Here is a 1,153,433-nt window from a genome sequence, read left to right on the forward strand (position 1 = left end):
CTAGGATGCTTGGTTCCATTCCAGGGAGGACCTGGCCTGGCAATTCGGGCTGGACTGTTCCCATGGGACACAGGGTCAAGACTGATTTGCATATGGCTGGTTCCAAACTGGAATGGCAAGGTGAGCAAAAAAACGATAGATTTAGGCCAAGATCTCTGTACTGGGGTGAATGTATGACATTGTTCTGCATTCTGTCCATCAATTGTTATTTTTGCATTTGTCACCCCGAGTGGGACGGGTATGCCCAGACATGGGTCCCGTGCTCTCCATGCCACTGGAGTCAAGCTATCCTGACTGATGAGGGCTTAAAACTCGAAACCAGTCCTAGGATGCCTGGTTCCAGTCCAGGGAGGACCTGGCCTGGCAGTTCGGGCTGGACTGTTCCCATGGGGCACAGGGTCAAGACTGATTTGCATATGGCTGGGTCCAAACTGGAATGGTATGGTGAGCAAGAAAAGATGGATTTAGGCCCAGATCTCTGTACTGGGGTGAATGTATGACATTGTTCTGCATCCTGTCCATCAATTGTTCTTTTTGCATTTGTCACCCCGAGTGGGACGGGTATGCCCAGACGTGGGTCCCGTGCTCTCCATGCCACTGGAGTCAAGCTATCCTGGCTCATGAGGGCTGAACGCCTGAAACTGGTCCTAGGATGCTTGGTTCCATTCCAGGGAGGACCTGGCCTGGCAATTCGGGCTGGACTGTTCCCATGGGACACAGGGTCAAGACTGATTTGCATATGGCTGGTTCCAAACTGGAATGGCAAGGTGAGCAAAAAAACGATAGATTTAGGCCCAGATCTCTGTACTGGGGTGAATGTATGACATTGTTCTGCATTCTGTCCATTAATTGTTCTTTTTTGCCTTTGTCACCCCGAGTGGGACGGGTATGCCCAGATGTGGGCCCTGTGCTCTCCATGCCACTGGAGTCAAGCTATCCTGGCTGATGAGGGCTTAAAACCCGAAACCAGTCCTAGGATGCCTGGTTCCAGTCCAGGGAGGACCTGGCCTGGCAGTTCGGGCTGGACTGTTCCCATGGGGCACAGGGTCAAGACTGATTTGCATATGGCTGGGTCCAAACTGGAATGGTATGGTGAGCAAAAAAAGATGGATTTATGCCCAGATCTCTGTACTGGGGTGAATGTATGACATTGTTCTGCATCCTGTCCATCAATTGTTCTTTTTGCATTTGTCACCCTGCGTGGGACGGGTATGCCCAGACGTGGGTCTCGTGCTCTCCATGCCACTGGAGTCAAGCTATCCTGGCTCATGAGGGCTGAAAGCCTGAAACTGGTCCTAGGATGCTTGGTTCCATTCCAGGGAGGACCTGGCCTGGCAATTCGGGCTGGACTGTTCCCATGGGACACAGGGTCAAGACTGATTTGCATATGGCTGGTTCCAAACTGGAATGGCAAGGTGAGCAAAAAAACGATAGATTTAGGCCAAGATCTCTGTACTGGGGTGAATGTATGACATTGTTCTGCATTCTGTCCATCAATTGTTATTTTTGCATTTGTCACCCCGAGTGGGACGGGTATGCCCAGACATGGGTCCCGTGCTCTCCATGCCACTGGAGTCAAGCTATCCTGACTGATGAGGGCTTAAAACTCGAAACCAGTCCTAGGATGCCTGGTTCCAGTCCAGGGAGGACCTGGCCTGGCAGTTCGGGCTGGACTGTTCCCATGGGGCACAGGGTCAAGACTGATTTGCATATGGCTGGGTCCAAACTGGAATGGTATGGTGAGCAAGAAAAGATGGATTTAGGCCCAGATCTCTGTACTGGGGTGAATGTATGACATTGTTCTGCATCCTGTCCATCAATTGTTCTTTTTGCATTTGTCACCCCGAGTGGGACGGGTATGCCCAGACGTGGGTCCCGTGCTCTCCATGCCACTGGAGTCAAGCTATCCTGGCTCATGAGGGCTGAAAGCCTGAAACTGGTCCTAGGATGCTTGGTTCCATTCCAGGGAGGACCTGGCCTGGCAATTCGGGCTGGACTGTTCCCATGGGACACAGGGTCAAGACTGATTTGCATATGGCTGGTTCCAAACTGGAATGGCAAGGTGAGCAAAAAAACGATAGATTTAGGCCAAGATCTCTGTACTGGGGTGAATGTATGACATTGTTCTGCATTCTGTCAATCAATTGTTATTTTCGCATTTGTCACCCCGAGTTGGACGGGTATGCCCAGACATGGGTCCCGTGCTCTCCATGCCACTGGGTCAAGCTATCCTGGCTGATGAGGGCTGAAAGCCCGAAACCGGTCCTAGGATGCTTGGTTCCATTCCAGGGACGACCTGGCCTGGCAGTTCGGGCTGGACTGTTCCCATGGGGCACAGGGTCAAGACTGATTGGCATATGGCTGGTTCCAAACTTGAATGGCAAGGTGAACAAAAGAATTATAGATTTAGGCCCAGATCTCTGTACTGGGGTGAATGTATGACATTGTTCTGCATTCTGTTTATCAATTGTTCTTTTTGCATCTATAGCCTTCTTGCCCTTCCTAAATAGCAGTGAAACATCAGGTGGTATTCTTAGTGTATTGCGGCAATGAGTTATACTGTTTATGTTCATTGTTATATGATGACGCCAACCCCCAGCTCCAATAGAACCTACGATGGCCCGAATTAGCATAAGGGTGAACCTTTCCTCTTTGGGCCACGTTGCGTCTTAAAACAGGTACGCTAGGCTCAAACAGGGAAAGTGTTCCTTATTATGGTGGTTGTGCTGCACTCAGGGCAGCTGTGAAGTCACGCTGCCCTGGGGGCAGTGTATTCAAATGAAATATGGAGCGGCTGCTTCAAAGCCCTCCATGTTTCACAGTGCAGGCGGCACCCACCTGCACTTTCAAGAAGTATTAGAGATCCCCTTGCAGGCGGGTGCAGTGAGTGACTGCATCTGCCTGTAAAGGGATGTCTTGGAGGTCCATGGGAGCCCCTTTCTCCCTTCCAGAGGGCTGCCTTCAGGAGGCGCACTGAAAGTGTACCACCTTTTGTGGTGAACTTTCAGTGTGCCTCTTAAAGGCAAGTTTCCTACTGTGCCCAGAACCATTATAAGGCGCAGACGCAGAGGCACGCCCCCATGTAAATAAGGGAATGCACTCTCATGTATGATAGCGTTGGCGCAACATGTGCCCCAGAGCTATCAGTATTACAGAAGGGGCCGCACAAGTGTCTGCTGCGCCTTTTGTAATACCAAAGTGCCCCTGGGGCACACAGAGCGGGCGCACATGCCCGGGGGCACTTTCTTGTAATATGGACCCTGGTAAGGTTATGGTCAACATACTCTCGTTAAATAACATCAACACAAGTGGGAGCAAAGCATGTACGATCTAAAGTAAATCGGAGAATGAAACTGATGACTATAGAATGCAAATGGCATGTTTTTGGTCAGGCAATGTGCTATGTCATTTGCATGCATTCCATTCTGTTAGGTCGGAAAAAATTGCTCTGATGGCATGGGAAGAAACACTGCCATGAATAGAGAACCGCTGCATAATCACACTGTTTTAAATCTCGTATTCACTCAGAGGAGCAGAATCAACACAGTTTGGTGTATTTGAGCAAACTCTGTCATCTTTGAGGCTATTCAAATAACAGCCTCCATTCGGTTAGACCTTCCTGCCTGCAACATGACATGACATGCTTTCCTACATGTTTCTTCTGAAAGAGCATCAGATTCACAAGATTTATTTTGGCAACCTATTTCCCCGAATAAACCATTTCTTGGAGACATGGGTAGACTGGTGTCGCAGCTGTACCTATTGACTTAGTGGGCAAATACATCCACTACAGGGACCTGTTTAGGAACCCGATTCATCTTAAATGTGTATCATTGAACTAAGTAACAAAAACAAACATAATTTCGTGTTTTGTGCTTTGCAAATAAAGAGGTTACGTTATCACATAAAACGCCATTTTCTTCTCTCCTTTTAAGTTACCATATGGTCAACTAGAAATCAATTAATTGCCATTTTCTTCGGTGTGAGATGCAAGCGAATATACAAAAATAGTCTAGGAATGGGCAGGATGTGAATAGCTTACTCAGAGCAGAGTCAATCCGGGACAACAGAGGGCTGAATCTACCTTCATGGCAATACACTGTCCATTGAAGGAAGCAAAGCATTTTATTCGATTAGAAAATAGTAAAAAATCTAGTAGCATATTAGCTTTCAAAACTACAAAGGCCAATCCTTGAGCTATAGCAACTTTTAAATGAGAAGAAAGTTTAACTTAAACAAAACTCAATTCAAGCAAGAACTATACCATGCAATTAAGGAGCCTGTATGATGTTAATAAATAATTTAATCTATTTCTATTTTGGCGCCACCTGTGCTACAAACAAAGGGGGATATTCTTAAGAACGTGTGTTAATATCGCAAAATTAGCTTAACGCAACTTTGCACATCGCAGTCACAATAACACTGTGTTAACGTTGTATTCTCAACATGGCGGCACCATGCAATAGTCTCATAACGCACCAAATGACCACGTTAAAATCAATGCGACGCCCAAAAAATGCAAAACACCAACACGAAAAAAGTGTCGATGTCCCAAATCGCGATACAAAAATTTGCGATAACCAGCGACAGGCCTGCAATTCCTACGTGTCATGCCGTAAAATGCACTATAAAAGCAGTTTTAAAAAAACACAAAAACTGCGTAGCACCATGGATGCACCCGGACCGAGTGCAGAGGACAACGTGAACCCCACAAGCCCCACAGACGACCAGCAAGGAACCTCGGGTTCGGGCCTGCCAAGGAGAAGAGGAAGAGGAAGACGCGGTTCAGTCCGCAGGAAAACAGGATCATTGTCACGGAGGTGATAGAACACTACCAGCAACTGATTGTCACCTCCAACAAGTCATTGGCAACAAAGACGCAAATATGGCAGACTATTTTGGACCATGTGAATGCAGATGCAGCCTTAAGGAGGACAATGGAAGAGGTCAAGAGGCGCAGGAAGGATGTGAAGGCCAAAACCAAGAAGAAACTCGATGCCAGCATGAAAGCAGCAACGCAGATTGGAGATGGGGGTCCAGCGGTACACCAGTGGCTGGATGACATGGAGAAAATGGTGGCCACAGTCAGCAGTCGGGATATGGTGCCAGGAGTTGTGGCACCGGACACTGCTCAACATGACCAGACACAACATCAACAGGGTGAGTACCGACCAGGGACTGGGGGGACAGGGGGAGATGGACACAATGGCACACATACACAATTAAGCAGAGCACACTGCACACCCACAGTGACTGTGAATCATGTCCCTGACCCCCGTGACACACTGCAGCAAACATACAAACACCAAGTATGCCCCCATCCACCACGTGCCCAAAGGGGTCCCACCCCACACATCACCAATGTCACAACCAACACATGCACACATGCGAAACCCATCAAAGAATCGTATTTGTGAGCCACACCAACAATGCAAGTGACATTACACGACGATTAGCATGGCTGCAGTCCAATTATCATGACATTGTGCACACCACGACACTGAGGTGGCTGAGTGTGGACCACATCCAGAAAGGAGCAGGCCACACTCTGACACATCCACGTGCACAAACCACCACTGACGTCAACAACACATCTGCGAACACACCATGGCCAAGAGTCACAACTTGACCGAGAGCCCAATATAGCCAAGTCTGAAACATCCCAGCACTGTCGAAGCACAGAATTCAAAGACACACCGCCTGAAAGGGATAAGGGGCAGTCAAATCTGAGCAGCAGGGGCGACTCACCCACAATGCAGCACACACATAACAATAACAGCACATTATCATTAACGACAATGTGGTACAAAGTGCAACACTTCCACTACAGAACAGAGGACACAACTGGTTCCACCTCAGCGTGGAAACTGGCCATTTACATCTGGCATAGCAGGAAACTGTGAGATGAAAATGTACGTGTACAACCTCACATTCATGATGTAGTTCAAATGTCCACTGTCCCGCATCGAATAGTCAGCTCCTCCCAAACAGTCACAATGTACATTGTCATGCAGTCCCAATGTAAACATGAACAATGCGTCAACATACATGTCAACACAATGTCAAAATGCATCTCCCCTTCACATAGCAGAGGGACAATCAACACCTCCTGCAGAGCAGACCAGACAACTCATCAGTGATGATGAAGAGGACCTCCACACCTTCAACACCGACGCCCTACAACAGCTCATGGACATCTTAGGCAGCCCACCTCCAGGAGCAGGGCAGCCCTGCTGCATCCAGGAGACCCCACCCCCTGCTCAGACCACACAGCAGGAAGCACACACCACTACGGATGGCTCCCAGAACCTCACCGAAGCACACATCTCATTCCATGACCAGGAGTTAGACTACCAGAAGGAGGTGGTTGAACAGGTGCGGGCGGAGTTCGAACTCATGGCAGCCGAACTTGATTACATACGTGGGTGTCTAATTCCCATCAGGGACCACATACACTCACCAACGGACACACACACTGCGACATAGTCACACACATTTGCACATTTCCAGTACTGAACAATTCCCAGAACCCCAGGACAATCATTCACACCCCTACACTGGACATGCGTATGCCGGCCCAGTTCACTCCTCTTACGTATAAAGGGGGGACGACAGAGCTACATGTCCAAGGTCTTATGCACTTCCTGAGGTGACATTGTTGCGTGAGCTGTCCACAGCAAAAAACACTCTATTGGAAATGGTCCATGAGTTGTGGTGCACTGAGTTGGTAGCACCGGAAGAGCTCAGCAGGGTACCAAGCTGATGATGGCATCCAAGACGTGTGAGCAACTCTGATAGTCTGGCTGTAAAACTCTTTCGACTCTGGCAGTTGCTGGTTGTAGGAGGTCCTGGTGGTGGTGGCGTGTGCATCCTGCGGTGATGCGTCGTCCAGGCAGGTCAGGACACGATTTGATGTGTGAGCCCTGGTGGACCACTGTTGAGGCCAGAGGCAGCGGTCAGCGCAGGGCCACAGACACATGGGGTTGATGAACCCCAGGCCATCGACTTAGAGGCCATCCAATAGTCAACCAGACAGCGTCCATGACTTGAGCTGCACAGAGTTAGTGGCCCCAGATGCACTGCGGCCAGCACAGGCACATCGCAACTGGACGGTGACTTGCGATGCACTGAGAAAGGGCCATGAGAGCTGAGCGGGCCCTCGTTGATGTCCAAGGTGAATGTCGCAGAGTGTTTCGGGGGACAGTGGAAGGTGTTCTTCCAGGGCCTGATGCAGAGGGCAGAACTAAGCATGCACAGGCAATATGGAGGAGATGAATGCTACAGACTCATTTCTAACATCAAGTCAGTATCAACTACATGATGAGGAAGACAACACCCAGGCCATAGACTCAGACGCCACCAAAGGTCAACCAGAGAGTGTCCATGAATTTCGGTGCACAGAGTTAGTGGCACCAGAGCTGGAAGGGGATGCAGACTGTGATGAGGCCTGTACAATTGTATCAACTCTGCCATACACAAATTAAGACTCAGCTCCAAATGTGTGACCTACTGGACTGCAGTGTAGGCCGGAGGCAGCAGTCAGCAGGGGCCCACTGATACGGGCCGTTGGATTGCTAATCACAGAATTGGTGGCACCACATCGAAGAGAGTACAGTGTCATAAATATATGTATTCTGCCATTGAATGATCAAGACTCGGTTCAAAATGTGTGACCTACTTGGCCGCAGTGTAGGCCGGAGGCAGCGGAGGAGTACGTAAATGAGAAAGGAGTGCTGGGGGCCTGTGTCGCGGAGGCCAGCGATGGTCTGAGGAGGCTGCCAAGGTCGCGGGCCTCGGGCTTGGAGCTTGCACCGGCACGTGGTGGGACCTCTTTGACACACGCCGGTGTCGTAAGGTGAGCAGTGAGGCCTGGGTGCACTGGGGCGGGCTAGACGGGTCTGGAGACCAGCGGCCTGGGGTGCAGTGGGCGCACAAGATCATAGGCACCACCGCTCACGGCATCGGCCTCGTGGCAGGGTGAGAGGCGCCGCCCTGGCAGACATGTTGGCAATTCCGGAAGAGAACCACGCCCAGAGCAACGGGCTTTTTATTCACACCCCTACACTGGCCTGGCATACGCCGGGCCAGCCCACTACGCTCACGCTTACAGGGGGGGACGTAACAAGCTACTCTTCCGCGATCCTCCCCACTTGCTGAGGTGACATGGTTGCGTCCACTGTCCAGTACCTTCCAGACACCAGCAGTGTATGTCGACATGGAAATGTTCGTGGTCTGCATACTGTAGTCTGTCCAGCACATCCACGCCACATTTGGCATTGTGTTCATTCACATTCATATGTCACGTGCCTCCTTTGCACATGCCTGGTTCCCAACTCTCCCCACATTCTGGTATTGTGTGGCTGAGGTGCCATGCTGTTGATGGCTTGTGTACATGACTAGCCCAGGTTGCCACAGTAAGTTGTTTTGTCGTGTCTGGTGCGTGGGCATTTTGGTTGTTATGTTGTATGTGATGGGATGTGAGGGATTTGATAGGGCTGGCTGTGAGACTCCTCTGACTCTGGCAGTTGTTGGTTGGAACGTTCCAGAGGCCAACAGGTGCAGCACAGCCAGCAGCTTTGTCTGCGGAGAGATGTTGGTTTGCCACTGTGTTGGTACCGTCAGCCTGTGGGCAATGAGGATCAGGATGCGGAGCATGATTGTCCTTTTGAGCCTGTAGTGGCCAATGATATCCTCTGGTGTTAAGTCTGTGAGGCTGGTGCGTTTTCTGTAGGTCCGCTGTCTTTGTCTGCGCTGCCTTTGTGGTAGTCTGGGGAGGCTGGGGGGATCCTGGGAGGGGGGTGGCGGGCCTGGGGGTGGTGGCGGTGGGTGTTGTGGCCCTCTAGGGTGTCCGAGCTGCATGATCAGTAGCTCCATGGCATCTGTTGTTCTTCTGGTGTGGCTGTGGGCTGGGATACCGTATCTGGTGCAGGTTTTCTTCCAACTTAACACCAGGTCGGAGCAGGTGTTAAATCCCTGCTGCTAACACACCTTATCGCATGTTTTTGGGATCTTATCGCCGATTTGATTGGTCGTTGTATATATTGCGAAGTAGTGTTTTTGCAGCTTTTTGAACGGGAACGCCTACTCTGCATATCATTAGCGTTAGTTGCCGGTATCATCAGTGGCGATATTTTTTGCAGCGGCTATCGCAGGAAAACTGGTGTTATCGGCTGTAGGCACCAGCTTGAGAATGGTGCAATAAAGTGCTGCTAACTCTGCGATAAGTCCTTGAGAATATGCCCCAAATATTTTTCTTGGGTTGTCGCACAGCGAGAAACAACATTGCTTTTGATGACTTTAACACAGACTTTTTACTTTCAGACTATGGCTAAAAGTGTAAATATAATTTTCATCATCGGGGTCGTTAGAGCTCACCTCATCTTCAGCGGATAAGATGCGACATTTGAGTGTGAAATTTGAAGCTCTCCACATTCCTCACCTGGGCCATTTCTGAAATTAAGTAGAACAGGTGCTGACCTATTTTACCTTTTCTCTATTTTAGGCTCGGAGTGAGACAAATGCAAGTTATTGCCAGGCTGAGACTTTCGCACACCAATGTAGGGTAAGCGGCCCTTCTGAGACCATAGGAAAGTTTGAGTTAATTCAAAAGGGTACTTCTTTACTATTCCAAACCTGCTGTATAAGTGTTTGTGGTGTGAGCTTTATTGTGCATCCATCACCTTGTGTCCACTGTTGCATATTACAAAGCCATGCTAATAGTGAGCTTCTGCCAAAGAGAGTGAGAAAATAACCCGAACTGGAATCACTCTGTCTCAGAAGGTATACACTTGCTTCTAAGTAGGCCTGGATGAAATTTAAATAATGCCAGTGTAACTGGCGTAATTTTGGAGAATTTCATGTTCTGCATGTTAGGCGAAATTACCCAAATTCTGTTGTTATGCCATATTGCATAATTATGTGCCATTTGTGGTCCAAGTTTACCGCAAGGTGCATGGTAAGGACGAAAGGCGTATGGTCGCTGTTTGCAGTCATTTTTTATTTTTTTCTCTTTTTTTTAAGCACGAAATGTGTTCAACACATTTTGCTCTAAAGTATAGCACTAAATGATGGGTTTGCATTTCTTGTTAATATGCATAATTTCACATAATTTTGCAGAAATTTAGTGTATTTACACAAAACAAAATAATTTGAATTTTGTAGACCCTTACATACTTATTATGCACTGTTTATGTACTTAATATTTTAATCCATCAAATAAGAGGGCTTTTTTTGCAGGGTTCAGCATTCCCTAGTATTTCCACTGACGCTCTGGAAACATTTCTTCAATATATAGTCACTAAAAAATCTAAAGGTTAAAGTGGCATTGCAGTTAGATATTCAAATAAGATAAAATCTAATGTTTAAAAACAAAAAAATCAAATGTAAACTGAAAACAAAACCCTATCAAATGCCTTTTCAGTGCCCAATCATCACAAAATCTTTGCTATCCCACTTTATAATATCAGTAAAATGATCTTTATGTTCATTTATGCCATGATGTTCTGACCAAACTAATGCAATGCTGCCAGACAAATAGCTCAAAGCACATTACCTAAGATAATTTTCCCAAGAGGAAATTACGATAAATTTTAATTTTAAAATGCAAAAGGATAAAACAGGCCAGTATGATCCACAAAATATAGAGGGTGAAGTTGCCCTTTTAGAAAACACTAGAAAGTCAGTCCTAACCCAAAATGCAGATATAGGGGGGCATTCCACATTGTATATCACACATTTAAAAGGAAGAGTGCAAAATTAATCAAGAATCCTGTGTAAAAGTTAGGTGAGACTATATTGTCTCAGATGCTTTCCTATCCAGATATTTCATGTAATCAGTGATTTCCTCAAGTAGGATAAGACTAACAATTTCTTCCTGGGCGAAGAAGTGACAGTTTTTTAGATGTGCAAAACCCCAATTTTATAGCTTTTACACAGCTGTCTCACTGTGAGATGTTCTTCTGTGAATAAATCAACATGAAGTTGGCCAAATGAACTTCCCATCCCATCTATCAGCCCTTAGACAAACCTTTTATATTAGTGCCTTCATAGGTTTCTTTTTATCTAAAGAATGGCCAATCTACCACACTTTTCCTTTGAGCAAGCTTTAGAGCTTGGGTATTTAGATTCCCTTTAATCTGTACCCTAAAAAAGTGGTAATTTGCTGGTTAAAATTGATTTGTATCCATTTTAATAATCCTGAACTTATTTATGACAGAAACTACACTACACACCTATGTGTGGAGTGCTTATATTAATGTCAGCCACAGTAATTACTTTGGACAGAATTCAATATCATCTTATTTTGCTTGCAGTGGTACACAAGATCTGGAGTAAATATATTTAAATCAGCCCTCTAATGGGAACAGTCCACCACAAACCACATGGCCACATCCTGTATGAAGGGGAAAGCAAGCTACTTCAGACTTTGACTTTGCTTGGCCTCATTGGTGAACTACTGTCCTATGTCACAGGGAGCTAAGCGATCCGCATCTGGGCATGGTGATCATACTCAGAGAATCAAGAATTCAAGTTACTCTCACCAGAGCAACCCCCTATTGCAAGACAGACTGACTCCCAAGAACTCACATATTAATCTCACGACTTATGCCAAAATTGCCACGCCTCCCCCCGAACATCAATCTCACCTCCCTTTACCCCACCTTTGATGCACACAATACCTACCCCCATCCCACAACTAATCGGAGTTATATCTCAGATAACACTCTACAACCCACTACTGACCTACCACTCACCCCCCTCCACAATATGTTTCTCCCAACAAACAACTAGTGTAACTGACCCTCAGTCAAGGACTCTGAACTGCCTGCCTTTACCAGCGCCTCCTGATTCACGTCATGCTCTTTCACACCTCTTGTCCTTTACCTATACTCCTATACCAATAGCCAATCTCCCGGTGACAAGCTCTCACCCTCTCGGGACCACCCCGATCAGGACAGCCTGATGCCCCCTCCCCCTCCGCTCTGGAGAGACTGGCAAAGTTGGAAAGCCAGATAGAAACCGGTTTACCGGTCCTCAAAAAAATCCTAATGATACTCACCGCTCCCCAGGCGTCTATCCAACACCCACACCCTACATCCACACTTACCAACACCAAAATCTCAACTCCTCCCAAGGCTCAATGGCATAACTGGAACACAACCCCACCCTTGATCCAGCCACAGAGACCCAAAAGAACAAGAGCAGCAATGTCCACGAAAGATGCGATTGATCTTGCCATCTCCTATGGTACTGACTCCACTGTTACCCCAAGCTCCAAGATCCAGGTCATCACTGGACTCGGAAGAGACCACCCTCCCACTAGAACCTCAAGACCTCCAGCCTTTTTCACCAACATCCCCAGGACCCCTCCTGAAAAGAAACTCAATAACAATGAGAAGACCAACTGCATGCTCATAAATTGCAGATCGGCCACCAAGCATGCTACAGAACTGGCTGAAACGATCCTTACCCATGACATTGACATCGCATTCATCACTGAGACTTGGCTGAATGAGCTCTCTTCCCCAAACATCGACATGCTTGTGCCCCCAGGCTTCTCAATCATCAATAAAGACAGAAAAAAACAGCAAGGAGGGAGTGTCGCTATCATACACAAGAGCAACATCTCCGTAATGGAAACCGACTCCTTCAAATACAACACGTTTGAATACTTAACAGCCCCCTTTAAGACAGGGGACAACAAACCACTATACTGCCATCTCCTTTACCACCCACCAGGCAACACCACCTCATTCGGAGAACACCTGTCCGACTTGATAACTCACTGCTCACTCCGAGATTCCAACAACATTATACTAGGTGACCTCAATCTGCACTGGGAGGATGAACACAACCCATTGATCCAATCCCTGACCGAACTGTTACTCAACAACAACCTTATCCAACACTGCACAGAATAAACCCATAACAGAGGCACAATACTAGATGCCATCATTGCTCAAGTAGATGCAGTCTCCTTTGACCGCATCATGCCTGTCGACTGGTCAGACCACCATATCATTATATTCCACTTCAACCAAACAACCCCATGCCTGCCCAGAACTCAGGAACCCACCCCCCCCCCCACTGGGCAAGAAATCTACGACAGATTCCACTTGCTGACCTGGAAGAAAGGGCTTGTTTACTCCTTCCTTCCCACACAAGCAACTTCTCCACAACAGAACTCACTTCACATTACAACACAACTATGACTTCCATTCTGGACCAAATAGCTCCCATGAAACAAAAAAGAGCCAGGAACATTCCATCTAGATCCTGGTTTAACACAGACCTAAACTCTGAAAGAAGGCAATTAAGAACTACAGAAAGACTCTGGCAGAACAACCTGTCCACTATACTCCTTGATCGACTCAAATCAGAACGAAAGGAAATATAAAAAATACATCAAGAAACAGAAAACTTCCTTCTTCTTTGATGCTCTAGACAATGCTAAAAATAGGCCCAAAGAACTCTTCAACATCATCAGGGAAAAAACTTCCAAGCCCCCTTCATCCTCAATGCAACCCTCCAAAGACCTCTGTGATAACTTTTCCAACTTTTTTAATGACAAAATCACTAACATTGAGCTCTCCCTAGACGGTCACCACAGCCCCCCCGACACAAGCTCTAGCCCGAGGACAGAAGTTATTACTCCCAAGCACCACCCAAACAGCTGGGAATCCTTCAACCCCATCTCCGAGTCAGAGATCATCAAAATCATTTCCAATTCCAAACCCTCAGCACACTTTGCGGACCCCATCAACTGGCCAAAGAGCTCAAACTCACCCTAGCCCTGCTCTGGACCAAGATTATTAACAGCTCCCTGAGAACCGGAATCATCTTAATAACTCCAGACCCGTCTCCAATCTCCCATTCCTCGCTAAAATCTTGGAAAGATGTGTCCTCCATAAACTTACTCAACACTTGGACCACACCAACCTCCTTGACCCACACCAATTGGGTTTTAGAAAAGGGTGCATCACTGAGACAGCAATACTGAATGTGATAGATGATGTACACAAATCACTCGATACGGATTGTTGTTGTTTACTCATACAGCAGCCTTCGACACGGTTGACCACAAACTACTCACTAAGGTACTCCAAGAAAGAGTCGGTGCAGAAGATGTGGTCTTACAGTGGTTCTCCTCCTTCCTGCAGAACCGCACGCAACAAATAAAAATCAAAAACCACATGTCAGACCTAATTCCCATTAGCAAGGTTGTCCCCCAGGGATCAGTTCTCTCCCTACAACTATTCAACATATACATGGAACCCTCACCACCTTACTAAAAAAAAACAACAACATCCCCTTCCACCTCTATGCGGAAGATACACAGATCTATCTTGAAACCTCCTCCATCGATGACATTCAGAGACTAAACGACAATCTAAGGGAAGTCCAACGCTGGCTATCCCTTAATCACCTGAAACTCAACCAAGATAAAACTGAAATCCTCCTCATTTCCAACAAAGAGCAGAACCCTCAAATAACAGAATGGCTAGAAGCCATTGATGCTCTCAACTGCAATCTCACCCTGGCTGATTCCGTAAAGTCGCTGGGAATTACTCTGGCCCCAAAATTAGACATGACGAAACACATCAAGATCACCGCAAAGAGAGCCTTCCTAAACCTAAAACTTCTCAATAAAATAAAACCCTTCATCCCTCCCAACGACCTCAAACAAGTCACTCAATCCCTAGTGCTTTCCAGACTAGACTACGGGGACGCAACACTCACAGGAACAGCAAAGTCTCACCTTGTTCCCCTCAGATCAATTCTGAATGCGGCAGCCAGACTGGTCACCGGAGTCAAGAAATACGAACACATCTCCCCAGGTCTCAGAGACCTAACATGGCTCCCAATGGAAATGCGTGCCAATTTCAGAACTGCCTGTCTCACGCACAAAGCCCTGCACACTGGAAAACCTGCATACCTGGCTTCCATACTCAAGAAGGCAGGCCAAACAAGGTCCCTTAGGAGCACAAAAACTCTACTCCTCATTCCTCCGAAAACTAGCAAACAAAAAACCCTATCTCGATCCTTCTCAGGAAATGCACCCAGAATATGGAACTCCATCCCAGTCCCTATCAGGACTACCCCCTCCTTCTCAAAATTCACAAGGCAGCTCAAAGACTTCTTCCTCAATGGATCTCTCCCAAATGGATAGCTGTCGCCCAAGCTCAGAATCCTGACCGCTACGACTCGCCGCCACTTTAAATCTAAGCCTCCTACCTCGCCCTCCCCCGTCTTGTTCCCTGGACTTCTCCCCCCTTCCCGAATGGACGTCGTTCATGAGTCAATGTGTATACCATAGCTAAATTGTTGTGATTCCTATGCTACCATTTTTGTAAAGCGCGCCAATACTTTCGACTTGTCATGAATCAATGCTTATACTACTGCCATACTATGTAACCTCTCCGCTGCTAATGTAAAGCGTTCCAATACCTTCAGGTCTGGCCAGCGCGATACAAAACTCTTAAATAAATACATACATCATACTGAGAGAAATACAAAAGTGATAGATGGAATTTGTATTATGGGGTGATTCCAGTCAATTATTTATTCTGCTTGCTCTACCACTCTAGAACTTTTGCAGCATTAAAAAATAAAAGCCTATCCAAATTACATGTTCTGCAATGCATCAGGGATCCTGGAACCATTTCTTCCACTCAAGAATATTATTCAAAATTAGCTTTCATGTGACTAACCATAAAGATGCGTGAGTCTTACACTAGTCCATAGTATCCTAGAATAACCTCATCAGAATCTGAGGAGACTTTTTCTTCCAAACATTGACACAATATACTGGATCAATTTCTAAGGTTTCTTTATTGCTGTAATGCCTAGTTCATAATTTATTACATAATTTGAGGGCCAATAAGGGACTCTCAACAACATCTTTAGAAATGTACTCTGAGTCACTTCCAAATAGATATAGAGCTTCTAGGTTTATGCCAGGCCACCATATTGTGGCACACATGTCAATTTTGCTTAATAAACTGTCATTGTAGCAGGTATCAAACCTCACCCAATATATATGATGTTTTGAAAGGATGACCACTCAGATTGCCTTTATTTGGAATATCCCCATTTTAGGGAGAATGAGATCCTCTTCCCCATATACAGGTAAAGTTTCATTATATCTAAGGGCTCATGAATTAGAAACATTGCTAACAAAGTGTGACTTCTTACTTAAAAATAGTATTATTTTAGATTTTTGTGTGTTCATTTGTAAATGTGAAAGATTGGAAGATATTGTAACTTCTTGGAAATGAATCTCTGAGGGCTGCTTCATTTTTAAATTCTTGGAAACTAGGTAGTTGCAATTTCTGTTCCGCAAGCGATTGGAGTTTAATATTATGTGCCGAATAAGTAGTAAAGTCCACTGGATAAATGCACCTCTCCCACTATACAAGCTGAGGATGCCCCCTTGTTTATCAGAAAAAAATTCCAAGTTTTGATTTCCACTATTTCACAAAATTCAACAAATGATACTCCCAAAAAGCTATCCTCTTTCTAGCAACATCTTACCTGGAACTGTAAAGCCCAAAGATACCAGAGCATAAACTAATTATGTGGTCCGGTATATTTCTATCCACATCACGTACGAAATTAAAACTAATGGCAGTTTTTGATCTAGATAGGAATATTAAAGATAATGTGGTCAAAGCCGGAAACATTACGATTAAACCAGCGACAACTCTAATTTATTTCTGTAGCTGACATAATTCGCCAGAACTCTATTAGTGTTTGAATTTTTGTCATAGCAAAGTAAAGTCAGGGAATCAATCAGACATTTAAATCTCCAAATGGAACACACTAGCATTCCCAACCGACCTGATCAGCCATTAAACCATGAAACAAAGAGTGCTCATCAATGTGTGGCCCATACAGATCACAAATCATCAAAAAACTGCTGTTTCCAGTAAAGTTACCACTAATATTGCACAAGAATTCTTAATGAATTTCCATCTATTATTGACCAAAAATTGCAATCACATTGACACCTCGTGGAAAGGGGAAATTACACTTTAGTATCCCAATTACCTCACAGGAGTATGGTTCCCAAATGCGAAGTGACTTTCTTAGATGCAGTGAAATTCTCGCTTAAAAAGCTTCACTTCTCTTCTTTTCTGCCACTTTTAACTCATCAATATTTAATGTAAACTAGCTTCATGAAAAAAAAACATTATACAATTCTGATCTTGTATAATTCAGGAATTTTGTGATATATAACGTGTGAAATGTTCACTATTTCACAAAATGCAAAATTTAGATTTTTTCCTGCAGGAGAAAAGTTCTCATGGACCATCTCAGCGAGAGACTTTTTCTCCTAAAAACAAACATTTTCTTTTCACACCAGTCTCCTGTATCTATGTTGCATAAAAATTGCAAGTCATTCTCTTGCATGCAGTTAATTCATGAGATGCAGCCCAATAGTAATTTTGCAGTATGTGCAATTTTGTGCATCTTTCGTTTTCATTGCCTCATCCATCCTGATGTATATCCTCGTAGAAAGATATATTTTCATACCCCAGACGTCAAATATACATAATGGCATCTTATTGCGTTCTGCAGATTTAGCAATGTTGCTTTAAGTCCTTACTATGCATGAGAAAGGTTATGTTATGTTATGTTATGTTATGTTATAGTCAATTTGTAGAGCGCCTATCACCAACGGTCTCTAAGCGCTTACACAGAGAGAGCATAACCAACTGCGCCTAGATCATTCCGCCAGACGTCCTACTTGGGATGAAGAGATTATCTTTTTAAACAAATGAGTCTTCAGGTTCTTCCTGAAGGACGGTAGCTGCGGGTCTGCCTTCAGGCTAGTTGGTAACTCATTCCACAATTGCGGGAGGAGTACAGATAAAGCTCTGCCCCCTTTTGATTTTAACTTAAATCGAGGTTGAGAGAGGTTGGAGGCCGTGCCCGAGCGCAGGGTTCTGCCTGGAGTGTACTTCCTCAGACGCTGCTTGATGTAGTCTGGAGCTTTGCCAGAGATTGCCTTATGAGCTATGCAAAGGCATTTAAACTGAACTCTGGACTTAACAGGCAGCCAATGTAGCTTCCGAAGGAGAGGGGTGACGTGCGAGTTCCGAGGTAAAGAATAAATTAACCTAGCAGCGTCATTCTGCACTACCTGTAGTTTCCTCAACAGCCTCTGTGGCAAGCCAAGATACAAGGCATTGCCGTAGTCCAGCCTTGAGATAACTGTGGCGGACACAATGGACTGCAGGGTGAGGGCAGAAAGAATAGGAACTAACTTGCGCAGTTGCCTCAGCACCCCCGTGCACGACCCCACCACTGCTGAAACTTGGGGGGCCATAGAGAGGTCTGCATCGATCTTTAGTCCTAAACTTTTCACCACGCTACCCGGAATGGGAGTTGTACCAAGTTCTGGAGGCCAAAACAGGTCACACCAGGGGTTTGCTTGATTTGTGATGAACAAAACCTCTGTCTTCACAGCATTTACTTTCAGCAGGTTATTGGTCATCCAGTTTACAGTAAATCGAAGCAGGTTTTTTATTGATTCCTGTGCTTCCACTGAATCTTCCAACTGGAGCAAAAGCTGGGTATCGTCGGCATAGTTAAAGATTTGACAGTTCCTATGCATTAGCTCCTCCACCAGGGGTTGTAGATAGATATTAAAAAGCAGAGGCGAAAGAGCGGACCCTTGGGGCACACCCCAGGTCACAGCACTTGCCTCGGATAGCTGGTCCCCCAACTGCACTCTCTGGGTGCGACCCGTCAGAAAGGACTCAAGCCACTTAAGCACTTGTCCTGTAATTCCCAGCCTTGCGATACGGTCCAGTAAGATGGAATGGCTGACCGTATCGAAGGCCGCTGACAGGTCTAAAAGAATCAGGGCACAAGGCTGTTTGTTATCCGGCCTGATTCTCAGCTCATCAATGACGGCGGCTGTTACTAGCTCAGTGCTATGTTGGGGACGAATGCCCGCCTGCCTGGGGTGGAGTAAGCCATGATCCTCTAGGTAGCTAGCCAAGGTGTTCAAGACATGCTTTTCCAGGATTTTACCCAAGAATGGCAGTTGTGAAATAGGCCGATAGTTCTTTAAGGCCTTGGTGTCTGTGCCTGCTTTCTTTAACAGTGGGGAGACCCTGGCTTCCTTCAACTGGACTGGGAGATAGCCCACCTTTAGCGACTCATTCAGGAGACTCAGCAACTGAGTTTGAATAGCCGGCAGAGCCATTTGGAAGAACCTTTTACAATTGTGTTTAACTACATTTATTGGATCGGCCTAGATTGCTGATGAACCCTGGAGAAAAACCACGCACCTGTAAAGGAAAACTTTGCAGCTCTTTTGGGTCGAGCCTAGCGGCAGCGTGCATGCACTGCTCGCTCTGCGAGACTGTTATATTAGAGTATGGGAGAGAAGCTGTGCCCACTCTCCTCCCTCATTTTTCATTGGCTTGTGTCATTGTCTTTTGTAAATGCTGCCTTCGGATCTGTTAATAGGCTTGTTAGTCCCTCCTTGATACGGACTTGTCTTCATTTGTACCCTCCCATGGCGACTATCCCTTTTACTTCAGTTGTTACACGGGACCTGTTATTTAGTCTGTAAGAGCTATTTACTTTTTTGAGTTTCTCTTACTGCAGGCCGGACATGCGCTGCTTCAGCTGAAACCGGTATTGTGTTTTTAAGCAGCACGACTGCCCCTGTAACACGGGTGCCTGCTTTCAATCACTTTAACCCGGCATTATCTAGAGTCTGTTTCAACCCCCCAAGTAAAATGGGTTTAGAAATGATTAGCGAATTAAGTCATGTGAATTCCAGGTAGCACATAATCATGTGCCAATGGGCTGAAACTGACAACAGCAAATCTGTGTTAGATGTCGTCTGCACTAAGCCACCTGATGGGTTGTTTTCAAAAGCCTGTTTTTGTTAACAATACCACCACCACCACCAATAACACCACCACCACCAATATCACAAACACCAATGCCACCACCACCAATACCAACACCAACACCAACACCATCAACACCACCACCAATACCACCACCAATACCACTACCACCAACACCACCACCACCAATACCACCACTACCAATGCCACCACCATCAATACCACCACCAACACCATCAACACCACCAATACCACCACTAATGCTACTACCACCAACACCACCAATACCACCACCACTAATACAACCACCACCAATACCACCACCACCACCAATACCATTACCACCAATACCACCACCAATACCACCAATACCACCACCACCACCAATACCATTACCACCAATACCACCACCAATACCACCACTACCAATACCACCACTATCAATATCACCACCACCACCAATACCACCACCACCAATAACATCACCACCAATACCACCACCAATACCACCACCAATACCACCACTAACAACACCAATACCACCACCACCAATATCACCAATACCACCACCACCAATACCACCACTACCAATATCACCACCACCAATACCATCACCAACAATACCACCACCAATACCACCACTACCAATACCAATACCACCACCACCAATACCACCAATACCACCACCACCACCAATACCACCACTACCAATATCACCTCCACCAATACCACGACCACCAATACCCACACCACCAATACCACCACCAAAATACCACCATCTCCAATACCACCACCACCAATACCAACACCATACCACCACCACCAATACCACCACCACCAATCCAAAACCACCACCACCAAAACCACCACCACCACCAATACCACCCCCACCACCAGTACCACCAACACCAATACCACCAACAATACCAACACCACTAATACCACCACCAATACCACTACCAATATCACCAATACCACCACCAATACCACCACCACCCATACCACCACAACCAACCAATACCACCGCCACCAATACCACCACCACAACCAATACCACCACCACCACCACCACTGACACTAATACTACCACCACCAATACCACCACCACCACCAATACCACCACCAACAATACCAATACCACCAATACCAGCACTAATATCACCACTAGCACCACCGCCAATACCACCACCCCCACCACCAATACCACAACCAATATCACCACCACCAATACCACACACCAATACCACCACCACCAATACCACCACCAGCAATACCACAACCACCACCACCACTACCACCACCAATACCACCACCACCAATACCACCAGTACGACCAAAATATCACCACCACCAATACCACACCACCACCACCACCAATACCACCACCACCAACACCACCACCACCAATACCATAACCAATACCAATACCACCACCACCAATACACTACCACCACCAATACGACCACCAATAGGGGACGCGCTATTTGCCACAGCCTGTTTGTTTGTTTGCGGCGGGGGACTTCAAGCACCAGAGTCCTTCACTCCCAGGAGGGAGGAGCCACCACTGCTCTCGTGCTGAAAAGCGCCAGCGACCACCGCAGCACGGGACGCGCTATTTGCCACAGCTTGTTTGTTTGTTTGCGGCGGGGGGACTTCAAGCACCAGAGTCCTTCACTCCCAGGAGGGAGGAGCCACCACTGCTCTCGCGCTGAAAAGCGCCAGCAACCACCGCAGCGCGGGACGCGCTATTTGCCACAGCCTGTTTGTTTGTTTGCGGCGGGGGGACTTCAAGCACTAGAGTCCTTCACTCCCAGGAGGGAGGAGCCACCACTGCTCTCACGCTGAAAAGCACCAGCGACCACCGCAGCACGGGACGCGCGCGGGCCATGCCCGGGCCAAGGGCGGGCCCGTCCTAGCCCGTCAGAGACTGGACTGGGCCATTTCTCTTCCATCTGGACATTGCTGAGGTTGCTCCATAGGTGAGCAAAGGTTATTTTTACTTAACTACACCGTCTGCGTTTTTCATAGCACTGTTAAAGTAACCATGGGGAGGCGCACGGCACTGCCGGCTGTTAGACCGGCCACAACGAGCATTGAAAGCATGCTGGAAAGGGCCGTCAGTATTGTGAGCAATGAAATCGAGCTCACCGAGAGGCGTCTCTCCCTCGGCTTAGGGCAATCTACACAATCTCTGGGCCCGATTGTTGAAACTATTGATCTAATCGCATGTGATCCTGATGCTCCCGCTCTGGTTTGCGAAGAGACCTGTGATGCAATTATATCAGATCCATCTGAGTCAAACTCTCTGGGGGCAAAACGCAAGAGGAAATCAGGAAAGACAGTGAGCGTGAAGAGAAAACAACCAATTCGCCCATGCTCTACCGCACAACAATAAATTCTCTAGGATTCGCTCATCCTCTAATTTAACATCTGTTGAGGCCCATGTGCATGTGCATGCCCCACCGATTGAATCGCCTTATCATTCGATTGGAACTCAGACTGAGAACGATCTTCAGTTTTCTATTATTGGCAATGACAACTGTAATAGGGTGATCGATATGAATCATTTAATTAACATTATCACTGATTGTGTTAAGCCTGTTCTTGATAATTTTCTATCCTCGCTGAAAGACTGCATTCCAGTTGCTTCTTTAGTCCAGCCTGCCCAGCCCGTACAGCCTGCACCCCAAATTACGAATATTGTCTCCCAAGTTGATGCCAAGGTATCTGACTCTATTAGTGCTAGAATGCAAGCACAAAATGTACCCCCTAATAATAACTCTACTTGCCATCAAATCACTAATGTTTCATCTAATTTAAATTTTGGAGTAAATGATTGTGCGACATGTAACAAAATGTGCACGTGAAATGAAATCAGGGGTAACATGGGAGCAAAATGGCTCACGGAACATAGTAGCAGGATTAACTATGGTAACTTGATAAACAACACGACATCTGTCAGTAATGTTCCTACCTCTTTACATATTAGCAATGGTATGGATAACATACTACAAGAAGTAGTATGCCACCACCACCAACACCAGTACCACCACCACCACCAATACCAATACCACCACCAAAACCAATACCACCAACACAGCCACCACCAATACCACCACCACCAATACCACCAATAGCAGCACCACCAATACCACCACCACCAATACGAACAATACCACCAATACCACCACCACCACCAATACCAATACCACCACCTCAGCGCCTCTTGCTCACTAGCAATAGCAGGGACATTATACGAGGGCGGAGCTGCAGCCGAGACCATCCCTCCCTCCCTCCATACCTGCCATAAAGCACAGCCCACCCTGTACCAAGAGGTGAAGCCAGTGCCCTACAATAGCTGGAGTGTTTTTATTTGGCCTAAGATAGCAATGACATTACACAATGCCACAATGCACACTCAAATCATGGAGAGGGCAGATAATAGCCTTGCCCTCCCGCTCTTCCTCCTGAGCCACCAACAGTGTAATCACAGAGCAAAAGGTGTTGGAGCGCTTTGTTAGTGTTTATAGCTTAGATAAGATGTAACTCTCACTTCAAACTTTGTGCCTGTGTGATTTACAATACTTACACATCTTCTTCACTGCACTATTTATCACCACTTTGAAGACGTCACAGGCCGGTCTCTTCATCTGATATTTACAATCTAACAAGTGGTCGAGAAGGCCCTTTATTGCAATGCAATAGGTTTCGCATTTGCAAGAGTTTAAGCTATTAGTATTGCAAATGACAATGCCTTTTATTTATGTTTTAAAACCCAAAACATAAATAAAAGGCATTGTCATTTACAATGCTAATAGCTCAAACTCGAGTGAATGCGAGACCTATTGCATTGCAAATGCTTGTTTAATGTTGACATCAATGTTTTATGGAATTAAGAGAAATTTGAATTGGCTGTTTTGAGCCAAAATATGGACCAGCATATTTATGACAGGCTTGCGTCACATTTGCACCATGCTACGTGATACATACATGACGCAAACCTCTAAGTCAGAGTTTTAAAGCCACATAAAGCCACTTTGCGTGGCTCTGAGTATCTTCAAAAATCTGGAGTAACGCAATGCAGCACAAAATGCTGTGTTGCATTACTCTGACCAGGGTATGCATTCAATGGGCGCTGTGTGGGTGTTTCCACGCAACTCCTATGGATTTTGATGCATCCCCAGATTTAATCCTGGGAATGCGCCCAAATTCTTACACCTTCCCGGGGCAGGCGTAACGAGGAGAAATATCTCTATTTCTCCTTGTTTCCTTCTCTTTCTATGTGTGCTGAAATCTGCAGCACACATAGAAAGAGGCATACGCCTCCATGGATTGTTTCAGCAGAGAGATGCCCAAAACCAATCCTGCCTGAAACACAGGCCGCATGCATCATGGTGCAAGGGTGCCTACGTTGGCGGTAGGCTGCCAAAAGGGCACCAGTGCAAAGGAAAGGACAGGAATGCACCATATTGCCTTGAATACGGCACATTCCTGGTCTTTCCATGTCATGCAGTGCAGCGCAGCAAGGTGACTTGCTGCTCTGCCTCACAATTTCCTAAATGAGCCCCATATTTTCTCAGTGTGCCTCACCGTTGCATATAATTAAACTATAACACAAACTTCTCTTGTATCAACATCATCTTCCTCATTAATTTATATAAAATGTTCAAATCAGCCCTTCCCGCTGGCATATGCATAAAAAATAAAGTAATCGACCAAAACAGAAAATACTTGGTGGTGGGAGGGGGGGAACGGGACATTTTGAAAAGAAGAACTTGGGGGCATATCATCAACAAACGGCGATAATGGGCTTGATAATATGCCCTCGAGAATTCCCATAGAAGCCCATGTTCTGGTGTCAACATGGGCTTCTATGGGAATTCTCAAGGGCATATCATCAAGCCCATTATTGCCGCTTTAGCGTCAGTTTTCTGCCGCTAAAGCGGCGATAATTTTAACGCAGTGCTTGACAATTTGCCCCTTAATTTGCTTACAGAAAGAATGATGGGTAAGCAGTGGCACTGGAACAATTTTCCGACTGAGAGCGCTGGCCAGAGGCATCAGCTCACTAAAATTATAAGGGTTCTAAAAGTCATGATGTTACTAAATGAGGGAGTGCAGCAAATTAGCAAAACATTTCACACAGGGAGTGTGTGTTTGTAGGAGGATAGAAGGTACATGAAATGGGAGTAAGACATTTTTTGCAAAATGTGATTCCTTAGAGCAGTATGATGAAATAATTGTAAATATCATGGTAAACTGTGTTAATTTTTATTCAAAAGAATTATTTAAATGAAGACATTCAGTAATTAGAGAATTTTAAGTCAATAAATGAGCATTGGTTTGTTTGGTTTGTTTTCTTACCCTACTTCAAGATTTACCTTCCACCACCTTTCATAATGGAAAGGCCCAAATGAGTCTCGTTTTTAACATCTGTAAATTTCAGAAAGGTGCATTTTTTTTTATAGCTGCCTTTCTTTCACAAGCCTCATTCTTTCATCCTGGATAGGAGTCAGGACCCGATCGCAAGACTGGCAAACGTTGTTTGGTAATTGTCATTTCTAAGAAGCCATGTTATGTAGACCTACATGTCATACACACAAGACAAATGGTTTTCTAAATTTCCTTCTCTGAGCTACCTTAATTACCATTGGCCTTCAACTGCATTTGAACAAATAGCTAATGCTTCTGTGAAAATACTGATTTAAAGGACTCAAGGCCATATTTATGGCAAAGTGACACAGTGCAGCGAGTCACAGAAAAAGGACAGGATTTTGCCGTATTAATCCCAATATGGCACATTCCTGTCCTTTCCCCAGCGCTGGCACACAATGGGCAGCCTAGCACCAATGCACACAGTAACTTGCACCATGGTGCAAGGGTGGTCTGTTGCATGCAGGATTATTTTTGTGCAGGAAGGGTCACCTTCCTGCACAAAAACAACCCCTGAGGAATATTCCTCGCCAAACACATAGAAAGAGGAAGTAACAAGGAGAAATAAAGATATTTGTCCTTGTTCCGCCTCCCCTGGGAATACGTAGCATTTGGGATATTCCCAGGTTTACCAGGTCTGGTAAATCAGGCGTTGTGTCAAAATCAATGGGAGTTGCGCGGGAACACCCACACAACGCACATGGAATGCCTTCCTAATACTGAGCAATGCAACAATGTGAGCTGTGTTGCGTTACTCCAATTTTGAAGCCAGACACCTATTCCCAAACCTAAAGTCAAAACTCTGGGCTTTGTGTTTGACCGCACCCTGTCTTTTGATAGCCAGGTGAATGTCCTAGCCGGCACCTGCTTTGTAACCCTAAAAATGCTCCAGAAGATTTTGGGATCCCTTCCCAAGTCAGGCCCTCTTGATGTCTGGGCTAGATTGTTATAATGTTCTCTATTTTGTCGTTACCCAGGGCAGACTGAAGATGCTCCAGAGGGTCCAAAAGGCTGCCACACAGATGTTTTTAAATATTCCCGGGTACTCTCCCGCTGGTTCCACTCTTTTTAAGCTCCCTTGGCTTCCTGCTAAGAAAGAATCTCTTTCAAAGCACTATGTATCTGCCATAAAACCTTGAGTCAAAAAGGTCTGCGGTTCCTCTTTTCCCTGAATAAATGTTATCACCCCACCGGAAGTGGGGTATAAGGCAGTACTATGACCTGTCCCAGTTTTCTCTATGGCTCTGATTCCACTGCTCTGCTTGTAGTGCGAGGCATAGAATCGACCAGTGTGACTATTGTGACCCCCCTGTCTTCGCTACATGGGCCATTTGACTCTATTTCAAGACACACTGAGATGGAAGATTAACAGTGTGCCAACACTCATCTAAGACAGAAGATCCCTGCATTTCCTCAGTCACTCAAGCAGGAATTCAGGAATTGGAGAGACAGAGTGATACACTGGTGACTGACAGCACCAGAAACTAAGATGGCAGCACTTATAAGAGAGAACCTCATGGTCTGCCTCGACAAACTTCACAAACACCAGAGTAATTAATTTCATGAGGGCATAGAGAAGCTGCACACCAATAGATAAATAGATTAATACAGATTTGCATTCAGACATGCAAAGTATTTGAAACAAGGATGATGCTCATGAAAAATTCCTCTGATCCATGTCTGACCAGATTGTAAAAACTTACACTGTTTCAATATCTGTGTCATAAATGCGAAGATCAAAGCACAGGCCCCACAGAGAATGTGTTAGAAAGTGTTAGAATTCGAAATCTGAGGGAATACAGTGAGAGACCTACAGCAATATGTATCTGCTCTGTTACACTTTGCACTCAAGGAGTGTACCGACTTTCACATTAATATAAAGAAACTTCATAGAAAACTATGAAAAATGTGTACAAACTGTGGGGTAATCTTTTTTTAAATGTCCCCTTATACACTAGAGGAAACAAGAGCACTAGGCCCTGATTAATATCCCGGACAGTAAAGTCTCCCTCAACCAGGAACTCTAAGCTACTGCCCTACTCAAGAGGGAACATTTTAAGCTCTTGATTCTAGAACTAAATGCTTAAAAAATGTGAATTGACCTTTCTGAATAGTCTTCAGTTTCAATGAACAGGCAATGAGGTGTATGCTTTTATTGTGAAGATGGAAGGCATCTCCTAGGAATAAGAGAATAGGAAGATAAAGAACTCTTGCAGGATGATACAAGAAAGTCAACAAAGGATGAGTCGAAGGATTGTAAATTATGTCGCCATTGATTTTCCAGAGTGAGAAAATGTTAGGTACTGGTTTTAAGGAGACCCTCTGAAGAGGTGTAATGAAAACTCAGGATATGGCAGCCTGAAGAGCAGCTCCCAATCCTTTTGCAGTGGCTTTAAGGTGACCCTCTGAAGAGGTGTAATGAAAACTCAGGGTCTGGCAGCCTGAAGAGCAGCTCCCAATCCTTTTGCAGTGGCTTTAAGGTGACCCTCTGAAGAGGTGTAATGAAAACTCAGGGTATGGCAGCCTGAAGAGCAGCTCTCAAACCTTTTGCAGTGGTTTTAAGGTGACCCTCTGAAGAGGTGTAATGAAAACTCAGGGTCTGGCAGCCTGAAGAGCAGCTCCCAAACCTTTTGCAGTGGTTTTAAGGTGACCTTCTGAAGAGGTGTAATGAAAACTCAGGGTATGGCAGCCTGAAGAGCAGCTCCCAATCCTTTTGCAGTGGTTTTAAGGTGACCCTCTGAAGAGGTGTAATGAAAACTCAGGGTCTGGCAGCCTGAAGAGCAGCTCCCAATCCTTTTGCAGTGGTTTTAAGGTGACCCTCTGAAGAGGTGTAATGAAAACTCAGGGTCTGGCAGCCTGAAGAGGAGTTCCCAATCCTTTTGCAGATTTTTCAAAAATACTCCAGATCAAGTCAAGAAGGCGAAGGCCATCTAAAGTTGCTGGCACTGCTCATTATATTGAGGAGAAGATGGGCTTCTTAAGGCTCGGGGATCTCCTTATTGTCCCATTTCAGCATCCTGGTTAATTGTCATTGCAAAGTTTCTATTTGCCATGAAATACTTCATGCACTTGCATGCTTTTACCTGATAAATCTGTTGGTGCCCAAGACACTCCCCTTATTGACCGGAATGGGAACTGGGCCATTGATCAATGTCGGCTTTTTGTTTTTATTTTTAGTAATTCATGTAATGTTGTTGCCTGTGGAAAGAGGGGGTGTAAGTTCCCAGAAAGCCCAGACAGGAGGGTCAGAAGAAAACTCTATGGATATTTTGAGTACCAACAAAAGTTGTGCAAGATGCTGCGTTTTACTTCCTGAAATGTAAGAGTCCTGCGCTCTCCCACCAAATGTACTAGTCTATGGCAGCATCTCAGTTGCCTAAGTTCAAAGGTACTTTTAGTTCAAGGACCACAGTAGCTGAAGCTGCTGAAAAGAGATCAGCTTGACTTACGCCACAAAGTTGACCGAATTCAATGCAAGTGTGGGCATTTCATTTAGCAACTCTGTATTGCACACATTAACAGGGGGGTATATGAATAGTAGAATAGTTATAATTATAGAAGTCATGGGGGTGAGAAATCATACAGTAGTCAATCCATACACTTGTAGGCCAGGGATTCTTAATGCTCTGTCTCTTGGAACCAATAGCTGAAACAGCGGAGGCAAATGAACGCCTTTGGCGTCACTTTAATCTAGCCTAAAATGGTGACCTGAAAAATACCAGGGGAGGATGTGGCACGTCTCACATGGCAAGTAAATGCTCCCATGTGCATCAATTGCTTCTTCCTCTCCTATGCGGGGGAGGAAGTGATTGAGGCCAACATATACTTAGATTATGCAAATGCTAAATTCCTCACCCGGAACTTAGATAAACTTTGTTGCTATTGTCATGGGTGGTTCTGTAGCTTTACTGTGCATAGTGCGCAAATCTGAAAGTTGAAATTCCATTTCCTTAATTTTGGAAATTATTGATCAAGGCCCTACCTAATGAGCTACATTTTGGGATTCAGACATTCATCCTGTGAATCATGGTGTTAGAAGCCTTCAGAAAGTAGAAACTTGAGGCAGCACAAGCAATTAAAGCCTCTGGAGATAATACATGCAATAAATACGATTTTAGGTTACTGTCATCTAACATGTCTCCCCATGTTTGGATCCCTGCAACTCACAATGGGGCGCTTAAACTATTGTAAGCATTCTGGGGTACCAGGTGAGTCCCAGATTGGTGCATAGAAAGAAAAGTATGGGCTTAACCATATTTTTGTAGCCTAAACTATAAGATTGTGGCCGCTGCCACGATCTTCAGCCTCACCTTTTTGTAATATTTACGTCATCAGTTCGAGAGCCTAGTATATCCCGAAACATCCTATCGATATCCTCATTAGCAGTGTCTATTAACATATATAGAAGGACCCTAAAAACTTACGTTGAAATGCCATACAATAAAATCGGATATCTGGCAACTGTAGTCCCATTTTCTGAAGCTTTTGTCTGACGTTTTTGCACAATATCTTAGCTCCTCTCAACCCCCAAATAAAGCTGTTTATGTTCCTCTAAATCTTTTGTTTTTAATCCTACTGGGAATGCTAGCAATATGCAGTGAAATAAATCATGAGTTTAGGGAGAATACTCAATTTAATCAAATTGACTCTGCAATATATCATTAGGGATAGATTCTGCCATCTTTTGAGCGTTTTATTCATTTCTGCAGAAATTTCACCTAGTTTGACTTCTATAATAGCATTTAACTTATGGTTCACCAGGATACCTAGATAGTGCACTTCTTATTTCACTGGAATACTCTGCATTTCTAAATTGCACACCAATATCTCTGTTTTATCCTGATTAATAAGATATCCTGAGAATGCCCCAAATTTATTATCCAATTTCTCAAACTTATGCAAGGCAGATTTGGGCTCAGACCTGTAAAATACCAAGTCATCAGCTTAAAGACCAATTTTCTTTTTATATCCATGGGTTTGGAAGGGGGTAGTATCATGATCCTCCCTGACCTTCTAGGCGAAGGGCTCAATATAAAGGTTAAACAATATTGCAGCAGCGGCTCCTCATGGGAGTGCTGCGGGGCAGGGGGGGGACAGGGTGGGGGGTAGTAAACTCTGGCTTACGGCAGAATAAAGTTAAGTAAATAAATAAATCAATAAAAACGAATTACATTGTGCGCGCTACATCGCCGATTGGCGTTGCAGCGCGTGCATGTAATTTGTTGATTGAATGCCTTGGCAGCATCGAAGGTCAGTATCCCTAAGGGGATGTTTTTAGTGATGTCCAGGACAACAGTACGTATCAACACAAGGGTTAGATTGTGCATTTGATGCCCTTTCATAAAACCTTTCTGATCCTGGTGAATAACCTCGTTAGCAACCTGACCAAGCCTCTTTGCCAATATACCTGCCAGTATCTTATAGTCTGTATTCAATAGCAAGATAGGGCAGTACAATTCACATTTTCTCATTTATTAGGTTTTGGGATTACTGAGATGGTTGCCTCATACCATGACTGAGGGGGGCATTGCCCTGAGAGTAGTATACTGTTAAAGAGTGTTTTTAAAACAGGGCTGAGCTCTTCGCTTGCAGCCTTCTAAAGCTCTACTGGAATCCCATGTGGTCCTTCTGCCTTCCCACTGCCAATACCATTAATAGCCTCTCTGACCTTTTCCTCAGTTATTTCTGGTACTAGATCTGCTCTGGATTCCACAGAGAAAAGTGGCAAATGTATATACTCAAGCCATTCCTGATACATTGTGGATTAGATCTCAAATCATCCTTATAAAGATCATCAAAGAACTTCTGAAAAGCATCTCTAATTTCCTCTGGCTCCGTAGTTCTTGCTCCTCCCGAGTTTGTCTATGGAATCTACTGAAATACTTTTGATGACATTACGGGTGGTCTGTGTTCTCGCACACCATGCTAGCAAATTACCAATCATTTCCCAATCATTAAGGTGTTTCATCCTTCCAGCTTCCCAACTCTCTTGTAGTTTCTTTCCAACAAAATCTCTATATTCTTGCTTATGCTTTACTAATTCCTCATTTAGGGATTTATGCTGACTACTCTCACCCAGATCACTAATCAAACTGTCTAATTGTTGGATCTCTTCCTGCAGGGCTGATGCCAGTTTCTTTTCCTTTGTTCTCTGATCCTTCACCTATTTGATGATCACACCCCTTATGTAAACCTTTTTGGTGCCCCATACTATCCTCCCATCGCAGCTGTCTCTATTGTTATTGAAAGTTTCATTTGTAAGAATTCAGGGTAGATAAAATACCTTCTTTCCAACGTCCACCGTCTCGATCGATTGCCCTTTTCATAGTCATCTCCTTCCACCACTATCCAAACAATTTTATGATCTGAGAGAGCAGTGGGTATGTATTTATTCTGACTCACTTTCTCCATATACCTCTAGTCAATAAAACAGCATTCCAATCTTAAGCTATGCCCATATTTCAAACTGTAAAAAGAATATGTCCTTTGACAACTCCCAGCATCTCTCCGTCTTAAATCGCTCAACTTAGACTTCAGAATATGCGCCATTTTTGGGGAATAAACATGGGAACACTGGTTGGAGCTATACATTTCAAAATATTAAAATAACTTCCCCATACAATGGGGCTTTTATATTACAGTAATTTTCCAAATAAACCTCTTAGAGGGCCCAAGTCCTCGAGATTAGGTCTCTAGTACTCAACAAGGCAAATCTGACTCAACCAAAAATCATCTCCACTATTACCCATCTTCCTTTATCATCCCCATCCAATCATACCACTTATAACTTTGGGTTAGTTAACACTAAAATAGCCACTCCTTTTGTTACACATGTCAGAACGGTAAAAAATGCCTCCTCAATCCACCTCTGCTTTGACATGAGTCCACTCATTTCAGAACCTGGCAAGTGCGACTCCCATAACACCACCACAACTGCTCTAAGATAATTTATTTCATGCAAATCACCCTTTACCCTCTTCTAACTGCGAGACCATTTGCATTCCATGACATTAATTGAATGCATTGGCTATGACTGTTCTTACCCCCTATTTGTTCCATGCCTAACCATTTTCTACCCCACTGTACCATACGCACTTCGTACTGGAACTTGGTGACTTATGGTCTGTTTTATTGATGGTAATGAGGACTATTTTTCTGATGATTTCCCCATGCTCCCAACCCAGTGCATCCCTCCCACCTCCCCCACAGTGTACCCTCCCACATCCCTAAGGAACCCTCCAGAATCCCTTGGCTAAAGCAGTCATTTGGGAGTGCTTCACAAGTCTTCCTCTATCCCTCACCTGCAAGCTTCACTACATTATCTTAACGTTAAACGTCAGCAATAGAATTTTAGTTGTTCCCTGTGCTACCGCTCTCCTACTTTCCTAACCTCCCCTATATGTATCTATTATCTCTTGTTCCCCCTTAACCCCTCTTCTACCCTCTTGTGTTTTTGTGTCTTTATGTGGATCTAAATCTTGACATCTTAAATTTCTAACTGTTACAAATCGGGTTTCTGGTTGGCAGAGGCATGCACCCTGCCAAACAGGAACAACTATCCTTGTCAGGGTAAGTCACAAACACACCCTAAATTAACATGTGATCACCCTCAGTTAGCTTGGCAAAGAGCAGTCAGACTTAACTTAAGAGGCAATGTGTAAAGTGTGCAACATGAAGCTTAATTTAACGGACAAAACAAGACAAAAATGACAAAAATCCAATGAGTAGAATCGGAGTTATACATTTTCAAAGAATAAACTGAAATGTATTGCTTAAAAGCATAAAGCGCCAACCGGGGCTATCGGGTCATGCAAGACTGGTTCAAATCCAAAACTTCAGGCCAACCGCGATTGAATACAGGGACCAGCCTTTGTTCTCTGCACAGTACCTTGTTTGCGTCAACGTCGAGGACGAGCTGTGAGGCTCCGGTGAGGTAATGTATCATCGTCAAAGATGAGGTGTAGAGGGGGCGTTGTGTCAATGATGATCCACAGGATACAGGCAATGCGTCGGCTCCAAACTGTGCAAAGTTGAAGATGCATCAGAAATGGAGTCGATGTGCTGCACACTCGGCGATGATTTACAGATGATTTGCCCAGCCCCGTAGATACATCGCTGTCAATGGAGATGTGACATTTCCGAACACACAATGGTGTCAATGTGTGGATTTGTACTGGACCAGCACTTTAAACCCACTTCCAAGGACACAGGACTGGGATGGCACCACTTGGCAGGACTAGACTCACAGATGGCAGAGTCCAGGTGCTGTAGCAGGATGGTTGGAAGTCTTTGATGTCCCTAAGACTTCAGAACAGGAGACAGGCCAGCAAGCCCTTGGAGTCAAGTAATGTGGGTCCAGTCCTTTTCACCTAGGCAAGGAAAGCAGTAGGCAGCAGGTCAGCACAGCAGAGCAAGAGTCCTGCAGAGTAGCAGTCCAGCAGAGTGGCAGTCCTTTCAGCAGCACTGCAGTCCTTCTTCCTTGTAGAGTGTCGACAGGTCCATAAGTGTACTGATGTGGTGGTGTCTGAGGTCCAGTACTTATACTAAGTTGAACCTTTGAAGTGGGGGAGACTTCAAAGAGATGCCTTTGAAGTGCATAATCCCTGCCCTCTCTGCCATTGCTCCAGATGTATTACAGGGGGGTATGCAGCCATTTGTATGGGGACAGGACACAGCCTATTAAGGTGGAAGTGTGAGGCTGTGTCCTGTTCCTCCCTCCCATCCTGCCCAGAATGGCCCATCAGGATGTGGATGGCCCATCAAGTCACACTTAAGCTCTCTTTGTGTGTGACAGTCTAGAGGAAATACACAAAGTCCAGCTGTCACCCAACCCAGACATGCACTCAGAGACAGGCAGCAGGCACCTAATGGTTAAAGTAAGAAAATGCCAACTTTCTAAAAGTGGCATTTTCAGAATTGCAATTTAAAATACGACTTCACCATAAGTTGGGATTTTAAATTGTGATTCCAGAGACACCAAACTTGAGTGACAAATCTCTTACCAATTGGAAATGACACTTATAAAATGTAATAGGGGAAAGATAGGCCTTGCAGTAGTGAAAAACAAATGTAAGAGTTGTTCACTACTAGGACATGTAAAACTTAGAAGTACATGTCCTACCTTTTCAATACACTGCACCCTGCCCTTGGGCTGTCCAGGGCCTACCTTAGGGGTGACATATGTATTAAACAGAAAGCTTCGCACCTGGCAAGAGGGTTAACTTGCCACGTCGACATGGGAGTTTAAAACTGCACACAGGCTCTGCATTGGCAGGTCTGAGACATGTTTAAAGGATTACTTAAGTGAGGGGCACAATCAGTGCTGCAGGCCAGCTAGTAGCATTCAATATACAAGCTCTGGGCACGTGTAGTGCACTTTACAAGGGATTTGTAATTAAATTAAATATGCCATTTGTGGATAAGCAAATGTTACTATGTGTTAAGCAGAGAGCACATGCACTTAGAACTGGTTAGCAGTGGTAAAGTGCCCAGAGTACTAAAGCCAGCAAAAACGAAGTCAGCAAAAACAGGAGGTCTTATGGTAAAAAGTCAAGGAGCCCACGCCAAGGATTCCAGGTCTAACACTAACCAACTGTAGGATACAACACTCTTTTTTTCATCTCTTTTGCTGTACTTGTTGAAGCAGAGTGTCAGTCTCTGCCCCACTATGGACAAAATGGATTTTATTGTCTGACATGGCCTTTAAAGTGGCTGGAAATTTAAACTAGGCAGATAGGCCCAACTCTTTAGATTTGGGCATCTTTGTCATCATATTCCATCTCTTCTCTTCCGTACCTCATAGGTCTGACCTTACACGGTATGGGGCTCCCTCAAATGAGCAAAAATTGTATTTGAGAGATTTAGACAAAATTACCTCCTTTACCTAAAAAAAGTAAAGTTCACCAAGGTTTTCCTACACTATTTTGCCTAATTCTAAAAGGATCCCTGTGTAACCTTTGAATTTCAGCTTCCAAATCTTCCTGGAAAGTCTCCTTGAATAAACCCTCCTTAAACCGTTTGATGACAAAAGTTTTAATGCCTGAGCCTTTGGCCCCCTCCGGAACATTCATGATCTTGATGTAATTGTATCTTGCTTGATTTTCTATCCTCTCCAGGGTGTGTTAAATTGTTCTGCATTCTAGACTGCTCAAGTTCCTGAGAATTGAATTCTTACTCACATCAACTGTCAACTCTGGCATTGCATCCTCAAACACTACAGTTCTTGAGGTTAACTCGACTATCTTATCTGAGAGCTTTCAACATGGGTCTCGGATTTATCTCCGAAGTGTCAAACTTGCTTCTGAACTCCTTGACAAGCTCTAATAGAATCTTCTCTCTCTCATTTCTAACCTCCGTGAGTTGGATTGTTTGTTTGTCAGTACCTCTGCCTCATCCTAAACCTAAAGCGCTACAGTCTATCCCATCTAATTCTTCTACTTGTCCCAGCTGAGCAAATCTATTAGTCATTGGCACTGTGTAGAATCCCTTACGCCCCTGGGGCGCCAATACAATTGGTTCTTCAGAAGTGGAAATATTTTCTTCAGGGTTACCTATATGATTACCCTGAACAGATGACTCCATATTACCACTTCTCTGAGCTATCTCAAAAAAGGAAATGTAGAAAAGGAGTCTGCTTTTGGGGTATAATCAGCTTGAGAGGCTTACTGGATTGAGTATCTTTCAACCACCCTTTCCTATATGCAGAGCCAATATCTCTTGTCCCTTTTGTCAATATGATAACCCTCTCTTTCGTTTTCCTTCTCTTATTAAAGGTTTTTTGGGATCATCTGTGCATTGCATCACTGAATTTGACTGAGATTACCAGGATGCATATATGAACGAGACCCTGGTCCGAGCTGGTATCTCCCTTGAGCTCTATTAACCTCTGGGCACCCACCGCCCATGTTACTCCCCGGCGGGACATACAATCTTCCTTGAGCTTTCATTGGTTCACTAATGTTGTTTGCCCAATGCTTGCCAAGTTTGCATCCTCCATTAAGAAATGCAACTCGTCAGTACAGTAATTCCTTTGCACAGAGTAGCGCTTACCAACAGCGCTGCTCTGGCAAGTTCCCCATTTGTGTTTAGGGCTGCACCGCCCAGCTCAACCAGCCTCAATGTGTCTTCAGGCCGAGGCATAAATGTGCTGCTTCTGGTAAATCTTCACAAGGCGCTGGTACTAGCACTGCCACTCTTCCCCGTGAAAGGAATACTCCGTAGCGCCCATTGATCCCTGTGGAGGGACGCGGCTGCTGACGCAGAGCTGAGTCAGAAATCTGGAGCTGCGTTCATCCCATCTCAAATCTGAAGGACAAGAAAAAGGAGCATAATCAAGAAGTAGACAGTAATCTGACAGGGTAGGGAGGGGGGTGAGTTTTAACAAGTATCAGGTTTTGGTTATCACACGGTGAGAGACGGGAGACTCATTTCCGACAGCTGCGACCGAGGTTCAGCCCACCGCCATGTTCCCCTCCATCAATGTCCAAGTACCTGACCTGGTATAGTTTCAATCGCTACTTATTAAATATGTTTGGGCACAAAAGAAGCCCAAAGTCAACGGGGAGATCTTGATAGTCCTCACTAGGCAGGGTGTGTTTGGAAACCCTAACATACTGCTATGTCTTTCACTGGAAACTATTAGGAGAATGAACATGCCGAGAAGATGATAAGCACTAAGTCTACATGGATTGGGCCAAAGCAGACAGATCGCATTGATACTTTTTGTGCTGTCCCAAAATGACTGGACCTGCCAACCTATACCGTAACTGTGTAAACAGAATGATGTGGGGAAGGAAACACTTTGCACCCACTGCTCATCATGTCTCTAAACATCAATCATCAATTTTCACCTGGCGTAGAGCCAAAAATATTCTGAAGGTGGAGCAATGGGGATAGCAGAGAGGTCAGTTTAATATTGAATAAAGGCATCATTAAAAGTGTTGCACAGTGAAAGCAGTGCTAGAGGAAACTGAAGAAGGTGGTTATTTCCAGATCCAGCAGTGGTTGAAGCACCCTCTCATCAAAAGACTGTCATTAGGGAAATGATTCATTGTGAACAATTCTCAAGTCATGGTCAGGAGCAAATGGCTTAATATTCACCCTGTATCATCTTCCTAACATTCAACCTTTGATTCAGAATAGAAATAACAACTCCAGTACGAAAAGGATCTCGGCTCACAATTAAGCTAGAGAAGTGGGAATACCTATGAAGCAATTGCCCAAGAGCTACAAAATAATGCACTCTAGAAAAGAAATTATAAATTGGTGACACAATGCTAAATACTATCTCACCCCTCTTGGGATCAAATTTGTGGATCGAAACCAGGGAGACAAATGTTGGGGCTATAGGGAGCAAGAGAGCATTTTCATGCACTAATGATAATCATATGATATTGCACTGCATTTATAGAAAAGTGAGCTAGGGACATTGCAAGATGTCTTAGGAAATGCAGATTTTTTGGTGGTGCCTTACTCAAACAAGATTTTGCTGAGACAGGCACTATCAAACAACTAATAGAATGTAGAATAAGCTCTGGCGATGAAAAACTAATTGCACACAATAACCTAGTACTACTAAAGATACTCTCTCTTCTTTGGGTTTGTTTACAAATTCCTGATAATAAACAAAACAAGTCTTTAAAATACTTTAGAAAGAGTGAAATAATACCACCACCCCAGGTGCATCACTTTACGGGAAATTTAAAGCAGGCCATGTTATGCTCTATTTCCTATTTGCTGCAAAGTTTGTAGAATAATCTGTTGCAGCCTGCAATGTAGGTGCACAATAATATTTAATTGGCCTTGTTTGTAATTTTTTTTTGTGTGCACATTCTTTATTTCATTAATACATTCTAATCTTCTTAAATAAAAAAAACAAGCATTTTAGAGCAAATATCGTTTTCGAAAAATGTTTGCTTATACTTTTTGAATAAATAAGATACCGTTTTTGCAGCCTTTGCCTAGCCTGCCAATGTGTATAGAAAAAAATACAGTGGTATTCATATCATTAAATGTATCATCTGGGCAGAAGTCACCTATGAATATATTTTTATAAGAAAAAAGTGCTCATGTCTGGATTTTTGGGCGTGATCCAAAACACGTGTTCGCATAAAACAGTAGCATATACACCTGTTCAGGCCAGCTGGCGGCTTAACCTATGTCTCAGAGAATATGTCAATATTTTCCATGTCTACACGGCTCTCCTTGTCTCGGTGACGGAAAAGGCGTAAGGGCGAACACAAGGCGAAAAGGGGGAGGGGTTAACAGTGCCTTTCAGGGGCACAGATGTGTGAGGAGCAAGATAAAAGAGAGAAACATCTGAGGGAACAGCCTCCCACACAAAAGCAAATGTCATTTGCATTATGTAATTAAAGCAGGGTTTGAATTCATTCAAACGACTCTTAGGGCAACGTTCGCCTCCGTGTTGTTGTTGTCGGTGAGGCCTCAGCTTGGAAGAATGTCTCGTAAATTAGCAAATAATTCTTGATTAACTCTGATGGGTTTCTTTTGTAATTTTTTCAATTATGTACCACAGTTGATGCGTATGAAATTAAAATAAGTTTCTTTCAGAAATAGCTTACACCTACTTTGAAAAATGTAACCGAATTATGTATATATTGCCCGGCCCTTGCAATTTTCCACACACGTTTCCATCAACGTTTTGGACCGACGGACTATTCATTATAATTGTTTAGGCTTTGCACTTTCAATTCGGTTCAAATATTGTTTTTGCGCTTGACAAGCAGTGTAAGGGTCCGTACAAAAGTTCACGGACACCAGGGGTGATGTAAGTCGTCTGAAAATGTCATTGAAAATTCCACAATGACCTGTGGTATCTCTGCCATGGTTACTGTGCACCATTTGTCACGAGAAGGGGTCATTGCCATTGGTTAGGTAAGATCCTGGGCTTTGCCAAAGGAGTTCTGTATAATGACGTACCGAAAAAATAAATAGTAATAATACTTTATGACGCTACACTGTATTAGCAAAATAAAAAATATTCTTGCATAACAATGTTTTTGTTTTATAAACGATTTGATGATTGTTGCTTCCTTTGAGCCATCTATCAAAATGTCATTGCCAATGTGATTATCAGATAGTCTTCGTTTTCAGCAACCTCCTACATTGTGCAACACCAGTAGTAGGCTTCTGAAGAACGCTTTGGCCCTTCTGTATGTATTTACTCACAATTTAAGCATTGAGTTGGACTAAGGAAACTGCAAGAACCTAGCAGGTTTGCAATCCTGAAGATAGTTAGAAAAGGCTGAGTTGAAAAGTGTAGTGTCTTGTGAGTTAACAATGACACAACTCTTTTGGCTCCTGGTGAACTCCGTAGAGCTATAACATAATGGGCACAGTGCTTTGCAGTGACAGATCTTTAGAATGTGGAGTTTGCAGTTACACACAGACAAATAAAGATGTGTGATACCAAGACATGTGTGTGGCGTAGTCATGGGCAGGTTCCCCGGCTGGAAAGACGCTACAAAGGGCAATGAGATAGGGGATAAGTAATCCAAAAAATGACAATGCTCTCTCAGAGAGTTTGCCGTGGTCCAGGCAAACTGCTCATGAGTGCCACGTGTGCCATCGTCGAAATACAAAATCAACTTTTAATGCATGTGGAGTCAAAGCACAGTTTCAGCTGTTTTGAAGCAGTTAAAAATGAAAGCATATACAGAAAATCTACACGTCATTGTTCGAGAACCTGTTGGTCATAAAGGTACAGTGCAACTGTGCCACAACGAGCCATACACTGTACGGAGTGATTAACACTGCAATTACAGGTGCTGCTGGTAGAGATCAACCAGGTGTAAAAAAAAAGTATAAAGCGACAGCTAGTGCACAAGAATGCTGTGGTTGGAAGCAGGCAATAACATAAGGTCAATGTACTTACCAGAGATTTGAAAAAGGAAGATCTCTACGACATCAATGGCGGACAAAGTGACCCAAGAAGAAGCACAGGGGTTGTGCTTACTGAGCTATCCAATATCTGCAGTGGCACACCATCAAAGCTGCCGGGTGGTGGCTCAAAACAGTGCCAAAAGTCTCTGAGAAAGTGAAGAGCACCAATGGAAACCATGAGAAAGGTCACCATTCCACAGACTGTCAATGATGACCCAGAGGCCAGCATATCACAGGCCCTCAGAGTTCGTATGGATGACCCAGGTCCTAATGAATGGCAGACAGTGTCAGAGAGAACTCCACTCTCAGTGTCAGCCTCTCCCACAAATGGTTACAATGCTGCAGTTTTCTTAAAACCACCAGCATTCAATACTGCCAAAAAGCAAAATATTGGCAACCGATGGATTACGTGGCTAGAGATATTTGAAGATTTCTTTGATGTACCTGAGGAGACTGATAACAAAAAGGTAATCAAAAAGTCCCAACATCCGTGGTTTAACTCTGATTGCCGTATGGCTAAACAGGACCTTATCACTGACATCAAAAGTAATGTCAGGCCAGTGATTAAAGTTGTGAGGGCAAAATATAAGAATGACATTGCCAAGGCCAAAAAAAGTTGGGAATCGCAAAAATGGGTTGAGCTCAGAAGTGCCCTATTAAATCACGATTTGAGGTCCTTTTGGAACATCATCGACTCAGGGTCTCAGGAGAGCAAATCAGCTATAGAACCCAACATCACTGAAGAGATGTGGAAGGCCCACTTTGAATCACTTTACTCAAGGGCTGTAGTCAGGTAAGGGTTAGCTAACAGACCCCCACCGTCTCCATCCACGACATTTGTAGAAAGTCCACCGATTTCATTGAGAGAAGTACACGAGGCCCTGGGCATGATTAAACCAGCAAAAGCCGCAGGGTTGGACAAGATCCCTGGAGATCTTTTCTGCTCTGAGCCGACTGTATGGGCCCCCTACTTATCTTCCCTGTTTAATGCAATTGTCCAGGGTATGGCAATCCCCACCACTTGGGCAGGGGCTGAAATATTACAAATCTATAAAAAAGGCTCCCCGCTCTTACCTGCCAACTACCGCCCGATTAGCTTGATAGACGTAAGTCAAAAAATCTTTGCACGGGTCCTTTTGGGGTGTCTGCACAACTGGATGGAGGAACACAACATCCTTACTCCTCTCCAAGCCGGGTTTCGAGCAAGGATATCAACAACTGGACAGTTTTTAAGGCTACAGATGATTCATTGGAAAACTGTGAGTATAGAGGGGGGCAGCCTCTATCTCATCTTCGTAGACCTTAAATCAACCTTCGACTTAGTACCATGGGACAAACTCTGGGTAACTCTATTAGATATGGGTGTCCCAGATTATTTTTGCCACCAGATAAAAGGCTTACACAAGGGCAACTTTGCTCAAATTAGATTTGGCAAAAATGGCGAACTTTCATCCCCCTTGCCTGTTGAGAGAGGGGTCCGGTAAGGTTGTGGTCTGGCCCCAACTCTCTTTTGCGTTTTCATTAATGGTTTGATTGAATCACTGAACGCTGGGATAAACATCAACGCTCCCAGGTTGGCGAAACGCACAATACCTGCCCTCATGTTTGCAGATGATACGCTCCTGCTAGCCAAATCCCCCATGGGAATCCAGAGGACGCTGAACATCTTTAGCGCCTTCTGTAAACAACGGGGACTAGAAATTAATGTGCAAAAAACAAAGTACATCGCTTTCAATGTAGGCAATTCCACCCGCCCAAACCCTTGTCTGGAAGGTAGTCCCCTAGAGAGGGTATCCATTTTTGACTATTTGGGAATTACATTGACAGACAGAATGGACTGGGGGAGCGCAAATTAGCAAAATAGGTCTAAAACTTTCCCAGACCACGGGTGGCATTTTAAAATTATATAGGACCTGTTCTGAAAAACTGGTGAGTCCGGGGGTGGAAATTTACAAGGCCAAGGCCAGGACGGCTGCACTTCATGGAGCAGAACTATGGGGGAACTGTCCATCCGGACAGATAGCCCGTACTGAGAACTTATTTGCCAGACAACTTTTGGGTCTGCCACCTAGTACACCTTCAACACCTTTACGCATGGATCTAGGGATCAGACCCATTGAGGAAGAAGCTGCCCTGAGGCCTATATTATACTGGTGGCGCCTGTGGTCTACCCCTGAATTAGTCTCCTATAGAGAAGAACTGACTGATGTTATGGGGTTACGAGGTGCAGGGAAGTTGCCCTGGCTATTGTACATTAAAAAAACATGTGAGGACCTGGGCATGGGCAGCCTGTGGCACAATGCTGAAGAAACCTCCCAAATAACTTCCAGGAAAGCCTTGGTAGAGAGTTATAGAGATCATAAACTCTCCCAGCTAGAGAGGAGACCCTCACTAGGGAGACTGAAGGGCAAGTTCCTGGATGTAAAAATTACATACTTTCTAGAACCAGGGTTAGATGACATACAGCCGCTTCTGGCAAAAAAGCTTTATCTGCAGTTCAGGCATGGAGTCCTACCGCTGCGTTCATTTACAAAAAAGTGGGAGGGACATATAAATGCAGAGTGCCCAGTGTGTCCAAATGTAGAAGAGACCGATTTCCATGTGATATTTTTCTGTCAGGGGTACAAGAAGGCAAGTCAAGAAAAAAATGTGGGGGCGAACAGGGCTTTGGAAAGGAGGTCCAGCTAAGTGAACCCTAAAGTATATAACCAAAGAAGTATCAAAGCTTTAATACTTCTTTGGTTGTATACAAGAAGGCAAGGTCATGATGGCTTATACAGCTTTGTAGGAATTTGGGGTCCGCACACTGTCGCGACATGTACAGGATTTTAAAATTTGATACGCGCATGCCCATTGTTTTTTCAATCTCACACTTTTTATTCTCCATGTGGCATACATGCAGAGCCATCCTAAACAAGCTGTAAATAGGATAGATATGTGTACATGACATGTTTTTTAAATGATGAACTTTTGATAAACTGTACTTATCTGGTACTCCCTGAGAAAATCAATTTATTTCAAGGTCCATCATCTCCTGAAACAGAATGCATATAGAATATGGTCCCTCAAAGTACATGGCTTTTACTTTATTTTACTTTAACCACACTGACAATTGGAGACAAATATGCTGGCTGAGCAAATGCATTCATGGGAATTAGCCACCTAATGTACTTCCCACAAGCACCCTATGTCCTGTTTTCTAAGATGGCTGATGCTTGGAAATGCTGCTTCAGAGTGTGGATTGCTGATTCTCTTTTTATCTTTTATGTAATTGTAGTTTAACCATTTTACACCATTGTTTTTTAATTGTGCTTTTATGGCCATTTGTGCCGAAATAAAGTTTTATGAATGAATTAATAATAGGTAATCAAATACCTCAAAAATCTTTCTGGTGGCGGAGGAGACAAAGTCATAAAAAAGGTCCCACGAACTGACAAAGAAATTACATACCGTCCGATTAAACAAATCTTGAATCTCAAGTTCAATCCAATGGCCAATATTACTATGACAGATATATTTTTAGTCAAGAACGACAGAAAGTTGCCAAAACCATCAATGAGTTTGTAGAAAACCTTGACATTAATTAAACACTGTAAGTTCAATAAATGTAATGATGAAGAAGCCATACGTCTCAGGGTCATTGATAGATGCTTTTACGATTCATTCAGGAAGCGAATGCTGAGAGAAACTCTGAGTCTGGAAAGAATGTTAATGACATCTGGAGCTGAAGAGTCTGCCAATAGACAAGCTGGACATGGAGACATGGAGGCTGGAGGTACTTAGAAAGAATAAGTCATGAGTGTGAATAGTCAAAACCCAAGACTGAAGGACACAAGGAGATGTTTCCACCTAAAACGTTGTCATGTTTTAGATGTGGAATTTTGTTTCCACACAAAGGCAGATGTGTAAGGGCTGTGGGAAGGAAAATAATTTCATGACGGTTTGCAAAGCAAAGGCAAATCAAGTGCGTCACGACGTGAAGATAAAATGGCCACTAAAACGTTCCAGAAGCAATGTTCGACGCACACCCACAAGGCCCAATGGAGAAGTCAGGTATGATAAATCAGCATTGAGCAAAGTTGATTGTCATCTAAATCATTGTCAAACAGTTCCTCCATATCAGTATTAAGTGAAAGTGAAGAAGATGGTTGTGCCATGTTGATGTTTACTTCAGTAAAGTGTGCACATGTTGGACGGGCCTCATGTGAATAAACATGTCAGTCAAAGGAAAGTCAACATGTTCAAGCACCAAAATCATTTAAACATTGTCTGAAAATTACACTGAAAGTAAATGGTTGTTCAAGACCTTTCATCATTGACAGTGGTGTGTTGAAAAACATTATGCCTGAGGAGAAATATAATGAATAGCATCCCTTACCACAACTTATGCCGTCAAAAACCAAAGTATATCCATGGGCTGCATCGACACCTTTAAAAAGTCTAGGTTAATTTGTAGTGGTGATGAAACACAAGAAAACGAAAATGCAAGCACCAATCCATGTGCGTCAAGTGACTGCGTCAAGTACCGTTCTGCTCAGCTTCAGCACAGCAGCTGACATGGGACTGATTTCTGTGAGCTACAACCTGAATGCTCACCATGCAATAGTAAGTCAGTTCCCTTCGTGGCTTCATGGTTTAGGAAAGCTTAAGCCTATGAAAGTAAAGTTGCACAATAATGAGGACATCCGTCCAGTTGCTCAAAGACATAGGCAAATTGCTTTTCATTTACAAGACACTGTTGAAAAAGAATTTGAATCGTTACTTAAGCATGATAACTTTGCGCGTTCTACTTGTCCAATGTCATGGGTTTCTCTCATTGTGGTAGAGCCTACATGTCTGTCCTGTCTGGGAATACCCTGCCAACTTAGGGGGATCAAAGCAAACTCAAAGAGATGGTGGACGGAGTACTGAAACTTTTAAGACACTCACCCCCAGTCACAGATCTGGGTTGAATCCATCTTCTTTCTTTTGCTCACTTCACCACCTCAGTTCAGACCCAGCTATATGCAAATCAGTCTTGACCCTGTGACTCATGAGGACAGTCCAGCCTGAACTGCCAGGTCTCCCCTGAACCGAAAACAAGCATCATGGGACCAGTTTCGGGGTAACATCCCTCATCAGCCAGGCTAGCTTGAATCCAGTGGCAAAGTGAGCAAAGAAACCATTTCTGGGCTTACCCTGGCAACTTAGGGTGAACAAAGCAAGCACAAGGAGATGATGGATGGAGCGCTGAAACTTTTCAGACAATCACCCCCAGACACAGATCCGGGTTGAATCCATCATCGTTATTTAGCTCACTTCACCACCTCAGTTCAGAACCAGATGTATGCAAATCAGTCTTGACCCTGTGGCTCACGGGAGCAGTCCAGCCCGAAATGCCAAGCCAGGTCTTCCCTGAACCAGAATCAAGCATCCTAGGACTGGTTTCGAGGTAACACCCCTCATCAGCCAGGCTAGCTTGAATCCAGTGGCAAAGTGAGCAAGGAAACCATTTCTGGGCATACCCTGCCAACTTAGAGCGAACAAAGCAATCACAAGGGGATGAAGGACGGAGCGCAGAAACTTTTCAGACACTCACCCCTAGTCTAAGGGTGGGCGCTTGCGGAAATTGCAAAATTTTGACATTTCGAAAATGTCAAAACTGTCGCGATCCGCGGCGGAATGGAAATATGCAGGGCAGGATTCATTCGGCACAATGCTCCTGTCATTAAACCTCAAGAGGAAACACTTACAGATATAAATAAAGCAGGTGCCTGAGTTGAAGGTAAAATTCAGTAACGCATTAATCAGCACAAAAGATTTGTGAGCACGGTGGAGGCTAGGCAGGTGTGCTTTCTCCCCATATCTACAATCAACAATTTGCTGTAATCCTTGATGGAGGTCTGTGCATCCATGAGTTTCTCCAGCGCAATCCCCGTGTAGTTCCTGACACCAGGAGGTTCTGTCTCCTCATCTGCTGCTCTGGTTGGTCTCTGACCCTTTATAAACAACAGACATGTGAACTGCATAGAAGCCCCGCCGTTTGGCCCCATCCCACACACCAGCGGTGTGCAACGTCTTCCCGCCCTTTCCCCACTATGATGGACAGCTCACTCGAGGGACCCCGGCGCCCATTGGCGCGGTGGCAAAAGTTACAGACACACATGGTCGCTGGAGACAACTCTTCTGGCCCTTTACGCAGCTGTAGTGTAGGAAAAGCACTATACATTTACCCACCGAGGTAGCATTTACTGATTAGCCAGTAGAAAGTACTCCAGTTGAGTAGAGATATTGCACAAAACGGTGGCATCTTCTTGGATAAATATGCAGGGCAGGATTCCTTCTGGCACAATGCTCCTGTCACAAAAATTAAACCTCAACAGGAAGCACTTACAGATACAAATAAAGCAGGTGACCGACTTGAAGGTCAAATTCAGTAACGCATTAATCAGGCCAAAATCTCCGCGAGCACGCAAAATTTCGCGTGTTCACGACGATTTTTTGCCGTTTCGCGATATTTTGTGAAAGGCAATTTTGCAAATTCTGCCCACCCTTACCCCAGTCACAGATCCGGGTTGAATCCATCATCTTTCTTTAGCTCACTTCACCACCTCAGTTCAGACCCAGCTATATGCAAATCAGTCTTGACCCTGTGCCTCATGGGAACAGTCCAGCCCGAACTGCCAAGCCAGGTTTCCTCTGAACCCAAAACAAGCATCCTGGGACCGGTTTCCGGTAAACACCTTTAGTCAGCCAAGCTAGCTTGAATCCAGTGGCAAAGTGAGCAAGGGACCCACGTCGGGGCATATCCTGCCAACTTAGGGCAAACAAAGCAAACACAAGGAGAGATTGGAGGGAGCGCTGAAACTTTTCAGACACCCACCCCCTGTCACAGATCTGGGTTGAATCCATCATCGTTTTCAGCTCACTTCACCACCTCAGTTCAGACCCAGCTATATGCAAATCAGCCTTGACCCTGTGCCTCATGGAAACAGTCCAGCCTGAACTGCCAAGCCAGGTCTTCCCTGGTCACCCACAGTCGCAGATCTGAGTTGAATCCATTATCGTTGTTTTTTGTGTTGCATTCTCATACAAGTATGTCATTTACTGGCTGATGCAATTTGCGTAGTGCGAAGTAGCACGAACTTCGCAAACTACGCAAGCGTAGCGTAGTGCTTTGCCCAGGCTTACACAAGATGTTTCAATGGTGCGTTCATCTCTTGGCATGGCCAGCTACTGTTCTGATATATACAAGACTTTGCCACTGTAAGTGCCCCACTGAGAGAGTTGACAAAAAATAATGTTTCATTCCATTGGTCACATGAAAGTGAGAACAGTTTTAAGAAAATCAGACAAGCTATCTAGAATGCTACTGAAATGACTTATTTCAATCCGAAACTTCATACAGAGGTAGTTGTTGATGCTAGCCCAGTTGGGTTAGGTGCTATCCTTGCACAGCACAGCGGACACCCAAATGCTCGAATGTGCATTGTGGCATATGCAAGTAGGAGATTGTCCCAACCAGAATGTGCTTACTCACAACCTGAAAAAGAAAGTTTAGCCATGATAGGGGCCGTGTGAACACTTCCTTGTATTCCTGTACGGAAAGCCTTTTACTCTGGTTCACTGATCATCAAGCTTTACTAACAATCGAATGACCTAAATGTTTATTCGCATTGAATGTTGGGGACTACAGCTACAAGAGTACAATTATAACATCGTGCATTGTCCAGAAAAGGATCAGAAACCTTGTTACTACTGTTCCAGACTGCCCCTTCAATGTCATGGTTCTCCATCCAAGTCAGCTGAAGCTTATCTCAACTTCAGATATAATTACACATCAGTCGCAGCACACTCGACCTCTCACCAAAGAATATTGAAAAGGGTTGATAATCTTTATTTCGGAGGGTCTGTGGCAGAAAATGATTGAAGTGGCCCAAGAAGAACATAGGGGGATTGTTCCCACAAAACAAGCTCTCCGAGACCAAGTCTAGTTTCATATCTCGATGAGCGAGTTGAGGAGGATTTAAAGGCATTTCATTTATGCAACTGCCTGTCTACAAAAGTTACTCAACACACCCAAAACATGTCTGAACTCCCAAAGCATCCCTGGGAGAGAATAACAATTGACTTTTTCAGTCCACTCAGCAACGGACAGCACCTGATACTGGATGAATACTTGTGATTTCCATTAATTGATGATTTTTTATCCACCACTCAAGAACGAGTTATTGAGAGACTAGATGCCATCTTTGCGACATGGGGTGCTCCAGCCATTCTAAAATCTGACACTGGCCGACCTTTTAATAGTCGGGAGTTCAAAGACTTCTTAGAGCATCTGATTATAAAGCATCAAAAGAGCATTCCTCTGTGGCAGCAGGCCAATAGACTGGTTGAGAAATGTATTTGTACGCTAAAGAAAGCAGAGCATAGCTCTAACACTTGAGAAGCTCAATTTACAAACGGTGTGAAACTCTACTTTGAGAGCTTACTGTTCAACACCTCACTTGACCACTGTTGAAAGTTCAGCAACATTGATGTTCGGGAGAGCAATGACAATCAAGATACCCCAGTGGACCAATCAGAGAGAAAGAGATGAGAATGCAACTCGTCAAAGGGACTTGGATTAGAAACAAAAGATGAAAACATATGCTGACCGAAGACGACATGTGAAATTCATTGTCTTCCAGTGAGGAGTGCTTGCATGTCAGCAGAAAAGTAAATCTGATGGTCCCTTTCATGTTGAACATTTTAAAGTGGTGCGGCTCGAATGACACGGTATTCAGTCAAAATATCGAGTTAGAAATGTCGACTTACACTAATATCGAGTTTCAAATATCGTGACACAGAAATATCGACAGCAAGAATATTCTGGTAAAGAAAATCGACTTTAAGGTAAGAAATATCGATTTTTTAATTAGTTTTATGTATTTTAGTATATATTTTATATGTATGTGATGTATTTTCTTTGCATAAGTATTGTTTATGTTTTTTAATGTATGTGTTAAATTGTTAGTGGTTATTAATTTTATTTTAATCACATTTTGTGTATTATAGTTCCCTAGCGGGTTGTGGGTTTATAAGGGAATAGGGTGGGAAGTAATTTAATTATAATAAATTAATTTATATTTTTTATGAATTAACATTTATTTAATTGAGATTTTATAATGTTAATTGTGTTTTTAAATGCGTGTAAAACAGAAGGCAACTTAAGAAAATGGAGCATGCAAAATGGCAGCGTTTCTAACTGGGCCTATGCTGACCACGTAACAGAACCATTTCAAGAATGTAAAGGTTTGATCTGGCCAGAGAACAGGTCTTGAATAATGACTGACTTGAAGGCATGGGCAGGAGCACCTCACTTGGTTGGCTTTGCTGTACTCCTGTTACAGTGCTTAGACCTGAGGGCAGTGTATGTCTACCTGGATTCAACAGAAGAAAATGACAGTTTCTTCTAGAGAGTATGCCCAGAATCAGTCTGGCACAATCCTGACGTTTATGTTGTCCAACAAACGCAAAGGTTTAGCGAAGGACATACAAGCCGTACAGAAGTTCTGTTTCAGGCCAGTGGAACAAAAGACACTTTCTCTAGATAATGATTTAAGCCATACAGTGCATTTTTTCACAAAGAATTGTAGCCTGTATCTTATAAATTGGCAGTGAAGTTAGGGCTTTTGCTGGTTGCTCTCTTTCTTGTGACTCAGTAGTCAGAATCTAATCATAGAAATGTCTTAATATGAATCAAGGATGGTGGGCCTTGATAGTTGTATTTTAATGTGGGTGGGGTTGTACCGCCCACATAAAGGATGTAGTTTCATTCTAGGGAAAAAAGGAAGGGTCTGAATGCTCTCATCCCAAAGATGGTATGCTGGAATGAGTGAATATGAAGGAGCAAAACATTAAAAAAAACACAGAGAAAAAATGTTTAGCGAAGCATCTGAAATATAGCATTGTTCACATGCAAACAATGCTAGGTCTAGGACTAAGAAGTGTAACATTAAAACTTAATGAATAAATTATACAAAAATAGTGCCCATAATGACATTTTTACAACACTGTAAATCGTAAGTCCTCATGCTTCTGTGCTCTCAGATAACAATGCTTGTCTAAAGTAAAGAGGTACAGCCAATATCTCTTTGGATTTTAGTTTATTCCAATCAAGTTTTCCCAGTAGTGGAGCAGTGACCACACAAGTGAACAACTGGTAACCAACTGTCTAAGGTAAGTACAAATCTTTTTAATGTTCTACATTACATCACAATCAACAGCTGGCACGAGGGAAAGCTCGTACCTTAACATTCTAGTTTTAACACCTCTCGTACTACGAACTACAACAGTGTTATCATGCAAAGTTCATAATTCAATAATAATATTTCATAATAGGCATTTCTTTCAGACTCAGTTTTGGCAGTTAGGAAACATAGTGCATCCATCCATGATGTCAAGCATTGTGAATGTTTGAAACATATGTTAAAGACACTAGCCAAAGCAAATGATCACCTCTAGGTATCAGCTATTAACATGAAATCATTCAACCAGCCTACACAATCAACCCCTTATTTTGTGAGCACTCTAAATACAATCCTGTAAATTCCCATGAAAGGAATAGTACCAAAACACCCATTATCTTCTAGAAAGCTCTTTGAAAGAAAGATAATAAAGCTTGAAACAATTTGTATCCGTTACCCATTATTTGTGCTTAATTATAATGTTCAGAAAATTGATCATAGGCCAAATGCAACATCTTAATAGAATTTTGATTGATTTCAGTGTAGCAATTGTAATGTAAGCGATAGACCCCAAAACAAAATGTTCACTTCACTAAAATACATTTACATCAAATCTGAAAATTACCTTACCTTCGAAAAATATATACCTATCAGGCTGGATCAATTGGTCATTAAATTATAAATAATTTCTTTAATGAATATCAACAATCATTTAAAGATATAAATTCAAATAGGCAAAGTTGAGACATCATATTTTAGAATATCCTGTGAACAAGCACTTTATACTAATTTAGTGGGAACATCTTTATAGTTTAGATCTTGTCTTTGAAGGGCACCTGGCATTTTCACTAGTAACTAGAATATGGGTGTTAGACGAATAATGTTACAGAGTGCATGGGATGATTCAAGGCAGTGGTGGCCAAGATGTTGGACTTGTGGATGATTGAGAATCCGTGTACTAATTGGTACAGTCCAGTAATGTTGGTGCCCAAGCAAGGTTCCAAAGATTAACCTTTCTGTGTAGACAGCCGCAGCCTCAACAAACTCACCAAGTCTGATGCATCTCTGATCCCCTGAGCTGATGAGCTTGTGTACCAGCTAGGTGCTTCAAAGTAGTTGAGCACCTTCGATCTGACCAGTGGCTACTGACAGATTTTGTTCGCTCCTAGTGTCAAGGAGAAGATGGTATTCTACAACAGAGAGTTATTCCAGTTTAGAGTAATGGTTGTTGGGTTGTAAAATGCTCCTGCCACTTTACAGTACCTGTTGAACCATGTCCTTGCAGAGATAGAAGAGGTGTGTGTGGCCTACCTAGATAATAATGCAGTGTTTGGAACTTATGGAAGGATCACCTGAGGTACTGAGAGCAGGAGTTGGTCAGGATGCAGGGGACAAAACTGACCATTAAAGCAACAAAGTGCAAGGTGGGAAAGTGCACCTTAGTCTACATTGCGCATCTGGTAGGGAGCAGGAAGATTTATGCATTGGATACCAAGATACTGTCTGTGCGAGTGGGTGCCAGAGTTAGTGCATGCAAGATAGCTGCATATACGAGGCTCTGGCCATCAGAGATCACTATCCACCATAATACTTGGACACGGACCAGAAAATGCTCGGAAACCTGAATGGTCCTTACCTCGCTCAGAAGAGGTCGCTCCCCACGCTCCCAAGGCTCCGTGGCATCGTAGCGCTTGAAGCTGCTCCCAAGGCACTGTGACATCGTAGCGCCCCAATCTGCTGACGAGGCTCCGTGGTATCGTAGCGCTTTCAGGATAATTTAAAGCACCGCTCGCTCTGCTGCCATTGTCTGTACCTGTAGCGCTATCTCAGTGTGATTGTGCGCCATTGCCTGCTTTGTTACTGTAGCGATCGCATTGCTCTGCTCGCATTAATTAAATTTTTGAAGTAATCTTTGCCCGATTGTGCATCTGCCCATACAGTCAGCTTAGTTTGTGCCCCAGTCTTGCCCTGTTTCGCTTTCTTTTTGTTGCTGCCATTTTGTTGTTGTTGTTGCCTCACAGCCCGTCTCTCCACCCCGCTACTGCCTCCCAGCTGCTCCTCCCACGCCCCACCCCCCTCCACCATCCACTTATGACAGATGCTTTTGCGCGCAGCGTTCACGCGCAGCGATCGCGCCCCATGCGTGCCGAAGGTGTGCCAAAGGTAAGCCCGTCTACGCCCGTCCGCGCCTGGACCGCGCCCAGCGCCAGACCCCCTGGTCCTCGCAAAACCCACTCCTACCGCATAACGTATGATGCCGCTACCCTCTTTGCCCTTAACCCCGGACGCACACCACAATGCTGCGAAGCTGCCCCAGGACACACCCATGGTCCATTCGCCTGCCACTCCTGCAAGTTCGCCAGCACCAGGACCCACACCAAATCCACTACCTCCAAACACAGCTCCAACTCCAACCACCTGAAGTGCATCCTGCTGAACACCCGCTCGGTCCACAGACACGCCACTGAACTCTGGGACCTACTCGACACTGCATCGCCGGACGTCGCCTTCCTTACAGAAACCTGGATGAATGCTTCATCAGCGCCCGACATCGCCATAGCCATCCCGGACGCTTACAAGATCATCCGAAAAGACCGCACCAACCAAACAGGAGGAGGCATCGCCATCGTCCATAAGAACACCATCCGAATCACGACCAGCTCCGGCGATAACCTCGCGACCGCCGAACACCTTCATTTCCAGATCCACACCGACCCCAGGACCACACTTAGAGGCACCCTCATCTACAGACCACCAGGAACCCGCACACAATTCAACGAAGACATCACCGACTTCATCAGCCCACATGCCCTCACCTCCGAGAACTACATTCTACTGGGAGACCTCAACTTTCACCTGGAAAAGAAAAACGACAGCAACACCACCACCCTTCTGGACAACCTGGCCAATCTCGGACTCAAACAACTTGTTGACACCCCCACCCACCTTGCCGGACACACGCTCGACCCTATCTTCACCACCAGCAAACACATCTCCTTCGATCACACCACAGCTCTCCATTTGACGGACCACAACTGCGTTCACTTCAGCTACAAAAAGACAACGACCCACAACCCCCCACAACCTAGTCCTCGAAGAAACTGGAACAAAATCACCACCGACCAACTCTTCACATCGCTAAACCAAAACCCTCCTGCCATATCATCAGACCCAAACCAAGCTGCCACCAAACTCACACAATGGATCACCCACAGCGCTGACGTATTAGCACCCTTGAAAAACAGCAAAAAGGCCCCCTGGTTCACCGATGACCTTAAGAAATCCAAGAAGTTATGTTGTACCCTCGAGAAAACCTGGAGAAAGAACCCAACCTCTGACAACCTGACCACCTTCAAGGACGCCACCCGCAAACACCACCAATTGATCCGATCCACCAAGAAATCAGCATTCAAGGATCGACTCGACAACAACGCCCACAACAGCAAGGAACTATTCAACATCGTCAAAGAATTTACCAACCCCACCGCCGGCACCAACGACATCACTCCCTCCCAAGACCTCTGCGACTCTTTGTCCTCTTTCTTCCACAACAAAATCGCCGACATACATAACAGCTTTGAAAACCAGTCCGATGAACAGCCCACTCCACCCACCTCCGAACCAAAACAGCACTCTCACAACCTTTCCACCTGGAACCCAATCACCACTGAAGACACCATCCGCCTGATGAACTCCATTCACTCAGGATCGCCAACCGACCCATGTCCCCACCACATCTTCAACAAAGCAGACTCCATCATCGCACCCCATCTCCGCGATGTCATCAACTGTTCCTTCAACTCCGCTACCTTCCCGGAAAGCTGGAAACATGCCGAACTCAGCGCCCTTCTGAAGAAACCCACAGCAGACCCCTCTGAACTTAAGAACTACCGCCCCATCTCACTCCTCCCATTCCCTGCCAAAGTCATTGAGAAAGCCGTCAATAGTCAGCTCGCCGCCTTCCTTGAATCCAACAATTCCCTCGACCCTTCACAGTCCGGCTTCCGAGCCAAACACAGCACCGAAACCGCTCTCATCGCAGCTGCAGACGACATCCGAACGCTACTGGACAACGGAGAAACAGTTGCCCTCATCCTACTCGACCTCTCCGCCGCCTTCGACACAGTATGTCATAGCACACTCATACAACTCCTCAACAACGTCGGAATACAAGGAAAAGCTTTGGATTAGATCATCTCATTCCTCGCCGGAAGAACCCAGAGAATCCGCCTCCCCCCATTCAAATCAGAGGCCACCGAAGTCATCTGTGGTGTACCACAAGGATCTTCATTCAGCCCCACCCTCTTCAACGTATACATGAGTCCCCTCGCATCCATCGCGCGCCAACACAACCTCAACATCATCTCCTACACAGACGACACCCAGCTGATCCTCTCCCTCACCAAATACCCAAACACCGCCAAAACCAATCTACACGAAGGAATGAAAGAAGTAGCCGAATGGATGAAGAACAGCCGTTTAAAACTTAACTCGGACAAAACGGAAGTCCTCATCTTAGGATCATCCCCCTCTGCCCGGGACGACTCATGGTGGCCACCGGCCCTGGGTACAGCACCCATACCTACAGATCACGCACGTAACCTGGGCTTCATCCTAGACTCCTCCCTCTCGATGACCAGACTATTCAACGCCGTCTCATCTTCATGCTTCAACATCCTACGCATGCTCAAAAAAATCTTTCGCTGGATCCCCACCGAAACAAGAAAGACAGTCACCCACGCACTGGTCACCAGCCGACTGGATTATGAAAATACCCTTTACGCCGGGACCACAGCCAAACTACAGAAAAAACTCCAACGCATCCAAAACGCCTCAGCCAGACTCATACTGGACATTCCCCGTCATGCTCACATTTCCGGTCACCTGAAGGATCTCCACTGGCTCCCCGTCAACAAGAGAATAACGTTCCGTCTCCTCACCCACGCACACAAGGCCCTCTACGACCTAGGACCTGAATGCCTCAACACACGACTGTCCTTCTACACACCCACCCGCCAACTACGATCATCCAATCAAGCCCTCGCCGCAATTCCGCGCATCCACAGATTTACCATGGGAGGAAGATCCTTCTCCTACTTAGCGGCCAAAACCTGGAATTCGCTCCCCACTCACCTTCGACTTACACAGAACCACCTCTCCTTCAGAAAGCAACTAAAAACCTGGCTATTCGATAAGTAATGCACCCACCCTCCCTCAAGCGCCTTGAGACCCTCTGGGTGAGTAGTGCGCTATACAAATTCCTGAACTTGAACTGAAGGTGTGACTCAAACAAAACAGCCCACTGATGAGAGAGGCCGAGCTCAGCCGACACCTGATTTCCACCAGCAGTATAGAGAAAGCGGTTGGTGGCTGGGCCATGGTGGAGGCTGGGGCCTGTGGAGGCATGTGGGGCAATCCTGGATCTCTTGCTGCCCGTAGCACTGGAGACCTGCCCGGTAGGTGAACCATATTAACCCCAGTGTTTTCCAGACAGGGGAGAAGGCTGGCAGCACAGGCGCCAATAAGGCCTGGCCTAAACTGAGCAAGTGCTGGAGGTAAACTGCCCAGCAACCCGGGGATCCTCATTGCATAAGTGGAAGCTATGCTCAAGGAGGTTTTACGGGAGCTGTTTTTGGTTGGCCCCAAAGGTGGGACCCATCACGGGGCTCTAAACTTGCTGCAGGACGCCCCTTAGCTGGGGCAGCTGTGCGCGTAATAAATGCTATTAACATAACATAACATCCCCATGGTGGACAGACTTCTGCAGCTGCACCAGGCTTACCCATCTGGATCCTGCCCACTACTGTGGTCGGACTGCCTCTTGGAGCATTGATGTGGATTGTGGACCAAGGATCCTACATGGAGAGGGTGGCCTATCCTCATAAAACTGACCTGCTGGTCTGCTCATTTCCTTCCTGAGCACCCCTCCTGGGTTCCCTGCTACAGGAGGCCAGGCGGGACTATCTGGGTAGTCATTACAAGGCTGCTGTTTTGGGAGTGCCCCAATACCCCACTTAGGTGCCATAGAGCTCCTAAAAATCTTGGTGAGACATTAGACACTTAACATACCCTGCACAGCAGACACATAGCACTCACCTACCTCTCCCCACCAGCGAGGAGACTCACCTCAAAGAGTGCCGCTGCATACTGAGGAACGCCCATAGCCTAGCTCCAGTGCATGCAATCATGGGAAAATCAGAAGCCAAACAGATAAAACTTCATTTTGACTCACACAAATGCACCTACATGATGGTGCTGATTGACTTCAAGCCTAGGATGCTGGATTCCTCACATGGAGAGGGTGAGAAGGGAGACATTATAGGTACAATCCTTCGTGCCATGCAGGCTAGCCTAAAATCCAAAATGGACATGTTCAATGCCTGGATTAACACAATCTTACACAAATGGGAAAAACATAACAGTATACTACAAGAGGTCAAGCAATGCATATCCAATGCGGAGGATGACCTAGTGGCAAAAAGTGAGTCGACTTGCAATATAGAAGAGGTCTTGAAAGTATTAGCAGCTACAAATGAAGACCTGGAAGTCCTGGATCTCATCATGACAACATACGGATATTGGGAATTTTGTAATCCACCAATATTGGCAAGCTAGAAGATTACATTGAGAAAGTGCTCCTGTCCGTCTTTGGTACGGACGCCTTTTCTAAAATCCTGGTAGAAAAGAGGGCAAATAGGTCGCTTGCCACAAGCCTCCACCTGGAGCGCTTACGCGCTCCACTATTGCATACCTCTTACCCTTAGGCTGTCCCAGGAGCATGGCCCCTAGCACCTCGAGGGTAACTCATTCTCCATCTTCCTGGTTTCCACTATGGCAGGAGGCACAGCACAAATTCCTGCCAATTAGGCAGAAGCTCCAACGTCCAAATATATGAATGCAATCATGTATTCAGCAAGACTCTGTTTGACTCAGCAGTCACTGCTGAATGACAGACTGAGATCACAGAATATTTTATCTGTAATAAGGGTACTGCTTGTATGATAGACATTGTCTGGGAGGCATTCAAGGCCACCTTACAGGGACATTGTATGGCTAAACAAAATCGTGTGGAGAGAGCACTCAGAGACAACCTGCAACATTTGGAAAGAGAGAGATGCAGTTTCTGGAACTACAGCTTGCTAGAGGGCACAATGAGGGCATGCCAGAACAGATCAGATGCAGGGTCTCAGAATATGAAGAAGTGGCAATGCAAGAATGCAAATACAGAGGCAAATATGCACGAGTTTGCACATATGGGAAGTGAGGTATACCGAGATAATCCTCCTTGACTACTATGATTCAGTGCTCTAGAGTGGTAAGCAACATTCTAGGAATGGATGACCCCAAGATGCTATGAACCTGTACAGACACTGTCTGTATTTACTACATTTTTTGAAACACTGCGCACATTCAAGAGCACCGGCTCCCAAACTGACATCGCAGACTATATTGCTGATGTTGCCTTTGTCTGGCAAAGCGTTGGTCACAGACTATTCCTCGATCAACCCTTCACCCATGCGGGATCCTTACAGCTATTAACTTGCTTCCTACATGCAAGGCGCCAGTAGCTGCCGGATTCTAGTTCTATAAGCAATACATGCCACTGCTAGCCCCCCACTTGTTGGCGCTCTATGAAGAGGCACGGCAAAATGGCACTGGTCCTCACTCTATGCGGGAAGAAACTATTATCATGCTCTTTAAGCCCGCTAAAGATTCCATCTTAGTAACTCATATCAGCACTTATCTCTATTAAACTGTGATGCCAAGGTTCTGATGGATATGATAGCAAATCGACTACTGCTCCTAATGCCCCAGCTGGTGCGACCGGATCAATCAGATTTTATTCCTGGGCTGTTCATCGCATGCAATGTGTGCACTTTTCTATTGCCCTGCTGCAAGAACTTGAACCCTGAGCGTGATGCTGTTGCAGTGGTTTTGAAAGTCACTAAGACATCAGATTCATTAGAATGGAAATACCATTTTACAATAACGCAGAGGATGGGCATGCTACCCACCTTCCTTAATTGGATACAGCTACTTTACACCAATTCCACTGCCACGGTGTGCATTAATGGGGGAATATCTTGCCCCTTTGACTATCAAGGGGTACTAGGCAGAGTTGTCCTCTCTCTCTCCTCCAATTTGCACTGGCAGTCAAACCCTTAGCAGCCAAATTTTGCCAGCAATATTCAGATTATGTGCTGCAATATACCAATCAGCACCTTTGAATCTCACCTAATGCTGATGACATCACCCTTTATATACAAGAACTAAGTGAAAATCGCATTACAATACTGTGCAAACTCATAAGATGTGGCAAAAGTGGTGGGAGTAACTCGTGGAGTTTCACTTCACAGAATTCCGCAGAGTTCTATGAAAACTCTGCGAGATTCCGCGGAGTTCTATGTACGGACAGAAATCGGCAAACAGCACTACTCAGGCTGATGTTTTGGAACAGGAAGTTTGTTTTGCAGCGCGAGTGGCATCACATCGCATGCCAGAGGGGGCTGCTTCTTTGCTGCCTAAATTTTGTACTCAACCTGCAACTTTTTCATCGTGAATGATTGTGACCACCCACATTGAGAAAATCTCAACGGGTGCCCTCCTAGTACCCATAAATCTCGATAAGGGAAGCCAAGACATGATCACGCTCACCAATTTATGTGCCGATTTCCAGAGTTGCCAGAGTTTTAGCGGAAATCTGCATTACAAGCATAACGTTGAGTGAGCAAAATTCTGCAAATTTATCACCCACCCCTATTTGCTACTCTCTCTGGGATTCTAATAAATTGGGGTAAATCCTATATCTTTCACTTGATGGCCAAAACACCCCTATTCACACTTTCCGCATAAATGGTGTGAATATGAGACTAAATATCTGGTAGTCTGGCTCCATCAAGACAGGAACTTGATCATACAGGCGAACTGCGGCACTTCATCTAACATCATCAGTGATCATTTCACTAGATGGACCTCGATATTGCTGTCATTAGCAAAGCATGTTGGGCTGATAAAAATGGTACTCCCAAAACTGTTGAATCTTTTTTTGAACACTCCACTTCCTCTAACTGCAACCTTTATCTCTGCGCTAAGGTCACAGCTTGTCTGCCTGACAGGATCTGGGAAATAACCCAGGTTAAAATGGGAAACATTGCCCAGGCACATCATGCATTTGATTGGTACAAACCCACACTGTTTCAACCTCATCTGGCAATAGAAATAGATAGCGAAACCTCGGCTTCCCCAACATCCTTTATTGGCCTGCCTGTGCGAGGCTGTTGCGGAGATGTATCAATGGCTGACTGCACAATTTGGGAAAGGAAGAGGTTGAAAAGAAGGGTGGATAAGGATCTTCTGTTTCCACCCACTGCTTCCAGTCACTCATGAGCGACTGGTGATATCCCAACTTTAAGCAAAAGCATGACCACTTGGGGCAGTCTATACAAGCAGAGACCCTGTCTGTCACTCACATAATTCCTGGGCATCTGTCCTATTGCATATTTAGACACATTTACATATCACAGACTATGTAGCAACTGCAGGACTGTCCTCCATGGGTTCCCGTAGGAACCCCGGGCCTCCACCACACTGGTCTCCCTCCTTGGCCGCCACTTCAACCAAACATATTATTACCTGACTCTGCAGGGCGGCCCAGGAAGAGAATGAGGAGCCATCCCAGAAAGTTAAATTAAGTTGGGCGACTGATTCAGGGTTTGAAATTTCAGAGGAAGCATGGCAATTCAGCAGTGCACAGTTGAACTTGGTCTCTTCCAGTAGTCGTCTTCGGATTATACGCTATAGACTTCTGAATGGTATTTACTGCACCCCAGCATGCTTGGACAGGTTTGGGCTTCGGAGCCATGATTGATGTGTGAGAAGTTACATGACTAAGGCACGATTTCTTCATTTGGCTTGGACATGCTTAGGCATGCAGAGATTTTAGATGGAGGTTGCCACAGCCTTGTCCGCTATGATAGGCGGGGTGGTGCAATTGGACCCCTTAGACTGCCTACTTAGCTATGATCAGGACATTTCAGCACTGCAGAGTAAGTTCACATCCCTCGTCCTGTTATTGCTGAAAAGATTGGTATCCTGCAGATGGAGAGGAGTGCCCAGATTTAAATCCTGGATTGCTGATTAAGTGTATCATCAGGAAAAATTAGAATTATATGCTGGACTGCTCCCCCAGCATCTAGACATAGAGATATCTGAAAGCCCTTGACCGCATACTTATGACTCTATGCAACAGATACTGCCCCCACCTCATAGCATAAATATACTTTAATGAAAACTCTGAAAAACCAAGTGGGGGAGTTAAGACCAGAGAGCGTCACAGACATGACTGTCTATATGACCAGCGACAACCCCACAACCTTTCTTGGATAGCATAACCCCTGATTTGATGATGTGTATGATGCTCGAATAATCACTCTCTGTACAATTATTGAACTATATAAAGCCACCTCTATGTAATCTCGAATGTTACTAATTTTGTATAAAAAGATGGAGGATAAAGTTACAAATAAAAATATACTGTCTGTGCTAGAGTGGCTCTACCCAAACTGAAGAGAGAACCTTTGTAGGACTCACAGGATACTACACAGATTTTGAAGCTAACTATGGTACTATAGTGGCCCTGTTGACAGCACTGACAAGAATCAGCCCACAAAAGTGATTTGGACTGAAGAGTGTCAGAAGGTTTTAGAGGAACTAAAGAAGGTACTGAGCAATACGCCTATACTGAAGGCCTCTGTCTATAGTCAGTCTTTTATTGTACAGGCCAGTGCCTAATACACATGTGTTGGAGGGGTACTGGTTCAACTCTTTGACACGGGGAGAAAGCATCAAGTGGCCATTATTAGTTATGGATTACTTTCCATGGAATACATCTGGGCATCAATGAAGAAAGAAGAGTGCTTCGCTATAGTGTAGGCTTGCAGGAGAGCCCTTCCATCTCTTTTTGGTATTAAATTCATGATATGGACAGATCACAAGCTACTGAAGATGTTGATGACAATGAAGGGTGGGTATCCCAAGTTGATGAGATGGTCAATCTCCTTACAAGTCCTAGAATTCACAGTAGAGCTTAAGGTTGCAATAACCCACAGGGATCCAGATGTACATTTCTGCTGGTTTTTCTGATTCAACACCAAATTTCTCCAAAGGTAGAGGAAGGTTCAGGATAGTCGTCTGATCTGGGAGGGGCATCTGTTGGGATGGGAATGTCACCAGCTTGGTTTACAGGCATGTTTACTGCCCTGCTTACCCAATATCAAGAATCTGATATCCCATTTCTTTATTTTTGGCTGCAGGCTCACGCTGTACTAGTGTTTGTTCAAAGGCCTGAGTTTAACAGGATACTGGTCTTAGCTTGTCCTGGTTCTGGAGATGGTCACTAAGCAAGCTGTTACCAGTGACAGAGGACTCTTTACCTTGATAAAGGTTCAGTCATAAATCCCAGTGGAAGCAGCATACTGTGCTTTGTAGGGTTTGTAGAGTGGCCAGGTCTTTCTAGTTTTGATACATAGTGGAAGCCTACTGACTAACTTGTAGAAATTTCTCTGGTAATGGTCAAGAAGGTATCCTGGCACAGTGATCCCAAGCAATTTAAGGAATGCATTCTTTGTGCAAGAAGTGTATTAGACATTACTTGTGTGTATGACTGACGCAAATGACCCAGGCCACTTAGTTTCATTTTTGAAGCTTATTAGCTATGCATATGTGCAAAATGGGGGTGAGGTTTCTTTCCGTGACAGTGCTAGTGTTTTGCTGATGTTCATGAGACTGGAGGGAGAAGACCCAGACAATAAAGTGGGGAAACAGGAGACAGCTTTCCCTTAGAAATGCAATTAGTTTCTTCTGACACAAAAGACTGCTGATTACTCTTGCTTAAACCGTCATTTGGTGGATGGTTGGGGTGAAGAGTAGGACTGCAGTTCGTGATGTCTGTGATGAGGAGCCCTTTAGAAGAAGAGGGTCAGCCCTTTGATTTTCTTCCTGATCAATATCAGGTGTGGCTTTTCATAGTTGAATGCAGACTGCTCACACCTCTTTGTGACTCTGTTGTGGGTAATCCCTCCTGATGACAACCATGCTCTTGAAGGCTGAGTCTGGAATGCAGCCTGAGGAAAAATGAAAAGACAACCAAGAACCAACGCAAACCTGGTCTAAAAAGGAAGACAGAGACTTCACATCTCCAGTCTTCCATCTCTATATAAGAGTGAGAGCTGCTGACCCACTTGTGGTTCCAGTTCCAAGTTTTCTGAGAGTACTCTGAATACTACTGTGCAATCAGAGTTGGTGTCTGCCTGACAGCCGCTTCTCAGAGGTGAAGTGACATCATGGGAAGTCCAATGTGAACTACCTGCCTTGCCCTGGAACCCTAAGGAGTCCTACAAGAGGAACTAGCTGCTGGTGTGGACTGAAGTGCTGTGGTCCATCCATCTACCTGAGACTCACAACTACTGTGATTGGGGTTCTAGCAATGGAGATGATAAATGAACTAATTAATGGAACCCAAGCCCTTCTGTAATGTACCTGAGTGCCTCTTGCTGTTATTCCGAATTCACAGCCATGGCACTCTTTGCTCAAAATCTGTTTTATTAGATGATCACAAAGTGATACAACAACATGTCAAACTCATACAAAGGGCCGATATTGCGGCCGAGGTTGACATGTCATGCAGAACATAAGCAGTAGCACAAGAGACGCATGGCAGTGAGATCTATGGAACGAGCAAAGGACACATGCAGCAGAGATCGAGGCCAAAGCACGTTATACATTATCATTAGGCATGTCATGAGATGGAGTGAGAGGATGTCCAGCTGCTATTGCCCCTTCATATGGGAGGAGGAGAAGAGCTGGTGCATTATTACCCTAGGAGAAAGGCAGGTGATCCCACTGGGAGAATTAGGAAGAGGGGGGAGGGGGGAGGTATCCTACACTGCTATGCCCTGGGGTGAAAAAAAGGGGGGCCAGTTTGACCAACCCAAGAACATTTAAGGAGAAAAGGGGAGAGGAACAAAACCTGGTCAGTAAGTCTTCAGCATGGATGCAGAGAAGGCTGTGCTGGTGGAGGGGTGAAAAGTTGGTGTAAGGGGGGGTACGCGCGAGAGGCAAAAACACACCCTTCTGTTTAGCTCAGCAGCAAGGGCAGGTTCATTGCAACAGCTGTTCCCATTGCCTAGTCAAACAGGTAAGGGCACGGAGCCTGGGTGGCTTACATCTTAGGTATTCTAGCCTAGACATGGAGTTGATAAGGGGCATCCAAAGGTGTGTGCATTTTGTGTCTGGGTATCTTGTAAGTCAAATGTTTCCGATTGGCCTGCCTGACTGAAGAAGGGATTGATGCACCCTGCAGCACTTGCCTTGTGCCTCTTATTGTGATTAGGGTTACTGTGGCACAACAACACATGCCTGAGTGGTCTTTGCAACAGAAGAAGAATCTTGTGAACCATGGTGCTCGTCCCAGGGAACCCTCCTGATTGCCTAAGTGACTAGCACAGCACTGATTCTGATTGTGCTGAGTGGATTATACCTCTCAGAAGACAAACCTGCTGCCTCAAGGCACTCTGTGTCAAAACATTGATTAACTTCAATGGCTATGGAGTCCACATTCTTGCCCCAAGGGGCAATTAAACTGTCTAGTCAATACTGGTGTTTGGCACTTCTAAGGGGGACTGCGACATTACCACATCCTAGGAAGGGTCAGCACGACCACCATCAAGTTTTACCTGACCACAGGAACTAGACGTGCTGCAACCACAAGGTTTGCCTGCAGCGGGTCCTGTTCAAGCCCAGAAGCATTCCACCAACAGTAACCAGCCACCCATGTAGTAGCTGTCAGCAGTACTCTACTAAGTGGACTCTAACCGTCTGGCCCGAGTGACTCTACTGCAATACTCAACCGTGGCCCAGCAGAACTCCAGTGAGCACAGGCTGAGAGTAGAACACCCACCATTGCTGCCCCCTGCCTAGAGAACGGATGGGAGACATTTTGGCTGCTGCAACTGCAGATATTGTAAGGTAACAGAGGGGAAGAGTTTTGCCGGTGGTGACTACTATTCTGATACCTATTGATTACACACACATGCATCGAGTGTCTGATAGCTTTTGAGTTGTGTGTATTATTGTTCATTATAGTAGAATAAAGCACTTTACTGTACTTAAAGACATACGCGGGGCTGGGCAATCATAATATTACACTGTTGGGTATTGTGTTGAGTGCCACGCCTGCTGTTCCCCCACATTTAACTCCCTGAGAAGGCAGTGACTGCCTGCCATCCCTACCACTGAGAGTCATGTACCGAAGGGGTTGCATTTGGACTCCTTATTTCAGAGTCAGTGAAACATACTCTGGGACAGTAGAGATGACAGAAGCCCCCATGGCTGCAGCACAGTAGCCCCAGCCTTCCCCATGGCTCCTCCAACTTGGTCAAACAGCATCAGATGTTTTGAACCTCAGCTGATGTACATTTGGGGTGCAGTCTCTAATTTGATCCTACTGAAGATTTCTGAGCAATACACAAGTTCTACATGTAAATGTACTGATGTTAAAACAGTTAAAGTAGCACCTAGAACATTTCTTCACAGTTATTCGATTTTGTAGAGTTTTCATTAAAGTTGATGGCATTTTATAGTATTTTGAGTTTCTCACTCATTCATTTTTCCAAGATCTTTTTCCGTAGAATGTTTATTGGTGTTATTTTTCTTTTGCCTATGGCCTTTGAAAGATATGGCCTTTGAAACCGATTGTTTACATTTTTTTTATCGTATTCTTTTTTCCTAATTGAAATCATACTTAAACTTAGTGGATATTTCATTGCAGTATAGGGTGGTCACACCACATGCATGGACTTTCCGTGAGCTTTGCCTCATTGCCCAGGACCACCGTTATTGCTCTAATTACTTTGAACAATTTCAAAGAAAAGATCCATACGCTCTACACCATCTTCAGAAAAGCAGAAACATCCTTCTCAGCCATGATCTTACTGTACAGGCTAAATGCATCCAAATCATGTTTTCAGAAGACACCTGCAATGCCTTCTGCCTCAATGCTCCCTGTTTCTTGCCCCATGAACAAGGCAGACAAAGGCTCTCTCCCACAGGCAGATCAAACCTGCAATACACAGTAGACTAACAAATTAACACACTCAGCTGGCTGAAGCCAACATTCAGGGAGAATGAGTGGTCCAGGGGAGGAAATTACACCTACTGTCTACTAATATTTTAGCAGGCACTACACAGATCCTATAACACTATAACCGCACCTCAGTGGAAATCACACACAAAAAGACACTACCCATATAGGCTCAAAACAAATAGAAAAACATTCCAAACTCTCATCCTACGTGGCGTAGGTTATTATCCTTGTAGGTAAGTGCTTTGTAACATAACGTGTACTTGTAAAGCGCACGTTCACCCGGAGGCATCTTGGCCCTTTATAACAGATGTTTATTGTTACCCAGCTCAATGGCACTCATTTTTTCGGTCTCAGATGGATGAAAGGCTGAGTAGACCCACCAGAATTTTAACCTGTGACCATGAGGTCGAACACAGGCCCCTGCAGTGGACACATTAGTCCACTGAGCCACCTGACCCGGCTTCAGCAGTCCAGATTGGGGTAGTAAGTGCTATACAAATGTTGCAAGAAAAGACAATACAAGACAAGCCAATACAATACAATACAACAGTGCCCCTAAAGGATACTTCTCCATGCAGCCCGGCTATAACTGAACACCTGATAGGGTGGTTTTGTTTTCTTCACATGAGAAGAAAACAGTTGGACATAACTTGCCTTGTACATTAGAATACTGATGCCCACCTCACATGTCAGAATTGATAAAAACACTCATAAACGGCATTTCCCCATGGTCCATTATTTACACTTTCACCAGCTTATGTGTGATGTGCCACATTGTTGACGTACATCACACTGTGCAATTTTCTTCACAAAACATAACATGAGGCAGCCATTTTGAGAAGACTTGTGCATTCACTAAGTAGAAACAATGTTCTTACAATGTACGGCTCAAAGTTTACCACTTATTACATTTAAATAAAAGTAACTGACATTTACTACATGCATAATTGTCCCTCCACTTACCGGGAGTGCACTTACCATGCACTTTCAGTGACAAAAGCAAATGAGGATACTTCTCAGTTCTCACACATTATGGACTCCCACAAATGAGCAATAGGCTTGTGGGAACTGTGACATATTTGTCCTTAATTACCTACTAGCCCAACAATTTAGTTAGTAGCTGGTGTTTAAAAAAACACGTGCTTCACTCTCACGAAAATAATTCTATTTTTCGAAAATGAAAAGATTCAATGAGAAAGCCATTTAATAAAAATTATTTCAAACAACGTTGTACGATAACTTCAATTAGCCCTTTGTGGATGACTCACGACTAATTCGGTCGTCGACTTTTCTGTGTTCTGGAGGATTACTTAATTCATTTGTAATCCATCTTTTTATATATATTTCATTTGAGCTCAAGATTCATTTCCATGCCGGGTTTGTAATTTTCGCTCGCACAGCTTGAAATTGCACTCTTGATAATTTTGCATAGTGGGGTAGTATATCTGCATGTCAGGCCCACTGGCTGCCGTGCTGAATGGCTCTTCAGAGCTGACAAGTGGATAATAGCTTTACATTCAGCCGCTGGAGAAGGCAAGAGCAAGAGAGGAGAGATAATGGGAATATAATTCATTATTCAAATATGCAAGTGATGAACTGAAAACAAAGAGGGAAGAGTAATAATGGTGTCATAATATTTATTACTCTTGTTTTGCAAACGTAGCATGAAACATTAAAGTAGATCTTGAAGAGATTTTCAACTACAGTGACAAATTCACTCTCCAGGCGATACCGAGAAAGGAAAAGTGGAGGAGACAGTTTTGTCGAGAAGGCAGATTCCACCTTTTTATGAGTTTCGCTGTGACTTTTTGTTTCTTTGTGATGCTTTGTCGTATTGTTTATCGTAGGAGAACAAGTTTGTGGTCTTCCGGTGCCTTTGTTAACTCACTATGTAAAAAAGTCCATAACAATGGAGAACTGAGAGGAACAAACGAGCTGTGAAAAAGCTGACTGTTTTATAGCCCAGTTGATTCTTACCACATTATTACCTGCTATTTTAGCAATATTAAAGGGGTAGGAAAATCTGAACAGTTGGGGGCATATCTACAAGGCGGCGGTAAAAAATTATTTCGGACGATAAGCGACGATAATTTTATCACTATATCAGCAAGGTCACGCTATCGCGTGAATCCTTGCCTTAGCGCCTGTTTTCTGAACGCCCAGCTTTGCATCTCTAATGAGATGCAAAGTGGGCGTTCCTTCCTGAAATAACTGGAGAAATGTCGCTAACCGACATTTCTCCAATTATCAAGGGAATCGCTAACAAGCATAGCGATAAGAATAGTAGCGCTAACCATGGTTATCGCTACTTTCCTTATGCCCGCTTTTCAACTGACTTAGCCATGATATCCTATGGAAGGTGGATATCATGGCTAAGTCTGCCTTGCCCTATCAGCAAGCTTTCACCAAACGTTGTGCGATTATCGCTGGATTTCCGGTGATAATCGCACAGTTGGCAGCTTGCGCATTGAATTTTATCGCTTTGGAGATAAGCATGGCTGATAAGACGCTATCTCTGCGATAAAATTCAGCATTGGCCGGTGATAATTATCCTCGCGCTAAGAGCGCTGAGCGATAATTATCGCCTGGCCTTGTAGATATGCCCCTTGGTGATTATTTAATTAAGTTTTGCATGGGGGGAGCTGATGTTTCACAAAGAGATGCCAAACATTGTGCCAGATTTACTTACCATTATAAAAATCACGAAACATGCAAAAGTGCGAGTGTGCACACATATGTTAGTAATACTGGGCTACGCATTCGAATTGCCAATGGTGACAGATAGAATAGGCCTGACTTAAAAATGTTGTGCTCTTGGGAAATCGTCCTATTTCTGGAGGAAGTGCTTAATCCAGAGGAAAATCCACTGTTTTCATTTGCTCCACCATACTGTAGTATTCATTCGTTTGTGGTTTTGTGTAGTGTGGACATGATCCAAAGCTGCCACAGGGCTTTATGGGCCAGATGTATCAACATTGTATTTTGCAAGTCCTTTATAGCGAATTTTACCGATTTGCTATTATGGACTCGCAAAATGCAATGTATGTAAGTTTCGCATATAAAATTGCGATTCCTACATATTTCTTAATAGCGAATCGCAAATTGCGATTCTCTATTTAGGAATGCCTTCCCATTCATTCCTATGGGCCTAGAGGCCTATAGGAATGAATAGGATTGCATTCACAATTTGCGAGTACCAAATAGGTACTCGCAAATTGTACATGCAATTTCAAGGGTGCAAGGGGGCCAAAAGGCCACCCTGATGCACCCCCCAAAAAGGTGAGTATGCACATGTCGTGCACATACATGCCCTAAGGGCATGTGTAGGCACCACATGGCCCTTAGAAAATTGCAAAAATGTGCCTTTGTCTAGGAATTGGCAAATTACCACCAACTTGAAGTTGGTGGCAATTTGCGATTCCTTAAAGCAAGGTCGCAATTTTTTCTTGCTTCCTAAATTGCATTTAAGGAATTGCAAATTGCGAATCCCTAAATGCATTTGCAAAATAGGTAATCGCAAAAATCACGATTCCCTATTTTGCGATTGCCTTTAGGGATGATACATCCCAAAAGGCTTTTTACTGTTCGCATACGGGCCGATTCTGCAAATCGGCCCGTTTGTGAGCGGTAAAATGTTTGATACATCTGGCCCTATATTGGATAAGATTTTACCAATATTAACATATAGCAATGAAGCCTTTTTACTTTGTCAGGGTAGGAAAATTGTTCGAATGTGAGTCTGTGAGCGAAGTATTGGTTAGTTATATAATGAAAATGATGTTTAGCAGTTACAAGTGATGTGATCTTGTGGGTCATGTAACGCAGAGGAAAATTCAGGAGGATAAATGTAATATAAAAGTTATTTACAAACTGCTAAGTTTTATCTGAGTACGCCTTCTCAGGAGCAGCACCACTACCAAGGAATTTTACTCGAATGTAACAGACAAATGAGGAAATCAATAACAATAAATAACAATGGAGGAAATACCAATTGCTAAATCTGGCATCATTGGCGTGGGTTTTTCCTACATTTTTGCCTTTGCTTCCTGTTATTTTGCTGGTCTAGATGCTTTGGGCAATTGGCCACTGCTGTTCCTTGCCAAAGTGCAAGTGCTCCCTGTAAATTGTTGTTATGGATTGGTGATTCCATGATTGGCATATTTGATTTACTAGTCAGTCTCTAGTACACTGTGTGTGCCCAGGGCCTGTAAATCAAATGCTGCAAGTGGGCCTGCAGCACTGATTGTGCCACCCATATAAGCAGCCTGTAAATGTAACTCAGACCTGCCACTGCAGAGTCTGTGCACAGTTTAGTATTGACATGTCGACCTGGCAAGTGCACCCACTTGCCAAGGCCTAACTTTACCTTTTCTTACACGTTAGTCACCCCTAAGGTAGGCCCAAGGTACCCCCGTGGGCAGTGGCAGTGTATGTAAAAGGTAGGACGTGCCCTGATATGTGTGGCATGTCCTGATAGTGAAATACTGCCAATTTCGTTTTTCACTATTGAAAGACTATCTGTCCCATTGGATGGAATGGGGAGTTTGCTTATAACATCTTATAAGCATAACTGCCCATGGGAACAAGATAGGACATTAATGTTTGATATGCCTTAGCTCCGAATGTTAAAATGCATATGTTAGCGAGGGGGATTTTTGCATTCTGGGTTTGAAAATACCACTTTTAGAAAGTAGGTATTTTCTTGCCTAACCATCCAGTATTCCTCTGCCAGGTTGTGTATCGACTGTCTGGCTTTGGATTGACAGGGGCTGGGGAAGTGCATTCTGTTCAGACAGATGCTTAGGGGTTTGAGGTGTGTCCTGCCTTTCCAGGGTGAGTCAGGGCTGGGCTAAATAAACCTGGGCTGCATTCAGAGAAGGGGGAGGATATTTCTTTCACACCTGAATGGGCCTGTTCTGCCGTAGACAATGCTGTCTCCACCTCCCGCCAGGAAGCTGCAACAGAGAGGATAGAACTGGTTTTGGCTGGGCAAATAGCTTCTCTGCCACAGAGAACAAAGGATTTTGTAAAAAAGAGGGACCAAGACCCCAGACTTTTAGATCACTATTGGGAATCAAGAAGAACCTTTGCCAGTGAGAAGAGCCGGAGAAGCTGAGGAGGAATACTGCCCCTGTGCTGTTTGCTGTCTGGAGTTGGCCTGCAGTGGCTACTTGCTGCCAAGGAAAGGAGAAGTACTTTGCTGTTTGCTGTGTCCCCTACTTGAGGAAGATCTCCAAGGACTTGAAATAGAGGTTGCCTCAGGGACACAAAGACCTCATCCCTAGTCCCCACTGAACTCCTTTGCTGGGTGTTCTGACCTGCTGAGATGTGCCTGCCAGTGTTTTGGACCTCTGGAGGTTGTTTTGGGACTAGAAACTGCAAGAACTGTGAACATCGATGCATCGCCTGTTTCTGCTGCATCGCAGCAGTGAGAGAAAAATTTTCCGAAGCATTGCCGCCGCCGAAGAATTGGCGCAGTGCCTGCTCGCAGCTGAAGTGTCGGCTGTGCGAGGAATCCTGTGCACCGATCTTCAACATCTGAGATCACCGCACCAATTCTGACGCAGGCCTGGTTGGAGAAGAACTGACACATCATACTGGATAATCATGCAACGCATCGAAGTGCCAACCCTGTCGCATTGTTGGGGGATGCAGTAAGAAACCGACACATCACCTCCCTATGAAATAAGAAACCGACGCATCACGTCCTCTCCGGTAAAGAACTGACGCATCACCTCCCCTGCGCAGCAGTAAGGATCGACGCATCACCTCCCCCAGAGCAAGGAACCGACACACCACCTTCCCTGAGTGCAAGGAACCAATGCATCACCTTCCCTGTTACCCTTTATGCTTGCCTTTTCCGACGCATCCAAGGTACTTTGTGTAAAAGTGTTGCAGCACACAGTTACTTGGAAGAGAAATGTTTCTAACCTTTTAAGAATCATATTTTTAATGCTGTATTGTGGATTTTTGTCGTTTGGTCTTGTTTTGGTTTAGATAAAGATTACTTATTTTTCTAAACTGGTGTGGTGTCCATTTGTAGTGTTTTCACTGTATTACTGTATGTGTTCATAAATGCTTTACACACTGCCTCTGAGATAAGCCTGTCTGCTTGTGCCAAGCTACCAAGGGGGTGAGCAGGGGTTATTTTAGAAGTGTATCCCCCTTACCCGGACTCAGAAGACGGGTCCCTACTTGGACAAAGGCACCTACTTCTGCCAACTAGAGACCCACTATTTCTAACACTAATGTTGTATCTTCTTCTGAATTTTTCGCTTCCTGTAAATACTGGAGACTAATCATCCAGTCCTTTAATTTCGAATGTCAAAATAGAATTTTCCCTGACAATTGTATCTAGTAGGAGTTTAGTCAGTGAAAAACCTTTGCACTAGTTCACATATTGATACAAAGGAGCCAATTACGATGTTTGTTGGAGTTACCCGACCATCTAATTATGATGCAACTGCACATGGTGTGATCGCATTCTCCCATTTCTCTATGGGAGCTTGTGTGAAGGCGGTAAACCAACCGTCACACAAGCTCACATAGAAAAATAGGGGATTGTGTTAATCCCTGCCTTCTCAAGGTGCCTGCTAGAAGGTGCAGGGATTAATAAGGGGACACCAGAGTTGCCCCCTTGGCCCCCAGCTGGAGGCCACAAGTGGAAGTGGGCCCTGCTAGGGGCCCCCAAACACACTTTCTGACAGGGTTTCCATGTCGGAAAGGCCAGCATGGGAACTGTGCATTGTAATCTGGAGAGCGTAAACCTCCGTCCCTTTGGATTACGGTTCTGACTGGCCGATAGGCTCTTTGAGCCCGTTGGAAACCAGCCGTAATGACCGGCTGGTTTCTATTCCGATGGCTGTATCACATAATCAGCCAGACAGAATTAAAACCGATGATGTTGGTCATAAAGCCCCTGACATATGGTCGGAGGCTTTATGATCGACATTGTAAACGGCCCCATAAATATAATTCAGTGCCCAAATGTATGTAGTTTAGTGGCTCTTAGTGTACTAATGAATTCTGCTGTATCTCATTTGGAGTGAGTGAACTCCTTTCCAATTGCGTTCCTTATCTGAAAGTGCAGCTCTATTTAATGACATAATTGTATTACTTTTCCAAACATTTTCATGACATTCTTGTCTAAAAAAAAAAATTCTTCTTAAATTAAACATATTTATACTTCTGTGGCTCTTTCCCAGGCTGGTAAACATCTTACACATCCCCAAAACTCTTTATTTGTAGGCACTTCTTTCTTTTTCCTTTCCAGAATCTTGTTTCTATTTCTGCATTGCCTTTCCAATTACTATTTTTCTCAAATCTGAACTCTTCCCAAAATCCAGCCCGGTAAAATGTTTTATAGAATGATTGTATGCAGCTTGATATTTAGTTCAACCAATGTGGTGAGTTTATTAAGAGCTAGCCCACCAAGTGAATACATCATTTTTATGGGGGCTTGTGTTTGTTTGATAACTTGTGCCAGGAGCATATATTGTGGTATTTTATGTTTACAACTAAATGTTTACCAAGGATTTCCTTTACTCTGTAGTCTTTTCCCTGTAGATTCCTTTACATGGCATGCCTTTACCATGCATGCCTTCACAACACCAGGTAAGTGAAGGTAAGTAGGCATAATTAAATGCTATATGTATACACATTTGATATATATTGAGCGATGGGGTTAAAAAGAGTAAAGGTTTAAAAATATTATAATAATTGGCGGTGGGGTTCCCTTCATCCCAAAAGACAGGAGTAAAGTTTTAAAAAATTATGTAAAAATGAGGTGTTAGGGATTTAACATCCACAAAAAGTATGGGGTAATGTAATACACATATTTTTTCAAAAGAGAATGGGGGTTTACACCCCACAAAGTAATGAGCAAATAATGTAATTACTTTGTAAGTGTATCTGTTTTGGAATAATTATTTTGTTAATAATTATGTAGCAGTCTTTAGTTGCAATTGTAATAATAAAGTATTCAGTTTTACTGAGTGAGTTCAAAAAATATATATTATTTCTAAAACAAATTATAAGCAACATGTAAGGGTTGTAGGAGAAAAGGATGCTTATTTGAAAAACACTAATTAGGAATCCCAATTTTGGTAGTGTAGCACTCAAGTATTTTTTATAATTTGTGTTTAAAAAACACGGTTGAAAAAAACCATTAAAAAACAGTGAGATATTAGGGCTATTGGCGATAAGGGAAAGGAGTGTATTATTTTTGGGTTATTCATAAAAATGTATTTATAATTTTATACTCAAATATAAATTGTTCAAGTATGAATGATCTATTTTTAATAAAAACATTTTTAAACAAACATTATTTACAAAGAGGGAGCGAGAGAGGGAGAGACACGCCAGAACTCACGAGGCGGTCCCCTAAGGCATGGGTGTGTGTTTGTTTGTTCTGAAATTGCACTGGAAATTAGGGTCTGACCCTTCCCTGACCGTTTTAACAAGGTCTTAACCTGTTCTTAAAATGCTACGCTTTTATTCTAACTTCTGACCGTTTTTAACACACGTTTTAAACACAACTTTTCAACGTGTATTTGAAATTGTTTTGAATTTGAATTGTTCCTCTCACTGTCGAGTTCTTCCCCTGCCATTTGCTTTGTTTCAGCACTTCCGCTCTGCTAAAGCGGTCTGCACAGGGGGTGTTCAGCTGGTGCAGCGCAGCGCTGATTGCAGGGCGGGCGGAAGGGAACACATTTAGGGCCACACTGGAGCTGACGCACAGCAGATGTGCGCAGCGGGCACGCCTAAGGCAAGCCCGTCTGCGCCCGTCCGCGACCGACCGGGACTGTGGTACTGTAAATTTCGGAACCATGTTGGTAGCATGGTCCTACCATGCCGATTTTGGTATCAGCGAACCGCAAATGACTAATGCGGTATGTATGAGTGTTTTTGTCATGTTTCCCCGATGAATTCACCGTGTATATGTATACTACATATTAAACCCTCGGGTTCCATTTTAGAATGGTAACCATTTTGTGGTTGCCCTCACATAGGCTGCGCACTAAGGCCATGCCTAGGCCTAAAGGACACGCAATCCTCCTGTGACTTCTTTGTGACCTGTGAAAACTGACTCCGCTGCCCGAGGTCAGTCCTGTCCGGCCAGTTCCTTTCACTGCGGCCAAATGGGATTAGCATCAGGGCCCGACACATCATAAAGTCGTGCATCCCACACGAACCCTGACTAATCTCTTTCACACCTTACTCTGTTTCCTACTTTATGGCTTGTTTTACGAGAAGGAGGTGCCCGTTTTATTGGGGTCTGCTGATATCTGATGAGGGTTCTGACCCTCGCTGGGTAAATAATGATGGGCTGACCGAGCTGAAATGTGGGATTATCATCATGACTTTGCTCTTTCTTTGAAGCGAAAATATGTGAATGACCACTTGTAAAATAGGGGCGGTGTTGCCCAGAGCGTAATATTCTGTATATAAGAAAAGACTGGTTTTTGGTTCTGGAGCAGTCTCCTGAGAACATACACATTGCTGTACTTCTCGGATACCTGTGATTGGTCTGCAGCCAATAAATACAATCTTTGACTTCACCTAGAAGACTCTGTGTTTCTGTAGTCTGAAACAGGAAGAACTCGAAGTTTGTGAGGAGCTTCGTGTGGAAATTCTGGAGGAAGGCCGCCACTTCATTGACCCCTGCATGTCGACGTGGTCCGAAAGTCTTTACTGCGAGGTTCTCCGCGTCCCGACGGCTACGAAGGACTGCTGCCCTGACTATCGCCCTGTTTTGGACCCTTGATGATTTGGTAGAGCGAAACGATTTAACGAGTCTTCTGGTGACGTCATCGATACCTCAGTTAAGTATAAGTGGAGTGTCTCCCAGTCCTTAGTTGGGTTCTTAGTTTGGTATCCCTTTGGGATCGCTTTGATTTGGAACTTGCAAGTGCCAAAGCCGAAGGACTCATGTATTCATGAGACTATCGTATTCGATAATCCTTTGAAGTTTGAAACTAGACTAGTGAGCGAAGATGCCTGGTTCTGGTATATTTGGAAATTTGTTTTGTCTGGGTTGTAATTAGGACTCCCGATTAGAGGATTTGTGCCCGGTTCCTCCAATTGGAACTCCAACTTATGAGCTTTATGTTACACATAGCGTGGGCCCCCTTACTTACAATGAAGTATGGATTCGATACACCAGGAAAGATGGTGATTTAAAATGGCCCCAATATGGTAGTTTCAACGCAGAGATTCTGGATAATCTAGAGGTTAAATTATTTAAAAAGAAAGCCCGGCCGGCGATGTTTGATTCTTTCCGCCTATGGCGGAAGGAAGCCAAACAGAAAGAAATCAAATTAGCAAAGAAAAATAAAAGAGAGAAAGGTATGTCGATAATGCAAGCAGCTTTGCAGTTTAAAGATAATGAAGAAGAACAAATGAATGAGCAGTTGCGAAGGCAACGTAAACTAGTGATTGATAAATGTTACCCAGTTTTGCCGCCCCTTCAGCAAGATGCGTCAAAAGAAAAGGAGAAAGATCCCCTAATGTCACATTTGCTGAGTTCGCCACCCCCGTATGCGCAGAGTGGTACAGCGCCTCTGCAACCTTTTAATGTACAGCCTCCAGTTAATTTGCCGCAAGCCTTCCCGCAGCCGCCAGCTCCTCCTCAGCCGGCTCCTATCCCTACAGCGCAGCCCTCTCATGGGCCGCCGATTTCGCTACCTATCTCTTCTGCGCTTCCTGTGACTTTACCTAGTACATCAGCTGCCTCTCTCGGCGCTCTGCCTGATACAACCCCTGTACCTGTATCTGCACCCGTTTTTCTTCCCTCTGTCTTTCCTCCTGTTCTTGCCTCAACTTCACCTTCTACACGACAACGAATAGCTAGTGCGGTCACTAGTTTTATATCGCTTCTCTCTTCGGGTCATCTAGTACGACCCATGGTTCACAACGTAAGCAGTTGCGTAGTCAGCTGCCTGGTTCTGAAGAGAAAGAAGTATTAGACCGCATGGCACATAAATGGATAGTTTATCCTTCAAGATATGATGTAAGGTCTGTTGTGAATGTTTTTCATCAATGGGAAGCACCAAAACAGAGATACGTTTTCGAGAAAATGTGTGAATTCCTCTGTGAGGAATTGGAAGATCATGGTTTAGATTCAAGCCAGCTGGAGTTGTGACATGTACGATTTGAATTTGAAAAGGGCACGATTGTGGGTCCCGATGTTGAATAAGCGGTTGCGACATTGTTGTCTTTCAGGATAGAGGGTCCTTCTCAGTCACTGTTTGAACATGACTCCTCTGATAAAAAGGTAAGACAATACCCTATGAGAGAAGTCCCTCCGGTATGGAAGGACGCGGTTGCGGCTGATGCCGCTAACGGTATTGCTGCTATGCCAGCTCATTTCCAGTGTGTTTGGGTACACGTTCCTTGGAAGCGATCTGAAGTTTTAGCCCTCAAGCAGACCTTGCCTGACCCCCGTAAAAACCCTGCAGGATATTGTAAGGAGTTATCACAGACCACAGAATCATGTGTCATGAATCTAGCTGACATAGATATGTTGTTCGGGAATGTTGTTCCGCAGCCTTTATGGGGATCGATTCGTAATGCAGATCATGCTGCAGAACTAGGTGACACATGGGCTAATATCATTGCTGCAGACACTAGACAAGTTGGTGGTGCGAAACCTGAGCCCTTAGTAGCACAACTCCCTGCTAGAATTATTACCTACATGAAAACTTTAATGCCCGCGATGCGTGTGAATTGGGATAAATTATCCGCATGCAAGCAGAAGAGAGATGAGTCAGTGTCTGATTTCTTCACCAGGTTTGAAGAAACATGGTCAAGACATGAGTACGGAAGGTGGTCAACGGTTATATGTTTATAAATTCGTGCATAATTTGCTTCCCGAGTTGTGCAAGAAATTAAAAGATTCAGAGAGTTCTTGGGCTGTTTCCTCTTCAGCGCAAATACTGGCTACTGCACAGTATTACGAAAATACGGATAAAGATGAGAAGGATAGAGCAGACAAGAAAACGAAAGAATTAAGGACGAAGGTTCTGTTACAGCAGGCCTACCCACCACGCGGTAGTCAGAGTAACTATCAGCAACCTCAACAGTTTCAAAGAAACATGCAAAGGTTCGAATATGCCCAACCGCGTGTTCCTGTAGGTCCCAATCAATGTTCGTATTGTAAAGAAGAAGGTCATTTTAAGTATAGTTGTCCTATATTGTTGCAGCGTACGAATAATGCTTATGGCACAAGAGGTAGAGGTGGTCAGCAAGCTCTTAGAGGTAGAGGGCGTGGAAATGTTCCCCAGAACGCGCGTCCTCTTCCGCCTCAAAATACGATGAATAGTTTTGATCAGCAAGCCAATGCAACTGGTAGGACGGCTCAGTACTATAATAACGACTATTATGCAGAAGATGAAAATGCGGAAGGTAATGATTACTAGGACAGCCATAGACAAAGAGAGGGAGTTGTTTCACTGCCAGTGGATCAGAGTGGACCGTATGTCAAGGTGACTACAGCGGGTGTGTCAGAGCCTTTTCTATTGGATACTGGTTCTGCAAAGAGCTCTATTATGCACTCAAAACTCCCTGGCGCGCCTTTGTCTGGCGAAATGAATGTTTCAGTAGGTTTTTCTGGCGCCCCGGTTAGGAACCTGATCTCTAGTGCAATGCCCCTTTCTGTTGGACCTTGTGAGCTGAAAGCACCCCTTATCCTAACGACAGGTTGTGGTGAAAACCTGTTAGGATTGGATTTGTTAAAGAGGTTACATGCGACATTATATTGTTCTCCCTCAGGAGTACAACTTACACTGGGTAGGGAAGTGATTTCTCCAATGTATTTGTCGAAGAATAAACTGCCAGCTGAATTGTCGTCTCTTCCAGATGTCCTTTGGACTACTGGTCCTAACGATGTTGGCCTCTTGGAAATACCGCCATATGTGGTCACTTTGAAAGCCAATGTTAAATTGCCACGCATTCCCCAGTATAAGATCTCTAATGAAGGTGAGAAAGCGTTGTTAGCGATTATCTATGATTTGATTGAAAAGGATGTAATTGAAGAGACAAGAGGCAACGTTTGTAATTGTCCTGTTTTGCCTGTTTTAAAACGTACTGACCCTTCTCAGCCACCTGTGTACAGGTTTGTGATCGATCTTAGAGAGGTCAATAAGATAGTTGTGCCACAGTTTCCAGTTGTCCCTGATATAACTGCCTTGGTAACTATGATTCCAGCTTCCACTGCTTGGTTCTCAGTGATCGATTTAAAGAATGCTTTCTTTAGCATCCCGATTGCAGAGGAGAGCAGGGATATTTTTGGTTTTAGTCTAGGAGGTCGAAGCTTCCGTTTTAAACGCGCTCCACAGGGCTACTGTGAAAGTCCATCAATATACAGTCAGGCTTTAAAAGCGCAACTTGATGCACTTGTGTTACCTAGTGGTGCTGCCCTTATACAGTATGTTGACGATTTACTAATCGCCGCGGATACTGAGGAGATTTGTAAAGAAGCTACATTGTCATTGTTGCGTCATTTGTCTACCTTTCATCACAAAGTGTCTCTCTCAAAACTGCAATATTGTCGACAAGAAGTGACCTACTTAGGTCATCTCTTATCGAAAGAGGGAAGAAAACTGACCCCAGAAAGAATTCAGGCCATTGCACAATTGAGCGTGCCAAGAACACAGAGAGAAGTGCGTGCTTTCTTGGGTATTACTTCATACTGTAGGCAGTGGATCCTGAGTTTTTCTTTGCTGGCAAAACCTTTGATAGCATTAACATGTAAAGATACCCCGAATCCCGCCCCGTGGTCTGAAGACTGTCAGAAAAGTTTTTTAGAATTGCGTAATGCATTATGTTCAGCTCCTGTGTTGGGTACCCCCGACTACAGTAAACCCTTTACATTGTATGTTTATGAGAAGGAAGGTTGCGCATTGTCAGTGTTAACACAGTCTTTTGGAGACAAACAGCGCCCATGCGTGTATTTTTCGTCGATTTTGGATCCGGTAGCTAAGGCATTACCGAGTTGCTTGAGAGCCACAGCGGCAGCAGCCATGTCTATTCGACAGTCTGCTGGGTTAGTGATGAATAACAGATTGATTGTAATGGTTCCGCATGCAGTGGACACATTGTTAAACAAGACCAAGACACAGCACTTAACTAGTGCTCGATTGTCAGGTTATGAGTTAACACTGTTAGCGAGTCATGTGCACATAAAGAGGTGCAACACGTTGAATCCAGCTACATTTATGCCGATTTCAGCAGACACAGATGAGATTGAACAGCATGATTGTCTGTTCAGAACAGAAGAAGAAACAAAAGGGAGAGTGGATCTTAAAGATACTCCCCTGGTTGAGAGTGAAGGTACCTTATGGGTGGATGGTTCGTGCTTCAAGCTTCCGAATGGTGATACGACTGCTGCATATGCTATTACGACTTTGCACACGATTGTTGAAACTGCACGTATACCACATAATTCGGCTCAAGCAGCAGAATTAATTGCACTTACAAGAGCATGCGTGTTGTCGAAAGGAATGAAAGTGAACATATATACTGACAGTCAGTATGCCTTTGGCGTGGCCCATAGTTTTGGGCGCTTGTGGAAAGAACGTGGGTTCCTGACTTCGCATGGAACTAAGATTCAGAATGGTCAGTTCGTGAATGATCTCCTTGAGTCGTTGACCTTGCCGTTACAAGTTGCGATTGTAAAATGCAGTGCACACAAGAAGGTTACCGATGATGTTGGTCGTGGTAATGCTTTTGCTGACGAAATAGCGAAAGAAACAGCAAAAGATGTTACATCTCGAATGTATGTTGCAGGCCCTGCAAGATGGGTTGGTGATGTTGGAATGTGTGAAGACACGATAGAGAGTGTGAAGTCCCTTCAAGCTGAAGCCACAGAGAAAGAATCGAGTATGTGGAAAGAGAGTAAGGGTACATTGGATGAAAATGGTTGTTGGGTTGATTTGTTAGAACACCGGCGATGGTCGTTACCTGATGCATATGTGCTTCCAGTGGTCACGATGGCACATGGAATGGCGCATATCAGTGTGAAAGGGATTTGTAAGTTGTTGGCTCCAGTACGGCAGAATGTTGGAATTCCCAAGTGTGCGGAGAATGTGGTCAAGAATTGCATGGTGTGTCTGAAATACAATCCTGGTAGGGGAACCCCAACTCCAGCTGGCCATTTTGCGCCTCCAACGTATCCGTTTGAGGTTTTGCAGCTAGATTTCATCCACATGGAAAGGTGCAACAATTTGAAATATGTACTTGTTGTTGTCTGCGCTTTTTCAAGGTGGATAGAAGCATATCCCCTAAAAGACAATACTGCCTTATCCACAGCTAAAGCCCTTGTCAAAGAATTTTTCCCTAGGTTTGGAATGCCAAGAATGGTATGGAGTGATAATGGGAGTGAATTTGTAGGTCGAGTGATGAAGAATGTATGTGAGGGACTAGGTATTAAGCAGAAATTCCACGCTGCAAATCACCCCCAATCAGCTGGACTAGTAGAGTGTTACAATGGCACTTTGAAACTTAAGTTGGCTAAGATTCAGGCGAGTTCTGGTCTTAAATGGCCTGATGCTCTGCCCTTAGCACTCCTATCAACAAGAATGACTGTGCATTCACGAGTGGGACTTAGTCCGTACGAGATTGTGTTTGGCCGTCCGGCCAATATATGGGGTGTGCCAAGACCGACAAAATTCAGCAAAATTGAACATCCAGTACTGCTTGATTACCTGTATGAATTGACGGCTAAATTGCGTGTTTTACACCAACAGGTGCATGATACTCTGCCTCAGGTCTCTGAAGCTCCAGGACACCCCATCATTCCTGGATCATGGGTGCTGGTCAAAAACTTTCAGCGGACGAAAAATGATGAGCCCCGTTGGACCGGCCCCCATCTCGTCCTTCTCTCGACGAGATCAGCTGTTCGAGTGAAAGGGAAAAAGAACTGGATCCACGGCGTTCATTGCAAGAGGGTCCCTTTGCCTTTGCCTTACGACCAGTGGGTCCAGGAAGGGGTCGCTGACTCAGAGACTGAGACTGTGCCTCGTTTTCTGCCGTTTAGCGATGCACGAGTAAAAGGAACGCTTTCTGAGAAGGAAAGCGATGATATTTTGCAAGAAGCTGTGCCACTGTCAATTCGATTGGACACTACAGAACCTGAACTTTTGTTTCAAGACCAAACAGTACCTGGGAAAAGCCATTACAATTTGCGGACAAAGACTAAGGACAAATAAAAATTCCTTTCCCTTGCTATTTTTTAATTTTACACCTCTCCCATCTGGAGGACTTTCTTTATTTTTGATTTTTGTTTTTCGAACCACCATCCGGGTTCAGCTGTAGAGTCGCTGTACCAAGACTTTGGGGTACAAGCCGGAGACGTTAGGTCAACGGTATGGTTGGTCTAGGGTGTTCCCTGGACTGACAGGTGTACACCTTAGCAGAAGACACTCATCCGCCGCGAACAGCACGATTAGAGGATGGAGTTTTTCAAGATGGAGAGACCCGCTGAGGAAATACATTTTAAGAGCAGAATATGTAAAGTAATGAATAGCAAACGTTTTGTAATATTATGTCTGTTTGTACTATTTGGCATGATGATGTCTTCTGTAGGTTATGTATTATTGTCTTTTCAAGTGCCGTTTGCACCCACTATACAGCCCATACCTCCTCCTACTGTTCCCTCACACTCTTTCCACCCTCTGCCTGAACACGAACAAGCTAGACGTTCTGAGTTCGTAAACAATTCGTTTATTCAACTCCCGCACCAGCACCAACTAGTTATGAACACAACAAATTGCTGGGTGTGTGGTTTGATGCCGCATACCATTGATAAGGGTATCCCGTATCTAGTGCTGCTGTTTAGCTATAATGGGTCATCATGGGCATTCCAGACCATGTTTCTTTTTGCACTTGAGACCTATTCCCCACGACCACCGCGTTCCAATAGACCTAGCACGAACAATAAAGCCTCGATGAAAGGAGTTGCTGATATGAGTTGAGATATCAATGCATATTCATCTATTCCCAAGGATGAGTTGCGAGCTTATGTGGGTTGGAACGCGACGGGGTATAGCATTAGTCTGGGCGAGAAACAGCATAAAAGTTCATCTCCGATTTGGGTCGTACCCCACATAGGTCGGTTCTGTTTACAAGGCAATGGTCAGAATCCAAAAGCTCAATTAGGGAAGAGTGACTGTGCTGAAACGTACATTTTTCCCCTGCGTTTTTGGCTGCCATGGGTACATACTTTGTTTGTAATGACCGAGCATATACATGGTTGCCCCCTGATTTCTTGGGCACGTGTTATGTTGCAAATTTGCTACCGCCGACATTTACTGCCGCCTCTGATTATCACAAGACCAGAGTTGTGAGAGGCGTTGCTAGTAAGGAGGATACTGCCGGTCAGGAAGCGGGAGACTTCTTCCTGGGTTTCCTGCTGTTTTGGGGACCAATGGTCAATAGCAGGAACCTGAGACAACTGACTCGTGTAGTTGAATCCACTGTTAATGTGACGGCTGGTGCCCTTGGTAACTTGACAGCTGAGCTCCAAGCGGATCGCCTCATGACGTTGCAGAACCGTATGGTTCTAGATGTCATACTTGCAGACCGTGGTGGGGTATGTAAGGTTATCCAATCAAGCTGCTGTATTTTCATACCAGATAACGCTCCGACAGTCTATCAGGCCATTTCCAAACTGCATAAGATTTCTGAATCCATTCATGTGGATAAAGGAGACTGGTCGATGATGGGGTGGTTCTGGGGACTGATATCAGCTTGGGGATGGAAGATTCTAATAGTCACTGGGACGATCTTAGCCATTCTTTTCCTGTTCTGCCTATGTATACAGTGTGCTCCTGTAATGTGTAGCCTCTGTGTTACATCATGTGTAAGGAAACCTGTATCAAGGGAGGAGCTAAGCAATAGGATGATGCTAGAGCAACATCTTCATGACTTTATGAATATAGACCTGGACTCAGATTGAATGAGTATAGTTATTGCCTATGTAAGGGCAAAAGGAGGGTCTGTAGTACTGTAAATTTCGGAACCATGTTGGTAGCATGGTCCTACCATGCCGATTTTGGTATCAGCGAACCGCAAATGACTAATGCGGTATATATGAGTGTTTTCGTCATGTTTCCCCGATTAATTCACCGTGTATATGTATACTACATATTAAACCCTCGGGTTCCATTTTAGAATGGTAACCATTTTGTGGTTGCCCTCACATAGGCTGCGCACTAAGGCCATGCCTAGGCCTAAAGGACACGCAATCCTCCTGTGACTTCTTTGTGACCTGTGAAAACTGACTCCGCTGCCCGAGGTCAGTCCTGTCCGGCCAGTTCCTTTTACTGCGGCCAAATGGGATTAGCATCAGGGCCCGACACATCATAAAGTTGTGCATCCCACACGAACCCTGACTAATCTCTTTCACACCTGACTCTGTTTCCTACTTTATGGCTTGTTTTACGAGAAGGAGGTGCCCGTTTTATTGGGGTCTGCTGATATCTGATGAGGGTTCTGAGCCTCGCTGGGTAAATAATTATGGGCTGACCGAGCTGAAATGTGGGATTATCATCATAACTTTGCTCTTTCTTTGAAGCGAAAATATGTGAATGACCACTTGTAAAATAGGGGCGGTGTTGCCCAGAGCGTAATATTCTGTATATAAGAAAAGACTGTTTTTTGGTTCGGGAGCAGTCTCCTGAGAACATACACATTGCTGTACTTCTCGGATACCTGTGATTGGTCTGCAGCCAATAAATACGATCTTTGACTTCACCTAGAAGACTCTGTGTTTCTGTAGTCTGAAACAGGAAGAACTCGAAGTCTTCGGGTGTGTCCCCTGGCACCGCTGGGTTGGTTCTGAAAAACCCAGTACTTCAGGACCAGGGGCCAGGACCCCTGGACAATTTCTGTCCTATTCAGCGGTGGAGCTCCGCGCCCTAGAAACCAATAACCACACCCTTGGCAGAAGCGCAGTAGGAATCCTTAGAGCAGAAAAGCTACTAAGCAACAATAGGGACAATACTACCATAACTCCATATACAGCCCATCATAATAACATTCTGCCCAGAGAACCACCAGGTCTAAAGGTGGCTCTGCTGAACACACGTTCACTGCCAAAACACTGCCTCAAAATGTTCTCGCTCCTCCAGGACGAAGATATAGATGTTCTGGCAGTCACAGAAACCTGGTTAAGAGACCGCTCCGCCCCAGACAGGATTGCAGCACTCCCTGGGGAATTTGATGCTTTATGGCACAACAGACAGGACAATGCCAGAGGGGGTGGAGGGGCTGTCTTTTATTAAAAAAAAAGTCTACTGGTAGACAAGATACTGGCAGAGAACTTCGAGAACGCTGACACTCTAGGAGTTAAAATCTCGAGTAAATCCTCTTGCCTCGTACTATTAGTGACATACGGCCCTCCGCGACCAACTCACAGGTTCAACAAAACTTTTTTCTGAGTTGGTTAGTGATCTCTGCTCACACTACCAACGACTCCTAGTGGTGGGCAATTTTAACTACCACTGGGAGAAAACACCCAGAGAGCCACAGGTAAGCCAATTTGAGATAACTATGAGCTCTTTGGGGCTTCACCAACTGGTGAACGCTCAAACTCACATTAAGGGCCACATACTTGACCTCATCTGGACCTCCCAGCCACAAACCTGGCTTACAGATATTAGCACGTGCACCTGGTCTGACCACTCGTTGATTAGATGTTGGGTCCCTCTGGATAGCCTAATATTGCAGCCACCAATTGTTTGCAAAACCGTGCGCAGCTGGAATAGACTTGAGACAAATAATCTGGTGGGTACCCTACTCAGACTCCCCATGAAAACACCCATTACAGGTAACCTAGATCACGAGGGCGCAGCCCTCACCGACACGCTTAGGAAAGCCATTGATCATGTAGCACCGGCACGGAAGGAGAAAGTTAGAGATAAAGGAAAGGGTGCCCCTGGTTCAATGAGGAACTGAGGGGCAGGAAGCAAATCCTCCGCCAAGCTGAGAGGCAGTGGAAGAAAACAGAGAGCCAAGCCAAACTCGCAGCCCATAAACTCCGTCCATCATCCCCTTTGGTTTTGCCATAAACTCCTGCTTAGCTCATACAAAAAGGCCATTATGACTAGGAAGGACGAATTCTATGAAGCAAGAAATCCGGGTGCAGCTAACAAACAGAAAGAGACCTATAAAATACTAAAAGAACTCAGCCAGAAGTCAACACTGAGATCCACAGCCTCACCAGTAGATTGCAACACGTTCCAGACCTACTTTTTGCACAAGGTCGCGGACATCCTAGCTGAGATTGAGAACACCCCGACCCATCAGGCCCCCCCTGCACAATACCCCACACCCCCCATGCCGGTTAACCAGCTCCCCTCTTTCCCTAATTTAGATTTTTCCGCCCTGTCAGGTCTGATGAGCCACATTAAATCAGGCTCACCAGCAGACCCCTGTCTTCCAAGGGCTTTTTGCATGGCTCTCCCTGGTCTTGAAAGACAGATACTCGCCCTATTAAATTGCTCCCTGGAGACAGGCTACCTCTCCGCGGGCCTGAAGGAAGCCAGGGTCATCCCCCTGTTGAACAAACTCGGGGGAGACATTGCCACTCTTAAAAACTACAGACCAATTTCCCAGTTCCCCTTCCTGGCAAAAGTCATAGAGCATAACATCCTAAAAACACTCTCGGTATTCCTGGAGGAACACCAGCTACTCCAGGGGCTTCAGGACCCACCACAGCATGGAGCTGGTGATGCTATCTGTACTTGATGAGCTCAGAGTCTTGACCGATAATACGAAACCGTGCGCCCTAGTGCTGTTAGACCTGTCGGCAGCTTTCGACACGGTCAATCATGCACAGCTTTTAGCCCGCATCTCCGAGTTGGGCATCTGTGGGGTGGTCCACCGGTGGCTTGACTCCTTCCTGTCCGGGCGGTCGCAGAGGGTCCAGCTTGGTGAGCAGGAATCAGACAGGGGCGCCCTCACATGTGGCGTCCCCCAGGGCTCAGCACTGTCCCCGCTCCTGTTCAACATCTACCTCCAGCCACTGATAGCTGCTTTGGCGCGCATGGACTGCCAAGTCTCCAACTATGCGGATGACACTCAGCTCATCTTCCAGATCGACAACTCCCAGCAGTCCTCCTCTCTGATTCAAAATATTCTTAGACACACCGTGAACTGGATGACGACCAATTCTCTGAAGGTCAATCCAGACAAAACAGAGGTCCTGGTCATCCCCTCAAAGTCCAACCCCTGGAGTGACCGTTTCTGGCCCCAAGAGCTTGGCACAACCCCCATGCCGGTCACGGCTGTGAAAAGTCTGGGCATCAAGATAGATGCCAGCCTCTCAATGTCCAACCAAGTTGCGACCGTAACCGGTACATGCACTGGCCTGCTGAGACAGATGCAGAGACTTGCCCCCCCTCCTTTCGACAGCAGCTCTACAGATGATAGTATCTGCTACCATCTTATCCTTATTTTACTATGGGAATGCCATATACATCGGACTACCGGAAAAACTCACCAACAAATTACAGTTGACCATGAATGCAGCCAGGCTGATCTTCAGGCTTCCCAGAAGGGCGCATGCGACCCCTCTGTTGCGCAAGCTTCACTGGCTCCCCATCAAGCAGAGGACCAAATTCAAGGCCCTTTGTATTGCCCACAAATCAATCTATGGCCAGGCACCGGCCTACATTAAAGAGCGCTTTCAAAACTATGTGCCGGGTCGGAAACTACGGTCCACAGAGAGCTGCCTGTTGGCAGTCCCCCGGTTTAACATGGTATCCAAGGGAGGTAGAGCCCTCTCAGTTCTGCTCCCGCAACTCTGGAATAAACTGCCTGATGGGCTCTGCAAGGAATGCGCTCTCCTCCCTTTCAGGAAACACCTTAAAACGCTTCTGTTCAGGGAGGCTTTGGACACAATCTAATCATCTGTAACGCATGTTCCTGGGGACTGCAGTGGGTAATGGACCTCTCTCTCAAAGCGCTAAGAGACCTGATGGTGATTATGCACTATAAAAGTAGCAGTTAACATTAACATTAACAAATCATTTAGGAATGAGATAAAAAAAAGTTATTTGGGATAAGGTTAGGGATTATATTGTTTTGGGCTATCTATTAAAAAGATAATTTGATATTTTAATGCTCAAGTAATTTTAAGTAGTAAGATATATTTTTGATAATAATTAAACCATTAAAAAAAAATCTTTAGGAGCAAGATGTAAGGGTTATTCTTTAGAAGGTGATTGGTACATTCATTTTTTGGTTTTATTAAGATTAACTTGTGTTTGGCTGATAAAACTCATTTTTTTGAAAAATAAAACGTGTATAAAAAAATGGAATACTTTTAACTAGTCATTTAGTAACTAACATTTCAGGGTTGGGATGCTATGGTTGCAAGTGATAAGGATGGGTAGTGTAGTAAAGGAGTAGGCAAATCATTTGTTAAAATTATTTGCTTTTTTAAAAATTATATTTATATTGTAAATATAAATAATTATAACCTAAAATTAAACACATCTTTGAGTGGTTATGTTATTGAAATGTTTAATATGTAATCATTAACTAAAATTGCACACCCATAATATTTTTTTTTAATTTGTATTAAAAAATATATACATTAAAAAACATATTTGAAAAATGATTAAAAATAGTACATTTTTCATCACATAGGAAATTAAAAAATACATTTATTTATTGTTTTGTTTTACATTTCATTACCACACGTTTCAATTACTGCCTATGGAAGAAACGTCTTTCAATAATTTTATCATAGCCTTTTTTTCTGTCATATTTCTTGTTTCATCGTCATTTTTATTAGTCGGTAGAAGTATGTGGTGAAAAATGGAAGCATGCTGCTCTTTTGCAGTAGTTAATAATTTTATTTAAGCAAAGTAGCTAATCAGCGGTTAATTTATTGCTAGTATTGCTGTTTTTAGTGTATTTCACACACCTTACATTCCATTACAAGATGCTGAGGAAGATGCTCATCGCCTGATTTTTTGATGAAGAGGTAGTTAAAAAAAAATCAGTGTTCTGCATTATTGTTTGTTTTAAAAACTGCATTCATACCATATTTTTATTTTTTCAGATTTCCTTTATTAAGCAGGCTTTGGCTTGTGAATAATTTTTTGGGGTCTGCTTGAATTACTTGTATGTTTTTTAGGGTCTGTTTGAATTACTTGTATGTAGGTAGGTATAGGAAATTTCATTCTACTTAAATATCCGTCCTACATTCTAAATTTATTCATGTAATGGCTCCTTTTTTTCATCTCAGGTTTTTTATGGGTGATCTATGTCAATTAATATGAAAGATTACCTGGGATACAGTTCAGTAGTATTTAGGAAGATCTTTTGCAAATAAAGGATTTAAATACATCCCTTTATGCACGGTTTTCCCTATTTATTTTATTTATTTTGGAAATTACCTTTTTGAATAATTTTTTATTTCAGGATTGGCATTTTTATATTTTTCACATGGCTACGTTGTGGATTACAATTAGACATGGATAGAATTTCAATTACTTCGGAGTAATCAGAGCAATTTCAGTAATTCCACATTGCAAATTGATGCAGAATTGACAATAATAACACAAATACCGCTGATCGTTTAATGAAAGATAATTTGGGGTGGAAAAAATCCTACCACCAGAGCACATTTAGATTGTGTGAGCGTCTGCTCACATTGATATTTATGTTCTGTTGCATTTACCACTATTCTTTAAGAATTAAATGCATCACCACATCCATTTTGGTTGCAACGGTACATTTGTGCTACGAAACTAGTGCTTAATGCTGGGAGTAAATTGGGGGAAAATCCTACCCAAAGTGCTTGCGCTTGCTATTCATGTTCTGTTGCATCTAGCACTATTTCTTAATTCAAAATGCATCCTCACGTCCATTTTGGATGCAAGGGGACATTTTTGTCCTAAGAAAATAGCGCTAAATGTAAAATTACTCTCCTTCTGTAATTCTGTGTAATCTTGAGGGATTTGTGGGAATTTCCACAGGATTAAGCTACGTGGAATTACAGAAATTATGCTCACCCCTAATACATTTTTGGATATACTGTGGATTAAGTATGAGAGTTGGTGAGGCAATGTTAAAATCTCTATTTCTTTCCATCTCTTCAAGTAGAACAAAAAACATAGGGGCATATTCTCAAGAACGTGTGAAAATCTTCGCAAAATTAGCCTAACGCAACTTTGCATATCGCAGTCTATCGCGGGAAAACAACGCAGTGTTCTCAACCCGGCGACACCATGCCATAACCCACGATAACGCGTCAAATGACCGCGTTAAAGTCAAAGCGACTCCGCAAAAATGCGAAACACGAACGCGGAAAAAGTTGCGATGAGGCCAATCGCGATACAAAAGTCAGCAAAAACCAACCACAGGCCTGCAATTCACATGCGTCATGCGGGAAAATGCACTATAAAAGCAACAAAAAACCACACCAAAACCAAATCAAACTGCGTAGCACCATGGATCCACCCGGACCAAGTACAGAGGACAACCTGAACCCCACAAACCCCACGGAGCACCAGCCAGGAACCCCGTGTTTGGGGAAGGGCAAGCAGAAGAGGAAGAAGGGGTTCAGTCCGCAGGAAGACCGGATCATCGTCACAGAGGTGACAGAACACTACCAACAACTGTTCGTCAACTCCACTGCGTCATTGGCAACACAAACAGAAGCATGGCAGTCCATCGTCACCAACGTGAATGCAGTCAGAGTGTCGAGGAGGTCAATGGAGGAGGTCAAGAGGCGCTAGCATGAAGTGCACAGCCAAACCAAGGAGAAACTCGCTGCCAACAGGAAGGCAGCAAAGGCAACTGGAGGTGGGAGTCCAGCACCACAGGAGGAGCTGGATGAGCTGGAGGAAATGGTGGCCACAGTCATCAGTGTGGAGACAGTGCAAGGAGTCGGGCCTGGACACAGCTCGATATGACCTGACCCAACAGCAACAAGGGGAGTAGTGACCAGGGACTGGGGGGATGGAGGGAGATGGGCACAATGGCACACATGCACAATCATGTGCAGCACACTGCACACCCACAATGAGTGTGGAACATGTCCCTGATACCCTTGGCACACTGCAGCACACATAGAAACAAGTAGGCCCCCATCCACAATGTGCACAAATGGGCCCCACTCCACATCAGCAATGCCACAAGCTACCCATGTGCATGTGCTGAATCCAGAAAAGCAGCGGCTCTGTGAGCCACACTGATAATGCAAGTGACACTGCATGACAGAAATGATGGCTGCAGTCACAATACATGACATGGTGCACGAGACAACAGTTAGGTGTCAGAGTGTGGACCACATCTGTAAAGGAGCAGGTCACACTCTGACACATCCACGTGCACCTACAACCCATGACGTCAAAAACACATCTGCAGACAAACAATGCACGAGAGTACAAAATTTGTCCAAGAGCACAACTGACCCAAGTCGCAAACACCACAGCACCCAAAAAGCATACAAGTCAAAGGCATACCAACTCAAAGGGATAAGGGGCTGCCAAATCATAGCTACAGTGGCGACTCGCCAACAATGCAGCACACACACATAGCAATCACAGTGCTCCAACATTGACGACAATGTGGTGCAAAAAAGTGCAACCCTTACACCACAGGACAGAGGACACAACTGGTGCCGCTCGTGTGTAGAAACTGGCCAATCATATGTGGCATTGCATGACACTGTAAGATGATAATGTACGAGTACAACCACACATCCGTCATGTAGTCAAAATGTCCACTGTCTCCCATCAAATAGCCAGCCTCACCAAAACAGTCACACTGTACATTGTCATGCAGTCTGAATGTAAACATCTACAATGCGTCAACATACATGGAACACACTGTTAACCTGCATCTCCCCTTTACATTGCAGAGGGACAATCAACATCTCTTGCAGAACAGACCACACATCTCTACAGTGATGGTGAAGAGGACACCCTGCACATTTGCTTAGACACCCTCCAACGGCTAATGGAGAGCCTCCACACCCCACCCCCTGGAGCAGTGCTGCCCAGCTGCATCGCGGTGACCCTACACCCAGCACAGACCACACAGCAGGAAGCACACACCACCACGGCTGACTCCCAGGAATCCCACAACCAAAACATGGAATTCCAACGCCTTGTGTTAGGATGCCAGGAGAAGATGGCTGATAAGCTGCGGGTGGAGTTCGACCTCATGGCAGCCAAACTGGATGCCATTCGTGGATGTCTGAGTCCCATTAGGGACCACTTACAGTCCCTAACGGACACCCACTGTCCGCACCATGCTCACCAACAATCTTTGGCTGACCTCGCTGGGGCCATTACTCGGATACATGAACTGTCTAGTTGGACAGGCTCCAGCGATGACAGCACAGAGTTGGCACAGATGCGGAGGACAATGGAGACCATGGAGCCGATGCAGCCTAGAAGTATGGCTGCCACGACTGAACACCAGCGAGATGTAGCTGGGAGCTTCCATGCCTTGCAGATCCTCATCTTGCCATTGCTGCCACTGAGCCTGTACCAGATGAGTGCTGCAGGAACCTCGACACACACATCTCCGCCCCCTGATGTGTCATTGGCACACAGTGATGCAGCCCTATCACCTTCGCACCCTGATGTGTCAGTGGCACACAATGATGCAGCCATAACACCACCACACACACCTGACACACCGGACACAGAAGACGTCTCAGAGGAGTAAGATGTGTAGGGTAATGACTGTGTGAGGAAGGAGGTAGCAGCATCCGTACCCGCCACTTGGCCTGTCCCTGCCTGGTTCAGCCCTATGCATCATGCCCTGGAACAACACCTCCCACTGTTCCCCGAAACACTCTGCAACATTCACCTGGACCCCGACATGGCCTGCCATATCTGCTCTGGTGCCAATGACAAAGCAATCTGGCTGCGGACTGAACTCTTCCTCTTCAGATTAACTTTGCATTCCCCCAAGGACTCTGGTTGGCCCACCACTGGGCAACCAACTTATGTGGGCTTGAAATGGCCATGTACTGCTCCAGCTCTGACACTCCCCAGAATGTGAATTAAACATTCCAAATCACACAGATGTCTCATGTCTATGTTCACTCACGTATAAAAGTATGGATGAATGTAGGGACATTGCACAAAAAGGTACACCCTGGTAAATGTCATCATTGCACATGCTTGACCCTGACCCACATGGCCAATTAGATGACTGTGAAGGTGTGAACTAGCTGTGGCCTCATTGCACATGAACAACAATTTTGCAAACCCCCAACGTAGCCCCATGTCCATGTAATAATTAGGGCTGTGTGTAGAAATGTCAAAATCGGTAGTACGTCTGAAGTAGCTTCCCCCATCGCATGTGGCCACAGAACATCTCTTCGTATGACCTACTCACACACATCAGTGTGGACACAGCCTGTTTTGATGGATCACATTGATCCACATGACAAGAAGTTGGGCACCATACTCACATTTCTGAAGACACATAAGAGCACAGGTCTACCAGCAACTATCGCAAACAAAATGTCTGGCTCACAGAGGGGGAGCTGCCAATAGGGACTCACCAACAATTTACATGCGGCAGTCTGTCCCTCCCTGTGTGCGGACAATGCTCATTGAGGCACATGATTTGTCATACTGATCGACACTCATCACAGTTGTACACTGGTGAACTTGAGTAGACTTTATTAGCATGTGCGTGTCAGTATGGGCAAGGCAAGGGCCACAACAGGCAGACAAATGCTTAAGACACTTACAGGCAGCATGGGAACATGTCGAGGTGCAAGAAAAGGGGAGGCAAAAATGAACACAAAATCATTACAGATGGCAACGGTCTCAGCCCAACTTGCCTTGCTGGATGAGTCATGTGATGTTTGGCGTCTGTACTACCGGACTGTGCCGACTGTGTGCTCTCCTGACAGTGAGCAGGTGAAAGGGACCAACAATTTCACATGTCGTGCTACATTGCCATGTGTGTTGTCTCCCTCCAGCAGTATGTCAGATTTATGAACATTAACAAACGACGCTGTACAGCTCCACCCATGGGGCTGCATCACCTTGCACCGGTGTGTAACAACACGCATAGGTGCACGCACATGCATTCTGAGTCCTTGCGAATGCAGACATGACACTGTTGATCTGGGATATGTGACCATTCCTCCACGATGCAACAAGGTGTTCGGACCTGTGCTCTGGTTGTCAATCAGTTGTGGCTGCAGGAACGTAGTTTCTAGTCCATGAATGCGAGCGCAGCTTCATAGGCAATCAGTTCCAGAAGTACGTCATTCTCGAGTTCATGAGGGAGAGCCAATCCATGAACTGGCCCGGACAGATGTGCTTCGTCCATGCAGTTGCACCAATACGCAACACAGCCCAATAGGGGAGCGCCTCGATGTGGTCACTGCACACGATGAGTTGTGCAATCTCCCATCCACTACTGCCAGCACATACTCCACAGATCAAGGCATCCCATGCACGGGTATCACGGTTGCACTCCTGTTCGTGGGCCAACAGGGAGCGCACACACAAGTCATAATCCAGTTCAGCTACCGTTGTGTTGGATAGGCAGACCTCCATGAGCCACTCGAATGTGCATGAGCGACAGTGGAACCAGGGCTGGACGCATGTGACGTACGTAAGACAGAAACTCAGACAGTAACTGATTTGCAAAACCGCCAGTGGCATTGATCCCAGCAGATGCAGCATTCGTGCACGGTACAGTTCTATGTGACAGGGGTTGTGTATGTGCCCGGGATTGCCTGCCATTGCATTTCTTGGTCTCCTACTACCAGCACTCCTCAGACTGGCGACAGTTCTGTGGACGATATGCCACAGCTCGGAGCAATGAGTCGTATGTGTATTCAACCTTTGGACGTATGGGTTGTTTCTTACCAAGGTGTCAAGGGCATCCCATGTAGGTATACCTCGAGCAGGGACAAGTGTTTGTGGGGTGTGAGCACGTTGGTCTTTCATTAGCACAGTTTTTGGTGTGGGAGACATCAGAGTCTGGTATGGTATCTCACTCAGGTGGTGCCGGCTGCATTCAGGACCAAGGTCGGAGGTTCGGATGTCCTTCCATCTTGTGTATTGAGACAAAGGAGCTTTCATGCCTAATTTTAGTCTGACTACTGCTAGCATTTCTGAAATGTGATGTGGCCTTTGTGCTGAAATTGATAAGGGTGGGCGGAAATTGCGTAATCGCCTTACGCAAATCTTTGCGAAAATGCAAAAAATGATCGTGTACGTGTGGAAATATCGCAAAGACGCGGAAGTTTTTGTCCCGCCCGTTCGCGATGTTTTTTGCGTGCTCATGTTGTAAATGTGTCGCCAACTTGCCCATGCGGTCGCTAATGGGCGCAGCCATCTTGTTTTCACTTGTCCTGCCCGCTCGTGATGCTATTTCCTGTTCCGGGTCACGTAATGCATGCTCGCGCTTTTTCGCGTTAGGTATTTCCTGTTCGGGAACACGTATTGCGTGTTCGCGATGCTTTTTGCGTGCTCGGGGGGAAAATATCTCGCAAACTTGTCCATGCGGTCGCAATGGGCGCGGCCATCTTGTTTTTCACTCTATGCTATGGTTCTGGGGCCTGCTTTTCAATCCTCCCAAAATCTTTTCAATCCTTTGCTTCTGAAAACTTTTTTTTGATCTTTTTTATTTATTATCTCTCTCTCTATTTTCCTGACTCTCTATTTTTTGTTTTTGTCTACTTCTTTTGTGTGTTTTAACTACTTTTTCACTCTTTTTCTATTACCTGCTTTTTTCATTTCTTTTACTTACTTTTTTAATTTTTACCTTTTCTTTTCCACCCCCCGCCTACCCCAGAACCATGGCAAAGGGCCACAGGGGACATCGCAGCCTGAGCCGCGACCGCCTTCCTTGCGGAAGGCAGCGCCCACAAGGGGTGCAGGCACAGGCCTTATTGGGGAGGTGGAGTTGGCTGCACTGGTTTTTTTTGTGCAGCGCCACCTCCCCTTAACCCTGGCAGCAGGCTGCAGGCCTGGGTCCGGGTACAGGCTCCGGGACCGTCGGCAGTGGTGGGGGAAGGTGCGCCGGGCAGTGTTTCGCTGCTCGGGTGTCCGGCGCAGCCAGAACCAGCTGACGCACCGGTGGTCCGATATCCTGGTCCGGGAGCAGGACGTGCTGGACCTGCAAGGAGTGGAGGTCCCGGGTCTTGGTGAGTAGCTATTTAATTATTACTACTTTGTGTCTGTTCTTCTGCTGTGTTATATATTGCGAATATATATTTTTTCGACCAGCTAGAATGCTGCTGCTTACATACATTACAGGTAATTTATGTTTAAAAGTATTCTGTGATTCTTATGACACTGGTGCTCTGCGCTACTAATCTTGTTATTTTGCAACTTTGCGTTTGCGCTCGTTTTGCGTGATTATGTAAGTTAGGTAATGCTAGAGTGACTCTAGTCCTTCCTTTGTCCTGTCACTAAGAGATAGGGGTGGATTGATACTTAGGTTTAGTTACTCATTATAAGTTTGTAATTTTTTAGTCACGTGCTGCTGAGTGCTGCTACTGCTTACCCCAGTCCTTATTAGAACCTTTTGTAGTTTTTTCAGTGATTGCTAATAGGCTTAGCACTAGCAGAACATCTGCATCAACGAACCAACAATTTTGTGTATGCAAAAATACAGGCATATGTCCTTCATTTATGCATTTTTGAGGACTAAAAGAAGTGGAAATGCTTACTTAGGTACCGATTCCGATCCGGTTAAAAAATTTCCCCTACGACTCGTATCCGTATATTTTTATGTACGAATCGTACAAGTCCCGTCCCACCGGTGAAGTACGATTTGTACGTGAAAAATACATACGAATCGCTTCGTGAAAAGGCCTACGAGACGTACCCGGACAGTTTTACGTACAAATCGTACAACTGAAGTCCGAGTGCACAAGCACAATCCGTACCGCCCTTCCGAATACACAAGCGTATGTAAAACGTCCCGTACGGAGCGAACTCTGTACCACTCATATCCTGGGTAAACTTGTGCCCGGGATACGAGTCTTACAGCCTGCCCCTCCCCCCGCGTATGTCCGCACGTACCCCCGTATGTCAGCACGTCCCCCCATATGTCAGCACCGCACCCCCCATGTCCGCATCGTACCCCAGCCCCGTACTTGGACGCACCGTACCCCAGCACCATACCCCAGCCCCGTACTTGGACGCACCATACCCCAGCACCGTACCCCAGCCCCGTACTTGGACGCACCGTACCCCAGCACCGTACCCCAGCCCCGTACTTGGACGCACCGTACCCCAGCCCCGTAATTGGATGCACCATACCCCAGCACCGTACCCCAGCCCCGTACTTGGACGCACCGTACCCCAGCCCCGTACTTGTATGCACCATACCCCAGCACCGTACCCCAGCCCCGTACTTGTACGCACCGTACCCCAGCACCATACCCCAGCCCCGTACTTGGACGCACCGTACCCCAGCCCCGTAATTGTACGCACCATACCCCAGCACCGTACCCCAGCCCCGTACTTGAACGCACCGTACCCCAGCACCGTACTCCAGCCCCGTACTTGGATGCACCGTACCCCAGCCCCGTACTTGGATGCACCGTAACCCAGCACCGTACCCCAGCCCTATACTTGGATGCACCGTACCCCAGCCCCGTACTTGTACGCAACGTACCCCAGCACCGTACCCCAGCCCCGTACTTGGACGCACAGTACCCCAGCCCCGTACTTGGAAGCACTGTACCCCAGCACCGTACCCCAGCCCCGTACTTGTACGCACCATACCCCAGCACCATACCCCAGCTCTGTACTTGGACGCACCGTACCCCAGCCCCGTACTTGGATGCACTGTACCCCAGCACCGTCCCCCAGCATCGCGTATGTACGGACCTTACAACAACCTTGTGTATGCGAGCACGGTACAACAACATCACGTATGTACGCACCGTACATACGCGAAAACAACTCGTACTGAGCCAGGACACTGTAAAACAGCACAAGGAGGGTCAATTTGACTCGCACAACACCACAAAACACGTCTACAGTAGAAAAAACATCAACATGACTGACCTGGCACATCCAAACAGGCAAACAGAGGCCCAAACTCACAACCACCTCTTATAACACACCCACCAAAATTTCAAACTCAGGCACACCCACAAATGGACCAATAAAAAGGGCCCTCACACACAAACCATGAGCCTTTGCAACAGACTCACTGCAGCTACAGAGCACACCCCAAAAAATGGACCCATACACCTTAACATATACACCTTCAAACAAACTCCTTCACACATACCCCCTCTTCACATTCCCATCCACACCTTCACATTCACACCCACACACCCACAACCATCCACACCCTCACCCCACACCATGCCCACAGACAAGAATCCAAAGTTCACAAGGGAGGAGCTGGACATCCTTGTCAACGAAGTCATCAGAGTCGAGCCACAGCTCTTTGGAACATTGGGCAGACAGACCAGCACAGCCGAAAAATCACGCCTGTGGCAAAGGATCATCGATAGGGTGAATGCTGTTGCACCCATCAGAAGGACCAGAAATGAATGCCAAGCCAGGTGGTACGATCTGCGGAGGGCAGTCAAGTGGAAAATGAACGAGGACTACGCCCAGAGCAACATCACTGGAGGTGGGCTGCCCCGCAGACCGGTACATTACCATCCCTGGGAGGAGAAGGTGATGGTCCTGCTTCCGCCGGTGGGAGTACACGGACTCAAAGGAGTTGCAGAGCCTGGTGAGTACACAAACAACTTACATAACAAGGGGGTAAAGGCATCCACACCCCAACTACACCAAATGCACGCAACTACCCCAAGCCCTCACCGGACACAACCACACTCAAAAACAACGCTCATGCCACTAACATGTGTGTGCCCCATTCACAAAGCAAGGCCATGCCATGTCCCAGGCTACACGAAGCACAAACCCAAGACTGGATGTCCCGGATGCTGGGAGGGTGGGGCTCACAAAACACATTGTTCAACTCAGAATCAGACACCGTTGCCCTCAGCCCATATGGCCCAGGTACATACCCATGCACCATGCTCAATGCACAGGGACTGGCAAAGTACTGACAAGGTAGCTGACACTTGGCCCTGCTGTAGGCAGCACACGGCCCTCCTGTGACCACTGTAAACTTAAACACCAACACCACAAGCTCAGATATCTAGGACAGGAACTCACACTCACTGTCATGGCAGCATGCTCCATGAGGGGAAGATACATCACCTGGGAGACCCACTGCCAAATCACACTACACCCACCAGCAGGCCCTGTCACACACACCCCTTACACAAGCACACACACCCTGGGCAGGCAATGGATTTACCCACTCTCACAATGGACATGTGACACAACAAGATCAATCCATAGCCAAAGAGGCATCCAAGCCAAAAATCTACATGTCAAACACTCAGGAGAACATATCAATCTGTCCCCCGCAACATACCCATCCACAAGTGAACATTGAGGGGAATGCTAGGCACATACAACTACCTGGAGGAACTGTGCCAACTTGAATATGTATGAAACATGGATGTCGCATGAAACAGCGTTAACATTGTCTCTCTCTCACACACAGGGCAACCTCATGGATCTCCCCCCAACAATGGGGGGAAGAATCACAATCCCAGGCTCAGGAGGAACCTGATCCCACCGGCAGCTACGCCTCTCAACACTCCGCGGATGACCCCAACCCACCTGGACCCTCTGGAGTCCAAGCCCCTGCAGCACCTGCTTCAGGTACATCTGTGCCAACCACCACCCCCATTCCTGCCACATCCCAGGAGACACCCAGGAGCCCTGCCCGCATTGAACAACTGAGCCAGTCTGACCTGGAGGGACAAGGTTCGCTGGGCACCCAGGAAGAGGCAGACAACCCCGCAACTGCCATCCCTCAGGGGTCCCGTAGACCCGTTGTGCCCACAACGGCAGGCCAGACTCATGTGGGCAGGGGTGGTGGGAGTGGAGGCAGGCGGAGGTGAGAACCTGACCAGCCAGCTGAAGGGACCGGTATGTCACACATACGCAACATCATGGACGCATACCGGCGTGACACCAGGGCCATCAGCCAGGTAGAGGAGACCCTCACAGAGATTAAGAACCAGCAGGCCGAGCAACACGTCAGTCAACATGAACACCAAGGACGGATGGAGGCAAGACTGGCTGAGCTCCTGGCGGTGCAAACGGACATAAGCCGTTCACTCCGTCGGATCGCCGACAACATGGGCAACCCTCCCTGTGCCACCAGGTGAAGACCACCACCAGCCACAGGGAGGGAGGAGGAGGAGGATTTGTCCGACGGAGCGTCCCAAACATCGTCAAGGCCTGCATCTGAGGGTCCCGCGAGGAAGGTGGGTCATCCACAGAAAAGACCGTGAGAGGCAGTGGACCATCCACATCTCCCAGGTGACCTGGCCTGGCACCTTGCCTTCATGCGCAACAGCATCACCTCATTCACTGACATTCTCTGCCACCGCCCACTCCGAGGCCACGCCCCCCGCCCGCACAGAGTATAAAAACACTGATTGAGAGTGTTTTCACCTGGAACCTAGTACACTCCTGAGGCGGAAGCCGGGAGCTTTTACGAGGCTGCTATTTTAAAACATTGTATTGTCACTAAATATCTTGTATTTTTAAACTTTGCACTGCCTCCTGGCATACTTTGGACCACAGTAGAAACCCCTCACTCACCTCAAAGCGGATTTAACACTGGGTCTAGGATCGAGCGAGGACGCAAACGAAATCGCCATTTCCAACGAGGCGCGAGGCGACGCCCACTCCGAGGCCACGCCCCCCGCCCTCTTTGCCCCCTCAAATATGTGCAACTACCGTACGCGCAGCGGACGGGCGCAGCGGGCGCGCCGCATGCGCGCCGAAGGCGCGCCTAAGGCAAGCCCGTCTGCGCCCGTCCTCGCCAAGTCATCGCCTCTCGCCAGTCACCCTGCCCAACAAAAACTGACGTCTTATCACTATGACAAAGATCATCTCCTCTCACTCAACCTAGGTCAACGCTGCGACAAGTTTGAGGGTTACATTGGTCAGACTGCTCTTCAGTGTAAATCTTGTAACTTACACACCCCTGAGCCACAATCTACCCGATACAAAGCTACCAGAAGGAACCAAACTACACTCATTATTTCCCAGCTAAATGTCCGGTCCCTGGTCAAACACCATGCGGAGGTTAAAACTCTACTAGAAGACGAAAACCCAGACATTATGTTCCTGAGTGAAACCTGGCTCAAGGACGAACTGACCAGCATCCCGAACCTAACGCTACCGGAGGGGTTCTCTATGACCTCCATTAACAGAGATACCAGAGGAGGAGGCATTGCAGCCATCTATAGAACATCTTACTCCTGCTCCTTCTCAAAGGAAAATATTACGGGCTGTGAATGTGCCCGTTTTAAAATCACCATTAGCCCTCATTTTTCCCTATCTGGCCTTTTTATCTATAGACCCCCTGGACCCTCCTCCAAATTTGTAGAGGAGCTCCTAGAGTCAGCTCATGCGTTGGTCGCTAGCTCCGCAAATTTCACGATCTTAGGGGACCTAAACCTTCATTTAGATGCCAGCGCGGATCCTATCATCAGCAACCTCCTGGCTGACCTAGCAGCCTTACAATTCATCTCCCTTATACAATCCTCTACCCACTCCGCCGGGCACCTACTTGACCCGGTCTTTACCAACATCCCGGGAGCTAATGCGGATCCACCTAAGCCCATGGGCTGGACGGACCACTTCCTCGTCACAGTCAGGATATCAGTTGCTACCCAACTCAACAGGGCAACACCTACCTCTTGCCTCAAACGACCCTGGCACAAACTCCAAAACTTAGACCTTCCGGCCAGACTAGGAGAGCTGAATTTTGATACCACTAACGACGTTAATGCGTCATATGCAGCCTTCCAAGCATGGATTACCAAAGGACTTGATATTCTCATTCCGAACAAATGGACTAAAGGACGTTCTACTCCATCTAATCCATGGTATGACGAGAACTTAAAAACATTGAGGAAAAAATGCAAAAGAGCGGAACGCCAATGGAGAAAAGAATACAGGAACGAGGACAAAAACTTATATCTGAACACTCTCAAAGTATATCATAAAGCTATACGCACCACCCGCGCTTCCTTCTATGCCAGGGAAATTGAGTCCAGTTCCAACCCCACAAAAACAATTTTTAAATTAGTCCAAAAGCTACAAACCGGGGGCAACCCTGCCTCGATTATTTCCTCCACCCAACAGTGTGAAGACCTCGCTACATTCTTTACTGACAAGGTGAGGAAAATTTATAATTCCTTTTCACCAAACTCCTGCATCTACACCAGCCCCCCTAACTGTCCCTTTAAGGGATCCAGGCTTACACATCTGCCAGCTATCACCCAAGACGATCTAGCTAAAATTTGTAGAAGGGTGAAATCGGGAGCCCCCTCTGACCCCATGAGACCAGCTTATTTTTTAGGAGTCCTAGATTTTTTTCTCCCCTCATTGGCCACACTTCTCAATCTTTCCTTTTCATCGGCCACAGTACCCACCGGCTGGAAACAAGCATGGGTAAAGCCCATTATTAAAAAACCCACCCTAGATCCCACTAAACCGGAGAACTATAGGCCCGTATCACTGCTCCCTTGGATATCCAAATTGGCAGAGACCCACGCTAATACAGTACTCATGAACCATCTAGCAGAAAATAACATCTTAGACCCCTCCCAACACGGGTTTAGGCCTGGACATAGTACGGAGTCTGCCCTCCTTTCCACCACTGAACACCTCCGGCAGATTGTGGACTCCGGTCAGAGTGCTGCGCTGATACTACTCGATCTCAGCGCAGCCTTTGACACGGTCTCTCATAATATCCTTCTAAGCCGTTTGGAAAGTTTTGGAATACAAGAACTGGCACTGGAGTGGTTCCGATCATTCCTTACGGGCAGGTCCTTCTGTGTGTCAGCCCCCCCATTTATCTCCCAACCTCAGACTATAGGTCAGGGAGTACCGCAAGGGTCTTCCCTCAGTCCATCCTTTTTTAACCTGTACATGCAGCCCCTTGCGGCAGTAGCCAGGGAATGGGGACTTACGCTGGTGTCGTACGCCGACGACACACAGCTGGTTATCACCTTGACAGAGGTGCCCTCCACTTCCGCCACAAGATTCAGGGATGGACTGGCCGCAGTCGCCAACTGGATGACAGCAAACTGTTTACAACTAAATGCAGGGAAAACCGAAGTGCTACTCCTAGGCAGGAACTCCAGCTGCTGGAATGACCACTGGTGGCCCCCCCTGTTGGGCCCCACTCCCCCTCCTAAATCTTTGGTCAAAAACTTAGGTGTATGGCTTGACTCTGCACTGAGCTACCAGAATCACACAAAAAAAGTAGCGGCTACTTGCATCGGGTTGCTGAGAAGCCTTAATCCTATTCTAGGCTTCTTCAACCACAAAACACGGCAGCTCATTGTCCAATCTACCATCCTGGCTAGATTGGACTATGCAAGCGTCCTACTCTTGGGCGCCAATAAAACCGAGAAAATCAGGTTCCAGCGAATACAGAACGCTGCGGCCAGAGCAATAATTGGCCTCCCTAGAAGGTGCTCGGCTAGAGCCACAATACACAAACTCCACTGGCTTCCAGTAGAAGCCCGCATCCAATTTAAAGCCTTGACCACGGCGTTTAAAATCCTGAAAATGGATGGCCCTGAACTCCTCCGCCCGCTGCTAACACCGTACACCCCCCAACGCCATCTACGTTCTACGGGGCAGCACTTAGTAGTGGTCCCCCGCACGAAACTCTGCCGTATTGGGGGCCGCTCCTTCAGACTGCTGGGAGCAAAATTGTGGAACTCTCTTCCCCTCCACATCCGTTGCCTCGACAACCTTGCCGCCTTTCGCAAGGCTATCAAAACCCACCTTTTCCCACCCCTATAAACCTCCCCCCCCCACAGGTCATGCTATGGTTCTTAGCGCCGGGACGCCCCGTTGCTGGGGCAGCTGTCGCGCTCAACAAACCCCTAACATAACATAACATAACATAACATGGACTTGCTGGTCACAGTCTGACCAATGATGACAAACACTGTGTTCTGGACTCTGATGACTTCAAATGCCAAGGATCCCATCTCCCCCTGTGAACTTTGGATTCTAGGCACACGGTATAGCACCTATTTTTCCCCACAACACACGCCCCCCACCGAGAATAAAACTACATTTCTTTAATTAGATGTTGCAGTCATTTTGCATGAGTACACAACATACGTGTGGGGAAATGTCAAACTATGCCTGAGTGTTGAACTAACTCCAGCCATCCATACCCTGGGATCTGAGTCCGGTACAGGACACACATGGGTCACAATGTATCATCCAATACAGACATGGAGCACAATACTCACCCGTGATGGCCTCAAGCTGCTGAGGGGCGGCTTGCAATACTGTGCGGACAGACCAATTTGGAAGAGTATCATTAAGGCGTAGAGGTCATGGCTCATGTGGAGGTTCCCGGGGAGTGAGTCCCAGGTATGTTTGCCAGGTGGGAGAACTATGTCCTGCATGCTGGAGTTCGGTGGATGTGAAGAATGGTGGCCAGGGCAAGGTTGGATGCACGGAGTTGGCCCAACGGGGTCTTGGATGACAGACGTCCAAGGTTGGTTTGGGGTCTGGGGTTGTGGACTGCCTCCTGAGTGTGGGTGAGGAGTGTGAAGGTCATCCTGCAGCAGACAGTGATCCATTGTAGCTATCTCAGGTAGACAGTGATGTGGCTGGGGCGCGGGATGTTGAAGCTGAGGTGTGCAGATGCACCCTGGATGTGTACAAGTTTTCCGGGAGTTTGACTGTACTTGCTCCGTAGAGGGCGGGGTTGTAGTTGACACGGCAGGTGTCGTGGACCTGGGGGACGGTCTGTCTTACCTTGGAGTGGATCTATCTGTGGAGCATGTGAATCATGCGGAGGGTGTTGCAGCATGAGGTACAGATGCTGGTGAGTTTTATAGCAATTGTGAGCGACGAGTCCATGATGCACACCCTCTTGTGTGCGTGGCCACTGGGTGCTGGTGCAGTGCCATGGCGGGTGGGGCTCAAGGAGTTGACCCAGCTGTAAGGGGACAATCCTCAGATGTTTACCTCAGTCCTGTACAAGTCCAGCCTCAGGTGGCTGATGTTCAGCCATTCATCAACGGACCTCATGCCTTCTTGAAGGTTGGAACTGGCAATGGCTGTGTCTTTGGTGAGGGTGAGGAGCAGCTGGCTGTCAATGGCATTCAAGATGATGATGAGGTTGTGTGCGCATGTGTTGGTGGAGAGGGGGGTCCTGGACACATTGAAGATTGATACGCTGAGAAATGAGCCCTGGGCCATGTGCCAGATGACGCCACTGTACTATATGCTGAAGGCTTGAGTCCCACTCCCATGGCCTTACTGGAGAGCTACTTGGTGATTTCACCCTGGTCCATCCCCTGGATACCAGTGTTGGAGATGTGTGAGCTGACAGTGTGTGAGCACATCATGTATAATGCTGTGGAGACGTCAAGGGGGGTGGCCTCAACATTGTTGAGCAGGGCAAAGTTGTCGGTGTTGGTGGCAATGATGACGGTTGCAGTGGGGTGATTACTATGGAAGACGGTTACCTGGAGCTCTTTGCGGAAGTTTGTCAGTTGCTCGTTGACTGTCTTCCTGATGACATTTGCTGGCTAGGGAAGCACGGTGATGTTCCTTGAGAGCCAGCGTTCCTGCCGTCCATTGTCTAAGAAGGGCCTGGGTCACTGCATGACTCTATCTACCATGGAATGTTGCTAACTCCAATGATTCATACATGACGTGCTGGATGGGGGCTACAAGGATGGGGAATGAGGTGGTTGAGAGGATGTGTGGGAAGGGACCTGATGGAGATCCCCAGGGGATGTTGCACATGAGCCGTGTGTTGTATCTGCTGATGATGGAAGTCCAAAACCTGAGGGTGGTTGGTCCCGCGTATAATAGTGCGTTCTGCCTCTGTGTGCCAAGGCTTACGTGTATTTCCATGAGCTTGCAGTGGAAGAAAGTTGCTAGCGATTGGCTCAGCCTTGCAAAGGTGGGGTGTCTTTTGGATGGAGAGCTGATGTCAGTGCAATCACGATGCTGATGAGCTCCTTGATGTCGTGCGGTTTCTTGGCCTCGGCCCCATCTGAATGATCTGGTGAACAACCTTTACAATGCAACTATTACAACGCACTACACTTACAACGAAATTTTTACAACGCAACATCCACTACAACGCATTCCATTACATCGCATGACACTACAACGCATGTTTAAAAACTACCTTTACAATGCATTCCATTACATTGCATACTACCTTTACAACGCATACCATTACAACGCAATCCAACACTTACCCTACTGTTGCACCCCCTGGAGTTAGAATAGTAATTTTTACCCCTATACTATCCAATACTTACCTTAAATGCAATTTAATATTATGCGTTGTAATGGTATGCGTTGTAAAGGTAGTATGCGATGTAATGGAATGCGTTGTAAAGGTAGTTTTTAAACATGCGTTGTAGTGTCATGCTATGTTATGGAATGCGTTGTAGTGGATGTTGCGTTGTAAAAAATGCGTTGTAAGTGCATGCGTTGTAAAAGTGTGCGTTGTAACGACATACATCCGAATGATCTCCAATTGTCCTTGCTGATGACATGGTGATGGCTGTGTGTGCCGTTTTCCAGGGTTGTAAGGCCACTGATGGTTATTTGTGTTGCAAGCTGTGCACAAGAGACCTGCTAGACGTGTATGAGTCCAGTAGGTCTGCCTTGTTCCAGGTGGATTAATTGTTGATGTGTGTCACAGGAAAGTCCGTCAACGTGGCTAGATTGTTGGATCAGTTGCTGATCCAGTGAGTGAGGTTGCAGGGTGTGGCGGTGGTGTTGGTTCCAGTGTCCCACACAGCATGTCTGTGTTGACTTACATCAAGCATCTTTGGGGGATTGGTAGCGGGTGTGTGGCAGTGTGTTGCTCGTCGGAGACGTGGATGCTAATGTGGATGGACCAATGATGGATGCTGGTGTGGTCCTCATCCAGCCAGAAGTTCCTGGCCCACAGCCACATGTATCCTGTGGATGTGAGGGCGTGCGTGACGATGGACGTGTTGATGGCTTTGCGGAATTGTGGATGTAGGCCTGGAGATCTGTAGATGAGTGTTACTCTGAGGGTTTGCAGGGGGTTTGTGCCAAACAGGATTTGTGACCCTAAGCGCGTACTTGGGAATAGATATCAATTCATCCTCCGGGATTGTTAGTGCCGTCCCTGCGGGTGCTCTTGTATCCGTCTGAGATGGCAATGAAGAAGTTGTGTGCTGAGGATGCTTTCATACAGGTCACTGTCATGAAGGTGATGTGTGGGCCTGTTGCGTTGAGGAGGTAACAGAGTCCAATGGCGTTCTGGTGGACGGAGCCGGTGTGGAGTAGGAGGGACATGACCTGGTTAGTGTGACAGGGCCTGGAAGGCGGGGCAGCGCTGTGTAGGCAGTTGGAGTTGCACACTCAGCATGTGAAGGTGTCGTGTGTGCGCTTAGGGTATGCCTGAGAGCAGGCGGTTGATTTTCAGTTGGACATTGCTTGGAGGGTGGCTGCAACATGAGACTGTTGTGTGATGTGGGTCATGCAAGGACATGAGGGTCGTGCAATGTGCACATTGCATGCGCTGACGGTCCTGCCTTTGGCACCGCGTGGCCGCAACAGTGGCACAGACAAGCTGATGACAGCCTAATGAATGGGTGGAGGGAGGAAGGGAGGAGCATCTTGGAGGTGTGTGGGTTGCAGAATCCAGGAACTTGGTCGGCCCTTGCCGCAGGGGCCGCAGAAGCAGGCGGCATGTACTGGAAACTAGGCCGAAAGTAGCACACAAAGACAAGGATGTCAGAAAGGACAACTGCAACAGGCGTATGTAAAGGAAGGAGTGTCAGGTTACTCATGGCTCACCCAGAGAAAATTGGTAAACTATCACCAAAGGTCCCAGGCGGGTAAAGGCTTATGTCTGTCATGCAGAGCATGATGTAGTTCCTGTGTGCACTCCACACTTGCATTGTGCTTACTGTGACATTCACTGCATAGGGCATGACACATTCAGCCTGGCAAATCCTTGGTAGCATTTTTTGGCTATTGTCCTGAGGTGATTCAGTGGTCCCCCCGGTGTGACAGGTGACTGTACCCACAGATGTGTAGGAGTTGAGTGGAGCTGTGGTGAGAGTGTCCAAGTGATGTGTACGCCCTCCTGGACATTGATGTGTGTGAAGGTTCCTTGTCATGTGGGTGAGTGTCTATGTGAAGTGTTGCACCACAGCTGCATGGAGGAGGCAACAGCTCTACCCATCTGATGTGAGAAGTAAGCCGTGCTGTGTGTCTGACTTGCTGAGCTAGCCCAACACCTGTGACACCCCACAGGCAAGTGGCACATGTGCAGAGTGAGGTATGTATCCGCTGTTGCCAATGGCAGGTGATTGATCTGTGCCTGTGTGTGTCTGTGTACTCTGCTGAGGATGCGTTAGTGGCCTGGGGCATGTAACTCCTTTGAGGTGCTGTCCATCAGCCTGGTGTTGCATGTGATGCACAGTGTGTGCCATGATCAGAGAGTGTGTTGCACCCCTCCTGCCACCTGCATACTTTCAATGTCATGTAGTGCATTGGGGCTTCCACAGAGTCCAATGTGTATATGAGAAATATGCTATTCCTTGGCAGCATTCTATGCCCTGTTCAACATATCATCGATGTTCAAATGTGTGTCTCTGTGACATGGAGCAGGTGTAGGGATGTTGTCTCACTTTTTCATCCTCACAGGTAACTGCCTACGAGAAGGGGGGGATCTGGAAGGAGATCGTCAGGGCCGTGAGAGTGGCGGGGGGTCACAGTCGGCACCTAGCCCAAGTCTGAAAACCATGGCAGGACAGCCGGTGCTGGACCCGGCGGATCGCCCGGGTCCAGCTGGGGCTCTCACCTCCACGCCCCCACGGCAGGCGCCGACGCTTGACCACCCACATGATGCGTGTCCTGGCAGTGGTCTTCCCTGACCTGGATAGGCAGTTACAGGAGAGACAGCAGCAAGGAGGGGGTAGGTACCTGTCTGTTTGTTGTGTTGTGTGTCCCCAGCTTTTGGAAGTGCTCTGTAGCCTGAATACACTGCCAGGGTTTATATGTGCAGTGCATATTCTGTTCCCCAAAGTCAACCGGTGCTCTTATTCGTCCCTTCCCCTCCTTGACATGTGTCCCCTGGTCTGTGTGTAATCACAATTGCACATGGTCATCTAGGCTTCCAGTTAATCCAAGTGCACATTGCTTTCTGCATCATGTGAGAGGGTGGTCTGTGACATGTGTTGGTACCTTGCCTGTGCCCTGTCCTGTTCACTCTGTTGGGGGTCCATATTTGTTGGCACTGATGATGAGTCTCAACATGGGAGAGTAAGGTTTCAAATGAACACACTTGCAGCATGCATGACCAATGTTGTGGCCTCAGACATGATGTGCATGAGTGGGAGATATACATAGTGCCAGGACGGTTGCTCATGTTACAGTCAGATCATTCCAGGAACAAGGAGCAGTGTGCCCACTACAGTCCCCTGAGACACCCTTGCCTCGTAATCATGTGTGTCATCCAACACTGTGTCCATTCTCAGTGTGTTCAGCATATGTTTGCCTCTGTGGCATTGTTCCCTGGCCTCATTTGTATTTATCCAAAGTGTGCTACATGTGTCCACTGGACAGGGAGACCCCATTTGGCTTGTGCATACTCACACTGGGCAGTGCCTGTGTCTATTCACAACTATCTGTCGATGGTGGTTTGTCACAAATATGTGTTGGCAGCCTCACAAGGTGATGTGGAGTACATTTGGGAATTCTTGCTGCACAGTTTTGTAAACCCTGATTAAGAGGTGTCACTTCTTGATCTGTCTCAATCACATTGTCTCAGGTATGGGGGATTTGTCCGGGCGAGGCCTACATGGTCAAACCTTATGTCTCCTTGCCAGGTCTGACCTGTGTGTGATAATTGGCTGGACAGAGATTCAACGTGCAGTGACCCAGTGATGTTGTGCAGGGTTTAATGTTTGTGCTTTGCAGCATGTGTCAATTGTTTAAATACATGATTCCTGCTCATACATTTTTTGCACCAGTGTGTGGTCCAGATGCTACGTAGTTTGGTCTTTGTGTGCTTACATCTGTGTGGACATTCTGGCTTGCCATGAGGGTGTCTCCTCAGTGCAGGTATGCCTTTTTACGACACAATTGCAGGCCCATTAGCTCATGCATTGTCCTGGGTTTGGACATGTGTGCCCCTCCACATGACAGGCAGTGGGTCAGATGTGTTGCCAACTGTGTCATCAGGTAACGGATGGCCATGTGACAACTGACATAATTCAAGTTGTTAGTCACAAAGTATTGTACCTTGGCACTCACAACACTTGTCAACAGGTCTTCATGTTTTAAATGCTTTAGTTTGATGTTTTGTTGTTAAGAACAATAATGTGCCTGCATGACAGATGTCTCCCAAGGAAGTGCACAACAAACCACCTTTACACTTTCAGGGAACACGCTGGCACATTTTAAAAGAAGGCACTGTTCTAATGAGACTGTTTTTCAGATTATACATATACATGTTCCCCCAGTGTTGTGGAAATTGGGTAAGTCCTTGGTTGTTGGTGATACCAACTTACGAGTGTCAAGTCATCAAGACTTCCGTGGGCTCATGTATATGTACTTTCTGCAACACCATTTCTTTCTAACAGTGGCTTTTTTAAAGAAGGCTGCCAACTTCTTCAATGACTGGGTAAATGTATTTTTGTGTGCACCTCCTTGGGAGCCATCTTTTATGAAGGCACATGTGTGTTCTGTTCACTAAATGGCATATTCCCACATTCTGACCATGTCGATTGTGTAAAGTATTGTGATTCCCAAGGGACCAACATTTTTTCGTTTTGCGTTCCAAAGTACTTACAGGTCTGTGAGTGTGGGGACACCTTTGGTATTGAGGTGTGTTACTTTGCCTTGGGTGCACCGCTACTGTTTATTTCAGGGTAAACAAGAGGTGGCATGACTTCATTGTATTGCTGTGCTCACCTGTTCCCAGACACTAGCTCCTCAGTGCATTTCTCATTCAAGTTTTGGGCTGGTGTGTCCTATTTTTTCTTGTGCTTGTGTCCAAGTGGCATGGTGGATCTACCAACTGGGGAGTACAGGGCTTACATATGTGCGGAGTAATCTAGCTGTTACTCATGATGCATTGCCTGATATGCACTGTGACCTATTGGTTTTGTACTCATGTGTCAGATGTATACAGGTGACTGATATTTTTCTGTATCTTCACCTTTCCCACAGCATCATCATTGGAAACCGAGGGAGACACCTGCACGGACCTGGATGAGGGAGCCAGCACCAGTGCCACCAGTGCTGGCGAGTCTGCGTGAGCCAGTGGCACGGAGGGCGAGGGCAGTCAGTCGGAGGATCTGTCTGGTGGCGATTCCAACTACGACGCAGACGGGTCCGAGGCTGACCTCATCGAGGGGATGGAGGCTGCTACGACACCTGGCAGCAGCCCAACATCTGTCTCCGCCTCCTCCATTCCCATCACCGCCCTCCCAGTTGCTCCGGTCCCTTCTGTCCGTGCAGGGCCCCACCATGACTCCTTCGGGACAGGCACCGCACCCCCTGCCCCTGTCACCCCTGCTGCCCTCAGTGCAGAGTCTGTGGACATACTGCGGCAGTTGCAGGTTGGGCAGGCATCGGTGCTGACTGTCCTTCATGGCCACACCACACTCCAGTCCGGATCTTCCAGAGAGCCTGTCGTCGGCCCGCAGTCAGTCTTGTCGAAGCAGCAGCAGCGGAGGAGCCTGCCGCTCGTATCTACGCCGACATTCTCAACAATTCCCATTCGCGAGTGAACAAGGGAGCAAGTGGCATTCAGAAGAGGAGTAACTTGCCAGCATTGCGACCGCCGTAACGTCCATAACCCAGGAGAGCCCGATCCTGATTTATCCCCGAGTGTATTTTCTGGTCCCGGTTTCATGCTGCCCGTGATCTGAGCCGCCATTGCGCCCGTAGCAGCAGCCACCGCAGTGTGTTGGCGGGGAGATTCAGATTGGATCTGAGACTGGGACCGAGACTGGTGATTGGAACTGCTAAAAACTAAAAGCTAAAAAGCTAAAATCGAAGCTGGTCGCAGGCGGGGCTGTGGGCTCAGGAGTGCAGGGGGGCTCAGCGTGAAGCATAACACCGGCACAGGAGTGTCTCGTCTGCTGCACCCCACGTCATCGCCCTTGCCAGCGCAGTCTGTAGCCCCCTGCCCCTAGCCTCCAGCCCCCAGCATCCTGATTCCGACCCTGCCACTCTTGCACGAGTCGTGAGCAGTGACTAAAGTAAAGCCCAGGAGGACCGGGTAGGGCTCGAGGGCAGACAGCCCCCCCCCCCTCCGGCAGGTTGTCTCTTCTGACTGGCAGATCCGAGGAGGATCCGAGGAGGTTTTTCCTGTACAATCAACACTCAACAGCCAACAGCCTGACCATTAACATCCCGACCACTGCAATCATCACCCCTGGAAACGGTGGCCATCTCGCACGTTCGAGGTAAGCCTACCGATGCGCGACATTTCGCCTGGCCACCTAGTCATTTAAGGGAGCACGGGAGAGCGGGTGGAAGAAAGCAAGAGAGGTTAAGCACGGGAGAGCGGGTGGAAGAAAGGAAGAGAGGCTAAGAGCTAAAGAAGCCTTGACAGCCATAGACTTCACTACACCAGCCTCCCCCCCGCCATTGATCATTCAAAACTTAACCACTTAACATGAGGACTAGAAATTCGACCTTAGTACAGCACACCGAGAAGCTCCGCCCCCACAAATCCGCAAGGAGGCAAAAAAGAAAGTTAATCTACCCCACCAGCAGAACGAATTCTGATCGAGGTTCAGGCCACGGGGAAGCTTCTCAAGACGGTGCCTCCACATTTGGCTTGGCGACTCCGATAAAACCATGCCAAGTAAGGGCCTCTACTTCAGATAACCAGTTAGCCAGCGGGCTCAGTCCAAGGCCCCAAAAGACCATATCTGCGCCCACAGCAAACAGAGACATAAGAGATTTTATCTATTCCACGGCCCCATCAGCGCACTCAGCTAATTACTATAGAGCGGATTCGCCCCGGATGGAAGCTCCCACCAACACTGTTAAAGCTACAGTCTCAGAAACACCTCTGTGCCTGGCTCCATCTAGTCGGCCGACCACTCCACTGTCCCCCAAAATAACTATTCTCCAAAGGCCAGCTTTAACGGAGTTCACTAAAATGAGTCTCGAAACAGGCAACGATACAAGTTCAAGCTGCCCCCTCACACACCAGTTGGCAGCCTCAACTCCGAGTCAGATTACAGACGGGGGCAGCGAGCCCGACGCTGCTATGAGAGCAATCACTAGCTCAACTTCTGTTTTTATACACCCCCAGGTTACTACCTTTCCAGCGTCCGGCAGCCCAGCTCAAGCTAATGGCTTACAGCCCCCTCGTCCTGGGAGCAGAGACACATGCAAAGAGGAGCAGTTATCTACAATCGTTAATCATTTATCAACAATTAATGAGGCTTCAATTTCTATGGCAAACGCAGCCATAATGCACGCCGACAAACTTGACATCCAAATAACCATACTACAGGCAGTAGCAGGCCTGATTTCCGGGATAGACACTAAACTGGACAACCTGAATTCTTTAATACACAGAGCACAGACAAACTCTTCTTATTCGATCAAACCAGTGAGCTGTGGCTGCAGCCCCATATTGCTCAAGCTAGGAAAACTCCCAGACATAATGAGCACGCTAATTGTTGACCTCAAAGATGAAGCCCGAAGAACTCGGAACAACGAACTTGCTCACCAAAAAATAGACGGGCCATTTAACATCACAGATGCTCACCCAGGTAATTCTGACCCAGGTAATCCAGCCGAAGTAGACAACAGACTCGCCTTGGAGCCCAGTGCAAAACCGGACGAGACCTCCCGTCTCCCAAATCTCCCTCGAGATAAAAACAAAGATGATTACACAACTGAAAAATTGGCAAGTCCAGCTACTCGACACCTCTCTCGAAAAAATAAAAAAAGATTAAAAAAACTCAACAAACAGAGCAAATATAAGTCCGCATCAAATGGTTCAATCCGACAATGGCTACTGCCCGCCTCCTCAGAGTCGTATGAACATTCCAACGAGTACCAGGGGGCTATGTTGCAAACCGCAACTACTATAATAGCAACAAATTCAGCACGTCACGACGCTCTTGGCACGATTACCTCCGATCCTATTCTGGGCCCAGCGGCTTCTTCTGCCCCTTGCTGGGCTGTCCCTTTGGGCCCGGGTCCTCAACAGATCTTGACAGCACTACATACCGTTCAGGCGAATGAAGCAATCCAGGGTTCCTCTAGAGATTGTTTAGCAGAGCAGAAGAACCCTCTGCATAGAAACCAACCAATCTTAAGCATGAACAGACAACCACAACTATCGCCAACTAAAATCGATCAAGCTATCACCACGGAAATAAGCTCAGTTCCACCTAGGTTAACACCAGGGCTTGCCGCCGGGACAATAACAGTTACGCCCCACTGGGGACGATCTACTGAGGGCATGACAGCCTGCCCAATTACTTCCTTTATACCGGCCACTATCCCAACACTGGCAACTGGGACCCTGACCCAGCCTCATATAAAACAACAAGAACAAAAAATTTTGTTATATCCAGAGTATGCCTCACAAGGCAAATGGGATACCCTCAATCGCAGTAATCTTTTAAAACTCTGCGCAAACATCCCCGGTTTGGAAAAGATAAATACAACAGACATTGAGAGCGTATCTTTTCTACCCCGAGGCCCTAACGAGACCAACGAAACCACTGAGCTAACCTTCACTAGCCCAACTCCGGCAGAGATTATGAAAAACCATCATACGCTACTGGACAGTTGGGGCATAAAAATAAAGCCTCAACCGCTAGAAAAATATCCATCGATACTGAAAACCTGCAGCTCGGAGACTCGTCTGGTCTCTTCAGAGGGGAATACTGGACGGCTGGAGTGTATGAGCGCTGCACGGAAACCAGCTCTGCAAGTAGCCTCCGTCCTTCTTGGATCCAAAGGGGGGACGACCTCCAACCCCGCCAATGAAACCCCAATTAAAATCACAACCAACTTGGGTCAGGGCAAACGCATATGCAGTGTAACGGGAATCATCAGCCAAGATTGGTCCTGGTTGCCGCACACTTTAAACCCCAGCACCTAATAGACGCCCTCCCATAAAACATTCCACACGACCATCAACCACCAGCAGTTTAAACATCATGTCTTGGAATGTCGCAGGGATAACCAAATTAGTACAAAATCAAGCGGCAGTGGATTTCCTTGAAGGAGCCGATATAATCTGCACCCAAGAAACTTGGGTAGTTAAACCCATATCCCTAAGGGGGTACGCCGAATTTTGTAAACCAGCTATAAAAGCCAACCTATTCGGAAGACCCTCAGGAGGGATCACGATTTACATCAAGCACTCGCTATGCATTGAATTTACTGAAACACCTTTTACTTCCCATTTATTCTTGGCTGGCATTCTGAAAGGGCTCCATACGACCAAAGGTCCCCTCTCCATCCTCTTAATCAGTGTTCATTATAACCCCCATGGGCAGGGGGCCACGGACTCCAGGTCACTGCTGACAAGCCAGTTAGAAGCCTTACTTTTGCATTACCCCTTACTGGACTCCATCATCCTTGGGGATTTTAATACTCACAACATAGGGGCCACCCAAAGGCATCTCCCTGGGGCAGCAAACGCCTTCAATGCTTTAATTAAATCTTATAACTTGGCTACCGCTCACGTGGTCTATTTAAAAACTCATCCAATGGCAGCCGTAGCCCCCACTTTCAACAATCAAACAACGATTGATTACATCATTTTAAGTGAACATCTTCAACCCTTACTGTCAAATTATACAGTTCACCCACGCAATGAAAGCGACCATGCCGCCCTAACAATCACCCTGAACCTTACAACGGAACCCCGTCCTAGGACGAACTGCCTCGGGGCTTCCACTGGTGAAGAGCTGTACAATCTTCCGAGACGAATTAAATGGGGGCCCGTGCCGGCAACCAAGTTCGAGGCCTGGAAACAAGCATGGGAAGGCTGGCCATTAAGTCCCAACTGTGGGGGCGTTATAAAAGAATGGGACAGATTAGCTCCGGACCTAGCCCTTGTGCTTCGCGACAAACCAGCAGGCCGTGCACGATCATATGTACCCCATAAACTAGGAACCAATATGGCTATCAAAGAAAGCGCCCGATCATTAAATGCCCTACGCAGAACATACAGAAAAACCGGCTCTGATCAAGATAAAATGCGATTAAAAACAGCCGCAAAAAATCACTCAAAAACGGTGTGGGCGGCAAAGCGTGATCACTCAGATGCCCAATGGCTGAAGATTTTTGAATTGTTAAGACCCTGTAAAACCCAAGAATTCTGGACCTATTTAAACACCCTGGCCCAAGGTCATAACCACAGAGAAAACTCACTTGAAGCAGGTTCCTGGGTCAGACACGTAGAGACATTATATCAAGACGACCAACATAGCCCCAACCCAAATCACGACCACGCTGGGACTGGCGAATCAGACTTCTCTGCCAAATTTAAAGTCGACCTTGAGACCGCTTTAGTTACCAGAATTCTAAAAAAAATCAGACACAACGGAGCTCCGGGTCCTAACGGCCTGCCCGGATCCCTGTTCAGGGCAAATATAGAATTCTGGTCCGAGACTCTGACGTTCCTCTATGCAGAATGCCGCCTCCTGGGGGATGTGCCAGACTCCTGGAGAGGGTCACTCCTTCATCCGATTCATAAAAAAGGCCCCAAATCCAACCCGAACAACTATCGCATGATTGCTCTCCTGGACATCGAGGGCAAGGCCTACGCCAGCTCCATCTTAGCAGAGTTAACCCACTGGGCAAGTTCCGAAGGCCTTTTACCATTCTTTCAAACCGGTTTCAGATCAGGAGCATCGACGATTGATAATATAATAGCCCTTTCTTATCTGGTCCACCAAGCAGTCAACCGTAAAAGTCTCCCTCTCTTCGCCTGCTTCATTGATTATTCAGCTGCGTTTGATGGTGTAGACCGATCAATCCTTTGGAAGAAGCTGACACTTTGGAACATCAACCCCGGGTTGCTGAAAGCAATACAATCATTATACTCTAAAACTTGGGTCAGAATTAAACTCTCCAACACCGCAGCAACAGAGAAAATAAATACAGATCGGGGTCTAAAACAAGGGTGCGTGCTTGCTCCGCTCTTGTTCAACCTGTATACCGCTGATATGGGCCAAGCCTTGACAGGAGCAGCACTGGCTACGCCAAGGATCGGGGACACAAAGATACAGCTTATTCAATACGCTGACGACTTGGTACTCCTAGATCATACCAAAATAGGTCTACAAAAAGCCCTGTCGGCTTTGGCAACCTACAACGTGGCCCACAAGCTGGTGGCCAACCAAACTAAATCCAAAGTTGTCATCTTCGGCCATTATCCAAAAAAGAAATTAGCTAGATGGAGCCTCGGCCAGTTGACATTGGAAAGTGCACAAAAATATAACTACTTGGGCGTCTGGCTCACAGAATCAGGGCGGCCATCTGCTCAATTGCACAAAATCCAAACGAAAGGGAAATGCATTATTTATGCTCTTTGCAAACTACAAGCCACCTTGCACAGCCCAACCACGACGGCCATCCGGAGAGTTTTACGTGCAAAACTAATGCCCGCCCTAACCTACGCCCAACTAGCATTTCCCGGAAAACTATCGAAAGAACTGGAAAAAATACATTGTAGTGCCCACAAAAGGCTGTTCCATCTACCTGCGTGCACCCGCAACACATTAGTGCGCTTAGAATTCTCTTTGAACCACCAACTACTGGAAGAGCTGGCCTTTCTGTGTAAATACTATTTTCTCACAACAGCGGCCCAAGAGAAATCTATGAAGGCGGTTTTAAAACACATTTTCTGTGTACCTGGGAACCCATGGTCAACTGCACTCGCAGCTGGAGCAGACCAGCTTAAACTCGCCCTGGAGTCCTGGAACCCCAAGATCATTAAGTACTCCGCCATCAAGTGCACACTCAAAAAACAAGTTCGTATTCACTCTCGCGCCTTAGATCTGGATCAATTGGATAAAAAAGGCCTGCACGAAAGCCAAACCTTGCCACAAAAAGGGTTCAACTCTAAACCTCACCTTACGCAGGCCGTGGGCAGAGCAGCCCTACTCAGGATCTTAGCATCCAGATTACATCCTCTGCCACTTCAAGAAATATATAACACCAAACTGAGAATATTGATGAGCAAGGGCTGCCGGCTCTGCGATTACAAACACGTGTCACTGGCTCACCTCCTATTTTGCTGCCCCGCCTTGCGCACAGCCCGCAGTTTTTATCTACGGCCAATTTTATTACAACTGGGTACCCGCACAGCCAAGGAGGCGATTCATAAATTGTACACATTGAACACAGTAAAAGATATGGCCTCGTTTGGCAAATTCATGCAACAGACTCGAACCCTGCTGACGACTCCACCACTTGGAGCCTCAGTCAACTGCAAGCCTGCCTGATGCCCATGGACTTTTAACTATTGTCTTCTTTTATTAGCTGATATTTTCTGTTTTATGCTAAAGTTTTATGTTATGGTTTTAAGTAACCAGCAATAAATACTCATTCATTCATTCATTCATTCATTCATTCATTCATTCATTCACTGCTGACACAGATGGTGTCGTTCATGGAGTGCATGTCAGCAACGATGTCCGAACAACGCAGGTTTCTGCGGTCCATGGACTCTTCCCTGACGGCAGCAGTCAGTCTCCTGCAGCGCTTCGTCCCCCCCTACCCCAGCCCCATCCACACTTCCCTCTCCCATGCACACCCAGACATTCCCAAGCACGCACCCCACCAGACTCAGACAGCACACCACCAAGTAAGGGCAAGTGCACACCTCCTGGCATGCACACTCAGGGGGATGTAGGCACACCCACTGGGTCTGGGGCAAAAAGACATACACGCAGCCACAGTCTGAGTCCGCAGGCCTCACAACCCAGTCCTTCCAAAAGCACTCCCCTTGGCTCCCCTTGGCTCCCCTGCCAAACTGTCACCCAAAGAGCTCTACATGGATGGGCTGGCCCTCACCCCCACTGTGACACCACCCCGCAAGCGGGCGAGGAATTCCCCGGGCAGGGTAGTTGAGTCCCCCCTGTCCACCCCTTCCCCCAAGAGCGCTGCACCCCATCCCTCGGCCACCCCCCCTCCGTTGGTCCTGGGGTTTCTTCCGGTGCAGGGGTTACCCTGGACACCCTGGCAGCAGTGTGCAGCGCCGAGCTCACCTCCACCTTTGGCGCTGCCCCACCCCCTGTGGTGGAGACGTCCACCCCTGCACCCACCACACCTACCCTTCCCGCTCCTGTCCCTGCGGTGCCTGGTCCTTCCCCACATGATGCCCCCCCCGGTCGACGAACCTGAGGGTTCCACTGTACAGGCAAGCTAGGGGAGACGCGTGCCCTTGTGTCCCCCCAAGGACTTCTATAATGGACTGGCCATTGGCCTTTGTAGATAGTATGATTTAAAAATGTGTTTTTTATGCTGAATAAAGCATTTTTTTTTTTTTCTTTGAAAATTATTGCATTTCAGGTATTGATGTTGGTGCTGAGGCTCCAGGAGTTGGGGTTGTGGTAATGTGTTATGGTTCTTAGAAATGTTCTAGTCTGAAGGTCAAGAGGTGGACCATGGTGGATGTATGTCGTTACAACGAACACTTTTACAACGCATGCACTTACAACGCATTTTTTACAATGCAAAATCCATTACAACGCACTACACTTACAACGCATGACACTACAACGCATTTTTAAAAACTACCTTTACAACGCATTCCATTACAACGCATAATATTAAATTGCATTTAAGGTAAGTATTAGATAGTATAGGGGTAAAAATTACTATTCTAACTCCAGGGGGTGCAACAGTAGGGTAAGTGTTGGACAGTATAGGGGTAAAAATTACTATTCTAACTCCAGGGGGTGCAACAGTAGGGTAAGTGTTGGATAGTATAGGGGTAAAAATTGCTATTCTAACTCCAGGGGGTGCAACAGTAGGGTAAGTGTTGGATAATATAGGGGTAAAAATTAATATTCTAACTCCAGGGGGTTCAACAGTAGGGTAAGTGTTGGATAGTATAGGGGTAAAAGTTACTATTCTAACTCCAGGGGGTGCAACAGTAGGGTAAGTGTTGGATAGTATAGGGGTAAAAATTACTATTCTAACTCCAGGGGGTGCAACAGTAGGGTAAGTGTTGGATAGTATAGGGGTAAAAATTACTATTCTAACTCCAGGGGGTGCAACAGTAGGGTAAGTGTTGGATAGTATAGGGGTAAAATTTACTATTCTAACTCCAGGGGGTGCAACAGTAGGGTAAGTGTTGGATAGTGTAGTGTAATATTATGCGTTGTAATGGTAGGCGTTGTAATGGAATGCGTTGTAAAGGTAGTTTTTAAAAATGCGTTGTAGTGTCATGCGTTGTAAGTGTAGTGCGTTGTAATGGATTTTGCGTTGTAAAAAATGTGTTGTAAGTGTAGTGCGTTGTAAAAGTTGCATTGTAAAGGTTGTTCCCCGGACCATGGTATCTGCGTGCCATCACAAGGTCTCTGTAGAGAATCATTGGTAGTGTGTGTTATTTTGGTTTTGAGATATTGTCCCAAGGAGTGTTCCTTCCTCTGTGGCACCTGACATCTTCCCTGCAAAGAGTTGCACAATTGTTGTGCTGAGCTGTGTCTACATTTCCTTTGTTGGTGACGGATCCCTTCAACTATGGCCATGCCTGCTCAGCAATGTCTCCGGCTGCATCGTCTGTGCCATCCTTGCTAGTCACTGTACGTGTGTATTGAGTATGTTGAAATGCCTTCATGGAGAAATTCTCCCTTTTCAGCACTATGCATGTGTGTACTGCCGGCCTAGCACACATATGGTACTTGTTCTGCAGGGTATTTGGGCACCTGACTCACAATTGTGGGCATTGTATCTGTGGGAACTCCACCTTATTCCTTCCATGAGAGACAACGTCTTGGTGGCTGGCCCAGCACCTGTACATTCCTATCAGTTCTGGGAAGTGCGTGACAGTGTGTGTTCCCTTTGGCTCTCTTAGTTTAGTAGGCAGTGACATGACTATACAGTCTTGTGGCATGATCTCAGTGTGTGTATTGTGCTGCATCCGCCAGGGGTGGGTATGCATGTGTTAATTGTCTTCACACCCACATGTGGTGTGTCATGCAGTGGGGGAAAGACATCCATCCTCCCAGGAGTGGGTCAGTGATGTGTTGTTATGGCACTATCATCATTGTCCAAAGTTAGGGATGCGTACATACACCCATGGAGTTGTGGTCATCTGATAATGATGTACATCCCCCATGTCTCTGTCCACTGCTGGGAGTCCTCTGACCCACCCCCATGTCTCTGTCCACTGCTGGGAGTCCTCTGCACCCAGCGCCATGTCTCTGTCCACTGCTGAGAGTCCTCTGCACCCACCCCCATGTCTCTGTCCACTGCTGGGAGTCCTCTGCACCCACCCATATATGTATGTCCACTGCTGGGAGTCATATACACCCACACCTGACATGTATGTGCACTGCTGGTAGTGATATGCACCCACCCACATGTCTCTGTCCACTGCTGGGAGTCCTCTGCACCCCCCATGTCTCTGTCCACTGCTGGGAGTCCTCTGCACCCACCCATATATGTCTGTCCACTGCTGGGAGTCATATACACCCACCCCTCACATGTCTGTCCACTGCTGGTAGTGATATGCACCCACCCCCATGTCTCTGTCCACTGCTGGGAGTCCTCTGCACCCACCCATATATGTCTATCCACTGCTGCGAGTCATATACACCCACCCCTGACATGTCTGTCCACTGCTGGTAGTGATATGCATCCACCCCCATGTCTCTGTCCTCTGCTGGGAGTCCTCTGCACCCACCCATATATGTCTGTCCACTGCTGGGAGTCATATACACCCACCCCTGACATGTCTGTCCACTGCTGGGAGTCATATGCACCCACCCCCATGTCTCTGTCCACTGCTGGGAGTCCTCTGCACCCACCACCATGTCTCTGTCCACTGCTGGTAGGGATATGCACCCACCCCCATGTCTCTGTCCACTGCTGGGAGTCCTCTGCACCCGCCCCTCACATGTCTGTCCACTGCTGGGAGTCCTCTGCACCCACCCATATATGTCTGTCCACTGCTGGGAGTCATATACACCCACCCCTGACATGTCTGTCCACTGCTGGTAGTGATATGCACCCACCCCCATGTCTCTGTCCACTGCTGGGAGTCCTCTGCACCCACCCATAAATGTCTGTCCACTGCTGGTAGTCATATACACCCACCCCTCACATTTCTGTCCACTGCTGGGAGTGATATGCACCCACTGCCATGTCTCTGTACACTGCTGGGAGGCCTCTGCACCCACCCCCATGTCTCTGTCCACTGCTGGGAGTCCTCTCAACCTACCCATATATGTCTGTCCACAGCTGGGAGTCAAATACACCCACCCCTCACATGTCTGTCCACTGCTGGTAGGGATATGCACCCACCCCCATGTCTCTGTCCACTGCTGGGAGTCCTCTGCACCCACCACCATATCTCTGTCCACTGCTGGGAGTCCTCTACACCCTCCCCTCACATGTCTGTCCACTGCTGGGAGTGATATGCACCCACCCCTCATATTGCAGGCCACTGCTGGTAGTCATTTACACCCATCCCTGACATGTCTGTCCACTGCTGGTAGTGATATGCACCCACCCCCATGTCTCTGTCCACTGCTGGGAGTCCTCTGCACCCACCCCCATGTCTCTGTCCACTGCTGGTAGGGATATGTACCCACCCCCTTGTCTCTGTCCACTGCTGGGAGTCCTCTGCACCCACCCCTCACATGTCTGTCCGCTGCTGGGAATCCTATGCAGCCACCCACCCACCCCCTTGGTGCAGTACACTGCTGTCCTGGGCCTACACACACACCAATATAAACGTAATATGCTGCACCAGGCCGTAGGCCAACATTCGTGGTGTGTGTATGCCTTGTATCCCAAATGTACTGGTGCCGTAGGGGTACGTGTGATACGGACCGTACTCCCGCATTCATAGGGTGTGTACGGTCCGTACCACGCGTACCCCTACGGCACCACTGCAATGATACGGACCGTACACATGCTCTGAGAGCGTGTGTACGGTCCGTACCACGCGTACCCCTACGGCACCACTACAATAGTGATACGGACCGTACACATGCTCTGAGAGCGTGTGTACGGTCCGTACCACGCGTATCCCTATGGCACCACTACAATAGTGAGACGGACCGGTCCGTACCACGCGTACCCCCACGGCACCACTACTATAGTGCTACGGACCGTACCCACGCTATGGATGTGTGAGTACGGTGCGTATCACTATTGTAGTGTTGCCGTAGTGATACGCGTACACGTCCACTTCCATTGTTGCAGGACGCAGGGATTGGTGGACACACCCCCCGGAGTGACCAGACCCTGGAGGTAATGCATGTCCTCACTATTGTAGGTTTTTATTTGAGTAGGGGGTATGTTTCCTGCCCCTCACCCCCCCTTGGCCCCTGGGTGTTGTTCTCACCTTCTGCGGCGTGTGCGTCGGTTTCGGTGCACCAGGTCGTAGACTAAGAGGGCCGGGATGACACGTAGGATGGGGTTTAAAGCAGTCTGTCTTGTACCAGGGCTTCGTTTTCGCGTCGGACTCAGTTTTCCAGCATTTTTTGGCTGCCGTAAAAAAATAGCTGTGCGGAGTGACGTAGGGACGAATCGTACTTGCTGGTCCGTAAAATGCTGCCTGACTCCGTACGGACGTCGCGTTGTCCAGGATCAGACTCGTAGGTATTTTTTTGCTGTACGGTGTTTTGTACGAATCATACGGAAATGCTTTTTCTGTACGAATCGTACTTGCTGGATTGTACGGTGGATTTCCCGGGTACGAGTCATACGGAGAATACGCTCCGTACGACGATTCATACCCGAGTTTTACAGAATTGGAATCTGCACCTTAATGTACAATTGGCACGCCTGGAATAGGTGGGCTCGGTCAGGTGGTACGTACTACTTAGGCTTAGTTAGTAGTATTCTGTAATCACAATGGAACACTGGATTAGTGTAAAATAATAACTAGTCGGTCCGCGAATCCCAAGATACTACTTATCGACCAGATTAGATAGGTCAATTTTATTGCAATTGTTGTTTACACAAATGTTTTTTGACAGTCTTATAAAAATATTTTATTTTCAATGTTTGTCTCTTGCTTTCTTATATCTTTCATGATCAGCACCCAGGGGCAAGAAGACGGGGGCAGAGTTGGCGGGAGCAGTTCCAGTCCAGGAGGACCAGAACAAGGGCTCTTCTGCTGGCCCCAGTAAGTCTTCCTGTTTTTAATATTAATTCTTATTCACTAACTTTTACTGCCCCGTATTTTTTTCCCCGAACTATTGTTTCCGTTTCCTAATGCTTTTTACCAACAATTACCCTTTGATCTAGACTATCTGTTTCTAGATTCTTGTTATCCCTGCCTCTAACTGCCTCTGCTATGTACCACTACTATTAGTCTGTCTGTAGCTAAGCATGCCCAGTTGGCCACTCTTTATTTAAAAGGTTTTAAATAAAACTCAGATTCACCAGTAGCTCTAGCCATTGATGAGTCCAGTCCTTTGGGTTGTCCTCTTGTACTCCTTCTATTCTTCTTAATCTTTGAGGCTTTACTAATCTTGATGTTTTTCGACAATTCCCACCAACAAAATGCCCAACCAGATTTTACTATTTTGATAGGATAGGACATACTACTACTGTTGTAGGGATTTTCCACATACAGAACATTGCAGTTGCACAAGAAAATAGGATGTTGGTGATGGGAGGTTGGACCTTCCTCACACTCACACCTCATTCAGAACAGAACCCACCACAATCCCCTGCCCGACTAGTTATAATAGTGTTTTATTACCATTAGCTCTCCGAATCCCCCCCAATACCCAATGAGTAGACAACCCAGAACATAACACTCCCGACCTCTCAGTCGTGGAAGCAATGCACAGGCACAGTTTGCACACCCTTCCTTTCGCTCGCTCACTCATGTAAGTCCATCCACACCAAATACCACAGAGTCTATGTAAATTCAAAAATTATTTTATTTGCAGCTGACAAGCTATGTACGTTGTTCTATAATCAACAGCAAAATGCATAAGATTAAAACTATAAACATTGTTGCACTTAGTTACACTTACAACAAGTACAAGTCCATAGAACGAAGAAAAAGAAAAGCGAAATCAGGATTAATAAATAAGTGAACAGTTGTAGGAATAGGAATATAGTTTATATACAATTTTAAATGAAGATCTGAGTAAATTATGTGGACCCCTCACCTTAGAAGAAGCTAGTACTGGTTACATCATCAGCTCTGCAAAGCTCTGGTTCTTAGAATGGAATCTTCCGTCTGTTAGGAGAAAAATGGTGTGCGTTAGTATATTGCAAGCATTTCTCAGTCATGGCAAACAGTGTAGCATTTTGGATAAGCAATATGGACTAACACCAGAACTCCATAACAAAGTGGCTTGTTTTGATTGACCTTGTACGTAGCGCTTAGACAGTAGCAGTATGAGCTCATGTGGGCTCAAAGGCGTCACTCTTTATACAACAAGCTGCGAGGTAACGACGAGTGTGCTAAAATAAAAGACACAAATGTAAAATGGTAGCATGGCTCGGGCTAACTAAGCAAAGACTAGAATGACTCTAGGGACCATATAACTACTAGTGTCTACTCTACTACTACCTGATTAGTACTAGTGATGTATGTTGTATATGTATGTATTACTATTAACTCATTTTTCAATCTTGCTAGTGAAAAATAGGGGGAGATGGATAATGACACCTAAAAAATGTGTAATGTTTTTTCAAGGCGCACTACCAACCACCAGTGCCGGGGCTAGCGGCGACGCGGCTGCTGACGGAGGAGAGAAGGAGGCGGAGATTTAAGATTTATGACTGGCAGAGAGGGATTTGTGGGATGCATGCCACATGCTTACTGGCGGATGATAGGAATCAGATGCATGGTTGGTTGAATGCCTGAAACTCCCACGATTGTTAAAGTCCAAGAAAGTTGGAGGATAGTACATACATACCACTAATGTTATGTGCTTGCTAGTACTACCGTGACACTGTGTAGAAATATTTGTCTTACTGCTTTGCTAAGAGTATATTTTACAATAGTCTTGTTTTTTCTTCTTCATATATAGCTACTCCTTCCAAGGGGAAATCTGACCTGAAGGAGTTGGCAGCCAAGGCACGGCGTCGGAAACTGGAGGCAATCCAGAATGAATATCGACGGCTGGTGGTCCTGGAAGAGGAGGAGGAGGAGGCGGCAGCAGCTGCAGCCTCCTCCAATGCACCGGGCCCCAGCCACCGCCCTCCAGTGGTACGGCGCCACCGTCTGGCAGCCACCCACCGCCGCCCCTCCATCAGTACTGCCCCCCCCTGTGGATGCAACTGCCGCGCATTGAAGCGCTGTGTTGCCCGCCTGGAGGAGCAAGTTTGTGTCCTCCTGAAAAAAGCCTGCCGAACTTAGACCCCGTTCTTATTGCCCCTTTTTTAATTATTCTTGGGGTGGGTGGGATCCGGGCATTGGGTTTCCTCTTTTGGACAATGACATTTTCTTTACGGACATTTGTTGGGGTTAGGGAGAGGGGTGGGTCAGGTGTGCTTTTTTTTTACATAGTTTATTGTTGTTAGGTACTATTAAATAATATATTTCTACTTAAGTTTACATACGATGTTGTTAATGTTTTCTGGGTGGGGTTACTGTTTTACATCACACTGTATCCTTCTTTCCTTGCTGGTGCAGGGCCGCACACAGCCAGTGTTTGATTTTAATAATTGGATGACTTTGTAAGACAAAAACAGATAGATGCGGCACCCCTCACTGAGTGACTTGTCCTACTACTAGTACGGTCAGTCTCTTCTACTCTAGGCACTCTGTAACTGGACTCAAAGGGGTGTGTGAAATTGAATTAATGAAAACATGTCCATTATTAATTATGCCTCCCCCAAACTTCTCTTACTTTTGCTTGATGTTGAACTTAGGCACATTGATGGCTGCATGGTGATGATGGTTTTCTTTCCTAACATGCCATGGTTGTGGTGGTGGTAGTAGTAGACACTGGCAGCAACATGTGCCAAAATAGAAAATGAAACAGTCAGTAGCCTGAGACAGAGTCTTCGAGGAGTAGTAGAATGAAGTACAGTACAGAACAGAACTTACTGCCAAACAATAATATGCCCAAATACAACAAAACATGATGGTGGTGGAGATAGCCTAGTAGTAGGACACAGCAACTCTAGTTGTGTCGAGTTACTTGACTAGGCCTACAGCACACTGACATAAGCGTAACTGTTAGTGCTGTGTAGGAGGATGACAATGAATGAAATCCATTAATCCAATCAATGCCGTGAATTAATGCTGATGTATTAGCCGCTTCCTTTGGTAAAAAAATTACCTCACAAATATACTGCTCAGGTGGGCAAGCAGAAGAAGATCCCCGCCCTGCATTGAAATTGAAGTACTGTTGCTTTTGCCACATCCGCCCCAGCAAGCGTGTGATAAATTATTGATGTACATTTAATGTAGTCATACCTCAATAAGTCACACAGCCCGGGGGAAGAGGGTTAGGGTTTGTTGAATGGTTGGGAAGGGGGTTTTGGGGAAAGGTTTGAGAAAGAAAAACAGTATGCATGGACAAACATCAAACAACAGAATCTTTGTAGACTACCATATCCATATCAATATGTTAAGGGAGAAAAAGGAAATAAGGCATGCATGATGATTGATGATAAGGAGAGACCCGGATTACATACAGTTTGTGATCAGTGTTACCGGGCTTACTTTTACAGACAGCAAAGACATTTTTTAAATATCTGTAGGGATGAATTATAGACAGAGAGCAAACCTAATATTAACAGTAACTAATAACAACAAGAACACACTGTTGTAATTATTGTAGACAAAAAAATGAATCAAATTATTGAAAAGATGAAAATTGATACTGTTACTGTGTTATCCGGGTCAAATGGTGAGTTGAATCTCGGCATTCCTCTTGGTCCTCCCTTCCATGCATGCTCCGTCCAATCTTGGATGACGCCACTGCTTGCCTGCCAGATGTAGATTCATTGGTAAGGTAAGTGTGCATTGTTGTTTTCCCAAGTATAGCACAGGGTAAGGCCCGCCCTGTAATTGTAGATGCAAAAACAAAAGGGATATTGAGATTGAAACCAAGTTGAAAAAACTGGACAAGTTAATGTTGTAGTGCAACAAGAACACTTTCCGAGGCGGCATGGATGCATCATCTCTACTCTAGTCTGTTTCCAGCATTAACCTACAATACCAACAGGACAGAACAGGCCCACGGTAACGGCATCCTTTGCACATCCTCCATTTAGCGTACATTTTTTTAAAGAGTTGGACATAGCAACATAGCATTTTACAATTTACCGCACTCATACCACAGCTACACTTGACTCCCCTGCTATACAGACATTTAGGTCTGCTGTGGTTGTAGTTTACTAGTTTACCTTATATGCCACTCATGAAACGGCTTGACTTATTCCATCAATCATCTCCGATCCGTGTACTGAGTGACTGTGTGAAGATACTATGTCACTGTGGTCATCATGATGGTGTTGTTCAACTCAGTCTGGGTGTACCGAGTGAGTCCCCTTCCTATATTCAAAATGCAATGTATCGGCCTGCAGTAGAAGTACAAATTTGGTATTAAAAAAACAAGAAAGGAAAAGGGACTTGAGTTACTTTTAGTGTGTAGATTATTACATAAAGTACACAATGAAGTAACTTCATGCACAACAAACAACAACAAAATCACTCAGTCAGCGTCCAATGCATGGCATCACTAAGTACCTGTTCCTTCTCATCTTCAGTTAATGGGCTGTCTCTCTCGGATAACAAAGGAGGATAGCTATAGTAGTCATCATCAATCATGTTCCACTTATTTTGGAGGGACTTGGAAATATTTTTTCTTTTTTCTTCTATTTTGCATCATCCAATCATCATCATCTGACTTCTTGAGGGCAATGGATTTAGGGAGATTCAGCAGGATGGAGGAGCAGGATTTTGAGGAATGTACTGTGATATGCAGCGCAGCCAGCTGAAACTTGTATATGGCAATAAAACAATTAGAAGACGGTGGTGATAGATTTGTTGTGGTTTCAAAGTTTCTAACCAGAAAGACAGATACACCAATAAAAGAAAATAAGTGAGGGAAGGGAGACAGTAAGAACTGGAAGTGCAAGCCTAATTGTCAGGGAAGTATAGCTCGTCCTCAAACTCTGGGGGTTCAACCAGAAGTAGGTAATCATCATCTAACACACCAGTTCCGTCACCTGAGCCGCTGTCCTCATCTTCCTCCCTTGATTCATGTATTGTGTAATTCAGTGGTATAAAGTGCTGATTCATTTTGATCATTGTTAACCTCTCCACGTTTTTGGGTGAGAGACTGGTCCTTCTCACTGTTACAATGGAACCAGCAGCACTGAAAACACGTTCTGAAGAGACACTTGCGACAGGGCAAGCCAGATAGTTTATCGCCAGCCTGCTGAACACTGGCCATTGGGCCCTTTTCCCATACCAATACCTCAATGGGTTTTGATCAATGTACACCTCTGTTGGGTCGTCCAGATAGGCCTGAACCATCCGCTCAATGTTCAGGGGTGCAAAACGTTTTTCGGGCTCTTTTCTTGTTGCATCAGCACTGGACTTACCAATGCCTTGCTGTAAATACCAATCCTGCAACGATTTTACTGGACCTGAAGATACAGCTCTTGCTGTTGTAGATAGTGTTTGTGAGTGTTCTGAGCCAAACGCACTGCGCTCAGGCTCCCAAGTTGAACTTGACGCCAGATGCCCTGCTGTAGTACTTGTTGTGGGTTTATCTAGCGGGCTTTTAATTAGCAGCCGTTCATTTTCCAACTTACTCGCTGACTCAGCTATCCACGTTTTGTACCGGGCAACATCCATTTCTGAAAAAGGAATTAATGTCTTCAGTGCCCATTTTGTCCGTGGATCCAGAATTGTGGCACAAATGTAATGTTTTTGTGACAAAATCTTATTTTGCACCCTTGTATTGTCAGCTAAGCGACAAGCTAAGCTCTCCACCAACTCATAGGCTTCTTTTTTTTCCTCTACATCTTTGTATGCTTCTGACACCTTCTTCAGCTGATGCTCTAGCAGTTGCAACAATGGGATAGCTTGGCCCATAGTACAGTCCTCCTTGATGACTTCACGTGTGAAGACCTCGAAAAGAAGAAGCATCTCATTCAGGCATTTAACTAGGCACCGTTGGTCCATCTGAATGCTTATGCCTTTCACAGTAGCATCCCCTCTTCACATGACATATTCACTGATTGGCCTGTACTGCTCATACAGATGGTCAAGCATGAAATAAGTTGAGTTCCAACGTTTTGCCGCCTCCTGGATGAGTGCTTTGACTGGCATTCTATAGTCACGTTGAATGATCCTCATCTGCTTCCGAGCTTTAAAAGAATGGCTGAAATGAGTGCATATTCTTCTGCAGATGGTCAATAAGTTGCTGACTATGGCTTCTTTTTTCAGAAAGTCTTGAACAATAATGTTAATGCAGTGCGCCAAACACGGAACCCTGAAATAGGAACCAAGTTCCATGGCCTTAAGTACATTACTGCCATTATCTGTGGAAACAAAACCAATCTTAAGCCCTCTTGGGTGCAGCCATTCAAAAACTTTGCTCTGAAACTCTTCCAATATGTTTACAGCAGTATGAGATTTCTCCATGGCGAACATGGATACAGTTGCATGTTTCCGAGTAGCTTTAAAAATCTCAGCTGCCTCAACAGCACCTTCAGATAGCTTATCTCTAACCCACACAAATGAGACACAGTGTGCATTGACGCACATGTAATCAGTGGCTTGGAAACTGGTCCACAGGTCTGTTGTTAGGTGCAGTGCTTTAAATTGGAAAAAATAAGTGCAGGTACTCATCAAATTGAACTAGGGGGCGGGGCAAGGGGCGGAGCTGAGGGCGGGGCATGATTATATAAAGACACTACTGCCATCTGTCAAGTAATCATTTTGCCCTTGAATTACACTGATCAATAGTCTCAAATTTCCTGCATGTGCAAATTTCCTCTGCACATGTGGGCATGGCATATGTAGATAATTAACAACCTGTCTCCTACTATGCCCCTTTCACTGTGTAAGCCGGCCATTGCGTTGAAAGGGACATGTTATGTTTGGACTAAGCTTTCTATGCCACAGGATTTCCAGTACAAATTTACGAGCTTTAGAAATATGCATAATGATCTGGCCAGTGTGATATTATTAGTGCCGTGGCCATGGCCAAGGGCCGTTTGATTTTGGGCCCTCGCTGTTTGTTCATGGACCAGCAGTGTTTGATTATGTGGCTGCATTGTGCGTTGTTATGCCATAGATGTAGGCTCTTGCGCTTGTGTTGAGTAAGATTGGGTCAGCAATAGGAAAGACTGAGCCAGCACTATGTTGGATTGACTCAGTGCTTTGACACCTTGACTCACTCGTGGATGATTTTGATTGTTCTTTTTATCACCAGTATGTGATCTTGCCTAAGCTGTGTATGATGTTGATCCAACTTTGCCTGTTCTTGGGCCATCAACTAGTCGATTTTGGCCAAGCAGTGTCTGATATTGGTTCAGTACTGTGTGACTTTGACTCACAGTGTATGATCTTTGGCCAGTGTGTTCCTGGTTCAGCACTGTGTGATCTTAAGCCATCCAGGCCTGATCTTGAGCCATTGGTGTGATATTAGCCAATGCTGGATGATATCTTGTTCCAATCCTGTGGGGTGTTGGCTCAGTCCTGTCTGATCTTAGCTCAGTTATTTCAAATCTTTCCCAGGGCTTTGTTACCCATTGAGGCACAGCCTATGAATAGACAAGGGAGAGCAGTACCAGGTTCCGAATGGCAAAACTCATGAGGTAGGCAGGAGATTTTTAGCTAAAAATGATGTTTTAACATTCTCATAATTTTCCGTTCATTCTGATGAAAGCTAACTGGAAAATAACATTTTATTGAAATGTAGGTCATCTCTAAAACTGTTCCCAAGTATTCCCAATATATTGCCATGCAAACAATGACCTCTGTATTGTGAAGTGTCATGGTCCTTCCACCTATCGTTACTACCGTGGAAGCGGATTGTAGGGGCAGTTCCAACAGAACAGCTACAACACACATACTGACATCACTGCTTTGCCAACATTTTAATTTTCATTGGGTAATATTTGTACACTAGGTAATATCTGTACAGTTCTAGGCTCCACCTCCATCTGCACCACAATTTTCAAGTGGTCCTCATTTGAATGGCTCCATCCTCACTATCTCTTAAACACACTGGGCATATTTATGCAATTTGCTGTGTGTATGGGGACAGACGACACCAGACCATGCCAAAGGAAACTCAGAATCAATTTGACAGATTAAGAACTGTGCACAAATATCTGTGGGTAATGTTGGGCCTGCACAATGTTGTAGGCCAGTTTATGTGACCCCAGGACTTAGGGATATTTGGCGTTGGTGAGATGGTTTGTGAAGTTTGAATGTGGATTATTTCAGGCCATCATTGTATACCAAGCATAGATTGTGTGATAAAATAAGATATTTTTGCACCAGATGTAGACGCATATGTATCCTCATGAGAGAAAAGTATTTCAGTTAGCCAGATGCGCTCATTGTATCTGTGATTGTTATGAACTTACAACATAACTGCAATTACAATGAGTTAGTTTATCAAAATTGAGTAAAAATGCATCCCTGGTTCTCTGGTTGTTGAATCTGAAAGCACCCTGCAGGGGTTGACCAAACTGTTCGAAGAGGATGTAGCTACACACTGTGATTAAAGTGTAAAAGAATGCCTTTCAGGGCACAATCCTTCTTTACAAGGTGATATGGAGAATGGTTTAACTTTAGATATGCTAAAGGGGGTGCGAATACCTGCTGGGAAGAGCCCCCCATTCAAAAAAGAAGGAGCCTCTTAACCTTCAGTCCAGCCACTCTCTCTCAGCAATATCACTATTAGCGCTATTGAGTTAATGGTCAGCCACCTCAGACTTTGGATTAGCAAAAATAATGAGTTACAGCAGTTCCAGCACACATCAAAACACATGATAAATGTATGAACATAAAGTGGTTAACTCCTTACAAAGAATTAAATGAAGGCCAAGCAATGTATTATGCTTTAGTTTCGGCATTTTTTTTATATTTGCAGCTTCAGTTCTTATTCGTTTGTGTTAGGTACAAGATTCATACATTCTCTTGCACATGAGCACGCACTCACACACAGGCAGGAGACCAAGTAGACATGCACACACAAAACATTCCTCACAATTTCTTTAAAATACCTTCAGATAATGTCCTAATGCTCTCTCTGTCACTTCCGCTCTCATACACAAAAGCAGACATTCACTGGGACAAAAGGCTCACAACAGAATTACAAACGTTGTTTGCAATTCTTCCCTCCCAATGCTTTCTTCTTTCAGACCCTCAGCCAGTTGACTGGACTTTTAAGGCCCGATTCACAGAACTAACTTAAGACAAAATCCTAAACTTACTTCCATTTTTGTATTCACAGAAGGCACTTACTCATTTTGGTATTCACAGAAGACACTTACTCATTTCGGTATTCACAGAAGTTAGGAGTCCTAACTTTAGGACTCCTAAATGCCTTCTGTGAATACCGAAAGTCTTAAAATTAGGATTTTTCTCAGTTTAGGAGTCCTAAAGTTAGGACTCCTAACTTTGCTACTACTAAACTGAGAAAAATCCTAATTTTAAGGCTTTCGGTATTCACAGAAGGCATTTAGGAGTCCTAAAGTTAGGAGTTCTAACTTTACTACTACTAAATTGAGAAAAATCCTAATTTTAAGACTTTCGGTATTCACAGAAGGCATTTAGGAGTTCTAAAGTTAGGAGTCCTAATTATACTACTACTAAACTGAGAAAAATCCTAATTTTAAGGCTTTCGGTATTCACAGAAGGCATTTAGGAGTCCTAAAGTTAGGAGTCCTAAATATACTACTACTAAATTGAGAAAAATCCTGATTTTAAGACTTTCGGGATTCACAGAAGGCATTTAGGAGTCCTAAAGTTAGGAGTCCTAACTATACTACTACTAAACTGAGAAAAATCCTAATTTTAAGACTTTCGGTATTCACAGAAGGCATTTAGGAGTCTTAAAGTTAGGACTCCTAACTTCTGTGAATACCGAAATGAGTAAGTGCATTCTGTGAATACCAAAATGAGTAACTGCCTTCTGTGAATACCAAAATGAGTAACTGCCTTCTGTGAATACCAAAATGGTAGTAAGTTTAGGATTTTGTCTTAAGTTAGTTCTGTGAATCGGGCCCACTGTGTCTGCACAATTTCACACCTGTGATTTACAGTGCAGGGTCAGATCGGACATCGTCACTCATAGCGTAATACTGAGCTTGCTACCACCTGCAACACTAACAAAATGTAAATGAGCCGCTGCTGATTGATTCAGCTGCGACTCGGCACAGGGCTGCAGTGGCGCTTTGGCTGAGAGTGGCGTTTAGACAGCCTCATCCGCAGCAGCAAAAGTACCACTGAGCCTACCAGTCATGAGTACCGGTACGCTCCTTGGCAAAGAGAAAGTGCCGGTACTCACGGGGATAAAAATAAAAAGTGCCTGTACTCATTACTGGTGAGTACCGGCCCATTTAAAGCACTGGTTAGGTGGATATTGTGAACACCACTCTGCTGCAAAGCTTGTCCAACCAATTCCAGCACAGCATGATGTAGTGCTGGAACAGCAACTCTTGCAAAATAGGACCGACTGGGAACCTTCCATTTAGGGCAGATGGTTGACACAAATTCAAGGAAACCCACCCCTTCCACAAATGAAAAAGGGAGAAGGTCCAGCGCTAACATTTTAGCCAGCTTCGCATTGTACAACCGTGCCATTGGGTGGTTGCATTGGTACTGCCCCTCCAACCTAAGCATGCTGTCAATGGTAGTCTGGATTATTATCCTCCCTCTCCCCCTCAAAAAGTTTTATTTTTAAAAAGGACTCCTTGCACAAAAAAGGACAGCCAAATGTCAATTAGAGGAGTTATTCCATCCAAATCATCATTTAGAGAAGGTTTTATGCAACTAGAGTTAATATTCTTCTCCAAATCAAAAATTTGGCGTGTTCGCGATCGCGACCTTCACCACACTTCCGCCGGATGTCGATGGCGCATCCAAAATGACGTGTTCGCTATCTCATAGTCTTTGTCGCGGTACAGATTGACGTGTTTGCGACCTCACGCTCTCTCTCGTGCTGGAAAATGACGTGTTCGCGATCGCAGACTCTCGCAGACTCTCGCGGGATAGCGCGACTGGGTATCAACATCTCGTGGCGCACGCGAACGGATTGGAAAACTCGTCGGCGAACGCAGGGATCCCGGTAAGGCAATCGCGCATGCATTTTTAAAGCGCAAACAAGAAAAATACTTCCGTTTTGCGGCAGATTGCAAAAGTTTTGGCATTTTCGCGCTCTCCACGGAACGCGAAAATGTCAAAATATTGCAATTCCGTGAGCGGAACGGAATCTGACGCCCACCCTTAGAAATTGATGCCAGGCCTTAGATTTAGGGTTCACCAATTGCGAAACACACACAACAGTTGGCATGTATGAGCCAAGGGCCCGATTGGCCTTGCGCTCCTTGTTCAGTCTCTCCCTTTCTCTCTCTCTCTTTCTTTCTCTCTTTCTTTCTCTCTCTCTCGCTCTCTTTCTCTCTCTTTGTCCTTCGATGACTGCCTGACACACCTTCTTATCTTGGATATTGTCTTGCAGGCTGTCACCTACAGATTATCCAGGGGTGACCCGCCATGACTGTTACAAATAGTTGTTTGGAGACAAATTTGATTGTGATTTTTTGTTTGGACTTTCAATGGTGAATGATTGATTCTGCTTTTTCTCTACTCACATGACTGTTATTTGTTGTAATTCTGCGGCTTCAGGCGAATGATTTTGTTCATGATTTCGTGACGTTGATGTGCAACCTCTTGCTCCGGGGGAGCTGGGGGGTGCCCGGAGTAGGGCCCCAGGGGGGAGGTCCGGGGGTGTGGCAGTGGGTGTTGTGGCCCGCCTGGGGGAACAAGCTGCATGATCGTTGGCTTTATGGCATCTGTAGTTCTTCAGGTGTGGCTGTGGACTGGGCTCCCTTTTCTGGTGCAGGTTGTAGTCCGACTTTACACCAGGTAAGAGTGGGTGTTAAATTCCTGCTGCTAACGCGACTTATCGCCTGTTTTGTGATCTTATCGCAGATCTGGCTGGTCGTTGAGAATGTTGTGACGTGGTGTTGTCGCGGCTTTTTGCATGGGAACACCTACTCTGCATCTCATTAGCGTTAGTTGCCGGGGTCATCTGTGGCGATGTTTTTTGCGGCTGCTATCGCGGGTAAACTGGTGTTATGGGCTGTTAGCACCAGCTTGTGAATGGGGCGATAAATTTATCGCAGCTTTGGCTGCGATTACATGTCGATAACTCTGCGATAAATCCTTGAGAATATACCCCATATTTTTAATAATGTTAAGCTGAATATGCAGTAGAAAATGAATTTATTCTATGAGTTTTAAAATTTATAGAAAATGTTTAACCAATGTTTTACAAGATTTTAAAAAATATTTTGTCAAGCCAGGAGAGTAAAAAGGAATGTACTGCTAGGTATTTTACTTTGTTACATAGTTAGTAATTTAAAATGTATGTAAATATTTCCAAATATCTATTCCTCCAATCATTCCAAATTGTTTATTTTTTAAAAAGGAGTCATTCATTCATTTCTTTAGTTCTTTGAGTTACTCCAGGCTTTAGACGAATTTAAAAAGATTGTGCTTGTCTCATTTCCTGGAAACTTTGCAACCGTTTCATAATTTCCAGGAAATTATAGAATCTGGGGTGTGCTTTTTCAATAAAACTGAACGAAGTATTGTGACATCCCTCTATGACATTATTAGTTTTGTACCCCCTTGTATACAGATTGAATGGGGAACAACCTTTACAACGCAACTTTTACAACGCACTACACTTCCAACGCATTTTTTACAACGCAACATCCACTACAACGCATTCCATTACAACGCAGGACACTACAACGCATTTTTAAAAACTACCTTTACAACGCATTCCATTACAACGCATACTACCTTTACAACGCATACTATTACAACGCATAATATTACATTAAAACCCCTACACTATCCAACACTTGCCCTACTGTTGCACCCCCTGGAGTTAGAATAGTAATTTTTACCCCTATACTATCCAACACTTACCCTACTGTTGCACCCCCTGGAGTTAGAATAGTAATTTTTACCCCTATACTATCCAACACTTACCCTACTGTTGCACCCCCTGGAGTTAGAATAGTAATTTTTACCCCTATACTATCCAACACTTGCCCTACTGTTGCACCCCCTGGAGTTAGAATAGTAATTTTTACCCCTATACTATCCAACACTTGCCCTACTGTTGCAACCCCTGGAGTTAGAATAGTAATTTTTACCCCTATACTATCCAACACTTACCCTACTGTTGCACCCCCTGAAGTTAGAATAGTAATTTTTACCCCTATACTATCCAACACTTACCCTACTGTTGCACCCCCTGGAGTTAGAATAGTAATTTTTACCCCTATACTATCCAACACTTACTCTACTGTTGCACCCCCTGGAGTTAGAATAGTAATTTTTACCCCTATACTATCCAACACTTGCCCTACTGTTGCACCCCCTGGAGTTAGAATAGTAATTTTTACCCCTATACTATCCAACACTTTCCCTACTGTTGCACCCCCTGGAGTTAGAATAGTAATTTTTACCCCTATACTATCCAACCCTTACCCTACTGTTGCACCCCCTGGAGTTAGAATAGTAATTTTTACTCCTATACTATCCAACACTTACCCTACTGTTGCACCCTCTGGAGTTAGAATAGTAATTTTTACCCCTATACTATCCAACACTTACACTACTTTTGCACCCCCTGGAGTTAGAATAGTAATTTTTACCCCTATACTATCCAATACTTACCTTAAATCCAATGTAATATTATGCGTTGTAATGGTATGCGTTGTAAAGGTAGTATGCGTTGTAATGGAATGCGTTGTAAAGGTAGTTTTTAAAAATGCGTTGTAGTGTCCTGCGTTGTAATGGAATGCGTTGTAGTGGATGTTGCGTTGTAAAAAATGCGTTGTAAGTGCATGCATTGTAAAAGTGTGCGTTGTAACGACATACATCCAGATTGAATAGCAGTTCCACCGTTCAATTCTATAACATAAAAGTCTTCTGCAATCTGACCTGTTAAGATAGGCAACTCAAGCTTGTTAAATATAATTTTATGAGGATACAAAGATTTCTTTGTTTAGTGAAAAAAATAAGCAGATTATTTAATTACAGTGTAAAAATCAGCTACATGTTGACGGGGTGCAAAGGCTAATGCTGCAAATTTTTTAAGCTAGAATTAGAATTTACTGTCAGACATATAATCTCTAGCATTTACACAATATAGCCTGTGAAAAATGGAAAAAATATTCATGAATTTGTATGCCAGTATATAGTTTATATATATAGTGGAAATAAATGACATTTTGAAATTGATTATGATTTACACAGGTCTTTTAGTCAATTTTTTTAAAAATAATTTTCAGAAACTCATAGAATGTAGAAGATTCTTTATCTGGCAGTAATGCGTACACAAGATGCTTTGTAGATTTGTTAATTTTGGAATGAATAGGGTCAATTTGAGTGAATGGACGGGGTGTTCTTTTAAATATTCAACTCCATTATGAAACTTTCACTATTTCCTAATGTTACAAGAAAGTAAACAGTGGCAAAGATTATTATTGTTCCTGAGGGCTGTTGATGTCATACAGTAGGAAAGGTTCATAGGTAATGTTTTACACGCCTGTCTTTTCCTATGAAACATACATTTTACATTTAGTATGGTGGGTAGGTTTCCAGAAACATGCACCGAAATGTTATTTGGTACCTTCCTTAACAACGAATGTGAGGGCTCACTGGAGATGCCTACAAAAAATTTTATTTCATGTACCATATTTTTATTTTCAACTCTCAGTTGCAGAAGGAGAGCGGTTATTGTAGGAAGCTGGATTTTTATGTAGTGTAGAACAGGATTATCAAATAATTTTACTCCATATTGATAGTACACATTGTATAGTGCTTGTGAACCTCTATAATAATATACCCCCCTCCTTGGTGAATGATGTTCTAACGCAATTATGAAATAACTTGCAGTCTGCACATGGAAAAAATTATAGAGACATGATGGTGATTTTGGTTGGGGACTTTAATTGTGTGTTGTGCTCAACTGAAGGAGACAAAATTTGCGGTGTCACATTAGAGGAGGGGTTGTGCAACACGCATTTTTGTCATTCCCCTCTAGGTGATCTGTATAATAATTTGATTTTTAGTATGAACATGGGTTTTGTAAATGATTTATTCAATAAACCTATACTCATGTCTTCCACCTTTAATGGGAGGGGATTCCACTGTACAATAGATTACATCTTAATATCAAATACCCATGCTCATAGATTGAAAAATTTCCATGTAGATGACAACTCCTTGAGCGACCATTTTCCGTTGTGTCTTTCAGTCTTGTCACCAATTAATACATTTAGTAGGCATGATCAATCAGACCAGATTCTCTCGGAAATCTCGCTTCATAAGATAAATGGTTACAACCTGCGATGGTCAAAAGTGGATCCCACAGTTATTACTAGTAAAGTGATAGGCAAGTGTAGACCAGCCATTAATACATGCTTGGATGAGACCGCCTCCCCAGTTGGTATTCTCTCCGCCTTTGCGTCTATCTCTGAGGCAGTTAGAATTTCTCTATCTGTCCCGCTGAAGAAAAAAATGAACTGTCGAGGTTGGTTCGACAAAAAGTGTTCCCAGGCTTACTCCAAATTAAAAAGGAAACTACACAGGATTCCTAAAAATGTATACAACATAAGGATGGCCAGAAGGGACTATAGAACTGTCCTTAGAGAACGTAAAGTTACAGTCAGAAATGAGACATGGGAAATGCTGGAAGAAGCATCTCTGAGGGGTGATAGCTCGGCGTTCTGGAGGGTGATAAAGTGACCTTCCTGAGCGCGGGGCAGGGGCCATCAGTAGAGAATGCTATTGCTGAAAATGAATGGATTGAGTATTTCTCGGGGGTGTATAACATAGATGAAACCTCTGTTAGAAATAATGTGGGTGCTTATGAGGAAACTATTAGTAACCCTGAGTCTACGTATGCTGACCTCAGGTTTACTCTGGAGGAGGTGAATCATGCACTTTCTGGAAGTTTGAGGGGGAAGGCGCCAGGCCCAGACAGCGTCCCCATAGATCTTTTCAAATTCAATGTTGACTTGTGGGGGCCAATTATCACTCAGGTCCTAACAGCCAGCTGCGTTGCCCCTTTTCCGGAAACATGGGTGGAATCAACTATTATCCCCATTTTCAAAAAGGGTGATCGTGAGGACCCAAAGTGTTATAGGCCCATTTCTCTACTAGATGCCCTGACAAAAGTGGACGGTCGTATATTGTTGGAACGCTTGAATGACTGGGCCGAGGAAAATAATATTCTGTCTGAAATACAATATGGTTTCAGGGCTGGATTAGGTACAGTGGAACAGAGTCTAAACCTATCTATTCTAATGGGGAACTATATGCGAGTAAAAAAAGGCAGACTCTTCTTAGCCTTTGTCGACTTAACAGCTGCTTTTGGCTCTGTAAGGCATGAGGAATTGTGGGAGATACTCGAACGCCTAGGGGTAGATGTGCAAATTGTCCTCTTTCGTAGACGCTTATACAGTGGCGCAAGGGCGCGGGTACGTTTTGGGATTGGAGGAGATCGAACGGACCCATTTCCCATTAAAAAGGGGGTTAGGCAAGGGTGTGTCCTGGCCCCTTTTCTTTTTAATCTTTATATTAATGGCCTTTGCGATGCCTTAATTAAGGATAACTGCGTTTTCCCACAAATAGCGGCACGCCCTTTACCTGCACTTCTATATGCAGATGATGCAGTTTTAATGTCACGCACCCAAATAGGTTTACAGAGGGTTTTAAATAGTTTTAACAAGTTTATGGGCCAATTGAATCTCAAGGTCAATACCTCAAAGACATACATTATGAGATGTGGCTCTGGGAGCCAAAGATGTAGGGATATGTACCTGGAGGGCCAGAAAATAGAGCATACACCCAGCTTTGCTTATCTGGGAATATTGTTTGATCGCTGTGACCGTTGGTCGCGTACAATTATGGCCAAAAAACTTATACTGGCAAGATCAACAATGGCACTAGCCAATTTTGCAAAGAAATTGGGAAGAAGACCACCACGGGAGTTATTGCAGATTTATAAAGTAAAGTGTGTCTCAGCATCCATGTACGGAGCGGCAGTATGGGGTTTTGTGGATACGCAGTTACTCCAGACAGTGGAAAACATCTCCCTGCGATATATTTGAGCTGTACCTAGCAGTACATCAGCATACGTTTGCCACGCAGAGCTGGGACTTCCATTCATTTTAGATTTGATAAAAATGGAGCCTATTCTGCTGTGGCACAGAATATGGTCCAAAGCAGAGACTTAGCTAAATCAGGACATTTTAGCTGATAGTATGAAACTTGAAGGAGCGTTGCTGATTCCGTGGCTGAGATATATTAAACATTTTATGACAGATCTTGGCCACACAGAGTATTACAAATCTCCGGGTACTATGCACACGATTTTTAGAAAGGAATTAAAAAAACAAGGAATGATTCTTTTAGATACTATAAGATCAGCTAAGGAGTGTACAAAACCTGCTGTTCAGCATAATCAATTGATTTTATCTTCTTTTAATATTCAGTCATACTTGTTGTTTGTACCAGGTGGCTATGATAGATTACTACTAACCCGTTTTAGATGTAATATCTATCATAGGCTCGTGAGTTTTCCATGTATAAATGATTGGTCACGAACCGTAGGCCCATGCCCGTGTGACAATTCTTCAGAGCAATCGACTATACATGTTCTTTTATTTTGTAAATTTTATCGTAACTTGAGGAAAGTCTGGCTTGTCCCAATAATGAGGGAGATGGGTTTGCGACAATGTCGTCCAGCCTTTCTCGTGCTGCAATTACTGGATGATATTCACAGAGCCTGGAGGATATGTATGTTTTTAAAGAAAGTACTTATGTACAGGAAAACAATTGCTTTGTAATCACGGATTTTAGTATGTCTTTTTAGTATGACGACCTCTAACTGTGTTTACTTTTAGCTTTTAAAAAAATCTTTTTATAACTTTTAAAGTTCTATTGTTATTATGTACTTTTATGATTGTCTTACAAAGCAATTGAATAAAGTCATTTTTGATTTGATTTGATGTAGTGCACCAAAATGAGGTACACAATGTAGAAAGTGCAGATGACCCTTATTGGTTTACAGGGATTAAATGAATAATCCCAAATGCTCTCATTTGTGATAGTTTGGGTCAGCAGTTTGGACTTATAGGCTTAAGAGAGAGCAGCGTTATGCACTTTTTGAACACACATAGTAAAAAAATGAGACACACATTCAAGAAGAAATTCGAGACCATTTTTTTTGGAAAATGTCAATTTTTTAAATATATTTTTTAACACTGAGATCTTTGTAATTTTTACAGGTAAGTGAAAATGTCATACAAATGTTTTTTTTATGCAGTAATGCTGTCTTATGGAGAAAGAAACATATACATTGAAGACTTAAGGTGCTAGGGAGTCATGGTCACAAGATCCACCAGCAGTTTGGGTTTACCTGCCCTGGAGTGTCTGGGTGCAGAGGTGCTGGATAGGTTGTTAGACTTGCTCGCTACACCGCAGACACAGAGGGGGGCCACCTAGAAACAGGCTGATGAGGGGGACATGGAGACAAGTTGGGTAGCTCCCAACTGGGTGCTCAGTTTGTGAGGGTCTTGGGAGCAGGAGGACACCATTGGTGTTTGTGGGCCCTGTCTGGGGAGCTAAGGTGCAGAGAGGTTTGGTCGGCTGACCCCTTGCATCAAAGGCACTCACGGATCTCAATAAGACCTGCAAAAGGGGGAAAAACAGGACAGCTGGGCCACCCTCAATGCTTGCCTCTGTGATGCTGACTTCCTTAGTTGGCTGGTCGGTCTTTGTGGTTCTGTAGTCCAGATTGGAGTTGAAACAAGCATTGATGGCTGCAAGGGGCATGGTACACCAGGTATTGGTGCAGGACGGCGGAATTGGTGAAGGACCATTCCTGGGGGTCTTGGCATCTCCAATCTTAGTGGGGAGATGGATATAACCTCTAGGAGCCTGTTGACCTCCTCCTGGGTGGCGGCTGCATTGGAAGCATGGTGCTCAGCAGAAAGGTGAACCAGCTGCTGCGGTCGGTGCCTGCAGGTTGCAGGGAAGTGGCTCCTCCACTTCAAGGGAGATGCAGAGGACTTGGTGAAGGGCTGGTGGCCCTCTGAGGCTTTTCTGAATGCACAGCTGCAGAAGGAGTCGGATTGTTGCGCTCATCAAGACAGGAGCAGGTAATCTGCAATTCTTGCTTCTTCAGATCTTCTTAGTCCTTCTTCTTTTGGGAATCTGACTTCCTGGTGTGAGGGGTCACCTAAATAATGAATTTAGGGCTGCTAAGGGGTATGAAGGGTAGAAGCCAATGGGTTGCTTACCCTTGAGGTCATAACACTCCCTATATGACCACTTCCTGTGGGAAGTGGGCATAACCCTGTCCCAGAGGTCCTAATTCCTCCAAAATCAAGATGGTAGGATCCTTCCTTTGTGGATCCAGCAGACAGCCCACCCTAGAGGTATGATTAGCTGTTGGTGCAACACGCCCTCGCTCCTGTTGCCATATGGGCCTCAGGGCAGGGGGTGGCATCTCCCAGCTCTGGGGTTGCTTATACAGGCAGCAGAGGCTTTGAAGCCTCTGGTCTTGGTATGCATATTCACTAACCATCCTGCTGGAGGAGGTGTAAACACCTCCTGCCAGAGCAGGCATTGTTTCTGACTACTGAGAGCGTAGACTCTCACCTCCAGGGGGTCAGAAACTCATCTGTGGTGGCAGGCTGGAAGATATCAGTGGCAGTCCTCATCGACAGGTACTCCAAGTGGCCGGAGGTGGAAATCTGCGGAAAGGTAGACACTGATGCAGTCATTGCGTTCCTGACCAACGCATTCTTGAGGGAAGGAATTCCGAAAGTCCTCACAAGCAACAATGATCCCCAGTTCCCCTCAGAGAAATGGACGGCCTTCATCCAGAGAAATGGCATTAAGAACATACACACACCAGTGTATCACCCCGCAGGAAACGTCTTAGCCGAACGGTTCAACCGAGTAATCATGTGCTCGGTCCAAGCGGCCATCAGCGCGGGCAAGCACTGGGAAATGGAAATCAGGAACACGGTGTGGGCCTATCGCATCACGTCCACACTAACGGGCTACAGCCCTTTCAAGTTACTGCAAGGAAGAGAATCATTTACGAGAGACAACCTTGTGTGGATGAACATGAAACTTTAAAGGAAATGGTCTCCCGCTGTGGTCAGAAGCAACATAGAGAAGGCTAAAAAAATCTACAAAGACATCTACGACAGGAGGCATGGAGTGCGAGAGGTCTCCTTAGCCCTAGCAGACTGGGTCAGAGTGAAACTGGGCCACTTAGGGAACAAAGGTGACAGCAAATTCAGCAAACCCCTACAAATCAGAGACCTCTACTCCCGTTCGGCCCTACTTAGTGACGGCAAAGTATGGTCCCACAGCAGAATAGCAAAGTGCAACAAAGTCATCCAGTGGCAAACCAACAGCGTCACCACAATGGCTGGATATAATGGTGGGGACTCTAATCTCGATGACGACGCATCACCCATCGGCACCAGGACTGGCGCCATGATGAAGGGGACAGGGGGTGATGCCGAGACCACTGGGGTGAGGAATAACGATGAGCAACCCAGATATTAGGCAAACCTCACATAACAGGGAGCAGGAAGAGAGTATCACGAAAACCAGTTCACATGTAACAGAAACACATGGGGAGCAGGCCTCCTTCACACGCACTGCACAGGCAGGATAGTGGTGCGGCCAAAGAAATATAGCGAGTTTGCAATGTAGACTCGCCCTGGGTGCTTTCCACCCATCACCCCATTGCAATCACTGGAGAGTGATTTTTCTCTTCTCTTTCTCTCTCTCTTTCTCTCTTTCTTTCTCTCTCTCTCTCTTTCTCTGCCCCCACGAAGTGCAGCAAGTTTCGCAGGAAGCAGCAGCACCTTTTTGACCCGCCGAGGCCGCTCCGTGTAATGTCACCACATAGGCCAGGTGTAGAACAACTGTTCATGTAACTTATCGCTTATGTAAAGCAAATGTAAAGTTCCGGTTATTCTTTTGTTTTGTTGTTAAGGGGGAAGATGTGTGGTGTCGCTGTCTAGTTGCCCGGCAACCACGTGATGGGCTGCAATGCCTGGTGGGACAGCGCGAGGGCACGTAGTGAGTAACGGGGCACGGAGAGGAATGTATGCACGTCTCTCCCTCTCTGCAATAAACCACAAATTACGCTGCACCTACAGCCTCCATGTCCTCTTGTGGGGATTTCTCTACTCAAAAGCCCCCTGAGTCTTATATCTCACAGATATACTTTGCCCTTGGACTGAATGGTGGTTCTCCTCATGGGTTGAGTGGCCCCTAAAGAGTCAAGGAAGGGGGGATGTGCCGCAGGGGCTGAAGAAGCCGGCGTTTTGCCCCTTTCATGAAAGCAGGTGAGTAAATCACATTCAGTAGAATGGTGTTGAGAGATTAGCTCCTTGAAGCAGCATAGCCTACATTTCAACGTTATTTTGGTCGTAATATGCTGATTACTAAAACAAGCCAAGAAGGAACACTTCCACGCTTGTCTACTACTGGGGAAGGATAACATGAACTGTAAGCACTGGGGTTAATCAAGCACCCCTCACAGTACTTTAGGATACATTTTTCTCCAGGTAGCACTGTTCGTTTCAATTTGCTGCTAATTTTCAGCAACATTAGCTTCTGCTTTTGAGGTTTATCTTTCGTTTTTATGGGTTTTATAGGCTTCAAGCTTGGCAGATGCACTGATTGATAAATACTGGCTGGTCTGGCCAGCAGAAGGTACAATTCATATGCCAGAAATACATTTGGCAGCTTCCAGCGGGTGATTATCAATAAGTATGATTAGTCAAATACATGCACAAATTATGACGTTTAACAGTGAGTGGGAAGGATTGCTCACAGCATGCAGAAAACACTCATGGCGCTCTTTGTATGTCCTGGTGCGGTAAAGAGACCTAAAGAAAGTCTTTATTCATATAATATTTGCTTTTGAATTAAAATATCGCATAAAAAACTGAAAAAAAAACAAGCTGGGAATAGCTTTGGAAGGAAATGCACCATTATTTCATTACATACACAAACATATTTGGCATTTTCATGAAAAGTGGTGCCCAATAGTTTCTCGACATTGTTTTCTCCAGCTGGAAATAAAGGATTGCCGACTCATACAAATGCATTTTATGTGTGAAATGCATAGGAAGACATTATAACACGACTTTAAAAAGGCTCAAACTGCTTAGAAAGACCAACGCACAATCTTAGTGTTGGATCAACTTCCAGCATCTGCTCATGAGACAGTGTGGACTTGTTTCCAGCTGCAAAGTTTTGCCACGTGTCCGATATTCAATTTTTGCTGATATCCACAAGAACACAGGCAATATAACTAGACAGGTGGAACAGCGCATGAGAATATTAGAGTAAAAGGAAACCAATGATTAGTGGGAAGCCAATGAAAAAATTAAAAAAGGGGAACTGAGCTGAAAGAAGAAGCAATTGAAAGGGGAATTAGAGCTTCAAAGGTGGGCCAGAGGAATGCAGAAATAAAAGAACATGAGTATAAACTAGCAGAAGTAAAACAAGGTTCTCTACTCTGCAGTGACTAAGATATCACATAAGAATGCAATACCTTTTGCTGTCTTCTTTCCAGGGTTGGACTGCCTTATAGAACAATCCGGCAGTGCCAGATGGGCCAGACTAACAGGTCAGTGAGTAGGTCGGTTTTGTGGCTGTGTCTAAGGCAGTTTTGTGGGGTGGCATTATGAAGATCTTTATTTTATGACTTGGCGATAGTAGCAGGTAGCACTGTGTTGGTGACTGTAGGTTGCAGTGGTCACAGACTACCCTAGAGGTGGATGTCTGCATCAAGGTGCTGCTGCATCAGCACACATCTGTGGCAGTATAGCATATCGGACACACTGACCATGTTTGTGCCATGTTGCACCTTTAAACAGGTGCACTGGGTCGCAAACATAAACAGTTTGTCCGATTACAATGAATGTGCTGCCCCTAAGACAGCTGTTACCTAGGGGCTATCCTGGGGGCAGCATATTCAATGAAATACAGAGCGGCTGCTTTAATCAGCTTCACCGTGTTTTACTGTGCAGGTGACACCTGCCTGCATTTAAGAGAAGGGACAGAGATCTCCCTGCAGGTGGGTGCAGTGAACCTCCACCTGCTTCAACACGCTCCGCAACCTCCGCAAGACCTTCAAGTGGATCCCCCCGAATGCAGAAAGACCATCACCCATGCACTCATAACCAGCAGACTGGACTACAGTAATGCCCTCTACACCGGAATCAACAAGACACTCATACACAAGCTCCAAACCATCCAGAACACCGCAGCCAGACTCGTGCTCGGAACCCCATGACACGAGTGCATGATCCAGCACCTACGAGACCTCCACTGGGTCCCCAATCGAAAAGAGAGCAACCTGCAAACTACTCACCCACGCCTACAAATCCCTCCACAATATCGGACTCAAATACCTCAACAAAAGGACCTCCTTCCACGCGCCCAAAAGGAACCTCCGCTCTGCCGACCTTGCCCTGGCAGAGACCACACACATCCATAGAACCAGAGCAGGAGGAAGAGCCTTCTCCTACGTCACAGCAAAGACCTGGAATGAGCTCCTAGTCACCATCAGACACTTCCCCACACTGCACACCTTCAGGAAGAGCTTCAAGACCTGGCTCATCGACCGATCCTGAACTGCACCCCCCCCCCCCCCAGTGCCTTGAGACCCTCAAGGGTGAGTAGCACACTCTATAAACCCCCTGATTGATTGACTGATTGATTAGTGCACTTGCGTGCAGGGGGATGTCTGGGGGTCCATGGGACCCACTTTGTCCCCTCCATAGATTTTAGGGGCGCACTAACAGTGTGCCACAATTTTGTGGTGCATTTTCAGTGTGCTTCCTGATGCTTCTTTGCCTTTGCAGACACATCTATAATACAGCTAGGATGCAGAGGCAAATAGATTACTCTCTTTGCATGGGGCCATAGTCTCATGGAAATGAGAATATGCCATCTCAAGATAGCACTGGCGCTACATGTGCACCAACGCTATCAGTATTACAGGAGGGGATGGCTAAGAGTCTAAAGCCACTTTTGCAACACCAGAGTGCCCTGGGGTTCTTCAAGCCCTCCAAATGTTTAATGTATTCTCCTGTTTCCTGAGACCTGTTTGTCGGGTGCCTAACACAACTTTTAATCCTGCAGACTCCTCACCATTGTTTTTCCACCTTTGTATAAGCAAACATGGTTGATGGTTTCCGTCCGTTGATAATTCAACTCCAAGAGATCTTATTATCCAGAACCTATTTCATTTTCAATCCTCTGTGTAGCTTATTCATGATGCTCTGCAATTACTGCAAAGTTTTTTATGCTCAACAGAAAGAAAATCAAAATGAAAGAGTTCAACTAAAATAGCACTATCATGTTGATGCCAACCAATTGAGACAAGCTGTCAAGTAGCACCTTTTGGCTTGAGAGTGTCAAAATACGGCAGAGAGGTCTAATAGAGATAAGATGCAGAGTGTGGCCTGATCCGGGTATTGATTAGTTCTTTCCTTAACCATGTTGATTTGTGCCCCTGAGTCAAATGAAAGTCAGCAAGAAGGTCGTTTGCTTCCAGGTGCTATGAAGATTGATAGATGGCCACTGTTTCAAGTGCCTTTGAAACTAAGATTGAGCTTGAGATGTTCAGTTGTCTGAAAGATTGTGTAAGCCTGCCAATGGTTTTACCACAATAATAATGACAATAGCATATTTGAGCTCCTAATCCCATAGGGAGGGAGGTAGTAAAATGTGCTGTGAGTCCCAAGTTAACCACTTTTGTATTACAAACATCCCCAGATGGTGGAATTTTACAGAGACATCAACATTTTTCTGATATCTTCATCAGTTACTGATGAGAACTAAAGAAGATGTTTAGAACAGGCAAGTACTACTGGGTGATCGCATCAGGCAAAGGGGTGATGAAGGAGATGCATACTCTTAAAGCAGAAATGTTGTTGGTGGAGAAGGCAAGGAGTTGTTACACTTCTCATTTGAGGGTACAAGTAGTCCTATAACTAGACTATGGGTTAGAAAGTCCTCATGGGTATGAAAAAGTAATTTTATTTGTCTCAGTAAATTGGGTTTGGGGGTATTGTTTTCAGCACCAGTGCAATCTGATTTGTAACCCCTAAAGTGCGTTTGGGAAGTATTAGGAAGAAATTGAGTTTTTTCCCAATATTTTCCAGTGCCCTGCATTGATGTTTTAATTGACAAAGGGTATCTGTGAACCATTGGTTGGTCCTCATGGGATTTGGTTTGCAGGTAGACACGTGGGAAAGGGTATATAATGCACAAGCAAATTTTTGAGACATACTGGAATTTCCTCAGATGCCATCAGAAGAGGTTATTCATTTTACATTTCTGTGAAACACAGTATTCTGGGGTGGTAGAAAAATTATTTGTTTTAGTGAACTCACTTTCATTGGAGAATTTAATTACATTATGGTGTGATTAGGCTAGCTTCTGAGAACTGATAAGGGGGAATTCTGTAACTGTGGAAAATAGGTTAAGGCAATGGATATGGGAGTGAGTAAGGATTTTGCCAACCTGGGAGAAAACAAGAGTGCCCATGTTTTAAGTCATATTTTGCCTGAACTAGTTGGAAGGATCATCTACCCAGATTGTCAGTACAGCCAGACTGTACCACTCTCAAACTGTAATACTTCACTGATAGTAAAATGAAGAATGGCACAGCCAGGGTGCCATAGGTCCTAGTGGAAGTAAGCAATTCATTCGCACAAGCAACAAACAAACAATTGAAAATTGAATATCACAGCAGTTAACTACCTCTCTTATGCATTTCCCCACGCCTCTTCTTTGCATATCAATCTGTTATGTTTAATTTTCCTTCCATCCCATGTTATCTTGCCATCTTCCTGTTTCTTCTACTGCCTCTATTTCCCCTTGTCTCCTGTATTCCCTATCCCATATTCACATTTATGGTAGCAAGAGTGCTTTGTCTACAGATTAATGTAGGAAAAAAAGGCAAGAACAAGCAAAATACCCGACTATCTACTTCCTCCTTCTTGCTAGCCTGGAGAGGGTTTTCATGACTGTGGTACATAATTCACATGCATAGGAGGCATACTGAAAAACACAGTGGGGGATTTCCCAAATGCCCCTATTAAGTTGGCACAGTCAGGGTGTGGATGACGTGTACTCAAGAATCAAATCAGTGCAAAAGTGTGTAATAATAATGTTTCCTTATTCTTACAATTTATTAAAATTATATATGTACATGTACTACCAAATCACAAGATTAAAAATCATACATTTCATAGGAATTTTTGATACATTTTAAAAACAATTACTCGCAAGTACAGAAGCAAGTTAAAAAACAATATCGACAAGTGGGACAAAAAAGCAGCAAGAAAAATGTTTTCAAATCAAGAAGACATCACCATGGTCAGACAAACAGATGGAATATTAAATGCACACAACCAGAACAACAGATTCTTGTTGAATGTTAATCATAAAGTGTTGCATTTGTCATTGATCCGTGATGTATTCAAACACGAGGCATCGACGTGTTTCGGTGGGTCCAACGTTATATCACCCCCACCTTCTTCTGGAAAGCCAATATCTTCCCACCTTGATTCAATAATTCTGGATAAAATAAAACATATATATATAAACCGTTTTGATTCCCGTGGGGTGAGACTTCGTTCTGCATTGTACTGTTTGGTGGGACTGCGAGGACCAGCTTTCCCTGCGCATCTCCACCTTCGGCGCAGCTGGGGCCTCTTCCCGCCCTCTCCTACACCAGCGTGGACACGACTCGTGGCCCCCGCTTCGCGGGAGCCGCTCACTGCTATAAGTAGCCTTCTCTGCCTGTGAACACTGGCGCTCTGTTTCAAACCAGCCTGATTCCCGTGGGGTGAGACTTCGTTCTGCATTCACCATTCAGTCTAATCCAGTGGTAATTGCTCACCCAGCCCAGAAGGTATTATGCCACCAACTAGCTTTACCATCCACTAACAGTTCAAGTGAGCCGGGTGCTGATTATTCTCCTCAGAGTAACCCACCTTCAATAGAAAGGGATATACCATCCAACAATGATGGGAGGATTGCTCTTCCTCCCCCCTCTCAACAGGTTCAAGCCACAGGCGACACTGGCCGCCTGACCTGCCCCCCATCGCAACCTATACCCTCTCCCTCAGTAAACCCCAGTTCAAATATTTTCCCAAGTTCTAGGAACCTACAAAGAATTGATCTCCCCCCAGACTGTAGCCCATATGTCGTGGTCCTAACAGGTGTTCCTGAGCTCCCCCCCGATAGAGCCGAACCATTCCTGTCCTTGAAGTGCAAGGTAATCCACTGGCTGAATGAAAATAGACCTCTACCACCCAAATTAAATGGGGAAATTTTGATGGTGCGTAGAGTTTCTTGGGTAGGTCGGGGTGTGAAATCCATAAGGAGAGATTGTATTGTTGTAAATTTTAGGGATAAAAGGGTGGTGAAATATGTGGGGGAAGGGGGGGGCAGATTGGCTGATGGAATCCAAACTTTTTCTCTATCACACGTCTACCCGTTGGGAGTATCTAATCATAGGATGGTTTTATCAAATTCATACAGGGAAAGAGCGGGAATGGGTTATGGCTACAGCGGAATCCCAGAGGCAGACTCACATGTCATACCTTTCAACATTCCATGTCACAATAGGTTCAGCCTGTTGGACTGTGTTGATTGACTGATGCCTGACTTTAACTCCGAGCCCAATCTCCCAACGCAGGTAGAGACGAATGCTAGGGTGAGTCGGTATGCATCTCCCTACTCCCAAGTGTTAATCCAGCAAACTAAGGTGAAGCTAGAGGAGTCATCCCTCTCAAAGTTAATTGTGACCCACCCCATTATTCCTCTCACCAATCTGATGCTTTCAGAGCTTCCCACTAAACTAGGGCTAATCGATAATATTAGGGAAATCCCAAGCATTTCCTGTGGGAACACATCTATCCCCCATTGCTTAGATCTTGTCAATCACTCTACCAATCAGGTAGAGGGGTTAAAAATCCTATCATGGAATGTGGCGGGTTTATCCCGCCTGTTAGACTCTTCCGACTGGGGGGAATTTATCGACGAACATGACCTTTGCCTATTTCAGGAAACATGGGCACTGAAGCCCCATCATCGCCTTGGGTATGCCACCTACTGGGAATTGGCAGTAAGGTCTAAAAGGGGGAGGCCATCAGGAGGGTTGACCATCTGGGTGCGAACACATCTGGGATGCGTAATCAGGAAAATCACCACTGATTCATCTGACATTATGTGCCTAGCCATGTCCTTTCGGGATAACCAGGAGTTGAGCCTGATTAACATCTATACCCGCCCAGTGAACTATGGCCAAGTGTCTTGTACTCTTACCAGCTTAGAGACATTTTTGACCACATCCACCAACATAGACCATCTTATAATTGGCGGTGACTTTAACTGTCACTATGAACCCCTGAACGGGCTGATCAGCCCAGTATCCCAGGAAGAGGATCAAGCGTGGGCTATCCCCCCGACTAATACCTATTCTACGAAGGCTTGGACACCCTTAGTCCTCCAACTTACCTCGATCACATTCACCTTTTCTTTAAGGGCATGTAATGGAAGGTTCCCTGCAGACAACCCAGGTAATTCTACTTTTGAAAGAAATGGGCAAACCTCCATTATTGATTATATAATGCTTAGTATGGGACTGTGGCCTAGGATTTTGGACTTTCAAGTAAAGAAACGATGTGAAAGTGACCACAACCCCATCGTTGTAACTATGGAGGGTTTTACTAGCTGCCTTTATCCCGCTAATGATCTAACTACCCTAGCCCCCCTGGTTACAGCCTGTGGTACACGTAGAGTCAGATGGGAGAAGATCGCCCAATCCCAAAGGGATCTTAGTGCTATGTATACTGAGATCTATCCCCCTCTGGAGACGTTTTTGGGTGAAGTTGCCTCGACAGAGGGCCATCTAGATCAGGATCTGATAGGATCTACCCATTTAGAACTCTGTGGTATCCTAGAGACCCACTTCCATCGGGTAACCAGGAGACAATCGGCACCCGTGAGGGGGAATAATACTTGGTATAATAAATCCTGCAGGGAAGCCAAGTCAATGCTCTTGACAACTCTCAAAAATGGCAATAAGCCACTAATCAAGGAAGCGAGGGCATATTTCAAGAAAATGACTGAAGAAGCGAAAAAAGAATGGGAAATAAGCAGATGGGGGGAGATTTCCTCTGCATTGAAGAACAGGGATTCAAGGTCATTTTGGAATCTGGTTAAAACTGGGTCGTCAGGCTCCCAGCAAGCAGTCCAACCTAACATCGGGGAAGAAATATGGCGTGGTCACTTTGAAGATCTATACGCCTCAAAGACACTAGTACTAAATTATTCTCCCTCCCTCCCTAACGTTTTTATACCACATACTCAGGGGATGGGTCAAAAGTGCACGTTTAACGAAGTTAAAATGGCACTTAGTAAAGTCCTCCCAAATAAAGCTCCAGGCCTAGATAGGATCCCAGGTGATCTATTTAAGAGCGAGCCGGACATCTGGGTGCCCTATCTATATGGTCTTTTTAATGCAATTCTAGCTGGAATGCCGCTACCACTTACATGGGCGGGTGCCGAGATCATACCAATTCACAAAAAGGGCTCCCCCCTTGATCCGGCAAACTATAGGCCGATCAGCCTAATTGATGTCGCCCAGAAGATTTTTGCGCGTATTCTCTTAGGGAGATTGCAAACTTGGATGGGTGAGTCTAACATTCTAACCCCTCTGCAGGTGGGCTTTAGAGCCAAAATGTCAACAGTGGACCAACTGTTCAGGTTACAGATGATTCACTGGAAATCCATTATTTTAGAAGGGGGCAGCCTTTATCTCACGTTTGTAGATTTAAAGTCTGCCTTCGATATGGTGGATCACCGCCAGTTGTGGGAGCTGCTAAAAGGGATGGGAGTCCCTCTTTACCTATGCGACCTATTAGAGCGACTACATAAAGATACCTTTGCTAGAGTGAGGTTCGGATTAAATGGAGAACTTACGCTCCCATTCGAATGTAGAGAAGGGAGTGAGGCAGGGTTGCGTACTAGCTCCAACCCTTTTCTCTCTTTTCTTAAATGGGTTGGTTGAGGATATCCTGGCCCTAAGAGACATAGACGCACCTAGGCTGGCGGGCAGGAAATAATACCTGCATTAATGTTTGCAGATGACACCCTGCTTCTGTCCAGGACTCCCATGGGGATGGAAAGAATCCTGGATGGATTTGCTTCATTCTGCAGGAAAAGGAACTTAGTTATCAATGTGAACAAGACCAAATATATGGTCCTGCATGCAGACACTATAAACCGCCCTACGCCAAAATTAGATGGTCTGCATCTAGAACGGGTGAACATCTTTGATTATTTGGGCTTGACACTCAATAACAAAATGAATTGGGGGCCCCAGATCTCAAAAGTAAATCTAAAATTTGCACAGATAACTGGAGGAATCATAAAGATGCACAAAAATAGCCCATTAAAGTTGATTAGCCCACTGGTGGAGGTATACAAAGCCCAGGCGAGGGGGGTGGTGGCCTATGGCGCTGAACTATGGAGCCATAACACAGTACAGATTTTAAGTCAGAAAACCAACTTTTTAGACAATTATTGGCACTTCCTATGAGCACTCCTATGCAGCTGCTCAGGATGGACCTGGGCATACAACCCATTGCGGATTTGGTCACCTCAAGACCGGTAATGTATTGGCGCCGACTATGGAGTACCCCCGAACTTGTTAATTTTCGGGAGGAACTTAAATCTATTTTGTTGATCCCAAAGGCAGGCGCCATTCCCTGGCTAGCATTTGTAAAAAAATCGCTGAGAGAAGACCTTTGGCTCACACCTGAGGAGTCGTGCCCTTTTCTTTCGAAAAAGGCTCTGGCAAAAACCCTGGAGGAACACAATCTGACTCAGGTCTTTCGATCAGCGAATAGCCCTAACTTGTCCTCGGTATTTCTCGAGGTAAAAAATGGCTATTGTTTTGAGCCTGCACTAGACTTGATCCACCCGGTTATCGCCAAGAAATTATATATACAATTTAGGCATGGCTCTCGTCCCCTCCTTTCGAGAACAAACAAGTGGGCTGGTTTTAGTAGACAGTCCTGCCCGGGGTGTGGTGTTCACGAAGAATCAGAGTCCCGTGTCATATTTTTCTGTCCAGCCTATAAAACCCCCCGTCAAAAATGGATCATTCAGCTTGCAAAAAACACGGGGGCTAGGAACTAGAGAGACCTGTTTAGGTTGTTGAAGTATGACCCTTCTCCCTTATTTGTCACGGTGATCGCCAAATTCTTATTCTCAATGTGGTTAATCAGAAAACGACTACTACCACATTAAGGTAAATCCTGAGATACTACCCATCTTAAATATAGTGCCTTTTTTCTTTCGTGAGGGTTTATGTGCTTGCTCGTATGTTCTTATATTTACATTTTTAATTTTGTATTATCCTTCCATATTTATTGTTCTTGTATTATTGTGATTTATGAACTTTTATGGCTGATAGCCGAAATAAAGTTTTTTCTGACTCTGACTCTGATTAAAAAGCTCACAGTTGACAACCTCTATAGGTACACATACCCTGGTATCCCAAAAGCACTCAAATATGAAAAGCTTTAAGCATACTATTGGACCTGCCGCCGGTTTCAGCCATACTTCATTCACTCATAAGTTCAGCAACTGAGGGTAAACATATCTTAAAGTTAAGGAACTGGCCATTAAGGGTACAGTTAGAGAGAACAGGCTGCATTAGGCTCCGCAAGTAAATTCTAGAGCATTGGGACACCATCCAACATTCATAGTGTAAGCATGCCTCAGAATACTGCTGGACCTGCTAACAGTCTCAACAGTACTTCATTTGGGCATTGGCTCGGCAACAAAGGGCAAACATACCTCCAGATGAAAGAACTACCAGACTTGGGTACAATTAGGAAATTCAGACTATATTCCTCTCCGTACAGAGCTGCAAGAGATACACAAGGGATAGAGCACGATAAGGTTGGACCCACCGAAATGTGTCAGTGCTTTGTGTTTGAATACAGCACGGGTCAATGAGAAATGCAACACTTTATGGTTAACATTCAACAATAATCTGTTGTTCTGGTTGTGTGCATTTAATATTCCATCTGTTTGTCTGACCATGGTGATTTCTTCTTGATTTGAAAACATTTTTCTTGCTGCTTTTTTGTCCCACTTGTCGTTTGTGTTTTTTACCTTGCTTCTGTAATTGCGAGTAATTGTTTTAAAATGTTATCAAATCTTCTTATGAAATGTTTGATTTTTAATCTTGTGATTTGGTAGTATATGTACATATCTAATTTTAAATAAATTGTAAGAATAAGGAAACATTATTATTACACACTTTTGCACTGATTTGATTCTTGGGTTCATGTATTTGCACCTCTGTGATTGGATTACCCTGGCTGACTGAGATTAATTGGTGGTGTATGTGAGAAGCAGTTGTTGCGGTCAAGTATCTGTTCCCAAGGGGATTGTTTTTTGACTTTGGTCCACTGGTACCCTACCCCTTTGGTGGAATAGGGTCCCTCTATTTTTTCTATAATATGTGGATGATGTGTGACAATCATTTTACTGCATACAGTGGTTTGAATTCAATGTTTTGCCTACTGCCAGATGGCAATAGGCCATGCCCTCACCCACTATGGCCACTGTTAGAAGTGGTGTCTTCTAGTAGTCAGGGTAAGAAAGTTACACAACAAAGATAAACTGTGCTCACCTCCTTTGTAGCTTGGCACCGAGCAGTCAGGCTTATCCCCAGAGGCAATGTGTAAAGTATTTGTACACACACAGTAACACAGTAACCACAGTAAAAACACCACACAAGTGCCCCATACCAGTTTAGAAAAATATCCAATATTTATCTCACTAAAACAAGACCAAAACGACAAAAATCCAACATACACAGGTCAAGTTATGAATTTTCAGATTCAATGCAGTGATAGTGCTTAGAACACAATAGCTCCGGTCGGGCTATTTTGACGTGCTTGACGGAGTCGAATCCAACAGTTCAGGCTGACCACGAGGGGGGGCAGGAGGGATACAGAATGGTACAGACCACCAGTACAGTGCCTTGGAAATATTGAACAACAGAGATTGCACTGCGCCGGGGAGGCAAGGCATCACATAGGCAGGTGCACCGTCGGGTCCTTCTTGCTATGCAGGTCGTTGGTGCTTGGGGTTTTTTCAGTATGCCTCCTAGTTGGCCCTCGTGGACGGTGCATTGAACAATGGAGGTGAGGCATCACTGAAGCAAGTGAGGCATCGCTTCCTGGAGCTGGTGCAGAGTCGTGGAGCTGCTGACCCATAGCGACATTGCAAGATGCAGGGGAGGTGATACTGTGGTTGCGGCAAGGCATCAATTCCGCTGGCAGTGGGGTGTTGATGAAGCTTTGAGGGTCAAGCCACACAGCATTGATTTTGCTGCGTTGATGTCACACCACAGGACCACCAGGGTGGCAGCAGAGTTGTGCCCCACGGACTTCGTGGTGCAGTACTCGGGACTCCCTCTGTGGCTGATCTTCAGAGGCGCTGTGGTGGGGTCAGGGCCTGTGCTGCAAGTCATGGTTGCTCCGTTCAACTGGAACCACGGCTCCGGTGCAGGCAGCGGGACAGTGTCAATGTTGGAGGGAGGACCACCGGGGAGTCGGGGAGACTATTCCGGGGCACCTTCCTACCGCAAAGTTATAGCCGAGCGCCGCTGAGAAGCCCCCTTCGGGGAGGTCTTTCTCCTATGATCGTACTAGGCTCAGTAACACCACCACACAGGACTCAATATCAGTTGCTTGACTTGGTTCTTTATCAGCAGTAGTACGTTCAATATTTACAGTGGGATCGAGGGATCCAGTAAGAGTCTCAATGTCTGTTAGAGGGATAGGGTAGCGGGACAGTCTTAGTACCAACGAGGTACGGGAGGGCTCTGCGCCAGACCTTGTGTGCTGGTCTCAGAGCGGCTCGGACGTGGGGAGCCGCGACGGCGTCTGCAGGGCTCGGGTGGTAGTTCCGCTTGGGTCGAGCCGCGACACAGTCAGCAGGGCTCCGGTGGTAGGTCCGCTTCGGTCGAGCCGCGACGAGGTCAGCTGGGCTCTGATGGTAAGGTTCAACAAGGTCGGGCCGCGACAGCGTCAGCAGGGCCCCAAAGGTTCGTGAAGGTCTTTAAGCACGGTGGAGCCGCGACGTCGTCAGCAGGGCTCAGAGTGTGGGTTCAGGATGAGTCTTCTTCCGTAGGGTCAGCCGCGATCCGATCAGCAGGGCTCTTGACTCCAGGATACAACTGTTGTCCTGTTGTCGGGTCGCCCCAGATATAGGACTGGAGCCCTTTGATTTCCGGACCCTTGCGCCCGGAGGGGGCGGAGAGGCCGGGTAGGGAGCAGCCATACGCCCAGCAGGAGAGGCGCCAGGCCCCAGAGAGCTGTGGGGCGATCGCACCTAGGTGTGGAAGGACGGTTGGGGGTCCCATCGATACTGCCCTCCGCCGGGAGTGGGAAGGGTTTGCGTGGTATCCCCCGGGCCAGGGGTTGGCGCCTCGATGTCGGGCCTCGCTGGGACAGAGGCCGGGTGAAGCGGGGTCACGCAGGTGGTCACGTGGAGTGACATATAATCCAAAATGGAGGAGCCCCAAGGTGCATGGGACCTCGTGCGGTTTAGCGAGGGGGAACAGGACCATGCCACGAGGCCGGCTCCCACACGCGTCCCCCCCAGCTGAAGGCAGGGAGAGTCACCCATCTCCTTGGGGGTTCTCCTCGCCGAGGCGGAAGAATCTGGACAGGCCGTCAGCATTGGCGTGGTCGTTGCCGGGCCGGTGTTCCACAGTGAAGTCCATCACTTGCAGCGAGATGGACCATCGCAACAACTTGGGGTTCTCGCCCCGCATTTTCATGAGCCACCGCAAGGGCCGGTGGTCAGTTTGGACCCAGAAGTGGGTGCCGAAAAGGTAGGGCCTGAGCTTCTTGAGAGCCCATACCACGGCGAAGGCCTCCCGCTCGATGGTGCTCCACCTCTGTTCTCGCGGCAGCAGTCGGCGGCTGATAAAGGCCACAGGTCGGTCGAGGCCCTTGGCGTCCATCTGGGAGAGGACCGCCCGACCCCGTACTCCGAGGCATCGGTCTGGACTACAAATTCCTTGCTGTAGTCAGGGGCCTGTAGCACAGGGGCAGCGAACATGGCCGCCTTGAGGGCCTCAAAAGCGGTCTGACAGCGGGGCGTCCAGTGCACCGCCTTGGGCTGTTTCTTGGAAGTGAGCTCCGTAAGGGGGCCCACAATGCTGCCATAATCCTTGATGAATCGTCGGTAGTAGCCTGTGAGGCCTAGGAAGGCCCGGACAGCGGTTTGGGTTGCGGGGGACTCCCACGCCTGGATGGCGTCGACCTTTAACTGGAGGGGCGCCACCTGGCCACTCCCCACCTGGTGGCCCAGATAGGTCACAGATCCTTGACCGATCTGGCATTTACTGGCCTTAATGGTGAGCCCGGCTCTTTGGAGAGCCGCCAGGACTTCCCCGAGGTGTCCTAGGTGCACGGCCCAGTGGTCGCTGAAGACTGCAATGTCATCGAGGTAGGCCGCACTGAAGGCTTCTAGTCCGGCCAGGACCTTGTTCACTAGCCTCTGAAAGGTCGCTGGGGTATTCTTCATACCGAAGGGCATTACCCGAAAGTGGTAGTGCCCATCGGGGGTGGAAAAGGCGGATCGTTCCTGGGCGCCGGGAGTGAGCTTGATCCGCCAGTACCCAGCGGTGAGATCAAAGGTGCTTAGGTAGCGGGCGGCCCCTAAGCGATCGATTAGCTCGTCTGCTCGTGGCAAGGGGTAGGCATCGGTCTTGGTGACTGCGTTCAGGCCCCGGTAGTCGACACAAAATCTGAGTTCCGGGGCAGTGCCGGGGGCGGCGGCCTTCGGCACCAAGACTACCGGGCTGGCCCACGGGCTGTCGGATGGCTCGATGACTCCGAGGGCGAGCATCTTGGCGACCTCGGTCTGTATGCAGGCTCGGACTCGGTCAGGTACTCTGTAAGCGCGGTGTCGCACAGGGGGGCTGTCCCCAGTATCCACGTCGTGGACGCACCAGGGGTCACCCCGGGCGTGAGAGAGAAGAGGGCAGCGAAGGGTTGCAGCAGCTTCTGGCAGTCATGGCGCTGTTCTGGTGTCAGGGTGGCGGAGAGGCGGACGCCCTCCAAGGAGCCGTCTTGGCCCGAGGACCCCAGGAGGTCTGGTAGGGGCTCGGAGTCACTTTCGCCCCCATCGTCCGTAGCCAGCAGCAGGCTTAGTTCAGTTCGGGCAAAGTGGGGCTTGAGCCGGTTGGCGTGCAGGACCCGGAGGGGGTTCCTCGGGGACTCCATGTCGACCAGGTACGTGACGGGGCTCTTCCTCTCAACTACCTTGAAGGGCCCGGTCCACTTGTCCTGCAGGGTGCAGGGGTCCACGGGTGACATGACCCAGACTTGCTGGCCCGGCTCGAACTCGATGGTTGAGGCATTTTCGTCATACCAGCGTTTCATGTCTTCTTGGCTGGCTTCGAGGTTGGCTTCTGCCAGGGCCCGGAACTTCCGAGTCTGGTTCCGCAGGGTCAGGAGGTACCGGTAGATGTCGGGAGGGGCATCTTGGACTTGCGCCTCCCAGCCCTCCTTGACCAGGCTGAGGGGCCCTCGGACGGGGTGCCCATACAAGAGTTCGAAGGGGCTGAAGCCCAGGGATTTCTGTGGTACCTCCCGATAGGCAAACAGGAGGCAGGGCAGCAGGACATCCCATCTCCTCCTCAGGGGCTCTTCCAGGCCCTTGATCATCCCCTTCAGGGTTCTGTTGAACCGCTCGACCAGTCCGTTCCCCTGGGGGTGGTAAGGGGTGGTGAATTTATAGGTGACCCTACATTGTTGCCAGAGGGATCTCATGTACTTTGGAATAAAGTTCGTACCCCTGTCGCTCACCACTTCTCGGGGGAATCCCACCCTGGAGAAGATGCCCATCAGGGCCCGATCCACCACTGGAGCTGTCACGGTGCGGAGTGGGATGGCCTCGGGGTATCGGGTGGCGTGGTCGACCAGTACCAGGATGAAGCGGTGTCCCAGGGCGGTTCGGGGGTCGAGGGGCCCCACGATGTTGATCTCCACTCGTTCGAACGGGGTGTTGACGGTTGGAAATGGTTGTAGGGGGGCTTTCACTCGACCCCCAGTCTTCCCGCTAGCTTGGCAGGTCGGGCAGGACCGGCAGTGATGGTCCACGTCTCTTCTCATTCAGGGCCAATAGAAATGGGTCACTAGGCGGCTGTAAGTTTTGTCCCGCCCGAGGTGTCCGGCGAGGGGAACGTCATGTGCCAGGTTCAGGAGGAACTCTCGAAATCGGAGGGGGACCACCAACACCCGGCCAGCCCCTAGTTCGGCGACTTTCTGCTCGCTATACAATAAGTCATTATCCCAATAGACCCAGTGGGTTCCCGTGGGGTCCCCCGCAGCCTGGGCGGCCGCTTGCTGTCGGGCCCCCTCGAGGGATGGGCAGGCCTTCTGCTCTTGCTGGAATTGTTCGCGGGTGGGGCCCCCGTCGTGGCGCCACTGGGCCAGCTCGGGGATCTCGCTGAGGGAGGCGGCCTCGTCGGGAGAAAGTTCGGATGGCCCGGCCTCCTCGTCAGGTTCCTCCGTGCTGGAGGAGGGGGATAGTTCGGGGCCCGTCGGCTTGTCGGGGGCCGTGGCAGCGGCTGGTTGGGCGGTCATGAACCGGGTGGTGGCGCAGGCCCACTCGGGCAGTCCTAGCATCCCCAGATGCTCTCGGCGTTCCACCTGGGCCCATGGGGAGCTCTCTAGGTCATTCCCCAGGAGGCAGTCCACTGGGGCGTCGTCGCGGACAGTTACTTTTAGGGTGCCGGACACTCCTCCCCACTCGAAGGGGATCCTGGCCATCCGGCACATGCTCTCGGTGTTGTCCGCGGTCCGGACAGGGCATAGGACATGCGGCAGGATTTGTTCGGGCGTCACCAGGTGGCAGCGGACAGCGGTCACACTGGCCCCAGTGTCCCGGAGGGCCTCGGCCCGTCGTCCATTGATGGTGACCCACTGTTGGTACTTCTGGGTGTTGCTTGGGATGGCAGCTCGGGGCACCATTTCTCGGGAGCCCAGGCATACAAGTGACATGGCAGCTGGTTCCCACTCGGGGGACCCGCCGTCGTGGTTTTCCTCCTCGTCTTCTCCCTCCCCCAGGGCTGCGGCGGCTATTTGCCGGGGAGGGGGCCCAGCGGTCCCGTTCCGTCAGTTCACGGGGCAGGCCGGGTCGCTCGCATAGTGGCCGGTCTGCTGGCAGCCGAAGCAGGTCACTGTCGGTCGTGGTCCAGGCCGTGCGATAGGGGTCCCCCTTCGGCCCAGGGTCGGGGACGTGTGGTTGGTGGCTTGGCCTCGTGGCGGGCTTCTGGGCGGCCCGGCCGGGAATTCTCGACTGCGGTGGGACCCCCCTCCTCCGCCTCGCTGGCGGGGAGGTCCCGTGGTACTCCGTTGATAGTCCCCCACGGGGTTCCGGGGGACCCGGGTGTTGACCCATCGGTCTGCTTCGGCGGCGAGCTTCCGGGGCTCGGTGAGTTTACTGTCCAGGAGGTGTTGCCTTAGTTCAACAAAGCAGTTGTTGGCGAGGTGCTCCCAGACAATGAGGTCGAACAGTTCATGGTATGAGGTGACCTTGCTCCCTTTTATCCATCCTTCAAAGGCTCGGCTGAAGAAGTCCACGTATTCGACCCATGTGGTACCGGGGAGCTTCTTGCAGTCCCGGAAGCGCTGCCGGTACATCTCGGCTGCTAGTCCGTAGCGTGTGAGTAGGGCTTCTTTCATGTGGTCGTATGATGTCATCACCGCGTCGGGGAGTTGCAGCAGGGTATCCCGGCCCTCGCTGAGGAACCTCCCCCATAGGCCGGCACCCCAATCCTTCCGGGGTACCCGATGGGAGGTCATGGCTACTTCGTACGCTCGGAACCATTGCTGGATGTCGTCATTTTTATAGTACTCCTTGATGACATCCTTGGGGATGTGAACCTTTGGCTCGGTCAGTGGCAGAGCGTCCCGGGCTCCGGGGGTGCTGGTCTCCCCCGTTTTAGATTTTAGTTCAAGTTCCTTGAGGCTCCTCTCGTGCTCGAGGGTTAGCCGTCTCTCATCTAGTTCCCGATGCCGTTTCTTTTCCTCGATTTCCTCTTGCAGCCGTAGTTGCTCCAAGGCTATTTTCTTCTCCGCCAGTAGGAGTTCACCGTCCAGCCGGAGTCGGGCGAGGTCCATTTCGTGTGTCCGGACCCTCTCCCGTTCTCGCATTTCTTCGTGGGAAAGGCTGGTTTCTGGGACGGTTCGCCCCCCATCTGTCAGTGTTGGGGTCGGCAGGTTTCCGTCCCGGGCCGAGGTCCCTTCGGCTCGGGGTGGAGTGGTCTCGGGTTCTGCCCAGGCTTTCAGGGCTTTCTGCATTTCTTCCTTGGTGCCCAATCCTGTGGTTGGGATCCCTTTGTCCTTGCAGAATTGTTTCAGTTCTTTGTGGGTGTATTCTTCCAACCTTTCCGGCTGGAGGGTTGCGGCCACGGTTGCCTCTTGGCCGTCCATGGTTCCCTTTTCTTTTCCCGTCTGGTTAGGTAGTGGGTGCGTTACTTGCCTGTACGATTGCATCTGGCTCGGATCCCGTCGCTGGCCACCAAATGTTGGAGGGAGGACCACCGGGGAGTCGGGGAGACTATTCCGGGGCACCTTCCTACCGCAAAGTTATAGCCGAGCGCCGCTGAGAAGCCCCCTTCGGGGAGGTCTTTCTCCTATGATCGTACTAGGCCCAGTAACACCACCACACAGGACTCAATATCAGTTGCTTGACTTGGTTCTTTATCAGCAGTAGTACATTCAATATTTACAGTGGGATCGAGGGATCCAGTAAGAGTCTCAATGTCTGTTAGAGGGATAGGGTAGCGGGACAGTCTTAGTACCAACGAGGTACGGGAGGGCTCTGCGCCAGACCTTGTGTGCTGGTCTCAGAGCGGCTCGGACGTGGGGAGCCGCGACGGCGTCTGCAGGGCTCGGGTGGTAGTTCCGCTTGGGTCGAGCCGCGACACAGTCAGCAGGGCTCCGGTGGTAGGTCTGCTTCGGTCGAGCCGCGATGAGGTCAGCTGGGCTCTGATGGTAAGGTTCAACAAGGTCGGGCCGCGACAGCGTCAGCAGGGCCCCAAAGGTTCGTGAAGGTCTTTAAGCACGGTGGAGCCGCGACGTCGTCAGCAGTGCTCAGAGTGTGGGTTCAGGATGAGTCTTCTTCCATAGGGTCAGCCGCGATCCGATCAGCAGGGCTCTTGACTGCAGGATACAACTGTTGTCCTGTTGTTGGGTCGCCCCAGATATAGGACTGGAGCCCTTTGATGTCCGGACCCTTGCGCCCGGAGGGGGCGGAGAGGCCGGGTAGGGAGCAGCCAGACGCCCAGCAGGAGAGGCGCCAGGCCCCAGAGAGCTGTGGGGCGATCGCACCTAGGTGTGGAAGGACGGTTGGGGGTCCCATCGATACTGCCCTCCGCCGGGAGTGGGAAGGGTTCACGTGGTATCCCCCGGGCCAGGGGTTGGCGCCTCGATGTCGGGCCTCGCTGGGACAGAGGCCGGGTGAAGCGGGGTCACGCAGGTGGTCACGTGGAGAGACGTATAATCCAAAATGGAGGAGCCCCGAGGTGCATGGGACCTCGTGCGGTTTAGCGAGGGGGAACAGGACCATGCCACGAGGCCGGCTCCCACAGTCAAAGTGTGGTACCATTTCCGAAGAGGCACTCAAAGAGTAGGGCTCTCAGCGGAAATGCCCAGGTGCTGCAGATGAAGTCTGATGGCTCTGAGACTTCCAACAGGAGGCAAGCTCAACTCAAGCCCTTGGAGAACCTTAGGACGAAGAAGGCATAGAGCAATGTCCAGTCCTCTCACTGCCAAGACAGAAGCAGCAGGCCAACACAGCAAAGTGACAGTTCCTTCTGGCAGCACAACAACTCCTCCTTGGCAGAATGTCCTCAGTCCAGAAGTGTTCTGAGTATATGGTGTCAGAGTTCCAGTACTTATTCCCATTTTAGCCTTTGAAGCAGGGATACTACAATGAAAGGTCTTTGTACTGCACAAGACCCTTCCTTCCCTGATCCTCGCTCCAGACACACTACAGGGAGGTGTACAGCTCTTTGTGTGGGGACAGGCACAGACCTATTCAGGTCAACTCATTCCACCACTCTAGCTCAGGAAGGAAGACTCATCAGACTGGTGATGGGCCATCAGGATGTGCAGGAACACCTCAACTCCCTTTGTGTGTGACTTTCTAAAGGGAATTCACAAAGCCCAACTGTCATCCAACCCAGATGTGTATTCTAGGGACAGGCAGAGGCACAGAATGGTTAAAGTAAGAAAATGCCAACTTTCTAAAAGTAGCAGTTTTAGACCTGCACTTTTAAAACCAGCTTCAGTAAAGATGTGTTTTTAAATTGTGAGTCCAGAGACACCAAAATCAAATTTTCTATCAGCTCCCAATTGGCAGATACACTTGTAATATGTTACAAGGCAGCTCCAATGCTAACCTACGGGAGATATAGGCCTTGCTGTAGTGATAAACAGATTCAGCAGTTGTTCACTACCAGGACATGTAAAATTCAAAAGTACATGTCCTACCTTTGAAAGCCACTGCACCCTGCCCATGGGGCTACCTAGGACCTTAGGGGCCCACTAGTGGCATTTGATTTACAGGCCCTGGACACATGCACTGTACTATAATAGGGACTTACTAATGGCAAGGTAAAAATACATTGGCATATATAATGCAAATAACTCCAGCAATTGCGAGACCTATTGCATTTCCAATGCAATAGGTCTCGAATTTGTTAAAGTTAGAGCTGTTGGCAGTGAAAATTACAATGTTTTTTCCACAGTAAACAAAAACAAAAAGTAAAAAACATTGTTGCTTTGCTGCTTGTGACTGGGCATGATAAAGCAGGGATGGGGAAGGCTTCCTCCCTTAGAGTGGGCAAGGAAACATCACAGCTGTTTTAACAGGGCACAGTTTTGTAGCCAAAACCTGGAGGACAGGGTTGATAACGTAATGCAGAGGGCGGCCCTCTGTAGGTGTTTGGGAGAACTGCAGTCGTTAGTTCGAAGGAAATGTTGAATGAGGTCATTGTAAAGAAGATATGATAAACCCACCCTACACATATTTAATATTATTATTATAATTATTATTATTATTATTAAATTTCTAAGGCGCACAGCTACCCGGAGGTTTCCTGGCGCCATCTGACCCACGCAAGAAGAAAGAGAAGCCCTATTGGTTAAATACCCACGTATTTAGATCTTTGCGAAATATAGTTTCATAACGAAGTTGTAAGGGGCGTGAATTCCACAATGAAGGAGCTAAGCAAGCAAAAGACCGACCTCCCATATGTACTCGTTCGATAAGGGGGACTTGAAACCTCGCCTGATTAGAGGAACAAAGAAGACGCGTAGGGAGGTAAGGGTGAACCAAGACACTGAGATACTGTGGCACTGCACCCGATTTAATCTTATGGATATAGCATAGGGCTTTAAATTTAGTGCGATTTTCCATCCTAAGCCAATGAAGATCGCGGAGAGAACCTGAGGTAGAGGCCTTTCTAGGTAACTGGCACAGTGGTCTGGCCGCAGAATTTTCGACAACTTGCAGCTTCCGAATCACCTCCTTATAGGCTCCTAGATACAGGACATTGCCATAGTCCAGTCTGGATATGATCAAGGCCTTGATGGCTGATTTTTTTTGCGTAGAATTTAGCAGCATCCAAAGTATTTTTTTGAGCCATCTTAAAATTGTAACAGCTGCTGCCTCATAGATAGTTTGTCATCTATGATTATGCCTAGATTACGGACTGATTGTGATGGTTGGGGGAGATCACTCATTTGAGCAGGCCAATGTTGGGGACCCCAGAGAGCTTTATTCCCGCCAAGGATTAGAACTTCAGTTTTTCCCCTTTTAATTTCAACATATTGGCAAGCATCCAGCTAGCTATCTTTTGAAGCCCTACCTGGAGAGAAGACACATTGGATGCCTCCTTGGTAGACAAGGAGAAGATAAACTGGGTGTCATCCGCATAAGAATATATGGTTAGCCCAGCTTGTTCAGCTATTGTAGCCAGGGGGCTAACATAGATATTAAAAACTAAAGGGCTTAGGATAGATCCCTGTGGCACTCCATACGGGGAAGCATGGGCCTTAGAGCTTGCGGTTGGGGAAAAAACCTGACAAGTCCTTCCAGACAAAAAGCTTGAAAGCCACTTGAGTGCTGATCCGACAATGCCCCGAGAATTTAAAACTCTTAGAAGGGCAGTGTGTGATACAGTGTTGAAAGCAGCACTCAAGTCAAGCAGTATGAGTGTCACAGTTTCTCCCATATCAATACGTTGGCAAAGAGTTTCTGTGACTCCCAAGAGCGTGGATTCTGTAGAGAAGCCAGCTCTAAATCCTGATTGAGATGTGTGCAGGATTTGTTTTTGGGAGTCCACAAACTGCGTCAGCTGTTGATTGATATGTTTTTCTAATATTTTAGAAAATGCTGAGAGTAAAGAGATCGGCCGGAAGTTCGATGGTTCCGCCGGATCAGCATTCACTTTTTTTAGCAGGGGGAGAACCATGGCATGTTTCCAAGACGCTGGTACTATTGCTTCACGTAGCGAGGCATTAAGCAGTTCCATGATGACATTGAGTAGTGGAATTCCAAGTTTTGAAGAATGGGAATGGGGAGAGGGTCCTTGGGAGAGCCAGATTTAAGGCTAGTTTGGATGCGGCGAAAGAAGAGTGTCCAGAGGCAGCCAGTTTTCAAGCGTCTTACCAGGTCTTGCAATAGTGTCCTGCGTTATTGGAAGGTACCGCCCGATGTAGAGGCATTGATCTTTAATTGCAATTCCACATCAGTTCTCTTAGTATTGAATTCTGTATACATTTTTTCTATTTTATCAATAAAGAACTCTGCCAGATCTTCACATTGCGCTTCATTTAACTCAGGTGGCACTGGTTGGCAGGTTGCGCCTGACAGCTCTTTCACTACTTTAAATAGGACTTTAGGACTGTTATGTGCCAATAAAATGATGTTATTTGCATGTTCAGCACAAGCCGTGTTACACAGGGCATGATAATCTTTTTTTGCCAATTTATAAGTTTGTCTTGATTCAGGCGCATAGTCCTTCCTCCACCGTCTTTCCAAGGCTTTACATTTGGTTTTTACTACTTTTAGTTTTTCAGAAAACCAAGGGGCAGGAGGGTGATGATTGTTCATTTTTTTGTTAGACATAGGAAGACATGCATCAATTGATGTCATATGCCAGGTTTGAATAGTGTCAGCATCTGCTATATTGGTTGAAGTAATGTCAGGAATGTTATTCCTAAAATGTTGATTAAATAGATCAACATCTTACTTCTTCCAATTTCTAAACCCTGTTTTGATAGAAGAAGTAAAGGAGTTATCACACAACATCCCAGGTATCACCTTAAAACCAACCACAAAATGATCTGACCAGAGTATAGGTGAGGCTGCCTGGCATGAGATATTAGCTAAATTGGAAAAACTGGGTTGTAATAGGTATCCTGCTTTATGGGGTGGACCTGAGTTACAAAGAAGAACATTCATGGCTGCCAGGTCAGCAATCAGATTGGTGCTGTTAGTGCATGTGGAATCATTACAATGAATGTTAAGATCTCCTAAAATAGTGAAATTAGTAGCTTCCAACAACATAGGGGCAATAAGTTCAGCGAGCGTTGATGTCCATGAACCTGCCGGTCCCGGAGGTCAATAGACCAGGATCCCGGAGAAAGTGAATTGAGAGGTAAGCAAAAGTTTAAAAGAACTGCCTTCACAACCTTTAAAGGGTAGGTCCTCCCATTTACAAGTGTAAGCATTTTTAAAAATGAGTGCAATACCACCTCCAATTTTACCAACGTGATCCTTTCTAATGATCGTATAGTTATTGCATGCAAGACAGTACCACTAATACATTCAAATAGCTATGTCAAAATGAACAATTAGTAGCTTTCCGTATTCATTTGCGCTGTGTGTGGCACTGATGAAATGGGATTTCATTTAAATGTGGCAAAATAAATATTATATTAATTCTGAATTAGGTTGTACTCTGTACGGCGCTGATGAAGGGAAATTTATGGTCTCATATAGACATGAGATGTGATCGAAAAATGTGACAAAATTTGCTAGTGAGAGGGTCAAAGCATTTGTGTTCCTTGTGCGTCGTGTGATGAAATGTACTTCCTGATCCTTGAAAAGCATTTGTAAAGTAACCATTGCCAGCCGTGCTTCTGGTAAGCATCATGTGTATGTTTACACACAGCTTGCATGTTTTCAAAACACATGATCGCAAGTAACAAACAAAAGAAAAGCTTTGCCATCATTATAAGTACTAAGGCTTGCCACGCTGGTTAAATAAAAAAAATTTAAAAATGTTACGGGAGAGCATGTACTGCCTGCAAAAGCAGACAGGACACACCCATTTAAGAAAATAGTGCTCTGAGGCTGTAATTAAACCCTACGGAGTAACAACACATGTAACAAGGGGTGTCCTCAAGGGAGGTTACATGAAGAGAAAAGGCGGTACTAGGGAGGGACTACTAAACCTATTGAACAATGATAAGCCACCATTTACAAAGGACAGGGACAAGAGCCAATTAAAAAGATGGGCGGAAAGTTCGCGGAGATTTATGTCCATAACCTGAATACAGCATGTCTCAAAGAGACAGGGCAAGTGCTGCCTAGGCAAGACCTAAAGAAGGGTCGGCTTACAGCATCTTAGCCATGAACAAACAAAAATATTGAAGTGCGCTTTAATTTTTTTTCAGAATTCTGTTGCATTGGAGATGAGTACAACGAATCAGAAGGAAAAGGGCAACATTGAGTCTTGTGTACTGTAAAATATGATGCCACATGCTACATACACACATAACACCGACACACTATTCCCAGAACACCAGGACAACTAGTAATAGACAAAGCAGAGTACTGTGCCGCAAAATAAAGGGGGAACTTGTTAAAAGCAAACCATCTAGCGTCGACGTATCAGACGAGAGAGATCTGGATACTCTGGAAAATGGTAGAGGAAGTAACAGATAACTGGTGGAGTGAAAGATTCACAACATTTCTTCATTTTAAGACAGATTTGAACTTTTATGTAATGTATGTGCACCCCTTCTATCATTTCAAAGCAGTGCTTTTTACAGTGAACCCTTTGACTAAAAGATGCACCCTTTTATTCATTCCATAGCATCGTCTAAAATATTAATGTCGTTGAATAAAAGCCATAGCCCATTTTACTTGTGGTACATTGTATTATATTACGGTATTAATATTTCAGACTTTACTGCAGTAAACTTGAGACTGGAGAGGGTGGTACTCTAAAGCAGAAACAACCTTGTGTTGATGTTTCAGGAATGTGAGCAGCACTTTCAAATTTGTGGTACACATGTTGAACACATGCTCACCTTGATGCCAAAGTTTAACGTACTTCTCAATCGCTCATTCTCCCTTTCTTGTGTGCAGGGATGTTGATGTAGCTTGTAAGACTGCACCATGCTCTTCTGTTGAGAAAGAACACCCCCAAACACGTGCCTGCCTTCTTCTGCTATCCCTCTCTGGTGCTAAACTCTGAAGGAGAGGATGCTACCCCTTCTCAGCATGCACATTAAGATATCAGTTCCTTTCAATTTCACTTGCTTTGTTGAAACAATGATTATATATGATTTGTGGTCCAGGTGTCTCATTTCTGGTCCCCCATGCCACAGCTCTTTTCAAAAACGGCAGCAGAACACCATGTTGATGTTCGCCGCCTTAGAGTTGAGTTCTCCACTCCACCTCTACCAACAGGCATTTCCAGTGCCCAATCACCTCTTCCTGAGTAAACTATGGATCTGTAGTTCAAGCCTGCAGCAGCTACCTAAGTTAGACACAGCTCATCCACAATATATATATATAATATAATATATATATTACCTTGTGGTGGTCGCCAGTAGGTAGTTATAGTTAGGACCTTGTATCTAGTCAAAAAGTGTTTTTTCTTTTGCCAATAATTTTGGCGCCCTTTGGCGAATCTTCGCAAAATCTTTAAAACTAATGGGGTGGTCAGGTCAGCTCCTGTGTTGAAAGTTTCAGGGTAATTCATCAAGCGGCGGCTGAGAAAAAGGGGGGTCCCAAAAAGCATTTTCTCCATGTTCATTTCCGTCGGAAACTTTAGACACAGCTACAGCTCGAACTGCTGAAGGAATTACACCAAATCTGACAAAAAGGGAGCTCTTGGTTCAGAAAGCACTCATTTTGTTAAATGGTGTAAATCCATGGAGTAGTTCCTGAGAAATTAAAACATTTCTTAGATATCCATATATCCGGAGCCAGCAATCTGATTGGCTGCCAACACTTCAAACCAGGAAGTGTTGGCAGCCATCTTAAACCGAGTCACAAAATAAAAGGTAAAAAAATGATAGGGAACAAGGAAAGGTGGCAAAGTAGAAACACCCTGACACCCTGGGCCTAATCAGGGGGTCCCATAGTATTTTTTAAAAAATTTCCGATGGGAGTCACGTAGGGTCCGCGAATCTTGCTGAAAACAATAAAAAATTAAGCACGGTCTCCCATGCTTTGTTACTTTTAAGCCACCGGGTGGGCCAGGTCCCAGGGGCAATTGTAATTAGATATGCGGGGGCCCGCTGGGCCCATGCAGCCCCAAGGACCACCACCTCCCTGGGGCTACGTTTAGTAAGAGCGGGGGAGCCATGCGGGCCCCCCGCGGCCCGGGGACCACCACCTCCCTGGGGCTTTTTGAAAAAAATAAATGCATGGGGGAACTCCTGCTCCTCATGCAGCCCCGGGGAATCCCACCTCTTCAGGGCTATTTATGTTAAATGCGGCCACAGGGACTGCCACCTCCCTCGAGCTATTTACTAATTAGGTGTGGTGGGCTCCTGCCCACCCACACAGTCCCAGGGACTGCCACCTCCCAGGGGCTTTAGTATTGTTGGAGGGGGCTGTAAATGAGCTCCCACCATGCCATAGCAAATTCTGGTCCGCTTCATGGAAGCGAGAGCAAGGAAAATGCTCTTGCTTCCATGAAGCGGAGCAGAATTGCTTTTCAGTAGTGAACACTGCTTGCTTGCAGCTCCCTCTACCCAAAAGTAATGCGGCTCCCGGAGGAGGTGGGAGCCGGCAGGGACCGTGGGGGCCTTGAGGCTCCCTCCCGTTGTCCCCAACGAGAGGTGAAGCCCAGGGGATGGGGTCCCCGGGGCCGAAATCGGCCTGGTGAGGGGGGCTGTGGAAGAAAAAGAAATGGCCAAGCCCCGGGGTTTGGGGTTCCCTGGGGCCAAAAATGACCTGGGGGTGGGGGGGGGGGCAGCTCAGCCACCCTTCCTTGAAAAATAACAAAAAATTGGCCGGAGCATGGGGTTCCCAGGCCAAAATCGGCCTGGGGAGGGGTGCCACGCAGTCCCGTTCCCTTTTTACTTAAATACCATTTAAAAATGGGTCAGACCCCAGGAGAGGGGTTTCCCGGGGCCCAAAAGCACCAAGGGAAGGGGGCCACACAGCCCTCTCTCCTAAGTCAAAAAATCAATACACAAATCAGCAACTCGATGGAGACCCCGCCCCCATTCTCTACTACTATGTAAATGCACCTCCTGGTGCGCTCTTGCTTGGGGTATGAAGACCCCATTGCTGCTAAGAGTCCTTGGGGGCCAACTACCCCATCAGGTACCTCCAGTAGGCCCCACACAGTGGGATTGCTGAGAGGTGGTCCAAGATCACATCATACTAACCACAACAACTGGAGCAGCGATCAGGGATGAAACAAGCACAACTGTAGTCACACACCACTAACTCTACATTAACATCAAATAGTCTGAAAAGTAATGGCACGACCATTGTCTTCAAAACTATGAAAAGATTTTAATGACAGTATGTCACAACAAAGGTATAAACAGAGTCCAATGGCCAGGCCATTCAGTGTCCATGTGCCTCAGCACAATACTGTGGCACCAAACCTTCCCTTGCTGACACTGCCAGGGAACCTCCTCACAAAGGGGCATCCATTGGGCATAGCAGGTACCTGTCACTGTGGTGTCTGCTTGTATGCTTGGTGTTGTGCAGGGGTCTGTGGCGCTTGCTGTGGTGTCTGTGTGTATGCAGGGTATTGTGGAGGGGTCTGTGGCTCTTGGTGTGGTGTCTGTGGGAAAGCTGGGTCTTGTGGAGGGGTCTGGGGGTATTGGTGTGGTGTCTAGGGGCATGGGTGTGTCTTTGGAGATCGCTGTATGTGTTGTTGTGGTGCCTGGGGATAGGATGGGTTGGTGGGGGTGGTAGGGGTAGTGGGGGTGGTTGGGGTGGTGAGGGAGTTGAGTGTCTGCTGAGTGCATGTATATTTTCAGTTTTTGGATGTCTTGCATTTGTGTGTGGTGTTTTTATCTGATGAAGTGTGTGCTTTCTTAGGTGTGTGTGTGCTTGGGATAGGAATGACATTAGGGAGCTTGAATGGTGAAAGGGTATGATGGGGTGGAAGGTTGGGATGGGTGGAGGGCTGCCTAAACGCCAGAAGCAACTTCCGCTTTTTCACGCTTTAATAATAATCCTCATTTGTAAAGCGCGAACAATCACCCGTAAGGGTCTCTAGGCTCTGGGGGCCGTCGGGAAGGTTAAGCAAGCTATTGCTCAGAGTCACATGGTGCTGGGCTAATCTGCCGCTGGCGCCAGGGCTCGAACCGTGATCCCCAGATTCCGGAGTCAGTCGCCCTGGCCGCGGCACCACACCTCTTTCACAAGAATGCATCGAGAACCCAATTAACAAACACCTGATTCCGCAAGTAAGTGCTTAACTAAGCACGATATTGTTTCGCTTTAGTTACATCTTTAAACCGACTGCACCCGTAATTTATCGTTGCGCTCTTTGATGGTTAAAATCACACGCTAGCCACAAAACTAACGTTTTCTTATAATGGCACCGATTCGCGTTACCGTTCACGCTTGTAATATATTACACACACGCTCTTTTAAATGCGCTTCACAACCTCCAAGCATGGCTAAACAATTCAGTATCGGAGCACTGTTAATAAAACCGCGAACAGCGATATCACACAAACACTGATTCTAATCTGAAGCACAACCAACTTTCTAATTCACTGTTTTAATTTGGCACCTATAATTCCGTGAACCTTGTATACTGAGCAGCGCTCGTTATGATTTATTCTAGATATTCCCAGATGACGGCCGATCAAGGCGAAATGCATTGGGATATTGAAAAGTCATGGTATGAAATTGATGCATTATGGGAAATGAAGATTAATTCCCCGATGAAAAATAAAGTAAAAAAACCACGAAAGGAAAATAACTACAAAAGTCTGAAACTTCATTGAACTTGATAAGATCTCACATTGAGATATTTGAATCAGTGCCCAGGGGACATATCCCACGTTTCATGGGAATGTAACTTAATAGATTCAAACACACACTCAGCAACCAGGGTTCCGCTGTACCGAAGTAGACACGTCCGTCCCCATTCGGATTCCAAAATCCCGGTTTCTAAGTCAACAACCCTCAGCTTTATAATGTCAAAACACACACTAGAATGTTGGAGAGTCTTCCTCCCCGCGCAAAAGGAATCTCACTAGGCCTGGCCAGCTTCCAAGCAAACACTCCATGGCAGGAAGGAGTTCCCATGTCCCCTCTACATTCTCGCATGTTCCAGCCTTTATCTTGACGAAGCTCATGAAAGCCTTCCAGGGTACATTAAACAATCCCTCGCAAAAACAATCCTTGAACGTGATTAACCAAAACAACATGCAAGCGTGGCTGTGCGCACAGATAAAGCTCAAGCCAGGCAGAGTCAGAATTCAGGATGACATTAGGCCATGTCAAAGCCAATAGTAAGAACCTAATAATACTACCAATGTACAACACAATGCACATTTGTGCACCACTTCTTATAGCATCACATATTTCATCACTCAATGTACAACATAGTGCACATTTGTGCACCACTGCTCATAACACTGCACTTTGAGACCAAAAAGTACATTCCACACCTCTCTCTCTCTCATGCTTTCAAATTCACATCCCACACGTTCTGTTCTTGGCAAGGCTGTTCTACTCTGTGACAGCTCCCACTGAAAGACTGCAAGATTATAAGAAAGAAACCTTTAAGAGAAACAAGCCATATGAAGGGCGTCATACATTCAGGCTAGGATAAATTAACACACCAGAGTCAATTAAAATATTGGTAGTCAAAGGTCATCAGAGGGTGTCAGACCACAAGAGTGCCTCTAGCACTACAGGATGACTGGTGGTTTGACAATGCGATGTAAAATGTTCCATGCTTCAAGAAGCATTACTCTTCAGACTCATGACTTTTGCTTTACTCTTCACATATGTTACTCTGCACACTTTGACCAATCTATATTTTTGTGTTGCTCTTCACATAGGTACCCTGGGAGAGGGAGGAAATGCAAGGCTCAAGTGTACCACCCATTTCCAGACCTACACACCATGGAAGAGCAACATGTCAGCCAGAAGTTCTGTTTGAATCGTCAAACATTCCTGGATTTATTTAATCAGTTGGAGCATGACCTCCCTACCTCATATTAATATTCCTACATCAATCCCACCACTTGTTAAATTCATGTCTGTTTTGCATTTTTTGGCCACAGGCTTCATTTCAATTCACTGTCTCTATTTCAGGTGGAATGTCACAACCTATGTTCAGTCGGACACTCCAAGAGGTGCTAGCAGCACTTTTAAGACACGTAGCCAGCTACATCCAGTTCCCCAGACATGAGGGCTTTTAGCCAATGTTAAGGTGGCTTTCTATTCTTTTGGTCACATCCCACGTGTGATTAGATCCATTGATGGCACACATATTGCCTCAATACCATTGCATACCAGGGAACAAGTTTACCGCAACAGGAAGCACTATCATTCTATCAATGTGCAAGTTGTCTGCTTGACTCATTTGTACATTTCAAACGTCTGTGCCCGGGTCCCTGTATTCTGCCCATGATGTCTTCACAGTGTGGAACAGCACCATACCCCAGCTGATGTCACAACTACTACCGGAGAGGGCCTGCCTTTTAGGTAAGTGTGATCTGTCCTAACTTTGTTTGGGTGATGCCAAGTAGTATGATCGGAGAGTGTGTAACTCATTGTTGCACTTCTGTCTATCTTTCATCTAGGAGACTCAGCGTATCAGAACCGGCCATGAGTGTTGGCACAGCTGAGGAATCCTACTATGCTAGGGGAAGTCTGCCTCAATGAGGCCTATGGAAGAACACGGTGACCAGTGGAGTGGCCTTTTGTGCTCCTGAAAGCCAGATTCAGATGTCTGGACAAGACTGGGAGAGCCCTCCTGTATTCACCAGGGAAAATGTATAAAATCACTGTGCTCTGCTGCATACTCCACAACACTGCACTGAGACGGAACATCCCTTGCATCATAGCGGATGCAGGCCATGAAGAGCCACCAGGTGAGGGACCTGAAATGCTAAATGATGATGATGATAGTGGTGAAGAGGAAGGCGCTGACTTGCGTCAAGATCTCATCTGAATCTACTTCTCATTGGTATAATTAAGGTGTGTGATGTAGTGATGTTGCGAGGAGGATGTTAATGCTGCATACTAGGAATATATGGGTCTAGAAATGTCTGGGTAAAGGTGTTTGTATTGTAAGTATAGCTTTGTTCAGCTGTAAATGTTGTCTTGGACTGTGTTCTCTAGGAGTTGACAATGTGATGTGTGCCATATGCATGGTTTCTTAGCTGTTCTTTCTGTTGGTTTGTTTCAGGTACCTTCACCATGACATCTTTATTTGGACATTCCAGAGTTGTGACATTTGCAGGTATATATGATGCTGTTCAGACAAATGAAGTGGACGTGGATTGTTCCTGGGAATGTCTGTGACAGAGTTTGGGTGTTCAAAGCTGATAATAAGACAGTTTGCACAGCGATAGGATGAAAGTTACCTGGCTTCCATTTGACTTGTTCCTTGTGGTGTGTTGGTTCTAATGTAATATGTGTGCCTTCAAGTGATCCAACACAATGTTGTGTTGGGCCCAATTTATGGTAGTCTCTCTTCACATTGGCTTATTCCTCATTGTATATGCACTGTATTTAGCTGTTGCTGTCTCCATTGCAAACAGGCTTTAGAGAAGGCATAGGTACAATAGATCATGCCTATTGCCTCCAATTGCTATATTGGAAGTATGTTTTACTGAAGGGAGGTTGTCTTTATGTCATTTGTGTTGACCTCCGATCAACATTTGATATAGTACCTAAAGAATCCCTATGGAGATTTTTGGCGGAGTTTGGTGTCCCTGCCTATCTTCTCAATATTATCATCAGGCTGCATTAAAATTATTTTGCACAAGTTAGGTGCAGCCCACAGGGTGAGCTAGCAGACCCCTTCCCCGTAAATCAGGGAGTGCGGCAGGGGTGTGTGATGACCCCAACCCTCTCTCTTCCTTCTTTACATCAATGGGTTAGTATATCATCGAGAAAGTTGTGAGGGTGGTGTTCCACTTTTAGCGAGCCTTCCTGTTTTCTGATGATGCCCTCTGCCCTCCAGAACACCGATGGGTGCCAAAAAGCATCTGGGCCACTGTGGGGTTTTTTGCAAACAGCGTGGGCTGGAAATTTATTTGGGTAAAACCATTTATATGTTATTTAACCTCTGCTCATCATTCGGTCCTTCTCCTGCTCCTAATGGGGAATGCTTGGAACAGGTTAGAGTGTTTTTCTCCCTCAGCCGCGGCCGCTGCAGGCAAGAGCAGTGGGAATTTTGAGAGACGACCAGGAGGAAAATTTAATAAATAATTAATTTTCCCTCATGGTCGTCTCTCGATATCCCCGTCACCCGGCCCCGCTGCCCCACTGCTCTACACTTCAGCAGCCATGGCTGCTCTCTCTGATTGATTTGATTGGTACCACACATCCAAAAGTTCAAGAATAAACTTGGACAATACTGTGGGACTTTTTTGAGGGTTTTGTCGTGCATCCACATTTTGCCCAAATACTCCAGCCCTCGAGATAGATAAGACCTCCATATATGGAGCTGAATTATGAGGTACAGCAGATGTTGGGTCATTTGTACAAGTAGAAAATTGGCTTATGGGAAGCCTAAATAATCTACCAACAAGCACTCCACTACACCCATTGTTGCTAGATTTTGGGCTAAGGCCCATTAATGATATGGTAGCCTTAAAACCCTTATTGTACTGGCAGAGAATATGGACAGTCCCTGAGCTCCCCATTATCTGTAGGGCCCAAGAAGAGGTATGGAAATCCAGGGAGCTAATAAGGTCCCCTGGCTTAAGTCAGTCAGAGATCGCCTGAGAAAGACTGGGCTGGGTGATCTTTGGGCTACACCAACAGAAGTTGAATCAATCTCAAAGCAAGTCCATTTTGGCATCAAGGAAGGCTCCCTCACTGCCAACTTTGTTGAGTTTAAATCTGATTGTCATTTGAGCCATTTCTGGATGAGATTGAGTCCCCCCTAGGCTTGGACTTTGTTTAATAATATTTCATTTAGAGACACTAGCAAGACATGCTTTTACTGCTAAAACCTGTCCATTTTGTCCTGGAGAGGTAGAGATGGCTGAACATCTTATCTTATTTTGCTCAGTCTATCATGGCTACAATAGGAAGTGGATACTCCCACTCTGTCGCAACCTGGGGTTGAGAGAATATTAGATTGCATTCAGAATACTTAGAAGTGATACCAAACAGTGTATTGTTTTCGCTGTCTCAAGATATTTAATGTGCCCTTGGAGGTTAAGACAGAGAATGATGCTTACCTGAAGCCTGTTCTTTATATACATGTATTTTAAGGTTTTATCTTGATATAAGTATGTTTGCTCTTGACTTGTTGTTATTCGTTTATCTAAGATCCTTTTATAATGTTTTATGTAATTTAAACATGTTCTTTTATGGCGTTCGGCCAAAATAAAGATTGTTTGAGTGAGTGAGTGAGATGTAGGATTCCTTTTGTGAGGTAGGCAATATGGCTCCAGCTTATGATGTAGACCTAATTTATTGCTGCCTATTGTGTAGGATACAGTCAGATGTATGCCCTCCTTCCATGTTTTGAAAGTCTGCAACTGATTATGTGATAACTGACACAGAATAACTAAATCATGTCTTATTTGCTATGTTTCTGACATCATGTCAGCCTATGATTTGGACAATGGAATAAAGAAATTATCAGACCAGACACTTGTATATATGTGTTGTTGTGACATGGTAGAGTTCCTGAGTTAGAGATTGTTTGCATGCAACATATCCATGCTTCCATAAGTCCCAAGTTTTGACATTGCAAAGTTCACCTGGTGGTAAACAAGGATGAGATCAAGAAATTAACTAAAAACTACATAAGGCAAACAAAAAGTGAAGTCTCCAGTCAGGGTGGATGAAACCATTGAAGTAGAGTCCAAATTATCAGAAGTCCAAAATCCAACATACTCTTCCCATCAGATATGGCAAAGTGGGCAGGAATAGTCCAGAAAGGGAATGTGTAGGACACACAAAATGACATTAGGGGCAAGGTTTCTTCCTGGCGCTTGTGGGTGTCTTGCCATCCTGAGCTACTGGAATTTTGGGTCGATGTCCCATCTTTCTGAGAGTGGGGGGATACAGAGCTTCTGAAACAGGGACGTGTGCAGGCATGTCCTCCTCTGACAGGGCCCCCTTTCTGTGGCTGCAGCAGATATTGATTGCCTGGATGTACCTGGAACACAGGAAGGGGTAGATGCAGGTGGAAAAGCTATGCAGATTTGGTGTTGATGTCCCATATCACCCCACCAGGAAGGCCATGTTGGTGTTCATGCCGACCTCCTTGAAGTGGATGCCAGCCACTTCCGTGTGTGTGCTGGCCAGCTCTTTGTATGTGTCCTTCTGCAGCTCCTTGATTTCCCAGATTTCATTTAATACCTGGCCCATGGCACTTTGGGAGTCCTGGTAGACTCCCAGTACTTGGGTGATGGCAGCCTGGATGTGGATGTCCCTAGTGGGCTCAATCTGTGGGCACACAGTTACCCTCCCACTATGCCTATCCCCATGGGCCTGTGCCCTTGGAACAAACAGCACCCTCCCACTGGGTTCTGGTCCCTCTGTGACTGGGGTGGTGATAGCCAGCTCAAAATCCAGGACTGGGGGCACAGGATGGGAGTGACTGTGCTAGATGTACAGGTTGGGGGGGGCAGTGGTTTGCTGTGTTGTTGCAGCTGTGGTGGAAGCTGTTGTTGTGGGCACAGTGGCACAGTAAGTCCCAATGTTGGCTTCTGCCTAGGCTGACCAGATGGGCCAGAACCGTCATCCACATCCACCTCTTTCGGAGCATTGTCATCACTGAGGGCTTCATCCTGGGGTGGAGAGGAATTCTCTTCGGTTTCCAACCTCTGTGCAGGTGCAGTGGTGGATCGACCTGTTGAGAAACAGGGAACATTGTTAATGGTGGATTGGAGGTATCTACATTCACGTTGTGAATGGAACAAAAACACTTGACAATTGGTGACCTGCATGATGAGTGAAGATCAGTAATAACATGGCAGACAAGCAAGAATGGGCAAAAGCAGTCTAGCATCTTGGTTAGAGTTGCAGTGACAGGGCCTCAAGGTAGTTGTGATCACTTCAATTTCACTTTTCCAAACACATTACTAGAAAGGTACAATAACCAGTATGGCGCTCTACTGACTTTTCATTGTGTTCATATTATACAAATTGCACAGACATGCATATACACATACATACTTTAAAGAATGCCCATGAAGAGTTGATGGAAAAGTGCGCTCTAACCAGATTGGCAGAGACAGTAGCCTGCATGTGACAATACAGTGTGGAACACTTTTTATCCTAGAAACATTCTTAAAATAAATATTTTTGTTGTTGCAATACTATATTTTTGAAGATTACATTTTATATGCATTTCTACAAGGTCAGACAAACTTTATATTTGGCAACCTTTACTATCTTTACCTGTTAATTCTGCGCTGAAAAATGGCTGACTTGAATTCCATCATTGGTCTGAGTTTCATGTGGACCTACTTCCTGAACAAAGGCTTATTTGTGTTCACTTTCTGGGGTCAAGTTCACACCCATGGCTAAAGGTATATGTCATTTTCTGACTAAATTGTGAACACAGTACACAACACAATAATGTTACACAGCGTGTACAGTGTGTTTACATAGTCCTCAGCAGAAAAATGCAAACATGTGAACTAGCTTCTATAGAAACCAAATATCCTTGTGTTTTGGGTCAGTGTCTGAAATGCTGCACTTTATGTCACTTTTGCGTTGCTGATACAAGATAGGCTTTATAAACTGCGACTTCATTGTGCTATGTTCTTACCAGTTGTAAAAACAATAAAACAACTTGAGTATAGTAAAAAAAAATGTAGATTCACCAGAGATCGAATAGTAAAGGTCTAGATTAACCATAAAATAAGCAGAAGGGCCTTATTCTGAGTCTGGTGACCCATGGACCACCATACTTATGGTGACTGTCTCCTGACCACCCTATTATGACTAAGGCGGTCAGGCCACCCTGGGACCACAGCAATCGCCGCTCCCTGGCAGTTGTGCGATGGTCCTGAGGCTGCAATATGGTTGGCGGGGCTGCTATGGGCCCTCCAAGCATATTACAAGCTTCCTCACCACCACACTTTTCATGGCAGGAAGGAAACAGTATAACACAATAAGTAGTCCTTCCGTAGTAGACCCTGATAAGGTACAGATGGGAAGTTCTATGATGAAGAGAACCACTAAGGAGTGGGGAAGGAAATGACCCAATGATGAAGCATGACACCACTAGGGTGTGTGAGGGTAATTAAAATAAAAGGAATCATTTCCTTCTCCACTCCTTAGTGGGTCTCCTCATCGTAGGACTTCCCATCTGTACCTTATCAGGGTCTACTACGGAAGGAGTACTTATTGTGTTATAGTGTTTTGTAGACAGGAGGGTGTACTCCCTCATGAGAATTCCTCTAGGCCCTAGCAGCAGTGGGAAAGGCCCCTTTTCCTTGGTTGCTATAGTTGTGTTCAAGTAAGGAAACGGTGTCTCACGCCATGTGGATGCACAAAGGGGGGCACAATATGAGCCCCCCCTGTATGCATGCACACCAGTGCCTGCACAGCATGAACTGTAGCAGTCCATGCCGTGCAGGTACTGCCTTTGAAGTTCCGATTGCAGTGCCTATTTTATAGTCACCACCCTGAAAACACCAAAGAACTGCTTGCCAGACCAGGAGAAAACTCCTTATCTGGCAGGCGGTTCCTACAGAGGTTTGTTGGTGGAGGAGTGGGGCGGTCCTGATTCTGCACCACCAAACTCATAATAAGGCCCTAATTAGGCCCTAAACCTTGTTGTGATTCAATGGAGCACTGGGGTATTCCACCACTGTTTAAGAAGTCCACATTAATAATAATTTCAGGGTTAAATAACAAGGCAATTTTTCTCTTGTATCAAATCTGCCTGGAATAATTATGTGTTTGGGAAGCTGGGCCTAACATCTGCTACTTGCAGGACTGACCATAGAATTTACTGGATGGAAGAGGGGAAATATGTGAGAGCTGCCAAGTGGGGAGTTTGCATGAGTATCTGTGCCAGTTGAGAACAGGAGTCCTCACGTCCTGATTTGAGCTGCCAATACAGTAGACTTGAGCCCAGTGGAGGAGATTTCAGGGGAGGTACCTAAACTGCAATGTGGAAACAGAAATAACGTGTGTGACGCATTGCATTTTTGTGATTTATTTTTTTATGCTCGCTGGTTCTTACGCCGGTGAAGTTTTTCAAGAACCATGAATTTCTGGGAAGTCTTCACACCAGAACCTATTCTTGAAAAAGTGACAAATTAATTCCTTCAGCAACATTTTTCCACAGGCATATTATATGAATTTCATATTTTGATGAAGTAAGTGTACTAATTGCTAGATCAGGCCAGCCCATAAAAATAAGCCGGGCACTGTGGAATTTCAACCTGGGCCCAATGGCCCTGACACAGAAGATGCAATTACCTCTTTAAAATACCTCCAGTGGACCAGTGACATATGACTCCTGTTTGCCCAACTGACCTTCCCTCTTCAATTCAATTAAAAAACTTTATTTGAATTCTGGAGGTATACATAAAATACAAAAGACAAATACAATAGTTACGATACGATAAAATAAGTAAAAAACACAATAAAACTGTTAAAAGTTCAATTTCCAGTCAACTACATTCAAAACAGTACTTCCAATAATTACAACAAATCTAATCAGTGTTCGTGGAGCCACGAGCTCTGACCGCTCTCAGAAAAGTACCTACATGGATCATCACATCATCGTCCGTTAGTTGGAAAAGGACATTTGAGGATTTTCTGATATTATTAATGCATTGTTTTCTCATGAGGAGAATCAAAAAATGCCTAGTATACATAACATAAAATCCCCAAAAAATGTGAAATGCAACATTGTTTGGGCGGAATTCGCATCACAATGGCACAGCAAGATATCAAGATTGTCATTGTAACCCAATGGAAAACATAATAAATACTTGATTGTGCCAGCCCTATAATGGAACAATAAGCTCTGTTCTCAATGCCCTGTTGGCCTGGTCATATATCCCACAATCTGGCCAAACAATACAGAATCTATGTAGGCAACAACACTTTTTCTCCATCTCTCAATGAGCAATCGTTCTTTGGTAGCTAGATCATACAAAGCCTGTCGTAACTGTCTTTTAGTGATGTTAAGATGCCTCCCAGGGTCAGAGAAAGCCTGCTGCAGATCAACTGAGTGCAGACTGGATTCCACACTAGTAAGCCAAGGGATCTTATGACCTTTGTCACAGCTGAGGCAGTCTGTACTGATGTCTCTAGTGAGAGTCACCTACTTGTTTTTCTAGATGGCCAACCATTATGATGGTGGCAGAGCTCTTATGTAGTCTTCTATGTGCAGAATGGCAAATTTGTGGTGGCAAATTAAATGGGAGGACGAAATGGGTGCAGTTAAATCTTTCTGCAGAACCTATTGTCTTCAGTCTGGATTGTGTTGCATTTATGAATACCCCAAACTTCCGCCCCATAGGTTGCGGTGGGTACACATTGGGGTATATTCACAAGAACGTGTGATAACTACCGCAAGAGTAGCGTAACACAACTTACAATATCGCAGCCTATCGCGGGAAAATAACCCTGTGACAACGTGGGATTCACAAGGCGGTACCATGCGATAGTCACCAGATAATGCGCCCAATGTCCTCGTCAAAATCAACGCCACGCCGCATAAATGCGGTACGCGAACACAAAAAAACATGCGACGAGGCCAACCGCGGTACAATAAGTAGCGAACACCAGCTACAGGCCTACAAATCCCACGTGTCTGGTGGAATTATGCACTATGAAAACCACAGAAAAAATACACCAAAAGCAATCCAAAGTGCGTAGGACCATGGATGCACCTTGACACAGTTCAGGGGCCAAACCGATCCCCACAACCCCCACAGACTATCAGCAAGGAACAACGGGCCGGGGAAGGCCAAGGAGAAGAGGGAGTGGAAGATGTGGTGCAGACCGCAGGAAAACATGACCAGCGTCACAGGGGTGACAGAAAACTACCAGCAACTGACCCACAAGCAGACCACCTGGATTGCAGGCAGAGTGGTGAGGAGGCCAACAGGCGCTGGCATTATGTGACTACCTAAACAAGGCACAAACCCGCTGCCAACAGGAAGGTCGCAACGGCGACAGGAGGTGGCAATCCAGCGCCACCGGAGGAGTTGAAGGACAGCCAGGCCACAGTCATCAGTGTGGAGACGGTGCAAGGAGTAGGGAGTACGGACACAGCTCGAGAGAACCTGGCACAACATTAACAGAGTGCAACAAACAGGGACTGGGGGACAGGATGAGTGGGCACAATGGCATACATGCACAACGAGGTGTACCACACTGCACACCCACAATCACACAGATCCATGGCCCAGATCCCCTTGGCACACTGCAACACACACACATAGCACGGACAGAACACCCACACTGACAACAATGAGGAACAACGAGCATAGCCGACACTGCAGAACAGAGGACACAACTGGCTCCGCATATGAACAGAAACATGCCTACCACATCTGACGGACCCGGAAACTGTGAAATGTATGAGTACGACCTCACATCCGTCATGTAGACCAAATGTACACTGTCCCGGAGAAGAATCCTGCACCCCCCAAACAGACACAATGGATATTGCCATACAGTCTGCATGCAAACCTGCACAATGCACCAACATATATGTCAACACAAAGTCAATTCGCACCTCCCCATCACATCGCAGAGGGGCACACAACACATTCAGCAGAGCACAGAATACAATACATCAGTGATGCCCAAGAGGACCACCGCATCGACGCCCTACAACAGCACATGGATATCCCACACAACCCCCCACCAGGACCCGGACAGCCAAGCTACTCAGAGGAGAACACCGAGCCTGCAACAGACCACACACCAGGAAGCACCCGCAACCACAGCTGGCTCACGACACTTTACCCACCCACACATCGCACCCCAATGCCTTGTTCCTGCACGCCGAAATGAGGTGGCCCAACAGGTGTGGGTGGGGTCTGAAACCATGGACTGCGAACCAGGACACATACGTAGGTGTCCATCACCCTTCAGGGCCCACCAACACCCCACTAAGGAGACCCACACTGCCATAGAGACACATGCAGATGCACATTCACAGTACAGAACCACGGGCAGGGGTGCTCATATAGCAGTCACACACCCATGTTGGCTCTGCGTACAACGGCCCTGGACACTCCCCTTATGAATTGAGTGGGGGATGACAAAGCTACATTTTCAAGCTACAACCCGCTGCCTCCGGTGACACGTCTGCATCCGATGTACACAGCACAATGTAATGTCATAGGGCCCAGGGCCCTCATGCATACAACAAGACCACAGGGACACATGCCGATATCACGTTGAACTGGCTGTGGGCACATGTGCCTGGCCCATTTATTGGCAGGGCCACATGTACAGTGATGCCTGTGCTGGATGTGTGTGGGGTGAGTGTAAGCCAGCCCCCACGGAATGCTTGGTTCTGGCAACAACTTGAACATTGGACACCAGTGCAACGGAAACAGCAAACACATGCATAACAGAGTCAACTGCACAGCAACATGGAGGAAGCGGTCACCTCATCATTGCTAAATCAAGACTCTGTGACCTACTGGCCCGCAGTGTAGGCCGGAGTCAGTGCTCAGCAGTGGCCCACAGCCATGTGTTGTGGGCTCTCGAGGCACAGAGTTAGTGACACAAGGGCAGTTGTCGGTAGTGTTCGCTCACCTCCATAACGACGATCCTGTTCCCTTCGGACTGCAACGCATCATCCTCTTACGCATCTCCATGTGTGCGATAAAATGCATTCTGCCTTGGATTGACCGATGTTCAGTACCAAATGGGTGACCTAGTTGGCCGTGGCTTCAGCCTGCGGCAGCGGTCAGCACTGGCCATTCACTGAGGGTTGCCGGCATAGGTTGGATGGCCTCACCGGCCTGCAGAGTTCAGGCTCAGTGACACCACGTGTTCGGTCACCTCTGTGACTGTGGCTGTGATCCGGCTTTTGTCCGGACTGAGCCGCACCTTCCTTTTATCCCTCTCCGTGCGACCTTTAGTGTGGACTCTGCTATTCATGATTTGCGACTAGGTGCTGGATGTGGGACCAACTGGTCTGCAGGGTAGTCCTGATCCCCCTTCCACGTGTCGCCGGCTGGCGTTGTACTGGGTTAGTGGTACCACGTGTTGCTAGCTGGTGTTGAACAGGGTTAGTGGTTCCACATGTTGCCAGCTGGCGTTGAACAGGGTTAGTGGCACCACGTGTCGCTGGCTGGCATTGAAAAGGGTTAGTGGCACCACGTGTCGCCGGCTGGCGTTGAACAGGGTTAGTGGCACCACGTGCCACTAGATGCTCATATGGAACTATGTATCACTGATCGGGGTGGGTCTGGTGCTGTGGCCGCTGGCCCTGAATTGGGGTCACTGCCATTCATGAATCTGGACACATTTTCGCACATGTGACCAACTGGGCCAAAGAGTAGTCCGAAGGCGGCAGTAGAGTACGTCAATGAGAAAGGAGTAAAGCAGGCCTGTGTCATGGAGGCTGTGATGGACTGAGGAGGCCACCAAGGTCGCGGCCCTCGAGCTTGGAGCTTGCGCCGGCATGTGGTGGGCCCTCCTTGACTCATGCTGGCATCTGCAGGTGATCAGTGTGGACTGGCTGCGCAGGGGCGGGCCTGGCGTGTTCGTGGTCCAGTGTGCCGGGGTCCGGCAGGCGCACAGCATCGCAGGTAACTCCGCTCACGAGGACGGCATCGGCCTTGTGGTGGGGTTGGAGGTGCCGGCCTGGCAGAGATGTTGTGCTTTCCAGAAGAGGACCACGCCCAGGGCTACGTGCTTTTTATTCAGACCCCTACGCTGGCGTGGTGCACACCGAGCCATCCCACTCCGGTCACGCTTGGGGGGGGCATAACAGGCAACATTTCCACAAGGTCTCCCACTGGCTGGGGTGAAATGTTGCATCCACTGTCCGCTGGACTCCATACACCAGAGGTGTGTGTCGCCATGGATATGGGTGTGTTCTGCATACTGCGGTCTGTCCAGCACATCTCCGCCACTCTTGGCATTGTGTTCTTTCCCAATCATGGTTCTACTGCATTCTTCACACATGCCTGGTTGCCACCTCTCCCCACGTTCGGATGTTGTGCGGCTGAGGTGCCATGCCGTTGATGGGACATGTATAGGGCTTGCCCAGGTTATCATTGTTAGTTGTTCTGTCGTGTCTGGTGGGTGAGCATGTTGTTGTGCATGTTGGTAGTGATTTTGTGACGTGTGCATTGCCAGAGTTGTGAGTTGCATGGTTGTGGAGTTGAGGTGAGTAGGGTGTCCATTTGAAACTTGCCAAGGGGCTGTACATTTCCATTATTGCCATCCTGGGTAGGCTGGTTGATGATGGACTGTCGGAGGGTGAAGGAATCATGCACACTGGCTGTGTTTTTGGAGGCGACATTGTTGGAGGTTCCATGGTGTTCTGATGTTGCCTGCACATTGATGTGAGATGTGTGCTTCCTGTTGCGGTGATTGTGTGCTGTGTCACCGGGGGGCACAGGTGGGACATGTGTGCTGTGGATTGCCCCCAACACGTGCGTGCATCCTGCTATGGCATATGATCATTGCTTGGTCTCCAGCAGATCCTGCGCATTGTGTTGGACATGTGGGGACTGGGGTACCAGGGTGATGGTGATGTCCAGGACAGGTGTGGGGGACTTGGATGTGGCTGGCTGAGAGACTCCTCTGACTCTGGCGGGTGTTGTTTGGGGGTGCCAGGGGCCAACATGTGCAGCCAATCCAGCAGCTTCGTGTGGGGTGGGATGTTGGTTGTCCGGTATGTTGGTGCCGTAGGCCTGTAAGGCGATGATGGTCAGGATGCATAGGATGGTTGTCCCTTTCAGCCTGTAGTGGACGGTGTCATTATCAAATGTTGGGTCTGTGAGGCTGGTGCGTTTCCTGGGGAACCGCTGTCTTTGTCTGCGCTGCCTCTGTGGTTGTCCGGGGGGTTCCGGGCGTTGGTGGGGGTCCTGGGGTGGTGTCGGTGGGTGTTGTGGCCCTCATGGGTGTCCGGGCCGCATGATGAATGGCTCCTTGACATCTGTTGCACTTCCGATGTTGCCCTGGGCTGTGCTCCCTTTTGTGGTGCTGGCTGCTGTCTGACTTAACACCGAGTCAGAGTACTTGTAGATTTCCTGGTGCTAACGGGCCTTATTGCCTGTTTTGTGTTTTTATCGTCGATCTGTCTGGTCATTAAGAATGTTGAGGTGTGGTGTGGTCTCAGCTTTTGGCACGGGAACGCCCACTCTGCATCTCATTAGCGATAATTGCGGGGTCCTCTGTGGCAATGTTTTTTGCGGCTGCTATCGCGGGTAAACTGGTGCTGGGGGCTGTTAGCACCAGCTTGTGAATGGGGAAGTATATTTATCACAACTTTGGCTGCGATAAAGTGCCGTTAATTCGGCGATAGCTCCTTGTTAATATGGCCCATTGAGTTTTATGAATAGGTAATAGGGTCTGTATAGTGACCCCACCCTTAGGTTGTGGAAGACTAAGTAAAGTACAAATTGCCTTAGTAAGTTTTGTCCTGCTATGTGCAATGTGTGATGCCCAAGAGTCAGTAGCAGTGAATGTAACGCCTAGAAAGCAAAAAGTGCTAGCGCAGTTCAGAGCGCCATTGCCTATTAAAAGGGTAGACAAACCAAGTTTCTTAGGGCCACAGGCCATAATGTATGATTTAGTAAAATTGGTCTTCAGGTCAATTGAGCTCATAAAATTCACAAAAACTTGAACTAAAAGTCACAGGATTCTCGGTGTGTATGCAATCAAGACCACGTAATCCGCATACAAGAGTGAGAGTGACAAGGAGCCTTTATTTTTTGGTACATCTGATGTGATATTTATTAAAATCGAGTGAAGATTATTAATATATAGGATAAATAAAAGTGACGCCAAAACACATCCTTGTCTCACTCCACGAAAGACACCTATATCTGCAGTGGCCTCACCATCTACAGTTACTTAAACTCTAATCTTCAAATCCTTGCTCAAATATGCAATATAGTGGACTAGTGTATCTTCCAACCCCTGTGCAGAAAGATTTGACTGCAGCTTTGGGTGATTAAAGCAATTGAGAACTGAGGTCAAATACATAAAAGCCAAGTTAATGGGTAATTGCTTGGCAACAGTATATTCCCCAATAATGAGACACAAATTTAGACATTGTTCGATGGCTCCAACTTGGTTCCTGTAACCATATTGGCATAGATACAGAATAGACTTTTCTTCTGCTCACTCTCTAATTCGGTTAAATAATACACTCCCAAGAATCTATACTGTGGTATCAATTAGAGAAATGGGACAGTAACAATCAGGCTGGGAGCCGTCCCCCTTTTTAAAAAATCGGCACTACAACAGAGGTAGTCCATGAGCTGAGTGGTAGGGAATGGGACAAGTTGTTAAAAACATCTACCAATAAAGGTGCTCAAAACTCAGGGCAATGCTTGATTAAATCAATTGAAACTCCATTTGGGCCTGGAGTCTTACTACCTATGCTTTCTCCAATAGCATCTTCCACCTCATTCAGGGATACCTGAAACTCTCTGAAGTCCTACTCCTCATCAGGGGGCTCAATTACAGCATTGATGTTAATAAAATGGGTGTTAGACATGGCACCTTGGCGTGGGTCTCCCTTCCATTTTTTGCTGTTGCCTCATGTGATTTTGCTGGTGTTAGATACTTTGTGCACTGTGCCACTGCTATCCGTTGCCACAGTGCAAGTACTCCCTATCGTAAATTGATGTATGGATTAGTGATTCCATGATTGGCTGGTTTTGTTTACCTGTCAAACCCTAGTACAGTGCACCAGGAGTGCCCAGGGCTGGTAATCCAAATGCTGCTAGTGGGCTTGCAGCACTGGTTGTGCCACCCACGAAGCAGCCTGTTAAAGTGTATCTAAGGCTTGCCATTGCAGACCCTGTGTGCAGTCTGGTACTGCCATGCTGACTGGGCAAGTGCACCCACTTGCCAGTCCCTAAACCTTCCATTTTCTTCATATCAGACACCCCTATGGTAGGCCCAAGGGCAGGGTGCATTGTAAGTATAAGGTAGGACATGCCCTGGTGTGTGTGTGGCATGTCCTAATAGTGAATTACAGCCATTTTCGTTTTTCAGTATTGCAAGGCTAACTGTTCCCCATAGGCCAGAATGGGCAGTTTGATTATTACACCTTATAATCCTAACTGACTCAGGAAACATGGAAGAAATTCGAGTTTAGTATGCCTGAACTCAGAATTATAAAATACATCTTTTAGTGAAGTTGGTTTTAACATTGTGAGTTTGAACATACCACTTTTAGAAAGTAGGTATTTTCTTGTCTAACCATCCAAACCTGCCTCTGCTAGGCTGTGTTTTCCTTGTCTGGAGTTTGAGTGACAGGGGCTGGGGGATTCCAGGAGGCAGGTTGAGTCAGCACAGGGCTGAATAGAGAGATCTGCATCTAGATGGGTGGGAGGAGTTGCACCTGGGACCTGAATAGGGCTGTGCCTTCCCTCCACAATGCTGGCTCCACCTCATGTGGTGCATCTGATGTCTCTGCCCTGCACTCTGAAAGGAAAGAAGGAGTCTTGTCAACAAAGTGCTCCAGGACTGACCAGAACTGGTTTGGACTAGGCAAAGGCCTCTCTGCCTTCAGAGAACAAAGAGAAACTGGGTATAAATATTGGGACCCAAACCCAAGAACTTTAGATCACTTTGGGAAACAAGAAGAAACCTTTGATGAGGAGAGGAACCAGAGAGACTGAGGGGAGACTATCCCTAAGCTTGAGGGACTGGCCTGCAGTGGTTGCCTGACTGCCAAAGAGAGGAGAAAAGGAACTTTGTGTACTTTATTCAACTTATGAAGGATCTCCAAGGGCTTGAGAAAAGAGCTTGCCTCCTGCTGAAGTCTCAGGGACAACAGACTTCACCCACCAGCTCCCCAAGAGTTCTTTGGAAGTGCCTGCTGTTTTGCGAGGCTTTCTGAGGAACTGCGTGTCTCAAGGAGCTGGAAGCGCGACTCACGAGCAAGAAGCATGTCGCCGAACTGCCGCTGCCGCTTCACAACACGAAGCACCTCGCATCGCCGGAGAAGAGGATCGCGTGTCGCCGAAGAATCGTTGAGTCATCGCAGGTCCACCGAAGTGCCTCGCATCGCCAGAGGAGAGGATCGAAGTCGCAGCAGACGCCGCCACATCACTGGGAAGCGTGTCTCAGGGCCTGTTGCGGCTCATTGTCGGAGAAGAGGATCGACGTCACATCAAACGCCGCCGCATCTCTGGGAAGCGTGTCGCAGGGCCTGTCACGGCTCATCGCCGGAGAAGAAGATCGACGTCGCAGCAGACACCGCCGCATCACCGGGAAGTGTGTCGCAGGGCCTGTCGGAGCTCGCATCATTGTGGAAGCAACTCGTATCACCAGGGGAGAGAATCGACGTTGCATCAGATGCCGCCGCATCACTGGGAAGCGTGTCGCAGGTCCTGTCGCGGCTCGCATCGTGTGGAAACATCTCGCATAGCTGGAGAAGAGGATCGACGTCACAGCAGATGCCGCCGCATCACCGGGAAGCGTGTCGCATCAAGAAGAAAGCACCATCTTTGTTTCTTTGCACCAGATCTTCAATGCATCACCGCCTTGCAACACTTTCGCTGTCTTGCGATACGCATCTTAAGGTACATTGAACTCTGAGTGTCGCATTTACCATCTTAAAAGAACTAAGCTAATTCTACCATTTTAAGTACAGTATTGTGGATTTGTGTCATTTGTGGTCTTGTGATAAGTCTATATAAAGAATACTTATTTTGATATAAAACTTGTGTGGTGTCCATCTGTAGTGTTGTCACTTGATTACTGTATGTGTTCACAAATGCTTTACACACTGCCTCTGAGATAAACCTGTCTGCTCATGCCAACCTACCAAAGGGGTGGGCAGGGGTTATTTTAGGTGTGTACCCTTACCCTGACTAGATGCAAGGGCCCCTATTTGGACAAAGGTACCTACCTCTGCCAACTAGAGACCCCAAATCTAACAATGGGCCTCCCAGATTTCTAGAGCAATATGCAGATTATTGGGGTAACCACTTGCCTCAGGCTCCTCATGTGAGTTATGGCCCTCCAGAAAAGTTTACCATTCTTCGTTGCTTCTGACAACGCCAGAGTATCCCAGTAGAGTTGCACCACTTCCTGCTTCCTCCTGGAGATGGCCCCCTATTTTCCTTATGTCGGAGTGCCACTTCTGAAGAGTCCCTAGGTGTACCCATGGGCCCTTTACGCAATTGGCGGTTGGTCTCAGAACAGTCATGGTTAAAACATCTGGGCTTAATGACTGGCATGCCTAGGGGATGCAATAGCTTGATCCTGATATTCAAGCAGAGCTGGGAAAAAGCTTGATCCACTTGGCTTTCAGAGTCATTATCGGTTAATCCAACTCGATAGGCGGTGAGGGCTAGGAGGTGTGCACACTCAATCAATCAATCAATGAGGGGTTGGTAAAGCGCGCTACTCACCCACGAGCATCTCAAGGCGCTGGGGGGAGGGAGGGGTGGGCAGCTCCAGATCAGTCAAAGAGCCAGGTCTTGAGGTTTTTCCTGAACGTGTGCAGGGTCGGGGCGTGACTGATGTTCACAGGGAGCTCGTTCCAGGTCTTGGCTGCAATGTAGGAGAAGGCTCTCCCGCCTGTTCTGTTTCTGCGGATGCGGGGGACCTCTGCCAGGACGAGGGCATCAGAGAAGAGGTTCCTTTTGGGTACGTGGAAGGATACTCTCTCGTTGAAGTATTTGGGTCTGATGTTATTGAGGGATTTGTAGGCGTGGGTGAGGAGTTTGAAGGTGACTCTCTTTTCGACGGGGAGCCAGTGGAGGTCTCGTATGTGTTGGTTTCGACGGGGAGCCAGTGGAGGTCTCGCACTGGTGTGTAATACGATTTAGTCGATTAGGTAGTTTATCCACGCTCACCTTTCAAAGGTCCCACTGCCAATGGGCCACTAATCAACAAGAGTTCATAACCTATCCTGAAAGGGGCGCCTCGGTTCACAATGTTCACAAATCTATTATTCAAGTAATGGTTTAATTAATAAAAGGTTCATAGGCAGTCTTCGATGAATCTCAAGCTCTGTGGTTTATTTCACTTGGCTTTCAGAGTCATTATTGGTTAAGCATTCCTCCACCAGATTTGCATTCTCAATGACTGTTAGAATGGGGAACCCCTGGTTGGCACAGGTAGGTACTTGTGACAAGCAGCGGTCCCTTCTTCTATTCAGGGCGAGAGAAATACCCCTTCAGAACAACCCCTGGTCACCCTATAGGTAGTGTGGCGCGAGCAGTCAGGGCTAAACTTCAGGGCGCTGTCGGTTAAGCATTTACAATAACACACAGTAAATCACAACGATCCCCCACAAACGGACACCAGGCGTAAGTTGTATCAAAAATACGGATGCTTTATATAAAAGATTCTTTGTTACGCAGGCATGTACAAGACCATAAATAACGGTTGTGAAAGGGAAGCCACGAGATGATAATTAGGCACTGTTCTTTTCTGTGGTAACTTATTCGATCACGAGCGCTTCACAGGGCTCGGTTGAGTCGGTCCAGTCACGATGATGTGCAGTGCACCCGGGGTACAGTGATACGGGGAAATCAGAACGTTGCGGACCCCGAGTCCGATAGAGAGTTCACTGTACCTGGGAACGTGCGATGTGCTTGGACGAGTCTTCGGGGGAGATGCAGGTTCTGCACCTCGCGGGTCTCCGGATCAAGAATTCAGCGGGCGGCTCTCGGTAGACAGGTGCGGCCCAGGGCCTCCGACACGGACTGTGCGGGAGGTCACTGCGGAGGGCGGCACGGTCCGACTCAGGCTGGGAGGTGAAGCAGGGCGGCCGGATACGTTACGACGTACGGGCAGCCGTCCGAGGCTTGATTTCACTTCCCAATTAGAAATCCGGCGGGAGGGCGAGAGGGCACCAGGCACGCTCCAGTGGCAGGCAGGTGACAGGGAAGCGGGGCGGCCAGCCTCGATGGGTCCAGAGCGACTCAGGTAGAGCGGGGCTCTCGGTGAGGGGAGGCGGCCAGGCTTCTGGGTGTCACGGCCCTAGGAGGGGTGGCAAGGTGCGCAGAGCACTCCGGCGGGAGAAAGCACACGGCTCGAGTTCTCAGACGAGCGGAGACACGGTGAACTCACTGGTCCTGGGGTTCAGTTCAGGGGGCAAGCTCTTCTTCCAAGCCCTTGGAGATAGTTGAAGAACAAAGTGCAAAAGTCTCTTTCAGTCTTTTTCCTCTCCTTCCTCAGCAAGGCACCTACTGCAGGCCAATCCCTCAGGTCAGGGAAAGTTACTCCTCCTTCAGCTTCTTCCAGGTCCTTCTAGTCGGGCAGAGTTCCTTCGTGGTTCAATCTGGATCTGATTTCTTAGGAGCCAGGCTCCTACTTTTATACAGTGATTCTTTTGTTCTTTAGCGCCAGGGGGCCTGGGCCTGGCTCAGTCCAGTTCTGGAGTACTTTGTTTTGGTGACTCTGCTCTTTCCTTTCAGCAGCAGGGCAGAGACATCCGCCGCTCCACAGGGGGCGGAGCCGGCTTTGTGGTGGCAGAGCACAGGTCTATTCAAGAGTCAGGGTGTACTCCTCCCACCCATCCTGGTGCGATCTCTCTACCCACCACCTGGCAGCCAACCTGTCTCCTGGAATCCCCCGGCCCTGCTCCTGTACTGTTGCTAGGCAGAACCCACACCCACAGCAGAGGCGGACTGAGATGGTCAGGCACACAAAGGCTAACTTTCTAAAAGTAACATTTGCAAACCCAGGATATTAAAATAACCTTTACTAAAAGATGTATTTTATTATCCCGAGTTCAGGCATACTAAACATGACTTTCTACCATGCTCTCTGAGTCCACTGGGGTCACAGCGTGTAGCGATCCCAGCAGCCCATTCTGGCCTATGGAGAGCAGGTAGCCTTCAATAGTGAAAAACGAAAATGGCTGTAATTCACTATTAAGACATGCCACACACATCAGGGCATGTCCTACCTTATGCCTACAATGCACCCTGCGCTTGGGCCTACCAGAGGGGTGACTAACATGTAGTTAAGGGAAGGTTTAGGGACTGGCAAGTGGGGACACTTGCTCAGTCAGCGCGACAGTACCAGACTGCACGCAGGTTCTGCAGTGGCAGATCCTAGACACATTTTTACCCCGCTGCTTCGGTGGGTGGCACAACCAGTGCTGCAAGCCCACTAGCAGCATTTGGATATACAAGCCCTTGGCACCCCTGGTGCACTCTACTAGGGACTGACAGTAAACCAAATATGCCAAACGTGGAAGTCAATTCACATAATACATTTTACCATAGGGAGCACTTGCACTGTGGCACTGGATGGCAGTGGCACAGTGCCCTGAGCAGCTAACACCAACACAAAAACACATTGAGGCACAGACAAAAATGGAAGGGTGACCCACGCCAATGGTGCCAGGTCTAACACGTGTCCCCTCCAGCTGAAAAGTGGGGAGAACTACCCTACCCCAGGGAGTTCTTCATCACTAAGGCGGAAAAACCTGGACAGACCGTCAGCATTGGCGTGATCTGTGCCAGGGCGATGCTCCACCGTAAAGTCCATACCCTGTAGGGAGATGGACCACCTCAACAGTTTTGGGTTCTCACCCCTCATTTGCATCAACCATCTGAGGGGCCTGTGGTCGGTCTGAACCCGGAAGTGAGACCCAAACAAGTAGGGTCTTAGCTTCTTCAGCGCCCAGACCACTGCAAATGCTTCTCATTATACCGCACTCCACCTTTGTTCCCGGGAAGTAGCCTCCTGCTAATAAAGGCTACTGGTTGGTCAAAGCTAGGGGTGGGCGGAATTTGCGTAATCGCGTTACGCAAATCTCCGCGAAATGGTAAAAAATCTCCGCGAACATGCAGAAATTCCGCGAACACGCGGAATTGCATGCTCGCGATGCTTTTTTCCTGTTCACAGTTGCTGTTTGCATGCTCGGGGAGAAATATCTCGTGAACACGCATTTTGAGAACGAGAACAAGAAAAAATTTCGCGAAGTCGCGGAAAGCAGAATTTTGGGCAATTTCGCGTTCTCCGCGGAACGTGAAATTACTGAAATTCCGCAAATTCCGCGAGCGGAACGGAATTTACGGCCCAGGCCTAGTCAAAGCCCTCCTCAGTGATCTGTGAGAGAACAGCCCCTACACCATGCTCTGATGCATCCGTCTGCACCAGGAACTCTTTGGAGAAGTTAGGAGCCAAGAGCACGGGCGCCGTGCACATGGCAGTTTTCAGGGTGTCGAAGGCTTTCTGACAGGTGTCAGTCCATATCACTTTTCTGGGCTGCTTCTTCGAAGTCAGCTCTGTCAAGGGGGCAACGATGCTGCCATACCCCTTGACAAACCTCCTGTAGTACCCGGTGAGTCCTAAAAAGGCCCTCACCTCCGTCTGGGTCTTTGGGGGCTCCCAAGCCAGGATGGTTTCAACTTTGGGTTGGAGGGGCGCCACCTGGCCGCTCCCCACTTGGTGTCCCAAGTACACCACTGAACCCTGCCCGATCTGACACTTGCTTGCCTTGATCGTGAGGCCTGCCTTGCGCAGCGCCATCAACACTTCCCAGAGATGTTGCAGGTGTTCTTTCCATGTGCCGCTGAACACTGCAATGTCATCCAGGTATGCGGCGCTGAACTCGGTCAGCCCAGCCAACACCTGGTTGACCAACCTCTGGAAGGTGGCAGGGGCATTCTTCATCCCAAAGGGCATCACCCGGAACTGGTAATGCCCATCTGGTGTAGAGAATGCGGACCTCTCTTTGGCCCCATCAGTTAAGGCGATCTGCCAGTACCCAGACGTTAAATCAAACGTGCTGAGGTACCGTGCAGCCCCTAACCGATCGATGAGCTCATCAGCTCTGGGGATGGGGTGCGCGTCAGTCTTCGTGACTGAGTTGAGTCCTCGGTAGTCCACACAGAACCGGAGTTCGGGCGTGGCACCCGGCGCTGCAGCCTTTGGGACCAAGACCACGGGGCTGGCCCAAGGACTGCTGGAGGACTCAACCACCCCTAGAGCAAGCATCTTCGAGACCTCCTCTTTGATGCAGGCTCTGACCCTGTCAGTTACCCGGTAGGCTTTGTGCTTCACAGGTAAGCTGTCTCCCGTATCCACATCATGGACGCACCAATTTGTGATACCAGGAACCAGGGAGAACAGGTCAGGAAACTGCCCCAGCAGCTGGCGGCAGTCACCCTGTTGCTCAGGGGTCAGGGTGGGTGAGAGGTTAACTCCATCCACTGACCCGTCTCGCTCTGAGGCTACCAAGAGGTCAGGAAGAGGCTCGGACTCCTCTTCCGCCCCATCATCGGTGGCCAAGAGCATGCCCACTTCGGACCTCTCCAAGTGGGGCTTCAGTCGATTGACATGGAGGACCCTTAAGGGGTTCCTAGGAGACCACAAGTTCACCAAGTAGGTGACAGAACTCTTGCGCTCCACAATCTCAAAGGGTCCTGTCCACTTGTCCTGGAGTGCACAAGGCTCCACAGGGGCCAGGACCCACACTTTTTGACCAGGTTGAAGCTCAACCAGAGTGGCATTCTGGTCGTACCACCGCTTCATTTCCTCCTGGCTGGCTTCCAGGTTTGCCTCAGCAAGTTGCCTGAAACGCCTAGTCTGGTTCCGGAAAGCCAGCATGTAACTGTATACATTCTGGGGAGGTTTCCTGGGAAATTGCTCCCAGCCTTCCTTGACCAGACTAAGAGGTCCTCGTACTGGGTGGCCGTACAAAAGCTCAAAGGGACTGAACCCTAGAGACTTTTGTGGCACCTCGCGGTACGCAAAGAGAAGGCATGGTAAGAGGACATCCCACTTACGCCTCATGGGTTCCTCGAGACCCATAATCATGCCCTTCAGGGTTCGGTTGAAGCGCTCAACCAACCCGTTTCCTTGGGGATGGTAAGGGGTGGTGAACTTGTAGGTCACACCACACTCTTGCCAAAGGGACTTCATATATTTCGATATGAAGTTGGTCCCCCTGTCAGACACCACCTCTAGAGGGAATCCTACTCGTGAGAAAATTCCCATCAGTGCCCGTTCCACCACGGGGGCAGTCACTGTCCTCAGAGGGATGGCTTCAGGGTACCGGGTGGCATGGTCCACCAAGACCAGGATAAACCTGTTGCCCATGGCTGTCTTGGGGTCCAGTGGCCCCACAATGTCAATCCCCACCCGCTGGAATGGGGTACTGACCACAGGGAAAGGTTGGAGTGGAGCTCTCAGCTTCCTCCCACTCTTGCCACTTGCCTGGCAAGTCTGGCATGTCCTGCAGTGAGTGTCAGAACTCCTGCGCATTTGGGGCCAATAAAAGTGGGTGACAAGCCTTTCAAAGGTCTTGTCCTGCCCCAAATGTCCTGCTAACGGTACGTCGTGAGTCAGCCCCAGTAGGAAGGCTCTGAACTTCTGGGGTACCACCAGCGCACGGGCTGACCCAGGTTCAGCAACCTTAGGCTCTGAGTATAGGAGGTCGTTCTCCCAGTAGATCAAGTGAGTTCCGGACTGATCACCATTGGCCTGGGCTGCAGCCTGCTGCCGCATACCCTCCAGAGAGGGGCACTCTTTCTGCTCCCTGCAGAATTCCTCCCTGGTGGGGCCTCCTTCTTGCTGCCAATGGGTCAGGTCAGGCAGGTCCCCCAGTTCGGCTATCTGTTCCCCGGTAGGCTCCAGGGCATCCCCCTCAAGGTCTGCTTCCTCCTGGGCCGTGGGAACTTCAGGAGCCGGATTCCCGTGCCTCCTGTGCCCTCTCCCTAAGGCCGGTTCCTGGGCCTCTCCCTCAGGCTCCAGGGTTCCTTCACCACCCCTACTGGCTGCCATTGACCGGGTGGTCACGCACGCCCAATCAGGTAAACCCACCATCCGCAGGTGAGTTGTCTTCTCCACCTTTTCCCAAGGGGAGCTCTCCAAATCGTTACCTAGGAGACAATCAACAGGCATGGCCTCTCTCACAGCCACTTGCAGAGTACCAGAGACCCCCCCCCCACTCAAAGGGAACCTGAGCCATTGGACACTGACTCTCTGTGTTGTCGGCGTTGACAACACGGCAGAATGCGTGTGGGACAACCTGCTCTTGAGACACCAGGTGTTGCTTGACAGCAGTCACACTGGCTCCTGTATCTCTAAGAGCCCCCACCCTTCGGCCATTTATGGTCACCCACTGCCCATACTTTTGAGTATTGGGGGGCAGTTGGGCCTCAGCGACCATCTCACTGTCTCCTAATGAGACTAGGGTCATCTGTACGGGATCCCCCGCCCCTTGGACATCTATCTCCTTCCCAAAGGCTACACTATTCACCTGCTTGGGGGGTGGAGCACCAGAGGGTGCTGGTTTACCATACAGGGGGCACTTGGGATCCACGGAAATGTGCCCCAGGTTGTTACACTTGTAACATCTGAGGGGCCCTCTTTGAACAGGGTTACCTGTCGGGCCCCGGTCTGCTTCGGGGGTGGGGGTGGCTGAGAACCTTTCCCTTGGTTCCCTTGGGGATTACTTTGGGGCCCTCTGTAGAACTCCCTCTGTTTACCCTTGTCCCCCCCACTCTTCTGCTGGGGACCCTGAACACCTTTGGCGGGGCCCCCCACGGGACCCTTGTGGACCCTGGTGCTGATCCAGCGGTCCGCCTCCTCAGCAAGCTTCCTAGGGTTAGTCAGCTTGCTATCGATCAGGTGCTGGCGTAGCTCAGGAAAACAATTATCCGACAAGTGCTCCCATGCAATTAAATCAAACAGCCCTTGGTAATCATTCACTTTGCTACCCTTCACCCAACCATCCAGCGCTCTGCAAAAAAAAGTCACATACTCTACATAAGTGGTACCCGGTTTCTTGGTGCAATCCCTAAATCTCTGTCTGTATAATTCAGGAGTTAACCCATACCTTGTCATGAGAGCTTCCTTCATGTGTGGATAGGATGTTTTGACCTCCGAGGGGAGATCCAGCAGTGTGTCCCGCCCTTCACTCAGGAACCTTCCCCACGACCCCGCTCCCCAATCTTTCTCAGGGACCCGGTGGGAGGACATGGCTACTTCATAGGCCCTGAACCACTGCCCAATATCATCCTGCTTATAATATTCTTTGACTACATCTTTAGGAATGTGCACCCTTGACTCTGTTGAATTGCTGCCACCAGAGGGTGAGTTGTCTAAACTCCTGGCCTTGAGATCCAACTCCCTCATTTTTACCTCATGCTCCATGGCCAGTCTTTGCCTTTCCATCTCCATTTGCAGTTTTGCCATCTCCACCTCATGTGCTCGTGCAGCATTCCTGTCGGCCATCTCCTCTGGCGACAGGCCTCTGCTAGGCTCACAAACACCTTCTGGGGGTATCACCTCCCGTGCATTCTCTGGGAACTTTGATTCGTGCCAGGCTCTCAGCGCTTTCACGTACTGATCCTTGTTGCCAAGTCCACTCTGCTTAATTCGGTACTTGGAGAGATATCCTTTCAGGACATCATTGGTGCACTTTCTCAGTGCCTCTGGCTCCCAATCGATGTCATCCACTCCAGAGAATACAGAGGACGCCCCGCCTCCACTGACTGAGCTAGGCATGGTTTCTTAAGGTGGAGATTCTTCTTTAGCAACAACTGTCAATCAATCTGTGGTTGCGTTATAGGTCTGCTCTACGTGGTGATCAATAATTCACTGTATGTAAATCCTAAATGCAAATTCGAAATCCCACCGCTGCCACCAATGTTAGAATGGGGAACCCCTGGTTGTCACAGGTAGGTACTTGTGACAAGCAGCGGTCCCTTCTTCTATTCAGGGCGAGAGAATTACCCCTTCAGAACAACCCTGCTCACCCTATAGGTAGTGTGGCGCGAGCAGTCAGGGCTAAACTTCAGGGCGCTGTCGGTTAAGCATTTACAATAACACACAGTAAATCACAACGATCCCCCACAAACGGACACCAGGCGTAAGTTCTATCAAAAATACGGATGCTTTATATAAAAGATTCTTTGTTACGCAGGCATGTACAAGACCATAAATAACGGTTGTGAAAGGGAAGCCACGAGATGATAATTAGGCACTGTTCTTTTCTGTGGTAACTTATTCAATCACGAGCGCTTCACAGGGCTCGGTTGAGTCGGTCCAGTCACGATGATGCGCAGTGCACCCGGGGTACAGTGATACGGGGAAATCAGAACGTTGCGGACCCCGAGTCCGATAGAGAGTTCACTGTACCTGGGAACGTGCGATGTGCTTGGACGAGTCTTCGGGGGAGATGCAGGTTCTGCACCTCGCGGGTCTCCGGATCAAGAATTCAGCGGGCGGCTCTCGGTAGACAGGTGCGGCCCAGGGCCTTCGACACGGACTGTGCGGGAGGTCACTGCGGAGGGCGGCACGGTCCGACTCAGGCTGGGAGGTGAAGCGGGGCGGCCGGATACGCTACGACGTACGGGCGGCCGTCCGAGGCTTGATTTCACTTCCCAATTAGAAATCCGGCGGGAGGGCGAGAGGGCACCAGGCACGCTCCAGTGGCAGGCAGGTGACAGGGAAGCGGGGCGGCCAGCCTCGATGGGTTCAGAGCGACTCAGGTAGAGCGGGGCTCTCGGCGAGGGGAGGCGGCCAGGCTTCTGGGTGTCACGGCCCTAGGAGGGGTGGCAAGGTGCGCAGAGCACTCCGACGGGAGAAAGCACACGGCTCGAGTTCTCAGACGAGCGGAGACACGGTGAACCCACTGGTCCTGGGGTTCAGTTCAGGGGGCAAGCTCTTCTTCCAAGCCCTTGGAAATAGTTGAAGAACAAAGTGCAAAAGTCTCTTTCAGTCTTTTTCCTCTCCTTCCTCACCAAGGCACCTACTGCAGGCCAATCCCTCAGGTCAGGGAAAGTTACTCCTCCTTCAGCTTCTTCCAGGTCCTTCTAGTCGGGCAGAGTTCCTTCGTGGTTCAATCTGGATCTGATTTCTTAGGAGCCAGGCTCCTACTTTTATACAGTGATTCTTTTGTTCTTTAGCGCCAGGGGGCCTGGGCCTGGCTCAGTCCAGTTCTGGAGTACTTTGTTTTGGTGACTCTGCTCTTTCCTTTCAGCAGCAGGGCAGAGACATCAGCCGCTCCACAGGGGGCGGAGCCGGCTTTGTGGTGGCAGAGCACAGGTCTATTCAAGAGTCAGGGTGTACTCCTCCCACCCATCCTGGTGCGATCTCTCTACCCACCACCTGGCAGCCAACCTGTCTCCTGGAATCCCCCGGCCCTGCTCCTGTACTGTTGCTAGGCAGAACCCACACCCACAGCAGAGGCGGACTGAGATGGTCAGGCACGCAAAGGCTAACTTTCTAAAAGTAGCATTTGCAAACCCAGGATATTAAAATAACCTTTACTAAAAGATGTATTTTATTATCCCAAGTTCAGGCATACTAAACATGACTTTCTACCATGCTCTCTGAGTCCACTGGGGTCACAGCGTGTAGCGATCCCATCAGCCCATTCTGGCCTATGGAGAGCAGGTAGCCTTCAATAGTGAAAAACGAAAATGGCTGTAATTCACTATTAAGACATGCCACACACATCAGGGCATGTCCTACCTTATGCCTACAATGCACCCTGCGCTTGGGCCTACCAGAGGGGTGACTAACATGTAGTTAAGGGAAAGTTTAGGGACTGGCAAGTGGGGACACTTGCTCAGTCAGCGCGACAGTACCAGACCGCACGCAGGTCCTGCAGTGGCAGATCCTAGACATATTTTTACCCCGCTGCTTCGGTGGGTGGCACAACCAGTGCTGCAAGCCCACTAGCAGCATTTGAATATACAAGCCCTTGGCACCCCTGGTGCACTCTACTAGGGACTGACAGTAAACCAAATATGCCAAACGTGGAAGTCAATTCACATAATACATTTTACCATAGGGAGCACTTGCACTGTGGCACTGGATGGCAGTGGCACAGTGCCCTGAGCAGCTAACACCAACACAAAAACACATTGAGGCACAGACAAAAATGGAAGGGTGACCCACGCCAATGGTGCCAGGTCTAACAATGACCATAGTGTAAAAAAGTTGGGTAGTTTCGATTGCTCTCCACTTCAGTCATAAACCATTGCTAGTTGTCTGCAAATGGCTCGCTCCACATTCCTTTCTCGACTGTGGCTTAGGTGGCAAGATAAATAAGATTTCATAGGGGTTATGATCCTCATAAATAGATGGAACTGTATTCCTAAGTAGCACAAGATTTATCAAATTGGATGATAGAAAGAAATAATCTATCGTCAAGGAACAACCTCTGCCTCTATAGGTAGGTATTGAGTGATTAACAACGCCAGCGATATCTATTACATTATACAAATCCTGGTAAACCAGGAAATTCTTCAACTCCAAACCTCTAGTGTCAACATCATTCACAGGTTTTACAATGTTATTTCCTGTAACTAAACTAGAGATGGATAAAGGTTAATGTTAGTGGGGATCTTGGTGTTAAAGTCTACAGCCAAATAAAACCATGCCAGTTAACCTTTAGCAGCAACTGCTTCCTGAAGGGAGGAATATATGTGAATGAAGTCAGGAATTTTGTGTTTGGGACATTATTATAAAAAATTAAAAACGTAGCTGTGGCCCTTCTGAAACTCAAAACCTGTAAATTAGCACTACTGGTTGCTATGATCTTAATGATACCTCCGACCAGGAGATTCACACAAATGGCAAGCCGCCCGATGCCCACCCACACAGTGAGAGAGTTCTTGGAGTGCTCTAACGTTCAAAACCATCAATTAGTAGGTCCCGTGTTACCCCAGTGTCCTGTACAAGTACATCAAACAGTCTTATGAAGGCTAACCATTAGGGTAGCATAACTTTAGATTAGAGACCGTCTACATTCCATCTCAAAATTCTCATGGTAGAGTACCCTAGTTTCAAAGTAATATCAAAGGGGGGAACAGTGCCAAAATGAAGCATGTTAACGGGTGAGTTAGAAAATGATGCTTTCCCATCCACAGGTATATTGCTGAGTCCGTCTAATACCTCCAGGTCGTTTATTTCGGAAAACCTATTGCTAAGTGCAAGCAGGTGGAACTTCTTTCAGACATTGCCTGTGAGTCTGTGCCAATAACTGCACTGGCTGCAACATATGCAGTGTTAGGTCAACACTATATTTCCATGTGAAATGGAAATATTGAGAAAATACAAAAGAAAAAACATTTTTCTGAAGTTACTTTTTGTGGTGAAAATATGGATGAAAGCAGATCAAGAACTCTCCAAGTTTCCTCTTTTGGAGTCACTTGTATTATAGAATCTATTGTAATTAATTGCATTCATTTTTACTCGCACGTAAACCAGAAACAGAGACTAAAGGAAATTATTAAATGACAAATAGGGTAACTGAATCAATTATTGTGAGAGAGTGGGAAAAACGGGAGCAGTGGGACAATACAAAACAGTTAATTAAATAAACTGAGATCCATGAAGGGCTCAATTCCATTGTTATGTTGAGAGTTTACTCTTGTCTGTTGTTAGAAAGAATTCAATATAGTGTTAGACTAAAACAATTATTAATATTAAGGCTGTGAGCACTGATGTATTAAATGTGTTTGTTTTTAACCCAATGACTTGATTGATATGTGGATGTTATTACAAGGGCTCCATTCGGCCGTCCACCGCTGCACTGGCTGTGCCAGAGAACCCCTGTGCCCTGAGGGTAGCGCAGCAGACAGGGGTATACAATATGCAAGGCAGGACTGCCGCGGTATGCCGAGTATATTAAGAGTTTCCCCACCACCAGCCTTTTCATGACATTGAGCCCACCATGAAAAGGCTGGTGGTGGGGAAACAAAGGCCCCCCTCACTGATATGGGAATGCATTCAGGGGGGCACAACATGTCCCTTCCTATTTGCATGCACCCCAAGTTCCAGCACAGCATGGACTTCACAGTCCATGCCGTGCTGGAACTGCTCTTGCGTTCTCATTGTGGTGCCCGCTTTCAAGGCACAGCCGTGAGAACAGTAAAAGAAAAGCCTGCCAGACACGAGTTGAACTCATAAAATGGCAGGTGGCCCATGCACGTGTTTGGTGGTGCTGTGCCGGCAGAAGCTGTCGTGATATCAGGCCGACCGGAATGCACCTTTGGTGGATAGGCAAGCAAGTTGCTCCAGTCTTCTCTCTGTACTCAGAGAAGTTTTTAGCCCAAAAGGTTCTGGACTTAATTTATCTGGGCTCCTCTAAAATCCCCACCAAGGGTCCAGGACGGGAGGGGCACCATTTGAGGCGTTAGGGCTCACTCAAGCTGGGTCTAGGTGTGGGGTCAAGATGGTTGGAGGCTTTTCTGTCCCTGAGGCCAGCCAACTAACCCTTAGGGTCACTCTGGTAGTCCTGGTTCATGGAGTGGAACAAGGTTCAAGCAGCAGAGCAGGCTTCTGAGGATTCAAGGCAGACTTCAGACAGCAAAGCAGTTCTTATAGGTGTACAAAGCAGTCTTCTGAAGTATATGGCAGGCCACAGAGGGAGGTAGTCCTCTAAGAGCCCGTTCTGCAGGTCCAGAAAATGAACTGAAGAGTGGATCTGAGGGTCCTATTTTAATACCTGGTGCCTTCTTTGAAGTAGAAGTTTCAAGAGGATTCAATTTAAAGTGGTTGAGGTTTCCTGCCTCCCCAGCCCTGCCTCCAGGCTGGCTGCATGAGCAATGCAGTGGTGACAAGTCTTTTATGTGAAGGCAGGGCACAGCCAAGCCCCACCCCCATCCTGCCAGTGATGGCCCACCCAGTTACACCTAATTCCTCTATTGAGTGGCTGTCTGAGAGGAACAAGCAAAGTTCAACTGCCAACTACATCCAGTCCAGATACAGGCAGCAGGCACCAAATAGTTAGGGCAGGAAAATGCCAACTTTCTAAATGTTACATTTTTGAAAATTGTAACTCAAAATCTGACTTCACCATTAAAGAGGATTTTAAATCGTAATTTCTCCGACATCAAACAGGAACTCTTTACCTGTTCCCAATCAAATGTTATCATTTATTAAATCCAATGTTATTCTAAGGTAGAGGGAGGCCTTACAGTAGTGAAAAGCGAATTTAGGAGTTTTTCACTACCAGGACATGTCAACCTAAAAGTATATGTCCAACCTTTTAATTGCAATGCAACCTGTCCTATGAGCTGCCTAGGGCCTACCATAGGGGTAACTTATATGCAATAAAAGGAAAGTTTAAGGCTTGGCAATGGGTTTATATTGCCAAGTCGAACTGGCAGTTTAAAACTCAATTCAGGCTGCAATGGCAGGCTTGGGACATGTTTTAAAGAGCTACTAAAGTGGGTGACACAATAAGTACTGAAGGCCCACTAGTAGCATTTAATTTACAAGCCTTGGGAATATGGCATACCACTCTGATAGGGAATTATAAGTAAATGAAATATGCCAAGTATGTGTAAGCCAATTTCACCATGTTTTAGGGAGTGAGCACAAGCACTTTAGCACTAGTTTGAACTGGTGAAGTACACGCTCTTAACCCCAACAAAAACAAATTCAGCAAAATAGGAGGGTGATCGCAAAAGGTTTGGGGGAAGACCACTCTAAGACTGACAAATCTAACTGCACAGCCATTGAAGGTTCCCAATACGTCATCTCTTCTGTGTACAACATTGATTGCATACCCACATTACTCCATCCTTAAAAATGTACTGAGGGGCTTGTGGCTTGTGGACCACAGGTGCTGCTCAATGCTTATCCTAGACAGAGTCAAGGTAGTCTAATTCCACAGTGCAAGAGATTCATAGGAGAGCAGTACTTAGGGCATGGACAATGACTGCTGTTGTTTAATTTGTACTATAATAAGTGTTGGTGCCCGAACATTTGTTTAGACGCCCATGGCTAGGGCTATCAACAGTCAGGATGCCCAATACCAAGGCATCATAGTTTTATTTCCACCCCATGCCTCTTTAATCCACCACGTGGAACTCCCTAACTCCCTAGCTCATTCTTTAAGGCTCATTTTTATCCCTGCTTTCTCCATTTATCACTATTTTTCTGCCTTTATCTTCCTCTTATTTCACTTTTGGGTGTTTTTCTTGCTCTAGGTGAAAATCTGTTGATGAAAAATAAATGCTGATCTGCAAAAATAAGTTCCAGTGGGCCCCAAATGCAACCACCTCACAAATTAAGCACTGAATGACCAATACTAAGTGAAAAAACACACAAACTAGGAAAGGAAAGATTTAATTGAGCAAACCATCCATTTTAGGAAGAGAAAGTGCACCAAATCAGTCACTGAAAAGGTTCTGCAGCTGCTGAATGTTCGCTCAGCAGGCAAATAATAGAAGCCTTTTTTTCATATGAAACATTCTCAATGTTCTTACCAAGGGCTATAATTTTTCATTATAACAGAATCCGTTCAGGGGCGAGAAAGTTAAAACTAACAATTCATCGGTTAAATGTGTCCCGGTGCCGAGCATTGATCAAGGGTTCAAAGGGAGTAAAGCAAGAAACGTTGACAAGTCAATTTCTGGGAAAGAGACAGTTATGACCTCTAACTATGAAGAAGCAGGGAAACCATTTCAAAAGGACCTTAGAACTTGTTCGAAATATTTCTTACTGTGACACCGAGCTTCCCAGAGGACACATGACTTTTTTGAAGTGCTGGCTAGTGGGCAGTGTATGTCACCTAAAAGCCTCGTTCGATAGGTGGAAGCACATATAATGTCATTTTGAATGTGGGTGTCCTATTGAGAAGACATTAAATACGGCTTAAAGTAAGAGATTTTAAAGACACTGTCCCCAACGCTGACATGCTAGCCTAAAGGCTTTGCCTAGCGGGCACAATCTGATCTACCTTAGACGGGGAACCATTAGTTTAACTTTTCATTCCTAATTCAAAGTTTGAAAGGTTTTATTATTCTCACACTGGTTGACATGATCTTCTCTTCCCCACCACTTGCTAGAACAAAGACTGTGGCACATAACCACATATCAGTCTGGAAGCACGACTAAAACTCTCTCTAATTTGAATGTCCTCTTTTTGGATATTCAGGCTAAGCTATCTCTTTGCACCGCCACATGTTTCTGGAAGAAAAAAACAGTCCTGGATCACGTTAATTGTTCTCTGCAGACTGCATTTGTTGGCAGTCAAAATAGACATGACATTTAAATATTAGCTTTGCGAAGCTCTAAATCATTTGAAGAGGATCGGACACATTGTTCTGAAAACCATGAATTACCACCGGTGATGAAAGAACAGAAGGACATTTGAGTTATTGTTTTTTCTTAGCACCACGCCCACATTCTATTTTTTTTAAACCGTTATGACACTAATTTAACAGCTTGTTTCAATCTTTACTGTAAAACCTTGTCACTGCTGTTCCTAAAATTGTTGAATATTTGAAACTGATCCCATGCATTGACACAGGATATTTATTAATTTAAGGCCTATTTAATTCATGTCTGAGAGCTATAGAGCTGTTTCAATGCGCTTATTGCATACAGTATCAAAATGTCACCACTTCAAAGAAATATGTACTAGGTCCCTTTGTTTTACTTCCTTTACGCCACTAAACTAGTCGCATTTATTTTCTCGTCAAGCAATTCGTCAGAGTTAATGATATGAGGCATCATTCACTGACTAAATTGCTCTGTACATTGTAGTTTAACCCATCAAATGATAACGCTACTCCACTAACTTCCTCATGGCGGACATTTTGCAGTTTCTTCTGACAAGTTATCAAAATTAAAATGTAAAGTCTACTTTTAAATGACATAATGCTTGTGATTTAGAACCTGTTATACCATATTGTGTTTCAGCGTCAACAACTACCAATAGACTGATTTCTGAGTGTAAGATGTAACCATAATCTCTAGATCAGCGGCACTAACAGTCCTCAGAAGTCATCAAAGTGTAGGGTGGTTCACTTTACAATTCATATTGAGTAGGGACCACAGCTGGGTGGGCGAAAAGAGATTAAACAGCAGCCTAGAGGTTTCAGTGTCATCTGAGAACTGCTGTGGACTTACTGCCGAGGTAAATGGGCCAGGGAAGGGGTCTCAGGGAGAGCAAGGGCTCTGGATAGTGGGTTAAGCTCAGTTCAGGAATGGGTGGTGCAAGATGCTGTGACTCAGCCATACAACCATGGAGCTCATTTATGCAGACCAGGCCCCTGTGAGCTAGGTTATAGTGGACTCAAAAGGAGAGATTGGCGCTGGAAAAGACCAAGGAGTCCATTAGAATGGCGGGCGTTTCGCCGCCGCCGGTACGGCGGTGGCAACCGCCAGACCGGCGGCGGCCATCCGCCCGCGTTGGAAACCCGGAAAACCGACGGTCCGATTAGCATCGCGGTCGTGACCACGGCGGTGTGATTTTCTGCCCGCAACTTTTCTGCTGGTTGCAGTCCGCCCACTTGCCTGGCGGGTGGAGCTAGACCGCTACAATTGTGGCTGATCAGGGCCAAGCACCCCCGGCACGATTATGATGCCGGCGATAGCCAGCCTTTCCGCTGCGGTGGAACCGCCATGGGTAGGGTGTAGGAAACATGTTCCGGGGCCCATTGCGGGCCCCCAATGTGTTGGAGGAGTGTGGGTACACTGGGCCCATGGTACCCCCCTACATTTCCCTGTGCCAGGTGGCAGGCACTGTGCAGTGCCTGCCACGCAGTTCAGGGAGATGCAGGACATGCTCCTTTTGACATTGTGGCGGTGCTGCTGGCAGCACCGACCGCCGCAGTCGGATTTCGACTGCAGAGCATCCTAATTGGACCGGCGGTTTGCCGCGGTCCTTGCGGGCGGTCTTTTCCCGTTACCATGGCCGTCGAGGAGATTTTCCGACCGCCATCCTAATAGACCGCAAAGTCAGTAGTGTGAAACAAATTGATGGGGCCCCCTTAGGAATGTGGTGGGGTCTCCCTGAGACTTCATTATCACCCAAATATTCCTCGGTCCTAGGTTGAAAGGGGGGAACTCAATGGAGGAAGGGCAGGAGTTTGAGTAACTCACCGTACCAGATAACAGACCTGTGACTGGAGGTGCGTAAACACTTTCCAGCTTTCTTTTGTAATGTATTTAGAACAGGGATGATTTTCACACACTTATTTCTGACTGCCATGGAAAGTTATGAGCTACAAACAGTTATGTCGGGTGAACAAAATCTCCTCCATGGGAATTGTAAAATAATGTTTTTCGTGAAATATTGAATACTAGAAAGGCCTATAAATGATTCCTCACACATATGAAATTTCTCCTACTATATCAAAACATGTATATCTATCTCTTTTCTTATTTCTACAAGAGAAATATGAAAAAAGATAGATATATATGCTTTGATATATGAAAAATAATATATTTAAAACAAGCTAATGGTTGTTTTGTGTCAGTGGTTTTTAGAAATCATTTTTCTTTAAAGATTTGTGTTTTTTGAGTAGGAGAAGTTTCACACGTGAATTGACACTCACCATGTCCTGGCTTCATTGTCCCCTCAGTCCCTCGTGTCTGTGCTCCTGGTCTGTCTCTACTCTGGGTTGCGTTCACATGCATGTTCTTCTCTTTACTTAGTGGGGGTCAGACTCCTGATGGCTTGGGGTCTCTTCTTGCAGCCCCCCCATTCTGTCCAAGGAGCACCTGTGTGTGATCTTTGGATCATTGAAGTTCTGAGTGTGCAGGAACAGAAGGGCCCTTCCTTGGAGGTAGTTGGAACTGGGCAAGGTTTTGCATGTATGACCTGTAAAGGTTTCTATTTTGGCTAACAGGGGCCATCTAGCTGTCTCTCTCCCAAAGCTCCAAATCCTGTTTTCTATATATTGAGAAATCCTGTAGAGTTATTCTGTTGAGGAATTTCCCTGTTCCTGATACTGTATGCTCAAATGAAAAAGCATTCCATCCATCACCTTTTGTTTTTCTCGGGGAAATTTTCGAGGTCCTCTCTGCAAAGAACCGGAAGAGCTACAAGCAACACAAACACATGCCGCCTATCTCATCTTCAGACGACACATTACCCTTACCTTGAAATTGCAGTAGTGTTTCACTATAAAGGAAAGAACCCCCTTCAAAGTGCTTCACCTGATACATAAGTAAATCAAATAAATCAAAGGCTCAATATCTTGCTATCTAAATTGTTTCATCCTTATAAACCACCAACACACATCCATTTCACCATTTAAAGAATTTGTGCGTCATGAGAAACCCAGCTACTTTACATGAAGATGGCTCTACATACAAGAGTACAAGCTCTTGAGCTGCCATATGTTGCTTCTTGGCCAAGAAAGGGACATCTTAAAGTTCATTCTTAAACTAACAATACACACACAGAAAACACACACACACAAAACAACCACACACAACCACACACACACATACATACATGCAGACACACAAACATATGAAGTTCACTGCCCATATCAATGCTCTGAACAATAAACACAATGGGCCAGATTCACATGGGTATATTTACATCTGTAGACCTTCTCACGTGTAGATTTACTTCTACAATTTGGTATAAGTCGGCAATTGTTTGCTATTCTCTGTTTCCAAGAGGAGATATACATCTAAGGGCCCTATAACGATGTCAGGCAGAGTTTCTGCCGCCCGACATCGTCTTGGTCTTGGGACCGACGGACACCCGATCGGCGGTCCCGACCGACTAATTAGGATGTGGCCAAACACTGTTCGTCACATTCCTATACTTTACAATGAGAGCATGTATTCCAGCCGGAATGCATGCTCCCATTGTAAAATAGGAGGTGCAGTTTATCTCTGGCAGGGGGTGCAGAGATCAACAGGAGGGCACCATAGGTGCCCCCTCTGCCTGCAACCGGAGGCCATGCACCCAAGGGGGGCCTGCAAGGGGCGCCCAAAGTCAAGTTCTGACAGCCTTTCTGTGTCTGAAAGGCTAGCACGGAAAGGCTGCCGAAAACCGATATCGTAATGCCTCGGGCAGAAAGAGCCCCCCTTGGGATTACTGGCTGCATTAAGACTGGCAGACGGGCTCTCCGAGCCCATCATAAACCAGTCGGAATGACCGATTGTATTCCTTTCCGACCGCCCCATCGTAACGCGGCAGTCAGAAAAGAATCCGTCTGACATATTACGATGCGGTCGGAAAGGCTCTGACGAACATTCAGAGCCTTTTCCTAGCGCATCTTAATTGACCCCTTAGTGTAGACTTGCATGTCTCTACCCTCTCAAATGAGGTGGTGGAACCTCCTATAAATTATATTACGAGTTTAAAGTGATGGCAAGTAACTATTCACCTGCTTCCCACAGGGAAATCTCCGCCACCTGAATGGAGATCTACCTATGGTAAAATAAAGGAAAATGTATTTAAGTATATTTATGTGAACAACTATTTAAATATGTTTCAATGGAATATAGTTGTAAAATAATGTTAAATAATTAATATTCACCTTAAACAATTAAATTAATGTCTAACAGCACACAATTTAGTGCTGTTTGGATACATGAGGTGGATAACACTCTTCAAATTAAATATGCATTAAATGACATATTTTGAAAATATGAATTTAATTCATAAATATTAATCAAAAAGTACTTTTAAAAACTGACCACTCTAACACATTTATTCTATTTGTAGTAAACTTAGTTGAAAGTTATGTATTTAATTATTCAAAATACATTTTTTTATTTTTGAAAATAAGCGAATTATTTATTTTTGTTAAAAATAAGTGTATTATTCAATTAAACAAGTAAAATAAATCAATAATCATACCTAATTTTTTATCACATTTGTGAGTGGTGTGTAATTTTAATTAAGAAATAATGCAATTACAACAACGTCATATGGGGTTTCAGTTTTATTCCCTTCCTGCATTATTTTCTATTGCAGTGGGTTGAAGTGTTGAAGTGCCAGTAGTTGCCATCTGTGGTGCTTGACTTTCTCTATGGTACTTTTTTGTGGTACTTTTTGCTATTAGCATGTCCCTCCCAAATCTCTCCTTAATTGTCGCTTAACCGTAGCCAATTCTAAGTAATTATTTCCAATTTTCCTACCACTTACACTGGCCAACCAACATTTACTACAAAATAGTATACTTTTGTGTGCAGAAATCTCTGCCACTGCAATGGAGACATCCACACATAAAAAAAAAGACAGGCATAGGTGGATATCTCCACCCGTAGGTTTGTGATTTGCCTTTTGTAGTAAGTACTCCATCAGTACAACTTTATTTACTACAAAATGAAGGTTGCAAATCAGGTCGAATATGTGCTTTTTTGTCTTCTCCCCTCTTCTTTACTACAATTTGCTTTTTGTTAGCTGCAGGACTCTCTGCACTTTACCACTGCTCATCAATGCTAAGGTGCTTGGGCTCACTCCGTAAAAATATGGTAATATTGGCCAATACCTGATTGGCACTTTTAATTAATTTATAATCCCAAAGTAAAATAGTACAACATGTACAAGGAATTTGTAAATGCTACAAGATGGCCTCCAACACTTATTGTGTCACCCACTTAAGTAGCCTTTTAAAACCTGTATTGTGCCACCTGTGTCCATAGGTAAACTGCCAAATCGGCCTGACAAAATAAACCTTTTGCCAAGCCTAAAAATCTCTTTTTAATATATAACAATTACCCTACAATAGGCCCTAAACAGACCATAGGGCAGGGTACATTGTATTTGCAAAGTTGGACCTGTAGGTTTGCAAGTCCTGGTAGTGAAAAATCTCTAAATTCGGTCTTCACTATTGTGGGGCCAAACCCTACGATTGGATAACACTGGTTTACTTTATAACATTTAATAAGTGATAGCTTTAGTTCAGGGATCAGATAGACATGCCGTATTTGTTTGAAGTCTAAAGAATTGTAATTAAAAATTATTTTTAATGGTAAAGTGGGATTTAAGTCAAAATTCTAAAAATTACCCTTTTAGAAAGTTGCCATTTTTTTGTCCTAACTATTTGGTGCCTGCAGTCTATGTCCTGGGTTACATGACTGTGATTACCATGGCAGTTGACCTTTGTGTATTCCCCCAGACAGTGACACAAAGGAGGATTAAGCGTTGAAAGGATGGACCATCCTGCCAAGATGAGAGGGGAAGAGCTGTACACAACCCCACTTGCATTTCAAAAGAGCTGCTTCAGCACACTCACAAAAGACTCCACACTAGCCACACCAGACATTCTGGGACCAAGCAGGGAGGAAGAAAATTTCAGAACCATCTGTGGGGGGAAAACTCCAGAAGGTTCTCCCACTTCAAAGCTCTCACCATGTATGAAAATAGGGTGCTCGGGCCCACTCTACAGTTCACACTTGGACCTGCGGAGGACACTCAGAAGTCTTGCCCAGCACTTCAGATGGCTGCCCTGCTGCTTGAGGCCTGCTTTGTACTTCAGAGTACTGACCTGCAGCTGGAAGCCTGACTACCGGAGTGACTTCAAGGGATAGTTGGCCGGCCTACTGTAGTGAGCTAAATCGACAATTTGAACCGGGCACTTGGACCTTGTCTGAAGTGAGTCCTGCCATCTAAGTGGTGCCCACCCAATCTAGGACCGTTGAAAGTGGTGCCAGAAGTGCCCAAACAGATAAAAAAGCAAAAAACTTGGTCCTTAACACATTTTCAGCCAAAAAGTTTTCTGAAAACCAATAGAAGAACTAGTCCTACCTTCTTGCTGATTCGCATTAGGTGCATGGCAGACAGATTGAATTTGTGGTAGCTCCTGCTACGGTCTTCACTTCAGCAGCAAATCCTGCCCAGTGGCTCCTCGCAGAAGAAGTCTACAGCCTACATCTTGTTCCTCCTGGAGATTTTCGACTTTTAAAAATGAGACTGAGGGCCTGATTACAAGTTTGGCTGTCTTCCATCCGCCATCACATCGATGTCGGAATCACTGCCAAACCATCAGTGGTCCGACCGCCCGCTTAAGATGCATGTGGTTTCCTAGACAAAGGCAGCTGTGGTCCCGCTGCAGCTGCCAGGAATTCTTGACTGTGGTGGGATAGGCCAATGCCTCTGTTTGAGGGTGGACCGCCAGAGTTACCACCGTCCCAATTATGATGTACCTTCCCAATGACATGACTGTGGCGGTCCAACCACCACATCTGAGAAGGAGGGATATAAGGCTAAAACTCACTTGTACTCAGCTGCACATGTCCTGTGCCTCCATGGAGCTAATCATACACATACTGCAGCTACTGCTCCTGCTTGATGATATCCAAAACCGACACTGTCATGGATGCTACTGACGGTAAAGTATATTCTTACCCGTTTCAATTGACTCCTCAGCAAATAGATGCCCCACCATGGACCTGGCAAAGGGTTTGGGATCCCTGGGTCAAGCATACTTTGTGGGCCCCTGTATGAAATTGTTCACAATGTATGATCCAATTAAATCTCAATTATGCCATCCTTGGCCAGGTCCGTGACACTGCAGAGGCACACTCTTCTTAAGTTGACATGTGTTTATATCTCATAATCAGAGATAGTGATGTGTGCAATACATTGTGTCATACAACCGCACCTCCTCATCAAGATCACACCTATTGATGTCTGTGACAATGTCAGGTAAATGGGATTCTAAAAAAATCAGTGTGGGAAGCATTCAAATGTCACAATGTAAAGACTCTCTGCAGAATGGTAAGTGGAAATGGAACTGGGGGTATCAAACAAGGATGAAGGTGGAACAAATCCTGTGGGGTCCACCATTACTTTAAAGTGTCCAATGTCGGATGACTCTGATGATGAAGAAGTCGAGTTTCCATCCTCTCTGGCACTCCCCACACCCTCTCAGTCACTGGGTCCCTCCGTGTCTGTACTCTAACGACCGGAACCACTCTGACCAGCTGCTTCCCCAATGATGTTGGTCCTGTCTCCTCCACTTGCCTGGGATGATGTTGAAATTAAATTGAAAATAGGTTTATGGCATATACCAGAACACACTTGACCAACAGCTTTGATCATAGATCATTATTCAACTTTCGCTACAAGATTCACTATATTGGCTTCAACATAGGCATGAGCATATGTATGCATGCTACATGACCTGCAAACAGTTGCTCACAGTGAAGTCACAACCACATACAGCTTCAATTGCATGAGTGAAGGTTTCTCAACTCAATCCTCATGTATCTAGTAGGATACTTGATCAATTTACATAGGTTGGCTCTTGTAGTATACCTTAGAAACCTGATGTCATCAAATAGGATGGCAATGACAAATTCATTCCTACAGATTCAACACAAGGCTCTTGTAGTAAATAACCCCAAGAATGCAGAAATAGTTAGAGGTTGTGGTTTATTCGATAGGATCCTCCAGCCTCCCACAGTGGTCTGTCAACATTCTAAGCGGAGCTTCAGCTCCAACATTCTAAGCCTGGGCGAGCCCATTAGGGGAGGGAGAGGTGGGGGGGGGGGGGGGGAAGGGACAACGGGAAAAGGACCAGATTACAACACATCTCCCTGCGAAACAGAGAAAATTAAACATGAGTTAACATATCAGAGGAACACTTCCCCTTAGCCCAAAAGCCAAAAATAAGAGTTACATTTTACAGTTTCAGTTACAGAATAATGCACCAGGAACAATGTAAACCTACAACAGTTCCTTACAGCTGAAGGCTACTACCTCAAAAGACATGAGAGTGGGACAGGGAAATTAAGGTCCCATTTTGTAGTCCGATTGCCAAGTTGGAGGTTTACGCACCCTTGTCACTTTGGGTTCCCCACTCATGGGCATTACAGGACTACGCTCATTCTCATACATGGGTTTGGCCCCTGTAGTGCTTGGACAACTAGCTATGTTGTCCATACTCCACGTGCCTCCGTCTTCCAGCACAACTGTGTTGTTGTTAACCCGAGTTATTCTCAGTGGTTTGGTAAATGAGGAAGTCTTGGATTTAGACAGGGACAGCCTCTTAACCACCACCCACTGGCCTTCATTCCATTTTTTCTGTGAAGCTCCCCATCGACTGTCGTACCTGCGCTTGTACTCTTGTTGATGTTTGTGAGTTTTCTCCAACACCACATCTCTGTCCACCCACACCGGAGTTCCTCCGTTTAGCCAGTTAGGGGTGAGTTTGGAACCAGGGTTCCTGCCTTTGAGAGAAACAAACGGTGACACTCCAGAGACAGCATTGGGCGATGTATGGTATGACCACAGCATTTTCCTAATGGCTTCCTCCACCGGAACCTGGGTGCTCAAAGCAAGCTGGATGGTGTCCTTTAACATCCTGTTTGCCCTTTCCACCAGTCCATTGGCTTTGGGACAGTAGAGTGGGGCCTTGATGTGTGAGATGGACAGCATGGACATGAACTGCTTCATCTCCTCTGAAACGAATTGAACTCCGTTGTCCGTTATTATGACGCCTGGTATACCCTCCATGGAAAAGACGTCTCTCAAAAAACTCAATAGTGCCGCGGTGGTTATGGAAGAAACCATTCTCGTTACAATACAATGAGAGTGGTAATCTATGAGGACAAACATGAACCTCTGAGATTGGTTCAGTAGGTTTAGGGGACCAATTATGTCCAATCCCAACTTTTCCCATGGTACGGTGGGGACTTCCACCGGGCTGAACGGTGCTTTGCGAACAACTTTGGTTTTGTCACAACAACCACAGGCTGCACAGTTCTTTACTTGATCCTCCACTAGTGAATCCATTCCGGGAAACCAATAGTGTTGCCTGATTTTGCTTTTCGTCTTGCTCCTCCCTGGGTGGCCCTCATGGGCAATCTGTACTACTCTTTCATACATGTTTTTCGGAAGAATGATCTTGCTTCCTCTACAAATTTGGTTATCAACAATAGATAATTCATCTTGTACTGGCCAAAAATGGCGCATAGACTCCGGCACCTCCTGTTTGTTAGCAGGCCAACCTTTGCTTATCCAATTCCTCAGTGTAGCGAAATCTCTGTCATCACTTATGGATTTCTCCCACTCCTCTCGATTGATTGCTGGAATTTCAACCAACAGAATTGTCTCCTCCGGTGGGTTTTGCATCGGGTTCCCATTGGTCATTGGTAGTCTGGAAAGACAGTCCGCTACCCTATTCTCACTTCCTGGGACATATATCATGGTGTAGTTGAACCCTTGTAGACTCAGCACCCATTTAGAGATACGGGGAGTGGTATTTTCCAAGCGTTTAGTGGAGAATAACGGTAGTAAAGGTTTGTGGTCCGTTCTCAACACAAACGGGATGCCCCATAAGAAATACTTAAAGTGGTTTATGGCCCAGTAGCATGCCAAAGCTTCTTTTTCTATTGTCGAGTAGTTCAATTCTGCGTCTCTCAACGTTCTGGAAGCAAAGGCGATTACACTCTCTTGACCGTTAGACCTCTGCGTTAGTGAAGCTCCCAAACCCTTCGCGCTAGCATCAGTGGTGAGAGTAGTTTTTGCATTAGGATTGAAGGCACTCAGAATGGGTGCATCACCAATGGCCTCCTTGATGAGTTGGAAAGCTGATTGGTGATCTTGTTTCCACTCGAATTCAACCCCCTTCTTCAGCAACTCTCTGAGGGGACGCACCTGATCTGCAAAGTTTTTGACGAACTTTGACATGTATTCCGCCAGCCCCAGGAATGATTTGAGTTCATCCTTGTTGGTGGGTGCAGGGGCTAGTTTTACAGAGTCCACCAGACTGGATTTGGGTTTGATTCCCTCACTCGAGATGGTGTGACCTAGATAAACTACAGATTCCACCCCAATTTTACATTTGTCCTTCTGAGTGGTGAAACCTGCCCTACTGAGTCTGGTCAACACTGCTTCCAGAGTTTTATTGTGTTCTTCAACTGACGCACCGTGAATCAAGATGTCGTCCTGGAAACAGAGAACTTTTCCCAAACCTTGTAGTATGTGTTGCATGACGCGTTGAAACACCGCTGCCGCCGATGCCAGGCCAAAAGGTAATCTGGAAAACTGATAAGCTCCATGCGGGGTTATGAATGAAGTGAGGGGCTTCGAATCCGGGTGGAGAGCGACTTGGTGGTACGCCGAAGATAGGTCTAGGACAGTAAAGACTTTGGCTCCATGGATGGCGGACAGCATTTCGTTGATGTTGGGGAGGGGATGTCGGTCAACCCAAATGTTAGAGTTCAAGTCCCTGAGGTCAACACACAGACGGATCCCCTTGTTACCCCCTTTGGCTGCTACCACAATGGGCGCCAACCATTCAGAGCTCTCAATCCTCTCGATGATCTTACACTCTTCCAACCTGTCCAGCTCCTTCTTAAGCGGTTCCCTCGTCAACAGCGGGATAGACCTAGGTTTGTGGATGATGGGTCTAGCATTGGCTTTAAGTTTGATTTTGTGGAGGAAGCCTTTCAGGAGTCCGAGCTTGTCCGTAAACACCTCTGGGAAACGATTGCAGACTTCCATTCCAACACTGGCCCTGTCGATCAGGTACACCGGTTCCGTCGCGTTGGGGTCCAGTTTGATTCCTAAATCCTTTTGGTGTTTCCACCCTAGTAGGTTGGAACCGTTCTTTGTGATGTAGACCTTTCCCACGGTTGATCTGTCTTTAAAATTGATGTTCATGAGACGCATTCCTACCAGTGGTATGGGATCCTGATTATAACCCCCTGGTTTGATGTCTGGAGCTAACAGACTATACACTCCTGTTCCCGACTTAGCCCGAAACGTGGCTTCATTGACGAGTGTATATGGGGAACAGGAATCAGCGTAGACCTCATACTTGACGTTGTCCAGAAATATTTCACATTTGGGGTAGGAAATGCCGTTGCTTTCTGAAACATTGGAAACTTGGAACACTATATCCTCGCTAGGTAGTTGTTGTTCCTGCTCACTGGCTATCATGTGGGTGACACTGTTTTTCGCATTGTGGCATAGTTTGGAGAAGTGGCCTCTTTTCTTGCACTTGCTGCATATAACACCCCTTGCAGGACAGCTAACGCTGTTTGCTAGATGATTGGGATTTCCGCATCTGTAGCATTTCAACTTGTTCCCCGATGCAGTATGTACTTCAGTACTGGAAGATGAAGGTTTGTGTTTGTGGTCTTTAACGGAGATCTTGTGTACACTGCTCTCCGCAACTTGTTTTACCTCCACGGCTTCCTTCATTTCATTCATGCAATAAGCTGTATGCTCTATGCTTTTAGCAATATCAATAGCACGTTTTAAATCAGGGGCTTCTGCAAGAAGTCTTTCTTGGATCTTCTTGTTACTGGTACACCTTACAAGCTGATCTCTAATTAGTGACTCCGTTAATACACCAAACTCACACGTAGAGGCTAAACCCCTCAGAACAGCAATGTAATTTATCACCTTTTCGTTCTTTCCCTGAATACGCATAAAAAATTTGTGGCGTTCCAACACAATATTAATTTTATCTCCGAATTGAGCTTCCAATTTCAACAATGTTAACTGATATACATCATGTTGGACATCTCCCTCGCCCCCCACTCCCTCATTAGCATTTTCAACAATAGCATCAGGCAAATCATCAAAGATATCCCTCCCATGCTTTCCCAGATTGTGTAGTAGGACATGTTGTTTACGCACTGCAGAAAACCTGTCCCCCCCAATGGCAATAAGGTAGGACTCAAACAGGTTTACCCATTTTTTCCAGGGAATAGTAGGATCCCCGCTCTCATCCAGGAATGGAGGGGGTTGGGACATAGCAAATGCGGACATTATGAAGAACAGAGAGGAAGAGAAAAGTAGAAGAGGGGAGAAAAGGACTAAAGAAAGAGAAGAGAGGAAAAATGAGGTGAGGAAACGAAAGAAACGGGTGGTAGACTGGTACTGGATGACAATAAAGGAATAAGGGAATAAGTTACAAAACCAGTTGTACACCCCAATGTGTAATAGGAAAGGACCCAAGGAGAAAAACACAATGCAGAAGAAACAGAAACTTGCGTGTGCTGAGCCTGTCAGCGAAAAACGAGGCAGGCCAGAAGATCTTGAAAAACTAGAGAAATGAGTTAATCTTTTCCAGCAGGGGGAGCAGTCCTGAAGAAAATAAGGAGCAGTGTCTTTCCACGGAGCGGCCTCTGGGGAATTCAGTCAGAGGAGGGGCGGAGACACCGGCACTAGGAGGAACGAAGGACGCTACACTGACGAGACAGGAAATCAGAAGGAGACCTCATCGCTGAGGAAAGGCAGCTCACGCGTAATTGGCACACAGCTTCTCCCACGACGTGGCGCTGAAAGCGAGGACCAACAGCAGCTTGCTCTGAATTCCAGCCGAACACCAACTGTCGCGCAATAAATGCCAGCTCAGCGCCGGTCACCTAGGAGCTCATACCACCGTAGTATGGTTCATCGGGAGGGAAGCTGGGGAGGCGTCCCAATGTGGAGCGGCGGAAAACAGGAAACCGATCACCACAGCTGACCGGGACTCGAGGAAACCAGCGCAGGAGCCTCACAGTGAAACTCTCCACCACGGGGTCAGCAGCGTCGAAGGTGTATACCGCATACAAATCCCTCTTGAGGCGGCCAGTGAGGTAGAACGGGATGCAGAGGGGCGGCAACCAGCAGGAAAGTCCGATGAGAGGCAGCAGAATACTGGGGGAAGGATCCGGACCGTCCCCAGTACGGTGAGTTATATCGTCGCCAAAATTAATGTAGTAAATAACCCCAAGAATGCAGAAATAGTTAGAGGTTGTGGTTTATTCGATAGGATCCTCCAGCCTCTCACAGTGGTCTGTCAACATTCTAAGCGGAGCTTCAGCTCCAACATTCTAAGCCTGGGCGAGCCCATTAGGGGAGGGAGGGGGGGGGGGGGGAAAGGGACAACGGGAAAAGGACCAGATTACAACAGCTCTGCAATCAGCAATAGGTCATATACCTAATACCACATCATGATGGCATGATGGTCAGCTAATACAGCTATGATTGCTGCTATATGTACAGTAGCAGGAAGAAGATGTCATGGAAATGCTTGTTTCACACTGTTGACACTTCCTAATTAAAACTTCCTCATATGTCCACTGTCAGTATAATCTCATGAAAGCTATACTTAAGTAGTTTTGTTATGGATCACATGCAGCACAGCAAAGTAGACTGGAGACAATCTGGCCCAAATATCTTGGAGATTTGTCTACAAATATCCACAGCATAATGAATGAGCTAGGCTTAGGGGCCTCCCCAGTCCAGCTTGGTACTGGTGAGAACACCATTCTTACATTGCATACCTAAAAGCCAATAGACCATTGAAGGTTGTTGATGCTCCGGGAATCTCTTCACCTGTGTCCTAATGGGAAGGAACATCACAGTACCTTTTTGTCTCACAAACACCAATTCCATTGTATTACAGAGGGTAGACACTCCCATATGATCCCTACATTTCTGAATGTCACTTCCTGATGCATGTCACCAGTCAGGGAATGAGTCTTGACAAATCAACATGTGCAATTCACATAACTGAATACTCCCACATCAATAGCATGTAAATTCACATTGTGAGAAAAAATTGTAAGTCCACCTGTCATGTCCTGAATTGCTTCATCAATTGGACCTGCCTAATGATAATGAGTAATGGCTTAGTGTATGTGTGGCCCACCCACCAATGCCTGCACACTCCTGTCTGTGGTAACACATGAACTGTATGCCCATCACAAATAACTATATACAAATACAGATTAGCCTACACACACATTTGCGATGGTATCAGACATCAACCTATGGAGACACGTGGGTCAGGTATGAAAGTAGTGCAGATGATACTACAACAGGAAAAGGTACACATGCCACCATGTAGTCACTAATACAGATGGCGCCAGCAATGGTTTGCTATTTCATGTTATTATACATTCACCACTTACCAAGGGGAAGTTTTGCTCAGTCACTGCATCCAAAGTGCACTGTATGCTATGTCACATGTAAGACGGCCACCATCAAATCAGACAGAGTAGTGAGGGAGCATCATTTCGTATACACTGAATACAAGTGGCCTTTTTGGTACAATTGTCATCCACCACATCAAACAACATGAGTTGATTAATCACTTACTGAGCCATGTGTCTGCTCAATACAGTATCTTTTAAGTGGACTGGACTCTGCTGTGTTCCTGGCCATAAAGGCAACAGGCAAAGCAATTACTAGCAGACCTACACAAACAATAACTCTTTTTAAGCATCACACATTGTCTACCCCCAATAATGATGGGGAAATGCCTGCGTGTAACACACAAAGTTTGCAATTTAACATGTATAACTCTGACCAGGGCTCACCCCCATGTCGCTGCTGTTGGGCCCTCAACTGCCAAACAAGGTCCGGGTAGGCCACCACTAACATGCAGGCCATAAAGGGGGTTAGGGTATGGCGCGCACCCCATCCATGTTGGGAGGACAGCCCCAGCTGGACCTTCGTGATCTTGTGGGTGCAGCTCCTCAGGTCCTCCCACCTCTTCCGGCAATGGACACTGCACCGACAATAGACCCCCAGGGTACACACCTTTCGGACGATGGCTTTCCATATGGATTGCTTCCGATGGGAGTTGACCTGTATGGATACAATAGATGAATAAACAGATTAAAACGTTTTTTTTATGATAGCTGTTTAGTTGATACACATTTTGTATATGCCTAGCACAAGCATTAATCAATAGTTAACACACTACATGTCTAAATCTCACATGCTAACCACTACAAAGACATGAATACACACTTTTGAAGTCCTCTGCTGGCTATCCTCCACCTTGGTCATGAAGTACAGTGACTCAGTCAGCCCACTAATATCATGTAGTCCAGGGCCATTCTACATGTACTGTGATGTGAGCCAATTTGAAACATAACACACCATTGTGACCTTCTGAAGGGCAAAGTACTTGTGCATGACTGTATAGACACCTTTACAGCCAGGCCCATTGACTTGATGCATACAGTCCATACAGGCTGGTACCATAGTATATACTGCATCCTAGGACTTAGATCTCAATAAAAGGGTTGGCATGTGTGTCACTGAAATATTCCCCTCTTGGGATGTGTGAACATGTGGACTGCTTAATGGGATATCATACTACGTCTGATTGAGTTTGTGTGGTATGTACTGCCATCATAGAGCACACCTTTTACCATATGTGGCACAGTTACAGGGATGATATTCAACATACCATTGTATGTCTTGTTTGATTATTTGATTGTAACAGAGCTGGCGATTCACACATCAAAATCTCTTCTGAAGTAACCAACTATCTGTACTGTAAATGTGTCACATGTGCAATAAGCCTGTACGATGCAAGCATGACCTATGGAAAAGCGACAAAAGGCCTGTGGAAGTAAGGGGCCTGTCATTAGTAATGTAAGGTCAAGAAATACTTACACTCAGGAGAAGAAGTTGTTGATGAGGTCCTGACACAAGTCCCCTCCTTCTTCTTCACGACTATCATCTCCTTTTGGCATTTTATGGTCCTCACCCGGAGGCTCTCCGTCGTCTCCATCCTCTGCGATGTTAGGGATGTTGTGTCACGGGGCGATATTGTGGAGCATGCAGCAGGCAACAGCAATTTGGAAAACCTTCACGGGTGAGTAGAGGAGGACTCCATCTGTCCTGTCCAAACATCAAAATCTGGCCTTCAGGAGCCAAAAAGCCCGTTCTACTGGCTGCCATGTTCTTCCAGGGGCCTTACTGTAGCAGACTTCCCCTGGCATTGTTTGATTCCTCAGCTGCATCATCTACCGTGGTCAGTTGGGATACGCTGAGTCACCCAGATGGAAGTCACACATAAGTGCAACAATGAGTTGCACAGTTTGTGATGATACTACTTGACATTATCCATACAGAGTTAGGATAGTTCATACTTACCAGCAAGCCAGTCCCTCTCTGGTAGGAGTTGTGATATCACACGTGGTATGATGCTATTCTGCAGTACAAATGAATCAGAGACAGAACCTTGGAACTGGGCACAGACGTTTGAGATATACAAATCTGTTAGATAACATGCACATTGATTGAGTGGAAGTGCTTTCTGTTGCGGTAAGCTTGTTCCCTGTTGTGTAAAGGTATCAAAGCAATAGGGGTGCCATCAATGGATCGAATCACATGTGACATGCAAGCAAATCCATAAAACTCTGCCTTCACATTTGTCAAATCCTCACTGGGTAACTGTATGTAGCTCTCAATGTGGTGCATCAAAGACAAAAGGACTACTAGCACACCACTGAACATTGGTTGTGACATACCATCAGATATTGCCACTGTTTACTGGAATGAACCAGCGGCAAAAAAATGCAGTGCTGCCATTAGTTGCACTATTGATGGGCTACAATTTGGATTTGTGTTGAGAGGCAGGAGATCAGGCTCCAACTGATAACATAAATCATGGATTGTTTGCCTATTCAGGCAAAACATTTTACTTACATACCATTTTTCAATGGTTTGTAGGTCTGGAAATGGGCGGGCCACTGCAGGCTGCCTTCTCCTCCCTCTCCCAAGGTCCCTATGTGTGAAGTGACAACATATCAGTATAATGGTTGCAGTAACATATGTGCAGTTTTAATTAAAAAATCATGTGACACAACATAACTGGTGAACTATTTAATAGAGATATGTAACATGTTAGTAGTCTCCTGTCCAAAATTCCTCAATAATCCCCATTGTGCACTTTACATGTGTTTGTAGCATTGATGTGCAAATATTGCCTAACAAGGTGATATTTATACCTTTTTATTTAACTTTTTGGGCAAAATACAGTCAACAGTGATATACGCTGTACTGCGCTAATCTAGCGATAATACCCAGTAACACACAACACAGAAGCTGCATTTTGTGAAAATTACATAGTTATGGACTGCTTCCCATGTCAACATGTAACCCCTTCATTTGAGTGTTTGTGATCCATTTAAATTAAAAAATCCACTACTTTCAACTGTTGACATGGAGGCTGCATGGCCTCGCTCTTGGAACAATCTGACGGTGATGCAGCCGGAAGATGTCTTATATGCAATGGGTGGTTAACCCAACGATGGACACAGCCATAGGCTAACGTTGTTGATTGTGATGGTAGTGGACCAATGGCTGTGTCCGTCTCCTCTGATTACAGTGTACATCGTGTACATGCACACCACAGTTTCAAAAATAGCTCACTTGCCTACAGACCCTGTTGCCACCAACACCTCCTCGACTTCAGCTGCTGTTTGTCACCTCTGGGAGCACTTATGGCAGGCAAAAAAGTGAAGAAAGCCACTGCCTTTTCTGCAGAAGAACTGGTAATGCTGGCAGACGAGGTCCTCTCCCAGTATGGCTAGCTCTATGGCTCACTGGAGGAACAGGTGAGTTACTACCAACATATATAACTCTGTGTAACTCAAACTTTGCCATAACCACAGGCTAAATTGTGCCCCTGAGTCACATTATATGTCTATATGGTGTATCATTTGTAGCTTACTACATAGGTCAATCATGTTAGTGATTGTTGAGCACTATACATTGTGGATGTGACATCACCATTGTTTGGAGAAAATATGACAAGTCCTGGAGTCCATGTTTGGTGTATGTAGCCATCTACGTATTCATACATTTCATGGCAACTGTGATATTCGTACAACTCTGATGATGCCAAATATGAAAACATGTGCATATTCTTAAGGACTGTATGTACGGTCGCAAGAGCAGATTAGGATGATGTCAGCAATGTGTCTAGCCACACTTATCACTCAGCCTAAATTTGGGCTCTCAAAAAAAGTTGAATGGGGGGTAGCAATATATCACAGATCTTTCAGGGTGCCACCCAGCATTGAGTTTGCTTATTGGATGTCCGCAAGCTGAGCTTTGTGATTGGGATATGCTGGTAATGTGCTGGACATGGGACATCTGTATGCTCAGTCTGCAGAGAACAAGGCCTGACAATGAGCAGTGGCCAGTTAGAAGCATGTCCCAGGCTGGGGCATGGTGTCTGTGGCACTACAATTGATGCTAAGAGCTATGACCCTATAGTCCTCTTTTTTAATGTGTGATGACAAATTGAGTTGTGCCCACACTACCCCTGCTTGGTCTCACATGGACAAACTTTTGCATGGTGAGTGAGGTCACCCTTTTACCTGATACTCCTGTTCAGTGCAGATGGTGTTCAAAGTGTGTAATTTCACAAACACAGGCTTATTACTATCAGTGATATGTTAACAATATGCAACAAGTGATGCTTGCACAATGCAGGTCCAATTAAAGAGCTCACACACTCACAGTCCATATAATTGCTTAGTTAAGATGAGATGTTGGTTAGGTGGATCAGCAGCTACCATACATTCAATATTCATCCTGGTGAGAGTCTCATATATTACAAAAGGTGTCCTGTAAGGCTAGTACATGGCATACATACTCAATAAGCTGTAGTACTGTGTATCATCAATGAGTAGACATGTCAATACCACCCCAGTGAGCATCCTCTCACTGACACACATGGAACCTCAGTCATAGTGGGATGAGTGGGATGAGTTAAAGTCTGTGGGTCATCCCCTGATACCAGTCTCTATGAACTGTAGGCCTAAATTCAAATTTTGCCTAAAGTTGTACAGCCTTCTAAAGCCCACTTGGGTGTTTGTATATCTCAGCTGGTGTAATATACACCTGTTGTGTGCTCACTATTGGTGTCAACTTGTGGCAGATATAATACACTTATGTGACATCAAAACTGATGTACATTAACTTTCACTTAAAAAAGTATATATGCAGGTCAATGCCCATCAGAAGTGTGACATCTGGAAGGCCATCGCAAAGAAGGTGCGGACCCTGGGGGTCTACTAGCGGCGTCACTTCCATTGCTGCAAGAAGTGAGAGGTTCTGAGAGGCTGGACCTGGGAGAACTTGGAGGTCCAGCTGGGGCTGCCCTCCCAACGTGTGTGAGGCGCACACCATACCCTGACCCCCCTAATGGCCCGCATACTTGTGTTGCTTGGATATGAATTTACCTTAAATAAATGAAAAGACAAGAGGCGTTTGGTCAAAGAGGAACAAGCTGGTTTAAATAAATGCTGCGGCCGGGAGAGCCTTGACAGAGTACGTCTGCTAAAAGTCTCTCAATGTACAAAGTTTTGTCCATTGTTATATTCAGTTCATAAGGTTCAATAAAGCAATTTCCTGCATTCAAAAAAATCATCTCAGTTATAAATCAACAAATGTGCACATCTGATAAGAACACAGCTGCTCTCGACCTCGGGAAGAGCTAGTGTGGCCAGTGTGAATGTGTCCAGATGTCCAGTGTGGAGCGTGTGATCACTGCATGTGGTGTGCAGGTCTTGTCCTGATTGTTTGAGTGTTTCTATCTCCAGATGGTATCTAGCTTTGTGGTATTTTGAGTTTGGCCAAACGTTTTTATTGGGGCCAATTTTATCTGACCTGTTTGAGGTACAACTACCTATCTGTGAGATCGATTAGCGTTTTCCTTGAGCACTCATTTGTCTTTCGATTAAGAGAGACCCCACCTAAGACCTGGTATTCGATAGGCATGGGTGTGGGTCGTAGGACTTGTTTAACCACGTATATCTGACTCAAGGTTGATGGGGTAGTCACCTTGGGGCAATGATGTAACTTCATTAGAACTCCTGAAAATATTATGGCAGTCACTGGTTTCATTTTTATCGACATCCTTAACATTGTGCATACAATTGTCATAGCATGCATTGACATTGTTCATACTGGTATTGACACAGTTATATTTGCTTAGGTCATAAAGTACATTGACATTGTTCTTATTAGTAGGAGTATTGTCATTTGTGCATACATTAATATTGTCATTGCTGGTGTCGGGGCTGCTGTGCGAGTGCAGGTTATGATATACATTGGCATTGTATTGATGGGTAATGGCATGGTCAGGCAGACACAGGTTATGGAATATTTTGATATTGCCTTCATTGGTATTGCCGTTGTCGGGCCTGCACATATCATGGCATTCTTTGACATCATATTCACCCATTCCAACATTCCCCCCTCTAATTGATTCTTCAACTACTCCATCCTCCTCATATGTCATGACAGTTATATTATTAGAAAGTGTGTCAGTGTGTGAGTGGGTGTGTGTCTGTGTAGTGTATTTTACCTTTTCCCTAGCTATTTGTATACTACCTAATTTGAGGGTGGCTTTTTTACAGTAGGAAACCCCCACGTGTAGGAAACCACACAACAGAAGTACAGCAATGAGAATTAGCATTAGTGACGTGAATAGTTTGAACACCCATTAGGGGATCCATGAAAAGATACTATGCAACCAGTCCTGCTCCAGGGCACCTCCCTCCTTCTTCATGTCGGCTTGCATATGATGCAGTTCTTAGATGGCATGGGCTAATGTCCTCCTGTCTATATCGTTTCCAGGTAAAAAAGTACAAAAAGAAGCACCAATCTTTGCACACACCCCACCCTCCATTGCAGTCATCAAGTCCAACATGTACCGATGTTGCATCACCATTAGGTGGATGGCCCTCAGTTACTCCTTGATAGCGTTTAGGTCAAGCTCAGTATTACTTATCATCTTCATCATCTCCCACCTGTTTATCTGCAATCAATGAGCATTTGCTTTTGATTGCATAGTGAAAAAGGCTATTGACCCTCTGGCATTTTGTTGAGTCTCTGTCTGGACTCTGAATTCTTCTGGAATTTCCTTGTATTGAGCCCAGCCAAAATAATCAGTAGTTCTTCGCCTTCAAGCCTGATGCAACAGAGTTGTTTTCTTCTGTAACAGATGCTGAGACAACTCAGTCAGAACTTCTCCAGGGATAGCTAGAGTTGGGGTGTGTATGGTCACAAGGGTGCAGAGGCCCCGCCATCCAGGGATGAGCTTGGTCTAGGCAAGGTCACTACACTGCCAATAGTAATCCATCAAGGCTGAGGTGCCACATTGCAGGTCTGGTATGTGCATTGCCATGCCTCAATTCTCATTGTTGCCCAACGGTATGGTTCCTTTGCCTCTGAACCATTAAGTGCCACATGTAACAAGATTTGGAATAGCGATGACCTAATTACGATGTTCAGTGAATTGCAGTTAGGTAATTGCTATTCCAAATTCATGAAACTCCAAGAGTTTAATCTAGCAATTTGTTGGGGCTCGCAAATCGACCTATCTTATTAATATTATGGAGGTAAGACACAATTTGCAACCCCCTAGAAATCGGTAAAAACATGGGGATGGTGACCTGCTGGGGTCAGCAGACTACCATGACCGTGATTGCTTGTAAATAAAGCAATATTTTTTTTTAAATGCAGCCCGTTTTCCTTATAGGAAAACAGGCTGCATTCAAAAAACAAAAATGTCCTTTTTCTGTCTCTTCTGGTAATAGTGTAGTATGTGGACCTATATTTCCAGCCAAGTTTTGGTGTCCAGCTCTTCTACCCTATCTAGTCCAGTCTGGATCTCTGTGACTAGTTGCAGAAGAATGCAACCTGGTGCCTATGTCAGCCCATGATTGTATTGTCTCCTGCCCCCACCATTCTCTCATTCTGTCTAGGAACTCAGTCTCGGTCTCCCCAGGCTTCATGCTCCCTGTCAATAATCCTCTAATGTCTGGGTGGTCAGGGAAAAACTCCCTCAGGACCGTCCAGATCGGGTGTCTGAATAATTCAATGCTGCCCTGTTAGGCTCTGTGTTTATGACTGTGACTGTGGGGATGCGGGCTTGGGAGAACACCTTGTTGCTCTGCTCATCAATGAGGGTGCTGAGCAGACTTTTGATGTCACCTATAGCTATGTTCTTATACCCGTGGTCTTGTTTTCAAAGCAGAAGATCCATGTTCCTGCCCCGTCTATCAATGGCAGCAGTTTATTTCTGAGCTCTGCTTCGTCCATCTGTTCCTAAGGCACGTAGATGTTTCCTGCTGCCCCTTTCTGGAACAGCAGACAAATCCTGGCTCTGTTTGTTTCTCCTCAGCGTAGCGCTCCCAATGTCTCAAGCACTCCTGCATTTAGGGGTAGCTCATTTTCAGATCTGTCCCTCCATGCCGAATGCAATCTTCCGCAATGGCCATGTCCTCAGGTTCAAAGGATGCCCCTTCTGGCCAAGGATGATCACACCGCTGGCCCTTCCTTTTGGTCAAGCAGGACAGTAGGTGACAAAAAGGCCATGAAGAGGCTTTGCCTACTTTTCTGGATGTTACCTCTCTAGGGGTTGGCCTGTCTGACCAGCACATTTGGGGGAGCAGTGGACATCCTAATCGTTGCTCTCCTCGTATGCGTAAAAAGGTGCTATGCTGCTCATTTTGAATCTCAATTGTGTCTCTGCCAGACTTTCCTGGATACTTATTTCCTGGTCGACCCCTCTCTGATGTCAATGGATCGGTAATGTATGGACCGCTGTTAGGGGCCATCCTCTGAACTCATCCACGGGTTCATCTCTATATGGGGCCCGAAGCCAAGCTCCGTTTCCCTCCGGAGAAGGGGGAGTTGTTCCCCATCCTTGCAGGCTTTCCCAGGTGAGAGCTTTCTTTTTCTCCATCATTAACTCTCACATTTATTCTCTCTTCCACCTTTTGTCAGCGTTATGTGCTGTTCTTCTAGGCTATGTTTTGACCTCAACCTCAATCCCTGATGCTTCCTTCATGCCACAGTGCTGCAGCAACAAATGATGTACAGAATGCTGAATGAATCAATCATTCACTCCCAGTCAAGAGCTCTGAGTTAAATCCATCATTCTTTACCTCACCACGCCACCCCAGTTTGGTCCCCACCATTTGCAAATCAGTCTTGATCCTGTTCCTCATGGGAACAGTCCAGCCCGAACTGCCAAGCCGGGACCTCTCTGGAACGGAAACAAGCATCCTGGAACTGGTTTTGTGGGAACACCCCTCATCAGCCAGCCTAGTTTGAATCCAGTGGCACTGTGAGCAAGATACCCACATCTGGTCATACCCATCCCACTTAGGGCGAAAAGTGCTGCAGCAACAAATGATGGACGGAATGCTGAATGAATCAAACATTCACCTTTAGTCAAGAGATCCGGGTTAAATCCAGAATTCATTTCCTCCATACACCATCCCAGTTTGGACCCAGCCCTATGAAAATCAGTCTTGACCCTGCTCCTCATGGGAACAGTCCAGCAAACACTGCCAAGCCGGGTCCTCCCTGGACCGGAAACAAAATCCTAGAACCGGTTTCAGGGTGTCACCCCTCATCAGCTAGGCTTGCTTAAATCCTGTGGTAGAGCGAGCAAGTGACCCATGTTTGGGCATACCCATCCCCCTTATTGCGAAAAGTGCTGCAGTAACAAATGATGGACAGAATGCTGAATGAATCAAACATTCACCTCCAGTCAAAAGATCTGGGATAAATCCATCATTCTTTTCCTCACTCTGCCACTACAGTTTGGAACCAGCCATTTGCAAATCTTGACCTTGCTCCTCATGGGTACAGTTCAGCTCGAACTGCCAAGCTGGGTCCTCCCTGGGCTGGAAACAAGCATCCTGGGACCGGTTTCTGGGTAGCACCCCTCATCAGCCAGGCTAGCTTGAATTCAGTGGCACAGCGAGCAAGGGACCCACGTCTGGGTATACCCATCCCACTTAGGGTGAAAAGTGCTGCAGGAACAAATGATGGATGGAATGCGGAATTAATCAAACATTTACCCCCAGTCAAGAGTTCTGGGATAAATCCATTGTTCTTTTGCTCACTGCACCACCCCAGTTTGGACCCAGTTATATGCAAATCAGTCTTGACCCTGCTCCTCCTGGGAACAGTCCAGCCTGAAATGCCAAGCCGGGCACTCCCTAGACCGGAAACAAGCCCTGGGACTCGTTTCAGGGTAACACCCCTCATCAGCCAGGCTCACCTGAATCCAGGAGCACAGAAAGCAAGGGACCCACATCTGGGCATACCCATCCCACTTAGGGCAAAAAGTACTGCAGCAACACATGATAGACAGAATGCTGAATGAATCAAACATTCACCCCAGTCAAGAGATGTGGATTAAATTAATTGTTCTTTTGCTCACCACACCGCCCCAGTTTGGACCCAGCCATATGCAAATCAGTCTTGACCCTGTGCCTCATGGGAACAGTCCAGACTGAACTGCCAAGCCAGGTCCTCCCTGGACCGAAAACAAGCATCCTGGGACCGGTTTCTGGGTATTACCCTTCATCAGCCAGGCTAGCTTGAATCCAGTGGTACAGTGAGCAAGGGACCCACGTCTGAGCATACCCATCCCACTTAGGGTGAAAAGCGCTACGCAAACAAGTGATGGACGGAATGATGAATAAATCATACATTCACCCCTAGTCAAGAGATCTGGGTTAAATCCATTGTTCTTTTGCTCACCATGCCACCCCAGGTTAGACCCAGCCATATGCAAATTGGTCTTGACCCTGTGCCTCATGAGAACAGTCCAGACCGAACTGCCAAGCCAGGTCCTCCCTGAACTGGAAACAAGCCTCATGGGACCGGTTTCTGGGTATTACCCTTCATCAGCCAGGCTAGCTTGAATCCAGTGGCACAGTGAGCAAGGGACCCACGTCTGGGCATACCCATCCCACTTAGGGTGAAAAGTGCTATGCAAACAAATGATGGACAGAATGCTTTCACCTCAGCCTCAGGCCACTCCAGGCCAGAAACAAGACAGGTGTGCTCATGCCCACCTCCCTAAGTGCACCAGGTATGCCCAGATGTGGGTCCTGGGCTCACTGTGCCACTGGAATCAAGCTATCCTGGCTAAAGAGGGGTGAAAGCCTGAAACCGGTCCTAGGATGCTTGTTTCCGGTCCAGGGAGGACCTGGCTTGGTAGTTCGGGCTGGACTGTTCCCATGAGGCACAGGGTCAAGACTGATTTGCATATGGCCAGGTCTTATCTGGGGTGGCATGGTGAGCAAAAGAATGATGTATTTAACCCAGATCTCTTGACTGTGGGTGAATGTTTTGATTTGTTCTGCATTCCGTCCATCAATTGTGTGTCTTTTGCTTTCTCGCCCTAAGTGTGCCAGGTATGCCCAGACGTGAGTCCTGGGCTCACTGTGCCACTGGAATCAAGCTATTCTGGCTTAAGAGGGGTGAAACCCCGAAACCGGTCCTAGGGTGCTTGTTTCCGGACCAGGGAGGACCTGGCTTGGCAGTTCGGGCTGGACTGTTCCCATGAGGCACAGGGTCAAGACTGATTTAAATATGGCCAGGTCTAATCTGGGGTGGCATGGTGAGCAAAAGAATGATGGATTTAACCTAGATCTCTTGACTGGGGTGAATGTTTTGATTTGTTCTGCATTCCATTCATCAATTGTGTGTCTTTTGCTTTCTCGCCCTAAGTGTGCCAGGTATGCCCAGACGTGAGTCCTGGGCTCACTGTGCCACTGGAATCAAACTATCCTGGCTGAAGAGGGGTGAAACCCTGAAACCGGTCCTAGGATGCTTGTTTTTGTAGTCCAGGGAGGACCTGGCTTGGCAGTTCGGGCTGGACTGTTCCCATGAGGCACAGGGTCAAGACTGATTTGCATATGGCCAGGTCTAATCTGGGGTGGCATGGTGAGCAAAGGAATGATGGATTTAACCCAGATCTCTTGACTGGGGGTGAATGTTTTGATTTGTTCTGCATTACGTCCATCAATTGTGTGTCTTTTGCATTGTGGAATCGATAGCATTAAGAAAACGTTTGTGACTAAAAAAATAAGTTTGTTATGTTAGCTCTAAATCACACCCATAGCCTATGTGAACCATCTTGCCTCCATGCTCAGCGGTCCAAGCTATCCCTTACTGTCACCCAGGGATGAAGCGTATCCTCTGTTCCATGCCCAGTGGTACAAGCGATCTCTCACTAATACCCAGCAATGAGGTTCACCCTTTTCCATGCCCAATAGTACAAGTGATCCATTAGTAACACCCAGGGACGAGACATACCCTGCACTCTGTGTTCACGGTCACGTATAAAACCGTAGCTACCTTTGCCTTCATCTAGCATGCTGAATAGGGGAAAACCAAATGTGATCTATGCGCTTGTCCCAGTTTGCGATATATCACATGCTGGGACTAAGGATCAGATGTAGTCTTTGACCCTATGACGGCTGCCTCTGGATGGACCTCCATCCTATGGATACAGCAGAACTTCTAATCAATTGTGGGGTCTACTCACCAATCTTTTTGCGTAGATGTCAATCCATTCGGGCCAGGGTCCTTCCTTCGACAGCAGTCAGGATCGATGAACCAATCTCTTCTGCCTGGCTCGCCAAAGTGCTGCTTGGATATGAACTTTCCTTAAATATATTAAAAGACAAGAAACGTTTGGCAAAACAGGAACAAGTTGGTTTAATTAAACATTGTAGCAGGGAGAGACCTTGAGCAGACTCACTCTGTGGAGGCTCTCTCAGCTGCAGTGTTTAATTAAACCAAATAGTTCCTGTTTTGCCTAACGCCTCTTGTCTTTTCATTTATTTAAGGTAAATTCATATCTGAGCAACATTTACGGTAGCCTATTCCAGGCTTCATGAGCAGTTGAGGACCCAACAGCAGCAACAAGGGGGTAAGTCATGACCAGATTTGTATAAGGGGTCTTGACATTTTTTTCAGCTCACAGGCATGATTGTCACCATCTAAACCAAGCAGACCCAAATTCAAATGCAATAAAGGAGTACACACGTGTAGATATGGTGATAGGTGAATATTGCTGTCCTTTGCCTATTGTCTGTATCAACCTGCTACACATCAGTGACCAGTCACCTATCCATGAACATGACATGTGCTGTCACACGGCTAACTCAAGTGATGATTCATCTCATGTTGTTGAATAACCTGTCTGACCATTGCCCCCAACAAGCCAATTGTCTACATGGTGGAATGAGTGATGCTCACTCACTACTGTGTGTCATGTGATGGTAGGCTTATCACATGTGACATAGTATGACGTGGACCTTTGATGCAGTGACTGGACAAAAGTTCCAATTGATAAGTTGGGTATGTACAATAACATAAGTGTTCCTACATCACTGTGCAATCAATAATAGGGCCTACATTTTGGCCTGTGAACCTCTTCTTGTAGTTGTGTCAACAGCAATCATGTGTAGTACATGATGTTACTGCATTCTTAGGTTGATTTCTGAGTCAATTAAATTGCATAGATTAAACATTTAAGTACCTACATAAACAGTTATGTGACTATGTTATATAGCCATACAAAGTCAGTTACTTTTCATGTTTAAATCAGTCTGTGCCTGGCTGTGTCAGTCTATGCATCATTGTGAGACTTGGTGTATCACTGCATGCATCGGTGTGTACCTGGGTGTATCACCCTATGCTTTAGTGTGTGCCTGGGTGTGACAGCATATATGTCAGTGAGTACTTAGAATTGTCAGTGCATGCATAAGTGTGTGCCTGGGTGTGTTAGTGTATGGATCAATGTGTGACTGAGTGTGTCAGTGTATGCACAAGTGTGTCATTAGGTGTGTTAGTGTATGCATGAGTGTTTCTCAGGGTGTGTCATTGTATCCATCAGTGTCTGCTTGGCTCTGTAAGTGTATATATCAGTATGTGCTTAGGTTTGCTACTGTATGCATCTGAATGTGGATGGGTGTGTCCGCATATGCATCACTATCTGCCTGGGTGTGTTAGTGTGTGGATCAGTGTGTGACTGGCTGGCTCAGTGTATGCATTAGTGTATGTGTAGTTGTGTGTAGCATCAGAGTGTACTTGGTTGTGTTAGCATGTGCATACGTTAGTGCCTGGGTATGTCACTGTATGCATCAGTGTGTGCCTGGTTGTGTCAGTGTATGCTTGTGTGTGCACCCTGGTGTATCAGAGTATGTATCAGTGTGTGCCTGGGTGTCTTAGTGTGTTGGTCAGTGTGTAACTAGGTGTGTTAGTGTGTACATCAGTGTGTGGCTGGGTGTGTCAGTGTACACATATGTCACTATATACAGCAGAGTATACCTGGGCATCTTAGTGTATGCATACATGTGTGCCTGGGTATATCAGTGTATGCATCAGTGTGTTATCGGGTGTGTCAGTGTATGCCTCACTGTGTGCCTGGGTGTCATATTGAATGCATTAGTGTTTTGATGAGTGTGCCAGTGTGTGTATTGGTGTATGCCAGGGTGTGTCAGTATATGCATTAGGATGTCCCTGAGTGTGTCAGTGTATGCATCGGTGTATGCCTGGGTGTGTTAGTGTATGAATGAGTGGGTGCTTTGCTGTATTTCTGTGTGCCTGGTTGTGCTAATATATACATTATATTCTGCGGGTATGTGAGTGCATGCATCAGTGTACCTCTATGTATGGCCTACATTACAGGTAACCTATCTGTAGAAAAAAGGGAGTTTAAGTCTTGGCAAGGGGTGTTAAATGCCTACTCGACCTTGTAGAACAACTACACACACAGGCTGTGCAGTAGGAGTCCCAACACGTTTAAAGGGTTACTTGTCTGGATATGTGACTTGGAATATTACTACTTGAATACATATCTGAATGAGTATATCAGTTTCTCTATAGGTGTGTCACTGGATTTGTAACTATCTCACTATATGACTTGCTGTCTTATGATCTGTATAGTCTCTATAGCTATATGTAAGTGGCTGTATATATCACATGCTGGCTCCAGTACTGAGAGTTGGGGAATATAAGTGTGTGTGTGCAACTGGCTCTGTTACTGCTTGATACATAAGTACTGCATAGGCATGTGACTGAATGTGTGAGTACCTCTGTCTCTGTCTGACTTGGTGGTGAGTGTCTCTATGCTTTTGTAAATAAGCATGTGACTAGCAATATGGGTGAGAGACTAGATGTTTAACCATGCTTATGGGCCAGCAAGTTTGCATTTAACTCATTAAAACTTCAAAGTGTGTGTCTTAACTTCCAAGCACATAGCATCCTACCCTGTGGCCTACCTACACCCTACCTTTGGGGTAACTTATATGTAGTAGAAGGGAAGTTTAAAGCTTGGCAAGGAGTTTTCAATACCAACTTGACCTGGCAGTAAAACTGCAAACACTCACTCTGCATTAGAAGGTCGAATGCATGTTTAAAGGCCTACTAGTCATGATCACTGGCTAGGAATATCAGTACTTGAGTATATATCTGAATGAGTGTGTCAGTCCCTCTCTGGATGTGTCACTGGATCTGTAAGTAATTATGTTGCGATATGACTCTGTCTTAGTATCTCTATGGGTCTGTATATGTGTTTGTAAGGGGCTGTATGGATTGCTTACTTGCTGAATTAGTGGGTTTTGGGGGTATATTACTGTGTATATACAACTGACTCTGTTACTGCTGCTTACATAGCTCCTGTGTAGGTGTGTGTTGAATGTGCAACTTCCTCTGTGTCTGTCTGACTGGCTGGGTAAGTAGCATTATGCTTTTGTAAATCAGAACATGACTCGCAGTATGTTTGGAGACTGTAAGTATAACTGGGCATTAGGGTCTGGAAGTGTGCATGTGACTGACTGAAACTTTAAAGTACGTCTCATCTTCTAACCACATACCACTCTGCCCTATGGCCTACATATAGCCTACCTTAAAGGTGCCTTAAATGTCACAGATGGGAATTCTAAGGCTTGGCAAGAGGTTATCAATGCCAAGTCATCCTAACTGTAAAATTGCACACACAGGTTCTCAAGTAGCATGGGGAATGCATGATTAAAGGCCTAGTAGTCGGGATCACTGACTATTGTACTTCAATACAAATGTAAATAAATGTATCAGTCCCTCTTTGGCTGTATCTCAGGCCCTCATTATAATTTTCTGTACATCACACACACTTGCATCAACCTTATCTACACACACATCTTTTCAAACACATGTTTCTTTTAAAATACACTCTATTTCACATACCTTTTTAAATGAGTGTGTTGGTCTGTAATTGTTTTGGAAGTAATCAGTTGCAGTCTTTTCTTTCTGAAAATGTGAAATCTAAGCATAAGAATGGTACACCACACTGATACAAATCAGTCATGAATGGCAACCTTTTCAACTTTGCTCTCAGTGATACTGTCACAGTTAGCAAATCATAACGTGTGTTTCCTATTTTAATTTTGTTATTCGACTTCTCAATGGTCAGTGTTTGTTAACTCTTTCTTGCACTTCTGTTAAATAGCCCAATCTGGTAGGGTTTTTGGGCGGATTTGTGAATTTGTCACAACGCTCAGCATGGACTCCCATGTAACTTCCCAATGCACTATGTGAGATAGCTCTGAATGAGAAAATAAACCCTCCCTAATAAGTAATGAATCTAAACCACTCTAATTTTAACTTACACACTCGAGTCTGTTTATTACCCTTCCCTCCACAGTCTCTTAGCTGGGTTTCCATAGCAGCCCCCTCTGAAACACTGCCTTGAACCAGTAGGTCAGAATTTTACAACACATTCTAGAAGCAGCATACTAGCTTCAAAACCAACTGCAGCAGGTGTGGGTGACTGATTGGAATTAAAAGCATATCCAAAATAGCAATACCTGTTTTCTTTTTTCCAGAGCCAATCTCAAATCTACTTACTATTCCTTAAAACTTGCTTTCTAATTTTAGCTACCTGTGTTTTTACACCATGCAATCAAATATGTATTTTTTTACACCAGGGCCTGACCTCCATTTTAACTGCCTTTCATTCTCAAAGCTGTCTCATTCCGCTCCAGCCTTCACCTGTGTGCTACTCCTCCTTGCCTACAAAATGCTTAGAGTGTGAATTGTGGGTCATAGCTTTGTGTTTTGGGCTAGAGAAGGTACTAGAAAGAGTGGCGTTGGCAGGGACATGGATTTGCCTAATGTGGACAATACTTGTGTTGACCAGCGAGGATTAAAGTAACATCAATTGCTACCTTTGGCTAGAAATATTGCAGATTGCCAACATCCTAACCTCATGATTGTACACTGTGTTGGCACTGACCTAAGCTTACTTACTGGGGTAAGACTGGAAATCTTAATGAAGGGTACCTTTATTCAATTGATGGTACTTTTTCCTCACACTGCCTTGGTGTTCTCCAACACATGCCAAAGGCAGAAATGGAAGTAATCAAAAGAATTCTGTCCAGAGATAGACTAAGCCAGGAAACATGCTAAAAAACTGTTTCTGCATTTCTCAGAGACCATAACATGGGCTCTATCTACAACAGCAATTTATGCTTTGACATGAATGGTATCTAAAGAAGTAATGGTGTTCATTTCACAGAGAAAGGCAACAGGGTGTTCCTCATCAACTTGAAGTACTGCATCCTGTTTTATGTGTAGTTATTATCTACCTACAATAAATGCAAAGGCTCTCCTCAGAGCTACCCTATTACCCAAACACTGGTTAATTTTCTTTTTAAATCCCTTTTCTTTACTTCTTTTTTGACTTTGTGAATCTGTCACAAATCCACTAAACAAAAAAATTCCTTCAATACACACCAACACATTTACAATTCACAACTGTATGAGTGACTCTACCCACTCTCATTAGGAGTTTCACTGTCTGAGTGGGTTTGTGAGTCGCTGTATGAGTCTCTGAGTGGGTCAGTGAGTGGGTATGTGAGTGTCTAAGTGGGTCTGTGAGTGGGTACATGTGTCTCGGAGTAGGTCTATGAGTGGGTGCATCTGTGTCTGTGTAGGTCTGTGAGTGAGTGCCTAAGTGGGTCTGTGAGTCGGTACATGAGTCTCTGAGTGGGTCTGTGGGTGGGTACATGAGTGTTCTAGTGGTTCTATGAGTGGGTGTGTTTGAGCGGGTATGTGAGTGGTTATGTGAGTGTCTCAGTAGGTCTGTAAGTACCTGCATGTGTCTCTGAATGAGTCTCTGAGTTGGTATATCAGTGTCTGAGTAGGTCTATGAGTGAGAGTTAGAGTTTCTGAGTTGGTTTGTCAGTGGGTCCATGAGTCTCTGAGTTATGAATGGGTGCATGTGTATCTGTGTGGATCTGTGAGTCTGTGTGTGAGTGTCTAAGTGGGTCTGTGAGTGAGTCAATGAATCTCTGAGTGTGTCTGCAAGTGAGTGAGTATCTGTGTGGATGTGTGAGTGGGTCCATGAGTCTCTGAGTGTGTCTGCCAATGAGTGCATGAGCCTCTGAGTGATTCTGTGAGTAGATATATACGTGTCTGAGTGGGTCTGTGAGTGGATGTGTGAGTGTGTGAGTGGTTCTGTCTTTAGATGCATGTGTCTCTGAGTAGGTCTGTGACAGGGTGCATGAGTGTGTGAGTGAGTGGATCTGGGAGTGGCTATATGATTGTCAGACTGGGTCTATAAGTGAGTGTGTGAGTGACAATGTGGGTATGTGAGTAGGTGCATGAGTGTTTGAGTGGGTCTGTGAGTGGGTGCATGCGTTTGTCAGTGGGTCTGTGAGTGGGTGCATGATTGTCTGAGTGGGTCAGTGAGTGAGTGCATGAGTCTTTGAGTGGGTCTTTGAGCGGATGTGTGAGTATCTGAGTAGATATAATAGAGAGTGAGTGGATCTGTGAGTAAGTACATTACTGTCTGAGTAAGTGTGTCAATGCATTTTTTTTATAACTTATCAGTGATATTGGCAAAACGGTTGCAACGCTACTTGGGGGCTGTGCTGAGTGTTGTGACAGATTCATGAATATTGCATGTCGGGAAATGAAATAACCATTTTACAACATCTAGCACATGCAAGGGTCACTTAAAGACCCATATAAAACACCCATGGGGTATGGGTACCTATATCCTAACCACATCTGTAGCTTTCAATATTTATTGTGAGCACCCCTGGGACCATGCTCCATTATACAACATTGTGGCGTAACTTACTTCACTGGTTGCTGCCAACCAATCACTGCAGATCTGCTGATATATGGGCCTAAGAGTAGATGTATGAGTTTCAAAGTGAGTATGTGAGTGAGTATGTGAGTGAGTGCATGAGTGTCTGAATAGGTCTGTGATGTGAGCATGAGTCTCTCAGTAGGTCTACGAGTAGGTGCATGAGTGGGTCTGTGAGTGTGTGCATGAGTGCCTGAGTAGATCTGTGAGTGGGTGCATGAGTCTCTGAGTGGGTCTGTGGGGGTGTGAGTGTCTGAATGGCTCTATGAATAGATGCCTGGGGTCTGGGTGGATCTGTCAGTGGACATATGAGTCTCTTCATAGGTCTGTGAGTTGGTGCATCAGTGTCTCAGATGGTCTATGAGTGGGTGCATGAGTATCTGTGTGGGTCTGAAAATGGGTGCATGACTGTCTGAGTGGGTCTGTTAGTCGATGTGTGAGTGTCTGAGTAGGCCTGTGAGTGGGTGCATGAGTCTGTGAGTAGGTCTGTGAGTGTGTGCATCAATGTCTGAGTAGGTCTGTGAGTGGGTGTGGGAGTGTCTGGTTGTGTCTTACAATGGGTGCATGATTTTGTTGGTCTGTGAGTGGGTGCATCAGTCCATGAGTAAATCTGTGAGAGGGTTGTGAGTGTCTGTGTGAGTCTGTGAGTGAGTACATGTGTCTAAGTAAGTCTGTGTGTAGATGTGTGAGTCCCTGAGTAGGTATGTGAGTGTCTGAGTGGATCTGTGAGTGGGAACATGAGTGTCTGAGTGGTTCTGTGATTGAGTTTCTGAGTGGAATGGGGAGTGGATGCATGTGTCTCTGAATGGGTGTGTGAGTATGTGAGTGTCCGACTAAATCTGGGAATGGGTATGTGAATGTCTGTGGGTGTGTGAGTGGGTGCATGTATCACTGAAGGGGTCTATGAGTTGGTGTATGAGTGTCTGAGTGGGTATATGGATGTGTGCATAAGTGTCTCAGTAGGATTGTGAGTAGATGCATACGTCTGTGAGTATGTGTGTTAGTATCTGAGTGGGTCTGTGACTGGGTGTGTGAATGTCTGAGTGGGTCTGTGAGTGGGTGTGTGAGTGTCTGAGTTGGTCTCTGAGTAGATTTTTGAGTGGGTCTGTGAGTGTGTGCATGAGTGTCTGAGTGGGTCTGTGAATGGGTGCATGAGTCTCTGAGTAGGTCTGTGAATGGGTATATGAGTGACTGTGTGGGTCAGTAAGTGGATGCATCTATGTCTCAGTGGGTCTGTGAGTAGGTGCATGAGTATCTGGGTGGCTCTGAAAAGGGGTACATGACTGAGTGGGTCTCTGAATGGGGGAGTGAGTGTCTGTGGGTATGTGAGTGGGTGCATGTATCACTGAGTGGATCTATAAGATGGTGCATGAGTGTCTGAGTGGGTATATGAGTGTGTGCATAAGTGTCTCAGTAGGATTTTGAGTGGGTGCATAAGTCTATGAGTGGGTGTGTTAGTATCTGAGTGGGTCTGTGACTGGGTCTGTGAGTATCTGAGTGGGTTTTTTAGTGGGTGTGTGTCTCTGAGTTGGTCTGTGCGTGGATGTGTGATGTGAATGTCTGAGGGAGTCTGTGAGTGTGTGCATGAGTGTCTGAGTAGGTCTGTGAATGGGTTCATGCGTCTCTGAGTGGGTCTGTGAATGGATACATGAGTGACTGTGTGGGTCTGTGAGTGGATGCATCAGTGTCTCAGTGGGTCTGTGAGTGGGTATGTGAGTATCTGAGTGGCTCTGAAAAGGGGTACATGACTGAGATGGTCTGTGAGTGGGTGTGTGAGTGTCTGAAATGGTCTGTGAGTAGGGCATTAGTGTCTGGGTAGATCTGTGAGTGGGTACATGAGTCTTTGAGCAGGTCTGTGAGTGGGTGCATCAGTATCTGAGTGGGTCTGATAATGGTTGCATGACTGTCTGAGTGGGTCTGTGACTGAGTGTGTGAGTGGGTCTGTGAGTTTGTATGTGAGTGTCTGAGTAGGTCTGTGAGTATGTGCATGGGAGTATGAGTCTCTGAGTGGGTCTGTGAATGGGTGCATGAGTGTCTGAGTGGATCTGTCAGTGGGTGTTGGAGTCTCAGTAGATCTGTGAGTCAGTGCATGCGTCTCTGAGTAGATCTATGAGTGGGTGTGTATGTGTCTGAATGGGTCTGTCAGTGGGTTTGTGAGTATTTTGTGAGCCTGGGAGAGGGTGTATGTGTCTCTCAGTGGGTCTATGAGTATATGCATGAGTGTCTGGGTGAGACTGTGAGTGTGTATGTGAGTGTCTGAGTGGGTCTGTGAGTAGGTGTAAGAGAGTGTGAGTGGGTCTGTGACTGAGTGCATTAGTGTCTGAGTGAGTGTGTGAATGTATTTTCTATAATTTTTGTGATATATGCAAATGTATCATGACTTCAAATGGAGGGGCCACACTGAGCATCGTGACAGATTCGTGAATATCACATGTGGGAAAAAAATAGTTTTTTGACATGTCAAACACACTAGAGGTCCCTGAAAGACACCTATATTCCAGCCATGGGGTCAGGAAACCTATGGTCAAAAGAGCTAGATTTACCATAGTGGATGTGAAACCAGGAAATTAACCTGCATGAAACAGTAATATTAATCTGCACTTCTGCATCAAAGAGACTTCCTTTAAGAAACTGAAATTGTTTGTTCACATGAACTCCCTACAGTAATGAATTTATGATGAATATGATCAATATTATGATGAGGTCACTGAGTGCCCAAGATAGAGTAGAACATAACATTACACATTCAGTAATGCAACAGGCACTGAGCCTAACATTGGCAGGATGAGATAGAGGCTGATAAATTAGTCATATTTCCAATGCTACACAAACAAGACAAGCATTGTGCCATTGTGATTTGTCAAATCCATCAATGTAATATTGATTGAATATAAGGTACTAGACCCAATATGAAACAATGGTTTTAGCAATCAAATATATGCACTATCATTAATTGATAGGTGCCATGCACTAAGCACCATGAGTGGCACAGGGAAAATACAACTAGGGGATAAATTGATCCATTGATGCAATGCAGTCTACATGGAAAACATGGCCTCCCTGAAAGCCCCTTACGGGGCGGTGTCCTGACCAATCATAATGCTCCACTGGAGCGTTGTGATTAGCTTAGGTGAAAGGAGGGAGACTGCTTGCTTCTTTAAGACGCAGAACCCGGCCGGTGAAAAGGTAGGTATGAATATTTTTTGTTATTATTAATGAAATCAACACCCCCGCACGACTCCCCCGTGTGACTTCCCTTCCCCTGCACAACTCCCCCTTCTCATGTGACCCTCACCACCCCCCCACCCATGAGACATTACAGCCGCGACTGCCATAATGCCTCATAATGGGCTGTGGTGGGACTAGTGTAAATAGTAGAAATGACAATGGACTCACACAACGGTGAACAAGACCTTGTGCTCAAAACACATCGATGGTGGTGTGTTGGTGGCAGTATGTGGACATTAATACATTTAATTTAATACATCACCCTCCTGGAGTGCGGTGTACATTCTTTTGGGTGGTTGATAATTGTGGGACTAGTTCCGTCCCTGACGCTGGCAACAACTGAGTGAGTGCACTGTTATGGACCAACTTGGCTAGTATATATGTAGAAAAAAACAGGACCGGACTGGAGGAGCTGACAGTGCGCAGCGGACCGGAGGGTGTGCGAGCACATTTGGAAGACCCCAGGTGAGCAAAAAAAAAAACAAGTGTATGGGTGTGGGGGCAGCAGGAAACTGTTGACGAGAAATATAGTACAGCCAACGGTAATCAAATCAGTAACAGACGTGATGTCAGCCAGTTTGGTACGCGAATGGGAGGAAGCAGTGGAGCAAATGTTTAACAAGCACAACATTCTGAGTGCAAGAAGAGATCAGCCTGGTGTAGGAGCACGAGGCAAGGAAACAGATGTGCAACAAATGTTGAAGTCATTAGAAAAACTGAATTGCAATGAAATTACGAAGTGATGGGAAGTAAAATCTTTAACCAAGTACTTGGATGTGGGTCGGATACCTTGTGGATTGAGAATACTTGTGGCACCAAATTTGAGAATCCGAATCCAGAAATGCTTAAGGAGTGGGCAACCAGCAATCTGGAGGCCTCGGCCAGAATAATGCAAATCCTTGTAAAATATGCTGATAAGGACAGAAAAAGAGCTTTACAGGAAATTGAATTACTGGCAACAGATTTAAAGACCAGACAAGAAACAGACTTAATTACAAAGTTTCTGTTAGAGATGGAAACCCGCATAAAAAAGCATGAAGATACAATCAAACAAAGCAAAGTACACAAGTTTACCAGAGATAAGATTGACTACAAGAATGGGCAAATATTCACGTTTGCCAAGAGATTCAACCATCTAAGGAGTCAGTGACAGGAACAAGGAAACAGAAAGCAACAAGAGAAGAGGCAAGTGGACACTGAAACTGAATTAAGTTCCGAAATAGAAACGGATGGTGATGAAGCTAGTGGAGGCAAGGCACAAGCAGTACCATGTCTGCTAAGGTGATGACCATTTCAGATTAATTAGATTTTTTTACACTTGGAGCGGTGGCAAATGCTCCGACCAAGAATACCAAGGCCTCAAAACAATCAGAAGGATATACAGGCAGAGACAACAGCAGAAAAAACTCAGGCAGACAAAACAAATTTACCCAAAAATCATACGTTAACAGAGGAAAGTCAACAGTAAATCTCACTAACCTGGCACTAAGGAAAGTAGAGGAGGACATTTTATTGCTGTGACTTTCACATTGTCCTAAAAACATGATGAACTATCCTCAAATAAGGATTTACACCTTCAAATTTATAAGGAAGTTAAAATTATTGAAAGTACACACAGTCAATAAACAATTTACCAAAAGGACCAGGGTGGAGCCAAATACAAAGGGGGAACCGAGTGAGATTACAACTATTGCAGATCCCTCCCTATTACGAACTTTGAGACAACTAGAAATGGGAAATGAAGATGCCAATGTTTAAGTGACAAGTCAGGTTGTCATTCAGCAATATGACATAGAAGTGGAAGAAGCGTCGATCACAACATTTCAACCATGTTCTAGAACTTTACCTGCCACACCAAAGGATACTATTGATACCTTTTATGATTTGATTTCTGAAGGACCTAAAAAAACTATAATAAGTTAGTGGCCAAGTTAAAAAGGAACAAACATGTAGTCGTAAGAAATTCTGATAAAGGTGGTAATGTTGTGCTATGGCCACTAGATATGTATTTACATGAAGCACATGCTCAACTGGGACAGAGAGAATGTTGCAAAAAAAGTAATCATATGACAGTGACTAAGTTCCATTCTGAATACAAACAGCAACTAGAACAATGGATGAATGATGGCTTATTAGCCCATGATGAATATCTATTTCTGAGAAATTGTACCCCAAACACCAGTACTTTATTTAATTCCAAAGGTGCATAAGAACGCCAGCTGTCCCCCTGGACATCTGATTATTTCAGCGATTGGTAGTATGATGGAGAACACAGATTACTTTTTACAAAATTATGTGAAGAACTTACCATTGTATGTACAAGATAGTGGCGATTTCCTAAAAATGATCTATGATGTACTCATAGAACAAGTTTATGTACTAATGGCGCTGGATATAACAACTTTATACACTAGTATTGCCCATAAGGATGGCCTGAGAGCCATGCAGTATTTCCTTCAAGATAGGCCAGTAGGTCTGTACAGCCACACCCAAATGTTGATAACAATAGCGAAGAATTGTTTGGAAGGAAACGTTTTCTTGTTTGGGGAGATCTGTATCTCCAACAGCGTGGGACTGCAGTGGGCACCTACTTCGCCCACAGACATGCATGTTTACATGTAGGCTGGTGGGAAGAGCAGGTGCTGCATAGCGAACATGCAAAAATATGGGATGAGCACATAGTAATGTGAGCCAGGTTTATCAACTATCTTTTTGTGATTTGGAGGGGCACTATCAGCACAGCAGAGCAGTTTGTGAAACTTCTTAACAGGAATGAGTTGAATTTGAAATTCACACAGGACATTAGTGTGCCAAAGGTAACATTTCTGCATATAGAGGTATTTGTTCAAGGTGGTAAGCTAGAAACAAGACTTCACAGGAAGGAGACAGGAGTAAACACAATTATCCATGCTTTTTGCTTCCACACTAAACAAAGCATTCCTTATGGTGAAATGCTCCGTGCGAGAAGAAATTGTAGCACGGAGTATGATCTACAACAGTGCCAGGATAAAATGACCAATGCATTTTTGGAAAGGGGATACAATATCTCTGTAATTGAGAAAGCCCACAAAGCAGCCAACAGAAAACAAAGAGAAATCAAGGAAAATGGAAAGTAAGGCCCCATTGAGTTCCTAACCACATACAATGTGCGGGATAAAGAGCTTAGGATTCTGTTCAATAGAAACTAGCATATAGTGAGATCAGATCCAGTCATAGGGAATGCACTACCGAAAAATCCCCCTATTACATCTCTTAGAGATGCAATTGTAAACAGCAGCCCAGAGATGGAGCACCAACAAAGTTGGTTAAGACCCTGAAGTGGTTTTAAGATATGTACTCGTTGTAAGGCTTATAGTTTAGGCCAGAACACTACCACATACTACACCCCATTTACAAAAGAGGAGGTAAAACTCAGGGGGCATACAATTGCAAAACAGAGTTTGCAGTTTATGTGCTGACATGCACTTGCAAGTTGAGGTATGTGGGTAACACCACACTGCAAGTACATAAACAAATTTTACCGCACATGAGGGTAATAGCCAACGGATATCGACCTTACCCGGTGGCACGACACTGTGACATTTTTCATCAAATAATCTGACACTAATCAGTCATTTTGTGATTGATGCAATTCCACTTAGTAGGAGAGGGGGCGACCATGCTAGGATATTGAGTGAATTGGAAACAAGATACACAAACATGTTAAACAGAAAAACACCTAATGTATTAAATTTTGATGAGGAATTGCACTCTTGTTTATAAACTGATGAATGAAGCACTATGGAGAGGAAAAATGTGTTTTAATTTTACTTTAGAACATTTTTAATTTTCCTCTGTTTTAACTCAACAGGCCAAAGGATAAGGGTTTTTTGGAAAAAGAGAATTTGAATTGAGGTTCCTCCCCTTTAAAAAGTAAAAACAAAAAAGTAAAAAACAAAAAGAGAGGGATTGGGCATTGATAATTGACATTGTGGTAAGGAGAAAAATAGTAGGTTTTAGACATATATTTCAAGATGGTTTTAGGTGCAAATATGTTAGAACTTTCGGCAATTGCCGAATGGAAATATGAATTTCTCAGCACTTAAGCACTTTTGTGTATACAGTAAATGCAGGTTTTGCACATTAGAATTCTGATATGGTTTCAGGACATAGATACGAATATGTGAGATCCTTTTGGCGCTTGCCGAATGATGGTACAGTTCTTCCGCACTTAAGCACTTTAATACCTATAATAATGCATATTTTGCACAACAAATGCTGATTTGATTTAAGGAATCAGATGAAATGTTAAGGGCACAAGCCAGGTATTGATGCGGCATAACTGTAAAAGAATGACTGAAAATATCTATATTTATGAAAAAGGTATGAGAATCTCTATGCATTTAGCACTTTGAAACAAAGCGGAGGATTAAAGTATTTTATAAAATAGATGAATTGGTGATCAATGGATTGTGCTGTCCATCATGGATATGATATGTCGAGACCGATCATTGATTATCAGAAATGTCAACTATAATAAGACAATTGTCTGACACTTGCCCAAATGTGTATACTTATTATTTATGAGTTGATGACAATTAATTGTAATGGTTATCTGTAATTAAAGCATACGGAGAAAAAAGTATTTTTCCTAGGTTAATTTTTTGCAGCATGTAAAAGGAACTAAACAAAGCGTACAGGACATGTGACCAAGGACATTGCAGCTGCCGAAACACGTTATGGCTGACGGATTAAACTGAATTTTAATTACGCATCTGAATCTGTTCCATTGTGAATATTTGATACGAATGAAAGGAAAGTATATATCATATATACCATGGTCGAAACGTGTGGGTGCTAGTGAAACAAAATTAATAAACAAATCTGACAAAATCCACACCTGGAGTGCGAACTAGAAATTTTCTTTTTGGTGACAAATTGATGCGAGGCTTGGTCCTGCTTGTACTCCAGCACTGGTCGAGTCGCGCACTGTATTTGGGGCCAATTGATGGTATATGTACATACATATATATATATATTCACTGAAAAAAAACATAGGTTTCAGGGACGTTATAGTTAGTTGCACATTTCACTCTTATAAAACCAGAGAAATTCACCCGTTATAGTTAGTTGAGCTAAGTATAACTTGCGCCCCCGCAATGCACTGCTGATGATGTCACATATTACATCACTCATGACATGCTCAGTGACATCACTGATAACATCTCAAATGACATCATTGATGACATCATCCACAGACTGTGTGTTTCTAAAAAGTTTAAGAATGTTTTATGTTTATATGCTAATGTATATTCAAGAATGATTTGTTGCGTTAGAACATGTTTATGTGCTAAAGTGTCTGTATGCGTGGGTGGGTGTGTGACTCTTTGCATGGATGTGTGACTGAATAATTCTGTGCATGTATGCATTTATGAGTGTATGAGCTAAGGACTGTATTGGTGACTGAACTTATGTATAGCTTTGTTGGTAAATGCAACAATGTGTTACTGATATGTGTGTAAGTAATTACATATGTAAAAGGCAGTATTTTGCAGAATTATAGTATATAAGTGACTATATGTGACAGCAAGTGATTGTCACAGTGGGTCCATGGATAAGTATGTGGTTATGTCAATAATTGTTAAACACAGTAAATATGTGTATGGATAAGTGATGTGCTGTGTGTACAACTGTGTAAAAAAAGTAAATGGCATTGGAAAGAATTCTTTGGGTGACTCACTATGTTTTAGATTAACTTTTAGGGTAAGTAGCAGTGTGTGAGTATTTATATAGGTGTATGAGTGGATATATTATTGGCTGTATTGATGAATGACTGTGTGTATAACACACTGTATGAATTTGTGGGTGGACGTGTATGTAGACCTATAAATCAGTAAGCAGATAGGTAGTAACTGCTATTTGAATGAGCATGATTTCCATATTAGTGGTATGTACTTTTGAGTGAGTGTATGAAAGGTTAAACCAGATTGGTCGCACACTGCTACACCTACCAGGCGTGTTCCCCCAATGAAAATGGTCCCTGAAGGTCAGCGTCGGCGGATACACCTATGCTCGAGTGTGAATGCAAGTATGCGTGGCGTGTGCCATCCCTGGACACGTGTTTCGAGGTAGTTGCCTCTCGTCAGCAGGGAGTAGGAAAATGTGTGGGGTTGCTGTGTAAGCTGCTAAAATCGTAACTACCTCAAAACACGTGTCCAGGGATGGCACACGCCACGCATACTTGCATTCACACTCGAGCATAGGTGTATCCGCCGACGCTGACCTTCAGGGACCATTTTCATTGGGGGAACACGCCTGGTAGGTGTAGCAGTGTGCGACCAATCTGGTTTAACTTTATATTCAGGCTCCCTTGAGCCGGTGGAGTCGACGGACTCATGGTTACGCACCTGCGCGCTACGAGAGGTACTAGACCTGATAACGATTTTAGCAGCTTACACAGCAACCCCACACATTTTCCTACTCCCTGCTGACGAGAGGCAACTACCTCGAAACACGTGTCCAGGGATGGCACAGGCCACGCATACTTGCATTCACACTCGAGCATAGGTGTATCCGCCGACGCTGACCTTCAGGGACCATTTTCATTGGGGGAACACGCCTGGTAGGTGTAGCAGTGTGCGACCAATCTGGTTTAAGTGTATGAAAGGTGTTATTTGGTTCTGAAGAACTGCATCAGATGATCACGTGAATGATGTCATCAGTGATGTCATCAGTGATGTAATTTGAGAAGTTATTAGTGATGTCATCAGTTTTGTCATTGAGTATGTCATGAGTGATGTAATATGTGACGTCATCAGCAGTGCATTGCGGAGGCGCAAGTTAAACTTAGCTCAACTAACTATAACGGGAACATTTCTATGGTTTTATATGAGTGAACTATGCAACTAACTATAACGTCCCTGAAACCTGTGGTTTTTTCAGTGAATTTCTAAGGTTTTTTAAATGCTAATTTCTAACTATAACGTTTTTAAAACCTATGGTTTTTTCAGTGAATATCTAAGGTTTTTTAAATGCTAATTTCTAACTATAATGTTTTTAAAACCTATGGTTTTTTCAGTGAATTTCGAAGGTTTTATAAATGCTAATTTCTAACTACAATGTCCCTGAAACCTATATTGTTTTTAAGTACATTTTTTTTTTAAAACGTGCATACTTTTTGTAGTGAAAAACCAACTGTAACAGTAGTCTGTTATAAGTTATAATTTAAGAATATTTAAAACTTAATTAGCACTAATTAACATCTAAGTGTGGAAAAAGTGTGACGCAGCAGCTATGATACCTGACTTCGAACAACAGCGTTCACAGTTCTATTCCCAGCTCCGGCGGCACGTTAGCCCACCACTATGTCACTGTGGGTAATACCTTGCTTAATCTTCCCGATGCCCCAGAGCGCCAGGACACCTCTCTGGAGGTAGCTGTATGCTTTACAAATACTGGCATTTTTAAAAAAAAATTTAAAACCATAGTGATGAGAAATATTAGCACGTATTTCTTTTTCTTCTATTCTGAACAATATTTTTTTTATAACTTCTATTTAGAATTCCGGCAATTAATAGATGTTTTTAGTCACAAGAAAGGAAATGACACGGTTTTCCTTTCTCTCTAACATATGTACATATTAAGGAGCTTATACGTGTGAGGATCGAAATCGAAACCTTTACTGCTTCACATTTTGTAACTTTTCCCAACACGTGCACAAGTTAAACAATGAAAATGTGAGCACGTGTCAACTGTAAAACATGACATCTAAATGGGCGGAGCCGTATGTTCCTTCCATCGACGACTCAATAACCAAAAAGTATATAAACCACACCTGTTGATCGATTAGTTTTGTTTTTGCGAGTTATTTACTCATGTCCATTCTGTGGTGCAGGTTACGTTTTCTAGCGTCGGATTCTTCTTTTGCAACAACAAAACACATTATGGAGTTGTAAGTCGTTTGATTATAGCATAGCAGATATTTATAATACGTAGCTATGTGTGATTATTTAAAGATTTGTATTTAGAAAAAACTGTTATTGATTGTTTTTGCCATTTATATGTAACGTCAGCAGCTTGTATTCAGAAACAGACAGAATAGAGAAAACAATGTTCCTTTTCTGGCTCCTTTGAGCTCATATAGTGTGACTTTGTATATTATAATATTGACACTATACTTGACCTCAGAGGTGTTGGTGACCCGTGGGCGCGAAGATTAAAGATTTATATGTAACACCAGCACCTTCTGGTTCTTACTCTGTTTCCTCCCCGGGATCATATAGTGTGAGTATGTATTTTGCAATATTCATATTTATACTGACCTCAGTGGAGTTTATGACCCGTCGACGCGAAGACGAAAGATTTCTAAGTCCCAGAGAAAAGAAGCTTTGAACATATTCACTGCTGGAAAATATTTAGTTATTCATCTTGTTTTGTTTTCATGACGTTTTTTTCCTTTTCCTATTGTCTGGCATCAGTGACACTCTGTATATTGTAGTACAGTGTCATTTTTTCAAGCAACAAGAGTTGGATATTTGTTGTCGCCAGGAGTAAAGCATCTGAAATACAGCTTACTGACCTTTATAACTTACTTGAGCAGATATTTTTACAGTGAGAATATTTTTCGGATTTGCACTTTAAAAAAAGCTTGTTTGCATAGATACTTTCTTACTAAATGCCTTTGATAAACCCTACATTTCTGAATGATATTTTGGTATTTCTCTTTTTCTCTGTTGTGGTTCCTATTCTCCTTCTCCCTATAGAATATATAGGAATAGTAGTGTATATTATACTACTATCCTATATGCTCTTAAAGGAGTACGTGATCTCTTAGCGGAGCAGTGAGCGACCTCTAAGCATTACGACAGAACTTTTCCGAGTTCTACAGAATAGAAATTGTAAAAATGTAGATATTTTTGTTGTGGTCCTTATTCTTGTTCTCCTGTGAAATACTATAAACTCACCCTGTATATTTTAATACTGTGACTTTATAGTAGTTGAAAGGGGTTGGAGATCTGTCTGTGTGAGAAATTAACAACATATACTACAGTTATTTCTAGGGGTGGGCGGAATTCGCGTAATCGCATTACGCAAATCTCCGCGAAACGGTAAAAAATCTCCACGAACATGCAGAAATTCCGCGAACACGCGGAATTGCTTGTTCGCGATGCTTTTTTCCTGTTCAAAGTTGCTGTTTGCGTGCTCGGGGAGAAATATCTCGCGAACACGCATTTTGAGAACGCGAACAAGAAAAAATTTCGCGAAGTCGCGGAAAGCAGAATTTTGGGCAATTTCGCGTTCTCCGCGAAACGCGAAATTACCGAAATTCCGCAAATTCCGCGAGCGGAACGGAATTTACCGCCCAGGCCTAGTTATTTCCATTGATAACTTACTACCTCACAGTTTGTAATACTGCTAATGTTTTATAAAATAGTAGTTGCTAAAAAAAAAATTGTATACACAGTGCTTCATTTAAAATTTTGATAAAGCGTACATTTCTAGGTAATATGACGTCATTTGTGTTTAACTGTTTTTTACTTGTTATTGTTGTTGTGACCTAAGATGATGTAGTGCGGGAGTGTTTCTTGTAGAACTTCTTTTCTACTTGATCTAAAAGTAACTGATGCCCTTTTATATTAACTAAAATATGGGGCAACACTTTTACAAAAAAAATGGAGGGTGTGGCCACGCTTAAGGGATATTTTATGAATTGCGTTTTTATTTGTCACCCCTTTGATATATACAGCTTCACTTTCCTAAGAAAGTATATTTGCGATTGCTTAATAAAAACTGTTTCAAACCTAGACTGAAATTTTTGCAGCGCAACCACACCTCCCCATCAGAAAAGTAAAGCCACATTCTAAGTAAATAGTGCTCCTGGGAAGTATCCCCCCCGCAGACTTAATAAAAAGAAGACCGCAACACACTCTGTTATTTTCCTGCCATGATTTGTAGGCCCCACGCAAATTATATAAATGGCCCTTACAATATATAAAAAACTATTTTTACCTTCACAGTCCCTGTCCACCACCTTGTGACCACTGTACAGAGTTAATAGTGTTCCTACCCTCCCCTCTACTACTTTTTTCCCTGTTCTCCTTTGAAGTGCGTCACAAAATGGCTGACAACAGTGAACCGTTCCCAGCCAATAAGGAGCAAACGTGTACTCGGAACCCTTTAGCCAATAAAATGTCCATGGTGTTCCGCAGAGGGGGAGGGAGTGTCTCCCAACACTTCTACTTTTAATGCTTCACAGGCAATGAACATTAAGCTTGGAAAGGTCCTGCTTGGAACACGTTACCCAATCAGATGTCCCTGATATTCCACAGAGGGGGAGGGAATCGCTTTTAACACTTCTTCTTGCAATGGTTTACAGCCAATGAACATTAAGCTTGGGAAGGTCCTGCTTGGAACACGTCAGCCAATCAGATGTCCCTGCTACTCCGCAGAGGGGAAGGGAATGGCTGGCAACACTTCTACTTTCAATGGTTCGCAGCCAATGAACATTAAGCTCTGGAAGGTCCTGCTTGGAACATGTGAGCCAATCAGATGTCCTTGCTACTCCACGGAGAGGGAGGGAATGGCTAGCAACACTTCTACTTTCAATGGTTCGCAGCCAATGAACATTAAGCTCATTGTTGGAACACCTCAGACAATTAAACGTTAATTTTGTTCCACGCACAGGGACAGAACACGCCCTCCCACATAATAATACATTTCCTCTAACAAAGTGACACTATCCGTAATAAAAGTGAACACCGCATTATAAGTAAACATTACTGCGCATTATATTCAAGGAAGGCCACAATATGGCGCATTGTTGTTTTCCCGATATGATTTCCACAAGCCTACTAAACATTGCCGCATCGTTATTTTGCGAACGTGATTTCCACGGCCTACGCAACATTCACACTACCTGTGTGTGCACCCTACACACTGCTTGCCACAATACGTGCGCATTGTTTTCCCGACAGGATTTCCAGAGACAACACAACCTTGTCGCAATACTGCGCACCGTTGTTCTGCGGACGTGATTTCCACGGCCTACGCAACATTCAAACTCCCTGCCTCTGCACCGTACAGACTGCTTAAACTAAGTCCACAGTGTTCCTACTATACCCTCTTATACAATTTTTCTCTTTTTTCCCCTACTCCTTTCAACCGAGTCACAAAATGGCTGCCAACACTTCCTAGTTTCAACCGTTCATAGCCAATGAGCCGCAAGCTCGTGCTCGTAACTCTTCAGCCAATCAGATGTCAGAATTCTCAAATATCAATATCTGTAAATTTTGATAATTCTCAAAAACTACTGAACGTATTTACACAATTTAAACAAAAGCGTGCTTTCTGGACCAAGCCCTTTTTCCCTGCCATATTTAGCGTAATTCCGTTCAGCAGTTTGACCTGTAGCCTTGTCTAAAGTTTCCTATGGAAATTGCATGGAGAAAACACGTTTTGGGATGCCCCTTTTTTCTCAGCCCCCCCTTGACGAATCACCCCCAAACTTTCAAGATAGGAGCTGATCTGAAAAAAGAATTTGTTTGAAAATTTCATAAGGATTCGTCAAATAACACCAAAGTTATAAGCAAATCAAAAAAATACTTTTCCTATGGAAACTTGGTCCAAACTATAACTACCTACTGGCAACCGTATATATATTCACTGAAAAAACCATAGGTTTCAGGGACATTAGAGTTAGAAATTAGCATTTAAAAACCTTAGAAATTCACTGAGAATGGGTGATTTTTAAAAGTTTAAGAAACTTAATTGTAGATATGAAAAGGTGTATAAAGAATGAGTGGGTGTATGAGTGTCTGAATGGATGATTTAGTGGGTACATGACTGACTGTTTAAGTGAGAGATTAAATGTGTCTTAGTGAATGCATGGGTGAATGACTAATCTGTGTGAATGTCTGTATCAGTCTGTCAGTTGGTGTGCATGTTGCTGCATGGGTTGGTGAGTAGCTACATGAGTGTCTATATGGGTTAATGATTGGTTGTCTGATTACCTGTCTGGGTGTCTGAGTGTCTGTGTGGCTGGGTGGTGGGGGTGACTCCCTCCATGGATGTGTGAGTGGTGATTCAGTGGGTGTATGGGTTCATGAGTGCGTTTGTGAGGGGCTGTATGGGTGAGTGAGTGTGGCGTATGGCTGTGTTGGTGAGTGAATGGATGTCTCAGTGGTATACCTGTGAGTAACTACATATGTGAAAGGCACTATATGTGAATGTTGGAGTATATAAGTGACTGTATGTGAGAGTGTGTGATTGTGAAAGTGGCTGTATGGATGAGTGAGTGCTTGTGTCAGTGATTGTATAAGAGAGTAAGTATGTGTTAGCATCTGTATGAATAAGTGAGGTGGTGTGTGTATAACTGTTCTGGTGAGTAAATGGCAGTGTCATTGAGTCTTTGGGTAACTGACTAGATGTGTGAGTATCTCTGTGGATGAGTGGCAGTATGTGAGTGTCTGTATATGTGTATGAGTGCATATATCAGAAGCTGTATTGATGAGTGACTGAGTGTATGCGTGACTGTATGGGTGAGTGAGTAGATGTGTGTATAGACCTATGAATCAGCAGTGGGTATGTACTAACTGGTATTGGTGTGTCTATAGTTTCAACAATGTTAGTCTGTATTTTAGAGTGGGTGTATGAAAGGTTATATTAGGGTGCGAGGAGGTGCATCATTTATTAGGTGGATGATGTAATCAGTGATGTCATTTAGGATGTTATCTGTGATGTCATCAGTGATGTCACTGACCATGTCCTGAGTGATGTAATACGTGACGTCATCAGCAGTGCATTGCAGGGGCACAAGTTATAGTTAGCTCAACTAACTTTAAAGGCCGAATTTCTCTGGTTTTGTACGAGTGAAATGTCCAACTAATTATAACGTTCCTGAAACCTGTGTTTTTTTCAGTGAATATCAAAGCTTTTTTAAATGTTAATTTCTATCTATAACGTCCCTGAAACCTGTGGTTTTTTCAGTAAATTTCCAATGTTTTTAAAATGCTAATTTCTAACTAAAACGTCCCTGAAACCTATGTTTTTTTCAGTGAATTTCTAAGGTTTTTTAAATGCTAATTTCTAACTATAACGTTACTGAAACCTATGGTTTTTTCAGTGAAATTCAGAGGTTTTTTAAATGCCAATTTCTAACTATTAAGTCCCTGAAACCTATGTTTTTTTTCAGTGAATTTCTAAGGTTTTTAAAATGCTAATTTCTAACTATAACGTAGTAGTCGTGTTTGCAGAGTATTTGCAGAGTGGTGCAGAAAAGGGCTTGGGCCTCTGACCAGCACTCAGGAATTCCGCTGCCTAGGACCTACAGGAAGTACCAGGAGGGCTACTTGCCCACCAAAGTCCCTCAGGAGTAAAGTGGACTTCATCCCCCAACCAGTACTGTGCCAGGAGGCGCATTTGCAGCCTGGTGGAGAAAGGTGAGCGTGGCTTCTAAAGACCTCTTAGCAATTCCACTGTGTGGGACTTACTGGAGGTAACAGGAGGGGTCGTTGGCCCCCAAGGTCAACTTTGGGGGACAACTATCCCTCCTATTACCTCCAGTAAGTCCCACACAGCAGGAATGCTAAGTTCACATAGCAGGCCATGCCCCCTTTCCCCACCACTCTGCAAACGCACTTCCTGGCGTGCTCTTGGATGGCGATTAAAGTCCCCTTGAATCCTGAGGGTCCCTAGGGGCCAACTAGCCCACCAGGTACCTCCAGTAAGCCCCACACAGCTGGATTGCTGAAAGTGGTCCGAGGCCACGCCTCCTTTTTACACCACTCTGCAATCACAACTCCTGGCACACTGCTGCCCGGGAGATGAAGTCCACTTTAGTCCTGAGATCCTCAGAGCACAAAAGGACCTCTTCACCCCACCAGCAATGTGCCAAGAGGCCTAGGGGGTCAGGGTGTTTCTACCCTGCCCCTTTTTCTTGTTTTTTATCTTGTGACTTGGTTTTACCGAGTCACAAGATGGCTGCCATCACTTCTTGGTTTGGAGTGTTGACAGCCAATAAAAATTAAGCTTGTGCTCGGGAGGGTTAGCAAATCCTCCCCGGCCACCAGATATCGATATTTCTTATTTTTGAATTTCTCAGGAACTACTGAAAGGATTTACACCATTTAAAATAGGTCACTTTCTGAATCAAGAGCTACTTCTTTGCCAAATTTGGTGTAATTCCGTTCAGCAGTTCAGGCTGTAACTTTGTCTAAAGTTCGTAAGTAAATTAACATAGAGAAAACGCATTTTGGGAACCCCCTTTTTTCTCAGCCCCCGCTTAATGAATCACCCTGAAACTTTAAAGTCAGGAGCTGACCTGAGTGAACCATTAGTTTTGAAAATTTCGTGACGATTTGTCAAACAGTGCCAAAGATATTGGCAAAAGAAAAAACGCTTTTTGAAAAGAAACGAGGTCCTAACTATAACTATAACTTTATGAAATGTTCCCCTAAAAATAATTCACATCCACATCAGCTCCTTCCTGGAAAGTTTTAAGGTGATCTGTAAAGCAAGGCAGAGACAAAGGGGAGTTCCAGAACATATTTTCCCCATGCTAATAAAGGGACACCTCTAGAGTGGATGAGGAATTTTTATCTTTAAAGTTACTCCCCTTTTTACCAATCTTCATAAGAGCTCCATGAGACAGTGTTGAGCCCAAGCTGACCGTTACGAGTCAGGGTGAACCTGATGATGAAACATGCCAAAGTTTGAGGGGGTGAGGATTATATAGAGAAAAGAGTTTCTATCCCTTCCCCACTTCCTTAAGACTGATGCATAGGTGTGGCACTTAACACCCCTTCCCGTATGTAGATACTTGAAGTACAGAAGGGATACTCATGGGTTAATAAGTAAATCTGGGAATGCACCAAACTCCATGGGAGAATGCATGGGAGTACCTACGGTCCAGCCTTGGGACGCCTCCCTAGGGCAGAGTATCAGAAGACAGAAACATGTGCTGCTCCAGATGTACTAAGGGACAAAGGGCCATGCAAGAAAGACTTGCATGGCTTGGTAAATACCATTCTAGGTTTTGTGTTGCCCTTGCTCTACCTTGATGGTGTCAGGACAGCACAAAACTTTCATGAATATGCCCCACAGTATCTCATCCATAAAGCTTTATATACAGCCTTAAGAGTTTGTCTGTCAAATTGTTTAGGGAGTTCAAATGGTGGGCCCTTAGGGCCAATAAGAGCATCTTGATTTTGTCCCTGTTGGGAGTCAGAACAGCAAAGGAGAATTTGGTTGATGTAGTCAAAGTGGTGGGTGGCCATGATAAAATATATAAATTAATAGTTGTTTTATGTGCATTATGTTAATAAGTTCAACCTCAAAGAGTTTTTGGCAACCAAGACATAAACATTCTGCTTCTTACAGAGTGATAGACACACACACCTATTGTTTTCAATCTGCCTAAAGTTTATTGCCAGCGGGATTTAGCCCCAAACGATATGCTTATGTTAAAAACACCCTTTTTCCCCTGCATTCCGTCATAAGCTGAAAATGCCTCACTCTTTGCGGATGATGCATGAACACTGTTCAGGATCAGAAGTATTTAGATGGGCTTTCGGTTTTACTTAAAATTGTTCTCTTTATTTTAATACAGTGATAGCGCCCATAACTGTAACATGTTTTGGTTCCATAATTAACATATCTTATTGCATAGCATATGCATACTCAAGTTGTCACTCCTGGGAGGATGAAAGGATAAGTATGCCCTGCCAAACTTCAAACACCTGACATAAAGGTCACACACAGGAGTTAGAAGTCCATGCTGAGGTGCTGAGTTATCTAACTGGAAAACGTGGGCAAGAATTTTGTATTCAACAATAAACCAGAATTGTTACTTCTACGTCTTGGAGGGTCTGGGACCTAAACACCTTTGCACAAGAAGAAAATATGATAGTCCAAATATTAGGTCACTTCTCTTAAAATGTGCGAGGTTCTAAGACAACTGCAGGGAGTATTTGAGGTAGACCAACATGGGGGAAAAAGCGGATTTTAGGGGCCATTTGAATGAAAACAATGATACTGCATATTTTCGGTCAATGAATGTTCAAACATAAAGACTTGAGCAGGATGAAGGATCTGAATCATGACCAGTCACTGTTTCCTTTAGTGGTGTCTAATCAATGTTGAGACTTCAAGCTCAGAAAGAACTAGGAAGTGATGTAGTGCAAAATCCAATTTTAATTGTAGGGATGCATTATAAGCACATGTGTAGACTTCATCAACATTTAATATTTTGTCATGTTAACCTGAGTGTTAGAATCTTGTAATGTAATAACATGAATGTGACATGTGTAGTCCAAAGTATAGAATACATGAAGAATTCTATCGAAAATCAAATGTAAACAGCAGAGAACACTAACAGAAAGCATTAGTGTTGTGCAACTGACAATCGTTTTATTAATGAACGTGTTTATTAATCATGCCATTTTATACGTAGATGAAAATATTAACTGTATATGTCTCAATTTCTATATAACTTAGCAAATTTTATGATCATTTGTCTTATGTTGGCTGAGTCCTGAAATGCATTTTTCCTGGAAGCTCTTGCATTAGAAAATAATAGTTGAATTCCATGTGCATGTTAGATTCTGTTCTTTCTCATGTTTATTTTACAGGTGGAAGAAGCACCCTTTTTAGTTAGAATAATGTCTTTGTTTTAGGAGTTAGGCAAGGAGAGAAGAGGATACATTGGAAGCTAACGCCGATAAGGAGAACTGTTGTACTTTCTCACCTGAGGAGGCCTGGCAATCACGGTCATCATGCTAAATCGTCATCCCATGGAAAACTACCTACAAGAATGTGGCCTGATCTGATGGCGTGACCTGAAATGCATCCTGGGAAGATACCTGAGATATTGGGAGCATTGTAAGTAGGGACTGACCTGTCTTCTTCTCTGCCCTTTGGAGAGAGAGCATCTTAGAAAGAACTCTGCCTCATTTGCTTCATGCTACCTTACCCAATACAAGTGGAGAGACATCTAAGGAAGACTCCACACGCTGACACCTTAACTGATCCTGCTCTGCAAACTGCTTATTTAGGGATGTCATGTTAGTGCTAGTGTAGGGACAGATTGATGCTTTATTTTCATTAACCTCCGAAGCAGGGGAACCTGGATTTAATCTTTTGCATTCTGATTCTTGAATCAATCATCTTGTGTGTGCTGCACCGCCTTAATTTTATACGTAGGTTTGGCTTTGTATTGGTTCCAATGTATTTTTACAACCTTGTTTTGAGGTGCCTGTATATCCAGTTGTTTTTGGCTTTGGAATAAATTAACTAACTTGATTCGGTAGTCTGTGATTCTTAATGGCCCCAGAGAATTGAAATTCTGATTGGAGTACATTATTAACGATTTCCTCCCTCCCCTCCACAGTCTCATGCTGAGAAAAAGTACCTTCGACTCGAGTTTCTAGAGCCAATCTAGAACATGTTCATCTGGCTAATTCCGTAGCATATAGGGAGATGGTTTAAACACAATAAAGTGTTTTATGCTATCTGCGCCTGGGAGGAAGTTACGGTTCACTTTCTCACTGAGGACGTGTTTGTACCTCATCACTTTTAAAGTTTGCCTGTTGCCTTCTGATTTAGAGTTTGGATGAACGTGAGACCCCAAAAGTGACTTCAGCACCTCTCCCTCATAGGCCTGTACAGAGCAGGAAATAATATGCAGAAATCGGTGCAACAGCATGGATTTTTACATGCTAGCCGATAATTCCTTGTCTTTTCTGGGGCAAAATCCTCCTGATTTAACCTTGATGATTTGAACCCATAAAGCAACGCAGTATTACTGCAGGCCCATATTACCGTTTTGGACTGAAATCGTAATTTATGAAAGAATAAGTGCAGGGGCCCAAAGTTTAGCTCAGAAGCACGTGGACGGCTCTATTGATTGTCCAAGGCTGGTATTCTTGATTCCACCTCATGCCTTTTTCATCATCATATAATATTTAGTTCGATCACTTAAGATCATAAAAGACATTTGCAAATAAAAACACTCAGCCCAGCCAATTGAGGGTGACAAACATGATTGGATATAAAATAAATAAAAAACGTACATTATTCTGTTAAGGAAATACTAAAATTCATATTAGTTAAAAAAGACATAAAACTATTTCCAATAAGGGTCTGTACTACTAATTAGTTTAAAACTTAAGGATGTACAATCATTAATAAGCATAATTATTCGGGATGAGTAAATGGCAAATATATACAAATTCATACAGCAATGTATATTAGGTCGAGATATATAAAAGGGAAGGAGATCTCCAGCATGATACAGAGAACAACCCACCATCTATGCCATAGGGTGCTGGCAACAAAATGTTAACCTATCCATTCCTATATCTTTTATCTTCTTATACAGCCGTTGTTTTTTGATGGGCTTATTAACCTTTCACATTTTTTTCACGAATTAGCCACATCCAATTTAGGAATTTAGCAACTGCTATTACACACGGTACTTCTGTATTGGTTAATAAAATTCTCATGGTAATAGCGCTACTCCTAACACCCATATTTCTACATAGCGGTTGCAGCCATTTTCTCCATGGAGCCCGAAAAGCTGGGCAAACAAATAAAATATGCAGATACGTCTCCTCACCTTCTAAACATAGCTTGCACATACAGTCATTTTCTATATGCCATTTACATGTGAATGCATTTACAGGTAACAAACCTATCCGGAATTGGAAATATAGGCGTCTGTCCCTAGGTTTGGTAATAGTATCCCAAAAATGCTCATAAGAGAGCGGGTTTAAACTTTAAAAATGTGCATGTCAGGGAAGTGGACTCTGGGGTAAGTAGACTGTTCCTCTCCACCATGGTCCAATATTGACCTTTCAATTATTTTTTTGAGGGGAATTGTTGACCCTCTGGGTCATTCCACAGATGTCAAACTCCCATACCAATCAGCGTTGTTTTAATACTTTGCAACCACTTAATTTTGCATGAGGTATCGGCCGCCCATACATCTTTTAAGGTGGAAGTGTAATTCAATATCTCGGGGGTAGTCCATAATCTGCGCCAATAGGCAATTGGACGAAATTTGGTGACCCCAGCCAGTCTACTGCAACCTAGGTTGTAAAAAATCGGCTGCAAAGGGGTGTTTGATGGTAAAGCAATTACATTTCGCACAAATTTGTGCTGCACCATAGCTAGTGGCTTCAGATCATCGAAACCCCATAGCTCCGCGCCATGGGTTACAGAAGCAATGACCTTACAATTATAAATCTTAGGTAGTGGATAAATGGGTTGGGTCATTGACGACTTGTGTTCCTTCAACAGTGCACCAGCAAGGTGGCCGTGCTTTAAGGCCATGGTTTCTATCTGGGGCTTCCAGCTAAGTTTATTCCCTATTGTAATCCCCAGATAATTAAAGACATCTGTTTGATCTAGATGTACTCCGTTTAATGACACCCTTTCTGTACTAAACCGGTGCTTATGAAGGACCATAAAATAGCATTTATCTCCAACCCACGTTCCCTACAGAATCCCTCGAATCTGTTCAAGGCCCTCTGCAGACCACTCAGGGTTTTGGAGATAATGAGAGTAGCGACTGCAAATATAAGTATAGGTGTTCTTACACCTGCAAGGGATGGTGCATCTGTCGGGAACGTAGAAAAATAAGCTACAACTCCATTAATAAACAATGAGAACAATGTTGGCGCCAAAAAAAACCCTGCCGAACCCCTTTGGATACAGGGAATTGGTTGGTCACATTACCCTGAGTACTCCAACGTACTTGTGCATAGTTCTCTGTGTACAGGTGTATCACAACAGATAGTAATTCTGCAGGCATACCTAGATCCGTACAAACCCTCCAGAGTTTATTTCGAGACACCAATTCAAAGGCGAATTTTAGATCCACAAAGGCGACATAAATAGTACCACCAGCCAGCACAACAACACACCAATATGTTAAAACAAACCTAAAAACCTGATCTACCGTGCTTACATTGGTGCGAAATTCTGCCTGGAATGAAGACAATATATCCTTATCAACAATCCAGTCTAATATTCTATTGAGTACCATTCTTGCTATAATTTTTTGGATGGCATCTATGAGACTGATTGGTTGATAATTGCCTGCACAGGAACGATCACCTTTTTGATATATCAGCAAAATCTCGGCTCCCTTCCAGGAGGTGGGAATCGGTGCACCACTAGAAATTGCGTTCGCTAGTATATGTACATACCCTAGCCAAAGTGTCCTGTCATTTTGAAACAAGTAGTCCGGTACGCCATCAGGGCCAGGAGCTCTACCGCTGGCGACCAGACCCAGCGCTGTTTCTACTTCTCCCGTTGTTAATTGTAATACAGTGGCACAGGTCGGTGCAGTGTAAACATCCTCGTTCTCACCCTCTGCCCCTAGGGCAAATTGTGATGCATAATGACAGACCCACGCCTCTGGTGCTACATGGTTGTGGGGCAGAGGTGATTGTCCCCCTCTCCCCCATTTTACCTGTTGCCAAAAGGACTGTTGGTTCCTCCCTTTTTTTGCCTCATAAAGGTCCGCCCATTTCTGCTCATCCCAGTCCTTTTTTGCTTGATACATTACTGATTTATATTTCTTCCGGGCAAGCTTAACTAAACAACAATCGTTTTGTTTAATAGCAACTGCCAATGATTTATAGGCTGCCCTACAGTTCTTATTATACCAGTTGGCATCTTTACTCTTCTGTTTATTCATGCCACTAACTGGTTTTAGGAAAAAAGTTCTAATATTACAAAATAGTTCTTCATGCAGAACCGTAATTCTATCATTTAGCTCTGGCTTTGTGGTAATTGCTCGCAGCTCTCCCAGTGTTGCTGAAACTGCAGCCCTTATACCTGTAAGTGCTTGCTCGTTACTCACTATCTTGTCCCATTTTAGCCTTCTCATGTTATTACATAGCTGAACCTCTCTAGTAGAGCGTAGCTGGACCGGGATTGGTGGTTGGCCTATACCCATGGTTTCCATCTTTAATAAAAGGGGATTATGGTCACTTTCAGCTCTCTCCAGAATCTCCATATCATTAATTAAATACCAATATTTCAAATTGATATGTATATAGTTAATTCGGCTTGAGCTTACACCATTATTAAATGCCTTTTTCATCCACCACCGGATAATCCCTGACCCTTTCTCTCATTCATTTAGATTCATTTTTTGTTCATATTTTCTTTTCTTTTTTTGTCACTGTTTTCCATCTCTCCCTTCCTCCTTCTCTCTCCTTTTTGTGGTTTTCTCTCTTGTTCTGGATCAAAGTCTGACAATGAAAAATAAGTCCCTGGCCTCCAAAATCGAGGGCCGGTGGGCCCAGACTTGAACCACGGGGCCAAATGAAGCACTGTGGGGCAGATTAACAAGCCCCTTGCGCTTCCTTTTCGCCACCATTGTGTCACTTTTTTTGATGGAATGGTGGCACAAACAATGCAGCTAATTTACAACGTGATGCATCTAGGGAGACGCGTCACGTTGTAAAGCCCTGCGTCACAATATACCTGCGCCAAGTATAATGTATGCAGGTTTGGCGTTCCAACGCAAAAAGCCATGTAGAACTGATGCAGTGAAATTTACAACATTTCACTGCGTCACTCTATGCCTTCTCTGCGTCAAAATTCCTACACCTGCTCAGACCAGGCGTAAGGAATGATGCATGGCTTTTTGTATGGGACTCACCTATCTGTTGTGGCACATTGCTGGAGTTGCGTCACTTTCATGAGCAACTCCAGCAATGCGTCCCTTTTGTGCCAACAGATGCGTCAGTATTTCTGATGCATCTGTTAATCCTTGCCCCATGGAGCACTGTATTGTAAATGCAAAGGTACAGATTTACAAGCCCCTTGCGCCTCATTTACGCCGCCGTTGCGTCACTTTTGTGACGCAGTGGCGGCGCAAAACCAGCGCCATGCTGCGGGGTATTTACAATGTGATGCATCTGGGAGATGCGTCACGTTGTAAAGCCCTGTGCCAGAAGTAGGTGTTCCTGTGCAGGGGGGGGCATTCCGTCGCAGGAACGCCTCCTAAAAGTGGCTGAGTGAAATCTACAAGATTTCACTCAGTCACTTTTGAGCCCATGCTGCGTCAAAACCCAGGCGTAAGGATTGACGCAGCATTGTAAAGATAAGGCACCCCAGAGCCTTGCTGGATCTGCGTCGTGCTTGTGACGCAACTCCAGCAATGAGCTGCTTTTACCGCACAGATGCGTCACGCATCTGTCCGTTTTTGCACCATGGTGACCGCATTGTAAATGCGGCGCATCCATGGTGGAGGAACCGTGACGCACAATAACTGGCGCATCCCTGCTGATATGCAGGGATGCGCCAGTTATTGTAAATCTGCCCCAGAACATCCATGGTGGGGCAAGGACATTTGGCACTGGGGCAAGGAAACTGACGCATCTATGAAGATGCGTCAGTTCCTTGTAAATCTGTCCCTGTATTTTTTCACCTAAAATGGTGGTCACTCACATTGAGGGCCGTTGTATCCCACTGTATCTAATTCAGATGGGAGAGACACAGCTGTGTTTACTTTGATACTACAGCATATGTAACTGAGAAGTACCATGGACTTTTAAAATAATTTCACTGTGTGGCCGTCTGTGAGTGAGGCAGACACGTCAAGGAAACGCATTTCCCTTGAGCAAAGATGCCCGCTGAAAGCTGTCTTAAGTTTTGACAAGCAGCTGTACAGAACCCCTCAGATTTCGTTTTTGGATTCACATGAAACATACGACTCTGCTTTTTTGACACGCCCCGCACTTCTACGAAGTTCCTACTCTGTGCACAAACGCAGTGGGAATCTGTTAAGCAATTTGCCCATAACACAGCATAAAATGTTTATGCCTGCGTCAAGAGGGGAGTCATGTTGCGGTGAAGTTCAAAGGAGGCAGATCTGAAGGGGGAATCATCGACAGCGGCATATGGTCCTTGCAAAGCTACCTCAATTAACTACCTGTTTCGAATGTTGTCAACGGAAATCAAACTAATTTAAAAGGGCCTGCATTTTTGTTTGACAATTAATAATGCTGCTTTCGCAAAATGGTATAAACACCCTTGAATTCCATCACTTTTTCTGTGTCTGCATATTATTAAATTGCCGACCACTAAATATTCCAGGGGGTGAGCAAAACAAGAAACAGGTGACTGCAATGTGTGTTTCCCTTCAAAAAAGAGAAAACTTTTGATCTGCAGGCTGCACAGAAGCAACGCGAGTTGAAAAGATCAATGTCAGATTTATTGCGCGCGGCCAAGACTACACATATTGCGCTCGCGCTCAACGGCCTATTTCGGTTCGCCATTTTGAGGCGAGATTTATGTGCGCCCGTGTCCTTAAACGCAAAATGATATGTCCTGTTAATGTTTCTGTTCAGCAAAACGACGACTTCCTCTTTTGTAATTCCAGAGGTAAAAAAAGACACAACCCTCGAGTGCCAGTGCTAAGCATGTAATTTTGTTTTCCTGGCTCCCAGCTTGCTGAACCTCTTCTATCTGTCCTGTCAAAGTGCAGTCTGCAAGTCTAGACCAAGAGATATCTGTGATAGGAAGTGTACGTCCGCATCACAGCCCTCTAAATTTATTCTAGTGGCTTGACAGTTGCTTGGAGATACGATCTCAATCCTTTGCAATGCCCCCTCCAGCCAGATATTTATGACTGATACAACTGTAATTATTTATCTGTAACAAAGTCCAGGTCTCTGCTTGCTCCAGGTGACTCAGACAAGAGAAGGACAACGAGGAATCATCAATCTCCTGTTTGTCCAGTTTTTGACCCTTCTTACAGTCTATTTTTTTCATCGCTGTATATTACTTTCGCCCTGTACATGATGATGAGCATAAGTAGGAAGGCTCCTAAAATGCTATTTGATGTGCTATTATAGTGATTTACTGCAAGAAGTATTGCAGAGAAGATGATCGCTTTTGGGTTGAGAAGGCCCATGGTCAGAGTGCACATATTTATTGTGGGAGAAGAGATAGGAACTAGGTTTTACAATGCAGCATGCGTTCACATACCTCCACAAAGTGTTTTGAAATTAGATAAACGGCGCTAAAAGATGCAGAATTTAACCTTGTCGAACGGCTTCATGTTATAAACGCCAATACGCCCCTATATGTTTATTCAAATATGGCGGCCAAGATCTGTATGCAAACAGTTGCAAACCCATTGGTTGGGGGGAGGTTGGTGCTCTAGTTCTATAGAGAGAGCTGCCAAATGAGACTGTTTTTTCAGAGAGGTTCACTAATCATTGTGAAAGTGCAGGCAGTGATTAGTTTTGCACTTTGGAGTAAACCCTCCATTAGTACACTGGCGCTGCTATCTAAAGACAGGCAATACAATTTAAATAAAATAATCCAAGTAGAATACTTATAAAATAAGCAATTTGGCCAGAAATTAAAGAATCCAACACAACGATGTCCTAAAAATCATGCTAAATAATGAACGCAACTCATGTAACATTTTGGCTGATAACAATATTTATTACAACATATGCGGAATCTGCTATAGTCCCAACACTTTAAAGAAAACGAAACTGAACAGACATAATTCGTTTTTTTCCTTTTTAGTTTGCAGCACAACCTGACCCTAATAGGCCATGATTAACAACTTGATATTTATTTCCGCACTGGCAGGGCTGGCACTATTTCCAGGATGCCATCAGGCTAAAAATAGGGAGCATTTGTTTGAGGCGGATGTATGACGATACATCGCGAACCAAAACAACGCGTGCCTTTACAACGTGGTTTTTAGTTCACGATGTACGTCACAACGCATGCAATTACAATGTATGGCATTAGATTTCATGTCCTTAGAAATACATAGTAAATGCCCTTACAACGGGCCCCATTTCCCTGCAACCTAAATAAAAAAACCCTGACCCTAAACGCTCAAACATGACTATACACCACGCCCCCCTGCCCCAAAGCCCTAACAGTAGCATACACTACCACCCTCGAACACTACCCCAAACCCTAAGCCCTAAACACCAAAACAGTAACATACACTACCCTAAGCTCTAAACAGTAAAACAGTAATATACACTACCACCCCCTGATACTACCCCAAACCCTAAGCCCTAAAAACCCTAAGCCCTAATCAGTAAAACAGTAATTACACTATCCCCCCCTGACATTACCCCAAACCCTAAGCCCTAAGCCCTAAACCTTAAAACATCCACTTACCTTTGTTTCCTCGTGGTTCCTGTGCAATTTCACTGTCTCTGCTCCCGGTTCCAGCATCGCCATTACATCGCACGTGCATGCGCATGCGATGTAATGTTATGCGTCACAATGTCCACGTGTGGTAACGTCGCATGCGTTGTAACGCATGCGACGTAAAGCCATGCTTAGTGTTACTGGTGCGGTAATGGTTGTTCGCCGTTTCAGGCTCTTGCTGGAAAGGGTGGTACCAGGAAGATGTATATATCCAGATAGGCAACTGGTAAAAGCCTGATACCTGCATGGGATTTACCACATGCATCTCTAGAAAATACCCGTCATGAATCCAATAAATTGCCATATATGGACTGAATCGCATGTGTGCCTTTCACATGAAGTCACTAGCAAGCCCTATGATCCTCTTACGGTCCCTGAGACCCTCACGGGTGAGTAGCCGCGCTTTACAAACTCCTGATTGAGTGATTGATCCTTGCAAACACGTCAATGATTGATTGATCCTTGCAAAAAATGTTGCACCTACTGTCCACACAGTTCTGTCCATGGTGTGTCAATAGCGTATTTCCATACAAAGAAAGCAACTAGAGCTCTTAACTTTTTAAAGGTTGCAGAGTATATTTAGCCTTGTCTGAAAAACAGTGTGGGATAACGTTTATTGCAGATGATTTTTAGACCAATGCAGAAAGAGTAGCCAATGAGTATGGCTAGTTCTATGAAAATCCTCCACTGCATGAAAAATAAAGCTGAAACTGAGGTAGCAGATGGCACAGAGGATCAGTGCAATGTCTCCTAAGTTAAGAGATGTTAAAGACCTCAAAAAGTAGTTGGATGATGTGAAGAGAATGATTACTTTTTCAAGGAAGGTATTCCTTTTTGCACAACAGCCATTCTACTTGTAATGCAGGCCCTCTTGCACTGTGGTGCTATGCTGCCTGAAGTGCGTCAAGGCTATGAGAGAGAAGAAGTGCGCCATTCTTTAGTAGATATGGCACATTTCTGCTCTCTCCCTTTCACACAAAGTAGCGCAGCAAGTTGCCTTGCTGCCCTGCGTTGCGTGATAGATTTGTACATCTGACCCCAAGGGTTTAGCTAGAGCTCTAAGCTTCAAGGCAACATAATTCCACAGTTTGGGGACTATATTGTTGAACTATAACCATTCTTGTGAAGCAAAAGAAAAACCCGAGGTCCTGTGAGTCCTACAGGCCTATTCCTTTACTCAATAGCGATCACAAAATATACACACTGATTTTAACTAAACATCTGGATAAGGTGGCTGGGTCATTAATTAATTCTGATCAAAAAGGTTTTATGAAGGGGAGGCAACTCCATGAGTTAACACACAACCTGATAGGGGCGATTGACATGGCAAGAGAATATGGAATTCCATTGGCAGTAATGACCTTTGTCACTGCGAAGGCCTTCAATAGGGTTAGTTGGCCTTCCTTTTATAAAATGATTCACCGTTTTAACCTGGGGGAGGCCTTTATAGCAGCAGTCAGGGCCCTAAAAATCCATTGGCCAGGGTCTTGGTCAACGGAAATCTCACTAAGCCAATAAAAATTGGTAGGGAGACTGGACAGGGATGCCCTCTTTCCCCTCTACTTTTTAATTTTTACATCGAACCATTGACATGTAAATTAAGGGCATGTCGGAACATCCACCCTTTCGTTCGCAATGGTTGGGTGAAATAAATCGGGCTATACGCAGACGACCTCATGATCTTGACAGGGAACTTATAGCACTCACTCCCTGCAATACAGAAGCAGTTGGAAGGTTTTGGGAGGGTATCTGGATATTCCATCAACCAAGAAAAAACTGAGTTAATGCAATGGAACACCTCCTATAGGAGTGATCTTACAAAACAAGAGATTAGATATCTGGGAGTCCAAATAGTTCATAATATAGAAAAGATAGCCCAGGTAAATTTTGATAAAGTAGCTGCGGTTGTTAAATCACAGCTACAGGTATGGGTGCCTCTCCCACTCTCTTTTCTGGGTAGATCAAATCTCCTAGAAATGTCAATCCTCCCAAAGTTCACTTTTGTGTTTAATAGCAACCCGCTATAATTCAAGAAGATCTGGTTTAAGAAAGTGCAGGGGGAGTTTTCCAGCTTTATATGGGGAAATAAAAGAGATAGAATCTCCTTGAAGAAGTTTAGAAGAAAGAACGAATATGGAGGGATTGCCAGCCCAGATCTCTACCAATACTACTATGCTTTCCATCTGAAGAATTTTCGTCAGTTATTGATGGAAAGCTCCTGCTTGTCCATGCTTTTTAGGGCTCTTACGATGAGCTCTCAGTATCAAGGAAAATTTTTTCTTTTGAAGTTTGGTCACCCCAAATTCTTCAAGTAGGTGAGGCTAAAGGTCCTTCTAGCGGCTTTGAAGGTATGGCATCAGGTGAGATTGGCTCTACAAATACCATATTATTGTGATATAGCGCCGATCTGGGACTCGCCATGTACTCTGGACTGTTAAATATATGCACTCGCAGTCCCCCTATGGGGATGTGGTATTTGTAAGTGGGGGCAGCTCATCAAGGATACCAAACTAATCTCATGGCAACAACTCTGAGAGATTTCTGAAAACTCAGTTTCTAAATTTAAGTACTATCAACTTTTAAGTTGAGTTTAAATGTTGGGGGAGAAGGGTAAAGGGAACCTGGATTTGGCATCCAAGATCTGTCTATTTCCCAACCCACGGAAGGAAATCACAGAGTGGTATTGGATGCTAATCCAAAATTGAGAAGAAATGCAAAATCCATTCACAGAGATCTGGAGGAGGGAACTGCCAGGAGAAGACCTCAAATCTTTAGGGCAACTATCTATGTCCCATTTGTGGTTATATGTGAAAGCTGCTCCTTTAAGGAAGAACCATATTTTTACTGTCCACAAGGCATACTGAACGCCACAGAAACTATCGAAGTTGTGGAACAGCTTGATGAAGAATAGCCCTAAATGTGGAGGAAACAACGCAAACGAGGCCCACATGTTCTGGCAGTGTACCTCAATCCAGCTATTCTGGCAGAAAGTGGGTAAGATTATTTCAGGTATTATGGGCCATGAGGTTAACCGCTTGCGTGCTCATGACGAGCCCAGCTCGTCATGAGGCACAGTGGAGCTGTGCTCATGACGATCTGGGCTTGTCATAACGACCGCGGCATGCCCACGCACGATTGATTCCCCACCTGTGCAGGAGAATCAATCAGTGGGCGGGGTCATGACGAGCTCAGCTCTTCATGAGCACAGCTCCACTGTGCCTCATGACGAGCTGGGCTCGTCACGAGCACCGCAGCGCCACGCGCGCCTCCCCACGCTGTGGGGGAATTACCCCCATGGCGAAGGGGTTAAGGTGAGTTTGGCTCTTGTGATTGTTCGTGTGGTCCCAGACGGGGTAGATGTTTGGGGCCTCCTCAGGACTCATAAAGCTCTCATTTTCATTTTGATTCTCCTTGCACGAAGGGAGTAGTGTGTTAAGTTGATCCTCCCTTGTTACCACAATGAGGATGAATGGATTAGCTCTGCACAAAAAATTCATACCTTGATCGGGTGGTTAAACCTGTCAAGAGAACACAATTTTGGAAACTCTGGGACAATTGGTTTAAGCTTTATGTCTCCAGCCTATCTCACTGAGCATGAAATGGTTCTCTTTCACTTTTCTCTTTTTTCCTAATTCTGCTTATTTCTACATCTTTGATCATTTGTATACTGTTTATAAATGTATTGTGACATGGATATATTTTTCTTTATATATGTACATTGTAACATATGTGATCTATACATTGTATCAGGTTCTCCCTAAATAAAATAACAACTATTCACCATATCAAGAAACAGTAGGAAGACATCAGAGGATTCTAAGTACATAGTGGCTCATAGTACTTTCTCTTTCTGGGCAGCAGATGGAGGGTTCTGATGTCAGAGGGCTGCAAGATGCTTGTCCCAGTAGGTGGGTATATTGCCCAGCAACAAGAGCTATTTTTATCGGCTGTGAGGTTTAGAAAGTCAGAATTCATCATAGTTGTATAGGTATCAGTCCATCCCTGAATCCTAATGCTGACATATGTGTTAGATAGCCAACTCTGCTTTCGATCAGGTAATGATAAATGTCTGTCGGATTTCACCTGGGAGTTTTACATGCCCACACTGACAAAAACACACACACTCCCTCTTATCAATGCATTGAAGGCCTTAAAAATAATATTTAGTTTGAAAAATATTGTGTTTTGAGTACTCCTATCAATCCGCTTTCCTCTCTTCCTACTGCCCCTTTAGCCCCCCTCAATCCTGCTTCTCATATAAAGTGTTTTAATAAGGTGTCTCAGTGCGATTGTTAGGAAATCTGAAGCTCACAGCCCCCAATCATACTGACCAAGCTTCACCCCTGCTGATAGCAAGGAGCCCTGTTGAACTCCACAGCAAAAAGATTTCTTCTCTGCTTAAAAAGAAGCAAGTCACAGTATCTGGTTATGATCGGACAGAATTACTTAAACCAGAGGAGGACTCTGCAGTGCTAGCCAGTTTTAAGCAGATTAAGGTGGCATGATGGAATGTATCAAGCACATCTGATAAATCAAATAGTAAGAAGACCAAAGTACACACTTCATTGTGTGTCTGCTGTGTTTGTTCCATGGCTCGACTAGCTAATTTATCAAGATTACTGTAAATTTGTAAATTTTTCACACTTTTATACTTTGCAGTCATTCACCCTGCTTAATCTTTCCAATTTGCTCACAACAACATATACAATTTATTGATTTGTTAATTATACAACCTAAACAGACACTCAATAAAATGAGAAATGAAAGCAAATAAAATGATTAAATTAGGTGCTGCTCAGCAGTTGCAATGGGAAATATAGAAACATTAGTTATGAGTGCACTTAAATACAACTCCAATACCAAATATAGGAGAAGCGAAACAACAAAGTTTAATATTTAATCAAATGCTAGCTGCCGTGACACACTCCTGAGGCGGAAAGCCGGGAGACTGCTTGTTTTTAATACTTTGCTGCTGCCAAATTGATTGTTTTAAGATTTCACTCACCCCCACTCTGCACGCTCGAAAAGCGGACTCAGCGCTCACTGTAATTGTTGTGGGACGCTTTCCAGCGCCTCATTCAGCCCGCAGGCCACGCCCCCTGCAGAGGCCACGCCCACCGATCGTCACTACAAAGGGGACGCTGTTCACAAGCGCTCCCACTTGCCGTGACACACTCCTGAGGCGGAAAGCCGGGAGACTGCTTGTTTTTAATACTTTGCTGCTGCCAAAGTGATTGTTTTAAGATTTCACTCACCCCCACTCTGCACGCTCGAAAAGCGGACCTAGCGCTCACTGTAATTGTTGTGGGGCGCTTTCCAGCGCCTCATTTAGCCCGCAGGCCACGCCCTCTGCAGAGGCCAGGCCCACCGATCGTCACTACAAAGGGGACGCTGTTCACAAGCGCTCCCACTTGCCGTGACACACTCCTGAGGCGGAAAGCCGGGAGACTGCTTATTTTTAATACTTTGCTGCTGCCAAAGTGATTGTTTTAAGATTTCACTCACCCCCACTCTGCACGCTCGAAAAGCGGACTCAGCGCTCACTGTAATTGTTGTGGGACGCTTTCCAGCGCCTCATTCAGCCCGCAGGCCACGCCCCCTGCAGAGGCCACGCCCACCGATCGTCACTACAAAGGGGACGCTGTTCACAAGCGCTCCCACTTGCCGTGACACACTCCTGAGGCGGAAAGCCGGGAGACTGCTTGTTTTTAATACTTTGCTGCTGCCAAAGTGATTGTTTTAAGATTTCACTCACTCCCACTCTGCACGCTCGAAAAGCGGACTCAGTGCTCACTGTAATTGTTGTGGGACGCTTTCCAGCGCCTCATTCAGCCCGCAGGCCACGCCCCCTGCAGAGGCCACGCCCACCGATCGTCACTACAAAGGGGACGCTGTTCACAAGCGCTCCCACTTGCCGTGACACACTCCTGAGGCAGAAAGCCGGGAGACTGCTTGTTTTTAATACTTTGCTGCTGCCAAAGTGATAGTTTTAAGATTTCACTCACCCCCACTCTGCACGCTCGAAAAGCGGACTCAGCGCTCACTGTAATTGTTGTGGGACGCTTTCCAGCGCCTCATTCAGCCCGCAGGCCACGCCCCCTGCAGAGGCCACGCCCACCGATCGTCAGTCCACTCCTCTATAAGTCATGTGCTTTCCCCGGAGGCGCAGCGGACGAGCGCAGCGGGCGCGACGAATGCGCGCCGAAGGTAAGCCAAAGGTTAGCCCGTCTGCGCCCGTCCGCGACCGACCGGGACTAGGGGCATCTCGTAATACCCAAACACCCCAGTATTCTAGGGCTGATTTATTGGAATGCAATAAAAATATTGATTATTTACTGCTATCGAAAGACACACTTTTCCAGCTCTATAAGAATGGTATATTGAGACAAGGCTGTCACCTTTCCACTCGTGCAGCATGTGTGGCTCTACCCAGGCCACCTCTCAATTCGCTTGTTATCCTCTACCTCAACACTCGTTCCCTTGTCAAGTATCAGATGGACATCTTTCTGTTGCTTGACACAGAGAAACCTGACATCCTTTTGCTGGCAGAAACGTGGCTATCTTCCACCTCAGCACCTGATATTATAGCAGCTCTACCACCTGACTACTATATTATCCAGGCAGACCGCGCTAGCGGGAAAGGAGGAGGTGGAGTTGCGGCGATCATTCGCTCCAGTCTGGATGTCACTACTCTTACTTGTCTGACACTAGCCAATACAGATAATCTTGTATTAAAAATTGTCACTACTCACATGACTATAGCATGTGTTCTTTTGTACAGACCGCCCATCTCAATGGCATGGTTTCCCTTGGCCTTTAGTGAGCAAGTTGCTAATCTAGCTTTGGATCACGCCAGGGTCTTGTTAGTAGATGATTTGAATTATTGGTACAAAGATCCATTAGAGGGCTCTCAATCGGCGGAACTGACCGACCTCCTGTCTAACCTCAATTTTAAGCAACTGGTGCTTTCCCCCACTCACGATAAAGGACACATATTGGATCAGGTGTGGTCTAATACCACTTGTGTGACCTCTCCGCTAATCTTGCCTTGCCTATGGTCAGATCACCTTATTCTTAAATTTAAAATCTGTGTTACTCACACTAGGACCACTGTGCCAATTGCGGGCAGATTAGCCAGGAATTGGAATGCTATGGATAAGACTGCTTTTTTACAGTCACTAGCCAATGATGTCCCCTTCCTGGACAATGACATAAATCTGTCAGTTTCCTCCTTAACCGACTGGCTACAAGTGGCCAGCAATCTCCATGCCCCGTACAAAAGAATCAAACTCGCACGGCGCACGGATGCCAATAGATGGTTTTCCGCTGATCTGAAAAGCAGGAAACTGGCTTTACGTCAGCTTGAGCGCCTGTGGCGCCGTGATTATGACACTGAGGGAAAAATTAAATATACTAGGGCGAGGAAGGACTATATGAATGCCATCTCTGCAGCTAAGGTGGAGTATTTTTCTTCCCGCATTCTTGATTCCTCAAACAAATCTAAAGACATCTTCTCTGTCTTTAATGAACTGACCAACCTGGAGAACGTTCGTCCTAAAGTAATCCCCACCCAGTGTCTGTGTGACTCACTGAACTGTTATTTTAGTGACAAAATCACAGACATAAAAACGAGCATTCCCCAATCTAAGACTTTAATAACAACTGGCATGGCAATAAAGACTGGCTCTGCCACCCTTAGTAATTTTCAACCCATAACCCATGACCAGCTTTTGGAACTAATGACAAGAGTCAAATCGGGTTCCCCACTGGATATCTGTCCCCCGCGTATCCTGAAAGAATGCTTCTCCACCTACCCAACCCCTGTCCTTGCCCTTCTAAATGACTCCATCTCGTCGGGCATAGTCCCGTCCGCTTTTAAAGAAGCCACGGTCATACCACTATTAAAAAAACCCGGAGCGGATCCTGGTTGTAAGGCTAACTACAGGCCCATCTCCCTATTGCCTTACCTGGCAAAAATCCTGGAAGCACACGTGGCAAAAACTCTTTCTAATTTTTTGGAGGAGTCCTCCTGCTTTGACCCTCATCAGGCTGGATTCCGGCCTGTTCACTCTACGGAGGCAGTGGTCACTGCAGTGTTGGACACACTTCGAGACTGCGCAGACAGACATTCTCCCCAGGCCCTGGTGCTTTTGGACTTGTCGGCCGCCTTTGACACGGTCGACCATAATATCTTGGTCGAGCGTGTCAGACAGGCCGGCATACAGGGCGTGGCGGCCTGCTGGGTGAGGTCTTTTTTGGAGGATCGCTCCCAAGCCGTGTGTCTGGGGGACTTGACTGGTGTTAAACAGTTCATCTCATGCGGAGTGCCACAGGGTTCTTCCCTGTCACCCCATCTTTTTAACATATACATACTCCCCCTCATACAAACCTTGAGGGACAAACAGGTGAGAGTCTTTAATTATGCAGACGACCTGCAATTACTCTTTACCATTGACAACTCTGAAAAATCCGTAAGTCATTTCCAGTCAACAATGAGGTTTATTAAATCCTGGATGGATCAAAATCAATTGAAACTAAATCCAGGTAAAACCGAATTGGTACTGACCGGGGACAGTGCCAAGTACTGGGGCCCTCACTACTGGCCTTCCGATCTGGGTCAAGCTCCGCAACCCTCACCATCGGCCAAAACGCTTGGAGTCATTGTGGACAGTGACCTTTCATTAAAGGCACAAGTAGGACAAGTGGTCTCCAAGTGCTTTTATCAGCTAAAAAAAATTAGGAAGGTCAGGCGATTTTTAACGCCAGAAGCAATTACCCAGGTTGTGATCGCCACTGTTCTGTCCCATCTGGATTACGCGAATGCCATTTACTTGGGTCTCCCAAACTATTTACTCAAGCGTCTCCAGATGGTGCAGAACCATGCTGCTAGGCTGATCCTGACGCAGCCTAGGTGGCAGGCGGCTACTCCTCTTCTTATTAAGCTGCACTGGCTTCCGGTCATGCAACGCTGCTTCTTCAAAGCAGGCTGCATGATCTTTAAGTCACTACATGGTAAAAGCCCTAAATTTATTAATCAACTAATCTCCAGATATGTTCCTCCCCGTAATCTTCGCTCACTCCACTTAGGCCTTCTTCAAACTCCTCCCTTTAAACTCAAACGCTCTGGTGGACGTAGATTTGCCACACTGGCCTCTTGCCTATGGAACACCTTTCCCCTGGAAATCCGGTCCTGTCAGAATCTCTTACTCTTCCGGAAAACGCTGAAGACATGGCTCTTTAGACAAGCATGTTAATTCATTTCTTCCGCCTTTGATTGTGTTACTGTCAAGTTAGCGCCAAGAAACTAATCAGTGTTAGCGCGCTTAACAAATGACTTAATAACATAACATAACATAGACAGAATCAAAAAACATTAATGGTCAACCAGTTGAAACCATGATCATATTCGCTTTAGAAGAAGGCATTGCTTCTCAAGTACTTTTGAAATATGGCAGCACAACCAGGACTTATTTTCCAGAGAAGGTTTTTAACATAAATAGATTAAGTGAGAAACAAATTGAAGTTTAAAACCACAAGCCAGCATTGCAGCTTTGGAGCAACATTTTGTAAACCTGACTAGAAAGAATTGTAAGAATCCCATCCATACTAATGTCTCTCTGACTTTATGGGGCCATGATTTATATAGATACCTTTATTTTTGGCCCAAATAATAACACTCTAACCAATGCCAGGAAAACAGATGCCCTAAAAGATCCATAAAGTGTGTTTTAAAGTAGAGCTCCCTTACATTAACAATATGGACTGCCTTAATTGGAGCATGAGAGGGCAAAGTGGCCTACATTTTCTGTAGCCCTTATTCATGCGGTGACTTGAGAAGATGGGATGACCAGGGATTACGTTTGTTCACACATCCTGATAGCACTTCCTCCTATAAAGTGCCTTCTTCGGTCCAAGGGCCCTGAATTAGGATTTAATGAAGCAAGCCATATTATCTAGAGATTTCAAGGCAAGCTTGTGCTAGAATTGTGGACTTGGATAGGCCAAATAAAGATCTGTAAACTTTGCATTAGGCATTGTCAGGTCATCAATGGAAGTCTCTTTGGAAGCACCAAGGTCTAATAAGGTAAATACAAACATTTTTCTGATGGATCCTCCTCACCATTAAACACAATCTCTATATTAATATATTTATATTAAATATATGATTTTACACACTCTTTCACAATTTTATGTACATGGCCTCTGCTATGTGATGGTGCCCACTCACTCTTTGCTTTGAAAGGTTAAGGGCTACGTTCCAACAAGGTAATCCTAGGTCAGCTTTTGTGCAGTTTGAAATAATAGTGCCATCTGTAGCATGTAAGACTGTATTATACTGAAAACCATGTTTTGATTCAAAAGAACAGGCCTGACTGACTTCCAGCACTATATCTGCCATACAGAGATTGAGTAACAGGGGTACTAAAACACACTCTTGATTTCTGGGATGCTTGTAGACAAAAAGGAATGCTGGCCTAAGCAGACATTAACCCAGGTACCACTGTGAAATATTTGTATGGTACAGAGCAGAATCAATGAAATTCTCCACTTTAATAATTTTAAACACCGTAGCATGTGGTCAGGGTCATAATGTTGTCCATGAAATCCTGTCTTGTATAAAACCTGATTGTCACAATAGAATATATGTTATGCCACCCCCACAAATTTTTAGTTCCCTCAACGTAAGCTTCATGAAGACCTTAGCCATGATATTCTGAAGAGTCATGCGCTGTTAAATTACTACTATGTGTGTGTCCTCTTTTTTAATAAGGAGTGTGGTATATGCCAATATATGTGGTAGGAGCACTTGAGATATGCTGGCCAATAGAAGGGTCTGGTGTACATGACTTGGCTGGCAAGCAATTAGGTTTTGGGGCACATGAAGAGACAATCAAAATGACCTGCATTACTCAAAGTTTCATCAATTAAGAAGTGAACCAACAATTGCATGACAAGAAAACAAATACTGCATGTTTCTTTTTAACAAAAACCCTGAAGGTTTGCTGTAGCCATGCCTCCGGTAACACTTTTGAGTCTAAATTGCAAATGTTATATGTACTAATTGTAATAACACCATTATACCAATTGTTGAACAAGAAATCACATATAAAATGTTAATATGTGCTACAAGTATATATTAATCAGATTACTTACATAACAATCATACATCTAATATACATACAATTCATCGTATACATCTTTAGAAGTGCAAAATCATGTCTAAGACACATACACCATTTTCATATCAAATAAATTCTTTATTTATACAAAGATCCATAAAATACGGTACAGCAAGTAACCGGATAAAAACAAATAAATAAAGACAATAAAACCAGCAATCTCATATAAACATCAATCCCACAATATGATAGTAGAGAGGAAAAAAAGTGCTCTTTTAAAACATCATTGCTTCAACACTTTGACACTGCGTATGTGAATAATATGGGCAGCGTACTAAAATCTCGTCATCCCAACAACAATTACCTCTCTTGTGTCCATCCCAATGTAAAGTGCTTAGTGCATGAACATAATGACGAAAGCCTAAAAGATTACATACTGGCCTCAGCCATAGTTTTCGTGGTCTATCATAGATTGGACAGAAAAAGGCAAAATGGTGAGAAGTTTCTTCCACTGAAGTGCATGAGAGACACACGTTCGAACTGCAATACTGCTCGCCCTATTTTATAAAGAGACTTTTTAACAGCAGAATCCCGTACCTTCATTTTAAAAAGAGTTGCAGAGGAATGGTACCTAAGAGTATGTCAAAAAATGATTCATAAGCGTGGCAGAGGTTGATCTCTAAAAAACAAACAGTGAGACTACCTGCTTTGACACATTTCAGATCCCTTAACCACAGATACTCCTTTAGCCATTCTTTGACCATGAGTGAGGGACTTGTTTTGCCATGATAGGGGTATCCCAGACCAAAGACAAGCCTATCTCATACAGTGTGGCTTTAATATAGTCAAACCAAGGAATCCTCTCACAACCAGGAGATTTAAGAAGATTAGAACTCTGTAGGATAATAGTTAATCTGTGGACCAAAGACTGTACCAAAATAGGGTGACACATAATAAGTTGATTGATAGGGAGAATTTCCTAATCCAGGAGTTGGGGGAGGTGAGGTTAAGAATGGTCCTCACAAACCTATTTTGGGTATTGCCAAGTTAATCACTCTTGGCATGGCCCCACAGTTCTACACCATACATGGCTGTATGTTTGGCTTTAATGTTGTAAATCTCCACCACTGATTCGAAGGAGTACGCATGGGCCCGTTTGCACAGTTTGGGTATAGAAACTTGGAGTTTTAGTGAACATCTCTTGATGTGTATGGAACAACTCATTTTGTGATTCAAACAGACCCCCAAATACACAAACTCCTGCACTTGTTCTAGCGAGACTCCTTGCACCATGATATTTGCTCTAAAAAATGTATAAGGATTAAAAGCCATATTTTCTTTTATTAATATTTAGTTGAAGACCACAATCATTGCAAAAAATTAATAAGCGATCAGTTAGTGCCTGCAGACCATGCCGGGTTTTAGAATTTAAAAATGTGTTGTCTGCGAAAAGTAGCATCTCAATTTTATGAGGGCCAAGTTTGGGTGCATCATTTCCAGGCAAGTCAAGTGCATGCACTAAATCATGAATATAAAAAGTAAACAATGTTCGGGCCAACATACAACCCTGCTGGACATAAGTTTCAGTCTTAAAAAGGGTCTGTGAGTTCATCGCAGTTGTCATACCTGACTCTCGCAGTATTGAATGCATGCAACCTAATAAGGACAGACAAAATATTACAGGTAACGTCCATGTTTTCCAGAGCTTCCCATAACTCAGCCGTAGGAATGGAATCAAAAACTGTCTTCTGGTTAACGAAGAACACATTCAGGTGGCACTTGTCTAGCGACAAGATAGGGCACAGAAACGGAGGATTTGATCCACCGTACTGACCCTATTCCTGAACCCCTCCTGAAGCTCTGAGAAAACAGAGTTGTCCTTGGCCCAATCGAGCAGTTGATCCAGTATGAGATGACAGAAGAGTTTCTGGGATGTGTTGATTAGGCTGATGGGCTTATATTTTCCTGGATCTCCCTTGGACCCTTTTTTGTGACTGGGGACTATCTCTGCGATCAATCAAGAGATAGGGTTCGGGCCAGCTGCAAGAATAGAATAGAACAGCAGCTGAAAATATGTGGACAGATGAAGTTCTGATCTGAAGATTTCCCCAGGAAGGGAGTCGGGCCATGTCAGTTACAGGCAGTATAGGAATTCCTTAGATGTCAAAATATTAATACAACCATTATACAAGGGAAAGCATTTAGTAACAACCAATTACTATTCTGGAAACTCAAAAGTTGTGTTCCATCAAATAAAACTACAAAAATTAATAACACCCAGGCACAGAAAAAACAATTGCAATCAATTAGCAAGGTTGAGCTATATGGATTTATATTTCATGGCCCATAGATAATTATAAACACAAAATTAAATTTTGATAAAGTAACTTAACATGATTTGTCAATCTCCCTCAACCCATCTTACCCCATATTCAATTGAAAGAGGTGATCTCACAGGTTAGGTCTAAGAACGATAATGAGAAAAAAATCTGAAAAAATGCAATTCATTATCAATGCTCTTTGTGACACTGATACTGTTGAGAAATTACCTTTTTTCTCATGCTATTTAACTGATTAAGAGTAATATCCTCAGTCTGAATCATATGTAAAGTAGGAAACAGTACTTCTGGCAAATTGAGATACAATGAACTGTCACAGGTAGTTTACAAAATAATAATAATTAAGACCAAGGTTAGCCAGCTAAAGCTCTGCTGTTGAAAAACTGTCATTCTCCCACTTCTAACTGTTATGAGGGAACCACGAGTTTGGCTTGGTGGAGGCACCACCCACCACCCATTTCTGACAGTGTTTTCTGTACTGTTACTTCATGTACTCATCAATGCAATTCACATAAAGGCAGGCATAGATCTGTCCCAACGCAAGTCCCATCTCTTACACTCAAAGCTCTTTGCTCAGAGTGCATAGACCTATTCACATCTCATCCTATGTTTTAGGTATAAATGTGGGAGTGGCAAGTAGAAGTAGCTGGAAAATTAGGAATTTGGTCCTACAAAGTGGGAGGAGGACAGGAAAATTAAGAAGGGCAGAGGAAGGGACATGCAAATACCAGACCAAACCTACAAATTGATAGATATGTTGCAATTCCTAAAAGGCATTCTCACCCATCTACTCTAGTAGTCGAGTCGCTAAAATAATCTCAAATATACTCAATCGAAGCCTTGGATCAAATCACATACTACAGATGGCCACTCGGAGGTACTGCAGGGCAGTGTCTTAGAAATAAATAGAGGCAGGGCATAGCACTACAAAGATAAGGACCGATCCCTGAAAAGAAAAACAAAAAAAGAAAACATGCGATTATATGTATTGCATCCATCCATACAAACCACATTGAAAATGGAAATATAACAGATGCACATGGTTAAAAAAACACAAATTCGTAAATTGTTAATGAATCGCAGCAAAAGACATAACCCTCTAATACTACTCTAACTACACTTACAGACACTTCATGACACTTTGCATGTCACACACATAAACACACACCCACTAACCAACCCACCCACACACAAAATCATACACAGACACACACCAGATAGGGTGCTTTATTTTGTGCTTCTAGTAGTGATGTTTGTTAGGTGTGTATTATTTTTCGTGTGTGATGCCTGTTTTTGTATTCTTTTGAATGTGTAGTTCCACATAGCATAACCAGAAATCTCTGCAACCACAATGTAAAACTACATTAATAGGAGTTAGGGCTCAAATACACCCATAAACAAGAAAGACTAGGACACTGATACAAATAATAACATGGCAGGTGCTGAATGACCAAGGTACATAAACATACCAAGAGTTAGTACTACACTATAGTCATCATTCTACAAAACATATTCAGATAATTTACTGGGCATTTAACAACCTGGGAAAAGTAGGTCTGCTGGATCACAGGAAATATTGGAGATGTCAAATTGCACTACCTACACAGATTTGCAATACATAGAGTCACATAACACCTGAGTGTTGGGAAGATTACAGTGATATAAAAAATACAAAGAGTACAAAGATTAAATTGACCAAAAGACGCTATTTTTAATGTCCGAGATATATGGTCACAAATTGGGAAAGGTGTTACTTTATAGCTGCAATGGGAATAATTGCAAATCGAAGCTGATCAAGAAGTTCCAATTAGGCACCTGTTTATTGAAGATGGTGTTCTAGCACCACTGGAGAAACGCTTCCCACCTTGTACATGGTCCTAGTTTACTCAAGCAAAGGGATGGATTATCTCTCCTTACTGGATAGGTTGGGGAAATGATAACCTATAGATTTGGAGGGGAAGTAAAGGATGAGGCTTCTCCGCGGGGAATAATATTTTCCATGTGGGATAAAGTTAAATAAAAAAATGTGTATTTGTTTATAGGGTTACATTTCCTCAGTGTATAATTGTACACTGTGTTAAAGTAAGCATTAAAAGAAATGCAGGAAGATGTAAAAAGACATGTGTTTTCTGTTTTGCATTGTTTGGATGCAATTGTGCTCAATGTACAACTGAGCACTGTGAAAATTGAATTGTAATCAATATGTCACATGATATCTCTAGTAGAATGCCTGTAAATCTCATGTTGGCACAGCCGTCACGGTGTGCGCCTAATAAATCTATACCTGCTAATAGAATACATCTATAGGTACAAACTTGATACTCTCCTTTGTGAATAAGGCCCCCTGCTTACTTAATTGTCCCACTAACTGAAATTGAGATCCATTAAATAGGACATTTTAGGGTTTTGAATAGGGTTTATGGACTAGGTTTAGAATTCTTCGATATATAATATTAAAATCAGTTTGTGGCTTTTGTGTTGAAACCTAAATTTATTCTTTGCGGCTAGCAATTTCCAATAAAGATGCTGATTCAAAATAAATGCCACTGTGGCCTTGATTATTAGTTTCTTAGTATTTTAGGGCTATTTATTGCACCTGATAAATAACAATACCCAGGATTTGGTATTTATCAAATGAGATAAATAACAGCAATTATAAGTTTCCAGATGTAATTGGAAAATGGCTTGTGGGTGTTAGTGCTTATAGCACCAAATCCACACGCCCACATTTTTCTGGGCTTTTTCAGCCAGGTAAATATCAGCATGTTTAACGTCTCAATAGTTGCCTGTTGAAGCCTTTGCAGGATCAGAAATATCTGACCTAGGTGGGAGTGGCCACACCGACGACCAAAATGGTCACTCATCAGTGAAGCTCAGCCTCCGTCAGCCCTCATGAGCTGGGTTTCAAGCCGTAACTCAATCTCCATGAATCGAGAACGCCGGATAATGCTGGATAATGGAGCTCATTGATGCCACCTTCACTGCGGTGGCAGCGAACAGGAGCAGAGTAACCGGGAGTGGGTGGGTACATCCTAGCACATGTCTCGGAGGGCCCGCAGTGATAGGGTTGACAGGCGAGCCTGAGGTTCGAGGCATCCGGCCTCATAGGATCCCCCTGCCCCCACCCTTATCATAAGGGGAGAATCCATGCGCTAGTGGGCTACGAACAAAGTCTACTACAGTGCATGCGGGCCTGTGAGTACCCAGGGCCAACAACAGAGATCAGCCGACCAGACAGTGCGTTAGGCCTGGTGCTGGCACCACAGGCGGAGAGGCACCGCTCCTGGCCAACTCAGTGACGTTGGGGGTGATGATACGCCCCCCTTTACAGATGCGCTTTGACACCTGATAAGGAGGGATCAGTGTAGTTGCTGCGGGCTGCACTGGTGGCCTCAATGGGCTGTGGGACCTCTTTATCGTCAGGCAGATCAGTGGCTGAGGATCGGGCCGCGAGGCTCCAATTCTAGCTTGGCTATACTACATTGTGCACCCCAGGCCCCCCTGAGATTCGGCTTGCCGGCACAGCCATAATCATTTAACACTGCTCTGAACCTGATGACCAGTGCCAGGTGGTTGCTGGGACAGCACATACCTGCTGACCAATAGCCGCAGCTCCCGCTACATTGGAGGCCCGTACTGCTACCTTGTCTTCCTATTTGGAGTCCGCTCCAGATTACTTACTTGAGCACTTCGCAGAGGATGTAGGTCCATCTCAATTTTCTCAGGAGGCTATCAATCCCTGTTTATTGATATTGTATCCCGAATATGGCATCTATACCACCCACTCACCCCCTACGTTTTCTACTGGCATGCCATACCATAATCATGTGCGTGTGTTCTGATTCCAGCAACCAGTGCCGGGTGTATACTAGGGCTACATATGCCTGTGGATCTTGACCCGCAGCACATACAACATCAGTATCCCATTTTGCTGCCAGACTTACTCTGTGAGCCCTGCTCTGGATCCCATACTTGAGTGCAGTGCAGGGTCTGGGCTCATCTGGCTGCCTCAGGAGGCTGCCAATCATTGCCTGACCCTACTTTATCCTTGGAGACAACCTCTGTAACTCCCATGTATATTTGAGTGGGGATCCCAAGCAGCGTAAGTTCCCATTTGACCGCACCAATGCAGCCGGATAGACTGATTTTCTATTGGATGTAGAAGAAGGAGAGTCGGAGAGCAATGCCACAGAACAGCTGAGCAGTACTGCTACCATCATGGCTGAGCTCCGCACCAGTTTCCAATCCATTAATGAATGCTTCGATACCCTGGCTGGATGACTGGACCTCATGGGGAACCACTAGATCACCACAATGTCCAACTGGATGGCGCAGGGGAATGTATATCTGGCCTGAAGGATGGCACCCTCTTCCTTAATAAACGATTGGAAAAAATGGAAAAGCTTCTTAAAGCAATTGCTGTTAAAACAAAAATCTGGAGGCAAGATCGTTCCGAAATAACATCGGTATTATGGGAATCGCTGAATACACAGATATGGAGCACCCTCACCTATTTGTAGAATGCCTCCTTGTGGAAGTCTTCAATCGCCAAAGTTTCACATCCACCTTTGTCATATTGGGAGGGGATCTGAACATGTTCCACAACCTATTGATAGACTCCAGCAGTGTCCATGCTGGTGGTAAACTGCGCACCTTGCGAGTTAATAATTGACACCAACACTCTGAGAGATGTGTGGTGCCTCAAACACGCCGCTACTCCTGGGTACAGGTTTTACTCTGCACCTTATGCGGCGTGGACATGCATAGACTATTGGTTCATATCGGCGAATGCCACCATGTGCATGGATGATGTACAGCATCTCCTGCGTACACTATCTGACGACTCCCCAGTGCAAATGCTTTTGAAGATACCATATGGAAAAGGTCTGGAGCAGAGGTGGTGCTTTCTGAGCACTGCTCTCCTAGATGAAATGTTCCGTTCTGAACTCCCTGACTCAATACTCAAATACTTTCCACTCAATGTTGGCTCCGTCGTGCTCCAGGTCACCTAATGGGACACCTTTATGGCCAATATATGAGGAGTGTGTATTTTGAAACAACCTGCAATTCTCAGAGATGTGCACAATATCATGGCCCGTATAGAGGCGGAACTGTGTGATATTGATGAGGCCGACTCACAGCAACACTGCAGAGCCCAGTTGCACCGCCGCTCCATCCTGTTGGATGAATTCCATTCCTTGCCTGAATGAGAGCCTGCATATCTGGGTAAATATATGCCAGGGTCCAACGGTATGGTGAGGGTAAATGCCCAGGTAGAATGTTAGCACAACTGTTGCATCCAAACCATGGCCCTGAATATATATATGAGCTGCACTCGGACGAGGGTGGCCGGGTCACTGCTAATGATGACATGATCTGCAAACCTCATAGATACTATAAGCATTTATATTCCTCCAAAATTGATGGGAACACCAACACTAGAGCAAAATACTTACCAGATATCTCAATGGTCTGGATCAATAATGTGCAGCAAAAATTCTTGAGCAAACCTATCTCCAATGATGAGATAATTCAGGCAACTGACTCGCTGAACAGATCCAAGGCATTGGGCTTGGATGGTCTCACATGCGTGTTTTACAAGGCATGCAAACATCAACTTGCTCTGCATCTTTTGGACATGTATGGTGAAGCCCTCGAAGCTGGGGTCCTCCTACCCTTGCTGCGAGAAGCAGTTATTACATTATTGTTGAAGCCTGTTTAAGACCCACATCTCTGTAGTTCCTACCATCCCCTCTCGCTACTTAACTTCAATAACAAAATCTTGACTAAAGTGACCCCCACATGGCTGTCCCTTCTGATGGTCCAGAATATTTAATCTATACAAATTCTGTTCGTCTACATAGATCCATATTCTTCAACCTACTTACGATGTTTGATGTGTTCATTAGGGTTACCCTGGATGTGCCGGCAGACGTAGCTTTGTTTGAGGTAAAGAAGGCCTTTGACTCCTTAGAGTGGCCCTTCCTGCATGCGACATTGCAAAAACTGGGGTTGCCCCATGGATTCACTGCCCTGATCTGCTGTTTTACTCTAGCCTTGTGGCCCGGCTTCACATAAATGGCTCGATATCAGAGACCTGTGCCATAGCCAGGGGAATCAGGCAAGGTTGCACCCTGTCACCACTGTTTTTTACCATCACTTTTTTTGCCACCTCCAGGAAAACCATATGCACCGTGGCCTCCTCTTTGGCTCGGGTCCCTTACTCTTAAGTATGTACTCAGATGCTATTTTATTATTTATCCTCCATCCATCAGACACTTTGCCCCTATTGTAGGGGAGATCATCAGGTTTGGTGGCTTCTCTGGCCGTAACATACATTTGACAAAGTCTGAGCTGTTCCCTCTTACTGACGTTATCACACCTATGCCCAGTGAGTACCCCCTCACGTGGTGCGATGGCTCCACTAAATAAGTGGTCATGATTTTACCATTGACAAGCTAACCATCCAAATTGAAAGGTGGTTGTGTCTTCACACTCTATGGGGGGTTTTATCGCTAAAATGTTTGTGCTCCCCCATGTTTTTATTCTTAATATACCCATCCCCCTGACCAACACATTTTTCCTCACCCTCAGCAGACTTTTATTGCAGCTTATTTGGGCTGGTCGTAGGCCACGGATTAAGTGGGATACATTGGTGCTCTCCTATGAGTGTGGCAGGTTTGGAATCCTGGACTTTCAGTTACACTACCTTGACAGATGCCTGTCTTCCCTATACTAGTCCTGAATGGGGTCAGGCAGGGACAGTTCGACTACTGCAGGACCAAAACCTGGACTCCTCTGACATGCAGACATTATCTACTAAGAGCTGGACTTGGAGAAAGCTTTGTTGTCTTGGGAGGAATCCCTTTGTATTCGCCTGCTCTCCCCCTGGCAAGCAACCCCTGGCTCTCCTTCACCCAAGAGAAATTGGCACAAAGTACATTACTACGTCATGAACTGCACATGTCAGGGGACCACTTCTGGGATGGCCACCTCCTCACACATGCAGCTGACTTTAGATTTGCAACGCCATGCACATGGATAATTGTATACTACGCCATATGCATGATACGCTGCACGCACGCATTCCCTGCTAGACACTGGCCCGTATGAATTCTCTCCCTTTACATTATTGATATCTGGTGCAGAAGGGGGAGGCTGATCTCTAGACTCTACCATGCCTGTATGGCCATAAAACCTGCACAGGATGGAAAAATCACGGCGACCTGGGAACACGACCTGGGACGCCCACTCCCTGATAAAGAATAGTACGGTTGCTACGCCCAGCCAAAATGAGTCTCCCCAACCACAGGCATAGACGCCTCCATTTCAAATATTTAAACAGAGCATATGCTACAGCAAGTGCCCTGGCCAAACTTGACCCAACAAGATCCTCCCATTGCCCTAAATGCCGTGCAGATGAGGCAGACTTTGCTCACTTAGCCTGGGCATGTCCACATACAGGTACATTCTAATGAAATGTATTTGAACTCCTCTCATTGATGATGGAGGCTACACTCCAACTGGACCCCCTCCTGGCACTCCTAGGAATTGTGGATTTTGTGCCAAAGGATACTTGCAGATTTACTGCCATAGCTTTACATTTTGCCAAGAGAGAGAGATAACGCTACATTTGGGCATTGGTGTTTTCCCTACTGTGGATGCTTTGTTAACCAGTATGATATACTGTGATATGATGAGCGAAATATATGCTATGCTGCAACCTCCTACTGCTAGGCCAAAATATATCGGGGAATCACCCCAGGTCTACCTGCTGACACTAGACACAGATAAACAGAGCTGAATTGCTGATCTTTGCCTTTGGAACTCCCTACACAATGTGATATGCTATCCATTCGTATGTTGTGGTCCTCTCTAGTGCTCACTTATGGCCTCACTTTGGACCCACCTGGTATGTCTCACTCCATGCATCATACTAGTATCTGGATATTTTGGTGTCTCTTTTCGGAGTTTTCCCATGTACTACTGACTGTGCGATATTTCCGACCTGCTCGTAATTGTATCACCTACGCAAACAGTGTACACATAATCCCGGCATATGTCATTCTTAAAACTTAAAACTTCGTTAAAAATCCCATATCTAGGTGAAGGGTCTATTTTCCTCATAAGAAGCTGCAAAATGCACAATGGGTATTTATTACAATGGTGCTTAGGAATTGGGTTGTGCACAATGATAAACTCCAGCATCTGCTTGGAAAATGTTGTATCATGGATTTTTCCATATTTAAAAATGATAGCAATAGTACCAGATTCTAGTCCAACAATCAGCTAGACCACTTTTCATTGCAATCACATTTCCAAATCAACTACAAGAAACATGAAAGGGACAATTCCTCATACAGTCCTCATAGATCCTTAATTAAATCCAAGCACCTGTTATATTCCGGAGTTAGGCCCATGTAAAGAAGCAGCTTATTTCTTACATTGTGCTCACAAATAACATTTTCAGCTGTGATCTTTTGCACATATTGGTGTGCACAATAATGTTGGATTAGTTTCCCTGAAACTAAACTTGTTTACACATCTAGCTCCGCACAACATAATCACAATGCCCTGAACATCATGTACAAGGTCTTGTTTTGGACGATGTACAAATGTCAGCACTACCTTTATCCATGGGGCGACAAGGCTTTCTAAATATCTATAACATCACTAATCTATACGCACAGAGCAGGGCTGCTTTCTGTTATAAAAGATGAGCATCTAAATTGATTGACACCAAAGGCCCTTGCATGCTGAGAAATCACCACGCAGCGGTCTAACATCCCGTGAGGGGTGTCCAGTTTGTGACCAAGATGGGGTCCTTCACTCTATCCCATCAGGTAATGGGATTGGATTGTCTCTTGGGGAGATTCTTGGCTTTACACCGACAAACACTCTAGGTACACTTAGAGTAGGGTCCGCATAGTAGGGGTACGCCTGATTACTCCCTTGCTTTATATATTTGCATATATACATTGTTTTAGCACCATGATGGAACTATATCTACTATTTACCCTTTTGGTGCTTGTAATCACGTTTATCTGTTTCTGCCTACTAATCATTTTGCAGCACAAGTATTTTATGCAAGAATAACATTGGTTTATTAAATATTATTGAAAACTTCCCAATGTGTATGCTCTGTATATTTCTCTGAGAACAAGTGAACATGAGTTACTTAGCAAAAGGTTCTGTACTGTTTCTAGGATGCCTGAGGGGACAGGGTTGTCATGTTCAGTGGTTGCCAGAAACCATTTGATCCCTGATAGGTGGGGGCTTATGGTGGCACTGTGAGCTAGCTGGTATATAGGCCACATATCCTGCCGGGGTGTCCGGAAACAGTCTTGACACCAAGCCCCTAGTTTATGTTGTCCAAACAATGCACAGATCCTACGGATCAGTAGGAACTACATGACATGGCGTCACCAATGTTGGTTAGGCTCCTATTTAACGGGCAATCTGAGTAGTTCGGTCATGCATTCTTAAAGACCCATACTCACATTTTAAATGGAGACATCCGTATTGGGAATGGAAACAAATCTGCCTCAGCTGAGTAGGTATGCCATATTTATTGGCTCTAGGTTAATCAAGTTTGATCTATGACAGCTTCAACAACCTCGATACCCAAGACCCTCTCACCCCACTCGCAACCACTGCACCCAACAACACCAGACCTTAGCAGACCCTGATCAGTTGGACTCCACTGACTACTGACGAGACGCTCAAGATCATGGAGAGCATCCACTCAGACTCGCCCTCAGACCCCTGCCTGCACCACATCTTCAACAGAGCCGGCACCTCCATTGCCCCAGAACTCTGCCGCACCATCAACTGCTCCATCAACTCTGCCACATTCCCAGAAGACTGGAAACAGGCAGAGATCAATTCCTTGCTGAAGAAACCCTCTGCTGACCCGAAGGACCTCAAAGACTTCAGACCCCTCTCTCTGCTCCCCTTTCCAGCCAGGGTCATCGAGAAGGCAATCAACACCCAACTTTCCGAGTTCATCGAAGCGAACCACATCCTGGACCGCTCGCAATCCAGCTTCTGAAGCATTCACAGTACGGAGACCGCTGTCCTCACCGCCACAGATGATGTCCACACCCTACTCAACCAAGACAAAACTCCAGCCCTTATCCTCCTGGACCTCTCGGACGCCTTCAACACCATCTCCCACTGCACCCTATGCACAAGACTCCACGACGCTGGCATATGCAAAAATGCCCTGGAATGGATCTGTTCCTTCCTCACTGGCTGAACACAGAGAGTCAGGCTATCACCATTCCTCTCTGAACCCACAGAAATCAGCTGTGGAGTGCCTCAGGGCTCCTCCCTGAGCCCCACTTTCTTCAACATCTACATGGCCTTGCTCACACTCCTGGTGGCCTGCAGATCTTGGAACACTGCCCACACCCACAAACTACTCAAGAAATCTCAGCATCATCTTGGACTCCTCGCTCACCATGAACCTACAGATCAATGCCGTTTCATCATCTTGCTGCCAAATGCTATGCCTCCTCCAACAATTCTTCAAGTGGATCGCCACTGATTCCAGAAAGGCAGTCACCCATGCTCTTATCAGCAGCTGACTCGACTACAACAACACACTCTTTGCCGGCATCACCCAGAAAGTCCTCAAGAAACAGCAGAGCATCCAGATCACCTCCGCCAGACTAATCCTCAATATCCCCCTCCGCAGCCACATCACCAGCCATCTGAGAGACCTCCAATGGCTCCCAGTCAACAACAGGATTACCTTCAAGCTCCTCACACACACCTACATAGCCCTACACATTACGGGACCTGCATACCTCAATCACCGTCTCTCATTCCATGTACCCACCAGAGACCTCTGCTCTACTCAACTGTCCCTAGCCACCATCCCACGTATCTGCAAGACCGTGGCTGGGAGATGATCCTTCTCTTACCTCGCAGCAAAGACCTAGAACACCCTGCCTCTCCCCTTAAGGCAATTACTGTCACTGCCCCAATTAAGGCAGGGCCTCAAGACCTGGCACTTTGACTGGACCACAGTGCCTTGCGACAGATCCACAGCCATGCCCCCCCCCCAAGCTCCTTGACACTCTTATGGGTGAGTAGTCATGCTTTACAAGCCACTTGATTGATTGATTGAAGAATGGAGGATTAGAAGTTCCTGCATTGTGCAAACACAATCTCTATCAAATATCAGGTAAATACTACTGCTGTCACAATGCCCGAACAAAATGAGGACTTTGGAGAATGGATAGTTGGACTAAATATTTCAGAAAATTGCAGACAGGCAGTTACTATGAAATTGCTACACCATGGCCTCCCGTCAAAGGTTGGCGATGTTGCCTTTGTATTTTAGGCACACAAAACATTCAGAACAGAGGTATTCTATCCTTGGGTTAAATTCCCACCTGCCGATGCACACACATAATTGTTTCATGAATACGAACCACCAGATGAGTATTTCCCATACATGGAATTAGAAGTCCCATTAACTTGCCAAGAGCACATTAATTCATTTAAAGGTGCCCTACCCCACACCATAGAACAAGTGAGACTCAGTCTGCTCAACAGAGAAGGAACGACTTGACTTGTCTTAGCTTCATATACACCGCATCTGGAAATTGTTACTTTATCAGCAGCAGGGATGCTTATATAGAGATTTAGTAAACATTACATAATTATATGAAACATTACACAATACATAATTAGAGCATTAACAGTCCAACCTGCAAGTGCTGCTCAGGATACACAACCACACATGGCTACTAAAGGTATTAGCCCACAAACACTCAAAGCCATTATGGGAAAGGTTCCCACGATCCAAGAGTAAATCTCGTTCTGGTCTGGATAGTACAGAAAATAGCTCAGCTTGAAGCAGTTTTTTCCCAGACTAGACCGCAGGAAAAACACAGAATACTGTCAATTTGCTTGCCATTTGGGATGTACCCCCAATAGAAGATAGTGTCACTTGGGGTACAATCTTCGCTGCTGTGTATACCAGAACACATGGTACCCCTTTAATAGCAGTCATACCAGATGTACTGAAACAAATTCAGAATAAGTAAGGGGCAGAGCCTGTCTTAGGGTTGGGGATGAAACTGATAGGCAATTTTGCCCAGGTATCAGCAACTAAGTTGAGCAACCTAAAAGTGGAGGCAGCGGCGGTGGCTATATGCCAACGCCTGAGGGAATTCACTCCTGCACAGCAGGAGCGAGAATTGCCTAAGAATATCAAAGAAACATATGCTTCACTTGGAAGAGATAATCTCGGAGCCAGGCCTGGGAAACCAATAGTTAGGAGCAATTCTGAAAAGGATAACTCTAAGCAAACAACCCATTCTTCAAAGAAGAAATGGGATAGTAAACAAAAAAGTACACAAAGCAAAATACGGTCATGGGGTGAGTCACCACAACAGGAACACACTGAGAGAAAATATAATCTGAGAAACCGTGACAATATTAAAAAACCTGAGAGGTATCAGGTTACTGATACACGTTCATCTAGTTTCTTTCCGGAGACATACAAAAAGTATTCGGAGAGAGACGGACGGTCAAAGTACAGATCGAAAGAGCGAGACAAGCCAAAAAGGGAGCCACATCGCACTTCAGACTACATCATTAAACAAGAAGACATCAAAAGACTTCAAAACCTCAATTCAAAAAGAAGAAGATTAAAATCAGAAATACCCAGGCTACTTGGGACTCCGCTTCTGAATGGTGTATAAGCAGTGATGATGCTGTACAGCGCTGCAGAAATCACCATTGCACGTCAGAACCTGATGGACTATCTGGGGGCAGCAGCACTGAGAGAGCCTATCAAGTGTCCCAAATCGTTTATATTAAATAACGCTTCAAAAGGAGGGTGACATATCCAGGGAGGTAAAATATCTCTTTTGGACGAACCTGACCTATGGTTACAATATTGTTTTAGTCAAAAAGGTTTGCCACCAGAGTTTGTAATGGATTTTCCAATGGGGAAAGAAGTTATTTTACATGCTTTCTCCGACCTCGTACCAGAATCAGTTAAAAATACAATCGTGCAGGAGTGGGCGTTAGCATTAGCTCCTTCACTTTATGGCAGTCATTTTGGGTGGGATCAAGAGTCACCTCATAACAAAATTCCATTAAAATCAATTCCTCAACAACAGAGACAATACCCAATCAAACATGAGGCAAAGAAACAAGTCAGGGAGATCTTAGATCAACCTGAACACCAAGCGATGATAGAAAATTGCATCTCTCCTATGAATAATCCCGTTTCCCATAATGAAACACAATAATTCATATTGTCTAGTCTTAGATTACAGACATTTAAATGCATCCACATGCACATTTGCAGTACAGAATGCACATAGTGCACTAATGAATAACGTCAAGCAGAAAAAATACAAAACAACATTAGATATCTCAAATGGATTCTTGTTCGAAAATATAGCGCCTGGGAGCAGATATTTGACAGCATTCTCAATGCTAGGTTCTGAACGCCAATTTTGTTGATTACCACAAGGGTATAAGAATAGCTCTGGACTGTTTTCAGCCAGGGTCACAGTGTTACTTCAAAAATTTGATGAGAAGGCATTGTCCTTTGTAGATGACATCCTTCTGATGGACAGTGAATTAATAGAACACTTGTCAAGGACAAACCAAATAATTCTTGGGTTTGCCCACCTGTGATACAAATTTCAAAAAATCAAAAATTGCCCACCTCAGTGTCCAATTTTTTAGATATGAATTGTCAAGTGAAGGCAAAAGCCTGGCAGCACAAGGTTTAGAAGAATGTGCCCTGCTCCAACCTCCAACAACACCGAAGAGACAACAATCCATTTTAGGCAAACATTCACTTTGGATTACGTAGAAAGAGTAAAACCTTTCTACGACTTTGTTAGAAATTGGATTTATGGTTGGCTAAGGCATGTGCCTAAGCCAGGCAGAAACCACCACTCTAGTCAGGGCAAGGGAGTTACACACTGAAGATAACCCCTGCTCACCCCCTTGGGAGCTTGGCAGAGCAGTCAGGTTTATCCCGGAGGCAATGTGTAAAGCATTTGCACAACACACTCACACAGCAGCGACACACTAGGCACACCACAAAAGAAACTCCCTACAAGGTTATATCAAAAATAGCCTTTGTATTATCCATAAACCGCATTAGAACACAATCACATATATACACTATTCCACCAGGCACTTGTCATGTATTTACAGGTATTTGTATAAACATCAATAGGCCAATCAGGCCACTGTCGTAATCAACACATATATCACAGTTTGTGAGAACCACCAGTAACTACTAGTAAGGGTGCACTGAGCACACCACCGCTAGGCATAAACCATCAGTAACAGAGCACATGTCATAGTCACAAACATTGACCCCAGTTCACATATTATGAGCACCTCTCATGCATAAACATAACAATGGTACTGAGCAATATGCATATAATCATCTGTGCAACTTAGTGCACTTTCATCTAGCCTTGTGTCCACAGTAAGCTTAACCACCATAAAAGCAAAGGCCAGTGTCTTTCCCTGCGTAGGTTCCTGGGCCAATCACCCTCCTACCACAGGAAATGCAGGAATGTGAAACCTGGAGCCCCATCTGGGTTCACCCCGCAAGGTTCACAGGTGCAATCAGGCAACCGGAAACCCCCAATAGTGCCCCAAATTGGCAGCTGCCACGAGTGGCTCGGTGCAGCTGCTGGCCAGCTGAATACGTGGGATGCCTTTTTGGGTCTTGTGCCCTCGATGTGGGGGGTAGTCCCCGCAATACTCACAAAAAAGCAGCGCAATGCCCCTTAGGGCAGGAAGACCTCACTTGGTACCCCATGAAGATAAAGAGATGGCCAAAAGCGGCCGCCTGCTACTCTGCAGTGCATCTGCCTCCGTGTAGACAAGGGAAGGTGTTGATTCCCCTTCGGTCAGCTCTTTGGACTCACCCTCACTGCGGGCGAGCCAGAATTCCCAGGCAGGCTCCAGAACATGGAGTGAAGCCTCTGTCGGCTTCCCTTCTCTGCTGGAGGCTTGTGGCCGTGGGCCCCACCTACAACCAGGAAACGGCTGCCTGACTTCTGCTCCGTTGACTACCCTGCCCACAAAGCAATGCGGGACGGCAGGGGAGGCCCTGACTTCCTTCTGGTGGCCACAGGAAACCACAAGGCTCTGGCTCAGTCGCTCCTACCGGCTCCGCCCACAACCAGGCAACACCCGCCTGGCTTCCTGTTCTGTGGCTTTTCTGCCCTGGCGCAACGGCGCCAGCCGGACTCAAGGTAGGAGCCCCCTCCTCAGGCAATAAAATGAAAAGTGCCCACCAAGCGCTTCTGCTGTGCAGGCACAGTAAACAGAAAGTCCAAATGCAGATCAGGCCTATTGAGCCTAGCGATGACTCACCCAGACTTCCCAGCCCCTGTCACTCCAAGTCAATACACAACTGACAGGCACAAAGACACATCGCACACAGAAATGCCTACTTCTAAAAGAGGCATTTCTAAAATAGTGAAAATAAATCTGCGAAAACCAGTATGCAGCATTTATCACTACTATTCCAAACATACCAAACTTGATCATGCTACCCCTCTCATGTCAGGAATTACCACTGAAACACATATCAGAGAATCCCCAATGCATTCCTATGAGAGGGCAGCTACACAGCAGTGAGAAACCAAATAGGCTGTTTGTCACTACCAGGACATGTCACACAGTTAAGACACATGTCCTACCTTTGACCTACACCACACCCTGCCCATAAGGCTATCTAGGGCAAAAACTTCTGGGATGACCCTGAAAAAAGAGCCAAGTCCAACAGACTTAAATAGACCTGATTGTTCAGTGCATCATTGTATAAAGGAACATAGAGATATCTTACGTTTCGTACAAACTGATATGATAGCTTCCAAAAATGTACACAAATGTGTTAACACAACTAACCTGGTAATCTGCATTGTCCATGGACCAACTGATTATACGTATATCACTTTCAATGAGGGTTATACGTACCTGTAGCATACAAATCACATTTGTACACAAACGCTGAAATGCATTTTGCACCTACTGAAAAAATACTAACAGCAGTACAGGCTGCTGTAGTGATAGAGAGCGCACTGGCTGAGGGGAAACTCATAATTGTTGTGACACTGGTACAGATTTTAAAGGCTGCTACCAAGGCAAGCATCCCTAATGCTAAAGCATTACATCCACAATGGATTTAATGAGCTAACTCTCTCACTGCAACAGATGTAGATTACAGATTTGACTCTACATTAACTATAAACACACGCATTCTTGCAGTACAAACAAGTACATCCTCTATGGTTGTATGATATTACAACACATGCCATTACCCGCATGCCATTGTAATGCAAATCTTTACCCAGACTTGCTGTTGGGGGTGCGCCGGAAGTTGGAATAGTTTAATTTACTATTCCAACTCCAGTGTGTGCAAAAGTAGGGAAGGTGTTGGAGTTAAATCCAACACCTTGGCTGCTGAAACCCCTTTTGACAGCAATGATCGTTTGGATGTTTTTCAGGACCATAAAGAATACCGAGCTTTTCAAAGCAACATCTAAGTAAAACTCACTGCCACTGAGGAAGTGAAAATGGTATTGGCAAGAACTGCCTGAGTCCCGAAGATTAGGGACCTGGTCAGAGACAAAATAGTGACAAAAAAGAATTACAAAGCATCTGTACCTGTCCTGGCTGTTGAAGGTACCCGAATGGTACTTCTTCCACCCCATGCTGGCCGCCCACACAAATTGATTGTCTCAAATGATCTGATCAAACCACACTATGTGGCCTATTCTCAACAATAGGCCATGTGGGCTCCTGGGTAGAAGCCGCTCTCCACTTGCTAATATACAGGATATTCAGATGGAAGCTTTAATTTGAATGAAGACTACACTTTCCAAATAGAAGCTATAAACAACAATTAAATGATACTTCTCCCTATTTAAACAACTACAACTGTACAATCAACAAGTATAGAAATTTAATTTCCAAAGATTGACGATGTTTATGTAAACATGCCACAGATCGAGTCATCTCCCAGTTCTACAAAACTTGATGAAATGTCAAGAATAGACTGGACGGCATCTGGTTACTTCATACATTATAACGATTTTTCATCAGATCCAAGTGAACCTGAACTGCCAACACTGCCTATCCCTTTCAAACTGCAAGTTTCTGCTTTCTATCTTTGGTTCAAAAAGACTTACTTCGTTGTTCCCTGGATACATCTCTCGATTACAATTGGATTATTGTTCTTGGTACTGTGGATTGGTATAGTAACTGTCTTTTTCCTACTTCTGAATGGACACTTTCTTCCAGAATGCCCCACAGTATTACTTGTGAACTTGGTTCTCAAACTACATGCATCATTGCACCGTCTACTACGAGACTTGTCCCTGGTGAACATTACAGCAGTTCCAGTTCCTGAAGGAATTGTTTGGGACAGGGTATCATATGATGTGTATGGTCCTACTAACTTTAGCAAATTCCATAATTGTTCAAGATTTCTTTAAATGGCATCATCACCTCTAGTACTTTCTCTGATGATTGGTACATTGAAACTGCATAATTTGCTTTCGAATTTAGAGCAATCAGCTGCATTTTCGAATGATGAATTGTATGATGGTACAAGTAATTTCTGAGTCATGTTTTGTTGCCAGCATTTTGGTCACCATCTTTTACACAAAGCTAGTATCCCTCGCGCTGTTTATAATTACACACAATGGGAACACTGCCCAACACAGCCGAAAGGTAGTTCAAAGACCTTTGCACAGAAGTTTGCTTATATTTTTAAGGTTTTTAGACATCAGACCCAGCCTCATATTACTATAGGCTTGCACCTACACCTGCAAAGAAAAATGTTAACAAACACAAAGCTGATATACTCTACTTCCCAACTGTCTATACAGGGTTTTGACTTAGGGAAAGACACTATGGACACAAAATCTATCTGGGGACAAATGATTGGCAGGTTCAGGGAATGGGCGCCTTATTTAGAGCATGCCTCATACCACATCAAATGATTTTCCTAAACAAGACAGGGCAACAAACTTAATGTCTAGGTACAGCAAACGTAAAAGATTTGAACATGCCCTGTATTCCCTCAATCTCGTGTTTCTCACAAACTCACTTTCTAGGACCACACACCCGTATGCACAACTGTGGTGTTTCTCCTTAAAAGATCTCCACCAAAGAGCCCTCTCGCAGGGCCCGTGGGGGACAGCAACGCCACTCTCACGAGGAGCAAACACCCGATGATGAAGCATGACACCTGCAAGGGTGTGTGAGGGCACTTTTTCCAAAAGGAAGAATTTACCCACCTTCATGGATATCCAACCTTCATCATAACAGAATGAGATACCTTTAACTCATTGATCTAAACTACCAGAACAGGTCACTTCTTTCCTTTTTTCATAGGAACAGTTACCCCTGAGTGATTACCAGCAATATGTACAGACAGAACACTCAGGGTGGTGAATTCACATAGTGTTGGGAAGTTGTGCCTTGATTGGCTAAAAACCTCAACACTTTCCCAGGTGAAGCAACACTTGTCCCTTTTTTCTTATGACATGGATCTCAGGGATTTTTATTAGGTCCCCGGAACCCACGTCAAAAAAGCGCTTTTTGTATAGAATATACAATGAGCTATGGCAGATTTCTCAACAGGAAGCTGCTGAGATGATTGTGCAAGATTGACAGGGTTAATTTAGAAAAGGCTTTAGCTGTGGTTAACAATGATATGACCACATTATCATCCCGAATTTATTCACTGGGCAACATAGTGTTTCCCACAATTGACATAATACAACAAGACATTCCTAAATTACAACATAGAAAGTTACAATTGCGTTCAAAAGTAATTTTGAGCTGGTCGTTACAAACGTTCTGTACTGGCCACGTGCCATTGCCTCACATCAACAGTACAAGTCTGTTTTCGGCATACGATATAACAGAAAAACAGATGACAATGGCGCATAAAGATGCAAAATATACAATTTTGCACATTGAAAAATTAGACCAAAGGTCTTTCACTGTGGCTCAGACACCTTCCACTGACTGGATAATCCATTGGTACATCACTCTACAGGTCACGATTTTCAAATTCCAATATTGTCGCCAATACCAGCAGGTAGGTAGATATGAAGCACTAGGGGAAAGATATGTGCAGGAATATTGGGAATTACTGTTCAGGTTTAAATGCAGGAATGGGGACATGGGCGTTTTTGTTAGTTGCTCAGACTGGAAAGAGGCCTAAAACGGCTCCTTATATTGCAAGGAATTTTTTTTCCACTGTGGCATGCAATGCCTCGGTAGCGAACTTGTCTTACTATTGAAGGGTTCCCCGGTCGCCGTGATTCAAACGGTGTTCAGGTAGCTCTTGAATGGGATCTATTTGATGCTGAATGATCAAATTTGGTGCTGAATCGAACCGGGCATTGCTTAATTAGTGACGGTTCATTTTATAGTCACTTGTCGTACAAAAGTACTGTTTCCACCTGCCCGCACAGTTAGGGATGCAGCGCTATGCCCTTCGATAAATGTTTGTAACATACCATTTGATTTACTAAGCAAACTGAAGGCCATGCTGTTGCAAAAAGACATAGCTTTAACTTAGCCAAAGAGACGTTTGATCTCCAAGTTGAAAGGTTCTCATCTGAGATACAGACACTAATCCTCACTAACATCCCCCTGCATTTTGAGGAGCTGGTCCATCATATGTCTAACATGTCTGGTACAAAAGGAATAGTGCACTTTTTAAAAATGTATTGGCTCTGCTTTGGTATAGTTCTATAGTTCTGTAGGAAGGATTCATACAACAATTTGCTGAAACAAAGGAATTTCTGGCTTATGAAGGCATCTATAACAACATTTGACTTGAGCAGAAGAAGAAAATATAATGCTCGTTGTACATCTATTTCTGAACATTATCATCTAGGTTCATGGATTTGAGTGCCTTTAATATACAATATATTATTGTCTGTTCACTTCCTTAATGATCATTAGGATCTCCCGTTTTTTTATGGATGATATGTTTTTAAAAGATTTTATTATATAAATAAAGAATACATTATACATTTTCTACATATTGTATTTTCGGACTCTATTGGGTGCTCATATTTAGTTCTATTGAGTGTATGTGAGTGATTTGGTGTATGCTTCACAAGGAACCCAAGGTGATCTTTTCATTTGACATAGTGTCTGCTTAGGTTAGCACCTTTCAGACGATTTTCAGAGTAATGTCTTCTTTCACACACTTCGTGTTGGAAAGCATTTTTGGAGGGCTCCCGCTGGTCCTGCTACTTGTGGCGGAGATCCTGATTTTTTTTTTTACTCCCATTTCAAATCGGAATGAAGACAGCACTACTGGTGCTGCATTGCCGTGAGCACATGGTACACTGCTTTGGCACACCTCAGCTTCGAGAACTGAACAAGCATTGGTTCTTATCCTTCAGGCCTGTCTGGCTTGACTGCATACAATCTGAATTCCTCTGTCTGCTCTGTAGCCATGAGTGCATCCTGAATAAATGTTTTGGATAAGAATTGGTTGCACCACCGGCATTGAAGTAATGATGGACCCCTTAATTGCCTGTGCGTATTGCTGTCCCCAGCGTATTCCATTGATGATGAACGCATTCTTAGAGCCACACTGGGATGCTTCAGTTCCTAGTGATAAGAACAACAGCTCTGCGGAAAATATATGGGATATGGTGCCTCCCTCAGCGGCTGCTGTGGGAACTTGATGGAATTACCCTTGCCCCATAAACATGCTATTAGGTGCGCCCCTGAGAACGTCTGCGGATGTGGGTAATAGCACTGTTGCGTCTACCACTTGGAACACATAAACAATTGACCTTTTTTGTGTGGGAACAATTTGGCCTCTTTTTAAACAAAATGTACCAAAACAGCTTTTTCTTCTTCTACGCAACATGGCATTTTGAGTGCTTGGGATCTCAAATGATATAATGACTTTAAGACTTTTATAGATATTTTATTGGAAAGCCCAAACTTTAAGATATTCTTATGAATAGTTTGTAAACATTTTTAGACTTATCTTCTGGCTTTCTAGATAGCTTTTCAGATACCAACCCTTAGCATGAGGAGTGGGAATTAGATTCCTGAGTTAGGCCCATGCAGTGAAGTTGCTTATTTCTTACATTGTCCTCACAAATAATATTTCAGCTGTGACCTTTTGCACACATTTGCGTGCACGACAATGTTGGATTAGTTTCCCTGAAACTAAACTTCACTCAACATTATCACAACGCCCTGAACATCATGTACAATGTCTCGTTTTGCATGATGTACAAATGTCATCACTATCTTCATTCACTGGGTGACAGGGCTTACTACGAATCCATAACTTCACCAATCTATATACACATCACAAGGCTGCTTTCTATTGTCAAAGATAAGCATCCCGATAGATTGGGAGAGGAAGCTCTTCGGCTGACACGAAAGGTCCTTGCATGAAATTCCCAAGCAGTGGTCTGACATCTTGTGAGGGGTGTCCACTTCATGACCAAGATGGGGGTCCTTCACTCTATCCCATGAGGTAATGGGGTTGGATCATCCCTTGGGGTTACTCTTGACTTTATACCGACACACACTCTAGGTACACTTAGAGTAGTGTCCGCATAGTAGGAGTACGCCCAATTACTGCCTTGTTTTATATGCCTGCATATATGCATTGTTTTAGCACCATGATGAAACTATATCTACTATTTAATTTACTATTTTGGTGCTTGTAATCAAGTTTATCTGTTTCTGCCTACTAATTATTGCAGCACAAGTATTTATTGCAAGAATAACACTGGTTCAATAAATATTATTGAAAATGTCCCACTGTGTAATGTCTGTATATTTCTCTGAAAACAAGTGAGCATGAGTGACTGAGCAAAATGTTCTGTACTGTTTCCTTGATCCCTGAGGGGACAGGGTTGTCGTGTTCAGCGGGTGACAGAATCCATGCGCTCCTTGATAGGTTTTGAGGTTTACGGTGGCACTGCGAGCTAGCTGGTCTATAGGTTGTCCGGAAACAGTCTTGACACCAAGCCCTAGTTTATGTTGTCCAAACAATGTGCAGATACTATGGATTAGTATGAACTACACAACCGACCTTTCACAAAAACGGAACCATAGAATCTGACTAAGAAACCTAAAGTAAAAGGAAAAACGGGTTGGAAAGGATCTTTTCTGGCAAAAGTATAGGCACCCCTAAAACACCTTCCATTCAAGAATATTGACAGCTCTGTTTAATCAGATAACTATCTCAGAACAGACATCATCTATATTGATTTGTTTTTTTAAAATCCTTTTTATGGTGTTTTGTTACTTTTGTGCGAGAATCTGGGTAGAGCAGGTCTTGCTTGGTACAGTAAAAGAAGAGCCCAGACAGCTGTCATGTCACAACAATGAAAAAATGAATATCGAGTGCATGGATACATATGTTAAGCTGGCAGATATCAATAATCAGTAACAAACATACGAGTTCCACAGAGCGTATGACATTATGGTTTGAGTGGTGAGGTTCGTTATGGACATTCATGTGGAGGCAATGAGGTTAGGGTTGAAGGTTAAGCTTCTCTGGTACGCCGAACAAATGAATGCAACATGAGGGGCGAGTGGGGAAAAACTTCTTGTGTTAACAGGAAGGTACAGGGAAACTGGGAAAAAACATGAAAAATAAGAGGTAAAAGATGGAGGGGGCACAAGTGACATTGGCAGGTGTACAGTCAGGAGATAGGAGGTGAACGTGGGCAGGGGTCACTGGGGGTAGGGGCAAATCGGAGTAGCTGGTACATGAACCCTCAGGCCTTTTCGTTCTGACAACTTGGACGAGATGGGGATGGTAGGGACTCATTAGGATCACAGGAGATTAGGGGGAGGGAGGAAGGATCATCAGCAGTCAGCTCTTTAAATTGTGTTAGCATGGGGTCCCAGACTACCAATATTGGGTGTTTTCTAAACTGCCGGGACTCTGCTCACTGTAGTGCAGTGCTCTCTGCTTCCCCCCAATGGATGAGTGTGCTGTGCCATTGGGTAGGCAACAGGGGTTGTTGGGATCTCCAGTGTCTGATGAGAAGACACTTAGCAAGTAGGAAGGCTAGATTGGCAAAGTGCACCTGCCCCTTGTGATTCATTCCTCTGGGGAAGATACCGAGGGCTGCGGCCTCCCAAGTGTTCAACGTCGCGAGTTCCATAACGATGGCCAGTATGATGTGTATTGCATGCACTAACTAGCTATATTGGGGCATGACTAGAGCATGTGCTGAAGGTCAGCTATTAGGGCCCATCATCATAGGCAGGTGAGACCGGCCCTGGGGAACATGCAGTTCAGCCGCATGGGCATGAGATGCGCCTGTGTAAAATCCTGTATTGGATATTTTTAACCGTGCATTTCGCGACACTACCTGGGAGGACTCTTGGGTCCTTGACTATTCTGGGTCCTGCAAGGGTCATGTCAAATCTTCCTCACAGATATGGTGAAGGTTGGTCAAGGGGGCCCCCATATGTTCTTTGGTTGATTTATACAATCATGTCATGAGGGAATGCTCTCCCCCTATAGTGTATTCCAAAGTATTATGGCATGAGTAAGGTGCTCATCATCTAACGTATTCCACAAAGTCCGAATCGCCTTCCACCAGCTGCCTATGTAACAGATATGAGCACAGGGTGAAACCATGATCATGGTGTAGTTGCTCACACGTGAGTAGATGGACATCATGAAAGAGTCAAGCCACTGTATCAAAGGAAAAATCATGCCATGCTGTCATTTGGCCAGCCATAAAGTATCCCAGGGGTCCTGTAAGACCATGAAGGGATATGGCAGGAGCATAAGGGAGCATTCCCTTGGTCAACTGAGTATCTCTTGCAAGGCACTTCTGGGTTACTAACACATGAAAGAACCAGGAGAAATATAACTTTATGGTAGAGAAGAGTAGCTGATGGAGGATATATAGGGGAAGGGGCCCGTCTCCAATACTGGTCTTGTAAAGCACACCCGCCAACCACTAGGATATCCACTGTCACTGTGCTGCTACGTAATAGGATTCAAAAGATGGGGCACCCAGTCTGTCCTGTCACACAGGTAGGTGGATTTTATTATAATGCCCAATGCCGACACTTATCAGACCCCAGAAAAGGAGTTGGTTGTTATAGACAGCAGGACAGTGGCAATGGAAGTCAGAATCCGCTAAGCAGTGTGCAACAACTCAACAGCTGAATCAACTAGCCCTGAAATTGGATGGTGCTGGACCATTGGGACCATACCCGGCCGTCGCCAGTGCTGAGAGCCATAGGGGCTCAGCCGCGACGAGTAGGAGAGCCGCTGCAGTGCACACAGAAGCCCAGGGCGATGGCCTGGGTGGAGCCATCACAGGTGCAGATCTTGGTGGTAGTAGCAAATATTCAAACGAGAACTTTGAAGGCCAAAGTAGAGAAGGGTTCCCTGTGAACAGCAGTTGAACATGGAGCTGTTGGTCCTAAGAGATGGGCAAGCACTGTTCAAAAGGGATGAGCCTCCGTTGCCCTTGGCAAATCGAAAGGGAGTCGGGTTCAGATCCCTGAACCCGTAGTGGCGGAGATGGGCGCCATTGCGGCATCCGGTGCGGTAACACAAATGATCCCAGAGAAGCCGGAGGGAGCCCCAGGGAGAGTTCTCTTTTCTTTGTGAAGGGCAGGGCGCCCTGGAATAGGTTTGCCCAAAATAGGGGCCCGAGCCCTGGAAAGTGTTGCGGTTCCGGTGGCATCCGGTGAGCTCTCGCTGGTCCTTGAAAATCTGGGGGAGATGGTGTAAATCTCATGCCGACCCATACCTATAACGGATGCCCGCAGGGTGACCAGATGGCCTGGGCCGGGCTTCCTTCCCACTGCTCCTGGGCAAGTCATCACTAGACTACTCCTACATGTAAAGCCACAAACACACATCTCCCCTCCCTTAAGGGTTCTACACTGGCTACCAGTTACAAGAAGATCCACCAAAGATGCATATAGTATATTGTGAAAAGTTTAGGGATTGTATCTAAAAATGTATCAATGTATCTGGGAATATTGCATTGCTAGCACCTAGACATAACACAAAAATGCAGCTGTTGTTTATGTGCACATACGTCTTGTCATATAGATGAGCACAGGAGCTAAAAACTCAAACATGGAACGAGAGATCCTGAGGCATGAGCACAGCATCTGCTGAGATGTAGAACGTCCATCTCTGTAAGATACGGGGTCCTCCACTAATCCCAGAGATCTTTTATATAAATTAATTTAGCTTCAGTAGCTGGGGAGGGGTTTTTAGGCTACTGTGCCCTATACAATCAAATGGCTTTTCATGGTATACGGTTTATTAACCATGCTAACAGTACTTTTAGAAAGCATTTGTTTTCTAATTGTGGTGCGTATACTGTATTTCAGAGCACAATAGTTTAAATAAATATTCTAAACTTCTTTGTGTATCCTGATTATCTTTTTGTGGACAAGTACAAGTGAGAGAGCAAAAGGATGTGTCCTGTCACCACTATCCCTGAGAGGGTTGAGAGGGCTGTGTTGGTGGGTGCCAATTTACTTGTTTCTCTGGTAAGGTTAGGAGGGCAAGTGAGGCACTATAGCCAGTAAGACTGAGACTTATAGATACTGAGCTGGTATGGTGACTCAGTCCCTACATACTGATGTTCTATGGTTCCAAGCATAGTTCTGTTCCTTAGCAGAATCCCTGAAACAGTTGGTGGTGTTTGATGCTGGAGGGCAGAGAAAATATTATGTTTGTTTATCAATATCTTCCTCCAAAAGGCTTAGAAGATATCTTTATGAGTCTGGTTGTGTAGGTGGTGGTGATTGCACTTGAAATTGAGGGGTAGGGAGGGCTGTGGATTTGTATGTGAAAGGTGGGTTTGTTTTGGGATTGACAAGGGAAAGTGAGTTTATGAAGAGTGTTGTGGAGTTGATTTATTTTGAGTATGTTGAAGGTGGAAGTTGTATGGGTGAGGGGCAGTGGTGGGGCATGAGGGTCATGTGGTATGGCTCTGAATTGAACAATGGATGATAGAGGTGCGAGTGAGTGTGGTCTTTTGTATATTGAGCAACTTGTGTCTTTGTTGCTTGGTGAGTACAAGGTAGAGATGAATGTGAATGAATGTTATTATTGCTGATATTCAGAGAAGAGTGGATGTGTGTAGATTTGTTGGGATGAGAGGGAGGTTTTGAACGAGTAAGATTTTGTTCAGGTAAATTGTGCATGTGTGTGTGTGGTTTTGTTTTTGTGGGATAGTAATATCTGGTATGTTGATAGTCACTTGAGGTGTAGCCTTTGATAATGAGAACTGGTGAGTTGGGTATGTTGGAGGAGAAGGGGGTGAGATTATCTATGAGAGTAGTATTTCCGTGTAGGGCAAGAGTAGGAAAATAATTGTTTTGAGAGATGGTTGTAGGCTGTGTAGTGAGATGAATGTGCTTTATTGGTGGAGAAGAGTGTTGACAGAGTTTTGTCATTGGTTGTGTTGGAAAAGAAGAGAATGACTGTGTGGTATTGCAGTATGACAGATGGTTGAAGAAAGGGTTCAGAGGGGTGGCAAGAGTAATGCAAGGAAAAGGCAGAGGGTATTGAAATGGTTTTGTTTGGAAAGGCGGGGGTTAGTGTGATTAATTGTGTGAGTTTTTGTTTTGACTGGAATGAAAGAAATATGTGTATCTCGTTGTGTTGTAGTACAGAGTTGTGGTTTGTGTAGGAGTGTGAGGGTCTTGGGATACAAGGGTATGTAGGAGCGTGTTATAGATCTGGGTAGAGTTTAATGAGAGAGTGAATGGTGAATTAAACTTGTTTGTTAGTAGAACGCGGTGTGCATTTTTTGTGCAATAGTGTGATTGATTGTATGTGTCTGTGTCTTGGACTGTGCTAGTAGAATGTGAAATGGGCAGAATACCTGGCCCTCAGCCCTAAATGGTAAGATTTGGCTGAAACAGGAGATGCCATTTTCCTCTCCTCCCTTAGACTTAATGCCTGTGATAAGGCACCCTGGGGGGAAGGCTTGTAATGGCTGCTGTGGATGTCCCCTGACCCTTTCTCACCCTTTTAGACTCTTAGCAAGACTCTTAGCAAGCCCAACCAAGTGGTAGCCCAGCAACAGCCCGCAGAGTGCACCCAGAGTAGAGGTGTAGTCAGCTTTCTAATCCATAAACTTTGTCTGGGAGAGGAGGCAGGAAGAGGGAAATTGAGAGGAGGTAAACTGACTACTGTGTTTTTTAGCAGTCAAGTTTTGTTAATGGTGGGCAGAATTGCACAAAAATTAAAAAAAATTACAATGTCACTTTTAGAAGTAAACAGAAGCACAGTTTATTATAAAAAAATGCTAACCTGTGGCTCTAAACCAGCACTTTGATTTTAGGCAAGGAAAACTGAGCTGTTGGGCTGAAAGACAGGGCCAGGGAGCTATCAGGGTCCCTTGAGTGGAGAGTCAAGCGCCAGAGGGAGCAGGTTTGAAAAAATGGAGGAAGACAGAGGCTGAAAAGAGCGACAGCAGAGCAAACAAGGGTGGTGGGAACGCCTAAAACGGAGAGGGGCCAGGGGGGCAGAGCCGGATCAGAGAGGAAAAAGGGGAGAAGAGTGGAGGCCATAGAGAAGAGGACAGGGGCTGCAAAAAAGGAAAGAAAGGGGCTTTTCCAGGCTTTAGCACACAAGACAAAATGTTTTTTGTTATGAGACAAGACAATGTAAATCAAACAGGTCCAGAGTTCAAATGGACCACAGAGTGTACTGGAAATCACAGATTAACAGGTATGATACTATGTTGTATTTCAAAACAGTAATATATGGATTATGGTCAGATTAAGAGAAGGAGTAAAGTCACTCCTCTTGCCTGCTGATATGTCTGTCTCTCAAGGGGTCACAAGCTCAGACTGAAGGAGGCGGTCGTGAACCCAAAGGGGTAAATCCAGTGGAGGGGTGGGCACACCCTGGTGGAGGGCTTGTAAAAGCTGCTGTGGAGGTCATCTGACCCTTTCTCAGCCTATTAGGTTTAACTGCAAGGTCAGCCAAATGATTGTGCAGCAACAGGCCAAAGGGTGCACCTGGAAAAGGGGTGTGGCCAGCTTTCTAGTCCAGACAGGGTTTTCAAACATTAAAGTTTTGCTAAGGCAGGCAGAATTTCGACACAAAAATCACGAGCTTTTACAATGTCACTTTTGGAAATAAACAGAAGCACGGTTTAACACAATGACCTTTAGCTCTAAACAAGCACTTTAATTTTTAGTCACGAAATACAAAGCTGTTAGGCTGAAAGGCAAACCCAGGAAGCCTGCAGGGGCCTGTAAGTAGCAAGTCAAGGGGCCGGAGAGAGCAGGTGGGAAAAAAACTGAGGAAGACAGAGGCTGCAAAGAGGCAAAGTAGAGCAAACTAGGGTAAGCAGACCTCCTAAAATGAAAGGGAGGTCAGGCGGGCACAGCAGAATCAGAGAGTTGAAAGGGGTGTAGAGCAGAGGATAAAGCGAGGAAGACAGAGTCTGCAAAGAGAAACTGATATGTGTATTTTCAAAGGACATAGATGTGGAGTTAAGAATGGTAAAGCCAAACCTACTAAAATATGTAAACATCCTCCATATATTTTTTGTTAGTAAATATTTTTACTAAAATATTCATATAGCAAGGCATTTCTGTAGTCAGTATTCATATATACAACCTACTGCAAGACATGCAAGCCTTGCAGCGCTGCAGTGAGTGACAAGGAAAGGGCAATACAGCACATTCCTGCCTTTTCCCCTGTGCTTTCGCCCTTCTGGCAGCCTAGCACTAATGCAGGCACCCTTTCACCATGGTGCAAGGGTGCCTGTATTGCCTGCATGATTGTTTTGGTGCAGGACGGTACACATTCCTGCACAAAAACAATCCTAAGAAGCATATTCCTCCTTATATGTGTGCTGCATTCAGCAGCACACATAGAAAGAAAAAGTAACTAGTAGAAATAAAGATATTTCTCTTCATTACACCTCCCGTGGGAAGGCGAATGCCTTTTTGGCCTATTTCAAGGTCAACCAGTTCTGGTAAATCTGGGAATGCATAAAAAAAACATGGAGTCTTGTGGGAACCCTCACAAAACACCCATGGAAAGCCTTCCTGGGGCAGAGTAAGGCAAAGCAGAAATGTGTGCTGCTTTGACTTACTCCAGATTCATGGAGTCACACTGCAGTACAATTGGACTATGAAATCATCAGTGGTCCTGCCACTAAAATGGATGCTTTGGGCCACGAAGAAACTTGCACCTTGACCTAAGTAAGCCTAGTGGTGATCAGGGCTGGATTGCCCATGAATTCCATTAGGCATTTCCCCAGGTGAGTTGGAGCAATTAGAGGTAATGTGCCATACAATGTTAAATATGATCCATTACTGCCCTGTCCCTGTCATGCAACTCAGCACAGCAAAGTGTCTTGCTGTACTACATTGGGTGACACATTGATATATATGCCCCTCTGTCTAGAACATTGCAACCATCTTGGGAGCATGGAAAATAACAATACATTCTCAGATAATTACCCTTCCTCAAAAGGGCACCTGGACATTAGGTGGCATGCCATTGAGATTCTGGTGCAGATGCAGGGTTTATGCAGAAGAATGAAGTGACACAACCACATGCTCTGCACAATTATGTCACATAATTGGACATTAGCTATGTTCCGTCAATCTACTTAAAAAGCAGTCTTACTGTGGTCTTGCATTGCTGCCTCTAATTATTGTGTGTTGTTAGTGGCAAGTGTTTCAATATAAATAACTATGCAAAAAAACAGAATACAAAAACTAGATTTAGTAGAGGTAGTGAAAAAAGAGGGATAAAAATTCATGGCTAATTTGTATACATGGAGATGCAAAGATGTACAAAAAGGCAACATTTTCATAACTACATTTATAAATTGCACACGGACATACACTAAGGGGATTATTTATCAGAGCTGTGCGTCATTGTTGCGCCACGTAAAGTGGTGCATGAGTGACTCATTGCTTTGAGTGGCCTCATAAATCATTAGTAAGGTGACACAGCGCAAATCGGTACCCGGGAGTTGTTCCATGGGCATTGTGGTGGGTTTTCTCACACAACACCCATAGAATTTGACACTTTCCTAGATTTACAAGAGCATGTAAACATGGGGAACTGCCAAATCCATAGGCCTCCTGAGGTGAGGTGCAACGAGGGGAAATATGTTTATTTCTCCTGTTTTTTTCCTCTTTCCATGTGTGCTGCATTCTGCAACACACATTGAAAGAGAAAACGCCCCTTTGGATTGTTTTGGTGCCCCTTCCTGCGCAAAAACAATCCTGCCTACAACAGAGGCACCCTTGCATCATAGTGCAAGGTTGGCCTACGTTGGTGCTAGGCTGCCAAAACAACGTAAGCGCAGGCAGAAAGGACGGGAATGTACTATTTTGCTAAAATACAGCGCATTCTTCCTTTTTCAATTTGGTACAGGGCAGAGCAGCAAGGTGCTTTTCTGCGCTGCTCTACGACAAAATGCCATAAATGAGGCCCCAAGCCTTATATTAACTCCTAACTGCCACTTCATACTTATGCCTACCTCTAACCTTTTTCCCTTACATCATGCTGTCCCAGACATTTATGGGAATTGAAATCCGCTCCCAATTTCTTTTGCCACCATTGTTTTAACCCTTCTTTTTTCATCAGTAATTAAACCATCACCTAAACATTCCATTACTCTCAGCTTACTCATCCCTTAAACCTAAATGTAATCCTTTCATTTATTTTCATGAATGCTATGACTTTTTTGGATAATACACTCTTCTGTAGTTTAATTTTCTACTTCTGTTCTTTATTGTATTATCGTGTTTGTTACTTTTGTTTTTCACTACTTTTATCTCCAAAACTTTAAGACCATTATTGAAATCTATCTATTAGTCCAACTGAATGTTATTTAGTTTATATGAAGTACTATTCATAAAAATGCTCTGTCCTTAATTGAGAGAGTATGAATTAAATAATTCCCCCGTAACGACGTTGAAGAGGAAAAGACTATTACGCACAGAGGAACAGAGTAGAATTAGCCACCTATAATACTTGAACACACCTCTATACATCCCACATTAATGAGCATCATTCATTTTAGCTGCGATTAATCAACTAACGTGCAGTTGCAAGAATTCCCAAACAGATGCACAGTGTTTCAAGGTGGGGATGTCCTCTTTCGCATCAGCAATTTGGTAGGGCCAGGTGGAGTCAGCATTAAAACTTTAATTCCAACAATCATGGAAACTCGTTTTATGAATTTAATTATACAGTTTATTTTTGGCTTCCAGAGTTATGAGATAGTGCACGTCAATCCCATTGATTTAGTTGCCAGTGCACTCTCACACCTTGCATCTGGAATTCACTTAGCTGTCAAAAATGTACACATTTTTTTAAGCAAAGACAAGATTGGCCGAATAAGCTACCGAAGGATTGTGCCAGAAGAGGGCCATTGCTTATACTTTATTGATTACCAACCATGGTTTGGAATCCCAGCTATAACACATTTCAATAACTCTCTTATATTACATAGGAGCCTACAATCCATGCATAAAAAGCATGACTTCAATTTCCATATTGCAAATGATTTGTGACGCATCTAGTCACCTCTAATAAAGAAATGACATAGTTACTTGACACTAATGTTATTACAGTTGAGTTCTGACCTCACTGTACCTGCTTCCAGAGGCAGAAGCGAGGGTGAAAGCAGGGGCGGAGAGGCCTTCCATTCCACCGTACATTTCCCCAGTTGGCAGGAGCCCTTGGAGGCAAGTTGTTGAGAATAGCCAGTGTCACAGTGGCTCAATCACTTTCCCCAGCTCCCAGAGGTTAACTGCAGCAGGCACAGGAAGGCTTCAAGAGTCAGAGAAAAAGAAAGGGAGGGAGGAGGAAGGTAGAAGGAAAGCAATCAGTGAGGTAGAAGAGAGAGAGGAATTGATATTTGGAAGGAATGCCTTAAATTTGCCCCTTCCAATTAGCATTTCCTTAATGTTTACTTATCCCATTTAGTGATTCAGAAAACATTTTTCTGAATCATTCATTCGGTTTAGTAATTATAAAAAGTGTTTAAGCAGTAGCAAAACCTCAAATTTACTGAATCTGCACAGTGCTTTATGAGCAATGCCCCAGCTTTAAAAGTGACGCCTCTGTAGAGGAAAATTCAAGCAATCCTCTTTATTTATTTATTTAACGATTTGTAAAGCGCCTGGTGACCCGGAGGCATCCCCGCGCTGTAAAAGACTAGTAATGATCGGGGGGGAGAGGAGGTACTATTTGGGGAAGAGGAAGGTTTTCAGTTCTTTGCGGAACCGAAGGTGGCAGGGTTCCAGACGCAAGCGGCGTGGAAGTAAGTTCCATCCAGAGGACGCCTTTACTGCGAAGCGTCGACCACCAGTGCGCACCTTCCTGAATCTCGGAACGTTGGCCAGACGCTCATTGTCAGAGCGCAGGAGTCTGGGAGCCTTATAGGGAGTGACCATGTCTCTCAGGATCGAAGGGCCTTGGCCGTTGAGGAGTTTGTGGGTGGTACACATGGCCTTAAATTCAATCCTCTGACGGATCGGGAGCCAGTGTAGGGCCTTGAGTGCTGGTCTGGCAGAGGCTCTGGTGGGAAGATTCATTAGGAGCCGGGCGGCTGCATTTTGAGCGCGCTGGAGTTTTGCCAGAGTGGATTCGGGGGCTCCTAGATAAACGGCGTTGCTATAGTCGAGGCGAGCAAGGATCAGGCCTTGGACAAGGAGTTTCCTTGATAGGGGAGGGAGTAGCGGGAGGATCTTTCGGATAGAGCGCATGAGTCCGAAGCAAGTGCCTGCTGTTTTGGCTGCCTGGGTCTTCATGGATAGATCAGGTTCAAGCCAGACTCCCAAGGTCTTAATTTCCTTCTTCGGGGTGGGCGCCTCGCCAAAAACGTCAGGCCAGACCGATGAAGGAATAGTAGCCCATTTCTTGCCCATGAGCATGACCTCCGTTTTGGATCCATTGAGCTTGAGTGATGAATCGCACATCCAGTGGTGGATTTCCTGGAGGCAGTTCAACAGATTGTCTGGGCTGTGGTCAAGATGTGAGAGAGAGACGACCAATTGCGTGTCGTCCGCATAACTCACTATCTTGATACCGAATGGGGCTACTACATCCTCCAGGGGGGCCATATAGGCGTTAAACAGAGTGGGACTTAGCGAAGACCCTTGGGGGACTCCGCTAGAGAGAGGGAATGAGGCTGAGCGGGAATTACCGTCCCAGACCTGGAACGAGCGGCCCAATAAAAAGGACTCTATCCAGGCAAACGCGGAACCCCCAAGACCTGCCCTGGCCAACCGATGGAGCAAGACACGGTGGTTCACCGTGTCAAAGGCTGCACTAAGGTCCAGGAGGATCACTGCCACTGACCCTCCTGAATCTAAGATGCACCTTGCCTCCTCGATGACTGTGAGGAGGGCAGTGTCCGTGCCGTGGCCAGGGCGAAACCCTGTTTGGGATTGACGCAGAAGGTTGTTGGATTCGAGAAACAGGGACAGTTGGGCATTGACCAGTTTTTCGGCAATTTTGCTAATGCCCGGGAGGAGCGAGATCGGCCTGTAATTTGCCAGATCGGAGGGGTCCAGTTGAGGTTTTTTAAGGAGGGCCTGACTACTGCACCCTTCCAGCTTGGAGGGACAGAGCCTTGGGACAGCGAGATATTGATCAGCTCCGTAATAGGGGCTACGATGACCGGGGCAACTGTTTTCAGGAATCTCATGGGGGCGGGATCGAAGGGAGTTTTTCCCACTTCGTCCAGGGATACAGCCCTAAACGCAGTTAGCTGTGGGTGAGAGATGTTTTCAGTGTGGGTAATAGACACATCGGTGTTGCTATGGGTTGGCTGACTGGGGGGTGGGAGAGAGGCCAAGATGCAGGAGATTTTGGAGTCGAAGTAGGTTGCCAGTTCATCGCTTCTGCCCAGAGGGGAGCTGTTGGAGGAGGGGGGTGTTGGTATTTTCAGAAGCTCTTTGGCGATAAGGTACGACTCTCTCGCCGAATTAGTGGCATTTTTTATTCTAGCATCGTAATATGAGGCTTTAGTGAGTTTCAGGGTGGATTTGTAGGTTCTCACTGACTTACAGTAGGCGTCTTTACTGGAGTGGAGCCAGTCCTTTCTCCACAGTCGCTCCGCTTTTTTGCATTCTTTGCGGAGGATTCTAAGCTCCTGGCTGAACCAGGGGGCTGATCCTGTCTTTCCGTTTTTGTCCTCACGAGTTTTAATGGGGAGGATCGAATCCAGGGAAGTGGAAATCCACTCTCTGAAATTTCTGTCCGCTGTGATAGGGTCCTCTGACGGAGTAAGGGTCATCGAGTTGAGAGTTCTGGCCCAGTCCTCTGTGGAGAGCCTGGACCAGGCCCTGTCCCGGATAAGGGTGGCAGGCTTGTGGGGCTTCCTAAATACTCCTGGTAAGAAGAGAGGGACCAAGAAATGGTCTGTCCAAGGGAGGGGAAGAGACACTTTGGATTGGAGGGTGTGGACATTGGTGAAGACTGGGTCTAACAGGTGACCTTTGGTGTGGGTGGCTCCAGAGTTAGTCAATTGGAGGCCGTAGGCTGCCAGGTCTAGAGTCAGATCGGCGGCCCCTATATCTAGGGGGTCGTCGAAATGAATATTCAGGTCTCCAAGTATAGTAAAATTGGAGGTAGAATAGGCTAGTGAAGATATTGATTCTAAGAGAGCACTAGCAAAGGGGCCAAAATGGCCAGGGGGGCGATATACTAGGAGGCCAGACAGCGAGCTTGTCGGTGCCAGCTGGAGGGTAAAATGGCAGCTTTCTGAATCTAAGATATGGGCGTCATTAATTCTGCAGGAAAAGTGGTCCCGATGGAGGATAGCTAATCCACCTCCTCTGCCGGAGGGACGTGGTTGGGACTGAATGAGGAAGCCTGGGGGTAAGGCTATGACTACGTCCGAGTGAGCAGTGAGCCACGTTTCTGTGAGAAACAGAGCATCGAGGTCGTGGTCTACAAGTAAGTGATTGATGAATAGAGCATGCTTGGGGAGCGACCTACAATTCAGTACGGCTAGTTTGAGGTCAGGGTGTGGGGTGGGAGAATCGGTGTGTTGAAGCCGGACTGGATGACAGAGTGTGCAGCTAGTGAAGGGTCCGTCACCTTCATGAACATACGTGCACAAAGTATTGTTGGTGGGTCTGAGACTCAGGAGGGCTCGGCGGGAGTAACTAATTTTTTTGTAAGCAGGTTCCGGCATAACTTCTGGCCCTAGGCCCGGTCGAGCGCGGACGGGCGCAGACGGGCTTGCCTTAGGCGCGCCTTCGGCGCGCAAACGGCGCTCCCGCTGCGCTCGTCCGCTGCGCTTCCTGTCTATGCACATATCTACCTCAGGGGGGCGTGGCCTCGAGGGGGCGTGGTCAGCGAGCACGCCGGCGATGGCGGCCGCTGAAGTAAACACAGAACGCTACAGCGTTAAACTCGGTTGTGCGCTGTCACAGGCAAAGGGCTTCTGCCCCAAGCGAAGGTAAAAGAGGTAGGCTTTGTTCAATATTTTTAAAACATATAGGAATAAATCACACTAAACAGTTTTAAAAAACAGTATTTAAGTAAAACTAATCGTACCGCCAACTCCCGGCTTTCCGCCTCAAGAGTGGGTTAAAGAGTCTAGACTGATAGATGCTTGGGGATATCTAAAGTTAGCCTTGCAACTGCATTTTGTACAATTTGCAGCTTGGCTAGTGTTGTCTTGTTAGCATAAATACAGAGATCATTGCAGTAGTCGATCCTGGATTAAATTAGTGCTAAAGCTACATGTTTCAATACAAGGGAAGAAATAAAAGGAAACATCTTTCACAAGGTTCTAATAATCCAGAAAAAGGTTGCCACAGAAAGATTGACCTGGAGATCCAGATATAGATCACTATCCAGGATTATTCCTAGATTTTTTGCTTGGTTCGCTCAGCTGGGTAGTGCCCCCAGTCAGGATGACGGAGATGGTGTCCCCTGGGCGATTAAATGGCAAAAGGAGAGGGGTACCCTCCCCTTCCTGTTAAAATGATGATGCAGAGACACCTCATGCCTCTCCCACCCTGGGGGAATCTGATTGGGGTATCACAAAAAATGTTTTGATTTTGGCCTGTCCTGTTGCTAGGACTAGGGGTGGGCGGAATTTGCGAAATTAACTTTTGCAAATTATCGTGAAAATGTTTAAAAATCATCGCAAACAAGTGGAAATATCGCGAAGATGCAGAAGTTTTTTTCCGGCATGTTCGCGAGATTTTCTGCATGGTTGCGGGTCGCCAACTTACCCATGTGGTTGCTTGCGGGTGCGGCCATCTTGTTTTGAGTTGTCTCGCGGTGCATGATCGCGAGAAGAAAGACGTGATCGTGCGACGCATGACGTCACTGCGGGCGCGAACTGTCGCGGGACAGCGCAAATGGCTAAAAACAATACAACATCTCATGGAGAACGCGACCGGATCAAGAAAACTTGTCGGCGAACGCAGGGATTCAGGTAAGGCGATCGCGCGTGCGCGAGAATGTATTATTTTACAGCGCGAGCAAGAAACAAATTATCACCAAGCTGCGGAAACCGGAATTTTTGACATTTTCGCGCTCTCCACGGAACGTGAAAATGTCAAATTATCGCAATTTCCGCGAACGGAACAAAATTTTCGCCCAGGCCTAGCTAGGACCTGCACCCAAACCTCCACTTGTGCCAAACCTCCTGCGGTGCATGGCCTTTCCGCGTGTGTGGTGTGGCATTAAAGCAGTGGGTTGGGCACGACTGGCCTGCAGCTAAGCCCTGCACCCAACCCAACAAGCCCTATCCTAAGCACCCACAGGCATGCACGGTGATTATGTGATGTGTACAGTATAAAGGGTGTCATTTTAAGTAAAGCACAGTTACTGACTTTGTCAAACAGTCAGAACACCAAAAAAATGGGGCTATTGGCTGTATCAAGGTGTCAGCACACTTTTCATGTCACAAAGTGCAGCCATAGAGCTCACCACAAAAAATCCCTGTACTGCAGCTGAAACGCATACAGCTCCAGCTCAGAGTACTTTAAAAACAATGTGGTGAGCTCGCCTGGGGTCATGGTTTCAATGACCCAGGAGACTTACTGTTTTTTTAATGTTGCTAGGGGGTTGATGCAATCTCTGAAGACCCCCAACATTAAAACATTGTTTGTTGTGCCTCTGCTCCTTTTAGGGCCAACACCAGGTTTTAGAAATATATTTAAAAAAAACACCCACACAGGGCATTAAAGGGTGCACCTTGTGGGTGGGTGCACTTGCCAGGTCGACATGGCAGTACCAAACAGTGCACAGACACTGCAGTGGAAGGTCTGAGTTACATTTACCGGCTGCTTATATGTGTGGCACAATCAGTGCTGCAGGCCCACTAGCAGCATTTGATTTACAGGCCCTGGGAACACACAGTGCACTGTGCTAGGGACTGACTAGTAAATCAAATATGCCAATTGTGGAATCACGTATCCATAACAAGAATTTATAGAGGAAGCACTTTCACTTTGGAACTGAACAGCAGTGCAAAGTGCCCAAAGCATCTGGACCAGCAAAAACGAAGTCCAACACACATCAAAAACACAGGAGGCAAAGGCAAAAATACAGGGGAAACCAACGCCAATGATGCCAGGTCTAACAGTGCTGGTAGCAGCCAAGATTATGTCTTTTAGCAGTGGGTGCCCCGGTGCCCACCGGTTTCATCCTTAATATGATATCTGCTTGAGATCCTCCCATTGCCCCGGTTGTCTCTCTGGCAGGAGCAGCCAAATTACTTTATCAGTGGGTGCCCAGGTGCCCACCAGGGCATCCACAAAGTCTCCTTTGTTGGGTTCTACTTGGGGAGGCCCGAGGTCCCAGCCAGCTCCATACTGTGTGATGGCAGGAGCCAGCTCCATTACTTTGCTCCAGCTCAGGTGGGAATACATTTTTTTCTGGTCCTGGCAGGTACTTTAGATAGCCATAACTGGTGAATTTCAGTGGTTTTGTTAGTTTAAAATGTTATGTTTTAACTGCCATTTTACACTCACTATAATGTCTATTTAGCCTTTGGTTGCTTCAGTGAATTTCTATGTTTTTTTAATGTAAAGTAAGCTATTATTACAATTCCTAACTATTAGTCAATTTAACCTTTGGGTTTTTCAGTGATTTTTTTTTTTAAAGCAAAGTAAGATGTCCATTGCCTGCACCCATCCTTCCCAGGCATGGCTTCCAACTTTTTGGGAACGTTTTGTGCAAATTTGCCACACAGGGCGAAAATTATTAGCAACCAAAAAATAAATTTCCTATTTATAAATGCATTGCCTTTTTCATTGCTTCTTTTAGTGTGGGATGTTAATATCCTCAAATGGCACACATAAAAGTAAAGAGAGGAAATTTAGGAGTTATTCCACACATTATGGAATGGCAGTCCACTAGAATTTGTCATACTAGAATGAATCTCTGTAAGGAAGATCTGGTTAGACTATCCTATAATCAACACTGGAAATTTAATGTAAGACTGTCAATTGAAACTTGACATGGGTGAAAATTAATACCCGAGCCTTGACCTCTGCTATAAGTACCACTTCTCTTGCTAGATCTTCTTCAGGGGGCACAAAGACAGTATAACCAAAAGTAAATATAGCTGCAAGGGCCTTGATCACACTCTGTAGTTTCCATTCTAAGCGATCCCCTTAATACATCGACACCATTTCTCATCAGGTCCTCATCACCAGACTTGAGGAGATGGGTGTAAGAGGTAAAGCGCTTGGTTGGCTGACTGATTTTCTGACCAACAGGACGCAAACTGTCAATCTAGGTCCTTTTAGCTCGTCCACCACCAGGATCAGCAAGGGGGTTCCTCAGGGCTCTTGTTTGAGCCCTACATTGTTCAATGTCTATGTAGCCCCCTTGGCAGGATACCTCAGACGGCTTGGGTTTGACCCCATATCCTATGCCGATGACACGCAACTTTTGATGTCTTTCGACAAAACTAGTCCGCTTACCCGAGACTTGTTTTCCGAGGGCATGAAAGGAGTTGCGCAGTGGATGAGGGAAAATTATTTACAGTTAAACTCTGACAAATCAGAAATCATGCTGTTTGGAGAGGCAAAACTGAGATGGTCCCCTAGTTGGTGGCCTGAGGAATTGGGCTCTGCCCCGTCCCCCAAAGATGTTGTAAAAGATCTGGGTGTACGCCTGGATAGTGATCTTACTTTAGAAGAACATGTTAACAGTACCGCCAACACCTGCTTTCATACCCTCCGCATGTTGCGTAAGGTCTGTCCCTTCCTTCCTTTATCTACCCGTAAATCTTTGGTTCAGTCATTGATTATCAGTAGATTGGACTACTGCAATGCCCTGTTAATTGCAGCAAAAGAAAAATCTCTATGCAAACTGCAAGTGGTCCAGAACACCGCTGCCCGATTAGTAAATAACGCACTTCCCAGGACCCCCTCTGCTCCTTTACTCCACGACCTCCATTGGCTCCCCATAAAAAAGAGGGTCAGATTCAAAATCTGCTGCATGGTTTTTAAATCCTTGCACAACTTGGGTCCTGGCTACTTTGCTCGGAAACTGGTCAGGTACACTCCGACTAGATTACTGAGATCCAGCCAACTTGCATATCTGCAAATCCCTCGCATAAAACTATCCCGGATGGGTGGTAAAGCGTTCTCATATCTGGCACCCCGTTACTGGAATCTCCTCCCATTACATCTTCGCCTATGTGCCAATTTGGGGGTCTTCCGGAAATTACTGAAAACGCATCTTTTCTAATCAGTTTCCCTCAGTGGCCAATCAGCAGTCTAAAGCGCAGAGATACCCCGTATGGGGTGATTCGGGCGCTATACAAAACCCATAAATAAATAAATAAATAAATAAATGCAAGCTGGAGGCAATCTGTGGCTAAAGCTGAGTCAAAGAGCAAGAATGTTTTAGTATCAGTGGTCAAAGGGCGCATGGTGTCACTTCCGCTAACCAAGCTATTTTGGTCATTTGGTGCCCTAGATAAAATTATTGTATTTATTTTATCCAAGCCCTCACCTTTGTATTTTAATGAACTAGACTGAACACCATTTTAATTTCACGTGGGCGTTTTTAGCTGCATTGATCTGCACCTTTATGTTTTATTTTCAAAGATTTGAGTTAATAAATATGCCATTTTATGTATTGTAATCAAGGTTTTTTTTTTACTGTTCACAGATTCCACAAGAATGCTAAAATTCCTAAAACATCTGGGATCTTAGAACGCCCAACTTGCAATGCGATTCCATTCTGTCTCCGGATGGGATCTTGCACAAACAAGTTTGGATGTAAATATAAAACGTTCTACATACAGCTTTAAAGAAAGCAGCTATATTTAAAAAAAACGAATGTGTCCATCTGGAAGGCAACTGATGCTCATGTAAAGTGCTCCGATACCTTCGGGACGACTTTGTGCCATATGAATATATATATATATATATATATATATATATATATATATATATATATATATATATATATATATATATATATATATATATATATATATATATGAGTAAACAAATGCCCTGGAGCTGCGCAGAACTCACACGGCAATAAGCCACCCATCCGGGTTTCTCTGACAGTTCACCTTTGCATGCAGGTATTATCAATTGTTTGCCTGTTTGCCTGACGCGTTTCAAGACACAAGGTCTCTTCCTCAGAGGCAGCTCAACAAATGAGTGTACGGTTCGCTCCTGTTTTCTTTATTTAAATCATGCTCTCTCCTCATTGGATGATTTGCCCTAAGTGGGCTGCACTATCATTGGTGACTCAAACATGAAGCATGTTGGGTTTAGTAGTCCCAAGGAGCAACACAAACATTTTTTGCTTAAGTAGGTTCCGACTCACTTGTTTAATAAAAGCAGTTCATTTCCTTGGTAGGATCCTGGATGTTCAGGTAAGCATTATTCGTCTGGCTTATTGCGCCGCAACAGTCCGAACCAGTTCCAGACCACGGCCTCTCGATATTACCGAGATGGTGCGTTCTGCCACGACGAGGGCCGCCGTGCAAGTAATGTGAGTAAACAAATGCCCTGGAGCTGCGCAGAACTCACTCGGCAATAAGCCACCCATCCGGGTTTCTCTGACAGTTCACCTTTGCATGCAGGTATTATCAATTGTTTGCCTGTTTGCCTGACGCGTTTCAAGACACAAGGTCTCTTCCTCAGAGGCAGCTCAACAAATGAGTGTACGGTTCGCTCCTGTTTTCTTTATTTAAATCATGCTCTCTCCTCATTGGATGATTTGCCCTAAGTGGCAGAACGCACCATCTCGGTAATATCGAGAGGCCGTGGTCATTGGTGACTCAAACATGAAGCATGTTGGGTTTAGTAGTCCCAAGGAGCAACACAAACATTTTTTCCTTAAGTAGGTTCCGACTCACTTGTTTAATAAAAGCAGTTCATTTCCTTGGTAGGATCCTGGATGTTCAGGTAAGCATTATTCGTCTGGCTTATTGCGCCGCAACAGTCCGAACCAGTTCCAGACCACGGCCTCTCGATATTACCGAGATGGTGCGTTCTGCCACTTAGGGCAAATCATCCAATGAGGAGAGAGCATGATTTAAATAAAGAAAACAGGAGCGAACCGTACACTCATTTGTTGAGCTGCCTCTGAGGAAGAGACCTTGTGTCTTGAAACGCATCAGGCAAACAGGCAAACAATTGATAATACCTGCATGCAAAGGTGAACTGTCAGAGAAACCCGGATGGGTGGCTTATTGCCGAGTGAGTTCTGCGCAGCTCCAGGGCATTTGTTTACTCACATTACTTGCACGGCGGCCCTCGTCGTGGCAGAACGCACCATCTCGGTAATATCGAGAGGCCGTGGTCTGGAACTGGTACGGACTGTTGCGGCGCAATAAGCCAGACGAATAATGCTTACCTGAACATCCAGGATCCTACCAAGGAACTGAACTGCTTTTATTAAACAAGTGAGTCGGAACCTACTTAAGGAAAAAATGTTTGTGTTGCTCCTTGGGACGGATGTATGTCGTTACAACGCACACTTTTACAACGCATGCACTTACAACGCATTTTTTACAACGCACAATCCATTACAACGCATGACATTACAACGCAGGACACTACAACGCATTTTTAAAAACTACCTTTACAACGCATTTCCATTACAACGCATACTACCTTTACAACGCATACCATTACAACGCATAATATTAAATTGCATTTAAGGTAAGTATTAGATAGTATAGGGTTAAAAATTACTATTCTAACTCCAGGGGGTGCAACAGTAGGGTAAGTGTTGGATAGTATAGGGTTAAAAATTACTATTCTAACTCCAGGGGGTGCAACAGTAGGGTAAGTGTTGGATAGTATAGGGTTAAAAATTACTATTCTAACTCCAGGGGGTGCAACAGTAGGGTAAATGTTGGATAGTGTAGGGGTAAAAATTACTATTCTAACTCCAGGGGGTGCAACAGTAGGGTAAGTGTTGGATAGTATAGGGGTAAAAATTACTATTCTAACTCCAGGGGGTGCAACAGTAGGGTAAGTGTTGGATAGTATAGGGGTAAAAATTACTATTCTAACTCCAGGGGGTGCAACAGTAGGGTAAGTGTTGGATAGTATAGGGGTAAAAATTACTATTCTAACTCCAGGGGGTGCAACAGTAGGGTAAGTGTTGGATAGTATAGGGGTAAAAATTACTATTCTAACTCCAGGGGGTGCAACAGTAGAGTAAGTGTTGGATAGTATAGGGGTAAAAATTACTATTCTAACTCCAGGGGGTGCAACAGTAGGGTAAGTGTTGGATAGTATAGGGGTAAAAATTACTATTCTAACTCCAGGGGGTGCAACAGTAGGGTAAGTGTTGGATAGTATAGGGGTAAAAATTACTATTCTAACTCCAGGGGGTGCAACAGTAGAGTAAGTGTTGGATAGTATAGGGGTAAAAATGACTATTCTAACTCCAGGGGGTGCAACAGTAGGGTAAGTGTTGGATAGTATAGGGGTAAAAATGACTATTCTAACTCCAGGGGGTGCAACAGTAGGGTAAGTGTTGGATAGTATAGGGGTAAAAATTACTATATTATGCATTGTAATGGTATGCGTTGTAATGGTAGTATGCGTTGTAATGGAATGCGTTGTAAAGGTAGTTTTTAAAAATGCGTTGTAGTGTAATGCGTTGTAATGTCATGCGTTGTAATGGATTGTGCGTTGTAAAAAATGCGTTGTAAGTGTAGTGCGTTGTAAAAGTTGCGTTGTAAAGGTTGTTCCCCCCTTGGGACTACTAAACCCAACATGCTTCATGTTTGAGTCACCAATGACAGTGCAGCCCACTTAGGGCAAATCATCCAATGAGGAGAGAGCATGATTTAAATAAAGAAAACAGGAGCGAACCGTACACTCATTTGTTGAGCTGCCTCTGAGGAAGAGACCTTGTGTCTTGAAACGCATCAGGCAAACAGGCAAACAATTGATAATACCTGCATGCAAAGGTGAACTGTCAGAGAAACCCGGATGGGTGGCTTATTGCCGAGTGAGTTCTGCGCAGCTCCAGGGCATTTGTTTACTTATATATATATATATATATATATATATATATATATATATATATATATATATATATATATATATATATATATATATATATAATTCACTTAAAAACCATAGATTTCACACATGTTATAGTTAGGTGGATATTTCACTTGTAAAAAACCAATGAAATTCCCCCATTATAGTTAGTTCAGATAACTATAACTCGCGCGCCCGTAATCCACTGCTCATGACGTCACATATTACATCACTCATGACATGGTCAGTGGCATCACTCATGACATCACTGATGACTTCATCCTTGTGATAGAGTGGCGGTCGCGCGAGTTATAGTTATCTGAACTAACTATAACGGGGGAATTTCATTGGTTTTTTACAAGTGAAATATCCACCTAACTATAACATGTGTGAAATCTATGGTTTTTTAAGTGAATTTGCAAGGTTTTTTAAATGCTAATTCCAAACTATAACGTGTGTGAAACCTATGGTTTTTTCAGTGAATTTGTACGTTTTTTTAAATGCTAATTTATTTATGTATTATTATTTTTTTTATATATTTATTTTACAATAAACTACGTATTAAAATTTTTTGTTTTTTTTGTTTTTTGTTTTTCACTGTGCGCGCACGGTGCGTGCACCCCCGCGATTTAAAAAAAAAAAGTTAATTTTTTTTTTTCTGCCTTCGGGGTCCTTCAGGGACCCCCTGACAAAGGCTAGGGGGTCAGGAACTCTCTACCCTGCCCCCTTTTCACGTTCGCCACCTTCCTTTTTCACTCTCGCACTGAAAACAAACAAAATGGCGGCCGACACTTCCTGATTTTGACCGATTCGAACGTTGACTAACATGTAACCACCAATCAGAATTACGCTCGCGCACGTTAGGGTGCTCGCACGATGCTCGCACGGTGTGCGCACCATGCGCGCACGGTGCGCGCCTATAGATATTTATATGCTTTTAAATGCTATTTTCTTAGGAACTACTGAACAGATTGACACCAGACCTGCAAAAGGCACTTCCCTGACCTCAGGACTACCTCTCTGCCAAATTTCAAGTAATTCTGTCCAGCCGTTCGGGCTGTACCTTCGACTAAAGGTCCTATGGAAAAATGCATGGGGAAAACGTGTTTTGGGACCCCCCTTTTTTCTCGGCCACTTGACGAATCACCCCGAGACTTTCAGGGTAGGAGCTGAACAGAGCGCCCCATTAGTTTTGAAAATTTCGCGAGGATTCGTCAACCGGCGCCAAAGTTATTCAAAATAGAATTTTCAGACTTCCTATGGAAACTCGGTCCTAACTATAACTATCTACTGGCGACCGCCAGTAGATAATATATATATATATATATAGATCCAAACAAAAAGTTGCCTTTACCCAATCACACAGACATCGCCTTAGCCCATATCTGCTTCAAACGTGAGTTCTTTATATTTGATGATCAAGTATACCGACAAACTCTCGGGACAGCAATGGGAACCTGCTTCGCCCCCAGCTTTGCGTGTCTTTACCTTGGCTGGTGTGAGGAGCAGGTAGTCCGGGCTCAGGATGCATATAATAAACATGTAAGAGTCTGGACCAGATACATTGATGACATTTTCTGTATCTGGGAAGGGAGTCAAGATGAAGCAGAGGCTTTTGTAACTGCACTGAATAACAATACTCTCAATTTGACCTTTAATAGTCATTTTGGAGATCAGACTATAGAATTTTTAGACATACAGCTACAAGTTATAAATAACAAGTTAGAAACTCTGCTGTATAGAAAGAAAACAGCAGGCAATAGCTTATTACATGCTCATAGCTGTCACCCGTCTAATCTGATTAAAAGTATTCCCTTTGGTGAACTCTTAAGATCAAAATGAAATTGCAGTACTCCTGAGAATTATAAGATAGAGAGGGAAGTTATGATTAAACGTTTCAATGAAAGAGGATATAGACATGAATGCATTGCTACGGCATGCAAGAAAGTAGAAGCTAGAAACAGGGATGAGTTGTTATCAGTCAGAGAGAGGAATGTTGACACTGATGGCGAGATAAGATTCATCACCACATACAATAATCAATCCAAAGAGGTACAAAAATGTCTCGGTAAATTCTGGAACATCCTTAAGAAGGATCCAGATTTGGAAAACTGTTTAGGTGACTATCCCCAGGTAACATACAGGAGAGCTCAGTCTCTTAATGATTTGATGTGCCCTGCCTTATTGCCCAAATTGAGTAAAATACAAAGGAGTGCTGGCCAAGGGTTCTTTGTATGTGGCAGTTGCAAGGAGAGTGGGTACAGCACTAATTGTAAAAGGGTCAGCTTATCTGCTGACTCTAAAGTATTTACAATTGTTAAAGATGTGTCATGCAATAAGGAATATGCTGTTTACGCCCTCAGATGCCCATGTAACAAATTTTACATTGGGAGTACCATTCATAAGGCCAAAAAACGGGTCTTGGAGCATCTGAGGGCGATAACACATAATGATAGACAGTATCCCATTGCGTGGCATTTTCAGGCCATGCATAAACAGAATACCAGTTTACTATCATTTATTGCTCTGGATTGCGTCCCGAAGAGAGAAAGGGGAGGAGATAGAATCAAAGAACTTAGACGTTTGGAATCCAGAATGATTATCAAATATCATACTACACAGCCTGGTGGTCACAATATTGATGAAGCGTTAGCTATCCATTTAGGTTAAAATTGCCCTGAACGATAAACCTCTCTTTTTCAATATATGAGCTGGAATTTTAACTACTGTTTTTATTCCCACTATCCTTGAGTCAATGAAATAATGTGTGTAACTGTAAATTAGATGTATATATATATATAGTGGAACATTCATTTTGTTTTTTTAATTTCAGATTGCTGAAATGTCTCAGATACAAGTGGAAGACGAAAGAAGCTAAATATCTTCATTCCTGGTTTTTAACATATGATTAATTTGGATTTTGTTTGGCGAGATATGCCCACTTGGGCCTTACGTATAGAGCACAGCCTTATTTTGCTTTTGTGAGGCTTGATACCTGCTATCTGCACCTTATATTATTTGCCCACATGGGCAGGAATATAGTTATCTTGTGAATTGAACAGTGTTCCCCGTTTGGGGTAATGGTATTCCCACTTGGGTTGATATTCTATTCATTGTCTCCTTGGCCATATCAGATCGTGAATATGGCCTTTTGTGCGCAGGCGCCTCACGTTTATATAAGAAACATGTGCGCGGCAATAATTTTCCACGCACAGGCTGTGTTCTTTATATTCATATTTTGACACACTTGCTGAATATACCAGAAAAATATATATGAATTATTGCCCGGAATACACCGTTTAACAAAAAGGGCTCTTTCTGAATCAAGGGCTACCTTTTTGCCAAATTTGATGTAATTCCATTCAGCAGTTCGGGCAGTAGCTGTGTCTAAAGTTTCCTTTGGAAATTAAAATGGAGAAAACACGTTTTGAGACCTCCCTTTTTTCTAGGCCCCCGCTTGGCGAATCACCCCGAAACTTTCTGGATAGGAGCTGACTGGAGCGGGCCACTAGTTTTGAAAATTTCAGAGAAATTTTTTTAAAAAGAGGTCGGAAAATAAATTTCCCATAGGAAACATTAGACACGGCTACAGCTCGAACTGCTGAACGGAATTACAACAAATTTGGCAAAAAGGTAGTGCTTGGCTCAGAAAGCGCCCTTTTTTTTAAACGGTGTAAATCCTTTCAGTAGTTGGTGAGAAAATCAAAAAATAAAAGTTTCAATATCTAGAGGCGCGGTGGATCTGCGGACCCTCCTGACCACGAGCTTCATTTTAATTGGCTGACAACACTCCAAACCAGGAAGTGTTGGTAGACATCTTGTGACTCGGCAGAACCAAGTCACAAGAAAAGAGAAAAACAAACACAACAAACAAGAAAAGGGGGCAGGGTAGAAACACCCTGACCCCCTAGGCCTGCTCAGGGAGTCCCACAAAACCCCCCAGGGCCTAAAAAGCATTTAAAAAAAAAGAAATCGTGGGCTCCAGCGCTTCGTTGTATTGAAGCCTCCGGGTGGGCCAGGTCCTGGGGGTACTGAAAAAATGTGTGGGGGGGCCCCAATCCCCCCCACACTGCCCCAGGAACTGCCATCTCCACGGGGCTTGATTAAAGAGTTGCGGGGGGGTACGCAGCCCTGGGGACTGCCACCACCGGGGCTAATTTTTTAATGTGTGGGGGCCTCCAAGGCCCCCCTAAGCCCCGGGGACCACCACCCCTGAGGCTTTTAATAATTATTTGTGGGGGCATGCCACCCCGGGGCTTTTGTATAAAATAATAATTAAATCTGTATGGGGGGGTCAAGCCCCCTCACATGCCCTGGGGACTGCCACCTCCCCGGGGCACTAAGATGTAAATGTGGGGTCCGTTATGGACCCCCAAGCCCCAGGGAATACCACCTCCCTGGGGCTTCACTGATGTTGGGAGGGTGGCCGCTCAGCCCCCCCTCCTGGAGCCCTTCATGGCCCTGGGGAGCGCCACCCCCCAGGGCCGGCTCCTGCAGTGTCCCAGGGTGCCCACCCTGGGACACTGCTGTTTGCTATGGCAAGACGGGAGCCGTGCGGCTCCCGCCCTGTCATAGCAAACTGTGGTTTGGATTTTGTAAGCGAGAGCAGGTTTCCTGCTCTCACTTACAAAATTCAAACCACATTTCTTTTCCACAAGAGGAGCTGCATGTTAGCAACTCCCCATGTGGAAAAGCAATGCCGGCTTCGCGCAGGATGAGGGGAGCCGGCAGGGACTGTGGGGGCATTGGGGCTCCCCCCATGGTCCCCAATGAAGAGGCCAGGTCCTGGGGGATGGGGTCCCCGGGGCCAGAAGTGGCCCGAGAGGGGGGCCTCGCAGCCCTCCTCCCCTGTGTATAAAAATTGGAAAAAAAAACAGACAGGCCAGGACCCGGGGGTACCAGGTACATCCGGTAAGTGCCACAGAGTTGCGTTGCAGAGAGGTGTAAAAAGGGGCATGGCCTCGGACCACCTCTCTGCAACGCAGCTCTGTGGTGCTTACTGGAGGTACATGGTGGGCTAGTTGGCCCCCAGGGACCCTCAGGATTCAAGGGGAATTAATTCTGCAAATTAAAACCCGCCAGGGGGTGCGTTTGCACAGTGGTGAAGGGAGGGGCGGGGCCTGATGGGATATGTGTGTACTTATGCTATCACTCCACCAAAACCCAAGCACTTATAAATTCACCATGCACTCTCCTTGCAGCACTCTAATCATCCAGTCACTACCTATGCACTCATGCAATGACCCATGCACTAACTCATGCACTGCTACAATACCCTGAGCAGTACCCATGCAGTCCAGCCATTGTCCTGTTACTACCCATGCACTCCTCCAATCACCCAGCGAGCAGCATGTACTTATCCAATCACTCCGCCAAAACCCAGGCACTTATAAATTTACCATGCACTCTCCTTGCAGTACTCTAATCTTCCAGTCAGTACCCGTGTATTCATGGAGTGACCCAGGCACTAATACATGCACTGCTACAATCCCCTGTGCACTACCCATGCAGACCTCTAACCACCTACACAGTACTGATTCACTCATCCAATTAACCAGGTTGTACCCATGCACTCCAGAAATCCCTCTGTCACTACCCATGCACTCCTCCAATAACCAATCCAGCATCTTGTACTTATCCAATCACTCCGCCAAAATCCAAGCAGTTATAAAATCACCATGCACTGTCCTTGCAGCGCTCTAATCATCCAGTCACTACCCATGTACTCATGCAATGACCCAGGCACTAACTCATGGCAAATACAGAGCAGGTTATGCTCATTACAGGGGTACACTAACGCATAGTGTTCCCTTGTGTATGTTGGTGTTTTCACTGTATTGTAAGCGTCTTTTAGCATAGCACTTGCTCTGGTCCTGGTTAGTCGGAGTCAGTTACCACCAGTACCCCTCACTAAAAAGTTGGGGGCACAGGAAGACTTTCTGCTCCTCTGTTGGTTCTTTTTGCACATCTCTTGCTTCTTCCTACACTTTTCTTCGTCTTTCTGGACTTCTGTTGCCTCTTTCTGCATTTGTCTTGCTTCTTGCTGCGCTTTTCTTCCTCTTTCTTCACATGTCCTAACTTTGTAGGTATAGTTAGAAATTAGTATTTAAAAAACCATTGAAATTCACTGAAAAAAGTAAAAAAAACCATAGGTTGCAGGCATGTTATAGTTAGAAATTAGCATTTAAAAAACCATTGAAATTCACTGAAAAAAACATAGGTTTCAGGCCCGTTATAGTTAGAAATTAGCATTTAAAAAACCTTAAAATTCTCTGAAAAAAACCATAGGTTTCAGGGACGTTATAGTTAGTTGGACATTTCACTCCTACAAAACCATACAAATTGCGCCTTTATAGTTAGTTCACCTAACTATAACTCACGCCCCCGCAATGCACTGCTGATGACATCATATATTACATCATTCATGACATGGTCAGTGGTGTCACTGATGACATCACTGATGACATCTCAAATGACATCACTGATGTCATCACTGATGACATCATCCACGTGATAATATGATGCATCTCCTCACACTATAATATGACCTTTGATACACCCACTGTAAAATACAGACTACCATTCTCGAAACCATCGACACACCAATACCAGTTACTACATACGCACTCACTAATTCCTAGGTCTACACACACATCCACTTATTCACCCATACAATCACTCATACATACAGTCAATCATCAATATAACCCTATCATATGCACTCATACACCTATACATACACTCACACACCACCACTAATCCATGGAGTTACTCACACACCTAGTCAGTCATGCAAAGAATCAATCACACTCCCATTTCCTTACCTATACAGTTATACACACAACACCTCACTTATTCAAACATATACTAATATATACTTACTCTCTTATACAATCACTGATACAAGTACACACTCATCCATACAGCCACTCTCACAATCACTGACTCTCACGTATAGTCATTTATATACTCCAACTCTGACATACATTGCCTTTTACATATGTAGTTACTTGTACATGTACACTGAGACATCCAATCTCTCACCAACACACACATACACACACTCACCCGCCCATACAGCTGTTTACACATGCACTCTTGAACCCATACACCCAGTGAATCAACCACTCACACATCCATGCACAGAGTCACATTCCTCCCAGCTACCCACACACACTCAGTCTCCCATACAAATTCTCAGGCAACCAATCAATAACCCATATAGACACTCATGTAGCTACTGACCAACACATGCAACAGCTTACACAACAACAGACCTACTGATGAACACATACAGACTGTTTAGTCACTAACCCATGCATTCAGTAAGACACATTTAATCACTCACTTATACAGCCAGTCACGCACCTACTAAATCCTTCATCCAGACACTTATATACCCACTCATTCTTCAATACACCATGGCATATATATAAAACATATTTAAACTTTACAGAAACACACAGTCACTGGATGATGTCATCAGTGATGTCATTTGAGATGTCATCAGTGATGTCATCAGTGATGTCACTGACCATGTCATGAATGATGTAATATGTGACGTCATCAGCAGTGCATTGCGGGGGCGCGAGTTATAGTTAGCTGAACTAACTATAACGGGGGAATTTCTATGGTTTGTACGAGTGAAATGTCCAACTAACTATAACGTCCCTGAAACCTATGGTTTTTTCAGTGAATATATATATACATACAAGCTCATGTAAAGTGCTCTGATACTTTCGGGTCGACTTTGCAATATGAAAATATATGTATATATATGTCTAACAATGCCCTCAAGCTTTCCAGGACACACTCAGTGGTAAGCCAGCCATCTGGCTTTCAGGGATATATATATATATATATATATATATATATACATATATATATATATATATATATATATATATTACCTACTGGCGGTCGCCAGTAGGTAGTTATAGTTAGGACCACGTTTCCATAGGAAATCCGCAACATTCTATTTTGAATAACTTTGGCGCCGGTCGACGAATCCTCGCGAATTTTTCAAAATAGGTGGGGCGCTACGCTCCGCTCCTATCCTGAAAGTCTCGGGGGGATTCGTCAAGCGGGGGCTGAGATAAAAGGGGGGTCCCAAAACGCGTTTTTCCCATGCATTTTTCCATAGGACCTTTAGACAGGGCTACAGCCCGAACGGCTGAACAGAATTACTAGAAATTTGGCAGAGAGGTAGTCCTCAGGTCAAGGAAGTGCCTTTTGTAGGTTTGGTGTAAATCTGTTCAGTAGATTCTGAGAAAATAGCCTTTAAATCAATATATATATCTGAGCCAGCTTACGGTGCGCTTACGGTACGCTTACCGTACGCGTACGGTGGCGTGCGCGAGCGCGATTATGATTGGCTCTTAGATCTTAGTAAACATTCGAATCAGCCGAAACCAGGAAGCGGCGGCCGCCATTTTCTCTCTCGCACTGAGAGAGATGATTAACAAACAAAGCACAAAAACATTTAAAGGGGCTGTTTTGACAGCTCCCACACACATAGCCATGTACAGGGAGTCCCCAAAGATCCCCCAAGGCCAAAAACGGAATTTTTATTTTTTCGCTAATTTCGCCAATTACGCTTACCGTACGCGTACGGTAAAAAAATATAAAAAAAATAAAATATCCACACTAACCCCACCCCGTGTGCAATTGGTGACCGAAGGTCACCAATTGTGCCTGGCTTATCACATAAGTAAAAAACGAAAAGATTAAAAAAAAAAATATTAAAAAAAAAAATTATCCACACTCTCTCCACCCCGTGTGCAAATGGTGCCCGAAGGGCACCATATGTGCATGGCTTATAACTACTGCGAAAAATTAAAATATTACCTTTAAAAACGAAGTGCATCATATGTCCTCCATGTGCGCACGGTGCGCGAAGCGCATCGTGCGTACATGGCCCATCTAGCGTAACGTGGGCACGCGGTGCGCGTAGCGCACCGCGTGCCCACCGTGCGTGCACGGCACTAACTGCGTAAAGTGGGCGCACGGTGCGCGAAGCGCACCGTGCACGCACGGAACAAACTGCGTTAAGTGGGCGTGCACGCCACGAATGGCGTAAAGTAACTTAGCATTTAAAAAACCGTACAAATTCACTGAAAAAACCATAGGTTTCACACACGTTATAGTTAGGAATTAGCATTTAAAAAACCTTGCAAATTCACTGAAAAAACCATAGGTTTCACACATGTTATAGTTAGCGGAAATTTTACTGATAAAAAACCAATGAAATTCCCCCGTTATAGTTAGTGCAGGCAACTATAACTCACGCGACCGCAATCTTCTGCTGATGACATATGTGTCTTTATGAAAAGAAAATATTTGTAATATATGTATAGCTAAAAATGTATGGAAGAAGACATGGGTAAATAAGTGTCTAAATACAGTATTAGCATCAGCAGAGGATTGCGGTCGCGTGAGTTATAGTTGCCTGCACTAACTATAACGGGGGAATTTCATTGGTTTTTTATCAGTAAAATTTCCGCTAACTATAACATGTGTGAAACCTATGGTTTTTTCAGTGAATTTGCAAGGTTTTTTAAATGCTAATTCCTAACTATAACGTGTGTGAAACCTATGGTTTTTTTCAGTGAATATATATATATACATATATTTTCATATTGCAAAGTCGACCCGAAAGTATCAGAGCACTTTACATGAGCTTGTATGTATATATATATATTCAATGAAAAAACCATAGGTTTCAGGGACGTTATAGTTAGTTGGACATTTCATATATATATATATATATATATATATCCTCACAAAATCCCTCCAGCCGGAAGGAAAGACGGGACGCACTCTTGGCAATCTTTTTACGCTTATTTTATTTTCTTAATATCTTGAATGCATGGGATACAGGCATAAGCTGATCTACGCGTTTCGGTATCCCAGATACCTTGGTCATGATCAACTGTTTGTTTGGTCCCGCCCCCTTTAAGTTCAACTTGATGTTACATCATTTCCTGGCGGTGTCCCAGTTACCCTTTGCATTATGGAGAATGTAGTTTTAACCTAAAGCGTTCTTTTTCTTTTTTTTCCTTTTATATTACTAAAATTTCTTTTGTAATTAATAAGGACAGTCAGATGTGTCTCAATTCATGGTAGTTTACAGGCAAAACTGCTTCAATTGTTACATGTTTGATATCAAGGTTCAATCCTTTTATGTGGAACTGACGCTGTTTATTGCCTTCTTGATTTTCTTCGTGTTTTTCTTTATTGTTTTTGCTCCTCTGCTGGAGCTCGATCTTTTCAATGATTAATTCCCAGTTCTTTTGGGCCATTGATTTCCATCTTTTTCCACATCTCGTTCTTATCTTGCCCCTTTGAATTCATTTTCCATCATTTTTTCTTTATTTTTTATATAATCATCTCTTGTTTTTTATAGGTGTATATAGAGCTCTTCTGATTGGTTAAGGCCGTACGGTTGTAATGTTCTTAATTTCAAGATGTGACGTGACTCCTTCTGTCGCAATTGTCTTTCTCGATCTCCCCCACGTTCTTTTTTTGGGATGGTTTCAATTCCATAAAATTTCAGTTTTTTCCAATCTCCTTGATGAGCTTGTTCCATGTGTTTTGCCACTGCATTTGATCTGTCTTTATGTATTGTTGCCCTTATATGTTCAAGTATTCTCTTTTTCAATTCGAAGATGGTACTTCCCACATATTTCAGGGGGCAGGGACATTCCAATACATAAATCACATATTGCGTCTTGCATGTTATCAATTGATGAATTTGCCAAATTTTGTTGTTTGCCATTTTAATTTCTTTTGTTTGTTGCGCAATTTGACAGGCTTTGCACATATGACATTTTATAAAGCCTTTTGTCTTCAGCCAAGTGGTTTCTTTCTCTTTTCCTTTGAAATGACTGTGAATTAGAAGATCCTTTAGATTCTTTGCTCTCCTGTATTTCACAGTTGGATGCTTCCCGATTATTTCCTTCACAGTGGGATCCAGCTGTAGTATCTTCCAGTTTTTTCTTAAAATGCTCACAATTTGTTTGCTTTCCACTGAGTAATCCGTTATTAGGCGAATAGTCTCCAGTTCTGCTTTCTTTTGCTTTCGGGATAAACACTCTTCCCTTGTTTTGCTGTTCGTTCTTTCCCAGCATTTTTTAACTATGTTGGTGTTGTATTTTCGTTTCTTAAATCTTTCCATCGTGTTTGTTCCATGTATTCTCCATTCATTTTCTTCACTGCAGATTCGCCGAATCCTCAAGAACTCCCCATAAGGGATGCTTGAAATTAGGGTTTTCTGGTGGAAGCTTGTTGCTTCCAAGGTGGCATTGGTTGCTGTACTTTTTCTATGTAGAGTTGTTTGTATATGGCCATGTTTGATATAAATTTCTGTGTCCAAGAATACTACTTTTTCTTTGCTGATTTCGTATGTAAACTTTATATTTGTTTTGCTGTTATTTAACACTTCAAAGTATTCTTGGAATTTCATTTCTGTTCCATCCCAGATGATGAATAGGTCGCCAATGAATCGTTTCCAACTCACGACCTTATTCACCATTCTGTCATTGCTTGCACACCATGCAACCTCCTTCTCCCAGTACCCCATCGCTAAACAGGCATAACTGGGACTAAAAGAAAATCCCATTGCAGTCCCGTTCCTCTGGCGATACACTTCATCTCCGTAAACAAAAATGTTCTTATTCAAACATATTGATACCATTTCAAGGAGCATCTTATTATGTTCACAGTATTTGATGTTACGTTCTTTCAAAAAGAACTCACATGCTTCCAGGTCCATGTCATTTTCTATATTAGTATACAAGGATATAACATCCATTGTTACCAGTGTATATGTGTCCTGCCAAGGATTGTTTTGCAGCAGTCGTAACAAATCTGTTGTATCCTGTATATAGGAACTGAGTTGGGTTACGTAGGGGTTCAGAAAGAAGTCAATGTAATTAGCCATCGGTTCTAATAATGATCCCTTTGCAGACAAGATAGGTCTGCCTGGTGGTTTTTTGGGATCCTTATGAAGTTTAGGCAGAAAATAAATTGTGGCTGTAGTTGGATGGGCTACTGTTAAATATTTACATTCTTCCTCATTGATGAGTTCCCGTCCTGCCCATTCTTGCAGCTTGTTATCCACTTTTTCCTTTATTTCTAGGGTGGGATTCATTTTCAATCTTTCATAGTAATTAGTGTTTCTTAATTGGCGATGTGCTTCCGCCACATATGCTCCTTTTTCCCTAATTACTATGTTTCCCCCCTTATCTGCCATTTTGATTTCAATCTGATCATCCAACGTTAGGTTTTTTAGGGACTCGCGTTCTTTCTTAGTTAGATTATCTGTAAATTTCGGATTCTTCAATTTGTATAGGTCTTGAATAACCGCTTCTTGATACAAGTCTATTTTATTTCCAGGTGTTAACTGAGGGTAGAATTTAGATTTTGGTTTCATCCCACTTAAACCTGCTCCTCCTTTTGATTTTGTCTTTATTTTTTTTCTCTGCAAAGAATTTGGCCAACTTGATCTTCTGAATGTATAAGTACAAATCTATCCTCACTTGTGCTAGATCCATTCTGCTCGTAGGGCAAAAGTTTATCCCCCTTTTTAATAACGATGTTTCTGTGTCCGAAATGGATCTTTTCGATAAGTTCACCACTTGCAGTTCCTCCTCTATTTGTTCTTCCTGCGCATGCTCCTTGTTTCCGTTCCCATTTTTTCCACTGTGATGTTTGGCTCTGTTACCCCTTCTTTTGGGTTTCTTTGTGGCCATTTCCGTCCTCTTCCTCTTCCCCTTTGTTGTTGGAATGTGGGTCGATTTTGTTCCCATTGTCTCTGTTGCAATACTAGGCTCATGTCTCCTAAAAAAGATAACTTGCTCCTATTTGTTTCGGTTGATTGTTCCCCATCACTGGGCTCGTTGGAGATTAGGGAAGAGGCGCTACTTGAGAAGCTCATTGCGCTATTCCAGGTCGCTCGTTCCTTTATTGCATCAAATTTTCGAGAAAACGTAAAAATACGTCCCTCAGCGTAATCATTTGCATCTCTGATAAACTTGGAGTGCTTGCGTTCTCTCACTATGTCCTCATGTTTATCAATTTGTACTTCTAATTCTTCTTTAAACTTTGCCATCTCTGTTGTCATCTTTAGTGAAGCCAGTTCCTTTTCTGTTTCACATAGTTGTTCTTTTATTTTTGTAAGTCCAATTTCTATGTGCTTTACCAGAATTTCAATTAGGCCCAGTGATGATTTCAAAACAAAGTCACCCCATTCCTGCAGTAATTCATTTGAGGCGTCTTGATGGTTAGGCATCAACATTATTCTCAACCCCCTAGGGATTCGTTGTACCTCCAAATATTTCTTTAGAGTAATTAACTCCCAGGACTTGTTTATTTCTTTGCGGCTCAATTTTTCCCATGTGCGTATTTTACTCTTAATGTCCGTTTTTTCTGTCACGCTTGATATTCCCTGGTCTTTATCCGTGTTGCCTTTTTCAAACATGGAGCTCAAAAGTTCCTTTCTTTTAGCTTCACGTTTCTCCATTTTATATGCCCGTTTAGTTGCCTCCCAATGCTTGCATTAGTGTCTTTATGAGATTTATGCGCGGTTGCCACCCGGAGGTTTGTTGTAACTTCAAAATACACAGTTCCCCGCGTGTTTCCTGTTGAAACTTTCAATGCGGATTTTTCATGTCCAGTTACTCCTCCTCCGACACTAAGCTGGATAAACACGAATGTGCAACAATGTTACTATTTTCATCAACACCCGCTTACCTCGGTTTTCATTCCCGAGCGGTGTGTCCTTTTCACTTGTGTTTCCTCCTCCAGCGGTCACTGCTCCCGGTTAATTAATTCAACTCCACTGGTTCCCAGTTCCCGGGGATGTGCAGCGCTCTTCGCGGGTGCTTGTCCCTGCGGTTGAACCACACCGCTTCAAATCCTCACAAAATCCCTCCAGCCGGAAGGAAAGACGGGACGCACTCTTGGCAATCTTTTTACGCTTATTTTATTTTCTTGAATGCATGGGATACAGGCATAAGCTGATTTACGCGTTTCGGTATCCCAGATACCTTGCTCACGATCAACTGTTTGTTTGGTCCCGCCCCCTTTAAGTTCAACTTGATGTTACATCATTTCCTGGCGGTGTCCCAGTTACCCTTTGCATTATGGAGAATGTAGTTTTAACCAAAAGCGGAGCAAAAACGATAAAGAAAAACACGAAGAAAATCAAGAAGGCAATAAACAGCGTCAGTTCCACATAAAAGGATTGAACCTTGATATCAAACATGTAACATATTTTACAGGGCTAAGATGGCGCCTGCACGATCAGTCATGTGGGCTGGGTGAGCTGGTCCTCTGCTGAAAACCACGGCTTAACGGTAGACGGCCCTGTTACCCTGTATCTGATACTCGGAGAAAGTCGGTCCCGGTTTTGTGCACCTCTCGTCAAATGTTGTGAGGGCCGTTTTCCGAGAGGCTCTTGAATGGCGGCCCCGGTTTCGGATGTCCATAGTCACGCTAGCAGAGCCGACTGGTCGACCGGCTGTAGCTCCTTTACTGCATCGCGGATAATCCCGGAGCACTGAGCCGAGCGGTAACGCCCACACAGGTGCTGCGAGTTGACGGCGTGGTGTTCGGCCAGGGAATACGGAGCAGACAGCCGGAGGAGAGCTGTGATGGCCCCGAAACATACACAGAAGGCTCGCATGCAAGAACTCAAATCGGGACCCTCCATGGATTTACAGCCTTCCAAGACAGGTGAGAAGGACCTTACGGCAAGCTCAAAATCCGGGGCTGTGGTAAAATCCAAACAGGCTATAGCTACTCTATTTTTAACTGCTGAACAAAAAAAACGTAAGGATATGGAATTAAATGAGTCTCAAGCAGAATTGGCAACGCCTCGGAGTGAAGCTTTGACCGTCGTTAATCAGATAACCGAGGGCTTAAGTGAGAGTAACAATTTAACAACTCCATCTCGTGTTAGATTAGCGTGGAAAGATAACACTCGGCTCATATCTTCTGAGGGGGAAAAAATCATTGAAACGATAATCCCAGCTGCTTCCTCTGAACTCGAGTCCGGGGATTTTTACTCGGTCTCAGAGAACTCAATTTCCTCCTCTGAGGAGCTGGCCACGCAGTACGCAAAACAAATGACTTTTGAACGCGACTTTGAGTCTGATGAGGACGAAGTGAATGTCAGTGGCGAGTATGAGGAGGAGGATACTCCAATTACGGTTAGAGACGCCACTGAGGCATCTATGATAGAGGGAGCTACTCATACTCAAAATGCTCAAGATGTACAAGCCGGAGACATCACACTTGCTACAATCTATCAGACGATTCTGAGCCATATGGATAAAACGGCATTAGAAAGCCAAAAAATTCAAAACTCATGTCGTAAATTACAAGGTTCAATAAGAAGGCTGGTGAAAGTACAGTCAGATTTTGGAGAACGCTTCACGGAGGTTGAAATTAGGATCTCCAATATTGAAGATGAACTGATTAAACAAAAATCGGTCATGGAGACTTTGAACAGTAATAAAGAGGATGCATTGTGGAAAATGGCCGAGATGGAAAATCGCTCTCGTCGGAATAATTTGAGATTAATGCAAGTTCCAGAGGGTAATGAAAGGCAGGATCCACGGAAATTTGTAATAGATCTTTTTCAGAAGGCGTTTCCAAAACTGAATAAATGGGATTGGGAGCGTGAAATTGAAAGGGCTCATAGGTTTCCGTTTAAGATTCAATCACGCCCTGGTCAGAATCCCCCTAGACCTAGGCCACTTCTTGTCGCTTTTAATAGCTTTCGAGCTAGAGAAGATATTTTTTTGCAAACTCGGCCAAATACTCAATCAATGGCTGATGGATTTACTTTCTTTTCTACACCGGATTATTCAAAGCATACAATGGACGTCCGGTGGCAGTTGCGACAGTTAGTGGACTTATTAAAAAAAAAGGGCGCCCAGGCGTATGTTATGAACCCTGCTAAACTTAAAGTGATACATAAGGATAAATCAAGATTTTTTACCAATGTAAATTCAGCCAAGGAGTATTTACAACTATTGAAGGATCCTTAATTTAGTATATAACTATTGCAAATTTTTGTGACTCCTGCTGAACCGAATGCCTAATATTAGGGTAACTATACTAAATCATTATTATCCATTTATGTATGAACTGTCTAGGATCATAGATTATTGATTAGATTAGATAATTATAGGGTTACAGGGCAGGAAAGGGCTTTGTAGTGTTTTTTTTTTTTTTTTGGTTCGCCGCGGGGTTCAGCAGCGATGGGATCACGATCACATCCATCTATAGGACTGTGTCCTAAAGCCCGATTTAAGGGAAGGGAGGGTGGGCTCTTGCAGAGGTTGGGGAGGTGGTCAGGGGTTCGGGAGGGGCAAGGGCCATTGGGTAGGATGTAAGGTTTGGGAAGGGTTGGGGAGCAATGAAAAAAAAAATTTCATGACAGGTATACGGGAGAGAGAAGGCGATGAAAAGGTTACTTTTGTTTCACTTGTTGATATTCAGTTTGTAAAACTGTCCAACTATTGGTTAAGTAGTGTCAATGATTATCTTTTGATTTTGAGGAAAAAGTCTGTATGATACGTACTATCAAGATCTGCTCATTCAATGTCTCGGGGCTTAATTGCAGTAATAAAAGGCGGAGAATAGCTGCAGAAATACGATATATTCGTCCTGATATTGTATGTTTAAAAGAGACGCATTTATCTTGGGATAAAAGGACACTGCTAGCAGACCTGGGCTATATGCTAATTGTTGCTTCTCAACAAACTAATAATACTAGAGGTGTCATGATCCTTTCTAGAAATGGATATTGCACGTTGGGCCGTAAACTAGCGGATAAATGGGGTAGGTGGGCTATATCAGAAATTACAGTATCTGGAATGGCTTTCACCATTTGCACAATATACGGCTCCAATTTAGATGAGGCCGAAGTTTTGCAGCAATTAAATATTGAACTTGCCGACTGGAAAACTCCGCTAATTTTATGTGGAGATCTTAATATTAATTTGAATACCTGTGAGTTAATGGCTGGTCTAGAACATTATAATGGACGTAAACCACGAGTATTTAAGGCCTTATATGATTTAGTAATTGATCACGGGTTGATTGATATATGGAGTAAATGGCACTCTACTTTCCCGGGATATACTTTTTATTCTGCACCCCATAAGAAATTTGTCCGGTTAGATTATTTTTTCATGTCTTCAATTATACAACATCAAACTAAGATACAAACCTTCCCCAGAGTTACTTCGGATCATTCTCCTATATTACTTGAATGTTCTATTTTAGGGGACTTTAGAGATATAAGGAGCTTTTCATTTGATAGGAAGCTGTGCTTAGACGAACAATATAGAATTCACATGATGGGATGGATGACAGAATTTTTTAAAATTAATTTAGGTACTGCTCACATCTCAATACTTTGGGACACTTTCAAGGCCTATTTTAGAGGAGAAGCTATAAATTTTGGTTTATATAATCAAAATAAATTACGGTCTCAAATGGGGGAGTTTTATGAATCACTAAAGGTTGCAGAAGTAGATCTTGCTAAAGCAATAAAAATACCGGACAATGCATCACAGATTACTATAGCCGAAGCAAAAATTGCACAATGCAAGGCGATTATAACCGGGGTCTGGGCGGAAGAGATTGCTCGGAAATATTTAGTAAACAAAAGACATATTCATGAATATGGTGAATCTATAGGTCGCTCATTAGCGTTAAGATTAAAAATGAAAATAAGTTCTCGATTGATCTCCAAATTACAGGATCAATCCGGGATAGTACGAGAATCACCAACGGCTATATTAGATATTTTTCAACAATTCTATTCTGAACTTTATACTCAGCAGTCAAAGTCTACTGTAGTTCAAATTCCGGATGCCTGCATATTAAATCAATTAACTGAAATAGAGGCAGAAGTCCTGGATAGCCCCTTCACTATGGCAGAACTAGAGATTGCAGTTAAGAGCATTCCGAACGGTAAAGCTGCCGGTCCAGATTGTATTCCGGGGGAAGTTTATAAATGCTTTTTTAAATCATTGAGGTTTGTGATGTTAGAAACATTTAGGATGGCACAAACTGGAACTGCCCCAAATACATGGAATGAAGCATCAATAGTTGTGTTCAGTAAAAAGGGGAAACCACCAGAGCTACCTGGCTCTTATCGACCAATATCTTTACTTAACTGTGACAGTAAGCTTTACTCTAAAATGATTTCGAACCGTTTATCCAAAGTCATTTCGTCATTAGTAACAACTACCCAGCACGGTTTTATACCTAAAAGAGGAACGGTCTCTCATATCAATAAGGTTATAACCTTATTTGATATTGCAGAAGTTGAAAAGAGGGACCTGGCATTGATACTGCTCGACGCGGAAAATGCTTTTGACCGTGTAGAGTGGGATTACTTATGGGAAGTGATGAGAAGAATGGGATTTAGGAAAGCTATTTTAACTGCAATTCAAGTTCTATATAGAACTCCTAATGCGAGAATCATTGCTATGGGCCTTAAATCCGATAAGATTAATATCACTAGAGGGACACGACAAGGGTGCCCTTGCTCACCTTTACTTTTTGCGCTGTATATTCATCCTTTTATCATTAGTCTACAAAAATCGCTTCATATTAAACCGTTTGTAGCTTCAGGTATCTCTCATTCTGTATTTGCATATGCAGACGACATCGCAATAACGACAACTGATCCTAGGGAAGCAATAGCGGAGATCGAATTCTTAGCTAGAACTTTTGGAGCTATATCAGGGTATAAACTAAATTCTGCAAAAACCCAAATATTATGTACAAAAAGCATACAGTTTTACGAATCTCGTGTAACAGAAGAGGTTACTTATTTAGGCATTAAAATTAGAACTCAAATGTCAGAGATAATTGACAGTAATTGGAAAGAGATCATACTTCAAATCAGACAATCGTTAGATAGATGGAGTCGACTTCAACTATCAATAATAGGTAGAGGAAATATCATTAAGATGAGTGTTCTCGCCAAGATTCTATATTTATTTTGTAGTATTCCACTTGAATTTTCTCACAAACAGATACAGCAATTACAAATTATTTGTGGAAAATTCTTCTGGGCTCCGGGTAAGGTTGGAAGAGGTATGAAATGGTTAACACTACCAGAAGAAAGAGGTGGACGAAGCTTGCCTGATTTTTTAAGTTACTATTATGTTTGCTTTTTGCAGAAAATGAGTTATATTTTGACTGGTGACCCCCCGAAAAATGACGCGGAAGCTCCTTCTATTTTTTTTTTATTGTTGGGAGAGCATGCTAACGGGTGCTTATTTAAGGAACTGGAGGGTCACTATTACAAGCACACCCGCTTTAAGGTATTGTCTTCAGCGTTTAGAGTATGGAGAAATATTAAGAAATTGATTAATTTTGGTAGAATCTCATATTACACACCTTTCGATGCGGATAAAGTACTCCCCTCATTTTTCTGGGACAATAATGCAAAAATCTGGGTCAAAAAAGGGATCTCCAAAATTGGGGATTTATATGATAATAAAGCAATATTTTTAACATATGCTGAATTGGTAGAGAAATATCAGCTATCTCAATCATCATTCTTTAAGTATCTTCAACTTCGAGATTTTTGTTTTAAAAATCAGATAGCGGCATCTTCTAATAATATATTAGAAGGGATTCGTCTTCAAAAAAGGATTGCTCCACTTTATCAGGTTTTGATGGAATATAGACATGATGATATTCATAAATATAATCAGTACTGGATAAAACATTTGGGAGATCCTCAAATTGATATATCTGAATCTTTAATATTGTCAAAAGAGATCTGTCTTGCCGCTAACCTAAAAGCTCAAGTCTATAAGACGCTTTTTAGGCTATACTATACTCCTAAACGTGTGGCAAGTTGGGGAAACAAATATGATGGGAAATGTTTTCGATGTGGGGATCCAGAAGCTGATATGGCGCACATTTTTTTTTTACTGTATAAAACGTTCTCATTTTTTTAAGAGAATTGAATCATTTGTCTCGTTGCTACTGGCATGTCCTTTCAAAATTTCGCCTACACTTATGTTACTGGGAATTGGTCAAAAAACACATAGACATTTAATAGATCATAAGTATTTTTTATTTCTTGCAATGACTGTGGCACGATTATGTATTGCTTCAGAATGGTTATCATCTGATGCTCCTACTTTTGAAATTTGGAGATCCAAGCTGTATCGTATTTATGAAATTGAGTGGAATTTGTATGCATTGAGGGGAGTTCGGAAAAAACGTATTGGTCTATTAATTTGGGGAGCGTTAACAAATTTCTTAGAGAATGGTTGAAGTTGGAAACAAGGGATTTATTTAGGAATTAAGTTTTGTATCCTTTTAATCAATGTTACTTTTCACTGCCAAAATATTTATGTGATGTATTAATTTAAATGAACTGTCATGGATAATAAAAAATAAATAAATAAATAAAAAAAAGATATCAAACATGTAACAATTGAAGCAGTTTTGCCTGTAAACTACCATGAATTGAGACACATCTGACTGTCCTTATTAATTACAAAAGAAATTTTAGTAATATAAAAGGAAAAAAAAGAAAAAGAATGCTTTTGGTTAAAACTACATTCTCCATAATGCAAAGGGTAACTGGGACACCGCCAGGAAATGATGTAACATCAAGTTGAACTTAAAGGGGGTGGGACCAAACAAACAGTTGATCGTGAGCAAGGTATCTGGGATACCGAAAAGCGTAGATCAGCTTATGCCTGTATCCCATGCATTCAAGATATTAAGAAAATAAAATAAGCGTAAAAAGATTGCCAAGAGTGCTTCCCCTCTTTCCTTCCGGCTGGAGGGATTTTGTGAGGATTTGAAGCGGTGTGGTTCAACCGCAGGGACAAGCACCCGCGAAGAGCGCTGCACATCCCCGGGAACTGGGAACCAGTGGAGTTGAATGTATATATATATATATATATATTACCTACTGTTAAGACCTATTTTCCATAGGAAATCCGCAACATTCTATTTGGAATAACGTTGGTGCCGATTGATGAATCTTCGCAAAAATTTTCAAACTTTTGGCCAGCTCCGGTCTGCTCCTATCCTGAAAATTTCACGGTGATTCGTCAAGCGGGGGCCGAGAAAAAAGGAGGGTCCCAAAACACGTTTTCCCCATGCATTTTCCCATAGGACCTGTTGACGTAGCTACAGCCCGAACTGCTGAATGGAATTACACCAAATTTGGCAAAGAGGTAGTCCTCAGTTCAGACTCGTGCCTTTTGCTCAAATGGGGTACATCCGTTCAGTAGTTCCTGAGAAAATTAGAGTTAAAAAGATAGATATATCTGGGCGGAGCCTAACCACACATCTCATCGTGAGATCTGATTGGCTGTCAGTACTTCATCCAAGAAGTGTTGGCTGCCATCTTGGGATCAATATACATGATAGCACCTCATTAAAAAGCATTGCAGTTAATAGAAGGTTTTAAGACTTTAGTTACATGATAAATCATTTGTTGATGGTACTATACTCATTTTAGGAATTGTGGTGTGTTCTAAGGTGATTTTACCATGTGAAAAAGCCTTCTGCTGTGATATAATGAATCATGTTTGAGAGAAAACTATTTTCTCATGCTTTTCCCACAGAGGTTTGGAAGGTGATCTATAAGCTAAACTGAGAGCATATTTTCTGTAAATTCACATTATCTTTCTCAGTCATGTGAGAATGAAGTCTGACATTCTCAGTAAAACATGTACATCCAACAAGGGCAGAGACTGTCAGTTGATTCCTTTGTGTTCTACTGCAGCTTCCCAGAGTGTTCTAAAGAACAACTAGAGCGCTAACAGTCCTACTTATGACAAACGTATTGCACACCTGAAGCCATCTTGATTGGAATAAAGTGGTAACTCTTAAAACATTTAATTTAAAAAGAAACAAAATGAGGGGGTTCATTTTGCCACAGAAAGTAGGATTAGTGCTGCAGAAAGAAAAATTAGGGCACATTTTGAGTGACTTCTCAAATCCTCTTTTATTTCATTAAAAACTTCTGACATGCAGACTGAAACATGCACTTTGAATACCAGCAGCAGACTTCCCTGGTGAGCAGTAGCTTTACTACAGTCATCTAATGAGCAACTAGAGTGCTAACATTCAGAATTGATGGCAAATGTGTGACACACCTGAATGCCTTCTTGATGGAACCAAAGTAAAAAATTGAAAGTATTTCCTACTGAGGAGACTGCAGTAAATGAGGAAATTAGGAAACTCCATAACAAATAAATCTCCCAAGATGGCCACCAGAGACAAAAGAGCCCAAATGTAGCCCAAATATCACCCAGATGTAGCCCAAGTATAGCCCAATGACAGAATGTCCCAGAGTGTTCTTAAGAACAACTAGAGCACTTACTGTCTTACTTATGACAAAAGTATGGCACACCTGAAGCCATCTTGGTTGGAATAAACTGGTAACACTTAAAACATTTAATTTAAAAAGGAACACAATGAGGGGGTTCATTTTGCCACAGAAATTATGATTAGTGCTGAAGAAAGAAAAATTAGGGCACATTTTGAGTGACTTCTCAAATCCTCTTCTATTTCATTAAAAAATTCTGATATGCAGACTGAAACATGCACTTTTAATACCAGCAGCAGACTTCCGTGGTGAGCAGTAGCTTTACTACAGTGACCTAATGAGCAACCAGAGTGCTAACATTCAGAATTTATGGCAAATGTGTGACATATCTGAATACCTTCTTGATGGAATCAAAGTAAAAAACTGAACGAATTTCCTACTGAGGAGACTGCAGTAAATGAGGAATTTAGGAAACTTCATAACAAATAAATCTCCCAAGATGGCCACCAGAGACAAAAGAGCCCAAATGCAGCACAAATATCACCCAGATGTAGCCCACATGTAGCCCAATGACAGAAGTGTGCAAAACACTTATTTTTTGTGTATTCGCAGTTTTATATAGTGCAGACTTGTCAGGTATTGGAGTGCTTTACATGAGCATTGGTTACATCACACAAGATCAAATTCATTTTGGTTGTAGAAATGGGGAAATTAAGTGATTTGACCAGAATCACAGAATGTTGAGCTGATGCAGAAACTCCAACCTGGTTCCCCAGGTGCAAAGTCTGCAGCTCTGGAAGTAACACCACATCCTCTCCCCTAGGTGCAACATTTAATCAAGTGGTCAACTGGATACAAAAACATAAAGATTACAAATAATGTAAAAGTTCTTTGTCGCTATTTGAAAACTCAGAAAATATGTCCTCATTCTAGTTTTTTAGAGCACTAACCATAATTTTGATGCAAATAAGACCCTCTCATATATGTAATTTCTAAAGGAAATGCTCTAGGTATTACAGTTTTGATCACATTAAGATGACGTCAGGCGTTCCACACTTTTGTAATAAATATAGAATGTTAGCAATCTAGTTGTTCATTGGGATACTGTTGAGAGGCAGAGGCCAGGGGCACAGACTCTGAAAATTGAAGGCAGGTAGGAGAGTGCAGAGGCAACAATTTGACCACACTGGGCAGGCAGGAAGGGCAGTGGCAGCACAACAGACTATGGAGGGCAGTGGAAAAGGGGGGCAGGGGCAACAAACCAACAATACAGGACTGGCAAGAGAGGCTGTGGCAATATAATAGACCATTGTGGGCAGAAGGAAGAGGCAGTGGTAGTACAACCATACATGCCAACAGACCCGTTTCAGCCAGGAAACGTCCAATGTTTTTAATCTCAAATGGGCTTTATTTGATCTGTCTCTTGTCTATAACCTCATCTTTTTAAATGTAACTCAAAGGGGAAAATCAATACCCCAGTTTTACCAAGTTCAAAATGTTCTCAAGTATGGTACATTGGATCATGGTAGGCAGGAGGAATTGGGGTAAGGACGTGGACTCGGATAACAGAGGACAGGAGGGACATGGAGAGGTGCACCAAACTGACCCTACAGGGCAGGCATCAGGGTTTGCAGCAGCACAATACACTACACAGGGCATGCGGGACGGGAGTGCAGCACAACAATCCATAGAAAGCAATAGGGAGGGGACAGGACCATGCACATGGGCAACAGAGAACAGAGGGGAAAGAGGCAATGGTAGCTAGCTGACCATAATGGACAGACAGGAGAGAAAGCTGAAGCATAACAGACCATAAAGGGCAGGAGGGACGGATCAGGGGCATTACAATAGAACAGAAAAGCCAGGAGGGAGGGAATAGGGGTATGCACATGGAAACAGAGGGCTGGGGGCAAGGGGGCAGGGCAGGAGCAGCAAGATGACCATGGAGGTCAGGCAGGATGGGCACTAGAAACACAACACACCATGGAGAGCAACAGTGAGACTATGATGGCATACACACAGACCATGGAGGGAGGAGGTCAGGGGCAGCTAGCTGACCACACATGTGGGAGGGGCCATGGCAACACAGAAGACCATGCATGGCAAGCAGGAGGGTTAGTGGCAGCACAATGGTTATGATGGGCAAGAAGGAGGGTGCAGGGGCATACACAAAGGACCATGGAGGATAGAAGGGAGGGTCAGGACCTGGGCACAGACAAGAGAGTTCAGAGGAAGGGGCCTCACAACAGACCACGTGGGGCAGGCAGGAGGAGCAGTTGCAGCACAACAGACCAGGGAGGTCAGAAGCGTGTGGCAATAAAATGGACCATGGAGGACAGGAGGAAGGGTATAGGGGCATGGCATGTGGACAGGCAGGGTAGAGGTGGCAGGGACAGGTTACAGTCATCTGACAATGCTAGGCAGGTGGGAGGGGAGTGGCAGCTCAACAGAACACTCAGAGTAGATAGGAGTGGCAGGTCCATGGAACATGGTGGGCAAAAAGGATGGAGCAGGGGCATGCACAAAGGCATCGGAGGGCAGGGGGAAGGAGAATAGGGGCAGCAAGCTAAGCACAGAGGCTAAGCAGGAGGTCAATGATGGGCCAAATAATTGGGCAATGGAGGGCAGAAGAAGTGGACTGGTACATCATGCTAAATGGAGGGCAGTGGCAGCAAATCAGACCATGCATGGCAGGAGGGAGGAGGCTAGTCCATGGATTCAGACAACAGAGGATAGGGAGGAGGTGGATGGGGCAGCAAGCTAACTGTTCAGAGAAGGTGGGTATTAGGAACTTTATTGTTTTTAAAATGTGTGTCTGTGCGAACTACTTAAAATATGAACAAGTATGCAGCATAATCTCATTTTTATTCAGGAAGAAGAGGACGTTTGTGACTGTGACTCCAGGCTCACTTGGCAGAAACACCCCCTGACCCTCCACCCCCCATCTCAAAATGTAATGCCCGTGAAAAGGGTAGGTGGACGCAGTGTTAAAGAACATAGTCCTGAGAGCACGATTGAAAATGAAAACTAGATATAGTACATGGTATAAACTATGCACCAAAAAGTGTGATATAAGATGAACCGGGGCGTGAAATATAATATGCAATACATTGTGCGCAATGACAGATTCATTGGAGAGCGAGAGATAGCACAGGCACTAGCGCGTGCTATGCGATATGCGCCTTGGAGTGTAATATGCACAGGGCAGTGTTGTGTAACCTAACTAGTCTCTAAAGTTGTAATATAAAATATGTGCTGGGCAGTGTAACGTTGCATTTGCACTGTGACAAAGATATGGATCCCAGATTGTAATATGTATGGCATAGCGCTGTGCGTTATAACATAGGCATCGAGGAAGGCACGTTAGATGGGGCAATATAACCCGTGCGAATGCAAGTGTGGCATGGCATATTCACGGGGTGGTGTTACAGTGCACATGGGCTAGAGAGTGTCATAGCATACGCACTAGCTGGTGGAATACAACACAGAGGTGTGTGGCACTTGGCGGGCACTGGTGGGTGTAACACAGCATTGGGCTCAGCCAGGAGCACGCTGTGACTCTCAAGTGAGGTTCGTCTCCTTTCCAGAGAGTAAAATAAAAAGTATTACACATCCGGCGGTGGATGTGTGTTTTATTAACCATGAGGGGGGTTTCTTGCATAGTTTGGTCGAATTGTTGTTGAATCCCCTTTGAATGGCTTGGTGTTTGTGTGTATTAAATGTGCCCGTCAATAGCTACCCATGTTTGTATAAATAAACGACAAGGGTGTCTACTTGGAGAGCACCCACCGGCGGGGGCGCCGGGATTAGGCACGGTAGGGCGTCAGACACGTCAGAGCTTCACTAGCGGTGTAAATACATTCCACGTGGATTCATTGTATGCATAGTCGCCTTTTAATGAATATCACGCAAATCGCCATGGTGATAGGTACATACGGTTTGTCCAGCATGTCCTAGGTGTTTCTATAAATATATTTTAAATAAAAATAATAAAAAAACAAAGGCCAGCCCCGGGGGATGGGGTCCCCGTGGCCATAAGTGGCCTGAGGAGGGGGGCAACGCAGCCCCCTCCTAAAGAATTTTTTTTAAAAAGCCAATGACCCGGGTGTTGGGGTCCCCGAGGCCGATTAAGGCCTTGGGAGGGCCAAATTTATTTTTTTCAACAAAAAAAATTAGGGTGCAGGCCTTGGGGGATGGGGTCCCCAGGGCCAATAAATTAGAAAAAGAAGGGGGCCACACAGCCCTCCTTCTTAAATAAATGAAATAAATTAAAGACCGGCATCGCGCCGGAGGCCACGCCCCCTCCTTGCAGCAGTCTGCAAATGCACCCCCTGGCCAGTTGAAAGTTGGGGAATTAATTCCCCTTCAATACTGAGGGTCCCTGAGGGCCAACTAGCCCAACAGGTATCTCCAGTATGCACCAGGGAGCTGCGTTGCAGACAGGTGTTCTGAGGCCACGCCCCTTTTTACACCTCTATGCAACGCAGCTCTGTGGCGCTTACTGGAAGTACCTAGTGGGCTAGTTTGACCCTGGGGACCCTTAGGATTCAAGGGGACTTAATCTCTCAACTTAGAACAGCCACAGGGCGTGTTTACACAGTTGTGAAGGGAGGGGACGGGGCCTGAGGTCACGTGTGCAAACACGCCCTGTGGCGCGTTTTAAGTTGGAGAAATAATTCCCTTTCAATCCTGAGGGACCCTGGGGGCCAACTAGCCCACCAGGTGCTTCCAGTAAGCGCCACTGCTCTGCGTTGCAGAGAGGTGGTGCAGGCTGTGCCCCTTTTTACACCTCTCTGCAATGGCGCTTACTGGACGTACCTTGTGGGCTATTTTGCTCCTAGGGACCCTCATGATTCAAGGGGACTTAATCTCCCAACTTAAAAAATGGCCACAGGGCGTGTTTACACAGTGGGGAAGGGAGGGGACGGTGCCTGAGGTGACGTGTGCAAACATGCCCTATGGCGCATTTTAAGTTGGGGAAATAATTCCCCTTCAATCCTTAGGGCCCCTGGGGGCTAACTAGCCCACTAGGTGCTTCCAGTAAGCGCCACTGAGCTGCGTTGTAGAGAGGTGGTCCAGGCCATGCCACTTTTTACACCTCTCTGCAACGCAGCTCTGTGGCGCTTACTGGAAGTACCTAGTGGGCTAGTTGGACCCTAGGGACCCTCAGGGTTCAAATGAACTTAATCTCCCAACTAAAAACGGCCACAGGGCGTGTTAACACAGTGGCGAAGGGAAGGGACGGGCCTGAGTTAACGTGTGCAAACACGCCCTGTGGCGCGTTTTAAGTTGGGGAAATAATTCCCCGTCAATCCTGAGGGACCCTGGGGGCTAACTAGCCCACCATCTGCTTCCAGTAAGCGCCACTGAGCTGCGTTGCAGAGAGGTGGTCTAGGCAGTGCCCCTTTTTACATCTCTCTGCAACGCAGCTCTGTGGCACTTACTGGAGGAACCTAGTGGTCTAGTTGGACCCTAGGGACCCTCAGAATTCAAGGGGACTTAATCTCCCAACTTAAAACGGCCACAGGGCGTGTTTACACAGTGGGGAAGGGAGGGGACGGGGCCTGAGGTGACGTGTGCAAACACGCCCTGTGGCGCGTTTTAAGAGGTAGTTTTAATTCCCTGCCCTATTATATACTAGGGGCTTACAGAGGAGGTCATGCTAATCACAGGGGGACCACAACGCATAGTGTTCCCCAGTGTATGTAGGTGTTTTCACTGTATTCTGAGTGTCTTTTAACATAGCACTGGCTCTAGGACTGGTTAGTCAGACTCAGTTACCACCAGTATCCGTCTGAAAAAGTTGAGGGTACAGGATGATTTTGCAACAAGGCTTCTTTCTGCTCTTCTGTTTGTTCTTTGTGCATGTTATCCCTCTTCCTGCACTTTTCTTCGTCTTTGAGGACTTCTGTTGCTTCTTTCTGCATTTCTTTTTTTTCTTTCTGTGCGTTTTTTCTTCTTTCTTCACATGTCCTATCTCTGTAGGCATAGTTAGAAATTAGCATTTAAAAAACCTTTAAAATTCACTGAGAATACCATAGGTTTCAGACACGTTATAGTTAGAAATTAGCATTTAAAAAACCTTAGAAATTCACTGAAAAAACCATAGGTTTCAGGGACGTTATAATCAGTTGGACATTTAACTCGTACAAAACCAGTGAAATTCCCCCGTTATAGTTAGTTCAGCTAACTATAAATCGCGCGCCCACAATGCACTGCTGATGACATCACATATTACATCACTCATGACATGGTCAGTGACATCACTCATGACATCACTCATGACATCTCAAATGACATCACTGATGACATCATCCTTGTGATAGAGCGGCAGACCTCCTCTCACCCTAATATAACCTTTGATACACACACTCAAAAATAGAAACTAACTTTTTCAAAACAATGGACATACCAATACCACTTACAACCCACCTATTCAGTAATTACAAGATTTACACACACATCCTCTCATTCACCAACAGTCCTACACAGTCACTCATACATGTACTCACTCATCATATGTACTCATACACCTATACATCCTGTTACACACCGACACTCATCCATAGAGTTACTCACACACATAGTCATATATGCAAACAAAGTATTAAACATCCATTTACTTGCATATACATTTATACACACACCACCACACTTACTTCTACAGAAACTTACACATACTTACTCTCTTAAGCAATCACTTATAGAAACACATACTAATTTATACAGGAACACTTCCAATTTCTCACTCTCACATATACTCACTTATTTACACCAATACTCGCATATCCTAGTTTAAAACATATGCAGTTACTAATAAAGCCACTATTGAGACAGTCTTTCACTCACTAACACACCCATACACACACTCATCCACCCATACAGTCTTGCACACATGCTGTCTTCAATACATACAAACAGTGAGTCACTCCTTCATGCATCTATGCACTACGTAATACCCCCCACCGAACCATACAGACACTCAGACACTCATACTGATACTCAAAAAAACAACTAATAACCTATTTGGGGGCATACCAGCAACAACCGGCGATAATTATCGCTAAGCGCACTTAGCGCTAGGATAATTTTCGCCGGCTAGCGTGGATTTTTATCGCTGAGATAGCATGCTATTAGCAACGCTTATCTCAAAAGCGATAAAAATCCTAGCGCTAACTGCCTAACGTGAGATTATCGCTGGGAACCCAGCGATAATCTTACGAAATGTGGCGTTAGCTTGCTGATAGGGACTCACAAACTTAGCCATGATATCCACCTTCCATAGGATGTCATGGCTAAGTCAGTCCTGAAGCAGGCGTAAGGAAAGTAGCGATAATAGGGGTTATCGCTACTTTTCCTGCCGCTATGCTTCATAACGTGGGCCTTGATGATAGGAGAAATGTCGCTTAGCGACATTTCTCCTGTCATGTCAGGTCAGGAACGCCCACTTTGCATCTCATTAGAGATGCAAAGCTGGCCGTTAAGATTTTGTGCACTAAAGCAAGGTTTCACGCGTTAGCATGACCTTGCTAATTAGGCGATAAAATTATCGCCGCTTTTCGTCCGTAAACGGCCGCAAAAGCGACGATAATTTTCTATCGCCGCCTTGTAAATATGCCCCATAGACACTTATGTAGCTACTCACCAACCCATGCAGCCACTTATACACAAAGTGAGAGACTGATACAGATATTTATATATTTAAACATTACTCACTGACCCATGTATTCACTAAGATACACTTAATCAGTCAGTTATACAATCAATTTTTCAAAAAAGAAATCTTCCATTTAGACACTTATATACCCATTTATTCTTCCATCAACCTTGAGATATACATATATAAAACATATTTAATTTTCAGAAAAACACACATTCACTGGATGATGTCATCAGTGAAGTCATTTGAGATGTCATCAGTGATGTCATGAGTGATGTCACTGACCATGTCATGAGTGATGTAATATGTGATGTCATCAGCAGTGCATTGCGGGCGCGCAAGTTATAGGTAGCTTAACTAACTATAACAGGGGAATTTCACTGGTTTTGTACGAGTGAAAAGTCCAACTACCTATAACGCCCCTGAAACCCATGGTTTTTTCAGTAAATTTCTAAGGTTTTTTCAATGCTAATTTCTAACTATAACGTGTCTGAAACCTGTGGTTTTTTCAGTGAATTTCAAAAGTTTTTTAAATGCTAATTCCTAACGACAATGCCCCTGAAACCTATGGTTTTTTCAGTGAATATATATATATATATATATATATATATATATATATATATATATAGAGAGAGAGAGAGATTATCTTGTAGATAGTTATAGTTAGGACCTATTTTCCATAGGAAATACGCAACATTCTATTCCCAATAAGTCTGGCGCCGGTTGATGAATCCTCGCGAAAGTTTCCAAACTGTTGGCCAGCTCCGCTCCGCTCCGCTCCTACCCTGAAAGTTTTGCGGTGATCCGTCAAGCGGGGGCCGAGAAAAAAGGGGGGTCCCAAAACGCGTTTTCCCCATGCAATTTCCCATAGGATCTGTTGTCGCAGCTACAGCCCGAACCGCTGAACGGAATGACACCAAATTTGGCAAAGATGTAGTCCTCAGTTCAGACTCATGCCTTTTGCATAAATGGTGTGAATCTGTTCAGTAGTTCCTGAGAAAATTAGGGTAAAAAGTTAGTGATTTCTATGGCCGGGGAGGATCCGGGACCCTACCCGCACCATAAGCGCACCCTCCCCGAACCGAGCGCGCACCCTCCCGATCGCGCGCTGAATGCTAATTGGCTGTCGAGTGTCTGTCTACATTCGAAACCAGGAACTGTTGGCGGCCATTTTCTGCCTCGGTAGAAGCGAGGCTGAAGAAGCAAGGGGAATAAGTGTGTAAAACATATAAAGGGGGCAGAGTGGAAATACTCTGACCCTCTAGAGGTGCTTAGGGGGTCCAAGAAGGACCCTCTGGGGCCCCTTTAAAAAAAAAAAAAACAGCGAAATGCGTGCATGGTGCGCGCATCCTATCGCGTTTGGTGCACGGATCCTCTCGCGTTGGGTGCGCGGATCCAAGGAAAAAATATTTGAAAAAAGACAAGAAATCATTGGTTGTATGACAACTTTCTACACTGAAAGGTAGGGTGTATATTTCTGTTTTTTAAAGGCATGGTTCTTATTGGTTAACAAAAACTGATTGTAAGGAACATTATATATGATAAGCTGATATGTTGAAAAGTCAAGCATACTTGCTGTCTTGTTTAGCAACATTGTGTGCTGAACTTGTGACCTGTGTGCTCAGTGCAGTGTTCCATGACCTGTTGCTATGGTAACAGGCACAAGGCAGATTGGGGGAAGAGTTGAAATGTATTTCATTTGGAAAGGGTTGAAATGTTTAACCAATAGAAATGTGTGTTTGTTTTTGAATTTATGTGTGAAGGATTGTGATTTGATGTTTACATGTATATGTGTGGAAAATGAAAGGGAAACTTTTCCATTCTTTGTTTTTGCTGAGAGGTGCACAGTGCAGAGATTCTGTAAAAGAAAATCTGGTGTGTGACTGATATCTGGTGTGTGACTGATATACTTCTTAATCTACAAAACAACTTGAAAGATGAGTTATTTAATTGTGAGGGGATGTATGTAGACTATTTTGATTTTAATCAGACTAATGTATTTCTCCTGCTAAAGTGTAGGGAGTACTTTTTTTCTCTTATTGACAGTGTGTGTGCATGTAGAAACCATTCTGTGATGAGCATTTGTGTTTTTCATGTGTTTGCAGACAGATAACTATTCTGTTTTTATATTTTGGTAGAATTAGAAACCAGTCATTGTTTACGAATTTGTGAAATGAGTTATGTTTCTATACTAAAATGTACTACTCCTTCTAGATGAAGAAATGTGTTTTAGTATAGTGCAAGGGATAGTGTTGTTTGTCTAGAATCACACAGTGAGTATGTGTGCATTTGGGAACCACTGTGAGAGAAGCATTTGGTAACATCGTGTATTTGCTGACAGATAACTGTTTTAAAACCTGTCATGTTGTCAAGTTTTAGTAGCATTAGAAGCCAGTCTTTGCTTATGCATTGATAAAATAAGTCATGCTTTGACACTAATGTGCTGTACTTTAATATGTAGATTGTGTGTAGTCTCCTTACCTCTTGCACAGTAGTGAATGAGTTTTGGTAAGCTGCTAGGGATAGTGTTGCTTGTCTAGAATCACACTGTGAGTCAGTGTGCATTTGGGAACCACTGTGAGAGAAGTATTTGGTAACATCGTGTATTTGCTGACAAATAACTGTTTTAAAACCTGTCTTGTTGTCAAGTTTTAGTAGCATTACAAGGCAATTTTTGCTTATGCTTTGATTAAATGAGTCAGGCTTTGACACAAAAGTGCAGTCTGAAATATGTAGATTGTGTGCAGTTCCCTTACCACTTCCACTGTAGTGAATGAGTTTTGGTAAACTCCTAGGGATAGTGGTGCTTGTCTAGAATCACACTGTGAGTCTGTGTGCATTTGGGAACCACTGCGAGAGAAGCATTTGGTAACATCGTGTATTTGCTGACAGATAACTGTTTTAAAACCGGTCATGTTGTCAAGTTTTAGTAGCTTTAGAAGTCAGTCTTTGCTTATGCATTAATAAAACGAGTCATGCTTTGACACTAATGTGCTGTACTTAAATATGTAGATTGTGTGCAGTACCCTTATCTCTTCTAGACTAGTGAATGTGTTTTGGTAAACTCCTAGGATAGTGTTGCTTGTCTAAAATCACACTGTGAGTCTGTGTACATTTGGGTAAGGATTGTGATAGAAGCATTTGGTAACATTGTGTATTTGCTGACAGATAACTGTTTAAAACCGGTCATGTTGTCAAGTTTTAGTAGCTTTAGAAGCTATTCTTTGCTTATGCATTGATAAAACGAGTCAGGGTTTGACACCAGAGTGCAGTACCATGTACTATTCTCTTCACTGTGCCAGAACTGAAAATTTAAAAGTTTTACCCAGGCACTGTCCTAGCAGTAGTCTGATGATTTAGTCAGTTTCCAAGTACTCATGTTGTGAACCATACATTACCACATAGACTGCTTCAAATGTCAATGCAGTATGCATGCAGTCTTCTAACATACTATGCACTTGTCTTTCACATCTTCAATTCCCTAGTCAGTATCCATACAGTCCAGCAAACATCCTGTCACTCCCTTTGCACTCCTCTAGTGACCCATTCAGTACCAAGTACTAATCCATTCACTGTGTCAAAACCCAACCACTTATAAATTCACCCAGGCACTCTCTTTGCTGTACTCCAATCATTCCGTCAGTTCCCAAGTACTCATGCAGTGAGCCAGGCCTTAGCTCATAGACTGCTTCAAATGCCTATTCACTATGCATGCAGGCCTCTAACCACCTACACAGTTGTCTTTCACACCTTCAGTTCCCCAGTCAGTATTCATACACTTCTAGCAAACACCCTGTCACTCACCCAGTGTGTCTCCTTCTAGTACTGTAATCATTCAGTCAGTTAGCATGTAGTCTTTTAGTGAGGTAGGCTTTAGGGCATGAACTGCTTCAAAGTAGTATGCACTATGCATGTAGTGTTTTAACCATCGTCACACTTGTGGTTTAAGGCTATAGTTTCTTAGTCAGTTTTTATATAAAATGTGTTTGTACAGTAATGGAATAGTATAAATATGAAAGTTATTAAGATACATTTATTTGTGATTCTTTTTTACAGATACAGAACAGGAGTGTTTTTCATCCGTTTGCACTCTTCTCGTGCAAGATTGTTTGGATGAAGTGTCCTTAGGTGTTTCATCATACTTGCCGTGCTGTACGAGTATTTCTTATTAGGATCCCCTTGGAACAGAACTCTTTTGCAAATCTTGCACGTGACCAAGGTGGCATTGATCTTTGTTTGCCCCTCGGGAAAAGTAAACATTTCCACACCACTGAAGAAAAACGTTGTGGGCGTGGTGCCGCCTCCAAAAATTCATCCTTAGATTCGGTGAATATTTTAAAGCGACAACATTTACAGTTTTTGTAAGTTAAACTTATACATTTTTTTTAGCCGTAAGCATTTTATATATCTGTGATTTGTATCTTGTGGTATTTTGCTGAGAATAGCATGTTGGTTTTTTTTTAACAATCTTTCTGATTGTTTTTTTTTTGCCCGCTGTTAAGTGATGAGTATGATTGAAATCACTATTTTTAGCGAAATTCAATATATTCTGAGAACAGCAAAAAAGGCAAACAAATTACTTTGTGGAAATTATGCTGTGTTGTAAAAAATGTATTATTACATGTTCTAATTTATTTTTTCCTTTTCTTTCACAGACCCAAATTTAAAAATAAGCAATTTATATGAATTTAGATTGCAATGAAAATCTGAAAAAAATGTATACCATTTTTTATTGCTATTACTGTGAAGGTAAGTTTAACTAAGTCTCAATATGCAGAATGAGGAGGTCAGCAAGAAGCTACAAAGTTGAAACACGTTTCTAAAACCACTCCGTTTATACCTATGTAGTTTTCAAATCTGACCATAATCAGATATCATGTGACCTGCAAAAAAAGAGATTTGAGGGGTTCATAATATTTCCCATTGTAGCTATTGAAGGACCGCAATCATTTCAATCATTCTTCTTTGAACATCTTTGCAGACAAAACTCTGTGCTTACCTTCTATCATTCACAAGGAATTTTAAAACTGGAGATATGTCACTTTTTGTAACATAGTTATTGCGCAAGACACTCTTTCATAATTACAAAGAGAGGAAAAGGCACTCTGTGCACTTTTTATACTCCATGTAAATACAACCTCATTGTGCACACCAGTTTGCATTGAAAGGGTGTTCTATAAGTGTTGTTGTGCATGATTGCACTGAATACTCATAGAACAAGACACATGTCTAGATTTGTCAGAAATCATAAATCTCGATATGTGTGTGAATGCTGCACCATTTTAAAATTGGTGTAGGAAAGCACAAGTAGAATTGTTTTCATTTCTCCACATTTTTATATCTTCAATGCATGCTACAATGCTCAGCATACATTGAAGGAGAAAAATGCCTTTACTGATTGTTTTTGTGCAGGAAGGTGTGTCTTCCTGCATAAAAACAAACAGCTCATGACACAGATATCCTTGCACTATGGTGCAAGGGTGCCTGTGTCACCACATGGCTGCAGTTTAAGCAGCCGTGCAGAGAGAAGCATAGATTTGCAACATATGTATGTACATATGTTGCATCCCTGTGCTTCGGAAGTACTACAGCACACTGTAGTTAAAGAGGTTACTGTGTGATGCTGCAGCACTTCCTCATAGTTCTGCACTTATACATTCACCATACGCGTCTAATGCATTAATTCACTCAATTACGTACTACACATACATTCATCTAAACTTTCACACACTAACAAAGAAATTTAGCTCTTTTTTTAAACCAGGAAAGTTATTTCTTACAAGAACTTTTTTTTTTCTTCTGTTATATTTTTTTGGGGTTTTCTGAACAATTTTAAAAATGTTTTGGTTTTTCTGCAAAAACAAAACAAAAAACAAAACAGGAGGAACCAAACAGTGAACTTCAGGGAACAATACATTTTTTTAAAAAAAACTAGCAAATGCGACTTTCTTGCCGACGGTAGATCAGATCGATTGACTGCTCACCGTAACACAAAGTCGCATTGCACTTAGTGCAGAGCACTTTTAAATATTGAAATTGAGGACGGATGTCCAAATTTTGGGCTGATGGATGCACTCTTGAAGTGCTCGGCTGCGATGAGGTGGAAGGCGCAGGAGCAGGAGTGTTTCTCATCCGTTTGCACTCTTCTCGTGCAAGATTGTTTGGATGAAGGGTCCTTAGGTGCTTCATCATACTAGCCGTGCCGCACGAGTATTTCTTGTTAGGATCCCCTCGCGACAGCACTCTTTTGCAAATCTTGCATGTGACCAAGGTGGCATTGGTCTTATTCTGCCCCTCGGGAAAAGTAAAAAATTTCCACACCACTGAAGAAAAACATTCTTTGCGTGGTGCCTCCTCCAAAAATTCATCCTCAGATGTATGAGGAGATGCAGGTGATGCCTGCTGCCCTGAAGCCATTTTTAGTTGAAAAAAGTTAGAGCTAAGTGTAAACTTAGTCTAAAAAAATCTTCTTCTCTGCAAAGAGATGCTCCTCCAAAGAAGGTCAAAGAAGAATGATTGAATTGGGTGGGGTCTTTCAATAGTTAGAAGAGGAAATGTAATGAACCAATCGAATCTCTTTCTTTGCAGGTCACATGGGATCCGCGCACTCTGCGCATAGGCAGCATGCACCCAGCGCGCATCCGCGAAATTGAATTAAAAAAAATTATGGGATTAGATGTAAAAATATATTAGTTTTAAGACTAGTTTAGAGTTTGTCTTAAATTAATATTCAAATGAAATACATATATATGTTTTTTTAAATGTTAAATATTTCGCGGGATCCGCGCACCTACCGCATCATAGACGCAGATGACGCATCGCGGAAGCGCGTAAACGTCGCATTACGTACATCGAACGTGTCGCGTATAGGCTGGGAGTCGCGTACCGGTCGCATTGCGATCGCGCACTAAACACGTACCCAACGCATACCATGCGCGGACGCTATTGCATAGGGATCGAGAACGGTGTGCAAAGGGTGCCCGGATCCAAAATCATTGCAAAAAATATATATAAAATAAAGTTATGAACATATAGTTAAAAAAATATTTTTAAAAATATAAACAAATATGTTTGAAAAACCCAAAAAAAACTAATAATGTTTTTTAATTTTTAAAAGAATTAATTAAAAAAATAAATTTAAAAAATGGTGATAAAAAAGAATTAAAAAAAATAATAATTAATGAAATTGACACACTGAATTTGAAAAATATAGAAATCCAATGAAAATCATTAAACATGATATCTTTAGAGATAAGTTATATATAGGAATTAGCATTTAAAAAACCTTTGAAATTCACTGAAAAAACCATAGGTTTCATGCACGTTATAGTTAGGAATTGGCATTTAAAAAACCTTTGAAATTCACTGAAAAAACCAAAGGTTTCAGGGGCGTTATAGTTAGGAATTGGCAGTAGTTATTGGTATTGGAGTATCTATGGCTTTCAAAATGGCCGTATGAAATTTTGAGTCGGTGTATCAAAGGTTATATTAGGGTGTGAGAAGATGCACTAATTTATCACATGGATGACATCATCAGTGATGTCATCAGTGATGTCATTTGAGATGTCATCAGTGATACCATGAGTGATGTCACTGACCATGTCATGAGTGATGTAATATGTGACATCATCAGCAGTGCATTGCGGGGGCGCGAGTTATAGTTAGCTGAACTAACTATAACAGGGGAATTTCTAGGGTTTTGTACGAGGGAAATGTCCAGCTAACTATAACGCCTCTGAAACCTATGTTTTTTTTAGTGAATTTCTAAGGTTTTTTAAATGCCAATTCCTAACTATAGCGCGGCTGAAACTTTTGTTTTTTTCATTGAATATATATATATATATATATATATATATATACATATATATATTCAGCTTCCCAACTCGCTTGCTTTTCAACAGAGTCAAGCACTCACTGGAGGGGTTAGATATCGGTTCTTTTTATTTTAGCAGATGAATCGAACAGCAAGACAGACGCGTTTCAGAATTTCCTTCATCAGTGTCAGACACTGATGAAGGAAATTCTGAAACGCGTCTGTCTTGCTGTTCGATTCATCTGCTAAAATAAAAAGAACCGATATCTAACCCCTCTAGTGAGTGCTTGACTCTGTTGAAAAGCAAGCGAGTTGGGAAGCTGAATATTTACGTGGGGCACCGCCACGCAATAGCACCCGCCTGCAAGTGACCTGACCTGCTGGTGCGAACTTGGGAGCGTTCATACATATATATATATATATATATATATATATATATATATATATATATATATATATATATATATATATATATATATATATATATATATATCCAAGAAAGAAGTGACTCAAACAGATAGATTCACCAAAGAACAAAAATATATTTCCACTACAACGTTTCAGCTTCCGCCTTCCTCAGGTAGTACAAGATGGTTTGCTCTGTGGCTGCACAGATGACAGCTGAATTTTCAAAAAGCATCATGAGTGAAGATTCCATTTGGAATGTGGAATCAATGCAGTCCAGAGAGCTCTTGAGATATGCAGTAATCAGGTTGTGTTGTCAGTAATGTTCAGTCCATCTGGATGCAGTGATTTTAAACGGTACATCCAGAAGTTTTCCCTGGAGTCCAGTAGTTCTTCCTTTGAAACATGTTCCACGGGGAAAATCTTCAAATCTGATAGTGAATGATCCACAAGGTTAAAATGATTGGCTACAGGCTGGTCAATTTTCTTATTTATTATTGCAGATTTGTGGTTCCTGAATCGTGTACGGAGGTCATTCACTGTTTGGCCTACATATTGCTTTTTACAGCTTTGCCGTTGGCACTGAATCACATAAATAATGCATGTTGAGCGACATGTAAGATGCTGCCTTATTGCATAGGTCCTTCTCGTAACAGAACTAGTTGCAGATGATGTTTGTAAAAGATATTCACACGTGATGCACCTTTTAGAGTCACAGCAATGAACCCCTGCATTTGTTACAGCTTGCTTGAGTTCAGCTCTCACAATAAGAGATCGTAAATTTGGAGCTCTGCGGTAAGCAATGACTGGTGGTTTTGGAAAAACCTTTTGCAATTTTTCACAAGTGGACAGTAAGGGAAATGTTTTTTGCATTATATTTCTGTAGTCAGGAGCTGATGGATGATAGTCCACTACAAATGGAGTTCTGTCACTTTTGTTTCTGCCGTTGGTATTCGAAATAAGTGCTTCTCTGGGTATCTGCAAAGACTTGTCAATTTGTTGCTGTATGATATGCAGAGGATAGCCTCGCCTTTTAAATAATGTAGCAAGCTCCTGTAGATGGTCTTTACAGGTTTCCTCATTGCTGCAGATGCGTCTTATTCTGAGTGCTTGGCTGTAGATGATGCTCAGTTTAGTGTGGTGTGGGTGACATGAAGTCCAGTTTAGATACAAATGAGCATCTGTAGGCTTGTGGTACAGATCAGTTGTAATTTTGTGTTCATGAATGGTGAGTAGCACATCCAGAAAAGGGAGATGAGGATTCTGTTTAGTATTGCTGCTGGTAAATTTGATGGTAGGATGGATATTGTTGATATAAGCTGTAAATTGTTCCAATGTTCTACTTCCTGAATTCCATATTATAAATATGTCATCAATGTATCGTAGCCATACCAGTGGTTTGATGCTAGAAGTAGCAAGTATACAGTTCTCTAGTTTGCCCATGAAGATATTTGCATAGGATGGAGCCATCCGAGTACCCATGGAAGTCCCTTGTATCTGCAGATAGTGTTTTCCATTGAATGTAAAATTGTTGGATTTAAGGATAACTCTTGCAAAGTTGGTAAGCACATTTGTTGATGGCTTTTTCACAGTTCTTTTATTAAGAGCTTCAGATAATGCCATAAGCCCATCCTCATGTGGTATATTGGTGTATAATGATGTAACATCAAATGTAGCCAGAAGAGTATCATCATCAAATGTGTAGGTTTGGTTTAATTTTTCAATAATCTGAAGGAAGTGACTGGTATCTTTAACAAATGATGGAAGTTCCTGTACAATGGGCTGGAGGTGCAGGTCGACAAATAAAGATAGTCTCTCAGTGGCTGTGTCATTGCCAGAGATGATGGGACGGCCAGGATTGTTCATTTTGTGAATTTTGGGAAGCATATAAAATCTCCCAGGTCTTGGTTTGGGATGAACAAGTATATCTGCTGTTGTTTCATCAATGAGGTTTAAGCTCCTGTATCTTACAACCATGTTCTTAATTTCTTTGTTCAAGTCTTCTGTGGGATCAGTTTCTAAAGGTTTGTAAGTGTTGGTATCCATTAGTTGTCTCATTCCCTCCTCAATATAATCACTTACTTTCATGGCAACCACTGCACCACCTTTGTCTGCCGGTTTTATAATGACATCCATTCTCTGTTGAAGGAGGTGGAGAGCTTTTCTTTCTTCTCGGGTGATGTTATCAAAAATCCTTTTAGGTGTTGATTCCTTGATGAGTTTCTTGATGGATAAAATGTATGTATCAAGGACAGGATTTCTACCACATTGAGGAGTCCATGATTTGGGATGGCGGAACTTCTTAAATGGATCTGGATGGTAGCTTGGCAGATCAACATTAGAATTATTGTAAAAGTATTCTGCAAGTCTGCATCTTCTCTCAAAGGTTTTTAGGTCTCTCATCATGTTGGCAGTATTATGGTCCTTCGGTACAGGACAGAAATAGAGGCCTTTGCTCAAGAGGTTCAATTCGCCTGGTGATAGGAGCCCTCCAGTTAAGTCAATAACTGGGTCGGATGTCTGCAAGGATTGTAGCTGACTGGTGCTATGCAGCCTTTTTTGTCTTATAAATCTTCTATTCTTTTTATGCTGTTTACTCACAGGGCTTTCACTGACAAGAAAATCTCCCAAAACAGAATGATTTATGAAGTGGTGAGTTGGAAGAGGAGGTATATGAAATCTTAACATATCTCTTTTTAGTTTTGCAGATTTAATTTCAATAGCTTTCCTGGCAGTCATCTTTTTTACTACTGCAATCCTCTGTAGTATGTGTGCCACTTCAGAGTCAACAAATGTGCTTACCAACTTTGCAAGAGTTATCCTTAAATCCAACAATTTTACATTCAATGGAAAACACTATCTGCAGATACAAGGGACTTCCATGGGTACTCGGATGGCTCCATCCTATGCAAATATCTTCATGGGCAAACTAGAGAACTGTATACTTGCTACTTCTAGCATCAAACCACTGGTATGGCTACGATACATTGATGACATATTTATAATATGGAATTCAGGAAGTAGAACATTGGAACAATTTACAGCTTATATCAACAATATCCATCCTACCATCAAATTTACCAGCAGCAATACTAAACAGAATCCTCATCTCCCTTTTCTGGATGTGCTACTCACCATTCATGAACACAAAATTACAACTGATCTGTACCACAAGCCTACAGATGCTCATTTGTATCTAAACTGGACTTCATGTCACCCACACCACACTAAACTGAGCATCATCTACAGCCAAGCACTCAGAATAAGACGCATCTGCAGCAATGAGGAAACCTGTAAAGACCATCTACAGGAGCTTGCTACATTATTTAAAAGGCGAGGCTATCCTCTGCATATCATACAGCAACAAATTGACAAGTCTTTGCAGATACCCAGAGAAGCACTTATTTCGAATACCAACGGCAGAAACAAAAGTGACAGAACTCCATTTGTAGTGGACTATCATCCATCAGCTCCTGACTACAGAAATATAATGCAAAAAACATTTCCCTTACTGTCCACTTGTGAAAAATTGCAAAAGGTTTTTCCAAAACCACCAGTCATTGCTTACCGCAGAGCTCCAAATTTACGATCTCTTATTGTGAGAGCTGAACTCAAGCAAGCTGTAACAAATGCAGGGGTTCATTGCTGTGACTCTAAAAGGTGCATCACGTGTGAATATCTTTTACAAACATCATCTGCAACTAGTTCTGTTACGAGAAGGACCTATGCAATAAGGCAGCATCTTACATGTCGCTCAACATGCATTATTTATGTGATTCAGTGCCAACGGCAAAGCTGTAAAAAGCAATATGTAGGCCAAACAGTGAATGACCTCCGTACACGATTCAGGAACCACAAATCTGCAATAATTAATAAGAAAATTGACCAGCCTGTAGCCAATCATTTTAACCTTGTGGATCATTCACTATCAGATTTGAAGATTTTCCCCGTGGAACATGTTTCAAAGGAAGAACTACTGGACTCCAGGGAAAACTTCTGGATGTACCGTTTAAAATCACTGCATCCAGATGGACTGAACATTACTGACAACACAACCTGATTACTGCATATCTCAAGAGCTCTCTGGACTGCATTGATTCCACATTCCAAATGGAATCTTCACTCATGATGCTTTTTGAAAATTCAGCTGTCATCTGTGCAGCCACAGAGCAAACCATCTTGTACTACCTGAGGAAGGCGGAAGCTGAAACGTTGTAGTGGAAATATATTTTTGTTCTTTGGTGAATCTATCTGTTTGAGTCACTTCTTTCTTGGATATTTTATTTCTTTGTGACTCATTGTATCCTTTGGGATCCAGATTTTTGCCCTGGCTGGCTGTTGTTTTCTTGTGATCCTTCATCTTCAAGTATATATATATATATATATATATATATATATGTATAAACATATTGCACCAACTTAATTTCCCTCATACACAATTTCAGACAAGCGCTTGATATCTCCGTGTTTCAGAACTTAGTCAAAAAGTAACATACTGTTCCATTGTACACCATAGCATAACAGAACATAACATTTCATATAAATGCAACCATGAACGCGGTCCCGGGTATGCTATACATCTCAACACAGGCCTGCAAAAGAAAACACACATTCAGCCAAGATGTTGACTTATTTCGGGTAATAAATCATGTCATGCATGGCATAATTTCCTATAAATCATAGATTTACACAGAACATTTCATAATGATAGGTGGCAAATTATTGAGTGCAGAGTGAAGCCAATAAAAAGATATGAATAGCTGTTCCCTGCAGTATATCAGGCAAAGAGTGATGAATCATTTTGTGATGAAAATGTGTTTATGCAACATTAACGTGATTGCTGGACGACCGGGGTTTTCTCAGCAGTTTATTGCTGCTCATAAAAAGGGTTTCTATGTCAAAGCAGGAATATTAGAAAGTCACCTGTCTGTACATGATACTTAGTATGCTCTGATTTCTGCTTACATTAGATGTTGTTTCTTTATCCATTCTTGCAAAAGTTACCAAAATCTTTGAATGCCGATGTAGGCTAAAACATTTCAGTATTTTGGCTGTAATATAATCGTGTAGCTTCTGTAGATTACACTCTATAGTCTCATGGTCTCATATATTTGTATTTATTGCTGAGATTTTCTTTCTCTTTAAAAATGAGTCTTTATTCTTGTTTGACACAATGGAAGCAGATTTCTTTATCTGCCTATTTATTTCACTGTCACCATTACTGTTTGTCTTTATTGTCAAATAAGATGTGTCTTGCTTTGTGTGTTTACTGTGTTTTTCAAATAATACCAAATAAAATATAACCACATGAGCTGACATAAATGCTCAGTTTTTTACCACATAAACTTTACAGAGAATGGGGGTGCTAGTGTGCCGGCGGTGAAATAGCCGCTGTTAGACTTGGCATCTTTTGGCGTGTTTCCCCTGAGATTTTGCTTTCTGACCTCCCGGTTTTGACTCTGTTTGTGCTGCCTTAGTGTTTCTGCGCACATTTCTCAATGCTGATCAGTGGTAAAGTGAAAGTGCTAATGTGGTAAAATGTGTTATGGATGGGTGTTTCCATGATTGGCCTATTTGGTTTATGTGTCAGTCACTAGTAAAGTGCAGTGAGTGTGCCAGGGCCTGTAAACCAAATGCTGTTAGTGGGCTGCAGCACTGGATTATGCCACCCACACAAACAGTCCATAAATGTTACTCTGGCCTGCCATTGCAGAGCCTGTGTGCAGTCAGGTACTGCTATGTTGTCCTGGCAAGTGCACCCACTTGCCAAGCCCTAACCTTAACTTTTCTTACATGTCAGTCACCCCTAAGGTAGGCCCAAGGTACCCCTGTGGGCAGGGTGCAGTGTGTGTGAAAGGTAGGACATGCCCTGGTGTGTGTGGCATGTCCTGATAGTGATTTACTGCCACTTTTCTTTCACTGTTGCAAGGCTACCTGTTTCCCATCGGACAGAATGGGGAGTTTGTTTATAATATTGTATAAACATAACTGGCCCTGGGAACTAGGTAGGAAAATAAAGTTTAGTATGCCTGAACTCAGAATCTAAAGATGCATCTATTAGTGTAGGTGATTTTTACATTCTGGGTTTCAAAATACCACTTTTAGAAAGTAGGTATTTTCTTGCTCAGCCATCCAGCAGGCCTCTGCTGGGTTTGTGGATTGACTGTCTGGGTTTTGGATGACAGGGGCTGGGGAGCAGCAGTGGCTCTGGATAGTCTAGGTGGGTCAGGAAAGGGCTGAATACACCTGGGCTGCATTTAAAGTAGGGGGGGGAGCTTCCCTTGCACCTGAATGGGCCTGGTGTGCCTCTGACAAATCCCGTCTCCACCCTCTGCCAGGAAGCCACACCAGAGAAGGCAGAACTGGTTCTGGCTGGGCACCAAGACTCTCTGCCTGAGAGGACAAAGGATTTTAGGCTATGAAAAGTGGAGCCCAAACCCCTAAACTTTAGAACTCTTTTGGACCATGAAAACTGCCAAGAAGAAGAGCTCTAGAAGCTGTGAGGAGGATCTACCACTTTGCTGTGTGCTTTGCTGTGTTGGCCTGCAGTGGCTGCTTCTGTCTTGGGCAGTGAAAGGAGTGGACTGAACTTTCTGCAATCTACTTTTGTGAGTGTTTCCAAGGGCTTGAGGTAGAGCTTGCCCCCTGTTCAAGAAGTCTCAGGAACAGCAAAGACTTCAAGCTATTTTGCCCTCAGCACTGGGAACTGTGTGTTTTGTGCTGCTACAGAAGAAAAAGCAACCGGACGCCTTCTACAAAGCCGCTGCCGACTCCGTGTCCTAAAGGCACCACAGAGGACACTGCCACAACTCCACACCGCGACCCTGGTCTCCCCGGAGATGTCTGCTGATGCCGCCACCTATCCGCTGCTTGCACCGTGACCTGTGGGCACCGCACTCCGCATCGTCTCGCTTTACAACACCGCCTTGGTATCCCTGATGATGTAGATCCACGCTGAAATCGATGCCGCTGCTTGCACCGTGGTTCGAGGGCACCGCTTGTAAAGTTACATGAGGTACCGCCTAATCCCGCACCGTAGCCTTGGCCTACCGACGCAGGTGCCATCGACTCCAGTTCATCAGCTGACATCAGCGGTTCAGCAACGTCGATGCCGCAGCCTGCACCGTGACCTGCCAGCACCACGAGGAGCACCGCATCACTTCGCACCACGACCTGAGGGCGTCGCAGGCCACACCACTGCACTTCATACCACAGCACCCGATGCCTGGCGATGCTGGCGGTCCTGACTTCAACCATGAGGAGTTTGATCGGCAACGTTTGTGACTTCAAGGGTCCGACGACTCCTGCCCCAACCTCTGGAACCAACGCCTGTGGGCACTGTGCTTTCGGAAGCTCAACGAGAGGTCGCAAATACCCTGCATTTCTAAAGGTACTGTTTTGCGGGTCTTCCCGACATCGTAGCTGGCCCGCAACGCTGCAGTCAGCCAGAACTGTTTGGATTTGTTTGTTCACGACGCCGTGATAGCCCAAGAGGGAGCTAACAACCTCAAGGGACTGTTTTTCAAGGTTATTTTGATAACTGAAGATTTCTAAATACTGTATTGTGGATTTCTATAATTTTTGGTCTTGTCTTAAGTATATAAAAATGTTGGATATTTTTCTAAACTGGTTTGGTGTCCTTTTGTAGTGCTTACACTGTATTACTGTTGGTTATTTGCAAATGCTTTACACACTGCCTCTAAGATAAGCCTGACAGCTCGTGCCAAGCTACCAAGAGGGTGAGCAGGGGTTATTTTAGGAGTGTAACTCCCTTGTCCTGACTAGGAAGAAGGGTTCCTACTTGGACAAAGGTACCTACCTCTGCCAACTAGAGACCTCCATTTCTAACAGCTGCCATCTAGGGAGGCTCCGCAGGCTGGACTGATAATTCGCTAATTATTGGGCAGGGCTGGTGGGCACCGGGTGTTCTGGACCACAGGAGTGGGCACCGGAACATCTCGGCGGTCAGCGGGAGCACTTTTGAAGGTTGGAAACCCTTGCGCTGCTGTGAAACACCGCTGCACATCGCCGCTGCGGGGCTCGTCCTGGGTAAGAAAATAGCGGCCCCGCGATTCGTGTCTTAAAGAAAGTTGCACAAATGAACGCCCGCGTCGGTGAAGAAGGCTTTACACTGATCCCTACTAGGGCTGGCGAGCGTGGCAGCTGCCTTGAGGACTGCGGTAGACCAAAGCAGACCGCTGGCGGGCAGATCCTGGTCGAGCGCCCTGTGAGCTGAACGGGCCTTGCATCGGTCGATGAGTCTGTGAACCGAGGGGGGAAGAGCCAGCACAGGCAGGAAGGCCATTATTACACAGAGGAGGTAGTAAGCACGGTGGGAGTACCCTACCACACTGCTGACCCTGTGGCTTGAGGTGCGTAGAACCTGCAGTGAGGCAACATGGGTGGCAGCGCCTGGAGAGTGGACGGCTCTGGGGCTGCGATCCCCCATGGCAAGTGAATCTGACAGTACCTACAAAGCGCGGAGCCTGATACTCCTGCTTCACAAGTGAGCCCAAGTGCAGTGGCTGTGCTGAAAAGGGACGAAGAACAGCGCCTGCGGAGCTCCCCCCTGAATTTATAACAGGTCTGGACCCCCACCCCTTGGGGAAAACAGGACGTAGGAGACCTTGACACAGGGGCGCACAGCGAGCAATCCCCGGAGGGGGTGAGACAGTGGAGTGGAAAGTGAAGTCACTGGGGCATACAGAAGCGGATCTAAGACACCTGACTCGACCCTGGCAGTGGGGGAGGTGAACTTGTTTACCCACTACAACTGAAACCGAACACTGCGCAGTGTTCCCTGCAGGCCATAACAGCAGTGGATAGAGCCACAGAAGCGACCTGGCGCTGCGCCCCACATTACTCAGGACTGCGGCGGTGAAGCGAGACCATGGGCAAGACGGATACTAAGCAGCCCAAGCTTTTTTTGAGCAGCACAAAACCCCTCGTGGGAGGCTCCCACCAGAGGAAAAGCAGTCGGATGAGGTGGGGATGTCCTCCACGCAGCCATCGGAACTCAACATACGGGATATGTTCAAGGAACTAAAGCAGTAACTCTCGACCATAGACCTTAAAATTGATTCAATGTTGGATTGACTGGACCAACTTCGAGGCGCTGGAGGATGAGGCCATCACCACCCGTGAAAAGCTGCTCTGAATGGAGAAGGTGTTGGAGGTGATCTGCAATAAAAATGAAGATCTCGAAGTGAGATCGCACCGCAACAATCTGCTCATAATGGGAGTAAAGGAGATACCGGCAATGACTAGAGTTGAGGACTACGTCGAAGAAATGCTCAGATCAATGTTTGGGGACTCCCTCTCAAGGTCTGCATAGTAGAACACGCGCACAGATCCCTGGGCAAGAAACCACCGCCGGGAGCCCCAGCTAGGCCAATAATTGCACGCCTGTTGAACTACAGGGATCGAGATGCCGTGCTGCGCAGGGCCCGAGACCTACAGGACATAAGGTACCAAGGAAACACAAACGCCTTTTTCCCTGACTTTACCCTAACGGTGCAGGCTGCAAGATAGGAATTTTTTGTGCCTGTGAAGAGACTACTGCAACAGCAGGACATCAAGTATTCACTCCTCTAACCTGCAAAGCGCCGCATTTTTCACCAGAGCAAGATGGTTTTCTTTACTGACCCTAAGGCGGCCACCAAGTTTGCCCACTCTCTCAGACAGGCTGCACCAGCTGCACAGGTGAACGGGGAGCATGCGGAGGGAGGCACCCTGGACGAGAACGACTAAGGCACCAGGTGAGCAGCAATGAGCTGGTAAGATGGCGGAGCATTTGACTGACTGGGGCTGCTCCCACAAGACATTTTCTACCTTAGCCAGGGTGACTGTTTGCCCTGCCGCTGGGTCCTGAAGGCCCGCCCAATCTGCCTTTGATTGGAGGGAGAAGGGGATTTCCCTTCCTACTCCTGAATATATCTTGTCCAGCCACCCAGCACCCTACTGCTGGGGTTTTCACGAGCACCTAGTGCCTCCTGCAGGGATGAATCCCAAAGATGTTCTAACTGTGGCCATTTTGGGCCAAGTTTGGGTAACAGGCATAGCTATCAGCCATGCTGGGGGGCTGAAGTGGGAGGTGAGTGGCCTTGTTGGGTGGGGTGCGCAAATTGTGTGCTGTTGAGTTCTCTGTGTTCTTCCTCCTCTCTATTCCTATATTTCCCTTCTCTGGCTCTGCCTCAGCATCAACTAGGTATGTCAGGATATCCAGCACATCATTACCCAGATGGACTAGGGGGTGGGTGAGACCACTAAGGAGAAGGATGTGATCAAGGCAGTGACGTGGAATGTTCGAGGCTTGAATGATTGTCATAAAGTGAGACTGGTGGCAGCATATCTCCAACGACATGAGGCGGACAGCTGCTTCTTGCAGGAATTACACCTTACTAGAAATGACAGCGCGCGACTACTGTCGGGCTGGATGGGGGAGAAATGTGTTTCAGGCTACTCCAACTATGCCAGGGGCACAGCTATAAACCTCAGAAAATGACTTCCCTGGAGAACACGCGCTGCGCTTTACGACCCACAGGGGAGGTATGTAATTGTAGCCAGGGAGCTGAGAAGACAACCGGTTAGGCTAGTGTCAGTCTATGGATCGAATGTGGATGATCCACAATTCTTTAGTGAGGTCTGGAGGTTGACATAGTCGCTCGGGCCCGGAACTGTCCTGTGGGGAGGAGATTTTAATGTAGTACCGGATGCGAACATAGATAGATCTGGCGATTCTCGCCGACCTGATCCAAGGGCGGCTGAACAGCTTTGCGTACTCATGGAGGACCATGAGCTGGTGAACTTCTAGCGATGCCGACATCCAGCTGGACGAGAGGGCACAAGCACCTCCACCGCGGGCCCATCGTGTTCTAGAATCGATTATTGGCTCACATTGAGTGATATGGATGCGTGGGTGCTCATTGTTGCTCATTTGGCCCGATCTTTATCAGATCACTGCAATGTGCAGCTGTGTTTTGTGCTGTCGGATTAGGAGCATACGCCTTTCAGTTGGAGAGTCCACACCGGAGCACTCAGGGATCAGGCATTTAGAGAGTCGATTCAGGCGGATATAATGGAGTACTTTGAATTAAATTGTGGGACCGTGGACTCACCCTCGGTACTGTGGGAGGCCTTTAAGGCGGTAATCTGGGGCAAGTGTATCGCCAAGCAGGCGGGTGTGTTGCGCTCACTCAGGGGAGATCTCCGGCGTCTGGAGGAGGAAATTCGAACGCTCGAACTGGAGTACTTCAACTGTAACAGCCCCGAAATTCGGGGCAGCATTAAAGGAAAAATAGTGGAATTTGAGGAGGCTGCACAAAGGGAGATGCACTATCTGGGCAGGGAGGCACGGGCATGCCAATACGGAGAGAGGGACCATGCTGGGAAAAGACTGGCTGGACTACTGAAGAAACCCTGGGCCAGTGAATATATCTGTGAATTGCTCAGAGACAGCGGGGAGACCGTTGCTGGCCAGGAAGCGGTACAAGCAGAACTGCTTGCATTTTATACCTCCCTGTACATGGCTCAGCAGACAGCGGTGCATCCGGACCTGCTTCCCCTTTTTGATTCGATTGAGCTCTCCTGGCTGAGCAATGGTCAACGACAATATCTTGACGAGCCTTTTGAGGAGGAAGAGGTGATCGTGGTGATCCGAGCTACGCCCGGAGACAAGGCTCCCAGGCTGGATGGGCTCACTGCTTCATTCTATAAGGAATTTGCACCGCTCCTGGTTCCAAACCTCCTCAACTTTTACAAGGAATCCTTAGAACAGGGTATGTTACCCCCTCTCTGCGAGAGGTGCTAATAGACAGCATTCTCAAACCTGCTAAGGACCCTCAGCTATGTGACTCCTACAGACCTTTGTCCATGATCAATCTGGACAATAGGATACTAGCAAAACTACTGGTGTCACGCCTGCTCCCCCTGTTTCCGGTGGTGCTCCGGCCTGACCGGTGCAGTTTTGTGCCTGGGCGGTGCACATCCCACAATCTCTGCACTTTCTTTTCGACCATGCAGGTGATTGACAGCTCTCTTTGCGCTGCGGCTGTGTTCTTGGATGCAACTAAAGCATTCGATACCATGGAGAGGCCTTACCTTTTTGCACTCTGTTCCCGTATTGGTATCAGTCCGCTCTTCCTCAAAAAAATTGCTTTATTTTGCCGCAAGGTTAAGAGTCAATGGCTGAGTCACCTCTGCCATCCCAGTGGCCCGAGGTACTCAACAGGGATGTCCCCTTTCCCCCCTGGTATTTGCGATAGCGACGGAGCTGCTCACGGCCAGGCTCCAACAGCATCACACCCAGCGAGGTCTGGATTTTACTCCCAGGGTGATTTAGGTCTCAATGTATGTGGATGATGTCACCCTATATGTCCAGCACCCAGCCGGGTACTTAGACCCGCTCATCTGGGAGGTTGTCCATTTTGAGGGAGTATCGGGTGTGTCCATTAACCGGGGGAAAGTCGATCATCTTCCCACTTACTCAGGTCACTAACCCCTTTCAGTCTGAATTCCCACTTCAGTGGGCAAATTCCCCGGTAAAATACTTGGGGATCTGGCTGAGTCTGAATATTGACGAGCTCTGGAGCCACCACTATGGCAAGCTCATGGAGTGGCTGGAGAGTAGACTAAGCAGGTGGAGAGCACTCCCTTTATCTCTAGTGGGTCATTTGGTCATCGCCATGATGGTACTTCTCCCCAAGTTTTTATATATCTTCATTAACCTGCCGCTTCTCCGCACTGCTGCATTTAGGTGCTGACTTCGCTCCAATTTGAAAACGCTGGCTTGGACGGGGAGACAGCCCCAGGTGGCATGGGAGATCCTGACCTTGCCATTTGAACAGGGAGAAATGGTGGCCCCAGATATGGAGCTTTATTATAACTGAGCCCAAGCTCAATTTGCTTATCACTGGGTGTTCCCAACCCTCTTTATGGTGCACCCTGCCCCGGAAAGCAACAAGGCGGACCCAACACCTTTACACATGGTGTTGTTTGGACCCCTAAAGAGACGACGGGCCAAAGTGAACACTGTGGGCTGCACGCTGTGGGCATGGCGAAAACTCAGGCCCAGAGCATGATTAGAAATCATATTTGCCCCCTTGATCCCACTCATTAGACACCCAGAAATGTCCTTCACTATAGAGGCGGGGGTGAGTCAAAGACTGCGGCAGCTTCAGCTTCACACCCTGGGTCAGGCATTTCGTAATAGGGTATTTGCTACCATAGACGAAGCGCTGGGTGAAGATCGCACAGGGATGCTAGATAGGCTCACTTACTATCAATTGAGAGCGGCGCTGCGTGCACTGTATGAATCATTTACTGTTACACTGCCAACATTCCTAGTACTGGAGGAATTCCTAGTGAATACCTCACCGTGCAGGCTTAATACTCGACTTTATTCGGGTATGCAGCGTAGATCTCCTATATGCACACCCCCGGCATAGTGTGAGTGGGAAAAGATCCTGGGAGGCCCGTTGGAGGAGGGTACCTCGGCATACTGCTGCACGCAAATGAAAGAAATGTCACCCAATTATAGACTGCATCTTATTCATTTTAAGTTTATCCACAGACTGTACAGGACCCCTGTCTGGTTACATAGGGCCGGTTTGAGTGAGGATGCAAGATGTGTGTGTTGTCGAGCCCTGGAGGCCTCCTTCCTGACATCTGGCCTGGGAGTGTCCAGAGGTGGCAGGATACTCAAAAAGCATCTTTGAGGTGCTGGCCTCGCTGAAAAGCGCTGCAGTGGAATGCTTTTCCCTGGTGGTTCTGTTGGGTTATGTGCATGGAGTAGTTGCTGAGCATAGGAAATGGGTGGCCATGCTATTACTTCTGGTGAAGAGAGGGGTAGCTATCGGTTGGGGTCGCAGGCGCAGTTCGAAAGCAATGGAGTGGCTTAAGGACGCAGCGTTCTGCCACAACCAATTGTCCGACTATTGGGAACTGATGTCTGCACGAGTTGTCCCAAATACATATGGGCGCCATTGCCGAGTTATTTAGACTCTACCTCTGCAAACAATGATGACAGTGGAGCAGAGTAAGCATGGACACGGTGTATGGAACACCCCTTAAGTCCATAGTTAGTTGGAAATACTGACGATGCTGGAGAATCTCACCTTTGCTTGAACCAGAGAGAAATCGCCTTCCTCCTTCCCTTCTCTGCTATCTTTATATCTTTTTCTGTATTCCCCTCCTTTTCTACTGTCCCTTCCTTTGTATCTCCATCCCTCCTTCATTGGGTCCAGTGTAGGGCCCTGGTACACAACTCAGGAAGATGGATGCTACAGAGAGCAGCAGATTGCAGAAAGGGCCCGGGTTACCGACTCAATTGTGTGCTCGGGGACTGTGTACAGTTACCCACTGACATCACTCTGTTTAATTCAAAACTGCTCACTGAATGTATGATGCCACAAAGCTGTTCAGTCTCTTTCCCTTGTTTCTATTTACTCTTCTGAAAATTTTAAATAAAAAGAACTTTTAAATAGATAAATAAACTAGACAGAGAATAATCAATTACTGATTTGGGTATCGATTTTGCATTCAACATCACTTCCGAAAACCCTGCTCATGTTCCTAAGTACTATGAATAACATCAATTGTTGTTATTTAATTTACCGACTTACAAAATATGATCTTTTCATGCTGGGATCCCAAATCATTACCGAACACTAACTGCTGGCAGGTCAAGCGCTTAAGTCACTGAGCCATCATGCTAATTTCTAACTATGCCTACATACACAGAAATAGGAAGAAAGGAGTAGAAAGAAGCAAGAGAAGTGCAGAAAGAGGCAAGAGAGGCGCAGAAAGAGGAATAAAGGTGCAGAAAGAAGCAAGAGAAGTGCAGAAAGAAGCACTGTAACTTTCCACAGACTCTTACCAAGTAGCCTAATCACTTATGCTTCTCCCAAGCTGTCTTAAACCTCACTTTTCTCTTGAAGGTTCACTATTCATCGACTGCTCAGAATGTTAGGCCTACCAAATGTAAAACAACAATCCTAACCATATCACTGTCGCAAGTCTTACCATGTTTGTGAAGGTATGCATGTGTGTGCCTCTGCTTTTACCTAGTGACATGCTACATACAAATAATACAAATACTTGAATACCTGTGTTTCAACCAGCACACTCTGTAAATTTGTGTACAAAAAGGTGTATGTATTTCTTTCTGCTCACAATACAGGGCACATGGGTATTCAATAGTGTATTTGAGGGTCTCTATAACACCTATATACATAAGACATGTCTGCCTGTGCATCCGAATGACAGAGCAGAACCGAGAAGATTTGACCACCTATAGGAGAAGTTACCAGCTTTTTAAGCTACCATCTTCAGATGCATAACACATGTGAGAATACATGTACAAGTAGACATATACCTCAGTCACTAGAGCATGCAGACCTTTAAACTTGACAGCTTGCACTTCCCATTTGAGTACAGAAAGAGGTGAGAGAAGTACAGAAAGAACTTAGAGAGGTGCAGAAACAAACAAGAGAGGTGCAGAAAGAGTATGAAATGTACAGAAAGAGGCACGAGAAGTGCAGAAAGAGGCAAGAGAAATACAAAAAGAGGCAAGAGAGGAGTAGAAAGAGGCATGAGAGGTACAGAAAGAGGGAACAGGGGTGCAGAAAGAGGCAAGAGGGGTGCAGAAAGAAGCAAGAGAAGTACAGAAAGAAGCAAAAGAGGTACAAAAAGAGGCAAGAGGGTTGCAGAAAGAAGCAAGAGAGGTGCAGAAAAAAGCAAGTGAAGTACATAAAGAAGCAACAGATGTGCAGAAAGAGGTGGGAGAGGTCCAGAAAGAGGGAAGAGGGGTGCAGTAAAAAGACAGAGGGGTGCAGAAAGAGGCAAGAGAGGTACAAAAAGAAACAAGAGAAGTACAGAAAGAACCAACAGAGGTGCATGAAGAGGCAAGAGTGGTGCAGAAAGAGGCAATAGAAGTGCAGAAAGAAGCAGTAGAGGTACAGAAAGACAGAAGAGGGCTGCATAAAGAGGCAATAGGGGTGCAGAAAGAAGCAAGAAAGATGCAGAAGGAAGCAAGAGAAGTGCAGAATGAAGGAACAGAGGTACAGAAAGTGGCAAGAGAGGTGCAGAAAGAGGCAAGAGAAGTGCAGAAAGAAGCAACATGGGTGCAGAAGGAGGCAAGAGACCTGCAGAAAAAGACAAAAGAGTTGCAGAAACAGAAAAGAGAGGTGCAGAAAGAGGGAACAGGTGTTCAGAAAGAGGCAGGAGAGTTACAGAAAGAGGGAAGAGGGGTGCAAAAAGAGACAAGAGGGGTGCAGAAAGAAGCAAGAGAGGTGGGGAATAATCCAAGAGTAGCGCAGAAGAAACCAACAGACATGCAGAACGAGGAAAGAGGGATGCAGAAACAGGCAAGAGAGATGCAGAAAGAGGGAACAGGGGTGTAGACACAGGCAAGAGAGGTGCAGAAAGAGGGAAGATGGGTACAAAAAGAGACAAGAGGGGTGCAGAAAGAAGCAGGAGAGGTGGGGGAAAAACCAAGAGAAGTGCAGAAAAAACCAACAGGGGTTCAGAAAGAGGCAAGAGAGATGTAGAAAGAGGCAAGTGAATTGCAGAAAGAATCAACAGAGGTGTAGAAAGAGGCAATAGAACTGCAGAAAGAGGCAAGAGGGGTGCAGTAAGAGGCAAGAGAGGTACAAAAAGAGGGAAGTGGGGTGCAGAAAGAGGCAAGAGGGGTGCAGGTGCAGAAAGAGGCAAGAGGGGTGAAGAAAGAGGCAAGAGAGGTACAGAAAGAGGCAAGAGAGGTGCAGAAAAAGGGAAGAAGGTGTAGAAAGAGGCAAGAGAGGTGCAGAAGAAAGAAGCAAGAGAGGTGCAGAAAGAAGCAAGAGAGGTGCAGAAAGAAGGGAGGTGTGAAAGCAGAAGAGATGTGCAGAAAGAGGCAAGAGAAGTAGAGAAAAAGGAAGAAAGGTGAGCCGTTTGAGATAGAAACAAGGTGGATTAAACATTGCCCCGGGGGGAATGGCTTTGGCGCCAACAAAGATGGCTGCCCTGCCGTGGAGCTCCATGATGGTGTGAGAAGGCGAGTTCTCTCTTGGCGGTGTTTCCCGTAGCTTGGACCTCACAGCCGTATGTAATCAATCATGAAGCTTAGCGGCGCACTTTGAACCGTTTGCAAGTGTGCTGGGTGAGCGCTAACTGCCTTTTCTTTACTGGTTGGCTCAGCAACGATACTCGCGGCCGCCATTTTGTTCTTGAATTTGTCGACCGGACTGTCTCCTCATGTTGCATTTTCCAGCCAGACTTTCTCCTCATGCCGCTTAAACTCTTTAAGGGCTATTTTCATTGTTTCGTGCCCCATATGCCTTCTGGTGAATAGTGGCTTTGAATATTTCTTCAAAATGTAATTTTTTATTTCTTTTTCCCCTCATGTATTGCATATAACACATATCATCTATTGGGGAAAACCCTGTCACAGAGTTATTCTTTTCAGCTCCTGACTTCTCTGGACACTATTAGTTACTTCATTTAGCCTCTTTGGTAGAAGGAGCTCCTGCTTGGTTTATATTTTATGGCAAAAGCGCGCTGTACCCGTGGTAGTGTTATCTCCTCTCATTCTACTTCATTAGAGGATTACAACCCTTTTAACATATTACAAGAAAATATGCAAGAACTGGACTCTGATTCTGCTGCCATTGGGAGTGTCACACCCACTGTGCCTGGCAATGCATCTAAACAATCCACTAAAATAACTGCTGCCTCATCGTCTGTAACAGGCAAACGTGTCAATAAAGACCCACCCTCTCCTTCTAACTCTTCGACATCAATATCTATGGAATTGCTTTTGGAGGAAATTTGTGCTCTAAAACCTTACATGGAAGACACAAATACTCGTCTCCAAATGGTCTAACACGGAACAAAAAGTTACCCACCTGGAACAACGAGTAGACTCTATTCAAGGTGTTACCAATCAAGTTCCTTCCTTACATTTGGAGATCTCACACCTTAAACAGCAAGTGGAAAGTTTGGAAAATCGTAATAGGCGTAATAACTTGCGCATTTATGGCATTGCGAAGGGGCTTGAGGGTGCGGATGCTCTCTCCTTTTTTCATTCCTTTCTTCTGAATCTTCTGGGTCTTCCCGAGACTCCAAACTTGAATATTCAAAGAGCTCATTGCTTGGGGCATAGCCCAAGATCTTCATCTTCCTCAGCGAAACCAAGAGGCGTTATTTTATATTTTTGGGAGTACACTGATTTGCTTAAAATTCTACAAGCTGCCAGACTTAAAGGAAAAATTTATTGGCAGGGATCCAATCTGTTTTTCGCTCAAGACTATGCCAAAGTAACAGCAGACCGACGGAAGACATTTTTGGACATGAGACCTGTTCTTCACAGTTTGAATGCTAGATATGGTTTGTTCCATCCTTGTCTTATGAACGTGACTTATAACAATAAGACCACTGCCTATGAAAATCCAGCTCCCCTACAACACTTCTTAGAAACCTGCAAAGAAGAAAACATGGAGATTCCTCGTTCATCAATGTTTTTCTTGTTTTCTTGTTTTTTGTCACATATCTGCATTTTAGTCATATTGATATTTTGTTCTTATTGCCTTTTGTTGCACTTCTTATAATCAATTTCTTTTCTACTGTCAGGTGCGGTTTATCGTGGTCCTCTACTATATGGTTCCATTTCCAGCCTGGAGGATGTCTCCCTTTCTCGTTTTCGTCCTGGAGTTTCCCTCTTGATCGTGCCGTCTTCCTTTGGTGGCTCCACCACCCCAATGTTAATTTTATGTACGTGGTATGTCTTTTTTGTTTTTCTATCATTCTCTTTTTGTATTGCCCTTTTCGAACGTATTTCTTCTATCCTTTTTTCCTTTTTTGCTTTGTTTTCTCCTCTTTTCATACAGATTATAATTTTCTTTTCACATCCATTTCTTCCTCTCTACTCCTCTCACTGACCTTTCTTTTTTCTTTCTATTATTGCTCATTTTTTGTTTTGCTATTATAATCTTTCCTACTTCATATCTCTCTTATTTATGCATAATGCTTTTCTTGTTGGATTCTTCTCATTCAATCAATCAATCAATCATGGCATTTGTAAAGCACACAACATACCCGCGAGGGTCTCAAGGTGCTGGGGGGGGGGGAAGCTGCTACTGTTCGAAGAGCCAGGTCTTGAGAAGTCTTCTGAAGGTCAGAAGGTCTTCAGTCTGCCGCAGGTTAATGGGGAGGGTGTTCCAAGTCTTGGCGGCGAGGTGGGAGAATGATCTGCTGCTGGCAGTCACTCTTCGGATGCGGGGGATGGTGGCAAGGGCGAGGTCTGCAGAGCGGAGCTGGCGGGTGGGGGTGTAGAGGCTGAGTCGGCTGTTGAGGTACGTTGGTCCGGTGTTGTGGAGTGCCTTGTGTAAATGGGTGAGGAGTGTAAAGGTTATCCTCTTGTTGACAGGGAGCCAGTGTAGGTCTTTCAGGTGGGGTGTGATGTGGCTGCGGTGAGGGATGTCGAGGATCAGTCGTGCGGAGGCGGTCTGGATGCGTTGAAGCCATTTGAGGAGTTTGGCCGGGGCTCCTGCGTAGAGTGCGTTTCCGTAGTCCAGTCTACTGGTGACGAGGGCCTGGGTGACCGCCCTTCTTGTTTCGGTGGGGAGCCACTTGAAGATCCTGCGAAGCATGCAGAGGGTGTTGAAGCAGGAGGAGGAGACGGCGTTGACCTGCTTCTTCATGGAGATGGTAGAGTCAAAGATGACCCCTAGGTTGCGTGCGTGGTTGGTGGGTGTTGGGGGTGTTCCTAGTGCAGTCGGCCACCAGTAGACATCCCAGGCCGAGGGGCTGGATCTGAGGATGAGGACCTCCGTCTTGTCCGAGTTCAGCTTCAGTCGGCTGTTCCTCATCCAGTCGGCGACGGCCTTCATTCCTTCGTGGAGGTTGGTTTTGGTGGTGTGGGGTTCCTTGGTGAGGGAGAGGATCAGCTGGGTGTCATCAGTGTAGGAGATGATGTTGAGGTCATGCCGTGTTACGATATGGGCGAGTGGTGCCATGTAGACATTGAACAACGTTGGGCTGAGGAATGAGCCTTGGGGTACGCCGCTGATGATCTCGGTGGCTTTGGAGCAGAAGGGGGGGAGGCAGATGCTCTATGTTCTTCTGGAGAGGAAGGAGGAAGGAGGAGGTCCAGTCCAGGGCTTTCTCCTGGATTCTGGCGTCGTAGAGGCGTGTTCGTAGTGTGCGGTGGCAGACCGTTTCGAAGGCGGCTGACAGGTCCAGGAGGATGAGGGTCGCGGTTTCTCCGTTGTCTAGCAGGGAAAATTTACTTATGTTGCATTATTGTATTTTACTATTTGCAGTTTATTAAGCTTCCTTAAATGTTTTGCTTATGTAGATGTTGTTAAAAGTTATATCCTGGAATGTTAAAGGTTTGGGTTCCCCCATAAAACTTCAGCGGGTTTTATAGCATATTGCTAGGTTAAAAGGAGATATAGTTTTATTACAAGAAATTCATGTAACAAATAAAGAAATTGCCAAACTTCAACGCCAATGGTTGGGTCATGTTTACGCATCAACGGGCTCGGGCAAATGTATTTGTGTAGCTATCCTTTGCCACAGTGCTTAATTTGTAAAATTTGAATTGCAGGTGCTCAAATCTTTGTCGGAGGCCACACCCACTTTTCTTTGGCTCCACCCACTTCCTCCACTGGCTCCACCCACTTCCTCTATTAGCTCCACCCACATCCTCAACTGGCACTGTGAAACGTCAGATGAATTTCAGCAAGGGAGCCTGCCTTCCTCATAATAAGGTTTTGATAGGAGGTTCCCCTGCCCTGTGAACATTTTGAAAAAGATTAAATCAAAAGTGCATTTAAAGCACAATTTTGGAATAAATTAGATAAAATCCCTAATGCAATGAACAAGGACAATAATTCCAGTGCTCTATGTGTTGATTTGGGAAAAGGACAATACCGGGGTAGAGTATGCCCTTTTTAATAGTCCATGCCTGCCACCCGGCGAGTTCGTAGGCGAGTTTGTAGTGGGAAGCTGACCACTATGGTATGGTAACAGAATACGTTGTCCGAATATAATGCAGTTAAGGAAATGGACCCCTTGCTGATACCGGCTTGATATAATAAAAATAACAGACATAGTTGATGTGCAGTGGGCCCCTCACACCTAGACAAGGTGTCTGTGCACTAGTAATGCCGGGTCTGGTGGCTTAGTGAACTAATGCGCCCGCTATAGGGGCCTGTGTTCAACCACATGGCCACAGCTTCAAACCCCACTCCTTTCATCCTTCCAAGGTCGATAAAATGAGTACCATTGAGTTGGTAACAATAAACATCTGTTATTCAGCTCCAAGATGCCTTTCGGGTGAGCGTGCGCTTTACAAATACACATGTTAAGTTATGTAACAGATGTGTCCCCGCTTACTGATCGTCAAGGTCCTCATTTTACCCGTCTTTTCCTCTCTCCTGCCTATCTTTATACCTCCACCCTCTCAGCTTCTTCCTCCTTTTCACTCTCTCCATCCTATCCTCGTTTTCCGTCTCTCACTTCCCTCCTCTCTCTCTTACAAGGTTCTCATTCATCTCCGTTCAATATGACATCCTTATTTCTGGACCCATTCTCTTGGTCGTTCTTTGCCCCTTTTCCTCGTCTTTATCTTACTTCTGATCCCTCCCACCCAGTATCTCCTTTTTCCATTCAGTCACTTATTGCGCTCCTCCTCTCGTTTCTATATTTCACCCCCTCATTTTCCTTCGTCTTTTCTCTTCTTTATTTTTCGTTTTTCCTCTGGTTCCATTTCCCCTGTAAATGAAATGTAAACACGGAACTAACAAGGCCACCGTCGCGCTGCGTTAAAAAAAGAAAATCTGAGCAGGAGGCCTTTAAAATAACTTCAGCCGGTGCAGGGCAGGATGGGCACACCTGACCCACCTCTATGTCCCGGTGCCTCTGCACCGGCCGCACCACAGATAGCTAGGTGGGTCCCTGATTCTTTAAGGATAAGACAGGGAATGTTTTCGTTTTTGAGGAACTTAACCTTCATTTTCGAAGGCTAAAAATCCCTGACTTTGATAGACTCTTGCTTTTTTTTTTTACAATGTCGCCAAAGATGGTTTTGGCTCCACAATTTCCACTGAGAATCATTCATTGCCTCAAAGCTCACTAAAATGTAAGGGGGAGCCACTAATTTAACCTTAATGGATGGAGTTATTAACCAAATGGAAATAACAATAATATACTTTTTTGCTTCCAGAGAGGCATTGTGTGCTTTCATTCTATGTATGTGTCGATATTTTGATTGAAATAAAACACACAGAACCTTTTTTTCCAATTTTGTTAGTGTCCCTGCCTGCAAGCACATCTTGCACCCATGCCACTGCATAGGACCAAAAGCTCCCACATGGCAGGGCACAGGTCAGGCTGAGCCTAGGTGCTGTAAATCCATGGCTAACCGCGTAAATTTGCTTAGCTTTCTGGTGCTACCAGTATTCTCGCACGTTTGTAGAGGACATTGTTAAATTAGTGACAAGGAAACACGAGTGCACAACGTATGAAGGCGAGCTTTACATTAATGCACTGTGCAAATAAAATAATTTTTGAGTGTACGAGAAAACTTTTAAAGCACAACACTACTCGGCGAGCATATGTTTACTTGTCACTCACTTAACACTTTTCTGTACAAACGTGCGTGGAGTCGAGCAGCACCCAGAAGAAACGCATTCTACGCAGATTGCCAAGGATTTACTGTACAGCGCCTATAGGCAGACTGACTCAGAGGCGCGCCCGCAACACACTTCGCGAACTGGGCTGGCTGGGGAATGAATGGATCGGATGGTGATGGGGATGGCTGGGACCGTGGACGCGCCGGCCAGGTGCCGGGGACCAGTTGAGTGGACGTGGGTGGCCGTGGGTGGCCGTGGGACTCGGGACTGGCTGGGACTCTCTCTGTGCACTGCCGGCTGCTGCGCAGCTAACTGTCTGTGTCTGTCTGATTGATTAGGGCTTGCCTTAGGCCTGCCAGGAGGCCCTGTCTCACCTGGTGCAGCTGTTGCCACCCTGGCTAACTCAAGGCTCACAACGTCGCTCACCGGGTTAATTGAGCGGAGCCAGTGAGTGAACGCACGGGCGTTGCGTTGAACGAACCTCAACCACCACCACGATGACTAGGTGCGGGTATGCTGGGGCGTGGCTCTGAGGCGCTGGCGCTTGCGCAATCAATCCTCCACAATAATCTTAAAAAATCTGCGCAGTGCACAGCCCCAACCCAGAGAACCAAAATCCAGCCCTGCCCAACAGTGTCCCGCCCACTAGGCCGGCGCCGGCGGCGACACTGCAACATTTAGAGCCGCGAGCGAGCAGTCAGTCAGTGAGATGAAGAAGGGAAGTGACTACAGTGTCTCCGGAGTCGGACGAGAAGTAACACTAGAGATTTCGTTCAACAGTAACACCGTCACTCACTGTCTGTGCCACTGCCAAGTCCCGTAGCGATAGGAAGCAAGTAATAATTACTTGTATTGAAATCAATTATGTGCACCAGCGTCAGCGTGTGTACTGTAGACCCGGCCCTGATAATTATGCGCCGGTGCTAAGCACTGGCACAAATTAAGCACTGAGTAGTTTACAATTTGTGTACTAAAAAAGAAATAATGCTGTTGGTCAAAATGTATGTATTTTTTCAATAGTGACATAGCTGTTAGGGAAATACGCAGCTGCCTTCTTTGAAAAAATGTTCTTTAAATGTATTTGCCCCTCGTATGTCTTGCAGGACTGTGTATTTTTTCTTTCCTCTGGTATTAAAACATTTGAGTGTAAGTTGTTTTTTACCCATTTGAAATCTAATGTGGTTAGTTCAGTTTTCATCTCTTTTGCTACGTCAGACTGAAAACAACATTTTGTTATTTACGTAAGAATTCTGTGAAGTTGCACACAGCAGAGCTTCTGTTATGAACTGTGCAGGGCCCGGGCAGAATACTGATGTCTCGTTAACTGTGAATAGACACATTATTTATTATGACTCTTAATTCGGGTCGGGTAGCCCAGCAATCAGGATTGTACATCAGAAGTTCGTCATCTGCAAGGGAATTTGCAAACGAGCCCTGAGTATGATCGGCCCAGTGCACGGTGGTTGCACTTTTCCTAGCATGTGAGCTACGGTGCATCTCCACCATTAAAGTACCACACAGTAGCACATCATGTTACGAAATAAAAATGAAATAGTTATTATTTACTTACTGCCTTTTGTCAATTACAGGCCTGGTTCTGCGCGTCACGATGCTAGCTTTCTCGAATGACTGCAGCTGTGCAGTATGGTGGGGCGGGCGAAAAGTCGGGACCTTAATCCGCATTGGTGAGTCCGACTCAGGAGGAAACACTTCCAATTCAAGGTCAAGGAGGGAGGACGAGTCCCGGGCTAACAATTCATCATAAAGCAGGAATGCAGCATTGATTGGTAACGGATGTAGGGCACTCTTGCTACCATGGTTTACTTATGCTGAGCTGAGGCAAGGATGTCACGTCATCTCACCAGCTGTTTCTGGTGCTCGATGTGCGGGTAGAAGATCGTTAACTCACACTACTAATCATATGTTGTTGTCACATGCACTGTAATAGGTAGACCAGGCCCTAAGAAATAAGTGCCGGTGCTAAGCACCGGCACAAATTAAGCACTGCTTTGCCATAAGCGTTTAGATATTGAACTTATACATCAGGATGCAGATTCTGATGGTAGATGGGTTTCAGTTTCGTTGCTTGTTAATAAAATTCCTCTGACTATTTTTAATTTATATGCACCCACCACTTCTGGTAATCTCTTTTGGCCTCAGATCTAAATTGATGGTATATACTGATGATTATTTAATATTGGGTGGAGATTGAAATATGGTTGTGGATCCCTTCATAGATAGATGCTCTAAATCTAAATGTATCCCCGCCTCCATACACACTCAATTTACATCTGCTATAACTCATAGATCACCTGTTGTTGCTTAGAGACTATGTCACCCCACTCTCCAAGAATATACTTATTTCTCACTGGTTCACTCCTCGCAATCCCATATAGACTATTTATTTATTATTTCTAAAGCCCCTACTCAACATATTTCCCATTCAGACATAAGATCTATATTAATTTCTGACCATGCTCCTATATCCTTGGATTTAGACCTACTCCCTCCTATTGAAGGAACTAGGAGGTGGAGATTTAATAATAAGACAAAAAGGGTACAAAGTTCCTCATACAAGTTAAGAAAAAGTAGTGATTTCAGCACAAAATGTCGTTTGCCATGAAAACGGAGGGGGAAACCCTTTAGTTGGAACTAGGGCCCTCACACACCCAGCAAGCTAGGTGTCATGCTTCATCATTTGAGCCTGCCCCTCGTCAGGTCGGCGCTGCAATTCCTGACGGGCTCCCAAGATTGGGGCTCTTTGGCGGGGATCTTTTGTTCCTGCCGAAGGGTGCTGTGGGGGTAAGGGGCCCTAGGATGTGTAGATGTGGTGTACGAATAAAATAGGTACTGTTAGTCCACAAGAATTGTGTTTAATAAAGTGGTAAACAGCCTAATTAAAAGGAAAGTGAGGTGGGGATAGCTACTAGTGTTTATGATGCTAGTTGTGTATGCCCTACTCTCTGGAGGATCAACATGTTTCTTGCCCTTCAGGCCAATAATTGGTCACGGCAATTCATCAGGATCAGGGAAAACAAAAACTATCTACAACAAGGTATGTGTGTTCTACGTACCGAAGAGGTGCTCAGGAGTCACCTAAAAAAGGTTGGAGACAGAAAACACATGACAAAACTGTACGAATAAGCAATACATACATAACAACATCAGCTGTAATCATAGAGAGTCATATTCGGTGAAGCTCTCAGGGGGGTATTGGATGGTCTCTAAAGACAGAAAAATATACAGAAAACTCTAAAAAACTCTCAAAAGACAGGACTAAGGGCTGAGACATAGCTGAATATATAAACTCACCTCTTGTGTGAGCAAGGTAATCTTGCAACAGTCTCCGGCGGGTATAAAGGACTCCTAACGTGGGTCCTGGAGTGAAAGGGGAAACCCGGAGGGTACAGAATAAAATTAGAAATATAAAAGACGCGGTCCGCCCGGTAGCCCATGTGGTGAGGGCAGTAACAGAGGGTATTGACAGCCTTGAGAGTCAAAAGGTACTGACAGGAGCGATTAGGTGTGCAGCCATGGTGACCATCATGCTCAGGGGCCAGGGCATATCGCCGCCAAAAAGTGGTTAAAAGCGGTCAGAAACGGGATGCCACACGGGACCCTCGAGCACAAATGGGTGGCGACCGCCATCGCCCCTGATAGCGGATAGATCAGAGCAGGACGTCCTCGCTCAAGCCCCCAATGAGGTACAGGAGGCGTCAAGAATCCTCCTTGAATATTACCCAAACTCACCTCCTGGACGACGGTGTATCCGAGCCCTGATGCACTCACCTGCGTCAAAGGACGCGTGGGAACGAAGACCTACCCCTTCCGCCGGACCTGGGATGGGTACCGAGCGGAGTCGGTGTTTGCTAGATGAGCAAGTCGGGGTGTGTCACATGACTAGGGAAGTCGCAAGCCCATTGGTCGAGGGGAAAATTACGGGTCGGCCATGTTGGAACTGGTGGAATCGTCAACCATCTATTTCCGGTGTGCGCCCGGAAGAAAAAAACCATTGGTCGAGATGTTTGCCAGGGATAGGTTGTCATAACGATTGTGACAATCCCAATGATTAACGAAAATGGTGCGGCCATGTTGGTGCAGGTGATCCGGGGAAACTAGGGATCAGGAGGAGATTTAATAATGCCTTTCTATTAGACCCTAAATTTACACCTGCTTTTCAGAAATTTGCAGACACTTTCTTTATAGGAAACAAATCTCCCCATACCTCTTCTCAACTTATTTGGGACAACTTTAAACCTGCTTCTAGGGACTTCATTATTTCATTTGTAGCTCAGAAACGGAGAGGATCCTCCCAAACCATACAATTGCTTAATTCATGCATTAAGCAATTGGAGCATTCCTATTACTCTACAAAAACCCAATCTGACTTGAATGAATTTATCAAGGTCAAATTTACTTTTAATAAACTTTCAACTGAATCTGCTAACTTATATTTACTTAAATCTAGTGCCAAATATTATAGTGCACAAAATAAAGCTGGTAATCTTCTTGCCAATTATCTCAAGATTAAAAAAGAACACACTAAAATTGAATCCATTTTAACTTCAACCAATACTACAGTTGATAAAAACGAGGATATTCTTTTAGAATTTACAAACTTTTATCAAAAGCTCTATACTCCTGAATCTCTTTCTCAACTGTTTGATATTGTTCAATATTTATCCTCCATTCCTCCCCCTTCTTCTCTTAATGTAGATTTCTCTTCCTTGGAAGAAGATATTCACATAAGTGACATTCTTACTGCTATTCAAGCTATTAAAAAAAGGAAAGCCCCTGGTCCAGATGGTTTTACCATTGAATTCTACTCACACTTTTCCATACTCCTTCTTCCCAAATTACATCAATTATTTGCATATTTTATTTCTACTAAAAAATCGGAAGGATCTTTTCAGGAAGCGTTGATTTGTCTTCTCTCAAAAGAAAACAAAGACCACACATTATGTAAAAATTACAGGCCCATATCTTTAATTAATTTGGATTATAGAATATTTGCAAAAATCCTTGCTCTTCGTTTGGATTCTTTTCTGCCCCAGTTGATTGGAAAGGAACAATGTGGTTTCATAAAGGGGCGTTACTTATCTGATAATACTAGATTGTTTTTAATGATCTAAGTAAATCTAAATCATATAAAAAATCTTTAGCAGCAATTTCACATGAAGCCGAAAAAGCTTTTGATAGAGTCAGTTGGTCTTTCATTTTCTCACCACTTGCTTGGTTTGGTTTTGGACCAACATTCATTAATTATATCTCTTTACTCTATTCCTCCCCCAGGTCCTTTATTTTAGGCAATGGTCTTGTATCCCCTTCTTTTCCTCTTCATCGAGGAGTTCGGCAAGGTTGCCCATTATCTCCACTTTTATTTATCCTTTCCCTAGAGCCTTTTTTAATAAAAATTTGGTCTAACACAAACATTGCAGGTTTCTCCTATGGAATTAACCAGTTATAACTCTCAGTATATGTGGATGATATTTTAAAAATTTATTTCAAACCCGCAATCCTCCCTACCAGCATTTTTATCAGCGGTGACTGACTTTGCTCTCGTTTCAGGTTATAAACTCAATGTCAACAAATGTGAGATCCTTCCACTAAACAAGGTCTGTTTTCATGCTGATTTTTTTATCTTCTTCTTTTCCTTGGAACGCAGTTACAATTAAATATCTTGGATTATGGTTTACTCCCTCTATTTAAGATACTGTTGCTTTAAACCTAAAAGAACTACAAACATCTTTAACCACGTCCACATCATGTTGGCACACCTTATTTTTAATCTGGTGGGGCAGATTAGATTCTATAAAAATTATGCTTGTTCCGGTGATATTGTTCTATCTATCCAATATTCCCATTAATATCCCTAAGTCTTTCTATAAAACTGTATATAATATTCTTTCAAACTTTTTATGGCATAATAAACAAGCTAGGCTGTCTCACTGTAAACTTAAAAAGCCTAAACACATGGATGAAATTAATTTTCCAGATTTTCATTCCTTCCACACCTCATTTTTTGTTAAACATTCCTCCTTTTTATTGTCTGAAAGTGGAACTGATTCTAATCTTTACCCATTATGGTTAGACATTGAAAGATCCTTTTCTTATCCTATTTCCTTCAAAGAATATATTTCTCTTTCCCATGTACCCTTATTACTATCTCTCCCTATCCTTAAAAATGTTTGTAAAATCTTCCAACCACTTTTCTCATCTGTTCTAGATGAACGTACACAATTTTTAAATTCATCAATTTGGTATAATAAACATATTAAACTTAACATTAGGTATATTTTCTGGAAAGAGTGGTTAACTTATGGTCTAAAATGGACTCGTCAACTTTTTCAAGATCGTATCTGTGAACCCTTTTCAGTATTACAGTCCCATTTTTCTCTTCCCTCTTCATATCATTCTAATTATATATCCTTAACAGCAGCTGCCCAAGTTTCTTATAATTCTTTAATTTCCTCTCATGCTCCTACCCCCTCAACTCCTATTACTACATCATTTTTAAGTAGCTCCCCTTCTGCTTCTCTAATATACAAAAAGTTAATGGATATTCCTATTTCTCATTTTAAATCTGATGTGGAATGTAGTTCGCAATCTGATTTGGATGAATCCTTTCCTATTCCAATATGAAATACAATCTGGACTAAAGTAAGAAAGACTTCTAGAGCAGCAAACACTACTCTAACTTTATTCTTTATTTATAATAGACTCCTAATTAGTCCAGCTAAATTACATAAGATTGATCCAAGCATCCCTTCTACTTGTTGGTCATGTAATGCCCTATTAGCAGACCTCAAACATATGCTTTTTGAATGCCCAGCAATTCATACTTTTTGGACCCAAGTTTGGCTACAAATTAATACTATTTGTCACTCCCAAATCCCTTTCTCTTTTTCACACATTTTTCTAAGTAGCATCTCCGAAGTTTGGTCCTCTTCTATTGCTAATTTTCGTATTATTGATTTGCTCATAGCTGTTGCATTTCAGCAGATCACTAAGTCATGGAAGGATACCTCTGCGGTATCCTTTCAAGCATGGTGGTATGGAATTTGCTACAACCGTGGATTGGATAGAGCCTATGTACACCCAACCATGCTTGCTATTAAACGAGAGATACATTGATTGCCCGTTACTGAGTTCTTAAATGTCTCAGCCAAAAAGATATCTTCACATAACCCCTGCATTGAAGAAGTACCCAAGCCCCCTTGATTTTAGAAATACTGTTGTTTTAATTAATATTTACCTTATAGTTATAGAATAATTCAATATAGTAGGATCTTTTATGCATAACTGTTGTTTTTAGCATATAATGACTAGTATGGATGTCATACCCCCTCCCCTTCTTTTCTATCTTTCTATCGCCTTATCTTTTCTTTCTTTTGCTCCTCCCCTCTCCCCAGACATTTTAGCTGTATTATTCTGTATTTATGTATTATTCTTTGATTACTGTATTGTGTCTTATTTTCTTAACAAATTGACTCCTTTCAAATTAAACATTGCCCCTTGGACCTGGCCCACATTTTTGGTGGGATTTGCAGACCCTACGTGAATCCCGCCAATTTTCTTTAAAAAAAAAAGGCTATTTTTGGCCCTCCGGGTCCCTGAGCAGGCTTAGGGGGTCAGAGTGTTTTTACTTTGCCCCCTTTTCATGTTTTTTTACCTTTTTTCTTGTGACTCGGTTGAACTGAGCCACAAGATGGCTGCCAACACTTCCTGGTTGGAACTGTTGGCAAAGCAAACACAGGGAGATGATGGACGGAGCGCTGAAACTTTTCAGACACCCACCCCCAGTCACAGATCTGGGTTGAATCCATCATCGTTCTTTAGCTCACTTCGCCACCCCAGTTCAGACCCAGCTATATGTAAATCAGTCTTGATCCTGTACCTTATGGGAACAGTCCAGCCCGAACTGCCAAGCCAAATCTTCCCTGGACCGGAAACAAGCCTCCTGGGACCAGTTTCGGGGTAGCACTCCCGATCAGCCAGGCTAACTTGAATCCAGTGGCTAAGTGAACAAGGGACCCTGGTCTGGGGATACCCTGCCAACTTAGGGCGAACAAAACAAAGCAATCACATGGAGATGATGGACGGCCCGCTGAAACTTTTCAGACACTCACCTCCAGTCACAGTTCTTCAGCTCACTTAGCCACCAAAACTCACACCCAGCTATATGCAAATCAGTCTTGACCCTGTGCCTCATGGGAAGAGTCCAGCCCGAACTGCCAAGCCAAGTCTTCCCCGAACCAGAAAAAGCATCCTTGGACCAGTTTCGGGGTAACACCCCTCATCAGCCAGGCTAGCTTGAATCCAGTGGTAAAGTGAGCAAGGGGCCCACGTCTGGGCATACCCTGCCAACTTAGGGCATACAAAGCAAGCACAAGGAGATGATAGACGGAGCGTTGAAACTTTTCAGACACTCACCCCCAATCACAGATCTGGGTTGAATCCATCATCGTTCTTTAGCTCACTTTTCCACCCTAGTTCCGACTCAGCTATATGCAAATCAGTCTAAACCCTATGCCTCATGGGAACGGTCCAGCCCAAACTGCCAAGCCAAGTCTATCCTGGACCGGAAACAAGCATTTGAGGTGAGCAGATCTAGAGTGTCTCTGGTGTTGAGAGTGCTCAATACAGGAGCTGCTTTCCACCTAAAGTTGAGAACTACCCAGAGTTTGCTGCTTCTTTTTTGCATAATTAATGTCACTCCATGCCTGAAGGGTGTTGTTTTGACTCATACTGGGTGCTCCCTTGTGTCTGGACAAAGCTATACCTCTCTGAAGAGCTCTAAGTAGAGCAAAACAGTGTGTCAGGGGTTGCTTTTACTCATTTCAGGTGGGCTTGGTTGGTATTTTACCAATTCAAAGCTGTAATATTGTGCCTGGAGTGGTAAATGGTATTTGTCATTTTACAGCTCAGCATGCTTGTCCGATGCTTAAAGACTTTGCTCTAGAAATGGTAAAAGACTTTGTCTCTTTTTTATCTTGGTATGGATGACACTGTCCTAATCCTATGCTTAAAGACTTTGGTAGAAAAGCAGACATTTGAGGTGAGCAGATCTAGACTGTCGCTGGTGTTGAAAATTCTCTATACAGGAGCTGCTTTGCACCTAAACTTGAGAACTACCCAGGGTTCTCTGCTTCTTTTTTGCATATATATAGATGCATGTATATACACACACCTCTGTAGTATGAAAATTAAACGCTTCCTCTGCATTGCTGGGGTGTTTTGCAAGGGAATGGTGTGATTCTGGCCTCAGTGAAGGGTTCTCTGCAGGGGTGTCTGATTCACCCCTCATTAAATCCTGCTGTGCTGCCTGAATTCAGTGAGGCTGCAAAGTAGGAGACTCTTTTTAACAAAAATCTGCCCCTGGTGTCATGAGTGGGCCGGGTGTGAACTTGAGTCTTCACAGCACAGTGATAAATGTGCGCGCTCAACCTCCCCTCTCTCAAAACCAGGACATTTGTTTATTTTTGCAATATGTGTCTGGACTCTGGGACAGTCATTGCAAAACTAGGACTGTCTGGGCAAATCCGGGACGTCTGGTCTCTCTATCCTGGCACCCGTGCAGTTGGATCCAGATGTACCATGCACTCAGCAGTGGGAATCAGACCTTTCTTTTGGCAGAGACTCTGTTGGTCCTTGGATCGCCATGTGCTCCACCCGGTGCTCCATGTTCCCAGGTTGGCAGCAGGAGCCACAGTGAGCCCTGCAAGAGAGACTGCGGTTTGCCCCGAGGGTTCTGTGTGTGAACTGAGGTTTCTGGGTTGTGTCATCGCCAAGGGAAGCAAAAATCTCCTGCTTAGAAACACCAGATCTACATTTGAGGCAGGTGTGTTAACACTGCATTGCCTTGACAACGTTGTAGCAAGTGTTGCTTTTTCAGGTGGGGCCATTGGTTCTGAAAAGGCTGCAGAGGGATTGTTTGTTTGTTGGGTGCATTATAGCAGGCCTTTTTGTTCACAATCTCTCAAGCCGAGCCTGTCAAGTTGAAAGGGTTTGTCTCATCATATTCTTGACTTTGTCAACAATGATTTATGGTACCATTTTTATTTGCTAAATTGTGGAAACAGTTTTATACTTTTCCTGCTAAGTTATTGTTTTTTTTGTGGCACCAAGGTATTTTTCAAAATGGTAATTTGCCTCCACATACGGAATTCTTTCGTTCTGCTTGTGTTTTCTTGGTTCAAGGGGACTAAATAAATATAATACACAGAAACAAGTTAAGAGGAAGGCTGGAATATGGCCAACTTGGATTCTACCTAGGAGTTGCTGGACCTTTTGCGGTCTGCATTGGGGGGAACTACAGGACAGACTAGTGGGCAAGGGGAGATCGGTAGTCCCACAGGGTCATCTCCCGTTCAAGTTCTCCCTAAGAAATGGGCACAGAGGGTGGGGGTTCTCCTAACCATTGCCTTTCATTCCATTCACAAGCGACCAAGAAAAAGGGGAGGTAAGAGAGGTAAGGGGAAGCCTCAGGGGCCCTCCACAACAACACCAATGACACTTGCCAACATGGGGGGAGGACAATTTAATTTGTCCCCCTCGCCACAGGCTGTTATACATACATCGTCCATGACTCTTCAATCACACTGGTTGGTGCAAAAGATAAACATAACAAGCATTGGTATAGCCAATAGATCTCGCCTTTGGGACCTTTTAAGTGTTTAGCCATGCAACAGTTATTATTATTATTATATATTATTATTATATATGAATTTATTAAGCGCGCAGCTACCCGTGGGTTTCCCGGCGCTAGGAGAACAGAAGTAAAAGAGGGCAAACAAGAGTGCAAGGAACAGGTTACAAAGAGAACAGCCAGGTTTTCACTCCTTTGCGGAACTTAAGATAACATGTTTCAGACCGCAAAGGGATGGGAAGCGAGTTCCAGAGCGAGGGAGCCAAGTAGGAAAAAGAGCGCCCACCAACTCTAGCACGCTTGAAACGGGGGACAGAGAATCTGCATTGAGTGGAGGATCTGAGAGTGCGGGAGGGACAATATTGATGGACTAAGGTGGATAGATAGTGAGGGGATTTTCCAGCTTTGATACGGTGCATAAAACATAGAGCTTTGAATTTGGACCTAGATTCTATGCGCAGCCAATGCAGGCTGCGCAGGGAGGAGGAGACTGAGGTGGTTCTAGGCAGATTGCAAAGTAAACGGGCAGCCATGTTCTGGACCACTTGAAGCTTACGGGAGACCTCCTTGCAGGCACCCAGAAGAAGTACATTACCGTAGTCCAGCCGCGATGTCACTAAGGCCTGGACCACTGACTTCTGGGTGTCTGGGGGAAGCATCCATGTGATCTTCCTCAGCCACCTGATGATGGTAGTACAGGTGGCTGAGACTTTAACCACATGTTGCCTCATGGATAACTGATTGTCAAAGAGGACCCCGAGATTGCGTGCTGTTGTTGCTGGGACCGGCAGTGGTCCCATTTGCTGAGGCCAATGTTGCGGGCCCCAGAGGGCGGAGTCCGGCCCGAACAGGAGCAGCTCCGTTTTGTCACCATTCAGCTTCAGTTTGTTAGTCAGCATCCAATTGGCGATGTCAGTAAGCCCAGAACGAAGAGAAGAGGAGGAGGAGTGCTGATTAGAAGAAAGAGAGAAAATGATTTGAGTGTCATCAGCGTACAAAAAAATAGATAGTCCAGACTGTTCAGCAAGAAAAGCAAGGGGTCTAACATAGAGATTGAAGAACAAAGGACTGAGAGTAGAACCTTGGGGGACACCATACGGGGAATTATGAACAGTGGACACCGAAGAGGGGGAGAAGACCTGGAAAGTGCGATCAGAAAGAAAATTGGAGATCCAAGCAAGTGCGGAGCCACCGATCCCAACAGACTTCAAGGCAGAAAGAAGGATGGTGTGGGAGACGGTGTCAAAAGCGGCACTCAAATCCAAAAGGATGAGTGCCACCGTCTCCCCTCTATCTACCTGGCGTCTGACTGTCTCCGTGACTCCCAGAAGGGTGGACTCCGTAGAAAAGCCCGCCCGAAAACCAGACTGGGAAGGATGAAGGACGTTCGCTGATTCAATGTGGGTGGTTAGGTGACGGTTGACATGCTTCTCCAGCACCTTCGAGAGGCAGGGAAGCAAGGAGATGGGTCGGAAATTGGCTGGGTTGCTGGGATCAGCATTGGCTTTCTTCAGGAGCGGGACCACCATCGCATGCTTCCAGACGTTAGGAACAGTTGCCTCAATGAGAGAAGCATTCAAGAGAGCCAAGATACAGTCAAGTGAGACAGAGGCTAGGGTACAAAGAATCTGAGGGGGCATGGGATCCAAGGGAGAGCCGGATTTGATTTCTGCCAGCAGTTTCTGGAAGGCAGGCATAGAAATGAGTTCCCACTTATCTAATAGAGGAGATGAGGACCGTGCGGGGTCGTCCTGAATGGATGGTTGGTCATGGTTCTGTATGGATGAACTGGATGAAACAGATGGTAAAGCTCCAAAACCCACGTAGATGCTGTCAATTTTCTCCGTAAAGAAGTCCGCCAAGGAATTGCATTGAGTGCTATCCAGACATGGGGCTTTGGGAGCACATGCCATACCGGATAGTTCTTGCACTGCCTTAAAAAGAGCTTTGGGACGATTCTGGGCTTTCAGTATCGTGTTGTTAACGTGATTGGCCCTGGCAGTATTACATAGAGCGTGATATTTATGTAATGCGAGTTTGTAGTTTTCTTTATCTGCAGGAGAGTAGTTTGACCTCCAAATACGCTCCAGTCTTTTGCAGCGGGACTTCTCCATTTTTAGTTGTTCATTGAACCAAGGAGCAGGGGGGTGCAGAAAAAATTGCTTACATTTACGTGCCGGGAGGCAAAAATCAATTGCAGAGGTAAGCCAGGTACTAATCGTCCCCACATCATCCGTAGAGATATTAGAAGGAGGAGGCAAGGTCTTTTCTAGGGAATTATTAAGTTGCTCCAGGTTAAGTCTTTGCCAATTTCTACTGGTTCTAAGGGAGTGTGGGTTGCCAGGAGAACTCTACAATAAAATGGTCAGACCAAATAATAGGTCTGGAAGGTAAACAGGTTACAGTGTCCAGATTAGCAAAGATTGGGTCTAGTAGGTTGCCGCCTTTATGAGTTGGACCGGAGTTGAGAAGACTTAAATTGAGGGCGGCAAAGTCCTGTATGAGATGAGTGCTAGTAGAGCATAAGGTGTCGTTAAAATGGATGTTCAAGTCACCTAATAACAGGAAATTATTAGATTCCAACAAAAGGGGAGCTGATGTTGTTGTACCAAGGATATTGTGCTGCATAACTAAATACTTATAAGGTCTCAAAAGCGAGACCTGTTGGCTATGCCAATGCTTGTTTTCTTTCCTGCTTGCTTTTCTATTCATGCTGCGTTTCTTACTCGTTATCTGCCGAGTTGCAGATTGAAGAGGCCCATAAAGAACCCCAACCCTGCTGTAGCTGCTAAAGCAGGGGTTCACGACACTCCTGATTACTACTACATGTTACAAGTACAAGATATGGTATTACTGTATGTTATGGCACTGCTTCAGATGCGCTACCAGTGAACGTTTCCTGCAGATAAAATGCAAAGATATGTGTGCAACCTGCAGTCCGGCGTCTCAACTCCAACAAGGTAGCTCTGTGGGTGAACTGCCCTGTTGTAGAGGTTGTTGTGTCACCTGCTGTTCTCAAGTTCCAGTGTCAGGCAGGCAGACCGATTAGCTTCTGCACCCGCCTCAGAGCACTGTATGTAACATGTACGTGAAAGGCTTGAATGACAGTAGGATAGCAAACTTTCACAATAGAGGTGGGCAGGCCGCTGAAAGATCGATCCAGGCTCAACCCAGAACCTTGGCTTTGGCTGAGCTCGAGGTTCTCTTAAAACCTCAAGCCCAAAAAGAAGCAGAGCTGTCATGAGAGGAGATGTGGCCTAGTGGCTACAGCTGCTGAGCATAAAACATGGCGACCCAATTTGGAATCCCAGTCTCGGCTCAGCATCTTGTCGCCCCTATCAAAAAGAAAGTTGCATTGCAGCTGAACTCTGTTGCTGAGTGCAGACTTGCACTATGTAAAACTGCCAAAATTAAAATGTGATTTCTGCTTGTCACCCAAGCTGTAATCCCATGCTCCAAAAATCAAGGACAGAGCATTAACCTTTGATATCAGAAGAGATCTCCATCTGGTGGCTGATGTGCACATTATGAAATTGGAAAATCTGGGCTCAATCCCGGCTTCCCTGCTTGACCAACTTGTCTGATCCCAATCATCCCAGGATACTTTATTTCACAGAACCTCCTTTTCTGTTCATTTTTATATATAGGGCACCTTCAAAAACGTAAGTTCAGGATGTGCACTGTTCAAAAACCTCCATTGCGTTTGATTTAACCGCCTATAAAGTCTTTCAATCTGTAACAGGAATCTTGGCCGCATATAGGTTCCACATGACCCCTGACTTGCCTTCGAGGTCACTGCTGGCCTTGTCATCAGGAAGTGGCGATGCAGCACGCGCAACAAAATTCTTTTTTTTTTTTCGTTACTTACCTGAAATCGGCCGTATGCCGCATTTTACAACCCCCCACCCTGCCCCTCCCCCGCCCTACGCCACCGCCCCGGTAGCACGCCCTATACGGGCCGTGGCTGACAAATACTTCTGATGCTCAGATCGTGTGCGGGCTCTTAGAGCCAGAGCCAACCCATGGCTCGGTTCGGCCTCAGCTCTCCTAGTTAGTTTGTTGGCTCGCCCCCTCTAGTAAATAATGCACCACATGCCGAGACCTTGTGTGACCTGCAGGACACACGTTTGAATGTCAGTAACATATCTCATTCGGTTAATGCACCTGTTGAACAAACATGTATGACCTGAAAGCTACACACGTGTGTGATAATGAATCCCTGCAACACAGCCCAGCAGCTTTACTCCGCCATTGGACAGATGTGTGTGCAGCTACAAAGCGTACATTCATTGTCACTATGGTAGTACAGTTGGTTCATAAATGCACTCCTTTAGCATGTACCCCTGGTGCAATATTCACTTTTCTCAAGCTCCTTCCACATACCGAGAGGCCTCCAGGCACTTTAAATAATAGGTGTTGTTTTCACTGATCCCTCGACTCTTCTACCCCTGTTTTGAAGGTGGACAGGGGGGCTGGAGGCCACAGGAACTTTCCACCTAGTCATCCACCCGTGTCCACTGCTTGGTACGAGCTGCTGGGTGTAGGGAGGTGGAAAATCGTTGTTCAAACCTGCTCCACCGACTTTAGGAAAACAAGTTTCACAGGAGCGGCGCGCGCGAGGCAGCTTGCCGCCGATAATGAGGCCATAATCTCAAAATAAGAAGTTGGTGTGTTTTTCTCTGTTTTATTGCAGGCCTTGGCTGCTGTTCCGTTTTGTTGCCTCATTGCTGATTAAAGGCCCTAGAATCAATATTAGATATGCCCAGGTCCGCTCTGGGCGGCCGCTGTTTGCAAAGAGTTAAACGGGCGGAAAATCGGGCTTGTGGCGAGTTCAGCGCCCGTCTCCGTCCCTGCCCGGAAACTCTGATACGAGACGGGGGACTTTTATTAAAAGTGCGATGGTGCTGAGATAAGGGGGTGCGGGGAAGGGGAGGCAGCCGTGCTTTATGGTGCAGGCTGGAGGCGGCCACGCAATCACATCAGAACTTTAATTAACAAGCACGCGCGAGGCGCGCAGCAGCAGGGGGAGGGGAGAGAGGAGGGGGCCTCTGCCGGATTCCCTTGCGGGAGCGAGCAGCAAGGCGCAATAATTGCTAACATATGGCGCAGCTGCTCGCTCCCGCAAGGGAATCGCCAATCGTGCGCGCGTTGCCATTCATAGCAATGCAATGCGTGCACGTTTTTGGGAGCAAAACTGAATCGATTTCAAAAGGTCTTTTCCTATGTAGCGCATGCGCGCTGCGTAGGTGAGACCTAAAAAAGGTGAGGATGGGCGGGCAAGTGGTAGGGTTCATGACCAATTTCTTGCTCTCAGCCACGGTTCGTGCAGGTAACTGGGGTGGGGTGGTGGGGCCGTGTAAGGGGGGATTTCTAGGGATGATGCTGAGGGAAAATTAATTATTTATTTAATTTTCCCTCTGCATCGTCCCTCGAAATCCCCCCTTACATGGCCCCACCGCTGTTACCTGCATGGACCACGGCTGCTTGCTCCCAGGGACCAGCTTGGGTTATATTTAACTGAGGGAGTGAAAGAAGAGAAGGGAGTTATGTGCATATTTTTATTTGATTATTGAAAAGGTGAGCACGTTAATGAGTTAAAGGAATACTCCTAAAGGCAGAAGAAACCTGAAGAAACCTAAATTTGAGGAAACATTCATGAAATGTTTATAGGGTTTCACAAGTATGTAATGTTCGCAATTTGGCCCCAGATCGCCTTCTACCAGAATAAGATCCATTGTGCATTTGAGTAATTTTTTGGGGGCATGCTGGAAAGATTTTGATAAGTCTTTTGAGTTAAAACAGACAGCCAATCCCAGCATGTATTTTGACATCAATTGATGGTTATGTTGCATGATTCTGAGGAAAGGTTTAACGTGTAAGCCAGTTCTTTCGGTCCACAACCCCATGATGGACTTTCAGTAAGAAAATGTGTACACAGCTACTGGACACTTGCAAATTCAAACATAATTGCTCATTCAGAAGGACACAGGAACCCGGAGCTCAAACTTCAAGAAATCAAAAAACAAACCTGAACAACAATGCGACTCAGCATGAATTTTGTTGTTGGGGTTCCTTCTCCCATCTCATTGCAGTCTTTGGCGCCTTGGCTAAATGCATATTCAAAACCATCCCCCTTTTAATGATTTTGAGTGCTTACCCTTAGAGCTGGTCCCCAAGAAGAATTCTGTCAAATACACGCTCATGCACAACCTCTGTACACCGAAAGGTAACTCAGTTAAAGATGATATTGACCTGGCAATATCATAAAATATGCTTCTCTAAACAGCCATTAGCAAGCTAAACATCTTTAGGTGAAGGAGCCCTAATAGCCGAGGAGCACATCAAGTCTGCTTTCCATTTGCTCCCTTTGCATCCAGAGGACATACACCTTTTGGGGTTTCAGTTTGAGGGCACATTTTTACTAAGAAAAATGCATGCCCATGGGGTGCTGGGTACCTTGCTCCTATTTTCAGCAATGTATCTCTTTCTTGAAATGTGTTTCGCCAAGTCATAGGGATAAATATGGTCATACACTTTCTAGAAGTTGTATTATTTTTGGGCTCAGAAATCTCCGGCAGATGTGTAGACTCATTTGACTCATTCACAAAAATTCTGAACACTATTGGGGTACCGTTAGCAGCACAGAAAACCTCTGGTCCAGACACATGCCTGATGTTCTTAGAGTCCAAGATTGATTCTCGGGTTGTGGAGTGCTGGCTTTCACAAAGAAAGGTACTGGCCAATAAGGAATTAGCACAATTGTGTCTAGGGGCAAAAAGGGTGACATTACATCAACTAGAGGGCAATTTAATTTTGTCTTGAAGATTATTACAATTGGCCACTACTTTTCTAGGTTCATTGCTCAGCAAATGTCAGGATTGGTTGAGTCCATAAATCTATAGGATGTCAAGTGCAACGAGGTATTGAGACAGCACAAAGAGTTTGTTTTGATTGCTTGAAGAAAGAACACTGTTCCTTTCAAAGCTAAGCAAGTCCCTGCGGTTTCGAATAATTAGACCGATGCCTTACCTCATTTTTAGTTGCAGGAATTCTAGCATTTCAATCCCAGGGCAGCAGAGGAGGCCACTCCCTTTCCTGAACCCCTCTAGAGGCTTGGTGCACAGTCCTACTCAATCTCATTGCAGTTAATTTAACCCAGAAAACAAGGAGTGTATGTAAGAGGCTTTTCATGCGTGTCTAACATTTTCAGCAAATTATGCTCAGGGTGACTCCTCATCACTCCAGACTTTGATGGGTTGTTTGGAACACATGCACTGAGGTGGCAGGCTGGTAGAATCCATGTGCTGTCACATTACCACTTTGCGGAGATTGTAGGGACCACAGACCATTTGCAGTCATCCCTAATAAAGAACGCAAATGGGGCGGGGAAAGGCTGGAAGGCACACAATCTAACAAGAGACACCCCAATGGCTTAGACTAACTAGGGAAGGTCTTCAGTCCCCTTCCAATGGTACATAGCCAATAATATGAGGGTATTTTATTTGCTGCAGGCCTTTGTTTAGCATTTTCCAGGGCTTTAAGTTTGGGGAATGGCCTGTGATTGCCTCACCCTTCCCAAAAACAGATCACACTGGGAGGAGCAAACACATAATCTTAAGAGAGTCAAGGGCTAAAGTCGGCTCCCCAGTGTCAGCCCTGAGAGCCTTCATACTCTTATGGCCAGAGTGTCAGGCTACATCCCTTCTGGTCTATCTTAATGGAATACCTCTCCCTAGGTTTCAGTTCAGGACAGTATTAGCCATGATACTGAGGACTACTGTGGGAGCCAGTTCAAATTTCAGCTCTGCCACCTTCACGATTGGGGAAGCTGCCTCTGTGGTGGGTTTTGGGCTGGATTTAGATGTAGTAAAAATGATTGGCAGATGGAGTACGGACTCCTAAAAGCGTTATGCTCCTATCAACGTTGTTTGACAGCACGTACACTGGGTGGCTGGTCCAGCACTACAGGAGCATGATTACTCACATTTTCAATTTTCCTCCCTAAACCTTCTGTGCATATGGGTCACATGGCTCCTGCCAACATCTGGGTGGTCAGTCATTCCTTTGAACGATGAGCAGATATCGCTTTTAATCAGGTTGCTATCTGGGGCAGACAGGGAAAGCAGCTTTTGCATGTACTGGATTGGTGTTGGCGGGCTACTCATTGATGGTCTGTGCTAGTTAGTATAGAAGACGTGCAGCAGGGGCTGAAGTCCTGCATTTGTCACATTGTACATTGGTTGGAATGATCTAACAGTTGTAGTTGGAGGGATGTTTCTGATCTCCTCCTGATTGAAATTTCATACTCGATAAAGAAGTTTCCCAGGATTATTATAGTCTGGACACACATTGAACCCTGATGGATTTGGAAGAAGAACTCCCTTTTCATGGGTCAATAGTAGTCAGCTAGGTCCTTAAACAGCTGTTTCAGGAGGCTTCTTGGCACATCTATTCTCAAAACACTGCCTGTTGGTTGTTTGCAATGCAAGCTTTATTTTTGCAAGGATAGTGCTCTCTTGTCTATCCAGGGCAACAAAGTATTTGTCGAATTTTTGTTGGTGTTTGCGGTGCACTAGCTTTGCCCAGCATAAAAGGAAGGCTTACATTTGTGGGGCAATTAACTATTAGGACCTCTGACGGGGCAAACTCATGGTTGGCCACCAACCAGGTACACACCTAGGCATTATAATGACAAAGTCAGATGAACTCTGGAATCAGCTTCCCTTTTACCCCAAGCAAGTGTAGTGGGACTGCAGTGGTCAGGGAGTTTTTGAGGGTGAGCATTACAGTGACTGTCCTTGGGTCCTTCATGGGTACTTCATCACCCTGCTGTTGGGATGTGGGGAGATGGACCCTGCACCAGGGGGAAAAGGGTGGGATGTTTTTTATAACTACGGGCTCAGTTTACAAGCTGTCTCAGGCTCCCCTTGGAGTGGGGAGCAGGTGAGTTCCTACTGAGTAAGGGGGCTTAATAATTGCAGCATGGCCCTCATCCAAATGAATTATGCTGAAAACCCAGCAGGAGGTCAATCATGCCTGAACAATCTCTCTGGTGAGGTGATTTGATTTCTAGTATTTGAAAAAATAAGGCATGTAAGTATTACAATATTTGCATTATTATGCTGTGTGATGGTTGCAATAATGATTGGTGATTTATGAAATATTTTATGAATAAACACGACATGAGTCTGTCTTTCCTAAAATCCAATGCAGCGAGGCTTGGGTGAGTTCTTGTGGATGAAGAAGAAATAAGAAGAGATGCTAATCTGTGAATATATGGTTGGGTTTATTTGTCTCCGGTCATACCCTTGCTAGACTTGGTCGTGGGGGTCCTTTGCTTTCTGATATCCATTGCTATGCATATGCCACTGTGGTCAGAGGCGCAACTAGAGCCAAATTTCGGGGGGGGGGCTAAGATTTTTTTTGGGTGGGGCTGAATCTTTAAGCAATAGGCAGAGTGGAGCTGCAGGGGCTCTTAGAAGGGGTGAAACAACAGCAAGGCCTCATTAACATGCAAATGGTCTTGTAAAGGCCTGTGAAGTGCTTGGGTGCGGCTGTGTGTGTGCCCGGGAAGCTCTCATCCCGGGCTGCCACACACGACGGGGGGGGGTGAAGCCCTTTGAGTCCAATGGGTGTTGCGCACCTGACTGTGGTTCAGAACCGGTCTGATTACAGAGAGACAGAAAAGCCAATTCAAGGTGTGTTAGCCGTTAAGGTGTCTGACAGATAAACCAGGATATTCACCCGCATAAGGCCACTTGGTACTCCTTCCAGACATAAGGGAAGTGGAATGGAGGCTGTTGGAATGAGAACAGCTGGTGGGAAACAATCCCATGCCACCCCCCATTATTAATGTATCTACTTGTTTTTATGAATGGTGCTGCCAAATCCGTTTTCTTTTTCTTTTCATGAATATGAACAGAGACGGTCAGCTCCCTTCAAACATTAGTTGCTGTGATTCAACTTCCTTCGGGAGATGCTTATTTGAAGTGTCCTACACATTTGGACCAGTCCACAGGAGCATTGACATGGCTTACATTTTGTACCAGTGACTGTCAAAGATGTAGTGCTCTTCCCCCGGAGAAGTGTACTGCACTGTGCAGATGCCAGGTTCTCATAGAAACTTGGCCTAAGATCAGGGCTGAGAGGAGGGACATGAACCCTTTCTACATACACTACCAATTCCACAGTGCATGCCCACCAAGAAAGCGACCCAAAGCAGGCCAGGTTAAAGGCCTTTTAGAGCATGCCATTCTGTCTACTCCCACTCCTGCACAGACAAATCAGAAGCTTGCAAGCTGGTGTCTTCATCAGGATCTGTGGCATTCACGTCGAAGCACTGTCCTTGAGTGGTGTGTGCTGGTCTGTGATAGTGAAATCCTGAAGAAGGTGCCACAAGGACAGCAATTGAGGCTCCAAGTATGTTTAAATAAGGGTGTGATGTGGGCTAGTTTCTAGACTCTGTGACTTTGGATCATGGAGAACCAGGTTTGAATACTAGGTTTGGCTCACCATTATCTGATCCTGGACAAGTCACTTAATCTCTTTGTACCCTCAAAAATAGAAAAAATGGACAACACAGCCTAGTTCTGTTGTAAGGCAGCACTCTAATACCACTGGGCTAGGTTCTTACTATAAAGAAAAACTGCAAAAACCTAAGAAATAAATCATGTTTAACTTACAGGTTTCCGTACAATACTCAACATCTTTATATGAGAAGTGTGAGAAATTGGGTCTCTATTTATCTGAGGTATGCACCCTGTCCAAGTAGGGATCACAAGCTAGTGAGGGTAAGTCAGATACACACATTAAATTAAACTGTGCTCATCCTATGGTAGCTCGGCACACAGCAGGCAGGCTTAGTTTAAGAGGCAATATGTAAAGTATTTGTGCAATACTTAAAACAGTGAAACAGTGACGACACCAATCACAGATACTCCACACCAGGTTAGAACAATAGAGCTTAACTAAATGAACAAAAAAAGACCAAAACAACAACAATCCAATAAGTAGAAACAGCAATAAGTAGGAACAGAGTTAACAATCTTAAAAGAATATCTGTAAATATATGCTTGAAAACATAACGCGCCAACCAGGGACTTCTGGTCACACTTGACCAGAGAAAAGCCAAAAGTTCAGGCCGACTGCGATGGAGCACGGGTCAAATACAGGGACCAACCTTGTCCCAATGAAAAAGTACCTTTTTGTGCCATCGACATGCCCGGTGCAGGGAGCATAGGAGGTGATGCGTCATCGCTGATCTGGCTGAATGTAGGTGATGTTACGGTTCTGAGCCACAAAATCCGAGATGCAGTGGCTTCTTAGCGATGTACATAATGTGTCATCGTTGAGCTGTGCAGCCAGCGATGCAATGTCTTTGACCTGAGCCACAGTGGTGATGCGTCGTGGGGAGATGCGTTGGTTCTGACAGGCGCAATGACGGCAATACATGGAATTTGCAGGAAAATAGCCAGAAAACCCACTTCCAAGGTCCAAGGACTGGATTGCCACCACTTGGCAGGACATGACTCACAGTTGGAGGAGTCCAGAGGCTATACCAAGGTTGTTTGAAGTCTTTGATGTCCCTGAGACTTCAGAACAGGAGGCAAGCCCTATGAGTCACATTGGTTCTTGGCATATAGTGTGATGCAGGCCCAGTCCTTCTCAATCTCATGCAAGGAGGGCAGCAGACAGCAGGACAGGCACAGCAAAGCAGGAGTCGAGCAAAGTCCGTCAGAGACCAACAGAGTGACAGTTGTCCTTTCAGCAGCACAGCAGTCCTTCTTCCTGGCAGAATGTCCTCAGCTCCAGAAATGCGCTGTTTTGGTGGTATCAGGGGCCTAGTACTTATACCCAGTTGTGCCTTTGAAGCAAGGGAGTCTTCAAAGAGAGGCCTTTGAAGTGCACAAGGTCCATGCTTTTCCAGACTCACTACGGGGGGTAAGGCAGCTCTTGTGTGAAGACAGGCACAGCCCATTCAGGTGCAAGTGTCAACTACTCCTCCCATCTTGGCCAGGATGACCGATCAGGATGTTAATGGCCCATCAGGATGCGGATGTCCCATCAGGCACAACTAAGCTCCCTTTGAGTGTGGCTGTGGGAATGCAGAAAGACCAGCTGTCACCCACTCCAGACATTTATTCAGAGACAGGCAGAAGTACAGAATGGTTAAATTAAGAAAATGCCAACTTTATTAAAAAAAAAAATTTTTAAACAAACTAGGTGTCCAGGAAGACTATTCCACAAGCATTCAAAAGGGAACCTTAGACTACAAATTCTAGAGTTCTCTAGCTTTATTCAGGTTAGTTTGAATTATGCTCATGTGCAAGACAGTTGAACTCAAATATACATGTCTTTAAATGGAGAACTAATATTTGAAATACACAATATTATACAAAACTCATTTTCCACAGTGTCATACAAAACTCATATTGACATAACACACGACACATTTGTGAACAAACATAACAAAGGACATTTGTGTGCAAAATTACTATGACAAAAGTATATATGCAGCCATACAAAAACATGACTAGTCCTAAATTTCATATTGAGCACTGAGCGGACACTTTGGGCCCGATTCACAGAACAAACTTAAGACTAAATCCTAAACTTAGTACCATTCTGGTATTCACAGAATGCACTTAGTACTTCTGGTATTCACAGAATGAACTTACTACTTTTGCTATTCACAGAATGAACTTAGTACTTTTGCTATTCACAGAATGGATTTACGACTCCTAAACTTACGTCCGCACTCGGGCCGGAAATTCCGGCCCGGAGGCGGAGCTTCCGGCCCGGAGGCGGGGCTTCCGGGCCAGAGGCGGAGCTTCCGGCCCGGAGGTGGGGATTCCGGCCGATTTAGCTATGGCTGAAATCTCCACCTCCGGGCCGGAAGCTCCGCCTCCGGCCCGGAAGCTCCGCCTCCGGGCCGGAAGCCCCGCCTCCGGCCCGGAAGCTCCGCCTCCGGGCCGGAATTTCCCGCCCGAGTGCGGACGTAAGTTTAGGAGTCGTAAATCCATTCTGTGAATAGCAAAAGTACTAAGTTCATTCTGTGAATAGCAAAAGTAGTAAGTTCATTCTGTGAATACCAGAAGTACTAGGTGCATTCTGTGAATACCAGAATGGTACTAAGTTTAGGATTTAGTCTTAAGTTTGTTCTGTGAATCGGGCCCTTTCTCATTAACAGGCTCATGCCTACTGTCCTGACTGTAATAGAGAAGAGGGCGTTACACACTATCAGGGTGTTGCCTAAAAAGGAGAAGCACAGATTAACTAATTCCTCGTGACACACCCCATCAAGGATACCCCATACTCAAACGTCAATGCGTTTCGAACCCCTAGTCATTTTGGGGTTCTTCTCAGGACTCGGACCTAGTCGTGGACTCTACAGAAAACAACAAATAAGAATAATGTGATATAATGGCTGACCCAACCTTGTTTGAAACTACATCAAATATGCAGGGCCAATTGATATTTCTATATACCTTGAAAACAGCGTAGAATGAGTCCACTGGTTATGAAGAATGATAATTCTTAGTCCTCTGAATGTGGAAGGCTGCAGTGCATCAAATAAATTAAGAACAATCCGTCAGACTATGACTGGTGTCAAGACCACTGCAATCAACTGGCTAAATGAAAAGAAGGCCTTTTCATACCTTGTGGTCCAGTCCAGGCAGTTAAGGACCCAAGCCTTGCTTGTTTAAACTTTATAAAAGTGGTATTTTCAGACTTGCAATTTAAAATCTAACTTTAACATAAGCTGTGATTTTAAATTGTGAGTCCATAAAAACCAAACTCAAAATATCTATATTTCCCAATTGGAAATTACACTTATAAAATGTAATAAGGTAATCCCAATGTTAACCTATGGGAGAGATAAGCCTTGCAGTACAGAAGGAGTTTTTCACTACCTGGACATGTGAAACTAAAAAGTACATATCCAACTTTTTAAATACACCGCACCCTGCCCTTGGGACTTATATGTGTTAAAAGGAAGGACTAGGTCTGGCAGGAGGGTTAACTTGCCAGGTTGACATGGCAGCTTATAACTACATTACTACCACACAACACCTTGAGTCTCACAAAAGTAGCTTGCAGTTTCTCGAACTCACATTACAGTCAACAGTGACATCTCTTTAAGAGAGAACTCCCTTTCAAAACAGAACCCATCACTCACAGAAGGTGATTAGTATCATCATTTGGGTCTGTCCTCTCCTCTAAGAGGTACCTTGGTCTATAGTTGTGGCCAAAGTAACACTAGTAGAGTAAAGAGCAGGAAGATGGCTGTCAACAGTTGGCATATGATGTACAGCAAAAGAGGAGACCAAATGTGTTCTCAAAGAGAGGAGGATTCTAAAGAACTATGTGCAGCGCTAAATGATAATCAAAGTGGTGTAGATGAAAATGGCTGAAGGAACTCAAAAAATATTTATTGGCAGAGTCCCTTCGTCATGGTTAAAAAGCAGTATGGCGACAGTATGAATTTTTTAACTGTCGTCAAATTCCAAAGGTCAACATGTTTCTGCCCTAATTGATCATCCTGTATCTGGGCATTCTTCAGGACCAAAACTAGATTTACAGCTGCTGCTATTATGTGAACAATCAAAATCACTTATATACAAAAACGTTTTTTTCAAATACTACACCGGTAATTCCTGGATTCAGATTGGTATCATTATCGGGCACCTAGGGAAAAAAAAACCACAAACAATGTAGAACTGTAAGTAGTCCATTGATATCCTGTTAGCTACTAGAGATGCCACTTAAATAATAACGGCGCATTTGTTTAGTCTTGATTGTGTAGTTCACTATTTATTCAGGCAAATATACACTCACCCATTTCTATTGGGTTGCAACCTCGCCTCTACCTGGTCATGACTCAGGGAAGGGGGCCCGCTCTGTGAAAATTCGAGACAGGATCAGAAAAAAATACAAAGAATAGTGTGTCTAACTGAGTCTCATCTAAACAATACTGTTTGCTAAAGACTAATCCGTTGCACATATTGTAAAAGCTTATTTGGTTTTAACAAAAATAATAATTTTTGTTTTAATGTTTATCAAAAAATAAATTCTAAAGATGAAAAATGTTGTCTTGTATTAACAAGATTACAAATCACACCACTAAGTACTGTGGTGAATGTTCAAAGGCCTGCTTAATAGGAAAGGTATCAAAGCATAAGTAAGCAAGGGTTCATAGCTCTATTGACATTAACCCAAAGAGAGGTAAACTCTGAAAACGCAGGCGCTGCCAAGCACTCACCTATCCGTCGGTACCCCGGGGTGGTCATTGAGTAATGACCGGAGGTATCGACGTGTAGGGAGAACTCCGTATTTATAGGCCCATAAACAGGGAATTGTTTGCAGGTTTGAGGGGTCCTTGTTTAGTCCTCGTCACTGCCTGACTGGAGGATTGGAAAAAATACACAATGCGCATGTCTATAAACAAGCCGTTTGAACGTCGGTGGCCCGTAGATTGTACTGCGCATGTGTATAGTTCTTTCACTAGGTTGTGTACATAGCTGCATTGTTAAGATGCGCATGATGTAAACATGCAATTGTACAGGTGTGTGGTCAAGCTGCTATGTCGAGAGCAGTGCTTATATAAATTTTTAAGCGATGCTAACTACACGCTTGATATGTCAGTGTTCATGAACAAGGTAGCGGACTACTCAGGAGAGAATTGTAGTGTGCAAGTGTGTAAGCGAGCCATCACGACATGAGTGGCGCGCATGTCTAGTGTGCTTATGTGTAATAGTGTTCCTATTCACTGTATATTGTGACATGCCCCTTCGACATCAGAAAAAGCGCACGTATCAATCACGTATATTCAGTCTTATCACTATAGCGTCAAATGTTCTCATGCATATCCTATCCGTTATGGAGATGCTAATGTCTTCATAATCAACCAGTATTCGAATATCAGATGAACCAGTTGAAATCAAATCATTTAGCTTTTTACAATAATAGTGATCTATTCGGAAGACAGAACCGTACCCAACCCCCAACAAATGTTGGTCGAATTTATATCTCATCAGCAATATAACTTCAATGGCATGATACTCGCGTAAGGTGTTTATAGTAAAAGCCATGGAATTTCATCATTCAAACCCTCTACATCACTACGTAGCCTATGTACCCATCTCTGTTCCCTATACAATAGGAAACGTTGTACATCTGTTATGTGTACTGGGGTATACGGTTGTTCTAGGACTAACCAGTGTAGATCTTTTTCTGTGTGTTTAAATGAGATGAAATGATTGGTAAGTTTAGTAGAGCTTTTTTTGCAACGTATTGCACTTTTGTGTTCTGGGGATTCTTGTCTTTACTTTTCGTGAGGTCATTCCCACGTATCTTTTGTTGCACGGGCATGTGATCAAATAAATCACCCGCTCACTATTGCAATTTGTGTGTTTGTTGAGAGTCCAGGGTGTTGTTGTTCCTATTTCTACTTCTTTAGTGTGACATGTCTGTGGACACACCGAGCAAAAAGGGGTGGAGGTGGTAATTCACCGTTTCACCGTTTATCTTTTTGAGAGTGCGTCGCAACTGCTCAGAACTCTCAAAGTATCAAGTACATGCTAATCTACTGTCAGAACAACTCAGACATAGACATTACCCAAAGAAAACAATCAAATTGTCTATGAAAAGGGCCGACAACAATCATAGAGATGCCCTGATAGAAAAAAGACCAGAGAGAGAGACATCCAACAAGGACAAAAGAGTAACCTGTGTTAATACCTACTGTGGTTACTCAAATGCCCTGAAGAAAAGTATTCTAAAAAACTGGAAGGTCCTTAAGATAAACAGTGAATTACCACCTCCACCCCTTTTTGCCTTTAAGAGGAGTGGCAACATTAAGGACCAGTTGGTGCACACACGCCCGAGAAAGAAGGATCAGTCTGATTTGACAGCATCATTATGGGGTCTACCACCTGTGAAGGGACATTATCCCTGCGGTTCTTGCTCGGTGTGTCCACAGACATGTCACACTAAAGAAGTAGAAATAGGAACAACAACACCCTGGACTCTCAACAAACACACGAATTGCAATAGTGAGCGGGTGATTTATTTGATCACATGCCCGTGCAACAAAAGATACGTGGGAATGACCTCACGAAAAGTAAAGTCAAGAATCTCAGAACACAAAAGTACAATACGTTGCAAAAAAAGCTCTACTAAACTTACCAATCATTTCATCTCATTTAAACACACAGAAAAAGATCTACACTGGTTAGTCCTAGAACAACCGTATATCCCAGGACACATAACAGATGTACAACGTTTCCTATTGTATAGGGAACAGAGATGGGTACATAGGCTACGTAGTGATGTAGAGGGTTTGAATGATGAAATTCCTTGGCTTTTACTATAAACACCTTATGCGAGTATCATGCCCATGAAGTTATATTGCTGATGAGATATAAATTCGACCAACATTTGTTAGGGGTTGGGTACGGTTCTGTCTTCCGAATAGATCACTATCATTGTAAAAAGCTAAATGATTTGATTTCAACTGGTTCATCTGATATTAGAATACTGGTTGATTATGAAGACATTAGCATCTCCATAACGAATAGGATATGCATGAGAACATTTCACGCTATAGTGATAAGACTGAATATACGTGATTGACACGTTCGCTTTTTCTGATGTCGAAGGGGCATGTCACAATATACAGTGAATAGGAACACTATTACACATAAGCACACTAGACATCCGCGCCACTCATGTCGTGATGGCTCGCTTACACACTTGCGCACTACAATTCTGTCCTGAGTAGTCCGCTACCTTGTTCATGAACACTGACATATCAAGCGTGTAGTTAGCATCGCTTAAAAATTTATATAAGCACTGCTCTCGACATAGCAGCTTGACCACACACCTGTACAATTGCATGTTTACATCATGTGCATCTTACCAATGCAGCTATGTACACAACCTAGTGAAAGAACTATACACATGCGCAGTACAATCTACGGGCCACCGACGTTCAAACGGCTTGTTTATAGACATGCGCATTGTGTATTTTTTCCAATCCTCCAGTCAGGCAGTGATGAGGACTAAACAAGGACCCAACAAACCTGCGAACAATTCCCTGTTTATGGGCCTATAAATACGGAGTTCTCCCTACACGTCGATACCTCCGGTCATTACTCAATGACCACCCCGAGGTACCGACGGATAGGTGAGTGCTTGGCAGCGACTGCGTTTTCAGAGTTTACCTCTCTTTGGGTTAATGTCAATAGTGCTATGAACCCTTGCTTACTTATGCTTTGATACCTTTCCTATTAAGCGGGCCTTTGAACATTCACCACAGTACTTAGTGGTGTTATTTGTAATCTTGTTAATACAAGACAACATTTTTCATCTTTAGAATTTATTTTTTGATAAACATTAAAACAAACATTATTATTTTTGTTAAAACCAAATAAGCTTTTACAATATGTGCAACGGATTAGTCTTTAGCAAACAGTATTGTTTAGATGAGACTCAGTTAGACACACTATTCTTTGTATTTTTTTCTGATCCTGTCTCGAATTTTCACAGAGCGGGCCCCCTTCCCTGAGTCATGACCAGGTAGAGGCGAGGTTGCAACCCAATAGAAATGGGTGAGTGTATATTTGCCTGAATAAATAGTGAACTACACAATCAAGACTAAACAAATGCGCCGTTATTATTTAAGTGGCATCTCTAGTAGCTAACAGGATATCAATGGACTACTTACAGTTCTACATTGTTTTTTTTTTTTTTCCCTAGGTGCCCGGTAATGATACCAATCTGAATCCAGGAATTACCGGTGTAGTATTTGAAAAAAAAGTTTTTGTATATAAGTGATTTTGATTGTTCACATAACAGCAGCAGCTGTAAATCCAGTTTTGGTCCTGAAGAATGCCCAGATACAGGATGATCAATTAGGGCAGAAACATGTTGACCTTTGGAATTTGACGACAGTTAAAAAATTCATACTGTCGCCATACTGCTTTTTAACCATGACGAAGGGACTCTGCCAATAAATATTTTTTGAGTTCCTTCAGCCATTTTTATCTACACCACTTTGATTATCATTTAGCGCTGCACATAGTTCTTTAGAATCCTCCTCTCTTTGAGAACACATTTGGTCTCCTCTTTTGCTGTACATCATATGCCAACTGTTGACAGCCATCTTCCTGCTCTTTACTCTACTAGTGTTACTTTGGCCACAACTATAGACCAAGGTACCTCTTAGAGGAGAGGACAGACCCAAATGATGATACTAATCACCTTCTGTGAGTGATGGGTTCTGTTTTGAAGGGGAGTTCTCTCTTAAAGAGATGTCACTGTTGACTATAATGTGAGTTCGAGAAACTGCTAGCTACTTTTGTGAGACCCAAGGTGTTGTGTGGTAGTAATGTTTAAAGTGAAAGGGGAAATACACCTTGCTGGTTAAAAATTTTTTCCCTTGGACCTTCACACAAGTGCTATTGTTCTGAAGCTTATAACTACACCCACAGGCTCTGTAGTGACAGCCTGAGACATGTTTTCAGGGCTACTGAAGTGGGTGGCACAATCATTACTGCAGGCCTACTAGTAGCATTTAATTTACAGGCTCTGAAAGTATAAGTAAATTAAATACACCAATTGTGGAAAAACCAATGGTAGCATGTTTTAGGGAAAGAACACATGTGCCGTAGCACTGGTCAGCAGTGACAAAGTGCCCAAAATACTAAAGCCAGCAAAAAAGAAGTAAGCCAAACAGGATGAAAGAAGGAAAAAAGTCAGGCAAAACCACTCCAAGGATGCTAGGTCTAACAATAAAATATGTAAAAAAAAACACACTGGTAAATACACTGTACAAAATGTAATGAAATAAGCTTGTCCTCTTTTTCAAGTAATCATCTATGTTTTTATTTGTTTTTACTTAGAGCTATTTTCTTTTTCAAGTAATCATCTATGTTTTCATTTGTTTTTACTTAGAGCTGTTTTCAGTTGAAGTCCCATAAGGCCCTTTAGCAATGATTTTGAGTGCTTTTCTACATGGTCACTGTGCTGTCACTCTTTACTTCACCCAACCTTCTCAGCTCAAGCATGCCCGAGAGGTCATGTCTACTTGCCAATAGAGGCCTTTGGTATTCTTATCATTAAGGCATTTTCACACGGTAGCCCAGGCTTGTTCTCTATTAGCCTTATTCTCTCTTAGTGCCATTGCAGCTTTGCTTGTTCTGTCCCTTGTGCCTCCTTACAGTGGGTCATGTGACATCAGTGATGGAACAGTAATTAGGGAAGTCTACCTGCACACTCTCTGTGGCATGTGGTAACCACTGAACAGGGCGAGCAGGCTGACAGTGAGCATATGCTCTTTGCTTGCAGAGACTGCGACCCGCAGAGAGGTTGTGTGGTTGCACAATTTTGCAGTGTCTGCTCTTCCTGCTTATTTGCAACTCACCATGAGTCTGTAGACAGCCACGTTTTCAGACTTCTTACATGTGGTATTTTCATATTTCCAGCAAATAGTATGTGTGCTATCTAAATGGCTTGTCTCATGCTTTGAGTTATATTTGTTTGTGAGCAAAGAAAATCCTAATAGCTGTGGAATACCATATCTTTTTAGAATTGCCTCTTATCAGTATAAAGGAATGATAGTGCATTTTAATACTTTTTTTTAGGTCCCTACTCCTGTTTTATTTTGATGGAGGCTTCCCAGTCCTGAAAATACATTATGACATTCAGTTGCAGGGCTTGCACTTCGCTTCTCTTGTTCTGTAGCCACCTGGATAACGATTAATCTTCAAGACATCTGAGCCCAGTTTTGCTAAGGGCTTGCATCGCCGCTCCGTCACTCAGGGCAATGCAAGCCAAAGCAAGTCCTTATGTAAGATTTACTAAGACAATCAAAGCTACTTTGCATGGCTCTGCATGGTTATAAATAATTTCTGGAGTAATGCAAGGCAGCACGATTCGCTGCCTTGCGTTAGGAAGGCATTCCATGGTGGAGCATTGGTGTTTCTATGCATCCACCAATCGTTTTTGGTGCATTCCCAGATTTACAAAGGCTAGGAAGACTCAAGCACAGACAAATGAGTAAAGTACTAATTTCAGAGAACAGCTCTTCCCAGCGCCATACTATGTATTCAATCCACATTCATGGTCAACCATCGTTGAAGTTGAACACCTGCAACCACTCTCTACATTGCTACCATACAGAGTCACAAACCATGACTTTACAAAGCTGTTTCACCCAGGTGGATAAAGAAACAAAGGGGGGGCGGTATGGGCTTTTGGGAAAGAGGTCCAGCTAAGTATGCCCCAAAGTAAACGACCATGAAAAAGTAACAAAGCTGTTCCTAAAGTGGGTGGGACGGACCATGTAATGATCAAAGGAGTTTATTGTTTGGATATTGGAACCCTCACACAACCATCAGGATGTCGTGAATCACGTACCATTCAGGATGTAATGCGTCATCATCGGGCTGCTCCTGCGTCGAGTCGGCTGGTGCAATACCCGACGGCTCTTGTTTAGGGAGCACTCTTATGGAGATCTTTTTATCCAATACAGCCATTAGGTGAGGTGGGAGTGTGGGGCTCTTTAGTGATGTAGATGAAAAGAGGTAGTTGCTAATTAAAATAGGGGGGGAGTGCTATCTCAATCAATTTATTATGAAGCCTCCTCGCCTAATTAAAAATTGTGAGGTGGAGTGTTAGTAACTTAGGTTAATGTTCTAGGTTATATACACTGCCTCATCGGGGTCATTACATGGTCCGTCCCACCCACTTTAGGAACAGCTTTGTTACTTTTTCATGGTCGTTCACCCAGGTGGATGCCACCAGGACACTTCAAGTGAACTGAGAAGCTCTGCTTCTGAGCACCACAGGCAAGCTGCTTGTAACCTGCCTGCTACCTACCTGTTGATGCCCAACTCTCGGGTGCCTGTGCAGTGGTGCACAGCATGTCAAGTACTATCTGACCCTCAGTGAAGGGCAGCAGCGGTCTGCGCAGGTAACAGCGGTAGGGCCGGGCAAGGAGGGATACCTCAGCATCTTCCCTCGAAATCCCCCCTTTAACCGGCCCCACTGCCCCACCGCAGTTACCTGTACAGACCACGGCTGGTAAAGAATCACAGTTCTGAAGATCCACATAAATCCTCCCTGTCTGGTTATAGCTGAGGACCAAAAGAAGCCCTAGCTATCTTCCAGTCTCTCTCTTTGTCCCTGTCATAAACTCTTGCTCATCCCCAGCTCTCTCTCTCTCCCTCTCTCTCTCTCTCTCTGTCTCTCTCTCTCTCTCTCTCTCTCTCTAAATCCAACTTCTTTTGGCTCCAGACCTACAGGGGAATGCCTGAAAGGATAAATGGCCAATCCAGTCCTGCCTACATTGCTCCATTTGGACTAATCTGGGTCTTGCCCACGAGTCTGGGGGTCTGGGGCAGTTGCAGGCAGGATTGTGCAGCATTAATGAGGCAGTGCAGGTACACAAAGGCACCTATTCAAACAATCCAATTTGATTGTATGTCATAGACTCAGGGGTTGAGACTTCATGTGCATGGCCAACAAACATTCTGATTGACTGTAGCTGGCAGCAGTGTGGCAGGACAGTTCCACATGCTTCATCCACTGAGAGGGAGAACAACACTTTAAGTTAATTATTTGAGACTGTGCAGGGATGCGAAATAACTCCATGATGCGATAGCTTAATGCCAGCTTTTCACACTTGGCAAGGCTGTAGCCTGAGGCCAGGTTCTTGGATGATGTCGAGTTTGCATTTTGGTCGTAAACATTTTCAAATGAAGAGTATATGATTGCTGATAAGCACACCATCATTCCCATAGTGGAATCTTTCACAGAAGCCATTGCAGATCCGACTAGACTCAGCCACCACTCCCTCACTTGCTTTAGCTAGTAGCATATAAAATGGGTGGCAAATTTAGCACCCTGTGCAGACATCTTGAGTGACCTGCAGGCTACAAATACAGATTCCTGCAAGGTCAGGTCAGGCTTCCATCCTTCCAAGGTCATTAAAATCGGTGCTAATAAATCTGGTAATGCTAATTTCTGTTCTTTACAGCAAAACTGAAACAGGAATCCCTATTTAAACAACCATAAGCAAAGTAAATATGTCTGTCTTAAACCCTAAACTGCCTATTCATTTATGGGTGAATTTGTGCATGTGATGTTGTGGATGGTTGTAGGAAAGTGCCTCTTTTGATATGATTAGCCCCCACTTTTTGCCTGGTGCATAATGTGATTTCGCATTGAAAGTGGCCCAGTTCCCTATTAACCAGGCTCCAAGTGCCAGATCACTCTCCTGAAAACTGTACCACGATTGGCACAAAATAAGCAACCCCTGTAATTCCCTAGAAAATGGTACCTTTGGCACCTAAGACATTGGGACTGAAGAGGGTCCACTAGGGCTGCAGCACAAATTGTGCTGCGCCAGAGACCCCTCACCAGGACTAAGTAAACTGCTATTGCAAGATGCATGTCTTGGTGCAGAGTAAACCGAAGAGTCGACATAGCACACAACCCTGTGTTCCATGCCCCGATGCACTGCATGAGGTATAGGTAAGTCACCTCAACTTTAGGCCTGACAGCCCTACAGCAGGGTACACTATATCTCACGTGTGGACATATCTACATGAGCAGATATTACCTTGTAATATCTAAGTCCATTCTTTGATAAGTGCACAGGTAAGCCATACAGAGTACATGGGCTGGATACTGTCATCATGAGTTTCCTGGCACCATGATGACTTAACTGTACCATAAGATGTTTGGTACCAAACATATGTTCTTAATAAATCCTCACTGATGTCTGTGTTGGATTTATTCATAAATGCACGCGGGGGACACCTTAGAGGGTCCCCTGAAACCTACCAAGCACTTGTGTGAGCTCTGACTAGTCTTAGCCAGTCTGCCACCACCAGACATGTTTCTGACCCCATGGGGTAAGAGCTAGCGCTCTCAGAGGCCAGGTACAAAACCTGTTTGGGGCAGAGGTGCTTCATACCTCCCCAGGCCAGGATGGTCTTCCAAGGCGGGAAGCTTCAAAGGATGCCACCTTTGAAATGCAACTCATGCATCTCCATCTAGTGAAAGATGCCATACCCGCTGTCCTGCTCCACATTTGGCAGGAGGGCAGGCAGGAAAATTAATTAGATTAGGAGGTGTTCCCACAATCAACCAGCACCACCCCTAAGGTGGGGCAGGTGATGTGAGCATGACCTTTACAATTCCTCCATCTTGGGATGGCAGGAATTAACCTATCAGGTCTAGGGTAGTTCCCCTTCCCACAGAAAGTGGTCACTTAGAGGGTGTAGACACCATGAAGGTAGTTAGCCTATTGGCTGCTACCTATCGCCCCCTTTAACGCCTCTAAATTTTGTATGTAGGTGCAATCCCTGGTCGCTGAACTTCAGATTCGATGGACACAAAGAAGATACAGACAAAGAAGAGCTGCTGTCCCGAGAACAGAAGACCTTCTGCAGAATTTTGGCATGAAACCCTGCCTACTGATTCCAGGACTCAACAACTGTTGTGTGCTGTCTCATACTGCTGCTGTGAGGACTCCAAGAACCCCAGAGCACCCCCATCCCTTCACTAATCACCAGAGAACCCCCTTGGGGCAGAGGAACCACTCTCCTAGCATTATATAGGTGTCTATTTTGCAGATTCAGAAATGCAATTATTTCTGAGATCAGTTTCTTATCTGAGGTTTTAGTAAGGAGTCATAATGGGTAAGGTGTCGCTGCGCGTTGGGCTTATTTTGTGGGTGTAGTGTTCAATGTCGAAGCTGCAGGTACTGAAGGCACTCTGACACAGGGATGCTATGATCTGCGTGGATTTAGGGGAATGAGAGAATCCCCTCTTCGTCAAACAGGTGGCCCATTCAGCAGCATTCTCAGAGCAGCCACTTCAGGTATCTTGTGTCTCCCAACCCCGGGAAGAAGTCTGGATTATATAGTAGCAGTGTCATAGGAGAAAGAAAGGAGGTCAGACCGTGCCGAGAACTAGTCTGATTCCACACTGCCATTGTTGCCCGTGTGATAGGGGAACGGTAGAGGTTCCGTGGTCTGTGTGGTCTCTTCAGGAAGGGGACTTTCCACAGGGACGTTCCGGCAACTGCTTTGTCTTGGAATGACCAGTGTTTCTCCGATTCAGCGCAATTCTACTCCACTAAATGACTCAATTATGCTGCCTGGTAATATAATTGAAGGTCCTGATTCCCAGACCCCCATCGCTGGGGGAAAGGAAGCTAATAGCTTTCTTCATGCGGGGTCTCTGTCCCTGCCATATGAATTACAATAGCTCTGACTGTAGTTTGGGAATCATACCTGTGGGCTGCGGTAGAGGGAGGGTCTGAAAAAGGTTTTGAATCTTTGGAAGGATGGTCATTTTTATTCCTGCCACCCTGCCTAGCCAAGAGATCTGGTGATGTTTTGAACGTTGTAAGTCATTGCGAATTTGCCTGTGTAGCTTACTGTAATTAATGGAGGCTGTTGACAGCGTGGTTGCTGCCAGTTTGATCCCCAAATATGGGATAGTTTCGGACGACCACAGAATAGGGTATTACTGTGTCAGTTTATCCACCAATTGGGGGGGAAGGGAGAGGCTGAGTGCTTGTGATTTCTCAACATTAAACTTAAAGCCCCAAGCACTGCCAAATACCTCAAGTTACCTCAAGAAGGCTGCCAGGGCCGTGCCTGGTTTATCTTAAGTCACTAGAATGTCATCCGCATAAAGGCTTATGGTGTGTTGATTGCCACCAAAGGACACTCCAGTGATGTAAGGGTGATCCCGAACGCTCTGAGGCAGCAGTTCCATATAGAGAATGAATAACAGGGGCAATGGTGGGCACCCCTGATGTGTCCCCCTTTATTCTTTCCGTGCTTTGTTGACTGCGGCTGAGATTACGATGAATTCGTCCCGTATTACTGTTTTGAGCACTTCCCACATTACCGTTATGTACATCAGGGGAGTCATTATGTGATAGATAGTCCTTGATAGATTGTTGGATCTGCGTCACTACGGGTGTTGCAACAGAGTGTCTCTTAAGCGCCACTGTCAGAAAGGGCGCTCCTACGGGGTGGGGAGAGAAAGGAATATTGTCACCACCACTTGGTCCGAGAGTGCCACTGCAAGGATCTCTGTTTCTGTCGAGAGTGTATGTATGTCTTTTGTGCCTAGAAGCTAATCTAATCTAGTGAAGGTTTTATGCCAGTTAAAAAAAAGAATATTCAATAGCCTGGGTGTGGGAGGCACTCCAGAGATCTGTTAGCCCTAAGTCTCTTAGCCAGCCATAGCCCTCCCTAGACAGTACACCTGCCTGCCCATGTTGCTGTGCTTATCTGTCTAATATGTTATCGAACACGAGGTTGTGGTCCCCACCCAGTAGTACCTTACGCTCATCAGTGGACATAGCCTCCGGCAGCGCAGTGAAGAAATTTCTCCTGCCCATCGTTCGGGGCGAAAACAGAGCCCAGTACCAGTGACTGACATCCCAATGTGAAGAGGTAGGTGAGGAGCCTACCTTTAATTTCAGTCTCCTTTTGGACCACCTTGCATCTAAACGTTCGAGCCACCAGTATGGCCACTCCCACCTCGAGGTGCCTGCCATGGGGTGGAGGAATGAACCACACCTCCCATTTTACTATGGGAGCATGCATTACAGCCGGAAAGCATACTCCCATAGTAAAATATAGGAATGGGACAGACAGTGTTCGGTGGCATCCTAATGGGACAGTCGGAACCGCCAACCGGGTGTCAGTTGGTCCCATGACCGATGCGGTGTCGGGCTGAAGTGATTCCGCCTGACATCATAATGACCCCCTTAATGTTAATTACACCTGTATTTTGAACAAAATCTAAAAAGCGGCATAGATTCAGACCTCCTGGCCAAATTTGGAGTCCACTCATCTAGATTGTTCCAATATCCTACCCAGGCTCTCAAACTTGTCAAGAGTTGCTGAACAGGCATCCAAAATAGGTCTCATTGCTGAAAGGCCATGTTTCTAAAATAATCAGAGGGAAGATTTAATTATTCTATACTGTATACTTGGCCATGCACAGGCCAAATACAGCAAGTGTTGACTTCTCATGGAGCATTGGTCACAGGGCCGGCCAAAGGCAAGGCTCTGAAGCCAACCCCCACTACGCACCACTTAAGGATGCGCAGATTGGGGGCCCTCTGGATGTCGTTTCTCAGTTGACTGTTGACAACTGAGAGAACACATGGAGCAGCTACCACTGCGACAGTGAACACACATCTGCATTGACAACGCATTACGCACCCGTCCCTGGCGAACAGTATTCCCCCAAAATGTATAGGGACAGCACTGCAATATATGTTTTGCATGGATAATGTTCTTAGGTGAAATATGGTAATAAAAAGAAAATTGGGAACACTGAGTTCACATAAAGAACACTTATTTATTTGATGGCATAAAAAAGCTAATTGTTCAATGCAATAAGTCTACTAATATGTAATAACACGTGAGGATGTGCATACTAATAGCAAAAGTAAGTTGACAATTCGCAAAAAAATTATCAGCCAACAATAGTGCTAACTAAATTGCACTTCCTAGTAACTAAGCTAGTTAAGCACCTTTATATTGGGTGATATCAGCCATTAATACTTACAAAAAATGTAAACAAAATTGTGCGCTGGGGAATTAAGACTTGAAGAACACACCTGATTACATAAATTCAATATATGGTTAAGAACCAGATACAATCAAAAAAACATTTAGTAGGTGTAGCTATGCCCTAGGAAATTGTTTGAGGGGGGAGAAAAGGAAGTGATTCCACATAGTGGTGCATAATGACTACATACAACCTCTACAAGTATGTGGTAGTGTCCCACTCATCCATATTGTTCAGTTTCTGGGAAATAGCGTCCATTTTGTAAATCCAGACACATTCTTTTATACACTGAAAAAAGGTGATGCCTACGCCATGGGTCAGTGTGTAGCCAATGATTTGTCATTGTAGTTAGTACTCAACATGGCCAAGCTCTACGTAGTGTTGCTCTAGTGGTGCAGGCAGTGCTTTGCAGAAATTCTTTCTTCTAGTGGAGAAATCCAGATCTTGACCTCCTGGATTGTTTCAACAATGTAAATTAGTCAGCATGGGCAACATATAATATAAATATTATTTTTGAATTGAGTGTGAGTTGAAATTAAAAGTAAACTTTACTCTCCATGTATGAAAAATGTAATGTTGAATTTAAATGGTCACCCACTGCAGTTTTTATAATTGTATTGGGGTGTATAAAATTTGTGTAATTTCCTTTTGCATAGGTATGCAAAATTATATGAAATGCAAATCTGGCATTTAATGCTATATTTAAGTGAGAAATGTGTGTTTTGGAAGGGATGGAACATTCCATGCCACAAAAAACAGAAGGGCCACAAACAAGTGCCGCTCGAGTTCTATTCATTCACATTTGTTAGAAATTGGGTCTCTAGTTGGCAGAGGTTGCACCCGGTTCGAGTAGAGACCACAATCCTAGTCAGGGTAAGCCGGACACACTTTAAATTAGCCTTTGCTCACCCTCTGGTTGCTTGGCACAGAGCAGGCAGTGTTAACTTAGGAGGCAATGTGTAAAGTATTTGTGCAACACACACACACACAGTAACACAACGAATACACCACAAAAAGAGTCCACACAGGTTTAGAAAATAGACAATACTTATTTTTTTTGTAAACAAATGTTATTGGGGTTTACAAGCTTTTCCAGAGACCATCGTTGTATCACATTTATCCCACAGTCAGATATACAAGTACTGGACTCTGATGTGTACAGTTCCATAATGCATCAACATAAAGAAGACTCCGGACTGTGCTGCCCTCGCGACCCCTCACTCCTCCCACAGTTACCCAATAACTATAATCTGTTGTGGTCAATCTTTAGATCATTCTTTATATCAACATTCCCATTTACTAACTCCCCCCCTCGCCAACTCCCCCACACCTTTCCCTCCCCCAGGCATGTCACATATATTCAAATTCCTCACTTACGATTCACTTCTGTTGCAGGCTGTGTCTTGCGGGTCTCAGGGGGACCATTTTGAGAACCCTTGTTCTGTAGAGATGACAGTGCACTCTAGGCACTCGCCAATTCTCCGGGGCTTTTGATGGACACAGACATAAATAGGCTAATTTGCACCTGCCAGGGGGTCTCCATTTGATTCTTTGTCATTAGTATCACCTGGAGCTTTAAGTAAGGCCACTAAGGATTCCCATGCCCTAGCCTCTTCCAACACCTTTTCACTTTTCGTTCGCTGTGCAATCTGCATCCTAATTACCCCCTCACGCTCTGCCCACTTAATGAGTTATTTTTTCCAACTGGCTGAATTTGGACCTTACTTTGCTTTCCAGTGCATGGTTATATCCCTTTTGGCTAGTAATCCCATATCTATGAATTTACTTGTGATTTTGTTTTTCATTGTGTATGGGAACAATGCAACAGGCAGTATCCCTGCGATGCCTCCACTTTCCTGTCAGTGATATCTGCCAGTAGTATAGTGACCTCCTCCCAGAAATTACCTAATTGTGGGCAATCGCAGAGCATATGCCTAAATCCAGCTCCCCCTGTATTACTTTGTGAGCAAGCCACCTCTTGAGAATTAAAATACTGATTAATCTTCTCCGGGTTGAGGTATGCCCTGTGTAGTAAGTAAAAATGCATTAATTGCAATCTAGCATTTCTGGTGCTCTTCCAAGCCCTCTCTACTATCTCCCCTCACAACTTTTCTGGGATTTCCTCCCCGATGTCTGCTTTCCATTTTAAGTGCAGCTCTGTTAGGGGTAGTAACGTTTCCTTCGTTATTTGTCTGTAAATGCACGTGACCGCCTTAATCATCCCCGGTGTCATGACCAGATATTGACACCCTAATGACGTTGGAGGCTCTGTGAGTCCCTCTCCCCAATGTTTTCGAATGGCCACGGTGAGAGCAGAATGCAATAGGAAGTCCCCCCTGGGTAAATCTTATCGATCATGCAGATCATTGAATGGGATCATGGCGTGTTCCCCGCCCTACATTACAGGTGGCCGATATTAGTCCCCCGATCTTAACCCTAGCAGTAGAGTTGGCATACAAGAGAGCCGTCCAACCCACAAACTTCTCACCTAGCCCAACCTTCTTCATCACTTGGAATAAATACGGCCATTCCAGGCTGTCAAATGCCTTCTCTATGTCCACAGAGACCTCCGCTACCTCTTTCTTATAAGTATCAGCCTCTAATACCTGAATGAGGCGGTGAACATTGAGGGCTGTGTTTCTGGTGGGTTTAAACCCAGACTGATCTCTATGTATAAGGGCTGCCATATGAGGGAGCAGGCGAGTGGCCAGTATACGACTCAGGATTTTGTAGTCCAGGTTAAGCATGGAGATCGGGCGGTACGCGGTTCTGTCCCAAGCTGGTTTCCCGGGTTTAAGCATGGGTATAATAATCACTTCCCTGGTCGAGGCAGGCAGGAGCCCCTCTTGCCTCACACCACTGTAGGGCTGTCCTAGCCTGGGGGCTAATATGTCCATATTGCTAAGTAGAATTCGATGGGGAATCCATCCGTACCTGGTGTTTTTTTGCGTGCCATATGGTTAGTGTGTCCCCTGCACCTCACCCAGTTCCACATCCCTGCCCAGGGTAGTCACAATTTCCTAAACTAAGACAGGTAATTCCACGTCCCCTATGAACACATCAATGTCCGCTTCTGCTGGCGTCAGTCTACTTTTGTACAAGTCGGTATAGTAATCTAGAAACAGGTCATTGATGCCCTGCTGGTCAAACCTCTCTACTCCATTCTGTACTCTGATCTCCAATATGACTGACCCCCTCCTGGCTGGGTTGGCCAGCCAGGCCAACAGTGCTCCCGACTTATCCCTCTCCATGTGGGCTCAGGTTATATATTTTTTGTAATCAAAGCAACGAAGACGGTCTACTTCTACCACTACAGCTACTCTACCTTCCAGGAGCTCCCCCTGCTTATCAGCATTCTCTGGTCTTTCCTGATTTAGCTCTCTTAGGCGCTGGTCCGCCCTCTGTATGTCCTGTATTAGTGTCCCCGATATACAGCACCCCCGATGACCGCCTTGAGCCCATCCCACTCCGCCAGGGAGTTCGACGCGGAATTAGCGTTGTCCTGGAAATGCTGGTCAATGTCTGCCCTAAATACTTGGTCTTCTAGGGCCTCGGGCCTAAGGCGCCATGTAGGTATTTTGGGCCTTGGTCGGGACCACTGCAGGCTCAGCAATTCTGGGATGTGGTCAGATATCGTCCAAGTGAGGTAGTCGCTACTATGCAACCCCTCATGCACCTCAGAGGCGCAAAATATGGCGTCAACCGAACATGGAGTTCGTGTAGTGCTGCAAAGAAGGAATAATCCCGGGTACCCGGGTGTTGAACTCTCCAGGAGTCTACCAATCCCCACCTTTGTTGCAAGTTCCGCCGTGACTCCGCTATTTTATGTGTGTGGGCATCCGGGAGTGGTGGATGGGAGCGATCCAGTGCGACATCAGTAATGGAGTTGAAGTCCCCTTCCATCAGGACTGAGCCTGTAAGAACAGAGGCCAGTTTCCCAGAGAGGTGTGAAAAGAAGGTAGTTTGATCTGAGTTAGGAGCATAGATACTCCCCAGGCTTATGTCTCTGCCATGTAGCTTCCCGGAAACCACCACATATCTGCCTTCTGGGTCTATGTGCTGTTTGTTACATTGGAAGGGTTCTCCCGCCCTATTCCAGACCAGAACCCCTCTTGCAAACGCAGAGTAGTTGGTGTAGTATACCTGACCCCCTCCATCTACGCTGCAATGCTGCCCCTTTAGCTGCCATAAGGTGGGTCTTCTGAAGCAGCGCAATCTGAACTCCCCTCTGGACTAAGTAAGCATGAAATTTGTGACGCCGTACCATTGAGTGCATCCCCCGAACATTCCATGTAATACATTTGAGTTCAAGTGATGGCCCCATTGCATGTAGTATACCTTTCCTCTGCTATATCCTAGTATTGTGACACACCTATTTTCAACAAACCTCCCAGTAACCAAATAAAAACCCCAACTCCCCCTTCGCAGGACAGTCACTGGTGAACTAGTTCCCATCCAAAATGTATGTAACTGCTCAAAGTCCACTAGTGGTTGCAGGGGTAATCAGCCATCAGTTCTGGGTCCAGATCTCCGCCTGCCGCCCCCGGTAATTGTAACAGTTACAGCACCCCGGAACAGGCATCTGAGGGCCCTCGGCAGTTCGAGCTCAGCAATAGGGTTCTGTGTTCGCCTTCCCAGGCCGAGGCCGGGATAATCCTCCAATGGTTGCAGTGCTGCAGTACCGGCTCGCCCGTCAGTCTATAATGTCTGCCGTCTGGGGTGTGACCTGTGGCAACTCCGCCTCTGAGAGACCATTTTCTCTGGGAGCTGGCGAACTCATCGACCGCTCTGTTCCCACGCCGTTTCTGCTTGAAGTGGGGCTGGAGCCTTGCTGACTATGTTTCGCTACCTCCTGTAGCACTCTGCAATGTTCCAAGCTAAGTTCCCTAGGAGAGGGTGCTCTGGATCCCGTTTTGCTGCTACCAGGGCTCTGCTGCAGGGAGTTCGATGGGGAGTCATGGGGCATTGGTGCTCTCCGTGTGTCCAGCCATGCCCAGGTCTCTTGAGGAGTGGAGAAGAATTGAGCCCCCCAGAAGCCGCCACTCAAAGCCTGGCAGGAAACAGCATGGCATATGGCAACTACAGCTGGCACAACTTCTTCTTGACAGCTAAAAAAGAAGCTATATTACGCTGAACCTCCCTTGTAAAGTCCGGGAAAATCATTATTGCATCGTTGTCAATTTGTAGCTCCTGTTTCTGGCGAGCTTGCTGCAATATATGGTCCATGTCTCTGAAATGCAGTAGTCTTGCTACTATCAGCCAAGGAGGGGCATCCGGTTTAGGCAGCTTTGCCAGGACTCTATGGGTTCTTTCCAGTGCGTAGAAGGATGACAGTCCATCCGGGGCTACCTCTGTTCTAAGCCATTCCTCCAAGAAATGCACCATGTTCGTACCCTCCGCTTTTTACAGCACTCCAATGACGCAGATATTATTTCTGCGGGATCGCTCTTCGCTGTCCTCTGCCCGCACTTCCAGGACTTTGACTTTAGTTTCTAGTTCCGTCAGTGTTTTCTGCATTGCTGTCATCTTCTCTGGGAGGCCTCCCAGTTCTTTCTCTGTTGTTAGCACACGATCTTTAAGTTTTCATGAGTTGTCTTCAATCAATCAATCAATCAGGGGTTTGTAAAGCGTGCTACTCACCCGTGAGGGTCTCAAGGCGCTGGTGGGGCTGGGGAGATGGGGGGCAGCTCCGGATCAGTTGAAGAGCCAGGTCTTGAGGTCCTTCCTGAATGTGTGCAAGGAAGGGGAGCGTCTGAAGTTCATAGAGAGCTTGTTCCAGGCTTTGGCTGCGATGTAGGAGAAGGCTCTCCCGCCTGTTATGTGTCTGCAGATGCGGGGGACCTTTGCCAGGGCGAGGTCGGCGTAGCGGAGCTTCCTCTTGGGTACGTGGAAAGATACCATCTCGTTGAGGTATTTGGGTCCGATGTTGTGGAGGGATTTGGAGGCGTGGGTGAGGAGTTTGAAGGTGACCCTCTACTCAACGCAGAGCCAGTGGAGGCCTCGTAGGTGTTGGTTCACGTGCTCATGGTGCGGTGTCTCAAGGATGAGTCTGGCTGCAGCGTTCTAGATGGTCTGGAGTCTGTGCTGGAGAGTTTTGTTGATTCCGGCATAGAGTGCATTGCCGTAGTCTAGTCTGCTGGTGATGACTGCGTGGGTGACAGTCTTTCTGCAGTCGGAGGGGATCCACTTGAAGGTTTTGCGGAGGATGCAGAGGCAGTTGGAACTAGTGGAGGCAATGGCGTTGAGCTGGCGGTTCATGGAGAGGGAGGAGTCGAGGATGATGCCGAGGTTCCGAGCGTGGTCTGCAGGGGTGTGTGGGCTCCCGAGGGCTGAGGGCCACCAGGTGTTTTCCTAGGCAGAGGTGCAGGGACCGAGGATGACTCTTTTAACAGGGTTAGGTCTGTGCCTATTGCCCCTATTTTCTCCTCTAGGCCATCTCTGGAGGCTGTGATTGCCTGCATAATATCGGTCAGCGTTGGTTTCCTGGGGGTCGCCCCGCTTCCTGCCTCCAGTACCTCTTCGTCCTCGTCCATCTGGGCGCCAGAGGTTTCCACGTTGAGGGCTGTGTATCTTCTTCTCTTTTGTGTTCTCCCCATCGTCTCAGGCAGGGTCTGGCTTCCTTTCTGTATTTCGGGTCTTTCTTTGTTCAGTGGTGGACAGCCACGTGCTAATTTGGTGGTTGTTTGTCATTGTTGCGCCTCCGGCGGTCCCAAGGCAATTCCTGTCACTGTGTCCGCGCGTGTCCAAAGCCCCTGGTCCTGGTTCAATTGATGGTGAGGCACTAATTGTCTGGCTTGCTGCCCTTATTTCTTAGTGGCTTCTCTGCCCAATAGGTGTGCATGGCCTCTTTCCGGGCCTGTGCGATTCCGTGGAGTCAGGTGAGTTCGGTATGTGCCGCTCACCAGGCCGTTATGCCACCTCTTGGAGCAAAATATACAATACTTATCTGAGTAAAACAAGACCAAAAGGACAAACATCTAATCAGTAGAACTCGAGATATCAATTTTTGGAAGAATAAATGCAAAAACAGTGCTTAGAAGTGAATAGGGCTAAAAGGTTCCTTGAGATCACAAGGGACCAGGGTAAATCCAAAGTTCATACCAACCACGAAGGAGGGCAGGCCGGCTACGAGAGTCACGTAGGTCCCGCTGCTTGGATAAAGCAAAGCGTCAATGTTGAGGGCAGAATGCGTCGATCTTTTCTATGCAGTCAGGTCACTTCTTCGTCGTTGAGCTCCGCTGAGATGCAGGCAATGCATCATCGTCAAGCCGCGCAATGCGTCGTTGTTGGGGCGCACTGAGTGTTGATGTTAGGCTGCGCAGGCTTTAGAACCGCTGTCATCGAAAAGACACTGCGTCAGCGTCGAAGGGCGATGTGTCAGTTCCGATCAGTGCAAAGGTGGTGATGCATTGGTTTTGTAGAAAAACAGCTGCAGAACCCACTTTTGAGGCCCATGGCTGGAGGGGGTACCTCAGGCAAGGGTAGGACTCATAGAAGGAAGAGTCCAGCAGCACCAGCATTATTAAAGGAAGTCTTTTGTGTCCCTGAGATTTCAGAAGACAGGAGGCAAGCCAGCAACCCTTGGAAACACTCTGGGATCAAGTGATATGGGCCCAGTCTTAGCCCTCAGCAGGGCAAAGATTAGCAGGCAGCAGGGCTGTTCAGAAAAGCTGGAAAGCAGTTCCTCAGAACAGTCAGTACAGGCACAGTGGCATTCCTTACAGCAGTCTTTACTCCAGCAGAGTTCTTCCCAGGTCCTGTAGTGTACTCTCTTGGTAGGGTCAGAGCCCCAGTACTTATACCCAAATGTGCCTGGGAAGTGGTGGTCGACTTCAAAGCAACTCCTTGAAGCGCACAGATTCCCTTTCATCCCAGCCCTGTTTGCCAGGCTATCTGTGGAGAGTTATCAGTCCTTTGTGTGGGACACAGGAACCTGCCTATTCAAATGTAAGTGTTAGATCCCACCCCCCCTTCCTTTCCAGAATGCAGATAAGTCCTCTGGCACACCCACCCTTCCTGTGTTTGTGACTGTCTACAGAGAATGCACAAAGTGTAGCTGTCACCTAGCCAACACATGTATTGGAGAAAGGCTGCAGGCACACAGAACAAAGTTAAGAGCAGAGAAATGTCCACATTTTAAAAGTGGCATTTCTAAAATAGTAATGTCACATCAATCTTTAACACTAAAGAAAATGTATCCTTACCATTCCAAACATATGAAACATGATTTAGCTATTCCATTGTAATAAGGAATTACAGCTTAAAAGTGTTTTAAGGAATTCCCAATGCTAGCCTATGAGAGGAGTAGCCCTCACAGTAATGAAAAATGAATTTAGCTGTTTGTCACTACCAGGACATGTAAAACTTAAAAGTACATGTCCTAACTTTTAATTACACAGCACCCTGCCCTTAGGGCTATCTGTGGCCTACCTTAGGGGTGACCTATGTGTAATTAAAGGGGAATTTTAAAGCTTGACAAGTCGTTTTACATGCCAAGTCAAAGTTGCAGTAAACTGCACACACAACCCTTGCAATGGCAGGCCTGAGATAGGTTTGAAAGTATACTTGGGTGGGTGGCACCACCAGAGCTGCAGGCCCAGTAGTAGCATTTAGAGTACAAGCCCTGGGTATATGGTATACCACTTTACAAGGGACTTACAAGTAAACTAAATATGCCATCAGGTTTATACCAATGTCACCATGTTTTAGGGGAGAAGCACATGCACACCAGCAGAGGTTAGTGGTGATAAAGTGCTTAGAGTCCTAAGGCCACCAAAAAGTACAGCAAAAAGTGGAGGTAAGCAGGCAAAAAGTTGGGGGAAACCACCCTAATGATGACATGTCTAAAAGCTTTGTTCCTGTGTCTCCATGAATGAATGTTTAGTTGAATGGACTAGAAATTATGTGGATGGCATATTTTTGGGACTTTTGTGTAACAAGCGTAATGCAAAATGCCAGAAATTATGGAATATTAGGACGTTTGATGAAAATTTTGCCCAAGCCTAATTTGCAGTTGATACTTATTGAAGGTAAATGCTTTTGAATGGTTCACAGAACTGTGAATATTGATGGGTTTGTGTGCTCAGACCAAATTATATCTCAAACTGTGTCCTCATTTTAAAGAGAACATGGGTGGATGATATGTAGCTTTGCCCACAGATAGTACAGGTCATGGTATAATGGCCTTAATAATTTGGTAACTAACAAGGCCAAATGTACTAACATAGATTAATCTTTTGCTCACAGCTGCTTTTGATTTGGGGGTGCATAAATATACCATGCATGTGTCATGCCATATTTGATGATCTTACTTTAATAACCCCTTTCAGTACGTTTTTGGAAAAGAGTCTCTGCTTTGTTGAAAATGTTTTCTTTAAATTTGCAATTACAGCAAATCCTTACAAACTGAGGGAGAGTGTCCCTCACAACACTTGGACGATAATTGTAATATTACTGAATCAATTTCTTATCAGTAGGTTGGCAATAAAGACAGGTGTATAGCCTGCCATGATGGGCTATAAAAGACTGATCCAAATATTTCACATATGAACTATCAACAGTATGCGCAAAGTACATTGTTGCTGTTAAGTCATTTAAGGAAGAAATCTAAGGAGTTGTTGTTACTGTTCCAAATCATGAACACATCATCAATATATCGCAGCCAAAGCTTAATATTTTAATGGAATGGATTTTATTCAGAAGAAATGTATCTTTTCTCGAAACTGTCAACATTCAGAATAGCTGGGCTTGGCAAAAAGGCAGATCCCATGGTAGTACCCGTAACTTGCAGGTAAAAGTCACTGAAAAAAAGAAAACAGTCTCTGGTGAGGGCCATCTTTGTTAGTTCAACAATAAATTTAGTTGGTACATTATGTGGTCCAGACGGACGGATCTCCCAAGTAAATCTTATTATCTCTAGAACATCATCCTGTGGGATACGAATGTAAAGTTGTTCAATATTCAGTGTCTGTACCAATTTTATGCCAAGTACATAGGGTAAGTCTTTAATATTCTCAATAATGTGTGAGCAATGCCTTAGAAAGGACTTGCTGTATGCCGAGAAAGCTATCTGATTTATAAACTGAATCAAAATGTTTTGTCATATTGTGTGGGCTTTCAGTTTCACGATGCAGTGGTCCCTTGCTGAATGAGTGTTAGCCTTTTTATTTCTGTAAGTTATGCCTAAAATGTAGCACTGGAGACTATGAAAATATGTTATCTGCCCACAGCAACTGTATTTGAGAAAGGCTTACTTAAAACCCATGCCCCAATGTAGCATATCAACACAACAAAACAAACTGTAGGTTGATCTTGTAATAGGGACACTTATATAGTTTTGAATAGAATTGTCAAATTTAACACAGATCTCACTATTTGTGAATATCTATGAGTCATGCAAATTAAGGTTTGATACATATGTGATGCTTATTAATCATGATCGTAACCCTAATGCATCGGAGAAGTACTGCTCACTCAGTGGGAACAATTATTAACTTTTTGTTAAGTTTCTATGATATAGGGCTAATTCCTCATGAGCATTCTATTTTTGCCAATGCAAATTGTTAATTGGAGCTGATTCCTGAACTAGGTATTAACTAAATTGTTTATGACATATATAAAAATGCATGTGTCTCTAGTCTCTTGATAAATTAGCCATTTGGAATCTTAACTAAAAATAACCCAGCACCCCAAAACCATAAATGCACCCTGAACCCTCAAAATACCCCATGTACCCCAAAACCCTAACCCACCCTGACCCCTAAAAATACCCCAGTACCCCAAAACCTAAACGCACCCTGATCCCCAAAAATACCCCAGCACCCCAAAACCTTAAATGCACCCTGAACCCTAAAAATACCCCCTATACCCCAAAACCCTAACCCACCCTGACCCCTAAAAATACCCCTGTACCCCAAAACTTTAATTTGCACAGTAACTCCATTATGCGGAGTAAGTGCATGCTAAGTAATGGAACATGCGTAGTAAATGCATGCTAAGTAAATGCATGCTAAGTAATGGCATCTGCGAACTAAAATATGCATAATAATGGTAATACGAAGTAATGACCGCGTACTAAAGGTAGAATACCGCTGTTACGTGGCAATAATGCCACCTGACTAATGGTACTGAAAAACACCTGCTGCCAACTGATTGCACCAAGAAATATTCAACAATGTGTTAAGTCTGATAAAGTTGGCTTCCTCTTGTTACTAATTGAACAGACATTGCTACCAATGACTCTTAAATACAAGCTTCACGCATTTATTTTTAAATTTGTATTTCTTTTTTTTATCTGCATTGTTTGTGTTTCTAAACAACCCACAATAAAGAGCATTGTACACCAGGCACAAAACAATTCATTGTTTTGGTGCGAAAGTGTGGACGGTCTTTGTTCATTGGTGATATCCACGTAATTTGTCTGATAGAATTATAAGGGTGCAGGTTTCTTGATAACATTTTACACGGATAACCCATATAGGGCAGTGATCCTCATCGTGAAAAAGGTGTTATTTTTAAAGGTCATATTCAAGAGTCCCTAGTACACTCTAGTACGAAGTGACCCTTTAGCTATGGTAAGAGCAGGGCTTATTACATCTGCATTGGTTATGCTAAGATGCAAAAAGGGAAACTGCTGTCCATAATATTATGATACCTCTCACCACCTCATGAACCTCGGGGACAAAGGAGAGCTCAGAATAAAATACTATTACTACATTAATTGCTTTCAGTTCAGCAGATATCAATATCACTAAGCAATGAAGCCACCCACTATAACAGAAGCCAGTTGCATTTTAAACCTAACAAACTCAAAATCTCAGAATTGGCTCCATCCTGGCATAGAAAACTATTTTTAGTACCTTAGCAAATGTGCTTCGGGCAAGGTGCAAAATTGATTTGTGGGCCAAATTTCTGACTGGAATAGATTAGGGGGGCATTGGTGTACATTTAAGGTTCACCTGCAACTGCTACAGGAGTCAAAATGTGCAGGAGGATGTTGAAGAGCAGACAAGACAGTGGTGACAGTAGTACTCCACTTGGTGCCTTCTACACTTAATCATTTAGCAGGTGCTTAATTTGAGCTGGGTCCACCAGCATTCATTTTGACGACAAACTCCTGTTTTTGGTTATCATATTTTGACTCAGAGCAAGTCAGAGAAAAATACAAAAGAGGGAAGGAGGAAGTGAAAGACAGAAAAACAGTGACAGAGGAAGAAAGCAGGGAAGAAAAAGAACCAACAAGAGTGAGATAAATTGGCAGGAAGTGTCTGCTAGTGGATTAAAGAGGCAAGAGGTGGAATCAAGATTGTGCAGCAATGGTATTCCGATTCCGACTTTTGATAAATTCAGCCTCAAACTTTGTGCCCCGGCATTTATTCTTTCACAAATGAAATATTGCATGTGGCGAGTCCAGAGCTTTTAAAAGTGCAATGCCATTTAGCCTTGCCAGTTCAAATAACCCATTAAAAATATTAATTAATACCACTCGAGTGCTTTAGCAGTTTTTTGGTGGAATATCCGTTGCCACTGCACTAAACTTGAGATCATCTGATTCATATATTTTTTTCAAAATGGAAAAGAAAATGCAGCAATTGTTGCACCTAATATTAACACAGGACATAAAAGAAGCCACAACACAAGTGGCCTTTTGCTGCAGGTCATCCTTATAACCCAATAGCATTTCGTACAAGAACCCATACAATGTCCCAGCAATCGAGGTTCGCGAATCCGTACAGTTATCGGCAATGTAAACTCTATTAAATTGCCCTTCCCGTTTGCATTGTACGTGCCAGCAAGTGATTCATTCAAAGCCAGACAGGAACAGATGATATGTGACAGGGCAACATAGCAATTTGTTTTAAGAGAGTTTAACTCTAGGCGTGCAGCCTTGTAAATTCTTGTGCTGTTAAACAGCTTCGGAAAGAAATGAGGCGGAGCTGCTTTTGAGCACTTTGTCTTACAAAGGCAGGTTTCTGACAACAGCTTCAAGTACAACGCTTCACTTTCCATTATATAAAGTTTTCAACCTTTCCCTTAACCTCACTCACATCGCATTAGTGTTATTAGGCCGATAAAACATCAAAGATGCGAGAGGGTTTCGTTATCTGTAATGTACCACAATATGAATAGATGCATTCGTCTAAACTCGGCACGCGATAAGCGGAAGTAGATAGACCTCGGCTCCTTCATTTTAGACAAGTTCATTAGGGCGCTGGAGACCTGCCGCCATTACAGACTAAAGGTGCTTATGGGTAACCGGTCCTGAAGTCCTGATATGAAAGTGGGCCGGTAAGTAGCGGTAATCACCTCGGCACCAGCCGGGCTGTGTTGCATGGCATCTGATGGATCTCGCGAGATAAAAGGAGCGCATATGACGTGCCTGATTATTTTGCTCATAAAAAAAGGCAAAAGGCAGATGCTCCCTTAAATAATTGGAAAAACGTTGAGATGCTATTTCAGAAATGCGTGGTTTCCACATCTGCGCGCTGATTTCCGCGGCGTCTGTATCCTGTGGACGCCCCGTGGTGCGCGAGCTATTTCTGCTCCCATAAGTTCTGCCCGCAAACACCTGATAGGATGAAAGACTCGTGTGAAGCTACTGCAGCAGGTTGCTATAAAGTGAATCGGTTTTAAGCGATGCTGTTAGAAACCCTTTAGTGGTGTAAAGATTTATTGAATGCTGCAGAAAACATGTATTTTTTCATTTTTATACAGGCCTTTGCTGGAGTCAAGATAGATCAGTAGGTTAAGACACACCTCTGTAAAAAGCGGCATAAGTGAAAGTAGCACTCTTGAATATTGGGGTCACTGATTCTGCTTCCTGTCATAGTATCAAAATCACTGGATTTAGCTTCTTGCATTTATTATTATCTGGCTACCCTTTAGCTTGAGCGCAAAAAACAAGGATTTATTATTAGTATCAATTGCACAACACATACCTATTTACATATCTAGACTGGTCTTTTATACAGTCGGGGCATTTTTAGGTGGGTTGGAGTCATTGGAGACTGGTTTTGAAAGCCCGCAATCGCCTCTGGTACCTCTGTCGTTTTCCTCAGCTTCAAGAGCTGATTGCAGCAGACAGTGGAGGCTTCAAGAGAGACAAAACGAGAGCTCTGGAGGTAGTGAGGTAGAGAAAGAGAAGCAAGAATGGACAAAAAGAGAGCAAGAGAAACAGAGAGAGAGAGAGAGAGAGAGAGAGAGAGAAAATGGGTGGAAAGAAATACAGTGTGGAGCGGAAGGGAGCAGGGGTGGTTTGACAATTTTTGCCATGGCTCCTTTTGATTTCCTGGTCTAGCCTGTCTAGTAGGCCATGACAAAATGTACAAAAATACAAAAGAGGGAAAGTGGAAGCGAAAGACAGAAAAACAATGACAAAGGAAGAAAGCAGGGATTAACCTACTTCAGTACCATGTGGTGCCTCACGGTTCGATTCCGCCTCCCCCCCTCATTTTGATTAATGTGCACTCTTTTGTTGAGCTGAATGGGGGTCCAATTTTTACATGTATGTTGATGACACCCAACCAATTTTTGGGTTTTCCCAAATTAGTCCTTACACCTCCTTGCCAGTTGTCTCCCCTGGGCTTAGTGGTGGATGCTGACTAACTTAATGCAATTAATTCCACTAAAATGGAATCACTTTTTGACCTGGAGGCTACACTTAAAACAAAACATATTCTTTGTACAGGTCCCTCTGCAGAGCCTGTGAAAGGCATATGCAACCTGGACTTCTTCATGTATTGCAATGTCTGTTGAGAGACCCTAGAAAAGTTGCTAGTACATGTTTCCTCGAAAATATTGATATTTGTATTTGTATATGGGGAAGCCCCTAAACCTCATTTTTTGTAAAAATTCACTGAAAACTGAAAAAAAACAAAAGTTGAAGTAACGTTTTAGTTAGGTGAAGATTTTAGCAACAGCATAACATTTGAAACTGAAAAACACTGAAATGCACCTGTTATAGTTATGTCTAGTAACTATAATTCGTGCATCCGCCATGCACAGTGTTGTCATCAATGATGTAATTCGAGGTGGTGCAGTGATGTCATCATTGGTGTAATTGAACATGGCATGGGTGTTGCTAGCAGCCAATTTACACCTACGGATTTACAACACATCACAAAAAGTACACTTTCTGGAGCAATATCTACCTTTCTACCGAATGTGGCGTAAATTCGTTCAGACTTTTAGGCTGTAGCCTTTTTCGAAAACCCCTAAGGAGATTCCTGGTTTGAAGTGTTGCAAGTGATGTCACAGACCGTGTCATGAGTGATGTAATATGTGTGATCATAAGCAGTGCATTGCGGGGTCAAGTTATAGTTAGCTCAGGTAACAATCACTGCTGAATTTCAATGGTTTTGTACGTTTGAAATCTGAGCCAAACTATACCGTTGATGTAACGTTTGTTTTTTTCCGTGAATTCCTATTGTTTTTATATTTCTATTTCCTAACTATAACGTCCCTGTAACCTTTGTTTTTTTCAGTGAATTTCTATGATTTACAAAAAATGTATTTCCTCACTATAAAGTCTTTGGTTTGGTAAGTGATGTATATAGATATATTTTTCCACCGAATTCCCACCTCCTCCTCACCTCACGTCTCGGATGCCACTCGTGCGGTGGTAAGCCGCTATAAATTCACAAACGGCGTCTCGCTGTTGCATTACAAAATGTGAGTGCACACCTGGGTCTTTGATTTCAAATATTCATTTTATTGGTAGGCAGCCGGCACTGACAGACGGGTTTCGGAACGTCGCCTTCTTCAATGTCAGTTTTTATCATTCACATGAGTCAATTTAAATCCTTCATACAGCGTTAACGTGCAAACACATTCATTGACATAAAAGAAGGCAATGTAAGTCTCACCAAATTAATACAAATCATGGCGGCCATTTTGGAGTGATTACGAGGCAGTTAATTACTATATATATCTCCCGCTGCTACATGATTACTAATATATCGGGGACTGTGAAATCAGGAGGGTTATAGCAAATCATACCATACCAACATTGATGGGAGCCAATAATAGGAAAAATAAAGTTACCAATCAACTGAACACATATGTCATGGTTCATCCTTGCTAATGGGTAATATACGTGAATCACAATACAATCATTTCAAGATAACCAATGTATCTACATCTACTTCGTGAATCTTATCTCTTACACATTTCCTCCATGTGACTCTCTCAAAACATGAGCGTGATTAATCCCTGAAGGGGCAAGCTATCCCTCCTCATATCAAATATGTACCCCAATGGGTGTCTGGTTTCAAAACTGTCTCCTACCACTATACTCAGTGGCTTTCTCTCCTGATTGCTAGATATAATTCAAGTGGAACAATATCTCTAAGCCTTTTAATCTTCTTGGTGAACCCACATCTCCTCTTCGTTATTCAGTCCCTACAGGGTCTTAGTATATAACTGGATAATGATTTAAGACTCCAGTATTCTCAACTTTTTAGTTCTGTCCCCTCCTCTTTCATGTTTCTGGATCTGACTGAGGCTGAAGAACTTCAGTAAATCTCGATTACTTTGATGTACTGATTCAAAAAGTCAGGCAACTGGGTAGTTGTGATCCTCATTACTGATCGCCAGCATATGTTCGAGTATTCTTTTCTTCACAGGATGTATTGTACTGCCAATGTACCTTTTAGGACAGGGACATTCAAGATAGTAGACTGTTTATTCTGAGTTGCAATTTAATAATTTATTTATCTTCAGAATTTTCTCTCTACCACCTCCTCCTGTCTTAAACTCCAGAATTATATTGCTATTTTTACACACCTTGCACCTAAGACATAGAAAGAACCCTGTAACAGGATCCTTCCTTCTTGGGTGGGCCTTGTAATGACTGTTCACTAGTTGATCCTTCAGGGAAGTGCTCCCTCTAGATGTAATTTAGGTAGCCTTTGTTATGACATCTTTAAGAATATTATCAGTTTTCCAGCTTTTCTTCAAAATCTGTACAATTTTATAAGACTTAGGGCCTCATGTAGGTCGCCAAATACCGGTCGGTAACGGCCGATTTTCGGTAATTATACCGTTACCGACCGGTATTTTGGCTTTTGGTATGTAGGGGGCTCATTTCTGTATTCGGTAATTTACCGAATCGGTAAAATTACCGAATCGGTAATTTTACCGATTCGGTAAATTCCGAATACAGAAATGAGATGTAGGGGGAGTGTGTGGGTGTTTTTAGGAGTCGGTATTTACCACCAACTAATAGTTGGTGGTAAATAATTAATGGATGTGTGTATGCATTTTTAAGCGCTTAGCAGTGTGCAATGTGGCAGACATACATGCCCTTAGGGCATGTATGTGTGCCACATGTGCACACATGGCCGAATCAGGGGTGCAACAGGGTGTCAATGTGACACCCTGCCACCCTTGCATGTGTTCCCCCCATTACCGAATCGGTATTTACCGATTCGGTAATGAGGCATACCTTCCCATCAATGGGAAGGTATGCCTCATTACCGAATCGGTAAATACCGATTCGGTAATTACCCAATGTTAACGAATCGGTAAAAATTACCGACACTTTACCTACATACAAGTTACCACTTCTTAAATACCGATTCGGTAACGTTCGGTATTTAAGAAGTGGTAACTGGTATGCTACCTACATGAGGCCCTTAGAGTTGAAGCTGGTGATCATTATAGTTGGAGCCTCCTCTATATTAGTCGTACGATCTGTCTCAGTTTTAGCAGCTAGAAGATTGAGTCTTACCAGCTGATCAGCTCTTATCTCTGCTGTACGTATGATACTTTTAGTGTATCCTCTTCTAGAAAGTCTAACTAGGGTAACCCTTTTCGCTGACTGATACTCCTTGTCAGTCGTACTGTTTTTCTTTATGCGAATGAGTTCAACATAGGGGGTATTTCTTATCAAACTCCGTGGATGCTGACTACCTGCATGCAGTATAGTATTGCCTGCGTTGGGCTTTCTGTATAGTTTAGTCAATAGTTTATTCTCCTCCACATAGACTTCCAAATCTAAGTAAACTACTCTTATGTCGCTTATTTCACCAGTAAACATTACATTCAAATCATTCATATTCAAAATGTCAATATAGGCTTCAGCCTCTGCCCTGGTCCCTTTCCAAATGATGAATAAATCATCTATATATCTGGCCAAAAGGGCAACCATTCGTTATATTCATATAGTTAGGACCTAATCAAAATTCAGAACACAGCACAAAGGTAATTTAAAACTGAATCTGTTTCCAGTTTAGTCGTGTAGATGACATTCTCACGGCTGTTGATAAAAATTACAATACACCACTAAAAACCACAAAGTTGGAAAATATAAATAATTTTCTCAGTGTCAACCACTTCTTTCAAGTGTTCTCTCATATAGCAAAAATTCTGAAATATCTCGTATAAAATTCCACATGAAAAGTGCTCGATAGAGACATAGTCAATCTTGACCATGTTGCAAGATATGAAAGAAAATACCCAAATAGCAAGAAAGGGAAGAAACAAAAAATTATATATATTATTTTCGCATAAGACCCCGTGTGAAAAGTCCATAGTGTGCTCCCGATGTCCAATAGAATTAATTCCTGAAAAGAGGTGTACCAAAGAAGTCTCAAGCTCTGGACATTCAAGAATACAAGAGAGAACAAGCAGTTCAAATTGAAAACTGCTGAAAGGATACCTTCAATTGTAACTGCTTCGTATCTGGTTATAAGTTCAGAACAGGTTCCAGTCCCCTTGGTGTGTTGGGGAATTTGGACAGTACAAGCTTCAAGAATATCCTAGATACAGCGAATAATATTGCAAATTCAAAGGTTGCCAAATACGAGAGTCAAACTGTGGAATACAAAAAGTACACTTAGATTGACATATACCTGCTAACTGTATAGCTTCTTGAATCACTCAAATGTATCCCTATTAAAATCAATTACTATGTTTCAAGATCAGTTTTGTTCTAGGGAGAAATAAGACCAAGAATTTGTTGTATATAACTATTAGTGCATAACTTAATAGAATAAGTATATAAAACGTTCAGAGATTTACAAGAGCGACTGTTGTGGTTTATAACACATAATATATTGTTAATGTCCCCTATTTAAAAACCTTCAGTGTGCGCATTGCATTGAGCGGTAAGCAACAAGTGTGAGTATAAAAATAGAAGACTAGGATATAACCAGCCTGATACGGCGTCTTGGTTTATAAACGTTATTTAAAGCCCATTTTGGTGAAAATCAGGCATTCTAATTATGGGCCCTTCCTACCTTGTAAAAGCTAGGGTCTTTGGTACTCGTTAGGATAGACGAGAACACGATCCTGTGGCTCCATTAAAAAAGTAACGTGTCCATTGTTGGTGCAGGGCAGCCTAACAGATAAAAAGTTAAAGTAAAGTAAAAAATAAGCAAAGAGAGGGTTTATGTACTAAGCGTAAAAAATGCTAACGTATTTAGTTAGCGGATTTCGTAGTTTAGCAAACTCGGCAGTAACCTACCTATATCTATAATGCTCCCGGCTTCATTCAGAAAAGTCCTCGAGTGGCCCATAACGTGGATAAACCTATATAGCTTGGACGGGAGCAAGTCATCAATAGACAAAGAAAGAGGAGATTCTTGGCAATACAGTGAATTGTAGGACGGGCGCCATCGTGGAGATGGAAACTATGTTCGTAGCAATACTTACTATAGCACTTTGAATGTGAATCTTGTGAAAGGGATAATTGTAACAACCTGTGCATGCTCACTTATTCATTCATGTTGAAGTGTTGGTCTTAAGACTGAATCTTTGTAACTTGTAACAAAAGATGATATGCACAAAAGGGGGGAAGCATAACATCCAATGCATGCCTACATATTTATACATGTGAAATTGTGGGTCTTGACAGAAGGTGACAAGCACACAATAAGAACGAACTAAGAGTCATGCAAAAAATAGCAATCCGATTGTCAGTAATAAAGTTCATTGAAGGGTGGGCGGCATCTTGGAGATGAAGCTCCATTCACGGCAATATTTACTACAGCACCTTAAAAAGAATCCCATGAAAGGGGTAGTTATAACGTCCAATGCATGCCCACATATTTATTCATATTCGAATGTGGGTCTTGAAACTGAGTCTTTTTAACCTGTGACAAAAGGTGACAGGTGCAGAGAGACACGAATGTCCCGCGAAAGAGGGCCGAAGGCGGGGGGCAAGATTGTATATGTCAAATGCATGAGAACTGAAAGTCATTCTAATACTGATCTCTTGTGCTGTAAAACAAGCTGGTGGTTCCTAGAGCTAAGTGGATGCCCCAGCCCCAGGGAGCACCACCTCCTGGGATAAATTGAATGTAATGGGGGCCGTGTGGGCCCCCAAGCCCTGGGAACCTCTATCTCCCAGGGGCAAAAGTAACATTAAATGTGGGAGGGGGTTCCACGGTCTGTTCTTACACCTGGGGACTGCCACCTCCCTGGGGCCCTCTACTGAGTGAAAAAAGGAGGGCCGCACAGACTCCCTCCTGGACTCATAGATGAGCTTGAGACCGCCAACCCCTGTGATTGCTTCTGCTATGTTCTGGGTTTCCACACCCAGGACACAGCTGTTTACTGTGGCTGGGCGGGAGCTTTAACTGCTCCTGCAAAGCTACAGCAAACACGCCACTTCCGGCAAATGAGAGCAGCCTCTCCTCCCTGCCCATTGGCCACCCAGCCTCCCGCCTCCCAGCGGACCCTCCCTCCCGGCTCCTTACTTATGACGCCCCCCCAGCGACCGCGCAGCGGACGGGCGCAGCAGGAGCGCCGAATGAGCGCCGCAGGTGCGCCAAAGGTAAGCCCGTCTGCGCCCGTCCGCGCCTGGACCGTGCCCAGCGCCAGACCCCCTGGCCCCCGCGCCCGCCAGCCCCCCCGCAGAGCCTACGTCTTCGCTACGCTCATCGCACTCAAAACCGCCCGAGCCCCCGGATGCTACCAAGCGTCCCCGCGACGCACCCATGGCCCCTTTGGATGCCGATCCTGCAACTTCTCCTGCCTCCAAACAAGCACCACGCCCACCAAGACGGACAACAGCAACCACCTCAAGTGCATCCTGATCAACACCCGCTCCATCCACAGACACGCCGTGGAACTCTGGAACCTCCTCGACACCGCATCTCCAGACGTCGCCTTCCTCACGGAAACCTGGATGAACGACTCCTCAGCCCCCGACATCGCCATAGCCATCCCGGACGGCTACAAGATCATCAGGAGGGATCGCAACAACCAGACCGGAGGGGGCATCGCCATCGTTCACAAAAGCACCATTCGCATCTCGACTGACTCCACAGACGCATTCAACACCGCCGAATACCTGCACTTCCAGATCCACACCGACCCCAAGACTACCCTCAGAGGCACCCTCATCTACAGACCCCCGGGACCACGCGCACAGCTCTGCGAAGACATCACGGACTTCATCAGCCCTCACGCCCTCCCCTCCACCGACTACATCCTCCTCGGAGACCTCAACTTCCACCTGGAGAACAACAACGACCGCAACACGACCACCCTGCTGGACAACCTCGCCAACCACGGACTCCAGCAACTGGTCAACACCCCCACCCACTACGCCGGCCATACGCTCGAGCCCCTCTTCTCATCCAGCAAGCACATCACCTTCAGCCACTGCACCGGACTCCACTGGACTGACCACAGCTGCGTCCACTTCAGCTTCAAGAAGAACACGGCCCACCACCACCTGAAGCAGGTTCCCCACAGAAACTGGAGCAAGATCACCGTCGACCAGCTCACCACCTCCCTCAGCCAGAACCCACCGGTCAGGACAACGGACCCTAACACAGCAGCCCTCGACTTCACGCAATGGCTGACCTCCTGTGCCAACGACCTCGCCCCACTGAAGAACCCACTCACCAGGCCCAGAAGCAAGAAGGCCCCCTGGTTCACCGACGAACTCAAGGACTCCAAGAAGGCCTGCCGCACCCTCGAGAAGGCCTGGCTCCTCGACAAGACCACCGACAACATGACCGCCCTCAAACTCGCCACCCGCAGACATCACCAGCTCATCCGTACCACCAAGAAGAAATCTTTAAAGGAACGACTGGACAAGAACGCCCATGACAGCAAGGAGCTCTTCAACATCGTCAAGGAGTTCTCCAACCCCAGCACCGGCAACAACGACATCACTCCCTCGCAGGACCTCTGTGACTCCCTCGCCTCGTACTTCCACCGCAAGATCGCCGACATCCACAACAGTTTCGGCGCTCCACCCCCGCACCCATCGACCGAACCTACGCACCCCGCCGCTATCCTCCAGACATGGACCAAAGTGACCCTCGAAGACACGACGCGCATGATGAACACCATCCACTCCGGATCTCCGACCGACCCATGCCCCCACCATGTCTTCAACAAGGCCGCCTCTACCATCGCACCCCACCTCCGAGACATCATCAACGCCTCCTTCGACAAAGCCACCTTCCCGGAGAGCTGGAAGCACGCCGAGCTCAGCGCACTACTGAAGAAACCAACTGCGGACCCGACCGACCTCAAGAACTTCCGCCCTATCTCGCTCCTTCCATTCCCTGCCAAAGTCATCGAGAAGGTCGTCAACAAGCAGCTGGCCGCCTTCCTCGAGACAAACGGATCCCTCGACCCATCGCAATCCGGATTCAGAGCCAACCACAGCACCGAGACCGCCCTCATCGCAGCCACCGACGACATCCGAGCCCTGCTCGACAAAGGTGAAACAGCGGCACTCATCCTCCTTGACCTCTCCGCAGCATTTGACACTGTCTGCCACCGCACCCTAGTCCAACGCCTCAACGACACCGGCATCCAGGGGATTGCTCTGGAATGGATCATCTCATACCTCTCCGGCAGAACACAGAGAGTACGCCTCTCTCCGTTCCGCTCTGAGGCCACCAAAGTCATCTGCGGCGTCCCGCAAGGATCATCGCTCAACCCCACTCTCTTCAACATCTACATGAAACCCCTCGCTGCCATCGCACGCCAACACAACCTCAACATCATTTCCTACGCCGATAACACCCAGCTGATTCTATCCCTCACCAGAGACCCCGACATCGCCAAAGCCGACCTACAAGAAGGGATGAAAGATGTCGCCGAATGGATGAACATCAGCCGCCTGAAGCTGAACACGGACAAGACAGAAGTCCTCATCCTGGGACCGTTGCCCTACGCATGGGACGACTCCTGGTGGCCCCCGGCCCTGGGCACCACACCCAAGCCAACGGACCACGCACGCAACTTGGGCGTCATCCTGGACTCCTCCCTATCGATGACCAGACAAGTCAACGCCGTCTCCTCATCTTGCTTCCACAACCTCCGCATGCTCCGCAAGATCTTCAGATGGATCCCGACCGAGACCAGGAAGACTGTCACCCAGGCCCTCGTCACCAGCAGACTAGACTACGGAAACACCCTCTACGCCGGTACAACAGCCAAGCTTCAGAAAAGACTTCAGCGTATCCAGAACGCCTCCGCCCGTCTCATCCTGGACGCCCCCCGACGCAGCCACATCTCGAGCCACCTGAGAGACCTGCACTGGCTCCCTGTCAACAAGAGGATCACGTTCAGACTCCTCACCCACGCACACAAATCCCTCCACGACCTGGGCCCAAGGTACCTCAACGACCGCCTGACCTTCTACACGCCCACCCGACAGCTACGATCCGTGAACCTTGCCCTCGGCGTCGTCCCTCGCATCCAGAGAGCCACCGCCGGAGGAAGATCCTTCTCCTACCTGGCGGCTAAGACATGGAACTCCCTGCCCGTCCACCTGCGGCTGACCCAGGACCACCTCGCCTTCAGGAAACAGCTCAAGACCTGGCTGTTCGAGCAGTAATGGACCCCTCCCCCCCAGCGCCTTGAGCCTCTAGCGGGTGAGTAGCGCGCTTTATAAATTGTTTGATTGATTGATTAAAGACCACAGGATAAAACTCTATGCCAATGGTGGTAGATCACAGGGCAGACACTCAGGTTCTTCCAGATGTTATATCTTGTAAATAGTTTGGCATGCACCCTTGCACTCCGACACACAGTATTTCCTTGCCGTACGTAGAACTAGGAGAGTCTCTTTTGACACCCATGCCTTCTCAGTCACAGCAGCAAACACTTGGAGTGCTTTACTATCTTTATTATGACATGGATTGTCACTAACTTGTTTTAGAAAGCATTTAAAAACCCACCCCATTTAGAAGTTGGCTGTGCTATGCTTTAGGAAACTGATTCTTTAATCTCTTGCTTATGTTACTCATTTTAGCAACATGAAACTCTGGTATATGTGCACTCAAAATATACAATATAACAAAAAAGACCATATATGAAAAACCTGGAACTCAATAGAAAATTCTGAAGTCCTTCTTTGCAGAGAATTCAAAGATGGTGCTGCTCTGACCGTGAATTTTTAGTGATGTGGGTCTTAAGCAGGGGAAATTGTCAGCATTGAAACCGAAGGCCATTACACGGTTGGAAAGTTTGTGTAGTGAATCCATCAAAGTTCAATGCACTAAAACATTCTTAGTCAAAAGCTAGCTTGTTATGATTGATAAAAAAAGAGGAACGAGGTTTCCAGAAGGCCCTGCTGTAGTCAACCTTCAACATCCAGTCCTCCTTGATGTGGAGGGAGTTCTTTAGGTGATCATTGTTTCTGTCTCATGAGATCTTCAAGTAGATGCATGCTTAATCTGCACATCCATAACCCTAGATGTTGATGCCAGAGCGAGTACACCTGGGGGCTCTTCATCAACCTTAAAAATCACAGTTGATATTAAAATCTTTGGGGTATTCTGCAGGTTCAATCTTGAGTAGTTAATTTGGAAGAGCTGGTATTTTTGGAGATGTAGAACTCAAACTATTTCAGCAGAGTGACATTGGAACCCAAATGATAAAACAGGACGTTGAGCTGCAGAGCAGGGCTAATTGGTTAATTGAATGGAATGTTGTAGGGAGGTCAAAATGAATAAGGAGACTGGGATGACTATTATTGGTGATTAAGACGACATCATCCATCATCTGTTTGATGGATGTTTCTGTGCTTAAAAGTGGTCTGAATCTTCACTGGTAGTTGTGAAGGACGGCAATAAGTCCCTGTGGAATTGTCAATTGAAGGATCTAGGTTTGGATTGAATCTATTATTATTTATACTATTATTATTGTTCACCCAAAAACTATAGAAATGCAGGACCCCAGTTCAAGATCCACTGTCAAATTGTCAATGCAAATTGACAGAATTCCCAACAAATGAGCTATTATCTCTTCAAATAGAGATCTCACATTGGTAAGGTTTCTTTATATCTTGTGTCTACCTTTCATTTTATACTTTATTTTCCTCATATTTGACAATTATATACTGAAACAATTTGGAGAGAATCAGCACAATAAAAACATAATTAGAGGTTAATTACTACCTCTTAAATAGTTGAACGCACACTGGACAGTAATCAGGTACGAATGTGAAGATTCATGGCTAAGCTATTTGTCAAACCCTCTGCAGTTTATTGTGAGTAATTATCTGGTTATATCTATTAAACTTGAAGAGTCAGTTTGGTTTTCATTCTTGCATCATAAAATTGCATCATAAAATTGAGATTGTTTGGCTTTAGCCACTTTCAAATAATATCTACCTTATCCAAATGCAAAGGCATGATGAAACTTAATATGCAGCTTCAATATCATTAGGAGACATTTGACTTCAATTGATGAAATCATTTTTAAAGTTCAAATCCTTTTGATTTGTCTATCACCCCTAACACTTTTCCTTTTAAGCACCCTTATCTTTTGAACTCTGCTGATATCTGGGGTCTCTATGCATCTGTTAGTCCTTATGTGCTTTATTTTAAATGTCAAACCCTTTCATCATCTACAGATCATATTTTAAACAGAAGGTAGACCAATCTCTGTTGAGAATCCCTTATGCTATTTTATTTTAAATGCATTTGTCTCCACTCATCGCTATGTTTGAGTCACTGCTCAAGTCAATTATCTTTTCTCAAGGCTGACCCCAATGATAGATGTGTTTAATGTCTCAGGTGAATTTCAGAAAACACTCATTGATATAAACACTGCATGTCTATTTAACTAATTTCCATGATATAAAAAAGAATGTGCATTTCTTTGTCTACTAGTCACTACATAAAGGCAATTTCTCTAATTTACCATGAATTTAGATCCAGTCTTTATTTAATTCACCTCTTGTTTTCAGTCTTGTGACATGAGTCCTGAGGTAGCAAACCTATTTCTGTTTTTATAATTGTGGAAAGGTCTCCTTGTTCCCACCAATCAGATTTGGTTTTTAGTGTTTAATGATTGTTCTCTTCACAACTCTTAAGTTCAACAATTCATTTTCTGACCTCATGCCTTGTGATCCACACACATTGCCTGTCACATTGGCATGTGTGCAAGTTAAACAAAAAAGTAAAATGCAGTCTTCGGGCCAGATTTACAAGCCCCCTGTTGCGCATGTTACTGCTCCATATTTACAAGGACAGTAAAAGCCACCCTGCATGGCTTTTCCTGTCCTTGTAAATATGGCACCTTTACACTCAGCACTTTGGATGAATGGGGCTTTGCATGGGGGTTGCTGTGGCTGTTCCCATGCAACACCCATGGAACAAGACACATTTCCAGATTTACGAGTAATCGTAAATCTGGAAATGCATCTGAATGCTATGTCACCCTAGGGGTGGTGTAGCAAGGCGCAACGAAGAGAATGTTTTCATTTCTCCTTGTTTTTAGGTTTCGCCTGACCCAGCGCATGCGCTGGTCTGGCGAGACTTTTTGTAAGGGCTCAAAAAAATGCTACCATGGGAAGCCTGGAGTTACAGTGCATGTGCGCGGGCGCGCGCTTGGGAGCAGAGGCTGACAAACCTCGTCATGCTCATTAAGCGCCCGTGATCACTTTCGCACGCGATCGCTTTCGCGGCGCCCCTTTGATGTTCTCGTTCAAAGAACAACAAACATCAAAGAACATGTTGTGTTAATGCTTTGCTGAGCCCGTTTGACTTACAATGTGCTTTCTCTTTCCACAAACTCGATGTTTGTGTTCCTTTATTTTGAGATGCTTTTAGTATTACTGTTTTGTGACTTAAAGAACATTAAGGAAATGTTACTCTGAAACTGGACAACGTTCACAGTGTTTATTTCTGATCGCAGCGGCTGCTTCATGTCCGTTGCACCATTCAGGGAGTCCTTTCGTTGGCGCTTTCATGAGGACAAGATGAGGAAGCTGGAAACCTTTGGCACATTCTCTTTAAAAGCACAGCATGTTGGCGACTGGTTAATCGATTAGACCTATGTAGCGCTTTAGATCTCAAAGCCCTATGGTGGGTGCAGCAGTTACAACTCATGAAATATGGGGTGCAACACACAAGGAGGGGGCAGGTTTAAGTGCACAGTGGCTGCAATCAAAATCTTAAGATGATGGGCTGTGTGTATCCATTATCAGCACTCAGTCTTCACTAAGTGATCTTGTTTGTTTTGTTGTTGTGTTAATGCTTTGCTGCACCTGTTTGACTTACAACGTGCTTTCTCTTTCCACAAACTCGATGTTTGTGTTCCTTTATTTTGAGATGCTTTTAGTATTACTGTCACTCACACAACCACAACCACACACACAACCACACACACAACCACAACCACACGCACAACCACACATACAACCACACAACCACACACACACACACAACCACACACACACAACCCCAACCACACACAACCACACATACAACCACACACACACACAACCACACCCACACACACAACCACACACACACAATCACCCACACACGCACAATCACCCACACACACCACACCCACAACCACACACACAACAACCACACAACCACACACACAACCACACACAACCCTACACACAACCACACACATAACCACACACAACCACACACACACACACAACCACACACACAACCACAAACACACACACAACCACATGTACAACCACACCCACAACCATACACACACCCACACACAACCACACACAACCACACAACCACACACACAACCACACACACAACCATACACACACAACCACACACACAACCACACACAACCACACACAACCACATACACACAACCACACAAACAACCACACACACACAACCACAACCATTAACACACACACAACCACACACACAACCACAACCAGACACACACACACACACAACCACAACCACACACACAACCACACACACAACCACACAACCACAACCACACACACAACCATACACATACAACCACACATACACAACCACACACAAAACCACACACACAACCACACACACAACCACACACAACCACACACACAACCACACACACAACCACACACACAACCACACACACAAACACACATATACCCACACATACAACCACACGCACAACCACACACACAACCACACACACACACACAACCACACACACAACCACACACACACACACACACAACCACACACACACACCCACACACACAGCCACATACACAGCCACCCACCTAACCACACACACAAGCACACAACCACACACACAACCACACACACCACACACCCACACACACAACCACACACACACACACACACACACAACACACACACAACCATACACACAACCACACACACATAATCACACACACACAACCACACACAACCACACACACACAAACACACACACAACCACACACACACAACCACACACACAAGCACACCCAATCACACATTCACACACACACCTACAACCGCACCCACAACCACACCCACACACACAACCACACACACAACCACACACACACACACAAAACCACACACACACACACACACACACAACCACACACACACACAACCACACACATACACAACCACACACACACAACCACACACACTCACACAACCACACACAACCACACACACAACCACACCATTCATTGGCATAGCCAATAGGTCTCGCCTTTGGGACCTTATAAGTGTTTAGCCACGCAACAGTTGATGTGGTTGCACCAAGGATATTGTGCTGCATAACTAAATACTTAGAAGGTCCCAAAAGCGAGACCTATTGGCTATGCCAATGCTTGTTTCCTCTATTAATGTGTGCTGCATTCTACAGCACACATTTAAAGAGGGAAATGCCTGTAGTGATTGTTTTTCTACAGGAAGGTGCCCATTCCTGCACAAAAACAATCTCCCCAGGACGCAGGCATCCTTGCACCATGGTACAAGTGTGCCTGCGCCGGCTCATGGCAGAAGTTTGTGCGCTAGCACAGGGGAAAGCACAGGAATGCAACATATTATTGTAAATATGTAGCATTCCTATGCGTTGGAAGTGCCGCAGCGTGGCGCATCCAAAGGGATTGCGTTGCAGCGCTGCAGCACTTCCTTGTAAATCTGCCCCGTTGTGTTTGCTTTGAATCCAAGGTTTTCTTGGACTCAGGTGTAAGGATTATGAGCATCTCATTAAGGGAGGCACCAAGGAAAGGCTTCCCTCTCCCTTACTGACTATTGTGTGGCTAAACACAAAAGCAAATGTAGTATTTCTACTTGCTTAGGATACAAGGAGTCCTAAGACCCAGATCCAAGGTTTAAATGTGTTTGAATACGTGGTGCACCAAAGTAAGCCTTCCCCTTTCTCTCTCTTGTTATTGTGTATTATGTTCTCAGAGAAAGAATCTGGCATGCAGGGGCTAACTCAAACAAAAATCAGAATACGATGTGGTGCTGGGCAGAAAGGTGTATGCGTTTGGAATGCACCTGAGCTGAGCTCAGGCAGAATATATTTAATATTACCAAAGTGTATAAAAAGTGAATAGAATGTAACTTCACTATTGGTCTAACTAGCCCAGATTACCTAGCCATTGTTAATTTGGTTTTGATAATGATTTCTTACCAAAATGTAAAAATTAAAGATTTTAATGATTTTTAAATAAAATAAATATGCACTGTAGCATTGTCTGTTATGAAAAGATGTGATGCAAAATCACATGCTGTCCTTTAGGAGCAGGTAGGAAATGGTTTGGTTACCAAAAGAGAACCTGAAATATTGTGACTCAGAAAGATTTTTTCTTTTTACTTTTGGATTGTAGTGTAACAGTTTTTTATATGCAAAACTATTAGGGAGATGTAGTTTTAATTTTTGTAGTTTTGTAGGGTATCTCTCCTTCCTAACAACTAAAGACAATGAAATGCAGAGAGTTGGCTGACTTTTTTTTCTCTTGTAGTCCCTGTACTACAAGAAAAAGCAGTCAGGCTTAATTTAGAGGCAATGTGTAAAGGGAATTATCCAGCACTTCAAACAGTAATAAATTGAAACACAACACAAGAAAAATTCCACAACAATTTAGAAAAATAAAACAACATTTTAAAAATAAGTCACTAGTAAAATGGCAAAAATATAATCAGTAGAACCTGAGATATACAATTTTGAAGGTTTAAGTGAAAACAGCACCAAAAAGCACAAAACTTCAACTGTGGATATCTGGTCATGCTAGACTGAGACAAAATCACAAGTTCAGGCCAAGTCCAAAGGAGTGAAGTGCACCCAGTTAGGTCCGCTGAACAAGAGTATATAAAATCCTGGTTGCAAGATCCTGGTCTGAGATGCGTTCCACAGTGTCAGTTTCGAGGTGCTGTGAGACTGTGATGCAAGGTCCTGCATCATCCTTAGGGAGGCCATTGACGAGGAAGTCCTGCGTCAAAGATGCTTCACACACCAGCTGGTTCTGAAGAAACTGCAGAACTTGCCATGTGGATTCCTGTATCATCATAGAAGCTGCTGTTGAAGAGAGGGTTGCGATGTGAGGGTCTATGTCGGAGATGCACTCTGCTGCAGCAGTTCCAATGAGGCTGCAAGGGCTATGCAAAGTCCTGGGACTGGTAAAATCCGTGCAGCAGAGGTACTGGGTCAATCCTGCTTGGGTCGCACTGTGCTGCAGAGAAGATGCATCGGTTCTTCTGGGTTCACATATGGGCTGACAGAGCACTTTGATGCCCACTTCCAAGGGTACAGGTCTGGGGTGGCACCACTTGAATGAATGAACGATAGCAATTGTAGAGCGCAACGTACACTCCAAGGAGCATCTTGGCACTGTCAGAAACTGGGGGGGCTGTGGTGAGGAATTAGTGAGAAAAGTCAGGTAGAAAGGCAGGGTAGGACTCACAGATGGCAGAGTTCAGGTGCTGGGCTCGATGCTGTTGGAAAACTTTTATGTCCCTGAGGCTTCTGATCAGGAGTCCAGCCAACTAGCCATAGGATTCACTCTGAGGTTCTGGGTTTAGAGATGCAGGACCAGTCCTTCTCACCCATGCAAAAGGGCAGCAGGTCAAAAGGTCAGCACAACAGTACAGCCGTCCTTCTTCCTTCCAGAGTCCACAGGTCTAGAGGTGTACTAAAACGTTGGTGTCTGAAATCCAATATTTATACCTGTTTTCAACTTTGAAGTGGGAAAAGCTTCCATAGGATTCCACCCCAAGAGGTGCTTGAAATTTCCTGCCTCCATGCCCTGCCCCAGATTGTCTGGGGCTCAATAGACTTATGTCAAGCCTGTTGAGGGAATGCCCATACAAGGGCCTTTGTGATGTGCAATTGTGGTTGATGACAGCTCCTCCCCCTCAGTACCTTAGAATGACCCATTCTTCCAAAACCTAGCTTCTCTTGTCTCACTGCCTGGGAGCAATACACAAAGACCAACTCTCAACTACACATAGTCATGGGGCCCAGGTACCGTCAGCAGACACTAAACGGCTATGACGAGAAAATGCTATTTTTCTAAAAGCGGAATTTTCAGAATTTTGATTACAAATCCAACTTCACCATTAAAGAGGACTTTTAATTGAAATTATTTAGACACCAAACTCAAACTGCCTACCTGCTCACACTTGGAAGTTAAAGTTTATTAACTGTAACATGTAACCCCAGTGTAATCCTATGGGAGAGGTGGGCCTTGCAGTAGAAAAAAACAAATGTAAGAGGTTTTCACTACCAGGACATGTAAAACTTAAAAGTACATGCCCTGCCTTTTAAATATACTGCACCCCACTCTTTCAGCAGTTCAGGGCCTACCCTGGGGGTGACTTATATAAATATATTTTTTGTTTTGTTTTATATAGCACGAACTAGAGCCGGAAAATCAGGTATCAGAGCGCTTTACATGAGCACCAGTTTCAGTACAGATGGACACATTAATTTTTGTTAGGGACGGGGAGATTACATTTAGTGATTTGCCCAGAATCACAGGATGTTGAGCGTCGTTGCCGAGACTCGAACCTGGTTACCCAGCTTCGAGGTCGACTGCTCTAGCCGTAAGGCTACATCTTTTAAAAAGGAAGATTTAGTCCTGGCAAAAGGTTTATCTTGACCAGGTCAAAATGGCAGTGTAAAACTGCATGCAGGTTGCAATGATAGGCCTGAGACATGCTTAGCTGAGCTACCAATGCAAAGCAATTGACACCGTAAATACTGTTTCATGGCTTCCTGTGGTTTAATATCCAAAAAATTGCTTTATACTTTTACGACAATGCAGAAAGGTGTGATCACCATACTGATGTAAGCCGCACAACATTGGCCATGAAGAAGGCACAACAGAAACATCTGAAGGGAATTTCTAAAAAAACAACAAAATATTTAGGTATCCATTGTCACAGGCAAATCATATTGATCTGATTTACAAATTAATTTATTTCCTCCCTCGTCCAAGAAGTATACCTGGGAAGCTGCAACTGTCTCGCTTTTGGGAAATATTCACAAGCGTAAGTATATTCACATAAGCAAATGTAACTGTTGTTCATTTATAGATACATATAAAATGCAGTGCATTTGCATCTGCAAACCTATATTTTTTATTTATTCAAGGAGAAATTATAAATCTCCTCACAGTAAGCCTTTTCTTACATAGTTACATTTTGGGGCTGTTCACTCCCTCTACCTACCCTCAAAGAAAGGAGTGTTGTTCTTCCTTTGACAGGAATTAATCTTCAATTGTATCCAGGGAGGGCATGGGCCTGCCAATGAATTGTAATTACCCATAGATTTTCAAGTTTGGTGATGTTTATTTACTCAGTTAAACATCTCATCTCAATACGCACAACCTGCCCTTCTGAGCAATTTTGCTCACACATAAAATTATACATGCAGTTCTAATTTTACCTGCGTGTAAGACCTGCATTTACTCTCTTAAATCAAGATATGTGCTGACCTTAGAATTACTTTGTGGATCACGCTGTTAGGCCATCATTTGGATGCAGCTACTTGGTTACTTACATCTGACCTAATGGCTCACATGGTGAATTTGTGCTGACATATGGTAAGAAAAAATTGCCAAGGAACTTTATTCATTTATTTTTTTATTGATTGCTTTTTGTATAGCGTAAACTTGACCCAAAGGAATCAGAGCTTTTTACAGAGTTAGCACAGCAGCAATTACACAAGTTACATAAAGAGTTAAGAAAAATACATAGTAGCAGTATAAAAAGGAGTATACGATAGACAGTATATATGTAAATGACATAGCAGCAATTACACAAGATACATAAAGAGTAAATAAAAATACATAGTAACAGTACATAAACAAAGTATAAGGTAGGCAGTAGGATACAAAAACAATATGGAACTGAGGTAGTTATGGTAGGGATTGCGAGGGTGGGGAGAGTAGAGGCACAGTTTTTCCCCAAGGCACGCTGCTCAGATTTAAATGAACGGTGTAGAGTAGGAGCATCAGGCCAATCAGATGGTTTAGTGGGGAGGGTTTAGGTATTATTGAGAAGCTGAAGTTCACGTTTTTTCCTGAAATGTGGGAATGAGTGATTGTTACGTAAATACTGAGGCAGCGAGTTCCAGATTCTGGAAGCATTCCTGGAAAAGGAGCGAGTGCGAGATTTTCCTTTCTTAAATTTGGGCGGAATCAGTAGTAGACTGTTAGAGCTTTGAAGAGGTCTCTTTAGGCTGGATTATTTTGTGAGGTAGACTGTATTTTTTCTACGTAGAAACATTTGTGGGTTATGCTGGCAGTTTTGAACATACATCTTACATCAATTTGAAGTCAGTTGAGTTTCTTGAGAGTGGGAGTGATGTGGCCACAGTAACTCTGTCCCAACAGTAGTGTGGCCACTGCATGGACTGTAGCTTTCTAAGGGTCTAAGTGTGTTTTTTTGGCACCCATGATGGTCGCATTACCATAGTCCAGCTTGTAGAGGACTGGGGAATGCATCACAGTCTTTAAGTCTTCGATAGGGATGAACGTTTTTGATTTATTTTAGGCATTTCAACATGTACAAGGCGCTTTTAACTGAGGGATTAATATGCCCTTTCATGTTCAGGTTTTTGACAATCAATCATTGGAATTTATAAAGCGCGCTACTCACCCGTAAGGGTCTCAAGGCGCTGGGGGGGAGGGGGTTATTGCTCGTAAAGCCAGGTCTTGAGCTGCCTTCTGAAGGAGATGTGGTCCTGTGTTAAGCGGAGATGGCTGGGGAGAGAGTTCCAGGTCTTCACTGTGAGGTAGGAAAAAGATTTGCCTCCGGCGGTGGCTTTGCGGATGCGGGGGACGGCTGCCAGTGCTTGTCCGGTCGATCGCAGGGTGCGGGTGGGTATGTAGAAGGAGACGCGGTAGTTGATGAGTTTGGGTCCTTGGTTGTGAAGGGCTTTTTGTGCATGGGTGAGGAGTCTGAACGTGATCCTCTTGCTGAATGGGAGCCAGTGAAGCTTTTCCAGGTGTCCGGAGATGTGGTGGTGGCTCGGGACGTCCAGGATGAGGCGTGCGGCGGCGTTCTGGATTCGTTGGAGTTTCTTCTGTAGTTTGATCGTGGTGCCAGCATAGAGGGTGTTGCCGTAGTACAGGCGGCTGGTGACGAGGGCATGGGTGACGGTCTTCCTTGTGTCGGTGGGGATCCAGTGGAAGATCTTGTGGAGCATGAAAAGGGTGTTGAAGCATGCCGATGTGACTGCGTTGACTTGTCTGGTCATGGAGAGGGAGGAGTCCAGGATGAAGCCCAGGATGCGGGCGTGGTGGGTGGGTTGGGGAGTGCTGCCTAGGGCGGGGGGCCACCAGGAGTCGTCCCATGCGGTGGGAGTAGGGCCTAGGATGAGGACTTCCGTCTTGTCGGTGTTGAGTTTAAGCCGGCTGTCCGTCATCCAGTCCGCTACTTCCTTCATTCCTTCGTGTAGTCTGGTTCTAGCAGAGGAAGGGTCGTTGGTGAGGGAGAGGATGAGTTGAGTGTCGTCTGCGTAGGAGATGAGGTTGAGTCCGTGTTTGCGTGCGATGTTTGCCAGGGGCGTCATGTAGATGTTGAAGAGGGTAGGGCTGAGGGAGGATCCTTGTGGGACGCCGCAGATGACCTTGGTTGCTGTTGATCTGAAGGGGGGGAGGCGGACTCTCTGAGTTCTTCCGGCGAGGAACAAGATGATCCAGTCCAAGGCCTTGCCTCGGATGCCGGCGTTGTTGAGGCGCTGTATCAGGGTGCGGTGGCATACCGTGTCGAAGGCTGCGGAGGGGTCAAGGAGTATGAGGGCCACGGTCTCTCCCTTGTCGTCCGTGGCTGCGATGAGGGCGGTCTCGGTGCTGTGGTTGGCCCTGAAACCGAACTGCGAGGGGTCGAGTGATTCGTTGGTTTTGAGGAAGGTAGTCAGTTGAGTGTTGATGGTTTTCTCATTAACCTTTGCTGGGAACGGGAGGAGAGAGATGGGTCGGAAGTTCTTGAGGTCTGTGGGGTCTGCTGTCGGCTTCTTGAGGAGGGCGTTGAGTTCGGCGTGTTTCCAGCTTTCGGGGAAGGTGGCGGGGGTGAAGGATGTGTTGATGACGTCTCGGAGATGGGGGGCGATGATGTTGTCGGCTTTGTTGAAGATGTGGTGGGGGCATGGGTCGGCGGGTGATCCTGAGTGGATGGAGTTCATCGTGCGGGTGGTTTCCTCGGTGGTGATTGGGTTCCAGGCGTGGATGGTGGTGCTGTGGGGGGTGGGTTCTGGTGGTGGGTTCGCGTTTGTTGTGGTGAAGCTGTTGTAGATGTCGGTGATTTTGTGGTGGAAGAAGGCTGCGAGGGAGTCGCAGAGGTCTTGTGAGGGGGTGATGGCGTTGTTTTTGGCGTCGGGGTTGGAGAGTTCTCTGACGATGCCGAAAAGTTCTTTGCTGTTGTGGGAGTTGTTGTCAAGTCTGTCTTTGAAGGAAGATTTTTTTGCGGCGCGGAGGAGTTGGTGGTGTTTCCGGGTGGCGTTTTTGAGGGCTGACATGTTCTTGTCGGTCTGGTCGAGGCGCCAGGTTTTCCTCCTGTCAAGAGTAATTCCCAGAGATTTGGCGAGTTGGAGACAGATAGTTTGCAGTTTAATGCAGAGAGGTTGTCAAGCCAAATAGCTGCAGGAAAGGACTTTCCTTTCAGCTGGATGAACAGGAGTTTGGTTTTGCTGGAGTTGAGTTTAAGATGGTTGTTAGTCAGCCAGGAATGAACAACAGAGAGAGTGCTGGTTAGGTGCTGGATGTCTTCAACCGATGATATTTTATTGTAGTGTTGTGTGTCATCAGCATAGAGACGATAGGCAATTCAGGCTTGTTTTAGGATCATACCAAGGGGGTCCATCCATAAAGAGGTTGAATAGGGCAGGAGACAGGATTGACCCTTGAGGCACTCCTTGTGAGGCTGATGTTGCTTTTGAGGAGGAGTTACTTAGTTTGATTAGCTGTGTGCATTGGTTCAGAAAGAAGCAAACCACTGAAGGACAGTTCCATTGATGCCAGCACATTGTGAAAAGGTGTTTAGGAGGGTGTCATGGTTGACAATATTAAAAGCAGCCGGGAGGTCCAGGAGGACTTGGAGGCAGACCTGGTCATCATCTAGAAATCTGTGTAGGTCGTCTGTGATATTCAGTATTGCAGTCTCCGTAAGGCAGCCTTTCCTGAACCGAGACTTGAAGGTGTCGTGCAGGTTGTATTTTTCAATGTTGTTGAGTTGTGCAAGCACACCTTTCTGGATGGTTTTGGCAAGGTGTAGGAGGTTAGTTGTAGGTCTGTAGTTTTTAAGGTCCTTTTGGTCGCCTTCTGTTTTTTTGATGAGGTGGTGGGTGACTTGGCTGAGTTTGAGGGAGGTTGGCATGGAGCAGCTTGATCAAGAAGAGTTAATGATGTTGGTCCAAGTAGCAGCGATGATGTGACTAAGATTTGTGACAAGCACAGCAAGGAGGGGGTCAGAGATATGGAAAGTCTGCTTCATTCTAGCGAGTAATTTGAGTACTTCTTCTCCAGGGATATAGTCGAATTCAGTCCAAGTTGCATCGTTTTTCAATTGCAAGGGGTTGAGGTTGGTGTTTTGGATTGTTGAGAGCTGGAGTAGGTTAAGACAGCCATTAGTTGGAGGTAAGGCCTTGGGTGGACCCTCTTTTCAAGGAGTGGCATCCTTAGTGCAGAGTGGGTAGGTGGGTGGGGGAAGAGGAAGTTCAATGTTGGATATTTTTTGGAGAAGGATGCTGCAAACGTTTCACAGCACTTAGTAAAATCATTAATTGAGTGTTGAGTTAATGAGGAGGTTACTGTTTGATTATGTTAAAAAGGCCTTTAGATCTATTCCTAGACTGATCGAGTTGGGCTCAGAGAAAGGAGGCTTTTCTTTGAAGATGTGTTTTTTTGTTTCCACTTCAAGCTTTTGTATTTATCAGGATCATCGGTGCTGAGAAGGATTGGACTGGAAAATAGGATTGGACCTTTGAGTGATTTCCTATGAACAAAATAGCCCAGAAGTAAGCTCTGATGCTGATGGGTACAAAAAAAGTATTAGAAAATTATAAAAGGTTAGACACCTGAGGATGACATTGATTATATTTGAATAAAGCTCTGGTAAGTGAGATCTAATGCAATTCAGATTGTGAATAGAACCTCTGAAAATTGAGGCAAGTTGTTAGGTTGGCTAGAAAATAAAGAGAGTACATGTAGGGCTTGAGAAATCATTATAGAAACATTACAACAGCCTTGTTATTTCAGAGAGCCGAGTAAATAGAAAAATAAATGTTTCTCCAGAGTAGCTGAAGGATTGTATGTTTCTTTCTTTAGAAGAATGGTAATTAACTAACCATTTGCTCAGTTTTCGATGCAAGTCAGAATGATATTCATAGCAAAATAGCATTAGATGTTATATGATGACATTTGATTTTTCGTAGTGTACGTTTATGTTGTTTGTAAAACACTAATACACAACATTTTAATTGAATTAATATTTTGGACTTGCCTATAAGACAGCTTTTAGCTGTCTGGTTGCAAACGACTCCCTTTGGACCACATCAATCACTTACGGGTGGGTTTGCAGCCCACCCATTACTTACTATTGGTTAACTTTATTGTCACTCTCATTTGCTTGATTCTTGTTTTATTCAAAGGCTTGCCTTCTTGTTCTTGTGTTTGTCCCTGCCTTGGAGCATAACATCTTTCACACCCTTTTGATTGAATGACTTATATTCTTCCACTGCTCATATTCAGGGATTGTTTTTTAATTTCAGCACTCCATGAGAGTGCATGTAGCTGTCTTCCTAATGAGCTGGTTTCCCCCTCTTACACTTGTTACATGCACTCTCGTTTTTGCTCCACTCCCCTGCCAGCTTGTTTGTTAATGCACAGTGGCAGTTATATTTTTGCTAGGGTACGACTGAAGAGCAGACTTTAAGGCATTTTTTCGTTTTATCTCTTTCCCTCCACATACTGCATGAAACACAGACCTTGGCATACAAAGGGTTTTATGCCTCAATGGCAAGGTCAGACTACTGTACTCCCTCAGGTGCATTTTAAGGCAAAAGGTGTACTTAGCATGACTGAAAAGAAAATGTCTCTTCTCCTGGAAACCCATAAACCTACTACCTGGGCTACTGTAGGGGACCAAATGGCTCTTACATTTGTCAGTTATGAATTCTGTATAAAAGTAAATTTGCTTTGGGGAGTTTATCCCTTTCAGTTCTGACTCTTCTTTAATCTTTTAAAATGGTCTTCAGAATTTTCGTGAATTAAAAAACCTAAACCATGCCGTTTGTAAAGATTGAAAATATTTAATCAATATACGGTTTGGATATACCTTTTCTCTAGTATTTTGAACTTTGTTATATTATACTTTTCTTAAAACTATGGTTTACAAATAAGCATTGGCAAAACCGATAGGTCAGCATTCACTGTATAAGGGCAAGAGTTATTTCATTTACCAGTGCCTGTTTGACTTCTGTGGATCATATTTGTAGAAGTGAAAAGGGGCACCCTGAAAAGTTAAAAGCATAAGGTCAGGTGGATAAAATTGATTGAATTGGTTATCTTTCCAAAATCCTCCAAAGAACGCTCATGGTCAGATGCAGCCCAATAAGTCTATCACTTCCCTACTTGAATCACCACAATGAATGCGTAATTCTGGAAAGTGATGTGAAACATTCCTCCAGTGTAGAATAATCATTCTTGGAATTCTCATGCATATGATTCCTAACTGCTCTGATTTGGTCCACTTCATAGTATAGCATGATGTTTGGAAACCCAATATGTCCGCTCTTTGTCAGTTTGCTTGAGGTCACCGTAAAGCATACTATGGATAACACATCCAAATCTTTAAGGAACCCCTTTGATTGTTGTGGTAGCACAACAAATAGGAATAATTGTTTCATCAAGGCTTTCATGTTTTACTGACATGGGTCTCAACCAGGAAGTATGTAGGTAGTGCTGTCACCTTCCATCATAGGAAAATGGGATGTAATTGGCTTTATATGGAACTTGGGGGCCGATTTATATTTTTGCAGAAGGAGGTTTAACAATCAGGGCTTTGAAGCAATTGACTCTGTCTCCTTGACTGCACCTCTGTCCACTAACTCATTAATTGACCGGCAAGCCAGCAGTAATTTCTTAAAGCATTACCAGGAGCCACCGTCATTGCGGTTTCAAGCGGGATTTTATTTTTGAAAATAAAAAAGGCAATGCTCCTCTTGCCATGGGAGTCCTCACCCTTGGCAAGGGGAGCAATTTCAAGCTTTCTCTACCCCTTATTGCGGTGTTTTCCTGGGATTGATGGGCAGTGACAACTGACCTTAAATTCCACTCATCTAAATTTGGTGGGCTGAATTAGAGGTCAACCTCTGGCTGCCCTCACTATGTTGGGCTGTTGGAGGGGTTTAATCAAAGGGGAGACAGAGTAGTGTCCACCGTGATTACACCTATTGTTCACCTGCATCTAACTCGGGCCGGCAGTCCACAGTGTTGCCGGTATGGTTACTCTGTCACTGTTGCGACTGAGTATCCATACGCCCAAGATATAAATCAGGCCCTAACTCTTCTTATTAGAGATGATGATGAGCTAGCAATAATTTACACAGAACCACTTTAAGAGAATGTACTAGTTAGGTATACAGATGTATTCAGGAACTCCTCACAATATAGCCCCTATAGATAAATGCTACCCTCTCAATGGACCTTCCAAATACCATTGCCAAATCAAAATGTTCCAGTGAGAGAAGGAATGTCTATCTTCTTCATTTTCTAATTGAAAGATATTCACATATAACAGTTGGTTAGCAGGTGTCCCACTCTCGGTTCCCATGCCTCTGCCCATTACTATTCAGCTGAAATGGAGGATTTATTTACCCAAACCATCATGTTCTGAACACCACCTCTTCCTCTCAGTGTTTCTTTCTCACGATTGCTTTTCAAGACAATTATTTCACAAACTGAAACATGAAGAACCTGGTTGCCTAGTAACTCTCTTGTAGTTCTTCTGATCTCTTATATTTAAAGTATATAAGACCTCTTCATATTCAAAAACTAAAATATGGAGCAGGGAAGCCTCATCTGCACCTAACCTCTTCCCTTAGAACATTAGCACTGCATCAGCTTTCTATACTTTTTGGTAAAGAATAGGAGGAACATACCTTAAAATCCTCAGTTTGTCTCTCCTGTAGGTACTAACCTATTATGTCTATTGAATAAATATTAAGCCTGTCCTTGGTGCAGCCAGGCAGAAATGTTAAGCCCATCCTTGGTGCAGGCAGGCAGAGGAGCAGATACACCACGCAAGGGGCTGGCCACTGGTGTTTGCAAAGATATGGGACTGTTCCTCTGAGGCAGATGGAGAGGGTCCCTCTGGAAATGCAGATTTGGGAGGAGGAGGCCCAAAGGCAGTGGGGAATTTTGAGGGAAGAGAGTCGCAGGAATGACTGGGATTTGTGAGGGTCTATGGATGGAAGTATGACATTTGCGAACTTAGTGTTCAATAATTTACGTCAGACACTGTCACTCGATGTATCCTACATATTTGTATGGCACAGCAACTGGGGGTTTGGTTGATGTATCTATCAGTTTACCTACTGTTTTTGTCAATGATTCTCCTCCCAGCTCAATCGACCAGATTAAGGAAATTGATCCAGCATTTTTTTTCAACAGTATCTGTTTTTTTTATAATCTATTTTTGTGATCTTTTAATTCATATCAAGAAATACAGTGCTACATTAAGAACCTTTCCATACAAACAAATGAATGTGTTGTTCATGTGAATACCATGTATACACCTGACACCTGGTATGATTTTACCAAGCATTAGCATCATATTCATAAGAGCATGAACATTTAAGCAGGGGTGCAGCAGTACATCATCTAATCTTTAAAAATTATTTCATGTTTTGTGAACAACCAAATGCAGTGTACACAGATTTTTACAGAATTCCATATTATCTAGCCCTCACTCCATATAATAATGCACAAGTGCTTCCATTGCTCTCATGTATTGGTCAATATCTCTTCTGGCTGTTAACAGACCCAGACTGATAAATGCCCAGCTGCATTTGCTCAAATCCAGATCATTGATCAAATTAAGGAGGGTTGCTCTAGGTAGGGTTAATTTGGTGATATGTTACCACTGAGATGATCCCCTCTACTGCCTCCCAGAATCCTCTAACTGCTCTGGAGCTCCACACTGTCTGGATGATATACTCATCCATCATCTGGTGTCATAAACACAGGAGGAAAGAAACTCGTATAATGTTCCAGAGGCTTGTTCTTTTGAAGTCTACACTGTGAAGGTATTTGAATTGTGTGAGCCCGTAGCGATATGAAATGGCTATCTCTCAGAGAGTGAGACTGCATTGTATGTGTCTACAACCAATGTTAGGTAGATCCATGAGATCTTTTTATCCAGTGATTCAGGCATCACAAGATTGACTGCTAGTGAATTGAGTTAATGGAGTTTCTTGAGTGCAGTCAGATAAAGCGAAAATGCCTAAAGAAGCTTTAAATAATGGAAAAAATGGGACTGGAGAAGCCCAAATTCTTCCAGGACTTAATTTGATTGTGTGTTACTACTGCCCCCAGTGTTGAAATGTGGAATGTATCCCAACCCTTGAAGCACTTCAGTGCTATGATATGACATGATACCCCTACAAAAAAGATTATGGAAAGAAAATCCCTCCATGTCCCTGTGACTGTTCGAACCGGCGGAGCACTCGCAGGTAGGTACCCATCTCGTAAGAAGTGTGAAATAACATGTCAACCCATCGCTTATATTGCAGATTTGTTTGATGGATCTTCACCTGAGCTGAAGCTCTAGTCATTGATGATTGCTAAGTGGAATGCCTGATAGCAGGCCAAAAAGTCTACCATACCTAAACCTCCTTTATATGTTGTTGTTCACCATTTGCCATGGCCAGTATGAAAATCTGGGTGTTCCAGAAAAAATATTCTCACAATTTAATTTAGATGTTGAAAGAACTGAGACAGGATTCTATGGGGGATGTTTAGAACCATACAGTGCAACTTTAGGAGTGTTGCCATCTTAACCAATACCACTCTTTCGATAAAGGTCAGTGGTAGCGATGACTAAGAAAGAAGGTCTCTCTTCAGTATGTCCAGCGGAGGGGTAATCTTGTTTGCCCTAACTCGCTGTTCATTTTTAGTTGTGAACATTCCAAGGTAGCTGAAGAATTCTGATACCACATTTAAAAGTGAGTGTGAAGTCCAGGTTGCAAACTCTCCATCCTCCTTAGGAGGATAAAAGGTAGATTTGGACCAGTTAATTCACATCTCGTTTTGATGGGAAACTCTTTTTAAATATGCTCTCCCCCTGGGACTAGTTGTTCTGGTCAGCAGAGGTTTGAAATGATCCAGCCAAATCTATGATGTGCTCTTTTCTTTGAATCCTTTCTTCCAGGCTTTATTGCAAGTGCAAATAATAGTTGTGACAAGAGGTGTTCCTGTCACAAGCCAAGGCCAATGAGGAAGGAGTCAGAAAGCTCTGGAGTCAGGATCCTTGTATAGCAAACAGGTAAGAAAACAAGGCATGAGTAGTGCAAATAGAAAGTCTCAAACTAAATTGCCAAACTCTTTTTTAAAATCAATTAATAGGATCACTACAGGCATGTTTTAGTAATTTTGCGAACACTATTGCATTGCTCAGACTTTTTATGTTATCTCTTGTTGAGCTATGCAACATAAAGTCATTCTGATTGTGGTGTACAAGGGAGTGGATTACAGGCATAAAACGATTCTTTAAGATATTAGTGAAGGTTTCTGATACAATAATAAAAATGGGAAATTTGTTTGTAAGAATCACATCAAGGGACCAGAGTAAAGCATAAACAATTCCACTGGGAACCCATTTGGCCCTGGTATCTTTTGTACATTATTTTACCAATCATCTCTGTCATCCCCTCTAAAATGATTTCACTATCCAGGAAAGTCCCTCTGCATCTCAGACATGCCTTTCAACGGGAGGGCCACAACAAATGTGTGGTGCCCATGGCTTCCCTTTCTGTGACCTTGGGCCCTATAATTTTTGTTAAAACCTGGCACATTTGTTGGTGATTGCCATGGGTTCCTTGATCATTTGACCTATTGCATCTCTTATTGCTGTAATGTAGAGGCTTTTATTCCCTCCCTTACTGAGCCAATATAGTAGTTTCTTCACTTTATCACCATGATTATAAAGCTGGGCTTGGAAGGTAAACTAAAACTTTTGGGCCTTATCTGTTAGGAGTTGCTAATACCACAATTTAGAGTTCTCGATCTCCAATAGAATATCTTCTTCAGCCTTGCTTTAGTATTGTCCCTCAAGATTTAGAAGTTCTGATTCAGCAATGTATATGTAAGCTGGTTTAGAGTGTCCAATTTTCAAGATATAAAATAGGGCTTTGCCTTTCACTATTGTTTTAAAGGCCCCAAAGCAATCCTTGAGGACTCCACTGCACTCTCATCCAAGGGAAATGCTGTTCAGTCTGTACCTGTAGTGCCTCACTAAGCTTTGTATTTATCAGCCTACGTGCATTTAGTCACCAAATGCCTTGCTGTCAGGCCATCCCTTCTTCCACCGCTATACTAACCCGCCATGGTCTAAGAGCATCCTGGAAAAATATAAGCTTCTTTCACTTTGTTGATGTGTATCATTGGAATAAAGAAATAACCAAATTATGAAATGGATCTATATGCTTCATACATAAAAGTATATTCACAATTATTAAGGTGGTATTTGCACCATGCTGCCTGTATGCCATACGCCAATATGGAAGGATGTCAAAAGAGTCAAGCCCTCTGTACATTAATGCCTATCCATCTGATTTTGTTTGTTACCCCTTTGAAGTAGCCTCACATGACAGAGAGCCCTTGTAGAGCCTCCAGAGAACGTCTACTAATGTCTGCAAGAATGCATTAGATTATGGTGGGGGTTCTAAACATTTATCCAAATTAGCACAGCTCCTTTCATAGATATAGAAACCATTGCATATCTGCCCTGTCTGTCATGCCAAACTTTAGTAATCTGGAATATAAAGAGTCAGCAGAAGAGGACTGCTAAACCCTGTGAACCCCTGGAGATATCGGTTCATAACAAAGACTCAAACCCATACCTGCAAGAACTCACAGTTCTTGCCTATTGCAAATGTGTCTTGGAGCATAAAAATATCAAGGCTATATTTCTTTGTTGACCTAAATAATGCTACCATTTTTACTTTGCTCAGTAGCCCCTTGACCTTTCTGGTGGGATGCTTGATATTTACGTTGTTCCCATTAGGATGTGTCTCAACCATAACCCCACCATTGTTGTAGTTTACATTTGCTGACAAGGGGTGCCAACCACTGTGTTTAAGGAACATAACAAAACTGCCAAACCGAGTGGGCCATTAACAAGCTGCTGCCCCACTCCCGCCTCTTCCACTACCATCCTAGTAAGCTTTGATTCAAAGAAAACAGAATCTATCTCCCATGCCACCTTCTAGGCTTTATCTCAGTGCTTTTAATTCAGAATCTGTGCTAAGAGTGGTAGTACAGTGATGCCAGGTGCAGATTTTTGACTAAGGGAACTAGGAGCTCTACGGATCACAATGAGAGTCTTTCCAGTTGGTCAATACTTGAGATCCAAGGTTTGAGTAATGCTTACAATCGATTACCCTATGTGATCTCTCGAAACAATGCAAAAAGTAATCTATTGCAACACCCTCCTTTCTTAATTTTACACTTGGTCACCAAGTTTGGTGATTTCATTGTCAAGCTTCTTGAAGTAAATTTCAGTTCATTAACTGAATCCTCTAGTTTGGATACGCCGTGCTTCGCTTAGGTCACTCTATCTACTGTGTGTTGTAGATCTTGAAAAAGAAGAACATTCTATTTTGCCTACTTTAGATTCCAGGACCCAGGTAGTCTGCACTTACACTTTTAAAAGTAATTTGAATATGTGGCACCCAGCCTGAGCCACTATTAGGACACAGGGGCTCCATTCCGTGGGCAACGCTGTAGTTTAATGGGAGGGAGGCAGGCACTGTTCCTAAGCATTTTTACTCCCTGGGGACTATATACCCTAAGACTGTTTTTCTGTAAATGGGATTGGGATGTGTGGTCACCCTCCCTGAGCCCTGTTTGGCCCCTTGAGGCTGATTTATTTATGGGACGGAGCATGCAGCCTCCTCCTCTAGCCTCTTGTAGGACTGGGTTGTCCATCCCCCAGGTCCAAGTTTAAAATTAAAACATTTGGGGGAAATTGGCATATGGCCCCCCTCCCCAAACCATAGACCGGCCTCAGTGAGCCCATACACTAAGTTCCAATGAATGCGGTATTCTGGGGATCCCGTTCCCTGGGACACTGCTTTGTTTCCTGCCCAGGAGAGTGTGGGCAGGGAATGTAAATTTAATTCACTGCCCGCACTGTCACGGCAGGGAACACAACTTTGCTCCTGCCTGGCAGAAGCAGAGAAAAAAGCTGCTCAGCTCAGATGGGAGCAAAGTAACAGTCAGTTCCCAGTGCTGGCTAGAAAACTGGCAGCGGCAGAGGGGGGCTTACAGCTCCCCAAATCGCCCAACTTAAAAAAGATGAGTGCCTCAAGTGGTCACTGAGGCACCCATGGTTAACAAAAATATGACCAACTCTCACCAGGGTGAAGCTGGGAAGCCAGCTACGGCCGTGGGATACTTGGGGTTCTCCTGAAGTAAAGTACCTAAGGACCAGCTCATCTTATGAAGGTAATGACTCCATCTTAGTGCATGTAGGCCGCTATTTTCCTTAACTTAGACAATGGAAGTCACCATATTCCCTGATTTATGGAGAATCATTGTAATGTCTGCCTTTTATCACAGTTGTCACCGACCTTATCTTTCTAGAAACTGTGATTTTGTCAAGTTTTTTGATTAATGACACAGATTCAACATCTAATACGACATTCGTCTGGTTCCTCACCATGTCAAGGTCAAATAAGAACACATACAGATATGTAACCAAAATAATGACGTCTGAATTGATGTCCTTTTGCCTTATATTTTCATAAGTAAATGTCTGGAACCTTTACCTTGAGACACATAATCTTTGTCAGACATTCCTAAACTTATGTCAGAAATTCCAGTTTATTATATAAGATTTAGTATATAAGGACTTCCACTTGGCCACCTGTCAGGAGAGGTCCTTCACCCAGATTATTGCTTGAATTGTTGCCAAAGATGGTCTCACCTGCTGCAATTTTTCCTAGGGTGCTTTCATAGGTCTTCCTTTGGGAGACAGTTTGAACAGCTACCGGGTTAGGTCCCAGCCACGATTTGAGTAAATTTATATGAAACATTTGCACATGTCCTCCGATAAACTATAACTAAGTAACCTTACAGATTCTCTCTATGACTTTAGTGATGACCTTGCCAATCACTTTTTATTTTGTAGTCAGAGTTGAGCAAAAGTACTAACTATAGAAATATGTTTGTCTCTCCTGGGATTCCTCTAGATTGCTATGGGTCAATTCTCTGAGTTGCCCAAGTTTGGCTTTTAATTGTGCTATATAGTCCAACAGATTCCTCTCGTCCTGGGAGGCATTCTCCATGCAGAACATCCTAAGCTACTCTGGATCTGACTCCTTTTTCCAAACATGGCTAAGGAAACCCCTGTCAACATTTTTCTCAAAGTGAGCTTCAAGCTCTCATTATATCGTTCCACTAACCATTTAGTTTCCTAGTCAGTCAGAATTTCTTCCGGAAAACCCATTCTAGAGAAGATGTCAATTATGGCTTGAGCTATACTCTTGGTGGTAGTTTTTTTTAGTGGAATCGCTTCTGGATAATAGGTAGCGTAGTCAGCCAAAATTAATTCATACTTATGTCCTTTACTATACGATACAGGGGTCTAACTAAATCAAAGCCCACTCTCTCAAAGGTTTCCCCAACAATTTGCATTTTTTGGTCTTTTAGGGCCACTTTGGACGTTTCTGTTTTTTTGAGGCCCTTTGGCGATTGCAGCGGCCTCCTGCTCCCCTGTTCGGCCAAAAAATTCACCTTCGGTGACTGCAACTCATGGGGTCTTGTCCATTTCCAGTTGCCGCCACACTCCTCCTGTTTCCATCCCTCCACAGCTTCTACCTCTTCCTTTTGTGGTCCGTCCTCTCTCTCGCTGTCTCTTTATTTTTCCTGTCGGGATCAGAAGCCTTTCTTTTTTTCTGGATGGTTTGTCCTTTTCTACCTGTGTTCTTCCTTTAGTTTAACAAAATGTATTTATTTTTCCATTACAGATGAGGGAGCCAGCACAGGCCATAGTGGAATGACAGGTAGGTCTCCTTCTTCTGCTGTTTCCAATTCTATCGCCCCTGATCCCTCAAACCACACATGCAGGTTCCAGCCTGCAGTTACTTTCAGACAAGACAACAGTGTCAAATCAGAGGCAATTGTTCACAATACAAACATCCATTAACATAGCATATCCCTGTTCACTGTGGCCAATCAGTGACTCGACCTGACTTCATAAAGATGTTGTCAGATATATTTGTCCATGCTTTCTTTCCAGAACACCAAAAAGTATCAACAAATATATTAATCATTTCACCTCCTTTTTATTTTCATCTTTCTTCTTTTTTTCTTTGGTTCCTGTTGTCTATTTATTGCATCACGGAGGCAGACCTTTATTAATCATCCATCTGGAAATGCTGACACATATTCTGAGATGCTTCATCTATGTAAGATGACTACTGAGTTCCTGGAAATGTTCCACCAATTCAAGTCATCATTTCGTCGTTTTCCTTATCTAAACCTCTGTTTTGGCATGGATAGCTGCAAAGTTGAATGTACGGGGATAATGCTGGCTCGGTATGTATTGATTTTTCATTGAAATATTCTTCTTGGACCATTCCTAACAGGTTGAAGCTGCCATTCTCTAAAGATCCGTAAAATAACAATATTAAAGCACACTGACATTACAAACATAAATGAAATAAAGAAAATGTTGAACTTCTAGCAACAGTTGTTCAACAGTTTGTATAATCCCCATCCAGTCACTTGAATTCTCTTTTTCTTGAGAAGTCAAATAGAGATTCCATATTATAGAATCCCCTGTACTTTGGTCATTTATTCACAAGGCAATATCCATGAATCTCTCATGCCCATGTTGTAGATCTTTTCAAATTCAAAATGTAAGCGCAAGCGATCAAAAGAGTCTTAACCACTTCGCTACTAGGCCTTTCCCCCCCTGTGCTAAGCCTTTTTTTGGCTATTTGGGGTGGTGCGTGCTTAGGCCCCTGTAACTTTTTGACCACATAAGGTATCCACGCCAAATTTGCATCCTTTTCTTCTAACATCATGGGGATTCTAAAGGTACCCAGGGTTTGCGGATTCCCCTGGAGGGGTCCCAGAAATTAGCCAAAATATAGCTAAATCTTGGATTTTTTGGGAAACATGAGAAAAAAGGGCTGCAAATGAAAGCATCTGGGTTTTTCCCTGCAAATGGTATCAAAAAAGGGTTTGTGGGGCTGAAATCACCATTTTCCCAGCTTTTAGGTAATGACAGACTTTTGTCAGAAAACCAACAGTTTTGGCATTTTTCTGGGACATAGCCTATTTCTGCTATTTTTTGTGCTTTCAACCTCCTTCCAATTAATGGTAGAAATGGGTATGAAAGCAATAATGGATCCTGGACAGCTATACATTTTAGAAAAGCATACAAAATTCTGAATTCAGCAAGGGTCGTTTTTGTAGATCCTTCAAGGTTTCTTTATAGAAACCAACAGTTAAATATCAGAAAAATTGAAAATTAGTTGAAAAAAACAGCCTTTTGTGTCAACGTTTTCACCTGTAACTTTTTCTACTTATGACAGCTCTTTGAAAGCAATATACCATTACATCCACTGGACCTTTCTGGTTGTGAGGATATATAGGACTTGTGAGTTCAACAAGAACCAGACGAATCCAGAGTCAAAAACTGAGCAGCAATTTGCGATGGCTTTTAATTATGTACCGGGTATATAGCAAATATTGTGGTAAAATATATACATGGAAAAATCGGTATGAAAGACACCTATGTATTTCTAAAATAGGAACAAATTATAGAGTTTACAAACAGTAGATATTTGCGCATTTTCAAAATTGGGAATACTCATACTAGCTTGAGAATTATCGGTCATTTTTCAAAATGACTTCATTTTTACACAATGTCTTTCATTTGGAAGGCAGAAATGCATCGAAAGTCAATAGGTAATAATAGATGCTTTACAAATCTGAATTACTCTAAGTCCCCCGATACAAATGGTACCTCACTTGTGTGGGTAGGCATAGTGCCCATGACAGGAAATGGCTCAAAACCCAACGTGAGCACACCACATTTTCCCAATGAAAAAATTACCTTTTTTGTGCAAAGTGCCTAGCTGTATTTTTTTAACCCTAGCTCTGCCGTCAACTAGGGAAACCTAGCAAACCTATACATTTTTGAAAACTAGACACCTAGGGTAATCCAGGATGGGGTGACTTGATGGCCTCCCACCAGGTTCTGTTACCCAGAATCCCTTGCAAACCTAAATAATTGTGAAAAAAACACATTTTCCCCACATTTCTGTGGTGGAATTTCTGGAATCTGCGTGGATCCACACATTTCCACCCACCCCGCGTTCCCCAAAGTCTTCAGAGAAAAATGGTACCTCACTTGTGTGGGTCGACCTAGTTACCGCAAAAGGAAACGGCACAAAACGCAACGTGGTCACACCTCAATTTCGCAGTCAAAAATGATCCTTTTTTGGCAAAGTGCCTAGCTGTAGTTTTTGAACCCTAGCTCTGCCGGCACATAGGGAAACCTAGCAAACCTATACATTTTTGAAAACTAGACACCTAGGGTAATCCAGGATGGGGTGACTTGATGGCCTCCCACCAGGTTCTGTTACCCAGAATCCCTTGCAAACCTAAATAATTGTGAAAAAAACACATTTTCCCCACATTTCTGTGGTGGAAAGTTCTAGAATCTGCGTGGATCCACAAATTTCCACCCACCCCGCGTTCCCTAAAGTCTTCCGAGAAAAATGGTATCTCACTTGTGTGGGTCGGCCTAGTGCCCGCGACAGGAAACAGAGCAAAAGGCAACGTGAACACACCTCAATTTCGTATTGAAAAATGACCCCTTTTTGTCAAAGTGCCTAGCTATAGTTTTTGAACCACAGCTCTGCCGGCATCTAGGGAAACCTAGCAAACCTATACATTTTTGAAAACTAGACAACCAGGGGAATCCAGGATGGGGTAACTTGACTGCTTCCCACCAGGGTCTGTTACCCAGAATCCCTTGCAAACCTAAAGATTTGACAAAAAAAACAAATTTTCCCCACATTTCTGTGGTGGAATTTCTGGAATCTGCGTGGATCCACACATTTCCACCCACCCCGCGTTCCCCAAAGTCTTCAGAGAAAAATGGTACCTCACTTGTGTGGGTCGACCTAGTTACCGCAAAAGGAAACGGCACAAAACGCAACGTGGTCACACCTCAATTTCGCAGTGAAAAATGATCCTTTTTTGGCAAAGTGCCTAGCTGTAGTTTTTGAACCCTAGCTCTGCCGGCACATAGGGAAACCTAGCAAACCTATACATTTTTAAAAACTAGACACCGAGGAGAATCCAGGATGGGGTGACTTGACTGCCTCCCACCAGGTTCTGTTACCCAGAATTCCTTGCAAACCTAAAGAATTGACCAAAAAAACACATTTCCCCCAAATTTCTGTGGTGGAAAGTTCTGGAATCTGCGTGGATCCACACATTTCCACCCACCCCGCGTTCCCCAAAGTCTTTAGATAAAAATGGTACCTCAATTGTATGGGTCTGCCTAGTGCCCGTGACAGGAAACGGCTCAAAACGCAACGTGGTCACACCTCAATTTCGCAGTGAAAAATGATCCTTTTTTGGCAAAGTGCCTAGCTGTAGTTTTTGAACCATAGCTCTGCCGGCACCTAGGGAAACCTAGCAAACCTATACATTTTTGTAAACTAGACACCCAGGGGAATCCAGGATGGGGTGTCTCCCACCAGGTTCTGTTACCCAGAATCCCTTGCAAACCTAAAATTTGTCCAAAAAAACACATTTTCCCCACATTTCTGTGGTGGAAAGTTCTGGAATCTGCATGGATTCACAAATTTCCACCCACCCTACATTCCCCAACGTCTTCCAAGAAAAATGGTACCTCACTTGCGTGGGTCGGCTTAGTGCCCGCGACAGGAAACGGCACAAAACGCAACGTGGACGCACCTCAATTTCGCAATGAAAAATGACCCTATTTTGGCAAGCTGCCTAGCTGTAGTTTTTGAACCATAGCTCTGCCGGGACCAAGTGAACCTAGCAAACCTATACATTTTTTAAAACTAGAAACCCAGGGGAATCCAGGATGGGGTGACTTGACTGCCTTCCACCAGGTTCCGTTACCCAGAATCCCTTGCAAACCTAAAAAATTGTAAAAAAAAACACATTTTGTCCACATTTCTGTGGTGGAATGTTCTGTAATCCTCGTGGATCCACAAATTTCCACCCACCACGCGTTCCCCAAAGTCTTCAGAGAAAAATGGTACCTCACTTGTGTGGGTTGGCCTAGTGCCTGCGACAGGAAACGGTGCAAAACACAATGTGGTCACACCTCAATTTCCCAGTGAAAAATGACCCTTTTTTGTCAAAGTGCGTAGCTGTAGTTTTTTAACCCTAGCTCTGCCGGTACCTAGGGAAACCTACCAAACCTACACATTTCTGAATACTAGACACCCAGGGGATTCCAGGGAGGTATGGCTTGCATGGATCCCCCAACGTTTCCTTACCCAGAATCCCCTGTAAACCTCAATTTTAACTGAAAAAATCACTTTTTTAAAACAGTTTTGTGTGGGAAAGTTGTGGCATCACCGGGCTGACACAAATTTCCTACCACCCAGCATTCCCCCGGGTCTCCCGATAAAAACAGTGCCTCACTCGTGTGGGAGGCCCAAGTACCCGCGACAGGCAAGGGCACAAAACGTAGTGAGGCGACATCAAAATTGCCTATCACCAAACAACATGGTTTTGCAAGGGGGGTCACCTGGGTTTTTGGCCCCGTGCTCGGCGGCCATCGAGGGAACCCTACCAAACCCACATATTTCTGAAAATGAGACACCCGGGGGATTCAAGGGAGGTATGGCTTGCGTGGATTCCCCAACGTTTCCTTATCCAGAATCCCCTCCAAACCTCAATTTTAGCTGAAAAAATCACTTTTTTCACCCGTTTTTGCGTGGGAAAGTTGTGGCATCACAGGGCTGACACAAATTTCCTACCACCCAGCATTCCCCAGGGTCTTCCGATAAAAATGGTGCCTTACACGTGTGGGAGGCCCAACTACCCGCGACAGGCAAGGGCACAAAACGTAGTGAGGCGTCATCAAAATTGCCTATCACAAAACAACCTGGTTTTGCAAGGGGGGTCACCTGGGTTTTTGGCCCCATGCTCGGAGGCCATCTAGGGAAACCTACCAAACCCACACATTTCTGAAAACTAGACACCCGGGGGCTTTCAGGGAGGAATGGCTTGCGTGGATTCCCCAACGTTTCCTTACCCAGAATCCCCTGCAAACCTAAATTTTATCTAAAAAATCACTTTTTTCACATGTTTTAGTGTGGGAAAGTTGTGTCATCTTCGGGCTGACACAAATTTCCTACCACCCAGAGTGCCCCCGGGTCTCCTGATAAAAATGGTGCCTCCCACGTGTGGGAGGCCCAACTACCCGCGACAGGCAAGGTCACAAAACTTAGTGAGGCAACATCAAAATTGCCAATCACAAAATGTTTTGGGCCAGTTGCCTGTCGCGGGCACTTTGGCCTCCTACACGAGTAAGGGACCATTTTTATCGGGAGACCCTGGGGAATGCCGGGTGGTAGGAAATTTGTGTCAGCCCGGTGATGCCACAACTTTCCCCCACAGAAATGTGTGAAAAAAGTGATTTTTTCTGCTAAAATTGAGGTTTGCAGGGGATTCTGGGTAAGGAAACGTTGGGGGATCCACGCAAGCCATACCTCCCTGGAATACCTCGGGTGTGTAGTTTTCAGAAATGTGTGGGTTTGGTAGGTTTCCCTAGATGTCCGCCGAGCACGGGGCCAAAAACCCAAGCGACCGCCCTTGCAAAAACAGGTTGTTTGGTGATAGGCAATTTTGATGTCGCCTCAATACGTTTTGGGCCCCTGTCTGTTGCGGTTACTTGGGCCTCCCACACGAGTGAGGCACCATTTTTATCGGGAGACCAGGGGGAACACTGGGTGGTAGGAAATTAGTGTCAGCCCGGTGATACCACAACTTTCCCACACAAAAATGTGTGAAAAAAGTGATTTTTTTCAACTAATATTGAGGTTTGCAGGGGATTCTGGGTAAGGAAACGTTGGGAGATCCACGCAAGCCATACCTCCCTGGAATACCTCGGGTGTCTAGTTTTCAGAAATGTGTGGGTTTGGTAGGTTTCCCTAGATGTCCGCCGAGCACGGGGCCAAAAACCCAGGTGACCCCCTTGCAAAACCAGGGGGTTTTGAGATAGACAATTTTGATGTCACCTCAATACGTTTTGGGCCCCTGCCTGTTGCGGGTACTTGGGCCTCCCACACGAGTGAGGCACCATTTTAATCGGTAGACCAGGGGGAATGCTGGGTGGTAAAAATTTGTGTCAGCCCGGTGATGCCACAACTTTCCCACACAAAAACGGGTGAAAAATTTGATTTTTTCAGCTAAAATTGAGGTTTGCAGGGATTCTGGGTAAGGAAACGTTGTGGGATCCACACAAGCCATACCTCCCTGGAATTCCCTGGGTGTCTAGTTTTCAGAAATGTGTGGGTTTGGTAGGTTTCCATAGGTACCGGCAGAGCTAGGGTTAAAAAACCACAGCTAGGCAATTGCCAGCGTAATCTTTGGCGTCTACTGGGCGTTTTGCCCCCCCCCCCGGGGGCAGATTGGGGGCTAATGCCCCCATCTGCCCCCCAGAGGGGGCAGGAAGGCTGTAATTTTTGCAGGGGAGGGGGTGGGGGCATGCCTGTTTTGGGCAGCCCCCACCCTAATTCAAATTTGCCCCAAATAAGTCTGTGGCGACTAGTGGGCTTTGCCCCCATCTGCCCCCCAGGGGGGCAGAAAGCCTACTAAATGCAAGGGATTTTTTTAAGCAAATTTTAATTTAGGCTGAGGTTGCCAAAAACGGGCATGCCAATGGCCCCACCCTAATAAAAATGTTCCCAAAATAGTCCCTGGCATCTAGTGGGCTTTTTGCAACCCCGGGGGGGGGCAGATTGGGGGCTACTGCCCCATCTGCTCCCCAGGGGGGGCAGGATGGCTGCAATTTTTGTGGGGGAGGGGGTGGGGGCATGGTTATGCCCATTTTGGGCTGCCCCACTCTAATTCAAATTTGCCTAAAAAAAACCCCTGGCCTCTAGAGGGCTTTTTGCCCCCCCTGGCGGGGCCGATCGGAGGCTAATGCCCCCATATGCCCCCCAGGGTGGGCTGAAAGTCCACTAGATGCCAGGGAGTTTTTTGGGCACATTTTAATTAGGGTGGGGCTGCCCAAAATGGGCATGCCAATGCCCCCACCCTAATTAAAATTTGCCCCAAAAATCCCTGGTGTCTAGTGGGCTTTTTGCCCCCCCGGGGGGGGGGCAGATCAGGGGCTACTGCCCCATCTGCCCCCCGGGGCGGCAGGAAGGCTGTAATTTTTTAGGGGGTCGGGGTGGGGGCATGGGCATGCCCGTTTTGGGCTGCCCCACTCTAATTCAAATTTGCCTATAAAAGAATCCCTGGTGACTAGTGGGCTATTTGCCCCCCCGGTGGTGCATATTGGGGGGGGACAGAAAGCCTACTAGACACCAGGGATTTTTTTTAGCACATTTTAATTACGGTGGGGGTTGCAAAAAACGGGCATGCCAATGCCCCCGCCCTAATAAAAAATTTCCCCAAAAAATCCCTGGCATCTAGTGGGCTTTTTGCCCCCCCGGGAGGGGCAGTTTGAGGTCTACCGCCCCATCTGCTCCCCAGGGGGGACAGGAAGGCTGCAATTGTTGGGGGAGTATGTGGGGGCATGGTCATGCCTGTTTTGGGCAGCCCCCACCCTAATTCAAATTTGCCACAAAAAAATCCCTGTCAACTAGTGGGATGCCGCCATCTGCACCCCAGGGGGGGGGGCAGAAAGCCTACTAGACACCAGGGATTTTTTTGAGGAAATTTTAATTAAAGTGGGGGTTGCCAAAAACAGGCATGCCAATGCCCCCACCCTAATGCAAATTTGCAAAAAAAATCCCTGGCGTCTACTGGGCTTTTTGCCCCCCCCCCCCGGGGGCAGATGGGGCTACTGCCCCAATCTGCCCCCCAGGGGAGGCAGGAAGGCTGTAATTGTTGCAAGGGAGGGGGTGGGGGCATGGGCATGCCTGTTTTGGGCAGTCCCATCCTAATTCAAATGTGCCTAAAAAAAAGCCCCTGTCGACTAGTGGGCTTTTTGCCCCCCTGAGGGGCAGAAAGACTGACATTTCTCGGGGGGGCATTGCCATCCCCGTTTTGGGCAGCCTCCACCCCAACGTCAATAAAAAACTAATCCCTGGTTTCTAGTGGACTTTCTGCCCCCCTGGGGGGCAGATTAGGGGCTACTGCCCCCTTCTTCCCCCTGGGGGGGCAGAAAGACTGAGATTTCCCTGGTGGGGCATTGCCATGCCCTTTTTTGGGCAGCCCCCACCCCAACGTCAATAAAAAAAGAAAAATCCCTGGTTTCTAGTGGGCTTTCTGCCCCTCCGGGGGGCAGATTGGGGGCTTCCACCTCCATCTGCCCCCCAGGGGAGGCAGAAAGACTCTAATTGTGCATGGGGTGTGGGGGCTATGGCGTGCCCATATTGGGCAGCCCCCACCACTATTTTGCCATAATAAAAAAATCCCTGGCTTCTAGTGGGCTTCCTGCCCCCCGGGGGGCAAATTGGGGGCTACTGCCCCATCTGCCCCCAGGAGGGCAGAAAGACTGAATGTGGCTAGAAAAACATGGGGGGAGCAAAGGCCCTTGCCCAAGGGGCTGCTCCCCCTCCCTGGTGCTAGTGGGTGGGTCCCTGCTTGGGGATCACCCTCTTGGGGTGATTTCCAAGCAGGGATCCACTAGGGAAGGGTACCATTGGAAAGGGGAGATTCTTCCCTTTCCAACGATACCTCTCCCAAGTGTTTCGGTGCTCAGGGGGCTGAGATAGCCCCACGAGCACTGAAACACTGAACTGAAACTAAGTTTCAGTTTCGTTTTTGTTTCAATGACGATGGCGCGCCATGCCCGTGAGTGTCATTTCAACAAAATCTAAACATAGGCGTGGGGAGGTTGGGGGACCTCTTCCCAACCTACCCACTGTTGGTTTTCACAAAGGGAGTATCCATACATAAAAAGATATGCCTTTTTATGTGATGAGACACAGCACTCATAAAGATACTACTCATAAATACCTTTCTGAATAGCAAACAATTGTAAATTTACCAATTGTTCTAGCCCACAATTGTAAGTTTACATTTTCCTATCAGGCCCTTGCTGATTTAGGGCAAGACATACTATTTTCCCTAAAAACACAAAGGTTATAGGGATGTTAGATCTAGGTTCATATTTTACGCACACAAAGCATAGAAATTCAGCAGTTATAGTTATGATTATCTCAAGTAACTATAACCCGTGCACTATGGCAACTATAACTCACAACCCCGCCATGCACACTTATCACATCAATAATTTTGCAGCAAATGTTGCAGTGATATTATCAATAATGACATGAGTGATGTAATATGTGTGGTAATAAGCAGTGCATGATGATGACACAAATTATGGTTACCTTATTGCACGAGTTATAGTTATTTGACATAACTATGACTACTGAATTTCTATGGTTTTGTGTGTGTAAAATGTGAACCTAACTATAAAGTTCCTGTAACCTATGTTTTTTTCAGTGAATTACCATGTTTTTTTAAGGTGAAGTAATATTGAATTGCCATGCATTAATCCAACCTCCAGGCCCTGCAACCAACCCCTTGCATGTAGTCAACTCCATGTCGCTGCTGCGATCAGCCCCTGTGGTCAACCACCCAAAGGCACTCAACCTGGGTTGGGGGCATGGAACCTCCCTCCATGGGCCAATTTCGGCACCAAGGACCCCCGCCTTCTGTGGCGTGTCACCTTTTTTTAGAGGAGGGGTATGTGGCTCCCGGGCCTTATTTGGCTCCGGGGACCCTGTTCCCCTGGGCCCACCCATTTAATTATGCAGGAGAGGAGCGAGCAGCCCCACTCGCCAGGGCAATTATGGCCCTGTGGACCCCACCTTCTGAAGCCTGGCCTCATTTTAAAGGGGGACATGCTACCCATTTAAAATATTAGCCACAGGGGCCACATTCTTGGGGCCCACCCAGTCAATAGTGGGTGGCTTGGAGCCTACCCAGGGCACCGACTTTATATATAAAAGGGGGAGGTGAGTCATTGCCCCCCTGCTCAGGCTGATTTTGTCCCTGTGACCCCATCTCCCAGGACCCAACCTTATTCTTAAAGGGGAGGGGGGACATGCTGCCCCCCTGCCTGGACCACAATTGGCCCTCGGAATCCAATCCCAAGGGGTCTGGCCAGACACTACAAGGGGCACACAGCCTCCTCCCAGAGCTAATTTTGGCCCCGGGGACACCATCCCCCAATGCCTGGGCAGACACTAAAGGTGGAGGGGGCACACAGCTCTCCTCCTATCCAGGACAATATTGGCCATGGCAAACCCATCCCTCAGGCCTGGCCACTAAATGGTGGGCGCCCTAGAGCCCACACAGGGCGCCTTTCTGTTGGAGGCCACAGGGGGAGCCTCAATGCCCCCACGGCCCCTGCCAGTTCTCCGCTTTCATTGTTCCAGCCCACAAGGAACAGCCTAAAATGCTGCTCTTTGTGGCAGGGACGATTTTTTCAACTGTTGCCCTGCCCACTTCACAGAGAGCAAAGAAACAGATGAAAAGTCCACTCCCAGCGGGTGGAAGCTCTTGCTTGTAGGGAGTTTTAAATTGCTCCTGCCAAGCAAGAGCAAACAGAGTATTCCTTGTCCGCACCAGTGTGCAATCGCTAAATCCCAAGGGTGGGCACCTCTGGACATAGTAGGAGCTGGCCCTGGGGGGTGGCAGTCCCCAGGCCATTAATGGTTCCAAGAGTAGCCCTCTTCCTTTTGTTTGTGCACAGCCGTGCCCCAGGGGATGCAGTGGCATAGCTAGACCTACTGCCACATGTGGGGTCCCTAACTTTGCCATCCGGCGCAGGTAAGAACGGAGGGTAGTGGCGACTGACGGATGACTTGTTGTGGGGGGTAGTGGTCATCAGATGACATGTTCTCGAGGAGCGGGGGGATGGTGGTAGTTCACAGATATGGCTTGCTCCTCATCTCTGCCACCCCCAAAAAGACTGCTGCCGAGGGCTGACCGCCCCCCAGCTACGCAACTGAAGGGGTGGTAGTTCTGGGGCCAAAAATAGGCCTGAGAGTGGAGCCGCTTGACCCGTGCTCCCTTTTCAATAATAGCCTGGCCCAATGGAGGTGGTGCTCTCTGGGGCTGAAATCAGCCTGGAGCAGGAGCCATGTGTGCCCCCTCCTCAACGTAAATACACCACCCAGGACCTGGCCCACTCGGTGGCATATATCAAACAGGATTGAGGAGCCTGCGCTTATTTTCTTATTTTACGTTACTGTGGATTCACTGTAAATATATTTTTTCTAAATGTTTTGGTCCCCAGCAGGGTCCCTGTAGGACTCCACCACCAGGTCTTGGAAGGTCAGGGTATTTCTACTCTGCCCCCTTGTCTTTTTTTATGGGTTTTTTTTGGGACTCGGCTGAGTCTGAGTCCCAAGATGGCTCCAAGCACTTACTAGTTGAAGTGTTGGCAGCCGATCAGATCTCATTTTAAGATCTCTGTGATCCGCGGACCCTCCACGTTCCTAGATATATACATTTATTTTTAATTCATTACCTCTCAAGCCCCTGAAAGAATTTACATCAAAATACAAAAAGAGATCTTTCTGGGCCAAGATCTAGCTTTCTGCCACATTTGTTGTTATTCCGCTCAGCTGTTCGGGCTGTAGTCATGTTCAAACTCCCTATGGGAAATTGCATGGGGAAAAACGCATTTTGGGACCCCTTTTTGTCGTCTCCCTCTTCATGAATCACCTCAAAACCTTTCAGACAGCAGCTAAAGTAGTTGGCATGCTAGTTTATAATTTTTTTGGAAGATTCATCAAACGGCGCCAAAGTTATGAACAAAACAAAAAAATGCTTTATCTATGGGAATTAGGTCCTAACTATAACGTGCTATTTGGTGACCACCAGTAGGTAATATATAAATTACCTACTGGCGGTCGCCAGTAGGTAGTTATAGTTAGGACCTAGTTTCCATAGGAAAAGCGTTTTTTGTTTTCCCAATAACTTTGGTGCCGGATGACGAATCATTGTGAAATTTTCAAAACTAGTGAGGCGCTCCGGTCAGCTCCTGTCTTGAAAGTTTTAGGGTGATTCGGCTAGTGGGGGCAGAGAAAAAAGGGGGGTCCCAAAACGTGTTTTCTCCATGTTATTTCCCATAGGAAAGTTTAGACACGGTTACAGCCAAAACTGCTGAACGGAATTACACCAAATTTGGCAAAAAGGTAGTCCTTGGTTCAGAAAGTGTCCTTTTTTGTAAATGGTGTAAATCTCTTCAGTAGTTGCTGTGAAAATCAAAAACATAAAAGTTTCGATATTTATAGCTGCGGTGGATCCGCGGACCCTCCTGACCACAAGCTTTATTCTAATTGGCTGTCAACGCTCCAAACCAGGAAGTATTGGCAGCCATCTTGTGTCTCGGTAACCGAGGCACGAGAAAACAGAAAAACTAATGCACAAAACATGCAAAGGGGGCAGGGTAGAAACACCCTGACCCCCTAGACCTGCTCAGGGGGTCCCACAAGGACCCCCAAGGCCAAAAAAAGCATTTTCTTGTTTAATTTTGGTGAAATACGCAGATGATCCGTGGATCCCGCCGAAATTGTTTTAAAAAAATGAAGCGCGGGCTCCCGCGCTTCATTTAATTGAGGCCCCTGGGTGGGCCAGGTCTCGGGGGCATTTGTTAAAAATTTATGCAGGGGACCAACACCCCCAGGGCTTCTTTTTTAATGGGTGGGCGGCCTCCAGGGCCCCCCAAGCCCCGGGGACCACCATCCCCCTGGGCTTTCATGAGTAACAATCGCGGGGGCACACTACCCCGCCCACAGCCCCGGGACCGCCACCCCAAGGCTTCTTTTTAAAAAAAAATACCTGTGTGGGGATGCTTGCCCTCCCACGCCCCGGGGACCGCCACCTCCCCGGGGCACTAATATTTAAATGCGGGGGTCCGTAACAGACCCCCGAGCCCCGGGGACCAGCACCCCCTGGTGCTGTGCTTTGGATGAGAGGGGGGCTGTGCTACCCCTCTCCTGGAGCCAGTGTTGGCCCTGGGGACTGCCACCCCCCAGGGCCAGCTCCTGCAGTGTCCCAGGGGGCCCACCCCTGGGACACTGCTGTTTGCTATGACAGGGCGGGAGCAAACTGTGCTAAGCATCGGTAATGTCACAGACCATGTCATGAATGATGTAATATGTGACGTCATCAGCAGTGCATTGCAGGGGCGCGAGTTATAGTTAGCTGAACTAACTATAACGGCCGAATTTCTATGGTTTTGTACGAGTGAAATGTCCAACTAACTATAATGTGCCTGAAACCTATGTTTTTTCTGTGAATTTCTAAGGTTTTTTAAATGCTAATTTCTAACTATAAAGTGCCTGAAACCTATGTTTTTTTTCAGTGAATTTCTAAGGTTTTTTGAATGCTAATTTCTAACTATAACGTCCCTGAAACCTATGTTTTTTTCAGTGAATTTCAAAGGTTTTGTAAATGATAATTTTTAACTAAAATGTTCATTAAACCTATGGTTTGTTTAGTATTTTTTTTAAGTTTAATATCCTAAAACTAGTTTTTGTTATTTTTTTATGCTATTAACATTATATAATTTCTTCTGTTTTCTTACATATTAAGTTTTTTTTGGGGAGAAAAAGTGGAATCGCGCAACCATTGTGTACCTATCTCGGTGGGTGCACGTATTCAAGCCGCCATATTGGCAAAGTGGTAAAGGATGCGCGTTTGGTTAGCGACGGGTGTGCGGTGCCTGGCCCTGCATAATGTCATATACGTATGGGATCGCGTCATCTGTGCGTTTGGTATGCGACAGAAGCGTGGTTCCTCACTCTGCGTAACGTAATGAACGTGTGCGGTCGCGCTGGATTCATGACTCCCGCGAAAAAAAATTGTGTTGAAAACTATATGTATAGTAGTTAAATATGTATTTTAGACCAAGACTAACTATGAAAATGATATATTTCTAATTGCAATAAAGTTATATCACTGTTAAATATACTTTCGCAAAGACGTGTCATGTGCGCGTTTGGTATCCGACAAAAGCGCGGTTCCCCGCCCTGCGTAACATAATGAACGTGTGCGGTCACGCTGGGTGCGCGACTCCCGTGAACATTTTTTTATGTTGAAAACTACATGAATACTAGTTGAATATGTATATTAGACCAAGAGATTATGTAAACTAATTATGAAAATGATATATTTCTAATTGCAATAAAGTTATATTACTGTTAAATATACTTTCGTGAACTCGCGTCGGGTGCGCGCCGGGTGCGTGCTGGTTGCGTGACTCCCATGTGACCTGTAAAGAAAGCACTTTATTGGTTCATAACGTTTTCCATTCTAGAACTTGAAGGACCTCACCCATTTTTCTTATTCTTTCTTCAGCATCACAGGAGACACACCTGTTGTGTTTTTTTAGGTACTTTGTACATTTCTTTGGTGTTTTCCTTTTTCTTCTAATATGGCTTCTTCTACTCCTGTGGTAGATATTCCTTTGGAAGAAGAGGAAGAGGACATTCCATTAAGAAAAACAAAGAAAAGTATTGTCTGGAAATTCTTCTCAATTCCACCTGGAGAAAAGAAAGTCAATGCACGAAAAGTCACTTGCATGCTATGCTCAAGAGTACTGTCTAGGGGGAGTGACAAGAAGAACATCCAGCATGTATAAACACATGCATACCATTCACCCTCGTCCATTTGCTCATGAACAACTACGACGTGCAGAAGAAAAAAGGCAGCATGATGGCCAGGGAGCTGGGCCAAGCCCATTCGTCCTAAATTTGGAAACCTAAAACAAGTTTGCATCAAGTGCAACACTCTTGTTTGCAGCAGGCAGCAATCCGTAGATGCTGAGGTTTCTGCGGCAAGAAACCACCATTGTTCATTTTCTTTTTTTATTGTTGCAATGACTAGTTAATTGCAAAGTTGAAACTTACTTCTTTTGTTTTTTCTGTTTTTAAGCAAAACACCCAAAAAATATACAAAATTGTTTAAAAGACACACAAAGAGTATAAAACCAAAAAAAGAAAAAAAAGTTCTTTTCAGAACAACCTTATCTGGTTAAAAAAGAGAAATAACTGCATGCTAATGCCTGAGTGATTGCATGAGTATATCTGTAGATATTGATTGATTCAAACAGTGCATGGGTAGTGCATGGATGATGATTGTAATACAGTATGAGTAGTACCTATTTTACTAGATAATTACAATACTGCAAGGAGAGTGCATAAAGAATTTATAAGTGCTTGGGTTTTGGCGGACTGATTGGATAAGTACATACTACTAGATGGGCGATTGGAGAAGTGCATGGGGACTGACAGGGGCATTGCTAGACTGCATGGGTACTACTAGGGTAATTACAGGAGTGAATCAGTAGTATGTAGCTGGTTAGAGGTCAGCATGGATAGTGCACAGAGGATTGTTGCAGCACTTGTGTTAGTGCTTGGGCGATTGGTTGAGTACGTGAGCAGTGACTGGATGATTAGAGTGCTGTAAAGAGACTGTATGGTGTATCTTTATGTGCTTGGGTATTGGCGCAGTGATTGGATAAGTACATCGTGCTAGATGGGTGATTGGAGAAGTGCATGGGGAGTCACAGTATGTTTGCTAGACTGCATAGGTAGTGCATGGGTAATTAGATGAGTGAATAAGTAGCGTGTAGCTGGTTAGAGATCTGTATGTAGTGCACAGAGAGTTGTAGCAGTGCTTGTTAGTGTCTTCACCATCGCATAAGTAGGTGATTAGTAACTGTATAATTACAGTGCTGTGAAGAGAGTGCATGGTGTATTTATAAGTGCTTGGGTTTTGGCAGAGTAATTGGATAAGTATATACTGCTAGATGGGTGATTGGAGAAGTGCATGAGGACTGACAGGAGGATGGCTAGACTGCATGGGTACTACCAGGGTATTTTTGAAGAGTTAATCAGTAGTATCTAGGTGCTTAGAGGTCTGCATGGATAGTGCACAGAGGATGGTTGTAGTGCTTGAGTTAGTGCCTGGGCCCTTGTATGAGTACATGAGCAGTGACTGGATAACTACAGTGCTTTAAAGAGAGTGTATGGTGTATTTATAAGTGCTTAATATTGGCGGAGTGATTGGATAAGTACATCATGCTAGATGGGTGATTGGAAAAGTGCATGGGGATTGACAGGGTGATTGCTAGAGTGCATGGGTATTAGGCCTGGGCGGTAAATTCCGTTCCGTCCGCGGAATTTGCGGAATTTGCGGGATTTGCGGAATTTGGGTAATTTCGCGTTCCGCAGAGAACGCGAAATTGCCCAAAAAGCTGCGTTCCGCGACTTCGCGAAATTTTTTGCTTGTTCGCATTCTCAATATGCGTGTTCGCGAGATATTTCACCCCGAGCACGCAAACAGATATCGCGAACAGGAAAAAAGTATTGCGAACAAGCAATTCCGCGTGTTGGCGGAATTTCTGCGTGTTCGCGGAGATTTTTTACCGTTTCGTGGAGATTTGCGTAACGCGATTACGCAAATTCCGCCCACCACTAATGGGTATCACCAGGGTTTTAAGAGCAGTGAATCAGTAGTATGTAGCTGCTTAGAGATTTGTATGGATAGTGCACAGAGAATTGTAGCAGTGCTTGTGTTACTGCTTGGGCCATTATGAGTACGTGAGCAGTGACTGGATGATTACAGTAGTGCAAGGAGAGTGTATGGTAAATTTATAAGTGTTTGGGTATTAGTGGAGAGATTGGATTAGTATGTAGTACTGGCTGAGTGACTGGAGGTGGGCATGGGGATTGACAGTGTCTTTGATAGACTGCAAGGTTAGTACTTGGGTGAATTAATCTTACCTGTTTTCAAGTAGATATTAAATTAACAGTAATATATTTTCACTTCTTTTTTTTGTAATGTAAATTTTAAATATTTTAAACTTTAGTAGTAGGTTCTGTAAAAGAGAAGAAAAAAATTCTGTTATTACATATAATTTTATAGTTTTTACAACACAACATAAGTATACAATTACATCACATATTCTAATTCCCTATTTTTGCTGTCTTCAGATTCTATTGAATTTCACCATACATGGTGATTTCAAAGTTGATCATCAGATGACAGCGGGAAAAAAAATACAATCAATAAGATTGTTAAAAAAAACATATTTCTCTTCAAAATATCTACAACAAACTCAACTTTGTATTTGCATTTTCACAAATGAACATCCTTAGTAACATACTTTAAAAAAAAATAATGTAACAAAGAACAAAATCTTTTTTCTCGATTTTCCATAATTGCATGCTGTAGATTTTCTAAAAAAAAGACAATGTTCACGATTACATTAGCATAGCAGTTGATACCTGAACTATTTTCTAACTGATATCCTACAATATTAGCAACCGTGTTCCCTTCTATTTTCTTTCAAGACTCATCATTCTTTTCAATTATTTTTTCTTTGCAACCTCAGTAAAATGTTTATCATATTTTTGTTTTGGACGTATTAAACTTTTTTCATAAATAGGATATTCACCTAAGCTAGGAACATAGGGCCATATGTAGGTAGGCTGTGTTTTGCGATTCTCTAATTGTAATTTTTAGGGAATCGCAATTAGAGAATAGCAAAACGCTATGTAGGTAGGATTAGCAATTTTGTTTGCGAATCCCACATATTCCTTATTTGCGATTCTCTAATTGAGAATCGCAAATAAGGAATACCTTGCCATTCATTCCTATGGGCTAAAAGGCCCATAGGAATGAATAGGAAGACATTCTCAATTTGCGATTCTCAATTAGAGAATCGCAAATTGAGAATGCAATTTCAAGGTTGCAAGGGTGTCAACATGACACCCTTTTGCACCCCTGTAATGAGCATGGGTGCACATGTGGCGCACATACATGCCCTAAGGGCATGTATGTGTGCCACATGGCACTTTGAATAATGCAAAAAACTGCATTATTGAAAGAAATCGCAAATTACCATCAACCTGAAGTTGGTGGTAATTTGCGATTCCTTAAGCCAAAATAGCACAACTTGGGTGCTTTCTACATTGCATTTAAGGAATCGCTATTTGGGATTCCTTAAATGCATTTGCAAAATAAGGAATCGCAAATTTTGCGATTCCTTATTTTGCATGCAGATTTGCCTTCCTACATCCCACTTAGCAAAATTGCGATCGCAAACGCCGAAATTCGGCGAATTTCGGCGTTTGCGATCGCAATTTTGCTTTCTACATATGGCCCATAGAGTCTTCTTAACCTATTGTCTCTTTTACATAATTTACATCTGTACTAACCTTTTGCTCATCAAAATCAATCAAATACAATCCGGATAACGTTCTTACTCTAGACAATGCAACATATGCCATACCCTCTTTAAACACAGAACTTCCAATATTTACCAAAGCACTGTCTACACTTAAACCTTGAGATTTATGAGTGGTCACTGCATATGCTAAACAAACAGGAAACTGTTTTCTACGAACATACAAATCTTTTACAAGCAAGAAACGAACAGAACAACATCCATTCTGTTTTACCTTTTCAATCTGATCAAATTTAATCTTCAAAAATTCAATTCCATCTCTATTTGGATAACTAACAAACTCAACAACTTTCCCCATTGCTCCATTTACTAACCCTTTCTCAACATCTAAATTACGCCGTAATATTAACCGGCAGTTTACAGATACATATAAGGTCTTTTCCAAACCAGCAGTCTTAGATATAATTTTTCCAAAGAGTCTAATTTTAACTGTAATTTCTCTGACAAAAGAATAGTTACTCCTTCGTGTTCTATTTTATCAATTGCTACCATTTTCATTATCGGTTCATTCTCCAGTTTCAACAGTTCTTCCTTGAATGTAGAGCATTCTTTCAGTGTTGGCATAAGGCAAATTATAGATTTCTTTTCTGCAATTCTTCTGTAGATTGTTTCAGGTGTAATATTTTCTTTTGGAAACAAGTTTCTTAGTAGCCGACTTTCTAAAGCATTTTGTTAAGACACCAACTCTAATATTTCGAAGAATGTTTTCATAATCTTCATCATTTGCTTGTCGCATGTTCTTAATAAGTTCCTTATATTCAAAATAAGTCCAAATATTCACATTTTCAATACTTCCCAAATATGTTTTAGTGTCCTCATGAAGAAGGGTTTTAAAAACCAGTTGACCTTTCACAGGTATGAGTTGTAGTAGATCATCAAATACAATTAATTTTTTCCTCCAAATAAAACATCGTAATTTGTTTTTAAAATCTGCTGCATCCTCAAATGTATAAATGCAAGCATTAAGTTTGAGACCATGCTTACTTTATCAATTACCAGAAGTTTCATTTTCTTCAGTACTCTTGAAACTTCGAAACAAACTTCTCCAGATAGCTTGTGATATTTCAACTTATTTTCAAGTTCTACTGGTAACATAAGTAGACGATGTAATGTAATCCCTTTAATGTTGTGTTCTGCTAACCCAGTTGGAGCAGTTACAACACAAGACAAAAGTGAATCCGTTGTTTTCTGTAGATAACTTGACAAACATTTAATCAATAAACTTTTCCCCATTCCAGCTTGTCCACTGATGTACTTAAGAGTAGGTCTAAATGATGTACATTGGCAATCATTCTTTTCATGCAGTAATCCATGTTGTATCTGTTGTGTTACTTGGTGATTTATTTCTTTCTGTTCACTATTCAGACGTTCCTCTAAATTTTCCAAATCAATATTCTCCTCTTGTGCTTGCTGCATCACCGTTTCCACTTCACTCATTGATATTGCCACTTCATTTTCAAGTACGGCTTCTCCTAGTGGGTCTTGACTTTGTGGAGCAGAACTCTGACTATCTTGAGAACTATCTCTAGCTAGTTCAGCTGCAATAGTTCTTTCTTGATTAATCTCTTCGTTCAACATTTGGAGATAATTTGGAAAAATTGTACATTCAATGTTATCTTTACATGCATTGAAAAAATCTTCATAGCAGTCACAAACTCCAAGTAATTCCATTTCAGTCCGCCAAGGTTTGAAGAGTTGCAGAAGAGCTAAATAGAAAAACTCTCTTTTATCTGGAGTATCGCAACTTAGTTTCCTGTGATTAATCAGATTTCCTTTGGAATGCTTTACCAAACATCCTTCAGATCCAATTACAGCGTATTTTCCTTCATTTATATTTTTCGTACCTTTAAAAAAAAACTTTAATGATGCAGTTTTTCATATAGACATATGTTTTCTAGGTATGGACTTCTATTTGGATAGTACGTATCCAACATATTTGTTTTCGGTTCATTCAGTGCCAAGTATTCCATTTCGTGTACAGATTTCAAAACTGGATTTCGTGTTGCAGCAAGATCTGGACTTATCCAGATGATTCCTCTTGATTTTGAATATAAACTTGCAGATGTCAATCGATCTGAACATTCGTACGATTCAATTCCTCAATTCCGCATCTTCAAGCTGAAACGGTACAATTTTTTGCTAAGTGTCTTCTCCTGTGAAATTTCCTCCCACATTTCTTTCAATTCTGTCTTCTCAGATTTCGTAATATATGAGGTGACATAGCAAGCAACAGCAATTGAGTTATCTGCAACATATTGTATGTCCATATTAGCATTCCACATCTTTAAAATCACTGGATTGTAATCATTGATGTATTTTGATTCTTCTGTTTATTTTATATTATAAGTATTTTTTGGGGATATTCGAGTGTTAGTATGCCTCACTGCTGACATTTAACATGTTCACTTTTCCTTTGGAAATTACTGGACGTGGAAAACCATATCGACATTTTGTGTAAAATGTTTCCTTTGACTTGTATTTCTGTCAACAATATTTTCCACATCGATGACTTTGAAACCGTAAAACTTGCTGTCTTAAGATATTTTCTCCTCCTGTTTTCGGAATCGCACAGGTACCATAGTCTTCAATAAAAGATAAACAGTCTCATATGAATCAGTTCCAAATTTGGGTGCATCCTTGATCCATAAAAGCATATGTATATGAGGAGCACCTCTTGCTTGGTATTCCTTTCTCCAAAAGAAATCAATAACTTCGCCAATAGGTGGATTCTTTTTTATTACAGAGGGGGGGTTCCAGGACGGGGGCCCCCCTCCCAACATCAGTGAAGCCCCGGGGAGGTGGAGGCCCAGGGGGCCCCCACTATTATTTTTTAAGAAATGACCCTGGGACCTAGCCCATTAAAATGAAATGCGGCCGACATTTTTACAAAAATAAAATGCTTTTTTAGGCCCTGTGGGTCCTTCTGGGATCCCCTGAGCAGGCCAAGGGGGTCTGGGGGTTTCTCCCCCAACCCCCTTCTATTCTTTTATATCTTTTTTCTCTGTTTTCTGCTGACTTGCTTCTACCGAGTCACAAGATGGCTGCCAACACTTCCTGATTTGGAGTGTTGACAGCCAATTAGAATGAAGCTCGTCGTTGTGGCAGCCAATTAGAATGAAACTCGTGGTGGGGAGGGGTCGCAAATCCACCGCTGCCCTAGATATCGAAACTTTTATTTTTTAAATTTCTCAGCAACTACTGAACGGATTTACAACTTTTAAAAAAAAGGTCTATTTCTGATCCAAGCACTATCTTTTTGCCAAATTTGGGGTAATTCCGTTCAGCAGTTTCGGCTGTAGCCTTGCTCAAAGTATCCGATGGGAAATTGATTTTTTTACTCTTATTTTTTTAATTTCTCAGCAACTACTGAACGGATTTACACCATTTTGTTTTTTAAAAAGGTCGCTTTCTGAACCAAGCTCTACCTTTTTGCCAAATTTGGGGTAATTCTGTTCAGCAGTTCGGGCTGTAGCCCGTCTCAAAATTTCCTATGAAAATTAACATGGGGAAAACGCATTTTGGGACATCCTTTTTTCTCAGCCCCCCGAAATTAAAAAAAAAAAAATGCTTTTTTTGGCCCTTGGGATCCTTCTTCGACCCCCTGAGCAGGTCTAGGGGTTGAGGGGGTTTCTACCCTGCCCCCTTATCTTGTTTTAAATCTTTGTTTCTCTGTTCTCTGGTGGGCTCGCTTCTATCAAGTCACAAGATGGCTGCCAACACTTCCTGCTTTGGAGTGTTGACAGCCAATTAGAATGAAGCTCATCATCGTGGCAGCCAATTAGAATGAAGCTCATGGTCGGGAGGGGTCGCAAATCCACCGCTGCCGTAGATATCAAAACTTTTATTTTTTGAATTTCTCAGCAACTACTTAACGAATTTACACCATTTGAAAATAAGGACGCTTTCTGAACCAAGTTCTACCTTTTTGCCAAATTTGGAGTAATACCGTTCAGCAGTTCGGGCTGTAGCCTGTCTCAAAATTTCCTATGGAAATTAACATGGGGAAAACGCGTTTTGGGACCCCCCTTTTTTCTAAGCCCCCGCTTGACGAATCACCCCCAAACTTTCAGGATAGGAGCTGACCTGGATAGACTTTTTTTGGGAGAATTTCGCGTAGATTCGTCAAACGACACCAAAGGTATTAGCAAATCAAAAAATGCAGTGGGGACCTTGAATTTGGGGCATGAAATAAGGGTGCATTTGTAATGTTAATTTCCAAAGGAACTTTTAGCCACACCTAAAGCCCGAAAGGCTGAATGGACCTACACCAAATTGGTCAGGGAGGCAGATGTTGTTTCAAGGACGTGCCTTTTGCCTATTTAGTGTAAATCTGTTCACATACCCATACCTGCTCACATATCTATATATCCAGTCATATACCCACTCAGAAACTGACGTACCCACCGTCATACCCATTTAGGTACTCATGCATGCATTTACAGCCTCACTTGCAGAGTGACGCACCATGTACAGACCCACTCAAACACTCATCCACCCACTTACAGACCCAGTGTGAGACTTTTGCTTCCGGTGACACACTCACTGATAGAACGACCCACTCAGGCACTTATGCACCAACTCATTGATCCAGTCAAAGGTTCATGTACCCATTCACATATGCAGTCAGAGACTCCTACACCCATTCACAGGCCTTTCCAGACACTCATGCACTTACTCAGACACTCACACACCCAGTCAGAGACTCACTCAGACATTCATGAATTGACTCACAGGCCCACTGAGACATTGATTGACTCAGTCACAGGTCCAGCCTGACAATCACATACTGACTCACAGAGCCACTGAGAGACTTATACTTCCATTCATACATTCACTGACAGAGAGATGCACTCAGAGACTTATACAGCCAGTGACACACTTACTGAAAGACTCATGAGTCTACTCAGATTTCCACTCATAGAATTATCTATGCAGTGACAGACCCACTCAGAGACTTATGCATGCACTCACATAACTAAGTGAATCATTAATACAGATAGTTATAGAGATATTGAGAAATTGATAAATGTTTCTATAGAGTTAATTAGATAGTGATTTACCTAGTGTGATGGTTATAATTAGTAAGAAAGTTATAATTGTTGAATATGGTGGTGGCTACTGAATTCCTGCTTTTGCTTTGCATTTTTGCAACGTATCCCCGATTATCACGAGTACCGATGCCATTGTGATTTCCGGCGGCATCACAAACACAGAAAATAGGTTTTAGACCTGGTCTTTATGGAAACTCTCAAGAAAAATATGATTGAAGAGAATATTGTAAAAAAAACCCTATTGTGTAAAATACTGTAATATGTGTGGATATATGTCTTTAAGACTTTATAGAAAAGGCTTGATTGTTGGGGTTAATGATGTAATTGTGATGTCCCGAATAACAGCAAAAAAAGAAAATAGGTCTGAAAGATGGTTTTTAAAGAAACTTTGTACAAAAATATGAGTTTGAACATGCTTTGAAAGAAGTATGTATATAGTAATATGTGTAGTGCAATGTTCAGAATAGATTTGTTTTACATATTATTTTTGTATGTGTTGGTGGTCATTGAATGTCTCCTTTTGTTTTCCATTTTTGCAACGTATCCACAGGGATAGATTGCGAAGATTGTCAAAAACAAAAACAAAAAACCTTAAGAAAAAAACTTCACAATATTTCAGGTATTAGGGTGGCTCTGACAAGAGGCATTGTGTTGGTTGTGTGTATATGGCTGCTATACATAAGACCGGATGCAGAGTTCAGGTTACTTAAAAACACCCTGTTGCCTTCATCTGTAAAGTGCACTCCATCATTTCTATATAATCCATGCCTATCAAAACGCAGGTTGTTGTTTTAGTCACAGACCATGCCATGGTCTCTGAGTAATGCGGAAACAGTCTTATTAACATGTTTCCTGGCTTTGTCAATCTGTGGACAGAATTGATTTGACCACATCCATTTCTGTCTTTGGCATATATTAGAGTACACCAAGACAGTGCGAGGGAAAAGCGACATCAGTTCTGTAAAGTTTTCTTTCATTAGGATTTCCAGACCTACACCAGTCAATAAAACTTTAACCCTTTCTGGCCAAACCAAGTAATCTACATTTTTGGCAAACCTAAGTCTCTGTCAATAACTTTCTTTTGTGCAGCCTCTTTAGCTCAACAGATATAGCTGTGGCCACAATCCATACTCTAAGCATTTTGAAGTGGAGGAGCAATACAATTGCTCCTTCACTTCAAAATGCTCAGCGTATGGATGCTTGGAGTCAGGATAAGGTTAGAGCTAAAGGAGGTAGTTTTCCAAAGGAAGAGCAGGTAAAATGGAGGTGTTTTAAAAAAATATATATTTCATTGGATGCTGTCAGCATGAAAGTGAATACAATTAGGTAGTGTGTTGTATGCCTCAGGAAGAAGTCTTATTATTGGCTGTTGTTTAAAAAAAAAGAAATGTAATACAGACATGGATATGCTTTTGAATCTGAGGAGAAACCCACACCTGCTGTATCTCATTTGGAAGTAGCAAGTCCCTTCTCGAATGTGCTGTGAACTTGTGACCTATTGGTTCCACTGGGTTGTTAGGTACACTGAGTTAAGAGTGTATTGGGGGAAGGGTGTTAAAGAGACAGGCATGTTTTTTAAAGTTGAGGAGTGAAGATACAATTTAGGTAATAGCAAGCTTTAATTTCAAACTCAAAACTATGAAATACATTGTTGTGTAAAGTTTAACCCTTTTTAAAATAAATTTAGATATAGGTTTGAACCCCCTTTTTTTCTGCGATTTATCCATGATGATCGCGAATACATCCCAAACACAGAAAGATTGGAATCTCTTTTTGAAAGAGAATGAAAGTGTTAACAGATGCTAACCATTCACAAATGGAGATAGTGTAGTCTAAAATGAAAGACGTGATTTCATTTGCTGCCTTTCTCATGATCACAGAGTGCAAAGTTGAAGAGTTTGCCATTTTTTGGTTGATTTGTATGAGAGTGGTATACCATGCTTGTGCTTAGTTTTTATAAATCTTAACTGTTAAAATTATCCACAAGGAGCTAAAACAACAATATAATCTCTAAACTGAATTCCCTGGTATGTACATAACTTTTTAATCCTTAATAAAAATTACATTAGAAATGAAGATGGATGTGGGAGTTTGATGAAAAAGAGTATCACAGTAATATGAAAAAGTATATCAGATGAACTGTATTTATTAAAGGGTATGTGTAATAGAGGGTAGTGGTGAATGTTTTGGGAAGTAAAAGAAACATGAATTATTGCCTCTTTATTACATTGTGTACTTTATTGAAAAACAATTGTATAGTATTATGGAAAGTTGCAATGAGGAACTAAGACTGTTTAAAATGTCTAAATATCATGCACAGAATAGATACATCTGTTATATGCATTCTAGGAGTTGTAGTACTTTTAGTAACATTATTAAACATGAGTAGTGTAGTCACAAATAAAAGATGAGAACATGTTGTCCGCCCCTATATGAATTAGAAAGAAGTAATACTTGTTGGGTATGTGTTGGGAAGCGTTTGTCAATGTGGTTTTTAACTTATATGACTGCTTTGCATATGCTTAGATGGTGAGACATGGTTCTTGTGGTTGCACATAGCTATATATATGGTGGGGCTTTTGTGTTTACTTAAAGATGCAGAGAGGTATATATTTTTGGAAAGATGGTTTGAAGGTGTACATCTATTAAGAAATTGCATGTATGTTTACATGGCGATCTATGTTCAGTAAGGATGATGAAACATTCATGTATATGGTGAGAATGGAGTTTCTTCTTTAATCATGGTTTGTTTCAAATTGAGGAGGATTTATAGTGCAGAATGCCTCGAGAGTTCTTGTGCTAGCTTCATTTGGCATGTAACTTTTGTTTGAGAAATACTGAATATATGTCTTAGAAGTAGAATAAGTCTTTGAGAAATTATGTAGGTATGCCATTCACAAAAGGTTTTGCGCTTTGAAAAATCTTGTTTTCTGTTTTAGAAACTTACTGATGCATGTGCATGCTCAGTAAGAAAGTAAGAAAGCAATGTATGCTCCTCGAGAGCCATGTATGCAACTAGATATCAAGTGTGATATCTAGACTACACTTACACATAGCTCAGTAGAAAAGCATATGCACAGTAAAACATGCAGTTTGATACTGACAAAAGGAGATAACCAATGAGTCAGAGATATAGTCGCAACTGTTATGGTTCTAACAGCAATGTCGCTACTTTGACAGTAAGTCAGGCAGTATTCAGGCACCAATGCAATCACCGAGCCACTAGTCAGGCAGTCATCAAATCAGTGATTCACTATCCATGGAGGTATTCAATTACCAAGACACTACACATGTACTCTAGGAATCAGGCAGGCAGAAAGCATATAGTCATTGAGCTATGCTGGCATTACCTAAACATTCATCTAATCATTCTGACACTAACCAATTACCTATGCAATTTACAAGGCTGTAACTGTGCAGTCATTATAATTCTTGCACAGAAGCTAGGCACTATTCATGCAATCACACAAGGGCCCTCGGGTCTATTAAGCAAGGGAGAAAAAAGGAAAAAAGGAAAAAGAGGCTGACCAAGAAGGAGGCATCCCTTTATAGGACTGTTTCCTTCACCCACCAAAGTTGGCATGCTTCAATATTGGGAATCCTCCTCACACCATGAAACCCAGTCATGGTGCGGGCTGCAACCCCCTCACTGGGATGCACTTATCTAATTAAGTAGAGAGTACTATTGTAGTAAACCTATCACCCATCCAGTACCTATGCCCTCATTTAATTACTGAGGCAATACTCTTGCACTAATACAATCATCCCAGTAGTACACTTACTTTCATCCAATCTCTCAAGCTTTAATATTGGAGTCATGCAGTCACTCAGACACTAGTCATGCACTAATCTAATCAGCCAGGCACTACTGCGGCACTCATTCAATTATCCAGGCACTATCCATGTAGTTATCTGAACACCCAGGCACTGCCTGTTAACTGAATCAAAAACACATGGGCAGCAATGTAGTCATACAATCCCTGAAACACTACTCATGCACTTATCCGATCTGCTAAGTGCTATGCTTGTACTTAACAATCATGTATGTACTGTCCATGCACTCTATAAATCACCTATACACTATCTATGTACTCCTGCAATCAGCCAGGCACTAGAGTTGCACTCATTTAATCATCCGACCAATATCCATGCATGCATTGAATTATTGAGCCATTAGTCATCTATTTATCTAATCATTCAGGCACTACTCATGCACTCATTCAAACACTCATATATTTGCAATATACTTATGCAAACACACATGCAGTAACTATGCAGATATGGAACAACCCATGGAGTCCTCATATACTCAGAGAATCATCCAGGCTCTCTGTGTATCCTCAGAGAATCACCTAGGCACTACCTATGCACCAATTCAATCATCCAGGGAGAATTCATGTATTCAACTACAAACACATGTATTTTCAAGTTTTAGTGAATAATATGTAGTATTTTAGGACCATCTGGTGAATTATATATGCAAGCTGTGACACACTCTTTGCATGTACTTGGAAGAATTACTGAGCTATATGCTTTGAAAGAGATTAATGTGCATATTGTTATATGCACCATTGCCCAAAATTTAAATCTGATACATGAAAGTAGAAAAGTACGAAGATACTAAATACAACAGTGACACAGTGGTAGAGAGGCATGCAAATAGCTCCTATGTTATGTTTTCAGATTTACAGTGTTGAGGCAATGTATGTACTTCTACACTTGGGGCTACATTTACAAGAAAGTAACGCATTGCAGTGCTACAAGCCATTTGGCTGTGCTATGCTGCATTACTTTAAAAGCCCAGGGATGCGTCATATTCACAACAATATGACAGATCCCTATGTTCTCTTATGTGCTATCACACAACTGGCTGCCATGCACCAACAGAGGCACCCTTGCACCATGATGCAAGGATGCATGTGTTGCATGGATGATTGTTTTTGTGCAGGAAGGGACACCTTCCTGTACAAAAATGATCATGAGAGGTATTATCCTCTTTCAGTGTGTGCTGCAGAATGCTGTATGGATAAAAAGAGAAAAAAATGAGGAGAAATAAAAGTCTTTCTCCTCGCTGTGCCTCCCTACACCTCCCCTGGGGAAGCGCAGGATTCTGACAAATTCCCAGGTTTACAAATTGCTGTAAATCTGGGAATGCGGCAGAATCCATGGGTGTTGCGTGGGAACACCCACTGCAACACCCATGGCACGCTCCTTTCACTCAAAGTGCTGGGTGAATGTGGCCCGTATTTGCAAGGCCATGAAAAGCCACGCAGAGTGGCTTTACGTGGCCTTGTAAATATGGAGCACCACATTACGCTGCCGGTGTGTCAAAAAAAGTGATGCACCTGTGGCACATGGGGCTTGTTAATACAGCCACTTGGCTTGATGTTTATTTTAAAGTTTACTACAGAAGGGATAAACTGTTCTTTTTTCACCATGTATAAGCGAGAAGTGAGATATGGTGCAGCTGTGTTGTATGACAGGGTGCTTTAATGTTAAAAGAAAACTAATAAATAAAGTTTTGTGTTTTTCTTTGGATTTGATATATTGAAGTAAGTGCATGTAGTAATATATCTAGGTTCATCTGTCGATTTTAAACAGCAACCTAGCATGAAAACTGTTTTGTATTATGTGTATGTCAGTAGTAAAGTAGTTGGTACATTGTCTAGGATAAAAATTTTAATACACTTGCTTTTTTATGCAGAAGAATATTTACATAACTACACACAGTTAGAATGCCAGCAAAAGCTCGGATGAGGGGAGGCTATGCAAGATCCCACCTCCACGTAGCCTCGGTGTTTGCTGCCCCGCCCCGTACCTGGAAACGTGGCTCTGAAGCACTGATGGCGGTTTGTGGTCTCGGCGTTTCTTTGCTTTTGCCGAATTTGGCTGGCGTTTTCCTTTAGTGTTTAAAGCTCAGAGCTTTAGAGTGCTGGGAGCTGGAGCCTGCTGCCTGTCTGGGGATCGTCTGTCAAGGCTGTCGAGGCTTTATCTGAGGCTTCATCTGATGCCTGCAGAGGACGGAGTAACTCGAGTAGCTGGTGTTGCTTCTTCTTTTACCGGTCCAGCTGCTGATGGCCCTATTGTGGGCTATCGCTGTATTACTGGGTTCCATTGGAGGACTGCAGAAGCAGGTAATTTGGTGAATTACAGGCAATTACAAGCAAAGTATCAAAAAATGACTGTGTATAAGGGGGAAAAGAGAAGAAAAAAAGAAACGTCAGTGCCTGACAGTGCCAGACACAAGGATTTATTGAAAGGGAGTAGAGGGGAGTGGAGAGGAGCGGAGGCTGCTGTTTTTTTTTTTGTTGATTTTTTTTTCTTTCAACTCCAGTACTCCATAAGGGAAGAAAGGAAGAAAAAAACTTAAAACCATGGGGAGACATAATAGAAATCCTGCTACCCCGTCTCAGCTAGGTTCTAACCCACCCTTGAAATCAAGAACTCGCAATACACAATTGAAAATAAATCAGGGTATTTCAAAAGCTGAGAGGGAGCGAGTTCAGAAAAATCGAAGGGGGTCTACCCCCATAGCTGATTGTTCAAGCACTGGGGAGGAACTTACAGATCAAGGTGAAGCTGAAGGTGAGCAAGGTGGGTCGCAGGGAAAATTAGACAATGTTTCCCAGATTTCGACGAGCTCAATTACAACAGTTATAGAAAGCAGCACTGTTGGTACAGTTTCCGCAAGGAGAGCCATATGAATCAGGGCAAAAGTCTTTTAACGGAAAATCAAGAGGACCCATGTATAGACCCGTGTATAAACCCTTCCAGTCTATCAGCAGGCAAGAACAAGGAGTATTTGATCTTTCAGAAAATTAAACCTTCTCAACCTTTAATACAGTCTCTACCTTCACCGCCGCAACAGTCTCCCAAGCTGGACACTCAGAGCGTAAGTACTCCCCAAGTTGATCAATCTCAGCCTCCCTCTCCTTTGCTAACCTCTTCTCGTGTACCTCCTCTGCTCTTCCACCCAATGGGGCATTCCTCCCCTCCCGTTTTACCATTGGAGTTGCATAAACATCCTAATCAAGTATTTTTGGAACCAACAGGACCCGCGTCAGGACCTGGGACTGGATCAGCAAAAGGGTCAACAACAGAATCTGGATTCAGTTTCCAGCGCGATATAAAAAGCATGCTCAATTTAATTCTTGAGGAGATCAGAGAAATGAAAGTTACCCAGGCAACTGAAATTGCAGCATTGCATGCACGATTATCCAAAATTGAAGAGGTGGTGGGGGCTATGCCAATTCGACTATAGGAAGCCGAGTCTTGATTTTCCCAGCTAGAAGATCAGATGACCTCAATTCATCAACAGGTCTCAGAGGATAAGAAATTAAAGAACGCTTTGGAATTGAAATTGGAAGAATTGGAAAATCATGCTCATCGGACTATTCTTCGCCTGGTTGGTGTTCCGGAGGGATGTGAGGGATCCCAACCAGTTCAATGGGTGCAGGCCTTCATAAAAAATAGTTCTTCCTGAGTTCACTCGGGACCTTACGATCACCCGTGCTCATAGAGTTCCAGCTCAGCCCTTCCCTAACTCCAAACTTCCTAGAACTATGTTAGGGCGTTTTTCAGATTATCGTATAAAAGAGCAAATATTGACCAGGGCTATTAAAAAAAAGCAATTTTCTTCATCTGAGGTACCCCTTTGCCATATTTTTTCAGATATGAGTGCTTCAGCGGCACGATGCCGAAAGGGGTTTGTTAAACTCCTTTATCTATTCAAGGCACAGGGGGCACAAGCAGCTATCGCCCAGCAGTCGAAACCACGAGTCCTGGTCCATGGGAAGTTTCACTTGTTCTCAAATCCGGATGAAGCTCAGGAGATGCTGCAGGGAATCATGAAGGACAAGTAATAGGAATCAACAGCTTTTCATATTGCTATGAGCTGTCCTTACCGTTTTTCAATGTTTTTTTCTGGATGTTCTTTTTTTTTTTTTTTTTAAGGGAGGGGCGGGCAGCAAATTACTTTAGGGTGCAATACCAGGGCACCTGTTATGCAGGGCTCCCAGGTGGGGCCAGCAGTGGGTAGGGCGGGCAATTCCCCTACTGCTAAGGGTCACGGGATTCTTGGGGAGGGTTGGGTTTGGGTTGTGACACAGGGAAAGGGTGGTGGTGTAAAAAAAATTAATGAGCAGAATAGTTTTTATATAGAAAGTAAGCTAAAAGTGAAAAGGAGAAGCAATAACCAGAATTTTGTTAAAAAATATTATTTGAAAATGGGTATGTTTACTGGAGTAATTTTGAATAATAAGCTGAAAAATGGGTACTAATCCTCGTATTATTTCCATTAATGTAAATGGTATTTCGAATAAGAAAAAGTATGGTGGTTTGATAAGATGGTTGGCATCCTTCTCTCCCCAAATTTTATTTTTGCAAGAGACCCATCTCAAAACGAATCAACCCAAACTGTTTATTCCAAGATATTTTTCTAGGGCCTATTTTGCTTCAGCTCAGGCAGCAATTCGAGGGGTGGCTATTTATCTTGGACAAGGTTTAAATTGTGAAATTATTCAAGTTGATAGAGATCCTTATGGTAGATGGATCTTGATGCAGGTAAAGATGGAGGGTAATTTGGTGAATTTGGTCAATTATTATGCACCCGTTGTGGATGACTCTGTGGCGCTCAAAAGTATTAATGATAGTGCAAGAACGGCGCTAGGCCCTATCATTTTAGGAGGAGATTTCAATTTTATTCAGGATCTGCAATTAGATACATCTAACAAGACTAAAAGGCAGATGAAACCTGGGACTAAGAAGTTGATAGATCTTATTAAACAGGATCATCAATTGGTGGATCCTTGGAGAAGGGCTCATGGTGCAGCAAAACAGTTTACTTATTACTCCAGCCAATTTAGGTCAGCTTCCCGTATTGATTTATTTTTAGTATCACGCTCTCTGAGCTGCTCAAATACGGAGATCATGGCTAATTCTTTCTCAGACCATTCTTTAATAAAAATAGAAATTGATTTTGGATTGGGGGCTAGAGAGAAATCCAAGTGGCAGATGGATCGACTTCTCTTAACCAACCAACAGTGGGTAGGGGATATGAAGGAATGGATTGGGGATTTTTTTTAAATTAACAGAGGAACAGCAAATCTTTTTTCAGTTTGGGGGGCGTTTAAAGCAGCAATTAGAGCACAAATGATAGCTTTTATGGCTGCGCAAGCTAGAGAGCGTAAAGCTCGTATTAAAGAACTCCAGAAAGCAGTGGAGATGGCTTTGAAAAATAAAAGGATATAAAATAAGATATAAGACGCTACAAGAATTCTCTTCTAGACTTCGGTTGTTTTTTTTTGCAAAAAGCAAAATCGACGGGATTTGAATATTTGGGGTTGTCAGAGGCTAGAAGTTTGGGCCTTTTTATTCATAGTAGTCATATTAAACTTTGGGAGTTAAAAGGTTTTAAAGAGTTAGGTCATTTTCTGTTAGGAGGCAGATGCATGACCTGGGAGGAGGTGCAGCCCAGACGTGGCACGCAGAATAGGCTCCTTTTTTTTAGTTTCCTTCAGGTTAGATCCTGGATAAATAAATATGCACCCTTAGATAATACAGGCACCTCTTCAGTTCTTGCGTCCATGTTCAGAATTAGATTGAGAGGCATAGGAAATTGGTATAGAGTTTTTCAATATCAAGGGGAGCCTTTGATTGTTACTAATGTCTTAGAAAAAACAAAAAATGAATTGGCCTGCAATCTTTCAATTAGAGAATGGCAAGCGATTTCGCAGAATGGCAACAAGCTACTCAGGGCTGGCAACTTTAAATGGATGGCTTTTCTGTCTCGATGGTCGGACTATTATACACCACAGGCCCTCCATAAAATTTATCCGGATGTGGAAAATACCTGCTTTCGGTGTCAGCAAGCCGGTGAGGGCAGTTGGCTACATATTGCCTGTACATGTCCTAGTTTGCGGCAGTTTTGGCTGGAATTATGTGCTGGGCTTAGCCGTACTATCGGAACCATTGTTCAACCAGAACCGGAGGCAGCATTATTTGGTTTATTAAAACAAAGATCAAATCAGGTGTTAACAAAAGGGGGTGAAATGTTTATATCAATTTCCTTTTTGGTGGCACGTTCATTGATCTTGCAGAATTGGAAAACAACCAAGACCCCAACTCTTATTGAATGGTATAAAAAAATGAACCATGTGAGAACCTTTGAAGAAGCATATGCCAAAAGGGTGGGAGCGATTAAGAAATTTGAGTTAATCTGGAAACTTTTTGATCAAATGGAAGGACATCTTCAGGGACAATTTGGTGTTGAATAATTATTTGCATTATGTTTATGATCAATAAGAAGGTCCAGGGGTAAGGATCATTTCTGAATTTCTTTTATGAATCATACTCCCGGGTCATCAATGGTATTTTCATTTCCTTTTCAACGAGAATGGGAGTATATATCTGCACTTGCATTTGCACTTTACTTGATCCTCTAAATTACACTGTCAAATGATATTTTTTTTACCTTAACTCTATTATTTTTTGCATTTTTTAGTACTAGAGAAGGCTTGCACTTTAGTTTAGCTTCCTTTTTGGAGCACATATTTGTACTAGCACTGGCATTTTGTCTAATTGTTTAAATTATGCTGTTCAATGATATTCTCAGGGTTCTGAGTTTAACTGCATCTGCACTTTAAGTACAAGAGTAGGATGAAGAGGATTACTCCTCTACAATTTAAAATGATGTATTAATATATCATAATATATATTGATGTTAAGGGGTGCTGACTTTAATGTATGTTGTTGTATTCTGCTCAATAAAAACAAATAAAACATTTTTTTTTAAAAGCTCGGATGAACAAGCAATGGAAGCAACTACAGTATCTCTGCTGAGATGAGTTACAAAAGGGGCAAAATGCAGAAAAAAGTGGTGAAAGAAAAAAGAGCTACTCGTAAGAGGACAAAGTAATTTCTTAAAACTATATGTGGACATTCGCAAAGATTGCAAAATAAAGAAAATAAAATTATGACTGTGAGAAACAATAAGAGTGGACATTGCAAGAACAGAAAAGAATGTAACAAAGATAGACACGCCTCAACCAGGAGACTGAAGCAGTTTAAGGAAATCAGAGCCAGAGTGTTTTGTAGTAGAGTGGTTTTAAATCTACTTAGAAATTTGAAGAAGTATAGAAAAAGGAGAGATGCACTGAAACAGAAAGAATGAGTTGAGAGAGTAGTTGATAAGGCCTTTGCTTTAAGAGGAAGCTTTTCATTTTGATTCTAAACAGAATGAAGACTCTTGACAAAATGGTGTTGTGCACGAGGAGACAAAATCAGAACAAAAGATTAGTGAATAGAAGTAACTTTTGTACAGTTTCTAATGGAGAATGGATATATACTACAAGTACAGAGTCTTTCTTTAATGAAGAAAGCTATCTGCAGGTTAACAGATCAGTTCATGCTATTGATGAAAGAGGACGATGTTATGAAATGAAGAGTGTCAGTCCTATATCGAAAGAGATGATGGTACCAGGAAATGTAGAACAAGTTACTGGAGAAGAGGTACAAGGAAGGCAGAGTCAGGCACCTGTATAGAATAGAATTATAGTAGTGTTTATAGTATTGAACAGCAATCCATTGATATATTGAGGACATTTCTGCATATCTTTCCAAGGTGAAGTAACTCAAAATAAGTACCTTACAAGGATTGGATCCTTGCAAGATTGTAAAGCATACAAATTTGCAGGGACACTCACTAGCTTGTTTATCGAACAAAGTATGCCAAAGCACCTTTTATCATTTCAGAATGTTAGCTGTACTTCACTTAATGATGCAAACTTTAGTTAGGAGGCTGTACAATGCAAAAACTCCTGCTTTATGTTTAGGAGAAGTTAATAGAACACTTTTGCATGGTACTGTGGCAGACTTAGGAAAGGTTTGTGATGATGTGCAGTTTTGTTTCTTTGGTCCTGAGAAGGATTCTAGGGAAAATGTAACACCTTGTGGTCTCAAAAACTAGAGTATGTGTGTATATGTTGTTGAAGCACTCACTGGAAGATTTAAACACAGACTGTTGACTTGTATTTAAAAAAGTGAAAACGTAAATAATGATAACTGGCAAAAGTTAGCTGTGTATTTATTTGTAGAGTAACATTTTGCCTTGTCCGTATGGCAAGTTATATGTAAGTAGTATTACAATAAATTAGAAGATAATTAAATGAACAGCACATACATATTAGATACCCATTTTGTAAGATAATAAAATGCCTGCTAATGTAGAACAAACTGTGAAGGGCGAAAAATAAAAAAAATCAACATTTATGATTCTTTGCAGCATTGTGAGGGCTGTTATGGACTGCTCTCCAGCACTCACGACAACTGCACAATCCATGCAGTATGATGCCATCCGGTAAAACTGTGGATCTAAATCCTGAAGTTGAGATTGGACCTCTAAAGGGACTCTCTGCCACGGTGCTGTTGCTGCTGCTATTGAAGTTGAGGGTCCTTCAGCCTTGTGTTGCATTCTTATTGCTTTTACACTGTTGCTATGCCAATGTTTGTTTTTGATGCAGCTTTATTTGTTTTTGCGCGATTAACTCATTGACATCCAGGAGTGTCTAGAGTGTCTGCTAGCATTAATTGTATGTAAAATTACTCTCTAAGGGCAAATTGACTATATACTATACAGTGTTTTCTCTCATGCTGTTGTTGAAATGTCCAAATGGCTTATGTCATCAAGTCATTCAGGTCCTTATTCTATCTAGATTGAATTATAGCAATGTCCTCTGTTTGGGAGCATATAAAGCCTCTTTAAGAAGGCTCCAAGTAGTCAAAAACTCAGCGACCAGGCTACTGTACAGACTCCTAAAAAGTGCATCTGCTGCCTCTCTCCTGAGGGAGTTGCACTGGCTTAAGGTGGAGAAGCAAATACAATTTAAAGCCCTGTTTTATGTGCTCCGAGCTAGATCAGGAGATGGCCCTCACTATCTCCATGGAATAGTGAGACCTTATCTACAGACTCGCGCATTACCTTTCAGCAATCATTTCTTATGCGCGGTCCCAAGAGTCAAATGAACTAAGATGGAAGATGATCCTTTGCTTACCAGGACTTCAAGCTTTGGAAAAACCTTTCACAAACTTTGAGATGCTGTACCTCACTGTTCTCTTTTCAGAAACTGTTGAAGACCTGGTTGTTACAAGTTAGTGGGCTCTGGCTGCACCTTATCTGTCTCGATGTGCAGTGAAACCCCGCTGTGGCTAGCTGTTGCGCTAAGCTTTCTCAATATTAATAATGTCTCTTGCTGTAATTGGTAATATGTGGTGTCTCCACTTTATCTCTTTATTTCTCTAGGGTTTAGAATGTTTATATATCTTTGTTCTATTGGAACTGTTACTATGTCATGCTCTTAGAATGTTATCTTTTGTACTGTGGAGTTGTTGATGCCTGTCCCTTGGGCCCTCAGGACCTCTGTACTCTCTTTCTGCATAAATATCTTTTAAACAAACTATGGTGTCCCTGTATGGATGGACCTTCCACATTTGGCTACAAGCTTGGGATGAACTGACCAACGCGGAGGAAATTCAAGGAATCCGGTGCCACGCTATTCAAGGAATCCGGTCCTATGCTATCCAGGTATCGTTGTTTGAATTTACAAGGGCCCAGGGATCCCTCTGGCAGTCGGGGTGGAAGTTTTTTTACCACTCTTGTTTTGCTATGACTTTACTTTACTACAAGTTCGAAGCATAATTTCTCATATTTCACTTGCAACTGCAGCATTTGTTTCAGTTATCTCTCCTACCTCCTGCTGCCTCTTGTGCTATTGTTCCTACTCATCATACACGCTCGAGCTGCATCTCGTGCTCGCATGTATCTCCATAGTGCGCATGCCTGCCTTCGTGCTATTGTTTCTACTCATCATACTCGCTCAAGCTTCATCTCGTGCTCGCGTGTATCTCCACAACACGCACTCCTCTCTTAACTCGTTACACATGCTCGAGTGGCACCCCATACCAGCGTGTATTTCTACAGCATGCATTCATTCCATCAATATTGGAGTCAATATTGTGCCTACAATCCAATGTACAATCTGCGCAACATATTTCCATTACTTCAAGTTTCAATTCGACAGTGCATATTTCCTTAATCTGCTCATTATCTGCCATGTACCTTAACAAGATTTCTCCGGCTGCACTGTCATCTTTTCTCTTTGGTGGTTAATTACAAGACACTCCGTACCATCAAGGTTCTACAAGACTGCTTCTGGATATGTAATATGCACCCCGTGTGGACAGTTGAAGTATTACTTAACCAGACTGTTTCTTACTTTCTACAGCACTCCTTGTGACCAGTTTCATCCGCGCTTCAGGACAGATTTTATTTTTCATCATTTTTTTCTCTCTTTGTCTCAAACTGTTGGTCACACAGAACTTTATTGATCTTTAATACTTTCTGCACAACATTTTACACTATTTTTTTCTTCCTGCTTTCTTCTTTTTCTTTCAAGAATTTCTTTCTCCATGTTCTCACTAACTTTGATTACTTTGCAGGTATCATCTTAATTATATTTGTGTATTTTGCCATTGCGCACACAATACAATGCAAACAGTCACGCATCCTAGTCCTTTTCTACAAGAACCAGGGAACCACCTTTCAAATGTCGTTCATGGTACAGATCTTTTAATGCCTATTTAGGTGCCATTGATGGACTTAAGTTTAAAGCAGATAGAAAACGCAGATTATTGTACTACTACCTTGGTGTTGAGGGTCAAAAAACTTTTGATCAGGTGTCACAATACACAGGTCATGACAGTGAAGATCTTGATGAATTTCAGTTAGCTGTAAAACAATTAAGTGTACATTTTGAAGGAAAAGTTAACCTAGTTGTACACAGGCACAAGTTTTATACGCGTGTGCAAGGTCCTAATGAGTCAATTGATTCCTTTGTGACTGCCCCAAAGATGTTAGCGGGGTATTGTGATTTCGAACGTTTTACTGTACAACTCATTAGAGTCCAAATTGTTTGCAGATTCTACTCTAAAAAGATTCAACAAAAGTTATTATCTTGTAAAAATCCATCATTGGATGAGGCTATAGATATCACCAAAAGCATTGAGAGTTCACAGCTTGACGCACAGCAGTTAGAAGTTGCTGCACCTGTTACTAGCGTAGCGGTTGCTAATTCGGCCACCAAAATTTCTCAATTTGGCAGCTCCACCAGTTCAAATGCAAAAGGAGTTGATCATGGAGAAGCTAGCAAAAGTACTACTTCTGCACGTTATTTTCCTAAATTGCAATGCTTTAGATGTGGTTCACCTACTCATGTTTCTAACTACAAAAAATGCCCTACAGACTTACAAGAATGCTGGAAATGTAAAAAAGTTGGCCATTTTGGCCATTTTGGCAAAGTGTGTAGAGATGGCAAATGTATACCTATCTGGCATGTTCAGGATTGTACACCTTCTCAGGAACAGGACACACTTGTAAAAAAAAGTAGAAGAATTATTACTATTTGTGGATTCTGTAGAGGTCAATAATGTTCAAACTAGCAAAGACATTAGAGATCCTCTTGAACATATTGAAATTAAAGGACGTGTAATTCCTCTACTCACTGATTCTGGTGCTAGGATCCCTATCATTTTCATTGAAAGATACCAAGAACTGTGGTCTCACAAAGTGTTATTACCCCCTGATGTTATTACTACCACTTTCGAAGGAAGCTAAATTGAATTAGGTGGGTATTTTTAGGCAAATATCAAATTTGAAACGAAAACCGTTCATGGTAAAGTTTATATAGCCTTTAAGGGTATCAATGTGTTAGGGTGGTGGCATCAAGCTAAATTTGGCATGATTATCAAACTCGGTCAGAAAAATCCTGTGTCTTTAGTTAGTTCAGCGTGTGACCAGGTGCCTTGGAAAAAGAAGTTTGAATCTGTTTTTGATGAAAGCATTGGTCAGATCAAGAATTTTACCCACTTTATTAAGGTCAAAGAATATGTACCCCCTGTTAAGCACAAACTTCGCAATGTTCCTCACAGTGTCAGGAGTGAGCTGTCTGCAATGTTAATCAAAATTCAAAATGAGGGAATTATTGAAAAAGGGGATGCTACTTTATGGTTATCTCCCATTGTCCGTGCCAAAAAGAAATCTGGTGAATCACGTCTTTCCGTAGACTTGAGATCTCTCAACAATGTCATCTGGGTTGAAGGTTTTACCCTTCCACGCATTGATGATTTAATCACTGCTGTTGGTCAATTAAAGTGGTTTTCATAATTTGACTTGTGGGCAGCCTACCATCAGGTGGTTTTAAATGAGCGTTCTCATCATTTAACAGCTTTTGTTACACCTGATGGTACCTTTCAGTTCTGTCGCATGCCATTTGGATTGGCCTCAGCAGCTTCCGTGTTCCAAAAGGCCATGACCAACATGTTCAAGGATGTTTCCAATGTTGTGATATTTCGAGATGACATATTGGTGCACACCGACACACAAGAAAGACACAATGAGGTTATTGAACATGTACTTACCATCTTACAAATGAACGGTGTAACCCTTAGAGAAGACAAGTGCATTTTTGCTGTGAATGAAATTGAATACATAGGTCACATCCTGTCAGATAAGGGTATCAAACCAAAACCCAGTATTGTTGAAGGAATAATCAAAGCTCCTCACCCCACTAACGAAGAACATCTAAGGTCTTTTATGGGCCTGTGTGAGTTTATTCTAAATTCATAAGGAACTATGCTGATTTCACGGAATGTTTTGAAGGTATTTTAAAGAAAAATGCAGATTTTATTTGTACTTCTTCTTGTCAAGACCATTTTCAACTCATTAAGAAAAGCATTTTCTGTGCTCCAGCTCTTCAATCCTATGTTGAAGGTCGAGACACTTATATTACAGTAGATGCAAGTTCTTCTGGCATGGGCGTGGTGCTAGCTCAAATTGTGGGGAACAATAAAGTAACAGTTGGCTTTGCTTTAAGGAGAATGAAGGAGGTGGAACTCAGATACTCTGTTATTGAAAAAGAAATGCTTTCCTGTGTGTGGGGTATTGAGAAGTTCAAGTCTTATCTGTGGGGAAGTAAGTTTTATCTCAGAATAGATCATAAACCTCTGGTGGACATTTTTTGGCAGGCAACAAAATTAAGAAAAGTACAGCCAGATTGGCACGTCAGTCTACCAAATTACTCAAATTCAATTTTTGAGTACTCCACATTGGAGGTGGTAAAAACATTCAAGCAGACTTCTTATCTAGACTGCCTGTAGAGGACATCAGTGATCATTCTAGGGAAAATGAGGATGTGGAAGAGTGCATTATCACTAGGGTCGAGGACACTGTAATGTGTCCCGATATGAGTGATTAGCTATGTGAGTAAAAGGCTGATCCTATTTTAAAACAAGTTATGAATTTTGTGATCTCTGGTTGGCCTAAGGAGAAGCCCATTGATATCGATTTACAACCTTTTTGTAAAGTGGCTGCTGAACTTTCTATTGAGAACAACTTACTTGTCAGGCACGGGAGAATTAAAATTCTTGAAACTGCTCATATAGGTCATTTGAGTATGACTGCCACCAAAAGCAAGATCCGCAACGATTTTTGGTGGCCCAGTGTTTATCAAGAAGTGGAGGTGTTGGTAAGGGAGTGTGTGCAATGCTCATACAGTGACAAATATCTCGCTACCATCACTCTTGTTCCTGAGCCTGTTCCTTGTCCGGCCAGAGTGCGGCAAAGAGTAGCTGTTGACTTTTTGGGACTCTTTCATATTTTACCCAACAACATGAAATACTTTATTGTTTGATAGATCATTTGTCTAGATGGGTGGAAGTGAGAGGAGTTTCTGAACCCAACACTAAGTCTGTAATCCGATTTCTTCAAGATGTTTTCACTAGGGAAGGTATCCCTGAAGAATTACTATCTGATAATGGTGTTCAATTTACTTCAGTTGGTATGCAAGAGTTTTTGACCCAAACTGGTGTTAAACACTTACACACCCCACATTATCATCCCCAGGCTAATGGAAAAGTGAAAGATTCAACATAGTGCTGGTTGAATGCATTCAGAGTGCGGTTAAGTCCAAAGTTGATTGTGAAACTGCTGTCAGTGATGTGGTATGGGCTTATCGAACTACTCCACACTCGATTTCTGGTGCTATCCCCCTTGAATTGATGAGAGGTAGGAAGGTGAGTTCAGCTTTGAACCCCTTTTGGAAGATCAAGGCCTTGGGTGGTGATTGTAATGTCTTGGAGGAAGCAAAGAAAGCTAAATTTGGTTGTGATGATTTCAGTCGCAGATGATGTGAAAAAGAGACTGGTCATTGTAATAGAAAAACTGTAAATTTTGCTATTGGTGAAAGGGTGAGTGTCAAAGAACCATTGTTTTACAAGAGGGGTTTTCCAAATTCAGGTACCCTGCATGTATTTCAGAAATTAAAGGTCAAGCTGTTAAATTGAACAATAGTCAATGGTGGAACATGTCCCGTTTAGCTAAAACTAAAAAAAGGTATCGGTTGCCACCCAAAAGGGGAATGGTGATGCCTCACGTATATTTCGAACCAGTACAAGAGTCAGGTATATGCCACAAAATGTAATGATTTTGTTGTCACATAATAATGTTGTTTTTGGGGGGCAAAAAAGGGAGATATGTGGTGTCTCCACTTGATCTCTTTTATCATCTCTGTATTTCTCTAGGGTTTAGAATGTTTATATATCTTTGTTCTATTGGAACTGTTACTATGTCATGCTCTTAGAATGTTATCTTTTGTACTGAGGAGCTGGTGATGCCTGTCCCTTGGGCCTTCAGGACCGTTGTACTCTCTTTCTGAATAAATATCTTTTCATCAAACTACGGTGTCGGTGTATGGATAGACCTTCCACATAATATCTGCATTGATATTTAGGTATGTGCTGGTCATTTTAAAATATACCAAAAGAATGTCACAAAGTTGGCATATGAGGAAGGCATCTCATTTAGTTGCTTGAAAGTCCTGAACTCAACTTCTTGGATGTGTAAGAACAGTTCTTGAGGTGAAGTAGCTGGCTGTCCCACGTTACATGTGTCTATTGTGCTTAGCTGTACCATTTCATGTTTCTCATGAGAGTTTGTATGAGTGGGCTGGTTTGATATGTTTGCAGCAGCACTGCCCCCACATTCCTTCAAAGGATTTATTGGCACTTTTGCTGTTGTATGTTAAATCGTTTCGAATAATTTTCTTGCTGTAGATGGAAGTTTTTATGCGAATATGTTTTGCTTGCAGCTCTTGTGAATTGCATGTAGACGTCTGGGGCTTATTCTATCCGACTACTCCTGTCTTTGCAATTTCAAATAGCAGTATCTGGTTGCATGTGCCTGTTCTCAATCACTGTTTATTTACATGTAGCAACTTCGAATAATATAGATTGTTTGTAATAAAGTGGAATGCCCCGTCACAGCCGTCTAATATAAGGTTCAAAGGTGTGTGATGCCACTCAGTATTTCATTTGTCAGAGTCAAAAAGTTATGTGACGTCACGCCTGTTTCACCTATGATTTTAGTGATAGTGAAGCTGCTAAAGGTTGTGAATTGGGCGGTCACACAATGTTTGGTGTGCTAGGCGTTTATACAGGATACATTGCCTTCTCAATGCGTAGCAAAGGGGTTTGAGGGAGAGGAGAATTATTACCAAAGTGACGTTTTCGTTCGAAGGAGCAATGGTCCTCTACAGGTGGGTAGAAGGTTGTGAACAGGGCTATCATCTTTTTCATATTCAAAATATTTTAGTCCCAATTTAAATGGATGTATGTATCTTTCTTAGTCAATACAGGACAGGACAAACGAATTTATAATCCATTTTACTCTTAAAAATACTATTCTTGTTAACTGGTTTGTACTGAGATGCATTTTGTAGTCTATTTAAACCCGTTACATGTGTTATTGTTCAATATTGTCAGTGCGGAGTACACGCTTAGAAATACACAACTCACGCGGTTGGGCTATAGAATTTTTTATCCCTAAATAAACAAAAAGTTTCAAAGATAGTTGCTGAACTTTTCGCTGTCTCTCTTCCCATGCTGTATGTATTTAATGAGAGCGCACCGACCTAATTTATGCCACTCTGGTCTAAAACTGATGTCTGAATTTAAATCATGTATCTCTGTTCTTCTTCCATGACTCCTGTGTGAGAGCAGCTACGTTGAAGCACCGACTCCCTCTGTAATCGCTGGTTCTCGCATCCGATCTGCGCCCTCCCCTCTGTACCCTTCCCCCTAACTCATCTACAGATTCATTGCATCATTTTCTTGTCATGGAAGCATCCACGACAGATTTATATTCTGAGCATCAGACAGGAATGTGAGTGTCTGCTTTGTTTTCACCTATACCACATAAAAATGTCCATGCTACCCTTTTCACTGGGCTTAATACCTTGGGAGCAAGGGCACGTTTTAAAGTGAATCTGGGGCCTTGTTTCTTTCTATGCTGAGTCAGGGCTAACAATAAAATACACCGGTTGGCCCATAGATAATGCATGTGAAATGTCATGTTTCTTCCAGCTTCAGGTCTTTATTCCGAGCAGTGCTTTTGATTGCTTTTACCCCGAAGACTGGAGAGAGGCCTAAGCTAGAGATGGGCTAAAACCGGAAGTGAAATGCATCCTAGAAGACGAAAGAGCCCAATTATGGTCAGATGGCGGCTACGTCTGGGCATAGAGATGCTCCGTTCGCCAAACGTAGGCTGAAGACAAACACATGCCAAAGCTGTGGACAAAGCTGGAGAGACAGGCAAACGCATGATAGTCAGGACAAATCTGGTATATGGGAGATAAAAATCTGATTTAAGACCAATGACAACCAATGAGATGTCGACGCTAACCACAAAGGCCACAACAGACCAGGAAGAGCAAGGGGAAGAATGCTAAAGCTTGATAGACATAAAGCACGGCTGGACAGTGAGAGGCCAAACCGGATAAGAGAAGATTCAGAACTGTACAAGGAAATACCAAAGCAAGTGCGTGAGATCCCAGCACTGCCAGACACAGGACTATGGTCTCACTGAATGCTCGCTCTAATAAGCAGGAGTTCATTCACATATTAATGTCGCTTAAAATTGTAACCGACGGTAGGTCTAAATCGATCTTGAATTATAGTATAAATAGTGAATTATTTTCAAGCGCCTGTATTTTATCTTCTTTTGATAGTGGCTGACTTTGAGACAAGGGGTATCGTACTTTCATATTAACATAACCGTCTGCTGAGGGATTGCATTTGCAATTCCAGTTTGACGCATCATGACATTTGGTGTGAGCATTTACAAAATGCAGTAAAATAATGTTGCCCAATTCAGGCTTTTGTGTCTATCAAACGTGTGTGTTTTGCTCCATAAGACAGACTCAAATCAGACAGAATCCCGGAGCCTGCCTGGAAGTTCCTAACCCACACCGGATTTACGTCTTTGCAATTGTTCTCAAGATAAACCAACTCCATAATTATGTGCACTTTTAGGGGCTTGCACTATAATTGTACTGTAAATGCAGTTCACAGTATGCAATCTCTGCCACTGTGTGCTGCCCACCACTTAATTTGTATTAAAAAAACTGAAAGTTGAGTTGATGGATCTAAAGCATATCTTGGTAGACTACCTCCTACGCTGTTGTGTCCATTACAAGTCTAGCTCTTACTTTCACCACTATACACTTTGTTTCTCTTCTCACTGTTTTCCTAGGTAGTCCAAGGCCACGCCCCTTTTTACACCACTTTGCAAACACAGCTTCTGGTGCACTGCCGGTGGGGCGATGAGGTCCTCTTGTGGCCTGAGGACCTCAGGACATAAGTGGACTTCATCCTCAGAGCAGCAGTGCGCCAGAAGCCGTGTTTGCAGGGTGGTGTAAAAAGGGGTATGGCCTCAGAACACCTCTCTGCAACTCAGCTCTGCGGCGCTTACCGGAGGTACTTGGTGGGCTAGTTGGCCCCCAGGCACCCTCAGGATTCAAGGGGACCCAATCCCCTAAGTTGAAACGCTCCAGGGGCGCATTTGCACAGTGGTGCAGGGAGGGGGCGGGGCCTGATATGACAAGTGTGCAAACACGCCCCCTGGAGGTTTGTAAATTGGCGGATTAAGCCCACTTCAATCCTGAGGGTCCCTGGGGGCCAACTAGCCCACCAGGTACATCCAGTATGCGCCACAGAGCTGTGTTGCCAAGAGGTGGTCCGAGGCCACGCCCCTTTTTACACCACTCTTCAAACGTGCCTCTTGGCGCACTGGTGGTGGGGCGATGAGGTCCTCTTGTGTCCTGAGGACCTCAGGACACAAGTGGACTTCATCCCCCAAACAGCAGTGCGCCAATATGTGAGTTTGCAGAGTGGTGTAAAAAGGAGGCGTGGCCTCAGACCACCTCTCTGCAATCCAGCTCTGTAGTGCATATTGGAGGTCCCTCGTGGGCTAGTTGGCCCCCAGGGACCCTTAGTATTCAAGGGGAATTAATTCTCTGCTAACAACGCACCAGCGGATGCGTTTGCAGAGTGGTGGAGAAAGGGGGCATGGCCTTTGTCTACCTCTAAGCAATCCCACAGTGTGGGGCTTACTGGAGGTAAGAGGAAGGCTAGTTGGCCCCTAAAGGACCCGCAGCAGTGAAGGGAACATCAATCCCCGTCCAAGAGCGCACCAGGGAGAGCGTTTGTAGAGTGGTGGACAAAGGGGGCGTGGCCTGCTCTTCGAACTTAGCAATGCTGCTGTCTGGGACTTACTGGAGGTAATAGGAGGAGTTTTTGGCCCCCAAGGACCCCTCTTGTTACCTCCAGTAAGTTCCACACAGTGGGATTGCTAAAACGTCTTCGGAGGCCATGCCCACTTTTTCCACCATTCTGCAAACGCGCCTCCTGGCAGACTACGGGATGAGGGATGAAGTCCAATTTACTCCTGAGGGACTTTGGGGGCCAAGAAGCCATACTGGTACCTCCTGTAAGCCCTGCGCACCGAAATTCCTATACGTTGGTCGGAAGCCCAGCACCCTTTCTCCACCACTCTGCAAACACGACTACTAGTTAAAGAAGTGTTTGCAATGTAATAGGTTTCGCATTTGCGAGAATTAGAGCTATTGGCGTTGTAAATGCAAAAGTTGTTTGCTAATGTTTATTGGAGTGGAGTGGATGTACATTGTGTGTAGTGGAATTATGTGGTATGTTGTGCAGTGAAATTATGTGGATAGAAAGTGTGTGGTATTTAGTGTATAGGAATTATGTAGAGTGGGATTATGTGTTATGGAGAGTAATTATGTGGTATGGTAGTCTGTGTTGCGGAGTGGTAACCTCAGGTTTAGTCTTTCTCGTTTCCAGAGAAGCTCAACTATGAACTCAGTGAGACAAAAAAAGATGGAATCACTGAGGAGCACTGGTGGACCTAGTCAGAGGTATGAGCAGGGCCACTGGAATTATGTGACTGTTTGGCTGCACTGACTTTCGCACAATTATCCATTTTCTGCATTAGCCACATAATTCATCATCTGCACCCTAATCTGCAGATTTGAACAAAAAAAGCCTTGTTTCTATCTGAAACGGGTCAAACGTTACCAAAAATGCAGCGACAAGTGTTACGGCGTGGTGGAAGGCCCTTTGCAAACATAGAATAGTCAGGTGTTACTTATTGCTAAATGTTGGTGCTAAATTGGTACTAATGGTGTGCAAGCCACTCTTGCTTCCCTCTGCTCCTCTCTTGCCTCTTTCTGAATTTCTGTTGCTTCTTTCTGCACGTTTCTTTCTTTTTCTGCACTTCTCTTGACCTCATTCTGCAAATCTCATGTACTTTCTGCACCTCTCTTCCCTCTTTCTGCACGCCTGTTGCCTCTTTCTACACCTCATTTGCTTCTTTCTGCACCCCTGTTGTCTCTTTCTGCACTCGTCTTCCCTCTTTCTGTACATTTCCTGCCTGTTTTTGCATCTCACTTGCCTCTTTCTGTACTTTTCTTGCTTCTTTCTACATCTCTGTTGCTTCTTTCAGCAATTCTCTTGCTTCTTTGAGCACTTCTCTTGCCTGTTTCTGTACCTCTCGTGCCTCTTTTTGCACCTCTGTTGGCTCTTTTTGCACCTCACTTGCTCCTTTCTATACTTCTCTTGCCTCTTTCTGCACCCCTGTTGCTTCATTCTGCACTTTCCATGCTTCTTTCTACACCTGTCTTGCTTCTTTCTGCACCCATGTTGTCTCTTTATGTACCTCTTTTGACCTAGAATGGTCATGTGTTACTTATTGCTAAATGTGGGTGTTAAATTGGTACTTATGGTGTGCCCGCCACTCTTGCTTCCCTCTGCGCCTCTCTTGCATCTTTCTGCATTTCTGTTGCTTCTTTCTGCATGTTGCTTTCTTTTTCTGCACTCCTCTTGACCTCATTCTGCAAATCTCATGTACTTTCTGCACCTCTCTTCCCTCTTTCTGCACGTCTGTTGCCTCTTTCTGCACCTCATTTGCTTCTTTCTACACCCCTGTTGTCTCTTTCTGCACTCGTCTTTCCTCTTTCTGTACATTTCCTGCCTGTTTTTGCATCTCACTTGCCTCTTTCTGTACTTTTCTTGCTTCTTTCTACATCTCTGTTGCTTCTTTCAGCAATTCTCTTGCCTCTTTGTGCACTTCTCTTGCCTCTTTTTGCACCCCTGTTGCTTCATTCTGCACTTTCCATGCTTCTTTCTGCCCCTGTCTTGCTTCTTTCTGCACCCCTGTTTTCTCTTTATGTACCTCTTTTGCCTCTTTCTGCACCTTTCTTGTCTTTTTCTGCACCTCTCTTCCCTCTTTCTGCACATCTGTTGCCTCTTTCTGCACCTCATTTGCTTCTTTCTGCACCCCTCTTGTCTCTTTCTTCAATGGTCTTCTCTTTTTCTGTACCTTTCCCGCCTGTTTTTGCATCTCACTTGACTCTTTCTGCACTTTTCTTGCTTCTTTCTACACCACTGTTGCTTCTTTCAGCAAGTCTCTTGCCTCTTTGTCCATTTCTCTTGCCTCTTTCCGCACTTTCTTGCTTCTTTTTACACCTCTGTTACTTCTTTCAGCAATTCTCTTGCCTCTTTGTGCACTTCTCTTGCCTGTTTCTGTACCTCTCTTGCCTATTTTTGCACCTCTGTTGGCTCTTTCTGCACCTCACTTGCTCCTTTCTGCACCTGTCTTCCCTCTTTCTGCACCCCCGTTGTCTCTTTATGTACCTCTTTTGCCTCTTTCTGTACCTTTCTTGGCTTTTTCTGCACTTCTCTTCCTTCTTTCTGTACCCCTCCTGCCTTTTTCTGTACATCTCTTGCCTCTCTCCACCCCTCTTCCCTCTTTCTGCACATCTGTTGGTTCTTTCTGCACTGCTCTTGCTTCTATCTGCACCTTACTTGCCTCTTTCTGTACTTCTCTTGCTTGTTTCTACACCTCTGTTGCTTCTTTCAGCAATTCTCTTGCATCTTTCTGCACTTCTCTTCCTTCTTTCGGCACCCCTCCTGCCTCTTTCTGTACTTCTCTTGCCTCTTTGTACACCTCTCCTACCCCTTTCTGTACCCCTTTTGCCTCTTTTTACATCTCTGTTGGTTATTTCTGCACTGTTCTTTCTTCTTTCTGCACCTCACTTGCTTCTTTCTGCACTTCACTTGCTTTTTTTTGCACCTCTCTTACCTCTTTCGGCACCTGTGTTCCTTCTTTCTGTACTTCTCTTGCCTCCTTCTGCACCTCTTAGCTAGAGGTAGTTTTAATCCCCCTGCCCTATTATGTACAAGGGCCATACAGGGGAGGTCATGCCAATCACAGGGGTACCCCAACCCATAGTGTACCCTAGTGTATGTTGGTGTTTTCACTGTATTCTAAGTGTCTTTCAGCATAGCACTGGCTCCGGGCCTGGTTAGTTACCACCAGTACCAGTCAGCAAAATGTATGGGGCACAGGATGACTTTGCAACAAGGCCTCTTTCTGCTCCTCAGTTGGTTCTTTGTGCAAATCTCTTGCTTCTTTTTGCACCTTTCTTCGACTTTCTGGACTTCTGTTGCCTCTTTCTGCATTTCTCTTGCTTCTTTCTGAGCCTTTCTTCCTCTTTCTGCACATGTCCTACCTTTGTAGGCATAGTTACAAATTAGCATTTAAAAAACCTTTGAAATTCACTGAAAAAAACACAGGTTTCAGGGGCGTTATAGTTAGAAATTAGCATTTAAAAAACCTTTGAAATTTACTGAAAGAAACATAGGTTTCAGGGACATTATAGTTAGAAATTAGCATTTAAAAAACCTTAGAAATTCACTGAAAAAAACACAGGATTTCGCTCGTACAAAACCAGAGAAATTCAGCCATTATAGTTAGTTCAGCTAACTATACCTCGCGCCCCCACAATGCACTGCTGATGAAATCACATATTACATAATTTATGACATGGTCAGTGGCATCACTGATGACATCACTGATGAAATCTCAAGTGACATCACTGATGACATCACTGATGACATCATCCACGCGATAATCTGATGCACCTCCTCATACACCAATATCACCTTTGATACACCCACTCTAAAATACAGGCTACCATTTTCGAAACCATAGACACACCAATACCAGTTAGTACAAATGCACTCACTAATTCCTAGGTCTACACACACATCCACTCTTTCACCCATACAGTCACTCATACAAGCAGTCAACCATCAATACAGCACCATCATATGCACTCACATATCTATACAGACACTCACACACCGCCACTCATCCATAGAGTTACTCACACACCTAGTCAGTCATGCAAAGAATCAATCATACTCCCATTTACTCACATATACAGTTATACACACACCACCTCACTTATTCAAACATATACTACCACATACTTACAGTCCTATACAATAACTAATACAAGCACACACTCATCCATACAGCCACTCCAACACTCACATATACTGCCTTTCACATATGCAGTTACTCACACATGTACCACTGAGGCATCCATTCACTCACCAACACATCCATACACATACTCACCCACCCTTCACAGATGCACTGTTGAACCCATACAACCAGTGAATCACCCACTCACACATCTATGCGTCTCAAACAGAGGGTGTATATCCAGAGGAATCGAAGAAGGTGAAGCTGCCGCCGCAGATGAAATGCTCTGCTGAGCTGCCGATGATGTGCTCGGCTGAGCTGCTGTGGATGTGCTCGGCTGAGCTGCTGGAGGGTTTTCTCTAGCAGCTCGAGCATAAGCCACAGGATGTACATCTCTAACGTGCCTGATCATAGTGAAGATACTAAAAGAGTATTTCTTTTTAGGATCTCCTCTTGATAAGACACGATCACAAAGAGTGCAGTTGACTTTGGGAGCATTCACTTTCTTCTGCCCCAGTGGAAATGTAAAAAATTGCCATATAAAAGAGTCTTTCTGTTTCCTCTGTCTCTGTCTCACAAGGGTCTCCTGCTCACTCCCAGAAGATGACTGCTGCTCTGCCATTCTGAAGTACTGAAGTACTAGAAAAGCTGCTCAGCTCCTTCTCCCAGGGAATCAGAAGTAATAATGAGGGGAGTGGGTGTGGTGTTGGAAGTTTCTGGAACTGAAACTACTATAAACCAATGAAAAGTGTTGTTTCTTAATCACATGACCTAAAACTACTATAAACCAATGAAAAGTGTTGTTTCTTGATCACATTACTTGCCGTGCGCGCACCGAGCGCATACGGTGCGCGCATGGAGCATGCACGGTACAAGCACGCATGCGCGTACGGAGCATGCGTGTATGGAGCACACGCACATGTGCGAAAGGAGCACGCGCACATGTGCGTACGGAGCACGCGCTTATGCATCACGCATGAAGTACGCATGCGCACATGGAGCACGTACGCATGCGCACACGGAGCACGTATGCATGCAAACACCGTGCGCGCACCGTACGCATACCGTACGCGTACGATGCGCGCACGGTCAAAAACCCTTAAAAAAAAAAATGTTTCGAGTTATTTAGAAGATATTAACTATGCTGTTCAACTATATCCAAAATAAAAAAAAAAAGCTGAGCCATTCCATATTGCAGGATACAGTAAATCTATAATTATATACATAGGTAGCTTATTGTAAAATAAATAATTAAAAAATATAATAAAACATTCATAAATTAGCATTTAAAATACCTTGCAAATTCACTGAAAAAACCATAGGTTTCACACACGTTATAGTTAGGAATTAGCATTTAAAAAACCTTGCAAATTCACTGAAAAAACCATAGGTTTCACACACGTTATAGTTAGGAACGAGCATTTAAAAAACCTTGCAAATTCACTGAAAAAAATATAGGTTTCACACACGTTATAGTTAGCTGGACATTTCACTCGAAAAAAAACATTGAAATTCCCCCGTTATAGTTAGTTCAGCTAACTATAACTCGCGCGCCCGCAATCCACTGCTGATGACATCACATATTACATCACTCATGACATGGTCAGTGACATCACTGATGACATCACTGATGACATCTCAAATGACATCACTGATGACATCACTGATGACATCATCGTGATAAATTACTGCATCTTCTCAAACCCTAATTTAACCGATGATACACGAACTCAAAATTTCAGACGTCCATTCTCAAAACCATAGATACTCCAATACCAATAACTACATACCCACTTATTAACTCTTAGGTTTACATACACCTCCACTCATTCATATGTACAGTCACTCATACTTACAGTCACTCCGTACAAGACTATCATATGCATTTATGCACCAACATAGACACTCACACACCACCAATCATCCATAGAGGTACTGTCACACCTAGTCAGTCATGCAAATAATTAATCACACTCCCATTTACTCCCCTATGCAGTTATACACACACAAGTTCACTTACTCATAAAAATAGTACCACATTCTTATGCTCTTATACAATCATTGATACAAGCACACACTCATCCATACAGCCACTCTCACAATCACACACTCTCACATATACCCACTTATATACTCTTACATGCATATATACTGCCTTTCACATATGTAGTTAGACACAAATGTACCACTGAGATATACATTCAATCCCTAACACACCCATACATACACTCACTCAACCATACAGTCCATCACAGATGCACTGTTAAAACCATGCACCCATGGAATCACCCACTCACACATCTATGCACAGAGTCACACACAGCCTACCCACACAAACACTCAAGCACCCATACAGATACTCAGACAACCAATCGATAATCCATATCCATATAGACACTCATATAGCTATTCACAAAAACATGCAGCCACTTATACACCAACAGACAGAAACATGAAGACATTCACACAGTTTAGTCACTAGTCTGCAGTAAGATACATTTAATGACTCACTTTTCCAGTCAATTACGCACGTAGAAAATCATCCATTCACACACTTGTACAGCCACTCATTCTTCCACAGGCCTTTCACTATAAATATATAAAACATATTTAAATTTTACAGAAACACACAGTCACTGGATGATGTCATCAGTGATGACATTTGAGATGTCATCAGTGATGTCATCAGTGATGTCACTGACCATGTCATGAGTGATGTCATATGTGACGTCATCAGCAGTGGATTGCGGGCGCGCGAGTTATAGTTAGCTGAACTAACTATAACGGGGGAATTTCAATGTTTTTTTTCGAGTGAAATGTCCAGCTAACTATAACGTGTGTGAAACCTATGGTTTTTTCAGTGAATTTGCAAGGTTTTTTAAATGCTTATTCCTAACTATAACGTGTGTGAAACCTATGTTTTTTTCAGTGAATGTATATATATATACATGCATATATATATATATATATCATATTTAAACTTTACAGAAACACACAGTCACTGGATGATGTCATCAGTGATGTAATCAGTGATGTCATTTGAGATGTAATCAGTGATGTCACTGACCATGTCATGAACGATATAATATGTGATGTCTTCAGCAGTGCATTGCGGGGGCATGAGTTATAGTTAGCTCAACTAACTATACCGGCCGAATTTCTCTGGTTTTGTATGAGTGAAATATGCAACTAACTATAACGTCCCTGAAACCTGTGGTTTTTTCAGTGAATTTCTAAGGTTCTTTAAATGCTAACTTCTAACTATAACATCCCCGAAACCTATGTTTTTTTTCAGTGAATATATATATATATTTAAAACCATAGCTATATAATATTAGTCCTGGGGTGAGGGAATGAAAGGGTTCAATTTGGGCCACTCATTCTCAGGATCTAAACATTCTAAATTAACTTACTTAGAAGTGTACTTTCTAAAAAATAAGTGATCATGAGCTGTAGCCTAAACATTTTTGGGAAAGTCCCCTTAATCATTCGAAAATTGTATTTTACGGATGAAATAACTTACCATTTGAAAATTGACAACGATCTAACGCAGCTTATATCAGGTTTTGATAATAGCTAAAGAGAAATGGTAGATTTTCAAAATCATTCAATTCTATAAGACTGTGAGAGAATTCGGATGTTGGAGGTTAGTTTAGAAATGTTGGCCTTGAAAGGATACATTGGAATGAGATCAACCTTTACAGAGACGGTTGTGTTTGTTGATGACGTGGCTTCATCTGATCATCCTGCTGATGTTACTGAGTAAATTCTTGACACATCAATCTAATCTTTGGAAAGAATATAGAGAAAATGAATACCTGAAGTTGATGTCTGTGTTTGAAGGTCAGCACTACCAACTGACCTTGCAACCGGCAACATCAAACACTGGGTTTACAAGCTCGCCATTTTGTAGCAAAACAAGTTTACTACAAGCCCTCAATTATTAAGTCAGGAAACTACCACAAAGTGCACTACTATTTTGATAGATAACATGTGTGCACTGTCTTCCCAGAAATCTAGCCTCCTGAACTTAACAATTATGTAAATAGCTTATGACGTTCTATTTGACAAGACTGACACTCATTGCCAATATATGTAGGATTGTTTCTTTATCCCATAGCACCACTCGGCTGAGCCCTTTGGATCTATGGCCTTCTTTATACACTCCCCAGGACTTTGTGATTGACGTATCCAATACCTTTAAATTCTTTATGTCTTATCCCTTATAAACAGCCATCTGTATTTCTGAAGAGCCAAAACGTGTGTTGCTGGACTTTACCCTATTAGTTGCCCATTTCATAATTGCATCCCTTCATAGCTCAACCACGCTATGATAACCATATTACTCAATCATATAATGTTGATCCAGTAGCAACAGACCCAGCCCTGGTCTACCTTGCATGTCACAGGTCACCAATATGGTATTTTCTGCCCAGCTCAATAGTTATTACAAAACAAAATGTCCCAATGTCTCTTCAGCATTTCTCCCACGTGCAGCATGAAATCAATCCTACTACGTATAAGAGAGAAAGTGTCTGCCACCATGTACCAGTGCCAAGTATATAGTAGTGGCGCCTGGTAGGGGACAATGGCTGGAGCTGGGGGGAATGATAGAAATAAAACTTACCAGCTGGTCGCCGGTCGCCGGTCGCCAGCCGCCACCCCTCCTCCATCGCATGAAGCACCCAGGCTCCCAAATTCTCCCAGCCAATCACAATTCTGCTTTACAGCAGCATTGTGATTGGTCTGAGCCCTGTGGTTCATATGCCCAGACTGGGAGGCTGGGCATATTCCCCACCCAGGCTGTGCAATACAGCTTTGTGGAGAACATGCAAAGTGTGCATGGCTATTTTGCTGGCCCAAGACGGCCGGCCAAACCGTCATGCCCAAATCAGAGTGTGCTCACCACTCCTCCCCATAGCCCCTGATCTGGCCAGCCCAGCCCTGCCCCTCCCTGCACCTAAGGGAGGGACATAAAAATAAAATGACAACGTTCTGTTTTTATCATTTGATATTTGCTCTTAAAGCAGTGCCTTAGTGGAGGAGCTGCCACTGGTATATACTCTGATCCTGATGGTTCTCTCAACAGCCTCCATTACCATCAATTGCATCTTACTCCATCACCACCAGGAATGTTACATGAAGTTTGACGCAAAATTGAAGAGCAAATTCAAGTCTTTCCAGTTTGGTCACTAGTAAAATAAGTCTCTTTTGTGCCTGCAATCATAAATATCATCTTTGGAATACATGAATACTCAGCCCTGGTACTAGCCTTTTTGTTTACTACCTTCAGCCAGAAGAACCTACTGGGTATCATCAGAAAATTGTTGCTGAACAACATAAATTCAAAGAAGGATGCATCATGACTGTCTCTAACTTAAAATCGCCAACATCAAAGTCCTTCTCATAGAGTCAGTAAATCCCACATTTTCCCACCATTTCAACTAGTCACCATATCTCCAACCTGCAGTATGACAAAATACAATTCCCACCATCTGTGCCTTCTCTGTTGTTGCTGTTGTTGCATCTACAACATCAACACAAACAGGTATCCTACAGCGTAAAGTCTGTGAGAATGCTATGCATGTCACAATCAAGTAGAGAGAAAGGAACAATTGGCCCACATAATAAACCCTAACTTTTTTTTTTATTAGACCTTCACCGCTCTATTATCAGCATGCTTCATCATCGAGTCTCATCCTGGTCCCTCAAAACTAGGATGGGCTCAACCATTTTCCAGAGAGCACTTTGGATAATTTTCCTGCTGGTGTCTTTTAAGAGCTAAAAATACCTTAAGATGCCCGTGTATCCCTTTTTCTAATGGGGGTATGATGATTCTGCATCCTTTTCTTAGTCAACATGTTTCAGCTCTTGTTTATAGACCTATAAGGTCCAGGGCTTTCGTCAGGACTGCAAATGATGTCCCAGGATCTCTAATTATGTTGTTGAAGCCTATCCTTCAATCTATTTCAGCCAGGACAAACGATATAGTTTATATATCATGCACTCAAAAGATCTACTTGCCTTATATTGCAACCTCTGTTCTGTGTTCCCTATTTTGGGATCACTCTGTGTGACATAAAAGGATTGGGAGACATAGGGTCCGATTCACAGAAGTAATCTGAGACGAAAGTCTAACATTACGACCTTCCGTATTCACAAAGGGCATTTACTAGTAGTAAAGTTAGAATTTTGGTCTAAGTTTAGACCAAAAGTCTAACTTAGACCAAAAGTCTAACTTTACTACTACTAAAGTTAGACTTTTGGTCTAATTTAGACTTTTGTTATAAACTTAGACCAAAGGTCTAACTTTAGCACATCTAAAGTTGGACTTTTGGTATAAGTTAGACTTTAAATCTAAACTTAGACCAAAAGTCCATCTTAAGTAGTAGTAAAGTTCGACTTTTGCTCTAAGTTAGACTTTTGGTCTAAACTTAGACCAAAAGTCTAACTTTACTACCACTAAAATTAGACTTTTGGTCTAATTTAGACTTTTGTTATAAATTTAGACCAAAAGTCTAACTTTAATAGTAGAAAAGGTAGACTTTTGGTCTACGTTTAGACCAAAAGTCTAACTTAGACCAAAGGTCTAACTTTACTACATTTAAAGTTGGACTTTTGGTCTAAGTTAGACTTTTGGTCTAAACTTAAACCAAAAGCCTAACTTTACTACTCGTAAGTGCCCTTTGTGAATACCAAAAGCCGTTAAGTTAGACTTTTGTCTTAGATAACTTCTGTGAATCAGGCCCATTCCTCTGTAGTCAGACAGTCATCAAGGGTACAGTGTCAACTTGTAGTACCTTTCACATCCCAGTCTCCTTTTGTCTGCACCATGCATGTCATATTATCCTACTTTGTTGCTGTAGGAGGTCGGCTTAGCATATGGTGCTCACTTTTTTAAGTGTAGCACCCTGCACTAATCCAGACAACACTTATGGGGATTTTAGTGGTCTCGGACAACTATAGAAAGCTCTCTAAGTGGTAGCTGTGGAGAGCAGCCTTCAGGCTTAGTCCAGAAAGAGTGTAAAGCAGCTTGTTTCTCCAGAACTTAATCCTATTGCTATAGGTTAAGTGAAAAAGAACCACACAGTGTATTTATAAAAATAGGTATTTATTACACTCACTAACACATACCAATATCTACTACCCAGAGATATAACACAATGCACATAATACTGTGCAAATGAATCAGGCAAGTAGTACAAATACACACTGGTCTTCAGGGGGAGACCAAACCATATACTACAATGGTGGAATGCGAACCACAACTTCAGACCAGAGTGGACCCAGAAAATGTAGAACAGCCGGGGACCTAAGGAACCACCCACGGTGAGTACAAGGAACCCCATGGAGGTCATGTGCAGAGTAGGAACGTGACAGCGTACTCAATTCAAGTCAATGGGTAAGTCGCAGTTGCAATTTTAAAGAAGAAGGAGCCTTCCCAGTGAACCCTGAAGAAACCCTGTGGAAGACAGGAGGTTGGAGAGTCACCCCACCCGTGGATACCATAGGAACCAGGATACCCACACCAGGGAAGCCGGGTGCATAGGTGGGAAGTGAAGTCGGAAATTGCCTTCGAACCCAATGGAGGACTTCAGGAAGATGCTGCTGACGAAGAAGGTGAAAGCGTCTGGTGGAACCTGAAGGTGGATTCAAGATGAGAAGTACCTGCAAGTAGAGGGGACAGAGTCTATGCCACTCAGGAGGAACCAGGCGGCACGGAAGAAAAAATGTCTGGAGATGCAGGAGAGTTGATGCTGACCTTGGAGCTGCAGCTATGTGGACCACATGATGCTGAGGAAGACCAGGAGCTGTTCACAAGCTGTCCCACCCCGGATGTCGATAGCTCAGGGGTCAATGTCTGTCAGGAGCACCAATAAACCTTGGCAATAGCAAACAACATGTTAGGCAAAAAAGGTGGATTGTTAGGACCAGTAAGGTCCAAGTAACTCACCACAAGCAGGAGAGTCAGAGTAGGCCCGAGCAATCAGAGGAGCCCACTGGAGTCAAGAGGACCCTCAAGAGGACCCACAGGCCGGAGGCACAGGAGCCACAAGAGGGCCTCAACAGCTCACCAAAGATGCAGGCCCATGGTGCAAAGGCTGTGGTGAGGATGAATATCTTGGCTGCAGGAGATGTTTGAGGTTGAAGCTTCTTGGAACCCGAAGATCTCTGGTGAAGAGAGTCAACAAGAATTGGCAACAGCATGTCAAGGCATGCACAGGGGTTTGGTTCCTGCGGTCCCAACGAGGGATACTGGCCTCAAACTCGGTGAGAAGACAATGCAGGCCTCGAGGGAGTCGTATAACTACCATCTGTGTTGATGAGCCTTTCAGAGTCTGTGGAAGCCCAGGATCAGCAGACCTGTCAGCTGTGTTGTGGTGCCTGCAGATGCAGGGAAGTGACTCCCTCAGTTCAAGGGAAATTCCTTTAGGTGTCTTGGATGTCCACAGGCCTTGGGAGGATCCTGTATGGAGCACAGGCATGAACGTTGCAGCAGACTTGCAGGACCATGAGACCAGGAGCAGTCTCGGTGTCCAAGGTGAAGCCCAGAGTGCCCAGATGGTTGAATATGAAGTGGTTTTGGATCTGAATCTTGTCTCACGATGAATCTAGCGACCCGCCCACAGGTAAGCCCTTAAATACCCTAAGGAAAGGGTTGGAAAGATTCAGGGGTCCCTTCCAGAGAAGGGGCTGGACAGTGGGGGGTGATACTCCCATGCTTTTTGTCCAGTTTCACACCAGAGCAGGAGCCAATGGCTCCCTGAACTGGTTTGAACTAGAGTATGCAAGGAGGGCACCAAATGTGCCCTTCCAGCAGTCTCAGTGGCACTGGCGAGTGCCCCCCACCTTGTCCCAATACACTAAACCCTATCTGGGAAGTGGTCACACCTCCCTGTGACCGGATATCTATTGTTGTGCCTTCCCCTGCTCGAGCTTGGCTCAGCAGCAGGAGGGCAGAAACATGTCTCTGGTCGGCAGCAGCCCTAGCTTACTGTCCGTTCTGGAAGACTGGTACTGGGAGCACTAAGGGCCTCCCAGAGGAGCTTTACAGTACATTGAATCATACCTCCCACATCATTCACGGTGTGGGGGGTATGATTCCAACATGTTTGATACTAAACATGAGAGGGTTCATTACAGCCAGTATAGAGATGGTGATCGCGTAATGACACATTGCCACTCTATATGTCATAATGGTTGGTGCACTTACAACTTAGGAGAATGGACCCCGAAGGTTGTAGGGGTGCCCTGCTCATGCAGGGGCACCCTCACACTTAGAACCGAGCACCCTGCCTTCCAGATTGAAAGGCCTGCCTTAGGGTTTCTTATAGGTTTTAAGTGCAGTGACCAAAGATATAAGGAAACTTACATCTGTTGTAAGTGGTACTGGCACCAGCTTACACAGACTGCAATGGAAGGCCTGTAGTTACAATTTGAGTGGTCTCTCATAAGTGACATAATACATGCTTCAGCCCATGGGAGACCCCTGGTGTACCTATGCCCTGGGTACTTTAGTACCAAATACTAGGGACTTAGAAGGGTACACCAGTAGCCAATCTGGAGGGTACCTAAGTACTCACCATGTCTAATTTAGGGGAGAAAGCACATAGGCTAGTGTCCTGGTTAGCACAACCCCAGTCAGACTAATAAGAAACAGTGTAACACCAGGCAAATAGTGGGGGTAACCATAAAAGCAGCTCCAACTTTCCTACAGTTGCCATGACACATATCAACTAATTGGATCTGCACTTGGTCCATAGGAAGACTACACCTAAACTGCAGAGAGTGGAAAATCAAACTATTTGGGCTCTGTTTCATATTTGTTAATGAAGGTTTTACATGGGGGAACATGAAGTACGCACATAATATTAATCAAAATTGACTCATAGTAATAATTAAACTCCCCAGAAATCCAGAAACACCTGGACAAAAGCCTCCACAATTCCTATTATCATCTTCTTTCTAACCACCATCAGTGGGTGATTCACAATAATAAAAAATACTAAGAACCAACTTCCCACAAGGGAAGAAACATGTCTACAAAACATTAAACTTAATAAATTCCCTGTGTAAAAAGTCCAAAACATTCAGAAACAGGAAGTTAGAACAATGTGATGATCCACTAGCACTGTAGGGGAAAACTAGATGGGCAACAGGAATAATCATTGTGGGGATGGGAATGTAGCCCAGGCCAGTGGGTATAATCATAGGCACAGGCCAGTTTTCTCTAGTTTGAGGTCAGTTTTTATAAAGGGTCCACATAAGTCTTCAAGTACTTGCATTTTGTCATTAGGTTTATAAATCAATCTCTCAAATAATGCCATCTCATACATGTTTTCCAGCCATGTTGAGAATGTTGGTATCTGGGTCATTTTCCAATAGTGCAATGTGCTCACTTTTGTGAAATCTAAAGCAGTGGCCAACCATCTGTTGATGTGTGATGTGAGAAGCATGCATGGAAAGGAACAGGCGCCTGAAGTACCATGTTCAAGTGAGCTCTTATCTCATGCCAGTGCATACTAAGCTGTCCGCACTACCACAATATGTGCAATATATCACAATTCTGTACCCCACTCCTCGAACACTTGGAATCAGGACTGTGATTTGCTGGGTGTAGTTTCGCAAGAGACCAATGGCAGTGGTGGAGAACATAAAAGAAACCACATTTTAAATGGTATTCTCAAAGCCTCTTGTTATAGTCAGCTAGAAGCTTATCCCAGTCCTCATCTTGAAATTCTGGATTAGGTTGTGTTCCCCACCACATGTGCAGCAAGGAAGCTTTGCCAGCAGAGATCCTTCCCAATATGCAGATTTTGTGTGATTGAGGATCTGACTAGCATGATCTGGGGGTTCCCTATCTTTCCAGATGATGGATGTTTCATCTGGAAATACCTCCACCAGGATACTGTACTCTTTGAAGATGTTTGAGAAAGTATTCAATGTGCCCTGATGAAGAAGGTCATTGATATACCGTATCTGGCATGATTTCCACAATGACCAATTAATTTCCTCCCACATCCACCAATATGTCTGCATTGCTCTCCAGAGGTGTTTTGGAATTAAACGTACGGAAACTTTCAGAAGTTTGTGAGCTCATAGCCATGTATATTGAAAGACATGTATAATAGGTTTGAACAATGGAGTGATTTAAGGTCGATTTGTGTAGTAGATTGTGATCTTCCATCAAGTATTGAGAATATGACTTGAAATTTGAACCCAGCAAGGTATTGCATTGTTAGTGGTCATCATGTAGAAGGAGTGCTGTAGCTGCTGCGCTTGCCAGTAGCTTTCTATGTGTGGCAGACAACAACCACCCTACAAAATGGATGTGTGAAGTTTAGGTCACTTCAGACATTTTTCTTACTCCCCAAAAAAGCAGAAGATGGCTTGTTTTATATCTTTAAGGAAGGGTATGGAAAGTAAGAGCGGTAGCCTGCCAAAGACATAATAAAAATGTAGAGAATGTGTTTATTTTGAAATTCTTAACTTTCCTACAAAAGGAGAAATTGAGATGGGTCCATTTACAGAAATCTCACCATATTCTGCAACCCCTGGTTAATGAGAATCCCCAGATGTTTCAGTCAATTATGCAGCCATTTTAATGGCAAATCCCTCAGAGCTGTCTTCATAGTTAAAGGTGTTATTGCTGTGGCTTTGCACTTGGACCAAGTAATTGTACAGCCTGAGAATTTGCAGAGTGGGTTCAGTTGGGCCATCAATCATGAGGCTGACTCCAATGGGTTGGACAGGGTCAGAAGGATGTAATCTGCGTAATACAGGGCTTCAATGTGCCCTGCCATGGTGACAATCCCATCAATGGACCAGTTATAACATGGAGAAAACCCTATAATCCAAAAGAACTACGGTATGCAGATCATTAAAATACAAAAAGTGCTTGAAAGGTAATCATTCAAAAACAATTTAGATGTATACATGGGAGAACAGAATGCAAGAAATCCTTCTTTTAGCAAATAATAGATAAGAAATCATAAATGTTTTATAAATCCAATTTTCAAAAGACAATTCCAAACAATAATAAGGTGCTACATGTGACAGCGTACTGTAAGTGAAGGTGAGTAACAAAGAAGACTGCCAAGAAATATGTACGGTGCACAAAGTAAAAAAGACATTCTTAACCAACAGAGCAGTAATCACATACAGGGAGACTGAACTTCAGTCAAATTCACAATTTATGTTCCTCAATAGTCTTTTCATTAATGTATTCATGGTTAAGACACAATAGTCAACATTTTGACCACAAAGAAATGATTTAGCAGGGTTTGGCTCATGACAGCGAGGCAACCTGAAAGGAAAGGAGGAATTGTCAGTGGTATAGTGAGAAAGATATGATTCAGAATCCACAAACTCATAAGAAAAATAGGGTGGCTGGTGGTTCACCAACCAAGAATGAAGTACTATCTAACAAATTAGACCATCAAGTTAGAAGAAAAATATCTAGTAACAAAACAAAATAAGATGGTGATAGGACACCTTCACAAACCCATGGGCCTCTCCAGTCAGTTGCTGTGTGACAAGCAAAGTGAGCTTTGAAGAAAGGTCCATTCATTACAACAGCACACACTACAACCAGCCTGAAGGGTGGCAAGCACCGAATCAAAAAGGAGACATGACCGTGTGGGCAGGTGAAAATAAACCTTTAAAATAGTAAAGGTGACACGGTGCAACCCAGTCTGGTTCCCCGATATATTGGGAATTGTGGTGAGGTGAAACCATTGCACCCAACCGATGCAGTGGGGTTATGGTACATTCCCTATGTCACTGTGAGGAAATTTGGACCTATGGCCATCCGTTCCATTGTCTGGAATAGGTAACCCCATTCAATCTAATCAAACACATTTGTGTGTCTAATTAATGGAGGACTTTATCCTCTGGATCATCTTTCACTTGCCAGAGTACATGAGAAAGAGTGCGTCAGCAGATGTATGCCCTGGCATGAAGCCCACTTGGAATGGTGGATCATGTATGCGATGACTGTATTTAGGTGGTTCGCCAAGACCCAAGCCAGAATTTTTACATCAGCATTAACAAGTGATATAGAACTATAGCTAGGACTTTACAGGATCTAGGCTCAGAGAAAGTCTTCATTTAGGTGGACCATTGCAAGTGCTTCATTAAATACCGAAACTAGAAGGGAGATGGTCAAAGTCTTGGTCATTTTATAGAATTCCACTGGGAAGCCATCCTCACTGGGTGCCTTTCCAGTGGTCATGCCATCAATCGCTTTTGTGACTTCGTCTGCCACGATCATGGCCTCCAGTGTGAGAGATTGTTCATGCTAACGTCTAGGCAGCTATAGATGTTGAAAGATTGTTTCTTCAGCCAGCCGGCACTAGTGTCAGAGGTGTAAAGAGTCTCGTAGTATTTATGATATTCCGTAGTTAAATTGATTGGAAGTGTAAGGATGGTTCCCAAGAACTGTAGAGGGAAGAGGGCCAGTATAGCTTGAAACAATTCAAGTTGTTGTGCTTGTGAGGCTAGTAGAATGGCTAACCACCTCCCTCCTTTCATAGTTTTGTTAGCGAATACAGAAGAGACCTTTCTGTTTTTTCTTCCATTGTGGACAGCATATTCAGGGCATACTTGGAGATCAGAGGGTTTCACAGACAGGCATGCAAAGGGAATGGCAGTATGCTGCTGTCAGGGTCAGGACTTTGTTCTCCAGGTGAAGTCTAGCTTGGGTTAGTTATATGTTAGCCATTGTTGCATTCTTCATTAACATGCCTCTCACCACTATTTTTCCTGCCTCCCCACAAAGTTTGGGCCGATGTACCAGATTCTTTATTATCCTCAAGAAACTGCTCCATGTGGGAGTACAGTCATTGTTTGTCACGAAGATCCTTATAATGGGAAAGGTTCAGTCATTATGGGCTTTTCAGGGGTTTCCAGATATCTAAGTCTAGATGGATATCAACAAGGTTATGATTGGGCACCCCACATGGGACTATGGATGAGTGAGTCAAATGTTAAAGGAGGGATGGTGTGAGCATGAAATTATCAATCCTGGTTTCAGTTTTAATTTTATGAGGACAGGAGCTAAATGTATAATCCCTCTCATGGAGGTGCAACAACTGTCAGGGTTCCTGCAGGTCATGCTCATGGGTAATGTCAAACATAACACTCCAATCCTTGTTATGTCATATTTTGGGTTTACCTGTTCTGTCCAACATAGTGCTGAATGTGACATTTTTATCCTCCCCCATCACCACCTTTATGGAATTAAAGGATGTGAATAATCTGCTGATTTTATAGAGGAACACGGACTTGTCGTCTAATGGTGCATAGAGCTCCCAATGAGATATGTGCAGTAGTGTAAGGGGAAGATTTTTAATGTAACAGGATAGCCACCCCCTGTTTTCTAGGGTGTGATGCCCCATCAGCTATTCCCACATTTTGAGATCGAATGCTGGCATGGATGACTTGTCCTTCCAATCTTTTTTGAGTTTTTCACTTTCTGTATGAGTTAGGTAGGATTCCTATAGAACAGCCACATCTGGAGTCTGGTGGACAAGGTAATTTAAGATTTTCCGTCGCTTAATGAAATGTGTTAATCCAATGACATTGAGAAAAACAACTTTAAACAGCCTCTGTCTGTGAGAAGGCATTTGTCCTTATTTACACGGAAAGCAAATAATCTTAAATGGAACTGATTATTCCGTTACTAGGGGATGAATATAGCATGCTACAATGCATGAGAATACATCACATGCTATAACAACGCAGTCGTTACAACGACTGCATTGTGAGTACGCAATACCTTTACATCGCAAGTCATTACAACGACTTAGGAATAGTATTATTGACTATTTCTACTCCAGTTTGCGCAATGGCAGGGAAGGTTTTGGATTTTATATCCAATGCCTTTGCACCCCCTACAGCAAGTCGTTGTAATGACTTGCGATGTAAAGGTATTGCGTACTAACAATGCGGTCGTTGTAATGACCATGTTGTAATAGCACTGCGTTGTGGAAACAGTGTTGTAAATGCTGTTTCCCCTGGGGGATTGAAGCTGACAGCACTGGTATAAGGGCCTAAAGGGGTATTGTCTGTCAGGCAGTACCACTAACAAGGAATATTAAGTAGTAATGGGTGATAATCCCCAAAGAGAAGAAAATGATAAATGCAAGCAGTGCTTCTAACTGAGGTCTGTCTAATCCTGGGGCCCAATAGTGCCGCCCATCTGCAGGAGTGAGGCTGTGGGGCCAGATCTTAATGGAATATGGGTGAGCGGTTATGTAACAGCAGTAGAGAGAAAAGAGAGGGAGTGAGTAAGATGTGTAGGAGCCAACAGCCCTTGGCATCATGCATTAAGTAACATGTGTTGGCTGACTGACTGGGGGGTTGGAGTTCTCAGTTACGCGTAAGCCTCTATCGTAGAAAGTTGCTAGTCACGGCTGAGCATCCCTCAAAACTGCTGCAGAAAGAGGTCAAAACACATACTGAATGAGGAGGCCAGGCCATGCACAGGATAGTGTCCTCATCAGGTCTTGTGCTGTGATCTCGATTTATCTCTTCGGAGCGTAGATTTCCATGCTTTAGACTTGTCACCATGGGACCATTTCTGCGTCACAGCTTCCCATCATTGGCATTCCTCTTAGTCTAGTAATTTGGTATAAATGCGATCTTCCATTGGGAAGGGCGCAGTGGCAGTATCTATCTGCACACTATCCATAGACGTGTCCTCTAGCCCAATCCTAAATGCCTCCAGTTCTCCCATTTTGGTATACTCCATTGTGCGTTCCTGAAATGTGACTATCATAGCAGCTGGTTCTAGAAGGCCAGACTGAATGTTTTTCTTTTGCAGCCTTGGTCATACAGCCAGGAAACGCTTCCACTTAATGGTGATAGACCGCAATGTGTCTGCTATGATGATGAGTTGGCTATTCTCACATTGAAAGGGTCTGTGTTCTTTGCCGCTAAGAGAATCTGTCATGCCTTTTGGTGTTTCACTCAACATGCCAGGATGTGGCACAGATGGGGGTTGTGGCCAGTTGTGCAGGTGCATTCTCTATGCCCCTCTGGAACTCCAATGGTGGTGTGAAGGTGATATCTAGCAAAGTAGGGAGCAAGGTGCCCTGAAAGTGGACGTGTCATCTTTCTCAGCCTTCTCTGGTACTCTCGGAATACTGATGTTGTTGCAATGACTACGGTTTTCCAGTTCAATGTTCATCTGGTGTAGGTGCCACAATTCTAATCCCCAATTAGGTTGACTGTCCAAAAACAATTGCAACTTGGAGATACGCCCTTCCATCGTGGCCAGTTTGGATTAGAACTTAGTGATGTTGCTGCGTAGCGTTTGAACTTCCATATTCATCGACGCCACTTCATCGTTGACAGTCATGATGGAGCCTTTGCTGTCCGCTAGCTTATAACAGTTGTCAGGGCCACGCTTGTGATATCAGGATAAGTCATTATGGTAGAACAAGGGGTGTACCCTTGTTGAAGATATGCTACAGCTTCCAGAAATGAGAGCTGTCATACATGTTTGGCTTTCGACTTCAAGATGGACGATCTTACAGGAAGGTACCTGTCTGTGGCTACAAATGGTATAAGGAGATGATGCCAGAGCAGGAAAGGTTCCATTAGTAAGTAACCCCTCAGGGAGAGAATGGAAGTAGGTAGTGCCTTAGATATGACAACGAAGAAAGATGCCGCAATTCCAGTAGTGTGTCAGGAGTAGAGCTGGTTTGCAATGGCCAATCGGCTGCTAATCATAATGATATTGTGGTCGATGCACTTTGATGACTCTATAAGCAGAGCATCTTGGCTCAATCCAATATGGCAGCCTTATTATGAAGTCCTCTTTTCATGTCACTGCTCTCTTAATGAATATTATTGTGGTAGGGTCAGTCGGGGGCCCAGAGAGTGGTTAACTCTGCAGCCAGCTGACTTCCGCAGATGGGGAAGCCCAGTGGCGAATGGGAGCCCCCGGCATCTCACCACTGAGGAGGTGAGAGATGGCGCTGGAGGAAAAGCACAGCCCCTTCAGTATCTTTCCAAAGTAGGAAAGGCCGGGCAGTCATGATCGTGAAAGCCGACCTCGATGAAGGAATAGGATTGGAGGGCGTCAGGGCCATGGGTGTGGCTAGCTAAGCCCGCAGTGCACATGGTGGTACCGTACCAGCAAAATGTCAGGCCCAGCTATCACCCAAGAGACCTCCGCAGTCTGTCCCCACTCCGGTGGGCTCCAAAGTGCCCCTAAGGCATATACCAAGAAAGTTCAGCTGCTTCACATCTCCACGGGAGCTTCAAGTCCTACCCACCCACATTATTGGTCACAAGAGATGTCCACCTGTATTACAACTGTCATGAAAGTATTCTATGGGTCCGTTTGAAGAGATTGTTGAATTCAAAGCTTTCTTATTTGTCTATCTAGTGCACAATGTCATGCACAGTTGTCCATTTGGTGACCTTTTTTAAAGTTTTATCTTACCTACCAAATAGACAATAAAGGGCAGCTCCCCAACTCACTTTGCGCTTACATGTTGTGAGGAAAATCATTTTCGGTGAAAAGTTCTTTGGAACACGCTGCACTACATCTCCGTTTCAAACAGGACTATGTGAATTTCAAGAGAGGTCTGAATACTATTTCGGTCAAACTACGTCTTGCAGGCAAACCAAGTGCAACCTGAAGCCTTTTTTAAATATTTTTTTCACAGATGGCCGAATATCGCTAATTCCAATAGTCAACTCACACATACAACCGACATTAATTTGCAGTCGTTGCCCTGCCCAGCCCTGCCCTGCCCAGCAATCCAATCATCTTTCCACCTCCATAAGTACCCTAATGTCCCCGCCCCTTCTCATCCCACATGGAAGTGCTCTAAAATGTCCTCATAACTGTAAAGAACGCATTAAAAACAAAACTTTAAAACACATAGATCATTTCAGTATATTTGTGTGGATTTCTACCGAATACATGTTAGTAATTTGCACTGTCATTTCTCTCCAAAATGTGTACACAGTGGCCCTTGCATGCACAAACTATCGTTCATGAGCTGTGTTGGTTGTTACTGTAAATCGAATCTCTGGTGGAAAATTACCGCATCACAGAGTCAAAAGCCGTCATGTAATAACAACAATTTATTAAAATGCCATTTACACTGCCAGACTCTTCTATGTGCTTTTTTATGTGGCTTCTTTGATGCACACATCTCCACAGGCATATTTAAAACACAATCTGTCCTCTTATTACCGTTTACCTGTTTTGTTCAACAGTTTAAAACGAATCTGTTTATCTGTTTATCGTATTAATATTAACATTTCCCAGAACAATGTAATACATTCCAAAAGGTTAAAAATCTGTGTCCATATGAGGTCAAAAAAATGTTCCTGCATATGTATGACTTTTTGCGAAACAAGCCACAGCAAATTCTATAAAGTGCGACAGAAATGTTTGACTGATAACATGACACTCAAGGAAAGGTCACCTTCATATAGAGCTGCTTAAAACCGCACTACCATGACCTTCCTTATAGATGAAGACAGGGGATAAGGCCTACCTGGCTTAAAACTCACTCCCCAGCTACAAACAGACTGCATATGAATTTGGAGTTGGGCAATTAGACAAGCAGCAGCTTTAATAAGTTATGTAGTTATATGTATTACATAGCGCAAAATTCACCTGCACCACCGTAGGTATTACAATGTCCCTTTCCGCCGCCTGCTCATGGCAGTTTAACCCGGCATGAACAAGCAGGTAGAAAGAAGGGACTTTGGGGGGCCTTTGCGGGCCCCCTTAATCCCTGGCCCCCAGTCACAGGACCTGGGGGCACATATTCCTGCACCATGTGGCAGGCACTGCATGGTGCCTGCCACGTAGTTCATGGATATGTAAACAGTCCCTTTTTTGCTTTGTGGCAGGTGCTGCAGAGCACAGCACCCGCCACAAAGCAAAACATAAACAATGTGACCGCCTTGGTGGCGGTCGCATTGTAATTCGTAATGTGGGACTGCCACTTGTAGGTGGGAGGTCCCAAGAATGAAACGATTGCGGACTGACTGATGTCCGTCTGCCATCGTATTCAGCCCCTAGGTTTCAAAACTATTGAAAAAATTAGAATACAACAGAGCCAAAAATTTAAAGTATAAAAAAGTTAGCCACTAAGAATAAATGACAAACCTTTTTTTTCCTTTAGTAATAGATACAATAAAAGAGGTAAAAAACAACAAAACTATATTGACAACTATAAGTAAAAAAATTCTCTTTAAAACATAGAAGAATGAAAAGAAGTCACAAAAAGACCTCTCTCAATAGCACAGACCCATCCTACCCCCAAAAAAGAAGAAATGGCAAAAATATAAGTACATGATATGTAAAACGTTGTAAAAATGCAACAGCAGTTTTAAGTAACATATAACATACATAACAATACCATGTATTTTAATACTTTTCAGACTCTCAGATACAATGTTGAAAACTGTAACACACATCAAATCACAAAAGTGGAACCTATGACGTTATGGTGGAGATATCTATAGCAAAAAAAAGCATTTCTGTTTAAAGGACGCATTGGAATCACACTAAACAATATTCAAATGCATGCTATGGAAGATTTACTACCAAAGAACCTATTGTTGAATGTGTTAGATAACACAATCACTTTCCAAAAGTCACTGTAATTCAAGTTAGGAATGTCCTACAAAACCTAAAGAAAGAAAAGAAAAGCTGACAAGAGCCCACAGGAACTACACAAAATACATAATTCCCCAAATAACTGAAGAAACGACTAGCAACTATCTGCCATAGTAAATCTAAAAAGACTTATAACTAGAGAAGGAGAATTACTAGAGCAACACAGAGAGCATCTGGAATACATTACAAAATACAAATCCTAAAAATAAACACTTAATAACCAATACTTCTTAGTGGATGACAGTGCAAATAATGACAAAAGTATAATTGTCTATAAAACCTATAATAACTTTCTAATATTAACACAGTGCAAAATATGGATGATGGATGACACATTTAAAACCTGCCCACCACTATTTACACAAATATATACTAACCATGGGCAATACCATAACAGTAACATCTCTCTAATATATGCACTGCTGCTAAACAAGGAAAGTGCAATGATGAATAAACGCTTAACACTAATCAAGTAAGCAACAACTATAATTCACACAAAAAAGCAATGATTTTGAACAGGTTATGATTTCTACTATCCTGAAAGGTCATGTACACACAGCATACTACTACCACTTCAACCAATGAATATGGAGGCACATATAAAAATCCACACTTATTAAAAAAATACACGACAACTGCAGAATTAACAGAGTGAAAAATGTATTAGCATTAGCCTATGTCCCTGTCACCAGAATAACCAAAGACTATGGCATACTAATAGAATCCCCATACTGAAAAAAAAACCTCTCATCACTAATGAACAAGTTCAAAGACACTCGGGTTGGTCACATGCACAGATCACGAAGCAGGCGCGAACCCAAATTTCACATTCTAGAGAGCAATGTCCAAAACATTACCATCTCTCAAGAAGCAAAAACTAACAATGTAGTGTAAGGGTGGCACATTTCCTTCCAAGGAAAACTTGGAAGAAACCAGCCAACACTCTACCAACTTCTAGAATGACTCAAATAAAGCATTGCATGGAAATAAGACTAGAACAATTGATAGCAGAACAAAAACAAAAATATTCAACCAAACTAAACAAATGCACCAAATGCTAGCAAGTGAAGTGTGACTATTTACAAGGTGTGGCCTATTTTGAATGAACAGCGAGAATACTACTATAAAAATAAATCACCTTTAAATAAAAAATTAAAACTGGACTTTCAAATAATCATTAAACAGAAGCAAACACAATTTTATGAATAATAAATTACATCCACATTTTAGCACTCTGAATAAAAATTATAAAACCATGAAAAATACTTTCAGAATAATAAAACTGACATTATTACTTATAAAAACAAAGCATTAGCAAACATAATACAAATACGAATTCCCACAAAACCAATTAATAAAAATTTATATACTTTGAATTTTTCAGGTGACGTCCTCATTAGACAATCTGACATACATCACAAAAAGTAATACATCAAAAATTCTTAAACAATGCAGTCCCAAAAATAACCAAACTACAACCAGAAAATGTTCTATACAATAAGATTAAATAAAAATGACATTATTACTTATAAAAACAAAGCATTAGCAAACATAATACAAATACAAATTCCCACAAAATTAATTAATAACAAATAGATATACTATCAATTTTGTAGCTGACGTCCTCAGTAGACAATCTGACATGCATCACAAAATGTAATACATGAAAAATTCATAAACAATGTAGCCCCAAAAATAACCAAACTACAACCAGAAAATGTTCTATAAAATAAGATTAAATAAAATCCAGGGAAGCCATCCAAAACCTGAAAATATTAAAAAGACAAAAAAGACAAAAAAGCTCCAGGAAACCCACATATAACAAACTAAAAATAAAATACACAGTTGGTCAAAATGCATCCACCATCCAAAATCAGAATCATGACATTTAAGACAAAACCTGCAAGAGAAAAAAAAGAAAAACCCAACCTAAACCCCAGGTAAAGGCTAAGAAGCACATCAAAACACAGAAGAACAGTCTGCATATAATATACAAATTACAGTAAATCAAATGTTAGCTTTAGTGCACGTACCTCAAATAACTAAAAGAGAAACCCTTACTAGCTATAATCCTAACAAAAACATTAAATTCACATACCAGCTTAACTAGCAATAAATTTACCACCTCCCACAAGACATATTGAGTATAAAAAAATAGATTAAAAATAAACTTACCTCTATCAAAAAACAGTAACCAGAACCCGCTTATCTGCACAGCCACCTTTGTCCAACAACAGTGACTACAAAATAAAGCAAGCAGTAAAAGATAATGATAGAATCATGGAAATTGAAAAAAAATAGAATTGTTAGTTGGGAAGGATGCGAGTCATATCCAAGTTAAACATCCAAAAAATCCTGTAAACTCAAATACAGTATTTCAATTATTTAAACATTGGCTCAACCCCTCGAGGCTATTGCACAGAGCAGATAGGCTAGCCATAGGAAAGTAGGCAAAGCATTTACTAACACTAAACAGTCAAAAATTCAAAACATATATCAATACAAATCCCACAAATCTTCTCTAAAAATTAAGAACAATTTAATAAGAAAAATTGCAACAAAATGGTGAAATCCAATGAGGGAAATTTAAAGGTTTTAAGGCAAAAAGCACCAAGAAAAATAAAGCAACAACCAGAAATCACAGTTCACTGCTGATCTGTATTTATGCATAATTTCAAGCCCACTGTGATGAAGCACAGGTCAACTATACCAATTGGTTTTTCCTGGTCAAAGTTTTTACCTTCAGACTTAGGGCCCGATTTAGACCTCATCAGACAGATTACTTCGTCAGTGATGGATATCCCGGCCGCCCAAATAGAAATCCTATGGGATTTATATTTTATTAGAGGGGCTATCCATCACTATTGTGACTGAGTAACCTGTCCGCCAAGATCTGAATCCGGCCTTAGGCTTTTTGATGGAACTTGAAATCCTCAAACAGGTAAGTTTGAAGGCTGTATCTGACAATGTCCCTTTGATTCCAAGTAGCCACTGAGAGAGTCCCTCTGAAGATGTTGGTTTTGCCAGGAAAAGCTCAGAGTGTGAAAATGAAACTTTCATGGTCGCCAAAGTCTTCTTGTCTTGGCAGATGGTTTTCACACCTTTGCTCAATCAAGATTTTTACCTTCAGACTTTGTTTCTGATTTATAGTATGGCAGGTAGGTTACTCCATCAGTATGCTGATGGACTAACCTCTCTGCAAAACTAAAAGTCTGCCCGTCTCATTTAGAGCCGGGTTGACCTTCAGTATGTGGAAGGCAGAGCCTACTCAGTCTCTGCCACTGACATCGTCCTTCAATGGCCCAACAGAGTAATGCCCGTCAAAGGTTGTGCCTTTTGTATGTCCACCCTGTTTAGACTTGGCCAACAAATGATAAGTTTTTGCTGTCCAGCACTACCAGGTTTGCTGGTAAGCAGCAATGAAAACTGAAAAATGAATTCCCAGCCTATGTGAGAAAACTTCCATTGCAATGGGATCATTGTTTTTTTTCTTCCAAAAACAATATCCTGCTTCTGTTCAGAAACAGGTCCAGAAAATGTTCTGAGGGGCTGGGGGTGAGGTGCTACCTTTGTTTAATTCACTAGCCAGTGGGTCAAGTGTCTCCTGTCCACTCCCTGACCTACAGACGAGAGGTTTCCAAAGGTTAGCCTTCTAACTTTGCAGCATATCCAGTTTGCCTTCCTTCATATGAAGCACAGTGTACCATTCTCAATAAAATGCAAGATGGCAAAATCATTTTTTTCCGGTATGGAGCTTGTGACACATGTCTTTAAGGTAATGAACAGTCCCCCCCCACTCAAGCCACTCTAGACTGGTTATGAGCCAGCTTCCTCCTCCACTGAAATTAAAGCCACCAAGAGGCTAAAGTGTATTTTCTGTTCAAAAGACCCCTCTGTCCAGGTTTCCCTTATCACTAAACTATAAATGTGCATGCCTCACCTGTTCGATTTTAAGCGAATTAAGTACATGGATGATCTTAAATTGGATTAAGCTGGGTCACATTCTTCCCCCATGTCATCTTGCCAGGCCCAAGCCATTGTCTCTGCTCTGAGAGCTGTATTTCCCACCTTATTAAATTAGCACTGATCGGTCAGCTGCAGGCAACCCAGAGCTAATTAACCTACAGGGGTTGCAGGCAGAGAAAGAACAACTTTCTAAATTTAAATTTCTTGTATTTTTTTATCAAAAATCAAACTTCACCATTGAATTTAATTTTTGATAAATTAAAAACAGTGGTTGAACCATCTCTGTAACTTCCTGTAGACCAAATATTCAGAATTAACATATTAACTGAATTGAAACCCTATCAGTGAGAATAGGTTTTGGGGAGTAGTCACTGAGGGAATATATAAACATTAAAGAGATCATTAGGATGGCGGACGGACTTCAGTCTGTCCTCCATTGTCTCGGGGAGTGGGACTGCCTGCCTACGAGGCTGCGGTCCCACAGGTGGTAGTACGACGCGGCCGCCACCACAGCAGCCACAAGTGCCAGACATAACATTGCGGCGGGTGCTACTGGCTGCAGCAGCCGCCCCAATGTTAAAAATGCACTTTTAACATTTCCCTTTACTACGTGGAAGGCACCATGTGGTGCCTGCCATGTGGTGCAGGGAAATGTAGCGCCCTTTCCCCAAGCATGAAGGGGGTCCTGCTTTGGGCCCCCAAATCTGTTTGCGCATGCCACTTTGTAGTGGGTTGACCGCCTTGAAACAACTGGCAAAAAGGTATATCATTATCCTGACGGTGGTGCCGACAGGTGTTCGGAAAATGAGCGCCTGTCAGAACCATAACGGTCAGTCTTTCTGACCGCCATGTTTCTGCACGCCTTTGTAATCTGGCGGGCGAAAAACCGCAGTACGATGGCAGAGGGCCCGCCACTGCCAGGCTGTTGGTGGCGGGCCCTCCGCCATCATATTGACCCTCTAAATTCTTACATATTTGACTTTTAAATACCAAGCACCTTACCTTGGTCTGTGGTCTACAAGGTTAACCTCGTTAATATTCAAAAGGAAGGTTTCCTCCTGTTCAAGGGCGCATTTTGCCAGGTCTGTCTGCAGGTTAAAAGCTGCAGGGGTCAGGCTATACATGTAGGCCCAAAGCCATGTTTTCCTTGTCACCATAATATATAGCCAAATTGTTTCTAAAGTCTATAGGTGACCTATACCTTTCTTTGTCATCAAGGTGATTTGTCACCATATACTATTGCCTTAATGGAAATCTGAACAGGCCAAATGGAGTTTAGCCAATTTTTACCATGTTTTTGGAGTCAAATCACATGCACTCAGGACAGGAAGCAGTAGCCCTATGCACAGAGTACAAAAACCGACAGCATCAGTCCAAATTAATGTGGGTGACCACATAAATGAGGCACTGTCTAACAGAGTTGGAAATAAGCACGTTATAGTGATGCAACCAATGGAATAAATACATATAAATAATATGTATTTTTTTCCAAAAGTGTACAAACTATACTGTAAAAAATGCAAAATACATATTACATTATTTTTATTATAAAAAATGAATACAACATTTTCTGTGAATAGAAAAATTTAAAAGCTTACTTTTAAAATTGTTAACAACAATAAGCATTAAGTTAACTATAAAAGCTCACAAAAACTTATATGCAAATATATATTGTTTGTTATTACAAACTTCAAAAAAATGTTCTTAAAAATAAAGCATGTATGAAGTTCTGAAAAATATTACAATAAACTGTATTTTGTATTAACAAGTATACACATTACAAAAATGATTAAAAAAAGCTTATATCTTCACAAAATGAAATAAAACTGTTTGAACTCCAGATTATCCAACATAACCAAACTAAACACTATTTATATAACTTACCTTAAGTATTTCAACTCCAAACGTAACCACATTGAGGAAACTACTGGACTTCAGGCGGGTCAGACTTACTATTCCCACTCTGAACGTAAGCACAATGGGTAAGAGTTGAACTTGGAGGAGGGGTCAGATTTACTATTCCCGCTCTTAACTTAACCACATTGTGGAAAGTGTTGGACTTTTGGAGGGTCAGATTTTCTAATGCCACTCCAAACCTAACCACATTGTGGAAAGTGTTAGACTTTGGGGAGGGGCCTCATTTACTATTTCCTCTCCATAGGGGAAAGTGTTGGATTTTTGGGATTGGATGGTCAGGTTTACTATTCCCACTCTAAAATTACCAACATCTTGGAATGTGTTGAACTTTGGTGGGATCAGATTTACTATTTCCACTCCAGACGTACGACATTTGGGAACGTGTTAGACTTTGGGCGTTCATGTTTAATAATGCCACTCCAAACTTAACCATTTTAAAAACATTGGGGAAAGTGTTGGTCTTTGTGGGGGCGAAGGGTGAGATTTACTATTCCCACTCCAAACTTAACTACATTGAGAAAAATTGTTGGACTTTGGGAGGATCAAAATAAATATTTCCATTCCAAACTTAACCATGCTGGGATAAGTGTTGGTTTTCAGGGCATAAGATGTACTATTCACATTTCAAACATATCTACACTGGTGAGCATGTTTGACTTTAGGAGGGGCATGATGTGCGATTTCCACTCCAAAGGGGAAAGTGTTGGACATTGGTGGGATCAGATTTGCTATTCTCACTCCGAACTTTACCACATTGAGGAAAGTTCTTGACATTGGGAGGGTCAGAATTAGTATTGCAACAGCAAACTTAACCACATTGGAGAAACTGTTTAACCCAGGTTTACTATTTCCACTCCAAATTACCCACATTATGGAAAATGTTGGTCTTTAGGGGGCAGATTTACTATATTCACCATAAACTGAACCACTTTGGGGAATGTGCTTGTCTTTGGGGGGATGGAAATGGATATTCTCACTTTAAACCTAATCACTTTGGTGTAGGTGTTGGGTTTTGGGGGCAGGGCTACTATTTACTATTCCCACTGCAACCCTAACCAAATTGGGGAAAATGTTTGCCTTTGGAGTTGAGGGGAACAGATTTGCTTTCTCACTCCAAACTTAACTATGTTGGCAAAAGTGTTCAACTCATCAGATTTATTATTACCACTCCAGACGTAACCACATTGATGACAGTGTTGGGCTTTGGGAAGGTCAGATTCAGCCACTAAGCCAAATAAGATTTTTTCAATTTAAATGAATCATAAAAGCACACAACACAGAAATTGATGAAAAGTAAGATTAAAAAACAACAAAACAAAATTCACAATAAATATTATAAAAACAAATAGCATCACCTTGATTTATTCAGTACAAATGTTGTACCAACCCACACTAAATACACTAACCCTCCCTTATCCATATTTATTTCTTATTGAAATTGCTCCTCATATAAAAATGTAAACTTGCACAGCAAATGGCTATTGATTCCAAAGAAAGTAAAATTCTATAGCCTTCTGTATAGGAACAGGATCGGAAAGACCTTAACATTAGAAGTAAATATTTGATTCTTACTGACTTATACAAAAGACAACAGAGAGTAAAGTGCGAAGTGCTCTGTGTTGTGCAATTGTCGGATGGGCATTGTTAGACCTGGCACCATTGGCGTGGGTCACCCTTCCATTTTTGTCTGTGCTTCAATGTATTTTTGTGCTGGTGTTAGCTGCTCGGGGCACTGTGCCACTGCCATCCAGTGCCACAGTGCAAGTGCTCCCTATGGTAAAATGTATTATGTGAATTGACTTCCATGTTTGGCTTATTTGGTTTACTATCAGTCCCTAGTAGAGCGCACCAGGGGTGCCAAGGGCTTGTATATCCAAATCCTGCTAGTGGGCTTGCAGCACTGGTTGTGCCACCCACAGAAGCAGCGGGGTAAAATGTGTCTAGGGTCTGCCATTGCAGAACCTGCATGCAGTCTGGTACTGTTATGCTGACTGGGCAAGTGTCCCCACTTGCCAGTCCCTAAACCTTCCCTTACCTTCATGTTAGTCACCCCTATGGTAGGCCCTAGGGCAGGGTGCATTGTAAGGATAAGGTAGAACATGCCCTAAAGTGTGTGGCATGTCCTAATAGTGAATTACAGCCATTTTCGTTTTTCACTATTGTAAGGCTACCTGCTCTCCATAGGCCAGAATGGGCTGCTAGATTATAACACTCTATAATCCTAGCGGACTCAGGAAGCATGGTAGAAATTCGTGTTTAGTATGCCTGAACTCAGAATAATAAAATACTTCTTTTAGTAAAGTTTATTTTAATATCCTGTGTTTGTAAATACTACTTTTAGAAAGTTAGTATTTACTGACCTAGCCATTCAGTCCGCCTCTGCGCTGTGTGTGTGTTCTGCCTAGCAACAGTAGGAACAGGGCTGGGGGATTCCAGGAGACAGGCTGGCTGCCAGGTGGTGGGTAGAAAGATTACACCAGGATGGGTGGGAGGAGTACACCTTGACTCTTGAATAGACCTGTGCTCTGCCACCACAAAGCCGGCTCCGCCCCCTGTGGAGTGGCTGATATCTCTGCCCTGCTGCTGAAAGGAAAGAGCAGAGTCACCACAAAAAAGTGCTCCAAAACTGGACTGAGCCAGGCCCTGGCCCCCTGGCGACAAAGAACAAAAGATTTGCGCTTTAAAAGAAGGAGCCCTGCGCCTAAGAAATCAGATCCTGCTGGTGACCAAGAAGAATGCTCTGCCTGAGGAGGAGGAACCTGAAGCTGAAGGAGGAAAGCTGTTCCTAAGTCTGGAGGACTTGCCTGCAGTGGTTGCCTCGCTGCCAAGGGAGAGAAGAAACTTGCAAAGACTTGCTTTATTTATCTATTCAAAGACTTGTGCTCACAGCAATCTCCAAGGGCTTGATCGAGCTTGCCCCCTGAACTGAACCCCAGGACCAGTGGGTTCACCGTGTCTCCGCTCGTCTGAGAATCGAGCCGTGTGCTTTCTCCTGCCGGAGTGCTCTGCGCACCTTCGCCCCCTCCAAGGGCCGTGACACCCAGAAGCCTGGCTGCCTCCACTCGCCGAGAGCCCTGCTCTACCTGAGTCGCTCTTGACCCATCGGGTCTGGCCGCCCCGCTTCCCTGTCACCTGCCTGCTACTGGAGCGTGCTTGGTGCCCCCTCCCGCCGGATTTCTACTCGGAACGCGAGTTCAAGCCCCGGACGGCCGCCCGTACGTCGTAACGTATCCGGCCGCCCCGCTTCGCCTCCAAGAAAGATTCGGACCGCGCCGCCCCCTGAAGTGACCTCCCGCACAGTCCGTGTCGGAGGCCCTGGGCCGCGCCTGTCTACCGAAAGCCGCCCGCTGGTTCTCGATCTGGAGACCCTCGAGGTGCAGAACCTGCACCCCCCACCGAAGACACGTCCAACCCACCGCACGCTCCCAGGTACAGTGAACTCTCTCTCGGACTCGGGGTCCGCAACGTTCTGATTTCCCCGCATCACTGTACCTCGGGTGCGCGGCGCATCACCGATACTGGACAAACTCGAAAGAGCACTACGAAGCGCCCGTAACAGAAGAACCTATCAAAGAAGAGAACAATGCCTAATTATCATCTTGTGGCCCCCATTCCGCAACCGTTATTTATGGTCTTGTACTAAGCCTGCATCACAAAGAAGCTTTTATATAAAGTATACGTATTTTTGATACAACTTACGCCTGGTGTCCATTTGTGGGGGATCTTTGTGATTTACTGTGTTTTATCATAAATGCTTAACTGACTTAGCGCCCTGAAGTTTAGCCCTGACTGCTTGCGCCACACTACCTATAGGGTGAGCAGGGGTTGTTCTGAAGGTGCAATTCTCTTGCCCTGAATAGAAGAATGGACTACTGCTTGTCACAAGTACCTACCTGTGCCAACCAGGGGTTCCCCATTCTAACAGGCATGGACAGAGAGCATTAGACCAGCCACATTGCTGTGGGAAAGTCACCAAGAAGTGCACCAAAGACAGGCAGAATCTAGTCAGATAAGATCTGTATTGGGGGTTCATTAAATTAATAAGTACAAAATAGTTACCTCTAATTTACTCAATGAATTCTGCTATTTCATTGCCTGCAGATAAAGTAAATTAGTCCTAGTCATGAAAGCTGTTTTAATGATAGATTTAGCTTGATGGGCCACATTTGTGGGATTATAGAAGAGTTCAATCAGACCCAACTTCTGAAACATATACTTGAGGTAATTAAATCATGGGATAGTTTGAACATGATCATGAGCAAAGGCAATCCAATATAATGAACCTAGTAAACTCCACTTCAGGTGTATTCTAAATCTTAGCCTGTAACAATAGGGAAGTGAGACAAACTTGGTCCTCCACTAGCTCCAGACCCAGATCAAAATGACAGAAGAGAGATGACACACTTGTTGGTACCATCAGACATCTCCTTGTGAAATTATTCTCTGTTATCTGGAGCTTAGAGCAGTTGGTATAGCCCCAAACCCCAGTCTCATAAGTGGTAATTGCAAGAGACTTTGCCCTATAAAGATTCAACAACTCTTTAACTGGCTTCTTACCCAGGTTGGCTGCAAATCTGAAAAGTGCCTCGACTACTCTTGATGGTTGCAGTGCTCTTAAAGTGTGTAGAGATCCCAAGATAGCTGGGAATTAATAACTATACCCAGATAAGAAAAGTTATTGAACGTCTCGATCTCATTCACCTGGACCACAAATACTTTAGACTCCATAACAAAGGATTTTTTATAAGTTACTTTAAGGTCCAAAGAAGCCATAAAACTAACAAATGCATCCAACGATTTCTGAAGACAGTTTGCTGTTGTTGCAATAAGAACTGCGTTGTCTGCGTATAATAGGGATGCAATTAAATGTTTCCCAATCCTGGGAAAATGAAGGTTTTTCCCCAACAAATATGCCTCCAGCCCATTTATATAAATGAGAAATAAAAATGGGGCCTGAATGCATCCTTGACTGACTTCTTCTGTAGATAATATAGACCTAGTTTACTCCCCGTTAATATCATGGCGAATCTTCACTGTAGTATTTGAATGAAGCCTATGTAATAAGAGGACCAAAGGTGCCTACTCTCCCATGTCTACCATCATAGCCCACAATCTGTCATGATTGACAGAATCAAATTTACAAGAAAAGTCCATGAAGGCTAGATGAATAAAGCACTTCATGGACTTAGTACACTTGCTTACAATCAGTGACAGACTGTTCCACTGTGCCCATTCTCCGTCCAAAACCATATTGGGTTTTTGAAAGTATATTATTCTCAGCCATCCTATCTTCCCAACAGACTAAAAGGACCCTCCCCAACACCTTTACCATTGAATCAATCAACAAGATGGGCCAATAATGCCTCGGGTCATTTTTATCCCTCTTCTTGAAAACAGGAACCACTGTTGCCTCACTCCATGGAACAGGGAGGGGTCCGACAATGGCAGCTCTAATTATGTTTGTTAAGAGGGGAGCCAAAAGAGAACCATTTCCTTTATAAAGGTCAAGAGGTATCCCATCAGGCCCCCTGGCTTCAAGGCGGGAACCGTGGGAATTGTGCTCTCCACCTCCTCTACTGAAATGGATTTACTGAAGAGTATTGCTTGTTCCATGGATTGAGGGTTATTTATTCTTGGTTCAGCTTGGGCACTCATTATATTAAAGGGATTAAAAATACAATTAAAATGTTCTACCCATGTTTCCTCTAGAATCAAAGTGTCCAGTTTTTGAGAAGGGCCATCTGCAAATATAGGGCAATTAATAACCTCCCAAATGTTTTTGAGTTCTTCAGAGCACATGCTACCTCGAAAGCATGGCAAGCCTCTGTCCTCAGCTCACTCTTCCTCTGTTCTAATGTAGCCTTGTAAGGCTGACTCAGTTCCTTTATTAGGCTTTTATCCAGGGGAGAGGCCTGAAGTGCCCTTTAGGTCTTTATGCACTTTATTTTCAAGCCTCATTAAACCAGCGAGCTAAGGGCTTCTCCTTAGGTTGAACGTTTTTCACCATCATCTGTATTGAAATGACAGTACACAGGGATTGAATATCCTGAATAATTACCTCGGGGGGGACTCATGATTTAAACAAATGATTATAAGATCTAGTTTCTCACGAATAAGTTTATGCTCAAATGCCTGCAGGATTACCCAATCCCATTTCAGAATTATTCCATGATTTAAATCATATTTAATTGGAGTATCAGGCCAGTAAATAGTCCCATAATAGAATTTAAAAGATGCTGTAAGGAAATTATGGTGACTAGGACAATGTGATACTACCTTATGATCCTCTAAAAAACTGTGGAAACTACTGGATAGTAACATAAAGTCAATTACACTTGCATGATCTCCCCATATATGTTGAACATTGCCCACTAGTATCATTAACATAATCCTTTAAAAAGATTAGATCATTTGATGCCACAATTCCATTTAACGCATGCCCATAAATTGAGTGAGTAAAGTGGGAGATTGACCGACCCTCGCTATTTTCCAACCCACAAACTGGAATGCCACTAAATTTACACATAGTGCAATTAAAATCCACATTCCACATAATATATAATGGGTATTTCACAGCAATTACTTTACTAATTTCCTCTTGCAGGTTATCTGCTACATGGAGATTGCGCTGATCAAAAATATTATGATACAAATGTATAATTAATAAATCTACAGGGCATAATTTACACAGTAAAAACATTTGGAACGAGTGAGAGGAGCAAATTATTTTGATTGTTATCACTGAGTATCTAACAGACACTATAATTAACAATCCTCCTTTAGCCCTTCCTGAATTTGCAGGGATTGCTGATGTACAATATGAATGATACCCATTTATATGAAAATCGGCAATTGACTATAACTCTTAAACATTTCAAATCTGTTTGCATGAACAAAAGGATTCCCGAATGAGTATCTTGGTACTAAATCCTGGATACTCCTATGCCTATTTTTAAATTATGACTGCTAAAAGGGGGCTACAAATGGGCCAATGATCTCACCTGAATGTTACCTTGGTTCAACCCTGTATTATGCAGGTGCACCAACATAACTGTGAAAACTCAGGGGTTTTAAAATGTATCACCACACAATTTATCTCAAGGTTTTTCCATGTGGTCCCAACCCACCCGATTCTTCGAGCCATAAGGATTTCGTCATAGATAGGCAAAGGGAGGTTGCATTCCTCCCACACCACTGTAAAACTTTATGAATGAGACTTTGGAAATCTTTCTAAATCCCTTTCCGCAATAGAGGAACTCCTGTTAGAATTAAGTGTATGGAGTACTCTCTGTAGGTAAGTTTAGATAATCAGAAGGACTCTTATTATAGTGAGAGGGTGGCATAGGCTGTTGATGGAACTGGGGTCTTCTCACACTGGCTATATTCTCAGCTGACTGAGAGATATGGTAGGGGACTCACTGTAGCCTTAACGGATCAATCACATCCCTGCCCTGTGCATCTGAGGATAAAGGTAAAGGCATCCTAGAGGTGGCAGTGGTGTCAAAGCTTGAGTATTGAGTAGAACTTCCACTGGCCGACGGCAACGGTTGGGTCTTATTTCCTTTACTTATATCATTTGGATGTTGTACAGGTACCTCCTCGGTGTTAATTGAATTAAATCTATCCTTAATAGAGCCCTCTAATAGAAGAAGCTGCTCCTCAATCTTCCTCAACTGAATCATAATGGGATTTCTTCTCTAGCATACAAGGTACCCCACCCTCTCCCTCTTGATAGGCCTTGGTTAGCTCCACCTGTGCTAAACCTTGATTACCCTTTTTGTGGGTAAGACAGTTTTTTAGTTCATACCCCATCTACTACCCTCCTATGCCCCCCGTCCTTAAATCAGATATTACTTCTGTGTCTGTATTCTGGACTAAGGGTTGGCTAGAATTACCTGGGTTTTTGGTAGAATTTTCAATTATCACACTTGGTGAAAGTGGAATTGTTATGACATTGACTTGTAAGAGTTCTTCTTCACCAGGCAAAACATATTTCAATGAAATTGCACATGGAGGAGAAGGAGAGGATAAAGACAATCTCCTTCCTCCTAGTTCTATTTCTTTGTTAATTGCCCCCAGTGTGCTCTGCAAGAACCCGTTAAGAGTTGTGTCAGTAGCACCTGGTACAGCATTGTTTTTCCACTTCCCCATTCTTGGATTGTAGGTCAAAATGAAATATGGGCATGGCAAACCTTGGAACAAAAATACAAATGATGACTTAAGAAAACCAAGATCTCACCAGCATGAGCCTGTAAGATGCGAAAAAGGCAGCCTAGGCCTAAATACTTTCACTGAATCCCCTTGACTCCGTAACCAAGAGGGTGGGTCCAGCCCAGCATCAACCGGCCGCGGACTTGTGATTCAGTAGCCCTGCTCTTATAATAAGCGCCTCCGAGTGCGTAAACAATGCGGCTGTAGAGCTGCACTGCCTGGGACTTGTAGGCCTTGTCCCTCGTCTAGATTCAACGCGTCCCACGCTGCGGAAGCCCCGTTCTTGTAATGAGCGCCTCCGGGTGTGAAAACAATGAGGCCGTAGACCTGGGCTGCCTGGGGCTTGAAGTCCTTGCCCCTTGCCTGGATGCAGCATGTCTGAGTCACTATACCCCCCTTCAAACTTAACCACAATGGGGAAAGTGCTGCAGTAGGGGGCCAAATCTAATGGTCCCCTCCCAAACTTAACCACACAAGAGAAAATGTTAGCTCTTGAAGATAGGAGATACATTTACAATTCACCAAAACTTTTAAAGAATTAAGAAAACACTTTTCACCCAAATCCCCTAATAAAACTACTACTCATGCCTAAAACAATCACAATCAAAATAATATACTTTATATATATATTTTTTTATAGATGATAAATACTTACAAAAATATTAAAAAAATGATAGTACATACACAGATATTTAAAAACAATATTAAACATAATAAGATTTAAAAGACTAGTAAAAAAATTATATTCTTACCTCCAGTAAAAGAAGCCACAAATAAATGGCATCACAATATTACTGAAGCTATATTAATGATTGACAATATATTTTGCATGATATTGAAGTCGCACACTATCTTCAAATATGTTCTACTTCTTTTGGTAGCTTTATTGATCGTTTTGGTATAGTACTTTGCTGTGGCTAATATGATGAGCTCTGTGTGTGTTGCATTGAGGGTCTTCAGTATATTGACACAAGGACATCAGAGGCTATATTACACAAAGTGCCCTGGGTCGCAACAGGTATGTGCACCTCCAGGACATGTTGGAATTACAGAAGAGGCCACAGATGTTTGTGTGGCCCCATCTGTAATACTGATAGCGCTGACATACATGTAGCACCAGCACTATCTCAAGAGTGCATTCCTTCATTTGCATGGGGGCAGGGCCTTATGCAAATGAGAGTATCTCTTTGCCTCTGCGCCCACACCATGTTATGGACGTGGGCGTGAAGGCAAAGAAACCGTCAGAAGGAGTACCAACAGTGCATCCCCAAAAGATGATGGTGCACGGTCAGTGTATCCCCTGATGGTAGCTATCTGGAGGGGACAAAGGGGGGCCCTATAACCCAACAGCCACCCCCTGCAAGCGGGTACAGTTACTCACTTCACCAGCCTTCAGGGGGACCTCTGTCCCCTCTCTAAAGTGCAGGCAGGTTCCGCCTGCACAGTAAAAACACAGACAGGCTGATTAAAGCAACCACTTTGTATTTCAATGAATGTGCTGCCCCCAGAGTTGCCCCGATTTTACGATTGTCCTGAGGGCAGCACATTCATTGTAACCCGGTGCACTGCTCATGTTTGCATCCAGCACACCTGTTTCAAAATGCACCGTGGTACAAACAATGTACCTAATATTTAATGTGGGCCAAGGAGTTCTCATTTACTTCCATTATTTTTCCTGTCTGCAGATGGACCATCTATTGTCAGTTAGCTCTTTAGCGTACCAGTGTGCTCAAGGCTTGGTTTGCATTTGTGTGTCTTAATAGGGGCATTCGATGGTCACATAGTTTTCCAAAAAAGTGTTGAATTTGTTAAGAAGTGTATTGACCTATGATGTAGAGTTGATTGGCTGAGAGATGAGTTCATGCATTAGGGTGTCTTTGGAGATCTCTTTGGAGAATCTGAAAGTTTAGTCTTGTGGGTTGGCCTTGTTTTTTTGCTTTGAGCAGGGAAATAGAAAGGGTGCGAGTGGCTGGTCCAATCCTGGGATATGGCTGGTTTGCATTGGATTGTTGGCGGTGTTGAAGAGACATGGGTGAGGATGTGGACTTTAGACTGTGTTGGTTTTGTGACATGCTATACCACGTTAAGTGTGTCAACTAGGTTGAGGAGGGCAGCTTTTGCCCTCTTTAAACTTGTGTTGGCAGGAACATTGAAGTCACCAAAAAGTGTGGTGAGGTCATGTCAGATGGGAGAGGTGGTGAGGACATTTGAGAATTCGTTAGCAAAGTTCTATTCTGCCTGGATGGCCTGTAAATGAGATGGAAGGTGGCAGTCTGAATTGTAGAGAGTGGAAAATGGTTTCTTATCCTCTCCATGGAGTGGTACTTGCTTGCTTAGGGTACAGAATTAGGGGTGCATATGGATGACAGAGAAGCCTCCTCCCTTCTAATGTGTACTGTCCATATGATGGATGTTGTAGTCTGTGGGAAGAAAAAACTTTTAGGATGTGCGAAGATGTAATACACCTTATCTGTGGTGTTCATGTGTATCTCATAATTCCAATGAGACTTTCATAATGCTATTTAATTATGAAAGGCACCTAAGACTAATGATGTTTGAAAGAAATTGGGTAATTGGTTTGGAGAGGTGGAAGCCCCACTCAAACAATGACCACAATCTGTGTCAGGGCGAATCACAAAAAGTCACTAAATTAACCTGTGCTGGTAGCTTGGCAGAAATCAGTTTGACTTAATTTAGAGACAATGTGTAAAGTATTTATGCAGCATACAAACTAATAAAGTGAAAATATAACATGGGAAAAAACCCAACACAATTTAGAAAAATAGAGTAGCAATTTCATAAATGAAATGATACCATAATGACAAAAATCAAATCAGTAAAACCAGAGATATTTAATTTCAAAGAAATAGCACAAATACCCAGAAATCCCCACTTGTTGTGATCTGGTTGTGCTACACCAGGGGAAACTCACAGGTTTAGGCCGACTGACATGGAGATCAGGTCGGAAAGGTGATACGACTGCCACCACGGCGGTCGCATCACCTATATTTTGCAATGTGGAGGGGATGCGGTCAGCACCCCACGCCGAAATACAAAATATGGGGTGCAGATGCATCCCTGCACTACGTGACAGGCACCATGCGGTGCCTGCCACATGGTGCAGGGATATGTAGGGGAGGGACCATAGGTGCCCCCAAAGGAAAATGTCCCTGTCCCTGGGATTAAGGGGGGCCGCTATGGGCCCCCAAATCCGTTCCCGCCAGCTGTTTTGTGGCAGATTGATTGCCGCAGTACGACCGGAGGAAGTGGCTATCATAATCCCTATGGAGGTGCCTGGCAGGGACCGCCGCAATTCAGGGCTGTGCATTTGGTCTGACGGGCGGTCGGATTTGATCCACCCGTCTGGACCATGGCGGCCGGTCTTTCTGACCGCCACGCTTCCCCCCTCCATCATAATATGGCGGGAGGAAAATCACATTGCGATGGCAGAGGGACCACCACTGACAGCCTGTCAGTGGTGGTCCCTCTCCCATCGGAATGAGGCCCAAGGTTAGCCCAGCCGAATCGGTATCTTAAGGCCGGGCAAAGAGTTCCTTTCTCATTGGAGCAGGCTACAAAGAGGAGGCTTTTGGAACAAAGAGCATGTCAAGCATTGCAGTTGGCCATTGCTGAAGCATGAAGAGCTGGTCGTCGCAAGAGCCTTCTGATAGTTGATTGTCACGGATGGTCACTTTCGGTGAAAAGAGCATGTCTCAGCAGAGTTTCCCATTGGTGCTCGGTTCTGGCAGCAGACTTTTTGACTGTTCATGGTCACGAAGAGTACAAACTTCAGGGGTTTCAAGTTTTTCTTAAGGAGGTAGCTCTTATTAATACCAACCAAGGGTCCAGGACCTGGGAGGCACCTTTTGGGGATCAGATCACTCCAGCAGAGGACAGCAGCAGGGTTCAGGCAAGTCCAGCCAGTTCCAATTGCAGCTCAACAGTTGCAAGGAGGTCTCTGGAAGTTTGCAGTGTTCTTATAGCGCACAAAGGAGGTCAACCAACTCACCGTTGGAGACACTCTGGGTAGCCTAGGAGCAAGGAAGGCAGTCCAATCCTCCTTCTTCAGATAGCAAAGCAGTCCTTTAAACAGCAAGGCAGTAATTTTTGCTAGGTGCCTGATTACGATCTTGGAGAAATGGATACTCCATCACAAACATGAATTATATCCCATCTGCCAATATTAGAAATCAAAAATCCAACTTTATCATTAAATAGAATTTTAAATTATCAATTAATTTGAGTGTAAACATCATTACCCCACTGTTCCCAATCTGAAGTTAGCATTTATTAATTGAAATAAGGCAACCCAGTGTTAGTCTATGGGAGATAGACCTTACAACAATGAAAAATGACAATAGGAGATTTTCACAGTCAGGACATGTAAAATGTAAACCCACATTTCCTTCTTGCAAAACACCATGCACCCTGCCCTATGAGCTTTTAGGGCCTACCTTGGGGTGGCTTATAAGTATAAAAAGGAAGGTTTAGGCCTTGAAAATGTTTTATTTGGCCAGGTATAAATGGCAGCTTAAAACTGCACTACAGGCTACAGTGGCAGGCCTAAGATATGCTTGTAAAAGGTAACGTTAGTGTGTGGCAAAAGGAGTGCTGCAGCCCAGTAGTAGCATTTAATTTACAGGCAATTGGACATATTTGACCAAATACAAGACACTTATAAGAAAATTAAATTTATCAGGTGTAGGACAGTTTTACCAAGTTTAAGGGAGAGAGCACAAACATGTTACCATTGGTTAGTAGTAAAAAAGGGCACAGAGTCACAAAAGCTAACAAACACAGGGTCAGCAAAAGAAGGAAACAATCTGGGGTGACCCGGAAGAAAGGGCCATGTCGAACAATGTTGCTTAATCGATTATTGAGGGGATAGAAGAATTCACAATAGTGAAAAGTAGATAATAGTCTGTTTAATGATCCTGAAGTTCAACATGATGGACCTTACAATTGAATGGGTAAGAGTGTCAAGGTAAGATTCAGGGACTTGGAGATATCATTGTAGAGAGCCTGATCAAATCCTGAAGAGTTCTTTCGAGTTGACCCGCAACATAAAGTTATATGATAAAGGTTTCCCTGACAATTCTCATCTGCTTTTTGTAGATTCTTCGGTAAGAAAGATGGACAAGCTTAGCAGAGGACCCAATCCCCTTTATCTAGTAAGTGACAGTCTACCAGTAGTGGCTCCTGGAGGGAGTGCTGGGGGGTAGTAGGGCGGGGCGGGGAGGGGCAGCGTGGGGGGTAGTAAACTCCGGCATACTGTCTAACGGAGGAAAGTACATAAATAAATAAATAAAACAAATTACATTGTGCACGCTGCATTGCCATTTTGCTGCGAGGCGGCAGGGCGGGGGAGGGGCTGGGTGGGGGGTAGTAAACTTGGGCATATGACAGAACGGAGGTAAGTACATAAATAAATTAAAAAAACAAATTACATTTCTCACTCTGCAATGCCAAATGGCAATGAAGCGTGCGCAATCATGTAATTCGCTTTTATTTATTTATTTATTTACTTACCTCCGTTTGGCCGTATGCCGGAGTTTACTACCACCCAACCTGCCCCTCCCCGCCCCAACACCCTGCAGCACTCCCTCCAGGAGCTGCTACTGCAGTCTACCCCACCATTCTTCTAGAAGAAATGCAAGCAAACAAAAATGCTGGGAAATTTCCAGACATTATCCGTGAAATTAAGCATCACATTAACGTCTAGCGGGTTACTTTTTAATGGAATGAGAACAGAAGAGAACAACATCTTTCTGCCCACAAATAGCGGTGGTTTAACAGCAATGGTACAGCAAATGGGTTATATTCTTTTTCCATAGGAAACTATGTCGAATAATGCATGCATTGTGTATAGGGTATTGCAAAACTTGTACAAAACAGACTCCAAACAGTCTCTCACTTTCTGACTTAAACCCATTAATTATTTATCCAAGTTTATGTCACCACGATGTGCATAATTTATTGTTCTTTTGTCTAATATATTCTAAAATAAACTGACAGTAGCTAAAAGTCAAAATATTGTTTATAATGTTTCCTTCCTTATATTTATAGGGGAAATTCCGCAGTTTTGTTATTCATCAAAGTCCTATTTTCTGTGTCTAAATGTCTAAAATGCAATTATCCTCTAAGGGATGCACAATAAATGGAACCATTTGAAAATGGATTGTTGCCTGCTTGAACAAGCAGCTCAACCCATTCAATGTATGCCCTGACTAAAGAAATTTAACACGAGTACAAATGTTGGCAAGAATTTATATTTCAGTACATATGCCAAGGATTTAAGTTAGAACATTACTCTGCTCGCTCATCAATATACCGAATTCTCTGCATCCATTAGCTAATGAATGCATCCTTCCTAACCTTTTAAAATGTTATGGACACAACCTTTTGTACATATGCTCTGTTTAAAAGCTGTATTGAAAATGTTAAATGAAGAAAGACCACGATTGGGGGCTACTTATAGAATATCCTATGGTTACTGTACAATAGAATTTGGGTTAACCAAAGTGTAATAAAATAAGCAATTATTCTGCCAAGATTCAGAAATAATTCAACACCTTCATCAGAACATCTGAAATGTCAACACAGGCATCCAACTCTTCTGCAACTTATCCCCTAATAGAATATGATGAAGGCTCCAGAGACTTCCCCACATTTATCTTTTAGCAAGCAAATTATTAATTGAAATCGTACTTCTTTATTGAGGTTCTGTAAAGGGAAGTCACAACAGGTGCTTGCAATGCTAATAATGTTTACGTCTGTATTTAGACACCACCTTAACTATGGGTTAAGACAGCATTTGATTAACATGTGTGAAGCTGCATTATCCACACTGTAATAGAGTGCTTTTGCTCTAACTAGCTTGTCATTCCTGCCTAGTTACAGTAAACTGCCAGGTTTAAACTGGTACTAGGATAATATGCATGGTTCTGATATTACAACATGAATAGCTCTTAAACATAGAAAAAGGTCCACGGGAATCCACTGGACCATGAGCATTAATTGCAGAAAACTAAATCTTCTCATTCAGAGCATTTGTACATTTTGAATACCTGTAGTGACTATATGTGTATCATGGTAGCACACAAAATAATTACTCCTTAGTTATTTCTTTTGAAGAGTCAGATGGGGATTAAGAAATGTTTGGATTACTAATCAGTAATCTCCATTACTCTGATACTTCATTCCTCATGAGTCACCAACTCTAAAAGCTGTTTTCTGCATCTCACTTTAGACTCGATCAGCCCCCAATGAAGTTCCTGAAATCCAAAGTCTTTCCTTCAAATCGCTAATGAAGGCACCTGTGAAGGGAGGGTGATATGTATTGGAATGAGGAAGGAGAAATTGACGTCCCGAAGATGAATAGTAGTAAATCTAGGCATTTTCTCCTTATTTCCTTCCTCATCCTTTATCTTACTCTATGAAGTTACACCTAGGTATTAGGTCCTCGTCATGTTCTGATGAATCCACCTAACACACCGCAACAGAGAGAGAACCATGAGTGAATCATTATTTCCACACCTTTGTGAATACAACACACAAGACATCTTGTCATATTAAGGAAATGTAATGTCAGCCTGTCGCTGCTTTGGAAAGAATCTGAATAACAGGCCACATTTCAGATTCCTGAGGCATATTTAACCTGCAAGGAGATGCAAACATAGAGCGAGAAGTAGAGGTAGCAGCTTCACAAATATCCATGATTGAAACACTTGTCTTATCTGCATAGGAGACAGTCATCTCCTTGGTAGAGAGGTGTTGCACAGATCTTGGAAGATCCATACCCGCATTTAAGCATGCTAGGGAGTTGACTGTCATCACTCACCTACTAAGAGTAGATTTAGATGTCTTACTGTCCATCCAAACTATTGCAAAATTAGTATCTAAACTATCAGGCTGTCTGAACTGTGCTATCCTCTGAAGATCGATCTATAAAGCCCTTGCAACATCCAAGACATGAATTCAACACGCGGATTCAGCAAAGACACCCACATGCAGGACTGGAATGAATAATATCATAATCATTTTGAAAAAAGGGTTAATTTTAGGAAGAACATCTGGTCTTAAAGTCAGGACTATCCTGTCCTCATAAATCTTCAGCATGAATGATGATAGAGAAGGGAATCCATTTGCGCAATTCCTCTTGCCATTATGGTAGCTAGCAAGAATTCATTAAAGTCCAAAAGTTTTCCGACACCTTCTCAAGGGATTCAAAAAGTCATTCTATGAAAAAGGCAGTGTCAGTGGAGGATCTCAGTAATGAAAAAGTAACCTAGCATTCTACTAAAGAGAAATCTCCCCAGGCTGATCTAAAGGCCTTGTCCACAGCCCATTGCAATTTTAAGCTTGATAGAAAACGTTTCTTTTTAAACCCATCTTGGAGAATTTACAGAAAACATTGCAGGAGACAATCAATCTGAACGGGCTTCTGTTGCTTCATCCTATGTGACATTTTACCAATGATGATTATAAGCTATGTTTGTAGACATCTTCCTAGAAGCCTGAATAGGGATGGAGATAGAAAGAGAAGGACTCATTTCAATTAGATATATCCACTCAATCTCTAAACCAACAGTTTAGGATATAGGCACTGTAGAGAGGCTAGAGGAAGAGAAGGATAACTCAGGGGAGGAGGGAACAGAGGGGGATCGACTCCTTCCCCTCCGAGAGGGAACAAAGTAAAGGCACATAGATAACCATTATCTAATGAGGTACTAATAGGATCACTTCTTCTCTGCTCCCTCTGAATCTTCTTAGTCGGGAAAATAAGTGGTAATCAAGGAGAATCATATAGCAGGTATCTTGGACATTTGTTTTGAAGTGCATCTACTACCATTGCTTAAATATCCTGAAACTATGGATAAAATAGAGGAAGCTGTGTGTAGGAATTGTCTGCAAACAAGTCCATTCTTGTGTCCTCAACTTGAGACAAATCCTCGGAAAGACTACAGGAGTGAGAACAAGGGTCCAGCTGTATTAATTATTCGGGTTAAAAAAACTGGATGTAAATCGTAACTGCTATTTTTGTGGGGAGTGTGGCCTGCTAGGATCAGTTTACCACCATGTTGGTGGTCACTCCTCAATAAAGTGTGCTTGTTTTTAAAATGCAGCCCATTTTCCTTAAAGGAAACCATATTGTGTTTGAAAAAATGTTTCCTCTCTTTTTAAGTTTGTTTAAGAGTTGGCAGTTTTCCTATAGACCACTGCCTAATCCCAAGCAAGCTTTTTTTACATTCACGAAGAGAAAGGGGTCTTGAGAGGACCCCTTCTCTCTTGCAAATGGGGGACCAATCCAACCTGGGAGTCACTAACTTTTCAATATTTTGCAACCAGATTTTAAATGTGAAATGTCAACACATTGCCCATGAAATCAGTATTTATAAGGAAACTCTACAGAACATCCCTTTGAAATATTTTTGAAAGGTTTTGTGTCCTTCTTTAGTAGTAGGTAAAAGTTTACCAATTTCTACAAATATATTATTACATTCATAAAACATTTTTGCCATCACAAGCTCAGATCAACAGCTTTGAAACAGTGAAAATGCTTTGTACTTCTAGGACCAAATGAACCAAAATGTTTTACAACTTAAATCTAGTAGAAAAACTATGACCAACTGAGTTGGGGTGGAAAGCCATATTTAAAGGGGAGGGAGGGAGGGCACTTCCAACTGTAAAACAACTGTTTTAAAAAACAAAAAGTCGAATATTATTTATTAATATAGCTATGTTTCCTATGCAGAGCATGGGCTGCAATGAAAAGAAGTACGTGTATTTTTTTTTTAAAGACGATCACAGACACGCTAGTCTGCACACCCTATTTACAGAAATCAATAGCTCAATAGAGTCTTATTAAATAAAGATGTATTTAACATTTTGGTGCATATATGATTGCATCACATGCAGCTTATCATTAGGTCATAAAGCAAGCAAATGCTAGCCTCATGAACAAAGAAGCAGCATATTTATCAATTTCAAATATTTGTCCCATTAATATAGTGACAATAATGAAGAGCATGGTGTTTACAGAAGTAAATGGTAACACCAGGGATTAAAAAAACGGTATAAACTTAAAAGCAAAAGGTACGAATATATATAGTTAGAGCATTGTGTATGAGGTACAATAAACTTTGCAGCAACAGTCTTAGTTTCATATTGGAGCCCGGTGTCAGGGCCGGAGGGGTGGGGGCTGCTTTTGTGGCCTTGCGGCCGCTTTTGTCACTGGGGGCCAATTCTGCAAAATAGCCCCCTGTAACATAAGCAGGAGTAGTGCTTCTTACTAGCACCCCCCCCCCCCACCCTGCTCCCAGGGCCAGTTGAGCAGCAATCTTCCAGGGCTGGTTGCTGTTCCCAGTCTGACCCTGCCTGTTGTAATGATGTTCACCACGTTTCAACTTTTTGAGGTTAGTTAAAAGGTCATCTTCAGGATTCTATTAACTTTAAGGGTCATTAAGAGTGATAACTGTAGGAGTAGAAATTGTTTAGTGAACCCAACAGTCAAAGGGTGGTTTCAGAAGCCCAGTTTTGGAGAGCCAAGTTACTTACATACTGTGTGCAGGAATTGTGGTTGGTATAATCAGGACTCGAAGACTAACATTGTCTTCCACCTCACATTCTGAAAAGAATTATGCAAGATGTCAGGCAATGAAAAATCCTTCGTAATGAGAGCTTGCTGGATTGGGAATGATAGCATGCCTCACCACGGGGTCCCTGAGAAGCTCTTGAAAGGGCTAAGGCCTACACTCTTTGGAGTAAATGGTCTGAGGAACCTGCCAGCAGGGGGATGCAGTGCAAATCGCCACCTCAGTGCAGTGCACTACAGGTTCCTGGTGCCTAGATCCAGTGAGAAAGGGAAGAAGTGACTTAAATGATACAGTATACACTTCTTTACCCCTTGAATATGAGCTGCCTTGAGAGCATATATCCCTCCATCCACAGGCAAAACTGTCACTTTGAGGTGTCTGCTTCCTTTCAAGCTGCAACACGCATAGTGGATCTGGGGCATTTATTTATTTAGTTATTTAATGTGATTTTATATAGCGCGAACATTATCCGAAAGTGTCAGAGCGCTTTACAAAAGAACCAGTTGCGTTACAAAAGGACTTTGGATTACATGAGTTGCATGAGAGATACAAATAGAAAAAAATTGCAAATGTACAAGTTGTAAAGTCACTCAAGGAAGAGATAAAAACTGGAAAAAATTGCACATGTACAAGTTGTAAAGTCACTCAAGGAAGAGATACAAACAGAAAAACTCTAAAATCACATAGGAATGGTAGTAAGTACAAAAGTCTACTACATATACTAGTGGTTAGAGTTCTATATATACAAATAGTAAATTCACTCAGGATTAAATTTTAACAGCAATTTGGCTTGGACAATTATATAATACACATTTACATATATATTCTCTATGTTCCGGGGCACCTTGGTGAAAGAATATATATATATATATATATATATATATATATGTATATATATATATATATATATATATATATTATCTACTGGCGGTCGCCAGTAGATAGTTCTAGTTAGGACCTATTTTCCATAGGAAATCCGCAACATTCCATTCCCAATAAGTCTGGCGCCGGTTGATGAATCCTAGTGACATTTTCCAAACTTTTGCCCAGCTCCGGTCCGCTCCTGCCCTGAAAGTTTCGTGGTGATTCGTCAAGCAGGGGCCGAGATAAAAGGGGGGTCCCAAAACGCGTTTTCCCCGTGCAATTTCCCATAGGATCTGTTGTCGCAGCTACAGCCGGAATCGCTGAACGGAATGACACCAAATTTGGCAAAGAGGTAGTCTTCAGTTCAGACTTGTGCCTGTTGCATATATGGTGTGAATCCGTTCAGTAGTTCCTGAGAAAATTAGAGTTAAAAGTACATAAATATCTATGGCCGCGGAGGATCCGCGCACCCTACCCGCACCGTAAGCGCACCCTCCCCGAACCGAGCGCGCACCCTCCCGATCGCGCGCTGAATGATAATTGGCTGTCGAGTGTCTCTCTACATTCAAAACCAGGAACTGTTGGCGGCCATTTTCTGCCTCGGTAGAAGCGAGACTGAAGAAGCAAGGGGAATAAGTGTGTAAAACATATAAAGGGGGCAGAGTGGAAATACTCTGACCCTCCAGAGGTGCTTAGGGGGTCCCAGAAGGACCCCCTGGGGCCCCCTTTTTTTTTTTTTAAACGGCGAAATGCGCGTACGGTGCGCTCATCCTCTCGCGTTGGGTGCACGGATTCTCGCTCATTGGGAGCGCGGATCCACGGCAATGTTTTTTGAAAAGCGACAAAAAATCATTGGTTGTATGACTACTTTCTACACTGAAAGGTAGGGTGTATTTTTTTTTTCTAAAGGTATGATTCTTATTGGTTAACAAAAACAGATTGTAAGGAACATTATATATGATAAGCTGATATGTTGAAAAGTCAAGCACACTTCCTGTCTTGTTTAGTAACATTGTGTGCTGAACTTGTGACCTGTGAGCTCAGTGCAGTGTTCCATGACCAAAAGGCAGATTGGGGGAAGGGTTGAAATGTATTTCAGTTGGAAAGGGTTGAAATGTTTAACCAATAGAAATGTGTGTTTGCTTTTGAGTTTATGTGTGAAGGATTGTGATTTGATGTTTACATGTATATGTGTGGAAAATGAAAGGGAAACTTTTCCATTCTTTGTTTTTGCTGAGAGGTGCACAGTGCAGAGATTCTGTAAAAGAAAATATGGTGAGTGACTGATATACTTCTCAATCTACAAAAGAGCTTGAAAGCTGAGTTATTTAATTGTGTGGGGATGTATGTAGACTATTTTGATTTTAATCAGACTGATGTATTTCTCCTGCTAAAGTGTAGGGAGTACTTTTTTTCTCTACAATCTTATTGACAGTGTGTGTGCATGTAGAAACCATTCTGTGATAAGCATTTGTGTTTTTCATGTGTTTGCAGACAGATAACTGTGCTGTTTGTATATTTTGGTAGAATTAGAAACCAGTCATTGTTTATGAATTTGTGAAATGAGTTATGTTATGTTTCTATACTAAAATGTAGTACTACTTCTAGATGAAGAAATGTGTTTTGGTATAGTGCAAGGGATAGTGTTGTTTGTCTAGAATCACACAACGAGTTAGTGTGTATTTGGGATCAGTGTGAGAGAAGCATTTGGTGACCTCATGTATTTGCTGACAGATAACTTTTTTAAAACCTGTCATGTTGTGAAGTTTTAGTAGCATTAGAATCCAGTCTTTGCTTATGCGTTGAATAAATGAGTCATGCTTTGACACTGATGTGTTGTACTTAAATATGTAGATTGTGTTCAGTACCATTAACTCTTCTAGACTAGTGAATGAGTTTTGGTAAACTCCTAGGATAGTGTTGATTGTCTAAAATCACACTGTGAGTTTGTGTGCATTTGGGTAAGGATTGTGAGAGAAGCATTTGGTAACATCGTGTATTTGCTGACAAGATAACTGTTTTAAAACCGGTCATGTTGTCAAGTTTTAGTAGCATTAGAAGCCAGTCTTTGCTTATGCTTTTTGGTTAAATGAGTCAGGCTTTGACACAAAAGTGCAGTCCTGAAATATGAAGATTGTGTGCAGTTCCCTTACCACTTCCACAGTAGTGAATGATTTTTGGTAAACTCCTAGGTATAGTGGTTGTTGTCTAGAATCACACTGTGAGTCTGTGTGCATTTGGGAACCACTGTGAGAGAAGCATTTGGTAACATCGTGTATTTGCTGACAGATAACTATTTTAAAACCTCTCATGTTGTCAAGTTTTAGTAGCATTAGAAGCCAGTCATTGCTTATGCGTTGATTAAATGAGTCAGGCATTGACACTAAAGTGCAGTCGTGAAATATGTAGATTGTGTGCAGTTCCCTTACCACTTCCACTGCAGTGAATTAGTTTTGCTAAGCTGCTAGGGATAGTGTTGTTTGTCTAGAATCACACTGTGATTCTGTGTGCATTTGGGAACCACTGTGAGAGAAGTGTTTGGTAACATCGTGTATTTGCTGACAGATAACTGTTTTAAAACATGTCATGTTGTCAAGTTTTAGTAGCATTAGAAGACAGTTATGGCTTATGCTTTCATTAAATGAGTCAGGCATTGACAGTAAATTGCAGTCGTGAAATATGTAGATTGTGTGCAGTTCCCTTACCACTTGCACTGTAGTGAATGAGTTTTGGTAAACTCCTAGGGATAGTGGTGCTTGTCTAGAATCACACTGTGAGTTAGTGTGTATTTGGGAAGCACTGTGAGAGAAGCATTTGGTAACATCGTGTATTTTTATAGCAGATAACTCTTTTAAAACCTGTCATGTTGTGAAGTTTTAGTAGCATTAGAATCCAGTCTTTGCTTATGCGTTGATTAAATGAGTCATGCTTTGACACTGATGTGCTGTACTTAAATATGTAGATTGTGTGCAGTAACATTAACTCTTCTAGACTAGTGAATGAGTTTTGGTAAACTCCTAGGATAGTGTTGCTTGTCAAAAATCACACTGTGAGTCTGTGTGCATTTGGGTAAGGATTTTGAGAGAAGCATTTGGTAACATCGTGTATTTGCTGACAGATAACTGTTTTAAAACCGGTCATGTTGTCAAGTTTTAGTAGCATTAGAAGCCAGTCTTTGCTTATGCTTTGATTAAATGAGGCAGGCTTTGACACAAAAGTGCAGTCCTGAAATATGAAGATTGTGTGCAGTTCCCTTACCACTTCCACAGTAGTGAATGATTTTTGGTATACTCCTAGGTATAGTGGTTGTTGTCTAGAATCACACTGTGAGTCTGTGTGCATTTGGGAAGCACTGTGAGAGAAGCATTTGGTAACATCGTGTATTTTTATAGCAGATAACTCTTTTAAAACCTGTCATGTTCTCAAGTTTTAGTAGTATTAGAAGCTAGTCTTTGCTTATGCATTGATAAAATGAGTCAGGGTTTGACACTAAGGTGCAGTACCATGTACTATTCTGTTCACTGTGGCAGAACTGAAAATTTAAAAGTTTTACCTTAGCACTGTCCTAGAAGTAGTCTGATTATTTAGTCAGTTTCTAAGTACCAAATAGATTGCTTCAAATGTCTATACAGTATGCATGTAGTGTTCTAACATACTAAACACTTGTCTTTTACACCTTCAATTCCCTAGTCAGTATCCATACACTTCCAGGAAACTCCCTGTCACTTCCTTTGCAGTCCTCTAGAGACCCATTCAACAGCATGTACTAATCATTCACTGCGCCAAAACCCAAACACTTATAAATTCACCAAGACACTCTCTTTCCAGTACTCTAATGATTCAGTCACTGCCTAAGTATTCATGCACTGAGCCAGGTCTTAGCACATGGACTTCTTCAAACCCCTATCCACTATGCATGCAGTCCTCTAAGCACCTACACACTTGTCTTTCACACCTTCAATTTCCCAGTCAGTATCCATTCACTTCCAGCAAACACCCTGTCACTCCCGTTGCACTCCTCTAGTGACCCATTCAGCATCATGTGCTAATGCATTCACTGCGCTAAACCCTAATAAATTCACCCAGGCACTCTCCTTGCAGTACTCTAATCATTCAGTCAGTACCCAAGTACTCATCCAGTGACCCAGGCATTAGTATATGGACTGCTTCAAACCCCTATCCACTATGCATGCAGTCCTCTAACCACCTACACAATTGTCTTTCACACCTTCAATTCCCTAGTCAGTATCCATACACTTCCAGGAAACACCCTGTCACTCCCTTTGCAGTCTTCTAGTGACCTATTCAGCATCATGTACTAATCCATTCACTGTGCGAAAACTTAAACACTTATAAATTCACCAAGATACTATCTTTGCAGTACTCTAATCATTCAGTCAGTGACTAAGTATTCATGCACTGAGCCAAGCCTTAGCACATGGACTGCTTCAAACCCCTATGCACTATGCAATGCATGCAGTCTTCTAACCACCTAGACACTTGTCTTTCACACTTTCAATTTCCTAGTCAGTATCCATACAGTCCAGCACTTGTCACTGCCTTTGCACTCCTCTAGTGACCCATTCAGTACCAAGTACTAATCCATTCCCTGTGTGAAAAGCCTAGCACTTATAAATTCACCTAGGCACTCTCCTTGCTGTACTCTAATCATTCAGCCAGTACCCAAGTAGTCATGTAGTGAGCCAGGCATTAGCACATGGACTGCTTTAAATGCCTATGCAGTATGGATGCAGTCCTCTAATCACCTACACAGTTGTGTTTCACACCTTCAATTCCCTAGTTAGCATTCATACTCTTCTAGCAAACACCCTGTCACTCATCCAGTGTGCCTCCTTATAGTACTGTAATCATTTAGTCAGTTAGCATGTAGAGTTTTAGTGAGGTAGGCTTTAGGGCATGAACTGCTTCAAAGTAGTATGCACTATGCATGTAGTGTTTTAACCATCGTCACACTTGTGGTTCAGGGACATAGTTTCTCGGTCAGTATTTATATAAAATGTGTTTGTACAGTAATGGAATAGTATCATTTTGAAAGTTATTAATATACATTTATTTGTGATTCTTTTTTACAGATACTGAATAGGAGTGTTTCTCATCTGTTTGCACTCTTCTCGTGCAAGATTGTTCGGATGAAGGGTCCTTAGGTGTCTCATCATACTTGCCGTGCCGTACGAGTATTTCTTGTTAGGATCCCCTTGTGACAGAACTCTTTTGCAAATCTTGCACGTGACCAAGGTGGCATTGGTCTTTGTTTGCCCCTTGGGAAAAGTAAAAGATTTCCTCACCACTGAAGAAAAACGTTGTGGGCGTGGTGCCTTCTGCAAAAAAAATTCCTCAGGTTCGGTAAATATTTTAAAGCGGCAACATTTACAGTTTTTGTAAGTTAAACTTATAAAATTTTGTTAGCTGTATGCATTTTATATATCTGTTATTTGTTTCTTGTGGTATTTTGTTGAGAATAGCATGTTGTTTTTTTTTTAACAATCTTTCTGATTTTCCAGGTCTGTCGTCAACAACCATGGTCCCCACAGGAAGGTTCCGCCTTGTTGTTTTGTATTATTGTTGATACATTTTGTTTATTGGTTTATCGTTCATATATATGTTAATAAAAAAATAAAGTTTGAAAATAGTTTATCGTTTACATATTTATGATTATAAAAAATAAAGTTTGAAAAAGAAATTAATAACGTTTTTGGTTGTTCTCTTAACTGCTGTGTGACTCTTTCTTGTCCACCATGGTGTTAAATTTTGGGGCACTTATCGCTGGAATACTGGTGATATCTGCAGTTTGCACCAACTTCTGAATAGTGTGTTAGATTTATCTCAACGTTACTTCCGTTAAAGTGCTGATAATGAAATGGAGAATAGCCGTACCCGTGCAAAAAGACACGAGGTGCACCTTTCCGATTTATTCTAAATACTAAAATTCTGTATTGAATTGCTCTGAGGTATTGGCTGCACTTACAGTGTACACACAAAATCTATTAAGAAATCTCATTGTATTTATATTGATTGGGAATAGTGTGTCAGGTGCTGGATCTTGACGAGATACACTGCTCAGTTCGTATATTGTTCTGCACACGAAAAAAATCACATCACAACTTTCACACCAATTGCAATGCGAAACAAATTCCGGCGATAAGACACGTTAGCACCAGGGATTTTACACCTGCTTTCTGCTGGTGTTAAGCAGGACAACTACCTGCACCATGAAAGGGAACACAGCCAAGAGCCACACCAGAACACCCACAGGTGCCATAGAGTCAATGAGCATGATACAGGGATACCCATGAGGGCCAGAAGACTCATCTCAACAACTCCAGGACTGCCAATGCCCCCCAAACCGACATCTTAGCAATTGTGTCCCTGTGGTCATTGTCTTAGCAAGATAGGCACGAGCCCTGCAACATCACAGTGTGCTGTCACCTCAGCGTTGGCAGTGAGCTTGGAAGTGTAGCTACGCACGCATCCTCCTGCATGCACAACTGGCGTGTGCTGGTCTGGGGTTCACAGGTCAGTGCAGGGGTGTGACTATCCGGCAAAGGGAACGGGGTGTCTCGAACATGTCCGTGTACAGGAAGTGCGGTAAGTGTGTCTCTGTGTTCTGGTGTGGCCTGCTACAAGAGCCGCAGCAGTCGATGTTGTAAAGTGGCATGCACCACCTCCAAACGGCACTGTGATGGTGTAGTTGGAATGTGGAAGGATATGCGCAAATAGGCATTACAATGGTGTGCCGTGCGAGTGCACGAGAAACAACAGCGCACCGTACAAAAGTGTGGGGGCTCGTGGGAGAGAGGAGCAGCCGTTTGGCAACATAACACACAGTGAACTCGACCATGTGCCACATTCTGGGCATCTCATCCATGATGACCACGGTCACAGACATCCCACAACACTAACGACTGGCCTTTGTACACATCCTGTATGAATGCAGCGTGGTTTTTACTTCTATGCTTATTCAATGGTGTGATGTTGGCGGGTTGTGTGACTTGTGCTCCTTGTTGGTGTGTTTCATTTTGGCCATTGTTAGTCTATATGTGTGTTGTACTTAATTGTGCATGTGTGCCATTCTGCCCATCTCCCCCCTCCCCCCACTCCCTGCTTCTTCCTCTTCCTGGTGCTGTTGTGTCTATAATTTTGTTGCTCCACACATAAATACATGTAAAGAATAAATTAGAATAGTTCCTTGATTCTTTTCGGTTTCAAAACTTCTCTATTGGTTTCTTTTTAATTTTCCATATGAACCGTTTTTTTAATATTCAGCAACACATAGAAGTCAGAAGTGCAACGTATTCTATCAACACACTTTCTAGAACATTCTACAACACGTGCAGGTTAAAAGTTCATAAATTTTTTAAAACGTAACGATATTTTTGGGCAACATTTTCTTGAACATTTAACGACACGTGCAGGTTAAAAGCTCACGATTGTTTTAAGTTCGAACAGTGCCTTCCAAATGCAAGTAGCAGGTGTGGTTGAGCTGAGCAAATTTTATCCTATGATATGTACTCCACGTTGAAACTGCTTTTTCTTAACCAATCACAAAGATGCTTTTCCACAAAACTAATGTGCACCCTACTTTAAAAAAAGAATGCTTTTCATGATATCTTTAGAGATAAGTTATAGATAGGAATTAGCATTTAAAAAACCTTTGAAATTCACTGAAAAAAACATAGGTTTCATGCATGTTATAGTTAGGAATTAGCATTTAAAAAACCTTAGAAAGTCACTGAAAAAACGATAGGTTTCAGGGGCGTTATAGTTAGCTGGACATTTACCTCGTACAAAACCCTAGAAATTCCCCTGTTATAGTTAGTTCAGCTAACTATAACTCGCGCCCCCGCAATGCACTGCTGATGACGTCACATATTACATCACTCATGACATGGTGAGTGAGATCACTGATGACATCACTGATGACATCTCAAATGACATCACTGATGACATCATCCATTGAGTATGTGTTTCTGAACAGTTTTAATATGTTTAATATATATAGGGAAAAGCCTGTTGAAGAATAAGTGGGTGTACAAGTGTGTGAATGGATGATTTTCTAGGAGCGTAACTGACTCTATAAGTGAGTCATTAAATGTATCTTACTGCAGACTAGTGACTAAACTGTGTGAATGTCTGTATGTGTCTGTGTGTTGGTGTATAAGTGGCTGCATGGTTTTTTGAATAGCTATATGAGTGTCTATATGGGTTATTGATTGGTTGTCTGTGTATCTGTATAGGTGCCTGAGTGTTTGTGTGGGTAGGGTGTGTGTGACTCTGTGACTAGATGTGTGAGTGGGTGATTCTATGGGTGCATGGTTTTAAGAGTGCATCTGTGATGGACTGTATGGTTGGGTGACTGTATGTAAGGGTGTGTTAGTGATTGAATGTATATCTCAGTTGTACATGTGTCAGTAACTACATATGTGAAACGCAGTGTATATGTGTGTAAGAGTATATAACTATCTATATGTGAGAGTGTGTGATTTTGGGAGTGGCTGTTTGCGCCATAGTGCAAGGATTTCTGTGTCATGTGCTGTTTGTTTTTCTGCAGGAAGACACAGAATTTGTTAGTATTTTTATGAGTAAGTGAACTTGAGTGTGTTTAACTGTATAGGTGAGTTAATGGGACTGTGATTAATTATTTGCATGACTGACTAGATGTGTCAGTACCTCAATGGATGATTGGCGGTGTGTGAGGGGCCGATTCACAGAACTAACTTAAGACAAAATCCTAAACTTACTACTTTTGGTATTCACAGAAGTTAGGATTTTGTCTTAAGTTTGCCTTAAGACAAACTTAAGACAGACTTAAGACAGTCTTAAGACAGACTTAAGACAGTCTTAAGACAGACTTAAGACAAACTTAAGACAGACTTAAGACAGACTTAAGACAGACTTAAGACAAACTTAAGACAAAATCCTAACTTAAGTCTGTCTTAAGTCTGTCTTAAGTCCGTCTTAAGTCTGTCTTAAGACTGTCTTAAGTCTGTCTTAAGTCTGTCTTAAGACTGTCTTAAGTCTGTCTTAAGTTTGTCTTAAGACAAACTTAAGACAAAATCCTAACTTCTGTGAATGCCAAAAGTAGTAAGTTTAGGATTTTGTCTTAAGTTAGTTCTGTGAATCGGGCCCTGAGTGTCTGTATAGGTGTATAAATGCACAGAGTGACTGTAAGTATGAGTGACTGTACAGGTGAGTGAGTGGACATGTATGTAGACCTAAAAGTCAATGAGTGGGTGTGTAGTTATTGGTATTGGAGTATCTATGGTTGTCAAAATGGCCGTTTGAAATTTTGAGTCAGTGTATCAAAGGTTATATTAGGGTGTGAGAAGGTGCACTAATTTGTCACATGGATGATGTCATCAGTGATGTCATCAGTGATGTCACTGACCATGTCATGAGTGATGTAATATGTGACGTCATCAGCAGTGCATTACGGGGGCGCGAGTTATAGTTAGCTGAACTAACTATAACAGGGGAATTTTTAGGGTTTTGTACGAGGGAAATGTCCAGCCAACTATAACGCCCCTGAAACCTATGTTTTTTCAGTGAATATATATATATATATACATTTAAGGCAGTCCAGCAAAAAGAGAAAAATGATCAAGGGTCATCAGGAGAAGTCGTGAGGGAAAAAGGAACGGAACAAAGGTCAGACAAAAAGGTGGGTTCGGGTCATTGGTATAGAAGGAGACCATCTCCCCAAAAAAAGGGTGGGATGCACAAAAGTCACCAAAGTCAAGAATCCAGAAGAAGAACACAGCGGGCAAGATTCCATTGAGTAGAGTCAGAGAGGGGATGCAGCATAGGAAAGGATACCCTGGCGAGGGACTGGTTGTTTGAGATGGCCCGGAGTTATCACGAGGCATTATGTCCTCTGCAGGCGCCATTTTGAAGTCAGGCAGCGCAGATTCCAGTTTGACTCAGAGTTCGGGGGAGTTGGTATATAAACATTGCCCTGCATGTCTCGCCCGTTTTTGTGCCCTCTGCCGCCCTCAGATAGCCGTTCAAGGCTTTATATGCAGTAGGCTGACCCTCGCCCGCTGCGCAGCTCTACTGTCGTGATCAGTCCTCGGGTTCCCAACCTAAGGGAGAGGGCTATGATTCACGGCCAATACTCGCCGGGCCGTCAGCTGTGGGTCGCTGGAGGTGGGTGGGGCGAGAGAGCAGAGACGCAATCGTGACCCGGGCCCAGACACTCGCGGTCAAGATCCGGTGCCAGCTGCAAGGATCGCACCGACTATGCATCCGGGCACTCGCAGCGCTCACCTCCGAGGCAGAAAGCTGGCACCAAAGTCGTGGTGTAGCTGCATTCATCTCCAGGGGGAGGGAGCATCGCTCCTCCCGCCATCTTCGCCCAGGGATCGCACAGTCCCCTCTCCGTCCAGCGGCGCTTGGCGACACCATCGCAGCCGAGTTCCACTGCCACCAGCAAACATGGCGCATCCTTAGGTAGAATGAGGACAGGGAAGCTCCCAGGCCACACATCTCTATTTTTGTGCTGAGGAGGATGTATTTGTAGAGGGGGCAAAGACTCTTAAGGGGGACTTTGAACATGACAGAAAGACAGTACAATTATTTCAGTTTGTTGCTATCGATGTTTTAAGACTTTAAAGTAAACCCTTTGGTGTCAGGGGTACCATCAGTCAATTTAAAAGCATTAACCCTCAAAAAAGACTTTAATTTCATAAAACACTTAGTCAAATATGTGTGGTTCCTAGTTTAATATTAAGCTTTTGTGGAATGAATTGGACATTATGTGACAGAACACGATTCAAATTGTAAGGCTTATGTTGTTTACTATGAAAATTGAAATGAGAAACTGAATAAATCAATAAGTATCGCCACCTTGACTGAAACTTGACTTCATTTGAATGTTTCATGTGAGATCCATTCCATATATGCACATTCACTGGTGTCATGTAAGAATGTTAGCATTTCCAAAGCCAATAGGCCTTGCTTTTGAGAGAACTTTTGGCTACTTCAATGTTTTTAGCTATGTTGTACAGCATCCCAGCTGTAAAAAGAAGCACTATGACATAATACCACTGTTTTAACAATCAGCCATGCTGCACAGCTGCAGTGCAGCTGTACAAAATTGCTAAAAAGCATTGACAAAGAAAAAAGGTCTCTAATAGGCAAGACCTATTGACTTTACCAGTGGTTGTTTTGGATTATTTCTTGATGCCAGGGAAAGCAGTCTTTTAAGGGTGGCACGCTGAACGCTACAGTGTTACTTTAAAGGTGTAAGTACAGGATGCGATGCCACCGAAGGTTCTTGACCAGACAGGACTCCAACCTTCTATGAATATGTTTGGCTCTGAAGTGTACCACGGTAGCACCCATGCTCGCTCACAACCAGGTTCTCATAATCTGCCTTTACATCAGCCTGATAAATGCTGCCAGTTGGGTAAGGGCTGCCAAATTTCAAAACACTTAAGTTAAACAACACAAAGCTCGATCAACCCATTTGATCTATGGAAATCTAACTGTGGCCTCAAAACTTTATTGCAAATAAACTTAAAGTTAAGAATCTTTAGCCTACCATGGAGCTCATTTGGATAGGAACATTTCTGAGATGGATAGCTGGGCAAATCAGAGACCAGATGTATGGATGTAAGGAAGAATTTTACCTGCGCAAATGGTGCGAATCACTATTTTGGGCCATTTGCAAATGCAACCCCCCCCCCCCTTTTGTAATGTACGAAAGGCAATTTTATAGATATAATTTGCGAATTCTTCCATTTGCTGATCACTAATTTTGCGATTTCAAATAAGGAATGGCAAATAGGAATTTCCAAATTGTGAATCGCTAATTGTGACAAGGTGCAAAATGCAGTTTTAGGCAATGCAATTAATAGTGAATCAAATCAGGTGTTAATCAGGTGCAACCTAAATAAAGTGGCCCAAAATGCAGCAGGCCCTTCCACAATGGCAGCTTTGTATGTATTGGTCAATAGAATGAGTATTTTGTCTGGTATACAGGGAAGGAGACAGGAGAGTTAGGGTTACAGTAAGACTTTTTGATCACACAGAGGAGATCTTTGAGAAGTACAGACTTAATAGTCAGGTCATTTTGGATTTAATAGCTGATATACATCCACGACTACAGTCTCTAACAGACAGAAGCAATGCTATTCCACCGCATGTGCAGGTACTGTGTTGCCTACACTTTTTCATGTCTAAAAGTACCAAGGAGTAATAGCAGTTGTATAAGGAGTGTCCCAACCTGCTTTATTGCTTTGTTCCATAGGTTTCTTGAAATTATGTTGTCCCAAATTAATGATGACATTTATTTTCCTGCATCTCAGCAGCACTTACACATACCAAACTATTATGTTATCATCTGGCACATTTTGCAAATGTCATAGTATGTTTTGATGCTACACATATTGCTATCTGAGCACCATCTGAATTTATTTTTCGAACCCACAAAAACAGTCACTCCCTCAATATTCAGCTTGTGTGTGATGCCTTCTGAATAATAACAGACTGTGTCTCCTGATTTCAAGGCAGCACACATAAATCCTATATGTTCTGCCACAGTGGGATATATAATAGGGTGTCTCAAGGTGATTGTGGCAATGATTTTCTATTTGATGAGCCTATATAGAGTATTTTGCAGCCCCTTTACTGTCCAAAGTAATACCCCTTCTAATGTAAGCTTCCCTAACTTTGTTACAGACAGTGCATATGCCTTGCGGCCTTAGTTCATAACACCATATTGAAACCAAGGACAACGAGTGAGTGGAGTTGCAACAGTGCTCAACAGTGCTCACAAAACTACATGCTCTGTTATAGAAAGGCCCATTGGAATACTAAAAAGACGCTTCAGGTGTCTGCACAAAAGTGGTGGAACCCTCCAGTACCGTCCATAAATATGTTGCAAAATCATCGCCACATGTGCAATGTTACATAGTCATAAGGTGGAAATTGTTTAATAATCTGATCCTGAGGAAGAGATACCACAAATACAACACACCAACAGGATGGTTCTTGTGCTGCTGAGCGTAGAGCATGTCATACAGAGATCACTAACAATCATTGTAAAGTAAGTTAAAAGAAAATAAGCTAAATAAATACAAGTATACATGTTTGTTGTGCTTTAAAATTTATTAGGCATTCATATTATTCCTATTTTGTAAAGCAAAATAAATGTATCGAAACACCAATGTGTCCTATGTAGTTTTGCTAAACAATCAGGGGCATATTTATAATATTAGTGGGCAGGGCAGCGCAGCATATCACCTTGCTGGGCTGCCCTGCATCACAGGAATGCATTGGATTTATACAATACAATACATTTCTGGCCTTTCCCCTTGCACTTGTGCTATGTTGTAGGCAGGATTGTGTTTGTGCAGGAAGGGGCACCCGCACAAAAAGAATACTGAAAGGCTTTTTCCTCTTTCTATGTGTGCTCTGCACAATGCAGCACACATAAAAAAGTTTAAAAATGGAGAAAAAAAAACAATTCTCCTCGTTCCGTTTCCGCTGGAGAGGTGTATCTTTTTCGTGCATTCCCATGTTTACCAGGTTTGGTCAATCAGGGAATGGGTCGAAAGTCATGGGAGATGTGTGGGAACACCCACTGCAATGCTCATGGAACACCTCCTTTGCACATAGTAATGCAACGCAGCAATTTGTGCTCCATTGCATTACTCCATATTTCGGATGCCACTCAAAGGCAGACAAAGTCGTTTCGCGGGGCTTTAAAAATATGACTTAGAGGTCTGTGTCATGCATGTACCATGTTGCGTGGTTCCAGCAAAACACAAAGTTCTCATGAATATGCCCTTAATTCCTAAGTAAGCAGCATATGAAATATACAACTACCACATTCTTCTTTCTCTGCTTGCATTACTTTTCATATCAGTCCCTGCCTCTTGAATACCACTAACATATGTACTAGACATATCCCGGCATGTGCGCCTAAGGTTGGAGATATCAGGCACTGGGGGACTGATTAGGCTTGATACCTCTTCATTCTCACCTCCCCATGTTCTGCAAGCCTAGTTGTAGTACTGGTTTGCATATTTTCAAAGAGTGGTGAGACCTGCACTAAGCCATATGTCTCATCTCTATAACAGTGACTCATCTCATCTCTCCTGGGAGTCACAAATTGTGAAAAGTGAAAACCTACTCAAGTACAGAGCACCTGCTATATTGAGAAAATGTAATATACTATGGGGCAGATTTATAAGTCTCTTGTGCCACTTTTGCGTCACTTTTCCCATGTTAAAAGTGACGCAAAAGTGGCGCAAGGGACTTGTAAATCTGCCCCCATGTGTTTTACTTGAAAAAATAAAATTGCGCAAAATGTACTTCTCTCATTACTGACTATTTTGAATGAGAAATTGTTTAGAGATCAAACAATGTACATCAGTTTCAACACATAAGAAGCATGAATCATTAGATTGACTACCACTCCCATAATGCATTAGAAAGTTAAAAAAGCATTACAAAGGAGTCTTTTTCCAACACAACAAATACATTATTATGAAAAATGCCTAAAAATCATTGGAAATGACATGAGCATTTTATATTGTAACCTTGAGTTGTAGACGATGGATTCGAAGTATGAACGTTGGAAAGACAAACATCACTCTCAAGCTGAACTGTTGCCTCAATTGGATTTTAAATAGGTTTTGGTAGTGGCTGCTGAGATGGTCCTCCGCCTGTCCCACGTACCTCTGCCAAGCGACTTGTACCCTTCTCTGGTATCATTCTTAAATCGTTCCATCTCAGGGATGGAATGCTGCGTGATACTAATTGAATTGAACTTGTCTAGGATTTCCCTCCAGATTTATTTTTCTGTGATTTAGGCACACTGAAGGAACTCTTATTAAGGAGATCCTCGTTATGGAACAACCATGTCTCAGGAAGGACCTCCAGCTTCTTCTCTGAAAACATCATCTTGTGCTTTCAAGCAGAAAGATCTTTATCACCTTCTTACCTTGACATACCTCTCTTTCTTTTCAGGGCAAAATCCAAGACGATGCCACAAACACACTCCTGGCAAACACTACCTTCCTAGGTGCTAGGACTAGGACTGTGCATTCCGAGTGACTAGGAATTAGATCTATTTATTCACTTCCTCATTGTGAGGTCATCAATCTACTACTAAAATGCTGCTTTTCCTATTTGCGATTTCCTAATACAGTATTGCATTTTTGTGATTCTCGATCAGGAAATCCCTAAATAGCAAATGTGAATCTAAACGATTCACAGGTTGAGAAAACCATTCTTTTGTACAGTTGAAATAATGGTTTTCAAATAGAGTTTCGAATGCAATTGCAATTTGGAAAATGCTAAACAAAACGTACATACATCTGGCTCCAGTTTTGTAATTGAGTAACTGCATGTTGCTACAAACATGTTTTTTTTCTGAAACAAGGGCTAAAAGCAACGGTGCAAGGGTGGGAGGGCAGGAAGCAATGGAAGGTGCAGGCAACAAGGGGTTCAAGCAACACGATGCGGGCAAGCAAGAACGCAACAAAAAGAATGTATTTGACATGGTGTAAAGTAATCTGGTGGTCATGTAAAGCTCTCCAATGCTCTAGGGTCAATTTTGCACTATATATAAATGAAATGTGGGGGTGGAGACTGGTGGGGAGCACATTGTGGGACAGGGCGGGAGTAACTGGGCAAGCAGCAATGCTGCAAGAAGTAATGACAGGGCAAGCAAAAAGAAAAATAAGTACTCCACACCCACAGATAGGTTTGTAGAATGTCTTATCATGTGTAGCACAGACATTGGTTTGTCATTAACACATTGGTGCTTGATAGGGATGAGAGTCAAGGGGATAAGGATGGGTTACGGAATCTGATGCAGACATATGCAGGCCACCCGCAAGAAATACCTGCTGGACCAGCTTGACGTTTCATCCTTCTGATGTTAATGAAATAAGTTAAAGTGAGTTGGGTCGTGTAAAATAGTAGGGATCTCTACCCCAAGCAGCACAGGATGCAGTATTGTGGATCACTGTATTATTTATTCAATTATTCATACACACAAGAGCGCCAGGCCACAGGACCGTTACTCGCCGCGGCTCCGCTCTTACTGCGCGCCTCGCGTCTCGCGCATGCGCATTTCCCTTCTCCCGCGTTCTCCCCTCGCGCGCCGCATCATCACGCAGCATGCGAGACTAGAACACACACTACATATCTCCCTCCTTTTCCATGGCTCTAATAACATGCAGTCCTCACAGTCTCTAGGGTGTACACCCTCCATCGAGTTCAAAGTCCTTGACGCGGCTAGGCCTCACAATCACTCTGCCCGCTCGGGTGCGCCTTACCGGGGTGCCAGGATTACCAGAATCATTGCTTACAGCTGGGCTGTGGCCTCGTTGTTCGCTTCGCCCCGCTCTGTCTGGGCTGTGGCCTTCCTCTGTCGCTAGCTCTTCCGTTTCCATCGACCCCTGGTGTCCTTGCTCCTCACTATCCTCTCTCTCTGGTACGCCTCTCCCTTCAGGGAGTTGGCTTCCTTCGTTGTCTTTTGTGTATGTCTCCTGGGATGACTTCTCATTCTCTTCCTCTGGCCATTTCAGGATCTTGTTGCATTTCGCCATGCGGTCATGGGACCACACGTTCCCATCACTGAGTAAGGCGGCTCTCTCGTATACCTCCTCCACTTGTAGAGGTGGACTGTACTTGCTGTCTCCCTTCTTCCTTCGTACCGCTAGCTTGACTCTCACCCACTCTCCTTTCTCCAGAGTGGCGTTCTTGACCTTCCGTCTCCTGTTGTAATGCTCCGTGTACACCTTCTGGGCCTTCTCCAGGTTGTGTTGTACTACTGCCGGAGACCATTTACTTGTGATTGTCTTTTCCTTCCACATGACGTTGCCCTTGGTGAAGGGGTGTCTCCCTCTTAGGATTTGGAAGGGGCTGTACCCCGTCCCCGTGGGGGTGATGCGGTAGGCCCACACTGTTTTCTGAATCTCCTTCTCCCAATCTTTCCCCATCATGATGGCTGCTTGGATGGATCCCATCAGTACTCTATTGAAGCGCTCCAACTGCCCATTGCTCGCCGGGTGGTACACCGCCGTGTGCAGCAGTTTTATCCCATTACGCTCTGCGTATTTATTCAATTTTTCCGATCTAAATTGGGGTCCATTGTCACTCAATAGCGTTCTGGGGATGCCTTCCCTTAGAAAAACTGAAGTGAGGAATTTTAGCACAGTTTCTGCTTCCATATCTTCCTGTATGTGTATCTCCGGCCATTTGGAATACTTGTCGACCAGGACACAGAGGTATTGGGGCATTCCGTGGATGTCCAGCACCGGTCCCAGGATGTCCACCGCCACGTCTTCCCATGGCCCACTCGGTAAGGGGAATTTCCCCAGCGCCGGCCGTAGAGGAACTAGCGTCTTGTCTGCTCCTTGGCACTGGCTGCACTCTCTCACTTGCCTTTCCACCTGAGCCTCCATTCCTGGCCACCAGTACATGTGTTTCGCCCTCGCCTTCGATTTTACTATTCCTAAGTGCCCTTCGTGTAGCATTGTGAGTAATCGGGGGACCACTGCCGCTGGAGGAACCACTTTGTCTCTCCTGTACAGGAATATTCCTTCGTTCCCCACCGATAACTCTTCTCGCACTTTGAAATATCTTCGGAGAGACTCTCATAGCCGTCTCTTCTCTGGCCATCCCTTTATTATGTGTTCCTTGACCCTGCAAATTTCCTCATCTTCTCCATACGCTTGTATCCAGTCTTGTTTGCTTATCACCCTTTCGGGATTATCCATTATTGCCACCATCTAGTCTTCTTCGGGCGTCGTGTCCGGGGCACCTTCCATGGCTGCTGCTCGGCTGAGATAGTCTGCCACCTTATTCCTCATCCCCGGAATATACTCCACGTCGTATCTGTACTCCAGCAGTTTAAGTGTCATTTTCGCTAAGCGGGGTGTGGCGCCTGCATGCCCGCTTGAGGTGAGCACCTTGACCAATGGCTTGTGGTCCGTCTTCAGCAAGAATCTTGTGCCCCATAAGAATTGGCGATATTTTCCCATCGCCCACACTACCGCCAGCATCTCTTTCTCAATCACACTATATTTCTGCTCCGTGGTTGATAGTGTCCTGGACGCGAAGCTGAGTGTTTCCACCTGTCCATCATTCCTTTCCTGCATGAGTACGGCCCCTAGTCCTTCTTCGCTGGCATCTGTCGTCAGAATTGACCGACCGAGTGGATCATACCCTTGCAAGGGCACCGCTTGACTGATGTCTTTCTTCAGGGCCTCAAATTCCTTTTGTGTGTCTTCCGTCCATTGGTAGGTCGTTTTGTCTCTCGTTAGTCGTCGGAGGTGATGGGTCTTGGTGGCGAAGTGTGGCACGAATTTGCTGTAATACTCGGCCATCCCTAAGAAGGACCTTACTTCCTCTTTGTTGTTGGGTGCCGTCGCCTTGCATATCGCCTTCACATTCGCTCTTTTGGGGGTGATGCCATGTCCCCCTATTTCGTGTCCCAGGTAGGTGACTATGTCATTCCCAGCCTGCACTTTTCCCATTCCGCCGTCAGGCCCTTGTCCTCTAGCACTCTGAGTACCTTCTCCAATCTCTCATCGTGGTCTCTTCTATCTGTCCCCATCACAAGTATGTCATCCTGAAAATACTGGACGCCTTCAATGTCCTGAAACAGCCGGTGCATCAGCTTTTGGAACACAGCCGCTGCGGAGGCGAGGCCAAATGGCATTCTCCGGAACTGGTAGCACCCGAAGGGTGTGATAAACGATGTCAACTTCCGGCTTGACGGTTGCAGGTCTATCTGGTGATAGGCGGACGTTAGGTCAATGGTGGAGAACCACTTTACCCCTTTGGTCTTGGCTAGCATTTCCTCGATGCGTGGTAATGGGAATTTCTCTACTATGAGACACTTGTTTAGTTCCCGAAGGTCCACACAGAGACTGACTTTCCCATTGGGTTTCATCGCCACTACCAGGGGGGCGAGCCATTCCGCACTGTCGATCGGCTCTATTATTCCCTCCTTTTCCAATCTGTGTAGCTCCGTCTGCACCGCATCTTTCACCGCTAAGGGTATGTTCCTGACCTTGTGGGACACCGGACTGGAGTTTTCTTTCAGTACTATCCTGTGTGTAAATTTCTCCAGTTTCCCCACCTTTCCTCCAAACACTTTCGGGAATTTATGCTTCATCGCTTCCAGTACCGGCCAGCTCCCTGGCGCTGTCATGAGGACTTGTGTATCGCCTCCCGGGTCTAGTTTGATCCCTAGATCCCCTTGGTCCATCCATCCCAGTACGGAGGGGCCTTTCTCCGCTATGTACAGTTTGCACTCAGCTTGTCTTCCCCGGAATTCAAAGGTCAATTTCCAGTACCCTACCATGGGTATAGGTTCCCCTGTATACGATACCGGCCGAATGTCTGGGGGTTCCAGCCTTGTTCCCAACGTAGGTTCAAACTGCTCCTTCCATACCTCTTTCTGGATGATGGTGTATGGAGATCCCGAGTCTATTACTATTTGGATGTTCTCCCCTCCAATCTTCATGTCGCATTGGGGTTTGCGGGTTCTCTTCCCGTCTATCCCCAGCACCTGATCTTCGATACACAGGACCTCCACATCTTCCTCCTGCTCTTCTTCCTCTTCCCTTTGCTCCTGTTCCACATACTTCACCATGGGTCTCTTTGTCTTCCTTCGGCAGACTTTCTCATAGTGACCCATTATGCCGCAGAACATACATTTCGCCCGGAACGCTGGGCATCTATTGTCCTGAGCTGCGTGTGAAGGACTTCCGCATCTGTAGCAGGCTCCGTTGTTGTCTCTTGTCTGCTTCCACGTTTGTCCCGTCTTCCCTTTCCACTTCGGAGGTCCTCTGCTCTCCTGATCTGGTTGCTTGCTTCTTCCCTGTGCTTCTGCTTCATCTACTTTGTTCACCATGACTTTGGGGACCACCTCTCGTTTTGCTGCCTCCGCACACCGTTTGGTCAACTCCGCTTTTTTCACCATCGCTATCACTTCTTTTAGAGGCGCATCACTGTTTGCCCATAGTTTATCTTGCACGCTTTAGTTCGTGGTATGCATGACGATTTGGTCCTTGATGAACTCATCGTGCAGAGCTCCGTATTTGCACGTCACTGCCAGTTTCTTCAAGGCCGCCACGTATTCATCGATGGTTTCTCCCGGCTCCTGTCTCCTCTGTTGGAAGTTGCATCTGTCTATTGAGACACTCACCGCCGGGCGGTAGTGGGCATCAAGGTCCTCCATGGCGTGCTTAAATACGTCATCGTCCGCGTTTTGCCTGAGTTGCGGCACTAGATTCTGGTAGACCCTTATGCCTTCCGGGCCTAAATTGTGCAGGAGTATTCTGTTCTTCCTCGCGCTGGGGAACTCTTCTCCGTTCTCATCTTCAAGGGCCGCTAGGTAGTTCTTAAAATATTCCCGCCAATCCTCCCACTTCATTTGGGGTTCTCCCGGTCTTGGCAGAAACGGTATGAGTGCCGTCAGAGAAGAACCTTTGGTGCTCATCTCTCCCCTCCTTCCTGGCGCTGCGCCTGGGCCTCTTGGACTTCCCGGTGTGTCTCCCCGCTCTGGTCGTGCCTGCTCCTGCTGTCGCTTCTCTTTTGACCCCCCGTCGCCGCTTGCTGCCGCTTCCGCCAGGGTCTCTGCAACTAGGCTTCGCGTGAGCTTCTCGCGGTTGCGCGCCTTCTATAGGCCTCTGCACGTGGTCTGTACCTTGTGTTGACTGCCTCTGCCACGCTCTTCGTGTGTATTCTTTGGGGACTGCTCTGCTTCTTGTCCTCCCCCTTGGCCGGTCACTGCTGCTCTGGCCTGTGCACCCAGCCGGTGGTTCAGGGTCCTTCTGCTGTCAGTGGATGCAGCTATCCCTGTCTCGTCGCCACTGTAAAATAGTAGGGATCTCTACCCCAAGCAGCACAGGATGCAGTATTGTGGATCACTGTATTATTTATTCAATTATTCATACACACAAGAGCGCCGGGCCACACGACCGTTACTCGCCGCGGCTCCGCTCTTACTGCGCGCTTCGCGGCTCGCGCATGCGCATTTCCCCTCTCCCGCGTTCTCCCCTCACGCGCCGCGTCATCATGCAGCGTGCGAGACTAGAACGCACACTACAGGTCGTTTAATAATACCTGTCACTTATGATGTCAAGAAGTCAAGGATGTGACTGCAGTGATATAAGTACACCAGGCCATGAACGTACCTCCCTCATCTCCCATTACTGTGGGCCACATTGTGGGCTGCAGTTGTTTAGTCTGCGAGGGTAAGGTTCATTTTCTGAAAGATTTACTATTTATCATAATTTATTGGAACAATGGAATGTTTGGAGTTCTTATGAAGACTGATGTCATGGGGGGAACGAAAAAAGGTGAAGCTTTCCCAGTTGTCCTTTTCTAGTCTCTCATCACAACATTCGGAAAAAATGAATTGTGCACATATACAATTCCGCACACCCCCACCTTGGCACCCACCAGATTGGTAGTAAAGGTTTTGTGCAGAGCACAGTTAACAACAGTCTGATCTCTTAACTCAGGGATATGTTACACTATTCATAGGACGTATTGTTCTGCAAGTTAATGCCCCTACTCCTGTATGGCTTTGCTTCTTCTCACCACGCCTCCCCAACACTCCCCAACACTCACTGATATAGTTTTTGCCTATGTGCGACTTGAACCTGTCTTTAAAGTTCCCTGAAGTGACGATAACGCTTCTTGTAGCGCTAGACAAGATAAATGGAGGGAAACGGGTCACCTCACAGTGTTAATACGAGGCTATTACAAATGCCCTCATCCGTGACCGGCTGAAACCCTGTGTGCAGGAGCCTTTGTCTTTGATAAAAGTCACCCGAAAAATCCCTTTCTTCTGAAACAGATGGCAACACCTGAACAATGCTACCGAATTCTCTCCGCATAAACGCGGTTATCTGACGTGAATGTGTGCAGCATCAGTAACACAGAAGCCCATCAAATGGAGGGCTGCAAGAATGTTTGCAATTATAAACCTGAAAATTAATTATTAGAAAAAAATGCAATGCGGGAGGGTGGCGGGAGCAATGGGGCAAGCAACATCAGGGTAAGAAGCAACGACAGTGGCAAGATAAACAAGCATTGGCATAGCCAATAGGTCTCGCCTTTGGGACCTTATAAGTGTTTAGCCATGCAACAGTTGCATAACTAAATACTTATAAGGTCCCAAAAACGAGACCTATTGGCTATGCCAAGCGGCCGTGCGGCCGTGAAAGTGATGCCGATCACGATCAAACAACAAAGCGGCCCTGCGGCCGTGAAAGTGAAAGTAATCGCGGTAAACCGCGGTGCGCGCGCCCGCACACATGCACTGTAGCTCTAGGCTGGCCTGGTAGCACTTTTTGGAGCCCTCTCAATAAGTCTCGCCAGACCAGCGCATGCGCTGGGTCAGGCGAGACCTAAAAAGTACCTCTAAAAGCATGACAGGTGGAAGAACACACACGGATGAAGGAAGCAGGACTTTGGCCCTAAAACAGGGGAGGGGCAAACACACAAACAGAATGTGAAACTGGCACGCACTGATGAAAGCCACGGTAGGAAATGAGATTGACGAAGATGCCAACCATGGTATAGTAATAGTCAGAGTTAAAGCCCCTTGTATATAAGCCACATTCCCCGCACTGTCTCAGGTGAGACGTAAAAAGGTGAAAGGACAATGTAAGTTTCAATATTTTTGATGCCATGTGTTGATATGTAATGTCTACCTTCCAAAACGAATGCAGAATGTGTGTCTTTGGAAAGCAGATCAGACCTCGCATGACTGTGATATATAAATGTTGAAATAGTGACAGTGCCTAATTTGTGAAAAAAGGAAAAGTCCAGGAGCCTCCAGCTGCTAAATGCCAAGTTGCTGAATATCCTACGTCTCATCTTGATTTCATCTCATGCCCCCTTCTTCCACCACCCTATGCTTCTTATTTATCCAACTTCTGAAGGTTCTTTTTAATCCCGTTTGTCTTCGTATCTTTCTTTCCCTCTTTTCTCCTGTCTCAGCCTTTTGCTCTTTGCCCAGCGTCAAATTGATCTCCTGCCCCCCACCTGCATAAATTCAGAACTTGGTAGTAAGTATAGTTTTACTGAAATATGCAGATAGTGTTTAGGGGATATCTTTTATCAACCGTGGCATTACAACTCAATGGTTATCAATCAGTTTGTCTTTCGCCTTTACCATGGCAGACACTAACGTGGGCACAGTTGAGATATTCTGATGAGCGAACGAAATAGATGTTCATCATAATGGTAGAATAGCTAGGTGTTGCTTCTTGGGTTACTTGGTGGCAAACATTACTGTTACTTGATAAAAGAGAGGTTTGCAAAAAATATCAGGTATGACATTATTTGTGGAAAAACAAGGGCACCATGCATTCCTTTCCAAAGATGCAGATCAGGGTTTTACTTATGCACAACATTATTGCCAAACATCTTGACAAACAGCGATGTAGAAACAGTGGATTCTGGGGAGGGTTGCAGAGTCTAAATAAAACACTCTAGGGGATTATAGGTCTGATGTACTCCCCTGGCTTGCAAAAACAGGGGCAGTATTATGTATATGGTACACTTTCCTTATTTGTACCATGGCGCGCAGTTCAAAAGGTGATCAGGGTGTAAACAGGGACCATGCGCCATATTAGAAAGAATGCACTCCCCTCTGGCCAATGCATTGAAGTGAAATATGAACAGCTGCTTTGAAGCCACTCCATGTTTCACAGTGCAGGCGTCATGTCACCATGAAGAGGAGAGAGAGATTCCCTTGCAGGCGAGTGCAGTGAGTGACAGTACCTGTCTGCAGAGGGATGTCTTTCTCACCTCCGGAGAAGTGCCTTTTGGAGGCACATTGGAAATGCACCACCTTTTCGTGGTGCACTTTCAGTGTTCCTCCTATGGGCATGTTTGACTCTGTGCCCGTGTCTATAATATCAAAAGGAACAATTGATGGACGGAATGCTGAACAATGCAAACATTCACCCCCAGTCACAAGGATCTGGGGTCTGGGGTTAATCCATTTTTTTTTTGCTCCACACGCCACCCCAGTGTAGACACAGCCATGTGCAAATCAGTCCTGACCCTGTTACTCATGGGAACAGTCCAGCTAGAACTGCCAAACCAGGTTTAACTGGACCAGAAACAAACATCCTGAGACCGGTTTCGAGGCATCACCCCTCAGCAGCCAGGCTAGCTTGAACCAGTGGCACAGTGTGCATGAGACCCACATCTGGGCATAACCTTCTCACTTGGGGTGACAAAAGCAAAAGAATAATTTATGGACGGAATGCCGAAAAATGCAAATATTCACCTCCAGTCATAAAGATGTGGGTTTAAACCATCGTTCTTTTGCTCACCGTGCCACCCCGGGTTGGACCTAGCCATATGCAAATGAGTCTTGACCCTGTTCATCGCTTCCATAATATGGCACAGGTGTAGCGGCAAAGTGTTTCTCTCCTTTGCAAGGGGCCATGCTCCCATGCAAATGAGGGAATGTCATCTCCTGACAACATTGGTGGTACATGTGCGCCAGCGCTATGCGTATTACAGAAGGAGACTCACAAGTGTCTGCAGCCCCTTCTGTAATATCAATTGTGAAAAGAGGGTGCAAAAAATGGGCACACATACTGGTTGTGCACCCAAGGCTCTATTTAGTATACGGCTCCAGTTAATGGTAATTACACTCCAACTGGTTTGCTAGCTGGGATGTAATGGTGATGTGACCTATGTACTAAGAGGTCATATTTCAAATTGCTCGTTTGCAAGGGTCACAAAGCGACCTGTTTAATAAATATCAATAAGGCAGGTCATATTTTGTGATCTGCTGTGAATGGTTGAAAATGCAGGGATGGTGGACTGCAACAGACACCATAACACAATCTTTGGTTTGCATATCCATACAGGAGACATTTTTTAATAGCAGCCTGTGTTCATTAAAGAGGAAGCTGTTGTTTTTAAAAGTGAAAGAAAGGTTTCTCAATTGGGAGCATATCAGGGTCCTCAGAGAAAGTAGGCCATCTAACATGATTATCCTTCAAGATCTGCCCACGTTAAAGAAAAGCTAAGGTTTACTACTACAAAAAAGTTCTCTGTAAAACATTGAGTACTTTTCAAACGCATGTAGTACTGCATGAACCTCAGAAATTAAGCCCAAATAACCTACTGCATTGAATAGTGTGTATCTATCAACAACATTGTCAAGGACAAGATTCAGTGTCATAATAACTGCAAGCTCATTTTCTTTTGACATACCTACAATGTTTCCACTACGCAACACACCCAAACAATCTACTTCCTACACCCTCACCTTGGAAGAGCTGACCAGTCAACTTCAGTCACTGAAGACCAAAACAGATGACAATGCTATAATTCCCCTCATCGTTTTTTAAATAATAACCTGAAGAATATCTCCACACACATCATCAGTGGGTCACTTCAAGTAAGGGCTTTCATCATCAAGCCCAGCTAAACCCCATGACATTATAAACTCTGTGCCAATTACAAACATTTTATTCATGTTTAAGACCATGAAGAAGTCTGTTGTGAACTATCTCCATGACAACTCCAAGTGCTGAACCCTCCAGTAGTGTTACCAGCCTAACTTCAGGACATAATGCAGGGCAGAAACGGTGAGAATACAGGTGGTATTCACTGCTCTCAATATAGGTGGTAAACAACCCATCCTTGATCACAGATAACAGTGACTGCTCTCTCATTGTACTTTTTTTAGGTGCCAACATCCTTTGATACCATTGTTAATTATACACTTCCTAAAGAGTATCATCCCCATTGCTTTTTAACCGGAAAATCCTGGGAGAGACGCACAGGTTCAAAGAAGATGGAAACCTGTGACTCCAGGCATCCACGACCACATTGTCCAAACCCCGGATATGTCGATAAGATGAAGTTCCGCCCAACCTGCAAGTGCACAGGCCACCAGATTCAAGGAAGGACTGCAAGCACAGCCCTGGTGATTGATGTAAGCCACAGTGACTGTGTTGTCGGTCCTCACCAGAACATTGCACCCCAGCAGACGATCCTGGAAGAAACGAGGAGCACCCTCCACCGCAGACAGTTCCTTCCAGTTGGAGGACCGGCAGGACTCCGACCCCAGCCACCACCCGATAGCGGCAACAATCTCCAGACACACCAGCACCAACACTGCATTGTCCTGAACCGGGAAAGGCACCCAACAGTGAAGATGCCACAGCAAAGGCCAAAGATGGAACCTGGCCCACGGAACCGGGAAGACAGTAGCGGCCATATGACCCTTGACTTCGAGCCACTGAAGCAGGGGAGCCGAAGTCTGAGATAATAACACCTTCAATGAAGACTAAAGGTGCAGAAACCGGAAACTGGAAGGAACACCTTACCCAGAACAGAATCGAAGTCCATCCCAATGAAGGACCTCCAGGTGGCAGGAAGCAGGTGGCACTTTAGAAAGTTGAGGAGAAATCCATGGCGTTCTAGCGTATGAATGGTTAAAGACAGGTGCTGAGACATGACCATGGGTGAAGGGGCCTGGAGAAGTGAATCGTCTAGATAAGGAAACACAGACACTCCCAGGAGGTGAAGATGGGCCGACAGGGGAGCCACCACCTTGGTGAACACCCTGGGAGCGGATCTGAGACCAAACAGAAGGACACAGAACTGCCAATGGCGACATCCCAGGCAAAACCGCAGAAACTTCTGATCCTTCAGAGCCACCGGCACATGAAGATACGTGTCCTGGAGATCCAGCATAGACATCACCCAACGCTCCTGAAGCAAAGGGATCACATTTTGCAGGGTCTCCATCTTGAACGGGATTTTCCAGACAAACTGGTTTAAAGGCCGAAGATTGATCACATCCAAAACCTCCCTGTGACTTTCGGTATGAGAAAGATGATCGAATAGGTCCCCAGACCCCATTCCGACTGGGGAACAGGTACAATTGCCTTCTTCAGGAACAGGGACCGAACGCTGTCCAACAGAGACCGGCGATGATCCAGGCGCAAGGAAGTCGGAGTCTGCACCAAGCCGGAAGGTGGAGGAGGGGAAAGAAACTCGATCCGATACCCCTGGCAGAGGACATCCAGAACCCACTGGCCAGACGTTGTCAGACGCCAACCCGACAAGCCGACAAGGGTGGAGCGGTGGTGGTACAAGATACAGAAGACTATAGATGAGATTAATCAACAACTCAATTGCACAGCCAGCTACATCAGGATCCCATGTGACCCAACTAAGGAAATCGCTAAGTTGATTAGAGATCTTACCAGTTCTGGCATAGAGCAAGGATTCCTCTCAGAACCTGAAAGTAAGTTCCTGAACAAGACAAATCCAAGGATTCCTACGATCTATACCATCCCTAAAGTACATAAGAACTTACAGAAACCCCAAGGAAGACCAATTGTATCGGGTTGTGGCTCCGTGTTGGAACCTTCGAATCAATATCTCGACAGTTTTTTACAGCCATTTGTCTTGGAAACTAGATCGTTTATCAGAGACACTATGCACACTATTCAATTGTTTGAGGATCAACCCTTTGATAGAACTACACAATTGTTTGTTACACTTGACGTTTGTTCATTATACACTAGTATACCACAAAATGAAGCCATAGAAGTCATCAGGAATGTACTGAACACTCGTCCTACACCCCAATGGGTCCCTACTGATTTTCTCATACAATTATTACAAATTGCAATGGAGAAAAACTACTTCATCTTCCAAAACGCGTTCTTTTACCAGTGTAGAGGAGTAGCCGTGGGAGCCAGGTTCGCGCCGAGCCTGGCGAATCTGTTTATGGATCACTTTGAAGACAAGAATATCTACTCTGACCAGAATCCTTACACTGATAACATCACTGCTTGGAAGAGATACATTGACGATATTCTTATGTTGTGGACAGGTTCAGATGATCAACTAACGGCATTTGTATCATGGCTGAATTCCCGCAACATAAATATCCAATTCACCATGGCACACAACGACCAATCCATCCCTTTTTTGGATCTCACACTAGAAGCAGAGGATGGAAGAATAGTGATGAGCCTATATAAAAAACCCACGGATAGAAACACCTTGCTTCAATACAATTCCTACCACCCTAGAAACCTCAGGGACAACCTACCGTATGGACAATTTTTGAGATTGCGCCGCAACTGTACCAGAAGAATAGATTACTTCAAAGAAACAGATATACTAATTGTTAAACTAAGAGAAAGGGGATACCCTAAAGGACTCCTCAATAGATCTAGAAAAAGAGCCTGGTACAGACCACGAGAAACCCTACTCGAAATACAACCTAAGGATCGAAAAATGGAGAAACTGATATGCGTAACAACGTTCAATACCAGAAGTAATGAAATAAAAAATGTCATCAAAAAGTATTGGAATCTGGTAGGATCTGAAATTGGTTTCACTGAGGCACCTTTGTTCGCTTTCAAACGTGCAAAAAATATTAAGGACTTTGTAGTGTCCTCCTATCTAGAACCATCGCCAATACCAGACACAAGATCACAGTTAAATTTACCACCAATCACAGGACACCACAAATGTAGTCATTGTAAGGTATGCCAGTACACCATGACTGGAACCATCTTTAGACATCGTGAAAAGACCTATTCTCTTAATCATTTTACCAATTGTAACAGCCAAAATGTGATCTACGCCATCAGATGTCCTTGTCAATTGATCCATGTGGGTCAGACGACCCAGAAAGTCAAGAATAGGATCCTGCAACACCAGAGTAGACTAAAATGTAAGACCCTGGGAGCACCATTAGTCGAAAATTATACAAATGCAGGACACACTCATGAACACCTGGAATGGTGGGTACTTGAGAAAATCACACTACACCGGAGGGGTGGGAATTTAGCCATTTCTCTTAATTACAAAGAGTGCCGTTGGATCCATACTCTTGAGGCCATTAGTTTCGGCCTGAATGAACATGAAGAGACATATCTACAAATGAATAATCTGTAATATGACTTAATGGTATACACCTTTATCCTGAATCCTGTACCTCTGATTTGTAGTGCAGTGATAGTAACACACAATCTTGTCGTGTTTCAATGCTTTCAATTAGGGCTAGTGCGATTTTTTCATATGGTTTAATTATGTATATGCACCAGTGTATTATTTGGCATACACAACTACTGTAATAATGTGGAATTACATCATTTCAATGTGTCCAGTCTGTGATATAAATACCTTGTGTAAATTGGCACTGGAACCACAATGTTGTTGTCATATATAATGTGTGGCTCTAATATTCATTCATCTACATGAGAATCCAACTGCTAATGAGATATCTGATACCAACTTCAATTATTTGTTTGTATCGTTTAATAATTGGGAATAATGAATTCATTTCAATAGTCTGTATAATCGTTACTGCAGAAGCTCATGAACCTGTGTCATGCGATTGCTGTGCCTGTCACGTATATCAGAGAAACCAATTGTTGGCTGGTCACTTGATGTGCACATTTGTTCTATACTCTGTCTTTTGAAAATGAAGTAGTGCTTTAAATGTTTACAGTTGATTTGTCAAAGATATACCTGACATCTTTCGTGCCTATACACTGATATCTTTGAATCTGAACCCATTCGATACATATAGTTATCAGTGAAACTATCGCGTTGCTTCTTCCTTATACTCGGATGAATCTCCCATAAATTCCTTACAAACACACATGAGAGGAAACGGGTAGATTTACTATCTTTATTGAGGAATTATCCTTAGCGGTTCAAAAACCTAGACGATGTCCCAGGATTTAACTTGAGTAATATCCCGTAGGAGTCCGTACCAGACTTTAGGGATCACCCGCCGAGTCAGCGTTCCGCACGTACACGGTGATTGTGACTACGTCATATAGTCAGTTTCACCCCTCCCTCGCTGTCAGTAGCGGCCGAGTCTTAGACGGATATAGACGTCCTGACTGAGCATATCATGTAAGTTTTCGCAACAGCGGTACTCGCTAGCTTTATCCATGCGATCCGGGTGGAGTGCATGGTTCCTCATTGTTAAAAAGAATTTAGCGATTTGCCGAATATCTTTTTGAGTAACAGATCACTCGTTAAGATTTAAAACGTTTGACCACGGGCCTTAATTCAAGTTGGCTCTCACTCTATATACAATTATCCGCGTGTCACTCGGGATGTATACGTTGTATACGGATGGTCATTCATTGATGTAACATATGATAAATAGCTCGTTATGGATACATATTTTTGCCACATCGTGGGCGGTAATACATGAATCTTACAGCTTGAGTTAATTAACTTCTATTTATTTAGGCATCCCCCTGCGACTCTAATTATGCCTCTTTCGTTTTCAGTATGTGGCGATCGCTATGACGGCACCACTTTTCAACATTAATTGAGCTTATTATCGTCAAGGTACGTGCCTTTCATTCATACTAGTTACACTCTGATCAGTTTAATAGGGAGTCCTTGTGACTATCTCTACACATTTATTCTTTACAGAATTCATGATTAATCTATGTCGGCTGACATTTCCTTTAATGTGATACCAGGAATCCATATCCTATACAACACAATTCTGATCCCAGGTGAGCCACCTCGCCGCAAAGTGAAATTATTGTTTCCTTGTAACTTGACACACACATGGCCCTGACGTAAAATCTTTTACGTTTACAGGCCGCCAGCCATCCTTTTGTCCTGATGAAGACCCACCCTTGATGCACACAATTCGGCACTACTACATAGGGTCGAAACGTCGACGTTACTTGTCCAATTTTTCCACGCAATTCCACAAACAGAATTAGGAAATCATATCCTGCTGTGGTCTATGCTCTTGATGTTGGATCTGTTTGTTTATCACTGTGTATTGCTCATTGTACATATTTGTTATATGTGAATTTGTGGTCAGTCAACTAGCACGTTGAATCACTAATTGTTTCATGTTGTATGTGTTCCTTGGTTGGTTAATCCTGTAAATATTCCGGTGTATATATCTTTTGATGCACACCGCTGAGTAAAATGAATTCAATTTCTGAATTTCTGGATTCATGTGTGTGTTTCGTTGTCTCTCATTGAATGTGTACTTGCTCATTGGTTAATTGTATTAAGTACATACTGCAATAAGTTTGCGTGCTTCCCAACAGAACCATTGTTTTTTGTTTTCGTCAGACGCCAAGCAGGCAGGAATAACCGCAGTCTCTGACCAACCACTGGCGGATCACCGGTGGGACCTTCCCTGGGGGGGCACCATAGTCAGGAATGCTGAAGACCCTGTCTAGCATCCAGAGGGGGCTTTTTCTGGAATCGGCGGTCGAAATGTCCTTTCCCAGTTTCTTTCTAGCCCCGTAAGGAAGATTTCTGAAACCGCAAAAGTTGACAGAAGGACCTGGCATTAGAGAAGGAATATTCAAAATGATGACACTGATGCCGGAAGGACAAGTAATGCTCACGTTCCTTGAACACCTTGTGAAGTTTATCCTCAAGGGCGTCCCCAAACAGACGAGGGCCAGTAAATGGCAACCACAAAGCCATGGATCTCTGCGTGGCATCTGTATTCCACCACTTCAGCAACAAATTCCGCCGAGCAGCAACAGACAAATCATCACAAGATAAGGCAGAAGCACACACAGAATCAAAGGCTATATCCGAAAAGAACTCGGCCGGAAGCTCCATGGACTCCAGCAGTTCCAGATAACTGCCACCCTCCTGCATTGTGGAAAACAAAGCCTTAAAGTCGGTTACCAAGGACTGAACAACATAAGCCTCATAAACACCTGAACGGATGGCAAGGTGGGACCCCGCATACGACTTCTTCAGGGCAGAGTCAATTCTCTTATCCACCCCATCACAAAGGATATTATCGTCAGCATAAAAGGACGACCCACCAAACTGGCCACTATAGAATCCACATGCACTGATTCAGGAATCATATCCTCCATGTCCTGCAAAGGGTAGAGCCTGGACATGAAGCGAGGCATCATGATGTGATCAGGGTCCTTCAATTTCTTCTACCGGATATCCATTACAAAGGGCTGGATAGGCAGAGACGTAGTAGCAGGTTTCCGAAAATGCGGCAAGACTGCATAATGTGAAGTGGTGGTCACAACCTCATCCAGAACCCCATGTTCCCCCTGACATGAGAGAGGATGTCCAGCAACAATTCCTTGGAAATATATTTGCCCTTCAGGTCCACCGCAACCAAGGAGGAACCATCAGAAGAGTCTGAACTACAAATGTCCGTATAGAGGTCAAAACCCCTACCAGATCGACCACCAACAGACTTTGGAGGACTTCAAATCGGACAGTCTCAAAAATCAGGTGCTTCAACCGGTTGTCATCCAACTGGGCCTGCTTCACATGAGAGGCAGAACCCCCACTGTCCGCCAGGGAAGAGGAAGAGGAGACAGGAGACACATGTCTGCGTTTTGTCTGATGTTTGCCCATAATAAGCACAAACTACCAGGAACCACACCACACATCAAGCACAAGCGCAGGTCCAACAGAAAGAACCCTGACCCCATCCCCCTTATTTAAAGCTCAAAAAAAGCAGAAACCGCCCCTTGTAAGGTAACCGGCAGTATGAGCAGCTTATTTCAATTAAGAAATGAAGCGGGCGTGGCCAGCCGGAGCCACAAATTTTGACCAATCCTGGCCGATGAAGGCCCAATACCGAAGACGGGATGAGGTCCCCACCTGAATGTAGAGTGGAGCACCCAGAGCCCAACCCGGGCACTCCTACCTGTGAGTGTAGAGCATAGCACCCGGAGCCCAACCCGAGTATTTCCTACCTTAAGAGCAGAACGGAGCACCTGGAGCCCAACATGGGTGCCCCCTACCGTGAGAGCAGAGCGGAGCACCCAGAGCCTAACCCGGGTGCTACCTACCATGAGAGCAGAGCGGAGTTCCCGGATCCCAACCCGGGTGCTCACTGACTGAGGTCGCAGCAGGCAAGGAGACGCACACGCGTTCTACTCCGAGCACAGCCCCGCGCTCACTACCCAAGAGGCTGAGAGGGAGGGACCGCAACACTTGCCGGAGTGACAACAGGGCCCCTGGAGGCCGCAACAAAGAGCCGGTGCCCCATAATTGGTGTTACGCACGTGGAAATGCAGTAAGCATATGGCCAGATAACAGTTGATGTGATCAGGGTAGATAGGAGTCTACGGCCCGCAATGCATGAAAACCCAAGAGCAAACACAAACCCCTCCCCCCAACCCGGTACATTTTGACGGCAGGAAGCACAGCAATGAGAAGCCTCACGGAGGAGGGGCAGAAGACTCACCACAACGAAGCCAGCTTGAAAAACACGGACTGCAGGAGACCCGAGCAGCCCAGCAGTACTGGAAAACTGAGAACCTGATGGAATCCAGCGTTCCCCGTCATGTTCACCGACATAAAACAAAACAGGAAGTGCTTTCTGTTGGCTATGTACTTATAGCCCCTGGCAGGAGGGTAGGTGGAGCCTAAAAGTTGTTCCTGTTTTGTCTCCTGTCAGTAGAATATCATTCATTAGTAATGAGTGGGTCGAGGACGAGGGACCTAGAGGGAATGCCTTGCACAGAAGGAAACTATTTGTGATAAAAAAATTAGATCTGAAACAATACAGGTCACTGTGAAATCACAGTGTTTGCTGGTACTCTTTAACATTGAGCACAAAAGTGGATAGAAAAAAATTGATTTTATTTCCATTAATTCCACTGAAACTCAAGTTAAAGAAGAGGCAGCTCACAGAAAAAGTCACAATATCCAACTGAATAATGTCAACCTATACACAGATCCACTCCCAATATATCATCAAAGTAAGCACACACAGGGAAGTATAGATTCACTCTCCTCAGGTACTTATCTTAATGATATGATTAAAATTAACATTTTGGAGTCCACACAATATTTTGGTGGAACGCTTCTAACAAAAGTTGAAATATTCCAGGCCTAACATTCTCAAACCAACAGCTGCCAAACATGAACTTCCACAGCGCTGCAAAATTTCCAGAGAAATTATTTGGAAACAGTCTGAAGTAATGGTCAAATATTTGCTTAGTTTAAAGTCTATGCCTTTTTCCACACATCATGGACTTGAGAAGACGGTATTGCATTAGGAAATACAGAATGCAGTAAACATTCTATCCGTTTCGCCATGGGCTATAAAGTGTACAGTAAATTATCCTCAGATGCCTTTTCTGTCAGCATGAGCACAAACTGTTTCCGTTTTTATAACTTCATTTTGCAACCTTAACCAAAACTGATGGCAAAGCGCCTGCAGCACAAGGGTTGCTAGCAGGAATGTATTTTGTGACATCGATGCCTCAAGTGCACGCAATATCTCAATTTCCTGAAAAATGTGGAAACATTTCCTACAATCCATGCAGTTTTTATTCTTTTTCACTTTTCACATCTGTCAATTGGAACAAGTAAACATTGGCTCAAGTGTTGCGTTGCTAAGAGTGAGTCACTACTGCCGGCAGCTCTATTCTGTTATGTAATGGTACAATGTGGGAAGCAGCAAAGCAGCACAGCGGGCATCCTATTTACAAGGGGAATTGAACTGTTCCTGCTGCTTTATATCCTCCTACCGCTCGCCCTGCAGCTCAACCGTGCATCTACATTCTTTATACCTCCCCTCCACCCATAAACATTTACAGACCTCTCTTGAAGGGATGTATGATGTTACAACGCATGCTTTTACAACGCATGCTGTTACAACGAAATTTTTACAACGCAAATGCAGTGACAACGCAAGCCTTTACAACGCAAGTCTTTACATCGACTTGCACTAGATGGCGTGCTAACATTAAAAAAGTGTGATTTACTATTCTAACTCCAGTCCACGTAACAGTAGGGAAGGTGTTTGGATAGTAAACTACACTATTTTTAATGTTAGCACGCCATCTAGTGCAAGTCGATGTAAAGACTTGCGTTGTAATGGCATGCGTTGTCAATGCATTTGCGTTGTAACAGTTTCGTTGTAATGGTAGTGCGTTGTAAAAGTTGCGTTGTAAAGGTTGTTCCCCCTCTTGAAGCTTTACACTCTTCGGTACTGGACGGTGCTCCATTGCCTAGGTAGTAGGTCTGCCTTTGTGTCTCCACGTGTTCACACATTCATTCATAAAGCTCCTCAGCATACACAAGGGCCTATGTACAAGACCCTGTCTCCAGCACAACATCACTTTTATAAAAGTTGTGATGGTGATAGGGGCTTAGCCTTATTTACAAGGCAGTTAAGTGGCTTAACGTTCCCTTGTAAATAAGACCCCCTTATATGCTATGGTTTGCGTGACAGGGGTGGGCAGTGGGTGTTGAGTGTTCCAAAGCAACACCCTTTGATTTTGACGCTGTCCCCTATGTGCAAGGGTGGCGTACATAGGAGGCAGCACCAAAATTAAGACCAAGGAAAACCTGGTCTTAAGTTGGCGAAACGCAGAGATATGCATTATTTTTCCACGTTTTTGCTTTTTCCATGTGTGCTGCTTTGTGAAGCACACATGGAAAAAGAAAAATGCCATGGATTGTTTATGTACAGGAAGGTCCTCCTTCCTGTACATAAACAATCTAAGAAAGAAATGCCATTTTGTGACTTTCATGTGTGCTGCTTCATGCAGCACACATGAAAGTCACAAAATGGCATTTCAGGATTGTTTATGTGCGGGAAGGGACACCTTCCTACACATAAACAATCCTCCCCTGCACGCAGACACCCTTGAACTATGGTGCAAGGGTGCCAGCATTGGCGCTACACTGCTAAGTGTAGCGCTAACGCAGGGGGAAACACAAGGCTGCACCATATCGTTGTAACTATGGTGCAGCCTTGCGTTTCAGAAGTGGCGGAGAGAGGCGTTAAGCCAGGAAGGTCTCTCTCAGCCACTTCCTTGTAAATGTCCCCCACAGTTCCATTAGATGGCCTTTACCAACACACCCTAAAGGCCTTGGCAGTTTCATTAGGTTACATATCTGAACAGTCTCTCGGAATACAGAATTTCCATAGAATGCCTACCTGTGGCATCTGTAGCACTCAAATATTTTTCGGTGAATATGGAATACAAATTCTGTAATTGGGTGGTATTCTGGATTGGTGGTTAAGTTAAAGAATAGAAAATGACATTTTTTGCTAAAATTAGTTTCAGAGGCCCATTGTGAGTGGGCCAAAAAATGTTTGTTCAATCACCTCAAGGGTTACTGAAACAGCATTCAAAAGCAAAACGGCATCAGTGTTAGGGTAAATGAAATAAAAAAATAAAAAACGTAATGATACAACAGAAAAGACACGTGTACACATTCTGTTGCATACAAATTAGAAGTAAGAGGGTTACACTATACCTTAAACCCCTTACATCTGGTTCGCCAACAAAGAGTAATTCTTGACATGATATGAACAAACTCATTCAATGATCTCGACACACACATTACCATTAGCATATTTGAATACTTTAGATAATACATAATGCATGTTTTTGAAAATACTTTAAATACTACATCATGCAATTATTTCAGGACTTTATTGGGAGGTAGGAATGTGAAACTATGAAATATATATCCTCATATCAAACTGTTTTATTTTGCATTTGCCTCCTGTCATTTCCTGTAGAAAGGTCAGCTATCTCATGTAGATTCAATATTCAAACCACAAAACATACAAGCACTTAACTTTACTATTTTGTATCCAAACTGGGATTACAAAGATGACAATTTGCAAATTGGGCACAAAGCATGCGTGTTTTCTCCCATGCTGTGTGGCAGGTAGGTCCTGCAGCAAATTGCTGGAGAAACAAATCATAATTTCTGTGTGAACAAATATGAATGGGAAAGTGCATGCATCAGTGGCACTTTATTACCCCTGACACACTCACTAATTAGCACATTCACAATTGCAATCTTCATTTTGTGTGCCCATCCTAATTAGGTCTAAGACTACTGAGCACACTCTGGAATCAGCTATTCTTTGTCTTATTTAGAGAATGTGAAAAAGGCGATTTCCTGTGGAAAATATTGTAGGTGGTAGTACTTTAACTCTACTGGAAGATGTCAGTGATCTTAGAGAGAACTTAAAAAACAAGACTGTTGTCATACTGTTAGGTAGAAAAGGAAGAATAGGGGAGAGAATGAAGATGTTGAGCTAGACTATGAGGATAAAATATAGCCATCTGAAGAAGAAGTAGAAGGTAGCTTGCTGGGGCAGTGTCAGCAGAGTGCCGTAATGAGGAAATTTGAAGAAAGCGGGAAGAAGAGAGTTAGACCATGAAGGATAAGTAATAGATTGCATGATCTGGTTCAGGAAGAATTTAAACAAATGATTTTTCAGCTGCTTAAGGAATTGCATTAGGGTCTCGGAGTAGCTTAGATCAGCATGAAGGTTCCAGCTAGAAGGTCTTCTCTGGAAAAGTATTATTATGACACCACTCCATTATTTTGATTAGTTTGTTCTGATTTTTTGTTTCTTATGAGATGCTGTTGTGTAGCTCCTCAAATTGTTTTGGCACTAGAGATCTTGAGAGATGTGTAAAGGAACTCAGGCTGTTAAGTTTTAAAGTGATGCCTTCGAGATTTCAAGGTGAACCAACGGATATCCCATAGATGTGAGGAAATTCTGGCAAAATGTTGCTTCCCTTAGACCTCTGTGTCATGGAGCAAAGCATGGTTTTGATTGGGGTCGAATACAATTCTGGAGTGTTGGCCAAGGTGGCATGTACAAAATTGATTTTGGCCAACACCAGGGGCTGTACTACATGCCAGAGATCATTGGACTGGTGAAAAGATTTTAATATTTTTCTGTGTGCAGTACTACTTTAGGTTGGTTTTAAGCTGTATGTTGAATGTGAAAGGACAAGGACAGATTAGGGCCTATTCTCATTGCTACTTTGCACATAAGGATGAAATGTGGATGTGCACATCATTTTCTGTGATCTGAACGAGATCCCGCTGAAAACCTGAGTGCATGAGACATGGAGGTAAAGTTTTCTAAGCCCCTCAATGGCTAAAGTACCGAGGCAAAACGACTCTCGTTAATGGTCGTTGCTTTAGTAACACTCCTTTCATGCATGGGATAAATTTAACTGGTCTCTCTCTTCTCATCACACACTTGTAGATATGCAGAAGGGTATTTAGACAAAATATCGAGTTGCAGAAATATCGGGAAAAAGATATTGTGATACAAAAATATTATGATGCAGAAATATAGTTGTCAAAAATATAGATTTTTTAAAGGCAAGAAATATAATTTTTAAGAATATCTTAGTTGGTAATATTTTCAATAATGAAGTTGTCAAAAATGTTTTTTTAATCATCTTTCTGTGTTCTCGTTAATATATTAATTTCATCTGTTATAATTATTTCTATAATTGTTAATATCATTTCTAATAATAGATTGTAATTTTGAGTGAGTTATAAGTTTTAATATAACTGCTAATAGTAATATATAGTGTTGTAATGGGTATAGGATGGGAAGTTAACTACATATAATTAATGAACCATTTATTTGTAATTTATATTAATAATCTAATGGATTAATCATTATGTAAAGAGTGTAATAATTATAGTTTTTTAACTTATATATTAGATGCAGGTTGCTGGATTTTTAGCGGTATAGGGAGGGAAGTTAATTATGTAAGTAGGTTAATTAACTAATAATTAATTTACAATTAATTTGTAATTTATTTTAAATTATTTAATTCATTATTAACTATGTACATTGTGTAATGAATATATTGTGTAGTTATATATTAGGAGTGGGTTGGTGAGTTTGTAGGGGCATAAGTTGGGAAGTTAATCAAGTAATAATAATTTAACAATTAATAATTACTTTATTATTTATTATTTATTTAGCATTAATTATGTAAATTGTATAATATATATATTTGCTCAGTTTTGTATTAGATGACTGCTGCTAGGTGTGTAGCGGCATAGGCTTGGAAGTCATTAAAATAATAATTAATAATTATTTATCAATGTATTAATTGTGTTATAGTTATTTATTTCAGTTAGGCTGCTAAGTCTGTGAGAGTATAATTTGGTAAGGTAATTAAATAAAACATGTTATTGATAATTAATTAGTAAATTGTTTAATAATGTTAAATGTTTAATTGATTTTCTATTTTTAGACATTTTGTTTTTTGGGTAATTAAATGTTTTCCTATTATCAGTTTTATATTTATTGGAAATTAATAGGGTAATTTTGATATATTTTGTGTTGCATAGTCTGGAGTGAGAATAGTAAATTTAACCACTCCAAAGTCTAACATTTTCCTTACTGTTGTGCAGATTGCAGTGGGAATAGTAAACCTAATCCCTCAGAAGTCCAACGCTTTCTCTATTGTTACACAGACTGGAGTAGAAGTAGAACATTTTACCCCTTTAAAGTCCCAAACTTTCCCCACTGTTGTACAGACTGGAGTGGCAATAGTAAATTGTACTCCTCCAAAGTCCAAAGCTTTCCCTGCTGATTAACAGACTGGAGGGGGAATAGTACATTTTACCCCTCCAAAGTCCAATGCTTTTCCTACTGTTGTACCGACTGGAGTTGGAATAGTCAATTTCACCCCTGTGAAGTCCAGCACTTTCCCTAATGTTGCATAGGGTGGAGTGGGTAAAATAAATTTAACCCCTCCGAAATCCAACGCTTTCCCTACTGTTGCGCAAACTGGAGTGGGAATAGTACATTTAACCCAGCTGAAGTCCAACGCTTTCCCTACTGTTGCACAGACTGGAGTGTAAATATTTCATTTTACCCTTCCAGGGTCCAGCGCTTTCCCTACTGTTGGACAGACTGCAGTGGGAATAGTACATTTTACCCCTCCAAAGTCTAATGCTATCCATACTGTTGCATAGACTGGAGTGAATATGGTAAATGTAATCCCTCCGAAGTCCAACACTTTCCCTACTGTTGCACGAACCGGAGTGGGAATAGTAAATTTAACCCATCAGATGACTCACGCTTTCCCTATTGTTGCACAGACTGGCATGGAAGTAGTACATTTTACCTTTTCAAAGTCCTACGCTTTCCCTACTGTTGCACAGATTGGAGTGGGAATAGTAAATGTTACCCCTCCGGAGTCCAACGCTCTCCCTACTGTTGAACAGACTGGAGTGGGAATAGTGAATGCTTTCTCTACAGTTTCATAGACTGGAGTGGGAATGGTAAATTTAATCAACGCTTTCTCTAATGTTCCACAGGGTGTAGCGGAAATAGAATTTCCATTATTGTTAGTCTTTTCCTAATATAGTTTAAGTACATCTATTATAATTATTTGTTTATTTTTTTAGTTTTAGATTATATAAATATATATCTACATATATAAATTGTTATAATTTTTAAGTAAATGTTATTTTCTGGATTTTAAATGTTTTAGATTTTATTAATTTGGTAATAGTTTTTAATGTTTTGTAATTGATTTGTTATTTTTTTTATTTTATAGGTGTTTACACAGAATATGGGACCCAAAATATTGTGGGACAAAATAAAGTTTCAAGAATATCTAGGACACAAATACTGTGAAGGTAAGTTTCTATACATATGTAAAGTTTTACTATATACAACTCCACATATATGTACCATGACAATATATATATATATATATATATATATGAGAAGGTAAGTCTAAATGGTTAAGTATAGTTGTACTATTCTTTACTCCACATTTGCATATCTTGAGGAGATATATGTATATACACATATACATATATCTGTGGAGTTAAGAATAGTAAAACTACACTTATCTATTTGCACTTACCTTCTCAATATGTTGGTCCTTGGTATTTTTGACGCAATTTTCTTTCCATGCAATATGTTTGGTTCTGATATTCTATCAGTCATACAGTTTTGAAGATGATACAGGATCATTCAGAGAGGCAAAGCATCAACTGGATCATGCTGTGGATGTGCTTCCTCAACAATTGAAAAAGTAGCATATTACTCTCTGCACATCTACAAATATGGGTTATGCCATGCTGCCTTATTGGGCATATTAGTTAAAAATAGACTCAGAGGACCATCTGAGTGTTTGTGCACCTGACTGAGACACATATACATATTATTCAAAGCAGTTGAAACAGTACTTTTAAAATAAAATGCAGAGTACATTGTGTACCCAAAGGTAGATGTAGGAAAACACACCTATGTCAGCAATGTACATGAAAGTAATGAATACATAATGATACTTTACAACATATTTAATGTACAGGTGAGAAGGGATGGAATGTGCAATAATTACTGATAATAAATAATGAAAATGGGTGGATGCTTTAATAATCTCAGCCACAGTTAACTATACTGTGTCACATTGCGGTACTTTGATTTTTTTTGCACACAATGCTACAGGAACAACCATATGCAAATCAGCCTTGGTCACTCTCCAATAGAACCAGTCCTACCCAAATAACCTGGCCAGGTCCCCTTGAAATGTGAACGCAATTAAGACGAGATTGGTTAGGGCGCAGCTTGAGTTCTATGCCACAGTGAGGTTCCAACTTCTGGGCATAATCATTGCACTTAAGACATTGCACTGAAGAAAACAAAAAAATGATGTGTGGTGTGGATTGCTTGAATTATTCTCAGCCACAGGTAATTACTCTGAGCTACATTCCAGCTCCATCATTTTTCCCCCCACCATATATTGACTGGATTGTGGACATTAGTAATTTCCAGAGGTTACTCTCCCATCACTTGTTTGTTTTCCTCAGTGTGACACCCTAAATATGACAAGTGTGGCCAAAAGTGGGTTTTATGCTCACTATGCCATAGAACTCAAGCTGCTACCCACTGACGAAACCCAAAAAGGCTAAACCCATCTGGGGTTGCTTGTGTTTCTGTTCAGAGGAGATCAGGCCTGACAGTTTCGGTTTGACTTCTCCAATTGGAGCAGGACCAATGCTGATTTGCATATGACTATCTCCAGTCTGAGGAGCAAAGGTGGCAAAAAATAATGGACTGGATTGTGGCCCACAGTAATTCCTTGTGGCTGAGATTAATGGAAGTAAGCCATCCATCACTTTCTTTCTTTCCCTTTCTAATACTAAAAGACCACCAGCTACGCCCATCGGCCCTCCTAATCATGTGTGATATTGCTTACTAGTATAATTTCTGACCTTTGTGTTTCTGTCCCATAGTAAAAATAACCATGGCTATAAACGTACAATATTCATAACTGTGACCATGTGATAAATTTCCACTGTGTGTGGCATTTAAAACCATTGTTTATTTTTTTAGAGAGTGCGTAGGCAAAAACGTTCTTCTTATCAGCTTTAAAAAGTGAAACATATTCAGAATGATGGCCTATTTTAATGGCAGAATTAAGCTTTCCCTTCACAACAGTACACTGCCTGCTTTTAAAAATTTAGTTTGACTCGGCATGTTTTTTTTAAGTGTAATGATTCAGGTTGTTTTCATTAGTTTGCTATTTTGATCGACACAAAGAACTAACAAGAATTCCCACGACTGTTACCAATCTGGGGGACATTTGTTTTGTGTGAAATGGTTCTTTAATATAAGTTTTACATTTCTTCGGTTCTAAGGCTTAACATAACAACGTGCAGTAATTTGATTCTATTGTCATTTTATGATTGATCACTTCGAGAGCCAATTGTATTTCCACTATTTATGGAATTGATCGGGCCCAGAACAACAGTGCGGTTGTAGTTTTTCATTAAAGGACGTGAAAAAGTGATTTAATATATTTTTTTCTCCTTCGAGTGCGTTAAAGAATTTTAGACAGTTAAAAATTGCATGGATTTTACACCATATGTTGAACGGTAGAAAAAACATATATAAGGATTTTGTTTTTCCTGTTTTTGATGTGAGCCAGATGAAATAAAAAGATTGCTTCCACACATACTATAGGTCCAGTATGTATTCCATCTTTAAGATGGCTTTGCATGTTATCCTGTTATCTCTCTTTCTTGACAGTGCACTTTTTGTGGTGTATCGTTTATTCCCCTTCATGCCCTTTAATCTTCACTTTGGGATTTATTTTCAAATTGTGACTCTTTGCTTTGCTTTAATTACATTGAAGATGTTTTTAATATAAAATGTGTTCCCAGGATCGTATGTTCTTCTACTGCATATTTGAAAGAATTATCCACTAACTCTACCTCAGATATTTCTTTTGTTAGATATGATGAGACGAAGATTTAAGTTGCAAGCGTTAAAAATGCAGCTGCGCTTTGAAGTCAAGAAGTATTATGTGTGTTTCGTAGGCTGAACAGAATTCACAAAAATAAAACATGCCAACCAATTTCTACAATCGCTTTACTGTTTTCTTTTTATGTCTCCTGTTTAACATCTGGTGTTCGTATTTTAAACTGGAGTAGCGATACAGTGAATATAAAATACAATATCAGAATAATAGAACAATGACAGTGGAAGAAAATCCCGCTCTCTTTTACTGTTCAGTATTCCTCTTTACTGTCCTATTTTGTGACCAATCTCGTCTTTTCGTCACTCCTTACATGGATAGCGATCCATTAAAAGATGACAGGAGGTGGAATTGAAGTGTTAATACTGATGATGTGCTACTGAGGTACACGCTGAGATCGTTTTCTATAGGTTATGCTTATTTGTGGATAGATGGTAATCTGAATGATCCGATCTTTGGCAAAGCACCTCTTAGGTGATTCCTATGTTGCTCAAATAGGATTTCCTTAAAAATAAAAATACAATAGGCATTTGGCAAATCAGGAACAGTTGGTTTAACTAAACAGTTCAGCCAGGAGAACAGTTACAGGCACTATGGGGCCTATAAAGTCCGCCGGCCACTGCACCGGGTCACGGGACGGACCGCCCATGTCGCAGCAGTCCTACCATATACATTAGGATGCGCCCGCCACACTGGCGGGCGCATACTGCATTTCTAACATTGCGGCGGGCGTTGCTGTCAGCACCACCCGCCGCAATGCCAGAAATGCATGTCCTGCATTTGCATGCACAACGTGACAGGCACCACACGGTGCCTGCCATCTTGTGCATGCAAATGCAGGGGGTACCATAGGTACCCCCCATGTGCACCCCCCACACCCCCTCAGTGGGCCCCCAAAAGCAAAGACCACATGCCTTTCCATGGCGGCAAAGCCAATATCCTAATATGGATGGCCACCATATTAAACATGTTTTCTGCCCGGTCGACAAGGCGACCGGCAGAAAAGCGGCGGATGGTCTTTCCGTCTGCCGAGGACCCCCCAGCCATCCTAATATGGCGGGGGGTCTTTCTGGTGTGGATGGTGGGGGCGAACTGCCCGCCATCCTAATGGACCCCAGGTCTGAGGACAGTCTCAATTTAAATTGAGTTCGAAGCTTCTTGAAATACAATATTACAACAACCATTAAAGATTTCCAGCGTACCAAGTATGGTGAGGAATGTTGGTTGCTGCCTTTAGAGCCAGAATTTAATGGTCAATGGTTAGTACAGGTGGGTCTTGACCTACGTGGACATAGTGTGAAAAGTGGTGAATGTGTCTAGATGTCCTGCATGGGGAGCGTGTGTTAACTTCATGTGCTATTATGCCCTGATTGGCTAAGTATTCAAGAGCTTCCTGACCGAGTGTTTGCCTGCCAGCTATACACCCTCACACCTATGACTCATCAATCAGTAATTCCAGGCCTAGGTCGCAGGGCCTGCCTGACCCTGTAGTTGTGTGTCGAGGTACATGTGGAGGGACGATAGTTCATTGTTCACAACAAATGCATCAATATCCATATTAGCATTCCCCCTACTAGTAAATTTAACTACACTAACTCATGCGCTTGTACCAACATTTTTTGGGGTCCTGCAGTTTCCTATGCTTGCCCTTGACTACGATAACCTTCCTAATTACTTGTATTTTACCTAGTTTGAGTACTGCATTTTTATAGCAGGTTATCCTCAATTGTATAACCCCGCAAACCAATAAAAACACAACAATAACTGGCAACAGTTATTTACACAGACCGGATATCCACAGTGGGAGCCAGAATAATTTGAGCAAATTCCATTCAGGATAGCACCGAAAACAAGTCAGCTTGAAGCACCCTTTTCCCATACGGGCACACAGGACAAAACACATAATATGATTAACATGGTTACCAATGGGGATGGCTCCCCCGGTGGAAGATTGTGCCACTTGGGGTACAGTCTTCTCTGAAGTTTACACCAGCACTCATAGTACCCTCTCAATTGCAGTTTTACCTGAGGTACTGAAACAGGTACTAAATGAGTGTGGGGCAGGAACTGACCTGGACTTGGGGATTACATTGATGGTCAATGTTGCTGTGGTATCAACAATTATGTTAAGTAACATAAAAAGGAAAGCAGCAGCATTGGCTATACACCGACGCCTGAGGGAGTTCACTCCTGCACAGCAGGAGCGAGGATTGCCTAAAATTATTGAAGAAACTTATGCTATGCTTGGTAGAGGTAATTTGGGAGCCAAAACTGGTAAGCCACAGGTTAAGAGTAATTATGAAAAGGATTGCTCTAAGCTAGCACCCTATTCTTCCAAGAAGAAGTGGGACTATAAATGAATAAAAAAACAAAACAAAGCAAAATCACGGGGTGGGTCTCCTCAACAGAAAACAACTGAGAAAAAATAGAATTTTAGAAACTGTAATAATATTAGAAAGCCTGACAGGTATCAGGATACTGAGAGACATTCCTCTTGTTCCTTTCAGGATTCATTCGATACACGTTCGCAGAGAGGTGGATGGTCAGAGCACAGATCAGAAGAGAATGTGAAGCCGAAATAGGAAACAAATCTCACTTCAGACAATTCCTTAAAACAGACAAACAAAAGACTCCTAAACCTCAATTCAAGAAGAAGAAAGTAGTGGGGTCTAAAATAAAACATGTCCAGGCTGCTGAGGACTCTGCTTGTGAACGGGGAGTGAGCAGTGTTGATGATGGACACCTCTGCAGAAGTTAAAATAGCTTGCCGGAACCTTATGGATTATCTGGTGGTAGTAGTGCTGAATGAGCATATGACGATGGAAACATCTGATACAAGGGTATGTGTCCCACATCTTTTATACAAAATAATGCTCCAAATGGAGGGGGATATATGCAGGAACAGTAAAGCTCTCTTTTGGGAGAAGCTGACATATGGTTACGCATTATTTTGGCTGAAAAGGACAGACCACCGAAGTTTGTAATGGAATGCCCACTGGGAGAAACAGTAATTTTATCTGCTTTCTCTGACCTAATTCCAGAATCAGTTATATATACATACACGCAGGAGTGGGCATTAGCGCTAGCTCCTGCACTTACCGCAATCATGTTGGGTGGAATGATGAGTCACCTCATCACAAAATCCAATTAAAATCAACTCCTCAACCCCAGAGACAGCACCAAATGAAACATGAAGCTAAAAAACAAGTTAGGGAAATCCTAGAACAACTTGAGTACCACGGTGTAATAGAACGTTGCACCTCAACAGTGACTAATCACTTGTTGCCTGTCATGAAACAGGACAATTCATTCCATCTAGTCTTACACTACAGAAATTTGAACACTTTCACACGCACATTTGCAGTACAAAATGCACATAGTGTTGCTATAATAAATACATTTGTGTGGAAGAAATACAAAACAACACTAGATATCTCAAATGGATTTTTCTGCTAGAATATAGTACCTGAAAGCAGATGTTTGACAGCGTTTTCCATGTTAGGTTCACAGCGTCAATTTTGCTGTGTTCCTCAAGATATAGGAACAGGGTTTTGATGATGATTGATGGCATTGTCCTATGTAGTGATACTTATCTGAAGTATGATTAGTTAATGGAACACTTGACTAGAGTGAACCACTTAATTCTTGCGTTGGTTTATCTGGGTTAAAAAAGTAATTAAAAAAAATCTAAAATCAACCACCTCAATGTCCTGTTTCTAGGATGTAAGTTGTCAAGTGAAGGCAAAAGCCTGGCAGCACATTTTGTAGAAAAATGTGAACTGCCCCAACTTTCAACGACTCTGAAAAGACTACAATCCATTTTAGGATTCCTGTACTTTGGCAGAACATACATTTTGGAATACGCTGAATGAGTAAAACTGTTCTATGATTTAATCAGACCTGATTTTTCAATCAACCATTGGACACAGGAACACACAAAAATGTTACGTTCTGTACAATCTGATATGATAGCTTCCAGACATTTACACACATGTGTAAACATGACTAACCTGGTGATCTGCATAGTCGCTGGACCAACTGGGTATAACTATATATAACTATATTACTTTCAATGAAGGTGGTACGGTACCCATTGCATACAAATCACATTTGTGCACAAACGCTGAAATGCCTTTTGCAGCTACTGACAAAATTCTCACAGTGGTACAGACTGCTGTAGTGAGAGAGAGAGCACTAGCTCACAGTAAATTGTTGTTACCCCGGAACAGACCTTTGAGGTCATTACTTAAGCAATCTTTCCAAATTTCAAAGCATTAAATCCACGTTGGATTCAATGGAATAACTCTCTCACTGCAACAGATGTAGATTACAGATTTGATTGTAAATTACAAACAGAAGCATTCCTGCAGTACGAACAATAATATCCTCTGCTGAATGAAATAATACCTATAGATCGATATGAATACATCACTTATACCAATGGATCTGCTCAGCCTGCTGTAGGAGCACAACATTAATATTCTGCAGCATTTAAAGGGGCGCATGCATGATGGATAGTTCCGTCCTGAAAAAACACACACTCAGTCCTTAGGGGACTGGGATACACTAGATGCCATGATACGTAATGGTTCTTTTAATTCATCAGACCCCAATTGGAAGGGATGGTTGGTTTGGTCTGTAGACACTAATGGTTGTCAATCTAGATTCCTGGGCAACATCAAAGGGTTTAGAATCAATAGGCCTGATCAGCGATATGTACAATCAGAATATTCTGGGGTGGTGACATCATATAATGTAGGGAAGATGTGCTTTTATTGACTAAAAACCTAAACACTCTCTCAGTTGAGACACTACTTGTCCCTTCTTTCTAATGGCGTGGATATCAGAGGTTTCTTGTTAGGTCCTCGGAACCCACGTTAAAAGCGCTTCTTGTATGGAATATACAACATGCTGTGGAAAATTTCCCAGCATGAAGCTGCTGAAAGACGAGATCAATAGAGTTAGTCTAGAAAAGGCTTTGGCCGTGGTTGACAACCAATGACCACATTATCATCCAGAATTTATTCACTGGGCAACAGTGTGTCTTGTGCAATTAACATAATACAGCAAGACATGTCTATTTTACAATATGACAGTCATGGCTGCGTTCCATTGTAATACTGAGCTGGACATTGCACTACACTACATTCTGGCCACGGGCCATGGCGTTACAAAAATAGTACAATTCTGTTTTCTGCATATGATCTAATGGGAAGACAGATGATAATGGCACACAGAGGTGCAAAATATATAGGCCTGGGCCAAACTTCCGTTCCGTTCTCGGAAATTGCGAACATTTGGCATTTTCGCGTTCCGCGCAAAGCGCGAAAATGTCAAAACTTCCGCATTCCGCAGCTTAGCGATAATTTGTTTCTTGCTCGTGCTGTAAAATAATACATTCTCGCATGCGTGCGATCGCCTTACCTGAATCCCCGCGTTCGCCGACAAGTTTTCCCGATCCGGTCGCGTTCTCCACGAGATGTTGGATTGTTGGTAGCCATTTGCGCTGTCTCGCGACAGTTCGCGCCTGCAGTAACGTCATGCGTCGCGCGATCACATCTTTCTTCTCGCGATCATGCACCGCGAGACAAGTGAAAACAAGATGGCCGCGCCCGCGAGCAACCGCATGGGTAAGTTGGCGAGCCGCGACCACGCAGAAAATACCGCAAACGGGCGGGAAAAAAACTTCCGCATCTTCGCGATATTTCCGCGTGTTTGCGGAGATTTTTAACATTTTCGCGATAATTTGAGAAAGTGAATTTCGCAAATTCCGCCCACCCCTAAAAATATATCATGTTCCACATTGAAAAATTAGACCAATTACTTTTTACCGTGGCTGAGACATCCACCGACTGGGTAATCCATGGTTGCATCACCCTACCGGTCACGACTTTCCAATTCCTATGTTGTCTATATTACCAGGAGGTAGGTAGCTACAAAGAACTCAGGGAAGGTTATGAGTACTGGGATTTACCATTCAGGTTTAGATGCAGGAATGTGGACAAGGAAGTTTTCCTTAGTGGTTACGACTGTGAGGATGTTTTAAGCGGGTTCTTAGTCTGCAAGGACATTTCTCTTCATGGGGCAAGCAATGCTTAGTGTGCAAACTTGTCCTGTTATCTGAAGGGTTCCCTGGCTGTCGTGATTCATCGGTCTTCAAGCTGCTTTCGAATGGAAGCTATTTGATGCTGACTGATCAAGGTTGCTATGGAATGGAACTGGATGTCGCTAATCTTGTAATGGTTAACTACATAGTCCATACTGTTTCAACCTGCCCTCACATTTAGGGAGGCAACGCTATGGCTTTCGATACATTTTTACAACATACACTTTGATTCTCTTAACAAACTGAAAGTGCCATGCTTTTTCAAAAAGATGTGGCCTTAACTTCAGCCACAGAGACACTTGATCTCCAGGTTGCAATAACCTCTTTTGAGATACAGACACTACTCCACACTAAATTCCCACTGTATTTTGGGGAGCTGGTTCGTCGTATCTTTAATATGGCTGATATGAAGGGAATCGTGCACTTAATAAAATGTATTGGCTCTGGACTGGTTAGCACCTTTCAAACGATTTTGGAGTTACGCTAACTTTCAGACACTCTGTGTTGGGAAGCGTTTTTGGAGGGCCTCAGCACTGATTGTCCTCCGATGCGAGAGCGCATGGTACACTGCTGCTAGACACCTCAGCTTTGAAAACTAAATGAGCACTGGTTCTCAAACTTCAGGCCAGTTTGCCTTCACTGCGTATAAAAATGGTTTACATCCTTCCTGCATAACCGTTCACAAAAATTCAAGGTTAACAACGCGCTCTCCAATGCCTCCCCTGTATCTCTTGGGGTGCCGCAAGGGTCCGCACTCTCACTGTCCTTATTCAACCTGTTCATGGAACCACTCACTGAAATCCTGCAAACATCCAATGTTCAATTTCATATGTATGCAGACGACACAGAACTATACCTCAAGATCAACTCCATAGAGGACATTAATTTGCTCAACTCCACACTCATGATCACCCAGTCTTGGTTAACAGAAAATCATCTCAAACTCAACGCATTAAAAACAGAATTCCTCCTCATAGCACCACCGGCCAAGATCCCTCTAATGCATGACCTGATCAAACAACTCTCCGCGTTCAACGTACAACCAACTATCGTGGATTCTGCAAAATCCTTGGGGATCACTCTGGACAACAATCTCATGATGCAAAAACACATCAGTAACGCCACAAAGAGAGTTAATTTCCAGATAAGTACCCTAAGGAAGCTGAAACCCTTCCTGCCAATCGAGGACCTCAAGTTGGCAGTACAAGCGCTAGTTCTCCCTTGTGTGGATTATGGAAGCGTCTCCCTGTGTGGACTACCAAAAGCCGCAACAGCACCCTTAAGAGCGTCTATCAACGCTGCGGCAAGACTCATCACTGGATCGAAAAGAACTGCACACATTACCCCTGATTTAAAATCCTTGAATTGGTTCCATTTGAAGCTAGAATCCACCTAAAAGTGGCGTGCATGACTCATAAAGCCTTACACCACAACTCTCCCAAATACCTCGCGCAGAAACTGACAATCTCTGGTAGTCTACGGACTTCCAGGAGTGCCGAAAACCTTTTACTGAAACCTCAAAGGTTCAACAAAAAGAAAACATATAATCGATCCTTCTCTGGGATGGCGCCCAAAATTTGGAACACTCTTCCCCCCGAAACCAGACGGAATGCCTCCTCCGCCGCTTTCAAAAAAGAAGTCAAAGCGCTTCTCATGGCAAAATTTACTTGAGCTCTTTCCCTTCAGAACTGAGTTCGCTAGTTCCTGTCTTATGTGACAGCACCATGTTGTAATTCCTCTATACCACTATATTTGCCCTCATCATGGTTTTTATATGTTTGTTCACTTGCTTATCTCTGTTTTTTTGTTCCTCTTACAGGCTGCTGTTATGTAAAGCGCTCTGATATCCGCAAGGATCTTGTTTGCGCTCTATAAAACTTTCTAAATAAATAAATAAATAAAATAAATTCCATTGCCTGCTTTGCAGCCAGAAATGCATATTGAATCTATGCTTAGGATCACAATTGGTTGCACCATTGGACATAGAAGTACTAATGGATCCTTTAAAGACCAATGGGCATTGTTGCCCCCAGCATATTCCATTGTTCATGAATGCAATCTTCAAGCCACCTTGGGATGCTTTGGCTCCTAGTGAAATGGACATCAGCAGTACGATACATTTACAGGATGCAGTCCCTCCCTCAGTGGCTGCTGTGGGAACTGGATGGAACACCTTTGCTCTATAAACATACTTCGAGTTGCACCTCTGGGAACATCGTCTGCGATCGCAGGCAACAGCATTGTTGTGTCTACCACTCGGAACACATAAGAAATTGGCTTTTCCATGTGGTGGGAACCATTTGGGCTGGTTTTTTGGGGATAGGGGTTCAAAAAGAGAAAAAAGGAACAAAATTAAACTAAAATGGATCAACAAATTTTGCTTTATTTTTCTAGACAGCATGGATTTCTAATTGCTTGGGATTTCAAATAGTATGAAGACTTTTAAAAGCTTTAATTAATATTTTAATGGAAAGCTTGCTTTTAGATCATTTTAAAAGTGGTTTTAGAACTTATTAGTTTGAATAATGGCCTGTTAGCTTTTAGAAAGCTTTTTATATATCGACCCTTAGTATGAGGAGTGTGTGTTATGTGCCTGGGTTAGGCCCATGTAGCTCATTTCTTATATTGTCCTATTTTTCACAATAATATTTCTGCCGTGACCTTTTACACATATTTGCGTGCACAAAAATGTTGGATTAGTTTCTCTGAAGCTTTTTTGTTTACACATCTAGCTTAGCACAACATTATCATGATGGTTCGAACATCATGTACAAAGCCCTGCAAGATATGTTGGCCTAGAGACGAGCTAGCTCACAGTGCCACCACAAGCCCCCTAACCCTACCAGGGTCGATATGGTTTCTGGCAACCACTAAAGAGGACAACCCTGACCCCTCAGGGATCGTGGTAATAGATCAGAACCTTTCACTCAGTCACTCATGCCTACAGTTTTCAGAGAAACATACAGAGAATGCACAGTGGGATGTTTTAAAAATATTTATTGAACCAATGTTATTCTTACAGAAAATACATGTGCTGCAATAATCAGTACATAGAAGCCGATGAAAGTGATTACAGGCACTAAAAGAGTAAATAGTAGATATAGTTCTACCATGGTGCTAAAACAATGTATATATGCAAGCATAGAAACAAGGTAGTAATCAGGTGTACTCCTACTATGCAAACTCTACTGTGCGAGTACCTAGAGTGTGTGCAGGTGTGAAGCCAAGAATATCCCCAAAGGATGATCCAACCCCATTATCTAGCAGGAGAGAATGTAGGAGCCTGTGTGGGTCACAAACTGGACACCCCTTCATGGAGATGTCAGACCACTGCATGGTCAAGTCTCAGCATTCAGGGACCTTCGGTGTCAGCTGAAGTGCCTCCTCTGCTAATCTTTTAGAATGTTCATTATTTTTAATAGAAAGCATCCTTGTGATGTATGTATAGATTAGCAATGTTATGGAATATAGACAGCCCTGTCACCCCGTGGATGAAGATAGAATAACATTTATAAATTGTGCGTAAAAGAACCTTGTGCATGGTGTTCGAGGAATCATGACAATATCATGCAAAACTAGATGTGTAAACAGAAGTAGATTCAGAGAAACTAATCCAACATTGTCACACAGGCGAATATGTGCAAAACATCACAGCAGCAATGGTATTGGGCAAAATTAGGACAATGACTCCGACTTCGCACCGCCTCACCGGAACCGACGCCTCAGAACTGACTTCCCCTGTCTTAGATTCATCATGTCATCTCCTCACAGAAAGGATGCCTCGCCTCCTCCATGGCATCCAGGGAGCTGGCCTCCACCTCGAAACTGACTCCTCAACTCCACGACGCTGTGCATCGTCATTGACTTCGGTTTCCAAGGTACTGTTTATTTGGGGGTCCATGTGACTCCGTCCCCGACGACGTGCACCTTGTGGTCGGTGCTGTACTTTGGATATAATGCTATCACAACGTCGTAATAGCCCTAGTTGGAACTATTTGTTTTCTACAACCTTTATTTTTGGAATAACAGTTTTTAAGGGCTAGTTAATACATGTATGCTGGATTTTTGTATTTTTGGTCTTGTTGAGTTTAGGTAAGGATACTGTATTTTTTTTAACTGATGTAGTGTCCATTTGTGGTGTTATCACTGTGTTACTTACTTGTGTTTTGAGTACAAATACTTTACACATTGACTTTGGGATAAACGTGTCTGCTCGTGCCAAGCTACCAAGGGGGTGAGCAGGGGTTATCTAAAGTGTGTATCCCTCTTACTCTGACTAGAAGCAAGGGTCCCTATTTGGACAAAGCTACCTATTACTGCCAACTAGAGACCCCCAGTTCTAACATCATCTGAAGTGATTCCTGCAAGAAAAGGACAGATGTGACTTCTCACCTGAGAGACTGAGAGAGAAAAATAATTTGGGCCCGATTCACAGAAAAAACTTAAGACTACATCCTAAACTTAGTACCAATCTGGTATTCACAGAATGCACCTAGTACTTCTGGTATTCACAGAATGAACTTACTACTTTTGCTATTCACAAAATGAACTTAGGACTTTTGCTATTCACAGAATCCATTTACGACCACTAAACTTACGTCCGCACTCGGGCCGGAATTTCGGCACCCGGAGCGGAATTTCCGGGCCCGGAGCGGAAAGTCCGCACGCAGGCCGGAAAGTCCGCTCCGGACGCGGAATATCCGCTCCCGGGCCGGAAACTCCGGCCTCGGGGCGGAAATCCCGCTCCCGGGCCGGAACATCAGAATTGGGACCAGACTACATTAACTGTTGCCATTGATCATTTGAGCCAAGGGGAAACACCTGTTCAAGTCCCTACCATCCCCCACCATGCATCAGCTGACGCACTCCAGCCAATCCCAGCCAACAGCTCCAGTTAGCCATCATGTTGCTAGTGCCTACCATCCCCCACCATGATCCAGCTGAAGCCAATTAACACTTATTGACCAGCAGCAAAAACATTTAAAAGCAGCACACAGTGAAGGAACAGGTTTGGCCACACACAGTTTGTATTTGCAAGCAGAGACCGGCTAAGAAAAAAGGAGCTCCTGAAGAGAAAGAGGAACTATACAGCAGAGGAGACCACCATGCTTGTGGAGTTCATTGTCAGGCACCACAAACGCCTCTATGGACTCCCACCCTACTGCACCAGTGGGACCCAGAAGGCAGCCCTGTGGCAGCAATTAGCCACTGCTGTCACAGCATTGGGGGAGGAGAGGCGCACTGTCCAGGACCTTAAAAAAAAATGGCAGGATGAGCGGCTGAGGGTAAAGGAGAAATACTCCAGGATGGAATTACAACGGATCCTCCCAGCCGCACACTCTGGACCACGCATCCGCCTCACCACACAGGAGGAGGACATCCTGACAACCATACACCCCCACTTGGTCCATGGGCTGCCTGTCAGTGACGTCCGCTACGTGGTACCAGGTAAGTGGGATGAAAAGATAAAGTGCATGAATAGAATGTCTGTGTTGCACTGTCAGTGTGAATAAGGAAGTAGTCCAAAGTGTATAAATTAATCCGTCAGTCAGAGACTCCTGTGTCACCCTCTGTATGTAGCACTACAAGTCCCACAATGCTTAGCGATGGAAATGGCAAATCCCTCCCCCACTTCTGAAAACATGGCCACTGTCCAGTTGCATTAATACACCAGCCCGCTAAGTAGCAATTGACAAATAACAGCAGAGATGCGCCAGTAACAATGCCACACCCAATCCAACTCTTGTGCAACCGCGGATGCGTCACATTTACAATGCGGTGCACTGTGGCGCTGGGATAGACAGATGGGTGTCGCAACTGATGGCATTAGGGGGATGCTCTGCTGGAGTAGTGTTGCAAGTGTGACGCAACTCCAACTATGTCCATGGACCGCCTACACCTAACGTTCAGGGCAACTCATTACAGGTGCCTCAAGCTGGTTTAAGTTTGCATGGCAACACCCTATGAAAAGTGACTACGTGAAATGCCGTCAATTACAATGCATCACTTGTACGAGGCATAACCAAATAAACACACACCCTGCCTACATCACAGCTGATGCATGTTTAATGTTGCGCAGGACCGCACACCGTGAGGCATCCCCATAGATGCATAACATTGTGAATAAGTCTAAATGTGTCACCTGTATTACCCCACCGCTGTGTCACAGAAGTGACGCAACTGCGGTGTAAATGTATTACAAGGGGCGTGGAAACATGCCACTAAACCTCTAAGAAGTAAATCACCCCGTGCAAGCTTAAAGCACAAAGCAGAAGGTGAGAGAACCATCTGGTCCAAAAGTCAGACACCTATTCTGTTGTACATTTCCCACCCTGCCACACCACTACAACCCCAATGCACCACTGCTCCTACCTGCCCAGTCAGCAGCAGTACTGCATAACACTGTTCCATGCAGAAGAAATGGGGAAATCACAGAAATGTTCCACAAGCACATATTCCAGATGTTTAGTTTTCTCTCTTCTCACCCATTGACACATTCAGCCAGAGCACAGACAACTGCCGCAGCAGAGGTCCCTGCATCGACTGGGAGGCATCGCCACCGTACACCCTCACCGACTGGTAAGTCAAAGTGGCCAGGAGATGGTCAAAATGCATACATTGCCAGGAGTGACCGAGGGACATGTAGTGCCCACATATGAAAGTCAACCAGAGATGTACAAATAGCTGCATTACTATTGGAGTAGTCAATGGACATCCACCTTTAGCTAATTATAATTGTGAACAGCTGAAGACAATATATTACATGCCTTGGCTCATCAAACCTTCGTAATTGCGGAACATGACATGTTTTTCAGCAACAGCCCCAGACCTGGGAATCCAATCCTGTTATCGAGTGCCACAACTACTCAAAAGGGTGCCCCCACTATGTTGTAATGGTGTCTGTAGACGTAATCAATCAAAGTAATTGACTGAAATATGGCAATGATGAACAAGTGAGATCCCAGGGTCATTAGTATTGACAATGCATACACTGTCCAACTTTGAATGTTTCCAATATAGATCAAATTCCCAGTCCACACAGCTGGTCATGTACCACTTACATTGTCTGGCTTTTGTGTTGCCCATCAACAAAACACGATAGTGGACCTCACATCGGGATCCGTAGATATGTCATTGTGATATAGGTTGCATCCAGGTAGTGGGCCCATTCGAAGTTATGTGGGAGCAATCATGATATTACGTATAACACACTAATGCAACGCTGGTGCCCACAACTGCTTGTGCTCATCCTTTGTGCCATAAATCTAGTGCATCACATGTGGCTGCCGGAATGTTAAGTAGCAAAACACACTTATCATTGTAGGTACAATGAGGTCCTCCCAGAATCAAAGACACACATTGGCTTCTGCTACAAGGTTGGCTGTGACATCTGTTCAGGGCCCACACACTGTTCCCGTGCTGGGCCAAGGGAGGGGAACCCAAGAATATATCAGGCTGACTGCTCATGAAATGTGCCTTTCATGTCCGCCGTATGTTGCATGTGTATTACAACACTGTTGTTCTGCATCACAATATGCTCACATATGGCATTTGAACCCATGCAAGATCAGACCCTGGTGGCTAATGAAAGGATGACACAAAATGTATGCCAAGTGAGTGCAGAATGGACATTCAATAGTACCATGAGTCATATGAAGTGACCAAAACACAACCGGCTTGCAATTCAATGATAGGAAACACCATGATGAAAATAGCATGGCTGAGGCCAACACTGATGCCAGTAGTGTACCTTTGAGATTAATGTAAGGGCTGCTAAGGTGAATCTTCATGCAGTTACACCTGCTAAATGACTAGGCTGAAGAGCAACACGCTAATCCAGTGCAGGCAGAAGGCATCAAAGCCTCTCAGCCTATCCGCAATGTGTGAGTATAAACCAAATGTTACATTCTGCTTGCCTACTCTCCTACTGTATTCACATGTATAGGTGAGTGTTTGACAAAAGAGGTATGGATGTCTGCTGTACAAGACACCAATCGTCGTCAGCTAAGTAGTACCATGATCTGGGAAATAGAGAACGCAAAGAGAGGACACTCAAAGGATGGACATAAGACATCTGTGTTCTCTCATACAAATATGTGTGACTTCATGCGTGGGGAAGCACAAATGAGCAACATCATGTCCCTGACTATTGTAAATCTCACACATGAAACCCTTTCTGACTTGACAACAAACAACATGAGACTCTGGAAATATGTAAGTCTGAATGGCAAAGGTGATAGCAGTGTAATGGGGAGGAATCCGGGTCATTTATCCCTTCCTATCAGTAATCTTCTCATACATGTATGTCTGTTGATGTGTCATCTGATTGATGTCACTGCTGTGTGGAGGGAACGGCTGGCAACTGCTGCATGTGAGCAGGTGCCCAAATGAAAAGTTCAGGAGCTAAACATGCTGCACATAGTTCTGGATTACCCACAAATGGTCATTGAGAATGACATGTTGGCTCAGAGCTACCATCTGTGCTTGCAAAATATAGACCTGTATGTCTTATCACAGCTGCTGACCGGATTACACCCCAGCAGCATGCACCATCCCGGGGACTGAATGACATCCAACCCTCGCGCAGCCGTCCTTCAGGTAATTCTAGCATGAGGTGTCTGTTGATGTGTCATCTTATTGATGTCACTGCTGTGTGGAGGGAACGGCTGGCAACTGCTGCATGTGAGCAGGTGCCCAAATGTAAAGTTCAGGAGCTAAACATGCTGCACATAGTTCTGGATTACCCACAAATGGTCATTGAGAATGACATGTTGGCTCAGAGCTACCATCTGTTGTTGCAAAATATAGACCTGTATGTCTTATCACAGCTGCTGACCGGATTACACCCCAGCAGCGTGCACCATCCCGGGCACTGAATGACATCCTGGCTGCAGCTGTTCAACCCTCGCGCAGCCGTCCTTCAGGTAATTCTAGCATGAGGTGTCTGTTGATGTGTCATCTGATTGATGTCACTGCTGTGTGGAGGGAAAGGCTGGCAACTGCTGCATGTGAGCAGGTGCCCAAATGTAAAGTTCAGGAGCTAAACATGCTGCACATAGTTCTGGATAACCCATAAATGGTCATTGAGAATGACATGTTGGCTCAGAGCTACCATCTGTTGTTGCATAATATAGACCTGTATGTCTTATCACAGCTGCTGACCGGATTACACCCCAGCAGCATGCACCATCCCGGGGACTGAATGACATCCAACCCTCGCGCAGCCGTCCTTCAGGTAATTCTAGCATGAGGTGTCTGTTGATGTGTCATCTTATTGATGTCACTGCTGTGTGGAGGGAACGGCTGGCAACTGCTGCATGTGAACAGGTGCCCAAATGTAATGTTCAGGAGCTAAACATGCTGCACATAGTTCTGGATTACCCACAAATAGTCATTGTGAATGACATGTTGGCTCAGAGCTACCATCTGTTGTTGCAAAATATAGACCTGTATGTCTTATCACAGCTGCTGACTGGATTACACCCCAGCAGCATGCACCATCCCGGGGACTGAATGACATCCAACCCTCGCGCAGCCGTCCTTCAGGTAATTCTAGCATGAGGTGTCTGTTGATGTGTCATCTTATTGATGTCACTGCTGTGTGGAGGGAACGGCTGGCAACTGCTGCATGTGAGCAGGTGCCCAAATGTAAAGTTCAGGAGCTAAACATGCTGCACATAGTTCTGGATTACCCACAAATAGTCATTGTGAATGACATGTTGGCTTAGAGCTACCATCTGTGGTTGCAAAATATAGACCTGTATGTCTTATCACAGCTGCTGACCGGATTACACCCCAGCAGCATGCACCATCCCAGGGACTGAATGACATCCAACCCTCGCGCAGCCGTCCTTCAGGTAATTCTAGCATGAGGTGTCTGTTGATGTGTCATCTTATTGATGTCACTGCTGTGTGGAGGGAACGGCTGGCAACTGCTGCATGTGAGCAGGTGCCCAAATGTAAAGTTCAGGAGCTAAACATGCTGCACAAAGTTCTGGATTACCCACAAATAGTCATTGTGAATGACATGTTGGCTCAGAGCTACCATCTGTGGTTGCAAAATATAGACCTGTATGTCTTATCACAGCTGCTGACCGGATTACACCCCAGCAGCATGCACCATCCCGGGGACTGAATGACATCCAACCCTCGCGCAGCCGTCCTTCAGGTAATTCTAGCATGAGGTGTGTCACTGGCTTCGACTCCAAAGCCATGACAGAGATCCTGATTCCCCTCTGCATGTAATCAGCAGTTGTTGTGTACAAAGTGAAATACTAATCAGGAGTGTCATGTGCCTGTCTGACAATTGGTGATGCAGATAATTGAGAATGTTGTCACTTCCCTCTACAGCTGCTGGTTCAGGGACAGCTAGGCCTGTGAGGAGACAGGTCCAGCAGGTGACACTAGGGGGGAACACCAAGGGACAGAGAGTTGTGGCTGGAGCTGGTGAGTTTGCCTGTATCTGTGTAACACCTCAGTGCTATCGTGTGAGCTGTCATTTGTGGTGGTACCCTACACAGGTCACATGATCCTCATCTGTTGATGCAAAGTACAGTTGATACAAACCCTTGTGTTGCACCACATGTCATACCAGGTCAATCCCTAATACGGTTGCAACCTCTGTTCCAGGGGATGCTGATGACGAGGATGACAGGCCTATGACCAGTGCGGGCCGATGTGGAATCAGAGGGGAGAATCCCCTGATCCTCCAAGCTGTGATGTCGGCTGCAAGCACTGCTCAGGAGGAGGAGGAAGAATTTCCTGAGGACCTCTACTTGGTGGATGATGAGGACTACATGTCTGACGATGAAGATGCCAATGCGCGATATCGTGCCAGATTGGCTAAATCGGTCAGGGCATCAACTCCTCTGCCAAGCAACGTCCCTCCGCCTCCTCCCAGGCATACCATGGCCTGTCCCCAGACTCGAGCAAACCAGCCACAGCACACACGCATCACAACACAGACATCACTCCCTCACAGTCCTCACGTCCAGGAGCAACATGGTGGTTCCCCTACCCACTCTTCCCTAGACAGTGTATCCCTGCCATCCTCTCCACCATCTGGGGGTAGTACCAGCCCTGTTGTGCTGCTGGAATCCCCTGGGCACCATTCACCTGCCCACAGGCTCCCACCTCCCACCCCACCCCCTGCCGTAGGACCTGCACATCCCATCCATGGCAGACAGCTGCAGAGAGGGCCTGCACCTGGCTGTGATGACCAGTGGGAGCAGGACTTCTTCCAACAGCAGAGCGATGTGAGGCAGGACATTAGTGCCATAGGGGCTCCCCTGTCCGCCATGTCGGACTCCCTGCAGGACATGGTCCACTTCCCTCAGGCGGTGGAGAGGCTGAGCCAAGTGTTGGATAGGATGGATAGGACTTGGCAGGACATGTCCAGAAATATGCGAGACATGCTATCCATCCAGAGGGAAGAGAGTGCAAGACACCATGCCTTGGCCATGAAGATGATGGAGGGCATATTAAGAGTGAGCCAACCTTTCCCTTCACGGTCAACGCAGGGAGGGGAGCCATCCTATCTGCCCACAGGACAGCACATCCCCACACCTGTACCAACTGCACACCAACACAGCAAAGGGAGACATCCACACCAGCGGCCTGAACTGGCACTCCCAACACCACCCCCTGTACTGGCACTCCCACCACCTGCACAACCACCACCACCACCTGTACAGTCACTCCCGCCACCTGCACAACCACCACCATCTGTACAGTCACTCCCGCCACCTGCACAACCACCACCACCACCTGTACAGTCACTCCCGCCACCTGCACAACCACCACCACCTGTACAGTCACTCCCGCCACCTGCACAACCACCACCACCTGTACAGTCACTCCCGCCACCTGCACAACCACCACCACCACCTGTACAGTCACTCCCGCCACCTGCACAACCACCACCACCACCTGTACAGGCACTCCCACCACGTGCACAACCTTCCCTTGTCCAGGCACAAGCATCAAGTGTGCATACACCATCTGCCCCAGCACATGTGGATGACCCTGGACAGTCCCTTGGACAGTACCCACCTCCACGTAGGCGGCGACCCAGACCTGAGCACTCGGAGCGGTCATCCCCCCCCAAATTGCGGCATCGCACTCACCAGTGACAGGAACCCAGGACAATGTGATCACGTGATTGTGTGTGCACCAAATAAACACCTACCAAAAATAAAAATCTGTTGTGTATCATGTCCTGTGTAACGTTGCAGGTGGCCTCGAGATGTGAGAAGGTATGTGTGTGTGTGACACAGTTACAAGTGTAACCCATCATTGCAACCAGCCATTATGTGCATAGCAGATGACTCACCAAATATGTGTCCATATTCAGAACCAGACATTCAGAATGAAGTCAAACAAGTGGAAGTTATTAGTATTCCGAATTGTATTTTAAGAAGGTACAAAAGAACAACCGTCTGTTTGGAAGGGAGAAAGGAAAACAAATGATGATCTTAATGCAGAGGGAGATGGGAACCTGGATTGGGGTGGGGCAAAAAAAATATACCACGCCAGGGAGCGTCAGGGAAAACAGTCTATTTACAAGGGGAAAATGAAATAATTGTTCACGTCAAAAGTCAAGTGTCCTTCTGGTCATCCTCTAGGACCACAATGTCCAGATCCTCAGAGTCCTATGCAGGCACATGTCTGGCGGGTGCAGGAACAGGCACCACTTGGGTTCGTGCCACACGAGGAGTACGGGGGGAAACAGTGTGGGCCAACGGACAGGGGGAGACATTGACAGTGGTATGGGAAGGGATTGGGGAGACAACAGACGAGATGGCTGCGGTCAGTGAATTGATGCTGGTGGTGAGGGTGGCCATTGTTCGGAGCATGTCCTCTCGCATCATGCGTACCTCCATACACACTTGTAGCTGGATGCGAGCGGACATGTCTGGCTGACCCTCACACATCCACATCAAGTCCACTGGCACAGCCACAGGAGGAACAACACCGGGAGGGGCCTGGGGGGAAAAGGAGGGATGTGGTGCCTGAGGTCCGGAGCCAATGATGTTGGGGAGCTGGCGGCTACGATGAGGGGGACTGGTTGCAGGGGATGCAGCTGGGTCCCCGAATGGAATGGGGAACTCTAGAGGTAGGGAGGGGCTGATGGCAGGCCCAGATTGTTTGTTGGCCTGCCCCGAGGACACCTTTTCAGGGACCACAGGTGAAGAGTCCTGAGGAGAGTAGCTCTCCAACACCTCATGGTCCGAGGTGTCGTGTTCACCCCCCCCCGATTCAATGTCTGCAGCCTCCACCCGGGATGTGGCACCAGCATCAGGGTGTCCCTTGTCAGTCCGGGTGGGCGCAATCCCCTTGCCTCTTGATGTTGAGGGTCCCTCCTCATCCTCCTCTTCCTCGCTGGTGGAAAGAGGGTGTAGCCGCCGCTGCACTGGTGGCCTCTTGCTCCAGACCTGGTCCTGCTGCCCTTCTGTTTCGCCAGCTGTGCCTGCTGAAATGTAAACAAAATCCGAATGTTATGTTTGTGTCATGCAGGACGAGACACATTCATAGGAGCCAAGGTCAGACTTATTTTCCTCTGATCACACTCAATAGTTGTCAGTGTCTATGAGCTGACATTACGTGTATGTTCACCGTCATTTACTGGATTGAGTCTGACATGGCCATCTCACGTGGATGTGTGTGGCTTACACAACTGTATTGGCCAACCCTCAACCTGGCATTCTGGTGATCTGTGTGTCCTGCCACAGCTACATGTGCAGGTTCCAAAAGCAGTCCACCAATGGAGAACAAGAAGTCCCGAATCTCAGATTATGGCCATTCATAGGGAGTCGCAGCTATTGAAGGTCTGGACAAGTGTCATCTGCTTTGTAGCATTGTATGGGACAAGACAAGTGGCGTATGTGGGTCACACATGCACTGAGGCTCTGGCCTATTTCTGTAGGTAAATTGTGAGTCTAGCCTTTGGCTGTCCCCACACATGTACTGACAATCCAGTGGCACACATTGGCTTTGGTGACTGATATGGTAATGCAGTACACAGCTGAACACTGGGGGAATTTAGTGACAGCTACCTGTACATGTGAAATGTGAAACAGGCCACTGAGGCTGAGACGTCTGTCAGTGGACACCCCTTGCAAATTTAGAAGCGCTTAAGAGTGATGCAAGGATGTCAAAGTCTGTCTTGACTCCATGGCACATGATGTTTTGTCACAATTGGAACCCAAACTCTAAAAATGCAATGCAAGTCATAGCATCCAATACCCTTTGGCCTGCCATGCGCACACTGGACAGTGTCTGTACCATTGCTCATCCAATGCACACATGATTTCCTAGTGCCAATTGTAGTGGTGCGGGAAGAGCTGATTTCAGTACAAATGCACAATTATGGCTCATTTAGCCAGTTGTCATGACGAGACTCCAACTCCCAAAATGCTCTCTGCCCTGTACAGTCCATATGCCACAGTGTGCCTTTTTAAGCTTGGTGACTGCTGCATGGACACGGAATCTGTGAATGGAGGCATCGGACACACAATGGTACAGCACTGTTTAACTCACATCATACTCCCAGACACATTTAGCATATGATGCACTTACCATGTCCCTGCTGCTCATGCTCCTCCAGCTGAGCATGGAGGGTCGGCCAAGCTGATCGCAGGACCCTCCTGTACAGTGGGGATAGGCGAGGACGATGCACATGGTGCTGGGAAGACTGGCCCACCAGCTCCTCAGCCTTGTGCCGGGCCCACCTTTTTAGGTCCTCCCAGCGCTTGCGGCATGCCCTCGCACTCCTGGTGTGGACTCCCACTGCACTGCAGTGCTCGGCGATGTTGGCCCACAGCCTGGCCCGGGCTGCATTGCTCAGCTGGTGTTCAGGGTCCCCATATAGCTGAGAAAATTTGGCCAGCACCCCCTCAGCCAAGATGTCCAACTCACTTTCAGTGAAAGGGGGTGCCTTCTCTTCGTAACCCTCAGCCATTATGGGGATAATAAGAAGGATGAGAGCAGCAGGATGTCAGAGGATCTGTCTGTGATAGAGGATGACTCAGAATGATCACAAAATGGCTGCCAACTATTTCCTGTGATGTATTTCCTGCCTCCCACTTCCTGTAAAACATTTCCTGAATGAAATTATGTGTTCCGGGTCATTTTCAGAGTTTACGGCCCGTGAGCGCAGTTTCCGGTTCCGGAGCGGGGTGTCCGCACACGGGCCGTACGCTCCGTAATCGGAGCGTCCGCACACGGGCCGTACGCTCCGTAATCGGAGCTTCCGCTTTTTGGCCGTAAACTCCGAAAATGACCCGGAACATATAATTCCATACAGGAAATGTTTGACAGGGAGTGGGAGGCAGCAAATACATCACAGGAAATAGTTGCCTGCCATTTTGTATTCATCCAGATCCATCCACAATCTGGAATCACATCTACTGCCATCCTGCTGTTCTGTTGTGGATAAAAAAGAAAAGACAGTGCATGTGAGAATTATTTAAATGTGACAAGAGGGTGAAGAGGCCATTTCAAGACATTTCTGCAGTTTCTGTTTCAGTTTCTCATGCTTTGCATTATGGTACATGTAGTCCATATTAGGTGCTCATTTGCAGAGTTGTGTGATGTGTTCCGGAACATTGTGTTTGAGAAGTGTGGATATATCACAGAGACATGGGGGCAGATTTACGGCTTCTGGCGCATCTCTGCTAATCAGCAGAGATGCGTCAGAAGAGTTGCGATGCATCTGCCCACCCGTGCGCCAAAACAGATGCGCCGCATTGACAATTCGGTGCACCATGCTGCTCGGATGTGCAGATGCATGACGTATCCCCCGTTGGAAAGGCGGCGCATTGCTGGAGTTGCGTCGCATGCACAACGCAGCTCCAGCAAGGCTCGGGGGTGCCCTATCCCTATGATGCTGCGTCAATCCTTACGCCTGCTTCAAGCAGGCGCAGGGTTTTGACGCAGCATGGCCTTAAAAGTGACTGAGTGAAATATTGTAGATTTCAGCCAGCCACTTTTATGAGGCGTTCCTGTGCCGGAAGCACCCCCCCTGCGCCAGAACGCCTACATGTGGTGCAGGCCTTTACAACGTGACGCATCTCCCAGATGCGTCATATAGTACATACCCCGCAGCATGGCGCTGGCTTTGCACCGCCGCTGCGTCACAAAAGTGACGCAACGGCAGCGTGAAAGGGCCGCAAGTCCCACATTAATCTGCCCCATGGTGTCTGATTGACCCATTGCATCACTCATGTCGTGGGCGCATCATTTGTGGGGGAGTCACATCTGTTGATGGCACAGGGCCAACAATGCTATGGTTATGGTCTTTTCTGATTAAGAGACCCATCCTCATGAGGTCCGGCTGTGTCTCTCAGTACATGTATCATCTTGCATCTGCGGCTATAGATTCTTTCGGGACATCCACTACACTGATCGCTGACATGGGCACATGTGCTGATGCAGGCTCAACCTTTTGACTACTGTCAAGAGCTGTGATTAACATGCAGTTAGTGTGGATTGCAAAGTTGCCTCAGGAAGGAATTTATTGACACAGTCGTGTATATCCAAGTTTCATCATTGGCAACAGACAACAATCCACATTTAGTCCATTCCACTACAGGTTGCTCATGTGAAAAACGTGGCAACAAGCTGCTCACGGACTTGCATGCCCTGACCTCGGTTATGTGCCATGGCCCGGTTTCCCAGATTCATAGGTAGCCGAGGTTCCAGCGGTATCTGTAAGCCATGCGTTAAGGCAATGTTGTGCAAGACACAACAGGCTAAAATGATCTTGCACACTACTTCTGGGGAGTACTGCAGCACCCCCCCTGTACGGTCGAGACATCTGAATCGCGACTTCAACAGACCAAAAGTGCGCTCTATGATGGCTCGAGTCCGTATGTGTGCCCTATTGTACCTACGCTGTGGTACAGTGTCTGCACGCCTGTAAGGGGTGAGGAGATGTGGGGTGAGTGCATACCCAGCGTCACCTGAGTAGAGGGGAAAGGGCAGTTGGTTAGATTTCCCTCTTTGATTTGCACAGGACATGATCTATACTGTATTACATGCATTGTCAGGTGGGCCCTGTATCTAGCTTTATGATTCTTATAGTACAATGGTTAATTTTGGGGGGCATTCAGACATTTCAAAAACACATATTCCTCCTTTCTAACGCTTGGTACTTACCCAGTAGCCACATGTTGCCAAATTCTTCCGCAGCCATCCGCCGGGCAAGAGGTGACATGCGGAATATGAAGCTGTCATGGGTACTGCCGGGGAACACCGCATGCACATCAATGAACCTCCCTCTGGCATCACAGACAGCTTGCACGTTGATGGAATGCCATCGGTGTCTGTTGCAGAAGATGTGTGCAATGTGGCGGGGTGGCTGAAGGGCCACATGGGTACAGTCAATTGCACCCAGCACACGTGGAAATTGTGCAATGCGAAAGAAATCTCGGGCTGCCCTTTGTCTCAGGGCCAGTGTCGGTGGCATATGTATGTGGTGGTGGGATCTTGCAGTGATGCATCGCAGTACCTGATGCAGGCACCGCGACTGGCTCGCCTGGGATATGCCCACATGGTCACTGGAGACCCTTTGGAATGAGCCAGTGGCGAAGAAATGGAGCGCTGATAGGATCTTTAGGTATGCTGGTATTGCATGTGAGCAGCAGGTCACGGAGTCAAGTTCCTGCTCCCACTCGCATACCATATCCAAGATGATTTCTGGAGGGAAACGGTACCTGGCCCTTATATCTTGACTGGACATTCCAAATAAGTTGATCCTCTGTCTGAAGATCCTCTCTGCTCTGGCTCTCCTCCTCCTCCTCCTCAAGTGGTTTTGCTGCATGGCGAGGGGCAGTGCAACAAACACATTCAGTGACATGTTGAAAGGGTTTGTGTGTGTCTGCTCTGCAGTTATACGTGCTGCCGAGCTAGGATTGGCTGGAGTGTGTCAGCTGATGCATGGTGGGGGATGGTAGGGACTTGGACAGGTTCACCCTTGGCTCACATGATCAATGGCCACCAAACCGGATTTTCCGGCCCGTAATCAGAACTTCCGGCCCGGAGCCGGACTTTCCGCCCGTAGCCGGACTTTCCGGCCCGTAAGCGGACTTTCCGGCCCGTAGGCGGACTTTCCGTTCCGGGCCCGGAAATTCCGCTCCGGGTGCGGAAATTCCGGCCCGAGTGCGGACGTAAGTTTAGTGGTCGTAAATGGATTCTGTGAATACCAGAAGTACTAGGTGCATTCTGTGAATACCAGATTGGTACTAAGTTTAGGATTTAGTCTTAAGTTTGTTCTGTGAATCGGGCCCATTGATTGGGGTTTTAAGAGTGTTTTTTCAAGATATGCAATAATCAGTGATGAGATCCCAGTCATAACATGATTGAATCAGTGAGGGTTCCTCACCATATTTGCTATAAACCATACTTCAAAAGCGTATAACCAGGCCCACTGAAATTATGCAATTCTGCAGCTGTGGCTTTTCTTGCAGAATTATGGATTTGCCAAATAATCCATTATCTGATGCATAATCTGCAGATTGTAATAAAAAAAATGTTTTGTCTCTAGCTCAAATGGATAAAAAGTTATTAAACATGTGGCAAAGTGTTCACGCACAGTGGAAAGCCCTTCGCAAAGGTTAACTTGTTATCTCTTAATTGCTTATTTCTGTATATCGTTGTTAAACCGTTACTAATGAGGTGAAATATTTGTCCAGACAGTATTGCCATGTGCAAAAAAGACAAAACAATGACAAATAATACTATAGAAATATCAACGTTCTTTGCTACATAATTTAGTCAACCAGCTGCATAATCTGATGCTCTGCTGCTGCATAATTCCCCTGGCCCTGGCCCTGGCTATAATGCACAGAGATCTGAAAGGGTAAATTGTCATGAATGCATAACAGAGGGAAAAGTATCCTCTTATATCCACTGGCCTGATGAGGATTTTTGCAGATGGTTAAAAGCAATTCTGTGATAAAATGAAAGCCATTACCTGGTAGTTGATCCTCCTCTGGCTTTGACTGAGACTATCATAAAAATATACACAGCACCGTCAACAACAGTTTATTTGACCACTTAAAACCTCCTCTGACTTTGGCTTCATGTATGCTTTTCTACCAAAGTAAGTATGGGATTGGCACAGTGCCATCAACGCCGAGATAGAAAGGGAGAAAGACTTTTGCTATTTCTACAGTAAGACTAGTACAGTGCATAAAGACTTTGATAGAAAAGCAGACATTTGAGGTGAGCAGATCTAGTGTTGCAGGTGTTGAGAGTGCTCTATACAGGAGCTGCTTTCCACCTAAACTTGAGAACTACCCAGAGTTCTCTGCTTCTTTTTTGCATAAGTTATGCGTCACTTCATGCCTGAAAATGTATTGTTTTGATATATATATATATATATATATAGATATATATATATTTTCATCCAAAAAGTTGCCCACAACAAAGGCTCACACGGAGACAGGCAAACCGGGCTTTGTCAGCAGGGTTCTTTATTATTCAGACCAGCAGCGCTTCTGAACATTTTGCGTTGCTTAGACCCTACGCATTTTGGAGCTCCTGTGCTCCTTGTTCACGGGTTGGTTGATGCTGGCAGATACGATGACGTGGAGTCCCTCTGCGCTGTTATAACGCCCTTTGATGGGCTCCCGATATCCTCAGCCTTCTGGGACTCGTAGTCTGGCGTTAAAATATTACCCTTTGATGGGTTCTGCCTAGAACCAATTCTGTTCACGACTCTCCATAGAGCCTCCGGTCACACAGACAGTCCAATTTATAAAACCTGTCTCCCTGTTAACACGAGGTCTGTGTATCAGACTCCAACAGTCCGCTTAAATGTCGCAGTGGTGCTGCCTTTCCGACCGGGACGGGCCGGTAAATTTTCATCCAAAAAGTTGCCCACAACAAAGGCGCACACAGAGACAGGCAAACCGGGCTTTGTCAGCAGGGTTCTTTATTATTCAGACCAGCAGCGCTTCCGAAAATTTCGTGTTGCTTAGACCCTACGCGTTTCGGAGCTCCTGTGCTCCTTGTTCACGGGTCGGTTGAGGCTGGCAGATACGCTGACGTGGAGTCCCTCTTCACTGTTATAACACCCTTTGATGGGCTCCCGATATCCTTAGCCTTCTGGGACTTGTAGTCTGGCGTTAAAATATTACCCTTTGATGGGTTCTGCCTAGTACCAATTCTGTTCACGGCTCTCCATAGAGCCTCCGGTCACACAGCCAGTCCAATGTAAGTGGTGTTGCCTTTCCGACCGGGATGGCCCGGTAAATTTTTATCCAAAAAGTTGCCCACAACAAAGGCGCACACGGAGTCAGGCGAACTGAGCTTCCGGTCGGAAAGACAGCACCACTGCGACATTTAAGCGGACTGTTGGAGTCTGATACACAGACCTCCTGTTAACAGGGAGACAGGTTTTATACATTGGACTGGTTGTCTAGTGGTCTAGTTGGACCCTAGGGTCCCTCAGGATTCAAGGGGACTTAATCTCCCAACTTAAAACAGCCACAGGGCATGTTTATACAGTGGGTAAGTGAGGGGATGGGGCAAACACGCCCTGTGGCGTGTTTTAAGAGGTAGTTTTAATCCCCTGCCCTATTATATACTAGGGGCTTACAGAGGAGGTCATGCTGATCACAGGGGGACCCCAACGCATAGTGTTCCCTAGTGTATGTAGGTGTTTTCACTGTATTCTGAGTGTCTTTTAACATAGCACTTGCTCTAGAACTGGTTAGTCAGACTCAGTTACCACCAGTATCCGTCTGTAAAAGTTGAGGTTACAGGATGATTTTGCAACAAGGCTTCTTTGTGCTCTTCTGTTTGTTCTTTCTGCACGTTATCCTTCTTCCTGCACTTTTCTTCATCTTTGAGGACTTCTGTTGCTTCTTTCTGCATTTCTGTTTTTTTCTTTCTGTGCGTTTTTTCTTCTTTCTTCACATGTCCTATCTCTGTAGGCATAGTGAGAAATTAGCATTTAAAAAACCTTTGAAATTCACTGAAAAAACTATAGGTTTCAGGCACGTTATAGTTAGGAATTAGCATTTAAAAAACCTTAGAAATTCACTCAAAAAAACATAGGTTTCAGGGGCGTTATAGTTAGCTGGACTTTTCACTCGTACAAAACCATTGAAATTCCCCCGTTATAGTTAGTTCAGCTAACTATAACTCGCGCACCCGCAATGCACTGCTGATGGCGTCACATATTACATCACTCATGACATGGTCAGTGACATCACTCATGACATCACTGATGACATCTCAAATGACATCACTGATGACATCATCCTTGTGATAGAGTGGCAGACCTCCTCTCCCCTAATATAACCTTTGATACACACATTCAAAAATAAAAACTAAAATTTTCAAAACAATGGACATACCAATATCAGTTACAACAACCTATTCAGTAATTCTAAGATCCACATACACATCCACTCATTCACCAACAGTCCTATACAGTCACTCATAGATGTACTCACTCATCATATGTACTCATACACCTATACATCCTGTTACACAACGTCACTCATCCATAGTTACTCACACACATAGTCACTCATGCTAATAAAGAATCAAACATCCATTTACTTGCATATACAGTTATACACACACCACCACACTTACTTCTACAGAAACTTACACATACTTAGTCTTTTAAACAATCACTTACAGAAACACATACTTATTCATACAGGAACTCTTTCAATCACTCACTCTCACATATACTCACTTATATACACCAATAGTCACATATACTAGTTTAAAACATATGTAGTTACTCATAAAGACACTATTGAGACAGTCATTCACTCACTAACACACCCATACACATACTCATCCACCCATACAGTCCTGCACACATGCTGTCTTCAACACATACAAACAGTGAGTCACTCATTCATGCACCTATGCACTACGTAATACCCCCCCACCGAACCATACAGACACTCAGACACTCATACTGATACTCAAAAAAACAACTAATAACCTATATAGACACTCATGTAGCTACTCACCAACCCATGCAGCCACTTATACACAAAGTGAGAGACTGATACAGATATTTACATATTTAAACATTACTCACTAAGCCATGTATTCACTAGGATACACTTAATCAGTCAGTGATACAATCAATTTTTCTAAACAAATCATCCATTTAGACACTGATATACCCATTTATTCTTCCATCGACCTTGAGATATACATATATAAAACATAAGTAATTTTCAGAAAAACACACATTCACTGGATGATGTCATCAGTGATGTCATCAGTGATGTCATTTGAGATGTCATCAGTGATGTCATGAGTGATGTCACTGACCATGTCATGAGTGATGTAATATGTGACGTCATGAGCAGTGCATTGCGGGCGCGCGATTTATAGTTAGCTGAACTAACTATAACGGGGGAATTTCAATGGTTTTGTACGAGTGAAAAGTCCAGCTAACTATAACGCCCCTGAAACCTATGGTTTTTTCAGTGAATATATATATATATATATAATTTATGGGTTTTTTGGCGTAAGTCAATTCAGCAGGCCTTGCTGCTGTGCTGACCTACAGCAAAAGGAAAGGCGCAGGAATTTGCCATACCTATTAGATTATACACGGCAGAATGCAGCACACATAGAGAGAGGAAAAACGAGGAGAAATATAGATATTGTTGTACCTCCCCAGGGGAGGCATACGTTTTTGGCCCTGCCTCAGAATTATGATTTCTTGTAAATCTGGGGCAGTGTCAAAAAGCCATGGATGTTGCTGGTAATGTCACCAGTAACACCCATGTAACCCTCCCTTTCACTCAGTTTTTTGCGTGAAAGGGGCACATATTTCTAAGGCCATGAAAAGCTATGTAACTTGGCTTTATGTGGCTTAAAAAATATGCCAGTGAAACATTGCGCCACCGTAATATTAAAAAAGTGATGTTCTGGTGGCGCAATAGTGCCGGTAGTGCCTCATATATTAGGCCCATATATATATATTTGACAAACTTGTGGAATGCAGAAACCACCTCCAGCAAGTTCAATTTTCCAAATGAATTCTTCAAAAATCCTGAATGACGAGGACCATGCAACACTCTTTGCCACCTTGCCCATTCCAGGCTATCAAGAAAGCCAGCTCTCTAGTCCATTAGAGATAAAGGATCAGACGATATCTCCATATCTATTCCATAACTGAAGCCTGGAATCCCTATTAGAGCAAGGAATAGTAATCAAGTGTTGTTAGTAAAACTATTAGAGATGTCACGTGCATAGCAGAACAATATGCGTATGCAATATGATTATGCAGATTTGCCTCCTATGCTAACCCCTCTGCGGAGGGGATATGGGACCTTTGATGCCAGCCAGCAGGCACTGCTTGATCTGCCTATGGCAATCTCATTTGAGAATATTTGGTTTAATCACAGACCTTAGAGAAAAAGACCGGCCATAGAGAGGTGAATCCTGAGACCATGACCATTTGAGGCAACATTTTCCTAGACCACCCAACAGATACATATAGTTTATGTGTCCTCCGACAGCCTGCATTCAATTATATGAGGCAGAGACGAATTTTCTTTTTGCCCAAGGTAATCATCCATTGCAGCCATTTTTATTCATTTCTAAATGTTGCCTGATTTCAATGTATTTTAGGTTTTTGTGTGATTCCATATATATAATCTATTAATTTGATAAAGCTGGTATGGTAGCACAGTGAGTTAAGCACCTCATTAATTGAAGCCTGGTTTAGAGTTTGGCAGTTAGGGCACTCTGTCTCAACAATGACAGAGTACCCTGTCCACCAAACTCTCAGTCCGCCTGCTCAATTTAGAGTCGGTGGACCAGTAGGGTTATGCTGGCCGAGTATAATTTACTCCACCAACATAAACCTCCCTCTAATGCCCAGAGGGAGTACAGGCTGTAAGGCATCTGACTGCTCATCCTATTTAGAGTGGGCATTCAGATGGATTTTTTTTACTATTTGTCACTGCCACAAATAACCTAATGGTGATGGACAGTAACAATTAAAAAGATTACCCCCACCCTTGGGAGAAGACTCCCACGGAGTCAGGGCCTCTAGTTTTTTCTTTTCCTTAAACAAACTCCAGGTTTGGGAGTTTGTTTTTTTAAAAGAAAAGACTTTAAAAAGTTTAGTGTAAGCTTCCATCACGAATGATGGAAGCTTACACCAAACTTTAAAATGGCGTTGTATGAACCACCGTGAGCCCAAGAGTTCACCGCAGTGCCGCAGTGACTCTAAATTTGGCAGGCTGAGTAAAAGTAGTATGGCGGACCTAACGTCCACCACCACCCTGACTACCTAGGGGGAAGTCAAAATCGGGTCCTGTGTTATTAGTCGTATCAGAATAGAACAGGAACTATGGGGCATATTATCAAGACAGGCGATAAAATTATCACCGCTTTAGCTGCACAAAACTGCCGCTAAAATGGCGATGATGGGCTTGATAATATGCTCTATGGAATTCCAATTGAAGTTCAGGTTAGATGTCCTTCACATCTAACATGGGCTTCTATTGGAATTCCATAGAGCATATTATCAAGCCCATTATCGCCGTTTTAGCGGCAGTTTTCGTCCGCTAAAGCGACGATAATTTTATCGCCTCACCTGATAATTTGCCCCTATGTATGTCATTGGTCAGCGGGTAATTTACGAACACGAAACGTTTAAGCTAAACATACAAATCAATTTCTTAAATGTTACCGCTCCATGAAAACACTGTATATAAAGGGTTATTTTCATTTTTGTAATTTCATTGTTTACCCTTAAATTGACTGAGCTTTAGCAGGCAGAAAAAATAATGATTTCAGGTTCTATTCATGTTCTCTTGTTTAATGAGCTGTCAACCTAAAAAAGTGAACCAAACTCTGCAATATTCAATTTTATGCAATGTCAGGCATGATGCTTTCTATAATTCTTACTAATTCAATGAGAAATCTTTTATTTTCGCCCATCGATTTCTCATATTATTAATGACAAGAGCAGCGGGAGAGTATAATCAACATTCAACTGAAGAAGATCAGAATGACTTTATAAATGTTACCATAAGTGTTCTGGTTAGGGGGATTTAAAATGAACTTTTGTTTTGCATGAAGCTTTAATTATGCTCTGGTGCTCCGTGAAGTTTTGGGATTCCTTATTTTGCAGGGAAGTACTAAAGAGAAAGGGGCTTATTTACAAGCCCCTTGCGCCACTTTTGCATCACTTTTCCCATGTTAAAAATGACGCAAAAGTGGTGCAAGGGCCTTGTAAATCTGCCCCAAAATGTACTAAGGATCACACATTGCAAAGAGATACAAAGTTATGTTGCACTAATGAGAGCATCGTGCTCCAATATACTTACAATGCATTGTGCCACAGTGACGCAAACATGGTGGCACAAAGTGGCATATGCATCAGAACACTGCAATAGGATGGCTTGTATGACAAAAAGCACCATTTCTGAAGGCAAATGTAACAGGAAGTGCTTTGAAAGCAAGTGAGAAAAGTGCCAAGAGGAGCTAATTCAAACGAAGGGACTTGAAGGACATTCATGGTGTAATTCACTGAGGAGGAATTGGACATATTGGTCTAAGAGGTCATAAGACTGAAGGGTCAGCTATGTGTGTCCTCTAAGGTCTTGGCTACTAAGGGGCTGATTACCAGGTTAGGTGCTATTCACCACATCTGATAAATAACAATACCACCGGCTATATGTTATTTATCAGCTGCGATAAATAACATCCATTACAATTTGGTGGAGAATAACATGCAAATTATACAGTAAATATCATATGCTTTTCCCCGTTAAATTTTGGCATATGTGACCTGCCGAAATTCGAAGAAAGTCGAGGTATTTAATGCATCCGATAATTATCAAATGCATTAAATACCTACCAACTCCTAATTCCAACCTGTGTGTAAAAGGGGGTTCACGCTCGGAATATACCGACTAACTCGTAATCAGGGCCTAAGAAGCCTGCCCTTAACCTTATCCTTGAAATGGTGAATGCTGCTGCATCAACACAAAGGACTATTTTGGAGATCATGATAAGGTGGCACTATATGAAAAGGCGAATCAAGGAGAAGTTAGTGCAGAACCACCAGGCTTCCATGATGACAGTTGGTAGAGCAGAAGAATGCACCCAGCTGAATGCCATGGAGGAGCAAGTAACAGAAGTAATTGTATCTAGTTTGTAGGGGGTATCCAAGGCCTTGATGCCACTGACCTCGAAGACATGCCGACTCAAAGCAAGCAACACATCACACCCTAAAATTTCATGAAGGTCCCAAAATACCAAGCCAGATTTTACAAACAGTTGTCAGTTTTCCACTGATAGTTAGCAAACAGAGCTTGACATACCCGTGTGACTCATGTTCTTTTAAATCACCAAGAAAACAGTAAATCCCAGGGAGAATAGTAATACCCTTATCATATGGTCATCACATACTCATTAGGCATGCCCTAACAAATGCTCATATATAAGCCACATGTGTACAACAACTGTCATGTTGCCCATACTTAGAAGCAGTACATTACTTTGAAAGTGGGTGTGTTAAGGAGAGATGCCATACACATCACACGTAGTATACACTGACGCTTGAGATCCTAAATATTGCCAGTAAGGGACTAATTTATATGTTGTCAGAGAGGAAACTCCATTGCAACAGAGACGGTGTTCTTTTCCCGCCAACACAGTGGTAAGCCCACTTGATTTAATGTATGCAGACCATAGTTTTAATCACAGCAGAGACAACTTTATCTCTCCGGCCATGATTAAACCCCTCCAAAGTCCATGTGGAGAAAGGACCATCAGAGGCAGACCTCTAATTCCACCCACCTGATTTAGATGTGCAGAATTAGAGGTCAGTATTCACTGCCTGTCACCACCAGGAAAACCTTGGTAGTAAGGGGCAGTGAAAACTGTTAAATGATCCCCTCGCCATGGGAGTGGACTCCCATGGTCAGGTGAGCATTTTCTTTTTTATTAAAAAAAAGAAAATCTCACTGCAGGGTTTTCTTTTTTTTTAAAACCCAAGAAAACAGTTTGGTACAAGGCTCCGTCATGTCGACTGAACCCTGCACCAAACTTCTAAAAGCATTGATAAGAAGCAACAAGACAGCGATTCTGCCAATGCTTTAGAAATGACCTCCAGCTTGGCAGTCATTTCGAAATTACGTAGGAGGCACCTCTGTCAGGGAAATGGAGTAATTTACTCTGTCACCCTGGTGGCGATACGTCCGCCCACCTAAATATAACTTCTTATACTACTTTACGTCAATCACGGAGTACACATTCAATGATGGATTTGCAAATCTTACACAGTGCAACAGGAACAAAAAGGCATTTTAGCACTTTACATCCAAGAAGGAATAAAAGGGTATATTTGCTGTGGTTAAGATGCATGATTGCAAAGACTACAACAATGAACCATCAAACAATAATGAAGGGATTGTCAAAAATGTGTTTGGTGCTGGGATATTGTCTACACAAGAGTTCCTTCCTGCTGTAAGTTATTTCAGGTACTGTTGAAAGTAGTGTTTATTAAGTTGTTTTCTGGAAGAGGCAATTGAGGTTTCCGTGCCTTGTCCAACTGTGCCAACTTCTATGCCTAAGTGATGGGATGTTTCAGTGTGGAAGCTGCCCTAAATGTTGGTGTCTTTAGATCTAGAGTTTCCTGGCTTCTGAAGTCTCTTAAACCACCAGAGATTGACAGTAGTTCCTCTAGATGTAGAGGTTTTTAAGCATGTATGACCGTATCGTTTATATTGGACTTCTGCGATTTTGAGGAGCAAGTGGAGATTATGCAATATGTGAGTGATATCTTTACATGTCCTACTGGTGGTCACAATGTTGGCAGATTAACATATACTACTATTCTCATTGTTGCAGTAGATTTTTGCTGCTTCGCTCCCAAGATGACATTTCCATTGTCTAAGGCAGCCAATGCACAGAGGACTTCTGGAGTTCAGGAAGAACAGGGTGTTAGATTATTTTTTTTCCTCATTAGCCTCAGATTCACTGTCCACAGCACTTCCATCCATGGACCATTCCCTTATGCCAGTACAGGAGCGTATGATTCTGCCACACTTGACCAAAACCTTGCCAGTTGCACTTCACCGCATTTTCCCTTACATTCAACTCTCCCAGCTGAAATACCCAAGAGGGAAACAAGACCGAAATGGGAGGACGAAAAACGAATGGGAGTGGCATGTGCTTATGATAAGGTCTGGTTTAGGCTTAATCATTGGACAGTGCCTTCCTATCCTCATCCCAGTCCTTATCTCTACCTCTCCAACCATTCCACCATCAGGAGCCAAAAAGCATGTCTCTTCCTTTCTAAAGAGATTGCATTCAACCTAAATATATATTCTAAGGATGCTCTCCACTCTATATAAATAGGAGGGTTTGAGCTAGTCCATTTCTTGCATATTTATCTACGTGCCAACAGCACTGCATAAAATATTAACTTTTGCTTGTCTCTGTCATATTCGCTCACTTCCTGGGCCACACCATAGAAAAGGAGTAGAGGGCTTACCTGGAACTTTATCTTCAAAATGTCAGTCAATGCCTTATTCACCTCACCCCAAAATACCTGTGTATTTGAACATCTCAAGAGCATGTGTATATTATCTGCCATCCTCTGACCATATTTAGGGCATGCCACTTCTCCTCTGTTTCCAAATTTTGACAGTTTATGTGTCGTCCAATACACCCTGTAGATAGAAAAAATATGTTTTCCCCTTAAATAGGTGAGTTGGATCACTTGGTATAGCATAGAAAAAGATACTTGCTATAACTTCTACAGAGTTGGTACCAGCAAGCATCTCCCCCACAGTTATTGAGGCGTCGTAAACTGCCCCTCAACTTCCTCCATCAGCCGCCAATACCAATGTGATGTTTCCTTTTTTTTGGGTCCGTCAAAGATCAAAGTTTCTTCAGACTCACTCGAACCTCCCACCCTATTGTCCGAAGCCTGGAACCAGCTCTGAATTTGTACATATATAAATCAAGAAACTTTGTGGTTAGTTATACGTTGAAAACCATTCCAAGAAATCAGTTGTTCTCCCTCTAATAGGTCTTCCCATCCCTCTATACCTGCTTCCCTTAGAGTCCGTGCCAATGTATCCTTTGTCCAGTCGGGTGATCCTGGTGAGTCCCAGATAGGAGCCCTATTGCTGTAGTATGGGATTTTAAGTTTCCTTCTTATCTTATACCAGGTTTCCGCCATACCTTGAAGAAATTTTAGCTTAACCATTTGAAATATTTTGGATCTGAGAATTTCATCATGAAGCCCAAGTCACCTCCTTCTACGCCTTTTAACAATCTCAAAAATAGCCTCCCAATTTCTGATCAAGAGGGTCTATCCAAAAGCATCCTGCCATTTTTAAGTTAAAAGGCCCACGCATATAATTTCAAATCCGGGTGATCCACACCCCCTTTTTCTCTCCTCCTCCGCAATTTCTTCCACAAGATACGTGAGCCTTTTGCGGCCCATAGGAATAAACCGATCTTTCCCCGTAATTTCATAAGCCATGCTTCTTTAAAAGGAGAGGGTATAGAATTAAATATTGTAAGGGGTAGGTGTGCCCAGCATGCCATCAGATCACATACCTCTTTCTTGACTCTATTGAAATTTGTTTGTGCCATTTTATTAATGTCCTGAGTCACTCTAACGCCCAGATATCTCATCTCAGTTTTGGGTCTTTCTACCCCTCTATCCAGATTCCAAATCATTATCTCCACCTTTCCCCTGTTTATCTCGTATCCCGAAACTCTTCGGAAGTCCTCAGCTATTCTTACTACCTGCATCATTGTATTTTGCAAATCTGCTGTATATATCAGCAAGTCGTCAGCATACAATGCCAGTTTTTTTTCTCAGCCTATTCATTGAAACAAAAAAATCCTCTGATCTGCCCTCAGTGTTCTTGCTAATGGCTCTATATAAAGATTAAACAATAATGCGGATAAAGGGCATCCTTGTCTTGTCCCTCACATGATGTTAAAAGCTGAAGTTAATATCCCATTTACTAAGATTTTTGCCCTTGGGGTCCTATAAAATCCTCCTATTGTTCTGCAAAATCTATCCCTCTACTTAGCAGCTCTCAGAACTAATAGTAAAAGTTCCCAATTAACCTGATCAAACACTTTGGTTGCGTCTAATGCAATCACTGCTGGAGGAGCTTTGTTTACTGTAGCCAGATCTATTGCCCCTATAAGGGAATAAGTGAGCTCATGTAGTGTCCTTCCTTGCATAAACCCCTTCTGATCATCATGCCCCAAATCTCCCATAACTCCATTAAGCCTTTCTGCAAAAACATTTGAGAAAATGTTATAGTCACTATTCAAAAGTGACACCGGCCTGTATGAATCACCGCTGTTTTTGCTCTTTCCAGGTTTCAGAATTAGAGAGATTGTGGCATCTGCCCATGATTCTGGTTGAGGTGCCCCCTCCATAAAGATCTTGTCATACAACTTAGTTAAAAACTGTATCAATGTATCTGCTAGTACACTATACAGTTCTAATGGTAGACTATCTGGGCCGGGAGCTTTCCCTCATTTGTCCTTTTTCATGGCTCACTCCACTTCCACTTCCTAAATTTCAACATTCAGAGTCAAAGGGGCATATCAACAACAACCGGCGATAATTATCTCTAAGCGCACTCAGCACTAGGATAATTAGCGCCGGCTAGCATGAATTTTTATCGCTGAGATAGCGTGCTATTAGCAACGCTTATCTCAATAGCGATAAAAATTCTCACGCTAACAGGCTAACGTGAGATTATCGCTGGAAACCCAGCGATAATCTCACGTTACCTTGTTGATAGGGACAGGCAAACTTAGCCATTATATCCTCCTTCCATAGGATATCATGGCTAAGTCAGAAAAATACCAGACGTATAAAAGCAGCATTAACCGCGGTTAGCGCTGCTTTTTTTGTCTCCAACAGGGTTAGCGACATTCTTGATAATAGGAGAAATGTCGCTTAGCGACATTTCTCCTATTATTTTACTCTGGAACGCCCCCTTTGCATCTCATTAGAGATGCAAGGGGAAGCGTAGAGTAAAAGGGTGCTAACATGCAAATTTGCATGTTAGCACCCTGTTGTTGATAGGGCGCTAGTTTTATCTCTCCGTTTTTGGCTTTTAAAGCCAAAAAAGCAGAGATAAAGCCCTTGTTGATATGCCCCTAAGTTCTTTCCTCCTTCAAAGCGTCTACCAAACCCTGTCTTAACCAGCTAACCCTCTCTTCTTCTGATGTCACTTGATCCTCTCAATACAATTTTCAAAAGTAACTATAGAAGGCCCCTCTACCTCTTTTCTATTTGTTAGAACCCTCCCCGTACTCTGATACTTAATTTCCTGTATTAGATTCTTTACCTGATCCTGCTTAATCTGCCAGGCTAGTAACTTCCCACAATTTCCCCCATACTCAAAATACCTTAATTTACTTGTCTCCCATCTCTCCCTTACCCTTTTTCGAGGATAGAAGCAAGTTTGAGTTCAAAACCAATAATTCGAGTTGTCTGGATTCTGTCTGGTTACTACTGACCAAGTCTTCTTCGGGTACTCTTATCTTCTCCTCCACCTCTCTAATTTCTTCCCGAAATACTATCCTCTGAACTGCTGCACAGCTCATCAAAATCCCCCTTAAATAGGCATTATAAGAGTCCCACACCACTCCAGCGGGGGCCGAACCCCAATTGAACTTGAAAAACATCCACCATCTCCTCTTTCAATTGCTCCACTATCGCCTAATCCAGCATTAATCTACGATCCATAGTCCACCTGGTAGGTATGTTTTCGTCCATGAGAAAAATCTCCAATACTATTGCTGAGTGGTCTAACAAATGAATCCCTATATGTTCAATACATTTTACTTGTTCCCTTAAGCCAGAAGCGATCAAAAAATAATCTATCCTGGACTGATGACGGTACTTCCTGTTGGAATATGTGTACCCTCTTTTTTCCCCCATTCTCCATTTCCATACATCACACAGCCCCAGTTGATTCATCATTAATTTTACCTGGGCTCTCATTTTATGATTTGCAATCGCTTTACTACTGATCGATCTGTCCAGGATGCTATTTAATATTACATTAAAGTCCCCTGCTCAAATTATTGGGTCTGAGAAACAAACCAGCTCTACCAAAAATTCTTGCAAAGGTACTATACCATCCAGATTTGGCCCATAATACCGTACTATTGTATAAACATGGTCCCCTGCTTTCAATTTTGCTATGATCCATCTGCCTCTACTTTCTGAAATACTTTCCATGATTGCAACTTTTGGGTCTCATTTTACCAGTATCGCCCCCCTTTGGTAATAAAAGTTTGTTTAGTACACATCAACTGTTTCACCCATTTTCTAGACTCCAAAACCTCTTTTCACTCCTCTGTCAGATGTGTTTCCTGTAATATACAGACCTGGGCAGTACAATCTTTAATATATTGCAAAATTCTCTCTCTCCTAGACCTCACCCTTAACCCATTAACATTCCAAGATAAAATCTTCAAATTCAGCTTCTGTCCCTCTCCCATACCCCTTTCTTACTGCCCTCCTCTAATGGTAAATCAACGGCTTCTGAGGATTTTTTTTAACTTTTCTCCCTAAATACTCCCCACCCAACCCTCTCCTCCCAATCCTGGTGCCCCTGTTATTTCAGCTTTAATACTTTTATCTCATCTTTATTTGCTTGTGACTTGCCCTTGAGCTCTTCAACTGTCGCCTCTAGAACTGTTGTTTTCCCCGTCAAATCATCAATCTTTTTTCTAAAGCCTACCAAGCCAACTTTATCTCTTTCAGGTTCTCCTCCATGACTTTGAATCTACTCTAATCTACTCCTAATCTCCGACATGAGTGCTGCTATTAATTACCCCAACACTGCTCCCCTGTATTTGCTTTCACCTGCTTCCCCTGTGTTGTGTCCTTCCTCCCCTCAGTACTGCAACTGTATTCCGGGCCAAGCTCTTCTGCTACCTTGTTCCTACTTGTTAGGATGTAGAACATGGCGGCTGGCTAGAGGCGGGTCGCGGAAGCTCCACCAAGTGTGCACGCGGAGAATATATGCAGGAGGAGTAGCGCTCGATTAGGTACAGAAATCAGGGACTATGTGGAAATAAGGGTGTATAGAGAGCAAAACGGATCAAAACGGAGAGTAATACGGAAGAATTGTATTTTGGGGTCATACCTTGAGATGATACGCAAGCCTGAGTTTGAGCGGTGTCTCATTTCCAGTAAGGAAGAGGAGCTGATTGTTTCGGACTCCAGGCTCTGGGCTTGAATGCCGGAGTGCCGCAGGTGCGGTACCGGTTTTGGAGGGGCGCTGCGACCCAGATGCTTCAGACGGTGTTGCGTGTTCCTGGATTCGGGCGTTTGCGGTATCGCAGTAGTTTGGGGAGAGCGAGTAGACTCGGAGGATCCTGGCGGAGAGGAGAGGCTGCAGATTCAGGTGCTGAGGCATAGTGGCCACAGAGCTGGTTGGGGGAGACCGGTGCGAACCCGAAAGCTACTGGAAGTGCTGCGAGGCTGTCAGCAAGAAAGAGGAGGAGATTGTGGTGGAGAGGCAGCTACAGAATAAAGAATGGATGGGCCTGCACACCAGGTTTGTGATGGTGATCTAAAGTGAACACTCTGTTGGTTAATGGCGTGTCTACTGTAAAGCATGCTGTCATGTGCTGGGGTTTTAGCCCTGACCCCTGTGTAAACTATGAAAAAAATTGGAGGATTGGGGTGACCCAAACCTACATGACGCACAGCTGTTGACTCTAAGGTCTCAAACAAATTTAGTGTAATAGTTGTCAAACAGACAGGTTTATACAATATTCATAAAACATTAAACCACAAAATAGTTGCAACTGAAAAGCAGAAAGTTGTATTTCACAAAAATATAAGTTACAACATTGCAATATGATTCCATCCAAGAGCCATAGTAAAGACGATAAAATGCTTATATTAACATAATCTTCATTTCAACAAAAAGTCCTAATGCATTTCGGGTTATTCAAACCCTTCTTCAAGGGATAAACATCATCGAAAAAACGTAGATATTTCAAGAGTCCACCATTTTGGAACTACAACAACAAAAATGAAAATCATCCATGAGGTTGTACATATCAATGTTTTCTATGTTAGGATTTGCACTCAAAAGGTGATGAACGACTGCATGCTGTGTGTTAGTGACGCGGTGTGAAGTTGTGTTTAGGTGAGATTCATCCTAGCGTTAACCTAAACACCACTGTTAAGTGATAGACGTCGTGCAGGTGAAAAATAAACGAAAGGAAAGTGAAAAGATGTGAATGTACAAGTTATCCAGCGACAAGAATACCCAGGTGCAAAGGAGTAGAAAGTTCGGCATGTGGGACCGAAATAATAAACACGAAAGTACTTACAACGGATAAGTGCACCAAAAACTGAGAAACGGAAGTGAGTGTTCACAAAGGTTGCACTCACTAATGAAACAATCCAGGTTCAACACGTCGGGGGGACGTTAAAACTTCCCGACTGAATGCTGCTTGCAAGTCAAATATTCTGAAATAACAAAGTGAGAAAAACTATTTGTGTCCTAGCAGAGGCAGCTACGGCAGCTAAGGAGGACAGCGAGCAGTGCTGGTCAAGAGTCACGCTGGAAGTAAGGAGAGGGAGGAAGGCTGTGGCAAGGATATACTTTCGAGGGGGTGGTGGTGGCAATCTCAGAGGATCACCAAGAATTGAAGCAGGGGTTTCTGAAGGTACGGAGGAAGCACAGCAAGACATCAGGAATCACAGCAGGGTGTCAAGTTGAGAGGAGAAGAGGGAAAGTCTGGAGAGGGACAGGGAGATCTTAAAGGGTTGAAAAGTAGTGAGGTAACCAGCAGTAAAAGTAAGTCCAAACAGCAGGGTGTGGGGAGATATACGTTGAGGAGTGCTAAGAGAGAAAATGTTTTTCTTCATCAGTGTGTAGTGTGAGTACCCTATTTGGGTGGAGGAGCAAAAGGAGGGAGTAAAGGAGAAAGAACCCCAGTAGTTAGAGCTTTAGTAGTTAGGAAACCGTTGGTGAAAGAACAAAAAGCGGGCTATCAGGAGGGGTTGGTAAAGAAACGTATGAATAAAGATCGGAAGGTAAAGGTCACCCCATCTCTCAGGACTTTTTTCAAAGTACTTCCAAAGACCTTAATACTAAGTGAGGTTGGGATGGCAAATAAGGAGGAGCACAAAGGAAAAACCACAAAGGGACTGACACCTGGTTGATGAAATAACGATTGACTGGGGGAATGTATGTAGCCCAAATAGGATTGCACCACTACAGGTAGAGGACAGAGGGTTTGGAGTACACAGAAAACCAAAAAGGATCTAAACGACGGAGATGTCACCCTTTTAGATTCAGAAATGGGGGTGGCAAGTTAGATTGTTTTGTAAAACATAAAGATGGAAGTTTGTACCCCTGGCTACCTTGTTCATGTGGGAAATTAGAGTAAGTGCAGAATACAACCTAAATCCATTGATGTCATAGAGTACAGCAGAAATGGGCTCAACCTGTTGAACTTCAGAGTGACTAAAGAATATGTAACACATGTGTACCTGAGTGAGAGAACAATGGGGAGAAAATCTTAATTTTAGTCACTTAGTATTATGGAAATGTTTGTGGCCCAGTTATTTAACTCCTCTGGATGACACTTCATCACACATAACTTCAGTTCAGAGTACATAACACTGAAATTAATATTGTACAATAACTCCTAGTGACAAGAATGGCCTAAAAATTAAGTCACGATACCCAATGTATTATGAAATCTCATTAGAGTGACATGACATATCCAGTCAAGAAACCAACAGTGCCACATAATGTTCAACTCAAATTTCAGCATGTGCAATGTCAAGTGGACTCCTGGCATGCCTCTATCCCATCTCTTTACTGAAAAACTATAATCCCAAAAGTGCATTGACATTAGTATAATGTCCATTGCCTGACAAAACATCTTCAACACATTTTCTGGTGCTACTGCAGAAGTGAAGGAAAATCACTAATTAAAGCAAGAGTGGGATCCAGAAAGAACCTCTCTAGTCTCAGTCTCAGGGAGAATGTTATTGAGAGACTCTAATCCACTAGTGTCCCCTAGTGGCACAATCAGCATTCGCTATTGATATGCTTCATCACTGACTCAACATTCCAGGTACCTAAGGTACCGGGATGCGCTCATCCTCCATAAGGATAGATAATACTTTACTATTCTTGTTTTGCAGGGGATTTGAGATAAAAATGACTAAAAATTATCTCCAGCTCCTAGTTAGTTTTATAGTTCTCTGAAGTTGGGATCAGGATAAAAGCTGGAGTAGATGTAGACATAGGAATGAGCCAATGATTCCTAACATCCTTCAAGATCGATGGACTACATGTTTCAATCAAGTGCGCCCTCTGGGGTCTTGTGGCTTTCCTCAGGACCTACATCAGACAGATACTAAACAGTATCCTATTCTGTAAATTCCTCACTGATCTTGGAGAGTATAATAGCCCGTACCAAATCTTCTAGGGTCCAATAACCCTTGCCTGGAAAAAATATGATAAAGCCTGAATGAAAACCAGGACTACACCTAATCAAGGGTCAACCATTCTAGAACCCCTAGTGTGTTGTAACATCTTAATTGCCAACCTAAAGGTAATCTATGGTGAACATTATCTTCACCAGTGAACTAAATTAATGATAAACAGCGCCCATATGTGTGGGAAGTCCTTAATAAGTCACATAGAAATTAAAGAAGAGAAAATTACCAGAATTAAGTGCAGCCATTAGAGGGAGGCGCTCTATAAAATTATTGCAGGGTATGTGTGTGAAATGATCAAATTCACTTGCAAGGAGTGATAATCAAAGGAACAGCAAGAGTGTCTCTCATGAAACCAAAGCCGTCGATACCATCACGGTGTGCTGTGGAGACAGGCAGTTCCTGTAGTCAAACACTAAATAAAAACAATACCTAAAAATAGTTTAAAACCGTTTGTAAAGCAAGGTGAAAAGAGTCTTCCTAATCACTCTCGGCACCCTATACTTATGTCTTCAAGGAAACTGGCTCGGTGCTCGATCCTCCATGCTCTGAATGTTGGTGTTCAGGACCACGATGCTAGTTTTTAAAGTGCACTCAGGTAGTGTCCTAATGAGTGGATGTGCCCATTCAATGTGACGGGTGGGTGGGACTTGGTAAAGCCTACGTTACGTGTAGGTGGGACTCCCAGCAGGTTTAAAAATCAAATAAGGGATGATGTAGTGAGTGTTCCTGAAAGAAACAAGTAAAGTGACCTGAATGGGGGCACTAAATAATGTAGAAAATGTATCACAAAAGCTACTCGGTCATTGGTGTCCCTTAAGAAAAGGGTATCAATTAAATATTGATACTAAAAAATGAAGATAAACACCGTTCCAATAAACTAAAAAAACAGGAATGTTACCTAGACGTTCACGAGAGGACATGCATGGGAATTGTAGTCCCACTGCTCGCCTCTAGGGAGAATTCATCCTCAAGAGTCTTAAAAACAGGCAAGGTTATCAGCCAGATTGTTTTTGAAGGGCCCATGAAGCAAGAATGTGCTAAACATACTCAGTCTACTAATTGTATAGGGTCGTTAAAGAAGGGGGTAAGGGGAGGTTAGGTTACCCAGTCACAATTTTCATGGTAAGCTTAGAGGTGTAAAGTATCTCAGGTACATGCACATGCAAATTCAAAGGAAGTGTACTAGCTTTTAGAGAATAGCCCAAGAAGACCCATTGTGAATGATAACATGAGCGGTGTGATGTCTCAACTCTTTCTTTGTAAAGGGTTGCATGTCATGATGAAAAAGCTAGCCAAAGCATATTGTCATTCAGGTCCTTGCGGAACGTTTGCAGAAGATAAATCCACCGTTGTTCATGTTCAAACAGGATTCTGTCTGCTTTTTTTATTCAAGATGCTCATTGTCTTTAGCACCACACATCACAAATCATCATTGGTGTGGTTGGTTGATAAATAGGTATTGTTCATCCTGGTAGTGGCCTTCTTAAATCTGACATTACCTCTATGTTCGATTATTCAGGTTCTAATTTTCCTCAATCAATCAATCAATCAATCAATCAATCAGTGGCTTATAAAGTGCGCTACAAACCCATGAGGGTCTCAAGGCGCGGGGGGGGGAGCAGCTCTGGATCAGTCAAAGAGCCAGGTCTTGAGGTCCTTCCTGAACGTGTGTAGGGTAGGGGAGCATCTGATGTTCACAGGGAGCTTGTTCCAGGTTTTTGCTGCGATGTAGGAGAAGGATCTCCCTCCTGTTCTGTTTCTGCGGATGCGGGGGACCTCTGCCAGGGCAAGGTCGGTGGAGCGGAGGTTCCTCTTGGGCACGTGGAAGGATACTCTCTCACTGAGGTATTTGGGTCTGATGTTGTTGAGGGATTTGTAGGCGTGGGTAAGGAATTTGAAGGTGATCCTCTTCTCGACGGGGAGCTAGTGGAGGTCTCGTAGGTGTTGGGTCATGTGTTGGTGACATGGTGCCCCAAGGATGAGTCTAGCTGCGGTGTTCTGGATGGTCTGGAGTCTGTGCAGAAGAGTTCTGTTGATTTCGGCGTATAGGGCATTTCCGTAGTCCAGTCTGCTGGTTAAGAGTAGGTGGGTGACAGTCCTTCTGCAATCGGGGAGGATCCATTTGAAGGTCCTGTTGGTCATCACGATGTATCTCAGGTTACATGAGCACGTTATCATATACACCACATGTGTAGTGTTGCATTTAGTGTCTCTTCTTAGCACCCAATCAGAATTAAGACCCAGATCAATGGGCTTCGTGTGATTTATCCTTATGGAGGTTGAGCCCATTCTGGTATTTTAGGTACCTTGAATGTTAACCCAGTAAAGAAGTATATCGCTAGAGAATGATGGTAGTGTCACTATTGGACACTAAGGAATGAGGTTCTCTGTATAAAATTATTTCTGAGACTGTGACTAAAGATGTTTTTTCTGGGTCCCATTAGTGATTTGCCTTAGGAAGTCCAGTGTATTTAGCCCCATGTTCTTCTCTTCCGTCTCCCCCAGGTGTGATTTTGAATATGCAGAAGTGAAGGAACTCAGACAGTCTGTTAAGTGACAATGATGACACGTACAACTGTTTTCCAGGATGTGGCTAATATCACAATACAGGAGATGAACAGTGGACATGCAAAATTTAACAACAGTCCAGCCCATTCCTGCGTAACAGCCTTGGCAGAAGGAGGAAGAGGAAAAGACATTGAGGAGAACATTTTTCTATCCTAACAGCATTCTTCTAAGGCTGTTCAGCATGGGCTCACCTCAATCCTTGAGGACCTCAGAGCCCTCTTGCAGTCACTGAGTATGATGGACAAGGACAAAGATGTAGGATGTCCAAAGCCTACAGTCTTATCTTCGGGGATAAACCACTCTCTGCTAGGCATTAAGGAGGCATAAATGGAAAATTCCTTTGAAAGGAATGGGGCTTATTGCCCAACACTCATGGAACTTTGTGTTGACGCGCCCATATATCCTGCAATATCCTGCCCCAGTGGATATAATTAAACCTCCCCATGAGGTCCGCCATTTTCTGGACCAGCTCCATTGGCTGGGAGCCCTCCATGCAGGTCAACTGCTGTTGCTGCACACCTGGGTGCTTGTGGGCCTTGTGTAGGAGTGGGGGAGAAGCCACACTGGCCACCCAAGACTATCGATGGCTTGTACAGGTTATTGTGGCTGTGTGGTGGGGCCCTCCTGAGGTCTTGACGGAGGGACCTGTTATGAAGGAGGCTGAATCTCTGCTGTGGTGGGGTCCATGGACCTGAGTGGGCTGCCACAGTGCTCCTCCTCCATCATGCTTGCTGGAGTCACCAGGAGCCCTCCTCTCAGCCTGGCAGTGTGAACCGGGGTAGGCTGGAATCAGCATACCCTACTAGTGGCAATTAAGACCTTGCTGCCTCTGGCCCCTTCCTTTCCCGGGCCTGCCAAGGCCCACTGGGATGCCAGCCCCAGTTCAGCATTAGTGGGACTGTTGAAATGAGTGGCTGCTCACCTAAACTTTAGCTGACACTGGATGAAGGCTCTGATCTGGTGTGACTCCAATGGGCCCTGCATATACTCACCCAAATGGCTGCTCGCCCCTACAGCTAGCTGGATTCTCTTGGGGGCTGCTGTGTCTGATTCCTTGCCCATATCTGGCGGTTTTCCACTTCCTGAGGTGCGGATGTGCCCTGGATGAGACTGGGGTTGCGTGGCGGTCCTACAGCGATGACAGTTGTCTACGCCTTATAGTGGAACCTCATACTCCTACTCCACCCTGGGGTTGGACAAGGAGCCCTGGATCAGGGGAAGATTGACAAGTACACTAAGGCTTCCGGTATTCAGTAAATTGGCGACTATAATTGATGGTTCCTCTGCACAGCGATCCTAACAGGGATGTCACATCGCTGTAGATCTGGCAAGCCATCCAGGAGTCCAGGTAATCGCTGGAGCATACCACAGTGCCAGAAATGTGTGTCTCGGCTGGATGAAGGCAAATCACTCATGAAGGAGGTGAGGCATCTTCTTGAGATCACTCCAGACCTAGAGAGAAGAGCTGGGGATGCGTAAGGCTGCTCTCTAAAAAAGAATCTATGAATAATTGGGATTCCTGAGGGGTCTGATGGACCCAAACAATTCTTCCAAAACTGGATTCCAGACTCCACTCTTGCCTTGTGTTTCATTTTGAAGCAGGCCCTTATAGAGCTAACTTTGAGGCCTCTCCCTGGAGCCCCCCTCCTGCAAGGTCGGTAATTATGCAAATATTGAATTTCTTGATTAGGGATTTTATCCTCAAAATGACAAGATAGACCCCAGAGCTTTAATGCACCACTGCCAAGGTATCAATATTCCTGGACTAAATGGCCTGAGTTCAAAAGCAGCAGATGTCCTTTGCTGGGGTCATGCAGAAACTAAGGGCCATGCAGCTTAAATACATGCCACTGTTCCCGCCTGAATTCAAAGCCCTGCATGCTGGGAAATCCTTTATTGGGAACCCTGAGAGCACTTGGGACTGGGTGAAAGAACAAACATCATTGGTTGCTCGGGCTGGTGTCCAGGAGACTAGAGGGATGCTGGGAGGGGATGGAGGCAGGCCTACAACAAGTGTCTCTTGTCAAAGACGCAGAAAGCGGCACTGTGCCAAGTCTGGTTTGGTCCTTTCTTTAGAGCATATGTGAAACTACTTTGCACTTCCCCCTGGGCAAAAGTCAAGGTTAACGGGTCCTTTCGGATATGTTCCAGATTCAAATGATAAATAACAACAAAAATACCAACACTGATGCTTTTCTTTATATTCACATTTACTTGCGAAAGGACATATTGAATGAAAACAACATGAACCTTAGACCTCTGTTTCCGTCAATTTAATCAATAAATACTTTTATTTTTTTTTTCACGCCATAAAATCGTAATTTTACAACATCTCAAAAGATATACAAAAATATAACTGCGAAATCGTATAAATTACATTCACATTCTTTACACACTCCATCCATTTTAATCATTCATATCTTGTCCTGACTCATTCATTACCCACGTCAAACTGAACAGTTGTACACACCATACTCTCATCTCTCAAAACCACCATTTAACAAATTCTAAAAGTTCATTCATATTGACCATAGAATTGTACTAAACAAAGTCGTCACTATGTCAAATAATTTCAAAAGACAATTTGTAATTCTTATGGCCAAAAAAAAGGTCTACGCGTTTCCAGCCTCTTCCAATGCCGGGGCTCTCATCAGGACCTGTAAGCTAAAGGACAAAAAGGCTTTTTCAGTATTCTTAGACAACCAAATTCTCTAGATGCAAAAACAACCATTAGTCACAACATACTTTACCTTAATTAAGCAATAAATAGATCTTAGTCTAAAAGAACAACAGCCACAAAGACAAAAAGGAGAAAGGAAGTCAAAGTCAGATTTCAAATCACTATATAGTCTCAATATAGTCTTACATTCACTCATATGCTATAGTTGTTTGCTTACATTGTGCGTTTGCTTCTCTAAGATGGAACGTGTCTTTTATTCTCTTATTTCCTAAAACAAAAAGGGGGAGAAGACTTATTGATGTGGCGACCCAAATGGATTGAACTTAAAAGAATTATTTGTTAGAAAGTAATGCTGTTGCTTACTTTAGCAGACCTTCTGACGAAATCGCTCGTTTTCTTTATGATTTTTAATTTCTGAATGGGAGATGCGGTCTTATTCAACTGGAACGATATAAATGCAAAAAAAGGGGCTTAGGCCCATTTCTCTATTTTAGGATGCAACACGGTATTTGGTACAATTACAACGTGACTTGCGTACCTTAAATGGTGGACGTTATTCTTCTCGCCTTAAGCAGCTTCCATACGTTTTAACGCCCACTGAAACGATATAATTACGGCCACGGCTAAGCGTAATGTTATCTACTCGATTATATAATGGACTCTGCTTCCAAGTGAAAATTTCCAGCATACCTTAATCCTTTCGGCATCTCGAGTCAATTTCTCTTGCTTTGTTTGGCAGTCTCTTCCGCCACTGAATGCACATCTCGTCACATGCGATTTTAACGTTACGTATCTCCTCATTCTGCCGCCTCACGGGAATTGTAGTTCTCGTATGATTTGGCAAATGGGAATGACGTAAACAACAAGAGTTACGATTTTTTAAATTTACTTTTGCATTTAAATTCAATAAATGACTGTATCACGGTCATATTAGATGTTCGTTTCATAATTCTAAATAATTGAATCCATATTCGATTGCTAGCACCAATTCCAATGATATTGGGTGAAAATGTAAAAAAACTTTATTGATAAGTTGGTTACCATTTGTTTGATAACTACTGGATATAAACAATCCAGATATCACTGTAGAGAGATTAGTTGATAATGGTATTTACGGTCTGGCAGAAATTATCTCAATTTATAGAGTTCAGAGAGCTCATTTAGTCCATTCATAGCTCTGTTAAATTTTACTATTAACATAGCTTCTCTTCTTGATAATTTAGTCTCTAGGTCTCCTCCTCTCACATCCTGTTCTACTTTGGAAATCACTGTCTATTTCAGATCTTTTATTGAATGATTATTAGCTCTCCAATGATTTACCAATGGTGCAGTTTGAACATTTTCATTAATCCTCGATTTGTGTTAAGAGACTCATATTCTAATTTCTTGGCTCGTTTTTCCTATGTACAATAGATCACAGGGACAACAAATCCCATAAATCACATTTTTACTTTTACAATTAGTAAAGGATTCGTGTTTCCAATGGATTGAATTATGTGTGAACAATACTCCTTCTTGTTGTATGTTATAATGTTAATGTTAATGTTATAGAAAGATCAATAAGGACCCAACATTGGAGCTGCAAAACCTATTGTTTCCAGTACTTGAAAAAGGTTTTCAACAAGGATTTCTGAATAAAAAAGAGTTTGAGTTCTTACAAAATAAAAATCCGAGGACACCACTATTTTATGTTCTTCCAAAGATACATAAAAACTGAAACAGCGCCGCCTGGCAGACCTATTGTTTCAGGCTGTGAGTCATTGATGGAAACAATCTCGAAATTTGTTGACCATTTTTTAAAACCATTTATTCAGGAAGTTCCATCTTTTTTACGTGATACGACTGATTTCATTAATAAATTGGATTCAGTAAGTTTTGAACAAGATACACATCATTTAGTCACATAGGATGTAGTATCATTATACACACAAATACCTCAGGATGATGGCCTGGCAGTTATCAATTCTTATTTAGAAAGTAGACCAAGACCTATGCGAGTTCCCACAGAGTTTATCATTGAATTAGCCAGTTTGGCTTTAAAGAAAAACTACTTCAATTTTAACTGAGATTTCTACTATCAAATCAAAGGAGTCGCAATGGGTTGTCCTTTTGCCCCAGAGTTAGCAGTACTCTTTATGGCCAAATACGAAGAGAAATTCATCTATAACGACAACCCGTTTTACCAATTCATTGGAAAATGGACTCATTATATAGATGATATATTCATGACATGGACCAGCACTGAAGAAAATCTTGATAAGTTTCATCAATGGCTAAACAACCGAACCGAAGACATAAAATTCAGTCTGAATCACTCCAAGATTAAGATTTCTTTCTTAGATGTTGAGGTATGTCCAGCAGAAAATGGATTGGTCACCACTTTATACAAAAAATCCACCGACCGTAATAAAGCGTTACACTTCTCAAGTAATCATCCTAGAAATCTAAAGGAGAATTTTCCCTACGGGCAATTCCTACGAGTGAGACGTAATTGCTTTTACAAAGACGAATATATGTTACATGCAACAAAACTGCTAGACAACTTGAAGAAAAGAGGCTACCCCAAAAAATTACTAAAATGAGCCACGAAAAGAGCATGGTGGACTCCACGAGAAGTTTTACTTGAAAAAAATGAAAAAAACACCTTTAGAAAGGATAGTTTGCGTCTCCACATTTTGTCCAAATTCAAATATCTTGAAGAAAGTGGTCAATCAAAACTGGCACTTGATAAAAAATCTAGATCACTCCTTAAATTTGAATCCACTGTTTGCCTTTAAAAAGGATCGCAGTATTGCCAATCAAGTAGTACGAGCAGCGATGCCAGTAATAAAACAAAATTCCTTAAGAGACTATGTAGGTCTTCCACCAATACTTGGCCATCACAAATGTGGAACTTGCATTTGTTGTGAGTCCACTGAAGAAGGAGTATTGTTCACACATAATTCAATCCATTGGAAACACGAATCCTTTACTAATTGTAAAAGTAAAAATGTGATTTACGGGATTCGTTGTCCCTGTGATCATTGTACATAGGAAAAACGAGCCAAGAAATTAGAATAAGAGTCTCTCAACACAAATCGAGGACTAATAAAAATGTTCAAACTGCACCATTGGTAAATCATTAGAAAGCTAATAATCGTTCAATAAAAGATCTGAAATGGACAGTGATTTCCAAAGTAGAACAGGATGTGAGAGGAGGAGACCTAGAGACTAAATTATCAAGAAGAGAAGCTATGTTAATAGTAAAATTTAACAAAGCTATGAATGGACTAAATGAGCTCTCTGAACTCTATAAATTGAGATAATTTCTGCCAGACCGTAAATACCATCATCAACTAATCTCTTTACAGTGATATCTGGATTGTTTATATCCAGTAGTTATCAAACGAATGGTAACCACCTTATCAATAAAGTTTTTTTACATTTTCACCCAATATCATTGGAATTGGTGCTAGCAATCGAATATGGATTCAATTATTTAGAATAATGAAACGAACATCTAATATGACCGTGATACAGTCATTTATTGAATGTAAATGCAAAAGTAAATTAAAAAAATCGTAACTCTTGTTGTTTACGTCATTCCCATTTGCCAAATCATACGAGAACTATAATTCCCGTGAGGCGGCAGAATGAGGAGATACGTAACGTTAAAATCGCACGTGACGAGACGTGCATTCAGTGGCGGAAGAGACTGCCAAACAAAGCGAGAGAAATTGACTCGAGATGCCGAAAGGATTAAGGTATGCTGGAAATTTTCACTTGGAACCAGAATCCATTATATAATCGAGTAGATAACATTACGCTTAGCCGTGGCCATATTTATATCGTTTCAGTGGGTGATAAAACGTATGGATTTAGCGGAAGAGTGTCCGACCGCAGCTTAAGGTGAGAAGAATAACGTCCACCATTCAAGGTACGCAAGTCACGTTGTAATTGCACCAAATACCATGTTGCATCCTAAAATAGAGAAATGGGCCTAAGCCCCTTTTTTTGCATTTATATTGTTCCAGTTGAATAAGACCGAATCTCCCATTCAGAAATTAAAAATCATAAAGAAAACGAGTGATTTCATCAGAAGGTCTGCTAAAGTAAGCGACGGCATTACTTTCTAACAAATAATTCTTTTAAGTTCAATCCATTTGGGTCGCCACATCAATAAGTCTTCTCCCCCTTTTTGTTTTAGGAAATAAGACAATAAAAGACACGTTCCATCTTAGAGAAGCAAACGCACAATGTAAGCAAACAACGATAGCATTTGAGTGAATGTAAGACTATATTGAGCCTATATAGTGATTTGAAATCTGACTTTGACTTCCTTTCTCCTTTTTGTCTTTGTGGCGGTTGTTCTTTTAGACTAAGACTACTACTGTGTTTTAGATCGGCTGATCTATTTATTGCTTAATTAAGGTAAAGTATGTTGTGACTAATGGTTGTTTTTGCATCTAGAGAATTTGGTTGTCTAAGAATACTGAAAAAGCCTTTTTGTCCTTTAGCTTACAGGTCCTGATGAGAGCCCCGGCATTGGAAGGGGCTTGAAACGCGTAGACCTTTTTTTTGGCCATAAGAATTACAAATTGTCTTTTGAAATTATTTGACATAGTGACGACTTTGTTTAGTACAATTCTATGGTCTATATGAATGAACTTTTAGAATTTGTTAAATGGTGGTTTCGAGAGATGAGAGTATGGTATGTACAACTGTTCAGTTTGATGTGGGTAATGAATGAGTCAGGATAAGATATGAATTATTAGAATGGATGGAGTGTGTAAAGAATGTGAATGTAATTTATACGTTTTCGCAGTTATATTTTTGTACATCTTTTAAGATGTAAAATCACGAATTTATGGCGTGAAAAAAAGAATAAAAGAATTTATTGATTAAATTGATGGAAACAGAGGTCTAAGGTTCATGTTGTTTTCATTCAATATGTCCTTTCGCAAGTAAATGCGAATATAAAGAAAAGCATCAGTATTGGTATTTTTGTTGTTATTTATCAGAATAGAGGCTTGTCCTTACTGATTTGAGTCTAAAACCAGTTTTGTTGTAGTTGCATTTAGCAGAGATCTCTCTGCGAGGTTGTTGCTTTTTTCTGTGTTTAGTTCACAGGTACAGATAGGAAAAAGAGAAAAATTTCTTTCATCTATAAATCAATTGAATATAAAATAATGAAATTTGGTTTTCTTTAGCTGCGACATTTGAGTGACATGTTTTTCTCAGGTGTGATTGAAAGAATGTCAGAAAGAGATACCTTTGCATATAGCGAAGAACATATAAAAAAACTAATAGACGCCCCCCCCCCTCTTTGCATCAGCAACACTAAGTTCTTCAGCGAAAAATCAAAATGAGTCTGACAAACTTTTGAGATTAAAGAAAAAACAAATAAGAACGGATCTACATGGACATTTTTTGATCCAACATTTAAAAGCAGGAACCATCCCAGGAGGATTACAAATTAAAAATATTCCAGTAATTTTCACCGAGGATCCGTTATATAAGAAAGGATACAGCCTAATTGAGACAAAATGTAGTAGAGACCTAATGGTTCTAACAGTGGAAACAGCACAACGTATTTCAAAACAACAACTTGAAGAAATCGAAATATTAGAATCAGAGATAAAAACAAATCAGATCATCACGGATTCAAAAGCACTATTGGACAAAGTTGAAAAAGAAATATCTGAGTTTAAAGACTATACTGTTAACCAAAAAGGGAACAAATTTGAAAAGGATAAAAATAATTTTTCTTTAGAAAAAGTTTATCCTTATTTACATCTGGACTTTTATCTACAAGTAGATTCACGTAGATACCTCCCCGAATATCAAGGAAGATCTTCAAAAAATGTGATTACTTTCTCAGAGACATCATCCTCCTCAAGTGGCAGTGAAGGAGAAACGAATGAAGGCTATAGAAATAACAATAGAAAAGGTAATTCCCAACAACAGCAACAACAAATCCCATTTTTAGGGAGAGGCGAACAGAAACCACGAGGGAGGGTCAGATTCAACACTCAAACATGGGAGATGTCCACCCGCCGGCAGAACTACAAAAACTAGAGGTATCTCTAGTGCACAACTTATCGAAGAAATCTTTGACTAAAGACGAACAAAGTATATTGGAAAAAGGGTTATGATTCGTACCTGCAAAAAATACAGATTTTGTGAGACTCAAAATAGAGGCCATTGAATTCTATAGGAAAATTAGGTTAAAAACTTTCTTCGCGGAAAATCTTTATACAGAAAAGACGGAGAACACGGGTCTAAAGAAAAAATCTTTATTTTGCCCTCCGACTTACAAAATTCCGAAAGAAGTGTTAACCTTCGAAAAAACTATTTTGTCAGCAATTGCAGAAATGGAAAAGAAAAAAAGATCGGTCAAATTTAATACTTCAAAATCCCAAATGGAAGCATTATCAAACCTTCAAAAAGACAACTCTATTATAATCAAGCAAGCCGACAAAGGCGGCTCGATTGTCGTTTGGGACACATCAGATTACACATGTGAAGTCCTGAGACAGTTAGAGGATATTAAATGTTATAGAAAGATCAATAAGGACCCAACATTGGAGCTGCAAAACCTATTGTTTCCAGTACTTGAAAAAGGTTTTCAACAAGGATTTCTGAATAAAAAAGAGTTTGAGCTTTTACAAAATAAAAATCCGAGGACACCACTATTTTATGTTCTTCCAAAGATACATAAAAATGAAACAGCGCCGCCTGGCAGACCTATTGTTTCAGGCTGTGAGTCATTGATGGAACCAATCTCGAAATTTGTTGACCATTTTTTAAAACCATTTATTCAGGAAGTTCCATCTTTTTTACGTGATACGACTGATTTCATTAATAAATTGGATTCAGTAAGTTTTGAACAAGATACACATCATTTAGTCACATTGGATGTAGTATCATTATACACACAAATACCTCAGGATGATGGCCTGGCAGTTATCAATTCTTATTTAGAAAGTAGACCAAGACCTATGCGAGTTCCCACAGAGTTTATCATGGAATTAGCCATTTTGGCTTTAAAGAAAAACTACTTAAATTTTAACCAAGATTTCTACTATCAAATCAAAGGAGTCGCAATGGGTTGTCCTTTTGCCCCAGAGTTAGCAGTTCTCTTTATGGCCAAATACGAAGAGAAATTCATCTATAACGACAACCCGTTTTACCAATTCATTGGAAAATGGACTCGTTATATAGATTATATATTCATGACATGGACCAGCACTGAAGAAAATCTCGATAAGTTTCATCATTGGCTAAACAACCGAACCGAAGACATAAAATTCAGTCTGAATCACTCCAAGATTAAGATTTCTTTCTTAGATGTTGAGGTATATTCAGCAGAAAATGGATTGGTCACCACTTTATAAAAAAATCCACCAACCGTAATAAAGCGTTACACTTCTCAAGTAATCATCCTAGAAATCTAAAGGAGAATTTGCCCTACGGGCAATTCCTACGAGCGAGACGTAATTGCTTTTACAAAGACGAATATATGTTACATGCAACCAAACTGCTAGACAACTTGAAGAAAAGAGGCTACTCCAAAAAATTACTAAAAAGAGCCATGAAAAGAGCATGGTGGACTCCACGAGAAGTTTTACTTGAAAAAAATGAAAAAAACACCTTTCGAAAGGATAGTTTGCATCTCCACATTTTGTCCAAATTCAAATATCTTGAAGAAAGTGGTCAATCAAAACTGGCACTTGATAAAAAATCTAGATCACTCCTTAAATTTGAATCCACTGTTTGCCTTTAAAAAGGATCGCAGTATTGCCAATCAAGTAGTACGAGCAGCGATGCCAGTAATAAAACAAAATTCCTTAAGTGACTATGTAGGTCTTCCACCAATACTTGGCCATCACAAATGTGGAACTTGCATTTGTTGTGAGTCCACTAAAGAAGGAGTATTGTTCACACATAATTCAATCCATTGGAAACACGAATCCTTTACTAATTGTAAAAGTAAAAATGTGATTTACGGTATTCGTTGTCCCTGTGATCTATTTTACATAGGAAAAATGAGCCAAGAAATTAGAATAAGAGTCTCTCAACACAAATCGAGGATTAATAAAAATGTTCAAACTGCACCATTGGTAAATCATTGGAGAGCTAATAATCATTCAATAAAAGATCTGAAATGGACAGTGATTTCCAAAGTAGAACAGGATGTGAGAGGAGGAGACCTAGAGACTAAATTATCAAGAAGAGAAGCTATGTTAATAGTAAAATTTAACACAGCTATGAATGGACTAAATGAGCTCTCTGAACTCTATAAATTGAGATAATTTCTGCTAGACCGTAAATACCATCATCAACTAATCTCTTTACAGTGATATCTGTATTGTTTCTATCCAGTAGTTATCAAACGAATGGTAACCAACTTATCAATAAAGTTTTTTTACATTTTCACACAATATCATTGGAATTGGTGCTAGCAATCGAATATGGATTCAATTATTTAGAATTATGAAACGAACATCTAATATGACCGTGATACAGTCATTTATTGAATTTAAATGCAAAAGTAAATTTAAAAAATCATAACTCTTGTTGTTTACGTCATTCCCATTTGCCAAATCATACGAGAACTACAATTCCTGTGAGGCGGCAGAATGAGGAGATAAGTAAAGTTAAAATCGCACGTGACAAGACGTACATTCAGTGGCGGAAGAGACTGTCAAACAAAGCGAGAGAAATTGACTCGAGATGCCAAAAGGATTAAGGTATGCTGGAAATTTTCACTTGGAACCAGAATCCATTATATAATCGAGTAGATAACATTACACTTAGCCGTGCCCGTATGTATATGGTTTCAGTGGGCGATAAAACGTATGGATTTAGCGGAAGAGTGTACGACCGCAGCTTAAGGCGAGAAGAATAACGTCCACCATTTAAGGTAAGCAAGTCACGTTGTAATTGCACCAAATACCGTGTTGCATCCTAAAATAGAGAAATGGGCCTAAGCCCCTTTTCTGCATTTATATCGTTCCAGTTGAATAAGACCGCATCTCCCATTCAGAAATTAAAAATCATAAAGAAAACAAGCGATTTCGTCAGAAGGTCTGCTAAAGTAAGCGACGGCATTACTTTCTAACAAATAATTATTTTAAGTTCAATCCATTTGGGTCGCCACATCAATAAGTCTTCTCCCCCTTTTTGTTTTAGGAAATAAGACAATAAAAGACACGTTCCATCTTAGAGAAGCAAACGCACAATGTAAGCAAACAACGATAGCATTTGAGTGAATGTAAGACTATATTGAGCCTATATAGTGATTTGAAATCTGACTTTGACTTCCTTTCTCCTTTTTAGGTCTCGCGAGCCAAAGGCTCGAAGAGACATTTTATAACTGGGCTTTTCAAAGTGCTGCCGTGGCCTAAAGCTACAGTGCACGTGAACGTGCACGCGCGCAGCCGCCAATCACTGCTGCGCGCGCACCACTCGCGTGCTTGCCACACAGCGCTCCCGTCCAAGCGATTGCGATCGCTTTCGCTTTGATCGCGATCGCTATTACTTTCGTTTTCGGCCGCGTGGCCGAATGCTTGTTTTCCTAGTCACTGTGTATGTCAGTAATTGCTGCCTTTGCAAATTACCCCCACCAACCTATTGTAATTCCCTGTGTTCCTAGTCACTGCATGTGCCCTAACAAACCACACTGTCTCCCTATCTCTTTGGCTACATCAGTCCTATTGTAATGAATCTTTGGACCATCAGAGCCACGTTGTCTCCCAGTCCCTTGAGTAATGTATCCCTGTCGCACCCTCTCCCAGTCTCTAGGAAACCCTAACCACAGTGGGTCTCATCCCCATGGGCGCCCTATCCCCTTTGTCACGCAGTCTCTGTGGTCACCTCGCCTTACTTAAGCGCCCCGCTGTACCTAGGAACTTCATCTCCAATGCCTGCTTGCCAGTGGTGCTTCAGACCCCGAGTACCTCACAGGGGTCATGAGCCTTGTGAAGATCCACCCCTCCCTTAGGACGCCCTATCACGTGACTTCTCCCGTCCTCACTAGTTTTGCAGTGCAATTGAAGGGTCAAATCCTGCCATATTAAAAGTTGAAAAGTGAAGTCGCAGTTTCCACCCCCCCCCCCCGCCCAGTTGTTTTTTAATAGCCCCCACCACTGTCCCAACGGCCAGACCCTCCTTCTAAACACTCACCTCTCCGGGTCCAGAGACCTGTCATCGGATGCTGTCGGCGTGGCGTGGAGACCTCCAGCAACAAAGTCAGCGGGAAGCAAACTCCATCCCCGGCCGGGATCCTCTCCCCATCAGGTGTCCTCGAGCCGGAAGAGGCGCTCCGCTCCTCTGCGCGCGGCTGAGGACGAGTGGGAGCCGGTGTGTGTGTCTGTGAGAGTTTATATATATATCTCCACTGAGACAGAGCTGCACAGCAGCACCTCCTCCCCCTCTCATACACACTGCACCCCCCTCACACCCACTGCGCCCCCACCCTTCTCACAGATACACACACTAATTCCTTAGCAACATCCTGCCAGCATCTTCTGCCACCCATTCTCCATGGATAGAGGATCTGCAGAAACCACTGCTTAATTTGAGCCAGTGGTTTCAGGCGGTGCCCACCAGCGATCAGTTTAGGGGACCGGGGCTTATTTTTCATCCTCAGACTTTGACCCAAAACTAGAGAAAGAAGCTGGAAGAAAAAGACGGAAAAACAGTGAGAAAAGGCGAAAGCATGGGGCCGGAGTGCATCGCGATAGATGAATGAAGAATAGACAGCCTCAGCGGCGCTTCAAGGGTGCCAGGTGCCCTGATGCAAGCTGAGAAAATGCACCCCTCTACCTGAGTGTTTGATAGTTAAAAATAATGGAGAAGTGGGGTCTGCACACCTCCGGGGTTAGATGCCATTGAACCTGCTGCACTATTATCGTATCTATTCCTTCCCCTGTACCCCTGCATCATTCCCAGAAAGTCCCCAATCCTGTCCTCTCTTTATTGTGCCTCCCATTTCTCTGTATTCAGCTGCATTTATTTTATATCTTTTGCTCTCCTCCTCTCTCCCCTGTATCACAAGGCTCATGTCCCCCTGTTACAGTTCTCCCCTTTGCTCTAAATCTTTTCTTGTATATCACCACTGTCTCCTCCCCTCTCTACCTCTGTATCTCGCTAGTTTCCATCTTTCAACCTCTCTACATCTGCTCTTTTTCTCTCTGCGTTTGTCCCCCTAACTATTCTTTTCATTATTTTTAAATTCTGCTATTTCTCTCCACACTCTTGCCTCCCCGTCGCTTTCTCCTATTCGTCCATACTTCACCTCTGCTTTATCTCTATCCCCACCCCTCCTGTGTACCTCCCTTTTCATACTCCCTTGTATACCTCCAAAAAACGATTTTTCCTTATTACCGGTATCTTTCAACCGTTTCATCTGCTGTCCTCTCTGTCTCTGTATTCTTCCTTGCATTTCTCTATAATCTCCTATATCTCTTTCTCAATTTATTCACTCCTTTCTTCTAATATCTCTCCATAGCTCTGTACCCCTTTCAGTCACTCTGTGCTCTTCCTTTTATCTCTCCTTTTCTGCCTATATTCAGGGCCACGGTATTTATGTGATTTTGAGGCTGCTGTGTTTTCCACATACTTATGGATTTGATGTGTTTGCCACATATTTCACCATCTGCTGCATAATCTACAGATTTTAACAACGAAAACTTCTTTCTAGTGCAATCTGATTACAAGTTACTAAAAAAGAGGCAATACGGGTTGCAGCGCAGTGGAAAACCTTTTGCAAAGGTTGGCTGGTCACCTTTCCATTGGTTATTGCTGTATGTAGGAGTCGAATGGTTACTAATGAGGTGAAACCTTTGCCCAGATAGGCTTACCATGTGTAAAAATGGCAAAATAATGAGCTAATACTGTCACAAAATGTGCCACAATATTCTACATATTTTGCCTTTTCTTGCCACATAATTCAGTCAACCCTACCACATAATTTGGTCCTCCCCTTCCTCATAATTCCAGTGGCCTTGCCTGCATTCTGTCATGCGTTTCTCTGTTAACACCTGCATCTCTTCATCTTCCTGATTTCCTTACCCCATGCTCTCTCCTACTTTTCTTTAGCGGCATACACTAACGCTCCATTCTCCCCATTATTTTTTAATTTTTTATTCTATCTCCCTTTCTCACTGTATCATTGATGATTTTCTTGCCCGTGACAGTGTGCAGCTCCACAACCTTCCAAAGAGACACTTAGAATAAAAATAAAATCAGTTCAGACGGCCTCTTTAGGTAAACTGCTCCTGGTACAGGGCAGACTCGGTCCCCCTTCCCTCTGGGCGTTGGTGCCACTGCACTGGCTGCACCTCTGTAGCTTTGTCCCTAGATAACCTTGGCCTTCGGCAATCAGCAGTGCCGGCGGTGGGCATCTGAGAACAAGCATTTGCAATGCAATAGGTCTCGCATTTACGCGAGTTTAAGCTATTGGCATTGTAAATGACACTGCCTTTTATTTAAGTTTTAAAAAAGAAAACAAAAATAAAAGGCATTGTTATTTGTAATGTGAATAGCTCAAACTTGCGTAAATGCGAGACCTATTGCATTGCAAATGCTTGTTGTCTTTGTGGCTGTTGTTCTTTTAGACTAAGACTACTACTGTGTTTTAGATCGGCTGATCTATTTATTGCTTAATTAATGTAAAGTATGTTGTGACTAATGGTTGTTTTTGCATCTAGATAATTTGGTTGTCTAAGAATACTGAAAAAGCCATTTTGTCCTTTAGCTTACAGGTCCTGATGAGACCTTTTTTTTGGCCATAAGAATTACAAATTGTCTTTTGAAATTATTTGACATAGTGACGACTTTGTTTAGTACAATTCTATGGTCTATATGAATGAACTTTTAGAATTTGTTAAATGGTGGTTTTGAGAGATGAGAGTATGGTGTGTACAACTGTTCAGTTTGATGTGGGTAATGAATGAGTCCGGATAAGATATGAATGATTAGAATGGATGGAGTGTGTAAAGAAGGTGAATGAAATTTATACGATTTCGCAGTTATATTTTTGTATATCTTTTGAGATGTAAAATCACGAATTTATGGCGTGAAAAAAAGAATAAAAGAATGTATTGATTAAATTGACGGAAACAGAGGTCTAAGGTTCATGTTGTTTTCATTCAATATGTCCTTTCGCAAGTAAATGCGAATATAAAGAAAAGCATCAGTATTGGTATTTTTGTTGTTATCAGAATAGAGGCTTGTCCTTACTGATTTGAGTCTAAACCCTGTTCTGTTGTAGCCAGATTCAAATGAGGCATGAGGCAGGGTTGCCCACTATTGCCCTTGCTGTTTGCACTAGCCATCAAGCCTCTGCCATGTGGGTATGCATCAATGCCAATATTGGAGAATTTGATTGGTCGGTGATCAGGAAGACAGCATTGCACTCTAAGTAGACAATGCTCTGATACAGATGAGTAGGCCCCACCTCACAAGCTTAATGGTTATTCACATGCTGGAAGTCTTCGGTGAATCTTCTGTATTATGAGTAGGCTTTCCTGTTTTTAGTTTCTATTTTTGGTAAATTCAGTAGTTTTGTTCAGTGTTTTCAAGTGATTTCAAAACAATAAAAAGCTGTGGTTATCAGTGGTTACACATTTCTGCACCAGTAAAAACAACAGAAACAGTGTTTTTCTTTTATTATGGAACTTTTTGCTTTTATTATTGCTTGCTTTCTACACTGATAGTGCATGATATATAGATATCCAAGAGTCCAAATACATTTTTACAAATCAAACTTATCATAGTACACCATACAATACTTCTTCAGTGAGTCTTTGGTCATGCACGCTCGCTCCTTCCTTCCCATGGAAACTTTTATCTGTGAAAAGGTCCTCTCAACATTGGTACTTGAGACAGGCAACGCCAAAAAGCCAGTATACAATTTGCTAACTCTGGCCACTGACATAGCTCTCCATGCCAATACTGGTGCACCTGTAGATTGTAATTCTCTTCAGCAGGTTCTGCAACATATGCGTTGAACTGGGCACATAGGCCCTCTGAGTTATTGAAGCAGTCACAAATGAGGCAGCACTTTTGAAACTCCAGAGAAAATTTCCCTTTATGGAAGGGATCTATAACTTGTACAGACTACCATAGTGAGGCTTTATTGACTTCAAATGCCATGGTTGGTGAAGGGCTATTTCTCATACATTGTACAATAAAAGTTCCTGAATTGCCCCTCAACATTTCTTTGCTTACCAAGTGGCAAGCATTCTAACATGGAATATGTTGCAGTGCCAAAGTCACTAAAGGTTTCGCCCAGCCTACTCTCAAGGAGATGTTTCACATCTACACCAATTATGCTGAACACTTGGTATTCAGACTCTAGTTTTTTATGATGTCCACTACAGCAGTCATGCTTTCCTGTAAAAATCTAAGGGTGCAGTAGAGTGTATTTTTTTTTCAACTCACTATCAATATCTGACCAAAGATCCTCACTTTTCTTACCTTTGGCATCATCACTCATCAAAGGTTCTGTAAACTGTTGCCACATGGATAATATAGCATTCATGGCCTGTAGGACTGAGAGCAACCAGCTAAGTGACACAGTTGGGATGACTCTTTCTTTGATGCCACAAAATGAGAATTATTTGCGTTTTAGTTTGCGTGAAAAACAAAACTGCACCAGAGTGGGCTAAAAAGTCAATAGCATTCTTCATTAACTCTGAAGATTGTAAAGATGTTTTCAGCATACCATCTAACAAGTGGCAGGGATCTCTTACAGGGAAGCTCTTTAGCTCAGGTATCAGTTTTGACAGGTCATCTCATAACTTTTTCAAATACGTAGCTGAATCACTGCAAATACAAACAAAATCACTGTTGAACTTGATAAGAACTTTTTGCAGCAGCATTCCAAGTGACGCTGCGTTCCATTTTTTCCAAAGGTCTGGTGTCATGTCTTCACCAGTATCCCAGATGCTTTGTGACTGTACTCTTTTCACATATAACTCTTACTATACATTGCATTGAATGTTTAAAGCCTGGGGTGTTTGGTAATTCACCCACTATCAATACTGACTCACTAGAAAAGGGGGCTGATGTATCAAGGGGTTTTACCCATTCTCTGTGAGTAAATGTGATGGTACATATTGATAAAGATTCTTATGAAACCTACATTTTTCCTATCAGTGAAAGACTCGAATGTAGCCCAAAAATCAAATCAAGATTTTGATATTTCCTGATTTTCTACAGTTTATAAAATAAATAAACAACACATAAAACATGCTTCTTCCCTGAATGTTTAGACAAAAGTCCACAAAGCTGAAAAAGGAAGAAGAAACAATATTTAAGTGACATCCCTAAACAACAAAACTCATGCAGAATGATGTTAGCTCAGTCTTTCTTACTGCTACCTTACGTAACAAAGTTACATTGGATTGGCCCCTTCAGGAAGAAATAAAAATGACTCTTTAACTCTCCTTTTCATTTCTTTGAATGGCATTTAGTTTGTAGTTGGGCAGGGGGTTTTTCAGTGTTTATATGTTTATACTGGTGAGGGCTATTTCCCATCCGGTGGGGTTTTATCAGTTATTATAGGTTTAAACCTAAAACTGGACAGCCTAACTATCAGTTAATTGGGATAAGTCCATGATAGTTCCCCATAGGGGTGACGTGCCCTTGGACACCTTCGCACTAGATTGTGCCCCATGAGTGCAGTCAGAATTCCAATACCTGGGTATTATAGTGAAGGATCCCACATGAAGTTGGGAACTAAATTGTTTGCCGCTGCTTAGCAAACCCACATGGATAAGTGGAGCGAATTGCCCCTTTTCGTATTGGGGCACTGTGCCCTTTTCAATATGATTGCCTTGCCCCCGGGCACTGAACATGACAGATTCAAGTAAGCAAATAACTTGGGAGGTTCCAGGGTGACGTTTGAGGACCGGCTGACTGGTGTCAGAGCCTGGGATGCCATTGGTATTTCGAAGGTGGTAGATGTATGGGAATCTTGCCACATAAAGTCTTTTAAGCAATTACGGGAAGAATTATGTCTGCAAAATTCACAGTCTTTTAGATATCTACAACTACGTTATGCCATGGAAGGCCACAGATTGAATTTTGCCAGATCTCAGAATTTATTCTGCTTCAATCAAAACATGCTCTAACCAAAATAGAGGATTATGGTATCTCATATATTTATAGCGAGCGGGTTGTACATACGATCTACCAGAGAGAAATGGAAACATGATCAGGCCCCCTGGAAGAGGATGATTGGGTAGAATTAAGATAGTGGCTTGTCAGCTGCTCATAATAGCCCCCTTGCAGTTAGTAAACTTTAAGTATTTTCATAGAATATAATATGAGCCTTGCAAACTGGGAAAAAGTAAAGAAGACCTTTCCCACCATTGTTGTTCCGGCATGGTGTTGGAATGCCCAGGGATGTGGGAGTATTGGTCAAAAATACAGAGCTAATTGAGCAGGTCAGCAGTAGGCCTTGGACCATGGATCCCCAAGGTACCATGCTGGGAATAATGTCTGAAGGAGGTGGAGAATGGGTGTGCAGAAGTTTTGCATTTACAGGACTAGCACTAGCCAAGAGGGAAATAGTGAGCTACTAGAAGGCTCCCACCACCCTGCCTATTGCAGACTGGTTTAGAGGCATGGACACGTGAGCAATGACTGAGAAATTACTATACAAAGCTAGGTGCTACTCCACAAAGTACATCAATATCTGGGGATGCAGTTGCATCAACTTAACTCCTCAGTTGGGGAGGCCCAGCCTCGTAAAGTCAGCCTGGAACTGTATGTGTTTATCCCTCCAGTATTGTAATTGTAATGCTGTTTCATTCTGTCCAACAAAAAGAACATCAACACCCTTACCAGGCAGTGTGATTGGAGTGAGGGAAAGTTATATTGCTTTGTAAGCAAGTTGTGTTAAGTAATGTCAAAATTAACATAAAGAGATCTTTTAAAAAAGAAGGATATTGCCAACATTAAGGAAGTACTGTTAGCCGACCTGCACAGTTCCATATAAGTTATACAGTTCATATGTACTAATTGACTGAGAATGTGAGGGCAATACATGCTTTGAGGGAGAAGATCATCTTCATCTAGAAATTGCAAGTCCAACACTTTTTCTGTAGCATGGCTAAATCACTGGGGGACATTGCTTCAGCATTGCTCCCTTAACCTTTGCAGATGAATAGAAGACATATATCAGTCTTTGACTACCGCAGTAGTGCCCACTGTCCCTTCACCATTTGTCACCACATCTGTCACAACAAGGCACGGTCTGATGATTGGGAATTTCCCTTCTTCAGTTTTGCCCAGAAACCTCTACAAAGGACCATCATCCCCAATAGTCTTTCATGTTGCTGTAACAGCATACATCATGTCAAGAATGCTGGATGACAGGGCAGCCTTCTCAGCATGGTGAAGATGGGGTGACACAAAGACGACACAAAGATCTGTCATTTCTGCCTTGTGGCTAAAGAGACCAATTTGCCCATCTCCTCCTAAGTAATTTTCATCATGTACAGGTAAAGGGCCAGTTGCCAATGTTTTTCTTCAATTAAAGTCTTATGTTCTCACTTTGAAACCTTGCTCATAGTATTTCTTTCAAATTGGTCTGGAAAATCGAATGTACATGCATGTCTCTTTACAGTAAGTCTATGTCAGTGTTTGATCCTGGATTTGTACCGATATTGACTAAATTCAGAAAGCTGTCAGGATGCGACTCATGCTGAAAAAAATGTTGCATCATGTACACAGACAAGAGTCAGTAAAATGACCAAGAACTAAAGACAGTTACAGTACTGACGTTTCATCCCTCCGAAATTGATCATTTCATTGATTTCCTAGCCTACTTTTACATGGGAGGACACACCAGTCATTGTTGTTTTCCACTGTTACTTATTCACTTCTGAAGCGCAGCAGTTAAAGTATCACATCTTCACATACATGATTCATATTCTGAAACAAGTTAAATATTAAGAGGCCTATGTGAGTGCATAAAGTAGTACTCCAGGATTACTATTTTATGGACTCATGTTTTCCAATCACTAACCTAAAGGAAGAGATCTCCACCTATGTGTGCCCTATCTCTTATGTGCAGAGACCTGCACAATGAGCATGGAGAACTCCCCACATGCAAGTATATTTGTTTTTGGGGAATGGCAGGAAAATTGGGACTATCTAGTACAAAAGGGGGAGAGTAATGGAAAACTTAAGGAGGGCCATGAGGAGGCACATCCAAATAGAAAAGCATATTGAAATGCACAGGGCCACTTTCATTTCACCAAATTTACACCCACATCTACTGTGGTAGTACTACTGACCAAACATGCTCACATATATTCCAGTACAGCTTTGTAGCAAGTCATTCACCACTCAAATCAAGCACTATTACTGCCAGATACTCCTTTACTAAAGAGAGGAGGCAGGGAATAACATTAAAACTACAAGGGGAAAATAGGAAAAAGGGTAACAAGATTTTTCTGCATTGAAAAATTATTTTTTTTAAAAGTATTTAGGACACATAACAGAAACATAGCTAGAATTAGTTCAGGACACGTATTGAAACATGGGTTCATTGACATTCATCACACCTGGTAATTCAAGAGGGTTCAGGTGTGAACCCTCAGGCCTCTACCATACCTATCACCAGGTGAAACTCTCTGCAACATCTACCATTCATTCCATACCCCAAATCATTTTTGCACCATGTCTGTGAATATCTGTGTTGCCGTGCTCCTCATTTTGAGGAATATTTTCTTGAGGAGAAGCTAGAGGATCAACAGGCCTTGGATCCACATCTTTCAGATGTCGAGGGAATCAGTAATTGCTTGATACTGCTTCTTGTCTATTATGAACTTTACAATGGCTGCAGACTGTAAGCAGATGCTCACTTCACCTAAAGCCAGCTCCCAGGCAGTTCTATGACATTACAGCACATGCTTTTACAACACATTTTACCCACATGCCTTTATCATGCAAATGCACAGATTTCCATAAAATGTATATGTTCTACACATAACTTTACCTCACATATAATATTTACCACACAACTGTTTTACAATGATTTCTAACATATGTGAAATAAAAAATACACACTTATTAAATAATTTATTAAAAACACTTGGCCATTTATACCAAAATAGAATGTAAATAGTGGTGAACATTGCTAATAATATATAGACACTTTTTGTCATGTAATAAAAGTAAAAATGTTAGACTCATAAAACACTTTTATTTTACGAATATAGATAAACCTATAATTTAGTATGAAATGCTGTGTCCACCATTTTGTGATCAGTGTTATGACATTTTCAGATCTAACTTCATGACTCCCCTCACAGCAAAGCATAGTAGAGAACACTGTTCATGCTAAAGCAACTAAATAAAGAAACAATAAAAAAATGTAACTATAGTTTCTCAACAGATTCAACAATTTATGTAATTCCTCAAAACAGATGCAGGAAAACATTCCATTGGTTCAAACGTAAACATAATAAACATACTTTAAAATCAAATAATGTATATTGCTTTCTACTTTGTTTCAGATACAGAAAATGGAAAACATGGATGAAGCAATTTATATTCTGCAAAATTGTGGCAACAGGATATGTAAACACAGGTAATATACCTACTGCAAGAAGAAACAAACTGAGCCCAGGCACCATTGGCATTGTGTGGACTACTTCTCAACTTGTTGCAAAGGCTGAGATTGTAATTTTGATGAGAAAACAACCAAACGTAATCAGTCTGCCTCTGCAACAAACTTGGAAGTACAAGAAAATGACCAGCACATCAAAACACTAGGTGCAGCTAAAAATGAACAATGTTGCTAAATATTTATGGGAAATAGCACAAAACATACCTAGACACATTGCTAGGAGTATGCCAACAATGCGTAATGTCGGAAGAATGGTAAAGAACAAAACACAGTAGAGTATTGCTCAATTAATTTAACTGAAAACATTTAGGGCCCAATAATAACTTTGGCGGTGCGGCGCTGGATCCGCCCTGCCGATGCATTTCCAAAGCCTTCGTCTGACCGCCTGCCAGATTAGGAGTTTCCTCCTGTCTGAAGATGTGGTCAGACCTCCAGCAAGATTTGGAGGCAAAAATATTACTGCATCCTGACTGCCGCAACACTGCCAGGGAACAGCGTTTGGGCTATGGTGGTCCCACTGTTACAGGGCAGTCAGGAGGCAGTCCATGGACCACCAGACTCATAATCAGGGCCTGAGTGACATTAACATATCTCCGAACTAACTGATTCCTTTAACAATGGACACTTTCTCTGTACGATAATAAAGACCCTCAGAAAAATACAAATCTTTGTTACTATTCATAATACAGTAACTTTAAAGAATAGTGAAAAATGGATGATAAATTGAAATTGGCTTAATTAGTTCAAACCACACACCATCCATCTTCACAGATTTACTTTATCTATTCTAATGTCAGTAATAACATTGGTGTATTCCTTGCTACCAAACAAACATTCTTCTATTTATAACACATTTTTATCAGTAATAATCTCTGAAACAATGAATAAAATTCCTTAGAAAAATATGATTGTCTTTGATTTGCTAGTGATCGATACTGTCGCAATAATCTATCTTGATGTCCAAATTCAAGGATGCTTTTTTTTCCTAGGCATATTGTAAAAAAACAACAACAAAAAACACATCCTTTGCACGATACTGCATAAGTAATGGCAAATTTTAGTTTCAATTACAAAAACTAATAACTTTATGCTTTGTACCTCCTGAACTTATAGATGACTTCTACACATCAATTATACATTTTGATGTTTTTTCACAAAACAAAAGAAAATTGTATCCACTCCTAAATTATTTTAAAGAATCTTGGATTGGCCATCTAAACAGGTCAGGTCGCAGTAGAAATCCATATTTTACAATTGAGTAGTGAACCTATTATGCAACCTTCTGATAGGGAGTTGTCAAGACTAACAATGTCCTAGAGGAATGGCATAACTCATTTCATAGTGCGATTAGAAAAAGTCACCCTAACCTATTTCATTTCCTGGATTTTTTGTTTTAAAAAACGAACACAGTTTCCAGGAATAGAGACAGGCACATCTGTAACAGGTAGCCTGCAAACTAGAATAAGTAGAAAAAAGGTATAGAAAGACCATTTGATAAAATCCAACAATTTTCAATGTTGGTTGGTGCAGACTACCTGGAAACCATTGCCTACATTTTACATTTCAAACCACTATAATACAAAAAATCCACAAATTAAATAAAGCATTACTCATCTGTTTTAGCCAATAATAATTAAAAAAAAGACCAACTTTAAGAAAAAGAAATGTTTGATTTCTTTTTTACTTACCTTTAGATGTTTTCCTTTTTCCAATCTTGGTGATATTTTACAAATCATCTCACCAAGGGCCTCCCTTTTAGGTCTCGCCTGACCCAGCGCTTGCGCTGGTCCGGCGAGACTTATTGAGAGGGCTCCAAGAAGTGCTACCAGGCCAGCCTAGAGCTACAGTGCATGTGCGCAGGTGCGCGCGCCGCGCTTTACCGCAATTACTTTCATTTTCGCGGCCGCGTGGCAACTTTGATGTTTGATCGTGATTGCGATCACTTTCACTTTCGCGGCCACACGGCCGCTTTGCATAGCCAATAGGTCTCGCTTTTGGGACCTTATAAGTATTTAGTTATGCAACTGTTGCATGGCTAAACACTTATAAGGTCCCAAAGGCGAGACCTATTGGCTATGCCAATGCTTGTTTAAGTTGGTATTCCCGCCACCTACAGGCTGTCAATGGCAGTCTCACCGACATCCAGGCCACCGGTCCGACTGTTGAATTACTATGCGGACAGTCAAACCACGTTGGTCTGGGGACACACCACTACCTCCGACAAGCTCAAGGAGCCCGTCGGGCCAACGGTCGGACACTATTCCCTACAATGGAGGCGGGGCCTGCGCAGGCTCTGCTGTGGGGATTAGGATGTACATTTCTCACAGCCTTCTCATAGGGGTTCCACTGCCGCAAAAAGTTATGGGAAATGGACTTTGGGAGCCCCAAGCAGGGATCCCGTCCCCTGTGGGACACTGGTAAGTGACCAGGGAGGCACAGGTGGTGCCCCCCAAACATCCATGCACTGTGTGCCACACACCACATGGCTCCATGTTGTGCCTGGCACATGGTGCACGGATGTTTGAAAACATGCCTTTTCCTACTGTGGCTTGTAATGCAGCACTTTTCTGGAAATCACCACAAGCCGTAGTATAAAAATGCAGTTTTCGACCGCCTACACAGTGGTCTTATAAAAAATATGATGGGTGGGACTGACGACTACTTGTAATGTGGTCTCAATCGCACTGTGATGGCGGTCAGATGCTCATCTGACAACCATGGGAATGAGGCACTAAGTTCTTTGGGTAACCCTTTTATAAGCAGGCCATCAAAAACCTGAGAAGGAAATCTTTTTTAAATTATATCCGATAGGAAAAAAATAGGGATCGATTATAATTAAATACTTTACTTACTTAACACCACCCTTTAAATTAGATTTTACAGCAATGAAGGTCCCAAAAGCATTAAAAAAAACATAAAACCTGACGATAATCCCAACAATGACATAAAAAAAAGAATACTGTTTCTAAAAGTAAGGATCTGATCTGAAAGAAAAAAAATAATACTTACAAAGAAAAGTCAATTAAAAAAAATAAACACAGCACCTGGTTAACGCAAACACTATAAAACTGTATGGGGATTTAAATAGCATTAATAACAACAATCTAAACAGTGCTACCCTCTATAACACAAAGCTAACTCCCTTAACCTCTCCTTGAAGTACATTATCTAATCTCTATATATTATATAAACAAAAAACTTTTATATTAATTATCTTACCACAGCTTCAGCATGTGTCTGACCTTGACCGGGAAGAACTACCAACTAAATAAAGATGCAAAACCAAGAAAATCAAACTAAACGGAAGACACAAAAATAAAAGAACATTATTTTTACATTGAAACTTTATTGGAAACCATGGGAAAATATTTAATACAAATATAACATTATTTTCAAATGTTTGAAAACATGTTTTAAAAATGTGTAATTTTGAGATATATTTTTGAAACTATTGCTTGAGAGAATATTTTCAAATATTATGTGAAATATTAAATATGTTTTAAAGATGTGCATCTATTTATTAGTTTTACTATTTCAATTTCTTCACCATAATATATATATCATTTAACATATTGAGATATTTACGTCACTTATTAAATATTTGCTAGTGTAATTTGTCAATACCTATTTAAGTTTATTTAAAAAAAGATATGTTAAGTATGATTTTATGTGGAATATTTTACATTTATAAACATATTCATGTAACAAACAATTACAAATAACCACTTCTAATTTAAAAATGTAACTGACTAGCTTTTTCTTATACATTTCTTATAATTTTTTACAACACTGTAATGTATGTCATCCTATTAAGCATTATATACAATAAATAATTAAATATAATGTTCTCCCCAAATTTTACATTACATGAAATTATTATAATTTTTTTAAAACACAGCATAATTATTTTTTAAATGATAATGAATACCCTAATCCCCTATAACTTCCCACTCCTAACATGTACATTACCTAAATTAGAAACGTTAGATCCATTTTCTTGTAATCAATACATAAAAATCAATACTGTAGTATTACAATAATGGCATAGTATTAGTACATTTGCAACACAAATCCCTTATAACCCTAGCACCTAGACTCTAACATTTATATGACATTGTTTGAAACATAAATACCACTTTCCTTTATTTTTTTAAATTAATTAATATTTTTAATAAGTTCTAGTAAAAAAATACTTATACCTATATCTTTTAAATTACACTGTGTAGGCCGGGTCTGCTGAATTATTGGACTAAAAAGTCCACTGTAGGGGCCTGTGTTTGACCTCATGGTCACAGGATAAAATCCCGTCCGGTCCACTCAGCCTTTCATCCTTCTGAGGTCGATAAAATGAGTACCATTGAGTTGGGTAACAATAAACATCTGTTATTCAGCGCCAAGCTACCCTTAGGTGAACGTACGCTTTACAAATACACGTTATGTTATGCTGCCTTTCCTGGATAGTCAATAGATTTTTTCCAACACTCTGCTGGGAAATTCCATGACGTGGTTACTAGGTATGTTTAAACTATCTCACATTAGGATTTAGATGTCTTAATCATACAGGGAGGAGCGGCTTTCCTCCTCAGAATTTGTGTCCAAAATATTGTAGCATTCTGCATGTTGCATAACATCGCCATGCCATAGGACTTATACATAGACCTTACCCCTAAACTACAGCCCCATACAGGTTGCCAGGGTGGAACACATAACAGATATCAGCATCTGCAAGTGCATATCCAAGTCGTGGCCTCACATTTCACCTGATTTGCTAATCTGGTTGTTGCATCACAGTGATTTAACAGAGTCATAGCCAATGATGAATGTTCTGCTATGAAACATCCTCATATACCATCCTTTAACAACAATGTTGAACTACCATGATGTCGCATCCAAACTTGCAAGTCTCAGTGAAATATGCATCCACTAACAATTCATTCACTTAATCATCCTAATATTTGGTCTTATAAATACATTCATCATTCACCCACAAGTGGGATTTCCACTCACATGCCTGTCCATACTTTTGCTATGTATTCCACCTATGTGACAAATTTGTTCCCCTCGCTATGTAGGTGGGAAACTACGTAGAGGAGGAAGAGACTTTCCACCAAGCATGACAAATATGGAGTCACATACATGAGGAGTGTAGCAGGCATTTTCTGAACCATGCAAGGGCCAAAACACAATCTTCCCCCACCATGCTGCTCTTTTTTGTCGAGAAATCCCCCAAAAGGCTGATTATTGAGAAGAAAGTGTTGTCAGTTATTCTCAGGAAGAATTAGAGATTATTGGGAAAGGGGTCTTCTAGAAGTATTCTCAATTCCACAGGGGACCTGACAGGTAGCTGAGCAATGGAGGGTGAAATGAAACCTAGCAGGACATGGCCACTCATTGCAGTGCATTGAGCTTTTACACCCAAGGAGCCAGGGAATGCTACAAGCGATGGGGGCCTTTGACACTGGGCTAGGGTGACAACAGAGGATGTGCTAGATTATTCTCCCAACTCGGTATACCAGGCTCTCCCCACTGCCCAGGAGGATCCACTGACTATTATGTCTTCTAAAATGTGTAGATGAATAAACGCTATTAATTCAAATAGTAGTACATTATGTTTTTGCTGGCACAAAGGTACCTGTTTCTTTAAATGTATCTTTGTTTTTTTGCAAATTGTTCAGCTATACATTGTCATTTAATATAGGTTAATTCCATAATGTCTGTCACATAATATAGACAGTGTAAAACATGTATTCTTTATTTGTATCAAGTTGCTCGCATAAAATTGTCATTGTCACATAATGCACATCCAATATACACTTACACATATCAAGCATCATGTCTACATAATACCTGTGCATGCTGTACCAATCAGTCATCAACTTTTGATCTTACAATTATATGTTTGTTGCAGTATGTCATCATAAGGGAGTCTGAGGATGACATTATCTTAGTAAGTCAAGCTTCCCATTGCTCGGGTGACATTTCTATTTCTTTATCACAGTGAAATGATAATGATATATTGGGAATTAATATGTGATTCAACTGCACCTTGGTAACCAGAGTCTCCCACTTTTAAAAGTGGCATATGCATTTCAGTGAGGAATGGGCTACATAACATGCTAATTCTTTCTTAAATTTAATATTATAATATTGAAAGATGGATTTTAGTATATATTAAGTAGTGGACATATATGCTCAGTAATATTTTCTTTTCTGACATTGCTTTTTCAGTGGAAGCCAAGGCCAAAATGGGGAGCAGTGGGTCAAGAGGTGAAGTCAAAAATGGACCTCTGCCACCAGGCGGGCTTGAAAAGAGGATATTACCACAGGAGAGGAAAGAACATCTATCAACAGGAAGGCTGTGTCCACCCAGAGAGTTACCTGCTGTAGAGACCAGCGAAGTAGTGGTAGATCTGGAAACTACATGCCATCAGAAGTCAGACAATGGGGGGACAATCTCTTGGGGCTGTCAAGAGGTGGTGGCAGAGGTGAAGGCATACTGAGAGTTACAGACTGACCACCAACAAGAGCTCTACTCCTCTTCACCCTCTATACTTAAACCTATCCTGGAGTGTGCGTATTCTCTGGTGGTGGCTCATTCTGCACTTGCTATGTCTAGATCCTTAAGCCTGCAATGGTTATGAACGCTAATGTCCAACAGTACTCACAAAAGAAAATACCCATGGCTACTGACTTCCCCTTCTCCCAAGTCACCCACCCCAATGGCAACTATGCATCATTAACCTAAACTTAAAGAGTCTGACAGTGGGTTTCAGAGACGCAGATGTATCGTTATATCGGAACCTTTGCACCTTGCAATCAGAGTAGTTATGTTTATATGTGGAAATGCCTACATTCACAGCAACTGAGTGTGGTCTTGTAGAATAAGGCTCAACAGTCTCAGGTAGTGAGGACTTTTCATTTTTGTAAAACAAATATATAAAAAATGAATTTTCAATTCTAATATTGGTATGCTCTTACCCTTTTTCTGTATGTCCATATGTTCATAGATGTATGTAAGTGTGTTGTGGTGTTAGGTGGGTCTTTGATTCCTCTAGTCTGCAGGGGGGTAAAATTCATAAATATGTATTTAAAGGAATTAGGAAGAGTGCCAGAAGATAATCAAACAATCTAATATACAGTTTTATACATTTTTATGATGGAGATGGACTTTATGATGAGGACGATGTTAGGGTTGCAGCACTTTATGGACAATATAATCTGGTCTTGATTTTATTAAGTGTAGAACATGAGCAAAGATTCTTATACTTTTTATTAATGGTTTTTATAGAACACTTTAATGTAAAATAAATTATACGGTGTAAAGGTTTTAAAAGACTGAATAAACTTGAGTTTGGCTTGATTGTTAATGATACAGTCTCTACCACATTCCATTTCATTATGCTTATACACCCAGGTTCATGGCTATAGACACCGAAAATTACAAACAGATGAAATATTAGGGCAAGCGATAATTATTGAAAAAGTTCAAGAATAAACATATTTCTAGATGCATTAACAATGATGGAATAATGATTAGAAAGGTTGGAGTGTGTTGTATGAGGATGGGTCAATGAATGAGGTGTAAATTGTTTATGAGTTGATGGCTGCTGCTCAAGCCCAGAATGATGGTGGGGGGAGTAGCCTGCATGTATCGCTGTACAACTGGGTCAAAATTAGGTTGAGGTTCTCGATGTGGTGTGAGAGCAGGCAGGTTTGTCGGGGTGCAGTTGGGTTGGTAGGGAGATTGGGAGGTGCAGGTCAGTCAGGATGGTGTTGTTCCCCCGCTGACCGAGGTGCGTGTCCTGGCCCTGCGGCTTGACACAGTTTCCTGTGTGATATGATCAGCATTATCTGTATGGCCAAGACATGGTGCATCCTCCGGAATCAACACCCAGAGATGTTCCGCGTGTAAATTTCCAGTGTCTTACACACATTTCTCAATGTTCAGCAAGGCATGGTTCTGTCTTTTAATCAATGTTATGATCTATTTATGGTGGGTTTTGATGTAGTGTAGGGTCTTCTCCTTTTGAAACACATTCCTCCACACAGAGAATTGTTGTTAGAACAACTGATGCTCCCAAAAAACAAGATTTGCCCATATCAACCCCCTCCCCCTGTGCGGGCATCTGACAATGCCAGCATGTTGTTTGTTATGTAGAAGGGTGATAGGATTGGAAGTGGGGTAGTTAAATGGGGCAGAAGTCCTATTGAGGAGAGGTTTCTTCTCCTTCAGAAGATTTAGAGAAGACCAGAGTCGAACCTATGTTGAAGGGTGGAGGAGAGGAGTCAACTGAGATATATGTAGGCTGAAGGAGGGAACTTGTGTGCATTAATGAAGAACACACTTTATTAGAAACATGCAGAATATTAATGTATTCTTGTTTTCACACATGTATGCTTATATGATATTATTGCAGTTGAAATAATTTTGGTATGATTGGTGAAAGTGTGGCTTATACTAATTAGGTGAGAAATATTTTTTAAGCCATCTTGTTCTAAATGGATGTGTTATCATGTTCATTCTCTGTTTATAATTCTGCTGCATGTAGTCAAGCAAAACATGCTTTGTTTATTTCTAAATGACATTTTTCTCAATAAAGGCTCTCTAGCTTAGGCTTACTAATTTAACATTTCCCAAGGATGTTCCACTTGCATGCAGCATTACATTCATTCACAATGGTTCATTGTTCTGACACCTCAGGGTGATATTAGGTCAGAGGGGTGAATCAATAGTGCTTAGATAGTAGGGCTTTATTACGATTTTAGTATCTATATTCTGATTTGTTGAAATTGTATTTCTTTGTGCATGCCACAATGATTCTTCAGTTTTTATACTCTTCTGTGGGGAAGTTTTCTATATAAACCCTCAAATTTGGAGGTGAGCCAGAATCCTTTGGGTTCTAATAGGGATGATGCCTGATTTCTTATGAATTTTTCTGCACACTTGGGAATTAGCATTTCTCAGATTTTGACACTTTTCTGTAAAATTCTGAACTAACAGACTTTATGGCAACATATTTCCAGGTAACCAAGAAGTTTTGGTAAATCAATTATTTATTTATTTTACCTTTTGAATTTCTGCAATAAACCTACAGAGTTTCTCTAAATTCCACTCTCAAACTCACCTATTGAGTCAGTCTTATCTTAGAAGACTGCATTTTTGAAATACTGATTTGTACCTTGTCTCTGGGACACATTGCATCGTGGCATTGATGTGAACACTGTCCCCGATCCACCTAATCAGTGGGAGTGCTTTGAGATGTAAGATTTAGGAGTACATGGCACCCTTAGCAGCTTTAAGAAGAGTCTTATAGACATACGTTGATTTGTAGCTGTTGCCTGTGGACTAGCAATTGACTGGCGTTCCCAAGGAAAGGGACCATTGGTCAGACTTGAGGTCTTTTTGAAATGTTGTTCTGGTGAGACCGACAATCTTCTAATTCTTTTTAGCTGTGGAGGCCACATGCTTGGCAGCTTGAAATAGGATAGGGGTTCTCCCATTATTGTATGCTTTTAGGCCTGGGCGTAGTTCGCGAAGTAGCACTTCGCGAAGCTACGCACAGTGAAGTTCACACTACGCGAGCTAGGCGTAGCACTTCGCGAACTGCGTAGTACCTTGTTCGCACTGTGCCAGATGTCGTTTTCAATGATTGCACAGTGCGGACAAGCAACCTGCACTGTGCAATCATTGAAAATGGCATCTTGCACAGTGCGAGCTGTAGTTTTCTGCTGCTCGAGTAGATTTTTACTCGATCTTCAGCTTTCTCAACGCGAACTGGCAGTTTCTCATCGCGAGCGGTCGCGAGCATACGCGACCACTCGCAATGAGAAACCTGACGTCCTCGCGTTGGGAATCTCGCCGGGAGGTTTATTTTCCATGCTCGTGATCGCCAACTTGAAGTTGCTGATCGGGAACAAGGAAAAAGTCTCGCCGGGATGTCATTTTGCTTGCTCGCGGTCGCCAACTTGACGGTGAGGACCGCGAGCAAGCAAAAAATGACCGCAGCACTACGCAACACTACGCTACGCGTGTTCGCACTGTGCTACGTGCAGTTCGCGTAGTGCGAAGTAGCGCGAACTTCGCAAACTACGCGAGCGTAGCGTAGTGCTTTGCCCAGGCTTACTTTTCTCCACTTAATAATGATTTGGTAACATCATCTTCAGTGTCTTGTTTCAAGGGAGCTGAAAGTAAATGGCAAAATAATTAGTGTATGTGGAGAAGTGTGGCTCAATGATTAGAGCGGCAGACCCTGATGCAGAGGTCTAGCCTGGGACCAGGATTCAATTCCCCGCCTCGGCGGGTCTTGGGCTCAAAAATTCCACGGACCTGATAATTCTCGCCTCGGTGCCATTCCAATCATGGAGTCCCACTCTGCAACTCTGGGTAATAGCTTGCTTAATCTCCACAACGGCCCCCACAACGCTAAGGATGCCTGGCCTCCACCTTGGGGGTGCCCAGGAGTGGACGCCTCACAGGGAAAGCCAGGATGGGTTCCACAGCGGTATTCACACAAGCGCCTTGAGACCCTTGCGGGTGAGTAGTGCGCTATACAAGTATCAATTTACAATTTACTTTTGAGATTGTGTATGTATGCTTAATCCAGAGATGTTGGACAAACGTAGTAAGAATAAGAGGACACTTTGGCATAGACGTATGATACAATCAAATATCACAGTGTTATTTATTGGTCAATATATGCCCAGGGAAAATTTACATGACAATGTCTTCCTGCTACTGCCAAGGATGCTTCTTTTGTTGACAGACTCCTAGATGCCAACTCTGAAACAGAGGATAGGCGAACATGTGTCCCTAGATTCACCAGCTGAGGAAAAAAACAAAAACAGTTACAATGGGGCTATGGAGATATGTGAATGGTGACAAAAATTGCATCAAGTCTAGAAAACATAAGCTATTATCTGAAATTTTAAGATCAATAGAGAATTTGACCACTGAAGAGAAAGTTGTTAGAGATTACAAAGGGTGAACATAAGTTACAAATGTATGTAGATAGTAATACATTTATCGTGGCCACAGACTTTTCTGACTTAAGGAAGGGCAAGTGCCAAAATTTTGCTTGCAGACTGTCTCCTGATATCTTCTTATGGGTGGGGACTAAAGTTAAATCAGGGGCTACTATATCAGAATGACGGGTAGTCTCCCCTGTCTCTTCTCCAAAGTTTTCAAGTTTTCCATGTCCACTCAAGACAATGAAATTAGCCTAGCATTATCAGAGTACCACCTTTTCCTTAATTCAGCATTTGATAGTATCTCTCATCTTAAACAAGCATTTAAAACCCAACTTACATCATAAGCACCATGGTACTCCATAGAGCTTAGAAAGGAGAAATCAGTCTGTAAAAACTGGAAATTAGATGGCGTCTAACAAAACATCAAGAGGATAAAGATGCATACAAAACTGCCCTTTCCACATATCATAAGAAAATCAAACTAGCTCAGAAAACCCACAATATTACACAAATTAATCAAGCAGGTAATTCAAGCAAAGAATTATTCAAAGCCTTCAATGAATTTGTTCAGTCTCAGACCTACTCCATTGCCATCCCGGCTTCACAATAACTATGCAACTCCTTTGCGGACTTATTTGAGGAAAAACTAAAATTAATTTATCAGAACTAACGGGGCCCCTCTGACCAGTCTGAAGATACTGTCCAAAAAACAAAGGGATCCACCCTTATGGGAATGTATAGAAGTGTTTCTCCAGACTACGTGTGTCTCCTACAATGGTGGAAAGCACACAGCTTTGTTTAAATATCCCTCACCCACCAAAAGGACCCTTGGTGGCATGCTTCATCATCGGGATCTTCCCGCCCCGTGGCAGGACGGGCGTACTGCGACCTACGACAATATGGGTGCACTGATTATGGAAAACAATACTATGTGTGCTGCAGGAGTGTGAGTAGAAGGGTCAGAATTGAGTGAAAAGTGAATGGTGAAAAATTTAAAAATACCTGGATCAGTGGAAAAAATACATTTTAATGTTCCTTTGAGCTGGTATCGTTAAAAGTGAGGAATGAGATGGAGATACTATGTTTTAATAAGCAGTGTCTCCTGTGTCGACATGTTTCGAAGCCCTCCCCTGGCTTCTCATCAGGACCTAGAAGAGATCCCTTCTACACTCAAATCAAAACAACTGTGTATTTACATATAATCCTAACTAAGTGGTGCACATAATTTCTACATGCACAGTATACTATACGCCAGTAGGTATATTTCTGAATCGTTCTGGAAGAATAAAAACAGAGTTAAAATAACATAACACATCCAAACTGCACTATATGGGGTGTTGACCGGTAAAGAAAAGTGATGTATTTCTGTGCTATATTTTTCTTATCTTTATCCGTTATAATTGGTAATCAGTGCTGTGTTATGCCGGCGAGATGGAACAATACAAAAACATACACACACAAAACATGAAGCACACACTCTATATATAAGGACCGCGTGGTGTGCGTTTCCATATGATAAGTATAGCTGAGAGTATCTGTTAAACATATCTCCTTCAAAAAACAGTTTAGTGACAGATAAAGAAGCTTTCAGAGTTTAGGCCGTTCACGTACTCTTATATCGTCCAGATAATGCCTCATGAGCCTTCAAAACAGGAGGGAAGGGGTACCTATAGTCACACACTGTTAAAAGAAATTGAAAAAGAAAAAAAAAACTGTTGGTTTTGAGATCCTTCTTAATTGAGCAGCGTTTCACTGTTGCAAATCGGCTATGCCGTACTTACAATATCAAGGTTACCTCCTCACCAGGATGCTGTCTCGCCGCGGCTCCGTGGAACATTGAGCCAGTGTGGGCAGTGTCCTTAAATAATGAGCTTAATTAGTAGTTTTGCTGCCAAAAAGCTGCACTAATTGGTACAAACAGTGGTCCATCAGAAAATCCAAGATGGTGCCCTAGAATGGCACCTCCGGCTGAATGTGTTTGCTCCTCACTTCCTGTTGCTCGAGGGTGTTTGTTCCTCACTTTCTGTTGCAAGAGGGGCGAAAAAGACTAGTGCGCTTACTAAAAGGACACTACCTCTGCCTAACTCCTTAAACTATCCAAGCATAAAATGTGGACTAGCCGGATAGAGTATATAGAGCGTAATAGACTGGAGCGCTCACCGAAAAAACACTTACTGTTGTCTGAGCGTATAATGAAAAAATAATACTAAAAATATTAAAAAATAATATAAAAAAAATATTAAAGTCTTAAGATACACCATACTATTATTCCTCCCCTATTAACAGTATCTGCAGTATGGAAAAGCTCAAACAATTTTCTCTTGAGCAAATCCAGAGGACTCTAGAGAAAGCCAAATAGGGTCTCCTTCAGAACCGTGCCTTCCAAGGGTAACAACCAGTCTTTCCAACCATACTGTAGCCACTATTAGGTCACTGTTTAATCAGTCAGCAGACACAGGGAAAATCCCACAAGCCTGCAAAGCTGTACAGCTATCACCAAAACCAAAAAAGCTAATGCTGACCCTAAAAATGTATCTAACTATCGCCATATTTTGTTGCTTCCACTTCTGGATCAGATACTGAAGGCCTAATTAATAAACAACTCTCAGCTTATTTAGACAAGAATAAGGTCCTGGACCCTTTGCAATCAGGGTTACACAGCAGGAAGACTGCATTACTTGTGGTCACAGATTTCATTAGACTTTCACTAGATGCAGTATTTTTATTATTATTATTATTATCAATATTTAGCTTGTAGAGCGCCTGGTTACTCCAACGGAGTGTCCCCGTGCTAGAACACCATCCGTACCACAGGAACTGCCCTCAAGTACCGTCCTCTATCTACCTCTAGCCCCAACGGTACAGCAGATAAGACCTACTTCCGGCTACCTGGAGGGTGTAGGAAGAGCCAAGTTTTTAGTTTCTTACTGAACAGAGTCTCAGATGCACACATCCTTAGATCCATAGGAAAGTCATTCCATGCCTTCGCCGCAAGAAAGCTAAAGGAACACCCTCCTTTTCGTACCTTCTGCACCTTAGGCACAGTCGTTTTAGCTGTGCCAAGAGATCTCAGGTTCCGCACAGGCATATAGGCAGTGAGAAGGGGATGCAGGAATCTTGGCCCCTTTTCATTGAGGATCCTATGGCCAACACACAAAGCCTTAAAGGTAACCCTAGCCTGTATAGGGAGCCAGTGTAACTTCCTCAGGGCCTCCCCCACCGAGGCCCGCCTAGGGATGTTCAAAATTAGCCGAGCTGCGGCATTCTGCACCTTCTGCAAGATATTGAAATTTCTTGCTGTCGCCCCTAGGTACAGGATGATACAATAGTGAATGCGGGATGTAACAAGGGCCTGTACAATGGTTCTTTTGGTGTAAAGTGGGAGTAGGTCCAAGATTTTTCGCACCATTTTCAGGATGCCGAAGCAGGCACTTTCCACAGCCGATATCTGTGCTGAATAGGACATAGTGTTATCGAACAAGACTCCCAAATTCTTGACCTTGGCTTTCAGGGTTGGAGTAGCTCTCGAACCCTGTTGCACCCCTTGAGACAGAGGGCAGACTTTCTATTTAAAAGGGTATTGTAGGACCTGGAAGGATCTGTTCTGCAGGAAGTTTTTAACCCACTCCGATGTACTGCAACTGACCCTGGCCTCCCTCAGCCTTTAGTACTCTATCTATGCTGGTGCTGCTTGACCTGTCAGCAGCTTATGACACTGTCTCCCATTCCAGGCTGATCCACAGAGGCTTTATGAGATAGGCATCTTCAGGAAAGCTCTTCAATGATTCAGAGGCTTCCTGAAAAATCAAACACAAACAATTTCCCTAGGCCCTTTTAAATCATGCACCATGGTGATTGGTAAGGAGGTCCCGCAAGGTTCTTGTTTAAGCCCTACATTATTTATCATCTAGGTGTTCCCACTAGCTAAGATTGTTAAAACATATGGATTTGAATTACTATCCTAGGCCGATGACACCCACCTTGTCATCTCCATTTATAAAGATCTGGATGAACTAAGAGCGTGCTTTTCTAAATGCATGTGAGAGATTGCTGCCTGGAAGACAATGAACTGTTTACAATTAAACAGCGATAACACAGAGATTATGCTCTTTGGTAAGGCCCAATAGCTATGGTCTCCTGAATGGTCGCTCCCTGAGCTATGTCAAGCACCCATCCCAGGCAGTCAGTAAAGAACTTTGGGGTCAAACTGCGTCAAACTATCAATGAAAGAGTATGTTGCATCAACTTGTGGCGAATGTTTCAATATGATGCATCTGTTGAGGAAAGTGTTTCCATTCCTTCCCTCCTCTGCTAGGAAAACTTTAGTCTGAGCACTGTTTATTAGTAGATTGTAATATGGGCATGTCCTACTTGGATCAACAAATGAGACTTTGATGTCTAAGGTACACATAGTTCAAAATACAGCCGCTCGACCTGTTAGCAATCTTCCTTCAGCCTCTGATCTGCACCTTTACTGAGAGCACTACACTGGCTGCCAATCAGGAAAAGAGCAGTCTTAAAGCTCTGCTGCCTTACGTATGTCCCTAAAGGGTTAGGGCCCTTTCTATTTACAGAAGAAGCTCAGTTATTATTGTCCAGTTAGGCCTTATCTGAGGACAAAGCCTTACGTACCATCCCCTGTATCTATGTTGCTAGATATGGAGGCAGGTCCTTTTCCTACCTTTCCTCCTCCTACTGGAACGATTTACCACACCACATTCGTTCCAGAACAGATCATGACATATTTAAAAAATTTCTTAAAACAGCACTATTTTAAATCCAAGCTCACTCGTGCTCCTGTGTTAGACGAACCATCAAGATACACTTTCAGCAAGTTAAATAACATAACATAACATAATTGAAGCTGTGAAGAGAGACATATACAGAGTATCGAAATAGCATCTTTGTTTAGTGAAATGTTATTGGTAAACAGTACATATTCATATATTGTATGACACATTGCATACAACACATGTATGCAATGGGGACTTGGGTGGATAGAGTGAATGATAAGAGACTTATACTTGCCAATGAAGTTGCACAATAGATTGATATATTTAGTGTCATAAAGACATGGACATTAAATATATAAGTTTATAAGAACATGTATTTGACATTTGCTGAGTGTGGCATTTATATTACATTATGGAATACTGAGATGAATATCTTGGCAATTATGCAAAGAGGAAAATGGTTATCCTGATATCAATTGATCTTGCTGAAGATATCCCAGGCTCTACAGTCCTTCTGTTGTCTTTGGACAGTCAACATATCAGCACACCGATTAGAGCAGAAAAGGAGTTGGTTGCTGGTAACAGATTGTTTGATAACACAGGACCTTCATAGTAAAGGAGAACAAGACATGTATGAGCACATTTGAGGCCTAGTTTATTATAGTATAAGTTTGTGTTCAGTAGATGTTGTGTCAGCATACATAATACAGTTTATGGCAGGGTTGTGGTGCAGCCAACAAAGACATTCACATTTTCAGTGAGGGCTGGTTGTGACCATGCAACAGTAGAGGGTTCTCTTATTCTAGCTGTTGCCATTGATGCATTTGATGTGCAGACTGCATAAAAATAGAGTGCATGAAGACTAGTTTAATATATGAGATTCTACAATCCCTGTATAAAAGCCTGTCTCTATTTTCTTTATAATATGTGACTTGTGATACAAGCATTCCCCTCTTATAAAAACATGATGTCAGAACTCAACTGTAGTACCTATTACAGTTGAGTTCTGTTGTCATAATGCCTGCTTCCAGAGCCAGTAGCTGAGGGGAAAGGGAGGTCAGGTCAGGAGCACAATTAAAGCAGCTATTTAAGGAATAAAATGAAATATTGCTTTACTTTCTTCTGCTGTTTTCTTAGCTGTATAGTGACAAGCACAAAAATGGGATTTATAGCAACATATTTATTTTTGCACTCCTTAGGTAATTATAAAAAGTTAGAATCTTTCTGCACGTCTCTACACATTCCAAACTACTGTACCTTTTTTATACATATGTATATGATTCTTTTTAGATTGCTGTTTCCATATGTCTCCTTATGTAACCACATGAATTTTTCTCAGATTGCTACTTGCCCTAGAGGACATGCACTGATTCCAGGGACGGATCGCAATTGTTCGATCGCATTAGGACCCAGCAACTACTAGCAAGCAGTTTGGTCAATAAGGAAAGCAGCTGGAATCTTACTTTAGCACTTTATAGTAATTACTAAATTGTACAAAACTGATTGTCATGCTCGCCCGAAAATTCTACGTAGATATTTTAACGTCTCAAGATTCACTTTATTAGCATGTTTTATAGTGTGGTAACCGAAATTATGATGTTCCGTAGTTTGCAGAATTTACAAATGTATTCATGAGTGTCTCTGTCATTTTATTGCTTGATGTGGTTTATGGGCTGTGCCCGAAATAAACATTTATATCTATACTGTACCTTTCTTTAAAAAACATTTTATTTGTAATAAACTGAGTGTAATATCTTTTTACAACAAACGACTAGCAGTTTTTTAAGCATTTAATTTTGCACTAGAGATTCTGTTTTTATTCTGCATGTTTACAAATGTGCTCTCGCATAAGAACTACTGACCAAAAATTTAAGTGGGTTGTGGAAAAGATGATGCTGTGGCCATGCGGCCCCCCTCCCCTTCATTAAAATATCAGTCCCAGTTGATGTGGTTCCTGGGGCCTCTTAGAGGCCCTGGGAGGGTCCATGTACCCCATCTCCTAAATTAAGCAATGCTCCACACCACGGGGCCCTGACCCACCCCAGGGGGTCTTTTCTTTTACCATGCGGAAGCCTATGCTTTATTTGTGATTTTAGAGTGGATTTGTAGATCCCCCATGATTTTGCAGCAAAATTGAAAAAAAAAATGTTTGGCTCCAAGCAGGGTTCCTCTAGGTCCCCACCACCAGGCCTGGGGGGGTTCAGGGTATACTTACCCTGTCCACTATGTATTTTGCTTTGTTTTTTTTCAGGACATAGGGCTGAGTCCCAAATCCTAACATGGCTTTCTCCACTTCCTGATTGATGTGGCGGAGTTAATTAAATCTCTACAGGAGATCAATCAGCTCCAAGGATCCTCTGTGACGTGAAATAAACAATGTTTCTTAGCATTATTTGCTCAAAAAATGCTTAACAGATTTACACCAAATCACAAAAAGCACAGTTGCTGGACCAAGATTTAATTTTCTGCCAAATTTGGTGTAAAAAAAAGATTTTAATCATGTGACTTCGCTTTTAGAAACATCAACTCCCATAGTGCAGTATTAATCATATAGTTGTAAATATCGGATGTCCTTATATTCAAGCCTTGTTGTATGTTGAAACTTGATATCTGCACTAATGTTCAAGTGGTTCAATTCAATCAAAGCAGTCAAGTTTTTTGTCGCAGTGTTTCCATTCTGCGTGCGACCGGCAGACACCATTTCCTGCAGCACGATCATCACAGGAATCGTCCTGCAAATTTGGTGTAAATCTGTTCAGGTTTGGGTGGTAGCTGTGTCCTTTGGGTGATTTTGGCCCGGGGACCCCATCTCCCTCGGCCTGGCCACATTATTAAGTGGGAGGGGGCATACAGCCCTGGGACAATATTGGCGCTGGGGACTCCATCCCCGGAGCTTTAGCAAATAGAAATGGGGGGCCATGCGGCCCACCTCCCAAAGCCAACTTTGGCCCCGGGGATCCCATCCTACAGGACCTGGTCAAAATTCATTAAATATTAGGGGGTTCACGTTGCCCCCCTTCCCCAGGCTGATTTCGGCCCTGGGGACCTCATTCCCCGAGGCCCGGATAATATAGAGTGGTTACCCTGGAGGCCACCCAAGGCACCCAATTTGCCATTGTTGGGGGCCATGGGGGGAAACTCAATGCCATGCGGCCCCAGCTGGCTCCCCACCACCAGCTGTAGCTGGCATTGCTTCTGCCCACAGGGAGCAGTTAAAAATGCTGCTCCCTGAAGGAGGGAGCAATTTTTTCATCTGTGTCCATGGCTACTTCACAGTGAAAAGAATCAGAAACAGATAAAAAAAAGTCTACTGGTTGCTCTTGCTTGGCGGGAGCTTTCAAATTGCTCCCATAAAGAAAGAGCAAATAGAGGTTTACCTGCTATGCCCCGAGGGGAGATATTGGGAAATGGCTGAGCAGGCCCAGGGGGATGGGGTCCCCAGGGCCATTAATATCTCTAGGAGGGGGACTGCACTGCCCACTTCCCCATTCTGTGCATGGCCAGGCCTCTGGGGTTGTAGTCGCCAGGGATGAAAATGGCCAAACTGAAAGCAGGAGAAAGGTGGCAGCAAGGGATAATTAACGCTGCACTAACCAACTATACACTCTTATAATATAATATAAGACACAGAGTTGCTGTTGCCCACCTCCAAGATCCACTGCCAATAGACCTCTCTACTGTAATACAAAAAGAAAGCACAGAGAGGCAACACAGAAGAAAAACAGCACAAATGCTAAACAAAACAAAATCTCTCTGGACTCTTTAATGACGTTAGTCAAGTTTTTGAATAGTTACTTGATTCAAGACAGCGCCGATGCAGCCAACGCGTTTCACCCTGAAAGGGCTTCCTCAGGGCAATAAGAAACCATACTGCGATTAATGGTATGTCCTCATAACTACACAGATGGTGAAGATATCCGTTATACCACATCAATGGTTGGAGCGTGAAACATCGCGTACCACAGAAGGTGCCCGAACGCTTCCTATATTTGGAATACAAATGAATTATTGGTCAACTTACCATAGTGAACATTTTATTTTTGATCTGGACTGGACGAATGGGACACACTATTTGTAAATTAACTTCATCAAGTTGAGGTATTACGGATCTCTTCACCATCTGCATAGTTATGGGAAATTTCATAGGGAAACATGTTTTTGGACCCCGCTTGATGAATCACCCCAAAACTTTTGAAACAGCAACTGAAGTGAGTGGTAAAATAGTTTTGAAAATTTCCGGAAGATTCGTCAAACAGACGAAAACAAGCCCAGTACTCAGTGCAAAGTTTTTAATTTATTAAAATGCCCTTCGTGTCCGCCATGACGCATTTCGGCCTTCGGGAGGCCTTGATCACATAACACTTATGGAGGAGTGTGCAATATTTAAAGTGCTACGTGCGTGAAACAGAAAGCACATGACAGTAAACATAGAGGAAATATTCGTATATGAGAGGCAAGTGCCTAATTGGGGAACTGCCAGCACTATTGACATTGTTATAAAACGCTATCAATAATAGGCATTACATCATGAATATTAAGTGCGTTTAAAAACAATCAATTTAGGTAATTTTGAAATTACTTAAATTACCTAGAAATTGAAACTTCCTTCAAATAAGATTGGAATACAATACAACCCAAGTGGGTGATGACTCATCATAAAAAGCAAGGAAAAAACTAATGGCTATTATACATAACTAGGCTAAAAGATTCTCAATAAAACTAATCTAGTTGATATTCATAATATGATGGATATAGCATCCATTGGTTAAAACATGTATAATATACATATGGCAAAAAATGTACATAAAAACTATACATTTAAAAAAGTTTCTATGATAAAAACATTTTTGCCTCGAAGCGCATAAATAGCCCAAAAGAGACAATAGTGCTGGTGCCGAAAACGAATAGCAGCAATCTATATATGGATGGATGGATGAACAGACAGACAGACAGACAGACAGACAGACAGAGAGATAGATAGATAGATAGATAGATAGATAGATAGATAGATAGATAGATAGATAGATAGATAGATAGATAGATAGATAGATAGATAGATAGATAGATAGATAGATAGATAGATAGATAGATAGATAGATAGATAGATAGATAGATAGATAGATAGATAGATAGATAGATAAATAGATAGATAGATAGATAGCTGTGTTTCTGCATATAGCTATGTATATATATATGTGTGTGTGTGTGTATACATGTATTTACATATGTGTGTGTGTGTGTGTGTGTGTGTGTGTGTGTGTATAACTTCACTGAAGAAAACCACAAGTAACAGGGATGTCATAGTTAGACTCAGATTTCACCTGTTCAAAACTATTAAAATTCAGCAGTTCTAGTTACCTGAGCTAACTATAACTTACGCCCTGGCAATGCACTGCTTTTGACATCACATATTACATTACTCATGACATGACAAGACAGAAGTCCTCGTCCTCGGAACCACCCCCTCAACATGGGACAGCACCTGGTGGCCTACAGCCCTTGGAAACCCACCTGCCCCCTCAGACCACGCCAAAAACCTTGGCATGGTACTCAACTCATCACTCACCATGAACCAACAGGTCAATGCCGTCACCTCCAGCTGCTTCAACACCCTCCGCATCTTCCACAAGATCTTCAAATGGATCCCCCCTGAGTCAAGGAAGACAGTCACCCACGCAGTCATCACCAGCAGACTGGACTATGGAAAGCACTCTACGGTGGCATCAACAACTCCCTACTCCGCAAACTCCAGACAATACAGAACACTGCCGCTAAACTCGTCCTCAGAATCCCCCGGCACAAACACATCAGCCAACACCTACATGGACTCCACTGGCTCCCCGTGGAGAAAAGAGTCACCTTCAAAATCCTCAGTCACGCCTACAAATGCCTACACAACATCGGACCCAAATACCTCAACGGCAGAATCAACTTCCACATACCCAAAAGAAACCTCCGATCTTCCAACCTCGCACTGGCCAAAACCCCCCGTATCCAAAGAGCCAGAGCAGGCGGAAGATCCTTCTCTCACATTGCAGCCAAGACCTGGAACGAGCTACCGGCAAACATCAGACGCACCTCCTCCCCGAACACCTTCAGGAAGGCTCTCAAGACCTGGCTCTTCGGCTAAACAGTTCTGCGCCCCCCTCCCCTTAGCGCCTTGTGACCCTCATGGGTGAGTAGCATGCCTATAATTCCCCTGATTGATTGATTGATGACATGGTCAGTGACATTACTAATAACATCGCTGATTGCATCTCAAATGACATGACTGATGACATCATCCAGTGAGCGTAAGTATTTTGTAAACATTTCTGAGACTTAAATATATATAAGCTACTGCATGCGTTAAATTACTAAACTTCCTGCACTACTAAAAAGTGATGCAATTTCTAACACATGTGATCTTAGTGGTTGTCTGACTATTTGTATCCGTGTGTTTGAGGGCTGTATGGATGTGTGAGTGGCTGTATGGGTGAATATGCGGGTGTGTGATTAGCTGCATAGGTGAGGAAGTGGCTGTGCGAGTGGCTGTATTGGTGTGTGAGTGGGTGTGTGGGTGAGGGAGTGAGTGTGTGAGTGGCTGTATGGGAGGGTGAGTGAGTGTGTGAGTGGCTGTATGGGTGATTGACTGGGTGTGTAGGTGGCTGCATGGGTGTGTGAGTGGCTGTTTGAGTAGATAATTGGATAACTGAGTGGGTGTGTGAGTGGCTGTATTGGAGATTAAGTGTCTGTGTCAGTGACTGTATGGATGAATGAGTGAACATGAGTGCTTGTATGGATGTGTGAATTGGTATGTAAAAGGTTGTGTGAGTGTGTGAGTGGGTGCATGAGAGGTTGTATGGGTGAGTGAGTGGCTCTGTTGAGAGCTTGTATGGGTGAGTGAGTGGGGGTGTGAGTAGCCGAATGGGTCAATAAGTGGCTCTGTGAGTCACTGTATGGGCAAGTGAGTGACTATGTGAGTAGGTGTATGGGTATGTGAGTGGCTGTGTGAGTGGCTGAATGGGTGAGTGAATGGGTGTGTAAGTTGCTCTATGATGAGTGAGTGGGTTTGTTTAATTAGCTATACTCATATACACTCCTTAACAACTTGGAGGTCAACCTGAACAAAACTAACATGTAGAAGGACATTATGTCAGCGGTTGCTTTTACAACAGTAACAAGAATATGAGAGATCAGCGATACAAGTACTTGGGGGTTTATATAGATGCTAGAGGCTCCTTCATAAGTCAACAAAAGGAAGTCAAAGCAAAGGCTCTAGCTCTCCAGGTGTCCCTATCTAAACTATCAACTTCACATTGGGCTAGCTTAGCCAAGTGCAAACATGCCTTGCCTGTTTTTAACACTTACCGGCCGACATCCCCCTATATCGCCTGCACCTACACCATCAGTTTGAAGGCAAGATTCATGGCTCTCAGGCTTGGGGAGTGGCTGTTTTTGAGTCATCTAGCCAGTTGGCATCATTCCATGGAAGAAACAACTTGCAGAGGATGTGGTCAGTGTGAGGACACATTTGAACATGTGGTCTGCCTCTGCCCAGCTGATCTATGAAAAAGCAGGCTCAAGCACTAGTGAAATATGCTGGAAGTCCGTACATGTTGGCAGGCTATAATTGCCTCCCTCAATACTGATAACACTTTTTTAAACTCTCTGTTGACTAAATTTGTTACCCTTGACACCAACAGGCTCATCCGAATAAAAAAGTTGCCAGGGAGCCTTGGCCAGTCCTTGGGAACAATGCAAACGGAGTTCCACTCATTAGAGGATGCCCCTTGGCAAGCTGAGCTATCAATAACTGATGTCTTAGTTCACTATCCTGAAACATGACCCCTGTTTTTCTTTTGCAAGCTCCAAAGGACAGTGGTCTCCCTTGGGCCCCCAGCAAACATATTCCATGAGCACTATCTCGAATGCTGCGACCTAGTTTCTCTCATTTGAAGAATGGTTGTTATCCTGTGAGCTCCGTGTGCCCTTCAGTAGGAGTTAATCATCCATATGCTAGCCTTGACAGAACGTTTTCACTCGATGAATTGTTTGTTTTCATCATCATCATTGTTGTTTGTTTTACTAATTGGGTATGCTCAAGCACTTTTTGGGTGATTTAGGTATGTCATCTTTTAACCAGGATTGTTTTTATGCTATGCTAGACTGCACTTTTTTACCTAGTGAATTGTTTGTTTTATCAGTTGGTTATGCACAAGCACTTCGTTGGTGACTTAGATACGCCATCCACTAACCGAGTTGTTTAATTGCTTGAAAGCACTTACATACTCATGGTCCTTTCTCTCCTTTAGGATACATCGTCACTTTAGTCAATAGGTTTTATATGGACACAATTAACATGGGGCACCGGTTACTTTGTTATCGAATGCTGCAAGATAGTTTCTCTCATTCAAAAAATGTTTTTTACTCAGTGACCACAGTGTGCCATTCAATAGGCATCACCTATCTCCATGTTGCATGCATTTTTTAACTAGCACATTCTCATTTAGGGAACTGTTTTTTTTTCCAACTGGTTGTACAATAGCACTTTTCCAGTGACCCAGGTTTGTCATCTTTTAACCTGACGACTGCTTTATTTGTTAAAAAAAAGTATTTACACCATTATGGACTTCTCTTCTTGTTAGGATGTGTTGTTACTCTGGTCAATCAGTCTGAACTCAACACTGCTGCTTACATTCCATTGAATATTGCACTTGCTGTGTTTATATTTGTAAGTGCTTCCTGTTGAGGTTCAATTTCTGTGAAATGACCATCAGGGCCAGAACCATCTCAGCCGCTGCAGGTAAGAGCGGTGGGGAGTTGGGGCCAGCTGGGGGGGATTTTGAGAGAAGACCACAAGGGAAAAATAAATTAATGATTAATTTTACCTCATGGTAGTCTCTCGAAATCTCCCCCAGCCGGCCCACCGCTCTTACCTGAAGCGGCCGCGGCTGACCAGAACGGAACCTCATTTTTTCCAAGAAAAGTCGACAGTTTTGGTGAATATGTCTACCCAACTGAAGTACTTTCTACTGGTTACTTAGTAAGTGCTACCTCATTGGGTAAATGTCTAGTGCAAATTCTTCACTACAACTGCGTAAAGGACCATGAGATAATGTCTCTAGTAACCTTGTAAGCATGTAATTTAGGCAATGTGATTGTTCCTGTAGCGTCTTCATCCACAAATCTGGAATAACATGAATCGTCGTCAAGAGAACATGACAAGACTACAAAGAGGTGAATCTCCACCAAACAGGGGTATTTCCTCTTAACTATGTGAAGTAAGTACTTCTTTGTTTGGTGGTTATGTCCTCGTATTCCTCTGCATCAAGAACGCACCACCAAAATCAGTGGGAAACGCGCTCAGGAGCCTTTTTGTAAACTGTACATCAAGGTGAAAAAAGGCGGGAAGCCCTTTCATACTACTTAGGAAAACGAGGCAGGGCCAAACGAGCTGAATTGCAGATGATTTGGGGCATTTGTATACTCAGGGTAATTAAAAGGGAGAACAATTCTCTCTGTTTTTTAAATTATACAAGGGAAGGGGGTACATGGCCCCCCCTTCAAGGGTGGATTTAGGCCCCAGGGACCCCATCCACGGGGCCAGGCCAAAATCTAATGGGGGAGGAGGGACCGCACGTCCCCCTCCCTGGGACCCCATTCCCCGTAGTGGAAAATCTTGCGATGCTCACAGTCTGAACGTGCTTGCACTTGCATAAAATGAAACTTTATGTATTTTAAATTGTCGCCACATATTTGTTGAAGTTTAGCGGTCTAGCTGCCATACCACTCGCTTAAAAACCCATGCACGCCTCGACACGCAGCGGACGCGCTAGAGGACACTAGACGGTAACCTTGTAGCGAACGGAGCGCCTGGTAAAGGGCTCCCAACTCTGTTACTTTATCATTGTCCTGTTACTTCTAATTCCTGTGGAAAATCTTGCGATGCTCCCAGTCTGAACGTGCTTGCACTTGCATAAAATGAATGAAACTTTATGTATTTTAAATTGTCGCCGCATATTTGTTGAAGTCAATTTTAAAAAAAGCACTTACCTGCCCCCACCCTCACTTGCACAACAGCACAGGTCAGCGTCTTCCCCGGTCCACCATGGATTGTTCCGGTTGAGTGGAGGGAAGGATACGCAGACCGGAAGTGCTGCAAATTGGCACCGTGAAGTTTAGCGGTCTAGCTGCCATACCACTCGCTTAAAAACCCATGCACGCCTCGACACGCAGCGGACGCGCGTAGCGGGCGTGCCAAAGGCAAGCCCGTCTGCGCCCGTCGGTGCCAGACCGGGCCCTGGGGCCAGTCCCAATGCCCCCATTCCCCCCCCCCCTCCTCCGATACTCTAGGGAACATCTACTCCACTTATCAAACACCCCCAAGCCTTCATGCTTCCACTCCATCACACTCGAAAAATTACACTACAAATGCGCCCACTGCCCGTTCAAACTCCCAGAGAGTACAACCCCCCACTCACCAAGGAACCCTTTCAAAATGGCACTACTTAACTGCCGTTCCCTACCAAAACACACCACAGAAATACATTTGCTATTACATGACTCAGATTTTGATGTCCTGTTCCTCATGGAAACATAGCTAACCTCAAGCTCAGACCCTGATATCGTGCAGGCTCTACTCCCAGGATATTTGATCCAGACAGAACTAGCAGCAAAGGCGGCGGGATTGCAATCATCTTTAAAGATCACTTACTCTGCCGTTTCCTGGACAGCCCCCTCCTAGACTGTGAAAATGCCCACTTCATTATTGAACTCACTCCCTCACTCTCTTTTTCCGGCATCCTCATATATAGCCCCCCCGGAGCACAAGGCCTATTCCGCACGTCCCTACTGGAATCTGTCTTCTCCCTTGCTAGCACCTCACCTAATTTTAACCTCCTCGGAGATTTCAATCTCCATTTTGAGAACCCGTCAGCCACTGCAGCTAATGACCTCATACAAGACCTAGCAGCCTACCAGCTGCATCTGAAGACTCAGCAAGCAACACACATCAAAGGCCACCTCCTCGACCCAATTTTCTCCAACATAACTCAGTTAGAATGCAGGGCTCCCACCCCCTTCCCCTCGTCAGACCATTTTCTAGTCCCGTTCCTCTGGCACCCACTTATCACAAGCTCACATCAGCCATTACCTCGCATCCAAACTCGTCCCTGGCCAAAATTAAATATAGAAGACTGGACGCGTGCACTTGAAGCATCTGAACCCGGACATGACCCCGACCCCTCAGCCGCAAATCAAAAATTCTTCTCATGGATCGAGAACACGTTAAACCTAGTACTACCAAAAAAAGATACACAAAAGAAAACTGGACCAAACAAACTCCCCTGGTTCACCCCAGAACTTCGAAAGTTAAAACAACACTGCAAAAAGCTTGAAAGAGCTTGGAGGAAAGACTTTGCCTGCGGAAAAAAAAACATATATAGGTCCTCTATCGCCTCCTATAAAACGGCAATAAAAGCGACCCAAGCCGCATACTATGAGGAAAAAATCCTTTCCTCATCCAACTCCTCTAGAGAAACCTTCCAAATCGTACAAAAACTCCTGAAAGTCCCCGATCCTCCCCCACCCCCCGACCCATCGGGCCAGTGTTGCGAGGAATCAGCAGAATTCTTCCACACCAAAATTCAAAACATTCTTAAACATCTTCCACTCAACAACAAGGAACCTCAATGCGAACCCCTCATATCAATTCCTCAGAATGTCCCCCATCGCCTGGAATCATTCAAACCACTCACAGTAGATCTCCTTCCCCCTATCCTAGACTCAATAAAGAGCGGTTCCCCGCTCGACGCCGCTCCACTCAATATCCTGAAGTTAGTAACACCCACCATCACCCTCCCCTTCACTAAACTAATTAATGCCTCTCTATCACAGGGCCTGGTCCCACAAGACTGGAAAAAAGCTATGGTAAAAGCATTACTGAAAAAAAATATCTTGACCCCACAGAGATGGCCAACTACCGCCCCATCTCCCTACTCCCAGGAGTCAGCAAGGTTGCAGAGAAATATGTCAATCAACTGCTCTCCGCTCACCTCGAATCCTCCGGAAGGCTCCACTCCTCTCAAACTGGCTTCCGCCCTGGCCAAGGCACAGAAACCGCACTTATAGCAGTAGTGGAGGAGTCCAGAAAGATCTTAGACTCCGGAGGGTCTTCAGCCATCATCCTCCTGGACCTAAGTGCAGCCTTTCAATATGGTGAATCACCGTACGCTGGTGCACCGGCCTGAAAAAGCAGGAGTGACAGGCACGGCCCTAGCATGGCTGAAATCATTCCTGGAAGAAAGAACCTTCCAAGTGTTCGAAAGCAACACGCGATCCCAATCAGTGCCGCTTCACTGCGGGGTTCCTCAGGGCTCATCCCTAAGCCCCACACTCTTTAATATATACATGTCCCCTCTGGCGGAGATAGTAACCCCCTTTGGAGTCAAAATATTTACCTACGCAGATGACACACAACTAATTGTAGCACTTAACCAGTCAGAACACTCCTCGGCGAATCTCTGCACCTGCCTCAAAGAAGTAGATAGTTGGATGAGTGCATCACACCTCAAACTCAACGGCGAAAAGACGAAGCTCATGTTGCTTGGGAACCAACCATCCTTCAACCCTAACTTGCTATGGCCTACTTGCATGGGACCAGCCCCTACGCAAAAAAAGAAATAAAAAGCCTGGGCATCTGGCTCGATCACGAGCTTACCTTCAGAACCCAAGCCAGAAACACCGCTGCCACTTGCTATGGTCTCCTTCGAACCACACATAAAATACTGCCCCTCCTACCCGACCACTCAAGAAAGCTCCTGATGCAGTCGCTTGTTCTCTCCCGGCTGGATTACGGTAATGCCCTGTATTTAGGCGCCCCCATATCGGTCGTCGCCAGGCTCCAAATGGTTTAGAACTCGGCAGCAAGACTTCTCACTAACACAAGCAAACGCTGCTCAGCCAAACCCGCCTTAAAAACACTCCACTGGCTCCCAGTACAGGAGAGAATACACTTTAAAGCCCTATGTATCACACACAAAAATATGCAGGGCAAGGGCCCCCCGATCATCAAGAACCTGATCAAACCATATAAAGCCACCAGAAATCTGCGCTCTGACGATCTCTTCCTGACCGATACACCCAGAATCAAAAAGGCACGGACAGGCGGACGCCTTTTCTCATACAATGCGTCAAAGCTCTGGAATGCCCTCCCTCTAACCATCCGGAAGAAACCCAATCACCTTACCTTTCGCAAGCATTTGAAAACCTGGCTATTCCCGTAACCGCATCCTCCCTCTAGCCACACTCTGCAGCGCTGGGATGCTCCCGGGTAGCCATGCGCTATACAAGAACTACTTTCATTTCATTCATTTCATTTCATTTCATGGGATAGATGGCTGCGCGGCCCCCCTCTTCAGGCTACTTTCTGACCCAGGGACCCCATCCCCAGGACCCAGCAGAAACTTAATTGGTATTGCCTCTTTATCCTGGGTGCCCTGGAGCACATCCAGGGCACTCAGTGAGCAACGTGGAGGACCACAGGAGAGCCTCGATGCCCCCATGGTCCCTGCTGGTTCCTTGCCTCCAGCTGGAGCCAGCATTGCACCCACATGCAGGGTAAAGCAGTGCATTGCGGGGGTGCAAGTTTTAGTTAGGTGCACAGCTATACAATGAGACAGGAAAAAAGGTGGTGTTGGTATACTTACGTACCCACCAGGCAGCCAGGACCATGTGAGACCGAAATAGGTCTTAGTGGGATCCCCGTCTTGACAAAAGTGTGACTACAGATGGAACCCCTCCCGGGCCCTGAATTTCTGCCATACATACAAATCTAGTGTTTTCTAAGTGGGTTCATAAGTATACCAACACCACCTAGCACTACAACACACCTTAGCGCGTGTGTTGGAAATTCACTTTCTTGTGGCGTAATTTTTGCCACTCATGCACTTTTCACCTGGTCCTGATGAAAGCCCACTCATTTCTTCCTTGGGCTGAAACATGTAGACCACTTTTTGACAACTAGGAGTAAACCTCTCCATTAGTTGTGTTTTCTGGTTTAAACTGTATCCTGGGCCACTAACAATAACCACATTTGGTAAGGATTCCCAGAGATATTTTTAATCTGCACTACACTACTTCACACAATTACACTACACCAGCTCCGCTGTAATCAGGCATTATAGCACAACCGGGGGGCATTTGGCTGCCCGGTTGGGACCCCAATGATGAAACATGACACCAACCAGGTTGGTGTGTGAGGGGTCTTTTAAGAAAACCTAATTGTTCCTTGGCACTGCTTATCACACCAGTGAGACTAGTTAACCTTCTTTTCAGTGGGTCCGTCCACATTGTTTGCTTATACCTGAATTGAGGATAGGGACGTACCCCTAAATTTCCTCACTCTCTCCTTGGTTTATACAGACCATCTCAGTACAACAGGACCAGAGTTGTACTGTGGAGCTGAGCAATCTGGTTGGATGGCGGCAGCCCCAGCACATATGTTGCGACTGCCATCACAGAACACAGGGACATGATCCCCATGTCCTGAAGGTTGAAAATAAGTTGCCTGGGGGCAGGATAGGAGTGCCCTGACCCCTTTGTAGTTATAATGCGGTCCTAAAGGGACCCCTCTAGGGGAGCAAAAAACGTAAAAAATATGTTCAGTTGGCCAGTCCTGCGGTCCTCCCACAGGAGCCAGCACAGATCTGTGTGGTCCAGCAGGACTCCAACTATAGTACACAGGCATTCCCCCTGGCTCCTGCATGAGTATCGGAAATATGATAAAGACATATTTTTTAAAACCACAAGTCCATACTGCGCACATCTTGCACAAAAGTTTTCACAGAGACCCCACTAGCTCCATACATCCATGCCCTATTAGGTGGCCAAGCCCCTGCTACTCACACCTTTCGCATCCAGACCCCAAGTCCCAATATATGGCCAAGCCCCTACAATGCACATCCTTCACCATGCATACAATTGTTTTACATCTTCAAACAAATGGAACAGCTGTGATGTATCATTGTGCTGGGACACTTTGTGCAGACGTGCACTAAAGTAGGCACACTTGCACTGTTGTGCATAAGTACATGTGTTGTGGTTAGGATAGTTTTTGTGCAAGGAGTTGTACTTTCCTGCACTGAAGCTATACTTTAAGGCTATTTCCACTAAGTATATGTACTGAAAAAGTAGCACACAGGCAATGAAGAAAAGCAAAGAGAATAAATAATGACAAAAATCTTTCCCTGTTATGCCAGCCTCGGGGAGGCACAGAATTTTGTCACAAATCCATGTCCATAAATTATTATAGACATAGATATAGATTTGAATCAACATCCATGGGTGATTGCATAGGAATCCCTGTAAAACACCCATTAGGACACCCCTTGAAGCAAAGTAATGTTAGACAGTGCATTGCACTGCACTGAATTGCTATTACTTATAAACCGCCAGAAATTAATAATTTCTTTAAGCTTATAAAGAGAAATACACATTTTGTGCCAGGTCAGCATTAAAGAAGTAACACAAACCTGATGCAATTTTTTTCTAAATGTAAGATAAATCGATAGCTATAAGTGTTTGGGTTTTATTTCCACTTATAACAATGGACTTCGCTTTTATGATTAAGAATAGATCACTGTTGCAGACTAGTGAGTGGCCTCGGGGACTACAAACCCGGGGCTGAGGTAAAAAAGAGGAGGGGGCACATGGTCCCAGAGCATAATAAGGTCCCGGGACCCCATCACCCAGGACTGATATGCATTAAAAAGGCGAGAGGGCTGCATGGTGTAACATTTATAGATATCTGTTGCTGTGAAACTCCTGTGAGAGTCTCACTGAACTTATGTGGAAAAAACTGAAAACGTGGATTTTCATTAGTCGGGCGTGCGATTCTTTGGCAGAGAAGTCTTTGCGCAGAGGCAAGTCCCTGACCAAACCCTTTTACACACATCCTTCATCCTCTACAGAGGTGTTTGACCAGAGATCAGTCCCTCACCAATCCTACTTCACACAGTCTTTGCCCTCTACAGAGGTATTTGCCACAGATGCTAGCCCCTATCTAAGCCCTACTATTTACAGCCTTCACCCTGTACAAAGATCTTCATCCAGAGGCCTGCCCCATACCAAATCCTATTACGCATAACCTTTGTCCTCTACAGAGGTGTTTGTCCATAGTCCAGTTCTTCACCAAACCCTACTTTGCATAACGTTTATCCTCTACAGAGGTCTTTGTGCAGAATTCAGTTCCTCAGTAAACCCTACTACACATAGCCTTGACTCTCTACAGAGGTGTTCGCCAGAGAGGCCAGTCTATCACTAAACCCTACTGTGCATAACCTTTGACCTGCAGAGAGGTGTTTGTAGACATGCCCGATCCTCACCAATCACCACTACACACAGCCTTCACCCTGTAGAGAGGTCTTTGCAGAGAAGCAAGTCCCTCAGCAAACCCTACAATGCACAGCAATTGCCCTATACAGAATTGTTTGTGGAGAGGCAACTCTCACTGCAAAGCCTTCAATGGGCAGCCTTAACCCTGTACAGAGGGCTTTGGGAAGAGGCCAGTCTCTTAACAATCACTGCCTAGCACAGTTGTGCACTCTACATAGGTATTTGGAGACAGGCTAGGCACTCACTAAAGCCTACTATCTACAACCTTCGCAATGTACAAAGATGTTTGTGGAAAGACCAGTCCCTTACCAAACCCACATCCCCTCAGATGGAAAAGAATTTACCACACACTCCCTCTTTAATGTTGCAAAGCGCCTACACGTATACACATCCTAATATACACAGCCTAAGCCCTGTAGAGAAGACCTCAAAGGGACACCAATTCTTTCAGTCATTCATGCCCCGTTGGGTTTTCAAGTGCCTCCTACGCACACCCTTCACTCTGGGCTAGGCTATTTGCAGGTCGGTGACGTTTTGTGTGGAAAAAATTAGATGTGAGTAAACAGGCCCCTACAACATACAGTCTACATAAATCTTTAAGCACAGCCCACTCCTTTGTTACTCCCATGCCCCTCTAGGAGGTAAAGCCCCTTCTACGCACTCCCTCACTAATGTGGCAAAGCACCTAGTACACACACCCTAAGTCCTGTACAGAAGACCTCACGGAAAGCCCACTCTTTTCAGACATTCACCCCCGTTAGGTGTTCAAGCACGTAGTACGCAAAACCTTCGCTCTGTACCAGGCTATTTGAAGGTACGCGATCTCTTCAGGACAAAAAATTTGATGTGAGTGAATAGGCCCACACAATGCACAGTATATGCTTTGTACAGAAGTCTTTACAGATGGGATCACACAAAAAAATGAGATGTGAGTGCACAGGCTCCTTCAAGACACAGCCCACACCTTGTACAGAAATCTTCAAGCAGAGCCCACTTCCTTCTGGTACCAAGCCCCCTTAGGTGGCAAAAAACGCAACTACACCGTTCTTTATTGAGGTGGCAAAGCACCTCCTGCGCACACTGTATGTCTTATACACAAGACCTTACGGAGAGCGTACATCCTTCAGACACCCATGCCCCTTTAGGCCTTTGTACACTGTTATCAGACAGCCAATTAGTGAAGCTCTGTTTGGTGTGAAACCCTGACTATGCATTGCCTTTAGTGTTTCTCACATGCCCTTTACAGAGGGACTTTGGGGAGCACTACTGATTCATGTGGGATTCCCGCAAGGCTGGTAAAATAACCTTAGAAATGGGTTATTGGCCTGGTTCGGTCCTGTGGGAGTCATGCAGGACTACTAAAATTATTCAAATAATATCTTTGCCAATCCAAAGATTTGGTACTACTGTGGAGCAGACTATGCCTAGTGAAATTTTGAACTGGTAGCATGCTTGCATTAATGTCTTACTTGGTTGCCTAGGAAACTGTTCTAGAGTACTGGGAGTGGAAAAGGATTGTATAACTGTTATAAGTTAACGTTTCTGTGCTGTTTAACATGCACTTTTGCTATTCTAAATAGGCCTGGGCAGACGTTTCAATTCTGCCAGGAGATTCAAAGAATTTTGGTCATTAAGTCTTACGCTTGTAAAGCGGAATTACTGATTAATTCAACTCCCTGCCTTCCACTGGTGGAATTAAATTATGCAGTGGTTTCCTTAAGTTTAGAAACCACTGCATACCACTCGAGCCCCAGCATACTCGGCAGTGATTAATTTTTAATCACTGCAAAGTATGTAAGGGCGCAGAGTGATATATTCAATGGTTTCTAAACTTTAGAAACCACTGCATGTTCCACGTTTTAATCACTGCAGAGAATGTAAGGGGCGGGTGCCGAATGATATGCAGTGGTTTCTAAAGTTTAGAAACCACGGAATACCACTCGACACCCTTAAATATTCGGCAGTGACTAAAAGTTTTAATCATGCAGAGTATGTATGGTGCCGACTGATATGCAGTGGTTTCTAAACTTTAGAAAGCACTGCATACCAGCCACTGGGCGCCCGTACATACTCTGCAGTGATTAAAACTGCAGAGTATGCAAGGGCTCGAATTGGTATTTGGATGGGCTATTTTCATGGTGCAAAATGCACCCTCTCATTCATTTTTGGATGTGATGGTGCATTTTGTGCTATGAAAATAGCAGAAAATGCCCACTCTGCCTATTGCAGAATTCCACAAAATCTGGCAGAATTTTAATGTAATTCCGACCAAATTCACAGAATGAAACTCCGCCAATTCCACCCAGCCTGAATGCTGAATAACTGAATTTTAGTTGGAGAAATCTTATTAGCGGAACAATCTCTATGTGCAAGGAACCACTACACGGATTTATAAGTGTTATAAATGAAGTTTTCTCTGCTGTTTAACATGCATTTTCATCATTCTGATTTTGCAGTTTAGTTGGAAAAATCTTATTGCAGACAAATCTCTATGGAACCACTTATGCGTATACACAAAGAGGCCAGTCGCTCAATAAAACCTACTCATGACAGCTTTCGTCCTGCACAGAGGTATTTTCAAACAGGCCAGTTCCTCATCAAATCCTACTATATACAGCCTTTGCCTTGTACACAAATCTTTATGGACAGGTTATTTCCTAACCAATTTTACTACACACACTCTTTGATCAGTACAGAGGCTTTTGCAGACAGACCAGTCCGTTACCAAACGTATTATGTACACACTTTGTCCTGCAGAGAGATGTTTGCAACAGGCCAGTCCCTCACCAAACTCTACTATGTACAGCCTTTGCTCTGTTCAGAGATATTTGTGAACAGACCAGTCCATCACCAAATCCAACTGTACTCACCCTTCGCTCTCTATAGAGATTTTTACGGACCGGCCAGTCCCTGACCAAAACCCTACTATGGACAGTGTGTACGCTGTAGAGAGGTCTTTGTGGTCAGGCTAGTCCACCACTCAACCCTACCATGCACAATCTTTACCTTGCAGAAAGTTGTTTGTGATAAGGCTAGTTTTTCACCAAATCCTACTACATGCAGCCTTCGCTCAGTGCTGAGGGCTTAGCGGACAGGCCAGTCCCTCCCCCTATCCCCTTATATTTGCATCCAGTGCCATGCAGAGAGGTGTTGTGGACAGACCTGTCCTTAAAAAAGACCTACTACACACATTATTTGGCTTATACAGAGGTGTGTGTGGACAAATTAGTCACTCACCAAATCCTACTATGTATACACACTGCCCTGCAGCAAGGCTTTTCTGGACAGCCCAGTCTTTCAAGCAATCCTACTATGGACAGTTTTTGCCCTGGACATAGATCTTTACAGGCAGGTCCATCACTAAATAATATTTGGGGCACCCTTTGCACTGTACAGAAGTGTTTGTGGACAGGCCAGTCCTTCATGAAACCCAAAGTAGCCTTTGCCTGGTACAGACATTTTTGTGGATAGCTCAGTCTCTCATTAAACTCCACTACAGACAGCCTTTTCCCTGTATAGAACTGTTTGCAGAGAGGTTAGTCCCTCATCCTACCCAACTACGTGCAAACTTTGCCCTATGCAGTTGTATTAGCAGACAATCCAGTTCCTTACAAAATCTTACTGCACACAGTTGTGCCCTTTTGCACATTAGAGTTCATTTTGGTGGCTCTGCATGTACTATGTGCATCATATGTCTTGTACAAAAGGACTAACAGTGAGTTGCAATCAAACTTTTGGTCTCCTTTGTTTGAAGTGATTCCCACAGGACTCTTGTGGGGCTTGGTGAAGACACCCACATGCTCTTGCGGGACTCTTACAGGACTCAGCCTGGCTTCTGGGTACTCTCACGCCAGTCTCCCTAGGCCAAGTGACACGCGTCAAAAGGTGAAGCATATTAATGTGTGCCACGATTCGTCAAGAGAGTCCAGCTGGAGCCCTTTGAGTTTGAAAAATGTGCATGGGAGGGATCTTTTGGGTCCTTTAAAAGAGAAAGAGACGCAGAAATGTGTTTTCTGACTCAGACAAGAAACCATTGTCCGCTTGTGCACCCACCATGCACAGTGTTGTCATCAAGGATGTAATTATTGATTTTACAGTGATGTTATTAATGATTTTGTAGATCATGTTACGAAAGAGGTGATTTGTGAGGTATTTCGCAGTGCATGTGGTACAAGTTATAGTCACTTGAGATAACAATAACTGGTGAATTTCTGTGTTTTTTTTATTTAAAACATTTGCTTTTAACTGACATTTTCACCGAACTATAACGTTCCTTTAAACTTTGGCTTTTTCAGTGTATTTCAACTTTTTTATATTACAAATTTAAGATATTATAATTCTTAACTACACCATCATTAACCTTTTTTTCAGTGAATTTCTATATTTTTTTAACATAAAGTAAGATGTTCATCGGCATGGGTGGCTTGAGGTTCAGTGGCGGCTTCTCGAGGGAGTGCTGCGAGGCGGTGGGCAGGGAAGGGTGGGGGGCAGTAAACTCCGGCATACGGCCGAACGGAGTTAATTAAATAAATTAATAAATAAAACAAATTACATTGCGCGCGATGCAACGCCAAATGGTGATGCAGGGCACGCAATGTAATTCGTTTTATTTATTTACTTAACTCCGTTCGGCTGTATGCTGGAGTTTACTACCCGAAACCCTGCCCCTCCCCTGCCCCACCCCACTGCCCCACGCAGCACTCCCTCGAGGAGCCACCACTGTTGAGGTTCCGCGCATTATCCCCCGCAGGTGTCTAATTCCCTTTTTTATTTTTTTGAGGCTTCGTGGATCCGCGGATCCACAGCGACCACCCAACGTGACTCCTCTGGGGTCTCTTTCTGGATCCGTGGATTCATAGCGATTACCCAGAGGTGTCACATTAGGTGTCATGTCCTATTTGCGGATTCATGAAACCTGAAAAAAATCACTCTTTAAAAAAAGTGACCCGCAAGGGTGCCCCTTATATCTTATTTGATTTTATTTGTTAGGACTCGGGGACCGAGTCCCCAAGTCTTAATATTGCAGCTGCAACTTTTCCTTCAGGTTGAGGCCAGCCAATCACAATGTGTGGTTGAGCTTGCGGATCCGCCGATTCTCCGCTAGAGGAAATATCTATATTATTTTAACCTTCATTTCTCAGAAGCCACTGAGCAAAATTACACCAAATGAAAAAAATATGCTTTTCCTATGGAAAAACTATTTTAGAAAATGAGTTATGGGACCCCCCATTTTCTCAACACTCACAAGATGGATTGGCCTGAAACCTTATATTCACAAACTAGGCATAAAAGACCACCCTTTTGGTAAGTTTCATGAAGATTCAGCAAATGGTGTAAAAGTCAATAGCAAAACAAAAAATGCTAGGATGGGATTGGGAGTGGGGAAGGAAGAGGAGGTGAGAGTAGAGGTAGGGAGAAGAGAGGAGAGATAAGGGGAGACGGAAGAGGAGTGTAGAGAAGTAGAAATTTAATAGATGGAGGGGAGGGGGAGATGAGAGGAGTTGAGAAGAGGTGAGAGAAGAGCTGGCAAGCTGAGGGGAGAGGATAGAGGACTAGGGGAGGCATGAGAGGAGAAAGGAGGGGAGGTAAGGAGAACAGAAGGGGAGGAAGGGATGGGAGGGGAGAAGGGAAGAGACGATGAGACAAGATGAAAGTAGAATGGAGAAAGGAGAAGAGAAGAACAAGGCGAGGGGCCAATAAAGGGGAGAAGAGGAGAGAAGTGGAGAGGAGAGGTGAAGAGATGAGAGGAGAGGATACATGCTTGGAGATGCTTGTAGTTTATCCAGTCGCAATATACAGAGAGTCAAAATGCATTGGTTGTGTCCATGCTCATTTTTTCTATTGATACAAGAGAAATAAGTACAGATAATAGGAAAATACATGGCTTATTATGCTTTTGACTTGCATGCCAGATACACATTATAAGTCTGATTTCTGACTTCTTGTGGGTATTGAACTTAATGCGATTTAATTCAATGTGACTGAATTTTTTGTTTGGGAATCTGTTCTTAACTGAGTGCTCCTCCCCCCATTCTTAACAGTTTTTCAACTACATAATAACTTGCCTGTGAGCAGCAAATTGATTTCTGCTATTTACCTCTGCAAATACAGTTGTTCTCCCAGCGAGACAAGTAAACCTTCTTTTGCCTTGCCAAGAGAAGTCTTGTCTTTCTTTATTTCAGTTTTCCAGTAACATTTGGTGAGTATGCCAGGAGTCCAGTTTGCCCTCGACCGACTGCTGTCACGGGAACACCAGCTAAACCCGCTGAATAGAATATTGAGCATTAATGAAAAGGTAAACAGGCACCATGTTACCTAAAGTTCTGCCTATTCACGAGGAATGGGTAGGACCCGGAGATTGCCATTTTTAAGGTGAGGAAGACGCAGACTCCAGTCCATGTTTGTCTATATGACTTGTTTCTTTGGCAATGATCAACATGGATGACATGTACATTGGTTATCGTGTGCAAAATTGTGTGTGTATTAACAGTGCAAAAAATTAGGGTACGGTGCTATGTAGTCGGAATAGAGTTGTTCCCAATATAAAGTTTGAAGTGGTCAAATGTGGGTTATTCAAAGTTGGGAGTGCAATATGTGTTCCAATATTTTGACATAGAGGGACAGCTGAAAGGCTGATGTCGCTACACTTTAACTCCAGTTAAAAACTGAACACTCAAATCACTATCCCGGACCTAAAGTCTGGAAGTCACTCTCTCCAGTAAGAACTGAATATTCAAATCACTAGCCCAGACCTAATGTCTGGAAGTCACTCCATTGCCTATGAGGTGCATGGTTTGAGGGTTAACCTCTCAAGAGCGTGGAGGGAAGTGACCATTGGCTACCATCCTAGTATGTAGTTTAGAGTAGGAAAAACAGCGATTAATTTGAGTAATAAGTTTAAGGTATTTATATTTAAGAAAAGATACATGTTGGTTATGAATGTGTGTATGTACGTGTGTCATGAGTTCCCTGTAGGGTCTAATGTAGTTCTCCCCTGTGTTAATCCTACTGCACATGTTGTAGGCAGCTTTTGCATTACATACGTTACGAAGTAACACGTTTGTTCATGTGCCACACAATTATTTTAGAATACGGCTGCACATGTGTTTGCTATTCATCACTTCTTCCTGGGTCTCAGTCTGGACATTTCACACAAGGTCGAGCAACATCATGCCCTCTGTTGCTCTGTGATTGGACACTAACACATTCTATCACATAGACATAACAGAGAGACCCAGCTGCTGTTTTTTAGCATGCCATTTCTTATCATGTAAGCCAAATCTTGCTGTTTTAAAAACTGAGAGGAGGATTCTAGCAGAGGAAAGGTCCCAGGACGAGTGCGCCAGCTCTGCGTAAATCTGAGATGCAGACCAGCTAACAGCAAATGCCAGGTATGGGGGCCACTTCTAATCCGAGAAATTTGTGATAAATCACTGTGCTCATATAGGGCCATATGTATCAAATTGCGATTTTTAGCGAACTAAAATTAGAGAATCACAAAATGCAATGTATGTAGGATTTGCTAAAAATGTTGCGAATCCTACATATTCCTTATTTGCAAATCGCAAATTGAGATTCGCAAAAAGGAATACCTTCTCATACATTCCTATGGGTTTCGTGGCCCATAGGAATGAATGGTAAGACATTCTCAATTTGAAATTACCAATTAGAGAATCACAAATTGAGAATGCAATTTCAAGGTTGCCAAAAGGACACCATGTTGTACCCCTGAAATATACATGTGTGCACATTTTGCACACATACATGCCCTAAGGGCATGTATGTGAGACATGTGGCACTTTAAAAAAATCAAAAAAGTGCTTTTTTAAAGAAAATCACAAATTACCACCAACTTGTTGGTGGTAATTTGCAATTCCTTCAGGCCAAATAGCAAAGTTCTGGTGCTTCCAGAATTGCATTTAAGGAATCGCAATTTGCAATTCCTTAATTGCATTCACAAAATAGAGAATCGCAAATTTTGCAATTCTCTATTTTGCGATGGCCTTTTGGAATGATACATCCCAAAAGGCTTTTTCCATTTCGCAAATGGGCCGATTCTGAGAATCCACCCGTTTGCAAACGGGAAAAAGTCTGGATACATATAGCCCATAGTGAGGTAAGGCTTAGGCAAATATATCATTTGCCATGATAGGGCTTTTCATTGTATACAGTTTATTAGTAATACTCTGCTCAGTTGCAAATGTTTCCTAATTGCAGCACAGTTGCTTCCTGATAGAGCACAATAGTTTCAATAAATATTGTAAACTTTCCTTGTGTCCTTCTTTTGTTTATTATGGACATGCATGAGTGAGAGAACGAAAGGTGATGACCTGTTACAGCGGTTTCCCTGGGGGACTAGAGTGTTGTGTTCTGTGGTGCCAACTTACCTGTTACTCTGAGAAGGTTAGGAGGGCAGGTAAGGTACTATGAGCTAGTCAGAATTTGGGCCCATAGGTACTGATGAGCTACTGTGACTCAGTCCCTACATACTGACATTCTGTGATTCTAGGCATAGATCTGTTTCCAAACAGAATTCCTGCAACACATGTAAATAGAAATGTGGCCAGAGATTAATATTGTGTTACAATATCATAATACATAATGTGTAGCTATGAAAAAAGATTGACAGATTTCCTATCTTTAAAAAGAAATTGCTAGAAATACGGGGACTATGGAGACTCCCCTAGAACATATGGAAAAGATCTGTCTTGTTGAAAAGGTTACATAAATATTGTAAAGAGGGGTTTAAGGCTACCCAAAAATATATGTATCCCTGGCCAGAGGAGGGGACATTTGATCATAAAATCTTAGAACACACTTTCACGTACCTTAAAAGAAAATATACAGGAGTTAAGTTACAGAAGCGAAAAGCCACTTTAGCCTTGTGGCGAGTCATTTGTGAGAAGACTAAAAACTCCTCAAATACCAATACATTTTGTACCTTGTCCACTCCCTCATCCTCATAAGACCCCACAAGTAACTCTCTCAATTTAATCAGTATTTATCCATTAGTGCAGTTACTGGAAGCTACAGTGGGATTTGAAAATCCTGAGGTTGTCCCCCTCCACTATCTCCTAAGGGACCCCCTAGTGTTGCCCTACAGACATCAAAGCCAAAACACACAAGTACTCCCAAACATCAAACAAAGAGTTCTCAGGACAATTAGAAGCACAATTTTATTTTCAGTTAAGCCAAGCCTCTTCCCAGGAGGTTGGAGATGAAGGACGGTACCCAGGAGATGACGACGATTGGTCACAGATCATCAGCAATGTCCCACTTGCTATAAAAAAGAGACATAACAGGAAGGGAAGTCACAAAGCGGGTGTCTACTTCACAACAGAGAGATGCAGATGATTTAAGGTGTAATGATTATGTAGATATTGCTGTTGGTATAGCCCAATAACTAGTACCTTGAGAAAAAGATAAGCATTTAAAAAAGACTGAGGATGATTTCCTACCTTGGCAAAAGGAGAAAGGAAGTGTTATAATTACACCAGGGAACATTCTGTAATGGTTGTCACTGAGTAAAGATAGAAAAGATGAGAGAGACACAGGGAAAGAAGAACATCATGATAATGTATCTGAACGATTTCAGGGATATTTTGGTAGGGTGACAGACAGCTACCTGCATGCAGGATTGTATTACCTGCTGTTGGCTTGCGGTAGAGAGCCGTTTCCAAACTGTTATTTTCTACATATACCCTCAGATCTAAATAGACCACTTCTTTTCTGCTAATGCAGCTGATAGATTGCAGATTAAAATCATTTGTGTTCAGGGTTCTAATGAATTGCTCAGCCTCGCTCTGTGGACCCCGCCACACGATGAATAAAGCATCAACGTACCGTGTCCATAGAGCGACGCTGTCCATCTATCTCTCATTGGTACCCGCCCAGGCCACGTGCTTCTCCCACCAGCCCATGAACAAGTTCGCGTAACTGGGGGCGAAGCACGTTTCCATCACGGTACCTTGCTTTTGTAAGTATAGTTGTCCTGAAAAAGTAAAATTTTTATTATTCAGACAGGACCTGGTGAACTCAAAAAGAGCAACTTTTTGGAAAATTTCATAAAGATTCGTCAAACGACGCCAACGTTATGAGCACATCAAAAAATGCTTTTCCTATGAAAACTAGGTACTAACTATATATATATATATATATATATATATATATATATATATATATATATATATCAACACAGATTGGAGTCCCAAACGCGCTCTCGGAGTCATGAAATCACCAGGGAACAAGAGGTCACTTAGACACAGGTAGGTTTATTAACGTCATAAACCTGCTGCAACGCGTTTCACCCGCGAACGGGCTTGTTCACACAGGACTGCACGTGAAATGCAAAGACTGTAACGCATTTAATGTGTATTTCACAATATTAACCAGTAATATAAACAGAGTGCAAAATGGCGCTGTATGTAACTCGAATTGTTGATACATGTACCTTTGAATGGGAGCTACGTAGTCCTCTCTCTATGACAACTATGTCTATACGAATCAGTATGTAAGGTGGCATTTGTTTTGAACACGCTGTGTGAACAAGCCCGTTCGCGGGTGAAATGCGTTGCAGCAGGTTTATGACGTTAATAAACCTACCTGTGTCTAAGTGACCTCTTGTTCCCTGGTGATTTCATGACTCCGAGAGCGCGTTTGGGACTCCAATCTGTGTTGATAAAATTGCCGGTTGTCTCCGCCGGTCCGCGCCACCCCTCCCATAGGGGCTTGAACTTCAGAAGGAGTAACTTTGTGGATGAATATATATATATATATATATATATATATATAAGGGAATTAGCGCACCGTTATTAAGGTTGGTGATAATTGTGGCACTACGATTCCCATAAGACACTGGAAACACGTATAAGGGGCGTGACATTACTATCGGAAGTAGTTGCCCGCCAAGCGCGTTCCTTTCCTTAAAGCCTCCGAAGAGATGGTGAAATTCCATCGAAACGCGTCAGGCGAAGGAAAGGCTGTTCATTATACTGGCGAACCTTCACGTCCATACCGTGATTAAAGGCTGGTAACCTTCTCTCTGGTTCGAGTGCAGCTCAAGGGGCTACCTTGTTTTTGGATATATATATATATATATATATATATATATATATATATATATATATATATATATATATATATTACCTACTGGCGGTCGCCAGTAGGTAGTTATAGTTAGGACCACGTTTCCATAGGAAAACCTCAACATTCTATTTTGAATAACTTTGGCGCCGGTCGACGAATCCTCGCGAATTTCTCAAAATAGGTGGGGCGCTACGCTCCGCTCCTACCCTGAAAGTCTCGGGGGGATCCGTCAAGCGGGGGCTGAGATAAAAGGGGGGTCCCAAAACGCGTTTTTCCCATGCATTTTTCCATAGGACCTTTAGAACGAGCTACAGCCCGAACGGCTGAACAGAATTACTCAAAATTTGGCAGAGAGGTAGTCCCTAGGTCAAGGAAGTGCCTTTTGTAGGTTTGGTGTAAATCTGTTCAGTAGATTCTGAGAAAATAGCCTTTAAATCAATATATATATCTGAGCCAGCTTACGGTACGCTTACCGTACGCTTACGGTAAGCGTACGGTGGCGTGCGCGAGCGCGATTCTGATTGGCTCTTAGATCTTAGTAAACATTCGAATCGGCCGAAACCAGGAAGCGGCGGCCGCCATTTTGTGTATTTCACTCTGAAAAAAAAGAGTGAAAACAAGGAAAGGGGGCAATGAGGAGAGTTACAGACCCCCTAACAATTGTAAGGGGGTCAAAGATGGACAGAAAAGTACAAAAAAAATATTTATTGATTTTAAAAAAAATCACGGGGTACGCGTACGGTAAGCTTACGGTAAGCGTACGGTAAAAAAAATAAAAATAAATAAATGAAAAGCAGATTTAAGAGTTTAGAAATTAGGGAGCTCTAAAAAGAGCTGTTGTGTTTATGGAGTCATTTTTTTAGTGGTACCTACAAGTAAGTACCGATGCAGAGTCTAAGGTTCAAGAGGAAGACTCTGTTCCCTTCATCATTGAAGTGCACACCATCTCCTCTATAAATGTCTTGCATGTCGTAACGCAAGTTGTTGTGGTAAATGGCACCCATACCATAGTCACGGAGGAAAGCAGAAACAGATTTGTTGACGTGCTTTCTTGCTTTGTCAATCTGTGGACAGAAATGATTGGACCAGTTCCATTTTTGCCTTTGGCATATGTTGGAAAACACAAAGGCAGTTTTAGGGAAAAGTGAAAACAGTTGTGCAAAGGTGTCCTTCATAAGCATTTCCAGACCTACCCCAGTCAAAGTGCCTAGGTCATTGCCACCACAGTGCACTATTATGAGGTCAGGGTGTTGGATTTGCATGAAGGATTTCACCAATGGCATCAATTGGTGCCACTTTAACCCTCTCTGACCAATCCATTTAATCACCATATCTGTTTTCTCTGCAAACTTTTCACTCCAGAAGACATAGCTGTGCCCTACAATCCACACTGTGAACATCTTCAAAGGAGATCTGGATGCACTCAGGAGGTGTCTTTCAGTAGAATGGCAATATGAAAAGAAAGACAGTTTGGAAATGGAGGCATACATATTTTTTTCAAAACAAAAAGAACTGATTGGCTGTTTCATACCATTCCAGAATAAAAACTAGGCTGTATGTGTAAATTAATAGAAGCATGTTTTGTATTGGTACAAAAAAATGTGTAACCAAAGAACAGTACTATGGATTTGCTGTTAGGTTTGAAAAGTCAAGCACTCTTGCTCTGTGGAATTGAAACATTGTGTGTCGAACTTCTGACCTAACTGAACACAGCAGTGTTCCATGAGCTGTTGCTATGGTAGCAGGCAGAAGTCAAGTTGGGGGAAGGGTACTAGGCAGAAGTCAAGTTGGGGGAAGGGTACTTTTGGAAAAGGGTTGGTTTTCAACCAATAGAAATGTGTGATTACATTTGAAAAAAAGGGGGAAGCACTGAGATTTGAAACTTACATGTATATGTGTGGAAAAATAGAGGGAAAGTTTGCCATTATCTGGTTCTGCTGAGAGGAGAGAGGTGAACACAACAGAGATCCTGGCTCTGATAATCTGCTGTTTGAGTGTCACATTTCTTTCACAACTAACTAATTTTAAAGGTGAGTTTACAGTTTGAGAGGGTATGTATGTGGTAACTTAAGAAATGAATAATAGAAATGGGAATTGTTTTTGTTGTAGTTACACATGGTGGTTTCATAATGTGTCAGTGTGTAAAAGTGATTTACACTTGCCCCTGAAAAAAAAAAGAGCAGTAAGTGTGCTTTCAAATTGGCAAAGAAATTTCGTTTTGGGACTAATGTGAAAATATGACTCTGTGTGCATAGAAGAATTATAGGCAGAGATTTATTGCGTCTTGCTCTGGTGATTTCACAGTTGCATTAGATGGAAAGGGGGAGCGAATTTTTGGGGGAATAAGCAGAGGGTTAGCACACACCCATGTCCTTGCCGTGTATAGTCATGCACAGTATTTACAAGCCAGTGGGGTTTTCAGGTTTAAGTCTGTAATGCAAATACATTCAGCATCACTAAGGCTGGTTGCCCTTGGTGGAGTGTAGGCAGTCACAGAGAATGCACATGGTGGTGGTCTGAAAAAAAAACAGCTTGGACACGTGCAATTAAATAAATCAAAAATAGTGGTTTCATAATGTGTCAGTCTGTAAAAGTGATTTCCAATTGTTAAAAGAGGCAAAAATATTTTTTGGAAAAAAATGTAAATATGTGTACTGTATTATAAATTGTTATAAAAATATTAATACTTTTTTCTTTTTTTTCAGATCGATATAGAAAATTTTTGAAAACTACAACCATTTTAAAAACTATTTTTTAAAAAAACAAATGAATAAATATTTTTTTGAGTGAGTATGGTAAGTCAATGTAATGTGATAAATGATTTTTAGTGTTTTTTTTTAAAAAAATAAAAAAGGTACGCTTACCGTACGCGTACGGTAAAAAAAAAATAAAAAAAAGTTTTTAAAAACATATGTAAAAAAAAGATGAAAGATAAGGTTGGCTCTTAAAAGAGCCGTTGTGTTCATGCAGGGACAGAGGAAAGAAAGATTGGGAATATTAGACGGTACGACAAGTGTGCTGATCTATTTTATTGTTCACTAGGGAAATACTGGTCTCCCTATAAGTAATTAGATCGTGACAAGTGGCGCACCGTACTTCAACCCTCGCAAACCGAGGGTTAATTTCCAGAGGGCCAGCAAAAGGAGATTCTCCCCCCACAGATGAAGGGCTCACCTGACCTGCAGAAGAAGGAGTCTGCCCTGCAGATGATGGTCCAGGCTGAGCTGCTGTGGATGTACTGGCTCGTCTTTCTGAAGAGTTACCTCCAAAAAGATGACCATGTGTCCTTTTGTGTACATCCTTGAGGTGTCTGATCATGGTATGATTCCCAAAGGAATACTTCCTGTCAGGATTACCTCTAGAAAGTACACGCTGACACAGCCTGCAAGTAACTAAGGGTGCATTCACCTTTTGCTGGCCTTCTGGAAAAGTAAAATAATCCCAAACATAAGAAGGCTTTACTTTCCTCGCTCTCTGCCTCAAGACAGTGCTGCTGGTGCTAGCCTCACTCTCAGAAGGGCTCTGCTGTTCTGCCATCGTATCCCAAAGACAAACCAGCTCCTTCTTCCAAGGGATCACAAGCAGAAATGAGGGGAATGGGTGTGGTGTAGGAGAATTCTAGAACTGAAAGTAGTTTCCACCAATCAAAAGTTGTGTTTCATGATCACATGACCTACCGTACGCTTACGGTACGCTTACGGAGCGCTTACGGCAAAAAGTACGCGTGCGCGTAAAAAAGACACGCGCTTGCGCGCATGCGCATAACAGTCATTTCCCGGCACTTCCGCGTAACGTGCGCGTGTTGCGTAAGCGCGCACGCGTCCCACGCGCAGTACGCGCGGCTACGCAAAGTACGTAACTATGCGCAAGCAGCGTAGATAGATTACGGACGTTGCGTAAACCGTACGCTTACCGTGAGCTTACGGTACGCGTACTATAAAAAAAAAAAAAAAAAAAAAAAAAAATCTGGAAATAAATTTTACATGTTTATTTTAAAAAATATATATAAAAAAAATATTTAAGGATTTTAAAAATTTAAGCATAGTCTTTATAAAAGATAAGAAAATTAAATTAAAAATATGTTTGAAAAAAATGAAGAATAAAAAAAAAAAATAGCATTTAAAAAACCTTGCAAATTCACTGAAAAAACCATGGGTTTCACACACGTTATAGTTAGGAATTAGCATTTAAAAAACCTTGCAAATTCACTGAAAAAACCATGGGTTTCACACACGTTATAGTTAGGAATTAGCATTTAAAAAACCTTAGAAATTCACTGAAAAAACCATAGGTTTCACACACGTTATAGTTAGGAATTAGCATTTAAAAAACCTTAGAAATTCAGTGAAAAAACCATAGGTTTCACACATGTTATAGTTAGCTGGACATTTTACTCGTAAAAAACCAATGAAATTGCCCCGTTATAGTTAGTTCAGCTAACTATAACTCGCGCGCCCGCAATGCACTGCTGATGACGTCACATATTACATCACTCATGACATGGTCAGTGACATCACTCATGACATCACTGATGACATCTCAAATGACATCACTGATGACCTCACTGATGACATCATCCTTGTGATAGAGTGGCAGACCTCCTCTCACCTTAATATAAGCTTTGATACACACATTCAAAAATAGAGACTAAAAATTTCAAAACAATGGACATACCAATACCAGTTACAACAACCTCTTCAGTAATTCTAAGATCCACATACACATCCACTCATTCACCAACAGTCCTATACAGTCACTCATACATGTACTCACTCATCATATGTACTCATACATCTATACATCCTGTTACACAATGCCACTCATCCATAGAGTTACTCACACACATAGTCACTCATGCTAATAAAGAATAAAACATACATTTACTTGCATATACAGTAATACACACACCACCATACTTACTTCTACGGAAACTTACACATACTTAGTCTTTTAAACAATCACTTATAGAAACACATACTTATTCATACAGGAACTCTTTCAATCTCTCCCTCTCACATATACTCACATATATACACCAATAGTCACATATACTAGTTTAAAACATATGTAGTTACTCCTGAAGACACTATTGAGACAGTCATTCACTCACTAACACACCCATACACACACTCATCCACCCATACAGTCCTGCACACATGCTGTCTTCAACACATACAAACAGTGAGTCACTCATTCATGCATCTATGCACTACGTAATACCCCCCACCGTACCATACAGACACTCAGACTGATACTCAAAAAAACAACTAATAACCTATATAGACACCCATGTAGCTACTCACCAACCCATGCAGCCACTTATACACAAAGTGAGAGATACACTTAATCAGTCAGTTACACAATCAATTTTTCAAAAACAAATCATCCATTTAGACACTTATATACCCATTTATTCTTCCATCGACCTTGAGATATACATATATAAAACATATTTAATTTTCAGAAAAACACACATTCACTGGATGATGTCATCAGTGAGGTCATCAGTGATGTCATTTGAGATGTCATCAGTGATGTCATGAGTGATGTCACTGACCATGTCATGAGTGATGTAATATGTGACGTCATCAGCAGTGCATTGCGGGCGCGCGAGTTATAGTTAGCTGAACTAACTATAACGGGGCAATTTCATTGGTTTTTTATGAGTAAAATGTCCAGCTAACTATAACATGTGTGAAACCTATGGTTTTTTCACTGAATTTCTAAGGTTTTTTAAATGCTAATTCCTAACTATAACGTGTGTGAAACCTATGGTTTTTTCAGTGAATATATATATATATATATATATTATCTACTGGCGGTCGCCAGTAGATAGTTATAGTTAGGACCGTGTTTCCATAGGAAATCCGCAACATTCTATTTGGAATAACTTTGGCGCCGGTTGACGAATCCTCGCGAAAGGGGGGTCCCAAAACGCGTTTTCCTCATGCAATTTTCCATAGGGACCTTTAGTCCAAGGTACAGCCCGAACGGCTGAACAGAATTACTTGAAATTTGGCAAAGAGGTAGTCCTCAGGTCAGGCATGTGCCTTTTGCATATATGGTGTCAATCTGTGCAGTAGTTCCTGAGAAAATCAAAAGTAAAATCACATACATATCTGGGCGGAGCCTAACCACACATCTCATCGTGAGATCTGATTGGCTGTCAGTACTTCATCCAAGGAGTGTTGGCAGCCATCTTGAGACCAATATACATGATAGCACCTCATTAAAAGGCATTGCAGTTAATAGAAGGTTTTAAGACTTTAGTTACATTATAAATCATTTGTTGATGGTACCATATTCATTTTAAGAATTGTGGTGTGTTCTAAGGTGATTTTACTATGTGAAAAAGCCTTCTGCTGTGATATCATGAACCATGTTTGAGAGAAGTCCTAACTCTATTACTACTAAACTGAGAAAAATCCTAATTTTAAGGCTTTCGGTATTCACAGAAGGCATTTAGGAGTCCTAAAGTTAGGAGTCCTAACTTTACTACTACTAAATTGAGAAAAATCCTAATTTTAAGACTTTCGGTATTCACAGAAGGCTTTTAGGAGTCCTAACTATACTACTACTAAACTGAGAAAAATCCTAATTTTAAGACTTTCGGTATTCACAGAAGGCATTTAGGAGTCCTAAAGTTAGGACTCCTAACTTCTGTGAATACCGAAATGAGTAAGTGCCTTCTGTGAATACCAAAATGAGTAAGTGCCTTCTGTGAATACCAAAATGGTAGTAAGTTTAGGATTTTGTCTTAAGTTAGTTCTGTGAATCGGGCCCATTGAGATTAAGTGATTTGACCAGAATCACAGAATGTTGAGCTGAAGCAGAAACTCCAACCTGGTTCCCCAGTTGCAAAGTCTGCAGCTCTGGAAGTAACACGACACCCTCTCCCCTTGGATGCAACATTTAATCAAGTGGTCAACTGGATAAAAAAACTACGATTACAAATAATTTAAAAGTTCTTTGTCGCTATTTGAAAACTCAGAAAATATGTCCTCATTTTAGTTTTTTAGAGCACTAACCATAATTTTGATGCAAATAAGACCCTCTCATATATGTAATTTCTAAAGCAAATGCTCTAGGCATTACAGTTTTGATTACATCAAGATGACGTCAGGCATTCCACACTTTTGTAATAAATATAGAATGTTAGCAATCTAGTTGTTCATTGGGATACTGTTGAGAGGCAGAGGCCAGGGGCACGGACTCTGAAAATTGAAGGCAGGTAGGAGAGTGCAGAGGCAACAATTTGACCACACTAGGCAGGCAGGAAGGGCAGTGGCAGCACAACAGACTATGGAGGGCAGTGGAAAGGGGGGCAGGGGCAACAAACCAACAATACAGGACTGGCAGGAGAGGCTGTAGCAATATAATAGACCATTGTGGGCAGAAGGAAGAGGCAGTGGTCCTACAACCATACATGCCAACAGACCCGTTTCAGCCAGGAAACGTCCAATGTTTTTAAGCTCAAATGGGCTTTACTTGATCTGTTTCCTGTCTACAATCTTCTCTTTTTCAATGTAACTCAAAGGGGAAAATCAATACCCCAGTTTTATTTCAAAATCTCCCTCTTACCAAGTTCAAAATGTTCGCAATTATGGTACATTGGATCATGGTAGGCAGGAGGAATTGGGGTAGGGACATGGACTCCGATAACAGAGGACAGGAGGGATATTGAGAGGTGCGCCAAACTGACCCTACAGGGCAGGCATCAGGGTTTGCAGCAGCACAATACACCACACAGGGCATGTGGGATGGGAGTGCAGCACAACAATCCATAGAAAGCAATAGGAAGGGGACAGGACCATGCACATGGACAACAGACAACAGAGGGGAAAGAGGCAATGGTAGCTAGCTGACCATAATGGACAGACAGGAGAGAAAGCTGCAGCATAACAGACCATAAAGGGCAGGAGGGACGGATCAGGGGCATTACAATGGAACTGACAAGCCAGGAGGGAGGGAATAGGGGTCTGCACATGGAAACAGAGGGCTGGGGGCAAGGGGGCAGGGCAGGAGCAGCAAGATGACCATGGAGGTCAGGCAGGATGGGCACTAGAAACAAGACACACCATGGAGAGCAACAGTGAGACTATGATGGCATACACACAGACCATGGAGGGAAGGTGGAAGGGGGTCAGGAGCAGCTAGCTGACCACACAGGGAAGGTGGGAGGGGCCATGGCAGCACAGAAGACCATGCATGGCAAGCGGGAGGGTTAGTGGCAGCACAATGGCTATGATGGGCAAGAAGGAGGGTGCAGGGGCATGCACAAAGGACCATGGAGGATAGAAGGGAGGGTCAGGACCTGGGCAAAGACAAGAGAGTTCAGGGGAAGGGGCCTCACAACAGACCGCGCGGGGCAGGCAGGAGGAGCAGTTGCAGCACAACAGACCAGGGAGGGCAGAAGGGTGTGGCAGTAAAATGGACCATGGAGGACAGGAGGAAGGGGATAGGGGCATGGCATGTGGACAGGCAGGGTGGAGGTGGCAGGGACAGGTTACAGTCATCTGACAATGCTAGGCAGGTGGTAGGGGAGTGGCAGCTCAACAGAACACTCAGAGTAGTTAGGAGTGGCAGGTCCATGGAACATGGTGGTCAAAAAGGATGGAGCAGGGGCATGCACAAAGACATCGGAGGGCAGGGGGAAGGAGAATAGGGGCAGCAAGCAAAGCACAGAGGCTAAGCAGGAGGTCAATGATGGGCCATAGAATTGGGCAATGGAGGGCAGTATGAGTGGACTGGTACATCATGCTAAATGCAGGGCAGTGGCAGCACATCAGACCATGCATGGCAGGAGGGAGGAGGCTAGTCCATGGATTCAGACAACAGATGATAGGGAGGAGGTGGATGGGGCAGCAAGCTAACTGTTCATAGAAGGTGGGTATTAGGAACTTTATTGTTTTTAAAATGTGTGTCTGTTCGAACTACTTAAAATATGAACAAATATGGAGCATAATCTCACTTTTATTCAGGAAGAAGAGGACGTTTGGGACTGTGACTCCGGGCTCACTTGGCAGAAACATCCCCTGACCCTCCACCCCCCATCGCAAAATGTAATGCCCGTGAAAAAGGTAGGTGGATGCAGTGTTATATAGAACATAGTCCTGAGAGCACGATTGAAAATGAAAACTAGATATAGTATATGGTATAAACTATGCACCAAAAAGTGTGATATAAGATGAACCGGGGCGTGAAATGTTATATGCAAAACATTGTGCGCAATGACAGATTCATTGGAGAGCATGAGATAGCACAGGCACTAGCGCTTGCTATGTGATATGCGCCTTGGAGTGTAATATGTACAGGGCAGTGTTGTGTAACCTAAGTAGTCTCTAAAGTTGTAATATAAAATATGTGCTGGGTAGTGTAACATTGCATATGCACTGTGACAAAGATATGGATCCCAGATTGTAATATGTATGGCATAGCGCTGTGCTTTATAACATAGGCATCGAGGAAGGCACGTTAGATGGGGCAATATAACCCGTGCGAAGGCAAGTGTGGCATGACATATTCACGGGGTGGTGTTACAGTGCACATGGGCTAGAGAGTGTCATAGCATACGCACTAGCTGGTGGAATACAACACAGAGGTGTGTGGCACTCGGCGGGCACTGGTAGGTGTAACACAGCATTGGGCTCAGCCAGGAGCATGCTGTGACTCTCAAGTGAGGTTTGTCTCCTTTCCAGAGAGTAAAATAAAAAGTATTACACATCCGGCGGTGGATGTGTGTTTTATTAACCGTGAGGGGGTTTCTTGCATAGTTTGGTCGAATTTTTGTCGAATCCCCTTTGAATGGCTTGGTGTGCATGTGTATTAAATGTGCCCGTCAATAGCTACCCATGTTTGTATAAATAAACGACAAGGGTGTCTACTTGGAGAGTACCCACCAGCGGGGGTGCCGGGATTAGGCACGGTAGGGTGTCAGACATGTCAGAGCTTCACTAGCGGTGTGAATACATTCTACGTGGATTCATTATATGCATAGTCGCCTTTTAATGAATATCACGCAAATCGTCATGGTGATAGGTACATACGGTTTGTCCAGCATGTCCTAGGTGTTTCTATAAATATATATATTTTTTTAAAAATAAAAAACAAAGGCCGGCCCCGGGGGATGGGGTCCCCGGGGCCATAAGTGGCCTGAGGAGGGGGGCAACACAGCCCCCCTCCTAAAGAATACATTTTTTTTTAAAAGGCCATGACCTGGGGGTTGGGGTCCCCGGGGCCGATTAAGGCCTTGGGAGGGCCAAATTAATTTTTTTCAACAAAAAAAATTAGGGTGCAGGCCCTGGGGGATGGGGTCCCCAGGACTAATAAATTAGAAAAAGAAAGGGGGCCACACAGCCCTCCTTCTTAAAAATAAATAAATAAAAGACCAGCATCGCACCGGAGGCCACGCCCCCTCCTTGCAGCACTCTGCAAACACGCCCCCTGGCCAGTTGTAAGTTGAGGAATTAATTCCCCTTCAATACTGAGGGTCCCTGAGGGCCAACTAGCCCAACAGGTATCTCCAGTATGCACCAGGGAGCTGCAGACAGGTGTTCTGAGGCCATGCCGCTTTTTACACCTCCATGCAACGCAGCTCTGTGGCGCTTACTGGAGGTACCTAGTGGGCTAGTTTGACCCTAGGGACCCTTAGGATTCAAGGGGACTTAATCTCTCAACTCAGACCGCCCACAGGCCCTGTGGCGCGTTTTTAAGTTGGGGAAATAATTCCCTTTCAATCCTGAGGGACCCTGGGGTCCAACTAGCCCACCAGGTGCTTCCAGTAAGCACCACTGCTCTGCGTTGCAGAGAGGTGGTGCAGGCCGTGCCACTTTTTACACCTCTCTGCAACGCAGCTCTGTGGCGCTTACTGGAGGTACCTAGTGGTCTAGTTGGACCCTAGGGACCCTCAGGATTCAAGGGGACTTAATCTCCCAACTTAAAACGGCTACAGGGCGTGTTTACACAGTGGGGAAGGGAGGGGACGGGGCATGAGGTGACGTGTTCAAACACGCCCTGTGGTGCGTTTTAAGAGGTAGTTTTAATTAAGGGTGGGCGTAGTGGGCGTAGTGGGGCTACGTGAAGCAGCACGTAGTGTGCCCAAATCTACGCACACTACGCGCTTCGCGTAGCCCCACTACGTGCCACCCACCTCCCGCCCGCCCTTCTTTTAAATAATATAAGCATTGAAAAATAAATTAAAATAAGTCGACTTACCCGTAAGCGCGGCGTCTCCGGGGCTCCTTCTTTCTGTTTCTAATTTCTTCTGGCAAATGCGCATGCGCGGACACCCGCGCATGCGCATTTCTCGCGAGAAATGCGCATGCGCGGGTGTCCGCGCATGCGCATTTGCCAGAAGAAATTAGAAACAGAAAGAAGGAGCCCCGGAGACGCCGCGCTTACGGGTAAGTCGACTTATTTTAATTTATTTTTCAATGCTTATATTATTTAAAAGAAGGGCGGGCGGGAGGTGGGTGGCGGGCGGCAAGCAGCTACGCTTCGCCCTCGGCGTGTGCGTAGCGCTGCCCTGCTTCGCCTACTTCGGAAAGTGCGAAGCAGGCAGCGCTACGTACACTACGTGGGCGAAGCGTAGTGCTACGCCCGGGGTTAGTTTTAATCCCCTGCCCTATTATATACTAGGGGCTTACAGAGGAGGTCATGCTAATCACAGGGGGACCCCAACACATAGTGTGCCCTAGTGTATGTAGGTGTTTTCACTGTATTCTGAGTGTCTTTTAACATAGCACTGGCTCTAGGACTGGTTAGTCAGACTCAGTTACCACCAGTATCCATCTGAAAAAGTTGAGGGTACAGGATGATTTTGCAACAAGGCTTGTTTCTGCTCTTCTGTTTGTTCTTTCTGCACGTTATACTTCTTCCTGCACTTTTCTTTGCCTTTGAGGACTTCTGTTGCTTCTTTCTGCATTTCTTTCTTCACATGTCCTATCTCTGTAGGCATAGCTAGAAATTAGCATTTCAAAAACCTTTGAAATTTACTGAAAAAAACATAGGTTTCAGGCACGTTATAGCTCGGAATTAGCATTTAAAAAACCTTAGAAATTCACTGAAAAAACCATAGGTTTCAGGGGCGTTATAGTTAGCTGGACTTTTCACTCATACAAAACCATAGAAATTCCCCCGTTATAGCTAGTTCAGCTAACTATAACTCGCGCGCCGGCAATGCACTGCTGATGACGTCACATATTACATCACTCATGACATGGCCAGTGACATCACTCATGACATCACTGATGACATCATCCTTGTGATAGAGTGGCAGACCTCCTCTCCCCCTAATATAACCTTTGATGCAAACATTCAAAAATAGAAATTAAAATTTTTAAAACAATTGGCATACCAATACCAGTTACAACAACCTATTCAGTAATTGTAAGATCCACATCCACTCATTCACCAACAGTCCTATACAGTCACTCATACATGTACTCACTCATCATATGTACTCATACACCTATACAGCCTGTTACACAACGCCACTCGTCAATAAAGTTACTCACACACATAGTCACTCATGCTAATAAAGAATCAAACATCCGTTTACCTGCATATACAGTTATGCACACACCACCACACCTACTTCTATAGAAACTTACACATACTTAGTCTTTTTAACAATCACTTATAGAAACACATACTTATTCATACAGGAACTCTTTCAATCTCTCACTCTCACATATACTCACTTATATACACCAATAGTTACATATACTAGTTTAAAACATATGTAGTTACTCAAAGAGACACTATTGAGACAGTCATTCACTCACTAACACACCCATGCACACACTCATCCACCCATACAGTCCTGCACACATGCTGTCTTCAACACATACAAACAGTGAGTCACTCATTCATGCACCTATGCACTACGTAATACCCCCCACCGAACCATACAGACATCAGACACTTATACTGATACTCAAAAAACCAACTAATAACCTATATAGACACTGATGTAGCTACTCACCAACCCATGCAGCCACTTATACACAAAGTGAGAGACTGATACAGATATTTACATATTTAAACATTACTCACTAAGCCATGTATTCACTAAGATACACTTAATCAGTCAGTTATACAATCAATTTTTCAAAAACAAATCATCCATTTAGACACTTATATACCGATTTATTCTTCCATCGACCTTGAGATATACATATATAAAACATATGTAATTTTCAGAAAAACACACATTCACTGGATGATGTCATCTGTGATGTCATCAGTGATGTCATTTGAGATGTCATCAGTGATGTCATGAGTGATGTCACTGACCATGTCATGAGTGATGTAATATGTGATGTCATCAGCAGTGCATTGCGGGCGCGCGAGTTATAGTTAGCTAAAGTAACTAAAACGGGGGAATTTCTATGGTTTTGTACGAGTGAAAAGTCCAGCTAACTATAACGCCCCTGAAACCTATGGTTTTTTCAGTGAATTTCTAAGGTTTTTTAAATGCTAATTCCTAGCTATAACGTGCCTGAAACCTATGATTTTTTCAGTGAATATATATATATATATATATATATATATATATATATATATATATTACCTACTGGCAGTCGTTATAGTTAGGACCAAGTTTCCATAGGAAGAAATTTTTTTGTTTTGCTTATAACTTTGGCGTCGTTTGATGAATCTTCATGAAATATTCCAAACTAATTCTTTGCTCATATCAGCTCCTATGTTGAAAGTTAGGGGGTGATTCGTCAAGGGGGGGCTGAGAAAAAAGGGGGTCCCAAAATGTGTTTTCTCCATGTTAATTTCCATAGGACATTTTAGACAAGGATACAGGTCGAATGGGTGAACGGAATTACCCCAAATTTGGCAGGGAGAAGGTTCTTGGTCTAGAAAGCATGCTTTTGTTTATTTGGTGTAAATCCGTTAAGTAGTTTTGGAAACATATTGAAATTTACAGATATCGATATTTGGAAATTCTGCCTTCTGATTGGCTGAGGCGTTACGAGCACGAGCTTGCTGCTTATTGGCTGTGAGCGGTGCGAGCGGTTGCAACTAGGAAGTGTTGGCAGCCATTTTGTGATTACGTTGGAGCGAGTAAGGGGAAAAAAGGGCAAAAAGATTAGGAAAGAGGAGGGTAGGAGCGCTGTGAGTTCTGTGGGTTGGTTAGGGTGTGCTACACATCGAGTGTGAAGCGAAGTATTCACCCCTAGCGGTGTGAAAGTGCAGTTTTGCCCAGAGTGAGATTGTGCTGAGGTGAGGTGTCAGTACACTCGGGGATGAAACCGTGAGCTGATTGCTGTAAACTGATGTGCTCTGGGCGCTGTAGCATACTGGCTGCTGTAGCATAGCTGTGCAAGTGGTGTTGGTATAGGTTTAGACTACAGCGCTGTGAGCTCTATAGCGGGAGTGAGAAGCAAACTACTCACCCCTACCGGTCTGAAGACTGAAATGGAGTGTTTTAGCAAGCAGGAATAAAGAAATAATCGTGAAGAATATAATGCAGAATGTTGCAATGTCACAGAAGACAAATGGTGAAATCAGATGTGTTTACGAAAGTGGCTGTGTGGGATAAAGTGATGGAGTCTGCAAGTTATATAAAAAGTGTCTTTATTTAAGTGCCATAAATGGAACCACAGGTGCAAAAGCTAAGACATCCGGCTGAGGCAAACTCCAACCGCTTCTGCTGTATTCAAACCTAAGCTCCTGCATCATTCAATTCCACATTACATGTTACAGTTCCATGTGACAAAAACAATACCTATTAGACATGAATGACTTAAATTGTAGAATGAAAATAAAGGTAGGATACGATTATCACACTGTGCCAACCAGTTCCTAAACAATGTCGTGTTTTTTTATCTTGATCACCAGCTTGTGAGCAGAGGCTGAGGATGAGCTAATTTGTGTGAAAGGGCTTCGTGGATAACAGGCAGGCAGAGAGACATGTGTACAAAGAATAGATATGGTTTCAAAATGGATGTCGAGTTTAGGCTAATTTAGCAAGTAAATAGTGTATTTGCATAGGCCATACATCATCTATCCCTGGTTAGTGTGGAAACGTAAGGGCCAATAGTGAAAATACAGTTCAAATGCCTAAGCATACTTAGAAAGGTATTATATGAAAATAGTTCAATTGAAGTGTATTACAAAAATTTATGGGAAAAAGTAAAAAAAGTTGGAAAAAGTCAATCCAAGAATAAAGTGAATTTCTTACAAGCCTTGGAGATTGCAGTCGGGAAGTTCTTCAGCAGCTTGAGATGCGTAATGTTCCAAGAGGTGATTGTTGCCATCGTGTGAGAAAAGCAAAGTGATCCAATTCATATCCTCGAAGGGACAGTAATGTTTCTCGAATGTTGGAGCGGCAATTTGAATTGGCAGGCAATCTGCGATGTCGTCAAAGGTCGCACGTTGCAGGAGATCTTTCGCGGCTGTGCAGAAATCCCATTCTGCCAGGATACCTTTTTGCATTGCATCCGCCATTGCTCCACTGCCCGAACAATCAAGTTCATGGTTTTCAAGATACTCCATTATCTGCTGGATATCGGGAGCGTTTGCTGGGATGTTGGCAAGGCGTAGATCCATTCACCAGTCAATTGGGCAAGTTTTGCAATAAAAAGATGGTTGCACGCAGATTGTATATGTGTAAATAAATGTCATGTTGTAGCTGGCTCCGATAATAGATAGAGGCAGGCAGCCAAAAAGTTGTTCCATTTTTTCACGGTATTGATGTAGCTTCGCGTAGAGGCGTATTCTGTTGGACATGCTTGTTACCACAGGGAACGCAGCCATTTTTAACAAGCTAAAATAGTAGTAGAATGGCCGCAAACAGAGCGAGAATTATGGGTACTGTTGCTGTTATTCCAGAGATGATCGAATGAATGAAGTCTGGTATTAGACTAAAAACTGTTTGAAAGCCTGTGAGAAGGCCGGAGAAGACAGTGTTAAAAAAGTGTGCCAGACCTTAAATGTCAGATGTGTTGAAAATTGTGTAACAATTCACAAAGTGTAATGGGAGGTTCGTATTTAAAAGGGAGTGTACTGTATGTTTGAAACAAAAGCGCTTTCAGTTTGCTCCGTCTTATAAAATCTGTTTTCAAAGTAGGTATTGAAGGCCAAGTTGAACTTTGGGAGTTACTTTGTGTGGGTGATTACCAGAGGAATTTATCCGGTTTGAAACAGTAAGGACATACGGTATGCCAGCTCACATTGCGTAGCAGTCCATGTTATTAAGAAGCAGATAACTGCCGTTAGAAAGCTGTGTGAATGTTGGTCTGATTGTGGGAGTTGGCATGCTTTTAAGAAAGCACGCAAGATTGGGGGCTGTAAGCTTAGAAGTGTTGTGCAGTTGGACATTCTTGCATAGTAATGAATAACTGCCATTGTGGTCCCACTTTTCACCTGTGAGAAAAACGTTGGTATCCTCTTTAAGACAGCGATATGTAAATGGGAGAAACCACTGCTCGTAAATAAACGTGCTACCTTATATAATCACATACAACATGACAAACAACATGTACACCTAGCAGACACAACAACACTACGTACTGTGGGAACCTTGGCTAGCCATGTACACAAACCACACATAGCACCTCTGCCACACAATGCAGAATGCGGGGAGAGATGGGAGCACAGTATTTGCGAAGGTGGCAAGTGATTCTCGATTATAAAAGTATACAATGCAAAGTGTTGAGGGGATGTGCCGGACAGACTTGAGTATGCAGAGCACAGACATGTACATGTCAACATACACTGATGGTCTATTGAGTGAAGTGGACAGTGGACGCAACCATGATAGTGCAGTCAGTTGGGAAGATTACGAAAACATAGCACATACGTGCCCCCTCACCCCGCCCAAATCATTTGCGTAGTGGGCTGGCTCAGCGTACACAAGGCTAGCATAGGCGTATGAATAAAAGGCACGTTTCTCTGGGTGTGGTCCTCTTCCAGAATGGCGAACATGTCTGTCAGGTCTGTGCAGCTTACACCGCCACGAGGCTGACGCCGTGAGCGAAGGTGGCTGTGGGAATAATGCTCTCAGCCTGCTGGTACCCAGAAACTGTCATGGCCGCTGCGACAGACATATGCCCCACAGTTCACCTTTCGACACCGCCGTATGTGAAAGAGGGCCCACCACATGCCGGTGGAAGCTCCTGGGCCGAGGTCTGTGAGCTGGGAAGGCTCCTGAGATCAACGCTGGCTACTGCAACACAGGCAGACAGCGCCCAGCCTGAGGCCCAGCTCCGTGTAGTGCTCTGTATACTGCTAACACAGTAGTCCAACAGGTACCAACAGTGGAACGGTGTCTTTATCCCACAATGGACGATGTTAGAACTGCATCTGAGAGCGCATGAAGGTACTCCTTTCAACCAGCTGTAACCAACTGTAGGTCCCAACAGTTGAACGGTGTCTTGATCCCACATCTCCTACATCTGAGAGTGGAGATGAAGGTACTCCCTTCGACCAGGTGCAAGCAACTCTAGGTCCCAACAGTGGTGTCATGATGATCCCAGAATGGACGATGTCCGATATTACCTGCTGCTTGGTTTTCGCAGAACTCCCTCCGTTGAGGTGCATCAGACTCTGTGCTTCCGTAGCTAAGTGCTGCACATGATCATTGGGCTTGGCTGACTGCAGTCGCGGGAGTACACAGCGGTACAGCAGGTCCGAACAGTGGAACGGGGTCTTGATCCCAAAATGGACGATGTCCGATATTACCTGCTTCTTGTTGGTTTTCACAGAAGTCCCTCCGTTGACGTGCATCAGACTCTGTGCTTCCGTAGCTAATTGCTGCACATGATCATTGGGCTTGGATGACTGCAGTCGCTGGAGTACACTGTGGTACAGCAGGTCCGAACAGTGAAACGGGGTCTTGATCCCACAATGTACGATGTTAGAACTGCATCTGAGAGTGGAGATGAAGGTCCTCTCTTTGAACAGGTGCAACCAACTCTAGGTCCCAACAGTGGAACGGTGTCTTGATGCCAAAATGGACGATGTCCGATAATACCTGCTGCTTATTTTTCACAGAACTCCCTCCGTTGACGTGCAACAGACTCTGTGCTTCCGTAGCTAACTGCTGCACATGATTATTGGGGTTGGCTGACTGCAGTCAGTGGAGTACACCGTGGTACAGCAGATCCGAACAGTAAAACGGGGTCTTGATCCCACAATGGACGATGTTAGAAATGTATGTGAGAGTGGAGATGAAGGTAGTCCCTTCGACCACGTGCCACCAACTCTAGGACCCAACAGTGGAACGGTGTCTTGATCCCAAAATGGACGATGTCCGATATTACCTGCTGCTTGTTTTTCACAGAACTCCCTCCGTTGACGTGCATCAGACTCTGTGCTTCCGTAGCTAACTGCTGCACATGATTATTGGGCTTGGTGACTGCAGTCGGTGGAGTACACCGTGGTACAGCAGGTCGGAACAGTGAAACGGGGTCTTGATTCTGTGATTGAGGATGTCAGAAGTTAAAGTTTGTGATGATTTGTGTGTACCCCCTCCGATCAGGTGCAACCAACTCCGTGCTTCCGAATCCAACGGCACGTGGCTGTGAGGCGTTAATGACCACTGCCTCTGGCCTACACTGCGGTCAGCAGGGCTTACAATTCAGATTGAGTGGTGATTGTTTAATTACAGAATCCAGTAGGCAACTAACTACATCGTCTATTGAAATATACACAATAGCCTTTTAGTATACTTGCTTGAAGAAGTTTTTTAAGATGACTTATAGGTCTAGTACAATGAACATATTCTTCTTGGTAGTGGTAAAGAACACTGAATAACAGTGTACACAGTGTACAGCAGAGATCGCAATTCGAATTGTTTTGATTTATTTATTGCAGAGTTTCCTGTAATTTATGTGGTTGTATTTTGGGAAGAGGAAGTAAGAAAAAGTATTCATGGAAGACTGTGCTCACTACTGCTTACTGTTGCAGTTGATGCTAGCAGCAACCATTCCCTGAGGGCTGGTTTACACTCACCCCACACGCATTCAGCACAGACGTCACTGGATATGTGACCCTGGTAATAAAAAGGGGTCGAGCGCACGTGCCCGTACCCACTTCCACTATCCATCTGTGTCCGTGTGTTCATTTTCTATGCATGATACTGCCCCTGGGCCGTACCACATTACATTGTGCTGTGGACAGCGTATGCAACCATGTTACCTTTGGCATTGGGGAAAGGTTCTGTTATGTAGCTTTTAGATGCATGGCTATCACAGGTGGAAGGCTACTTTACAGAGGATGAATATTGATGAAGATGATGGTTGCATGTTGTGTGTAGTTTCAGATATGTGTATGTAGCAAAACGTTTTCAAAAAGCTCTGTAAGCAGAAGAGGAGTCTCTCATCAAACACTGTAGAGAGAATGACTAAAATGGGTGGGGTCCTCCAACTGTTACAATGGGATATGTTATGAACGAATCAAATGCTTTTCTTTAAGGTCACATGGCAATCGCGCACCGAGCGTGCAAGGAGGCCACACCCAACGCGATTTCTAGAAAATATATTTACCATAATATAAGTTTATTACAGTTAGAAATATATAAATGTTTAAAATAGTTTAGATTATCGCTTGTTTTCATATACACTTTAAACTTATTTAGATATAGTTTTGAGATTAAAAAAAATGAGGGAATGGCGTTCCTGGGGCGACACCATCAGTGATGTCATTTGAGATGTCATCAGTGATGTCATCAGTGATGTCACTGACCATGTCATGAGTGATGTAATATGTGACGTCATCACCAGTGCATTGCGGGCGATCGGATACTTTTTCCTGGATGCTGCCCTTACAATGAGGCAATCAATCAAAGACGGGCAACACAGCAAGACAGCACAATTGGAGGCTGGAAATTGCTGCTGCCAAAGCCTTCAACTGGTTCATATAGTCAATGTGTAGAATGTCGTATTTAAAGGGCAACAGCCCTATTCCCCACCACATACATATACACACAAATGCATACATTTCTCTAATGCCCCAGGTACAAGTCCCAACATTGCCTTTGTAGATGAGGAACCATAGATGCACACAGTACAGCATATTTGTCTGAGCTAACAAAGACTGCTAAGCTCTTCCCTAAACAGGTGTTCCAGGGAAAGATACACACCGATGACCAGTAGGTCCACCCTGTGATGACTGGCCAACAACTTTACATTTATAACTATGTCCAGAAATGGAAGGATCCCAAGTTCGACGGACTCTTCTTTGTAATGATGACTACTCCCACAGCTGTCAAAATTAAGGGTAGGAAGCCATGGATCCAACTATCAGACATTCAGATGGACTCAGTTTCACGCCAAGCATCTCTATTGAAGTAAAAGGGAAAAGAGGGGGGGATGATTGCAGTTGTGAAGACCCTCTGCTCCATCCCTGCATTGGGACAATTTTTCTATTTTACGAGAAGAAAGTTATGTATTTTTGTTCTTTTTTTCTTTTAATGTATTGATATGCTACTGTTGCATCCCTATAATAATGCACACTAAAGCTCCAATCATTATGTTACACACCTGTGAACAGAAGTGTCTGTACATGCTAATGTGCCCAATATTATTCATGATAGCTTGTTACATAATGTGGTAGCAACACATGTCAGAAATAGGATTAGAAAGCACCAACGAATCATGTTTTGTTTGCTCATTGATACCTTATGTCACAGGATCAGATAGATAACATTCATTTAGAGAAGCATCCCCAGGAACAGCTTTATATCTCTTACACTTTTACCTTTGTAGGATTAAAGCTTGAATGCAGCCGGCACATGTTTGAGTAACACAATTTAGAGTTAACACCACAAAGTATGACTCCCTAGTAGAAACAGTACACACAGATCTATGGAACATTAAGGATGAAATCGCATGGATGCAGAGAATAGGTTATTACAAGACTACAGAATGGATAGAAAAGGTTCTAGATTTAGGCTTTTTTGGATGTGACATGCCTATCAACTGGATGTAACAGTTACCTAGAAAATCCCTTACCCCTTGATTTTGCTTGTGGGCCGGGACTTAGAATTACTCGATCAGTTTATGCCCATGTCCAATGGCATTCAGAGATCGATTTTCGGTGTAGAGCCATTTCTCTGTGGAATGGCACTGATATTAGTCAGGATACGATAGGGAAATATGTTCGAATATGGGATGATAATATTGTGTGATATACTCAGATAGATGGTACTGTAAGCCCTGGCACAGTCATGAGAATAATAGCTGTTTCTTTATGTTTCAGAAAAAATGGCGCCATCAATGTAGGGAGAAATATCAATTGCAATACCACAAAGGATAACGTTGTCAATGGTTCTCCTCCGCTAAGGAGGAGGAGCGTCGCCCCACTGCTCAAAAGGAAAGATAAAATGCTAATAACGTAACATTATTATCTAAATATTTTTCCTATCACAGTCAGTGGTGGGCAGGTCTGGCTAGAGCAGGGGGAGGAGTGGTGGTTTGCACTCCCTATCATGCGCACTTTGCATGTTCCCCACCAGGCTGCATTACACAGCCTGGTGAGGAACAAGGACAGGCTCCCTGTCCCCGTCCGAGCACCAAACCACAGTGCTCAGACCAATCACAATGCTCCATTGCAGCATTGTGATTGGTTCTGGGGAACCTGTGTACCCGAGTGCTTCCTGCTGCCAGCCGGGACAGGAAGAAGCAAGATGGAAAGGATGAGGACGGTGTAGAGGGGGCGGCCGGCCGTTCCAGGTAAGACCTTTTTTTTCCATTCACTAACCAATCCCCCCTCCGCTGCTGCCCCACTACCCCAATACGGTATCAGCCCCTACTGAATGTTGACACGCAGGGGGGCACCTCCAGCCTCATGGACTATTATTGGCAGTGCGGAGAACTGCTATACTCCACTTGCCACATAACTGGAATGTCCTCTGTTCTTTGGTTACCTTGCACAGACCAGTCTTGGTCATTCCAGTAATTAATATTTCTAAACTCTATGGCCACACCATGAGCCATCCAACGACGTTGTTACATTATCACCGGAGGAGAAGAGCTGCAGAAAAGTATGGTACTACCACTTGGAAAGATGTTCCTGCAAGAACCCAGGTTGTTCAGTGATGCTCAGTTGTTTTTAGGAAGTGTTCTACCATTTGCTTAGGCAAAAGCAACTGCTTGATGGTTACAAATAACTAGATGGGAACTTCTGAAGGTGATTAGTGCCACTAAAAATGGATTTAATGACATAAAGGTAGAACTGTGTGCCATGAGAATGATAATAATGCAGCATTGTTGTGTACTTAAACTGATGGCGGCCATGGAAGGAGTATACACCAAGATAGATACTGCGTGTCATATTTACATACCAGCAAGTGACGTGGACAACATTGTCAGAAGCAATACAAACTTTGCACAATCTAGAAAATAAAATAGTGGATGAAGGCTGTGCCCCAGATGAATGGTTTAGAGGGTGGTTTAATTGGCTACCATCCTGGATGTCTGGACTGCTTAAGGTTTTATTGCCATTTCTCATGCTATTGCTTTTGATATGTTGTGGTTTTCAGTTAATTATAGCTTAATGAGTACAAATGTGGGAGGTATGTTCACAGTTAGGCCACCTACGCAAGTAGTAGATGCTTAGGGTAATACATATTATTTGATACCAAGTGCCAATCCCAAATTAGAGAAAAAAGTTGAAATATCAACTAGAGGGGGGAATGTTAAGGAGAAAATAAAATGTGAAGAAATTGCGTTACTGTAGACATTAGTAGAGTGATACATGGTTAAATGAGCAATATATGCCGTGGCTTCATGAAGATGCAAAGTAGTATAACGTTCGCCAGAAAACAGAAACAAGAGTTCAGCAAGTTTCAGTTAAATTGAAAAATTAGTGTACAGAGCCTTGAAGAGATTGCAATCACAGTGCACAAGCACGCTTTTCCTTGTCAATAGAGACGTGGCTTAGAAAATATTGGTCAAAGGTGACTTTAGTCTAAAGCATACAGAGTTAGGTAAGAATTCTTGGGAGCAGAGCAATAAATATGCACCCACAAGGAAAAAGACGTGCAGTGTTTCATGAAAGTTTTGTTAGAACTATGATTAAGAGAATGTAGAGAAAAGGTTACGAAGTTAAAGGACACAGGTGATGTGATGTTTTGTAAAAGTATCTTATTAACTTTTTAATCTGTCTTGACTGGACTTTAGATTATTTAGCAATTCGCATTTTATTCATTCAATTTTACTTTTAACTGTCTAGTTTCTCACCTACATTTTAAAAATTGAGCGGTTTTATTGGTTTTGCATGTTTTTGGAATGGTTTTAATTATCTATATAAAATAATGATTACTTACTTACTTACTGTCTTGAATTGATATCAGCTTTTGAGATAATTGTAATGTCAGCAGTTTTTTTTAACTATATAAGCACCTGCCTGCGTGCAGCAAATTGATTTCAGCTGTTTACCTCTGCAAGGACAGCTGTTTTCCCGGCTGAGACAAGTAAACCTACTTTTGCCTTGCCAAGAGAAGTCTTGTCTTTCTTTATTTTAGTTTTCCCTCAACAAGGGTATGGGAGGGGTAATGTAAAGAAAGGGAGAGGAGGAGATGGGAGGAGGAAGGAAGTGGAAGGGAAGATAGGAGGGTATGGGTGGAAAGTGGAATGGCAGAAGAGAGCATGGGAGGTGAAGGGGTGAGTGAGTAGGAAAGAGGAAAATGAAAAGAGGAAAATGAAAGGGAAGAGTATGGAAGTAGAAGGGAAGGGGGAGAGGGAAGGGAGCAGTGGTAAGAGGAGGGGATGGAAGAAGGGGAACGAAGTAGAAGAGGAGAGGGGTATGAGAGAAAATATAGAAGGTAGGGGCAGTAGCGGTCCGTGGAGGGAGTTCCGTGGGGCGGTCAGGCGGGGCGGGGGAATGTAAACACTGGAATATGGATGAACGGAGGTAAGTACACATTTAAATAAATAAAACGAATTTCGTTGCGCGCGCTGCATCGCATTTTGCGATGCAGCGCATGCAAAGGAATTTGTTTTATTTATTTAAATGTGTACTTACCTCTGTTCATCCATATTCCAGTGTTTACATTCCCCCACCCTGCCCCTCCCCTGCCCCGCCTCACCGCCCCGCGGAACTCCCTCCACGGACCGCTACTGGGTAGGGGAGGAGGGAAGTAGAAAGGAAGAGAAGAGTGAGGGTAAAGAAAAGAGAGGAAGGGTTAGGTGGGAAGTAAAAAGGAAGAGTGGGGAGATGGGAGTGAAGAGAGACAGGAGAGGGGAGGAGGGAAGAAGAGTGTGGGGAGAAGGCAAGAATGGAGTGTGGAGTACAGATTAGGGAGAGTGTGTGGACAGAGGAGGCAAGAGGAAGAACATATGTGAGTGAGGAAGAGGAAATGAGTGGGGTTTAGGGGAGATGTTAGTGGGGGAGTAAAGTGGAAAGGAAGAAGAGAAGGAGGAGAAGGAGGGGAGAAGGAAGAGGAGGAGTAGTGAGGAGGAGGAAGAGGGTAGAGGAGGAGTGAAGATAGGTTGGGATGGTAAAAGGCAAGTAGAGAGGGGAAGGATGAGAGAAAAGAGATGTGGAAGAGGAGTGGAGGTGATGGGAAAGGAAAGGAAGAGTAGAGAGGGGATGGGAGGAAAATGGGGGAACATAAGGGTAGAGGTGGCATGGGTAAGGGGATAGGAAGCAGATTGCAGGGAAACGGAAGGGAAGAAGGAAGGTGAGGGGAGAGAAGGGCATGGGGGAGGGAACAGGAGAAAAGAGAGGAGGGGAATATAGGACTTAGAGGAGTGATTGGGAGAAGAGGATATAGTAGTGGGCAAGGACGTGGATTGGAAGAGGAAAGTGAGGAAGCCAGTGGAAAGTTAGATTGGAGTGAGGAGGAGGTAATTTGATGGGAAGAGGGAGCAGGAGAAGAGAGTAGAAATAGGCAAGAGGGGAGGGGAGAAGCTAAGTTGAAGGGAAAGGGGGAGGTAGGAGAGAAGAGAGAGGGGAGGAGAAAAGTGGAAGAGAAGAGGATAGGTGATAGATGGAAGAAAAGACAAAAGAGGGAAGTGGGGAAGAAGGAGTGGGGAGGAGGGATGTGGAAGAAAAGAGGGAAGTGTGGGCATGGGAGAGAAGAGGGTGGGAAGGGGAAGTGGAAGGAAAGAGGGGATATGGAGCAGGGATGTGGAAGGGAAAAGTAGAATGGGAGATGGGAGAGAAGATAGATGGGAGTGAAGAAGAAGAAAGTAAAAGGCAAGAGGGGAGCGGGAAAGAGGAAAGTGGAAGGCAAGAGGGGAGTTGGGGATGAAGGAAGTGGAACATAGGAGGAAAGTGGGGAAGGAAGAAGGAATTAGAAGAGAAGAGGGAAATTGGGAGGTAGTGAGTGGGGAGGAGAGAAGAAGGAAGTGGGGAGAGGAAGCTGGGGAGGAGGGAAAAGAAAATAGGAGAATGTGGAGGAAGAAACTGGAGGTGGAACAGAAGAGGGGAGGAAGGAGGTAGGAGGAAGGATAATGGGAGGAAAAAGGTGTAAGAGGAGGAAGGAGGACAAGGAGAGAGGTTCGGATTGGAAAGGATGAAATAGGCAAATGGAGAGGAGGAGAGAGGAGAGGAGGAGAAATGAGTGACTGTAGAAGGAGAGGAGGAGAATGGAGGGAAAGGAAAGGGAAGGGAAGAATGAAAAGGGGGAGGGGAGGAGAAACATGATGTGGTGGAGGAGTGGCGTGGAGATCTAGAAGAAAAAAGGAGAGTAAAGGAGAGGGGAGATGGAGGAGAGGATGGGATTGGAAGAAGACAAGATGAGACAAGAGAGGAGAGAAGCTGGAATGTAGGAGAGGAGAAGAAAGTGGAGGGGGAGATGAAAAGGGATGGAATTTGAAGGGAAGAGGGGTTGGGGTGAAAGAGAAGTGGAAGGGTGAAGGGGAATGTAGGCATGGGAGTGATAAGAGAAGAGAAGGGAGTTGGGATGAGGGAAGTGCAAGGGAAGAGGGGAGTTGATGGATGTGGATAAGAGAGGGGAGTGGGGATGAGGGAGGTGGAAGAGAAGAGGGGAGTGGGGAGGGGAGGTGTGAAAGGAAAGAAGTGAGTCGTAGAACAGAGTAAAGAGAGAGGGGAGTGGGGTTAAGGGAAGTCGAAGTGAAGAGAGGCATGAGAAGAAAATAGGGGCTTACGTAAGAATGCAATCTTGCTGAAGTGGAATGCACTGTTAGAACTATTTATTTCCACTGAACCTTCCCTACACTGAGATTCTGTAAGGTAAGGAGACTCCCTTCCAAACTAACGTTATCCAGTTAATAACAGACCCCTTATGGAAGCAACAAAGGTGTGATATATACACTCGAAACTTGGTACTTGGTGACATATGCATGAACTCAGATCTGACCGCCGACTGTAGACCTATGTAAATAATGTAGTGAGTCTGGGATTGGCAGGGGGAGTGGGACATTTAATCTAAATTGTGTTGGCAGGGTATTTAGTTGTTGACATAGCTGCGTTAACATAACTTAGAAATACTTACTGCAACAATTTGTTAATAGCTTATTAATACTGCCACTGTATCGAACATATTTGTCGTTGGAGACATGCCAGAAGTAATGATGCTTCTGTAACTATAATATGTTGCTTTTCCATGATTCTAGCAATGAAACACCAAATGCCTTGTTGGTTTGTTAACCTTGAATATCAATAAAATATGTTTTTTTTAAAAGAGGGGCATGAGAAGGAGGGAAGGGAAAGAGGAGAGTGAGGAGGGGGAAGAGGATGAAAAGAGGTAAGTGGGGAAGGAAGATGAAAGTGGAAGGGAAGAGGGAAGTGGGGAGAACAGAAGAGAGGAGTGGGGAGAGAGGAGAGAAGTGGGAAGTGGAAGTTTAAAAGACGAGGGGAGGGATGAGGGAGGGGAAGAAGGAAGGAATGAGGAAAGGAAGATGAGGAGGGAGAAGGAAGGAGAAAGGAGGAGTAAGGAGAACATGAGAGGATGGGATTGGATGGGTTGGGATTAGGCAATTAGAGAAGAGGGGAGATGAGGAGAAATGTAGAAATGCAGAAGAGGATAGGAAATGCAGTTAGGAAAGAGGAATGCAAGAGGGACAAGCAAGGGAGGGGATAGGAGGTGAGGATGAGTGATTAGAGGAGGAGAGAGGAGAGTTGAGGGGAGGTGGGAAAGACAAGAGATGGGAGGGGTACAGGAGTGGTGGTGAGGACAGGAAAAGAGGGGAGAAGAGAGGAGGGTATGATAGGGAGGAAAGAGGAGGGGAGGAAAGGAGGGGGGGTAAATGGATGCAGGTAGGATATAGGATAAAAGCAGCTACTGCTACGGGCTGTGGGAGAAATTACTCGACTCAGCAGGTGTTATCTGAGTTTTTTTAAGGGGGTTGTTTTAAATAATGGAAACAAATAATTGGCAGTTTTTTTTTTTGAAAAAAGTTTTATTGTGCAGAGAAAAGGTTACAAGCACAGGCCTACAACCGCCAGGGCCGGCCGCTAGTAGTTAAAGTGGTCAAACAGATCAAAAACCAATGACTGGCCCACAGGGGCTCCGCTATATTACAGTAGATCAGACTGCACATAAGGGAAGTCAGGATACACACTTTTAATAGAAATAACAACAAAAATAAAGAAAGACAAAAAGCAAGGCGAAACGACTTGAAATGGGCGTCGAACCACAGCCGGGGGAGTCCAAACCCGACCACCCGAGGGCGGTCAACAAAAGGAGGCCTGAGAGGGAGGGGGGGGGCCACGGGAGAACCAAATCTGTACTCCGAAGTACGAGATAGGCAAGGAACCCTCAAGGATCAGGGGGACGAGGCAACCCCAGACGTATCCACCAGGGGGGGAGCACAGATAGACCCGTGATACACGTTCCACTGCCCCCAAATTCTACCCCATGCCCCCGGTTTACCACGAGCCACATACACAGTTTTCTCCCTGAACATGCACCAGTCCATGTTCCAGTCCATGTTCTCCTTCCATACGGACACGGTGGGAGGCCGTTGGGAACCCCAAAGCTGCGCTATATCTCTCTTTGCGATCATGTTCCCCAAGGCCGCCCACCGAGCCTGAGCCGCATTATAGTCATTGGGCTCCCATACATTCAGAACACAGCGACGCACCTCCGGCAGCAGAGCGACCCCGGTGACTCGTCTCATAACATCATGCACCTGGCGCCAATATGCCGCCACCTCGCGGCATTCCCATAGAATGTGGAGAAAGGTGGCACTGAGCCCACAGCCACGCTTACAGAGTCCGTCGTCAGAGAACCCCATCGAGACCAAGCGGGGGCCCGTCACATAAACACGATGGAGAATCTTAAGCTGGACCAGACGGAGACGGGCCGAGATGGCCACCTCCTTAGGGGATGACAGTGCAGTCTGCCAGTCCTCGTCGTCCAACTCCACCCCATCTCCCGTCCATGCCTCCCGAAGACGCACCAAGAGGTCAGCCCGGTTATTTATCAGTTTTTTGTAAATCAAGGAGATAGTACTGTCGGGGACGTGACCATCGAGTATGCGGTCCTCGAGAGGCGAAGAAGCAGGGACCGTGGTCCCCTCCCCAAAGACCGAGAGCAGGGCGTGCCGAACCTGTACATAACGGAAGAACTCTCTTTCACTAAGCTCGTGCTCGCTCTGGAGCGCCGCGAAGGATTTAACCGCACCTTTAACCCATAGGTCCCCCACTCTGCTGATGCCGATCGTGTCCCAGTGCTCGAAGCCTTTCGTTGTCCAGAGGCTTCCCAAGCGTTCTGAGGCGAATAAAGGAGTGGCACACGTTAAACGCTCACTCCAGCCCATCGCTACGTTCGCCGCCTTCCACACACGTACCGCAATCCTAGTAGGGCCCGTAAGGGTCCTACCAGCGGATCGAGAGTAAAGCGCTCTGTTATAGTTACCGCCGGGAAGCAGGAATTTATCCATCTCATATGCCGGGTTCAAACCAGGAGCGTACGTAGCATGGTTAATGGCAGACAGCTGGGAGGCCCAATAGTACCGTCTAATATCAGGAAGCGCGATGCCCCCGTCATACCAGGGGAGAGTCAGCTTTGCCAAAGCGATACGCGCTCGCCCGTCCCAAACCAGTCTCCTCTGCAAACTCTCCACTTCCCTAAAGTAGGCCGCCGGAATGACATCGAAGGAGTTCTGGAGTGCATAAAGAAATCTGGGAAGGGACATCATTTTAAACAGCGCCACGCGACCAAGTGGAGACAAGGGCAACTTACACCACCGAGCCGTATCCGCCCTCAAACGCCGGAGTGGAGTCAGGAGATTCTGCTCATAGCGGACCGCCGGATCCAACGAAACGTACACCCCCAGGTATTTAAAGCCGAACTGAGATATTTGGAGCGGAAGCCGAGGCGGCAAGAGAGGAAGGCCACCAGAGATAGGATACACACAAGATTTGGACCAATTAATTATCAGACCCGAATTTTTCCCGAAGGAAGTAAGGACATCAAAGAGAACATTGAGCGACTTCCGCGGCGAGGTGAGATACAAGAGAATATCATCCGCGTACAATGAGACCCGATCCTCGAAGCCCGGGGCCCACCGGAGCCCCCTAATCGAGGGCTCCCAACGGAGCCAGGCAGCGAGCGGTTCCAAGGCGAGAGCAAAGAGCAGCGGGGACAACGGGCACCCCTGCCTAGTTCCCCTCCCGAGAGCAAAAGGCCGAGAAACCCTCCCATTGACAACAACCTGGGCCATTGGTCCAGCATAAAGAAGCTTCACCCAGCTAAGAAATCCCTCCCCAAAGCCAAACTTCGCCAAGACGGCCCAGAGGAATGGCCACTCAATGGTGTCAAAGGCCATCGTGGCGTCTAAGGAAACCAATACGGCCGGTTCAGAGAAGTACTCCGCCCTAGCGAGGACGCCGTGCAGACGCCGTAAATTGAGGGCGGTATTACGATGAGGGATGAAGCCGCATTGATCCGGATGTATCAAGTCACATATAACGCTCAGCAAGCGATTAGCGAGGACCTTAGCAAGGATTTTGGGTTCGGCATTTAGTAGGGAAATAGGCCTATATGAGGCACAGCGGTCACGTGGCTTACCATCCTTGGGAATCACCACTATAGTAGCCAGACGCTGGTCATCGGGAAGGAACCCCTCTCGAGCGACTCCTGAAACATATGACGGAGGAAAGGCGCGATTTTATCCGGGCGTAATTTATACAGTTCAATCGGCAGGCCGTTGGGGCCCATAGCCTTACCCGAGCGAAGGGAGCGAATCGCAGTAGCAATCTCGTCGACAGCCGGGCAGGGCAATATCCCGCAGCAGAAGACGAGAGTCGTCCTCATCTCTATCAGACACCGGGGAGTACACAGCCCGGAGGTGGTCAGCAAAACACTCCACAATCTCACCAGGTTCAGTCACACACACTCCATCCGAAGCCCGAAGCTCCGGGACCACACGATTCACTCTCTCCTTCTTGTCCAACCAGGCAATCAGCTTACCTGACTTGTCTCCGGCATCATACAACCTACCCTGCTGCTCCCTATACATAGTCTTGGCAGCGTCAGTAACAAGAGACTTATATTCAAACTGCTTCAGGCTGAGGGCATGCAGCCCATCCGGAGTGACACCCGCCTCCAAGGCTGCCTCCAGCCCCGATATTTCAGTCTCCAGCGTCACCACCGCCTCTCTCTTAACCCTCTTAGCCTCCACTATCTGGGACAGGGCATGCCCGCGGAGCACTGCTTTAAAAGCTTCCCACAGGGACACTGAGGACAACACCGACCCCTCATTCTCAAGAAAATATTGATCAATCGACTTAATCAGGCTATCACGGATCTTGGGGTCTCGCAGGTACCAAGGGTTAATAGGAGCGATCCGCCCAGCGGACCGCGTCCCAGTGTCAAAAAGCAACCACAGTGGGGAATGATCAGAGATACCCCGGGCCAGGTGTTTAACCTCTCGAATCCGGGCAGCCTGGGCCGCGGGCATAAGAAAATAATCCAATCTGGAGAGACTCCCATGGGCCCCGGAGTGAAATGTGTACTGACACTGTGTCGGATGCAATAACCTCCAACAATCCACCAGACCGAAGGTCTCCAGGAGTCCGCCGAGCCACGCCTGGGCAGCAGGGAGGGCCCTGGGCGGGTGGCGATCCAGGTCACCCGAGACAACCGAATTAAAGTCCCCACCCATAAGCAAAAGACTGTCAGGAAGCCCAAGCAGCACACGACCCAAGTCTGAGAAGGTGGAGTTCTGAAGGCCCGGGGGAACATAGACCGAGATCAAGGAAAGGGACTGCCCCTCCCACCTCTCAGTCAGAGCCACATAGCGCCCTCTATCGTCTGGGACTACCCTGGTGATCTCTAACGGAAGTGAAGATCGCAGGAGAATGCCTACCCCTCTAGAACCAGTGGTGAAACCAGAATGGGCCACGAGTCGGTATCCCCCCCTGTTCATGGCATGACAAACATTACCAACCAGATGCGTCTCCTGTAAGAACACCACATCAGGAGTCAGACGACGCAAATATTGCAGCACAACACCCCGTTTGATACGGTCCCCCAATCCGTTGACGTTCCAAGACATCAATCTCAACCCGTCCCCCCCATCCCCTCCAGTAGATCAAAGGTCCCCTAGCAAATAGCGCAACACCCGAAACCGAACCATAGCCATTACCTCGCCTTGAAAACAAAAAACACAAATCCAAACAACCCCACCCACCCGCCAACCCCCCCCCGAATCCAACACCCCCCACCCTGCACCCCTGCAGTCCAAAAAACCACCCCAACTTGCAATGTGCCTGTCGCCCTACAAACCCCATTCTACGAAAAGACCCCGGAGGAGGAAAGGGACCCGTCCCCGCCCGCCCCCCACACAGATCATAATGAAACAAAATGCACAAAAGAAGTAGAACCCAGCCGAACAATACAAAATGACAAAGTCAAGGACCAAAAGTCACTCCGAAGGAGACCCGCCACCCTCGGCACCGGCAGAGGGCCCAGTCCGGTCACCCCGGTCCGGCAGCGAATCCAGCCAGTCACTCACAGTCGCAGGAGAGTCAAAAAAGGTAGTCCGATCTTCATATTCCACTCGGAGCCTAGCAGGAAAAAGCATAGAGTACTTGAGACCGAGGTCCCGGAGACGACGCTTCACCCCTTGGAAGCCCATCCGCTGTTTCTGGACAAGTTGGGTGAAGTCCGGGAAAAAGTTAATGGACGAGTTCTCATATCGGACCAGGCCGTGGACCCGTGAGGCCTGCAGGATCGCATCTCGGTCTCTGTAATGAAAAAGTTTCGCAACAATAGGCCTCGGGGGGGCCCCCAGTCGCGGCCGACCACCTGGAACTCGATGGGCCCGCTCCACGGCGAAGAACTTACTCAGGCCAGCGGGGGCAAGCTGTTCGAGGATGAGCTCCTCAACCATGAGATCAACCGGGCGGTTGTCGGAGGTCTCCGGAACGCCGATGACGCGGATGTTATTACGTCGAGCCCGTCCCTCGAAGTCCTCCAGCCGCCGGGCCATCAGATCGTTGGCCGACTTGAGATCGCCGAGAGTAGTCTGCAGGTCCGACACGTCCGTACCAAGGGAGGACGTCCGCACATCCAGCGATTGAACCCTCTCGTTGGTCTTAGAGAGATCCGCCCGGATTAGCGTAACATCAATGGCCACCGTGTCGATTTTACGGGCCAAGGCCTCGTACTGCGTAGCGATGGTCTCCCTGATGCCATTAATGGCGCCCATGATGTCCTGCAGGGACAGATCCGGTGAAACGGACGGGCCACCACTGGCATCATCCGGGGGGACACTGGCCGTCCCGGGGGATCCTTTACCCTGGGTGTAGCGGTCCATGTTGTTCGTCTGGACCGGTCCCCCACATAGGGATGTCTTGGTCTTACGCCTCTCGGGGTCTCCCCTGCCCCCCATGAGAACCACGTTCGCCGAAGGGGACCACCGAGGAAGCGTCGAGGGGGCACAGGCCAAGCAGACGCGGGCCGCACCAGAGGCCGCAATGTGGCGGAGCGAAGGGACCACCGTCGATGGGCACACTGGTAGCAGGCGAAGACACAGGCATCAAGCGAAGGCAAAGTGAAAGCCCAGTCGCACCAAGCAATTCCACTGTCCAGCCCCTCAGAGATCCAAAAGTGAAACCGAAAGTGATGGGACGGCCACTGGCACAGCCCCGCTGCCGTAGTTGTTCAACTACGCCCCGGCTCCACAGATCACCTTCGCATCGGGCATCGCCATCGGTTGGGCCTCAAAAGTTCAAACCACCATAACTCAGGATTGCCAGGTCCGATTTGGTTTCCGAAAGGAGTTTAGTGTTCAGCCAACATTCGTCTTCCAGATTCCATCAACCAAGTCAGGATAAAGTCAGGATAAATTCCGAGGAGCAGCGAGGGTCCGGGGAGCCCTGTGCTCACGCGACCATCTTGGATGCGCGCTAGGCTCCTCCTCCCTAATTGGCAGTTTTTAAACCTGAATTTGAAACTGAAACTCTTTTAACCTGTATATGTTTTCCCCTTGCCAATCTGGTGTAATCGTTTGGACTGTCATTGGTCTCCTATGCTGATGATACCAAGCTGGTCATGTCTATCTCACCTAGCCAAACGTCCAATCACCAATCCCTTACCTTGTGCCTCCAAGCAGTAGCCAGTTGGATTGCCAGTCATAAATTAAAATTCAATGAGGACAAGTAAGAAGTTATGGTGTTTGACAACAACCGTCGGGGCAGTCTCCCGAGGTCCATTCCAGACTTCCTAAGTAAGCTACCGACCCCCATAGGCCCAATAAAGGGAGTATGACTAGACCCCAAACTTACGATGGAACACCAGGCCAGGAAAACATCTGCAAGCTGCTATGGCACCCCGAGGAGAGTTCTTAAGCCCCTCCCTTTCTCAGCTAGAAGATTCATTGTCCAGGCACTGTACTAGGATGTTGGGTTTTGGCATGCCTTATACCTTGGCTCACCATCTTATGTGGTCAAAAGGTTGCAAATTGTGCCGAAAGCTGCAGCTCAACTGCTCACAGTACACCCAGATATCAGCCAGCCACTACGGCTCTCAAGGATCTCCACTGGCTTCCGGTGGAGCTCAGGGTACAATTTAAGTCCCTAACATCATTCACAGGCTGCTAAACAGCAAAGGGTGCCCCAATGCTACGGTCATTGCCCTCTCCCTATGTAGCCAGCAGGCCTCTTAGATCAGACTCTTTACACCTGCTAAAGATCCCTAGGATTCATGGATCATGCTGGGGTGGACGCTCCATGTCTTTTCTGGCATACGAGACCTGGAATTCTCCCCCCTACAGTAAGGTCAGCTGGAGCAAGAACTCCTGTTCCGTAAAGCCTTGAAGACCTGGCTATTCAAGGAATAGTGTCACACTTGGGCCATTATTCGGTAGTTCCGATAGCGCTGGGAAGCCTACAGGTAGCCACGCAATATACAAAAACCACATAATAGAATGGAATATAGAAGTGAAATGAGTGGAATGGAATGGAAGAGAAACAAAGAGAAGTCTAGTGAGGGTAGCATACGGGAAGTAGAGGAGTTGAAAGTTTAAGTGATGGAAATGGCATGTTAGAGAATGATTTTGTAGGGAGGGGGAGGTGACTGCTTAAGCTTGGATGGGGAGGAGAGGGAAAGCAAGTTGCATAACAGAAAGAATTGAATAGAAGAAGGAAGTGGAGGAAAAAGAAAATGGAATGGGTAAAAGAGAGAAAATGAAAAGCAGAAAGGGTAAAAAGGTCGAAGTAGTAGGTAAGAATAAGTGAGGGCTAGGGAAGAAAACGTGGCTAGGGTAAGATGTTTTGGCTATAAAAGGGAAGGAAAAGGAGAAGAGAAGGAAGAGGAATGGATGGACTGGCCACTGACGGGCTAGCGAAGGAAATAGGAGGGGAGTAAGGGGAAAGGTTTAGGAGAAGAGCATAAAGGGCACTGATGTTGAATGAAAAGAGTGAAGTGGAAGAGAAGAAGTATGATAAATGAGGGAGAAAATTAAGTTGTTGTGAAAAAAGAAAATGGGAGGAAATATGCATGGAAGGAAGGATGGAAAGGGAATGGTGAAGAGGAGAGGAAAGCGATTACTGAACTGCAAGTTATGGGTGGGGGTGGCAAGTGAATGAAGGGAAAGGAACATGAAATGAGAGAGGGTAAGGGAAGAAATAGGAAAAAGATGTGGGTGAGAATTAGAGTAATGTGTGGTGTTGGGAAGGAAGTGCAGGGACTTGAGTGTCCAGGAAGGGGGTGGAGCTGGAGAGAGAAAGAAAGCAGAGAGAAAAAGCATAGAGGGAAGGGAAAAAGGAGGTTGGGAGACAAAGGGAATGAATTGGAGAAAATAGTAGGTTGAGATATATGAACGAAGAAAGTAAGGATTATGGTAAATGAAAATTCCAAGTCAGTTTCAAGTCATTTTTCGGGTTGACTTTGAGTTCAGATTCATTTCGTGTTTAGTTTGGTTTTTAATTCAATTTTCATTTGTTTCATGTACTCACCTTGTTCATTAGCCCCCACCCATGACCCCATCCTTTCTGCCTGCTGTTCAGCCCCTGCAACTTCCGGCTTCTTAATGTACCTTGTTCAAGTTAGCAGAAGTGGTCCTTCCCGCCTGGTGTCCTTGAGTACAATGCTGTTGTTCCCATGATACAAGCATTTAATACCAAGGCAGGTCACAATGGCCACCTTTCAACATGTCATCATACATCACCACTGTGGGGGGACACCAAATGTTTCATATAAACAGGGGGAGCAAGTTCACGATCCGATTTGTTGACGTGATCCAGCTCCTGTCGCAAAAAAGTGGTAAATAGACATAATATCGAAAAAAAAATATCGAGTGGACAGAATATCGAGTTTTTAATATCGAATGGACAGAATATCGAATAGCAAAAATATAGTGGTGAAGAATATCGAAAAACAGGTAAGAAATATCGATTACAATAATATAGAAGTAAGTAATATCGACAGTCATAATATAGTTGTTAAAAATATCGAATTTTTTATAGTGTTTTAAGTGTTAGTATATGTGTTAAAAGTATGTATAAATATTGAAATGTATGTTAGAATATTTGTAAAGTAATGAATTTTAAGTTATTTTATTTTTGTGTAATTTAATTCCGTAGCGGGTTGTGGGTTTATAGGGGAGTAGGGTGGGAAGTAATTTAATTATAGTACATTAAATAATAATTTATAGGAATTATTAATTATTTTTAATTTAATTTAGCGTTTTACTTCTGTAGCGGGTTGTGGGTTTATAGGGGAATAGGGTGGGAAGTAATTTAATTATAGTACATTAAATAATAATTTATAGGAATTATTAATTATTTTTAATTTAATTTTGTTTTTTACTTCTGTAGCGGGTTGTGGGTTTATAGGGGAATAGGGTGGGAAGTAATTTAATTGTATTAGTTAATTATTAATTGGTATTGAAAATTAATTGGTTGTTGATTAATTATTAATTGGTAAATAATTTGTATTAATTGGTAATTAATTTGTATTAATTGATTAATTGATAATTATGTTAATTGTATTAATTTAATATTTGTAGCGGGCAGTGTGTTTATAGGGGAATATGGTGGGAAGTAATATAATTGTAAATACATAATTATTTAATTAATTTGTGTACATTGTTAAATAATATATCTTTAATTTAATTTTGCGTTTTACTTGTGTAGCGGGTTGTGGGTTTATAGGGGAATAGGGTGGGAAGTAATTTAATTGTTATTAGTTAATTATTAATTGGTATTGAAAATTAATTGGTTGTTGATTCATTATTAATGGGTAAATAATTAGTATTAATTGGTAATGACTTTGTATTAATTGTTTAATTGATAATTATGTTAATTGTATTTATTTAATATTTGTAGCGGGTAGTGTGTTTATAGGGGAATATGGTGGGAAGTAATATAATTGTAAATAATTAATTTTTAAAATAATTTGTGTATATCGTTAATTAATATATTATAAATTATTTATTAATTGGTATTATTTGCATTTATTAATGTTTGTTATTGAAAAACAATTGGTTTTTAATTAATTATTAATAGTTAATTAATTAAAGCAAATTGTATTCGTATTTATAAAAAAACAATTATTAAATCTTGTGTGATTGGTAATTAATTGTAATACTTGTTTTGGTATTAATAATTAATTACTTTTTTTTTAAATTAATTTATTATTTTCCCTACTATTGCACTTACTTGAGTGGGAATAGTAATTTTTACCCCTACGCTATCCAATGATTTCCCTATTATTGCACTCTCTGGAGTGGGAATAGTAATTTTTACCCTCCCGCTATCCAACGCTTTCCCTACTGTTGCATTCTCTGGAGTGGGAATAGTAATTTTTACCCTACTGCTATCCAACGCTTTCCCTACTGTTGCACTCTCTGGAGTGGGAATAGTATTTTTATCCTTACGCTATCCAATGCTTTCCCTACTGTTGCACTCTCTGGAGTGGGAATAGTAATTTTTACCCCTACGCTATCCAACGCTTTCCCTACTGTTGCACTCTCTGGAGTGGGAATAGTAATTTTTAACCCTACGCTATCCAATGCTTTCCTTACTGTTGCACTCTCTGGAGTGGGAATAGTAATTTTTACCCCTACGCTATCCAACGCTTTCCCTACTGTTGCACTCACTGGAGTGGGAATAGTAAATTTTACTCTCCCGCTATCCAACGCTTTCCCTACTGTTGCACTCTCTGGAGTGGGAATAGTAATTTTTATCCCTACGCTATCCAACGCTTTCCCTACTGTTGCACTCTTTGGAGTGGGAATAGTAATTTTTACCCCTACGCCATTTGACGTTTTCTCTATTATTGTAATCACTGGAGTGGGAAAAGTAAATTTTGAACTCCCGCTATCCAACGCTTTCCCTACTGTTGCACTCTCTGGAGTGGGAATAGTAATTTTGTCCCTCCCGCTATCCAACACTTTCCCTACTGTTGCATTCTCTGGAGTGGGAATAGTAATTTTTACCCTCCCGCTATGCAACGCTTTCCCTACTGTTGCAGTCACTGGAGTGGGAATAGTAAATTTGACCCTCCCCCTATCCAACGCTTTCCCTACTGTTGCACTCTCTGGAGTGGGAATAGTAATGTTTACCCCTACGCTATCCAATGCTTTCCCTACTGTTGCACTCTCTGGAGTGGGAATAGTAATTTTTACCCCTACGCTATCCAACGCTTTCTCTACTGTTGCACTCACTGGAGTGGGAATAGTAAATTTTACACTCCCGCTATCCAACGCTTTCCCTACTGTTGCACTCTCTGGAGTGGGAATAGTAATTTTTACCCCTACGCTATCCAATGCTTTCCCTATTATTGCACTCTCTGGAGTGGGAATAGTAATTTTTACCCTCCCGCTATCCAACGCTTTCCCTACTGTTGCATTCTCTGGAGTGGGAATAGTCATTTTTACCCTCCCACTATCCAACGCTTTCCCTACTGTTGCACTCTCTGGAGTGGGAATAGTAATTTTTACCCCTACGCTATCCAATGTTTTCCCTATTATTGCACTCTCTGGAGTGGGAATAGTAATTTTTACCCTCCCGCTATCCAACGCTTTCCCTACTGTTGCATTCTCTGGAGTGGGAATAGTAATTTTTACCCTCCCGCTCTCCAACGGTTTCCCTACTATTGCACTTACTGGAGTGGTAATAGTAAATTTTACCCGCCCGCTATCCTACGCAGAAAATATTGAATATTTTTAATTAATATTACGTTAATATATATGTATTAATTTTGTTTTTTTACTTACTTTAATTATTTATTAATTTTACTGTTATTTAAGTATGTTTAAGTATGTGTCAGTTAATTCTATGTATTATTTCATTAATTTTACATGACTTTTTAAACATTTAAAAAAATCGATATTTTGACTAACTATATTATTTACAACGATATTTTGGATTCGATATTTTTGTAATTTCCTGTTTGGAGATAGGGGTTCGATATTTTGGTATTCTATATTTTGGCATCGATATTTTTGTAAGTCTATATTTTTGTAGTCGATATTATGTCAGTGATCTCAAAAAAGTATCCAGCTATGAACCTGAAAATAAGACTTCATGCTACCCGACATACCGTCCCTAATGGTGTTTTTTCTCTACCGCATTAAAGGCCTCCCCTCTGCATGTACCTGGGTCCTGAACTCGAGACTTCACGGACCAGGACCTATGATCTCATAATTGTTGCATTTCCAGGGTTCTGCTTCTGGTTGGGCTGTCAAGGCACCAGCGCTTTCAAATGTATTTTAATTTCATTTTTGAAATATTTATTTTACCATGACATATAAACAGAAAACAGATTGGCATAATTTCAAATGAATTTTAGAATTTACGATTTTTCTCATTTTAAAATAAATGACATGTTAAACATAATGCTCCTCATAAGCTGTCTGCACAGAGCGCATTCAATTTATATTCTAAACAGTTCTCGGCGGGCCACATCCACATTTCCATATTTGGCCTGCTCCTCTCCGCAGGTCCAGTGATACCACTAACTTCTTTAAACAAGCATTTGCAATGCAACAGGTCTCGCATTTATGCGAGTTTGTGCTACTGGCATTCAAATGACAGTGCCTTTTATTTATGTTTTGTTTTTTGGAACAGAAATAAAACGCATTGTCATTTACAATGCCAATAGCTTAAACTCGCGTTAATGCGAGACCTATTGCATTGCATATGCTTGTTTCTCCTTGTTGAATGCGGCCGGAACACAACCCACTCAGCTTTGCCAAGCGATCACTTGAGGCTTACTTCAGCAGAGTGGCGTTGGCACCGAGGCGCAGTCTGAAGAAGGGAAGCCACACATGTGGAAATGATAGTGGGTACACGACCCACTGGAATTTGCGCGACCTCCCGCTTCGTCAGGAGTAAATCGCAGCCGACACGTCTTTCTTGCCTGCCTTGGAAACCCACAAACTGATTAATTCTGAGGACAAAGGGGCACAAAGAAGTCAACGTACAATGTTATAGCCTGAGAAAATATTTTGCCGTTCATTTCTTTTTTACTCGCAAGATAACGTAAGACATTACTTTCACATGGCCCGGAGGAACATAACCTATGAAGAGTTATATGGGGGATCTCGCAGGGGCCCACGCTACGCAAAACCAGGCCTGAACAGATTAAGCAAGCTTCATATATCGAAAAACGCTTCAAAAGCCGTTTGGAGCGAAGCACACATCAGAGTTCCTTTATAAATATTCATCCAGAGTAAAAGACGACATTATTGTTTTTTAAACCTTTTATCTCCTGGACTGGGGGTACATCCGCAGAGAGATCAGTGGCGCAGTGCTTTAAATTGAAACATACATGTAATAGTGCCCTCTGTTTAGAGTACCTGTTTGCTCTTCAGAAGTGCAGGTGCTCATCCATTTAGAAGTGGTAATCTCCGCTTCAAATGAAAGAAGTGCTGGTGCTCAGTCCCGGACAGCACCTGCCCATTTAAAGCACTGGTCCCTGGTCCGCTCGAGTAGCACCAAGCAAACATTCACGGCGCATTTGCAGTCTACAATTCGGATTCACCCAAAATGTTTTTTAGTGGAGAAACGTGCAAAGGGTGTATAAATTTGGTTAAAAAGGTGTGCAAAAAAAGCATATCACAAAAAAATTAATTGACTTTCAACACTTTTTGGTCAGCTGTCTGCTATTAACATTTTACCTCCTTTGCCTATTTTCACTCCTGTAACTCCAAATTTGCAGATTAGCTGGATATGTGATTTTTGTATTTATTATTTTAAAAAACAATCGACTTCATTTCTCAAATATCGGTGGCCATGAATAACTAGATTTCTTTGCCAATAAATAGTTTAAAGAAGGAGCTATACCGATACTAACCCCTGCGTCAGGTTGACACGCGGTGACGGTGGTCAGTGTGCCGATTTCGAAAGATGAAAGGCTGGGGTGGCCCTTATTGGAACTCTTGACCGATCAATTACCTCTTCAGTATTACCAAATATGTCACAATTAGGGTGAATACTAGCCTTCGGACCGTTCTAACCGCGTCCACGTTTGTCAGGAGTGCAGCCGGTGCAGTGGGAGCAAAGCGGTTTGCCAAGATCACACGATGAGGACAAGTATCACTGGGATCCTGGATTGGAGGGCTCCAAAGTTTGGAGGGAGAGGCGGCTTTTAAAAGCATAATATGAAATTCACTGCTTTCTTGTTGCCCTTTTAGACACCGCGTGTAGCCGTGTACCCAGGAAAGCACCCCTGCAGGAGGTTGAAATCTCTCCCATTGTGGGTGGATTATTTCTCTAAAACCCCAAAAGAGCTTCTGCTTTTGACCATAAAAGTAGGCATCAACAAAAACAGAGGGCTAAAATTGATATCATGACATCCCCAAACTTCGAGGTTATCAATTTCATTTGGTGTTTTACTTGGACGATGGAAACTGCAATAGGATGCAAAATGCGCTCCCCGATTAGCAGATGTCCTGCCTGGGCCCCTCGTTGGCAGAGAGAAACATTGCACTGGTCTGGACTGTAACACACAGACAAACAAACATACACACACACACGCATACAGACACACATGGGCACACATACATGGATGCAAACAAACATACACACACATATGCACACACACACCCAGGCACACACACTTGCACACATGCACGCATACACATACAGGTACACAGCTGAGCGATGCTTTCTGAGTCTGGCTGTTAGCGCTGCACTCCGCTGACTCTTCTAATTAAAGACAGCTTTGTGTGAGGGGTCTCCTTTACGACGCTGGACTCCTCACTCAGGACAAAAAGCCCTGCTGACGGGCACTCAACATATTTCCTAAGCTATTTCCAAAGGCCAACGTGGGACATGCTGCACTTTTAAAGGAGGCGGGCATAACAAAAGCAGCGTTTCACACAGGGAGAGATTTCGACAACGCCTTTTCTTTGTAGAAGCAGGATAACGTGCGCAGCCAGGGCAGGGGCTTTGTCAATGGTGGCACGGAGCAATGCAAAAAATAAACATGCGCCGCCATTGCCAAAGCCCCTGTCCTGGCTGCGCACGTCGTCCTGCCTCTGCAAGAACATTAACTCGCAGGGAAAAGAAGCGTGAGTGAATGAAAATGAACCATAGCGGAGGCTATAAATGCACACTTATAGTTGCCAACATATAAAAACAAGGTGGTACCCGATTCCTCGACGTTCTGGGCTGCCGTGGTGGAGCTTGTGGCGAGCTGCATCGGTGCAGTGGCGGTATTGCTCATAGAGTGTGGCGGCCGCGACGTGGAGCTGCAATGTCTGTGAGTTCTGTAGGCAAGGTGAGGAGGTCGCGGGGGACCTCCGCACACCGGCAGGAGAAGGAAGGCGTGAAGCATGTCGGTGCTAGGGAACTGCTGCCAGGGCCGGCTGTGAGCAGCTGCAGTCGCACAAACACGCACAAAGCACCGAGGCAACCACAGGCAGTGTGCGTGCAGAGTGAGCACGCAGGAGGCAAAACAAAATTAACTATCCGAGCGCTGCGCTGATGGAAAAAACAAGGAAGTAGTCCCTACATGACAACATAACACCGAGCAGTGGAACGAAACTGTAGTTAGTCGGTGCTGCTGCCTGCAAAAGGGAAGCAAACCGGAAGTGACGCATCGGAACTCAAGCCAATGATAATCCTGCTAAAAAAAAAATGCCAGAGTTAACAAATCGCAAGCAGCAGCAGAAACTACTGCCAATAGGCGGTGTTTAACCTACCACATCGATTACTTAATGCCTCGTAGAGGCAGCGCATGCGCTGCCCTTTGCGAGACCTAAAAAGCTTGGGGCATATTATCAATAAATCTTTCGCCACTTAAGCAGAACATATCGCCGAAAAAGCTGCAATTTTTTTATCGCACTATCAACAAGCACACGCTAACATGCTTTAGCGCTTGTTTTCTTGAGATTGCTGTTGTTTTTTTTTTTGCTTTGCATGTCAGCGATATTTATCGCTAATGACATTCAAAGTAGGCATTCCTCACCAATACTACATGAAAACAGTCACAAACACAACTTCGCACTATTAACAATGCGGCACCGGACCCGCGAAGAGATTAAAAAATCCGCGCTAACCGCGGTCATCGCAGGAATTTAACACCTGTTTAAAAGTTGACTTAACCATCTTTTGTATTGGAGGTGGATTGTGTGATTAAGTTCACACTTGCCTATTAGAAAGCTTTTCATTAGAGTTTACTAATTATCGCTTGGTTTCTCACGCTATTGCTGCTTATTGCCGTCTATCGCTGGATTTGACTTCGCCTCTGATCAAAGCATTGCTAATACGCCGCCAACACAGCGATGTCAACCAGCCATAGACGGCGATGAAAGAAAACACGCTAAGCGCGATTTGCGATAATTATCGCATTCCATTGATAATATGCCCCCTTGATTCTAAATAGATTTTACGAAAGACACGCAATTAGTCTCAAATTGTGATTCTTTAATCCAGATTACAGAAGAGATGAGTCTAGGAGTCTCACCTCGGGAGGCCTGGTGTTCGAACCCTGCACCATGATGGTAGCTGCCTCAATCAACCCTTGTGCTTCTGGAGAAGTGGCTTCTCTGGATAGATGTGGTGCTTATCACGATGTCTGACCTGCAACAGTGGACATTTTGTTTCCTTTGGGGGAGCCCTTCTGTGACCTGGCTGCCCCTATGTCTGATGCTGCTATTTCTTCAGCATCAGTTGTAACAACGGATCCCCTGAGAGATAGCTACAAGTGATGGGTTCCTTATCCTAGTGCAGACTCACGTGTTTACATAAAATGGCATAATTTAAAGTTTTCAAGTGTATACAGAACCATGCCATATACATATTTTGTGGAACAACAAAGGCTTTTGAATAGAGAAAATCTGTTTGCCCAAGCATGTATCTAATTATATTAGAGTATGTGAAGATGATTCAAATTTGTGGTTTACAAAAGCTTTGTTTTATTTCTCTTACTTTTCATAATGTTTTGCAGTAGTGTTTTTTCTCATTGTACTCTAATATAGCTTCTATGCACCAAAGAGCTCTTCTGCAGAGAGTGTAGTTGTGAGACAAGTGGATTACTAGTTGGGGTGGTTGTGAGACCTCTCCAAGTAATAATGTCACCATTCTGTTTCAGGTACAGTTAGGTTTCTTTCAATCAAACCTTTGCTGAGCCCTTGGTAAATGTAGCACAGAGCAGTCAGGCTTAACTCAAAGGAATACAAGTGTAAATCATTTAACAGTAGTAAAACAGTCAATAAGCAAAATATACTAAACAATAAATTTGCCACTCCAATTTATACAACTATTATATATTTTTATCTTCAAATTGATACCAAAACCACAGAGATCTGATGAAGTGATCCAGAGTTATGATTTTTCCAAGATTTTCATAAATCACTGCTTTTCACTCTAAAAAGTTTATAAATCACAGCATTTCAGTCTTAGTGGTAGTCTATGAGCCTTGAATGTGAGGGACTGGGGCAAAGTCAAAGTTTCAGGATGACCACAATTAAAGTTGAGGTAATAGCGGGTGCCTGTTTGGTCCCAGTCTCAATTTTACCTTTGCACTAAGAAACTCTTCTGGTTCTTTTTCTTGTCAATGGTGATGTCCTCAGCCACTTGAGGCTTGTGTTGGGCTCGTCATTGAAGGACAGACAAAGCCCAGCATCCAGTTGAAGTCTCAGTTCTCTATGATGTTTGAGGTTACCCCGAACTGGCAAGTAGTGGTAGTCTATGAGACTTCTATCCTGTTATCTTTTCCTTTGGCTTCAAAGTCATACTTCTGTGGGGAGAAAGAGTACACTCTAGAACCAGCCAAGGGTCCAGGTCCTGGAAGGCATCTCTTGAGGGCTAGAACTCGATCTTACATACTACACCAGTGGAGTCCAGGGCACATCAAGTGGCTACTGGCCGTGGCAGCTGCTTCGGAACGGGGGTGGTGGGGCAGGGGTTCAAAAACCCCCCCAAAAAACCTTATCTTCTCCATCGCCGCCACACCCCTCTCTCCCGTGCACTCCCAGCCAATCACAATGCTGCATGACCAGCATCCTGATTTGTCTAAGCAGCCTGTTTGGCTACCCAGGCACTGCCTGGGAACCTGGGCATGTTCTCCAAGAGGCTGTTCAAGACAGCCCTGAGGATAACATGCTAAGTGCGCATGACGGTTTGCCCAGCCCAAGAGGCCAAACCGTCATGTGCACTTAGAGGAGTGCAAACCACTCCTCACTCTGCTATGGAGTCACAGAGTCCAGCTCGACCCCGACCTGCCTCCAAGTCACACATAGAAAAATAAAATGATAATAACGACCTGTTATTATAATTTATTATTTTTTAAATTGCACTGCTGAAATAGCCAGTGGGGTGACGCTTCGAGCAGTCGCTGGCTACTGGACAGCTTGGCACTTTGCAGGTATGGGTTTCTTTAGATTTTGTGTCCTTAAAGCTTAACAGGAGGCCCGTGAACTAGCCGTTGTAGTTTACACACTGCTCCTTTGCAAGAGTGGGAGCATGTTCGTTCAGCCTTTGGGGTCTCTCCTCACAAAGTCGACAGTAGGAGCAGCCCGTCTCTTTCTGAAGTCCCATGTTGGTTTAGCTATAGTCGCAGGTACAGTCTTCCTTGGTGCAGCCTTCCTTTGAGAGGTCTATAGGTTCAGCAGGTTCAGTCCTTACTCTGTTCTTTCAGAATCCAGCACGGTTCTGAAGCTGGAAGGCAAGGGTGGCAATGTTATGCCAATTTCGAGATTGTGGATGGGGAGGACTCCCTAGACAAGGAGCTATAATTCCCATGTGACAACTCTACCCATTATGACATACTTTCCTGTGGGGTTGTCACTAAACTATCCCACAGTTCATCTCTGTTAAAAACTGGCCTTCTTTGCAGATGCCCCCCTATTTTAGCCCTATTTTAGACTGCTAGATACTGGTCTTTGACTCTGATAGTGCACTGGGACCTGCTAACCAGGTCCCAGTGCCCGTGTTCTTTCCCCTAAAAGTCATGTAAAATGGTACACCCAATTGGCAAGGTGCTTTGCCCCCTTATAAGTCCCTAGTTTATGGTACTAGTGGAACCCAGGGCAAGGGAGGTAAAGGGGCCACCAGGGCTGCAGCACTGTATTGTGCCACTTTGTGTGACCCAAGTAAAAGTGTGTCTGCCATTGCAGCTCTGCACAAACAGCATGTCTGCTTGAGAGTGAATCCTCACACACGATGTCCTGCAGAGCCACACCACTGCCTTAATATAAGTAAATCACTCTCAAGGATTGTCCTCCTAGGCACAGGAGGTAGAGTGCATTATATTAAGGGAGTGGATATATATGTTTATACATATATAACCCTAAAGTAACCCTGTAAAGCAAGGTTTTACTGCAAGTGACCGGCGGTCCATGGAGTAATATGGGCTGGCTACTAAGAAAACTCGAGGTAGCCAGCACCATTATGGAATGACCGAATTGTGTCATGTTTGGTGTCAAGCACAATGCTTTTTCACCCACAAGGCGATTCTCGTGTTGAGGGTGAGCTGGCATACACAGGGGTGCCACCCTAGGAAATAAAGCTCCAGTGCCTTGGCGGGCGTCCCTGAGCCATTTGCCACCAAGACAAGAGTCTGCTCTCCTGGTGGAATGTGCTAGCTCTTCCCGAGGATGGAGACAAAGGCCAGGGCAAGAGGGAGGTCACACCTCCTCCATCCCAGGATGGCTAGTGTTTACAGTCATTAAGGCAGCGAGCCTCAAAGGCTTTAACCACCCTTGATGTGTAATTCCATGCTCCCAACTCGAGGATAAAGCCCTTCGCACCCTGCCTAGTCCAAAAGGCAGGGAAATGTGTTATTCAGGAAGCGTACATCTTCAAAAGGCTAGCCACACCTTTAGGGTGGGCTAGGAGGTCTGTACAGCCAAGTAAGGGTTCCGCCATGTTGGAAGACCCTAAAGTAGAGGACTCTGGGTAGAAAGGTGATGTTGTCACTTCAGGGACAGGTTAGCCGCAGAGACCAGTAGCCCATTGGCTACTGTCCCTCAAGCCCTTAACACCCACTGAACTAGGATTTAAGGTGCTTCCCTGGCACTAGAACCTCAGTTTTGACTTTGAATCCAAGATGAGGCACAAAGAACACGCCATCACTGACAACAGGACTTTGGACTCTGTCGAGTTGCAAAGATAAGACACTTAAGTGCCCTGAAGAGACCATATACTGGAACAGGGTGTTCAACATGCATCTGAAGCAAAAGGTCATTGCTTCCAGCAAGAGGGACTCCAGTGTATGCAGGAAACTGAAGCAGACTTCCTAGGAATGGTGGGACCAGTCCCCTGCAAACTACAGGAAAATGTAAGTGCTACTCAGGGCTGGCGCTAGGCATGGGCAGTGTGGGCACCTGCCCAGGGCCTCACTCCTGTTGATAAATAAGGGGCCCAGAAGGGCCTTTAAAAAAGACTTCAGTGTTACAAGGCCCAGGGAATAGTAGTGGTGCAGAACTGAGTGACTCAAGGGAGGGGCCTCCCTCCCAGTAGCCTCACAGCCATGGGCTGAAAGGGCTTCAGGATTCTAATCACTGCATCTACATCTACATACAAGTGATTAGATGTGTACTTGAAAAGTGTTAGGTGTGAAATGAGCACTGCTCCTGCATGAATGTAAAGCAATGTGTCTCGTTTATAACAAAAGAAAGAATCACGTCCCATCACTTAGGAATGGAGGACAAGCATCATCAAAATTCAAAAAAGCACATTTCTTTAACACACACACGCGTTTTGCCTTAGTACATGGAATTATATCCCTGGATTGAGATGTATTTAGTAAAAGTGAGAGTTTTAAAACATGAACTGAGAAACTCTGCTCCCCCTGCCCTGATGATCATGGTATTAGTGAACTAAAAGCAGAACCACTGGAATAATGTGAGAAGAAAGGAGCAAATGACAGGGTTTACTAATTTATGCAGCAAGAAAGGACAAATTATGTGGCATAATGCAGCACATTTTGTGATAGTATTACCTCATTCGCTCAAATATATCAATAGGCAACAAAAAGATGGTCTGTTAACTAATGTGAAGGGTTTTCCACTGTGCAGGACCAGATTTTGCTGCGTTTTTAGTAACATTTGATCAATTTGGGCTAGAAACAAAATTATTTTTTGTTTAAAGCTGAATATTATGCAGCAGATGCCTTCTGCAGCAAATCTATAATTATGTGGAAAACGCAGCAAATGAAAAAATCAGATAATTCCAGTAGCCCTGGCTTGAAAGTATGTCAGGGTTCAAGTGTACTTTATTTGTGGGCTACAGTCTTATTAAACATGCAGCAAAATTATAGTATGTTAAATCAAACACAGGATGTGTTGTACATTACACAGCCTGGCTGTATGTATTTTAATGTGCTCTGATGTGCAATAATCAATAGAATGGAGGTTGGTGAAATATTGCATTTGCCTAGGATCACACAATTTGGTCAAACAGGGAAGCCGGGATTGATCAAAGATTTTCCAGTTTCCCATTTATTATGTTTATTTTATTTAAAATACTTCTAAAGCGCCACTGTCACCTTACAGGTATCCTAGCACTAGTGTAACTATTGAGGGTGGGAGAGTTGTCTTGTATTTTGAGAATTTTCAGTCCATGACGAACAATGTCAATGTCACAAAAGGAAAAGCCAGGTTTTAAGACCCTTCCTAAATTGCACTATGTTGGTGGATAGTCTCAGGGTGTCCGGTAGATGATTCCAGAGTCGGGCTGCATCAATGGAAAAGGTTCTTGCTCCATGTCTAGTTTTTCCATATCAAGCTATGCATGCCAAATTAGCAAAGGCGGAGTGAAGGCTCCTTCCAGGGACATCCCATTTTATTCTCTTTTGCAGTGGGCCCGAACCAAAACCATTCAAGAATTTAAAATCAATACAAAGAGACTTGGTGCCATATGTACAAAGAAGTGAAGGAGTGAGGCGTTAGCCGTCATGGCTTAAAGCCTCACTTCGCCACTTCAGAAACGCAAGGCTGCACCATATTTACAAGAATATAGTGCAGCCTTTTGTTTCCCCCTGTGCTGGCGCTAAGTTTAGCAGCTCAGTGCCAATGCAAGCACCCTTGCACCTTGCAAGGGTGTCTGCAAGAAGGGTAAGATTGTTTATGTGTTGGAAGGTGTCCCTTTCTGCACATAAACAATCTTTAAATGCAGTTTTGTCACTTCTATGTGTGCTGCTTAATGCAGCACACATGAAAGTTACAATTTTTTTTTTTTTTTTAAGTTTGTTTATTTGCAGGAAGGGACACATTCCTAAACATAAAGAGTCTGAGGCATTTTCTTTTTCCACGTGTGCTGCACAATGCAGCACACATGGAAAAAGCAGAAATTAGGAGAAATAAAGCATTTCTCCTCGTTTCGCCAAGTTAAGACCAGGTTTTCCCTGGTCTTAATTTTAGCGCTGCCTCCTATTTACGCCACCATTGTAAATAGGGGGCAGCGTCAAAATCAATGGGTGTTGCGATGGAACGCCCACCACAACACCCACTGCTAAGCATAGCATAAAAAGGGTCCTTATTTACAAGGCAGCGTTAAACCATGTTAAGTGGCTTAACGCTGCCTTGTAAATAAGTAAAGCCCCTATCACCACAGGAACGTTGGAAAAAGTGACGTTCCAGTGGCGATAGGGGCTTGGACATATGCCCCTTAAATTGTATTCCTTGTTTCAGTGGTAGCCAGTGATGATCTTTTAATGCTAGCAAGACCCAGGCAGTTCTTGGCCTATTCAGTGCCAATCTAGCAGCTGCTGCTTTGATCCTCTGCAGCAGACCTATCAAATAGTCTGGAGTCTCAAGGACACTGTGAACTACCAGTGCTCTTGAAGCGTTAGATCGCAGAGGGAGACTCTTACACAAATTCCTTGTGAAATTCAGCCATTACATGGGTATCTCTTTATGGCATTAAAGCTTAACACTTCATCTTCAAAGTTGGGGCATGAGACTAGAGTCTGGGTGACAACCAGGGTCCACATTGTATTTTTGGCAGTTTTACATGGCACAAATGTTGGCCATGGACATAAGAGCTCTTAAACAGACACAGACTAAAGTAAATATTTTCCAGTACGGAGATGTGTCTAGGTTCACAGCAAGGCTTGACCTTTCTATTAAATCTCACTCCCAGTGGGACCCTTTCCTGCCCATGTCCTGACCGATGATCTAGAGATCATAGCTCCTGTCCTGAACTCCCTGTGCAATACCTTGCTTGACTCCTCATATGTTCCTGCCAATGTAAACAATAAACAATCTGTGGTTGTTTCTCTGCCTAAAAAACCTTCAGCAGTCTCAAAACATGTCGGCTCTTTGCTACCTTTTTCTCAAATGTCCCACAATATTTTTCTGCAAAAGGAAAAAAGCTGAAGTATACTGTGAGTCCTTTTACTTTGGCAATAGGTGAATATTTAGCAGCATTGGGGGAGGATATAGTTGTTTACGATTGCTGTTTCAGAACTGACTATTTCATTTAATTTGTTTAAGAGATATTCCTTTTAGAAACATGTCTCTCCAACAGTGCAATAATGAGCATTCAAAGCTTACTCCTGGATGTGATAAAGGTATTGGAAGTCAAATTTAGTATGTCACTATGATCATACCCAATAAGCACCTTATCCAGCCATCCTAACTTTGTGTTTTAAAAGAGACAGATTTAAATCAGGTGATAATGGAATGAAACAACAAAAAAAGGGTTCTGTGAATACTAGTCTCCCAATACCCAACAAACGTCTTATAATATCTTTGTGTGTGCAAAGTGTCCTGCAAGTGATAATGGAAAGTAGTCCACCCTGCAAGGAAGTGCTGCAAGGAAGGGGCTAGATTCAAGTAGGAAAGAGAGAGAATTTGCATATAACTGATGGGCCTATAGCCAGGCCACTTGGTGAGATTTTTTTTATTACTGTGGATAAATTGGCCTCCTTTCTTGTGCTGGCTTGGTCGCTGGTCCACAACCCAAAAGGATGCTACAGCCTTAGGGTTGATGTGCACAGAGTCAATCTGACTGTGCTCACAACGCCAGCCTATTCATTGTCATATGCAGAATGGCAATCGCCCGACCTGAGCAAACACAGCATGATATGCGCCATCTGCCACAACAAATAATCTCAAACCTTGGGGAGTGACAGTGAGGCCTGTGGAAATGGCTGCTTTTCGGGAACACAGGTAGAATTGGCCTACTGTGGGAGATGAGGGGAAGAAGTGACTGTAGAGGAGAAGGGACTGTGGGGTGGAGGACAGCTAAGAAGCGATGGGGCAATCCATAGAGTACATCAATGCACATTGAGCTATGTGCCAAACACTGAGCCTACGCGAGTAGGTAGTCGGGAGCCAGGAGGCAGATTTTGCACTGGAGGTTGGAAGACCAAAGTCTTCAGTAAGGCACCTGGGGAGTTATTGGAGTAACTTGTAGATGATGGGAATGGTCACAACATAGAGGGGCCTTGCATGTTCCTCCTCTGCCCAGGGCCCCTCTAACCTTAGAACCGGCCCTGGTGCTTTGTGACAAGATTTGCAACCTCTGTCGAGATTGAGCCCAAAACGAAATGGCGTCATGTTCTGAGGTTGCACAATCCATTAGTTACCATGTAAGATGGTGCACTGGGAGCTTGCAGGACTTTGGCCAGACAGTGTGCGTGTAATCAGTCTTGCATAGTTTTGATGGTTATGTTGTCCAACAAACGCACAGTTTTACTTGGGAAAGTATAAGCCGTACGACAAAGGGAACATTGTTTTTATCTTTAAGCACAAGACAGTTGTGAGAGAAAGTAAATTAAATCCCAATACACCATGTAAATTATTTTACACCTCTCGAAGTATTTACTATTTTATTAATGTAAAACTCAATTACCTCAGAGTCTAGTGCCTTTTCAAATGAGTGTTGATTTTCTGAAACAATGCATTTTATAACAGTTTCAAGTTACTGTGATAAAGTAATTAAAGTCAAAACATTTCTTTTTGTACAGTGAGTCCTTAAGAGTGGATACTTTAGATAAACAGCAGCACTTTTGTCTGAGACTGAAACAAAGTTCTGAAGCCTTTTCAATGTTTTTTTTTAGGAGTTTTCCCAGTAGTTCATCTTCAACGCATTTCAGCCAGTAATGTTTGATTTCTCTAGGCCTCATCAGGATTGGCTCAAAGACCTGGAATAATAACTGCCATTGTGTCTGTATTGCATGCTTTACATATAAACTTGGAATCCTAAAGCGTTGTGATACTGTGGATTTGGCTGGTTGGATGTGTCTACGAGTGCACACAGTGGCCTAGTGGGGCAGCTGGTTGGTGTGATAGGCCACTGTCTCCCCAACCGTTAGTCCAGTGAGGTGCTCGGTATCTGACGTTGTTAGGGGGGTCTTTGAGCACCGTCGGCCCATTTAGTACAATAGAGGTAAAATTGCCAAAGGACCTTCTGAGGTGTGCTGATAACATACTCAGGGGGATATCCACAAGAACGGGCGATAGACATCACCAACCCAGGTTAGCGCACCTGCACATAACGCCGTCCATCGCGGGAAACCAACGCTATGTTAACAGCGTATTGCCAACACCCCAGCAACAGGCGATAGCATCCCGATAATACATCAGATGTCCGCCATAAGCCCACCTGGACCACGATAAGAAAGGAAACCGCAATTTGAAAAAAGTTGCGATGGGCCCAACAGCGATAACAATATCAGCGATAAGCAGCGCAGTGGGGCGTGGTCCACCTGCCTCATCTACCTCATCATCCCCCGGTGCATCCAGCACCTGGATCAATGGGGCACTGTTGCGCACACACATGCTGTGCAATACACAACATGCAATGATTCCCCTGAACACCGTCAGTGGGCTGCACAGGATCACACCACCTGTGACATCCATGTACCTGTAAGGTGAGTGCAACACGCCAAACGTGCGTCCAACAATGCCCATGGTGCGTTCGTGGGCCACATTGTACTGCCTCTGGGCCTGGGTGTCCGGGGCTTGGAGGGGTGACATCATCCACGGGCAGAGTGCATATACATGGTCACTTGTGAGAGGTAAGTGAGACATGGGTGAATTTTCCAATTGTTTCAGAAAGCATGTTTTGTGGAACTCCTTTTTCTGATATCTTGCCTGGGTGGAAAGAATGTGGCACAACAGCCAGAGATGATGACTGTGGAGCTGGGTAACCAGGTTCAATTCTTGGTGCCTGCTCAACATCCTGTGATTCTGGGCAAATCACTTAATCTCCCTGTGCTTACAAAAATGAATGTGTGCTTGTGTAATGTAAAATATGCTCCTGTAAAGTGCTCCAATACCTTTGGGCTATGTTCACACTATATAAAACTGCAAAAAATATATTACGAAATTTTGCGAGCAATCCTGTTTCCAGGTACTGCTCAAGACTGGAAGTGGAGCACAACCTTAGGATGGCAGAATCAAGAATCCATCCACACATTGACTGTCTCTGTGGAGGAAAACAGGCACACCCCTCACCTGTGTTTTGGGAATGTTTTTACTAATCTATCCTAAATTTTGTGTTTTATGTGAAAATAAAGCAACAACATAGTTTTTGGTGCTAATTTTTTCTTGGAGACTTTTCATTTGAACTTTATATTAAGCACAAGCACTACAAAAACTTCAGTTTACTAAACACTCATACTTTATTTAATATTATTTGCCCTATACGTCCTGGGCTCTGCCGGAGGGAATGGCCATCAATGATGCAGAGTACCAGCTTCCAGAACTTTTTTATCAGATGGTGGTGGTGGTGGGGGCGCGACATGTAAGAAGGTTTAGATGAGGGGCTCAGCCGACAAATGTTTGAAGACCTCTGGTCCAGGCTGATGCCATGACTTCACCCCTTAATCTAGTTTTTAACAGAAATATTGGTATCTCCATCCTGCTTCATACAGTGATGACTCAGGTCAAAATTCTGAATTCTCGTGCAGGGTTTCATATTTCTCACTGGGCACAGAATCCAAGGATGGGAAAACAAAGGGAATCTTCATATCTAGGGAGACCCTTCTGTCCCAGACCTTTGTCCTTGATAAAAAATAAAGGTACTGGTACTTGAAGATTTGTCCTATATATGAAAAAGAGGCTTGTCAGATGGTCCCTATGAAAATAAATAGAGAGACTCATTTTCTGAGGAACTCTGAGATTCTCCACAAATTAGGGCCTTTGATTCTAAATTGCCAATGGCTTTAGGGTTCCTAGCTCCAACATCTTCTATTCTGTCTGATTATGTTTCCTTTTCCGAATTATAATAGCATTTTGATCTTGATCCCTATCTAAAAAAAACTGATGCCATAATGAATTGATGATACTAACAAATATAGGAAATACAGCATTGAAAATAAACTTATTACCCAAAAAATTGAAAGCAGGACCTTGTACTTTTATTGAGCAGTGTCAAATCCTCTCAGCATGGGTACTATATGCTCTTCATAGAGAGTATCAACAGATTGCATTAGGGCAGCTATACTTTTGATTTTGTAAATTTACTTATAATGCTATATAGTTTTATATATATGATTTCTGTCAGGCCGAAGACTGCTCTCCTCCCAAAGGAGTTGGTTCTGGTAATCGGGCAGCTTCCCAATGCCAAATATCTACAATAGTAATTTCCGCAGTTCCAGGGATTTACATGCAAAGAACACCAGCACTCCAGATATCTGCTTGCACCATTTATTTGTGACGTGTTTTGAGGATGTCCACCTTCCTCAAACTCAAATGCCCACTCAACTCAGGAAAGTTTAACCAAATATAACCATAGACAGTGATGACATTCTTCATTCTGGGATAAACGGTCATGTAAATGTGGAAAAATTATAACCGAATGATACAGTTTTATTGATGTGCAAATACCGTTAACTTATGGAATCGATGAAAAATACAATTAAATAAAAAAGAAAAATCTGCTTCATGGGTCATCAGCGACTACTCGACCCTCCATGATACTGCATACCACATGATTCCTCATAATTTGTAAAGGCATTAGCATAAACAGTGAAAACATACTTTGTTCTAGAATGAACAATCACATGTATCCAATTCATATGAATAATTGAATAGTTTTCTGTGTGTACAATAATATCTAATATTTCATGATGATCTATGAATTAAATTCAATTAATAGAAATGCATAGAATTTATTGAAATAGCAATGTATGCTCCAAGTAACGTCAAGCACTGAGCCCTCCATAATGCTACATCCTCCATGATTATTCCTGCATGTAATAATTTGATGCCAACACCTTTATTTTCACATGATTATGCAAGTAAAGCTCAATGTGGCTGTATTCCTTATTCGAATCTCAAACTCATATTGCAAAGGGATCAATAGTATTCTTGGCTGTACGGGTGCATATAAATAATGGGAACCTTTTATCACAAGGGTGATTATACAGTAAGTAATCGCTAAGTAGGCTGGGGGATTAATTGTGGTTATTACATTCATATATCTTTCCTCAAAATATCAAATTTGTCATTTCAATTTCAAAGACATAATTTGATTTATAAGCACTTCTTTTGAAAATACACTCTGGAGAGGCCAGGACCACAGGGGGAAGCGGGATTTGTTTCTTTGGGGGGTGAGGCGCATGGCCCCCCTCCCCAATCCTTGATAAGGCCCCAGTGACCCCATTTCCTGTAGCTAAGGTAGAATATGAAGGGAGGGGGGATGGCCTCCCACCCCTTTATAATACCATGCGGCCCCAGGGGATGGGGTCTACTGGACCTAATAAGGCTTGGGAAGGGGGCTGTGTGGCACCCTACCACTTTTTGGGGAATTTGGACCTGGGATGGGGCCCCCAGGGCCTATTACGTCCCGGGGAGGGGGGCATCATACTCCCTCCACTATATATATATATATATATATATGCTGTGTCCCTAGTGAATGAGGTCTCCAGGGCCACTATTGACTCCGAGTGGGGGGCTGTGTCCCCCTTTCTTTAATGCCCCTCGGGAATAGGGTCCCCGCTGCCCCTTCTTGCTTGGGGAGCAGGTCCATGTGTCCTCATCCACTTTACAAATATCCATTGGTCATGGGGGATCTAGTCCCCAGGGCCCATAGTCACTTGGGTAGGCAGGTCAGGCACCTTACTCTCCTTTAAAAAAAATGCCCCGTGGCATTGAGTCCTGCTGCCTGAAGGCCAACCTTATGCTATGCTATGCGAAAGGCCTTGAGTGACATGGAGTTAGCTGTCTGCGGGAGATTTGACGTAGGGTCTGGCAGCAGGCCTGGTCCTGTGACTAAAGCTCCACTCCGCAGAGCCTTCAGTAACAATATAAAATTTTAATTATACAAAGCCACGAAAATTCACGAGTTATAGTTAGCTCTGGTAACTATAACTCTTGCCCAAAGGTAACTGTAACTCACGCCCTTGCCATGCATGGCTAATTGCCCCATATATTTCATCATTTATGACATCTTCTAAGACATCATTAATAATATAATTGTAGCATTTGCAATTAAAATTATTGATGAGAAAACTGTGCATGGCGGGTACGTGAGTTATTGTTAGTGCAAGATGTGTGCTTACCAGAGCTAAATATATCTGGTGAACTTCAGGAGATGGGGTCTACTGGACCTAATAAGGCTTGGGAAGGGGGCCGTGTGGCACCCTACCACCTTTTTTTGGAATTCAAACCTGGGGATGGGGCTCCCAGTGCCTATTACATCTCGGGGAGGGGGCTGCACACTCCCTCCTCTATATATAGTGTCTCTAGTGAATGAGATCCCCAGAGCCACTATTGACTCGGAGAGGGGGTCTGTGTACCCCCTTTCTTTAATGCCCCTCGGGGATAGGGTCCCCGCTACCCCTTCTGGCTTAGGGAGGAGGGCCATGTGTCCTCATCCACTTTGCAAATATCCATTGGTCATGGGGGATCGCGTACCCAGGGCCCATACTCACTTGGGTAGGCAGGTCAGGCACCTTACTCCCCTTTAAAAAAAATGCCCCAGGCATTGGGTCCCGCTGCCTGAAGGCCAGCCTTATGCTGTGCTATGCAAAAGGCTGTGCGTGACATGGAGATAGCTGTCTGCAGGGGATTTGACTTAGGGTCTGGCAGCAGGCCTGGTCCTGTGGCTAAAGATCCACTCTGCAGAGCCTTCAGTAACAATTACATATTTTAATTAGACAAAGCCACTAAAATTCACCAGTTATAGTTAGCTCTGGTAACTATAACTCATGCCCTAAGGTAACTGTAACTCACACCCTTGCCATGCACGGCTAGTTGCCCCACATATTACATCATTTATGACATCTTCTAAGACATCATTAATAATATAATTGCAGCATTTGCAATTAAAATTATTGGTGAGAAAACTGTGCATGGTGGGTACGTGAGTTATTGTTAGTGCAAGATGTGTGCTTACCAGAGCTAAATATATCTTGTGAACTTCAGTGATTTTGCATGTTAATTTGTTACATTGTCACTTCATTCAACAATCTTTATTCTGTCAACATGTGAGCATTAAAGAATCGTAAAACCAACGGCATAAAACATCTAGAAACAATGCAGTAAAAAGATACAGGTGTAAAAGATGATTCTTAAGTCAAGTTATCATTGATGCCCTCTGTCGTATAGCACGCTGAATATAGGACGCAGTCAGCAGCGGTCCGTGGAGGGAGTTCCGTGGGGCGGAAAGGCGGGGCGGGGGAGGGGCAGGGTGGGGGGTACTAAACACCGGAATATGGATAATTGGAGGTAAGTAAACAATTAAATAAATAAAACGAATTTCGTAGCGCGCCCTGCACTGCATTTTGTGATGCAGGGCGCGCTACGAAATTCGTTTTATTTATTTAATTGTTTACTTACCTCCAATTATCCATGTTCCGGTGTTTAGTACCCCCCACCCTGCCCCTCCCCCGCCCCGCCTTTCCGCCCCACGGAACTCCCTCCACGGACCGCTGCTGGACGCAGTTAAAAAAAAGGTCCTCACCATTGATGATGACTGCAAAAACACTAAAGCAGTCCTAAAATATCTAATGTTTGCCTGTCTTAAAAGAAGTGAAATAGAGAACTTTCTCAGTGATAGATAAAACAAAAAAAAAAAAAAGTGCATTATGCAGAGCGGCCATCACAAGGATATGGTAATAGATTTGGAACAAAGGTATCCCAGCAAAAGATAGGCCATTCAGAAATTGACATTATTTAAAATTGACTTTACTAGCAGGAATCTATGATGCAAATTACTGGCCCAAGTTAGATATGGGTCAGTGCCATTACTGGTGCAAGTTTCAGTATATGCCAGAACAGTGGACTTGGGGGCTTCTATCCGCAATCTCTTATCGTTGCGTTTGGCTAAAAACATAGTCTTCAATGTGCTAAAAAAAACTAGCCTCAAATGTTCCTGGGGTCTTAAAGAGATCAGTCAAATTCAAGCTGATGCAAGTATTATAAATGTCCCGGATCCAGGGGATTTTTAGACGATGGTCCAGCTTTAGGCAGTCTGTAAGAACTGCCTGATTAAAATTGGTTTGGCTCTTTGTCCAGATCTTAAACCATAAAAGACATGCCTGCATCTTAACACCTGGTGGCCCCCCGCCCTCGGAAGTCTGCCCACCCCCACGGACCAAGCACGCAACCTGGGAATCATCCGGGACTCCGAGCTCCAAATGGACCACCAGATCAACTCCGTCTTATCCTACTGCTTCCACACCCTCCGCCTCCAACATAAGACCTTCAAATGGATCCCCCTCGAACACAGAAAGACTGTCACTCACGCCCTGGTCACCAGCAGACTCGACTATGGCAACGCACTCTACGCTGGGATAAACAAAAACCTCACCCGCAAGCTACAGAACATCCAGAACGCTGCTGCAAGACTGGTCCTCGACCTGCAAAGACACTGCCACATCTCCCAGCACCTGCGCACACTCCACTGGCTCCCCATCGAAGCTAGAGTCACCTTCAAGATGCTCACCCACGCCCACAAGGCCCTCCACGACACCGGACCAGCATACCTGAACAGCCGACTCAAATTCCACGCACCCCAGAGGACCCTAGAATCTGCCCAGCTCTCCCACGTTATGGTACCCCGCACCAGAAAGACCAGATCGGGAGGCCGCTCCTTCTCCTTCCTTGTGGCCCGAGCCTGGAACGCCCTGCTGCTCCACCTCAGACAGACAACATCGCTCCCCATCTTCGCAAGAAGCCTCAAAACCTGGCTCTTCGACAGAACACCCCCCTTGATGGACTGGAGCCCGCTAACCCCCCCCCCCCCGCCTCCCCCAGCACCTTGAGACCCTTACAGGTGAGTAGTCGTGCTTAACAAATGCCTGATTGATTGATAACAGTGTCACTGATATAACCTAATATTGTTTCAGAATGACAAATATAGGAGCTGGTGGATTTTGGAACAGCTAATAGCCTCTTGATAAAGATGTTCTCGATCCTCTCCAACTCAATTGGATCACTAATTCACCAGACGACAGCCCCATAACTGCCACTTGTGTAACACTTTGCTTTGTATATAGTGATAAACTGTTTCATGGGCTTATTCCTAATCAGGAGGCAAACCAAAGACCGCCTATATGGTTTTAGCGAGAGCGGCAGCCCTTAAAGACTTTAACGGACCCTAGGTTTGTTTCTCATCAAATGGTATCCCAAGACAGTGCAGACTTTGTTGTTATTTACCCTGAAGGCAAAGCCACCCTCTATTGTGATCAAAAACCATTACACAAGTTTTTGCCTGGTTGACCACGAGATGAAAACTGGCCATGAAAGGACAGAACCAGTTAAGCAATCGCTATAGGCAATTGCTGTCCTAGCTACTAAGACTGTATTATCAGCATAAATCAATGCAGGAGCACTGTGATTGACAACTTGGGGACAATCAACCTTAAGACCCAATAGTTGCTCTTCTAAACCATTTACATACAACAGCCGCGGTTGGTAGTAGGAGTAACTGCAGGGCGGTGACGTGGGGAGGGGGAGGGGCAGGGTGGGGGGTAGTAAACTATGGATTACGGAGGTTTACAGGTAAGTTAACATAAATTAATAAAACAAATTTTGTTGCGTGCACTGCATTCCCAAATGCGATGCAGTGCACACAACGAAATTCGTTTTATTAATTTATATGTTACCTTACCTGTAAACCTCCGTAATCCATAGTTTACTACCCCCCACCCTGCCCCTCCCCCTCCCCACATCACCGCCCTGCAGTTACTCCTACTACTGACCGCGGCTGACATACAAAGAAAAAAGGAAGGGTGCAAAGACACATCCCTGGCTTACGCCTCTAGCAAGTTTTAAAGGTTCAGACGTCTCCCCCCTGGCCATACCTCACACTTGCAGTCACCACTATATGTAGTTCATCAATGTGAGTGGGAGAAGATGCAGATAGATTAGAGGTCTACTTGGAGGCCTGCGATGGAACTGTACTGACACTTATTAGAACTTTAGATTTGATTTTTAGATTCTGGAGTCAACTGGAGAAAACAAGACTGATAGAAATACTCAGCCACACGAGGGTTTTGCTGCCATAATCAAGTCTATTTGTTCTTGATATGGCTGCATGATACAGGTATTTCCAAGAGTTCACTTTGCAGCAGCAGGACCTGGAGCAAGTGTACTTGCACTATTGCCTGGGGCCCATTTTTCTTTCTCTGGATGGCCAATGTGATGTGACACGAATAAATGAGCTACAATAATTTAATTATTTAAATGAATATGAACTAGAAATGCTGATGTTATGCCTGTGTGCCTTTGTTCAACAATGTTTTTCAGGATTAACTGTGATTAAGAACTGAGCAAAACTGCTGCAATCGAGTAAAACAGAGGGGCAATGCCCCTTTACCAATAACAACTCTGGGAGGCATTGGTCACTCTCCAAAGACATACGTTCGGGAAGGAATAATGGCTATATGATTCCAAAAAGGGCATGAGTGCTAAAACTGGCGTTCTCCTCCTCCAAGCACGAAGGTAATTAGGCTCGTCAGTGACATTAATAAAGTCAGATACAGTAAAAAGAGAGAAAAAGGAACAGAGCAGAAGCTGCAACCGATTTGATTAGAAGTTTAAAAGACAGAGCTTCGGAAAGATAAACGAAGGAACAGGGAAAGTAGCAAATTTAAAGAAGAGGAATAGAGAAACACATAAAAGTTTTGTAGTGGGTCTAAGATTTCCCAAACAGTTCCTCCACTACATGAAGAAAGATTAAATGTAGGTGTAAACAATGCTTGAAAGCAGGAAGATAATTGTGTGCTAACAACCTCTAGAGTCAAAAATCAACATTCATAAGTGCATATTTAGAATAAAGTAGACATCTGACAAATTAGCAGTATCTCTGAAAATGGAGTTGGAATGGCAGTGGCGATTATACAGGTTATTGAATGACTATGTATATTGCTTGCAATGTTCAACATTCCGTCCATCATCCCCTTTCGTTTTGCTTTGTCCGCCCTAAGTTGGCAGGGTATGCCCAGATGTGGGCCCTTGCTCACTTTGCCACTGGATTCAAGCTAGCCTGGCTGATGTTATGTTATGTTAGAACTATATTTCTTGAGCGCACGGCTACCCAGAACGGGTGTCCCGGCGCTTTGGCAGAGAGTCCTGAACACAACCAAGAAAAACCCAGCGGCAGAATCACTGTAGGCCCACTGGTTAGGCGGAGAAGAGGAGCGTCTTGAGCTCCTTTCTAAAGGCCAGAAGATTGTTAGCCTTGCGGAGTGACAGAGGGAGCTCATTCCACAAACTCGCCGCCATAAACTGGAAAGACCGGCCTCCCATCCGCACGCGTTTGATCACTGGTACCTCCACTTTAGCCAGGTCAGCAGATCTCAAACTCCTCCGGGGAACGTAGAGAGCAATCCGCTTCCTGAGGTAAGCTGGGCCAATGCAGTGGAGGGCTTTAAACGCCAACGTGAGGACCTTGAAACTAATTCTGCTAGGGATAGACAGCCAATGCAGCCTACCGCGCAGTAGAGAGGCACTGGCTCTCCGTGGAAGGCCAAAGATGGCTCTGGCCGCCGAGTTTTGGACAACTTGCAATCTGGATACCAGATATTTAGGCAGACCAGAGAAAAGTGCGTTAGCGTAGTCTAAACGCGAGCCCACAAGTGCTTGCACGATGTTCTTGCGATATTGAAGGGAAAGCAGTGGGAGAAATTTCCTCACCATCTTCAAGATACCGAAACATTTCCCCGCCAGGCCCGTGATGTGGGGACGAAAAGAAAGACTGTCGTCAAATACCACACCCAGATTTTTTACTTGGGCAGATGGTTTCTCAGGGGGGAACATGTCGGAAGGCCACCACGATTTCCAGCCAGGGTCCTCAGCGCAGCCAAAAAAGAGCAACTCGGACTTATCCGAGTTACATTTCAGGTTCTGGTGCAGAAACCATGCAAAAACAGCACTCAGGCAGTCTCTGATTCTCTCGCCATTAAAAACCTCTCCCTTCCTGCAGGTAAACAGGAGCTGGGTGTCATCAGCGTATGAGATGACCCGGGCTCCAAATGCCTCAGCGACCTTCGCCAAAGGGGCCACATAAATGTTAAATATGGTGGGGCTCAGGATGGATCCTTGAGGCACCCCCACCTCTAGCGAAGGCATTTCCGCGGAGAACGGAGGAGCCCAGATCACCTGCCGACGGTCGGTTAAGAAGGATTGAAACCAGTCCAACACCGTCCCCCGCAGACCTACCTCCCTGAGTCTTAGGAGGAGGCCGGCGTGTGGGACGGTGTCGAATGCCGCCGACAGGTCCAGCAAGACCAACATAGCCTTTCCCCCAAGATCAAGCGTTTCCCTGATGGCGTCGGTCACCTCCACAAGAGCTGTCTCCGTACTGTAATTGGCACGGAAACCAGATTGGGAGTCATGCAGCAGTTTGTTATTCTCTATAAAGGTGGTAAGAGTATGCTGAACATGTTTCTCCGCCACCTTCGCCAGAGCAGGGAGGAGGGAGATTGGTCTATAGTTGGCCCACTGTAAAGGTTCGAGCAGAGGTTTCTTAATGAGCGGGAGAATAAGAGCATGCTTCCATTCTTTAGGGACCACTCCAGAACTCAGAGACATGTTGAGCAAGGGGTTCAGCAAGTTGTTAATAGCTGGTGCCACCGAGCTCAGGCATTTAGCCGGACACGCATCCAAGGGGGATCCAGATTTCAGCCGGGAAAGCAGTTCCAGAGAGGACTCGCAGGATAGCGGGGGGAACGTCGAAAGAGTGGGCGCCAGCTCGGCTGCAGCGGATGGAAGGACCTTCAGATCACTTTCCACAGCTGCAGCCACTTCCAGGGACCCCACCCGATCGAAAGAGTCCTGAATCCTACGGATCTTGTCCACAAAGAAGTCAGCAAGCTGCTTGATCCACTCCTCAGTATGGGAGTGAACCCTAGCGGCCGCCACCGGCTCTACGAATTCCTTCACAATTCGGAATAGTTCCCGGCTCGTGTTATCAGCCTGGTCTATTCTATGCTCGAAGTAGATCTTTTTAGCTTCGGCAATCTGTCTGTGATAGGATTTTATCGCACCCCTGTACTTCAGTTTCTCCTCAGGCGCATATCTGCGCCGCCAGAGCCTTTCAGATCTTTTGCAGTCCTGGCGCGCTTTTCGCAGAGTAGCCGTGAACCAAGGAGCGGAATCCTGGCAGGGGGCTGTCCTGACCGGTTTCCGAGGGGCAAGCTCCTCGAATCTTGTCCGAAGCCAGTCCTGGACTAGCGGCAGGTCGACTTCTAAGTTCCCAGTCGTAATGCAAGGATGTGCATGGAGTGCGTCAGCGAGCATATCAGCTGACACCAGGTGAAAGGCTCTAGCTTGACGAGACCCGTCCTTATGAGCTCTTTGACTCGTCTGGTGCTCAGCTAACAACACGAAATTAATTAAATAATGGTCGGACCATAGAACCGGCGAAGGGGAGGACACCTTAATTGGCACAGTGGAAAAGATTAAATCCAACGTATGCCCTTTCACGTGCGTTGGACTATCGATGAAAGAGGTCAGTCCGAGCATCTCGGTAATGTCCCGTAATTTAGATGCATCGGCGTCAGTTGTCGAGTCCATGTGCAGATTTAAGTCGCCCAGCAGTACACAGTGTGCCGAGCGCACACAGGGTACTGACAGTGCCACCTGTAAATCCTCGAAAAACGAGCCTAGAGGCCCTGGAGGTCTATAGATCAAAATTCCTTGGCTTTGGGTTCCTGTGGCCAAGATCTCTCTTGGCACCTCGCTTAGGACCGCGCTGGTCGCGCGCTTGTTTGCTCTGTATTTTTAAAAAAACCTTCGTTTTTTGGATTTTGTTTCTTTTACTTTTTAGCCTGCTTCCCTGCCTCTAAACCATTTCTGGCCCTTACTTGCACTCTAACTTTGGTGAACTCCACCGCTGTTGGGCGGATCCGGGTTACCGGGAGGGTTTGGGCTGAGCGCCATCTTGGAGTGGGGAGTAGTGCGAGCGCCATCTTTGAGCGTCCAGGTCACCTGGGACGCCGAGACGACGCTATTTAGGGCGAGCCAGCTGCGAGGTGAGCCTGCTTTGGGTTCCTGTGGCCAAGATCTCTCTTGGCACCTCGCTTAGGACCGCGCTGGTCGCGCGCTTGTTTGCTCTGTATTTTTAAAAAAACCTTCGTTTTTTGGATTTTGTTTCTTTTACTTTTTAGCCTGCTTCCCTGCCTCTAAACCATTTCTGGCCCTTACTTGCACTCTAACTTTGGTGAACTCCACCGCTGTTGGGCGGATCCGGGTTACCGGGAGGGTTTGGGCTGAGCGCCATCTTGGAGTGGGGAGTAGTGCGAGCGCCATCTTTGAGCGTCCAGGTCACCTGGGACGCCGAGACGACGCTATTTAGGGCGAGCCAGCTGCAAGGTGAGCCTGCTTTGGGTTCCTGTGGCCAAGATCTCTCTTGGCACCTCGCTTAGGACCGCGCTGGTCGCGCGCTTGTTTGCTCTGTATTTTTAAAAAAACCTTCGTTTTTTGGATTTTGTTTCTTTTACTTTTTAGCCTGCTTCCCTGCCTCTAAACCATTTCTGGCCCTTACTTGCACTCTAACTTTGGTGAACTCCACCGCTGTTGGGCGGATCCGGGTTACCGGGAGGGTTTGGGCTGAGCGCCATCTTGGAGTGGGGAGTAGTGCGAGCGCCATCTTTGAGCGTCCAGGTCACCTGGGACGCCGAGACGACGCTATTTAGGGCGAGCCAGCTGCAAGGTGAGCCTGCTTTGGGTTCCTGTGGCCAAGATCTCTCTTGGCACCTCGCTTAGGACCGCGCTGGTCGCGCGCTTGTTTGCTCTGTATTTTTAAAAAAACCTTCGTTTTTGGGATTTTGTTTCTTTTACTTTTTAGCCTGCTTCCCTGCCTCTAAACCATTTCTGGCCCTTACTTGCACTCTAACTTTGGTGAACTCCACCGCTGTTGGGCGGATCCGGGTTACCGGGAGGGTTTGGGCTGAGCGCCATCTTGGAGTGGGGAGTAGTGCGAGCGCCATCTTTGAGCGTCCAGGTCACCTGGGACGCCGAGACGACGCTATTTAGGGCGAGCCAGCTGCAAGGTGAGCCTGCTTTGGGTTCCTGTGGCCAAGATCTCTCTTGGCACCTCGCTTAGGACCGCGCTGGTCGCGCGCTTGTTTGCTCTGTATTTTTAAAAAAACCTTCGTTTTTTGGATTTTGTTTCTTTTACTTTTTAGCCTGCTTCCCTGCCTCTAAACCATTTCTGGCCCTTACTTGCACTCTAACTTTGGTGAACTCCACCGCTGTTGGGCGGATCCGGGTTACCGGGAGGGTTTGGGCTGAGCGCCATCTTGGAGTGGGGGAGTAGTGCGAGCGCCATCTTTGAGCGTCCAGGTCACCTGGGACGCCGAGACGACGCTATTTAAAGCTCGCCAGACTAGCGCAGCGGTGACGCGCAGCGGTTGCGCCATCCCTGCGCCTGAGTCGTGCCAGAGTCCTGCCCGTCTGCGCTCGTCAGCGTCTCGGAGGCGGCCGAGGCGGGACTCTGGCATCTTGGGTAGGTGTGTAGGATGATTAGGTATAGTGCGGCCGCTTTATGTGCGCTCTGTCCCCCCAAGAGCGGTTGTATTTGTCTTTTCCCTGGTGGTCGACACCTGGCTAAAGGGTGCCCTGGATGTTCTTGGCGTCCCATATAATCTCCATCTCGCGCTCCCCTCTCCCTCCCCTTGGAGTGTCAGTGTGCCTTGTTAAATACCAGATCCTTGGCGCGTCATTCCATGGAAATTTGGGACCTCCTTATGCTCTCGAAAATCTCCTGTCTTTTTTTGACAGAGACTTGGTTGGGGGCTGGCTCGGAACCTGACATCGCTAGTGCCCTTCCCCCCAACTTCACCATCTTAAGGAGGGACAGAACTGGAGGCAGAGGTGGTGGGGTGGCCTTAGTTGTTGACAAGTCCCTTGTCTGCACCTCTTATCCTGTAGATAATATCGCTGGTTGTGAAGCTCTGGGCTTTAGTCTCCAGCTGTCGGCTTCACATACCTGCACAGGAATTTTGATCTGATGATGGCTGATTAGCCAGAAACCGGTCCAGGATGCTTGTTTCCGGTCCAGGGAAGACATGGCTTGGCAGTTCGGGCTGGACTGTTCCCATGAGGCAGAGGGTCAGACTGATTTGCATATGGCCATGTCTGAACTGGGGTGGCAAAAGAATGATGATGGATTAAACCCAGATCAGTTGACTGGGGGTGAGTGCTTGCAATGTCTATCATCCCCTTTTGTTTTGCTATGTATATTGGACCCCATTGTTATGCAATTTCAGATCTCTGAAGGTAGTAAAGGAAGGTTAGAACAGGCTATAACAAAACGAAATGGAAAATCATCTACTGATGTGGGTAAATCAGGCACACATAGGGCCTAATTCCCAAACTGCATTTTGTAGTAGGTTTTGTAGTACTACGGTAGTACTACAAAACCTACTATAAAGTGTTATTTACAAACTAGACAATAGAAACATTGAAGGAGAGGAAACAGATGGTACATATTGAAATATAGTGAATGAACAGATGAACTAATATGACATGACGGCAAGAGAGCAACAAGTATTGGAAAAGACTCAAAATTGCAAAATTGACTAACCTTGAAATAGCAGATAAACTTAAAGAATGTGGTAATAGCGTTGAGCATCAAGTAAATCAGTAATTCCTGAGATTGTTAGGGCAAAAGTGAAACTATTGACAGAAAAAAGGTTTGGTGTATATTCATAGAAAGTTTCTACAACAATAATATTGTCTCCTCCATCACTTCTGTTACCACTGAATTTCTTTCTTGAGTTAGGGAGAAATCCCCAAGCTGGACCGTGGGGTCCCCTTACTAGATGTTTTCAGCCACTGGAACCTAGTGACCACTAAGATTCTATCACTATGTAATTTACCATGATTGATACTGACTTGTAAGGAAAGATTGTGCAATGACACACCAGGCATTCTTCCACTACTCCTATTGCAGCAGTCGCCTCCCCTTGATAATTACTTGAACCTTAAAGGGAGTAAACCTCTATTTCTCACTTACTCAGTCTAGAAAATGATCACCTATGGAAACAAATACATGTTGGCTGTTTTCTGAGAAAATCACAGACTCTATTTGTTCATATGAATTAAATTATTTAAAAGACGACACAAACATGGCATAGATTCAAATTTATATATTGCCTATTGGCGGCATTACAATATGCAAATGTGTGTCACTATTTTGAAAGTGTGCTGCATGTGTAGTAAAAAGGTTAGTGAGGTGTGTGTTTTTGTATGTGTACCTTCATTGTGTCTTGTGGCAGTAAGAGAGGTAAGTTACCACCCAGGAGTGTTTTTGCACAAAACTCTGTCCACACTTGGTTAACACATAGCAGTACAAAAAAGTCAATGTTGCCCTTTCTCTGCAATTATACATTTTTAGGGCCTTCATTGCAAAAGCCCCAATAATCGGTGTAATATTATTGTGCCCAAAATAATCTGATCCATCTGAGTCGTAATTTAATAGGCATGATAAATACCACCCAATTACCAGTTTTTGTGGAGTAACCCGCATGGTTTGGTGCTTACCGCACCAAAATCAACATGTTGTGGTAAAATACCTGCCATTTCCCCCCTATAACTATTGGAAGGTTTGGACTGACGGGTATTGATCACAAAACTCATACCTGCGATATGAGCAGTAAGTAACATCAGTTACCTCACAATACCCTATAAATCAGGCGCTCGTAATAAGAGACATTGGGGCATATCAACAACAACCGGCGATGATTATCTCTAAGCGCACTTAGCGCTAGGATAATTATCGCCGGCTAGCGTGAATTTTTATCGCTGAGATAGCGTGCTATTAGCAACGCTTATCTCAATAGCGATAAAAATCCTCACGCTAACAGGCTAACGTGAGATTATCGCTGGAAACCCAGCGATAATCTCACGTTACCTTGTTGATAGGGACAGGCAAACTTAGCCATGATATCCACCTTACATAGGATATCATGGCTAAGTCAGAAAAATACCAGACGTAAAAAAGCAGCGTTAACCGCGGTTAGCGCTGCTTTTTTTGTCTCTAACAGGGTTAGCGACATTCTTGATAATAGGCGAAATGTCGCTTAGCGACATTTCTTCTATTATTTTACTCTGGAACGCCTCCTTTGCATCTCATTAGAGATGCAAGGGGAAGCGTAGATTAAAAGGGTGCTAACATGCAAATTTGCGTGTTAGCACCCTGTTGTTGATAGGGCGCTAGTTTTAGCTCTGCTTTTTTGGCTTTTAAAGCCAAAAAAGCAGAGATAAAGCCCTTGTTGATATGCCCCTAAGAAATAAAACTGAGAGGAGCTGAGTGGAATGATTCTGCTTGTGAATGTCGCGACGCTCTAGTTTGGAACTGAGACAAGGACAGTGATGCAAGTTCACACATGGAGAATTCAAAGTACACGGATCTCACCACTGCTCACGAGGCTCATAAAACTAATGAAGCAAGAACATTGCCAGATGCAAGTTTGCAGCAAAAGGGCTTTTCCAAAAAAGGAATGTGCAGAATTGAGTAAAAAATCGTCAACAGAAAAACATAGGGAGGAAAATGACAATAAAGCATAAAGCTCAACAAGATTTGCAGATGTGAAAATAGAACCCACCAAGGAATTTCTTCTATTTTTGCAACAGACAATGCAAGTGGGAAATTCTAATTATATGTAGCTGAACAGAAGTATTTTGAAATCATGGACTCCTGCTTCAACCTTGGAAAATGGAGAACCGAAAATGTATATATGAAATTTAGAAGGAGTCAATTACTTATAATGAACCAAATGCATGGCATTGCAAAGACTTTCCAGGCAAAACAAAATAATTGGGCATTTTTAATAAGGTGAGGCATGCTATAAAATCAATCTAGAAAATACATTTAGCAATGAACAAAAATAAAACAGGAAAACAATCAAAGTGTTAATTATTAGATTACGCACCTGGACACAACACAGAAAATTCTGGAAAGTGAGGCACAAGGGCCCACAGACACTGCTTCTAATTTAACTCCCAGAGTCAATATTTTAGTTTGTGGACAATTTGTTTTCACTAGCACACAAATTGTTCAGATACGAATTCAGCTGAGTACAGAAGACAGAAACTTGGAATAAAGTTAAGGACAAGTCTGAGATTCAATTTACTAAAAGTGCTAAAATTGACTAATTGTTATAAGATGATGGCTTATGAATCATGAAGACAGTTTGAGACTGTCTTTATAAGGGCAAGGGGATGTAAAATACAGGAAATGCAAAATCCATGATTTAAAAGTGTGAAAAAGGGACAGTTTTTTATTAGTTGAGCCGTAATGAAATGTAACAACACCAAAGTGTTGAGAAATATGCCAGACATGTAGCCTGAAACAATGGACAGAGAAAAAACCACAGAGCAGTATCTGGTGAGTCTTCAAGAAGGAGGGCTTCTTCTCATAGAAAGATTGGAGGAATGGGATATGATGGCACCCAAAACCTATGCAAGGAGATCCCTCCTGTTTCACAGAGGTGAAGGATGTGAACAATGGTAGCATTGCAAACCAAAACAATAGAGAACTTTGAAAAGATGCAAGGGGAGAAATTCAAAACGAACAAAAGTGTTAAGAATGTTGTAGCATGATAAACATTTGTTAAATATCTTAATGAAGAACACAAATCATTTGAAGATGCAGTAAAGGAAATAAGACTCAGGCATATGAAAAAGGTGACCTCTTGTCTAAAGCTTTTGCAAACGATCCATGTAAGAAGAAAGGATGTCAGACAGAGGTTAAAGTCCAAAATAAATATTTTCTAAACAGATTTGCTCTGCTAAGGGGGTAGCTGTACTTGCCACTGTTAAATGTATAGCTGTTCTTGAAGATGTAAAATTCAGATACAGGATGCAGTTTGGAAACGTTCAGCCTGCTAGTAGTATGATCAGCAGTTTAGTGTTACTGCAGGATGTGAAAGAAATGCAAATGTGATAGCTATACAGAGGTACTGCAGTACAACTACTGCTAGTAGAATATACACTACATTTGTCCCAGCAGGCAGTTCAACTTCGTTTTAGATACATCAATGGATAAAGAGTACAAGACTTAGGTCTCATTGTTTTCTGAAGAGGAAAACAATGGGGTTAAGGGGGATATTTATTGACAGATCGCAAAGTGCAGCACGTCACCTTACTGTGCTGCGTGATAGGGAAAGGGCAGGAATGCACTGTAGTTAACATTGTAATGCAGATTCCTGTCTTTTCCTTGCACTGGCACACAATGTGCTGCCTAGCGTCAACGCTGGAACCCTTGCACCAGTACCTGCGTGGTAAGCAGTATTGTTTTTGTGCAGTAAGGGACATCTTACTGCACAAAAACAATCCTAAGAGGCATTTCCTTCTTTCCACGTATCCTGCATAATTCAGCACATGTCAAAAGAGGAAACAATGAGAAATAAAGATATTTCTCCTCGTTGCGCTTCTTGTGGGAAGGCGTACTGTTCTGGCGCATTCCCAGGTCTACCACTCTTGGTAAATCTGGGAATTTATCACAATACATGGGCGGATGCGTGGGAACAACCACACTCCACTCATGTAACACACTCACTACGCAGAGTAAAGCAAGGCAGTAACTTGCGCTTCCTTATGTTACACTAGATTTAACAAGCAACGCATTCCCAAGCAGGGTGGGCTTGCATGGCTTGATAAATCTCATTGTAGGTTTTGAGCCGCTCTACTTCACCTTGCGTGGTGCAGGGTGACACAAAACCTATAATTTAATATGTCCCTACGTATTTATCATCTCATCAGTTAAGCACTAAACCTGGGCAAACCGTTTAAGGACACAGAATCTTGCATAACGTCTAGCGTTTCATAGTACAGTTTTTATGTAAAATACCTGAGATGGTTAAATTATGCCACATCACATAATTGTGATTTTCTTTAGGGAACAATCCGATTGCGGGATGTGGAAATAAAGTAAATGAGAAGAACCCGGGTGGCTTTTTTCTTGTCGCCTCATACGGGTGCAAGGATGCATTACACACTAAAAAAGCAGAAAGTTCTTGACTGATATTTTGCATGAAAATTTGTAATTATAGTATAATTGTTTTGAACATTTTGTATAATTTCCGCAAAGGAAAGCAGGCAAATTTTGCCCGGGTCTACTAAATACAAGCATTCTTAACATATCTAATTCAATGTAATAGCCGGATGTTTGGTGTCCAAACCATGATTAGCTTAAGTTTATGTACAACACATCTGTTTTCTTGCCATCAGCGGCAGCTCCTCTGCTAAGGTGGAAAAAACAACGCCCCACTGCTCTGCGAGCAGTTTAAAAAGGAAAAATTAAATGATAATAATGCAATGTTATTATCGTTTGATTTTTTTGTTCCTGCTTAGGTGTGGCGCTGGGCGTGGCTGGACTGGCCAGAGCAGGGTCCAGGGTAAGGATTGGTAAGCACACTCTAAGTGAGCAAGGCAGTTTGGCCAGCCGTCTTGGTTCGGCCAAACAGTCATGCACTCTTTTCATGTCCTCCACCGGCTGTATTGCACAGCCTGGGTGGAGAACATGCACAGCCTCCCAGTCCCTCTCTGAGTGCCACATCACGGCACTGTAAGGCAGCGTCATGATTGGCTAGGGGTGTCTTGAAGCCTATGTGCTTCCTAGTTCCTGCTTCCTTTGTGCACAGCATCACATTTCCCTTATTCTTTTAATGCACTTCGACTGCTGGTTACACCACACTCTTAATCAGACTCCAGAATGGAATATATACCTTCTCCACACATACCTGGGTGTACAAGAACACAACTTAATACCCAGTAAAATCCCGGAAACGTCATGCCATGGAAAGGTGACTTCCCAGTTGCCTATCCCAGTGATGTAAGAGGCCGTGGCCACACCCCTTACATACAAACAGTGGGAGTCAAAGCAGCTCGAGCTGCACATGTGTCAGCTGATATTAATTTCTTGGGCCCTTTAGTTTATGACAGGTGGAGTGCCTGTAGGCGATGCACAGTCAGTAATAATGCCTTTTTTTATCGTGGGAATGAAGCAGCCTTATTACAAGCAATTTAAGGAGCTGGGTGTGTCTGTGCGCACGCGTTCACACCTGAAAATGGATTGCTTACAATAGAATACGGTGTTTGATGAATTCTCTCACAGTGATACTGCTATGTTTGCTGACTAAATGCATGCAATTCTTTATCATCTTAAATAGACGCATACCACTGTTGTGTAAAAGACAATTTAAACCTCAGTTGGTTTCCTCTAATATAACAGTTAAGGAAATACCATTGGGCGTCCCCATGCACCTTTACTTATGTGTAAGAGAGATTATGTGGCCTATCTGCTAGAGCGGTCGACTCCGAAGGCAGGTATCCGGGTTCGAGTCTCACCAGGGATGCTAAAACAAACACTCTGTGATTCTGGGCAAATCACTTAATCTCCCCGTACCTAATAAAATGAATGTGTCCGTCTGTAACGCAACTGCTGCTTATGTAAAGCGCTCTGATACCTTTGGTTCGAGTTCACGCGATATAAAACAAAAACAAAAAATGTGATTTGCATCTTCTATGTTTACAGGAACCTGTGCCTCTAGTCACGGCTCGCATGACTTGCGGTTGGGGACTGGGCTTTGTGGTCGCGCTGGTTTTCACGTGGGGGGGACGGAATTGTAAAAATACAAACTAAAACGTACCTTACCACCAGGTCCCGCGCCGCCTCCGCTCCTGGCCAGGGCCTGTGTTTTTCTGCTGCTTTCCTTCAACAGGAAGCAGGCATCCTCCCTCTCCCTTAAGCCAATCAAAATGCTGCAATGACAGCGTTGTGATTGGTGCGGACAGCACCCAGCTTGGCGCCAGTAGGGATGCCATTTTCTCTATGTAGGCTGTGAGAAAATGCAGTGCGCGTGACTGGTTTGGTTGGTCCCAGAGGGCTGACCAAACAGTCAGGGCCCACAGCATTTGGCAAGCCACTCCTCCCCGACCCGCCTGCCCACAACAAGGCATACTGTTCTGCTTCTCGCAGCACCAGAAGAAGAAACATAAAACGGTATTTAAAATACCATTTTATGTTTCTGCTTCTCGCACTGCGAGAATGCAGTGGGGCGACGTTCCTCCGCCCTAATAGAGGAGCCGCCCCTGTGTGCCTCCCAGAAACGCGTTTTTCTCATTGTGACATTTCAGACTTCAAATAACATATATGATTTGCCCATGTTAATTCATACCTAATATCTCACCTGGTAAATGCCGATATCGCAAGAAACAGTAAAATCTAGGTGCTGTACTACCACTTCATTACAAGTTCCACACCTCAGATAAGGTGGTAATGTGGTCATGCTGCTTGCTTGTTCTGACGAGTCACACTTGGAATATGCAGCATTTTTCCTTTTTTGTGGGGCTGGAGAAAGTGTGAAATTGCAGCACTATTTTGAATACCAATTTGGGTGATGACTCAAATTGCACACAAATCGGAATTCCAGTGGAATTCGTAATGTGGCCTAAACTGGTTGTTTACTTCCTCTAGTAAATGTTCCAGAGAGCAAAAATGTCCTGAAATTTGTTATTGGCTTTTTTTCCATTATGGAACATTATCGATGGTTTTCGACATTGCCTGGCTGAGTGAAAATAACCCCAAACACCTTCCTTTCATTTCTAGAATTGCTCTTGACATCATCTCCAGCCTTTTACAACTAAAGGAGACCTTTGGAAATGAACTGCAGAAATACTGAGCTCTATTCACAGATATTTTGCTGTGTCTTACTCTTGTAATACTCCTTTGTCACTTCCGAAGTCTAGGAATAAGCCAAGAGTATCAGGAGAGAACGTCACACCTACTCATATTAAAAATTGCTTCCACCTGCTGTTGCCTAATTTCACCACTCTCAGGTGATGTTAGTACCTGACCGGGTACTTCTGTCTTAATTAAATGAGATATTCCGAATTGGGCCTTAAAATATAAACCAATGACCGCACATTTTCACGGTCAGAAATCTTTAATTAAACCCAACATTTTTATTGCTTGTTGTTTCTAATGTTCTGTGGCATTCTCAGGAGAGACATTGAAAGTGATACTTGTAAAATTGTTGTTTGTATAAACTTGCCTACAAAAAAGTTCAGATTCTACTATGTTAATTGTTCAGAGGACAGCAGCAACGTCTGAATTTTCAGTGTCGTTTTAACTGGGATAATTGTTCAACTGCCCATTAAGACCCTCATTATAAGTTGTATGGAAAAGGGCATGGCATTTACCAGATGGGGCAGATACCATTGCCTATCATTAGTCCATCCACCCATCCATCCTTCCATCTACACACCCATCCATTCACGACTTTGAAGTACTACAAGTTAGGGCAGCTCAACGCTCATGCCAACATAAAGCTATGCACACCATCAGACGTGTGGTATCTTTCTTTTGCATCACTGATCCATACATGAACATCATGTGGTCGCACACAAACCAGGTATGGAACCAAAGGTCAATTTTCTTTCTTTTGGTCATGAAGATTTGTACTACAGCTGATTTTACAATGTGAACTCTGACAAGTGCATCAGTAAGTGGTTTCACGGGGTTTGTTCAGGTACGACCCATCCTGCAGTAATCGTTGTAATGTATATTGTCTTGTCGTAATAAACTTGCAATAAAGTTTGTTTAAAAAAAAAAATCAGTAAGTGGTTTCACATGGAGAACTATTCTGCAAATTCAATTGGAAGAGGTTTTACATAGTCACATCCAAGATACACCACCTACTTTACTGGGCCAGTGGGGGTGGTAAATTGTGAATTTTTGGATTTGTATTTTGTACCATCACAAGGGTGGTACTAAATCAATTTTTTCTCAAAACAAAGTTATTGCAAGTCTTGTCTTTTTCATACACACTTCTTTGTGAATATTGTTCCACTATAAGTCTTTATTTTGTGCCAGGCTCGCGTTGTGTTTAGGGTGTGCTAAATTGTCATATTTTGTTTTCGCATAATTACGCAAAATGTCAGCAAAATTGAATGAAAGACTCGTATTTCTGTTTAATGCCCAGCCATAATTTTGCGCTATATTTTATCACAAAATGGATCCTTGCTGTCATTTTTTGGCAAGGATCTATTTAAACAAAGCACGGCAAACAACAGCTGCTCGCATTCTGTTGTTGCATGTGTTAGCAAGACATTTTTAAATGTTGCATTTTGCTGTACATTTTTACGGTGATTGGAGTGTAATCGTGAGAAGTGGCATACTGCTGTAATGGGAATTTTGTGTCACAAGAGTAGCATAAAATTGTAGAAATTACTCAAATTTTTCCAGCTTAATTTATATATTTTTTTTAAGTTTTAAAAGAATTTTATTAGGTAATGAGAAATGAGAATGCAATACAGAGTATCCGCTGGGAAGGGGAGAAAAGAAGAGGGGGGGAGAAAGGGGAGGGGAAGGGAGGGAAGGGGAATGCAAAATACAATATGTAAGATAGAATGTACAACCAAATAGTAATCATGGGCACTTGAAATCAATCCTATCTTAAACAACTAAGTACAAAAAGAGTGAAAACAGAACAATATGTTAGAAAAGTATGGACGTATGAAGGACATCATGGGGGTTTAGGAACTTCTTGTTGATCAGGTGGTGGACGGGAAAAACGAGCAACACAATTATCTAAATATAACGTAATGGGGAGCCATAAATCCGCACGTTTAGTTGCTGCTTGAATAGGAAAAACAAAGGCATTATCAAGTCTATGATTATGGCAGACATTGTACCACCACGTTTTGAAAGAAATACTAGACGTATTTTTCCAATTAACAGTAATCTGTTGGAAGGCAACGGCCAATAACAAATCAACAATACGAACACACATATCTACATTATCCCAACTAGAAGATAAACTGCCCAAAAAAAGGTGAGTGAGAGAAAAAGGGATACAGGTGTGAAAAATAACATTGACTTGAGCCCACACCTGTAACCAGAAAGCATGCACATGCTTACAAAGAAATATCATATGAAATAAGGTAGCATTAGGAGAGCCACAAGACCAGCATTCGTCTGAGGTACTGGGAAATCGCTTGTGAAGTGTAGAAGGAGTGTGAAGTAGTCTGTTATAAATAAAGAATAAGGATTGTGTCAAAGAAGCCGCTCTAGAAGTTTTGCGTAGTTTTATCCAAATTTTGTCCCATAGGGGTATCGGCCAGGCTATACCGAGATCGGTTTCCCACTGAGATTCAACCTTGGATTTAGGTCTGAGCAGGTCATGTGTGTGTAGATATTTATAAAGAAGAGATGCTTTGGGAGTGGTACGCAGGAGAGAATGAAGGTGAGAAATAGGAGTGTGCGGAACAGGGGAAGGAGGAGAAACCAAGAGTCGCTTATGAACCTCCAGAACTGCAGCTTTAAGTAAAAGATAGTTGGAAAGAAAGGATAGAGGTAAATCAAAGGAAGAGCGGAGATCAGGAAAAGAGGAGAAGGTGGAGCCAGAAAAGAGCTGCGAGATCCAAATCAATCCTCGAGTTCTCCAAGATTTCCAATAAAAGGGCTTATGGCCAATTAAAAGATATTTATTATGCCAGATAGTGGAAGAAAGGAAATCTGCAATGGTCGAAGGTGGGCCAGGGGTAGCAGACAATAAAAGCTTAAGGGTGTATTTGTGAATAGGAGTAGGAAGCAAAGAGGGTTTACGAGAAAAGGCAAGATATTCTGCAAAGGAAAACGGAGAAAGGAGAGTGCGCTCAACCTTAATCCAAAGAGGACAAGGGGAAGTGGAGTCTTGTAGCCAAAGGGAAGCTTGACGTAATAAAAAGGCCTTCTGGTACGCAGGGAAGTCAGGAAAATTGACACCACCCTCAGAGGCAGGACGGATAAGTCTGGCAAGAGACATTCTAGGTTTTTTGGAGTTCCACAAAAATGAAGATAACGTTGAGTTGAGCTTTGCAAAGAATTTCGCGGGAATGGGTACAGGAATATTGGAAAGTGTATAAAGAACAATAGGGGAAATCATCATTTTAATAGTGTTGAGACGACCCCACCAGGATAGGTACAAGGGATGCCACCTTGTAGTGAGGTCAGCAATCTTTTGCGCACATTTGGACATGCATAAGGAAACAGTGTCTGAAATGGAGGGGGTGATATACAAACCCAAGTACTTAATATGGGAAGGACACCAAGTAAACTGGGAATCATGAAAATCTTGTTTGAAAGTGAATTTGGTCAGGGGAAGGATCTCGCACTTGTCGTGGTTAAGTCTATATCCAGAAATAAGGGAATAATTTTGGACTTCATTCAAAAAGGCAGGGACAGATTCTGCAGGGTGGGAAAGGAAAAGTAAAATATCATCTGCATAAGCAGCAAGTTTGATGTTAGAGTCTGCAATCTGGAAACCATGAATGGCAGGATTCTGACGCAGCCTGGAGAGAAAAGGCTCTAAAGCGAGGTTAAAGAGAAAGGGGGACAAAGGGCAGCCCTGACGAACGCCTCGGCCCAGAGTGAAATAGGAGGAAATTTGACCGTTCGCAAAAACTGCAGCTCTGGGGCGTGAATATAACAGGGAAACTAAAGAAATAAATCTAGGGCCGAAACCAAACCAAGTAAGGGTATGAAAAAGATAACGCCATTCAACCCGATCAAACGCCTTTTCAGCGTCGAGGGCAATTGCTGCAAGTGAGTATTGACAACGGGATGATTTCGATAGGATGTTAAATAAAAGTCTAGTGTTATCCGTGATATACCGACCCTTGACAAACCCGGATTGTTCTTCGCCTAGAAGGTCGGGGAGAAGGTGATCCAAACGGATCGCCAATGCTTTAGCAAAGAGTTTGTAGTCAATATTGACTAAAGATATGGGTCTATAATTTTTACAGTGTTGTACATCTTTCCCAGGCTTAGGAATCAGACAAATATGGGCATCAGAAAACGTCCCCGAGGAGGCACCATGCGCAGCGAAAGTGTGAAGGAGGGAGTGCAGTCATGGAATCAACAATTTAGAAAAGTGAAGGTAAAATTCGACGGTGAAACCGTCAGGGCCAGGGGCCTTGTTGGGTGTGAGGTGTTCTAATGCAGTGAATAATTCCTTTTGTGTAACATCAGATTCTAAAGAGGAACGATCAAGGGGGAAGTTAGTTGGTGTATGAATGGTGGAGAAATAATGAGCAAGAGAGCTGGGAGAGGATTGAGTTTCAGATGTATACAAAGTTTCATAAAAACGTGAAAATTCAGCAAGAATATCAACATCCGTATGCTTCAAAGTATCATCAGAGCCATACACAGATTCAATATTTAACTTATTATGCCTGATCTTTAAATAATTAGCTAAGAGCTTTCCTGCTTTGTTCCTACCCCCATAGAATTTAGCAGTAGATTTCAGCAAGTACAGTGAGGCGTCCTCCGTGGACTTCTCATTAAATTTCATTTTCGCAGCAACAAGGGCAGTCAAGCTATCAGCAGAATGAGAGGTAAAATATGTATGTTCCAATTTCTTAATGTCAGAAAGGAGGAGGTTGGTGAACCTTCGTGCAGTTTTGCGTTTGTCCGCAACGTAACTAATGATTAAGTCACGTGCAGCTGCTTTGAAAGCATCCCAGATAATGTGATCAGGGAGAGTGGCATCATCATTGATCTGAAAAAATTCATCAAAAAAAGAGGTGTAGGTGGTCGTAAACTTGGGATCGGCAAGGAGGGAATTGTTAAACCGCCACCTTCTAGGGCCAGTAATTTTAGGGAGTACATCAACACTTGTAAGGACGGGAGCATGATCAGAAAGCAGTATGGGGCCTATCTCAGAGTGTAGAAGTGATTGGGCGAGATTGTGGGAGACAAAGATATAGTCGAGTCGTGACTGGGAATGGTGACAGGGAGAATAAAAAGTGTACTCCCGTAATTTTGGATTGCAAAGGTGCCAAGAATCTATTAACTTATGCTGCAAAATAGCATGCTTGAACAACTTATGAGGTCTGTTGGGAATGTGCGGAGCCTTGGACACCCTATCAATAAAGGGATCGAGAGGTTGATTACAATCTCCCGCCAGGACAAAATTGTGATCCATAAATTTGGTTAAGAATGTAGAAAAATCAGCCCAAAAAGAAGGTTCACCTGTGGTTGGGCCATAGACATTGAGCAGAGAGATTGGAACACCTCTGAGTGATAGCTTGGCAAAAGCCCACCGACCAGAGGCATCCGATTCATGGGAAAGGACCTGCAAGGGGAGAGACCCTGTGAGTAAAAAAGTTCACCCACCCAACCACGTTTAACCTTAACAGATTCGACATCAGTTAAATGCGTTTCTTGGAGGAATGCAATATCGACATTCAATTTAGCCAAGTGTGATAAAATCCGTTGACGCTTAATCGGAGAATTGATACCCTTCACATTCCATGACAGTAAATTCAGTGACATAACAATAGCGTAGTCATAATAAATGTAAAAAACATGATTAAAGAAAGAAAGACTCCTGAGAGGGAGTGGAGAAAGAAAAAGAGAAGGGAAACCAATGAGGAGATGTTGAAGTAAAAGAAAAGAGATAGGTAAACAAAAACAAGAGCACTAGTAAGAAAGGGAGAGTAAAAAGCAGCAGTGTCAAGAGTGAAATAAAGAGTCAGAAATAAAGAAGAGGTTAAGAGACAAATGCACCGAGAGAAACAGAAAATGTAACTCTTACATAGGCAAAGGGTTCCAACCAGGGGTAGGAAGACAAGATATAGGCATGTGAACAGAAGTGAGGGCAAGGAAAAGGGAGAAGGGGAGGGATCGAAGGAAGGAGCAACGGATGGATAGGGAAGACAGATGAGGAAATAGAAAAAAAACATACCTACAAAGGAGGGGTGTGAGAAAGGGTGAGGGAGGGAAGGAGCCACTTGGGTGAGGCGACACATCCAGGAGCAACGAGGCAAGGACCGGGAGACATCATAATAACACGGAAACAAAAGTACCTGTGGAGCAAAAAAGGAGAGAAAAGGATTGAGACATATTAGGAAATTATGGTGAGACCATAAGAGACATATAAAACAAGGGGCAACCAGTAAGCATAAACAGTGAGGACTAGCATAGAGAATATCCGAAGAGTTAGAGAAACTCAGGTGTAATCACAGCAAGAAAGTCATAGAAGCACTAGTCAACCAGGAACAGAGGAGGATGGACCAAGGGTATCCATAGCAGGTGATTTGTGCGCGTTGATGAAGCTTTGCAAGCGCACTGGATCCTCGTAAGTGGTAGAATGATTGTTATAAGTAACTTTGAAGAGACATGGGTGATAAAGGCCATATCGCGCTCCCATCGCACGTAGATCATTTCGGAAGCTCAGGAAAACCTTGCGCCGATTGGCAGTGGCCTTAGCATAGTCCTGTGCAAAGAACAGGGACGAACCAGACCAAGTTAGATTTGGAGAAGACTTAGCTGCTGTCAAAACCGTCAGGAGATCTGTATATTCCAAAAAGTAGAGGATGACCCCTCTGGGTCTTTGCGAGGAAGAAGCAGAGGAGGGCGGTCGACCCAGTCTATGGGCACGTTGAATGTTGAGGGCTTTGTCCTGTGGCAAATGCAAGATCTTGGGGAGGAACGACTTAAAGAAAGTGATTGGGTCAGACCCCTCCGTCCCTTCAACTAAGCCGTAAATACAAAGGTTATTGCGCCTACTTCTGTTTTCCAATTGCTCCACGTGTTGCTGAAGGTCCAAAACTTGAGATTTCAGGTTTGAGACAGCAGAGGAGGTCTCTTGGAATGACTGAACAGATTTTTCAATTGAAGTGACCCTTGTTTCCATTTGTGACCAGTTATCTGTAAGGACCTGGAGCTTAAGGTTAGTCTCTTCCATAAAAGGACGCAGGGATCTTATTTCTTCCAGCAATAATTCCATTGAGACTGGCCCCGGATGCTTTGGGGGCGAGAGAGAGTTCGACTTGAGCCGTTTCGTATTAGATTTAGAATTATCCTGCGTAGATCTGGAGGGATCCATTGGTGTATCCAAAGCAGCTGTGGTAAGGGAGTCTTCCAATTGCGAGAAAGCAGAAAAAACCTTGGAATTCTTCACAATATGAAGTTTGGTCGAACGGGGCAAGTGCGACATTGACTTGAGCCTACCCATGCAACAAGGCTGTAGAATTAGTAGCTAAGCCGAGGTGCGAAAGAAGAAAACGTAAACAGCACTAAACGTGGCGCAGCAGGTATGTGAGGGTGACTGAGCACGCTATGAGGGGGAAATAGCCAACACCGTGCAACTCAGGTGGTATAGTCACCAGGGCGCTCTCGAAATGAACCTAATCTGATCAGTGCTGTCTCGAATTGGTAGTATACAAGGACCAAGTAACTGTTGGAATTATTCACTAGTGACAAAAAACACTATTGGGTTACTTGTACAGAAGTTCAGTGCTCAGCACCTCAGACCTTCCAGCGCAACACCTGTTCCCTTCAAATTTCTTTAAAGCTTCCTGAAAGTCTCTAGATTACTTCCTCAGCTCCAGAATGTGATGAGGTGACTACCTTGCATTATCGAAAAGTGCCCAGAATACAACTCCCCGCGCTCTCCTAGGGATTCAATGACAGACTGGGAGGAGAGACTGTGATGTGGAGGCAAGTGCGAGTCATAGTCCATTCATAGTAGCCATCAATACAAGATGTATCGCTATGCTGTAATTGTAACGTGGGCACAGCAGGAAGGACCCCGCATCGTAAAGCGCTCAGTCACAATCGTGTTTTGACAGAAAAAAGTCCTCACATGTGTTGTAAACTTGGTTCAAGCTAAGGGTCCGCGAGGAAATACCGCATTAGAAACATCGTATATAGCACAAGCTAGGTCTCAGGTGTAGATATGACAGTGTCTGGGGCCACATCTTCGGTGTTATTGAGATATGGGAATCCTGCGCTGCCAATAAGGAGTTAACGGCGCGGTATCTGCCATGAAACGCGCGTTGTTGAAGGAATCTAAGATGGCGGCCGTCATCAGGAAGGAGCCTGTGAGAACTTACTGGCAGCGGTTGCAGCGTCACGAAGGTAAATGAAGGTCACCATCAATAATAATGAGAGTCAGGACACACTCCGACGCATTTTCAGCTGCTTTCTTCCGTGATTAAAAAGCAGGAAACGGCTGGTCTCTCGCTGCTGTCTCGGAGCCTCACTCGAGCGCCGCCATCACTCGCAGGCGCCAAGCCACGCCCCCCAGCTTAATTTATATATCATCCACGCCTAGTTATGTTCTGATCTCTGTATTCATATATTAGATGTTCAGTTAGAAGTATGCTAACTGATTGGACGGTTTGGCCAATTTGCAATCTTCATATTACCTCTGGGCCTGCATTACACTGAAGACCTGGGGCGCTAGAGGACTTTGTGCCCACTTTGCGCACCCCCAGAACTCTATGGTATTACAGTAGGGGCCGCAGACACTTGTCAGCCCCTTTAATTGCGCGGGCGCACATGTAGCACCAGCAATATCGTAGGAGGCGATTACCTCTTTCACCTGAGAGTGTGGCACCATGCAAATGAGGAAATCCCTGTGCCTCTGCCCCCTGCCCTATTACGGATGCGAGTGCAGATGTTACCAGTCCTTTAAATGGTGCGCAGACAGTGCACTACAAAAAGGTGGCACACTGTTAGTGCGCCAGCAAGGGCCCCTGGGGCAGCCCTCAGGAAAGGAAAGGAAAGGAAAGGAAAGAAAAGGAAAGGAAAGGAAAGGAAAGGAAAGGAAAGGAAAGGAAAGGAAAGGAAAGGAAAGGAAAGGAAAGGAAAGGAAAGGAAAGGAAAGGAAAGGGGGTCCAAGGGGCCCACAAGACATTCCCCTGCAGTAGATGCAGTCAGTTACAGCACCCACCCGCAAGGAGATATCCGTCCCTGCTTTAAAGTGCAGGTGGCTTGTAAGCAACAGCTCTGTATTTCAGCTGCATGTTTTGGCTGTTCTAGGAGCAGCGCATTCATCTCAATAGGGTCCACTCTACTATTCTATACCAGGTACACCTATTGGGAGGTGCGCCATGGTGCAAACAGTAACAGTGCACCCCATGTATAAAACAGGCCCGAGAATTTTATATCTCATTTCATCAACCTCTTTGAGGTACTATCATGTGGTGGGTGTCCACTTTGCTTTACATTCATTGTGGAAATAGTTTTAAAAAAATACTTACGTGCATGATTTCAATTTCGCTACTGGCTGGCTGCTGATGTATTGACTATATGTTAGTTGTCAGAGGGGAACAGAGCCTAAATCACTGGAACTTGACCTAACCACACAAACCCATTCACTTCCTGGACTCTTTAAGGGATTGATATTTCGCCTACTACATTAGCTCCATCAGTAATTGTATATTTCAAAAAGTTCCCAGGTAAAAATGCATTTATATGAGAGCCTTGCACGCATTCGAAACATTTAAAGAATGTGCAGCATTTATTCTTTCCAGAACTCTCACAGTGCATGGCTCCTGAATGTTTGCCAGACATAGTTTAAGATTACTTTGTCAGGGGCAGACAGAGCTCAAGAGGTCCTCGGTATATGTATAACTGTACAGTGAACGCCTCCATGGCTACATTGGGCTTTGGGACACCCCAATATATACAGGAAATTGGCAAATACCTCGTGTCGAGACAGTGGCAATTAGACCACTTTGCTTTACCAACATTTCATGTGCAAGTTAACATTACATGGCATGGCAACTCCGGATCAAAAATACTGGATTGTTTAGCATTTAAAAGATGAATATGAAGAAAATACCAATGTCTTGATGGATGACCATTATGCACATCTTTTAATAATCCAACATTTAAATGAGCAAGATGTCCTTCTTCGAGTGTTTGATATGTCTGTACTAAATATAGCATGAAACAGGAGCAGCCTGTATCTCGGTGCGCCTTTTTTATGATTTAGAATATCCACTCCTATTGCAATGCTAATAAAGCATCAAAAATAGTTGTCCTTTTTATTTAATGTACTGTGCATGTAACGTTGCATGATTCAGGATAAAATTATATTTTAACAAGAAAAAAAGTCTGACAGGTAACACTTTCTCAAATACAACACTTTCATTACAACGACTATTATTTAGGCAGCATCTCCAAATCACAACTTTGTTCTGTGCACTTACTTGTCACTATCACTAATGTCAAGTACGTTTTATGTAGCATATGAGAGTTTGGGCCAGAAAATAAATATAATTTGACATTGGTAACAAAGAAACTTTCAAGAGTGAATTGCTCGACTCTGGTTTCCTTCAATGCACAGCACATCCAAATACCCACCAACTCAAAACCTACAGATCGACAAATACAGAAGCCAAACAACTTCCTCCCGCACAAAACACCAAAGCATGGTATACAGTATACACATAGTTAAAGTGAAATAGGCCCTCCCTGGAAGCAAATGTTGACATTAATGATTCAAACAATACTGTCAGAAACCTCACACAGAAATTCAAAAGAAAAAACAGATCGTAATTGCAAATTAGGAAAAACCTAGATATTCAATCTATTTCATTTGTGGGTCAGGCTAGATTCATCTTTAACTGTCATCCAGATATCAAATTAAGAGCACCTAAAAAGTATGTATATGGGGCTTTGGTTCTGCCCCCTTCAGCCATTGGTCACTTTGGGGTCAGCTCTTTCCGTCCCCTACTTTAATGAAGTGCCTTTCTTTCACAAGCCTCCTAGGAGGGAAGAAGTGGAAAGACACCCTGTGGGCACCACATGCGTCCTATGAACCCTATGAATACACACTGAGGAGGGTACAAGTTAGGCGACACCCTCTGATGTCACATATTACATCACTCATGACATGGTCAGTGACATCACTGATGGCATCACTGATGCCATCTCAAATGACATCACTGATGAAATCACTTCTTCACCGATGACATCATCCAGTGACTGTGAGTGTTTTTAAAATGTTTATGAGCGTTAAATATATATATCAAGGTGTTTTGAAGAATCAGTGGGTGTATGAGTGCCTGTATCGATGCTTCAGTAGGAGTGTGACTGACTATATATGTGAGTGATTAGGTGTCTCAGTGAAAGAGCGTGGGTCACTGACTAGGTTGTCTGAATGTCTGTATCAGTCTGTCAGTTCGTGAATGGGTTTATGAGTGACTGTGTGGATGGGTGAGAGGGTGTGTGACTGCCTGCATGGATGAGTGAGTGTGTGAATCAATGGGTATGTGGGTTAGTGAGTGCAAGAGAAGGGTTGCATAAGTGACATAGTGTGTCTATGGCTGCGTCGGTGAGTGAATGGATGTGTCAATGTGTCAATGGTATATGGGTGAGTAAGTGGATATATGAAAGGCACTATAGGTATGTGTTGGAGCTTATCAGTGACTGTGTGAGTGATGGATTGTGATAGTGGCTGTATGGGTTAGTGAGTGAGTGTGTGGGGGTCTGTATGGGTCACTGATTATATGTTAGCATCTCTATGAGTAAGTGAGTGGGTGTGTGTATAACTTTGTAGGTGAGTAAATGGCTGTCTGATTGACTCTCTAGGTGAGTGAGTAGGCGTGTGAGTAGCTCTATGAGTGACTGACAGTGTATGAGTGGCTGTGTAGCTATATGAGTGGATATATCAGTGCCTGTATTAGTGAGTGAGTTGGTGTACAAGTGGCTGTATGGGTGACTGAGTGGATGTGTGTGTAGACCTATTAATCAGTGAATGGATATGCAAGTACTGGTGTGGGTGTGTCAATAATTTCAAGAATGGTAGTGTGGAAATTTTAGTGGGTGTATGAAAGGTTACATGGGGTGAGTGGGTGCGTCAGAGATTTTGTGGATTATGTAATTAGTGATGTAATCAGTGATGTAATTTAAGATGTCATCAGTGATGTCACTGACCATGTCATAAGTGATATAATATGTAATGTGTGATGTCATCAGCAGTGCATTGTGGGTTATAGTTAGCTCAGCTAACTATAATGTCTGAATTTATCAGGTTTTGTAAGAGTAAAATGTCAGCCTAACTATAACGTCCCTGTAACCTTTGGTTTTCTCAGTGAATTTCTAAGGGTTTTTAAATGTTAAAACCTAACTATAATGTCCCTGAAACCTGTGTTTTTTTTTCAGTGAATTTCTAAGGTTTTTTAACTAGCAGACTGGTGGAGAAAGGGGTCTGGACATCCAACCACCGATCGGGAATTCCGATGCGTAGGACTTACAGGAGCTACCAGGAGGGCTTCTTGGCCCCCAAGGCCCCCAAGGCCCCCAAGGCCCCTCAAGAGTAAAGTGGACTCCATCCCCCAACCAGTAGTGTGCCAGGAGGTGCTTTTGCTGAGTGTTAGAGAAAAGGATGTGGCCTCCGAAGACCTCTGAGCAATCTCACTGTGTGGAGGTTACTGAAGGTAACAGCAGGGGTAGTTGACCCTCAAGGACATCATTTGGGCTAACAACCCCTCCTATTACCTCCAGTAAGTCCCACACTGCAGGATGACTGAGTTCTGATACCAGCCCACGCCCCCTTTGTCCACCACTCTGCAAACGTGCTTCCTGGTGCACTCTTGGTTGGGGATGATGTCCCCTTCGATGCTGGGCGTTCTTAGGGACCAACTACCCTACCTGTTACTTCCAGTATTGCTGAGAGGTGGTCAGTGGCCATGCCCTCTTTCTACACCACTCCTCAAACGCACCTCCTGGCACACTTCTGCTTGGGGGATGAAGTCCACTTTAGTCTTGAGGTCCTCAGGACACAAGGGGATGTCGTCAGTGATGTCACTGACCATGTCATGAGTGATGTGATATGTGGGGTCATAAGCTGTGCATTGCGGGGGCACAAGTTATAAATTAGCTCAGTTAACTGTAACTGCTGAATTTCACTGGTTTTGTATGAGTGAAACCTGAGTCTAAGTATAATGTCCCTGTAACATTTGCTTTTTTCCCAGTGAGTTTCTAAGTTTTTTAAATTTTATTTCCTAACTATAACGTCCCTCTATCACTTGTTTTTTTTAGTGAATGTCTAAAGTTTTTTAAATGCTAATTCCTAACTATAACAAATCCGAATCAGCCCTGGTTGAGGTGTCGGAGGCCATCCATGAGTGCTTGGACACCGGAGGAAGGTTAGCATTAATTTTCCTGGAACTCTCGGCAGCGTTCGACACGGTCCCTCATTCACTATTCCTTGCGCGACTTGCCAGGATCGGTGTGTCGGGCGCTGTCTGGGGCTGGCTTAGGTCCTTCCTGAAGGGGTGGGTCCAGACGATTTGGCTTCCACCGTCATCCTCCTCGCCTCAGTCAGTGACAACTGGAATCCCCTTGGGGTCTTCCCTTAGCCCCCTCCTTTTTTAATATTTATGTCACACCTCTGATATATCTGGCGGAGGGGTTGGGGGCCAAGGTGATGGCCTATGCTGACGACACCCAGCTGCTTTTTACCTGGGACAAAAATACGGACTCTGTTCTATCGGTCCAACACTGTCTATCTTCTATCTTCAAATGGTTGGCAGATGCACGGCTCAAGTGCAATGAAGAGATTTCCGAGATTCTTCTTTTTGGGAAATTTCCTTTCAACTTCCAAGAATATCTCAGGCCACCTGAGTTCCCCTAGCCCACCTCCACAGGGAAGCCTGTTAAAAATCTGGGGGTGTGGTTTGATGAGAGTCTCTCCATTTCGACGCACATTAAGAATTTGGCTCGTTGTTGTTTCCGTCTTCTCAAAACCCTTAGAAATCTTTTTCCTCTCCTACCCCAGGCGGCGAGGGAAAGGGTTACTTGTGCACTGCTTCTTTCTCAGCTGGACTACGCCAATGCCCTCTATGTTGGTATTCCGGGCTACCTGTTGTAGAAGTTCCAGGTGGTTCAAAATACGGCAGCTAGACTTCTATTGGGCATTTCGGCTAGGAACAGCGTTGATCATCAGTTGCGATCACTTCACTCGCTCCTTGTGATGGATAGAGTTAAATTTTAATCATTGGTTCTGGCCCATCGTGCTCTTCATGGTTGTGGTCCTCTCAACTTGCAGAAAAGTTTTTCCTTCTATGTTCCTTGCCGACCCTTGCGATCTATGTCCCTATGCATCGCTCAGGTTCCTCTCTTTAAATATCAGAGGTTAGCGGGCAGCTCTTTTCTTTTGCTTTGAAGGCTGCTGTTGCTTGGAATGTCCTTCCTCTTGCCCTGCGCAATATTCAGGATCCAGTGGCTTTTAAGAGGAATCTGAAAACACATGTCTTTGCTTAAAGTTAATTTTCCGTACTCCGCTAGGCACTGCGCCGGGACACTTATGAGTATCTGCGCGTATTACAAATTTATGTAACATAACATAACATAACATCCCTGTAACCTTTGGTTTTTTAAGTGACTTTCTATGGGTTTTAGGTTTTGCTTGCACAGAGCTTGTGCTGTACTTGAGAAGTCTATAGTTTTTAATATGAACTTAAAAGGGACTTACATTTTGCCTACATTTTTTCCTGGAGTCTCATTGGCTCCTGTGCTTGCCACTTACTTTTCCTCCATCTCTATTGGCTGTAGTATATTTTCTTGCATTTATCCATGCTTGTTCCTTAGCTGCTTCTCTTATCAGTTTCCTGTAGCCAAAATACTGTTAACATCCTCTTTGGTGGAACTATTTCTTATATAACTTTGCCTCTTTTTGCTTTTTACTCTTGCAGCATATTTCTATAAAAAGAGTAGCAGACCAGTTCTTTGTTATTGTCATCTCTCCTCTATGTCTCTGAACCAGAAGCCCAATAAGGGCTTTCAGCTGTAGGAGTGCACCTTCACGAAGAATCCTTACACCGGCTTCCATTGGGTGCTGGAATCTTTGCTGCTGACGTGGGAGAACCACCACAATTTTTTAAAGTATGTCTAGTAAGCAGTTACTAACAGATTAATTAATATATTCGCAATGAATTTTATTCGCTGCAAAATCAGACCATACTATAGCATTTGTAGATGCATCAGATCCAATCACTTGAGTTGGTCAAATCATTTTTATTTCATGCATGGATGTGCATTCTTTTTTTAATTTCAAAACTTGTAAATATTGAAAGGTTGTTGATCCAGAATACAACATGGCCGTTGCACAGGCGCTGCAAATCTGCTACATATCAACCTTGAACCAGTGGTGTCACTACTCTTGCTCCACTGTTCAGCGTGGTGACAGCTTGCAGTATGATTGTGGGAACCCCTCTCCCCTTTATGTCTGCTGTCACTGGGCGGCTGTTGCAGTTTGCATATTTAAAACGGTCTTTGAGCGGGTATGAAGGCTCGTGGGATGCCCACGAGGTAACCCTCAATGTAGCCTAAAACATTGAGTAAGAATAAAGCTGCCAACACAGCAGACAAAAGGGCACTGAACCCGGAGTCATGTCCTAGTGTAACAGAGTCACAATTGGTGCTTGCTGATCTGACTAGAATTGTCCTGTTTGTTGCACATGTCAAAATACAGCAAGGAATGGTCTACTTGTTTCATTTGTGTTGCTGTGAACATCGTATTCTTGTGACTGAAAGCACACTGGGACAAAACACATCAAAGTGTTACATTAAGCAGTATTGATTACTTGATTACTGATTTACAAATCGTAAGATAATGCTTTGTCACGAAACCCGTGGCCTGTCACAAACATTCGCACAAAATGCATTGATATAATTTGACATATAGCATTAGGGTTGTAGGTATTTTATGGTTAAAAGCACACACAACTGTTCTCTAAGTGTCTTTTCTGAAAGCTTTCGCTCATGCAAAAGATGGAAATTAAGTATCTGAATCCTAACATTTTATGCAGTCCAGCATTAAAAAATACCTTAGCCCTCCTAATGATATTTATTTTTGGTAGAGGACTAGCTTGGCATGGATATGCAGATGGCAGAGTTAGGTACCGGGTTTCTAAATTGTTCCCAGTTTCTTGTCCAGTGTGGTGCTTTTTCAATGCTGCTGAGCTTAAAAATCCTGTAGCACCTTGGTATCCTCTTTGTTAGATTGCACTTTTCTAATGATGTAAAAGAAAAGGATAATATTGTTGTGTCTGAGCAGGAATTGGCGTAGTTGGTGAAAATCTAAGCCATGCAACTGCAACATTCATATCTTTACTATAACGTCTTTTACTTGTGGATAATGTATACTATTCTTTATGAAAATGTTGAAGCATAGTGTATTCAATTAAGCTTTAACCAATGACTTCTTTGTGCTACACATTTCCCAAGCTCAGCTGAATTCTCATTTAAAAAGGAATTTTTCGGTGCCTGTTTACTTTCAGTGTTATATTTTTTTATTGTTAAAAATCTAAAGAAATACATCTCAATTTCAATTGGTTTTCATATTGACCTTTTAAAAATTCTCAATTTCAAAGGGGTAGGCTCCGGGGTAGGGAGTCTCTGGGGCCCAAAATATATATATATACATACATACTGTTTCATTTCACCAAAGCTGCCAAACTCACAGCAGGTGCCTCACAGCATCGTGATGGTGAATTATGTGAATAAATCAATGCTCCGAAAACACTGCAGTGCACTCGCAGGGTTTGTTGATTCACATATTTATTGCAGGTGCGTTTTGGAGATAACTTGCCTTTCTCAATGCACCACCATCCTTTTCATGGAGGAAAGACCTCCATGAACCCCCTGACGGTCCTTAAACTTGTAATATGCATGGCGGTGCCACAGCAGCATCACCTGCACAATACATAGCCAACTGACTGCTGCACCACCGCCAGGGAGCGGCGGTTCCCTGGCAGAGCCGGCAGTCCAATTACAATCCGTCTGCCCAAGTCGTAATAGGGTGATCGCCACCGCCATGCCACCACGGGTCTGGCGGTCCTCGGACTGCCAGAGTCGTAATTCGGCCCACAGTCTGTCAAGTTCATTTAAATGTAAGGAACCCCTCATTGGAGGGTTCACCGTCATGATAATCAAAGAGTGACTAGATGATTTCTTAAACATCACGGCTGCCATGTTGAAATTTGAGTATACCTTATACTATTGTCCAGGTTAGATGCCACACTACTCTCACCTCTCAGGCAAGTAATCAGTTCTTCTCTGAACAGTTAGACCTGATATTGATCAAATATTCAGTTCAGCTGCATTTAAACTCCTGTAGCACACTGTGTTAAAAGCCTGATGCTGGATATTGTGTCAAAATCAAACTGCAGGAGTCAGTGGAATTCCTGGCTTCTTCGAATTCATATAATTCACGACCTGCGTTGGTAGACAGTCAACCTTTGAGAGGCATTTATTGGTTATATTACATTATAGTTAGGTGACATTTTCAGCCATAGTGTTACATTTTAAACCCGAAACACTACTACAATTCACCAGTTATAGTTCAGTGAGGTACCTATAAGTTGTGCCCCATGCACTGCTTAAGACCTCACATGTTATATCACTCATGACTTGTTCGATGGCATTATTTGACGTAATTACAAGGAAATCAATAATTTGATTTGTGATTCTCCCGGTAATCCCTAATTTCTCTCCTGTACTTATGTAAGAGGTTCTAACTGCTTTTAGTAGCCAAGTCTCCCTGTATAAGAGGTTGTGGCCTTATGGCCAAAGCTGCTGACTTTTAGAGGTGAGGACCCAGGTACGAGCCTCCTATGATCCTGGGCAAATCAAGTAATCTCCCCGTGCCTACCAAAAAATGAATGTGTCCTTGTGTAACATAACTGGTGCTCATGTAAAGCGCTCCAATCCCTTCTAGTTGAGTTCCCTCTATATACATCTGCAAAAAAAAAATGGTAGATCCGCAGACCTTCAAATCCAGATGGGACTGATAACTGGAGTAACCAGCACAATCAGTATTAGAATGGCACACATAATCAGGCCCTATAAATACAATCACCCCCAAAGAGATCTCCACTAGAAGAATTACTCCACCCCCCATGCTACAGCAACCTTCTCTAAACTAGGTTCTGCTTGTCCAAGAAAAGCCTTTAGAAACATAGGCGCAGATTTACGAGCCCCTTGCGCCACTTTTACTATGTTAAAAATGACGCAAAAGTGGCGCAATGGGCTTATAAATCCACCCCATACTTTTCACGTGGACTACTCCTTTTCTTGTACAAATTGTGTGCTGGGCTCCCTCTGACTGAATCAGATGATGTCTGTGCTCTGCTTCCTTATGCCAGGCTCAGTACTGACCCAAACGTGTCCACTGTAAATGTATCCTTCGAGGAGCCTTTCAATCCCTCGAATACCGTGTTGGGTCTCCAGCAGAGTGCATCATGCAGTCACCAAGCGATTCCTCAGCAGACAGGAATACACTTAATCACCCCTCACTCAGACCCACCCACATCAAACGAGCCCTTGCCATCAGAGCGTAAGATGAAGCTACACTGATAGGGCTGCACCCCCTTCAGCCCTGCCAATGATCAAGCGCTTAACATATAAAGCAGAATCTTCATTAGTCTGGAAAAGGAGGGAAGGAAAGTATTTTGTTTAGCTCCATGAACCTTGGCTGAACCTGTCTCTTTGGCAGCCTCGGGTAAGGACAGCCTGAGAAGAGGCATTAGACTCCCAGCACAGGAGGCTGACATCAAACAGACAGGGAGACATGATATCTTATTTTGCTGAGCCACACTGACACACATTTAACTCCATTTATTATTTTCTTATGGTTTTAAAGAAGTAAAGATGCACTGGGAAGTGAGGCAGTCTGCCTGCAGATGGCTGAGCGCTGCTTGTGTTTTTGCTTCAACGATTTGCAGATTATTTTCGGAGTCACAGCACACAAAAGCTCCTTCTTTACGCAGATGCATAGGTGTGAGATTCTCTGCGCCGCGTTTGTTAGCATGAAGCAAGGCAGCTGAAATTTGACAACTGTGGGTAGCGGAGCAGACTAAAAACTCATAAGCAAATAGCAGAAAATGTTTTGTTTCTGTCACGCTGACTACTTCAGATGCCTGAGTGTGAAATACGGATTTTTAAAGAAATCATCAGGTAAGTTTGCCACTCAATAAGTGATGTCGTTCCACGCACAGGAGGAGTTATTAATCCAAATAGAATGTATTTTGTGGAATCAGTAATCTGGGATAGAATAATGTACACCTATTTAAGAGGAGAGCTTTGCTTTCTGGTGTGTATCTTTTTATAATTGACTGGAAACATGGTCCTATATTGCATCTTTCAGTACAAAATATATTGTATTTTCAGTACAAAATGTCTTCTTTGTTTTCTAAAGGGCAAGTGGCACTGAAGCAAAGGTAAGGCATCCACCGTGTGGTCCCCACAACAGGGAACAGCAGAGAGCACTAATTTGCAACTGAGAGCTCCAAGCAAGGCCCGTCTACTCGGGGGTAGCATCACAGGCTCATTTGTAGCGCTTTTAGCGCTGATACCGTGTACAGTTCCTGGTAGAGGGGTTTGCCTAGCTTTAAGCCTTAACGTTCAAATGAAGGTATGTGCGAAAGCAAGAGGCGAGCTAGGACTCTCTCCTTTACAGGACTGTCATTTAGATGGTGGTATTGGCAGTAGTTACTCCCCTATGTTGCTCTCTGCTTCCTCTATGGACTTTGTACCTTCCTGTGTGATTTATCAAACCTTCCTACTTGCCCTTTAAAGTTAAGTAGGCCTTTAGGGGCAGATTTATGAGCCCCTTGCGCCACTTTTGCGTCATTTTTAACATGGAAAAAATTCCGCAAAAGTGGCGCAAGGTGCTTATAAATCTGCCCTTTAGTAGTTAGTTTTAGCAATTTGGGTTTACCTGCTTTTTATCAGCCCCTGTTTAATAATATGTAATGCGTGGCTTTTACAGAGAGCCGCTGGAATGAACATCAGATTCTGCATCTGGTTAGAGCATGGGAATGCCGAGAGCTCTATTGAAGACAATGGAGCAGCAGCCCCCTATATGCACTGGAGTAGGCCCGCTGCCCTCAACATTTCAATGTCCAAATACACAGCTTCTGCCTTTCTCTTTCCCCTGCCTCTCGAAAATATAGTAATTTGGCAGAGGAAAGTGAAAGGCAGAGGCCGCAGGAGGACACAAGCAGCCTTCACCCTTCCCTACTCCTCCTCCTATAGCTCACTGTCCCTAGGGCTTGAGGAGGAGGGAAGGGTGAATGCTGCTCAGCTCCCGGGTCTCCCTGGCTTGGACGAACTACAAAAAGCAGTTCCAGCCAAGGTGGGGAGAACTAGCAGCTGACTTCAGCCCCCTTTCACAGCTCTTGCTGTGTGCGAATGTTCAACAGCTAACAGCTGTGGCCCCGCGTGAGGCTGTTAACTGTAGAACAATCATAGCAAGAGCTGTGAACAGAGACTTCAGAACAGGCTCTGAGGGGCCTTTGTTTTTCTAATTACAACTTTCTGCCCTGCAGTGGAATGTTCTAATAGCTTTATACCCCAGCATAGCTGGGCTTTACTGGACATTAAAGGCACTCTCCCTTGTTAAAGGCCCTCGCCTTTGGCCCAGCCTTTAACGCTAAAGCGGGCCTTTAATGGCCAGTATAGCTCATTACAGCGGGCAATAAAGCTAATTTATTCACTGGTATGAGATAGCAAAAGTTGTTTCCCATTGTTGCTACTTCATAAAGGAATTCCCGGCTATTTTGACAGGCCTTTCGGGGAGACTGTCAACACAGGCCTGGCTCTCTGCTCTGATGAGGGGAAGAGAGCACAGCTTCAGGAGGGGAAAGTGTGTGATGGCATGGAGGGTGAAGGGTTGGGTGACAAGGTGAGTTATTTTTGTGACATTTGTGACAGGGAGGCCATGTTATGCTTGGCTCCCCTACACTTACAGGTTCTGCATAGCAGTTGAAAGCAGGGCCAGATGAATTGGGTGGGCCACACATTACATAAACATTCTACATGGGTAAAAAGGGAATAATAGGGATGTTTTTCATCTCAGGGTTCTGAGTCACAATATAGACAACTTGAGCTTCGCTCTAAATGTTTATTTGATGTCACTCAGACCTCTTCATTGAAAACCATCCCTCTTTTTCATTGTTACCTTATATAATTATATAAATCAGTGCAGGTTTCAATAAGGGTTGTTAAAATACACAATGATATCAAAGAAAGTGTAATGGCACTTTAACTGCAATGCAAAAATAGGGTGTGTGATGTCACTTATACTACTGCTATGGTTGTGGTCAAATTATATCACTCTTTTTGTCCCATCCACATGACATAACGATTTTACACAGGTGACCTTTTACCTAGTAGATACTTCTGTCTCTTCGACAACCAGGCTCTTGATACCATATCTTAATCCCTGTACCTGACGTACATAAACATGTCCCCAGGCACAGTAGATTTATTCTGTACAAGAGTCACCACTTTTTTCATCCATGGCCAACAGCCAGCAGTGCATGATCATATTTGTTTACAAAAGGATTAGCAGGGGATTAGCGAATGTTTTCAAAACACATCGATTCGGGAAAAACCCTGGAGTGACCACTTTAGTATAAAAGACCCTCACTCCCCCATAGCAGACAGAAGAGAAATTCCTTCCAAGCTGGACCGAGACTCTGAAGGCTGATCCTCGATGCAGGGACAAGGTCCTTCATTCAGAACCATCAGGTGAGGGGTTAGCGCTTCCACGGGGAATTCTTAGCTCCATTAGGTTCCATTAGGACATATACTAGCACTTACACATACATGCTTCACCTTCACCTCTAGGCTAGGCACGGTTAGGTAGGCTACACATCGTAGGAGTATGCCAATACTATTGTTTTATGTAATATGCTTTTATTAATCTAATTAGCAGTATGGTAGAGATGTATCTACTTTTTACAATATTAGTATTAGCGATTACATTTGTCTGCTCCTGTCTTTTGATAGTCGCAGTTTACATGTTTCATACTAGACTGACACTTGACCAATAAATAATTATTGAAACCGTTCCAATCATCATTCTATGTATTCTGAGAAAAGCAAGCACGAGTGACTGAACGAAAGATACCATATTGTTTCCACGATACCTGAGGGATCGGGGTTGTCATGTTCAGTGGTTGACAGAAACTACATACACCACTGTAAAATATAGGGGGGTGATAGTGCACCGTGGAGCTAGCTGGTCTAACGGCTGACTCATCCTGTGGGGGTGTCCGGTGTCTGTCTGCACATCAAACCCTCAGTTTAGGTCATCCAAAATGCGCAGGTCCTGGCGCGGACCTAGGAACTACACAACACCACCCACCAGCTGTGTCCCAGCTGTCAACACCCTAAATATAGGTTTGTGACTTCTATGTCTGTCTCTTCACCTTCAATGCATACAGAGAAGGAATAAAACAATTAGGAACCATTTAGTTCATATGTAGAATGAGGTTAAAAGCATGCCCCAACATAGCATTATTGACAGCACTAGATTAGTAGGGCATTTCCCAAGTCGTACTTGTGCAAGTTGTGGAACTGTTATAAAAAGTGACAAGTTAGAATTGAGTGGAAAATCCCATTATATCATAGCTTGGTCAATTGTAGAACTAAAAACGTAGTCTACATTACCGTCTGCCCATGTGGCAAAGGCTATGTGGGGAAAACTGGAAGAGAGATGCAACTAAGGTTAAATGAGCATAGACCAGCAATTAAGACAATGTGAAAAAATGAACCTCTAGTTTACACTGGCTGGAATATAGACACAAGAAAAAGGAACCAAAATGGTTCATCATTGAGAATACAAAAGGTACAGCCAGAGGCGAGATTCTAGAAAATAAAAGGAAAAAAAGAGAACAATTTTTTATCTCAAAACTCAATACATATAAATATGGTTTAAATAATAGAGAGGAATGGGAGAGGCTAATAAGGTAAAATTAGGGAGAACAAAGTGAATGTAGATCTCCAGTACTTTAATAATAGTAAAAATATGATAACTCTAGTTTAAACAATGCAAAAGTCCTTCCATAAGGAGATGTGATGAGGTTCCCTGGACCACATGCTACAAGCACACGCACCATTTGGGTGCTGTGCGAAAGAACAAATGAGAACTTACGGACAGTGGGTATTATACTGTTGTGGAGTAAGGGACCCTGGATCTGTGACCATGACAAATTTCAGTATAAGAAATAGAGTCGCTGGGTAATAATGGAGCATAAATGAAACTGAGTGACCGTATATAGATATTAAATGTGGGGTAGGATAAACACAACCCAAACTACTTCAACCACCTGGTATACAAACTGCCACGGGGAGAGATATCAGGTGACTCAGCTGGGTTATAATCTATGCTAGAACAGATGGGTGTAAATGTTGATATTCATCATGACCGTGTTGGTCCAATTAGGCTAGAGAGACTACAGCAAGAACAATCAGATATTAACAGTACATTATATTATGCATGGATAAGTACAAGTAAATATAACAAGCATTTGCAATGCAAACGGTCTCACCTCTGGGACCTTATATGTTTTTAGCTATGCAGCACATTAGCCTGGGTGCTGAAACATCTACTGTTCTTTAACATGGAGGGAAAGTAAGCACCAAACTGTGTGATACACCAGGTATTAGAACACATGGAATGAAATATTGCCTTTCAGCGGGAAATGGTATAGTCCAAAGCTCTGTTTTTAGTATAAAATCAGGGTTTTTCGGTGGTCACATCACTGAAAATACAAGATTTAAAAAAAATATTATTGTCTACAGATGGTCGTGGAAGACAATTTCTATGGACTGGAATCTAGAGAATGCTAAAGTGGTTCTGGTATTTTATTGACCTCTGCTGGTCGTTTTCTGTCAAGAAAGTTAAATAGAGGCAGTTGCCAAAAACATTTTAAAAAGTCCCTCAGCAGAAAGCAATTCTGGTATTTCACTGACTTCTGCTGGTCGTTTTCTATCAAAACAGCTAAATAGAGGCAGTTGAACAGAAAAAAAATCCCTAAGCGGAAGCGTACAAGACCTAAGGCTGATCTCCGGAGCTCACAAAGTACATACACATATAATCATATACTAAAGTATATAAGTATATACTAAAGTATATGCAAGAGGTCTCGAATGCTCAACCTAAAATGGAGAACTTCAGTAATTTCCTGATTAAGGTTGAATGCCTGACATAGCAATGGCCACGAGATGAGACAATTCAGAAGTGTGCATGGGCACATGATGAGAAAAAGCAAATCGACATAAATACCGGAAGCAGCCTAAGAATGGTAATAGGCCTGAAATTTAAGGTAGACGAATAATGTATGGGGTAAGGAAGCGAGAGAACATGGGGAAGAACATATGATAATTGTACGAGTCTGATAAGGGTAGTAAAGATACATTAGGGTAACAAACCCAGGGATAGCCCACATGAACGTGTATTGTAAGTAACTTGAGCATGAGCAAAAGGAATGTGTTAACACCGAGGGGTGAGTGGATAACAAACATTTGTTTGGATCCCAGATAAACTTTGAGTTACGGCATGGGAGGAGTGTGCAAAGGCCCACATGAAACTGAGCAGTATGACCTATTTAGTCGGCTCCTGTGACCAGTTTGAGGAAAATCCCTAGATGTTTAGAGAACATTTTTACAGCATGCTTTAAGCCTCAGTACATCAGGAAAACAGACCCCCTAGGTTATTTAATTTGAGCAGATACATCCTGGTTGTTACTGTGTGGAAATGATACGGAATTAGACCATTGTAACTGCCTATTTATAATGCATCCCAAGGGTGATTGGATGTTAAGTTTCTGGGCAATAGTATTAAAGATCAAATTGGGGAAATAATATTAAATGAGACTATAGTAACCGTCTATTCATAATGAATCCAAAAGATTATTGGTATAAAAATATTTTTGGGCAATAGTATTAGAGGCAGAATTGCTTAACATAGTAAACATGCAGATACAATAAAAAATAACTCGGGTTCTAAAAAATGTTTTCAATTGACAGACTGCAGCAGGATCATGCAGATCAGACACAGCAGTAGCAAGCATCCCTTTTAGAAATTGGAGAAATGAGGGAAAGACCATTCTGAGTACAAATAAAAACTGAGCACAAGTCCTTGCCAATATTATATTGATAGAAAGGTAAGCAGGGAAAGCATTCAATCATGAACCCTGTATGATCCCTAACTAACTGTATGGCAGAAATGCTTTATGAATTCATTTATAATTACAGAATATTCATCACGAGAGAATAGTGTGGACCTCCATACAGGAATATCTGAAGTAACACTGCCCCATACTAGAGGTCTTATTGCGAGTTTGGCAGTCTGACCGCAGTAGGACTGCATCCACCCCCACCAGCAGCTCACGGCACTGGTGGTCTAAAGACCACCACATTACGAGTCGACCATGGGGGTGGCGGTGTGGAGGCAGGGATCTCCCAATGGTGGTGAGTACTATTACCAAATAAATTAATGTCTGTGTGTGCATTTCGACTGCATATGGTGTTGGATGCACACATATGCATGGTATATGTAGGATAATACCATGTACTCATTACCGGGGTTCGAATTATATGTGGGCACTCCTGGCAATGGGTATATGTTGCGAAAAGGACTCAGCTGTAGATCACCACACACAGGGCATTAATCATTCTGGTGAAGATCCTGCGGTGAAGGGGGTATCCTGGAGAAAGGAAGCTACATTAGCATCTGCCTGGGAGAAGAAGAAAGAGGTGAGTACGCACCCCAAATCTTTCATCCCCACCAGCTTGAAGCAGGTGGTCGAACCGCTGTGGTCTGCTCGTGGAACAGACAACTCATAATACGCATGGCTGTGCAGCTCCCCAGTACGCCCTATCGTGGCTTGCCTTTCCCCGATCACAAACCCGTCATTCTCTTTGGTCCAGCAGTGGTCTTCGCAAAGCCAAACCACCCAACTCATAATACTGGGGTCGGACCACTGAGCTCACTGCGCTTGGACTGCCACCACAGATACAGTGGTCCACTGGACCACCAAACTCGTAAAAAGGCCCTAAGTAAGTTCTAGGGATAGATGGATTTGAACAATTATAGGAATATAATTTAAGTTATATTTATAGTACAGTGCTTTCTTCCCAGTGTTAGAAAATATCCATGGACATAAGGGTAGCTTTCAGAGAGGATCCAGGGAGCCTATATGCCCATCCCCTATGGAAGATTAATTGTCGGTGCTGGAGACATATAAAGATATATAGATATAGAGAGAGGGGTGGTGATATTCATTAATAAAGGCCCTACCAGTAGACATTTTATGGATAGCTGGAGGGGGCGACCTGTTTAAATAAAATGAATTTCAGGTGCATTTTTTTATTAAGTTAATTTGTTGAACATTGAGGTTTCATAGAAAAGAGGGCACACTGTTTCGATGGAAAATGTAATGCACTAAGGTATCTATTAAAATTTATGTTTTAATATGTTACTTTGTTTTTATAAAAGATGAATTGTAATTCTCAGTTCTCTGTCTTTTAGAAATATTTGAGTCGCATATATGTTGTAGTGAAGAAGGTGGTGTGAACCATTTTGATTTCTACCGAAACGCCGCATTGACATATTATTTTTATTGTGTATTTGATTTGAAAGAGTGCTTTTATGGTGTATCTACTTTATCATTCTTCTGTTATTAGTACTTTTATGTGTGTGGGAAAAGTTTTTACAAATTTTTTTTTAAATATTTTGTATTAACTACCATTAACTACCATTTAGTGCATTTCCATTCGCTCTCTAGAAGCAAACATTGGACCCTAATTTATTGACGGTGCAAAAAAGGGAATTTTGTTTATTGTCTCAATTGTATGCTACCCTGTCCCCTGTACTTAATTTTTGCCGGTGGTTTCTGGTGCTTGGCACCGGCACTTATTTTTCAGCACCGGCTCTAGTGACAGTCCACCATATGGTGGTGCTGTCTTTTTAATTTTGAGACGATCACAACGACTGTGTTTATTAGGTCAATATACATTGACAATAAATAATAATAGACTGTCATTCCATTATTATAGCTTTGTGTGGCCTGACTTAGTATAAATTGTCAGACTTATAGGAGTGTGATGGGTCGGTGTTATGTTTGTACTGTCATTGGCAGTGCATGCAGGGCATTGTTATTGTTAATGGCATTTGTATAGCTCAACTGTTAACCAAGGGAGTGCTGATGCTACCTACAGTCGTCTAATAAAGCGTACATCTGAGATCAAGATTATGCATCAAAAAGCCAGGTTTTAAGGCTCTCCTGAATGCCATTAAATCATTACTATTTCTAATGTTGAATGGAAGGTCATTCCAGGCACTGGCTGCACCGGCCACAAAACTCCTACCTCCCCAGTTGACTTTCTTTGAGGTCAGAATTATTGCCAATTTTGCTCCAAGGAAGCGGAGTGGTCTATTGGGTACATACCACTGAAACTGCTGCTTCATGTGGTCTGGGCCTATGCCCTAAAGGGCGTTGTAGACAGTGCAGAGTGATCTAAACTGCACCCATCTCTTAACGGGTAGCCCATGTAGTCTTCTAATTACCCCCGAGACAGAAGTAGATTTGGCTGTACCAGTAAGCAGCCTTGCGACCGCGTTCTGTAAAAGTTGGAGTCTGTGAAGGTATGGGTGGTGCAGGCTGCAGTGGCCTTCCAATAATGGCCCTGGCGCTTACATTTTTCCAAATTAAGCACAGCCTGTCCCTTTTGGCAACACAGGGTAACTCTCCTTTTTTGGAGTAGTTGAGTACAGTCACAAACCTCAGTCTTTGTATTGCTTTTCTTACATCCGCTGTTTTGAGTGTTCTTTGCAACCTAAAGAGGTATGTGAATAACACGCTTTGAATATGATTACTTGCTCTTTTCAGGCTTTTCTGTTCTTATTGGATATGTGGGGTAAGTGGGCAGCCACTGGCTGTAACTTGAAAAAAGTGAGATTTTGGTTTTGTTTGGCATAAAGATTCAGATATATGTCTTTCACCGGGGTAACTTTTACCCTATCTAGACCTTTGTAATTGGTCAAGAAACAGGGCTAGATGACAATCTGACTTTGTGTAACCATTACCATTGATCTTGTGTGTGGGGAGTATGTCACATTATGACCACAACCGGGAATGTTTAACCTCAAATAGATCTTGCAAATTCCCTATAACCTGTGTTGGCAAGGAACTGACTGAGGTACCTGTTCCTGGTGCCAAAGGGACCTGTCTGAAGGAGTGTAGGAGGGAGTGGTCAAACACGGGATTTAATTACTGACAAACAAAGGAGACTGTAATGGGTTCTAATCAAGGAGAAGGTGCCATTTAAAACTCTGTGCCTGGTCCACTGAACAGTACTTGTGATTCCACAATTTCTAAAAGGAAAACGTGATATGCATAGTTCTTCACAGACCCTAATATCCTCCCAACAAAACATCTTTAAAGACCCTCACTTTCACCATCGGAATGAGAAGGAATATCCTCCTCATTCCTTGCCACCCCTGAATGACGGATCAAAAGTGTAACTATCAATGGTGCAGCAAGTGCCATGGCTGTAAGGGACCCATTGCACCCAAATTGCTGGGTGTTTTCACTAACCAATAATGGGTTAATTGGCCCTTTTTCCATGCTTACATTAGGACTTCTGACAGCGTGGCTACACCACTGTGGTAGAGTCTGCAGATTAAATATTGTTTTGCAAATTATCTGAGCTAGAGTATCCGAGTAACCTACTGTCAGGGAGACTAACTATAGTTTGCAGCAAGATCTTGAAGTAAGTACATGAAGCCTTACTCTACTCATTACAACCCTTTCTATCTCTGCTTAAAATACAAGAGAACCAATGAGGTTCATGTGGGGTAAATGATAAGCTGTCATCTTCAGGAGTAAATATGGGTCTTGTTGGTACTTGTGTGAAGCAAAGTCTGTTGGCTGATTTCAGCTTTTACACACAGTGTGTCTTGTAAGTGTTGGCACCATCAGATTCTATTTATGAAAGAAAACACAAAATAAGTGAAGACTGAGAAGACTTAAACCAACAGACTTTAGATATCAAGAGGCCTATTCACAAACTACATTTTGGACTATGTGAAGTAGTACTATAATAGTACTACTCACATGCAACAAAATGTTATTCACTAACCTATGCAGGGAGACCATTCTCTGCAGAGGTGTCAGCCACCTGAGCAGAGAACTCTTCAGATGTAGGTCTACGTTTTAGTAGTACATGACAGAGAGTCGGAGTTCAGTGACTGGAAAATGTCGACCAACTACACCTTAATATGAAGGTTTTAGAGAAGGGCAAGGAGGAGGGGTTAGATAGGGACATGCAAATAGAAACACAAATACAGACACTCACCCCCAAAAAAGAGTAATCCCATTTCTATTCACAAACCACACTTTTAAAGTTACTACAGCCAGAAAGGTCCCAAAACAGTAGCAAATGCACTCCAGTTCAGCCTTTGACCTAGTCCAGCACCACACGAGTACTGCAACACACTCCTGTAGAAAACAATGGAGGCAAGGACTATAAAACAACAACCCAGAGGAAATGATGTTAATTAAACAAAATATTTTTTACTTTAAAAATATACACATATTGCTAGTGGCACTAGTACCAGTGTAGTTATAATTAGGTCGCAATCCACAAATATCATGATGCAGGAATATCCTTGACAAGAATATTGATTTTCTAAGGTAAGTAATATCAATGTCAAAAATATCTATGTTGTTATTATCATTTACAAACTTATCTATGTTTTTTAAACAGATTATATTGGTTTTCATGCATCAAAAATGTAGTAGTTACAATTATCTTATGCCTGATTAGATCTGAGCAGTTAAAAAAGGTCAAGAGAGTAGTCCTTATGATATGTAAATGACAAATATTCTACTCCCTCCCCCCACCCTCCCATGAGTCAGTACGACGCTACATAAATGAAATTTTACAACATAGTTAATGAAGTGCTCCAGCAAGCTGGGTAGGGAGACACGAGGTATCCTACGATTAGACGCTAATTTCCAACAGGTATCCAACGGTGCACAATACAGGCCAGGGTGAGTGGTATATCATAATGGGGAAATAATCATTTTGACCCCTCTGAGGATATCGTGGGTGTATCCGGCTCTGGATTAGATAAGCTATCCACCATGGTTCCCCAGGCTAGGGATATATATTTTTTTTGTTTTGTTTTTTTGTATCTTTTATATAGCGCAAACTCGACCCGAAGGTATTGGAGCACCGTATTTACATTACATATTCAGGCACGGGGAGATTAAGTGATTTGCCCAGAATCACAGGATGTGAACGCGACCTTAAGGCTCAAACCCTGGTTTCCTGCACCAAAGTCGCCAGTTTACGCCAATGGACCACATCCTCTCCCCTATATTAACATTTCCTATATCTTAAAAGTATCCTCCCCTTGCAGCCCACCAATTTGATCATTTCTTTTCTCAACATGTGTTATCAGGACCACTCCGGTGCCTTTTAATTTCTCACAATCTTGCGTTTGGAATAAAATCTAAATCATGGAATTTGCTTGTGACTTTCATCTTCGATGAGTGGGGAATCCATCCCAGTAAACAATGCCCTGGGGTGTGATTAATCTCCCTCCTGATGACCTCCTCAATCATATGTAAAACCTCTTCCCCAAACATGCTCAGGGTGGGACATGTGTAGGATGTGTGCTCCCTCTTCTCCGCATCTAGGGCATGACACATCAGCTACCTGGAAGTATCTGCCTATGCACTCTGGGGTAAGGTATGACCTATGAAGAACATAATAATTAATGAGCTTAAAGCATGAATTCCTAAAGAACTTGAGCGTTCTGTGCAGGATGTTGTCCCAGTCATTAGAAGTAATAGGGATGCCCAAATCGTCCTCCCACCTTGATCATCACTTCTCTAACGGCTGTTGTTGATCCTCACGCACTGCTCTGTATAAGCAGGAGACCTTCTTAACGGTGCCCACCGAGAGAGCTATATATTGACAACCCTGTGATGCATAAGGCTCAGTAGTGCCCCAGTGTTTTCTTTTTGCTGCCGTGAGTGCTCTGTGCAGGAGAAAATTACCCCTGAGGCAGGTCGAATTCAGCACTGAATTCCTCAAATGGAAGCAGTACTGAAGCCCTAAAAAGGTCTCTCATTTTCTTTGCCCCTGCCTGGACCCAGTGATCAAGGCCCTGCCAGCTTCCCCAGTGGGGAAGTGTCCACAGTAGTTCCAGAGGTAGTTCTGGGGAGTATGGAGTTTTAGTGCAAGTTTTCTGTAAGCCTCTATTCCAGCATTTGGCCAACACTCGAAACTCCTGTGACTCATTCACAGGTAACCTTCTTGCTCGGATACACACTTTAAGGATGTCAGAACAGTGGTGGCAGGTAAGGACCGGACCGGATTCCATCTGTGTGTCAGTCTCTGATTCAGCAATTGCACTTGGGCTGCAATGTAATATGTCTCAAAATCAGGGATCGCCAGGCCACCCGCCATTTTTGCATGCTACATCGTTGCTAGTGCCACCTGTCTGGATCCTGTCCCCCAAATAAATGCAGTGATCAATGAGTCCAGCTCTTTAAATAGTGCTTTCGGGACCCATATGGGAGGTTTATTAAAGAAATAGAGAAGGCGGGGGAGAGACACAATTTCGAGGAGTGCTATTCTGCCTGCACCAAAAGCAGTAGTGTCTTCAAGAAATCTATAGAAGATCTCAGGGATCTGATAGCTCATCCTACATTCCCGTCCAATAGGTCAGCCAATCATGGTAGACTTTAACTTGCAGGTAAGTCAAACATCAGGGTTCCCATTGCAAATTGGTCAGTCCAAGCTTAATGGCATGTTATTTCCCATGGAGTAATGTCCCCCTCAATTTCTATGGCATTCTCCACTGGCAGAGGCAGAGTCTCCAAGTATTCTTGCGTCGCTGAAGATCCTGCAAATGGAGCTAGTGTAGAGGGTTGAGTAATAGTGGGTAAATACGTTGTTAATATCATCCAGCGAGTATAATCTGTTACCCCATTTGTCTTCCAGTTTCATTATGGTTGAGCTACGTTTATCTGGGTTAGCAAACCTGGCCAGTAGGCAACCTGATTTGTCTCGCCCAGCTTTAGTGCTATCCATATATTGTTTGTAGTCAAAGCATCAAAGTAGTTCTATCTGTACCGCCACCTCCTCCTTAGCTTCCAAAAGCTCAGTTTGTAGCTCAGGGTGTTCCAGTCACCAAGTATCCACATCTCTTAGCACTGTCTCAGCAGCTTGGACCTCTACCCATAAAGAATGTCAGATACCTTTTGACTCAACCAAACAATGCCCCCGGATAACCGCTTTAAAGGTGTCCCATTCTATCTGGGGGGGAGAAAGACATATCAGTGTTATCAGCAAAATACTGGTGTATCTTGTTTCTGATTGTCTCACAGAAGACCTGGTCTTCAAGTGACTCTGGTTTAAGCTTCCAATTAGGAATTGAGGGTCAAGGTTGACCCCACTGTAAATGCAATAGGACAGGGTTGTGGTCTGACATGGTGTGGGCTAGATACTCCACTGTGTGTACCAAACTGTGAACATTTGGGGCACAGAGAAACAGATGTAGGCAGACATGAAACTTGTGGAGCCCAGAAAAAAAGGAGTAATCCCGCTTGTTGGGTTTATTCATCTCCATGAGTCAATGATTCCCCAATGTTATTGCCATTCTTTAAATGCATGGGCTGTGCAAGTGGTCTGAGAGTCACGGAGTAGAGGGTGTGATAGGTCCAGCTGGGTATCAGACATGCAATTGAAATCCTGCCCTATTGTGGTTGAGGTAGTCAAATGTGGTGCTAACTGTCTCAACAGGCCCTCCAAGAATGTGTTCTGATCTACATTTGGGGCATATACATTCACTATGGTTATATCTCAGCCCTCAAGTTGCCCTCTCACAGCCACAAACCTACCCTCTGAGCCTACCAATTTGTCTATGAGTGTGAAGGGCACCCCACTCTAATTCATATCAGGACTCCCCTGGCATGGGCTGTCAAATGTGTCTCCTGTAAAAGTAAGATGTAAGTAAGAGAAGAGTTTGTAATGTTTTGACATGGTATGCATTTCCCAGATATTCCACGAAAGGCATTTATATGTCAGCAGCCCTACCATGGGTGGTATTTTGGGAATATGCCAACAAATAGTCTCTTGTTCAGTCTCTTGACCCTCAACCCCAGCAGGCACCTAATGGACGGATTGCACAATAATATACGACTCATTAATCCCCAACTGTTAAAACAATGACTAGTGCACCAACTCTCCCCCAGGATAAGTAGGTCAATACCACCCATCCAAACAAAGAAATAAAACAGAACCAGTCGTGAAAGTTTTTCCACGCTATGTCTAAGTGACGGGGAAGCTAATTAGCTCCCCCAGCTAATAAATCTTCAACCCAGCTTACTTTAGTATCATTTCAATTCCAGCCCAGTGCCCAATAAGTTTCCCAGCTGCCCCATTCGAGGGACTTCTGAGTTACAGTACTATTTCCCCAGCTCGTTACCAGTTCGTCGTACAGTTCAAATGATGTCCTCTGACAATCCCAGTGTCACCTTGGGCATCTCCAGTCTCAAACTCTCCGAAACATTGGAGCAGCCATCAGAGTCCAACTCTTGTATGGGAGTACTCTGCTCTGGCGTCAGAGGTCCTGTTTCCTTCGCACTCATCCTGGCTACCACCTCCATTGCTCTCTGCTTCCCGAGTTGTATTTCGGCCTGTGAAGGGGCAGCAGAGCCATGCTGCAATCTTTTATGTCAAAGGCCGGTGTGGCAAACTCGCTGCTGTCGAGGGCTCTGGCCAGAACTCGACACTCGTTGGCAGTCCAGCCAGTCCCAAACTTCTTGCCGGGAATGGAAGGACAGAGCTCCATCTGAGGTCGCCACTCTCAGCCTCACCAGGAATAGCATTTCTTACTTAAAGTCCAGCTGGTGCAGTTTCTTCTTAGCATCTTGGAACAATGCTCTTTGTCGCTGTACTTCTCTGGAGAAGTCGGGGAAAGTACATACAATAGCATTGACTACTCTAAGTTCCTCCCTGCATCCGGCCTGCTCCAGAATGTGATCTTTGTAATATAGCAGTTGGGCTACTACTGGTCACAGAGGGGGTCCGGTTGAGGTGGTCTTGATGTGCTCGCTCGAGTACAAAGAAGGCAGAAAGGCCCTCAGGCACCACCTCGTGTGTATGACCAGTTCTTAGGGTAATCTATAATGCTGGCACCCTCCACCTTCTCAGGCAGCCCCACCACCCAGATATTATTGCAGTGGGAGTGATTTTCTGCATCCTCTGCCCGCATGCCAAGTGTCCAGACTTTAGCCACCACTGCAGTCAATTGCCCTTTCATCAGGGTAAGGGCTGGTGGCCGAGGGGGCACCTATGCTACCCCCAGGGAATCCCTGCACCGAGAGCAGGTACCTTGCGGGGCCTGCCATGGGGTGCAGAGATTAACAGAATCTCCCATTTCTCCAGGGGAGCATATGCGACGGCCACAGCACAAGCTCGCATTGAGAAATGGGAGTATGTGAAAGCAGCATGTGTGGTTGCATTGTAAAGGCGTTGTCAGGACTACCAACCTGAGGTCAGTTGGTCCCGAGACCACAGCGACGTCCATCTGACATCGTAATCAGGCCCTAATTATGTAATTGATAATTATGTTAATTATCATATTTATTAAGTTATATTTTATGCATGTGTTGTTTAGTTTGTAGAGGAATATGGAGGAAGTTTGTTAATCATAAATAACTAAATGCATTTATTTAAAAATATATTTTATTTAATATGTTATTTGTGTCATACTTTGTTTATTTCTATTACATTTTAATTGTTGGCTGTTATGTTTGTGGGAATATAGTGCAGTATTTTAATTATATTACTACTATCTGTGTTAATTGATAATAATGATTACAACTTGTGTTATTTGTGTTACTTTTTTAATTTTAAGAGATTATTATTATATTTAGAATTTTAAATTTTTGGGTATTTAATAGAGTTGGTAATAAAAGTAATTAGTTTGAAGTGAAGAAACCTCTGTGTACAGTACCAGTGAATGGAGTGGGAATAGTACATTTTGCCCCTTCTCAGTCTAACATTATCCCTACTGTTGCACCCACTGGAGTGGGAATAGTACATTTAACCTCTCCTGAGTCCAACATTTTCCCTACTGTTGCACCCACTGGAGTGGGAATAGTACATTCGACCTCTCCTGAGTCTCACATTCTCCCTACTGTTGCACCCACTGGAGTGGGAATGGTAAACTTCACTCTTACTGAGTCCAACACTTTCCGTACTGTTGCACCGACTGGTGTGGGAATAGTAAATGTAACCTCTCCCGAGTCCAACATTTTCCCTACTGTTGCACACACTGGAGTGGGAATAGAGAATTTTACCCATCCTGAGTCCAACGCCCTCTCTACTGTTGCACCTAATGAAGTGGGAATAGTACATTTAACCCGTCCTGAGTCTTACGCTTTCCCTACTGTTGCTCAGGCTGGAGTGGGAATAGTTCATTTAAACCACTCTCCGTCCAACACTTTCCCTACTGTTGCACAGACTGGAGTGGGAATAATAAAGTTAACCCCTCCTGAATCCAACGCTTTCTCTACTGTTGCACACACTGGAGAGGGAATAGTACATTTTAGCCCTCCTGAGGCCAACGCTTATCCAACTGTTGCACCTACTGAAGTGGGATTAGTAAATACAACCCCTCCTGAGTTCTATGATTTCCCTACTGTTGCTCACACTGGAGTGAAAATAGTAAGTTTTACCCCTTCGATGTTCAATTCTTTCCTTACTGTTGCATATACTGGAGTGGGAATAATATATTTATTATTTTTGTAGTTGAAAAGTTTTTTTAGTATTGTTTACATATTTATTATCACGCATATATGTATTTAATTTAATATTTTTATATATATAAATGTAGCGTACATATATATATAAATAAAAAAAAAAATATATAAATATATATAAATAAATATATATATAAAAAATAAATATATACATATATATTATCTACTGGCGGTCGCCAGTAGATAGTTATAGTTAGGACCGAGTTTCCATAGGAAATCTCAAAATTCTATTTTGAATAACTTTGGCGCCGGTTGATGAATCCTCGCGAAATTTTCAAAACTAATGGGGCGCTCCGCTCAGCTCCTACCCTGAAAGTCTCGGGGGGATTCGTCAAGCGGGGGCCGAGAAAAAAGGGGGTCCCAAAACGCGTTTTCCCCATGCATTTTCCCATAGGACCTTTCGTCGAAGGTACAGCCCGAAAGGCTGAACAGAATTACTTGAAATTTGGCAAAGAGGTAGTCCTCAGGTCAGGGATGTGCCTTTTGCATATATGGAGTCAATCTGTTCAGTAGTTCCTGAGAAAATTGCAGTTAAAGTACATAACTATCTATAGCTGCGCACCGTGCACGCACGGTACGCGCACCCTAACGTGTGCAAGCGTAATTCTGATTGGTGGATTCATGACAGTCAACATTCGAATCGGTCGAAATCAGGAAGTGTCGGCCGCCATTTTGTTTGTTGTGTGTGTGACAGGGAAAAAGAAAGGTGGAGAACGTGAAAAGGGGGCAGGGTAGAGAGTTCCTGACCCCCTAGCCTTTGTTAGGGGGTCCCTGAAGGACCCCGAAGGGTGAAAAAAAATTTTTTTTTCAAAAAATCGCGGGGTGCGCGTATGGTGCGCGCCGCCCCCAGCCGCCATTTTGAGTTTTAGAGGCAGAAGAGAGTTAAAAACACAAGTGGAGAACGTGAAAAGGGGGCAGGGTAGAGAGTCCCTGACCCCCTAGGCCTTCTCAGGGGGACCATGAAAGACTCCTTAGGTCTAAAAAAAAAATAAAATAAAAAAAAAATCGCGGGGTGCGCGCACGGTGCGTGTACAGTGCGCGCACGGCGGCAAAAAAACCATAAAAAAATAGAATTAAAAATCAAGTTTAAGTGTTTAGATGTTGGTTGGCTCTAAAAAGAGCCGTTGTGTTCATTGAGTGTTTTTTTGTACCTACAAGTAAGTACCGATGCAGAGTCTAAAGTTCAAGAGGAAGACTCTGTTGCCTTCATCTGTGAAATGAACACAGTCTCCTCTATAAATGCCTTGCATGTTGTAACGCAAGTTGTTGTGGTATATAGAACCCATACCATAGTCTCTGAGGAAAGCAGAAATAGACTTATTGACGTGCTTTCTTGCTTTGTCAATCTGCGGACAATATTGGTTGGACCAGTTCCACTTTTGCCTTTGTCATATATTAGAATATACAAAGGTAGTTTGTGGAAAAAGTGACATCAATTGCACAAACGTGTCCTTAACAAGCATTTCCAGACCTACCCCAGTTAAAGTGCCTAGGTCATTTCCACCACAGTGCACAATTATAAGGTCAGGCTGTGGGAGATGTAGAAAGGATTTCACCAAAGGCATTAATTGGTGCCACTTTAACCCTCTCTGACTAATCCATTTAATGTCTACATTTGGCAAAGCAAGGTCTTTCAAAATACCTCTTTTTTCTGCATACTTTTCACTCCAGAAGACATAGCTATGACCTACAATCCACACTGTGAACATCTTTCAAGGAGATCTGGATGCACTCAGAAGGTGTCTTTCAGTAGAATGGCAATATGAAAAGAAAGATAGTTGTAAAATGGAGGCTTACATACTTTTAAATAAAAAGAACTCATTGGCTGTTTCAGACCATTCAACACTAAAAACTAGGCTGTATGTTTAAATTTTTAAAAGCATGTTTTGTATTGGTTCAGAAAAATGTGGTCCCACAGAACATTACTTTGGATTTGCTGTTAGGTTTGAAAAGTCAAGCACTCTTGCTCTTTGGATTAGAAACATTGTGTGCTGAATTGTGTGCTGAACTTCTGACCTCTCTGCTCACACCAGTGTTCCATGACCTGTTGCTATGGTAGCAGGCAGAAGTCATGTTGGGGGTAGGGATCATTTGGAAAAGGGTTGGAACTTGCAACCAATAGAAATGTGTGTTTCCATTTGAAAAAATGTGGGAAGCACTGTGATTTGAAGTTAACATGTATATGTGTGAAAAAGGGAGGGAAAGATTGCCATTTACTGGTTCTGCTGAGAGGTGTACAGTTCAGAGATTCTGGCTCTGATTATCTGCTGTGTGAGTGCCACATTTCTCTCTCAACTAACTACTTTTAAAGGTGAGTTATGAATTTGAGAGGGGATGTATGTGGTGCATTTTGATATAAAAAATAGAAATGTGATTCTTGTTTTAAAGTTGTGTTTTACATTTTATGTTTTGGAAGATATTTAACTGCCTTGAACTTGTAAGATATTATGGAGTATGTCTTCACCATAAGTTAAGGTGTACTGGTATCACCCAGGAATACTGTTTTCTGCCTAGAATCACACCATGAGTCTGTGTGCACAAAGGAATTGTTGTCAGAGATTTAATTTGTAGTGGTCTGGTTCTGTAAGACTTGCATTCGTAGGAAAGGGGCAGCTTGTTTTCTTGAAGTGTGATGGCTAGCATTCAGCACAAATCAATATCACACAAATGAGAGGCAAATGCTAACACATTTGAAATCAACATGGGAGATTTTCCTTCCACTCCTGCAATGGGTGAGGTAGTTCCTACATGTTACAAACTCCAATTAAAACTTACAACACATGTACTCTTACATACATCTGTGCAGTCTTCATGCAGTTGTGCAAGTGTCCATGCAGATCTCCCTTGCACCTGACAATACACAGTCTCCAGAAGTATGCTTTTAGCACACAGGCAGCTGCTTCTCCTGCACTCCCATGCTAAGTATTCAGCACTGTGTGGTATTTTAGATAGTAGTGTGTAACGCTACCACATTCAACATCACCAAGGCTCATTTCCTTTTCTCTAGTCTAATCACTCACCCAGGTTCCACATGCTCATGCTCTCAAGTAGCTGTTAGGACATGTGCTCTTTTCTGCCTCTCTAAACTATAAGGAAAATGTGTCAGGCTGTTACAGTAATTATCACTTGCAAAACCACAGTAGTAAATGTGCTTTGAAATTGCCAATCAAATATCGTTTTCTGCCTAGAATCACACCATGAGTCTGTGTGGACAAAGGAATTGTAGTCAGAGATTTAATTTGTGTTGGTCTGGTTCTGTAAGACTTGCATTCGTAGGAAAGGGGCGGCTTGTTTTCTTGAAGTGTGATGGCTAGCATTCAGCACAAATCAATATCACACAAATGAGAGGCAAATGCTAACACATTTGAAAACAACAGGGTAGATTTTCCTTCCACTCCTGCAATGGGTGAGGTAGATCCTACATGTTCAAAACTCCAATTAACCCTTACCACACATGTACTCTTACATACATCTGTGCAGTCTTCATGCAGTTGTGCAAGTGTCCATGCAGATCTCTCTTGCACCTGACAATACACAGTCTCCAGAAGCACGCTCTTAGCACACAGGCAGCTGCTTCTCCTGCACTCCCATGCTAAGTATTCAGCACTGTGTGTTATTTTAGATAGTAGTGTGTAACGCTACCACATTCAACATCACCAAGGCTCATTTCCTTTGTTCTAGTCTAATCACTCACCCAGGTTCCACATGTTCATGGTCTCAAGTAGCTGTTAGGACATGTGCTCTTTTCTGACTCTCTAAACTATAAGGAAAATGTGTCAGGCTGTTACAGTAATTATCACTTGCAAAATCACAGTAGTCAATGTGGTTTGAAATTGCCAATCAAATATCGTTTTCTGCCTAGAATCACACCATGAGTCTGTGTGCACACAGGAACTGTTGTCAGAGATTTAATTTGTGTTGGTCTGGTTCTGTAAGACTTGCATTCGTAGGAAAGGGGCAGCTTGTTTTCTTGAACTGTGATGGCTAGCATTCAGCACAAATCAATATCTCACAAATGAGAGGCAAATTCTAACACATTTGAAAACAACAGGGTAGATTTTTCTTACACTCCTGCAATGGGTGAGGTAGATCCTACATGTTCAAAACTCCAATTAACCCTTACCCCACATGTACTCTTACAAACATCTCTGCAGTCTTCATGCAGTTCTGCAAGCGTCCATGCAGATCTCTCTTCAGCAGTGTGTGGTATTTTAGATAGTAGTGTGTAACGCTACCACATTCAACACCACCAACGCTCATTTCCTTTGCTTTAGTCTAATCACTCACCCAGGTTCCACATGCTCATGCTCTCAAGTAGCTGTTAGGACATGTGCTCTTTTCTGCCTCTCTAAACTATAAGGAAAATGTGTCAGGCTGTTACAGTAATTATCACTTGCAAAACCACAGTAGTAAATGTGCTTTGAAATTGCCAATCAAATATCGTTTTCTGCCTAGAATCACACCATGAGTCTGTGTGCACACAGGAATTGTTGTCAGAGATTTAATTTGTGTTGGTCTGGTTCTGTAAGACTTGCATTCGTAGGAAAGGGGCAGCTTGTTTTCTTGAACTGTGATGGCTAGCATTCAGCACAAATCAATATCTCACAAATGAGAGGCAAATTCTAACACATTTGAAAACAACAGGGTAGATTTTCCTTACACTCCTGCAATGGGTGAGGTAGATCCTACATGTTCAAAACTCCAATTAACCCTTATCCCACATGTACTCTTACAAACATCTCTGCAGTCTTCATGCAGTTCTGCAAGCGTCCATGCAGATCTCTCTTGCACCTGACAATACACAGTCTCCAGAAGCATGCTCTTAGCACACAGGCAGCTGCTTCTCCTGCACTCCCATGCTAAGTATTCAGTACTTATATAGCTTATATGATAGGTTTTGAAAAGCTCATAAAAATATAGTAATATATTTAAATTACATAAAGGTATTTTTTTTTAGTTTCTTTCAGGTATTGCTGAACAACACTGAAATAAATTAAAGATGCCTATAAAATCAAGAAAGAGAAAAGAACAGCAACAACATCTATATTTGAAGACAACTGGACAACAAAAATTAGTTGAAGAACCTCATGTTGGAAAAAAGAAAAAGCCTTCTGGTAAGCAGACTAAGGATTTTATAAAAAATATCCTCGAGCAAAGAAAAAATGTAAAAAATATATCCACTGGAAATAGTGTTTCAAGTAGAAAACAACAAGACAATCGACAGAATATACTAAATTCTAATGTACAATCAGAAGTAAGAAAGAATGACTTAAAAAGAAAAATAGATTTTAAAAACATTCATAGAAAAGTGATGTTCAATTTGCTAAAGGATGTGAAAAAATATAGGAAGAAAGCCAAATTTTATAAGAAAAAGAAACATATTGAATCAATTGTTGCAAAGGCTTTGGAATTAAAAAGAAAACTATTCATTTTAATTTTGAACAGGATCCGTACATTAGATACATTTGTGAATGTAATGAAGTCAAAAAGCAAAAGAAAAAGAGAAGTGAAACAAAAAACTTTTGTAATGTGTTCTTAGGAGAATGGAAGCATAGTTCAAGTACTGAAACATTTTTTAATGAAGAGAGTTATCTTCAAAGTAATAGTTTGCTGCATGCAGTTGACACCAGTGGTCGAGCATATGAAGTGAAAGATGGTTGTGTAATGGAAAAGGAGAAAATCTTCCAAGAAATGAGGAAGAAGTGTTAGCTGAAGAGGTTATGGGGAGACGTCCTAAAGCCCCAGTGTACACTTGGAATTGTAGTAGTATTTGTACTGTACGACAGGAATCTATTGATAAATCTCGTGACTTTCTAAGAGAATATAGTAAAAAAAAGTGTTAAACAGAAGATTAAGACTAGATCCATGCAGAGTGAGAGAGAATACTGGTTTGCAAGGACATTCTCTGGCTTGTCTTTCTAGGAAAGTTTGTCAAAGTGTTTTTCACCATTTTAGGATGCTGGCAGTTCATCATACTGAAATGAGAAAGTTTGTGAGAAGATTGTATTTTGCTAAAAGTCCAGCACTAAAGTTACATGAGTTGAATAGTGCTCTGTTCCGTGGATCTGTATCAGATGTGAAGAAGGTTTGTGAGGATATTGTGTTTTGTTACTTTGGTCCAGAGCAAGAAAGTGCAGGAAATGACACAGTTATTGAAGAAAATGTGGAAGAGAATGTAGAACCCACTGTTAGTAAAACATTTGAAGATCAAATGACAAAATTTACTATCATCTCTAATGAAAGACCAAATATTACTTGTATTTGTTGCTGGAGAAGCCATTATAAAACTCAAACAAGGAATGTTGATCTCTATAAAAAAAGTGAAAAAGAAAAGAATTCTAAGTGGAAGGATTTTGCTACATATTTGTTTCTGGAAAATTGTTTTGATTTGGGTGAAGATCAGCGTATTTGTAAATACTGTTATAACAAGTTAGAAGAAAATAAAATGCCAGCTAGAGCTGTACATAATAATTTAGAATTAGTTGATATTCCTGCAGAACTTAGGGCCATATGTAGGAAGCCAAATACCGGTCGGTAACGGCCGATTTTCGGTAAATATCCCGTTACCGACCGGTATTTAGGCTTTTGCTATGTAGTGGGCATATTTCAGGATTCGGTAATTTACAGAATCAGTAAAATTACCGAATCGGTAAAATTACCGATTCGGTAAATACCGAATCCTGAAATGATATGTAGGGGGAGTGTCTCGTTGGTGTGGGGATTCGTTATTTACCACCAACTAAAAGTTGATGGTAAATGACGAATACCTGTAAAAAAGCATTATTGTGCAATTTGAAGTGTGCAATGTGGCAGACACACATGCCCTTAGGGCATGTATGTGCACCACATGTGCACACATGGACGAATCAGGGGTGCAACAGGGTGTCAATGTGACACCCTGCCACCCATGATACAGCCTCCCCCATTACCGATTCGGTATTTACCGAATCAGTAATGGTAACTGGCTTCCCATTCATTCCTATGGGCCTCCAGGCCCATAGGAATGAATGGGAAGCCAGTTGCCATTACCGAATCGGTAAATACCGATTCTTAAATACCGATATTTACCGAATCGGTAATATTTTACCTACATTACATTTACCGATTCATAAATACCGAATCGGTAAAATTCGGTATTTAAGAATCGGTAAATGTAATTTACCTACATATGGCCCTTAGTGATTTAAATACGTATGAGTCTATACTCATTCAATGTGTCCATCCATTTCAGACTATAGTTCGTATGGAGCCCAAAACAGGTAAATTACCTCCTTCAGATTTACAAAGGTTTAAAAGGAAGAGTTGTCTATTTGCCATTAGATTGGAAAAAAATATTGAAACAATTGATGCAGATAGTTTGGAAACTGAACCATTAGTTATTCTGGTTAATGGTGTACCTACAAAGAATAAGAACATTTGGCAGGAGCTGGTAGATGTACGAAAAGCACAAAGAGCAAATTTATATTTGAAAAGAAATAATAAATGGTATGAATCAATTTATATGGATGAAGATGAAGAAGTTTTACTAGCAGACACAGGAATACCAACTGGGCAAATTGAAAAAGTGGATAAGTCAAAAGAAGAAGAAATTTATGAACATTTCAGCATACATCCTCTTCATTCTAAAGAAGTTATGGGAAACACTATTGATCTATTTCAGATGAAAAAAGCAAAAGGAACTCCCGTGAGTGTATGGGAGGAGAGCGTGGAAGCTCGTTGTTATCCCCAGCTGTTTCCTACAGGAAAAGGTGGACGATATGATGAACGTCCAGTACAGATTCCTGCTTCTGAGTATCGGACTACAAGATTATATGCAGAAGATCCAAGATTTCATCAAAGTATTCCTTATTTGTTCCATCTTTTATTTGAAAGTGAATTATCTGCACTATCTTATGCAGTAAATCACATTTTAAAAACTGGAGTACATCTACATAATGTGTCTGTAAAGGATTTTCTGAACAAAGTGCAACAGCGAGATGATCATTTGGAATCTCAATTGATTAATCTGATGGCTTGTCAGCGTGGGACTAATGAATATTGGTACCGACGCCATGGAGAATTGAAATGTATGTTACGGAATTTAGGAACTCCTACATGGTTCCTTACCCTAAGCTGTGCTGAGTACGCTTGGGATGATTTACTGGATTTTCTTCGAGAGGCAAATTCAAATATTGAAAACATCCAATACAAGACAGCAGGAGAATTGTGCTCATTGTATCCGGTTATTGTTTGCAGATATTTCAATCATAGATTTGAGGCTATGATGTCCTTCATCTGCAATAAAAAAAATCCACCTCTTGGAGAAGTTGTGGATTTCTTTTGGAGAAAAGAGTACCAAGCAAGAGGTGCTCCTCATATTCATAGGCTGTTGTGGATCAAGGATGCCCCAAAATTTGGAACAGATTCTGATGATGCAGTTTTATCTTTCATTGAAGGATATGCAACATGTGCTATACCTAAAAGAACAGAAGAAAAAAACTTAAAAGAGCAAGTTTTACGTTTCCAAAGTCATCGGTGTGGAAAATACTGTCGACGAAAGTACAAGAGTAAAGATAAATTCTACACAAAATGTCGATTTGGATTTCCACGACCTGTTCTTTCAAAAGGAAGAGTGAACAGTTTTATGTCAGCTGTGTGACATACAATTACAAGAAAATCGCCTAAAAATGCCTACAACCAAAGAAGAAAAGAAGAGTCAAAATATATAAATGACTACAACCTAGTCATTTTATCCATGTGGAATGCTAACATGGATATTCAGTATGTAGCTGACAATTCTATTGCTGTTGCTCGGTATGTCACATCTTACATCACTAAATCTGAGAAAACGGAATTGAAAAAAATGTGGGTAGAGATTTCTCACGAGAAGACTGTCAGTAAAAAGCTATACAGTTTCAGTTTAAAGATGTTATCGCATCAAGAAATAGGGTCATACGAATGCTCAGATAGGTTATCATCTGCAAGTCTGTACTCCAAATCCAGAAGAATAATTTGGGTAAGTTTAGGCCTTGCAGGAATGCGAAATCGGGTATTGAAATCTATTCGAGAAACTGAATATTTAGCAGAGTACGAACCAGAAAGTACAGACATTTGAAGAACAAACATGTTGGACACATATTACCCAAAGAGAAGTCATCATCTTGAGAACATGTGTCTCTATGAAGTGCTGCAGAACTACATTTTTAAACGGAATACCACAGAAGATATCAACAATGGAAAATATAAAGTCATTGGTGAGGAAGGATGGTTGGTAAAACAAACAAAAGGAAGTTTGATTAATCACAGAAAGCTGAGACAAGAAGGAATTTTACCACTTAGCACTTTTACAGTTTTTTAAACCATGGCGTTCAGAGGATGAATTACTTGGACATTTTCAAAGCTATGAAGATTCCTTTAATGCATGCAAAGATACCATAGAATGCAGTACTTTCACAACTTATGTACAAATGTTATATGAAGAAATTGAACAAGAAGCAACAATTGCAGCTGAAGTACCTAGAGACAGTTCTCAAGACAGTCAAAGTTCTGGGACGCTCAGTCAAGATCCTCTAGGACAACCAATCGTAGAAAATGAAACTGCAATAGCCATGACTGAAGTGGAAACAGCTATGAATCAAGCTCAGGAAGATTTAATAAACTTACCAAATTTGAAACAACAACTGAATGATGAACAACAACAAATTTATGAGGAAGTCACAAAACAAATTGATCATGGATTACTACATGAAAATAAAGAGTGCTCATGCACATCATTTGAACCAATCAGAATGTATGTGAGTTGACAAGCTGGAACTGGAAAAAGTTTCTTAATTAAAGTAATTAGAAGCTACCTACAGAAAAAAACTGATTCAACTTTGTCTTGTGTTGTTACTGCTCCAACTGGGTTAGCAGCATATAACATAAAAGGAATTACCCTCCATTGTTTGCTAATGTTACCAGTAGAGCATGAGAACAAAATACAATACCACAAGCTAACAGGAGAAGCATGTTTTGAAGTTTCAAGAGTTTTGAAAAAAATGAAAGTTCTCATTATTGATGAGGTAAGCATGGTATCAAACTTAATGCTTGCCTTTGTGCATTTAAGAATGCAGCAAATTCTAAAGACAAACTATGACGTGCTATTTGGAGGAAAACATGTTATAGTTTTTGGGGATCTACTGCAGCTCACTCCATTTAAAGGACAACCAGTATTTCATACTCTTACACATGAAGACACGAAAAAGTCGTTAGGAAGTATAGGTAATGTGAATATTTGGACATACTTTGAGTACAAAGAACTCATTACCAATATGCGGCAAGCAAATGATGATGATTATGCAAGTATTCTCAAAGATTTCAGAATTGGACTACTCACAGAACATGGCAGAAAAGCTTTACAGAGTCGATTGCTATGTAATTTGTTTCCAACAGAACAAATCGTTCCAGAGAAAATATACAAGAAAATTGCTGGAAAAAATACTGTAATCTGCTTAATGCCAACACTACATGAATGCTCTATATTCAATCAAGAACTTTTGAAATTGGAAAATGAAGAGATTATAAAACTGGAAGCTGTGGATAAAATACAGCATGAAGGAATAACTATTATATTGACAAGCAAATTGACAACTAAATTGGATTCTCTAGAGAAAAACATATCAAAAACAGCTGGTTTAGAAAAGAATCTTTATGTATGTATGAACTGTCGAGTAATTTTAAGACGTAATTTGGATGTAGAAAAAGGTTTAGTGAATGGAGCTATGGGAAAGTTATGGGTTTTGTTAATTACCAGAAAAAAGATGGAATTGAATTTTTAAAAATAAAATTTGATCAGATTGAAGAGGTTAAAGACATTAGTCGTTGTTCAGTTCGTTTCTTGCTTGTGAAAGACTTATATGTACGTAGGAAGCAGTTTCTGTTTTCTCTAGCATATGCTGTAACTATTCACAAATCTCAAGGATTAACTGTAGATAGTGCTTTTGTAAACATTGGATCTAGTGTGTTTAAAGAAGGAATGGCATATGTTGCTTTGTCACGCATGAAAAAAATATCTGGTTTGTGCATGATAGACTTTGATGAGTCAAAAGTTAGTGCTGATGCAAACTGTGTAAAAGAATATAATAGATTAAGAAGAAGCTATGCTCCTCATTTAGGTCAGTATCCTGTGTTTGAAAAACATGTTGTTTGTGGGAAAAGGAGAATTGTGAATATCTGTAATGAGGATGTACTGAAGAGTAAACAAATAGAGACTGATGTGATTGCAAGCAAAAAGAAAAAGGACAATGCTGAAGAGGTTGTTGGTTGTCATTTTGAAAATAGCTCTGGTGTCAACTGCTATGCTAATGTAGTGCTGAATGTTGTATTTTATCTTGAAAGTTTGAAATGGCAGATAATACTAAATCATGAAAAAAGATTCTGTTCTCTGCTGAGTTTCCTTTATGAGAAGCTGAGTAATGATAAAACTAAAATAGAAAGTGCTTCTGATGTTAGAAATCTTTTAGATGTATGTTCTGGATGTACACAGTTTACTCAAAGTGTCCAGCAAGATGCACAGGAATTCTTAATGTATATGCTTATGGTACTGGAAGATGAAGGGGTAGAAATAGAAAATATGTTTGGTCTCTCTTATAAATGGGAACGTGGGGGCATATCAACAACAACCGGCGATAATTATCGCTGAGCGCACTTAGCGCTCGGATAATTATCGTCGGCTAGCGCCGATTTTTATCGCTGAGATAGCGTGCTATTAGCAACACTTATCTCATCGGCGATAAAAATCCTAGCGCTAACTGGCTAACGTGAGATTATCACTGGAAACCCAGCGATAATCTCACGTTAGCTTGTTGATAGGGACAGACAAACTTAGCCATGATATCCTCCTTCCATAGGATATCATGGCTAAGTCAGAAAAATACCAGACGTAAAAAAGCAGCGTTAACCATGGTTAGCGCTGCTTTTTTGTCTCTAACAGGGTTAGCGATATTCTTGATAATAGGAGAAATGTCGCTTAGCGACATTTCTCCTATTATTTTACTCTGGAACGCCCCCTTTGCATCTCATTAGAGATGCAAGGGGAAGCATAGAGTAAATGGGTGCTAACATGCAAATTTGCATGTTAGCACCCTGTTGTTGATAGGGTGCTAGTTTGAGTAAATCAGTGACTTTTAGTAAATTAGTTAAAGATGCAAATCATAACATGGAATGTTCTCAATGTAAATCAGAAATGTTATAAACGTAATTTTTAAAGAAATATGGACAGTATGTCATTTTAATGATGCAACGTTGTAGAGCTGATGGAACTAAATTGGACACTTTAATAAAGAAGTTTACAGGAAATCAATTATCAATATCAGGAAAAACTTTTGTTGCAATAATTTTCCATGATGGACCTTCTATAACTTCTGGTTATTACACAGTTTATCTAAAATGTGAAAAAGGCTGGACACTGTGTAATGATTCACAATTGATTTTCAAGCAACGTTTGCCTGCAGAATTACCAAATTCCTACTTAATTTTTCTAAAAACAAAATTTTAGATACAAATTTCAGCATCTGAAGAAACCATTATTTCGATTTTATAGGATTACCATTGGATATTTCACCAAAAAGAATTAAAAAATTACCATTTGGCCTCATGGAAAGGTAACTGTTTCTATTGTGGACTTCTTTGACAGATATTATTTTGGTGTATGAGCTTAAGCAACAAGATTTACAGACGTTATTTCTTGCAAATAGTTATTGTTCTTAGATGATATTTTTAATATATATGTTACATTTCTATCAAGGTATGTTTTACTGAGGGGAGATTCAGGGCTTTTTTTAAACAATCTTTCAGATTGTTAATTTTTTTGCCCGCTGTTAAGTGATGAATGCAATTGATTTCACAATTTGCAGTGAAATTCAATATATTCTGAAAACAGCAAAAAAAGGGCAAAAAATTACTTTGTTAAATATGAAAATATGTGTACTGTATTCTAAAATGTATTGGTAAATATTACTACTTTTTTTCTTTTTTTTCAGATCAAGAAAGAAAATTTAGGAAATTTTATCCTTTTTTCTAGCAATTAAAAAAAAACATTTATTTATAATTAAGTTATTTTGTTGGTCAGGTAAGTTTGAAATATCTGTATTTCTCACCCCTTCACTTTCATGCTCCCTTTTCTTCACTTCTCCTCACTCTGCTTTTCTCAATCCCCTTCTCTCTCTCTTCTTCCTTTACTGCTCTTTGGTAACTCCCTCACTCCTTCTATACTACTCCCCTAGGTTTACTGCCTCCATAACTACTTTTTCAACCATGTATCTCTCCCTGTCTCCATGTGTCTCAGTCATTCTAACTGCCTTACTCCTTCTCAGTTCCTTGATCTCTGTCTCTGTTTCTGTCTCTCTCCCTTTGTCTGTCTTACCCTTAATTTGCTTAACATCTCTGGGGAAGATTAACAAGGCCCCTGCGCCACCACTACGTCACTTTTCATAACGTACTGGTGGCGCAGGGAGCTCCTCCATATTTACAAGGAAAGGAAAAGCCACCCTGCGTGACTTTTCCTCTCCACATAAATACAGCCTCTTCACGCGCAGCACTGTGCGTTGAAGGGGCGTTCCATGGGTGTTGTTGTGGGTGTTCCCACGCAATACACAAAGAACTAGACACATCTCCAGGTTTACGAGAAATCGTAACAATGGAGATGCGTGTGAATGCTACGCCACCCTAGAGGTGGTGTTGCGAGGCACAACGAGGAGAAATGTTTTTATTTCTCCTTGTTTTTTCCTCTATTAGTGCGTCCTCCATTCTACAGCACGCATTGAAAGAGGAAAAAGCATCTTTTGATTGTTTTTGTGCAGGAAGGTGTCCCTTCCTGCACAAGAACAATCTCCCCACTACACAGGCATCCTTGAACCATGGTGCAAGGGAGCCTGCGCCGGCGCATGGCTGCAGTTTGTGCGCCTGCGCAGGGGAAGCATAGAGATGTGACAAAAAAATCATATAAAAAATAGAATTAAAAATAAAGTTTAAGTGTTTGGATGTTGGTTGGCTCTAAAAAGAGCCATTGTGTTAATTGAGTGTTTTTTGGTACCTATAAGTAAGTATCGATGCAGAGTCTAAAGATCAAGAGGAAGACTCTGTTCCCTTCATCTGTGAAATGTACACCGTCTACTCTATAAATGCCTTGCCAATCCCCTCACTATTTCTTCTTATTTCGTGGGACAAGGAGCAGAACAGGTATCAATTTTAGTTGTAAATGGCAGAAGAGCACTCTACTTCAGGGAGTGAGGAGGACATCTGGATGCACTCAGAAGCATTGGTTCATAGTAGTTTCTCTTCCAGAATCTTCATACACCATAGCCACTCCCCTCACTATTTCTTCTTATTACCTGGGACAAGGAGCTGAGCAGCAATCAATTGTAATTGAAAATGGTAGAACAGCAGTGTATTTCAGGGAGTGAGGAGGAGACCTGGATGCACTCTGAAGGTGTCTTTCAGTAGAATGACAAAATGAAAAGAAAGGTAGTTGTAAAATTGAGGCTTATATACTTTTTAAAAAAAAAAAGAACTCATTGGCTGTTTCAGACCATTTTACAATAAAAACTAGGCTATATGTTTAATTTTTTAAAAGCCTGTTTTGTATTGGTCCAGAAAAATGTGTTCCCACAGAACATTACTTTGGATTTGTTGTTAGGTTTGAAAAGTTAAGCAATCTTGCTCTTTGGATTAGAAACATTATGTGCTGAACTTCTGACGTCTCTGCTCACACCAGTGTTCCATGATCTAATGCTATGCTAGCAGGCAGAAGTTATGTTGGGGGTAGAAATCATTTGGAAAGGGTTGAAATATGCAAAAAAAAAGAAATGTGTGTTTCCATTTAAAAGAAAGGTGGAGAATGTGAAAAGGGGGCAGGGTACAGAGTTCCTGACCCCCTAGCTTTTGTCAGGGGGTCCCTGAAGGACCATGAAGGGTGAAAAAAATGTTAGATGTTAGGTGGCTCTAAAAAGAGCCGTTGTGTTAATTGAGGGACAGAGGAAAAAAAAGACATGGCAAAAATTATAGGGTGCCGCACGTGTGCTGCTGTATCTTCCTCTCTATTAGCGGAATGCTGGTGTCCGCATAAGATATAAGAGCATTACACGAATTGCACCGTATATGCACCCTCTCAAACATAGGGTGTATATCCAGAGGAACCGAAGAAGGTGAAGCTGCCGCCGCAGATGAAGTGCTCTGCTGAGCTGCTGCGGATGTGCTCGGCTGAGCTGCTGGAGGGTTTTCTCTAGCAGCTCAAGCATAAGCCACAGGATGTACATCTCTAACGTGCCTGATCATAGTGAAGATACTAAAAGAGTATTTCTTTTTAGGATCTCCTCTTGATAAGACACGATCACAAAGAGTGCAGGTGACTTTGGGAGCATTCACTTTCTTCTGCCCCAGTGGAAATGTAAAAAATTGCCATATAAAAGAGTCTTTCTGTTTCCTCTGTCTGTCTCACAAGGGTCTCCTGCTCACTCTCAGAAGATAACTGCTGCTCTGCCATTCTGAAGTACTGAAGTACTAGAAAAGCTGCTCAGCTCCTTCTCCCAGGGAATCAGAAGTAATAATGAGGGGAGTGGGTGTGGTGGTGGAAGTTTCTGGAACTGAAACTACTATAAACCAATGAAAAGTGTTGTTTCTTAATCACATGACCTGAAACTAATGAAAAGTGTTGTTTCTTGATCACATGACTTGCCGGTGCGTGCACAGAGCACGCACGGTACAAGCACGCATGCGCGTACAGAGCACGCGCGCATGCGCGTATGGAGCAAGCGCGTACGGAGCGCGTACGAAGCATACGCGCATGCGTGTACGGAGCACGTGCGTACAGAGCACGCGCGCATGCGCGAAAGGAGCACGTGTGCATGCGCGTACGGAGCACACGCGTACGCATCACGCACGAAGTACGCATGCGCACGTGGAGCACGTACGCATGTGCACACGGAGCATGTACGCATGCAAGCACCGTGTGCACACCGTACACGTACCGTACGCGTACCGTGCGCGTACGGTGCGCGCACGGTCAAAAACCCTTAAAAAGAAGAAAAAAAAATGTTTAGAGGTTTATAGAAGATATTAACAATGCTGTTCAATTATATCCAAAATAAAAAAAAGAAAGCTGAGCCATTCCATATTGCAGGATACAGTAAATCTATAATTGTATACATAGGTAGCTTATTGTAAAATACATAATTAAAAAATATATTAAAACATTCATAAATTAGCATTTAAAAAACCTTGCAAATTCACTGAAAAAACCATAGGTTTCACACACGTTATAGTTAGGAATTAGCATTTAAAAAACATTGCAAATTCACTGAAAAAACCATAGGTTTCACACACGTTATAGTTAGCTGGACATTTCACTCGAAAAAAAACATTGAAATTCCCCCGTTATAGTTAGTTCAGCTAACTGTAACTCGCACGCCCGCAATCCACTGCTGATGACGTCACATATTACATCACTCATGACATGGTCAGGGACATCACTGATGACATCACTGATGACATCTCAAATGACATCACTGATGACATCACTGATGACATCATCAATGTGATAAATTACTGCATCTTCTCACACCCTAATTTAACCGATGATCCACGAACTCAAAATTTCAGACGTCCATTCTCAAAACCATAGATATTCCAATACCAATAACTACATACCCACTTATTAACTCTTAGGTTTACATACACCTCCACTCATTCATATGTACAGTCACTCATACTTACAGTCACTCAGTACAAGACTGTCATATGCATTTATGCACCTACATAGACACTCACACACCACCAATCATCCATACAGGTACTGTCACACCTAGTCAGCCATGCAAATAATTAATCACACTCCCATTTACTCACCTATGCAGTTATACACACACAAGGTCACTTACTCATAAAAATAGTACCACATTCTTACGCTCTTATACAATCATTGATACAAGCACACACTCATCCATACAGCCACTCTCACAATCACACACTCTCACATATACCCACTTATATACTCTTACACGCATATATACTGCCTTTCACATATGTAGTTAGTCACAAATGTACCACTGAGATATACATTCAATCCCTAACACACCCATACATACACTCACTCAACCATACAATCCATCACAGATGCACTGTTAAAACCATGCACCCATGGAATCACCCACTCACACATCTATGCACAGAGTCACACACAGCCTATCCACACAAACACTCAAGCACCCATACAGATACTCAGACAATCAATCGATAATCCATATAGACACTCATATAGCTATTCACAAAACCATGCAGCCATTTATACACCAACAGACAGAAACATGAAGACATTCACACAGTTTAGTCACTAGTCTGCAGTAAGATACATTTAATGACTCACTTTTCCAGTCAATTACGCACGTAGAAAATCATCCATTCACACACTTGCACAGCCACTCATTCTTCCACAGGCCTTTCACTATAAATATATAAACATATTTAAATTTTACAGAAACACACAGTCACAGGATGATGTCATCAGTGATGTCATCAGTGATGTCATTTGAGATGTCATCAGTGATGTCATCAGTAATGTCACTGACCATGTCATGAGTGATGTAATATGTGACGTCATCAGCAGTGGATTGCGGGCGCGCGAGTTATAGTTAGCTGAACTAACTATAACGGGGGAATTTCAATGGTTTTTTTCGAGTGAAATGTCCAGCTAACTATAACGTGTGTGAAACCTATGGTTTTTTCAGTGAATATATATATATATATCCCAACACCTCGCTGTCACTCCAACTCAGAACAAAACTAGCGCGGACCCAAGTAAGTGCAAATATGATTTATTTGCCAAAGTCTGCCATAACGCGTTTCAGCCGAACTAGCGGCCTTGATCACATTAATATATATTTATATCCAAGAACACATCGTCCCAGACTCGTGACCAAGAGAGTGTGTGCTCTTGAAACGCATTGAGTGTTTCACTACTAAAAGATTAAACAACTTGATATTGCTACGCCTGGAGAGCGAGTGTGTTTCTTTGCGATCCACAAAGTTCTGGACTTTATATATACATATATACATCATCCAGGTAGGTTCAGCTTTGTCAGGTCATGGCAGCGCTCCTCATGGGTGCGTAACCCCGCGGCAGAAGCATGCCGCTCCAAATCCTCCCACAGACCTTACCCAGCAGGAAAGGAAACACGGGTCACACTCCCCTAGGTTTTTGCAATTTCAGATTTATTTTCTCCTTTACATCAAAAGACGGGAACGCAGGCAACAAGACCTATGCGTTTCGGTATTACACAATACCTTTGTTCATGATCTCGGGCATGTATATGTGAGCACTGTTTAAATGTTTGAAATTTCTCTTATGTCATTTCCTATTAGTGATCACATGTACCCTTATGAATTATGGGAGTTGTGGTGCCCAACTGAAGTGCAACAAGGACAAGTCAGAGGTCCTCTGTACGGTCAGTTTCCTCCTGCCGTTAGAGAAATCCTGTGGCCTCCAGACTACCCACGAACCAATTCAGTGGGTGATCCAGTAAAGAACCTTGGGGTTCTGGTTTGGAGAAGACCTTAGGTTCTCCACCAAGATTAAGAAACTTACCGGAGTCTGCTTTGGTACTCACTGAGAAGGTTCTTCCCCATGCTACCTAGGTCAGCCAAGGAATTGGTGGTCCGTGCCCTCATTCTATCCCGCATTGACTATGCCAATGCGTTGTACTTTGGCATCCCTGGATTCCTGCTAAAAAAATTGCAGACTTTACAGAATGCCGCGGCCAGACTTTTGTTTAATATCTCAGGAAGTTCAAGCATCACACAGCATCTACGGGATCTGCACTGGCTTCCTGTGGCCCATAGAGTGCAATTTAAGGCTTTCCCTCTGGCTCACAGAGCCCTGCATGGTTTAGGACCGACGTATATCAGGAAGCGCTTTGCTTTCTATGCCCCCAGCAGATCTCTGCGCTCAGCCACCCAACAACGGATTGCGATCCCCCGATTTCGCAGGACGTGTCTGGGGGGGCCTCTCCTTCTCCGTTAAAGCAGCAGTGGCATGGAATTCCCTTCCCACAGAACTGCGGAATATTCAGGATCCCAGACTCTTCAAAAAACAACTTAACATTCGTTAATTTGTACTTTAATTTCTTCCTCAGTAATTGGGGCATCCAACACCCTCCTACTATCTACAGTCATCCCAGACAATGATTTACTTTCCAGCCAAGCTTGCAGATGTTCTGAGCTGGGTTTTTTTTAAGAGAGTACGACTGAAGGTACTAAGGGCTGCCTTGGAGGTATGGGTTAAGGTGAGATGTAGATGGGGGATTGGGTATTATTCCGATTTTTCCCCTATTTGGGATTCTCCAGGAACCCCGATCTGCTTGAAGGATAGCCTTGCAGTTCCTATCAGAAGGGCGGGTATTACAATCTGGTCAGGCCTGATTTCAGAAGAAGGGATCTATCCTTGGGAGGTATTAAGGTCTCGGGTTGGAAGTGATTTCTCCCGGTTTAAATATATGCAATTAAGTTCTTGGTTCAACGCGGAAAAAGGGGATATAAGTGGTGACTGGGAAACAGAACATCTTTTGCAGAATCCTAACCGTAACCTCGAGGAGATAGCGGTAGACCTTTTTGAACCTTCAACGAAACTTTTGTACAAATATGTTAAACCGGCTAGTTTAAAAAAAAATCACTTTTTTGTAGTAAATAGACTTTATTATACTCCTGCTAAAATCGCCAGGTTTGCTCCCTTATCATCCCCCAAGTGCCCAAGATGCAATGTCCCGAGTGCCAATGACATACATATCTTCTTTGAGTGCCCTGTTTTGAGTAGATATTGGAAAGAAGTGGGGGACGCCCTCTGTGATATTTTTAATACTAGTATCAGGATAAATATCTCTCTGATAATTTTTGGAGATGTTGGAATATCCGAGAATAATTTATCACAGTCACAGCGGGGTCTCCTGCTAAACCTAGTGTTATTAGCTAGACGTGAGATATGTATGAAGTGGAAAGATCAGGGTCCTCCTAGGGGGGAGGACTGGTATAAGGCGGCATTTGCTATGGCTCGATTAGATCAGGGAAGGGGCAGGGAAAATGAATTGAACATATGGCAACCCCTATGGTCCTGGGGCCTGAAATTGAGATTGATATAAACGGTGTTGGTTGCCCCCGCTGCCCCCGCTTCCCCTCCTTGCAACCCCCTCTTTGTCCTATGATTGCACCAAGCCTACATCAATGGGGCCGGTCTGGCTAGACCTAAGCGCAAACAGTGGCCGCAGGGCGTATAGATCAAGATGACGGCCTTCTCTGTTAATGCTTATTGGTGAGATGAGGATAAAAAAAAAAGAAAATTAAAAAAAAAAAAAAAAAAACTTAAAACTTTCCTTTTTAATCAGCCCATTTAACTCCCTGCTCCACCCTGTTACGGTCACTTTTGCGCGCCAGGACACTCATGAGTATTTGTGCGCGTTATAAATACATTATAACATAACATAACATGGTGCCATACATTTTACTACTATTTTTTTCTTTTATAAATTAACATATTATTTTGAAATACATTTTTCACTATTCAGTGCCTACAAAATTCACACAAAGTGATAAAATTGGTGAAGATAGTGAATTAAAAAATAATTTTTATTTTTTGAAATTGCAAAAACCTACGGGAGTGCAACCTGTGTTTCCTTTCCTGCTGGGAAAGGATTGTGAGAGGATATATATATATATATATATATATATATATATATATATATATATATATATATATATATATGTTATATTGGTACATTTAAAAAACATTAGAACATTTGAATATAGATTATAATTAATATATTTTAAAATAGTTTTATATTATAAATGCGCATATAACTATACACACATTCATATATGGTTCCTTAAATAGGTTTGTATTCATATATATGTTTAAATTCTACTTAAATATATTTAATTTAAATTATGTTCATGTTATATGTTAAAATATTTAATATTGTATATAACTTTTTGATATTAGTGTAAAACAACATATTTTTTAAAATACTTTTGTACTTACCATTATATGTATAGAAAAACAATATTCTTGTGATAGATATTTTTTACACAGTATTTCTTGTTTTAATATTGCATTAATGATCCTTACCATTGATTATCTGACAGATCTTTTCTTTGTCAACTGAGAGGTGATGGGAGTTAGTAATTTGTCAAACAAATCAGTTTACAGTGCAACCAATTTGGATACACAATGAGGACCAGGAATCAGTAAATAAAGTCAAGAAGTTTTATTTCAACTTAGGGCCCAAATCCGATCTCTCGGAAAGCCCTACGGCCAACTCTGTCCTGTAGAGCTTTCTGAACGACTCGTGCTCCTGGGCTCGGAATGCCCGAGTATGATGCAAGTACGCGCTGATGGACTCGGGTTGCTAGGAGACCCATTGAAGTCAATGAGAGCCTGTTCTACGTTGCGTACATAGGCTTCCATTGAGAAAAAAGTACATCACGGAAAAGGGTGCCCTCTGTCGTGGGGACATGTCGGTGCCCCCCGCACTGTACATGCATGTATATGGGGACCCTTGGGTCCCACCTGTGAACGAGTAGTAAGGCTACGGGTGAAGGGGGGCCCGCTACGGCCACACCGAAGTCCCCTTCCCGAAGCTTTTTCGAGTCGGAGCTCCAAGTCGATCCGGCTGCTCTACGCGCGCATCGTACTTGGTTGCTCGGAAATCGGACCCATTGTGCTGCACGACTCAGCCATGTTGTAGTCATCCGAAGGGCTTCACTGACGGGTATGAGTCACTCAGAGCGCGAGGCAATATTCACATCATACTCACTCGCTCGTACAGTGGAACGAGTCGGTCGGAAATAGCACTCGCGACTTGGTCCTGACGGATGCCGTCAGGAGCCCTTTTTAAGCGAGATCGGAATTGGGCCATTAACCGTTAGGTTAATGTAAACTAATTTCATTGCCATGCTGTAAAGGTACAGGATCTCCAAACCTCTTAAAGAACTTCAGCCTCATCAGCATCAGACAAACATGAAGCTCAGTAACAGCAATAGATAGAAATAACTAGAATTTGGTGCTCAGAGAAGAGTCTCTGATCCTCTCTCCTAAACATGAGTAATGTCTAAAGTCATCTAATTTAGAGTTTAAATCATCAAAGGTGATTAAATATATGAGTCTGAAAAGGTTGGGTAAATGCAAAAAAAAAAAAAATGTGGGAAGGTGTCAGCATTTCAGAAGTTCATTCAAGAGTCTTCTATGGATAGGGAATTAAGTGTTAGCCTCAGCCACACTCAGCAAAGAATCAAGAGGGTAGGTATAGAAGTCTATACCTCTCAAAGTTGAAAGGAAAATTGGCCAGCATCAACCTATGCGAACATCAGTTATTAGCACACAAATCTGATGTGTAACACCCCTTGGTCAAACCATCCAGTCATCCAGCTTCATTCTCCTTTCCATTCTCATGTTGTGAGCTGCAACTTTAGCAGATTCTCACAGACCAGTCCTGTGAACGATATCGAGGTTGGGTACCTGCAACTCCTCGATACATTATTCAATAGGAACTGTCAATTAATGCTCTGGCTCTCCATGTTCTTCGTTAAGGTCCTCTTCTCAGGCTCTCTATTACTAGTACAGTGTTATATCTATTCTCACACCAACAAACCATTTGAACGTAACTGTAAGGAATCAGACACCCAAGCAGAAGTGCAAAAGCAGTATTCTATGCAGAAAGAAATAGCAGCCGACTTAGGTCAACCTTTAACGTGTTATTTAATGGTGTGACGTGTAGGGGTGGAGTCAAAATGACACTGCTCCAGATGTTTTGAGTATGATCCAAAATTACCAAAATGCACCTGAAAAGCAAAGGTTAAAGTGACATTATAGTTAGGTTGTGTTATAAGGTCTTAAATTACTCTAAAAATAAAAATTCAAGGAGAACAACAAAGGTTAATGAGACATGAGCTATGGCTCAAAAAACTTTTAAAAAACACTGAAATACACCAGTCATATATTAGTTTAAAAAGCTATAGTTTCCACCACTATTATGCACTATATGGCCTTGGATTTGAATAGGACACGTTACAACGCAAACTTTTACAACGCATGTCTTTACAAAGTGGTTTTTACATCGCAACATCCATTACAACGCATGATTTTACAACGCATGCCATCACAACACATTTTTAGAAACTACATTTGCAACGCATTCCATTACAACGAATACCATTACAATGCATACCATTACAACGCATAATACTTTTAGGGCAACTGTAGTGTAAGTGTTGGATAGAGGACGGGTAAAAATTACTAGTCCCACTCCAGTGAGTGCAACAGTAGGGTAAGTGTTGGATAGTGTAGGGGTAAATATTACTATTTCCACTCCAGTGAGTGCAACATTAGGGTAAGTGTCGGATAGTTTAGGGGTAAAAATTACCATTTCCCATTACTTACCTTACAATGCGTTGTAATGGCATGTGTTGTAATGGCATGCGTTGTAATGGCATGTGTTGTAGTGACATGCGTTGTAATGGCTGTGTTGTAATGGCATGCCATGTAAAGGATGTTGCGTTGTAATTATCTGCGTTATAAAGGTAGTGCGTTGTAATGACTGTGTTGTAATGGTTGTTTCCCCTAGGATTTGGATGCAGGGCCTGTGCACCATCCCTTGCGTGGGTCCGGCCTCTCAGCCTTTGTCCCTCATTTGTTTCATTTTGTTTTCACTGTACCAAGGTACTCCCAAGGGACCGCACAGGAGAGCTGCGCTGCGTCCTGCAAGAGTCCTGTGGTGACGCACATGGGCCTCGCTGGATCCCATTGAAATACTGTGAGACATGCAGCACGAAAATATATTTTTACAAGTTTGACCCAGGCTGTGGTCTCTCTAGGACCCCTGCACAGGAACCAAGGGGTCAGAGTACACCTAACCTCACCTCTTTTGGTTTATTGTGTTTTTTTTCTTAATATCAGGACACGAGGACTGAATATCCTGTAATGATGTACGCAACATTTCTGTTGATGTTGCTTCCAGCCAATGAAATTGCTCAGTACCAGGGGTCCAGTACTGGCATTGCGGTACCGAAGTGACTGACAGGAAAAAAAGCACTATCAAGCAATTGGATGCTCTCTTTTTTCAAATTGATTTACTGCACGGAAAGGGAATTGTCATGGGGGTACTTGGGCATTGACTCCTTAAGCCACAAAAACTCCAGTGCGTGCACTAGTTCTACCTTACAGAAAAGATGTGAATCTTCAGGACTGGTTCCTAAATCCCCTGTCTGTCTTCCACATGCAGGGCGGGGGGGGGGTTCCTGAAACTGTGCCAAATGTCCAATTTCAACTGGAATTGGAAGTGCAGTTAAAGTTGCAAAGAAGCTAGAACTGGTTGGCAATACCTACAAATCTGTGACTTTTTTGGTGTTCTCCAAATTTGTACCATGACAATCCTATGCGACAACCTGTTTTGCTATCGAAATTTGATATAAATGCAAGGAAATCCGCATAAACAGAGTTCGCACTGTGATAATAGTTTATGCTAAAGAAATCCATCGATCTGTTTTCTAATCAGTACCTGTGAATTTCTTCGGCATCAAACCCCACGGATTGAAAAAGTTTTGTAATTCCAACGCATGTTTATGAAAATGGTATGCTCCAATTAGAGGCTCTTAAATTAGTGTCTGGAAAAAACAGCTGTGACAACGCTCGAAGCTAACTGCAAGCCAATTGCAGCTAAAAATATTTGTATCTGGGGAGACGCATTCTCCATTTCTCTCCATAAGCATAACATAAAAACAGTTAAGGAATACACAACTGAACTTTGATTGTTAAGTGTTTGTTTTGATAAAATGTGCACCACCAACTCGCGTTCTTATTGAATGAAAACCTATTGATTTCGTAACCATAATGTTCTGCTTTCGTGAAAATGGATTTCCTGTTGAAGAACTTGTTGCTGCCTTTGTTTCCATCTTAGCCAGCATGTGTTCGTCGTCAAACCCAAGAGAACGCCTTTCGGAAGAAAGTAAGATGTCAGTTTCCAATAAATCCTCATCTTTCAGCCACAAAGTTTAATAGTCTCCATAGCCCTGTTGTGGAAGGGATACGTCTTTGAAAAGGACTCCAAAATACCAATGGTTCACAATAAAAAGTGCTTTCATATTTTATTGAAGCAAATGAAGTAAAGAGAATATTTAATTTGTTTGTGTTCATTATTAGAAGGCACTGAATTAACAAAATGTAGCTTCTGCTCAATTTGCCAAAGAAGGGATTTGAAATGGAAATGATCTTCTTAAAGATATATACAATGCTGATGGCCTATCACGTGCAGAGTTTGAAAGCAGGAGGGCCAAAAAACAGCCTTTAATGTCCCATGAATTATGGCATATTGGCCAAAGAAAAGCTTTCTTCAAATGTACGCCTGAAAATGTGCTGTATATAGTGAGTGACATATCCGACTGATCGCTTGGGTCTGATTCACAATCAGGGCTGCCATAAAATTGGAAACATCCCCCCGTCGGTTACTCCTACATTTAGTGGCACGTGCTGCTTCCGTTGGGCGGGTCAGCTGTGCTTCCTCTTTGTTCTACTTACAGACATCTTGACTGGAGCACCAGTTGCAGCCAATCAATGGACAGCAGTGCTAGCGGCGATAATTGGTGAAGGGATCTACGTGGCCCTTTGCCACCGCATTCAAGCTGGGATGGGAGTAGTAGTCTTCGAAATCAAAGGTCGTGACCAGCTGGTATGCATACTGCTGCTGACAGGAAGATTCCCTCCATTTTTTTTGTATCCATCTCTTTGATTGGAGATGTTTAGGGATGGTCTGGAGTGCAATCAAGAGTTAGTGGAGAGTTATCCATATCCCATAAGCCTCCCAGCTGTCACAACTGTCAAAGCTCTGAATCTTACTCATAATTCCATCGAGGGGCAAGTCTATTGTTCTCAAAGGCATTGCAGTGCAGTCGCGCTTTGAGCTGGGGCGACTGAGCCAGTCCGCTTCACTTTGACTTGTTTTTTTAATTTTTTTTGTTTTTAATCTTTCTATTTTTATTAATTAGTGCTACATCATTGTCGCTTGTTTTTGCATTTTATTTTGGAATGTTTTTAAATTGCGAACACATCAGCAAAAGAAAGTTAATATTGAGTCCCATTCTGCTTTCAGTCTAAAATTGTAATTTCAAAAAATACAATACTGCTTCTTTCAATATATACCGGGCCTCATTTATGAAAAGCATTGCATCGCTGCGGTAAAACAGCCATGCAACGCTTTTTACTGCGTCCTCCTTGCAACTCGATGGATGCACTGAGTTTACTGTATGGCGCTCCATGACACAAGGATTGACAGATGCGTCAGGAATCCTGACATATCTGTCGGGGCAAAACTCACGCATTCCTGGAGTTGTGTTGGAAGTATGACACAACTCCAGCAATGCGTGGGGAAGGCCTATACCTATTTCGCTGCGTCACCCTTATGCCTGCTGTGAGGTAGGCATAAGGTCTTGATGCATTGGCGTCCTAGAATTGGTACAGTGAAATCTGATAGATTTCACTGCACCACTTCTATAGGCTTTCTTGCGGAGGAACGCCCACCCTGCATACATTATACCTGACGCACGTATAATTTGGTACAGGGGTTTACAAAGAGACGCATGTGCCTAGATATTTCATTTTGTAAACATGGTGCAACGTGGTGCTTTATGTACGTCACCGCTGCATCAAGAAAAGTGAGGCAGCGGCGACACTAAAGTGTCGCAAGGGCTCATAAAAGAGCCCATCAATGTTTTAATCGGGGAAATGGAATCATACTTGTCTGAACAGAAAGAGCCCTACTAGTTGCAACCTCCTCAATCGAAAAGGCTTCTGCCAGCTGCTAACCCAGGAGCAGAAGGCACCGCTGGTGACTTTTGCCTGGTCCAAAAGCCACTTCTCAAAAATGGTCACTGCAAGTACCAAAATACGTGTGCTTGTGCCCACATGCACCGGAGGGTGCAGCTTGTTTGGTTGGTTCCGCCTTGTACCTTGCTGGCACCCTATCAGAGTGAAAGCAGTAGTAATGAGATTTCTGAGGCTGTATCATTATGGGCTGTTCTGGCATCTGTTTTATTCACCAATGATGTGTACAGTAGGCCTGGGCAGAACTTGCAGAATTTCACTCCACAGAATTCTACGGAGTTACATTAAAGCTCAGCGAGATTCTGTAAAGTTCACCAATAGGAGGAAAATTGCACTACTTTAGCACCAATAGCGCTCTCCACACTGAAAAATCGCCGCAAATGGCACCATGCTGCTTTCAAGTTGAATTTGCTTCCGGTAGGCAGACTTCTAATTGTGACCACTCATGGCCGCCCACATTTGAAAATCTCACAGGAAGTTTTCCTAGTGACCGGAAATCACACTAGGGGATGCCAAATCTCGCTCTCCAGCTCCTATCTTGAAGTGTTGCATTGTTCCTGTTGCCATTGCATTGCTTGAATGGGAAAAAATTCTGCCACACGCTGATTGGCGGAATTTAGTGTGAATGAGTTGCCAAATTTCTTCAATTCCGCAAACTGAACTAGAAATCCCACCCTGGCCTAGTGTAAAGTTAATTCAGTAATTCATTTAACCACTCTGTTAGTGCATTATTTTATACAGCAGAGCTCAGAAACAAAAAAGGCTCACCCTTCTCACTATTTCAGAGTTTTGCGGTCTCAAAATCAAGCACCAACCTAGGGAAACCTCAGGTTAATTTGATTCACTTTACGCACTGCAGGTGCATAAAAGCAAGCACTTAGCTCGGCTCTGAGCCAGAACAGTCCATTATGAAATGGCCACCTGCCTTAACATTGAATCGACTAATATGTATGAGATTCTGAATTTATTGGGGAGTTCCCAAGATAATTAACTGCCAAATTTTAAGAGTCAAGAATCATGCATTTTAGTTTGGATGGGTATTCCCTGAGCCATAGCAAGGGAATTGAGGAAAACTTGAATTTGTCAATCACTGGGTGTAAATTATTACTTCCTACTGAAAGAATATTGTGATTTATTTGCAAACCCTTTTGAAGAATCATGTTTAGTGTTCAAGAGTCGACATGCATTGCCCTGTGGATTTTAGTATCATAAATATTTTCCGACTTCGTGTGCTTAGATAATACGTCTGTTGATTAAAGATTGTACTTTTTTTAACTTAATGCAACTGCACTTAGGTCTACTAGTTTTAACTGGTTACATTTTACGGTTATATATACAGTCTAATTATTTGCCCACCGCGCATCAGCATCAGTCTTCTCTTTATCTAGGAAAAGGTCCTATAAGTGTATATTCTGAAACACCATAATGACAATTATATTTAACTAAATAAGTCATAATGAAAGATTTGTCAGTTTGAAATTTCTCAAAGGACTTATCTTTCAACTGATTTTTCATAGTATATATGCTCCTACAATTGTTTTCTTCTTAGTAATTAATTTGTTTTACAGCAATTCTTATTAATGTGTCTGTGGTTCTAATAGGCGGGGGTTTCGCCTTTTACTAAACCATTAAACCACATTAATGCTACTGATGGCACTTTCCCATTTGTTCGGATTACAGTCAATGTAATCCCTAATGTTTCTTTTTTTACACTTTGCCTCTCATACACACAGTTCTAATCTCAGTCCACCAACTCCTATAGATCTAGACATAACAATACTTTGTAATTCTCTCCTCTTAAATTCCTTGCAATTAAAACAGTTTTCAATTATGAGAGAACCTGTTCCTTACAACCATAGTGTGCCACGTCTTTTATGTTGTTGTTCAAGATTCCTGTATTGAACTACCACCAAACTCCTGATCAGTCCTCCGCACACCACAGGATATGAAACAAGATCAGAATGACTTCAACAACATAGGTGGCTTGCTTTTTGTCACAGGTATCATTAACTGCTCATTTCTTGGGATACAGAACCCTATCAGATGGTATGGTAGCAGAATATAATGAGATAAATTGTGTCTGACAAAATGTTAAGTTGTAAATATAATTTACAAAATATTGCTCAATGGAAATTGATAATAGAAAATCTATACCCGATGGGATGAAAGTTTGGTAAGCAATATTTAGGACACAATATTTTTGTCAGGCAATATTTCTGTCAAAAATGTTCTGACATACAGCCCTCACATACACCCCTAGCTATAACAAGCCTCACTTTACAGATGTCATGTGACACCATCCCTATGATTTCATTGCTTGATCCAAAAACCTTTTGGGGTTGTGGCACAATACTATCATCCTAAAAGCCAACAAAGTCTGCAGATCAAAATAAGGCTGAATTATATGTTGCTACTTGAGTTAGACTCTCATGCACACACGCATATCTACACTCATTACTGCCCTGCTACTCACACAGGATACTATCACAAATCTTTAAATATGTGGTTGATGATGCCCCATAACAATTTACCCAACAGGGATCTAGTGAGATGAAATTGTGTACATGTATGCAAAACAATATCCTCCCAAGAGAGGTACATAGTGCACTTCTCAAGGCAGGGTCCTAGCAATGGGCTTGATTCATGTGCCACAAAATGACCACTACAAGTGTCTCCAAATCCAATATAACAAACAAATCCATGCCAGTGTCACAGTCAGTACTACAGAGAAACAGGGGCAGTCAAGTAATTGCCACAATAATATAATCTTGACACTGTACTAGACCACAAGAGAGTTGCAGTAGTATTTTGTGCCAAGTCTCACACACGAACAATTGGACGGTCACAGTGAAGGTTTTAATTCATACTGTGCGAAATGTGTTAGATCTGGCATCCTTGGCATGGTATTCCCCAAGACATTTTGCCTTCACCACCCTTTTAATGCTGAACCTGTTTTTGTTGTCTTCAGGACTCAATGCATTTTAGCTCTGCTAACCAGCCTTAAAGTGTTTTTGCTCTCTCCCTTAAACATGGTAAAATTGCTATACACCTACTAGTCTCATTTAATTTTCTAGTAAATGGTTCTACATGTACCCAGGGCCTGCAACTTAAATGGTACACGTGGGCTGCAGCACTCATTGTGCCACCCACCAAGGCAGCACTGTAAAACATGTCTCAGCTCTCACGTCTGTCACTGCAGCTTGTAGTGCAGTTATATTCTGCCATTTTGACCAAGCAAACTAAACCATTTTCCAGGTCGAAACCCACCTTTTTAATACTTGTAACTCACCCCTAAGGTAGGTTCATATGGCAGGGTGCATGTGTTTAAAAAGTAGAACAAATGTACTAAAGGTTTTGCTTGTCCTGACAGTGAAAAATTCCTGAAGTCAATTTTCACTATGCGAAGACTACCTCTCCCTCAGACTTATACTGGGTTAACTATTTACACTTAATAAGTCAGTTTTGGAGCAGATAGAGAAATACTTCTATCACTCATTTGAATTGTAATTCAAAATCCTCTTTAATGTTAAGGTCAGATTTTAAATTACTATTCTGAAAATGGCACTTTTAGAAGTTTACCATAGTCTATGGTCGCATGAGTGTGAATGGCTGTCCTGTGCTGTGTTGTCTATTCCTTCCAGACATGGGGACAGAAGGGCCTTGGAAGTGGGTCAAAATTTTCCTCTACTGAGCAGGATGGCTTGGGGTTGTACTTAGCCCTTCTTAAGGCTCAATGGAAAGCCTGACAGCAATTCATACCCCCTTTCTGACTTCTGAAGCTGCCTCCTCTGTCACTTTCAAATACAGCTCATGCCTGGGCCTGCCTACCCTTTGTCCCCCTCAACGAATACGAGCCAAACCCAGGGAAGAGAAAGATTACACAAAGGGGGCATCACCCACAAACAACCTGGCAATGGATATAAAAGTGGCACCTACAGAACCTCTCATCAGAACACTCCTGGACCTGTGGAAGATTCCAAAGAAGGGGTGCCCAGCTGTCTGAAGAAGAAAGACTCAGCCGACTTGCCTTGAACCCAGGGTCCCCAGAAAAAGACTCCAAGGTTCAGTTGGCTCACCTCCTGTTTGAGCTACAGGTACACAACAAGCTTCCAAAACTCTTCCTTGCGATTGCTCAGCTGACCAGCACCAATTGAACCAGCATGAACCCTGCTGCTGGCCTCTGCTGAAGTGAGTCTTGATCCCCAAGAAGTGCCTTGATAGGTCCTGGTCCCTTGGCCCCAGAGGGTCTCATCCTGCTTCAAAAATGCCGGAACTGATCTACAGGTGAAAATCTTGATGTTTTGAGCTGTGCACATCCATGAGTAAATTCTTCACATCAGCAGCAACTGCTTACATCTCCCACCAACGAGCAGCTTCAGTAGCGACCTGCTCCTCATGCCAATAATGATATCCTCGTCGCTGCCTCCAATGTGAAGCTCTGGCTGAGGCACCTCATGTCGACTTGGGCTGTGTGAGAAGGTAAACTCTTCACCCGACTAAACCTAGTCCCTGTATGTGACTTTGCTCCATTGCAGTCAACCTGAACTTGTGACTTTGCCCTGGTTAAGCATGACCAGATAGCTCCATTTGCACCTGAAATTTAAAACATTTCATAACTTTGGTTCTCCTTATTAGATTTTTGTAATTTTGTTGTACTTGTATTTATTAGAATGTACTCTATGTTTGCCTTCAGATTTTTCTTATTTTATGTTTTCCCTCTATTACTGTTTGAGTGTTGCATACATCTTTTACTCATTGCCTCTAAGTTAAGCCGAGCTGCTCTTGTGGCAAGCCACCAGAGGGTTAAGCATGGCTTTTTTAGTGACTTTTATGGTTCCCCTATCAAGGATTGCATTGATTTTTTGAGTGGGGACCCTACTACTCTCAACTAATAGCCCAATGCCTTACAATATTGAAAGATGATCCTAGCTGTGATCATTGCTTGCCAACCCCTGATGTCCACCTGGGCAAAATGATGGGCATATAAAGCTCCATCACAGTCAACAGGTGTACCATTGGTTCCTTTGTCTTACTCCTCCACTATATATTCATGAAGCTGAACAAGGCGGGGGAATGAGGGAGATCAACAACCTTACAGGTCAAAAACAGATAGTGATGCAGCAGTCCCTGTTTAAAGTAAAAAAAAAAATCTGTGCATTAAAAGCATGGGGACTGGAAAACGAATGAAGTTTAAAAGGGCCGATGACTTAAAGTCATCATGAGTCTTGTCCCGAATGCAGGCACACAACGCCCATTGCACTAACGGGGCCTCAGATTTCCTGTCCCACCCGCCTCCTTTGCTGTAGCCTGGTCTGCTAAAGTTTACAGGACACAGAGGATTCTTATCTGGTGTGTGTGCTGGACTCTAGTACTTCACAGGCCATTCAAAAGCTTCTCAAAAGTAAAGGAGGTTCTGTTTTATTTTTAAATTGCTTATTGTGCCCCTGCCTCCGCTCTCTTCAGCCCACTTGCAAGATGTCAAAGGCTTGGTGGGGACAAATAAACAGGGATGAATGGCCCCGTTAACATATCTGTCCCCACTGACAAATACACTGTAGTAGTACCTTGTCACACTCTTTACTACAAAGGAGAGGTTAGACAAGATTCCTTTAAAATATAAATGAGCAAGACAGTTAAATTGTATTATTATATCAGCATTTCTATAGGGGTCACTGCCAAAACATTGACACCCAAAACATCCCCATACCACAATATCAAGTCATAAATATAGATGTCAAAAATATTGAAATCCAATACTTATAAAGGTAAGTACAAAAATATAAAAAAATATTGATGACATACATCTAGATGTATAAATTTCATATTTTATATAATATAAAATAAAATATTAAATATTAAACATATTAAATAATGAACTTAATGTAAAAACAAATAGATTTTATATATATTTAACAAGAATAAGAAATCAACTTAACTTAAAAAAGTTAAACACACAAATATAATAAATAATATATATATTTACTGTAAAACAATTAATAAACTATTAATTTAAATGTATTCTATAATTGTAAAATATATAAAAATGTAAGAAATATATATATCTATCTATATATATATACATATACCAATAACATAACATTTATGTTAAAAAACATGTTATTATTAATTAAAACATTAAGCTATTTAAAAATATTTAAAGTTACATTTTCCACTCCAGTCAAAGCAACAGTAAAAAAGTGTAGGATGGCAGAGGGGTAAAAATTACTATTCCCCCTCCAGTGAGTGCAACAGTAGGGAAAGTGTTGGATAGCGGATGGATAAATAAATACTATTCCCACTCCAATAAGTGCAACAGTAGGGAAAGTGTTGAATAGCAGAGGGGTAAAAATTACTGTTCCCACTCCAGTAAGTGCAACAGTAGGGAAAGTGTTGGGTAGCGGAGGGGTACAAATTACTATTCCCACTCCATGTGTCTATGTCTATTTAGGGATATTTATAAAGCGCGGCTGCTGCACCAAGGACTGTCCTAGCGCTGATTGCCGAAGAGAGTCAGCGGGGCAAGAAGGAGCTGTGGGCTGGAAAAGGCTACGTTTTCAGCTTCTTCCGAAACACGGGCTTTCGACTTGATGCTTCTAAGGGTCAGTGGCAGTTTGCTCCAAAGGGACGGGCCCAGAAAGGAGAGGACCTTTCCCCCTGACCTAACCTTCTTGATACGTGGGGTACTGGCCAGGAAGAGATTCAAAGAGTAGAGATCTCCCTGTGGAGCATAGAACAGAATCCTGTTTTTTAAGTAGCCAGGGCCATGCCATATAAGGCTTTCTGGGTCACATTCAACGTCTTAAAGATAATCCTTTTCCTCACTAGAAACCAATGAAGGCTCCTAAAAAGGCTTGACATGTGACTATCACGGGGAAGCCCGAAAATAGTTTGGGTCGCTGCATTCTGGACCAGCTGCAGCCTATACATCAGGTACTTAGGCATGCCTGAGTAAAGACCATTCCCACAGTCAAGGTGTGAGATGATCAGGGCTTGAATCACCTGTTGTCTGGCTGCCAAGGACAATAGGAACAGAAACTTCTGAAGGAGTCGCAGGAGGGCAAAGCAGGTGCCCACTACTGAGTTTACTTGGGTATGGAAAAGCAATTGACTGTCAAATTAAAGCCCAAATTTTTCACCACCTGATTTTTTTATAAGGGGGGGCGGAGCGTCATGTGACCAGAAGGACTGCAAGGGTGTTTCCACATCTGAATAAAAAAAAAGCAGCTCCGACTTTCCCACATTCCATTTAAGTTGGTTCACGGACAACCACCCAAATACTGCTGGGAGGCAATTACGAATGTACTTGCCTGGGCAGGGCTTGTTCTTCCACGAGAACAGCAGCTGGGTGTCATCTCCATAAGACACATTTTTTGCCCCTAAGGATTCTGCCAAAGTAGACAAAGGCTCGAGGTAAATATTGAACAAAGTCAGGCTCGGGGCAGAGCCCTGAGTAACACCAACATTCAGCTTGCAGGAATTGGCCAAGTAGGGGTGCCACCATACCTCTTGTCCCTGCCCCTCAAGGAAGGATGCCAGCCATTTCCAGACCTGCCCGCGACTGTCTATTGAGTGGAGATGGGCCAGGAGTATATGGTGAGAGACTGTATCAAAAGAGGCCGATAGATCCAGCAGAACCAGCAGTGCCCTGTATCCCACTTCCAGACCAAGTCAGATGGTGCCAACAACCTCCAACAGCGTTGTTTCGGTACTGCGATCAGGGCGCAAGCCCGATTGGCTGCCATGTATGAGGCAATTCCTTTCAAGGTATAATGATATCTGGTGGTTCACATGTTTCTCTAGTACTTTAGAGAAAGCGGGGAGGAGGGAAATTGGCCTATAGTTGGATGGGTTAGAGGGGTCTGCCTGGGTTTTTTTTAACCTTTGCTTGTTTCCATTTGGTAGGTACAGTGGCTGACAAGAGAGAGTTATTCAGCAGCTGATTCACCAGCGTATTAATAGCCTCTGTCCCGAGTAACAATAAAAGAGGGGGCCGGGTCCAACGGGGAACCTGATTAGAGGCGTTTTAAGGCACGCAGGGAATGATCCAGGGGGATAGGAGAGAAAGAGTCAGAAAGCAAGCTTCATCATTGATGATTGGATCATGGCCAGGCTCTTCCTGATTTAATATCACATTTCAGGTGACAGCGTCTGTGCCAGAATTCAGTATATCATCTCTTGCACTGTGAGGTGGGAGGCTTGTCTGAAAAGTATCTATTTATTCTCGAAAGAACAAGGCGAGTGTCTCACACCATTCCACTGACGGAAGTTTCTGATTAGAGCCTACTTCGGGAAAGGAAAAAGATTTAACAATTTTAAAGATTTCTCTGGAGGGGTTAAAGTAGGCTTTTTTTGGCTAATTTGATTTCTTTATAATACTTCCCCAATTCTGCTTTATAATCAGCTTTTGCTTTTTGGCAGTAGTTTACCCTCCGTAGCCTATCTTTGTGTTTACAGGCTAGCTTTGTTTTTTGAGAGAAGGGGTGAGCCAAGGGCTAGGCACTTTTGGGAGAAGGTGTTGGGAACTACTTTCTGGTGCCAGGGCTAGGGCAGAATAAATCCAACTATTAATCTGGCCTACATCTTCATTAATATTGCCGGTGAGAGAGGGCTTATCCGCATCGAGTCTGTTGCCTAATAATTCCGGTTTAACCCGTTCTGTGCCCATGACGAGCTGGACTCGTCATGGAGCACAGTCGCGATGTGCCCATGACGAGTCCAGCTCGTCATGAAACCCACCCACGGGGGAAGCGCTGGCGCTCCCCCCATGAGTGGTCGATCCTTTTTTTTTTACTGGGAAGGCAGGGGAAGACCTTCCCGTGCCTCCCCCCGCCCCCCACCCCGCGTCATCAATGACGTCAGCGCGCGAGCCACGCTGACGTCATTGGAGGTTTCCCCTTTGTTCTCTGTGGCGCAGGAAGCCATTTGCTTCCTGCGCCACGGAGAAGAAAGAGGTGAATTTTGGGGCTGGGGAGGGGGGATTTGAGTTTTAAATGCCAAAGTGCAGCAGGATGGAGAGAAATAGAAGGTTTTAAATATGAATAATAAATACATAACTAAATAAAGCAAGACAGAGTGGTTGAAAAGTGGCCAGATTGTTTTTTATATACATCCAAATACATCAGCATCACTTTACAGAGTTTGCCAGTGAAGCGCTACTTTCGTTTCTCGTCTGTCTTTGAACAGAATTGTTGTTCCCAGGTGGTTGATGGGTGGATTGGAAAACACAATGTGTACCATGGCTCTGTGTTAATGGATGTGGTCTTTTTATACCATACTTCTTACGTTTTTGTAAGGATATAAGCAATGGACATTGAAACGGTTCTCTTCAGGGCCCTCTAGTCATGTCCATAACTTTTCAGGTAAAACCACTGGCTGATTTCTGAATAGTGAGTGAGAGATCGTTAAGGTAACCATGTTGTTTCTGCTTACATTTCACATGCTTTACTTAATCTTGCATTCCCTATGAGTGGTTGCTTTTTTTTTTTTTTTAGGCAGCATATTACTCTTATCAAGTGCATAATTTGAATTGAGCCACATCCAAGTGTTTATAGCGGGCACAATTAGGTTATAGCTGATGGCAGTGCGAGTTTCTCTCAGTGGGGAAGTATGGTGTTCAGTGGGGTAGAGGATGTTGCACTATGGCCAGAGCTAGAGCTGTTGAATTTGGAACTGGGGAACCGGGTTCAGCCTTCATGACCAGTCCACCAGACCACTGTACTGAGGGAGCACATTCCCATGCTAGACCTTAGAAGGCCCCACTAGACCTTAGAAGGCTTGATGTCTTAGCACAAGAAGGTGTACCCTAGTGGTGTCAATTGTGGGGTAACCTTGAAGGCCTGTCCACCACAATCCATACTGAAGTTCATCTCCAGTCTTGCGGGCAGGCCTACGAAGCAGCACACCCTAGAGCAACAGTGATCCAGTCGCTGTGACTCTGTCACTGAGGTCACATGAACCTTGAGCAGGTTAGGGCGATGCGAACGGTGTGACCTCACTGGGTACCTATTTCGGGTGGGTGCGTAGTGTTTGCAAGTATATTATGGTTTGAAAAAAACTTGCTGCCTCCTTCCTGGCCTCCAGCAATTTTCAGAAACAATAAAAATGTCATGGTAACTTTGGTGATTAATGTTCTTCCTAGAGAGAGATGGAGTTTTGTCTAGTGGAAGGGTTTCCTCCTGGAAAGGTAGCACAGAGGGTTAATGTGCCTGCTGCAAAGAACTTGTACCATGCAGATCACAAAGTGCACTGCTTTAATGGGGGGACCATGATGAATGGTCATTTAATGTCAGCTGTAGATGATGGATCCCTGAACAGTGTCATGTATGTGCATGTTTGCATTGTGCGGAGGGGATTACCAGGTAATTATTCACGCAGCTCTCTGATGGATGTCACATGCGGTTTTTCTGAGTCCCCAGATAGACCATGCAGTCTGTGTGTTCTCTTTTGTACTGCCAGTCACCGGTGTATTCAACTGTGTAGCCTTGGACCATGTCATGTATGTGCATGTAACTTGCATGATCGAGGTAACTATTAGCGGCGATACTACGTGTCTCTCGGACCTCTTTCAAGTGGTTGCTGTCCTTTTTCCCCAGCAAGCCCCCCTCCCCAGGGGCGTCAATCTGAGAGATAGCCCCGGGGGACACAAGCTCTAGCTACGCCTCTGCCCCCGATGTCTCTTTTATGCATTCCTGCTGCACGATCGTGCAGCAGGAATGGCCAATAGCGCCAGTTTTTTTTTCTTTTTTTAGGTTTGGGGTTGTTTGTGGGAGCGGCCCCTTAGGCAAGGGTCGCTCCCCTTATGGCCACATTATTTTTTTAATATTTTAAAGTGCAAACAATATCAAAGAGGTAGCAGACGATGCATTACAAGAGGAAAAAGTGATGTGTGCATGTTACAAAAGAGTACAAAATACAAGTAGAGGTAAAATACTGCAATAAATGGCAGACATTCAATCAATCAATCAATCACATAATTTGCAAAGCGCACAACATACCCGTGAGGGTTTCAAGGCGCTGGGAGGGGGGGGTGGGGGCGCTGTTACTGGTCGAAGAGCCAGGTCTTGAGTTGTCCCCTGAAAGTCAGCAGGTCTTCGGTTTGTCGCAGGTCGAGGGGGAGGGTGTTCCTGGTCTTGGCGGCGCGATGGGAGAAGGACCTGCCTCTGGAAGTGGTTCTACGGATGCGTGGGACCGTGGCCAGGGCATGGTCGGCGGAGTGGAGGTTCCTGTTGGGTACGTAGAAGGAGAGTCGACTGTTGAGATAGGCAGGGCCGGTTTTGTGGAGTGATTTGTGTGCGTGGATCAGGAGCTTGAAGGAGATTCTTTTGTCGACGGGGAGCCAGTGCAGTTTCCTCAGGTGGGGGGTGATATGGTCGTGGCGCGGGACGTCGAGGATCAGGTGTGCGGAGGCATTCTGGATTCTCTGTAGTCTGCTGATGAGCTTGGACGGGGCTCCGGCGTAGAGGGCATTTCCATAGTCAAGTCTGCTTCTGACTAGGGCCTGGGTGACGGTTTTCCTCATGTTGGTCGGAATCCATCTGTAGATCTGGCGGAGCATGCGGAGGGTGTTGAAACAGGTGGAGGAGACTGCGTTGACTTGTTTGGTCATGGAGAGTTTCGAGTCGAGGATTACTCCCAGGTTGCGTGCGTGGTCGGTGGGGGCCAGGGGGGACCCCAGTGAAGTGGGCCACCAGGAGTCGTCCCATGCGGAGGGGTTGGGTCCGAGGATGAGGATTTCCGTCTGGTCTGTGTTCAGTTTGAGGTGGCTGTCCTCCATCCAGTCAGCGACGGCCTTCATTCCCTGGTGAAGGTTGGATTTGGCGGTGAGGGGGTCCTTTGTGAGGGAGAGGATCAGCTGAGTGTCGTCGGCATATGAGATTATGTTGAGGTTGTGCTGTCGGGCGACGCGTGCTAGTGGTGCCATGTAGATATTGAATAGTGTCGGGCTGAGGGAGGATCCTTGAGGGACGCCACAGATGATCTTGGAGGCCTCTGATCGGAACGGGGGGAGGCGGACTCTCTGCGTTCTGCCGGAACGGAAGGAGGTGGTCCAGTCCAGGGCCTTGTTACGGATCCCTGCGTCGTGGAGGCGTGTGCGTAGTGTGCGGTGGCAGACGGTGTCGAAGGCGGCGGAGAGGTCTAGGAGGATGAGGGCAGCCGTCTCGCCTTTGTCCAGCAGGATCCTCATGTCATCTGTGGCGGCGATGAGGGCTGTCTCGGTGCTGTGGTTGCTGCGGAATCCAGATTGGGACGGGTCTAGGATGTTGTTGTTTTCGAGGTGCCGGGTGAGCTGGGTGTTTACTATCTTCTCGATGACCTTAGCAGGGAATGGAAGCAAGGAGATGGGCCTGAAGTTCTTGAGGTCGCTAGGGTCCGCCATGGGTTTATCAGTAGGGCGTTGATCTCTGCGCGCTTCCAGATCCCAGGGAAGGTGGCGGTCTCGAAGGACAGGTTGATGATTCTGTGCAGGTGGGGAGCGGTGGACTTGCTGGCTTTGTTGAAGATGTGGTGCGGGAGAGGGTCGGATGGGGATCCGGAGTGGATTGTACCCATGGTCTTGATTGTCTATTCGATGTTTACGTTGGACCAGGATGTCAGGGTGTCATGGGTGGTGGGGTGCGGTGGGTTCGGTGCGGTGTGGTCGGCAGGGGTCATCCGGGGTCTGAAGCTGTCATGGATGTCGGTGATTTTCCGGTGAAAGAAGGTGGCGAGGGAGTCGCTCAGGGCTTGCGATGGTGGGATGTCGTTGGCATTGGAGCTGGGGTGGAGAGTTCCTTCACAATGGTGAAGAGCTCCTTGCTGTTGTGTGCGTTGTTGTCAAGGCGGTCTGTGAAGGAGATTCTTTTGGCGGTCCTGATGAGGTGGTGGTGGTTGCGGATGGCGTCTCTGTGAGCAGTGCGGCTGTCTGGCGTCTTGTCGTTGTGCCATATGTTTTCTAGTTTCCGGCATGTGCGTTTGGAGTTGAGGAGTTCCGGTGTGAACCAGCTGACTCTTCTGCTGGTGTCTGTGTTGGTGGGGTTTTTCAGTGGAGCGATGGTGTTGGCGCAGTTGTTCATCCAGCGTTCGAGGGCGAGTGCCCCTTCATCTGGGTTGGTTGGGGTCGTCGGGGGGTTGAGTGCGAGGTTTGTTTGTAGTTGTTCTTCGGTGATTTTGCCCCAGCGGCGGTGGGGGGTCTGTAGGGTGCGGTGGTGTGTGGGCGGTTTACGGAAGAAGAAGTGGATGCAGTGGTGGTCTGTCCAGGAGAGTTCGGAGGCGTTGCTGAAGGTGACGTGGGGGCTTGAGGAGAAGATGACATCAAGCGTGTGGCCAGCTTTGTGGGTCGGCGACGAGACAAGTTGCTTCAGTCCGAGGTTGGCGAGGTTGTCAGTCAGGGTGGAGGAGTTGCTGTCGTTGTTGTTCTCTAGGTGAAAGTTTAGGTCTCCGAGGAGGATGTAGTGGGTGGAGGTCAGCGCATGCGTGCTGATGAGGTCGGCGATGGAGTCGCAGAATTGAGGTAGGGGTGCTGGGGGTCTGTAGACGAGGGTGCCTCTTAAGGTGGTATTTGGGTTCGTGTGGATCTGGAAATGCATGTGTTCGGCGGTGCTGAGGGTGTCGTTGGTGTTTGTTGAGATCTTGATGGTGTTTTTGTGGACGATGGCGATTCCTCCTCCGGCCCTGTTGGTGCGGTCTCTGTGGGTGATCTTGTACCCGTCTGGGATGGCTATGTTATGTTATTGTTTTTAATTTTATAGCGCGCACGGCTACTCCAAGGAGTGTCCCGGCGCGAGCAAGGGGACACAAACAAAACCTGACCCTCACAAAAAGAGATGAGTTTTTAGCAATTTTTTAAAAACAGCAATGTCTTCAACAGAGCGAATGTCTGGCGAGGAGGCTTCGTTCATATAGGTCTCGGTTAGGAAGGCGACGTCCGGTGATGTGGTGTCGAGTAGGTCCCAGAGATCGACGGCGTGTTTGTTTACGGAGCGGGTGTTAATCAGGATGCATCTAAGTTGGTTGGCTTCCGTAGTGGTGGGTGTCTTTGCGATTTCGTGGCAGGAGAAGCTGCAGTTCCGGCAGGTGAAGGGGCCGTGGGTGCGTCTCGGGGCGGCCTTGCAGCAGGTGTGGGTCCTTCCTGGGTTGAGAGCGATGAGGGTCTTGGTGTCGTAGCGGAGGTGGTTTTCCTGGCAGGTGCGGGGGCCAGGGGTTCTGGCGCTGGGCGCGGTCCACGCGCGGACGGGCGCAGACGGGTTTGCCTTAGGCATGCCTTTGGCGTGCCAGTGGCTTGGCCGCGCAGCGGCTGCCATATATGGGGAGGAGGGGAGGGAGGAGCAGCTGGGAGGCAGGAGATGAGGGACGGGTGTGGCGAATGGGCGCGGAGGAGGCGGGGCTGCAGGGGAGGCAGCGGCGGGTAAGGGGGACAGGAGACCGGCACGGGGCACGGAGGAGCGAGAGGTGACCAAAGCACAGGGGCACAGAGCGGGCGGCGATCAGGGTACAGAAAGCAAAACAGGGGGACACTCAGAAAACAAGAGCAAACGTTACGTTACATGAGGCAATGGTGGTAATTGTGCATGTATCAAAAGCAAACAAAATACAAGAGGTAGCACACAATACGTTGCAAGAGGAAAAGTGACATGTGTGCAAGTTACAAAAGAGTACAAAGTACAAGTAGAGGTATAAAAGTGCAATAAATGGCAGACACTCAAAACACAGGAACACACTGGGAAGGCACTTCTATAGGCATGGAGAACCAAATTTCCTATAATGTAAAGACTTCCTTCAGACAATAGAGAGGGTGTGAATTAAGTTTGGAAGTGTCTTTGCAGGAGGAGGACTTTGAGGTCAGTTTTGAAGGACTGGGAAGAGGGGGTGGTCCGGAGCTGAGTCTGAGTTCCAGATTCTCGCCGCGTTGTCTGTAAAGGATTGGGCCATTCAATCTTTCCTTCTTGAAAGTGGGAGGTTCAAGCAATAAATTTTGCGCAGTACGTGATGGTCTAGAGCATTATATGCATATGTGACATTAATGTTTTTTTCTCCTTTTTATTCTAGTCTAAAGCTTTTGATTCCTGTTTCCGGTTTCGACAGTGGTTGTTCTGCAGTTTTGTGTAGTTGCATGTTTTTGGTAAGAATTTTTTTTTGTTGTATTTACTCGAAATGAGTAATGTAATGTTTGAATGAATTTTTTTGTAGGTGATGTCATAATGGCAGCATATTTAGTTAGTGGTTTGAGCGTGAAATTCTTTGCGATGTGTTTTGCATAGTCTTATGTGTAATTTCTTTTCTCTTTCTTTTTTAGTGGGATATTGTTGATCCATACTGTGTCTGTGCAGAGTAGGTGGTGGTGAGTAGTTTAGCTGCCTCTGGCAAGTGAGTGGTATTGTTTTGGCATATATATGTGTTTTTGATAAAGGTGCTTTTTGTTTATTACTTATTTTACAAAGTGTTTGTTGTTGTTGACTTGTTTGACAAGTTACCTTTATTAGTAAGCATTATGGCTAGCCGTAGAATGACTGCTCAACAGGTGGTTGGTATGCTTCTTGAATCTTCCTCTGAGCATGATTATGAGACTGACAGTGCGCCTGAGGGAGAGGAGGGAGGGGAAGATTCTGGCAGTGAGTTTTCTCTCCACATGGAATCATCGGATGATGAAGGTACTCCCAGTGCAGATGAAGGTACTCTTGATGTGGATGAAGTAACTCTCAGTGCGGATGAAGTGCCTGTCTTAGAGGAGGAAACTGCTGTGCCGATGGTACAAGAGGCATCTGGATTGCAGTCTGAGGCTGCTAGGCTTCCTACTGGAAGTGCTGGACTTTGGATTGATCCAAACATGGTGCAGCCGGTGTTGCCTGCCTTTAGCGGTGATGCAGGGTGTAGAGTGGATTCTGAACATTTTTTGCCTATACAGTTTTTTCAGTTGTTTATGGATGATGTATTTTTGGGTGAGATTGTTGAGCAGACGAATTTGTATGCTGAACAGTTTTTGAGGGACAACAGTGACAAACTTAGGCCCCAGTCTAGAGCTACCCGGTGGACTCCCACAAATCTGGAAGAGATTAAGAAGTTTTTGGGTTTGACTTTATTGATGGGTGTGGTAAGGAAGCCAAACTTGGCTTCATATTGGTCTCCTAGCCCCTTGTTGGCAACTGCCATATTTCCTGCAGTTATGACTCGTAATCGGTATATACTTTTGCTACGTATGCTGCATTTTGTTGATAATTCTATGGCATTGCCACGAGATCACCCTGACTGGGACCGTCTTTTTAAGATTCGGCCCGTCTTGATCACTTTGTAGATCGATTTTCTGAGATCTATACTCCAGGGAAAGAAATATCTATTGATGAGTCTTTGGTCTTGTTCAAGGGCCATTTGGTTTTTAGGCAGTACATCCCTAGCAAGAGGGCACGCTATGGAACTAAGCTGTATATGTTGTCTGAGAGTAGGACAGGATATGTTTTTAATTTTCATGTGTACACTGGTAGAGATTCTACTATTGACCCCCCAGGTTGTCCGTCCACTTTTGGAGTTTCAGAGAAAATTGTATGGGATCTTGCTAGAAGACTGTTTAACAGAGGCCCCCATTTGTACCTTGATAACTTCTATACTGCTGTGCAATTATTTAAGGAATTGTATAAAGTGGACACTTTTGCATGTCGCACAATCCGCTCTACCTGTAAAGGTTATCCGAAAGAGCTTGTTTGCAAAAAACTTCAGAGGGGGCAGTGCAGTTCCTTGTGTAGTGATGAACTACTAGCTGTACAATTTGTGGACAGGAGGGATGTGTACATGCTGACTTCCATCCATGATGAGAGTACTTCACCTGTGGCTGTTTGAGGTCAGGTTGCTGAAGTGCGCAAACCTGTGTGCATTCTAGACTACAATAAGCACATGGGTGGTGTTGACAGAGTAGATCAGAGGTTGGAACCTTACTCTGCTATTTGGAAGGCTTATGTTTGGTATAAGAAGTTGGCCATCCATTTCTTCGAATTAGCAAGTTTCAATGCTTTTATTGTGTTCAAGGAGTGTTCTCCTGCATCAAAGTTGGCATTTCTTCAGTTTCAGCACTCTGTGATAGCTAGCCTTGTTGTTGTGGAACAGGCAAGTGTTCCTAGATTTGGAGTGGTGGAGGATGTGGCTCGATTGAAAGACCGCCACTTTCCTGATTGCATCCCTCCCACACTTTCAAAAGATTTTCCCACTAGGAGATGTAGAGTCTGTTGGCGAAGAGATACGCGGAAGGAGTCTCGTTATTTCTGTCCCGAGTGTCCTTCTAACCCATGGCTGTGTATGCCTGCTTGTTTTAGAGCGTACCACACGCAAAATAAATTTTGGGAGCTTCCATTAGTAGTAAAGTGAACTGCCTGGTCTGTATTGTTTAAAAAAATTATTCTGTTTCAATGTTGGCATTAGTGCAATGTATTTAGTTTCAGTTTTTGTGTTAGAAGATTTGTATCTATTTGCAATTTGTTTGTGTTTTTTTGTATATAAAATCCTAAATGTGATGGTGGTGTGTGTAGGTTGGCACTTGGCTGGCGGTGTGTGTGTTCTGGCACTTGGCTGGCGGTGTGCATGGAGTGGCGCTTGGCTGGTGGTGTGCGTTGAGTGGCGCTTGGCTGGCGGTGTGCGTGGAGTGGTGCTTGTCTGGAGGTGTGCGTGGACTGGCGCTTGGCTGGCGGTGTGTGTGGACTGTCGCTTGGCTGGCGGTGTGTGTTGAGTGGCGCTTGGCTGGAGGTGTGTGTGGACTGGTGCTTGGCTGGCGGTGTGCGTGCACTGTTGCTTGGCTGGCGGTGTGTGTGGACTGGTGCTCGGCTGGCAGTGTGTGAGTAGTGACTTGCTGCTGGTCACTACACACACTGCTAGCTGAGCGCCACTCCACACAATCCATCAGTTTGAGTAGTCGCTGTGTCAGGAATGTGGGCGTGTGGAAGTGATGGGCCCTTGAATGGCGCTGTCTGCTGGTGTGAGTGTTGTAATGTAATGGGCCCGCGGCTTGCAGCGTGAATGTTTTGTATGTGTCACACGTATGAAAGGTGTATGAATGGCCTGTAAAGAGGTTGGTGCCTTGTCGTGGCTTTACAGCTCACGAGCTGTGAGTCAATGGTTCAGTTTCTCGTCCTTTCAATTATTAATAGTGTATTTAATTTTTGTGAAATCACTTGCCAATACAATTGTATATACTGAACCATTACTCACCCTCGTGCCAAATCCAACCAGTATGTGTGTGTGCTTTAGGATTAGATGGCTGTGCAGTAATATTTGTCTTTTTTGTCTTCCTGAAGCAGGGTGTAACTTGTCCCTTTTGTGAATGTTGTGATGTGTTGGTTTTGTGCTTGGTGGTGTGAATGGTCTTGTGTGTATCACGTATGAAAGGTGAGTGAATGGCCTGTAAAGCGGGTGGTGCCTTGCCGTGGCTTTACAGCTCACCAGCTGCGAGTCATTGGTTCAGTTTTTTGTCCATTTAATTATTGACAGTGCATTTCATTTTTGTGAAATCTCTTGTTAATAAAATTTAATATACTGAACCATCACTCACCCTCGTGCCAAATCCAACCAGTATGTGTGTGTGTTTGAGGAATAGATGGCTGTGCAGGAATCTTTGTCTTTTTAGTTTCTCTGCCAAGGTGTATGTTCCATGTAAGAATAAACCACCAACTGTAGATATTGTCGTAAACTCATGGGAGTTCATGGTGATGTCTCTCTTGTGAATTTCAAATAGTTATTTTATCCACAATGTCCTGCAAACCTCAAAATGTCTGTCACATTTTCCTTGCAATATTGTGCCGAAATTTTCATGCTGTAGAAACAAACAACTAATTATGTCAAAACGATCTGGTTTTGCAAGGGGGTCAACTGTCTTTTTGGCCCGTGCTTGGCGGCCATCTAGGGAAACCTACCAAACCCACACATTTCTAAAAACTGGACACCCGGGGGCTTCCAGGGAGGTAAGGTTTGCGTGGATCCCCCAACGTTTCCTTATACAGAATCCCCTGCAAACCTCAATTTTAGCTGAAAAAAATCACATTTTTCACACATTTTTGTGTGGGAAAGTTGTGGCATCACCGGGCTCACTCAAATTTCCCACCACCCAGCGTTCCACCGGGTCTCCCGGTAAAATTGGTGCCTCACTTTTTTTTTAGTTTTTTTTTTACCTTTATTTCCTGCAAAGAACTCACAGATCTCATCCTCAATATCCGTGAACCATTGTGTATCCAATAAGTTATGCTTATTAAAATACCATCTCATAAGTGGTTTAAATTCTTGCCTTCCAACTTTTAACTTCATGGAAATTGCTGCTTGGTCGGAAAATGCGTTTATTAAATGAACATATTTGTGTACCTCTAACCCGTATGATGTTAAAAAAAAGTCGAACCTGGACGCCGAATTATATTTTGCTGAGTAGCAAGAATAGACACGTCCAAACGTTTTACATGATCGCCAATAGTCAACAATGTCAAGATCTAACTTGCAACTCTATAGGGTGATGGCCACTTGGGGTTTATTCTGGCGCCTATCGTTTTTTGAAGAATCAACTAAAGGGTTCTGTAAAAAGTTGAAATCCCCACCCCATATTATTTGCCCAGGTAATTCTGTTAATGCTTGCTTCAATTGTAAAATTGGCAGAGGGTCGTTTATAACTGGAGCGTAAATTGTAGCTAATATCATATTTACATGGTTAAATTTACCATGTAAAAGTGCCCATCTGTCACTAGGGTCGAAGAGTGTACCTTCCAAAATAAAGCTTACATGTCTTCCTATTAGAATGCAAACCCCTCTCTGTGCGAGTCCAGCTATAGAGGAGATTTTATGGCCGGCCCAGCCCTTGAAAATTTTGTCAAATTCGGTCTGGGTTCTATGATGGGTTTCTTGTAAGAAAATAACATCTGGGTTCAGGCTCCTTAGCCAACACTCAATAGCAATTTTTTTACGGGGGTTATTCAGGCCGTTTACATTAAAAGAGACAAACTTCAATGTATTACTCATCCCTCAGTAGTTGTGCAAATACGCGAATCTGAGCATTTGTGCAAACATAGCAGTTAAAATAAGGAGGAAAAACTAACTTCATTGTATTACTCAACTCCCATTAGTAGTACAAATATGCAAAAAACAGTACTTCATAATCCAAATAGCAGCAAATAAACAGATAGTCCAAGCAATTGTGCAATTGTGCAAACATAGCAGTTAGAGTAAAGAAGAATAAACACCTTATGTGCAAATACGCAATTTTCATAGTTCATAGTTTGTTAGACTTAGTACTATAATATTTAAAGTGCCAACAACAACAAAAAAAACACACCGCTACTGCTAACCATTCCTAAATGTTCCATTCCCTTCTGTAGTGCCAATTTGTCAAACATTTTCCTAGTATATGAACTCTCTTTTTCTCCCCTGCGACACCACCATGTGCCCCCCCAACCCTCTTCTCCTCCCCTAAAGAGGATGGTAACCTCCCTTGGCCCACTTCTGTCCCTCTTTGTGTCTTGTCCTTCTGTGTGGATGCCATCTTGTTGCATCCTTGTGTGATTCCTGTCCCTACTAGGGCCCGAGAGGAAGAGAGAAGAGAGACGAGAAAAAAAAGAACAAAACAAAAAACATATAAAATATATATTTTTTTTTTCTCTATCTCCCTCCCCATCCTCCCCACCCCTCCCCCCTCCCTCATTTGTTTACCTAGAGACTATGTAGCAAGACCCTCGAGGAACACCTGGGCTTCTTGTAAGTCCGTAAAGATAAAGAACCTCCCCTTAGCTAACACCTTCAATTTAGACCGTTGCACAATCATAGCCTGAGCTCCTTTGGCTTTAAAAGGATCAATCATCTTGACAAAGTCCTTGCGCCTGTGAGCAGACGCTGCTGACATATCCGAGAAAATTTGAAAATTGTTTACTCCGTCTACATTAAATGACCTCTTCGCAAATGCGGTGTTGAGAATTTTCTCTTTAACCCCTTCAGTGCCCATGACGAGCTGGACTCGTCATGGGCCGCGGTGGCGCTGTGCCCATGACGAGTCCAGCTCGTCATAGACCCCGCCCGCTAATGCAACGGCCGGCACTGGGCGGGGAAAGGGGCGGGCACTGAAGGGGTTAATCCTATAGTCTGAAAAGTTCAACAATATTGTGCGAGGGAATTTGGAATTATTAAGTTTATATGCAGGGAATCTATGTGCCCTGGTGATTGTTAAATCGCCCTGGAGATCGGGTATAGCTTTTTTTAAGAGAGACTCTGACCATTTTACCACATCTCTGTCTTCCAGGCCCTCAGAAATGCCTACCAAGCGTAAATTGGACCGCCTGTTAAAGTTTTCCAAATCCTGGAGTTTTTCTGCCATCTGTAATTTCCCTCTATTTGCTACTTGGAGATCTTTCTTCATTGATGTCAAAGTGTCCTCTAAGGTCGAAATGCGAGTCTCAGCCTCGGAGACCCTTGAGGGAAGATTCCCAAAGCACTCCTCCAATTTAGTAAGTCTAGTATGTAGAAGCGATACTTCTTGAGCTTGGGAGATTTTAAAATCCCTTAATTCGCGGAGTATCGTAAGGAGCATATCTTCCACAGAATTTGATATTGGAGCATTAAGGGTCTCAGAAAGATCGGGTTCTAGAGCCTCAGGTGGACATTTGCTCAATCCCGAAGCTGCTGGACTCAGCAATGGATGAAGTGATGGAGGTAGCAGATCAATATTTACGGACGTCTTTCCGGTCTTTCCAGGCGTGCCGAGGCCATGAGGTTGGAACACAGGACATAGAGGGAACTGCGGTGGGGGTAGCGACGGCAGCGCAGGTGATAGGAGAGCCGGAATTTTGGAGGTTTTGGAGATCTGTGGAATGTTTATAGGAGGGGGGAGACTTTCATTTTCGTTAAGCACTCCCAGGGACAATCCTTCCGGGCTTAGCTGTGGCCCCATCGAAGATGTTTGTGGATTGAACAAATTCCCCTTTTCCCCACTAGAAATCGCCGATTCAAGAGCGCCAGTGACGCCTATCTGGTTTCTTTCTTCCTGGCCAGGAGTACTATGGGGCTGCCCCTGATGTTGTAGTGGTCTGGAAAAGAGGGGATACTGCTTAGGACCTGGGTGGATGTCGACCTTCTTGGCTAAAGCCTGGAAAGGATTCGTACCACTAGTTATACTGTCCATTTTTTCCACCTGGTCTTCCACATTACATTCTTGCAGATCGCCAATTGTCCGAAGGTTCAATTCAGCTGAGAGCTCCGATAGAGTTTCATCGCCATCGTCATCAATCTCCTCATCTTCGGAGTCAACGTCCTCCCCCCCCTCCTCCTCCTCTCCTGCACGTTGTTTCAGAGCGCTGCGTTTATTCTGTCTATGATTTTCTACAGTCTCTGCTGCTTTAATCTTTAAAGCGCTCTTATGTAGTGCCTTCCCCGCACCTCTCTTTTCAACGCCTTTAGGCTTGGGTGTTGATATGGTCACTGGTGGCGACTTTAACAAACCCCTTGCTGTGTCGAATTTATTCTGTTGACCTCTGACTCGCGTCGCCATAGTTCTTATAGATGTTGTGGCTCGCTGGGCTTGGCCACCCCCCGGAGGACCTGCAGCACCGTATGCCCCTTCCTCGGACTATGGAGACACCCAAACGGAGCCAGTTAGCAGTTAGCAAAGCCACTCCACTCCTGGGCTCCCTCTCTCCCGGACTCAGCTGTCCTCAAAGCGCGCCGCTGCTCTCATGTTCTTGTGGAACTTCCACAGACCAAATAAACTTTAGAACATTCAGGTACAGCGTGACAAAATTGATTTTTTCCCCACCTGGCACATACTGCCTGCTCTAAACATCTCTCAGTGTTCCTTCCTCGGTGCAGGGTTAAGATCTTACGCAAAAATGTTGCCACTTCGTTAGGGTCCCACTCCGGGTACTCGCTAACAGCCAATTTGCCGCCATTGAAAGCCTTTCAGAGCCCTAAGGGAATAATGCATAAGTGGGAGCCTATCAGGGCTCTAGACGGATATGGCCCCTCTGGGCTCTATAGGGCACAGCATTTTCCCTCGTAGGAGCGCACCGGCACTTTAAAAAACTCAATGTCCCCGGGGGAGGGGCGCACCAGGGCTCCAAACGAACAATGCAACCCCCGTTCACGAGGCAGGCAAGAGCCCACCACTCAACGGACTCTTCAGGCGCTCTTCACGGCTCTTCACGGCGGGGTAGGCTCCTGCCTGCAGATCGATTTTCCGCAGGTCAACGGAAGCCCCAGACAGGTTGTCTCCCTCAGCTTCTTGTTTTGTTGACCAGGGAGAGCACGCTCCTGAGCTGAGCCCAGAAAACACTTCACTTCTCAGGCTCCTGCGCGCTTGCTTGCTCGATGGAAAAACCTCCGTAGCATTTTCGCTGCGAGGGGCGCCGGGCGTCAGAACAGCGCTGTGGGCGGGGCCAGTGGAACAGGAAGCACAACAGCAGCATACGTGGGTTACGCCGTCCAAATTGGTGCCTCACTTGTGTGGGAGACCTAAGTACCCGCAACAGGCAAGGGCCCAAAACGTAGTGAGGCAACATCAAAATTGCCTATCTCAAAACCACCTGGTTTTGCAAGGGGGGTCACTTGAGTTTTTGGCCCGGTGCTCGGCGGCCATCTAGGGAAACCTACCAAACCCATACATTTCTGAAAACTAGACACCCGGGGGCTTCCAGGGAGGTATGGCTTGCATGGATCCCCCAACGTTTCCTTATACAGAATCCCCTGCAAACCTCAATTTTAGCTGAAAAAAATCAAATTTTTCACACATTTTAGTGTGAGAAAGTTGTGGCATCACCGGGCTCACTCAAATTTCCCACCACCCAGCGTTCCACCAGGTCTCCCGGTAAAATTGGTGCCTCACTTTTTTTTTCGTTTTTTTTTACCTTTATTTCCAGCAAAGAACTCACAGATCTCATCCTCAATATCCCTGAACCATTGTGTATCCAATAAGTTATGCTTATTAAAATACCATCTCATAAGTGGTTTAAATTCTTGCCTTCCAACTTTTAACTCCATGGAAATTGCTGCTTGGTCGGAAAATGCGTTTATTAAATGAACATATTTGTGTACCTCTAACCCGTATGATGTTAAAAAAAAGTCTAACCTGGACGCCGAATTATATTTTGCTGAGTAGCAAGAATAGACACGTCCAAATGTTTTACATGATCGCCAATAGTCAACAATGTCAAGATCTAACTTGCAACTCTATAGGGCGATGGCCACTTGGGGTTTATTCTGGCGCCTATCTTTTTTTGAAGAATCAACTAAAGGGTTCTGTAAAAAGTTGAAATCCCCACCCCATATTATTTGCCCAGGTAATTCTGTTAATGCTTGCTTCAATTGTAAAATTGGCAGAGGGTCGTCTATAACTGGAGCGTAAATTGTAGCTAATATCATATTTACATGGTTAAATTTACCGCTCCTTTAAAGTGGCTATACCACCTGGTCAATCTGCCACCTATCCTTTGGAGCTCGGGGTACCACAGGGATCTTCGTTGAGCCCGACAATGTTCAACCTCTATGTGAAACCGTTGGCTGATGTCGTCAAACAGTGGGGTCTCACGATGGCCTCATACGCGGACGACACACAGCTAGCGGTGACACTTAGTGAAGACCCTGAGGTGGAGGCCCCCAGATTCCGTGCGGGTCTCTTGGCAGTAGCCGGCTGGCTTCGCACCAACTGCCTTCAGTTGAATGCCACCAAAACGGAGGTGTTGGTTCTAGGGAAGCACGCGGAGTTATGGGGAAATCAGTGGTGGCCATCGGAGCTTGGTGTCACTCCTATTCCAGCTGCTGGAGTGAGAAATCTAGGAGTATGGGTAGACTCTGCGCTGACCTTCAGAGATCACACCAAGAAGGTGGCTGCCACGTGCTACGGAATTTTGCGTGGTACTAGGCCGGTCCTAAAGTACTTTGATCCCCTTACCAGACAGCTTGTAGTCCAGGCCTCAATACTTTCTCGGCTGGACTACGGCAGCTCATTGCTGTTAGGGGTGAATCAAGCGGAGGCCTCTAGGCTTCAAAGAGTACAAAACGCCGCGGCACGAGCCATTGTGGGCCTTCCCAGACATTGTTCAGTGTCTGGTACCATCACGGCCTTGCACTGGCTCCCGGTTAGACAGCGAATTAAGTTCAAGGCGCTGTGCCTGGCCTTTAAAATTCTGAAATCTTCTTCGCCGCCGGCACTTGTTCCTCTTCTTACGCCTTATATGCCTTCGAGATCCTTGAGATCGGAGGGGCTTCATCTGGCCATCTGTCCACGCTTCAAGCTGAGCAGAATGGGTGGCCGCTCCTTTAGGGTGCTAGCGGCAGGCTTATGGAATTCGCTCCCTGTTCACATTCGAGCTCTTGAAGATCTGCTCACCTTCAGGCAGGCGATTAAAACCTTCCTGTTCCCGGTATCTAGTTAATTTCTTTTCCTTTATTGTGTGTTATGTTATAGCATCTGTCAAAGCGCCAGGACGCCCCTTTGCTGGGGCAGCTGTGCGCTATAAAAATACCAAATAACATAACATAACATAACATAACATGTAAAAGTGCCCATCTGCCACTAGGGTCGAAGAGTGTACCTTCCAAAATAAAGCTTACATGTCTTCCTATTAGAATGCAAACCCCTCTCTGTGCGAGTCCAGCTATAGAGGAGATTTTATGGCCTGCCCAGCCCTTGAAAATTTTGTCAAATTCGGTCTGGGTTCTATGATGGGTTTCTTGTAAGAAAATAACATCTGGGTTCAGGCTCTTTAGCCAACACTCAATAGCAATTTTTTTACGGGGGTTATTCAGGCCGTTTACATTAAAAGAGACAAACTTCAATGTATTACTCATCCCTCAGTAGTTGTGCAAATACGCGAATCTGAGCATTTGTGCAAACATAGCAGTTAAAATAAGGAGGAAAAACTAACTTCATTGTATTACTCAACTCCCATTAGTAGTACAAATATGCAAAAAACAGTACTTCATAATCCAAATAGCAGCAAATAAACAGATAGTCCAAGCAATTGTGCAATTGTGCAAACATAGCAGTTAGAATAAAGAGGAATAAACACCTTATGTGCAAATACGCAATTTTCATAGTTCATAGTTTGTTAGACTTAGTACTATAATATTTAAAGTGCCAACAACAACAACAAAAACACACCGCTACTGCTAACCATTCCTAAATGTTCCATTCCCTTCTGTAGTGCCAATTTGTCAAACATTTTCCTAGTATATGAACTCTCTTTTTCTCCCCTGCGACACCACCATGTGCCCCCCCAACCCTCTTCTCCTCCCCTAAAGAGGATGGTAACCTCCCTTGGCCCACTTCTGTTCCTCTTTGTGTCTTGTCCTTCTGTGTGGATGCCATCTTGTTGCATCCTTGTGTGCTTCCTGTCCCTACTAGGGCCCGAGAGGAAGAGAGAAGAGAGACGAGAAAAAAAAGAACAAAACAAAAAACATAAAAAATATATATATTTTTTTTCTCTATCTCCCTCCCCATCCTCCCCACCCCTCCCCCCTCCCTCATTTGTTTACCTAGAGACTATGTAGCAAGACCCTCGAGGAACATCTGGGCTTCTTGTAAGTCCGTAAAGATAAAGAACCTCCCCTTAGCTAACACCTTCAATTTAGACCGTTGCACAATCATAGCCTGAGCTCCTTTGGCTTTAAAAGGATCAATCATCTTGACAAAGTCCTTGCGCCTGTGAGCAGACGCTGCTGACATATCCGAGAAAATTTGAAAATTGTTTACTCCGTCTACATTAAATGACCTCTTCGCAAATGCGGTGTTGAGAATTTTCTCCTTAATCCTATAGTCTGAAAAGTTCAACAATATTGTGCGAGGGAATTTGGAATTATTAAGTTTATATGCAGGGACTCTATGTGCCCTGGTGATTGTTAAATCGCCCTGGAGATCGGGTATAGCTTTTTTTAAGAGAGACTCTGACCATTTTACCACATCTCTGTCTTCCAGGCCCTCAGAAATGCCTACCAAGCGTAAATTGGACCGCCTGTTAAAGTTTTCCAAATCCTGGAGTTTTTCTGCCATCTGTAATTTCCCTCTATTTGCTACTTGGAGATCTTTCTTCATTGATGTCAAAGTGTCCTCTAAGGTCGAAATGCGAGTCTCAGCCTCGGAGACCCTCGAGGGAAGATTCCCAAAGCACTCCTCCAATTTAGTAAGTCTAGTATGTAGAAGCGATACTTCTTGAGCTTGGGAGATTTTAAAATCCCTTAATTCGCGGAGTATCGTAAGGAGCATATCTTCCACAGAATTTGATATTGGAGCATTAAGGGTCTCAGAAAGATCGGGTTCTAGAGCCTCAGGTGGACATTTGCTCAATCCCGAAGCTGCTGGACTCAGCAATGGATGAAGTGATGGAGGTAGCAGATCAATATTTACGGACGTCTTTCCGGTCTTTCCAGGCGTGCCGAGGCCATGAGGTTGGAACACAGGACATAGAGGGAACTGCGGTGGGGGTAGCGACGGCAGCGCAGGTGATAGGAGAGCCGGAATTTTGGAGGTGTTGGAGATCTGTGGAATGTTTATAGGAGGGGGGAGACTTTCATTTTCGTTAAGCACTCCCAGGGACAATCCTTCCGGGCTTAGCTGTGGCCCCATCGAAGATGTTTGTGGATTGAACAAATTCCCCTTTTCCCCACTAGAAATCGCCGATTCAAGAGCGCCAGTGACGCCTATCTGGTTTCTTTCTTCCTGGCCAGGAGTACTATGGGGCTGCCCCTGATGTTGTAGTGGTCTGGAAAAGAGGGGATACTGCTTAGGACCTGGGTGGATGTCGACCTTCTTGGCTAAAGCCTGGAAAGGATTCGTACCACTAGTTATACTGTCCATTTTTTCCACCTGGTCTTCCACATTACATTCTTGCAGATCGCCAATTGTCCGAAGGTTCAATTCAGCTGAGAGCTCCGATAGAGTTTCATCGCCATCGTCATCAATCTCCTCATCTTCGGAGTCAACGTCCTCCCCCCCCTCCTCCTCCTCTCCTGCACGTTGTTTCAGAGCGCTGCGTTTATTCTGTCTATGATTTTCTACAGTCTCTGCTGCTTTAATCTTTAAAGCGCTCTTATGTCGTGCCTTCCCCGCACCTCTCTTTTCAATGCCTTTAGGCTTGGGTGTTGATATGGTCACTGGTGGCGACTTTAACAAACCCCTTGCTGTGTCGAATTTATTCTGTTGACCTCTGACTCGCGTCGCCATAGTTCTTATAGATGTTGTGGCTCGCTGGGCTTGGCCACCCCCCGGAGGACCTGCAGCACCGTATGCCCCTTCCTCGGACTATGGAGACACCAAAACGGAGCCAGTTAGCAGTTAGCAAAGCCACTCCACTCCTGTGCTCCCTCTCTCCCGGACTCAGCTGTCCTCAAAGCGCGCCGCTGCTCTCATGTTCTTGTGGAACTTCCACAGACCAAATAAACTTTAGAACATTCAGGTACAGCGTGACAAAATTGATTTTTTCCCCACCTGGCACATACTGCCTGCTCTAAACATCTCTCAGTGTTCCTTCCTCGGTGCAGGGTTAAGATCTTACGCAAAAATGTTGCCACTTCGTTAGGGTCCCACTCCGGGTACTCGCTAACAGCCAATTTGCCGCCATTGAAAGCCTTTCAGAGCCCTAAGGGAATAATGCATAAGTGGGAGCCTATCAGGGCTCTAGACGGATATGGCCCCTCTGGGCTCTATAGGGCACAGCATTTTCCCTCGTAGGAGCGCACCGGCACTTTAAAAAACTCAATGTCGCCGGGGGAGGGGTGCACCAGGGCTCCAAACGAACGATGCAACCCCCGTTCACGAGGCAGGCAAGAGCCCACCACTCACCGGACTCTTCAGGCGCTCTTCACGGCTCTTCACGGCGGGGTAGGCTCCTGCCTGCAGATCGATTTTCCGCAGGTCGACGGAAGCCCCAGACAGGCTGTCTCCCTCAGCTTCTTGTTTTGTTGACCAGGGAGAGCACGCTCCTGAGCTGAGCCCAGAAAACACTTCACTTCTCAGGCTCCTGCGCGCTTGCTTGCTCGATGGAAAAACCTCCGTAGCATTTTCGCTGCGAGGGGCGCCGGGCGTCAGAACAGCGCTGTGGGCGGGGCCAGTGGAACAGGAAGCACAACAGCAGCATACGTGGGTTACGCCTTCCAAATTGGTGCCTCACTTGTGTGGGAGACCTAAGTACCCGCAACAGGCAAGGGCCCAAAACGTAGTGAGGCAACATCAAAATTGCCTATCTCAAAACCACCTGGTTTTGCAAGGGGGGTCACTTGAGTTTTTGGCCCGGTGCTCGGCGGCCATCTAGGGAAACCTACCAAACCCATACATTTCTGAAAACTAGACACCCGGGGGCTTCCAGGGAGGTATGGCTTGCATGGATCCCCCAACGTTTCCTTATACAGAATCCCCTGCAAACCTCAATTTTAGCTGAAAAAAATCACATTTTTCACACATTTTAGTGTGAGAAAGTTGTGGCATCACCGGGCTCACTCAAATTTCCCACCACCCAGCGTTCCACCAGGTCTCCCGGTAAAATTGGTGCCTCACTTTTTTTTTAGTTTTTTTTTTACCTTTATTTCCTGCAAAGAACTCACAGATCTCATCCTCAATATCCGTGAACCATTGTGTATCCAATAAGTTATGCTTATTAAAATACCATCTCATAAGTGGTTTAAATTCTTGCCTTCCAACTTTTAACTCCATGGAAATTGCTGCTTGGTCGGAAAATGCGTTTATTAAATGAACATATTTGTGTACCTCTAACCCGTAAGATGTTAAAAAAAAGTCTAACCTGGACGCCGAATTATATTTTGCTGAGTAGCAAGAATAGACACGTCCAAACGTTTTACATGATCGCCAATAGTCAACAATGTCAAGATCTAACTTGCAACTCTGTAGGGCGATGGCCACTTGGGGTTTATTCTGGCGCCTATCTTTTTTTGAAGAATCAACTAAAGGGTTCTGTAAAAAGTTGAAATCCCCACCCCATATTATTTGCCCAGGTAATTCTGTTCATGCTTGCTTCAATTGTAAAATTGGCAGAGGGTCGTCTATAACTGGAGCGTAAATTGTAGCTAATATCATATTTACATGGTTAAATTTACCATGTAAAAGTGCCCATCTGCCACTAGGGTCGAAGAGTGTACCTTCCAAAATAAAGCTTACATGTCTTCCTATTAGAATGCAAACCCCTCTTTGTGCGAGTCCAGCTATAGAGGAGATTTTATGGCCGGCCCAGCCCTTGAAAATTTTGTCAAATTCGGTCTGGGTTCTATGATGGGTTTCTTGTAAGAAAATAACATCTGGGTTCAGGCTCTTTAGCCAACACTCAATAGCAATTTTTTTACGGGGGTTATTCAGGCCGTTTACATTAAAAGAGACAAACTTCAATGTATTACTCATCCCTCAGTAGTTGTGCAAATACGCGAATCTGAGCATTTGTGCAAACATAGCAGTTAAAATAAGGAGGAAAAACTAACTTCATTGTATTACTCAACTCCCATTAGTAGTACAAATATGCAAAAAACAGTACTTCATAATCCAAATAGCAGCAAATAAACAGATAGTCCAAGCAATTGTGCAATTGTGCAAACATAGCAGTTAGAATAAAGAGGAATAAACACCTTATGTGCAAATACGCAATTTTCATAGTTCATAGTTTGTTAGACTTAGTACTATAATATTTAAAGTGCCAACAACAACAAAAAAAACACACTGCTACTGCTAACCATTCCTAAATGTTCCATTCCCTTCTGTAGTGCCAATTTGTCAAACATTTTCCTAGTATATGAACTCTCTTTTTCTCCCCTGCGACACCACCATGTGCCCCCCCAACCCTCTTCTCCTCCCCTAAAGAGGATGGTAACCTCCCTTGGCCCACTTCTGTCCCTCTTTGTGTCTTGTCCTTCTGTGTGGATGCCATCTTGTTGCATCCTTGTGTGCTTCCTGTCCCTACTAGGGCCTGAGAGGAAGAGAGAAGAGAGACGAGAAAAAAAAGAACAAAACAAAAAACATAAAAAATATATATCTTTTTTTTTCTCTATCTCCCTCCCCATCCTCCCCACCCCTCCCCCTCCCTCATTTGTTTACCTAGAGACTATGTAGCAAGACCCTCGAGGAACATCTGGGCTTCTTGTAAGTCCGTAAAGATAAAGAACCTCCCCTTAGCTAACACCTTCAATTTAGACCGTTGCACAATCATAGCCTGAGCTCCTTTGGCTTTAAAAGGATCAATCATCTTGACAAAGTCCTTGCGCCTGTGAGCAGACGCTGCTGACATATCCGAGAAAATTTGAAAATTGTTTACTCCGTCTACATTAAATGACCTCTTCGCAAATGCGGTGTTGAGAATTTTCTCCTTAATCCTATAGTCTGAAAAGTTCAACAATATTGTGCGAGGGAATTTGGAATTATTAAGTTTATATGCAGGGACTCTATGTGCCCTGGTGATTGTTAAATCGCCCTGGAGATCGGGTATAGCTTTTTTTAAGAGAGACTCTGACCATTTTACCACATCTCTGTCTTCCAGGCCCTCAGAAATGCCTACCAAGCGTAAATTGGACCGCCTGTTAAAGTTTTCCAAATCCTGGAGTTTTTCTGCCATCTGTAATTTCCCTCTATTTGCTACTTGGAGATCTTTCTTCATTGATGTCAAAGTGTCCTCTAAGGTCGAAATGCGAGTCTCAGCCTCGGAGACCCTCGAGGGAAGATTCCCAAAGCACTCCTCCAATTTAGTAAGTCTAGTATGTAGAAGCGATACTTCTTGAGCTTGGGAGATTTTAAAATCCCTTAATTCGCGGAGTATCGTAAGGAGCATATCTTCCACAGAATTTGATATTGGAGCATTAAGGGTCTCAGAAAGATCGGGTTCTAGAGCCTCAGGTGGACATTTGCTCAATCCCGAAGCTGCTGGACTCAGCAATGGATGAAGTGATGGAGGTAGCAGATCAATATTTACGGACGTCTTTCCGGTCTTTCCAGGCGTGCCGAGGCCATGAGGTTGGAACACAGGACATAGAGGGAACTGCGGTGGGGGTAGCGACGGCAGCGCAGGTGATAGGAGAGCCGGAATTTTGGAGGTTTTGGAGATCTGTGGAATGTTTATAGGAGGGGGGAGACTTTCATTTTCGTTAAGCACTCCCAGGGACAATCCTTCCGGGCTTAGCTGTGGCCCCATCGAAGATGTTTGTGGATTGAACAAATTCCCCTTTTCCCCACTAGAAATCGCCGATTCAAGAGCGCCAGTGACGCCTATCTGGTTTCTTTCTTCCTGGCCAGGAGTACTATGGGGCTGCCCCTGATGTTGTAGTGGTCTGGAAAAGAGGGGATACTGCTTAGGACCTGGGTGGATGTCGACCTTCTTGGCTAAAGCCTGGAAAGGATTCGTACCACTAGTTATACTGTCCATTTTTTCCACCTGGTCTTCCACATTACATTCTTGCAGATCGCCAATTGTCCGAAGGTTCAATTCAGCTGAGAGCTCCGATAGAGTTTCATCGCCATCGTCATCAATCTCCTCATCTTCGGAGTCAACGTCCTCCCCCCCCCTCCTCCTCCTCTCCTGCACGTTGTTTCAGAGCGCTGCGTTTATTCTGTCTATGATTTTCTACAGTCTCTGCTGCTTTAATCTTTAAAGCGCTCTTATGTCGTGCCTTCCCCGCACCTCTCTTTTCAACGCCTTTAGGCTTGGGTGTTGATATGGTCACTGGTGGCGACTTTAACAAACCCCTTGCTGTGTCGAATTTATTCTGTTGACCTCTGACTCGCGTCGCCATAGTTCTTATAGATGTTGTGGCTCGCTGGGCTTGGCCACCCCCCGGAGGACCTGCAGCACCGTATGCCCCTTCCTCGGACTATGGAGACACCAAAACGGAGCCAGTTAGCTGTTAGCAAAGCCACTCCACTCCTGGGCTCCCTCTCTCCCGGACTCAGCTGTCCTCAAAGCGCGCCGCTGCTCTCATGTTCTTGTGGAACTTCCACAGACCAAATAAACTTTAGAACATTCAGGTACAGCGTGACAAAATTGATTTTTTCCCCACCTGGCACATACTGCCTGCTCTAAACATCTCTCAGTGTTCCTTCCTCGGTGCAGGGTTAAGATCTTACGCAAAAATGTTGCCACTTCGTTAGGGTCCCACTCCGGGTACTCACTAACAGCCAATTTGCCGCCATTGAAAGCCTTTCAGAGCCCTAAGGGAATAATGCATAAGTGGGAGTCTGTCAGGGCTCTAGACGGATATGGCCCCTCTGGGCTCTTTAGGGCACAGCATTTTCCCTCGTAGGAGCGCACCGGCACTTTAAAAAACTCAATGTCCCCGGGGGAGGGGCGCACCAGGGCTCCAAACGAACAATGCAACCCCCGTTCACGAGGCAGGCAAGAGCCCACCACTCACCGGACTCTTCAGGCGCTCTTCACGGCTCTTCACGGCGGGGTAGGCTCCTGCCTGCAGATCGATTTTCTGCAGGTCGACGGAAGCCCCAGACAGGCTGTCTCCCTCAGCTTCTTGTTTTGTTGACCAGGGAGAGCACGCTCCTGAGCTGAGCCCAGAAAACACTTCACTTCTCAGGCTCCTGCGCGCTTGCTTGCTCGATGGAAAAACCTCGGTAGCATTTTCGCTGCGAGGGGCGCCGGGCGTCAGAACAGCGCTGTGGGCGGGGCCAGTGGAACAGGAAGCACAACAGCAGCATACGTGGGTTACGCCGTCCAAATTGGTGCCTCACTTGTGTGGGAGACCTAAGTACCCGCAACAGGCAAGGGCCCAAAACGTAGTGAGGCAACATCAAAATTGCCTATCTCAAAACCACCTGGTTTTGCAAGGGGGGTCACTTGAGTTTTTGGCCCGGTGCTCGGCGGCCATCTAGGGAAACCTACCAAACCCATACATTTCTGAAAACTAGACACCCGGGGGCTTCCAGGGAGGTATGGCTTGCATGGATCCCCCAACGTTTCCTTATACAGAATCCCCTGCAAACCTCAATTTTAGCTGAAAAAAATCACATTTTTCACACATTTTTGTGTGGGAAAGTTGTGGCATCACCGGGCTCACACAAATTTACCCCCACCCAGTGTTCCCCCGGGTCTCCCGGTAAAAATGGTGCCTCACTTGTGTGGGAGGCTTTCTGCCGCCCTGGGGGGAATCGGGGAAGGGGGTTTCTTCCTGATATGCCCCTAAAGGGGCAGAAAGACTGTGGCTATTTTTTGTGGGGGTGTGAGCATTGGTATGACCATTTTGGGCAGCCCCCACCCCCACGCATAAAGAAAGCCTGCATACTCGCTGGCGCCTAGTGGGCTTTCTGCCCCCCCAGGGGGCAGATCAGGGGCCACTGCCACCATCTGCCCTCCCGGGGGGGGCAGAAAGACTGGAATTTCTCTGAGGGTGGGGTGGGGTATTGTCATGCCCATTTTGGGGAGCCCCTACCACTACACTAATAAAACAAAAAAATCCATGGTTTCTAGTGGCCATTCTGAGCCCCCAGGGGGGGCCAGATTGGGGGCTACAGCTCCCATCTGCCTCCTGGGGGGCAGAAAGACTGTCATTTTTGTGGGAGGGAGGGTGGGGGCATGGGCCTGCCCGTTTTGGGCAGCCCCCACCCCTATTTTTATTTTTTGTAAAATTCCCTGGTGACTAGTGGTCTTTTTGCCCCCCCTGGGAGGGGCAGATTGGGGGCCAATGCCCCATCTGCGCCCCAGGGGGGGCAGAAAGGCTGTAATGGTGGTGGGTGGGTGGGGACATTGGCGTGCCTGTTTCGGGCAGCCCCCACCCTAAAACAAACTGAAAACAAATCCCAGGTGTATAGTGGGCTTTCTGCCCCCCCAAAGGGGCAGATTAGGGGCCATTGCCCCATCTGCCCCCCAGGGGGGGCAGAAAGACTGTGATAATTGGGGGGTGGGGTGGGGGCATGGGCCTGCCCGTTTTGGGCAGCCCCCACCCCTATTTTTTTTTTTAATTCCCTGGTGTCTAGTGGTCTTTTTGCCCCCCCCGGGGGGGCAGATGGGGGTACTGCCCCCATCTGCCCCCCAGGGGGGGCAAAAAGACTAAATTTGGCCAAAATTATTAGGGGGGAGCAAAGGCCATTGCCCAAGGGGCCGCTCCCCCCTCCCTGGTGTCCAGTGGGTGGATCCCTGCTTGGGGATCGCCCTCCTGTGGCGATCCCCAAGCTGGGATCCACTGGGGAGGGGTACCATTGGAAAGGGGAGATTCTCCCCTTTCCAATGATACCTATCCCGTCTTTCTACGTGCTCAGGGGGCTGAGATAGCCCCCTGAGCACGTACAAAGTGAAACTGAAATGAGCCTCTTGGCTCATTTCAGTTTTAGTTTCAGTGTAATGACGTCGGCGCGACGTGCGCGCCGATTGTCATTACACTGAAAGCAGGGGGGGGGGGCCTCGGGAGCTGGGGAATCTCTTCCCCAGCTCCCGAGGCTATTTTCACTAAAAGGGAATCCCTCTGGTGCCCGCACCAGAGGGATTCCCCAGGGAATGCCTCATGACGAGCTGGACTCGTCATGGGCAGAGCGCGACTGTGCTCCATGACGAGTCCAGCTCGTCATGGGCACACAAGGGGTTAATAAACCCTTGAATCAAGGAACATACCCCAAAACCGACAAAATTAAGGTGGGACAGAAGGGGTGTATATGGTATCAGAGGTCCTGTAGAAAGCCGTATAGACCCTCGTGAGGGCTAATAGATCCAGCTGAAACATGTTGATGAGTATGCAGTGAGGAGGGGTGAGGGGCTACTAATAATCCCTGTCACCACCATCCTATTCTTCTTTTTTAATCCTGCCCGGGAAATCCAGGAATAAAGCATAGTGGCGGATATACCCGAGTCAATTTGAGTTTTTTAGATTTCACAATCTGCACATACAGGGGTATATTCACAAGAACGTGTGCTAAACATCACCAAAAAATGCTAACGCAACTTTACACATCGCAGCCTATCACGGGAAAATAACCCCATGTCAACGTGGAATTCTCAACAAGGCGGTACTATGCGATAGTCTGCCAAAACCGCAGACAATGTCCGCGATACAACCACCTCGATGGAGAGGCCAAAGCGCGATGAGGAAATCAGCGATAAGCAGCGCCAGGCCTGCAACACACACCTGGCCGGCAGGAAAAATCACCATAAAAGTAGAAAAAACATCCAAACACAAAATGACCAACACCTAAGCACCATGGAGGCAGCCGGAGCAGGCAAAGAGGACGAGCGCAACCCCACAAGCACCCTGGATGACCAGCCCAGGACCTCGGGGACAGGGAAGGGCAAGGACAAGAATAAGAGGAAGACGAAGTTCAGTCCGTAGGCGAACAGGATCATAGTCAATGAGGTGATGGAACACCATCAAAAACTGTTCATCACCTCCAACGTGTCATTGGGCACCAAAAATGGAATATGGTGGGACATCGTGGACAAGGTGAATGCCGTCGGAAAGCACAAAAGGACAATGGACAAGGTCAAGAGGTGATGGAATGACATCAAGCGGAAGACCAAGGAGAAACTCGCAGCCAACCAGAAGGCAGCAGTGCAGACTGGAGGTGGGGGCCAAGCACCACAGCTCGAGCTGGATGACATGGAGGAGCTGGTGTCGACAGTCATCAGTGTGGATACTGTGGCTGGAGTCGGGGGGCTGGACTCTGCGCGACAGGACGCAACACAACCGCAACAGGGTGAGTGACCAGCAGGTACTGGGGGGATGGGTGGAGATGGCCACGATGGCACACATGCTCAATCAAGCAGAGCACAGTGCACACCCTCAATAACTCTGGATCATCGCCCAGATCTATAGAATGTCACAATGTACAATGCCATGCTGTCAGAATGTCAACATGTATCATGCGGCTACATACATGTGGACACATTGCAATACACTATCTCCCCTTCAAATTGCAGGGCCACCGTCAACACCCCCTGCAGAGCAGTCCCAGCCACTCTTCACTGATGACGAGGAGGACAACCCCAGCATCGACACCCAAGCCCTCCTAGACATCATTGACATCATCCGCTACTCACCTCCAAGATCAGGACTGACCAGCTGCATCAAGGAGACCCCACCCAAACCACCCAGCAGAAGGCACCCACGTCTCCCAAGACCCCCCAGGAACAACACATGGCCTTCCAACGCTGTGTGCTGGAGGCCCAGAGGGAGACGGCTGAGCAGGTGCGGTGGGGTTCGACCTCATGGGCACCAAACTGGACCCCATGTGTGTCTAGACCCGCTCCATGGCCTCCAACAAGCCCTGACTGACATCGCTGGAGTCCTGATGCAGAGAGAAGAACACCCTCAGAGGGGCTCCAACGATAGCAGCCATGAGCTGGCACATATGTGGAGGCTCATGGAGGACATGGTGCAGATGGAGGCGGAAAGGATGGCAGCCACCGCTGTACATCAGCGAAATGTAGCTGGGACCTACCATGCTCTGCAGACCATCATCAAAGCATTGCTGCCACAAGGGGTGGCGCTGATGAATGCTGCTGACCCCACACCGTCCACATCTCGCCCCCAGGTTTTTCAGTGCCCCACAGTGCGGCAGGCGTATCCACTCTGGCACCTGATGTGTCACTGCCACACAGTGCAGCCAACAACCCTCCGCCGGCCCCTGATGTGTCAGTGGCACACAGTGCCCCAGCCAGTACTGCAACACCCACATGTGGGGCAGAGCACACATCCGGGGATGAGGACGTGGATGGGTTTGTGATCAGGAGGCACTAGCTTTCATTTCTGCCACCTGGCCTGCTCCTGCTTGGTGCAGCACATGGCCCCATGACCTCCCACTGACCCCCCTGATACACTCCGATGCACTCACCTTGGACAGCGACATGGGCTGCCATATCCTGTTTGACGACCAATGACACGGTGACCAGACTGCAGACAGTACCCTACCTCTTCCTCAGTACTTGTCATCCCCGGATGGACTCTGGCTGGCCCTCCATGGGCCCATATTGTGCAGTGTGTTCGGCATTGCCCTGTACTGCTCCAGCTGCAGGACTGCACTGGATGTGCAATAAACATCCAGTGATGCACTGCTGTGTTATGTCGTTCATCATTCATGTACGAATGTGTGGTTGAATGTAAGTATAGTGATGTCCCTTGCGTCAATGATGCTCATCCTGTGGGAGGCCAGTCAGAGGGTGCTACATTGCATATTGTGTACCGGGTCCCGTGAACACTACAACAGGGACACACGCATCACTCACTTCCATGTCCAGACATGGACTGAACCACACCCAGATCCCACGAGTCATTGTTGTAAGCCCTGCGCTGGTCCTGTGTACGGTAGGCCGGACCACTCTTCTCACGCTCCGAGGGGGGGCCCTCATTGCTACCTGTTGCAGGCGTACTCGCTGGTGGTGTGCAGGTCACTGGTCTAGTTGTCAGCATGTCACAGCCACTCCCTGAGGGCAGGTTTGCACATACACCACACCCATCCGGCACAGGCGTCACAGGCCATGTGACTCCACCAACATAAGGGGCCGACGACATCACATTCCCCACTGCCGGTGGTGACTGGATGATGGACGCTACAGGGTTCACAATCATAAAGGGCCTGTGAGTTGTTGCGCACAGGGTTAGTGGCATCCGAGGCGTTGGGGCCGTCATGGGCCTGCCACCACGTGGCGCTGACTGGGGTTGCACAGGGTTAGTGGCACCCGAGGGCTTGTGGCCGTCACGGGCCTGTCACCACGTGGCACTGACTGGGGTTGCACAGGGTTAGTGGCACCCGAGGCCTGTCGGATGTCACGGGCCTGCCACCATGTGGCGCTGACTGGGGTTGCACAGGGTTAGTGGCACATGGAGCATTGCGGCCGTCACAGGCCTGCCACCATGTGGCGCTGACAGGGGTTGCACAGGGTTAGTGGCACCTGGAGTATTGAGGCCGGCACAGGCACCCCGCCATGGGATGGTGACTTTGGGTGCACTGAGTTAGGGGCACCTTGAGCTGCTGAGCGGGTTGGCAGCCTGCGATGATGCCCCGTCCCGGCAGTCTGGACAGCTCAGGTTTTGTGTGCCCTGCTGGACCGCAGTGTAGGCCAGAGCCAGCGGGCAGCGTGGGTCTACCACCACGTGGCGTCGCTTCCGGGATCACAGAGTTGGTGGCACCTATTGGGCTGAGCGGGTGTGCAGCCTGCGATGAGGCCGGGTGCACTGGTATGTCCCCTGCCATGGAGTAATCAAGACCCAGCACCAAACGTGGGACCTGGTGGCCTGGGGAGTGGGGCGGCATGGTATGGAGTGTGCCATGTCTGCGGGCCCCGAGCTTGTGGCCTGCAGCGGCACGTGGTGCGACCTCCTGTCTGCATGCCGGTGGCGGAAGGTGAGCAGTGTGGCCTGCGTGTGCATGGGCGGGCATGCTCTGATGGGCGGCAGGAGGGGCTGGGGTGCCTCTGTATGGGTGTGCATGGGCGGGCAGGCGATGTTGTCTTGTGCAATTGTGTGTACTATGCCAAACATGTATCTGGACTCTGTTTCAGATGACGGGTTTGTCTCAGATGTGTGACCTAATGAACTGCACTACATGCCGACAAGTGGTTGGAGACACACCAGTGGCAGCAGGTGAGCAATGTGGCCTGGGTGCGCAGGGGCGACGCTCTCTCCCCCTCTCCCCCTCTCTTCTTCTCTCCCTCTCTCTCCCCCTCTATTCTTCTCTCTCTCTCTCTCTCCCCCTCTCTTCCTCTCGCTCCCCTTCGCTCTCTCTCTGTCCTTTGATGTGCGCAGGACACACCTTCTCATCATGATTTTTGCCTTGCAGGCTGTGACCTACGGATTGGCTCGAGGGGAGCCGCAATGTGTCTTCATTTCATTTCAGTGTTCATTTTAATAAAGTTTGATTTGTTGCTTTGGAAATGAATGTGTGATGCTCATTTTTGTGGCACCACATGCATGTCACCAGTTGTGATTCTGTGACATCATGCAGATAATTTTGTACGTGATTGGGTGTAGTTGATGTGGCATGTCTTTGGTCGGGGGGGTGCTGGGGAGGGGGGGTCCTGGTGGTGGTTGCGGCGGGTGTTGTTTCTCTTTCGGCCCTCCGGGCTGCATGCTCAGTTGCCCGCGTGCATCTGTTTTTCTTCAGGTGTGGCTCTGGGCTGGTCTCCCTTTTGTGGTGCAGGCTGTGGTCCGACTTAGCACCAGGTCGGAGCAGGTGTTATTTTCTTTGTGCTAACGCGCCTTATCGCCTGTTTTGTGTTATTATCGCAGTTCTGGCTGTTCATTGTGAAAGTTGTGGAGTGGTGTTGTCGCGGCTTTTGGCACGTGAACGCCTACTCTGCATCTCATTAGCGATAGTTAAGAGGGTCAGCTGTGGTGATGTTTTTTGCAGCTGCGATCGCGGGTAAACTGGTGCTGTGGGCTGTTAACACCAGCTTGTGAATGGGGCAATCGATTTATCGCAACTTTGGCTGCGATAAAGTGCCTTTAACTCGGCAATAGCTCCTTGTGAATATCCCCCATAATTTGTTGATCCCATTATTTTCATGTTTGTATTGTCTTCCCCTTCCCTTTGCTCCACCACAGATGTTGGTCTGCCTTGGGGTGTCAATTAGCAAGCCCTATGATGAAGCATGCCACACATTGTGTGTGAGGGCAGTTTTTCCACACATAGCACATGTCACTTAAACTAAATAAGTGTGAAGTTTGCATTCCTACCTCTCTCGTGTGTGTATGAAGTCAACAGTTGTACCCATGAAGTATTGTAAAAATTGCTTCCTGGTATCTTTATATTAAGGGACATCTTCGTATTACTTTCTTTACAATTTACAGAATGTGATTTTAAGTGAACAGATTTTGGCAAAATCAATTTTCTTCAAAAAATACTTTTAACCCCCTCCATCCCTCACCCAATTAGGAATTAAACATTTTTTAACGCTGAGAAACTTCACCTAAAGTAACAATAGTTCTAACCAGTCGTGATATACCAAAAATAAAACTTGAATAAATTGAATGGTAATTTTTTCCAACATCAGTACTGGAAAAGCTTGCACGTCTGTTGATGGACACATTTTTTCAGCCTGTAGAAATAAGCGGAACACTACCCATGTTTCTGAAGGTCACATAGCACACCAATCAGAAGCAGGATGGGTCAAGGGGGTCCAGTGATGTGACTAAAGTAACAGATAAAGAGTGTGACTAAAGTAACAGATAAAGAGTTCTTGGACACTGTGCACAAACCTTGGCACCTCATATGATTGGGAAGAAATAGAAAGTAGCGAATGGTTGTGGAAAACAGGCGATACCCTGTTCCTAGTTTGGATGTGACCAAAGCTCCATGGGGCATATTAACAAGGCGGCGCTATAAAATTATCGCAGTTTTTGCTGCCGTTTTCAGCCGAAAAGCGGCGATAATTTTATCGCCTTATCAGCAAAGACACGCTATCGCGGGTTTTGCCGACTTAGCGCCCGTTTCCAGCACGCCTAACTTTGCATCGCTAATGAGATGTAAAGTAGGTGTGGCTGTGAAACCAACCAGGGAAAATATCACAAAGGCAGTTTCGCGATATTAACAAGGAAGGGTAGCGATTATTTAAATCGCGTTAAGTATGCCTTAACGCAGGTATTTAACGTCTGTTAAATTCCTGACTAAGGTATACTTAACATGGGGGGGTGGATTCTGTGGCTAAGACCACAGGCCCTATCATGTAGGATATCGCCGTTTTCCACCATGGAAAACGTCGATATCCACACTATCTCTGGAATTTTTATCGCCTCTGCGATGCGCGTTGTTGATAACGCGCTAACCGGGTGATAAATTCCAGAGATAGCCGGCGATAAATATGCAAGCGCTAAGCGCGCTTTGCGATATTAATCGCTGGCCCTTGTTAATATGCCCCCAAATTTGTACAAAGTACATGGAGACCCTTCACATTTCGACCAAAATAACTATCACACGGAACATATACAATTTTGAGCATTTTGTTTGGGATTTAACATTTAATAAAGGAGAGTTCCATTATCAGTGCTGAAAATGAGCAGTGGTTGCAGGTGGGGCTCACCAGCACTCATTTGTGGAGAACTGCATTTATTTTTCTTCAACAAGCTTTGACACAGAGGAACAGAAAGTAAAACAGAAAAGGTGGAACAAAGGAGGAACAGAAAGATGGCAAACCAGTGACAAAAGAGAGAAAGCATGGTTTAAAAAGAATCTGCAAGAATAACCGGCAGGAGTGTCTGCTGGTAGATTACAAAGGCATGAGGTGGGATCGAGAGCACACAGCCCTGCATTTTGGCACCCCTGCCTTCGATAGCGGCTCACTGTGAGCATCTGAACAAACCTTGGGCCCTGGCACTTAGGGCCATATGTAGGTGGCCTAACATTTACCACTTCATAAATACCGAATTTTACCGATTCGGTATTTATGAAGTGGTAAATGCTATGTAGGTAATCCATCGGTAATATTTACCGATTCGGAATGGGTCGGTATTTTAGAATCAGTATTTACCGATTCGGTAATGGTAACTGGCTTCCCATTGATTCCTATGGGCCAGGAGTCCCATAGGAATCAATGGGAAGCCAGTTACCATTACCGATTCGGTAAATACCGATTCGGTAATCGGGGGAGCACAATCAAGGGTGGCAGGGTGTCACAGTGACACCCTGTTGCACCCCTGATTCCTGCATGTGTGCACATGTGGCACACATACATGCCCTAAGGGCATGTATGTCTGCCACATTGCACACTTCTAAGTGCAAAAAAATGCATTTTCAAAGCCAATCGTCATTTACCACCAACTTTTAGTTGGCGGTAAATAACGAATCCACACAACACCCACACACACCCCCTACATCTCATTTCAGGATTTGGTATTTACCGAATCGGTAAAATTACCGATTCGGTAATTTTACCGATTCGGTAAATTACCGAATCCTGAAATGTGCCCCCTACATACCAAAAGGCTGAATACCGGTCGGTAACGGGATTTTTACCGAAAATCGGCCGTTACCGACCGGTATTGGGCTTCCTACATATGGCCCTTACTCTTTTACAAATTAAGCACCGTCCAATACAGTTATAATTATTAACAAATTCCCATAGATTCTTTCCTATACTTCCAAGCAGCAAGCTGAAGCGCGAGTTCTTGAATGTTTCTTGTATGCGGTCTTTTAAAAAAATATCCCAATATTAATTAATGTGGGCCCTTTGGCTATTTTCATCTTGACTTTGATATCGTTTCTGTCCAGTACCTTTTGAAATAAAAGTGACAATATCTTCTAATTTACTCAGGATGCCAGGCCTGCTTTGATAACATGTTGTCTAAAATGTAAGTGCAAAATTGGAAGGAATGAGAACTCTTACAGGTCGCCTGCTGCCTGCTTTTGTCAATATGCTCGGAGAATGTGAGATTTTCTTTTCTTTGGTAAATAAAACCTTTTGCAACCACCGTTCATGTGTGTAACACAATGTAAATCCCAATAAGAGCAGATTATATTATGAATCATTTACAGTACTATATACTCACTCTACCATAAAGAAATAAAAGAAGAAGAGAAAATAGGAAGTGAACGGAATGCTCCTATTTTTACAATTTTTCTTCACTAAACAGCCTGCATTATGTTCAATGCAAACCTCCCCCCCCACCCCCACACACTCAACAGAGGAATACATTAAAGAGCGAGGGCTAAGCAGCTCATCAGGATTGCTAATAGTTTGGTGTCAACCACTGTCTCTAAAATGGTGCTTGCGAGCAACCTTACTCAGCAGGCCTAATACATCATTAAATTAAAGAACCCGGAAGGTTTTCCCTAATGGGCCTCCCTTGCAAGGAGCGCGAAGGAGGACAAACCTGACAGGGGGCAATGCTTTAAAGCCGAGGTTATCACGCACACTAAAGAAAGGAGGACTTTGGGGAATTTGTATCACATTCAGCGCTGCACAGTTGAACATGCAAACTGCTTATTGGCACAAATGCAGTGTAGATCTTAAAAGTTCCTTTCTTAACTTATACACTCTTTCTCAGATGGTAACAACATTTGATTTGAATTGTCGACTGCAAAAAAGGGCTAACCCTCCCCACAATTGATCTAGTTTACTTTCTGTTTTCTTGTTTTGAAAACTGTTCAATTAGTTATTCTCGTTGTTGTGAAAGTTAATAGAAGCAATGGACAATAGACAGACAAGTTCATAGAAGATTAATTGAGAAGGCACTGAATAAAAAACAATTTCACTGAAATGCAAAACCATATAAAACCTCAAGGTGCTCTTTGCAGATTTATTCTATCATTCAGTCTCTACATTTATTTCATTGTCGTTGAATTCATGGGAACAAAAAGAAAGGGGTGGTTCCTGCTGGATGATAAGAACAAAGGGGCATATTATCAAGCCAGGTGATAAAATTAATTGATATCAGGCAAAATACCTAACGCTGAGCTCTCTGCCCAGAATACACACAGCCACAACTCCATCCATTTCCAAGTGGGATATTTCCTGCCACTTAAAACGCAACACAGTTGTGAAATGGGGTAAAGTGACATAGGGGCATATTAACAAGCCAGGCGATAAAATTATCGCCGCTTTAGCGGCAGAAAACTGCCGCTAAAACGGCGATAATGGGCTTGATAATATGCTCTATGGAATTCCAATTGAAGCCCATGTTAGATGTCCTTCACATCTAACATGGGCTTCAATTGGAATTCCATAGAGCATATTATCAAGCCCATTATCGCCGTTTTAGCGGCAGTTTTCTGCCGCTAAAGCGGCGATAATTTTATCGCCTGGCTTGATAATATGCCCCAAAGATATTTTTATATTGTGTGCAGTTTGAAAGCTACAGCTGAGAGGACACCATCTATATCACGAAAAGTCGTGGTGGAAGTTGTGCTTTTGGTGAAATCTACACAAAATGGGAAGAGTCGAGAAACATCGAAACATTGCAAATCCGTTATATAGGGCTCTCTCCTCTGGCCCTATCATATCAACTGAGCATTGGCAGCGCTAATTGAAGACATGTTCCTGACTAACTTGTATCTTGCATGGGTGAAGAGCTGGAGTGAGGGTATTTTATGACCTTAGACAGTGGTAAATGGTTGTTTTTCAAAAGCACCCTCTATGGAATATGCTGCTGCTGCTTATATCTGGAGGTTTATCAGGTTTTGGTCGCATATTTAAGGTAGCTACATGAATTGACAATAGAAAGCAAAAGCAATAGGGCAAAAACATGGTAGGGCACATCACAATACAACTTTCAAAACAGAATCGCATACAACAATCACAGTGGAACACACAACATCACATTCCAATAGTGCTGTACACAAATACAAAAGCCAACTTAACACCACCACTACAAGTGCCACTGTACAAATATGTACATACATTCTTGTTAAAATTTACCACCTCCAGAAACCTGCTAACATAATACGGTGGTAAAGGGTTTTGTATTAAGAAATGCCTTAAATCACCACAAGGGAAATGAAATAATTCTTGGGGTCTCTTGACTCTAAGGAAGTTTGTCAGGCTTGTGGCAATTAATTCCCATCAGTGCCTGTTGTCACACTGTGTCCCTGTGGGTTTCTACTATTTGCTTGCTTTGTCTAATCTGATCACTCCACTTGCGACTTAAATAAATCAAATACAGAATGTGCCTCATAAAAACATTTTGTTTGAGTATATTTTCAGATTTATTTAAAAGCTAAGAGAGGACGACGCCTCATTAAGGAGAATGTTACCTGGCGCATGTCTACATAATGAAGCTAAACATAATGCACGCTGGGTACATGCAGGTAGGAAAAGCAGGAGCATGATTGTGTTGTCAAAATAAAAGCATGTTTTTCTTGCTTATAGTAAGGCAGATATTTTCAAAAGCAGGCGTAAAACCAGTGGTTGCCTTTTCTCTCCTTCATTTCTAATTTCAAGCAACATGTAATATAGATGTTTTTTAACCTTCTGTTGCTTTACTTCTATGAACCAAACTGAACAATAAGATTACGCAGGATAGGAAACATTCAAAGCAGTCAGTACAGGAAAGGAATAAGGACCAGTTGGCAAACAGAGACAATAAGGGCAAACTCGAAAGACATACCATTATCAGCGTTCAGATTTTTAGTTAATTAATGATAATAATGAACCATGGTGCATCAGGTTTCTCATAATCCTGGAAGAGTGTCTGATAGTCTCAGACAGTCATTTGAGTTATTATTTAGATCACTTCAGAATTGATTTATGGTTTGATGGACAGTACTCAGTCTGTCAGGGTGTCAGAGGACATTACCTCATCACCCTGCCAAATTTTGACTTCACCTGCGTCCAGGCCATCAGTCATCTCTGTACATTCAGTGTCAGCCGCCTACCTAAAGTGGTAGGGCAGCCGCGGGTGGAGGTGGAGGCAGGTTGAACAAAGCAAAACCAAAGGGGATGATGGACAGAGTCTTGAACATTGCAAGCACTCACCCCCAGTCAACTGATCTGGGTTTAATCCATCATCATTCTTTAGCTCACTCCTCCACCCCAGTTCAGACATGGCCATATGTAAATCAGTCTGACCCTGTGCCTCATGGGAACAGTCCAGCCCGAAGAGCCAAGCCATGTCTTCCCTGGACCGGTTCCGGGTTCATAACCCTCATCAGCCAGCCTATCTTGAAACCAGTGGCAAAGTGAGCAAGGGACCCACGTCTGAGCATACCCTGCCAACTTAGGGTGAACAAAGCAAAACCAGAGGGGATGATGGACAGAGTGTTGAACATTGCAAGCACTCACCCCCAGTCAACTGATCTGGGTTTAATCCATCATCATTCTTTAACTCACTCTGCCACCCCAGTTCAGACATGGCCATATGCAAATCAGTCTGACCCTGTGCATCATGGGAACAGTCCAGCCCGAAGTGCCAAGCCATGTCTTCCCTGGACCGGAAACAAGCATCCTCGGACCGGTTTCGGGTTCATAACCCTCATCAGCCAGGCTATCTTGAATCCAGTGGCAAAGTGAGCAAGGGACCCACGTCTGGGCATACCCCGCCAACTTAGTGCGAACAAAGCAAAACCAAAGGGGCTGATGGACGGAGTGTTGAACATTGCAAGCACTCACCCCCAGTCCACTGATCTAGATTTAATCCATCATCATTCTTTAGCTCACTCCGCCACCCCAGTTCAGACATGGTCATATGCAAATCAGTCTGACCCTTTGCCTCATGGGAACAGTCCAGCCCGAAGTGCCAAGCCATGTCTTCCCTGGATCGGAAACAAGCATCCTGGGACCGGTTCCAGGTTCATAACCTTAATCAGCCAGGCTATCTTGAATCCAGTGGCAAAGTGAGCAAGGGACCCACGTCTGGGCATACCCTGCCAACTTAGGGCAAACAAAGCAAAACCAAAGGGGATGATGGACGGAGTGTTGAACATTGCAAGCACTCACCCTCAGTCAACTGATCTGGGTTTAATCCATCATCATTCTTTAGCTCACTCCGCCGACCCAGTTCAGACATGGTCATATGCAAAAAAGTCTGACCGTGTGCCTCATGGGAACAGTCCAGCCCGAACTGCCACGCCATGTCTTCCCTGGACTGTAAACAAGCATCCTGGGACTGGTTTCGGGTTCATAACCTTCATCAGCCAGGCTATCTTGAATCCAGTGGCAAAGTGAGCAAGGGACCCACGCGGGCATACCCTGCCAACTTAGGGCAAACAAAGCAAAACCAAAGGGGATGATGGACGGAGTGTTGAACATTGCAAGCACTCACCCTCAGTCAACTGATCTGGGTTTAATCCATCATCATTCTTTAGCTCACTCCGCCGACCCAGTTCAGACATGGTCATATGCAAAAAAGTCTGACAGTGTGCCTCATGGGAACAGTCCAGCCCGAACTGCCACGCCATGTCTTCCCTGGACTGTAAACAAGCATCCTGGGACTGGTTTCGGGTTCATAACCTTCATCAGCCAGGCTATCTTGAATCCAGTGGCAAAGTGAGCAAGGGACCCACGTCTGGGCATACCCTGCCAACTTAGAGCGAACAAAGCAAAACCAAAGGGGATGATGGACAGAGTGTTGAACATTGCAAGCATTCACCCCCAGTCAACTGATCTGGGTTTAATCCATCATCATTCTTTAGCTCACTCCGCCACCCCAGTTCAGACATGGCCATATGCAAATCAGCCTGACCCTGTGCCTCATGGGAACAGTCCAGCCTGAACTACCAAGCCATGTCTTCCCTGGACCGGAAACAAGCATCCTGGGACCGGTTTCGGGGCCATAACTCTCATCAGCCAGGCTATCTTGGATCCAGTGGCAAAGTGAGCAAGAGACCCATGTCTGGGCATACCCTGCCTACTTAGGGCGAACAAAGCAAAACCAAAGGGGATGATGGACGGAGTGTTAAACATTGCAAGCACTCACCCCCAGTCAACTGATCTGGGTTTAATCCATCATCATTCCTTAGCTCACTCCGCCATCCCAGTTCAGACATGGCCACATGCAAATCAGTCTGACCCTGTGCCTCATGGGAGCAGTCCAGCCCGAACTGCCAAGCCATGTCGTCCCTGGACCGGAAACAAGCATCCTGGGACCATTTTCGGGTTCATAACCCTCATTAGCCAGGCTATCTTGAATCCCGTGGCAAAGTGAGCAAGGGACCAACTTCTGGGCATACCCTGCTAACTTAGGGTGAACAAAGCAAAACCAAAGGGGATGATGGACGGAGTGTTGAACATTGCAAGCATTCACCCCCAGTCAACTGATCTGGGTTTAATCCATCGTCATTCTTTAGCTCACTCTGCCACCCCAGTTCAGAAATGGCCATATGCAAATCAGTCTGAACCTGTGCCTCATTGAAACAGTTCAGCCCAAACTGCCAAGCCATGTCTTCCCTGGACCGGAAACAAGCATCCTGGGACCAGTTTCGGGTTCATAACCCTCATCAGCCAGGCTATCTTGAATCCAGTGGCAAAGTGAGCAAGGGACCCATGTCTGGGCAGACCCTGCAAACTTAGGGCAAACAAAGCAAAACCAAAGGGGATGATGGACGGAGTGTTGAACATTGCAAGCACTCACCCCAGTCAACTGATCTGGGTTTAATCCATCATCATTCTTTAGCTCACTCCGCCACCCCAGTTCAGACATGGCCATATGCAAATCAGTCTGACCCTGTGCCTCATGGGAACAGTCCAGCCCAAAGTGCCAAGCCATGTCTTCCCTGGATCAGAAACAAGCATCCTGGGACCAGTTTCGGGTTCATAACCCTCATCAGCCAGGCTATCTTAAATCCAGTGGCAAAGTGAGCAAGGGACCCACGTCTGGGCATACCCTGCCAACTTAGGGCGAACAAAGCAAAACCAAAGGGGATGATGGACGGAGTGTTGAACATTGCAAGCACTCACCCCCAGTCAACTGATCTGGGTTTAATCCATCATCATTCTTTAGCTCACTCCGCCACCCCAGTTCACATATGGCCATATGCAAATCAGTCTGACCCTGTGCCTCATGGGAACAGTCCAGCCCGAACTGCTAAGCCATGACTTCCCTGGACCGGAAACAAGCATCCTGGAACCGGTTTCGGGTTTATAACCCTGATCAGCCAGGCTATCTTGAAACCAGTGGCAAAGTAACCAAGGGACCCACGTCTGGGCATACCCTGTCAACTTAGGTCGAGCAAAGCAAAACCAAAGGGGATGATGGACGGAGTGTTGAACATGCAGGTTGGGCATCGGAGAAATAATATATATGAATAAAAAGATTCACCTGCTGCTCAGCTCGGCTACTGCTGATGCCTGTCTCGCTGTCTCCCTCATCGGCCAGAAGGGGATGGGCCCTCAGGACACAGGCTCCACACCCAATCAAGGCGCTGCTCTCACAAGAGAGCAACACCATGATTGGTCTGAGTGGCCTTGTTTGCTGCTCAGACAGTGCTTTGGAGACAGTGCTGTTTCTCCACCATTGCTGTGTAACACAGCCAGGTTGGAGAAATAAGAGTGCACATGTGTGTTTGGCCAGCCTCAGATGGCCAGCCAAATACACATGAGCACTTATGAGTGCACTCTACTCCTCCCTGCCATGCCTGGCCCCATCCTATACTTTTGTTCTGCAGGGCTCAGACAGCATAAATAAAATGATAATAACATTGTGTTATTATCATTTTATTTATTGTCTTCTGGCACGGGTTGTGGGCGATGCCCCTCCGCCATCATGGAGGAGCAGCGCATATGTACATTGGAATCAAACACTATCATAGGAGTTTCATTAGGAGCACACAACGTTTGGTGGATTTCAGCTGTTAGTTTCGACAGCCATTCACCAAACATTTTTCAAAGCTTTATTTTCTGAAACAAACTTCCAAAGCAGAGTTGGTTTCTGAAAAAAACACAGAATCAATGGCCCCCACACGCTGGGTGTTTTTTTACAAGTTGCAGGGGTCATTATTGTTTTTCTGTTCATCACTGCCAGGTTTGTTCCTGGCCATGACAGACAAAAAAAAGGCATTACTCTGTACACCCTAAATACAGTAGACAGTATAAAACCTTTCCTCCAACAGACCCAACTCTGTTGGACCAATGGAGACAACAGGAGCTCTTTCATTAGAAAACATAAGGCCTGACCATCTCCAAATGAGGCAGTTGGATTGAGGGTTTTGTGTACAGGGGATGCCATTGGCTTTGTGACAGAGCATCCTTTCAGCCAAACTCTAAATTAAGCCCTTAAATATGTTTTAGCCAGTAACCTACAGATAGGAGAACAACAGATTAAAGGATGCATTGAGTTGACTGAGTATAGCAAGTTACAACCATACATTGTCCAGTCAGGGAAATCCTCCATTAGATTCTCATGTGATCTGGTATTAATATGGTCATAGGCCCAATCTCCATCTACTTAGACATAAGCTTTAGCCACTTTTCAACCTTTGGTATGGCCCTATCCATTTATCTAAAAGCCACTCACCTCTGAGCCGCCCGGACCAGTGCTAGTGCCTTCAGAATTCATCCTAATTGTAACTTATTTAGAGCCAGGAGACATTCCCAATAGGCACAACTTAGGACTGTAAAATGCAGCCGCACTCTATGTCCTTACAACTGTGTCTGTGACTGTTCTCCAGTACTTAGCTATCTAAAGGTATTTCCAGTTGAAATGGAAAAAATGGTCCTCTGAGCACAAAACTTGTGACCTCCATGATTTTTGGCAAAACGTATCTTATGGTTTATTGTTAGATTTACATAAGTTCTGTGGAGTACTGAAAATTGTGTGTTTGATTTTGAATCGGAAAAAAAACAAGACCTACTTAACTTAGATGCATACCTTGGCTCATTCCGTGTTTTGAAGTTTTTTCTACCCAGTCATTAACCTTTGACCCTATGAGTATGGTGTTACTGCCAAAATATTCAGTTGCATATTATAGAGAGATATTTGTGCCATAATTCATCAATGCAACAAGGTCAGCAATGTTTTGGATAATTGGGAGACCTCTTAAAACATGTCACAGCTGTCCATAAAAGCCTTCATTAGTCTACTGTACTTTTGAAACTTATCAGCGCCGAGCTCAAAGCATCACAGTCCTCAGCTTTTGTTATCAATTTCCTATTCAAGAAGAGGTCCACCACCATAGAAAAATATCCAGCTAATCGCTTGCCAAAAATCCTGTTCTTCCATATATTATTCAGAACCCAGGTAGTTCACACATCAGAATATGCGACACAAACATTGTAGCATATCAGATTTTCTGGGTAACACATAGCCAAGGTGGCGGATCAACCTGACTAACTACAACCATAGGGATAGTGCCCTAGTATCTAAGAAAGACAATGGTGGGAATCTGTCCATTAGCCTGGTGAAAACGTGGCCTATATTCTATGCTCTCAGAGAACCAAGCTGTAAAGTATTGAACTTAGGATGGTATAGGCTCAGGAAGTTGCAAGCCACCATCCTCATACCTGAGTTTAAGTGTCTTGAAAATCAACTTATGATGTGAGTACCCTACTTCAATTTGATGAGCAAGCTGACTAAGGGCCAGAATTAGATTTCAGCAGGGTGTTTAGAAAAGATATCAGAGAATAAAAATATCATGAGGGCAAAATATTGTGTCAAGAATATCAAGGTCAGGGACGTGGATTGAGAGGCCATAGAGTAAGGCATGCATCGCGGTGCTCCTGCTGGTGTCATGCCCGAAGACAGAAATCTTGACTTAATTGGCCCTTTGGACCCCTGGATGGGGTGGGGCTTGACCTCCTGGGGAAGTGATGAGCACAGTGCAGAACCAATATACCAAACTCAAGCCACTTAAGGCCCTTGAAGCGAAATGAAGACTGGGCTAAAGCACCTTTATTCAGATGCAGCCATAATGGAACTGACAGCCCGGAGGGGTGATGACCCCTGGGACTGGTGTACACTGAAATGCAGTGAGGAGCAAAGTGGAGCCCTTTGGCAGTGAGAGCCTGGACGTAGAAGGCGACAGCAGAGACCCACATCTGGAGATCCAGCAGCGGTAGGAACCGGAGGGAGATCTGGGCGGCCTCTGACATCAGGAGGTGAACCCACCCACAGCAGCGAAGGTCTTGTGAGAGGCGGCGATGGGGCACACCACTGGGGAGGCCCAGCACATGAGAGAACTGCTGCAGTGGCCAGCAGATTAATCAGATCCGGGGACTGCTCACCTGCTCCCACCACCATGGAAATGTGGAGCACAATGAGAGGGAGTACCGGCGAGTGCCCCCAAGCCAGACATAGAGCACCTGAGCAAAGGGAGTGATCAGGGGTGGGGCCTTCCCCCAGAGATGGCAAAGGTTGAGCTTAACCTGAGTGACCCCCTGGGGAGGGAAAGACTGCCTTGAAGCTGCAGAAGGCAACCGGGAATGGACCTGAGACCCCTCAACCTCCACCCCTAGCAAGGAACAAAAGGAGCTTAAGCAGGAGAGATTAGTCAGCTACCCTGCCAACTTTTGACCCATGAGAGTATTACCATGGGGAGCCAAAGGTGACCAATGCAGTGTCTAGTAGAAACAGACAGGCAACCCCAGAGACCCGGAAGCGGATATACTGGGAGAAAAGGTGACATGGCCGACTGGAGACTCGGAATAGTGAGGGACTTCATCGGAGGGAAAGGTGCAGTGGTGACAGCTAGTGGAAACTGATGACAATGGCAAAACCCCAGCCAATCAAGGTAAAACCACAAAATTCACTGGTAGTGGGTGGGAAAGACGACTCAATGGTAGCAGACGGGTAGAGTACCTCACTGGAGGCCCACAGAGCACTGATTCTAGCAGCAATTAAAAATACCAAGGTAATGCTGGAGACCCAAATAGCGGTGGTGGTCAATAAGGAGGGGATACAATGAGACCACATGGAAGATGCAGAAGGAAGGTCAAGAAGGCATAATGTGAGGCTGGTCGGGTCCCAGAGAAAGCCAAGGGCACCAACACTGAACTGTTTGTGGAAGAATGGCTGGCTGAGATAATGCTACAAGGGAGCCCCTCATGATTCTTCTGCATGGAGAAAACACACAGGATACCGCGACTGGCCCCCAAACCGATCATTGCTTGGTTAATGAACTTTATAGACTGAGACAATATCCTGCAAATGTCACAAAAACATGGCCTCTGGATCATTGAAGATAATGCCGTGAACATGTACCCAGACTATAATTACTAATGCAGAAGCAAAGGGGGTCCTATGCCAATGAAAAACGTGCTAAGACAGCTGAATATGCGTGCGATTTTCTTCCCTGCCAAGCTGTGGATCATACATAATTTGAGGGCTAACTTCCAGTCAGCAGCGGAGGTATGGAACTGGTTCGAACAACGGAGCTATAGCTAGAATCGCACACCAGATCACAGAAAGATGTGAACTGGACCAAGGTCTCACCCAGGGGGAAGAACATAAACAAGCACTCCACCTCCTTAACCAGGGTGCAAATGCTAGCAGTGCAAGTCAAAACTGTACAGGGAATCCAGCAACACCACAAAGCCCTTGACAATAATAAATGGAGATCGCTGGCAACTAAAGATGAGGGCAGTGGATCCGAGGACTCAGGAACGGGGTTAGAAACTGAGGAGGAGTGGCGACCAGACATCACGCTGATGACGGCAGAGATCATCTCAAAGAATGAAATCGGTCGTTCAGCATAGCCACACTGATTCACACAAGTGGGGGGCAGTCGCAGCCCATCTTGGGGCCTGAGCTAGTGGATGCAGACTTTTGGGCACCGGCCAGGAGTGTGAAATGAGACTGCAGGTACTACACTGGGAAATGATGGCAAGAAGCACCCAGAGACGTGCCTTAGAGTAAGAGCGGTGTCAGAAGCAGTGCCACCTACAAAAGGCACTTTAAATTATTAGATGTTGTATTTGGGTTAGGAATACACATACAGTTAATTGAGGGGTGGTTAGTTCAAGGATCACACCATGGTAAGGTAGGAAGGGGGGCTAACAGAGGGGTAGTTTCAGACATACATAGTCACCAGGTCATTACTACGGCAAGTAGGTCCGTCTACATGGGAACAGTGACTAGGTGGGGAAGCCACCAGATAAGATGACACAGCAACAAGGTTTGACGCTGCTGACATGGAATGTCAACGGTTTAGGGAACAAGAAATAAAGAGGGCTGCTCTCCAAGGCACTCACCAGATACAAGGCAGAAATAATTTTCCTACAGAAAACACACGTGGTGGATATCCAGCACAGCTGTCTAGGTAGGGCTAAATATAAAGTGGCCAACAGCTTGTAATACACATCAGGCTCCAGGGGTCTGTTAAGACTGCTCAGAAAAGCACTGGCATTCCATATCACCGGTATGTGGTCAGATGCAGCAGGCTGCTACACAGCAATACGAGGACAGTGGAAGGGTGAAGCTATAAAACTGATTAACGTATACAACCTGCCTGGACTGTAAGCAGTGACGCTGCAAAACTTGGGCAGACTGTTGACGAATATGCCCCCAGCACTTCCTGTACTGGGAGGTGATTTTAACCTAGTGCTGAACTCCCAACTGAATAGCCTGAGCATCAGACTAGAGGGGGAGGTGACGGTTAGGAAGCTAGAGGGGTTTACACGATTAAATCCAGATCTGTGACTGGAGGATGAATGTTTGATTTGTTCAGCATTCTGTTCATCATTTGTTCTTCTTGCTTTTGTCACCCTAAGTGGGAATGGTATGCCCAGGTGTGGTCCCGTGCTCACTGTGCCTCTGGATTCAAGCTAGCCTAGCTGATGAGGGGTGTTACCCCAAAACCAGTACCATGATACTTGTTTCTGGTCCAGGGAGGACCTGGCCTGGCAGTTCGAGCTGGACTCTTCCCTTGGGGAGCATAGTCAAGACTGATTAGCATATGGATGGGTCCAAACTGGTGTGGCAAGGTGAGCAACAAACGATTAATTAAACACAGATTTGTTACTGGGGTTGAATGTTTGATTTGTTCAGCATTCCAGATGTTCTTTTTGCTAGAGGGGTTCACACGAACATTAGGGCTGGGTGGGTTCTGGTGAACGCTCCATGGACAGGAGAAAGGATATTCAGTCTATTCCAATGTACATGATATGTTGTCCAGGTTGGACGATTTCCTCACACCGCAGGCCACAATGCATAGGTTCATAGATGCTAGGTACTTAGCAGGGGAATCACTGACCATTCCCTTCTGATCATTACCCTGTCCACATAAAGGATGCAAGAATGCCAGGAATGGAGGATGGCAACATGGAAACTTGTGAATGAAAAGGAGGTGAAACATTTGGATAGGGCCACACAGCGGTATTTCTCAGAAAACACTAGGTCAGTGGGTAGTACACTCACACTCTGGGAGGCCTACAAAGCCACAATTAGAGGGATTATCATTACGGGTGAGGTGGATGAGAAGAGATGAAGGCTCACGTGCATGTCGGGTGAAGGCGGGCTGTTTTAAAAAAAACTCTGGTCCTAACACGTCCCATGTGACCACCAATTAATGGCGTAGTCGGCTTTCCCTCCTCTGAATGGCAAGTGGTTCAAAAAATGTATAGATTATATTATTTGTTTGGGGGACATTAATAATTGGGGCCAAAACTGACTCTCTATTCATGAGTGCCACGAATAGCGAGCTTGCCCTATGAAAAAAATTCATACATACATTTTAAAAAATTATACCCTAGCCTTGTGAAAGTTTGTTCAAACAAATTAATTCATCACTACATCCCAAAAGGTATTGACATAAGAATGTCACCTTCTGGAATCTACACCATCTGTCCAATAGCAGCACAGGATTTTAAAGGATGCAGTTGGGAAAGAAAAAGTTCACCTGCTCTATGTTCTTCATTGTGAGTCTGTAGATATTTTAGAATTTTTTGGCCTCAGCACAAATGACAATCATGTGTGTACCTTAAGAGCCCACTGTATCGCAACCCAGAGGTGCTCTGTTTGGTCTGGAGGGACACATCATGGGCTCTGCATTTAAGAAATTGGCTCATTGGTTGATGGGGGTAGAAGCCCTACTGTGGCAACAACCACAGTCCTTGTCAAGGCGAACCACCAAAAGTCACTATGTTAACCTGTGTCTAACCTTCTGGTGCCTTGGAAAAAAAAGCAATCAGGTGTAACTTTGCAGCACATAAACAGCAATTAAGTGAAAACCAACAGCAGAACAATCAGAGACCAATTTAGAAAAATAGAGTGAATTTTAATAAATAAAATATCAGAACAACAAAAAAAGAGTAGCACCGGAAATATTCAATTAAAAAATGTTTTAAAGTGAAAATAGCACCTAAAAGTGCAAAGCACACCGTGTAGTCATTGGTTGTGCTAGAGGGACAGAAAGTCACAAGTTGAGGCCAACCATGATGGAGCGTGGGTTGTATACAGGGACCAGGTTAGTCCAACAGAAAAGTTACCTTATAAGTCTGGCGCAAAGAGTTCCCTTTGCTTTGGAGGAGGCAGCGAAGATGAGGCTCAGTGTGGCAGAGTGTCAGTGCTAAAGCGCGAAGAGCAGGTCGGGCATCATGGATGGTCATCTCTGTAGTATGAAGAGCTGCTCAAGCATTGTGACAGTCATTAATATAGCTTCGCACTGGCAGTTGTGGTGGTGTGTCGTTGCTGAAGTGTGAAGTGAAGGTCTTGCATTGCCAGTCATTCCTGGTGGTCGCTGTCAACCTAGGACTAGGACCTGTGGAAGCATCTCTTGGGGATCATGGGCTCACCCCACCAGAGACCAAAGGACTCAGGCAGGTACAGGAAGGACCAGTTGCAGCAGCTCAGCTGGGCAGTTACAGGGAGGCTTCTGAAGCATGTTGTGTCCCTGTAGCACACACGAGAGGTCAGTAAACTGGCACTTAAAGTCACTCTGGTTAGCCTATGATAAAGGCAAGCAGGTTCACTCTTCCTTCTCAGACAGCATGGCAGTCCTTCAAGCAGCATAGTAGTCCTCTGGGAGCAGGGCCGCCCTTCTTTTGTAACTCCCACAGGCCCAGGAGTGTTGTGAAGAATCGCTCTGGAAGTTCAACATTTACACCTGGTGGCAGCCTTTTGTGTGGAGGGAGTCTCGCATCTGGTTCTTGAAAGTTCTTCCCGTCTTACCCTGTCAAGGCTCCATACTGCCTGGTGTGATAAAAAAAGAGGGAAGGCCTGGTGCTAGGTTCCTTTGTGTGTGCCAGAGGCAAAGCCCTTTGAAGTTTAAGTGGGCCTGGGCACAATCCCTTCCCAGCCATCCTGCCAACGCCAAATCCCCCTTTGAATTACTCTCTAGTAGCGATATAAAACCCCCAACAGCAGAGCCATTTACAGTCATGTGACCAAGGACAAAAGCAGAAGACACACATGGTTGGGATAAGAAAATGAAATGCGAACTTTCTAAAAGTGGAATTTTCAGAAATGTGACTTCGAATTCGACTTTACCCTTAAAGAGTACTTTATGTTAGAATTTCTTGGAGTCAATTCAAATCATAAAGCTTTATTCGGAGCTTAACACAAAGTCCATAAAAGCACGTGTATACATACATCAAAAAACAAAATAAACAGAACCAATTATCATAAATACAAATCAATATAAATTTAAAAAACCATTAAAATATCATACTGTTCCTAACTTTGATCGCTTCAAGGAGAAAGGAGAAAGGTTGCAGTAAAAAAACAGACATCAGGATTAAGGTTAAAAAACAACTTCATTGAATCATGAATCTTGTATTTCTGGTAGGGAGGGAGTCGGCCACATATCCAACAATTTGTAGCGTTGTTGGCCTGATGGGAGTGATGTAACATACTAATGAATGTGTTGTTGCGCAGCGCAAGTCTGTAGGGCAACTCATGTGGAGGTAATTCGCTAAAAGAGTGTTCGGCAGTAACATTGTAAGCAGAATGTGCACGCTTGAAAATAGGATAGTATATGTGCAATAGTATACTTGCAGCAATAATCAGAAGATTTAGAAAAAACATAATCAACAATGTCACGATACAGTGACTATGAAGTGATTTACAATATGCACGTTTCTTGAGCTGTTTCTGTCTATCTCTCTCTCGATTACGGTCTAGAGGATACATGTTAGAGACTAATTTAACCGATTCACCTAGGAGAGGACTTAAACAATCAAATTGTCTGACTTGCTAGACCTTAGTTTCAGTTTATATTCTTGGGAAGCAGTTTTCTCGACCAGGGGGAGTTTTGAGTCAGTCTGTGGAGGAGGGTAGGGCTGAGAGTTCAAATCAGAAGGCAGTCCATGGAATTTCTTGATATGGCTCGAGTGTAGCCTACCCTTGCGACCCTCAATCTTCACTGCTGTCCTCGTGGTCAGGAGTACTAATTTCGGCGTTTGCCAGCGAGGCTCCAGCGGGCTCCTCCTGTCGAAATTTCTTATAAAAACAAAATCTCCGGGAACCACTTCATGGGGCTTCACCTCGGTGTTGTCGGGAAAGGCTGCAGCTATCTGTGAACGGCAAGATTGTAGTGCAGACATCAAGGAAGCAAGGTAATCTGTCAGCATATTACAATCAACATCAGTGATTTTACGAGGTATAGGCGTCCCCCACATATTTGGTGGCCTACCGAAGACCACCTCGTACGGGGATAGCCCTGTCCGAGAATGTGCTATCATTCTCATGTAAAAGAGCGCAACTGGTAAAGCTACTATCCAGTCGACGCCTTTCTCTCTGCAGATTTTGGAAAGTCGAATTTTCAGAGTCTGATTATGACGCTCCACGAGACCTGCTGCCTCGGGATGCCGGACACAGTGGAATTTCCATTGATAGCCTAACAGGAGTGAAATGTGTTTCATTAGCTTGGATGAGAATGGTTGACCGTTATCTGAATACACGATACGGGGCAAACCATACCGTGGGAAGAATTCACGAACCAGCTGCTTGGCAGTGGTCGGGGCAGTGTAATCTGAGACTGGATATGCTTCTGTCCAACGGGAAAGTGCGCATACAACTACGAGGACATATTTGAATCCTCGACAACGTTCCATCTGGATATAATCCATCTGGAGGACTTCAAAAGGGTGATCGGGAGGTTGAAATCCACCTTGTTCTACAGGAACGCCTTTACCTGGGTTGAACTGACAACAAATCATGCAAGTACGCACTTTCTGTTTGGCTGCAGCTCGTAAGTGTTTATTAAACCAAATGTTTTGAATACTGTCTAACATAGCTTTCTCTCCTAGATGCGCTGGACTATGTATTGTGTTAATGATAACTTGAACCATTGAGTCTGGGAGAAACCATGTAGATTTTCCCTTCGTCATCCATCCCTGATCTGTTCGGATCCCTCCTAGTTCAGTCCATTTCTTGATTTCCTCTGGTGTAGCATGTGTCTGTATATCGATTACATCAAGGGCGGGATCCCTAACTGTCATGCAGTGTGTCGATGTCGGAACTATTGTCTTTGTCAAGTCAGTTGCATGAGTCCGATTCTGTGCTGTTTGCTTAGCTGTTCGGTCTGCTAGGTCGTTACCCTGGGAAATGATATCGGTAACTTTTGTATGGGCCTTGCACTTCATGATAGATATCGAAGTAGGCAGATGTATTGCATCTAACAGAGCTTGAATGAGGGGACCGTGTTGAATGTTGGCACCGTGAGAAGTTAAATAACCTCTCTCTCGCCAAAGGACTCCGAAGTCGTGTACAACTCCGAATGCATAACGTGAATCTGTGTATATGTTGACTCTTTTATTTTTGGCTTGAATACAGGCTTGTGTCAGAGCGATGAGCTCTGCTGCTTGAGCTGACAATGTGTCAATACAATTCGTTTCAATAACTTCGGTGTCTGTCGTGACTGCGTAAGCGGCCACTAATTCTCCTGTACTTGTTCTCATGCATGAACCATCCACATAAAGTGTCAGGTCCGGATCTGGTAACGGAACGTCTGTCAAGTCTTGTCTGGGTTTCGTCGTAATAGCAACGACTTCAATACAATCATGTGCCAATGGGTCTGTTCCACTTAATGGCAAAAGTGTGGCAGGATTTAATGTACTACAGCGTCTGATTTCTATGTGTGGCTGGAACAATGTTAATTCATAACCTGTCAGTCGTGCTATAGTCAAGTGCTGAGTCTGAGTTCGGTTTAAAAGAACTTCCACGGAATGTGGAACTTGCACTGTCAATTGATGTCCTAATACTATGGAATCGCTTTGTCTGATCGCTAAAGCTGTCGCTGCGACTGATTTCAGGCACGTAGGCAGAGCCTGGGCTACTGGATCTAATGTGCTAGAAAAGTAAGCACACGGTTTGTGTGAACCTGCTTGTTCCTGAGTGAGTACTGACAAGGCAGTACCCTCGCGTTCTGTAACAAAAAGTGTAAAAGGCTTACTGTAACATGGTGTCGCTAAAACAGGTGCTTGACATAAGGCTTTCTTTAAGTCTTCAAAAGCTTGTGTATGTGCCTGGGTCCAAGGGAGGACAGTCGAAGTCGCTGCCTCCTGGGTTGTCAACTGAATGAGTGGCTTTACTAGAAATGCATATTGGGGAATCCATTGTCTACAGTACGAAGTGAGACCTATGAAGGCCCGCACCTCCTTTTGTGTCTTGGGTGGTGGCATGTTTACAATTAACTGGATGCGGTCAGGTGTGAGCTGTCTCCCCCCTTTGGACAGCAAGTGCCCAAGGTACACAACTTGCTGAACACAGAATTGCAGCTTCGAAGGGGACACCTTGTGCCCCTTGTCGGCCAGAAAATGTAAAACCGTCAGTGATGCTTTTTCACATTCGGGTTCGCTTCGGGCGGTGATCAGTAGATCATCGACATACTGAAGCAGGGTAGTGTTAACAGGCATGTGGATACTGTCAAGTTGTCTTTTCAGTGCTTGGCTATAGATGCTGGGGCTTTCTGTGAATCCTTGAGGTGCGCGTGCAAATTTGAAGCTTCGTCCATTTAAACAAAATCCGAACAAATATTGGCTTTCCGGATCGATTGGGACGCTAAAGAAGGCGTTCTTGAGGTCAATTACAGTAAAGAACGTTGCTTCTGAATCAATAGCTGTCAATAATGAAGAGATATCTGGAACCACGGGATACTGTGGTACAATGCATTTATTCAATTCGCGCAGATCAATAATTAATCGATAAACTGGGGGTGCATTTGGATCAGTTCGTTTAAGAATTGGAATAATAGGAGAATTACATACATTGGAGTCGGTTTCCACAACCACTCCTTGTGCAATGAGCTCGTCAATGATTTGCAGCAAAGCCACTACAGCATCTGGAGGTAACTTGTATTGTCGAATTCGTGGTAATACCACTCCTGCTTTGAGTGTGACTCGATATGGTGTAATATGCATACAACCTACATCAGTGGGGCCTTGTGCCCATAAATGTGCAGGGACATTGTGTAACCGGTGATCCATGTCTCTAAATACGTAGTGACCTTTAAAGTCACGCAAAAATAGTCGTACCCCCTCCGGGGAACAACATATTACAGCTCCTAGAGCTTTCAGTGTCTTTATACCTAACAAGTTTTCCGGGCATGATTTTGTAAGCAATAGATCTGTAGTCCGTGTCAATGGACCAACTGCAAGAGGAAGAGGTTGCGATACTTCATTAACAATAGGTTTTCCTGAAAATCCAAGGGAAACATTCTGTGAGCCTGAGAGGGGTGCCCCTGGAACCTCGTCGTGACTTATAGTTGTTCTGCTTGCCCCTGTATCAATTAAAAACTTTCTGTCTTTCCCTAATACCTGACTATGTACATAAGGACCCTCTTGATCTACAGGAACCTCAATAAGGGGTAAGCCAACCTCCCTCTCTAGGCTGTTTCATGTGTATAGCTGATAATCGGGATAGTCATTTCGTGCATACTGGTACATCTGTTGTGTCGTCTTTACCGGGTACTGGATCATATCTACAATCTGTAAGAGGCTCTTTAAATATTTCATAATTCGCTGTTTGAGGTGTACGTTGGTGTGCTAAATCCCTATAAGTCAATCGACGCACTGATGGCGGCGTATGAAAACTTCCTGTCGCACCTCCTGAGGTGCTAGGTCCAAAAGGATTCGTTGGGTGTAAGGTAGGAAGAATAGGTGCAGGGATAAGTGAAGGAACGGGCGGAAGGTTTTGAACGGACGGAGGAGTATGTTGCTGCGGAAGTGGGGGCAGATTATCTCGGGGTCGAGCGTCATTAGCAGGTGGTGTGCGTGGCGGCGGAGCATTAACATATTCGGGGGCTACATCGTCTAAATAGGAAGAAAGGAAAATGTCCTTTGCGGTCTTGGGGTGCAATTTAGTCGGAAGCAATGGAGGTGGCAGATCTTTCGGTACTTCCAGGGTGGCCTTAGGTAAACCCTCGGCCAGAAGAGGATACATACCATTCATAAGAGTGTTTCGTTGTCTGTCTACTTGTTCTGCTTTTACTCGGATACCTTCCTCAATTAATACGTTTTCTCGGGCTTTGTCTGAAACCTCCCTACTTTTCTCTTCCTTTCTGAGTGCTTTCTCTGTGCGTCTATGCGATTCTTTACGCCATAATTCAATGGCATCTTTCTGTGACTGTCTGGCTTTCTTTTTCCATAATGCTTCTTCTACTCTCATGATGCAATCTGCATCCCATGTCCCAGCAGTGGGCCATCTCTGATTCTCTGCTAAATCCTTGGTGTAGTCCACCCACAAATCGAGATATAATACGGCGTCTAGGCCATGTTTATGGTACATAAAGTACCCTGGAGTGTCCCTAGGTGGAATGGGAACGGCTTCCTCGAGTATCCCTTTTCTAGTTCTTATCTGTCTTAATTTTGAGAATAACGGCATCTTAAACCTTGCTACTTGATTCTTTCTCGGACTTGAACACAATTAATACAATAAACACAGTAATGAAGATCGAACAATCACTCATACCACGACATTTAAAACATATTAAAACATTTTAAAACGAACAGTAATAATTAGAATAAAACTAGCTAACTGCATAATACTAGATGTACTGCTAAACAGTACAGATACACTGCTAAAACAGTGCAGACCGGATCTGTGTACCCAAACCCGTCTTGACCGGCACAAACCAATGCGCACGTCTAGATGCGTCCCCAGCAACGGTACTCACCGGGAAGCACGGAACGGAACAGAAGGCCTCGGAAAGTCTGGACTGGACTAGACCAGACTGAACTCGACTCGACTCGTGACGTAGATACTTCGGAACTTCGGAATCTGGTGGGCCTCTGTATACCTCGGATCTTGCTCTCTCAGCTAGGCTCTGGTCGGGATCCTCCGCACTCCTCACCGCCTCGTCTGGGTGTTGATCGCAGCCTCAGTCACCTCCGTTGGCCTGAGGGAGGTACAGGAAATCCTGCGGGTACGCGTAGTTGTCCGTCCGGCTGTGGCAGGAGACCGGGTCTGCAACGCACCTCCGGCGCGTGGGGTGGGGGAGGTGTCCCTATTCGGGCGCCAATTATGTGGTAAATTTAATTACCTAGACTTAATTTATGCGGTAAAATTCAATAAGAATAACTCGGTAAAAATAAGAGGCAGAATCCGTGGTATTTGAGGTTTTAAAATGGGTTTATTCCTTACAAAGGAATTGGTTCGAACCAGGCAATCGGATTCCGTCACCATGAAGGTTCGGGAAGGGATAGAGCAATACTTTATTGACAGGTTGTCATATTTATAGTCAATGCATTACAGTAAAAGACATATGCAGAAGGCGTAACAGCTGAGAAGAGAGATAAGAATACACATACGTAATGAAAAAAGGCGTTACAATAGGCGTGCATAAGGGCGTGTACTAGAGACGTCATTCTGAGGATGACACAGGTAGGTGGATCCATAAGAGAATCCTGCAAAGTCAGCAGAAATATATGGCAGAGATGCGCGCACGGCAGCATGACGTGTGATTGACGTGTAACTGGAGGGTGAAGGGGACTTGACATTTAGCCCTACATGAGGAGACAGAAGTCTGGGATGTCAGAACAACCTAATCCCAAATTGTATCTAATATCTGGTGTTTAAGGAACTGTATTATCTGGAAGGAAAGGTCTCTCAGGCAGAGGCTATCCTATACTGACTACTAGTGCGTGTATAAGCGTCTATGTGTCTACATGAGATGCGAGGGGCATGGGCCTACCATGGCAACAGAAACTATGAATTACTTGCACAGAGACAGTAAGGCCGGGCCCTTTGCTCTGTAGCTGGAAGGATGTTTACCTAAACTACTAGACAGGAATGTATTTCTCGAGGAGCGGAGCAGATAACTTGAAGGCTGAATACAGTCTTGGCAGGCAACAGGCCGGGCCAGGCACCGTTAGCCGCGCAGGAAGTAAGACAAAGGTCAGGGATACAGATGCAGGTCCAGGCTGGAGCATTCAGAGGCAGAAAGCAGGAAAAGCTCGATGGCAGAATTCAGGGCCTAACTTGCCAGAGCTGAAAAACGTGAAAAGTACACCATATAAAGACGGTGGCAAGGCATACTTAGGAACGGAATATCCGACCCATTCATGGTGGATCTGAAAGAGGACATGTTAACGTTGGACGCATATGTATTTGCGTCTTCATAGCTTGAAGTGGAGGGAACATACATGTACTTGTAGCATGTACATGGAGCCGTTGGGGTCTAAGATAGGGGACACAATTGATCATAAAAATTCATATTTCCTCATACTCAGGGTGATACTTCCCCGTACTTCGGCTGTAGAGATATTCAGAGGTATGATAGGCCAGTCTTCTTCCTGGTCACCCATCTGTTTAGCTGAATCAAAAATCTCCGAGAAGTGAGAAACCCAGTTCTCCTCACTTACATTAGCCGTCAATACAGGCATCTTGTCATCCTTTAGGAACGGACAATTAACCGTATCCCAAAATAGAGAAGAATCAGCTGTGACTGCCACCAAATCAAGTTTATCCCACGCTTCTTTCCTTAGTTCAGCCTTCCTATTCTTAACAGCTGCCTGATAGGTGGCTCTCAGGTCTCTAATCTTGCTGTTGTCTCTTGGCTTAGCTCGTAGAGCATCTTTAAGCCCCTTCAGTGCAATAGTACTAACATGGTCGAACCACCCCTTATGTTTGGATACCTTAGCCTTACTATGTTTCATAAATTTATTGTCAATAAAATGATTAATTTTGATAAAATTATGCACAACTTGATCAGTAACCACCTTACTTTCTAAAATGGCAGAAATGTCTACCAGACAACCTGCAACAATGGAGTTTGACACAAGCTCCGCTTTTTCCCCTTTCCATCTAATCCTGGATCCATTAGGTCGGTGCGGTTCAATGTTAACAATGGTACACGTGTTTGCACCCTGCTTCACCTTCCATAGAAAAGTCTCAATGGTGATACAGTTGTGGTCGCTAAGCGCATTATCCACGACCACCGGTGTTAAACACCAAGGACTAAGGCTAGAGGATATGCAAATAAAATCAATTACGGTATTTGCATTTCTTCCCCTAAAAGTAGGGATTATATTTCCGCAATCGTTTTTAGCATTAACCAGGATTTCCATATCATAGGTGGTTAGGATTTTATTCAGAGCTTCTCCATATTTATCATGTGGGAAATGGGGAACTTCAACTCCTAAACTATCATTATATCCACAGACCCTTTGAAAGGAGAGTGGACAAGCAGCAGATTACATCCATATGTAATCAAAAACGGTATCATGCTCCATTAAAATATCAGCCAAGGCGGTCTCTAGTGCTAACACAACCTGATGTCTACTATTATCAAAAACATTATTGTAAAAGTTTATTAAAATAACATTTCTCCCGTGCTCCTGATAAAGCCATAAGATCTGGGAGTGGACCCCAACCAAAATATGTTTTTTTACCACAATGGGGACATCCACTGAAATCAAGACCAGAAGCCCTCCTTTTGCCCTACCTGAAGGGGATGCCACAGCTGGTAAATGATAGGAAACGTACCCATTGTAATTAGGTTGATCCAAACACCAGGTCTCTTGAAAACATATAATGTTAAAAAGATTAATAAACTCCAGCCAGCCCAAACAGGCATCCTTAGAGGAAATACCTGCTACGTTCCAACTACCAATTGAACATACCCGGGGGTTAGAGTTTTTGGTGTGCATTAAGCACAAGGGAATTGGGCCACAATGATTAGGCGAAACACTAATCCATGGGGGATCCACCCACATCGTCGTAGTCCAGGCATACACCCTCACAATGTCTGTTGACCTTAATAATATCATCCACAGGACTATTAAACACTCCTGGAGCCTCTCGGTCAACTACCCCGAAATTAACCTCACCTCCCAAAGCTTCAATGGAGACGACTTCCACCCTTATATCCACCTGATCAGATCGCAGTCAATCATTAGAATCCAAACCACTCAGAGGCTGGAATCTGTTAGATGTTGCCACATTAAAGGTAGTGTACAGGTTAAAGTCTCTTGTCCCCACCCTCTCACGATCAATAATAGGCTGGTTATGCAAATGCCTATAAAAATAACCAAGGGAGCGGAGGTAGATACCTTGACCACGGTAGGGGGTGGAACTACCTTTCCTCAAGACAATAGAGGCAAGGTGAGGGTTTCTAAAGTTAACGACTATACAGTCTCCAACGCAATTCTTACGTGAACTACCAATCCAATTAACTCTTCTGGTGCATATGATTTCATCAGCTAGGGCTACTGGGAAACCACACTCCCTATGAAGCCAATCCACTGTCTTATTTTTCAAAGAGGCATGCGATTCACTGTAAGGATTATTATGACCACTCTCGCTAACCGGAGGGACATTAATCAGAACTGCCACATAAGGTGCACAGTCCGGAGGTAAATCGGGCTGGCAGGTAGCATTGATTTTAACTGTCCCTGAACTTTGTATCACCTGATTCCCCAAAACAACATTAGATGAAGAATTACATCCTGTAATCAACAGAGGGGTAGTCCCACTAGGTCCCTTCTCTGAAGTATCCCCAGAAGGAGGCATAGGAATATTAGGCATGACCGTTGTAGGAATCTCAGTTGTATTCTTTGGATTGGGGCCAACTGCTGCCTTATCCTTGACATGGTCTCCAGTGTTGGGGTTCATAAATGATTCTAACAAACCTCCTAGTCTTACGACCTCAGCATTGACCTTGTTCAACTTGTTTAGGAGGGGTTTAACAATCAGGTCGAACTTAGATTCGATGGTGCTAATCAAAAGATCAAATAGCGCTCCATCTATAGTGGCCGGAGTAGAGGCCGAGGCTACATTAGAATTTCCCACATCACTAGATGGTGTTTGTGTCACTTTTTTATGTGAGCGACTCATCCCCCGCTTTGTTTGAGCAATCTTTGTGATATTCCTACATGCCCGTGGGGCTCGCTGTACTCTTGTTGCCATAGGGCTTGGCAATGGAGAATCAACATGACCAACCACACGTGATTCAGAACCAATAACAACCCCCGAAGTTGGGCTATCATGTTGAACTTGGTCTTGGTCAGACACCAAAATGGAATTGTCCGGATCTGTAGGATCCCTAATAGCCTTAGAAGGATTTATCGAGGGGGCAGGAACGGTAGAAATAGGGGGAGAGGTGATAGGAGGCTCCAGACGCCCCAAGGACTTTCTACGTTCCTGATTGATCTTATCCACTATTTTAACCAAATAGTTATCTACAGTAGTCGACCCTGCGGCATGTTTAGCTTTAGACATTATTGCCCCAACACAATCTTTATCACCCCCTTCAGCAAGCAGCTAACTATAGGTAGCTATTGTTACTACTGCAATGGTCCAATAGAAAGTACCAGGGCTCATAAGATGTCAATGTACCTTGTTACTGTGCCAACATACAGCCACCTCCAGCCTCCTCCTGTCCCGGACTGTCACAGACTGTCCGCCCTTTGTCCGGGATTCGTCCTGGGCGTCCCGCGTCGTGTCCCGCGCCGGGGGGACCTGTGATATTTAGCGGAAACGGGAGCCAATAGGCGGATGGGCGGCCCGCTGCACAGCTGCGGACCTCACGGGCTCCTGGGACCTGCAGTCCCGTCCGGCAGCTCCTCTCCAGCCACAGCAAGACAGCGGGTTCGCAGCACAGCCCCTCAAAGGACAACAGGCACGGTAGGTCAAAGCCCCCACCAGCGATGCGGGACCCGTGCCAGTGGGTTCCGCAAGGTTTTTAAGTGGTGTGAGGGTGGACGGGCGGGCCGCTGCACAGCTGCGGACCTCACGGGCTCCTGGGGCCTGCAGTCCCATCCGGCAGCTCCTCTCCAGCCACAGCAAGACAGCGGGTTCGCAGCACAGTCCCTCAAAGGACAACAGGCACGGTAGGTCAAAGCCCCCACCAGCGATGCGGGACCCGCGCCAGCGGGTTCCGCGAGGTTTTTAAGTGGTGTGAGGGCGGATGGGCGGGCCGCTGCACAGCTGCGGACCTCACATGCTCCTGGGACCTGCAGTCCCGTTCGGCAGCTCCTCTCCAGCCACAGCAAGACAGCGGGTTCGCAGCACAGCCCCTCAAAGGACAACAGGCACGGTAGGTCAAAGCCCCCACCAGCGATGCGGGATTTCTTGGAGTCTAAACAACATATTTCTACCTGTGCTCAATCCACAGCTAGCACATATTAAATGTAATGTAATCAGCGTTAGTCAATATGAGAGATAGGTCTTACACCTGTGAAAAACATCTTTAGGGTTTTTTCACTGCTGGGACATGTAAAACGTAAGCACACATGTCCTACGTTATAAATACTATGCACTCTGCCCTACGAGCCTACCTTAGGGGTGACTTATAAGTAGTGTAATGGAAGGTTTAGGCCTGGCAAAAGGTTTATTTGTAGGTCAAAATGGCAGTTTAAAACAGCAATCCAGGCTGCAGTGGCACGTCTGAGACATGCTTCAAAAGGCTACTTTAGTGAGTGGCACAATTAGTGCAGCAGCCCACTATTAGCATTTAAATTACAGGCACTTGGAACAGTGAATACCATTTACTAGGGACTTATAAGTAAATTAAATGTGTCAGTGAGGTGATGCCAAGTGTAGTTCGTTTTAAGTAGAGATCACATGCACTTTAACGCTGGTTAGCAGGGAAAAAGTGCACAAATTCCTAAATTGAGCTCGGCAACGGAAGGCAATAATCTGAGGGTGACCCTCCAAAAATGGCCAGTTCAAACTCCTATATCTATATATCTACCATAAGGTCACTGGGCTGTAATGAGCTGTCAGAGGTGGCAGCAATCTATTGTATATGCAGGACATGTTTTCCTAATAGTTGCCTGCACAGATGGAGTTACCTGGTGGCCTTTGCTGTTTATATTGCCTGACAGTCTTATGTGTGTGTGGTAGGGTGAGGATGGGTCATATGGGCTGTGCTTGACTGTTCCATCTCAGGAATCCATTCTAGACCTCCTGTGTAAACTTGCTACATAATACGGTGATTGGAGAATGCCTGTCACACAGCAATGTGATTTGCAGGGCTCCACAAAGCATTCCTCAGGTAATTTGTAGTAGTCCAGACTCTAGGGTTTGTAGAGAAGGAGACCCATGCCCGTCTCCTTCTCTTTTGTTCCCCAGAATTGCACCCCTGACAGGTTGAAAGGTAGCTGAGTGGGGAAGCATCGCCCTCGTTTGTGCCATTTGCATTGGGTCCCCCTGACAGGTCGGTCCTAGCCCCTCTGCTGGCTTCTGGCACTAAAGGACAAAGAACATGTTTGATCTGGGAGGATTTCGCAAAAGCCAGGGACTGTCTAAAATCAGTCCAAGAGATGGACCTATGGAATACAAATAGTATGTCTGCAAACTTGCCACAAGCATGAAAGAGAAATGATAGTCTTTTTGCAATGATTTGTCTTCGACCAGTGCCAGCAAACCCACACCAGTAGACACCAACAAAATGTGCTTCAGTGTTAGGGTTGCTGACTGCCAATTTAGTCTTGCTGGGTTCAGGAATAAGTACCTGAAAGTTCTGCATACAACCAAAAAAAGCTGACTGTAAGACTACCTCGAGGATAATAGCCTAATGGCTGTGAAGGATGAGTCCCTTGCACAAATGAAAAGCTGCGAGGGCTGTGAGAGGCTGCACAGGAGAACTGAGGTAAAATCCCAAGACACCAGTGATGAAGGGCTCTCACTGTTACAAGATGAGCCCCACATCCTCATTGGACAGGGACTTATGAAAACGTTCTCATGGATTATCTTTGGAATGTAATTTTACGACGAAGACCCCAGGGCATAAAAACAATATGAAGAGAAGTTTGTGATTGCAGGATTTCTTTAGGATTGGTGTTCTTAAACTGGTTTAATTGCACAAAAAGCTACAAAGCTTTAACTTGTGGGACTGGATCCTGCAAGATTGAAAGTAACAACGTGGGACTTTACAGGACTGCAACTTCAAAACTGAAGCTATCAGAACTGTAGTTGGCAGGACTGCTGACTGCAGGGCTGATGATTGTTGGAAGGCTCGGGAAATAGGCACAGTGATTCTCTCAACTCAGGAGAAATCAGGGAACTTCAAACTTTGAGCAGAGTTCACAGATTATTGCCCAAGCTATAACCAGGGCCACTGGAATCATGTGATTGTTCGAGTGTGGCGATTTTCGCATAGTTATAGATTTGCCACATTTGTCACATAATCCGTCATGTGCTGCATAATCTGCAGATTTTAACCCAACACATGGGTTTCTAGCTCAAACAGTTCAAAGTTACTAAAAATGAAGCAACACATGTTGCATTGCAGTGAAAGGCCCTTTACAAAACTAGACTTGTCTCCCTTTTGTTGCTTATTGCTATATTTGATTATTAAAACGGTACTTATGAAGTGCAATTAATGCCATAGAGTGTTACTAAGTTTAAAAATGCAGACATAATAAGTGATACTATTACAAAATATGACGCATTATGCCACATAATTTTTCTTTTTTGCCCTCATAACCTTTGTCCAGGCAACTTATACTTTTTCAAATTAAGCACTGCCAACACCCAGCCATGTGACAAAGTGGAGAGGTGTGAACAAATTTTAAGTGAAAAAAAGTCATGCTGCTACTAACATTTTCAGTAATAGATAGCGCGAACTTCGCCCAAAGGCATTAGAGTGCTTCACATGAGTGCCAGATTAAATTGCAATGCACAAGATTGGATTAATTTTTTATGTAAACTTGAATAGATTAAGGGGCATATTAATCAAGGGTTTTGCTTCGCCCTTTAACCATGCAAGGAGGAGCAGGGCAACGCAAAGCCTATAATGAGATTACCAAGCCAAGCAAAGCCACCTTGCGTGGTTTGGTCAATCTGGAGTAATTCAAGGCAATGCAAGTCGCTGCCTTGTGTTACTCTGCCCCAGGGTGGGGTTCCATGGTTGGCACGTGGAGGTTCCCACGTATCCACCCATTGATTCTGCAGCATTCCCAGATTTACCAATACTGGTAGACCTGGGAATGTGTCAGAATTGTACGCCTTCCCAGGGGAGGCATAAGAAGGAGAAACATTTTTATTTCTCTTAGTTTTTTTCCTTTTCCTACGTGTGCTGCATTCAGGAAAATACCTCTGATGATTGTTTTTTGTGCAGGAAGGTGCCCTTTCCTGCACAAAAGCAATCTTGCCTGTAACGCAGGGACTTTTTCACCATGGTGCAAGGGTGCCTGCATTGGCACTAGGCAGCAGTTTGTGCACCAGAGCGAGCAGAGAGCAGGAATGCGCCAGATCTTGATCGATATGGCGCATTCCTGCCCTCTACCTTTCACTCAGCACAGCAAGATGTCATGCTGCATTGCATTGAGGGAAATAATGATAACTATGGCGAGCCTCGTCAACATCCCTGTCAGAAGCGCGGGGAAACTACCTGCCTTGTTGGTTCTTGTGGTCCCTGGCCGAGTCGCTGCAGAATCCCTGGGCTCATTGCCGGTCTCCCCAGCCGCCTGCAGCCCCGTGACACCTGAGGGCGCGGCCGCTGTGTGGGGAGACTACACTACCCAGGAGCCTTAGCGGCCGGAAGCCGTACACCGCCAGCTCGTGCTCAGTGGCGCTTAAATTCGAAACTGGTCTCCCGCCTCGCGGGACGCGCGCGGGCGGCGCCGGGAGAAGCCCGGGACAAGGGCGGGACCGTCTGTGGCCGTCCGGGGCCGGTAGAGGCCGGGCCCAGATACTTGATTATTCACGGACTTGTAAGTAACCAGTACCACATACATATACCTGTCCCGCAAGTTGTCGCATTTGTTATCATTGATGTCGAAGACCAAGTCATCTAACCTATCCGGCACAGGGGAAAAGAGGACTATGGATAACTACCTTGTAAAAGTCGTAAACAAGATCAACAAAGATAGGAGACTCTCATTGGGTAGATCGAGCCCTGAAGTATCCCCAGCGGACATAATACTAAAACATCTCTTCCTGAAAGTCGTAGGGCTAATATTGACACTGCAGACGCGAACGTCGATGTTCCCCCTGATGTGGATAATGCTGAAAGTATGGATGACTCTATTTCTCTAAATGATTCAACCTCCTCACAGATTGTAGTACCCTGTTCGAAGACCACCCCAACTCCTTCACCTATGCAGAGAAGAGTGCGGGCGTGTAGGAAAGCACCAGTGAAGAGGGTGGTAACTCGTAAGTTAAAAAAGCAAGGAACCTCTTACAAACAAAGGGGGGTTACACCAGACACACTAAAAGAAACATTAGGGCCTAATGATAAAGTCGAGGGGGTTTTTCTTCATACAGCCTCAATAGGACACCTGGTATCAATCTTAGAGTCCAAACTGGAGGCTTTAATTAGCCCCTTGTTGGCGAAGTTAGATTCAGTTTCCTCAGAAGTAGACAGATTAAAAGGTCTTTTGGATTTTCATGTAATTCGACCTTCCTCTCTGACAACCCCCCAACCGGCCGTTTCGGCCCCTGTGGATCATATTCCAATAGATTGCGTCCTGGACCCCATTTTGCACCCGTCTGGTACTTACAGTAAGGGAGCTCCCATGGCCCCGGGGGATAGCAGCCAGTTATGTCGGCCTATAAATGTGTCATCTATTGTATTACCAGTACATTCATCATCTACTATAGCCACTTCATCAGGCAAATCACATTTTGCACACACACGCCCACAGAATATTCAGAAGCCTGTAGTTGAGGGAGATGCCATTGGGCCTACTATACACAAGAGAAACCATATTGTTAACCTCCCACCACAGTGTGCACCTTACACAGTGGTATTGATTAATGTACCTGAGGTCGACTCTTGTATGCTTAACTCCAGGCAGGAAACTCACGACTCTCTAAAAAATAAATCACTTGCCTGGCTTAACAAAAACTGTGGTTTTCCGCTGGCATTTTCTAACGATATACTATCTACTCGCAGAGTTGGTTGGATAGGGGATGGCAGGAAAACTACCAGAGGGGACTGTATTATAGTTAATTTTAAATACCCACAACATGTGGCCACCGTCCTCTTAAGAGCTGCCTCCTTACCCAACCAGGTTAATTTAGTCTCTGTTAGACCTCTAGGTTATTTTTACAGTCATTTGAATTGCACACAACTGCGACGGCCCCAACAGTATGAGCATTATGAACTTGGTTCAATTAGGGGGGGGGTTGGTTGCCCTCCTAACTTGCCACCGAGAGCCCCGATGTACTTTCATAGTGGGGATACTCACGGAAACGAGCCACCTAGCAGGCAGAGGGATTATACTCTCCCCCTTTTTAACCGATATTCTGCCCTGTCCTCATTGGAGGAAAACGACTGACTGTTTGATATTACTAGGAAGTCGCACGACAAACAAGCTATCTGTGATTTGTCTAATAAAGCAGCGACTGTTCTCTTACCCTCTTTACCTGAATCTAATAAAGTGGTAGTTGATGGGGAGAGCATAGGAACCCAACGGACTCGGATTATAACCTTGCCCCCTATCACAGACTCCCTTTTAAATTCAGATCCCTCCCCTGTAGATCCACTAAACGATTGTATAGTGGTTAACTGCAACCCTAATACAGGTTACCGCGTTGTTACGTGGAATATTGCAGGTTTGAAAAGAAAATTAGATTCCCCTTTTTGGAGGGATTTTATTAAAATGGGGTACGACATAATATGCCTTCAGGAAACCTGGTGCGAAGAACCCATTTTTATTGAGGGAGACTCAGCACACAGTTTGAATGCAGTGAGTTTGACTGCTGGAAGAGCCAAAGGTGGCCTTTTGCTTTTAATATCAACTAAACTAAACTCCTGTAAAATTAAAAGTTGTGTTTCAGTGGATGTCTATTCTCAGGTATTATGTCTAGAGTTTGACAAAGGAAAAGATTTGTTGCTGATAAATTTTTATAATAATGTATTCACTGCTGACAGAGGTAAAATTCTGACCCAGTTAGAAAAAGAAATTGAGAGGACACAGGCAGTTTCAGGCCATCAGTCGATCGTCCTTTGGTTGGGTGATTTTAACATAAGTCCCTGCCCATTTGCCACGAGTAATTTATGCGGATTAAGAAGGGAATGTGGTAATACGGGGGAAACCGATTGTTTACACTTCCCACATTGCGCTTATGGCACGGCCCTAAATATGATGCTAGCTAAGATTGACTTGGATATGTTAAATTGCACGAAAAATAGTATTAACGAAAACTGTCCAACGTTTACTGGAAGAGGAGCCAATTCATACATTGACCACATTTTACTTTCTAATGATAGTGCATACTCTAACTTGTGTGTTAATGAGCAAACTTTAAGTGATCACAATAGCATCTCTTTATCACTGCATTGTTGGGGTCACAAAAACATGGATGCCAACAATTGTATTAACCATATCGAGGCAGTAAGACCTAATGGTTTTAGGATCAAATGGACAAAGGTTGTCCCACACAAATTGTTGGAGGAGGTCTTAAGAAAATGCAACATGGAGGTAAATTATTGTATTGGCGATGAGGTACACTCGCATGTTGTACTTAACCACCTATGTACAATTAATGAAACAATTGACAACCTACTTATAAAACCTCATAGGGGGAAAAAAGAAATCAACACAGGATGGTTTGACAAAAGCTGCACTCAGGCACTCCATGCTTTAAAACGCGCCTTTTGCTCCAAACCTCGTAACTCTACAATAATTAAAAATTGTCGTGTTGTCTACAAAACATCACTTATTAAGAGGAAAAAAGCTCTTCAAGAGGAGGCCTGGAACAATCTCAGTTTTGCGGCAGATACAAATAATAGTAAATTATACTGGGATACCATAAATAGTCCCTTTTTGAAAAATGATACAGTGCCTGAAATAACCTCTCATGTTGACTGTAAATCGTGGATGCATCATTTTTTAAATATTTTTAACCCGGATAGGTCAATTTTAGATCCCCCTCAGGATAATGAGCTTACCTGGCCAAGATTACCCCTGGCTATTAGTCTGGACGAGGCCTATGAGGGTCTAAGTAACAGCAAAGGTAGTAAGGCGCCTGGCCCGGATGGGGTCCCGCTGGATTTATATAAATCCGAGTTACATCTGTGGGCCCCCATTCTGACCAGGTTCTTTAACGCAACAGTGGAGGGACAGATGCCAATTTCCTGGGGCCAGTCTATAATCATTCCCCTTTTTAAGAAAGGCTCCAGGTCCGAGGCAAGTAACTATCATCCCATTTCCCTACTAGACGCATCTATAAAAATTATGAGTAGAATAATTTTAAATAGACTTGAGACTTGGGCCAAGGATAATTCGATAATTTCAAAGGCACAATACGGATTTAGGAAAGGTCTGGGGACGTTGGAACAGTGCGTTAATCTAGACCTCCTTATACATAAATATACTGTTGCTAAGGATGGTAATCTGTTCCTCTGTTTTGCAGACCTGAGCAGTGCCTTTGATCTTGTAGATCACAATATCTTATGGGACACCCTGTTAGATCTCGGTGCCCCCAAAGAGTGTGTATACTTTTTGGCTCGGCTATACTCCGGACTTTCATGTAAAGTACGTTATGGTCCTATGGGAGAATGTACGCCCTTTTTTAAAGTTGCAAGAGGAATTCGTCAGGGGTGCGTCTTGGCTCCGTTTTTATTTTCCTTATTTATTAATGAAATTGATTCGATTTTAAGCAAATTGCCCTCAGACGCCCCTTTGATTGACGGAAGCGTTACCCCAATTTTATTATACGCAGATGATGCGGTTCTTTTATCACGAACACAGAATGGTTTACAACGTCTTATAGATAGATTTGTGCTATTTATTAAAGATAGGAAACTGGTAGTCAATAAGACCAAGACTTTTGTTATGACCTGTGGAAAGAAGGTGAAATCTAAATCTTCCTTCTTTATTGATAAAGTTAAGATACAATCGGTCAACAGTTTCTGTTATTTGGGGATAACATTTTCTGGAGATGGGAAATGGACTAATGAGGACGAGAATGTGAGATTAAAGATGAATAGAAACACCAGTAGTATTTTTAGATTTGCGGCTAAATTAGGGCAAAGGAGAATGAAAGATATGTTGGCTATTTATAAAGCCAGGTGTATTTCATCCGCCTTGTATGGGGCAGGAGTATGGGGCCACCACCCCGTTAATAGTTTACAGAACGATGAAAACAAGTTTTTGAAGAAATTGCTATGTGCCCCCCCCCTCAGTTCCTAATTTTTTAACTCATATGGAAGCCAGTATTGACTTCATTATGGACCTAGCTGCATTACGCCCATTGCTACTTTGGCGCTCCATCTGGTCCAAAACAGAGACAGTATTCACACAAACAATTATCAAGGACTGTTTGAACCTTGATAATTCGTCACGTATACCATGGCTGAGCTATATTTACTACTGGTTTAATCTTCTGTTTGATTGTAATATTCGTCTGAACCCAGAAGCAGCCGCACTGATACCAAAGAAAGATATAAAATTGAGGTTTCTAGCATACAAGAATGCGGCTAGAGAGAATCAGTCTAGTAATTTAACAACCGTTGCTTCTTACCTTGATTTGAATTTAAGGAGAGGTTTCCAGACATATCTTGCGACTGTGACTTATAACTCCCACAGATTTGTCCTAACCCGCCTAAGGCTAGGGATTGTGCACCATTTAGTCTCATTTCCGGATATGAAGATTAAATCCAATATACTGTGTCCTTGTGATAATATTTCAAAACAAAGCTGCTGTCACTTTTTACTGTTCTGTAAATGTTATTGTTATTTTAGGAAATTTTATCTTAAACCTATCCTTTTGAAACATAAGATTCGGTCCACCAAATCAGCAATGAAGTTTTTAACAACTCTGGAAAGTCCTGATACCTGTTTTTTTGTGGCATCATATGTGCTAAAATGCATAAATATAAGGAAGTCTTTAGTCTGTGTTGTCTAGTTGTATTTTGTTATGTACTTTGCACATTTAGGCATCGCTCAGACTTTTATATGCACTTTATAGTTTGAGTGAATTCTGGATGAATATTGTATTTTTATTATTATTACTATACATAGCATTTTTTGCACATCTGCACACATTAGACACTTTATATGGAACCTGTACTTTGTTAAAAATTATAGTGTAGATGCTTTGTTAGTAAATTCCCAAGTCTAATTCTGAACTGATCTAGGAAGCACTATGCACTTTAATAATGTTTTAACATATTGTTTTCTGTCATGTTCAGCGTACAAGATACTTTAGTTTGCCATGTATTTTATGTGTTTTGTTCTGCTTATATGGTTGTATTTTACATACCGAATAAAGCTTTTGAACTGAACTGATAACTATGGCCCTAAGTGACTTTTGTGCTATGGGTATCGAGGGAGTCAAGAAGCAGTTGACAAATACTAAACTCCTCTAAAAACAAATTGAAGACATATTCCATGGCCTGCTCCAACTAGCAACTTATTTGCACACAATCATTTCAGGGGCATGTATCATGAGACTGTTCTCTGCGCTGCACAGAAGGAGTCTGCTCATTTCTTTGTTCTGTTTTTAGTGTGTACCTTAACTCAAAAAATCTTCCAGTAAGTGCATGGGCTGCAGAAAGCAGAGCTTCGAAACATAGGACAGTAGTTGTCTTTTTTGCCTGTCAGTTCTACTGTGAGCAGGTCATGCACTAACTCAGAAATGTATCGATATAATATATGCTCTGCAGGCGGAAAAAAGTAACATGCAGACTGGGACATGTTAGACTGGGGCAGGCTTTAGTGCTGTTGGCACCTGGCTCGACAATCTTTTTTGGCGCCTCCCATCCCCATGACCTCTTCCTCGGATTCCCTCCCTACCACCTGGCAAATGTACCCCTCATCTCTCCATAGCCCCTCTCTCACACACAATCCATTTGTTTTGAAGAACTGGTAAAGGCTGGCTTTACTAATCCAATCAGCTATCCACATAAAATACAGATCTGTTCTTTGCAGCAGGCATATTAATCCTTTGTGCTACTTTATGGTGAGTCAAAACGGTCCTTAGACAAAACTCTGATTTTTCTCTCAAGCAGGAACATTAATCACAAAAGTTATCTTGATATTTTGATTGCTGCCGGAAAGCAGGGTGTGCAAAGAACACTGCATCAAGTGCTTTTAAATCAAAAGTTATTGCTAAACACAACGCCCCTCCCCCCCTGAGGTCAGTGCCCCCACTCAAGGTCAGCGCCCATTGTGGCCACACTGTTGCATCCCCCCAAAGCCAGCCCTGCATAGGCTTGGGTAAAAAATACAACTGACTCCCATTTGTGAATCAGACAGCTAACAAAGTGGCCTATATGTGCAAATCAGGGCACAAGCTGTGTACGTCTTTTGCAAAGATATTGGCGGCTGCATGCATTTGTGTTAGCTGCAGGGAATGTTTGCGTTAATACCAGAGAAGAAAATGGCCAACAGACCATAAAACAGGTCCACAAACAGCCTAAAAACAGGCTCACACACTGACCTGTCAGACCAGTCCTTCTGACACTGCGTGATTGCCGTATAGTCCAGTTGTACCCTGCACACAGTTCCCTTCTGCATTGGCGCAGCACAATAAATGGTACCGGTTACTCCTTTCTTATTAGGACGTTACCATCGTGGCTTATCTGTAGCCCTCTGCGAATGTTTATATCAGAAACATCGCTATAACAATACGGACAAATTATCGTATTTACTTGGGATCAGTGCAACATTGTTTCCATTCTCTCCGCCTTGAAAGTTTTGACCGGCCATCTTTCTATCTTCGTACAAGACCAAAAGTCTGAATATATCTAAAGAATCAACCTACTCACAATGCATAATTCCTGCTACTCGTAGCTTGACATCATCTTCCTTGGCGTCACCCGACTTCAATTAACACCTTATCGTTTGCCAGTCTTTAGATTAATCGGACACATTCAGTACCGATCTTGTCTGTCGATGACTACCTCACTGGTTTACAATACGATCCAGTTTAGGCCCCGCGGAGTACAGAAATTTACGAAACTCATGCCCTGAAGAAGGTGGCACCCACATCTTTGGGTGATTGCACCGAAACGCGCGTTGGCGTGTCCTACTGTTTTGTTTGGTTGATCGTAATAACTACCAACATTGTATACCAACCAGTTGTTGAGAGCATTTCTGTTCGAATATTTTAATGTGTAGTAGACGAATGTGTAGTCCAATTGCTGGTTATGAATGGTTTGAATGTTATGCATGGTTAGTATGAATGCGAGATGATAATTGATACACCCCTTTGACTCTTCTGTTGGGGCCAGTCTCCATATTGTAAATATTTCTTGAAATATTGTATTTAGTTGTTTTTGGATATTCTATTTTTTCAATATACACCAACTAAACCACCAATAAACATTGTAACTTTTGATCATATATTTGATGTCCCCCCTCCTTCTTTTCAAATGGTCCAGCCTGAGAGACCTTGAGGGTTGTATATTATAGAGATTCAGTCTGTTTATTATTATCTAGAAAGGTTGAGCAAACTTTTGTTCGCATTAGCAGCACAATAAATGGGACATGATGCTGACCAGGTGAAAAGCTACCAACGTTATGCGCACAAGTGATCATAAATCACTAATACATATGCTTGCTGTTAGACCTGGTACCATTGGCGTGAGTCTCCCTTCCATTTTTCACTGATTGCCTCCTGTGTTTTTGACAAAGTTTTGCTGGTTTAGACGCTTTGGGCACTGTGCCACTGCTGTCCAGTGCCACAGTGCAAGTGCTCCCTATGTTAAATTAATGTAATGGATTAGTGACTCCATGATTGGCTTTTTTGATTTACTTGTCAGGCCCTAGTACAGTGCACCATGTGTGCCCAGCGCCTGTAAATCAAATACTGCTCGTGGGCTTGCAGCACTGGTTGTGCCACCCCCAGAAGCAGTTTGTAAAATGTGTCTCTGGCCTGCCATTGCAGAGCATGTGTGCAGTCCAGTACTGCCATGCTGACTTTGTAAGTGCACACACTTACCAGTCCCTAAACCTTCCCTTTTCTATATGTTAACCACCCCTAAGGTAGGCCCAAGGGCAGGGTGCATTGTAAGAAAAAGGTAGGACATGCCCTGATGTGTGTGGCACGCCCTGGTAGTGAATTACAGCAAATTTAGTTTTTCACTATTGCAAGGCTACCTGTCCCCATAGACCAGAATGGGCAGTTTGATTAAAACATCTTATAATCCTAACTGACCCAGGGAACATGGTAGAAAAACGAATTTAGTATGCCTGAACTCAGAATGATAGAATACATCTTTTAGTAAAGTTGGTTTTAACATTCTGTGTTTGAAAACACAACTTTTAGAAAGTAGGTATTTTCTTGCCTAACCATCCAGCCTGCCTCTGCTAGGTTGTGTATTGCATGTCTGGTTTGTGAGTGACAGGAGGGCTTGGGCTCTAGCAGTCTGATGGGTCAGGGCTGGGCTGAATAGGACCTTTGCTGAACAGCGAGTGGGGGACGGAGATTTTCTTTCAGTGCCCCCAGCCTTCATAGAATAGAGAGTAGGGGGAGGAGATTTCCTTTCAGCTACCTGGGCCAGGTCTGCTTTCCACAATGCTGTCTCCACCTACTGCCAGGAAGCTGCACAGAACTGGTTTTGGCTAGGTACAGGCACCCTCTGCCTTCAGAGGACAAAGGATTTACTGGTATAAATATTGGGGCCCAGACCCCAGCCACAGAACTTTTGATCACTTCTGGGAATCAAGACGGACCTTTGCCAAGTAGAAGAACCAAGGAAGCTGAAGGAGTTGAACTGCTCCTGTGCCAGAGTGCTATTTTCTGGTGTTGGCCTGCAGTGGTTACTTTATTGCCAAGGAAAGGGGAAAGGACTTTTATTGAACTTTCATCATCTTGAAGAAGAATCTCCAACGGCTTGAACTGTGCTTGCCTGCTGCTGAAGTCTCAGGGATACAAGACTTCACCACCAGCTCCCCCCTGAATTCCCTTGCTGGGAATTCTGTCTGCAGAAGCCTGCATATTGTTGAGAACTGAAAGAGCGACTCGACGAGAAAAAGCGTGACGCATTTGCAGCTGTTGCTGTCGCATCATCGGAGAAGCGTGTCGCCACTGCAGAGGTCGTTGCCGCATCACCGGAGAAGCGTGTCTCAGTCGCAGCTGTTTGTCGTCGCATAACCAGAGAAGCGTGTCGCCACTGCAAGGGTCCTCGTCGCAGGGCCTGTTGCGGCTCAGAAATTACAGAGTTTGCCGCATGGCTGTCGGGCGTGCACCAATCACCTTCACATTGTTGCATCGCATCAAGGGCGCCATCTTGTCGCATCGTAATCGGAACACAGTAAGAGATCGACGCATCACCTCCTCTCCGGTAAGGAAAAGACGCATCGCCTACTTTGTGCAAGCACTGAGGCACAGAAGCATCGCCTCCTCCGAAGCAAGGAACCGACGCATCACCCTCCCTGCGACCCTTTTGTTTATTTTGTGTTACGCATTTAAGGTACTTTTGTGAGAAACGTGTCGCATTTACCATCAACTTGAACTAAGCTATTTCTACCATCTTTAAGTCTATTTTTGATTAAAGTATTGTGGATTTTTGTCGTTTTGGTCTTGTGTTAAGTCTATATAAAGAATACTTATTTTTATAAAACCTGTGTGGTGTCCATCTGTAGTGTTTTCACTGTATTACTATATGTGTTCACAAATGCTTTACACACTGCCTCTATTAGATAAGCCTGCCTGCTTGTGCCAAGCTACCAAGGGGGTGAGCAGGGGTTATTTAGGAGTGTAGCCCCTTTACCCTGACTAGAAGCAAGAGTCCCTATTTGGACAAAGGTACCTACCTCTGCCAACTAGAGACCCCCAGTTCTAACACTTGCAATTTGAAGTCAGCTGCATACCACCAGCATATGGCCAAAAGATGCCATAATGTTCACTTTTGCATTTTTGTGTGCCAATTCTGACTGAAAAAGTTATAGGTTAAACAAGGCCATTGCTCCTAAACAGAGACTGTGGTAAAAAAAAAAGGTATGTATATCCTGCTGAGCTAGTATCATAGAAACAACTCATGAATGCAAATGCTTCCTTTTTCATAATTGAAAATAAACAGTTTGGCTTGTGTTCTCACATACAGTTGTAACCGACCACCATTTTTCATTTTAACTTTTACATTAAACTGTTTTTATATGTCACAATGCACTTAAAATGATATTTGACTTTGAAGAAAAAGTTTCCTCAGGGCAAATTAACTGCAATTCTATCCTAATGTTTGTACAGATGAGCTCTATCCTTGGTGTAATTGCTTACAGCACTATCGTTTCACCAGACATCACAATATAATGGCAGTTAACAAAAAAAAAGTTTAGAGTTGTAAGAGTTGTAAATAATGTTTACTAAGGGCTGGTCTGAAATTCCTTTTTACTTTGAGTAGGCATATAAAATAAATGTCACTACGTGGAGGTTGTAAAATATATTTACTCTAACGAAAATGAAAGTCTAATGAATATATATATATATATATATATATATATATATATATATATATATATCTTTTCGAAAAAATGCATATTCACACACTTATTGCTACAGTGCAAAGATCAGATTCCATTTTAATACCACAGCACAGCCAAACAGTGGCAAGAAAATCACTAACTTCTCGCCTCAAATATTGCCTCCACAATGGCTTTGCACAGAGAAATAACTCAGCTTCTAGAAAGGAGGTTGCATCAAAGTGATTTTACCTTATTGCACACATTTAATTCCTTGCCTCCTATGTTTATGTGAATGGCATTTTTAAAAGCAAATATATATATATATTTATGGCGTAGCTGTTTATGGAGCAATAAAACAAAAAATAGCACTCACCTTGGGTCCACTCTCGTTTGTTCCAGCGGATGGGATCTGTTGAAAGGCGAGGTTTCTGTATATACATATATCTATCTATATATATATCTATATATCTATATATCTATATATATATATATATATATATATATATATATATATATATATATATATATATATATATATATATATATATATATATATTCACTTAAAAAACCATAGGTTTCACACATGTTATAGTTAGCTGGACATTTCCCTCGGAAAAAACCAATGAAATTCCCCCGTTATAGTTAGTGCAGGCAACTATAACTCACGCGACCGCAATCCTCTGCTGATGACGTCAGATATTACATCACTGATTAAAGATGTGTCTTTCTGAAAAATAAATATTTGTAATATATGTATAGCTAAAGATTAATGGAAGAAGACATGGGTAAATAGGTGTCTAAATACAGTGATGTAATATCTGACGTCATCAGCAGAGGATTGCGGTCGCGTGAGTTATAGTTGCCTGCACTAACTATAACGGGGGAATTTCATTGGTTTTTTCCAAGGGAAATGTCCAGCTAACTATAACATGTGTGAAACCTATGATTTTTTAAGTGAATTTGCAAGGTTTTTTAAATGCTAATTCCTAACTATAACGTGTTTGAAACCTATGGTTTTTTAAGTGAATTTGTACGGTTTTTCAAATGCTAAGTTATGTATTTATTAATATATTTTTTTTAAGGTTCTTCACCGTGCGCGCACAGATTGACTCCAGATATTCAAAAGGCACATCCCTGACCTGAGGACTTTCTCTTTGCCAAATTTCAAATAATTCTGTTCAGCCGTTCGGGCTGTACCTTGGACTAAAGGTCCCTATGGAAAAATGCATGGGGAAAACGCATTTTGGGACCCCCCTTTTTTCTCGGCCCCCGCTTGACTAATCACCCCGAGACTTTCAGGGTAGGAGCGGAGCGGAGCGCCCCACCTATTTTGACAAATTTGCGAGGATTCGTCAACCGGCACCAAAGTTATTCAAAATAGAATTTTCGATTTCCTATGGAAACACGGTCTTAACTATAACTATCTACTGGCGACCACCAGTAGATAATTTATATATATATATATATATAAAATCTGCCAGGTGGGGGCAATGCCCGATGCACCCAGGATGCTCCCTCTAGCTCCGGGGATGAGGTCCCAGTGGCCGTGAAGGCTCCTGGAGGTGTATTGCATGCTCTCTCCCCTTTAATTAAAAAAAGGCCCAGGGGATGGAGTCACGGGACCATAAAGGCTTGATTAGGGCAGACGCACACCCAGCTCCCCTTAAAATAAAAAAAGGCCCCTGGCAATAAAGTCCCAGGGCCTGCAAAGGCTCGGGGAGGAAGACCACACGACCGCTCTCAATAAAGATAAAAAAGAAAGCCTCTGGAGGGTAATGGGACACATAAAAGAATGATAAAAGAGAGGTAGGAGAATTCATAAATATTACCAAACTAATCAAGGCAAATGAATGTTATTTTACAAGGGAGCTTCTTCTCCCTTTGGCCTTGCTGATTCACATGTCCAGCTGCTGATTCACAAATCTGCCATTCTCTGCCAGGCTGCCACTATCTGTCATAGTGCATCGAGTACCGTGTTGGAAAAAAATAAGAAGAACAGAGTGAGCAGACCCTTGCACCATGGCCCATGAGGGATCCCCAAAGAGACCTCCTGTGGCATCCAAAACATTTAAAAAAGAGAATTATTCTGCAGAATTTGTGGATCCATGTCTGAATGTGCAGACGTTCCTTGTCCCTGTGGATTCCCCTGGGGGTTTCAGGATTCACACATCTGAAAGATGAAATCATTCATTAAAACATCAGTTGTCCAATTTGCCTAATGTATGTATGCAGCAAAGTTTAAACTCATGGGGGAAGGCCACAGGGTCTGGCTGCATCCTAGACAAAATGAGCGCTGCATGCTCCTTAAGAATTTGTCCCCGGGGGGGGCTCCATCTCCCTGGGAACCACAAGTTGAGCAGAAGACAAAGCTAAGTGATCCTCCCACTAACGTGCTTGTGTTTGGAGGGATCGGGAAGAGTGCTCTACTCCTGCTCCCACTAAATGTTGACCGAGGGTGGGTATCATGAAAGTGTACAAGCTCCGGTCTGGGAAGTCATACAGTTCACTTCTCACCAAAGTGAATTTGCCCTTAATAATGTTTAGAATACCTTCATTTTCACCCATGTGGACAGTAATTCCAGATGGCCCAATGCTCTTTACATTTATCGGTGTAGACCCAATACACAGAGACCCTTATCAAATCCCACCATTATCAAAGACTACACCTTTTACAACCCAAATTGAACTTTCTTCTTTTCTTCCATTTTCCTCTTAGTTCCTTTATGGTTCTCCTTTAAAAACATTCAAAGCAATGCCGATGAATTCATAGTTTGGTGTTGGGAACACAATCAAGTGTAGAACTTTACATAAAAAGAGTAACCATCCTTTCCTGGTTTTCCCATTATGACTGTGGCCTGAGTAAGTTATTTTTCTTGCAAAAAGTTACTTTATCCCCACCAAACCACAATCTCATGTTCAAATAAAAATGGGTAGGTGAAGATGTTTTCAGATACTAGAAATACCTTGTGTAGGTCAGTACTTTCACAACAAGCAGCCTTCATGAACAAACAAGGATGCATTGTATTAAGTAAATCATTTAGCCACTCCTGTATCTTACAATGTCTCCATATCTTAGCCACATTCACTGACACACTCCTACCTTTTATAATTTGTCTACCATTAATTTCTCACAAGTTACATAGATCCTATGCTTCCCTTCACTTGAGATCCAACAAGGTCAAAACTGCTCTAGTGTCTTTTTTACCAGTCCAGAGGTGAATGCCTAGAAGTCTGGCAATAGTGTTCCTGTTTTACAGGACCAACACTGGTTGGCTTATGGTTGGTCTTTATACTGACAATATGAGAACAGAAGATGGCCTGGAACTCAATCCAGAATAATTACCAGTGGCTGAAATTAATTCAAGCATTCCACCCATGACGTTTTATTTTCTAGTGAGATACATTGTGCAACAGTTGTGTCCAGGAATTATCCTGCAGCTTGCTTTGTTAATAGATGCAACCTCCACCAAACTGATGAGGCCCAATGAGGCATAAAAGAGTTCTGTAGAGGGAAATTGGCATAGTAATTCAGACTTCACTTTTCTCTTTTGAGGAAGTTCTGGGTCGATTTGCCTGTTGGCAGTGTAGTTGCACAGTGAGCAAAACAATTGGTGGAAGGGACTATGCCCAAGAGTAATTAATGACCAGTAGCTTACATTCATTCAAGCATTCCACCTATCAATTTTATGTTTTAAATTTTCAATTAAACACCTAAAATCTGAAAGGTATGCTTACATATGTGTCTGCAGATTGCAGCACTACAGTATTGTAGTTACACCTCTCAGAAAACACAAGGCAGAATGAAACTGTCAACGTTCTGTTTTTGTTTCTTCTCAGAGGTAATGTAACCTGGGATAGAGAGTGCCTTCCACAGTACTTTCCAGAAGAAAGTCAAGATTTACCCATTCTGTATGCCCACAATGGATGTAATCTCTGCCTCAAGTTGGTTAGTTAGAACATTAGGGGGCAGATTTATGTTCCCTGGCGTATCCCTGCAAATCAGCATGGATGCGCCAGGGAAGATGCGTCACGCAAGTTTGCCCTTGCGCCACTGCAGATGCGCCGCATTTACAATGCGGTGCATCGTGGCGCAAGGACAAGCAGATACGTGACGCATCTGCCGGCGTAAGGTTGGCGCAGTGCTGAAGTTGCATCGCAAACGCGACTCAACTCCAGCACTGTTCCAACCTTTCCTATCCCTAACATGGTGCGTCAAGCCTTACGCCTGCTTCAAGCAGGCGCAGGGTTTTGGCGCATCAGCGTTGAGAAAGTGACTCAGTGAAATCTTATAGATTTCACTGAGTCACTTTTCAGGGGTGTTCCTGCGACGGAACGCCCCCCCTGAGTTGAAACGCCCACATGAAACCTGACGCAGGTTTCATGTGGCGCAGTGCTTCACACCGTGACGCATCTCCATAGATGCGTCACGATGTAAATGGGGCGCAACAAGGTGCAGGGTTTACGCCGCCGCTGCGTTACAATAGTGACGCAACGGCGGCGTAAAAGTGGCGCAAGTCCGATATAAATCTGCCCCTAAGTATGCACTGGTGCCGCTAGGCAGTGGGCTGCTTCCCAACTTCTAAGGACTCGAAATGCTTTACAGAGGTCCAGCCAAATTCAGGGAAGATGTAGACATTCCAAGCCTGTGTGGACCCTACTGTTGGTGCTTCTTTAATTCAAAGCTATATATTGACCATTTCCTTAAAACTAATACCATGTTGAAAATCTTCTGGTCTACCTTGCTTTTGACGTTGCCATCACAAAAGACACGAGTCAGCCCAATGAGTTCAGATACTTTGGCATAGCCCACCAAGAAGCCCACTCTATCCTCCTCCATAGACAAAACAAAGGCTTCCCTAGACACTGTCCACTGTACATGTAGGCATAAAGATAGACTGGGGTAGCCAGGTAGCACCACTCAGTTAATCTGCATTTGTTTGTTGAGCTGGGCAATGACTCTGTCTGGCAAGAACATTCCATACTGTGGCAATATTTGAGTGTGCAACATTTCTTCTTTTTTGGGTGATGTCCCCAAAGGCCCTTTCCCTGGGCCCACTAGTCTCCTACACAGGTTATGTTATGTTAATAGTTTTTATAAGGCGCACAGCTGCCCCAGCCAAGGGGCGTCAAGGTGGCGTGAGCATGGGCCCATCAACTTCTAATATGGAGAAAGGGTACTGCAAGAAATGTTTCTGAGACACAGTTGGGTGCCTGAGTTGCAGTGAGGAGTCCCAGGACCTGGTTGATTTGCCAGCTAGCTAGGTCCCAAGAATTTTAAGAGGAATGATATGGTCCTAGTGTGCCTTCCCCGACTTTTTGTATCTTATACCATTTGTTCTTATTGGTAAAACAGCCATCTGACCCACATCATTGGTGATCTGTTCTCCGGAGTGTGGGACACTCAACTTGAAGTCGCAAGAAGCCCCAAGTCTGATGAATGTCCAAGGGACCTGCAGAACCTAACATTAGATCTTAAATCTAGGCACCTTTTCCAAGTTTTATTGCAATGTTACTGTTGTAGGCTCCTTTGTCTTTCCTATGTAGGATGTTCTAACTGCATTGCACATTTTCATGTCTCCAGTCTTTGAGATTAAGAACATTTTTAACCATGATGAGTTGCCATGGTTTGGCAGTAAGATTATGATTTTCTCTCGAAATAGCAGTGAATTAATGACCGCTTAGAGATGGTAAACAACACATACTGGGGCAGATTTATATCGGACTTGCGCCACTTTTACGCCGCCGTTGCGTCACTTTTGTGACGCAGCGGTGGCGTAAACCCTGCGCCATGTTGCGCCCCATTTACATCGTGACGCATCTATAGAGATGCGTCACGGTGTAAAGCACTGCGCCACATGAAACCTGCGTCAGGTTTCATGTGGGTGTTTCAACTCAGGGGGGGCGTTCCGTCACAGGAACGCCCCTGAAAAGTGACTCAGTGAAATCTATAAGATTTCACTGAGTCACTTTCCCAACGCTGATGCGTCAAAACCCTGCGCCTGCTTGAAGCAGGCGTAAGGCTTGACGCACCATGTTAGGGATAGGAAAGGTTGGAACAGTGCTGGAGTTTCGTCGCGCTTGCGACGCAACTTCAGCACTGCGCCAACCTTACGCTGGCAGATGCATCACATATCTGCTTGTCCTTGCGCCACGATGCACCGCATTGTAAATGCGGCGCATCTGCGGTGGCACAAGGGCAAACTTGCGTGACGCATCTTCCCTGGCGCATCCAAGCTGATTTGCAGGGATGCGCCAGGGAACATAAATCTGCCCCCTAGTATTGAGTGTAAATTCGGTGCTCAATGTTGAACTGTGTTTCGTTGTATTATTTTATTCCTTTTTTATTTCTGTCTCTCATTGCATGAGTACTAAATGTTTGAGATATTAAATCTTGGTTTATGTGTAAAATATGAACTCTCAGCGAACATTTTCATATTTATTGAAGCTGAAGTCATTGTGATGTTTTGTACCTTAGCTGAAACTCCACACCATTCTCTTTTACCAAGCTCTTAATTCCTTGACCAAACTACATGAAAAGTGAAGGCGTCTAGTGCAGTCGGCTAGCCATTGAATTGCCCTGGTTGTTATTATGGAATACATGCAATCTGACCTTTGATATTGCTTTCGTGAATGACATGATCCGGGGAAAAAAGACTGACCAGTAGTGTGGGTTCATTAATCTTCAAAATATTATCACAAAATACTAACGAAAGTGCAGAGTTCGACCAAGGAAAGCCCATTTTCCATCGTTAATCGTTCTCTTCACAGTTCCACACTAAAGCTTGAAATAATGTAACAACATACAGTTACATCACATTTTGTACGATTTTAAACATTTATCGGCATATTTTGTTCAACTCGAGCCGGTGTTCTTAACAAGAAAGGTAAAATGATAGCTAATATCAAACAATGGTGGAGTTTTGAGTAGACTGAGAGACGCCTGAACTGAAAAGATCAGTAAAGGTTTTCAACGCACCCCTCTTTGCCACTACAGATGAATCCCAAACATTTTATCCCAGATTCAAAACACAAACAAAGGGGAAACGTGTTTTTTTCGACTGCTGTGGTTGTAGAAATGGTTGAAAGTTGTTGACATGTGTAATGACTCGAGGAATACAGAAGCACAAATTATAATTATTAGAGCTTTCAGAAGCTCTATGGAAAAAGATTCACATTTTCGAAGTTGAGGAAATCTATGTTTTCTCCATATTTGCGTGTCTATTAACACTTTTGCAACAATTTATATCACGAAAGGCAACTTTGCAGAACAAATTCTGTGAACATTTGCCATTGTGCATTGAAAAACCTTTCAAGGGCGATGGCAAGCTGAAGTCAGGAAAATTTGCAAACTTTACAAACTGTTTACATTGGGCACGCCGAAAGCTTCAATGAAGGATAATGTCTGATCCTTACATTCATAGTGACCGCCTACTAAATCAACCTGCCTGATAGAGCGGCCATTACATCAACTTGACAGATCTACTATTGATTTTTACTCCGAGTAATATGGGTGTTGTTCTTCTGGAAAGATGGAATCAATATTAGGGATTTTCTCTCGATAAAGCCCCCATTGTGCTTCACACCCTCATTAAGCAACATGTGTGTAGGCACAGATCCATAAGAGGGGTCAACTACATTGTAGGTGTTCCATGAGAAATGCCCGTTAATGTTCATGATAATCAGGGTCGCACCGGCCAATAGAACAATCAGACAGTACCAGACGGACTAGTCTGACAGGTTAGTGTGTGAGTTGTTTTTTGGCTGTTTGTGGGTCTGTTTTACGGTCTATTGGCAGGGTTTTACTGTTGATTTCCCTGATATTGCCACAAACATTGTCCACAGCAAGTTCAAAATCCATGCAGCCTTCCATACCTTGCAAAACACTTATACAGTGTGTCTTTCCAAGTTCAAAAGTGCCATGATATGAAATATGGAAAGACATCCAATATAGTTGAGCGTTGCTCTGTATGAAGTTATGGCCTTGTCTGCAAAACTGAGGCAAGATAGCTTCTTAAGGTATTTTCCGTGTAGCTTTGAAAGCGATGTGGAGAGCGTTACTTAGGCAGTGCAGGCAAGACACTCACCGATTGTCGCAGTTTCTGTGAGACAGAATTGCTTCTTATCTCTCGAAAGAAAGATAACTTGCTGATCCCAGACTGGAATGATCTTCTCACGGATATGGACGGCCGCCCCTCCAGAATTCAGAATGCCAAATCTCTGAGATTCCTCCTTTACAGATGTCATAACCTCCAGAACCATATGTCCTCAAGGGCTAAGAGTGTCAGTTTCCAGCTAAGGCTTCTTTGTGGAATCAGGAACCTCATCTCAGCACATGACCTTAAATCTGTTGTCCATGCACTTGTTCTCTCTAGACATGACTACAGAAGTACACTCCAATCCCAAAGTTCAACAAGATCCTCTCACAGGAGTCATACATGTGACAGCAAAGAAGAATTTCAACCACATCTCCACCATTATAAGCTCCCTGCAGTGGTTTCCCATAGTAGGGAGAGCTCAATTTAAAACTGCTTACATCCCTCATAAAGCGTTGCACTCCTTTTTACCCTTGTAATTCTCGGAGACACTGAAAATCTTAGGCACCAACCGAGACTCACGGAATGCAAAATTGCTCCTCCTCGAACACTCCACCTTCAAGCAGGAGCGATACATGAGCCAATCCTTCCCCGGAAGTGCCGCAAGATTATAAAACTCTCTCCCGCTGAGCTTCCACAAGACCACATGTCACGTCCCCTTAAAAAAAAAAACTCAAAGCTCTTCTTTTTTATCTACATCTGGACTTAGCTACTCCTACCACCTCATGCTCTTGCCAAATACAGACTGATCTCAACCAGTACAAATGATTATTGCCCAGTTTGTGGTTCTGTACTTCCGGCTTGTCACTACTATATATTACAAATATTTTGTATGAAGCACTCTACCTCACGGTGAAGCCAATCTGGTTTTCTCTCCACCTCTAATGTTACATGTGTATTTTCTATTTAGTGATACATTCTGCTTTTTGTAAAGCACTCATTTTGTACCACCTGCTTGTCATTGCTATGCTTTACAATAAATAGTTGTGAAGCGCTGTACCTCGCTGCAAGGCTAACCTGGTGTTCTCTCCGCCTTTAATGTTGCTTATATATTCTCTAGTTGTTCTTGATACGTTCTGCTTCTTGTAAAGCACTCCGATGCCTATGATCCATGTCTATGCTAGGTAAAATCACAAAAATAAAATAAAAAAATAAATATTTGAACCAATCTCTTGTGGAGGAAACAGACATGAAATAGCAGCACCAAAGGAAAACAAAAATTATTCAAAGTATACAAAACACTAATATCAGATTTTATGGGAGAATATGTTGTATAAAAAAGCACCGTCCGAATACCTAAATACAAATTTCTCAGCAACAGGATGGATGTGTTTTTTTTCCTTTTTAAAGCATTGCCGTTTTGAAAGTTGAAAACAAACTTTGACGAGATTCAACTCTGCACTCATTTAATTAAAAAAGTTATAGCTCCTGAAAAGAAATGTGTTCCTTTAGAATCTGAAATAATTATGAATCTTTAATGCACCCTCCCACAAATCAGGCGCAGTGAGTAATTACAGACGGTAATTACTTGCTTTGTGTGGCAGAAGTTCTATTACATCTCTCATGTGTGTACATTATTTGAAAGGCAGGTACAAAGTGTATGGGTGGTGTGTGAGATTTCTGAACATTGCTTTCATTTCTTTCAGTACAGTTGCATGTCCTTGGTCATCTCCGTTGATCCTCGCTCTATTGTTTAACATGGGATATTCTGAGTGGTCCAAAGTTGTGCCTGGACAGGTGAATAAGATTCAAACAACACTTTCATATCTCAAATCTCGTCCAGATTCCCCCGTAGAGTAGTGTGTCAATGATTCCATTGCCTGTAAAAATCGGACAAAGGGATTTTTGTCTTATCTAGCTCAAGCATACATTCGATTCTCATGTCCTGATTCTACAAGGGATCATTGGAAATATTAGAAAGTTGATCCAGTGTTCTTAATTCTATCTTTAGAGTAGATTTTTCACATTTAAGAGATTTACAAACATTCCCAAGAAATCTCAGGGAAACAACTGACCACTGCTGTTTACAGGACTTTTCACATGCCTAAAATAAACACGTGGAATAACCACCACCAATTAGAGATATGGAAATTTGCAATAAATGTGCATTTAAAAATTCACATTCCCTCCCCCAAAGACCAATATAAATCCCTGTGGAGAAATCACTTACTCCTCCATTAAAAGTGGCAATGTTCCCTCTCGATTCCTTCTATGAAACAACTCTTACTCCAGTGACCGTAGCAATTTTGGTTTGTTTTTCCGGTGGTGAAAATAGCTTGCAAAGGGGTAATGTAAATAACCACATACTCAGGTGTTTGTCAGTGTTGATCTACTTTTGAAGAAAGGCCTACCAAGGAATTCTTATAAATCCACTCCAAATCATAAAAGTGTGGTTGATATTGGAAATACCACCTTACTGGTAGAATATCTACATTAAATAAATGCAATGGTGTGGTCATTTTTTGTTGTCTTGTTGAAACTTAAATATGTAAAATGTTTATGGGCTGGGCACTCGAATTACTGTAACCTGATAAAAAAAAATGAAAACACAGGTTAATAAGTACTGTGTTCGATTCATACATCCTTATTTGTCTTATCCTTGATCCATTGTTGTGATCCTTGCATTTCTGGACCCAACTGGGATCAAGAATTTACCTCCTACACTGGATCATTTACTACCACTTACTTACTTGCAATCTTGGTCCCCCGATTACCCTTTTCCATTGCACTGAGGGGAAGATAGTTAGCCTATCTTGTTCGATCAATTAAGAGTGCAACCATATTGGCTACACAATGAGGACCAGGAATCGGTAGCCAAATTCAAGGGTGTTTATTACATATTAGTAATCAGATCCAGGTATGTTACTCATAAGAACAGACTATATAGGGACAGTATGGAAACAGGGAGGTCAAGCCTCCTACAAACGGTTCGGCGAACAAGACTCAGACATACCAGGAGCACTGTAGCCCAGTAGCGACTTGTATCAGGTGAAAGTGGTAGGGCAACGTGGGAGGGGGGCAATACCAAAATAATAAAAACAAAAACAAAAAAAGAAATCACCTGCTGCTTGAGGCTTGTCACTCTTCTGCTTTCTGCTGTTCACAGGCTAAGGCTCCCAGACTCCCCTACGCACATTCCAGACCCTGCTCTCATGCTGGTACCCAGCATGAGAGAATCGCTAGGATTCCCTGAGTGGGCTGGTTTTCTGCTCCAACAGGGACTAGGAGCCTGTGCCTGCAGTTATCCACCAGGCAATGCAGCTGGGTTTGGATAGATGTCAGTGCACATGTTGGTTTGGCCATCCTCAGACAGCTGCCCAAACCAACATGTGCACTGACAGGAGTGAGTGCCCACCACTTCTCCTTCATGCTTCCAGTGCTCTGGTGAGCATGGGCCCGACCCCAAGACACGACTTTCTGAAGAAAAATACAATTATAATAAAACTGTTTTATTATCATTTTATTTTTTAAGTTTGTCTCTGATGGCAGGGGGGTGACGCTCCTCCGCCATAACGGAGGAGCCACCGATGTTGTAGCCGCAATACAAAACAACAAAAGGGTGGTTCAACACAGGCTGCAGGTAAGCCAAGCCCAAGCAATTAGCCACAATCAAGGAAGGAGATATTTGAGAAAGTAAGGTCACTAAAGCTGGTTCTAGCCAGGAAATTCAGAATGCTAAGAGAGAGTGGGAGCACCAACGTTGATCTGATTTACTCTTAGCTGCTAAAGAAAATGATCAAATAAGCTTTTGCCAGATAGTTAGTAGTGGTAGCAAGAATTCCAAATACTACAGTGTGAATGAAGTGTTCATTTCAGCAATCTTTACTCTTTATGTTCAGGCGATTCATATAAATCAGATACCAACATCTGGGTTCCTTGTATTGACACTATCTCCAACGTAATTGCCGCTGGTGCTCCTATCCCTCCTACTTAGAAGGGTGCTGAGATAGTGTTCATTTTCGAAAAGGGAAGCCTTAGTGACCCATCCAATTTCTGGACAAATTGCAGAAGGTTTTCTGCAAACAACTTGGACCAGTTAGAGGAGTGAATTGATCAAAATAGTGTAATTTCCAATTTGCAAGCAGGATTTAGGTCTCCCACTACTTCTAATGATTAAGTACTTTGATTTATGCTAATCAAATGGAAGACTGTAGATCTTGGAGGCGGAGAACTATTTATAGCATTTGTAGACCTCCATGCGGGCTTCAATTTAGTACCAAGAGAGAAATTGTGGGTCACTCTCCATATGATGGGTGTCCCAAATGAACTACTATCAGTTATTGTACGGCTGCATGAGGAGATTTTTGCCAGGATCCGATATGGAACTAAAGGTGAATTAACAGATCCGGTTATTGTCAATAAGGGGACCGTCAGGGCTGCGTCTTGGACCCACATCTCTATATTAACAACTGCAAAGGGTACTTAAATAACTGTGTTAACGATTCACCGTCTCTGGCAGGCCACAAAATTCCTACACTGACGACACCCTCTTGCTAGTCAAATCAGGCTGGGATTGGAAGATCTAGCAAATAGCTTTTGCACTTTTTGCAAAGCCTTTGGCTTGGAAATTAATGTTAATTAATGATGGTGTATGCAAAAAAGAAGAGGATTTGAGGTGTAGTTACGTTGAACAATGAAATCCTGGAAAGGGTAGCTGAAAATGATTTTTTGGGGTGTCAGACTGGCAGATTCTAGATCTTGGCTCCCCCAGATAAACAAGAGCTCCCAGATTTTTACCCATTGTGTTGGGTCTATTACCAGAATGGCAGGTAAAGCGTCCTGGTCTCCAGTAAACCCTGCCATTGAAATATATGAGATGCAGGCAAGGGGTGCAGACCTATATGGGGCTGAACTCTGATGGCAGTGTAAGCTGTGCATCCTGAGTGCCAAAGAAAACAACTTTCTTAGAACCATCACAAGGGTTGGGAAGGGGGCCCCTTAATGCCTTTAACACTAGACCTAGGGATACACACAGTAGCAGAGGTTGTAGTGCTTAGACCATTGCTGTTTTGGGTGTGAGTATTGACTAATAACAAACTGAAGCACCATAGGCTTCGTCTCGTGATGTTTTGATGTCTAGGAAAGCTTTACTCAAGATTGAGTGGTTGAGGAATTTGAGGGGCATCCTGTCCGACTTAGGACTCAAAGGGTTCTGAGATGGACCAGGGTCTATTCCAAAGAATGCTATGGCTTTGGCCAAGCGAAGATACTGGGAGGTTGTAAATTCACAGATAGCACAGGATAGTGACTGAGTTACACTGACCAAAAACGTTCTCATGTTCATAGCTGTCCCCAACAGTGAAGAGTTCCTTGACTATATTCGGCCAATACGTGCCTGTAGCCTGTTCATGCAATGTATATACTGCACTCTTCCTATTGCTGACTTTACTGCATATTGGATTTGTTGAGTAGATGAGTCAAAGCGGTGCAAATTTGTCCCAAACATGGTTGAAACAGAGGAACATCTACTCTTTTTCTGTCCAAAATATGCTTTCTCAGAAGTAGATGGCAGCCGCGGTCCATGCAGGTAACAGCGGTGGGGCAGTGGGGCCGTGTGGGGGTGTATTTCGATGGATGATGCGGTGGAAAAATTTATTATTTATTGAATTTTCTCTCTGCATTGTCCCTTGAAATCCCACCCCCACACGGCCTCACCGCCCCACCACTGTTACAGCAGCTGGTAGATGGATTGATCCATTATACAAAATCCTTACAGTCTCTGATAGAGTTAATGCTCTCAGGAGCTGTAAAAATGAATCTATCTCAGTAATAGTGGCCACAGTTTCCAAATCTCATCTCTGTGCTTGGGCTCTTCAACAAAAAGATCAATCAAATACCATCTAAGTTCATGAAATATAAATTGGCAACTGTGTCTACTGTATCTATCTATTTGCTTCATGAATATAGAGAAGTTAGATTCTCTCTTTTAAATTATGTATAATATCTTAATGTGTTTATAATGACGTAATTGTCTTTATTTTATTTTATGTTTGACAATGAAATAACTTATTTTGATTTGTCAGTAAACTTGAAAACAACAACATAGGAATGTGATGCTCTGAATATAGTTCCAATTTGTCATTTCTAGGCATTAACAATCTAATTTCTCAAATACCATTGCATATATGCTCACAGTGCAAACCTCCAGAAGACTGTAGGAATCAGGCAAAAGTGTGTGAGTAGTAATAGCAATAGCATTGCAGAAGCTCAGTCAAGAGTCTTCAAGAGGGCAAGAGATATGTGTCGGTCTAAACCCCGCTTAAGAGCATTAAAGGGGCCTGGGAAAATTAGTCTCTAAAAGTCCCTTCAAAGGGCAATGGGAGTTTGGGGCATGGTTCAGATAGGAGTCCAAGGAAAGATCTGCACAGGACATGCATAAAAGGGCTCAGTAAGGGAAGTTCAGCATATGGTCTTCAAGAAAGTCCAAAGTCGCCTGCCTCTCTGTCTGCCTCTGCCCCCTTCGTCTAGGCCAAATGGTAAGTTATAATCGATAGAGTCCATCGGTAACACCCCTTTGGTTGCATCATCAATGAAAATCCATTGTATTTGTTTCAATATCGGTAAGGCTTCACATAATACACACTATGCAACAGTCCTGTAAAATCCCACACTGAACATTGGAATACCATTTTGGTCACACGCTCAGGCTTCGGTACAATAGTCCATTGTCTGCCACAGGTTCTCATGTGCTTATTGCTGGATTCCTTTCCCAGACATGTATCTTATTGATGTCACAAGAAATGTATCCATTCTAAACTGTCAAATCATGAGAAGTCCTGTCAAGAAAGCAAGTTAGCAGAAATATAAAACACAGTAGTTTCTCACAGGACAAATCTTTAGGCATTTGAGTGAATACTGGACACTTGAGACATGAAACTAATAATGGACTGGGTCTAGACAAAAAAGAAAAGGAGTGGGTCAGTATACCTAGCTGGAGTGGAGTATTCCTTTTAGAGGACGATTTCCCTTACCACCCATAGGTGGTATGCTTCATCATCGGGAACCTCCTCACACCTCAATGCCTAGTCACGGTACAGGATACAATCCTCTCGCTAGATGGAGGAACACAGCAGATTTTTTTCAGAGGTATAATAAATACCCTTATAATGAGTTGGGTGTGGTGATGTAAGCAGAGTCTGTGTGAAAAATGTGATAATTAAAACTGGCTCCAGGGTTCGCAAATTACTTTATTTGTGCGTCCCTGAGTCAGTATTAAAACAAGCAAAAGGCTGCAAGGTATATTATACCCACTGAGGGTTACCATCAAGTTAAGTGAGCATGTTTCTTCCTATGACCCTCTACAGAGGTGTCATGGTATTTACCAAGACCTATGTAAGTGGTGCTTCTGCTCACAAACGTGCTCAAAGTAATATGTGAATAAAGTACAAAAACCGTCCAGTGGTCTAATTTGAATCCAAGAAGGGGATCCATTGGCGGTCACTTTTAAAGAAAGGTATGCATAAATGTATACATTTGAAACACCATGCAAGCTAAGAGAAAGACCAACTCAAAATGTCAAGCCTATCAAAACACGTTAGAGTGTGGTAGGTTTATTTTAATTTGTGGCACCCATTAAGCAAACCCATTACCATGGTACAGTAAAATGGGAAAGGGTAAGTATTTGCGATAGGTGAGGCTCAAGTTTACCAGCAAATGTTGGGCATGGTGCCTCAGCTCAGACCCTGGTGTGGGACTCAGGGAACTATCAAACATATGTGTCATCAGGAGATAGTTTCAGAAAGATTGGAAAAATTAAAATAAAACTCAGAACACGTGAAAATGCTAACACTCTCGATAGTTGTACACAAAAGTGTAATAAATAAGTATAGAATTAGATGACAGCCAGTATGTTCAATGTGAGATTATCCTATAATGTCTCAGTACATAAGCAGTAATTTGTAGCTCTTGATTCAATGAAATATAGACTTAAAATATTTTAATCGTGCCACAAAACTTAAATTATAATTTGTGGTGACAAAAAGGAATGCCATGTGATGTAAATACATAGTAGGTTGAACATAAAAGTGCATGGCATCCCATATAAAAAGTCATAGACTTGTGTAAGTCATTGTACTGGTGTAAATATCAACTTTAAAAGTATGAAATATCTTAAACTGTCCCACGTCGTTGAGCCCTAGGGGTAAGTATGCTGTTTACGTATAAGGCATAGCCACTCTGTTTGCAGGCCCAGAAATGATCGCATGGATCTCTTGTGCACAGAGTAAAAAATGCACTCATATAAACAAAAGGGGCTTACATCTCAAACATTTAGAACAAGGTACACAGATTATGGATTGGTAGAGGCCCCTAAAAACAAACAAAGTCAGTTATGGCCAGATAGTCATGGTCAAAGGAGCCAAACTGCTCTCTACAAATAACAAGTATCACAACAAGTTGTAAAAGAACAAAGCTCTCCACTCACCGAGGTATCCTACAGTTCCATCACCAGGTCGGAAAACACTGACCACGGTGATGGACACTGTTTATATAGCCAAGTCATAAAACAATTTGAAACTCAAGTGGCACGTCCGGGCCAGAGCCAAATGGAGTGCTGGGTGCCGTAGGCCTTGTGGAGTAATGTGCAACCAAAGTGTGGCTGATGTGAGTGATGTGTGGAATTATGCAAAGGCTCAGGGGATTTGTAGTACGCTCTGTGACCCCATGGAACTCCATAAAGAACAGTGCATATATAGAATGAGACTCACAGCAGGGACATATAGTAATGCCCAAGCACTTGTGATAACAACATTATAGTGGTCTTTTATCCCTCTTTTTTTGTATCTCCCTTTAGTCCACCAAACGCTATCTGCTGCTCGTTCCTGCCACTCACATCACCGTGTGCCAGTGAACATCCTATGGTTTCTGTTTGCTTTGGCCCAACTGATTTAATCTGCTTGCTATACACCACACAGTGCATTACAGTTATCACAAGTCTTTGGGCACTACTATATGAAATAAAAGACCCGTGACAGGGGGACATATTTACAAGGCTATGGAAAGCCATGCAGCGTGGCTTTGCGTGTCCTTGTAAATACGGCTCAGCATTGTGCGCCACCAGAGCGTCAAAGAAAAAGATTACACTACGGTGGCACAGGGGCCTTGAAAACATGCCCCTAAGGGACCTAGGCCCAGAAGACTCAAGCATTTTTGAGGTTGCAATTGGGCCAATTTGCAGAATCTAGCCGCTTGGGTCCTCGAAAAAGCATTTTCAATTTATAAACCTCCAATTTCAATTTGACATCAAGTTACCGAATCGCAGTTTAGGTTTGCTACCAAAAACAGAATTGCTATTTGAAAGGGGCATGTTCAGGGAGCTCCTTTCAAATAGTGAATCTGAAGGGTAAGTACTAATGTTTTCTGACTGAAATGTGGTTGCAAAACATTCGCACTTTACAACCAACTCAAAGCTAGTAGTAATTAATTTGCAAATGGGAAGGGGTCCCCTTAGAACGCTATCCCCTTTGAAAAAGCTTTAAAAATATTTTTTAGAGCAGGCAGTGGTTTCACTGACCACTGCTTACTCATAAAAAATATAAATGAACGTTTCAATTTTTTTAAATGAATCTTGACCCCAGCAGGCCACCATCCTTGTGTGGCAGCGAATTATAGTGAGTAACAAATTGCTACCTACCTCATTATTATTCATGAAGAAGGTTGATTTGCAACCCACTATGATGAATCACTGGTTAGGAAATGAGGGCCAGATATAACTGTAGTACATTAGTAATAGCAATTACCAAATAGCGATTAGCAAAAAACCGCTATTTAGTCATCACTATTACTAATGTTAGTACATCTGGTCCGTTAGGAGCCATTTTAAAGTAGGTAAAGAAGTGCTCCTGTAGTACTCTTTTATGTACTCTTACATGCCTTGTATATGTCCTCTGGTACTTTTCCAAACACACAGCGTGACTCCTAAAATTTGATTTCTCTCTCTGCCACTCCTTATTCAGGCAAGATTTTATATAACTTGTCCTACTTGATGTTTCTACAAAACTGGAAGGGGCTTACTCTCTCGGAACCCCATTTTGTATCATCCAGCTATGACAATGATTCAGCATTTTGTCCATCATTTGTTCCTTTTGCTTTTGTCTCCCTAAGTGGGAAGGGTCACTGTGCCACTGGATTCAAGCTAGCCTGGCTGATGATGGGTGATGTCCCTAAACCGGTTCCAGAATGTTTGTTTCCGGTCCAGGGAGGACCTGGCTTGGTAGTTTGGGCTGGAATGTTCCCATGTGGAAGAAGGTCAAGACTGATTTGCATACGGCTGGGTCCAAACTGAGGTGGCGTGATGTGCAAAAGAACGATGGATTAAACACAGATCTTTTTGACTGGGGGTGAATGTTAGCATTGTTCAGCATTGCATCCATCATTTGTTCCTTTTGCTTTTGCCGCACTAAGAGAGATGGGTACGCCCAGAAGTGTGTCCCATGATCCCTGCACCACTGGATTCAAGCTAGCCTGGCTGATGAGGGGTGATGCCCCGAAACCGGTCCCAGGATACTTGTTTCTGACCCAGGGAGGACTTGACTTGGCAGTTGGGGCCGGACTGTTTCCATTAGGAACAGGGTCAAGACTGATTTGCATATGGCTGGGTCCTAACTGGGGTGGCGTGATGAGCAAAAGGACAATGGTTTACACCCAGATCTTTGTGACTGGGGGTGAATGTTTCAATTGTTCAGCATTCCGTCCATCATTCGCTCCTTTTGATTTTATTGCGCTAAGTGGGAAGGGAATACCCAGATGTGGGACCCGTTCTCACTGCGCCCCAGAATTCAAGCTAGCCTGGCGGATGAGGGGTGATGCCCAGTAACCCATCCCAGGGTTCTTGTTTCTGGTCCAGGGAGGACCTGGCTTGGCAATTGGAGCTGGACTGTTCCCATAATGAACAGGATTAAAACTGATTTGCCTATGGCTGGGTCCAAACTGAGGTGGCGTGATGTGCAAAAGAACGATGGATTAAGCCAAGATCTTTGTGACTAGGGATAAGTGTTTGCATTTTTCAGCATTCTGTCCATCATTTATTCCATTTGCCCCACTAAGTTGGAAGGCTATGCCCAGATGTCGGTCCCATGATCAATGTGCCACTGGATTCAAGCTAGTCTGACTGATGGGGGTAATGCCCCAAAACCGGTCCCAGGATGCTTTTTTCCGGTCCAATGAAGACCTTGCTTGGCAGTTGTGGCTGGACTGTTACCAAGGGGAACTGGGTCAAGACTGATTTGTATATGGCTGAGCCTAAACTAGGGTGGTGTGATGAGCAAAAGAATGATGGATTAAACCCAGATCTTTGTGACTGGGGGTGAATGTTTCCATTGTTCAGCATTCCATCCATCATGTGTTCCTTTTGTTTTTAATGATTTGATTCAAAGCATTTGGAAGCACAGAAACATTAGATCTTATTAGTTCATGACCTTTGCTTCAATGGAAACCAAATACTAATAACGATATTTTTTCAAAAACACTTTACCTTGCAGCCACAGTCAGTGCTAACGTCCAGCAGGATAATAGAAAATACCCTTCATGTCATGCAACATAGAGTATAAGATGTGTGCAGTTTTACACATAGGAAAGAATCTGTCAACTTTCACAAAATAAAGCAAGAAAACACATTTTGTTTCGAGGCTTACTTTTTCGGCCAAGAGCACTGATGCTATAAGACCTTATTCAATGCACAAATACATATTATGGGAACATGCATCAAGGCCTGTAAAGCATATGAATTTTATCAAACTCATATAAAACATAGCTGAGAATGCTGTATGACATTTTGGCCTGGGCTGCGGTCACTTCTAAATTTTCAACTTCTTTTTGAAAAAAAAAAAAAAATTTAGTAACGAGGTTCAATAAAAATTTCACAAGAATTATAGATACTTGGATGACCAACTGAAGAGAGACTGTGTCTCTACTAATTGAAGTAAGCGCGAATTGGTACTTTTTTTATGAGGCAAGCCACTCTTAGGGCCTTATGTAGGTGGGCTGGCATTTACCACTTCATAAATACCGAATCATACCGATTCGGTATTTATGAAGTGGTAAAGGCAATATAGGTAATGAGTCGGTAAATATTACGGATTCGGAAAAATTAGGTAATTTCCGAATCGGTATTTACCGATTCGGTAATGAGGCATACCTTCCCATTGATGGGAAGGTATGCCTCATTACCGAATCGGTAAATACCGATTCGGTAATGGGGGAGCACATGCAAGGGTGGCAGGGTGTCACATTGACACCCTGTTGCACCTCTGATTCAGCCATGTGTGCACATGTGGCGCACATACATGCCCTAAGGGCATGTATGTCTGCCACATTGCACACTTAAACGTGCACAAAAATGCTTTTTTTCACCTATTCGTCATTTACCACCAACCTTTAGTTGGTGGTAAATAACGAATCCCCACACCCACCACACACTCCCCCTACATCTCATTTCATGATTCGGTATTTACCGAATCGGTAAATTTACCGAATCGGTAATATTACCGATTCGGTAAATACCGAATCATGAAATTCTCCCCCTACATCTCAAAAGCCAAAATACCGGTCGGTAACGGTATAATTACCGAAAATCGTCCGTTACCGACCGGTATTTGGCTTCCTACATGAGGCCCTTAATGTTTTTTCATCCCCACAGTTAAATGTGGTTGATAAATTAATGTTCATCCTTCCATTCTATGGGGGAGTTTTGCCTCCCATTATTATATTCCTTGAAAGGGTTTCAATCACAGGTCCCTTTTGTATACTTACTTACACTTTTAATGTAATTATAATTAATTAACAACTGCTCATTTCAATTTTCCACTATGATTATCTCCCATCAGTCTTTAAGCCTTTAAGAATTCTTAATTTTCCCCTTCGTTTTGCCACAGCCATGACTCTGCTTGTTGCTTACCATTTTTCATTTTCCAGGGTAAAGTCTGGATGTTTTAGTGGAAAACATACATTTTTTACGCACTTTGCTGACATAGGCAGAACCTTCTTTCTGAAGTTTGATTGCCGAATATTAAGAGCTTCATACATCAAATCTTAGCCATGCTACTTTGGACCTCTAATTCTTTCTTCCAATGTTCCTTTAAGAATGCCAGAATTTAAGAAGACAAGATCTCTATATATTTGCTTTCTGAAATGTGGGCCATCTTTTAATTTTTGACCAGCACACCATCCATGGCACAGAGTGACAATTTATTTATCTATATCTGGAGTGCTAAATATTTGACAATGTGCAGATTTCATACATACACAGTCAACAGTCTGGGATCCTTGGCTATCTTACAAAGATTCCTGCAATGTTAAAGAATGTAATCATTGTGGCTTAAGCAAACTGTGTCATATTAGCTGACTGAGAGAGATGGACGGAGTGTTTGTTTAGTTTTTATAGAGCTTACATCAGAAATCTTAAAGGCCCTCCGTCAATCTTTGACCAATACTATGATAAAATCAGTCACTAAATGTATTCCGAATTTATTAGCAAGTCACAGAGCCAGAATATGGGGCCTCAATGAAGTGTCTGTCTTGTCATGTTTGCCTTCTAGCCTCACCAAATGCTTATGAAATTAAATGAAATAAAGAAGTTCTAAGTCCTAAGCGCTGGAAACGTTAGAAGAATAAAAACACACCAAATTTAAGTCTCAGAAAGAAAGGTAGGAACAAATGTCATTAGTTACTAGAGAACCTCACAAAACAACTTGACTCCATGAAGAGTTTGCCGTGTTTGGTCCTTGAATGCCTGTATGCATAATCTCCTTGCAGTCTCATGTTCCACCAGCTATAATGTATTTCAATATGCTTCTTTTTTAAGTTTAAAGAAAGTTTATTGGGTATAAATATAAGATAAGACAGCAATACAATACAGTATGTAATTTTAGTAAAATGGAAAATATGCTGTATACAGTAAAGAAAATGAAATAGGTGGGAGGGGAGGGAAAAAACAGAAAAATAAACATATCCTATATTGATACAACTGAAACAATATTCAAAAACATAGTCTATAGAACCTAGTTATCTCACTGCTACAAGCTTAATCATATATTAAGAATAAGAACAGAATTTAATAAATTTTAATTAACAATACTCTAAGGGGGTTTGGAAACTTCTTCTATAATTGGAATATGAGACGGTAGTGATTGAGCAGACAAATTTAGAAAATTGGTAACGGGTAACCATAATAAGTCACGTTTAATGGCAAGTGCTATCGGGTGAACATAAGCTCTATCTAATCTGTCATTGTAACAAACACCATACCACCAGGCCTGAAAAGAAATATTTGAAGCATTTTTCCATGATTTAGTAATTTGTTGAAAAGCAACAGCTATAAGTAGGTCAATGATAAGGATATTAAGAGAGGTGGAAGAGGACCAAACTTCTGCAACACTACCTAGAAAAATATGAGAAAAAGAAAAAGGGATATGTGTGTGAAAAATTTTGTTAACTTGACGACATACCTTAAACCAAAATTGATGTACAATTGGACATGTAAATAACATATGTTTAAGATCTGCAACAGGAGCTGGACAGGACCAACAGGTAGAGGGAATGAGGGGATTAATCTGATGCAGTTTGGCCGGAGTAATTAAAAGTCTATTATATATGAAAAATAACGTTTGGGTAGTATTTGCTGCCCTAGAAGATTTCCTTATTCTAGTCTAAATTTTATCCCACATTGAAGTGGAAAAGCATGTGCCTAAATCAGATGCCCAACTAGATTCTACTATAGATTTATCACGAGTGCAACCAATGTCTCTCAATTAATTGTAAATTTGAGACGCTGAAGTGGTTAATTGCAAGAACGAAATTTGTACAGGAGAAGGATTAATCTGTGCGGAAGAAGCCATGAGATTATCATAAGAACTTTGAGCGGCTAGGGTCAATAATGTATATTTAGAATGATAAGAAGAAGGAAGGGAATATTGTATTTGCATTATAGAGAAGGGTAATACAAGTATCACCTAGAAAAAGTTGATGGGTCCATTTAAGACCAAGGTTGAACCAATCCTTCCAAAAAAGAGCCCTATTTTTAATCTTAATAAGGTTGTTAAACCAAATCGGGGACTGCAAAAAGCGGTTTCGGTCATCTAAACCATCTAGCATAAGAGGGTGAAGAATTTTACTAATATGTTTAAGAATAGGAAGAGAAAAGTTTTGAGGAGTGTTAGATATGGATAAACATTCTTCAACTGAAAAAGGGTGAATGAAATAAGATTCAATTTCTACCCACAAAGGTAAAGATAATGAATCAGTCATATTCTGTGATAGTAATGAAGAGGAGTTCTTAAGAAAGAAGGAGGTATGATATGATGCTAAATCAGGAAAATTGACTCCACCTAAATATTTAGGTTGCTTAAGCTTGGAAAGATACATCCTAGGTTTTTTATTCTGCCATCAAAATGTTGATAAAATAGCATATATTTTTTTGTAGCAAGATTTAGGAATATTAACTGGAAGATTAGACAAGAAGAATAAAATTATAGGAACCAACATCATTTTTACAGAATCTAGTATACCCCACCAAGATAAAAATAAGGGGTGCCGTTGTGATGTAGAATTGGTTAAAGTTGACTGGAGGTTCTTAAGATTGAGTGATACAGTATCTTTAACAGAAGGAGTAAACCATAGGCCTAAGTATTTAATCTTAGTAGGACTCCAGTGAAAAGAGGAAGATATAAAATCAGCATGGAAACATTATTTATTTAACAGAAGAATTTCACATTTGTCTACATTGAGTTTGTATCCTGAAACTGAAGAAAAAGAAAAGACCTCTGAAAGAAAAGCTGGTAAAGAGGTCTAAGGATTGGAAATAAATAAAAGAATGTCATTGGCGTATGCCGAGAGTTTTAGATGTTTATCGCCATATGGAAAACCAGTAATATTTTTGTTCATCCGGATTTTGGATAAGAAAGGTTCTAAAGCCAAAATAAATAAAAGAGGAGAGAGGGGACAACCTTGCCTGACACCTCTGAGAAGTGGGAAAGAAGAGGAAACAAGGCCATTAGCTAAAATAAACGACCTTGAAAAAGAGTAAAGAAGTGAAATATAGGCAAGGAATTTAGGGCCAAAACCAAACCAAGTGAGTGTTGAAAAGATAAACTGCCATTTAACACTGTCAAAGGCTTTTTCAGCATCCAAAGCAACAGCTGCTAGTGAAGAACTATGGGAATGAGATTTACTGAGTACATTGAAAAAGAGACGAGTGTTATCAGAGAGGTGGCGGCCCTTAATGAATCCACATTGTTCTCTACCTATTAATTGTGGTAGAATATTGTCCAGGCGAAGCGCAAGAATTTTCGCAAAGATCTTATAATCCAGATTGATTAAGGAAATAGGCCTGTAATTTTTGCATCATGTATGATCTTTATTTTCTTTAGGAAGGAGACAAACCAAAGCCTCTTGAAATGAGCCTTCAGACTTCTGGGAAGTGATAAAAAACAAGAATAATTTATGTAGTTTGGGAATGAGCAAGTTAGAAAAATGAGTGTAAAATTCTATAGTAAAACCATCAGGTCCCGGAGCTTTCCCCTTTTTAAGTGATTGAATAGCTTTGAGGATGTCTTTAGTGTGTATATCAGTTTCTAGAGAGGAGAAATCCACATCTAAAGAGGGAGGCGGAGAAATAGAGGTTAAATAATGATAAATGTCAGATGGAAGGGGTGGAGATTCAGGAGTGTATAGTGATTTGTAAAAATTGGAGAATTCTAAAAGAATGTCTTCGTCTTTATGGAGTATAGTATTAGATGAGGATATGATAGATTCAATTTTAGTACGTTCCTTTTTGATTTTAAGATATTTAGCAAGAAGGTTGCCAGATTTATTTTGTGCACTATAGAATTTAGCACTGGATTTAAGTAAATATAGATTTGCAGAATTAGTAGAAATTTTATTAAAAGCAAGTTTGGCATTAATAAGCTCCTCTAAAGTAGAATGGCTTTTTGTTAAATAATAAAGGTGTTCTAGTTTTTTAATTTGTAAATTAAGTGTCTGAGATGAATGAGAAGCTGCACGCTGCTTTTGAGCAACAGAGGAGATAATAAAGTCCCTAGAGGCAGCTTTAAAGGAATCCCATACAAGCTGAGGAGACAATTGAGGGGATTCATTTTCTTCAAAAAATAAGGATGCAAAATCGAGAAAGGCTGGCGTGAACTTAGGGTCTAATAATAGAGAATTATTAAATCTCCAGCGTCTAGTACCTTTAGTGGGCGATTGCAATATGCTTCTAAGGTACTATCATGTGCTCGGAGCAAAGAGAGTAGATTGATTTAGAATTTCTAGCAGTTTTATCCACTTTCCATTGGCCGCATTCATGTTAAATAAAAATCATAAAATCATTTGTTTAACCATCTTGTGCACTGGGAATTGTTTTACACTAAATTCTAAACTAATGAGAATGCTAGTCCTCAAAGATGTTTATCCTTATAGGATCTAAAGAAATGGAATGCACAATTAAGAGAATATAGGTGAAAATGAACAACCTTCTTCTTTTGTGAGTTTCTTCTTCATCAACACATTTTCCAATTTACTATTACAAATTCTTTCTTAGGGCAATTTAGGGTGAACCATTTAGCTGACTTGGAGTTTGTGGAAGGACAATGTTTATGTACAATTCAAGAGATAATAGGGCATTATTACTGCATGTGCACAGGAACCCAAACGTTTTAGTTGGATTGCTAAATTGGTCCATTCTTTGACTTGACACGTCTAAGGGTGAGTTAATGAGTTGCACAATGTAAGTTGATTTTCTTGTAGGTGAGTTAGAGGAGATAGTTAGGAAGACAAGAAAATAGAGACAGAACACAGGTCTGACAATCCTCACCTTTGGGAGAATTAGCAGATGTGAGAATATCCTGCAAAAATATATGTTTTGACGTCTGCACGGAAGCATGGTTGGGTTCGTTTAATAGTTGGGAGATTGTGGGGTAGTTGCAGATGAGGTTTTGCAATGATATTATTAGAAGATAATCAGCGAGAATTAATCTTTATTGCAAGGGAAGAACTGGACTAATGTTGACTCCAAATGAGAGGTGGTCGAAGATCCAATGGTCTGGGTGGATATCTTTATGTTTTGGTCCAGTAAACATAAAGGCTGCAGTCATTTTGAGCGAACATGTGGTCACCTTGGAAGAATTTGTTGATGAATAATAGTGTGCTCTATTGCATAGGGAGATTTCAGCGATACAGTGAATGAATGAATAGTGAAAGTTTATTGTACGATTAATAAAAATCATAAACTAAAAACTAAAAATAGAGATGGAGATTACATTACTTAATTCAGGAATTAAACACAATATTAATGTGATGATAACAGTAGAGAGTCTATTTACAATAGCTTAATAATAGATACTGTGTGCATAAGAAATCACAGAGCTATAGATCAAGTATGATTGGTTTTCAAGGAACCAGTCACAAATGTGGATGATGTACTCTGGGGCACATCTATCATGCTAAAACAAAAAGCTGACAACAGTGGGATTGTGAGGTGGGTAACTATGCTGAGAAAGGCTGGATGAAGAGAGGACTTCAGGAGGTGCTTAATGGTGGTAGTGATTGCGATGCAAGAGGGGATTGCTTGAATTGAGAATATAATTTTTGAGAGTTTATATGAGACAGGGTAGATCTGATAGATGATAGATACATGTGATAATTGGTATGGCTGGAAGATGTTAGTATAGTGCAGAAGGTAATTAAGATCAGTTTGAAAGCTCAGATTGCTCCAAATGTCCCAATATTTGGTTATCCTAACAATTATTTTGGGGTAGATGTTGCTTCACAAAGTGTGTCAGCAGAACCCTAATTTCGACATGCAAGATTGATGTTGAGTTGTGATAGGTAACATACTTGTCAGAGTCATTCAGTAATAGTCATGAGGATATCGTAGAAGAAGAGTGTGTCAGAGGTGTCAGATGAGATTTCAAACATGGTGGTTATTAGCAAAATAAATGATACTCAGTTAATTGCCAGAAGGTGCCCACAGTCTTAATAAATAAGTAAGAAACACTGAAACCAATAGGACAGCACAGCTTAATGTGCAGTGGTCAAACTAAAAACTAAGCTGTTCACCGGCTAGTATGTTCGATCACTTCAGCCACCATGCAATGTAGTGGTTAGAGAGGCCTGTGTCTCTGGCTGCAACTTTGTTTTGCAGACAGCTGTAAGAGCAAGTGAGTGCCAAGGACTTAACCCACAGATGCAAATGTATGCAATACTGCATTTAACAGGGCAGTGGTAAAAGAGTTTAGAAAACCTCTGTGTGGGGAACACTCAAAGAAGCAGCCTTAGTAGATAGGGAAAGTCCTATTAATGTTTGCCAAGCATAGAAGGGTGACATTGGAGTGAATATTAGAGTTCCATGCAGTCTGTTGAGTGTGAAAGTGGTAAGTGACTTCCTGCAACATCTGTGATGGTTCAGGTGAATACTTTGCACAATGCATCTACTTAAGCTGCTTTAACTCTTCAAGGCATCCCCAGAACACAACTGGTTGTACATGGATCTCAGAGAAGCTGCAGATTTATGAAGATGGGCATTAAAGAAATCAGGGCAGTTTTTCTTTAAATAAATAATTGTAAAACATGACCAGACTGATAGTAATGTGCTCCTTTAATGTATAAAATAATTTTAAAAACTGGGCAAAAAAAACGAAGCCAGGGCATAGCCTACCGAGCAGTACATATCAAGTGCTAAAGATGAATATGATCTTAGTAGGTTTTGCATCTAGCTTAATCCACGAGAAAAGACAGTATAATTGACTACAGGATATAAAACATAATTAACTTCAGAAATATGAAAATGTATTCACCAGACAAATTAATAAAGGACAGCCATCATTTCAATGACACATCCCAGCAGCAATAAGAATATTATGATTTGCGTGGTAAAACTGAAAGAGGATCTCCATTCATAATTAGTTAAATTACGCTTTTCCAGAAGATTTACATTTATTGAACATTTGAGGTGTACCCTCGCTAGAAGTACTTTGGATGGCAAGTGCTGCAGGTTGCTCCTGTTGATCTGATTTTTGTGGACATAGTGGCTGATTTGGAGTTAAGTGGCAATGGGCTGTCCAAGAGGAAAAGTCAGATCCAAAGTAATGTCCTTCACCATGTTCGCTTTGGTGGAATGAATTCCTCCACTGTCCTTTTCTTCGCTATAGGATTTTCCTCTCTACTTATGGCAAATGAGCTAATCCTATTCTTTATAATCTAGCTGTTCATACAAACATCTGAGGTGTGCAGATTTGGGAGCAGATTTACTGATTGATAAATTAATGCAACGCAGCAACCAAATGTCCTGCACTACATTGTGCAAGATGGAGAGAACTATGAAGAGTCATCTAGGCTAAGATTGACCTGCTTCTGCCATCTTCCCCTATGCTGCCTTGAATGATGCACAAATTCAAAGAGGTGAGTGTGACCTGTCTACTATAACATGTGTACAAGTTTGGTGTAGACAAACACAGAAGGATCCCACACATGGGATGTGTATTGTGACCTTCAGCATACCTGCAATGCATGTCGTTTTGAGAAATAACAATATTTCTCCTTATTAGTGCCTGCTTCAAGGAGACGTTAATTTTTGAGGCAAAGTACTGGCTGGCTAATTTAGTAGATTGGCCTGTGTGAAAAACGTTGAGTATTTGCATTGTAATACCAGATTAATGCCCCCTTGAAGTAAAATGATGCAAAGCTGCATAAAATAGTTTTTGAGCTGAAAAAAAGGTGCCTTTCTAATACATAATACCTTTTGTACTGGAAAGTAAATAACAAATATGTTGCTTTGTGGTGGTTTGTGTGAGTTTGCTTTAATTTGCATCAGTCCAAATTGTTAGTAAATCCATGCCTTAGAGTTTTGTGGTGTGCTCCACGAAAAGGAACATCTTTGCACCCAAATAGAGGGAATTACTTAATGGTCCCCAAGCTATAATTTGTATTTACTTCAGATGGTGACTACTCATAATGATTCACTGCTTGTTGCTGAATGGTAACCCACCTGCTGGTATTTGTCTAAATTTTTAACACTTGTTTATTTCTATAAACTTATAGGGTGATGAGGGTGTTTTTGTTGCTGTCTAGTTGTATTTGACTAGATTCCGTTATATTGTTGTTCTTTTGGACTACTGCACAAATTAAAGGTGAGAAAGTGTCAGATGAGGACAGCCCTACATCCAGATTTGCCGATACGTCCACATTAATCATAGGTAATAGGAACATGCCCTTTGGTGGCCATGATGGTTGAAAAATCAAAATTACCTTGAAAAAAACTGATGACATAGGGAGATGCAACCAACGAAACTTGTGAAATGTTTACTCAGCTGCTTGCACCCTACTGCCAGAAACGTATACAAATGTCCATTCCTTTACACTTATGTCTTCATTCAAGCATCCAATTTCTCTCTCCTCTCCGGTACCAAGTAGACTTGTCTTCCACCATAACCAGGAATCTTGGGTCAATCACAGAGAGGGAATTATGTTTTGAAAGAGGTTCAAACTTCTCTAGTGATGTGACTTTGAGCATGGATAATTGACTGATCCTTGTCCCTAATTTGCTCCAGATAAATGTGGGTGTGATGTTCACAGGTGGTCAATCTGCACTCTTGAGTCTTTTTGGGGGGTTTCTGAAATTAGTGCTCTAGAAGGCAAGAGGTAGAATTTGTCATCTATGAACACAGCACATTTATGAGGAAATTGGATGATGTTATTAGTATCTCTGACAAATTTACTTAGCTTCCAATGTTGATCCTTAACTATGAACAAGGGAAACCCTAAGCAGGAGAAGAAGGCAGGACTCTTGTTCAAGTTGTCAAGAGCAATGAGATGTGGTCTAATGGCAAGATCTGCTGACAATGAAACTGGGGAACAAGCTTGAATCTGGCCTCGGCTCAACATTTTCTGATTCCTGGCAGATCACCTAACCTCCCCATGCCCTCAAAAATGTGTATCATCCGTGTGTCGTGCAAAGTACTTTGATGCTTTTGGGCCAAGCTCGCTCTGGGCAAAAAAGTTCTTCACTCAAGATTCCCTTCTTGCCTGTGGACAAATAGGTTTTTTTGGGGGGGGAGGGATAGATTTGGATGCCTTTAATGGTTTCCTTGGAGAATGTAAAATTGATATCAGGCAAAATACCTAACGCTGAGCTCTCTGCCCACCATGCACACAGCCACAACTTCATCCATTTCCAAGTGGGATATGTCCTGCCACTTAAAACGCAACACAGTTGTGAAATGGGGTAAAGTGACTAAGGGGCATATCAACAAGGGCTTTATCTCTGCTTTTTTGGCTTTAAAAGCCAAAAAAGCAGAGATAAAACTAGCACCCTATCAACAACAGGGTGCTAACATGCAAATTCGCATGTTAGCACCCTTTTACTCTACGCTTCCCCTTGCATCTCTAATGAGATGCAAAGGGGGCGTTCCAGAGTAAAATAATAGGAGAAATGTCGCTAAGTGACTTTTCTCCTATTATCAAGAATATCGCTAACCCTGTTAGAGACAAAAAAAGCAGCGCTAACCGCGGTTTACGCTGCTTTTTTACGTCTGGTATTTTTCTGACTTAGCCATGATATCCTATGGAAGGAGGATATCATGGCTAAGTTTGCCTGTCCCTATCAACAAGGTAACGTGAGATAATCGCTGGATTTCCAGCGATAATCTCACGTTAGCCTGTTAGCGTGAGGATTTTTATCGCTATTGAGATAAGCGTTGCTAATAGCACGCTATCTCAGCGATAAAAATTCACGCTAGCCGGCGATAATTATCCTAGCGATAAAAGTGCGCTTAGAGATAATTATCGCCGGTTGTTGTTGATATGCCCCTAAGAAAGCTAGGACAATGAGAAATGCAAGAATAAACCACCTCAGCTTGGCCGTATACCATTAGCGGTGCCTAGAGGGAGTGCTGCGGGCGGTGAGGCGAGGCGGGGGAGGGGCAGGGTGGGGGGTAAAAATCTCCGGCATACGGCCGAACCCATTTGAGTAAATAAATAAAACAAATTAAATTGCGCGCTGCATAGCCGATTTGGCGTTGCAGTGCGCGCAATGTAATTCATTTTATTTATTTACTCAAATCGGTTCCGTATGCCGGAGTTTACTACCCCCCACCCCGCCCCTCCCATTCCCTGCCCCACCGCCCTGCAGCACTCCCTCGAGGAGCCACCACTGCCTTATACATCCCCTAGGTGTGGTCTCTAAATTTCTAGGACAGAATATCGTGGTGTGGAAATATCGAGGACAAAATATTGAAACCAAAATATCTAAAGGTAAGTATAGATCATGTCTACCTAACCCCACATGTATGTAACTTGACGATATAGATCTTCAAGGTGTGTAGATGTGAAGCTAAGAATAGTAAATCTATCCATCCATTATATGCAAAAATAAATAAAGAAATGCATAAAGAAATAATATACCAAATGGATAAAGAAATGCAGATTTAAAAAAAACCTTCCGATATTCTGAGAGAGGTACATTTCCGTCTGCGGCCGCTGGACAACACTCTCTCAAATCTGGCCGTTCGGTGCGGCGTTTAAAAAGACGACTGAAGCCGATTTTGAGAACTAGTGTCAAAAGTCTAGCTTTCTGTTACATACGTTCGTGACTATTGCTTACGTTTCTCTGCGTGTTTACGTGTGGCTATATATTTATCGAACCTCACTTTTCCATCTGAAGCTTGTCTTCTCTGCATTCCTGTGGGAGAATGTGTCAGGACTGTGTCTCTCAGAGGATGGAGGGGAGGTGGATTAGCAGGGGTGGGTGGGAGAAGTTTAAATTATTTAATGAACAGAGGGTTGCATTGGGTGTGTGTAGCCCTGCAAAAAAACACATGCGCGCACACATGGGAAGGTCGACACAAACACCTTGCTTTGGTGGAACTTCCACACATCATCACTTAGATTTAACATAGCAAAGGTTGTAATGGTCTCCACTTGACCTTTCACCTCCAACGGTTCACAGACGTATCCACCTGGCAGAAAGTCAACCAAAACCACAAGCACCCAGCGCAGCCCTAAGCACTAATGTTCTGTTCTCGAAGCGGCAGAGAGGCATGCCTGCCTAATCACACATCACATTTTAGAGACGGACATGTGTTTCGAGTTTGCACCCACTCCTCCGATGGACAACTTCATGATAGCAGCCGAACACACCTGCCTTCAATTATGTCCACAATTTGCTTTCTTTATAAATGATGAAATGGAGAGATGTGTGTGTTAATGCCGCTGAGAGGCGGCGTGCTGGGCACATTTTCCAACGCTAAAGTGTTTTCTGTTTGTCTAGTTCACACTAGATGACGAATCTGTTAACAGCAGGGAGTCTCCCTGCCTTGGACTGAAATGCACGTTTCTATGACAGAAGGCCTGGAGGTCTCCTGTGTGCCAAACACGTTTACGTCACGTGCCAGCGGCAGAGCTAGTGCTCGGAATATAAAAAAGTCAGCACAGACGCATTTGGAGGGCGACCGGGCATTGTAGGTGTCACAGCGTCAGTGTTGTGGTCTTAGACCATTTCACGGTCGCCGCAGTCCAGCTAATTTTCAGAGGACAACCGCGTTGTTCTTCTACCTACTGTGAAAAAATGGCTTAGTAGGTTTAAGCAGTGTCACTTACCTAACACGGCCTTAAACAACATTATCGAAGCGAAAACAAACATTTTTAGTTTTAGAGTACCCAAGGATATCGACTTCACTAATTTCATCGACACAAAAGAGGCGGAGCGGAGGTATGACTCTCCACCTCCCGAGGTAAGTTATTCATTTCAGCTGCTCATTAGGGTAGAAAATACTTTTAAAACGGCATGCACGCAAACAACGTTTTCGGAGAATTCATGTTGGTTTAAAAATTACAAACGTCCAAAAGACTGATAACATGATTGACACAAGCCATCAGAAGCTGGGGAGGGAAATTGAAAAGTTTAAACCACCAGGCTCTGAAGACAACTTACCACTTGTAAGTGAAGGCACTGAAATGGACTCTAAGAGATTCGCAGTGAAACTTTACAATGTTCAAGTTCTGTGAGGGAGGCTGGCCTGCATTCCACTGGCAGTGGAGCCCTTCATCTTCAGATCTGCCTGCATCACTTTCAAGGCAGAGATCTAAAAAAACATAAAGCACTGGTCGGTTCATTTTCTCTCTACGTGACACGGTAGCCCCAGTACTAGAATTAAAAGCCATTGCCAGAATAAATCTCTACGGGCAGATTTATTAGATAATGGTGCAATGTGTGTTGAGTTGTGCAAAGCAGAGAGAGCAGGAAAGAGCCATATTTGCCAAATATAGCCTGCTGCTTCACTGTTCCCCTCTACTGCTGCTCTTTAAAACTGCCCATCAGTATGCACACACCTTTGCACCATAGTACAAAGTGTGTGTTGTGTCTAGCATAAGTTTGTACTGGAAGGTTACCCTTTCCAGTACAACAACCTATTCCTTTTTTTTAAGTTCAAAAGATTTTTATTGGATAAGTAAAGGTGTCAGTACATAAGAAAAAATGAAAACATAACTTCAGTATGAGAGAAAAAGTAAAACATGGTGATGAAAATATACAATTAATCAGAGGATAACAAAGATTTGAGGCTATATAACAAAAAACAGTAACAATACACAGGAGTATAACCCGTTAACCCAGGAGAGACCGGGCGCAATGTACAACAAAAAAACAATGTCTCAACTGGAGAATATTTTGGAGGGGGAACCAATTTTGACCAAGTGAGATAAATCACATAAGAACCAAGGGGCAAGAAGGGAGACCACAGTATAGATAGAGTAAAAAAGGTATTTATACAATTGTGCAAGTAGTTAGGGAAGCACTACAATACATTCACTTGTAAAATGACCTAAGCACACAACGTAACCAACTGAACGTGCTGGTGAATCGTGAGCGACGCAGTGATACAGAAGTGTGAAAAACAGCATGAACGGCGCAAATGAAAAAAGGGGTACAAGGGTCAACAAACAAGATAAATATATACAGTAAAGTACAAGAAATTAATTGGGATGTTTTAGTTGACCACAGGAAGGCCTTAGTTCTAGGCTGTGTCGTCGACGGCGTTTCGACCTGGATGATTTCAGGTCATCATCAGGACTGAGGTCATAGATTTAAAGAGTAATGCTTCTGATGCAAATCATGCAGGACTCGAGTAATAAAGTAGTTGAAGGGACACTGTGTGACTCAAGATTCAGGATCCAAGAGGGACAGTGCGAAGGATGATCGTCCGACCTGAGCACGGGGAGGATCGGTGGGGCACAAGGGCGGTTGCTTGTGAGGGTAGTCGTGTTCTCAATAGAAGGATGGTAGGACCAGGGTCGAGCAGAGTGGCCAATTTTGTTTCAAAATTCAGAACGACAGGTCCACGACGAGGGAGTGAAACTGGTTAGGGTAGTCCGCGAAGTTTTTCTCCGACGGCTTTGCGGTTTGTTCCCTGGCCCTGGATTTACTCCCTCGTCGTGTACCAGTCGGTTTGGACCTCGTAAGAATATTGGCCATTCTGATCGACATGGGCCCTACCATCCTTCAATTGAAAATAGGACTACCCTAATTGCTGCTAGTGAGTCTTGGAACTGTGGGGATTTGGAGAGGACATTAAACAAAAGTCTGGTGTTATCTGTGATGAAGCGACTCTTAACGAAACCAGACTGTTCAGGGCCTAACAATTCAGGAAGAAAGGGGTCCAGTTTTATGGCGAGAGATTTGGCAGATAATTTGTAATCAATGTTGACCAAAGAAATTGGTCTATAATTCTTACAGTACTGGGTATCTTTCCCTTCTTTGGGTATAACACAGATGTGAGCGTCTGAAAAGGTACCAGAGGAAGAGCCACTAATTATGAAAGAGTCAATAAGGGAATGCAGCCTGGGTAATAGCAATTTAGAAAAGTGCAAGTAAAATTCAACTGTGAACCTGTCTGGGCCAGGGGCTTTGTCCTTCTTGAGTGACTGAAGTGCGGTAAGCAATTCACAGCTAGAAATGGGTGATTCAAGGGCAGACAAATCAACAGGGAAATTGGAAGGTGCCTGAATGCTGGAAAAAAAGTAGCAAGAGAATGAGCAGTGGGGTGCGTTTCAGAAGAGTAGAGTGTGGAATAGAACTGAGAAAATTGCTCTAAAATGTCAACATCCGTATGCTTTAAAACAGAATTAACATCGTAAACAGACTCAATATTCAATTTGTTTTGCTTGACTTTTAAGTAATTGGCTAAAACCTTCCCCGCTTTATTCTTACCCCCATAAAATTTTGAACTGGATTTCAACAAATACAATGAAGCATCTTCGGTGGATTGTTTATTGAATTGCATCTTGGCTTCAATGAGAGCAGTCAAAGTTTCCAGCGAATGGGAAGTGTAGAAAGAATGCTCTAATTTTTTAATCGTAAAAAGGAGGTCACTAGTGCGTTTACGAGCATTCTTGCGTTTACTAGCCACAAAGCTAATGATGAAGCCCCTGGCTTCCGCCTTATAGGCGTCCCAGATAACGTGTTTGGGTATGGTGGGTGAGTCATTAATGGCAAAAAATTCTGTGGTGAATTCAACAAAGGAGGCGATGAATTTGGGATCAAGAAGTAAAGCATTATTAAAGCGCCATCTTTTTGGCCCAGTGGATTTAGGTAGGATGTCAATGTTAATCAAAACGGGGGCATGATCAGAAAATAAGATGGGGCCAATGTCAGCATGGGTGAGGGATTGAGACATATGATGAGAAAGAAAAATGTAATCGATACGTGATTGCGAGTGATGAGTCGGGGAATAGAAGGTAAACTCTTTAGAAGTAGGGTTACAGAGACGTCAAGCATCAATGAGTTTGTGTTGGGATATCGCTTGAGCAAAGAGCTTATGAGACTTATTAGGGACAAAAGATGCTTTGGAGTGTCTGTCTAAAAATGGATCAAAGGGTAAGTTGCAATCACCTGCCAAGATAAAATTATCATCAATGTATTCAGTAATACGAGAGGCCATTGTGCGCCAAAAGACAGGATCGCCACCGGTAGGGGTGTAAATATTAAGAAGGGAAATGGGGACGCCCTTCGAGGAAAGTTTGACATACAAGCATCTACCTTCAGGATCTGACTCAGAAACCAAGAGCAAATGAGCGAGAGACTTGCGAACTAATACAGCCACACCGTTCCTCTTACCATCACCAGGAGACGAAAACACAGCGCCTACCCATCCTCTTTTGAGCTTAGCAGCTTCAATATCAGACAAATAGGTTTCTTGCAAGAAGGCAATGTCTACATTTAATTTGGCTAAGTGAGAGAGAATTTTTTGTCTCTTGACAGGAGAATGAAGACCTTTAACATTCCAAGAAACAATTCGGACTGACATTAAGGGTTAATAGAAGAGTGAACCAGATAGAGAATAGGACAGCAAGAAAGAGCCTCACACCAAGTAAGGACACAAGAAAAAGAGAGAATGAAGTAAGAATAAAGATGATGTAGCGCGAGCAAAAGAAAAAATGAAAGAAGAACCAGAGAAGCCATGTAAGTAGAAAAAAGCCAAGAAAATACTAAGAATGATAAGAAGATACGGCAGAGCTCAAAGATAATGGTAAGTAAGGGCCAAGGGGGAATAAGATATGTAAGGAGAAATAAGCACAACCAAGAGAGCCAATATACGATGAGGAGAAGAAAGAAGAAGGAAAGAGAAGAGGAGAAGAGCAGTGAGGAAGGTAATGACACCAATAAACCTGAAAGCATTAAGGGAAAAGGCAAAATAAGAAAATATAGAACAAAGAGAAACACGGTAAAAAAGGAATGAAGGGTACTTACGGGGGGTAGCATGGGAAAAATACAATCAGGAACTAGGACAAGCGAAAGCGTACGTAGAGACGAGGGGAGGGAGGTAGGGCCAACTGGGAGAGGCAGGGCACTCGGGGTGAGTGAGACGTCCAACCAGAGAAACAAGACGGAACGCAAAACAATGATCTGTGGAGGGACAAAAATAACAAGGTTAGGCAACCACAAATGACAGAGGCATAAAACAAGCATATGACCAACTGCAATATCGGAGGCTAAAATAGAAAACATAAGCTTGACAAGAGAACATGCAATCTGAGGAACCTGTGAAAATGGAAAGCAGCAAAGCATAACAAACTGGGGAATCAGAATGCAACTACAGAAAAAGTCATGGTGGGAGAGAAGAGGAAGGACCAGACAGCTCCATGTCAGCTTGACCACAGGAATTCAGGAAACTCCGAAGTCGCGCAGGATCCTCATATGTTGTAGTCTTGTTATTGTGAGTGACTTTAAATAGGCAGGGATGAAAAAGACCATATCTGGCACCAATGGAGCGAAGGTCAGGTCTCATGTCCAAGAAGGCCTTGCGATGATTTGCAGTGGTCCTGGCATAATCCTGTGCAAAGAACAAAGTGGAGCCCGACCATGTAAGACGAGGAGAGGCTCTGGCAGCTGAGAGAACTTTCAACAAGTCTGTGTATTCTAGAAAATACATTATTACACCTCTAGGCTTCGTTGGCACGGAAAGAGAGGAGGACGCTCAACCAAGCCTGTGAGCACGCTGGATATTTAGGGCCTCATGTAGGTAAATAAATTTTACCGGTTCTTAAATACCGAGCCGTACCGAATCGGTAAATTAGAACCGGTAAGTTATATGTAGGTAAAAATTCGGTAACAGTTACCGATTCGGTAACAGTCGGTAAATACGAATCGGAATTCACCGAATCGGTAAATACCGAGGTGGTATCCACCGAATCGGTAAATACCGAGGTGGTATCTACCGAATCGGAAAATACCGAGGTGGTATCTACCGAATCGGAAAATACCGAATCGGTACGTACGGATTCGGTAAATAACATCACATGACTTGACGAAACAGCTAATCCTGTGCAACGACAGCCCACCCAACCAGGAACTGCCCACACCCAGGCAGGTGTACACAATTAGCCGAAGTGGCCACACCCAGGCAGGTGTACATAATTAGCCGACCCTGGAGAGGCTTGGAGTGCAGAGGAGAGGCAGGGAGCAGTTGCATGTGCGAGCGGGAAACGAACAGCATGTCCAGCCAGAGAACACAGAAAGACGGAGGGGAAAGGAGGAGGAAGCTCAAATTCAGCCCCAAGGAACTCCAGGTGCTGGTGGAGGAGGTGGTGAAGCAGCACCAGAAGCTGTTTGGGAGGCAATCCCTGCAAGTGCCTGAGGCCGAAAAGCGCAACATATGGCTGGCCATCCAGGCGCAGGTCAATGCTGTGGGAGTGACCCACAGGGACATTGAGGTCCTCAAAAAGCGCTGGTATGACCTGAGGATTGTGACCAAGAGGAAGATGGGCGACATCCAGAAGGAGGCCAGCCAGACCGGAGGTGGAACCAACAGGGCACCTGCCCTCACCGAACTGGAGGAGCTGGTGGCGGCCACACTCGAGCAAGAGAGCGTCGTGGGTCTTGGGGACGCCGACAGCTCTGCCAGAGCCGCAACACACCAAGGTAAGACGAAAGCACAGCAATGTAGCCTCCCCTACCCCTATCCCACATCCCCCATTGTGAAACGAGAATCACACTGCAGTCCACACGTGTCAGTGCAGACAGGCAATGCATTCCGGGAGATGTAGTCAGGGCAACACTAACCATGACGTAAATGTTACAGGGCAACAAGGCATGTCACGCACTCGAGGCACAAGGAGACAGAGGACAGATTGGAATGTGAAATGATTTATTGTGACGCTTGCAATGCAGCCCTTCGGGGACACTGAGCCAATGTTGTTTTTCTGTCCACAGATGTGACATCATGCAGTACAGGGCATGCTGCAGGGGAGACGGCACACCGGCCACAAACATCACCTCTAGCCAGCACGAGTTCAGACCAGGGAGCAGGCCCACTTGCAGCCGCACCACCTACGCAGCCAGCCTCGCCGCACACAGAGCCAGCATCACCTCACCGAGAGCCAGCATCACCACCAAAAGAGCCAGCATCGCCACTCATGTTCGATTCACCGGCCACATCTCCGCTTGCAGGTGTGAGAATGAGGAGGCGTCCAGCAGCCAGGCTACGAGCCTTAGACACCTCGTCAGACGACAGCATGGGCCCAGAAGACCGCACCGGGCCCCAGGAAGGGAGCCATCCCACTGTGCCCCACACCTCACAGGCAGCACAGACGGGAGCAAGAGGGCACCGCAGGTCGCGTGTCCAGAGTCCACCAGCACCCACTGACGGCCATGGTGTCTTCTTGGGGCTCGAGGGCCAAATGTTGAAGCAACAGCGCCTGCAATCAAAGGCAGTTATGTCAGTCCAGAGGCACATGCGGGTGATGAAGACAAGCTTAGTCAACATGGACACAAACATTGGCGGCATGGCTGCGGGCATTCGGGACATGTCCCAGTCAATCCAGCAGTTGTGCAGCAAATTAGATGCTGACATCGAAGCACGGCGCCGGGAACGCCAGAGAAGGGACACTACCAGCAGGGCACTCAACCGTCTGGCAACTGCGACTTCCCTACTTTGCCGGCGCTCTGTGACGATGCAGGAGGGCCTAACACAGTGCTGCAGCGACCTGTCTCGGGGGATGGTGCAGGTGACAAGTGCACTAGGGGTGCTCTTGACTAGTCAGGCGTCGACAACTGCTGCAGGGGATGCTGCGGAGAGCATCGACACCAGCAGCAGCATCACACCCCCCGTCCCCGAAGCACGCAGGAGCAGCAGGCGGCTTGGGGTTGGCTCTAGTGAGGATGCACAGGCCGTGCAATCCACCACTGCAGCGCGTATGCGCAAACATTGATGTGGCCCTGCTTATCCACTTGCCATTGGGTGACGTAACCCTGGACATACTCATTGTATAGATGGCATATTGCCAGATTGGCCTGTTCATGTGTTCATGGCGTGGTGCCACATTAAACTACGTCATGACTTCTCACAACTCGCTGTGTCCCCTCACTTACTCAGAAATAGTTGCATGTGATCTCTGCCCGTCTCTCTCTCCCATCGATTGCAGTTGGCACTCTAGCTGCGCTGCCCTCTGGCTGGCCTGACTCATCCTCGTTGTCCTCAAAATATGTTAGTTCCACATCTGTACCTTTTTTCGTGGCAAGGTTGTGCAGCATTGCACAAGTGGCAATTATCTTGCAGCAGGTGATGGGTTTGTACTGGCGTGCGCCTCCGCTCTTGTGGAGGCAGCGGAACCTGCTCTTCAGTAGTCCAAACGTGCGCTCCACCACATTGCGTGTTGTTTTGTGGGCCACGTTGTATCGTCTCTCACTCTGGGTTGCTGGGTGTAGGTAGGGAGTGAGGATGAATGAACGGCATGCATATGCACTGTCGCCTGGATGAGTAAAAGGGAACCATCAGGTACATGCCTCTATACACTCTGATTTGCAGGTTTCAAGGGGCGTCACTGTTACTTACCCAGCAGGTATCCCTCTCCGAATTCTCCGGCACTCAGTCGTGTGTAGATCCCACTATTCTGGAAGATGTAAGAGTCGTGGGTGCTCCCAGGAAACTTTGCAACAATATCTGTGATGATGTTCCCTGCATCACAGATCACCTGCACATTGATGGAGTGGGTGGACTTCCTGTTCCTGTAGATGTGCTCTGTATCAGCTGGTGGACAGATTGGGATGTGTGTACCATCAATACAGCCGATGACATGGGGGAACTGTGCCATGTGATAAAAGTCTGTTTTTGTTTTCTGCAGTGCAGCCTGTGTGTTTGGGAAGCTTATGTAGTGGTGCATTCTCTGCATCATGGCATCCAGGAACTTCCTGAAGAAACGGGACAGGCAACTCTGGGATACACCACCCACCGCAGCTGTCACCACCTGATAACTGCCGGATGCCAGTAGATGTAGGCTGCAGAGCACCTGCACATGTGGTGGTATGGCGTGCGCCCTTCTTGTTGGCTGGTCCAGGAGTGGGTGCAGGTCCCTTATCAGGTCCATGATGGTTTCGGGGTGTAGCCTGTACCTCTCATGTATCTCTGCATCAGTCAGCTGGAATAGTGTGATGCGCTGTCTGTAGATTTGTTCCTCCCGTCGCCACACCCTCAGTCCTGCTGCCTGTAGACGTAGGCGCCTTGCAATGACGTACATGGCGGCCATGTTGTCCACGCTGTTGCATTTTGGGATTGCTTATGTGCATTGTTGATGGTTACCACCTGCTTTCCATCCGTGTTAATTACCGACTCTTATTTACCGATTTTCCTGGATTTCTTAATTACCGACTGCTCCTACATGTCATTTTAAATTTTTACCACTTCATATTTACCACTTCATATTTACCGATTCGTTAAATGTGTATTCGGTAAATATGAGTCGGTATTTTAGAATTCGGTAACTATGAATCGGTATTTACCGCCTCATATTTACCGAAAAGTGGTTTTTGGACTCCTACATCTCACTTGTCTGAATACCGGTCGGTAACGGCATATTTACCGAAAATCGGCCGTTACCGACCGGTATTTCGCTACCTACATGAGGCCCCAAGTGAGGTATCATCAGGCAGGTGCAGAAGCTTAGGAAGAAAGGACTTGAAGAAATTGATGGGGTCACTCCCCTCACAACCTTCCACCAGTCCGTAAAGATGAAGATTATTGCGTCTGTTACGATTTTCAAGGTCCTCCACCTGCTTCTGGAGAGAAGAAATCTGCGCATGCATATGAGAGACCTTGGTTGCAGAATCCTGAAGAGAGGAGACATCTCGCTCCACCGACGACACTCTCTCATCCATCAAAGCCCAATTGTCAGTGAGGATCTGTAGTTTAGCATTAGTCTCTTCCATGTAAGGGCGCAGGGCCCGAATCTCTTCAAGGAGTAGTTCCATAGAAATGACCGAAGAGGACTTGGGAGGTGAAGGTGGGTCTTTTTTTAACCTCTTAGAATTCGCTTTTACCGAAGATTGTGAGGAGGCTTCCATATTCGACGTCATGTCAGTTGAAGGGAGAGATTGAGAAGCTTCTAAATGTGCCAATGCTGTGAATAACTTGGATTTTTTGATATAATTATGTTTCTGAACTTTACTGGAGCAATCCGCCATCAGCACGCCTGTGGAGCATAAGGTGATTAATATCTCAGCGCCCGACTAAAAAAGCTCCAGAAATCAAATTATTTTAGAGGTGTGCCAGGTAAAAAACTGGAGTCATAAGTATCAGGAACTGAAGTCATAAAATGGCCGCCGTGTATGAGGAGAGCCAAAAATTCCAGTCAAATCCATGAAAAAAGAGAAGACAAAAAAAATCACCATCTAAGAAGAAAAAAAAATAAAAAAAAGTCACCTTAGAGTGCTGGTCTGCCACATCTGTGCCTCGGGGGGTGCTGGGGTCACTTCAGAGCAAACGAGGCATCCAGGGATCCCATGCGCAATAAAACGCGCTGCTGAGGCGTTCGCAGGCAAAAATAAACAAAATGGCGGTCGCGGCCGATGACAAGCCGCGACCGGAAGTAAAATGGGCTGTAAAACCCAAAATAAATGTGCCTCAGCGCCGGAAAAGGAGTAAGAGTGAGCCTGGCATGTTCCGACACGAAGGACTTCCCTCCGTTGCTGGAAATAGGTGCGCGAACCGCCGATATACTCTGGCGTGGACGGATCTTCTACCCGAACGCCGCCATCTCCCACGGGCGCCTAGCCACGCCCCTCCAACAACCTATTCCTAAACAAATTCTAAAACATTTCCCACATTGTATGTGTTCTGTCTGATACAGAACACGTGATGAGTGAAATGTTAGAGATAAAAAGATTTCTCTAGCTTTACGCCTGCCTCAAGGAGGTGTTATTTTTTGATACAAAGACCAGTCCAACAATTTTCATAGCTAGAACTGTTTGTCAAATCCATGGGTTTTTGGCTGGAATGCCGAACTACCACTGATCAGATGCCTTCTTGATTCAAAATACTGAAAAGCAGCACATTGGGCTACTTACATCAAAAAAGCCATTTTGCAGCACAAAAAGGTTTCCATAGAAAGTAAATACCCTAACAAGACTTTGTGCTGTTTCCCTTCACTTTGCATTAGTTTGCAAACTGATTGCCTTGATAAATATACCCCTTAAATTGCCCCAGGTGAAAAGTCTCAGAACCAAGCTTTTGCAGGCAAAGCTCTCAAACTGTGAATTAAAAGCCACTTTCATGCCATCTCCCATTTGTTAATGTTACATAGTGATAAATTAAGTTGTTGTGGCATTGACGTTCTTATACTTGAAGTGGAATTAGCTTTAAAAAAACGTGGTCCAAAATCAGCAGTCTAACGTTTATCCCGAAATCGCCACAAGGGGCCTACCTCATTTGGAGAGAGAATCTTGCAGGTCTCCCTAGGTAAAGAAGGCAGGAGGGTCTCGCTACTCACAGAGAAAAAGTGTGATTTTCCCATAGATGAGGAAGATAAGAATTGGATCTGGGTAGCAGGCGCTCTTAATAAAAATAAATTCCCAGGCTTAAAATGTTGGAACTCTTCCTAGCAGGGATATCGCTGTGATATCTTGGAACGCAGCCAGCCTAAGCACTAACTCTATTTTTGAAAGAGCGGAGTGCAGATATAATTTGTCTACAAGAGACTTGGATCAGAATGGATTGGTCTACTGAAGATTATATAGTGCTGAGCCGGCCTGCGCTCCATGTAAATAGAGGACATGCTAAAGGAGGTATTGCTATTATGCTAAGTACAAATTTTAGTTGGTCATATAAAGAATTTTTTCATGCTTCCAACTTAATTCAGGCGATTAAGCTAAATTTCAAGGATGCCCATGATCACTCAAACTCCCTGTTGATCGTAAATGCATATTTACCTCCTGATGCATCTTATTCTTATCTATTAAAATACCTATTTGTTTTTATGTCCTCTACTTTGGAAAGGGAAGATTGCAGGTTTTTAATGCTAGTTGGTGATTTGAATTCCAAAGTCTCATCGCATAGCATAAGGGTATTCTCTAATTCTGAAAAAAACGAAGCCCTAAAAATCCCCACTGCCCAATTCCTGAATAAAAACAGGACAGATAAAAGAGAAGTTCTACTACTAGAAGGTCTGAGAAGTTTGGATCTTATAATTGCTAATGGGAGGTTGTAAAATGATATTCCAGCAAATTATACTCATAAGGCCCCAACTGGAAGATTTATCATAGATTATCTAATTGTTTCTGCAGATTTCTTTTGTAATCTTATAAGTATGGACGTTTTGGGGACTGATTTTAGCGACCATATGTTGATCTGCTCCAAATTGAATTTTACTTGTAGTAAGGTAGTTCCCTGGAACTTTAATCCCAGCACAGTAGGGTTTAATTGAACAAATGGTAGAATGCACTGGAATATTCAAGCGACAGCTAAAGTCAAGTGAATTTAACAGCTTTTATAAAATCAGCAGCATTTAGTAATGGCTGAGTGTGACTATTCTCAATTTCCTTTTCCCATAACGTAGGTTTGTTGGCTACATTATGTAAATCATCGCATACTCCAACTAAACGTAGATCATGCTTTAATGCAATGCTCACCTTAAATCGGGAAATAAATTAGTGAGGACACAGTTCCTGAATTTTTCTATCAAACAAAGTTAACACGTTAGTTCCATCAGCTGCTGTAAGATTGGAATTTGGCCTGATAAGCACCTATATCCAAGGTGTTTCCATGGTTTTACATTGGGGATACCAGCTAAAAAAATAGTGAACCCCATTCATTAAGAGGTTTCATGTGTCAAGAAAACTTTGGTGGTATTGGGGGGAAATATTCCCTATATCGTGATTTCTCTCTGGCACTAAAACTCTCCCGTGTACAGGAAGAATCAGTGATTAACCTCCCGCATTAGAATTGAAATCCTTTTGAAAAAACTTAAGTGGTAAGATCAGCTTTAATAGAGATATTAAGTTCTGTAATACTAAAGAGAGATTAAAGATAATAGCCAGGACAAGCTCCCCGAGAACTTCTCAGAAATATTTATCCTGGAATTCGATGTTGGCTCTCTTTACGTCGCATGAATCTTTTACCTCTAAATGATTTAACAGTAAACTGGTCCCTGAATATGAAAAATAGAAAAAAATGTAATTTTTGTGAACAGAGCATTCACAACCTGGATCATGTCTTGTTTGTTTGTCCCGAACTGGTCTTAAGCCGCCGTCTCTGGCCGATGTTTTTCCAAAATGGTGTTAAGGATGTAGCTTCAGCCCACGACTTTCTCTTTTGCCCAAAAAATGAAGCCGTCTGTGTAAAACGATTCAACTTTTTTAAGGAGTTTATGTCTTTTACATATTCTTTAAATGGGCTGTTACCCCTGAGCATGACGCCCTATTATGTAGTCTTAATATTCTCTCCTTTTCCCGAATGTATTTTGCACATGTTTTAGCAACTACTAAATTGCTCTTTGCACAACTGGGAAATGTTTTGTTTTTTGCCTACTGTCTTGTTGCAAAATTTTAAAACTCGATTCTCTATTGAAGTTGGATATTATATTATTTTCTCCACATGACTCTGCCGTAACACAACTGTTTTTTCTGAGTTAATTCTCCCCTGAAGCTGGAATTTTTATTTGTATTTTGCACATGAACTGGCTGCTACCTAAATGCTCTTTGTACAATTCAGGATATGCTCTGCTACCTCAATTTTCTTGCTGCTAATCCCAAACTTTATTTGCCAAAACTGCTATGCGTTGAAAATGTGTACTCGGAGTTGATGTCATTAATGCATTTCTGCATGTTTTATTATACTTTATGTAATAATTTGTATGTATCCTTTTAAGTGGACCTCATTGGAGTACCAAATCTTTAATAAATATTGAATTGAATTGAATCATGTGATGCCAGGCCCACTCATTTCAATCAGTAAAGTGCTCAAGACACACATGCACACGCAATATTGTAGTTGTAATCGTATTTTTATAGTGTTTACTACCCCTGATGAGGCAAGTAGCATGCAACTCCGGAACCCAAAAGGATTAGTGGTGAATTAGTGTAGGGAAATGTGAGTTAATTTGAGCAGTGGACATGTGAGTCTGTTATTTGGATTGAAAAGGATAATGGAGAAATTGAAGAGGGAAGAGTCTAGTAGGTGTTATTTGGGAGATCATAGGTTGGGATTAGTAAAAGGGGAGATGAAGGTGGGAAGAGTCTCTAAAAAGGGATCAGGGATATCCTATTAGTAAAATGAGGTTTGGAATGAGTCAAAGGAGGGATACATGAGGGAAGAATTTCGAAAAGGTTATCTGGGAGATCATATATATATCATCACCAGTTATAAATGCATTTTTTAGGCAGACCTAAAGAATATCTATACATTTTAACCACCATAGTTAATGTACATATTTGAATAAAGAAATACACATCTCTAGATACAGACATATAATCAAATTATAAATGATTGCATACACACGGACATGCTGTACATTAGAGAATGGTGGTTATGTAGCAAAGAGACCACTCTTGAGTAGTCTTCTGAAGATACAATAGTTATTTTTAGATCTTTTGTTTGGGGTAATGAATTTGATAGTTTGGCAGTTTGAACAAAGAAAGATGTACCACCAATGGTCTTTTTCTTGTATGGCGAGATTTTGAGGCGAGGTGCCAATCTTGAGCAGAGGTTCCTTTGTTGAATGTATTTGGTGGTTTTATTCCTGATGAAAAGTGATCTTGTTCCATGTATTGCTTTGTAGGTGATACAAAGCAGCTTGAAACTGAATCTTTTGACAACCGGTAACCAATGTAAGCTCCTCAAGGCAGTGGAGATTTGGGCTTGTGGTTTTACATGTAGGAGTAGTCTGGCAGCAGAGTTCTGACTCTGTTGTAGTCTTTTCAAACTTGATAAAGATGATCTGTGGTAGAGGCTAATTACGAAATCAATATCACTCCCAAAGAAATCAAGAACCAGATGCCTTCATCCCAATTGAGGTAGCATTACCAATACATCATACTCTCCTGAAGTTACCATTTACAAACATCTCTATCTCTAGATCACTAATGCCCTCTCAAGTAGCAGCTGGTGAAACACCCAAAGTATCGTTAGCAGGTATAAACCTAAACTTCCAATGCAAAATATACATAAAATCTCTTTGAAAAGAAATTCACTTTGGAAAATATAAATTGATTTAATTTTTGTTAACTTTTATCATTGTTATGTCATGTTTTGCATTACAATGAAAGGTGCTCCACAAAGAACTGTGCAGTGAAAAGTGAATAGTGATGAATGTGACAAATGGTGCCCTGGTGCTATATTCAAGCATATGTACAGCAACACGGACTGATATGCAAATACATTTTTTATCATGACCTAAAATGAAAGGATCAAAACTGGTAGAACTGTGGGCAGCTGTTGCTTCGATCTGTGTACGGCTACAGATCCCAGCTTGTTGGTGATATCGTATTTCGAAACTATTAGGTTGTTACCATTTTTGGTCCTGATGATGATCCTACTCAAAATGCTTCATTAGCATTGAAACATTGACATTTATACCAGCGGATTGTTAACAATGGTGTCAATATTTACAATGTACTTTAATTTTAGTCACCGAATCGTAATTTGCCTTTGTGATTCAGTATTTTGAAGGGGCGTGCTTAGGGCATCCCTTCCAAATACAGAATCGCTGTGGTATGTATGAATATTTTAAGACTGTATTATGGTCATTCATATTTTACTGCCACCTCAAAGGATGTTGTAACCATTTGCAAAGAGGAAGTTGACCCCTTCCCCTTTGTGAATTAAGAAACAAATACGGACCACTGCCTAGATTTTAAGAAATGAAACTTCAAAGTCTCATTTTTTTCTTTTTAAATGCATTCTGTTTTTCTGTAAGGAAAAGGGTCTGCATTTTTTTTAAAAAAAGGATTGCTTTATTAAAAACCAATCACAGACATGGTGGTCTGGTGACCTTAGCAGGTCACCATCACTGTGATGGCTGTAATTTCTGATTTCCTTATTGTTCATGAGGTAGGTCTTTTTGTGAATCTATTTGAAATTGCTATTTTGGAAATCTTTACTTTAAATATTAGGAATTGCAACTTCCTAATTGCAATTTGGTAAGAATCGCAACTAGGAAATTGCAATCCCAATTTTCTATTCATATGGCCCTTCATCTCCTCTAGATGAAACAATTTAGTTTCAGATGCTACCCATTTGTGAAGTTCTAGTCGCCCCAAATTGGAGGGACCATTGCAGCTATGTGCTTCCTAGCAATAATATGCTTTGCCTATAGAAAAGCAAAATCTAACAACCTGGAAATAGCCTTAACAGCAACCATGTAATGAAACAGCCCCAGCAGAAGCATTGAGAGTTATACGTTCACAAACCCAGTTATTGATGTAAGTAAACATGTAACCTGTGCCCAATATTTGTTTGTAACCGGGCAGGCAAAGAGCATATGCCAGAAGCCAGCCCCGATACTTGAACTTTTTGTGCACTGTGCTATAGTGTGTTAGGAGCTAAATATGCTCTATGTAGGATGTCAAACTGAATATATTTAAAGCAGACATTTCAAATAGCACTATGAGAGCCATCTATATTACCATTCCACTCTTTATTGTTAATACCTCTCCCCAGAGCCATATTCCATCTTTCTCTAATTTTAGCCTCTTCATCACTCATGGTCCTCTGTAGAGTCTTGTATAAATAAGTAACCAACAGGCACATGCATCAAGAAAAGCTTCTGCGAGTCCTTAATTGCGATTATTAAGGAATCACAATTAAGGACTCTCAAAAGCCTATGCATGTGGAAACGGTATTAAAATAGCGATTCCTAAACATTCCTTAATTGCGAGTCGCAAATTGCGAGTTGCAATTAAGGAATGGCTTTTCATATTCAAGGGTGCAATGGTATCAAAATGACACCCTGTTGCACCCTTGAAATTGTGATGTGCACCCATGTTGCAAACACACATGCCCCAAGCGAATGTGTGTGTGTAACCTGGAACCTTCAAAAATGCAATTTAGTGCATTTTTCAAGGTTTTTGCAAAATACAGACCAGAGTAATTTCTCTGTATTTTGCGGCCCCAAATAGCGAATTCGCTATTTCTAAGTGCTTCTAGCATTGCATTTAAGGAATCGCAAATTGTGATTCCTTAAATGCAATTTAAAAAATCACAATAAATTGTGATTTCTTAAATTGTGAGTGCCTAACACTTTAATGCATCGCAAAAGGCCTTTGCACCGTTTGCGCTCGCAAAAGCCTTTGATGCATGTGCCCCAATGTGTCTAACCACACCCATCCTGTACGTAGTTTGTATATACTCCTGAGGTGCCGGTTCAAAATCAGTAATGTTCCAATTTGCCTTAAGGATGTAAATGAGGCCATTATATGTTGAAGAGTGTCCCCTGTGTAACCAAAACTTATTTATGAGGCAGTCGAATGAAAGTAACTGACCGTTTCCAAACAGGTCACCTAGTGTAAATATACCTACTTCTTTCTGTTGTGTAGCTCCTATAATAGTTATACATGATCTGCACATTTGGACAGCATACACTGTAGGATTGGTGACAGACCCGAATCTGAACACCCCCACCGGGTATGTTGGCCTTTTGTACTAACTAGCTCACAGTGCCAATAGAATCTCCTCTTACCAAGGAGAGAATAGTTCTTGGCAACCATCGAACAGGACAACCCTGATCCCTCAGGACCATGGAAATAATGTACTACTATTCACTCAGTCACTTGTGCTTACTTAGCTTCTCTCAGAGAGATACACAGAATAAACAGGTTGGGCATTTTCAATAAGTGTTTATTGAACAATTGTTATTCTGGTGTAGAATAGATGATATGCAACTACCGTTAGACAGTATAAGATGTAAATGATTAGCAGTACTATAAAGGTAAATGGATGGTATACCAGTACCATCTTTCAATAATCATTAATACATACAAGTATATAAAACACATGATAAAAAGATGCTTCCCTAACTTGATGTACCTACAGGTACCTAGCATGTATATCGGTGTTAAGCCAATAATCCCTCTAGGATTTAGTCAACCCCATTACCTGAAGTGAGAGACTGTGGGACCCCGTCTTGGTCTCGAGTTGGACATCCCGCGAGGGATGTTAGACCACTGTGAGCTGGAGTGTCTGCATGCAGGAACCTCAGCGTCTCTGATCAGTGTGTCGGCTGGAAAGTCTTGGTCTCCTCTCTCTAACTTAGCAAGATGTGATGTCTATATACCCATAGGTCTCCCCAGGGGTCCTACCTCGCTGTATTACCGTGTCGGTCTAACGATGACATCAGGCATGAACTTTATACATTGATATTATACAAGAGATTGTAGTCCTGCTGTGCTTCCGAGAATCATCATGCATAATGTATGAGATTTCAAACTAGGGAAAACCTGCATTCTGAATGCAATGTCGTATCTAGGTAAAAGGTCAGTCCCTGTAAACCGTTACAAGTGTAATGTAGGGAAGCATATAGGTGAAGGCTAATGAAGTTACCGGGGCCTATATAATGGTACCTATATTGAATATAACATTTCCAATGTTCAATATCTTTAATACTGAAACAACCGCTTGTCTTAGTGGTATGGCTGGGGCGTGTTAGATTTCATTCTCCATCTTACATTTAAGGTTTTCCCAGCAATACCATGCTACCTTCAGCACTAGGGGAACAAGTTAGAAGGGTTATTTTTTATTCAACAGCTTGTTAAATAACCCTTCTGTATGGCCGCTGAAAGATATCCAGTCTCAGTTCTGTTGCAGACAGCCAGCCAACATGCCAGCCACTAATTCTGGTTTGCCAGGCAGTAGAATTACATATCAGGAGCCCCCAGCCCTCACTTGCCTGCTGGTATCCTTCATTTACCCATCACAACTCACCACCTGCCTTTCCATCAATATTAGGTCCCCCAATAGGCTATTCATTTCTTTAAACATAGTTAGAAACCACCATTTGTAACTAATTGGTAAAGCAGCCTGGTGAGCATTACCATTTTTCCAATTTCCTCATTCCCGATGGGCTGGCCAGTGGCACATTTTCCAAAAGGCTACCTTCTGCCTATGGACGCAGGTTACCCTCCTGAATATCTTTATCCTGATTAAGCACTCTAATCCCTGGGTACCTAAATGTGTATGGTTTACATGTTATGTTAACTTGTCAATGAGTAAGGTTTCTGGGACGAGTGCCCTCCACACCAAGGTACAATAGGATTTGGACTAGTTCAAAGAAGTACCCCAAATAAAAGAAACCCTCCTCTCACAGATAACTTGTCACAGACTCACTCATTCTCACCATCTAACAACCTCTTGCTCTCAAGACTCCAGCACTCAAACACCCACTCTCACCAGATGCCTTGTGTCAGGGACACCAGTCCATTCTTTCTTGGATTTCACTGTTTCACACCAACATCCATTTTCACAAAGGTGCCCACTTAAAGACACTCTTCCCAAACACCATGTCATCTACTCCCACTTTATAGACACATCATTTTAAAAAGCCTTTTCTCTTTGTTCTAACCGGCACATTACTTCTTCTCTGGCCCACTCCTGTCCCCTGTATTCTCCATGTGATACTTACTTCAATAATTTATAATAGTCTAAAGATGTCTCCACCATCAATTGTTCAAACTATATTTATCATGACATTAAATAAGTCATGCATATAAGTATGTATTTGCCCCTTCAGTTGTTCTTCCATTATATCTGCCTTGAGATTGTTTCCACAATCACAAACCTACATGGGACCCACCAATGAGCATTGGCTTAAAGACCAAATCTACTGTAAATTTGCCACCTTATTTTATTGCTCCAGAGATTGAAACCTTTGAAAAGGTAGTGATACATGGATTCACAGCACTATTTCAAAATTAGCAGAAAGGCTTAAACAACATGTCCAACAAACAGAGATGGACACTATTGGAATTATCTAATGACATCTCTATTTTTATTAAACTAACAGACAAACAAGGAAACATTGTGGTCATGTCAACAGACAATCAACATGGGGAATGCTTACGCATCTTCTCTGACAGAGCTGCAAGCAACAGACAAAGAGTGCATCTGTTAGGATAATTTAAATGGACATCAAAGCAGAATTCACAGATTGGAGCACCCAGGCTGAAGCTTTGTGTTTAATCCTAAAAAACCCAGAGCACAATACTTCAACTGCCTGTCCAATATACAAAAACACATCCTTCACCACCTGGTAGATTGACTGCGTGGCATAGGGTCCATTCTGGAGCCATTATCACGATTTTGTGATTTCTTTTTATGGCCTTTAGTACAACATATGTCTTCATGGTATACATTAATGTTACTCCAGGGCCTGTCCTTTAATTGTTCCTCAGAGTTTCTGACTGGATTGCCTATAGGGGCCCTGTACACCTGTCAACCACAGGAATAAACTCTTATTACTGTTGAATCTCTGCTTAGAAGCTGAGATTAGGAGCAGAATGAATCCCATATATTTCATTATGGACTGCACCTCCCTGAAAATGGAAGATAACTATTTACAGTTTCAGAACTTGTTTCCAATATATTAGGGAAACATCTATGGACAGCACCTTTACCCTTGTTAGCAAACTGTTACATGCACAGCTTTGAAAATTAACATAATTATGACCTCAACAATCCTTTTACCCACCAAATACACATGTGCAAGCACAACATAGATGATACCCTTGTGATATGACATGGTGATATTGAAAGTATCAACAGTTTATAAAATAAATCAACATTTTGAACCTGTAGCTTTGTTTTACCAGCATGCTTACACAGGAGAACCTCTCTTTTCTTGATCTTCTCTTCATACCACAGAAAGAAAATCCTGTCACATAGGTATACACCAAGCCCACATCCTTCACTTTGAGAGCCAACATCCTACAGCATTGAGGGAAAATCTTCTCTTCCATCAGTTTTTGAGACTCGGGAGAAATTGCACATCCCATGATATGATCAGCATATTATGATATGCTAAGCAGAAACCTTGACATAGAAGATAGAGAATAGGAGGCCCCCCACTAAGATTATCCACCATGCCATAAAAAGAGCAAGAAATAATGACACGGCACAGTGAGTGCCAACATGGATGATAAGCAATTAACACGACTCAAGAGAAATCTATCACCAATTTATAAAAATAGAGTGTATTTTTATCTTTCTTTAGACATCAAAATGAACGGAATAGTATACATGTAACTGGAGTTATAGAATTCTGAAGCAGTATTAAATTAGTGCAGTAAAATACATAGAAAAGATAACATTGCTGTCAATAGTAAAAATCCACTAGTGACAATCAGTCACATGCAGGTCAAGTTATATGGAACCCTTAGAAGGGTAAGGTCATGCAGATCCCAGGATTAGGCTACAACAGTAAGATCAATTTTATCAAGCCCGTGGAGTCCGGATGCAGAGTTGTTCTGGCTGTCCTTGGTGATGAATGGAAGCTGAGTGTGGTGCTAGTTTTATCGCTTACAAGGTGCTGCAAGAAACAAAATGCAAAAACACAACAGGCACACAGGTGCTGACATCAAAGGATGGTTGCATGGTGTTCTCTGTAGATGCAGCGTCGAGTGTCAGCGGTAAGCCCAGCGAAAAGCTTCTGGAACTTCATCAGGTGTGAGGGAGTAGTGTGGTGGCCTAAAACATCAGGGCACATGAGACTACAACTCCCTCAATGCACTGGACCACCTGTATTTGGGTGATTCCTTGAAGGGCCCAATGACCAGCGATTCTGCGTATCCAATGAGTTTTTTTACCTGCAGTTAGCAGGAGACTAGTGCCACAAGTCCAGAGGAGAATGAGGGTGCTTCTAGCTTCCACAAAGTTCTCTCTCTTTGAGAATGTCAAGTTTTAGCTAAGGACAATGAATGTTCACTCAGTTTCAAGTCTGTCGCCTCTGGGACTAAGTATCCCTCTTTTGGTGTGTACTGTGAACAAAGTCCTGTTGTTGGCTACACAAGTCTCCTCTTGGTCCATCTTTGAATCTGAGGTTCTGTTGTCAGGGGGTCCCTTAAATCCTACATGTTGGTGAGTTAGGGGTGTGGGAACTAGTAGCCAATGGGCAGGTAGTCCCTGCAGCTAGTCCGCCCCTGATGTGAACACATCCAGTGGTTTAGGTCACCTTTTCTTCCCAGAACCAACTATTTCTGCCCTTCCAAAGATTCTAGCATTTGATTTTAGGTGTACAGACCAGGCTGCCCACCCTAGAGGTGTGTCCAGCCTTCCTGGGGGTGTACACCTCCTGCATAGCAAATTTCTCTCCTGGCCTGGATGTAAACATGCCTGGGCAGGAAAAGGCTGATTTCTCCTCAGGAGGACAGCCATATGCATATCAGAGGGAGTGCAGAATTTGAAGCTCACTGCTCTGATGTGTCAATTTAATAGCCTGCTATGGAGGATGGAGCTGTGATTGCCTTCCTCCTCAGCCTTGGTTCCTGATTCCTGGTAGTGATCAGACTGGTAGAGGGTCAGAATCCTGTCTTTGCAGCAATAGGTGTGGGAAAGTGTGGGCTGGTCGGACAGAGCACAGTGAAGCTGGGGCAACCAGGTGGGCAACATCTAAGGTGCCACCTGGGTGCATGCCACATCGCCTAGGACATGAGAATCATGTCAGGGGTGAGAAGGCATGTTGTTTGATTTCAAATTTGACATATTTTAGTGGTACCATAATGGAGCTGCCAATATCGAGAGTGCCCGGTTGACAGCCCATGTTATCCTATGGACCACTAACACTTATAGTAGTTTCCGAGGGGGGATTGCCACTATAGGGACATATAGGGTTGCATTTATATGTTCTTACGCTTAATATACCGCACCTATCTCCTGGGATGAGGAGGCCTACCGTAGAGTTGCCTTACATATATTAGAGGCAGTGTATTTGCCCTGCTCTTACAGTCTGTAATGGCAGACCTGGGGTCATTAGTTTTCTGGTCTCCCAGGGTGGTGCAAACTCATGCTTCAGCACTCGGGACCCCTTTACACCCAAAGTCATGGGTACCTATGGTACCATATACAACATATACAAGGAATTTATATGGGGGTAAATTATTTGCCAATTGGGGGTTATGAAGTCAAACATAACAGTTTTTGGAGACAGCACAGGCACTGGGATCTGGGCAGCAGGTTCCAGTGCACTAGCAGAGTCAAAACTATAACCATTTGGAGCAAAAAGTGGGGAGTGACCATACAAAAAGGGCACTTTCCTACAGTGGGGCGCAAGGCCTACTTCCCCAACCCTCAAGGAGGCTACAAGGACTCCATCCTCCAGGGCTGAAATGTTAAATAAAGGGGAGGAGGGTTTGCATTAGCCCTCAAGGAGGCTCTGGGACCCCCTCCCCAGAGCCAAAAATGTAAAAAATAAATGCAGCCTGCATACCAGGGTTAGTCTTTGGTCCTAAATATACAATCCTATGGGGCCAGCTCCATAGCAGTGTTCCAGGAGCCCCTTTTCCTGGGACACTGTTTTTTCTCTGCCCGAGAGCACGGGCAGGGAAAATGTAATGTGCACCAACCCAGCAGGAACATAAAGCTGCTCCCACCAGGTGGAAGCCAAAAACATTTTCCCAGCCCGCAATCTTGGGCAGGGAAAAACACAGAATTGCTCCTACCAGCGGGAACAAAAGAAACCTGCTACCGCAGAGTGTGAGCAGTTTTGGCTCCTGCTGCTCCTGGAGTAGCTGAAAGTAGAGATCCAGTAAGGCTGGAGGGGCATTGGAGCCTCCTCATAACCCCAACATTAAATATGCTGTGTGGTGCCCCAGGTGAGAAGTGGGGTATTCCATAATAATGTTTTACAAAATGTCCTGCTTCTGTGCAGACCTCTGAAATAGGGTCACTTGCAGGGAGGTGATGATGGCCTAGGGCTTCCCCTGCTGCTCTCAACAACAAAAAATTCATTTTAGAGAGTTTTTTGTCCTTTTTTTGACAAAGAGGATGCATGTGCTTTATATATAAATCCTGTCCACTTCATAAAGCTAATAGGCCCACATTTTCTATTTTAGTGTTCTGACTCCTTATCAAAATCTTCCTTAGTTAATATGACATCCAGGCCCTGTTTCAACAGCAGGGGTTGGAAGCAGAGCCTGGTACCTGGACAACTCCATCCCGGGCTCTAGGTTGCCTGCGCATGCAGGGGTTGGACTGAGGGCCTGAAAATAAGCCAGTCCCTCCTGCCACTTCCATGCTGTGTACTGCCAAAGACCGTGCACGACGAGGAGTTGCCCGCCCACGGAGGTTGTACACAGGGCTGGCCAGAAGCCAGACCCTCTAGTGAACCCCATGCTGTGCATGACCAATGGGTGTGCGCAGTTAGGGGTTAGCATTAGGCATGGTTATAAGTAGGGACCCCTCCCCCAGCCCATTTTGGTACCCAGGGTTTGTGGATTTCCCTGGAGATGCCTGAGCAAATGGGCGAAATATGAATAGGTTTTGGTTTTTTGAGGAAAAATAGGAAAAAATGGCATCCCCAAAAGGTTTGCTGTGGTTAAGTAACCATCTTCCCAGTTTTCAGGTACATGCAGAGCTGAATCAAAAAACCTATTTTCTTATGACAGTTCTGGCATCAGCCTGTCTGATGAGGGGTGAAACCTTGAAGCCGGTTCCAGGATGTTTGTTTGTGGTCCAGGAAGGACCTGGCCTGGCAATGCGGGTCAAGACTGATTTGCATATGGCTGGGTTTAAACTGGAATGGCATGGGGAGCAATAAAACAATGGATTTAGGCCCAGATCTCTGTGCTGGTTTGAATGTTTGACATTGTTCAACATTCTGTCCATCAATTGCTCTTTTTGCATTTGTCACCCAGAGTGGGGCGGGTATGCCCAGATGCTCTCCATGCCACTGGAGTCAAGCTAGCCTGGCTGTAGAGGGGTGAAACCCAGAAACCAGTCACTGGATGCTTGTTTCAGGTCCAGGGAGGACTAGCCTTGGCAATTCGGGCTGGACTGTTCCCATGGGAAGCAGGGTCAAGACTGATTTGTATATGGCTGGGTTTAAACTGGAATGGCATAGGGAGCAATAAAACAATGGATTTAGGCCCAAATCTCAGTGCTGGGGTGAATATTTGACATTGTTCAACATTCTGTCCATCAATAGCTCTTTTTGCATTTGTCACCCAGAGTGGGGCGGGTATGCCCAGATGCTCTTCATGCCACTGGAGTCAAGCTAGCCTGGCTGATGAGGGGTGAAACCCAGAAACCGGTAACAGGATGCTTGTTTACGGTACAGGGCGGACCTGCCGTGGCAATTCGGGCTGGACTGCTTCCATGGGGAGCAGGGTCAAGACTGATTTGCATATGGCTGGGTTTAAAATGGAATGGCTTGGGGAGAAAAAATACGATGGATTTAGGCTCATATCTCTGTATTTGGGTGAATGTTTGACATTGTTCAACATTCTGTCCATCAATTGTTCTTTTTGTACTACTTTTAGATATTCAGAAAGGAAACGTAGGCCAAAATTCTAAGTTTACGACTTACGATATTCACAAAAGGCATTTCAAAGTAGTATTTTTACATCTGCATTCGGGCAGACTCTCCACATCGAGAGTGGGGATTCTACTTCAGGTGCAGAGAGTACACTCTTAACCCAGGTCGTACTCTCCTCACCCAGAGGGTACTCTCCGCACCTGCAGTGGAATCTCCGCACCCCTTAAGGATAGATATTGGTAAATTAAAGGACAGGTTTTCATGTGCTTAGCTGGTAAGATGTGACAGTCTTTAAACACATACTGAGTCTTATGTGTAGTATGAGAGTCAGAGGCATAGTTAAACATGCATTGCTTAAACACGAATCAGTCCTACTACTTCTGACTCTGTCTGTGTTGTCTTACTGGAAGTTTCAGTTGGTATATAAAAGCTGGTTCGCAAGCCTACAACCCTTGTTTTAGTACACACAAGTCACCTCTGCGATACGTTACAGGTATGCTATAAAGTATGATGCTTTGTTTAAAAATTAAGACATGTCCTTTTGTGTTCAATAAGTTATTTGCACAGTTGCAGGTCCCTTTGTCAAATAATACTACATGGAGCATGCCACTACTAAAGCAAATGATATAAATGTTCACAAAAGCATAGAGACTCTCTCTCATCTAGTCAAACAGCTAAAGAAACACTTATACATTCACTCACTTACTCAGAAACTAGTTTTGTATGCAGCAGACTCAAAGGTAGTTGCAGTGACAACTACATAGCTCTCTACATTCCCTAATACAGGCACTGAGGTATTTGTATAGCCACTTATATACACATTTAGAGAGCCATTGAGTTACTAAAACAGACAATCAAATAACAGGACATTTACTTAAACATCTCATGGCACTCTCTCAGATATGTTGGCAAGTACTCATAGAACCTTCTCATCCATGCGGAGAAATGGTCTTTCAAACATGGGTAATGTCTACTAGTGCAGATCCTCTGTTTGTACGGTCACTGCAAGCTTCACTGGGCATGCAATAGATATTTCTCAAGTATCAATCCCCTGTTTTCGTACACATAGCACATTCTGGATATGCTGTAGATATGCCATAAAGAATGGTGTTTGTGCTAAAAAGATTGAGAGATACACTTTTGAGTTCAATAAGTTACTCTTGCACTTGAGGGCCCCGAGTCCACCTATTCCTAGTACTGCATAGAGTATGCCACCTCTAAAGCAACTCACATACATGTTCACAAAAGCATAGAGTCTCTCTGTCATCTAATCTAACAGTTACAGAAGGTACTTACAATCGCACCTATATAGCTCTCTATCCCGCAACAAAGGCACCGAGATATTTCTTCAGCCTCTTACATACACATTTAGAGAGCCACAGAGGAACTAAAACAGACAGTCACATAGGGGCACATTTACTTAAACATGCCATGGCATTGCAGCAGGTGTACTGCTACACTCACTCAGGTATATAGGCAGTGATAGCCAGCACAGGTAAGAGTGGTGGGCGCAGAGACATTTTAAGGCATGGGCAAAGTGGGCTCTAGCCCAGGGCCCCAGCCTTTCAAGGGGCCCCCTGATAGTGCCAGCTCTGTTCTGCAGAATTTTGCCTTGATTACCTTGAATAATTCTCAAAGCGATTGTTTTACTTACCATTTCCTTTTAATTTATTTTTAATGTGGGTGGTGATGTGTGGGAGTCTATTACAGATATTTTACAGAGAAATGTTGTGTTTATGTTCTATGCAACATCCATAAAAAAAAAATCTTTTAGAACAAAACAGGACTTCCCATATGAGAAATGGGAGGGTGTCACAGAGATTACTTGCAGTAATATTAGTAAGCTGCTGCGGGGTCACAATATTGAAAACATGGGGCCATATTATCAAGATCAGCGTCAGTCAACATACGACAGGAGAAGTAAAATTAACTTTAAAAAAACACTGACCTTTGCGCTGGCCGCATCACCAAGTTGGTGATGCGGCGAGCGCGAGGTAAGAGGTTTTATTTTTTTAAATGTATTTTACTTCTCCTATTGTATGTCGAATTACCTGACATCCCCCACCCTGCCCGCCCCTGCCCCTCCATCCCACTGCTCTTACCTGTGCAAGCTGCTGCTCTATATAGGGAACTACTGACACAACCTTCTCAACCATGCAGAGAAATACTCTTGCAAACATGGGTGATGCCTGCTGGTGGAAACCCCGTTTGTGCACTCTCAACGCAAGCTTCACTTGGTATGTAATAGCTCTTTCTCAAGTGTCAAACCCACATTTTTAGGACAGATGAGACACCTCCGAGATGTGCTGTATTCATGCTATAAAGCACAGTGCTTTGTGTTTAAAAGATGAGAGACGTTCTTTTGAATTCAATAAGTTACTTGTGTTCTTACTGGTCCATATGTCAAGCACTACATAGAGTATGCCACCGCTAAAGTAACTGATATACATGTTTACAAAAGTATACAGTGTTTCTCTCTCACCTTCACAAACAGCCACAGAAGCACATATACATTCAGTCGCTTACCAGAAACGACTTATTCATGCTGCAAACTCAAAGATAGTTGCAGTCACACCTTCATAGCCCACTATTCCCTTACATAGGTACCGAGGTATTTGTTCAGCCACTTATATACACATTTAAAGAGCCATAGAGCTGCTAAAACATACAGTAACATACCAGCACATTTACTTAAACATATCTTGGCATTGCTGCAAGTTTACTCAGGGGCGGCTCCTCCGCTAAGACGAAGGATCATCGCCCATTGCTTTAAAAGCAGTGAAAAATTAAAATATTTAATGGTTATAACTTCATTATTATCATTTTGTTTTTTGTAGCTGTGGGGCTGGGTTAGGGCAGGACAGGGCTCAGATCAAATGGGGAGGAGTAGTAGGCACACTCTAAGTGTGCATGACAATTTGGCCGGCCGTCTTGGGCCGGACAAACAGTCATGCAAACTTTGCATGTTACCCACTAGGCTGCATTGCACAGCCAGGGGAGTAACATGAACAGGCTCCAATTCCCCATCAGGCCTATCTTTTGAAGTCAACCACATTTTCAATACAGGAGTCAATTTTAAAAATATCACTGCAAGGAAATTCATGGACAAAGCTGAAGGAAAAGATAAGAACCTGGAATACAACTTAATTAATTTGATGGTGTGCCAACATGACACCAATGAATATTGGTATCATCTTTACAGTGAGCTGAAATACATGTTGAGAAACCTAGGAGCACCAACTTTGTTCCTCACACGCAGTTGTGCTGTGTATGCATTGGATGACCTCCTTCAAGTCCTGTGAGAAGCAAATTCATACATAAAAGACATCAATCTGAAGAGACCAGGCGTACTTTACTTGCTGGATCCTGCAAACGTTTGCAGATATTTTAACCACAGGTTTCAGGCGATGATGGCTTTCGTCTGTAACAAAACTAATCCTCATTTTGGCCAAGTAAATGTTTCTTTTGATGCAAAAAGTACCAAGCTAGAGGTGCTCCACATATTGATATGCTGTTATGGGTAAAAGATGCCCCTACATTTGGAACAGACACTGATGAGTCTGTCTTGTCTTTCATACTGCAGTATGTAGCATGCACCACCCCAAAAGAAGGTGCAGACAAGGGCTTGAAACAACAAGTTCTATGGTTTCAAACACATAGATGCAGAAAGTACTATTGTCAAATATACAGATGCAAAGGGAAGTTTGCACGAGATGTTGTTTTGGATGCCCGCAGCCTGTCATCTCAGAAGGAAGCAGTCAAAATAGAATACTAAAGTCTGTGACTCAGCATCAACTGAGTCTGTCTAGTAATTCTATTCAGCTTTTTTTAGTGTGCTGCTTACAGGAATTTGACAGATATATACTGACAAGGCTTAGATTTGATTGTTTCCATCGCCTGGTTTCTTTTCCTGCTATAAATGACTGGTCCAGGAATCTCTGCCACTGTCCTTGTGACAACGTTGCATCACAAGCAACAATGCACGTTGTTCTTTTTTGTAAATTTTATGTTAAAGAAAGAGCTAGATGGATTAAGCCTATTTTAAAGCAGGGAGATTGGCAGGAATGTCGCCCAGCATTTCTTTTTCTTAAACTATTGGATAACGTGTACTGTATTGGAGCAATGACGGGGCTCTTGAAAAGTATCTTGAGGAAAAGAAGAAGTTTAACCTGTTAACTCTTGCGCCGTAAAATTATGTATAATTGGATTAGCTGTATCTACTAAGGTATTTTTAATGTAAATCTCAAATGACTTGTTTTTATTGTATTTTGTGCTTTTATGATTTTACTATTTTTAAAGCTGAATAAAGCATTTACTGACTGACTGACTGAGTACTAAAGTCTTTCCCAGAAATACAGTATCTCACAGAATTCAATCCAGAAAGTAGAGATATTCTGAAAGCTAACATGCTGGATACATACTACCCAAGTATTGATCAACTTCAAAATATGTGTCTCTATGAAGTACTTCAGCAACACACAATTAGAAGTAATGAAACTGAAAGCATAGAAGAAGGAAGATATAGAGAACTTGGATATGAAGGTCCTTTGGTCAGACACAACAAAGGAAATCTAATTAACCACCGAAAGCTTAGTTGCCAAACCCCGGATAAAAGAGAGGTTTTCTGCTTGGCACTTTTGCAATTGTTCAAGCCATGACGTACTGAATCAGGATTACTTGGAGACTATGACTGTTGCGAAAACTCTTTCATCACTGTGAAAGACAGCATTGAGTATTCAGTCTTTCCAACCCATCGGCAAATTTTGAAGGATGATATTGAACAGGAGGAAACTATTGATACTGAGATAACGAAAGAGAGTTCAGAAAAAAGCCAAAGTTTTGCACCAGCGAGTCAAGATCCTCTTGTAGAACCAATTTTTCAAAATGAAGTAGCTATAACAATAAATAAGGTGGAGTCAATGCATCAAAAACAATTTACAACAAAGTTAAAGGTAAAATATTGCATGGATTTCTCCACGAGAGAAAACAATGTGATTTTTCTTTGTGTAAACCAATATTACTATACATCAGTAGTCAAGCTGGTACTGGAAAAGGTTCCTAATTAAAGTTCTCTTTGGTTATCTACAGAAGACTACAGAATCAAGTTTATCGTGTGTTGTAACAGCACCAACAGGATTAGCTGCACATAAAATTAAAAGTATTAATTTACATCACCTACTAATGCTACCTGTTAAACTTGGCAATAAACTGGAATACCAGAAACTATCTGGTAATGATTGTAATGAGGTATCATGAGTATTGAAGAAACTGAAGCTTTTAATCATTAATCAAGTCAGCTTGCTATCCAACTTAATGCTTGCTTTCATACACTTAAGAATGCAGCAGATTTTAAAAACTAACTACGATGTGCTCTTTGGAGAAAATCATTTAATTGTATTTGGTGACCTATTGCAAGCCACCCGATTAAAAAGGACAACCTGCTTTCAAAACATTTGTACATAATGAAACAAGAAATTCTCTGCGAAGTATTGGCAATGTATCTTTGGTTACACTTTGAATACAAGTAACTAATGAAAAATATGTCTCAAGCATCTGATGTAAATTATGCAACTATAAAGAAGGGCATTAGAATAGGAGTCCTAACAAAAGAGGGTAAACGTGCTTTGAAAAGTCATCTTATCAAGAAAATATTTCTACCTAATAATACAACAGCTGAACTAATGCACAATTTCATCAAAGAACAGAAGTCTATAGTTTAGTTAATGCCAACACTTTAATAGTGCTCCAACCTTAATGAACAATTACTACAACTGGAGAGAGAAGATATTTTGGAAATTACAGCTAATGATAAAATGGAACATCACAAAGTCTTAATACTACTCACAGGTAAACTGCGAGGAAAATGGATGCTTTGGAAAAGTCAGTCACATCTAGTGAACCAAAGTGAACCAAAAGCAAGATAAGAAACTGTGTGCTGCACTTTATCACTTGCTCCAACATTTAATGACAGAACAGTGACACTTTCTTCTTCAAGTATTCAAGACCTTTTAGATATATGTAGCGGATCAGTAATGTTTACTCTGAAGAGTCAAAAAGATGCACAAGAATTTATTATGGTCATCTTTGGAGCTTTAGAAGAAGAAAATGTAAATATTGATGATTTTTTGGGCCTCAGTTGCACATGGAACCATCACTGTGAAGATTGTGATTATTCATTTACCACTCAAATAAATTCTGAGTGTTTTCTCTATTTAACATCACCAAATTCCAAAACTATGCCTTTTGATGAATTGTCAAAGAATGCTATCCATAATATGACCTGCCCAAAGTGTAATCTTAACAAGAACTGGAAAATACCTTATAGTAATGCTACAACGATGCAGAGAAGATGGTTCCAAATTGGAAACTCAAATTATAATCTTCAAAGCTGTATAAATCTATTTCGGGAAGAAATGTTATTACTTCAGCTATCGTCTTTCACGAAGGAATGAATACAACCTCTGGACACTACACTGTCTTTTTAAAGAGTGAAACTGGATGGACAGAATGTAATGACATCAACCTAGCATTCAAACTAAGCCTTCCTTCAAAATTATCAAACTCTTATTGTTTCTTTCTTTACCGAAGTTCTAATTTCTAATAAGGCATTGTATAGTGTTTCTTCTGCATGGTTCACCAGTCTTTTAGACATTATTCAGTCTATTGGGGGTAGTGTCTTTGTAATATTCTTTAAAATTCAATAATTGTTTTATCTTCCTCAAAGGAGTTAAGACCACATCTAAATACTACACTGTGTAATTGAAGTCAGAAACTGAAAGGACAAAATGGAATTACAGCAGCTTTAAGTTGAAAGTGAAAACTGTCTTTGTAACCAGAAAATTACCCCTATTATTTCATCAACCAAACTTCTACGCGCTATTTGTGAAAATAAAGATACACAGTGGGATGTTGTCTATATGGTTCACCATTACTTAAATATCATTTGACCTAGGAGGTGTGATGTTTTCACAAGGATCTCTAAAATTGCGGTAGTACTTTGTATTTACTTGTAATATTGTACCAGATATAATAATTTTAGAAATGTTTTTAACTTAGGTTTCTTTATAATACTGAAGTTACTGTAGAAAAAACAGTTAATGAAAGAATTGTAGTAAGTGCAATGCATAGCTTCACTTAATTGTAGTGTTGTACTGTGCATGTATGTTTTTTTTCAATCCTGTGAATGATTTTTCCCTGCAGTTTGAAGACGATGCTTCATACAGACCACTGTTTATGGTGAAGAAGTATGAAAGCTGAGAACAGTAAAAAAGGGAAAATGTTTTCTCTATGCTGTGATACAGTGATACAGTATAAGTAATGTATGTTGGTGTGATTCTGTAATAATGAAGATCAAATACTAACATATTGTTATCTTCTTTTCCTTTTTCCATACTTGGTGCTGTTGAACGTCATTAGATGTCTCAAAACATTTTTCGTACCACAGACATTTTGCTTTTACATAACCATGGAGAGTGCAATGAATAGCTGCACCTAATTGTAGTGTTGTATTGTGCATATATGTTTCTTTTTTACAATCCCTTGAATGTTTTCCCTGCTGTTTGAAGATGATGCTTCATACAGACCACTGTTTATGGTGAAGAAGTATTAAAGCTGAGAAAAGCAAAAAAGGGAAAATTATGCTTTCACTATGTTGTAATTTAATGTTATAGTATAAGTAATCTATGTTGGTGTGATTCTGTAATAATGAAGATCAAATACTTACATATTGATATGTTATTTTTCTTTTTCCATACCAGGTGCTGTTGAACGTCATTAGATGTCTCAAAACATTTTTACTACCACAGACATACTACTTATACATAACCATGGAAAGTGTTTTTAAATGCAAAGTGTTCTTTTGTTAATTTTTAATTTGTTTGGTTTACCTATTTTATAATACAAACGTACTCTCACAGTCACTCACTCATCCTTACAGACACTCACATAGCCACTCATTTACTCACCAGTACAACTACTCACACACCCACGTATTCAGCCATTGAGACAGACACGCACACATTCAGTCATCCATACAACTATACACACAACCACTCACGTACCCATGCAGCTACACACACACCCTATTACTCACTCAGGCCACTCACAATAGGAGTAACACACACACACATATATTCACTGACCCATACAGCCCTGATACTAGCAGTCACTCACCCACACAGCAACTTATACATGCACTTACTCACTTACATAGCCATTCACATACCCATTCACACACACAGCCTCATGTCCTAGCAGTGACTCACCCATACAACTACTCACACACATACTTATTTACCCATTCAGCCACTCTCACACCTACTCACTCACCCACACAGTCACTCACACACCTACTCACTCACCCATAGTCCAACTCATCTACCCTCTCACTCATTCAGAGAACCACTGACACACCCATTCACTGATCCATAGAGCTAGTTATACCCCCACTCACTCACCTATAGAGGTACTTATACATGCACTCACTGACCCATACAGCACTCACACAACCACTCACTTCTCATATACCTACTCACACAGCAACTTAGTCACCCATACAGTCACACACACACAGCCACTCACAGGGTAGGAATATACTGACCCATAAGCCTTGGTCTCAACAGAGCCACTCACTCACCCATACAACCACCCATGCAAGCACTCGCATGTTTAGTCACTCCCCCATATAGCTACGCACATAGACACTCATTCTCCAATACTGCTACTCCCACAACCAATCAGTTAACCAAATAACCACTGAAACAACCACTCAGGCACCCTTGCAGCCACTTATATATTGTCACTCACCTATAAAGCCACTAACACTACCATTCACTGACCCTTAAAGCCACTCATACAACCAGTCACTCTCCCATGTAGCCATCCACGCAGCCACATACTCACCCATACAAGCATCCATACCAACACTAACTCACTCATACAGCCACTCACTCCCCGATACAGCTACTCATACAACCATTCACTGACCCATAAAGCCACTCACACAACCACTCACTCTCCCATATGACCACTCACACACCTATTAAATAAAACAAACAGGCACTCACAAAGACACTAACTCACCCTTACAGCCACTCATGCACACTCTGACTCACTCACAGAAATGCCCACTCACTCATTCACTCACTCATTCACTCACACACTCATACAGCTATACATACATCCAGTCACTCACTTATACAGTTACTCACATATCCTCTGACTCAGGCATTGAGTCAGTAACGCATACATGAATTCACCCATAGAATAACTGATGCACCCACTCAGTCACCTACACAGCTACTCACACAGGCACTCACTTATCTATATTAGCTATAGAGCCCCTCACACAACCTTTCAGTCACCCATGCAACCACTTATACAACCACCAGCTCTCCTATACATCTGCTCACACACTCACTCACTTACCCATACAGGCACCAACTCTCCCTTACAGCCAATCACACAACCATCCAGGCACCCATAAAATCATCCACACAACCATTTACTACCCATACAGCAACTCTCAGAACTACACACTCTCCTATATGGCCACTCACACATCCAGGCACTCACCCATACAGCTACTTACACAGGCACTCACTCATCCATACAGCCACTCACACAACTATTCACTTACCCATGCATTCACTCAGCCATACAGTCACTCACAGAACTATTGACTCTCATATACAGCCACTCACACAGCCACTCTCGGAATTAAACAGGCACTCACACAGGCACTAACTGATCCATAGCACCTCTCACACAGGCACTCACTCATCGATCGAGCTACTAACTCAATCAGTCACACACATATACAACTATTCCTCTTTATACATATACACAGACATACGTTTTATCTTTTTTTAAACCATGAAAGGCACTTCTGACATTATCCGTTTTTCTACCTTTTTTATGGAACAGTTTTTTTGCAATTTTCGGACTCTTTGTAAAACATTTTCTGTATTTTTCTAAAATAAAATGTCAACTGTATCCGCAAACAGAAAAATAGTTGATTAACTGGTGTAAATATTTTTTTTTAAACAGGTATGATTTCTCACTGTTTCTAAGATTACATCCACAGACTGCTCCCCGGCTGTAAGGGTGATATTACAGTCAAGACAGTAGATACCGATGCATCTTAATTCCGGTGATATTTGGGTGTGCCTCTTCTCCACTTACATTGGAGCTCTGTCTCTCCAGGAGTAGGTGGTATAGCTCTGGAGGTTGATGGTTCCTTTCCTTCGCTCTCCCTCTGTGCAATTTTTAATTGTTTCTTATGGTATGTATTCAAGTGGTATAACAAGCTTGTTTTAACACATGAATATTTCTTTGCCATGTCCCTTGTTAGGGTCTTATCGCACAGGGTGCACTTCATCAACTTAGCCACTGTTTTGGATTCACCGGATAAAATGGTGAAAAAATCCCATATAATATTCTGTTTCTTTTAGCTAGTGGTTCCTCATCAGAAGAGTCTTGTGGTGCTGCAGGTACCTCCTGCTCCTCAGGATGTTGGTGCACTTCCTCATCTTACTTACTTTTTTCTTATTCCATTTTATTATTGGAAAAATAGGCAAAAACAAAACAAAGCTCTGTTCTGCATTAAAACTATAGCACAGCTCCAAGAATGATCCAACCAGTAACTAGAACCTTCAAGACTGAAAAAATGTTTGGAATCTTTGTTTCTTGAATAATAAAAACTGTCTTATCCAATCAAATCTCTTTTTTATATAGTCACATGATCTTTGCAACTACTGACGTCATCGTTAATACCGGCTGCAGCGCGAAGACTGCAAATACAAATAGAAGGTGCTTTCAATAAAAATTATTACATAAATAGGAGTGTAAACACCATAGTAGTAAACAGCTATTTTCAAATATTATTTGGAATATCTGTACATATGTGTTTCACACTTTTTCTAAAACACCTGGCCTTCGTGACTTTTCCACGAAACCAGAACATACGCATCACCACAATTCATGACAAATTTTCGACAAAGTTGTGACGAATTTGCAACGGATAAAAAAACTTAGGAAAAAATAAAACAGAGTTAATAATCCACTGAAAAAAATAATGAGTGACACAGGGAAATACATACATGAGTGGCCAATTATGAAAGTATAGTGCATACTATGCAGTAGACATTTCAGAATAACAAAATATTAAGTAATTTCTAGTAGAAAGTAACGCAGGTGAGTACAATATTTCCAGAAACCTTTTTTTGCTCGTTGTTGGCCTTTATTTTGACCCTCTCTGCTCATTTCTGACTTTTATTTTGCCTCTTTCTGCTTGTTTCTGATCTCTGTTTTGACGTTTTCTGCTCATTGCTCACTTTTTAATTTGCCAACTTCTGCTTGTTGCTGTAAAAATATAAACTGTATACGTTAAAAATTAAAAAATGTAGAAATTAACAAAAATAATCTAAGGTTCTAGGGATGTTATAGTTAGAAAATACAATTTATAAACCATAGAAATCCACAGAAAAAAACAAAGGTTACAGGGACGTTATAGGTAGGAAATAGAATTTAATAAAACATAGAAATTCACTGAAAAAAGCAAAAGTTACAGAGACATTACAGTAAGGAAATAGAATTAAAAATACCATAGAAATTAACTGAAAAATCTAAAGGTTACAGGGAAGCTATAGTTAGGCTCACATTTTACACACAGAAATCATAGTAATTCAGCAGTTATGCTTACCTGAGCTAACTATAACTTATGCTCCTGCAGTGCACTGCTTATGACTTCAAATATTACATCAGCCATGACATGGTCGGGGACATCACTGATGACATCAATGATGACAGATGACATAAATGTAAAACACCAGTTACACTTGAGGCCAAAATAGACGGAGGACCAAGAGAGATGACCATCTTGCGGGATGACCACTGCAAAGTCCAATGAAACTGTCTTCCATACTGTGTACTCAATTGGTGATGAGCTACAAAGACAGGTTATGTCTCTCACTGAAAAGTCACACTACCCAATCAAACAGGAGAGTACACAGAAGGTCGTAGCAGGTGCAAAAACCTCAGGGTGGTGGTTCTTCTTGAGGGGGCGGAAGGTAACGACATGGTGACCTACCTCGAGAAGTGGTTCTGCACCGATGTTGCCCCCGGGCCTTTTCCGATTCTTGTCCTGGAGAGGGCACACAGCGTACCAGCAAGGCCCCCTCCACCAGGGGCTCCGCCTCATCCTCTAATAGCCAGGCTACTCAACTACAGGGACAGAGACAACATACTGCATGTGGCCCAATCATCTAGCCCCCTGTATGCTGGCAATAGTATGATCACCATCTTCCTGGACTATATACCAGCAGTCCAATGCAAGAGGATCTCATTCCTGGAAGCGAAGCACACACTTTGGGAGCTGGACCTCTAGTACATGCTACTGCATGCAGTACCTTGGAATCCTTTTAGATTCAAACAGACATGGGGCAGAGATGCCCTTTGACCCCCCTGTTGTTTCGCTGACCATCAAGCACAAAGCAGTTTTATTTCACACCGTAATTTTTCCCTGAACATCAGACATCTCCACCGAGTGTTGAACAAGGTCTCCCTGGAGGCCTATTCCTATGCGGTCTTTCTCTCAATTGATCTGTGAAGGGACTTCAACACTCTGCCATGGAGGTACATGCAAGCTGTGCTGTGACGTAGGAGCCAAGGCCCTGAATGAGATATATATTGGCCACACTGCTATACAATGGGGGAGAAGTGAGGGTGAAGACTGCATGCAGTATCTTGGAATACTTTGAGATTCAATCAGACATGAGGCAGGGATGCCTATTGTCCCCCCTGTTGTGTGCACTGGCCATCAAGCCCTTTGTGGGTCTCATTCAGTGAAGGAGGCTGGGTAGCGGCGAACTGCTGCATGACAAGGAGCACCACATCTCCTTGTATGTGGATAACATGCTCTTATTCCTACGTGATGATGAGTCAGGCATACCCTAGGAAGCTTCCATGCTGCACCTGCTGGGGGAGGCAATGGTTGTACACACAAACTGGAAGAAGACATGTGTCTTGCCTGTCTGAGACGTTCATAGTGAAATCCCAGCGGTGGTCCAGGACTGGGACTCTCGAAGGAGCCCCAGATGTTCCATTTCCTTGGGTCAAAATTTATAACAAAGACACAGAAAGTAGAGAGGGTAACCTTGCTCCCTGAGCAGTAGCTTGGCTTTCTGAAACAAACTGCAGCTCCCACTAATGATACGAAGAAAGCAAAGTATAATAATCAATATTGCCCAGATTACTATTATTCTTTATGAACTTCCCACTCTGGATACCTTACTTCCCAGTTAGGATCCCCAAACACCCTGGTAAATGAGTTAATATGGGACAGGTGTAGTGCATCCCTGCACACTCTGTAATGGCCAACCACGGAAGGGGGATTTGGAGTGCTGAACTTCGAGCTGTACCATGTCGTGGGTCAGGGGCAGTGGCTGTCCCAATGGCTCACCTGCTTCCACAGAGAAGAATTGGGCTGTTTTGGTACCCCACCCAAGAGAGAGCTGTTTATAGCGCTTCTTTTTGGTTAATGCCCAACACAGGATCCACTCCCAAAATTAATCAAAATCACCTTGCGTTGCAAAGAGAATACCTTAAGATCTGAAGTCACCATCAGCCATACTCCCCTTAGTTACCACTGGTGAGCCTTCCAACATCCTGGAGTGGCACTGGTCACCTCACAGCCCGCAGACTGCATGCTTGGGCTGCTGCTGATTCACTCGCGGTCAGTGACTGTTTTGAAGAGGGTAGACTGAGTCTGCTAGATGGACTCATGGCAGATGTCTGACTGTCCGCCTCGCAATTCCTAATGTACACAGCTGTCTCATGGGCATCTCATGCACTGTGGCAGATGTGACAGGCTGACCTGTTGAAGCATGAGGTCTTACAAATTATTCTCACCTTCTAGGACTGTCACCGGCTAGTCTCCTGGCTTTGTAAATCAGCGCTATTTCACACCCTCCGGCAGAGGTGGGAATCTGAAATATATTGAGGCTTGCACAATAAGCAATTACTCAGAATACTAGATCATGTTTGCACTGTATCACGCAATGCCAGATCTCACTACACTCATTTTAACTTCTTCCACATGACATACCTCACCCCACACTGGCTCAACACAATATAAGGCACTACTGACCAGAAGTTTCCCAGATGTAATGACCCAGATGCCTACTTTACACAAATATGATCTGGTCGTTTGCGGTGATCACCCAGTATTGGGGAGAGGGGACAGCTAACCTGGAGCGCACACTGGACTGAACAGAACTTTGGTGGATGGAAGTATGTCTCTTAGGGTTATTGCCTGTCCCAAAAATGACAATAATGAGAGCTAGATTCCTGAGATTAACTCCGATCTTGGCCAGACCTGTCCTCGCCATGCATTGTAGGCCCCCAGGGGGCCACCCTACTGCAGGAGGAAGAAAGCAGTCAAACAATGGGCGCTGGTGGAAGAATCCACACTAAGGGACGAGGAGAGTAGGTGTCTGTGATGCCAAACAATTACACATGACTGGGCTATCATTCTGATGGCTTTCACATGGGTGGAGGAGGATGATTGATAACTGATGCTGCTGGGTGGGCTAGGGCTTGATGGGCCTGACATGGGAATGCCGTAATCTAGCTTCCACACGCCACCAAGACAGATTCACATAAGCAGTACGGGAGGAAAACAATGGACACAAATTAGAACATCAGGTGACCCTGCACCAAGTGCCTACAGTTACATTAAAGTTTTTTTTTTTTAATGGTTGCAGACAAGCTCCATTATAGCTGAGGTAGTCCATATGTCATTATGTGCCTTGTTCAGTCACATGTAGTTATGTCTACTTGACCTACCGTGACTTTCAGACTATCCGCACCGGGACTCAGGTTTAAGATGCGCAACTGCTTGACACATTCTGCATTGCTCTGTTAATTAGAATGTGATGATACTGCACTGTGCGGGCACCAATAAATACATTTAAAAAAAGAAAAAGAAATGTGTTTTTGGGATCCTGCCAATATTTCCAGATATTTCAACCACAAATTTCAAACTATGCTTCACTAAGTAACCAAAAAAAGAAATTCCTGTTGGAGAAGTACTTAATTGCTTTTGGTAAAAAGAGTATCAAGCAAGCAGCACTCCTCACAATCATATCCTTCCCTGGATCAAATATACACCTAAGTTTGGATATAAGTCTGATGAATCAGTTCTAAATTCTATATGGCATTATGTGACTTGTCACAACCCAAAAAACTATCACAATACCAAACTATGTGAGCAACTTTTACACTTTCAATCACATAGGTCCTGTAAATACTACTTAAGAAAATATCAGCGTAGATCTAAATATTACTCAAAATGTTGCTTTGGAATCCCTAGACCAAAAACAGAAAGGAGAAAACAATTTAATGTAATCTGTAAGACATGAGGTTACTGGCAAATTACTGAAAACCACAAGCATCTCAACTAATCAATGACCGCAACCATTCAATTCTACATATGTGTGATCCTAACATGGATATACAGTTTGTTGCAGATAACTCAATGTGCAACTGCACGTTATGTTACTTCCCACATAAGAAAGGCTGGAAAAACAAATATGAAGAAAAAATGGGAAGAAATATCTTCTGAGCAATTTTTAAGTAAAAGATAATACAGATTTAACCTACGATTGCTATCTCACTGTGAAGTCAGTAGCTATCAGGCATTTAGTAAATCAAAGGCAATTGTGTGGCTTGTCATCATAATGCCGATGAGTTCTGAAAAGCCTACCTGAAATTGAATACCTTCACATTTTGTTCCCACAAACAAAGTCATTTAAAAAACAAACGCGTTGGACACATACTAGCCAAAAGAAGCCCATCATTAGAACAACTATCTCTCTATGAAGCTGCTCAGTTCTACACATATATAAATAATTTGGCAGAAGATAGCAACAATTTAAAATTTTAGTTTGACGGTACCAATTGTTTAATAAGCCATAGTAAACCTATTCTTATTATTCATAAACTAAGTTGTGACATAGGAGAAAGACAGAATTCTAGTATTTAGTATTTCTTCAACTATTTAAAAAATGGTGCAAAGCAGAAGAACTTATAGGTTCCTTTGAATGCTATGAAAATGCATTTAATGTTTCCAAAAATTACATTGCATTGGCTGAATTTCAGACATACTTACAAATGTTGGATCACAAAATAGAAGAAGAGAACAATGTTAATACAGAAATTCAACACAATACTGCATCTACCAATAATATTTCCACTTCCAGGACTGGTGACCCATTTGGACAACTAATTGTCGACACTGAAGCTGTGGTTGCCATGGACGTGGTTCAACATTCAACAGACCCAGTGAAAAAGGACGTAGATAATTTAGATTACTTAGTATCGTAATTCAATAGTTGAACAATTACAAATACATAAAAGACTCAGTGCATCATAGGCTTCAACATGAAAATGGAATATGTGAATGTAGCACTTATAAACCTAGGGCCAGATTCACAAAGGTAAACTTAGAGGTTTGGTCTAAACTTAGACCAAACGTCTAAGTTTACGACTTTGGTAATTCAGAAAGGGCATTTACAAGTACTATCTTTATGTCCGCTCTCGGGCTGGAGATTTACAGCTATGTAAAAATTGTCATGCAATTCTACATCAAACTTTACTTGTAGAAGAACCACTGTTAAATTGAACCTGAGTTTTGAAGTTTACTTTGTGACATCTGGAACAAATCAAGACTTTAAATTTATTGTAGTAAAGGTTTACCACATTAAACAGCAATGATAGATCTCCCAGGGTGCAGCAAGATTTTTACTTCTGAAACATTTATATATTCATAGCTTCCTCTTTATTTGGTTTATGTGAAAACAATACACAAATCTCCAGGACTAAGCTTTGCTTATGAACTAATTGACATTATCTCTACAATATTCAAAGAGGGTATGGTATATGTTGCTCTTTCTTACATTAGAAAACTTACAGAACTGTATATTATTGATTTCAATGAGAAAAGAATTAGTGTAAACAGTAGTTGTGCCACAAAATACAATCATTTTCAAAACAGATATACTCCTAATCTTGGTCAATATCCCGTTATGTTAAAACTTAAAATGTGTTTTAAACGAAAAATTTAAACAAACTACAATGACAACAAAGAACTGGAAAAATTTTAAAAAAAGATACAGAAAACCAAACACACTGAAATGACAGGACATCAGCTTCAAAATCTGAATGGTATAAATTGCTGCAGCGATGTAATTGTTAATCTTCTTGTGCACCTACTGTCTGTCAATGAAAGAATACACCAGTATGTATATAAACGCTCCTGCAAAACCTTCACGTATGTACGTGAAAACACTGTCATACAACCATATATACCAATCTACAAGTGTCATAAGAGATATGGTAGATATGGGCAGAGGTTCTATTCAGTTTTCTAGCAATAAACAGAAAGATGTTCAAGAATTCGGTATGCCTGTTCTAGAAAGAATTGCTATTGAAACTCACCAAGATTTGACCTAGTTGGTGTTAGTAACTCTTGGGAACATGAATGCTTTCCTTGCCTACATTGAAGCTCCACTATTATTCAATTTGAAAGATTTGCACTTCTCTACTAGTTCCTGATTGCAAATCAATTCCATTTAAAAATGTAATATGTAAAGCTGTGCACAAAAACACATGTCCAAATTGTAAATCAAAACTTGGTTCCATGCTTATTTTAACAATGGTAATCAAACTATTCATTTTCATGAGTCAAAGATGTACTCTCAAAAAACAGAAATCAAATAAATGTATTTCTGACTTTACTGCTTCACAAATTTCTATTTCAGGAGGCACTTGTACTGCTAGTGCCATAATATGTCAGCTTGGAGAGACTGCAGCATCCGGACACAGCACAATCTACTTAAAGAACAACAGAGTTTGGACAGAATGTGATGATACTACTCTTAATTTTAAGCACTGACTGCCTAAAAATGTACAAGACATTTACCTTCTTATTTTACATCAAAAGTTCTAAGTTATGATGTTATTATTGTTATAAAGTTAAAATAGTATTTCTGAGTACATAATTCAGTAGATATGTCATTATGTGGCCTGGCATGGTTGATGAGATTTGTAAAAATCTGTTGTAAGTATTGCTGTCTTCTCTGCTTTCACATGTATCACATTACTTGAACAGTTGGACATGCACATCATCTATGGGTCTTTTAACAATCCAATTGATTTGTTTTCCCCGCTGTTTCATGCTGACTATTACCATATGATCATCTTGAACTGTAAATGGTCTAAATGATGACATAGTACAGTAACAGAAATGTCGCCTATGTCTGAGAAATACACACAAAGGAAAGCAATAATGGTTTGACTTTGTGTTATGTTTATTGGGTATAATCAGCTATCACTGTAGCAGTCTATTTTAAACTTACTATCTTCAGCCATTTCACATGTGCAACAGTTGCAAAGTGGCTTGAGAAAAAAGCAATTGTGGGCTTCCAAGGTCCACAACCTTCTCGTTGTACAACATTCCACTCTACAACACTCTCCTGTTTGTCAATTTAATCAATGGCACTCCACTGTATGCCACCCCATTCTACAAGACTCTACCTACTCTATGCTACTGTACGACACTGCACTCAACAAAACTCTACTTGACCACACTCCACTGAACTAATTTCTACCTCACAACAATCGACTCAGAATCAGCAACACTGCACTATGCGATCCTGCCCTCTACACCACTCCACTTTATGACACTCCACTCTACTTTATGCCAGTCCACTGTACAACACTGCACTGCACTCTAAATACAATCAAATATTATTGTAGTACTGCATTATGAACATACAATATAGTACGCAGCCACCATAAGGCACATGTGTAACTTACCTTATATTTACCTTTTGTCTCTATATTAATTACAATATTGTATTTCTGACACATAAAAAACTATGGTTAATATTAGCACAAGCTATATATTTTTCACAATATTTGGTTTGTTCTAAAATTAACTTTTTTTCTTTCTTAAAATGTTTGTGTGAGTTTTGTTATATTTTTCACAGGTCAACATGACCAACCAACAAAATAAAAAAATGAACAGGAAACAGGAGGACATCAAAGACAAAAAAACTAAGGATGTTGGGGAGGACACTGTTGAGCCATAACCAGCTCAAGGTGTATGTTCAGATCTTTCTCTCCCAAACCGTTACTGTATGGCACAGCAGAGAGTATGCTGCAGTACCGACATACTGGTCCACAGAGTGTCTATTCTGCCTCAATTGGCGGATTGGTACCGCAATAGCAGGAGCAGGTACTGATGCCTAGGAGAGATGGAGTGGGTGGTGGTGGAAGTCCTGTCAATGTTGAAGAGGTAGAAGGTCTTGAAGTGTCTTAAGAACTGGTCACTGCTGATGTTGCCGTTCTGGCCTCTTCCAACTCCTTCTCCTACCTTATTTCGGCCTGCGCCAACATGGTTGAGTAGATCACCTACAGATGCTTGTGTATTCCCTTCATCCCAAAAGCTTACTGCTGTCCATTGTCATGGGAAATTACCTTTTGACAAAGGTTGTACATTAATAGTTTGGCATTGACTTACTTTTTCCAGTTGGCAAGAAATAAAACTGCCAAACAACAGAATCTTTCATTTTCTTCCTGCCCTGCACTGACTTTTCTTCTTGTTGCATTACCATATTGTCCTGTTCTTCCTCCTCCTCCTACTGAAGCATGACAGGATCTTCTTGGTCAGCCATCAGAGTGAGCAAAGGTTGGTTTGAAGCACAAGATTTTCCCTCTGAGAAAACCTAGAACCTTCACCTTTTAAAACCTCAGTGGAAATGGTTTAAAGGAGTGTAAACTTCCTGTTTCCTATGCTAGACTTTATTTTAGGCCATTGAAATGCTGTTATACAACTGCAAAGTACTGCTGAATAAAAGTATCTAGGAGGTACTGCAACACTTACTTAATACAAACACATATATTTTATATTCCAAAATGAACATACACAATCTATAGGCAGTTACAATAGCCTTTATTTTGTTTTTAAAGTGAAAAACAAGTAAAGCATATTGTCATTGGTCAATAGCACCAACTGGACTATAAACAGAACCCCATAATGCTAAACAATTAAAGATTTGTTCTGTGTTCTATCACAAAAACATATTTTTAAAATGTGAAAAAAATAGAATATCATTCAAAAAAACTAGGTTAAAGCTTAGTTATAGTTAGGAACATGTTATTTATTCTTTCTATGCAAAACAATCTTAATCTACACAAACATCCTATAACTAGTGCAGCGCCATACACATTGTTGCAAACTCGCTAGCCACACTAATAAACCGATGACTTGTTCCTTTTCCATGCACTGCTTATATCCATCCATATCACATAATTTATACCATGTTAACCCCTTGGATGCTCATGACGGAGCGGTTCCGTCATGAGCATCAGTTGGGCTGTGCTCATGACGGAACCGCTCCGTCATGAGGACAGCCCCTGGGGGAAGCGCTGGCGCTCCCCCCCTGGGGCATCGATCGTGCCCCCACAGACGGGGATGGCAGCGGAAGAGTTTCCGCTGCCACCCCCGAGCCCCCCCACGCTTCCTGGTGACGTCAGCGCACACAGCGCACGCCGGCGTCATCAGGAAGTGCTCGGACGCCTGGAAGCCATTTGCTTCCAGGCGTCCACAGCGAGTAGGTGAGTCTTGTGTGTTCCGGTGGGGCGGCGGTGGCCTTTCAGAGCGTATTGAGGCATCGGGGGAGAGGAAAGAGTATTTCCTCTCCCCTGATGTCTCAATACAGGGCATTCCTGCTCCACGATTCCGCACAGCGTCGCGATCGTGGAGCAGGGATGCCCCACTAGACACCAGGGATGTGTTTTATTTTATTTTGGAAGCGACCCCTTGGGTAAGGGTCGCTTCCTGGGGGCCATATATAATTATAAGACTTTTCTGCCCCCTCTGGGGGCAGATCGGTGGTTTTTTTTCGCCGTTTCTGCTCCCAGGGGGGGGGCAGAAAAGCCCACTAGACACCAGGGATATCATTATTTATGTAGGAAGCGACCCCTTGAGCAAGGGTCGCTTCCTTCGGGCCCTAAATTGTTGGAAGACTTTTCTGCCCCCTCTGGGGGCAGATCGGTGTCATTTGTTTTGCCGTTTCTGCTCCCAGGGGGGGCAGAAAAGCCCACTAGACACCAGGGATCTTATTATTATTGTAGGAAGCGACCCCTTGGGCAAGGGTCGCTTCCTTGGGCCCACAAATTTTTGAAAGACTTTTCTGCCCCCTCTGGGGGCAGATCGGTGTTATTTTTTTGCCGTTTCTGCTCCCAGGGGGGGGGGGGGGGCAGAAAAGCCCACTAGACACCAGGGATCTAATTTTTGTTCTAGGAAGCGACCCCTTGGGCAAGGGTCGCTTCCTTGGGCCCCTAATTATTTTGTAGATTTTTCTGCCCCCTCTGGGGGCAGATCGGTTTTATTTTTTCGCCGTTTCTGCTCCCAGGGGGGCAGAAAAGGCCACTAGACACCAGGGAATTAGTTCAAATAAAAATAGAAGTGACCCCTCGCTTCCAGGGTGTAATTTGTTTTCTGGCACACAACCCGATTGACCATTTGGGTAGTGACATAGCATGTTATAATGTTTATTGTTATATTTTTTGTGAATTCCAATTGTAATGTTTTTTTTTTGTTTACTTTTTTGTTCTAGGTGAAGGCTTTTCTTCATTTCACGTTGCAGTTTTGTGACTGGTGGTTCTGCTGTTTGTGTAGTTTGGTAAGAGACTTATTTTTGTACAATGTAAATGTGTTTGATTTCTCTGCCTGTTTTGCAAATGGTGTAATAATAGCAGTATGTTTGGTTTTTGAGTGTCAAAAACTTTTTGCATTGGTGCTCGATGTGTATTTTGTTGTCTTGTGAGTAATTTGTTTTTTTTTCTTCTTTCTAGTTTGATATCGTTGGTTTTTGCTGTGTCACTGCAGAGTTGGTTTCTGGTGAGTGCAGCTGTCTCTTGTAATTGGATTGTATAGTTTTTGAGTACATTGATCTTTGTGATAAAGGTATACATTTCTTTACTTACTTGGTTTGCACATTGTTGGTTGTTGTTGACTTGTTTGTGCAGTCTTCTATCTTAGTAAGTATAATGGCTAGCCGCAGGATTACTGCTCAGCAGGTTGTTGGTTTGCTGTTTGAGTCTTCCTCTGACCATGGTTCAGAGACTGACTCTGCATCTGAGGGAGAGGAGGCAGGGGACGATTCTGGCAGTGAGTTTTCTCTCCGTATGGGGTCATCGGATGATGAAGATACTCTTAGTGCGGATGAAGTGCCTGTGTTAGAGGAGGAGACTGATGTGCCGATAGTGCGGCAAGAGGCATCTGGGCTGCAGCCTGCGGCTGCAAGGCTTCCCGTTGGTGTAGTGCGGCAAGAGGCTTATGGGCTGCAGCCTGCGGCTGCAAGGCTTCCCGTTGGTGTAGTGCGGCAAGAGGCTTCTGAGCTGCAGCCTGCGGCTGCAAGGCTTCCCGTTGGTGTAGTGCGGCAAGAGGCATCTGGGCTGCAGGCTGGGGCTGCAAGGCTTCCCGTTGAAAGTGATAACCTCTGGGTTGCCCCTGGCATGGTGCAGCCGGCATTGCCAGAGTTTACTGGTGTTCCAGGGCCTAGAGTGAATACTGAAAACTTTTTGCCGGTAAATTTTTTTCAGTTGTTTATGGACGATGTGTTTTTGGCAGAGATTGTTGAGCAGACTAATTTGTATGCCGAACAGTTTTTGAGGGACAACAGTGCCAGTCTTAAGCCACACTCTAGAGCTACCCGGTGGACTCCCACAAATGTTGAAGAGATGAAGAAGTTCTTGGGTTTAACTTTTTTGATGGGCTTGCTAAGGAAGCCATCAATGTCTTCATATTGGTCTAGCAGTCCCTTGATGGCAACGTCTATTTTTCCGGCAGTCATGAGTCGTGACAGGTATTTGCTTCTGCTTCGGATGATGCACTTTGTTGATAATGGTTTAGCGTTGCCACGAGATCACCCTGATTGTGACCGTCTTTTTAAGATTAGGCCTGTCCTTGATCACTTTGTTGATCGATTTCCTGAGATCTATGCTCCTGGGAAACAAATTGCAGTGGATGAGTCTTTGGTGTTGTTCAAGGGCCGCTTGGTTTTTAGGCAATACATTCCTAGTAAGAGGGCACGCTATGGAATAAAGCTGTATATGCTGTGTGACAGTAGGACTGGATATGTCTCTAATTTCAGGGTGTACACCGGTAAGGAATCTAGGTTTAACCTCCCTGGTTGTCCGTCCACTTTTGGAGTGACTGAGAAAATTGTTTGGGAACTTGGTAGATGAATTTTTAACAAAGGCCACCATTTATATGTAGATAACTTCTACACTGGTGTGCGGTTGTTCAGGGAATTGGCCAAAGTGGACACTGTTGCCTGTGGCACAATCCGCTCTAACCGTAAAGGTTTCCCGAAATAACTTGTTTGTCAAAAGCTTGTGCGGGGACAGTGCAGTGCGTTGCGTTGCCAGGAGCTTCTTGCTGTGAAGTTTACAGACAGGAGAGATGTCTACATGCTGACTTCCATCCATGATGAAAGCACTGCACCTGTGACTGTTTGGGGTCAGGTCGCTGAAGCGCGCAAACCTGTGTGCATTTTAGACTATAATAGGCACATGGGTGGTGTTGACAGAGTAGATCAGAGGTTGGAACCTTACACTGCTCTTCGTAAGGCTTACATTTGGTACAAGAAGTTGGCTATCCATCTTTTCCACTTGGCAATGTTTAATGCTTTTGTTGTGTTCCAGGATTCTTGCCCTGAGTCAAAGATGACTTTTGCTAAGTTTCAGGAGTCTGTAATAGGCAGCCTTGTTGTAGTGGAACAGGCAAGTGTTCCTAGAGTTGGAGTGGTGGAGGATGTTGCTAGATTGAAAGAACGCCACTTTCCAGATCACATTCCTCCCACACCCGCAAAAGATTTTCCCAGTAGGAGATGTAGAGTCTGTTGGCGAAGAGGTTTGCGGAAGGAGAGTCGTATGTACTGCCCCGATTGTCCCTCTCATCCTGCACTGTGTCTCCCTGCTTGTTTCAGAGCGTACCACACGCGAAAAAACTTTTGGGAACATTCATGAGTGGTAAAGTGAACTGGCTGGTCTGTATTCTTTGGAAAATATGATTCTGTTTCAAGGTTGGTGTTAGTGCAATGTATTTAGTTGCTGATTTTCTGTTAGAAGATTTGTATCTATTTGCAATTTGTTTGTGTTTTTATTTTTTTCTAAAAAAATCCTAAATGTGATGGCGGTGTGTGTAGGCTTGCGCTTGGCTGTTGGCGTGTGTGGTCTGGCACTTGGTTGGTGGTGTGCGTGGAATGGTGCTTGGCTGGCGGTGCGCGTGGACTGGCGGTGCGCGTGGACTGGCGGTGTGCATGGACTGGCGGTGTGCGTGGACTGGTGCGTGGCTGGTGGTGTGCGTGGAATGGTGCTTGGCTGGCGGTGTGCGTGGAATGGTGCTTGGCTGGCGGTGTGCGTGGACTGGTACTTGGCTGGCGGTGTGCGTGGACTGGTGGTGTGTGCGGACTGGTGTTTGGCTGGTGGTGTCCGTGGACTGGAGCTTGGCTGGTGGTGTGCGTGGACTGGAGCTTGGCTGGCGGTGTGCGTGGAATGGTGCTTGGCTGGCGGTGTGCGTGGACTGGTACTTGGCTGGCGGTGTGCGTGGACTGGTGGTGTGTGCGGACTGGTGCTTGGCTGGTGGTGTCCGTGGACTGGAGCTTGGCTGGCGGTGTAGGTGGATTGGCGATTGGCTGGCGGTGTGCCTGGACTGGCGATTGGCTGGCGGTGTGCCTGGACTGGTGCTTGGCTAGCGGTGTGCGTGGACTGGCGTTTGGCTTGCGGTGTGTGTGGACTGGTGCTCGGCTGGCTGTGTGTGAGTAGTGACTTTCTGCTGGTCACTACACACACTGCTAGCTGAGTGCCACTCCACGCAATCCATCAGCCTGTGTAGTTGCTGTGTCTGGATTGTGGGCGTGTGAAAGTGATGGGCCCTTGAATGGCGCTGTGTGCTGGTGTGAGTTTTGTTATGTAATGGGCCCGCGGCTGGCGGTGTGAATGGTTTTGTATGTCTCACACGTATGAAAGGTGTATGAATGGCCTGTAAAGAGGTTGGTGCCTTGTCGTGGCTTTACAGCTCACGAGCTGTGAGTCAATGGTTCAGTTTCTCGCCCTTTCATTTATTACCAGTGCATTTCATGTTTTGTGAAATCACTTGCTAATACAATTTTATCTACTGAACCATCTCTCACCCTCGTGCCAAATCCAACCAGTATGTGTGTGTGCTTGCGGATTAGATGGCTGTGCAGTAATATTTGTCTTTCTGAAGCAGGGTGTACCTTGTCCCTTTTTGGTGATTTTTGTACTGTGTTGCTTTTGTACCTGGTGGTGCGAATGGTCTTGTTTGTATCACGTATGAAAGGTGTGTGAATGGCCTGTAAAGTGGTTGGTGCCTTGACGTGGCTTTACAGCTCACGAGCTGCGAGTCATTGGTTTGGTTTTTTGTGAATTTAATTATTGACAGTGCATTTCATTTTTGTGAAATCTCTTGTTAATAAAATTGAATACACTGAACCATGACTCGCCCTCGTGCCAAATCCAACCAGTATGTGTGTGTGTTTGAGGAATAGATGGTTGTGCAGGAATCTTTGTCTTTAGTTTCTCTGCCAAGGTACACTTTCCATGCAAGAATAACCCACCAACTGTAGATATTGTCGAAAACCCTTGGGAGTTCATGGTGATGTCTCTCTAGTGAATTGAAAATTATTTTTTATCCCCATTGTCCTGTAAACCTCAAACTGTCTGCCATATTTTCTTTGCAGTATTATTCCAAAATTCTCACGCTGTAGTAACAATAGTTAATCTGGTTTTGCAAGGGGGATTACTTTGGTTTTTGGCCCGGTGCTCGGCGGCCATCTAGGGAAACCTACCAAACCCACGCATTTCTGAAAACTAGACACCCGGCGGCTTCCAGGGAGGTATGGCTTGCGTGGATCCCCCAACGTTTCCTTACCCAGAATCCCCTGCAAACCTCAATTTTTGCTCAAAAAATCACTTTTTTCACACATTTTGGGGTGGGAAAGTAGTGGCATCACCGGGCTCACACAAATTTACCACCACCCAGCGTTCCCCCAGGTCTCCTGGTAAAAATGGTGCCTCACTTGTGTGGGAGGCCCAAGTACCCGCGGCAGGCAAGGGCCCAAAACGTAGTGAGGCGACATCAAAATGGCCTATCGCAAAACCACCTGGTTTTGCAAGGGGGGTCACTTTGGTTTTTGGCCCGGTGCTCGGCGGCCATCTAGGGAAACCTACCAAACCCATGCATTTCTGAAAACTAGACACCCGGCGGCTTCCAGGGAGGTATGGCTTGCGTGGATCCCCCAACGTTTCCTTACCCAGAATCCCCTGCAAACCTCAATTTTTGCTCAAAAAATCACTTTTTTCACACATTTTGGGGTGGGAAAGTAGTGGCATCACCGGGCTCACACAAATTTACCACCACCCAGCGTTCCCCCAGGTCTCCCGGTAAAAATGGTGCCTCACTTGTGTGGGAGGCCCAAGTACCCGCGGCAGGCAAGGGCCCAAAACGTAGTGAGGCGACATCAAAATGGCCTATCGCAAAATCGCCTGGTTTTGCAAGGGGGGTCACTTTGGTTTTTGGCCCGGTGTTCGGCGGCCATCTAGGGAAACCTACCAAACCCACGCATTTCTGAAAACTAGACACCCGGCGGCTTCCAGGGAGGTATGGCTTGCGTGGATCCCCCAACGTTTCCTTACCCAGAATCCCCTGCAAACCTCAATTTTTGCTCAAAAAATCACTTTTTTCACACATTTTGGGGTGGGAAAGTAGTGGCATCACCGGGCTCACACAAATTTACCACCACCCAGCGTTCTCCCAGGTCTCCCGGTAAAAATGGTGCCTCACTTGTGTGGGAGGCCCAAGTACCCGCGGCAGGCAAGGGCCCAAAACGTAGTGAGGCAACATCAAAATGGCCTATCGCAAAACCACCTGGTTTTGCAAGGGGGGTCACTTTGGTTTTTGGCCCGGTGCTTGGCGGCCATCTAGGGAAACCTACCAAACCCACGCATTTCTGAAAACTAGACACCCGCTGGCTTCCAGGGAGGTATGGCTTGCATGGATCCCCCAACGTTTCCTTACCCAGAATCCCCTGCAAACCTCGATTTTTGCTCAAAAAATCACTTTTTTCACACATTTTGGGGTGGGAAAGTAGTGGCATCACTGGGCTCACACAAATTTACCACCACCCAGCGTTCCCCCAGGTCTCCCGGTAAAAATGGTGCCTCACTTGTGTGGGAGGCCCAAGTACCCGCGGCAGGCAAGGGCCCAAAACGTAGTGAGGCGACAACAAAATGGCCTATCGCAAAACCACCTGGTTTTGCAAGGGGGTCACTTTGGTTTTTGACCCGGTGCTCGGCGGCCATCTAGGGAAACCTACCAAACCCACGCGTTTCTGAAAACTAGACACCCGGCGGCTTCTAGTGTGTTTACCTTTGTGAATCAGGTCAACAGTTTTTAACATGTTAAACTTTAGATTGTGAGAAGCGATCCTAGACTTATTTTGTAAGCATTATGCAAGCTGTGTGATAGCTCTCTACGTAGACACCTCAAAACACAGTTGAGTCTCTTTGGTATACTGGTCCACTCTGATGCCCTCGATGTCAGAGACACCCACTCTGTAAAGGAAGCAATGAGAGGAGACAATTTAGCTTTATGCAACCTTGGTTGGCTGGTTGTGAAATGTAATCTTCAGGGGAGTTATTATGATGTAGTTTGTTCCCGCAGCACAGCACTGAGAGCCTGCCTTAAGTATGTAGAGTGAATTACTATAACCCGACATTTCTCTGAGTAAGTGCTTTACTTCAGAAACTCAGAAAGAGACAAACCTTTCCCACTGTTTTCAAGTGTACTTGCTGAAAATAAAGCACTAGCTTAGAGAACTATTGGATTAATTGAATTCTGCAGGTGCATAAAACTGATGAGTCAGCAAAGTCAATCATGATACGGCCTGAGTTCTTACTTTCAGTGAATGCTCATACAATAGGTTTAACACGTATACCTGTCTATTAGGGAAGCCTATTTACAGTCATGGGGAAATGGCAGACCAAATTAAAATGAATGGACACAATTTTATTTAAAAGTTCACAGTGAGAAATTAATGCCTCATAGAGCAAATGTGGATTTTGATACTGAACTTTTGCTGAGCAAGACATGTTTATGTTTTGCAAGCGTTTTCAACTGTTTTGGAACTGGGAAAAAGAGTGAGAGATTCACATTCAACCCTAAACTTAGCTTTAGTGATAAAAATGAGATGTTTCCCACATGTTGTAGAGGTAAGCTGGCGTTACATTGAATATTATTCTTAAAAATGAGTTTGTTCCTGACTAATTAAAAGCCTTGGCTAGCTCTCCTGTGTATGAATGTGAATTTGACATTTAAAATGGCCTTGTAGAAAATGTGTAAAACAGCTTTCAACATCTGTTGCCTCTAGATTAACGTAGTAATTGTCATTCGCCATTACATTGTTGTAAAATATGCGGATGTCTAAACAGCTGTGGGATTATTACAGGTATTTCAAGTTATAAGGAATCCTACTGAATTCACTACGATAATAATACATGAATTGTATTGTTGCACAGAATTTTTTTAAATTCAAAAACCTCTGAAAATTACCCACTAAACAAACGTTATGGAAATATATATACACTGTTTCTAAGTGTGTATTCAAATCAAAAATATGCTAACGTAATTGCACAATACATAAGTTTAAGCAATTTTTTTTAAAGACAATGAAGCTCTCTCTCACAAAGTTACTGTAGCAAGCTAGCTCTCTCTATAGTGTACTAAAAAGAAGTACCCTGTCCAGAGAATTCCCAAATGGTACACAGAGGTAAAAGCAGATACTTCTATTGCTCTTTTTGTGGTACTGTGGATGAGCAGTTAGGCTTCTCAGAGGGTATTGCTAAGCATTTGTTGTACTCACAGGGGCAATAAATGAGATACACACTCAAGAATAAATCCAAGACTATAAAAATAAGATTGATTTTTATAGTATTTTTAAGACCAAAAATACAGTTCCAAGGTAAGTAAGTTATGAGTTTGCAAAGTTCTGAAAATATATCACTTTTATGAACAATTACAACCCACTGGAAAAAATGGGGTAAAAGAAGAAAAATGCATAGAAAATCAGGCAATGCTGTCACAAAATTCAACTTCTTGTTTTAGGTCGATGTCAGGACCGGGCCCAATGTTCCAGCAGGAGAGTCCTGGAGTGGACGGGAGCAGAGTGCTGAGGGTCTTGGAATCTGGTGCAAAAAGGCAAAGAGAGCCACTTGAAAGTACACTGTATAGGAGGCCTTACAGGTAAGACCTATGGGGCTCCTTCAAGGGAGATGGTCACAAGGGCTTGTGGTCCATGGGAGCACAGTTGGTTGGGGTTGGTGCGGACGGGTGCAGAGCAAGCAGGTCAGATGGGCATCGCACATCTTGAGGTTCTCATGGTCAGGAGCAGGCAACTTTGAAAGGCGATCTCGGGAGAGCTGGGTCAATCAGGGAGCGGGTCTCTGGTGTCTCAAATTCCCTCAATGCGTGCTTGCTTCTGGTACTTTGGGAGTCCAGAGTAGACTCTTCTTCACAGTGTGTGCCATTGGGGGTCCGGTAACCAAGGTATTGGTACGTCGCAGCTCCAGTAGGTCCAGGTGTCTCCAAACTTGTTGGGGAGACACATCTGACCCTCTGGAGCTGTTGTGCCTTTTCTTGCTTTAGTGCAGCATCGAGGATGTCGGGGAGCAGCAATTTGTCAAGCCGGACTTCATGAGATTGGTGCCTGTGAAGTGCAGAGGAGCGAAACCTTCACTCCAAGGGAGCTTCTTGGTAATTTCATGAAGTCAGGAGGTGCTCCAGGCTTCCTGGCATCTTTTAAGGTTTCAGGATGACACAGCATCAGCGATTGTCGAATCCTTGGAGCAGCAGGCAGGGGTTGGCACTTTTTTCTTCTGCAGCAGAGCTTCAGTTTTCGAGCAGTGGGTCTTGTTTGTCCTGGTCTTCTCTTGTTCATCAAATCTCATGTTTAGGACTCAGTGTGCAACATAAATACTGAGTTTAGGGATGTTACAAGGAGAGACAGGTAGTAGCCAATAGCTACCTACCTTTAGGGTGTCTGCACCCTCTAGTGGCCACTTACTGTTGGAAGAGGCACTAACCTAGCCCTGATAGGTTGTTTTGTCATCATCCCAAAATGGTAGAATTTAAGAAAAGAGGTTTACATTACCTGCCTTGCCCAAGGGGAGGTGTAGGCTAAGTTGGGATCCTCCTCCTCATCGAACTAATTTTCCCGCCTTTCATTCCACCAAAAATGGAGTAGGAAAGGGATTGTGGCTTTCCCCACTATCTGTAGTTCCTGGGTTGGATTTCAAAGATGGGATCACCTTTGAAGCTTCCCGCCCAGGAAGGCCATCCTGTCTTTGAGGAGGTGTGAAGCACCTCCGCCCAGAGTAGGAGTTGTCTCTGCCCTCTGAGAGATCTGACTTCGCCCCATGGGGTCAGAAACATGTGTGGTAGTGGGAGGCTGGTGAAAATAAGTCAGGAATCACACCAGTGCTTGGTAGGTTTCAGGGAACCCTCTAAAAGTGTCACCTATGTGAATTTATTAATAAATCCATCCAACGCAGGCTTCAGTGAGAATTTATTGAGACACAATGTTTGGTACCAAACATCTTAGAAATCAGTGAAGCCAACATGGAGCTAGGAAACTCTTGTTGACAAGTATCCAGCCCATGCACTCTTCATTGCTTCGTTGTGCACTTCCAACATCTTAGAATAGATTGGACTTTGAAGGGGCATGTTTGCTCATGCTGATATGCCCTCACATAGGATATAGTGCACCCTGCCTGAGGGCTAAAGTCCTGTAGTAGGGGTGATTTATCTATACCTTTTGCAGTGTATGGGAGGCTGGGGGAATATTCATGCATAATATAATGTGAAGTTGGAATGTGATTAATTTGTCATTTTTATATGATGATGAATAACGTAAAAATGTAAATTATGAAACTAAAAGGTGATTATTGTTCTGTTGCTTACAGTGACCCCTGATGAAGGGCGATTTTAGCCCGAAATGCATTGGGTTTTTATGAATAAACACTGCCTCTGACGAATCATTGCTTCAGTCGTGTTCATATCTAGAGGTCCGGATGGACACATTTGGAACATCAGAAAACTGGAAAAATGCACATCAGTCCACGTGTGGGCGATTTAAGATTAAAAGGATGTGAAAAGAGAAAACGCGATGGAATAGACGGAATAGATTGATGTATGTCAAGCAACGATGAACGCTAACAAGGCATTCACTGAGTTGTGCAATTGGTTTGGGGCGAGATGACGCCCCTCCTTATGATATTGTTTAAAATGGGTGCCAATATGGGCTGGCACCACACCAGTCTGCACGCTATCAAAAGAAAATACAGAGGAGAAGTTAAAAAATCATGGAATGAAGGAGTGCATCCCATCCCCACCATATGACACACTGCTGTGTGCCATGTCAAATCTTCGGATTTCTCTGCACCAAGGCACATAGCTTGCAATGGCAGAGGGCATGCCTTGGTGAGGGGTCCCTGGGGTGGTATAACCAATGCTACAGCCTCAGAGGACCTTCTTTGGTACCCATGCCCTAGGTAACAGGGTTATCATGTACTAGGGGCTTACAGGGGAAGGTGAAGTTGTGCCAATCATGGTACAGTGTTTCGGAAAGAGCTCTAGCACTAAGATCCTGGTTAGCTTACATTTCGAAATCATATCAGACATCAGGTAAAAAGTGGGGGCTAACCATGCAAAAAGAAGCACTATCCTGCAATTACATTATAGCAATATTTGATGGTTGCACAGCTAAGTGTAGATGTAGATGTGAAAAGCACAAATTCAGGAGGAAATGCGGCCTAGCAACTAAAACCATTGATTTTAGAACTAGCAAACCAGGCTCAAATCGTAGCCATTCCTCAACATCCTGTGCAAGCGGGTCAATTGCTATATCTCACCGTGTAACATACGTTTCCCCACATAGTTAATCATGAGTTAAAATGTCTTCTATTTGCTGAGGAGAAGGCTGATTAACCCTCACCCCCTTCTAAATCAATAGTGATATAATCACAAGCAATGGGTAAGTAACTGAGTGCCTCTATCGCCTCACAAGTACACAAATGCGACACAATCCTTGACTGCTTGGGCAAGTGGACAATATCTATTTCATTTTAGTGCAAAAAATGAAGTGGTATGAAAATCCATACATCCCAGGAGCTGTGAAATGTAGAAAATATTTGATGGTTGCCTGTGAAATACAGATCTCATCTTCATAATGACAGCTCCCAAGCCACTCTGCAGAGCCGATTAGCTTATGGTCTAAGGGCTACATGTATCAAGCTATTTAGCGTTCGCAAACGGGACGATTCGCATAATTGGCCCATTCGCGAATACTTAAAAGGCATTTTACATGTATCAAACCCCATTTTGCAATTTGGTAACCTGGTACCGGATCGCAAAATGAGTTTCACTATGAGCAAGGGACGTGTTCCTAATACCCAATTGCATCAGTATATAGGAATGTTTTGTGACTGAAATGCGGTCGCAAAACATTCGCATTTTACCACCTTCTTCAAGTAGGTGGTAACCCATTTGCAAATGGGAAGGGGTCCCTGTAAAGTTGGATTTTAAGTCACAATTTTGAAAATACCACCTAACCATTGGGTGCCTGAAACCTGAGTCCTGGGTAAGACGATTATGAACAGCTGCCAGTTGGCCTTTGTGTATTCCACTTAAACAGTGAGACAAGGGGAGCTAGCTGTTGGCAGGATGGGGGGGCAGAAGTGTTCCCTGCCCGCATACATATCAAAGGAGCTGCCTCAGCACACTCACAAAGAACTTCCCAACAGACATTTTTCCCCCTAGACTCTTGGAGCCTGGGTAGAGAGGAAGGACATTCTAGAACTAAATGGTGGGGGGGGAACTCTAGCTATTTCTTCCACTTCAAAACCTGAACCAGGTATAAACCTAGGACCTTAATACCCACTCACTCTTGGCTCTGTGGAGGACACTAGGAAGGCCTACCTTGTGATCAGAGGACTGCGTTGCTACTTGAGACCTGCTTTGGATTTCCGAGGACTGCCCTGCTTCTGCTATGCTGCTTGAAGCCTGCCCTAAACTCTCAGAGGACTGACCAGCTGCTTGTGGGATGCCTTGCTGCTTAAACCCAGGACGGCCAGAGTGACTATAAGGACTAGCTGGCTGGCCTTCTGTTCAGAACTACATTCATGCAGAAAAGCTCCACCAACTTCATCTCTGCACCTGGACCCTGCCTGAAGTGATATCTACCCTACAAGTAGTGCCCACCCAGCCCTGGACCCTTGGAAAGGGAGCTAAAGATGCCCAACAGAAGGTTGTCAGCCAAAAAGTGCTCTGTGAACCAACAGGAGACCAGGACCTACCTGGAACCATGACCTAAATGCTTGCAAATCCGCTGAAGGTGCATTGTCGGTTGTCCTGACTTCATGATAGCTCCTGCTAGCTTCTTGTCTACAGCAGCAAATCCTGTTCAGCAGCTCCACTCAGAAGGGTTATCCAGCCTCATGGAGCCCTCATCATCTAAAGCCGACAGCTTTATCCGGCTGGAGATTTTCGACTTCCCAAAAAATTGCACAAAGTTCGAACATAGAAATCTTCACTGTAACTTGGTTCTCAGCTCCCCGACGATGACACCTCCTCCTCAGACACCACCAACTACCTTGCCTTCTCAGAAATTTTTCTTTAAACTCTCTTCTAAGTCTGAAGCAAAGCCAAGACCCAATCCACCTTATGTATTCAAATGTTGCTACATCGTGGTCAGCCATAACTTTAAACTTTTCCCCTGTTTTACGCAATTAGATGCCCGATGTTGGCACTTTGATTTTTCAGCATCTAGTTTTTACTAAAAGCTATAAAAATTCATAACTCCGGTTCTACTGATTCAATTTTTCTTGATTCAGTGGCAAATCATTTATTACATTTTACACTATTTTCTTAAATTGGCGCGGGGTTTCTTTCTTGTGTTGTTTTTTTCATTTTATGTTACTGTTTGAGTGCTGCATAAATACTTTACACTTTGCTTCTAAGTAAAGCCTGATTTCCTTTATGCCAAGCTACCAGAGGATTAAGCACAGGTTAATTTAGTGAGGGTTAATTGTTCACCCTGACAGGGATAGTAGTTGTTGCTTCAAAAGGGTTCATTCTCTCTTCAACCACAAACTCAATTTCGAGCATATATTATTTAAGATGCCATCAGTAATATTGATGATGTCATTTGAGATGTTACCAGTGAGGTCAAGTGAGAGATCATGAGCTGCACTTGGCAGGTGGTGCTTGGGTTATAGTTTGTGTAGCTACATATAACTTCAGAGTTTTTTAGTTTTTTTTATAACCATAGGGCGATAACTAGGGATTTTTAAAACATATATTAATATCTTATGCCAAAGGTAACCATGAATACTGGATTTTTGATGAAACACTATGGTGCCGATTAGGATCCTGGAGAAACCGGGTACGAACCGTCGGACGGAGGCTTTTCTCCGTCCGACTCGTACCCGGTTGTAAAACTTTACAAACATGCAAGTACGATTCACACGGAAACACTATTTCCATACGATTCGTACAAAACACCAACCGAGGAAAATAAGCATACAAATGACATCCGGAAAAGCGCCGACGTGACGTCGGGACGTATGCAGCCTGCGTTCCACGAACCAGGAAGTACGATTCGCACCGACGTCATCCCGCACGGAGAATATTTTCCGGCAGCCAAAAACTGCCGGGAAATCAGGACGACGCGCACAAGGAGCACCTGTACGAGACGGACAGACATGGACCCGAACCTACGTGTCATCCCGGCCCTCATAGCAGTCGACCTCCTCTACAGGTACCGACGCAGACGCCGCAGAAGGTCAGAACAACACCCAGGGGCAAAAGGGGGGGGCAGGGGCAGGACACAAAACCCCCACCCAAGTCACACAGCACACATGCCCTGGACATACCTGACCTCCAGGCCCTGGTCACTTCGAGGGGGTGGGGGCGTGTCCAGCAACGCCAGCGTCCGCCACAACGGAAGTGGGCGACAACGCGAACCGGCAACACAACAATAGAGGTACGTACCGTACCCACGCCTTAAGAGCGTGGGTACGAGTCGTACCACGCCCACACCCACGTCACCCCAACAATGGCAGTACGGCCCGTACCCATGTGCCAAAGGCCTGGGTACGGGCCGCACAAGCATTCCACAGCGTGGGCACTGGTACGTACGGACCGTACCCCCACCTGCGTATGTATGGAGCGTACCCCCACCCCAACAGTGTATGTACGGACCGTACCCCCACCCGCGTATGTATGGAGCGTACCCCCACCCGCGTATGTATGGAGCGTACCCCCACCCCAACAGTGTATGTACGGACCGTACCCACACCCGCGTATGTATGGAGCGTACCCCCACCCCAACAGTGTATGTACGGACTGTACCCACACCCGCGTATGTATGGAGCATACCCCCACCCCAACAGTGTATGTACGGACCGTACCCACACCCGCGTATGTATGGAGCGTACCTCCACCCGCGTATGTATGGAGCGTACCCCCACCCACGTATGTATGGAGCGTACCCCCACCCCAAAAGTGTATGTACAGACCGTACCCCCACCCGTGGATGTACACCAGTGTATGTACGGACCGTACCCACACCCGCGTTTTTATGGAGCATACCCCCACTCCAACAGTGTATGTATGGAGCGTACATGCCCAGATGCAGGAGGGGTGGGTGCAGTGTCCTTCCAGCAGTGCCCAGACACAGGAGGGGTGGGTGCCTATCACTCCCAGCAGTGCCCAGACACAGGAGGGGTGGTTGCAGAGTCCTCCCAGCAGTGCCCAGACACAGGAGGGGTGGGTGCAGAGTCCTCCCAGCAGTGCCCAGACACAGGAGGGGTGGGTGCAGAGTCCTCCCAGCAGTGCCCAGACACAGGAGGGGTAGGTGCAGAGTCCTCCCAGCAGTGCCCAGATGCAGGAGGGGTGGGTGTAGAGTCCCCCCAGCAGTGCCCAGACGCAGGAGGGGTGGGTGCAGAGTCCTCCCAGCAGTGCCCAGACACAGGAGGGGTGGGTGCAGAGTCCTCCCAGCAGTGCCCAGACGCAGGAGGGGTGGGTGCAGAGTCCTCCCAGCAGTGCCCAGACACAGGAGGGGTGGGTGCAGAGTCCTCCCAGCAGTGCCCAGACACAGGAGGGGTGGGTGCAGAGTCCTCCCAGCAGTGCCCAGACACAGGAGGGGTGGGTGCAGAGTCCTCCCAGCAGTGCCCAGACACAGGAGGGGTGGGTGCAGAGTCCTCCAAGCAGTGCCCAGACGCAGGAGGGGTGGGTGTAGAGTCCCCCCAGCAGTGCCCAGACGCAGGAGGGGTGGGTGCAGAGTCCTCCCAGCAGTGCCCATGGAACGCAAAGGGTGGAGTAGCCACAGATACAATGCCCACAAATGTCAGTCAGGTGCACAGAGACCCTGCAGTACATGTACCACATGTGTGCGAGGCTGGGAGTACACACATGCATAGCGCCTAAAAGAGAACATGTCCACATGAAGTCATGTCAACAGTCTACATACACAAGTACAGTGACCACCAAGGATGCCACGAATGATGCAGGTGGAGACATCGCTCAGCATGCATGTGCAAAGTTGAAGGAGTCCGTCACACACCCAGCTGATGTAGACACAGCTCAGCACCACATAGTGGAAACACCCTGCAGGGAAGATGTCAGGGTACACAGAGGAGGGAACACACCTTGGGACGATGTCACCATGCAGTAACTGCTTACATGAACAAAGTAATGTAGCCAACAGCTTGTGATGGCACACAGATACCAGGGTCCACCCTATGACCAGCACAAGACTACATTTTCCACACACCCAACACATTATCACCACCCAAAATCATGGAGCTGGTCCACCAACAGCAATACCAGATAAACAGTAGTGTTCCAAGGAAAAAACAAATGGCTTTATTCAGCAGGATGTAAGTAATAATCATCATAAATTTCAATATATACAAGGCCCATAGAGCAGTCCATGACTCTAATCCGGATGGGGGACACAGTGGTACGTGTGTCCCATAGCTTGCCTGCACAGTCAGACTCCTTTGTCTTCCACAGGGGGGGGGCATCATGTTGGGGGGAAGGACCAGGCACCGCAGGGACAGGAGGGGCAAGGGGAGGTGTTGTGGATGCAGGGACGGACGACTCCAACACAGGGGGTGGGGCAGTGCCAAAGGTGGATTCGAGCACGGCGCTGCACACTACTGCCAGGTCGCCCAGCGTCTCCCCTGCACCCGAAGGAACCACAGGCCCCAAGGAGGGGGGGGGTTGGAGGGATGGGTCGCAGCGCTACTGGGGGGGGGTGTGGACAGGGGGGGGACTCAACTCCCCTGCCGGTGTCCTGCCTCCACCGCTTGAGGAGTGGTGCCACACTGGGGCTGATGGACAGACTGGGCAGGACTGACCCTGTGTCCGACTCTTGGCCAGGAGAGCTGAGGGGAGTGGATTTGGAGGGTGGTGGTTGTGAGGAATGTGGACTCCCACTCTGGCTGCGTGTCTTCCATTTCCCCCCGACCCAGTGGGTGTGCCTACTTCACCCTCTGTGTGCGTGCCAGGAGGTGTGCGCTTTGCCTTCCCTGCTGGTGTGGTGCCTGTGTCTGGTGCGGTGTGTGCATGCTGACGTCTGGGTGTAGGTGGGACAGGCATGGGAGTGGGAAGTGTGGATGGGGCATGGGTAGGGGGTGGGACGAAGTGCTGCAGGAGATCCACTGCTGCAGTCAGTGTCGAGTCAATAGACGCAGCAAGTTGCGTTGGTCAGCCTGCGATGCTGAAATGCCCTCCAAGTATGCCTCCATGTTGTTGAACACTCGGCTGTGGCCATGGAGGACATTAAGCATCGCAGCCTGACCAACCTGCAACTGCCGCAGGATGTCCACAGACTCGGCATTGGCGGCAGCAGTGGAGGCAGGGGCAGGGGGTGCGGTGCCTGGCAGGAAGGAGACACGTGGTGACCTAGCAGGCCAGGAAGGGACACAAGCAAGTGGGAGGCCGGTGATGGCAATGGAGGGGGCGGGGAGAGATGTTGTGCTGCTGTCAGCTGTTGGAGCAGCCTCCGCCCCCTCGGAGAGCTCAGCCTCGGACCCGTCAGCTTCATATTCTGTGGTGGCAGTGGACAGGTCCTCCGGCTCACTCCCCTCGGCCTCAGTTCCACTCGATGTGCCAGCTAAGATGTCACTGCTGGCACCGGTGCCCGGTCCCTCCGCACGGTCCGTGCCGGTGTCTCCATCCGTGTCCCCCGACGATGCTGTGGGCAAGGTGAATAAACAGGAATTAATCAGACACCTGTATACACATGTCACATGAGTCAAATCTACGTAGGTTACAGTGCATAGCCTGAAATGAAAGATGAGTAACATCTACAATACAAGGTACATATATAGGCCCTGCAACACACAGTTGGTTCACCCACCATGCCACTGAGAAACTATGGAGAGCATGACATATTTGCAAATGACATGATATGGATTTGGACAGAGGAGCCAGGCTCTGGGGCCAATCCAGCACTGCATCTGCACCACACAGCGTTGCCGTACCTAGGGATGAGCAGGGACCATCTCCATGAACTTGAGGCACATGCTGCAAAGGTAATACCTAAAAACATGCCCAACATGAATGGGACACTGCACCTTGAGTGTATGTCCAGACAAACATCACACACTGGCCAGACCGAGCAATGAGATTTCAGGTGTCGACATGTAGGCCTTGCCCGCACCAACCACCCCCTACATGCGACAATTTGAGTAGACACAGGAAGCACGTGCATCTCTTAGTCTGGGAGAAATACACATGGGCTGCCAGAAACCCATATTGGACCCAAAATACCCCATGTGCGCCTGTACAACGATCTCATTTAAACAAATGGCCATCATCAGATAATTGTAACAAGACACACAGGCACTGGCCACCGTGAGTATGAACGAGGAAAATTAGGTCAGGCTGTACAGTGGACACTTGTAGAACACGTTACGTAAATATACATGGTGCCAGGGGACAATGGCACAGAGCACATCCTATGCTGTAGACACTGAGAGTGTCCACATATTGTGATGACACACATGATACCTAGCAAAATATGCCCCAGGGGACAGTAGTGGCCACAATATTCCATGGTCCTGAATAGTAATGACTGCAACACAGGCCACCATCCCTGCACTCTGCGTATCGCACACTCATGCACATCATGTCACAGGCCACAACATAGGACATGCTTGATGTAAGGCATTACACTTCAGAGACATACTCCTATGTCTGGACTCAGCATCAGTGCCAATTGACATGGACCCCACAAGTACTGAACTGGACAGGGCACAGGCAAGGTCCCAAAACGTGTTACACACCACCCCCACACATGATGTTGCAAGCATTGGTCACGTGGATAAACTACCAACCCAGATGACCTTGTGAAAGAGTGACTACACACAGACCAGGGAACACATGGCAAGGAGGGGAAGGGAGGAAGGACAGCACCGCTATACTGTGGGTGACAGGACCTGCACCGCACATTTAAACACTGGCAGTGTATCCATGCAACTGCGCACTTACAAATGTTGGTGACACACAACAAACACACATGTACCTACCCCCTTCCTGCTGCTGGTTCTCCCGTAAGCGCCTGTCCATGTCAGACCACCGCCAGCACACGCTTGTGGATGTGGGTCAGACGGCGACGCCCATGGTTCTTAGGGCCCACAGGTGAGTCCCCCAGCAGGACCGGTGCGATCCTCTGCATCCAGCACCGGATATCCTGCCAGCGTTTTTTCACCTGAGCCAGGCGCCGTTTGCGACCCTCCGTCCTCCTCACGGCACTGACGGCGTCCCTCCAGATCTGCTCCTTGGCAGAGGCGCCTACCTGTGGGGTTGAAAAAGTGAGACTACATCAATACACCTGCCACATGTCACAGAGACACACATTAGAACTATTTATCTGGTTTCAACAAGGCATAGTATGCAGCCAAAGCATTGCACCTTTGTCATAGGGACTTTTTTCTCCGTGTAAGGGCAAATGCACCACGTGCCAAAGAAAGTACACAGGTGGCATGAGGGGTACGACACAATAAATGATCCAGACTCACACTGTGCATCAGAAGGTACACCAGGATTATGTACAGCACCTCAAAGCAGTCACATGCCACAGGCCACTGACGCTACCTCAGCAGAGTACACAGACACACACAGGCACAGGACATACACCTGCCATTGCCAAATGCAGCTACAAACCTCACTCTGCACATGTGCCACTAGACTGGGGGGGCTCACAGGTGTGGGGCTGGCTCTGCACGTCAGACACACAGCACTGCTCCCTGCTCGCATCAGATGGGCAGGGTATATCCATCCCTCATGCAGCTGGGGTGCTACACCCCACATATGCACCCACCCACATGACAGGGGACTTACACACACACCGATGTCCAGGGTACGCCCACATCATGTGGACACTCTCAGCACAGGTACACTGAACAAACACACATCTGTGGGTACAGTCACCTGTCACACTGGGGCGACCACAGAATCACATGAGGACTGTAGAAGCAACATTCCCAGGAGGATTAGACAGGCAGAATGTGGCATGCACCATGCAGTGATTGTCACAGTAAACACAATGCAAGTGAAGACGGCAGACATGCACCACAGCATGCTCTTGCTGGGAGACATCAGGAATTCCCCCCCCGGGACCCACTCTACAGTACAATGCATGTGTGTCACACCTGGACACAATGCCAGAAGTCCCAGTCACAAAAAAGGGACACAGTCTGTGCTAGTGGACTCTGCACTCACCTGAAACTCTGGTCGCCCATACAGCATGGGGTACTGTGGGAGGATCACATCCAGCAATGCCAGATTCTCCTACAGGGTGAAAGGCTGGGCCCTCTCCACAGACCTTGACATGGTGCCAGGGAATCACGAGCAGCAGCAGTGTTGTAGAATCAAAAGTTGTGCAGGCAAGTGCTCTCTCATGGGACCTGGCTGCCTTATATCTGCCTTGCTGGCCTGTTTCATGCACAGGAGTACAGAGTGATTGGTCACTCACATTTGCATCCTATGTTTCCTCCAATCCCTTTAAACCTAGCACAGTCAGTGGCTTTGCTTTTTTTTTCTTGAGCATGATGTCAACTCCACAACCACTTTGCAACAAAGTAGATTCTTTCAAACCGACTTTTGCTGGGCACCTGATGAAAAAAATTCAAACTTTAAACTTGGTCTCCATGACAACCAGCATGCATGTAGGGCTTTATACTTGTCCCTCATGTGTCCCCTATGTAATTTGTAGATTCACACACAGGTACGATGCGTTCCGGGGCCCTAGGGCACCCAAATGCATAGCAACGGGCCGTACAGGCGTGTGTACGGTCCGTATCACTATGGGTACGCATACGCGAGCAAACCCATAGTGATACGGACCGTACACACGCGTGTACGCTCACTATCACTATGGGTGTGCTCGCGTATATGTACCCATAGTGATACGGACCGTACACACGCGTGTACGCTCACTATCACTATGGGTGTGCTTGCGTATGCGTACCCATTGTAATACAGACCGTACACACGCGTGTACGCTCACTATCACTATGGGTGTGCTCGCGTATGCGTACCCATTGTGATACGGACCATACACACGCGTGTACGCTCACTATCACTATGGGTGTGCTCGCGTATGCGTACCCATAGTGATACGGACCGTACACACGCGTGTACGCTCACTATCACTATGGGTGTGCTCGCGTATGCGTACCCATAGTGATACGGACCATACACACGCGTGTACGCTCACTATCACTATGGGTAGGCCTATGGCAGCACTCCCATAGTGATAGGGAACGTACACACGCCCTCAGAGCAAATGTAAGGTGCCTTTCACACATAACAGTGGTGACAGGCAGCACACAGAAAGGAATAGAGCTGACATACTTGTCCATGGATGGACATCAAGGCATTGTCTGGGCAGTAATACATGTGTGGGGCACAGGTGTGAAAGGCTGTGATGTGGCACCTTACTCCTGAGTTGTGAAGGCAATAGATGTATGATGAGATGTGTACAGATGTTATGTGTGATGGTGCACTATGTGCCAGACATGCCCTTCACTCCTTTGACATGTCTGCATGTCGTACAGAACACTTGAGATGAGCGTCACTGGCATGGCACAGTCAACAACACACGCAAGTGTCCCCTGATGCCCGCTACAGAGGTTACCACACCTGACATGTGACTACCCACGTTGCACGATGTGACTATGTCATATATGTGTGGTGTGTTCCCATTAGCTTGATGTTGGTGTTCCCTCAAATGCATCTGCAGTTGCTGCAACCAACATGTGTCTGTGTGTAGATGGCCATGGCACACTGTTACGCACACCAGGCCACATGTGGTATCGGATGTAAGGTGTGTATGTATGAATGGGACACGGAGTAGCATAACAAGGACCTGTCTGCATCCTCTCAATGTATGTTTGGTCAGTCATGACATGTACACCTTCATGGCAAGGTGTGTGGGCTGTCCTAGTGTAATGTCATGTGACCTGTGGCTCTAGTGTTCCGCTACCTGTCTCTGCAATCAACATCCTACTTCTGCTGATATGTTGATGTATGTCACTCCTGTATTACGTCTGGCTGTTCACTTACACTGGGACACAGCTAGTCCCATGCCATGGGATGTGGAGGTTCACAATCTCCGTGTGTAGCTGGGTCTTGGTAGGAGTGTCACCTGGCAGCCATACGTGTCCAGGGCATGTAGCACATACCTGACTGTTGGAGCCGGCCTCGTGGCGTGGTCCTGTTCCCCCTCGCTAAGCCGCACGAGGTCCCCTGCACCTCGGGCTCCTCCATTTTGGATTGTACGTGACTCTACGCACCCGCCTACGTGACCCCGCTCCACCCGGCCTCGGTCCCAGCGAGGCCCGACATCGAGGCGCCAACCCCTGGCCAGGGGGATACCACGTGAACCCTTCCCACTCCCGGCGGAGGGCAGTATCGATGGGACCCCCAACCGTCCTTCCACACCTAGGTGCGATCGCCCCACAGCTCTCTGGGGCCTGGCGCCTCTCCTGCTGGGCGTCTGGCCGCTCCCAACCCGGCCACTCCGCCCCCCGGGCGCAAGGGTCCGGACATCAAAGGGCTCCAGACCTATATCTGGGGCAACCCGGCAACAAGACAGCAGTTGTATCCCAGAGTCAAGAGCCCTACTGATCGGATCGCGGCTGACCCTACGGAGAAAGACTCATCCTGGAACCACGCGCTGAGCCCTGCTGACTACGTCGCGGCTCCACCGTGCTTAAAGACCTTCACGAACCTTTGGGGCCCTGCTGACGCTGTCGCGGCCCGACCTTGTTGAACTTACCATCAGAGCCCAGCTGACCTCGTCGCGGCTCGACCGAAGCGGACCTACCACCGGAGCCCTGCTGACTGTGTCGCGGCTCGACCCACGCGGAACTACCACCCGAGCCCTGCAGACACCGTCTCGGCTCTCCACGTCCGAGCTGCTTTGAGACCAGCACGCAAGGTCTGGCGCGGAGCCCTCCGTACCAGGCTGGTATTAAGACTGTCCCACTACCCTGTCCCTACAAAGACATTGAGACTCTTTCTGGATCACTCGATCCCACTGTAAATATATTGAATGTGCTACCATTGATAAAGTACCGAGATAAGCAACTGATACGAAGTCCTGTGTGGTGGTGTTACTGGGCCTAATACGATCACAGGAGAAGGACCTCTCCTAGGAGGCTTCTCAGCGGCGCTCGGCTATAACTTTGCGGTAGGAAGGTGCCCCGGAGTGGTCCCCCCGACTCCCCGGTGGTCCTCCCTCCAACATTTGGTGGCCAGCGACGGGATCCGAGCCAGACGCAATCGTACAGGCGAGTAACGCACCCGCTACCTAACCAGACGGAAAAAGAAAGAGAACCATGAGCAGCCAAGAAACAACCGTGGCCGCAACCTTCCAGCCAGAAAGGCTGGAAGAATACACCCACAAAGAACTGAAACAATTCTGCAAGGACAAAGGGATCCCAACCACAGGATTGGGCACCAAGGAAGAAATGCAGAAAGCCCTGAAAGCCTGGGCAGAATCCGAGGCCACGCCACCCCGAGCCGAAGGGACCTCGGTCCGGGACGGAAACCTGCCACCGACCATAACCCCGACAGATGGGGGGCGAAGCATCCCGGAAGCCGGCCTATCCCACGAAGAAATGCGAGAACGGGAGAGGGTCCGGACACACGAATTGGAATTCGCACGACTCCGGCTGGACGGTGAACTCCTGCTGGCGGAGAAAAAATTAGCCTTGGAGCAACTACGGCTGCAGGAGGAAATCGAAGAAAAGAAACGGCATCGAGAACTAGAAGAGAAACGGCTAACCCTCGAGCACGAGAGGGGCCTCAAGGAACTCGAACTGAAATCCAAAACGGGGGAGACCAGCACCCCCGGAGCCCGGGACGCTATGCCACTGACCGAGCCCAAGGTTCATATCCCCAAGGATGTCGTCAAGGAATACTACAAAAACGACGACATCCAGCATTGGTTCCGAGCCTACGAGGTAGCCATGACCTCCCATCGGGTACCCCGGAAGGATTGGTGTGCCGGCCTATGGGGGAGGTTCCTCAGCGAGGGCCGGGATACCCTGCTGCAACTCCCCGACGCAGTGATGACATCATACGACCACATGAAAGAAGCCCTACTCACCCGCTACGGACTATCAGCCGACATGTACCGGCAGCGCTTCCGGGACTGCAAGAAGCTCCCCGGCACCACATGGGTCGAATACGTGGACTTCTTCAGCAGGGCCTTTGAAGGTTGGATAAAAGGGAGCAAGGTCACCTCGTACAACGAACTGTTCGACCTCATTGTCTGGGAGCACCTCGCCAACAACTGCTTTGTCGAACTAAGGCAACACCTCCTGGACAGTAAGCTGACCGAGCCCCGGAAGCTCGCCGCCGAAGCCGACCAATGGGTCAACACCCGGGTCCCCCGGAACCCCTTGGGGGACTACCAACAGAGTACCACGGGGCCTCCTCGCCAGCGGGGCGGAGGAGGGGGGTCCCACCGCAGTCGAGAATTCCCGGCCAGGCCGCCCAGAAGCCCACCACGAGGCCAAGCCGCCAACCACACGTCCCCGACCCTGGTCCGTAGGGGGACCCCCATCGCCAGGCCTGGACCCCGACCAACAGTGACCTGCTTCAGCTGCCAACAGACAGGCCACTATGCGAGCGACCCGGCCTGCCCCGTGAACCGACGAAACGGGACCGCTGGGCCCCCTCCCCGATAAATAGCCGCCGCAGCCCTGGGGGAAGGAGAAGAAGAGGAGGAAAACCGCGACGACAGGTCACCCGAGTGGGAACCGGCTGCCATGTCACTCATATGCCTGGGCTCCCGAGAAATGGTGCCCCGAGCTGCCATCCCAAGCAACACCCAGAAGTACCAGCAGTGGGTCACCATCAATGGACAACGGGCCGAAGCTCTCCGGGACACTGGGGCCAGTGTGACCGCTGTCTGCTGCCACCTGGTGACCCCCGAACAGATCCTGCCACATGTCCTATGCCCTGTACGGACCGCGGACAACACCGAAAGCATGTGCCGGATGGCCAGGATCCCCTTCGAGTGGGGAGGAGTGTCAGGCACCCTAAAAGTAACTGTCCGCGACGACGCCCCAGTGGACTGCCTCCTGGGGAACGACCTAGAGAGCTCCCCCTGGGCCCAGGTGGAGCGCCGAGAGCATCTGGGGATGCTAGGGCTGCCCGAGTGGGCCTGCGCCACCACCCGGTCCATGACCGCCCCACCAGCCGCTGCAGCGGCCCCCGACGAGCCTACGGGTCAAGAACTGCCACCCTCCTCCGGCACAGAGGAGCCTGATGATGAGGCCGGGCCATCTGAACTTTCCCCCGACGAGGCCGCCTCCCTCAGCGAGATCCCCGAGCTGGTCCAGTGGCGCCACGACGGGGGCCCCACACGCGAACAATTCCAGCAAGAGCAGAAGGCCTGCCCGTCCCTCGAGGGGGCCTGACAGCAAGCGGCCGCCCAGGCCTCGGGGGACCCCACGGGAACCCACTGGATCTATTGGGACAATGACTTGTTGTATAGCGAGCAGAAAGTCGCCGAACTGGGAGCCGGCCGGGTGTTGGTGGTTCCTCTCCGATTCCGAGAGTTCCTCCTGAACCTGGCGCATGACGTGCCCCTCGCCGGACACCTCGGGCGAGACAAAACCTACAGCCACCTAGTGACCCATTTCTATTGGCCCCGAATGCGGAGAGACGTGGACCACCACTGCCGGTCCTGCCAGACCTGCCAGGCTAGCGGGAAGACTGGGGGTCGAGTCAAGGCCCCCCTCCAACCGTTTCCAGCCGTCCACACCCCGTTCGAACGAGTAGGGATCGACATCGTGGGGCCCCTCGACCCCCGAATCGCCCTGGGACACCGCTTCATCCTGGTACTGGTCGACCATGCCACCCGATACCCCGAGGCCATCCCGCTCCGCACTGTGACAGCTCCAGTGGTGGTCCGGGCCCTGTTGGGCATCTTCTCCAGGGTGGGGTTCCCCCGAGAAGTGGTGAGCGACAGGGGTACGAACTTTATTTCGAAGTACATGAGATCCCTCTGGCAACAATGTGGGGTCACCTACAAATTCACCACCCCTTACCACCCCCAGGGGAACGGACTGGTCGAGCGGTTCAACAGAACCTTGAAGGGGATGATCAAAGGCCTGGAAGAGCCCCTGAGGAGGAGATGGGACGTCCTGCTGCCCTGCCTCCTGTTCGCCTATCGAGAGGTACCACAGAAATCCCTGGGCTTCAGCCCCTTCGAACTGTTGTATGGGCACCCCGTCCGAGGGCCCCTCAGCCTGGTCAAGGAGGGCTGGGAGGCGAACGTCCAAGAAGCCCCCCCCCGACGTCTACCGGTACCTCCTGGCCCTGCGGAACCAGACCCGGAAGTTCCGGGCCCTGGCAGAAACCAACCTCGAAGCCAGCCAAGAAGACATGAAACGCTGGTATGACGAAAATGCCTCGACCATCGAATTCGAGCCGGGCCAGCAAGTCTGGGTCATGTCGCCCGTGGACCCCTGCGCCCTGCAGGACAAGTGGACCGGGCCCTTCAAGGTGGTTGAGAGGAAGAGCCCCGTCACCTACCTGGTCGACATGGAGTCCCCAAGGAACCCCCTCCGGGTCCTACACGCCAACCGGCTCAAGCCCCACTTTGCCCGAACCGAACTAAGCCTGCTTCTGGCTACCGACGATGGGGGCGAAAGCGACTCCGAGCCCCTACCCGACCTCCTGGGGTCATCGGGCCAAGACGGCTCCTTGGAGGGCGTCCACCTCTCCGCCACCTTGACCCCAGAACAGCGCCATGACTGCCGGAAGCTGCTGCAGCCCTTCGCTGCCCTCTTCTCTCTCATGCCCGGGGTGACCCCCTGGTGCGTCCACGACGTGGACACCGGGGACAGCCCCCCTGTGCGACACCGTGCCTACAGAGTACCCGACCGAGTCCGAGCCTGCATACAGACCGAGGTCTCCAAGATGCTCGCCCTCGGAGTCATCGAGCCATCCGACAGCCCGTGGGCCAGCCCTGTGGTCTTGGTGCCGAAGGCCGCCGCCCCCGGCACCCCCCCGGAACTCAGATTTTGTGTAGACTACAGGGGCCTGAATGCAGTCACCAAGACCGATGCCCACCCCCTGCCACGGGCAGACGAGCTAATCGATCGCTTAGGGGCCGCCCGCTACCTAAGCACCTTTGATCTCACCGCTGGGTACTGGCAGATCAAGCTCACCCCCGGCGCTCAGGAACGATCCGCGTTTTCCACCCCCGATGGGCACTACCACTTTCGGGTGATGCCCTTCGGTATGAAGAACGCCCCAGCGACCTTCCAGAGGCTGATGAACAAGGTCCTGGCCGGGCTAGAAGCTTTCAGCGCGGCCTACCTCGACGAGATTGCAGTCTTCAGCAACCACTGGGCCGCGCACCTAGAACACCTCAGAGAAGTCCTGGCCGCTCTCCAGAGGGCCGGGCTCACGATTAAGGCCAGCAAGTGCCAGATCGGTCAAGGATCGGTGACCTATCTGGGCCATCAGGTGGGGAGTGGCCAGGTGGCGCCCCTCCAGTTAAAGGTCGATGCCATCCAGGCGTGGGAGCCCCCCGCAACCCAAACAGCTGTCCGGGCCTTCTTAGGCCTCACAGGCTACTATCGGCGATTTATCAAGGATTATGGCAGTATTGTGGGGCCCCTCACGGAGCTCACCTCCAAGAAGCAGCCCAAGGCGGTGCACTGGACGCCCCGCTGTTAGACCGCTTTTGAAGCCCTCAAGGCGGCCATGTGCGCTGCCCCTGTGCTACATGCCCCTGACTACAGCAAGCAATTTGTGGTTCAGACCGATGCCTCGGAGTACGGGGTTGGGGCAGTCCTCTCCCAGATGGACACCGAGGGTCTCGACCAACCCGTGGCCTTCATCAGCCACCGACTGCTGCCCCGAGAACAGAGGTGGAGCACCATCGAGCGGGAGGCCTTCGCGGTGGTATGGGCTCTCAAGAAGCTCTGGCCCTACCTTTTCGGCACCCACTTCAGAGTCCAAACTGACCACCGGCCCCTGCGGTGGCTAATGCAAATGCGGGGCGAGAACCCCAAGTTGTTGCGATGGTCCATCTCGCTGCAAGGGATGGACTTCACCGTGGAGCACCGGCCCGGCAACGACCACGCCAATGCCGACGGCCTGTCCAGATTCTTCCGCCTCGGCGAGGAGAACCCCCAAGGAGATGGGTGACTCTCCCTGCCTTCAGCTGGGGGGGACGCGTGTTGGAGCCGGCCTCGTGGCGTGGTCCTGTTCCCCCTCGCTAAGCCGCACAAGGTCCCCTGCACCTCGGGGCTCCTCCATTTTGGATTGTACGTGACTCTACGCACCCGCCTACGTGACCCTGCTCCACCCGGCCTCGGTCCCAGCGAGGCCCGACATCGAGGCGCCAACCCCTGGCCAGGGGGATACCACGTGAACCCTTCCCACTCCCAGCGGAGGGCAGTATCGATGGGACCCCCAACCGTCCTTCCACACCTAGGTGCGATCGCCCCACAGCTCTCTGGGGCCTGGCGCCTCTCCTGCTGGGCGTCTGGCCGCTCCCAACCCGGCCTCTCTGCCCCCCGGGCACAAGGGTCCGGACATCAAAGGGCTCCAGACCTATATCTGGGGCGACCCGGCAACAAGACAGCAGTTGTATCCCGGAGTCAAGAGCCCTACTGATCGGATCGCGGCTGACCCTACGGAGAAAGACTCATCCTGGAACCACGCGCTGAGCCCTGCTGACTACGTCGCGGCTCCACCGTGCTTAAAGACCTTCACGAACCTTTGGGGCCCTGCTGATGCTGTCGCGGCCCGACCTTGTTGAATTTACCATCAGAGCCCAGCTGACCTCATCGCGGCTCGACCGAAGCGGACCTACCACTGAAGCCCTGCTGACTGTGTCGCGGCTCGACCCACGCGGAACTACCACCCGAGCCCTGCAGACACCGTCTCGGCTCTCCACGTCCGAGCTGCTTTGAGACCAGCACGCAAGGTCTGGCGCGGAGCCCTCCGTACCAGGCTGGTACTTAGACTGTCCCGCTACCCTGTCCCTACAAAGATATTGAGACTCTTTCTGGATCACTCGATCCCACTGTAAATATATTGAATGTGCTACCATTGATAAAGTACCGAGATAAGCAACTGATACGAAGTCCTGTGTGGTGGTGTTACTGGGCCTAGTACGATCACAGGAGAAGGACCTCTCCTAGGAGGCTTCTCAGCGGCGCTCGGCTATAACTTTGCGGTAGGAAGGTGCCCCGGAGTGGTCCCCCCGACTCCCCGGTGGTCCTCCCTCCAACACTGACTCCGTATGTAGCATATGTGTATTGACAGATTAACATGTGCTCAGTACATATAAATTGTTGTTGTAGTGCACTCACTCTTCCTTGTCACTTCCAAATTACTGCAGCGCGCCGCCTCTTCCCCGACCAATTCCGGACTTGGCTGACATGCGGGAGAATGACTGTATATGCTGCTACCATTTCCCCCAACCGTTGATTGAGGAGTTGACGGCAAGGCTGGCACCACACCTGCAACCGCTGCACAGGTATCTTACGGCACTGACACCCAAGCTGAAGGTAATGGCAGCCCTACATTTTCTTGCCACGGGTACCTTTCAATATACCATAGCTCATGTTGGTGGCATGTCCCAGAGCATGTTCAGCCGTGTGCTGCATGATTTTTTAGAGGCCATGTTGCTTCACCTGGATGAGTTCATCCATTTCCCAACTCCTGAACAGTTGACAGGTGTCAAGCGTGGATTCTATGCCCTGGGAGGGATGCCCCATGTCATTGGGTCCATAGATGGGACACATGTGGCTTTGGTACCACCACAGGCACATGTCTGTGCTCGTTTTCCAGGATCAGCACACGATGCCTACATCATGAGACGTAGCAGGGTGCCTGAAATGATGACGCAGCTGCGCAACGAACGAGCATGTGTTGTTGGTGGGTAAACTCTGTCTGTCCTGTATTTTGCGTAGACTTCCAGCCCGACTGCTTCTCCTGTCCTACTTATGTCCATGTGGTTTCCATTAAGGGGACGCTGGCTATGCCAACATGCCATGGCTGATCACACCTCTCCGCAACCCCAGCACACGGGCCCAGCTCCGCTACAACACAGCCCATGGCCAGACAAGGCGAGTGATAGAGAGGACATTTGGCCTCCTGCAGAGCCGATTCAGGTGCCTACACAAGACCGGCGGCGCCCTCCCATATGCCCCGGCGAAGGTCTGCAAAATCTTCATGGTCTGCTGCATGCTGCACAACATGGCAGTTGAGAAAGCTGTGCCACTCATCCTGGATCAAGATGATCAGGACCATCCACCCGTGGAGGACGAAGGGCTTGGCAATGGGGCTAGTGATGTGGAAGATGTGGTTCCGCAAGAGGACATCCGGAGTCGGCTCATACGCGACTTCTTTGCTTAGTGGTGAGTACCAGTGTCTGAGTGTGCACACATTGGTCCTTGTGTGGCATGTGTTGCAATGTGTGTGTCCACCTGCATGTATGCCACGTGAGTCAGAGGTGTGTGTGGATGTGTCACTCGAGTGATGTTGCCAGTGATGAGTGTATTTCCACAGTCATAATTGTGACCTAGCATGTTGTCATCCTTACATGTGTCGAGTACATGCACATGCAAGTGGATGTGCTTTTTGTGGCTGACTTCTTGTGTGTCTCTCATCCCCAGGTACTTGCGCATGCCGTCTGCTGGTTGCATTGTTGTGGCACTGCTATTCCTCATGGACACGTCATCGTTTGCTGACTCAGCGTTACACGCACGGACAAGTTTGGAAGTCTCCTTAGGGTAAGGGATGCATCAGGGGTGTATTGGGTGTGGCAGTTGTTTACGATGTGTGCACACTGCCCCTGTCGATGTTTGGTTCCTCTGCAGACATGTCGCATCACCATGGGACACATGACATGTAGCTGGATACACCTGAATAGATGGTCAGACTTGTTGACAGTCATCTGTAATGGGATAGTGGATTGTGATGATGGCATCAATGTGTGTAACACTGCCCTCGGACACATACGGTTTGCATTGGCTTGACATGGTGTGGGACTTCCACATCAGAGGATCAATGGTGTATGGCAGCAGCCTCTCCGTGAGCAGCAGGGGGTGTTTAGCTGTTACCCGACACTTGTGTGCCAGTTCCATGGATATCAAGCATTTGTGGTGCAGAAGGGGGGTGCCAGTGTTGGACCCACATGTTACACCACATGACCTGTGTACTCCGAGTTGCCTCTGCATTCCGGAATACATGACTAATAAAGGTGTCCCTATGCCTCCAAGGGTCCTCTTCTCAGTCAATGCTGGTGTGTTGCCACGGTGCATACCGCATGTCTGGCATGGTTTTCAGTGATAGTGGCTATGTGTCTATGTGTAGAGTAGCAAGATGCTAGCTGTTTGTCTGGGATTAGACTCTGTATTGTGCATGATGTCCATGACTGTGTGGGTATTGTGACATGTGCCATCCCCATGCATCCAACGTTGGCCAGGCCACCATTCTCTGCATCCACCTGACTCATGCTTGCAGGACATGGTTCTGCCACCTGTCTACACATACCTGGGTGCCCCCCAGGACACTCCACATGATCCCTGACCTCTGCTCATGTCTGTTGCTGTACTCAATATGTCTGTCGGCACGGTTGTGCGGCCACCCCCTCAGCTGGTTGGGCTCATCACGGGTGTGTATGGTGCTCCATGTCTGTCTTGCCTAATACATTTTGACCCATGTGTGTCCTGTGCCAGACTCAGGCCCCAGGGTATGGATGGTTGAAGTCATATGAGAACTCAGGCATGGTTAGACTTTACAAGACACATGTAAGGTAATAATGCAAAATGTAGGCATCATCTCTTGATCGTGTAAGTTTTTATTTGTGTTGGGGTACGTGTTGGGGGGGGTGGGTATGACAAGAGGGGCTTTCCGGGTGTGTGGAAACCAAAGTTCACTGGGGGAGTTGGTATCCTTGCCATTGGAAATCATCAGAGTCCATGCCACAGTCTTTGTCAACATTGGTCAGACAGTCCATGTGGCAGAGAATGTCATTTGCTGATGTGCTGCTGTTGGGCCAGTGGGCCAGGTGCCAGGCCAGGTGTCCTGGGAGATGGTGCTGTTGCGCCGACCCTCATGGTCTTTTCCGTGGACGACCCGCCCTCCTGCGGGAACCCTCAGAAGCAGGCCGTGACGATGTTTGGGATGCTCCGTCGGATGTATCCTCCTCCTCCTGATCCCTCCCTGTGGGTGGTGGTGTTCTTCGCCTGGTGGCACAGGGAGGGTTGCCCATGTTGTCGGCTATCCGACGGAGTGAACGGTTAATTCCCGTGAGCACCGTCACAAGCTCAGCCTGTATGTCCTCCATCCGTCCTTGGTGTCGCTGTTGACAGGCATGTTGCTCCGCATGTTGCTGGGCCTGCTGGGTCTTGATCTCCTCGAGGGTCCCCTTCATCTCGTTGAGGGTGGACACAACCTGGCTCATGCCTGTGGTGTCCTGCCGGTATGTGTCCAGGATGTTTCTTACATTGGAATATACCGGTTCCGCAGCCAACTGGTCAGGCTCGCGCCTCCGCCGTCCTCCACTCCCACCACCCCGCCCACTTGCACCTGGCCTGCCCTTGTGGGCACATCGGGTCTCCGGGACCCCTGAGGGGTGGCAGTTGCGTTGTCGCCTGCCTCCTCCTGGGTGCCCGGTACACCGTGTTCCTCCTGGTCAGCCTGGCTGCGTTGTGGTGGTGGGGCAGGGATCCTGGGTGTCTCTTGGGATGTGGCAGGAGTGGGGGTGGTGGTTGGCCCAGTTGTACCTGACGCAGGTGCTGCAGGTGGTTGGACACCAGAGGGGCCAGGTTGATCGGGGTCGTCCACAGAGTGGTGAGAGTCGTCGCTGCCGGTGGGATCGTCATCCCGCAGAGCCAGGTCCTGTGAGTCTTCCCCCCCAGTGTTGGGGGGTGATCCACGATGTTGACCTGTGTGTGAGAGAGACAATGTTATTTTTGTTCCATGCAACATCCATGTTTCATTTGTTTCAAAGTTGGCACATTTCCTCTGGGTATTTGGATATGTCTTGCATTCCACTCACAGTGCACTTGTGCATGGGTATGTCCCTTGGCCATATCTTTTGAGACTTTACCTATGTGTGACACAGTCTTACTTGCTGCATCAATTGTGACTGCAATCAGCAGTGGAGTGAGCAGGTGTGGCGAGCCATGCATTGGCGCCTTCCGTGTTGCACTGTACGTGGGCACATGGAGTTGTTCCACACACTTATATAATGCAGGTAGCTGGCATTGTGCTCGTGCACAGGTTGAGACATGGCCCAGTGTTTTGCCATGGAGAAGAGAGGGGGATTCAGGCACTGGCCACCCTTGTCTACATGCACGCAGTCCACCTGCTGACGAGCAGACATTCCCACACCACCCAAGGCTGAATTGGTCTCCCTGTGTATCCCTTTCTCACTCCCTCTCTGTCCCCCTCTCCCTCCCTCCCTGTGTCAGCCTCCTCCCTCTGTCCGTCTCCCTGTGTCTCCCTCCCTCTCTCTCCCCCTCTCCCTCCCTCTGTGTGTCACCCTCTGTCACCTCAGCCCAGCTTCCTAGGCACACACTTTTTGCAGATCTTTGAATGGCCCTTGGCTTGTTCATGTGAGTTTGTTTCTGATCTCCAGGCACCCATTGGGTGTAGTGTCTGTGTCTGCGCTGCTGCTGTGGTGGTGTGTGCTGCCACTCTTTCACAGTGTTGGCTGTTCATTGGCTGCTGTCATGTGCAAAAAGTACCTTCACCCCCATGTCTTCATGCAAGGCGTCCGCAATTTGCAGGCAAGTCTTTCCTGTGTGGGGACACACTGTTTGTCTGGCTGTGACCTAGGCCATATGGGCAGAGGGCATTGTTGTCTGCTTCTGAATTGCACTATGTGATTTTTGAGGCCCACACTCCCGCCATCCGGGTTACCGTGTCTTGTGTTGGTGTTTTCTGTGGCCTGTGACTTGGCATTGTCTAGCTGGGTGCATGGGGCATGGTGGTGCTAGTGGCATGTGCGTGTTTATGGAGTGTGGTTGAGTCATGCGAAAGCTTTGGGGTGGTTGCGTGCATGATTGTGAGTTTGGTTGTGGATGACGTTCCCCCATGTGAGGTGAGTTGTTTGTGTACTCACCAGGCTCTCGGAGTCCTTCTACTCCCTCCACTGCCACCACCGGCAGTATGGCCATCACCTTCTCCTCCCAGGGATGGTATTGTACGCGTCTGTGGGCCGGCCCTCCTCCAGTGATGTTGGCCTGGTTGTGGTTGTCGGTCATTTTGCGGCGGACCGTCCTCCGCAGGTCGTACCACCTGGCTTGGCATTCATGCCTGGTCCTTCTGGTGGACGCAACAGCATTCACAGCATCGACAATCGTCTGCCACATGGCTGTTTTTTCGGAAATGCTGGTCTGTCTGACCAATGTTCCAAAGAGGTGTGGCTCGACTCTGATGATTTCCTCGACAAGAACCTCCAACTCTTGGATAGTGAACTTTGGATTCTTGTTAGTGGGCATGGTGAGGGGTGTGGGTGTGGATGGTTGTGGGGGGTGTGGGTGTGGATGGTTGTGGGGGGTGTGGGTGTAGATGGTTGTGGGTGTGTGGGTGTGGTTGTGCAGGTGTGTGTGTGTGAATGTGATGAGGGGGTGTTTGTGAAGGTGGTTGTGTGAAGGTGTGCAGGTGTAAGGTGTAGTGGAGGTTGTAGTATGGTGCAGTTGTTTCTCTGTGTGGTCTGGCAGCAGTGGATCTGTTGCAAAGGATCATGGTTTGTGTGTGTTGGGCCTTTTTATTGGTCCATTGGTGGGTGTGGCTGTGTTTGAACTTTGGGTGGGTGTGTTATAAGGAGTGGTTGTGTTTTGGGCCTCTGTTTGGGAGTTTGGCAGTTGCAGGTCAGTGAATAGGTTGTATTTGTGCTTGTTGGACATGTTTTGTGGCTTTGAGCGATTTGAATGGAGTCTTCTTGTGTTGTTTTGCTTTGTCCTGGTTGTGTACGTGTGTTTTTAGCGTCTGTACGGTGCGTACATCGCCCATTTTGTTGTACAGTGCTGTCCTTGTCTCTGGCTTGGTATGACTCGTACATGCGCGATGTTGGGTGATAGTGCTCGTGTTGGGGCCTGGGGTGCGCTCTGTACTTAGACTGGTGGGGTGTGTGTTCGCTCTGTACATACACGGGTGAGGGTATGGTCCGTACATACATTGTAGGGGTGAGGGTACGCTCCATACATACGCGGGTGAGGGTACGGTCCGTACATATACTGTTGGGGTGGGGGTACGCTCCATACATACGCGGGTGAGGGTACGGGCCGTACATACACTGTTGGGGTGGGGGTACGCTCCATACATACGCGGGTGAGGGTACGGTCCATACATACACTGTTGGGGTGGGGGTACGCTCCATACATACGCGGGTGGGGGTATGGTTCGTACATACACTGGTGTACATACGTGGGTGAGGGTACGGTCCGTACATACACGGTTGGGGCGGGGGTACGCTCCATACATACGCGGGTGGGGGTACGGTCCGTACATACACTGTTGGGGTGGGGGTACGCTCCATACATACGCGGGTGAGGGTACGGTCCGTACATACACTGTTGGGGTGGGGGTACGCTCCATACATACGCGGGTGAGGGTACGGTCTGTACATACACTGTTGGGGTGGGGGTACGCTCCAAACATACGCGGGTGTGGGTACGTTCCGTACATACACTGTTGGGGTGGGGGTACGCTCCATACATACGCGGGTGTGGGTACGGTCCGTACATACACTGTTGGGGTGGGGGTACGCTCCATACATACGCGGGTGGGGGTATGGTTCGTACATACACTGGTGTACATACGCGGGTGGGGGTATGTTTCGTACATACACTGGTGTACATACGCGGGTGAGGGTACGGTCCGTACATACACGGTTGGGGTGGGGGTACGCTCCATACATACGCGGGTGGGGGTACGGTCCGTACATACACTGTTGGGGTGGGGGTACGCTCCATACATACGCGGGTGGGGGTACGGTCCGTACATTCACTGTTGGGGTGGGGGTACGCTCCATACATACACGGGTGGGGGTACGGGCCGTACGTACACAGGTGTATATACACGGGTGGGTGTACGGTCCGTACGGCCCGTACCCCCACCCGCGTATGTATGGAGCATACCCCCACCCCAACAGTGTATGTACGGACCGTACCCCCACCCGCGTATGTATGGAGCGTACCCCCACCCCAACAGTGAATGTACGGACCGTACCCCCACCCGCGTATGTATGGAGCGTACCCCCACCCCAACAGTGTATGTACGGACCGTACCCCCACCCGCGTATGTATGGAGCGTACCCCCACCCCAACCGTGTATGTACGGACCGTACCCTCACCCGCGTATGTACACCAGTGTATGTACGAACCATACCCCCACCCGCGTATGTATGGAGCGTACCCCCACCCCAACAGTGTATGTACGGACCGTACCCACACCCGCGTATGTATGTATGTACGGGGGTGTACATGCACGGGTGGGGGTTCGGCGCGTACATACGAGGGCTGGGGGGGTGGTTGGGCGCGTACATACGGGGGCTGGGGGGGGTGTTCGGCGCGTATGCGGGCACATGTCTCCATGGTTGCTATGGGAGTTCGGTGCGGACGGTGTTTTTTCCATACGGTTGTAACATCGGACGCACGGGATGGATCGTACTTGCGCGGTCGGACTTCACTTTTCACATTTGTATGGTAAATCGTCCGGGGACGTGTCTGACACATTTTCCGACCCGAGGACGTGTGGGGAATTATTCCCAATGCGATCCGTATGGACTTGTTCCCATGCGAATCGTACTTGGCAGTTTGTACGGCACTTGTACGACTCGTACGGTAAAAAGACCAGATACGAGTCGTACGGGGAAATTTTTTTCCAGGATCCTAATCGGCACCTATATCTATATACTTTTACCAACTCTGATATTTCATACCCTCGTATTGCCAGCCTTCTCTGTGGCTATCCCCCCTGTGCATTGCTCTCCACTTAACTTCCCTTGTGACAAATAGTGACATCTCTAGAAATAATTTTTGGGAGGGGCACACAACGGGGTACAGATAAACAGGTGGGATCACCTACAAATGACCATCGGGAAAAGTGTGCATGCATGGGGTAGAACTGAGGACACCAACAAACTCTCAAGGCTGAGGGCATTCATAAACATTTTTCCAGCTCATTACCTTCTTGGAAACTATCAGAGGTTTACGCTTGTCAGTGGGAGGTGTAATCCTTTTCCAGGGTGGGAATGGAAAAGTGAGCACACAAAAATAGGCTGGGTTTTAAGGGATTTGTTTTATCCATTGCAAATGATAAGAACTACTGACTAGTCTTTACTATTCGGATTTAATTCATAAAATACAATAGTCACAGTACAGGAGTGCTTCAAGTTGTCAGTTTCTGGACTGGGCTGAGATTCTGTCTTGACTTTGATGCTGGTTTACACTAGCACAATTATTCCCTGTAGCCACCATTTCACCTATGCAGAGCAACCATGCATGGTAAGCTGGTGCCCTCAGTAAAGGTTGCAAGGGAAAAAATATATCAAAAGAAAAAAAAAACTCCAGAGGCAGATGAAAAAAGATGTTTGGAGCAAAAGATCAGGATTTTATGTGAAGATTAGACTAGGATACTAAACAACCCAGTTTTGTGTAGGGAAGAATCAAGAATCGGGAGATTTGCAAAAGATGTATGAATCCAAGGAAAATAGCAGGGAAAAAGGGCCAAAATTCTAGACCAAGGGGCGAAAAACATAACGATAAAATACTTTTGGCTGAATAGCAGCACGTGTTCCACTTAAGTCAGCAGCCTCTTATACTAAAGAAACAAGTGTGACATTACAGGAAGTATAGAAGCCATCTTGGTTTAGGAAGCAGGAATAAGAGTCCACCATATTAGAGTGGAAAATATTACATATTATAGCTCCCCTTCTTCCTGTACAACTGTGACACCGTTAAGAAAACATGAAGGGTTTCAAAAAGTAAGTAAATGATTACCTGAAATAAAAAGTATTTGACAAACACCTTTTCCTCCTAATATGTACATTTCAGAGGTTTAGGCTTTTTGGACAAAAGGTTGCACAGATCCATGAAAACCCAAATACTACTATAGCGTTATCTGCATCTTTGAGGCATGACAAGAGTTTCCCAAGTCCTGATCTATGTAGCTCCTCTAGTCCATGCTTCTATTTTCTTGCATACTGATACTTGTAGTCATGATTTTATTCCAGGAATTCAAGTCCCAGAATGCAAAGAAAATATCTGGGCTTCTCATACATGGACCTAGGATAGATGAGAGCTCTTTGACAGGCAGCAATACAAGCTTCCCTCAACCAGAACATGCCTAGTTGGCATGCAAAACTACATGCTTGTAGTTTTGCATGCCAGAACATGCCTAGTTGGCATGCAAAACTGCAAGCATCTGTCCCTTACTACAGATCTAGCATATGCATAAGTGCAATCGTCCCTCGGAAACACAAAACAAATCAGTGAACGATGCATTACACACAAAGCTCTGCACATGTCAGTCAGTCAAAAAAGCTTTATTTCGAAAGTACATGTCATAAAAGCAAATATAAATAATATCTGGACATGTGTCCATTGATCTTCTATCCCACAGCGATGCAAGAAAACTCAATAATTTACCTAAGGTAAATTATCAGCAGCCCAGTAACTTTATATTGTGAGGTGGTGAGGCTCCATTCAAGAGTAAAACTTGTTTCAGTTCTCAAGTAGCAGCACATGCTCCTTTTAAATCTGTAGGAAAACAGAGTGCTATTTTGCATAAAGCAGAGTGAGAGGTGATGGATTCAAGAGGAAATGAGTTATCTATTTGTTCAAAAAGACAGGTGGAGGAAGACAATCTGTATATGAGAAAAACAATCATAAAGTAGCACACTTGGACGAATTACTGTATGACACAGGCTCCTTTCTGAGTGCTACTGCCAGAAACAGTTTAATGTTCTAGGTGGAAACTGTTATTGGTGACCAGTTCTCCTCGGTGCACATCACCACATACAGAAGTCACAGCTAACATGAAAAGATGGGACTCAGAACTTTATGGAAGTAGACCATCTGGTCGTAAATCTAAAAACACGTGCAACCTGAGGTTAACAGAATTTGCTCAACCTCTAGAAGAATATTGTGATAGAAGAGGCTTTGTGTGTTTCTGATTCTCAGTGGTTATGACCAGCAGGTGGAAACTCCAATCATATAAAAATATGTCAGTTAATGTTATCACAAGAGCATTAAGAAGCAATTTAATGTATTAATTAGGGGTGAGCTGTAAACTCAGCTGTTGGTGTAGTTCACAGAGCTGTGCCCACTCTGCGCTCTGTGGCAAAAACTACGTCTACTGTTGTGTGGTGGAGTGTTTCTTGCATGCATCTGACCAATGTTAAGGTGGCGACTGCGAGCGAGAAAAAACAGGTGCCAGACCGGCGTTGACAAAATTTCGCAACATTGGCAGTTGCGGCAGATTGCTATCACTTGTGTTGATAAAATTGCAGCTCGTGTTGCAAAAGCTGCAGCTCAAGTAGAAAATCTACTCAAGTGGCAGAAAGAAGCAGGACGCTCTGGTTGCCGCATGGTGCCGTTCATTTGCAAAAATGCACGAGCCGCATAATGGTCTGGAATTTTGTCGCTCGCTGTTCTCCATGGAATCTTGCTAAGTTTTTAGGTAACTCCACGGAAATCCATGGAGTAAATCTCTGCGAGTTCCGACCAACCCTAGTATTATTAAAATCTAAAAAGCACTGTGATATGATGCATGTCCTCTGCGACTGCCTCTCGATACAACCTTTCTAAGATGCGCTTGGCAATACACTGATCGAGACCCTGCCAGTCACAACTCCTCTCTCGCCTCTTGATCCTTCTACATGACCTCGCAGATTCCCCTGACCTCTCCTGCCTACAGGGTGTCTCTTGCATACGGTACTCGCTACGGCTAAGATATGCATGCATTCTCCAGCACTGGCGTTCCCCCACTTCTCATGATGAGCAGTTCTCGACAATGTATCAGGCAGCCTCCTATGAGAGGGTCATTTACAACCTCCAGGACAAAACATAGGCCTTTCTCCACACCTGGATGCCCTTTGTCCAGGACACTACCCACTAGTCCTCCGATGCATGTGCAGTCACCATTAAAAGATTGACTGGTTGCTAAATTAAACTACACTCCATTGGCATGGCACATGGGAGCCTATCTGGTCATCGTCCTTGCAGATGCGTGACATTATTATTCGCATTTGCTCTTTCCAGTGGCGGCTCGCCGAGGGAGTGCTTTGGGGTGGTGAGGCGGGGGGGGAGGCGAGAGTGGGGGGTAGTGGAGTCTGACATACGACGGACAGGAGTAAGGTAAGCAATTAAATAATTAAAACAATTTACCTTGCATGCGCTGCATCGCCAACTCGGCTACCCCCCTGCTGTTAGACAATTTCCCACGTTCTGTATGGAGGTCAGTAGTTCTCTGGTCTCAAACTGCCCCCTGCAAGTGCAGATCAGCTCTCATGTCTCTTTCTCTGAGGTCTGGCTTTTCACTTTCCGAAGAACCAATGATCAATGTCATGCGTTGCTGCCTGGAGTTTTCCTTTCCCTGTGGGGTGCAGGGAAGGTGATACAGGATAGGGACGTCAGAGCTCATAGCGTCAGCACACCCGAGTGCTTTTTACTCAGTCTGGATAGGCTGCAGCAGCACAGGCCATGTGCTGCTCTATTGTCCTTCACCATACAGACCACACAACACACATCACCGTCCCTGATCAAGCTTTTTGAATTAGATGTACAGTTTTTTTATGAGACAGGAGGACATTTACTCACACCCAGCCCTTGATCTTTTGCAAAACCTGTGCATCGTGCTGAAAAATGAGAAAAAGCACGAGAGAGGCAGGCTCAGCTCTTTTATTTATTATCAGAAGGGATGGTAGGGGCGCATCGGGAGACAGGAGGAATTCAACTGGGATAGAGGTCTCACCAGCCCCCCTGCGGATACAACTGCAGCTAACTTCCACTACGCAAGGCCTTCTGTCAATTATGGCGGTGCTCAGTGATGTCTAGCCACAAAAAGCTGGGTCCTATGTTCACTCTGCCATTGCACTCAAACTCAACCTTACTGAGGAGGACAAAACAGGTCTGGGGCGCTTCAGAAGTCCCATCATCTCCTTTTCCTGATGCCGCAGTATCTCTTGAGGACTTTAGGCCGTAGGAAATGGAGTGGTATACCGCACCTCTCTAATACTGGTAACAAGCAGCATGCTTCCAGTCCTACACTATATTTGGAAGGTACCTACTGCTGCTATGAGTCCCTTATATTTTCCCAATCTTTTACCTTTTTCCTTCTTTTGAATTGTAAATTTATCAAAGTTAAAGAAATGTGGTTAGAAGGTCTAGAATGTCTCAAGTTTAACATTCCTAGTGGTGACATCTCAAGGTACAGCATTATGTGGCAATGAATTGTGACTAATATGGGAGAAGAAATTAAATTTGGCATCCTCTGTGCTCAACGGCTACTGGGCTATTTTCATCCTTGGAGGGTGGATTGTGCTATGCGTGCCTGGATGATGGTGAATTCGTTTTGTTGAAACTTTACACATTGCAGTAGCATAAATCTTCATCTAAGATAAATATACTTTGATTTTGGGGATAAATGGAAGATATTGGCAAGAGGCGCTTGTTGCAGGAGAGTTGACAGCATCATGACGAGGAGTAAATGCATGTCATTACTTCCACAATTTGAGTCTCAGTCCATAGAATTGGTTGCAGAGTTACAATTCCACCTTTTCTGTGGGAGTTTTGCTAGCTGTGAGTTGATGGAGACCTATGCATTTTCCCAGCAAGAGGACCACACACCATAGTATGAGGTCCACATCTGCCTAGCTGGGATCTCCTTACCAAAAGTGCATCCACTGGCGCAGCGAATAGGCTTTGAACAAAAATGAATGATTAGGGGCTTATTTACAAGCACCTTGCGCCGCAGGTGCGTTACTTTTAATATGGGGAAAAGTGACACACCAGCAGCGCAAGGGGCTTGTAAATAAGCCACATCATGTGGCACCTTGTGTTTTGGCAATATCAGCACTGCTTGTTCTTTTTTGGCTTCTGAAAAAGTAAATAGCAATGTCAATGACAGTGAGGGAGTTTTTGTCCCGCGTATCAGGGACATTATTTTACTTCTTTGCCTGGACCTCCATTTTGTGCATTGTTGTCCTGCCAAGGGTAGGTCAGTGGTGAAAGTTCCACTCTTAGGGCTTATTTGCAAGCTTCTTGCACCATGAAAAAGGGACATATTGGCGGCTCAAGGGGTCCCTTAATGTGGCAGGAAACCATGGGGCATAGTCACAAGAAAATGTCAGAGCATGGAGCTGCTCCAAATTTGGCAGCAATGCGCGCCGACATTTTCAAAATTCAGGGATGCACCGTATTCACAAGAATACGGCACATCCCTGTGTTTCCCCTAGCGCTGACGCAAAAAAAAGATGCCTAGCTCCAGTGCAGGCACCCTGCCACCATGTGGCAAGGGTGCCTGCGCTGCAGGGCAGATTGTTTCTGTGCGGGCAGGGACACCTTCCTGCACATAAACAATCAGTAATGGTGAGTTGCACCTTCTATGTGTGCTGCAGAAAGGCAGCACACATGGAAAGAGCAAAAAACGAGGAGAAATTAATGATTTCTCCACGGTTCACCATTCTAATGCCTGGTATTCCATGGCAATCGTTTTTGGTGCTGCCTCAGCCTTGTAAATCTGAGGCAGCATCAATAAGCAAGGGGTGTTGCGGTGGAACGCCCACCGCAACACCCATTGAACGCCCCTTTGCCACAGAGGACTGTGGCGGAAAAGGGCATATTGACAAGGTAGCTCAGTGCTTGTGTATATGCCCCCATGACTGTGACAGTGAAGTTACCGGTTCAAGGGTGTCTGACAGCAGCGCCTCTGCTTTCAGAAACCTGTCTTTCATTCAACTCTAAATTAGAATGGGGGAGCTGCAGCTTCGGTGGAGCAGGAGAAGCTAACGCTCTATCTTGCCCTAAATAACCCCTTAACTGTGTGTCCTGTTGCATAAATGATATTGTGAATGGATCAGTGGGATGGCCATCCATTTCGGTTGCATTGCCTGTCATGTGCACATTCCTTGCTTCCTGGACTGCAGGAGAGTTGTTGTTGCACGAGTGCAGTTTATGAAACGTAGAAGTGCAAAGCGGGCGTTACTTTTGGTTGTGTTGCCTCCCTGAGCTGTGGTGGCGTCTGTGCTCATTGTGCCTCATACACCGAGGCTCATATTTGGCACAGTGTGAAGGGGTTCCAGTTTGGGAATTTATTTATTTTGATGTGCTTGTTGGTGTGATTTTTTTATACAATGATTATTTCGCTTATTACAAAATCGCACTGCATGGAATTAAACACATTTCTTGGTCAAACACGACCCTCTGGTTAGAGTGAGGCTTTACATTGGTCTGATGGTTTGCTATTACTTTCGCTCTTTTCTGATTTTTGAGTTGTTAGCAATAGTTCATGAAGTGTGACTTTAAGTTTGAATTTTATCTTTGGCAAATCTTCATTTGCGCCTTTAGACAGCACTATTGAAATGTTATCAAACATCCGGTATAATTCACATTTAATTTTAAATTTATCACCAAGCCACATTAAATGCGTGTCTTGCTTTTAGGTTTTTACGCTTTTTCGTGAAAATAATCCACAACGCTCTCATATTTTCCATCCATACTGGCTAAATCAACCTCTGTCTAGGTAACAATCCCTTACACCAGCTGTATTTCATTAAGAATGTCGTCATTTAACTGTGCTTTAAATTATCCCCATGGGATCAGAAATCCAAAAGATAAGGTCCACTTCTTTTCCACGTGTCAGGTGATGAAACCCCATAAGGTTTAAAGTGCATAAAAAGATGTGGCACACACATTCTAGCATTACACCATTAATATCAACCCGCAAGCCCACCTTGCATGCAGCAAAGTGGATTTCAGGTTGCTGTCCTTTTAACAGCAATAATAGATTTAGAGATGTAAAAAAAAAAACGAGACTTAGTCATCTCTGATACTGTCCAGGCAGCTAATGGAGGGGAGTAAACCGTATGTAACATTCATGTATATTGCACGAAACATGGCAGAACTAGAGAAGGTAATCTGATACAAAATAGATCAGAATCCCTCTTAAAATTTGGGTGATAATGCATGTAAGTGAAAGACTAGCAAGCACTTATTCTCCACCACTGTACCCCTTTGACATGCACCTTGTAAATAGGTTTTAGTTTCTTGTGGGCCATAATAAAATCCCTACTGCAAAATAATAAAAAATAGTCTTAATTAATCTGAAATTCTATAATTTAATTGAAAAGGAGAAAGCCGTTGTTCTTATCAAAATAAGTAATTGCTTGGGACAGTCTCTTTTATCCGATTTAGAGTGCATTTGTTTGTCCTTATCTAAAAGTTTGCTTCAGAGTCAATCTTCAATATCTGGATCTGAAGTGGTTTGAAGACTCGTAAATGTACTCCCTTAGGGTTTCTTCTCTGTTTGGATAAAGTTTCTGAATTTGATTGCACTCACAAGAATGACAGGATTGCTGCTGAAAATCTGTTCATAGGTTAGTATCTGGTGCACTATGTCTTCTATGGTCATGCTTAGACAATTCTGTCTGATTCCTCAAGGCTACTTACAATACTTGTAGTAATTAGAATCTTTGCCCTGCTTGAAACTTTCTTTGAAATACCATAAAACATCTGTGAAACATAATAAACACAGTCAACTGTCACCTGCACACAGAGTTACTCTTCAATACAAAGATTTATAACATGTTCAATACCTCGACACTCCTCTGATTCGAAGCACATGCATTTTGCAAACACTTATACCAATTAGTTGGATACAGGCTGTACAAAATTAGGTAAAAAAGTAACATGGTAGTTACCCATGACTATGTAAACTAGAAAACAAACTACTGCACTCATTGGATGATGTCATCAGTGATGTCATCAATAATGTCATTTGAGATGTCATCAGTGATAGGATGTGTTATCATTTCTTGGGATAAGTATAACAATAACTGTTGAATTTCTATGGTTTTGTGCTTGTAGAATCTGAACCTAATCAAAATATCCCTCTAACCTTTGGTTCTTTATTGAATTAGTAATGTATAGATACAGATATATATATATAACAATAATCAAAGTGACTTTTTAATATTGAATGGCAGAGAGCGGAACCCACTGAGGGTGTAATTTGGTGAAATAAACTACATGTCCCAATGTGCATCGGCAATGAAATGCTACAAAGCAGGCACACCGGAGGCCAAGAAATTAATGAAACACACCTGGGGCTGAGTTAGCCACAAAGTACTGCTCAGCCATTCAGCCCAGGAAGAAGAAGCATACAGCTGTGAAACGCGTTGGCAATGAAGGATGTTAATAACGGACGAAATGCCACTTTCCAAATGTGCAATAAATAATGGTTTTACCTGTCTGCTGTCGAGTGAGTCCTTGCTGCAGAGCAAATTGTTTCCCAAAAAAATAAATATATATAGATATATATATATATATATAGGTAGTAGGTAGTTAAAGTTAAGTCCTAGTTTCCAGAGGAAGAGCATTTTTTGTTTTACCGATAACTTTGGCACCGCATGACGAATCCTCACGAAATTTCAAACCTTTACTTTAGTCAATTCAGCTAGTGTGTTTTAAAGTTTCGGAGTGATCCATCAAGTGGGGGCTGAAAAAGAGGGGGGTCATGAACATGATTACAACATGAAACGCTGAACGTAATTACACCAAATTTGACAGAAAGCTAGATTCTGGTCCAGAAAGCAATCTTTGGAGATTTGGTGTAAATTCGTTCAGTGATTTTTAAGATATTAAAGGGCAAAAAGTATAGATATCTAGTGATGCGGATCCATTTAATTGGGCTCACGGATCCACAGTCCCCGTACTGACATCTGATTGGCTGCAAATACTTCTGCCAGGAAGTGTTGGTAGCCATCTTGGGACTCGGTTTGAAGTAGAGTCCCAAACAAAACTTAAAAAATAACAAAAGGAGGGCAGGGTATGAAGTAGCAGGGTCCGACACTGACCCCACTGGGCATTAAAAAGAGATTTTATTTTTTGATTTTGCCGCAATTTTGCGGGTGGATCCTCTGCAAAATTGAACAAAAAACATTCAGACTCCGGCGCTTTCTTTAATGGGAGCCCCGAGGGGGGCCAAATTCTACAAAATAAAAGAGGGGAGCGAATGCAGCCCCCCCCTCTTAAGGTTAATGAAACCTCATGGACCACCACCTCCCCAGGGTATTTATTATAATATATGCAAGAGTACCAGCATGGCACCTCCCATGCCCCGGAGACTGCCATGTCCCCAAGGCTTTGCCAAACCTGAATGTGGGGGCCACACAGACCCCGATCCCTGGAGACCACCACCTCCCAGGGCGCACTTACAAATGGAGCAGGGGGTCGCACAGATCCCCCTGCACCTCTTGGACCACCGCATCCCCAGAGCTAGATTTATAATTAAAGAGGGAGGGGGCCACATGATCCCCCTGGACTGTTTTTCGGCCCCAGAGACCACAACCTCCCCGGGGTAGCCCATTAAAGTGTACTGAGCCAATAATAGCCTTGGGGACCGCCACCCCCCAGGGCTGGCTCCTACTGTGTCCCAAGGTGCCCACCCTTGGGACAAAGCAGTTAGTTCTGACTTGCGGGGAGCTTTAGTCGCTCCCACCAAGTCAGAGCAAACACTCTGCTGTCAGCAAGCAGGAACTGTGTTCCCCCTTGCTAAGGGCTGAGGAGTCATCTATTTCCCTGCCCATAGAGATGAGGGCAGGGAAACAGAGGACAATTGCTTTGACACGCAGGGAGCTGCAAGTTTAGCATCTTCCTATGTGTCAAAGCAATGCCGGCTCCTGCAGGAGGCCGGGAGCCAGCCATGGCTGTGGGGCATTTAGGCTTCCTCGCTGTGCTGAATGTAGATGCTGAGCCTGGGGGATGGGGTCTCTCGGGTCAAATTTGGTCCTGGGAGAGGGGCTCCCCCCTCCCTTTTCAGAATTATTTTGTTTTAAAAACAGGCCCTGGGGAATGGGGACCCCCGGCCATAATCGGACCAGAAGGGGGGGCTGCGGAGCACCCTCCCCCTTTAAATGCGCAAAAAGTAAGGCGAGGTCCCTGGGGATTGGGTCCCATGGGAGAAAAAACTGGCCCAAGGAGGGGGCCACAGGACCCACTCCCCTAAATAATAAAAAAAGACAATAAAGGCTGGGCTCTGGGAGGTGTGGTTCCTGGGGCTGAAGTCAGCCTTGAAGGGGGGGCCACATGGCCCCCCCATTCCAAACAGGCCTGGCCCTTAGGGTTGGGGTCCCCGGGGCTGAAATAGGCCCAGGGAAGCTTTCCCTAATAAAAGTAATAATTATGAAAAAAGAGACGGCAAGTCCTTTTACCACCACTCTACAAACGCACCTCTTGGTGCACTACTGGTGGGGGGATGAAGTACCCTTGCCTCCAGAGAGTCCTTGGGGACCATCTACCCCTCATGTTACCTCTAATAAGTCCCACACATTGGGATTGCTGAGATGCCATCAGAAGCCCTGCCCCCTTTCTCCACTACTCTGTAAACTCACCTCCTGGCAAACTAATGGTTGGGGGATGACGTCTCCTTGGATGCTAAGGGCACTTGGGTGCCAACAAGCCCTCCTGTTACCTCCAGTAATTTCCAAACAGTGATATTGCTGAGAAGTTGTCGGAGGCGATGCCCCCTTTCTCCACCACTCTGCAAATATACCTCCTGGCACACTACTGGTTGGGGGATGACGTTCTCTTGGATTCTGAGGGTCCTTGGGGGCCAAGAACCCCTCCTGTTACCTCCAGTAAGTCTGACACAGCAGGATGCCTGAGAGTTGGTCAGAGTCCCTGCCCCACTTCCCCACCACTCTGCAAATGTGACTACTAGTTAAAAAAAATCCTTAGAAATTCACTGAAAAAAACAAAGGTTATAGGGATATCTTAGTTCATGCTCAAATGTACAAAGCCATAGAAATTCAGCAGTTATAGTTACTTGAGCTTACTATAACTTATGTCCCGCAATGCACTGCTTATGATCTCACATATTACATCACTCATGACATGGTCAGTGACATCACTGATGACATCTGGGAGTATGGGTAAGTAAGTGGGTGTGTGAGTGGCTCTATAGATGAATGAGTAGGTGCATGAGTGATTGCATTGATGTGTTTATGGATATGTAAGTGGTTTTCTTGATGAGTGAATTGATATGTGAGTGGTTCTATGGATGAGTGAGTAGCTCTGTTAGGAGCTCTATGGGTGAGTGAGTGGCTGTTTGAGTGGCCACATGGGTGAGTGGTTATGTGGGTAGCTGTGTTAGTGTGCGAATTGGTCTGTGAGTGGTTGCATGGGTGTGTGTGTCAGTGGCTGTATGGGTCTGTGAATGGGAGTGGTTTTGTGGCTGTGTGAGTAACTGTATGGGTCTGTGAATGGCTATGTCAGTGGCTGTGTGGGTGAGTAAGTGGCTGGTGAGTGGCTGTATAAGTAAGTGAGTGTGGTATCAATAGTTGTATAGGTCTGTGAATGGGTGTGTGAGTGGGTGTATGAGAGATTGATTGGGGGTGTGAGTGTGTGTGTGAGTGGTTCTGTGGATGATATCATCAGTGATGTCTTCAGAGATGTCACCGACCATGTCATGAGTGATGTAATATGTTAGGTCATAAGCAGTACATTGCAGAGGCGTAAGTTATAGTTAGCTCAAGTAACTATAACGGCTAAATTTCAATGATTTCTACAAGTTAAATCTGAGCCTAACTATAATGTCCCTGTAACCTTTATTTTTTCAGTGAATTGTTAAGGTTTTTTTTAATTCTATTTCCAAACTCTAACATCCCAGTAACCTCTGTTTTTTTCAGTGAATTTCTATGTTTTTTTAAATTCTATTTCCGAACTACAACATCCTTCTAACCCCTGTTTTTTCAGGAATTTCAACGTTTTTTAAAAATTGTATTTTCTAACTGTAACCTGTAACATTTGAGAGTGGGTGTGTGAGTGGCTCTATAGGTAGGTGAGTGGGTGTATGAGTCACCGAGTGGATCTGTGAGTAGGTGCATGAATTGGTTAGTGGGTGTGTGAGTCTCTGAGTGGGTCTGTGAGTGGCTGGGTGAGTATCAGAGTATGTCTGTGAGTGGGTCTGTAAGTGTCTGAGTGGGTCTGGGAGTGTGTGCATCTGTCTCTGAGTAGATCTTTGAGTGGGTGCATGAGCCTCTGAGTGGGTCTGTGAATGGGAACATGAGTGTCTGAGCGGGTCTGTGAGTGGGTGGATGAGTGTCTGAGTGGGTCTGTGAGAGTGTGTGAGAATCTCTGAGTGGATCTGTGAGTAGGTGCATGAGTGTGTGAGTGGGAGTGGGAGTCTCTGAGTGGGTCGGTGAGTGTGTGTGTGTGTCCCAGTGGGTGAATGAGTGATTGAATGGATCTGTGAGTAGGTGCATGAGTGCCTGAGTGTGTCTGTCAGTGGGTGCATGAGTCTCTGAGTAGGTCTGTGAGTGGGTGCATGAGTGTGTGAATGGGCTTCTGAGAGGGTATGTGAATGTGTTAGTGGGTCTGTCAGTGGATGCGCAGTAAAAAAAATGTAGGAGGGCACACAGGAGCAGGTCCTCATACCAGCTCTCCCTGTGATGGACCACAGCTTGCCTGCAGTCCTCTGCTCTCTGATGCCTTCGGTCTTGTGCCTCCTCTGCTTGTTTTTGCCTCGTTTTCCTGCCTCTTCTCTGCTCACTCCCATGTAGCCTCTTTATGCTCATTCTGCCTGTTATTTTTCCATTTTCTCCTCGCTCCTGGCCTATTCTTTGCCTCTGGCTGCTCATTTCTGACCTCTATTTTGCCTCTTGCTGCTCATGTCTCACCTCGATTTTCCCTCTTTCTGCACATTCTGACCATTATTTTGCCTCTTTCTGATCACACCTGAGCTTTCTTTTGCCTCTTTCTGCTCATTTCTGACCTGTATTTAGCCTCTTTCTGCTCGTTTCTCACCTTTATTTAGCCTCTTTTTGCTTGTGGCTGACCTCTATTTTGCCTCTTCCTGCTTGTGTCTCACTTTATTCTGCCTCATACTGCTGGTTTCCGACCTCCATTTTTCATCTTTCTACTCGATTCCTACCTTTATTCTGCCTCTTTCTGCTCCATTCTGAACTTCATTTTGCATCTTTCTCCTTGTTGCTGACCTGTATTTTGCCTCTTTCTGCTCGTTTCTCACCTTTATTTAGCCTCTTACTGCTTGTGGCTGACCTATATTTTTCCTCTTTCTGCTCATTTCTTTCCTTTATTCTGCCTCTTTCTGCTCATTTTTACCTTTATGTGGCCTCTTTGTGTTCCTTTCTGACCTCTAGTTTATCCTCTTTTTGCTTGTTTTTATCCTTTATTCTTCTTCTTGCTGTTCGTTTCTCATCTTTAATCTTCCTCTTTCTGCTCATTTGTGACCTTTATTTTGCCTCTTTCTGATCGTTTTTGACCTTTATCTTGCTTCTTTTTGCTTGTTACAGACCTTTATTCTGCCCCTTTCTGCTCATTTGTTACCTTTAATCTGCCTCTTGCTGATTGTTTCTCACCTCTACTATGCCTCCTTCTGATCTCTATTTTGTCTCTTTCAAGCAAAAGCAAACAGCTATGTCCCAGGGGTGGGCACCTCAGGACAACACATGACCTGGCCCTGGAGGGTGGTGGTCCCCAGGGCCATTGCTGACTCCAGGAGGCAGACCGCGTGCCCACTCCCTTCACTTTTCAGGGCTATCCCAGGGAGGTGGTGGTTCCCAGGTCCTTATGTGGTCCGGAAAGGGGGCTGAACCCCTCTCCCTTTATTTTGCCTCTTTCTGGTTGTTTCTGAACTTTATCTTGCTTCTTTTTGCTTGTCATTGACCTTTATTCTGCCCTTTCTGCTCATTTTGGACCTTTAATCTGCCTCTTGCTGATGTTTCTCATCTCTGCTATGCCTCTTTCTGATCTCCATTTTGTGTCTTTCTGCTTGTTTCTTACCTTTATTTTACCTCCTTCTTCTTGTTGCGGACCTTTATCCTGCCTCCTTCTGCTCAAATCTTACCTTTATTTTGCCTCTTTCTGCTAATTTCTGACCTATATGTTACCTCTTTTTGCTCATTACTGACCTTTATTCTGCCTCTTTCTGCTTGTTTCTGACCCTTTTTCTGCCTCTTCCTCTACATTCTCACCTTTATCTTTCCTCTGTCTAGTAATTTCTCACCTTTATCTTGCCTTTTTCAGCTTGTTTCTGACATTCATTTTGCCTCTTTCTGCTCCTTTCTGATGTTCCCCGGGACCATGGGGAGAAGCCCCAAGGCCCCCAAGGTCCCAGCCAGCTTCCCGCTTCCTTCAGGAGCCGGCATTGCTGCTGCATGCAGGGAGCTGCTGGAAGTGCACTGCTTTCATCTCTTTCCCTGCCTGCATGTCTGCGGGCAGAGAAAGTGATGATACCTTTGCTTCCAGCGGGCGGGAGCACTTTGATAGCTCCTGCACACTGGAACCAAAGTGTTTGCTTTAGATTGGTGGGAACTGTCAGCTCCCACATTGCAAAAGCAAACAGCTATGTCCCAGGGGTGGGCACCTCAGGACAGCGCATGACCTGGCCCTGGGGAGTGGCGGTCCCCATGGCTATGGCTGACTGCAGGAGGCAGACCGCGTAGCACCCCTCCTTTACCTTTCAGGGCCATCCCCGGGTAGGTGGTGGTTCCCGTGTCCTTATGTGGTCCGGGAAGGGGGTGGCAAGGCCCCTCTCTCATTGATGCACACCTACATGCCCGGATTTCATTCTGCAGAGCAATTTTTCTTTGGAAGAGCTTATACGACCCAGTCTCGCCCTGGACTAGACTAATTGAGCTTGCATTGTTGTACCGTCTCGGATCCTCCCTTTTGGAAGAGCTCACCCTGGATTTGTACAAGTGAGCTCGGATTTTTGGTGGTAAATAATTCTTTTTACCTTGACTGAATTTCATGCGGAATCTAAAATAAAGTAAAATAGCTCAGAATAACAAGAGGCAGAATCCGTGGTATAAGAGATTTTCTGAATGGGCTTTATTCCAAAATGGCCGACTCGAGTGGCGGCCTTCAGGTTCCGTCACCACGAGGGTTCAGGAAGTGAAGTACAATACTTTATTGACAAGAAGTAACTTTTATAGGTCTTACATTACAATGAAATGAATGCAAAAGGCGTAACAATTGATAAGAGGAATGACATCGTGGTACGTAATCGAAACTAGGCGTAATAAGGAGCAGAAAGAAACATGATTGGCTCTGATTATCATGCATAGGTGGATCTATAAGATAATACTTAACATAGATGCGCGCGCAGCAGCATGACGTGTGATTGACGTGCAACTAGGGGGTGACGGGGACTTGACATTTAGCTCTACATGTGGAGACGAGAAGTCTGGGGGGTCAAGTCAACCTAATCCCAAATCATATCTAACATCCTATGTTTAGAGAACTATGTTATCCACAAGAAAAGACTCTCGGACAGAATCTATTCTATACTGACTGTGTGTGCGTGTACAAGCGTCTAAGTGTCTATATGAGATGCGAGGGGCAGAAAACTTTCCATGGCAACAGGGCTATGAATTACTTGCAGGAGGACGGAAAGGCCGAGTCCTTTGCTTGTGAGCTTAGAGGAAATGTTTACCTAAATCACTGGACAGGAATGCATCGGCCGAAGAGCAAAGTAGATAATTCGAAGGTGAAATACAGCTTCTTGGCAGGCAGGCAAAACTGGCCGAGACAGGCACCGTTAGCTGCACAGGGAGTAGGACAAAGTTCATGGATAGATGCGAGCTCAAGCTGAAGCTGTCAGAGACAGAGAGCAGGGAAGGCTTTAAGGACAGGATCGGGCCTACTTGCCTGAACTGTAAAAATGGAGTAACTTAGCCATATAAAGTCGGTGGCCTTTCATACTTAGGAATCGAATATCCAGCCCATTGATGGCGGATCTGACAGAGAACATGTTGGCGGTGGACGCACATATGTTTGCGTCTTGGAAACTGGAACTGGAGGGAACATACATGTACTTGTGACATGCACATAGAACCGTTGGGGTCCAAGATAGGGGACATAACTGATCAGGAAAATCCACATTTCCACATTCCCTCCTTGTCCCCTACTTGCCCTTCAAGAGATATCAATCTTCATCATTCCATCGATTTGCTCATGGAGCATCATTTCTTCTTCCTTCTTCTTCCGGCATTTTGAACGAGAACCTTGATATGGAATGCATGATGTGGCACACAGACCACAAATCACTGGTCCACATTGCAGGCATAAACAACAACTGAAGAGCATAAGAAGGCCAATACCTAGGAAGGATAGAACTCTCCATCCCCAGGCTGATATCACACTCCAAAACCACCCGGACCACGTCCAAGTGCCTGGATTCTCGTGTATCTGGCTCACAATCTTATGAAGGCGTGTTATAGCTTTATATACAGATGGCGAATTTTCTGGTATGAATATGCAGCAGCTGGATCCGATGACCCTGCAAGCTCCGCCCCTATCGGCCAGGATGACGTCAAGGACAAGACGATTCTGGAGAACAACAATTCTCATTACTGATTGTTCCTCTGTCAGATTGCCTAGGGCGGCTATAGTCTCGTTTACTACAGCTTCGAGAGTCTTGGTTAGTTTACGTATCAGCTTACTATTTGATATTGTACCTATATAGGGAAAGATGCCTTTATTGAAATCTACATACTTGTCCCATGCCGTCTCAGTATAATCGACAACTGGGAGATCTCTTCGCTCTCTATTGTGTACTAAATGAACATTCCGATAATAATCAGGTGGAGCTAGGAAAACAGGTGGCAGAAGGAATGCTATGTAACAGGTACCATCCCAATCCAGAGGCAGAAGCATATATGCCGTCTGACCACATATAAAGTAAGAATGGCGAGAAGCTCTAAATGAAGATTTACCTTGATCACTATATTCTACTGTAGTAACGCATTGGCTATGGCCCATATGTATGGAACCAACTTTTCTTACACATAATTCACCCTTAACTGGAAATACTGACATAGTGGGCAGAATTAGTTCAACTTCGGATTTGACATTCAGAATCATAAGATTAGGTGTAAAATTACCTAATTTATACACTTCATTTTCTAGATCAGTTCCTGTTCTACTGGGGTGACCCTCCTTATTAGGATGACAGACTTTGAATAAAACTAGATTCAGATTTCCCCATATCCAATGTTGTTGATAAACTGCTGTGTCTGGGTCTATGGAATTTAGTAAACTAAACCATGCTCCACAGGAGCCATTGTGTGTGAACGGATGTGGAAAGAAAGGCAGAACTCCTTTGTTATTCTGATAGGGAGGGAGTCGGCCACACACCCAACAATTGGTGGCATTACTAGTCTGATGGGAATGATGTAACATACTAATGAAAGTGTTATTGCGCAGCGCAAGTCTATAAGATAATTCATGTGGCGGTAGGTCACTAAAGGAATGTTCAGCAGCAACATTATAAACATGTCTAGAAATAGGATGATATATGTGCAAAATCACACTCGTAATAATTATTAAAACACTCAATAAAAACAAAATTAATAATGTCCTCATACAGTAGCTACGCAGTGATTTACAATACGCCTGTCGTTTCAACATTTCTCGGGTATTTTCTCTACTCAGGTCCAAGGGATATATGTCGGAGACAATTCAACCGCTTCACCTTGGAGAGGACTTAAACAATCAAATTGCTCGACTGTTTGGGCCTAAGCTTTAATTTATAGCACTGAGAGTCATTCTGTTCAACAAAAGGAAGTTTTGAATCAGTCTGTGAGGGAGTGCAGGGCACAGTGTCTATATCCGAGGATAGTCCATGAAATTTCTTAACGTGGCTGGAATGTATCCATCCTTTGCGGCCCTCCACTTTCACGGCTGTTCTTGTGGTCAGCAGGACTAGCTTCGGTGTTTTCCACCTGGGCTCCAATTGGGTTTTCCGATCGAAATTCCTCACAAACACCAGATCCCCCGGAGCAACGTCATGGGGTTTCACCTCAGTGTTGTCAGGAAAAGCTGCAGCTACCTGTGAACGACAAGATTGTAGTGCAGACATCAAGGAAGCCAAGTAATCTGTCAGCATATTACAATTAACATCAGTTATTTTACGTGGTATAGGCGTCCCCCACATATTTGGTGGCCTTCCGAAGATCACCTCATACGGGGATAGCCCTGTTCGAGAGTGTGCTACCATTCTTATGTAAAATAGTGCAACTGGTAATGCTACTATCCAGTCAACACCTTTCTCCTTACATATTTTAGACAATCTGATTTTCAAAATTTGATTATGTCGTTCCACGAGACCTGCTGCCTCGGGGTGTCGGACACAGTGGAATTTCCACTGATATCCCAACAAAAGTGAGACATGTTTCATTAATTCGGATGAGAAAGGCTGGCCGTTATCTGAATATACAACACGTGGTAAACCGTACCGCGGGAAGAATTCTCGAACTAACTGTTTGGCAGTAGTCGGGGCCGTGTAATCTGATACTGGGTACGCCTCAGTCCATCGGGAGAGAGCGCAGACAACTACCAGAACATATTTGAATCCTCGACATCGTTCCATCTGGATATAATCCATTTGGAGCACTTCAAAAGGATGGTCAGGAGTCTGGAATCCACCCTGTTCTACGGGAACACTTTTTCCTGGGTTGAACTGACAACATATCATACAGGTACGGACTTTTTGTTTAGCTGCTGCTCGTAAATGTTTGTTGAACCAAATGTGTTGAATGCTATCTAGCATAGCTTTCTCTCCTAAATGCGCTGGGCTGTGAATTGTAGCTATAATGGCTTGGACCATAGAGTCAGGAAGAAACCATACAGATTTCTCCTTCGTCATCCATCCCTGATCTGTCTGGATCCCTCCTAGTTCAGTCCATTTCTTTAATTCTTCTGCAGTAGCATGTGTCTGTATGTCAATTACGTCAAGTGCGGGATCCTTAATTGTCATACACTGTGTTGGTGTCTGAACTATTGGCTTTGTCATGTCTAATGTGCGATTCTGAGCAGTCTGTTTAGCTGTTCTGTCAGCTAAATCATTGCCTTGAGAAATGATATCAGTAACCTTCGTGTGTGCTTTACATTTCATAATCGATATGGCAGTTGGTAGATGTATTGCGTCTAACAAGGCATGAATGAGGGTTCCGTGCTGAATGTGGGCACCATGGGAGGTTAAATAACCTCTCTCTCGCCACAGCACGCCGAAGTCGTGTACAACTCCGAATGCATAACGTGAGTCAGTGTATACATTAACTTTCTTATTTGTGGCTTGAATACAGGCTTGTGTTAGAGCAATAAGTTCTGCTGCTTGGGCTGACAAAGTATCTATACAATTTGTCTCAATAACTTCAGTGTCTGTTGTGACTGCATACGCGGCCACTAAGTCTCCTGTACTTGTTCTCATGCACGATCCATCTACATACAACGTCAGGTCTGGATCTAACAATGGAACGTCTGTCAAGTCTTGTCTAGGTTTCGTCTTTATTTCAATAATTTCAACACAATCATGAGCTAGTGGGTCTGTTCCAATTACAGGTAATAGTGTAGCAGGATTCAATGTATTACACCGTCGGATCTCTATGTGTGGCTGAAACAATGTCAGTTCATAACCGGTAAGTCTTGCTATGGTCAAGTGTTGTGTTTGTGTTCGGTTCACAAGAACTTCTACTGCATGTGGTACTTGTACTGTCAATGGATGTCCTAACACTATGGCATCGCTTTGTCTGATTGCTAAAGCTGTTGCTGCCACTGATTTCAGGCACGCGGGCAAAGCCTGAGCTACGGGATCTAATGTACTGGAAAAATAAGCACATGGCTTGCGTGATCCTGCTTGATCCTGAGTGAGTACTGACAAAGCAGTACCTTCGCGTTCTGTGACAAAGAGTGTAAAATGTTTGCTATAACATGGTGTTGCTAAAACAGGTGCTTGGCATAAAGCTTCCTTTAAGCTTTCAAAAGCTTGTGTATGTTCCTGAGTCCAAGGGAGAACAGTCGATGTGGCTGCCTCCTGTGTGGTTAACTGAATGAGTGGTTTTGCTAGAAACGCATACTGAGGGATCCACTGCCTACAATATGAAGTGAGGCCTATGAAAGCCCGCACCTCCTTTTGTGTCTGGGGTATTGACATGTTAGCAATTAACTGGATGCGATCTGGTGTAAGCTGCCTTCCCTCCTTGGACAGCGAGTGACCAAGATAAATAACTCGCTGGGCACAGAATTGCAGCTTAGAGGGAGACACTTTGTGCCCCTTGTCGGCTAGAAAATGTAAAACTGTCAGAGAAGCCTTTTCACATTCAGGTTCGCTTCTCGCGGTGATCAGCAGATCATCGACATATTGAAGCAGTGCAGTATTGACTGGCATGTGGATACTGTCAAGTTCTCGTTTCAGTGCTTGGCTGTAGATGCTGGGGCTTTCTGTGAATCCTTGGGGAGCGCGTGAGAATTTAAAGCTGCGCCCATTTAAACTGAATCCGAACAAATATTGGCTTTCCGGATCTATTGGGACGCTAAAAAAGGCATTCTTGAGATCAATTACAGTAAAGAATGTTGCTTCGGAATCAATTGCTGTCAATAATGATGATATATCGGGGACCACAGGAAATTGTGGCACAATGCACTTGTTTAGTTCCCGCAAATCAATAACCAATCGGTATACTGGCGGAGCAGTAGGGTCAGTTCGTTTAAGAATCGGAATTATCGGTGAATTACATACATTGGAGTCTGTTTCTACAACTACTCCTTGGGCAATTAACTCATCAATGATTTTCAGCAAAGCCACTACAGCATCTTGCGGTAACTTGTATTGTCGCATTCGTGGTAATACCACTCCTGCCTTGAGTGTAACTCGGTATGGTGTAATGTTCATGCAACCAACATCAGTAGGGCCTTGTGCCCATAGATGCGCTGGTAAAGTCTGTAGTCGGGGATCCATGTCTCTAGACACATAGTGACCTTTAAAATCACGTAAAAACAACCTTATTCCTCCCGGAGAACAACATATTATGGCTCCTAGGGCTTTCAGAGTCTTAATTCCTAACAGATTTTCTGGGCATGATTTAGTAAGCAATAAATCTGTAGTTCGTGTCAAAGGTCCTATCGTAAGTGGAAGAGGCTGTGATACTTCATTAACAATAGGTTTTCCTGAAAAACCAAGGGAAACATTTTGAGAGCCTGAGAGGGGTGCCCCTGGAACTTCACTACGTTTTATAGTTGTTCGACTTGCCCCTGTATCGAGTAAGAATTTTCTATCTTGACCTAATAATTCACTATGTACATAAGGTCCTTCTTGATCTACAGGAATCTCGATAAGCGGTAAGTCAACTTCCCTCTCTAGGCTGGTTCATGCGTAACGCTGATACTCAGGATATTCATACTGTGCAGTCTGATACATTTGTCGTGTGGTGGTTTGTGTGGCAGTAACAGGCAACGGTGGTGCAGCTGGCACAAACTGTATTGGCTGTTGTGCGGCTGGCATGGCCTGGGAATGCGGCATAGCTCCTTGTTCATTCTGATCTTGTCTGTGTGGCCGTGATCTTTCTTGTGTTTTACCTATGGCGATATTATGTTTTAAAACTGGACAATCGTGTACGTAATGACCTGGCTTTTTGCAATAATTGCATGTCCCTTTTACCGGTCCTGCTGAATCGGAATGTGTCATACCCTTTTTATGTCCTTCAGCCGGTACTGTCTGAGACACTAGCATTTTCATTTTTGTATCTTTCATACGTCTTTGTTCGTGTTCTTGTTCATCTCTAATTCTATTGTGATGATACTGTAACATTTGTAGCATTTGTGACGGAGTGTTACTTTGCCAGGTACTCTCGAATTTCAATATTCTATTCTTTACTGGAGGTAATGCATTTTCTACTAATTTTGTCACAAATAAATGTGGATACGACTCACTACTTGTTTTTATACCACTATTTATTCCAAAACATTTTTCAAATCGGGCATAATAGTCACTTGTGTCTTCATCATGCTTTTGTTTACAGGCCGTGATTGCACCCCAATCTTCCTTTTTCGTAGTTAACAAACGTGGCAGTACTTGTACTAGTAAACCTGGTAATGCTTTGACTTTATCCCCGAGCCCTGAACCTGCAGCTCGGGCCTTTTCTTCTGTTTCTAATGCTGTCCAATCTATCTTTTGGTCACCCACTTCCCACTCTTTTTCTTTCAGTTTTTCATAAATACCAGCAGGTAAGAGCACCTTTAATATCGTCATAATATCAGGATAGGTATACTCTCCCATCAGCAACATGTCCTTAATTTCTCGGTGGAAACCCGCTGGGTCTTTGTCATGACTTGGTACTATTTTCTTCATTTCTAACAATTCAATTTTTGATATGGGTGTGTATACAAATACACGGTGAAACTCATTGTCTTCGCCTTTTATTGGGTGCACTTCTCGTAAGGGATTTTGTCTATCCATATAATACGGCGTTCTTTCTCTGCGGGGCAGCGGGAAAGAATCCGGATTTACAAAAAGGACATACTGTTTACGTGACACTAATATTTCTTTAATCAACTTGTTACTAGAACCTCTCCATCTGTTCGTGAGTAGCTCCGTTAATATATCAGGTAAAGGACCAGGGTCAGCATGTTGGCTCTTATATAATATAAGGAGTTGCTGAATCATATAGATTCCAGCTAAACGTTGTTCATCTGCACTAAGGTTAAAAAACGTGTGTGCTACGGTCTCATCACCGTATTTTTCAGGACTGTCAATCCAGTGAACGGCTGATCTGGCCAATTCTTGCTCATCCATGGAATCGAGGAGGTGGTAACCCCTTCGTTCTCGTAGTAGTTTATCTGCGGCTTGGAACAGATGTTCAGGAGACTTTAAATTTATTACAGGCGTCGGATACGTTCTGCTATTATTTGGACATACAGAGTGTATGGGATCAGAAAAGCATCTAGTATTATCACAGGATCTACCTCTGCCTACGTATGCTATGGTTTCTGACTGTCTTGCGGAATTCCCTGATTCGGAGACTTCATCTTGCTCGAACTCGTCTGTTTCCAATCTTTCTTCGTGAATGCGTTCTATTTCTCTACGGATTTTTCGGCACATGGCTATTATACAGTTTTTCTTATCGTGTCTCCCTTCTGATATATTCTGGCTCCATCTTGTAAGAATAAGCATTGTATTCGGGTCTACCCCCGGACGGTCTTGATTTCTGATCACGCAGTTTATGAGGAAACGTAACAGTTCCCCCTGTATCTCTACTTTCTGGAATTCCATAGCTCTGTTAATACATTCTGGGTCTCGCCCTGTTTGGACAAAATGATATATGTTATCTAGATGCGTAGTCATTCCTGGTAACCTCGCTAAATACTCTGCGGCTCGTCTGATACGTAATGATGCCAGGACCATTTCGTCCTCTTTACCGACCACCGGGTCATATCTACAATCTATAAGGAGTTCCTTAAGCGTACGTTCATTTACGAATTTGGGTGTACGTGAATGCGCTGATTCTTGAAAAATAAGTTTATTTATTCTAGGTGGCGTAAAAGTATTGCTTGCACCTCCCGTGGCCCCTTCAGGGGCGTCGGGTGTGAATGGATTCGTCGAACGTGACACAGCAACTATGGGTGTCGATACCACTGTAGAATCGACTGCGGGGATAGATGCGGAAACAGACGTGCTTGCCGGAGCTCGCGTCGGGACTTGCTGTTGCACGGGGACAGATACCTGATCCTGACGTTGAACCCCTCCGCCAGACGGTCTATGTGGTGTGGGGTTAGCATACTCGGGAGCTGCGTCATCTAGATATGAGGAAAGAAAAACATCTTCTGCGGTTCTGGGATGCCCCTTTGGATGTACCTTAATTGGAAATAATGGGGGTGGCAAGTCTTTTGGCATCTCTGGAACAGCCTTAGGTAGTCCTTCGGCTAGGAGGGGGTACATACCACTCATAAGAGCGTTTCTTTGTCTATCTACTTGTTCTGATTTCACTCGGATACCTTCCTCAATTAATATATTTTCTTGAACTTCCTTTGAACTCTCTTTACTCCTCTCTTCTTGTCTACGTGCTTTTTCTGTACGTCTATGAGATTCTTTACGCCATAACTCAACAGCGTCTTTCTGTGACTGTCTGACTTTTCTTTTCCATAACTCTTCCTCCACTTTCATGATGCACTCTGCATCCCAGGTTCCCGCTGCGGGCCACCTTTGACTTTCCGGCAATCCCTTGGTATAATCTACCCATAGATCAAGAAACAATATGGCATCTAAGCCATGCTTGTGATACATAAAATGCCCTGGGGTGTCCCTAGGAGGAATAGGAACTGCTTCTTCGAGCACCCCTTTTCTGGTAGTAATCTGTCTTAACTTCGAGAAGAGCGGCATCTCGACAACTGATCTGATACTTACTCTTGAATTCACTTAATACGGAAAACACAATAATGAACGGTGAACAATGAACAATCATTCATACCACAATATGCAAGACATTTGAACACTTTAAACATTTAAACATTAAACATTTTAACCTTTAAAAATGACCAACAATGATGACAGTCTGCATAACTAATCACCAAGCTGAATTCTTGACAATAACTGAATTCTTCGGAATACTTGATATACTGCTAAACAGTACATATACACTGCTAAACAGTGCAGACCGGATTTGTGTACCCAAATCCGTCTTGACCGGCACAACCTATGTGCTGTCAACACGCCTCCCCGGCGATGGTACTCACCGAGTAGCTCCTTGAAACGGAAGGCCTCAGAGAATGAACGGGACTCGATGACTGCGGACAGCGGACCCTCTGGACATCGGGATTTCGAAAACCTGGTGGGCCTCTGTATACCTCGGATCTTGCTCTCTCAGCTAGGCTCTGGTCGGGATACTTCGCACTTCTCACCGCCTCGTCTGGGTTGATCGCAGCCTCAGTCGCCCCCGCTTGACCGGAGGGAGCTTACAGGAAATCCTGCTGGTACGCGTTTATGGTCCGTCCAGCTGTGGCAGGAGACCGGGCCTGCAACGCACCGCCGGCGCGTGAGATGAGAAAGTGTCCCTGTTCGGGCGCCATTATGTGGTAAATAATTCTTTTTACCTTGACTGAATTTCATGCGGAATCTAAAATAAAGTAAAATAGCTCAGAATAACAAGAGGCAGAATCCGTGGTATAAGAGATTTTCTGAATGGGCTTTATTCCAAAATGGCCGACTCGAGTGGCGGCCTTCAGGTTCCGTCACCACGAGGGTTCAGGAAGTGAAGTACAATACTTTATTGACAAGAAGTAACTTTTATAGGTCTTACATTACAATGAAATGAATGCAAAAGGCGTAACAATTGATAAGAGGAATGACATCGTGGTACGTAATCGAAACTAGGCGTAATAAGGAGCAGAAAGAAACATGATTGGCTCTGATTATCATGCATAGGTGGATCTATAAGATAATACTTAACATAGATGCGCGCGCAGCAGCATGACGTGTGATTGACGTGCAACTAGGGGGTGACGGGGACTTGACATTTAGCTCTACATGTGGAGACGAGAAGTCTGGGGGGTCAAGTCAACCTAATCCCAAATCATATCTAACATCCTATGTTTAGAGAACTATGTTATCCACAAGAAAAGACTCTCGGACAGAATCTATTCTATACTGACTGTGTGTGCGTGTACAAGCGTCTAAGTGTCTATATGAGATGCGAGGGGCAGAAAACTTTCCATGGCAACAGGGCTATGAATTACTTGCAGGAGGACGGAAAGGCCGAGTCCTTTGCTTGTGAGCTTAGAGGAAATGTTTACCTAAATCACTGGACAGGAATGCATCGGCCGAAGAGCAAAGTAGATAATTCGAAGGTGAAATACAGCTTCTTGGCAGGCAGGCAAAACTGGCCGAGACAGGCACCGTTAGCTGCACAGGGAGTAGGACAAAGTTCATGGATAGATGCGAGCTCAAGCTGAAGCTGTCAGAGACAGAGAGCAGGGAAGGCTTTAAGGACAGGATCGGGCCTACTTGCCTGAACTGTAAAAATGGAGTAACTTAGCCATATAAAGTCGGTGGCCTTTCATACTTAGGAATCGAATATCCAGCCCATTGATGGCGGATCTGACAGAGAACATGTTGGCGGTGGACGCACATATGTTTGCGTCTTGGAAACTGGAACTGGAGGGAACATACATGTACTTGTGACATGCACATAGAACCGTTGGGGTCCAAGATAGGGGACATAACTGATCAGGAAAATCCACATTTCCACAGTCTGTTCCTGGATCCTATTACTCTTTGGGCCCCTCAGCCTGAATTGTTGCTTATTTGACTGTCTGGAGCTTACTCGACCCGTCAACTTCAGTATATTGAACACATATCCAATTGACTGGATTGATTGATTGAATGCTTATACTATCGGCTTGATCAATTAGAATACCCTGATATTACCCGGTTGTTCCCACAAAACCTTATGTGCACTTGATGACGTCTCACCTTTTCTATTCACATTGGAGGTTTGTTGTTCATTCACAGCACTTCAGAATTATATGTAATCTGGTCAAGAGGATGACCTGAAATTCAAACAGGTTGAAACGCCGTCGACCATTCAGCGTATTCCTTGGAGTTTTTTGGTTCTTAACATGTCTTTTATTAATTGTATTCTCAGTACTAATGTTTTGTAACCAATTTTAAATGCCATTGCGCCTTTTCGCTTGTTCTTTGCACTTCTTCATGTGTTTACTTATGCTGTTCACTTTTACAAGAGAACCTTGTGCACATTTTCTTTGGATTACACCTGCATACAATGTAATAGTGCTGATATAACTAATACAATTTGTATTTGTAGCTTTTAAATACAGGTTGCTTTTTTCCTAAAAAAATGTTTTTGTCTCCTTGCTTCTGCTCTGTCACAATTTCTTTTGCATTTTATTTAATTGCCTATAAATATTACCGGTTGAGAAATTGTTCTTTGTATGTATTAATATCTTGAACCCCCATTGGACTGCAGAAAATGATGAAAGTATTCGGGGAGTTCATGGCATAAAAAAATATGCTTGTTAATAAAACCAACACCTTCACAATGGTATGTGAAAATCAATCTAATAAATGCAGATCCTTCTATATCAAAGGCTCCCTAATCAATAGAGTGAATACATTTTGTTATTTGGGGGTTCTGTTTACGAGCAATGGCAGATGGCCACAACAGGTTTTAAATGCTAAATCTAAAATGAGCCGAAATTTAAAATTGGATTAAGTTTCTCGTATTTCACGACTTCCCTATATAGATTCCTTGATTAGCTCTATATTTAATTTGTCAGTAGGGATGGAGCCATCCCAGGTCCTATTATCATCAAGGCAATTTGCTTACAACATAGGTCTGAATGTAGATTATGTAATGAGATGAGGAAAACAATGGTTGTTTTCTATATGTCTTCGATGGAAAGGGAGGGCTGCCAGGAGTATTTGACATATGTTAACAATATTTAGCATCGGTAAATCCTGACTAGATTTAGATCCAGTCTGGCTCAAACGTTTGATTGCATTTCCTATGATGAAATCTTGCCCTTCTGATAGGACTCCTTGCCCCTGTGACGGAATAAGTAAACAAAGCACACAGCACTTTATCTTGTTTTGTAAAATAGAAGGAATTGCGTTGTCGACATCGAAACCACTTTTCGGTGCACGAAACATAAGCAATTACAAAGTACATTGAAATACCTGTTTGCATTAAATGATCATTTTGTGTGTCTTAATGTTCCCCTTCTTATCTGTAAAGCTATTTATTAAGGAAATGTTTTGTGTTAGGTATGGTATATGGCATATGATTGCTTATTTATTACTTTACTCATTAAATGATTTCTTGAGCTGATATTAAATAAGATTTGTTTCGTTTGAATTTAATTTGAACTATATTTTATTACATATGATCATTTTTTATCATACTTTTATGGCAGTTTCTACTTGCCAAATAAAGTTTTTTAAAGGTTTTATATATATCTGTGTGTGTGTGTGTGTGTGTATATATATATATTCACTGAAAAAACCATAGGTTTCAGGGAAGTTATAGTTAGTTGCAGATTTCAAAAACCATAGAAATTCAGCTGTTATAGTTAGTAGACCTAACTATAACTCGCGCCCCCGCAATGCACTGCTGATGACATCACATATTACATCACTTATGACATGCTCAGTGACATCACTGATGACATCTCAAATGACATCACAGATGACATCACTGATGCAATCATCCACGTGATCATCTGATGCACCTCCTTATACTCTAATAAAACCTTTCATACACCCACTCTAAAATGCAGACCACCAATACCGAAACCATAGACAGACCAATAGCAGTTAGTACATACCTGTTCAGTGATTCATACGTCTACACACACACATCCACCCACTAACCCATATAGTCACTCATACACACAGTCATTCATCTATACATCCACTGATATATCCACTCATATACCCATATAGACACTCACACACTGCCAGTCACCCAAAGAGTTACTCATACACCTGGTCAGTCACACATCCATTTCCTTGCTTATACAGTTATACACACACCACCACACTTATCTATACAGATACTAACATATACTTACTCTCTTAAACAATCACTCATAGAAACACATACTCATCCATACAGATATTCTTGCAATCACTCACTCTCACATATAGTCATGTATATACTTCAACACTCACATATACTGCTTTAAACATATTTAGTTACTCACAGATGCACCACTGAGACACCCATTCACTCACCAACACACCCATACACATACTCACCCACCCATACAGCTGTTTCCATATGTACTCTTGAACCCATACAGCCAGTGAAACAACCACCCACATATCTATGCACAGAGTCACACCCACAAAGACACTCAGGCACCCCCAGGGTTCATGTCTCAGCCCAACCTTATTTAATCTGTACATGTCCCCTTTTGCTAAAATAGCTGAACCATGCGGGTTTGAGATTATGTACACATCACGTTAAAATATACCCAATGGAGGGTTATGATTGTACTTTGGGGACTGCTGTGACCAGGATGCATTGGGGCACGATGTCATTCATTTGCATATCATCAAGTTAAATCACCTGTGGGATTTGCAGCAGTCTTCAGCATTTGCCATGCCCGTGAACAAGACTATCGTTGAAACGCGTTGGGAGGCAACCAGTGGTCGTGGGTCGCTGGATTATATTAAAGGAGTATTGAACCTGCTTGAGTGTGCCGCTTGCTGCTTCCCAGGGTCTCGTGGGGAGCATTCAGTAAATATATATATATATATATGTATAAAGATCCACAATTCTTCAAGCTTATAAAAGAACGCCAGGACACTTTGGAAATGCAGTGAATGATACCGACTGCACCAGCAACGCGTTTCAGCTTTCGCCTTGCTCACGCTGTGGCTAACGCAGAGACAGCATCTTTTTTATTAAGTGTAATAAACAATGAAAAAGGATAAAAAATTTAAAGCTCATGTCTTTACAATTCAGTGGTGGCCATCTTAGAACAGTAAAATTTCAATAGAAATGTATCTAATCATGGCAGTAATCTTTCTTAATATTAAAGAGAACAAAAGCAGATTAAGCCCAAGTGGGCTATACATATGAACAACAAAGTAACGCTGTCATCATCATGAAACTAATTAGATTGTGACAAAAAATATATTTTTCCAAAATGAAATATCACTGTGAAGGTCCTCATTGTATATACAATAGAATACATGATATATTGTATATCGATTGAAATTGCGCCCAAGTGGGCAAAAATTATACTCAACAACCTAATTAGAACGTTGTGTTCCCTTGTACTTGCTTCAACATGATTAGCCTGATCTGAAATACCCCATCTGAAAGATGTACAAAAAAGAGAAGAATTTTATGTAAAAACATTACTTGAAAAATTGTTTTAAAATTAGAGACATACAGCTTTTGTCAAGATTCTGATGGTCAAATCATACTATATATATCACCATAAAGTTAATTACAGAAAATGAACCTGGAGGTCAAAAAGATTTTGGAATTCATACAAATTTGATATGTTACTGCCGTAAATGTACCACTAATTCCTCACTGGAATTCAATCCCACAGGGGACATAGTCTCCAAATCAATGATGTATCTTGATTCCAATTGGCGTAATGTTAGCTGTCTGTTGCCTCCCCTTACACCAATTGGAACTTCGTCAATAACCACCATTTTCAATAGTTCCTCCTTTTGAGAATGATATTCAAAGAAGTGTCTAGCCACTGGATACTGTCTATTGTGATGTCTGATTGCTCTGACATGTTCTAACACTCTTTTCTTGGCACAGTGGATAGTGCTCCCAATGTAGATCTTATTGCAGGGACACATAAGTGCATAGATACAATATGTGGTGTTGCAACTCAGAGCTTTCTTAATTTTGAATTCTCTACCACTGTTGGTAAGGGTAAGTGTCTTACAATCTGAACTGTTTTTACATGCTTTGCACTTTCTGCAACACCGAAAGCCAGGACAGTTAGTTCCCAGTTTTACATCCTTGCTGGTAACATAATTGGAACATATTTCATCCCTAAGTGACTTACTTCTCTGAAATGTAATTTGGGGACAACTGTTAAGATGTTTCTGAAGATTGGTGTCCGTTAATAAAACATGCCAGTTCTTATTTAATATTCGACGAATACACTGGGCTTGACCTGAATAGGTAGTAATGAATCTGATGGTTTCAGTGGCTGATTCAGATTTGTTAGGATGCAAAAGCTCAGTCCGTGTAACCAATTCTACTCGTTTGCAAGCCTCAGAGATAGTTTTTATACTGTAGCCTCTCTCTTTGAATCGGCCAATCATGGCATCCTTTTCTTTATCATACAAGCTAAGAGAGCTACAGTTGCGTTTTGCCCGTAATAATTCACCATATGGAATACTATATATTAGCTTCCGTGGGTGGGCACTTGTAGCATTAAGAATGCTGTTACCTGCTGTGGTTTTACGGAAAAGTTTGGTTTCAATGGAATTGTCAACAATCTCAACTTTTACATCCAAAAATTCAATCTCTGTAGTACCTATGTTTTCTGTTAAGGCAATGTTGAACTCATTATCATTCAGTTTACAAATGAATTCTTTAGCTGACTCAATATCACCCTTCCATATGATGAAAATATCATCAATGAATCTCAGCCACAGGGCACAGCATTCAAAATTAGGGATCGTTGACACAACCTGCTCCTCCCACCAGCCCATTACCAAATTGGCATAACTGGGGGCAAAGCAGGTTCCCATGGCTGTGCCCTGGGCCTGACGGTAAATCACATCATCAAACATAAAAAAGTTGTTTGTTAAACAAAACTTAATCATGTCTAGAATCATTTCTGAATGAGACCATAGGGAGATTGAGCGGGTCTTCAGATAGTGCCTGATAGCTTGCAGACCAAAATCATGGTTGATACAAGTGTATAGATTACATACATCTAGGGTTATCAAAATGAAATCAGGTTCCCAGTGAATACCATCTATAATAGTCAAAAAGTGTGTAGTATCCCTAAGATAGGCTGGTAGACTGACCACAAATGGTCTTAAATAGTGGTCGATAAAACGAGAAGTGTTTTCTAGTAGGGAGCCAATTGAGGAGACAATAGGTCTACCAGGGGGGTTCTCAGGATTCTTATGCAGTTTTGGCAATAAATACAGTATAGGGATACGGGGAAATTGGCATCTTAAAAAGTTATACTCTTCCCATTCCAATAAACCCCGTTCCCTCCAATCTACAAGCAAGTTTCCATATTCCCAATTGGATTTGGATATTGCCTTTTTGTCTGAAACATTGTAGCAGATCACATTAGTTAACTGTCTGTATCCTTCTTGTAAATATGCACATTTGTCTAATACGACAACATTACCTCCTTTATCGGACTGTCGTATAGTTATAGTCCTATCTCGTTTCAAATCTTCCAATGCCTTGATTTGTTGTTCACTCAAATTCTTTTGAAAATGGGGGAGCTTATTATATCTTATTTTCTTTAAATCAGCTAACACCCCTCTCTCAAAGACGTCAATAGCATCGCATTCAATTTGTGGTAAGAAAACTGACTTTGGTTTGAAACCACTTCCTGGGTTGTCATTTATGTCAATTTCCAACTCTCGTGCAATTTCGGATAAGTCAACATGCAAATTATGTTCCTGTAGTGAAGTTAAAATATTTAACAATTCAACATCAGCTACATTCAGATTACTGAGACCCTCCCTGTCAGTGTCTGGCTCTCTAGACACACATTTAGTATCAAACCATTTTTTTAATTTAAGTTTGCGCGAAAAATAAAACAGATCTATTCTAGTTTGGGCAAAATTCAGATTAAAAGTAGGACAAAAAGACAAACCTAATCCCAGAAGACGTTTCTCTTCCATTGACAATACTCGTGATGAAAGATTCACTACAGTCATTTTGTCGCTTGCTTGCCCCTTGTTGTCATTCCCACTGGGGTTGTTGTTTCTTGTCTTCCTGCGTTGTTTGGCCTTCTTGTTCCTCTTGTTCTTCCTCTGCCTCCTCGCCCTCTCCCTCTCGGTACATTTTGTTCGTAATTTTGTTCTGTCCTTCCCTGGTTCATCATCTGAAACTGTACTAAAAAATTTGGTTTCTTTTGTTGAACTTGATTTAGAACTGCCACAGGTGCATCTGATAGACTGCCATCAGAGATATCACTCTCTGTGATATCTCTGCTTCTGGTCGGCGCACTCGAAACATGGGTTACATTTCCTTCCTTGTCAAATAAATGATCATATTTTTTATGAAAGGTGAGGGTCCGACCTGCTTGGTAGTCCTTGTAATCCCTCAAAAATTTGCGCTGTTTCTTTGCTGTAATCTCTGCTTCTAGTTTATCCATTTTAGTTGAGAGATTTTTCATAAAGTTATCAATTGCCTCCTGTGTTGTTAATGACGTTAGGATTAGGAGCAATGAATTTATTTCTTCCAACAGCTTGCTGCGATCTTTCAGTGCATATTTAAATAAAATGCGTAACATAGTTAATGAGCAAGCGTTTGAATTGCTGGACCACTCCTCTAACATTTCTGGGTCAGGATCTTCATACGTAGGTATTGTAAAAATACGTAACCCTCTAGGTACCCGTGATACTTCTATGTATCTCTGGAGTGATCCCGCCTCCCACCATTTGGCAAGTTCCTTACGATGTAGTTTTTCCAACTGGTCGAATAATGCATGTATTCTAATCTCCTCCGTTATCGTAGTGCCTGCATTAGAATGATTTGCCCACCATCTGAAGTTGTAAAAAACAATTTGTCTGCTGTATTTTTTCGTTTAGCCTCCAAAGCTGCAGCCATCCTTACAATCTGAAAATTCTCCCACGGACTCAATTTAAATGAATTGAAGGTATTTACTCTTCGTTTGAAACGAAAAAAAGGTGAAAAAAGGAAAAGAGCTTAATGTTTTACACAATAATGAAACTGAATTGTTAATATTTCATCCCGTTCATCCATTAACACGTTAGTCTTCCATTTCTGTGTCTTTCCCTCACAGTAAATACCGTTTTGAGAGTCCTCCTTAGTACACAAGTGTATACACTTCCGTGGGGGAGTTACAGACTGTCCCAAAAAGCATTTCCAATGCCGTCGTGAGGTTGCTTAAATCCCCATGTATTCGGCGGCTCCCTGCGTTGATGGACGCGATATGGAAAGGTAACGGCAAAGTCAAGATCCGGGATGGATTTCACCCGACGTCAACAACACAACACCGCAGAACGCTGCGAGTGTGTGTCGGAGAGTAAGAGCGCAGCACACCCCGGAATCCCTCTCCTCCTCACCGTCTATCGCAGATAGTTTCACGTGCACTGGTCTTCATCCGTCGTTCAGAATTGAAGTACGGCGATTTGCAAAGTAATTTCCGGATCCCTGTGCACCAGGGTTCCACGTACCAGTCACGTAGTCCCGCAACGGTCAGCCTCTAGACCTCGTAAACATCAATACCAATCCCGATAATGTAGAGAGGCTGTCAGTGTAGGGCGGTCCTCGCACAGGGTATCGGAGCCCTGAAATATAAAGATCCACAATTCTTCAAGCTTATAAAAGAACGCCAGGACACTTTGGAAATGCAGTGAATGATACCGACTGCACCAGCAACGCGTTTCAGCTTTCGCCTTGCTCACGCTGTGGCTAACGCAGAGACAGCATCTTTTTTATTAAGTGTAATAAACAATGAAAAAGGACAAAAAGTTTAAAGCTCATGTCTTTACAATTCAGTGGTGGCCATCTTAGAACAGTAAAATTTCAATAGAAATGTATCTAATCATGGCAGTAATCTTTCTTAATATTAAAGAGAACAAAAGCAGATTAAGCCCAAGTGGGCTATACATATGAACAACAAAGTAACGCTGTCATCATCATGAAACTAATTAGATTGTGACAAAAAATATATTTTTCCAAAATGAAATATCACTGTGAAGGTCCTCATTGTATATACAATAGAATACATGATATATTGTATATCGATTGAAATTTAAAACATAAGTTCTTTTTTAGTGCTCGAGTGTATCACAGCTCCCCATTACCAGGCAATCTCCAGCTCACGGAATCAGCTGTCCCAATAAACAGCACCGGACCCGCAAGGGTATCGCAGTGGTGCTATCCCTCGACCTGGCAGGCCGAATTACATGAAAAACAGGGTTTGCCTTTTGCGGGAAGCACTCGCTGGAGACGTGGTTCCACTCAGGAGCTGCTAGCACCTCAAACACACGACAGTCTCTTGCGACGCGTTTCGGGCCATCCCCGCCCTTCTTCCATGGCAAAACGGACAATTGGTGGGTCAAACACAGCTTCCATATATATATTGACTGAAAAAAACGTAGGTTTCAGGCACGTTATAGTTAGGAATTAGCATTAAAAAAACATAGAAATTCACTGAAAAAACCATAGGTTTCCGGGGAGTTAAACTTAGCTGGACTTTTCACTCGTACAAAACCATTGAAATCCCCCCGTTATAGTTAGTTCAGTGAATTTCAAAGGTTTTTTAAATGCTAATTTCTAACTATGCCTACAGAGATAGGACATGTGAAGAAAGGAGGAAAAACGCGCAGAAAGAAAAAAAAGAAATGCAGAAAGAAGCAACAGAAGTCCTCAAAGACGAAGAAAAGTGCAGGAAGAAGGATAACATGCAGAAAGAACAAACAGAAGAGCAGAAAGAAGCCTTGTTGCAAAATCATCCTGTACCCTCAACTTTTTCAGACAGATACTGGTGGTAACTGAGTCTGACTAACCAGTCCTAGAGCCAGTGCTATGTTAAAAGACACTCAGAATACAGTGAAACACCTACATACACTAGGGAACACTATACGTTGGGGTCCCTCTGTGATTAGCATGACCTCCTCTGTAAGCCCCTAGTATATAATAGGCCAGGGCATTAAAACTACCTCTTAAAACGCGCCACAGGGCGTGTTTGCACAAGTCACCTCAGGCCCCGTCCCCTCCCTTCCCCACTGTCTAAACATGCCCTGTGGCCGTTTTAAGTTGGGAGATTAAGTCCCCTTGAATCCTGAGGGTCCCTAGGGTCCAATTAGACCACTAGGTACCTCCAGTAAGCGCCACAGAGCTGCGTTGCAGAGACATGTAAAAAGGGGCACGGCCTAGACCACCTCTCTGCAACGCAGCACAGTGGCGCTTACTGGAAGCACCTGGTGGGCTAGTTGGCCCCCAGGGTTCCTCAGGATTGAAGGGGAATTATTTCCCCAACTTAAAACGCGCCACAGGGCGTGTTTGCAGACGTTAACTCAGGCCCCGTCCCCTCCCTTCACCACTGTGTAAACACGCCCTGTGGCCGTTTTTAGTTGGGAGATTAAGTTCATTTGAATCCTGAGGGTCCCTAGGGTCCAACTAGCCCACTATGAATTAATTCCCCAACTTACAACTGGCCAGGGGGTGCGTTTGCAGAGTGCTGCATGGCCTCCAGCGCGATAACTGTTTTTTATTTATTTTATATTTTTAAGAAATGGGGCTGTGTGGCCCCCCTTCTTTTTATAATTTATTGGCCCTGGGGACCCCATGCCCCAGGGCCTGCACCCTAATTTTTTTTGTTGAAAAAAATAAATTTGGAAGGGGGCCGCGTGGCCCCCCTCCCAAGGCCTTAATCGGCCCCGGGGACCCCAACCCCCTTTTAGTTCTTTAGGAGGGGGGCTGCGTTGCCCCCCTCCTCAGGCCACTTATGGCCCCAGGGACCCCATCCCCAGGGGCCAGCCTTTGTTTTTTTTAATTATTTAAAAAAAATATATATTTATAGAAACACCTAGGACATACTGGACAAACCGTATGTACCTATCACCATGACGATTTGCGTGATAATCATTAAAAGGCGACTATGCATACAATGAATCCACGTGGAATGTATTTACACCGCTAGTGAAGCTCTGAGATGTCTGGCGCCCTACCGTGCCTAATCCCGGCGCCCCCGCCGGTGGGTACTCTCCAAGCAGACACCCTTGTCGTTTATTTATACAAACATGGGTAGCTATTGACGGGCACATTTAATACACGCACACACCAAGCCATTCAAAGGGGATTTGTCAAAACTTCGACCAAACTATGCAAGAAACCCCCCCTCACAGTTAATAAAACACACATCCACCGCCGGATGTGTAATACTTTTTATTTTACTCTCTGGAAAGGAGACGAACCTCACTTGAGAGTCATAGCGTGCTCCTGGCTGAGCCCAATGCTGTATTACACCCACCAGTGCCCGCCGAGTGCCACACACCTCTGTGTTGTATTCCACCAGCTAGTGCGTGTGCTATGACACTCTCTAGCCCATGTGCACTGTAACACCACCCCGTGAATATGTCATGCCACACTTGCCTTCACACGGGTTATATTGCCCCATCTAACGTGCCTTCCTCGATGCCTATGTTATAGCGCACAGCGCTATTCCATAGATATTACAATCTGGGATCCATATCTTTGTCATAGCGCATATGCAACGTTACACTCCCCAGCACATATTTTATATTACAACTTCAGAGACTAGTTAGGTTACACAACACTGCCCTGTGCATATTACACTCCAAGGCGCATATCGCAGAGCACGCGCTAGTGCCTGTGTATCTCGCGCTCTCCAATGAATCTGTCATTGCGCACAATGTATTGCATATTATATTTCACGCCCCGGTTCATCTTATATCACACTTTTTGGTGCATAGTTTATACCATATACTATATCTAGTTTTCATTTTCAATCGTGCTCTCAGGACTATGTTCTATATAACACTGCGTCCACCTAACCTTTACACGGGCATTACATTTTGCGATGGGAGGTGGAGGGTCAGGGGGTCTTTCTGCCAAGTGAGCCCGAAGTCACAGTCACAAACGTCCTCTTCTTCCTGAATAAAAGTGAGATTATGCTGCATACTTGTTCATATTTTAAGTAGTTCGCACAGACACACATTTTAGAAACAATAAAGTTCCTAATACCCACCTTCTCTGAACAGTTAGCTTGCTGCCCCATCACCTCCTCCGTATCCTCTGTTGTCTGAATCCATGGACTAGCCTCCTCCCTCCTGCCATGCATGGTCTGATGTGCTGCCACTGCCCTCCATTTAGCATGATGTACCAGTCCACTCCTTCTGCCCTCCATTGCCCAATTCTATGGTCCATCATTGACCTCCGGCTTAGCCTCTGTGCTTAGCTTGCTGCCCCTACTATCCTTCCCCCTGCCCTCCGATGTCTTTGTGCATGCCCCTGCTCCATCCTTTTTGCCCACCATGTTCCATGGACCTGCCACTCCTATCTACTCTGAGTGTACTGTTGAGCTGCCACTCCCCTCCCACCTCCCTAGCATTGTCAGATGACTGTAACCTGTCCCTGCCACCTCCACCCTGCCTGTCCACATGCCATGCCCCTATCCCCTTCCTCCTGTCCTCCATGGTCCATTTTACTGCCACACCCTTCTGCCCTCCCTGGTCTGTTGTGCTGCAACTGCTCCTCCTGCCTGCCCCACGCGGTCTGTTGTGAGGCCCCTTCCCCTGAACTCTCTTGTCTGTGCCCAGGTCCTGACCCTCCCTTCTATCCTCCATGGTCCTTTGTGCATGCCCCTGCACCCTCCTTCTTGCCCATCATAGCCATTGCGCTGCCACTAACCCTCCCGCTTGCCATGCATGGTCTTCTGTGCTGCCATGGCCCCTCCCACCTTCCCTGTGAGGTCAGCTAGCTGCCCATGACCCCCTCCCACCTTCCCTTCACGGTCTGTGTGTATGCCATCATGGTCTCACTGTTGCTCTCCATGGTGTGTCTTGTTTCTAGTGCCCATCCTGCCTGATCTCCATGGTCATCTTGCTGCTCTTGCCCTGCCCCCTTGCCCCCAGCCCTCAGTTTCCATGTGCAGACCCCTATTCCCTCCCTCCTGGCTTGTCTGTTCCATTGTAATGCCCCTGATCCGTCCCTCCTGCCCTTTATGGTCTGTTATGCTGCAGCTTTCTCTCCTGTCTGTCCATTATGGTCAGCTAGCTACCGTTGCCTCTTTCCCCTCTGTTCTCTGTTGTCCATGTGCATGGTCCTGTCCCCTCCTTATTGCTTTCTATGGATTGTTGTGCTGCACTCCCGTCCTGCATGCCCTGTGTGGTGTATTGTGCTGCTGCAAACCCTGATGCCTGCCCTGTAGGGTCAGTTTGGTGCACCTCTCCATGTCCCTCCTGTCCTCTGTTATCCGAGTCCATGTCCCTACCCCAATTCCTCTTGCCTACCATGATCCAATGTACCATACTTGCGAACATTTTGAACTTGGTAAGAGGGAGATTTTGAAAAAAAACTGGGGTATTGATTTTCCCCTTTGAGTTACATTGAAAAAGAGGAGATTGTAGACAGGAGACAGATCAAATAAAGCCCATTTGAGCTTAAAAACATTGGACTTTTCCTGGCTGAAACGGGTCTGTTGGCATGTATGGTTGTACTACCACTGCCTCTTCCTTCTGCCCACAATGGTCTATTATATTGCCACAGCCTCTCTTGCCAGTCCTGTATTGTTGGTTTGTTGCCCCTGCCTCCCTTTCCACTGCCCTCCATAGTCTGTTGTGCTGCCACTGCCCTTCCTGCCTGCCCAGTGTGGTCAAATTGTTGCCTCTGCACTCTCCTACCTGCCTTCCATTTTTAGAGTCCATGCCCCTGGCCTCTGCCTCTCAACAGTTTCCAATGAACAACTAGATTGCTAACATTCTACATTTATTACAAAAGTGTGGAACGCCTGACGTCATCTTGATGTAATCAAAAGTGTAATACCTAGAGCATTTCCTTTAGAAATTACATATATGAGAGGGTCTCATTCGCATCAAAATTATGGTTAGTGCTCTAAAAAACTAAAATGAGGACATATTTTCTGAGTTTTCAAATAGCGACAAAGAACGTTTAAATTATTTGTAATCTTTTTGTTTTTTATCCAGTTGACCACTTGATTAAATGTTGCACTTAGGGGAGAGGATGTGGTGTTACTTCCAGAGCTGCAGACTTTGCAACTGGGAAACCAGGTTGGAGTTTCTGCTTCAGCTCAACATTCTGTGATTCTGGTCAAATCACTTAATCTCCCCATGTCTACAACCAAAATGAATACACAAAAAATAAGTGTTTTGCACACTTCTTTCATTGGGCTACATGTGGGCTACATCTGGGTGATATTTGTGCTGCATTTGGGCTCTTTTGCCTCTGGTGGCCATCTTGGGAGATTTATTTGTTATGAAGTTTCCTAATTTCTTCATTTACTACAGTCTCCTCAGTATGAAATGCTTTCAGTTTTTTACTTTGATTCCATCAAGAAGGTATTCAGATATGTCACACATTTGCCATAAATTCTGAATGTTAGCACTCTAGTTGCTCATTAGATCACTGTAGTAAAGCTACTGCTAACCACAGAAGTCTGCTGCTGGTATTAAAAGTGCATGTTTCAGTCTGCATATCAGAATGTTTTAATGAAATAGAAGAGGATTTGAGAAGTCACTCAAAATGTGCCCTAATTTTTCTTTCTTCAGCACTAGTCATAATTTCTATGGCAAAATGAACCCCCTCATTGTGTTCCTTTTTAAATTAAAAGTTTTAAGTGTTACCAGTTTATTCCAATCAAGATGGCTTCAGGTGTGCCATACTTTTGTCATAAGTAAGACAGTAAGCGCTCTAGTTGCTCTTAAGAACACTCTGGGACATTCTGTCATTGGGCTATACTTGGGCTACATCTGGGTAATATTTGGGCTGCATTTGGGCTCTTTTGTCTCTGGTGGCCATCTTGGGAGATTTATTTGTTATGAAGTTTCCTAATTTCTTCATTTACTGCAGTCTCCTTAGTAGGAAATACTTTCAGTTTTTTACTTTGGTTACATCAAGAAGGCATTCAGATGTGTCACACATTTGCCATAAATTCTGAATGTTAGCACTCTAGTTGCTCATTAGATCACTGTAGTAAGGCTACTGCTCACCAGGGAAGTCTGCTGCTGGTATTCAAACTGCATGTTTCAGTCTGCATGTCAGAATATTTTTATGAAATAGAAGAGGATTTGAGAAGTCAAACTGTGCACTAATTTTTCTTTCTGCAGCACTAATCATAATTTCTACTGCAAAATGAACCCCCTCATTTTGTTCCTTTGTAAATTAAATGTTTTAAGTGTTACCACTTTATTCCAATCAAGATGGCTTCAGGTGTGCCATACTTTTGTCTTAAGTAAGACTGTTAGCGCTCTAGTTGTTCGTTAGAACACTCTGGGACATTCTGTCATTGGGCTATACTTGGGCTACATCTGGGTGATATTTGGGCTACATTTGGGCTCTTTTGTCTCTGGTGGCCATCTTGGGAGATTTATTTGTTATGAAGTTTCCTAATTTCCTCATTTACTGCAGTCTCCTCAGTAGGAAATACTTTCAGTTTTTTACTTTGGTTCCATCAAGAAGGCATTCAGATGTGTCACACATTTGTCATAAATTCTGAATGTTAGCACTCTAGTTGCTCATTAGATCACTGTAGTAAAGCTACTGCTCACCAGGGAAGTCTGCTGCTGATATTCAAAGTGCATGTTTCAGTCTGCATGTCAGAATTTTTTTATGAAATGGAAGAGGATTTGAGAAGTCACTCAAAATGTGCCCTAATTTTTCTTTCTGCAGCACTAATCATAGTTTCTATGGCAAAATGAACCCCCTCATTTTGTTCCTTTGTAAATTAAATGTTTTAACTGTTACCACTTTGTTCCAATCAAGATGGCTTCAGGTGTGCCATACTTTTGTCATAAGTAAGACTGTAAGCGCTCTAGTTGTTCATTAGAACACTCTGGGACATTCTGTCATTGGGCTATACTTGGGCTACATCTGGGTGATATTTGGGCTACATTTGGGCTCTTTTGTCTCTGGTGGCCATTTTGGGAGACTTAGGGGCCGACTCGTACCCGAACCTACGTGTCATCCCAGCCCTCATAGCAGTCCACCTGCTCTACAGGAACCGACGCAGACGCCGCAGAAGGTCAAAACAACACCCAGGGGCAAAGGGGGGGGCAGGCGCAGGACACATAACCCCCACCCAAGTCCCAAATCAGACATGCCCTGGACTTACCTGACCTGCAGGACCTGGTCACCTCGAGGGGGTGGGGGCGTGTCCAGCAACGCAAGCGTCCGCCAAAACGGAAGTGGATGTTGACGCGAAACGGCAACACAACAATTCCGGTACGGACCGTACACACGCCTTAAGAGCGTGGGTACGGGTCGTACCACGCCCACCCCTACGTCACTCCAACAATGGCGGTACGGCCTGTACCCATGCTCTTCAGGCCTGGGTACGGTGCGGACCCCCAATGGGGTGCCTTAGGGGTACGACCCGTACCCACGCTCTTAAGGCCTGGGTACGATGCGGACCCCTACGGCACCCCAACAATGGTGGTACGCACCGTACCCACGTTCCAAAGGCATGGGTACGGCCCGTACCCAGGCCTGCAGAGCGTGGGTATGGGAATGTACGGAGCGTACCCCCACCCGTGTATGTATGGAGCGTACCCCCACCCATGTATGAATGGAGCGTACCCACACCCCACCAGTGTATGTACGGAGCGTACCCCCACCCGTGTATGAATGGAGCATACCCACACCCCACCAGTGTATGTACGGAGCGTACCCCCACCCGTGTATGAATGGAGCGTACCCACACGCCACCTGTTCATGTACGGAGCGTATCCCCACCCGTGTATGTCCCGAGCATACATGCCCAGACACAGGAGGGGTGGGTGCCTATCACTCCCAGCAGTGCCCAGACATAGGAGGAGTGGGTGCAGAGTCCTCCCAGCAGAGTCCTCCCAGCAGTGCCCAGACATAGGAGGGGTGGGTGCAGAGTCCTCCCAGCAGTGCCCAGACATAGGAGGGGTGGGTGCAGAGTCCTTCCAGCAGTGCCCAGACATAGAAGGGGTGGGCACAGAGTCCTCCCAGCAGTGCCCAGACACAGGAGGGGTGGGTGCAGAGTCCTCCCAGCAGTGCCCAGACATAGGAGGGGAGGGTGCCTATCACTCCCAGCAGTGCCCAGACATAGGAGGGGTGGGTGCCTACCACTCCTAGCAGTGCCCAGACATAGGAGGGGTGGGTGCAGAGTCCTCCCAGCAGTGCCCAGACATAGGAGGGGTGGGTGCCTATCACTCCCAACAGTGCCCAGACATAGGAGGGGTGGGTGCAGAGTCCTCCCCGCAGTGCCCAGACATAGGAGGGGTGTGTGCCTATCACTCCCAGCAGTGCCCAGACACAGGAGGGGTGGGTGCAGAGAGTCCTCCCAGCAATGCCCAGACATAGGAGGTGTGGGTGCAGAGTCCTCCCAGCAGTGCCCAGACATACGAGGGGTGGGCGCAGAGTCCTCCCAGCAGTGCCCAGACATAGGAGGGGTGGGTGCCTATCACTCCCAGCAGTGCCCAGACACAGGAGGGGTGGGTGCAGAGTCCTCCCAGCAGTGCCCAGACATAGGAGGGGTGGGTGCAGGGTCCTCCCAGCAGTGCCCAGACATAGGAGGGGTGGGTGCAGAGTTCTCCCAGCAGTGCCCAGACATAGGAGGGGTGGGTTCCTATCACTCCCAGCAGTGCCCAGACATAGGAGGGGTGGGTGCAGAGTCCTCCCAGCAGTGCCCAGACATAGGAGGGGTGGGTGCAGGGTCCTCCCAGCAGTTCCCAGACATAGGAGGGATGGGTGCAGAGTTCTCCCAGCAGTGCCCAGACATAGGAGGGGTGGGTTCCTATCACTCCCAGCAGTGCCCAGACATAGGAGGGGTGGGTGCAGAGTCCTCCCAGCAGTGCCCAGACATAGGAGGGGTGTGTGCCTATCACTCCCAGAAGTGCCCAGACACAGGAGGGGTGGGTGCAGAGTCCTCCCAGCAGTGCCCAGACATAGGAGGGGTGGGTGCAGAGTCCTCCCAGCAGTGCCCAGACATAGGAGGGGTGGGTGCAGAGTCCTCTCAGCAGTGCCCAGACATAGGAGGGGTGGGCGCAGAGTCCTCCAAGCAGTGCCCAGACCTAGGAGGGGTGGGTGCCTATCACTCCCAGCAGTGCCCAGACATAGGAGGGGTGGGTGCAGAGTCCTCTCAGCAGTGCCCAGACATAGGAGGGGTGGGTGCAGAGTCCTCCCAGCAGTGCCCAGACATAGGAGGGGTGGGTGCCTATCACTCCCAGCAGTGCCCAGACACAGGAGGGGTGGGTGCAGAGTCCTCCCAGCAGTGCCCAGACATAGGAGGGGTGGGTGCAGAGTCCTCCCAGCAGTGCCCAGACATAGGAGGGGTGGGCGGAGAGTCCTCCCAGCAGTGCCCAGACATAGGAGGGGTGGGTGCCTATCACTCCCAGCAGTGCCCAGACATAGGAGTGGTGGGTGCAGAGTCCTCCCAGCAGTGCCCAGACATAGGAGGGGTGGGTGCAGAGTCCTCCCAGCAGTGCCCAGACATAGGAGGGGTGTGTGCCTATCACTCCCAGCAGTGCCCAGACACAGGAGGGGTGGGTGCAGAGTCCTCCCAGCAGTGCCCAGACATAGGAGGTGTGGGTGCAGAGTCCTCCCAGCAGTGCCCAGACATACGAGGGGTGGGCGCAGAGTCCTCCCAGCAGTGCCCAGACATAGGAGGGGTGGGTGCCTATCACTCCCAGCAGTGCCCAGACACAGGAGGGGTGGGTGCAGAGTCCTCCCAGCAGTGCCCAGACATAGGAGGGGTGGGTGCAGGGTCCTCCCAGCAGTGCCCAGACATAGGAGGGGTGGGTGCAGAGTTCTCCCAGCAGTGCCCAGACATAGGAGGGGTGGGTTCCTATCACTCCCAGCAGTGCCCAGACATAGGAGGGGTGGGTGCAGAGTCCTCCCAGCAGTGCCCAGACATAGGAGGGGTGGGTGCAGGGTCCTCCCAGCAGTGCCCAGACATAGGAGGGGTGGGTGCAGAGTTCTCCCAGCAGTGCCCAGACATAGGAGGGGTGGGTTCCTATCACTCCCAGCAGTGCCCAGACATAGGAGGGGTGGGTGCAGAGTCCTCCCAGCAGTGCCCAGACATAGGAGGGGTGTGTGCCTATCACTCCCAGAAGTGCCCAGACACAGGAGGGGTGGGTGCAGAGTCCTCCCAGCAGTGCCCAGACATAGGAGGGGTGGGTGCAGAGTCCTCCCAGCAGTGCCCAGACATAGGAGGGGTGGGTGCAGAGTCCTCTCAGCAGTGCCCAGACATAGGAGGGGTGGGCGCAGAGTCCTCCCAGCAGTGCCCAGACCTAGGGGGGGTGGGTGCCTATCACTCCCAGCAGTGCCCAGACATAGGAGGGGTGGGTGCAGAGTCCTCCCAGCAGTGCCCAGACATAGGAGGGGTGGGTGCCTATCACTCCCAGCAGTGCCCAGACACAGGAGGGGTGGGTGCAGAGTCCTCCCAGCAGTGCCCAGACATAGGAGGGGTGGGTGCAGAGTCCTCCCAGCAGTGCCCAGACATAGGAGGGGTGGGCGGAGAGTCCTCCCAGCAGTGCCCAGACATAGGAGGGGTGGGTGCCTATCAGTCCCAGCAGTGCCCAGACATAGGAGTGGTGGGTGCAGAGTCCTCCCAGCAGTGCCCAGACATAGGAGGGGTGGGTGCAGAGTCCTCCCAGCAGTGCCCAGACATAGGAGGGGTGGGTGCCTATCACTCCCAGCAGTGCCCAGACACAGGAGGGGTGGGTGCAGAGTCCCCCCAGCAGTGCCCAGACATAGGAGGGGTGGGTGCAGAGTCACCCCAGCAGTGCCCAGACATAGGAGGGGTGGGCGCAGAGTCCCCCCAGCAGTGCCCAGACATAGGAGGGGTGGTGCAGAGTCCTCCCAGCAGTGCCCATGGAAAGAAAAGGGTGGAGTACCCACAGATACAATGGCCACAAATGTCAGTCAGGTGCCCAAAGACCCTGCAGAACACGTAACACATGTGTGTGAGGCTGGGAGTACACACATGCATAGTGTGTAAAAGGGAACAGTCCACATGAAGTAATGTCAATAAACTCCATACACAAGTACAGTGACCACCAAGGATGCCACTAATGATGCAGGTGGGGACATTGCCCAGCATGCATGGACAAAGTTGAACGGATCCATCACACACTAAGGAAATGTAGACACAGCTCAGCACAACATTATGAAAACACCCTGCAGGGAAGATGTCAGGGTCCACAGAGGGAGGAACACACCTTGGGACAATTTCACCATACAGTAAGAACACACATGAGCAAAGATTATTTGCAGAGCCCTTGTGATGGCACACAGATACCAGGGTCCACCCCATGAGCAGCACACCACAACATTTCCCAGACACCTAACACATTATCACCACCCCAAATCATGGAGCAGCACCACCAACAGCAATACCAGAAAAGCAGTAGTGTACAAAGGAAAAAAAAACATTGCTTTATTCAGCATGAAAAAATAAAATTGTCAATAAAAGTGCAATATGTACAAGGCCCATAGGGCAGTCCATAGTCCAATTCCTGGTGGGGGACACATAGGGACGCATGTCCCCTAGCTTGCCTGCACAGTTCATACCTCCTTTGCTTCCACAGGGGGGGGCATCATGTGGGGGGGGGAAGGACCAGGCACTGCAGGGACAGGAGGGGCAAGGGCAGGTGTTGTGGGTGCAGGGACGGAGTACTCCACCACAGGGGGTGGGGCAGTGCCAAAGGTGGTGGTGAGAATGGCGCTGCACACGGTTGCAAGGTCCCCCAGCATCTCCCCTGCACCCGAAGGAACCACAGGCCCCAAGGAGGGGGGGGTCGGAGGGATGGGTCGCAGCACTACTGGGGGAGGGTGTTGACAGGGGGGGGGACTCAACTACCCTGACCGGGGACTCCTTTGACCGCTTGCGGGGTGATGTCACTTTGGGGCTCAGGGACAGAGCGTCCATGAATGAATCTTTGTTGGAATCATGGCCAGGAGAGCTAAGGGGAGTGGATTTGGAGGGAGTGGGTTGTGAGGAATGTGGACTCCCACTGTAGCTGCGTGTCTTCTGTTTGCCCCCCGACCCAGTGGGTGTGCCTACTTCACCCTGTGTGTGCGTGAGAGGAGGTGTGCGCTTGGCCTTCCCTGGTGGTGTGGTGCCTGTGTCTGGTGGGGTGCCTGCATGGGAACGTCTGGGTGTGCGTGGGACAGGCATGGGAGTGGGAAGTGTGGATGGTGCAGGGGTAGGGGGGGACGCAGCGCTGCAGGAGATCCACTGCTGCAGTCAGTGTCGAGTCTATGGACCTCAGCAACTGGCGTTGGTCAGACTGCACAGCTGAGATGCCCTCCATGTATGCCTCCATCTGGGTGAGCACTCGGGTGTGGGCATGGAGGACATTAAGCATCGCAGTCTGACCAACCTGCAACTGGCGCAGGATGTCCACAGACTCGGCATTCACAGCAGCAGTGGAGACAGGGGCAGGGGGTGCTGTGAATGGCAAGAAGGAGACACGTGGTGACCTAGCATGGCGGGAAGGGACCCGAGCAAGTGGGAGGCCGGTGATGGTAATGGAGGGGGCGGGTTGAGAAGGAGTGCTGCTTTCAGCTGTGGGAGCTGCCTCCACCCCCTCTGGGAGCTCAGCCTCGGACCCATCAGCATCATAATCGGTGGTGGGACTGGACAGGTCCTCCGCCTCACTCCCCTCGTCCTCTGTGCCACTCGATGCGCCAGACAAGACAGCACTGCTGGCACTGGTGCTCGCTCCCTCCTCACGGTCCGTGCCCGTGTCTCCCTCGAAGTCCCCCGACGATGCTGTGGGCAAGGTGAAGAGACAGGAAATAATCAGACACCTGTATACATATGTCACATGAGTCAAATCTACATAGGTCACAGTGCATAGCCTGAAAAGCAACATGAGTAACATCTACAATACAAGGTACATCTGTAGGCCCTGCAACACACAGTTGGTTGACCCACCATGCCACTGAGAAACAATGGAGAGCATGACACAACAGCAAACTACTTGATATTAAATTGGACAGAGGAGCCAGGCTCTGGGGACAATAGTGCACAGCATCTGCACCACACAGCGTTGCCAAAAAAGGGATGAGCAGGAACCATGTATACCAACTTTTTGCACATGCTGCAAAGCTAATACATTAAACCATGCCCAACATGACTGGGTCACTGCACCTTGAGTGTATGTGCAGACAAACATCACACACAGGCTAGACCTAGCAAGGAGACTTCAGATTTTGACATGTAGGCCTTGCCCGCACAAACCACCCCCTACCTGAGACAATGTGATTGAGACAGAGGAAGTACTTACACCTCTTACTCTGGGATGAAAACACATGGCCTGCACTAAATCCTGATTGTACACAAACTACCCCTGGTGCGCCTGTCCACATATATCATTGACAATCAACCATCATCAGATTGTCATACCAATACACACAGGCACTGCCCACTGTGAGTATGCACAAGTAAAATTGGGTCACACTGTACAGTGGACACATGTAGCACAGTTTATGTAAATACAGATCAGGCCAGGGTACAATGATACAGAGCCCAACCTATGCCGAAGACACAGAGAATGTCCACATTGTTGGATGACACACATGATACCTAGGGAAAGGTGCCCCAGGGCACGGTAGTGGCCACACTCCTCCATGGTCCTGGATGGATATGACTGCAACTGAAGCAACCGTCCCTGCACTATGCATTACTCCCACTCATGCACATCATGTCAGAGGGCACAACATTGGACATGCATGCTGTAAGGCAGTACACTTTTAAGACACACTCCTATGTCGGGACTCACCATCAGTGCCAACTGACATGGACCCCACAATGACTGAACTGGCCAGGGCACAGGCAAGGTCCCAAAACCTGTTACACACCACCCCCACACATGATGCTGCAAGCAGTGGGCACTTGGATTAACTGCCAGCCTAGATAACCTTGTGCAAGAGTGACTACACACAGACCAGGGAACACATGGCAAGGAGGGGAAGGGAGGGAGAACAGCACCGGTTTACTTAGGGGAACAGGTTATGCACTGCACATTTAAACCCTGGAAGTGCATCCATGCAACTGCGCACTTCCAAAAGCTGGTGACACAAAACAAGCACACATGTACCTACCCCCTTCCTGCTGCTGCTTCTCCCGTAAGCGCCTATTCAAGTCGGGGAAGACCACCGCCAGCACACGCTTATGGATGTGGGTCAGACGCTGGCGCCCACGGTTCTTCTGGCTCTCAGGTGAGTCCCCAAGCAGGACCCGTGCGATCCTCCTCGTCCAGCACCGGATATCCTGCCAGCGTTTCCTCACCTGGGCTAGGCGCCGCTTCCGACCTTCCATAATCCTCACGGCACTGACGGCTTGCTTCCATATCTCCCCCTTGGCATGGACGCCTACCTGTGAGGATGCAAAAGTGAGAATACTTTAATACACCTGAGCCATGACACAGAGACACACATATTAATAATTTTTCTTGTTTGAACAGGCCATGGTATGCAGGCAACTCATTGCACCTTTGTCATAGGGACATTACCCTCTGGGGAAGGCCAAATGCACTACGTGGCATTGAAAGTACACAGGTGGCATGAGGGGTGCCACACAATCAATGATCCTGGATCACACTGTGCATCACAAGCTACACCAGGATTATGTACAGCAAATCAAAGCAGTCACATGCCCCAGCCCACTGACGCAACCTCAGCAGAGTACACAGACACACACAGTCACAGGACAATCACCTGCCATTGACAACTGCGGGTACAAACCTCACTCTGCCCATATGCCACTAGACTGGGGGATGTCACAGGTGTGGGGCTGGCTCAGCACGGCAGTCACACAGCACTGCTCCCTGCTCACATCAGGTGGGCAGGGTATATCCATCCCTCATGCAGCTGGCGTGCAACACTCCACATATGCACTCACGCACATGACAGGGGACTCACACACACACACCAATGTCCAGGGGACGAACACATCATTTGGACACTCTCAGCACAGGTACACTAAACAAACACACATCTATGGGTACTGTCACCTGTCACACTGGGGGGACCACAGAGTCACATCAGGACTGTAGAAACAACATTCCCAGGAGGAGTAGCCAGGCTGAATGTTGCATGCACCATGCATTGATTGTCACAGTAAGCACTATGCAAGTGAGGAGTGCACACAGGAACTACAGCATGCTCTGCATGGGAGACATGAGGCATTCCCCACCCTGGGACCCACTCTAAACAACATTGCATGTCTGTCACACATGGACACAATGCCAGAAGTCACAGTCACAAAAAAGGGACACAGTCTAAGCTAGTGGAGTCAGCACCCACCTGCTCCCCTGGTCGACCATACAGCATGGTGAACTGTGGGAGGATCACATCCACCAACGCCATATTCTCCTCCATGGTGAATGGCTGGGCCCTCTCCACAGACCTGGACATGGTGCCAGAGGAATCACGAGCAGCAGCAGTGTTGTGGAATGAAAGGATGTGCAGGCAAGTGCTCTCTCATGGGACCTGGCTGCCTTATATCTGCCTTGCTGGGCTGTTTCATTTACAGGAGTACAGAGTGATTGGTCAGTCACATTAGCATCCTACGTTTCCTCCAATCCCTTTAAACCTACCCCAGTGAGTGGCTTTGCATGGTTTAAAAATTGAGCATGATGTCAAGTCAACAACCACTTTGCAACAAAGTATATTGTTTCCAACCGACTTCTGCTGGCCACCTGATGCAAAAATTCAAACTTTAAACTTGGTCTCCATGACAACCAGCATGCATTTAGGCTCTTATACTTGTCCCTCATGTGTCCCCTATGTTATTTCAATATTTACACACAGGTACGGTGCGTTCCACGGACCTAGGGCACCCCAAATGCAGTGAAATGGATCGTACAGGCGTGTGTACGGTCCCTATCACTATGGGAGTGCTCCCCCATAGTGATAGGGACTGTACACACGCCTGTACGGTCCGTATTACTATGGCGTACACATACGCCAGCACCCCCATAGTGATAGGGACCGTACAGATGCCTGTACGGTCCGTATTACTATGGTGTACGCATATGCCAGCACTCCCATAGTGATAGGGACCCTACACACGCCCTCAGAGCGTATGTACGGTGCGTTTCACACCTGAAAGTGGTGACAGGCGGCACACAGACAGGAATAGAGCTGTCCTACTTGGCCAAGGCTGGACATCAAGGCATTGTCTGTGCAGTACTACATGTGTCGGGCTCAGGTGTGTCAGGCTGTGATGTGGCACATTACTCCTGCGGTGTGAAGCAAATAAATGTATGATGAGCTGTGTACACATGTCATGTGTGATGGTGAACTATGTGCCACAAATTCCCTTTCACTCATTTGACATGTGTGCATGTAGTACAGACTTGTTGAGACATGCGTCACTGGCATGGCACAGTCACCGACACCCACAACTGTCCCCTGATGCCAGGTACACGGAATAATACACCTGAGATGTGAATGCCCGCGTTGCACGCTGTAACTATGTCATGTGTTCCATAGGTTTGCTGTAGGTGTTTGGTCAAATGCATCGGAAGTTGCTGCAACCAACATGTGTCTGTGTGTAGATGGGCATGGCACACTGTTACGCACACAAGCCCACATGTGTAATCCGATGTAAGGTGTGTATGTATGCATCGACACGGAGTTTCAAAACAAGGACATATCTGCATACTCTCAATGTATGTGTGATCAGTCTTGACATGTACTCCTTTATGGCAAGGTGTGTGGTCTGTCCTTTTTCTATGACATGTGACCTGTGCCTCTAGTGTTCCGCAACCTGTCTGTATGATTAACATACTAATTCTGCACATATGCGGATGTCTGGCACTCCTGTGATGCGTCTGCCTGTTCACTAACACTGGCCCACAGCTAGTTTCATGCCATGTCATGTTGAGCTTGAGAATCCACGTTTGTGGCTGGCTCTTGGTAGGAGTGTCACCTGCCTGGCATACGTGTCAAGGATATGTTGCACTGACCTGACTCTGTATGTAGCATATGTGTATTGCATTTTGAACATGTGCTCAGTACATTGACATTGTTGTTGTACTGTACTCACTCTTCGTTGTCGCTTCAAATTTACTGCAGGGCTCCGCCTCTCCCCCGACCAATGCCAGACTTGGCTGCCCTGAGGGAACGTGACTGTATACGCCGCTACCGCTTCAGCCAACCGTTGATTGAGGACTTGACCGCCCGGCTGGAAGCACACCTCCAACCGCTACACAGGTATCCTACTGCACTGACACCCAAGATGAAGGTGATGGCAGCCCTACATTTCTTTGCCACGGGTACCTTTCAATATACCATTGCTCATGTTGGTGGCATGTCCCAAACCATGTTCAGCCATGTTCTGCATGAATTTTTAGAGGCCATGTTGGATCATCTGGATGAGTTAATTAAATTCCCAAATCCTGAGCAGTTGACAGGTTTCAAGCGTGAGTTCTATGCCCTGGGAGGGATGCCCCATGTCATTGGGTCCATAGATGGAACACATGTGGCTTTGGTACCACCACAGGCACAGGAGGTAGCGTATAGGAACCGCAAGCATTACCACTCCATTAATGTCCTTGTGGTGTGTCTTGCCAACATGGTGATATCACATGTCTGTGCTCGTTTTCCAGGATCAGCACACGATGCCTACATCATGAGGCGTAGCAGGGTGCCTGAAATGATGCTGCAGCTGCGCATCGAACGAGCATGTATTGTTGGTGGGTATACTCTGGCAGTCCTGTATTTAGCGTCATCTTCCTTTCTTACTGCTTCTCCTGACCCACTTTTGTCCATGATGTTTCCATGTAGGGGACGCTGGCTATCCCAACATGCCATGGCTAATCACGCCTCTCCGCAACCCCAGCATGGCTGCCGAGCACCGCTACAACAACACCCATGGGCGGACCAGACGAGTGATAGAGAGGACGTTTGGCCTCCTGAAGAGCAGATTCCGTTGCCTCCACAAAACCGGCGGCGCACTCCCATATGCACCGGTGAAGGTCTGCAAGATCTTCCTCGTGTGCTGCATGCTGCACAACATGGCAGTGGAGAAAGGTGTGCCACTCATCCTGGATCCGGATGAGCAGGACCATCCACCCGTGGAGGATGAAGGGCTTGGTGACGAGGCAAGTGATGTGGAGGAGGAGGAGGCGGTGGAGGACAGCCGTAGTCGGCTCATACGCGACTTCTTTGCTTAGTGGTGAGTTCCAGTGTCTGAGTGTGCACGCATTGGCCCGTGTGTGGCATGTGTTGCAATGTGTGTGTCCATCTGCATGTCTGCAAAGTGATTCAGAGGTGTGTTTGGATGTGTCACTCGAGTGATGGTGCAATAGAAGAATGTTTTTCCTGAGTCATCACTGTCACCTAGCATGTTGACAACCTTATACGTGTCGAGTACATGCACATGCATGCGGATGTGCTTCTTTTGGCTGACTCCTTGTGTGTCTCTCATCCACAGGTACTTGCGCATGCTGTCTGCTGGTGGCATTGTTGTGCTCCTGCTATTCCTCATGAACACAGCAACATGTGCTGAATCAGCGTTACATGCACGGACAAGTTTGAAAATCTCCTTAGGGTAAGGGATGCAGCACGGCTTTTTGGGTGTGGTATTTGTTTGGAATGTGTGTGCACTGCTCCTGTTCATGTTTGGTTACTTTGCATACATGTAGAATCACCATGGGGCACATGACATGGAGCTGAATTCACCGGAATTGATGGTCAGACTTGGTGACAGTCATCTGTAATGGGATACTGGATTGTGATGAAGCCATCAATGTGTGTAACACTGCCCTCGGAAACATACGGGTTGCACCGGGTTGACATGGTGTGTGAATTCCCCATTAGAGGCTCAATGGTGTATAGCAGCCTCTCCGTGAGCAGCAGGGGGTGTTTAGCTGTAACCCGTGACTTGTGTGCCAGTTCTATGGATTTCCAGCATCTGTGGTGCAAAGGGGGGTGCCAGTGTCGGTCCCACATGTTCATCCACATGACCTGTGTATGTGTTGACAGAGTTTCATTAGCATTCCAACACACATGACTAATAAAGGTGTCCCTCTGCCTCCAAGGTGCCTCATCTCTGTCAATGGTGGTCTGTTGCCACTGTGCATGCGGCATGTCTGGCATAGTCATCAGAGATAGTGCATATGAGTCTATGTGTAGAGTAGCATGATGCAAGATGTTTGTCAGGGATTAGAATCTGTATTGTGCATGATGTCCATGGCTGTGTAGGTATTGTGGCATGTCAGTCTCCACGACGGCAACTGTGCTGCATGTGCATCCATTGCGTGTGTGTGTGCCATGTTGCACCAGACATTCCTTCCTTGACATACACCTTTTGCATAGTTCCTTCCTGAGATCCTTGTCTTTGTGTGCAACTTGTGGCATTGTTTTCTTGACATGGCGCATGCTGCTGCAGGCCCTGCAGCAAGGGCACTCAGTGTCCACGCAAACAAGCTGGTGTTCATCATGGATTGCTTGCTGACATGTGCTATGCTGATCAGCAGCATCTGTGCCTCATGCTGCAGCACACTCTGCATTATGCACAAGATCCCCAGTTCCATCCACCTCTAGGCAAGAGAGACCATTCCCCAGGTCAACTACAACATCCGTGTCTAATCCTACCATGCACTCTACGGACATGTGCGTTACAACTCCCATGATACTTGTCCACATCCAGGGTGCATCTGCACAGCTCTGCTTCTACATCCGGCAACCAAGCCACATCAACGTCCAACAGAGATGGGGGGAATGGATCACTGCCAGCTGCAGGATGACCTTCTCAATCCACGCACACACTCAGGATGCAGCCCACAACCACAACACAACATTGTGGCACTGTGATCCAACACCCCATTGTGCCATCTCCATGCATCCAACCTTGGCCGGCCCACCATTCTCCACATCCACCTGACTCAAGCATGCAGGACATGGTTCTGCCACGTGTCTACACATACCTGGGAGTAGCACCTCAGGACACTCCACATGATCCCTGACCTCTGGACATGACTGTTGCTCTTCTAAATAGGTCTGTAGGCACAGTTGTGCGGGCACCCCCTCAGCTGGTTGGGCCCATCACGGGTGAGTATGGTGCTTCATGTCTGTATTGGATGATACATTGTGACCCATGTGTGTCCTGTGCCAGACTCAGACCCCAGGGTATGGATGGTTGGAGTTACTTCTGAAATCAGGCATGGTTTGACTTTACAACACACACATGTAGTGGAATAATGCAAAATGACGGCATCATCTGGTGATTGTGATGATTTTTATTTGTGGTGGGGTACGTGTTTGGGGGGATGACAAGAGGTGCTTGGCAGGAGTGTAGAATCCAAAGTTCACAGGGGGAGTTGGTATCCTTGCCATTGGAAGTCATCAGAGTCTATGCCACAGTCTTTGTCAACATTGGTCAGACAGTGATCAGCAAGTCCATGTGGCAGAGAGTGTCATGTGATGATGTGCTGCTGTTGGGCCAGAGGGCCAGGTGCCAGGACAGGTGACCTGGGAGATGGTGATGATCCGCTGACTCTCACGGTCTTTTGCGTGGATGACTCACCTTCCTGCGGGGACCCTAAGAAGCAGGCGGTGACGATGCTTGTGATGCTCCGTCGGATGAATCCTCCTCCTCCTGATCCCTCCCTGTGGGTGGTGATGTTCTTCGCCTGGTGGCACAGGGAGGGATGCCCATGTTTTCGGCAATCCGTCCTTCCTTGGTGTCGCTGTTGACAGCCATGTTGCTCGGCCTGCAGGGTCTTCATCGCCTCGAGGGTCCCCTTGATGTCTGTGAGGGTGGACGCAACCTGGCCCATGCCCCTGGTGTCACGCCGGTATGTGTCCAGGATGTTGGTAACGTGTGACATTACCGGTTCCTGAGCCAAATGGTCAGGTTCGTGCCTCCGCCGTCCTCCACTCCCACCACCCCTGCCCACTGGCGCCTGGCCTGCCGTTGTGGGAACATCGGGTCTCCGGGACCCCTGAGGGATGGCATTTGCGGTGTCGCCTGCCTCCTCCTGGGTGCCCGGAAAACCTTGTCCCTCCTGGACATACTGGCTGTGTTGTTGTGTGCGGGCAGGGCTCCTGGGTGTCTCCTGGGATGTGGCAGGAATGGGGGTGGTGGTTGGCAAAGTTGTACCTGATGCAGGTGCTGCAGGTGGTTGGACACCAGAGGGGCCAGGTTGGGCTGGGTCATCCAGGGAGTGGTGAGAGTCGTCGCTGCTGGTGGGGTCCTCTTCACGCAGAGCCTGGTCCTGTGAGTCTTCCCCCCAGTGTTGGGGGGAGATCGACGACGTTGACCTGTGTGTGAGAGAGATAATGTTAATTGTGTTACATGCGACATCCATGTTTCATTCATATTTGAGTTGGCACAGTTCCTCTGGGTGGTTGGATTTGGCTTGCATTCCACTCACAGTGCACTTGTGCATGGGTATGTCCCTTGGCCACAGATTTCGGCACTTTACCTATGTGTGACACAATCTTAGTTGATGCATCTTTTTTGAACGCAGTCAGCAGTGTAGTGAGCGGGCGTAGCAAGCCATGCAGAGCCGCCTTACGTGTTGCACTGTAAGTGGCCTAATGGTGTTTTTTCCATGCTATTTGAGAATGCAGGTAGGTAACTTAAGCATTTGTGACAGGGTTCTGACAAACACAGTGGGTGGACATACTGGGTGTAAGGTTAGGTTTGGGCCTGCAGCACGGATGTACTCGTGCACAGATTGACACATGGCCCAGTGTTTATCAAAGGTTAAAGGGGGGGTTCACGCACTGCCAAACCTTGTCTACATGCGCACAGTCCACCTGCTGACGAGCGGACATGGCCACACCACCCAAGGGTGATTTGGTCTCCCTCTGTCTCCCTTTCTCCCTCCCTCTGTCAGCCTCCTCCCTATGTCCGTCTCCCTCTGTCTCCCTTTCTCCCTCCCTCTGTCAGCCTCCTCCCTCTGTCCGTCTCCCTCTGTCTCCCTTTCTCCCTCCCTCTGTCAGCCTCCTCCCTCTGTCCGTCTCCCTCTGTCTCCCTTTCTCCCTCCCTTTGTCACCCTCCTTCCTCCCTCTGTCTGTCTCCCTGTGTCCACCTCTGTCTCCCTCCCTCTCTCTCCCCCTCTCCCTCCCTCTGTGTGTCACCCTCTGTCACCTCAGCCCAGCTTCCTGGGCACACACAGTTTGCAGGTCTTTCAAAGGCCATTGGCTTGTTCATGTGGGTTTGTTGCTTATCTCCGGGCACCCATTGGGCGGAGTGTCTGAGTCTGCGCTGCTGCTGTGGCGGTGTGTGCTGACACTCTTTCAGAGTAATGCGTCTTCATTAGCTGCTGTTATGTGCAAATTGGGCCTTCATACCCATGTCATCCTGCAACGCGGCCACCATTTGCAGGCAACACAGTACTATGTGGGGACACACTGTTTGTATGGCTGTGCCCTAGGCCATATGGGCTGAGGGCATTGTTGTGTGCTTCAGAGTTGCTCTATGTTAGTTTTGAGGCCCACCCTCCCGGCATCGGGGACATCCTGTCTTGTGTTGGTGTTTTGTGTGGCCTGTGACTTGGCATGGCCTTGCTTGGGGCATGGGGCATGGAGGCGCTAGTGGCATGTGTGTGTTTTTGGAGTGTGGTTGTGTCCGGTGCTGGCTTTGGGGGGTTGCGTGCATGATTGGTATTTTGGTTGTGTATGGCGTTCACCCCATGTGAGGTGAGTTGTTTGTGTACTCACCAGGCTCTCGGACTCCTTCTACTCCGTCTACTCCCACCGGCGGCAGCGTGGCCATCACCTTCTCCTCCCAGGGATGGTAGTGTACCGGTCTGAGGGGTGGCACTCCTCCAGTGTTGTTCCCCTGGTTGTGATCGTCCGTCATTTTGTGGCGGACGGTCCTCCGCAGATCGTACCACCTGGCTTGGCACTCATGCCTGGTCCTTCTGGTGGACCCAACAGCATTCACAGAATTGACAATCCTCTCCCACATGGCTGATTTTTCGGATATGCTGGTCCGTCTGACCAATGTTCCAAAGAGCTGTGGCTCGACTCTGACGATTTCGTCGACAAGGACCTCCAGCTCCTCCTTTGTGAACTTTGGATTCTTGTTAGTGGGCATGGTGTGGGGTGTGGGTGTGGATGGTTGTGGGGGTGTTGGTGTGGATGGTTGTGGGTGTGTGAGTGTGGTTGTGAAGGTGTGTGTGTGTGTGAATGTGATGAGGGGGTGTTTGTGATGGTGGTTGTGTGAAGGAGTGCAAGTGTAAGGTGTATTGATGGATGTAGTATGGTGCAGTGCGTTGTCTCTGTGGTCTGGCAGTAGTGGATCTGTTGCAAAGGATCATGGTTTGTGTGTGTTGGGCCTTTTTATTGGTCCATTTGTGGGTGTGGCTGTGTTTGAACTTTGGGTGGGTGTGTTATAAGGAGTGGTTGTGTTTTGGGCCTCTGTTTAGCTGTTTAGCAGTTGCAGGTCAGTGGATAGGATGTATTTGGGCTTGTTGGACATGTTTTGTGGTGTTGTGTGCATCGAATTGACTCTCCTTGTGTTGTTTTGGTTTGTCCTGGTTCAGTACGAGTGTTTTTGGCGTCTGTACGGTGCGTACATGGGCCATGTTGTTTTACAGTGCTGTCCTCTGCTATGGCTTAGTACGACTCGTACATGCGCGATGTTGGGTGAGGGTGCTGGTGTAGGGGCCTGGGGTAGGGTGCGTACAGACACGGGCAGGGTGTTTGTCCGCACCATCCATCGGTGGTGGTGTTTCGCACCATACATACAGGGGGGGGCTGGGTGTACGCTCCGTACATACACGGGTGGGGGTACGCTCCATACATACACGGGTGGGGAGTTGGTACGCTCCATGCATACACGGGTGTGGGTACGCTCCGTACATACACTGGTGGGGTGTTGGTACGCTCCATACATACACGGGTGGGGGTACGCTCCGTACATACACTGGTGGGGTGTGGGTACGCTCCAATCATACACGGGTGTGGGTACGCTCCGTACATACACTGGTGGGGTGTTGGTACGCTCCATACATAAACGGGTGGGGGTACGCTCCGTACATACACTGGTGGGGTGTTGGTACGCTCCGTACATACACGGGTGGGGGTACGCTCTGTACATACACTGGTGGGGTGTTGGTACGCTCCGTACATACACGGGTGGGGGTACGCTCCGTACATACACTGGTGGGGTGTGGGTACACTCCATTCATACACGGGTGGGGGTACGCTCCGTACATACACGGGTGGGGGTACGCTCCATACATACACAGGTGGGGGTATGCTCCGTACATACACTGGTGGGGTGTGGGTACGCTTCATACATACACAGGTGGGGGTACGCTCCGTACATACACTTGTGGGGTGTTGGTACGCTCCGTACATACACGGTTGGGGGTACGCTCCGTACATACACTGGTGGGGTGTGGGTACGCTCCATTCATACACGGGTGGGGGTACGCTCCATACATACACTGGTGGGGTGTGGGTACGCTCCATTCATACACGGGTAGGAGTATGCTCCGTACATACACTGGTGGGGTGTGGGTACACTCCATTCATACACAGGTGGGGGTACGCTCCATACATACACTGGTGGGGGTTCAGCACGTACATCCGCAGCCGGGGGGGCGTTTGGCGCATACATGCGGGGGCTGGGGGGGATGTTTGGCGCGTACATACGAGGGCTGGAGGGGTGTTCTGCACGTACATACGGGGTCTGGGGTGGGGTGTTCGGCGCGTATGCGGGCACATGTCTCCATGGTTGCTATAGGAGTTCGGTCCGTACGGTGTTTTTTCCATACGGTTGTAAAATCGAATGGGCGGGACTGATAGTACTTGCGCAGTCGGACTTCATTTTTCCGATTCGTACGGTAAATCGTCCGGGGATGTGTCGGACACATTTTCCGACCCGAGGACGTGTGGGGAAATTTTCCCAATGCGATTCGTATGGACTTTTTCCCATGCGAATCGTACTTGGCAGTTTGGACGCTACTTGTACGATTCGTACGGTAAAAAATCCAGATACGATTCGTACGGGGAAATTTTTTCCAGGATCGGAATCGGCCCCTTATTTGTTATGAAGTTTCCTAATTTCCTCATTTACTACAGTCTCCTCAGTAGGAAATACTTTCAGTTTTTACTTTGGTTCCATCAAGAAGGCACTCAGATGTGTCACACATTTGCCATAAATTCAGAATGTTAGCACTCTAGTTGCTTCTTAGATCACTGTAGTAAAGCTACTGCTCACCAGGGAAGTCTGCTGCTGGTATTGAAAGTGCATGTTTCAGTCTGCATGTCAGAATTTTTTAATGAAATAGAAGAGGATTTGATAAGTCACTCAAAATGTGCCCTAATTTTTCTTTCTGCAGCACTAATCATACTTTCTATGGCAAAATGAACTCCCTCATTTTGTTCCTTTTTAAATTGAATGTTTTAAGAGTTACCACTTTATTCCATTCAAGATGGCTTCAGGTGTGCCATACTTTTGTCATAACTAAGACTGTTAGCGCTCTAGTTGTTCTTTGGAACACTCTGGGAAGCTGCAGTAGAACACAAAGGAATCAACTGACAGTCTCTGCCCTTGTTGGATGTACATGTTTTACTGAGAATGTCAGACTTCATTCTCACATGACTGAGAAAGATAATGTGAATTTACAGAAAATATGCTCTCAGTTTAGCTTATAGATCACCTTCCAAACCTCTGTGGGAAAAGCATGAGAAAATAGTTTTCTCTCAAACATGATTCATGATATCACAGCAGAAGGCTTTTTCACATGGTAAAATCACCTTAGAACACACCACAATTCCTAAAATGAGTATGGTACCATCAACAGATGATTTATAATGTAACTAAAGTCTTAAAACCTTCTATTAACTGCAATGCTTTTTAATGAGGTGCTATCATGTATATTGGTCCCAAGATGGCTGCCAACACTTCTTGGATGAAGTGCTGACAGCCAATCAGATCTCACGATGAGATGTGTGGTTAGGCTCCGCCCAGATATATATGTGATTTTACTTTTGATTTTCTCAGGAACTACTGAACGGATTGACACCATATATGCAAAAGGCACATGCCTGACCTGAGGACTACCTCTTTGCCAAATTTCAAGTAATTCTGTTCAGCCGTTCGGGCTGTACCTTCGACTAAAGGTCCAATGGGAAAATGCATGGGGAAAATGCGTTTTGGGACCCCCCTTTTTTCCCAGCCCCCGCTTGATGAATCACCCCGAGACTTTCAGGGTAGAAGCTGAGCGGAGCGCCCCATTAGTTATGAAAATGTCACGAAGATAAGTCAACCGGCGCCAAAGTTATTCAAAATAGAATTTTCAGATTTCCTATGGGAACTCGGTCCTAACTATAACTATCTACTGGCGACAGTAGATAATATATATATATATATATATATATATATATATTACCTACTGGCGGTCGCCAGTAGGTAGTTATAGTTAGGACCACGTTTCCATAGGAAATCCGCAACATTCTATTTTGAATAACTTTGGCGCCGGTTGACGAATCCTCGCGAATTTTTCAAAATAGGTGGGGCGCTACGCTCCGCTCCTACCCTGAAAGTCTCGGGGGGATTCGTCAAGCGGGGGCTGAGATAAAAGGGGGGTCCCAAAACGCGTTTTTCCCATGCATTTTTCCATAGGACCTTTAGACACAGCTACAGCCCGAACGGCTGAACAGAATTAATGAAATTTGGCAGAGAGGTAGTCCTCAGGTCAAGGAAGTGCCTTTTGTAGGTTTGGTGTAAATCTGTTCAGTAGATTCTGAGAAAATAGCCTTTAAATCAATATATATATCTGAGCCAGCTTACGGTGCGCTTACCGTACGCGTACGGTGACGTGCACGAGCGCGATTCTGATTGGCTCTTAGATCTTAGTAAACATTCGAATCGGGCGAAACCAGGAAGCGGCGGCCGCCATTTTGTGTATTTCACTCCGGAAAAAAAGGGTGATATCTTGAAAAGGGGGCAAGGAAGAGAGTTACAGACCCCCTAACATTTGTAAGGGGGTCAAAGAAGGACAGAAAAGTACAAAGAAAACATTTATTGATTTTAAAAAAAATCGCGGGGTACGCGTACGGTAAGCTCACCGTACGCGTACGGTAAAAAAATAAATAAAAAAAAGAAATGAAATGCAGATTTAAGTGTTTAGATATTAGGGGGCTCTAAAAAGAGCCGTTGTGTTTATGAAGTGATTTTTTATTGGTACCTACAAGTAAGTACCGATGCAGAGTCTAAGGTTCAAGAGGAAGACTCTGTTCCCTTTATCAGTGAAGTGTACACCATCTCCTCTATAAATGTCTTGCATGTCGTAACGCAAGCTGTTGTGGTAAATGGAACCCATACCATAGTCACGGAAGAAAGCAGAAACAGATTTGTTGACGTGCTTTCTTGCTTTGTCAATCTGTGGACAAAAATGATTGGACCAGTTCCATTTTTGCCTTTGGCATATGTTAGAAAACACAAAGGCAGTTTTAGGGAAAAGTGAAAACAGTTGTGCAAAGGTGTCCTTCATAAGCATTTCCAGACCTACCCCAGTCAAAGTGCCTAGGTCATTGCCACCACAGTGCACTATTATGAGGTCAGGGTGTTGGATTTGCATGAAGGATTTCACCAATGGCATCAATTGGTGCCACTTTAACCCTCTCTGACCAATCCATTTAATGTCTACATTTGGCAAAGCAAGGTCTCTCACCATATCTGTTTTCTCTGCATACTTTTCACTCCAGAAGACATAGCTGTGCCCTACAATCCACACTGTGAACATCTTCAAAGGAGATCTGGATGCACTCAGGAGGTGTATTTCAGTAGAATGGGAAAAAGAAATGAAAGACAGTTTGGAAATGGAGGCATACATATTTTTTTTTATAAAAAAAAGAACTGATTGGCTGTTTCATACCATTCTAGAATAAAAACTAGGCTGTATGTGTAAATTTATAGAAGCATGTTTTGTATTGGTACAGAAAAATGTGTTACTAAAGAACAGTACTATGGATTTGCTGTTAGGTTTGAAAAGTCAAGCACTCCTGCTCTTTGGAATTGAAACATTGTGTGGCGAACTTCTGACCTAACTCCACACAGCAGTGTTCCATGAGCTGTTGCTATGGTAGCAGGCAGAAGTCAAGTTGGGGGAAGGGTACTAGGCAGAAGTCAAGTTGGGGGAAGGGTACTTTTGGAAAAGGTTTGGTTTTCAACCAATAGAAATGTGTGATTACATTTGAAAAAAAGGGGGAAGCACTGAGATTTGAAATTAACATGTATAAGTGTGGAAAAAGAGAGGGAAAGTTTGCCATTATCTGGTTCTGCTGAGAGGAGAGAGGTGAACAGAACAGAGATCCTGGCTCTGATAATCTGCTGTTTGAGTGCCACATTTTTTTCACAACTAACTAATTTTAAAGGTGAGTTTAGAGTTTGAGAGGGGATGTATATGGTAAATTAAGAAATGAATAATAGAATTGGAATTCCTTTTGTTGAAGTTGTGTTTATTATTTTCTGTTTTGGGAGAAATTTAAATGTGAGGAACATGTAAAATAATATGGACTATGTTTTCACGATAAATGAAGGTGTACTGGTAAAAATAAGGAATACTTTAAGGGTTTGAGGTTGCACTAGTAATGCAAATACATACAGCATCAGTAAGGCTGGTTGCCCTTGCTGGAGTGTAGTCAGTCACCCAGGTTACACATGGTGCTGGTTTGAAAAAGCAGTTTGGACATGTGCTGTTTTCAGAATCTGAAAAGTGGATTCAAAATGTGTCAGTCAGTAAAAGTGTTTATCACTTGCCAAAAAAAAGAGTAGTAAGTATGCTTTCAAATTGGCAAAGAAATTTCGTTTTGAGACTAATGTGAAAACATGACTCTGTGTGTAAATAGGAATTACAGGAATAGATTTGTTGCGTATTGCTCTGGAGATTTTACATTTGCATTAGATGGAAAGGGGGAGCCATTTTTTTGTGCAGAAGCAGACTCTTAGCACACACCCAGCTGCTTATCCTGTGGAATCATGCACAGTATTTACAACCGAGTGGGGTTTGAGGTTTCAGTCAGTAATGCAAATACATTCAGCATCACTAAGGCTGGTTGCCCTTGCTGGAGTGTAGTCAGTCACCCAGGTTACACATGGTGCTGGTCTGAAAAAGCAGTTTGGACATGTGCTTTTTTAAGAATCTGAAAAGTGGATTCAAAATGTGTCAGTCTGTAAAAGTGTTTATCACTTGCCAAAAAAAAGAGTAGTAAGTGTGCTTTCAAAATGGCAAAGAAATGTCGTTTTGTGACTAATATGAAAACATGACTCTGTGTGCAAATAGGAATTACAGGCAGAGATTTATTGCGTATTGCTCTGGTGATTTTACATTTGCATTAGATGGAAAGGGGGAGCCATTTTTTTGTGCAGAAGCAGACTCTTAGCACACACCCAGCTGTTTATCCTGTGGAATCATGCACAGTATTCACAACCGAGTGGGGTTTGAGGTTTCAGTCAGTAATGCAAATACATTCAGCATCAATAAGGCTGGTTGCCCTTGCTGGAGTGTAGTCAGTCACCCAGGTTACACATGGTGCTGGTCTGAAAAAGCAGTTTGGACATGTGCTTTTTTAAGAATCTGAAAAGTGGATTCAAAATGTGTCAGTCTGTAAAAGTGTTTATCACTTGCCAAAAAAAAGAGTAGTAAGTGTGCTTTCAAATTGGCAAAGAAATTTCGTTTTGTGACTAATGTGAAAACATGACTCTGTGTGCAAATAGGAATTACAGGCAGAGATTTATTGCGTATTGCTCTGGAGATTTTACATTTGCATTAGGTGGAAAGGGGGAGCCATTTTTTTGTGCAGAAGCAGACTCTTAGCACACACCCAGCTGCTTATCCTGTGCAATCATGCACAGTATTCACAACCGAGTGGGGTTTGAGGTTTCAGTCAGTAATGCAAATACATTCAGCATCACTAAGGCTGGTTGCCCTTGCTGGAGTGTAGTCAGTCATCCAGGTTACACATGGTGCTGGTCTGAAAAAGCAGTTTGGACATGTGCTTTTTTAAGAATCTGAAAAGTGGATTCAAAATGTGTCAGTCTGTAAAAGTGTTTATCACTTGCCAAAAAAAAGAGTAGTAAGTGTGCTTTCAAATTGGCAAAGAAATTTTGTTTTGTGACTAATGTGAAAACATGACTCTGTGTGCAAATAGGAATTACAGGCAGAGATTTATTGCGTATTGCTCTGGAGATTTCACATTTGCATTAGATGGAAAGGGGGAGCCATTTTTTTTTGCAGAAGCAGACTCTTAGCACACACCCAGCTGCTTATCCTGTGGAATCATGCACAGTATTCACAACCGAGTGGGGTTTGAGGTTTCAGTCAGTAATGCAAATACATTCAGCATCACTAAGGCTGGTTGCCCTTGCTGGAGTGTAGTCAGTCACCCAGGTTACACATGGTGCTGGTCTGAAAAAGCAGTTTGGACATGTGCTTTTTTAAGAATCTGAAAAGTGGATTCAAAATGTGTCAGTCTGTAAAAGTGTTTATCACTTGCCAAAAAAAAGAGTAGTAAGTGTGCTTTCAAAATGGCAAAGAAATTTTGTTTTGTGACTAATATGAAAACATGACTCTGTGTGCAAATAGGAATTACAGGCAGAGATTTATTGCGTATTGCTCTGGTGATTTTACATTTGCATTAGATGGAAAGGGGGAGCCATTTTTTTTGCAGAAGCAGACTCTTAGCACACACCCAGCTGTTTATCCTGTGAAATCATGCACAGTATTCACAACCGAGTGGGGTTTGAGGTTTCAGTCAGTAATGCAAATACATTCAGCATCAATAAGGCTGGTTGCCCTTGCTGGAGTGTAGTCAGTCACCCAGGTTACACATGGTGCTGGTCTGAAAAAGCAGTTTGGACATGTGCTTTTTTAAGAATCTGAAAAGTGGATTCAAAATGTGTCAGTCTGTAAAAGTACTTATCACTTGCCTAAAAAGTAGTAGAAAGTATGCTTTGCAATTGGCAATGAAATTTCGTTTTCTGCCTAATTTCAAAGCATGACTCTGTGTGCACACAGGAATTGTTTTTAGATATTTAATTTGTGAAGGTGTTATTGTGATTTTCATTTATAGGAAAGGGGTTTATAGTATTTTAAGATTTCTAAAGATCATAAAAAATGTAGTAATATATTTAAATAAAATAAAGGAATTTTTTTTTAGTTTTTTTCAGGTATTGCTGAAGAGCAGTGAACAAAATTTAAGATGCCTACAAAATCCAAACTAAAGAAAGACCACAAAAAAAACCTATATTTGAAGACAACTGGAGGACCTAAGTTAGTTGGAGATGCTCATGTTGGGAAAAAGAAAAAATCTTCTGGTAAGCAGACAAAAGATTTTTTAAAGAACATATTCAAAAAAAGGAAAAATGTACAAAATGTCTGTACTGGAAAGAATGTTTTCAATAGAAAAAAACAGGAAAAAATTGAGAATTTAGTTAATGCAAATATACCTTCTGCAACAATAAAGATTAACTTAAACAGAAAAACAGCGTTTAAAGAGATACGTAAAAAAATGTTTCAGAGAAGAGTTATATCCAATTTGATAAAGGATGTGAAGAAATATAAGCAAAAGGCAAAATATTACAAGAGAAAAAAAGAAATTGAAGCCATTGCAGCAAAGGCATTAGAATTAAAAAGGAAACTATTCATTTTAATTTTGAATAGGATGCGTACATTAGATAAAATGGTTAATGTACTGAAATCACAAAGCAAAAGGAAAAGAGTAGTGAACAGAACAAACTTTTGTAAAGTGTTTTTAGGAAAATGGATGCATAGTTCAAGTAGTGAACCTTTTTTTAATGAAGAGAGCTATTTTCAAAGTAATAGTTTGCTGCATGCAGTTGACACCAGAGGTCGTGCTTATGAAGTGAAAAATGGTTGCATAATGGAGAAGGAGATAATGGTTCCAAGAGATGAGGTACAAGTGATGGCGGATGAGGCTATGGGGAGACGTCCTAAAGCCCCAGTGTACACTTGGAATTGTAGTAGTATTTGCACTGTGCGTCAGGAATCTATTGATAAATTTCGTGAGTTTCTAAGAGAATATAGTAAAAAAAGTGTAAAACAGAAGATTAAGGTGCTTCAAAGTCTAGATCCATGCAGAGTGAGAGAGAATACTGGTTTGCAGGGTCATTCTCTGGCTTGTCTATCTAGAAAAGTGTGTAATAGTGTTTTCCATCATTTTAGGATGCTGGCTGTTCATCATACTGAAATGAGAAAGTTTGTGAGACGGTTGTATTTTGCTAAAAGTCCAGCAATAAAGTTAGATGAATTGAAGAGGGCTCTGTTCCGTGGATCGGTATCAGATGTAGAGAAGGTTGTTGATGAAATTCAGTTTTGTTACTTTGGTCCTGAACAAAACAGTGCAGAAAAGGACACAGTAAATGAGGAAGAAGTGGAAGAGAATGTAGAACCCTCTGTAAGTAAGACATTTAATGATCACATAACAAAATTTGCAATAATCTCTAATGAAAGACCAAATATTACTTGTATTTGTTGCCGCAGAACTCATTATAGAAAACAAACTAGGAATGTTGATCTCTACAGAAAGAGTGAAAATGAAGATAATTATAAGTGGAAGGATTTTGCCACGTATATATTTCTAGAAAATTGTTTTGAATTGGGTGAAGATCAGCGTATTTGTAAATACTGTTACAACAAGTTAGAGGAAAATAGAATGCCGACCAGAGCTGTACATAATAATTTAGAATTGGATGCTATTCCTGCTGAACTTTCTGAATTAAATACATGAGTCTATACTTATTCAATGTGTTCATCCGTTCCAGACCATAGTACGTATGGAGCCCAAAACTGGTAAATTACCTCCTTCAGATTTACTGAGAGGTTTAAAAGGTAGAGTGGTGTATTTGCCCTTGGATTTGAAAAAAAATATGGAAACTATTGATGCGGATACTTTGGAAACTGAACCATTAGTTATTCTGGTTAATGGTGTACCTACAAAGAATAAGAAGATTTGGCAGGAGCTGGTAGATGTACGGAAAGTACAAAGAGCAAATTTGTATTTGAAAAGGAATAACAAATGGTATGAAACAATTAATATAGAAGAAGAAGAAGAGGATTTACAAGAAGACACAGAAACACCAACTGGACAAATTGAAAAAGTGGACAAGTCAAAGGAAGAAGAAATTTATGAACATTTTAGCATACATCCTCTTCATTCAAAAGAAGTTATGGGAGACAATATTGATCTGTTTCAGATGAAGAAAGCAAAAGGAACTCCCGTGAGTGTATGGGAGGAGAGCTTGGAAGCTCGATGTTTTCCCCAGCTGTTTCCTAAAGGAAAAGGAGGACGATACGATGAACGTCCAGAACAGATTCCAGCTTCTGAGTATCGGACTACAAGACTATATGCTGAAGATCCCAGATTTCGACAAAGTATTCCTTATTTGTTCCATCTTTTATTTGAAAGCGACTTGTCTGCACTATCTTATGCAGTAAATCACATTTTAAAAAGTGGAGTACATTTACAAAATGTGTCTGCTAAGGATTTTATGGAGAAAGTGCAGCACCGAGATGATCATTTGGAAACACAACTGATCAATCTGATGGCTTGTCAGCGTGGGACAAATGAATATTGGTACCGACGCCATGGTGAATTAAAATGCATGTTACGAAATTTAGGAACACCAACTTGGTTCCTTACCCTAAGCTGTGCTGAGTACGCTTGGGATGATTTACTGGATTTTCTACGAGAGGCAAATTCAAACATTAAAAACATCGAATACAAGACAGCAGGAGAACTGTGCTCATTGGATCCGGTTAATGTTTGCAGATATTTCAATCATAGATTTGAGGCTATGATGTCCTTCATCTGCAATAAAAAAAATCCACCTCTAGGAGAAGTAGTGGATTTCTTTTGGAGAAAAGAGTACCAGGCAAGAGGTGCTCCTCATATTCATATGCTGTTGTGGATCAAAGATGCCCCAAAGTTTGGAACAGATACTGATGAAGCCGTGTTATCTTACATTGAAGAATATGCAACATGTGCTATACCAAAAAGCACAGAAGAGAAAAAGTTAAAGGAGCAAGTTTTACGTTTCCAAAGTCATCGGTGTGGAAAATACTGTCGACGGAAATACAAGAGCAAAGATAAATACTACACTAAATGTCGATTTGGATTTCCTAGACCTGTTCTTTCAAATGGAAGAGTAAACAGTTTTATGTCATCTGTGAGACATACTATCACAAGAAAATCACCTAAGAATACCTACAACCTAAAAAGAAAAGAAGAATCAAAAAATATAAATGACTACAACCCAGTCATTTTATCCATGTGGAATGCTAACATGGATATACAGTATGTAGCTGACAATTCCATTGCTGTTGCTCGATATGTAACGTCTTACATTACTAAATCTGAAAAAACTGAATTGAAAGAAATGTGGGAAGAGATTTCTCACGAGAAGACTGTCAGTAAGAAGCTGTACAGTTTCAGTTTAAAGATGTTATCGCATCGAGAAATTGGATCCTACGAATGTTCAGATAGGTTATCTTCTGCAAGTCTCTACTCGAAATCAAGAAGAATAATTTGGGCAAGTTTAGGCCTTGCAGCAATGAGAAATCGGGTACTGAAATCTGTTGGAGAAATTGAATATTTGGCCGAGAATGACCCAGAAAGTACAGATATTTTGAAATCAAACATGTTGGACACATATTATCCCAAGAGAAGTCAACATCTGGAGAACATGTGTCTCTATGAAGTGCTGCAGAACTACATTTATTCACGGAAAGCCGCAGAAGACATCAAAAATGGAAAATATAAAGTCATTGGTGAGGAAGGATGTTTGGTGAAGCAAACAAAAGGAAGTTTGATAAATCACCGGAAGCTGAGTTGCGACACTACTGACAAAAAGGAATTTTACTACTTGGCTCTTTTACAGCTGTTTAAACCATGGTGTACAGAGGATGAACTACTGGGAGAATTTCAAAGCTATGAAGATTCATTTAATGCTTGCAAAGACAGCATACAATGCAGTACATTCACAACTTATCTGCAAATGTTAAATGAAGAAATTGAACAGGAAACTACAATTGCAGCAGAAGTAGCTAGAGACAGTTCTCAGGACAGCCAAAGTTCAGGAACACTCATTCAAGATCCCCTAGGACAACCAATCGTTGAAAATGAAGCATCAATAGCCATGAATGAAGTGGAAACGGCTATGAATCAAGCTCAAGAAGAATTTATAGACTTACAAAATTTGGAAAGACAACTGAACGAAGAGCAGCAACAAATTTATGAAGAGATCAGAAACAAAATTGATCACGGATTTCTACATGAAAAAAAGAGTGCTCATGCACATCATTTCATCCAATCAGGATGTATGTAAGCGGACAAGCTGGAACTGGAAAAAGTTTCCTAATAAAAGTCATCAGAAGCTACCTACAGCAAAAAACGGATTCTACTTTGTCTTGTGTGGTTACTGCTCCAACTGGGTTAGCAGCATATAACATAAAAGGAATCACCTTACATCGTTTGCTAATGTTACCAGTGGAGCATGAGAACAAAATACAATACAACAAGCTAACTGGAGAAGCATGCTTGGAAGTTTCAAGAGTATTGAAGATGATGCAAGTTCTCATTATTGATGAGGTGAGCATGGTATCAAACTTAATGCTTGCCTTTGTGCATTTAAGAATGCAGCAAATTCTAAGGACAGACTATGACGTGTTATTTGGTGGAAAACATGTCATAGTTTTTGGGGATCTTCTACAGCTTACTCCAGTTAAAGGACAACCAGTGTTTAATACTGTGACACATGAAGACACAAAGAAGTCATTGGGAAGCATCGGTAATGCAAATATTTGGTCCTTCTTTGAGTACAAGGAACTTACTACTAATATGAGGCAAGCAAACGATGAAGAATATGGAAGTATTCTGAAAGATATCAGGATTGGACTACTCACAGAAGTTGGCAAAAAAGCATTACAGAGTCGGCTGCTACATAATTTATTTCCAAAGGAAGAAATAGTTGCAGAGAAGATATACAAGAACATTGCAGAAAAGAAAAGTGTCATCTGCTTAATGCCAACTCTACGTGAATGCTCAATATTCAATGAGGAGCTTTTAAAATTGGAAAAGGAAGATATCAGGAAATTGGAAGCAGTGGACAAAATTGAAGATGGAAGAATTACTATCACATTAACAGGCACACTGAAAAATAAATTGGATTCACTAGAGAAGAACATTTCCAAAACAGCTGGATTAGAAAAAAATCTATATGTTTGCATGAACTGTAGAGTATTTTTAAGGAGAAATTTGGATGTTGAAAAGGGTTTAGTTAATGGAGCTATGGGAAGAGTTGTGCGTTTTATTAATTATCAGAAAAAAGATGGAATTGAATGTTTAAAAATAAAATTTGATCAGATAGAAGAAGTTAAAGATATTTGTCGTTGTTCAGTTCGTTTCATGCTTGTGAAAGACTTATATGTACGTAGGAAGCAGTTTCCGTTTTCTCTAGCATATGCTGTAACTATTCACAAGTCTCAAGGATTGACTGTAGATTGTGCTTTTGTGAACATTGGTTCAACTGTGTTCAAAGAAGGTATGGCTTATGTAGCTTTGTCACGAGTGAAAACATTATCTGGTTTATTCATGATAGACTTTGATGACTCAAAAGTTAGTGCTGATACAAATTGTGTAAAGGAGTATAATAGATTAAGAAGAAGCTATGCTCCTCATTTAGGTCAGTATCCTGTGTTGGAGAAACGTGTAGTTTCTCGTAAAAGGAGAAATGAGAATATCTGTAATGAAGATGTAGAGAGGAGGAAAAAAAAGAGGAGTGATGTAATTGCAAGCAAAAAGAAAAAGGAAAATGAAGAACAGGTTGTAGGATGTCATTTTGAAAATAGCTCTGGTGTCAACTGCTACGCTAATGTAGTGCTGAATGTTGCATTTTATCTGGAAAGTGTGCAAGAGCAGATAATAGTAAATCAGGGAAAAAGATTCTGTTCTGAGTTGAGTCTCCTTTTTCAAAAGCTGAGTAATGATAAAACTCAAATAGAAAGTGCTACTGAAATTAGAAAACTTTTAGATGTATGTTCAGGACGAACACAGTTTTCTCAAAATGTACAGCAAGACGCACAGGAATTCTTGATGTTTTTTCTTCAGGTACTGGAAGAAGAAGGGGTTCCCATTGAAAATTTGTTTGGTCTCTCTTATAAATGGGAACATAGTTGTGAAAACTGTTACAATATATGTGGCTCTAATGTTGATTCTGAAAGGTTTATTTATTTAACATTGCCAGAAAGTAAAACAGTCACTTTTGCTAAATTAGTTAAAGATGCTAATCATAGCATGGAATGCAGTGAGTGTAAATCTGAAATGTTTTCAACGTTAATTTTAAAGGAATACGGACAATATGTAATTTTAATGATGCAACGATGTAAAGCTGATGGTTCAAAATTAGATACTTTAATAAAGAAGTTTACAGGACAGCAATTATCAATTTCAGGAAAAACTTTTGTAACAGTTGCAATAATTTTCCATGAAGGACCTACTGTTACTTCTGGACATTACACAGTTTATCTTAAATGTGAAAAAGGCTGGACACTGTGTAATGATTCCCAATTGATTTTCAAGCAACGTTTGCCTTTTGATTTAGCAAATTCCTATCTAATCTTCCTGAAACCAAAATTTTAGAGAGAATTGGCAACATCTGTACAAAACAATTTTACCATTTTATTGGATTACCATTGGAATTTTAAAAAAAAATGATTTTACAAATTATCATTTGGCCTAATGGAAAGGTAACCAATTGTAATGTGGACTTTTTCAATTTTTTATGAAACTTTGGAAAACCAAAAATTTAGACAAAATCGGTAACATCTGCACAATTTAAATTTTGGAATGTTATTGGATTGCCATTGGAAATGTATTCAAAAAAGATTTTTAAAATCACTATTTGGCCACGAGGAAAGGTAAACAATTCTATTGTGGACTTATTTAATTATTAATTAATCTTTCGGAAACCAAAATGTTACAGACAATCGGTGAGATCTGTACAATTTAAACTTTAGAATTTTATTGAATTACCATTGGAAATTTAATCAAAAAAGAATTTTAAAATTACTATTTGGCCTAAAGGAAATGGAACCAGATGTATTGTGGAGTTATTTGAGATATATTTTTGTGATTATACTTCTGAAACAAAAATGTCAGACGGTATTTTAAAGAAATAAGTATTGATATTAGATGATATTTTTTAAGAATATTATGCATTTCTATAAAGTTATGTTTATGCAAAAAGAGATTGTGGGCTTTTTTAAAACAATCTTTGAGATTGTTAATTTTTTTTTTGCCCGCTGTTAAATGATGAATGCAATTGCTTTCACAATTTATAGTGAAATGCAATATATTCTGAAAACAGCAAAAAAAAGGCAAAAAGTTTTTGGGGAAAATATGTAAATATGTGTACTGTATTATAAAATGTTTTATTAAATATTAATACTTTTTTCTTTTTTTTCAGATTGAGATAGAAAATTTTCGAAAACTTGAACCATTTTTAAAGCAATTAAAATTAAATTTAAATTAATAAATAATTTTTTGAGTGGGTATGGTAAGTCCAAAATTTCATGGTCCCTTTTTTCCACTTCTCCACAATCACATTTTCAGTTTTTCATTGTAGTCTCTCAAGGACCTTGTAATGTGATAATTGATTTTTAGTGTTTTTAAAAAAAAAAAAAAAAAATTACGCATACCGTACGCGTACGGTAAAAAAAAAAATTACAAAAAGTTTTAAAAAATATATAAATAAAAGTTAAAAGGTAAGGTTGGCTCTTAAAAGAGCCGTTGTGTTCATGCAGGGACAGAGGAAAGAAAGAGTGGGAATATTAGTCTCTACGACAAATGTGCTGATCTATTAAATTGTTCACTAGGGCAACACTGGTCTCCCTATGACAAATTAGATCATGACAAGTGGCGCACCGAACTAAAACCCTCGAAAACCGATGGTTGATTTCCAGAGGACGAGAAAAAGGAGATGCTCCCCCCACAGATGAAGGGCTCAGCTGACCTGCCGAAGATGGACTCGGCACTGCAGATGATGGACCAGGCTGAGCTGCTGTGGATGTGCTTGGTTGACTTACTGAAGGGTTACCTTCAGTATGTCGAGCAAATGTCCTACCGTGTACATCTTGAAGGTGTCTCAACATGGTGTGATTCCCGAAGGAATACTTCTTGTTGGGATTCCCTCTTGAAAGTACACGGCCACAAAGCTTACAAGTCACTAAGGGTGCATTTACCTTTTTCTTGCCCTCTGGAAAAGAAAAATACTCCCATATGAAAGAGCTCTTTTGTTTCCTCCTTCTCTGCCTCAAGGTAGTGCTGCTAGCCTCACTCTCAGAGGAGTTCTGCTGTTCTGCCATCGTATCACAAAGACAACTCAGCTCCTTCTCCTAAGGGATCACAAGCAGAAATGAGGGGAATGGGTGTGGTGTAGGAGAGTTCTAGAACTGAAAGTAGTTTCAACCAATCAAAAGTTGTGTTTCATGATCACATGACCCACCGTGCGCATACGTTACGCTTACGTTACGCTTACGGTGCGCTTACGGTAAAAGTACGCATGCGCATAAAAAAGACACGCGCTCGCGCGCATGCGCAAAACAGGCACGCTCCTTCACTTCCGCGTAACAAGCGCGTGCAGCGTACGAGTTACGCGCTGCGCGCGCGTGACGTACGTCTACGCAAATTGCGTAAATGAACGCAAACAGCGTAGAAATCTAACGTAATGAAAGCAAGACGTGCGCTTACCGTACGCGCACGTTAAAAAAAAATTAAAAAAAAAAAAAAAAGAAAAAAACCCCAATATGTTATACTAATAAATCTTACCTGTTTATTTTATAAAAATGGTAAAAAAAAAACATATTGTAGAATTTTTAACATTTAACCATAGTCTTTAAAAAAGGATAGAAAATTAAAATAAAAATATGTAAAAAAAAAATGAAAAAAAATAAAAAATAAATAAGAATTAGCATTTAAAAAACCTTGCAAATTCACTGAAAAAAACATGGGTTTCACACACGTTATAGTTAGGAATTAGCATTTAAAAAACCTTGCAAATTCACTGAAAAAACCATGGGTTTCACACACGTTATAGTTAGGAATTAGCATTTAAAAAACCTTGCAAATTCACTGAAAAAACCATGAGTTTCACACACGTTATAGTTAGGAATTAGCATTTAAAAAACCTTAGAAATTCAATGAAAAAACCAAAGGCTTCACACATGTTATAGTTAGCTGGACATTTCACTCGTAAAAAACCAATGAAATTTCCTAATTCCTAACTATAACGTGTGTGAAACCCATGGTTTTTTCAGTGAATATATATATATATATATATATATATATATATATATATATATATATATATATATATATATATATATATGTTTCCAAGAGTTCGCTGTGAAATCCCCGCTCTCCTCCCTCGCGACGCCGGTGCCAGCAACGGTCACAACTCCGCCTCAATATGTAAACACAGGACAACATCCGGGTGTAACTCCGAAATAAATCCAGCGGCACGCCAAGGACAACACAATATACCTTTATTGTGTCACACAAACAGAACTACGCGTTTCGGCGAAGCCTTTGTCAAGTTACTGACCTGTGCCCAAATTCCCCTAGAAATACAGGTCACGGTTCATAGACATAAAGGAAAACATACTTCACGAACGCTCTGTTCGAAATAAAATGTCAAATACATTCATAAATCGTAACTTGTCTATATACAATTGGAATTACCACTTCATAATAATACTATGCAATATTAGTGCCGATTAACACAATAAGCCTAAATTTAAATATAATTATAATTGTTTCAAGGCAAGTGCCTGAGCCATTCATTATTGCACATATTTTTTAAGGAGACACAGAGCCATTTCGTGATCCATTTGATTATAAGAAAAATTCGGGATGAACCTAAATGTAAGGCACCAAAGAATTCATGTCAAATACAGAACTATAGACAAATGAATAATTGTTATTATCTGTAAAGGTAATGTACCCACAATAAACAATGTCTAAATTCAGTAGCAGCAAGAAAAATCCTGAGGGTAATGGCGCAAAAAGAGGGAGAGGAACAGGAACAAGAAAAGAATCAGATTAAGGAAAAGACGAGGTGGCAGAACGAACTCAAGACTGCGCATACCCACAACGGAGGAGCAGAACAACAAATCAGTAATCAACCTGTCCTCTAGGATCCTAACATCGGAGGAAATATCACTATTGCAATTAGGACTCTCCTTCTGTCCCTCAATGGATATGGATTTTGTCAATACACGTATCGATCTATTCCTGTATATTCGTAAATTGAAATTGATGAAGATTTTCAAAATGAATTCAAAAACTAAACCAAGAACAAACGGAATGCTGGGAGAAGACAACTACAACTTGAATATTGAGGATGCAAATCTGATCATGAATTTACATTACATGGAGCAAGATGTGACCGGAATGTCTATGAAGGAAAAAAGTGAAATATTGATGGACCTGGGATATCAGACCGATGCAACTTGTTGTACAGGACTAAGACCCAAGTCCAAGTTTAATCCTAATGTTCCGCATGACAACATTGAGACTTTTAATCAGACTATGATTTGGGAAATCAATAAACTAAAGGAACAGAAAACTGGAAAATATAAAGATAATCTAACCAAGACACAAAGGGAAGCACTAAGAGCGTTAAGTAGTGATACCAACATAATCATTAAACCCTCTGATAAAGGGGGGAATGTAGTTGTCATGGATGTTTCCCAATACAATCGTGAGGCTCTAAGACAACTACAGGATACGTCATGTTATGAGGAGATAAGTTGGGAAAGCTACAGGGCCTCAATTACCAAGTATCATACACTGTTGGAAAGTTGGAGGGTGGATGGTCTGTTATCTAAAGATGAGTTCTTATGGCTTAAGAATGAAAATCCACGGGTCCCTTGTTTCTATCTGCTCCCCAAAGTGCACAAACATCCTACTAGACCACCGGGGAGACCTATTGTGTCCTCCAACGGTGGACTTCTAGAAAACACATCGATATTCCTAGACCTGTTTTTGGCACCTTTTGTCTTCAAATTAAGATCATTTTGCAAGGATAGCACTGACTTCTTGCGAAGAATCCATGATATCACATGGGAAAGTAATTACCACATGATATCATTAGATGTCTGCTCCCTATACACCTGTATAGAACAACAAAAAGGTGTGGAGGCGTGCATGCATTTCCTAAAAGAAAGACACATGTCACTATGGGAACATACTCTGATGCTGAAAAAGATGATGCTGTATTGCCTAGAGGAAAACATATTTGTTTTTGATAAAACACTGTATCGCCAAAAGTCCGGCACGGCGATGGGAACTTCCTTTGCACCTAGCCTAGCCAACCTGTTCCTAGGATGGTGGGAGGAGTGTGTGGTGTGGGTGGAGGAGAATGAAAGATTTGTACAACACATCCCAATCTGGATCAGGTATATTGATGACCTGTTCCTGATTTGGGATGGACCCCTGGATTTAGCACAGGAATTCATCAATATTCTGGGACAAAATGATCTCAACCTCACCTTCACACATTCTATCAGCAACTCCCACTGCGAATTCCTGGATATCTCCATTGACATAGTAAATAATCAAATAGTGACCACCCTCTTTCGAAAGGAGACCGCGGGGAATACGTTGCTACACGCAACTAGTAATCACCCTACACCCTTATTGAACAGTATCCCCTATGGGGAATTCCTACGAGCTCGTAGGAATTGTAACACCAAAGAAGGTTTCCTAAATGAAAAACGGGTTATGGAGAGGAGATTTGAACAAAGAGGCTATGCATCCAAGGTGATTACCACTGCCAGTCAAAAAGTGGAAAACATGCCAAGAGCCGAGGTACTTTTTTCATCTAACAAAAAAGAAGGGAAAAACAAAGGGATACCCAGATTAATTACAACATATAACCGTAGATCCAATACCCTAAGGTACCTGATAAACAAACATTGGGGTTTGCTGGAATCGGACCCCATAATAGGCTCGGAAATAGGCGTAACACCAGCGATAACATACAGAAAATCTAAATCGTTGAGAGACCAACTGGTACATAGTTATCAAAACGTATCTAACAGCACAAATTGGTTAGGAACAGCCAAGGGTTTTAAAAAATGTGGTTCCTGCAAGGCGTGTAAACACAGCAATAATCGGGATAGCTATACTGTTGGAAAGAACATAGCATTGAAAAAGCCTATCAAGAAATTCATCACCTGCACCAGTGACTATACTATCTATGTCCTGGAATGCCCTTGCGGGCTAAACTACGTGGGTAGTACTAAACTGCAGCTAAAAACCCGTATATTACAGCATATGAGGGCTGTAACCAACATGGATATGAACTATCCCGTAGCGAGGCACTATCAGGAAAAACATCAAAGTAATGCTGACTTGATCAAATTCTTTGGCATTGATAGAATCCTACCCCTTCCTAGAGGAGGGGATCGGGAAAAACTCTTAAGGATTACAGAGTCAAAGTACATTATTGAACTTAATGCAAAAATTCCTAACGGGATGAATTATGGGGAGGAATTAGCAACCCATATAGGTTAACTGACTCAGGATAGTGCTATCCGCTTCCTCTCTGTACTACCACACTGAGTGTTCTTCTTTTTTAATATCACTATCATTTTAATTGATATCATAGAGTAAACAGACTTAGGATGGCACGAGATTAGTGTCCTGATCGATGAATATTGGCAGTCTCTCTTAACTATTAGCTAGGCTTAGCATAGCAGTAGAGACCTTCTGTACCTATCTCTATTTTATTTTATTTCTATTACTAATTTAATTTTTTCACTTAGTTTTCCCCTTTTTTTATTAGTTATTGGGTTAATTAGGATCATCCCTCACACTTCACCAACAGCAACTGACATATCTGCCCACTTGTACCTTCCCCTGATACAACTTGGGAAATTATATGAGCTTGTTTGGCACCTAAATTTTATGCACGCGTCCCTACGTCCTATTAATTGGAGTTTGGGTCTATACTTGAACTTGTTAATAGCTCGATGCACCATGATCATTTTGATTGTATGCATATTGTATGGGTACATTACCCTCAGGATTTTTCTTGCTGCTACCGAATTTAGACATTGTTTATTGTGGGTACATTACCTTTACAGATAATAACAATTATTCATTTGTCTATAGTTCTGTATTTGACATGAATTCTTTGGTGCCTTACATTTAGGTTCATCCCGAATTTTTCTTATAATCAAATGGATCACGAAATGGCTCTGTGTCTCCTTAAAAAATATGTGCAATAATGAATGGCTCAGGCACTTGCCTTGAAACAATTATAATTATATTTAAATTTAGGCTTATTGTGTTAATCGGCACTAATATTGCACAGTATTATTATGAAGTGGTAATTCCAATTGTATATAGACAAGTTACGATTTATGAATGTATTTGACATTTTATTTCGAACAGAGCGTTCGTGAAGTATGTTTTCCTTTATGTCTATGAACCGTGACCTGTATTTCTAGGGGAATTTGGGCACAGGTCAGTAACTTGACAAAGGCTTCGCCGAAACGCGTAGTTCTGTTTGTGTGACACAATAAAGGTATATTGTGTTGTCCTTGGCGTGCCGCTGGATTTATTTCGGAGTTACACCCGGATGTTGTCCTGTGTTTACATATATATATATATATATATATATATATATATATATATATATCCAAACTGAAAATAACTCCTTCCGGTCAACTCGGGACCCGTGAAGAGTGGTGTGCGCACCGGCGGACAAAACCGGTTAATTAATAGTCCAAAATTTCTCAATAAGCGCGCTCTCAGAAAAGACAACCCCGTGTTGAATGCAGATACCGCTGTTTATTCACAACGCGTTTCGCTTTAGACAAGCTTGATCACATGAATTTTGTGCAACCAATGACAGCCCAACTTATAGTGGTCAAAGAAATCGGGGAGTAAACAAGAAAGAAGGACTGTTGGTTAGGCCTGGGCAAAAATTTCGTTCCGTTCGCGGAAATTGCGATAATTTGACATTTTTGCGTTCCGCGGAGAGCGCGAAAATGTCAAAAATTCCGGTTTCCGCAGCTTGGCGATAATTTGTTTCTTGCTCGCGCTGTAAAATGATACATTCTCGCGCGCGCGCTATCGCCTTACCTGAATCCCTGCGTTCGCCGACAAGTTTTCTTGATCCGGTCGCGTTCTCCATGAGATGTTGTATTGTTTTTAGCCATTTGCGCTGTCTCGCGACAGTTCGCGCCCGCAGTGACGTCATGCGTCGCGCGATCACGTCTTTCTTCTCGCGATCATGCACCGCGAGAACAACTCAAAACAAGATGGCCGCGCCCGCAAGCAGCCACATGGGTAAGTTGGCGACCCGCAACCATGCAGAAAATCGCGCGAACATGCCGGAAAAAAACTTCCGCATCTTCGCGATATTTCTGCTTGTTTGCGATAATTTTAAACATTCTCGCGATAATTTGCGAAGGTTAATTCCGCAAATTCCGCCCACCCCTACTGTTGGTAAACTTGTGGCAGACATCTTAAGTTGGATCATAATACAGTGATGACAGGTTAAATGCATGTATTCGTAAGTAAACATAAATCAATGATGAATAAAAAATGTATCAAACTGCACAAATTGTATGCTCATAGTCCAAAATCCTTCAAAAGCACGTGAGAATATATGTTATAGACATTCAATGATAAGAATGTAATCTGATCAATATCGACATGTACGGACTCGTGCCATTAATCCTGTACAATAATAGTCTGACATGAGAGATTCATCGTAGTACAGCAAAACAACATTCAAATATCCAGTTTGAAAACTAGCGTGTGCCTATAAACATTCACATGTTCTCATAATATTCCTCATATCCTGGACATGATTGTCAAACACACTCGCAAAAAAGGGGTGTATAAATGCTTCAAAAATAATGATCATATTAATATGCCAAAAATTGTATAATTGCGAAACATTGCCATATTGCCTTAACTGTTTACATATATATAATTTTGTAGTGATTGGCAATGTAAATGTATCACTTGTGTGTTCAATCATATTGTCGTTCCGAGTTTTACCAAGGTTCGAACTCAATAATTGGGCCAGTGCCCATAAACGTCTTAACTCTATAAATGATATTCGTCATGTACTTCTCCTGTAGATGCCAAATGACGTTTCTCAATCTCTCATGCCCCCCAAATTTAAAAACCCCCTGGCTGAACATCTTCATCCGGTATCAAGAGAAGTGTCTATATTTGTGAGCTAATCTCCAATGCTCAGCCTGCGACTTATATACATATGACCTAACAGGGTAGGCCGTCAAAAAACATAAGTAAAAACATTTTCATGCAGAAACGCAGTGCGGAAGTCCCACGGTGGTGCCTGTCTAAGGCTCTCCTATGAGCCTTGGAGAGGCACCGCCATGGACCACTGTCGTAATCCGGTGGGCGATCTCACTACAGATTTGGCGGTCCTCCCATGGATCGCTGGTGTGGTGCTACGTGGGAGGACCGCCAAACTCATAATTGGGCCCTTGGTATCTACTACATGAAATCTTTTCCTTTCTAGAAACTTTTTATACTGTATCAAAAAACCTATGTGGAACATACTGGACACAGGTCATTAATTCTCATCTGTAGAAAGAGTTACTCTTCAATACAAAGATTTATAATGCATTCAATACCTCTACACACCTATGATGCATCAGGAGCACATGCATTTTGTAAAATTGACATCCATTAGCTGGACATACGCTGTACACAATTTGGTTAAAAAGTAATATGGTAGCATCCCACCAGTATGTAGACTATAATAAAAACTAACACTCTTTGGATGATGTAATCTGTGATGTCATTGATGATGTCATTTGGGATGTCATCAGTGATGTCATAAATTATGTCATAGAACATGTCATGAGTCATGTAATATGTGAGGCCATAAACAGCGCATGGCAAGGGTGCAAGTTATAGTTAGTTCTGCTAACTATAACTCGTGAATGTATGTGGTTATGTTAGTTTAAAACGTTAATGTTGTCACTGATATATTCACCTAATTATAATGTCACTTTAACCTTTGATTTTTTCAGTGTTTTAGAGTCCTGGGGTGGTAGGGTATCCCTACCCTGCCCCCTTATATCTTTTTTTTTACTTTTTTCAAGACATGAGACCAATTCCAGAGTCCTAAAATGGCTGACATCACATCTTTGTTGATCAATCAGTCCTTCATTTAACAAGGCAGAGACTGGGCACAACTAATGTGAGTTGCAGACATACATCTCAAATAGGTTGTGGCTCAAACTATGATAACAAAAATATTTGAGAAAAACTAAAGCTTCTCCTTGCAATACATTATTAAAAAGTGGATTTCCATGTACATGCTGACCTTAAAGAATTGTCATGTAGTGATATAAACTGGGGACTTATAAGGTACATATATGTATTTGTAGAAGTTCAGTTAAAATATGAGACACTATCATTGTTGAAGAACGAATAATGTATGGGTTACTCACAGACAGTTTAAGTTGACGTGCGATTGTAAGTGCTATTCTAATGGTGTACACCATTCTTCTAATTTCAGAAATATGTGTTGAGCACTTTACGGACTGCGGAGGGTTGTCCATAGGGTCTAGTTGTGGATTCATTATCATACCCTAATGCATAGATGTGAAGCACATTGTCCTGCATTCAACACATACATAATCATTGAGTAGTTCTTTAACATAGTGCTACTGCAATTTTCCAAAAAGCGCCTAGAAACACTATCTAGAGTTATTTCTCCAGCTATCAACATGTATAAATCTAAAGCTTAGGCAGCTGCCTTGTGTGGAGCTGAACTCTGAATAATTGATAAATTTGTAAAATTGAGATTGGGCGAGAACAACCTCATAAGATCTTTACTGCATCTCCGCAAAAGTACTCTGTTCATTCCCCTGTTTTATGATGTAGCTCTCAAGAGAGTAGAGCATATGCCAGTTTTAAGACCCCTCCTTTTTAGGGTGAGCATTTGGACAGTTCAGGAGCTGGGCCCATGCAGAGAGTGTAAGAACTTCTGAAGATAGACAAAAACAGTTTCTCATGGTTTTGACAGATTTAACGCTAGTTTACCAAACTAGAATTAAAGTAATTCTGGTCTGACACCTATTCTTTGTCTAGCTTTGATAAAAAAGCAACTGAAATGTTTTCTCTGGGGATATGTTATGGCTAACCTATACCAATGCTTAGGGGAACTTGTCAGCCCAATTTCTAGAAATAAAACCCAGACGACACTTTGAAATGTTCATAGATGACATTCAGCATCATTTGGCTAAGACACTCCATACAAGCTCCGCTATGGTAATCTAGAAATTGGGTCATTTACCATGAAATGGAGATTAGACAATGGAGATTTTATTTGCACGTTATGTCAACTGAATGTCACAGAAAATGCAGCACAGGGTTGGTTTTTCTGTCCAGCCTATGTGAGTCCAAAAAAGAAAAGGCTTTGTCCATGATACCATAACTTAGGTTTCAGTTCAATACTTAGTAGCCCTAAGGGTCCACAAAAGTGACATATCCCCTTTTATAGTGTTCAGCCTAAGCAGCTACTTATTTGCAATAGGGCTCCGCTGGAGGCGGAGGGGTTTGAAGTTTTAATGCATATCTTTACTGGGTTTTTCAAAGTCAATTTCCAATGTAATATTCATAATTCTAAACTCTTAGGGATACAAAAAACTAATTCAGCTCTCACTTTTTGTGCTCAGTTTGAGCACTATTTGTTGAAAAAGGTCTTAGAAGAGGAGGTAATATAACAAATTTCATTGCACATTTTGTGAAAATCTGATGATTGCAATTGCTGTACTACTTTCTGTAAACTATGTTAACTTTGAAATAGAACAGATTTTATGACCCCACTAGCCATTAATTAGGGTTAACTTAAAGCATTTGCACTTTAATTCTTGCATCATTACCTGCTATCAAGTGATTTTTAAAAGGCATGTATTCCAATAAGGGAGACAAAATTAGCAGAATCCCTTAACAGGATTTGTAGCAGTACACAGTTTTAACACACGTGTTAAGTTATTAAAGCTGTGTCATGCATTGTTATACAGGAGAAGGGCCACATGATCTTAAATGATATTGAGTGGTACTATGAGCTAATAAGAGGCGTGTGATCCTTGATGATGTTACCACTACCATTTTAAGAGATCTTTTAAAAAAACAAAAAAGACCAGAAGGCTGAGATGAATAAGATGGACAACTCACCCATGAGCTGTGTTTATAAACAAATATATCTATGTATGTTAAACAATCAGTTTTAAGACTATTGTACAATGATTGAATTGCATTATGTATTTTTGTGTTTTAAGGACAGAATTTTATGAAATAACTATTTACTACTACTACTAACTGTCAGTAGTAATTGATTGAATCTTAACATTAATCTATATCCAAGATTCGATTAATTACTACTTTTAATGAGAGTCGAGGTGCATCTCATCATATCCAAACACAGGGTATTGTTGACCTCTGATAGAATTTTAGAAGGGGAAGACCACATGCACTCATTAGGCACAAGAAAAGTACTCAACATGCACTGCGGATGACCTCACATATTACATCACTCTTGACATCATTGCTAACATCAATGCAACATCTGAATAACACAATAGATAACTATTTATTTCAGTTAAATATAGCTGAGAATATTAAGGGTTGTTTGAGTTTAAAACATTACATTTTAACTGACATTTTCACCTCAGTATAACAACACTATACATACATATACACAAACACATGCACACACACACACACACACACACACACCACAATTCAACATTAGAAAGGTGGCACAGCAGCTCATGTTAATCCAAACAATCAATGTTTATTTCATTATTATTTTTCCATTTCAGAGTGCAAAAGTGCAAAACAGTAAGAGAAAGGCAAAGGATACAGAGATGTTGTAGTTAGAAATGGTATTCAGATTTTAGCTTGTGTTAAAAAATCCTAGAAAAAAATAAACGTTAAAGTTACGGTATATTTATGTGTTGTCTGAAGACTAAAACTATTCTTCAAAACCAAATAATACTCTAAAAATCACCAGTTATTGCTTACTGTATAACTTGCAACCCTACAATGCAAGTCTTATCACCTCATATATTACATCACTCATGACATGTTAAATGATATCCCTGATGACATCACTGATAACCTTTTAAATAACATTATATGTGTAACAACTTTAAAACAGCTAGAAATTATACCACCTTACAATGACATTCATTACAACTTGCAGTGACACATTGGTGATCTGGTGATAATCAATGAAACATTTCCATGACCTTCTTTAGGATCTATAAACATCACTGTTAATAAAGCTTTACAATTTCAATAAAGTGTGAGAATGAGATTGTCTTTTGCTTTCAGCATGATGCAAGAACAGCCTTAAAGCCCTCCAGCTGCAACACCCCTACCCAGACAGCTTCTGAACATAAAATCCAACTCTATATATGTTTGAAACTAAGTGAAAACTCTCCTGAAGTCACCCATTTATTCAATGTCAATAAAACGTTGAAATGTCAAGAAAATATAATCATATAATTGGAAGTTTTTTTTTTTTACTTTCAACAGGCTGCAAGCACAGCCTTAGGCCCCATCAACAGCAATCGCCACACTCCAGTGTAGCTCAGCAAATGTACAAGCTCTAGATGCATTAGAAACTGTGCAATAACTCTCCCAGGGTTACAAATGTAACCGTCTAGGAGACTATAGGGCAGTTTGTTTTTAGAAAGTGGGCCTCCGGTAGGGACTATTCTTCTCCAGGCAGCCTCACACATTATGGAACAGGATTGTGGTGCCCCTGCCCTCTAGGGAGCTCTGCATGAAGTATAACCACATTTTAAATAGCTCTCTCAGGGGCTCCGACCCAAGCTATTTGGAGCCCCGCTGAAGCTTTTTGATGCAAGCACCACAAAACTGGACTTTCTCCTTGTTATGTTATGTTAGTAGTGTTTTATAAAGCGCTCGATCACCGGTTGGTTTCTTGGAGCTGGATCTAGGACATACCTGAGAGTTTGATAGTTCAATTGTAAGCCTGAATATACAGCCAAGTTTTAAGCAGTTTTCTGAATTTCAGTACATCAGTAGTGGACCTGATTTCCAGAGGGATCAAAATCAATAACTTAGGGGCCAGGGTTGCAAACCTGGCTCCTCCTTGTCGCTTTAGCTTGAAGGTAGGGATAGACAATAGCTGGAGATGGGCCGAGCGAAGGGTCCCCGGTGGGGAGTATCTTGAGATGAGGCTGTCTATGAATCCAGGACCATGACCGTGCAATGACTTGAATACCAGTCAACCAATCTCAAATGCACATCGTTGGGGCATAGGGAGCCAATGCAATTCCCTCAAAAGGGGGGAAACATGATGCCACCTAGGTTGCCCGTAGATCAGTCTAGCCGCCTGGTTTTGGACTATCTGCAACCGTTTCATAAGACCAGCTGGTAATCCAAAGTAGATTACATTGGAATAGTCTAGGCGCGATAAATCCATAGCCATTACAACCTGTACCAGCATGGCTTGGGGGAACAGTCTGCTTATCTTTCTGATTTTATGCAGCTGGTAGGTACATGAAGATATAATAGATCCCACCTGCATTTTTAAGGACAGGTCATTGGATATTATAACTCCAAGACTCTTGGCAGATGAGGAGGGGGTGGGAGAGGGTCCCAATTCTCCTGGCCAATAATGGGAGCCCCAGAATTTCTGGCTGCCACCTGTCAAGATTAATTCAGTCTTTCCTGGGTTTAGTTTTAAATGATTTCTGTCCATCCAATAACTGATGAACCGCATGGTTGACAGAAAAACCGAGACTGAATGGGGTGAATTATCTACGGTAAAAAGCAACTGCAGGTCATCAGCATAATTGAAAGTAACCATTTTTCTTTCCTATAATGACCTGATCAATGGAAGAAGATATAAGTTAAATAGAAGTGTAGAGAGCGAAGATCCATGTGGCACCCCACACATGGTGCTTTGCTTGGGAGCCATAAACTGAGCCAGGCGAACAGCCTGGGAGCGATCCTCCAAAAAGGAACATATCCATCTTAAAGCTGGCCCCTGGATACCTGCATCCTTGACACGGTCCACCAGGATACCATGGTCGACCGTGTCAAAAGCTGTGGATAAATCTAGCAGCACCAGGGCCTGTGGAATACTCTTGTCAGCTTTCTCCCGTAGGGCGTCCATTACTGCAGTAATGACTGTCTCCGTGAAATGGACAGGGCGAAAGCCCGCTTGGTGTGGATCAAGAAAGTTAGTTTGTTCTAGAAAATTGGACAAACATTTTGCCACATGGGCCTCCATCAGCTTAGTTAGATATGGAAGCAAGAAAATAGGTCAGTAGTTGGACAGTGTCTGGGGATCAGCTCCCGGTTTCTTCAGAAGAGAGATCACTGTAGCTTCTTTAAAGGATTTGGGTACACAGCCCTGAGATAAGGAATCATTTAACAGGGCAAGGACTGGGTCAGGTAGGTCAGTAAAAACCTCCTTTAAAACATGTGGAGGGCAACAGTCCGTAGGAGAGCCAGAGCTGACTTTAAGCAGAAGGCTGTGCAAGATCTTAACATCAATGAGGGAGAAAGTATCCAGGGAACTTGAATTTTTATGTGTGGGGGAAACTTCCTGGGCCATATGAGTGGGAATGCTAGCCTTAATAAGGGAGATTTTCTCGATAAAAAAATTGTTTAGTTTGTCACATAGCATTTGTGAGGGAATGGGCTTGCTTAATACTCTGTCTGAATTAGACAATTCCTCTACGATGTTAAAGATTTCTTTAGATTGATTGTAATGGGTTCCCCAGTCTGCCAATCCCTATTGGCACCCACACCATATATTTCAAATACTTTCAACATATTCCAATTTTTTCTTATACTCAAACTAATACAGTTGGCTAAAGGACTGCATGTAGTGATACATGTCAACTCTGCGTTCTTGTCCTTAGGTACTAGGAGCATTTCTGTAGGGGTGAACCATACTGTTTTTATGGAGTGGCAAACTCATTTTTTTAAGGGGCCTTGTATATGTGCTCTTGAGTTTCATAGCATTCTTAAAAGAATGTTCTTTTCTAGTGGTAATTATTAGGGGTGGGCGGAATTTGCGAAATTAACTTTCACAAACTATCACGAAAATGCTAAAAATCTCCGCAAACACGCCAGAAATATCGCGAAGACGCAGAAGTTTTTTTCCCGCTTGTTCGCGGTATTTTTTGCGTGATCGCGGGTCGCCAACTTACCCATGCGGTTGCTCACGGGCGCGGCCATCTTGTTTTCACTTGTCCCGCCCTCTCGCGATGCTTACTTCCTGTTCCGGGTCGCGCAATGCATGTTCCGGGTCGATATTTCCTGTTCGCGACCGCTTTTACTTGATCGCGTTGCTTTTTGCTTGCTCGGGAGAAAATATCGCGCGAACTTGCGCACGTGGTCGCAATGGGCGCGGCCATCTTATTTTTCACTCTATTGCATGGTTCTGGGGCCTGATTTTGAATCCTCCCAAAATCTTTTCAACCCTTTGTTTATAGCCACTTTTTTTGGATCTTTATTACTTATTATTTCTCTAACTATTTTCCTGCCTCTACATTTTTGGTTTTTGTCTACTTTTTTTTTGTTTTTTAGCTACTTTTTCTCTTTCTATTGCCTGCTATTTATTTCCTTTACTCCTTTATTTATTTTACCTTTTCTTTCCCGCCCCGTCCCCAGAGCCATGTCCAAGGGTAGGGCTGTTTGCCGGCGCAGCCAGAGCCGCGACCGCCTACCTTGCGGAAGGCGGCGCCCACAAGGTGGGCAGGCACGGGCCTTATTTGGGGAGGTGGAGTTGGCTGCACTAATTTTCTTTGTGCAGCGCCACCTCCCCTCAACCCTGGCAGCAGGTGGTAGGCCTGGGTCCGGGTACGGCCTCCGGGAGCGTCGGCAGCGGTGGGGGAAGGTGCGCCGGGCAGTGTCACGCTTCTCTGGTGTTCGGCGCACCCAGGTGCAGCTGACGCACCGGTGGTCCGACATCTTGGACCGTGAGCAGGACCTGCTGGACCTGCTGGGAGTGGAGGTCCCGGGGCTTGGTGAGTACCTATTTAATAATCACTACTTTGTGTCTGTTCTTCTGCTCTGTGTTATATATTGCGAATATCTTTTTTTTCTTCCAACCAGATAGAATGTTGCTGGTTACATTCCAGGTTAATTACGTTTAAAAGTCTGATTTTTTTGACACAGGTGCTCTTCTGCGCTACTACTAATCTTACTTGTTTGCAGCTTTGCGTTTGCGCTTGCTTAGCGTGATTCTTTACGAGTTTAGTTTAGAGAAATTAAGTTACGTAATGCTACAGTGACTCTAGTCCACTCCTTACTTTGTCCTGTCACTAATAGATAGGGGCGGATTGATACTTCGGTTTAGGTACATTGTATGAGCTTCTAATTTGTTAGTGGTGTGCGTGATGCCCCCTCACTCAGTTACGTAACGTGCTGGTAGTACGGCTGTCTTTATTAGAACCTTTTCTAGTTTGTTCAATGAGTGGTGGTAGGCTTAGCAGTTACTTAGCACTAGCAGATCAGCATCAATCAATCAAACCCAAATTTGGTGTATATAAAACATGTAGTCATGTTCATGTGTCCTCCATGATTTGACCATATGCATTGTTGAGGAATACAGTGGAAATGCATACTTAATGTACAATTGGAATGCCTGGAATAGGTGGGCTAGGTTGGGTGGTACGCTGTACTTAGGCTTAGTTGTAACTTGGTATTCTGGAATCAGAATGGAAGACTGGATTACTGTTGATAAATAGTAACTTAAGTAGTCGAACTGCGAATCCCCCGATATTACTTGTTGACCAGATGAGATCGGTCAATTTAGTTATTGCAATTATTGTTTACATAAGTGTGTTTTGACCGTTGTTGAAAAATATTGTATTTGTTTGACACCATCCATCAATGTTTGTCTCTTTCTTATATCTTTCCTGTTCATCAGCACCCAGGGGCAGACCGACAGGGACTGGGCAGTCGTTGGGACACACAGAACACCACCAGGAGGACACCGCTGAGGGCTCCTCTGCTGGCCCCAGTAAGTCTTCTTGTTTTTAATAATATTTCTTATTCCATAACTTGTACTGCCCCATATTTTTCCCGAACTATTGTTTGTTTCCAAATGCTATTTTTTAACCACCAATTATCCTTCGATCTGTACGGTTTCAAAAATCTCATCCCTGCCTCCGCTATGATGACTCTGAGTACTACTACTACTACATACTATCAGTCTGTCTGTACTGTAGTAGCTAGTCTTGCCCAGTTGGCCAGTGCCACTCTTTGTGAAAGGTTGTAATATAAAACTGATATTCACCAGTAGCTTGAGCCATTGAGTCCAATCCGTTGGGTCGTTGTCTTGTACTACTTTTACTCTTATAGATCTTGAGGCTTTGAAAATTCACAGCAACAGCCCTACCAGATTTATTACTATTTTGATATGATACCCTATAGGACATACTACTGTTGTAGGGATCTTGCACATACACAGACATTTGCACCAGAAAATAGGATGTTGATGATGGTAGGTTGGACCTTCCTTGCACACCTCAATCAGAAATTCCGCACCCACCACAATTCCACTGCTTGACTATAGTACTGTCTTGTCATAACTATTAGGTCTCGGAACCCTCCCCCTAAGATACCCAACAAGTAGACAACCCAGAACATAACACACCCAACCTCTCAGTCGTGGAAGCAATACACATGCACACCCTTACTTTAATTTGCTCACTCGTGTAAGTTAGTCCACACCAAATACCACCAAGTCTATGTAAGTTCAAAATGTTTATTTCAATTTGAGAAGGTCTGTACACTGTTTTCTTATAAATGCAGCACCAACCGGAAAATCAATAACATTAAAACAATATACATTGTTACACTTATACAGTTGGGAATTAAATCATGATAACTGAACAGTGGTGGAAGGCAGCACCACCATCCCATAGCAATTTAGTTTATATAAATTCATAAATGAAGATGTGAGTGAAGGGACCCCTCACCTTAGAAGAACCTAGTACTGGTAGTTGTTGCATCATTCAGAAGCTCTGGTTCGTAGAAGGGAATCTCGAGTCTGTAATGCGAAAAATGAAATGGTGTGCGTTAGTATATTGCAACTTGCAAGCATTTCTCAGCCGTGCCAAAAAGTGTAGCATTTATGGATAAGCAATATGGACTAACAGTAACAGTAGTACACCAGTACTTCCTAAAAAAGTGGCTTGTTAATGTTTGTTGACCGCTTGTACGCAGCGCGTAGACTAGACAGTAGCAGTGTGAGGCAGGTCATGTGGGCTCAAAGGTGTCTTAAGCTGCAAGGTAAAGGTAACGTCACATGTGCAAAAATAAAAGACACAAAGGTAAAATGGTAGCATGGCTAGGGCTAATTAAGCAAAGGCTACAATGATCATATATAACTATTAGTGTCTACTCTACTACTACCTGATTTGTACTAGTGATATATGTTAGTATTAACTCATTTTTCAACCTTGCTACTGATCAATAGGGGGGAGGTGTATATGTCACCTAATAAATGTGTTATGTTTTCTAGGCGCACTACCGACCACCATTGCCGGGGCCAGCGAAGGCGACGCGGAGGGCGAGGATGCGGCAGTTGCTGCAGATAGCAACGGAGCGGTAGGGGGAGTGGCAGCACCAGTGGCAGGCGGTGGTAAGTTAGATTCATAATCCTTAACTATTGTTGAACTTGACAGTACACTCACTGCAAGGGTGTACTGTTTGTATATGTATACTGTACTGTTGAGACTTAGGGCCCCATTAGGATGGCGGGCTTATTGCCCCCGCTGGGCCAGCGGGATTCACCGCCGACACCACAGGGGCAAACCTCTCGCCATCCCTGTAGAAAAGAGTCAGACCCCCCCATATGTCGACCAGGCGGAAATGGGTTCAATATGGCGGTGGTGTCTGTCTGAACACACCGCCAGCCATATAATCTGCATTTTGGAATGCCTTTGCGTGGCGGCATTGCCGTCCGCCACGGAAAGGCATGCAGACATTGCAGAGTATGCTTGGGGGCCCCCATGGAGGGTACCTACCTATGCTATGGTACCCCCCTGCCTTTCAAAGCAAAACGTGACAGGGTCCGTGCGGGGCCCATCATGTTGTGCTTGGAAAAGCAGCACATGTATTGTTAGCATTGCTTTCGGCACCGCCAACCAGAATGTAAAAAAAACAGGATGCGCCCGCCACTGTGCCGGGCGCATCATCCTAATTAATTGTCCCCACGGGACCCCCACCCTTTTTAGCGTGAGGATGGCGGGCAGATAACGTCCGCCCGCCATCCGATGTCGTAAGTAAGTATGAGTTGTTGGGGACGTTTGAAGAGTGAACTAGAAGACTAGAATCCCTTTAACTTGCATAGGAGCGGGAGTATTGAGTAACCAATGGCCTCATCTATCTGATTTCAACTCTGCTTTGAAAGTTTTATGGAGAAGAGCACCTGGTGCACTGTTCAACTAAAAAGTGAAAGACGGGTGGAAGTAAGAAGGACGGTCGAGATTTAAAATGTTATGTACTACTGTGCTTTATAGTGCTACTCTACCATGCCACTATGTGTATAAATAATTAACATGTCTTACTGTTTTTCTAAGAGTATATTTTACAAATGTCTTGTTTTTTTCTTTTTGATACACAGCTACTCCTAACCTAAACCGCAAGGAGTTGTCCGCCAAGGCACGGCGCCGGAAGCTGGAGGCAATCCAGCGAGAATACCGGCGGCTGGTGGTCTTAGCCGAGGAGGAGGAGGAGACTGCGGCTGCAATTATTGAAGCCTCCTCCCGTGGCCCGGGCCCCAGCCACCGCCCTCCAGCGGTACAGCGCCACCGTCTGGCGGCTGCCCGCCGCCACCGTTCCATCTCTGGTGCCCCCCCACTGTGGCTGCAACTGCCGCACCCTTAAACGCCGCGTCGCCCGTTTAGAGGGCGAGATGCGCCAGATGCGTGTCCTTCTGGAGTCCCGCCCCACCACTTAGTCCCTGTCATCCTGTTCTGCCCCTTTTTTAATTCTTGTTTGGGTGGGTGGGTAGGAACTTGTTTGGGCGTTACGGACTTCTATGGACATTGGTTGGGGTTAGGGAGGGGGGTGGGTCTGCTTTTATGGGTTCAGTTTATTTGTTAGGGTAAATTAAATATATTTTTCTATGTTACATGCAATGTTAATGTTTTGTAGGTGGGGTAACTGTTTTACATCACACTGTTTCCTTGCTGGTGCATGGCCGCCCATAGCCTGTGTTTGATTTCAATAATTGGCTGACTGTATAAGACACAGATAGATGCGACACACCTCACTCATTGACTGGTCCTTCTAGTACTTTCAGTCTGTCCTCTAGTCTATTCATTCTTTGTACTGGTGTGTGAAAATGAAATCATTGACAACATGTCCATTATTAATTCTGCCTCCCCCAAACTTGTCTCTTACCGGTTCTTGATGTTTATGTCCAACTGTGGCACAGCACTGGCTGCATGGTGAAGATGGTTTCCTTTTTCATACATGCCATGATTGGGGTGGTGGTGGTGGTAGCAGCATAGTAGTAGTAGTAGACACTGGCAGGGCGGCAGCATTTGCAAAAAAAGAGAAGGAGACAGTCAATCGCCTTTGAGAGACTGTTAGGAGTAGTTGAATGAAGTACAGTACAGAACTTACCGAGCAACAATAATATGCGCAAATATTTGACAAAAGAACAGAATGGTGGTTAGGAGGATAGCCTACTAGACAGAGTTACAAACTATAGTTGTGTCGAGTCACTTGACTAGGCCTACAGCCTAACAGTTAGTGCTGTATATGAGGAATGACAAGCAACAAATCCAATCAATGCCGGCAATTCATGCTGAGGTATATGTTCCTTTGTTAAAAAAAATAACCTCTGAAATATCCTACTCATGGGTGGCCAAGCAGAAGAAGATCATCGCTCTGCCTTGAAATTGAAGTAGTGTTGCTTTCACCACATCCGCCCCAGCAAGTGTGTGATTAAGTATTGGTGTACATTTAATTTAGTTACACCTCGACAATAAGTCACACAGCCTGGGGGAAGAGGGTTAGGGTTTGTTGAATGGATGGGAAGGGGGTTTTTGGGAAAGGTTTGACATAGAAAAACAGTATGCATGGACAAACAAACGACAATCATTGAAGACTACCATATCCATATGTTAAGGGAAAAAAAGGCAATGCATGCATGATGATGAGAGACCCGTATTACATACACTTCTAGTTCTTGTTCTGTTGTTCCGGCCTTAATACTTTAACAGATCGCAAATAGAAATTTTAAATATTGGTAGGGAAGAATCGTAAACACAGAGCAAACCTAATGATGATTGATAATAACAACTCCAAGAACACACTGTTGTAAAGATTGTATACAAGATATTAATCAAATTATTTAAAAGAAGATAAAAGTGGATACTGTTACTGTCTTATCCTGGTCAAAAATGTGGACTGGATTTTTGCATCTCGGCATTCCTCTTGCTCCTCTTGTCCATCAATCTTGGCTGTGTCGCCTCGCCACTCGCCACTGCCCGGCTGGAAAAAAAAAGGTGATTGATTGGTAAGGTAATTAATATGCATTGTAATGTTTTACAAAGTTTCGGGCAAGGCCCGGCCTGTAATTGTAGATTGAAAACCAAAGGGGATATTGAGAAAGAAAGTTAAAACAAATGCACAAGTGATGGTGTAGTGCAACAAGAACACTTTCCGAGGTGGCATCTATGCATCATCTCTACTCTAGTCTGTTTCCAGCATTGACCTTCAACAGTAACAGGAGAGAGCAGGCCCACAGTGCTTAGCATTAGCACATCCTACGTTAACACTTAAAATTCTTTTTTTTTTCTCTCAAAGAGTTGGACAAACGCAAAGCACATTATCCATTCCAAACATAGCATTTTACAGTTTAAGTTAGTAAAATCAATGCACTGCAGTCATCCCACCGCTAGACTCTATTCAACTTCTACACGGACATTTGGGTCTGCTGTGGTTGTTGTTGTTGAAGTGTTTACCTTTTGGCTTTTCCGTTTTATGACACTCATGATGAAACGTCCTCCTGAGTCCTGACTTAATCATCATCATCTCTGATACTTTTACTGACTGACTGTGAAGATCGGACTGCAGTATAAGTAAAATTTTTATGACACAACAAGAGTAGAAATATAAATATTACTGACTTAAGTCATTCTTTATTGTGTACAGAAAGATAGATTACTAGTACACTTTGATATCACTTTGTGCACAACAAACAAACAACGCAAACACAAACACAAATAGCTTAGAGTCAGGTGTCCAATGCATGCCATTAATTGTCATCATTACCTGTTCCTTCTCATCTTAAGTTAACGGGCCGTCTATTTCGCCATCATCATGATGGACGGTGCTGTTGTGTCAATCATACTCATTGCGCAGATTGAGTGAGTCCCCTTCCTGTATTGAATTAAAAGCAATGGGTCACCAAGCTGCAGGAGAAGTACCAATTTCTTATTTGAAAGAAGGGGGAAATTAGTGTGTTCTGTAGAAAGTTGATTAGTGGCAGTGCACAATTACATAAATTCAGGAACAACAAACACAAAAAAATCTAAATCATTCAGTCTGCGACTCTGCGTCCAATGCATGGCATCAATCATTACCTGTTCCATCTTATTTTCAGTTAATGGCCAGTCTCTCTCGGCTCTGAAAGGAGGATAGCTATAGTAGTCATCTGATTCATGGTCCACTTCTTTTGGAAGGACTAGGAAAGTTTGAATTTGTTGTTACCATCATCCAATCATCATTCATGAGGGAAATGGAATTGAGCAGGAGATTCAGTATAATGGAGCGGAGGAGCTGGATTCGGAGGA

The sequence above is a fragment of the Triturus cristatus genome, chromosome 3_2 (genome assembly GCF_964204655.1).
Source record: "Triturus cristatus chromosome 3_2, aTriCri1.1, whole genome shotgun sequence".
Taxonomy (NCBI): domain Eukaryota; kingdom Metazoa; phylum Chordata; class Amphibia; order Caudata; family Salamandridae; genus Triturus; species Triturus cristatus.